Source organism: Phocoena sinus, chromosome 10, assembly GCF_008692025.1.
Source record: "Phocoena sinus isolate mPhoSin1 chromosome 10, mPhoSin1.pri, whole genome shotgun sequence".
Taxonomy (NCBI): domain Eukaryota; kingdom Metazoa; phylum Chordata; class Mammalia; order Artiodactyla; family Phocoenidae; genus Phocoena; species Phocoena sinus.
In genome coordinates this window covers 35,874,802-37,028,234 of record NC_045772.1, presented here as the reverse complement: position 1 = coordinate 37,028,234, position 1,153,433 = coordinate 35,874,802, and the positions used below count along the sequence as shown (strand labels likewise).

Genomic DNA, 1,153,433 nt, shown 5'->3' with positions numbered 1-1,153,433 from the left:
TTCTCATGGTTTCCTGAAAACTGGTTCCTTTCTCTAAACTCACCCCAAGATGCTTACCTTGTTGGAAAAAGTCACAAAATTGTGCAAATTCATGTCTACTCAAATATTGACTGCCTGCCTTCCTTTAAGACCTCAAATCTGTTCATTACTGTGTTTGTTGTTCTCTTGATGACCTCTTAAGATCATCTACACCCTTTTCTGAACCTTTCTTCTCACTTAAAAATTCAAACCTCTCCAATCCTCCACATTCCTGCCTGCCTTTATTACTCAGTAGATGTTATTTAAGACTTCTTTGATTCCAGATCTTTATTGAGCTTTCAGCCATATTTGATCATGTAATAATTGTTTTCTCCAAACTCTCGTCCTCATTGTCTTCCATTAAGCTGCATTCCTCTAAGTTTCCTTTTCCTACCTTGAACTCTCATCTGTCTTTTGTAAGCATTTTTCTTCTTATTCATCCCCTTGGTATATCCAGAAATTCTCTAGTGTTTTATATTTAGCTGCTGTCTCTTTATATTTCCTCTTTCTCTTAACAGTTACCCTCACAACAAATAACTTAAATCATGTATCCAGCTCCTACGTCTTTTTTGAAGTTCAAATCTCTATTTCTCAGTATAGAGCAACAGCTTCTGAACAGCCTCACTTAAGTACCTTAAGCACCTTAAAAATACACCAGATTCAGCCACAGCCAAAAAACAAAGTCAGCTTCCCACCAATTCTGTTCCTCTTTCTTCTGTCTCTTGACTTCTTTTGTCATTTCTGGGGAATTGCATGACCATTATCAAGCTTTAGAAATCTTAAAATCATATTTGATTCTTTTCTTTTCTCATCATCAAACCACACATTCTAATTAGTTGCCAAGACTTGCAGGTGTTATATTTTTTAACGCAGTGGTTGTTCATTGTGGGGCAGGCAGCCTATCAGGTTCTGAATGCATAGGATGTAGTGTCCACACAGGAGCCTTCCATCTTCTAGTCAGGATGACGTGTGCAGAAACCAAAGAAAATGATAGAAACCTGCTTCCAGTAACAGCAGACTAAGTAATTAGGGCTAACCCTCCTTCTGAGAAAAACTAAAAATGCTAGAAATGTGTATATATGCAAGTGTGTGGTGTGTGTGTACAAGTATGTGTGTTTGTGTATATGCAAGTATGTGTGTATTTAAATTTGTTTTTAATTGGTTTGAGAACATCAGAGACTATCAAGGAAATTAAAAATTACACAGCAAATATCTAGGAGAAGATGGAAACCAAGAGAAATGAAGCCAGCTTTTAGGGCTTCATTTTCCCCAAGATAGCATTTCTTAACTACGGAAAAGGGGAATTCCCTGGCAGTCCAGCGGTTAGGACTCAGCGCTTTCACTGCCCAGGCGCGGGTTCGACCCCTGGCCGGGGAACTAAGATCCCGCAAGCCGCGCGGCTCGGGCCAGCCAAATTTAAAAAAATAAAATAAAACAGCAGTAACAACAACAAAAAAGAATGATCAATAGCAGCAATGTTTATAGGAGCAAAAGTCTAGGAATAAAAATTTCATTAATAGGAGAATGGATAAACTGTTGTGGAATACTGTGCCATAGTGAAAATGTATGAATTACAACTACATGCATCCAAGTGGATGAATGTTGTGAATCTAAACGTTATAGAAAAATTCATATATAATTTGGAAACAAGCACAAACGGTATAATTAATTCAGGAATGTAAATATGTGGTAAACAATCAAGAAAAGCATAAGAATGATAAACAAAAGCAATATTCAGTGGTATAGTATCCTATGGGAGGGAGGACAACTGAGTGGACAAAGTGATGAGGTGGGGAAGATGAGGGGCACATAGGAATTTCTAGAGACCGTTAATGTTCTATTTCTCAAGTTTGGTGTTGCATGTAAGTGCTCATTTTATTGACATTCTTTATACCTTATACATAGTATTTTGTAAATACTTGTTTGTGTTCAACAGCAGTGAAATTATAATCTCATTTCAGGCTACACCCCAGGGTTAGTTGAACTACATATTATACTCCTAGTATCTGTTGCAGTCACCTCATTATAGTAATAAGGAAAATTAAGATGAAGTGGTTAAAAGCTTGTCTTAAGTCATACAGCCTAAAAGAACCAGAGCTAGGACCAAATTCATAGTCCACAAAAGTCTTCTTTTTAGTTTAAATTCTTTGGGATATTTTTAATATGAGTGGAGTTATAGGTCTCCCCTTGTTAACAAGATTAACTTGATTGGAATCTCTGGCCAGCAAGATTACTAAAGACAGAAAATAAGATCACTGAATTATTTCTTCTGCATTTTGTTTAGCTTTCCTTGCTAATTAAATAAATTATCTTCAAGTGATATACTGTTTGAGACTACTTGAAATATTATTCTGAAAGTTTCTTTAAGTTTAATTGTTTATATAACATAAGATTAGAAGTAAACTTTTTTTTTTTCATTTTAACATCTTTATTGGGGTATAATTGCTTTACAATGGTATGTTAGTTTCAGCTTCACAACAAAATGAATCAGTTATACATATACATATGTTCCCATATGTCTTCACTCTTGCGTCTCCCTCCCTCCCACCCTCCCTATCCCACCCCTCCAGGCAGTCACAAAGCACCGAGCTGATCTCCCTGTGCTATGTGGCTGCTTCCCACTAGCTTTCTACCTTACGTTTGGTAGTGTATATATGTCCATGCCTCTCTCTCGCTTTGTCACAGTTTACCCTTCCCCCGCCCCATAGCCTCAAGTCCATTCTCTAGTAAGTCTGTGTCTTTATTCCTGTTTCACCCCTAGGTTTTTCATGATATTCTTTTTTCTTAAATTCCATATGTATGTGTTAGCATACGGTATTTGTCTCTCTCTTTCTGAGTTACTTCACTCTGTATGACAGACTCTAGGTCTATCCACCTCATTGCAAATAGCTCAATTTCGTTTCTTTTTATGGCTGAGTAATATTCCATTGTATATATGTGCCACATCTTCTTTATCCATTCATCCGATGATGGACTCTTAGGTTGTTTCCATCTCTGGGCTATTGTAAATAGAGCTGCAATGAACATTTTGGTACATGACTCTTTTTGACTTACGGTTTTCTCAGGGTATATGCCCAGTAGTGGGATTGCTGGGTCATATGGTAGTTCTATTTGTAGTTTCTTAAGGAACCTCCATACTGTTCTCCACAGTGGCTGTATCAATTTACATTCCCACCAACAGTGCAAGAGGGTTCCCTTTTCTCCACACCCTCTCCAGCATTTATTGTTTCTAGATTTTTTGATGATGGCCATTCTGACTGGTGTGAGATGATATCTCATTGTAGTTTTGATTTGCATTTCTCTAATGATTAGTGATGTTGAGCATTCTTTCATGTGTTTGTTGGCAGTCTGTATATCTTCTTTGGAGAAATGTCTATTTAGGTCTTCTGCCCATTTTTGGATTGGGTTGTTTGTTTTTTTTGTTATTAAGCTGCATGAGCTGCTTATAAATTTTGGAGATTAATCCTTTGTCAGTTGCTTCATTTGCAAATATTTTCTCCCATTCTGAGGGTTGTCTTTTGGTCTTGTTTATGGTTTCCTTTGCTGCGAAAAAGCTTTTAAGTTTCATTAGGTCCCATTTGTTTATTTTTGTTTTTATTTCCATTTCTCTAGGAGGTGGGTCAAAAAGGACCTTGCTGTGATTTATGTCATAGAGTGTCCTGCCTATGTTTTCCTCTAAGAGTTTGATAGTTTCTGGCCTTACATTTAGGTCTTTAATCCATTTTGAGCTTACTTTTGTGTGTGGTGTTAGGGAGTGATCTAATCTCATACTTCTACATGTAGCTGTCCAGTTTTCCCAGCACCACTTATTGAAGAGGCTGTCCTTTCTCCACTGTACATTCCTGCCTCCTTTATCAAAGATAAGGTGACCATATGTGCGTGGGTTTATCTCTGGGCTTTCTATCCTGTTCCATTGATCTATCTTTCTGTTTTTGTGCCAGTACCATACTGTCTTGATTACTGTAGCTTTGTAGTATAGTCTGAAGTCAGTAAGCCTGATTCCTCCAGCTCTGTTTTTCGTTCTCAAGATTGCTTTGGCTATTCGGGGTCTTTTGTGCTTCCATACAAATTGTGAAAATTTTTGTTCTAGTTCTGTGAAAAATGGCAGTGGTAGTTTGATAGGGATTGCATTGAATCTGTAGATTGCTTTGGGTAGTAGAGTCATTTTCACAATGTTGATTCTTCCAATCCAAGAACATGGTATATCTCTCCATCTATTTGTATCATCTTTAATTTCTTTCATCAGTGTCTTATAGTTTTCTGCCTACAGGTCTTTTGTCTCCTTAGGTAGGTTTATTCCTAGATATTTTATTCTTTTTGTTGCAATGGTAAATGGGAGTGTTTTCTTAATTTCTCTTTCAGATTTTTCATCCTTAGTGTATAGGAATGCCAGAGATTTCTGTGAATTAATTTTGTATCCTGCTACTTTACCAAATTCATTGATTAGCTCCAGTAGTTTTCTGGTAGCATCTTTAGGATTCTCTATGTATAGTATCATGTCATCTGCAAAGAGTGACAGCTTTACTTCTTCTTTTCCGATTTGGATTCCTTTTATTTCCTTTTCTTCTCTGATTGCTGTGGCTAAAACTTCCAAAACTATGTTGAATAAGAGTGGAGAGAGTGGGCAACCTTGTCTTGTTCCTGATCTTAGTGGAAATGCTTTCAGTTTTTCACCATTGAGGATGATGTTGGCTTTGGGTTTGTCATATATGGCCTTTATTATGTTGAGGAAAAGTTCCCTCTATGCCTACTTTCTGCAGGGTTTTTATCATAAATGGGTGTTGAATTTTGTCAAAAGCTTTCTCTGCATCTATTGAGATGATCATATGGTTTTTCTCCTTCAATTTGTTAATATGGTGTATCACGTTGATTGATTTGCGTATATTGAAGAATCCTTGCATTCCTGGAATAAGCCCCACTTGATCATGGTGTATGATCCGTTTAATGTGCTGTTGGATTCTCTTTGCTAGTATTTTGTTGAGGATTTTTGCATCTATGTTCATCAGTGATATTGGCCTGTAGTTTTCTTTCTTTGTGACATCCTTGTCTGGTTTTGGTATCAGCGTGATGGTGGCCTCGTAGAATGAGTTTGGGAGTGTTCCTCCCTCTGCTATATTTTGGAAGAGTTTGAGAAGGATAGGTGTTAGCTCTTCTCTAAATGTTTGATAGAATTCGCCTGTGAAGCCATCTGGTCCTGGGCTTTTGCTTGTTGGAAGATTTTTAATCACAGTTTCAATTTCAGTGCTTGTGATTGGTATGTTCATATTTTCTATTTCTTCCTGATTCAGTCTTGGCAGGTTGTGCCTTTCTAAGAATTTGTCCATTTCTTCCAGGTTGTCTGTTAGAAGTAAACTTTTTTCATGGACTTAAAAACTATAGCATTTTTACTCTATTGTAATTGTGAATTAGCATTTAACACTTATGTTAAAACTCAATAATTTATATAATTTTTAAAATGTTATAATTAGTCCTTATCTGGAAACTTTATAAGGGAATAAAATGCCAAAGAAAACATTTAATGGGATGTGGGTTAAGAATCCTTTAGAACACTTCAAAAGGGAGCAGAGAAATTGATGTGTATACTTTACTTACTTTATTATTCTCTTTCATAATGAGTACTGTAAACAGCTGTAGAAGAAATACATAAATTTTGATGCCTGTAATTATGAATTAGTTTAACTTTCATTATGATTTTGCAGTGATCAAATAGGTATGTGAAAAACCAGATCATGAAAACTGGCTCACCAAATTAAAGCTACTTATTTAGTCCATAATGTGTGGTCAGATTCGCAGGTCTGTATCTTTTAAATTGAAGAGTATTTTGAAGATTTTTGTAACTTCCTTAAGTGATTGCCATTTTCAGCAAAATTTTATGTTAAGTCTTAAGAAATACTTAAAGGTCCTTTAAGTCTTTCAGTAGGTATTAGCATATAAAACACAATATAAATAACTTCATAAGTATTTTCTGATGATGGAGAAACTGAACTTTGATACTTTCTGTCCTTCATGTGCTTATTTTTATTTAATATATGTCTACTTTACCTTTTCCTATAATTTCCTAAACTAATGTTGCTTCTTTGGAAAATGCTACAAGGAAACCATGTTCTTACAATTGTATTTTGGGGAAAGCATGTGGGTGGTGTTGGATTCACTTGAGTAGAATTTTAATTAGATCTAGTGCATTCACTTTTATTAAAAGAAAGAATACTGATTCCTTTTTAGCATGCTAACCATGCTTTATTCTGACAGAGGGCCCCCTTTTAATCTGTTCTTCAAGTCCCGTCATTTATCTTTCAGAAACAGTTATGTCACTTTTCTCACTTCAAAATGTTTGATAAGTTCTCTTCTTTATACTCAAAAACTAAAATATCCTTATTATGGCATTCAAGGCCATTTCTAAGGTGCCACTAATGTCCTTTCCAGACTAATTCACCACCCCATTCTTTCTTCTCTGCACCCCAAGCAGCTGCCCATGTACACTGTTTGTATACTGGATTATTCATCATTTCCATGCAATTATTTTTGGACCTCGTATGCTTCCTTGGAGCTCCTTTGCCTACCTGAAATATTCTTCTCCCCATTTCTGCATCTTTTCTTTCCCTGACCCCTGGCAGGTGAAATCCTAGGCATTCTTTAAAACCCAGTTTGGAAGACATCTCTGGTATCTTTCTCTTCTCCACCTCACTCTCTCCTCCCATAGTACTTAATCTGGGATTCACGGATCTCATTGAATCTGAATGTACAATGAGTTGTTTGTGTCTGCTCCTCTGCCACCTGGTGAGCCCTGATGGCCAGTTTTCAGCTTTATTAATTGAAGTCGTCTATCATAGTGGTTAAGAGCACAGATTCTGAAAATCCTCTTTGGAACCATTTTCCCGTCCAACTACTATCCCATATCTGTTCTTTCCTTTACTGGAAAACTCGTTGAAAGTGCTGCCAATTTCTTTCCCATTTCACTTGAATTCCAGTCAGACCTTACTTCCATCACTCCATCAAACTCCCCTTTTCAGGGGCACTAATGACCCCATGTGGCTAAATCTCCTGGTCAGTTCTCAGTCCTCAACTTACTTAGCCTGCCATAAGTATTTCACACAATTTACCACTTTTTACTTTCATGTGCTAGAGAAAGTCCCTCATAAGATAGTCACCTTTTTCTTTTTTTTTTTTCCAGTTTATTTTGCTGACTCCTCTTCCTCTTTCAGACCTCTCATTTTTGGAGTGGTTTTTTCTATCAGTTCCTACTACCTAGGTGATCTCATCGTGTCTCATGGCTTTCAGTACCATGTATATGCTGGTGAATCTCAAATCTAGAGTCCAGTTAATAACAAGCGTATTCTTCTAGTTGCTCAGGCCAGGATAACTTTGACCTCTCTCTCTCACACTGCCTGGATCCAGTCCTTCAACAATTTTATAGTCTGTCTAATTAAATATATCTAAAATTCTACCACTTCTTAACCATCCTCAGGGCCACCACCCTGGTCAAAGCCACCATCATCTCTCATGTAGATTATTGTAATAACCTCCTAATTGGTTTTCCTGCTTCTATTTTTGCCCCCTAGAGTCTAATCTCCACACAGTAGCCACAGTGATCCTGTTAATATTTTTAAGTGAGATCTTGCTCACTGTCTTCCCATGGTTTCTTATTCACTTGGAAATAAAGCTAATATTTTCACTATGACCTACAAAGCCTTATATGATGGAGCTACTCATTATCTCGCTGATCTCATTTCTACTATTTTCCCGTTTAATGTCTGTACTGCTTTCCTTGGTATTACTTGAAAATACCAGGAACACTTTCTACCCCAGAGCCTTGCCACATAACGTGTCCTCTGCCTGGAATGCTCCTCACCAGATATCCACATGGCTAGTTCACTCTCTTTCTTTAGTTCTTTACTCAAAATTATCATCTCTATGATATCCACCATCACTCCTCTCTAACATTTCTTATCTGCTTTCTCTCCTCTGTCATCAGCTTCTCATTAGTTCATATTGCCATACAGTTAGTCCCCTACATACGAACGAGTTCTGTTCCGAGAGTGTGTTTCTAAGTCCAGTTTGTGCGTAATTGCAACAAAGTTAGGCTGAGTACCCAACTAACACAGTTGGCTATATAGTACTGTACTATATAATAGGCTTATAATACTTTCCACACAAATATACATAAAAAACAAACAAACACAAAAAGTAAAGAAAACATCTTACAGCACAGTACCTTGAAAAGCACAGTAGTACGGTACGACAGCTGGCATCCAGGGGCTGGCATCGCGTGAACAGGCAAGAAGAGTTACTGACTGGAGGAGGGAGAGGAGGTGGGAGATGGTAGAGCTGAAGGATTGTCAGCAATAGGAGACAGAGGGCAAGCTGCAATTTCACTCACGCCTGGCGTTGATGGCACAGGTTCTGGTTCCTCGCTGGATTCAATTCTATCTACCCTCTTGAAAAAATGATCCAGTGATGTCTGAGTAGTAGCTCTTTCTTTCTCATCCTAGAAGACATTATAGGAATGGATTGCATTCTGAACAGCTGATGCAACCTTTGTGTACCATTCTACATTCAGGTCCTGTGCCTCAGAAACGGTAACAGTGTGTCCTTAAATAAAGAAAATCCCCTTGCCGTTCCCTGTGACGTGAATGTCTTCAGTTCTTCAGTTACTTCTTCTTCCTTTTGTCACTCCACTCTCGATTATTTTCACCTTTGTTTCCATCATTATCGCTTGGCGCTTCTTAGCAGTACCAGCTACATCACCACTGCTTTTACACTTGCTTCTGGACATCCTGGGCTTGTAATAAAGATACTGTACTCCTGTACTCTATACAGTACTGTATAGTAAAATACACAAAAGCACAACCACTTGTAGAGGATTCACGCACATGACAATGTACGCCAGACACATGAACTAACTTACGTGATTGGACAGGCAGACTCACGTTCAACTCTTTATCGTTTGGTCATGTGACAACCACCACGTAGTAGATAGTTTTAGGATATAGAATCAGAAAGAAGTTTTGTTTGGCGTGGGGATTTTGGTTTGCTTGCTTGGTTTTTTCAGACAGAGAAACTTGAGCATTTTCCGATGATAAGAGTAAAGACTCAGTGAGTAAAGAGAAGTTGAAGATACATCAGAGGAGGCAGAACAAGATGGCATCCAGATCCTTGATCTTAGGCATTTTCTTGCAGAAAGCAATTATATTAACTATATTAATTATATTAACTAATTAACAGAGAGAAGGATTTCTATTTATCTTCACACACGTCAGCAAAAATTAAGACTGCAGTGATTCTGTGATGTCATAATGTATAACTGTAAAAGGTAGACTCCAAATCTTTAGCGTTAAATAATGAGAAAAATGCAATAGGCACTTACTAAAAATTAAAATTAAAAATGGGATTGCCCCATATTCCATTTGTTAACGGTCCTATTCTTTGCTTTTACTTTCTATATAGGTAAGTTTTGAGATTTTTTTTGCACCTGTCTCTTTTTTCTCTTGTTTCTTAATTACAAGAATTGCAGTATTTACCCTTAAAACTATAGACCCTCCTAAAGTCTGATGAGTGAAATATTCTTTTTCTTGTAGCTGCAAAAGAGCAGACTGCATTCTACATCATAAACTCTCTTTACAGCTATTATTTTTAAGAAGGTTGATTTGTAAGGCACCCAGACTTTAGAGATTAGTGCCATGTCCTGCAAAAGTAACCTTTTACCTCCTAAAGTTCTAAAAGCCTGATTCATTATACTAAATCTTGTGTTGCTTTGGTAATAACATTTAAATTGACGTTCTGTTTCCTGTAAAATATACTTTTTTTTTCTTAAACCAAAATGGACTTATTGGTACTTCCCTTCTCCTTCTATACCATGAAAGTAATAAAACCATTTTTTCTGAATTTTTTAACAATAGCAGTCTATTTTCAAATACAGTTTTACATAGAACCAAATAAATTTAATAAATTTTAGAAAAGGACTTATTTCTTACACAATTATCCTTTTCATATTTTATGGAAAATTGTAACCCTTTAAAGTACCTCTTTGGAGTCCTTAAGGAGAACAGTTTTAAAAAAAATTGTTGTAACCTATTTCTATATTTTACATGTTGGCCTAATTTTAGTATGTTACTTTTATAATTTTATCATTTATTTTATCAGTATTGCTGTTCGCAGTACTGTTGGAAACTGAGACATTTTGAAACTTAATTCCTCCTCTAAGAAAGCTTACCCTAGTCCATTCCAGCAGCTAAAGCACTCCCTACTCTGTGCTGTATTCTGAGCACCATCTTGTGCTTATCACATTGAATTATAGCATTTGTTCACCTGTCTTCCTTTATAAACTGTGGATGATTCTACCCCTAGAACCCAGCACAATAACAGGAAAATGACCTCCATTCACTGAGTGTTTGTCAGACACTGAGCCAAGCATGGTACATACATAGACTCTTATCTTCAACCTTCTACTGCTGAACAAGGAGAGGCAAAGAGAGGTTTTTAAGTGGTAAATATGTGGTAGAGCAAGGAATCAAACTTATTTCACTCTTGAGTTCACATGGAGTCTACCTACTTCTGTTTGTCTGTAACACAGATGTAGACATTCTTCATCTGCAGTTTAACAATATCAAGTATAAATCCTGTTGAAGAATTGTGCCAGAGTTAATATTTAATAGTAGTTAATATCCCAGACTCTGAAGCCAGACTTCCTGAATTCGAACTGTGGGCAGTTTACTTAACCTCTCTGTTCTTTAGTTTCACCATCTTTAAAATGGGGATAATAGTGGGACCTACCACATGGAGTAGCAGTAAGGATTAAATAAGTAAATGCAGCAAAGGACTTAGAGGTCCTGGCACATCGTAAACATGAAATAAATACTAACTGTTATTATTTTGTTTACATTGCACTATTCCTTATATATTTGTTCAGTAGTTCTCTCTATATGTATTTTAAATCACATTTGCTTATTTGTATAGTTAAGCCTGCCTTCCTAACTCTGCTTGATTAGCAAATAGATCTATTTACTCTATTAACGCATTTCATGTTATAGTCTGACTAGATGTTTTTGTTTCTACAAGCTGCAAGAGATATTTATTTAATTATTTAATCCATTTATTGAGATCCTGCTATATTGGAGCATCTACGCTAGGCACAGGAGATATGGTCATGAGCAAAACAGGTGGAAACTCTGCTCTCCAGCTGCTCAGAGCAGTGATCTCAAACATATTTTTAAATTTCACATCTCTGTCAATAAACATTCTTGAGCATGCACCCCCAAAATGAATACTTAATTATTTGTAAGTGATATATGTGTCTTTCTACTAGTCTATTGTATAGATTTTTAAATAAACTGAAAAATTGAAAGTAAAAAGGTAAAGATAAATAGAAATTAAAATTCTAATATTCTCTTTCCCTTGGGGTGTGTTCACCCCTCTTTGGAGTCCACTGACTTAAAATAAAGACAGACACTCAGAGAAACAAAAAGGAGTAAGCATGTGAAGGAATAGTTCTCTGTGTCAGGAGCCTAACTTCATCTGGGAGGCCAGTGAAGACTTTCCTAAGGAAGCAACATTTAAGATAGGATCTGAAAGGATGAGTTTGGGATTCCCTAGGCAAAAAGATTAGGGGTGAAGTGTAACACAAATAGTGTTTATAGACAAAAGCATGGTGTGTTCAAGAAGCTAGAAAGACTGTCATTGTGAATGGAGAGGCAGTGTCCTAGGAGTGTTAGAGAGGTTGTCAGAATGGACCAGGTGGTACAAGGCTTATTATATACTATGTTAAGCATTTAGATCTTAATTCTAAGAGTCATGGGAAATTCTGGAGGAATTTAAGGAGAAGTAACATGATCAGATAATCACCTTTCTAGTTCTATTTGGATGATATTTTTCTCCCTTACTGGTTGCTGCTAAAAACAGGTCCAAAATAGTATACCTCAGCAAAGGATTTGAGGGCCAAGTCTTATGTAGCAAATTATTGCTGAATACACTAAAAGTAATCTAATAATCATGTTGTGAGATTTTGTAACAGAAAAGGGGTAGTATATTCTGAAAAGAAAAAGTAAGACGAGGGCAAATTAAAATTTTAAATGTTTCTCTTATTTTCAAGCAATCTGAAATACAAAACCCAGGAAACAAGTCAATACCACCTACACTTATACTGTCTACTGTCTTCAGCTTACAATGGTTAGCACTTTCCTGTGAGCTTCTCACTCTGGCTCTTTTAACTTTGTAATCGAAGAAAAATCCAAATGATAATTCCAATTATGATAAAAACAACAATCATGATAGCAAAAAAAACAACTCACATGGTGGCACAGTTCTGAGCACCTTACATGTGTTACCTAATTTCATCCTCACAGTGACTTTACAAAATTGGTACTATTAATATCCCGTTTTTATAAACAGGGAGCTAGTAGGTGATAGAGACAGACTGGAAGCTACACTCTTATCTACTGTGCTCTGCTTTCTCTCTTAAGCTACTCCATTAGGTGGTGATAGATGGTATAAAATAAGAACCAGGGGCTTCCCTGGTGGCGCAGTGGTTGAGAGTCCGCCTGCCGGTGCAGGGGACACGGGTTTGTGCCCCGGTCTGGGAGGATCCCGCATGCCGCGAAGCGGCTGGGCCCGTGGGCCATGGCTGCTGAGCTTGCGCGTCCGGAGCCTGTGCTCTGCAGCGGGAGAGACCACAACAGTGAGAGGCCCGCGTGCCGCAAAAAAAAAAAAAAAAAAAAAAGAACCAAAATCACTATCTCATGGGAAAGAATTTCTTGCCCCTCTGGATTAGAAAATAATAATAATAAAAGTTTAAAAACCTTTTAATATGAGGAGCAGGAAGTTAATATTAAATGGCTTTTTTTCTTTTTCTGGCTACACAGTTTATCATTTCAATATACTGTGATACATAAGATGTCCATATCGATTATATGATATCTCATATATAAATGTGTAAGATCTGAGAATTACACAAAAACTAATAAAAAATATTTCTGTTTCGTGGAACCTATACCTTTTCAAATGACTATTATTTCAAAGCAGTTTTCTGAGCAGGAAAGTGGTAAATGAAACTGCTCTTCTAACAAAATAGCATGACAATGTAGGCAGGAGTGAAGGGATAAACATCAGCTTTAATTAGGAAGTAGCTGTAATAATTAGGACATGAGGTAATAGCAAGTGTAATTAAAGTGACCATCTAGAAGTGGAGCTGAAGTTATATATTTGAGGTATATTTCAGTGGAAAAATTGGTAGAGCTTCATGTCTGACTAAGCATAGGGATTAATATTTATACTGCCAAGAGTAAATGAGCTTTTATTCATTGTTTTTGATACTTGGAGGTGGTTAATTTTTTATTCTCTTGATTTTTACATTATACTTAAATACAACCAAAATTGTGAGATGTGATAGTCCAGCATTGCATTATTTAAATTTAAAACCATCTCATATTTTGTTTATGCTGTAATGAAAATCTGCAGGGCATAAATGAGATCAAGTCAGACCCAACTCAGCAGCATATGGTGCTTTACCAATGGCTGGCATTGAAGTTCTGTTTGCATGGCTGTTGGATGTCACCACTATTAGCAGGTGTTGCCATGAAATGTGCCCTGTAATGTTGAGCCAGTAAAGTGAAAATGTGCTTTGCAGCACAATGGAACCTTTCGGAATACCTATAGTTCCCTTTAAAAATGAGGCTTTTTTAATACTAAGTTTACAACTTCTTTCTCATAGTATTGTCTTCATAATAATGTCTTCCACTGTTGTATGTTGAAGGAATTCTCAAAAGCAGATCCCGAATATTTTTGTAATATGTAAACTAAAAGTGTTCACAAAAATATTACTACATTATTATCACATGTGGAGCTTGTGCCATATGCACAGAAGGTATTTAAAAATATTTCATGACTGAATTTAAAATCATCTATAATTTAAATTGGAAAAACTAAACAGTGATTTAATTTTGTTTTGCAGTGATCGGCATGTTGGTAAAATTTATTCCAAATCCTCTTCCTTTCTGGATTATGTCAGAAAGTCTCTAAAGAAGCTTGGATTAGATGAGTCCAAGGTCAGTATATGATTACCCATTGTTTTTATAAGAAACAAGAGAACTTCTATGGGGTTATGAATTGAGATAATACAAAATTATTTGCCCTCTACTTTTCTCTTATTCATGAAAAACATCTAAATTATATTGAAACCAAACTTCAGTTACCTTTATTCCAGTTCACCTTTTCTGTCAATATTATATGGATAGTTTGCTGTTGTACACCTCAAGAGTGATTCCCCTTTCAGGTTTATTCAGGTAAAAATGTGCCAATTTTCAAATCAAAATAGACTTAGAAAGCAAGAGCAAATGGGAATTGTAAGTACATCAGGAGACGATGGTTTTAATTTTAAACTGCATGTATTTAAAGGCTGTATAATCCATTAAAATTAAAAATCTTAAATTCAAAAACACTTTGAATGGTAGAATCCTGGAAAGTGGTAATGTCATAGAAAGCCCAAGGTAATAATTGAGAACATATTGTTGAAGACACAAAAGGTAAGCTGATGGACTAGTGGTAATAAATAGTCTAACACTGAGAAAAAAATAACTGTCAACATGATTCAAATGAGTTATTAACTAAAATATTAAGTTGAATCTGGATCACTTTGGTATTTTGAATTGATTATAAATTGAAATAAAGAATAAAATAGTTGGTTAAGGAATGGTGATTAAGGTGGTTAAGGTTTCTTCTTGAAAGAGAAAAATTATACAGATATGGTTAAGTTATATCAAAGCCAGAGGGAATTATTATTTATTGTACCAGTTATCCATTTACTCCCCAGTTGCTTTATTACTTAAAGCAATTAGACTGGTACGAATAAGTTTCCTCCTCTGTAAAATAGCTCTGAAAAAGCATTTCTAATTCATAGGATTTAAGAAAAATTAAATGAGGTAATAGACATAAAATGCTGAATACAATGTACATAGTAAGTGCTAACTAAATAATACTAGTTTTTATGATTCTTATCTTTGTATATGTACTACTTATAATAATACAATTGATATGACTCCTATAAACATTTTTATTTAGTCACCAAAATGAAGATCCTTCTAGTCTTGCATAAATAAGAATAGACAGTGTTATCTTAGTTATTTTATTTCGTTTTTTTTTTAATATTTTTAATCAGACTGGTCTTCCTTCCAATTAGTCTTTCTTAATGCATATATTTACTTCATGTCTCAATTCCACGTCTTACATTTACTATCAGGAACACAAACCTAAGCATAATTTTTATAAATACAGAGCTAAGTTTTTACTTAAACTAAAAATGTATTATCCTTTGTCAAAAACCAAACTGTAAAAATCCAGAAAGAGTGTTACTCATTTTTCGTGATGGCGTTCTCTTCCCAGCTTTGTCTCTAATAATAACCATAGTAAATGTTTCTTAATATGCTTATTATATTACTGATTAGAATATTAATAATAGCTAATATTTACTAAGCACTTACTATATTATAGTTATTATGCTAAAGACATCATAACATTATGGCATTTACTCTTCACTAAAAGAGTAAGATACTATTATTATTCCCAATGTAATGATCTAGAAAGAGAGGCTTACAAAAAGGCAAGTCATTTTCTCAGAGTTGAAGAGCAAGTGGCAGAGCTGGAACTTGAACGCAGATTCAACTTACATCAGAACCTCCACTGTCAACCACCACTGTACTGAGAAGTAAAATTAAAAACAAAAGGAAAAAGACTAATGTAGCTAAGTATCACCATAAAATATCAGTCTTAAATGATTACCTTTATTAGTTAGTAAAGACAATTAACAGTGCCCTGCTGATTTTTCTCTTAAAACTATTTAAGTTCATTGAAAGATAAATATGTTGAATAAAATGGGTGAAGAAAAGAAAAGGAACAAGAAACCCAAGCTGGAAGGGGAGGAAAGTACGGAACCTAATAAGGCATTTCAAAGGTGGGGGGGGTGAGAGGAAGCAAATAGATGAGTACGTGTTTTGAGGGGTTTTTTGTTTGTTTTTATGTTAAACAAGAGGAATTGAGAGTTATGTCTGTCAGGCCAGAGTGGTTGGAAATAGGATAAGTTATTAAAACCAAGCTTATATTTCTGATATAATATAAAATCCTATTATTTTTCTCCCACATTATGAAATATCAGTGCTAAAATGAAGGTTTTGACCACAAACACAATAAGAAGAGATTTATGAATAGTTTTATTTAAAAAATGAAAATTAATTTTCACAAGATTCTAATTACTAAAAAGTATCAAAACCGCTTAAATTTAAAATATTAGATATACCAAAGTGTTTAAAAGATCTTTGACTAAATTTATAATCATTTATTAACAAACTTATATATAATTGAAAGTGTGGTGAATACCACTGATGTGTTTCTGATCTCTCAAAGCACATCTCTTCATATTCAAAACGATGTAAGCAAGTGAAGTGCCTAGAAACCTCCTAACATGTTCTGATACTTTCTTAGTCACAAGAAATCATGTAAACATGAGGAAAAACAACATTCCCAGACAAATCATCATTCCAAAGACCAGAACAGAACAGCATGTGCTGGATATATAAGTGGTTCATACACAGCTTAAAATATCAATCCATAAGTCCTGTAGTCAGCTGTGACAGACAGCATTGGACATTTTCTCTTAGAGCAGGATTTTGTCAAACTCAGCACATTTGGATAATTCTTTATTGTGGAGAACTATCCTGTGCGTTGGAGGATGTTTAACATCTTTGACCTCTACCCACTAGGTGTCCGCAGTAGCACCCTAATTGTAACAATCCAAAATAAATAAATTTTTAAAAAAATCTCCAGACATTGCCACAAATGTCCTGGGGGTCAAAATCACCCCCAGTTAAGATCTGCTGTCTTCAAGCATTTGTCATTTTAGTGATTCCATTAACATTCCCGTTATAGACCCCATATTATCTTAAAATGCCATGTTACACCAAGAAACATAGAGTGGGGAAATGGGGAAAAGCAGTGATTCTGTTCTTATATTTTGAAGACTTTTATCAAAATGATCCCCTCCTTGATTTTTAATTTTTCATATCCTTAACCGTTTAAGGGTGATATTGTTTCACCCCTGCACAAGATACAGTTCTGTTTAAGAAGAGTGTTTAGATTTCACAGTAAAGCCAAGCCACTGGAAACAATAAATTGTGGCAGAACATCAGCTACCTTATATCAGCAAGTATACTGTTTATAATAGATGGACTACTTAGAATGACATTTTACAGTAATATTATTTGTAATTGAGTAAAGTTCAATTACTTCTTTGTAAAATATTTTAATACAACTTTGCAGTTGTCTAAAATAACAAAATCCTAGTGATTAGCTTTACCTAGACCTTAAAAAAATTAGGTATTTTTAAATTTTATCTTCTGTCCCAAACTTTGGCATCTCACCAAATTTCAGAAAACCTTTAAAATTGTATTCAAGGTTTCATATTCATGGTCCACAGTATTTTTTTCTTCTTTTGTATTAATTTTCTCTCTTTCTCCTCCCACATGCATGTACTGCACACACACGGATACATGAGCGTACACACACACACACACACATCCGTAAATTTTTGAAGCATCAGATTTTAAAAGCAGCAAAACTACTATTGCTTGCTAGACAAAGAACGAGCTGGAGCATTTGTCCATAAGAAGGGGAAATAAAAGGATCTTATGTTCTAGAGCTTGCATGTATGTGTGTTTGTGTGCTGTATACATATGATGAATATTCAAATAAATATTACTCTCAGATATTGAGAATGAAATAGACAATAAAACTGGTGATTTAACGGGAGTGGGGTGTGTGCTGTTGAATGGACAAAGTTGAAAATCACTAAGATAGAACCTTAGTGGAAGGGATAGAGGATAACTCAGAAAATTATCCTTAAATATTTCTCCAAGGGCTTCCCTGGTGGCGCAGTGGTTGGGAGTCCGCCTGCCGGTGCAGGGGACATGGGTTCATGCCCCGGTCCGGGAGGATCCCGCATGCTGTGGAGCGGCTGGGCCCGTGAGCCATGGCCACTGAGCCTGCGCGTCCGGAGCCTGTGCTCCGCAAAAAAAAAAAAAAAAAAAAAAAAAAAAAATATTTCTCCAAAACAGGCCAACAAAAGCAAAACTTTTGAGACCAAAATCATTTAGTTATTCACCAGCAAACATTTATTTTGAAGAATCTCCCATGTGCCAAGAAGAGTGGAAACTCTGGAGCTACAAAGATAATTAAGACATAACCCATGAGAAAAGAAAACAAGTAATTATAGCATGAACTTACAATGTTTGACATATAAGCATGTATGCTTGGAGTGACTCACTCTGCCTGTAAGATTTCTCAGAGGACATTGATGCCTTAGCTTGGTTTTGAAGGGTGCATAGGAGTTCATTAAGCAAACAAGGTGGGAAGGTAGGGAGCAGGGAATTTCAGGTGTGTGTGGTGGGGGGAATAGCTTGTACAAAACCACAGAGAGTAAGAAACATGATTCTGGACTCAGCACAGCTGGAGCATAAAGCAAGTAGAGGAGACAGTGGTGAGAGATGAGGCCAAAGGACTAGGCACACGTGGAGAGACCAAATAAACTGAGCTTTGGACATTAGATCAAAGATTGATTAGTAGTAATCATAATCACTAGGTGGTTTCAATAGAAGTGGGAGGGCAACAAAAAATACAAGGAGCTCATAAACTTCCATGTAGTAATATTCAGTGGTTCCTCGGTATCCATGGGGAATTGGCCCCCCACTGATAACAAAACCCAAGGATGCTCAGGTCCCTTATATAAAATGGTATAGTACAGTCAGCCCTGTGTATCTGTGGGTTCCACATCTATGGATATGGAGGACTGACTGTATCCAGAAATGATCTACGTTATATGAGGTCATCTGACCCTAAAGAAACAGCGAATTCCTGATACAGTTTAAATATATATAGGAAGCCTGTCATCTTTGGTGATATGCAAAGAACATGTGCATTATTCCCATAAGTAAGTTCCTGCTGCTTTTTACAACCACTGTAATAACACAGGCATACCTCAGACTGTGGGTTCAGTTCCAGAGCACCACAATAAAGTAAATATCGTAATAAAGCAAGTCACGTGAATTTTTTGGTTTCCCAGTGCAGATAGAAATTATGTTTACACTGTACTTTAGTCTATTATGTGTGCAATAGCATTATGTCTAAAAATATAATGTACATGCCTTAATAAAAAATATTTTATTGCTACCCTCTTGCACTGTTGGTGAGAATGTAAATTGATACAGCCACTATGGAGAACAGTATGGAGGGTCCTTAAAAAACTAAAAATAGAATTACCATATGACCCAGCAATCCCACTACTGGGCATATACCCAGAGAAAGCCATAATTCAAAAAGACACATGCACCCCAATATTCACTGCAGCACTATTTACAATAGCCAGGACATGGAAGCAATCTAAGTGTCCACCAACAGATGAATGGATAAAGAAGATGTGGTACATATATACAATGGACTATTACTCAGCCATAAAAAGGAATGAAATTGGGTCATTTGTAGAGACGTGGATGAATCTAGAGACTGTCATACAAAGTGAAGTAAGTCAGAAAGAGAAAAACAAATATCGTATATTAACGCATATATGTGGAACCTAGAAAATGGTACAGATGAACTGGTTTGCAGGGCAGAAATAGAGACACAGATGTAGAGAACAAACGTATGGGCACTAAGGCGGGAAAGTGGCGGGGGTGGTGGTGGGATGAATTGGGAGATTGGGATTGACATGTATACACTAGTATGTATAAAATAGATAACTAATAAGAACCTGCTGTATAAAAAAATAAAATTCAAAAATTCAAAAAATAAATAAATACTTTATTGCTGAAAACTGCTGACCATCATCTGAGCCTTCAGCAAGTCCTAGTCTCTTTGCTGGTGCAGACTCTTGCCTCGATATAGGTGGTGCTGACTGAGCAGGGTGGTGGCTGCTGAAGGCTGGGGTGGCAATTCCTTAAAATACGGCAACCATGAAGTTTGACCCACATATTGACCTTTCACATTTTCTCTGTAGCAGGCAATGCTGTTGGATAGCCCACAGCAGAACGTCTTTCAAAATTGGAGTCAATCCTCTCAGACTGCTGCTACTTTATTAACTAAGTTTATATAATATTCTAAATCCTTTTTTGTCATCTCAACAGTCTTCACAGCATCTTCACCAAGAGTAGATCCCATCTCAAGAAACCACTTTCTTTGCTCATCCATAAGAAGCAACTCCTCACCTGTGAAAGCTTTATCGTGAGGTTGCAGCAATTCAGTCACATCTTTAGGCTCCACTTCTAATTCTAGTTCTCTTGTTGTTTCTGCCACATCTGCAGTTACTTCCTCCACTGAATTTTTGAACCCCTCAAAGTCATCTATGAGAGTTGGAATCAGCTTCCTCCAAACTCCTGTTAATGTTGTTATTTTGACATCCTCCCATGAATCATGAATGTTCTTACATCTAGAATAGTGAATACTTTCCAGGATGTTTTCAATTTACTTTGCCCAGATCCATCAGATGAATCACTATTTATGGCAGCTATAGCCTTACAAAATGTATTTCTTAAATAAGACTTAAAGTCAAAATTACTGCTTGATCCATGGGCTGCAGAATGGATATTGTGTTAGCAGCATAAAAACAGCATTTTAATCTCATTGTGCATCTCCATGAGAGCTGTTGAGGTGCATTGCCAATGAGCTGTAATATTTTGAAAAGAATCTTTTTTTCTGAGCAATAGGTCTCAACAATAGTCTTAAAATATTCAGTGAACCATGTTGTAAACAGATGTGCTATCATCCAGACTTTGTTGTTCTATTTATAGAGCACAAGCAGAGTAGATTTAGCATAATTCTTAAGGGTCCTAGGATTTTTGGAATGGTAAATGAGGTCAGCTTCAACCCAAAGTCACCAGCTGTATTAGACCCTAATTGACAAAAGAGATTTCAGCCTATTCTTTGAAGCTTTGAAGCCAGGCATTGACTTGTCCTCTTTAGCTATGAAAGTCCTAAATGGTGTCTTCTTCCAATATAAGGCAGTTTCATCTACATTGAAAATCTGTTGTTTAATGTAGCCACCTTCTTTAATTATCTTAACTAGATCTTCTGGATAACTTACTATAGCTTCTACATCAGTACTTGCTGCTTCACCTTGCACTCTTATGTTACAGAGACAGGTTCTTTCCTTAAACATCATGAACCAACCTCTGCTAGCTTCAGATTTCTTCTGCAGCTTCCTCACCTCTCCCAGCCTTCATAGAATTGAAGAAAGTTAGGGCCCTGCTCTGGATTAGACTTTGGCTTAAGGGAGTGTTGTGGCTGGTTTGATCTTCTATCCAGACCACTACAACTTTCTCAGTATCAGCAATAAGACTTTTGTTTTCATATCATTCATATGTTCACTGGAGTAGCACTTTTAATTTCCTTTAAGAAGTTTTCCTTTGCATTCTCAATTTGGTACCACATCCACCTACCTTGAGTTCTAGCCAAGGGTATATCAGCAGCCTCAGTCCTACCATCTACTGGTGAAAATAAGGTCAATTGCTAACCTATCTTCTGATCAGGTAGCGTGTGGGGAGAATCTCTGAACGACTATGTATCTCTCATCCAATCATACGACCCATTCCCCATGAAGTTGAAGTCTGGTCCACCTTTGCGTACCTGGACCCCCTTATATAGATCTATAAAAAGATGATTTTAATAAATAAATGGAAGAGAAGAGAAAAATCTTCCATGGAAAAGAATTCTAAATAATTTATTTGGATATTGCACCCTCACTTCTTAAGCATAACTCCTCACTCCTTAAGTGTGGGCTGCAAGTTGTGACTTTCTTCCAAAGCATACAATGTGGAAAGGGGAAAAGGAGGAACATTACAGTGAAGAAACCTGACAAATACTATCTCAGCCAAGTACTCAAGGTCAATATCTACAGTGATAAATCATATGGATAGTATGTACCCTTAATATGATGTGAGGAATATCACACTTAATTCTGTAGTCTTCCTCTCAAAACCCATAGCCCCAGTCTAATTATGAGGAAAACATCTGACAAATCCCAGTGAAGGAACATCCTACACAATGCTTGACTCGTACTCCTCAATACTGTCAAGGTCATCAAAAACAAGGCAAGTCTTGTGAGTCAACTATACTCCAATAAAAAGAAAAAAGAAAAAAAAAAAAAGGCGAGTCTGAAAAACTGTCACAACCAATAGGACTAGATACAATGTAGTAAACTGGATGGGATCCTTGAACTGAAAAAAGACATTAGGTAAAAAGTGAGAAAATCCGAATGAAATGTAAACTTTAGCTAATAGTAATATATCATTATTGGTTCATTTACTATAACAAATAACTGTATTGTAAGGTGTTAATAATAGGGGAAACTGGATATAGGGTATATCTAAACTCTGTTATCTTCAAAATATCTTTAAATGTAAAACTTCTAAATTATGTTTATTTTTTAAAAATAATGTGAGCAAAGCTAATGTTTATTGAACCTTTGTGCCAAACATTGTGCTAAAAGCTTTGTTTATATTATCTCACTGAATGCTAAGGATGACTTTATGAAATGAATAGTTATCCTCATTTTATAGGTAAGGAAATTGAGACATAGGTTAAGTGGATGTCTTAAAGTTCAAATCTAGGAAATTGGGGAGGAAGGATTCCAATGCAGTCTGTCTAACTGTAGAGCCAATGCTCCTTTTTGTCATATCCATATAACTTATTAACAGACATTGAGCTCAAGAAGAATGCTTAGCATTTTTCTAAAACTAGCGTTCATCAGACAAATAAGACTACGAGGAAGAATAAAGAGAAAACTCTGTGCTTGCCAATAGACAAAATAAATGTACTTCTAAAGCAGATTGAAGAATTGAGGTTTGAAATAAAGGCAGAAGAAACTCAAGGAATGATGAATCTTACTGAAGCATTTAAAGAAGAGATGCTTATATCCAGAACTTTGATTCTTGAAACTTTTGCAGACAGGATGAAGTTGATCAAGCATTTGAAGTGTGTTGAATCATAGGACATATACTAACACAGGGGTCCCCAACCCTCGGGCTGAGGACCGGTATAGGTCTGCAGCCTGTTAGGAACTGGGCCGCACAGCAGGAGGTGAGCGGTGGACGAGCAAGCGAAGCTTCATCTGCCGCTCCCCATCGCTCCCCATCACTCACATTACCACCTAACCCATCGCTCCCATTACCGCCTGAACCACCCACCCCCCACCAACCCCCCTCCACATCCGTGGAAAAATTGCCTTCCCTGAAACCGGTCCAAAAAGGTTGGGGACTGCTGATCTAACACAGCTGTATTGGAGTAAAAATGTCAAAAAAATTGTAAGAAAAGTAAGGGAGAAAACCTAAAGCTCCTCAATATGACTGCTCCTTCACTGTCTCTCACCCAGTTTCTCTTTAGGACTGGATATCTCCCTAAACCTAAATGACAGCTCACTGAGCTAGGGCCCTGTTATACAGCTCAACTAATATTAATCCCTTTTTCTGGAGTCTAGGAGATGGGTAGCAGGGAGCAATGGAATTCATGACCAAAACTCCCAGCTGCCATTCAATGTGCACTTCATCTTGTAAGTTCCCATGTATGTCCTTGCCTAAATATGATCTACACTCAGGCACTTCCTCAATTCTGACGCCTCCTTTATCTCTAGGATGCTTGCCCTATCTTGGCTCTTACTGGATTTAACACCCAATTATGTCATCTGTAAAATAAGACCATGAACATACATATGTTACAAATTGATATTAGAATTAAAAAAGTGTCTTCATAAAATTTCCATAGATTCTCTGATCTAATCTTATGAGACACATATTAATATAATTATATCCACCAAACTTTTGGTGTAAGAACAAGGCCATTTATTTTGTTTTGTTTTTTGCACACAGCTTTGCATATGGTTTTACTAGTTGGATTTCTACCTTAACGTCTATCCATCAAACATACCTGTAATGCATAGTTTACAGTATCCAGCTTTGGATTACTCAAAGTAAAGCAAAAGACTTCCACTTTTTTTTTTTAATAGAAAAGTAAAGGTGATGTTCTCACCTTTTCTCTTCAAAATTACACAAAAGCAACAAATAAAAAGAGAAATAGAAACACAAACTCCTTTTTGACAAAATCAAAAAGCATATTAAATCTCAAACCATGTACATTATGAAGTACAGTGAAGGTAAAGAAGGATGCAGAAAGATGCCAAGAGAAATTGCCCAGGGTTACAGATCACCAACAAAACCAACAATATAGTTCTTTAAAGTAGCATATCCTGAGGAACAAAATCAACAATTCCTAGTTTGGAACAAATGCAGTTGATGACCAGGGTGGTGCTTCTCGGTTTGACATAAAGGGGAGACAGAATATTGGAGAACCCAAGGAGTCACATTGAAAAGCCATGTTTGTAGGAAGCAGTATGCTGATGAGGCAGGATTGAAAAAAGATTGTGAGTTCTGAGTTGTCCTGTAACTGCTGATCTCACATGACAGGACAGAAGTGAAGACTAAAGGCTATAATTAAACACATACACAATTTTTTTGAGAGGAGAGTTTTTGCTGGCTTGAAGTGCAGACTAGATCTAGTCCAATATACTCTACTGCAAAAATTTGGTCCAGGAGGTACTCATTTGATTCAAAGATGGGCAAAATTTTAAAAAGGGTTGGAGAGAAGGCCATAATCTGCTTGGGTTCTATACCAAAGGGGAGATCTTTTCTGGAAAGCTACACTAGAAATTGGATGAGACGAAGCTTTACTTGTCACTGTTACCTACCCTTTTGTATTTTTTGAATTCAAAAGAAATTTCAGGGGCTTCCCTGGTGGCGCAGTGGTTGAGAGTCCGCCTGCCGATGCAGGCGACACGGGTTCGTGCCCCGGTCCGGGAAGATCCCACATGCCGCGGAGCGGCTGGGCCCGTGAGCCGTGGCCCCTGGGCCTGCGCATTCGGAGCCTGTGCTCCGCAACGGGAGAGGCCACAGCAGTGAGAGGCACACGTACCGCAAAAAAAAAAAAAAAAAAAAAATTTAAAAAAGAAATTTCATGTGATAGAAAAAGAATAGGGGCTTTGAAAAAATATTTAGATATTTTCAAGGAAATCTGAATACAAATCCTTTCAGATTTTGGACTCTTTTTATTCAGTCTTTCATTTGTTTTGACCACATATAATTTGACAGCAATTTCTTCTGGTGACGTTCCTTTATCAGGCCTTTCACAGAGGCATTCAACTTACAGAGAAACAGCTTTGCCTTTTGTATTTGTATCTCATTGGTTTTGTAATATTTATTCATGTCATATTATAATATAACTGGAATAACAAGTTTAAGAACAAATACAATTAATTCAGTAGGCATAAAGCTCAACTGGTGGGAACAGAAACATGTAAATGATCTAGAAAGTGGCCTACTAACCACAAAGGTTCAGTGTACTATGGGTGTCATATGTTTTAGAGAAAAAAACAGCAATGCTTGTTGATGAATTTGTTAAGTGGATGTTAGAAGAAATTACCTTAAATATGAATATATGTCCTTACTGTATTCCTTTTGCCTTTGAGTTATTCTTTAGGATATATAGTTTTAGATAGTTTTAGATATATTGTTTAAATTTTAATTTTGTTCAAGAACAAATTATTGAGCTCCTACCTACTGTGCACCCCAAGCATAGAAACAAGTGAAAGTAAGTATTTCATCACTACTTGTTGAAATCAAACAAAGTTAATAGGCTGTTATTGGTGATTTTACTTAGGATATACTGAATAACCTATATTGGTACAGAAGATTTAAATGAAAGAATTTAGTTATATTGACTTGTTTCATGGATATCCTTAGAGCTCTTCAGACACCTAAGGTTGTTTTAAATTGTTATGTTTGTTTTACTTTAGGGTATGTTTGATTAGAAAAAAATATTTTTAACTGTTATTAAATTTATTATTGTTATTTTATCTTGAAGCTGCCAGAAAGAATTATAATGGACTACTACGAGAAGTACAAGCCTAGAATGAATGAGCTGGAGGCTTTTAATATGGTAAATCTCAGAATTAAACATATTAAATTGAATATGTTGCTAGAGTTGAGTAGGATCCTATTAAATTTTTTTATGGGGCCAACCAATCTGTGTTGTTTTTCTCTTAATGTAGAAAAACCGTTTTGGATCATTTCCTATTTTAGAACTATATTAGTTGTCAGTAATGCAATAAAGAGAACACATGGTAGATTTCTCTTAAAGTGTATTATAAATGCATGGAAAGAAATTTTAGAGTCCTTTGCACACATATTGGTCTCAATGCAGTTATTTCACAAGCATTCCTTTTAATGAATTTCATTCTTAGTACCCCTTTAAAAGCTTTCTATCACATATGTATGATTGCTTTTGGATTCTATCCCAAAGTCACTCAAAGGACATTCTTTTCCTTTTACTATTAAATAAAACTTTTGATCTCTGAAGTATTTATTTTCTGAAGATGTACAATGAGTATTGGAGATTTGGCCTTATATGAGTTTCTGTAGATACATTTTCTTAAACAAGTGTTAAGCTAGTATTTTTGTTTGTTTTAAAGTACCACTGTCCTATCTTATACTTTCTTTTAGTTGAAAGTTGTTCTGGCTCCTTGCATAGAGACATTGATTCTTCTGGATCGACTTTGCTACCTGAAAGAGCAGGTAAATTATGTTAACTTTAAATGCATAACAAATATATTTATTAAACCCAGTAATATGGATCTGCTTATAACTAGGATAACATTCTTTCACATAAAACTAGTAAGATAATTTTTCTCATTATATTTTCCAAGTCTAAATATTCTTTCCATCTCTTTTGAAACAAAAACATATGTACAACAGATGTTTCCAGCAAAGCTACTATAATAAAGTTTACATTCTTTTAATTTTATGGTAATTACTATACAGTAGACGATGCACACAAACCATCATGTATGACATATTGTGTAGCTAAAATTAATAAAAGCAAGATGTAAAAGATATCATTTTTATGCTTCATTTTATAAGAATCACCTTTTAATTCACTTTTGAGTTTTTGGACATATGCACTCTGCAGTTTAGAAATTTCCTTCTCATCAGTGATAATTGCTTCTGTTTTTTTCAGTCTTATTTGTTTTATCTTTGTTGAATGACCAAAAAATATGATTTTTTGTTATCTTTGGGAAAAATGTGTTTTTCAGATTCTACTCTATGATCAAAATAATGTTTTTGAGCTCTTTAAAATTAAGCCCATTTGTGGATTCAGCCTTGTTTCCAGTATAAACTATTTTAATAATTTTGTTTTATCATATGGAGAGCTTTATTTCTTTTCAGCAAACTACTTGGAACAGATGAATTTTAATAATTGGTATTTTTATGGAGAAAGGCAATTTTTAAATATTTACATAATTATGTACTTTCCTAAGCTACTAACTAATTCAAAATCACTGGAATCTTTTGGTTCTCAACTTGTTAGTTCACAGAATCAGCCTTATTTTACTAGGTACTCATCATTTCCCTTTCAAAACAATTTCCAGTGACCTAAATAAAATAGGTATGCAAAACAGTATGCACCAAGTTTAACAGATTGGTAACAAAGTGATAGAAATCATATAATTGTTCATTTTGTTAATATTTTAAATAATATTTTACTATTATAAAAGTAATACACACTTATGTTAGAAAATTTAAAATGAAGAATATAAAAAAAATTAAAAGTAATTATCTCACCTTTCAGCATTAGCTATTAAATTATTGATATGTTTTTTAGAGCTTCTAATATATGTTTGTTGCATGTATATGTATGAGCATATTATTTCTACTTTAAAATTGGAATAAATTGTAAATGCAGTTTTGCATCTAATTTGTTTCATTTGTTTTATTTAGAATTTTTCCATCTCATTAAATGTACTACAGAAGCTGAATAATGTTTCATCATATAATTTATTTAAGTAGTACCCAGTTATCTCTAGCCACTTCCAGTTTTTCACAATTGCAGCAAGGAGTAGCCTTGTGGTTCACTCTCTATGCATATCTTTATTTCCTCAACATAAATTCCCGAAGGTGAATTTCTAAGTGTTAATTTTATTCAACAAAGAATACTTTTCTTTTATATAGTTTGTTTTTCATGTAGTTTTTATATTCCAGTATGTAGTCTAACATCTCTCATTTTTATCTTCAACAAGTAGTTGCCTATTTAAATCACTTACCAATTTACAGGATGATATTGCGTGGTCTGCACTCGTGAAGTTGTTTGATCCTGTGAAATCTCCCAGATGTTATGCCATTATTGCACTGAAGAAGCAGCAGTGATTTCAATTGAAGCAAGGTATTAGATGTATCTGTTTGTGGAATCAATTGCTAATTTTGCTTTTCTAAACATTAATGCCATGTTACATAAATATTTGAAAAAATTGCTATATATTTTAAATAGGCAACAAAACAATAGCTAACAACAGAATGCCTTAATCCGTTTTCCATTGTCAAAGCATACATTAAGTTTAAAAAAATCAAGAACTCATGAAAATATTATAAAAGGATTTGACCTACATTTCGGAGTTAGTACGTCTATAGGACATTGTAATCTGAGCCTTGTTTCCTGTTCAGTATTTGAGACCCTTGCTATTTGCTGCATATCACATTTTGACTTTTTACCAACCTAAAATCAGATGAAAGGTATAGGTATAGATACAGTACAACTAGTTGGTCCTGAAGATCATTAGCATTTTCTTTCACATTTTGGAAGGATTTTTCATGTTATCAGGAGAGAAAAGGTCACGCTTAAATAAATACACAGGAAGCAGGCCAGACATAAAAAGTGCTTAATATAAAGCATATTTTATACTGTGTTTTAATCTAAATTACATAAGGAAATATTCTGTGTCCTTAAAGGAATATGTGTCTTATAATTGAGATATTCACTTTAAGGATTCTTGGGGCTATTTATCTTACTAAAATAAAGGATGGGTTGTCAGTTTATGAATCATCTGGTACTCTGTAAAAAACCAATCTAGGAGAAGCAGGAGTGAATAAGAGAAGACCCAAACTCTGCCCAATATGGTACAGAGTCCTTTCATTAGCAGAAAACTTGAGGTTTCTAATACACACAGAAGAGATGGACAACTGGGAAAAAGCTTCCTTGATTCTCAGCTAGAGACTGCATAAAATTCTCCCAGAAGAAGAAGTAACTGCTTTCTTAAATTTCAGAGTCTATACACAGATGAGAATAATTTTTTGCTTTGGGTTGTGATACTGAGTTTGTAGCCAGTATATGTGTGAATGGTCAGGTGCTTTGTATACCTAGTACAACACTGGGAAAATTAGCCATTTTTAAAGTTTTTTATGCTGAAAACTTTAAACATGTCCAGAAGTGGAGAGTAGAGTATAATAAATCCCCATGTACTCATCACAAACTTCAGTAATTATAAACATTTTACCAATCTCGTTTCATCAGGACACACATGAAAGTGCACACAGACACACATTTGCCACCCATACTCACCTTCCCTGGAGAATTTTAAAGTAAATCTCAAGCAGTTTGTTATTTCACATAAATACGTAAATATATATTTCTAAGTTAAGGATTTCTTTCCATAATAATCTATTACTTATCCTCATTCACATTTCCGTGATTGGCTCAAAATGTTTTTTATATCAGTTGGTTCAATTCAGAATCAAAACAGGGTTCACACATTTGCATTTGGTTGATGCGTCTCTTTAGGTTGCTTATTTTATTCTATTTTATTTCCTTATATTGTTTGCTATATGAGTATCTAACTCAGGAGCAGAAAACCGTTCCAAGCCTACCTTTTTTCCTTTCATAATTTTAACTTCTATGTAAAATTTTAAACTTTTTTTCTGATGCCCAAATATTTATATAACATTCATTTCTTCTTATAATAAAGAAAAAAAAAAGAACCTTATATAGGTAAAGCTCTACTTATATGGGTAAAGAGAAGTGAATTACAAATGTTTTAATACCAAGGAAAGTATGTAGTAACTTCTTAGTGTTTCAAAACCTTGTCAGAAATTGCATTTACCAATTAGAGCTTTCCATTTTTTATTAATCAGAGACAAATGTGAGATTCCAGCATCTAATCAACATGAGATGATCTGTACGGCACTGAGATGATAACATTTCAGCAGAAAGCAAAGAAATACAATATTTTGGTAGGACTTTATACACGTGAATCCCTGTTGCACTGTTTGTAGACTCATCTCATAAAAACCGCTCTTTGAGAACTCGTTTACAAGTTGAATGAAAGAGTGGTGCATTAGCAGGAGCACCAATTCTGACAATTACCTTCTGGGTGAGTTAAAGCAAGACTCTTAATATCTCAGAGCCTCATTTGTAAAGTAGGGTTTTATTTAATATTGATTTTATAAACATTTATTGAATGCCTACCATGTGTCAGAGATTATGCTAGGTAGGCACTGGCAGTATGGAGGCAAACAAGACATGTCCCTGTCCTCAGAGTTCAGTGAAGAAGACAATAAAATTACTAATTACAGTAATTAGAACTATAATTACTGAACAGGGCTGAGAGGATCAGGGCATAGCATTCTTTAGAGTATCTTCAAATCAATAGACTTAGGGGGAAGAAGGACTCAGTAATATTAGTACCGTAGTTTAGATTCATGTGACTTAAGTTGTTTTGTGTCCTTGCCTAAGTCACTTAACTATTCGGTGTACCTCAGTTTTCTCATCTGTAAAAAATAATGTAAGAATAGAATTTACTCATAAGGTTATTAAGAGGATTAACGGACTAAATATATGTTATTCAACTCCCCCAAAATATCTCCAGCCACCCTGTTAATCAAGCAAAACTAAATTTATTAGAATTCTTTTCAGCAATAGAGGACTTCCCCTTGACAGTCTTGACTGTCTCTGAAGGAGGAGGTCAGGAAAGGATACTTATAAGATTTGGAAGTCTGGGCTCAAGGAGCTTAAGGCAGCTTTTTTAAGGTGGAGAACAGACTGGGATTGGGGAAATTTCATGACATAAGTTTTATGGTTAGTATCTATAGCAAGGTGAGGGTCTTGAACCAAGTCTTGATAAGTAAACTGTTGCTTGACAAGTGAACTCTCTGCCAAGGAAAGCAGATTGTTTGTCTGAGATAAATTAATATATGGGAATTTCCTGAAACAAACAATGAAGTTATTTATTGGTTTACAGTCTTATCTTTCCTGGGGAAAGTTTTCTTGCAAAAAACAAATAAATCATGTTGAAGCAGGTGGTCTCAGTTCTTAGACCCCATAGCTCTGTCACATTGATGCAGATGGTTGTGGTTCTCCATGTAAAGTACTTAATTCCTGGCACATAATGCATAATATAAAAGCGATAGTTGTGTTTTTTAAATGTCCTAGAGGGAGAGAAATGGGAACTTACTTATAAGTTATGACATTGATTTTGTAGGGAAAAAAATGTGTTCTAGATTCTAATCAGACAACTTACAAATGGATTTTTAGTGTCCCCATTCAAAATTTGAGGAATTGTCCACATTTAAAAGTGGAATTGATTACTGGATGAAGAACATTACTTTATGCTCAGTAGTATGTTTCACAACAGCAATTTTGCTTGCTGACATAATCTGTCATTTTAAGATTAATATTCATTTTTAGATTAATTTCTAACAGTGATTGCTCTGTATCTATAGGTATAAATGATGAGACTTATGCAAAAGACCTCCCACACTACATGCATCTGTTGATTGTTCTTTAATTGGCGTTTCTAGCTACTTTGCATAATAATAATTATTATTATTACCCTCTTTAACATGCATAGTTATTCCAAAGTCTTTGTCATGAGGCATGAGGTTCCTTTTTTTCCTGGATGGCTATGAGCTAAATTGACTGCGTTTTTTTAATACATGTTTGTTTGTTTCTTTTAATTGAGATATAGTTGGTTTACATATTATATAAGTTTCAAGTGTACAACATAGTGATTCACAATTTTTAGAGGTTATACTCCATTTATAGTTTTTATAAAATATTGTCTATATTTCTTGTGCTGTATATCCTTGTACCTTATTTATTTTATACATAGTAGTTTGTACCTCTTAATCCCCTACCCCTTTCCTGCTCCTCCTTCCTTCCCTCTCCCCACTCACAACCATTAGCTTGTTTTCTATATCTGTGAGTGTTTCTTTTTTGTTATTCTAAACAAAATATAAACTAGTGAACAAATATTCACTAGTTTGTTTCATTTTTTAGATTCTACATGTAAGTGATAACATATAGCATATGTCTTTCTCTGTCTGACTTATTTCACTAAGTTTAATACCCACCAAGTCTATCCATTTTGTTGCAAATGGCAAAATGTCATTCTTTTTGACGGTTGAGTAGTATTCCATTCCATATATGTGTGTGTGTGTGTATACACATATATGTATATGAATAGTACGTATATAAATAAATATATGAAATTTCCATATGCTTTATTTTTTTCTTCCAGTTTTATTGAGATATAATTGACATACAGTACTGTTTAAGTTTAAGGTGTGCAGCATAATGATTTGACTTACATACATCATGAAATGTTTATCACAGTAAGTTTAGTGAACATCCATCACCTCATGTAGATACAAAATTAAAGAAAGAAAAGAAAATTTTCCTCGTGATAAGAACTTTCAGGATTTACTCTCTTAAAAACTTTCATATATAACATATAGCAATGTTGATTATATTTACGTTGTGCACTGTGTTCCCTGTTATTTATTTATCTTATGACTGGGAGTTTGTACCTTTTGACTGCCTTCATCCAATTACCCCTCACCCCATCACCCTCCTCTTGTAACCACAAACCTGATCTCTTCTTCTATGAGTTTGTTTGTTTTTATTTGTTTTTAAAGTATAATTTACCTACAGTTAACACTATGTTAGTTCCTGTTACACAACATAGTGATTTGATATTTCTGTACATTTCAAGATGATCACCATGATGGCTCCAGTTATCTGTCACCATACAAAGATAATGCACAGTTATTTTTTTTTTATTTTTTTTTAATTTTTATTTTTTGCAGTACACGGGCCTCTCACTGTTGTGGCCTCTCCCGTTGCGGAACACAGGCTCCGGACGCGCAGGCTCAGCGGCCATGGCTCACAGAGCCAGCCTCTCCGCGGCATGTGGGATCTTCCCGGACCGGGGCGCGAACCCGTGTCCCCTGCATCGGCAGGCGGACTCTCAACCACTGCGCCACCAGGGAAGCCCTGCACAGTTATTTTTTTTAATTGAAGTATAGTTGATGTACAACGTTGTGTTAATTTCTGCTATACAGCAAAGTGATTCAGTCATATATATATATATATATATATATATATATATATCTTCCTTTTTTTATCAATATATTCTCTTCCATCATGGTTTATCACATGATATTGAATATAGTTCCCTGTGCTATACAGTAGGACCTTGTTGTTTATCCATTCTATATATAATAGTTTGCATCTGCTAACCCCAAACTCCCAGTTCATCCCTTCCCCACCCCCCCACCCTTGCCAACCACACTGTACATTTCATACCCATGACTCATTTGTTTTGCAGCTGGAATTTTGTACCTCTTAATCTCCCTCACCTATTTCTCTCCCTCCCTGTCCCTGACCCACTCCCCTCTGGCAACCACCTGTTTGTTGTCTGTATCTATGAGTCTGTTTCTGTCTAGTTATGCTTATTCATTTGTTTTGCTTTTTAGATTCCACATATAAGTGAAATCATTCAGTATTTGTCTTTCTCTGTCTGACTTACTTCACTTAACATAATATCCACCAAGTCTATCCATGTTGTTGCAAATGGGAAAATTGTGTTCTTTTTTATGGCTGAGTAATATTCCATTGTGTGTGTGTCACATCTTCTGTTTCCATTCATCTCATTCATCTACTGAGGAGCACTTAGGTTGCTTCCATATCTTGCATATCTTGGCTATTGTAAATAATGCTGCAGTGAACACAGGGGTGCATTTATCTTTTCAAATTAGTGTTTTTGTTTTCTTCAGATAAATACCCAAGAGTAGAATTGCTGTATCATATGAAGTTCTGTTTTTAGTTTTTTAAGGAGTGTCCATCTGTTCTCCATAGTGGCTGTGCCAATTTACATCCCCACCAACAGTGCACGAGGGTTCCCATTCCTCCACACCCTCTCCAGCATTTGTTGTGTTCTTTTCGTTGATAGCCATTTCTGACAGGTGTGAGGTGATATCTCATTGTGGTTTTGATTTGCATTTCCTTGCTGATTGGTGATGTTGAGCATCTTTTCATGTGCCTTTTGACCATCTGTATGCCTTCTTTGGAAAAATGTCTATTCAGATCCTCTGCCCATTTTTGATTGGGTTGTTGGGGATTTTTTTGATGTTGAGTTGTATGAGTTCTTTGTATATTTTGGATGTATTATTATTAGTTGTATTAGATGTATCATTTGCATATATCTTCTCCCATTCAGTAGGTGACCTTTTCATTTTGTTGTTAGTTTCCTTTGCTGTGCAAAAGCCTTTCCATTTGATGTAGTCCCATTTGTCTATTTTTGCTTTTGTTTCCTTTGCCCAAGGAGACATATCCATGAAATATTACTAAGATCAGTGTCAAAGAGCTTACTTCCTATGTTTTCTTCTAGAAGTGTTATGGTTTCAGGTTTTACATTTAAGTCTTTAATCCATTTTGAATTTATTTTTGTGCATGGTTTGAGAGAGTAGTCCTCTTTGATTCTTTTGCATATAACTGTCCAGTTTTCCCAACACTGTTTGTTGAAGAGACTGCCTTTTCCTCATTGTATATTCTTGCCTCCTTTGTCGGAGATTAATTACCCATAAAAGTGTGGGTTCATTTCTGGACTGTCTATTCTGTTCCACTGATCTATGTGTCTGTTTTTGTGCCAGCAGCATACTATTTTGATTACTGTAGCTTTGTAGTATTTGGAATCAGGGAGCATGATACTCCCAGCTTTGTTGTTCTTTCTCGAGACTGTTTTGGCTTTTCAGGGACTTTTGTGTTTTCATACAAATTTTAGAAGTATTTGTCCAAGTTCTGTGAAAAATGCCATTGGTATTTTGATAAGGTCCCATATGCTTTAAATTTAAGAATTATACACCTAAATACCTTTCGAGTCAAAGAAGAAAGTGGAAATCAGAAAATATTTTGAATAATAATGAAAATAATTGAATTGAATTATAATTTTTCATTACAGATCATTGTAATTTTCATTACAAATTAGACATCAAACTTGTAAGATGAGCTAAACCATGATATAAGGAAATATTAGCTGTGAACACATAATAGCAAAGAAAAAGACCGAAAATCAAAAGATTAGTAGTTAGTGGAAGAAAAACAAAGAGATAATTAACACCTCTAAAAGTTGGTTCTTAGATAACTAATGAAATTGACACAACTCTGAAAGAGTAATCATTTAAAAAAAAATAAAACAGTTAAATAACTAAGGAATGTAAAAGGGAACATCACTATAGATCCTACAAGAATTAGAACGGTAATAAGAATATTATGAACAGCTTTATACTGATAAATTTGAACATTTGTGTAAAAAGGAAATTTTTCTCAAAGAAATGCAATATGCTAAAATTGCCGAAAGAAGAAAAATAAAACATAAATAATCATATAACTGTTATATTGAATCTGTAATTAATCCTCTATTAATTTCCTACATCTCAATAAAAGTACTTTGTGGATGTTAAATGTAATTCAGTTACCTACTATCTTGTTAGTTCGCAACTATGTGACTATAACACTTAAGGTTGGGGAGAAAGATTTAAAAGCTGTTGATAGTTCCTAATCTTCAGGAGTTCATAATCTAGTCATTGAAACACATATGAGAGGCATATGGAAGAGTTAAGAGTTAGATAATGACATTTGGGAGGAGAAGAAGAAAGTGTCTACATAAACACACAATGCTTTACCATGAACTATGTCCTAGATTGTTGACTTCTGTCCCATTCTTCCCCTTAATTATAGTTTCCTTTGGGTTGTTTCTAAATGTGGTCAGTAGAATGGCTTGTTTTCGTGGAGGAGAGGACTGTTTAAGAAATAATCTGTTATGTGCTCTGGTTAACCTGTGACCAAAGGAACTGAAAGTCTCCAAACCTTCCCAGATGATTTGTACTTGGCCAGTGATACTACTGGCTACATGTATGGGAATTTATTAGTTGATGTATTTATCTCAGTGGATTTCCTCATTACGTTTGCAGATGTTTTTTCAATGAAAGACCTTTTTTTTTAATTGTACTGTTTTTATCAGAATTTTCCAATGAACAATCCAGAATAAGAGAGTTAACACATTTCAGCACAGAACAGAATAGCGTGTATTTAAAATTCATGGGAGGAAAAGCCTTTAATTTGTACTCAGACAGTTATGATTGAACATGTTGGATTTTAGAAAAATAGAGGCAGTATGCAAATTCCAACCTGAAATTCAACACATTGCTTTCCATTTAGTCAACATGGGGTTTGGTGTGCATCAGTTAATCATGTTGAACTAAATGCACATGTATTCAGAGTTAGCTGCCCTCTCAGGAAAGAATCCAGTCTTCTAATACTGCCACAACTCTTTTAAGAAAATTAGTTGATGGTGGTTTTCCATCGAGTAAACTATACTCAAATAATGTGTTTCAAGGAAAGATAAAACAATTCCAGATCCATTTGATTATCACAACAGACATCTCTGGTGCTCTGGTGACTTCAGACTATTTCCAGTTTTAGTAGACAATATAACGGTGCAGGTAAACCTCTGTGAATAAAGGCATAAGGGACAGATTTTTTAATCATAAAGAAAAAATGTTAGTGCTCTATTTCCACTTTAATCCAAAGGAAAGGAAAAATAAAATTAAAATAAATAATTAAAATTAAAAATAAAATTGAAGGCAAAGGAGAGGGTTCACTTTTAATGTATAGGATGTTGACCATCTTTTTATGTATGTATACAATGCCTTTAAAGGCTCCACATTTACATTCATGTTACCAGCTTATACTATGTTTGGGAAGTCATCCCTTCATAGCAGGTTTTACTGTACTGAAGAGTGATATTTAGTAGTTTTGAGGATCGGCATTTACAGTGTAAGAACTGAAAGCTTTTGCAAGGTAAATGATTTTCTTGGATAACTTTTCTCTAATTAATAGCAAATACTGTCCGTTTCTCTTGAAAATAAACAGATCTGAATTTTTAAAAGTATGCTTCATATTTTAGATCTCTAGCGCAGTTTTTTTTTTTTTTTTTTGCGGTACGCGGGCCTCTCACTGTTGTGGTCTCTCCCATTGCAGAGCACAGGCTCTGGATGCGCAGGCTCAGTGGCCATGGCTCACGGGCCCAGCCGCTCTGCGGCATGTGGGATCTTCCCAGACCGGGCACGAACCCGTGACCCCTGCATCGGCAGGTGGACTCTCAACCACTGCACCACCAGGGAAGCCCTCTAGCGCAGTTTTAATATATGCTTTTGTTAATGAGATTCTTGGTAATGTGTTTTCATTCTGATAAATTGGTTGCCGATGCTTAGAGAAGAAAGGATTTCATTACAATTGCTACTGTTAATAGCATACCTCCTACCTTTAAGATTAATGAAACAATAGTAAATTCAACCAATATCTCCTTACTGTTCTATTATTATGAAAATTAAAACTTTATATCTCTTGGAGCTTTTTGTAGTTAATAAATAAAGCAGTGTTACAGAGCTTCAGAAGGTCATAGTAGCCTGGTGGAGTTACATCGAATACACATTTAATTTATGTCTTGATTTTTAGATTCTAAACTGTCTACAAGATGCAAATGCATAAGAAGGGTAGGATAGCTGTTTGTCAGGGCCAAAATAGAAATGACATCTTGGAAAAATAGGAAACAGAAGACGAAATCTCTCTGACTTTTCCAAAAACAGAGTATATGTGTTTCTGATCAAGTAAGACATATAAAGTCCAACAAAACTTCATTGAACATCTATAAACTGGTGTTTTCACACTTAACCTCAATTCTCAGAACAACAAATTAATTCAATAGCGTGTATTAGGGATATAGATTGTTAGTATCAAAACAGTAATATACACCCAAGGAGCAAGCAGTAATACTTGAGAACAGTTCACCCATTTTTCATTCACTCTAGGGTTTAATTATTATCTTGAAAGCATAATGATTTCAGTACCCAGTGTCTGCTTACAGACTTCCTTTTTGTTCTTTCCTTTTGTCTAACCCTGTGATCTCCAGACTTTGGTGGGCCAAAGAATTAAGGTGTATAGTACTATATTCAAAACTAAACAAATAACCATGTAAATGTATTTTCTATAAAAATGTGTTACAGGAAACACATTTAAGAGATCTTTCAGCTCACTGTCATAGATTTAAGAAAAAAAGATTCAATGATAAGAATCCCATTGACATTCCAAATAATGTATTTTGTTTTTACTGCTTTGGATAATAGATTCATACTTGGCTTTTATTTTCTTATAAGTATATGCTAAGTTAAAATCAGAACTTTGCAATTTAAAGTTAAAAGTGGCAGCCCAAGGCCACTTTTGAAAGGATTGAACACCAATGATACTGGTTAGTTTGTTTTGTTTTTATATCTTTATTGGAGTATAATTGTTTTACAATGTTGTGTTAGTTTCTGCTGTACAGCAAAGTGAATCAGCTATATGTATACATATATCCCCATATCCCCTCCCTCTTGCGTCTCCCTCCCACCCTCCCTATCCCACCCCTCTAGGTGGTCACAAAGCACCGAGCTGATCTCCCTGTGTTATGCAGCAGCTTCCCACTAGCTATCTATTTTACATTTGGTAGTGTATACATGTCAATGCTACTCTCTCACTTCGTCCCAGCTTCCCCTTCCCCACCCCGTGTCCTCAAGTCCATTCTCTATGCCTGCGTATGTATTCCTGCCCTGACACTAGGCTCATCAGTACCGTTTTTTTAGATTCCATATATGTGTGTTAGCATCTGGTATTTGTTTTTCTCTTTCTGATTTACTTTACTCTGTATGACAGACTCTAGGTCCATCCACCTCGTTACAAATAACTCAATTTCGTTCCTTTTTATGGTTGAGTAATATTCCATTGTATATATATGCCAGATAGTGCTTAGTTTTAGCTTACTTGGGAAGATCAGTGAAAACCAAGAAGCTTCCTGCCCATGATATTAATTTTAATTTTAAAATAAATCTTGGGACTTCCCTGGTGGCGCAGTGGTTAAGAATCCACCTGCCAATGCAGGGGACTCAGGTTCGAGCCCTGGTCCAGGAAGATCCCACATGCCGTGGAGCAACTAAGCCCGTGCGCCACAACTACTGAGCCTGCGCTCTAGAGCCCACGAGCCACAACTACTGAAGCCCATGTGCCTAGAGCCCGTGCTCTGCAACAAAGAGAAGCCACCGCAATGAGAAGCCCGCGCACTGCAACAAAGAGTAGCCCCCGCTCACTGCAACTAGACAAAGCCCACGCGCAGCAATGAAGACCCAACACAGCCAAAATAAATAAATAAATAAAATAAAAAATAAATAAAAATTTAAAATAAATCTTAAGATAATTACTAAAAATAAACCTAAAGATAATTGCCAGTTATTAAATACCAACTACTTTGACATTTTATATGTCATATATACAAGGGCCACCCCAGAAGAATCAGAGAGGGGTTTTATAAAGAGGCCTGTAAATGAAATTTGAAAATTCCAAAGAAAATTTTAAAAACATCTAACTAAATAGATGACCACACAGCATAATGTTAGGACAATAACATTCCAAAAAGCTGGTGGGCATATAGCAATGCTTAAAACTTCAACATATGAGTTATAGAGTATATTTCTTAGTTACCAGTACTGATCTTTCTGGACACCAGAGTGATAAGCTAAAATTGTAAGAAATTATTCCAGTATGTAATAACACTTCTTTTTACATTGAAGTCCACGCCAGTGGCTTGCTTCCTTGTCCAAAGATTAGCTTCCAGTCTTAGAAATAATATGGGAAGCAAAGATTAAGCAGGAGATTCCCTGCCTCACCTTTTTTTCCTCAAGTAAGCTGAGCTTAGAGTTGTATTAGGCAAAATTGCACTCTGCAGACCAACAGCATCAGCATCACCTGAGAACTTGTTAAAAATGCAGAATCTCAGTCCCTACCCCAAACCTACTCAGTCAGAATAGGTATTTTAAGAGACCCCCAAGTGCTTAACATTTGAGAAGACAGCCTCTTTAAGGCTCCTCTGAGAGAGTTTTATGCCCAAGAACACAGAAGACCCTGCCAGGCCCCTTAGTATCTGCTGCATTCCCAGGTTAGGGAGCATGCAAATCCCAAGGGTGCTCACTCACAGCCCTGCCCTAAATGGACCACATCTTGCCTCATGCTCGAGAGGTCTGTACCTAAGAATATTAGACCTCCCTCTCTTCAGTCACTGCCGAAGAATAAATACAAAGGAGACCAGAATTTCACAAATTCCTTCTGCCTTCAGCTGACATTTTTTAACAGGCATTACTGCAACAGGACTTGTTAATAAATTTGGGGATTGATTTGTGGGGTTTTTTGCAGCCATTTCTCACAACTGACTAAGGCTATGTCTTTTCAATATAATGTAAAAGATTTAGTTTGTAAGTAAAATTTAAGAATGTGAAAATGTTCTGCATTATCTGTATATTTACCATAAAACTCTAACTTATATATATGAATTAGGAACAACTCTTCAAAAGGCCTTCATATCTTTTGGTAGATGCTCCACATTTTATTCCGTGCTTTTTCTGTTTATCTCTGATTATGGTATCTTTCACCCATGCGATCTTTTCATATTAATAAAGATCGCAGACCAGTTGGCATTGGAATTTTCATAGAATTTATTTTAAAAATCAAGATACAGTGAATCTGTTGAGGCAAACAAATCAGGTTCCTGGGCTAAACCTCAAGTTAACATACAAGCTGTCATTTTTACAAATCCATGAAAAATAAATGAGGAATCTGGCTCTCGAATAATATGATCATGCTATTTAAAACTCTTTACTTTCTCTCTTTTAGTTTTAAAAAAAATGAAGAAAGTGTAGTTAAATTACTCACATTCCCACCACCAAGTAGTTATTTTCAGTCGGTCCAAATGCATTTATTGTTTATATCTGCCTTAACAATCAACATACCATTTATATTCTGCCTCTTTTACTTAATATTATGTAAGAAACATTTCCCCATAATTCTACACTGCCTTCATCGTGATCATTTTTAATGACTTAAGAGTCCATCCTAATGACATATACTCTATTTACCCATTATTTTATTGTTAGACCTTCCAACCTCTTGCTATTGTGACTGTTGTGAATACATTTGAGCATATGACATTCTCTTCTTCAATCATTTACACTGTATGACTACATTCCCAGAAGGATAATTGCTAGTTAAAGGTTGATAATACTATTAAGTGTATCATACATATTAACTATTTAGGAACTCTGCTTTTTTCAATCCAGGGCCAAATTTGGATTTAGTTCTTTTCATAAAAGCTGCCAGCTTGGGAAATCATTGATGGTTAAACATAGAATCCACAGACAGCTTCAATAACAATGAACTGCAAACCCTGAATAGGCTCCTGCCTAGATATTTGTACATAAAATATAAGGAAACATAGGCAAGCAATCTACTAATGACTAGACAGAAATCAGTTCATACAACTGAGGTCTACATAAGTGTGCCAATAAATTAAATTCAAAGATACTCTCCAAAACTGCACAAATGACCAGTCACCAAATATAAGAATAAATACAGGGCTTCCCTGGTGGCGCAATGGTTGAGAGTCCGCCTGCCGATGCAGGGGACTCGGGTTCTTGCCCCGGTCCGGGAAGATCCCACATGCTGCAGAGCGGCTGGGCCCGTGAGCCATGGTCGCTGAGCCTGTGCGTCCGGAGCCTGTGCTCCACAATGGGAGAGGCCACAACAGTGAGAGGCCCGTGTACTGCAAAAAAAAAAAAAAAAAAAAAAAAAAGAATAAATACAAAGAACTTTTCTATGTGCCCCATTTGATTATTAAAAAAATAATAACCTACAATTTAATCTTTCTTGTAACCTCTGTTTTTGTCTTCCCCAAAGAATCCACCTCCAGTCTAGTAAATGCTAAAAGCACATAGTTTAACTGAAATTATGAGCAGCCGCAGAAGGCCAATTTAAACAGATGTCATAATCAAAACAAATTTTACCCCACTTACATGTATTAGTTAATAGATGTCAAAATGGCCAGCTTGACAGGAAGAGAAGAAGGAGCCAGTTCAGTTATAGATTTCATGAAACCCCCCCAAGTAGTTTCTCTTATATGCAGTCCAAAGGTGTTGCATAAGCCCCTTTCTGGCAAGTAGGGATACATCATCAATTTCTTTGACAGTTTTGGAAGTCTACTATTCAAATTGCTCTTTCAGCATTGCAGCCTCCATGGAAGCTTCCAGTATGTTAACATAATTCCAGATTCACTATTCTCAAGTGTGTTGGCATCTGAGAGCTCTCTGAAGGAGTCTCCTTGAGTAGCCAGATCTGTTTTTAAAATTTTAGAGGTTACTCCAACTTTATATTTCTCTTATATACCTACGTACCATTATACAGAGTGTCCTTGGCAACTACTCAAATTTTAAAAGGTTTTTTAAACTCCAAATGACATGATGGATTATAATAATAATGCCAACTAAATATTTATTGAGTGCCTACTCTATGCTAGGTGCTGTTCTAAGCACTTTGTATTTATTAACTTACTTTATAATCTTTATAGCAATCCTAAGAGGAAGGGACTGTATTATTTCTGCTGCTTTACTGAAGGGAAAATTGAAATACAGAAAGGTCCAGCAACTTGCTCCAAGTTGGAGGAGGCATGGGTATGGTAAAGTCAAGATTCACATTCAGGCATCTGGCTTCAGAGTCTAACTGCTTAGCCACTACAGATGCTGTCTTACTTCTTGATTATTTGAGGGTCTTCTGTGTTGGTCTTAATGATTTGGTTTCCTCTTGAGACAGTCAAGATATTGGTGGATGCATAATCCTATAAACTTCAAGTAATTGATGATTTCTTGGTTGTCCTGCCCCTAAAGGACAGGTCTCATAATCTACCAGTCAGATGGAACTGTTTTTGCAAATGGCAGGAAAAATATTTGGTTTTTTTCTGAGACACCTAAAAAGAGTTTCATTATTAAAATGAAGGGAAATATGTGTACAACTAAAATCATAAGTAAAGTGTTCTTGAATTTTCTGCTCCAAATAGTAATAGATATTTGCTTTATTTTTTTATATTGGAAAATTAAAGCTGAGAGTTAAAATCACTTTTTCCAAAATCATCTAACTAAAACTGGGAGGTACTAAAACTCAAAATAAATGACAATTATAGACAATATTCAGATAAGGCCACTCAGTGACATGTCTGGAACAAGACAGACAAGCCCATTCTCAACACCTCTCTTCTGGCTAACATGTAATTCCAACTTCATAGCAGTGACTACTCTCAACCCACTTTAATCTTCCTGCCTTCTATATTAAAAAAAAGAATAAGTAAGACCAGTTATTGAATTTCCCTAACTTTTTGACAACCTCCAATTCAAAACTGGACCTCATGTTTTTAAATCCTTCCTACAACCATGCATTACAAGCCCAAATCCTATAAGAAGTTCCTAAAAACTCTCTCTTACTGAGACAACCCCCCATCCTCCTGGAGTGCATGCCCCCCGGCTGCGGTCAGCGAAATAAATCTAGTTCAGACTACAGTTTTGTTCTTAGTGCCCTTTGGTTGATGGGCTATAAAAGTTTCTTGATTGTTTCTCTAGGTGGAAGGTGGTGCCAAAGCACACTGAAGAGCAATACTGGGGAGAAAACTAAAAATTCCATTTCAGATATGTTGAGTGCAGGATACTTTTGAGAAATTCAAGGAATATTAAAGAAACACTGGTCTAAAAGGGTCTGTAGAACAAAGGGAAAGCATGGATACAAATGTAGAAGTTATCAGCGTATAGATGGAAATTGAAGCTAGAACATGGATGAGATCACTCAGTGCAAAAAGCGTAGGGAGAAAAGAATGGAGAAACTAAAACTCCAACATGAAGTTTCTGTAGAGAAGTGTGAACAACAAATGCGGCTGCGAAAGCACATCCAGAGATAAAGCAGAAGGACCAGGAGCAGATCATCATGTGAATCAAGGAAGAGGATATTTCAAGGCCTATGGAGTAACCAATGGTTGGAAGCATTTGAAAGATCCAGTAAGAAGAGAACGGGAAAATTCCCACTGAAGTCCGTCATTGACATTTTTTGTGAAAGATTTTTCAGAATTTTGATGGAAGCAGAAGCCAGAATAAATGGCCGAGGGATAAGTATGAAGTAAGCTAAGTGAAGGAAGAAAGAAGGGTCTTCCAGGAGGAGGGACAGAGTGATAGTGCTGTAAATAGTGGTTAAATGAATGGGTTCTAGAGAGACTGATCAGAGTTCAAATCCCAGTTGTGTCCCTCACTAGCTGTGTGACCTTAGTTAGGTTAGTTAACTTATTTGTGCTTCAGTTTTTCCATCTGTCAACTGGGGGAAAAACAGTAACCACATGCAGTTATGAGCAGAAATAGATCAAGTAATAGAGATCCTTGTATATAGTAACGTCTCAATAAGGACAAGCAACAATTATTGCAAAAACATGAGACAGCATGACTCCATTAAGGGCTTGAAAGTTGTTTAATGTGAATGGTGAGTATGGAGATAAGACCAGAGAGGTTGACAGGGTCCTAGGCCTGGAAGCCGTGAATGACATGCCAAAGAGATACATTTCCTCTCAAGGCATAAAAGGTTCATTGAGGGAGTTTAGGAAGAGAGTGATGTGATTATAGTTCTATTTTAGAAAAATCGCTCTGACTGTATAGCCTACAGGATGGATTGGAGTAGAATCAAGCTGAAGGCCAGGGCAGCAGTTAGGACCTCATTTCAAAAACCTTAATGAAAAGAGATAATGCCTTGATTAGGGCAGAGGAAGTAGAAATGGAAAAGAAAAAAGTTAAGTCAAGGAGGTAAAATTATCATGACTTGGTTACTGATCCTATATTGTAGGTGAGACAGAATGAAGTCTAGGATACTCACCCTTCACCTCCCCTCAAGTTTCTAGCCTGGGTGACTAGCTGAGTAGCACAGCCATTTACTGAGGAAGAAAGTCTAAGAAGGAACAAAGGTCTAAGGGGTTGCTTATTGTTCAATTTTGGATATGCTGTGTCTGATAATACCCACATGTTGAAGATATCCAATATGCAACCTGGAACCCATAGGAAACTTTGAGCTGAAGATCTATTAATGGTTGTTTAAATCATGACCGTTCAAGGGGTTACTGAGGAAGAATATCTAGAAAGAGAAGAATATTGAAAAAAATGTCATTCAGAGAGATTATCTAGGAAAATAACATTAGTTGACAACAGACAAATGTTAAATCTTCTTGGGAATTTCTTAGAAGACAAATGATGGCAACTGCTATAGCCAGCTAACATCCAGCTTCTTTTATTCAACAGTGGAGAATTTACGATGAGACGGGGAGTGGGGACCAGGGGGAAGGCTAACCCCTGTCTCCTCCACTCAGCCTCCCAGCCTCTCCTCACGGTCCATGTGATGTGAGAAAGTAAGCATCCGGCACTGGAGAGATTGGCAAGTGGTTCCTTGAGAGTTAACCAAGCTTCAGGGTGGTAGGTGTTTGGTGAATAAGGTGATAGTATAGGGTTGTTGGTTTTCTCTAAATAAGGATTTCCAGAAGCCCATGGTGGAAAGGACCACAGCAATGGGAGAATGAGTGAGAAGGGGGAAGAACACAGTAGGTTACATGTAAGAGCATGAGCGGACAAGATGATGGGTGGTGCATGTGTTTTGTCCACTCAGGAAGGATGGCCAGGTGAAGGCATGTAGTCCAAGCAGAGGCCATGAGAGGCCTCCGATGGTCACTTTCTGTCTCTGCGCGTGATAATTACCTCATCCCAGGCAGTAGATGTTGCACACTTAGCCCAAGTCAAACCCTTTGCCTTACCTTTTTGCCTGGTGAGCTCTGCTCACGTTTCACAACCCATCTGAAATATCACCTTCTCAGGAAAAACCAGTCCTCTCATTGAGCACATAATGGATATTGGCAGGATATTAAGCAGTTAGTGGGAAAATGATCACACTAAAACAATAATAATAATAACATTGAGCCTTGAATTGGGAAGCCTATGTTCTATTCCTGGTTTTGCCACCAAGTATGTGACCCTGGGCAAGTCACTTCAGGTCTCAGTTCCTTTATTTACATAATGAGAGAGTTTATATAATGAGAGTCAATGAGAGAATTTACATAATGAGAGTCAATGAGTTCTGTGGTATTTTATAAGTAGCCCATGACACCATGGCCATCGCTAGGTTGAGGGGCAGAATGCAGACTGGGTGGGCTGCCCCAGAATGCTGGTAGGGCTGACAGAAACCCCTGCTGATAGATCAGCATTACAGATCATTCCAAAGAAAGCTATACCATAAAGCAAGCCTACTAGCAGCCTGGCTTTCCTTGGTGTGCTGCCCTCAACAGCAGAGCCTGCACAGTCTTAAAGGACCAGGACAGTTACCCTACTTTGGATTCTCTATGGGATCTGTTTAGGTTATCTCAGAATCTGCAGAATCATTCAATTATCAGTTAACTCTTAGGGAGGAGAGAAGTGAAGGAGTGAAGGGAGTGAAGGGGGAAAGACTTTGCAGAGTGGACTTCAGTGCTCTTTGCCAAACTCTTACCTTTCCTACAATTTACCCACATCACTTCTCCTTCCCTCCCTCCCACGGTCTTATTCAAAGGGATCCCTTCTCCTTTTTCTAAGGGTAGTTCTGTTATCTGTGTTCATAGGTCCAAACCTACTGCTCTAGTACAGAACAAGGGCAAATAACTAAATAATAATCATATGTTTGAGAAGGAAAAGAAAGGACAACCACCACTAGACTCTGTCCTGTATCAACATCACCCCCCTTCCTTTATATTATAAAGTTTGAAGTAAAGATCCTGATTAAGGGGAAGCCACAGCTCTATGTCTCCAGTTCCTTCCCTCATTCACTGCCAGCTCACAGCAACCAGATCCCTCCCCCAATCCCAGCAACTGGCAACCACACCACCAGATCCACAGGATACTTTCTTGACTATATTACGGTGTCTGCCATTGTTGAGGAACCCCTTCCGTAAACTTTCTAAAACTACAGATATCATTCAGCCTAAGTAACCACATTTTTCTTCTCTTTGCCCATATCTCCTGTCAAAGGGGTGAACACAGACAGCCATGTTTTATACCCAAGACTCTTAGGACCGCTGGTGATGGGAGCATGAGTACACACCTGGTCAAGGCAACCTAGATCCTTGATGTGACCTGAAGAAAGGTTAGACCTATCAGATTCTCCCTTTCTCAGGGGTTTGAAATAGACAAAAGTATGGGGTGGAAGTTGAAAAGTCATGGTATATAAAGAGATTCTAGGGGCAGTGTTTGACCATGTGAAGCCAAAGTTATGAGTGTCAGAAACTGAATGAGCAGAGAAAGAGGTCATTAGAGAGAGGAGATAAAGCCAATACACAGAAACAGGAAGGCCGTAAGATTCAGGGAGATGGAGAGAACATCTGACCCCCAAGAGTTGCTTCCCAGAAGCCAAAAGAGCCACTGCTCCTAGACTGTTCTCCTTCCACTATCTGTTCTCTCTCTGCCTTCTTTGAAGCCTCTTCTCTATTTGTCCTTTAACTATTAGTCTTTTCCATTGAAGGCTCTGTCCTTGGGCCTTTTTCATTCTACACACTTTCCATGGGACATGGTCCTGGCTTCCAAAAGGACCTGTATCTGATGATGCTCAGATCTGAATTTCTAGGCTACCTCTCTAGGCTACCTCTCTCTCCTGAGCTCTAGACCTGTTTATTCATCTGCCTGATGGACACTGCCACTCCCATGGGCATTCCACCAGCACTTCAAAATCAACATGTCTAAAATGAAACTTCCGGTCAAACCTACTCTTCCTCTAATACTCCTTTTCAGTGAAGTAAATTTTCAGCTGAAAACTATAACCGCCCTAGTGGTTATAGTTTATATATATATATATATAGTTTATAGGTTATAACCACTATAACCTCCTTCCAATCCATTGGAATGTTGTCATGTTCATTCAACCTCCTACCTTTCTCCTCACTGCCTCTCCTCTCCAGTCCCACTGCTACTAAGTTCAGAGCCTCATAACTGCCCTTTGGTTTCCTTGGCATGAGTGTCCTACCCCTGCTTATAATTCTTCTATGGCTTTCCAATTTTCCAACAGGAAAATCCAAACTCTTAAGCAGGGCATCCAAATCTTCCATGATGCTTCCCTTGCCTAGTTCATTCGTATAGTCTTTCTCTGCACTCCATCTAACCCCAGTTTCAAATGATCCAGACTTGCTGCAACTCCCACGGCATCTCAAGTGTTGCCTCCATCTGGACTTTGCTCTCACCGATCCTTCTTCCAGGAAGGCTAGCATCCCTTTCTCTTCCTGCCAACACTTTCCTGTGTTCTCCTTCAGTATTTATGAGCCTGCCCCCACATTTAAATACTCTTCTTTTATTATGCCCCAGTGATACTCCGCACAGATGACTGTGACAGCATCAATATCACTTTATCGCGCTTAATTTTAAAATGTTTGTATTCCTCTCTTTGACCTAGAAGGGCAGGAAATCTATCATTTTTACTGTTTGTCCTGTGCCTAGCAGTGAAAGCGTTCAGAGCATGCTGGCGAGGAAAGGAAGGAAATGAATACAGTGATCCTCCAGGGGGAAGGAAACTAGCCTATCCTCTGAGAGAATCAAATAATGCCCAGTAAGTGAAGCCATGAAATTTTATGGTCATAATTTAAAATGTCCTCCAAAAAGAAAAGAAACAAAAAAACAAAAAAAAAAACCCCTCTCCTACAGAGGGCAAGAAAGAGCACCATCCTCTTCCTCAGAAAGTATAATATCACTTCAGCAACTGGAAGCAGGAGCCCCTCAAAGACAGGCAGCCTGTTTCCCATAAGGATAACTGAGCAAGATGAAGCAATTTCCTCAAGTAAACAGAAACCCTCAAAAATCTAAAGATTTTTCATCTACACCCCTATCTTACCAAGATGTGTGGGTGGAATTTGCTCCATTTAGACCCTGGTAAACAAAGTGAAAAATAAAGCCCATCACAAAGGAATGGTCCCAGTGTCCCAGCAGACACAGGCAGGAAAGGCTCTGTCCCAGCTGCCAACAGTGCTGGAGAGTCAGTTGGTCCCTCACTAGCTGAGCAGCCCCTGCTGCTGGCTGGCTGAGGAAAGCCTTGAGGGAATGTCTCTTCATAATTAATCCAGGTGGGAGAAGACAGTGGACCGCTCTAGACTGGGTCCCGTGGGCTGAAGTGTTGAAGGAGAAACTGGGATGGTGAGTCTGTCCGCAGGTGTCCCTCCCATTTGTACCATGGTGTCTAAGCACGCTCTCAGGTACCACTCACTAGTCCAGGAGGGAAGGAACTGACTGAAGCCAAGGATGCACACTGAGAGAGCTCTTGGGTGGAAGAGGCGCTGAGGAAGGCACAAGAAGTGGGGAGGGTCCCTTCCGGAAGGGCTGCGTCAGCCAAGGGCTTTGCACCTAGTAACTTCTGTGGGGGGAAGAGGGAGCCTGAGAGAAAGAACTTTTGCCTGCCGGGATAAAATAGTAAATGCAAGCTGAATATTCTCATCAAGAGTGGGAAGCCGCTTGACTTCTGCATGCTGAGAAGGATTGTCTTCCGGACACATCCGGGGGAGTTGGAAGGCAGGCCGTGCATATTTCCCCCGTTGGCCATTCCTCTGCCCCAAGGCTGCAGGCAGAGGTAAGTTTCATGCTTGCACAGGTTTCCTCTGTGTGAGTCTCTTCCCATTCTGGTTAATGCTTTCTTGTTCTCTAGGTTTCCTCATATGTGTCAATTCCTGTGAGAAGCAGTGGCTGATATTCTGCCCACACCTCCACCGCCACCCAGGCGAGGAGTAAGAACGTCATCTAGGTGGCTGCCATGTGGAGAGCACACGAACAGTACGTTGCCAGGCCTACTTCCTATCTGCCTGCAATTCTGGGCCGAAATGACTCAAAGGCAGGAACCGTGAGAAACACCACTGAATCTCCAGATTCTGACATGGAGCATTGTTCAGTCTCACATGTTTAATTAAGGTTTATTGAACCTTTATAATATAAAATATGTTATATATCATAATTATATTATATATGGTATAAGATGAAATAACCCAAAGCTTGTAATATTGCAGTGTTCTAAACTGAAGCATAAAAGACACTCTGAATGGACCTCTCAGGCTGGAGGACAGCCTAAGCAGTATGTCTATGAAATGGGAATACAGAGGGCAGAGCTAAACCATTTCTATGCCAGACAGCCCTTGGGCCCCTTCTCAAGCAGTGTTTTTTAACATATAGTAAAATACATAATTTGACAAAGGAAGCAAATCATATAGAGATAGTTAACAGAGCTTTTAAAAATGATAATTTAGTAATATGTGTGTTTATTACTCATTAAATAACAAGATCAAGTAGCAGTTCTAAAAACTACTATGGGGTCTTCCCCGGTTGTCCAGTGGTTAAGAATCCACCTTCCAATGCAGGGGACGTGGGTTCGATCCCTGGTCAGGGAACTAAGATTCCACGTGCCACAGGGCAACTAAGCCCACATGCCACAACTAGAGAGCCTACGTGCCATAACTACAGAGCCCACGTGCTGTAACTACAGAGCCCACATGCTCTGGAGCCCACTCAGTCACCACAACTAGAGAGAAGCCCACGCGCCGGAACGAAGAGCCTGCGTGCTGTAAGGAATGATCCCATGTGCCGCAACTAAGACCCAACAGAGCCAAAAACAAACAAATATTTTAAAATAAATAATAAAAACTATGATTTTGAAGTAAAAATAGATGTGAGCAATATTTGAAGATATCGACCACAGCTGTAATGTGACATGAAAATATCTCACCTTCTATTGGCAAGAGCTTCAGGTACTGCCAGTCATACTGAGGTTTTTTGTCCACGTTTATAATAGAAGGAAACACTGAATTTCAATCAGAGGTTAGTGAAAATAAAGAAATAGGTTTTCTCCAAGACCCACGATCATGGATGCCCTGAATTCTATCTGTGGATCCCCTGGGTTCAGTATACCCTCTACCTGTAGAACACAGGAAAACAGACCACCTAAAATAACAACTATGAACAGCAATTCTTCCATATTTAGAGGAATGATATCTCCCCAAATCAATGTAAGCCTCTACCTACACTATATGATAAACAACTATTTCAGGAGTACTTTGGTTTATGAAGGATATCAGTATTCCTTTATATATTTAAAATGTAAAATTTTATAAGGCTTACTATAAAATTATAGTAATCAAGAGTGTGGTATTTGTTTAAAGACAGTTAAATAGGTGAATGGAACAAGCTAATGAGTTAAGAAATAGGCCCACATATATATAGGCGGTTGATTTTCAACAGAGGTGTCAAAGCTATTCAAGGGGAAAAACACTCATTTCAACAAGTGGTGCTAACAAATAATTAGGTATCAAAATGAAAAAAAAAAATCTCAACCCTTACCACGTATCACATACAAAAGGTTACTTGAAATGGATTTTAGATTTAATGTAAGAGAAAACTAAAAACCTAGAATAGAATGTAGGAGAAAATACTTTAGTTAAGGAACGGTTCCTTAGGACACAAAAAAACATAAACCATAAGCAAAAAATCTGACAAATTGGTCTTCATCAAATTTAAAATGTCTGCTCTTGAAAAGACACTTAAGAAAATGAAAAGCAGGATACAGATTGGTAAGAACTATTTGCAAAGCACGTTCCTGATAAAGAGCTTATCGGCAGAGTATGTAAATATTAAAACAAAAACTCAGCAAAAAGAGAGGCAAAAGATTTGCACAAATATTTCACCAAAGAAGATATTCAAACAGCAATGAACACATGTAAAACTATTCAACATGATTAATCAACAGGAAACGATGAATTAAAAGGAGATAATCACTACACACCCATTAGAATGGCTAAAATTAAAAGGATTGATAATACTAACTGTTGGAGACAATGTAGAACAACCCGAGCTTTAAAGATTGCTGATGGAGATGCAAATGATACGGTTATTTTGGAGAACAGATTTTTATAAAGTTAAACATACCATATGACCCGACAATTCCATAGATGTTTTCCTAGGAGAAATGGAAACAGAGGTCCATACAGCAAATGTTAATTGTTGCTTTATCCATAGTAGTCAAAACTCCATCAACAGCAGAATAGATAAAAATACTGTGGTACATTCATACAATGGAATACTTCTCAGCAACAGCTAGCAATGAACTGCTGATACCAGCAACAACATGGATGAATTTCAAAAGCATTACAGTAAGTGGCTAAGCCAAATAAGCTAGACACCTGCTGTACATGCTGTATTTATATGTCATTTATACAACATTCTAGAAAAGTCAAGACTGTAGAAACAAAACAGATCAGTCACTGGTTGCCACTGGGCTGTGGGTGAAGGGAGGAATTGCCTACAGAGGGGCATAAGGGAACTTTCTGGGGTGATGAAAATGTCCCATATGTTAATTTGGGTGGTGAACACACAACTTGCGTGTGTGTCAAAATTTATTGAACTGCACTTTAAAAGGGTGAATATTATTGCGTGTGACTTGTATCTCAATAAAACCCGACTTTTAAAAAATTCTAAAGTTTTATCAAAGAGAAATGATAAATGATACTTTGTTAGTAGAGCTAAATTGTCATGTTAAAGAATCCAAAATCAGGATTTTCCACCCAAAATGAAAGGCACTTGTCCATACTCTAAATACAGAGAGGAACAGATGTATTGGCTCAGTATCTTATTGGTTTTTTATGCCATTTGGAAATTGGATTGTTTTGACAAATTACTTGCTAGCCAGGAAAAGCATTAAGGGATTATTTGTCCACTGTGATTTCAGATTTTTCCCTAATGATAAAATCATTTGAAATAAGAGGGCAGCCAAAGTAGTTTTACTCAGGGTGATATTATTTCATACATAGACATGTCAGAAACAGCATAAGCAAGAAAAGGAGATTACTCCAATTTTTATTTTAACTTCACGTGTTATAAATAAGAGCAGCAAACAATTTCAATGCTAAATAGCACAAAATTCAGATTTCCTTTTAAGAGCTTCTCAACTTAAAGACTTGAAATCATTTATTAACGTGGGTGTTGTAAACTTCACATTGCAATTTGAATCTTCTTAATCCATTTTTTTAAAATAAATTTATTTATTTATTTTACTTTTGGCTGTGTTGGGTCTTCATTGCTGCGGGCAGGCTTTCTCTAGTTGCAGCAGGCAGGGGCTACTCTTCATTGCAGTGCACGTGCTTCTCATTGCAGTGGCTTCTCTGGTTGTGGAGCACAGGCTCTAGGCACATGGACTTCAGTAGTTGCAGCACATGGGCTCAGTAGTTGTGGCTAACGAGCTCTGGAGTGCAGGCTCAGTAGTTGTGGCGCATGGGCTTAGTTGCTCCGCGGCATGTAGGATCTTCCCGGACCAGGGATCGAACCTGTGTCCGCTGCATTGGCAGGCAGATTCTTAACCATTGTGCCACCAGGGAAGCCCTCAATCCACCTTAATACCTACTTTAATGCTATTTGAGGATACCATCAGATTATATTGTTAATTTTACTTGTTTATGGGCTCTAATGTCTTCCTACTGTTCTATAGAACGTTTTGCTTTAATAGAATTCTATGTATTTCAAGAATTTCTTTGCAGATAAGTGGTGTGTCCTTCAATAAAGCAAAGAAAAACTTTTAAATCTTCATTAAAGCAATATTCTTCATTTATTTGTTCATAGAACATTATCTTCCTTATCTAAAAGAGCTCTTTTCTCAACTACAGTTCATAGGATGAAGAACCGCCACTTATTTTAAATGAGCTTCTGTGTAACTATCAAATTAAATGAATTAATATTTACCTTTGTGCTTTTTAAAAGTATTGTCATAACATTGGTTGTTTTAATGAACTAACGGTAGGTAGTTTAGTTTATTTTTATATTCTTTTTTTTTTTGCCAGAAAGACTAAACTGCTAGATTAGTGCATATTTTTATATTTTTCTGCAGATATACTTGATCTCTGAGTAATTATTTGCTGTATTCACATGAGGTTTATTCTTTTGTATCTCTAGGTCTGCTGCCATCTAACACACTAGCTGCTAGCCACATGGGATTATTTAAATCAGTTAAAATGAAATGAAATAAAATTAAAAATTCAGTTCCGCACTCACACCAGACAAATTTCATGTGCTCACCAGCCACATGTGGTCCGTGGCTATCCTATGGAGCATTCCCATCATCACAACAGTTCTAGTGAACGGTGCTGGTCCAGATCAGGGTCAGAAAACTTTCTTCTCGTAGGGCCGGATAGTAAATATTGTAGAGTTTATGGGCCAACAGGCAAAACCGAGGTTACTGTTTAGGCACTTATATAACCATTTGAAAAGTAGATTTATTTAAAAATGGAAAAAAACCTCCTTAACTTGCAGGCAGTGAAAAGCAGGCAATGGGCTGGAGTTGAGCCATAGTTTGCCTAGCGCTGGTGCCAGTCATTAAGCACTGGTGCCTTTATCCATTAAGAACATCTTTTTTGAACAGATCTATGTTTTAAGCGCTGGACTAAATATTAAGTTTAGCATTGTGAACAAGAAACATAGTCTCAGCTCTCAAAGAGTCCAGAACGTAACAGGAAAGGCACTACAACAAAAATTACACAATTAATTAGTGAATTATTATAATTTAACAAATAAAATGAAGGAGCTAAACAGGATTTTATGAAAGGAAGTAACAGGGGAACATAAACTGGTGTAAAAGATTGAGTTGATTCTAAAAATTATCTGCAGCTAACATTATATTTTTAATGTATAGCAACTATTTAAACTTTCCAGCTGACCCATGTGAAGAAAGTACTGTAAAAATTAATAAATCTAGATAATATCTCTAAGTGGGCTGATGTTCAAATATATTAATTCTTACATACCATCTGTTTTATATGTGAATGATAGAAATTATATTTGCTAATATCACATTTACTGATGTTTGGTATTTTATTTTCCTCTACTAGCACCTTTTATTAGAATAAAAGTGTATAAATTAAATGCTTCCTTGTAACTAGAAAAACTTGCCATGGACTAACTCCCCAAATGGCCCCAATTTTCTATTAATTATTTATATCAAAATTCAAATTGAACCCGTTGTTAAAGAAAACAGTGTGATGCATATAAACCTAGGCTACTTTGACAGATATTTTTTTAGAACGTATGACTTCTTTTCATTTGTGAGAACTCAGTATACATAATCAGCACAGCAAAACAAAATAAAAATATACACTATACTGTCTTCCCATATAACGGCAGTGTTTCTCAAGATTATATTTGATTTTCTGAGGTCTTTATGGCACTTTGCAGTTCTTTTAAATGTGGCCTTTTTTACGGTGGTGTCAAGAGCTTGCTGTAAATCTAAATATTTAATCACTGAGCACGTGAGAGTCGAGTGAGCAGAAGCCATTCTAAATTGAGCACACACCTTGAATGACAAATAGGCCAAACTGAAATTGTTCGTAGACTAAATCATGTGCCTTATATCTGCTTCGCTTCAATAAACAAACCCCAAACTTAAATGCAGCTGATTATACATCAAGATGAGGACAAAATAAAGGGGATGAAATATTTCCTAAAACTCCATTTTCATGACATGGAGTTTAATTCTTCAGTTTCACTAAAATTAACAGATCCTGCCGACTCAGTTTTAAGCTGTTCTTTTATGATGACAAATGATGTACAGCAAGAAACTAGAATTTGACCTTCCCTTCGCAGCTTCTTAGAACAGTGCATATTAGAATAATGCCAAGAATAGTGGGGCTTAAAAACAAATTTAAAAATCGTGACTGAATCCATCAAGAAAAGATTCCATATGTGACTCACTAGCTGCAGCGCTGCTTTTCTCTCACCTTTGCACAATTTCAGCACAGAGCTGCTCTGTTATTCTGTAACGCACTTCATGCAAAAATTAAGGATTCTGGCTCCCTCAAGGCAAATGTCCTCAACTCATGTTTACTGAGTGAGAAGAGTCATATCTATTTAACTCAGAGTGTTGAAGGCCTAGCACAGAAATCAGGTCTTAATGTCATCGGGGATGGAGTCAAATTGACAACTGGCACACATTTTCCTCGTGAACCATGGAACTTCTAGGCACCCAATGGTAAATCTGTAGATGAGCTCACCCTGTGCTTCCATCTGAGGTTCCTTCAGTCTCCAGGAAGGAGCTTTGCTCTGGTTCACTACACAACACCATCACTGCTGAACCCGGTGCCCTTCTGCTGGTTCCCGTTTGCTTGAACTTTTGACACAGGAATTGGTGCTGGTGCAGAGGTGGACAGGCGTCATAATCGGCTGCTGGAGTCATAGGAGGTGATGAAGTAGGAGGAATCGGCCGTCTCAGATCTGCTCCACCCTTCATTTCTGTATAGAATCTGTGTCAGCTGGATCCCGATGTCCCAATCCTGATTCTTGAGATCTCAACCGTATCAAAACGTCTTTGGGCACAACTCAGGTTCTCTACTTGCATTTCAAATGTTCCACTGTTATCATCTATCTCTGAAGACCCTCCATGTTTCCCTTTGATTCCTCAAGCCCCAGAAGAAAGCTGAAAGATTTGCTAGGATCTCTTTCCCCCAGTAGAAGCTCTGTGGCTCAGCCAAGATCAATGCTCAGACCTTAAAGAAAATGATGGCCAACAGCTGCCAGCTTATTTCAGGAAGTGATTGTCCTCTTTCTGGAATTTTTGTTTATGCCATTTCCTTACTTTCTGATATCTTTTAAAATATGTGCGCTTTTTTTGTAGTTTATTTGCCCTTTTTTTGGTGGTTGCAGTAAAAGTGTTGGCTTGCTATGACCTACTACATCCTGCCCAAAAGCAGACCTATTCAAGTTACTTTTAAGATGCTGGTATATGTCTACTCGACCTCATTAACACCTCTGTTCTGTACAGCAAAGGGGAAACCTGTGACAAGGTAGCTTCTTTGGTGAAGGGATAGAAATGAGTATAAAAGAATGCTTTAGGGCTTCCCTGGTGGCGCAGTGGTTGAGGGTCCGCCTGCCGATGCAGGGGACGCGGGTTTGTGCCCCGGTCCGGGAGGATCCCACGTGCCGCGGAGCGGCTGGGTCCGGAGCCATGGCCGCTGGGCCTGCGCGTCCGGAGCCTGTGCTCCGCAACGGGAGAGGCCACAGTAGTGAGAGGCCCGCGTACTGCAAAAAAAAAAAAAAAATATGCTTTATAGAGTCTGGAAACAAACTCTAATCCTTTTCATTGGTATATATTTTAAAAGATACAACCAAGAGACATAAAACTGTTTAAAAAAATCAAAAACACACAAAAGAGCCAAAGTTGGGCGTTGTTCAATTACAATGACCTATCTTTTTTAACACAGGAATTCCTAATGTCTATTTAAATATAATTAATATATTGTATTAATATATTTTATTATATATATTTTTATTAATAGAATGTTTAGGAACTCACTTCCCACACTCATTTCTGTCCTTTCATACTTGGAGTAGCAGACTGTCAACTGAGGAAAAGATGGAAGTATGTTACCTGTGTTCACACATCCCCACCCGTCCCCTGACATATACATACACCACCCACATGTGCGTACACAGATGGCACTAATGGCAAGTAAATTTTATCAGCCTACCCTATTCTGCTGTTTGCTTAAAGGGCACAGATTAATACTCTTACCAGTTGTTTTGTGGTTTTTTTTTTCAAGTAAGCCTTTTATTTTGGAATAATTTTAGGTTTACAGAAAAGTTGCAAAAATGAAGTTCCCATATACCTCTCACCCAGTTTCCTCTAATGTTAATATCTTACATTCAGACCATGCATTTGTCAAAACCAAGAAGCCAACATTGGTACATTAGTATTAACTCCAGACTTTATCCAGATTTCAATAGTTTTCCACTAATGTCTTTTTGTTTCATGATCTAATCCAAGATTACCATATTGTGTTAAGTGTTTTGTAATTGTTTTTTCAATTGATGTTTTGTAAAGTTTCGCATTTTCTTAATTCAGTGTGCTGTTTGTGCTTCTATATAATCCTTTAGTTTTCATTTGGGAATTGTTTTGAGTGCCAAAGTGTCATGTTTTTCATACTCCAAACTCCTAGGTAGGCCTCTGAAGACAATTTGTCCTTTATTTATGACACTATATATTAAAGTAACTGAAAATATTCAAAATAATGCTTACTTTGTGCAGAGTCCATGAACTCCAACTGGAACACATAAACGTCAAATTTGAGCAATAAATTTTGATTGATTTTGAAATTCCATTTAAGGCACTATTTTTCTGTGTAGAATCTCATGGAAAATATTTTAAAATATTGTTTTATAAAAAATTGTTTCCTATGGGATCTGAAAGTTCTTTAGATAGATTTTTCATAGAATGTCTAAACGATTTAAATACCATTTCAGATTGTCAGAGTGACGGATGTTTTTAAATTATTTTATTAACAGTGATTTATCACTCAAGTTTACAGTACTCTGAACATCATTTTTTTTGCTTCAACTGAACAACTGACATTTTTCTGTTTTGTTCTTTTCCTTGTTGTGTACTCTACTCTGGAGCACTTTCAAATTTCAAAAAAGAGCTTTTATTTGGGGGCCATCAGTGAATGGGCATGAGCCATTGTATTCAGTGAAATAAGCATTGTGTGATTGAAGAATAACTAAGGGGATGGATCATGGTTCCATTAAAAGCACCAAGATACTCCTGGAAAAGCTATGAAAATATGCTCTTCCATTAAGGAAAAGCACTTATCAATGCTGCCAGTCCTGGTAAAGATTGTCTGCTAACATAAAGCAGACATTTCTTGTAACATACATGAGGAGGGCATTAGGCTTGATCACCGCATAAGTATCTGACAGGTAGGACTCGGACATCTGAAGGTAACTTTGTAGCTCTCATCAACTACAGTTGACTGCAAAACTTGGCACCAGTTCAAGGGGGCAGCCATGCTCTGATTAAAGGTCTGGGCCTACAGATCCGTTTGGAAAGGTTTCGCATTAAGATGATTTAGCCTAAAGAGAAAATTACTAAAGCATGGGTCCCACACTGGTGACTTGAAATCTTGTTTGGCCCAGACAGTGTGTTTTCTTTGTTTGTTTTTAATATTTGAATTAATTGCTGAACTCTGAAATGTTGGGAGGTCACACTACCAAATCTGGATTGCCCTCATTTCTACATGTCAGTAAGAAGCTAGAGGTGACAAGCAGGCCCTTTCTCGATGGGGCACTTCCTCCCCAGCCACACACAGTCCTCACCACACGTGATTGTTTCCTAGCCCTTCAACTGCCAGTTACCATCACTCCTCACACAGCTGTTTTCCTGTGATGAAAAGGCTCTGTTTCCACGGTGCTCTTCAAAGTAAGAAAAACAGCTGTGTTTGAGAAGGCAGTGTTCCTCATTCAGCGATGCTCCCAACCAGCCCTGAGGATATTTGACCTTGTGACCCTGGGTAAAAAGGTGAGGTCATGTTCCCCAGAAGGTAACATCCCACTACCCTGACTTTCAAACTGGAATTGAGATATGAGTCCAAACATGGTGATTTTTACCTTTAAATGACTTTTACCTTATCGCCTGCAGTAATGGCGTAGTGGTTTTATGCCCAGACACTGCAGCTAGACTACCTCGGTTCAAATTCCCACTCTGCTACTTATAATAACGTACGCTTAGGCCAGTAACTTAAACTTTCCATTCCTCAGTTTCCTCAACTATAGAAGGAGGAAAAAGATAGCACCTACATCACAGAGTTGTTGCAAGGATTCCATGAGCCAGTGTGTGGGAGCACTGGAACCAGAGCCCGGTTCGTGTAATGTGGCATTAGGATTAGCTGGTGCAGTTGTACTCACTTTCTGACTGTGCTAACATGTAATTTATTATACGTGGCTCACATTGCCTCCTAAGTTATAACTCATCCTGGTGTCTGATCTCCACCCACGCTCTGCACCTCCAGGGGTCTGTGCCAGCTCTAGGGTTTGGCGGTGCATTTGCATTTGGAAGGAGGTAAATAAGACAGTGAATAAAATACATTCAGAAATGACAGGGACCTTAGAGACCATCTAGTCCAAGGGCTGGCAGACTTTTCCTATAGAGGGCCAGATTGTAAATATTTTGGCTTTGTGGCCAGATGGTTTCTGTGGCAACTACTCAACTCTGCTGTTGTAGCCCAAAAACCGCCATAGATACAGAATGTATGGGTGTGGCTGTGTTCCAATAACTTTATTTATGGACACTGAAATTTGAATTGCATTTACTTTTCACATATCATGAAATATTCTTCTTTTGATTGTTTTTCAACCATTTAAAAATGTAAAAACCATTCTTAGCTCACAGGCCATAAAAAACAGGTGGAAGGCTGAATTTGGCTGACCCCCAGTCTAGTCCCAAACTTACAAACTCCAATGCTTTCACCTGGGAATTCCACCTGGGAATTTTTGGTTGAAATGTGAAGCTACCGGGCCCCCACTCCAAACCCACTAAATAAAAATCTCCAGGTGGTGGGCAGTGGAATCTTTACTGTGAACATGTGTGTGATCCCCACCAGTGTGCCTCTAGGAACCATACTTTGAGAAACTACCCACGGCCTTCCAATGAATATGGAGACTTCATGGCCCTCTTCATAGATCTAGAAATGATTTACAGAGGTTGAATACAACACGCACCACATTGCAAAAGTGAATGGGATCACTTGTGACCTAAATTATTTAAATGTATTCCTTACATTCTTTTATTTTTTTTTTTTTCAGAGTCTCCTGTTCACAAAGGTCATTATTTCCTTTTACTGTGTTGGAAGGATGTGGTATCATCTTGAAATTACCCTAGAATCACTGCACATTAGAGAAATCTCATTTTGTGTTTTTTGTCAATGTAAGAACATGTGCATGTTTATTGACATCCTTTGTGGTGACAAAAGAAAAAATCTGAAAAAAATTTAAATGGTCTAGTGAATAAAATCTGGTGATGCTTACTTGAAATTTTATGCCACTATGTAAAGAATGTGTTTGAGCTCACATCCCTGGAGGAGGGATGTTAATCACATACAAAAAAAAAAAAGAAAAAAGCAAGAGACAGTAATGTGTACAATATGATTCCCCTTTCATTAAAAAAGGAAATACACTGAAGACACTGGTTACCTCAGACAGATAAGAATAGAGGGGGAAATGGAGGATGAAGGACACAACTTTTTCTTTAAACATATCTTTATCGTTTGACTTTTTGTAGGAATAATTTTAAAATAGAAAAAATTTTAAGTGAAAATTGGAAACAAAATTTTGAATAACCTTGATAGCCTGTTTGTTTGGGACAGGAAGCCATTTCCCTGATGAGAAAGAGAGGTCTGCTTCTGAGAGTCACCAACTTGGACAAAGTGGAAAATTTTAATTTATAATATGAATCTGGCTGCAAAATCACACAGTTATCATCTTCTTTTCCCAACTTAAGTCAGCAGTTCAAGAGATCCTTTGATGTGGAATTCCATGATATAAATCTCATCTAAAGTCAGGTAGAACCCTGACTTTGAACAAACCCCTGCTTTGATTAAACAAGAAAGAGGCAACCCATTCTGCTTTTCTGGTCTTTACTTTTAATAGAGTATAATTTTAATACTTTTAAGTCTGTGGTTTGTTCCATTACAGAAAGTTTCTTAGAAAAGTAATCTATCTAAATAATTGTTAATTACACAGCTCCTGTTAGACTTCCACTTTGCCCTGGTATTTTTTCAGCAACAGATTTCTTAAGAATTATGGAAAGCACTGTTATCAAATGCTAGTCTAAATTATTCCATCTCATTTGGACACAACTGTCATTTCCATATAATTATATTTGATCATTAGATAACTAATGCTTTCTGAAGTCGAGAGAAAAATAGATGAATCTAATAAATCTATAAAGGAATTCCAAATTAAATATACTCAAGTTCAAAGTGAAAATTTCAAGAGAAAAAGGGGAACTTCTTTTTTTAATTGCAACTTATCCATTTGTTCACATGCCATTTGAGTGTTCACTATGTCAGGACCTGTGCTAGTAAATTTATATGTGCTATCACTCAAAGGGAACAGCTCAGAAGAGTTAAGTAACATGCAGTCACACGCTAATAAATGCACAAGCAGTGATTTAACACAGGTATGTATGTACGGACCTGATATTTAACAAACATCATGGTAGCACGGTGCCAGGCACTGTTCTAGTTAGTTTATGAATATTAATGTATCAAATCCTCATAATAATTCCAGAGGTAGGGACTTTTTGTCCATACCACTTACAGGTGAGTTCACACACCCAGAGGGAGGCTAAGTGAATGACGGAGCTGGAGCTCAAACCCAGCCCAGACCCCAGAGGCCATGCTCTAAACCTCCCCACTAGATGGCCTCGTCTGTCCTACAGGCTTTGTTGCCCACTGCACTGGTCTGCTTAGGAAGGCAGACTCATAAGGACAGAAATGGAATGAGTTGAGTGCTGAAGTCAACAGCAGTGGCTCTGTAGCATTTGGAACTCTGTCATATGAAGTGACTGAAAACCCAACCCAATGCCTTCAGAACAAAAGGAGGAGAGGGAATTTATTGTGTCATGCTTCGGACTGAATTTTATCCCCCCAAAGCTCATAATGCGGAGGCCCTAACACCCAATGTGACTGTATTTGGAGATAGGGCTTATAATTATAAAAAGAGGTAATTAAGGTTAAATGAGATCATAAAGGTAGGGGTCTGGTATGATAGGATTAGTGTCCTTAAAATAAGAGACACCAAAGACCTTTCTCTTTCTCTCCCTCCCTCTTCTCCCCCTTCCCCTACCCCTTTCTCCTCCTTCTTCTTCTTCTTTCCCTCTCTCTCTCTCTCTCTCTCTCTCTCTCTCACTCTCTCTCTCTCTCTCTCTCTCACTCTCTCTCACACACACACACATGCAGACACCAGCATAGAGGCTGCCTGTAAACCAAGAGCAGAGGCCTTCAGGTGAAACCTACTTTGCCTTCAAATGAAACCTACGTTGCTGGCACCTTGATCTTGGATTTCCCAGCCTCCATAACCATAAGAAATAAACTTCTATTGTTTAAGTCACCTGGTGTATGGTATTTTGTTATGGCAGCCTGAGCAGACTAAGACACATTATGGCTCTGAAAAGTCCTAGGGCTAATCTAGTTCAGATACAGATGGATTCAGGGGCTCAAATACTAATATAATACTCTAGCTTTTTCTCTCTTGCTCTCTCACTCTCTCTTGCTGTCCCTCTGTCCCTTTCACCCACTCTTGTTCTTCTTTCCTCTGAATTGATTTCATTCTTAGCTCAGCATCCTCTACATGCCCCCACCCCTCAAGCTGACTGAGCAATTCTAGGTCAGTAGCTGATCCTAATGATTCTGACGTATGATCCTAATGAAATCCCAGGGGGAAGAATGCATCTCTTCGCCCACAGTTCTAAACAGAAGGGTTGCAATCAAGCCTTACAGGGTTTGCTTGGGTCAGATACCTATCCCTGCACCAATCACTATGGATTGGCTAAGCCTGAGTCACATATCTCCCCGCCGGAGCAGGCAGCCTGGGGTCAGCCCCTTTTGAACTATTGGCTGTGCGTGGAGGAGCGTGTCTCCCCAGGAGGAAATCAGGATGGCTGCACCAGGAGAGAGAAGGGACGCCAGGCCAGCAATGCCAGTAAGTCCACCACAGTGTTTGTTATTAACCTTCTACTAGCTCACTAATTGTCAACAGAGTCTGTGCAGTGAAATGACTTGGGGTTTGTAAAAACTAGATGCCAGAGGCTTACCCTCAGCAATTCAGATTAGATGCTTTGTTCAGAAGCCTTTTGAGGATGTATGGACCAGAGGCTCTGGTCTGAGATACTCTTCTTTTTTACTTGGTAACTTAATGCTGAGATTCAGTCTTTTCAGATACAACTTATTGGAAACTAACAAGAATGTTATGATTAAACATGTATTTGGTCTTTGTCCCTGTTTCTGGCACAAAGCTTCTAAAATTCTTGAATTTCCTAAGTGATAAGGGTGATAAAGGTGTCTTAATATACCTAACAAACCCCTTTCAACCACACCTGAGTTTATGTCAATTAGGTAACTTTTGTAAGCACTTAAGGATGGTGCTGGTTGCCAGGGGAACCAGCCCAGTGATTAAAGGGTTGGAGATTTCAATCCCACCCCACCTCTGGGGAGGAGAGAGGGACTGGAGGTTGAATCAATCACCAGTGGTCAGTGATTTAATCAATCACACATATGTAATAAAGCCTTCATAAAAACTGTAAAGGACAGCGTTTGGAGAGCTTCCAGGTTGGTGAACACGTGGAGGTTGGGAGAGAGTGGCACACTGGCCATTTCTCCATACCTTGCCCTACACTCTTTTCTACCTGGCTGATCCTGATTTATACCTTTTAATTATAAACCAGTAATCTAGCAAGTATTTCTGAGATCTGTGAGATGTTCACTGGAACCTCCAATCCATAGCTGGTTGGTCAGAAGCACAGGTAACAACCTGGGCTTGCGACTGGCATCTGATGTGGGAGAAGGGTTGTGGGACTGAGCCCTTAATCTGTAGGAGCTCAAGCTGTTCTCTAGGGAGGGTCAGAATTGAGTTGAAGTGTAGGCCATGCAGACATTAGACATCATGGTGTCAGAGAATTGCTTGTTGGTGGTGTGGAAAGCCCCCACGCACACATTAGAATTGGTGACCAGAATTTTTAGAGATACTCCCAATTCAAACACTTTTTAATGTTTGTGTAAAATTCGCCTATTAAAATGCAGCTGTGTACCAAAAATGACATTCCCTTTCCTAAAAACTAGCAAGTAAATGAAATAAAATTGTCCTTTGAGAAACAAATTATAAGATATACAATCAGTGGATTAGAGTATAAATCTGCAAAGCAAACTAAAGGAGCCAGAACGGAGCTTAAGTCCAGCAGGACAACAAGCATGCAATGCATTCTTATTATTTTACTTTTGTGACTTACCATTTATGCGTGGGGCTGAAAATATTTACTTCCAACAGGAAAAGAATTACAGTGTGTTTTTCATCCACATGCAACTTTCTCCTCACTGCTAAATTTGCTAACTTTAACGGCCATTGATACCATATCCCTTTATTTCTGGGTTTTGTTTCGTTGCCTGTGTGAGAAATAAGCATGGAAACAAAATCAAAATGAAACAAAGAGCAGAGTACAAAAGAAGAGAAGAAAGAATACAGAGTGTGGGAAGGCTGGGAAACCCCATTCTGCTGAATTTCCTAGCTGAAGAAGCAGCCTGGACATTCATAGGAAAAAAAACTGGATCTCATCTGGGATACCAGTTGTTCAGTTTGTGGGAGTGTCCAAATATGTATGAATATGTGTATTAACAGAGGAGTGAACTCTTACTCTGAAACTGCTGGGGAAAGAAATGGAAAGGAGCGTTTAAGTAGAAGTAGGAGAAGAGTTGCGATACCCTCTTAGCCGTAAGCAACAGAAAATAATTCTGGCCTTACATTTAAACAGAAATGGAGGTTTTTTTTAATGAATAAAGTTTAGCTCATAGAAGCACCATAAAGCCAAATAACCAGGCTTAGAATGTGGGCAGAAACAAGGTCAGACCAAGGCCGAAATCATGGTACAGGCCAGTGCGACGAGATCGCCGCTGCTGCCTTCATGGGAATCTGGACCGTGCAGCTGGCTCGTCCAGCCCTGCACACTGGGTGTCATTGTCACATGCATTCCATGGCCTGTTTTACACAGTCAGTGTAAACTGTGACTTCACGAACAGCAACTCCCTCATGTAAAGAAAGTTAATTGTAACCAAATTGTATTTAACATCTTAAAAATGTGCAATCTATCAACATCTAATAAAATGAACATACTTATATTTTATCAGCCAATAATTCCACCTTGGAGTATATGCCCTGGTGAAATGCACTGAGTGTGTGCGAGTATCTACACACCCAAGGATGTTCATTGGAAAATAATCGTCCTCTTCAATTGTTTTTAAAATCAGTTCCTTAAATGCAGATTAGAAGAATGCTTATCAAATGGCCAAAGCTGGGATAGAGAAAAAATAATTTCTAAAAATCAGTCTGAATCAGAAGAGAGATTCCAAATATTTCCAGAAGCCTGGAACACTAGGGTAAAACTGACAAAATGGAGTATAACAAAGTACATTTCTTTTGCTTCACTTTTTAATAACCAGCTGTATGAGTACAGAATAGAGAGGACCTGACTTTGGGGGCTATTTCCTAAGAAAATAACTTGAGACGTCTGAGTTGACCACAAACCTAATATGCACATTATATGATGGCTAAAGTAGCTCTGCTCTCAGGTTAGATCCAGCCTTGTGTTCAGTTCAGGAGGAGGGAAATTGACAAACCGGAAAAACTGCAGAGGAAGGAGATCAAGATGAGAAGTGTGACACCTTATATGAAAAAGAATAGAAGGAAACAGTAATATTTAGGCTGAAAATAAAGAATAAGGGAAGATGTAACTGTTTTCTAACATTATGTGGAAGAGAGAAAAAAACCTGAAAACCACAGAATTTCATGATCTGTGTTCCTCCAGGGGATAAAACATAAACAAATGGATAGAAATTACATGAACATGGATTTTGTTTTGATATAAGAATAGACTTTGTAGCATGTGTAGGTTTCTAATAGTTTAATGAGGTAGTGAGCTCCTTACTACTGCAAGTAATGACGGCTCTCTTTATTGGGTCAGAGATTTTAAATATTTAAACTTTACTTGTTAATATTCTTTTGCATTCAAATTTTTTACTTTTCAGGTAAGAAAATAGGCTTTCAGAGTAAAGAAAAAAAAACACTAATAGCTTGGTGAATATTCTATATTCAAGATTCTTTATCTAACTGATCTTAATCAGAAGCCATCAGATTTAATTACAAAATAACCTGGTTTCTGTCTCTCTCTCCTTTTAGTCCTCAGTGGGGCTGTTCCTTTCCCTATTTGGATGGCATCCTGGGCCAGCCTGTGACTTTACAAGTTCTATTTAGTTAATAGTCCTACACTCACTTCAAGTCACAAACACAACCTAATTTATGATTTAAAACACGTTATTAAGTGTCCATTGACAGATGAATGGATAAAGAAGATGTGGCACATATATACAATGGAATATTACTCAGCCGTAAAAAGAAACGAAATTGAGTTATTTGTAGTGAGGTGGGTGGACCTAGAGACTGTCATACAGAGTGAAGTAAGTCAGAAAGAGAAAAACAAATACCATATGCTAACACATATATATGGAATCTAAAAAAAAATGGTTCTGAAGAACGTAGGGGCAGGACAGGAATAAAGACGCAGATGCAGAGAATGGACTTGAGGGCACGGGGAGGGGGAAGGGTAAGCTGGGACGAAGTGAGAGAGTGGCATGGACATATATACACTACCAAACGTAAAATAGAGAGCTAGTAGGAAGCAGCCACATAGCACAGGGAGATCAGCTAGGTGCTTTGTGACCACCTAGAGGGGTGGGATAGGGAGGGTGGGAGGGAGGGAGACGCAAGAGGGAGGAGATATGGGGGCATATGTATATGTACAGCTGATTCACTTTGTTATACAGCAGCAGCTAACACAACAATGTAAAGTAATTATACTCCAACCCCTGGGGACTCCCTCCCAGATCCCTCCGCTGAAACTCTTACCATGGGCTGGGCCTCAGCTTTGACTGAGCCTCTCCATCCTGCTTTAGACATGTGCCTGCCGTCTCCTTTCCCCGCGGACCGTGTACTCGAGTGGAATCCCTTTAAAAACAACCGTAGGCTGACCTCACAGCCATAGTTTCTACAACTAGTCCCCGGGATCCATACACCTTAACTTGATACTGGGCAGGTGCAGTTACTGCCCAGAGGCAACTCTGCTCTGTTGTCATCAGCTGCTCTCACTCTCTCAGGCACGCTGTGGGCTACAGTCCCTGCGGCCCAGGAACACCTACCATACTCTCTGAGTGGTTCCAGGGAAGCCCCTCTCACCAGGCTTGCCTTGGGGAGGCTGCATAACCACACCCCTCCCCGCGGGGGGAGGTAAGAATGCAGCTCTCACCCAGGAAAATCTCCTGATAGACCCTCTCCAAATCCCAGCCCTTTTGTTGTTTTCATATCGCTGCTCTCAGTGAAGGACCCAGGTAAAGGGCTCATAACGTCAGTGGACTCGAGTACTTTCTTTCCAATGGACTCGAGAATTTTGCATTTTGAAGATCTATTATATCTGGTAGCTACCATACCTTGGTGCCCTGGTCAAATTTTTAAATTAAACATCCCTATTATATTCATTTATTCCCCTCGACAAACCCATTTGATAAGCCTCAATATCCACATTTTACGGAGAGGAAAAACTGAGGCACAGAGAGATTAAATAATTTGTCCAGACCATGATCATACAGCTTGTAAATCGTGAGACTGGATACTATAAATGCAGAATCTGTTATCCACATGTGCACCATACTGTGTTGGGTTAGCTGGTTGTGTTGTGTAGAAGAATCAAGCTACATGTATCATTTTCCTTGTGGGAGCAAAGGGAGGAGGATTGTTGCTGCTGCACTGCTGGAACCAAACATCAATTTCTAATTAACGTAGTTCAGTCAGTGGCTGCTCAAAATCTCTCCTTGGAGGAGCAATACATCCTGACGCATGCAGCCAGAGAGCAGCTGCATATGTATGTTATTCAGCCAATTTAGCTGTTGGATTTATATGACAAAGGATCACAATAAACAGTTACTGAGCACTTACTAAGTGGCACTCACCCGGATTCTTTCATCCTTTCCTCATAACACAAAGGTAGTATGTTTCCCATTTTACGGATGAAGAAAGAGAGACCGGAGGAAAGGCACTGGGAGAAAACACCAAAGACAGAAGCCAGACTTTTCGTTCCTGTTCCATCTCTCGCTAGTGCTCAGAGTTTGCTGATCCAATTCCATGACTTCTTAGGGCCATATTTCTCCTCATCTATCAAATGGGAAGAATAACATACATCCTATTTGCTTTGTAGGATCCTTGTGGTGTCAAATGGGACAATGGGTGGGGAAGAACTTTCAAAACCAGAGTACTGTCTACATTCAGGGAATCATTATAACTAAGTGATTCCCAGCCCGTGAAGGCAGCTGCTGCAGGTAAAACTGCAAACTCTGCCTTTGTCAAGGGTCGCATGACAAGGACCGCAGTGCTGTTGTCCAACATGCATGGCAGAAGAGAGGTTGTGTCCTGAAAGTCATTTAAACAGAAGGAAAGGTAACATAATTAAAACAAAGCGAACCCCTCAGAAATAGTGTTGTAGGGCCGAGACAGGGCCCGGCAGAGAAACCTTTGGGATACTTGCATTGCTCTTGAGAACTATTACAGAGCTTGAAAATGAGAGCCAGGTGGAGGAAAAGGGAGTAAGGCCACAAAAGATGAGCAGAGAGAGAAAAGAAACTCAAGCTCACAAGTTTGGGGACAGTGAGAATAACAATACCGAAAAGTGTTTTTAAATCCACTCAAAAATGACCAGAGATTCTAAGATATGACTGGATGTTTGCAGAACACAACAGCTGCTGCATTCCACAGTCTAGAAGGGAAATAATGGAAACTTTCTTTTCTCTTTTCCAACGAGACATAACAGAGGCAGAGCTGATGTAATTAATGAAAAAAAGATGGCTATTTGAAACAGTGAAGGCGCTGAACAACAGGATGGAATGGAAATGAGGCCCACATTTAGGGACAATTCATTATTTATCTGCTGTTCTTTTTTATGTTCACCACGTTCTGCTAATATTCCTCTCTCCAGGGAGACTACCAAACCAGGTTGGTTAGCGATACAAGCATGAGCAGTTAGACGCTATGATATAAACTGCAGGTAGCTGGAGTTATTCCTTGAATATCAATTAGCAGAGTCCATCCAACTTGAAGACTCTTACAATTGTATACTTCAACTTAATGGATCTGTTTTCAAATTCCCTTTAATGGCCCTTCTGTGTCCATAATATCTACTTTTCCAGACATCCTTAGTAGAAACCATTATGGACAATGTATGTAAAATCCCCTAAGGAAGGAAAAGGAGGAGAGACTGTGGATTGCCAAATTTAGCAGCTCTGGAGAGAGTGTTTTTGAATTAAACTTGTGTCTATGGGGATTACAGTTCATTTATGACTGGCAAAACATATCTTCCGCATTCTGAAAGATAAATCCCACTGATATACATGTGGATTTCACAAGTGTTTCTCAAAAACCAGAAGACAAAAAAAAAATCTTTCCACAAAATGTAGAAGTTCTGTAATAGTTTGGAATTATGATAAGTCACATGTTATTTTAGCCATATTCTTACTGTCAAATAGGGGATTCTGTAAGTGCTATACGAACTCTGACCTGAGGAAACTTGGTTCAGAAGTTGCATGCCTGAGATGTTAGGGTAAAATGACCGTTTTGAAAAACTTAAAGGACTGACAAGGCAGTGACAACAGTCTTTGGTGTTTTAAAGATATGTAAAAAAATTTCAAAAGTTTGGGGAGGCCGGAACCAGAGTATTGTCAACTTTTTCTTTTGCCAAATAAGATCAGTTTTAATTTTATTTTTACTTATTTTATTCCATTATTATCTTTTTCATAAAAAAGATAATTGATAGAACAAACAAAAAGTTTAAAGTGCAGTTCTTTAAATTTAACGTACTTAGCTTCATGAAAAATCATCTTGGTTTATCTTAGTGTTCTGATTTCATGGTGGACCAGGGGAAATACAGTAGCGAACCAGAGATGGTCTGAGGAGCCACAGCTGAAAACCACTAGCCTGATTCACTTCATTAGCACAAGCTAGTTCTCTATCCTAAGCAACCATTAAAATCTAATTCAAAAACTTCCAACATCCAGCAAACTCCTGTAATTTAGGGCAAAGTGATTAAATCTTCTAGTGAATGTTACATTTATTGGGGAATGGTGTTTTATTCTGTACCCATTCAATAAATTTCTTGAAAAACAATTTCTTAATTTCCATTTTCAAGGACCTGATATAGCTAGGATTTTACCCATCTTCTAATAGTTAAAACTATTATCTTATCTTGAAATGCTAGTAAACTTCTAACTTACATGCACAAAATACTCTTAATTCTAGCTTTCCTTTTTTCATCCTTAATAAAAAAGCTTTTTTATACTCTTCTTTATAGGTTAAATCAAACCATGAACTCCATGAAACTACTAAGATTGCTTGTTTTTTGGCATTGTCTTGTGTTAGATGTCTAATATTAAATGTTCCTATGAGTGAAGAATTAAGAAGCCTTATTATTCAGAGTTTTTTTTTTTTTTTTTTTGGCTGCGTTAGGTCTTTGTTGTTGCACGCAGGCTTTCTCTAGTTGCGGCAAGCGAGGGCTACTCTTCCTCATGGTGCATGGGCTTCTCGTGGTGGTTTCTCTTGTTGCAGAGCACGGGCTCTAGGCGCGCGGGCTTCAGTAGTTGCAGCATATGGGCTCAGTAGTTGTGGCTCGCAGGCTTAGTTGTTCTGCAGCATGTGGGATCTTCCTGGACCAGGGCTTGAACCCATGTCCTCTGCATTGGCAGGCGGATTCTTAACCACTGCGCACCAGGGAAGTCCCTATTCAGAGATTTTTGATGTTGCAACATTTCTAAATGGAATTTGGACTATTCTAAAAATAAGTTTATTAATTCTGGTGGAGCACAATTCTTACCGTGTACTTAATTTTGAAAACCTTGATTTGGGATACTTATATTCAAGCACACTGAGTTCTTTTTCCCACCTGTTTGAAAATTAATGTTAGTACCCCGATACTTTTAGGAGAAGAAAACTAGCTAAATCTTTCCTCTGGCAAGATCTGTGAGCAATCTTCTTGAGTATTAAATTATTAAAGGCCAGGGAAGGAGAGTGTAGTTTTTTCCTCCTTACCCTGTTACTCTAAAAGCCAACATATGCTTAAATTCTATCTACACAAACTAAGCCTAAAATCCCAAGCCAGGTAATCCACACATGAAAAATATTTTTTTCCCATGGGAAATTAACCTGAATCCTGGAAAGCAGGACTAGGGATGAAGAGAGTTTCACGTTTTTACTGGTATCAGTTCATGAATGTTTGAATTTTTTTTCAACAAGCTTGTCTTCCTTTTGTAATAAGTAAAATTATCAAGAATTGTTTTTGAAATCTGAAATATGTGTTTTCCTGACTCTATAGCAACTATGCTTTCATTCTCAGAAATAAGTAAAACACAGGTGGGAGGTGAGGGTCAAAACCCAACGCATTTCTTGAACTGAAGAAATTATTGAATATAGAATTTGAAACTGCGTTAAAGCTAGCAGAGATCTGTTATTTTTCTTAAATATTTACTCTTCGATTCATGCTAGTAATTTTCCCTAGACCTCACAAAAGCAGCTGCTCTTTGCTGAAATTGTCAAAATGACTTTGGCTACATTATTTGAGAACCAGTAGAGGTCGCCATGTACCATGTTCTAGCATTTTAGGGGGAGGAAAAGAACTCCTGAAAGTCTGATTGGTTGGTAAAAACTGCACAAAGGGGTCAGAAGTTTTCAATATGAAGCTTTCCTCTTAGAAGCTTTGCATAATTGAATCAATATTCAAGTCAGAGAAAAGAAAGTATAAATACAAATAATGGATAAAAGATGCTGGTGTTATAGAACTTCAAAACACAGAATTTCTTAGAAATTACATTAAAAATTCTTCTAGTTGACTTAGTTAATACAGATCCTTCTTTATGTCAAAATATTGGGACAAAAACCTCAAAAAGTTATCAGTCCCAACGTGGTAAAATCCGTATATTTGTAAGTGGCTTTGTGGTCTCTTTCTACCACTATGTTTGGAACGCTTAAACATCTCAAATGCTTGTTTTTGCCCCCAAATGACCTGTGACTTTCATTCTGTATGTTAGATTTTTTTTTTTAATGTGTTAGTTTTCTCAACTAACAATATAAGTTACCCTGTCACAGAGTTAGTATAACTAGTGGCTATCACAGTTTACGAAGAATATTGAAGCTTGATATGTAATTACTGCTGCTGGGCTTCCCAAAGATAGTTTAAAGTTTAATTTATTTTCTTTAAGGCATGATTGATTTGTGAAGCAAAGACATAGTTTGGAGGTAGAATGTATAGATATCTTGAAATAATAAAAAATCAGCCCTTGGGAATTCCCTGGTAGTCCCGTGGTTGGGACTCGCACTTTCACTGCCGGGGCCCAGGTTTGATCCCTGGTAGGGGAACTAAGATCCTGCAAGCCACGCAGCATGACCAAAAAAAAAAACCAAACCAGCCTTTTAGAAGAGAGAATAAGGGAATAAGTATAAACCTGGTAATTCTAGAATAGACAAATGGGTCGATATATAGGGATATGCAACTCAAACTAGGGAAATTTTTTCCTATAAACAGAATTCTCTCACAGAGAAATGATTGCTTCAGAAGTTAGTAAGCTTACCATTGCTGGAAACTTTCAAACAGATTAAATACTCACTTGGTGAGAAATGTGTTAGTGATTTAATTTCTCAGGTTTGGGTGAAAAGCTGTATTAAACTCCTAAGAAAAAACAATTTTAATTCTTTAAAAATTTTTTAAATTGGTGACCGTGTTATATTAAAATTGAGTGATATTAGAATAATGCTAGCCGATGTGACAAATAAGTCTGAAAATGTTAGTGGCTTAACGCAACCATTTCTTTCGAACTCAGGTACTGGTCCAATGCCATTTATTGATGGTTGGTGGTTGACTTTCCTCTATAGGGAGATTCAGGGACTCAGCTTCTGTCCATCTTGTGGCTCATCATCTCCTAGGGCCTTGAAGTACTTTGCCTCCAACCAGGGGAAGGGGAAAGAAAAAACAGGGAATGTACACCTACTTCCTATCTTATTGGGGAAATGACACAATTACTCCTGCTCATGTTCCACTGGCAAGAGTGAGTCATACAATTCCATATAGATTTAGGGAGAAAGGGACTTTTCCACCATCCATCCCTTTCACCACTAAACATTTGTGAATGCCTTTCTTCTTAGACATGAAACAAAATCATTACCCCTTCAAGGAAGTCAACTCAGAGTTACACTCAGTAATTTCATCCAACTCAAAGTTCAGAAAATTTCAATGACGTATAATCCTCTCCATCAGGTATGAATGTAACTCTTCATCATCCAGTATCTATGTTTGTTTCCTAAAGTAGATTGCATCATTGGCCCAAATCATGACCGCTCCTTGCATCTGCATCGTTTGCCGTGTAACTTTACAGTGTCCACTCACTGTGGGTGAAAGGTTGCACCCACACTTTGAGCTCAGTCACATGACTTGCTTTGACCAGTGGGATGGTAGCACACAAGTTGTAAACAGAAGCTTGCCCTCTACTACTAACATGAGAACATGCTCAAGGCTAATCTACACAAGGATGAGCACACATGAAGCAGAGCCAGTTGCCCCAGCCAAGGCGTCCTAGGTTAGTTGACAGCTAGCCAAGCTTCAGATATATGAGTGAGCTAAGCCAAGACAGAGCCACCTGGCTAAACCTCAGCTGATCCTAGACAGGTGAGCAATAAAGATTTAATGCTGTAGGACACTTAGGGTTTTGTAATGGTTTATTGTGCAGCCTTATTGTGGTAATAGATAACTGATACCTTTCCCACAGTAGACTTTCAGCACTTAGTGAACAGAAACTTTATTGTTTTGTTTTCCTGTTTGTAGTAGGGATAATATCTATTAAAGTGCTTTTCCAAATTGGAATTCAAATTTTTGTTGAGCTCAGTTTCATATATCACAAGATTTAGCTAGAGAATATGCTTGAAATAATGTCAAACATAAGCATAAATCACTTTTTATATAGTTCTAGCACTTTTAACTTTTCAAGTCACTTTCAGATCTCCTTTCATTTGATTTTCATAGCAATCCTGATGTAAGGTAAAACAGATATTAATTCTATACTACTATCAAATCTCTGTGACTGAGTGACTTAGTCCGATGACTATGGGTTAACAACAGAACACACTGGAATCCATATCTCCTGGCTCCTAAAATCTGCTCCCACAGCTGAATAGGCCTCATTAGAGAATTAAGGACACAACATTTCCATTGCTATTCTATGATAAATATAGTTGTGACATTTTTGCTTCATCAGTGGATCGTTTCAAGGGTAAGCTTTCTTCCTTCAGAATGATCCCAGCTTATGCCTGTTCTCTCTAACGGAATGCTAATGCCAGTATTTTCTATACCAATTAGAGGAGCTGAAGAACTAAACGATTGGTAAACAAGAATTGGATGTAAATAAATTTTGGCCTATAACGGAGTTTTTCAACCTCAGCACTATAGACATTGTGGGTTAGACAATTCCTTGATGGGAGAGGAGGGGTACCCTGTTCCTTGTGGAATATGTAGCAGAATCCCTGCCCTGTACCTAGTGTATGCCAGTAGCGCTCCCCAAGTTATGACAACTAAAAATGTCCAGATATTGCCAAATATCACCCCCACCATTGAGAAACATGGGTCCACAGATTAAATGCAACCAGGGTTTTACGAGAGTGTCAGATTCCTTGGACATGAGAGCTGACATCTAAGGGATGAGTTCGTGCAACCTTTTCATTTTATAAGAGAAGAAACTACACCCAAGGGTTATGATGCAAGGCCATAAGCCTGATTAATGCCATGTCTTTTGACACAATTCGATAATTTCATATGCTGTATATCTGCTCCCCTTTACTCTGCAAGTGCAGTCTCAGAATTTCGAATAGCCCATTCAACTTCTCATTCCTGTTCTGGGTCCAGGTGATGATTTATTAGCCTTCCTTTGGGTTTCCATAGGAGCTTGATCCTACCCAGATAAGGTCACAGGTATATTCTTACCTGACTTCTCTTTTCTACCTCTTTAATTCACTCACACACTTGACCATATTTGCCATTCTTCCCCAGGCCAGACCCAAGTAATAGTCTTTTTTTTTGTCTCTTCTTTTCAATCTGTATTTTTAGGCCCAGCTCTCTAGCTGTTCCCAAGATGCTAACTTCTTTGACTGTCCCTAGATATTATCTTCTTTTTATCCTTTTCCTCTTTCAGGCCTTCTTTGAAAACAACCTTTACCATTCCACAGTCGTAGACCCAGGTGTACCAACTGTCTCAAGGAAAGACCTCCTACAGCCAAGAGGACCTTTTCGACACAAGATCTGCATATCTCCTTTCATTCCCATCACCCTCCCAAATCCCCAATCAGATATTCATGAGGCATATTTTCACCTTAAAAGACAAATTGTCAATTTGTCCTTGGACTTCTCCATTGCTCTCTTTCTGAAATACTTGTATGTCCTATTCCAGCGCACAAACTCTCCCCTCACTCCCCACTTGCAGCAGCTCCTCTTTCTCGTCATTGCTGTGGGGCACAGGGTGTATTTTCTATCCCAGTCCCTTCTTTTAAACACGTAAATGAGCAAAACAAAATAGCTCTCTATCAAATGTGTATTAGCAAATTCAGTCCTTTGGGAATGCTGCTCTAAGAATTGGGTGGAAAACAATTATTTGATAAGGGTGCAAACTACAATAAAAAGTCCATAATTAAAAACTTGGTATCATAGTATTCAAAGAGAAAAATGTCATCTATTTGTATTCAGGAAATTGACTCCTTTCATTCTAGCTTATCCAGAATATAATCTGGTTTCCAATGATTATGTATTAACCAGTTATAAAAATTTGCTACCATGTGGAGTAAAGAGAAAAAACTAGCATGCCACGGAGCACTCAGGTAAAAGGCAGTTGGAAACTATAAACTCATCACTTCCTTTAAGAGGGGTTATTCATTTTCTTTTAAAATTATCTTGATTTATTTAAGAAAAAGATGAAGGTAGGGAAAGATTTGGGAAAGGAAGAGACTCGAAAATCTCTGTAAAGATTTTAGCTGGGGCAAATAAAAACAGAAAAGATTTATAAGTGAGGATGCAAGGTGCTGAGCAACTTCTGCTCCAGAAGGAACCTAAAAAAAGAAGCAGAGTCCAAGATCTATAAAAATAAGAAGGAAGGGGGCTTCTCTGGTGGCGCAGTGGTTGAGAGTCCGCCTGCTGATGCAGGGGACACGGGTTCGTGCCCCGGTCCGGGAAGATCCCACATGCCGTGGAGCGGTTGGGCCCGTGAGCCATGGCCATGGCCGCTGAGCCTGCGCGTCCGGAGCCTGTGCTCTGCAACAGGAGAGGCCACAACAGTGAGAGGCCCGCGTACCGCAAAAAAAAAAAAAAAAAAAAAGACGGAAGTATATGGGTATATATAGTTCTGAATGTCCCATTAGCATGCAATAGATATTAATAAACATCACCTGGAAATTTTAAAGTTTTAATTCTCAGCTCTGATTTCAAGTTTCATACGGTTTTCTTGATTTCAGGAAAAGTAATTTGCAAGCTTGAGGAGGTTCTTTTGGCTTGTTGTCTGGATTAGAAAGGAACAGTTTTTATACTTATCATATAAGCAAATAATTTTTAATGAAAACATCTTTTTAAAAATGTACTCACAGCTATATGTTTTTAAGATACCCACTAATGAGAATTTTATTTTAAGTCAACATTGTGCCTGGGTCTAGGAAACCACAGAGTGTAGAGGAAAGTTGACAGTGATCAAGTAAATTTAGGCGGTGGTTATGTGTTTGTACGTGAAAGCTGGCTTTGTAAAATTTAGTCGGTTTGCCTGTATTCCTCTTAATGCTTCATGAAAACATGATGGTCAAATAGTATAATTTACTTCTTATTTTTTATTTATTTGTGAGTATTGGCAAGGGAAAACATGGACTAACCAGAGCAGGCCTCTGAGTCTTCCCTCTAGTAGCTGCTAGACAGCAGGAGGCAAATCAGTTACCCATGGCCCCAATATTGCCCTGTAAATAACAAACAGGACACTTCAGAGAAACATACGACAATAAACATTGATTTCTTTTGTTATGAGTACAGGACTTGGCTGGTGTACTGCAGATCTCCGCTGGGCTCAGCCAAACTGAATTGGTCTTACTTCTGCTTCTTCAGCCAATTGGAAGGCCAGCTAGGAGCTGGTTCTTCTAGGATGGCCCCAGCAGGAGCCACTCTGCTCACCCCCAAGGTTTTCTCACTTCCCTTTAGCAGGCTAAAGGGACTTACTCTCATTGTGGTGGCAGGAATCCAAGAAAGCGAGCAGAAGTGTACAAGACCCCTTGAGACCTAGGCTCAGAACTGGAATTACTTGGCTTATGACAACATGCTTATGACCAAAGCAAGACACAAGTCTATAGCCTGGAGCCAAGGCTGGGAGACAGACTCCAGGTCTTCATGGAAGGAACTGGAAAGTCATATCTCCAAAAGGGTGGCAGAGAGACGGGTAGAAATTGAGACCGTTTTTGCAATGAATCCGCTACACAGAACAGCAACCCTGGTAGAAATGGAAAACTGGAGAGGGAGGGTGTATCTTAAGGCTATATTTTCTTAGCAAGCACCCTGCTTTTATGTACATTAGATATTTATTAAGGGAGGTGTGATGCTATCTCCTTTGTGGCACACTCGCTCCTGACACTATTTTATATTTTAAAGCACCATGGAAAAATCAGACAAAGCAGTTCAAGTTTTGGTATATTTTAGTAATTCAGAACTTCATTTATCTAAGCCCTTTTCTCCACTACCACTAACATAATATCGTGAGTCTTTTCTTTAATTTGTTCTGCGTACATAAAAGTTAGGGCTTTTTTTTTTTCTTTAATCTTTCCATGGAGAGTGTGATTATTGTCTCTCTTGTTTGTGTGTACATACTTCCCCTAGTACTAATTCTCCTTGGTGATAAAATCTCTTTTTCTGTTTTTTCCTTCCCTTAAGCATACATTTCTCCTCCTTACAACAGCAGCACTTTGATTTTTCTATGGGGAATTACCCCTCTTCCTTTTCGTGAAGACTGCTTATGACTGTCAAGATATAGGGACATAACTCAAACTAAACCAATGGCCCCTCTGCCCAGGGAATTTTAATACTTGGTTCCTTGGTGCCTTCTTTAATTCTAGGAATTACTTCATAGCTTTCCAAGAAATTTCCTTTTGCAGGTTATCCAGATGTGTTTTCTGTTCCTTACAATCAGAGAACACTGAAAAATGCATCTCTTAAGTTTTACTACATAGGCACTTTCCCTTACCTGCAATAATTTACAGTATATTGTTATCACTCCAAGTTCTTATCTATGGAGTATAACTTAGGTATTTTTACCTTTAAAAAAAGGGCAGAAAGGTATTGAATATTTGGATGGATAAGCAGCCGTAGGAGATGTTGGAATGGGGATCATGGTGGAACATATAGTGTCTGTTTATATTTATTGACAATAAAATGAAGCTAGAGATAGTAGAAAGGGTGTGATCTTTGAAGCCAGACAGATCAGGGTTCTAATTATAGGTTAGCTACATACTAGATTACAGTCTCGGGTAAGGTAAAACATTTAGTTTCTTAACTATCAAAATGTGACATAAAATTTTATCATAGTAATCCTAGTGAGAATTAGAAATAATATATAAAGTGTTTGCCACATTGTAGGTGCTCAACAATTTATAAATATTAGTATTAAGCATATACATAGTGAAGAATTAACTTTACCCAAAGAGCAGTCTGTCCTTGTCCCTGCTCCTGGGAAGGAAACTCTAAACCCATGGAATTTCCCGTGTAATAAGAACAACTTTGTTATTCATGGTGGGTCTCTCAGAATACACCTGATATTTTATGGTAATGAGGTGTCTCCATCACCCTGGATACTTTATGTTAGCAAGATGACTTGAGATGGAGTCTGGGCACACTCAAACACCAACCATCTGATGAAAGGATTGAGACTTTGAGCCATGGGTTATCAGCCTGAACTCTGGGGAGTGGAAAGGAGTAGACACTGAGTACAACCACACGGGCAGTACTTCAATCATACCTACGTAATAAGGTGTCAGTAAAAACTCTGGAAACTGAGGCTCAGATGAACTTCCTAGGTTGGCAGTACTTCATGTACAGATTACCACATCTCAATGCTGGGAAGGGTAAGATGTCCCTGAGGACACAGAAGCTTCACATTTGGAGCCCACCCAATCCCAGATTCAGCTCTGTGCATCTCTTCCTTTGGCTGGTTTTGATTTGTATCCTTTGGCTATAATAAAACTATAATCACAGGTATACCTTATTCCTGAATTCTGTGAGTCATTCTAGTGAATTATGGAAACTGATGATAGTTTTGAGAAATCCCCAAACTTGCAGTTGGTGTCAAGTCTTGAACTGAATTGTCAGTCTGGAAGATTGTGCCCTTAACCTTGAATGTGGCTAATTCTGAATAGCATATTTTATTCAACCAAGTGAAATGAATGTTACCTCCTTGAAACTGAGAAAGAAAATTTGGTTTTTCTTCTAGGCATCTGGGAATGGTAACCGGAAATTAGTTGTATTTAAAACACGCAAATACAAGTATTACTCTTGTAATTTAGTGCATGTATTATATGTTACCGTTGTTTTATTTTGGCAAATGTTAAAAAAAAAAAAAAAAAAAGCCAGGCTTTCCAGGCAGGATGGGCCAGGAACTACCCTCAGCCTCGGCTCTTAATTAATTCCCCCCCAACCTGGACGGTAGCATGTGAACCCTCCACGTGATTGTGGCTTTTCTTGAGAGGCTGTCAGCCCCACCCACCCACCTCTCAGTTCCTGTGCTGTTGGCCGCACAGCTTCCAGGTGTCTGCTCCTCTGGTGAGACGGGGCCGGGAGATTCTCTCCTCAGCTACTTGCCTGGGTGGGCAAGTCAGGTTCTAGGGCCAGCAGAAATCCTCGTTTGAGGGTTCCACCAAGTTCCCCGGTCAGAGTGCTGCTGCTGCACAGAGCGGCTGCTTGGGACTACTGCTTGGGCGCTGCAGAAAACCCTGTTGGGATGTGACATGTTATCACTTTGGGACCATGGTCCAGCTGCTCCTGACTTGGCCACATGAAGGCTCAGACTGTCCCAGTCTCTGAACTGAAGAGAACCAACACTATTAGCATATTTCTCACCACCGTGAATGCAAGGTGATTCAATGAAGAGTATCAGGAGGACATCTATAAATCCCAGACTGGCATGTGCAAGTTCTGAGGAATGGTGGAATAACCCAATGTATCTGGGTGACCTTTGGAGACAGCTGAGACATGGCCGGCTACAACAGGGCAGTGGCTGACACCCAACTCAGCCCATCTTCTCCAGCCGTGTGGCTGACTGGGTCTTGGTGCTCTGGCCGACTGTCAAACCTGAGCCTCTGAGCTGGGAGAGCCGAATTCAGGACACTCGTCCACCAGAGACCTCCTGGCTCCATGTAATATCAATTGATGAGAGCTCTCCCAGAGATCTCTGTCTCAATGCTAAGACCCAGCTCCACTCATCGACCAGCAAGCTCCAGTGCTGGACACCCCATACCAAACAACTAGCAAGACAGTAACACAACCCCACCCATTAGCAGAGAGGCTGCCTAAAATCATAATAAGTTCACAGACACCCAAATCACACCACTGGATGCAGTCCTGCCCACCAGAAAGACAAGATCCAGCCTCATCCATCAGAACACAGGCACCAGGAAGCCTACACAACCCACTGAACCAACCTTACCCACTGGGGGCAGACACGAAAAACAACAGGAACTACGGATGTACACTCTGCGAAAAGACCTCAAACACAGTAAGTTAAACAAAATGAGAAGACAGAGAAATACCCAGCAGATGAAGGAGCAAGGTAAAAACCCACCAGACCAAACAAATGAAGAGGAGATAGGTAGCCTACCTGAAAAAGAATTCAGAATAATGATAGTAAAGATGATCCAAAATCTTGGAAATAGAATGGAGAAAATACAAGAAATGTTTAACAAGGACCTAGAAGAGCTAAAGAGCAAACAAACAATGATGAATAACATAATAAATAAAATTAAAAATTCTCTAGAAGGAATCAATAGCAGAATAACTGAGGCAGAAGAACGGACAAGTGACCTGAAAAATAAAATAGTGGAAATAATTACTGCAGAGCAGAATAAAGAAAAAAGAATGAAAAGAATTGAGGACAGTCTCAGAGACATATGGGACAACATTAAACCCACCAACATTTGAACTATAGGGGTCCCAGAAGAAGAAAAGAAAGAGAAAGGGACTGAGAAAATATTTGAAGGGATTATAGTTTAAAACTGCCCTAAATGGGAAAGGAAATAGTCAAGTCCAGGAAGCACAGAGAGTCCCATACAGGATAAATCCAAGGAGAAACACATCAAGACACATATTAATCAAACTATCAAAAATTAAATACAAAGAAAAAATATTAAAAGCAAGGGAAAGCAACAAATAACATACAAGGGAATCCCCATAAGGTTAACAGCTGATCTTTCAGCAGAAGCTCTGCAAGCCGGAAGGGTGTGGTAGTACATATTTAAAGTGATGAAAGGGAAAAACCTACAACCAAGATTACTCTACCCAGCAAGGACCTCATTCAGATTCAATGGAGAAATTAAAAGCATTACAGACAAGCAAAAGATAAGAGAATTGAGCACCACCAAACCAGCTTTACAACAAATGCTGAAGTAACTTCTCTAGGCAGGAAACACAAGAGGAGGAAAAGACCTACAAAAACAAACCCAAAACAATTAAGAAGATGGTAATAGGAACATACATATCCTTAAATGTAAGTGTAACAAACAGATGGAGAGATATACCATGTTCTTCGATTGGAAGAATCAACATTGTGAAAATGACAGTACTACCCAAAGCAATCTGCAGATTCAATGCAATCCCTATCAAACTACCAATGGCATGTTTCACAGAACTAAAACAAAAAAATTCACAATTTATATGGAAACACAAACGGCCCCAAATAGCCAAAGCAATCTTGAGAAAGAAAAACGGAGCTGGAGGAATCAGGCTCCCTGACTTTGGACTATACTACAAAGCTACAGTAATCAAGACAGTATGGTACTGTCACAAAAACAGAAATATAGATTAATGGAACAGGATAGAAAGCCCAGAGGTAAACCCACACACATATGGTCACCTGAACTTTGATAAAAGAGGCAAGAATATACAGTGGAGAAAAGACAGCCTCTTCAGTAAGTGGTGCTGAGAAAACTGGACAGCTACATGGAAAAGAATGAAATTAGAACACTCCCTTACACCATACACAAAAATAAACTCAAAATGGATTAAAGACCTAAATGTAAGGCCAGAAACTATCAAGCTCTTAGAGGAAAACATAGGCAGAACACTCTTTGACATAAATCACAGCAAGATCCTTTTTGACCCACCTCCTAGAGAAATGGAAATAAAAACAAAAATAAACAGATGGGACCTAATGAAACTTAAAAGCTTTTGCACAGCAAAGGAAACCATAAACAAGACGAAAAGACAACCCTAAGAATGGGAGAAAATATTTGCAAAACATGCAACTGACAAAGGATTAATCTCCAAAATATACAAGAAGCTCAATATCAAAAAAACAAACAACCCAATCCAAAAATGGGCAGAAGATCTAAATAGACATTTCTCCAAAGAAGATATACAGATTGCCAACAAACTCATGAAAGGATGCTCAACATCACTAATCATTAGAGAAATGCAAATCAAAACTACAATGAGGTATCATCTCATACCAGTCAGAATGGCCATCATCACAAATTCTACAAACAATAAATGCTGGAGAGGGTGTGGAGAAAAGGGAACCCTCTTGCACTGTTGGTGAGAATGTAAATTGATACAGCCACTATGGAGAAGGGTAGGGAGGTTCCTTAAAAAACTAAAAATAGAACTACCATATAGCCCAGCAATATCACTCTGGGCATATACCCTGAGAAAACCATAATTCAAAAAGAGTCATGTACCACAATGTTCATTGAAACACTATTTACAATAGCCAGGACATGGAAGCAACCTAAGCGTCCATCGACAGATGAATGGGTAAAGAAGATGTGGCACATATATACAATGGAATATTACTCAGCCATAAAAAGAAATGAAATTGAGTTTTTTGTAGTGAGGTGGTTGGACCTAGAGTTTGTCATACAGAGTGAATTAAGTCAGAAAGAGAAAAACAAATACCATATGCTAACACATATATATGGAATGTAAAAATCAATAAAAATGGTTCTGAAGAACCTAGGGGCAGGACAGGAATAAAGATGCAGACGTGGAGAGTGGACTTGAGGACCCAGAGAGGGGAGGGTTGGGCTGGAATGAGGTGAGAGAGTGGCATGGACGTATATACACTACCAATTATAGAATGGGTGGCTGGTAGAAGCAGCCATATAGCACTGGGAGATCAGCTAGGTGCTATGTGACCACCTAGAGGGGTGGGATAGGGAGGGTGGGAGGGAGACAGAAGAGGGAGAGGTTATGGGGATGTGTGTATACATACGTATGGCTGATTCACTTTGTTATACAGCAGAAGCTAACACACCATTGTAGAGCAATTATACTCCAATAAACATGTTGGAAAAAAAAAAAAGCATTTTTAAGGACCTTCATTGTTCACATGTAATCTAGTCTCCCAAGATTCTATCCTCCTTTTCCTAATGTCTTATATTCTTCAAGCCATTAATTCTACCAATGGGATCTTCAGAAATATAACACTTATATATGGAAAAAGACATATTTTCTGGTCTTAGGCTGCTGAGCAGAGTAGAATCTTTCTGAAACTTACCTGTAATAATAATGACCATCATTTAAGTAGTGTCTGTCATACGCCAGACAACATGCTCATTATTTTGTGTGTACATATTCTAATGTTTATAACCAGCCTGGAACATATTTATTATCATTCTTTTTTAAGTTGTTGATTATTGAACCCAAGAGAGACCTTTCTAAGGACCTGTTGATTAAGTGAAACTAAGTTAATAGACTTACTGCAGTAAGGGAGAACACCACTTTGACATAGTCTTAAAAGAGTAGGGAAGAGTATTTACAGGGTTTGGAGTCTGTGATTAAGTGGTTTAGTGTGGTCTTTCCTTGCAGGAAATTTATTGGAACTGGGCAAAGTTGTTGCATAATAATTCAAAATTAGAAGACACATCAAGATGAAGGTTTTAAAGGAGTCTTTTTTTTTTTTTTTTTTAGAAATGGTGTAAGGCTTTATTTATTTTTTAAATATTTATCTATTTATTTGTTTATTTGGTTGCACCAAGTCTTAGTTGCAGCAGGCAGACTCCTTTGTTTTGGCACACGAACTCTCAGTTGTGGCCTGCATGTGGAATCTAGTTCCCTGACCAAGGATCGAAGCCAGGCCCCCTGCATTGGGAGCATGGAAGCTTAGCCACTGTGCCAACAGGGAAGTCTCTTAAAGGAGTCTTAATAGTAAAATTTTCTGATAAATGAGTTGTTTGCTCAGATGGGTAATCTATTGTTCTGATAGAAGAACTGCTGGCCAGAATAAGCAAACTCTTTGCCCAGAAAACTAATTTGCAAGAATTTCCTAAAGCAAAAAGTGAAATTATACATTAGTTTACATTCTTATCTTCCTGGACAAGAATTACCTGAAATAAATAGTTAAGTCATATTGACAGAGTTGGTCTCAATTTTCAAAAATGAGGAAATTTAGTAATTTTCCAAGGACTACACCCAGAACTCAGTAGGTCCGAAGTCTCAATTAATTCCACAGTGCTAGGTTTTCCCTCAAAATATCTTTATATATCCCTGAAAATAAGACTACACATAGCCACATCACTTCACCACCAAGACTAAGAACTATTAAAAATGATTAAAGAAGGCAATTTATGTGATACAAACAAGCTTTATTTAATACTTCATGAAGTGGACAGTCTCCACTTGCAGAGCAGTAAGGCAGGGGAGAAAGTAGCAAGCATTTAAAGAGGAAAGAACAAGGGACAAAGAAGAGAAAACTAGAAAATGAATAAAGAACAAGGAAATAAGTAAAAAGCCCAGAGTTTGTTTGGCATTTGAGGAATGACTTTTTACTGAATCAAACTCGGGTCCCCTTGCCTGCACAGAACAAAGCCAATCTACTGACACAAGATTGTGGTGAAGGAAAGTACAGTGTTTATTGCAGGGCACCAAACAAGGAGAATGGGCAGCCCATGCTCAAAAGACCTGAACTCCCTGATGGCTTTCAGGCAAGGTTTTTTTAAAAAAGTGTTAGGGGAGAAGGTCGTAGGATGTATGATCAGCTTGTGTACCTTATTCTGATTGGCTGGTGGTGAGGTAACAGGGTGATGTTTCAAGTATCTCAATCATCAACCTTCTGATTCCAACCAGTCTGAGGTCTACGTGCTTGTAGCTCAGCATATGATCACCCTTCTCCACCAGGTGGGGGTGGGTCTTAGTTTCTGCAGAACAACTCAAAGATATGCATCCGATTGTTACCTATATCCCTTCAGGAAGAACTATGAGTCCTGTGACTCTATTGTTCTAATAATTAACTGCTTGAGTCTGCTCTTTGGAACTGAGGGAAGGTCTGGGAGATTGAAGTTATTTTCTGCAGACAAGAAATGGGGTACACAGAGGGGATTTTGTACGTGGGGAGGCCCCATAGGGTCCTGCTTGCTTTCAATCCCCTCTTTTCTTTGCTATTCCTCAGTTCTGAGGGCAACAGGGATGGGACAAGAAAGGGAATAAAGTTTTGAATAGAGAGATTAATCATAAACTCAGTGGAGGAAGTCAGTTTTAGGGGGACTTGGTTTCAGGCTGACTGGCTATAATGTGTTTCTGGTCAAGCAGAACATTTATAAGGACACAAAAATTATCCAGATTTTAATTTGCTGACGTGGCACTCTTGGCAGGACAGCTCTATCTTGGGCCTTGATGGTTATTGCCACAGAACTAAGGTTGCCTACATCAATATTACTTTACTATCATTTTCCAGGAAGATAAGGCTACAAACCAGCAAATTACTTCATTGCTTTGTGGAGGAGGAAAATTAATTTTCCTTCTACCCTTCTGAGTTATTGGCTGAGAACCCCCTGTAATAAAAGACAGATTAACATGAGAAAAAGCATTTTTTAATTACATAAACACATAGGGGAGCACCACAAAGATATGAGACTCAGAACGCAGCCAGACAATTGAGACTTATATGTCATCCTGAGCAAAGGCAAGAGATAGGGGAATGAGGCTTCAAAGGGGGAAAGGCCATTCCTGGAAAGGTGAGAAGAGCAAATATTTGGTAAACAGAAGTTATCCTGCCAAGCAGAGAAGTCTCTCAGGTAAAAAGATTATGTCTGGTAATAAGTCTCTTCCTGATACAGGCCCACATTCTAATGTAAATTTCCTTTATAAATATAGATTTTCCTTACAAAAGCCTAACTCTACTATGTTTTCAGAGCTTTTCCAGTGTCTGCAGTTTCTTAAAAATAATCAGCACAAAATAATCCTTATACCAAATAAGCACATTAGAGGGGTGGGGGAGGGCACATTCTGCTACTTTTCAGCTTACTTCAGGGACTTCAAGAAACTTCATTCAGAAAAATAAGCTATTCAACCAGTTGCCTTCTTAGGACAATAGCTTGCTCATCTGGCAAGCTGCTTGCTGATGAAATAATCGGTTATTCATCAAGAATCATATTCATCTCCACCTGTCTGTGACTACCAGTCTTAAACTATTTATATCATGAAGTTTTCCCAGTCCCGAAGAGATCCCTGACTTGAAAGACTAGGATTAAACCACAGGAGCCCAGACTTTAAACCCCTGTAAATATCCATCTCTGACCTCTTCCTTCAGAGACCCTATTAAGACTCTATCAAGGTGATACTCTCTCTAACAATAAGGACATAATAATATAATAACAACAGTAGATAATGGCCCAGGTTTGCCTGATCACCAGGTTATTCTGGTGGTTATCTATGTCTTTTGAGAGTTGGCAGTTGACATCCTTCAGGATCTGACATTCTGCCTTATGGGCAGGGGCTGTTTAAATGAATGGTAAATTATAAATAGCGATACCACTTGACATAGTGCATCATGGGTTACAAAGCACTTCAACATACATCACTTGATTTAATCATTAAAAGAACTACTTGAGGTAGATATTGTTATGATGCTTCCTTTAATCCTTAACATTCTTCTATAGGTCAACAAACAAAAGCTCAGAGAGGGGCCAAATGCTTTGGTAAAGATCAAATAGCAAGTAATCAAGATGGAACTTGATGTGTAGACGGCCGTACCATAAAATTTTTTTTCAAGTTGTTTGTGTTCAGTGCTCCCATATCATGTAATCTCTCTTTTGGCCCAATATCCTTGCCCAGTTTTCCACTTCCAGATATCTTCAGAGCACCTGTTCAAAGTTTCCTCACACCGATCTGCTATATTTGCTTCTTTGACTCTTCTAATCACCTCTTCTCTAGGAAGCTTCCCAAGCAGATCATGGTGTGACCTTCCGTGGTTTGTAGTTAAAAAGTTAACAATTTCTTTGCTTTTTCATATTAATGTAGTTTATTTCTCCTAATCTATTTGAGGTCCTTATCTTCTAAAAGGCAGTCTGCCTAACTAAAAGGGCTGCTATAACTTCCTTGATAAAAGTAAATTCAGGCTTCCCAAGTCTCTCAAATGAAAACAATCTCTATGTGAACAGGGGCTACTGAGCCATCGACTGACCCTGAGGTTTAGCTTCCTCTTGAATGTCATGACACATCATTGTGCCACTACCATTATGACCTCAGGGGGCGCTGCTTCAGCTTTGTTGGATTATTCTCAGCCAGAGACACAGGAAAAGGTTCTCTAGGTTGTGTTCTGCACAAGGGCTCCTGACAAACTGAGCTAGTGCTGGTAGAAATACAGCTCACATTCCCCTGGCCAGCCTTACCTGCCCAAAGGGGAGTCCTTTTTCTGATTTGCACAAAGGCAGCATGTAAATTAGTGAGGCTCACATGCCCTGAAATAGTTGCCTAAGACTTAACTAAATACTAGAGAAAGTAACTTACTACTGAACAATCTAGTACATAAATGTATTTCCAACTTGCACTTTACTCCTGAAAATCTTCCTCTTGATCTCTGGACCAGGATTCTCAACAAAGACCACATGCCCCTAAAACAGGACAGCATTTCAAACCCTTCTAGAGTCCTTGGGCAAGGAAAATGGGAATAATAAGGATATATTATAAAGACTCTGTGAGGAATATGGAGTTTTTAATACCATGCCTGGCACATAGTAAATACTCAGGATTGGTAGCTATTATTATGATTCAATAGCATTTGACTTCACTTTTCCTCTTTATCATGCCCAACTCCATATTCAAATTCATCAGTGAAAAGATTAGACTTTTAGCACTAAACAGAATTTATATGCCTTTAACCTGACTCTTGACCTTGAATCTTAACACAAAGAAATAAACATATCTTTCTTCTAAGGAAATAAAACATGAATAATATTTATAAAATATTTATAGAATATCTATGAAAGAGCATTTTCACATATAATGTTGGAGTGTATATACTAAAAGTACTTACTAGGTATACATGTTATTAAAATGCCCATATCATACCAAAACAAAATTTTAAGTGTGATAGATTTTTATTTTAAAAATAAAAGCTCTTATGTGTATAATGCTTCTTTTTATAACTGCCAGCTGTAATCCACCAAGAGTCAGGGTGCCTGGTCATTTACCAGGACAGAATTCAGACTCTCTTAGAAAATATGCCTGTCCCCTTTGACTTATAGAAGGCAGGCAATCCTTCCAGACATGTCACCAGCCTAGGACTCATTTCATTCTCCTGCTTGGAAGGACTGATAGCATCTTGTGATTACATTTGCTTGTTGGTGCAGCCTTTTATAAAGAGCTGAAGTGTGCCACGGAGTGTCATTTAGACTCAGTCTAGCTGGATTGATATAAAGTAGAATGTGTTAGAGATAAGAATGGAGTGATATTTTTAGATCTTTTTAAATTTAAAAAGCTTTAAGCCACCATTAGCACATTCATTAAAGTAGCATTCAATTATGAGATGGGTTTTTATGCTTATATAATATATCAAATTAAGCAGAAGAAAATAACTTTAAGACTTCTTATTTAACTGGCTTTACATTTTACAGGTTTTGGAAAAGTAATTCTTAATTTTTCAATTAATCTTTTTATTAAGGACTCCCTGTATGACTGGCAATTCACTGAATACTTTGAGAAAAACTGAGATTAGTCTAAAGTAGTGAAGACATCCTGTAGGGGGTCGCAGTTTTCTTATTCTACTTGGAAACAAGCCTGGACCCCTATCTTCTTCTTCATCCCTATTATCTATCATGGTGTAGATGAGGATCCCATACCCAAAAGCCTAGGGAAACCAGATAGGTAAATAAACAAAGGGACATATGCCTGATATCGTAGTTGTTACTTAGTTCCAACCAATTGAAATTAAAGGCCAACCCAGTTTGAAAAATCTGCATATTTATGGAAATTCTTTTCCATTTTTAAATGTTGGCAACTAATTCAAATTAAAAGAAAAAAGTATATTCTGTAGGCCTATTCTGTGTGGGCCAGCAAGAAAGTAGCTATGATCCAGAATCAGAGCGTAACCTACCAGGTGCAACTCTGACTTAGAGTGAAATGAAATTAGAAGACGGAAATGTTAGAAACATTAAAAGATAACAGGCAGAAAGAAAAAAAGTATACTGAATTCTTTGGTTACAAATGACATAAAATTCAACTCCAATTGACTTATTAAAGGGGGACCTATTTATTATCTCACCTAAGTGAAAAATCCAGATGTAGGACTGGATTCAGGCAGGGCTGGATCTAGCAATTCAAACGATGTCAGCATCGTTTCTCTCCAGTCCTTCCCTCAATCTTTCCAAGGTGTCTGCTTCATCCTTTTACATGGTGACCTCAGTATATTCAGGCTTGTCCATTAGAGTTGAAAAGTAGCTGCCATTTTCTAAACTTCACATCTTCACACTCTACCTACTGAGAGATGATAGGTTCTTTAGCTCCTGCAGAAGAGAGAGTAAATTTCTCCTTCCATAAAGGGCAAAATGTGTCTCTTTGTATGTAAGTACCTCCAGTGAGGTTGTGGGCCCTACCTTGGACCATAATGGCCAGGAGATGGAATCACCATTAACTTAAGCCACTGAGAGTTTCAGGGGCTTCTCTGGAGCAACCCGACCCAATAATACATAGCTGAGAATAGCAAGGGTAGTTTCACACCATTTTCTTCAGGGATTACTGCTGTAGGGAAAGGGAAATAGAATCACAAACAGTAATTATACACCAGATTAGGGGGAAGCTATTAAAGAAACTGAAAGTAAAATACAAATTAGTAGGAAAAAAAGTAAGAAAAGTTAGTGCCAATAAATGTGAAATCTTCAATGTGGAAGGTGTGGGCAAAGGCAATTGCTACAGGGAAAAAACATGTAAGAACAGAGAATACTTACTCTAAAAGTGCTAGAAGAAAACATGGAATAATTTTTACTTTTATAATTTTAAAGTGAGAACTAGTTAACACACAAAATTCAGAAGCAATAAAGAAGCAAAATAAATTTAACTATGTAAAACTACAATAACACAATTTTATTAAAAATAAGGCAAGTAACAAGCTGGTAACATATATGCAACTCATATGACACACAAAGAAATAATAGCCTTAATCTTTAAAGAATACTTACAAATCAAAAGAAAAGATAAACCCAATAGGAAACTGAGTAAGAGGGAAAAAAATGACTTAGAATATAAAAAGATGCTTAACTTCAGTTATAATTAAAGAAATGTAAATCAAAAGAAGCAGATGTTATTTTTTTATATATTAGATCAGCAAAGATCAAAAAAGTTGGTGTTATACAATGTGGCAAAGCTGTGAGGAAACAGACCTCTTCACTAATCCTTGATGGGTGCAATCTTTTTAAAGGACAATTACCAGCATTGCTCAAAATTTAATTGTACTACCTTACTGTTACAAAATTTAACTTCAAGGATTATATGTGTCAATGACTTTCAGTCAAGGAGCACCAGGAATGCACATGTAGTTGAACTGGTTGGATTTATGACTCATTATAGCAAAGTAGAATGCATACCACAGGGAGCCATGAGGTGCCTCAGAAAGAGGGTTCATCTCTAACTCCCTGTTATAGGATTTCAGCTTTGATTGGATGCTTTTGGGGAGAGTCAAAGGAAGTGAGACTTTGAACTAGATTGGGTGCTGTCAGAAAGTCAGGACAAGTCTATGACTATCTCAATTAATCTTATCTAGAGGGAGGGCAGACTAGAATGAGGCTAAAGCTATAATTAGTAAAGAAACAACAGCCAGTCTTATTAAGTGGAAGAAAGGCTGCTTGGTATTTTGTGGTGTTTGTACAGTGACCTTGTTTTTGTCTGTGCTTAGAAAAAATTATGAAGTGGTCTTGTTTAGACTAATTTTATCATGGTTTCAGAGTGACCTTGTTTGATGTTGATGTTCCATGAAATTGTTTATGTCCAACAGGAGAATAATATGGTCCAGCTGTGAGTGCCATGCCAGCTTCAAACAACAGAATCCTATCTGTAAGTGATATCAGGGCTTTCTTTATCTTTCTAACTTAAAGCTATACTTTTACTTATACAAAGACATTTATGTACAAATATGTTCAATATAGCAATACTTATAGCAGAACATTCTAAATATTTACCAGCAGCAGAAAGGCTAAATCACTGATTATTATAGTTATATACTGGGTCACTATGCAGCTTTGAAAAATGATGTAAAAATGTGCTGATAAGAAGAATTCTAAAACATTGTTAGGTGATAAAAGCAAAGCATAAAATAGCATTTGTTTCTGTTTGTGTTGAAGGTCATTAGGGTTGTTTGGTAAATATTGTTTCATCTCCCTTCCAGGATAGGAATATATTTCCTGATCTTGCGTTTAGGCAGGGCTATGTTATTAGTTCTTGTAAATGAGTTATCAATAAGACATGAACCATTTCTGAACTGTAACATTTAATTGTTCATCTAAGGTCCTTGGTAACTCTCTTCCTTTGTCATGGCTACTGACAATGATCCAGATGAAGGTCTGGATCCCAGAATAAGAAAACCATGAACCAGAGCCTCCAGTTGACCTGCAGTAGAGACAAAACATGAGAAAAAAAGCCTTATTGTTTAAGTCACTGAGATTTGGGGATGGTTAGTAACCACAGCATAGTCTATCCTGGCTAATACAGTATTAGACCAGAATTGGAGTGCTACAGTGAAAAGGGGGGGTGGGAAGGGCTGTGGGATGAATTGGGAGTTTGGGATTGACATATATACACTACCGTGTGTAAAATAGATAGCTAGTGGGAACCTGTTGTATAGCGCAGGGAGCTCAGCTTGGTGCTCTGTGGTGACCTAGATGAGTGGCATGGGGAGGGGAGGGAGGTCCAAGAGGGAGGGGATATATGTATACATATAGTTGATTCAGTTCATTGTACATCAGAAACTAACACAACATTGTAAAGCAACTATACCCCAATTAAAAAAAAAGAAGAATATGTGGCATTGGGTTAGGGGTTGGGTGATGATGAGTGAGAAAACTTTTATCGGAGGCTGTAAGGAGGAGGGTCCACATTATTCAATAACAAAACACATGGTAAAATTGTCATCAAAAAAAATTATAAAGCAGTTAATATACCTATTAGAATTGAAGTCTTAGGGGAAGAAGTTGAAAGACAAAATGTTAGTAGCAAGTGTTAGTTTCCATTGACTACATTTGGCAAAGTATTACAAGAAAGACGTAAGCTCAGAATAGAATTAGCTGTTTCATAAGCAGGAATACAGTTGCACTTTCAACAGGTAGTTTCAAGCCATCTTTTGTTTCAGAAAAGTTCTCTTGATTTATATTTTCTAGTATTTTTTATCTTCCATTGCTTTAGTTTTTGTCCTCAGGATCCCCTTTTATATGTGTGTTTAGTCTTCTTTGCTTGTCATCTATCACTGTCTATCACTGTCTCTCGAATACTTTTTAACACCTTACTTCTTTTTCGTTTTTCACCTTTTATTTTCTATTTCTCTTAAGGCATTCATTGTGTTTATTAATTCCTTCAGGTTTATTCTTCAATTCTGAAATGACTTTTTCATTTATCAATAATTTTTTACATTTGTGAGCTCAAATTGCAAATTTTTCTATTTCTTATTCTGTTCTCCAATTATCTAATTTCTAAGATTTTAGAATTAAGATTTCTGTTGTTTCATGGCTATTAATGTTTTCTTAAATCATTTTATCTTTGAAGAATTTGGTTACAGTTTTCATCTATTTTTGTGTTCAAATTATCCTGGCATGCCTTCATTGTCTGTAGGGATATTATTTTGCTCTTTATTTTCTTTCTTATTATAAAACTGTCTCTTTATAAAAATCCTTTTCCGTTGTGGTTTTCATTTGTTATGCATTTTTCTGTATTAGAGAGGGAGGAATCAAGATAGCTTTCCTAGAATCATAGCTCTAGATTCCCTTCTGTAATATTCAAAATGTATTCAAAAACAAAAGTTGACATTTTCCTGAGATCTGCTAACTCTGGTTCCTTCTCCCCAATATTTTCTTGAACTTTTTCTTTTAGTTTTTTCCTATTGAAGTTCTACTCTCAGTACTTTTTACTTGATGCAAGATTTGATACTGGAAGGGAATTTTAGCTGACTACTCTCAAAGGTTTATAAAGCCCAGATTTGTCCAACACCATCATGCATACCATGGTCCCTTAGCTCACACTGTGAATTAAAGTCTGCAGTTCTCTCTCCCAGTTCCAGCTGCTAGCCTCGAATTTTCTTGATGAGTTTACCAGTGAGTACCTGCTGGTAATTTGGATACTTTTTAGCTCTGGAGCCGTCAGAAATTTTTGTCTTTCCTCTGCTTTCTCTCACATCACTGTTGAAATGGTGTGAGTCTTCTTGGTGGTTGTGGTTGGCCTTCACCTGCTCATATTCGGGAGTTTATAGTTAACCTAGTGGTAGATGTTGTCCATGTGTTTTAGGTTTTGCTGTCCTAGTCTCTATACTTGTTTATATGATGAGATTTGGGGAAATTTAAAAATTCTGCCACCATCTTCCCAGAGTCCTCCACCTTGAATGTTTAAACACCTACCTTTTTGGTTTTATGCTTTTAAATGTTTTTATTCTTTCTTAAATATATATTTTATCATATTTTTATATGTTCATATATATGTGTATGTGGGTGTGTGTGTATCAGTGCAGTCACGTGACATGTTGAATGGAAAAAACAGTGTAAATTTATGATATGCATTCCAGCTTTGTAACTATTGTAGGTGACCCAAATCTCATTTTAATTCTCTAGTATCCATATTTTGATCTCTAATCCATACGCACACATGTGCACACACACACACACGTGCACACACACACACACACACACACACACACACAATGAGGACTCCTTGAAAGGTAGATGATGCCAAATTTTAGGGCAGAAAATAAAATCAGTATGGACCTGGGCCATCTGTTTATTTGTACTAATTTCATAAATAAGGAAACTGAACTCCAAAGGTTGTTGCTAGACACAAGCATGCTTTAAAAATGTCAGCAGAAGTGCTGAAATAAAAGGAAGCAAACTACAGAGACCCTTACTAGTCAAATTTATACAGTTTGAGCATTAAAATAAATTTAATGATAATAATTCTTGTGACAATTATAATAGCTAAACAGATTGAATATAAGAAAGTCTAGAAGTTCCTAATAATACTCAAACAAGAAAAGTTTATAGAAGATCACCAAAAGTTATCACAATATACAAGAAGAGTGTGTCTAATAGAATATACTTCATATTTTATTGATCCAAATATATAAGGTGTTAACATACAAAAGTATTAACTAAATATCTATCTATAAAGTTTAGGTATATACTTTCTTTGATCAAAAGAGTCCATAAGAAAGCCAAGTTATCTCAGCAAAAGTAGATTCAGTAACAAGAAAAGGAAAGCCTGATCAGCATATGTAATTAATCAGATTCAAAGGGTGTCCACAGCTAATCAGCTTCACTGGTCACATACAATAATCAAGTAAAAGGAGGGTTCAACAGTGTGTTCTAAAATGATAAATTAACCAAATGTACAAAAGAGTAAAGCTGACTATGCAGACACAATCCCTCATCTCCTAGGAGCTGACAATTCTTGATGGTCCAACTAATTAAAATAAAATACTAATAAGAAATAGCTAAGATTTTTTTTTTTTTTTTTGCGGTACGCGGGCCTCTCACTGCTGTGGCCTCTCCCGTTGCGGAGCACAGGCTCCGGACGTGCAGGCTCAGCGGCCATGGCTCACGGACCCAGCCGCTCCGCGGCACATGGGATCTCCCCGGACTGGGGCACGAACCCGCATCCCCTGCAACGGCAGGCGGACTCTCAACCACTGCGCCACCAGGGAAGCCCCCTAGAAATATATAAGATTTTAATAGTACTGACAAACCACACTAATGTATCAACGTGACAAGGCAATGGATAGGATAAAACTTAGAAGAATTCCTTACCTCTTTGAAAGCTACCAAGTCTCAAAAAATTAAAACTTTTATAAACAAAGCAAAAAAATTAAAAGCCTCTCAATGTAATGATTAGAATTTTATTAGAAAAAGGAATTTACTCCAGATTAGCAGCCTAGAAATCACCTTAGACTGCTCAGCCAGAGCCATGTCTCAACCAAGAGTTAAACTTTTCATAACTCGTAACAAAACCTGATTAGGCTGAAATGATACCATTTTCTTAAAGATCTGGTAAGATTATCAAAACCCCATGTAAGAACCTTAATGGAAGCCTAGGAAGATAAGACAAAAAAATAATAAAAAGAAAGACAAAATAATATATTATATCATATTATAGTATACTATATATATAATAAATATATAATAAATATAACTTTATTTCTGGCTTTAGTGTAAATGTGTTTATTAATTTGTAATCATTGTAGTAGTATGTTGTCTATTTTTAAAAGGTGTTTAAGACATTGAAAGTAACCTAAAATATAGTGTTTGGAAGTATCTGATAAAAAATAAAAGTTTGGGGAAATTTGCTAAATTCTTTAACTTTGTTTTATTAATTTCTTTAAGTAGTTTTTAGAGGAATTTAAAAACTGATTATTTACTATAATCATAAGATTAATAAATTAGGTACTAATAAAGCCAAATATTAGTGAGTGTTACTCTCTTACATAAAGGGCCATGATATAATAAAAACTATTGATAATATTCTAGTCAGGGGAAAGCAGAAATTTAAAAAGTTAATGAATGAGTGAGAAAATTTCAGGTAGTTTGAAAGAAGCAAAGTAGAGGGATGCAACAGAGTGTTGGAGATACATTACTATGGACTGGGGTCATGGAAGATCTCACTGAAGCTGTGACGTTTGGGGTGAGACCTAAATGATAAGAAAACACCAGTCCTGTAAAGATCTGGGGGCAGAGAGTTCTAGGCAAAAAACAGCAAGAACAAGTGTCCTAAAGCAAATGTCCTTTGCTGTATCCAAGACTTAGAATGAAGGCCAGCATGGCTGGAAAATAATGGGTGAATGTCAGAATGGTAGGAGAAAAGACCAGATCATGTAGGGCCTTGTGAGCCACAGTAAGAGGTGGGGATTTTATCCCCAGCACAGTGAGAAGTCATTGGAGGGTTGGCTGCAAAGGAGTCAGGAACTAATTAACTGTTCCTATTTGGGGAATAGATTGTTGGGGAGCAAGAGGGGAGGATGGGAGGTCAGTTCTCTCTTTACCTGGATCCTAGTTCAAGTACTCCCTTGTCCCATGAAGCCTTCCTTGCTCACCTGAATAGAGATAACATCTCTCTTCTTTATACTTGGTAACACTGCATCACTACTGTCTTATGACATTCATTATATTCAGTTTTGTATTTTAGGGAGCTGTGATGTTTCATCTCCCCTTGAAAATCTTAGGATATAAGTTCCTACAAGGTAGTGACTATACCCTGTGTATCTTTGCATTTGTAATAGAGCTTAACTTGGTGGCTAACACAAAATGGATATTATGTGAGGATGAAGACGTAAGAATTTATTTTGCTTATGGCAATACATAGAATCAATTCAGCTACAGCCTATATAACTATTGAAAGAATTAAAAGATAAATGACTGTTGGTTTCTACATTAACAGAGCACGAAGAAGGTGGGGGAAAAATATGTCTCAACTTTTTATTCAGGACCAAGTCAACGTTTGTTCTGGATAAAATAGGGAAAATATAACTGTTTTAAAAACTTAAGGGTTTAATTAATCTAGGTGGGAAAATGGGGTTGGAAACATTACTGTCAGTTTGACTGACAAGGTTCCTTTGGAAAAAAATGAAGAAAGAAGCAAATAGCTTCTATATTCTATGTTGTTGGTAGAAAAAGAAATTCAGAAAGCACGTCATGCAGTATTAAAGGGACAGAATTTCATACATCAGAAGAGCATAAGCTGTACTGGGGAAGGCCAGGACTAAGGAGAGGGATTGGGGTCAGCACAGAATGGTGAGCACGGGTGAGAGGGAAGAAGACTTCAAAAGTGTGTGGCACGAGGGCTACTAATCCATTAACGATGTTCCGAATAGAAGCAGAGGAAATGCCTCAGGTCTATAAAACCACTAAGTTATAAACTTCTTTACTTACCTGGGGAGAACTCTGTGAAGTTGGAAAAACAGTTTTAGGGAAAAAAAAAAAAGGAATGTTAGTTATCATCTACCTAAGCTTTGTATTCTGTAGGTGAGGAAATGGCATTGTAGAAATATGAAACAACACACTGAGGTCACACAACTAAGTAACAGAAATACTGAAATGTGAACCCAGATTTCCTAATTCCAGCTCTTTGCTCTTGCCGGTATATACTCTGCAAATTGGGTGGTTACAGTCCATTTCCCCTTTTTTTTGTCATAGCGCTTTAAATTTTTTGGGGGGGTGGTTAGAAGGGATTCATTCTTGCCCTTGTCTGTCATCTTCAGGGACTGTTGGTCAAGTTGTCCCCCAGCTAGGGCTGGTATATGACCAAATGCTGACAAATCAGACACATTCTCTGGGACTTTGAATCCTGAACACGTTGATTCTAGGACAGGAAAACTGATGGAGCCTGAATCATCGCAGAGGTGGCAAGCTGACAAGCCTGTCAGTGAAATTCAGCTACTTGGATCCCTAGAGCTACTTCATTTTTGCTCCCGGTGAGCCTAGTTCTTTCACTTTTCCTTCTGTTTTCAAATTATCCCACGATATTCACATTTATTTATTTTTTATTATATTGTTAAAGCTCTTGCTTAGCATAGCAGAGTCCATTTCTTTTCCTTACAACCCAGAAGCTCTAATTACTACTCTGTTTCTAGGAATATAAACATGTCAGGACATGAGATGAGAAATTAAAGAAACAGTGAAAAAGGAGAGGAAATGACCGAACTGAAGTTTTACAAATAAGACTGAAGGAGAATTTCAGATTAGGGTGTACATGTATTCATTCGTGTAGATTTAATACAGTTTTATTAAATATCTAATCTGTGTCCAGCAGCGGTGAGATACCAACCTGTGGGTATCCAAATGAATGGAAATAAAAAGATCCCACAACACGTCAGGGAGTCAATATGTGAGCTGGACAGTCAGATGCAAAGAAAGTGGGACTCACGAGTGAGGACTAATAGACTGGGGTCAGGAGCAGTCAGAACAGGATCTACAAGAGGACTGAGCTACTTGGATCCCCAGACACACCTCATTCTTACTCCTGAGCCTGGTTCTTTCGCTCTTCCTTTGATTCTGGAAATTCTGAAATTGATTTCTGCATCTGAGTTCATAAGTAGCATGAAGAACAGAAAGCACAGAGATTCCTTGACTGTCTTTCCATCTCTTACCTGGGCCTTGAAGCTCTATTAAAATGTCACTGGAAAAAATGATCCAAGAGACGTGACTGGAATTCTTGCCTGATGTTACATTTAGTACCCCCGAGCCAGACAGTTAAACTTGCTAGGCCTCAGTTTCCTCTTGTATGCAATGAAGAAACAACACCCACTCTATTTACCTCCTGAGTTGTGAGAAATACATGAGAAAATGGATGCAATGGTTTAGTAAATTGAGAAAAAAGACCAAGAGAAAAATGTTACTTTCCCTTCAGCATCGTTTCCAGTCTTTGTTATGAACAACCATTTCTCTCTCAGCCATGGCAGAGCGAGAAGCTTTTAAAAAAAGTTAGCTAGGGCTTCCCTGGTGGCACAGTGGTTGAGAGTCCACCTGCCGATGCAGGGGACGTGGGTTCGTGCCCCGGTCCGGGAAGATCCCACATGCCGCGGAGCGGCTGGGCCCGTGAGCCATGGCCACTGAGCCTGCGTGTCCGGAACCTGTGCTCCTCAATGGAAGAGGCCACAACAGTGAGAGGCCCGCGTACCGCAAAAACAAACAAACAAACAAAAAACAGCTAAAAAAAAGGAGATTGAGATAGTGTTCCAGCTTCAAAGGCCAGCCTTCCGGTTATGTAGCTCCTAGAGACAAGGACAGAACAGAGGCTCTGAGAAGAGTTTTGACAAAAATTAAAGTGCAAGAAAGAATACCATGACTGAGAAATTGCAGGAGTATTCATTCAGAAAATATGTGTATTGCCATGAGAAATCATTAGTTTGAGGATGAGAATATATCTTTTATTTCTGAATCTCATGTCTCTAGCTTATGTTTATCACAAGTAAATACTCACTGAGTAAATGAATGAACAAAAGTTACTCTGGCCTTGACCCAAATGCATATACTTGCCCACTGTGATACTCCTATCTCTTAAAGTAGTGACATTAATGTGCTGTTCAGAAGGGCAAACTAGTTACAAAGGTTTGCCTACTATCCCTCTGGAGTTTTGTAATTTTACATCACTGAAGTAAAATGATAGAAATACAGAACGAGAGAACAAGACTGGGAATAAACTAATAACAGTAAAGGTAAGGGACCAACACTTTATTAGGAAGTTCAATTCCATGAAAGTAAGAATGAGGGAAAGGGAAGTAAAGTAGGGAAGGAGGAGTCAAAAATTAAAGTGGTACATCTCTGAGCTGGCCAAACGTTGTTAAATTAGGCAACTGATTTCTTGGCTTCAGAGAGATCTTCAGAGAGGCCATGTGATCTACTATGTCCCAAAACAGTCCATAGTCGGGGAAGATGAGAGAATTATTCTGCTAGCCTTTTCGTGTCTCAGATCTTCCTGTTCAAGCCCTCCCCACATCACAGCACCTCAAGATTGTGTTACCCACTTCTCTGGGAAGGTTCTGGAACACCTATAGGTTCAGTAAAGCTACTTGGTCAGGTTCTTCTTGCCAGCACTGGCACCATGCTTGGGCCTCTCTATACTGTAGTTGTAGCAGCAACTGCAGCAGAGACCTGGGTCTATGACTGTGGGAATGGATTGAGCCATTGGTAGGGGTGATAAGGGCAAGAGGCCAAGCAGATAACTAAGGCACACAGGGAGAACAGAGTGGCTGCGTGGATCTGAAGGAGTACTTACACTGAGTCCAGTATAACTCCCAAACTCCTTTTTCAGGAATTTACGTTAGCCCAGCAAAGCGAGGGAATAAATGTGAGAGGCAGGAAATAGAGAAGCAAAACTGAGGATTAATGAAGGGGAAGAATGACAGCTACGAAGCAAGGCTGGAGAGCAAACAATGCATAGTGGAGCTGAAAAATGGAGGCCTTTCTATGAAAGATCTTCCTAAAAATATGTTTAAGACATGATAAGATCAAAGTGTTCAAGAAAAAAAGAAAGGCAATTAGAAATTCCAGAAAGCAAAACCAAATCAAACAGCAAATTCCAATAACTGATTGGAAAGCTAGATATACATTCTAATAACCTTGAAAATCTAAAAGTGAAAAGTATAAGTGTTAGAAGTTAAGCTAAGGTAAAGGTTTGAAGAGATGAAAGAAAAGCTAGTGACACTCATTTTCACCTTACAAACTAGGGATTTGAGATGTTGGTGATCAAAAAAATGAGATGAATGAACATTAAGTAGAATTATTTCAAGTGACTTTAAAAAGTAATTTGACTGTACGTTCCTAGCAGGATTTAGTCTAAGAACAAAAGAAAATCATGAAAAAGCATTGAACAGCATTATGTAATGATATTTTAAACTACTAATTATATGTTGAAGAGTAGAGAAAATAAATAATTGTGCTAATGTCTTTAGGAACCAAGGTTTGTAAAAGAAAGAGAAATACAAAATCGATGAAATTAACTAAAAGCCAGGTAATGTTTTTATTGGAATGTCAGTACATCTTATTTATTTTTATCTTGTTAAAAATAACAAAATATAACAGCTTATTTCATACCTTTCTATATTGAAAAGGCTTAGAAACAGTGACAATCTATAAAAGAAAAACCACAGTGCCCAGATTTTGGTCTCCAAATATCATCTCTCTAAAAAGATCCAAGGATCATTTTTAAACTGGTTCCATGTCTATGACAGGACATATACAAGATGATCCTGAGATATCTTGTTGGACTAAAAGCAAGGAAACTATCCAAGACTACAGGAGTCATGTCAAAAGGTCTCAGGAGCCAACTTGAAGAAGTTCTCACTGGTATAAAATGGAAAATTGGGCATCGAAAAGAGTAATGATCACACTGTTTAAAACAGATCACATATGTAAAAAAAAAATCTATGAATTCTTCATGATACTAAAAACAAAAAAAGGCAACCTCATTGGTTTGCTAGAGCACCCCCTTATTATTCTGAAAGTTGGTAAATAAAGGAAATAAATCAAGCACTTACCTGCCTTTCCTATACAAACCATGTTTCAAGGTAACAAATAGTTAATGTGGAAAAATTCTTTACAGTAGAACAGATAATTCAGAAGACATAGGAAAATTAAGAAAGTCAACATTTTATAATCCTTAGTGAAATAACAGATCTGGTCAAAGATCATCAGTGGCTGCTAAACCCACTGGGTAAATGTTGATGGGGAATTTTATGATAGATGGAGTAGACTGACATTCCCTGGACCCACTAATTAATCTTCTCATCACTCAAAAAGGAGCCACCAGATCTGACGCCTCTTATTCCAATATGATATTATAGGATGTACACAGCACCATCCATTAAATATTATTGCAAAAAATATTTTTAATATGAATTTAATTAAGCCTGTAGGTCTAACTACCAGTTTTGTAGAAGGCGTTTTAAAAACTACTTATTAACAACATTATGACATTACACACCCAATTCAACTATTTCACGTTTCTGTTTTCTCTTTCTTCATGTGAGGAAAAACTGCTAGTTTGAACTACCATGGAAACTATATAATTATTATTCTCAAGGATTACAAATACTTTGTTCTTGTAGTCCAAAGTGATCTCAAGAAGGGTATCTGAACTTCATTCATTTACTTATTCAACCAAGATTTATTGGCCATCTCCAGGCCCAGTGCTGCACGAAATGCTGTTGATTCAGAAATGCACATTAGAGTCTCTGTCCTGGATTTGCTCACAATTCCCTCAAAATCTAGGACTCCACTTTTAGAGATAAATTAACTGAGCAGAGATATTTGGAAGGGAGTAATGGAGAGAGCTCTGACCTAGTTATCTAAATATCATAGTTGGTAAAGTAGACATTAGACATGACCCAGGGCATTATTAATGAGAACGTTAAGAGTTTTAATTTTGGAAATTGAAACATATGTTTTTGTGTTGCATCATAACATGGCTTATTCTCAATTTGTTCATGGCTTCTTTGAAAGTCACGTTTATATAGAATTGCTGGAATTAAAAGAAAAATCAAAGTCTTTAGCATTTAAACATGAACTGTTTTAAATTGGTTGGCAGGTTATTTCACTTACAGATTTTTTGTTTTAAAGAAACTATTGCAGATAAAGTGTTTGGGGATGAAAGTCAACCAGAAGAGTAATAAATATTTTGTGTCATTAGTCAAAAATGGTTTTCTAAGCGAGTCAGCTGATTCTTAAATTTTTAAAAAGAAGAATAATCGAATCTCTGGAATTTTATTCTCAGATGACAGAATTCAACAAGGAATTTCCTGTAGTGGTTGCTTTCTTCATATCAAGCAAAGAGATTATATGCAAGTTTGTCATGTAATTGGAATAATATGTCACCTTTGTAGAGGGACTTGAGTTGCATTATGCTGTCCAGTAAGCATTTTTCTATCATCTTGGCTGGGGAGAAAGCTCAGGAGAGTCCCTAGTCTTTGAAATAACTTTGAAAAAGAACTTTTTATATTTTATAGAATACATTTTTCAACAAATTAACTAGAGTTATGAGAGTTTGGAAAAATAGGTCCTCTGATATTCCTGGGGTTAGTGAGAGTTTAACTTGTTTTCAGAGAGTCTTTCTGTTTTATTGGCCCTCTGTAGGCAGCTTGAAGGACTACTTCTGCACTTAAACTTGTATCAAAGTCTCACTTTCAGAGGAAGAGACAAATGTAGCCATTTGAATCTGGCAAAAAGAACTCTTTAACTTGCCCTGAGGACAGTGGCAAGAAGCTAGAATGTAGAGAAAACAATTAGGACACCAAGAAATGGACTTCCTGGAGATACTCTGAGCAACTGTATGGGAGATTCTTTCAAGAGAAAGCTCTGAACAGGGGATGTGAATATGATAATATAGATTGAGATTATCTCCCAGCATCCCTGTTCTGGGAAGTTCTTCTTATCTCAGCTCATCCCCTTGGCACTATCTTTGAGTACCTTGAATCTTAATACTTTTTGGTATCCGTGTATTTTGCTACATACACAAAAACTCAGAGATAACTGGCCAATAGGGGAAAAGGAAGAATAGTGAAGCAGAGGCATAAAAGGATGAGAGAAAAGACATAGGAAATAGAGAAAGAGTCCTGAATATTGGCGTGCTGGACAATGTTTAACAATCAGCTCCCTACTTAATGAAAAAAAAAGGGACTAATTGTAGCACTGGCCAAATTCTATGGTATGAATTTTTCTACCATGGCTGATTTAAAACAACTACCAATGGGAAGTTACCAAATGTGAGTTGGAAAGAGACTCCTAGTAGCACATCGTTATATAGTATTTCCAACATACAGATACAATAAATCTAAATAATTTCAGGAGCCTATATAATAGTAAAATACAAATAGATAATATTAAAATCAGTAAGAGTAAAAAAAATTAGGAATTGGTGAGACCCAATTATTTAGTATCTAAATAATGCAATTTACTTAACTGTAAGTTTGTTTAACTTAATTTTTAATAATGACTGTTTTACAACCAACTTACAAAATTCCTAAATTTAAAAATCGACTCTGGTGATCTGGTAGGGCTATTTCTGGTACACCAGTGGTCCTGATGGTATATTCATGTCTGGTTTCAGGTGTCTTATAAGTCCAGCAACCCCATTTTCGTCCCTGGCTTACCTAAGATAGCTCAGTGTCTTTATAATAGGTCTCTCTCTCTCTGTTACACATAACTCACCTTGGATTTTGGCCATTTGTACCACAGGTAGCTGTTTTACTAGGAATTGCATCTCACTACAATTTTAAAGAGAGTAGGAAAAGGAAAATATATAAAAGAAGCCACTAATAGCGCTTCCTTTTTGCTGATGCCTTGTGTAAAATATTGTGGTTAATATTTTGAAATAAACTAACTTCAGTTTCTTTTCCTCATGGTTTCTCATACGGATTATCATCCCACCATCCAGGCAGCCACAGTGGCTTTGCTTATGAATGCCCTCAGGGCCATTGAGGATATAACTGAGAAGAAGGCATGGTTCATCTTCAAGTTTCAAATTAGGCCTTTTAAAAAGTCCATGGTTTAAGCAATAGTCTTGAAAGCAAGCCTTTCTATTATAGAAGCTATGCTTTTTTGAGTGATAAAACGTTTTGATGATTTCCAAAGCCTGAGATCCTTGGAGTTCTCAGAGCACAATGTTTATGCATAAATCAGAGAATGAGCGGGGACTCTGTGACAGTGTAAAAGCAATTTTCTATCTCAGAGAGATAGGGAAGTTAGGGTAATAAGGGAGAATTATTAAGGGCATGGCTAGACTTTAGATTGTGGATCCCTGAAGGGTGCTCATATGTTCTACATTTCTGGAATGGGGTTGGGTGGGTAGCAGCATAATGAAAATGGTGATAGAAACCCAGAACATATTTGAGAGGCTCCCAGAATATAAAAGACGACAGGTTTCTGCAATGTACTGAGCAGTAAAGTAGAATGCCCAAGAGGGTGTACCAATGCCTGGGTCTAAAGGCATCCTCATAGATACCCCGAATCCCAAGGAGAAAGGAGGAAATGCCGAGAACAGTGGTTTGGGAAAAGCTTAATAGTAGGGGGAATCGATGTACTACCAACGTTCAAATTAACCGGAGGCTACTGCGGCACTGGGACTCTGGCAGTGAATGTTACAGAAACCAACTGCCGTTTCCAGACACATTGAATTGCCCCTAGCAGAGGCCAGGAAGAACAGAAGATGGTATTTAGATCAGAGGTAGCAATTTGCCAGTACTGGCGTTACCCCTGGGAACTCATAGTGCTTCTACAGAGTACAGGCGAAAGAGAAAGGGATGAGAAGCACAGTCTGAATTGACTGAGTAACCTCGAGGTGACTGTATTTCACAGTGAAAGTGATGGAGTTCTCCTGAATTGGTAAAATTTTATTATCTACCTTTAGTAGATACAGATCTTGTGAACAAAGTTACATTGTGTTGTACGTAGAGAAACTTACTTTTACTTTTTCACACCTGAGCGTCTTCGAAAATAATTTTTATAAGTACTTTCCACTAAAAATTTCTGGTTCCGTTTAGGCTTAGGAATAGGGATCAGAAGATCTGAGAGGTTTTTATTCTTATTATTTTTTTAATTGAAGTATAGTTGATTTGCAATGTTGTGTTAGTTTCAGGTGTACAGCAAAGTGATTCAGTTATACATAAATATATATATCCATTCTTTTTCAGATTCTTTTCCCTTATAGGTTATTACAAAATAGTGAGTATAGTTCCCTGTGCTGTGCACAGTAGGTCCTTGTTGGTTATCTGTTTTATATATAGCAGTATGTATATGTTAAGATTTAGAGCTCAGGTATTCCTTGCCCCATTTTATACCTTGAATTCTACCTAAGAAAAAAAGTGGAGTTCAAGAACAACCGAAGCACACCCTCCATTTGTCTATGGGATTTACCAGTTGCTGTGAGGCTATATTCTATTCATATAAATATGTAGGACCCATAAATACTTGTTGGGGCAACAGTTTTCCCCATCCAGTTTTGATATTTCCATCAACATTTGAAGATTGGAGTAAGTCCAAAGTGAAATTTAGGATTTGTCCATTCTAAATATTTTATTCTGAATCCAGGATTCAGACTAAAATTTTGTTTTGCTTTATTTAAAATAATATGAATTTTTAAATATTACTATAATTTCATTTGCTTCACTTTCATATTTTGCTTTATTTAATTTTATATATTCAATCATTTTTATCATTTGTTTAGTAACATAGCATTTGTAACCAAGATATATTTTTTGCTTTAAAGCTAAAGACTGTACTGAATCTCTGTTAAACTCTCAGTTGTTAAAGCCAAATCTCTAAAACATTTCATTTTATAAATACTTAAATATCCCATTTCACAATTTCTATTAAATGCATAAATGAGGTTTTTGCAGTCTTGGCACCAAACACTGTCCACTGAAGTAAAAATATTCTTCCAATTTTCATTATTTTACTCCAAGGTCTTATGATATGTTATTTGATTCTCTACAAAGTTTATTTGATAAATGAGAGTAAATAAAAGTTTATCAAGAAAATATTTAAAGTGATTTACATCATCCAGTGACAATTGAATACAGTGACTAACACAGTGTTAAATTAAAACATCTGGAAATTTTGCTAAAATTTTGCCTGGAACTCTCAACTTTCTCCCTAACTTTCCTCTAACATCATCTATACAAAATTCAATAAGATTTTTATGTCATTTTTCTCATTAAAACTGTTCTTCTCAGGTAATAAAATTAGGTTATTTTAGCTCTTGCTCTTTCTAGCTTTACAAGATCAACAAAAGTACTAATATATATATATATATATATATATTTTTTTTTTTTTTTTTTTTTTTTTTTTTTGCGGTACGCAGGCTTCTCACTGTTGTGGCCTCTCCCGTTGCGGAGCACAGGCTCCGGACGCACAGGCTGAGCGGCCGTGGCTTACGGGCCCAGCCGCTCTGCGGCATGCAGATCCTCCCGGACCGGGGCACGAACCCATGTCCCCTGCATCAGCAGGCGGACTCTCAACCGCTGCGCCACCAGGGAAGCCCTAAACTATATTTTAAATAATAAACTTCAGATTTTAAATAAATTATTAAAACATTTTTATGTGAAACAGTTGAAGCTTCATTAATAATTAAAAATTTTGAAATTCCATTGTCTCAATATATGTTTTCTGAGCATATATTGTTAGTTTATATACATACATTATTCACTTAAGTATGGATTCAACATAAAGCTCTCCTATTATGAATTTCCTAGGGAAAAATTGTTTCAAAGATTAAATCCCACTGAAAGTTATAGTCTAAAGACATAAATTTAGAAATCAAATTCTTCTGTTAGTGAGGTAAATTTCCAAAGAAATGAAAGTACAAAACCTGTAAGTTAAAATCTAAGGGAATTAAAATTTAAAATCAAATGTACTTGTTCCTGTGAATTAAAATTCAAATAAATTAAAACTCAGCATCAAAAAGTTAATAGGATACAGAATATTCTAACAGTTCTAGACCAAAAATTTTAGAAAATAAGGCAATCCCCAGGCTTGATGCAGTCTACCGAACCCAGGCTTTAGTGTTATCAAAGACCATAGCAGAAACTCAAGCACTCATGAGGAAGAAAAGGAGAGACAGAGAACTTCTTGTATGTTTCAACCTCACCAGGTGAGAATCAATCCAATGTCAGCCACTCACAGTCTGTGCCTAGGGTCCTTAAACTTAGTTGCAAGAAATTTCCCGTTTAGAGATTAATTTTGGCAGTATGATTATACCACAACTGGCAGGAAATTAACCTATGCATATGATTTTCTCTCTCAGAGAGTGACATTTTTGACATCACTGCCTTTTGCAAGTTCAGAAATTTCTTATGGTGGTAGCCCCAGTTATCAGGTCTTAAACTGAGACCTTTCTGCATGTTTAATACTGCTTAATTTCCTTTTACTCATTGATCCTGGTGCTTTTGGTCCTCCAATGCTGAATTGAATATAACATAAATTGTATCTACCCACAAAGACTCTATATCCAATATTTTCAGTCCTGCTACAGAAAATTTGACAATGCCTCTTGCTGTGGAATTGCTTAAGTCAAAGAAACTTGCCTTCTGGTAAGATTTCTCCTTTATCCTCCACATTTGTTTCAGCAGAAAAGTCATCCTCAACCTATTCAAATATTGAAGCTTCTCTTGAGTTTATAGTATGTACCCCTTGGGTCTAGGGTAGGGTAAACTAATATCTCTGCTATGTGCTCCCAAGACATGGAAATTTCTCACAATTTTAATGTGCTGAACATGAATAACATTTCTCTTGTTATTATATCTTTTTCTACCTCAATTGTCTCTCAGTTCTTTTCAGGAAGTTGAATCTGCTTTTTAAATAGATCCTTTTCTTCTCTAACCAATATAAAATTAGTACCGTTTACAAAATCTCAAGAGCTTGGTTTTTTTCGCTATTACTCTGCTCTCTGGACAGACATTTATTTGTCTAACCATTTTTCATAAATTTGGTTCAGTGAGGATCTTTCATAATAAGAAATAGGAAATGAGTGAGCTCTGGTCCTGCCAAAGCAACTATTTTTCAGATAAGTCTTGGCCACCTCCGTGTCTGTGAATTGGATATTCTCACCCAGGAGGAATTCTCCCAACAGACCAACATCTGTCCAAAGCCTGACCTTGATCTATTATTTTCCAGCTTGGCTTCCCTTGAATAATTTTGTTGCACCTTCCCTTGGAATCTCAATTACATAAATTTCTTAATCTGGTTCCCCCAGGACACAGGCAATAGTTGTTGCTTCCCCACACAGAGTAAGAGTTTCATTTCACTTTGATCCTCTGTGATCCTTTGAATATTTTATCATGGTCCTCTGGTCTTCCTTTTGCAGACCAGTGCAATTTATTTTAACCATTTCGAACAGCTGTCACAATCTTTAAGGGGTAATTTCCAGAAAATTCTTACTGTAGATGCTAATTGTGATTTTAACAGGGCTTCATTCTGTACTGTATTTTCCTAGATTTCTATCCCTTCTGGGGAAGTGTACTCCAGGAAGCTTTCTGAGAACTAGTCTCTCTTTCTTTGCTAGATTCTGTCACAACCCAGTACAGTTAATTAGTCAAATATGAGCCCCAATCACATTTTTTTGTTTGTTTGTTTGTTTTGGTGCTTTTTGTTTCTTGCGGTAAGCGGGCCTCTCACTGTTGTGGCCTACTCCCGTTGCGGAGCACAGGCTCCGGACGCAGACTCAGCGGCCATGGCTCACGGGCCCAGCCGCTCCGTGGCATGTGGGATCTTCCCGGACCGGGGCACGAACCCGTGTCCCCTGCATCGGCAGGCGGACTCTCAACCACTGCGCCACCAGGGAAGCCCCCCAATCACATTTTCAGAACGGTTAGAAGCATACTTATCTCCCTTGTGCTTTTATCTCTTTCTGACTTAGCCTTCATCATTTTTCCATTCCTATCTCCCTGCTTTAAAATTTCAACTTCATCCTAAGGAAAGAGTAATTCTCCCTCTAGCTTAATTCTTGGTTCTTATCTGATCCCTTTCTGATAATAAGACTGAAGGATGTTTTTTAAACTACTCTGGTTTCTCCTTGATTTCCCGAACAAAACGAGTTCCTAGAACCAGAATATTCCAGGCACAAGACTCTCAGTTACTTTAGTCATTTTAGAAGCCTGGAACTCAGTATGGATACCAAGTACCCCTGTATGTGTGAGTTAACACTTTGTATCTCCAAAATCTAAAGACGAAGTCAGAAAACTTATCTTCAAGTCCAAAGCCAACCTGGTACCACATAATTGAAGAAACATTTAAGGGTCTGTAAACAAATGGCTTGAAGGCAAGGAGTTAGCCCATCAACCTGGGGCAAAAATCAGGTTTTATAGGTTCGAAGCTTTCTATAATTTTGAGGCCCCCTTTTAAGAAAAGAACACAAAAGTTTGGGCAAAATTAGATAAGAAAAATATATAGCCACTGAGAATGAGAAAAAAAATCACAGTGTATAAACTTTTAAAATCTGAATAATGTCACCAAATCTAGAAAAATAGTATATTTTATTAATTGCTTAAAGCATCTTGGTAATAATTTTCTCTGACATTTTTAGTGGCATGCTTTTTGATCGCCTCTTCTTACGATAACGATACATTCACAGAATTTTCTATAGAGAGTATAGAAAGATAATTCAGCCTATTCTTAGGTTGATTGAATTTTTTTTATTCTTTATAGGACCCATCAAATACTTTACTTCACACACAGGTATATTTAGTATTCGTCATACTGCTATGGAGTTGTGGTCTACAAAGAGGCGTTCTGTTTTATTATTTTCTACCTGAATGCCATCAATATAAGGAAAAAAATGATTACTAGGTATATTTATGAAATGTATTTCTGATGTTTGGGAACTTCCATTTTGACCAGGGATTAATGAGGAAGGAATAACTGTATCTAATTTTCTATGTTTATAGGTGGAAGAATAGTTCACATGTCAAGCCTTGTTTTTCTTCCTCTGCTCACATGTTTCTGTTCTATCGTGATATGAACTTTGGGCCTGCACCTTTGTATATGTTTGCTTAGTGAGTCAGAACAGTGAGCACTGAAGAACTCCCAGAAGTTATTCCTACCCAGGGATTACAAGCAATCACTTCTTTGAAAGTGACTATGAACCACATAAATATATCTCACTAAATCCAATTCCAGTGTATCTCCAAATCAATTACCCTAAGCAAGACTCCAAAGCAGCCTGCAACAATTTGTCAAAAGAAGCAGTCTCTAAGCAACTGCAGTGAAAATGTCTTAATTCTCAGATTCCATAAAAACAGTCATGTGAGCATATTGGAAGGGGCCCATGCAACTGAAGGGCCCTGAAACAAAAATTTGATTAGCTTCAGAATGAATCTGCCCCTCTCCTCTGCAGTTTCTTCCCGGGGTCCTAACTGGCAGTTGAAAGCACAGGAAAATGGCACAGAATCCAGGACAACATAGCTTTTCTCCCTTACCCAGGTCTAGCCCAAATGACTTGAAGCTAGAAGAAATAGAACTCTTGTAACTCACAGAAAACGTAGCTGCTGTTTAAAACCCTGGCTTACCTAATTTATCTAATAATGTAGTTAAATAGAAAATATTTCTTTGGCCTCTGTTATTCAAAAGTTATTCATCAAAACTCTGCCCAGGCCACACCATCTTAGGGAAGTCGATACCTGCATATTTCAAGGTTAAACCAAAGCAGCCTGAGACTTGAGTGTGCTCTCCTAAGGCTGGCTTGGCTGATATTAAAACTGCCTTTGCTGGTGGATAAGGCAAACAAGGCTCAGTGACAAGCCAAGGTGAGAGGAAAATCCTCACCCAAATTTTCGTGCTCAGTATTATTTTGATCCTCAAATTCCACTAAATTCTGTTTCTCAAGCTCCCTGGTTATCAAAGACGCTGGGGCAAAGGAAAGGCATAAAGAGGTCTCCACTTTCTAGCTTCTCTTAGCCTAGGTTGTTCCCTGACAGAAGAGTCTGACATGTGGGTTTGCAGGCAGATACTTCATTCCTGGGAAGTGATTCTAGAGAATGGTAGTGAAGGATGAAGACTGAGCCCCTGACATGAAGGAAAGTCCATACAACAGTGCTTTTTTCTTTCTTTTCTATATGATACTATTTATATGTGGAATCCAAAATCTAATACAAATGAATGTATATACAAAACAGAAATAGACTAGTCTTAAATTGTTGGATATTTAGGTTGTTTCTAATTTTTCACAATTATGAAAATTCTTGTAGAATAATCTTTGTGCATCCTCCTCAGAATAAAGTCCTAGAAGCAGAATTGTTGAAGAGTGCATGCAATTTTAAGTTCTTTAATATGTATTGCTGTAACAGTGCATTCTTGAAAAGTTCATGACTGGGAGCAAATGGGTCTTGATCTCATTTGGAACATATGCAGATCCATGTAATATACACCTTAGAACCGCGCCCCAGAGAGAAGGAAGTGTTATCTACCAGCTCCTGTTCCCCCATTGGTCAAAGAGCGTTAACTTCCTTGCACATCATGTTGTGTATGCATGAGGGCAGGGCATACGTAATTGCCATGCAAACTTGAGTGCTAGGAGAGTTTTCTTAGGCATCCAAAGCTGTAGAGTTTGAGAAGCCCTGGGGCAGAGAGTGAGAAGTACAGCTGAGGTGAATTGCTGTCAGGGTACACTTACACAGAGCTGGTTACTGCAGCATGGCTGGCATAAAAGGAGAGCCAAAAGGATACGAGGCTGACCACAAGAGGTATCAGACCCACTGCTAAAGCTCTGAACCAAGAAGGAGTTTAGACAAACTGGCTGATGGGGGAAAACACCACCTTTTTTTTTTTTTCGGTATGCGGGCCTCTCACTGTTGTGGCCTCTCCGGTTGCGGAGCACAGGCTCCGGACGCGCAGGCTCAGCGGCCATGGCTCACGGGCCCAGCCGCTCCGCAGCATGTGGGATCTTCCCGGACCGGGGCACGAACCCGTGTCCCCTGCATTGGCAGGCAGACTCTCAACCACTGCGCCACCAGGGAAGCCCAACACCACCTTTTTAATATTAAAGGTGATACTGAAAAATATGGCTTAGGTGCATGGCCGCAATGTACCTCCTTATATTGAACCTCAGACTTAGACACTCACAGGTGACACTTGGCCACCACTGAACTTCCCACTGGGGTCTGCCCCTACAAGACGCAGCACGAAGGAACAGAGGAGAGTGTATGCTTCCTGCAGGCAGCTGTCTCTCAAAAGGAAGAGTGAGATGTAGGAGTTGACTGAGCTGCGCATGCTGGACCCTTTGTCCAAAGGCTCATGCAGAAGAGGGAGTTGTGGGGTTGAAAGAGGGAGAACGTTTCTGCCAGTGGCATTCTCTTCAGGAGTAGGGAAGAAGCATTCCTTTCTAGCAGGGTATTATCCTTGTTTAAGATTGTTCTCCACCAAAAGGAGAACCAGGTTCACATAGGGTTTAGGAGAGAAGAACCATGGAGGCACTACCTCTGCCCCCGACCAAGGAAAGCAGTCACCTGCGTGGCTCAGTTTAGCTCAGCCCTGGAGCACTGCACTGTGCTGTAGGGCCAAAGCCTCAGAGTGATAAGGGGCATGCACACAGCATGGGCTTGTCTTCTTGGTGACCTCTAGGAAAGGGTGACTCGTGGAAGGATAAGATGGGGTATTCAGGGTCTCAGGTCCTTCCCTTCTCTTTCTCTGTCACCAACTCTGAAATAAATTACAGCCATCTGACAGTCAATAAGTGGTCAGAATTTCCGGATTAAGGGGGTAAACTCAGAATTATCCTTTAGAAAGAAAGGAGGAAAGTCACAAATATTTCTTGGCCTAATATGTATCAAGAATAATATTAAGTGTTTCACAAATTGTCTCCTTTAATCCTTACAATAAAACTGTGTATTATCAACTTAATTTTACAAATGGGGAAACTTATACCAGGAGATACTGGAAAACTTAACAAGTGATAAAACATTGAGCTGAAATTAATATTGTTTGACTCCAAAACCTATATTTCCTAAACTTTATTATATCTAATATAGGAACATTAAACAGTATTAGTATGACCTTTTCCCTATTAAAAAAAATTCCCAAATGGATTCATTATAAAGGAAAGTATCTTTTCCTTTCTCTCTCCTCAAGTTGCAATATCAAATAAACTTTTGACAAAGCTGGAACTCCCATTGCATGGGGTTGTTTCCATATGCAAGAGTCTGGGCTTAACATGCTATGTAATTATTTTCAGGTTCTAAAAATAAAAATCTCGTGCCAGTAAAGCACATAGGGGGAAGTTTTCAGTCTTTAGCATGAGCAAAGAGCCTGAGCACTTAAATGACATCTCCAAAATTCTTAATATTTCCAGACAACTGAAATGCTAGTTCATACAGCTCATTTCTAGTTGTCAAAATTTCACATTGCCATGAACGAGAGGCAATGAATGCAAGATTCTTTTCGGAAAATGTTTCATGTGTAAAGAATCACTCAAGAATTCATGACATAGTACGCCCTTGTACTTTTCCGGCCATAGAAAGAAAATAAATTGAATTGTAATGGTAACTATAGCTATCTCTAGCTACATTATAAGCTTGTCTGCCCTTCTACAAGAAATTTTCACTTTGCAGGAAGTTTTCCAATTTATTTTCCTGAACTGTTGAAGCAAAAGCAAGCATATCTGAGCTTTTTATAAAAGTTTAAGCAAATTAATTTTTTTAAAAAGAAGGAAAGGAATATTGCTATGAACCTATATTCTCAGAAAGAACCCAAGAAGACAAAATAACACAGCAAAGGCCAAGGAAAACAGAACAAAACAAAACAAAAAGCCTGGGAAAAAGTTTTTAAAAAAAAGTCAGGCACAAGTCCAAAAGCATGATGGAAAGGCAAATTTATCCCATTGAAGAAATGAGAAAAGCAATAGTTAATCCTCAATTTCCTTTTTCTGACCTGGAGATAAGGAATCACACAAGTATCAAAAAGGCAAACGATAAAAGACTACGATTTGTCCCCAGCATCCCCTTCCCTTTCAGTCCTTCCCCAATCTCCCTAAGCAGAACCCACACCCCAGCTTCCTCCTACCCAAGACATGCATACCTCCGCAATTGCCAAGAACAAGGCCCTGGGCACTCTTACGTTTGGTGGTCCCACCCCACACTATAGCAAACATTAAAACACATCCAGGGCCTTCCCTGGTAGTCCAGTGGTAAAGAATCCACCTTCCAATGCAGGGGACACGGGTTCGATTCCTGGGCGGGGAACTAAGATCCCACATGCCGCAGGGCAACTAAGCCCGTGCACCACAACTACTGAGCTCGTGCACCTCAACGAGAGAGCCCACGTACCGCAAACTACAGAGCCCACATGCCCTGGAGCCCATGCGCCACAACTAGAGAGAGAAAACCCACACACCTCATCTAGAGAGAAGCCTGCGCGCCACAACGAAGAGCCCACACTGCAACAAAAGATCCTGCATGCCTCAAGGAAGACCCCACGTGCTGCAACTAAGACCTGACACAGCCAAAAAAGAAAATAAATAAATGTTAAAAAAAACAACACACATCCACATCCTGCAAAGTTGACATGATTTAATAATAGTTACCTTTTTGGAGCACTTACTTGCTGACAGGCACAGTCAGAACACTTTATGCCTGTTCCATTGTCAAACCACCCTATATGTAAGTGTTATAATTACCCATGTTCCACCAGTAAGGAAAATATGACTAAATAACTTGCCCAGGATCACATAACTAGGAAATAAGAGAACCAGGATTTAAGCCTGGGGCAGTATTATTCAAAACATCATAAACTATCACTAAACTATCATGACATAGTGGTATGTTCTATAGGTATTTAAATAAATATGTATTTTCGTTTTGCAGTTGTCTTTTCAAAATTTGGAGCCACTGCATTTTTTTTTTCAAGCATCGTAATGTTTCACAGTCCCTTTAAAAAAGCCTATGGTCCCTTTGTTCTGTTCCTATAGTGACTATTAAGTAAAACAACAATACTTCCCTTATCACATCATGTTTTTCTTCCTCACCTGTCTCCCTTTCTAGAATGTCAGAAGTTAAATAGTACAGCGTCTTACACAGAGAGGCATTCAGTATGTGTTTAACAGTCAAACTGAAGAGTGGCGATAGAAGGGAGAAGAACTTAAAACTGAGTCATTTGCTAAGGACAATTTGCTTAAAATTAACTCAGGGCTGGTATTTGGAGGAGGGAAGTGCTCTAGGGAAATGGCCAATTAGCTAATCATGCAGTAATAGGGAAGGGGGTTATTGAGGCAATGGCTTGGATATCATGTTCCCAAATCAAGCTTATAAATTCAAAAGGAAGGTTATATTGAATATTTTCCTAGAGAACTTCAAAAAAAGGGAATACATAATCCCTCAGAAGTTGGCCAACAGGCAGATGATTGTAATTAACATCTCTCAAGGGGTCTTATAGCTCTAATATTTTGTTGTCACATGCTTTGAAATTTATATTATTTGTATAATACCAATATTTAACCCCATAATTGTATTATATCAATTATAAGTGTTTCATTGAGCCCACAAATGTTATATATTATTTATAGCAGGTCATTGTCTTTTCACTTATTTGAAGGCATATCCTATATCTTTCAAACTCAAAGGATATTGTTAGAAATAATTCAGTTACCTTGTTAAGGTAATCATAGAGACTCAATAGTTAAAACAATTTAAGTCGTATTTATTCAGCTTCAACTATATGCTTATCATTGGTTCAGAAGTGGGGAAATACACCTCTTACTATTTCGATGAATGAAAATATATATGCATACCACTCAGTAAAATAACAATGTTAAAACATACCATCACTGTTTATATGAATGCTATAGAAACTAAGGGTCATAGAGGAAAGAGTATCAAATTAGTAGGACTGAAATTATTAAGGATGATTTTCCTGGGGAGAGCAACATTGCAGAGTTGTTTTTTTATTTTTGATTATTCATATATATTCTTATCCTTTTTTTTTTAACATCTTTATTGGAGTATAATTGCTTTACAATGGTGTGTGAGTTTCTGCTTTATAACAAAGTGAATCAGCTATACATATACATATATGCCCATATCTCTTCTCTCTCGCATCTCCCTTCCTCCTGCCCTCCCTATCCCACCCCTCTAGATGGTCAAAAAGCACCGAGCTGATCTCCCTGTGCTATGCATCGCAGAGTTTATAAGCATATGAATTTTAAAGCCCAAAAGACCTGGGTTCACATCAATTCCCACTACCTATTTTCTTTGTGACTTTGGTCAAAGTTATTTAATATCTCATGTCTCAATTTCCTCACCCATGAAACAGAAATAATAGTCACTCATTGAGATATGATAAAGATTCAAATGCGACGATTACTGCAAAGCACTCAGAATAGAGTGGGGCTCATCCGAGGAACTTACTAATGATGTTGAGGTAATTAACGATTACTGATGTTGAAGCAGTAGTTGCTGTCATAGTCCCAGTCTTAGCAGCGGTAGTACTAATAGCAGTAGCACTGGTAGCAGCAGGAGCAGTATTATTGATAGTAGTAGTAGTAATGGGAGTCAACAATAATCGGTTGAGCTGATTTGTGAGTATCAGCAAAGAGTAGAGGAGAGAACACTCTAATGGTGACAACAGGATGGACATAGGTTAGGAAATAATTATGAGTGTTTATTTTTATTTTTATCAAAATATAGTTGATTTACAATGTTATGTTAATTTCAGGTGTATAGCAAAGTGATTCAGTTAAACATATATATAACTGGGTGTGTATATACATGTATGTATATATATTCCTTTTTAGATTCTTTTCCATTACAGGTTATTACAAGATACTGAGTATGGTTCTCTGTGCTATACAGTAGGTCCTCGTTGGTTATCTATTTTGTATACAGTAGTGTGTATATTTTAATCCCAAACTCCTAATTTACCACCCCCCTTTCCCGTTAGGTAACCATAAATTTGTTTTTTTTGTCTGGATTGTTTATTTTTAGATCAGTGAGTTCACCTAAAGTGTAAAAAATGATTACAAAATAATGGGAAATAAAACTGAATAAGTAAATTAACAGTTGATTGCAAATTACTAAGACCAGTAATTTTCTTTTGTTTGGAGGTGAGAGTGGGTGGGTAATCATGAAGTAATTCCTCTAATAACCTTCAGTTGTCATTGTGATGCATCTACCTGGCTGAATGGGATGGAGAGTAAGCTATTATCTTGAATGGAAGGAAAGGAATATTTGAGCGCAGTTTTGTTATCTCTCATTTAGTAGTCAAAGGAATAAGAAGTAACCTCGAGTAATTTAGGCTGAGGATGTAGGGACATTCTCAACCATTTGGAAGCGTGCTGGTAGATATTTCCTATTATTCGTGTGATATCTTCAAATCTCTTTTGGATCATAAAGATTCCTGAGGGGGAAAATCATCTAAGAAAGCAGCTGGCAGTGGTTGCCATGCTACCAAAAGTGAGCTCTATGCCTGTCTTCAGTTATTTCTGCTTTGGAGGGTATTTTGTGCCATTTGTGACTCAAGGAAAACCAGGCAGTCAAGGCTGGACTGGGCTGTTTGGTTCTCTGGGAAAAGAAGAAAAACACAGATCACTGCCCAGGGGAACAGGGCTCATTAGGAGACAAAGGTGACAGGTGTTTGCTCTCTGAAAAGACTAGTAGCTATAGAAAAACTCAGCTGTGGTGGATTTCCAGTACATGAAAGCTGTTAGCGGAGGGCAGATAGAACAGACTGAGAAGGGAGGGTACAAATAGTGTGACCAAACATCCTCATTTGCTTGGGACTGAAGGGTTTCCCAGGATTTCAGACTTTTGATTTTACCACTAGGACAGTCCCGGGCAAACTGGAATGGTTGGTCACCTAAGTACAAGCCGAGCCTTATTTTTCTGGGCAGGTAAAATCTCATTCGATGGGCAGCAAAACCATATGCTGAATGTAGATGTACTAGCAGAACCCAGAGATGATGCATCAAACTAGCACTTAAACCATGAGCCATCAGTGGGTAAAATCATAAAGAGTCCACCCAAAGTCACCAGTTGCTTCCTACATAAGAATAAAGAGATGTGTAACATTTATTGATCAGTAATAATGAATCTGAGATAATATTCAAGAACATAATAAATTGTTACTTCTTGATCTTGAACAAAATTGCCCTCAATCACAAACTACCAAGTTACTGAGAGTGAGTCCGTTTTCCTTTTTTGCTGGGGAGGCTTAACGTCATAGTGACTGTGCTCATGGGACTTAATATAAGACAGATCTGGCTTCAAATTATGGCTTTATTGCTTTTACACTGTGTGATCCAAGGTAAATTTCTTCACATCTCTGTGAATTAATTTCCTTTTCTGAACAATTATAATACCTATTCCAGAGTGTTGTAGAAATTGAAATTAAATTAGAACAGTAAATGGAAAATGAGTAGTCAACAAATATTGAAGGCTCTCTTGTTTAGTCTACTTTTCTCTTGGCTCTTCTTTAAGTCAGGTTTCAATCACAGATAATAGAATCCCTTAACCTACTATAAACAGAAAGGGGTTTATTTCAGGGAATTCGGTGCTTACAATATCTTTAGCTGTACTGAGGAACAGGTTCCAGGCTGAGCACACAGAGCAGATCCCCGATCTGCAGAATTGTTCTTCTTCTGCTATAATCAGGAAAGCTACCTTCACTTCTGTAGGACAGCTAAAGTAGCACGTTACCTGCTAAACTGGGAAGTTGTCCCTACAGCTGTTGGGTCCAGAGCCAGCCACTTCTGCCATGATCTATGCCTGCAAATTGGCTATCTCACACCCTGATTCTCTTCCCAGAGAATTCAATTCTGATTCAGTGTTTAATGAGAACATTTCGTTGGTGAAACTGAAGTCATGTGAAGAGCCCTAGCTACAACGTTGTCTAAGAAATGTGTGTTTCTTCAGGCTCTTAGGGGTTGGAAATTATTTCAGTTGAGCTAATCCATAGCTTCCACCACTGCTCTTATAAAATGGTTAGTTTTATGTGTCAACCTGACTGGGCTAAGGGATGCCCAGAAAGCTGGTAAAGCTTTATTTCTGGGTGTGTCTGTGAGGGTGTTTCTGGAGGAGATTAGCATTTGAATCAGTAGACTGAAGTAAAGAAGATCCACCCTCACCCACATGAATGGGCGCCATTCAGTCTGTTGAGGGCCTGAGCAGAACAAAAAGGCAGAGGAAGGGCAAATTGGCTCTATTTGCTTGAGGTGGGAAGTTCATCTTCCCCTGCCTGTGGAAATTGGTTCTCCTGGTTCTCAAGGCCTTCGTACTCAGACAGGGATGTACATCACTAGTTTCCCCAGTTCTCAGGCCTTAGGACTCAGACTGAATTACATCATTGATCTTTCTGGTTCTTCAGCTTGAAAATGGCAGATTGTAGGACTTCTCAGCCTCCATAGTCACATGGCCCAATTCCAAATAATAAATCTCCTATCTATCTATCTACCTATCTATTTATCTATATCCTATTGGTTCTGTTTCTTTGGCGAACCCTAATACAACTTCTGTTTTCCACAGTTAATTACACAAATGAGCAAAAACACTTATAACCATGCATTGGAATTTGAGTAGAACCTTTCCAAGATAAAGCAATCCCTGGGTTCTTTGGTTTAAATAGGAGAGATTCTTACTCTAAAAACATGTTAAGATAAATTTTTTGCACTGTGCTAGTGTGTGCTCATATCTTTCTGTGATATGGGTTTAGTGACTTCACTGGTACTCTTTCTCCCTTGATATTTGGCTGAGCTTTGAGTATGTCAAATCCAAAATTCAGATCAGGGTAGAACTCAACAGCCTTCTGGGAAGCAATCATACGTTCCCCGTAACCATGGTCTTTGTCAATGATAAACAAGAACTCAAGAAAAGAGAATGTAAATCATGTCACCAAAAAACATTTATCTGGCTTTTGTTGACATGAACATCTTGGCCACTTTTACTGACTAAAGTGGCCTTATCTACAACATGCATTCATGCTGCTCCCCTCTGCAGAAATTATCATCCAGAAGGATTTCAAAGTAAAGAGAAATTTATGTTTGAGAGTTGTAGCATCAGAACTTTATGGGGTTATTTCTAGAGGTAGGAGGTCGTTAGAGATATATTGCCAACAGCAGAGACCTCATACAGAAGTCAGAGAACTCAATGATTAGCACTGTTTTTTATTTGTAGATTAGAGGAGTGTGATGTGAAGTGAAGAAGTCCGTAGAGGTGCAGCTCCAAATCTGCAAAGCAGGGGCTGAGTTGGGGGATAATTGGAAGCAATAAATGTCTTTGGGGGTCCAACCAAGAATGACCACATTTCTAATTGAACCATGAGCCTGGAAGGCACTGTTGGTGTATGTTAGCCATTTTCCTACCTCCCAGCCTTCATTATCTTCCTTTCCTTCCAGCATCCTCCTTCATCAGCTTCCTCTTGCTCCAGAAACTTGACTAATCAGGTGCAAAACTATATGGTCGATCAGTGTCTATTTCTTAATAATTATCTGTTGTTGAGTTGAAAGTTCCACATTGGCCAAAGAACTTTGCAACTCTTCAACAAGGTAATTGCCTTGCTAAAGGAGAAGATGTGAAAAAAAGAACAGAGAAATTTACTTTTTCTGAGTAAGCTAAGATCATCATGGAGAAATGTAAGAAAGGAAAACAAATGGAAAAAATATATATATATATATTTGAGTGACAGTTTCATTCTGAGCAGAGGCATACATTTGACATCCTAAATCACAGTTGGATATGACAATGAGTAGGATTAATTAAGCATCACCAGTTAAGAAAACAATAGGAGCACAAAAAAACTTTTAAGGTTATTCATATCTTCCAGTTAATAAACTTCTCTCTAGTGTGTTATCTATTTAAAGATGTACCCAAGTCTTTTCTTTGAATTCAAAAGAGTCAGCGTTTAGAAATAATGATTCTACAATGCAATGGCTCTCGAGTGCATGTAAATGATGTGTGGTTGCTCCAAAGAACCCTCATACCAGGTGCAAATGACAGACACAACAGGCGTGATGACAGAGTTTTTGTAAATAGCAACAGGAGGGTTACTTTACTAAGGGTTTCAGCATCCACAGCTGTTTCCCTTCAGCTGATGTGACTGAACTACTTTGTTAACAGACCTTATAATACTCTCTCTGATTATGTTACTCTCTTTCTCTGTTGCATTTTTGAGTATCAGGTTGATACAACACTGAAAAGGGACATTAAAAGATTCTGATGAAACCTAGAAAGATTTCAAACTCAGTGGTGTTTGCTAGGTGCTATGCTTTTCTCTGTTGTTTGTTTTAACTTAGATGAAACATGAAAGTTTCAGAACATGAAAGTCCTTCAAGTGTTATTTTTTACTGTGGAGTGAATGAAATTTTATTTGAGACCTGCGAAGTATACGGTTCAATTGAATTTGGCAATGACACAGTCTTTGTTCAGGGATTTGAGTCAAATCACTTTCATCAGATCGATTGTATTCATGACTGAGATGATTTGAGTTTGCTTTTGTTTCAGTATTTGATACCACGCATGCTGACATGTTCTCTAGCAGGGTTATTGTTGGCCATAGAAACCTGGGTCAGCGCTAACAATAGCAGACCCCTCTGGATGCGTGGTTGAGTGTGCCGAACTGGTAGAGGCTCTTCACGTACCTAGGACAGCACTTATGTATTCAAAATGGTACAAAGTGAAGAGTCAACATCAACGTTTAAAAACAGCATTTATCATCAGCCAGTTAACAGAATAAAATGCCTAATATATCAGCGCTGACTAAAGCAGATTGCAGTATGACTTGCTGGATACTGATGATTCAGTGACATTTTCCCATGACCTGGTGATGAGTTATTTCTTCAGTAGTTTTGCTAAGGTTAATAAAACAAGGAGGATGGATCCCACTGAGATTAAGGCTTTGTGAAGGTGAACAAAAGACCACTAGCTTCTGAAATACCGTGAGCATATATATTATTCTTTCCTCAGTAAATTTATGTTTCAATTAATGAAAATACCCCAAAAATATTCTTCTCGAACTTAAGCTATTCTAGGATTCAATTCAGTAATCTGATCTTTAATGAAAATTAAAATTTGAACTCAGGAATTCTGAAATATTAAGAAAATATCCGTTCAGTGATGTCCAAAGGATGACTGATGTGTTGAAGACATGTGGGAATATCTATTTTCAATTGTATACTCTTAGTTGCTGGAAAAATGCTGATCAAATTTAAGTTGAAGTGGTTGCCAAGCATCATGTCAAGGTATACACTTAATATTTTTAAGGGTTATAAGGAAATTTTGGACTTCAAGCTCACTCTAAACCCAAAAGAGGGTAATCTCTGATAACAGTTTAAGCTATAGGAAACCATTGACATGCTGTAGTCATTTCCTGATACTTTCTTTAGGTTGCCTATAAATGTCTTTGTGACCAGCAGGGTCCAAAGACACTGTAAGATGTTCTATCTGCTTCACAGACACAATCTTTCAAAAACAAGATTCATCATCTTCTTCTCTAAAAGCATCCATCCTCTGAGTTCCCTAGCCTGGTAAAAGTTCTCCAAGTCAGACACCTAGACAGTATCCCTGATTCCACCCTTAAGTCCTCCCCCACCTACAATCCACCACCAACTCCTGTCAGTTCTAACTCTTAGGTATCTTTTCAGTCTACCCACCTCTCTTAATACCAATGTCCCTACTCTAGGTCACCATTGTGTGCTCCTGGATTAGGGCCACAACCACTTGGTGGATCTCCTTGCTCTTAATATTTTATCCCTTTGATTTTCCACACAGTAACCAAAGGGACTTTTATAAAACTCAAATCTGCCATGCTTCTCTTTAAATTCCTTCACCAATTTCCCATGTGTCTTAGGACAGGGTCTACACTCAATGTAAAATAAAAGACGTCCAGTACAGCCTGCTACCTTGCCTATAAATGTGAATTTTGGCCTCCAGATTCTTGTCCATGCAATTCCATCTGCACAGAAATAATCTCCTCCCTTAGCCTAGCTTTCACTAGTCCTCCAGTGGAAGGTGTCACTGTATTATTTTTCCAGGAATCCATCCGTAACTCTTCCTCCATCCCCACGTCAAGGTCACGTGTCCTTACATTGTGTATCCACAGCACTCTGTGCTTATTGCTCCCAAGACACTCTGTATGGTAATTACCTGTTTATCTGTCTGTCTTTGTCCATTTGATATAATCTCTCCAAAGAGAGAAACCTTATCTCCTCTATATAGCTCCAGGGCATAGACATATTTCATATCTTGCACATAATGGGTGCTTAATCGGCAATTGTGGAATGAACTAATGGTGTGAAAATTGAGTTGAAACAATTTGTGGTATGTAATCATCTAAATAATCTTTTAAAATCACTGTAAATACATAGCAGAATGGAGTAATATAGATTCTTTGAACAAGGGACTTAGGAATACATGGGGTCCACCTCTAGAGGTTTACATTCTAAAGTAAAATTTGATTGCTAGCCATTCCAAAAGTTTGTGCTTGATAACAAAGGCATCTATGAAAATGGAGTTAAATATATCTAATCAACAGTTCCATGAAACTTAGAAGGGAGCCAAGGAAAGCAATAAACAGTTATTAGAGCACAATATTATCAGAACAAACTGAGTTCATGTCTGGGGCTCTGTTACTTACCAGGCATGTGATATTTAGTTAATTAATCTCTTTTTTTTTTTTTTTGCGGTACGCGGGCCTCTCACTGCTGTGGCCTCTCCCGTTGCGGAGCACAGGCTCCGGATGCGCAGGCTCAGCAGCCATGGCTCACGGGCCCAGCCGCTCCGCGGCACGTGGGATTTTCCCGGACTGGGGCACGAACCCGTGTCCCCTGCATCGGCAGGCGGACTCTCAACCACTGCGCCACCAGGGAAGCCCAATTAATCTCTTTTTAAACAAGGATATGGTGATCCCTACCTCATGGATTATGGGCAGTATTAAATCAATATTATGTATGTAGTATTGACAATGCCTATCTTCTAAATTGGGAACTTATATTTATGTCATAGCACTCTACTTTCTACCTCAAGCACCTAGCCCATAATAGGTATCCATTAAATCTTTGAGTAATATTAAGATGACAAAGTATTAACTTGCACAGAATCCTAAAATTGGTATAAAATGACAAGATGGGGAGGGAGTCACTTAATGTCAGATATCCACAGAAAAGTTTCCAAAGAAAGTTATAAACTTTCTTGCCATGAATGTCAATGAGAGTATTTGAAATTCTAATTTTAAAATGTTTTCCATTAACTTTTCAGCAAATTTTTTGATTCAAAAAGTTTGAAAATCGTGGGAACTGTCCAATCCATGGACTGCCCTAATAATTCCAGAGTTGAAGGACAAGCATACACCTGAAAGGCTAGCCATATAGTACAGAAACCTTTATAGAAGAAATATACTCCTTTCTTAAAATGTATTCCTTGAACCCTTTTTGTCCTTACATTTGGTCCCAGGAACTGCATTGATGTTAAGAACGCTGAAGTGAATGCTAAACATTCTTGTTTGCAGGAACTAACAGTTACATGGCAGAGACGGACAGGTATACTGAGAAACACTGCCATGTGATAAGTTCAGTGGTAAGAGTTATACACAGATGCAGCTGTGTGGCTGTAGGTAACTTGGGAGATACTGCCCTAAGGAAATGTCTCTACAGTGGAGTCCCAGTGTTGTCCAATGTTGTGGAGGGGCATGAGGGAAAGATATTCTGGGCACAAGGGGAGGTGAAAATCGTGTGGTGCGTGCGCATGTGCGTGTGTGCGTGCGTGTGGGTGCGCGTGTGGGTGTGTGTGGGTGTGAGTGTGCATGTGGGCATGGGTGTGCGTGTGCATGTGTGTGGGGTGTGGGGGGGTGCGTGTGGGTGTGGGGGGGGTGTGTGGGTGTGTGTGTACTACAAGGTATACAATGCTGATGGAGTGGCCAGAGATGAGACTGGAGAGAAGACAGGGGCCAAATCCTGGAGCCCCTCAAATGATATGTGAAACCTTGGACTTTATTCTGAAGGCAATAGGGAACAGTGACATGTTTTATGCAGAGGAGGGATGCCAAGGACATCTGTGCATTTTAGGTAGAGCATGTATTCTGTAAACCAAATGTAGAAGACATTAGAAGCTTCCTCCTCTCTGCTCCAGTAGGAATTTATACATAACTCTTATCAAAATGTTTTGTAAATCTATTTGCTTCTATTATTTTCCCTAGACCTGTGGTTCTCAGACCTGAGTATAGATCAGGATCACCTGGAGGTGTTGTTAGAACACAGATTATTAGGTAAAGTTGGGAGCCTGATTTTCCATTTCTAATGAGTTCCAGACTGATGTTAATGATTCTTACCCTTGGCCGTATTATGAATATCCCAGCTTTAGACTATGATTTTGGCTTACTTATTATTTATCTTTGTTTCCCAAACATCTAGTCCAATGTCTGTTACTGAACAGGTGCTCATTAACTATTTTCAAATAAAAGAGTGAAGGAATGAAAAAATTCCAAGTACAGGGTAAATAAATACATTAAGTAGAATAATTTTGTTTTCCTCTTCTTCAGAAATTACCATAAATGATAGAGGTGCATATGTTAGTATAAACTGTGGGAGAAAAAACAAAGAGTAACAATAATAATGGTAAAGAAGAGAGCTAAGTTAGGAATCTGAAGATCTCCATTTGCTTCCGGTGCCTACGTGAATAGAGTTGCTTTGAGCAAACCATTTTACTTTCCACAGTACTATATCCGTGCCTTGGTTGGATGATTAAGTGGACATTAGCAATACTTCTTTGAATAGGCCCTTTGAAAAAATCTCAGAATTTATTTGTGTAAAGCCTATTGAATTTAACTTTCATATAATGAATAGTGCAAATTGAATACAAGTTCCAAACGTACTACAGCAAGCGTTCTCTTACATCATGTCCATAAATTCTTTTCTACTTGATAAATTATCTTAAAAAGAAACTCTATCCATTGTAGCAGTATGCTGTGCTTCATAGGTGAATGCTTCAGTTACAGACCATACTTCATATGGGTGGATTCTGTTTTGATTCAGAGGGCGAAGGACCCCCTCTTGGTGTTTCTTTTTCCAGGATGGGTCATGTTTATGTCAAGTAATCCTTTCTTTCTCACTTTATACACAGTGACTAAATTTTCAAGATGGCAGGAATGCTTCACTGCTGCTATATATAGATGGAATTTTTTACTTGGTTAAGAATGAAATCTGCTTATCCCATAGTGTATTCCAACTAACTAGAGTCAATAAGCAGAGATGCAGTGTAATCTCTCAGTTAAAATATTTTTGACAAAAATTCAAATATCCTCTTGGACATTGGTGTGAATTTACCCACAGTACTAGAGTTCAGATAATATCACATTCCCCGAAATTTAATCTGGTTCAGGCTCTACCCACCCAGATAGTAGAAAGCCCAACTTAGTCTGTTTCTAGAAGATACTTCCTCTTCTCTTAAAATTATTAAAGAACAGGAGGATTTATAAAATCTAGAAGAGGAAAGACTTTGGCTATTAAGTCCATAATGGTCATGATTTGAGATTCTTTTCCAATCCACTGAAGAGCAGCTCAAACCCACCTCCTCCTGTAATGGCATCCATTCCCAGGGTGCCAAGCTCAACCACTGACCCTAACATCTATGGAGCTGTCCACAACTTCCCCCCACCTTGAGGTCCTTGCACTTCAGATATTTCCACAACAGAACTGACCTACCATCTCTGCCAGATCCTTCAAGTCTCAGGAAATACATTCTACCCTCTAGGATTGTATTACTCCCTTTTTCCCAATTTGAATCACCAACCTCCACCTTGCCCTCTCTCTAATCACTCCAGGTTCATTCTCTGATAGAACTAACTCTGTAACAAAGGCGACCTTGTCACCTAGTTCATAGTTTTCCTTTCTTAAGGTGTAAAGCCTTAAGTCTCAAGACTTTCAATTTCTCGTCTACAGTGAACCAACTTCAACTGGGATTAGTGCAGTGTGGTCTCCTAGTAGCTCTCCTTGCTGCCTCTCTCTTTAATCTACTGCTCCTTTTGTATTTGCTCTAGGTAATCTGGAAACATAGAACTGATCGTTTTAGAACAGTGGTCAGCAAAACGATGATCAAGTGCACAGGTCAGACCTGGCGTGCCTCTTTTTAGTTTTTTTTAAACCATCCTAAGCTAAGACTTGATTTTTACATGTTTCAGTGATTGAAAACACATTTAGTTAAAGAATAACATTGTCTGGGATGTAAAAATTATGTGGAATTCAAAATTCAGTGTCCATACACCCAGTTTTCTTGGCACATAGCCATGTTCACTCATTTGTGGATTGTCTGTGGCTGCTTCCACATGACAATGGCAGAGGTGACTAGTACACATCAGTTGGCATGCCAAACCTGATATATTTACTAACTGGCCCTCTACACAAAAAGTTTGCCAACTCTTGTCTTTGAGCACTGTTTGAAAACCTTCAGTGAACCACATCACTCAGTAAATAAAGTCCAAAGCCGTGGTCTTCCCCATGAAGTACCATAAACCTGTTTATTACTCAGCCCTCCTTCCTCCTTCCCTCTGCCTTTCACAGTCTCGACATCCAGCTTTCCAGTCACACAGTCCTTACCATTCCAAAAAATGACCTTGATTTTTCATTTCAACTCACTCTTGCAGTGTTTCTTTTCCCCCCCCATTTGCCTGACTTATTTCTATTTATCTTCAAGACTTAGCCTAAATATTGTATTTAATCAAGTTAGAAACGTCCTACTCTCTGATTTTACTCCCTCCTAATTCTATTAGATGACTCATCACATTGAAATACATACAGGTGGCAAACATTAGCTTTGTCGCCTAGGGTTCATTCCCTCGTCTCGTGACATTAAGATCCTGATTTAGGTTTTTCTAGCCTCTACCTCCTTGCCTCCTGTGTAATCCCCACCACCTGGCTAAGCCAGTGGGTGCATTCCATCCGCTTAGCCATAACGACTGCTTCAAAGTACACCCAGGCCAAGCAAATCTGACCTAGTAAGTTTCGATTCCAGGACTTTTGTCCTCCTATGATGTTATTTGGTTTCTGTCAACCTCTCATCTGTGGGACAAAATAAAGGCAAGCACAAGCCTGAAATCACTGGGGGCAGTGAAACAGGTTGTGACAGTGAAGGGAAGATTGGCACAGGCCTAAGCACAGTCACTGGTACATAGTTAGAACCCAAGACATAGTTTTATTATTTTAATATAAAAAAACCTTGCTTTTTATGTTTTAGATGCAAAGCTTGTGGTATGCATTTAAATTTTTATAAAGAATTAGATTTTTTTTGCTTTGAGAAGTGGGTGTTTTTAATTATTAAGAATGATTTTGAAAAGGAAAGTCTGATCCCTTTCAGCTTCATTGTATTCACTCACTCTAGGTCATTTTGACATTGAGGCTAATTAATATGCTTACACATGTGAATTAATAGTTCAGGCTCTCGTGTGAGATTGTACACTTTCAGAGTCAAAATAGGTTTCCAAAAATCTAAGTAATATCATAAATCTAACTCCAAATTGTATAGATCTATGCATTGATGCCTTATGAAAATACCTAGAAAAGTTCATTGTACAATATACTTTTAATCACATTTATTCCTCTTTCTCTCCTCTCCTCTCCTAATTTCTTTTTTCTTCCTTTCTACAAAGGATCTGAGGAAGAAGAAAGTATTGTAAATTCTTTAGAAGTATAAAAAATTTCAAGTAGTGTTACTTAAACTTAAGTAATACTCTGTAGGCCAGATTCCAGCAAAAACTGCCTCTCAAAAATACTTCCCCCTGGGCTTCCCTGGTGGCGCAGTGGTTGAGAGTCCGCCTGCCGATGCAGGGGACATGGGTTTTTGCCCCGGTTCGGGAAGACCCCACATGCCGCCGAGAGGCTGGGCCCGTGAGCCATGGCTGCTGAGCCTGTGCGTCTGGAGCCTGTGCTCCACAACAGGAGAGGCCACAAAAGTGAGAGGCCCGCGTACCACAAAAAATAAAATAAAATAAAATAAATTAAAGACTTCCCTGGTAGTAAAGTGACCACTACCACTGATCTGGAACCCCTATTCCACTGCTAAATTTATAGAAGGCCAAATCAGCAATTCCACCACACCTTTTCCTACCTGCCACCACGGCAGAGACAGAGTTGTGGATTTTCCTCTTAACATACACATCCAGCTGGATGTAAATGATTAGCATATAAATAATTCCAAAGCAAATAAACGTTTTCCATAGAAATTTCATTTGAAAAGAGACCTCTTAAACATTTGCCTTCAAGGGTAATAAATCTTTGAACTTACAAAATCGCTTAGCCAGCATGCATTAAAGGCATTTTTGTTTTGTTTTCATATGTATTATTCTTGCAGTGTCTAGGATTGGAAATGAAATATGGATTCCTGCCAAGGATTACAGGGAAGGGGATTGTGTGGGGGCATATATACATGTAACAAGACAAGGAGGTGTTTCAGGTGAGGATGACAGGGACCGGATAAAAGGCAGGAAAACATTGTTTACCAGAAGGAGATATCTAACCCCTTTACAAGGCTTTCTTCTGAACCAGAAACTGACAAAAAAGAGAAATAGAAAAAAAGAATACATAAAATTTAGGAGTTGAGTAATCAACAGTCACCCTTAAGTTCAGAAATGCCAAAGCTGTCCAAAGTCAAAGTTAAATGCTGTGTTCCATGAAAATAGCTGTGAAGATGATTTAGGAAATTGAGCAAATTATAGAGTTTGTACCCCTCATTTATTCACACTACTATTTGTATTCCATTCCAAGGCCAAATCATATTCCTTCTCACATTAGCTCATTGATGTCTAGACTTTAAAATAGTGCTGGCTTCAAAGCTCCAAAGTTCAGCTTTTGATTCTCAAAGAGGTAAACTATCACAGACTGCCTTGAGTATCATGCATTCTTAAAATTCCCTCTGGTGTGTTTGATTATCCTTTAGTTCAGTGACTGAATATCCTTTTCCTACCTGAGATGTAAATGAAGTCGATATGATGTCTCTTTTGCAGGAGTAACTATGAATGCTGTTCTCTTACATTCAATTGCTTTGATCTCTAATAATTGCATTAAATATGTCCAGGTTATAGAGAGTTAATAAAGAATAAAGGATATAGGAAGCTTCAATAGGAAAAATAGACTCTTAAAGGCCTAGAATGTTTCTAGTTCATCTATTTTTACTTTGGATCAGATTGTGGAAATGAGACCTAGAATCACACAAATATTAAAACCTAGATAAAGCTCATGAGATCTGACCTTAAATCCTTTCACCTCTTGCAAACATAAACTCAATTTCATAAAGGGTCAGACTGAGCTTATAAAAAAATCCCTGGGAAGCCAAAGATGAACTAGCTTTGGGAAAGTAAAGGCTCTTTAAGACCCCACCACACTTCCCTCAAGGTTTGCTATTGTCATATAAACTTATTTCTTTCCTTTTTCATGCCCTTTCCCCTACACCCTTTCTTCCAAGCCAGACCTTTGAACCAGCTTGCCAGAGAGGAGGTTTGTGTTAGAGGACAAAGAGCAAATGTTGCTTACAGATAATCTGCTTTCTGGGCTTTAGAAACATATTGGAGGAAGGGAGAAGGGGAGAGTGTGTTTTGTATAGTGTGAGGTGGAGGAAGAGAAAAAAGATGGGTGAGAGAGCACGAGAGAGAGAGTGGCAGTGATGCCTGGAGTAAGCAAGGCCTCAGTGGAGGATGGTTGAGAAGCAGACTTAGAGGAGCTGGACCTTGGGCTCAGGCCACCCGCCATCAGCAAACCTACCACCGTTGGAGCCACAGAGCTGCCTGCCTGCAAAAAGCCAAGGGGGCCTGGATGATGATTTCTAGCTCACTGATGTGTCCTTAGTGCCTAGAACAATGCCTGTCCATTAGTAAGTTCTCAATATTTGTTGAATGAATGAATGAATGAAATCAGTGGAGAACATCATGAACTGAAGTGAACACTTTAATTTCCGAGGCATTATATGTTTCTTAAATTTTTGTGGGATTCTGAGGAATGACAAGCACCCCTCCCCCCCCCAAAAAAATAGTGACTTAAATATTGACTTCCTACCATCCTGGCAAGATGGAAGTTCAGAGTCAGATTTAATTTGATTTCTCTCACAACTACAGTTTTGGAGTGGAATGCATACCCATGCAAAGGTGTATCCATGGTTGCTTCCATGTGCTGGCTATCGTAAATAGTGCTGCAATAAACACTGAGGTGCACGTATCTTTTCAAATTATGGTTTTCTCCAGATATATGCCCAGGAGTGGGATTGCAGGATCAAAGGGTAGCTCTACTTTTAGTTTTTTAAGGAACTTCCATACTGTTCTCCATTGTGGCTGCACCAGTTTACATTCCCACCAAGGGTGTGGGAGGGTTCCCTTTTCTCCGCACCCTCTCCAGCATTTATTATTTGTAGACTTTTTGATGATAGCCATTCTGAAATAATGCCATTTGCAGCAACATGGATGGACCTAGGGATTATCACTAAGTGAAATAAGCCAGACAAAGACAAATATCATGATATCACTTATATGTGAAATCTTAAAAAAAATAAGTGATTAAATGAACTTATATACAAAACACAAGTAGATCCACAGACATAGGAAACAAATTTATGGTTACCAAAAGAGAAAGCGGGGGATAAGTTAGGAGTTGGGGATTAACATGTACACACTACTATATATAAAATAGATAAGCAACTAGGACCTACTGTACAGCACAGGGAACTACACTCAATATTTTGTAAGAATCTATAAGGGAAAAGAATCTGAAAAAGAATATGTATATATATATATATATATATATATATATATATATATATATATATATACACACACACATATATATATAACTGTATCACTTTGCTGTATACCTAAAACTAGCACAACATTGTAAATCAACTATACTTCAATTAAAAAAAAAGACTCATTAAAAAAATGCGTCCATGGGACACTAAATTCTACAGGAAGAGTCTTCAGAGCCTCTTGATCGCCCTGGGAGGGCAGCTCCAGAATTTTCACTTATGTGATATTTCTGAGTCTTAGGGTTGGCCATCTAGTTAGAGAAAGAGGTGAGATGAATCATGAAGCTGCATTTGCATAGAATTTCTCATATGATTAAGGGACCACCAACCATGCATAAAAAAACATAGAAAAGGGTTTGTTGGAAATGGGGAAGGGAGGCTAAATTTCTCTCAAGCCACCCTGGGTGCCATCAATGCTTTGTCCTACTTCATGGAAAGGTACACACGTGTTCTCAAACACACAATCACACTTGAACACATACACATGCATGCACATACAATGCAGTATCAAACCTTTATCCTGAATATTTTTTATTCTGCTATATTAATAAAACCCTGCTGAACTGAACTAATTAAGATGAAAACAGTGTAAATTAGTTTAAGCCTACTTTAAAGATGTTTACCAGGCCCCGGCCATGGTGGAGTGGGGCTAAAAATAGTCCCCAAAATGTATACAAATGACCATTTCTCAAGTCTTTGAAATGTTTTATTAAACATTAAATTAAATTTATATTTTAAAACTCTCCCCGCCACTTCCACAATATTTTTATTGATGGGTAGCTCAAGTCACCATCTTAATGACCACAAATTCTCCACCTGGAATAAGTAAATGAGTTTCCACTGATTTAATATGTTAAAATTAGTGCCCAGAATAGTAAATAAAGGACTGAGAATCCATGGGTCTTGAGCCAAATATGGTTATCTTCAAATTCTACTATATGTCCCATTTCTCAAATATTTATTGGAAAGCATGCTTCTGAATATTTCATTCATGTTATGAAATCCACACATTAACACACATGGACACTGGTTAATTCAACAACCTCAAAAACACTGAAAGAATTTATGTTGTGCTCTTTGGTAATCTTTTTTAAAATTATAATTTCCAAATAAAATAGGGTAACACCAGATAGAGAAAGCAAAGATCACTGTATCACAATGTTATAACCTCTGCAGATCTGTGGCTCTCTTTCCTATTACGTAATAATTATGGGATGACAAATCATTGACATACAAGTACACAAGCAATAAATGGATAGATACATTATGTATGCTTGGGTTCAAAGACTAGTGGAAACCCAAGCTAGAGTATGAAACTGGTATTTGTAAATATTAGTAACAAAAATTCAAAAGGAACATGCAATGGTATATGCTTAAAATACACAGCCAAATTTAGACATTCTCTAGTAGGTCATGTACATTTTTATACAGTATTTTGTTTTCATAAAAAGAAATCTGGAAACACATAAGAATAGGAAGAAAAAGAAAAGAAGGATGTTCATAGCCCTACCAATCTAAACACATCCAAAGTTAATATTTTGATTAATTTCCTTTGCTGTTATATATATTTTTTATATAAATTTATTTATTTTTGGCTGCTTTGGGTCTTCGTTGCTGCATGTGGGCTTTCTCTAGTTGCAGCGAGCAGGGGTTACTCTTCGTTGAGGTGCGAGGGGTTCTCACTGCAGTGGCTTCTCCTGTTGCGGAGCATGGGCTCTACGGCACACGGGCTCAGTAGTTGTGGCTCGTGGGCGCTAGAGCACAGGCTCAGTAGTTGTGGCACACGGGCTTAGTTGCTCCGCAGCATGTGAGATCTTCCCGGACCAGGGCTCGAACCCATGTCCCCTACATTGGCAGGTGGATTCTCAACCCCTGCACCACCAGGGAAGCCCCTATATTGTTTTTTTTTTTTTTTTATTTTTTTTTTATTTTTTTATTTTTTTATTTTTTGTGGTACACGGGCCTCTCACTGTTGTGGCCTCTCCTGTTGCGGAGCACAGGCTCCGGACGCGCAGGCTCAGCGGCCATGGCTCACGGGCCCAGCCGCTCCGCGGCATGTGGGATCCTCCCGGTCCGGGGCGCGAACCCGCGTCCCCTGCATCGGCAGGCGGACTCTCAACCACTGCGCCACCAGGGAAGCCCCCCTATATTGTTTTTAAGGCATATTTGTACTTCATGTTACACCTTTTAAATTTTTCTATAATGTAATAAGCATTTTTCACATTATTTATGCTTTTCATCACATTTTAATGGTTGAATGATATTCTGTTTAGTTTATATATCATAGATTGCACAACTATTGTCTTCAGCACTTCATAAGCCTTTTAGAGTTCTTTGTTGTATATGTTTCATGTTAAGATGATATTCTCCCTATCTCTCTCTCTCTCTCTTTCTTTTTCTTTCCCCTCTCACCCTGTCTATCTCGTTATTGGAATTAACAATAGAATTTTGCGCTCTTTTTGTTGTCTGCATTTTGGTTTCTCACCCGTAAAATGCAAAGGGAAAGATGTGTCCCCTTAGAAGAGAGCTTAACAAACCTCAGTGCATAATAAGCATTCACTAAAGATTGTAGGATAAATAGTTGAATGAATTAACAAATTATGACAGGAAATTCCTGTTGGGCTTTAATTGTTTGAATTAAGAGATTAGAGGAAGAACAGCATACCAGCATACTTCCCTTATTTCCATTCTGACTCCATCCCATCCTGAGCTCTGTCCCATGGCTGGTCACCATCCATCTCTATACTCACCTCTGCCTTCTCCTATATTCACTTTGGATTTTAGATATATCAATGGGGAACCCTCCAGAGCAGCATGCACGTACTCAGAAATGATGAAGTAAAGTGAATATTGTCCATTCCCTTAAAAAATTAGCTAGGGGCTTCCCTGGTGGCGCAGTGGTTGAGAGTCCGCCTGCCGATGCAGGGGACACGGGTTCGTGCCCCGGTCCGGGAAGATCCCACATGCCGTGGAGCAGCTGGGCCCGTGAGCCATGGCCGCTGAGCCTGCATGTCCAGACCCTGTGCTCTGCAGCAGGAGAGGCCACAACAGTGAGAGGCCTGAGTATAGCAAAAAAAGAAATAAAATTTAAAAATAATAATAATTAGCTAGATCCTGTCTCTTCTCTTTCCTCCTACCTGAAATCTAAATTCCATTATTTTCTCACTGCAGAGAATATGCACAGCTTTCCACTGGTTGTCCTGTGCTCCCCAAACTAAGATATCAAAGGTTCCTCTGATCCTGGCTACATTTCTTTCAGCTAGAGACATTAGACAGGTGATTTGAGTTACTAGTCTAAGTTCATAACAAATGTTTTATCACAGTTGCAGCTTTCCCCCTTCTTAGATTGCTAAATTATAGCTCAAAGTCCCCAGCTTCATATTATGAGTCACATTTATCATAATAAGCTCCTGTATGTAAAATATGCCATTATATCTACTATTACTTTATCACTTCGAAGAAATTCATGTGTAGGAATTTGGGCCTTCCTTCAAGACGAATTTCTTTATTAGGCTGTGGTTATAAAATGCAATCAATTAGCAGAGCCTGCTATCATCCAACCATTAAAATGTGATGCCCGAGGCTTTTAAATTTGCTCATTATTGTCTTTTGATTCCTTTGTAAATACAGTTTGCCATTTGAAGTGCTTTGCTAATTACTGGGAACCATGTTCCATTTCTGCAAGCTGATGAAATATATAGTTCTTCACTGAAATGGAAGAAGGGTAAATTTGACTCTTCAGCATTAGGATAAAATTGATGGGAAAGATGACTTGATGGGCCAGTTGCAGCACAGAGACTCTACAGACTGACAGATACTATGCCTGTTCCTCCACATAGACCAATGCTTCTAAAGCCTCATCAAGGGATCAGCTATCACAGATACATAGGGTGGTTTTCATAATGTACATTTAGGATCTCTGACACCAACCCACTGAATCAGAATCTCTCTCATGAACACGAAGTTTGAAGAATTATTGGAAAAGGATTATAAGCTTACAGGCTCTAAATTGAAAAAAGAAAAAGACAAAAATTAAACAAACCAAATATCCTGTGTTAAAGCTCTTTGGTTTTTCTACCTACCTTTCTGATGGAAGATGTTTGAAGATCACAAACTTATTTTTAGACTCAATTTATCATTGACTCATTGATGATTTTACCAATCTAGAAGGCTAGTGATTATGCCATTCAACTTGTATAAATATTAATGGAATTTATGCACAACGTACAGATATTAAAAATATCTTCAAATACCAAGAGAAGGAAAATGCAGTATATTTCCTTCTGCTACATATTTTCATGCTGTGTGACCTCAGCTGGGATCTCACAGCAGCTCAGAAATATTTTCAGTCATCTGAAGGATTACCTACCACATCTCCACAGCTGTTTCTGCCGACTGTTCCTCCATCTCTGTTGGAGAAACAGCATCTGTTTCTCTCTCCTATGTGTCTGAGAAACTGGAGGCTGTACCACATGAGTGCTTCCAACTTCCCTCCTCTCCAACCTCAACATTTCTCTTTAGCATTGTATTGCCTCTGCACCTTGTGTGCATGGAAAAGAAGTACCGTCTTTCTTTCTTAAGGTTAATCCTGCCAGAATCCTAAAACTTTAAGTCTTTTTGAGATAATAACATATAGGTTTCAGGAGGAAGAATGATTCCTGCTGCCCATGGGCAGATGGAGGCAAGAGAGAGATGATGGAGAGTACTGGGAATAATTGTGGGGTGAGAGGGTTGAGATATCAAAGGAGAGCAGCTGAAGGGACAGGTGTGGATGACAGGGTACCTAGAAACCAGGACGAATCACAGGATTGAGTACGCTAGCATTTGAGAGACCAAGAGAGGCACCAAACCTGAAGCCGTGGAATGAGAACAGAGCTGCAATAGCTGAATTTATAGCCAAGTGGAAAGATATTACAAATCAAGGATGGAAATATGTTTAGCCAGAGCAGCCACAGGGATCAAAGAATATAAGTGTAAATTGTGCTGAAAGCCTTTTTTGTCATTGGTGACCCAGAGGTTTTTGCTTCATCCTTTTAGGTTTTTTGAAGTTCCTGTCCTTACGTGGCTGAAGAGTTTCCTAAGTCCTACAAAATCTTTCTATCTAAACCCTTGACCTCATCGTCTCCTGTCTTTTCCAGGATGCTACACTATGTCTGTAGAATATGAAGAGGATGGTTAGACTACAGGGGATATCTCCTTTTCCTCTTGTTGATACTGCATCCCCTTTGCATAATCCCCAACCCTTGTTGATGTGGTTTGAACAAAATTGACCTTAGCTCCTGGCTCCCAGGATGAGCACATAAGTCGAGTCTGGCCAAAGTACCACATCCCTCTGGTCCAGTGATGATTCAAGGATGGTGCATGACTCAAGTTGTGCCAATCAGAGATGATGAGCTTCTGCCTCAGGACTTTTTTGAAGCCAATATAGAGAAAGTAGAGCTGAGATATGGAGAGAAACAAGAGCCACATGAAAATATTTGAGTCCTAGACCTAGTTCTGCCTGAAACCAAGACCTGTTTTTTCTATTATAGGAGCTAATAATTTCCCTCTTTTGCTTAATGTAGATTTAGTTAGGTTTGTTTAACTTGAAATAGAAAGTCATCTAATCAAAATTAAAATGTGGTATAATCCTAGTAAACAACCAGGTATTTTCAGGGGAGGTATAGTCACAGGCTCTCCAGATAATATTGTGTTTCTGTGATTATTCAGGATTATATAATGTTCAACCCTCTGTCTTTCAGCCTGATCTCTTTTGGATTAGAAGGTTTCTTCCTTCCTCTGGTTGATATGTAAAATTTGCATATTGTTTGTTTTAATCCTATGCTATTCATGAGAGACAACCCAAACTAAATGTTGTTCAGTGAATATTTTATTAATACCCAATGTCTCTTTGTGGAATAATTCTTCCTTCATACTTAGCCCAGTTGTTTTAGGTGGTGCTGACTCTACCCCAAGCACCAGGTGCTTGGGGCACATGACTCAGACCAATCCAATTAGAAATTTCCCTGAGACTTTTGCTGAAGAAAGGATTACCCCATCCTCTGATATTGCCAGTTATAAGTATATGTAAGTCTAAAGCTGTCCGTGGATATCTTGGGGGCACTGAATGCATATATGAGATTGAGCCCATCAGAGAAAACCAGAAATTAGAGATGGAGAAAAGGGAGTAGTTTAATGAAGACATCTTTGAACTTGGATTTATCAATGCCTAAAGTCATCATTCCTTAGACCTCCCACTCACATAAGTGAACAAATTCCCATTCTTTGCCCTAACCTGGTTTACGTTGGGTTTTTGACACATGGAACCAAATCTTGACTAACTATACATTGGCATCAAAATGTTGATGCTTTTGGGTTAGTGTCAGCTGTCACAAGATTCCAAAAACTCTTGAGAAGAGGTGAGGCTTCTGAAATCCCATGTCTCAGGATTTGCTGAGAAGATACTAGTGACTTGCTGACTTCTATGAAAATACAGTTGGTTGTTACAGTGATGGAAGGATGCAGATACTAAGAGAGGATTTTAAAATATTTTTATATAAAACCTGAACTGGCTAGGAGACATATCTAACACAGCCCTGAAAGTCCTCTGAACATCATGGCATTGCTAGAACCTCTTGAGATTCTGAACTACACTGGTCTTGGTTTCTCTGTATTGTGCAAGGATTTGAAAGGGTCAGCGTAATTGTTAAGAGATGACAGACAAACCTGATCTTGGGTCTTTGCTAATACTCAGTGCTGGGTGTCGAATTTTGGTACCCCCTCAGTCCTCTAGACTGCCACATATACTCTCCAGGGATTTTCCCTCTACTTTGTAACCCTGAAAAAATATAATGCATAAGTAATAAGGCTAGGCTTTTAGGTTTTTTCTTTTCCAATATTTTATTTTATATTTATTTTTGAATTTTATTTTATTTATTTTTTATACAGCAAGTTCTTATTAGTTATCTATTTTATATATATTAGTGTATACATGTTAAGCCCAATCTCCCAATTCATCCCACCACCACCACCACCCCACCCCACTTTCCCCCCTTGGTGTCCATATATTTGTGCTCTACATCTGTGTCTCTGTTTCTGCCTTGCAAACTGATTCATCTGTACCATTTTTCTAGATTCCACATATACGTGTTAATATACGATATTTGTTTTTCTCTTTCTGACGTACTTCACTCTTATGACCATCTCTATAGGTCCATCCACGTCTCTACAAATGACCTAATTTCGTTCCTTTTTATGGCTGAGTAATATTCCACTGTATATATGTACCAAATCTTCTTTATCCATTCATCTGTCAATGGGCATTTATGTTGCTTCATGACCTGACTATTGTAAATTGTGCTGCAATGAACATTGGGGTGCATGTGTCTTTTTGAATTATGGCTTTCTCTGGATATATGCCCAGTAGTGGGATTGCTGGGTCATATGGTAATTCTATTTTTAGTTTTTTAAGGAATCTCCATACTGCTCTCCATAGTAGCTGTATCAAATTGCATTCCCACCAACAGTGCAAGAGGGTTCCCTTTTCTCCACACCCTCTCCAGCATTTGTTGTTTATAGATTTTCTGATGATGCCCATTCTGACTGGTGTGAGGTGATACCTCATTGTAGTTTTGATTTGCATTTCTCTAATAAGTAGTGATGTTGAGCAGCTTTTCACGTGCCTCTTGACCATCCGTATGTCTTCTTTGGAGAGATGTCTATTTAGATCTTGTGCCCATTTTTGGATTGGGTTGTTTGTTTTTTTAATATTGAGCTGCATGAGCTGTTTATATATTTTGGAGATTAATCCTTTGTCTGCTGAGTCTGTTGCAAATATTTTCTCCCAATATGAGGTTTGTCTTTTTTATGGTTTCCTTTGCTGTGCAAAAGCTTTTAAATTTCATTAGGTCTCATTTGTTCATTTTTGTTTTTATTTCCATTACTCTAGGAGGTGGGTCAAAAAAGATCTTGCTGTGATTTATGTCAAAGAGTGTTCTTCCTATATTTTCCTCTAAGAGTTTTATAGTGTCTGGTCTTACATTTAGGTCTTTAATCCATTTGAGTTTATTTTTGTATATGGTGTTAGGGAGTGTTCTAATTTAATTCTTTTTCATGTAGCTGTCCAGTTTTCCCAGCACCACTTATTGAAGAGACTGTCTTTTCTCCATTGTCCTTGCCTCCTCTGTCATAGATTAATTGACCATAGGTGTGTGGGTTTATCTCTGGACTTTCTATCCTGTTCCATTGATCTAGATTTCTGTTTTCATGCCAGTACCATATTGTCTTGATTACTGTAGCTTTGTAGTAGAGTCTGAAGTCAGGGAGTGTGATTCCTCCAGCTCTGTTTTTCGTTCTCAAGATTGCTTTGGCTATTTGGGGTCTCTTGTGTTTCCACACAAATTGTGAAATTTTTTGTTCTAGTTCTGTGAAAAATGCCATAGGTAATTCGATAGGGTTTGCATTGAATCTGTAGATTGCTTTGGGTAATATAGTCATTTTCACAATATTGATTCTTTCAATCCAATAACATGGTATATCTCTCCATCTGTTTGTGTCATCTTTGATTTCTTTCATCAGTGTCTTATAGTTTTCTGAGTATAGGTCTTTTACCTCCTTAGGTAGGTTTATTCCTAGGTATTTGATTCTTTTTGTTGCAATGGAGAATGGGATTGTTTCCTTAATTACTCTTTCTGATCTTTTGTTGTTAGTGGATAGGAATGCACGAGATTTCTGTGCATTAATTTTGTATCCTGCAACTTTACCAAATTCATTGATTAGCTCTAGTAGTTTTCTGGTAGCATCTTTAGGATTCTCTATGTATAGTATCATGTCATCTGCAAACAGGGACAGTTTTACTTCTTCTTTTCCAATTTGTATTCCTTTTATTTCTTTTTCTTCTTTGACTGCCATGGATAGTACTTCCAAAACTATGTTGAATAATAGTGGTGAGAGTGGACATCTTTGTCTTTCTCCTGATCTTAGAGGAAAGGCTTTCAGCTGTTCACCATTGAGAATGATGTTTGCTGTGGGTTTGTCATATATGGCCTTTATTATGTTGAGGTAGGTCTCCTCTATGCCCACTTTCTGGAGAGTTTTTTTTTATCATAAATGGGTGTTGAATTTTGTCAAAAGCTTATTCTGCATCTATGAGATGATCATATGGTTTTTATTCTTCAATTTGTTAATATGGTGTATCACATTGATTGATTTGCGTATATTGAAGAATCCTTGCATCCCTGGGATAAATCACACTTGATCATGGTGTATGATCCTTTTAATGTGCTGTTGGATTCTGTTTGCTAGTATTTTGTTGAGGATTTTTCCATCTATATTCATCAGTGATATTGGTCTTAAGTTTCTTTTTTTGTAGTATCTGTCTGGTTTTTGTATCAGGGTGATGGTGGCCTCCTAGAATGAGTTTGGAAGTGTTCCTTCCTCTGCTATATTTTGGAAGAGATTGAGAGGGATGGGTGTTAGCTCTTCTCTAAATGTTTGATAGAATTCACCTGTGAAGCCATCTAGTCCTGGCCTTTTGTTTATTGGAAGATATTTAGTCACAGTTTCAATTTCATTACTTGTGATTGGTATGTTCATAGTTTCTATTTCTTCCTGGTTCAGTCCTGGAAGGTTATATCTTTCTAAGAATTTGTCCATTTCTTCCAGGTTGTCCATTTTATTGCATAGAGTTGCTTGTACTAATCTCTTATGATGCTTTGTATTTCTGAGGTGTCTGTTGTAACTTCTCCTTTTTCATTTCTAATTTTATTGATTTGAGTCCTCTCCATTTTTTTCTTGATGAGTCTGGCTAACGGTTTATCAAGTTTGTTTAGCTTCCCAAAGAACCAGCTTTTACTTTTATTGATCTTTGCTATTGTTTTCTTTGTTTCTATTTCATTTTTTTCTGCTCTGATCTTTATGATTTCTTTCTTTCTACTAACTCTGCGTTTTGTTTGTTCTTCTTTCTCTAGTTCTCTTAGGTTTAAGATTAGATTATTTGAGATTTTTCTTGTTTCTTGAGGTAGGATTGTATAGTTATAATCTTCCCTCTTGGAACTGCTTTTGCTGCATCCCATAGGTTTGGGATCATCGTGTTTTCATTGTCATTTGTCTCCAAATATTTTTTGATTTCCCTTTGATTTCTTCAGTGATATCTTGGTTATTTAGTAACATATTGTTTAGCCTCCATGTGTTTGTGTTTTTTATGTTTTTTTCCCTGTAAGTAATTTCTAATCTCATAGAATTGTGGTCAGAAAAGATGCTTGCTATGATTTCATTTTTCTTAAATTTACCAAGGCTTGATTTGTGACCCAAGATGTGATCTATCCTGGAGAACATTCCATGAGCACTTGAGAAGAAAGTGTAAGCTGCTGTTTTCGGATGGAATGTCCTATAAATATCAATTGTATCTATCTGATCTATTGTGTCACTTAAAGTTTGTGTGTCCTGGGCTTCCCTGGTGGCGCAGTGGTTGAGAGTCCGCCTGGCGGTGCAGGGGACATGGGTTCGTGCCCCGGTCCAGGAAGATCCCACATGTCGCGGAGCGACTGGGCCCATGAGCCATGGCCGCTGAGCCTGCGCGTCCAGAGCCTGTGCTCCGAAACGGGAGAGGCCACAACAGTGAGAGGCCCGCGTATAGCAAAAAAAAAAAAAAAACAGTTTGTGTTTCCTTATTAATTTTCTGTCTGGATGATCTGTCAATTGGTGTAAGTGAGGTGTTAAAGTCCCCCAGTATTATTGTGTTACTGTCGATTTCCCCTTTTATGGCTGTTAACATTCACCTTATATACTGAGGTGCTCCTGTATTGGTTGCATATATATCTATAATTGTTATTCTTATCTTCTTCTTGGATTGATCCCTTGATCATTATGTAGTGTCCTTCCTTGTCTCTTATAACATTCTTTATTCTAAAGTCTATTTTATCTGACATGAGTATTGCTACTCCAGCTTTCTTTGGATGTCCATTTGCATGGAATATCTTTTTCCATCCCCTCACTTCCAGTCATTATGTGTCCCTAGGTCTGAAGTGGATCTCTTGTAGATAGCATATATATGGGTCTGTGTTTTTGTATCCATTCAGTAAGCCTGTGTCTTTTGGTTGGAGCATTTAATCCATTCACATTTAAGCTAATTATCAATATGTATGTTCCTATTACCATTTTCTTAATGTTTTGGGTTTGTTTTTATAGGTCCTTTTCTTCTCTTGTGTTTCCCACTTAGAGAAGTTCCTTTAGCATTTGCTGTAGAGCTGGTTTGGTGATGCTGAATTCTCTTAGCTTTTGCTTGTCTGTAAAACTTTTGATTTCTCCATCAAATCTGAATGAGATCCTTGCCGGATAGAGTAATCTTGGTTGTAGTTTCTTGACTTTCATCACTTTAAATATATCATGCCACTCCCTTCTGGCTTGTAGAGTTGAGAAATCAGCTGTTAACCTTATGGGAATTCCCCTGTATGTTATTTGTCATTTTTCCCTTGCTGCTTTTAATAATTTTTCTTTGTCTTTAATATTTGTCAATTTGATTATTATATGTCTCGGAATGTTTCTCCTTGGGTTTATCCTGCCTGGGACTCTCTGCACTTCCTGGACTTGGGTGGCTATTTCCTTTCCCACGTTAGGGAAATTTTCTACTATAATCTCTTTAAATATTTTCTCACGTCCTTTCTCTCTTCTCCTTCTGGGACCCCTATAATGCAAATGTTGGTGTGTTTAATGTTGTCCCAGAGGTCTCTTAGGCTGTCTTCATTTCTTTTCATTCTTTTTTCTTTATTTTGTTCCACGGCCATGAATTCCACCATTCTGTCTTCCAGGTCACTTATCCGTTCTTCTGCCTCAGTTATTCTGCTATTGATTCCTTCTACTATATTTTTCATTTCAGTTATTGTATTGTTCATCTCTGTTTGTTTGTTCTTTATTTATTCTAGTTCTTTGTTCTTTAATTCTTCTAGGTCTTTGTTAAATATTTCTTGCACCTTTTCGATCTTTGCCTCCATTGTTTTTCGAGGTCCTGGATCATCTTCACTATCATTATTCTGAATTCTTTTTCTGGAAGGTTGCCTATCTCCACTTCCTTTTGTTGTTTTTCTGAGGTTTTATCTTGTTCCTTCATCTGGTACATAGTCCTCTGCCTTTTCATTTTGCCTGTCTTTCTATGAATGCAGTTTTCATTCCATAGGCTTCAGAATTATAGTCCTTCTTGCTTCTGCTCTGTCCTCTGGTGGATGAGTCTATCTAAGAGGCTTGTGCAAGCTTCCTGATGGGAGGGACTGGTGATGTATAGAGCTGGATGTTTCTCTGATGGGCAGAGCTCAGTAAAACTTTAATCCAGTTGTCTGCTAATGGGTGGGGCTGGGTTCCCTCCCCCGTTGGTTGTTTGACCTGAGGCAACCCAGCACTGGAGCCTACCCAACTCTTTGATGAGGCTAATGGTGGACTTTGGGAGGGCTCATGCCAAGGAGTACTTCCCAGAACTTCTGCTGCTAGTGCCCCTGTGCCCATGGTGAGCCACAGCTGCCCCCCGCCTCTGCAGGAAACCCTTCAACACTAGCAGGTAGGTCTGGTTCAGTCTCCTATGGGGTCACTGCTCCTACCCCTGGGTCCTGATGTGCACACTACTTTTTGTGTGCCCTTCAAGAATGGAGTCTCTGTTTCCCCAATTCTTGTCGAAGTCCTACAGTCAAATCCCACTAGTCTTCAAAGTGTGATTCTCTAGGAATTCCTCTTCCCATTGCCAGACCCGCAGGTTGGGAAGCCTGATGTGGGGCTGAGAACCTTCACTCCAGTGGGTGGACTTCTGTGGTATAATTGTTCTCCAGTTTGTGAGTCACCCACCCAGCAGTTATGGGATTTGATTTTTTTGTGATTGCACTCCTCCTACCATCTCATTGTGGCTTCTCCTTTGTCTTTGGATGTGGGGTGTCTTTTTTGGTGAGTTCCAGTGTCTTCCTGTTGATGATTGTTCAGCTATTAGTTGTGATTCCAGTGGTCTTGCGAGAGGGAGTGAGAGCATGTCCTTCTACTCCGCCATCTTGAACCAATCTTCTCTCTTTTCCAATATTTTAAATTTCACATAAGTATCTACAGAGCTCTTATTGAAAGACCAAAAGATAGATTCAAATTTATTCTCAATTTTCTAAAATTTCCAAACAATGACACCCTGAACTAAATATGAAACATCATTTGTGAAAATTCTGAGCTTCTATAGAATTTAGATGTTGTTGAATTTCTTAGAGCAAACTTACAGCTCAACCTTTTCATATAATATCACATCTGAAATGGTTTAGTTCCTTGTTAATCACCTATTCAAATGGTAGTTTTTATAATGAAAACTATCATGATAAATTCTGAAATATCATACACTTTGTGGGATAAATTTTATGAAGTCAAGATTTGGGGGTACGTTTTCATCATTTTCCTTTTTAATGAGTTTTTTATAAAATGTATGTTATCTTTTTTAAAATAGCAATTATATTAGGAATTAAGAGATGAGTTCTTGCCCTGGTTCTATCAGGTAATCCTAGATGAGAGACTTTACCTCTATGAGCCAGTGTTTTCAGATGTAAAATGCAGGAATTGGACAAATTGAGCTCTCGAGTCTTTTCCAACTTTGAGTCTATACTTTTATGTAACATAAGCAATTCTTACAAGTAGGAATTAGCAGCTATTAATAAAAAAATTTTCCCTATGCCATAAAGACAGATTCAGTTCTAAAACGACTTGGCAAATGCATTATTAAAGCGATTGTTTAACTAGAGGGAAGATGTGATAGCAAATGTAAATGTGCTTTGTTGGATGTTACATAAGCTACTTCTGAGAGATGTTTTAATTCTTGGACTTGATGACACCACTAGAGGAGTTGGATCCTTGGCCATGTTTCTGTAAATGAAAGACTGGAATAGACTCCTGCTGTGGTGGGCATGGAGATGTTCTGCCCAGATCTCCCTCCAAGAAAAGACTCACTGCCCAACTGAGGGAAATGAGGTCATCCAACAGCCTGAGGCCGCCAGCTCCTTCAAGGACAGCCACGGCTGCCTGGGGACACCGTGCCTGTGTCATGCTCCTTCTGGGGACAGAGTGACTTCCCTGACCAAGTGGGCTTCTGAGGGCTCCAGGCAGGACCCTCCCCAGGCACCACTTGCCCCAGGGCTCCCTGCTGGGTTGGCCAAGGCTTTTCCTGTGCCTCCATCACAGCTTTTGCCTTTTCTCTTTGCCCATTGCTGCTTCCTCCCCTTTCCCTTCATGAGTGCTGATCCCTTAGGAATATGTTGCTCCCCAAATTCCATCTTAGCCTCTGTTTCCAGGGAACCCAGCTTTGAACACCTGTAATTAATTTAGAAATGACAAATTGATATATTGATCTTTTGTCACACATGAGAGACGATGGGATTAACGCCCAATTCAATATTAACAATGGTTGTTTCTAGGTAGTGGGATTGTTTGTTTTTTTTTTCGGTACGCGGGCCTCTCACTGCTGTGGCCCCTCCCGTTGCGGAGCACGGGCTCCGGACGCGCAGGCTCAGCAGCCATGGCTCACGGGCCCAGCTGCTCCGCAGCATGTGGGATCTTCCCGGACCGGGGCACGAACCCGTGTACCCTGCATCGGCAGGCGGACTCTCAACCACTGCACCACCAGGGAAGCCCAGTAGTGGGATTTTTTAAAAACTTTTTTTGTACTTGTCTGTATTGCTTCAATTTCTCAAAAATTATGAACAAACACAATTTTTACCAAAAAGAAAGTCATTATAAAACAAGAATAATAAACAAATATGGTATTGATTCCACAATGGGATAAGAGAGGTAAGGGATGAATACATAAAGAGAGAAGCAGCAGTAGATTTTAAATCAGAATTAAATTGTATTTATTTCTGACTTTTACTACAACTAGAAACTTTTTAAGATTGCTGTAGAGTGTTCCCAATATTGGTATCTCATGTTAGTTTTCTTATAGAAATTAATACTAAAGGTGCTTTGAGAAAACTGCATACACTGAACCATTTTACCAAGATATAAGATAATCATACATACAGTGTTGCTATGGCTGTAAAAATTTTTAAGTTTGACAAAGTACACCTTTCTTCTATTTATAAATCAAATTTTATCCATGCTTTGAGAGGGCTCATGTTGATAACTAGACATATTCTACCCAGTGTGGTTGGGCATATCTAATATTTTGAACAGGCAATAACTTTTGAGATTCTACTTACCTCCACAGATTATGGAAAGAAGTTGAACAGAGCTAGCCATAGGGATTACATAACATAAAAGTCTTCCTCAGGCAAACCTCAGATGTTTAAAGTTTTCATTAGGATCATATGTGGTAACTGATGGCCAGTTGGTCCTCTCAGCCATGATCATGGTTCCTATAACATTCTGGATTTCCAGAATCTTAGCCAATTGCTATAGCCTCAATCCAACCAGGAGCCACTCTCAGCATGACTTTTGAGTGTTTTCTTCACTGCTAAACCAAACATTGACACTGGCAAATGAAATCCTTTGGTCTTAGGTGAGAGTAAGAAGTAAAAATATCTCCTCAACTCTATCCCTAGAGTGTTACTGTTATCCACTAATTAATAGAAAAAACAAAAAAACCTTTGTTTTCCAAGGGCTACAATGTAGAATTCTGACAATAGTTTGGTAAGCAACCATTATACAAACTTTTCTTTCTCCCTTCCTTCACCAACACAATTACCAATGTAACCTTTCTCTCTCCTCCCAACACACCCCTCCCCAGAATGTAAAGGGCACTATAAAGATCAAATTCCCTTATATGAAAACTTCTTATAAAGACACACACACACACACACACACACACACACACACACACACACATTTGTTTGAAATAACATTTGATGAATGGACATTCCCACTACAAAGAATGCAAACTTTCTTCATATTCATTTGTATGAGGTTTTTAGCTGCTTGTTAAAAATAGACCAAGTGAGAAACAAAATCTCACTAATTGAAATGGATGGGCTCAGAGCAAGTGTCCATGGTCAGAAACAGTGTTTCCAAAGGCAGGATTTGTTAATGTCTCACTGTAGCCACAATTACCAGGCTGCAGCATGTATGGAACAGCTTCCCACCTTTACAAAAGTCAGAGTAAAGCTGTGCCCAGTGGGGAATAATAGCAATAGTTCCAAGAAGTGACATTCCAGAGCTCTAAAGTGTATTTGAGAATTCAATGAAAAGTTCCTACCTACAGGTGCTGCCCTTAGGGCCCTTGCTCTTTCAAGAGCCAGGAAAATGACAAACCATCTACAGGGCTTTGTTTTCCGGGTATGTTGTAAGACAGTGGAATAATGAATAGCAAACCTTACTGGTGCCAGAGCTCTGTCACACAAGCCTGGCATCTGGGAGTCTGGTGTTTTCACTTGGAGCAGCTGCGTAAGTTTGGAAAGACATTCCAATTTAACGATCCATTAACCCCTGCTTAGGGCCACATTTTAGTATGAACATTTTTTAAGGGATAAATAAGTGTTGAATCCCGTTGAACCCAAGCCCAGACTGTGCTAAAAAAGAGTTGCACTAAATAATCTTCGAGATTTCACAGACTCACGTACTTCGAAGCTCACATTTTGAGAGGTGTTGGCAGTTATCTTGATAATGTAGTTAGAGTGGTTTGCAATGCTGTGCTTGGTTCTTCTGACGTGGTTGGGGAAGACATTTAAATAATGCCCTTCACTTAGGATGTGCCTGATCCTTATATGAATGAGGAAATAGTTTTACAGTTCCCATGAACTATGATACGGAAGACTGTGCCTTTTTAATTCATTCAACAAATATTTGCTGAGCACTTACCATCCCGAGCACATTATTAGGCACCTTGGATTGGGCAGTAAGGAAAACAAAGTCCCTCATTACTCCTATAGTTGCACATACACTAGAAGTGTCACTTCTACACTAGTTATAAGTCATGGGCATATGAAAAATAGCAACTGGGAATCCTAAAATATTACTTAAGTCCTTCAATTCTTTGGACCCCTTATAAAGAAGAAATTTATCTTTTTTTTTTTAACTCTTAAATTTTTGCACCTGTTCCTCCTTACTTCTGGAATATTATCATCCCCGTCTTTAATTTTCAAAATCTACTGGTACATCAAAGCCCTATTCAAAACTCCCTGCTCTGTGCCCACTATCCAGATTCCTGAAGGTAAAATGTATTCTTCTTCCTCTGAGCCCTTAGAGCAACTTGTCTGAACATACCCTAGGCATGATGTATTTATTATATATGACCTATCATCCCTCTCTCCTTCGTATCCTCCCAAACATCCAACAAACTCCACATACACATGATCACTGAGACTCAGTTGGCATAATCCCATTGTTTTTGGTAGATATATCATAACCTTTACACATCAGTCTAGGTCCTAGACTACCTAATGATTCTACATACTTTTAGATTGACATTTTGTGCCATGGTTAGAACAAGATTTGGGGCCATCTATGACCTATTCTCTACCATTATCAGTCAGGATGAGTCAGGAAAGCAGAGCCCACATCGGATAGCTTGAGAGTGGGTGTTGGAAGAGCTGAAAGGTCTACAGACGATTGTGAGGCAAACCTGAAAACAGCAATAGCAAGAAGCTCAGGGAAGGAGGCAGGGTTAACCAAGCCTAAGAGTCGATGTCTCCTAATGAGAACCAGACCTTGACAGAGGCTGTCCAACGTGAGCTTGTACCACAGAGGGAGCAGCTGTCTGGTGGGAGCTGGAAATACGGAGAAAGGGCTGTTATTGCTAGAGTAGCTACCTGAAGTAGAGAGGAGAGGGAAAAGATACCCTGGCTTCTTTGTCCCATATGCCGGTCTCTAGCCAATGCCTCCCACTGGTAGAAAGCAGCCTGAAGCAGCTGGCAAGGGAGTCTGAGAAATAAAGTTGGCAGGGTTCAGTTACCTGCAATACAGAGCAAAGCGAAGAAAGGGTGGTTAACGGATTTGGAGACAGGCAAATCATTAGCACAGCCTGCTGAATCAAATATTAACTGCATATGCTCTCTTCAAATGATAGATAATTGTTTAGTTTATAAATATTGTGTCTTCCATTAGAAGCCTATTTGATTATAAGATCTTTGAACACGGACCACTTCTGAGCTATTTGTGAGCTAGACTAGTCTCAGAAAATCATGCAGTCTAGTATGGGTTATTTCCACTGTTCCTCCATCTTCTTTTTCAAGGTTTTCTATAATTTGGTTTGCTCTTGTCTTGGGTTACTTGCTGTGGTAGTACATACAAGTCTTACTTTGGGCAGATTTGAGTTTTCTTTCTCCTTTCCCTGTCAAACTCCATCTGAGAACACTTGATAGTCTACCGCATAGAAAAATATAAATAGCTAAGTGTTGGTAGTAAGTCTCCTAGATCGCTCTCAATTATTCTCATGTACTGGAACTCACACTCTTGGGTAGTACCATCTGCTTTGAATCAGAGTTCAAAGTGGAAGTGATCATGTGTCACTTCGAAGGTTAGGTCACAAATAGTGATGCAGCTTCACCGTGGTCTCTTGGATTGCTTGCTATGTGGATGCCAACCGTCACACTGTCAGGACACTCATGCAGCCCAATGGCCCATATGGAGAGGGGCTGAGGCCAACTTGCCAGCCCTGGAATGAATCACCTTGAGTAAATTCTCCAGACCCAGTCATGCCTTCAGATGACTGAATAAGCTCCACCAGAAATTTGATTGCAGCCATGAGAAATCTTAAGCGAGAAGTGCCTGGCTGAGGCCTTCCCAAATTCCTAATCCTGAAACTTTATAAGTATAATAAAGTTTGGGGATAATTTGTTATGCAGCATTAGATAACTGGTGACTTTTGTTACTATTTTCGTGATAGTTCTTCAAGGTTTATAAAGTTGATGCTTTAATAATGTTGATATTCCCCCATCTCACCGTACTTTGCAAGTTGCACACTAAATTTCTTCCAAACAAATTACACTCATTCTTATATTAAACCTGGGATTTTCTGATGATCCTCAAAATTTAGAATGTGTGTACCTGGCTGGTCCACCTTTGCAAGTAAAGAATCAAAAGTGACAACACCACGTGCAGCTGTGGAGCTGACCTATAGCGGTCAGCTAGGCAGGAGTGAGCTCTAGCTGTTACTACACACAACTGCTCTTCTTCATTTCCCTGTCTACTAATACATTCCAGACCCTCACATCTAGGCATCTTGAAAATCTAGTTGCAGCTTTTCTTTTCCGAGGATTTGGTTAAGATTATAGACATATGTGCTTGGAATGTCCAGACTCTGCATGTTACAATGTGTTTCTCATTTGTGATTTTTACTGAAGATTTCTAATATCTAGAACAGTCCCATAGGCTCCAAGACACTTAACACCAAGGCCTGTTTGATAATGAAGACATTTTTTTTCTCTGACAGCCCACAGTAAATGCACACACCAAGATTTTCTGCCTGTTATTCATTTCATAAATATGAAAGTTTGCAGTCCCTGCAATACATTTAGTTTCATGTCCTTTGTCACTTTCCAACCTTAAATAACTAATTTCCTGATTTGTTCCAAGTTGGGCACTTTGGTCAGAAGTGGATTTGCCACTAGGTTGTGAAGTCCAGTGTGGATGACACAATTACACTCCACTGCCTCTTCTCCCAATACCCTGAATGCCTTTACTTATGGGAAATCAGTTTCAAATAAATATCAAGGGTAGCATTCAAGGGGAAAAGTCACAAAATGATGTCTTGAAAGGATTTTTCAAGAGCAAGGCTTGGCTCAACCCCTTTACTTGGGAATGTCAGTCTTCTTTGCCTAGAATAGTGATTAACCACCTTACCTGCATCTTCGAATCACCTGGGAAAGACAGTACCAAGCAATGATCCGGGTCCTACTTCAAAGCAATTAAATTAATTCAGAATCTTTGGGATGGAGCTCAGGCATCAGTATTTTTAGCCAGTTCTCTAGGTATTTCCAATATACAGCCAGCGTAGGGAGTACTAGCCATAAGTACGGTTCAGGGGTTGACTGAAGACAAGAGAGCCTTCCTACTTTCCCCCCACCAGCTTGCTTTCTGGTGACGATCTGCCTCAGGCAGCAGGCACCAGGGTTGGAAATGACCAGGTCTGTCTCATAGGCATGCTTTATAGTAGGGCCAGTACTGAGCAACACACCAGAGGTTTATGTTTTCTACCTTGCCCCAACAAAGCTTGATCTTGTTGACCTGAAATAGATTGCCAGCTATTTCTCCAGCAAAGATGGGTTCATTCAGGATCAACAAAAAATTGCAATTTGGTGTCTGCAACCATGTAAGTACCCCCCCCCCACCACCCCCTTATGGCAAGAAAAGGAGAAAGCTCTTGTAAAGGGGAAAAGGAAGCTGGGAGGACTGTAGCCAAAAGTCCATGGCTTTTCACATTGGCTGAGTCCTTGCCAGGGAAGAAGTCTTTCTTCTTCCTGTTGGGCTCTGCTATAACCACAGGGTGTAAGAGCTCCCCCTTTAGTCCCCTGATTGTATTTAATTGAAGTTTCTGTTTAGTAATTTTTTACAGTCTTAAATTTCAGGACACTGTACAAATTTTACTGGCTCTCTTTGCCTTCATTTCCCCCCAGTCGTGTGGATAAAGTTACTGAGAGAACACAGTATATCTTAGTTAACAGGTTGAGGGCAGTGACAATAATCGCTGTAGCCTGTGTTCGTTGTGGCTGCATTTGAGAAGTAATCGTGTTTAATGCTGCCCATGTTTTAATAATAGGCAGCCTATCATTATAAGCGAAGTTCATTGTTGCTTTAAAATGACTCCCATGTGCAGGCTCTTGCTGCGGCCTACTTATTTAATCCTGGCAGACACTTACATGCCTGTATGGATCACTTATAGAAAGCCCACATTGTTTCCTCTCCTGTGAGAAAGGCTTTAGAGCCCTTTTCCTAAACGTCGCATATGTTATCAGTGAGTTCACAGATAGGTCATCATCCCCATTGACTTTAAAAGCTCTAAATGTAGTGATCTGTTTTTCATAATTCTTTGTGTTCTAGTGACTATACAGTAATCCGCCCATAAGGGATGTTTAACAGGTGCATAAAATAAAAGCGTGCAAATGTCTTCTGCCTAATTTCCCCTTGTGGATGGACAGTTTTTCTCCATTAGAAAAAGGCAAGTCTGGTTATAGAATGGCAAGACTATGTAACAGATCCTTTTCTGCATTGTGTCACTTTCCAGAATTTAGGAGAAAGAGACAGTATAAATCCTCGAACATGAAAATTATATAAGCTTCAGCCTCTAAATAAGCCAAAGCATGAGAATGACAGAACGTTAAATGTAGCTGCCTTGGGAGTGCTGTATTTAAACGGTGGGCAGAGATAGTTAACCTCGGCTTATATGCCAGATTCCTTGGGCTAATTTAACATCTTTCAGTGTCTATACTCATTTTGTTTTCCAACTCATGTACACTGGAGACATATTAAAATTAGAAAACTAAATTGTAACTATGTTTAAATATGTTTCCTCTAAAAAATTTACTTTAAAATGTTTAACATTCAAATCCACACACATGTTTTGGGATGTTCAGGATCATAAACAGAAGTACTAATAGAGATCAAGTGGTGATTTATTATCTTATTCATAGTTTTCACTTTAATATATTAAACTGAACATCTCAGCAAGTAAATATCAATTGCTTTATTTGCCATGCCCACTGCAATCTTATACTATCTGTGTAACAAACATAATAGAAAATTGATTTTTCTCTTTTTTATAAAAAAAGATCAATAAAGATTAAGTACAGGCTAAATAGATTGAATAACGGGATTTGACTCAGGGCAACCATTAGCTACGGAGAAAAGGAATGTTATATAGAGAATTGTGTAATATAATAATGGTATCCCCAAATCCCCCCATAGCATGGTATTAATGATATTATTATTGCTTAAATTCACAACTAGAAGAAAAAAAGCAGATGAAAAACAACTATATGGTTATGCATTATGGTTAATGGGTTTTTTTTCCTGTGTGCCTATTTATGGAAAGTTTTCTGTTTTTCTGATAATAATTCTTTTAAACCAAATTCCTACAGAGAAATATATTTCTTTGCATATCAAAAATCTGGTGGAAAGAGGACATGGTTTTAGAGCTCTTACGGTTCTAAGAAAAAGTCTTATAATCAATGACTTTTCTTGTGCTTGGTTAAAAATAACAGGGGGTAGTTTGTGTTTTAAAGAGATATCACACACACCCCATTTTCAAATTTTGTTTCACTGAGTTACGCATATTTATTGAGCGCCTACGGGACCAGGGATTGGAGACAGTGAAAATGCAAATATGGTCCTTCCTCCCATAAATATATTTTCTATAGAGACAAACAATAGCAAGTAATCAGATTTATAAATGAGATAATATCACATGGTGGTAGGAGTTATGACAAATAAAAGCATAGCGTGATGGGCAGGAGATACTATTTTAGATAAGGTGGAGAGGAAAGTCCTTTTCAAGAAGGAGATATCTGGGCTGAAACTAGAATGTTGAGAAGGAGCTGGCCAGGCAAAATTGCAAAGAAACTTGTTTTCAAACAGGGGAACAGCAAATGTAAGGGCCAGCAGGGAGCTGCCCGGTTCACCGCACAAATCATTGTTTATGATGTCTATTTGAATTCCATTTGGAATTAGAAGAGAAATGCTGCTGTAATCATCAAAGCACGACTTACCTATGAGGTCAGTCAGTACCTGTCCTGAGAACAGTGATGATTTGCATTTAATTGGCCACTTTAATTTTCATATCCTTTAATTCAGCAGACAATTTGCAATTTTCTGTCCAGCAAAATCTCCCTAACAAATGTAGTGTACAGATGAGAGGAAGCTTCTGATTTATCATTCAAGTCATTCAGGGCCCAAATCACAATCTTTTTTTTTTTCTCCCCAGTAAAATAATATAACCAGTTCACTGCACTGGCTGAGGGCTTTTCAGGACTCCATCCATCTTACAATTGCCCATTTCAACAAGATTTGGCTGTCCCCCATCTGCAATATGCATTTTGTCAGGAAAACAATGCCAATTCCTCATCAAACAACACAACCGTGACAGTCATGGAAAGGGGACCATACCCCCAACAACTGCTAATAGGTCCTTTGTACTGCTGTTAGAATTTTTCTTAAGAAAGATCACTTTCTAACATTAAAGCCAGAAACCGTAACTCATTAACAAGAACGAGAGATTCATTTGTTTTTAGTTAAAAATGAGATGAGAATGTGTTTCAAAGGAATGAAAGTCTAAAGTAAAAGGGGGGAAATGCAAATAACAAAGAAAACCTGTCTTCAGAAATTGTAGGCAAGCTGCCTCAGCAGGAAAAGGGAAAATAAGAGAGAATAAAGAATTAAACGTTTTAATGCAGTTTCTGCCATTAAGTCATTACTGCTTGTACTAATTCAACAGTATTATGAATGCAGAGAATTATAGTGTATTTCCTCCATCATAGGTGTGTTGTGACACATAAATAATGAAAAGTAAAATGTTATTTAGTCACTTCCTAAAACATGGGAGCATCTGCATTTACACCTCAATAATTCCAAATGCTTCAAAAGTAATTAAGGGATATCTATAAAGACATAGATTTATTATTATACTTTCAAGGGTACATTCTCACTTAATGCAATGAATAACAAAGTTCTTCCATGCAGAGTTTATACAAGGGTCCAAAATTTAGAAGTATTTGTAATTAAGAGCATTGATTATGTGAAAAGTCTCATAGAGTATTTATAAAAATTTAATCTTCTGAAATGCCTATATATTTCCTTTATAACCTTTAAACAAATTTGGTTTTGCATTTAGATACATGTAGCAACATACAAAAATAAACTCCAATGCCCATAGTTCATAATTTTGAATCTCACCAATGTGAGAATGTCAATCACCACCCATATATCGAGTGGCCGTATTTCCAGAACTAAAATTAGGACAAATAATAGAGTCATAAATATTGGAATTTTGAAGACCTTAAAAACAATTTTTAAGGAGAATAGGCCTAGCTATTAATCAAGACTATTCATCAACCCCCAGGACACATAATAGACACAAAGCAATATGGGGTGCTGACCCTCCATGCAGTCGAAAATTCAAGTATAATTTACAGTCGGCCCTTTGGATCGGAAGTTCCTCTGTATCCGAGGATTAAACCAACCACGAATTGTGTAGCACTGAGGTATTTATTATTGAAAAATATCTGCGTATGAGTGGGCCTGCACAGTTCAAACCCCTGTTGTTCAAGGGTCAACTGTACTTTAGTTTTTAGGGATTTGACCTACACTTTCAAATTTTCAGCCAGATTGACATACCCTTTCATAAATTCATATTTTTCTATATCCTGGCCCCAGTCACTAACCTTCACCTTGAACTCCTTCACCTAGTGAATTCCTCCTCATTCGTTAAGTCCTGGCTTAAATAGCAACATATATTAAAATTAGCTCAACTATACTCCAATAAAAATTTTTTTAAAACTAAAAAAAAGTAAAATTAGCTCGTCTGCTGAATGGCTACTAAGTGTCCAATGGCTACTAACATTATCTCACTTATTATTTACAATAAATTTGTGATATTTCTCCAATAAGAAAATACAATAAATTGTTTAATGCAAGTGCTCTCATGCTACCTGTGGTAAGGAACCATTTTATTTTTATTTGCAGCCCATCGTTAACCAAAAATTTTTTAAATATAAAAGTAAATAAAAACATGAAATGAAAAAAGCTATAAAAATACAAGCCCCAATTTATTTATTATTGTACTGAACAGACAGAAAATCTCTCTATCAATCTGCTGTTAAGTTTACAGATTCTATGTTTCTGTACTTTCTCAAAACTGACTGAGAACACACACTTCTTGGACCAGCTCTGATGCAGACATCAGAGCAGCCCAGTTCAGCAACGTGTTCTCAAGTAGCAGGGCAGGATTCTTTTGACTCCAAGGTTTCGTTCTGAACTTGTAAACCATAAGACTTCCTTCCACACTTCAGAGATCTGGACAAAACTGTCAATAGGCCCCAGTGAGAAATGCTCTTCTCAGATACCATTTCACACTAAGTCTTGCCTCATTTCCTGTCCCCATGCTAACCTTTCTCTGTGTGAAGGACAGTGAGAACATTAATTAAGGAAGTATTAAGGAAACGCAGCCACAAGGGTGTGGTCCTATGACTCAAGAGAACAAAATAGAGCACTGTCCTCTAGCCAAGTTATTCAGTCTTAGATAAGCCACAAACGAAGCATCAAGTTCTTCTGTCAGGTTGTCCTCTGGAGTGAGCTGTCTGCCCGCTGCTGTTTCCAATACTCCCCGTGACCTCAGTTACAGATTTCCTATAAACAGTTGCCTGAAGGAGAACACCGACAGTTCTCTGAGACTAAGCAATAATCTGTAGCACTGGGAAGATTTTAAAAATGAAAATATCTCCCCGAGACAACTAAATTGGCAGAAGCCACGTACTCAGTTTACATTTCGAAACAGAACAAATGACTTAGACCAGAAGCATCTACATTCAAGTCATTTCCCTGTCTTCAGGATACTGTGAGGGGTCTAGTTTCACAATTTCCTCACTAAAAAGCCTATTGTGGTGTGTGATTCTTTTTCCCCCTAAAGTAAATGTGTGACCTGCCTCAAAGGTAAATACAAGTGTTCAAAATTTAGAAGACAGAAAAGTGTAACATCGTTTACTGTTTGGTTCTTTCTAATCTCACGAACAGTTTTAAAAGAATCTTAAAGGGGCTTCCCTGGTGGCAGAATGATTAAGAATCCGCCTGCCAATGCAGGGGACACAGGCTCCAGCCCTGGTCTGGGAAGATCCCAAATGCCGCGGAGCAACTAGGCCCGTGAGCCACAACTACTGAGCCTGCGCGTCTGGAGCCTGTGCTCTGCAACGGGAGAGGCTGAGACAGTGAGAGGCCCGTGCACCGCGATTAAAAAAAAAAAAAAGAGGCCGCGATAGTGAGAGGCCCACGCACCGCGATGAAGAGTAGCCCCCGCTTGCCGCAACTAGAGAAAGCCCTCGCACAGAAACGAAGACCCAACACAGCCAAAAATAAATATAAAAATAAATAAATACATTTTTTTAAAAAGACCTAAAAGAAGAAATACATGGCGAATATCTAAAAAAAAACCTTAAACTTAAAGTCCTGTTTCAGTGAGTCATTTTAATTCAGAATTTAATACACACAAACTATTAACTTCAGAATCTAACAACTTGCTATAAATATCAATTGCTTCCTTCCCTTGAAACAGCCAAAACCTAAAATAAACACTGAGATATATTTCTGACACATTGAAAAGCATGGTGGGGGATTTATTGTCATTTACACAACTGAATATTATCACAAAAGAAAAGGTCAGTGGATAGATGCAAGTAATTTGATGTGGGTCGCCTGACCTAATGATTAATCAGACCCTGAGCACGTGTACTGACTACTGCACCCACCTTTACAATTCTGTCTCTGAGCACACAGAATCTATACTTCAAATAGAAGACCAGCACAGGGCAACAACCTCCCCAATCATGACATATTTGTAAACTGTGATGGAAGAAGCAGCTTTATTCTGAAGTCAGCTTCAAAAAGACTATTGCTGGCAACAAGTGATCTTGTTCGTGGTCTCTATAACTGGGTTACATTAAAAAATGTGGCACCATTTTCACTTATAGAGACCACCAAGATAATTTTAGCATGTTCTAGAATGTTCTTCATTGTTGTTATGTTAATTATGTACATGTTCCACTACCTGAGATGGGGCTCTGGACATGCTACCCCAAAACATGGAACATTGGCATATTGAAGATTTTAAAATGAAGGAGTTTAAGAAAACAGCAGAAGCAGGAAAGTCAATGTGACCTTCCTCACTACTTCTCCCCTGAAATGGGTCATAAAAACCTCAGGTGAGAGGTGCTCTTCCTATCCCCGGAGGAAAGGAGGAACATCCTTATCTCCAAAAACAGGACTCTGAGAAGAATCTGAGCAAACAGGCCTCGCTAAATGTCTCCAGTTTTTTATATTTACCTTATATTCTTTAACTTATCATATTCCTCCACGACTGTTGCTGATGAAAATAATCAATAAACAGTCACTAATAAGAATAGAGTTTTATTTGAGCAAACTGAGGACTAACCTGGAAGCCTGCTTCCCAGATTACTCTGAGAAACTTCTCTGGAGAAGCAGGGTTTTCAACACAGTTTTTTATCTGGTCAAAGAACATTAAACACGTCAGGGTTATATTTCTTCAAGCTTTCAAAAAAAAAAAAAAAAAAGGAACAGTCCAGCATATACACAGCAAGTCAACATGGCCTTGACACCTGGGAAGGGAATCAAAGGAGTACCAGTATTGGCGTCTCAGGGAGACATTTAATCTTTATTTTTAATATGGACCATCTTTACTTTTGGTCATGTGTTCTTTCCTCTAATAATTAAAGCAGATGTACAATGTATGTTTGATAGGGCACAAACAGGCTATGTTAGCTAGCATAAAACTCAAGTTAGCTCAGGTATAAGCCAGAATGACTTCCCCATACCTCAGTATGTGAAAATTTCTTTTATTACTGTCCATTCTTCATCAAACCTAGCATAAACACTCATGCCTAACTGCTTTTGTGGGTCTTCATTTCCTACGAAGTCTCCTGTGTCACATAAAACATAATTTTTTATGCTTTTCTCCTGCTAATCTGTCTTTGTCAGTTTAATTTTCAGATCCAGCCAGAGACTCTAAGAAGGTCGAGGAAATTTTTTTTCTTTCCCTACACCTGAATATGGCCAAGATGTCGGTTCAACTTCGGCTTTTCCTTTTTTTCTCTCCATTCTACTACCGCATGAGACAATAATTCCCTCTCTCCATTATCAAGTCACCGCTCAGTGACCTGGGATAAATTTTCCAAATTGAGGATTATCCATTCTTTTCCTTTTTCTCTTCTGCTTCGTGTCCTTTCACATTCTAGTAATTAATCAATACTTTCAAAGATCCAGTGGAAAGTGGGAGGGGGGGTAATGAAGTCAATTCTGCTGCTTATTAGGAATTCTCATAAAGTATAACAGAAACCAAAAGCTAAAATGAGATTTTTCTCTGCACTGCCTCCACATCATTAGCATGAAGAATCAAGGGCTAGCTGAACACTGATAAGTGAGCCAGTAGTTTAGAATTGTCCTGAGGCAATTTTCAATTTTCTGGTTCCTTTCTTTGTAAGTAATTCTCTTCTCCATAGATGCACTTAGTATTGCTTTCACATTTACCCCTCTTTCAGGAGAGTAGGTCTTCATCCTTGTGTAGCAAAGATTTGTAGTATTTCTTTTAAGCTTTTTATCAAGACCTCAAAAAAACTTGCATCTACAACACATACTGCATTAGTTTGGATTTTTTAGTTGTAAGTAACAAAACAGCTTGAACTAGTTAAGGTGCAAAGGTTGATTTATTGGAAAGACACTGAAGTGTCTCCCGAAATGAAAATAACTAAAACAAACAGGATGGCTCCAGAGTCAATGGGAACTAAAAATGAAGATTCTCCTGTAGCATCTCTCTTTTTTTTCGCTTTTTTTCTGGATGTTGGCCTTCTTCTTTCAGGCTTTCTCCCTGGAGAAAGGACATGGTTGCAGTGACTTTGAGGGGTCACACCCTTAAGGTTCCATGACCAGAGAGGACAGGGAACTTTCCCCATAAGATATAATTAGAAAATCTGGGGAGGGACAACGTTCTGGTTCAGGCTGGTTTAGCTTCTCATTCCCAGCCTTATTACTAATCAGATGTTATTGGGGAAGTTTCTTTTTATCCTTATTAGTTGTTTTTTAAAACAACTAATACAGATAAATTTTTTTAAAATATTTTTATATTACTTTTTTTTACCTACAAAGCAATTTTATTTTGTTTTCCTTCCAGTTTTATTGAGATATAATTGACATACAGCACTGTATAAGTTTGAAGGGTATAGCATAAGGATTTGACTTACATACATCATAGAACAATTACCACAATAAGTTTAGTGAACATCCAGCATCTCATATAGATATAAAAGAAGAGAAAAAACATTTTTTTCCCTTGTGATGAGAACGCTTAGGTTTCACGCTCTTAACAACTTTCATATATAGCATACAGCAGTGTCAATTATACTTATCATGTGGAACATTATATCCCAAGTGCTGATTTATTTTATAACTGTAATTTTTTATCTTTTGACAGCCTTCCTGAAATTACCCCTCCACCCCATGGTAACAACAAATCTGATCTTTTTTTTCTATGAGTTAGTTGGTTTATTTGTTTTTGAAATATAATTGACCTACAATGCTATGTTAGTTCCTGTAATAAAACTTAGTGTTTGGTATTTCTATACATTTTAAAATGAGCATCATGATTAGGTCTAGTTACAAAATGTCACCATACAAAAACATTGCATAGTTATTGATTGTATTCCCCACACTGTACATTTCATAACTGTGACTCATTATTTGGCACCTAGAATTTTGTACCTGTTAATCTCCCTGGCCTATTTCTCTCCTCTTGTCTCCCTAACCCCCTCCCCTCTGGCAACCACCTGTTTATTCTCTGTATCTATAAATCTGTTTTTGTTTAGCTGTTTTTTCATTTGTTTTTTTTTTTAATTCCACACATACAGTGTTTGTCTTTTTCTGTTCAACTTATTTCACTTAGCATAATATCCTCTAGGTCCATCCATATTGTCACAAATGGCAAGATTTCATTCTTTTCTATGGCTGAGTAATATTCCATTGTGTATGTGTATATACATATATATATATACCTTTTCTTCTTTATCCAGTCACCTATTGATGGGAACATGGGTTGCTTCCATATCTTGCCTATTGTAAATAATGCTTCAAAGAATATTGGAGTGCATGTATCTTTTCTAATTAGTGTTTTTATTTTCTTCAGATAAATCCCCAGGAATGAAATTACTGGATCATTTGGTAGTTCTCTTTTTAGTTTTTTGAGGAATCTCCTTACTGTTTTCCATAGTGGCTGCACCAATTTACATCCTCGGCAACACTTGTGTTTTGTTGTTTTTTTGATCAAAGCCATTCTGACAGGTGTGAGGTGGTTTTCTCACCATGGCTTTGATTTGCATTTCCCTGATGATTAGTGATGTTGAGCATCTTTTCATATGCCTGTTGGCCATCTGTACGTCTTCTTTGGGAAAATGTCTATTTGGATCTTCTGGCCATTAAAAAAAATTTTTTTTTTGATGTTGAATTGTATGAGTTCTTTATATGTTTTGGATATTAACCCCTTATTAGATATATTTTTTGCAAATATCTTTTCCCGTTCAGTAGGTTGTTTTTTCATTTTGTTGCTAGTTTCTGTCACTGTGCAAAAGCTTTTAGTTTGATGTAGTCGATTTGTTAATTTTTGCTTTTGTTGCCCTTGCCTGAAGAGACTATCCAAAAAAATATTACTAAGACAAATGAGAGTACTGCCCTATGTTTACTTCTACAAGTTTTATGGTTTCAGGTCTTATGTTTAAGCCTTTAATCCATTTTGAATTTAATTTTGTGAGTGGTGTGAGAGAGTAGTCCAGTTTGATTCTTTTGCATGTAGCTGTCCATTTTCTCCAACACCATTTATTGAAGAAGCTGTCTTTTCCCCATTGTTTATTCTTGACTCCTTTGTCATAGATTAATTGCCCATGTAAGTATGGGTTCATTTCTGGGCTCTCTATTCTGTTCCACTGATTTATGTGTCTGTTTTTGTGCCAGTACCATACTGTTTTGATTATTGTAGCTTTGTAGTATAGCTTGAAATCAGGGAGCATGATATCTCCAGGTTTGTTCTTTCTCAAGATTATTTTGGCTATTTCGGGTCTTTTGTATTTCCATACACATTTTAGAATTATTTGTTCTATTTCTGTGAAAACTGTCATTGGTATTTTGATAGGGATTGCATTGAATCTGTAGACTGCCTTGGAAAGTATGGCCGTTTAAACAATATTAATTCTTCCAAACCATGGACACAGTATATATTTCCATCTGTTTGTGTCATCTTCAATTTCTTTCATCAGTGTCTTATAGTTTTCCAAGTACAGTTCCTTTACCCACTTAGATTTTTTCCTAGATATTTTATTGTTTTTGATGGAATTAGAAATGGGATTTCTAATTAATTTCTAATTAAAAGTTTTCTTAATTTCTCTGATAGTTCATTGTTAGTGTGTAGAAATACAACATATATCTGTATATTAATTTTATATCCTGCAAATTTACTGAATTCATTGATGAGCTCTAGTAGTTTTTTGGTTGCATCTTGAGGATGCTATGTATCATGCCACGTCATCTGCAAACAGAGACAGTTTTACTTCTTTCTTTCCAATTTGGATTCCTTTTATTTGTTTTTCTTATCTGATTGCTGTGGCAAGGACTTCCAATACTATGTTGAATAAAAGTGGTGAGAGGGAGCATCCTTGCCTTATTCCTGACATTAGAGGAAATGTTTTCAGCTTTTCACTGTTGAGTATGATATTAGCAGTGGGCTTGTCATATATGGCCTTCATTATACTGAGTTATGTTCCCTGTATAACCCACTTTGTTGAGCGTTTTTATCATAAATGAATGTTGAATGTTGTCAAAAGCTTTTTCTGCACCTATTGAGATGATATGATTTTCATTCTTCAGTTTGTTAATATGGTATATCACATTGATCAATTTATGGGTATTGAACCACTCTTGCATCCTGGAGATAAATCCCATATGATCATGGTATATGGTCCTATTTAAGTATTGTTGAATTCGGTTTGATAATATTTTGTTGAGGATTTTTGTATCTATGTTCATCAGTGATATTGACCTGTAATTTTCTTTTTTTGTGATATCTTTGTCTGGTTTTGTTGTCAGGGTGATGTTGGCCTTGTAGAATAAATTCAGAAGAATTCCTTCCTCTGCAATTTTTTCGTATAGCTTGAGAAGGATAGGTGTTAACTCTCCCCAAAATATTTGGTAGAATTTACATGTGAAGCCATCTGGCCCTGGACTTTAGTTTTCTGGGAATTCTTTTATTAATGACTCGATTTCATTACTGGTAATTGGTCTATTCATATTTTCTTTTTCTTCCTGGATCAGGCTTAGGAGATTGAACATTTCTAGGAATTTGGCTGTTTCTTCTAGTTTGTCCATTTTATTGGTGTATAATTGCTCATTGTAATCTCTTACAATCCTTTGTATTTCTGTGTGTTGCTTGTAACTACCCCTTTTTCATTTCTGATTTATTGATTTGGGCCCTCTCTTTCTTTTTCTTGATGAATCTGACTAAGGGTTTATCAATTTTCTTTATCTTTTAAAAGATCCAGCTCTTAGTTTCATTAATCATTTCTAGTGCTTTTAATCTCTATTTTATTTATTTCTGCCCTGGTCATTAAGATTTCTTTCCTTGTACTGACTTTGGGTTTTGTTTTTTCTTCTTCTAGTTTCTTTAAGTGTAAATTTAGGTTGTTTATTTGAGATTGTCCTTACTTCTTGAGGTAGGCTTTGATTGCTATGAATTTCCCTCTTAGGACTGCTTTTATTGCTTCCCATATATATATTTTTTAATTTTAATACCTTTATTGGAGTATAATTGCTTTACAATGTTGTGTTAGTTTCTGTTTCACAACAAAGTGAATCAGCTATAAGTATACATATATCCCCATATCCCCTCACTCTTGAGCTTCCCTCCCATCCTCCTTCCTCCCTATCCCACCCCTCTAAGTCATCACAAAGCATCAAGTTGATCTCCCTGTGCAATGCAGCAGCTTCCCATTAGATATCCACTTTACATTTGGTAGTGCATATATGTCAGTGCTACTCTCTCACTTTGTCCCAGCTGCCCCTTCCCCACCATGTCCTCAAGTCCATTCTCCACATCTGCATCTTTATTCCTGCTATGCCACTAGGTTCAGCATTACTGTATTTTTCGATTCCATATATTTGTGTTAGCATATGGTATTTAATTTTCTCTTTCTGACTTACTTCACTCTGTATGACAGACTCTAGGTCCATCCACCTCACTACAAATAACTCAATTATTTTTCCTTTTTATGGCTGAGTAATATTCCATTGTATATATGTGTCACATTTTCTTTACCCATTCATCTGTCATTGGACATTTAGGTTGCTTCCATGTCCTTCCAATTGTAAATAGTGCTGCAATGAATATTGTGATACATGTATCTCCTTGAACTATGGTTTTCTCAGGGATAAAACATGTATCTCTTTGAACTATGGTTTTCTCAGGGATAAAACTCAGGCATAGGTTTTCTATGCCTAGTAGTGGGATTGCTGGGTATATGGTAGTTCTATTCTTAGATTTTTAAGGAACCTCCATATTGATCTCCATAGTGGCTGTTTCAATTTACATTCCCACCAACAGTGCAAGAAGGTTCCCTTTTCTCCACACCTTCTCCAGCATTAATTGTTTGTAGATTTTTGATGATGGCCATTCCGACCAGTGTGAGGTGATACCTCATTGTAGTTCTGATTTGCGTTTCTCAACTGATTAGTGATGTTGAGCATCCTTCCATGTGTTTGTTGGCAATCTGTATATCTTCTTTAGAGAAATGTCTATTTAGGTCTTCTGCCCATTTTTGGTTGGGTTGCTTGATTTTTTTTAAATTTTTTTAATTTTTTTTTTTGTGGTACACAGGCCTCTCACAGTTGTGGCCTCTCCTGTTGTGAAGCACAGGCTCCGGATGCGCAGGCTCAGTGGTCATGGCTCACGGGCCTAGCTGCTCCGCGGCATGTGGGATCTTCCTGGACCGGGGCATGAACCCCTGTCCCCTGCATTGGCAGGCAGACTCTCAACCACTGCGCCACCAGGGAAGCCTGGGTTGCTTGATTTTTGATATTGAGCTGCATGAGCTACTTGTATATTTTGGAGATTAATCCTTTGTCAGTTGCTTCATTTGCAAATATTTTCTCTCATTCTGAGGATTTTCTTTTCCTCTTATTTGTAGTTTCCTTTGTTTTACAAAAGCTTTTAAGTTTCATTAGGTCCCATTTGTTTATTTTTGTTTTTATTTCCATTTCTCTAGGAGGTGGGTCAAAAAGGATCTTTCTGTGATTTATCATAGATCTTGCTGTGATTTATCATATCATATAAAACTCTAAAAGTTTTATAGTGTCTGGACTTACATTTAGGTCTTTAATATGTTTTGAGTTTATTTTTGTGTATGGTGTTAGGAAGTGTTCCACTTTCATTCTTTTACGTGTAGCTCTCCAGTTTTCCCAGCACCGCTTACTGAAGAGGCTGTCTTTTCTCCACTGTATATTCTTGCCTCCATTATCAAAGATAAGATGACCATATGTTTGTGGGTTTATCTCCAGGCTTTCTGTCCTGTTCCGTTGATCTATAGTTCTGTTTTTGTGCCAATACCATACTGTCTTGATTACTGTAGCTTTGTAGTAGAGTCTGAAGTCAGGGATTCTGATTCCTCCAGCTCTGTTTTTCTTTCTCAAGATTGTTTTGGCTATTCAGGGTCTTTTGTGTTTCCATACAAATTGTGAAATTTTTTGTTCTAGTTCTGTGAAAAATGCCATTGGTAATTTGATAGAGATTGCATTGAGTCTGAAGATTGCTTTGGGTAGTATAGTCGTTTTCACAATGTTGATTCTTCCAATCCAAGAACATGGTATATCTCTCCATCTGTTTGTATCATCTTTAATTTCTTTCATCAGTGTCATAGTTTTCTGCATACAGGTCTTTTGCCTCCTTAGGTAGGTTTATTCCTAGGTATTTGATTCTTTTTGTTGCAGTGGTGAATGGGAGTGTTTCCTTAATTTCTCTTTCTTATTTTTCATCCTTAGTGTATAGGAATGCCAGAGATTTCTGTGCATTAATTTTGTATCCTGCTACTTTACCAAATTCATTGATTAGCTCTAGTAGTTTTCTGGTAGCTTATTTAGGATTCTCTATGTATAGTATCATGTCATCTGCAAACAGTGACAGCTTTACTTCTTCTTTTCCAATTTGGATTCCTTTTATTTCTTTTTCTTCTCTGATTGCTGTGGCTAAAACGTCCAAAACTATGTTGAATAATAGTGGTGAGAGTGGGCACCCTTGTCTTTTCCTGATGTTAGATGAAATGGTTTCAGTTTTTCACCACTGAGAACGATGTTGGCTGTGGATTTGTCATATATGGCCTGTATTATGTTGAGGTAAGTTCTCTCTATGCCTACTTTCTGGAGAGTTTTTATCATAACTTGGTGTTGAATTTTGTCAAAAGATTTTTCTGCATCTACTGAGATGATCATATGGTTTTTATCCTTCAATTTGTTAATACAGTGAATCACATTGATTGACTTGCGTATACTGAAGAATCCTTGCATTCCTGGGATAAACCCCACTTGTTCATGGTGTATGATCCTTTTAATGTGCTTTTGGATTCTGTTTGCTAGTATTTTGTTGAGGATTTTTGCATCTCTATTCATTAGTGATATTGGCCTATCGTTTTCTTTTTTTGTGACATCTTTGTCTGGTTTTGGTATCAGGGTGATGGTGGCCTCGTAGAATGAGTTTGGGAGTGTTCCTCCCTCTGCTGTATTTTAGAAGAATTTGAGAAGAATAGGTCTTACCTCTTCTCTAAATGTTTGATAGAATTCACCTGTTAAGCCATCTGACCCTGGGCTTTTGTTTGTTGGAATATTTTAAATCACAGTCACAATTTCAGTGCTTGTGATTGGTCTGTTTATATTTTCTATTTCTTCCTGTTTCAATCTCAGAAAGTTGTGCTTTTCTAAGAGTTTTTCCATTTCTTCCAGGTTGTCCATTTTATTGGCATATAGCTGCTTGTAATAGTCTCTAATGATCCTTTGTGTTTCTGCAGTGTCAGTTGTTACTTCTCCTTTTTCATTTCTAATTCTGTTAATTTGAGTCTTCTCCCCTTTTTTCCTGGGGAGTCTGGGTAATGGTTTATCAATATTGTTTATGTTCTCAAAGAACAAGCTTTTAGTTTTATTGATCTTTGCTATTGTTTCATTCATTTCTTTTTCATTTATTTATAATGTGATCTTTATGATTTCTTTCCTTCTCACTTTGGTCTTCTTTCTCTAATTGCTTTAGGTGTAGGGTTAGGTTGTTTATTTGAGATATTTCTTCTTTCTTGCAGTAGAATTGTATTGCTATAAACGTCTCTCTTAGAACTGCTTGTGCTGCATCCCATAGGTTTGGGGTTGTCGTTTTTTCATTGTCATTTGTATCTAGGTGTTTTTTTATTTCCTCTTTGATTCTTCAGTGATCTCTTGGTTGTTTAGTAGCATATTGTTTAGCCTCCTTGTGTGTGTATTTTCCCAGTTTTTTTCCTGTACTTGATATCTAGTCTCATAGCATTGTGGTCACAAAAGATGCTTTATACAATTTCAATTTTCTTATATTTACTGAGGCTTGATTTGTGACCCTAGATGGTGTGATCTGTGCTGGAGAATGTTCCATGAGCAACTGAGAAGAAAGTGTATTCTGTTGTTTTCAGATGGAATGTCCTATAAATATCAACTATGTCCACTTGGTCTAATGTGTTTTTTAAAGCTTGTGTTTCCTTACTTATTTTCTGTTTGGATGATCTGTCCGTTGGTGTAAGTTGGGTGTTAAAGTCACCCGCTATTATTGTGTTAGTGTTGATTTCCCCATTTATGGCTGTTAGCATTGGCCTTATGTATTGAGGAGCTCCTATGTTGGGTGCATAAATATTTACAATTGTTACATCTTCTTCTTCGATTGATCCCTTGATCATTGTATAGTGCCCTTCCTTGTCTCTTGTAATAGTCTTTATTTTAAAGTCTGTTTTGTCTCATATGAGAATTGCTACTCCAACTTTCTTTTGATTTCCATTTGCATGGAATATCTTTTTCCATCCACTCACTTCCAGTCATTATGTGTTCCTACATCTGAACTGGGTCTCTTGTAGACAGCATGTATGGGTCTTGTTTTTCTATCCATTCAGCTAGTCTGTGTCTTTTGGTTGGGGCATTTAATCTGTTTACATTTAAGGTAATTATTGATAAGTATGTTCCTATTTCCATTTTCTTAATTGTTTTGGGTTTGTTTTTGTAAGTCTTTTCCTTCTTTTGTGTTTCCTGCCTAGAGAATTTCCTTTAGCATTTGTTGTAAAGCTGGTCTGGTGGTGCTGAATTCTCTTAATTTTTGCTTGTCTGTAAAGCTGTTGATTTCTCCATCGAATCTGAATGAGATCCTTGCTGGGTAGAGTAATCTTGGTTGTAGGTTTTTCCCTTTCATCACTTTAAATATATCTTGCCCCTCCCTTCTGGCCTGTAGAGTTTCTGATGAAAGATCAGCTGTTAACCTTATAGGGATTCCCTTGTATGTTATTTGTTGCTTTTCCCTTGTTGCTTTTAATATTTTTTCTTTGTATTTAATTTTTGATAGTTTGATTAATATGTGTCTTGGCCTGTTTCTCTTTGGGTTTATCCTGTATGGGACTCTCTGTGCTACCCGGACTTGATTATTTCTTTTCCCATGTTAGGGAAGTTTTCGACTATAATCTCTTCAAATATTTTCTCAGACCCTTTCTTTTTTTCTTCCCCTTCTGGATGCCTATGATTCAAATGTTGGTGTGTGTAATGTTGTCCCTGAGGTCTCTGAGACTGTCCTCCGTCCTTTTCATTCTTTTTTCTTTATTCTGCTCCCTGGCAGTTATTTCCACCATTTTATCCTCTAGCTCACTTATCCATTCTTCTGTCTCAGTTATTCTGCTATTGATGCCTTCTAGAGTATTTTTAGTTTCAGTTATTGTGTTGTTCATCACTGTTTATTTGCTCTTTAGTTCTTCTAGATCTTTGTTAAATGTTTCTTGTATTTTCTCCATTCTGTTTCTGAGATTTTGGATCATCTTTACTATCATTACTCTGAATTCTTTTTCAGGTAGCTTGCGTATTTCATCTTCATTTATTTGGTCTTGTAGGTTTTTACCTTGCTCCTTCATCTGTAACATATTTTTTTGTCATTTCATTTTTTATTCTTTTGATGGGTGGTGCTGTATTCCTGTCTTACTGGTTGTTTGGCCTGAGGCATCCAGCACTGGGTTTTTCAGACAGTTAAAGGATAGAGCTGGGTCTTGGTGCTGAGTTTAGGACCTCCGGGAAGCATCACTCCAATTAATATTCCCTGTGGTGTGAGGTTCTCTGTTAGTCCAGTGGTTTAGACTCAGAGCTCCCACCACAGGAGCTCAGGCCTGACCTCCAGCCTGGGAACCAAGACCCCGAAAGCTGCATGGTGCAACAAAAAAGAAAAGAGAAAGAAAAAAAGGAGCAGTACAATATCAAAAAATAAAAAACAAAATAAAATTAGAAAGATAAAAAATATATTAGGAAAAATAAAAATATAATTGAAACAACTGCAACAAGGTAAAATAAAACAACAACAGAAAAAAGAAAAAAAAGGGGAGAGGTGTGGGGGGAACAAGCCAAAAGGAGAGAACAATAACGAAGTATAAAGAATAAAATAAAATTAGAAAAATAAAAGATTTATTAGGAAAAATATAAATGAATCAACAACAATGAATCAACAAGGTAAAGCAGGGCTTCCCTGGTGGCACAGTGGTTGAGAGTCTGCCTGCCGATGCTGGGGACACGGGTTCGTGCCCCGGTCTGGGAGGATCCCACATGCCGCGGAGCGGCTGAGCCTGCGCGTCCGGAGCCTGTGCTCCGCAACAGTGAGAGGCCCGCGTACCGCGGAAAAAAAAAAAAAAAAAAAAAAACAAGGTAAAGCAGAATTCCAACCTAAAAGAGGAAAAAAGAAAAAAAAAAAGCCTTGGCTATGGGGCCGGAGTTGGAACTTAGTCAGGGGCAGGCTTTAGGGTGTTGCAGGACCTAGGTGGGTTGGGGGGTGACAGAGCATGGTGACAGGGGGGTGACAGTCAGAAAAGGCCTTGGGGTCAGGGCCTAGGCAGGGCAACGTTAAAGTGTGGAGTTGGGCCTCTGCTTAGGACCTGCACAGAAGGGGAGAGGCAGCACATCCAAAGATGGGCCTCTGGAGTGTGGAGTTCTGGAGTTTGGAGGTATGGCCCTGGGTGAGGGTGTGTGGGTGGGGTTTAGGCCCAGCACATTGGAGGGGGTCGCCGAGTGTAGAGGTAGAGCCCTGGGTGGCGGTGTAGGGGTGGGGCTTGGGCTCTGCGTGGCAGGAGGGAGGCTCTGAGGGCTGAGGAATAGGCCTGGGAGCCCAACTGGCTCCCTGATGCCTAAGTGGACAGGGAAAACGCTGGCCATGTTCCCTTCTGTTCCTCTGCACCCCTCCCCCACTGTCTCCCCCAAGGTCTCCCCCATCCCTGCTGGACCCCTAATAGTGGGTAGGTTCTGCTGGGTGTGGGAACTCCTCCCCACCCCCAGCCAACCCTCAGGGGTGCTGGTCCTGGAGGTCCAGCCTTTACTTTTGCTCTCCCTTCCATCCCTCCCACTCCCTCAAGACCCACATGGCTAGAGGGGGCCTCAGTGGGCAGAGGATCAGGCCCAGGATTTCAGCAGGTTCCTGGGGTCCCAAGAGGGCAGGGGAAACCTGGCCACACTCCCTTTTGATCCTCTGTCCTCCCAGTGGTCCCCCAATTCCCCCTTTGGTCGTGGGATCCCTTCCCCTTCGCCAGCTGCTGAGAGGGTGTGCAGAAAAGGGAACCTTCTTGCACTATTGGTGGGAATGTAAATTGATGCGGCCACTATGGAGAACAGTATGGAGGTTCCTTAAAAAACTAAAAATAGAATTACCATACGACCCAGCATTCCCACTCCTGGGCATATACCCTGAGAAAACCTTAATTCAAAAAGAGACGTGTACCACAATGTTCATTGCAGCACTCTTTACAATAGCCAGGACATAGAAGCAACTTAAATGTCCATCAACAGAAGAATGGGTAAAGAAGATGTGGCACATATATACAATGGAATATTACTCAGCCATAAAAAGAAACAAAATTGAGTTATTTGTAGTGAAGTGGATGGACAAATAGTCTGTCACACATACAGAGTGAAGTAAGTCAGAAAGAGAAAAACAAATACTGTATGCTAACACATACATATGGAATCTTAAAAAAAAAAATGGTTCTGATGAACCTAGGGGCAGGACAGGAATAAAGATGGAGACATAGAGAATTGACTTGAGGACACAGGGAGGTAGAAGGTTAAGGTGGGACAAAGTGAGAGGGTAGCATTGACATATATACACTACCAAATGTAAAATAGATAGCTAGTGGGAAGCAGCTGCATAGCACAGGGAGATCAGCTCGGTGCTTTGTGACCCCCTAGAGGGTTGGGATAGGGAGGGTGGGAGGGAGTCGCAAGAGGGAGCGCATATGAGGATATATGTATGCATATAGCTGATTCACTTTGTTATACAGCAGAAACTAACATACCATTGTAAAGCAATTATACTCCAATAAAGATGCTAAAAAAAAAAAACCAAAGCAGTGTGCCAATTGAAGAATAAAGCAAGGAAAGAGAAGAAACCAATAAAAATGATTTAAAAAATAATAATAATAAAGTACAATAAAAAGGGAAAAAACACAGGACAACAGAAAAGCAAAGTAGAAATGGAAATATAGTAAAAAAAAAAAAGCAAAGAAAAATATATTAATGCAAAAGAGGAATAAAATATAAGGGAAAAGAATGCAGAACAACAGAAAAGTAAAGTAAAAATAGAAATGTATAAAAAATAAAAATATGTTATAAAACATGGAGATCCCAAAATACTAAATAAAGAAAAAAGACTAAAACAACAACAAACAAACAAAAGAAGAAAAACAAACAAAAGCTCGAACCAACAACAGAATGAATCAAAACATAGTAAAATTAATTATAATAATTATGTTTCCCTGGGGTCTCTGCTGTGAGTGTCCTTGCACACGCTGTGAGCCACAGCCCGCCTCCGCCTCCCCAAGAGGCTCTCCTCTGCCTCTGGGCTGGTCTCTAGACCTGCTGTGGGCCCTGTGGGGACCACTCAGGCTCTGATCTGGCCCAATTCCCGTGTGTGCTGCCCCCAAAGTCCACAGCTGCCAGAGCTAGACATTTTTCATTTGTGGGAACACTCATTGTCTACTCAGATATTCCGTAGATGCAGGGTCTACCTAGCTGATCGCGGGGATTTAATCTGCAGCTTGTACAGCTGATGGAAAGATTTTCGATCTTCTTCCTTGGTCACCCCGTCCCTAACGTTCAGCTTTGGTTCTATCCCCACCTCTGCACGTTGTCCACCCACAGAAGCCTGGTCCTGATGCTGCCTTGGAGGTCTTGGGTCACCCCTGTGAGGACTGGGCGCAGAGGTGGTATGACTGCTTGGTTCACGGGAGCCCTGGTGGTGCCAAATGCAGGGAAGCTGGCAGTCATGGGCACAAGAGATATGGCCCTACTCAGGGCCTCTTCTGGGGGAGCTTCTTTTATTGTCGTCAGCACGCACCAGCATGTGAGGAGAGAGAGGCTACAATAGTGGCTCCTCACCCTGCGTGTGACTCAGCAGTAGTGCCCTGCTCCCATGGCAATCCAGTCTTCCTCCACAGGTACTCCCAGCGGCAGATTTCCTCCCTCCTGTCCCCCCAGTCCATCTCCCTACATCCAACCACAGCCCCTGCTCTGGGCCTCTTCTTCAAGCCCCACGCACCAGCTCCCAGCCCTCTTGCACATCTGAGAACACACCTCCCAGTCCAGGGCACGTAGGGCCAAGGTACGGACCATCTGTGTATTTCCCACTCTGTCCCATCTGCCTCAGATCGGCTGCTTCACCCTCTTCCAATGGCCTCAATGCTTCCCTTCTGTCCTAATCGATTTCCCTGTGGAGAGGGCGTTTCCGCAAATTAGGGACTCTCTCCTCAGCTTCAGCTCCCCCACCCCCAGTGTGCAGGTCCTGTTCGGCTTCCTCTCCTCCTCCTTCTCCCTTCTTTTTTTTCCGTCCTACCCAGTTTTCTCCCTTCTTTCTTTCCATCCTACCCAGTTATGCAGGGATATTTATAGTCCTTTCCGGCATCCAAGGTCTTCTGCTAGTTTTCAGCCAGTGTTCTGTGAGAATTGTTGCATCTATAGATGTATTCCTGATGCATCCGTGGAGAGAAATGAACTCCACGTTCACCTACTCCTCCGCCATCTTGAATCTCCATCTCCCATAGATTTTAGCTTGTGTGTTTTCATTTTCATTTGTCTCCAGGTATTTCTTGATTTCTTCAGTGATCCATTGGTTGTTTAGTAGCATATGGTTTAGCCTCCATGTGTTTGGGTTTTTCTGCAGTTTTTTCTTATAGTTGATTTCTAGTGTTATAGCATTGTGGTAGGAAAAGATGCTTGGTAGGATTTCAATTTTTTAAAAAATGTACTGAGACTTGTTTTGTGGCCTACCACGTGAGCTATCCTGGAGAATGTTCCACGTGCACTTGAAAAGAATGTGTATTCTGCTGCTTTTAGATGGAATGTCGTGTATATATATATGACATATATACATATATACGAATATATTCCTTTTTGGTCTAATGTGTCATTTAAGTCCAGTGTTTTCTTATTGATTTTCTGTCATTCTGCCTGGATGATCTGTCCATTGATGTAAGTGGGCTGTTAAACTCCTCTACTATTATTGTGTTATTGCTTTTGATCTCAATTTATCAATTTTATTCCCTTTTCTATCACAAATTAAATAATGACAATTTTAACTGTGGCACTAAGTTCAGTAATATATTAGATCTAACTTGTTGGAATATTTACTGTGTGCCAAGCTTTATGATAAGTGACGTGTATAACCACTTTTAATCCTCGAAGACTATGAGATGGACCTTAGAAAGTGGAAAGCAACCAGTTTCCACTGATAATTGGTAGTCAAACAATGGCTTTACTACTGAAACCTCAACTAATTATTGTTGAAGTCTCAGAGCTGAAACAATGATCACATGATTTTTTTTATATAGACAGTGCCAGGTTTTTAGCTTTTGTTTCATTATGCATGAGGTAAAGACCTCTGGCTATTCATAAAGTTCCATCTCTCTTCTTTGTGGACTCACATGCAGCTAGACTACATTTCTAAGCATTCTTGTAAAGTGTAGCTAAGTGATTAAGTTTTAATACATGGTAAGGGATATGTGCATCTTCTAGACCCTACCCACAAGCCTCCCCAATGTGCACGCTGCTCCAAGCTCTTTCCTCTTCCACTGGCTGGATGGACACAGTGATAAGGCATAGAAGAAGGTAGACCAGAGAAGGACAGAACCCAGAGGAGAGTTACTCTGGCTACTTGAGTAGCTACCCTGGACTGTAACATGAGACTTCAAAACCTATTTGGTACTACAGGCTACTCTACCCTAACTAATTGAACACATTAGAGAGTTTACTTTGTATTTTATAATTAATTTTATAAACATATGCAGTTTTTTTCCCGTCACTAACAATAAATAAGTAATAATACATAATTAATTAATTAAAAGAAATAGGATAATGTCTGGCTGACTGATTTAGAGCAGTTGTGCTCCCCAAGCAGGGAAAAAAATCTTTTAAAAAGACTTCTCTGTAATTCAGCCAGCTATGCATTTAGAGAAATTTTCTGCTCTAGAAATGAAGACATGTCTTTACGAAGCCACCTATCTTTTCAAAAGCCTCAATTCTTACCATTAAAATATTTGTTTTGAGGAGGAGCTGAGTCATATTTTAAATTTCTTCTCAAGAGCAGTATTATTAGCCCCCATTCCACAAATGAGGACACCGTATTCACTTTCTGTTTGTGCTGTAAAAAAATTGCCACACACTTAGTGGCTTAAAAGAGCAAAAATTTATGATGTTACAGTTCTATAGGTCATACTTCTGATGGGTTTCATCAGGCCATATCAAGGTGTCTCCAGGCTGGCATTCCTTTCTAAAGGCTCCAAGAAAGAATCCATTTCCTTTTCTTTTCCACCTTCTAGAGACTGCTCACATTCCTTGTCTTGTCAATCTCTTCCTCCATTTTCAAAGCCAGTAATAGCAGCTTTGAAGTCCTCCTTATACACCATCATCCTGACCTCCTTTCCTGCCTCCCCCTTCCACTTTTAAGAAACCTTGCAATTACATTGGGCCCACATTGATAATCCAGGGCAATCTCCCTATTTTAAGGTCAACTGATTAGCAAATTTAATTCCATCTGCAAACTTAATTCCCCTTTGCCATGTAACCTAACATATTTACAGGTTGCAAGGATTTGAACTTGGACATCTTTGAGGGGCCACTACTCTGCCTACTATAGAAACTGAGGCTTACGAATGTCAAGTTGGCACTACCAGTGTTTAGATTCATTCCATAACTATGTTTGTATCTTTGCCACCTGTCCTTTAGCTCTTCATTGCTGATTAAATTAAATTCATTTTTCTATCTCTTTTCACTAAGATAAATCTTTTGGTTTTGGTGAAGAATGCTTTGTTTTAAAAGAATTTGAATTTTTATTAAAGTCTTCCTATGTGGCTAACCCAACTTTGTGACACAGATTTGATTAGTACACAGATACTGTGAACCACATTTCTCCAGGCTTTCAGAACTTTTGACCTTTTATTTATTTATTTGTTTGTTTGTTTAATTTTTTGGCTGCACAGCATAAGGGATCCTAGTTCTCCCGCCAGGGATCAAACCCATGCCCCCTGCAATGGAAGCCCACAGCTCTAATCACTGGACCGCCAGGGAATTCCCATAACTTTTTTTTTTTCCCCCATAACTTTTGACATTTTAAACACCTCTTTCCTGAAGTAAAATGAAAGTCTCCATTCCTAACGGGGACACTTTCTCCCCAATGGCAGAAATAGAAAATATGCGCCTATGTCCACTCTCGGCCCCAGATCCAATCTCTGCTCTTGTTTGTCATGCATTGTTTGCACAAGAAGCTGACCCCTGTGGACTATAAATCCCCGGCTTGCTTACATTTGGCTTCTAAATGTGTTCAACCAATGGGAGATAAGGGTGGAAAGAGAGAGAGCATATTTTTTCCCCTGCACCTTCCCTACTTTGGCACTATATTTACATAGGGCTGATTCCACATTCCTCTTTAACCATAGCTTTCACTGGGAGGCCCCTGGTCCATCTTTTCCCTTTGGTACTAGGGGTAATGGTCTCCAGCTGATGTTGGTCTCTGGCGCATCACCGTCCCTTGTTTGTTTCCTTCATTTGCCCATAGGTACTTCTATGAGAAGTTTTTCAACAAATCTCTCCATTTGAAATGAATCCTGTTTTCTGCTGGAACTCTGACACAATATCCCCAGGCAAATGTTTTTAAAGGGCATTTTTACCTTTTGTTAATGGTAAAACAAATAGATCTGTTCAATGGAGCTGAAAGTTCTACTTTGATGATATATAAAAATAGCCATGAAGAAAGGAAAGGAGGTAGCCAGTAGGGTTTTCTGCACTCTCCCTCTTTATGCATTTTGGCTCTCACCCTCATAGTATATAGTTTCCTCATAGAGATCAGAACCACCCATTCATTCATTATTCAATATTTATTTGAAATAAAACAGTGGTTTTATTATACTGGTGTGTGAAACAGACAATGCTGGATCTTATAGCTGAGTAGGAGGAGGTGGAGGGAGACAGTCCTCAAATAATCAAACAAATGTACAACTACAAACTGTCTTACCTGTTTTAAAAGAAAAATAGAGGACACTGTGAGCATGGAAGTAGGGGTGCTACTGACCTTGGAAGGGGCCATTGGAAGCTTCCTCATGAAGTGATGTATGTGCCAAGGTTTGAAGGAAGGGAATGGTAACTCAGAGCAGAAGTGGGAATAGGTAAAGCATGCAGTGTGGTTGTAGGAAAGTCTCAAGCAAAGCACAAAATGTACAAAGGCCTTGAGGAGACATAGAACTTAACAGTTTTGAGAAATCTAGAAACCATTGAAACTGGATTGTAGAGAGCAAGGAGAATGGTAAAAGATACGTGAGGAACACTGGCCAGGATTTTGCATCCATGGTAAACATTTTGGTCATCATCTCAAGAACTGTTGGAGGCTACTGAATGGTTTTAAACAGATATGTGATGACGAGATGTATGTTTCTGAAAAACTCTGGCTGCCACAGAAAGAATGGTTTGTCAGAAAGCAACAGGCATGAAGCTAGCAAGATAGACTGTTTCTCATCTAGGCAAGTGATAATGGTAGCCTGAACCAGGATGGAGATAGTAGAGATAGAGAAAGGGGGACAAATTTGAGAGATGTTTGAAATTGGCAGGGATTTGTGAAAAATAGAATAAGGATAAGGGAGAGGGGAGTATCCAGTATGGGCCCTCAATTTCCAGATTATCCAACTGTATGAGGCTTTTAATGAGACAGGAGCAATTGGAGGAAGTCCAGATTTAGAAAGGGGAACAGCATATGTTTCCTTTAGGACATGCTCCTTCAATATGACCTTTATCATATTGTATTTTTTTCTGTGTGGTAAGAATACTTAAAATGAGGCCTACCCTTTTTATAAATTTTTAAGTGTATATACACTATATATTCTATGTTGTGCAGAAAAAGAAAAAAAAATCCTGAAATTCATATGGAGCCACAAAAGACTGAGAATAGCAAAAGTAATCCTAAGAAAGAAAAACAAAGTTGGGGGTATCACATCCTGATTTCAAGATACGTTACAAAGCTGCAGTAATTGAAAATAATATGGTACTGACATAAAAACAGCTATACAGGCCCATGGAACAGAATAGAGAGCCCGGAAATAAACCCATGTATATACAGTCAGCTGATATTCAACAAGGGAGCCAGGAATATACATGGGGAAATGGTGTTGAATAGTACACATTCAACAAATGGTATTGGGGAAACTGGATATCCACATGCAAAAGAATGGTAAGACTTTTAGACGAGACACCCAACTAGTTGAATCACAAAGTAGAGGTACACAAAATTCTGCCTCTTTGAAGCGAGATCTAAGCATGAGAAATATAAGGATCTTTAGAGAACAGATAGTGGTGGACATTCTGAGTATGGAGGAGAGAGAATAGAATGAGAATTGAAGATGATTTTTAAGAAGTTTAGAGTTTAGCAAAAGTGGGTATTGTGTTTAATCCGGGAGATACTGGATGAAAGATATCATATGCTTTAGGAAAATTTATTGAAGATTTTAGTATTCCTTGACTCTCTATCTTTCAATCTTTCACCTAAGTTGTAGCTATACTACCCTTTTCTAAATAGAAAATATTCATCTTCTCTTTTTCTGTTCTTTACCTGATTGAAAGAAAATTAGTCCAAAAAATCGTAATTTTGTCCTCATATTCCAAAGAAAATAAGTATTTCAATTTCCTAGCATTTAATTATTACTTTAGTAATAATAATCCAAATTTTTATTTTCAAGCTTTCAAATGGAGTTTCCTTTGCAGTGGATCTTAATTTTGAGATGTCACGGACCTTTGAGAATCTAATGAAATAGTAGACCCTTGTCTCAAAGGAAAGTGAATATGTCCACCTCTAAAATTTCGTAATCAAATTCATGAGGCTCAGGGATCTCCTGAAGTCCATCATCCAACATAGATTCCCTAGAGATAGAGGATTAAATCCTCTTGCTCTAAGAAACATAGAAAGAGTGTTTTGCTCTTTTTGCCTTAATTTTAATGATACAACAGACTGCTTTGATTTTGGGTACATTAGGTATTTTTTTAAGGACTTGAATTCCTGATATTTTACATATGTTTTGTTTCAGAACTCATGGCTTTTAATGATTATATATTTTGATACTTTTCATGACATTGAACTTCTCCACAAATGACAAAATGGAAGATCAAAGAAGTTTTGAAGGGGAAAAAAAAGCAAACCTTGATTTCACAAAAACTATCTCTAGAGAATAACTTTCAACCTGATAAATTTTCCCTTTGGCAAGCAAATTATTTGTTCCTTATGCACAAACATGTTTATTTGATTTTTTCTTAGTCTTTTTCCATGGAGGAGTACACTGAAACTAAGCTGCACACACAGTATGAGAAATATTTTCTAGACCTTTATCTGAAACATAACAGATTGTAAACACAGTAATGTAAGACATGCAAAATTAATGTCTCTGCTTTTCCCATAATTTTTTAATAGCAACAATTCTCCCTTCTGATAGTCCCTTAACTGAGACTGCAAAGCCACTGGTTTTTATTGCGGTTTTTACTTTTTGGCATCCCATTTTATAGCAATATATTGATGTCTGTTGGCTCTCTAGCTGCAACGTTACTATAGATGTAGAAGATTCTTCAAGATATGTGTATAGTCAGAAATGCTTTATTCAGGTCCAGACCAGTTCTGGCCACTGTTCCCCAGCCCCTGAATAAAGGAGAATTCTATTACCATGACCCGTGCCTGGGACACAAGCCCTCAAGAATTAATTGCTGCCACTAACCAAGCCAAGTGTGACTTGGTGATGGTCAGAAATCTGACTCAGGATCACAGCAGCAACCCTGTCCTCTCACAGTTGAAAGGGGTGGGGGGGCACCCTGAGAAGCATCAGGTTGGTGAGACTGGTGTGCTTTATTAAAAACATTTCCTTGTGGGCTTCCCTGGTGGTGCAGTGGTTGAGAGTCCGCCTGCCGATGCAGAGGACACGGGTTCGTGCCCCGGTCCGGGAGGATCCCACATGCGGAGGAACGGCTGGGCCCATGAGCCACGGTCGCTGAGCCTGCGCGTCCGGAGCCTGTGCTCCGCAACGGGAGAGGCCCGCGTACTGCGGTTAAAAAAAAAAAAAAAAAGAAAGAAAGATAGCCTTGTAACTGAAATGAAAATGAAGAGCACAAGATTTCCCAGGCTGTCAGAGTTGGCAAGCAGAGAGCTTGTGAGAACAGCAATGGAGGTAGAGATTCGTGGGGCTAAGAGAAAGCAGAACAAGCTGAATGCTGTACTCTTGACCGCATGCAAAGAATATGCCAACATTTAATTTTCCCACCTAAATATGATAATCCAAATGGAGGGGCAGGCAGAGGACTGCCAAATCCGTCCATATTTTCAACTTCGCTTAAATATGTGTTTTGGGAATCATATAAGAGGAGCATAAACAAAGTTCTTTCATTTTTTTGAAAACCTTTAGATTCTTCAAGTGCAGCATTAATGCAAATGCCTGTGGTAAGAATTAAATATACAGATCCAGCAACATTTTTTTTTTTTTTTTTGTGGTTAGCTCTGAGGGCTATGGCAAGGTGGTCCCAAGAATTTGAATACTGGGGAATTTCGAGACCGACAGATAGTAGATCCAAGCATAGATATGCAAAGTCACCTAAAGTGGTCCATTGTTTCAAGGTACATGTGGAGTGGTGGGGTGGGGGTAGGGGGGAGATACCTACAGGAAATACTGACTTTATTTTTTTATTTAAAAAAATTTTTGAAGCTTAAAACAGAAATTTATTTTCTCACCATTCTGTAGGCTAGACGTTCAAATTCAAAGTGTTAGCAGGATTGGTTCCTTTTGAGGGGTTGAGAGGGAAAATCTGTTCCATGCCTCTCTCCCAGCTTGGGGTGGTTGCTGGCAATCCTTGGCATGCCTGCGTAATTCCAATCTCCTTCTGTCACGGCCATCTTTCTTTTGTGTATCTGTGTCTTCAAATGGTATTCTCCTATCTAAATCTATCTCTCTGTCTCTTTTATAAGGACACCAGTTATGGTGTATAAAGTGTCCATTCTACTCCAGCATGACCTCATCTTAACTAATTACATCTGCAATGACCTATTTCCAAATAAGTTCACACACTAAGGTTATGGGAAGGACATGAATTGAGGGGGCAGGAGACACTATTCAGTCCAATACACGTTCCCTGACTCTCGATTTAAAATAAGGTGCACTATATATATAGTTACGGAGCTGTATCTATAAACATAGTCACGAGTTATTTATTACTGGCCAGTGGTGAGCAAGGTACTTCATTAGACCACATTTCAAGCATTGTACTCAGTTCTGGGCACATCATCCCTGAGAGGGAATGTAATTGAACCAGGCTGTGAACATGGTTATGAAGATTTTAGAAGTAGTGTTATATGGGAAATAACTGGGGTTGCTCTGTTGGAGAAGAGGTTTGGGAAGTCGTCATATCCCTCTGCAGTAGGACCCGCCCTTCAGAGGAGAGGTAGTAAGGAAGATCAGATTGTAAATTACATAGATCACAAGTCTGTTCTCCTGTGTGTGAGAAGCATGGTGCCGCCTTTTGGGCGGGTGGGGCTGAGGGTTATCCTTTTACATTAAACCAGATCCAGCTTCCATCTCTCAAAGGACAGGGGATACTGACTTTAAATACTAATGTAATTACAAAAAGACTAAGTCAGTCAGACTATGAAGCCACTGATCAAACTTAGAAGTACAGAAAAAGAAATGAAAAAGGAGTACAGAAAAAAGAGAGAAACTGATCATGTTAATAACAGCTAAAGTGTTGAGAACTGGGTGTGTGCAGCCACAGTCCTATTTACTTCTCATAGCCATCCAATTATTTAAGTACCAAATTATTCCTATTTTATGGATGAGAAGACAGAGGCTTAGTTGCAGCTAAATAACTTGCCCTGGCCACACAACTAAGTGATGGAGTATGAGTTCTAATACAGACAGTCTGGCTCCAGGACCCATTAGCAGGGCATTCTCGTGTTCTGTTTTAATGCGTGCCTGTGGTTAGAGTGAGAGAGGCGTATGGGGCGATCGCATCCTGGTGCCTCCAGCATATATTTCATTCATCATTTTTTTTCCCCCAGTTTTGCCAACTTTATTATTTTTTTTAATTAAAAAAATTCTGTAGTGCTTTACAATTTGCAAAAGTTTCACACACATAATTTCATATAATCCCAAAATAACTTTTTCCCCTGCTACTGCTACGTTGCCCCTCTCCCCTTCCGTGTTCCCACTGGTAACTGCTAGTTTGTTCTCTATATCTGTGAGTCTGCTGCTTTTTTGTTTTATTCACTAGTTTGTTGTAGTTTTTAGATTCCACATATAAGTGTATCATACAGTATTTGTCTTTCTGACCTATTTCACTTAGCATAATGCCCTCCAAATCCATCCATGTGGCTGCACATTGCAAAATTTCATTCTTTTTATGGCTGAGTAGTCTTTCATCGTCTATATATACCACATCTTCTTTATCCATTCATCTGTCGATGGATACTTAGGTTGCTTCCATGTCTTGGCAATTGTAAATAATACTGCTATGAACATTGGGGTGCATGTATCTTTTCAAATTAGTGTTTTTTCTTTTTCGGGTAAATACTCAGGTGTGAAATTGCTGGGTCGTATGGTAGTTCTATTTCCACTCATCATTTTTTATTTACTAATTGACAAACACTATTGAATAACTTTTATGGGCAAAACTGTGCAAATCATTGGGATACAAAATCATGAGTAAAAACAGATACAATTCTTCGTATCACGGAACTTACAGATGTAAGACGGCAATGGTGACAAACGCTAATGGTGAAAAGGTAAAGGCAAAGGTAAATGGGGCCAGGAGAGCCTAGACCAGGGCAATTTGTCCAAGTCAGTGAGGCCAGTGAAGCATTCCTTGGGGATGCTCTATGTGAACCAAGATCTGAAAAAAGCTGTGAAGCAGTGAATCCGTGAAGAAGGGATGGTTGCATGAGGGTGCTAGAGAGGAGGAACTGTGCATGCCGTGTTGCTGGGGCTTGGGAAGCTACAGCAAATAAGAGACCCAGAAACACCAGGTGGTAGGAGCTGTGGGGCTGGGGCACATGGAGGAAGATGAACTTGGAGAGGGCCACTGAGACCAGGTAGAACCTCAAATGGCATTTAGGAGATTTGTATCATGTGTCCCAATAGCAGTGGGAAATCATTGCTGGAGGGGGCGTGGGGTAGTGATAAATGTTCTAATAAACCATTATAATTATAATATGAAGGATCAATTGGAGAATGGAAGCATGGAGATCAGGGAGGCTATTGTAATTGCCCAGGTGAGAGATGAGGGTAATTGAAACACCATTTTGTTGACAGTGATACATTGAAGTATAGACGTAGGTGAGATTTTTTTAGAAGCTAGAATCAACAGGACTTGGAAAAGAATAAATTATGAGGGTTGTAAGGGAGAGAATCTTACCCAGGGCGACTCCTGCGATTCTACATCGTGCAGCCAGATAAAGGCAGTGCCTTTCGCCGAGACAGAACCCTAGGAGAAATGGTTTTGACGGGAAACTTCATGAGTTTATCTGGGAGATGTGCATATTTTGAGATGCCTTTGAGACATTCAAGGGGAAATGGCAAGCAGGCAGGCAGATAGAGGGGTTGCAACTCGGAGAAGAGGTTGAGGCCGAGATACGAATTTGTGAGTCATCTGCCTCTATTCCGTGATATAAGTTATGTGCGTGGATGAGATAGCCTGGAGAAAGATACAGAATAAGAAGAGGGCCAGGGAGGAAAGCTGGACAATGTCCAACATTTATTCCAACCCCCCATCCCTGGTTCCTGCCTTCCAAGAAAACTTCAGATTCAAGGTGAGCTAACTCCAGGGAGAGAAAGCCCTCATCCTGGGGAGATTGAGTGGCCTCAGCCCTGTGCCAGCATTTCCACAACGTAAATTCAAATGTTCTTCCTGAGAATGATGTCGATTCTCATGTAAATTTGCACATGAGGGGAGAATGTACAGATTGTGTGAATGAGATGTTTGTATTTTAAATTAGTAAATTGGCACTCTGCTGCTGTCTCACTTTTGTACATTTCAGATACAGTGAGTCAGTCTCTCAGAGCCCACAGGAAAGAGTCTCAGAGCCTTGGTCACTTTCAGAGGGACACATCTGACCAAACTCTCCCTCCTGTAGACCCCACTTTCAGCTCCCATGATAGTTATTTTCACATCTCAACTTTCAGTGTCCGTGGAGCTGAAAGCAAGATGCTGCTCTCTAGAGATTCTGGAGAGACGCAGACCTTGACTAAGATGGAAATGCTTGGTTAATAAGCATTATATGAAGTTCTAGGGAATCAACACAAAGTATGAATTAGTAATTGCCTGGCAGTTAAGACCCAGTTTAAGGCAGAGATTCTGAATTTGTGGAAAACCTGGATTGCACTATGACATGAATTTCTTCCCCCAAACCAAGGAGGCAAGCCTTAATTTCTTTATTGTGGCCTCTAGATGTTCTTTTTGAGAGAAAAGCAGCTCATTGTTAAATATTTAACAGGGATTAATGTTTATAGTAGGGGAGTATAATGGACAAATTACTGTATTTTGGTTTATTGTTTTCTCGTCAAAGGCATTTTGTTTAAAAAAGCTCTTCCCTAATTTTGGTCTTTAGAACATGAATGTATGTTCATATCTCCATAATTATGTTCACATTTGACATATTTTGCTTTTAGGCCTTTTGTTTTGGGCCATGCAATCAAATTATATCTTACAAATAAAAGTATAAGTAGAAGCAAATGTAGAAAAGGTACTTAATCTCTTTGTACCTCAATTTTCTCAACTCAAACAAGGACAATAATACCTATAGAATGGGGAAAACAGTTTTCTCACTGTCCTCACATTTCTGCCTAAAATAAAAAATAGAAACTTCTCTCTCTTAGATATATTGGCTTAAGGCTTTCTGCTCTTCCTTTCACCTGTCTCATTAGCTTGTCCCCACAGGATGAGAAGGAATTTATATAACTGGTGAAATGAAGAGTGTCTGGCATCCACTAATCAATCCATTGTGCTCTATTGGGCAGGGATAATGTGTTAAAGCTTGGTGTACACATATGGGCTTTCTCTCTCTGCTCCTCTATTTTGGTTAGGGTAAAGCTAGCGGCAGTAACAAACAGACCCCTAATGTGTGCTGTGGCTCAGTTACAATAAAAGTTTATTTCTCTTTCTATAACAGTCCAAGGCAGGTGTTCCTGGTTGCCGGGGTTAGAGGGGAGTGCATTTCCAACACATCGTGATTCAGAGGTTGAGAATCCTTTCATCTGTGGTTCTGCTGTTCTCTAGCCTTGTTGTTATCTGCATCCCACTGGAAGAAAGTGAAAGACAGTGAGGAGGGACAAAAAACCCTTCTTAGAAGCCTTGGTTCAGAATGGCACACCTGAGAGATTTAGGTAAAAATCCAGTAGTTTCTCAGGTTTTCGGTCTTTTGGTCTCTCTGAGCTTGGTGAGCTTTGAGGCAGGTAGTAATTCCCCAGGATGCTCTGGAAGCCCAAATTCATAAAGTGTGAGTCCAGAGATCTACATCTGGGCTGTTATATGAGGAGGCCTCTTCTGGATTCAGGGTTAAATTCTCCAGTCCAACTTCACAACATGCTGGTTAAGCGCCCTCTCCTGAAGCCAGAGTTTTGGGGTTCAAATACTGGTCTTCTACTTACTGTATGTCCCTGTTTCATCCCTTTGTAAAGTCAATCTCTCTCCCTCTCTCTTTCTCCATTTCATCCTCTGTGAAATGAGAATAAAAATAGAATATACCTCAAAGCATTATTAGGAGATTAGTTTAATTAATCCCTATAAATCACTAAGTAAATGCTCAATAAAAATGAACACTTGTTATTACTAGTAAGAAGATCTTGTTTCTCTCTGACTTCTGTCTATAATTTCTCACTTGGACTGAATGCAAAAGGAAGAGAGTCACATCACTGATCATCTAACACTTAACCTTCAGGTATACCTGGCACTGTGCCTGGTACATGCTAGATATGATAAAAATAGAAAATATTACAGATTTTCTGGTTTTTATCCTCCTCAATTTAGGGCCTTAATTTTTTGTTTGTATTTCATTCTGTCTTTAGTCATAACACATGGTGTCATTCTACTATCATTTGTAGTCTATAACTTCCTCTGTCAGAATGCTTAGACTTTTAAATTTGAATTTAATGTGCATAGATTCTTCACAGATGGCCCTTCACTTGGTTTCTGCATATTTCTTAATTGATTTTCAGCCATGCTTGTAGACTATCTCTTGTATCTTTAGTAGTCGGGGATCACTGAACATGATTTTTTTTTCTATGTTTTAATTGAAGTATAGTTGATTTAAAACGTTGTTTTAGTTTCTGGTGTACAGCAAAGTGATTCAGTTATATATACATATATATATTCAGTTATATATACATATATTTTTCTTTTTCATATTATTTTCTATTATGGTTCATTACAGGATATTGAATATAATTCCTGTGCTATACAATAGGACCTTGTTGTTTACCCATTCTATATATAATAGTTTGCATCTGTGAACATTATTTTCAACGCTCTTCTTTCTCTGCTGAGTTAACATAAATCTTCCAGGGAAGCCTATTACTTTCTTCTGTGTCAACTCTTCTGATGCACTGCGCAGAGTTCCTAATCTCCTCCACACTTAGAATCAGATTCCTCTTATTCTGTACACAGATTCTCTTTTGCTGATTTCCTGGGAATAGCCCAATCCGCTCATTGGCTAACTACCAAATATTGATCACCTTGAATGTATAACTTGTGGAGCCATAATGTTATAGGGTGACCTCAGCTTCTTACATTTGTACAGTGCCTCCAACTTCACAAAGTAGTTCATCATCTATGATCTCATTTAATAACCAAACAAACTCTGTGAGCAAGTACCTCGATTTCTAGATAAGCACACTAGGGATCTAGAAGCTTAAGCAACTTTGTCAAGATCACCCACTTTGCAGGAGCTTGGGCGCAATGCAGGAGTCCTAATCCCACGTTAGACATTTCTTTCCATTTAAATACTCTTCCTTTGAAATCGGTAAGCAGACACAATGTCAGATTTCAGCTGTGCTATTTTATTTATCTTTTCCCTCCAGTTTCTGCAACTTTCAGACGGGATTAATAATATTGATCTCTAAAGATTTCTGTGAGGTTGGCCCCTAGCAAGAATTCAATCACTGCATTAAAAGAAAGAAAACAGAAGCAGAAGACAGGTTAAGTCCTCAGAGAGAGAGAGAGAGAAACATAATGATTATGAGAGATTGTGCTTTGTTCTTTATAATTTTCTATACCTTCCCTAGATCTAAGAAGTTATCCAGGGTCTTTGGGCTTCCTTGTCTTAAGGGGAGTTTGTGGGACTAAAAGAAAAGTATCTGAAGACAACTCCCACTTCCTGTCTAAGTAGTAAATTAAAATATGTTGGGACTTCCCTGGTGGTCCAGTGGTAAAGAATCTGCCTTAAAATGCAGGGGATGTGGGCTCAATCCCTGGTCAGGGAACTAAGATCCCACATGCCGTGGGGCAACTAAACCCGCGTGCCACAACTACTGAGCTTGCACGCCTCAACTAGAGCCTGTGTGTCGCAAACTACAGAGCCCACATGCTCTGGACCCTGCGCATCACAACTACAGAGCCCATGCGCCCTGGAGCCTGAGCGCTACAACTAGAGAAGAGATAACCCACATGCCACAACTAGAGAGAAGACCGCACGCCTCAACAAAAGACCCCACGTGCCTCAATGAAGATCCCGTGTGCCACAACTAAGACTCGACGCAGCCAAAAAATAAAATTAATAATAAATAAATCTTTAAAAAAATAAAAAATTATTTTAAAAAAGGTTTGCTGGGCTTCCCTGGTGGCGCAGTGGTTGAGAGTCTGCCTGCCGATGCAGGGGACACGGGTTCGTGCCCTGGTCTGGGAGGATCCCGCATGCAGTGGAGCGGCTGGGCCCGTGAGCCATGGCCGCTGAGCCCGCGCGTCCAGAGCCTGTGCTCCTCAATGGGAGAGGCCACAACAGTGAGAGGCCCGCGTACAGCAAAAAAAAAAAAAAAAAAATGTTTGCTAAGATTAAAGTCTTACGGGATTAGTGGGGATTCTCAACCATTTTCAACCCACTCCCTTGCAGTTCCTGAAGGAAGTGACAGAATCTTAAAAAATGCATTGTGGATTCTGAAGGTTTGAACATTTGGCTCTGAGATTTGGGCACCAGTGAGATTCTTAGGCCCCAAGCATGGCAGAAAGGCTGCTGACCTTCAAGGGCTCACATGGGCTTTGGCAATGGGAACTACCTGCAGCAACCATGACAGGTTGAACATGAAGAGTTCCTCTTCCATTTCAGGCAAACACATGAGCCACGGGATTTCTCAGAGAGCCCAGGGAAAAGAAGCAGTTGTCCACCAAATGACTTGTGTTTTAATCTCCAAACAACCCAGTGCAGTGGGACTCCAATTAGGTTTCTTTTTTATTTGAATTATTTAAACAAGGTGATGTTCCTTACATACCTTGTTTGGGGAACTAAGATTCTCATCCACCAAAATAGCATTAGAGGGAGAGGCAGGAGGGAAGAGAGATTTATGTCAAATGTGATAGACCATTGGAAGAGGAGCAAAGTCTTCACCTGAGAGAATGCCAAAATATGCCTGAAGAGCAGGAGGACTGAGGGGTTAAATGCCAAAGGGCAAAAGTCATGAATTCCCATGAATCCTTTTAACCCTCCTGAGGGGAGTTACCATAACTTCTGCATAATAGTCACCTACTGGACAACAGTTGAGCAAGTGCCTATGTTCTTAGAAGATTGGCTTAAGCTGTGGCATCCATGGCAAAGTACCAGAGGGCAATGATAACCACCTCATTTTTGCATCCCTTGATGATAGGAACTGCGCTACATCATACTCATCTTTATACCGCCAGCATCACGTGAAGGAATGTACTCAAAACTTCCTTAAGCACACGGTGGGTTGAATTATCTAATGAATCCCACTTTACACAAGAATTTTGGGACATCTCTTACAGATACTTCACTGTACATTAAACAATGGTCCGGGATTTGTGTAGCAGAACTAAATGGGCCGAAACTCCCACTATCATTTTATATCTTTGATAATCTGAAGTTGTGTCTTGCTCAACCTAAGTGATCACTGTTTACAAATCCAAACTCAGAGAATACAGATTAATGTTTATTTGCTTTAAAACAGTCAGCAGGACACAGAACACAGAATCACTCTCCATCTGTTTCTTGATCACACAAAAAATAACAAGCGTCCTCCTTTTGAGCCATAGTTCTTTTATGTGCATCTGGTGATAGAGAAAAGGAATGTGTTGCCCTCTGGTTTATGATTCCATTTTAGTAACTGAAAAAAAAAAGTAGGAAGTCTGTGTATAAATAAGTAACTATAGCATGTTTCTCTCCACTGTTGGTACTCATCACTTTCTAATAGAGTTAATGATTTAACATATACTATTATTAGTATGTGGACTTTATCACAGAAGCCAAGTGTTTTAGAAAAAGCAATCAAGGCTTAACTTGATACTTTATTTTAAACTACCTCTTGTAGAGATAAATGCAGGGAATGGGTGCAATAATTCAGTCCAGTGAACACTTACTATGTAACCACTGGGTGCCAGCACTATTTTGGGAATTTGCCTTTAACCATAATAAAAGAAGAAAATGTCTGTGTTTTTTTCAGTCTACTTGGATATTTGCAGGCCGTTCGAATTTTTAAAAATCTTTATGCTCAACGTAGAGGTGGAGGAAAAGGTAAAAAAATATGCATACTTAACTGTGGTCAGAACATCGTTCTTATTTCTTCTCTGTCTGGAAATGGAAAAATAGACAAATCATTTTATTATTTAAAGAAAAAGACTATAAAGATTCTTTTGTGATCAAAATACCTATTGGGCAACAAAATTTTGGTATTCCTAAAGGCAGGAACCATATATTAGGTAAAATATATTAGCATCATGCTATTAGCATCATGATATATTAGCATCATCTAACAAAAAGTGTTTAATGTACAGCTTTTGTGGGCTATTTTTATATACACAACACAACCGACAAAAGCGATCAGTCGATAGTGTAATCATCAAGAGCAGTCAATCTGATGCCTCTGATTACCATGTCTGGGAAATCTGGAAAGCTCAAAATAAGTATAACCAGGATGTCTTTTGAAAATTAATAAACAAGTTGTGGTAGCATGAAGGAATATGTTTAAAGAAATGAAGAGCAGTTGGGAATACTTCAAAAGAATGGTTTTATATTTATTTATTTGGCAAATCTCTAACTTCTGCACTGGCATTGTATAGGAGAGTCTCTTTGCTCTCCTGATCACAACTTCTCACACGTCAGACGCAACAGCTGTTTTAACTAGTACATCAACACAACCATTCCTGACAGAAAGTGCATTAGGACAGTGAATGTAATTGAAGCTGCAGAATTTAGAGAGACAGCATACCATTGACCAACTGGAAATGTGGCCAGAATATTGCAGGTAACATTTTTCTTTAGAAAAAGGGATATATCGCTGCACAAAGCCACCATCAACTCAGCTGAAGTCCTTCTCTCCCAGGCAGTCCTCTGTCTCTCCTCATAATGCCTTGTCATGGCCTAGGATTGTTCAAAAGTGCCCTGCATGATCTATGAGTGCCATCTTCTGAAAATGTACATTGTGCATACAGCCATTTTCATAGTTTATAAAACCAGATGTGTACAGGATACACAGGGAAAGATAAATAACAGAACAGATCAAATAGTTGGGTTATAGTATGGTGAAAGGATTAAATAAAATATTTTTATTTTACAAATTAAAAGTTTAAAACAGATCGCTTGATAATTGGACGACTTATAACCTTACTCGAGTGATGAGCATTTATAGAGCAGGTGTTATGCAAAGGACCGGAGCAGGAAAGGAATGAAGCTGTCTTTCAACGTTTTTACCTCAAGGGAAATCTTACAGAACAAACAGCAGAGATGGATACTGAGCCAACAGATGACAAGAGGACTTGCTCCATTCTCTGGAAAATATGATGATAAGAAACAGATTTCAGCTGTTTAAGTTTTCCCTCTATTGGACAACAGAGCTGCCAAGAAATGAGGATACACAGATTACGACACACACAAAAACCCTCCACCTGCATCACATCCTGACAAGTCACAGTATGTCTTTGATTCAAGTACGAGAGACCTACCCATGAAGCAAAATCATCTTCTCCTGTGAAATACTGTATTCCGTAGAAGAATCAAGCAAAACAAATGAGTATTTCTGTGATATTCTTTAGAAAGCAGCTCAAAATGCCTCTTAACATCGGTAATCAGAGGCTCACATAAACACTACTCTAGAAAGTAGAATCCCACTTTCACCTCCACCAACAAAAACAGACAAATAACAACAACAGCCAAAGCTAAGAGAAGTTAGGGACAAAGTTTTGCTACTCTATTTTAAGTACATATTATTTTTCAGTTCTTCTGATATAAAATGGAACTTAGTCCTGCCTCTAACATTCACGGAGCCCAAGGCAAGAGTATAAATGGAGAATAAACACATACCATCTACCTCTTGAATCAAGCAAACAGTTTTCCTTTTGTGACAAATATACTTTCATAGCAACAAAACTGAAAAATATGTGTAAAGTTCTGTTTTTCCATGTGACTGAAATTTGGCAAAATACCAAAGCTGAATGAACTTACTTACTGTTGCTCACATTGGGTGTTCACAGTGATGTTTTGGTAAGTCATAAAATAAACAATCGTAATATACACATTATTATACGTTTTCTATAATATTATTTCCTTGTATTCATGTTTCATCCCAGCAAACTCATTAATTATGTTTTTGAAATCAAAATTTTTACATAATTTGTTTCCTAATAACAGTAATGATCTAAGGAATGAAATATGCAATTATTTTTAAAGTGTACAAAAGTTGAATGTATTTTCATCAAAACTGTATACATTTATGTAAAAAATAAATACAAATTATTTTGTTTTCAAAGTAAATGATATTTCTTCTAAAATACTCATAAGGAAAAATACAAATTATAATTAGTAAATATAAATACTTTAAATCAAAATGATTTAAATAAATCTCATTAAATAATTTTATAAAAATCAATCAGTTAATAATCCCACCATTCAAGGTTCCCGTGGCTGCCAGTGTAAAGAGTCGGTATCACATTTTATTACTATACTTCAAATATAAATATAAAAGAAATGAATTGTTTAATATTCCACAGCATTCTTTAGCTGCCATGTGTAAGAGTTGAGACTATCACACTAAATTTGTGAGAATGGACAGAATGGCAAATGGAAATATATAAAGAAGCGAGGCGCACTGGGACCTAATCAGCACAGCAAGATTGAAGGTGGTGAAAAAACTGTTACCATGAAACAAAAATTTCCCCCAGCTGTTGGGTGACTTCATAAGGGGACTCTCTTGTCCAATATACAGAGTCCGAAGATGTTTGATGAACTTGGGCTTGATTCCAGCAGGTGTGGTTATGCGAGGAGACCCAGTCCGCTGAGTGGGAATACAGCCAAAGGAATCCATAGGCATCAGGCTTTACTAGAAGTCAAGAGAGGGATGGAACTGTGGTTTCACATGATATATAGCAGAACCTCCTTGAGTAGTGGGAGGGTCCAGGTAACAGAGCTAAGCCTCCAAAGACAATCCTGTCAAACCTAGGCAGGATGTCAGGGCTCCAGCCAAGTGGGCTTGGGTGCAGGGAAAAGTTCTACATCCAGATGGGTTTTGAAATGATGAGAGAAAACCAAAACAGATGTCTGGATATATACATAGATTCAACCAACATAACCAGGGTGAGGGGGAAAGCACTGATTCAGTAGGCAAATAGAAGGGGTGAAACAGGAAGCATGAGGACCCCAGGTTCCCTCCACTTGCTGGTGGTGCAGATGTATTTTCTGCCATGGTGAGAATTGTTCCTGGTTTTGGTTGAGGTCGAATCTGAATGGAAAGCGCATTTGTGATTATCATTGAGTGCAGCTCAAGAAGACATTGGCTGAATAATTTTAAAGTAGTGCCACGGCATGGCATACTTTTTTAAAGTGCATATATGTGATTGTTCGGGAAATTATTTTTTCTGGTTTTAATCTATAGGTCCAATATATTGGTGAAATTTAATTTATTTTTTATTTATTTTAATTAATTAATTTATTTTTGGCTTCATTGGGTCTTCATTGCTGCCTGCATGTGGGCTTTCTCTAGTTGTGGCGAGCAGGGTCTACTCTTCAGTGCACGGGCTCCTCATTGCGGTGGCTTCTCTTGTTGCAGAGCATGGGCTCTAGGCACGCAGGCTTCAGTAGTTGTGGCACATGGGTTCAGTAGTTGCGGTGTGCGGGCTCTAGGGTGCGCGGGCTTAGGTAGTTGTGGTTCACAGGCTCTAGAGCACAGGCTCTAGAGCGCAGGCTCAGTAGTTGTGGCGCATGGGCTTAGTTGCTCCACAGCATGTGGGATCTTCCCGAGCCAGGGATCAAACCCGGGTCCCCTGCATAGGCAGGTGGACTCTTAACCACTGCGCCACCAGGGAAGTCCCATAGAAGTTTAACTATGATGACAGTTTGACCTGATATTTATGAGTAAATTTCCTATTAAAATATTATACAAGTTTTCATTAATTTAAGTAAATGTATATTATAAAATCAATTTTGTAAAATCTTTATTATACATCTTAAGACCCTTGAAACTGCTTTTCCCTATGAGTCAATCTGGGGTCTCATGAGTTTGCTATTTCCTTAACATGGATGGCTTTTTTGACAACATTGAATGGCTGAAATTGTGTGCTGCGTATTTAGTATCAACTATAAGAACATATCTCTATTATGAAACTAAGCTGATCCATGGATCAGCTCTGTCCATGAAAATGCAAATTTCTGAAAAAAAGATCTTTAAAGAAAGACAAGGTATATTCTTTCATGTCCTGAAAAGTAATTCTAGATTACATTCTAAAGATGGCTTTCAATTCTTTCAGTAATACTGATGTTATATGAGATTTCGAAAAGATCTTTGGATTTGGAATTTGGACTTCAAGGGACTGGCAAGGAGAGTGGGGTATTTGCCTGTTCTTACTGACTCTTACATTCCAAAGGCTTTTTTGTTTTTATATGACACAGGAGAAGCTTAATCAAGGAGCCAAGGAGCCACTTAGATCTGGAGGCTCTGCACTCTAATAGCAAGCGGCAGTTAGTGAATCAGAGGAAATGGAAGCTACTTTTATTGATGTTTTTTCTGAAAAGGTCCTATCATAGGTAATATTTTAGCTCCACTGACTGATCTGAGATAGGAAGTGACCTCTCCTAAAAAACCACTTGGGTGGTAGCTCTATCTGATATTCAGGCAAACACTTTGATTTTCACTGTAGTTTCATATCATTTCCTGCTAAATGCATTAGAAAAATAGTAAACAGATTAATCTTCCTCTAAATACATGATCTATTTTGCTGAAATAATTCTGCCAACACTCGGCTTATTGAAATAAGGGTTAGTATTACAGAGATATGCTGTAATGTGTATTTTTAAAATATATTTATTAGGGTAACATTAAAAAACATATACAGTGAATAGTAATTCTTAATTCCAATAATATCTGACAACTTGAAATGACATTAAAAGAGGTACTCTGCAAGTATTCATTAATTATCACTTAAAGTTGATTTCCCAACATCTCTTTCTTTTTTTTAACTGTGGTAAAAAACACATAACATGAAATTTACCCTCTTAATAATCTTTAAGTGTGCAGTACAGTATTGTTGATTACATGAAGAAGCAGATTACATGAAGACAGCAGATCTTCAGAATGTTTTCACCTTGCATGACAAACTCTGTACCCATTGAAAAGGAACTCCCCATTGCCCCCTCCCCCCAGCCCCTGGCAACCATTCTAAGCATCACTTTTCATGAATGATCCTTTATTTAATATTATACAGTTCTAGAGTTTTCCAAAAGTATCTATGCATATTATTAAGAATTTCTTTGTTGTTGTTTTGAGTCACTTTTACTGAGTAATTGTTTCCAGAAACTTGAACGCTTTCCAAGGATGGATAGCCAAGTTTTACTTCTTTGTTACCTGGTGTTTCTGTTATAAAAAATATTTTTAAGAGGTGATTTTAATAAGATGAAGAGATAGGAAATGTAATTAGTACATCTTCGTGTATATGTTGTATTCTGTAATGTCTGTATTGGGCCTCAAGGTAAAAGGCTAATTTTTCTCTATCTATAGAAGAGTTTAAATAGGTATTTCTTGATGTCTATCTGTGCAGAGTGACATCCCCTCACTTGGCTCTCAATACTAGATTGAGAGATAAAACTTCCAACAGTGAGAGTTGGTCCATTCTCTGCCTGAAATGGCTTCTTCTTTAAAAAATATTTTGGGAATCCTCTGGCGGTCCAGTGGTTAGGACTGGGCACTTTCTCTGCCATGGCCGGGTTCAATCCCTGGTCAAAGAACTAAGATCCCGTAAGTGACACAGCATGGCCAAAAAAATAAATTTTTTTTTCTTCTAGTTTTTTTTTGAGACATAAATGACATACAGCACTGTATAAGATTAAGGTGTACAGCATAATGATTTGTCTTACATACATTGTGAGATGATGATCACAATGAGTTGAGTGAACTTCCATCATCTCATATAGATACAAAATTAAAGAAATAGAAAAAGAATTCTCCTTGTGATAAGAGCTCTTAGGATTTACTCTCTTAACAGCTTTCATAGATAATCTACAGCAGCGTTACTTATATTTATCATGTTGTATACTACACCCCTACTGCTAATTTATCTTATAACTGGAAATGTGTACCCTTTGTCTGCCTTCATCCAGTCCCCACTTCCCCGACCATTTGCCTCTGGTAACCACAAATCTGATCTCTTTTTCTATGAGTGGTTTGTTTGGTTTTGAAGTATAATTGATCTACAACACTATGTTAGTTCCTGTTATATAACTTACTGATTAGATATTTCTATACATTTCAAAATGATCACCACGATAAGTCTAGTTATCATCTGTCACTATACAAAGATATTATATAGTTATTGACTATATTCCCCACATTGTACATTTTATACCCATGACTCATTTATTTTGCAACTGGGAGTTTGTGCCTCTTAATCTCCCTCACCTATTTTTCTCCCCCACAACCCCCCCGCACTCTTCCCTCTGGCAACTACCTGTTTGTTCTCTGAATCTATGACTCTGTTTCTGTTTTGTTAGGTTTGTTCATTTGTTTTGTTTTTTAGATTCCATGTAAAAGTGAAATTATACTGTACCTGTCTTTCCCTGTCTGACTTATTTCACTTAGCATAATACCCTCTAGGTCCATTCATATTGTCACAAATGGCAAGATTTTTTTCTTTTTTTTTATGGCTGAGTAATAGTCCATTGTGTGTGTGTGTGTGTGTGTGTGTGTGTGTATGTGTATGGATACATATATATATACACTCCACTGTGTATATATATACATACAATGTAATATTATTATATTACATTATTATATTATTTACTACATCATTATATTACATTATCACATTATTACATATTTGTATAATATATGTAATATTCCGTCATGTATATAATATATATCACATTATATTATTACATATATGTGTACATATATACACAATGGAATATGTATATATAATATATATATAAATATATCTCACATCTTTATCTATTTATCTGTTGATGAGCACTTAGGTTGCTTCCATATCTTGGCTATTGTAAATAATGCTGCAGTGAACAACATAGTGGTACATTTGTCTTTTCTAATTAGTGTTTTTGTTTTCTTTGGATCGATACCCAGGAGTGGAATTGCTAGATAGTATGGTAGTTCTATTTTTAATTTTTGAGGAATATCCTTACTGTTTTCCATAGTGGCTGTACCAGTTTACATTACCACCAGCAGTGCAGGCGGTTCCCTTTTCTCCACATCCTTGTCTTTTTGATAATGCCATTCTGACAGGTATGAGGTGATATCTCATTGTGGTTTTGATTTGCATTTCCCTAATGATTAGTGGTGTTGAGCATCTTTTCATGTGCCTGTTGGCCATCTGTATGTCTTCTTTGGAAAAATGTCTATTCAGATCCTCTGCCCATTTTTTTTTTTTTTTTTTTGTGGTACGCGGGCCTCTCACTGCTGTGGCCTCTCCCGTTGTGGAGCACAGGCTCTGGACACGCAGGCTCAGTGGCCATGGCTCACGGGCCCAGCCTCTCCGCAGCATGTGGGATCTTCCCGGACCAGGGCACGAACCCATGTCCCCTGCATCGACAGGCGGACTCTCAACCACTGCGCCACCAGGGAAGCCCCCTCTGCCCATTCTTAATTGGGTTATTTGGATTTTTTGATGTTGAGTTGTATGAGTTCTTTATTTTTGGACATTAGCCCCTTATTGGATATAGCATTTTCAAGAATGAATCTTAGCTACTTGGTGTTCTCTGTAGGAATTCACTCCCACTAGTGTTTCTATTTTTTATATTCCAAGTTCTTCATATCCTGCCCCAAATTCAGTAGCCATCTGGACTTGCCTTCATTTTTTGTTTGTGCAAAACCTGAACGTGGTTGTGTTTGCATGGCCCATGAGTCTATCTCCTTTGATTCCATTATTTCGCAAAAATTTCAGCAGAGCAAAGAAAACACTTTGAAGTCCTCCCCAAAGATGTTCTTCATCATCTTACAAAGGGCTTAAAGAAAGAGAGAATCAGAAAAAATCACTTCATTCTGAAGATGGTTCTCAATATTGTTAATAAAATGGACATCGTATACAATTAAAAAAAAAATAAAGGCTCTTGGAACAAGACAGACATGGTATAGAATCCTGGGTTGTCATTTACTATTTGTGCCATCGTCTAGCGTAAGTTTTTTGATATCTTTGACCCTCAGTTTTGTCATTTGTGAAAAGACAATAACAATACCTATCTGGTGAGACAGAGAATTAAGCTACCTACTGTATTTAAAATAGCTGGTATAGTGCGGGTAGACAGTAGGTGCTCAACAAATATAAACACTTTTTTTTCTCTCTGTCCCTACATCAGAAACCCAGTTTAATTTGGCAGTATGTAAGAGAGACAGTAAGGGAGACGGGGAGGAGGGATAAAGAAAAACAACGTATTCAAACAAGGTAGAATCATACATGTGGGCAGCCACAGAGCTTGGCTTTTAGTAGTGTTATTTGGGCAGTGGAATTGTCATATGTACCCAGAGCCAGGTTCAAAGATGGGTCAGCCAGGCAGTTGCCCAGTGCTATGATCCATTAGGGATATAAAATCACAACTGAAATCAATTGGAAATGTAGTGCACATTTGACTCCTTTCATAACTGGCAAGCTGTAAAGATGATTGATCCCTTGAATTGCAACTCAAAAATCCCTTTGGGTCAGAATCAGCCTATCTTGAAATGTGTATTTTTGTAGCCTGCTTCTGTAAGTAGGGGACCTGGTGCAATAACCCTGAGACTGAGGTCTGTCGTTCCTGTCAGCCAAAAGGGTAAAACTGACTACAAAACATGATATGTGCTGTTTGCTGAGAACCAGTGATTTACAACTAAAGTTTAGACAATGTAAGATGTTTCCAAAGACGTTGTCTTGTTCTGAAACCTCACAAAAGTAAAACGGATGATAGAACAGGAACCACAGAAAAATGGGAAATGTTTTGTTGGCATGAAAGTGTGAGGGGGGCAGGGAATTTAAATACTAGAAAAAAAAGACTTGTAACTATATCCATTAAATCACTTATCTCTTGTGAAAGCTGGTGATTAGTGCAATCCAATGACAGTACAGATATGAGTGATAATCCCAGCTAGGTTAAAGTGTTGTATCACTTTCAAAGTGTACAATAATTTTTTCATTTGGAACACAGAGAAAAATACATGTTGAACAAATATTTTAAGGATATTGGTTAGAAGGAGTGATACCAGCATATCTTTTTTTTTAAGTTTTTAAAATATTAATTAATTATTTATTTTTAAAAATTTATTTTATTTATTTTTTGGCTGCATTGGGTCTTCATTGCTGCTCACAGGCTTTCTCTAGTTGCGGTGAGCGGGGGCTACTCTTCGTTGCAGTGCACAGGCTTCTCATTGTAGTGGCTTCTCTTGTTGCAGAGCATGGGCTGTAGGCACGTAGGCTTCAGTAGTTGCAGCACGTGGGCTTAGTAGTTGTGGCATGTGGGCTCCAGAGAAGCAGGCTCAGTAATTGTGACTCACAGGCTTAGTTGCTCTGCGGCATGTGGGATCTTCCTGGACCAGGGATTGAACCCATGTCCCCTGCATTGGCAGGCGGATTCTCAACCACTGCACCAACAGGGACGCCCGATACCTGCATATCTTAATCATACGCTGCCCATTTTACTAACTGGTATCATAGACCATAAATATTCACTCTACTTCTCATTCAAAGAAACTCACTCAGGAAACAGATACAATTACATTTACATACCTAAATGCTCACATATACCTAATCACATACTAACATATAAATATAATTAATAAATAAATCAAGAAGAAGCAAAAGAAAACAAGAGCGAAATTATAAGGGCTCATAATAACAAAGGGAAATACAATTTAAAATTTCATAATTAGAGGTAAGGAACAACTTTGAAAAAGAACAGTTGTAAGAACTACACTACCCAATTTCAAGACTTATAAAGCTTCAGTACTCAAGACTGTTTGATATTGGCATAAAAATAGACAGAAGGATCGATGGACAGATTATATGTTCAGAAAGAGACCTACATATATGTCAGTGAACAAAGATACAAAGGCAATTCAGTGAGGAAAACAGAATTTTTAACAAACTGTGCTGGAACAATTGGATATCCAAGGACCAAACAAAAAACAAAACCCCAAAACAAAAAAAACAAAAACCACCACCAACAAACCAACAAACTTTGAGCCATACCTCATCCCATATATAAAAACTAAGTCAAAATGGATCATTGATCTAATTCTAAAACCACAAATTACAATACTTCTAGAGGAAAACAGGAGAAAATCTTTGTGACCTTGAAATAGGCAAACATTTCTTGGATCCAACACCAAAAACAAGATCTAAAAAAAAAGAAAAGAAAAGATAAATTCAACTTAATCAAAATTAAGAATTTCTGCTCTTTGAAAGACACTGTTAAGAAAATGAAAAGACAAGCCACAGGCTGAGAGAAAATGTTTGCAAATTACTTACCTTACAAAGAACTTATATTTTAAATAAAGAACTCTCAAAATCCAATAAGAAGAAAACAATGTAATTGCTTCAATGGGCAAAAAGAAAAGCAGAGAGATTTGAAGGATATAAAGGACCCTAAGCACCACTGCTCTTTTGTAAATTAAGAGGTCCTCGTGAGAAGGAAGGGGACAGTCTCTAAAAGCTAAGAGGTAGGGAATTCCCTGGCAGTCCAGTGGTTGGGACTCCCTGCTTCCACTGCAGAGGGCATGGGTTCGAACCCTGGTCAGGGCACTAAGATCCCTCCCACATGCCACGCGGTGAGGCCAAAAAGTAAATAAATAAATAAAAATAAAAGCTAAGAGGCAAAGAAATGGGGACCTCAGTCCTACAACTGCAAAGAAGTGAATTCTACCAACAACTGAATGAGTTTGGAAGTGGGTTCTTCTCCAGTGCCTCCAGATGAGAGTTCAGCTGTCTAAACCACTTAATTCCCATCAAATGAGACCTTGAAATGAGAACACAGTTGAGTCATGCTGGACTTCCAACCAGAAAATTGTGAGCTAATAAATTTGTGTTGCTCAAGCAGCTAACGACAATGAAGATGAAGAGGGGGTGGAGAAGGGGGAGGGGGAGGAGGGGAAGAAGAGGAAATGACTTGAACAGACATATCACCAAAGATGTATGGGTTGAAAATAAGCACATTAAAAGATGCTCAACATCATTAGTATTAGGGAAATACAAATTAAAACTTTAATGAGATACTACTGCACCCTTAGTTGGATGTCTAAAATTAAAAAGACAGATCCCATCAAGTGTTGGCAAGGATGTGGAATAAATGGAACTCTCTTAAGCTGCTTGTGAGAATGTAAAATGTTATAACTACCTTGGAAAAAGTCTGGCAGTTTCTTAAAATATTAAACACTACCAATCAAATGACTCAGCCATCCCACTCCTAGGTATTTATCCAAGAGATACGAAAGTTTATGTCCAAACAAAGGCTTCTCATAAATGTTCATTGCAGCTTTGTTTGTAGTAGACAAGAGCTGGAAACAATTCAAATGTTCATCAACAGATCTATGGATAAACAAATTGTGGTATAGCTATACAAATAGAATACTACTCAGAGAAAGAGATGAAAAGAAATGAACTACTAAGATGCACAAAACATGGAAGAATTTCAAAATAATTACGCTTAGTGGAAGATAGCAACCCTCACCCCTGAAAAAGTACATAGTGTTATTTCCATTTATGAAAACTTCTAGAAAACGAAAATCCATCTCTCCTGACAGAAAGCAGATCAGTAATTGCCTGGGTCACACGTTTGCAGTATAAACCGGGGGAGACACTTGACCAAAATTATCAAAGGTAGTGGATCATAACCTTCCAGCCTAGCACTGGCATGCGATTAACTTCAGGCAGGAGGTGTAGAGGAATGAGAGGCTCCTGACCCAGGTTCCCATTGGTGCTCAGCTTGGAATTGATTAATTCAGTGTTGTCATCATTTGTCCATTTCAATCCAAGGACTGCCTCTCTGGAACTGACTGCCAAGAAAATGAATGTCTTAACTTCGAATCTACCATTGCAGACAAGCTGTTTTCTTATTAGTTTATATATCTCAGGGCAAGACCTTCACATGTGGGAGGGTGACTGTTGTTTTGTGCACTGAGATTTAAATCCTTTTGTTGGAGCAAAATATGCAAAAATGAAAGAATAGGATGAAAAGGACAAAAAGAAAGATGAAAGACATAAAGAACATTTGGAAAGAAAATTACAGGATGGTGGAAGGCTACATGTAAGGCCATAAATATATCATTTACTTGTAATTATTAAATAAAGTATTATAAATGTTAAGATATTTATTCATTCAAATGGGCAAATTAATTAAATCTGTTGCAAAAGTCTTAAATGCATTGATTTTCAGTCATTTATTATTAGATGAATAGGCCAAACTGCAAATAGACTTTCTAATCATTTAATAGGAATAATAAGTGGATTAAACATGCTTTATTATGTGCAAATTTGTAGTGGTATTTTTAACATAATAATATTAAGTCACTTTTATAAATGCTTTCCTTGGTTTTCCAAATTTTAATTTACATTAATACTTTCATTATTGTGTTGGAGTTTGGGTATGCTTAGCCCAATTATTTTTCTCATAGATGGTGTGGATTATGTTAGGGAAAAGTCTATGCATGCTTTGAATACATTTATTCTTAAAAATGTATTGTGTGTGTGTATTGTGTTGTCCAATGTAGTAGCCACTAGCCAATGTCGCTATTTACATTTAAATTAATTAAAATTAAACAAAATTTAAAATTCAGTTCCTCAGTCACAGTAGCCGTACTTTACGTGCTCAGTAGCCGCATGTAGCTGATGGCTACCACACTGGGGAGCACAGGTATAAAACCGCCTTTCCAGAAAGTTCTACTGGACGATGCTGTCTCTGAAGAGTCCATATTGGGCTAAGCATCAAGGCAATGTTCATGAATAACTGGTTAATTTACCTAAGGTCCACCTCAAAACTAGTCTTCTACCTACTCTTTGATTTATCTTTTATTTTACAGAATCTGAGGCTTATCAAAACTCTGTTACCCAAATTCTGTGCCATTTTCGAGCCGTTAGAATATTTTTGATCACTGTTTATACCAGTGCATGTGAATGCATTCAGAGAGATTCTATGAAGGAGGCTGTCCTTGCTTTTCTTGATTGAGTTTCTGAATTCTATCATTAGCCTCATCATCTCTGCAATTATCCATATCTGGTTATCAACATGTTATTTCTACACTCTTCTTCCTCCTCCACCCGGCACCCTGTGAATTAGAAGATTCTTAAAGTGATCTTTATTTTAGTATGGTTCTTTTTTTTTTTTGCGCTACGCGGGCCTCTCACTGTTGTGGCCTCTCCCGTTGCGGAGCACAGGCTCCGGACGCGCAGGCTCAGCGTCCATGGCTCACGCGCCCAGCCGCTCCGCGGCATGTGGGATCTTCCCGGACGGGGGCACGAACCCGTGTCCCCTGCATCGGCAGGCGGACTCTCAATCACTGTGCCACCAGGGAAGCCCAAGCAGCTGGTTCTTAACAGCCCTGGGTTTATGGCAGTGGCGACAGGATCTCTTTCCATGGTTGCATCGTCGTAATTATATTCCTTATGGATCACAAGTTTGGGGATAAAGCGATGTTACATTTGTAATGTCTACAGGGTAGCATTTTAAGGTATGTTGGGAAACATCGAAAGGTAACATGTGTAGCCGATGCATTTACTGTCATTAGTTAACCAAGCAGCCCTGGTGCCTCTTTCAGCTCCCTGACCCACATTTCATCCACGCTCTGCTGTTTTTCTCCTGCAGGGTTATTTCCTGAGTAAAGCCCAGAGCTTATGAGTCCCCCAACAGAGAGCTCTGTTCTGACCTCCCTAAACAGGCAGTTTTACCTGCTGGGCTAGTGCTTTTCTGCTTCCTAGTCAATCTGTTAAGATTTTAGCAGGAGATTCTTGGATACCTTTTCACAAAACATATGGGAGATTGTAATTACTTTGGCCTGGTACATTTTTAGAACTGAGAGAGCAAGGAAGAGGTGCAAATCTTCTGTTCATAAATAACCAAATCTGTGGGCACTTTAAAAGGCATTCTAGGCAGCAGGAGAATTTATGTGCCACATTTCACCCTTGGCACACTTTACAAATGAATTGTTCAAAGAGAAATTATATTAGGACAAATAGAAATGCCGACCAAGACCAGATGTGGATTTTTAGTTAATATTTATGCAACACCCAAAGGGAAGATAGCGTTGCACAATAAACTAAAAATGTCTTAGGCAAATAAGGAAATCTTTACCCCAAGGAACTGGCACTGCAAAGGTATGAATTGTACAACAAAGGGCTGGAAATGCAGAACAAATGCAGGGTAGGTCGGGGCAACTATAAAAAATAATTCACTGAGGAAGTGGTGAGGTAGCAGATGTGTGGAACCTACTTGGGGAAAATAAAGGCTTAGCTCTTTTTTGGACAGTCTGGTGTCTAAGGTAGAAAACTCAACTCAGTCAGCCTAATTTCCTTCATCTGTGGAGATAAACAGTAGCTTTAAATAGAATATATATGTGTGTGTGTATATATATATATTTTTTTTAATTTTTAAAATATATATATTTCAAAACCCAGGCAGGAGTCTCACAATGGGTAAGTATACCTTAATAAATTAAATAGCAATGTCCTCGGGTTTGAAATAATCTGCAAGGAGAGTGATGACATCTTTACATCTTTAATCTGATCTCCCCCCCAAAGTTGTTCAAGGAAGGTCAAAAATGCAGGCATTGGCTGCTTCTCAGCCCTTGGAGAGCAGTGTGATAGAGACTAAGGCTTAATGCCCTGGAAGAATATTGAGACCCACGTTAAATTATAGTAGGAAAATTTGTTAAAAGCAGCTGGATTTCTCAAACACAGCTGGATTTTCAGCCTTCCATTCATCAGGGATGGCAAGACGTGCCACTTTGTGGCATTTCTCAGTCTCCTGTGCTTCTAATTTAGAGGAGTTGGGGGGTGGGGGGGGGAAGAGAAAAGGAGGAGGTGAGGGAGGAGTGTAGCAAATATTTCTTTAAATCTGTTGGCTCCTTGAGAAAGAAGACAGCTCTGGAAAATGCTTACAAGCTTTCAGCAGACTGAACCCATGTGTCTCTCATGCTTTCTTGCCTCTGATCCCTTCCTCTTAATTACTAAGGGGAGCCGCCTGTGACTTCACACCACTTCCACTTTCCTGAAGAGTCAATGTGTTCTTAAGAAGTTTTAACCTACTTCCTCCCTCGCTCCTTTGTTAATACTTTACTATCTTTAACATTGACAGTTAATCCGTTTACCCTATTCTCTCATGATGAAAGTTTGTGGATTTTCAGTGGTTCTACAGTTTCTGCTGAGCACATTTACTTGTTCATTAACTGTGAACTTTTTTTTCTTCTACCTGTCCAGATGTTTATAGGTGCTGGGCATTACATGGAAAACAAGACTGATAAGGTCCCTGGCCTCTTGGGACCACAATTCTGGTGGCGATTCCAGATACTAATGTGTACTATGAAGAAAATAATGCAGCCTGATGGGATAGCAATTGCTGGGGGAGAGGCTACTTCTAAAGTGTGGGCTGGAAAAGCCTTCCTGTGATGACCTTTGAACTAAGACTTGAATGCTGAGAAGGAGCTGGAGAAGTTCTGGCTAGAAGGCATTCCACGTGGGGGAGAAGAAAAGTGTAGATTCCGGAGGAGCAGGACGTCTCTGTGGCTGGAGCACAGGAGCAGAGTGAGACAGGCGAGAGTCATTGGGCCAGACGAAGGGCTGGCTAGCTGTGGTAAGGATTCGAGTTTTATTTTATGTATAACAGGAAATCATTGAACAGTTTCTTTTAGCAGGGAGATCATAGGGTTTCAAAAGAATCTTCCGTCTAATACCTGACGTTATGACTGGCGAGGGGTGAGAATTGCAGGAGTAGAAGTAAGGAGAGCACTTAGAAAGCTTCTGCATTTGTCCGTGTAGGGAACATGGGTAGCTTGGATTAGGACTGGAGCAGTGTGGATGTGATGGGATTATGTTTTGGGGGTAAACATCTAGGTGCTAGTTGACAACCTAAAGGATAAGAGGAAGTTGGAGAGAATAATAATAATAGTAGTAGTAGTAATAACAGCTACCATTTCTATTGCATTTAGGACGCTTCTAGGTGCTTTACACATGTTAACTACTTTCATCTTCGTAATAATAGTGCCCATAGATAGGTATTATTATCATCACTGTTTTATAGGTGAGAAAACTGAGGCACAAAGAGGTTAGGTGACTGACCAAAGGTCACCCAGATGGTAAGCAGCAGAGTGGGGACACAAACTCAAGCATCTGATTCTAGAGGAGCGTGCCCTTCTTCCAGTGTCCTAGGATCAAGTATCAACATGTAAGTGCAGTGGAGGGACACAGAGGACCTTGATGGGCCAATTGATATGATTTTAAAAACTTTTTGACAGTGAGCAGAGGTTATGGGGTTAAAAAAAAAAGGCAAAAGATCAGTCCCTGCCTTTAAAGATACAGTCCCCTGTTATGTGCGTTTACTTATGTTTTTTCCCAGGGCACAAAAATGGGCCCTTCGTGCATGGCATAACAGGTATAATAAATATTCATCATTTAAAGGTGTTGCTTTGTTTTGCAGACACCCAAACCACGGTATTTGCTTTTCAGGCCACTGCCAGACATCCGGGGGGCTCAATTTCTTGCCGCCGTTTTGGAGAGCTTGCTGGTTAGGTGCTGCCTTTGGAGCTATGGCCGAGGTATGGGGGGGAAGGGGGGGGAGTCAGCCCTCTACATGTCTGTTTTCCATGCATTGTGGCTGCCATGCAGCAGGGGGCGCTGCAGTAGTGTTCATCGCGGTCCCGGGAGCCACTCGTCCAGCCAGAAAGGGGCCAAGCCGGGAGGAGATGTGGCAGGCAGCCCACGGTCCTCTTTGGTCTTGCAACTTTAGTACCCAGAGCTCGTTCTACACAGACCATTCTTCTACACCATATTTCATCATGTTGGACGCCTTCCATCCAGTCCTGCATCCGGGCGGAAAGGAAAGGGCATTAGCTTCCCGCCTTCCTAGGTGTAAGGGTAGCGCTGTACTCGGTTGTTCAGGCGTCTCTTCTCCGTGTTCTTGGGGTCAGCCTGACAGTTCCCTTGAAACCACGAAAAGCTCCCGCTGCTGCGGGGTATGAATGTGTGTGCGCTAGTCTTTCTTTCCTCTTCGGGGGTCCTTTCTTTTTAACCTGACTGCGGGAATATTTCCCTCCCCACACGTCTCTCCATTGACATTCGGAACAACGGTCGGCTCGGAGCTGAAATTTCTCCCTCCTAAGACACCCCTCAAGCTCTCCAACGCCCCCCCCTGCCCTCCGCACCGTTTCGGTTCACGCACAGTGAGGGTGTGTGACAGGTCGCGTGTGTGTTTGTGGCAACCAAGTCCGCAGCACTCGCCAAACCTGTTCTTCCTCTCCCGGTGCCCAGAAGTCTCTCCAGCTGACCGGACCTACGCCTGGCAGCCCTTGGCACACGATCCAGTCGGTGCTAGGCGCCGCCAGGCAAGAGCGGGGCGAGCGACTGCGTCCTCCTCGGTCTCGTTCCTCCTCTAGCTGCCCCGCCCAGGGCGTACTCCAGCTACCTCTTTGGGCTGTCTTCCAGCCGTCGCCCCTGGATTCCCTGGGCTTCCCAGAGTGAAATCGAAGGTGAAAGAAACAAGGGGAGGGCGGGAGGTGGGGAGGAGGAGCCTCCGGCCTGGGGGGAGTGTGGGAGGAGCCTTCAGCCCAGGGGGTAGCGTGGGCGGAACTTTAGGGGCGGATCTGGGTGGAGAAAGGGGCCGGGCAAACCCGGTGGAGGGTTGGCCACGCAGGCGCGGGGGGCTGCTCCGAGAACCCCACGCGGGAGCTTCTGGAGTCTCCAGCCGCCGCTTCTCACTTCATTGGAGAAGGGACTGGGGCCGGGAGGGGAGCTAATAAAGAGTGAATGAGCTGCAGCCGCTGTGGCGGCCGGAGACGGCCCGAGCGGCACCGGAGCGGTGCGACCGGGAGGCGGCGAGGGGAGGCGGTTCGCCTTGTCCCTCCCACCCGCCCTTCTCTCTCTCTCTCTCTTCCTCCAGCTGGTCTCAGAGCCCGGCTCGGTCCGGTCCCTCTGTCCCCACCCCGCACTCTTCCACCTCCTCCGAGTCCCACTCCTCACCTAGGGCGCCCTGCACTGCCATGGGTTAGGGTGGGGGTGCGAGCCGCGCGAAGGACTAGCCCTGTGCATCCGCCGGGGGGCGCGGAGCCCGAACGCCGCTCGCTGCTCGTCGGCGCAGGGCATGGGGAGCGCGGTGTGAGCCCGCACCCAGGGAGGACGCAGGAGCTGCGGAGACGGGCGCCAGGAGGAGGAGGAGAACGGTGGATTGGAAGGACCCGAGGGAGGAAGGGAGGGTGGGGAAACGAGGGAAAAGTGAAGCTGGGAGGAGAAAGCGGCGGAAGGTGGGGATTGATGCTTCTGTTTTTTGTTGCCGCTGTTGCCCTCGCGCTGGTAGCCGAGCCGGAGGGAAGGCGGTGGAGAGATGATTGCAGAGTTGGTGAGCAGCGCTCTAGGGCTCGCTTTGTATCTCAACACCCTGAGTGCGGATTTCTGCTACGATGACAGGTAAGGGGGTGAGAGGAAGGGGTGGCGGGCTGCTTGGGGACTCCGCGGTAGCTCTGAAGCTTCCTGCTTTAAGGTTCGAAGTGCGTCTTGGGGGGACTGGTCCAGCACCTGAAGGTTTAGGAGACGCGTAAACATCAACACCTAAAGCAAACGCCGGGGACGCGGGCGCACTGGGCGGGCTGAGGGAGTTTGGGTTCCTAGTTTGCAGCAGGTTCCTCTCCTTTCCTTCTAGGCTGTTGGCAGACGCTTAAGTTTCTTAGCGGAAATCACAGCAATTTGGGAAACTCTTTAATGAACGTATTAAAAAATAATCTTAGGTATTCCATGGTGCAACAAAAGCACATTGAGCGATTTTACGTCTGGACTGGAAGGAAGCTGCTCCCCGTCCCCTAATAGATCTTCCTTGTAATGTTTCCTTCTATTGATGGGACACTTTTATTTCCCGAGGTTAAAACACACGTTTGACAGTTGCCAAAATAGTGGAGAAATCGCATTCTATTTCAACTTTCCCTTTTGACCCATGGTGTACTTTACTTTGAGCCAGGATAATGCTGCTGTTCATCTCTTCCGCTCCCCCGCCTCCCTCACCGATCGATGGAGTAGCACTTTATAAAAGCCTGGGTTTTCGTTTCTGTTTGGGAGTTTTACTTTAGACGTTAGCGATTCTTTTGTGCTAATTGGGGAAGAAGACGCCCCTAGAGACTGAAGTTGTCTTCTGCGTTTGGGTTAGTTTGGGTGGCTAATGAGACCTGAACTGTGTTGTCAAAGAAACTGCATCGATTTCTGGGAAATGTCACAGTTGTGCTCGTGTCTCTACCTACTTTTTACACATTGTTAGTGTTTAGAAACTGATGAAAAGCTCTAATAGCCATTAGGGAAAATTGCAATTTGTGCCTTTCCGGTGACTTAATCTGATTACAATTAAAACAGATGCATAATTAAAATATATTAGGGAGAACAGCACGCCTGGCTAAACTTATTAACCGTCCTGGGGTGTTTCATGCTCCATTGAAGTTAAACCATCCAAAAAGTGAGCACAGATTTACTTTGACAGCTTTTCAGCAGCCTCTCTGGGTTATGGAAAGTGAATGGATCCTCAGGGCCAGGGCGAGGCAGTGAGTGAACTTAAGTGAAGTGGTTGATAGTGAGGGGAGAGGAAGGCAGAATTTTCTCTCGGTGGTGCTTAGCCACATTCTGTATCCTCTTGTGTGCCCACTCTCCAGCTAAAAGCATGTTCATGGATGTATGCCTTCAGTCAGCGAATCTTGGTTCACACCCACATGTCTGTTATGAAATCCCCTGATAATAGGTCCAAGAGCAGCCAGCAAACGCTTCTTAATGCATTTTATGTAGTGTCTATCAGAGACTAGTTGATAGGAAGCCACTGTTACACATAAACTTTTCCTCAACTTTCAAGCAGTGTACACATTTCAGCAGTTTTGCTACGTGCTTCGAGAAGTAAATGGTCTGTGTGTAAGAGTGAGGTGAGCTGCTTCTGTACCCTCCAATTTTGTGTTACTCTGTATCTGCTATTTCTAGAATATTGGCAGGAAAAGCTCTTGCTTCCAAAGTTGGGTGACTTTTCACTGAAGCGAGCTCAGGGAAGAATCTGGGCAGTTACTGGCGCTGTTGGGGACAGTTTGAAGAGTAAGCATTTAAACCAATAATTTAGGACTTATATAAAAAAGTAACTTACCGTCATACTGTAACTATTGTAGAACACTGTGCTAAATCAAGCAAATAGCATGGTGTGGCTATTCTTTATTGCTGTCCAGTTCTTTAAAAAGTACATGTCAGAAGAAACTATCCTAATAAAGATTAAGGCTGGAACTAAACTACATTTGCATGTACATTTCTCTGTAGACTTAACGCTTATTTTGTGTTCTTTAATCATCAGTCAGAAGTGTTAGTGTTGTAACTCGGCAGAATGGTGTGAGTGTGATGATAAATTAGTTGTGCTTTGATAGTTGGCAATTGTTATAAGTTCTTTACCTGCTATAGATTGAATGGAGCGTCAAAATTCCTGAGTTATACCTAGCTGCATAGATGAATTTAACGTGATGATTTGCCCGTATCATCTAATTGATAGCATGCACAATGTGTGACATATAGACAATATATACCATTATGATGTTGAAGACCTGTAAGTATACATTATACTTAGTTACAATTTGAAAAGTGTATTTTACTCTAATTTTCTTGGTAGCTGAACTGCATATGCAATCACGTACTCTCGAGAGTATGAAATCTTACAAGTGCTACACTTGGTTTTTATGAATCCTAGAAATTATGAAATATGTATTAATAGGAGCATGGCACATATTTGGTGTCTGCATACCATGTTCAGGTGATTCAGTGCCAAGGTTTCTGTCTCACTGCTCTAACTCGCCTGTGTGAGAAGCAGGGAAAAAAGCTGGGGAGTCAAGTGGAAACTGTAGGATGATGATAATGTGTCCATTTCCACCACTCCATTTCATACTACAAAGACTCAAGTGTAAAACTTTGTTTAAACTACATCTGTGGCTTCTGCCGCAACACTGCCCACTCCCCTTCACCCCCACCCCCCCCACCCCCGCCCACCCTAGGAACTTTTGTGAAATATGGTTCTGCAAGGAGAGGGCAGTGCTGGGAGTGAAAGGGCAGTTCAAGGAAGGGAGGTGGCTCTTACGCTCGACTTGCTTAACTAAAGCAAGACTGCATTTTAGCTGAAGAACCTGGCATTTACTGTAGGAGGGCTTTCTATTGCTTCAGCTTAAACATTATTGCTGTGGTACTTCTCCAAGTTATCATTTCTTTTAAATGTAGTGCTCAGGTTTACTTTATAAACTATATATGTAATTATATTCAGTGTTTGATGTAGCTTGGTTGAGATTAAGTGGTAATCTGAAACCTTCTTCTAGCAAAATCAATTTCCCTGTGGTAAAATTGAATATTTTACAAGTGTTTCTGTGCTAAATGTAAGACTATGGCTCTGATGTGATGAAACAAACAGTAGAAGAGTAGGATTCATCATATCTGATGAAAAAGCATATACAGTTTCAGCTTCTTCCCCTCTCCCCTTCCCTTCAATCTAGTAAAGACTGTACTGAATCTTAAATTGTGGTTTGAGTAAAATTGGAATTATAAATATGCAGTCTTTGCCAAAGTTGAAGTCATGCTGCGTGTGACTTTGTGAAGGACTGTCTCCCTTTCTGGAGAAATTTGATGTTAGGTCAGTGGGAAAAACTTGCTGACCCCGAATTCTCTGCTCTCTTCCATATTTGTTGAGGATAACATTGCATCACTTTCCCTGCATCCTCTTTAGAAGTCCTGCTATGTTTTGCATAAAGATAGCACTAAAAGAAGAGTCAGTTTACTTCAAAGCAACAAAAGTAAACTATAACTGCTGTTTCGTAGTGTGATTTCATTTGGCACATATCATCTAATTGACGGCATGCCCTTTGTGATAGATAAGTAAGGACATAATGCACCGAATACATCTTTTTAGTCTCATGTGAGTAAAATAATGCATTAGTTTAAAAAAAAAAAAGGCAATTTGAGTTTTTGAAAGTGGGAAATGCGTTTGTGGCTGCTTTGAAATTTTTTTTCCTTATTGCCCATTCTGCAACTGTTAAACTCACCCATGATCATTAACATTACCTTTAGGTGCCTTAGTTATTGGTGTGCAGTAATTTTGTGAAACTTGGAGAAGCAACTCCACAGCAGGAATTTCTACTCTTGAAATCAAACCTATTCCAAACTTTCAGTAGCACATCCCTAGCTTAGTTATTCATTTAGGTGTAAATGTAAATCTCAGTTTTGTAGAAACACTTCTTAAGGGTTTTTTTTTTCGTTAATGTTATAAAGAGTTTGGTTAACAGTATTTAGAATGAAGGAATAGAGGATTTAAGGTGTATTGACAAGCTTTTTAGAAAAACCTTTTTTTATTTTTCCCTGAATATATTCAACTGTACTTTCTACTTGGTCTTTTAGTGTTATTATCAGTTTGGTTTTTGACCTGGTATAAGAATAGCTTGTGAAATGATCAGTCCCTCTCAGTCCCTCTAACGTCTCTCTGAAAAGTTCTCTCTAATAAACTTGCCTTGGACCAATCTAGGTTTGTTATCTTAAAATTATAGTGTGTTCAACCACTGAAGGCATGTCTGGTATTTAGTAAAAGCATGTTTAGAAAGAATTACTATAAAATCAAAGTAAATAAGGGAGAAGTTTGCTTTGCGTCCAAGGTTGTCTCTTCAGGTCTTTATTGGAAGAAGGTAATGTGTACAAGAGTGTTATTTTACTCTCATTTCCTTCCCAGTTGATAATGTACTAAAAGAAAGGCCAGTGGGTACAGTTCATAGTTTATGAAATATTTTATGTGACATTTTATTTTCTAGCTAAGTTTTGATTGTTTAATCAAATCTATGTGGATAAGGTTCATTTTGCTGTTTGAATAAGTACATCTCTTAACAGTAAATTAAAATTAAAATTCGGTGAAGCAGGTATGGACCACTTTTCCTTACCTCCATCGAACTTGTCACATGGGGATTATCCTAGCAAATGACCCAGATACAAGCACTGAACGGACATGTGCAAATGCCATAGGGGAAATTGCTTGCCAGCCATCTGTCTCTTAGTTTTTCTCATTTATAAATACACTGTATTTGGGAGAGGGGCTGCATTTATTTGCACATTATTAGTTTACATCATCTCGTCATCTGCACTTAGTTTTTCAGAGCTAACGTGTCCCTACAGTAACACTGAATTCCCTGCTGCTATAATTCTGAAATAGCTACAACCTTTTGGATTCCAACATGAGTTAAGAGCAGTTTGTCTTCCTAATCTCTTTGTTGCTGTTCAGTGCGCTAAAAGCACTTGTTTAAAATGCCCTTGATGGTGCAGCTGTTTATCATAGGCGAAGGGTATGTTTCCTCTAAAACAGGCACCTTCATAATATTAGGAAAGGACAAAGTTTACCCTTAAGGCGCTCCAATAAATCTGTGGCTGACAAATCTACTTTCTTACAACTTCATTGTTCTCACCCAACACGCTTTCAACACAGTAACATTCATCTCTTAAATTTTTTGGTCCTCTCTTGGAAGCTAGGTCTTACATGAGCTTTGGGTCCTTCCTTTAATGGCTTCACAAAAGTGACAAGTGTGGCAGCCTTGATGGAAAGGACAAGTGGGTTGCTGAATGTAACGACCTTCCCTCTATGAATAGCTGTCCTCATTAAGAGCCTAGCTGAAAAAAGTGGAGAGGCCTATCACCAGGAACTACATCCTATTTTTCATGGGATGAAAAAGGCATAATATTTTGAATCATTACAGGTGTAATTATGCACAACGCTAGATGATTTCTTTGAAGATTTGATTTGTATGTGTTTTTGAGGAACAAAGGACTACATTCATTAATTCACTAATTATGAACACCACTAGACATGGGCTTCCCTTACATATGGTGCATAATACAAACAGCAGCTCTTCCCCGTTGTCAGTAAGCGTCCCTGTCTGTCCTTTCCTACCTGTACTTTACCAGGTACTATATAGTATTTGAATCTGGGAATCTGATGATTGACATAAAAAATGCTGATAGCTTGTCCTTTAGCAGAATTTCACTTGCATCGACTCATGTTTATTTTGATTGATACTCATATTTTTAAACTTTTATTGGGATTCTGTTGGCTTCTTTCCCAGAGCATCTCTGCTGAGGATCCATGGTTGGTGGTTTGAATTGGACTTTTTCTTGATCTGGTGCTCATTGGCACTTCATTCATATCTGTGGAAGCTTTAGAATCCCTTTCCCAAATGGCTCCTTCCTAATTGTTCAGGTCAGTTGTTTTCCTTGGAGGTCTGCAGGGGCTGAACTCTTTGAGTTAACTAGATTTGCCTTGACTGGTCATAGGGATTGAAGACTTTTGCCTCAGAGATTATTTTGGTTGTATTTTCTAGGCAGTTAATTCCATCAAGATGCAGCACTATCAAATTTCTATTGATCTCTTTTCCTCCACTCTGACAGTTTAGTTTTTCAGTTACATTTGTCAGTTTCTCTGGTACTCAAGGTTTCTTAGAATAAAAGTTATAGATGTCTGTTTCAGTCTTTTAGAAACTTTTGGGAGTTACAATTTTGGGTTCAACCGTGAGCTTTTTTCTTTACAGGTAAGTAGGAAAGAATTGAGTAAGCCTATCTATTCAGGAGAAATTTGAAGAAGGCGGGAACACTGAAATGATTTGTTTTCAAGATTCTACATTAAAAGTTTCTGTTGTGTTTTTAAAGTAATTTATTTAAGGGCACTTCATAAGATACAGTTAATTTGAGTAACTAGAAATGATTGTTTTAAAGATGAGATGGAGAGAGATTTTGACTTGCTGATGTCTAAAAAATTAATTTGGAAAAGAGATTAGAATTCAAAACTCTAACTCCACCTTTAGATTCCATTTTATCATGGAAATAAGTGAAATTATATGTACATTTACTTATTCCAAGGCTATAAGCATGCCGCATTGCTTGAGGGCAGTGCTACTGTATCTGTTTTAAAAGTACCTTAGTACATGGCAGAGGAGATGCTGTTTGCTTATGATAAACTGGTGTAAGCTTTTGTTTCTTGATTTCTTTGCTGGGGCATTTTGTGATATCAGGGTGAGGCAGGGTCTGAAGCGTGGCACAGCATATAGTTATTGTCAAGGAGACTGACTAAATTACATGATTTGTCAAGTGAAACACACATCAGTGCCCTTGGAATAGCAGCTATGTGGTAGGTACTGTGTCCAAGTAAAATGTGTCTTTCCCTTTGTCTTTGATGACTACTCTTTATTTCTGTGGAATTTATTATAATAAATGTGTGATTATTCCTCAGGAGCATCAAGTTAAAAAAAAAAGTACAAGTTCACTATAGTCTTATGATTATGGTTTAACTAGGAAACAATTGTATATTGTCATTACAGAGCCATTTGGGGAAAAAAGGGGGTAAGGCTGGCAGCTGTGTTGTTCCCCTGGGGACCATTCTCATTGTTTTATAAACTATATTTTGTGTGCCTCTGCTCTCCTATCTTCAGGTTTTTAAAGGTATTATAAATACTAAGCCTGCTGCTTTGGGTTATAAAAGATGTCTTAAGGTAGAATACTTGGGTCAGAATAGTTTGTCAGGTGTACTTTTAGAATAGGATGTTTCTCTCCTCCTCCAAATGATTAACTACAGGACTGCTCTCCCAAAGAAGCTGAAAAGAGCTCATTTTGACAAAGCAAGCTTCTAATGGCAAATTTTCCAACTACAAATTTGCGGAAGAAAAGTTCTCCGATGATGAAGAAGTTTAATCAGGCAAAAAGACAATTTTATTTGCAAAAATAGGCCCTTTAGTGGGAGACAGTTACTTCTAACTGATGTGAAAAACTAGTATACCTGAAAGCATTTGGTAAACCTTATTTAAAATAGGAAGGATTTTCTCATTATTCTATTGAAAGAAAAAAAAATGGAGCTGAGTTGTGTCACTGAATTTATATTAAAGAAATAAGGTTTTACAATTTAACGCACTCTTATAGGGATATGTAGTGACTTAACCAAAGAAAATGAATTTGAGATTTGAACAAAAATCTATTATAAAGACACCAGAGTCCAGCCTGAAATTACCAACTGTAGTTTGCCACAGATATCTAGTCTTCTATTTAAAATATCCTATTTAAATGATCTCTTTTGGTTTCCTCCACCTCTATATTTTTAAGAGTCTTTGTATTTTTTCTTTTAGAAACAGTGGTGTTTTTGGCTTTCGTTCCATGTTGAACAGAAAATGAAATTTCACTGTTTTAAAACCTCTTGTATGTCATTAACATAAAGTAAACCATTTCTGTGAGAGAGTATTTAGCAGCTACTTTTAAATTCAGGCCTGATATGATACTGAGGATGCCTGTGGTAGGCCAGAGGGCTTTAGACCTGGTCCTCTCTCATAACCCCGCACCTCCAACACCCTACCTTCATCCTTTGATATGGATGATTACCTTTTAGAAAATCTTTTAAAATGCAGTTCAAATTCTCAGTTTCTTTGAACCAGATGGATATTTTGGTACCTCTCCTAAAAGGACATTTTTGAGCTGGGCCTCTTGTTGGATCTCTTTCCATCTATGTATATGTATATATATTTCTAGACCAGCACTTCCCAAACTTCAATCTACCTGCACATCACCCGGGCTTGTTAAAATGCAGATTCTGCCTGGAGTGGGTCTAAGAGTCTGCATTTCTGTCATTCCCAGGTGTGATAGATGGGCTGGTTCATGCAATGTACACATTAGTTCAGTGTGTTTTACAGATATTCGGAAAAGACTGCCTAAATTCCTGTATTAAAAAAGATTTAGGATAATCTTTTATATCTCAAAAGCGTATGAGTTTAGCCATTTTATTTAATCTCTCTGTTTTGTTTTATATTTGTTCAATCATACATCTTTTTTTTTTTTTTTTTTTTTTTAATTTTTATTTATTTATTTTTGGCTGTGTTGGGTCTTCGTTTCTTTTCGCGGGCTTTCTCTAGTTGTGGCGAGCGGGGGCCACTCTTCATCGCGGTGCGCGGGCCTCTCACTATCGCAGCCTCTCTTGTTGTGGAGCACAAGCTCCAGACGCGCAGGCTCAGTAGTTGTGGCTCACGGGCCCAGTTGCTCCGCGGCATGTGGGATCTTCCCGGACCAGGGCTCGAACCCGTGTCCCCTGCATCGACAGGCACATTCTCAACCACTGCGCCACCAGGGAAGCCCTCAATCATACATCTTTAAATTGATCTTAAGAGTTTAAGATATTGTGTACATTTTGAAAAGGTAGAGAGCCTGCTAAAATCTAGGAGATGATCTCTATTGAAATATCTGTCACCAACTTGTATTACAATATCATCTTCTTTGTAGTTACTATGGAGACAGATGTTGGATTCTGAGTTTTACAAATAAACTGATAGGCGGTTGCCTTAGGCTTATGACTTGAATAGATGCTGATGCCTAAACTGAGTCTATAGTCAGTGCCTTGATGAGTTTGTACTTTTGTTGAACAATCCCTTGTAAGGAAACTTGGCTTACAATGAATGAAGATAATAGACGTCAGGCAGGTGGCAAAATATAGGCATTAGGCAGCTGAGAGTCGGAAAGATAAAGATTTATTAATGATATTCAGGCACTGGGCGATGCTACTGGGTAAAGGTATGTCAACATAGTATTAGAAATGCTTGGGCCCCTTTGATTTTTTTAACCTGGTACTCTATACCTCAGCCTTTGGGCACTTTGGTGGATTTCTGAATAGGTGAATACCATATATATGTGAAGTCTTACATTCCTACTCAGTAGAAATGTTTTTAAAGAACTTATTCTAAAATAAGTTATAATTATTTCTTTCTTTTTAAAACACTGCACTCTGTACTACAGGCAGTATTGTGAAAGAACACTGGGCTAAGATAAAAGAGGAGAGGTCTTTAGTCTCGGAAATAACACTTTATTAACTAGTACTTGAGCTACTAAGCCTCTAAAACTTGGTCTTGTAATTGGTCAGGAAGTGCAAATGATGATAACAACTGCCAACCACAGAGTGAGGACCAAATGGAACAGTCTGGTGACTGTTTTCTTTGTGTTTAAAAAGCTGCATGATGTTACAATCAGATGTAGACGGTGTTGGACCAGAGGATGAATGACTGAGTTATCCCCATACATTAGCATCTCACTGTCTTCTCCCCCGAGAACAGAGCTGTGTTCTACTCCACGTCCTGGCTCACTTTTTCGCTTGGAGTCAGTGGTTGAGCTCCTGTTGTCTCAGCTTCTATTGCCTCTGCCCCATCTCTGCTTCTCATCTCTGTCCAACCTTTTGGTCAGCTGTCCCTGGTCTCACCGTAGAAGCAGGTTTTGCTCTCCTGTATTTCTTTTCTGCTGCTTTCCCTTTGTTTCTGGTCTCTGTGCTTATTTTGAATAGATATTCTGGCCAATCTGAGCACTTTTTTCCTTCTGTAGGGTAAAAGGACCAATTGCAGTGCATCGGGTGTGAATAATCTTTGGTACTCTGGTTCTGCTTGGCAGGGTGTATTGTTACTGGGTACTCATGATCTCTCTCTAAAGTGAAACCCCTTTTCTTTTGGGAGTGTGTTCAGATTTAGAGCAGTTCTGGCAGTCCAGTGATTAGGAAAGATAGACGTCAGATAAGCTGAAGTTTTTTTGCATTGAAGTGTTTGTGTTAATCAGTGGTGTACTGAGAACCAGTAACAAGTGTGCTTAGCACATGTACTAGATGGTGACATCTAATATCTAAACCTGGTGATACATTTTTGTAACTAATTAGAAAATGTATTTTTTCTTTTAGACCTTTCCAAGCAACAAGGTGTCAAAAAGTAAAAAGACCACAAGAGTTTTGGAACCAGATAAATTAGGGATCTAATTCCAGAACTGTTACTTGCTAATTGTGTAATTTTGATTGTGTTACTAAAACTCTTCTAGCCTCTGTTCCTGTTCTATAGAATGAGGATAGTAATACCTAGAGTTCTTGGGAGAATTTAATAAGTTTTATAAAATGCCTGGTACAGTGGTACCTGGGATACTTATTAAGTATTTCTCTTGATCAAGAAATTATTCATCAACTTTATAGCTGATATTTTAAAATCATTATATAATAACATCTAAAAATATTGTAGAGCACTTAGGGAATTTTCTTTAAAGCCAATATTCAAAATTTAAACTTATTTCCAATAATATTTAACTGGGTATTGCAGATAGATTTAGTGTCACTGAAAGGTTCGGTGAAGTATTTTAAATAATTACTAATTTAAAATTTTAATTTTCATCTTGGGTTATAGGTTTGAAGAAATGATGTTGAAATTTAACCATTATATATACACATATGCATGCATACACACACACAAATTTTGCCAATAAAATGTTTGTGGTATATACTTGATTAACTGTATAACTGACTCACTTTGCTGTATACCTGAAACTAGCACAACACTGTAAGTCAACTACACTCCAATAAAATTAAAACATAAAAAAAATTAATTGAACAACCAATTTAAAAAAAAGTACATGCGAAAACCAGAACTCAGATATCTCCCATCTTCTTCACTTCAAGTGACTTTCTTCTTTAGATTAGATAATACTTACTGTGTGTAGGAGGGTAGGCAAAATTATGATTTCTTAGTATCTTATAAGAATTGTTTCACTCTCTGATATGTAGCTTAGATTTTTAAGGAAAATCATTGTTTAAGGACATATCTAAGTATTGTTATTCCTTATTAATATTAATAAGAGAAATCTTAATGAAAATATGGAGTTGTTTTCGGTTATGTTGCAAAAGATAATGTTGAATAGAGAGTTAGCCCAAATCCCAGGAATACTTTTTATATATCTTTTGTTTTACAGTGAGTAAATTGGATAGAAAAGCTCTGTTCTTTGAAGCCTTTTCTGGGAAGCTTTTTACTCTCTAACTTGCTCTCTTACCAGGACCTACGACTCACATTAGTTTATTTACAGGTAGTTCTGCATTTAAGAATATTGATCTCTTTCTTGATTAAAACAGACCTTTTACATGTTTACTTACCATTTGACACTAACATTTCTGGCTTTCTCCCCCACTCCCCCCCCCCCAAAAAAAAGAAAATACTTTCCCCCTCAAAGTCCAAGTAAGCTTAACATGTTGAAGGTTTACTGTATTGATAACATGGTTTCCTCTTTAAAGTCAGAGTGAGGCTCTAATGATCCTCCAGGATCCTTCCAGCTTAAAGCAGGTCACAGTTATAGGGTTTAGGGTTTGGGCTCATTTGCCTATGAAATATATATGAAATTGGCCATTTGGAGGCAATTGATAATGTTTTCAGTGAAACACTGGGCATTTTGCTACACATACCAGATCAACGAGGGATCTAATGTTTTCCAGTGAAAATGAAAATGAGGCATTAATACAACAAACCATATCAACCAAACGTGTTTTTACCTCAGCCATGATCATCATTTTATTCCTCATGTGTTACCTTCTTATTGGTTGGAATCTTTATTACTCTGTTCCTATTGATAGCTAAATTGTAACAGCAAGTGGCAAGCTCCTGAAAAGGAGAGCACTTTTGGTTCTTGTTGGATAGCAGCCTAGTTTTCTCTAGTGCACATCTGTTCCTTGAACATTTTTAGAATGTTCAGGTGAAAATTCCCCCAGTGTTTTAATAAACCAGATTCTGATACTGATGGGTTTAAAAAAAAAATCTGTCATACTGTTTTAATTTATTAAAGGAAAACGACAAATGGTTTCTGTACTATGGCTCTCAATTCTCTGGGATTAATTTAAATGAGTACAAGAAACCAATAATTCAGGACCTTATTAAACATGCCTCAGCAGTTGACTTTTAAGACCAAAAAGAGACCAACAGCTGGATTTCTCCAGGGTGAGGAGTTGGATGGAAAGAGGAGGGGTTATCTACTATGAAGGAGAAGGTTAAGTTTGGCATCCCTATAAATGAATTTTGGTGAAACTGAGAGGAGTTGACTTGAAGAGTATTTTGCCCCTTTCTTGTTTATGATACAGTGCTTTCCTTTTATGGTATAGAGGAGGGATCATTATAGAGAAATTGGGATGACCTTTCTTCGTGTGGGGAAAACAGAGGCACTGCAGTGGAAGATGGGTCATTTTGATTGGTACCTCTGTGGATTGGAACCAGAGCAGCAACTGATTGACAGCTTCTTGAGGTTAAATCAAGACAGTTTGTTAGAATGGAAATCCTCTGACTTCAGCTGTATTTGTGGAAAGTAGGTCTTTGGTGTTTCAGAAAATTCTGTGGTAGATTTTGATTACATGCTGAATTTGGGGTGTGTGCTATAAAATAGCAGTTTGTTTGTATTTTTTTTTAAAGGCAGTTATCATAATAAATACCCAGATGTTCATCTTTGTGTACTTAGAATTTGCATTCTGAGAATTTATGATCTTGGGGAGAGGGTTGGGTTTATTTTTCAAACTAAAGCCTGAGAGAATTAGCAAATTTAACGTTAAATTGGACGCTTTATTCATATACGTAAACCTTGTAGATTTAAGGTAGACCATATATGATATTTAAAAGTTAATATTGTTTTCAATACTAAGAATAATCTTAAGTTTAGATTTTCACTTTGATTTCTTTTTATGTCATCATTATTTATGAAAACTGGTTGAAAATGAAGATCAGAGATTTCCTGTAAAACCTAAGATGTGACAAGAACGTTATTTACTTTAAAGTTTTCTCTAAACCGGAATAAAAACTTAAACGCGAACCAGAACTTAGCCAGAATGTTTTTTCTTGGAGCATCACTGGGAATCTCTATAAAAATAGAGTAAATGCTTTGCATGCAGCTTACCTACTGCATTTGAAGAAAATCTCTTGTGTATGTCTTCAGGCTATTTGTGTGTTCAGAAAGAGTTTACCAGAATCAACTGAAATTGGTAGAAAGTGGCCAGAGTAACACTGTAGCTATAACTTTATTGAAAACCGGAATGGTATTCTCTGTCATAATCTTGAGTAAATGGAAGCTAGTGAGTGATTTCTTTTGTGAAATATTATCAGTTTTCCTTCACTTAAAGGAGATTAATTTTATTTTAAGGATTTCTTTTCCCAAGAAAAATCATATCAGTTCCTGCTAACTTCTATCAGCATTGATTTTAGAAAAAAGGAGATGAATAGAAATTAAGAAAGCAGCAAAACTGGTAAAGAGATAATTTCCTTATACACATACCAACCAAAAGATTTAAGGATACTTAGTAATAACATTGTAAATTGTTTTGTGTATTCTGGTCACTTACCTCAGAGACCAGAAACAGCTGTTGTTACTAGACGTGATGGAGAGAAAGAAAAAGTAAGGGTATGTTTACCATTTAAGTAACCTGATTTCTGCAAATTACAGTATAAAAATATGATAATTCTATTCAAAGTTTGGGAGAAAGATTTGTTGTGGTTTATTTTAAATTCAGGAAATCCACTCAAATAGACATTCGTCTTTGATTTAAAAGTGTTAAGTCATTCTTATCTAGAAGTGTGTTATCTCCCAAGAAAGCATCCGTGTGGGATGCTTTCAGCTCCTGTCATTCCTGTGTTCCTTTAGCAAGCATTTGTAAATGCTTAGCTGTGTCAGGAACCATGTTTAATATGGGGGGCACTGACCCTGAAGAAGATGTAGTCCATAATCTCAAGGATCTTAGAGTCTGGTGGGGAGACCAAGGAAACAGACGGTTTCCCTAACAGGGAGACATGCTTATGATTGTGAGTACGTAAGAGGGGCACTTGACCCAGACTGGGAGGGAGGATGAGGGAGGCACTTGTGAGAACTGATTCCTGAAGAACAAATAAGAAATAGCTTAGTAAAATGAGAGAGAGGGAGGATTATTTGGGGGAAAAAATGTGTGGGAAGAGAAAGGCATGGTGTCCAAAGAGCAGGGCCTAAAGCTAGAGTAGAGGGAAAAGAGATGAATTGGCAAGGTAGGCGGGAGCCAGATCGCTGGGGGTCTCGTGTTCCCTGATGAAATTTGGAGGACTGTCTGAAGAAGGGTGAAATCCAAAGCAGAGAGACCAGAAAGGGGTCCATTATAGGATTATATTGGAGGATTTGTATTCCTGTTCGCGATGAGGGCTAAAATAAGGTAGAAACAGAGGTGAAAAAAATTGGGGTGAAATAGAAAGGAAAAGATGAAGAAAAGTTGATGTCACTTGGTAACAAGCTGAATGTGGAGGGTTGTAGGAGAGGGACTTTTCTCAGGTTTCTGTCTGGAGCAAGTGGGTGAAAAAGGAAGCAGACATGTAGATCAGTTTGGGGTGAAAGATGGTGGAGGGATGTGCTTATTTTCCTCAGTGAGTAAGAAGAAGCAGTGATATGTCACAGCATGGAGATGCTGTGGGTGCTTTGGAGTTTGGCGTGCCTGTATTGCTGCTTTGAATTGCTGCTAAGACATTGTCATCCGCCCTTTACTTTTGCTAGCATGTTTTATTTTGATAATAAGGTTTTAAGTGCCCAAAGCCCAGTTCGGAAAAGGGAGAACCTCTTGCTTGTCTGAACCTAAGAGCCCTGATGAGGCCTGAAGACTTCATTTCTTTCTCCATCTCTTGGTCTGGCCATCTTGGTGGGCATTGTGGCCAGTGGCAACCTAAGATCTCTTCCCTAGCTCTCCCAGAATGCTCCAGAGGGGATCTTAGTATCTTAGTTATCCTGACTTAAGTTACAAGCTCATCCATGAAATGTACTTCTGGTCTGGCATCGGAGTGAAGAGGAAGCAGGTTTGCCTAGCCCATGCCATATGCAGTATAGGAAAGAGGACCTTGATTAGAAGGAAGGAAAAGGGATTCTGCGAAGAGGGGGAGACCACAGATGTCCATGGAAACCATGATGTCCGCTTCCAGTCTGTTAATACCCTTAACCATTTGAGTAGTACTCTTTGGTGCCAACTTGATCATAAATGCAATCTCAGAAGTCACGTGGCCTTACTTAGTTATGAGGTGGTCACACATATGAGGTAGAACGTTGATTCATACGTGTGTGTGTGTGTGTGTGTATTCTGGACTATCATCTAAATTGGGAGTAGGCGCTACAGCCTGTGGGCCAGTGTACCCTGTAGCCTGTTTTTTAAACAGCCACACCCATTTGTGGACTTGTCTCTGACTGCTTTCTCTCTACAATGACAGAGTTGAGTAGTTCCAACAGGGACCTTGGGGCTCGCAAAGCCTGAAACATTTACTGTCTGGCCCTTAACCAAAAAGTTTGCCACCTCTGATCTAAATGGAAACACATACCTTTAAAACTCTTCCAGCAATGATCTTACTGGTCCCTGAGAGCAGGGGACGATCTTACTGGTCCCTGGGCCCTCTCAGGGGTTCCGTGACATTTGATGGGAAACACAGGTCTAAGATACACTTGTTAGGAGTTAAAACTCAAGGTCAGTCTTACAGATGTATAATGTTACTGACTTCCCTTTCTCTTGGATGACACTATAGTGAGTCCTCACCGGTGATTTTTGGTAGAACTTGGCAAACTGCGGCCTGTTTGTCTAGGACAGCAGTAAGTGACTAGATGGCATGGATGCCACATGTCTGCAGTCGTTTATGGGTTTTGTCCTAACTCATCCCTGGATCCTGAGTGAGTTCGTGAGCAGTGGGTTTTCAGGCAACAATATGTCTTTGTGAGCTGGTGCCCCAGCCCCTGTGCAGCCTGGCAGTCCCATTGGGCCTCAAGGAAGCGCCCACTGCTTTCATCTTAGAGCGGCCGCCTAGGGAGCGCTGCTGGAGCTGTTTGTGAACCTGGCTCCCCTGCCTCTGGAGCCCCAAGCCTGCCATTTCCCAGCAGTTGTTGCCCAGCTGTCTGCTGCTTTGTTACATTGTTTCAGGCTTTGCTTCAACCTGCTCTCCAAGTGTTTTGCTTGACCTCCCCCCCCAACCCCGCCCCCGCCCCGGGTCGGGGTCTGGGCCTGGCTTTAGCTCAGCCCTAAGCAGCTGTTTCGTATTCTTCTGGTATCTAGTTCTCATGGGGTCGGCCCACTGGTACTGATTTTCTGTGATTGAGGTTTTGGCACCTACAAAGTGTCTGCGTCACTGCTTGGTTGTTGACAGCCTCGTCTTGATGCTTTTTCATTCTCTGGGCTCCCCAAGGGGCACCCTTGATAAAATGTGTTCAGTAATGTGCTGGCCTTTTTCTTATTGGCAGGGAAAAAGGCCGTATGTTTCTGCTTTGAACTGGATTGCCATCTTACACGTTCTTTTAGAGTCTCCACTTGTCAAATGGTTGCAGTTTGGACGTGATTGTCCTCAGATAGAAAAATCGGTGTCAGGACCAGGGTTGCCTACTGCAGGATTACATCTGATTCTTAAACTTTTCAGGAGTCTTGCTAACTCGTGAGGCTAGAAGTGTAAGATTTACAAAGCAGTCGTACATGGCTTTTCAAAATTTGTACCTCGAAGGTTGGTTTGCAAATTTAAAATAATAGATTAATCCTTACTGAGTGGAAAATGCTGCCTTTGGTGTTATTTTCAATAGTTAATTTGAAGAATAACTAATTATGTTTGCATGTGAAATGAACTTGGGAAGCCTGATAAGTAAGTAGAATACATTTTAGCCAGTAGCCACCTGTTCTGCTTAAAAACAACACCAAATAACCTGTTCATTTGATTTTCAATAAGGGCCTATTAAAAATTCTTAATTCCTAAGCCAGGTAGTAAACAGTTTCTGTGAAAGCAGATGTCTAGGTAGAATGGTTTTGACCTGGAGCTAGTGAAATCAATTAAAAAACATTAAGCTAGAAGAGACACATTAAATCAACCATATATTGTAATACTTGTTTAAAGGGTATCACAATATTCTGAGTTTGGGGAAAGTTCAATCCTAATGTTAAATTTTATGAGTAGATATGTAATATATATGCGTCTATACGCAATTCTCTGCTTGCCATAAGCCAAAGAAGAAACAATCAATTTACAAATAGCACAGAGGCAGTAAATTTGTTGGCAGGAGTTCTAGGCCTGTTGTAATTCTGTAGTTTTTTCAATATGCAAGTGGTGAATTGATGTTGCTCTGAGCCAAGTATATGGTGATATGTGAACGTGTCCGAGCACTTACATTATGTAAGGCTTGGAGGTATTTAGATATCAGTGAAATACTTTATGGGAGTAATAGAAAAATGTGTACTGTTGAAATCATATCCATAAAATCAATGTTTATATTGAAGTTACCCTCCCAGCTCACATTTCAGATTTAAGGGTTTGGCTTGGTGCTGTGCGATCAGTTGAGACACAGCCCCCAGCTGGCAGGGGTTCATGTCTGAATCTAGACATCTTATTGGCTCTGCTCTAATCACATTGATCATTTTGAGCTACATCAAGGAGGACGTGGCTTCCAACATGGGTACCGTGTTTTCTTCCACAAAGTTCAAAGTGCATTACAGTCTCCCCTTTAGTTGTTCCTCTTTTGATCCGGCTGTCGTAGCTTGGGTTCTTTCTTCTTTTGCTTGGATTCTTGCTTTTGCCAGCATGCTTCTTTCTTTTCTAGGCAGCCCAGTATTTCCATCTCAAGTCATTTCCAGCTCGCCTATTATGTACTTAACTCAAGATCGGAATGGATCATGAAATAATGCATTAAAAAGAGAAATATTTAGAAGTATATTTAATTCTCCAGGGGAATAAGAAATTGAGAAAATGAGCTAAGTATTTCTGTTAATAAAGGGAAGAAAAATCAAGTATGATGGATCATTGACTAGTGGGAGTCCTTGAGTTTATTCCTCAATTTTTTACTCTCTGGCAGTGTTACAGGGGGCAAGTCAGTGACTTGTCTGAACCTGGGCTTGCTCATTTATGAAGAGGACAGTAATTCCTGATCTCATCGGGTTGTTATGAGCATGAAATCCAGTTCAGCTTCATACACTTTAATTTTCTGTCTAATCCGTCAGGTGCTCTGTTAGTGGAATGGCATGCAAATGGCGAATCATATGGATTCATGGAGGAAATGCCAGGTTTTTAGAATGATGGAAACTTCAAAACTGTTACCGCAGAGTCTTGCATGTGTCTTCAGCATGGATAATGGTAGATGAAAAACATCAAGCTGCCCAGGTTGATGATCAGGAGGGAGTAGGCAGGAGGAAGTAGTGTGACTTAATGTGGGGTTCAAAGATGGACTTATTAGTAGTCTGAAGATGGAAGCTAGGGTCAGGGCCATGGTGCTCTAGCTGTTAGCTTCAGATCTTCTGGGGCCATGAGTTCTTCTGAGAAGAAAGTAGGCTCTGATTTTGAGGGTTATGTGGAGAGTGGCATCATACTGGCAGTAAAGTTTTAGAGAATGGTAAAGCTATGTGGGATATAAATAGTATTTTGAAAAACTCCATAAAGATATTTAGGCATGAAGTAGATTATTATATCTTTTATTTTTTTTAATTTTTAAAAATTTTTGGCCGTGTTGGGTTTTCGTTTTTGCGCATGGGCTTTCTCTAGTTGCGGTGAGTGGGGGCTACTCTTCCTTGCAGTGTGCAGTCTTCTTATTGCAGTGGCTTCTCGTGGAGCATGGGCTCTACGTGCGTGGGCTTCAGTAGTTGTGGCAGGCGGGTTCAGTAGTGGTGGCTCACAGGCTGTAGAGCGCAGGCTCAGTAGTTGTGGCACATGGGCTTAATTGCTCCACGGCACGTGGGATTTTCATGGACCAGGATTGGACCCACGTCCCCTGCATTGGCAGGTGGATTCTTAAATGCTGCAGCACCAGGGAAGTCCCTATTATATCTTCTTAAAAATTAAATTATGTGCAAAATATCGTAGTAAGTTCTTTACATATTTCATTGCGGTTCATCCTCTCAATCCAATAAGGCAGTTACTATAAACATGGACACAGGCTCTGTGAGGTTAAGTAATTTGCCTGAGGTCGTTGGCCATTAAATGATGAGTCATCTCTGAAGCTCAGGCTCCTGACCCCCTCTATGAAAGCGTCGGAATACACGAGAGTTCGGGAGATCTGAAATTGAATCCTGTTTTTTCCCACTAACTGTGTTAGATTGCACAATTTACTCAGAGAAGTTCTTACTTTTTATTACCCCATCTTGTTATTGCAGGGTACACAGAGATGCATTTGAGTGAATTCTGCTTCCAAAGCAGCTTTTTTGTGTGTGTCGTGGATCCCTTTGTCCATCTGTTGAAACCTATGGACTTCTTCCTAAAAAACTGTATTACCTGCATAAAATAAAACATATAGAAGCCCCCAAATTGGAATATATTTATCAAAATACTAAAATACCAAGTTATCGTATAGCGAAATATATCCTTCTTTATTAATCTATTTAATAACAAAACCAGGTGGTAGATCCATTAACTGCCATAATATCGAAGTGGTGATGAGGGTAAATGATCTTTTGAGAAATTTGCAACAATTGTACTGGGATAGAAAAGCATCTGTGATTCCTACTGGTGATGAAATCACTGCCATGGTTAGTTGCCTTTATTCAGAATTAAAGTTTAATTAAAGTTTAATTTAAAAATTAATTAAGTTTCTTTACGACTAGTGAAAGCTAAGATGTACTTTTTTTTCCGTCCAAGTTCATGGACTCCTTAAATTCTCTTTGTGCATTCCAAGATGAGAACAGGATAAGAAGACACTTATTAAGGTCCTGTGAGGAAACATTGCAGAAAAGAAGGATCATCAGCAGTATTGAGAGCTCTAAGATTTCTTGGGCTTTCACCTCTCTAAACCTGGAAGAGTTTGGCTGGAGTCAGTAGCTTGAAGCCTGGGAAGGGACATGGAAATTCATAATCAGAATCCATCATCAACTTCCATTAAAAACCCCTAAGCTTGGATATGGGGAGGGGGAAGGGTGAGCTGTGACAAAGCGAGAGAGAGGCATGGACATATATACACTACCAAACGTAAGGTAGATAGCTAGTGGGAAGCAGCCGCATAGCACAGGGATATCAACTCGGTGCTTTGTGACCGCCTGGAGGGGTGGGATAGGGAGGGTGGGAGGGAGGGAGACGCAAGAGGGAAGAGATATGGGAACATATGTATAACTGATTCACTTTGTTATAAAGCAGAAACTGACACACCACTGTAAAGCAATTATACCCCAATAAAGATGTTAAAAAAAAACCAAAAAACCTAAACTTGTAGTTATCCAATACGGGATCATATAGGCTAACAAAATGTTGAGATTTTGTTTTGTCTTGGGTTTTGATCAATAATTATATAAACTCAGGGGTCTTAGCACTGAGTAGCTTATGTTTGTCGGAAAATCTGATTGTTAGCTTTGATTTTTGGTTAATAAAATTGAAAGCTGCATTGTGAAAAGACAAGAGTTAGGTGTAGAAACTATTTGAAAGCCAGGCCTTGGGTTGAGTGCAGGTGGATATACTTAAAGGGGCCTGTGGAGAAAGTACTGGAAACTGCTGATTTGGATAACCTCTAATACCTCTTTTTAACTCTGATTCTTTCACCCAAATATCCTTGATATTTATGGCGTATTGAAATAAGTCTAGTTTTCCGTGGATTCTGATGAAAGACGTGAGAAAAATGAAAACAGATGGAGAACCTGAAAAGTAACTCTTGGTTGATTGACAGTTAATGTGGAGAATGCTTTAGAAAGGAAATGAAATGTTGTCTCCAGCAGATGGAAGTGTGTAAATTTTTCTTTCACTTTAGAGCTAGAATCACTGTGAGTGGTATTGTTTCAGAATCAGAAAAATAGAAAGAAAAATGGTATGGTTATCATCACAGGTAGGGGGAACAGAAAGGGTTCACATTGTTACTAAAGGCTCATGCCCAAAAGAAAAGCCTCCCCTCAGAGATGTGGGTCTTACCCCTTCTTCCTCTTTCTCCTCCAACATCCTTTGTCCTCAAGGAGCACGCATTACCTTTATCATCTTCCATTTTCCCTCCTCCCTCCCTGTCCTTTCATACCCTCTTTCTCTTTCCTCTCCCCATTTCCTCTCGCTGCTTCTCCCTTTCCCACACACCTTCCTCTCTCCTCCATACTTTCCCCACCCCTACCCTTCACCAAAGTCAAGTGATGCTGAACTTGGGCTCAAGAAGAGCCACTTCGCTGAGTTGATGGCACTGTGAGAGCTTCTTTTTGAGTATTACCTCATTCAACTCCAGACAGAGAAGTATCTCCAAGTCATGCTTGGTGATTCATGACCGGGCATCTGATTAACAAAGTGATACTTGAGCTGAGCTTTGGGAAAGGCAAATGGCCGTCTCGGGGGTGCTGTGAACTGACTAGCTTGCCTGAAGCCCTAAGACTGTCTCACACATTGAGAAGACCGCAGGTTGTTCAGAACGACCAGTACCAAGGGCATATTTGGGAGACTGGCCAGGGATGGAAATACAGAAGTAGGTAGAAATCAGTTTGTGATGGGCCCTAACGAGCTCAACTGAAAGCTGGGGGCGGGGGGCCCTTGAAGGAGAGAGAGATGATCAGACTTGCATATTAAGAGAGAATCCTCTGACAGAAGCAGGATGGATTGGAGGAAAACACCACCGAAGGTAGAGAGAACAGGTTGGAAGCTTTTGCACTAAATCAGGGGAAAAAAATTGAGAACTGTGACTAAAGCTCAGGGAATGAAATAAAGAGGCAAATTCAAGGGAGGGAGGAGGACTCTAGAACTTGCTGGCTGGATGTGAGAATGGGTAGGAAAGAATGAAAGAATTTGTGGAAGTTTCTGAAAACTGTCTGGATACTCAGAGTGTTCTCTGTGTGAAGAGACTTAGGAGGAAAGCAGTTTTGAAGGGAGAGTTCATTTTTGGACATGTTGAATTTGAGGCTCTGCTGACATAGAATCTGTAGTAGGCAGCAAACCATAGTAGGGTATTAACTACTTTAAGTTAGTGTATTGTGCCTTTGACATGAGCCAGCCAGGGTTCTAAGCACTTTACGTGGATTATCTCATTTATTCCTTATAATAGCTCTGTGAGATATAGGAACGATCATTGTGAGGAAAATGAGGCATAGCAAAGTTAAGTGATTTTACATATTTAGAAAGTGATAGAATATTGTGTGATTCCATTCATGTGAAATGCCCAGAAAAGGCAAATGTCTATAGAAAAGAGAAAGTAGATTAGTGGCTTCTTGGGAGTGGGAATGAGATTAATGCAAATAAACATCAGAGATCTTAATAAGATTGTGAAAATATTCTAAAACTGATTTATCGTGATGGCTGCCCCACTCAGTAAGTTTGCTAAAAATCATTGAATTGTACACTTGAACTAGGTGAATTTTACGATATAAAGTAAAACTCAATAAAGTTGTAAAAGAAAGTGCTTGGAGTTGGGATCATTATAAATATTTTATTTTAGCTGTTGTTTTCACTGGACTGTTAAGAGAAAAGCGCTCTTAGAGGTATAAGGCATGTCAGAGTGCTTCAGAAACGGCGCCCTGAAAATTGTGCCTGGACTTTAAAAAAAAAAAAAAGATGATTTTGTCTTTTTTTTTTTTAATGCCAGTCCTTCAGCTGTTTGCTTGTTTAGGATCTGTGAAGCATTTTCCTGTTGCCTCTTGTGACTTGCTGTTTCTGGTCTTCTTTGGGATAATGTGCAAGATGGCTAAGCTGACTTCTGCCTCCCCCAGATTCGCCTGTACTTGCTCCCTTCCTTCTATATTCAAGATCTGTGTTAGGTACTAGGAATAAAAAAAAAAAAAAAAAAAACAGAAAAAGAAAAAGATAATTAAAATATTCTCATAACTGGCATTCTAAAATTAAATATTAAAAATGACTCCGTGGGACTCTGAGTCTTCCCTTAGAGAAACCAGGAAAGATCTCTACAGGATTGCTCTTCTGTTTATTGGTCTTGGTTTGTTTCTTGTCTCATGGGACTTGAACATAAGTAGGACACAACCTTGTTTAGAAAGTTCACATTCTGTTACCATCAATGCAAAGGGTGCCTCGTGACTGTATTAGTGAAGATACCTCTAAAAGATAATGACAACAAAAGCAATTACTTCCTCCTCTCCCCCTTGCCACTCCCTCCCATATCCGATCACATTATTATCATTTAGTTTTATTTTTGTCATTATGAAATAGCGAAAATTAAATTATCCAATATTATGTAAAATTGAATAGAAGAGAGGTACTAGGTGTTTTGGTTCTTTTGCTTTATTTCTTTTGGAAAACTCGGTGTGTAAATCATTTTTCTTTTTGTTGTTGTTGGTCAAATGAATCCAGTTTTGAATGCAATAGACTTTTCTGGTAAATCTTTGGCAAATCTGGTACATCTTTGGGCAAAATGTCAACTTTTCATTATATTTTATTACACAGAATGTAAGTATTGTGTTCTAAGGAACAAGCTTTTACTTCTAATCATCTATTCGTATTTGCGCCATCAGAGAATGGCACAAATTGCTGGTGGTAGAATTAAAAATGATAATGGTGCTATTATCAGAATTAGTGGACGCTTGTCAAGTTTTAATGGTGCATTCATATTTGGACGCTTTGGAATATGTGGTAAATTGTTTCTGCGAGTGCCGGTTACCTGTGGGGACAGACATATGTCAGGTGCCTGGATTTATCATTGAATCAAGTAGAGTGGTCTTTGAGGCTGTGCACCACAGTACCCTGTGTTGCATCATTCATTACGTAGAAAATGAGGAGGTTTATATGTAAGACCAAAACTTAGTTATTGAAATGCCCATGAGCCTTTTCTGCTTCTCGTATACAAGCATTGTTCTTTACACAATCTGTTGAGAAATTAACATATTCGTATTTAAAGCATCACAGATGTAAGGGTGGAAGATGAGAGGGTGATTTAGAATGCTGGGGTGTTTGTATCCATGAGGAATTTATCACCCCTACCCTGGTATGCCTGGAAGTTGAGGACCTTAAAGCAATTCAGTGATAAAATTCTTCACCACCTTGTGAACCTGCTCCCAAGGCAAATTTATTATCTGCTGATTTTATTCCTAAGAGTAATAGGTGAAGGGTAATTTTATATTGTGTACTTTAAGAGACTTATCTTAGGCACCTAAATTGAGCAAATAAAAATCGGCTCTTTAAAAAATTAGAAACAATTGGAAAATCCAAAGCAGGAAATGAAAAACGCAAAACACTTTGAAATCTTCAAGGGACCTCTTTTAATTATCCAGAGGGCATTCATTTGGTAAATTGTTTAGCACTGACAATATATCAGGCATTTTGTACATTTCTGAAGTTGTAAATTGGCAGCCTAGTTTTTTGGTTATTCTGAATTGTGTTACAAAAAAATAAAAAGCAAAGGAAAACAGAACAAAACAAAAAAACAGTAGGTAGCCAACATCTAAAAATTAGGACACTTTACTCCCCGGTTCATATTTACACCTTTCTTAATTAAAAAAAAAAATTAAAAAATATTTGACAACCGTGGGCTCATATTCCTGCATGGAACCAATTATCAGGAGCAAAAGAGTGGCTGCCCCCTCATTACCAGTTTTATAGATGAGACAATTTAAGGAACACTGATAGGCAGCATCCCCAAGGACACAAAATGGGTTGTTGTGGAGTTAGATTTCAAACTTCATCTAATCCAGTTAAAAACCAAAAAAGCTCCTCTACTCTTTCATGTTGCAGAGTATTGTGGAAGTTGCAAAGCAAAGCAAGATAGAAACTAATATTCCCTACATGTGGCAGTGCTTTAAATCTATGAAATCTGAGCTTCCCTAGTATATCCCAACAATAAACCTGTAAATCCAGGCAGATGTTTTAATTCCCAGGTTTCAGAACGGGGAACTCTGGAGGCTCAGGGCGTAATTTACTTATGGTCACACATCTGCTAAATGACCGTGTTGGATTAGAACCCTGGTCCCCTGGCCTCTGGTGCTGGAGCTCTTGGTACACAATGAAGGTCAAGAGTTGGCCAACAGTTTGAATATAAAGCCTGAACTCAGAAAATGTGTAATTCTTAAGTGTAGTATGAACCATATGGCAGTGCCATTTTGTCTATCAAGAATGGTCAAAGATCAGCAGTTTCACGTGGTTTAGTGAGTACTTCTAAAGAGATCCACCTATTTATTGTGATTCTTTTTGTTTCATTTTGACTGCGTTCAGTCTTTGTTGCTGTGCGCGGGCTTTCTCTAGTTGTGGCGAGCGGGGGCTACACTTCGTTGCAGTGAGTGGGTTTCTCATTGCGGTGGCTTCTCTTGTTGTGGAGCACCGGCTCCAGGCGCATGGGCTTCAGTAGTTGCAGCATGTGGGCTCAGTAGTTGTGGCGCATGGGGCTTAGTTGCTCCGTGGCATGTGGGATCTTCCTGGACCAGGGATCGAACCTGTGCCCCCTGCATTGGCAGGCGGATTCTTTTTTTTTTTTTTAACGTCTTTATTGGAGTATAATTGCTTTACAATGGGGTGTTAGTTTCTGCTTTTTAACAAAGTGAATCAGTTATACATATACATATGTTCCCATACCTCTTCCTTCTTGCATCTCCCTCCCTCCCACCCTCCCTATCCCAACCCTCTAGGTGGTCACAAACCACCGAGCTGATCTCCCTGTGCTATGCGGCTGCTTCCCACTAGCTATCTACCTTACGTTTGGTAGTTTATATATGTCCATGCCACTCTCTCACTTTGTCACAGCTTATCCTTCCCCCTCCCCATATCCTCAAGTCTATTCTCTAGTAGGTCTGTGTCTTTATTCCCGTCTTACCCCTAGGTTCTTCATGACCTTTTTTTTTTTTTCTTAGATTCCATATATATGTGTTAGCATACGGTATTTGTGTTTCTCTTTCTGACTTACTTCACTCTGTATGACAGACTCTAGGTCCATCCACCTCACTACAAATAACTCAATTTCGTTTCTTTTTATGGCTGAGTAATATTCCATTGTATATATGTGCCATATCTTCTTTATCCATTCATCTGTTGATGGACACTTAGGTTGCTTCCATGTCCTGCCTATTGTAGACAGAGCTGCAATGAACATTTTGGTACATGACTCTTTTTGAATTATGGCTTTCTCAGGGTATATGCCCAGTAGTGGGATTTCTAGGTCGTATGGTAGTTCTATTTTTAGTTTTTTAAGGAAGCTCCATACTGTTCTCCATAGTGGCTGTATCAATTTACATTCCCACCAACAGTGCAAGAGGGTTCCTTTTCTCCACACCCTCTCTAGCATTTATTGTTTGTAGATTTTTTGATGATGGCCATTCTGACCAGTGTGAGATGATATCTCATTGTAGTTTCGATTTGCATTTCTCTAACGATTAATGATGTTGAGCATTCTTTCATGTGTTTGTTGACAGTCTGTATATCTTCTTTGGAGAAATGTCTATTTAGGTCTTCTGCCCATTTTTGGATTGGGTTGTTTGTTTTTTTGTTACTGAGCTTCATGAGCTGCTTGTAAATTTTGGAGATTAATCCTTTGTCAGTTGCTTCATTTGCAAATATTTTCTCCCATTCTGAGGGTTGTCTTTTGGTCTTGTTTATGGTTTCCTTTGCTGTGCAAAAGCTCTGAAGGTTCATTAGGTCCCATTTGTTTATTTTTGTTTTTATTTCCATTTCTCTAGGAGGTGGGTCAAAAAGGATCTTGCTGTGATTTATGTCATAGAGTGTTCTGCCTATGTTTTCCTCTAAGAGTTTGATAGTGTCTGGTCTTACATTTAGGTCTTTAATCCATTTTGAGTTTATTTTTGTGTATGGTGTTAGGCAGTGTTCTAATTTCATACTTGTACATGTACCTGTCCAGTTTTCCCAGCACCACTTATTGAAGAGACTGTCTTTTCTCCACTGTATATTCTTGCCTCCTTTATCAAAGATAAGGTGACCATATGTGCATGGGTTTATCTCTGGGCTTTCTATCCTGTTCCATTGATCTATCTTTCTGCTTTTGTGCCATTACCATACTGTCTTGATTACTGTAGCTTTGTAGTATAATCTTAAGTCAGGAAGCCTGATTCCTCCAGCTCCGTTTTTCGTTCTCAAGATTGCTTTGGCTATTCGGGGTCTTTTGTGTTTCCACACAAATTGTGAAATTTTTTGTTCTAGTTCTGTGAAAAATGCCAGTGGTAGTTTGATAGGGATTGCATTGAATCTGTAGGTTGGCAGGTGGATTCTTAACCACGGCACCATGAGGGAAGTCCCTACCATGATTTTTGATATGTTTTCCTTTATGTTTATAGAGATTTAACCTTTCATAGGAAAATGGAAATAGGAAGTTTGGGGCAAGTTTATTAAGATCCAGTTCGAAGTTGTGGATTCAAATAAGCATACAGACTTAGGATTTAGACCTGCAAATACCGCATTCATACCCGTTCTCAATTCTGGAGCGTTTAATCCTGTTGATTAGAAATAGGAAGCATCACTTTTCTATTTTGGCATATATATTCAGAATATTGAGTGCTTACTACATTTGGAGTGATATGGAGCTTACTACATTTCTGTGGCTTTTTGATGATTATATTTGAAATAAGCCTGAATCATAAGATACATTAACAAGATAAATAAAGACTGCAAATGAATAAAATATTCATTTAAAAAGGTTTTACAACCATCTCTCTATTTTGCAGATAGTAGACATTCAGGAAATATATTTAAAGAATGAATGAAAATATCATGTAATACAGGTACAATTAACACTGGGTGAATGCTTTTTCCCTTCTTTATACCTAAATTACTCATGTAGTAGTTTTCTTTGGGTCTGATAGAACATGATTCTGTCTCTTTTAATTATGATGTCATAATGTAGGAGAAAGAGCACAGCTTTGGTGTCAGGTAACTTCGGGTACGTGTTCTGGTGCCATTGGTTTTCTAACTGTGTGACCACAGCAACTTATGCTTTCTCTTAGATTCTCATTTAACTGCATCATGGAAATAAAAACATCTGAATGTTAAGAAAGTTTGAGCTGAAGTGTGTAAGTTTCCCAGCAAATGGTACATGCTAGATAAATGGTAGTTTTTATTTTTTTTGTGTGGTTTGTTGAAAAGATTTTTATGATGAAATTTCTACAATTAAAGTGATTTGAATTTTGAAGTACAATGGTTAGTTTACCTGATCTCTAAAATTGCATATTTTCGCTCTTTTTTCTTGTTTTTTTTTTGGCAATAGCTTTATTGAAATTTAATTCACATATCATACAATTCACCCATTTAAATTGTACAAGTCAGTGTTTTTCCCATTTCTGTATTTTTAATAAAAATTGTATATATTTTAGATGTATAATATGATGCCTTGATATATACATACGTAGTGAAATGATTACTATAGTCAAGCCCACTAACGTATCTCCTCACATATTACCATTTTTGTGTGTGATGAGTGCACTTGAAATCTACTCTCATCGTTTTTCCAGTGTTCAATACAGTAGTAAGTATAGTCATCATGCCTGTACATTTGATATCTACACTTATGTGTTCTACGTAACTGCAACTTTGTACCCTTTGACCAATAAATCCCCATTCTCCCCACTACCGCAGTCCCTGGTAACCGCTAATATACTTTCTGTGTCTGTGGTTGGATTTTTTTCTTATTTTTGGATTCCACATAAAAGCAAGATCGTACAGTATTTGTCTTTCTCTGTCTAGCTTATTTCACTTAGCATATATTCTCAAGGTCCATCCATGCTGTCACAAAAGGCAGGGTTTCCTTCTTTCTCATGGCTGAATAATATTTCATTTTATACAGATACATATTTTTTTCTCTATCCATTCATCTGTTGAAGGGCATTTGGGTTGTTTCCGTATCTTGGTTACTGTGAATAATGCTACAGTGAACATGGGAGTGCAGATATCTCTCTGAGATCCTGATTTTATTTTCCTTGGATATATACCCAGAAGAGAGTTCTTAATATATTCCCAGATCTGTGCAACCCTCACCACAATGATTAGAACATTTTAATCACTTCAAAAAGAAACTCCAGGGGCTTCCCTGGTGGCGCAGTGGTTGAGAGTCCACCTGCCGATGCAGGGGACACGGGTTCGTGCCCTGGTCTGGGAAGATCCCACATGCCGCGGAGCGGCTGGGCCCGTGAGCCATGGCCGCTGAGCCTGCGCGTTGGGAGCCTGTGCTCTGCAACAGGAGAGGCCCCAACAGTGAGAGGCCTGCGTACCACAAAAAAAAAAAAAAAAAAAGGTAAATAAAAAGAAACTCCATATCCTTTAGCTATAACCCCCTATGCCCTTATCCCCCCTGTCCTATGCAACCATTAATCTTTTTATATAGATTTGCCAGTTCTAGACTAGTCATATAAATAGAATTATATAATATGTAATCTTTTGTGACTGACTTCTTTCACTTAGCAAAATGTTTTCAAGGTTTAACATGTAGCATACACCAGTACTTCATTCCTTTTTTATGGCCAACTAATATTTCACTGTGGATTCCATTGTATGGATACACCAGATTTGTTTAGCCATGCAGCAGTTGATGGACATTTGGATGGTTTCCACCTTTTGGTGATCGTGAATAGTGCTGCTATGAACATTCCTTTACAAGTTTTTGTTTGAGTACCTATTTTCAGTTCTTTTGGGTATATTCTTAGGAGTGGAGTTGCTGGTAATGTGATAACTCTATGGTTAACCAGTTAAGGAGCTGCCAGACTATTTTCCTAAGTGGCTGCACTATTTTACATTTCCACTAGCAGTCTGTGAGTGTTCCATTTTCTTCACACCTCATCAGTACTTGTTATTATCTGTCTTTGTCGTTCTTGTCCTTGCCGTGAATGTGAAATGGTTTATCCTGTTGTGGGTTTGACTTACATTTTCTTGATGACTAGTGCTGTTGAGCATCTTTTTATATGTCTCCTTGTCATTTGATTATGACTTGTGAAGAGAGCAAAAACCTACTTTTTGTCTTGTCTTGTCCACCTCCTAATGGCTGAGGTGAGGGTTGGAGGGGGAGGATTTGTTTGGATCTAGAAAGCTCAGCAGAAGATAATTTAATAAATGTTTCTTATCTCTGCTGTGTTTTAGCTGTAAGTAGATCAGGAAAGGAAAGCAAGAATAAAACTAATTGCTCATCAAGAGAGGAGTTAAATATAAGTGGTTCCGATACGCATTTAAATTAGATTACATTTAATGAGAGGTTTTCTAAATGGAGTTAATTTGAAAGGACACACAAGTCATTGGGTTTAATCTGTGTACCTTCCAGCAAAATAGCTAGAATCCCTCCTCTCCCCTCCAGTTTCTGGTAAGTAAAAGTTACTCTCCAGAAGAGCATTTTATTTCCTTGTTTCCCATGCTTTCTGTGAGTGGCAGTGCTGCGTGGGTTCACTAGTGTATGCCACCCAGTGAGAGAAGAAACTCATGCTTGTTTAGTTTTCATCTGGACCAGAAAACATGGGCATTTTGACAAAGGAGCAGAGAAGGTTTTTTAAAAAAAAAAAAAAAAAAATAGATTTCTGCTTACTTCAGTCTTCATAATAGCTTCAATTATGTTTTTTATTTTCTGTTTTTTATTTTCTGAATTCCACAAATTCTCTTTTGGAACTTTGAGTATTAACATTTAAAGAATTGAGAAATGACTTCTTTACGATAGTTTCCTACTGAATAGAAGCTATGTCTACAATTACGCAATGAACCATTGTCTGAAAAAGACTCTGCATCCAACAGTTGACTATGAGGTAATTTCTAAAAATTGTGAAGAGGACAATTGACTGATTTTAGCAAACTCCTCGGAAAAAAAATTCCAAGTTAATTTTGGTGAGAGTGACAGAAATAGAGATTAAAATATGCAAGCTATTTAAAGATATATTGAAAAGCCATTGCCTTGCTCTGACTAAATTTCTGAGATTTCTGTGATGATATGTGTGACCATTTATGTAGGATGTAATGTTTTTTTCAAAGTGCTTTCCCATCCTCTATAGTGTTTGACTCCTCATGAGAACTGTGTGGTGTAAATAGGCCAAGCAGTTTTTGTTTTTTTTTTAACATCTTTATTGGAGTATAATTGCTTTACAATGGTGTATTAGTTTCTGCTGTATAACAGAGTGAATCAGCTATACATATACATATATCCCCGTATCTCTCCCCTTTTGCGTCTCCCTCCCACCCTCCCTATCGCACCCCTCTAGGTGGACACAAAGCATGGAGCTGATCTCCTTGTGCCATGCGGCTGCTTCCCACTAGCTACCTATTTTACATTTAGGCCAAGCAGTTTTATCCTCACTTTGGAGATGAAGAAATTGAGGTCTCAAGATGGTAATGACCTACCCAAATCTGTCTTCTGGTTAAAGCAAGGATTAGAATCTGGGTCCTCTGACATCATCAGTGCTTTTTCTCACACATTCTGTGGCTGTTTTCGCTTTTGCTGGATTGCTGCTGGAAGAACTACAAGGTTTTTTCCTTTGTGTATTTTGCAAATTGGTCATCAGCTCTCCCAACTCCTGCCATTATAAAGACTCTCGTAATGAATTATGCATCAGCTTTTGACTTAAGAAAGAAAAATCAAAGGACTTGGATTTAAGTAGTATTCTCACATGGAAACATACTACTTCTTAAATGTTTTTCTTTTCCCCTAAAATTGTTTGTGAAAGAATGATTTAAATACTAATGTGAAACATATAATGTTGCCACCTCAAGAGGATGTGATTTACTAAGCTGTGGAATAGAGATAGTTTCAAGAAAAATTAACTTCAGTGGCATTAAAAAAGTCTATGCTAGTTCTTTCACCCTGATTTTATCGTGTCAATAAAATCCATCCTAAGAAACAAAGCACATTTTGACAAGCACCCCTCACTTTCTGCCTCTTGTTATAATCGTTTGAATGTAACATGTTCCATCTAGCTCATCTGTAAGACTAGGTTTTTCATGTCCCGTGTTCGTTCATTTCATCTTCATAGCACCTACCACAGAGCCTGATACATCGTAGGCATTCATTAATTACAGGCTGCGTGAGTGAATTAGGATTTATAGCCATAGAATTGGAGAGAAATATATAAATATAGCAATTATGACACCTCAAGTCTTATAATTTGGTGCAAGAGTGGGTTTGAAGCTGAGAGTTAACTGGTACAGTTAACTTACTCAGAAGCGGGATCCTGCTTGTGAGGGGAAAGCTTGTGGCCTGGAGGTTTCCATTTGTTTCAATTTAGGAACTCGCACTGCAGTTTTCTGCTCCCTGTTAGCTGTGGTTGTGCAAGGCCTTCTGGGAGATAAAATCTAATATGGCCTTTTGTGCCTTACCAAACCAAAGCACAGGCTGGAGTACATTACAAAGCATCCTAGGACTTTTGAAAACACACCTAGCCTGCTCAGTGCACTGAAAGGCAGAGTATAGGCTTTCTTGCCAAGTAACCATTTGAGTGCCAGCCTTTGTCACTTACAGCCCGAGATATTTCAGTTAATTTCTCTGCGGTCTGATTTCCTCATCAGTAAAATGAAGACACAAAGAGCTTCTGGATTTGTTATAAGAATCAATTATTCTTATAATTTGTTAGGAGAATTAGTGATAATAAAGGTTAATTGCCCTGGGGAAGGAAAATCTTGTCCAGTTTCCTTCTCATGTAGCTCTGTTTTGAGCATTGAGACATGCAAGGTAGACTGGAAATTCAGAAACAATCATTTATTAATGTTGGAGTCATATGAAAGTGCCATGGTGTGCATTAAGAATCTATCATTACCTTAATGAGGAGTGAAGGGAGATTGGCTGTTTAGTGAGAGCCTCTCATCTGGCAGTCTTAAATAGGAAGGACATAACAATTATGTTACTTGTTAGAGTTGAAGGAGATAAAATTGTTGGATGGAGACTTGGAAAGAGACTGATAATCAATTGTCAGGCTTATATTCCATCATAAATCTTTTAGAGGTAGAACTGGTATGACTCTCTGAGAACATACGGCTATTATTGAGTGACATTATCTCATATTTTGTTTCTTGTAGATAGCAGTATCCATTTATACTTACCTAGGAAAAATATTGAGTGACTTCATGACCTTTGATGGTATTATGCTTGTACAATAAACATCTCTCTGCTCTTGGTGTTGAGGAGATGATACCTGTGAACCACAGGGAATCAGGAAAGGCAAAGGTCATTTTAAGCTAATGAATTTTTGAGAGCTCTTGCTATTAATTATCAAAAATTTCATAATGTTCTTTTCTAGTGTAGGAGAGCAGGAAGGGAAATTATAAACTAGATTTAGAGCAAGAAGCCTTTTTCTTTATTTAAAAAAAGTGTTAATAAAATGTCTTTTTAAAAAACCATCAGTAGAAAATATTTTTGGAATACATCCAGATTTAGAAATGGAGTTAGGGGGAATTATTTTTTCAAAAGATCTTGCTAATCTGTGTGTTCACAGTAAGTTTTCTTTTTACCAGTCACTTTTCTAGACTTTTTAATTTTCTGTCAGCTTCCTAATAGCTGGAGGTGTTTTCATTGTGTGAATTTATTTGTTCTGAATATTAAATTTTCCTTTGATCAGGTTGCTTTAGAAAACTGAAATTATGATTTATGGATTTCATTTTTTTGATGAGTAGTTCACACGATTTGTCAAGAAAAATAGTTCTGGGTCTCTTTGCTCTTAACTGGAAGTGGTCCCCAATTGTTTGTAGTGCCCACAGATTGAGATTAAAAACACAGGGAAAGCCATAGATGACTGAATAGTATGTGTGAAGCCTACCTCCCAGATGATGATAATGAGATGGTAATGACAGTGCGGTTCTTTTTCCTAGCAAAAAAACATTGAGTTTTTCACATGTGCCAGGTATTGGCCCAGGCACTTTACGTAGACTTCCTAATGACCCTGGCGGGAAGGTTCTGTTGTTACCTGTATTTTACAGGTAAAGAAACTGAGGCCACCAGATGTAATGTAATTTGCCCAAGGTCACATAGCTAGAAAGTTGCAAAGGCAGGATTTGGGCTCAGATAGTCTACTTTTAACCAATTATACCATACAACCTTTGAATTGCTCTGTATCCTTAGGAAAGTCCCTTTTCTTGACTGATACACAGTTGAGTGACCTGTTAAATAAGGAAAGTCTGATGTTTTCTTTGTTTGCCCTCTAATTCTGATCTTTTATGTTGGTTTTCTTAAAACAATTTAAAAAAAGCACTTGTAACATTTATTTTCTTTTTTCCCAGTCATAATGCTCATTATAAAAAACAAACAAAAAATAGAGGAGTTAAACTGTAATTCTACTACCTCAAGCCTAGCATCATTCTTAACCCTCTGTTATATTTGCTTCTAATCCTTTTTATATATGTATTGATTTATCTCTTGCACTAAGATTAAACTACACTACTTATTCAGAGCCATTTGCATTCTGTCTGTTGGGCCTTTGAATTTTCCAATTTGATTCTCTTTTATTGGTGTGAACGAATCTTCTCCAGAAATGACTGTCTCATTCTCAACACAGGGGATACACAACTTAAAAAAAAATCCAGTTTTAATTCAAGACTTTACCCAGGAATCTGAGGGGTGGGGGAAAAGATCACTCCATAACACAGCTCCACTTGAAAGCACACCAGTGACAGGATAGTCCAACAAGTTAAAAAAAGGAAAAGGAAAAAGAGAGAAAGGGAGGGAGAGAGGGAGAGTGGGAGAGAAAAAACGAAGTGGCAGAACAGAATATTAAATTACCATACAAGTTATAGCTGTTAAGCACTTTTATGTTTGTTATTTTGGTGTCTCCTTTTAACACTTGAGGTCGAGTTTTGAGAACCTAAATTAGGAATGTAAAATACCTCACATAGTGGCAGAGCCACAACTAAGGATGTGGTCTTCGTTTTCTTTTGATTCCTGCTGGTACTGAGAAGTCTCCAGCATTTGGAACACACACATCAGAATAACTGGAAATACCAGGCCCTCTTGTCCCCTCGCAGCCACCATTATCACTTAGCTAACTGGACTGCCTGCTTCTGGGCTGGCCCGCTGGTTTTGAGAACTTTGGTAATAGAGATGGAGGTCCTGCTCAGTTTCCTATTTTGTGTACCCCTGGAGCCTGTTAAACAGTAGGAACATTATTACTTAAAACTGGTTTTGAGATTATTTGACTTTCTTAATTTTTATAACAAGTTTGTTTTTATTAAAGTAATCCTTCTAATTTGAAAAGTCAAAGACACTGTAAGACTTTTAATAAAAAACAGACCCTGCCTCATCCACTCCCTGTCTTAGAGTTGTGTTTCCCCCAATCAGCTACTTTCATCTGTTCGAGTTCTTCTCCTGGATGATTATCTGTGCTGGAAAAATAAGAGGGTGGCCCCAGGGCCACTTCTCAGTTATGTGCCCTAGGAAAGAAGTGGTGGTGGGTACCCAGCCGACAGCTCTGTCCACTTAAACAGCATTGTTTCAGCAGCGACAGATTTTCGGGTCTCCAGTAAATGCTCTCAACTATTGCACGTTCTCTTCAACTCATGTCCACTACAGAGATTAACAATCTTAGCCTATTGATTGTACGGCTTTATATATATCGCATAAATATTCTTCAGTGAAACCATTAGTTTAAGAGTGAACTGGTTAAGTAATCTCAGAATCAGAGACAACGGGATGAGAAAAATTTAGGGGAGACATCCTGAAAAGGAAGCTGTGACCATACCTCAGTGCCCTTTACATTATTGGAGCCACCCTATCCTGTAGAATTCTAATGGGCACACTTGCAAAGTGAGATCTGCTTGGAAACAGTGAAATAAAATTTTCTAGGGAGGTAAAAAAATGGAGAAGTGCGGTATACAGATATCTGTATTGCCTTTCCAAGTATATAAGTTGTTCTGATTAATGTGTTTGCACATGGAAAGCTATTGCATTCAGAGGAGCTCTGCAGCTATTTCTAGTAGCTTGTGGAGAAGCAGACATCTTCAATAAGGTAATTATTTTAAGTGCACCCGTAGCTATGTAATGCGCACATATGTTTGTAATTACAGTTGGCGAATTTAGAATCAATTCCCAGAGTTATCAGTGTTTATATATTCAACACATGAAAAAACAATCTATTGAATATTGGCTGCTACCTTTACAAATGTGCATTGTTTCAGAGCTTGCAAAGCACAGTACTTGATAGTTGTCCCCACTTAAATTTGCTGTGTAATATGTAGCACAGAAGATTGTGTCGGGCAACCTAACAGGCTTATCGCTGAACTGAGCGAATGTGACTTTGTAGGTTGCCAACGTGGGGCTCCAGAGTGTCTGGCCGTGTGGTGGTAAGGCTTGGCATGTAGGAGTTCAGGGTTTTTCCTCATCTTTTTAAGAAAGAAAATTATATGTTAGTGAGTACAGTAATATTTTCAGTAAGGAGAAATAACATGCTGTCAGGATATAATTTGTGAGAAGTATTTAGTAGGTCATATACAAATTTTAGAACAGTGGGGATATGGGGCTAAAAATTTATAGCTGTGCTCTTAAAACTGTAGGTATCAGAAGTCTCTATTTAAATACTTGGTATATGTATTAATTTGTTTACCTATCAATTTGTTGAAAGTTTCAGGCTTGAACTATAACTAATAGGCTTTATTTTTGGCCAAGTCAAGAAAAAGAACAAATGTGGGATTTGGCAAAAGTAATATCTTAGCTACACAGTTTAGTTATGCATGTGTACTGCAATTAGACTGCTGTGTATTCAGGAACTAGTAAACCAAGTTAAGTGTTTAGCTGGCAAGGTTCTATTTTATGAGGAATAGTGTGTGTAATAAATGACTAAATGGCTCAGCTTTAGTTCTTGGATCATGCTAATATATGCAGAAACAACATAGAGCCAATTCCTGATTAATAGGAAGTTTAATTTGCAAGTCATGGGGGCTTTCTCTTTTTCTTCGTTGTTCATTGCCTCGCCCCCTTCCCCTCTTATTTTCATGTCAACTGGGAGGTAATGCTTAGAAATGTTGGGGTGGGAGAGCAATGGAAATTTATTTGGTAGCAATTGTGGCTGGTATTTTTGAAAGCTAAGAATTGTTAAAATGTTTTGCTGGTGTTAAATTTCAGGATTTATTTTTTATGTATTTGAAAAATTATTCAGCCCTCTTTACCAAAGTCAATTTCAAGTTGACACTGGCTGTGTAATACTGGTTCTGGAAGTTTAAAAATCTCTATCATGCTTTACTATAGATTTTTATACAGATTTTTGTCAGAGTAAATGTCTCATTGGGGCTTTTAAAAAAATTTATTCTGGCTACTGTTGTATTGAAGTGAGCTATAACCTCTTTGCATTTTGGTTCTCTTGATCTTAAAGTCTCAGTGAACAATTGAACGTGGTAGTTACTCACAGATAGATGAGCACTAATTTAGGTTTTCAGCTGTGTGGAAGCATGGCTTATCTGTATTTTTGTAGGTCACACAATTAAGTAATTTTATAGTTCTAATTCAGAATATTCCAGCACCTACCTAAAACACTGTTAGCTGGAGCTTAGGATATGCTAAAATATAGATTCCTCTTGGTTGCCATCCAAAAAAGGTTAATTGCCCTAAGAGGACCTTGTAAGGGAATTTCAAAGCATGGATACTAATACCAGAATCATGATAGTGGGCTGTATTTACATAATTATAGCAATTAAAGGCTTTGACTAATATATTAAAAAAAAATCTTTAAAAATTTTTTTTTTTTTTTTGGAAAATCACTTTTAAGATAGAATTTATAGTAATGGTCCCTTGTATTAAGGAGCTTTGATCACACTGTTAGTGGGAATGTGAATGGGAACAATGTATTTTCTTTCTTTTTTTTTAAAAAATGTATTTATTTTATTTATTTTATTTTTGGCTGCGTTGGGTCCCCGTCGCTGCATGTGGGGTCTCCCCAGCCGCGGTGAGAGGGGGCCACTCTCCGCTGCTGCGCCCGGGCCTCCCATTGCGGTGGCCTCTCCGGCTGCAGAGCACGAGCTTCAGGCGTGCGGGCTCCAGAGCGCAGGCTCAGTAGTTGCGGCGCACGGGGCCCAGCTGCTCCGTGGCACGTGGGATCTTCCCAGACCAGGGCTCAAACCCATGTCCCCTGCATTGGCAGGCGGACTCCCAACCACTGCGCCACCAGGGAAGCCCTCCAAACTTTTAGCATCTGTTTAGTTGCTTCACAATACTTTCCACTGGTGAAGCACTTTCCCTATTCATTATGTTTACATAAATGCAGTTAAGAAAGCAAGTTGAATAATAGAAATGCAGTTAAGAAAGAGTGAATATTGGAAAATATCATTTATTTTAAGTCTGCTGAATTATAAATAGTGAATTCATTGCTGTAAGGTGACAGTAGCATATATGTTTAAGGATAACAAAAATCATCACAGATTTTAGTGCTATTTGAGTTCAATAAACATGTATTGACAGCAGTTTCACTTCTGGGTGTATATCCGAAAACAAAAACAAAAACAAGAACACTAATTTGAAAAGATACATGCACCCTAATGTTCATAGCAGCATTATTTACAATTGCTAAGCTATGGAAGCAGCCTAAATGTCCATCAACGGATGGATAAAGAAGATGTGGTATATATATCTATACACACACACACACACACACACACACACACACACACACACACACAGGAATACTACGCAGCCATAAAAAAGAATGAAAATTTGCCATTTGCAGCAACATGAATTGACTTGGAGGGCTTTATGCTAAGTGAAATAAGTCACACAGAGAAAGACACTTTCAGATTTTTCACCATTAGTGTATAGAAATGCCAGAGATTTCTGTGCATTAATTTTGTACCCCGTTACTTTTCCAAATTCATTGATTAGCTCTCGTAGTTTTCTGGTAGCATCTTTAGGATTCTCTATGTATAGTATCATGTCATAACTTTGTACCGGCAATGCTTCTTGTTTCAAACTGATTTTCTCTGGCTCTTCTGAACACTTTCTGAGGAATCATTGACTTCTTCGATTTCTGAGGAGGAAGGACTCTCTACTGTCACAGTCACAGGAAATTCTGATGGGCCTTTAAGATCTTGGCCATGTGATCTGCTCCCTGCCATGTCAGATTACATCTTGTGAAGTTTACTCTCTTAAGAGTGATAGAGTTCTTTACACCTTGACAAATAACTGTCTCACCCAGCCGCGGCTGGAAGAAGCTCTGGATACAGCTCAGGGGCAGAGGGTGCTCAGGAGCAGCACCCAGTCCACCCAGCAGAGGCAGTCGGCTTTAAGTCCAGCAGGCCCTCCCACGGGGACGCGCGCAAGGTGGGCAGAGGCACTGAGTCCTGCAGCGCGCACAGGTCCTCACAGCGCGGGAAGAAGTCGGCCGCGGTGTCGCAGCGCAGCTTCACCGAGTGATCACGGCCCAAGCGTGGCCTCGGGGACGCTGGCTGCGGGCACGATGCCCGCACCCGCCTGGGGGCCCTGGCTCGCCTCCCGGCCCCTCGGGCACCCACTGCCCCGCGGCTTCGGCCCCTCAGCGTGCGCAGGACCCGCGTCGCAGCCAGACGACGCAGGGCCTTGGGCCCCAGCTAGGCCATCCCCTCCCTGCCGCGCTCCCGCGCCGCCTCTCGCGGCACATCACCGGCCCTTGGCGCCAGCCTCCGAGTTTTTCTTTTCCTTAATTGAAGTAAAGTTAACATACAATATTGTATTAGTTTCAGGTGTACAATATAGTTATTCAACATTTAAATACAAAATGATCACCACAATAAGTCCAGTAACCCTCTGTCACCATACAAAGTTATTACACTATTATTGACAATATTCCTTATGTTGTATCTTACATCCCCATGATGTACGTATTTTATAAATGGATGTTTGTACCTGTTAATCCCCTTCACCTATCTTGCCTCCCACTCCCTCCTCTCCCTTCTGGCAACCACCAGTTTGCTCTCTGTATCTATGAGTCTTTTTGTTTTGTCTGTTTGTTTGGGTTTTTTAGGTTCTACATATAAGTGAGATCATATGGTATTTGTCTTTCTCTGACTTATTTCACTTAGGATAATACCCTCTAGGTCCATCCATGTTGTCAAAAATGGCACGATTTCATTCTTTTTTATGGCTGACGTATGTGTGTGTGTGTGTGTGTGTGTGTGTGTGTGTAAAACATCTTTATTCATTCATCTATAGATGGACACTTAGGTTGTTTCCATATCTTGGCTATCGTAAATAATGCTGTGATGAATATAGGGGTGAATATATCTTTTTGAATTAGTGTTTTTGTGTTTTTCGGGTAAATACCCAGAAGTGGAATTGCTGGATCATATGGTAGTTTTATTTTTATTGTGGCTGCACCAATTTTCACTCTCACCAACAGTGCACAGGGGAAGGTAGAAGTAGTTTTGAGGGAAGTTTTTTCAGAGATTATGATTTTGGGTGTCACCCTGATGGCAGTGATGAAGCTGGAAGGCAGGGCAATTGGAGTGAAGAGAAATAAGGAACGTGGTGACATTAAGAATATTTTGTCGGGGCTTCCCTGGTGGCACAGTGATTGAGAGTCTGCCTGCCGGTGCGGGGGACACGGGTTCGAGCCCTGGTCTGGGGGTATCTCGCGTGCCACGGAGCGGCTGGGCCCGTGGGCCACAGCTGCTGGGCCTGCGTGTCTGGAGCCTGTGCTCCGCAGCGGGAGGGGCCGCGATGGCGGGAGGCCTGCGCACCGCGATGGGGAGTGACCCCTGCTCGCCGCAGCTGGAGGGAGCCCTCGCACGGAGGCGGGGACCCAACACAGCCAAAAATAAAATAAAAATAAATTTATAAAAAAAAAAAGGATATTTTGTCTATCTTCTTTGTGGGGCATACAATGCAAAAGTCATTTTATATCTAAACTTGTGTAGTTCTTTATAGATTATAAATTGAAGGTGAGATTATATCCCAGTAAATATCCCAAGTTTGCATAGTTGTGGAACTGGTCTTTGAAATGTGTGTTCCTTCAATTACATAACACGGTATACAATGGCAAAGTTTTGCCCACGAATACTGATTTAGGGCCCATGTTAGACGTAAGTTGCTTCTTTTTCATCATTACTGTCAATACCTTAAATCTTTATTGAAGAACTAGTGTTCGAATTCATTCATCTCTTCAACATCAGCTGTGTGCCTCTGACGTGTCTGGCCTTGGGCAAGTCACACCAGGGTGTGTGGGTTAATCCCTAGGCCTTGATAATAAGGAGCTCAGATGAACAATTATCTAATTGCCATGCTTTGTAATATTATGATGAAGTTATGCAGGGGTTGATATGTAAGTTTTCTATTGCTGCATAAACAATTACTGTAAGTCTTAGCAGTCTCAGCTGTGTTCTCTGCTCAGTCTAACAAGGATAAAGCATAAGAATCAACTGGATTTTTATCTGGAGGCTCTGGGGAAGATCTGCTTCCAAGCTCATTCTGGTAGTTGACGGAGTCCAGTTTCTTGTGGTTGTGGGTCTGAGGTTCCCATTTCCTTGCTGGCTGTCAGCTGGGGGCAGCGCTCTTCAAAGCCAGCAATGGCGTGTTTAGTCCTGTTTCAAATCTCTCTGATATCCTGTGTCACCAGCTAGAGACACGCATTGCTTCTGAAGGAAGGGCTCATGTGATTATATCAGTCCCACCCATATAATCACCCTTTTGCCTTGATCACAGCAGTGACACCAGGGGGCAGAGATTGTGAGGGTCATCTTAATATTCTGCCTGCCACCCTTGTTACTGGAAACAGAAGAGGAACACCAAAATCCAATGAGAGAGGGTTAAGAATGGCTGTATGGGGTTGACGATTGCTGAGCCAGAGGAACATGTACTTGGGTTAAAGTCTAGGTCTCTGTTTATTGGCTTTGTCATTATTATCCCACCAATATTTACTGAAGGCCTGTGTTAGGAGAAAGTCACTGTCAGAGACTCGTTTTCCTCAGTCATAAAATGAGAAGAGTTATATTTACCTTGAAGGGTTCTTGTGAGAATTAGAGGTAATATAAATAAAGTACCTGACAAAGAGGGGTGCTCATAAGTGGAGCTATCAAGAGAGTATATTGGAAAGAGTCTGAGATTTGTTGCAGGTGGCAAGGAGATATTGACATAAGTTAATTCACACATTCTGTCCTTCATTCGACAGTTATTTATTGAATCCTAAACAGCAGGCTGGAACTAGGAGGAAGTGAGGGAGATATTTGCCTCAAGCACAAAATTTTAGGGGCAAGGGGTAGTGCCAAAAACTCAGTAATAAGGTAAATTATATGCTGACGTAATATTTTAAAAATCAAATTAATGCCGAATCAAAATAATGAACCAAATATCCAAATAAAGACAGAATCAGTAACCGCTTGTGCTGAGCCATATTTCAGTCTGAGGCAAAAGGAGAAGTCAGCAGTGTAATACTGTTACTAAACCAAACTTAGGTCTGCTCACCCATGTGCAGTAAGGCCAATCTACTGACACCAGGTTGTGAAGGAAAGAGCAGCGTTTATTTTAAGGCACCAAACAAGGAGTCTAGGCAGCTGATGCTCAAATATCCTGAACTCCTGGATGTGTTTCAGGGAAGCATTTTTAAAGACAAGGTGAGGGAGGGGTGTCACAGGGTGTGTGATCATCTCGTGCACAGTTCTCTGCTTGGCTGATGGTGGGGTAATAGCGTGGTGTCATAGGGGTTAACATTATCAATTCTTGGGCTCTAGCAGGTCTGTGGGCTACGTGCTCATGGTCATCACGTAGTTAACTTCTTCCATTCGGTAGGAGTTTCAGTATCTGTAAAACAACTCAGGAATATGTATCAGATACTGTTATCTATGTACTTCAGGGAGGAACTAAAGATTCTGTGATTGCCATACGGAGGATTTACTATTTTAATTGTTACCACTTCTCCTGGCCCAACTGCTACTTTTGTTACTACCTGTTCATATCCTTTCAATCATTAATTCTTGAACCAGGCTTTTGTGACTCAGGGAAGGCCTGGGCAACTAGCTTTTCTGCAAAAAGAGACAGACAGAGGACATAGAGGGGGGTCTGTCCTGGGAGGGTCCCATAGGGTCCTGCTCAGTTACGATATTGATCCTGTGTTTATTTAAACCTTTTTTTTTTTTGCATTAACTTGATTTTAAAAATATTGTATTAATTCCTTTATCTTGATTACTGAGTTTTAAGTTTTGCACCTGAGATGAAAGCCTTTCTCACCTAACCCTAGCCCAGGCCCTGCTCACTCAGTATAAGTCTTTTCTTTTCCATTGAGGTACCTCGGAAGTGAGTGATAGAACATAAATGGTGAATAAATGGTACTGAAAATTTAATCAAAGTTAAACTTCACTTTAAATATTATTTTGACTACATTTAAATATTATTTTAGGTTAGCATTCTGGCATTCTCAATATTCTTCCATTTCCTCACTTATTAAAATAATTATCAACAATTGTCAAGGTGATTAACTTATTTTTTGACAAACATGTCCTATGTATACAAACAGAATTTCTTTTGTCCTGGAGTTGCTTTAAACATCTTCCAGTATCAATAAAGTACCGTGAGAATGTTCATATAATAAAAAGCCTGCTAGTTTTGACTTTTTAAATTCATCTTTGATTTCAGTGGCTTTATAGTCATCAATGTTTTCAGCTGTTGCATTCTATTATGCATGCTTTCCAGTAATATAAATGGTGAGGGCAACTGCAGCATAATATCAGAATAATTTTTTTTATTACAAACCTTTACCCCACTGTGCTTTTCTTCCTTGGCCTTGTCTGAAGAGGCTAACATTTTCTATGGTCCGGGCATTATTCCCATGATGGATATTTAGTCCCATGATTGCTCTATTACTGCTAGCATTTTAACATTTCTGAGAAGTACAAACCAAGATTGCCACTTGCTGTTTTGAATGTATTCCAAACAATAGACTTTACCTAAGAATAGACAGTTGGAAAAGGAAAATATTGGTTGCTTTCAGCTAATCCAAGATGAAATGAAGTCTTTAACTTTAAGGAACGTTCCAGCTACACAGCCTTTAAGATCTAGTAGGGAGATTTATTAATCTCCCTTTTACCTTACAGATGAACAAATGCTCCACTTTTATACACTAATGTATCCATGATTTGAGACATTCTTAAATCATATGAAATGTAAGCAACTAAAGATTAGTTAGAATTTATGACCATTAAAAGAAAATGTCCAAGGGGAGGTAATATTGATTGATCCATTTAGAAATTGTGCTGAAGGGTGATAAGCTTTGAATGACTAATGCCGCGAGTCTTTTCCCTAATAAAATTTTGACTAGAGTTATAAAATTATGGTATTGTTTAATCTCCATCCTTTTGAGAAACTTAAAATCACATTGATGTAACGATAAAGTTGAATGACGGTAAATATAACACTAATTTAGCCAAATAATTTCTTCCTATGTTATGTCCAACTGAACAGTCTAACGTGCGTTTTTTTTTTAAATGTCAGGTCTGAAATGACACCACAGGGAGAGTCAAGTTAATAATTAAAATTGTTATGTGCAACTCTGTTTAGAAATGAATTTGAACCTACACTCAAAGCATCCACACTGGGAGACCAGACAGTTCTGTTTACTGCTTTAGAGCAACCACTCTGTGGGAAACTTTTAAAAATAGCCATATGATTAATATATTTATTTAAAATGGCAGGCAGCTCTGCCTGCCCCAGGAAGGGAACAGGAAGTAGATGCCACTGTACGGAACATAATAGGCTTGCCTCTAGGCTTTGTTTATATACATCTTGCAAATAGTTCAGGAAATAAAAATGGTTAAATAGTCAGACGTTAAAGATTAAAAAAACACAGAACTTTCCATCTACGGATTTGATTGATTGTGAAGAAATTTGAGGTTGATTTAAATCTGTGATGCTCAAGCTTCCTGAGAGTAAGCCACAAGCACCCTATTGAGCTTTTCTGTATGCATTTTAAAGAGGGAATATATTACTCTAAATACCAGCGCCCAAAGGAAGACTATTCCCTGATGTCCTTCAAAGGATCACATTCAAAAGAAAGCATTTTAGGCAATGATGTGGAATAATAAATATATGTTGGGAGAAGGGAAGAAAGTGCAGTGGTGTGGAAAGCAAGCTTTCAATTCTCAACTTTCCTAATGGTAATTTACAGGAGACATTGAGTTGCTCTGGTATTTTTCTTTTTGCCTCTCTTAGAAGTTTCTAAGAGTTCCAAGTTAAATAAAATACTGTAAGTCATTTGATCTAATATAATTAAGTACTTTTTTTTTCTTTTCTATCCATTTGCAAGTTTGCAAAGGACAAATGGCAAAAATGATTGTGTTCCCTTGAATTAGTACGCCAGGGACGAGCCTATATTATCTTCAGTGGATAAAGAGGAGTGTCTTCTTTATTCATAAAACTACATCTTTCCCCAGGGTGAGTTGTTGGCCTGGATGTCATGGAGGAACTGATTTTTATCCTATGGTTTTAGCTGCTTTATCAGACTTTCTACCTTTCAGTTAGTTTACGAGAGTATTTCTTGTGATTTTGATTAAGAAGCGTGATCTGTTGCCTTTTAAATTTTGTGATCACTTGCTGAATACAGAGACATTTGCATTCCAAATCAACACACTAAGAATTGTTAATAGTTACTTATGTTCTCTCTTAAATAGATATAAGCAACGGGTTGGCTCTTGTGTTCATTTCAGTTTCATAGTATTTTTCAAGTTTTAATGTTGTATGATGAGTTTTATTTAAGACTTGGGAACATTTTCCTCTGACTCACTTGGAATAAATTGTCTTTTGATCTAGTAGGAAAATGTAAGAGTTGAATATGTTCTCATTCATATGGAGTGAGAATTCCAGGTCACTCACCACCAAATATTTAAACATTTTGAGACTATTGTGGCAGAGCAGAACCAACTATTATTGTTAGTTATTTTAATGTCAGTGATAGCTGTTTTGATCAGTGATGAAAACAATTAGTAAAATGATCCTTAGTAAGTCTTCACTTTAGTTAATTAAAAATGATACATAGAAAGTTAATAAATGCTTGTTGTGTGAATGACTGTAGCAGTGATTGTAAAAATCATACTGGCCAGTGTCTTAAACAGTGTCAGTTACGTGTTGAACACTTAAATAAGACACATCTCTGCTCTGTAAGAGCTCAGATTCTCCAGCCTCTTTGTGGGTAGATGTAGCCATATGATTTTGTTCTGGCCAATGGGATGTAAGTAGAAGAGATGTGTGTAACTTTGATAGACCTCATTTTCTTTCCTTTTTCCTGCTGGTTGGAGTATAAGTGTGGTGGTAGGACCAGGATGGGCCAAAAAGCAGATGTTTTGAGTTGAATATAGCAGAGCAGCAGGATAGGATTCTGTCCGGGTCCTGTATTATCAGGAATCTGCCATTTCTAGCACTGGACCATATATTTATGTAGATGGAATGAAATCCCATCTTGTGTGCGTCACTATTATTTTGGAATTTCTATTTATTTTTGCTGAACTTAAACATAATGAGATAAATTTCTTAATCATTGATCAGGAAGCCATATAGGCTAAGTCAACTGAATAATGGATGAAAGGGCCATCTGTTAGGAAGAGCTGGGGTGTAATTAAGGCAAGTATCCAAGGTTGTCTATCTTTATGTGGATAGGAGAGGCTAGATAGGGATCCAGGAGGAATGACTCAGAAAATCTTAAAGGAAAACAGGGGGTGTACTGGAAAGAGTACAAGAGGTGGCTTTACAAAATGTGTATCATAGAACCAGTATTGTTGCTTACTGTCCATCGAGCCGTAGTTCCTTAAACTATGAAAATGTGATGGATTGATATAAAGATGAAATGGAACATGTGTGGCAAGTTGCTTTGTAAACCATTTCCTGGCTAATTAGTATACTGAACACATATACGTCATGGGATGAAATCATAAGGCAAATTTAAATTGTGCTTCCTACTATCCATTTAAAATGTATTCACGGGACTTCCCTGGTGGTCTCAGTGGTTAAGACTTCGCCTTCCAATGCAGGGGGTGCAGGTTCGATCCCCGGTCGGGGAGCTAAGATCCTACGTGCCTCGCGGCCAAAAAACCAAAACATAAAACAGAAGCAGTATTGTAACAAATTCAAAAAAGACTTCAAAAACGGTCCAGATTCAAGAAAAAAAAAATCATTAAAATGTATTTAAAGGGCTAAGTTTATCCCCTGTTTTTAATCAAAATTCTAGCAAGTCCTCTGACTTTCTGGTACTAGAAAGCCTTATAACCCCTTTGACCTGCAATGAGAGTCTCATTTGGGAAATAAATCCTCTGCCTTTGGTGGACTTTGCTATGGAAAGGAATCTGCATTCTGGACAGGGGGAGTGTGATGAACATTCATTCATTGCACCTATTAGTTCTAGGCTGAGGATATAGTAAGTAACAAAACAGAGAGGAACCCCTGCTTCTTGGAGCATACTTCTTTCTTCCTTTCTGTTTCTTCTCCTGTCTTCTGTCAAAGACTGTTCTGAAATATAAGAATCGTGTAAAGCGTCCACAGGAAAGTTCTTTCTGTGTGTGTTGTGGATTCACACTGGCTTTGCATACTTGAGACCTAGCAGATACTCAGAGCTGAATCATTTTCTTCTGGGTGTGTCTCTGAATCCAGCAGAGCCTTCCCTGCTGGGATCTGCTGACCACAGCTCCCCTGGAGTGTTTTGTGCTTCCCTCTGGCTGACACTTTCCCCTCAGCCTTTGTTTTTTTGATGGTCTGTGTCACAGTCTCTACCGGTGACCCTACCATGTGGACTTCTTAAGAAAATTCAAAACCGCTCCAAGCTGGCTCGTCCTTCTGCCAGACCTGCTGCTGATCCACAGGGAACACTTGCCCATCTTTGACCTCCCTTTGGAGAGGGAAACCATCGGTGCTTCCCAGGTACAGCATTGTCATGCTGCCCCAGGCTGCCTGATATGTCTCAGGTTAGGGACACCACTAAATGGTGACTTCCAACCCTGAGACAACATAACAAGCTTTGACTGTGCCCCTGAGGTTCCTCTTTTTTGAGGTGAAGGAGGCATCACTTTCCCCCTTTTTCTCCTCTCTATTACCCGACACTTTTGTGCCCACTACATCAGGGACGGGTCAGGTACTTCTGTGATGCACACTTTGAAATTTGCATTTTAGTTTGCACCTCCCTGTGTATCTCATATTTATCATCTGGGGCCTCGACCAAAACTTATTTTAATATCCAGTTATACCAGCTTTTCAAAAGTTATTTATTTGTATTCCCTCAAGACGGCTTTCCTAGGGGTAGCTTTGATTGTTTTTTTTTTTTTTTGAATTTCAGTGCATGGTTAAATGACTCAAACTCAGTCCAGATGTGCAGAGAAAATGAGAGCTTTTTTATTGCTCTGTTAACTGATCTGGCCTTCCTTGCTTCCTGGATAGTAGGGAAGGGAACCACTACATAGTCAGGTAGAAGAAACTTAGTCCAATGCAATTAAGTCATATCTTTAGGTAAAATGGGAGGCTCTAGGTTTTGCCTTCCTATCTCTCTTCTCATCTTCAAGAAGTCATTTGGGGGGACTTCCCTGGTGGTCCAGGGCTTAAGAATCCGCCTTCGAATGCAGGGGACTCAGGTTCGATCCCTAGTCGGGGAACTAAGATCCCACATGCCGCAGGGCAACTAAGCCCGCATGCTCTAGAGCCTGTGTGCCACAACTAGAGAGAAGCCCGTGCCACAACTAGGGAAGCCCATGCACCACAATGAAGAGCCTCCAGGCTGCAACAAAGATCTCACGTGCCGCAACTAAGACCCAAGGCAGGGAAATAAATAAGTAAATGTTAAAAAAAAAAAAAAAAGTCATGTGGGTATATGGGAGAGAAAGTGAGACATTGGATAGAGGGAGAGCTGCGGTCCTTAGATCTGTATGGATCTGTATTAGATCAGGAAAAGTGATTGCTAAGATGTAAGTGGTTCTGTCTTTCTATTGAGAGAATCTGGGCAGATCCCTTTGTCTGGATCTTAGTACTGTTCTTCCAGTCTACATATATTTCTTAGCATTTGCATTTCCCTTCCTGGGTCCCATAAAATTCTGGGTCCACTGCATACCATGGGGAGGTCATCACGAGCCTAGTATGGCCAGAGGGGATTGTCATGCCCCCAGATGTTTTGACGCTCCTCCTAAAGCACATCCCTTTCCCACTGAGTGTAGGACCACTGTACTTGACTTTCATGAGCTCTTCTGTGCTCTGCATCCTTATGACCAAAATCCTTTAAGATAGAAGCAGACTTTCATTTACTTCCTTCTGGAGAATTCACCTGTGTCATGTCAGCTTCCTTTATGTCTTCAGCCTCATGACTGAGCCTTAATGACACAAGGCTAAGTAAGCTTAAATGAGACAAAGATGTCTTTCAAAAATATTGTAATATCTAATATTTACATTGTATGCCATCACTACATGGTAGATTGGAACATGAAGCAACTGGATAGTCCAAATGAGAAAAAATTAGTTTAGAAATAGCTGACTTCTAAAGAGGATGACTTTCCACTATATCCTGTACATTCTTCATTCCCTAGATCCAGTCTGTTTTTATTACCAGTCGCTCATCATCCATACCCTGACCATGTGACCACCTTGCCTCTAGTATTTACCCATTCTAGTGTATTGTGCTTGCTTCATAGGTAGACAGTTACCTTTCTATGACGATTTTGACTGTCTGTACCTTTTCACCATCTTTATTATGAAATCTGTTTTGCAGCTACAATAGTTGCTATGTGGCATTTGGCTGGTTAATTCTTTCTGAGCCTTGGTTTACCCATTGGTGAATAAGGATAATAATACCTGCTTCATACAGCTATTGTGAGGATGAAATGAAAGAGCAGATATATAGCCTTTAGCACCATGCCAGGTAAGGACTACCAGGCACTCAGTCAGTGGTAGTTTTTATTATTCCTTTTCATTGCTTCCCAACACGAGCCTTCCCTTTCAGCTGGAGTGGTAGTGTTAGTCTCTTAAACATTTCGTGTCCCACTTTGCCTTTAGAATTCATTGCAAGTATTATTTATTTTACTGGTGCCTTTCTGATAGTTTTATTTTCCAATAATCTGCCCTTTCTTTTAACTACCTTAACACTATAGAAAACATAACTCTCATAGCACCACAGAAGATAGGACTCCTTAGTCACAATGCATTGTGACTTATGTATTTCAAGTGTCTATTTTGTATTTTTTCTCATTGTTTCCAATTATTTTCCTGTTTTCCATGGTTTTCCTTAGCTGTTTCAACTAGATAGTATGCTCCTGGAGAGAAAAGTTTTGTTGTCTTTTTGCCCTTTTTTGTAATTAAGCAAGCATGTATTAAGTGCTTGGTAACCAATTGTTCCATAATATTTTTTGGAAATTTTGACTTTGACTACTGTTGACCAGCAATAACTATTAAATGACACGTGGTAGACTTCCATAACCTTCTTTATGGAATATCTATCAAAAGTAGTATTTGTGTGTTTGAGAGAAATATTGGCAAATATTATGACAACCTTCTGAAGTGTGAACTTTTAGTACTCTCATCAAAGGGAATAAGAGTCAAGTACGGTTTCAGTTTGAAATGCTTTTCTTTGCAAATAATAGGAAACCTGGCTCTGGAGACTTTAAACACATAAGGGGTTTATTTTCCCCAAATAACAAGAGATTCGGAGGCCAGTGTTGGGGGCTGGTCCACACTACATACCAGGGCCAGCCTCTCTCCTCTAGCATCCTTGGCATGTTGCCTTAGATCCTCACCATGTCTCTTCATTCTTGCATGGTGGTTGTTACCCTTCTAAGGGTCAGGTCCATATTCTGGGCAGAGAGAAGTGGAGGGAGCAAAGTGTAGGAAAGGGCACATCTGCCAGGTATTTAATTTTTTTTTATTTTATAGAGGCGTCATAAACTTTTATGGAACTTCCATCTGCAAACCTCTACTTACATTTCCTTGCATGGAATTGTGCCACATGGTGACCCTTCACTGGAGGGTGGCTGGGAGCAGGGGGCTGACGCGGCTTGGGGCAGACACCAACAGCACCCCACCCAAATATTAAGCAACAGCTTAAGTAGTTGTCTTCCCAGCTAAAGCCTCTTTTTTTTTTTTTTTTTTTGCGGTACACGGGCCTCTCACTGTTGTGGCCTGTCCCGTTGTGGAGCACGGGCTCCGGATGCGCAGGCTCAGCGGCCATGGTTCACGGGCCCATCCGCTCCGCGGCATGTGGGGTCCTCCCGGACCGGGTCACGAACCCGTGTCCCCTGCATCGGCAGGCGGACTCTCAACCACTGCGCCACCAGGGAAGCCCCAAAAGCCCCATTTTGAAAGTGCCCTCTACTAGGTATCTCTCAGAAAAAGTAACTTTTTAGGCTAATGAAACTATTAATTTAACTTTCTGAAGGGGCATTTATACTTTTTTGCGGGGGGGATTCTGATGCTTGTTGACTTTCTTTTTATTGTCCAAGACTGTCTGCAAAAGATATTGCAATCTCAGGTTTGGATTGGAGAAATGCTTAGAATATAAATCCAGTTCTATTTCTGGAAGGAAAGAAAGAAAACCAGTAAGGCATCAGTGAGCATCTTGAAAGACATGACAGGGATTTATTTTCCCTTCTGTTCGTGTGTGTGGCCTTCAATTTTTTCATTCCTCAAACAGAGCTCAGGCAACCCCAAATTAAAGCAGTTCATGCCATGCCGCACATAATGATTAAATCTGATCTGGCTGTTCTGGAGATGGACAGATAACAGTTGTTGCAGGAAAACCTTTTGTAGAATCTGAAAAGACGACTGTCACGAAGAATGCTCTAACTCCCACGTGTTACAAGATAAAGTTAAATTAGATCAGCTGAGGTCCTTTGCAGGTAGCTATCCCTTTAATAGTATTTGATATGTGTCGACTGAACAGAAATCGTGTCCCAAGTGAAGTTTCATTATCCATGGGAGCCTGTTGTAAATACCAGAGTGTGGTGATGTGTGTTTAGCTAATTTCATGTCCTTTCGAAGCTGCTCTTCAATAGCTTGAAATGCTTATTACCAGTAAGCATTGTGCATTAGCACACAAGTACCTAGGGAAAGCACCACTTGCCCTTTGGTAATGGACAAATAGATAATAGAGGAAGATGGGAATTAATTATCTTTATGCAGATGTCACATCAGCCTGCAAAAGAACAGGATTATTTATGCTTTGGAAAAAATACCATTTTGTTTTCGTGAAGATGCAGAGCAGTCAAGTAGGGGCTCGAGAATAAATTATTTGAGTTGATATGAATTCTGTGGCTTATTCAGAGCATCTAGGAATATAGTGCATACTTTTAAACCTTCCCCCTTTTTAAATTTAAGAAATACTGCAAAATGCTTCAGCCTTCTGAATTAGGAACTGTGGCTGAATGATTTGTTTCTTTTGTCCTGCTCTTTACATGGGCCGTCTGTTTGCTTGTCGGCACTATTCAAGGTGTTGATCCTAAATTGTATTACTTATTGGCCCTGGCTGGAGAGGGCACTACTGTGCTACTGAAAGCATTATGAGTCTTTGTAGAGAGGTCTTGCTTTTACATTAGAGGTTTCTTCTGGTGAAACAAAGAGCTTTAATTATAACGTTAGAAAAAGGTATGGGACACTGGAGTTTTGGAAATAACCAGGAATTATGTGTTCATTTTTTTTTAACATCTTTATTGGAGTATAATTGCTTTCCGATGGTGTGTTAAGTTTCTGCTTTATAACAAAGTGGATCAGCTATATGTATACATATATCCCCATATCCCTTCCCAATTGCGTCTCCCTCCCACCCTCCCTATCCCACCCCTCTAGGTGGTCACAAAGCACCAAGCTGATCTCCCTGTGCTATGCAGCTGCTTCCTACTAGCTATCTGTTTTACGTTTGGTAGTGTATATAAGTCCACGCCACTCTCTCACTTCGTCTCAGCTTACCCTTCCCCCTCCCCGTGTCCTCAAGTTCATTCCCTACATCTCTGTTTTTATTCCTGCCCCTAGGTTCTTCAGAACCATTTTTTTTTCTTTAGATTCCATATATGTGTTAGCATACGGTATTTGTTTTTCTCTTTCTGACTTAATTCACTCTGTGTGACAGACTCTAGGTCCATCCACCTCACTACAAATAACTCAATTTCATTTCTTTTTATGGCTGAGTAATATTCCATTGTATATATGTGCCATATCTTCTTTATCCATTCATCTGTTGATGGAACTTAGGTTGTTTCCATGTCCAGGCTATTGTAAATAGAGGTGCAGTGAACATTGTGGTACATGACTCTTTGAATTATGGTTTTCTCAGGGCATATGCCCAGTAGTGGGATTGCTGGGTCATATGGTAGTTCTATTTGTAGTTTTTTGAGGACCCTCCATACTGTTCTCCACAGTAACTGTATCAATTTACATTCCCACCAATAGTGCAAGAGGGCTCCCTTTTCTCCACACACTCTCTAGCATTTATAGTTTGTAGATTTTTTGATGATGGCCGTTCTGACTGGTGTGAGGTGATACCTCATTGTAATTTGGATTTGCATTTCTCTAATGATTAGTGATGTTGAGCATCCTTTCATGAGTTTGTTGGCAATCTGTATATCTTCTTTGGAGAAATGTCTAATTAGGTCTTCTGCCCATTTTTGGATGGGGTTGTTTGTTGTTTTGATGTTGAGCTGCATGAGCTCCTTGTAAATTTTGGAGATTAATCCTTTGTCATTTGTTTCATTTGCAAATATTTTCTCCCATCTGAAGGGTTGTCCTTTAGTCTTGTTTATGGTTTCCTTTGCTGTGCAAAAGCTTTTAAGTTTCATTAGGTCCCATTTGTTTATTTTTGTTTTTATTTCCGTTTCCCTAGGATGTGGGTCAAAAAGGATCTTGCTGTGATTTATGTCATAGAGTGTTCTACCTATGTTTTCCTCTAAGAGTTTGATAGTGTCTGGTCTTACATTTAGATCTTTAATCCATTTTGAGTTTATTTTTGTGTATGGTGCTAGGGAGTGTTCTAATTTCATTCTTTTCCATGTAGCTGTCCAGTTTTCCCAGCACCACTTATTGAAGAGACTGTCTTTTCTCCTTTGTATATTCTTGCCTCGTTTATCAAAAGTAAGGTGACCATATGCATGTGGGTTTATCTCTGGGCTTTTATCTTGTTCCATTGATCTATATTTCTGTTTTTGTGCCAGTACCATACTGTCTTGATTACTGTAGCTTTTTAGTGTAGTCTGAAGCCCAGGAGCCCGATTCCTCCAGCTCCATTTTTCGTTCTCAAGATTGCTTTGGCTATTTGGGGTCTTTTGTGTTTCCATACAAATTGTGAAATTTTTTGTTCTAGTTCTGTGAAAAACGCCATTGGTAGTTTGATAGAAATTGCACTGAATCTGTAGATTGCTTTGGGTAGTACAGTCATTTTCACAATGTTGATTCTTCCAATCCAAGAACATGGTATATCTCTCCATCTATTTGTATCATCTTTAATTTCTTTCATCAGTGTCTGATAGTTTTCTGCATACAGGTCCTTTGTCTCCTTAGGTAGGTTTATACTTAGGTATTTTATTCTTTTTGTTACAATGGTAAATGGAAGTGTTTCCTGAATTTCTCTTTCAGATTTTTCATCATTAGTATATAGGAATGCAAGAGATTTCTGTGCATTAATTTTGTATCCTGTTACTTTACCAAATTCATTGATTAGCTCTAGTAGTTTTCTGGTAGAATCTTTAGGATTCTCTATGTATAGTATCGTGTCATCTGCAAACAGTGACAGCTTTAGTTCTTGTTTATTGATTTGGATTCCTTTTTCTTCTGATTGCTGTGGCTAAAATTTCCAAAACTATGTTGAATAATAGTGTTGAGAGTGGGCAACCTAGTCTTGTTCCCAATCTTAGAGGAAATTGTTTCAGTTTTTCACCATTGAGAACAATGCTGCCTGTGGGTTTGTCATACATGGCCTTTATTATGTTAAGGTAAACTCCCTCTGTGCCTACTTTCTGGAGAGTTTTTATGATAAATCGATACTGAGTTTTGTCAAAAGCTTTTTCTGCATCTATTGAGATGATCATATGGTTTTAGTTTGTTAATATGGTGTATCACATTGGTTGATTTGCGTATATTGAAGAATCCTTGCATTCTTGGGATAAACCCCACTTGATCATGGTGTATGATCCTTTCAATGTGCTGTTGGATTCTGTTTGCTAGTATTTTGTTGAGGATTTTTCCATCTATGTTCATCAGTGATATTGGCCTGTAGTTTTCTTTCTTTGTGACATCTTTGTCTGGTTTTGGTATCAGGGTGATGGTGGCCTCATAGAATGAGTTTGGGAGTATCCCTCTCTCTGCTATATTTTGCAAGAGTTTGAGAAGGATAGGTGTTAGCTCTTATCTAAGTGTCTGATAGAATTTGCCTCTGAATCCATCTGGTCCTGAGCTTTTGTTTGTTGGAAGATTTTTAATCACAGTCTCAACTTCAGTGCTTGTGATTGGTCTGTTTATATTTTCTTTTTCTTCCTGGTTCAGTCTCAAAAGATTGTGCTTTTCTAAGAATTTGTCCGTTCCTTCCAGGTTGTCCCTTTATTGGCATATAGTTGCTTGTAGTAATCTCTCATGATCCTTTGTATTTCTGCAGTGTCAGTTGTTACTTCTCCATTTTCATTTCTACTTCTGTTGATTTTAGTCTTCTCCCTTTCTTTTTTGATGAGTCTGGCTAATGGTTTATCTATTTTGTTTATCTTCTCAAAGAACCAACTTTTAATTTTATTGATCTTTGTTATTGTTTCCTTCATTTCTTTTTTTATTTATTTCTGATCTGATCTTTATGATTTCTTTCCTCTGGTAACTTTAGTGTTTCTTTGTTCTTCTTTCTCTAAATGCTTTAGGTGTAAGGTTAGGTTGTTTATTTGAGATTTTTCTTGTTTCTTGAGGTAGGATTGTATTGCTGTAAACATCCCTCTTAGAACTACTTTTGCTGCATCCTATAGGTTTTGGGTCCTCGTGTTTTCATTGTCATTTGTTTCTAGGTATTTTTTGATATCCTCTTTGATTTCTTCAGTGATCTCTTGGTTACTAAGTAGTGTATTGTTTAGCCTCCATGTGTTTGTATTTCTTACAGATTTTTTCCTGTAATTGATATCTAGTCTCATAGCATTGGTGTCTGCAAAGATACTTGATGTGATTTCAGTTTTCTTAAATTTACCAAGGCTTGGTTTGTGACCCAGTATATGATCTATCCTGGAGAATGTTCCATGAGCACTAGAGAAGAAAGTGTATTGTGTTGTTTTTGGATGGAATTTCCTATAAATAACAATTAAGTCCATCTTGTTTAATGTATCATGTAAAGGTTGTGTTTCCTTATTTATTTTCGTTTTGGATGATCTGTCCATTGGTGAAAGTGGGGTGTTAAAATTCCCTACTGTGATTGTGTTACTGTCGATTTCCCCTTTTACGGCTGTTAGCATTTGCCTTATGTATTGAGGTGCTCCTATGTTGGGTGCACAAATATTTACAATTGTTGTATCTTCTTCTTGGATTGATCCCTTGATCATTATGTAGTGTCCTTTGTTTCTTGTAATAGTCTTTATTTTAAAGTCTATTTTTTCTGATACGAGAATTGTTACTCCAGCTTTCTTTTCATTTCCATTTGCATGGAATATCTTTTTCCATCCCGTCGCTTTCAGTCTGTATGTGTCCCTAGGTCTGAAGTGGGTCTCTTGTGGACAATATATATATACGGGTCTTGTTTTTGTATCCATTCAGCCAGTCTTTGTCTTTTGGTTGGAGCATTTAATCCATTTACATTTAAGGTAATTATTGATATGTATGTTCCTATTACCATTTTCTTAATTGTTTTGGGTTTGTTATTGTAGGTCTTTCCCTTCTCTGTGTTTCCTGCCTAGAGAAGTTCCTTTAGCATTTGTTGTAAAGGTGTTTTGGTGGTGCTGAATTCTCTTAGCTTTTGCTTGTCTGTTAAGGTTTTAATTTCTCTGTCGAATGAGATCCTTGCTGGGTAGAGAAATCTTGGTTTTATGTTTTTCCCTTTCATCACTTTAAATATGTCCTGCCACTCCCTTCTGGTTTGCAGAGTTTCTGCTGAAAGATAAGCTGTTAACCTTATGGGGATTCCCTTGTATGTTATTTGTTGTTTTTCCCTTGCTGCTTTTAATATTTTTTCTTTGTATTTAAGTTTTATTTTGGAATCAAATATGTTCACATGTGTATATTCCACACCATCCCTGAAACCATTTGTTTGGAGTTGGGTAGGACCCCTGCCCTTGCTGCGAGCCTGCAGGGGAGTTATTGGGTAGTCTCTTTCAGATTTGACAATGGCAGGGCAGCAGAAACATGTCTTAGAACTACAGGGTTTTTCAGTCTCCTCAACTTCTGATATTTCTGACCTTTGCACTCTTGAATAACCAGTGGGCAGCATTGTTTACTTTCCCTCCCTCCCTCCCTCCGTCCCTCTGTCCCTCTTTCCCCTGCCTCCTTCCCTACGTCCCTTTTCCTTTTTTCTTTTGAAGGCCTGCTCTCCTCTTTCCTGTAACCCTTGCCATCTGTACTCTTCCCGCAGTAACTGCAGTACGTTTCAGTATTGCACTATGCTCCCTCACTCTCATTGATTCTCACCCTGGCCCTCTGAACTGCATCCCCAGAACTGTTTTTGATAGTTTGATTAATATGTGTCTTGGTGTGTTTCTCCTTGGATTTATCCTGTGTGGGACTCTCTGTGCTTCCTGGACTTGATTGACTATTTCGTTTCCCATATTAGGGAAGTTTTCAACTATAATCTCTTCAAATATTTTCTCAGTCCCTTTCTTTCTCTCTTCTTCTTCTGGGGCCCCTATAATTCGAATATTGGTGTGTTTAATGTTGTCCCAGAGGTGTCTAAGACTGTCCTCAATTCTTTTCATTCCTTTTTCTTTATTCTGCTCTGTGGTAGATATTTCCACTATTTTATCTTTCAGGTCACTTATCCATTCTTCTGCCTCAGTTATTCTGCTATTGATTCCTTCTAGAGAATTTTAAATTTCATTTATTGTGTGGTTCATCATTGTTTGTTTGCTCTTTAGTTCTTCTAGGTCCTTGTTAAATGTTTCTTGTATTTTCTCCATTCTATTTCCAAGATTTTGGATCATCTTTACTATCATTACTCTGAATTCTTTTTCAGGTAGACTGCTTATTTCCTATCATTTGTTTCATCTGGTGGGTTTTTACTTTGCTCCTTCATCTGCTGTGTGTTTTTCTGTCTTCTCATTTTGCTTATCTTACTGGGTTTGGGATCTCCTTTTTGCAGGCTGCAGGCTCGTAGTTCCCGTTGTTTTTGGTGTCTACCCCAAGTGGCTAAGGTTGGTTCAGTGGATTGTGCAGGTTTCCTGGTAGAGGGGACTGGTGCCTGTGTTCTCGTGGAGAAGGCTGGATCTTTTCTTTCTGGTGGGCAGGACCATGTCCGGTGGTGTGTTTTGGGGTGTCTGTGACCTTATTATGATTTTAGGCAGCCTCTCTGCTAATGCATGGGGTTGTGTTCTTGTCTTGCTAGTTGTTTGGCATGGAGTGTCCCGCACTGGAGCTTGCTGGTCGTTGAGTGGAGCTGGGTCTTAGCGTTGAGATCGAGATCTCTGGGAGAGCTTTCGCCGTTTGATATTACGTGGAGCTGGGAGGTCTCTGATGGACCAATGTCCTGAACTTGGGTCTCCCACCTCAGAGGCACAGGCCTGACACCTGGCCGGAACACCAAGTCGCTGTCAGTCACATGGCTCAGAAGAAAAGGGAGAAAAAAGAGTGAAAGAAAGAAAAATAATAATAAAATAAAATAAAGTTATTAAAATAAAAAATTATTAAAAATAAAAAACTTAAAATGTAGTTAAAAAAAGAAAGAAAGAAAGAAGAGAGCAACCAAACCAAAAAACAAATCCACCAGTGATCACAAGTGCTAAAAACTATACTAAAAAAAAAAAAGAAAAAAGAAAAAACGGGCAGACACAACCCTAGGACAAATGGGAAAAGCAAAGCTATACAGACAAAATCACACAAATAAGCATACACATACACACTCAAAAAGAGAAAAAGGAAAAAAATTTATGTATCTTTTGGGAAGTCTGAGATCTTCTGCCAGTGTTCAGTAAGTCTTCTGTAGGAGTTGTTCCACATGTAGATGTATTTCTGATGTGTTTATGGGGAGGAAGGTGATCTCCACATCTTACTCCTCCGCCATCTTGAAGGTCTCTGTATGTGCATTTTAAAAATTCTTTTTCCTCATTTGCTCAGTTATTTAGCTTTTTATTCTTATCTGGCATTTTCCTATTGAAACAACTAATACATAATCAACATTTTATCCATCTGGCTAACAAAGTATCTGCTTTGAGGTAGGTACATCACATTTCTGTTTCATCTTGAGTGCTAGGGTTCAATTAATGGCAGCATTTAGCATCATGTGTGTTTTTGTCTACAGGGTAGTATTTTACTGAGTTGAACAAATATTTATGGGATGCATCATATTTCAGCACTTATGTGTATAATGGAGATACAAAAAATGACTGTGGCTTCCAGCTTTGTGAAGGGACACACACATGTACATATCAACACACACACACTGTAGGTGGAATTCTAAAGATGGCCCTCCTAGGTTCCCATCCCTTGGCTATTCAGAAAACCGTGAATCCAGGCACTAGTATGAAGGGATTTTGCACATGTAATTAAAGTCCTAAATCAGTTGACCTTAAGATATGGAGATTATCCAGATGGGCCTGACCCCAGAAGGTGAGCCCTTTAAAAGCAGAGAGGGACTTCCCTGGTGGCGCAGTGGTTTAGAATCCGCCTGCCAATGCAGGGGACACAGGTTAGGTCCCTGGTCTGGGAAGATGTCACTTGCCGCGGAGCAGCTAAGCCTGTGTGCCACAACTGCTGAGCCTGCACTCTAGAGCCCAAGAGCCACAACTACTGAGCCCGTGTGCCACAACAAGTGAAGCCCGCGCACCTAGAGCCTGTGCTCTGCAACAAGAGAAGCCACTGCAATGAGAAACGTGTGCACCACAGCAAAGAGTAACCCCCACTCGCTGCAACTGGAGAAAAACCCACATGCAGCAACAAAGACCCAATGCCGCCAAAAACAAATTAATTGATTAATTAAAAAAAAAAAAAGAGCATTTTCTCTGGCAGTGGCAAAGGAGGAAGTCAGAGAGATTCAAAGCCTGAGATAGACATTACTCACCTGGCCATTGCTGGTTTGAAGGTGGAAGAGCCATGTGAAAAGAGGTGTGGACAGCCTCTAGAGGCTGAGAGCAGTTCCCAGCTGACAGCCAGCAAGGAACTGGTCAGTCTTAGAATAGCCAGGAAACAGAATTTGTCTACCAACCTGAGTGAGCACAGAAGTGAATTCTTGCCTGGAACCTCCAGATAAGAGGCCAGTGTAGCCATCACCTTGGTTTTGGCTTTGTGTGAGACTCTAAGCAGAGAACCTAGCTGAGTCATGCTGAACTGCTGACCTACAGAACTGTGAGCTAATATATTGGCCTCATTATGAGCCTCTGCATTTGTGGTAATTTATGCAACAATAGAAAACGAATACACATACAGTTAGACAGGGTGGTCCTCTCCTCTGTGCTAGGAGATGTTAGAGATACGGAATTAATTTCAGTTTTCAGGACACCAAAAAAAAAAGAATTGGATAACATTATCAGAGTTTTAGATTTACCATCAATATTCTAACTGTACACATGAGAAAATAGAAGTCCAGAGAAGTTATGAGTTTGTCTAAGGTTTTAGAGCTAGCTAGAGGCAGAGCTGGGACAGGCACCCATATCTGGATTCAAGGTTCAATGTTGTTTCCATTATATCTCACTGTGGTGCGTAATGAATTCTAGCTTTAAATTGGAACCAAAGTGCAAAACCAGATAATGGCAATTACTCTGTCATAATGCCAAATGTAAGGAAGGAAAGGAATAGGACAAAAAGGTAATTTCAGGAGACCATTGTTATTTTTTTCCCTAAAGATTCCAAAGCATGGAATGAAGTATAGTGTACATGCTTGTGACTTGTTTGTAAGCCCGCATAAGAACATTGACTCATTCAGTGGAGGAGTGTTCCTTTTCAAACTGAGCCATGGCTGAGCTCTCCCAGTGATTCTGCAGTTATTTGATGTATTTTTTTGCTTTAAACACATTTAGCACTTTCTTTTGGACATTCTCAGTGATGGCAGCTGCTTTACCCTTGAGGGTTTATTTGATATTGTTTCAAATAGCTTTTGGGTTGGTTCTAATATGACAAATCAGATTTGGTAATCAGTATGAATAATCTTATGAAAATCAATCTGGGTAATATGTAAGAAAATTGGTCTGGGTAATATAAAAATATATTACTGCTATCGTGTATTAAGATGGACTTTCCTATTTGTTTCTTAAATCTAACGGACCATAGTTTTAAAGAAAGTTTAAAAGTCGTTTGCAGCAGTGTTCACATGACTGGGGTAAGTACCCAGTTGCTTCTGATAAGTAGTTAAACAGAACATGTGCTTTGGAGAGAGTTGAATCCTGACTTGACAGCTTTCTAGCTGTAGGATCCTGGGAGAGTTAACCTCTTCAGACCCTGATTTTTTAATATGTAAAATGGAGACAAGAGCATTAACTTTATGTCTGTCACATAGGAGCTACTCAATAAATGAATGAAATGAGTGGATTAAATATTAGTTATGTAAAGCTCTTACATATACACCTTATGCATAGTTTGTGCTTAAGCATAGTTTGTTTTGCAAAATGTTATTTTTAGTGAAAGTTAAATTGTATGTTCAGGTTTGATGGCTAAGAGCAGCTTCTTGTTTTACTTGAACCCAAGAAATAGAATTCCTTTCTTTGTTGATTTGGTGCTGAAGCTGTGTAGAGCCTCTTTGGTGGTGGCCTGACGTGTGTCTGCTCATTATGGGAGGTAGACTGGGCTGTTCTCTGTTTTTGTAACCATCTTTTCCCTCTTCTCCAGTGGACCCGTGTTAGTGTGGGATCATTCTGGCTTCTCTTGAGTGTGCCAAACTCTTTTTTTTTTTTTTTTAGATTGAACTATATTTAACATGCTACATCATGTAAGTTTAAGATGTACAACATACTGATTTGGTGTAGTCACAGTGCGATATGATGGCCATTGTAATGTTAGCTAACGCCTCTATCACATCACATCACATCATTATCATTTCTTCTGGTGTTGGGAACAATTAAGATTTGCCAAACTCTTTCAACTTGGACTTGCTTCCACTTTAGACACAAATATTCATTCATTAATATTACACAGTAAGAAAATAACATCTTTGTTGTCCCCCTCAACTTACATTCTAGTGAGACAGACAGATGAAAAACCATTTTTTCTTATCACAATCTACCTGCTCAGCCTTTCTCACCTGAGTCTGAAATGTGGGCACAGCTCCACCTTGTACACCTGGTGCTTTTTTTGTGTATGTATAGCTGCCGAATTCCTGACTTTGAGGCCCAGCTTCAGCACAGAGAACTCAGTGTCTCCATTCCTTTCGGCCAGTTCTGATGCTTGTGTGATGTCACCATACACTTATTTGTACTTTTGTTTTCCTTCCCTTTAATCGTATTTGGTTCAAGTTATGAAGTGCCTCCGAAGTTTTATATCATTGAGCTCTAAAAGTTAAAACCATTTTTTGAAACAAAGAATGATGGATGTTAAATACTTCCTGTAATGCTGACCCAATCAGGCAGGCTTCTGTTAGGGACCAGCATGCATGATTGAGATGACGGAATGAGACAGCCCTTGACATCCTTTCCTCATGTCTTTGAGAGGTGACCTGACCCAGCATGGGGTTTGCCATTTCCTAAAGGACTTAAAAGACCCTCCTGGCAATCATCACCCCATTCTCCCCACCTACCACCCTCAGTGAATAGAGATTATATTAGAAATAATCATGATGTTAATTATTTTATAATAATAGCTGGTATGTATAGAGATTTTATTTTTTTAACCTAAGGCGAACTGCTTTGTATGAATTAGCTCATTTAATTTTCACAACAATCCTGTGAGGTAATTATAGCTATCATCAGCCCTGTGAGGTAATAATAGCTATTATCAATCCTATGACTTTAGATCCCTCATCTTTTGAATGTATGCTTGTTTCTGACACCACACAAAGTGCTTTATCTGTATTATTTTTCTAGTTCCTCACCACAGCCTTCTGAGTTATTATCCCACCAGTGTATAAGCTCTATGAGGTCAGTGACTTTGTTTTCTTCTTCTGGGCTAAATTCTAGGACAGCAGCTATTATAGTGCCTGGTGTACTTAGTAAATAGTTATTGAATGAACAAATTTGTAGTTTTTGGGTGAGGAAACTGTTAAAGAGAAGTTAAATAACTTGCCCAAGGTCAAGTGGTGAATCTGGGGTTTGCACCCAGGCAAGTATGACTTCAGAGCTGTGATCTTTACCTGTGTTCTATGAGAGTTATTTTTTTGTTAACAGATTTCTGGGATAATGTTAAATTCTGAGGCACAGTGTTGCATAATTCCAGGTTTCTGAAATAAAAAAAAGTATAATGTTGTTTTGGAAACGGTGCAAAAATTTATTTTGTAACTGTCGTAAATCATCTCTTAATGGAAAAGTTATGGGTTTAGAAGGACTGATCTTGAAGAAATCATGAAAAATGTGTGTATTGCTTATTTACAGGAAAATAGGAATGTATAGGAATATATTAATATGTATGTGAATGTATATGACTATATCAAGATTCTGTGACACACTCAGTAATGTTTTTAGTCTGTTTAAAGAAGGAAAAATTTAAAGTATAGTTTTAGCAAATTTGCCAGTGTTTTGCATAATTAAATATGGATTCTCAAAATTTATTGATTTTAGCACCTACCACTATTCCTAATGCTTTTTTTTTTCCCTTTTAGAAAAAATATCTGGAATTATGAACACTTACATTGTACTGAGTGTGAAATATGTTTTTGATACTTACATATTTAGGTCATCTCCAGGCAAATAGTTTTGTGTTAAAGGTTGAACAGAATTCCAAGGTATTTCAGAAACAGATTGCGCCAATTTCCACTGCTTCTAGAATATTGTGAACATATACTTTATTCTAACCAATATTATTGGCTATTGGTTTTCAGAATTATTGCAGTTTTTACAGGGGAAAAATGACATTCCATTTTAACTTGCAGTCTGTATTTTTTATGAAGTTAAGTATTTTTCCAAATTGTTGTTAACTAAATACACTCCTTCGTAGACTGTCAATTTTTTCATTTATTGGGAGTTCCTTTTTTTTTTTAACTCTAGTTGGTTACCTTAGTTGACATGAGTAAACATCTAGTATGTAGAACGCTGAAGAAACTAAGCACTACAGTAGGGCTTTGCTTTAAATAGGAGCAACGAACTTCATAAATAATAATCTAAGACTTTGGGGAGTAGATTTAGCAATATATTAAGGTTTATCCCTCTGTCTTCTCTTTATCCCTGTTTGTAGCCGTGCTGTGGGGTAGCACAGCTGGCTCTGAAATCTGCCACATCAGGTGCTACTGTCTTGTTGTCATTAGACACCCAGGTTCCAGGCCCCTGGATCATTTGTTCCTGCTGTCCTTGAGGGCTGCGATAGTGAGGGTTTCTCTCTCCAGGTATTTTCTTCACCTTTCTGAATGAGCTCTGTTCTCTTAAGCCAACAAGTTAGAGCCCTATACCTGGTTGGCCCCCTGGCTTTTCTATTCCAGTAGCCCTCAGCTACCAGATATACAGTTGGTCCTGTAGGCAGCTTATCTTTTCTACTCATTACTCTTGCCCTCCTACCCTCAGGAGCCAAGTAGATTAACTGTGTAGAGTTTTTTTCTTTTTTTTTTTTTTTTTTTAACAAAATGTACAAGGAGGAAATCACTTATTGGTGCGGTCTTGATATTGTCATGCCAGTTTGCTCACTGAAAACAGAATAGCTTTTTTTTTTTTTTGATGAAGGAAAGAAGGGAATTCCCTGGCAGTCCAGTAGTTAGGACTTCGTGCTTTCACTGCTGTGGACGCGCGTTCGATCCCTGGTTGGGGAACTAAGATCCCACAAGCTGAGTGGAGTGGCCAAAAAAAAAAAAAAAAAAATTAAAAAAAGAATAAAGGAAAGAAGTTTTGTAAAAGCAAAAAGACCAACCATGTGTAAACATTCTTTAAATGATTTCCTCATTTGTGGCTTTACTGAGTGTAGGGTTAAAGTTTAAAAGTAGGGGCTTCCCTGGTGGCGCAGTGGTTGAGAGTCCGCCTGCCGATGCAGGGGACACGGGTTCGTGCCCCGGTCCGGGAAGATCCCACATGCCTCGGAGCGGCTGGGCCCGTGAGCCATGGCCGCTGAGCCTGCGCGTCCAGAGCCTGTGCTCCAAAACGGAGGCCCGCATACCGTAAAACAAACAAACAAACAAACAAAAAAGTTTAAAAGTAAATACGATGTTATTATAACAAGTGTTTACGACTGGTTTTATGTATTGGCCACTGTTTTATATATTGAGTGGCTTAGTAATTTTAACTGGAGGAAACTGACTAGGAAAATAGTCATTCATTTCTGTTTGCTGAATTGAGAAGAATCTATAAAACAGGGAAACTTCAAGAGCTCATTTCTTTTAAAGAAGGTTTGAAAACTTTACACATAACTTCTGAAATTTAGGCCTCTCACGTGAGACAGCCAAAGGCATAATACATTCTCTGTGAGACCCAACTGATTGTGTGTAAAGCTGTTCAAATTTTCAAAGGTCTTCTAAAATGCATTTCTAGTTTTTAGATGCAAAAGTTAATTGATTTCAAATGTCAGCCTGTGTCTTGTGTCGATGAAACTGTTTGGCCCTCCTAGGAAAATATAGGTAAACATAAATTGTACTATATAAATTAGAAAAGCTTGATGGAATTAGAACCATCATTGAGCAGATTCTCTCGGGAGTCTTAGTAGGTCACGTTTTGCCATGCCGGAATCCTACAGTCACATCTGTGAAAGGGACAAATGGAGATGTCACCAGAATGAGGAGATTGAGATTTATGCCTGGAGTCCACCTGTTTTTCCAGGAGATACCCCCAGAGAATGACATCTGCTCTTATTTCCATTATTCTGCCTTTTGTTTATCAGATAAATGGAGAGATGATTGAGAAACTAAGGCATTTCTTTAACAATAGGAATCAAGAGCAATTGCATTGTTTTAAACGCACTCCTTTCTTAGTGGCTTCTAGAAACAAATATTCTGTTATTGGTTTTCTCACCAGTAGTTTAATTCACTGAGTTCAGAAAACTGTTATAAAACAAAACACAAAAACCCATGGGGCATTGGGCTTAGCAACTTTGTATTATAAGAAATGGACGGCCCTCAGTTAAAACAATAGATAGGCTTTGCTAATTTATTTGTAGAACAAAGCTTTGTAAATTAAGTATTTGGATTGTACTAGAGATACTTTTCAAAAGTACTTCAGCTGAGTCAGTTCCTGTAATGCTGTATCATTTTGGAATGTGAAAAGGCACTCCTGAATTGATGTGGCCTGGAAGTTGGATTTTCTTGTATTTGATTTTCTCAAAGTACAGTACAATTGCACTCATCTCCTTGTGAACAGGAATGTTTGAGGATGGGTTAAAGGAGCTATAGAAAGCATCCCAGAAAAAAATGTCATGAGAGACATAATTATTTTCCAAGTACTATCTGTAAGCAGCTTTCACCAGTCAAAGCTTCCTCGAAATAAGAGGTTACAATCAAAGTTCATCTGTATACTTTTGTATTTGGAGTGCCTACCAACATTCCAACTTGCAGTCACTTTGAGGGGAAAATTCTTCAGATTCATCAGTGTTGTCAGCCAACGTAATTTAAATTCTGTTTACAGAGGCGTCCTTAGGCAGGTAAGTTGAGCTGCTCAGTGCCTCTTTTTTTCCTTTGTTCTTTTAAGGTTTGGAGCAGTGGTTGATTATGGTGGGTATATATTATTTGTGCTTCTCCAGCATCAACATCGGTTTCCCTTTCTCCTTCTTATAGTATCTGGAATTTCATTTGGGAAACCTCTCCTCGTATATTCTGTGTAGTTCAAGAGGGGCTACCTGCACCCCTCCCCTTGCTATGATGGACAAGGGACCCATCCACTGCCCACAGAGACTAACTGATGGCTAAGTAACCAATATTGGTCAAGTGAGACTCAATTCTTGGACTTTCTGTTGCAATTTTTGGAAAGGAGACTTTAACTTTTTTCCCTGGAATTTCTTAGCATGTAGTAAGCAAGATAGTCTGGTGTTGGTGGGAGCTCCCATCATTCCTGAGGGGAAGGCAGAGCTTGAGCTGGAAATACAGACTCCTGATAGCCCAGTCTGAATATCTTATCAGTTATGTGAGCCAATGAATTCTCTCTCTCTTTTTTCTTTTGTAAACCAGTTTGAGTTGGGTTTCAGTCCCTTGTACCCCAAATAGACCTAATTGATTCACTCTTATTAATTTAATGTTGGATCCACCTTCATCCTCAAAACTAACTTGGTGTATGTATTGTCAACTGAAGAAAAATGCACAACCTTTAAGGTGCAAATTGTGTTTTATTCAGTACCTTACTGAAGACTATAGCCTGGGAGATTGCCTCTTAGATAGCTCTGAGGAACTGTTCCAAAGAGGTAAGGGAGAAGGCAGGATATACAGGAGTTTTTGCTGGAAAAGAAACCCCAAAAAGCAAAAAACCAAAACAACATAAAGAACAAAAAAATGTAGTTGAACATCAAAAGATTACTGCTAGTCACAAAAACAGACATCTCAAGTTAATGATTTTATTGCTTTTCTGTGTATGCAAGAGTCTGGGCTCATTGAAATTATTCCTTAGATATGCATCTTAACTCTCTAGGGCCAGTGTACTGGGTTTCTGTCTTTATTTTTTTTTTTGGTCAGTAATTTTATTTTTCTTAAAAAATAAAAATGTGTTTTTTTATTACAATACAAAAAGTAAATTACTAAAGGTAAAATGGCATAATAGAAAAAACCAAAACTCTTACATCCATGCTCACAAGTGACACAGGTGGCCTTTGTCTAGTTTGGGAGACAGGGTTACAGTAGCTCATAACATGAGTGGAGGAAGCATTTCCTCTTCTTCTATTCTGAAAAATAAGTTGTGTAAGAGTGGAATTACTTGTTCTTTGAATGTGTGGTAAAGTTATCTCTAAAACTACCTAGTCACAGCTTTATCATTTCCTTATATTTTCTTTGTTTTTTTTGTCTTATTTTTCTAATTTCTTAGGTTGGATGCTTGGTATATTTTCTCTATGTACTAATAAAAGTATGTGAGATTATAAAAAAATTGAACAACCCAGCCCTCCATGTCCCTCCCATCTATAATGATTTACAATTCCAGGACTTTGAGGTATATGACACACTTCCGAGGACAGAGTAGTCCTTGATTAACAAGAGTAGCTGGGTTATTAGTCTGTGTCAAAACGTTAAGGGGAAACCCTGTATTTTCTTTATAAAAGAAGAGGTTGGGTGTGCTTGGGAGCAGTCATCCTGCCAGTAAAGCTGTGGGAGGATTTCACCTTACTGTTGTGGCCTTGCTGTTTTTGGCAGGTATTACTGCTTCCAGATTTGGTCACAGCATGGGACAAAGGGATATACAGACCTCCTTCCTGGCTTTGAATAATTAGCTCCAGGGTAGTAGTATCCTGAGCAGTGATGGGATATAAACAAAGCAAGCAGATAAAGAACCTGGAGAGATTTGGCTTTGGGGAATTATTTAGCAATCATCACCAGCTCTGTTGAATGTGGAAAAATTTGTGGATTTTGATAGCATTTTCCTTTGGCCTAACAGCATTTGTTTTTTTTGTTGAAGGGAATCAACCACGTAGCAGAAGTGATAGCCCTACTGCTTGTACACACAGATGGGCAACTACCAATCCAAATATCACACTGTTATAGGAGGATTCATGCAAATGGCTCTAACTTAGCCCTTTGTCTTCAAGGGCTTTTTCCTTCCTGTGAAGAAAGTTTGAATCCTTGTGTTAGCAGTGGTAATAAAAACATTGCTATTTTAGAAGCTTTATTTTACTTAAAACCTTGTGTTTTTTAGTCCAGGTTCTTTTCCTAAAACAAACCCTGATTTCCAGGGATAAAAAGAAAATGCATGACAAACCCCAAATATTCTCAGTTTTGTCCTGGCTTACAGTATGTAGATGACCTTAACTTTATCTAATATAGGTATGTTCCTGCAAAGTTGAAAATAAGTCGATCCCATTTTCCACATAGTTGAAGAGCTTGCAGTTTCAATAATTTTACTGGGACTCTATTAGGAAGCCAGTGAGAGCCTCCTCTAGTGAAAGTTGGGACATGCTTAGCAGTCGTTGTCTCTGGGTATCCACTGGGGATTGGTTCTAGGACCCCAGATGCTCAAGTCTCTTATATAAAATGATGTAATATTTGCATATAACCTACACACATCTTCCCTTATACTGTATGTTAAATCATCTCTAGATTACTTATAATACCTAATACGATGTAAATGCTACGTCAGTAGTTGCCATTGTGGGGCAAAATCAAGTTTTGCTTTTTTGGAACTTTCTGGAATTTTTTTTTTTTTTTAATATTTTCAATGCATAGTTGGTTGAATCCACACACGCAGAACCTGCGGATATGGAGGGCTGATTTTATTAGTCTATTATTTGTTGTGATGTACTTTGTTCATTTGGTTCATTGCTTCATTTGTGTAATTGCCTTCTCTGGCAATTTGCTCATGAATACAAATCTCTTTAAAATATTAATATTTGATTAAATGTGCTTGAATGTTTACAGAGTTTTTCATATAAATTGCCTCGCCTTCTTTATAGCAACGTTGAGGGACCAGCGGTTTATTAATGTTTCCGTCAGTCGGTTCACTGAAGAGCAATTTGAGGCTCTACAAAGGTTAGGAAATGTACTCAGTGCTAGGAATCCAACTTGTTCAGTGCTTATTATCATAGTTCCTGCAGGAATAAGGCTGCTCTCCAAACCAAGAAAATATTTATTAATGATTTGTCATTAATAAATGACTCCTTATTCATGGATCCCTCTCTGCTTAATCCTACCAGCACCTCTGCTCTTTGGCATCAGGTCGATAAGTCTTCTATCTTCTGTGAACATCTCAAAATCACATGCAGATGCAATGCAAAATGAACACAAATTAGACATCTTGCAAAGTATTTGGGATTCCATGAACTTAGTAGAAGTGGCTCAGTAAGATCTGAGTTAACACGTAAACCCATAGATAAATGGGGGTATAACAGGATTGGATCAGGCAGTTATCACTACGGATATGACAAGAGAGACCCCTCAAAAGAGTATGATTGAAATATCAAAGGATTAGTCAGTAGTCTCTAGAAGATCCAATTTCTTGACTACTTTGGCAGAAATAGTGTTTTCTAAGATTTTACTGTAATGTAAAGTAAGACTTGTATGGTACTGTTGTCACTTTAAAAAATACAAATTTTAATAGTTAAGCAACAAGGATATACTATATAGCACAGGGAATTATAGCCATTATCTTGTAATAAACCATTATGGAATATAATCTACAAAAATACTGAATCAATGTGCTGTACACTTGAAACTAACACAATATTATAAATCAACTATATTTCAATAAAAATACAAATTTTACATGATTTTATATTCCTTACAAAGGAATATAGTAAAATATATTTAATTACTGCACCCAAATCCCATATTTCTGCTTTCACCAGGAAGAAAACCCCATCCAGAATTTTGTGTTTATTCTTCTGCAGTTTTTTCAAAAGTAGTTTTATTATGTATGTGTATATCTCTCTATTTACATTTTTCTGGTTTTGAGCTTTATAAAAATGATATTGAGCTCTATAAAGCCGTTTGTCATTTGCTTTTTAAAAACTCAGTGTAATATTTAAAAAATTCATCCTTGTTGTGATACATGACTCTCTTACTGATTTATACTACTGTATAATATTCTGCAATATTACTGACAGTACTAAGATTTGGTATGGATCCGTGGGAATTCATATATTTACAAGTGTGAGTATAAATTGGTATAAAACTTTGAAAAACAACTTAGCATTAACTTATTAAACTATTTGTATAGTTTCCTTCCTAGGTATAGATCCTAGATCTAGAATGATAAATTTGAATTATAAATTAAAGTTATCCATGACGGTGTTAATAAGTGTTATAAGTGTAGTATAGAAGGTTAGATGTGTGACTTATAACTAATATTGTTAATGTGAAAATAAAACTGTGGAATAATTATTTTCTATTCAAACGCCAATTTAAACTCAAAGCATATTATCCCTTATAGTAAAAATAGATTTTAACAATAATAAAACACTGAAGATTAAGGTAATTTTGGTTAGTTTAGCATTATTTGATGTAAATACATATCCAGTAGGGCTTGCCATCTGCTAAATATTTACCATGAACTTGACTTGAGAAATGCAAACCGTTGTATAAGATGTCACTGTAGGAGATAGCGTAGCTATAAGGGATGAATCCTGGATTGGGTGTCAAGAATTGGAATCTATACAAGTGCTTCACCTCTCAAGCTGTACCTGATCTTAACCTCTTAACATCAGTTTCATCATTGGTAAAACAGGCGTGATGATATTAGACTTGCTTCCATGGCTGTATGTCAATTAAATGAAATAGAATATGGGAAAATTCCTTTAGTGATAAAGTACTGTGTAAACCACTTACTAGTATTGTTACCATCACCGTTGTCTGAAGAACCCTGCTTTAGGAAGCAAATCCAGATCACATATTTTGAACATTTATATCAAGAGAATATGTCTCAGTGGCCTGGTGTATATTGAAACAGGCTTCTTTAAAGAATGCCTTGAACCCTGCTTAATACCTAATCTTGCTTTTATTTTGTTACATAAAATGAGCAAGAAGCTGTCTTAAGAATTTAAAGTAACTTTTCCTCCTTCAAATGGATTTTTAAAAACTTATCTTAGGGCTTCCCTGGTGGCACAGTGGTTGAGAGTCCGCCTGCCGATGCAGGGGACACGGGTTCGTGCCCCGGTCCGGGAAGATCCCACATGCCGCGGAGCAGCTGGGCCCGTGAGCCATGGCCGCTGAGCCTGCGCGTCCGGAGCCTGTGCTTCGCAACGGGAGAGGCCACAACAGTGAGAGACCCGCGTACCGCAAAACAAACAAACAAACAAAAAACAACTTATATTAAAAGAGAGATAAGGTTCCATTGTAAATTTTGAATAATTCTTGCTCTTTAGGGAAAAAAGTCCCAAGGATTATACAAAAACACTTTTATGTAATGAGAATGTACTCTAATATTGAAATCTTGATCCTATGTGTCAGTAGCTATCTGATGTGATTAGTATATAAGCACTGAGTTCTACTCAAGTACTGGGAAAATTCCAGTACTTGATTGATATATTATGAACTTTGTTAACAATAATTTAAAAATCTTGCTGTGTGAAAAGCTGGAAATATAAAAAGTTAAAAAAATTGACAAAATTTCCAAGCTCTGGTAACAAATAAGAACCATGCCCTTTTATGGATGACAACCCCAAAACTAGTTTGTAAATTCTAAATGACTTATAAATGTCAACTCCAGTTAATGCTTGGGTGAATGAATGCCTGTGGATTAGAAACCTGGGAGTTGATAGATAAAGTGATTTAGATAAATGTGAGGGTGTTTAAACTTTTGGTGCTCCTCTAAGCTAAATGCAAGCAGTATTATTTTAACAGATTTTGCGGTACTTCACTACCCTAATTTTTAGAGAAGTATATCTAAAATAACTAGATGGTGAATGGTGATGCCCCTGGATTATTTCTTGTGTTTTGTCCTTTCCTAACTCTAATTTCTTCATTATTCAAGTCATTCTATCACTTCTGTCCAAAGCCGGGTCTCAGAATTAGAAAAACAAATTATTAACCAAGTAAATCTGGGACATAACTAATTTATATTAAAAAAAAAAAAAACCCCAAACCTAGGTTTTCTAGTTATTCTAAAATGTGTAGTCAGCATTTTTGAGGTGTTCTCATTTAGTTGAATCTCTACACAGGTATTTGTAGCATCTTCCTAGCAAGATTTCTGACATCATTTGGCATTATCTTTTCATTTGCAGCCAGTGTAAAAAAATGCACAAATGCATATTCTCAGATTTTCATTCAATAACTATATTTTCATAGCTTTAGGAGAATATTAAATCATCTACTAAAATTATTCCTCACTGGGCTTTAGCTTGCACTGTGCCCCAGGTTTCTATGGAGAACCTTCAATGGCAAATTGGTAGTTTGAAGTCCAGGATTCACCTGTAAAAGGGACATCTTAGTTTGAGGATACAGTACAGGGAGCAGTAAGGAACATGGGTTTTTGTCTCAGGAAGATGAGTTCAGGTTTTATCCTTGCCACTTAAGCAGCAATGTGATCCTGATCAAGTTTGGTAACTTCTCTGAGTCTCCATTTTCTAACCTCTGACAGAGGGAGTGTAGTTTTCACTGTACTAAATGTTAAAGGAGATGCTGATACAAAGTGCTTACCTGTCCGCCTGGCATGTCATGATGCTCGGTAATGATTCATGAGGCATGCACCTGATCAGGTAGGAGAAATTGCAGAGCAGTGGGGGGTGGGGACAAGTATTGTGTTGGCTGAAATGGAGATGGCTCAACAGGAAGAAACGTTCAGTCCAAGCTGTGGCCACCCCATTCTCAGATTCAAATAAGTATTAACTTGAATCCCTGTCCAGCATAGGTTGGAATTCCCTGTGACCTTACTGTCTGTAGGGATTCATAGAAGGCTCACATTTTCCTAGTTGCTGCCAACTCTAAGTTTCTGCTTTTGCTGTGATCTGGATCGCATTACACATTGTGTCTCCTACTTGTGGTGTCTCTTTCCCACCCCCTGGCAACCCGCTTAGGTGAAGTGTTCTCTTTATTTCCCAGACCCCTGCTGATGTTAGTGCTCTGGACCTAGACTTAAATGAAGGTTTGATGTGAGCAAGGGGGTTTACAGTACAACGCAGCAACAACTTAAAACGGACCCTTAGAAATATCAGTCTTTCAAAGCCCCTCAGTGATTACTGCTCTGGGAAGTGTTCATTCATTGCGTCTTTTGGCTTTGTACTCAGGGACTGGCCATCTACCAGATTGCTGGCCGTCTTCTCTCTCCTGGTGACCTCACTCATCCTCATTCTCCCAAATGCTTGTGCAGGGCTACTGCAGAGCTCTTTAAGTATTTTGTCCCAAAGCATCCTGGTCTTCACCACATACATAACACCAGCCTTATTCCCCAAACACTGTCCCGAGGGGAATGCTGTGGCCACTTAACCTCTTTATTTCCTTTGATAAGACTTGAGAGATTGAATATAAGGGACACAGAAGAAAGAGTCAACAGCGAGTACAGAATTTCTAGACTGGGGGATGAGAAGAATAGTATTGCCTGCAATGCAAAGGGATAACTGGTAAAGGAAACTGACATGGTATCTGAATATTCAGGAACTCTTTGCCACGTTGGACATTTTCATCAGGCTAGATTTAGAGTACATAATTATCTTTATAAGAAGTAGGCAAAAAATGCAACTTTGGAATGGCAGATAGCTGCAAAACCTATTTGCTGTTAATTGTGGTTCCTCTAAGAAGGAAATGAAGTGCAGGAACTAAGTCAAAACAGTATAACGAGAGTGATCAGTCAACCGGGCAGATGTTTGTCTGCTCTTCCCGGCTTAAATAAGGATCATCACAGGAATTGGCACTGAGTCTACACCATCTTTTTTCTTTGGGGCTTTTATTTGTTGAAAAACAGGAAGCTGGGAGAGACATAGTAACTTGGTTGGGATTCTTCCCAGCAATAGGAGTGTGTAGTCACGGATAAGAATACACGTTTGTCCGGATGTTCCAGGAAGCCTACAGTGTAAAGTATGCAGCCCGAAGGCAGAAGGAGGGGGTCGGAGAACATCTGAGCCCTCCTCAGCCCTGTGATGTAGGAAACTAGTGGAAGGCTGGAGCATTTTCTGCATCAGCACTGAAAGCCCAGACACAGAGAAACTTCTAAGCCTTCATGATCCAAAGCAGCAAGAGGCTTTTAACTCTAAAGCTGTCACAGAGTCCTAGGCCACCAGAACCTGGGCCAGGACCTGAAGCTCTTTTAGCTTGGCTTACAGTGCTAGTCTGCATCCAAAGGAAACCTCACCCCAAAGAATCCCTGTCTATGATATTGAGCTCAATGATATTGAGACCCACTGAGTTTGTGAACATTGTACAGTGTTTGCAATTAAAAATCTGAAAAATCTTGTTTGATAATCTCTTTTTTGAGTGCTTTCTTTTGCTAGTTAGATTCTTTCTAACTTTTCTTCCATTCTTTTTTTTGGACAAATACTTTTTGAGCCCCACTGATATGACCAGGATGAGAAAATAGTGACTATGATGACAGGGTACCTGCTTTAGGAAGCTAATAATCTACCTGGAGGAAGGAGAGAACACCTAACATGCTATCTGATACAGACTAAATTTTAATACATATTTATTGAATGAATGATTAAATACCATGATACAGAAAGGTGCTGTGAATATGTGGGCGAAGTGTGGTCTTTCAACAAAGGGTCCTTGAGCATTTATGCCTCTTTACTCTTGTTTCACTGGGGTTTTGTGAGAGAGCAGAGGTAAATAATGTGTTTTCACTTTGCTGTCTTTAACAAACAGCCTCCATTAAAAAAAAAAAACATAACACACACATCTATTTTTCTACCTTCACGTGTTGATGTAAAAACTATGCTAATAATTTTCCTATAACTAAATGAATATTGTACCTGAGACTAAAACCAACAGAAGTACAGGGTGATATATTAATACATTGCTAGAGTCTATATGCAAGTGGTTTTTGTATTTGTTTTCATGAGTGAGATCGGACTGGGGTTTTCTTTTTTTAAGCCGTATGTGTCAGGATTATGCTAGCATCATAAAGCAATTTGGGAAGTTTTTATGTTCTCTGAAATGTTTTATATGACATGAGTATGTGTCCCTTGGGTTTGTATGCATTTATCTATGTAACCATCTTGGCTTGGTGCTCCTCAGAAGGTATTTCATTGACAGCTTTTTACTGCTTTTGTGGCTATTGATCTGTTCAGTTTTAGTTTTCTTCTTTAATCATTCATTTTTTTCTTTTTTTCCTGGAGAGTAATTTATGTCGAGTGTTTAAAATTTATTAGGATAAAATGGTGAATAGTGTTTTCTTATACCTTGAGATATCCTTGCCATATTTTTGTCTGTCTCCTTTTTATTGAGTTGTTTTATTATTTTATTTATCTTTAACAGACATGAGCTCTGGGTATAAAACATTTTCTTAATTCTCAAAGGGTGTTCTCAGACCACAGGTATCAGAACCACTGGGATGCTAGTTTAAAGTGGACAGTCCTGAACACTATCCCTTGCAGGTGAGTCTATATACCTTTTTTTTTTTTTTTTTTTTTTTTTTTGGGGTACGTGGGCCTCTCACTGTTGTGGCCTCTCCCGTTGTGGAGCACAGGCTCCGGACGCGCAGGCTCAGCGGCCATGGCTCACGGGCCCAGCTGCTCCACGGCATGTGGGATCTTCCCGGACCGAGGCACAAACCCGTGTCCCCTGCATCAGCAGGTGGACTCTCAACCACTGCGCCACCAGGGAAGCCCGAGTCTATATACTTTTAATAATTTCTCCAAGTGATCTGTAGGTGCAGTAAATTTTGAGAACTACTGATCTAGAGGGTTTTCTTTTTCATACTTTTGCTTCATAATACTTACTCATGGTTGTACTAATCAGTTCTACAATGTTTTTTCTATATTCTAATGAATGTCTGCCTTGATTTTTATGTTAGTTATTTTCTTGTTATATTTCTAATTTCTGTAGTTGAATGCTTATTTACCTTTTTCGACTTTAAAGTGCTTAGAAATGAAAGCTTTTTGTTATAAATTTGCCTCTCACTACTACTTGGCAACAAAGCATAGATGTTAATTTTATCATTATTTTTAAATGTTTTTTATTTTTATTATTTAATAAAGTAATATTTAATTTGCAGGTTTTAAATTTATACATCTTAAGGTAATTTATAGTTTCAATTCATTGTGATAAAGGAAAGACTTCCGTTTTCAAATGTGCTGATTTTTTTTCTGTTATAATACAGGATTAGTTTTAAAAGTACTCCATAACAATCAAAGGTATACCTTTTATAGCATATAGAACTTAATATATATTTGTTAAAGCAACCTTATCAGTTCTAATATTCAGATTATCTGTATATCCATTTCTTTTGCCTGTGTAAATGGAAAAAAAAAGAGGTCCCTTAATATTTCCTTCCCTCCTATGTTTCTACATTTATTCTCTTTTATTATGTATTTTTTTTTTTTTTTTTTTTTTTTTTTAATGCGTTACGCGGGCCTCTCACTGTTGTGGCCTCTCCCGTTGCGGAGGACAGGCTCCGGACGCGCAGGCTCAGCGGCCATGGCTCACGGGCCCAGCCGCTCCACGGCATGTGGGATCTTCCCAGACCGGGGCACGAACCCGTGTCCCCTGCATCGGCAGGCGGACTCTCAACCACTGCGCCACCAGGGAAGCCCTATTATGTATTTTTAATACTTTAGTTTTTGCTATGTGAAAACTCTCTAATTTGCAAATTTTTCATTCACACCTCTCTAATTTGCAATTTTTTCATTTACATTTACCTACCTTTAGTAGGTAATGCCTACTGCACAGAGTTTAGTCATGCTCAAATGCCCTATGTAAACCTTCTTGTCAGTCTTTACATTTGTTCAATAGGATAGATTATACATATGTATGTATCCCCCTTCCTCCTTCTCGTCTTCCTCCGTCTGTACACACGCACCCCTATTTACCCATCTGTGTGTATGTGTATCTTCATTTGTATTTTATCTTTTCATTCTAAGAAATTGTCTTTAAATATCGGAGTATAAGTCACATATATTGCCTTGACTAAATCTGTGTCTTTTTCTCTCATGTAGTTCAATGCTCTTGATGGATTATTTTTTAAGTTATTTGAGAGGAATGCTCATCTTTTTTAGTTTCCATAATACCTACCTTAAGTTTTTAAAGCACAGGAACATATATTTTTGTATTCATTATTAATATAAGAAAAGATACATTGGTATCCTCTTTTAAAACTGGCAATATTTACTCAAATTTACTCTCTTTTACCACTCTTCTCCCTCTATTTCTTTTTGGCATTTTATTATTCTTTTTATGTTTTCATGTATTTATATTTTTTCTTTAAAATTTTTTGTGTCTTTGCATTCTCTTTTTTTAAAAAAATTATTTATTTTATTTATTTTTGGCTGCGTTGGGTCTTCGTTGCTGTGCACGGGCTTTCTCTAGTTGCCGCAAGTGGGGGCTACTCTTTGTTGCAGTGCACGGGCTTCTTATTGTGGAGGCTTCTCGTTGCAGAGCACGGGCTCTAGGCACATGGGCTTCAGTAGTTGCAGCACACAGGCTCAGTAGTTGTGGCTCGTGGGCTCTAGAGCACAGGCTCAGTAGTTGTAGCGCACAGGGCTTAGTTGCTCTGTGGCATGTGGGATCTTCCCAGACCAGGGATCAAACCCGTGTCCCCTGCATTGGCGGGTGGATTCTCAGCCACTGTGCCACCAGGGAAGCCCTGCACTCTCTTTCATGACCACATTTACAATAGCTATTTTTTCATCTCTTTCTTGACTCTGTATGTGTATAAATACCACCTTTGTATACAAATATATAAAGGCCTTTGCATATCTGTCACTTTTTTTTTTTTTTTCTCATCACAAATGAACAACCTGTGTATGCTAATCTTGAGTTACATACAGTATTGCTTCCTTGGCTTCTGGGAAAGTTTGAAGCCAGTCTATTTGTAGTCTAAACATTTTTCTGTCTTGATGCTTTTAGGATTCTTTTTTTAATTCTTACACCTCAAAGATGAACTAGGATATAGCTAGACCTTGGTTAGTTTTCATTAATTTTGCTGGTGTCAGTCATTACCTTGTCCTGAGTCCTCAGCTTTGTATCAGCCTCTGAAAGTTTCTTCCTCCCACATGTTTGATATTTTCTTCCTTTTCCTTGGTCTGTCCCTCCAAGGTTACCGGTAGGTTGGTTTCCGTTCTTTCTGTGCCCTACCCAGCTTTCCCTTCTTCTTCATCTGATTTTTCTTTCTCTTTTCCTTGGGATGGAGGAAGTTTGTTTTCACTGATTGATTCTGTTTATTTCATCCTGTGAGGATTTAAATTCTGGAATTGAATTTTCAGTTTCAATAAACTACTTCCTAAAGAAACCCAACCACCTTTAAATCCTGCTGCTTTCCCAGCCAGTCCTATATAAACTCTCATTTTAGACTCTCAGATCTGGTTCATAGAGACCATGTTTTCTCAGGTGGTATTGAAAATACAAAAGTGAGTTTAAGAATTTGTTACCTGAAGTAATTCTGTTTCAGAAATAAGTTTTTCTTTATGTTTTAAAGTTACTTTGTATATATATTTTTCCTTCTACATTGTCTTTGCAAATGGAGAGGTCTGTTCAGAACCATAGTTTACCTCACTGTCCCGTCCTGTAGGATTTCCATGAGGCTCCTTCTCTGAGAACTTGTGCTGGGGAGTGAGGGGATAAAAATCAACCCTATAGGATGAAGGTTTTAGAAGTTAAAGGAGAAGCAGAGAGGAAGGTGGAGCTCTACGTACTCCAGCAGGGGAATGCTGTGTCTCCTTCTTTCCCTCTGCTGTTTGCTGTGTCTATAGTGTCCGAATACACACTTAGTATCTGTGTTTTTGCTTTGACCTCAGAGCCAGGTTTGAACTATGGCTGTGTCTAACCCCCTTTCTGGTACTTCAGCTCTTTATAGAAGGAAAGACCCTAGGACACTTGTTTGGCTGTGTGAACAGTGGGCCTCCCAGCACAGCTGCTCTGCGTTACACTGAACAGTGCATGCCCCATCTGCCAGGGCCTGTCCACACTTCCAGCTCCCAACTCTGCAACTTAAGATGCATCAGTGGAATTCTGCAAAACCTGCTTTGTGTACTTCCTACAGTACTGGGTGGTTTTCTGGTGGTGTGGCCAGTTTTTTAGGTCTTTAATGTCTTTTTAATTAGGTTCCTTATGCGATATTTCCAGAAGAAATTCTGAAAGTTTCTGGCATCTTGATAGGGGTGCTTCCTTAATTTATAGTGTGGATGCAGGATTTTCTACAGTGGTATATTTATTGGTCATTATGGTTGAGGTTCTGAGAGCCTAAAGTTTTTTTTTTTTTTAACATCTTTATTGGAGTATAATTGCTTTACAATGTTGTGTTAGTTTCTGCTTTATAACAAAGTGAATCAGCTATACGTATACATATATCCCCATATCTCTTCCCTCTTGTGTCTCCCTCCCTCCCACCCTCCCTATCCCACCCCTCTAGGTGGTCACTAAAGTTTTTTGTTTTTGTCTAGATCAGAACCAATCGAGAGAGAGTATGGGAATCAGGTGGGGATCACACTCTGCTTAATTACCGATAAAGCTCTTTGAATGCGGCATAGACTGTGACAATCTGAAGGACTAATACTTTTTCCTTAACAAGGCTTCCACACCCAGCCACAAGCAACATGGGCAATCAGAGATCTATTCTGCCCAGCTGCTGGGTGACCTAGAGAACATACCAAAATATACAATCTCTGCAGGCAAGTAGATCCCAAAGCAGACCAAGGAAGGACTGACCCACCCATGCCCAGCTCCATCCACAGTTCACCCATCCATCAAGTCTCTCCATTTCTCTAAGGAGGACCAGTTGAGGGGCCACAAGAGTCTGGCAGTGTTACTCCAGTAGCAGCGAGATGTAGCTGTTAAGTAGCTAAGAGCAACTACTGAACAATTATTATGATGACCTAGAAGTTATATACGTTCAAGCCATTGTCTTCCCTAGATATTTCTGGAGGGTAAAAGTGAGAAGTGATGTAAGAATATTTATTTTTCATGGGCTAAGTTTTGTTTTCTTTTAACGCAGTCCTTCCAAAATCTGAAGAACCAAGATGCCTGTGTTCTGACTTTTTATTGAAAATTATCTGTGTTACCCCAAGTATAAAATTCTACTACTAGAGTTTAATTTCGTGTGTGGATGTGAATTCCATTCGCATTTAAGTATCTTTGAGTAATTTATTATCGTACCCTTTATAAAATGCATAGCTGCAAGCCAGGTTGTGACTTTTACTTCAGTTTGCCTGGGAAATAATAAACCTTCCAGTCTGTGAAATTTAGTATCCCATTTAATACATTATGACTGCAGTAAATGGTTGGGCAATTAAATTTCTTCAAGGTATGCATTTGATGAGTTGATTTGCTTCTAGTAGCTCTTGGTCCATTGTTTATAAGGGTATCTGAAAGATTTAGGGTTTCAGATTTTCAGATACCTATTATGTTTCACTCTGTTACAGGATGTTGGAAGAACTGAGTGCTCTGTTTTAGTTCAGCAAGATTTTTCTCTCTGTTTGAGGGTTCAATAACTTTCCTCCATAGAGTATAGCCTACAAAAGAGGATATGTTATTCCTCAAAGCAAGGTAAATAAACACAACCACTGACCTTTAGAATAGCTACCCCTGAGCCTTTCCTTGAGATAAGTTTTTCATTTGTTCAAGAAAGGCCAAGGGGGAGATTGATTTGCCCTGAGCACTTAATCTAAATGGGCCCATCACTCTGCCCTACTTTAGGTGGAACCTTTATGGTTATCTAAAATTGCCTTATTAATTTGTTGTCTTGTTTATTATTTCTCTGCTCTATCAAAACCTAAATTGTCCTGTTCACCAAAGTATTCCTGGCTGGGTGCACAGTAAAGGGTCTGTTGAATGCAAGAAAGTGAATTTGCCTAGAGCTTATCCCGTAGGGCAGAGTTCAGAAATCCATGGCAGGATCTTGCCAGAGGATATCTGTTTGATACATTCAAACATTTTTTTTGTTTTTTGTTTTTTTTAATTTTATTTTGTTTTTTCCCCTTTTAATTGAATAAGTTAAACATTTATAAATTTGGTTTTAAATAAACACTTGAGTTTCCGGCTTCCCTTGCAAACTTGAAAGAGCTGGCAAGCCTGACCTCACATCACCATGTGGCATCACCAGGAGGACTGGTAGTGACTGTCACATGTTAGACAGAGCACCTTTCTTTTTTTCTTAAACCTGCTTGGCCACTGAAGGCTTAGGAGTTCAATACCCTTGCTTTCAAACCAGTCCTTAATTTCATTATAAATAAGAACAAATAATGGTTTGGCTTAAATGCAATACTTTTGCATTTGATAACAATACAAATTATATTGACGTGGGTAAGACAAAGATAAATAATTGAGTAGGACAGAGAGGTTATAAATAATGAACAATAGAAAGTGATAAGCACTATTTTAGTGGAACTGCATTACCTGCATTTAATTTGCATGAATTCAAACATCTAGAATGGTTGCAGAATAGAGAGAGGGAGGCTGGAAGGGAAGTAGGTAGTTAAGGAAGAAAGGTAGGTAAGCTTAAAAAGGGGAGTAGCAGTAGATAAGGAAAGAGGAAGAGATGCTGTTGCATGGGTTCCTCTGTACTGCATTCACGTTTGCACCAGAATACCTGTGATTCTCACGTTAGTTTCATTCGCATTGTGTCTCTCCCTCTGCTGCTGTCAATTGGATATCTAAATGTGGATTGTTCTCACTTTGCGGCCCTTAAATGTAAACCTGCTACTGCATTTGGTGTTTAACAAATCAGGAATGGTGTTGAACAATTGGGAATGTGTTTCCAACTGGGGAGAAAAACTGGCTTAGGAATTACTGGTCTTCTTTGTATGGGATTCTTAGTCATTTTGATGAAACTAAATTTTTGCCTTATTTGCTGACCTAACCCATGCAGCTTCTCTGTGTATATTTAAATTGCTGTGGCATACCAGAGGAAAGAGGGCTAACTTCTATGCTGCAGGATCTGGAAATATTTTGTAGAGGAGATAGCGTTTGAGTGGAGACTTGAAAGATGGTGGAAATGGAACTCCATCTGGACTTGTGTTTCCAATATGGTAGCCACTGGCCGAATGTTCCAATTAATTCAAGAAATAAGGAATTCAGTCCTTATTGCACTAGCCACATTTCCAGAGCTCCTTAAATTCTCTTGACTAGTGGCTTATACAGTGCAGAACATTTCCATTATTGCAGAACGTTCTACTGATGGTTCTGCTGTCTAGTGATGGTAGACATAGGAAGTAGTTTACATCATTGCAGGAGGTAGAAAATTTTGACTTCTGTTAAGGTGAACAGTGAATAATTAATTTAGAGTATTTCCTGTCCCCACCCTCCCTACCCTCAAATAAATTGAATTCTTTTTCTCCTGGAATCAAAAGCTAAGCCAAATAATGCTAATTCCCCCAAGAAATTGTGGAATTTTATAAGTATTCAAATTCTCTGCTGGGTCTTTGTTTTCATTAATCATCTGTTGAATTATTCAGCTGTTGAAAGTGATGCTGGGCTAGGTGAAGTTATTTCTTTCCTAGGTGTGAAACAAAGAGGCAGGGTAATTACTGATTACTTTAGAAAATTGTCCTTGTATTTCTTTACTGACATAGGTTTGAAAGAAGGTGGTTTTTTGTTTTGTTTAGTTTTAAATGTAGTTTGGTATTTTGATGTATGTGTAGATTATAGTTTTTCTTCATATCATTTATATGCCACGTGTTTTTATTTGATGCAAAAATTGAGCCCAAGTGAAAATGTTATATGTTGCTTGGTTGTTTCTAGACTCTCTCCCACACGCTTCTCCCCACAGTTATTCCTGAGTTAGTTATATTGGTTGTCACCAGGGACTACCAGCTTCTGTGTCTTTTTGGCAGTTTTAGAGTCTTGTTTCAAATTATATACAGTCCAAAGCTTGGCAATGATCTGTTACTGCTCGACCTAACGTTCTTTTGATTGTATTGCAGTTTGTGATAAAATACCTGTTGATTTGTGATAAATAATGAATATTGTTTGGACTGTTGGAGTTTCCTAGGTAGTGGTTGATGTGCGGAGGACGAAAGAAAACTTTTCTAGCATGTAATTTATCCACAGCAAAATGAGAAGGGGTATTTCTTTAGCCAGAACATTAATGCTTGAGCCCTGAAGTGGCCCCTGGAGACCTTTTCTTTTCTTTTTCCATTTTCTTAAAATAGATGTTACCTTTTCTTTTTCCCAGGCAATTTCAGAGATGAGAATTTTAGGGAAGATGTTTCTGTGTCAGAATGAAGAGTAATCCCTTGTTGTGCTGTTATATGTAAATGTATTTTTTAAGTATGAGAATCGCATTTTTTTAGAATTGGTTTTGCCCTGCCAATGGTTAGGAAGAATATTTCTTTCATCCAGGATATCTTTACCTTTTTCCTCTATTATTTTACCTAGAAATGAAGAGACATGAAGAGAACAGTTGATATAGTCATCAGTTTATAGATTGAAGGTGGTATTTTATTTTATTTATTTATTTTTTAAAAGACCAATTTATTTATTTTTTATACATTTATTTATTTATTTATTTTTGGCTGCGTTGGGTTTTCACCGCTGTGTGCAGGCTTTCTCTAGTTGTGGCGAGCGGGGACTACTCTTCGTTGCAGTGCGCGGGCTTCTCATTACGGTGGCTTCTCTTGTTGCGGAGCACGGGCTCTAGGCGTGCGGGCTCAGTAGTTGTGGCGCACGGGCTTAGTTGCTCCGCAGCATGTGGGGTCTTCCCTGACCAGGGATCGAACCCGTGTCTCCTGCATTGGCAGGTGGATTCTTAGCCACTGCACCACCAGGGAAGTCCCAAAGCTGCTATTTTTAAAATAAGCCGAAGTAACAGTGACCTCAGGGTGATAGAAGTTTATTTTGCTCTCACATAAAAATTCCTATCGAAGGCTGATAGAACTCCTTCCATCCTCAAGACTGGGCTTTTATCTCATTTCTTAGATGGCTGCCATGCCCTCTAGCACTGTGTCTCCACTCAAGGCAGTACTGGGGAAGAGGAAGTGGGTGGCACCACTTTTCCTCCAAAGGCAAGACCTGGAAATTGTCTTTATCCATTCTACTGGGTCCCCTTTGCTAGAAATTGATCACATGGGCACAGCTAGCTACCAGGGAGGTTGAGAAATAGTCTTTGAGTCTTCACGTCCTTGGCCCAAACTGGGTGTTCTGCTGTAAAGCATTAAGGGGAAATATATCAGTAACCGCATGGTGCTTCTGCCACAAACCCTCTACTTGATTTCCATTCAACTTCCAAATAAACTGTGACTATTGCGATTGGTAAGATTGACTCCAAAATGCCATTAATAAATAGGGTTTTATTTTAGGGTTGATTTTGCTACTAATGAAAATATTAATTTAACCATAAGGAAAAAAATTAAAGTGGGACTGCCTATTTTTTAGGGCCTGAATCGGATAGTTAGAAACAGGATTCCCATACTCAGGAGCCACAGGTGACGGCCTAGAAGAGTAAACCTTGTGAGAGGTGCAAATGAAGGGAAACTTAAGAGAGAACTTGAGCTGTGATTATAGCTGATTTTAGGTGTCATGAAGTACATGGAGTTCTAGGTAACTAATAATGGTCACTGAACTCTTTCGCAGTCTCAAAAAGAGAAATATTTTTACTGGAGAATAAAAATGTTCTGCTTGAGGCCAGCCTTAGTCTCTAGTAGCAGTAAAAGCCTGTGATGTATAATGATGCTCAGATTTCTTCCTTTTTTAATAACACTGTGGTAGGGAATGTAAATGTACCAAGTCATATCTAGTAGAAGGAGACAAAACTCAGCCCATTTTGCTTTTATGCTTGATTGATTTTTCTCTGACACATTTATAATCTTTCAGTTTCTTTAGTCTCAAGTTGAGGGCTTGGCAGATTTTTTTTTGAGAGGATCGTGTTCTTTCGTTTTAAGAGGAAACATAATTTAGGAAAAAACTGGAAATGGGTTGTCTGTATGTGTGTGTTAAACCCTGTTTCTGGTTTTACCAAGAAAATTAAGTATGTGTATGTATAGAGTATCCCATTGAATTGAACCAACTTTTATTGAGTTTCCAGTGATATGTACATAAATATCAATATTAGCTAATGTTTGTTAGGAATGTCTTGGCTTATTCATGTTAGCCTTTCCTATAGTACCTGTTTTATGTTTAGATTTTTTTTTTTAACATATATATGCTAAACATAACAGCACGGAGCAAAGAGAGGAAAGGGCCAGTGTAGGCCTTCCTGATGGTTCTTGGGCGTTACCAGGTGTGGTTGATACAAGTCCCCAGGGAATGCTAGCTTCCTGTTTCCACTCTGGGTGTATCCTAGTTTTCAGGTCACCTGGACATTTTATTTTTGTTTGTTTCCTGCTGGGGGTTTAGTTTAGATACTAAAATCTGTGGCACAAAGGTACGTCATGTAAAATAAGCTTTGAAAAGTATACCTAAAACTGTCTGAAAGTAGGAGCCAGCCAGCATGCTTTGATCTCTTGGTTCCCTCTTCCTTTGTGTGACACAGCTCCAGGGGTGCCATATTCATAGTGTGAATGGTGCCCCTTAGGGTTGTGTAACAGGAAGTCTTCCATCACAGCCTTGAAATTGCTGTGTTCATTGTAGTATCTTCTAGCTAGAAAGACCTTATCATTTATTGTCTAAGCTAGATTTTGAGAGTGAAAGGGGGCATAATTAATAACTACAGCAGAATAGCAAACATGGACTCAGATTCTTCTAGAAAACCAGGCGCTCACGGTTCTCCTGCTTGTAGCAATCAGTATATACCACTTGGTTGGTTATTAAAATAAGATAAATAAGCTGTTCTGTTGGAAACATTTCTGTTGACATAATAAGGCAGTGAAACAAAGGAATCAAAGTGAAATATCCTAGGAATGCGTTCCTCTTTCCATACTGTGTAATGTCTAAAAGAAATCTTTAGAGGGTGCATTTAGTTTTTTGTTTTGTGGCCATCTTTACAAAGGATGCAGGACGTTCCACTCCTTTATGTGTTTAAGTCCAAGTTTCTCCAGCTGCTGAACTGTTAAATTCATGGTGAATCCTGGTGAGGTTTTCCCAATGAAATGTACTGGAGGCTATTATTTAAAACGTCTTTCTCAAATTCTTTAAATCTGATGTTGACTCGCCCACAAGCTGCCAGTTGCAGACTTATACACTGTCTCATTCCAAATGCTTTTTCTTGGCTTTGCATCTCTTTAGGTACTGGTTCCCCAGCTGAATGTTTCGCTCTTGCAGATTCCTCTCTTCACTGTCTCCAAAATTGTTGATGTTCATACTATTTTCATTGTTTTTCAATAGAAAAGCTTAGCTATTTTCTCTCTTTCCAGATCCTTCCCATTCTCCAAATGGTCCCTCGTATCAGGGTCCCTTTCCTCTGTCTGCTTTCTCTATGGGGTTGTACCATGTTGAGAAAGTGAAGTGAGAATGAGTTATATTAGTGTTCTAGAATCATGTCCCAGATCCATCCTAAAAAGAGTTGTATAACCTTTTGACTCATTTTTTTTTTTTTTTTTTGTGGTATGTGGGCCTCTCACTGCTGTGGCCTCTCCCGTTGCGGAGCACAGGCTCCGGACGCGCAGGCTCAGCGGCCATGGCTCACGGGCCCAGCCGCCCGACGGCATGTGGGATCTTCCCGGACCGGGGCACGAACCCGTGTCCCCTGCATCGGCAGGCGGACTCTCAACCACTACGCCACCAGGGAAGCCCTTGACTCATTTTTACTTTCAGTAAGTTGGGTATAATATAAAATCACTCCTTCATTCAGTTACAAGGATTAGATTTGGTAATATATGGAAATTACTATATACATTGTAAAATAGTGTATACATCTTCATCATTCTTATTCCCATCCCTTGTTTTTTGGTCACATTTGTTAGTGTCTACTAATTATTTTATGTAGAAGAATCTTACTGCCCCGATGATATTTTACATAGTTTAAAAGCAGAGATGGTATCTTACAATGTTTCATTATCTCTCAGCCATGCCTAGAGAGCTGTGATGGGCACGTTATTAAATAGTGAGCATTCTAGGTCTGTCCAAAGTCTTCTCTCTTCTTCAGCTTCATCTTTCTGAAGTTTGAAATAAGGCTTGCTAAGTATTAAACTGGAGAGTTCCTTTTATTGTGGTTGTCAGTCACTTCAGAATTCTTACACTTCAGGCTTCCCTGGTGGTGCAGTCGTTGAGAGTCCGCCTGCCGATGCAGGGGACACGGGTTCGTGCTCCGGTCCGGAAAGATCCCACATGCCGCGGAGCGGCTGGGCCCGTGAGCCATGGCCGCTGAGCCTGCGCGTCCGGAGCCTGTGCTCCGCAACGGGAGAGGCCACAACAGTGAGAGGCCTGCGTACCGCAAAAAAAAAAAAAGTATATACTAGCAAGTATAGGTTGTACTGTAATAAAGAATAGTGAAGGTGTGGCAATAGATGGGATCTTTCGGCAATTTCACTTAGCGTAGCAATGAAACAAAATAGCCACATTCTTAGGATGTTACATGCAGTAGTTCGAGCATTAATGGAGGCTCACTGATCACATTTCTCCTCCAGAGTAGGGGTTGTTCCTTCAAAGATGGATGTTTTGTAAGTTCCTTTCTGAACCATTTATCTGTAAATATTTAATTACCGGAAAGGTTATTTTGACTAGTTATCTGCTCTCCGTCTTTTCTGTTTCCCTTTTAGCACATCCACACCCACTGTAAGATCATTAATGAATTGAGCAAAGCCCAATATAAGCATTTGCCAGTATCTGCTTTTTAAACCTTTATTTTAAGTGTTTAATGCAAAACTGCTGCTTACTTGTCTGCTTTGAATAATCTTAGAGTGAAGGAGAATATCTTGCTCATTTTCATTAATCAAATGAGTTTAACTGATCTAACATCTAAGAAAAGTAGTCTTCTCTAGCTTCAAAGAGCAATGAAATAACTTTATTTCATTTTTCCCTTTTGTGAAAAATATAGAGTAGATGGCTTTGAGATAAGTTCCCTAAAATATCAGACTCAGTGCTGTTTTTTGACAGCAATCCCTACCTCTTTTATTGAAAGTTCGTATAATACAGATACTATTGAATACATGGTATAAATTCTATGTATTATACTGATACCTTGTGATATGAATATATAAAACGCATAAGTAGCATGTAAGGGAAGTTCGTAAAGTTAATTTGCACATTCTTTCACAGTCAAATGGAATGACGGAGAACGATTAGGAAATGTACTATTAAAAAAGTATCTTAGAAATATAAACCAAAAAAATAGTGTTTTCCCCAAGAGAAACTTGAACTAACATTTTTCAGTTTTGTGATAAGAATGTATCTGTGTTCTCAGAGAATGCATGGGACACGAAATGTACTTACATATTCGAATAAAAACGTTCTATCTCATCTTCCTTTTTTGTTGTTGATTTTTCAACATATCAGAAGTTTTTTTTTTGTAAGTAGAATTAATGGGCTTTCTGGCTGCAAACAATTGATCTTAAGTTGCTGTCTAGTTGGAGGAGAAGTTTCTTAGGGTTGTCTCTCATTTGTTTTTGTTATAAAAACAACTTTGTGTTTTAGAAAGTAGGGCTAGAATAATGAATGACTAATGAATGTTACATTTTATTTTGAGTTTTTTGAACTTCTGTTCCTTTTTGTGTTATCTTGGAAAATTTTTGCCTTTACAGTTATAAATATTTTCTGACCTTAAGCAACTTGATGGCTGATATAGAGTCTATTCTCATTCGGGACAGCTAAAACTTTCCCCAAGTTGGCTATGAACAAAAGTAGGATTAAAAGAAAAAAAAAAAAAAACCCAACAAATCAAAACAGGGCAGGGGATTATGGTTGATGATCAGATCAAAGTTAACAGTGTTCCAAATGCTGAAAATATCTCTCTCAAACTTTTCCAAATCAAATTTCTGTAGTTATCTTGCAGTAATTTGAAGAAGGAAAGGTTTTTACTGCTTGGAGAATGAAAAAGCCAACAGTCCCATAGTACATTTTGAAAAAGGGGTTCTTTGTCACTTTTGAATAGAGGATGTGTGTGGAGTTTGTTCTTTATTATTTTCTTCAACGGAAAAAAAATTCAACAAGTTGGCAGTTAGCTGCACCGATTTCCTCTTTGTGGTAGAAATACTGGGATGTCGTGGGAGAAAACCGCTGCCCATCTTAACATGGATGCTTAATTGTATTCTCTAATTCTTCTTAGTTACCATTGCAATGTTCTTAGCTGCCTTTTATTTGTTGTTTCTCCTGGACAGAAGTGATTACTAATTATTGCTGCACCGAAGAAGTGGGCCATTTGGTTTTCTTTTCTTTTCTTTCTTTCTTTTTTTTTTCCTTTTATTTTTTAGGAGACAAAGTGAAAGGAGGATTGGAGGTTTTCTGTCCAACTGCTCATCCCCTACATGCCTGGTCTGCTTCCCTAATTTGCATGGGTACCTTGGGCATTGTCCTGTGGGACTGGGGTACCTCGAACTCTTCTTTAGTTTAGTGACCCTTGTCATCTTGCTGTTCATTCGTGGGGCCTGTTTAATGCTAATTAGTCCTTCAGCCAGTTGCTGTTTACAACTGTGTGCTTTAGAAAGCAGGGCCCTCTCCAAAGACCACATTGGTGGTCTTAAACTGAACTACTAGGATTGAAGACCCACCACCCCAGAGAAGAGCCTCTTAACATTTCTATTTATTTTGAAATAAGTAGCAATCACATCATTAACATAAATAAACAAACAGTGAAGAACTGAATTTTTGGCCTCAATGCTTCTTAATGATGGACAGATGCTCCTTAGGAAGCTGCTTTAATCCTTAGTCTTTAACTCTGGGTTCCTAAAAAATAGATGATCTCAGCCTCCATGTTAACACTGCGGACCACGAATATTGGATAAAGGTATGATAAGAGTGCTGAAAAAGAGAGAGCAGGTTCAATGACCTCAGGTTTAGGAAGTATTTACAATATGGTTATCTACTGTTTGATGAAACTGATTGAACAAAAAGAAAAAATTCTGTGGACTTCATGCTTGGTGTGTGTTTGACCTTGGTAAATATAGGCCCCAGAACTTATTACTGGCTTTATTTGAAAGACACTGAATCTGCATTTCAGCTGAGAGTTCTGTGCGCCTTCCTGGTGCTTGGCTAATGGAAGGATCAGGAATGCGTTACGGACCTCTTTGACCAGCACTGCCATTCTCGTCTTATGGACGTGTTGACTGAAGCCAGTGCAGGTCAATGGCCTCTCCTGCCACCACTTTGGGGTGCTGGTTACAAAGCCACATTCTGAAACAGAAACTCTGAGATCAGTGTTTGGCATAGTCACTGAAGCGCACTGTCTCTGAAAAGAGGACAGTGGAAAGAAATCTGTGTCCTGTGGTCACTGATATTCTTTATCCTTTCCTGACGAAGTATGATGTAGATGGCTGTTTAAAGGGTTGGGATTCAAGGCTTGTGTGATACACAGTACCTTTGAGTTACTTCTGAGCAGCCTCTTTATTCCTAATTTTGATAGTGTGACATATTTATTGCAATGAAATTAACAAAAAATATTGAATGCCTCTTTATGTACAGAAGTAGTATGTAGGGTTTAGGGCGGGAGGGATGCTTCCACTTCTTCTTTCATGGGTGCAGTAAATCTCATGTTGACAGGCTAGTTGGCTTGATAAGCTTGTTTATGCAATTTCTTTTACAATGAAGATTGGGTAATGCTTAATTGAAGCATTTTTGATTAGAAATGCTTCAATTAAGGGCAAATGAGATTGGGTGCTAAATGGATTTGAGTAACTTCCTGGATTTGGGGGAAACTTAATAGGCCCTAAAGTAAGGCAGGTCATGTATTAAATAAAAGTCCTTACTTGGTTCATGGCATGAGAAGACAAACCTATTGTCTAGTTGTAGGGCAGGTTTTTGGCTTTTAAGTAATATTTTGGTAACTCTTTCTACAAGAAGTTGGATGTGTGAGTGTGTGTGTGTGTGTGTGTGTGTGTGTGTGTGTGAGTGAGTGAGTGTGTGCGAGAGACAGACACACAGAGACAGAGAAAGAGAAGGGAAGAGGGAGAGAGGAACAGACGGACACTGAGTGGTCCTAAGGCCAATTTAAAGATCCTCCCTTGCCTCTTGCCCCTGGGCTTTGTCTCCTTCTCAAATACAAACATGAAGTGGGTGGATGGAGACAGACCTTCTTTTTCGTTGGCTGTGACCTGACACTAGGATATTTGTAGCTCAGAGAGCAGAAGTGTGTCCCATCTGTGGAATTCTTTTTTTTTTTTTTTTCCCATCTGTGGAATTCTGATTGTGTACTTCCTTTAGTAGGTCACTGATTTTCTTCTCTACCTAAATTCACGTTCTTCTCAGTGAGGGACTGACACTCATGATTTTTAACCTGGCTGGATGAATGGTTATGTTGTTGTGAAAATCTGGGGGAGGAAGGCTCACTACCAAGTTATCATTTCAGGAGGAGTATAATTTACTGTTGTTTTTCCAGCACTTGAAGGATCCTCAAGGAGGTGATTTTTGTACAGGGTACAAACCTCTAGCACAGGCTGGGGAAGAGGACTGAATCAACCTCACGTTGTCCTTCCCATTTCTTGGTTTTCTCAGCTGTTAAAAACTGGGACTGCACCCCATCTACCTGCTATGTCACAGAGTTGAGAGAAGTTGTCACGAGATAATGTTTATAACAGTCCTCTGGAGACTGTAGAATGGAATACACAAGGGTGAGGCTCTGACTACAGCCATTTTTGACATGAATTACCCTCAGCCGACAGGAATATAAAGAGTAGGCCTGCCTGTATGCAGGTCCCTTGTTTTGACCAATTTGCTCTACCATTCCAAAAATATTTTGGAACACATGTACACTATAAATATTTGGAAAATACATTATATACATATAATACTGTAGTAATGTATCTTGTATATGACAAGCCTATAAAAATGGAAACTAAAATAAAGAGATACAGATAGAAGCCTCAATATATTTCTCCCATACCTAGTTGATTGTCTTGTACCAACTTTCCTCCTTGGGTGTATGAAAACCCCCTTTAAAGGCATCGTTTAGGGCATTGTACCCAGGAGAAGACGGGCTGTGTTGTAGAAGGACTGCATATTTAGAAAGTAGAATGAAGTTGACATGGTACGTTATTGGTAAGTATACCCGCTAGGTGGAGTTGGATGTTCCGTCTGATGTAATTGCTATGCTCCTGAGGCTTGATAAAATCCATGTTTCCTCCTACCCTGTCAGAAATTAATAGAGGGCCACAATTTGTTCATGGGCCCTGGTGTCCTGCTTCACTACCAATGGCCTGGCTGATTTGGTGGACATTAAAAGGAAGCAACACTCTAGCCTTTCTCTCTCTCAAGTATCTTAAGGCCACCTCACTTCTTTCTCCCTCCAGCTGTAGACCAAGGCTGACTTCCTTTTGGATTCTATCTGGAAGTTCGAAAGTGGTTAGGAAATGTGAGGTTAGCGTTTTGTCAGGGTAATTCCATGCTTCATTTATTGGTTTTTGGTCTTTAATCTTCCCAGCAAATATTCAGCTAGAGTTAACAGCATATTAATTTCCTTAGGGGAGAACATCAGCTCTATTGCAGAATTCTGCCCTGGAGCTTTCTGTGTTTTATCGATTTCTCTTCTGCGTGTGTGTGTGTGTGTGTGTGTGTGTGTGTGTGTGTGTGTGTGTGTGTGTTTTGTTCCAGTCACATTAGATTTTTCAGAAAATAACCTAGGTTATAATTTTTATGTCTTCTTTATTTTCCATTTCCATTTGGGAATGATAAGAGTGAGTAGTCGAAGGCTCTTAACTGGCACAGAAGGGAAGAAATTTACCCTACCTTCCTTGTGGTTTTTGTTTCTCTTAAACCTACAGCGATGGAGGATTCATCAAGATACAGGTCAATGGGAAAGGACTCAGTTTTACTTTGCAAGCTCTCCTTAGGGCCTGAAGCTGCTGGAGAATTTCTTGAGCACCAAAACATTAGATGGGGAAGATGCAGAGAACAAATTCCATTTTGCTTTGATTTTTGTCAGAATTGGGAAATCTATTGGAAAAGGAATTCCCCTGTCCTGTGCTTAGTCCTGAGCCCTCTTCTCCTTTCTCTTTGTATCAGCTATTTTAATTTTTAATCTAAAAGAAAAAAAAAACTAAAAACAAAACAAAACAGAACAAATCAGAACATGTTCTTCTGCACTGGGATGTGAGAATGTAACTTTTCTTTTCTTTGTGTCTTGTGAATATTAGTTGGTTTACCAAGTCACTGGCAGTAAAGCTCTTTGCTTTCAAACAGAGCTGGTTCATTTCTGCAGATGTTTGTTCACTCTCTGATAGGTGGAAGGCCCTGGGTAGGAGTTTATGTCTCTATTTCAATTTGAGATTTATGTAAATATTAAAATTCTGAGAGAAGGCAAGACTGCTTTTTATTGTATCCTTTCTGATTTTTAGATTTCTTTCCAAGTTTTGGTCACTGCAGAGACAGTCTTTAAGGTGTTTCTGAATTTTTTGCCTGTGGAACAATATAGAAAATTAAGCTGCCCTGATAACCTGACTGTTGTTTGGCTGATAGCTTCTTTTGATTTCCTTGTGTTCTGTTTGCTGAGGTTTCCTTTCTATTAAGAAGCAATAGATCAGATGGTTCTATATGTTTCTATCTCTATGTGTGCAGAGTGTTAGGAAAAAAAAAAATAAGCATCTAAACGTCTACTTTCCTTCTTCAAAGGAATTATAATCTAGTTGAGAAATTACGATATATACACCTGGAAAGGTAATTATCTCCCCCTCCCCAATTTTAATTACAGTATAAGGCAATAATGGAAAGATGTCACAAGGTGTAGTACACTAGATATTGCCCAATAAATTGTAGTGGTTCTCACAGTTCAGAAGTGAGGATTATTTTATTTCTTTCATTGCCGTCATTTTATTCATGTTGACACTGAGATCAGTGGTACTGAATTAATTTCCTTCAGTTTGTACTTTGAGAGTCATTTTCACCAGCTGGTATTTCTGATAGGGAAACAGATTTTGGTTACATTTTTGGGGAAAAAATGAGCCTCTGTCATTATTTTGAAGTAGTGCCGATGATGAGTGTTGAAATGTGGACTTTGCTGACTCTCATTTACCGGGGATTCCTTGATTAGAATATTGCTCGCTACATCTCTTCTTTTTGTCTCCAGCAGTGACTTATTCCATCACATTTGAATAAGATGTCTCAGGCCCCTTAGAACTCTTCCTGAGAGATTTCCTGTGTCTCTGTGAGGACCTTGGAGAGGGAACAACACCAACTCCAAGGGGTCCTGTAGATTTTTTTCTTTCTAAGAACATTTTTACTCTTCAGTTATGCTGTAGTTGATTTATGTCTATAGCATTTAAAAATGAATTCCTCGTGCAGTTTTCTTATCCCAAGCTGGAGAAAATGGAAAGTGCTTCACTTTTTTTTATTTGTCTTTATTGTGCTGTAGAAGACTGTATAACAGTAGAGTTTGTGTTTAGCTCTGATGCTGTTCTGTTTGCCCAGTGACCTTCATCTGGCTGTTTCTTTCTAACACATGTTATGTCTTGGTTGGATGGTGGGTTTGTACATTTTAATGATTATACCCAATGAAGACCGGTAAAAATGTGTTTCCTTTTCATATTTTCACTATCTACCAGGCGAAGCAGTTTTTATCATTTTCTGTATTCCTGTGTTTTTTTCCTCCCAGAGTTAATTTTAGATGGTCTGAGTTGGATGGGACGGCTGACGGGTATTATTCATGAAATGTCATTGGACTTACTTTCTGCACTGAATTTCCACTTTATGTGTAATACCTTTTTTGCTATTTAACTGTTTCTGAATTGGAAAGGAGATACTATTAAGGAATTGTTTATAATGATGTTTAGACTTTCACTCTAAAAGGGTTCGAATAATACAGAATCCATCTATAAATGTAAATGAATTTATATTTTTCCCTGTAGTGTTAGGATTTGCTAAACCTTCCGAGACTGCTCTTTGCTAGATTTGCTTCTTAAGGTCTTTATCTTTTACTTTTATCTTTGAGCTAATTTATTTTATCATATCGGTACAGGTATGTGTGTATATAATTCTCTTAGCTGATTAAAAACAGGCATTGAACATTACATGTCCTTAGAGGAACAGTGGGCTGAACTTGTCTTTCCTCGCTCCCTTCTGATTAAGTGTGTTTCCTTTTTTAAGAGAGTTAAATGTGCTTTCCCAAAATGGCATTTTGGTGTGAGATAGGAATAGACTAGCCAGTGTCCCAGTAGTGTTCCAGTGATTTCTATACAAAAAGTCTGTCATGGGTTTCCTTAAAAAAAAAAAAAAAAAAAAAGTCAGGTCTGCTTCTGTATTTCAAATACGACTTGATAAAAAAAAAACCTTCTATTATTATATTATTATGTAACATTTTAGAAACATCTTTTGGGTAAAGTGCTTTTTATTTTGGGAAAGAATAGTTTATAGAAATATTATTCTGGTACAGAGATGACAGGACAGGACTTCTTCTGACCCTTTATATAGATATTTGGAATAAGAAAAATAAGTATTTTCCCACAAATTCAATGGAAATATTCAACATTCTTACATCATTGCAGGTACCTGTAGCTACCAGCAAACTTGAGGTTAGATAGCATATATTTATTGAGGACGCAGTTCTCGGGGTTACGGGGTTTGTTTTTAATAGCAACGTTTGGTAGGCTGGGAACTGCAGGAATGTGTGTAGTGGGGTTGCCAGGGTGCGGGATTGGCAATGCTGGGATTGTAAATATATACCCTTTCCCCTTTGCAGTCTACCCACACCCCTCCCACCAGTAGGTCCCCTTCTTACATGCTCCTTTGTGTCTTGCATATGTCTTTTTACCTTTGTATAGTTTGTTCAATTGCAGTCTCCCTAGTGTGATGAGAAAAAGATTACTAGCTTAGTTCGCTTTCCTTTCCTTCCTCACATCTCTCCCAGAGCTTTTTCACGTTCAAGAACTAATGTCTCCATCTTTTCCAGCTGGCACTGTAGGGACTCTGGAAAATGTATGTTATAATTATGTCCTTAACATCTCACACTGCACTAACCGTGAGCACTTAACTGCTGTTGGGTTCTTGGCCTATTCTGTGTCTCCTTTGCTTAGAATTCTGAAGTTCTAAACCCCTGCAGCTTTTCCCTCTCTTCCCTTTCAGAGCCAAGGAGCTCTGAATTAACTTTTAAAGGAAAGCCTGTTTCCTATTTCTGTCTGTCACCAGATGTTCCCAACTCACTGAGGGATGCTCCTTTCAGGTGATAAAGCATTTCCTTGTGCCAAATGGCTTCCTAAAAATCTCTCGATTCATTCCTTTTGTCTTTTTGAAACCAGCCACTGAAACATGGGATAAACAAAGTTAAGCTTTTTTTTTGTTTTTAATCTTCCGAATGGCAGGTGTAGGAAGTAGGGATTTGCCAAATGATCAAGAGCATCCAGAGCAGTCTGAGGAGAAGAAGAATTGCATCCTTCAGGCTCTAAATATGCGAATGCTGAACTCCAGAAGTTGTTAATAAAGAGGGAAGATCCAGTAGGTTTACATATACTATTATGGTCAAGAAACATTTGAAATAAGAGATAAACAAACACGTGGGCTCTATACATAAATATTACTATGGTATATTAATGGCATTAGCAACATGAGCAATGAACAGATTCGTTAAACAAAGTTTGTCTTTCCATCTAATATGAACAGTATTGACTTGAAGTGCAATGCCATACCTGATTCAAAATTATGTAGAAATATTGACTGGGTCAGTCTCTCTACTAAGATATGCAAACAACTCTGGTTCTTGATCACCTCTGAAGAAACAGCAGTGATGAAGGAAGCCAGGGAATCTAAAGAAATTTGTGCTGTTAATACTATAGAAAGAATTCTGACTGATGGGCCTTTGATTCATCTTCCCTTCTTTGAGTGTAACCTTGAGTCTTTTGTGAGATCATGATAGGAATACGTAAGAGTTTGTGATAGATTATGCTTTCCATTTGCTTTCTATGTTGCATTGTATTTGCTTTTCACATTTAACCTGTGGAGTAGGCAAGGCAAGTATTATTAATATTATCCTTTATTTTACAGAGGAGGAAACTGCTCAGAAACATGAGTGAACTACCCAAGGTCATGCTGTCAGGGCCAGAGTACTGTGCTTATTGATGTTGAGCCCAAGACTTTGTGACATTTGTGGCGGGATGGGTTGGGCTGGTAGCATTTAGTTTTCTCTCTGGCTGTAGTTTCCTGTTCCTGTTTGAAAGATTCAAGATTTGAAATTTCTCTAATATTAGTAGCTCATTTTGCTTTGGTTTGGAATTGTCATTTGATAACACTTTATTTTCCCCCCTCTCATGGATCCTCTTTAGAAGAAGGGGATGCTGTGTGACTATTGGTAGGTAGTTCTGTTTCCTTTTTCTCTTGCATTTTTCCCCGTCTTTCTTGAGCCTTCCTTCTTAGGACATTGAAAATTGAAAAAGAAAGGAGAGAAAAAAATCTCAACCAGAATAATTTCGGTGACAAAATGATGTGAGTCACTGGGTGTGGCAGTCCTTTGTACAAATATGAGTAAAGTAAGGAAGTGGAAATTAAGTAAATACCATCCTGTCATCATTTGCTTTATGCTTATTTTTTCTCGAGGCTGTCAGGAAGGGTGAGTATATCATTACATACATTTCTTGCATAGAATGTAATTTATCTTCCTCACCAAATGGTAGGGGCCCAAGAGAGAGAGATTAGTCTATTCATCCGTCTGGCACTCCAGTGAAACAACACCAGAAATTCTACCTTTCAAATGGCGTTGGAGTTTTAAAGTTTTTTTTTAATAAAATGATAAAATACTAAAAAAAAAAAAAAAAAGAAGAAGAAGAAGGGGATGCTGACTTTGCTGAGGAGAAGTAAATTACTGGACCAGGTTCAGTGTATTTGAAAAAGTTCCTTCTTTTCCTTCCCTCCCTGCCTTTCTTCCTTCTTTCCTTCTTTAGACAGACAAGTCAGGAGAGGAATATTATCTTTGATTTTCTAAAGATACAGAGTGCTTGCCATGTAGTATATGTACAATTCATCTTTAAATTATGATAAATTAAAATGTGCTGAGTATCTGAATCAGACCACAAGGCATGGTCTATTTTTTGTCAAGTGAAATTAGTATATGTTGTGCAGTCCTTATAATCCCTTTGTGATTTCTGCAAGTGTGCTGTATGTTTATCTTTCCTTTAGCAGGGCGCCTTTTGACTGATAGATACACACATACATAAGTTCACACAACCATGTCACTGTTTAGTTACAGGATAGCTGTATGGGTTAATAATTCTGAATAGTTTCCACGATGTCCTCATTACTTGGTATTTACACAAATCTGACTAATGGTATGTAAAGGATAAAATAACATTTTCTTTTTTAGGATCCCCTCTCGTTCACTTTCTAGGTCTTGGGTTCTTAAGCTCTCAAAATAATATTTAACATTTGTAAAGGACTTTGTATTTTGTGTAGTTCTTTCATTTACATGTCTCACTAATCTTTCTCCCAGGATAATAAAGTGATTGACTCAGTCGTTTTTTTTTTTGTTTTAATTAAAACACAGCTTCAGTTCTAAATTTAGGCACATATTTACTTTGAAGATAATAACATCTAAGAAGCATTATTTAATTAATGGTGATGGAGTTTTCCAGTGAAATGATACAAACTCAATTTATCCTTAATATTTTAGATGCAGAGGAACATGCTTTCATTCTAAATGACTAAATTAGTATTACTGCCTCAAATGACACTTGATTTCCCTTTAAACGTATTCATTGTAATAAGAAATTAACGCATGAGGATTTGAATTTTTACACGCCTTCTTCCTGCTCCCCTTAGAAATGACTTAGGAGTTAGTAATATGTCGGGGTGGGCATGGGAGGTTTTCAAGTTGGAACACTGGAGCTCATTAGCATCTTCCAAACCCCAATGCTGTTTTGTTTCAGATAGATTTATTACACTGTCTTTCTCCCCAATTCACTGCAGTGTGTGAAGGCTCAATGGGAACAAACAAAAGCGATATGTAACCCCTGAACCAATTAGCATCGCTTATGATGTTCTTAATAGGCTTAGCTACTGTATATGAGACTTGGGAAAATGACTTGACTTTTATGCTTGCTTGATCTCTCGGGGAAGTTTTTCAGTGTCAGCTCCTTTGTAGCCACAATGTAAATTTCACGTGTTTGATTTCCAGCTTTCTGATAGAAAACCTTCTTTACAATTTGATGGCTCCAGGGTGCCATAGTCACTCACTTACAGCTGTTCACTTATTTGCACAGGGTCTGTTGATGCGTGAGAAGAAGGCACATGTGACTTGGTCCTGGGGCAACTGTCTGCCCTCGGCGGGCGTGTGGGACAGGGCACAGCCCTGCAATTTGTTCAGCTAGTGCCGACGCCTGGGGTGCACGCCTTCTTTCTAGCGCCTCCCTTTTACCCTTTGTCCTCTTGCTTTGGTTCCCCTTTTGTTCCCTAAAGGTATAAATGATTCACGTTTCCCCTCTTCCACTACATCTATCCACTGACACACAAAAAGGGGAAATAAATTGAGGTATATCGTTAGTGACATTTCAGGAACAGGCCAAGCCCTGTCTTGCCTGCCTAGAGAATGTTGATTCCACAGACAAATGGAGGACTGACTGTACCTCCTGTGAATTCAGCTGTTTTACATTTTAAGTAAAAGCGTCTACAGTTTTATTTTGTGTTATGTCAAAAGAGTTACTTGTATTCCTACTTTATATAAAGGATTCCATTATGAACATACGAAAATGATCCTTCAATTACCATAATATATGATATTCCAATTTGAGAAGGTGAATCTAACCACCTCTTGACAGTATATTTGTTACAAGATTAGAGTTGGAAGACAGACTTGCCTTAGTTAACTGACTGGTTGACTTTAGCCACACTACTTAACTAAGTTTTAGTTTCTCCATCTGCCAAAAAAAACAAAAACAAAAAACAGTAATCATGGGATTCTCGTGAATATCCATATAAAGCTACTGTTAAGTCTCTGCCTTGCAGTAAGCATGCCAGAGAAGGTAGCAATGATGCCAATAGAAATCTTTTGGAAAAATAAAAGGAGCCTAGGATCCTAAGAAATGTAAGGCAACTTGGAATAGTTCATTAATGAATCTCTTGAAATGGAAGAAGTTGAGAAAATTATATGGTAAGGCAGCCTGTTCATTCCACAAATTCTCTCTACAACTCACCCACATCTTGATATCCTGGTTCCGTATTCAGCCTAGTGTTTGTATCTGTAAGGTCGAGATTGGGTTGCCTTACATGAATGTTGGCTTCCGCAGGTTTATAGCTGGGGAGCATGATTCAATAATTTCCCCTGCTTTCTCCTCTTATGTTGTATCCGTAGATACAGGTTTGTGTCAGCGATTTTGTCCTTTCAGAGGTAATAAGATGTGCTAGAATACCAGAGTGTTCTGAGCACCAGAGCAGTGCCAGCCACACAGAAGACACCGAGTGTGTGTATCTGAGATGAGTATGAGAGGCCTCCTATGAACCTTTTAAGTTGTTGGATTTTAATAAGATAGTACGGAGAGGGTGGTTGTTGGAAGGAGAGGGTGTCTGTAGCCAAGGTGACCTGGCCAGATTCTTTGCCAGTATTTTCTTGAAAGCACTGAGCATTAGAGAGGGGTAATGCTTACTAAATAGAGCTGGTTACTAAGGTATCTGGAAACAAGGCTGAAGAATGATTTTATTTGCTATTCAAAAAAAGGACTTTTATAATAGACCGATACCAGCTGAAGGGGCTGGTGGTAAATTGAACTCTTTGGCTTCTGGTTTTACTAGTGAAAAAACTTCAGGGAAAGCTAGTGGGATTTATTTTAATACATATAACGACCACTTATTTCCAGTCCTTTACATATATTTTAACTTACTAACAGTCTCCTTTATCTTTTGGTGAAAAAAATTGATAAAATTAACTTCAGCCTCTTCTCGCAATTTAAGTAGTTGGTCTAAGAATAACTTTGTTGGGGTGGTTAGGGGAAAAAAACGTATTCTGCAGAGCACATTTAATAAAGTTGTACTAAATGACAGATGTGTTCAATTTAATGTGTCTTTCTGAAGTTAGGCATAATTCTATATATACTAAAAAACAGTATTTTAAGAAGTGATATTTGTGATCTATGTAACCACTGGAGAATAGACTTTAAAATAGTAGCTGGCAAAACATCAAGGTCCTAGTGTATAGCACAGGGAACTATATTCAATATCCTGTGATAAATCATGATGGAAAATAATATTTAAAAATGCATATATATACTTATGTTTGTATAACTGAACCACTTTGCTATACAGCAGAAATTAACACAACATTGTAAATCAACTATACTTCAATTAAAAAAAAGCAGGTGGCAAAGAATTGTAGAAGAGTAGTATACATTTAGTTGATAAGGCAAACTTAATTTTGTGAGGGAGAAGTGGCAAATCTATTTGTGTTTAATTTTGAGTATACATTAGATGCATGGTTTAGCTTTCATTCTTTATCTTTCTTTACTAGGGCCATGTTAATGTAGTATATTTGAATAATACAGTATTATTTGAAAAATACGGCGATTTGATGAGTTAGAGCCAAGGTGATGGGGTGTGCAGGGGTTAACCGAAATCTCACAGCAGTCCAGAGCCATTTCACGTCCCGGGTAATCATTGTGTTCTCTTGGTGTATGGTACAGTGGTGTAATGAAGTCCAGGTCTGGGTTTAGAGCCTGTGCTTCTTAGTAGCCCTGTGACCCTGAGGAATATGATTAACCTCTGAGAACCTCAGTATACTTATTTGTTAACTGTTCATCATAGTACCTGGCACAAAGACATCACTGGGGAAAAAAAAGTTCCCTCTATTTCTACTGTATTAGATAGTGTATTTGAAAGTACTCAATATTTAGCATCTAGCCTAACAGATGTAGATACATAGATGTACATTGAATTCATTTAGTGTCTTACCTTTCCCTGTCATCACTGCCCTCACACACCCTTAATACAGCTATATACCTATATTAACCAAGAATATGCATTCCACTAGATTGTCAGAGATTTTGTTACCAGAAATAGAAAAACAGCTTTGGAGTCACGGGAGGACTCCTGCCCTGCAGTCCTCTCTTCTGCTCTGTACTTGGGGTGTCCCTGGCTGACCTCAGGATCATTCCTGTATCTACTGAGGATATGGCTACATCTGGGGGTGCCCCACTGTTCAAAGCCATGCTAAGCCCAGAAAGGCCACCCAGGATCAGTTTCAGCATTTTCTTCAGAGACCTTATCTGAGGTTGTAAGTAGCATCCTCTTTGGTGAAACCTTGGTTGAAACTTCTCCCCAAGCCCCTTTCTTTCTAGGCTATGTCTGTTAAGAAGCAATGTGGCCTAAAAATCCAGAGCAAGTTAACTTGGGAGCCTGGGATGTAAGTGCAGGTTCTGCAGCTTGCCAGCTACTAGTTATGACCTTGGGCAGGTTACTCCTCTAAGCCTCAGTTTCCACACTGTAAAATGGGGATATAGGGCTTCCCTGGTGGCGCAGTGGTTGAGAGTCCGCCTGTCGATGCAGGGGGACACGGGTTCGTGCCGCGGTCCGGGAGGATCCCACATGCCGCGGAGCGGCTGGGCCCACGAGCCATGGCCGCTGAGCCTGCGAGTCCGGAGCCTGTGCTCCGCAACGGGAGAGGCCACAGCAGTGAGAGGCCCGCATACCGCAAAAAAAAAAAAAAAAAAAAAAAATGGGGATATAAAAGTTTCTGCTTCACAGTTCTGTGAAATTCTATTTAAATCATCATCTGGTTAGCTATAATCAGATCACAATAAAAGTTAGCTTTAATAATAAAAAATTATTATTTAAGATATGTCTGTGTAATAGGAGGCTACATGTTGGTTCATGCTGTGATTTAGATCAAAAGAGTATCTGAAACAATCGATTTAGTTGCCTTTCAAATTCAAACTGTTTACACTATACTGTTCATATATTATATTGTTTATTATCTTCCCTGCTTTGTTTTCTGCAATACTGATTGCTGTTTTTCATAACATTAGAGATGCTCTGCAAGTGATTATGGAGTTTTTATTTTTACCATTGGAAAATAATTTGATGAAGTATTACTTCCTGTAAAGCCTAGGTGCTGCTGTGAGGTTATGTGTTGCTAATTATAATTTCCATAAAAAGGGTGGAGGCTGTCTTCTCATTCGTTGTTCTATTCACGAAGGCAATCCTTATACTTCTGTAGCATAATGAAGGAGACAGTCACTCTTATGGACTTCAGAGAAATAGGCCTCCTTAACTGGATAGGTTAACCATCCTAACCGACCTCCTTAATAGGTTGTTAAAGTGAATAGGCTGGCCGAATTACTCGTAGAAATCACCATGCGGTAGGCTGATACGTGGATGTTTCAGTATCACTAACTATTTTCTTCAAGTGCCATCATATATATTGATTGCTGTGTGAAATAAGGTCTACGGAGACAAAAAAAAAAAAAAAGTCATGTCAGAAACTTATGTGAAAACATACCTCAGTACCTTTGTTGTCCACTTCTGTGCATTGGACAGTAAATCCACTTTCTAAAATAATAGGCTGTAGTTCATCAGCCTTTGAAGTATCTGACCATGGCTTGCTGGCTTATTCATATATTTAGCACATGCTTTTGAAGGGTTTTACATAGACAGAACCAGGACAATATTAAGTCATTTTAGGCTCGGTGGGAAGATTGGATCATGTGATTTATATGAAATGCTATGACACTTATAGTTCCTAGGTACTGTGGCTATCTCTAAATTTTTGTTTGCAAAGCATTTTTTTCAAGAGTAATCCTTTTTCATATAACCGATCTAATTTTTATTATTAAAAGATGTAAAGGTTTTCTACTTAGAGAAATTGTGACTAATGAACAGCTAGAGGTAAAGAAAATATACATTTGAAACAAATCCAAGCAGTGATGATATTTGCAGGCAAAATTTGGTTTTCAAGAGCAATGATCTCTGGTTGAGGCACTCAGAAAAGCCCACATTGCATTCGTAACTCCAGCAAAAATTTTCATTCCTCCCCGATATAAAACATGAGATCACTCCCTTCTGTCAGCCTGTGCATCAGTCTAGCTGAAATTCGAGCTTATAAAATATTTCCATGGGAGAATTACTACCAGGGAATTAACTTATCCGTAGTAGCTATCTGTAATTTTGAAACTTACCTAGACTTACTACACTCTTGATAACACTGATGAGAAATACACTCAGTGGTGGAAAATGAACTCAGTCCTGCAAACCAGAGTGCAGATTGGTACAGGCTGAAGATGCAAAGCCTACCTTGTTCGGGAATCACTTGGCTTCCCCTTCCAGGGTGCCTGTTGCAGGAAGAGAGGCTGTGTCCTGCTGTTTCCCAGAGGTGAGAAGTGAATTTAATATACTAAGAGGCATTTCCTAGGGAATACATGCAGAGGTAGAATGGAAATATGGTCTCTTTATTTGCTACTATGGCCACATGTCTTTTAAATTTTTGGAAGCGTGGGGCTGTATTAGTTTCTTAGGGCTGCCATAACACAGTACCACAAGCTGGGTAGTACAGGAAAAAGACACCTAGTTCTAGAAGACTGAAATCAGGCTGTCAGCAGGGTTGGTTTCTTCTGCGGGCCATGAGGGAAGGATCTGTTCCATGTCTCTCTCCTAGCTTCCAGTGATTTGCTGGTTTGCTGGCAATGTCTGGCATTCCTTGGCTTGTAGAAACATTCCTCTGATCTCTGTCTTCATCTTCACATGGCATTCTGTGTGTGTGTGTCTGTGTCCTGATTTTCTTTTTGTATAAGAACACCAGTCATATTGGATTAGGGCCTACCCGAATGACTTCATGCGGGTTGAACTTGATTACCCCTGTAAAGACCCTATCTATCTTCAGACTGGGTTGCATTCTGAGGCACCAGGGGTTTGAACTCCCCCATATCTTTTGTGGAAGAAAACAGCCCAACCCATAACAGGGGTCTTGCTGGTGAAGCCCTCAGTGTTACTTACTGGGGCATTGTATCACCGAGGAGCATGGAGGAGCATCATGGCGAAGTTTTAACCAGCACACGTACCTGCAGTCAGGCTTGTTTTATGGTCAAGAGTCTCAGGTCAAGTCAAGTTCTCTGGCCTTTTATGGGACACACATAGGAATAAGTAATAACATAATAACGATAAAGCAAATAAATATAAACAAATAAAAACTAATACAATCTATGTTTGTAGGTATGAAGCAGAGAGGTTAAGAATTTAACGTGGCAACTACTAGCTGTGTGTGATCTCAGGCAAGCAGTTAACTTCTTGAGCATCAATTTCTTCATCTGTAAACCAAAGGTTGTAATAGTATCTTCCTCACTGTGGATTGCTTGCGGATCGAATCAGATAATACTCTTAAACTCTAGGTACAGTGCCTGGCCTGTAGTATGAGCACACTAAAGGACAGTTCATAAGAAGGCAAACAAAAAGACCCACGGCCCCTGAGGATGCTGGGAAACAGGCATTTCCCAGAGTGGAAGGAAACATCTGGCTTTTTACCTCGCAGCGCTGCTCACCTGCGTCTACTACAACTCCGACTCTGCCACGGTCTCTGTTCTCTTCAACTGTGTGTCTGGGCGCTTGATCTTAGCACTTGGCACCCAGCTGGACAGCAGGCTTCCTTCTTCTCTTTCAAGTTGTTTTCTTTGTTGTGTTTTCAGAGCTCATATTTTTGTCATTAAAGCAGATTATTGGAGGAAAAGGGGAAAAAAGTATAAACGTCAGAATTCACTTAAGCTCTTAAAATAGTCAAAACTAGTTAACACTCCCCTCCCCCAAATTTTAGAGTTCCTACACTTGAGAACTTGGAAATGTATGATTCTCACTGATGAAATAATAAAGATGTCATGTCCACACTTTTTGCAGGGTTAAGGAGAAAACAGGGTTTGTCCTTGTTGAATTTTGATTGGTAGAGTCAAATCATATACAAACACATTTTTCCTGTTAGCATTTACTGGGAAATATGGAATGTGTTTGTGTGTAGTTTAGAGCTGTCCCAGTTGGTTGTAGATCATTTTTAAACAACAAAGAGGGGGTTAAATCATAAACACACATTGGCATGCTTAGAAAGCAAGTGCATGGAAGTGCTGGGTACCAGGCTATATTCTTGTAAACTTTGTGTATTTTTGTATCACTGTATTTATTTTTAAACCTTTTAAAGGGGAAGCAAGGGTTTTGACAACTTTCAAAATATTTGACCATCATTTTTAAGAATCTCTTATGTGCAAGGCTCTATGTGCAGGGCGGGGATGAGGACAGCCTCCAATATAATAAGGGACATAAGGCAGTAGGCTGAAGGCACTTGAAGGAGAAGAACTGATTCCCAAGTGGGGAATTCAAAGAAACTTTTAAAGTTTTTCTCCTTGAAGGATGAAACTGATTTTGACGAAGACAATAGGATGAAAAGGAGGGAATTCCAAGTAAAGTGCATGACGTACAGAAAAGTGAATTGCTTGGTTTGATGAATAAACATTAGAGATAATGTTGGAAAGGCAGAATGAGAGTGGATTATGGAAGCTTAGAGTGGCAGGCAAGTGGGTTAGACCTTGTGGTAAGGAAATAAGGAGCAACCTCTTTAAGGAGGCCCTGCAGTAGGAAGGCTAGTCTGACAGTGTAGAGAAGATGGTCTGGTGATGCGGAAAGCCTTCAAGGAGCTTCTGTAGTATTCCTGGCTTATAGCCATGAGGGCCTGAATGTTGTTAATGGAAGGTGGAACGTAGAGAGAATGGCAAGGTGTGAAATACTGTAGAAGTATTATCAGCAGGACTTGATGCAGGTTAGAATCTGAGACAGAGTCAAAGGTAGCCCCAGTGTTTTGATCCAGGGTGTCTGGGAAGACTGGGTACCATTAGCAAATGTCAGGAATATAGGAAAAAGATGTTAAATTTTGGATATGTTGAGTTTGAGTGGTCATGATGACATCATGATATCCAGATGCATACACCTAACAGGTTGGAATTGGAAATATGAAAGAGACTCTTTTGGTGGAAAAAATATTGGACTCATTCTCATTGACAAGATAAGACCATTGAGTTCTGTGGGGTGGTAAATCGAAGAAAACAATATAGTTAAAAGCTTTCTGGTTTAAAGGAGGAAGTGGAAACAGAAGAGAAGAGAAAATGAGCTTCTGAAAGCAGAAAGAGGAGTACAGCTTCACAGAATAGTAGAGGAGAGGCTTTTAAAACAAATATAGTATACAATAGCATTCAATGTTTTTGTGAGTTTAAGGAGGTTGGCCACCTTTTAGGAAACAGTTTTGGCCCAGATGAGGGGGGTCCAAGTCGAAGTATATGGAGTTAAGGAGTCTGTAAATGTTAAAAAAAATAAAAACTGCTTATACTGACTTTTTTTCCCTAAAATTTGTAGGAATTTCTTTGGTTGAAAAATCAACCCCTTTCAGTTCAAAACAGAGCCTTAATACATAGGACTGATTGAGATGTTGTTTGAAGCAAACAGGAATGTGAAGGTAGATCTTCAAATTCTAAATAATTAATAGAAATATTCTAACATACAAATGTGCTGCCTCACTCAACATACAATTTTTAAACCTATGAAATATCATGTAAGGAGGTGATTGTGTTCATTGCCAAATGATTTTTCTTTTTATAAAAGGATTCACCCAGGGTTCCTTTAATTAGGTATTTTACCCAGTTCACTTAAGTGTTAGTTTCCAGACCATTGACTCCTTGACAGAAGACTGGAGGGGCAGAGAAGCTTAAACCGCAGTGTTAGGAACAAGCCTCTAAATTGTATTATTCGTATGGAGCAAAACAGAGGGATAACTCGTTCCTTTTGGCTCAGTGTCGATTGGTGGGAAAATCTTTCCTTTTCGTATCATGTGTGAGTGCTACCTCTATGAGATAAAGTAGATATAGTTCAGTCTCAGTTTCATCTGTGACATACGCACCAAATGTAGGCTTAGATGTGCCAGAAGGGTAATGTGAGGCAAAGCCTATTTCTGTGACTCCATGTAAATAACATTCCATAAATGTGTTCTTGGACCTTAGATCAATAATACATGACTTCTGAATGTGTGGCCAAATTGAATGAGGGTACAGAAGCAGCATCATATGAGGCAAAATCCACCTTCCCTGGAATAACTTAACGAACAGAAAATACCCAGACTAATTTATTCTAGGAGATCATAAATAGACCAATGACAGAATATTGGTATACTAGGTGTTGGAGTCACCCTAATACATAGATTTATATTGAGATTTAGGCTAGAAAGGAATTGTATGAATTTATGTGAATATATGAGTGAGTAAAACTATTTAAAATATAGATGGATGATTAAAAGCAGAATTATCCAATTTATATGTGTAGCTATCTGAAAGTGAGTAGCCCATTCTTAACTTATAATGGGCTCTAAGAAATGTCAAGTTTTATTTGATAAAGACTTGGATAAAATTGAATTAGATGTAGAAATTGACATCTCTAGAGTCAGTCTTCAAAAAATGGTTTGTGGCTTCTTTTCTGGGGATTAAAAGGCAATAGAAATTATTGATATAAATTGAAGTAAAATTTTATTAAAATTCTAGATACCTCAGAGATGATTAACTAAATTACCTAAAACAACATGAACTTTTTTGAAATGCTTCAGAAAAAGCAGTGGATGGTAATATAAGTAGTGTACATGTATCCTTAAAATTTTTTTTCCAGAATTTTTGATATTATGCTTGCTTGAAAAATAGTTGGCAATATAATTTTATTTCTACATATAGTAAGATAAGTTAATTACAATAAAATGACTTTTATCTGTACATTGCTTTGTAGTGTTAAAAGCTCTTCTATGTTTATAATCTTATTTAATCTCTAAAATTCCTAGATAAGGAAGGAATTATTGCTGTTGGTTTGTAGATATGGAAACTGAACTGGAAGATCAAATACATTGATCATCAAGCATTATACACTCTCATTCCTTTCTTTGTTTACTTATATATTACTCAGATACTCACTGATCACCCTCTGTGTGCCATGAGGTCCTTTTTGAGTACTGGAGGCAAAGCTTGTACTGAGTCTTTTATCTAGTCCAGTGTTCTTTTCTGCTACTATTTGCTGCATCTCAAAGGTATTAATAGTTCAATATTATAATTTAAGTAATTCCTTCTTGTCTATTTTGTTCAGATAGTATAACAAACCTTTTTACTAAGCAGAGTTTCTAATTAGTTTTATTTTATAGTAGATATATTTTTTTTCTTTTCTGTTAACACTTTTGCATATAGGTGTTCTATAATCAACTGTTTTTTTCAAATGTCAATTTGTATAAGTCAAAAGTTCTGTCCATTACAATATCAAATTATACTTAAGCTTTTATATAATCTCTCTCTCCATTTGGTATTAGCCACCACTTTCAAGATTTTTTACTCTCTTTAATCCATTACTCACTGATTTATTTTAATGAAAAATATCTCAATTAACTTTCTATCCTGAATGAGAGAAAATAATTGACTCCGAAATTATTCATTTATAAACCTGCCAATATTTAGAAATAGTAAATGAAAGCATCCATGGTGAGAAGTAAAGAGTATTAACAGCTAGTTATCAGTAATATACAGTGGCATAAGTAATATACATTGGAAGAAAACTCCAAATCTGGTTCAATAGATTTTTCTTGAATGTCTACTCTGTATCATGCTAGGTACTTTATAAGATAAATAAAAAGAAAAAGCCTCACATCTTTCTTTTAATGTCATTATACCCTAGCTGGGAAGAGATTCATTGTATATTATATAGCTAATATTACAAAGGAGAGTAAAACAAGCGCAGCAAGCCTTTTGACTGCACAGAAGAAGGAACGCTTCAATCCTCTGGGTGCGGTTTTGGTAGGTTTAAGGAGAAAGTTGCATTGGAACTCGTTTTCAAGGAGGAGATTTTCTTTGGGGGAAATGGGCACCTTGAGGTGGTGCCACAGAATGAAAAAAAGCATGGAAATAGTGTAAAGATATAGGATATAAATGGATCTAGAAATAGATTTAAAAATCAGTTTTATTGCTTTTAGAGCTTCTCACAAACACTTATTCATTTGCATTGTTTCTTACTTTTTGAACCCATGGTCTCTGGGCATAGATAGGGGCTGCAGGTAGGAGTGGATTCTATGTATGTAATCAGTCGCTCCATGACAGTTGCCTGGAGCCTAGTGGTTTGGGGGACTGGAATGTGAGAGAGAGTCGGGGATTCATGTCAGGGGTGAGTAATAGACACGAAGTAATCCTTTCTTACAAATATTCTCTGGATTGGTGACTTTGATAAGAAACGTAGGAATCCCATGCCCGGGATATACAGAATTTTCTTCAGCTGTCTTTTGTATTGGGTAGAAATGTGTGTGAAATGGGTTTGTATAATTTGTATATTATCTAAATTAGGCCAGTCCTTTCCATGTACTTTACCTTAATCTCTCCATTTTGGAGGAGCTGAAACAGAATTTATATGCAGAGTCTTTTTCTGAAGAAACTTGGAATGCTTTGGTCGTGTGTAATGATATTTACCTGTGTATACGAAGAGAAAATGTCGCTCATAATCAAAATCTATACCTGTTTAATAAGAGACAAGTGAAGTATAATCAGTTGTTCTTACATACCACTTTCTTTAAAAAAGTAAAAGTGGGCTTCCCTGGTGGCTCAGTGGTTGAGAGTCCGCCTGCCGATGCAGGGGACGCGGGTTCGTGCCCCGGTCCGGGAAGATACCACATGCCGCAGAGCGGCTGGGCCCGTGAGCCATGGCCGCTGAGCCTGCGCGTCCGGAGCCTGTGCTCCGCAGCGGGACAGGCCACAGCAGTGAGAGGCCCGCGTACAGCAAAAAAAAAATTTTTAATTAAAAAAAAATAAAAAAGTAAAAGTGGATGTTTTTTCCCTTTGCTGTGGTCAAAGGAAGCTTATGCTGATTACTGTCAAATGTTAGAAGATTTTGATTTTCCTTAAAGTATCATGGATGAGACTTTAAATTGTCTTTCATGTAAAAGGCAAGGGTACCATGTACATATGAGTTCCACATTACAAGCTGTTTTAGTTTTAAACAACGTAGAAATTAACTATAAGTTACACTAATAACAGAACTATTAGGGGAAAAACTCAAACATTTCACACGTAACATATTGATCTCCAAATTGGGTCCATAACATCTTCTTTAAAGCATGGGAAATTTTATATTTTCCAACAAGACTTTTATAGAATGGAAGTCAAATGCTTTTTATTCCTTTTATGTAGGAAATATTTATTGAGCACCGACTGAGTACCTCTACACATTGTGGTACAGAAAAATCTGCCCTCATGGAAATTATATTCTAATGAATTAGTGAGCTTGGTCAATTTCTTTTATATTTATATTTCATAAGAATGATTTTTTTTTTTTTTTTTTGGCCATGCCATGCGGTGTGTGGGATCTTAGTTCCCCTACCAGGGATCAAACCCGTACCCTCTGCAGTGGAAGCGCAGAGTCTTGACCACTGGACCACCAGGGAAAACCAATATTTCATAAGAATGATATTAATTTGGCTCCTTACTATACATATTTCTTAAGCTAATATTATGTTTAAATTATAATCAGTGTTAGAAACAATACAAATAGGAAAAATCAGTGTAAATGGATATGGTATAAGGAATACTCAGGGAAAAAATTGTTTAAATTATTATTTTCGAACAAAGGACAGGTCTGAAGTTTCATATGTTTGCAAATTATTTTAGAAACTCAAAATATAGTTTTTTAAATTGCAGTGGTAAGAGCTCGTGTACATTTATCTGAATGAAGGAACCATTTATACAATGATATTAGATCCTTGCTATAGGAAAATTACTGAATGTGGTTTTTTTTACTTTTATTTTTATTTATTTTTGGCTGCATTGGGTCTTCGTTGCTGCGCTCGGGCTTTCTCTAGTTGCCGCGAGTGGGGGCTACTCTTCGTTGCGGTGCGCGGGCTTCTCATTGCGGTGGCTTCTCTTGTTGCGGGGCAAGGGCTCTAGGCTCACGGGCTTCAGTAGTTGTGGCTCACGGCTATAGAGCGCAGGCTCAGTAGTTGTGGTGCATGGGCTTTGTTGCTCCGCAGCATGTGGGATCTTCCTGGACCTGGGATTGAACCCATGTCCCCTGCATTGGCAGGCAGATTCTTAACCACAGTGCCACCAGGGAAGTTCGACTGAATGTGTTTTGTCGAGATCTATTTGAAGTTTTCTGTAGCGTGCTCTGCTTCCTAAGCTGTTTAAACATATCTGAAATTTTAGGAAATTGTTGATGCCTTAATTTTTCTTCCTCAGTGGCTACTATATCTCCCTGAAACATACTAGAAACAAAATCAGTTATTGTAGTTGTCTTAGACTCTCTGTCATTGGATGTTATTTTAGCTGCATCTCTCTCATAGTGATTATATGGAGAAAATTGATTCATAAATCCTTAAGTTCCTTGAGAATTAAAGAGAAACTCCATAGGAGGTAAGGAATTACTTTAATATAATGGCCAAACTGGAAATCTGCATGTATCACAGCTAGTCTGTTTAATGGAAAATGTCAACAGACTTAACTAATTCTTTTGAATGGAAGGGGCATTTACAGTGACATCAATTCGATGTTAAATGTAGACGGAACTAAAATCAAGTGGAGTTTTATTAACTTTATTGGATATTTTTCTGTATCATGTGGAATAGCTTTGTCAAAGACAGTTATGGTGAAATTTTTGAGTCTGTCCTTTATATGTGATAAAAAGTCATCTCTGGGCTCACTGAAATCAATGAACACATTAGATTATAAATCCTTCACTGACTTGGTCTGTTCCCCTCCCTCCCTTTTTTGCTTTCTTTTATTCTTCCTTATTTCTTTTATAAGTATCTTGTAAGCCTGTAGAAAAATATTGAGAATTAGGTGTTTCTTTTATGCAAGAAATGTGACTGATTTAGAGCATGATTTTTTTATAATTAAGGACAAATTTTAAGAAACAGTGAAATCACTTATAGCCTCTATCCCTAGAAAAGCAGTTTTCATTTTTTATTATTAGATTTAACTGGTATATATAATTTACTTGATTGCAATCGTATTGTATACCCAATTTTATCATTCTGTGGAAACTCAAAATTTAACAGACATATCAGACCAGTACATTCATTTATTCTCTAGCCTCAATGTAATAATATTTACTAGTATCTTTTCCTTAAAACGTGTAGGAACTCAACTACATAGTACTTAGGGCAATATATATATTTTAAAATTTCCTAGCATTTCTGGCAGATGCTATCCAGTTTCTGCTTGAATGCTTATGTTTATGGAGGACTCACTACTTTGTAATAGTAGGCTGATATATTCCTGGGCATCTTTAATAGTTGTTCTATTTTTATTAAGTCAAAAGAGTCTTTCCACTACATTTTCCCTTATTAAGCTTTTCCCTGTGAAGCCACACAGAGGTCAGCTATTCCCTTTTACAAGTGACAGTCTTTCAGATATTTCAAGGCAATGGTCCTATCTGCACTTGAGCTTTTCACTTTCAATTTAAATATTCCATTTCCTTTGTTCAGAAGTTTCTTATTTGGCTTTATTTTTATATCCTTAACCATCCTGGTCACCTTTCTCTTGACATATTCCATTTAATCAGTACCACATTTAATTAATATGTGGCCCTAAACTGAGCACTATACCATGAAACTACTACTTCCCTTGATCGATCAACTATGTTTTTGCAGTTTCATACGTTTTTCTGGCAGCCAGTTTACACTACTGGGCTTGGTAAAATTTTTTCCTACCAGCCCTACTCTTTCAAGCTATATTTCCTTCTATTATCTTATCTATGTGCAGTTGTGTTTTTAGCCATCATTTATTGAACTCCTATGGGCCAGGCATTCTAGTAGGTGCTAGGAGATCATGATGATCCAGATGTAGTACCGACTGTATTTCCTGGTGTCACAGTACACTGATTACACTACCAGAGGGAATGGGGAATGGTGATGGTGATGATGGTGATGATGATGGTTGGCAATTATGGCTACTTCCCAGGTGCTGGTACATTTAGCTCTCACAACAATCCTTAAAATACAGGTATTTTTTATTATTCCCATTTTACAGATGAAGATACTGTGGTTTATAGAGATAAAGCAACTTGCTGATGGTCAGCTAGTGGTTGGCAGAGCTAGCTTTAGAATCCAGATGATTCGCATGCCAAATCCATTGTCTTAACCACTCTTCTAAAACTCCTTGTTTCTGTCTTAGCAGTTTAAGTAAGGGGAAGATTTTGTTTTTCAGCATGAATGACCAAGGCTTCTTTGAGGAAGTTAGCCTTTGAGGGAGATGTTTCTAGCTTAGAAAGTTATCACCAGGTAGAGCTACTAAGATGGGAGAGTACAAAGCATCGAAGGCGGTATCCTGTTTATCTAGTTTGGCTATAATGTGACATACGCATAGGCATGTTGAGGACAATAAGATAGAAAAAAGACTAGAGATTGATTGTTGAGGACCCTTCATGTCAAGCCAAAATAAGTGTGTTTTGTTGGCAAGTAAAAGGAAATTATGGATGGTTTTTGAACAGGTATGTTCCATAGTCATCTCATGCCTTGACAATATAATCTTGATGTAGTATTTAGGGAGGAGTAGAAAGGAAGCATGTAGAAAACAATCAGATGGGAAACAAATTAGGGCTATTTCAGTAATCAGACTAAGAGGTAATGAGAGCCAGAATTACCAGTTATTACTGAAAGGAACAGAAAGTAAAGAACAGATACAGAAGACAGGGCATTGCTTGAATTGTTTGATTTTGAAATCAAATCAAATTGGAGTCAGCAAGAACTGAAAATGAAGATGCTGCTCACAGAACTAGTCATATGTGGTTGAGGAATATGAGGAGTATTAAAAATGTTGAGTTTGAAGTACTGCTTGAAATCCAGATGGAAAGATCTAATAGGAAATTTGAGAATCAGTGATATGGAAGAAAAGATAAAAGTGGAGATTTTGTTAGTGAAAAAAATTCAATTGAATAAATTTAACGATCCAGTTGGCTTTATTCAATGATTCATGAATTGGGCAGCATCCCATCTAGAAAGTAGAAAGGTGGTCCTAGGAACTATACAAAATGGAAGGCTTTTAGGGGTAGAAGACAGAAGGAAGCTGAAAAAGGAAATTTCTAAGAAAAAGTGGATTGTTTCAGACAAGGTCACTTTCCTTTGGGGGAAGGGCTGGGGTCTGTCATGCAGATTACTTCACTAGTGCTAATCACTTAATTCCAGATTACCTGGTTATAGGTCACATTTCTGGGATAGGCTGAAACTATAATTAGATTAGATATTGTCTTGGTTTGTTGACCTGGGGCTCAGCACAAGTGACTCCATTCGGGACCTGTTATTTGTTTCTTTTTTCTAAACATGTAAACCACTTTTAGATGTAAAGGGGTAGATGTGAAACAATGTATGAGGGCATGAAGGAGGGAGGGGACATGACAGGTGCTCCTAAACTTGAGATGACCAATGGGATTTTCTGAGAGTAGTATGTGACAGATGACAGCGTGGCCGTTTTCTTAAGGACTTTGTATGTAATTTCAATTAAAGCTGTTCATTCATGCATTTCCTGATTTTTATGCTTCGTTCCATGAGTGGATCAACCTCAAACACTTCATTACGAGGACCAGATGCTAATTCCATTATCTTTGCCAACGTTTCAGATTTTAGTTTAAATTTAACGACCAGATCCTTGTCTTATTATCATTCCTTTCATCACTTGGCTGAAATTTGTCATGGTTATTTCTCTGAACTCTTAACTTTTGTAACCTGTAAATTCTGTCGTCTCTTCTGATTCCATATTCCTAACGTTTCCTTTCTGGTTAGCATCTTGTAGCCCACAGTCCTATGTATGCTTTACCATCAGGTAGGCTGCGTCTACTGATTTCATTGAGGTTGCTGTACATGTAAAGCATTGTAGGATATTCGTATGGCAAAATGTAACTTGATTTATATTGTTTGGAAATGATTTCTTTGGGATTTCTTGTGTAGTTTTCAAAGTCTCAGAAACCCATGGCCTAACTAACGTGCCTCTGGCAACCAATCAAATTTATGCTGATTAGTGAGAAGCTTATTGTATTGAAAAATATTTAAAACCATACTCTTAAATACTATGTTTTTACTTTTCCAGTTTTTAAAGACACAATTAAGAATTCCCTTGAGGCTTGATCCAACCTTACGTTTAACATTGGAGAGAAAAATGTAGCTCCTCTGACATTTAGGGTCAGGAATTGAATTCTCTATTATCCTTGAATTTTAAAGGAATCATAACAGTCAATCCCCATTGTGGGAAATCCCTCTTTCAAGTTGTATTGATGTTGGCAAGTGTTCTGCTGAAGATAAATACGGTGTTGCTTAGTCTAGTCCAGGAAGAAGCAGGAGTGAAAGTTTGGAGGCTAAAACATTTAATTCATTGCACAGTGAAGGTGTGACCCAGCAAATCTGAAGAGCCCCATATGCTTCAGTGACATGTTGAATCAGTCTGAAGGATAATACTGCCCATTCCCAGGAGAGAGTATGGGCTCCATTAGCTTCCATCATACAGGATGGTTCTTCTCAGGTGCCTGGGTTGAGGCTGGAGTGAGAGTGGTTTAATTTGGGCAAGTCTTTACCTCCCTTTACTTCCTTAAGGATTCTAATAGACCTATATTAGCTTCATCTCTCTTCCCTCTGTAAGCAGATGGTGCTCATCTTTATTTCCATAACTGAGCACCTAACTTGATATAGTAGGTATGTATTAAATAATTGTATATATGAATGAACAAATTTTGTCTAAAAGGAGGTTTGCCCCTTTAAAAAATTTTGTTGAGTTGAATGTGCTGGTTATGCTTTCTCTAATTCTTCATTTTAAAAGTGAACATGGAAATTTTCCGTTCTAGTTGCTAAAATATTTATAAACCTTAAGACATTAAAACGTTAGGACATCAAGAAAACCTAAATCGTTCCAGAATGACCAAACATAGTAGCTCAAATTCTTTTAGTGAAATTAAGCTTTACTCGTGAAGAATTTATTTAAAATTGAAAGGCATTTATTTGATGCACATATGCAATCCACATACTCTATTCCCATCACCATAGAATCAGGGGCTCCTTTAATACTCATTGACTCCTTGAGGGCCACAGTGTTTTTAAGAGTCCATCAGGAAACCTCTTGATTAGATGGTGCCCTGGTGATGGTTTTAAAATGTTGTGACCTCTGAGACCCAGTATGAGTTTGTAGTAAGTTACAGTGTATGTCCAGTATAGTAGACTTTCATCTTCCTGCAAGTGTGTGGAGTGGCTCTGTTACCTCAGGACCACTAAGAGTCTGCTGGCTTTACTTCAAATAACATTAGGCTGAGGTTAAGACATGTTATTTTTAACATGATTAAAGAAGACCATTTAGGTGATACAAACTTTATTTAACACTTCATGAAGTGGAAAGTCTCCTTTCATAGAACTGTAAAATGGGGCAGAAAGTTGGTAACTTTTATATGGGATGAAGAGCAAAAAGCAGGAAAACATAGAAAATATCTGATTGGCTGAGGTCACATAGTCAGGCTAGTTTGGGGTGAGAAGGCCCAGAATTGGCCTGGCATTTGGGGATTGGCTGACTGGATATACCGAATTTCTGGTCAAGCAGAGCATTTACAGGAACACGAAAGTTATCTAAGTTTGGGTTTGCTGACATGGCACCCTGGGCAGGAGTGGCTCCATCTTGGGCCTAGAAATTTATTTCTACAGATGAGAGGACTGTTTTGACTGTTTGTTGTTTCTAAGAATGGAAACGGCAGGCTTGCAAGTTAGTAAATTTCCAAGTACTGGAAATATTTAGTAGAGATAGAAAAAATTAGAGAAGATTCTAATTGGAATCTTCTCTTGGAAGAAAGATTGGATAAGATTTGTCTAGGCAAATAAAACTTTTCTTCTGCTTATTCCAATCCATACTCTAGAAATAGTTTAGGTTGAATTGCTGAAGTGGACAGAGAACAGTATATGAACGCAGGAGCACAAGTTAGAAGAAATAAGAATTTTTCTTTCTTCTATAAAAATCAATTTGGTCCGTTTTACCTGGTATCTAAGAAGTTTTCTCCTTTCCCTAAAACCATCTTGTATTTATTTCACTGTTATATAATATTCTTTTGGGAATTGAGCCTGTAGTTCAATAATTCTGTGTAATACGATTTGGCCTCTGTCATGTAATAATTCTTGAATGTGGGTCTCTGTACATGGAATGACAAAAGGCCATGTGTGCTGTTAAAATCTATTGCCCTTGGCAAAGGAAAAAAGAATCACTGCATGTGTGTGTGGGGGGGGGGGTGTGGGGGTGTTTACTACCAGTGACTTGTTTGAATCAAATTCTTCACACTTATTCATTAGGTCATTTGTGTCTTTAGTCATTCAACTTTGTCTTATTCCTCAGTGAGCGTGCACACAGTGAGGTAATAAAAGAACTTGGCATTTCAGTTACTCCATAATAAGGACTCCCTTATTTCCAAATGAACCAAGTTGATTAGATGACTATGATACTGTTAACTTTTTAAACTCCCGATCAGTTAGTTGCCTTTTGCCTTTCTGCAGTAGAGAAGATAGAAATTCGAGTCTAAAATTTTTCATTATCACAAAGATCAACGTATACATCCAAGAACCACTGGCATGTGCCACCAGGCTTGAGCCTACCAGTGAGAAAATGCAGAGAGGCAAAAGGCAACTGATTCTGGAATTTTAAAAAGTAACAATTACTAGGGTCAACTAATCAATTCAGGCTCGTTTGGTAGTAGCGGAGTCCATATTATAGAGAACTGAAGTGTCAGTTTCTTCACTGGTAGGTTCAAGTTTGGTGGCACATGCCAGCCATTCATGGGTGTGTAGGTTGACCTTTGTGATAATAGAAAATTTTAGAACTCTAATTTCTATCTTCTCTGTCTTTGGTAGCATTTTCTGTATTGTATCAAGCAGCACATTTTACTTACATTTACACTTTAAAGGAAGAAATGAACTGGAGCTTGATTTTAAGATGCAAGTAAAATTCCTAATTTTTCCTTGTGTCTCATCATTCAGTACTTGTATCTCATCTCTTCTTCTATTTTCTTCTGAAAATAATTTAGCATTTCTTATAGGGTCTTAAGTTTTGGACTTCCTAGACCTAAGTTTTAAGTTTTTACTTTATTCCAGTAGTTTTCATAGACCTGCTAACTGGCTCCTTTTTATATTTTAAGTTAATCGATGAAGGAAAGTAGAACTCCAAATTCATCCAGATGATGAATATTATAGAAGAGTAATTTCTTTTGTCCGTGTTCATGTTGTGGTCTTTTCTTCTCAATATAAGTTTTCCGTAGTAAATCTTTGCAAAATTAAAACTGTTTCTTATTTATGGGAGGTCTAAAAAAATGATGGATGGCTTAACTTTAACGCTTCCATTGTTTTCAAACATGTAACAAAATTTTGCCTAACTCTTCCCATGTGCTTGGCCAGATGCCGTAGACCATGACCCAATAGAAAGGTTAATTGCAGGGTTCTCTAGATCACTGGTAACAATGATCATAGATGTAGGTGAAGTATTTCATGTGTAAGTGTATCGAGAGAAGGACATCCCCCGGGTTGACTGTCAGCATTTTTAGGGTTCTTTGAATCTCTGTAATACTCAGTATGGCAGTGCTCACTAATATCTGCTTAATGAATATGATGTTAAATAGTGTTCTAGTGTTTTCAACCATCATTTATTTGCTCTCTCATGTTCAGCCTCTTAGAATTTTATGATGACAGATCCTGAAAAGAGATCTGTTTCGAACCACATGAACTGCAAGCTAATTTAATTTAATTTATTATGAAAATAAAAAGTGGACCATTTGTTGGCTAAATGTGCAGCCATAGACTTCATCTCGAATCTGAAATCGTTACAGTGGATAAGCTTTCTTACCACTGTCATGCATTTTTATTATTTTTCATTGTGCTGTATAAAAATAAACTTACAGACCAAATTCACAGTAAGCATAAAAAGTTAAGATCTAACTTTTTCTAAATAATTCATAAGAATTAGTCTAGTGGGCATCCCACAGTGTTTAAGGAGTGTTTTACATAGTTTTTAGGATTACTTATATTTCATTCTAAATGTGAGGAAAATACTGGAGTTACAGCATCTTCAGTATGACTTAGAGATGGTCACCTAGCCCCTGTTTGAATGCTTTCTTTGAAAGGAAGAAAGGAAGATTACTACTTTAGGACACAATTTTTTCCATTCTTGAACAACTCTTAATTATTAAAAATTTTTATTTCAATTCAAAGTTAATTTTCTTCTTCATTACTTTCAACATTAATTTCTCATATGACATGGTGGCTCTTTTATCAGACTTATCTCTCATTTTCTAACCATTTAGATAACATGGTTCCTAGATCCTTTATTCTTCTGTTATTCTTTTAGATAATCTCCAGTTTATCATGGTTCCCTTTTTATCCTTGTATTTATTAAATGAACTCATTCGAAGTGTGTATGTGTGCTTACTTATTCATTTATTTATATTTAACTTATACTGTTTCTAGGGATGTAAAAAACACTGGGTAACCTCGGTTCTTTTTTCAATTGTTTTTTTCTCTCTCTTATTTTTTTTTGGTAACTTTTTTTAGTTCTTTTTTTTGTCCTTTTAGTAACATTTAGTAACATTATTGGCTTTTAAGATACTTTTAGTTTTTCTTTCTTCTCTTTAGTATTTGAATTTTTCCTTTATAAACATTCTTTGATATACTATTCTTAATAGTAGCTAAAGTTTAACTAGTTTTCTTCACTCCTTTGTCTCTAGTTTCCTAATTGAATTCAGTAGAGGCTATAGAAGATGAAATTTACCCTGCTTAGCGCCCTTCAGAAAAGTAGATATTGCAACCCCCTTTAATAATTCTTATCTTTAACAGTTCTCTCAGTAAAGTTTTCCTCATTTCTTTTTTTTCTTCTAGTTTTATTGAGATATAATTGACATACATCACAGGTTAAGTTTAAGGTGTACAGCATAATGATTTGACTTACATACATCATGAAGTGATTACCACAATAAGTTTGTGAGCATCCATCACCTCATATAGATATAAAATTGAAGAAATAGAAAAAAATTGTTTCCTTGTGATGAGAACTCTTAGGATTTACTTAACTACTTTCAAATGTGACATAGAGCTGTGTTAATTATATTTATCATGTTGTACATTACACCCCTCGTACTTATTTAGCTTATAACTAGAAGATTGTACCTTTTGACTGCCTTCATCTAATTCTCCCTCTTCCCCATCACCCCCCACCTCTGGTAACTACAAATCTAATGTCTTTTTCTATGAGTTTGGTTTCTTTTAAAGTATAATTGATCTACAACACTGTGTCAGCTCCTGGTACACAACAAAGTGATTTGATATTATGAAAATCTCCATTTATCATCATTTGTTTTGAAATGTAGTATTCAGAACTAGACACTGCTGATGACCTATTTCTAAGAAATATTATTTTTTATATTACATATGTTTTATATTATAGTTATTACTATATATTATATATTACTATTTATTTTTAGTAATTCACCTTATGTATGTAAACAGATTATTTTTGCAAACAGATTATAGTATAGATTCTTAATAACCTTGTGAATAATGAAAACACTCATGTTTTCTGCTATTAAACCAGAGCTCCCTTGTCCTTTACTGGTGCATTTGATTTGTGGGTCTGGATTCTAGGTTTTTATATTCAAGGACATTAAATATCATTTTGCTTGTCTTGGTCCTTTTTACTAGTCTGTTGAAAACGTTTTGGATCAGGAGAGTGAGAGCCTCCTTAAATGTTGTGCCTTAGGTGTCTCACCCTAATTCTGGCCTTGATTTCCTCTTGCCTTCACCATTTTATTTTCCTGGAACGAAAAGATTCATGACCCCAAATTGAAAATATTGTTTTAGTTAAGTCAATTCATGATAACAGTTGCTATTGCTAATAACTTTTAAAGGTATTCTTCTAGTTTTCATGTAGTGTTATGAGAAACGGTATTAGCCTCTTTTTACGGGAAATGAAAATGAGGCTTAGCCAGAGTAAGTCCTTCATTTGCACACTCATCTAATCAATAATATAATCATTCAGCAATTCATTTACTGGATACCTCTTATGTGATAGGAACATGGAAGTTTTCAAAAGTAGATGTGGCCTCTGCCTTGTACCTCTTGCAAGGTGCTATAAAATTTTCATCAGAAGTGCTCTAACACGATGGAATGTTATTCAGTGCTAAAAAGAAATGCGCTATCAGGCCCTAAAAAGATATGGAAAAACCTTGAATGCATAAGTGAAAGAATTTAATCTGAAAAGGCTGTGTGATTCCAAGAATATAACATTCTGGAAACAGCAAAACTGTGGAGGCCATAAAAACATCAGAGGTTGACAGGGGTTAGGGAGGAAGGAGAGATGAATAGGCACAGCACAAAGGATTTTTAAGGTAGTGAAACTATTTTATATACCGTAATATATAGTGGATACATGTCATTTTACATTTGTCAGAACGCACAGAATGTACAGCACCAAGAGTGAACCTTGATGTAAACTATGGACTTTAGGGGATAGTGATGTGTCAGTGTAGGTTCATTGACTGTAACAAATGTACCACTCTGGTACGTGATGTTGATGTGGGGGCACAGTAGGTATATGGGAACACTGTACTTTCTGCTCAGTTTTGCTGTGAACTTGAAACTACTCTAAAAAGTAGTATGTAGCCTATATTTCTCCCTTTTTTGGGGGGAGGGTCTACAAAGATCATGAAGGATTTATGAAAGACTAAACTAAAGCTCAAATGCCCTCCTGACAATGTATTCCCTGCGTATACAAATCTAACCTTATCAACCTGTAATACCAAGGAAAATGTTCCTGGATTATTTTGTGACAAACTTGATTTCCAGTGAACATCTTCAAATTCCCAGTAGCAAATGGAAAATTTGACAGTGTTACTAAAAATAGATGACATCTGAAATAGTTTTATTAAAATGCACGTGGCTCTCCTACTGTGGTGTCGCTATTTTGTCCTTTGTACAGCAGAGCACGTTACAGAGTGGGGTGTTTTCATTTTCCATGTGGTGGTCTAGCCGTGACCAAACAAATTAGCCTCAAAATCCTTACACAGCCCGAGAGCGAGCCAAAGTCTAGAGGTAGGTGTGGGAGAAAATGTTAGAAAAAGACAAAAAAGAAGGAGGATGGAGGGGGCATCCTAAAAGCCTTCTTTGAAATGATGTTAAAAGAAAGCCTAGAATATTCTGAGCATTTTTAACTTTTATTTCAGTGTCCTTTTATGGAACTGAAATTAACCTGTTCATCTACCACGTTGTTGATTTTGGGAAATGATATATTCCATAAATTAATTCTCTTATTAATGTTACCTTTTTTTATTCTGAAACATTAGCAAATTGAAGGGAAATCCTTACAAAATATATTCCACACTTACCATCATAATTGAAGTATATTGGATTTATTCTTTTACATGACTCAATACCGTCATTGTGATCATTGCATATTGTTTTTTGTTTTAATATGTAGACACATTCAGAAACTCGTTGTATGTATAGGAAAACTTTTCACTACACAAAGTGACCCCAGACTGTTAGTTTGATTTAGGTATTTAATAAAAATTCCTTAATATTTTTTCCTTCATAATTATGCTGCTAGCTCTTACTTCTTGCTGTTCGTATGAGTATTGTACCAGGCTTTCCACATTTCCTGATTTGTTAAAACCAAATTGCTGTGGAATGAAAAATAAAAGTATTTAGGGCTTCCCTGGTGGCGCAGTGGTTGAGAGTCTGCCTGCTAATGCAGGGAACATGGGTTCGAGCCCTGGTCTGGGAGGATCCCACATGCCACGGAGCAACTGGGCCCGTGAGCCACAACTACTGAGCCTGCGCGTCTAGAGCCTGTGCTCCGCAACAAGAGAGGCCGCGATAGTGAGAGGCCCGCGCACCGCGATGAAGAGTGGCCCCCGCTTGCCACAACTAGAGAAAGCCCTCGCACAGAAACGAAGATGCAACACAGCAAAAATAAATAAATTAATTAATAAAAACTCCTACCCCCAACATTAAAAAAAAAAGTATTTAGTTAGTATTTTTAAGAGTGAGTGGATAATCAGTAGCATAGATATTTTCCTTGGCTCAAAGAAGGATGGGTAAAAACCTGCAGTGGGAGAATATACAATTATTTGAGGATTTGGACCTTTGATAGTTCTAATGTTGGCTCCCTTTCATTATTTCCGCAGAGAAGACACACGTAGCCCTGGCCCTGAGAAGGGGAATGGGTAGCTATTTCTTCTTTTGCTCTGATGTTCTAGTCCTGGGTATCTTCTTGTACCAAAGAAGATGGGTAGATGTTTCTTATCTTTGCCTCTGTTCCAATCTTGAGTCTCTTCTTCTAATTTCCTCGTTCCTCCACTCTGTTTCTCTCTTCCCCCTGTCCTCCCCACAAAAAATAGAGTGAGGAAGAGTAACGTGTAAATATTAAGTGCTGGTCTAGGTGCTGGTTGTCATTCCATTTCTTAAATAACGGGCATTCTGTCTGCATCTTATAATTTCTGTTGCAGAGACTTGACCTTTAAAGAGAGAATACATAACAATTATGCAACAGGCTGGCTGAGTACATTAGCAGAGCCCAAGACCTTTTGCTAGTGAGTTTGGTGGCCAGACTAGGTCAGAGTGTGACCTTGATACACTAAAAATGTACATTATTAATTATAATAATTTGGTTCAAGATTGTTCTATAACTCACCTGTTAAAAGTGTCTAGCACATAGCAAGCACTCAATAAAAATGTGTGAATGAATAGCAGTGAAATGCTAGTTAGGTATTTGGGTGAAAATCAATTTCTGTCACATCTAGCAGTGTCTGCAGAAAAGGAATGCTGCCAGTATTTGATAAAATGAAAAGATACAGAACGCATTACAAAGAAATTCATAGGAATTTCATGCCTGTAAAAATTTGGTGAAATTAAATGGCCTGAGAAATCACTTTTCACTAGGTTGTTAGAAATGAATGGCGTAGATCCTATGTTTTGTGATCGTTGAAATTTGCATTTGAATTTTAAGTTTTCTAGTTAAGTCAGAGGGAAGCTTATTATTGATGAGATTGTTTTCAGGAAGTAATCTATTAAAAATAGATGGGTGATTTAGAAGCCACTGTATGTGTTTCATTATGATTCAGCCCTTCCTTTGACAGAAGAGATAGGAAACTACGAAAACTTTATTTCTTATATTGAGTCAGAGTTGTTTTCTGAAGTTGTTTTATTTGAAAAAATTTTGGACTTATTAATAGCACTGGAAACGGAAGATATTTATAATGGGACAAAGACAGTTGGAAATGTGAGGTGGGTTGTCCTCTTTTCTTATTTTCTGGCTGAACCTGGATGGGGAGGGCAGGCAGGACTCCCAGATACAGTCAGCCATGGGAGTAGAGACTTGCAGTCAGTGAGGAACCAAGACTACATGGGGGAACAATGCTACTGTTTTTAAAGTAATATCAATTTCTCAATTCAACTAAGTGTTTTCAATGCTTCACTGTTAGTTTCTCTTGTCACTGGTGCTTCCTTTTCTGCTTTTCACGCATTTTATACATAATTGCTTCCTTTTCTAACCCCTTCTCTTCTGAGACTCTATCTCTCCAACCTGGTAGGATGAAAAAAACCCTATTATGTATTTTAAAAAGAACCACCACCACAACAAAAGAACACTACCAAATAGATGTGTATATTTACATAATGCTATGAAAACATAGTTATCCAAATCATCGGGATACTCTGAGAAAGACTTAACCTGAAGAAATGGAAGTTTTCCTATAATAAGAAATTTTGTTTATTTTGAGTTTTTATATTTAACTTTCCTTAATAAGTCTTCCAGTTTGTTCACTCTGTAATTAAAAAACCAAACCGAACCAAAGGAAACCAAGCAAAAAACCCCCCACCAGGTTGCTGGAGATAACCAGGTTTCTTCAATATTTAGTGAGAGAGTACACATAAATAAATAATAACTAATTGAAAATTTCACCACAGGTTCAGAACACTTATTTAAAAAAAAGATGTTTAAGCAAATTCATTAATCTACCCCGAAATATAATTTGAATGTCTTTTCATCCCATGAAGGAAATTGATAGATGAGTACATGTTTCATTGTGGTTTGAGCTTTCATTACAGTACTGTATATCTTATACTCATCCTGGTGTAGGCTTCCTTCTTATGAAGATTATAGATTAAAAGGATAATTATGAAGGAAGGGAGTATCCTGACATGCTCTCTGCTTCCGTAGTTAGACCCCTAGAAGACCGTGCTAGTGTTGTGCCAATAATGGCTTTACTAAATATGTAATCTTCTGCTTTTTAACTTTGTGCTACCTTTTTATCTTTTTACTCCACATCTCTAAAGATTTTTCTTGTTCGCTGCTAAGTTTTAGAGCCCAGAGTATAATTTTAATGGTCTGCTTAAAAAAGGTATTTTAAATTTTGCATTCCATTTCAAATCACTTACTCACATAGAAAGACTTGCAGAAATGGAGAGCCTCAATTATGTTCATATGTAATTATACAACAACATTTGCTTCAAATCATTGCACATCTTTGGTGGGAGTAGAAAGTATTTCTTAATTACTGGATGGACTGATTTTTTCCCTCTGGTTGAATATACGTGGCCTTCCTGATGAGCTATTTGAAATTCTCTCTTACATGGCCATCTAACATGCAATCTTGTTTACTGGGGTTTTGAATATCTTTTTGGTGACCAAACCTGTAAGAAGCTTTCAGGCGTAACGCCTAAAGCCCTGTGTGTATTTGTGAAGTATTAATGCCTGCAATTTGACCTCCTTTTTTCTGAAAATTTACTTATTAGATCAACATATTTCATCTTAAATCTTATGTATCCATTTTAGAGCTAAAGAAGAGTTTAAGGATTCCCAATTCCCTTACGTTACTGATGCAAAGATTCGAGTGTTATGATGCTTAATGATTTGCATAAAGCAATTCTTAAAATTTTTGACATTATGACTTCAATCCAACACTGAAATTTTATTATGTGAAATTATAAAATAGTTAGGTCTAGTAATATATCAATAAATAAATGGTCAAAAGGAATATTAGGAGTAAGATGTAAAGTATCAAAGACATTGGAAGTTAGCTAACCATGATGTCTTAATTAAGGAGCAATGTTAAGCTGGTTTGTTTTGTATAGAGTTAAAATCTGTAAAGGTGTAATACCTACTTCTTTTCTCTCTTCTGTAGGGAGGAGGGCAAGAAGAAGGTAAGTCATATTAACTAACCACTTACCCCTTGTCAAGCAGTTGAGGAAATGGTTCTCAGTGAGTTAAGGAAATGGCCCAAGTTCAGTCAGTTAGTAAGGGACCAAGCTGAGAGAGGTCTCGTGCTTGCTGGCATTCAAACTTTTGTTGTTCCTTGCATCGAATGATATGGCCTTTAAATATAAGAGGGAAATATGTATGCAGCTTTTGTGAATTTTGGAGGTATGATTTAGTTTGAATAACCCAGGTTAAATTTTATCCTATTGTATTATAGGAGAATAGATCAGAGATATAGAGTTTTATGAGAAGGTGAGGAAGTTTCTTATGGGGGCAAGGTCAACTAGTAACCATGCCTTTGCCTGATATAGCACAAGGATGAACATCTTAAATGCTTTCAATTTTTGAAGGGCCTTGATATACTCTAGGGAAAAATATTCTTTGTAAAATAGGCAAATATTTAAGCATTTATCAATACTATGAATGATAGACTTTACTAGGTTGTTTAGAGACAAAAAACATTATAAAGGGTTTTTTCCTGTCCTCAAAATGTTTGCAATTTAATTGGGGTACACTATCAGCACCCATAGAACGCTTGGACCATGCATGTAGCTCCCAAACAATGCTCAGTTAGCTAATGCACATCATGATAGGTGTTTCAACTTGAAAAAAAAATTAGATGTTAAGATAAAACAATCAAGAGACTGAAATTCAGAAAGTTGCTGTTTTCAGGGGCAGTCATTTGGGAAGTTGTGTACTGCCTGATACAGTGATTAAAATACATGCAGAAGTATTATCCTTTACTGAAAAGCAGTAGTGTTCTCAGTAATCTTCAGGAAAACAAAAATGGGAAAAGTAATCAGAACTTGTTTTCGAACCAAATTACAGTCACGTGAGTACTTTGATGAATAAAGTGTTGAATGTGCAGTCCAAGGGTTTACGTTATTTTGACAATAATGTTTCTTAGGTGGCATCAGGATTCTCCAGGTAAGGCAGTACTTCTGAAACACTTAATTTCCTGGCTGCGCTATGGTTTCATCAACCTTCTTTAGTTTTTGTTCTTTTGTTTACGATTGAGAAATCAGAGACCGGATTCAGATAGGCTTTCAGGATCCTCACATAAATCCACAGTCAGAACCAAACCTACTTCCTAGTGTCTGGCTCATTTTCATGATAATATTGTAGAAACATAGAGTGCTAGAATTCGAAGGAGACTCAGAATCAGTTGTCTTGATCCCTCATTTATATAAAGATAAGAAAAGGCCTTTTCCTACACAGCTCGTGAGTAGCAAACCAGGGATTATCTGCTGAAATTTTGTTTATTTGAATTTTGTTTAATGAGTGGCATTTAAAAGAGAATTATGCCATCCAAGTTTTTGGTTTTTGTGAATATTTTAAAAAGTATTTTACAAGTGAAGAGATCATTCACTTTAAGAAAAGAGGCATCAAAGCAATCCTAGCTTGGTGATAGAAATCAGTACTAATAAGCATGCCATTAGCTAATTTTGGCAAATATCACCCCTAATTGATCCATATTTTAAAAAGTTATACGTAGACAACTTAGTGCTATTTATATATAATTATTATTATTTTTTACTCAACCTCTTAAACCTTAAGATTACATGAGTTCTTCTTTTTTTTTTGCGGTTCGTGGGCCTCTCACTGCTACGGCCTCTCCCATTGTGGAGCACAGGCTCTGGACGCACAGGCTCAGCGGCCATGGCTCACGGGCCCAGCCGCTCCGCGGCACGTGGGATCTTCCCGGACTGGGGCGCGAACCCGTGTCCCCTGCATCGGCAGGCGGACTCTCAACCACTGCGCCACCAGGGAAGGTCCTACATGAGTTCTCATTTGTAAAGGTGGATCAGTGCCTGGCACATACCAAGGGATGTAAAGGCTTTGTTAAATAAATAAGTAATTCTGGATGTTAACTAGACTTATTGTGGTGATCATTTTGCAGTATATACAAATATCGAATCATTATGTTGTACACCTGAAATTAATATGTTATATGTCAATTATACCTCTAAATAAATAAATATTAAGTATATAATAGATGGTGATACGTGATCTATGCTTTCTAGTTCTTTAGGGAGAGGAGATAGGAGAAAAAATTTTAAATCCCAATGTTCTGAATTGCCAAATTAAAGAGTGTAATTTAGGGGTTTCCCTGGTGGCGCAGTGGTTGAGAGTCCGCCTGCCAATGCAGGGGACACGGCCTCGTGTCCCGGTCCGGGAAGATCCCACGTGCCGCGGAGCGGCTGGGCTCGTGAGCCATGGCCACTGAGCCTGCATGTCCAGAGCCTGTGCTCTGCAGCGGGAGAGGCCACAACAGTGAGAGGCCCGCGTACCAAAAAAAAAAAAAAAGAAAGTGTAATTTAGAAATAGTAAAGGGTTGATCTTTTATAATGTACATAGTTACCCTTAACCTTTATTCTGACCTAATTTTTTTTAATTCAGTTTATGTCATTTGCAAATAGAATAAGATTAACTGTCAGTGGAAATACAGACTGTGTACATATCAGGCATATCAGGACAGAATAATTATAGAGCATTCACGTCGTGAATGAGAGTATTTGTAAGAGTCATTTTATTTAATGATGATGATTGTCATAATGTTATATTCATGTTTCTGAGAAAGAAAAAACCAGAATGTGTCCTGCAGAATTTGTACTCTATCGAGGTGCCAACGCTGCATTTGAATTTAAAATTGTGTCTTACTTGGCACTTGGTATTGTTTGAGATTTGTTTACTCAGCCAGCATTTACAGAGTGTCTACTGTGTCAAAACCTATGACAATTTCCCTTGCAGTATTTTTATTGGTTTTGAGAAGTTATTTGAGCACCTAATATGTTTCAAGCATTCTTCCAGGATATAGGAATATACTGGTGGAAAAACGAAGCATAGTCTCTGCCCTTCCAGCCCGTTTGGTCTAGTGGAGGAAAGGATCATTAAGCAAATAATTATCATTGTGATGGGTGTTATAAACATAAAACAAAGAGACTTCATCTACTCAGAAATGTTAGGAAGGTTTCTGAAATCAACTTTGAAGCTGAACTTTGAAGGAGGAGAGGGAGTTTGCAAAGTAAAGGTAGATGGGGTTAAGATTAGGAGGAAAAGCTTTAGAGGGTCTTTAGAAAGATACCTAGGGCATTATGAACTCTGTAAGAGAAGCAATAAAAGTCTGACGTGACTGAAGGTTTGATATTAAGGGAGAACTGGCCTCAGATGTAGCCGAAAAGGTGAGCAGAGGCCGTGTAATCCTGAACTATGTAGACAATGTTAAAGGTTTTCTTTTTTATCCCAAGAACAATGGGATGCACTTAAAAATATTTTAAAGCATGGAGTTAACAGATGAGGTTTGCAGATCTGCTGCAAAAGCAACCTGACAGCTTTTTTTTTTTTTTACCCTCTAAGGGGAATCTGCTTCCTAAATGTTGAATGTAAGATTGGAAGGTTTGAAACAGCATTTTCACAAGCTAAACTGTATGGTCTCAAATTGAATTCTATTGTGTTTTATAATTGCACCTTTGTGTCTCTGCCTAGCACAGTGGCCTTAAAGTGTTTATCGATCTAGACTTCCCTTAGCCAATATAAATGTCTGCAGCATAGGTGAACTAGCTGTTTAGGGCCTCATTGAGGCACATTATATCTTGTCCTTCAGTGTTGAGAACAGTGTTTTGGTGATACTGACACTAATTTATAAAATAGCTTAGAGATAATGTTAGTAGAACATCAGATAACAGTGGTGCTTTCCTAAAGAACAGTATGTCCAGTAGCCTTTTTTTCTTAACGTGCCATTTTACCATGCCCTAATAGTCTCCCAGGATATGTACTGTGTGTTTTCAGGTTTATTTTTTTCCCTATCTAGTGCATAATTGGAAGGCTAAGCAATAGCTTTGAGTTTTATGTGTTAAAATACCATGTCAAGCAAAAAAATTGGAAATGATCTAAATGTCTACCAGTACTCTTGGGTTGTAGAATCTTCATTCATTGAAATGCTCTGCGTAGTTACAATGAAGAAGTTGTATTGATATGGGGCAAATCTCAGACACCTGTTGGTTGAAAATGTATGTTGTAGAATGAAGCTTAGTTTATAATATATTTCAGTAAGTTTTAAGTGTACACAGAACAATACCATCTATTTTACATAGAAAATATTTAAGTGGTAAAAATATAAAAACACGGAAACATGGGGTAAAGAATCATACTGACTTCAAGATGGTGGTAACTTCTGAAAGGGAAGGTAAGGAATAGGCTAGGGATAGGTTAACAGTAAACCGTAATTATATCTTTTTGTTCTAAAGGAAAAGCCTAATTGAAATAAATAATACAAAAATTGAATATTTGTTAGTTCTAGATGGTGAGAGATATATATGAAATATCGAATAGGTAAATAAGGCTATTGTCAGTTGCTTTGACTTTGGCAACCAATAACAGCTGATTAAAAGTGCATTCAACTATAATAAGTTTATTTATTTATTAAGAAGTCTGGAGGAAGGTGGTCTCAGGGTTGGCTTGGTGACTTAACCATGATATCAAGGATTCATGGTCCGTCTATCCTCATAGCTCAGCAGTTCCTCTCCTGTTTTTTTTTTTTATATATAAATTTATTTATTTATTTTTGGCTGCATTGGGTCTTCGTTGCTGCACATGGGCTTTCTCTAGTTATGGTGAGCGGGGGCTACTCTTCGTTGCAGTGGTTTCTCTTGTTGCGGAGCATGGGCTCTAGGCGTCCAGGCTTCAGTAGTTGTGGCGAGCGGGCTCAGTAGTTGTGGCGAGCGGGCTCTAGAGCGCAGGCTCAGTAGTTGTGGTGCACGGGCTTAGTTGCTCCACGGCATGTGGGATCTTCCCGGACCGGGGCACGAACCCATGTCCCCTGCATCAGCAGGCAGACTCTCAACCACTGCACCACCAGGGAAGCCCCTTCTCCTGTTTTTAAGGTGGCTGCAGCTCCACACATCACGTTCTCATAAGAAGTCATGAACCTGGGAGGGGGAAGGGATGAGGAGTGCTTTTCTCTCTTATCAATGAGAAAATATTTCCCAGAATAGTTTATTATGTCTCATTGACCAGAGCCTGGGATAAGTCCTCTCATAGTACAAGGCCTGGTAGACTGTAGGTTCTTAATAAATATTGGTTGAATGGATTTATCTTTAGTAAAGGGCAATGGGATTGTCACAGTAATTCTGTGAGGTGTGGGTTTGTGTGTTATCTTTATCTTCAGGCCAAAGTCTTTATCGATGATGTACTTTTTTTCTGAAATGCTTAGTATAGAAATGTTCATAATTTTTTTGTTTGTTTAAATGAGCCAAAAGGGAGTTGAGAGATCACTGGTCTCAAAATTTTTTTTCCTAGATGAGGGAGTACATGTTCAAACAGGTTATGGTAGTACTAACACTGAAAGTCCTAGCCCTCGATCTGCTCCAGTGTGCTCTCTCTACCTCTCCCTCCCTCCCTCTCTGTCTGTCTCTCTGTCTCTGTCTCTGTCTCTGTCTCTCTCTGTGGACACTCAAAGAAGGTAACTGGCACCGTAAATCTCCTAAAGGATCGTACTGAGAACTTTCAGTGAGGCTGAAAGATGTGTTAAGAAAAGTTTTGAGATGTATAGAAGTCCTCTTGGCTCCTACAATTATTGTGTCATCACTTGCCTAAAATTGGACTCGCAGCTCAGGGTCACCTTTATCATTGATAGGAAATGGCTTGTATAGAATATTTTATGTGTGCAGTACCCAACCATTACCATCCTGAAGTGACCTAAAGATACGGGTGAGCTCCTCAGGCTGGATAACGAGTTTAATAACCACTTCTCTTCATGGAATCAAACTTGCTTGGTGTCTTAATTTTTTTTTGTACTCGCCATCTAGCCAAATTCATTTCAAGTGTGACGTTACAAAGAAAAAAGATCCTAAAATGTAACTTTGCAAGCTGAGTTGTCACACGGCAAAATTTCTTGCCAAACTTGCTCCATCATTCCTTCTTTTTCATCCTAGCCAGACGTGATGTACGTTTTATTTGAGATACAGTTGCTGTTTTTAATTATGTGTGCAGTTCTTTTATAAGTGGAACTTGTGCTACACATTTTCAGGCTGAATAAATAATATACTACCGTGGACTGTTTCAACAGTTATTTTTATTGCAAATGTTATCTTTGTAAGTGGCTTAAAGTACCTCTATGTTTTGTCCTGAGTGATAATTTGTCCTACATTATTGCCTGGGGTATATCTTCTGTAATCCCAACAGCATTTCTTTTGCAAAGCAGTGGTGAAGTTTTATTAAACTCTTATTAATTTATGAGGCTTAGACAAAAAAAAAAGAAAAGAAAATCTACTGAAAGGCACAAGTCTTCACTACAAATAAATTGCATGCCAGTGGCAGCTACTAATTCAAAGCAGCTTTTGAAGCCTAGCAAAAAGTTTTAAAATTCTCTGAATTATAGCTTTAACTTAATTTGTCATTCAAAGAAATGAAACCACTTCTTTAAAAGGAGGAAAGAGGGATGGAGGACAGAAGGAGATGTAAAAGGTCTGTCTTAGGAAGCAAATGTTTTAGTTCCAGATTTGCAGTCCCAGTTCCCTGCTGTTTCCACCCCCAGTGGAAATTGAATATAAAGTTTGGGTCATGGTCAAGAAAGGCGCTGTCCAAGAGATTTAATGCCATCCAAAGACTATCTAAGATGGCTTCAGTCTAGCACAAAATTCCGTCTAATTGTAGTTAGACCTGGCTGCTTTCTCTTAGTGGAGGTTTTCCTCTTCCCTTTTTGTCTTCTTTTCCAAAATGTCAATAAACTTTATGGAGTAGAACATATAATGCTGCCATATTTTCTAAAGTGTTTTTTAATGACCAAGTTGTTTATTTTTTAAGGTAGCAAGGTGGAAAATGTTTTGTTCCACCACAGCATAATAAATCAGGAAAACCAGCTGGACAAACATTTGTCAACTAAAGTAGGTGCTAAAGCTGGGTGAGAATCCCCATTCACACCCTGATCATGTGTGAAGAGCCTTTTTTTCAGTTTATGGCAGATAATTTCGAAATTGCTAGTGAGGCTACAAAGCATTGTCAACTAAACGTAAGTCTACTAAAAGCTTCTGTGTTTTAAAATGTAGGTAGTTTGGGCTCTGAGAAGTCTCTGCTCTTTGTTGAGAGTCTCTCAAGGTAGTTGTGGAAGAAAAGCAGTTAGACACATCTTATTTCTTTTTCTCAAAATGCTTCTTTATTCATTGAGCTGTTTCACTCTCACTAAATGTATGGGATATTGCCAAATAAGTCTGTAAGGAAAGCGAAAATCCCAAACAAATATGCCAAATATACAGCTGTTAATCTGTTAGCTAATTGGAATATTGATAAATTCAATAATGTATTCAAGACTTTTGAGCTCAACTTTAAGAAAAGTTAATGGTGACCAGAGCTCTGTTTTGACACTTAAGGCTGTTGTCCATTATATGAATAATTGGTTTCCAAAATGTGAGGCAGATACAGCCAAGTAAGTAGGAAGCCTGGGAAATATTTTTCCATTGTCTGCTCTTAAACAAAGCAAACAAACACAGCAACAATACCACAACTATACCAAAATATGATAATTACCCACCAGGTCTCTTAAAGGGGATTTTCAAGGCTTAGAGATAGGGGGAAAAAATCTCTAAGTAGAAAAATGTATGCACTTTTGTAACTGAGAACTTACAGCAGTGTGTTTAAGTGTGGTATGTGTGCTTCTGATTTTAGGAGGTATTGACCTAAACATTTGATTTTAATGTTTATTTTAAGGGTTTTTATTAAAAATATGATTAGCATATCAGATAGTCCATGGATATTATTGCTAAGAACAATATTACTATTCTAATATTAGCCCTCATCTAATATTATTCTATCATGACCATCTCACCTCTGTTTTTGGACTTCTGTTGATGGAGAACTCACTAACCCCTAAGGTGGAGTGTTCTATCACTAGAGATATATCTAACCCTTCAAGTTCTTCCATGTAGCTCAACATCAAGCTGTTTGTAATTCCATGATCTCTGTCTGTCTTCATGGTAAGTATAGATCAAGTCTAAATTCTTCTTTGGTGTGATGATAATTTGAAGAAATTTATTCTCTCTCTTCTAAGTTGGATAAATAAGCCTTTTCCAAAGGCCTTTTTACTTGGATAAATAAGTCTTTTCTAAAGTTCCCAAAGTGACATGGTTCCAAGATCCACATGTCATTTTGTTTGCGTCTTTGAATGTTTTCTGGTTTTAAGGTCTCTTCCCAAATGGTTCCCTAAAGTTAGGTAACCTTGGGTAATTGACTTAATCATTCTGAAGATGAGGATATTAATTTAAATCTTACAACATCCTATAAAGTAGATGGTGAATTTGAATTCTTCTGTTATAAAGTCTGTCACAAAAACTAATTAGTAAATATCTCTCATCACTAATTTTTTTTTCATTTTTCCCTTTAAAAAGCATTTTATTGAGATATAGTTCACATACCATATGACTCACCCATTAAAAGTATACAGTTTAGTGATTTTTAGTTCATGATTCTCATTTTTATTGTTAGTATGTATAATGGCAATAGTCAGTAGTAATAATGATAATAGCTCCCTGTAATATATAATAATACTGAGATGTTTTGAGTTTATTTTATCCTTCTTGTAGGTACCGTAGCTTTTGATTATGTATTGTATTTGTTTTTACTGAAGTCTGAGTTTGCATTTGATTTCTTTTTTCTTTGGTGGCCACATTACACTGACTCATTGAGTTTTCCTTTTTTCTAAAATCTCCAACTATTTTTCCATGCATATGTAAGCTGACTCACGTCTTCCCATCCTGTAGCTCCTGGCTTTGAGCCCAACTTTAGGTCTTAGGATCTAATCCTTATCCCTATTAAACTTCACTTTGTTTATTTCAGTTGGTCATCCATTCTGTCAGGATCTGTTTGGATACTGCACTGTTAATCTAATCATCCCCCTGCTTAAAATAGTATCAACACATTCTTTTTTTTTTTTAATTAAGCATTCTTTTCCATCTGACTTTATTTCCCTCATTAGGAATGGGATGCATACTCATTGTGGCAATCACTGGCCAACTAAATCACTTCTGTTGAGACGCTAATATTTAGCCAGTTCTCACTGGTTTGACAGTTGCAGTTGATAAATAGCTATCGCCTCCTGCCCCCCTGAGGCTCTTCTCTTCCTTGACCATCTTGTGCCCTCACCCGAGATCACCTGGACCTCCCCAAGGACCAACTACTTAAAGTTTAATGCTGAACATAGCAGAGACCCTATAGAACCCTGTTGCAGTACTGCCCATTCTCTAGTAGTTGCTAATATTTTGAATATCATCCCTGGGTATAACATAACATATGTGAAATCCACAGCCATGAACTGACCACTTACCTTAATTACAAAATCTAGTTCTCCAGATTGTATTTGAGGCCCAGGAGGGATTTTAGAGGGAGTTTTGAGTGATGAAAGCTGTGTGGAGCTTTGCTATAAAAATTGTTCCTCTCCTTCAAATCAGGAAAAGCTTTGGGATTTTCTTTGTTCTAACCTATCACCCTATTTTCCACTTTACTTTTTCTTATCAGAGTGTTGCTCCGGCCATTTGTATCATGTTTTCCTTTGGTTAGTATAGATAATATGAAATGATGGTAATTTTTGTCAGTTTGTATGCACATATAGACTGTTGACTTTTGCTCCTGTGTGCCTATGGAGATGGAGTACCGCGTGCACTTTAGTCGGGAAATAATTTTCATCACCTTGTTAATATGCTGGGTTAAGCCTAGCCAAGTGGGACACCATGGTAGGCAGAATAAAGGCCTCCCCAATATAGCCACTTCCTCATCCTCAGAACCTGTAAATATGCTGCCTTACATGGCAAAAGAGACTGTAAGGGTTTTAAAATGGGAGGTTATCCTGTGTTATCTGGGTGGGCCTGGTGCAGTCATGAGGGTTCTTGTATTGGAAAGAGGGAGGCAGGAGAGTCAGAGAAGAGAGGATGGAAGCAGAGGTTGTGTGATGGAATTAATTGCTGGCTTTGAGGATGGAGAAAGAGCCCGTGAGTCCAGGCATGGCTTCTGTCAGCTGGAAAAGGAACTGGATTCTCTTCTAGAGCCTCTAGAAGGAGCACAGTCCTGACGTTGGTTTCAGTCCAGGGCAACCCCTTTTGGACTTAAGTCCTCTGGAACTGGAAGATGATAAATTTGTGATTTTTTTTTCGCCCCTAAGTATGTAGTAACAATAGGAAACTCATAATCACATTACGTTACGATAACAGTAGGAACATAATACAGACACCGATATCACCTTTTTTGCCTATAATTAAGGTTATCTAGCTTCAGTTCTTATACTGATAAGTACAAGCCAGAGGACAGAAGAAACAAAACCGTTTGACCTGACTACCTTCCTCCATCATTGTTGAGACGGGAATGCTTGAGATTTTGTGTGGCTGGTGTTCCCTCTCGCAAATCTACTCAAAATTTTCTTCTACTCTGCCACCTTTTCCTTTTTTTCTTTTTCTTTTTCCTCCTCTGATTACTTAGTTTCTAATGTGTGCGATATATACATTAGTCAAAAGGGACAACAAATAAGACCCTGTTAGATTAAAAATAAAAATAGGAGTCAGTTTTCAGAAGGATCTTTTCACAAAAACTCTAATACCTATTCTTGAAGTCCCCCCTTGAGATGTGATTTAGACGCTGTCTCCTTGTCACAGAAGCAGCTTTTATTCTTCATGTGAGTTATACTTGGAAGCTAGCTTGCCTTGGAGTAAACCATCTACAGAGGTCTGCTTGGTGCAAAGTAAGTACTAAGGCTGAAGCTCAGAAAATAGGAGGGATTTAAAAATTAAATGACTTGATTCAAGAAATGTACAATAGTGACTTCTCAGTAGAGTTTAAAAATTCAATTAATTTTCATCAAAGTTGAACTCTAGAAGTGGAAAAACTATAAAGAATAGTTTGGCATGATTTTAATAGTCTGTTTTTGAAGTTGTTATTTAAAGACTGGAAGGCTTTTTGGTCAAGAGGAAAGTCAATATGTGCAGGACGCTCCATGGTGAAATCCTTTCTGTTCCAGACAGCTTTCTAGTATGTTACACTAATTCAGCATCATTTAGACCTTTTCGTCAGTGCCGTGAGTTGCAAAATAAATGGTGTTGGCCAAAGGGAATTGACTAAAACGCAGTTTGTATAACACAAGTTTTAAAAATTTTGATTGGTTTTGTGTATGTGTTTAACTGTAAGTGAAATGGGGGCAAGGGCCTCCCCCGTACAGAAATTTCATGACTGGAGACATTGGAGTTGCAGAAGTAACACTTGAACACTAGTCCAAAGATCTGATTTTTTTTTCCTAATTCTGCCCCTTCCTCACTGTGTGATCTTGGATGAGAGTCTTTAGTTTCTTCACTAAAAAGGTGGGAAAAGCATTTGTGACATCACGTGATGCATATAAAAATACATTGAAAACTAGAAAGCTCTATACATATGTTAAGTCATGTTGGTTCTTATGTAAACTTCCTCATCATTCGTCTCACCTCCTTCAGCCACTTTGGGGATCCAGAGAGAGTCACAAGCTAAGGCAGGCTGGTGCGACCAGTATTGACTTTATTGTGGTGGCAGCACGGATGTCACGATGTCCACACACTTGACAACCATGGCTTTGTTTCTCTGTTATTGCATCACTCTCCTAATATCATTTCCACCCTCAAAACTACTAATGCACCGTAATCAATGTAAAAACAGTGTTAGTCCCAGAGTAGCTGTGTGTGAGCATAATGTAGATAATGAAACTCTGGTTTGGTTTGAAAGTTAGGCTTTTGGTGGAGTGTACTTCCTACCATGATGATCATTTTCATGCATGTGGAGCCCATTAAGAGGTGTTGGAGCTGGATTCACAGTTTAATGCGCTAACACTGCATCTGTTTCTACCCTGATGATAACACCTGGATCAGTTTAAAACTGATGTAGAAGTTTAAGATGCGGTGTAGTTAATTTCTAAAACAACTGTTGATCTTTATACGTGTGAACCCCATGGTCTTTTACATTCCAGATGAATTCACTGCCATTTGAATTGATACCTGTGTGTGCTTTCAGAATGGGAAATAAAAAACACATGCCTTCCCTTCTAGGCGCTTTATTTGCACTTAAATTCTGAGAGGTGACAATGATGAGATTATTATTTTTTTCCTTTTTTGAGGGGGATGGAGAGGAAGATGCCTTTATGTCGTCCTCCTGTAACCTATTTCAAATGTTCATCCAAAACTAATAGGTGGTGGATGATTTTCCTTTCTGCTTTGTCAAAATGCATGCATACAGATAGTCTAAGACATTGATGATGCCATGAGTAAGTCACTGATTCCTCCTGAGAGCCCTGAAATGCACAGGTATTAAAAATTAAAGTAAGGTGATTCTGTTGCTGAGACTACATGCCTTATCTCTGTGACTGGCTAAAAGCAGAGTGCCAGTTCACTGGAGCTTTGAAAAATGACTTTTCCCAATGACCTATTGCCTTTTAAAGACAGCAGAGTTTGGAGTTCCTTTTTAAAGTGGTAAATGCCCTTGGAGGGTTGTAGTACAGTTATATTCCCATTAGAAAGATTGAACTTCTCTCCAGGATGCCCTCAAAGAAGAAACCATTAGAAGGGAGGACTGATATAGCATTTGGGATTGCCTATTCTGTTATCCTCCCCGAGGCAGCTTTTAATGTTCATTTTTCAATGTGAAAATCCATGTGTTCTGAGTGGAATGACCATGACAGAGTGTGTGACATTGCTTTTTTTTCACAAGGTGATTATATTTCTGATCTTAAACTTTTCTAGATTGTCTTCCAGGCCATCACAAATTACAGCCAATTTACTGCCCACCTGCCTAAGATTGGCTTATATGAAGAATATAAGGAGGACTTTTTCAAATACTATGTTGACTTTTACTTTTTGTTAGCAAAGATATAAAGGGTTTAATATATATTGTCCTGCTTTTTAGAAGTTGCTATCTTTGAAAACATAATGATGTGTGTGTGTGTGTGTGTGTGCGATTAGAAATGCCTGGAGTAATCCTTTTCCTACTTTGTGCAAGAAAAAATAGGCCTTGGGAAGCTAAAAAAAAAAAAATTCGTGGATCACATTATAGTTTTATTAGAATTGATGATCTTTCTGTCCAAAAGAAATACCCAAGCCTAGCTTCTTTGATGATATATAACTGTTGTCCTTCCTATGAGGCTGCTTCCCAGAATATCCTAATTAGGCTGTGCACTATGACATATGTCCCGTGACTCTTTTTCTTTCTGTTACGCTTTTTGGTCCCCTCACTTAAGCTTGCTGTCATCCATTGTTCCAGACGAGTTAGACCGCTGTGACCATCATTCTTGCGCTCTTAGTTTGGCTAATGGGCTTAACTTATGATGAATACAGGCACAATTTCAGGTGGCTGTGGTGGGGAAGGAGGAACAAAGGACCTGAGGAATATGCTAAGAGAAAAGATAAACGATACTGAATGCTAGATGGAGTGCTATGTTGTGGAGTGTATGCTATGGGGTCCAGGAAGGCAAGGGAGGTGATTCATTGTGGTAACAGTCATTTCCGAATCAACTACTATGTGCCAGGAGTTAAGCTCCTTATCTTATTTAATTATTATTTTATCTTCACCAGGAACAGCAGTTCATAGATGAGAACACTGAATAATAGTATATTCAAGAGGAAGAATTGAGATTTGGCTGACTAAAGTGTGTGCGTGTGTGCGTTTTATACTGAACATTGATTTTAGGAGTTGCTTCAGATAAAAGATGTAGATTATTTTTTTACAGACTGGAGTGAAAAATTAGATCCGTTACGCTTAGATTCCTCTGATTAAATAGTCTCCCATTCTTACACTTAGGTTCTTCTTGTTCGCTTCATTACTTGTGAATTTAATTAGCATGGATACTTATGAGTTGAAAAGAATTTTCTTTTACTGGCCACGGACAGGGTGACAGAAACTATGTTTAGTGAAGGTTTTGGGATGTCTAATCTTGTGGAGGATTTAGCAGTCTTAAATACAGAGGACTAAAACAGACCCTTCTCATATCCAGTTCTTCCAAGTTTGAGGATTTGGGTGCCATCAAAAGGGTAAAATATAATACCATGCTTAAGAGTCTTAAAGGGACATGTTGGTGCTTCATAATTTGTCTGCTTATAACAAAAGATCTGAGAAAACTAACAGTTTCATTATTCAGCGTAAGTATTTTGAATGCCTACCGTTATGATTTATTTAAAGGGCCACAGCAGAAAGTGTCGGGGCTTCCTGAAGTTTGATTTATTTCTTGATAATTAGTTTGGTCAATGAATGACATCTATATTAGAAAGTACTGTATTCTGGAATGCCAATAAATTTTAATGGTGGGGTTAATATCTCTCTCTCCTCCTTCTGGGATGAAATATCTCTTGCCTTCCATGTCAAATTAGAGGCTTGCTGGTGGTTTGTGGACCAAATGTTTGGGTACTTTGTGTAGGCTCATCTGTGTTAGTTTTAAATTAGAGTGTTTTTCCCCTTGCCTATCTGTTTTTCATCAGGGCTCATATATTCTTGTGTCCAAAAAGACTCTCTGATTTAGCTGTGAGGCTGATTTTATTGTAGGGATGTCTGTGTATCCTGTCATCACAGGCAACCCTGGTGAAACTTCCCATGTTGTGTGTGTGTGTTGCTGCAATATGTTTAAAGTCTGATCTTTCTCAGATGTATGTGTGTGTGTATAACTTTTATGGCTGAAAAGGGATGCAGGCAGCAAAATTTCTGACAGAATATGTTTTCTATTATATTTTGTAATATGAAATTATAGGTTCATTTTTGGCTTTCATAAAGCTGGCTTTTTCACCCGTCACTGGGAGACAAGTAACACCTTCCTTTGACTCACGTTTTCCAAGACTCCTTAGTGTTAAAAGAAGACTTTCTTTTTGAAATGCAGAAATTAAAAGAATATGGCTCAAAAACATTTTTTATAGCTTTATTGAGTCTTGAGGGCAGATATATGGATTCCAGACAAAATGCAATAATAGACTAGGATTTTACTTTCAAATCATCTTACAAACACTTCTCGTGGGAGATTTATTGTCCATGTGGAGGAACAGGGCTGCTTTGAAGGTTAAATGGAGTAGTTTGGAGAACAGTGTTCAAGGTCTTTCTCTGCCTCTTTATTTTTTTTTAATAAATTTATTTATATTTATCTATTTTTGGCTGCATTGGGTCTTCGTTGCTGCGCGTGGGCTTTCCTTAGTTGTGGCGAGTAGGGGCTGCTCTTTGTTGCGGTGCACGGGCTTCTCATTGTGGTGGCTTCTCTTGTTGCAGAGCACGGGCTCTAGGCACGCGGGCTTCAGTGGTTGTGGCACGTGGGCTCAGTAGTTGTGGCTCACGGGCTCTAGAGTGCAGGCTCAGTAGTTGTGGTGCATGGGGTTAATTGCTCCGTGGCATGTGGGATCTTCCCGGACCAGGGATCGAACCCATGTCCCCTGCATTGTCAGGTAGATTCTTAACCACTGCACCACCACGGAAGTCCCTCTGCCTCTTATTAAGTATGTGCTCATCTTTAGCTAACTTAAGCCATCCAGCGTAGTTTTCTATTTTATAGCAGTATTGTGAGGATAATATGAGATAACGTGTGTGTGCTTTGTAAGCTTTGTGATCTCAGTGTAAATATGAAGTAGCACTTGTGTTTTATTACGTGTGTTTAGTTAGAGTTAATGCCCCATTGGCATGATCAGGATTTTTTTTCCCATCTGGTAAAGCATGTAGACAAGTCCTGGCAGAACTAAGAATAAGATACCTCTTAAAGTCCTATTTCTACTCACAAAGCAGTTCAACCCCTGTCATCAAAAACAGAGTACCAGGGCTTCCCTGGTGGCGCAGTGGTTGAGGGTCCGCCTGCCGATGCGGGGGACACGGGTTTGTGCCCCGGTCCGGGAGGATCCCACGTGCCACGGAGCGGCTGGGCCCGTGAGCCATGGCCTCTGAGCCTGCGTGTCTGGAGCCTGTGCTCTGCAACGGGAGAGGCCACAACAGTGAGAGGCCCGCGTACCGCAAAAAAAAAAAAAAAAAAAAAAAAAAAAATCAGAGTACCAGACATAGTATTGGACAAATATAGCTTTTGTGTGAAATCTAGTTTCTCTGTAACTCTGAAGGATAAACAGGAGAGTGTATGTAATTATGTACAATGGTCGCTATGGTATAGTAGGGTGTATTTGTTTCTTAGGACAGCCATAACAAAATACCACAGACTAGGTGGCTTAAACAATAGAAATTTATTTTCTCACAGTTCTGGAGGGTGAAAGTCCCAGATCAAGGTGTAAGCAGATTTGGTTTCCCCTGAGGCCTCTTCTTGGCTTGCAGATGGCCACCTTCTCACTGGTCCGCACATGTTTTTTTTCCTTTGCACGTGTGCCTCTTGTGTCTCTTAGTGTGTCCAAATTTCCTCTTCTTATGAGGACACCAGTTAGATTGCATTAGGGCCCAGCCTAAAGGCCTCATTTTAACTTCATTACCTCTTGAAAGCTCCAATTTCCAAATACAGTCACGTTCTGAGGCACTTAGAGATTCAACGTAGGGCTTTTAAGGGGACACAATTCAGCCTGTAACATAGGGAGGGCAGTAGACAAGGAACTGAAGTTTGGATTCCAGGGTGGGCGGCTCTGATCTGTACCGATGCAGTTGTCTCATGCAGGACTCCTAACTTGTCACGTCCACGTCTGCTTACTCACGGGGCGGTGACAAGGATTCAAGACAGTCGTGAACATGAGCACATTTGGTGAAATATAAAAGCATGATACAAATGCAAGGTTGTATTGTATCATGGATACCTGTGAGGGATACATTGGCAACATGTGGAAAATTTTAAGTAGAAAATACAAAGGATCATTGCAAGTATTTGGCTAAAGAAACCTCTTGGCTAGTCTGTTTGGCTGAAGGAGAGGCGTGAATAAAGAAAGGTGATTTGGTTAAGACTTAACTCAGAGAAGACAGGAGTTAGGCTTACAGATAAGCCAAACATCTGGATGATGTGGGTGAATATCTTCCCATCTCCCAATGGAGCCTGTTTTCTTAAAGCCTGTTAGTTTCTTGGTTTAAAAAATTTCCCCCTACCTTCCATGGTCTGGCAGTGAGAACTCTTAGTGGGTTTCCAAGCAGTATCATAGCCAGAAGGCACTTTTCCTATGTACCTTAAGTGAAGATTCTATGACACCTCCTCAAGGATGTGATTTTTTTTTTGTTTTTTAAGGTAATACTTGAGTAGTTGGGAAAACTTCCATGTACTTCAGGATATCTGTTCTGAAATTTGTACAGCGTGTTTATATACATAGGCAAGTATTTTAATTGAAAAAGTGTATTCTCAGCTTGCCATGCCTACCTATTTAGAAGGCATTTGTGTTCTTAAGCACAAAGCACATCATCTTTGATTCTGTAAAAACACATAGAACAAGACCATGCACAAAATAGGTGTTCTTAGAATCTCATGGTTACACCTGTGCTCTTGTTCTTGGCCTCTGGTGTCCAATAGAGCCCAGTCATTTTTGAAAGCTATAATCTCATATTCATTTCTCATCTTAAAAAAATCAAATATTTGTAATATTTTAAAAATAGAATTATAAGGAACCAGTCATACTTTAAAACATATCACTAGTGCTCAAGACCCCATTGTAAGGGAAACATAGTATGAAATGTAAGAAAACCAAAATTTTTTAATCACCTTTTTTTATAGAACTATGAATTTATGAAAACCTGTGAAACTGATTGAAATTCATAAATTATATACAGCAGTGTACTGAAGTGGTTCATAAACTTGGAGTTTATGGAGTGAAAAACTTTTGGGAGTGAAAAAGCTTCATAGTACTTCTTCCAGTGGTTACTGATTTCAAGTCTGGAAAACTAGGAATAAAGATATTTTCATTAAGCTTTTAAGTCGAGACTGATTCAATTTAGTCCAGCTTGAAGGAGGTGAATTGTAAGTATAATATTTTATGTTAGGGTGGCATGATATGGATATAGTGAACAAATACTTGTGTGGAAAACATTAATATTGTTTTTCCTCATGCAGATTGCAAGGCAATGAAAGATATTTCAAGTTGTTAAGAAGCTAATATTAAGGTAGAGGATTATTTTAATCAGTGAAATTAAATGCTTGGAGTATGGTTTTTGTGATTATGTCATGCTGTTAGTTTTTGCTTTAATCTTGTCAAATGCTTTTCATATTAATACTTTAAAAAACATTTTTAGTAACAAGTTCTAATTGTATAATTTTTTAAAAATAATTTTTAATTTTTTTCATTTTTTTTGGCCACACCGTGTGGCATGCGGGATCTTAATTCCCCCACCGGGTACCGAACCCATGCCCCCTGCAGCGGAAGTGTGGAGTCCTAACCACTGGATCGCCAGGGAATTCCCAGAAGTTTTCATTTTAAATCATCAGCTTTCTTTTAAATGGATTATTAATTTGTTCTCAGGGTTACTTAAAGTTTTTTCTTGACCATTCCCTGTAGAAACTCTGAAAATGGCAGCATTGACTTATTTGGGGAACTAAAGACACTTCTTCGGCCAAGGTTCATCCATTTCATTTTCTCCCACTAAGACAAGAAGAGTGTCTGGGCAGACTCTAGACTTGGGAAGCTCTAGAGAGTGAATCCGAATCTCCAGCAGCTTAGTTCAGCTTAGTTCAGTTGCAGCTGGGGCCACATTTAATCAGAAAGCTTAGTTTTCTTTGTTTGGGGGTGGGGGGAACTGGAGAGGTTGCTGTGTCAGATGTAGCTCATAAAATTCCTTTATTGCTTACAGGAAAAACTCCTAAAGGGATGGAAGAGGAGTCCACTAAGAATATTCCTTTAGTTACAAGGCTGAGCATTCTCAGACTTACCTTCTCACAAAGCGAGCAGTTACTCGGGGGCCCTGTTCCTTGGATGTCTGACAGCAGGCTCTTTGTTACTCCTTTGGCCTCTTTTCATTCAACATCTAGACAGTGACAATTCACATTTTTTAAAAAGTGCCAGTTGCTTAGGAAGTCATCATCTCTGCCGTTGAAGGGTTTACAATTTAGTAGGAGGAGATCAAGATGGAAATAAGTTTAGGAATGTGTTACATGTGTAATGATAATTTCATGCCTAAAGCATAGTGCCTTCCATTTCTGCAGGGACCAAGAAAGCTAACACCGAAATTTATTTGCCCTACCTGACATTCCTCTGTGAATCTGAAATGCATTGCTTCTTGCCAGACTAAGACAGGCTGTAAGATGTTACGATATACCTCTCATTTCCCTACCCTGGTAGCTAAGTATTTGCATATTTACTGGAGCTTTCTAAATATAATGGCTTATCCCTAAAGAGAGACTCTAATGGAGGGATTATAGGTTAAGTGGGAAATGTGTACCAAAGACATTTGGGTAAGCCAATTAACCTGATGGTTTTTTTCAGTTAAGTATCATTGAGTGAACAGAGTTTAGTGCCCAGAGTGAGTGAACTGCTTTTAGATGCAAGTGATAATTCCCTATATACTTAAAACAATGTAGAATTTTTCTAAAAGGTGAGTGCAGCTTATCAATACCAATCATTTCTAGTTAGAATTCAGTTCGTCAAATATGTATTGAATGCCTAATATGTGCAAGGCTCCAAAAGATAAATAAGATACTGTTCTGTGTCTTAGGAGTTAACAGTGCATTGGGGAGATAAAGCAAGTCCTAACAAGCTGAATCGGACCTGAAGACCACTGCAGAGCTTGACGTGTAGCCACATTGCTCTCCATCCCATGAAGGACAATAGTCCAAGACAGAGTAATGCCAGTGATTCCTGTCACTCCATCCCTCAAACTTCACTCCAGCCAAAGCAACCTATTGCATTTTTTTCGGTTCCCAAGCTCACCACCTTCTTCTCTCCTGCCTCAGGGTCCTTGAAAATATTGCCCATCAGTCTGGCAACATCCTAACTCAGTTACTCTTTTGCTTAACCCCTTCCGTGTATGTAGACTTGCTTTCCTCCAGGAAGCTCTTGACCCCGCCGACTGTCGGAAGTCTGTTCTGTTCTCCCAAGGCAATCAGGATTTCGTGTTAGAGAGGTATTTATCATACTGCAGTGAAATGGCCTCTACACATCTTTGCCTCTTCTACTAGGCTGTTTCTCGAAGGCAGTGCATCTGTTTTACTCACCATCCTATCTGCAGTGCCCTTTATAGTGTCTAGCCCATCACGGAATGAATGAATAAATAAATGAGTGAGTGAATAATTTTCTTAAGACAGAATCAATCCATTTTGTTGAGTTGTGATTTTCAATAGGGTAGAGAAGAGGGACTGTTAAAATGCCCTGATTTCAATGCATATATTTCCTCCTTCTCCTTCATGAAACGTCTTCCACATCTCATCCCATATAAGATCCCTGACGATGGTAGTAAGAAGTCAGTGGTATTTTTTCTTTTTTTTTCTTTTTGCGGTACGCGGGCCTCTCACTGTTGTGACCTCTCCCGTTGCGGAGCACAGGCTCCGGACGCGCAGGCTCAGTGGCCATGGCTCACGGACCCAGCCACTCCGCGGCATGTGGAATCCTCCCGGACCGGGGCGCGAACCCACGTCCCCTGCCCCGGCAGGCGGACTCTCAACCACTGCGCCACCAGGGAAGCCCGAGGTCAGTGTTAATAACGGGAATGTGTCAATGCGCAATGTTAAAATCGAGCCGATTTGCAACAATAACTAGGAGAGACTTTAGGGGAGACTGGGGCATCACAAACGAGCATTGGCAGTTAAAGTGTATCTGGACAGATGTAAACTGGTCGAAGAACAGCAATCCAGGCAGAGGAAGGAACAGAATGATCTGAGCGAAGGCCTAGAAGCTGGGAAGTTCGGTTGGCATTAGGATGCATATAGAGGAGTAATGGGAGATTGGCCTAGAAGTCATAATGGGGCTGGCTGTGAATGCTGGGCCGGGAAGGGTGTTTATTTTGGTAAGAAATAGGATGTGATGAGGGATTCTTGTGAAGCAGAGTGATGGTGTTAGGGTTATACTTCAGGAGTTATATTTCAGGAAGTTTCTCTATCCACAGCATGTATAATAGATCAAAAGGGGAATGAAAGCAGGCAGGGATGACTAGTTCAGTTTTACAAATATTTGTTATGTGCCTAATACGTATTGGGCGTTGAAGAAAATATACTCTTTCCATGAGGGGACTTTGAGCCTAATGAAAGAAACAGAATAATAAACAGGCGCTTTTAGTAAGCCTGCTAAGCAATAGGGGTAGGAAATGATGGAAGCCTGAATGGGGGCGGGGGAAGGAGAAAAGGGAAGTTAGAGGTGAATTTAAGGGAAACTTGCGAGTTGGATTTTTCTCTGAGAGCCTGACTGGCGTCAACATATCATTAACCAATTTAAAAGTAGATGTAGGAGCAAAGAGAGAAGGACCCCTCATGCACAACTGCGGTGTCAGTGGTGGAAGAATGATGGTGCTTAATGAGGGGCTTGTATGAAAAAGGAGGTGGTGTGTAAGGAAAATTATTTGGATTCAGTCTTATTCAGCTGAAGATACTGAAAGGGCAACTAACAATATTGCTTGATAGTTACACAGTGCTATTTCATTTAGCAGTCTTCTGGTTGCACATGTCAGAATAACAGTTCAAACTAGTGTATTGGCTTATTGGCTTATTTAGAAGTGTTAGCTTCAGGCACAACGGGATCCAGCTGCACTAAGAATTGCCTCTGTCTCCTTGATCTGGGTTTTTTGTGTTGGCTTCATTCTTAGGCTCTGTCTTCAGGGAATCCTTTAGTAGCCCTAGGATTTCATCTCATTCTTAAAATAAGATGTCCTTTCCCAGTAGATTGTTGGAGCTGTTTTGACTCCGACTGACCTGGCTGGCTGCTAAGTCAGTTCTTGTGGCCAGAAATGAGGATGGGGGGATATAGTACGCTAACTGGTCAAATCAAATGATAACCTTTCATCAGGAGGTGGGGATAACAGCTTCACTCTATGCACATGGACTGAGGGGTGGATGTGGCCTGTTCTCAGAAGGAAGAACAGGACACTGTTAACTAAGAAGAAGGGGTCTGGAAAAACCAGTCCGTGACACCAGGCTAAGTAATTTTTCAAACATTTTAAGTTAACATTGCCTCACCTGATCTTCAGCACAACAATTTGTGAGGAGCGTTGTTGTCTACCAACTGTAGGTAAAGAAGCTGTGCTTTAGAGAGGTTAACTGGCCAAAGGTAAGACTCTGGTGTTAGTAGAGGAACCGGGATTGCATCATTCAGGTATGGCTGTCACCTGGGGCAGTACAAGTGTAGGCTTGTGAGCAACACTCAGGCTGGAGGCGTCGATGGAGAAAGCATCTCTTGAATTGCAGGTGTCAAAGATGATGACTACAGAGGTGGAAAGTGTAGAGAGAGGGGAGGTCAGGAGACAGAACCGAGAGAAACATCCACATTTGGGAGAAAAATCTGAAAGAGATGCTAGCCAAGGAGTTGGAAAGAAGTCAAAAAAGATAGGAGGGGAATGGGAAGAGTAATGTGTTAAAAGATAAAAGACCCCAGGTAAGACTTCATAAATGTTTATTGTTTTGTGCTGAGAGTGTCATAAAAGCTTAAAGGAATTTTAAGTGAAATAGGACCATGGTACATAGATTTTTGAAGGCTATATATATATATATATATATATATATATATATATATATATGAAGAAAGAGCACTGATTTTGCATTGATGGCTAGCACTAGTTGTTTGGTGTTAATGGTGATAATACTGATAATGACAGCAGCTATCACGTGTTACACATATTACATATAACAATGTGCTTTTTGCTTACTAACGCCTTTACTCCTCAAAATGGTCCTATAAGGCAAGTACAGTTATTATCCTTATTTTGCAGATGAAAAAACTGAGGTACAGAGAAGTGGAGTAACTCTGGACCAGTTGGCTCCAGACTCAGTTTTCTTAACCACTGCATTTCACTGCCCTTTCTGGGCATAGATAGGCGTGCTTGGGTAGCACTGAAGCAGGGCAGGTTAACAAAGGCCATGCTCTTTCTTCTTTCTCCTGTGGAACAAATTTCAACCCATCACCTAAAAGAAAAAAAAATTTTTTTTAAATATAGAGTTTGGCCTTTACTTACTTTTTAGTAGAACAATTTGAAAGTACTTGGGAAGAGCGTGCCGTTTGATGTTTGGAGAATCTAAGCATCATTCCTCCTCTGAAGGACTGATGGCCATCATTTTTGTGGGTGCTCATGACTGAAAAGGTCAATGGACAGGAAAAATAGTACTGAGAGAAACCCACACAAGGACAGTTGGGATGGCAGTGTCATTATCATTCATCCGTTTTACGTTTTACAATAGCGTTGGCCTTTGTCAACATTTTTTAAAGGAAAAATCATAATGCAGCAAAAAACAAACAGCCTCAAATGAACAAAACTGAAAACAGATTAAGACCTCCTTGAAAGCTTGAGAGACTGGATCTTTTTGCTTCAAAAGGCAGTCTCTTGGGCCTGTGTTCTCTGGAGAATTCTGCCTACAATTGTTTCTTTTCCACACCTGCTGCTTCAGCGTTCTTCACCTTTCCTGGAGTGGAAAGTTTCCCAATCCCTTAGTGTCTTTCTGAATTTTCAATACCCACTCACAGAAGTAACATTAGAAATTATATCAGCATGACATTTTGTTTTGAGTTAAGCCTTTTCATTGACTGAGAAGTAGCAGGTTTCCCTCTTTCAGTTTTGGACTTGCATAAGAAAATGCAAACAGATGAGTATCTATTATGTCGAGTGTTGAGAGACTACCTTTACTTCTCATTTTGCTGGCAGATTATCCAGATTCCATTAAATCCCTTTTGGTCTGTATCTTTCTTAATATGATGTGAAGGATGCGTAATGCATCCCTTATCACTGACTTGCATGTGTGACATGACTTATGTACTAAAGCCCAGTGCAGTTTAGTCTTATTTCTTGTTCTTTTGCCGTAACATTTATTGAGTCAATAAAAACCTGGCTAATAATAAGATAATGCCCATCAGAGAATTTTATCAGACCGAAGTCTCCCTTAGTGCAGTATATTTTGAACATGGGTGGGATGTTCCTTTGCTCTTCTATTATTTTATTGACACTGTTTGCCTTTAATTCTTTTCTACAGTGTAAATTTAGGGCTGTGCCGCATCAAAGGTTTTTCTCACAATGAAATTATGAGATTTGTTAGTTTTCTTCTTTGTTTTGAAATTCTTGTTTCATGAGAGTTAAACACATAGTATATCTTGTTGGTTGCTGCAGATTACTAGATGTATTGCTACGGATATAAGAAATTCTGGCAGCTTTGAACAGACTTTTAAACGTGTGTTTCTTTTTTTTTCCTTTCCCTCAAAAAGCCTTTACAGAGTTAGTTATGGAGCTGAACTAATAGCATGTAGAAAACCTGGTTTAGGGAACATGCGTCTCCATTCTATAAGGATCTGCCACTGAAAGGGTGAAGTATTGTCCTAAACAAAATGTGCTTTTCAGCTTTTCTCGCTAAATTAGCCAAGCCTTATCCCACAGTGCTTTGCTGTTGAACTTCCTGCTGCCCTGACTTTCATAGTATGAACGTTTCTGCATTGATATTAGAGAAATGCACATCAGTATCTAAGTTAATGTTCAGTGGAGGCCAGTTGGCTTTTCATTCTCAATGGCTTGAAATCAGCTCTAACAACACTGGCAGTTTTTCATATTTCTTTAAAATTTTAATTATAACCCATCAAGTCTTAAGCAATTACTTCTGGGGTAGACTCTTGATGAATGTCATAACAGGGTGTTTTAGTTTAATGGATCCAGACTAACATCTGTTTCTAATATTTTAAAAGCCAATTTATATGGAAATTCATTTATACACAGTCAATACACGGAGGCTTGTAAAAATCAGAATCAAAATGGAAAATCAAACCACTGTGATATAGTAGGTCTTCTGTTAGCAAAGGATTTCACTGATGAGTAGATTCAGCTGTGCTAACACCCAAACTATTGCAGCTTAAACAAGATAGCAATTTCTTTCTCATACTCAGGTAGTTTGCCAAGGGCTGGTATGGTCTACCATGACAGGGACTCAGTTTCCTTCAGTCTTATTGCTCTGTTGGCATGACTTCTATTCCTAAGGACACCTTATGAGTCACGATGGCTGCTGGAACTCCAGCTATTACATCTGTGCTCCAGCAGGAAGTGGGTAGGGGTAGGAGAGGGAAGAATACTAAGCTTTTTCCTTTTAAGGATACTTTTTTCTAGTAGTGCATAGCACTCTGCTTATATTCCACTGACCAAATATTAGTCACTGGCCAAATACTAGTCACAGGACCAAATATTTAGCAGCAAGGGAAGATAGGAAATGATAATTTTTTGTCCATAAGACATGTACCCAGCTAAAAACTAAAGTATGGGAAAGTGGAGAATATAGACACTGGAGAACTGTCTGTAACATTCAGTACTTTTTAAAACCTGATTTTGACAGACTTTCTGCCTTTTATTGAGCATCTAGAAAAGTCAGCTCGTTTTCATAAGTAGATAATATATACAGAAGGACTAGCATAGTGTTTGGCAGAGTAGATAACCAACTACTATTAATGTATGTTGATGTCTGTCTTAATTCCAGCCCCCAGATGCACCTAATTTCAGAGGTTGTAGGTCGAACTGAATTTTATAAGGGACTTTTTGTAGATTAGAATACAGTCTGTAGAATAATAATAGCAGCAGCTCACAGGGCCAAGGTGTTCTTTGCACTAGGTCTCCAGAACACTCATGTATCTGCAAAGCAGTGTTCTTTGCTTTTTTTACACAGTAGATAAATGAACAATTACAAGGGTTAGAAATGTAGAATCTCGGGCTCCTCCCCAGACCTACTGAATTAGAACCTTTACATGCCTGTTAATGAGATCCCCAGGTGACCTGCATGTATGGGAAGCATTGCTTTGGGCACAGATGTTCTACCTAAAATTTATTTCTGCTGGGGCAGGGCCGGGGGTGGCTAGTCCTTGCTCTAAGTGTATCCCCTGCACCAGTATCACCTGAGACTTTCTAGCCAACACGCGGGCAATTGTTTGGCAACTGCTTTATTGAACCTTAAGAGTTAAGCCTTTAACTCTGCATTTATTCTTCAAAGGTATTTGCATTCAAACAAGGAAGAAAGCTTTTGAGGGAGAGAAATACAACCTTAATTGCGGATCTAGTAAGCCATTAAGGGGAGGATCTGAATTCAATCTACTTGTAAAGCCGGCTCCAAGGCTCGTTTGCATTAATCATGTATACCTGGAATCCCATCATAAAGCCACGTGATGACAAAGCCACGTGATGACAAGGCTACAAAGGGAGGCAGTGTTTTAGCAGTATATTTTAGCAGTGTATTTCCTTCTTTCTTTCTGTATTTTACATTAGATTTCTGTTTCGACATTTTATTTTTTAGCCGTGCTATCAAGACTAATCAGGACCTTCTCCCAGAAACCCCATGGACCCACATTTTCTACAATGATTTTTGGGGGACGCTGCTAACCCACAGCGGCAGCCACAAGTCCTACCGGCCGCTCTGCACTCTTTCTTTCCGCCTGAACCACGCCATCGGAGGGCTGAATCCCTGGAGCTACCATCTTGTCAACGTGCTCCTGCATGCGGCGGTCACTGGTCTCTTCACGAGCTTCTCCAAGATCCTGCTTGGGGATGGATACTGGACCTTCATGGCTGGCTTGATGTTTGCCTCTCACCCCATCCACACGGAGGCGGTGGCAGGAATCGTGGGCCGGGCCGATGTGGGGGCCAGTCTCTTCTTCCTCCTCTCCTTGCTCTGCTACATGAAACACTGTTCTACAAGGGGCGCCTCGGCCAGGACCTGGGGCTGGTTCCTGGGGACCGGACTGTGCGCCGGATGCAGCATGCTGTGGAAAGAACAAGGAGTGACGGTCCTGGCGGTTTCAGCCGTTTATGACGTCTTTGTCTTTCACAGGCTGAAAATGAAACAGATCTTACCCACCATTTACAAAGTAAGTGATTGTTGGTGCTTGAGCATTGGATTACTGAGTCCTCTCCTTGCTTGGTCCCTTTTCCCCATTTACAAAGCCAATGTGTTCCTCTTCAAAGAGAATTTAAAGTAATTTACCTTTTGATCTTCGGGAGGTGGAAGTGTCCTCTCTGACCTTTCCCTACTCACTGGGTGTCAGTCACGGATTATTTTATTTCTCAGGTTTCTTATTTTCATGATTTCCAAGGGGCTAGAAGGACAATTCTGCCTTGTAAAGAATATGCATCTTTATTATTTATTTAGTTTTACTCCTCGATTTCGGCCCCAATTCCCTGTAATCCAATAAATTGCCTCTAAAATGTGTTTGAAAAAAATAACACAGCTGATCATAGAGCTAGATGCTCGACTCTGTCAAGAGGAAATCCTATGCTATTTGTTAATATTACTTTTCCTGAGCTGACTTTGGAAAACAACCCTCTCTGCAGTGCACTGGGAACTCACATTCTTAAATCGTGAGTCATATTCACCTTTCCCTGATGTAGTGCATAAGAACCGAAGAGTCAAAACAGAAAGTGGTTATTGTAAGTTTTGCCCTGAGGCCAATTAAGACCTTTGCTTCAGGGCTTAATATGTGTTCTTCTGTATTCCCTTAGTGGTTGCAAAATGCAATGTCATCTGAAGGTCACGGAAGCACTTTCAGATCCCACGTACTTAAAGAGAACTGAGCAGTTTTCTGCTGGTGTGTTTGGGTGGACCAGCACCTCTTGAGAAACTGCCTCCTTCCCATCTCCCCGTCCTCCCTCCCTGGCAATAAACTCACCCTTGCTTTAACTTAAGTATAAAGGCGGAACTTCGCCAGTGTTTGCAGACCTCAGCCATTTTCTAAATCATGGACCACAGCCAGCTCCTCCATCCTTTTGGACACTCTTAAGCAAGGAATTATGGTTTAGGATACTGACCCTGAGAAAGCTGTCAAGTTTTCTAGTTTTTACCACTTTTTTCCTCTCAGTTCTTAATTTTACTTAAAATTCAATTGGGAAGAAATTGAAATAACAAAATTGAGGTAAATGGAAACATTTATTTATTTTTATTTTATTTTTAAAATATATTTTTAATTTTTGGCTGCGTTGGGTCTTCGTTGCTGTGCGCAGCCTTTCTCTAGTTGCGGCGAGCGGTGGCTACTCTTCGTTGTGGTACCTGGTCTTCTCATTGCGGTGGCTTCTCTTTGTTGGGGAGTACGGGCTCTAGGCGCGCGGGCTTCAGTAGTTGTGTCTCGCTGGCTCAGTAGTTGTGTCTCGCTGGCTTTAGAGCGCAGACTTAGTAGCTGTGGCACACGGGCTTAGTTGCTCCGCGGCATGTGGGATCTTCCCAGACCAGGGCTCGAACCCGTGTCTCCTGCATCGGCAGGTGGATTCTTAACCACTGCACCACCAGGGAAGTCCTCAGAAACATTTACTTTTAAATGACTTTTTTTTTCTTTTACGTAGGAGGCAGAGTAATTACTGCTGTGCCTCTGCTCTGCAGGGAACTCCAGTATCAAGTGCTTAATGAAGTTCTTTTGTGATTTCGGTTAAATGCTGAAACTTTAAAAGAAAACTCTGGTTAGAGTTTGATGCTTTGCAAAGAACATATGGTTTGAAAGTCAAGCTTTTAATTTCAAATCAATTTTAATTAGTCTCTCAAGGAAATTTAGGGAAAATAGTCTTTTTCTTTCCTTTGAAAACCATGCCATCAACAATAGACAGTTTTCTTGTTTTACTGGAAATACAAATAGAGTAAGTATAAGACATGGTCCTTGTCCTATGCAGGTTGAGAACTATTTGGGGATACAGACTGGGTGTTTTAAGACCTTGTGTTGATAGCCTGTGAAACACTGTGGTTTCTCCTACAGAATTTTCATGTTACCATCTCATGAATTAGGAAATTACCTCGGTATGTCAATTCAGGACTTGCTTTTAGGACCTTTGAAGTTCTCTTCTGAGAAATTTTCAGGTCTGTAAGCCTGTTTTCAAGGATTAAGTTGCTGATTGATCTCCTTACTATAACTATGTCCCATGCAGTATTTGGGACATACTTATAAGAGAAGACTATCCTTTGTTCATCTGAAATTAAAATATAACTGGGCATCTCGTATTTTATTTGGCAGCCTTACTCATGCAACTGCTGCTTCAGAAAACGAGAAGTGCCACTAGTGCAGGGGAGAAGAACTTTTCTCTCCATCGAAGTTCTTTGGCTGGCCTGATAATCAAATTGCCGTAAGACAGATTAACAGGAGAAAAACAGATTTAGTTTTGTACATACAGGACCCCCTCAGAGACAGGAGAAGCTCCTCAACAGTTAGGCAGTTGAGGTTTCTATGCCGTCCTGAGCTAAGGAAAAGGGGGGAGGGGTCTGGAACTTCAGAGGAAGGAAGAAAGACGATTCACAGGAAGACAGGATGAGCAAATGTTTGCCACTCCAGACCAGAGTCTTCCTTATGTAAAAAAGTTATCTTTGGTAATAACTCTCTTCCTGGCACAGGCTAACTAAATCCTTTTAGGCATTTAAGAGGGAAGTAAAAACTTCTTCTTGAGTCTGTCGGGCCTTAATTGTCTTTCGCTCCATATAATCCACATGCCAAAGTGGCACATTCTGTGGCAGCCTGCCCCGAACCCCATCACTGTGAAGGAATTCGTAAGAGTAGAGAGTGTGAAGTCCCCTGCACTATGGGAAAGGACTTAATGGCTTTGAATGTTCAGTGTCTTGAGAAGTTTTCAGATGGAAACTTGCCCAGGCTGTCTGGCAGCCACTGCTTGCGGGCAAGGGAAGTGGTCAGGGCAGCAAAACCCTTCATCTGATAGTTGCTATCTCACTTAGCTTTTTCTTTCACTCTTAGGTTTTGGGCCAGTGAGCTTAATGAGGACATTGGGATAACAGACTTTACAGATCCGTAAGGAACCTTGAGACCATCTATGCCAGTCCCCTTGTTTCCAGCTGAGGTGTAGAGAACCAGAGATGTGAAAGTCACCCAGAAAGTGGTGGAATCACTAGGACTAGAAGACATATTTGTGACTGTCTAGTGATCTTACACTGTGAAGGTGTGAAGATGAACATAGAAAGTAGTCAGATGACTCCACAGTAGAGAAGAAAATAATAGGCATTGAACCTTAACGTGCACTGGCTGAGTCACGTTGGACTAGTTCAATGCCCTGTTTCTTTGTGTAGAAATAGAGATAATTAATGTTCTCTCCTAGAGATGTTAGGAAGATTACGTGAAACTGTAGAGTGTTCGTTGTGAACTGGGTGCCCAATATTTGGAAGTCACTTAATGCACATTAGTTGAAGGGAAAGAAGAAGTATCAGTGGAAATGTAATTCTTTATCTCAAGAAAGAGAAGGCCAAAGGATAAATTTCTACTAGTCTTTAAACACGCAGTGGTTTGAAAGCATATGAATTAGGAATCAACTAAAGCTGAAGTATGAATATTTAAGCAAAAACTTTCATTTAGAATTTCATGACTATGGGGCTTATAAACACTGGCACAGATTACATATGGAAGTTATAGAAAAATTCCATGTTCTGTCTTTAAAATAAATAGATTTCTATGCCTGGGGTGAGTTAGAAGAGACTTTGAAGGAAGTGGATTAAAGGCCTTTTCAACCTTAAACGAATAATCGTCTTAAATGTCTTACTAATTAACTCTGCATCAGAGTTATCATAGTTGGCCACATGAAATAAACTTCCCTGCCTTATTAAAACATAACTTATATATAAAGAGAAAAATCCAGTGCACAAACGTTTACCTCTATTAGGCAAACTAGAGAACCAGCCAAATACTCAAAAATCTAAAGATGGTGGTCCTACAAGCTGGAAATTATTAAAACCAGAGGAGCAAGGCTCTCCATTTTTATAGTTTTGTCCGTAATGTTTTTCTCATAGCAGTCACACTCAGCTTCTCCCTTCACATTTCTTCAGAAATGTCAGAAGTTAGAGGCCTATCAGATCCAGGCCCCAAAGTCAAATGCACACCAGGACCAGGCAGAAGGGCCCGTGGTGAACTAGAGGTTATGCTCTCGCACTCGTACTTCTCTCCATCCCATTATTGCGATAAGCAAATACAGGTTTCAGTTTCGTAGAGGTTAATATTTTTCTAAGATAGACACCTGTATTTTCTATGACATCTCCTGTTATTTATTATTGGTTACTAATTTAAGAACAAATATGCCCTGTTTGGGCCAGACGATATCCTTGGGATGACTGGATTTGGCCAGAAGTCTTGGCTGCCGTTTTTTGACTTCTAAGATTCATGCGAGGGATACCCGTGTCCATATGACATGTAGATTTTTTGTAGTTCTGCAAAAGAAATACGAAAGTTTTTTCTTCGATGAAGTGTTTGGAAAACAGTAGGTACCCAGAAAATCATAGATATTTTATTTAGTATTTGGTAAACATGTATAGTGTTTATATCTGCCAGGCACTCTTATGAATATGTCAAAAATGTTAACACATTTAACTTATTTAGTAAATGCTTATCAAGAGAGTAATATGACTTATGAAATAATGTGGTTGAATATAATATGAAATAATATAGTTTTCAATAGTTAGGAAGATTTCTAAGAAAACAATATAAAATCTTCATGAATGTGTATGAATGAAATTAGAGTTCCTAACTATTTTTTGGAAAACTGTTAAATGTTCTAGATCTTCACTTCAGCATCTATTTAATATGTTTCCTACATTATTCTTGGCATCTAGCGCACCATTTGGCACATAGTAGGTACCTAGTAAATTACTGAATTCACCCTTGTTTAAGATTGACTTTTGAAAAGGATGTACCTGCAATGGTAAAGTGAAATCCTATACTCGCCCCTTTCTATAGTGAGGATTTCATTACTGGTTAGTGAGTTCTGGAAGGTAGGATTGGAAGAAATGCATGTCAGAAAAATGTTGAAAAATGAGTGTTCTTGACTTCTCACCAAATGATTATTTTAGCCTTTCTTAGATTATTTTCACTTTGTGTGTGTGTGTGTGGTACGCGGGCCTTTCACTGTTGTGGCCTCTCCCGCTGCGGAGCACAGGCTCCGGACGCACAGGCTCAGCGGCCATGGCTCACGGGCCCAGCCGCTCCGCGGCATGTGGGATCCTCCTGGACCGGGGCACGAACCCGTGTCCCCTGCGTCGGCAGGCGGACTCTCAACCACTGCGCCACCAGGGAAGCCCCTTCACTTACTTTTTGACAACATAAAACTAAGTAAGGGGAGTGGGGAACCCTTGAAACACACACTAGCCTTGCAAATAAATGCTAGACTTTTATCTGCCCACAAAATATTTTACAAGTCTCCCATGACCCCGGGAGGTACATGGGTAATAAAATCAGTAAAGGCAACATTTTTCTTACTTACCCAACATCAGTCATTGCTTGCCTAGTGGCCATTTTCTGTGCTTATTTAACATCTGTTAACTGTTTTAATGTGGAAACATCTTTTTCTCCCACCTTTATTAGCCTAATAGTCACTTACTCAGTTACAGGTGGGGAAAAAAAATTTAAAAAGGAAGGAAACCTGAAAGCAGGTGTAACAATTCTAACTATAGCCCAAAATAATTTGGAAAAATGAAGCCCTTTGAGTTTGATCTTTTTAAAGACTTTCTCTAAAGATGGCTGCATTAATTTTGCTGTAGTTGCTTCCAAGATGTACATTATCTGGACAGCCTCCTTCAAATACGTAAACAAGATAAAGAGACTATATTATTAGAGAGGGAAACGGGAGGCATTGCCACTTTCAAAAAACAAGTCATCTCTGTCTAGAAATAACTTTATTTTAATGCTAAGCAGGATGTGTTTGATGGAGGTTGCCTTTGTTGAACAAGTTTACCTTTATCTTGGGTATTATGTAAGCTGGGCTCTACAGCGGGGTGCAGTGATCAGACCCACACTAACAAACAGTCCCATATTTCCAAACCATTTACAGGGTTTATCTTGAGAATGGTTTCTGAGGGTTGGGTCTTATGTTCTGTTGAAGGTTTGGGTTTGTCGCTGTTGGAACACTGAAGACATTAAACGTAGTGCTTCTGTATATCAGACTATTTAGTGTGACTCCGCGTGTACAGAAGAGCCAGCGTATAGCCTGCAGGTATTTGCACATTGAATCCACATGTGCTCTTTTTATTTGATTAGCTGCTCGGATGACATTGGTGGAATCTTATCATTTATGTCCCTGTCCCTTTTCTTTCTAGACCAGGTTGTGGTTTTATGCAAGATGTGACCCTCATATCCGTTGCCTTGAATGAAATAGGATATATTTGCCCTTTCTGATTGTCTTTAATCACCATCTGTGCCACTCCAAGTAGTGTTCCTGCTTTCTGAGGATTGTCTTTTCCCCCATTTGCCTTACACTTTGTGAGAATCCAGATATAGCAAGATACTCCGATTCCGATCACAGTATTTCCTCGCATTATTGAAACTGGGGGACTGTTTGTCATGCAGCTACAAATGAATCTGGATTTCCTCCAAGTAAACTTGTTGTAGCATTTAATATTCATGACCTGTAGTTCTTTAAAACTTTGAACTGCTGCGAAGACCGCTAACCAGATAACACCACAAATAAAGTCGAGGTTCAGAAATATTTTACAATTCAAAAAGGCAAAGGTTAATAGGGTATTTTATTCCTGCAGGTTGTCTTCCTCGCTCAGCTAACTTAAGATGATTCTGTATTCTATTTGTGGTTTAGGTTCCAGTTATTTAAATTTGGGAAGCTGAGTACCCTTGCAGGTTTCTGTAATGCTTGCATTAGAGTGTTAATACCTGGGACAGCGTTCTATTCACAAATTATGATTGTTTTTTTAAAGATTCATCTTTGTGCAAGGCGTGGTGTTAGGTGATGTGGGGAATCAAAGATGAATCGAAAAAATTCTGCCCTGAAGGACGTTTGAGAGTAGTAGGAAGTGGAGAATAGTGCCTGCCAGTATAGAACTGAAATTCAAGCTGAAGAGGGCTGGAGGGGAGGCCCTGGGAGCATTAGGGCGGCTTAGAGGAAAGGGAGGTGACTTTCAGCTGAAGTGCCTTCAGCAGCAAAGGTGTGTGAGGAGGAACCCAAAGGATTCTTGGGATATGGGCATTTATAATTGGACGGACGAGGAAGAGTGGAGAGCGGAGCCTGAGCATTACACAGAGGGACGCTCAGAGGAAGTTACTGAGGAGGACTGAGCAGTCCTTTTGTTAGATACCCAGAGCACCAGGACCTGGAGAGGAAAATGAATCAGGAAAGGTAGACTGAGACAGCTACTGTGTCTAACGACGTCGGGGCCCTTTAAGATGGGTTGTCACCCCGACAATGATGGGAAGTGATGCATGGCTTTCAAATGTGCTAGCCCTTGGACTGGTCCATGGGAGAAGCCCAAGAATGTATAGGCCAGCTCTTCTTGCCTCTTGGAGAACTTTCTTTTCTGTTCTTCCCCTAAACCTTGGGGAGAGAGGGTCCCTTGGGTGATGAGATTAACGACCAGACTCAGGGGTAGAAGTTGTATCTCATTCAGTGAGTGTGTCTCCTATCAGTGTTTATTTCGTTCTTTAGCATTTAAAAGAAAAGCAGTTATTTTCTGAAGGCTAATATTGTCGTACTTTTTTCTCTGTAATATTTGGCATATTATTATATACTCCTAATGAGAAAAACAGGGAGTCCTTAAGGGCTCTTTCCTATGTCCGTTCTTCCAGTATTCCTGAAACGTGTTCAGATATTACTGTGAATGGCCACAAATACAAATCCTTCTTTGTTTTGTACTCTTTCACAAAGGAAGACAGAAAAAAAATTTTTTACCGGACGGAATAAAACACCCTATCAGCACTAAATTTCAACCAGTTAACTGAGTACACTGTCAGTGAAAATGACACGCAAATTGGACCTTGTGATGAATAAATAATGAGTCTCATTGAAATCATCTCTGCTGTTCTCGTAACACTGTCTGGGATGCATATTACATCACTTGGCTCAATTTTCCATAACGTGCTGCCTCAGAGGAATCCAATTGACTGACGGGATCTCATGACTATCAGGTTACTCACATTCAGCTGGGTTCTGTCAGTTTCACAGAAAATGATGTGGTTTGCACAAATTTGAAATCCATTGTCATTGCCTAGAAGTCAGATTCCTGTCTTAAATGCCTGGAACAATGGAAATGCTAATTTAGTTTTGATTTCTCAAATGAAACTTAAGCTATAGAAAGCCTGATTTCTGGAGTACATTAGAGATTCCTTAAAAGGTGTGAACAGGGTGGGAGGTGGGTTGGATAAAACTGAATATTAAATCAAATTCTTTGATCATTAGAATATCTGTGATATGTGATACTGTGGTAAAGGTTGCATGGTGTGATGTTTTATTTTTTATATACAGTTTCATACCTACTGATTACAGTATTCCTTTCTTCAAAAAGGAAAATAAGAAATCAAAAGGGAAGAACAGCACTTTCTAATACAAAAGTCTGCAGTGATTTGGTGCTAGGAAGGTCGATGTGCCCTTGCTCTCAGGGTTTGTCTTTACAGCTCTGCAGCACCCAGATGGCTCCTGTATGCTCTGTTGGTCTGATTACAACTCTTGCATCAAGTGAAATAGCATGAATTCAGAATTTAATACATGTTTCCTCGGTAATTATGGCCTTGATTAGTGAAGTCCGTGTTCATGTTCCAGAGGACACTTTTTTTCTTTCTCCGCATGTTTGTTATTTCACTTCAGGAAATCAAATATAAATGCAAAGATCATAATGCTTCTCTTTGGTATAATAGGGGAATCTGCAATAACTGCCTTTGGGTATATGGTTGTCGTTTTGCTTATAATTAATATAAGATTCAGAGAAAACAGCAGGGACAATATGAGAAAAATGAAGGACATGTAAAAACAAATAAATGACTCTTAGCTTTTAGTATATGAAGAAATGGAAGATATATCTAGGATTTCCGTTAACGTATTGCTGAAGATAACTACATACCAAGTACATTTAATAGTCTTTGATTATATGCAACATCATTTGTGACTGCTTAAAAGTAATTAAATTTTATGTATTTAAAAACAGCAAAAAAGAAAAAACCTTACTATTTTAATTTTATGAATTTTGAGTCATTATACCTGTTAGCAGTACCAACCCAACCTTTTGAGGGCATTGTCTTAGTTTTTAATATATGACACTGAGTCCCTTCCCCCTATAAAAGGGTGTGTGTGTGTGTGTGTGTGTGTCTGTGTCTGTGTGTGTGTGTTTTGTGTTTTTTATCAGAATACATGTTTATGTAATGTACTCGGATTATACCAAAGTTATACATGAATGATTTGAGTGTATTTCCATAACTTCTATGAAATGGAAAGCTCCAAATTACATAGGATTATTTTTTTCTAATTTGAAGATTCAGGCAAAAATTTGCCAGTTTACGTGTTCCATCGAGTGAAGTTTCTTTCTTAAAATCTCATGAAAGGGCTTCCCTTGGGTGCAGTGGTTGAGAGTCCGCCGGCCGTTGCAGGGAACATGGGTTCGTGCCCCGGTCCGGGAAGATCCCACATGCCGCAGAGTGGCTGGACCCGTGAGCCATGGCCGCTGAGCCTGCGCTTCCGGAGCCTGTGCTCCGCAACGGGAGAGGCCACAACAGTGAGAGGCCCGCGTACCAAAAAAAAAAAAAAAAAAAATCTCATGACATAGTGTGATAAAAAGTTAAATATATCTAATACTATAAAAACAAGTGATGTTCACTTTGAAGAACGACTTGGTGATTGGCTAGTCTTCTCACGTATAGGTGCAAGTAAGGCTATTTTGGAAAGGCTGTAGGACTGGAACATGCAAGATTAGATTTAAATGATATGATTTTAGATAAGGTACTAAATGTATTGAACATCAGTTACAGGGTCTGTGAACTAGGAATATAATATTTGCCTTGCCAAGTTATTGCCAGATATGAATATAGTAAGTGTACAGGCTTCAGCCAAGTTCCTCTTCTATAGTACTATCATGATCATCAGCATTTTACTGCATTTCCACAGCATTCCAATAATAGTGAACTTTTTGTCTGTTGTTTTACAGAGCTCTCAATTAGCATAGCTCCGGCTTTTCTAGTGGGGTGCAGGGTGAAATGTCAGTCAACTTGTTTGCTATCCTATTCACCAATGCTGACAATTTAAAGAATATTGAGAAGAAGACCTTTTTTAAGGATCATTTTTCTGAGCAACACGATTTGATCATTTATCTTTTGTTTGATTGAAAATAAGTACACATACTCATTCCTTAACTTTTCTCCGTTGATAATATCTTGCCATCATCTCATACTTTTATAGCCTGATTTTTCCCCTTCAGGCTCAGGATGGTGCTGTTGCTTATATATATGAAACTGGAGGGGAGCCGGGCCTTTTCTGGTCTGCTCCCCCCGACCTCCCTGTTTCCTGTATATTTCCTTTTGGTAAGGTTTATAGTAAGGAAGATTAGTTCAGTAGCTGCAATAGCTTGCAGCGTTCAAGTCTCATTCTTTGGAGAAAGAGGAAGCAGTTATCACCTAAGGGTGAATGTGCATCTCTTTCCTCCTCCTATTCTTCCCCAGCCTGGCAGCCAATATTGTGGCAGCTGATTCCAGAATCTTTTATAAGAAACCTTTTCAGGGAAACATTGAGGCTGCTTTTTGCTGCTGTTATTGTTGCTGTTCCACAGTTTAGTTTATTTCCCTACCTCCTAGGGAGAGCAGAGTAAGCAAAAAGTTTTATTTTTAAAGCATTTCTATTTTCTGGCTGCCAAAAATTTTACGAAATATTTCAGACGTCTTAATAACATTCAGACCAAATTATTTTTACAGAAACTTAAATCTGGTAACTTGGGCTTGCTGAGAAAAGCCTATAGGTAAAATTAGTTTTTGATTTCAGAAAATTCAGTATTTAAAAATCTGGTTTAATTGGCAGGTAATAACAGGGCTGGGTGGGGGGTGGTGACTAAAGATTAGGATTCGTTATGGGTTTCCAAACTGGGATGATCATCAGCCTCTCCTGGGGAAACTGTTTGAAACCAGAGATTATAGCCCCAAACTGGAAGCTACTGAATAATAATATTTTGCTCTGCTTATTTTTAGTTTTTTTTTTTTTTCTCTTTTCTTGCGGTACGCGGGCCTCTCACTGCTGTGGCCTCTCCCGTTGCGGAGCGCAGGCTCCGGACACGCAGGCTCAGCGGCCATGGCTCACGGGCCCAGCCGCTCCACGGCATGTGGGATCCTCCCGGACCGGGGCACGAACCCGCGTCCCCTGCATCGGCAGGCAGACTCTCAACCACTGCGCCACCAGGGAAGCCCCATATTAATTCTTAATAAGTATTATTGAATATTGTTAATTACTAACGATGTTAATGATTAAGAAGGATGGAGTCAGGGGTGAGATACACCTAGATTTTAATCTCGGTACCATCAGTTATTACTTGTGTAAAATTGAGCAGGTGCAGAGTTCTCATGAATAAAATGGAGATTCACTCACCTATCTCCAAATTCAGGATTAAATAAATTAAATGTGTTTATCTAATATATCTGTCAAGTAGAAATCCTCAAATAAGTGGTAGCTATTTTTTTTTTTTTTTTTTTTTTTTTTGTGGTACGAGGGCCTCTCCCTGTTGTGGCCTCTCCCGTTGCGGAGCACAGGCTCCGGACGCGCAGGCTCAGCGGCTATGGCTCACGGGCCCAGCCGCTCCACGGCATGTGGGATCTTCCCGGACCGGGGCACGAACCCGCGTCTCCTGCATCGGCAGGCGGACTCTCAACCACTGTGCCACCAGGGAAGCCCTTTAGTTTGTTTTTGAGGTGTTGAGGGGGAGCTGGTGGAGAGGTAGCGGGAAAGAAACTACTATTTGTTATTTATTTATGGCCGCACCTCACAGTTTGCGGTGCACGACCTTCAGGATCTTAGTTCCCTGACCAGGGATTGAACCCAGGCCCATAGTGGTGAAAGCATCAAGTCCTAACTACTGGACCACCAGGGGATTCCCAAGACACTCCTTTTTAAAAGTTCCTGCTGTTGTTACCAAACCCAGGTTTGTTTACTTGCCGCTCATAAGCCAGTAATTCAAGAGGCAAGTGTCAGTAGAAAGCAAAGGTGCTCTAATCAGAAAAACTGGCAATCTGGGGAGAAGGTCGACTCGTGTCCAGAGAGCAACTCTGAAGATCCTGCTCAGCCGTGGCAGTTTTTATTTATTTACATTTTTAATTTTTATTTATTTTTATTTAAAAAATTTTTTAATTAATTTATTTTTGGCTGCATTGGGTCTCCGTTGCTACGCACGGGCTTTCTCTAGTTGTGGCGAGTGGGGGCTACTCTTTGTTGTGGTGCGTGGGCTTCTCAATGCTGTGGCTTCTCTAGTTGTGGAGCACAGGCTCTATGTGCATGGACTTCAGTAGTTGTGGCACGTGGGCTCAGTAGTTGTGGCTCACAGGCCCTAGAGTGCAGGCTCAGTAGTTGTGGTGCACGGGCTTAGTTGCTCCGCGGCATGTGGGATCTTCCCGGACCAGGGCTCGAACCCATGTCTCCTGCATTGGCAGGCGGATTCTTAACCACTGCACCACTGGGGAAGCCCAATGGCAGTTTTTAAAGGGAAAAAATGGGTGAGTGGGGGAGAATCTCAGTGAATCGTCAAGGCAGGAGGTTGGGTTCTGCGTCATTCTTCATTGTGTGCAGACTGACTGGGTGGCTGTCTCTTCAGATGTTCCCTTGCGCGTGTGATCTTATCTGCAGGATTGCTAAGGGAGCTATTGCGGGTAGAGAGCTAGTCATTTTTTAACATATTAATTCTTCATTCTTCTTTTTAACTAGGAAAAAAATCAACAGGTTAGACAGGGCATGGTGTGCATTCAGGAGAGCATAAGTCAGGGGTTAGTTTCAGTTGCTTACTGATCTCATTCCTATAATTAGATTCTTTTACTGTTAAGAGGGGAACAGAAATGGGCAAACAGGAAAAGGGCAAAAGAGCTGATTTCACTGTGATTTTGATGAATAGCTTGGTTTGGGACCCACTGGTGCACATCGAGAATCTGATACCCCGTACAATATTATTAAACATTATAAGATATTCATAAAGACACAAGATTTTGTGGCTGGAGAAGGATATTAGAAATTATGTATCCATATGCTACCCCATCTCTTTTCACAGAATTTGGGGCCCACAGAAATTAGTCACAGGGTAAGTCAAGCATAGAGTTGGCATGGTACCTCGTCCTCCAGGTCCAGTGCTTTTACCACTGTGCACATTGCTTCCCTGCCTTTAATTTATAAAAAACTTGTTACTATGGAAATACTTTTCTATTTGCCACTTTAGACTAGAGACTTGTAATGGACTGCTATGTACCATCCCTCAAGTATGTCATTAATTAAGACTCTGCGCTTCTTATTTCACCCTAGGTTCTTTCTCTTTTGCTGTGTTAATAATTCCAGGGCACCTTTTGAAATTGAGTTGGTTTGTGTTTTGTTATTGTTTTCCTCCTCGCCAGGCCCATCTTTTTCCTATCCCTGCCCCTTCCTCCCCTACCCCCCTGAACTAGCTTCACTTAAGGGCTCAAATATTTTCCTTTTGCTGTTTTAGGGCTCCAGCTTGATTTAAGCTTGCTTTCAATAGGAACACATACTTTTGTAGCTACCAGAAGCTGAACACAAAGTGACTAACATCAGAGTGTTTTTCTTCCTGATTTGGTTAATTTCCTTTACTAACAGGATATTATGTTTGGAATAGGTTACCCCTCAATAGAGGGATCTTGTCTTTGAGGACGCTGAGTCTGAGGTTGGTCTAGAGGTGGAGAAGTAATAAATACTGGGGCACCTCCTTTTTGACACCCTCTTCCAACTCTCCAAGGTACCATGGCTCAAACCTGGAGAAGAAAAGTTTTAGGCATTAGCAGTAGAGTCATCAGCTTGGTGTATCATCGTTCACCCTGGTGCTTGCAATTCCAGGAGTGTGGTGGGCACCACTTGTGTCTTAAAGATGCTTAAAGTTTCTTCTGACCATATGATATGACTTTAGTTTCTCACTGTAGGGTGAATATTCGAATGAGTGCCAACCCTAATGTCAAAAGTGAGGATGGTTCCAAAAATGAAGGTAAAATTGCCAGAAAGGAGAAAATACAGAGGTGCCAATTGAAAAATGGGCAGGCTGAGTGAGAAAAGGGCTGAATTTAAGCTGTCAAAGCAACAGCCGAAAGTTTCTGGTTCTTGGACAGGGTAATTTGTAGTCTTTGATTCTTTTGCATTCTGCAGTATAATCTTCTCCATGGCTCTGCTGACTTCCATATTCTTTAAAGAGGAAGAGAAATACCCAATTTGAATTCATTAGCCTTCATTTGCATATACACAGAGCTGGTGGTAATTACGATAACAACCACCATTGATCAAGGCTTACCGTGGTGTGCTAGCAAAGTGTCTTCTGTGCATTTCTTTGTTCAATTCTATGAGAGTAGGTATTATGAACCTCATTTACAGATAAGGAAACTAAGGTTTATAGGAGTGAAATAATTGCCCAAGGATTCAGAGAGTGCCTAGGGGAGAAGGGATCTCCTTCCAAAGTTTTGACACCAGAGCTCATGGTCTTTCCATTATACTGTTTTTGTACAAGTTTGGTTAAAATGGAAGATGCAAATAGGATGATGAAAGAATCAACCGCTTTCGTATTACTTGGTTTTGGGACCAAGGCTGTTTACCTGGAACAGCTTTAAATATAAATAACCTGCACTTCCACATGCAATAGCTGATTTTATGTGTGCTGAAAATACAAAGATGGATAATATATTATCCCAGTCCCTAGGAAGTATAAGACGTGTACAAATTATATGACTCTGCCTTAATGCTAATAGAATTTCATATAAAGTGCACACGTATCTGACAAATGTATTTAGTCTGGTGAGGGAAGAGTCTTGACAGAAAAGCAGTGGCATCTCAGTAGCTCTGCTCATCCAAGATTTTGTTCCGTTCTTAACTGTTTTTAGAAACATTTCGTGTGGGTGCATTTAACTTGGGTTCAGAGTCAACTTCCATTTTTTTTTCTCCCTCAATACCTGTCATGTGACTAGAAGTTTGCTAGATGCTTTCTTATTTTTTCATTTTTTGAAAAATAGGTACTGAGTGTCTTCTAGGTATGAGGCACCTTTCTAGACGTCGAGGATAAAGCAGTTAAGAAAACAGACAAAATTTCTGTTCTCTTGGAATTTACGTTTGTTTTCTAATTTAACTGTCACAGTGACCCTGTGGGGTCATTATTTGCACCCATTTTACAAGAGATTGAGTGAATTCCCCCGAATTGATTAGCATGCAGTGAAGCTGGATGTCAAAGACAGTGCTGATTGTAAATCCAGTGACCATTTCCAGTGCAGCACGTTATCTTTCAGTTGAGTTCCTTCAAGTAAAATGTGGCCTGATTATTTAAGGTATTATATAAGTAATACTGATTTTGTGTGTGTGTGTGTGCGTGTGCGTGTGTGTAGTTGGTTTAGAAGCCTCCTTTAGAACAAGGGCTGGATACTCTTTTTCTTTTGCATCTTCCCGTCCCAGAAGAGAAATAGTCATTGAGTATTCTGAGCTTGATCATCAACATCCCATTGGCTGGCAAGGGCATAGCATGTCCGCCGTGGCTTTGTCCTACACTGAACAGATTTAAAAGAGAGGCCTTGTACATACCTCCTTTGAGGTTGGACTAGGTTAGATTTGCTTCTGAAGCTCCTTATAGCTCCTCTCCCTCCTCTGAAATGCATGGTGTTTCTCAAAAGCGTGCAAAAAAGAATTATCTGGAGTCAGTTCACAGTGAAACATTTGGTTTGGCTCCGAATTTCATATTGCCGCATCACTGCTAATCAACCTTATTAACTTATTTACGCATATAGACGATGCATTCCTAGTGGCTTTATAAAAGAAAAGATGAGTCTGTGATACAGAGGTGGTTTTAGAATTCAGGTTAAAAACTTTTTCCTGTAAATTTCATTAAAATTATAAAACAGCTTAGAATAACTAGCAATGTTGTGATGCCAACAAGTGCCTATGTGTCTTAGTGGGTCCTACCCTGCACAGGATGTCGGGTCTTGTTGGACGAAGATTGTAAAGAGTGTTTCTGGAATCTGAGCTTTCCTCTGTTTCTATAAAAAAGGGCTCTAAGTTCCCTGATGCAATACCCATAACCTTTGAGGCCAGATGTAATTCTGTTTTTTAAAAAAATTATTTGGAAGTAATGGTGCATAAACTCTGTATTCGATAACACCCCCAACATGGCAGCATTTCAAAGTAAGAAACTTTTAGTATTTCTGAAGGGAAATATATGAATATTTACAATAAATGGCATAAAGACTGTAAATAGCCTCATGTCAGTTCACGTTGGGCTTTTTTTGTATTTTTTGACAGTTTTATTGAGATACATTTCGCATATCATAAAATTGGTCTATTTCAAGTGTATAGTTTATGTTGGTTTTGAGTGTGTTTACCAAGTTTTTGCAACTATCACCAAAATCTTAATTCCATATTTTGAAATTAAGAACGAGGGAGTTTGGAGCTGTAGTTACTGTTTTTAAAAGATGTAGGGCTGTTGTTGTTTTCCTTTTTTAAAAAAAATTTTTCAGGTTTAATAAGATCTGTAGAAAAAAGTTCTGACCTCAGGCCATGTAGTTGGTTAAAGTCTTACTGAGACTGCTGCATGTTTTCACTGGTGTCTTTAATATGCTTTCCTGTCTTATTTACTGTTTAACAAATTGGTTATGGAGTTTGGGTAATCAAGGTATCTTCCTTGGGGTTATGTTTAGGTCAGAATGCTTAGATCCTTATTTTGTTTTTTTCAAAATTATGATAAATTGTAGGCCCCTACATAAATGCAATTTTCTGCAGTAAGAATCTGACATCAGTATTTGATTGCTTTCTTGACTGTGTGTTTTGTACATGCAGCCCTTGGTTCTTGAATGAGTAACAACGGCTTATAGTGTAAATAGGAATCGAGGTACTTCTAAGTCTTTTCCATATATTTGCCTCTCAGTGTGTATTACATATGTCTTACACATGCAGAAGTAATTGTGTTCTATTTAAGTGCATGTTATTGACTTTTTTTTTAGCTGTGACCAGGGGTTTTATCAAAGTGTAAAGGTGCTTTTAAAATCTAAGATAGACCCAATTCCATACCTTTACTTTTTTTTTAAAAAAGGAAGCATATTTTTAGACAAACATTGAAAGATGGAACAGAATTTGGAGTATTTCTTTACCCCTTTAAAGAAACGGCCATCCTAAAATATGTCCCAGCTTATTTCCTAGAGGTAGATTTACTTCTGAGCAGCTTTAAAAGAGAAATAACATCAAGTTAATTATGGGAGAACGATTCTATAAAAATTTAATATGCCGTTAAGACATTTACTGATTTACATCAGACTTAACATAAAGGTTGTTTGAAGCTACACCTTTGCATCCTGCTGGTGGCCTTTTTCTGGGTTAATTACATGCGAGCCTCTGAAAAATGTTAGACATTTGAGAGAAGTTGTGATTTCCAAGAAAAGGGAACACACTGTGAAAGTATGGCCATGTGGCATAATGACATAAATCCTGCAGTTCTAATCAGGAGGCCTGGGTTCTCACAGTTTCTGCCACTACCTGCTTGTATAATTGTGGACAAGTCATTTAACCTCTCCAGGGGTTATTTTCCTAATATGGGAGTTTCTGGGGATGCTTCAAGAACCAAATTATATCATACTATTTTTAATCATAATTTTAAAAATAATTTTATTGCTAATCTTTTTTTAGTAAAATCATAACTTTCTCTGTCTTTGAAATAATCTGATTGGAAAAATGGAATTATTATGCAGATATTAAATTCTTCATTCATTGCCAGAACAGAAGATTAGATCCCAAGTACCTATAATAATATTTTTTGAGAACCAAGCATTTATTGCAAACTGAAGTGGGCTCTATGTTTTGTTTCACCTTTCAGAGGAATCTATTTGTATTAAAATATCTTCATATCTCCCTTTTATCATGATGATTTGAAGTTATTTTTTTCATTATCTTCTAAACTCAAATACAGTTAACACTTGGTTTTCTGAAATGGATTCTCCTAGAAGTCCATCATACCTTCTAGATCTTAATTCCCTGTTCTCGTCCACATAATTGTTTCCTTATGTCATTTCACGTGAGCAGTACTGTCATTTTAGGCCCGGAATTAGAAATTGGCTTTGATCCTTTTTTCCATGCAAGAAAAAGAGCATGTTTTCTTGAAATAACAAATTGAATTTGGTATTCTCTATAGGGAAATTTTAAAAGAAAAAAAAAAAAAACCTAAAAGAAATAATATTGTCAAGTGTCAAACAGTGATCTAGGGGCTTCCCTGGTGGCGCAGGGGTTGAGAGTCCGCCTGCCGGTGCAGGGGACACGGGTTTGTGCCCCGGTCCGGGAAGATCCCACATGCCGCGGAGCGGCTGGGCCCATGAGCCATGGGCCTGCGCGTCTGGAGCCTGTGCTCCGCAAAGGGAGAGGCCACAACAGTGAGAGGCCCGTGTACTGCAAAAAAACAAACAGTGATCTAGACTGAGAGCTTGCCATATTGTATTCTCTGTCTCAGAGGTCAGCAAACATTCAGCGTCAAGGGCCAGATAGTAAATACTTTCCGTCATTTGGACTCCATGACAACAGTTCAGCTCTGCTGGATTACTGCAAACAACTGGATGTTCTGTGTTTTAGTAAAACTTCATCTGAAAAGCAGGTGTGCACTAGATTTGGCCAGTAGGCTCTAGTTTGCAGACTTTATCTAGAACCTTAGCTGATACACACATCCATGTGATTTAAATCATACAGGCTCTCCAGAGAGACTCTTATCCAATTTCGGGATAATATCTTTATAGTAGTATCATTCATTCAATTTCCTACAAGTCGTATGCATTTTACAAAGGAATTTCACATTCATTTTTACTTTCATCTGGATCTTTAATACTTCTGTCAAGAGGATATTAATCTTCTTCCTTTATAGTGGAGGAAATCTAGAGTGGTGAAGTTTGCCTGAGGTGACCCTGAGAAGACAAATCCTCTCTTTTCCTGTTCTGTATTTTATCCAAGTACCAGAGATCTCACGGAGCAGATATCTCCTATCCTGCTTTGTGTTCGTGGGCTCTCCTCTTTACCCTATATTTTGAAAGTAAATTCAAGTCCAAATTTAGCACTCTTTACTATTCTCTGGATACCAAATTCATTCAAATTAATCATGCAAAGTAAACTTTGGTAACAATTCTCCCCTAAAGGAAGCCCAAGTAAACCGAAGGTGGTTTCCAAGAATAACCAGCTCTAGAAGTTCATAGCAGCTGTAAAAATAAATCTTCAGTAGACATTTAGCTTGTAATATAAGGGTACTTGAATTTTTCTTTTTCTGCATCTTCCTTAATTTTTTTTTTTTGCAAATTATTTAGAAAGAGATGTTGAGGATATTTATTTATTGCTCTTAATACAAAGGCCAAGCACTTTTACTGTGAAGGGGAGCTGTCACTGGAAGAAAATTGAGAAGTAAATACTGGTTTCATAACCTTTTTTTCTTGGCTGGTGTTGTTACTGGCGGTAGTGGAGTGATGGTGTGTGTCTTACTGTGTTTACGTCCCTAGTAGATAAGAAGTTATTTGCTTTGGCAGTGATTTTTTTTTTTAAATAACTTGGTGATCGATGTGTTGGTGGCTGTGACATAGTTCAGTTGGGCGGTAGTGGAAAGTTTGACAATGTTATATTTACTGTGTTATGTAATTTTCTCATCCCGTCTTTTAGAAAACTGGCCATTTCCTTCTGTCTGAATGAGGAGCACTTGGGGCAATCAAACATCATTAGAAGTATTGGTTGAGAATTGTAAAAATCCAAGATAACTAAATCTGTAAGGATCCGTGTGAATTTGGCATCTCTTTTCTTTTCTTTCAAACTCATCAAGCCCAAATCTCCAGTTCTGAATGTTCTGTAAATACATTCTGATAAGTAACGTTTAATTGTTCTTTTTGAGTGCAACGTTACATTTGGCCCTTTTCAAGGTTATTTCAGATTTTTTGGCGATGATTTGTAATATTTTCGTCCCTATCTTAATGAGGCAGCTGGTTGCATGAGAGAATGGATAAATAAAGCCTGCTGTTTTAATAGTGCTCTGACCTGGACATTCTGATTCTACCTCTTTGTGTCTCAGTACACCTCAAATCTAGGGTTTTTTTGATGATTGAATGAGTTACTATGTAGAAATCTCTGAATGCCGAGCATACACTAAGTGCTCCATTAATGTGAGCTGGTTTTATTTTTATCCGTTTTAAGACGGTTACTCTTCTCTGCAAATTGGCTAATTTTAAAGTATGTGCCATAAGAACATATGTATGGTTTTTCCTGTTATTTTTTTTAATATATATTTTTTAGAAGTCAGAGTTCATTAGAGAATTGCAGTAAATGTGAATATTCTGATACTATTATCTAACATTGCAAAGATGTTAGTCCATTTTTATCATTTGCTAAATTTTGTTATTCTCTATGTTATTATATTATCTATGTTATGTTATTCACTATTCTCTATGTATGACACTAAACTAGGAAGTGACTGCATTTTCAACAGGAATGTTTAGAAATGAGATTAAAAATAGCTTCCTCCCTAGGACCATAGTCTCCCATCACTCAGAGGTGTGCAGTTACCTAGAAGTTTCTCACATCCCACAATAGCATCCTTTCGAAGGAACTAACATTGCTGTTTCAAGAATATCCATCCCTCATACCTGTAATGCCTTACGTTTGTCCAGTGTTATATTTTTTTTATAAGCCTTCCTAATACTACAGATCACTTCCTGAAGACCTCAGAAAGGGAAGTGGATATTTTAAGGCTCTTCATTTAGAGCTGATGATGCCCAGAGGTTTTTTTGTAATTTGATTACTTGTCATCTTGTTCAGGTGAACTTACAAATCTAATGATTAAAAGTCTTGTCTTCCTGACTCCTTTTCTCCCTTCCTCCTTCTCTCTGTCTCTCCCTCTTCTTTTTTCTTTTCTTTAAAACACTATATTCTTCTCCTATTCTTCATTGATTAAAAAGAGCCCTAAAGATTAGGAACTTGACCTGGCTTCATGTTTCAAATATATTTAAAAAACATTTGAACTTTTTTCTACAGTAAGGAAGACAGGCCTTATTAGCTACTGGGACCTTTAAATGCTTTACCATTGTTCTGACTCCTGAGTTAATATAGTACCCACCAGGAAAAATTAATGATTTGTTAAAGAAGGTATGGACAGCGACATAAATATGTAAGTTAAAGAAATGAGGAGCTGCATTATCACCTAGCCATGTAGACTTCAAAAAATCCTGGGGTAAAGAATCCCCTCTCCGTATTGTCCTTTATAGATATGTAGACTAGAGAGATCAGATTGGGCAGTTCGATCATTGTATCAAGATTCTGGTGTATCTAATACTGCACTCATATCTGCCCTGCAGCTCCCTTCAAGACTGCTTTCTTGGTTCATTGTTCTTTCGTTCAATCAGTCATTTACTCAATCGCTTACATGCCCATTCATCCATCTAGTGTTGAGTGCCTGCCCTGTGCCAGGTGCTGGTCCAGTTGCTGTGGATAGTTTACTTCAGTGAAGAAAACAGACAAATCCCTGTCCTCTAGGAGCTTGTATTCCTGTGGGAGCAGTGCCACTTATTTCTGAAGAGTGTGATAATCATTAAGATTATATATGCTTAGTGTCATTTTGGGCCTTAACAACTTAGACTTGACCTTTACAATATATCTTTTGTATATGGTACAAATTTGTAAGACTAGAGAACTTTGAGAAGTCAGGGATTAATGTAGCCAGGAGAAGTTGGGGATGTCTTGTGGAAGAACTGGAATTTAAACTGAAGGTGACGGAGAACATTTAAGATAGTGTAGACATTTAAGACATTAGGTAGATGGATACAAATTTGTTTAATGAGACTGATACCTGGGGGAATTTTGAAGTTTTGAACAAACAAAATAAGAGATCAGTATTACTTAGGGAGGGAGGAGTCAAGATGGTGGTGTGGGAAGATGTGGAGTTAGTGTCTCCCCACAACTAGGGCACCTGCCGGCCGCTGGTGGGGGACTCTGACCCCCAAGGAGACGGGAGGAACCCCAGAGTGAACTGGTAGGAGAGAGGAGGACTGAGGGGGGAGGGGAAGTGGAGGCCAGACAAGATCGGTGCCCCCGGGGTGGGGGGAGATCAGGAGAGGTAGGTGGGAGATCAGGAGAGGTAGGTGGGAGGGACTCTCCAGGAAGAGTGGGAGAGGATTGGAAGGCGATTGCCTTGGCCCACTTGGGACCAAGGAGCCTGCTGAGCTCCCAGGTTGATACCCTGCCCTCCAAACCCCCCTCCAGGCCACATGGGTCCTTGAGGGCATAGGAGGGAGGCCAGGGATATCAGGAGGGGCCCTCTGGGAGGAGTGGGAGAGGAACAAAGGGCTATTGCCCCACCCACTCGGGCACAGGGAGCCTGCTGAGCACCCAGGCCGGGCCCCTGCCCTCCAAGGCCCCTTCTTCCTGGACCCCTCAGCTGCATTGGTCCTGGGAGCATAGGAGGGAGTCCAGGAAGATCAGGAGAGGCAGGCCGGAGGGGCTTTCCCAGACACCAGACTGGAGGAGCAGGAGAGGAGAGGAGGGCATTTGCCCCGCCCACTCGAGCCCAGGAAGTCTGCTAGGCGCCCAGGTGAGGTCCCCTGCCCTCTGAGACTAAGGGTAGGAGGCATGCCGGGGCACCTTCTGTTTCTTGAGGCTAAGCCCCAACTCCACAGCCCCCAGGGCCTTTTCCAGCCCTGTGGGACCTGAGCATTGGCCCCGCCCACCACCCAAACCTCACGCTTGCTTAGGCCCCTCTCTCCACAGCCAAGGCCTCCCCCCTCCCCCCGCCATGCTCTTTTCTTTTTTTTTCCCCACTCCTCCTCTTTTTTACTATTGTGCTACTGATGTATCTTCCAGTTGTTGATTTATCTATATTTTTATTTTCACATTCTTGCTAACATATCGGTTAGTTTACTAGTCTAATTTTATTTTTTACTTTGTTATTGTTCTTTCTTTTTTTTTGGCCACCACATGCGGCTTGTGGGATATTGATTTGCGAGCCCAGGGTCGGGCAGAAGCTCTTGCCATGGGATATCTGAGTCCGAAACACTGGACTAACAGAGAACCTCAGACCCTAGGGAATATTCATTGGCATGAGGTCTCACAGAGGTCCTCATCTCAGCACCAAGACCCAGCTCTACCCAATAGCCTACAGACTCCCCTGTTGGAAGCCTCAAGCCAAACAACCAGTAAAACAGAGCACAATCCCACTCATTAAAAAAAATTAAAAAATAAAAATGAGATGGCAAAAAAATATGTCACAGATGAAGGAGCAAGGTAAAAACCTACAAGACCAAATAAATGAAGAGGAAATAGGCAATCAACCTGAAAAAGAATTCAGAGTAATGATAGTAAAGATGATCCAGAATCTCAGAAATAGAATGGAAGCACGGATTGAGAAAATACAAGAAATCTTTAACAAAGATCTAGAAGAACTGAAGAACAAACAAACAGAGATGAACAACACAATAACTGAAATGAAAAACACACTAGAAGGAACCAATAACAGAATAACTGAGGCAGAAGAACGAATAAGTGAGCTGGAAGACAAAATGGTGGAAATAACTGCCGAGGAACAGAATAAAGAAAAAAGAATGAAGAGAATTGAAGACAATCTCAGAGACCACTGGGACGACACTAAACACACCAACGTTCGAATTATAGGGGCCCCAGAAGAAGAAGAGATAAAGAAAGGGTCTGAGAAAATATTTGAAGAGATTATAGTGGAAAACTTCCCTAACACGGGAAAGGAAATAGTCACCCAAGTCCAGGAAGCACAGAGAGTCCCATACAGGATAAACCCTAGGAAAAACACACCAAGACACATATTAATCAAACTAACAAAAATTAAATTCAAAGGAAAAGTATTAAAAGCAGCAAGGGAAAAACAAAAAATAACATACAAAGGAATCCCCATAAGGTTATCAGCGGATTTTTCCGTGGAAACTCTGCAGTCCATAAAGGAGTGGCAGGATATACTTAAAGTGGTGAAAGAGCAAAACCTACAACCAAGATTCCTCTACCCAGCGAGTATCTCATTCAGATTTGATGGCTAAGTCAAAAGCTTTTCAGACAAACAAAAGCTAAGAGAATTCAGCAGCACCAAACCAGGTTTAAACAAATGCCAAAGAAACTTCTCTAAGTGGGAAACACAACAGAAGAAAAGGATCCACTAAAACAAACGCAAAACAATTAAGAAAATAGTAATAGGAACATACATATCGATAATAACCTTGAATGTAAATGGATTAAATGCCCCAACCAGAAGACGTAGACTGGCTGAATGCATTGAAAAACAAGACCCACATATATGCTGTCTACAAGAGACCCACTTCAGACCTAGGAACACATAGACTGAAAGTGAAGGGATGGAAAAAGATATTTCATGCAAATGGAAATCAAAAGAAAGCTGGAGTAGCAATACTCATATCAGATAAAATAGACTTTCAAATAAAGACTGTTACAAGAGATAAGGAGGGACACTACATAATGATCAAAGGATCAATCAAGAAGAAGATATAACAATTATAAATGTTTATGCACCCAACATAGGAGCACCTCAATGCATAAGGCAAATGCTAACAACCATGAGAGGAGAAATCGACAGTGACACAATAATAGTAGGGGACTTTAACACCCCACTTATACCAATGGACAGATCATCCAAACAAAAAATAAATGAGACACAGGCTTTAAATGACACAAGAAACCAGGTAGATCTAATTGATATTTATAGAACATTCCACCTAAATATGACAGAATACACTTTCTTCTCAAGTGCACATGGAACATTCTCTAGGATGGATCACATCTTGGGTCACAAATCAAGCCTTGAAAAATTTAAGAAACGTGAACTCATATCAAGCATCTTTTCTGACCACAATGCTATGAGACTGGAAATCAATTACAGGAAAAAAACTGTAAGAAATCACAAATTCATGGAGGCTAAACAGTGTGCTACTAAATACCCAAGAGATCACTGAAGAAATCAAAGAAGAAATTAAAAAATACATAGAAACAAATGACAACAAAAACACGATGACCCAAAACCTGTGGGAAGCAGCAAAAGCAGTTCTAAGAGGGAAGTTTATAACGATTCCATCTCACCTCAAGAAACAAGAAAAATCTCAAATAAACAATCTAACCCTACACTTAAAACAACTAGAGAAAGAAGAACGAAGAAAACCCAAAGTCAATTGAAGGAAAGAAATCATAAAATCAGAGCAGAAATAAATGAAATAGAAATGAAGAAAACAATAGCAAAAATAAATAAAACTAAAAGCTGGTTCTTTGAGAAGATAAAGAAAATTGATAAACCCTTAGCGAGACTCATGAAGAAAAAAAAGGAGAGGACCCAGATCAATAAAATTAGAAATGAAAAAGGAGAAATCAAAAATGACACTGCAAGGGCTTCCCTGGTGGTGCAGTGGTTAAGAATCCGCCTGCCAATGCAGGGGACACGGGTTCGAGCCCTGGTCCGGGAAGATCCTACATGCCTCGGAGCAACTAAGCCCGGGTGCCACAACTACTGAGCCTGCACTCTAGAGCCCGTCAGCCACAACTACTGAAGCCCGCGTGCCTAGAGCCCGTGCTCCCAACAAGAAAAGCCACCGCAATGAGAAGCCTGTGCACCACAACAGAGTAGCCTCCACTCTCAGCAACTAGAGAGAACCGCGTGCAGCAGTGAAGACCCAACGCAGCCAAAAATTAAATAAATGAATAAATAAATAAATTTATAAAAAAAATGACACTGCAGAAATTCAAAGGATTATAAGAGACTACTACAGACAACTATATGCCAATAAACTGGACAACCACAAAGAAATGGACAAATTCTTGGAAAGGTACAATTTTCCAGGACTGAACCAAGAATTAGAAAATATAAACAGACCTATCACAAGTTATGAAATTGAAACTGTAATTAAAAATCTTCCAACAAACAAAAGTCCAGGACCAGATGGCTTCACAGGCGAATTCTATCAAACATTTAGAGAAGAGCAAACACCCATCCTTCTCAAGCTCTTCCAAAAAATTGCAGAGGGAGAAACACTCCCAAGTTCATTTTACGAAGCCACCATCACCCTGATACAAAAACCAGAAAAAAAGTATCACAAAAAGAAATTAGAGACCAATAATCACCGATGAACATAGATGCAAAAATCCTGAACAAAATGCTAGCAGACAGAATCCAACAGCACATTAAAAGGATCGTACACCATGATCAAGTGGGATTTATCCCAGGGATGCAAGGATTCTTCACTATATCCAAATCAAATCAATGTGATACACCACGTTAACAAATTAAGGAATAAAAACCATATGATCTTCTCAATAGATGCAGAAAAAGCTTTTGAGAAAATTCAACACCCATTTATGATAAAAACTCTCCAGAAAATAGGCATAGAGGGAAACCACCTCAACATAATAAAGGCCATATATGACAAACCCACAGCAAGCATCATCCTCAGTGGTGAAAAACTGAAAGCATTTCCTCTAGGATCAGGAACAAGGCAAGGATGTCCACTCTCGCCACTCTTATTCAGCATAGTTTTGGAAGTCCTAGCCACAGCAGTCAGAAGAAAAAGAAATAAAAGGAATCCAAATTGGAAAAGAAGAAGTAAAACTGTCACTATTTGCCAGTGACATGATACTATACATAGAAAATCTTAAATATGCCACCAGAAAACTACTAGAACTAATCATTGAATTTGGTATGGTTGCAGGATACAAAATTAATGCACACAAATCTCTGGCATTCCTATACACCAACAATGAAAAATCAGAAAGAGAAATTAAGGAAACACTCCTATTTACCATTGCAACAAAAAGAATAAAATACCTAGGAATAAACCTGCCTAAGGAGGTGAAAGACTTGTACTCAGGAAACTATAAAACACTGGTGACAGAAATCAAAGATGATGTAAACTGATGGAGAAATATACCATGCTCTTGGATTGGAAGAATCAATATTGTGAAAATGACTATACTACCCAAAGCAATTCAGATTCAGTGCAATCCCTATCAGGCTACCAGTGGCATTCTTTACAGAATTAGAACAAAAAGTCTTACAATTTGCATGGAAACACAAAAGACCCCAAATAGCCAAAGCAATCTTAAGAAAAACGGAGTTGGAGAAATCAGTCTCCCTGACTTCAAAGTATCCCACAAAGCTACAGTAATCAAGACAGTATGGTACTGGCACAAAAACAGAAATATAGATCAATGTTACAGGATAAAATGCCCAGAGACAAACCCATGCACATATGGGCACCTAATTTATGACAAAGGAGGCAAGAACATACAATGTAGAAAAGACAGCCTCTTCAATAAGTGGTGCTGGGAAAACTGGACAGCTACATGGAAAAGAATGAAATTAGAACACTCCCTAACACCATACACAAAAATAAACTCAAAATGGATTAAAGACTTACATGTAAGACCAGATACTATAAAACTTTTAGAGGAAAACATAGGAGAAACACCCTTTGACGTAAACCACAGCAGGATCTTTTTTGACCCACCTCCTAAAGTAACAGAAATAGAAACAAATGGGACCTAATGAAACTTAAAAGCTTTTGCACAGCAAAGGAAACCAAAACAAGACGAAAAGACAACCCTCAGAATGGGAGAAAATATTTGCAAATGAAACAACAGACAAAGGATTAATCTGAAAAATATACAAACAGCTCATGGAGCTCAATATCAAAAAAACAAACAATCCAGTTAAAAAATGGGCAGAAGACCTAAATGGACATTTCACCAAGGAAGACGTACAGATGGCCAAGAGGCACATGAAAAGATGCTCAACATCACTAATTATTAGAGAAATGGAAATCAAAACTACAATGAGCTATCACCCCAGGCCAGTCAGAATGGCCATTATCAAAAAAGGTAGAAACAATAAATGCTGGAAAGGGTGTGGAGAAAAGGGAACCCTCCTGCACTGTTGGTGGGAATGTAAATTGATACAACCACTATGGAAAACAGTATGAAAGTTCCTTAAAAAACTAAAAATAGAACTACCATATGACCCAGTAATCCCACTACTGGGCATATACCCTGAGAAAACCATAATTCAAAAAGAGACATTCACCAGAATGTGCACTGCAGCACTATTTACAATAGCCGAGACATGGAACCAACCTAAATGTCCATTGACACATGAATGGATAAAGAAGATGTGGCACATATATACAATGGAATATTACTCAGCCATAAAAACAAACGAAATTGAGTTATTTGTAGTGAGGTGGATAGACTTAGTGTCTGTCATACAGAGTGAAGTAAGTCAGAAAGAGAAAAACAAATACCATATGCTAACACATATATATGGAATCTAAAAAAAAAATGGTACTGATGAACCTAGTTGCAAAGCAGGAATAAAGAGGCAGACATAGAGAATGGACCTGATGACATGGGGTGGGAGGGCGAAGCTGGAGCAAAGTGAGAGTAGCATCGACATATATACACTACCGAATGTAGAATAGTTGGCTGGTGGGAAGCAGCAGCATAGCACAGGGAGATTGGTTAGGTGCTTTGCAATGACCTAGAGGGGTGGCATAGGGAGGGTGGGAGGGAGGCTCAAGAGGGAGGGGTTATGGGGACATGTGTGTGCATATGGCTGATTCGCTTTGTTCTGCAACAGAAAGTAACATGGTGTTGTGAAGCAATTATACTCCAATAGAGATCTATTAAAATATATATATATTTTACTTAGGGAATTTTGAAGTTTATGTAGTAAAGATGAGCCAAATTTTGGACAGCTTTGAGTACTAGGTCCACGACATTGGAATCTAATAATTATTCCTGAATCATTATAGTTTCTTGTTACAGAGTAGTGATTAAAAATAGAAACAAAGGGATCAAGTTCCTTGCCACAAACACAAAGGCAGATGAAATTTGTGGTCCTGACCTCAACCAAATAGCTCTCTGTCCTTGGGGAGCACATTTAAACTATGGACATCCATTTCCTCACTGCAAAAATAAACATTGAGGAGATATTTCCAAAGTTCTGGGATTTTACAAATAGAGATTTCTGATCTCTAGACCTCTTCTAGCATTTACCCATCTGTGGTTTTATGAGCCTCTCCTGTGGAAGTGATGGTCTTTTATGTTGGATAACAGCTGGAGGTTGGAGAGGGTGAGAGCAGGTTAAGGAACCTGGCAGGTGAAGGACTGGAGATGGTGGTTGAAGAGTGGGAACTGTGTGGTTTGGTTGGGGGGAGGGGTAGGGCATAGCACCCTGGACTTTTAAAGGACATAACTTTTTTTTTTTTTTTTTGCGTTTCACGGGCTTCTCACTGTTGTGACCTCTCCCGTTGTGGAGCACAGGCTCCGGACGCGCAGCCTCAGCGGCCATGGCTCGCGGGCCCAGCCGCTCCGCGGCATGTGGGATCTTCCCGGACCGGGGCACGAACCTGTGTGCCCTGCATCAGCAGGCGTACTCTCAACCACTGCTCCACCAGGGAAGCCCTAAAGGACATAACCTTGAGTCCTAGTTCTTCTACCCATTAGCTCTGGGATTCTGACAAACCCATTTAGTCTGAGTTCCACCTACCCTTTTTTTTTTTTAATTTTTATTATTATTGTGTTTTTATTTATTTTTGGCTGCGTTGGGTCATTGTTGCTGTGCGCGGACTTTCTGTAGTTGTGGCGAGTGGGGGGCTACTCTTCGTTGTGGTGCGCGGGCTTCTCATTGCGATGGCGTCTCTTGTGGAGCACAAGGCTTCAGGAGTTGTGGCACGTGGGCTCCAAAGCGCAGGCTCGGTAGTTGTGGCCCACGGGATTAGTTGCACCGCGGCATGTGGGATCTTCCTGGACCAGGGCTCGAACCCGTGTCCCCTGCATTGACAGGTGGATTCTTAACCACTGCGCCACCAGGGAATCCCCCACCTACCATTTCGTAAAATACAAATTCACAAAGTTTACAAACAAGGTTTTAGAAAGAATCCCTGGAGATAATATATGTAAAAACATTCTGTAAAATGTTTACTAAACCTTCATAATTAGTGTTACTCCTACTAATAAATGATTTCGCCCCGCGTTTCACAGTGAAATATAATGACAAAATAGAATGTTGTTTTCTAGGCACTGCTCTCTTCACTAGATTCTGGGGCCTCATCTGGGAGGGATAAAATGACTTAACAGGTGTTTGAATTCATTAGGCAGTTACACACAATTCTTTCTTTCCTCATAATATCTGGTCTCTCATGGAAAAATAGAATGGAGCTTAATTTGTACTCACGTTAGCGTATCATTTGGATGACCTGCATTTGTTTAGATTATTGAAGGAACAAGATAATGTGGGTTGATTTGATGGTCCAGAATAGAAGAAAAATGGATTTATTGAGAAATATGATCCTCATTGTAAAATATCTGGGGTGTTTAGTTTAGGAGTTGTTACGGAACCTATTCGAGAATGGAATTTCCTGATACTCCTTAAAAGGGAATGCTTGAGTCACAGAGGCTAAATAAAGACTCAAGCATATCCTGTAATTTTTATTATTTTCTGGCTACCAAAAGTTATAGCACAGTGTTACTATACACTGTGGGTTTTATTAATGTTCGATTTGCCCGTGGCATGGGTTGCATGAGTTTGTCTAAGTGTTGCTGGTTCATTGCTGTATTGAAGGTGCCTAACTGGTCACATTATGTGGGGACAGGGATAACTAACGTGTTTGAACAAGGGCATGTTAAGTATGGCGCCGGAAGCTGGAGCAGCCCAGTCAGGTATTTTAACCAGTCCTTTCCACTTGCCCTTTGCTTCGTCCACACTTACTGAGTACCAGTCACACACCTGGAAAAAAGCTTCTTGCTTGTCTCCCAGCAGGGTTCTTGGGGCCAGGAGCCAATCAAAATGATTGACAATTTAGTTCGGGAGCATCCACTAAACCACAACTATTAAAGCAAGACAGAATTCCCATAAGACGAATGCTTTTTGGATCTAATCCAATGATAATAATCTATTAAACCAAGTTGTCTAATCTTATGAGTTAACTTGAAAAGAGAAGTGGGTGCAGGGTGAATTGCAAAATGTTTGCACGTGTAAGTTCAATTTATTTAATTTTAAATAATTAGGGCATGGCAATGATTAGTGCTAATTGGAGCTGTGTTGGGCTGAAAGAATTATCCAAATATGTTTTGAAGACTCATTGAGAGATTTTTGCAGTAAATCTTAACTCTAGGATTTTTTAAAATTGATATTGCTAAAAATCAAAGATCTACATCTTAATAAAAAAAATACCAGACTTGAAATCTAGTACTTTAATGATAGCTACAAAGGCTGGACGTACTTAAAAAGGAAGATTAATGGGGAGAGTTTTAATGGCCCTCAAGATAGGTATTTAATAAATGCAGAATTCTTTTTTTTAAACTAATTTGAAGTAAGATCAAACTTTTGGGTTGTATTGAAATCTTATTCAAGTGGAAGACAAATACTGCTATAGTTACGTGGGTTTCACAGTTGTGAAATTCCTTTCTGTTTCAAAATCTTCTTGTGAAGCTACCTGTGAACTTTCTGAAACACCTTAGATCACATATATAATCTTTAAAAGTTAGTATATGATTAAAATTTAATTTCAAATCTCACAATAAAAGAGGGAATAAAAGAAATTTGGTAGGTAATATTTACACAAAAATTCCATCTGTTTAGATTGGTAGCCACCACCAATGGGCTCCCAAAATTGCATTTTGCTAAGTTGCTAAGCTTCTGGCAAGAAGACACACTTGGAGAGGCCATCAGAACAGAATCTGAACTGAAAACTTGCTAGTATTTTCGTGTGTTCTCAAACATCTGGCTCATGGCCACTTGGCAGCTATATGAATCATTTCTGTGTCTGCATAACATGAAACATGCAACTAGTTTATTATTCATGAAGTCAGTATAATCGAAGGTCACCCTTTTGATTAATTTCAGCTAATAAAAGCACGCATTTAAAAATGCTTATTTGATGGTACAAATATTACTTGGTGCTCTTAGAAAAGATATCCCACTTCTTTATAATAAGTATTGCCATCTAGGTTTACTATTTACTTTCCAGAAGAACTTCACTTTCGGAGTAATAAGATGCATAGACGTTGAGAGATGACTGTTCTTTTCATGAGAACTAAAATTATATTTTTCGTCTTTTCTCACATCACCCATCCCTAGACTCAAATTTTGTTTTTCAGGTATTTTCAAATAACTAGCCTTAGGTTACCGCTGATATCACTACTTTGCTACTCCTCACATCTCTTCCTATATTCAAGGGAACAAACCAAATAGTCCACCCAAAAAAGATTTGAAAGTAGAGGGTTTTGTTTTTTGTTTTTTGTTTTTTTTCTGTAGTAGATTCTAGTAACCATAACTTCCTTTCCTACTCTGATCACTTGAAAATCTGGCATGGGCACTTGTTTATTCTGTTTTCAGTTAGGCAAGGATAAAGGGGAGGAGAGGTGATGACCCCAGTTCTCCTTGCTTAGTAAACCCAGAATGTTCTACTCAGGTGTTCTTATTGAGCATTCCAGTTCTGTTTAATTCTGCTCTGAATGACTAATAATTATAATGCCTAAGTATGTGCCAGAGTGTTGTCTGGGAATTTCTGAATGGTTGTAATCACCAGATATTGAGAGATGAATTTTAAAAATTGATGGATGTTTTCCCAAGTGAACATTTTCTTTCAAAGGCTCTAATTACTCTACCTCAGTTTCTCAATCAAAAAAAAAGTGTTATTGCATACATCAGTGGGTATTTTGCGAATATAGACAAAATCCACATGAGAATTATATAGATAAAAGGCTACATTTTTATTTATTTATTTTGCTGTACGCGGGCCTCTCACTGTTGTGGCCTCTGCCGTTGCGGAGCACAGGCTCCAGATGCGCAGGCTCAGCGGCCACGGCTCACGCGCCCAGCCGTTCCGCGGCATGCGGGATCTTTCCAGACCGGGGCACGAACCCGTGTCCCCTGCATCGGCAGGCGGACTGTCAACCACTGCGCCACCAGGGAAGCCCCATTCATCCATTTTGACATTGAATTTACTGTTCATATTTAGCAGAAGACAAATGTAATTATAGAATGGGAACACATTTATTTCCATGTAAAGACATTAAGCATTGAATTTATGCTTATTAACAAACACCTACCTATTAGGTATGTATGTTGTTTTATATATATGTGTGTATATATATACACACATATATATAAAATTTTCCTTTTCTTATTGGTGTCTTTTGTGTCTTCACAGGAAAACTCCCACACTCATTAAATAGCTGTCTTTTCTCTTTGAGAGAAGATGGATGTCTCTTGGCCTCCCCACTGAGTGAAGTCTCATTATAATTTGTCTCTTTATGTTTCCAAAATGCTGGACTCACATGCTTACCTCATTAATGAGACTGGAACGCATCTCATAATGGCTGGTTTGTCTCACTAAAGCCACACAGAGTTGAAAGAATGTTGCTGTTTAATCCATTGGTGCAGGAAATGCATTTGCAATGCAGTTACCCATTTGAGGAGAAATGGATAGAAAAAGAGGTCCTTTTCCAAATTCAATTAATTTGGGGCTCTTTTATTTTGATTTCTCCCCCTATTAGGTGTCATCTTAAAGTATAGGCAAAGGAGCTTAATAAGAACCAAAAGTGTTTTGATAGAGAGGTGTCTTCTTTGGTTTAAAGCTTTTTTTGTTTCTTAGGTCACGAAGGCTATTTTCTTCACATATTTTCTTCATAAAGGCTGGATTGTTTCATGGCTAACCTGATTTGACCATAGCGCACTGCCTGGTGGGAAGTGTTAAACCCCTTATTTTAAGCTAAACAAGATTACTCTGAAGGCTGGCATTCAGGGGCTAGCTTTTAGTATAATGGGATAGGGGCTGTGGCACACCCCTTGCAGTTTCAGTAATTGAACTCTTTGGGTACTTCAGTTTCTAATAGTTAGCTCTGGAAGCAGCTTGCCATGGGTACACAAGGAATTGCTAACTGCTTGATTTCCCCATGTTAGCTTAATGAGGAAGACTGGGTCACCATGCCAACCAAAACACCCTAGCTATGTGTTTAGAAGCGTCCTTTCCTTAATATTTGCTTCTTGTTTGGGGGTTTCTAGTAAACTATAGAAGCTGTAGAGTGTCAGACAAAACCCAAACAGGATTTGAAATTGGTATATCATCTCTCATACAATCCATATAAACAACTGTGGTCATTTAACCTGAATTAAATGGTCATTTACTTCATTTTGTTCTATCCTTTTAATTCTGAAGACATGTAAAATGTTAGTAGGCACTTATGTTGGTTTTGATTGTCAGTTATTAATATTTCTTGGCTCGTAGGTTTCAGATATTGATCTATCAAAGGCCATCTATTTAATTTTGTTTGGTTTCTAGCAGCTTTTATTCTAGTAACAACCGTTCTTTAAAATAGACTTTCTTTTTTAGAACAGTTTTAGGCTTACAGAAAACTTGAGTAGAACAGAGTTCCCGTATATTTCACATACAGTTTTGCCTATTATTGACAGCTCACACTAGTATAGTATCTGCATTACAATTAATTAACCAATGCTGATATGTTGTTATTAAATAAAGTTCATAGTTATTTCAGATTTCCTTCATTTTTACCTCATGCACTTTTTCTCTTCCAGGATGCCGTCTAGGATAGCACATTACATTTATTTGTCATGTCTCCTTAGGCTCCTCTTGGTTGTGATGGCTTCTCAAACTTTATTTTTGATAACCTTAACAGTTTCGAGGATTCCTAGTCAGATATTTTGTAAAAATGTTCTCTATTAGAATTGGCTTGATGTTTTTTGCATGATTAGACTGAGTTTATGGGTTTTGAGAGGAAGCACACAGATAAAGTGACATTTGCATCATGTAATATCAAGGATGAAGGGCACGTTATCAACATGACTTATCACTGTTCAGGTTGACCTTGATCATTTGGCTGAGATAGTGTTTTTCAGGTTTCTCTACTGTAAAGTTATTCCCTCCTGCTCCCCCTTTTTCATATCATTTTATTATATCATTTATCAGTATGGACTCATGGATATTTTATACTTTAGGTTATAACCCAATACTACTTATTTTACTGCTCAAGTTGTTCTGGCTTCGGCCAGGAGAGCTCTTTAAGTAAGCTCCTATGTCCCTTTGGCACTTTGCCATATCCCATGGGTGGCTGCCTGAGTGTGTGTGTGCGCGCGCGTGTGTGTGTGTGTGTGTGTGTGTGTGTGTGTGTTGAGCACTTTCTTACTTTCTAGCACTACAAGATGCTCCAGGATCATCTTGTATATTTCCTGCTCCAGTCCTAAAATCAGTACATTTCTCCAAGGAACCTTGGTTTCTTTTATTGGAAAATGGTATTCGAAATCAAGATGTGAACACTAGGTAACACCTTTTAAGAAATAAATAAAACAAAATTTTAAGTAAAATTAAGGAGGTGTTTTCAAGTACGCTTAAATGAAAGAAGAATAGATGGTTGTCTTAGGTTTCTTCTCTTTACATCACATTTAAAAACTATTTTAAATGTCCATTTTTACCGATGTTACCTAGTATCATATATATGAAGAAATATGAGATTTCAAATAGGCTAATAGTTGTAGTTATAATTGAAATAAGAAAAAAAAAATCCTGTTGTTTCTGGTGGCTTTTTACTACCAAATCGATCCAAATATATTTGATTTTAAACTTCAGATAAATATCCTGTGTCATTCCTTATATCAGATACATGAAATACGCTTCAACACTCTCTGGATTTTTATATAACTATACTCTCCCTTGATGAAAACCTTGTTGGGTAAGTTATAATCTGGTCTAAAAAAATCTGTACATTTTCATCAGTGAATTTCCATCTGTAACTGATTTTATTGAGATGCTAAATATTTTTCTGGACATGTGAAATACTTCCTGATAGATGGCCAAACTTAACAAAGTATTATGGTGTATTGTAGAGTCAGCTTGAATAAATGAAAAAAATTCCTTATAATCTAACGTGTTAAGTATCTCACCAACATACTTTTTTTAAAATGCCCTTAGTTTTTAAATTCTTTCCTCACAAAGACTGGATATGCCCACCCATTGAACCTCTTTATAGCTTTTGAAAAAGCAAACATTAAAATTCTTTTATCTTTTCTGTTGGTATGGAAAAAAGTTTCTGATGTTGTATAGAGGGTAATTATTAATAAGGAAACCCATTTTTCCTTTGAAGGGAAACAGAACTACCTGACAACTTGGTTACGGCAAAACTTTGATTAATCACATGAATATATTCTAGAAAAAAGTTTCTAATTATACTTTTAGCCGTGCATTCCTTCTTGTCACACATTCAGAAAAATCTGCTTTTGTATTCATGTTTTGGAGTGAGTCTTCAGTGAGAACTATTTCAGAAAGGAGGACAGTGAGGAGAAATCCTATATTGTTGATAAAGTGAAAGCTTATGACTTCAGTGATGAATGGTGGATACAAAATAGGGAATGCTCGATTTTTGTTATGTCTGGGTAGCCTTTTCTCTCAGTTATTCTTATAACTTTCAGATACTGATTTTTATCTACGTTATTATTACAACTCTACTATCATTGCCAAGGGCTTAATTTGGAATTAAATGGGCCTTATGTGTAAGTAATTTATTTTCATTAGTTTGCCAAAAAGTGAGTCTCATGATGGTTTTAATACTCTAAGGCAGAATGTTTACATTTTCCTTTCATTGAGTCTAAAATAATCCTTTTCAGTTTCCTTTATGTCTCACAAATTGTGAGTGCAGAAGACAGTATTGAAGTTGCCATCATGAGTGGCAGTTTTCCTTGAATAATAGAGAGGGGAGCTGTTGTAGTTGATTTTTGCTTTTCTCTTGTATTATTTCTTTAGTCAAAGACTCCCCATAGGAGAAAATCACCACAGGGCTTCTAGACATCACCGCTAATTAATATGGCAGGGTCTTCTCATCAGCTTTGCCTTCATATTTCAGGTGATGTGTGGGAAAGACTTTTATGTTCTATGATAAATTTCTCATTATTTGCTTAAGCTGTAGCTACATTCTTGTATTCGATTAGTGTGCCCAAAGAATAGAGATAAAATTGTCAACCATGAACTTTGTATTCTTAGCTGATTTCCATTCTATGATTTCCTGTGTTTGACAGTTCCATAAAAATCCCTGTAAGATTTTGTGATTAGCAATGTATAGTTCTTTAAAATGAAATGGAGATTAGGTCTGATTTCCCTTTTTATGTTAAAGAAGAATTTTTAAAAAGATGAATGTATTTGAACTTTTAGAGAAATTAGACTTTCATAAAGCAGATTTACATCATTTTGTAAGTAAATAGTGAATTAAACCATGAAGGAACCCTGTCCCTTCAATAACTGACATAAAATGTGTCTGATAAGAATTTTTTTAGTGGTGCAATTTCCCATTTCTAATTCTACTTTTGAAATGAAGTTGTAGTCAGAAAACTGTTCCTCCAGAACATATGTCATTGCTTTTGTGTGTACTTTTCATGGAGAAAGATTGAAACAGGCAAAAAGTGTTATGATATAAAGGTGACAAGGCCAAGTTTCTGTATATGATGACAACAAGCTATTTTTAAATAGCCTTGGAGTTGTGCAATATTGTTTAATTTATGAGGCTTCATAAGGGATTAGGAGTGAGGATTTATCATAACAAGATTCAGAATGTGTGAGATGATAGGTATAAACAGACTTTTGATTTGAGGGTCAGAGTTAGTTTAAGAATAATTTATTTGAATACCTACAAATGTCAGAGTGTGTATTAGCTTCTGGGGATTCAAAGATGTGTCAGTGATTATACCCCAGATATAAAAGAGTGCTTTGGGGTAATATTATCATAATTTTGTATCCCAACTAGGGTGCATTGTGAAATTAAGAGATTTTCTAGCAAAATTAAGGTAAGGATCACGAAATAATTGTAGATAGATTGAATACGGACATGGAAAAGTATTTTTTAATGAAGAAACAATTATAAAATTATAGCTACCATAAATACTAAATATAGAAAATTATAGGAACTAACACATCAGATACTTAAGTACCTATGACCAGAATTTAGATTTGTTAACATTATTTGCATATTTAAAAAAAATTTTTTTTTTAACCCAAGAAATATAAGTTTAGGCACATCGAATTGTCAAACCTTGTTTTTTACAATAAATTTTGGGAGGCTGTGAATAAATAGCAATTACGCAGAAATTTGAAGCCCCCTTTGTCTCTTATCCATCAGTCCATCTCCCTGCCCTATCCTGTCCCAGAGGTTTCATCATCTCATGTTTGGTGTAATTATTTCTAGACTGGGAAAAAACAAAAACAAGCTAACAAAAAACCTTTACATATATATGTATGCATTTGTGAAAAATAGATGGTATTTTTTCCTGAATAGCCAATATGGTTTTATGATACGAATATTTTACACAATGATTATTCACTAGTCATGTTACTTTAAAATGATTTGGTTTGTCTTAATTGCTATATAGCATTTTTCATGTTGATATATATGTATGCATATATATAAATATTTGTATCTCTTTATATATATTATATATAGCTTATATATATGGTCTTCCTTTTTTTTTTTTTTTTTTTTTTGCTCTACGCGGGCCTCTCACTGTTGTGGCCTCTCCCGTTGCGGAGCACAGGCTCCGGAAGCGCAGGCTCAGCGGCCATGGCTCACGGGCCCAGCCGCTCCGCGGCATGTGGGACCCTCCCAGACCGGGGCACGAACCTGTGTCCCCTGCGTCGGCAGGCGGACTCTCAACCACTGCGCCACCAGGGAAACCCTGGTCTTCCTTTTAATTACCTTATAGATTAGATTATATGGTCATACCATAATTTATTTTCATATTGCTCTATTGAAATTTTTAGCTATTTCCTTATTTTTGCTTTTATAAATACTGCTGCATTAGATGACATTGTATTTAGATCTGAGAGGTTTTGTTAGAGAGTAACTAAATCCAGATTACCAAATGATAGGGAATACAAATTATTAATTTTCCTAAACACTTCCAAATTTTTCACCCAAATTGTACAATTTATGTTTTTCACAATGTGCGATAGTTGTCATTTCAACACAATTTCAGGGACTTTAATATCCAATTCTTTTTTTTTGTTTTTTCACTTAGGTTCATTTGAAATATATTCTTTTCACTTCAGCTTTCATTTTATTAATGAGATTGAGCATCTTTTCAAATGTTTATTGTTGTCTTTTCTCTGAATTTCCTGTCTGTAGTTTCACATCTGTATTTACTCTTGGATTATTTGCTTTTTGTGGTTCATACTTAGAAGTCTCACTTTTTTTTTTTCTGAGAACAAACCCTCTGTCTTCTGAATGTTGCAACAAGACTTGAATGTTTCAACCCTGAATTCTACTTATTCCAAAGACCTCAATTCCTTTATAGCCTGACTTTCATTTATTATGCTGAGTCCAATTTGTCCCAGAGACTGAAAGAAAGCATTATTTATGTTTCATTATGGTTTCTTCATTTAGAATGAGGGAAATATGCCTTAGACTGTGAAATGAAAGCCAGAGTCCAACAGTATTTTTAGTGGTAGTAATAAGAATTAGACTTGTGCAAATATGTGATGATTCTCAGCCTTGCCTATATTACAATCTCCTATGGAGATTTTAGTCAGACTAGGGTATCAGTATTTTTAAAAGCTCACAATTGATATTGATGGTCCTTTAGGTTTGAAAACTATCATTGAAAACAACTAAGATTTTTCTCCTTTCAAAGTATTTTTCTAGGCAGAGTAGAATACGCAAAGCTCCAAGAGCACATGGGCTCTCATTTCTTCTTACAGGTGTATATCCAGCACATAGAAGAAGAGTGTCTGCCACATAAAGCAGCCTTCATGATGTGTTGAATGAACTGATTACGCTTTTGCTATTAAATTTCAATCATTTTCTAATGCTCCCAATCAAAGGTTATACTTAGATCATGTTTAAATTTCCCAGCCTTTGGAATTCATCTTCTATATGTGGTTTTTACTAGTTTTGGCTTTCAAGTCTATGGTGGCAGTTCATCAGAATTCTCATGCCTTATCTTTGAAATAACTGTGTTGAATCTATTTGACGCACCAAGCCAAGAACAAAACAATGCAGAAATGCTAGGCTAATTGTATGGTCACTTGGCTCCTAGTTGTAGCTCAATAAAAAATTGTTAATTTGATTTAATCCATAAATCAGAACGTAAGGATTAAAATTAATAACTAAAATCTTTTCATGCTTTTTTTTTGCACCTTTTAAGGCCATCTCCACAGGAATAGTGAATGTGAGGTTAGAAGAGAGATTTGGTTTTATCAGAATCCCATTTTTATAGGTGATAATTTTAAACAAAATTCTGTGAGAAGGCATTAAAGAGACTTGAAAGTTGCAATTTCAAATTTTGGCTACCACTTTTTTAAAGTATCAGCCTATCACAAGGCTTTAGAAACTCTTCTACTTTAAACATTTAAACATCAATTTTCTTTTACCTGTTAGCTCAGTTTTCCTTTAATAGTATAATTTATTTAGCCCTTGTAGACTTCACCATTATGGCAGAATGAGTGTATGGAGCATCTCACTTCACAACCTTTATGTCTCTTGATCTTAGTTATTATGTCAGTTGTTTAAATCAGAGACTATATGTGAAAATGTTTTAAAATGTAAAGTACTTCATGCTAGTATTTTATTTTTATGCTTTTTCATTTTTCTCATTTTCTCAGCACTTAGCCTTCTTATATAGTATTTATCATTGAATAGTTTTCATTACTCACATTTTTGTTTTGTAGTTTAGTATACTTAAATATTCTTCTAGCATTATTACACTAGAATCATTTTATCATATCTTAAATCTTGTTTTATTTTGATAGAAATTTATTAAAAGTTAATGATGCTTTTATTAAAAATTAATGGATATGGCTTCCCTGGTGGCGCAGTGGTTGAGAGTCCGCCTGCCGATGCAGAGGACACAGGTTCGTGCCCCGGTCCGGGAGGATCCCACATGCCGCGGAGCGGCTGGGCCCGTGAGCCATGGCTGCTGAGCCTGCGCGTCCGGAGCCTGTGCTCCGCAGTGGGAGAGGCCGCGGCAGTGAGAGGCCCACGAACCGCAAAAAAAATACAAAAATAAAAATTAATGGATAAGGTAGGTTTGCCTTATGACATTTCTATATTTAGGAATCAGATAGAATTATGTAATTATTTAGGCTAACTTCTTCTGGAGTTTCACGCTAGCAAAGAAACCTGATTAATTTCCCTCCCCAAGGTTCTCTTACTCCCTTGCTTTTCTTGCCTGATTACAGCTTGGTTTTTGTAACACCTTCTTCCTTCTGCTCATCCTCTCTGCTTACCCCCGCCAGAAGATTTTGTAATAGAATGGCCCTAATTACACTTAGAACACTTGGTTAATACTTAGTTACAAAATGGACTTTTGGTACAAATACAAAGTTGAATTGTTTTCCAAGATCTGTCTCCTTTATGATACCTTGATACCTGGCCTGATTTGTCTTTGACAAATGATGTGTTTCTCTTGCATAATCTAAGAATACTCAGTTTCGTGATTGATCCAACAAGTTATTACAACTTTTTACATATGGTTTTATGCGTTTTTTTCCCTAAAATCAAGAAATTTTAGGACTTTTGCTAGGTAGAATTTCAGGGGAGCAAAAGAATAGTTTGCAAAAGTTATTCTTAGATGAAAATGAGTCTTCAAACATTGCATTTTGATAGGGCAGACCTGCAATTGAAAGTTTGGTGATGAATGAACGTATTACTCCCCCAACCATTAAAAATTCCATATAACATTACGTGAATTAATTTTGAGCAGAAGTCTGCCACAGATGTTTTTAAAACACTGAGGCAGTTAATTCTGTGAATTTAGTGTTACTGTGATACGATATTAACGAACAATTTCTATTTTGGGCATCCCGAGTCTGAGGTACCTACCGTGGCTATGAGTGTGCCCAACAGGCAATTGGATAAATGACCATGGAGATGAAGGAAAGTTAAGGTGGTGTCCTTAGTATTTACTAATAAATTTTAAAATCATGATCCTTGCTGAGATTATTCAGTTCAGAGTAGAGATGGAGCAGATGATCCATGATGAGTTCTGTGGCTTCCAGCAATTAGAGTTGGGGTGAACAAGGGAGAGTCAGAGGAGGAGAGGCCAGTGACAGTTTAATGCAGACACTGTTTTAATAGAACTTGTACATGCTCAAAATATATTGTTTTGTGGACTAAGGTTTTTTTCTTTTCTGGGTGGGTATAATTGACATTTAACATTGTATTAGCTTTAGGTATACTACATGATGATTTGATACATGTATATATTGCAAAATGAATACCACAGTAAGTTTAGTTAACATCCATCGCCACAGACACAAACATTTCTGTTTTTTTTCTTGTGACAACAACATTTAAGGTCTATTCTCTTAGCAACTTTCAAATTTGCAATACAGTGTTGTTAACTATAGTCACCGTGCTATACATTACGTCCCCACGACTTATTTATCTTATAACTGGACGTTTTTACCTTTTGACCACCTTTATCCCTTCAACCATTTTGCCCATCCCCCCAACGCCTGCCTCTGGCAACCACCAATCTGTTTTCTTTAATCTATGAGCTCAGTGTTTTGCTTTTTTTTTTTAATATTCCACCTATAAGTGAGATCATACAGTATTTGCCCTTCTCTGTCTGATTTATTTCACTTAGCGTAATGCCTTCAGGGTCTATCTGTGTTGTTGCAATTGGCAGGCTTTTCTTTTTTATGGTTGAATAATATTCCATTGTATATACGTCCCACATTTTCTTTATCCATTCATCCATTGATGGACATTTGGGTTGTTTCTGTGTCTTGGCTGTTGTAAATAATGCTGCAGTGAACAGTGATCATGGGTGTGCAGGTATCTTTTCAAGATAGTGATTTAGTTTTCTTTGGATAAATACCCAGAAATGGAATTACTGAATCATATGGTAGTTCTATTTTTAATTCTTTGAAGAGCCTCAAAAATGTTTTCCGTAGTGGCTGCACCACTTTACATTCCCACCAATAGTGCAAAAGTGTTCCTTTTTCGTCACTTCCTTGCCAACACTTGCTATTTCTTGTCTTGTTGACGATAGCCATTCTAACAGGTGTGAGGTGATACCTCATTGTGGTTTTGATTTGCATTTCCCTGAAGATTAGTGATGTTGCGTACCTTTTCCTATACCTATTGGTCATCTGTATATCTTCCCTGGAAAAATGTCTGTTCAAATCTGCTGTCCATTTTTTAAACAGATGGTTGTTTTTTTCTATTAAGTTGTATGAGTTCTTTATATATTTTGTATATTAACCCCTTACCAGACACATGACCTGCAAGTATTATCTTCCATTCGGTAGGTGGCCTTTTTATTTTGTTTGATGGTTTCCTTTGCTGTGCAGAAGCTTTTTGGTTTGATGTAGTCCCACTTGTTTATTTTTGCTTTTGTTGCCTTTTATAGATTGTTTTTTAAACTAAATATTTGGCATACTCTTTGCATGGTTCCAAGCACATTTCTGAATGTCTTTGAGGAAGATAGTTTTATATAGTGCCAGAATGTGTGCAGTAAGAGATCACATTAGCAGTGGATCATTAAAGTTGGGATATGGTGTCCATCCTTCCCCCTTCCCCACTGCTTCTTCAGGACTTAAATTATTTGAGGTCACTAAATTCTTATTCAGGTTGAAAGAGTTTGCCAGAAATTTCTCATTAACAGGGATGCCCTTTGGCCTTCCTCTCACAATTTGCTGTCTTTCTCTTGAAATAAGTCCATTATTAAAGTCATTTTATTTTTAAAAAGTTATCGACATGAAAATTTTAGGATTCACGAGGAGTCTTATTAGATGTTTATTGTCACTGATGTCACTGAGAGCACAGGGTAGCAGATGAAAACCCAGTTTATAAATTCTGCAAGGAGATTCAAGACAATTAAATGGGGACTGGCGTAGACATACCATGGTTTTTACTATCCGAAAGTAGATTGTTCCTGTGAAACCTTTTGCAAGCCGAAATGGCTTAAAGCAAATAAGCTATTACCTGAGGGCACGTCTTGCTAACTGGATGTACCAGATAAATCAAGATAAAGTGCAAATGCTCACAGAAACAGTTTAAAGCGATGGCAGTTTGATGCTGAGTATAGCTCCTGGGGAAGGAGCTTGGTGGTGCCACTCACTGGGGTACGCACTGCCTCTGTAGATGGCTCCCTGCAAAAACAAATGCTGAACCTATTTTCACTTTTCACCTTTTTTGTAAAAGTGAAAATCCTCTTTGCATGTTTGTTGTTGTTAATGAAAATAGGTACTAATTTAGGTCTTTTGTAAAAGCAAGGTGGCATAAAGTGAGCTTTTGAAAAGCCTGTAGCTAAATGCGATTGAGGCATGCAGAATCCTGTCATACTCCATATTTTTTGGCATGTCTGCTCTTTGTTTTCCCCAGAATCTAAACTATAAAATGAAAGAAGACATTTATTAGATGTCTACTATATCCCATATACAGTGCTAAGTACTTCCACTTTGTAGTCTTATTTTGACCTGACACCAGTTTCAAGAGGGAAGTGTATTCAACCCGTTTTATAGAGGTCAAGAAATTGAAGATTTGGTTATTGGTATTTAGAGAGGAACAAGAAGAAAAGATACTCATCAAAAGTTATATGCAGAGTAGAATTCCGTAGTCCATTTTTTTTAAGCTTACAATATCTGTAAGCATGTTTAAAGGAGATGGAAAGGAAGTCACGTATTTCAAACCTAATGCTCTGATTTTAGTTGTCCATTTAAAGTATTTCTCATCTCTAAGTGTTGTATTCCTATGTTGTCTTGATGATGATCTTAATTTTTTTCCCCCTCTCTTTTGGTTTCAGAGGAAGAACTTGTCTCTTTTTCTCAGCATTAGTTTGTTAACTTTCTGGGGAACTTCCCTTTTGGGTGCCCGTTTATACTGGATGGGAAACAAACCACCAAGCTTTTCCAACTCTGACAACCCAGCTGCTGATTCGGATAGCCTCCTGGCTCGCACACTCACCTTCTTCTACTTGCCAACCAAGAACCTTTGGCTGTTGCTCTGCCCAGATACCCTCAGTTTTGATTGGTCAATGGATGCCATTCCTCTGCTCAAAACAATTTGTGATTGGAGAAACCTACACACTGTGGCCTTCTATACTGGACTCCTCCTCCTTGCCTACTACGGTTTGAAGAGCCCAAGCGTAGAAAGAGAATGCAACGGGAAATTTGTAACAAATGGCAAGCAGAATGCAAATGGACATAGCTGCCATTCAGAGGTGGAGTACCGGAACTCAGAGATTAAGCCCAGCTTTCCATCCAAAGTAGAAAATGGCATTAAAAATAATGTGTCACAGAGAACACGGCTTCCTTCTACAGAGAACATTGTTGTTTTGTCTTTATCTTTGTTAATAATACCCTTCGTTCCTGCCACGAACCTGTTTTTCTATGTTGGCTTTGTAATTGCAGAGCGAGTACTGTATATTCCTAGTATGGGCTTCTGCCTCCTCATTACAGTGGGTGCGAGAGCCCTTTATGTCAAAGTCCAAAAGCGGTTTCTCAAGAGCTTGATTTTTTATGCTACAGCTACGTTAATTGTTTTCTATGGACTCAAGACGGCGATCAGGAACGGAGACTGGCAGAATGAGGAAATGCTGTATAGGTCAGGGATAAAAGTAAACCCAGCTAAAGGTAATATTTTATTTTATACTTTTGCCTGGACGGTTTACTTTTTCTGCCTTTTTATATCTTTGCTTCTTGCCTTAAAACACACAGTATTAAGGAAGAAGAGGTTCTTTTACTCAATACTTATAATTTTTGTTTTTTTTTAAGCCAGGGAGCAGTACCATTATCTTAGAAACATCCAGCATTCCATATTTGGAATAGGGAAGTGTTTTCCTATGTTTCTGACTATACTTGTCCAGAGGAATTAGAGCTCCTATTGTGTAAAAATACTGACTATCGTAAGAATTTAGAAAAAGGCCTGGTTTCCACATTCTAAAATACTGGCACGGACATCATCTCTTTTCATCATGCAATGAAAGTCAGGTTATCCCACATAAGTATAGTTTAGCTCTTCTGTTTTCCAAGCACTGCCTGAGGAAATACCACAAGGCTTACACTGATACCTTTAAAAGATTTGGAGGTAAGGCCACCTCTGAACCTTGACATGGTGTCTGTAGGTATCAGTGTGTGTGCGTGCAAGTGTGAGTCACCCTTAGCTTCACAGAGACTAAATAAATAATCTGGGTATTGCCAAGCAGTTCTCATATTCTTATTTGAACGTCCTTAAGTCACTTAAGGAAATAAACTTTTCACTATACAAGGAGAAGATGGAGCATATTTTTCATTACTGCTTTTGATTTAAAAAATTATTTTAGTAAATCTCAGAATCTATTGCTTGAGTAGAAAGTAGCCTTTAAAGCATAAATGAATAGTCAAAAGCTGTTAATTCAGTGATCTCTCTGGTTTAGGCAATGAATGATGAGAGAAGCTAGAGAGCAGTTGAATGAAAAGAAGTGTACATTTTAAGTGTAGAAATATATCATAGTAAATAGTGCCAAAGAGTCTTGTTCTTCATAAGGCACTTTTTAGTGTTTTATCCTTCAAATTATGGTTGCTTGCATAGCATTTGAACTGGGCTTTTTCCAACACATTTCTGTACCAGTTATTCAAATACTGAATGTGTGAAACTGTTCCTAACGAATGGAATGGCCTGCTGATATGTATCAGGATATATATATCCAAAGATCTAGATGCCCCAGAAACAACTCTGACATCCCTATCGATTACCAATTAAGTCAAGAGTTAGTGAACCACTGCTCCTTTCTTTCAGCCAAGGGACTAATTGTTGGTACTTATAATGCTTAATAGATTGCAGAGATTTTAATGGGAGTAGAAACATTAAACTTGAGCTAATACAGAGCATAGAATTTCTCAATTCTCTTGGAAAAGTCTTTACCATGTGGCTTTTTAGGTAGTGAGTGCTGCACAGTTTATTGAATGCCTGAACCCCAATCATGCTGTAAAAATTGTTGCAATCAGTTCTCAACAGAATGCTTTTGAGCTAGTTTTTCTTCACTGGTACATGTGAATATATAAAACAAAGCTATGTTGCTAGTTTATTTTCCTACACAGTAAGGAATTAAAAGAAAACCCCAGCATATTAATTTCATCACAGGGTTGTTCTAAGGATTTGTTAAGTGTATTGGTTAAGTTTCAGGTTAAGCCACTGTAACAAAGAGCCAAGATAACAGTGGCTTAAATAAGATAGAAACTTTATTCTTTCATGTAACAATCTAAGCCTGTGCAGTCCAGCGCTGATAAGATGGCGCCATGGGTTTTCTGGATCCGTGCTCCTTTGCTTTTGTTCCCTTGCCATCTCAGTAGTGTCACCCTGTCCAAGTGGTCCAGGATGCCTCAGCATCACATCAGCACTTCAGCTAACAGGAAGAGGGAGAGAAAGGGTAAATGGTGGGTGTTCCCATCCTCTTTAAGAGCATATCACAGAAATTGCCGCACCATGCTTGCTCCCAGACTGTTGGCCACACCTAGCTACAAGGAAGGCTGAGAAATGTTATCTTTATTTTGGGAAGCTAAGCACCCAGCCAAATTTTATTACCCTTGAAGAAAGGGAGGGCAGATACTGAGATGCCAGTGTGATTAGCAGTCTCTGTCCCAGAATAAGCAAAAGCATTTCGTAAACTCCTAGATATTTTCCAGCATTAGCTACTGTACTGCTGACACTTGTGATTCCGATTTTGCTGAAGTTATTTTGGTGACGTGGTTAAGAGACTGATCATTTCTTCATTCATCCATTCACTCAGTAAAACCATTTTTATTTATTTATTTATTTTATTGATTTATTTTTGGCTGCCTTGGGTCTTCGCGGGCTTTCTCTAGTTGCAGTGAGCAGGGGCCACTCTTGGTTGCGGGTTTCTCGTTGCAGTGGCCTCTCTTGTTGCAGAGCACGGGCTCTAGGCACGTGGGCTTCAGTAGCTGTGGCACGTGGGCTTAGCCGCTCCACAGCATGTGGGATCTTCCCGGACCAGGGCTCAAACCCACGTGCCCTGCATTGGCAGGTGGACTCTGAACCACTGCGCCACCAGGGAAGTCCCCAGTAAAACAATTATTAAGCATGTCTTTGGTTTCTGATATATTTCCATGTCTCCTTCTTAGTACTTAAGAAGTGCTATAGTATTTAGGTACTCCAAATTTTATTAGTTAAATGAGTACACAGCTGACCGATAGTATAAATTTTTTGAGACATCAGAAATTGAATTCCTGAATAACGCCCCCTCCCCAACCTGCGCCCCAGCCAGCTGCTTTACTTACAGCATTTGCCATCTCAGTTGGTGGCAGCTCCATTTTCTCAAAAGCTCTGACCAATACTTAGGAGTCTTCCATATCTCCTCTTTTTCTTTTGCACCCTACCTCCATTTCATCAGCAAATCCTTTCTGCTCTCTCTTCAAAAGTACATCCAGAACTTGACCGCATTTTACCACCTCCACTGCTAACATCATGGCCAAAGTCACCATCATCTTTCATCAGATTATTACTAAAAACCTCTTAAGTAATCTCCTTGCTTCTATTTTCTTGCCTTTTAGCATGCTTTTGTGAAAGTCGGGCATGATGTATCAGGTAATGGGAACTTAGGTAAACAGGCTTAATGTGAGTTTTAATGTTAATCTGGCTCTGAGTTGGGCGTGGGTTTAATGTTTGCTGTAGCTGTAGGTGCCAGAGGCATTGTATTTCCCTGGTGTCCTTGTTCTTGTCTCCCCTGTTGTCTTTGGGCTTCCCCAAGAACTCAGAGTCTGTATTTTGCATCTCTTTCCACTGTAAATTCACCATTTTTATAATGGAGCCCTGTGTGTTGGTTAAATGTAGGAGAAGGGGAGTGTCCTCTTATTTGGTGATTAAATCCTGGTGCCTCTGGGCTGTAACCTTTATGAAAGTTTCTTAGCTTTCCCTGTGTCTCCTAATTGGGACAGGAAGGCCAGAGGGGATAGGAGTGATAGGGATGACTGTCCCCCGCAGCTCTGGGTAAGGCCACTCCCCTGGAGAGTAGACCTTTGTTATGGAGGGGGATCAGGGCTTATTTCATAAAATTTATATTTCTCCTCCTCTTGTAGAGCCAGGAAGGCCTGTTTCTTGGCTCTTCAATGTGAGAATGGGGGTCCCTGGAGGTAAAACCCACAAAAGAGTAGAAGCCCCTAAGACCGTGGCCTCCAGGAGTTTCTCCCTCTTACTGAAGCTCTTCCACAACTCAGCTTCCAGCAACTCCTCTCAAAATCGCCAGTTACTTGTTCCTATCAGCTTCTGCTCCAGGTAATCTCATCTCTGCATGACTGGATTTTCCAGTCTCTCCAGATTTCCTGGTGATGCTTTGCCCAGTGACCTCAATTCACTGATGGTTCCAAGAAAAGCCGTTAGTTTTGCAGTTCCTTTAGCATTTTTTTTTTAAATTTTATTTATTTATTTTTTGGCTGTGTTGGGTCTTCGTTGCTGCACGCGGGGTTTCTCTAGTTGCGGCGAGCGGGGGCTACTCTTCGTTGTGGTGCGTGGGTTTCTCATTGCGGTGGCTTCTCTTGTTCCGGAGCATGGGCTCTAGGCGCACAGGCTTCAGTAGTTGTGGCACGCGGGCTCTAGAGCACAGGCTCAGTAGTTGTGGCGCACAGGCTTAGTTGCTCCACAGCATGTGTAATCTTCCCGGACTGGGGATCGAACCCATGTCCCCTGCATTGGCAGGTGGATTCTTAACCACTGCGCCACCAGGGAAGTCCCCAAAAAAGCCATTGGTTTTGCAGTTCCTTTAGTGTATTCTTGTTGTAAGAATGGGAGTGATGAGTTCCAAGCTTTTTACATGTCTGAGCTGAACTCCTGCTTCCATTTTTCCATCCTTAGCATCTGCCTGCCATCAGCAGCCCTAATGATTCCTTCGAAACGTAAGCCAGCGTATGGTGTTCACTGCCCCCAGTCCTCTCCTGGCACCCATTTCTCCCAAAGTCAAAGCACACAATCAGAGACTTGACACTGTACATCTCCCAGCCTTGCCTTCACTTGCTTCACTCCAGCCCTACTGGCCCCCTTTGATGTGCCTTCTCTATCCCAGATAAGCCCGTGCCTCAGGGCTTTGGCACTTGTCATTGCTTCTTCTTGGAATGTGTTTCCCAGGACAGTCTCACCTCTATCTCCCTCACCTCCTCTAGGTCTCCAGTCCAGTGTTGCATTATCAGTAAGGTGCTGTATGTAAAACTGTCAACCTTTTGAAAAATTGCAACTACCCCTCTGCTTCTGCCTTGTCTAGCATTCCCTATCCTCTTTCCATATGTTTTTCCCATAACACTTAGGACCATTTGACATGCTATATTTTCCATGTTTCTGTGTTTATTGTTTGAATGCATTGTCAGTGTCCATTAAAATGCACGACACAAGAAGGCAGGGAGTTTCGCATTTTTTTAATGCTATATATGTAGCGACTAGGACAGTGCCTGGTAGAGAGAGGGCATTCAGTAACGAATACACTGACGAATAAACTTTAGTCATAATCCTTCTCCTGAAAGAGTTTAGAGAACCTGTTTAGAGATAAAATGTACATTCATTAAAGGAAGAGAAAGTGTGAAATATGCTGTTGATACACCAGGTACTGAGGCATGCTCCATAATAAGAGGGATAGAATTGGGAGTGGAGTTAGTTTTGGACTCCATGAGTGCCTTGTGTGACATATGCTTCCATTTTGATGCAAGGCAAAACTTTTAAAATCCAGGTTCCTGATTTTTTCTGTTTATAACATGCTAATAAATATAGTTCTGGCTACAGTGACTCCTTTAGCAGTTATGAGACTGGTCGTAATCTTCCTTAAGGTAGATTTTTCTAAGTCTGTGATGTTATTTGAGTCTAGCCAAAGATTAGAAACCCTTTAAAGCCAGTCTTATGTAAGGTTGTCTGAGATTACAGTTATTTCATTGAGTTAGTTTTTCTTTCCCTCCTTTGAAAGCCTTTGCAAATTTTGGACTACTTCAGTCTTCCGTGTACTTTAACAGAATATGATTTTAAGCCTCATGAAGCATTATACATGAAAGCTGCTGCCTTCAGTAATTGGTCCTGCAGACAGCTGCCAGTCATTAACTGATTGGATGCAAATGATGATGGGTAGAGCCTGTCACAGTGACTGTGTTGCTAATTTATGGTTTAAATCTGGATAGTGGAGAAATGATAGCTGATTTGGACTATGTAAACTACAAGTCCTACCTCATTATGTGGTTGATAATGTCAGGAAAATACTAGACATAGTTGATTACCATAGTATGCTGATTTCACAATAACTCTTTGCATTTCTGTGCTTAGGAAAAAGGAAATTTTCTTTGATGACTGCTTTAATGAGCAAGCCACATAATATTTAAAAGGTTTTTTTTTTGAAGCGTGTGTTTAAAGCCCCGTTTTTTATAAACTGTATTGATTAACATTTGCTTGAAACAAGCATTTCTTAATTCATTACAAGGTGGTTCAATGTATGATCACTTTCCTTCTTGGCCTCTGGCCTTATCTAAATCCCCGTGTGTCTTTGGCTCTTACAGAATTTGACACCACTGATTTCTGCTCTCTCGCTTTCAAGGCCACTCCACAATTTTCACTGTGTCTCATTTTCCACAGCTGTCTCTTTTATGGTTTTGCCTCCTCCCCAAACTGATTCATTCTGCAAGGTTCTGTCCGAAGACTGCCTTCATTTTCCTTTCTCTATAGAATCTAGACCACTACCTGGGATGTAGTGCGGGGTCAATAAATGTGTCATTGAATTTCTAAGTTACCTTCCCCATGACTTCCTATCTATGTGGAACTTCTCCACCTGGGTGATTTGTCCACATCTCCAACTCTTCACCAGTCTTCCCTAAAACCACCTACTCACTGACTTCCTTAGTGATGAAGGTCAGAAGCAGAGACTAACAAAGTTATTATAGATAAACAGATCAGTGGGCACATATACATGAAAAAGAATGATAACATACAGGCAGCATAGCTGGTGTGCTAAAAGGCATTTACATTTTTTCAAGTTATAGATTAAAAATCAAATCAGCTCTTTAGAATGGTTGGTTAATTAACTCTATATCAATTTGCTTTAGAGAACATGACTATGCTTTTTAATTGTTTGGAAACAATTTCTTAAAATAATTAGGAACAATGAAGCAGCGTTCATCCAAGGAAAATTTAACAAGAAAACATTTATTTTAATGCCTTTTTCTAATGTAAATATGTGAAATGATAGATATAAAAGATGTGTATATAATGATGCACGTATTTGAAACTCTTAAGGGTGATTACTCACACATCCTATATTCGACGCCTCCTTATGCAAATGACAAATATTGCCCATTTAGATATAGAAAAACAAACTAAATAGTTGTTTCAGCCATGCAACATTTGACGATTTTTCTTTTTTCCTGGATTTCTGTAAAATTGACACTTCAACTTCAACTTCACATGGTTGCAGATTTCAAGTAACAAGTATGTGGAAGGAATATCATTTTATGAAGAAAACAATTCATAATTTAAGTGAAATCTAAACCTCTTAAGTCATGTGAAACTTGACTAATTCCTTGTGGATTTTATGGTCTAAGTTTTTGATTACCTCTAATTGTCTTCTTTAACTATGGTAAATTGCAATTAACCAGCTAGCTTTGAGATTGTGTAATAAATCTTATATTTCTTAGCTAATTTGTCATATTACTTCTGAAGATGAAGAATTTTCAAAAGAGGTACAGATTTTTATGAAAAATAACATGAAGCAGTTAAGTCAGGAAGGAAAACCGGTATAATATCTTATCGGATTGGCTGGCCTGAGTTAAAAAGTTGTAAAATACAGACTTTCATTTTTAACAGATACGGTAGGAGATAGCTAGGAAAAAGCCCCCTAAAAGGCTGATTGAGAGAAAAACAAGGCCAAGTGGAATCAGGTTTCCAGGGGGTAAAGAAATTCAGTGTTTCTTCTCAATTCATCTCTTCTGAGTAGAAAAAAGAAATATAAAATAATGGGACTGACAAGAGTAAAATGAAAATGTCTCATTGGCTCAACCAAAGGATTTAAACAAGTAAATCTGCTAAATTGTTAAGGCCGCTTTTAAACATTTGATTCTTGAGGAAATGAATTACGGTTGTTTCTCAGTTGAGATAGAGTAAGTCACAGTAGTTCAAAAGCATGTGGTTTCCTTGCCTCTAAGAATGGAGTAACACATAAATCTTTTCTTTGGTTCCAGCTCTAATGGCTGCAAGTACAGTTGTGTAGGGAAGAAGGAAACAAAAAAATAAAACAGACCACAACAGACTCAGTGAAAATGGTCCCACGGTGTTTTACCAGTGAAGTAGGTGACGTACTGCTGTTTCTTTGGGATTATCTGTAACAGAACTTTTAGAATCTTTATGGGTTTTTGAAAACCCTCAAACCTAAAATTAGTGTTGCCTTAGATTGAATATATTTACCAGTGGTTATATTTCAAAGGAACTGAAACTCACATATAATTAAAATAAGTGTAAAGTTACTTTATTCTGATTTCCGTATTAGTTTTCTATTTGATTCTTAAAATGCTCTAACATTTCTTTGCCTTTTTTTTTTTTTTTTTTTTGCGGTACGCGGGCCTCTCACTGTTGTGGCCTCTCCCGTTGTGGAGCACAGGCTCCGGACGTGCAGGCTCAGCGGCCATGGCTCACGGGTCCAGCCGGTCCGCGGCATGTGGGATCTTCCCGGACCGGGGCATGAACCCGTGTCCCCTGCATCGGCAGGCAGGCAGACTCTCAACCACTGCGCCACCAGGGAAGCCCTCTTTGCCTTTTTTTTTTTTTTTTTTTTTAATTAAACATGTATGAAATATTTCATTCATTGAGAAATATATACACATACCTCATATTTGAACCACTTAAATGATACTACTAAAACATGCATTTTGCAGATTAAGAGAAAGCTATTACCAGAACCTCCCCCATACTTCTTCTTAATTCACAGTTTTGTTTCTTTCATTTGTGTTCTCTTATTTTATGCTAGAACCCCCATTACAATCTCAAACAAGAGTGATGACGGCAGGATTTTTGTCTTATTCTTGTTTAAGAAAGAATGTTTTAAATATTTCACCATTAATTATGTATATTTTATAGGTTTTCCAGTAGACAGCTTTTATCAGTAGAGTTTTCCTCTTATTTCTAATCTAAAATTTCTTTTTAGGAATTAATGTTGATAATGATATTTTCCACTCAATCTATTTATGTTAATGATTTATATTAATAGATTTTCTAATGTTCACCCTACTTTGCATTCCTGGCATAAGCCCAAAAATTACTTATAATGTTTTATCAAATTTATATTCTTCTAAATTTGCTTTTCACCCATGTCCCTGAGTGAGACTGGCACTTCCCTTCAGGGGGTTTGAGTTTGTTTGGCTTCTCCAATCTGACCTCCCTTTTGAAGCCGACTAAACCCCAAGCCCTTTTCCTCTTAGTTTCACAGATGTACGCAAGGTGAGTACCATCTTCAGAACTGTTTAACCTTCTGGATTCCTGCTTTCAAGCAGTCTCTAAGCTTAGGGATTGCCCTTACTTTCCCATCAATTAATACATTCATTAACAAATATTTTGTAATTTCTGTCTAGCACGTGTTCTGTACTAGGAGGCAATCTCTGAACATCGAGTTTCACTGTACTGTCGGAAAGAGAAACACCTAAGAAATATCCTTCAGTCTAGCATCTATTAAGGAATGGGCTAGCTACGTTAGAAGTTAGAGTTTGAGAATAGAATTGTTGTTTATGACGTAGAAGATAGTTTTGAAATTTTAAATTCTCCTTCCACAAGAGAACCAAGTTGCCCAAGTAAGCTAAAAAGTGTATTAGAGCACTGTCTTAAGCAAAATCAAATTACAGGTATTTGACCCTTATAAAACACAGAAGGGTAATGTATATTTGTTTTCTGCTGTAATATAAACTTGCAGATAATGTCACAGATATAGCAGATTTTCAAGAAGACAAACACGTTTTTTAGTTTTACCCTTATTACACGTGCACACCTATGACTGGTGATGGTGGAAGTAAAAGAAAATTCCAGTTGAGTCTCAAGGGATTATGGAAAAATCTGAGATATTCCAAGTCGTATAATTATTGAAAAAGACTTGGATGTAGAAGACTGTTTATATATAACTGTATGGGAGAAACAAAGTGTGAGCCCTATTGTTAATGCATATGGGTGTTAAATTAGAAATCTCTCCTCCGTTTAGTTTTAGTTTTTAGTTTAGTGTTAAATTTATTTCTAATTTAAGAATAGAAATATTACCATCTAGGGGGATCTAGTGGAAACATATATGTGCTTACTAAAATATAAGGACCAAACACTAAAAGATATGATTTAAAAATGATAATATTATTTACCAAGTAAGACACTACAATCCAACTTGATTAAATAGTAGAGAGAAACAAGCACAAACAAACGAAAAACCTTGCTTGAGGGCTGGACTCTGTTAGGGGCTTTGTTGTGTCTTGTATTTAGGAGTCTAAATCCCAATGATGTTAGCTGCTCTGAACATTTATTCAGTCACCTTAAACAGCATAATTCAGTTACTCTATGTAAAACACCGTGGGATATTATATTAAAACATTAACATCTTTTTTGGGAGTAGTGTAGGCATACATTTTAAGTGGGAGAACTTTCTCTCTAGGAATTGGAAGTTTAGAAAGAAGGAACTGGATTAGATATGCAATACAATAGCTGAGAGTCAAATTTCGACAAGAACAGATAACTGAGGTGTCAACGAACTTTTTTTTCAACTCTTTCCCTGGAAGGCAGAGGAAACTTATAGTCTTGTAATGTTTGGGGCTCTGCATATTATAACTGGGAGTTTGTATAATAAAGAAATGCGATAAACTTTTTCTTCTCTTCCTCTCTTTTCTTTCCTCGGGAAAAGAGTAAATTTCTCAAATTATGTATCACGAGACTACCAGGAAGGAGCAGGAGGTCTGAGATATGTTGAGATAATATCTGGTTTCTGGTTTTACTTTATCAGTTGGCTTATCCTTTTTTTTTTTTTTTTTTTTTTTGCGGTATGCGGGCCTCTCACTGCTGTGGCCCCTCCCGTTGCGGAGCACAGGCTTAGCGGCCGTGGCTCACGGGCCTAGCCGCTCCGCGTCATGTGGGATCTTCCCGGACCAGGGCACGAACCCGTGTCCCCTGCATCGGCAGGTGGACCCTCAACCACTGCGCCACCAGGGAAGCCCGGCTTATTCTTTTTGAGTTTTACAAATAAGCTTTGGTGGTTTGCAAAACTGGTATAGAATACCTCATTGCTCTACTTAGTCTGTTTTCACATTATCTGAATATTTCCCAAGGGCAGCTTCAAGTCGTGTTCACTCTAGTGGTTAAAACTGAATGCTGTTGTCCATATTCATGGGAGTGTTGAAAACAATTTTCAAGTAGAGATAAGTTTCTGGGTTTACATAAACAAAGCATGAGCATATTAATTAATGCTCTTGTCCAAATCCATGTGTCGTGTGTTTTTCTTATCTCCAATCACTATTTGAAATTACTTTTGCTCTTGCAATTCTATTATTAGGAAGCAGTGGCACAAGATTTTAAAAATCTCTTTTGCTTTTACGGTTTAGGGCAATGATTTTGAGAAAGTTTTTCCGGGCAGGTGGTACAGTCACTAAAGTTCTTTCTGTGCCATACCTTTGGGCTCTGTGGTGCGATTCTAGAACCAGGAGTCTTAAGTGGTACTTTGATCAGAGACCTGCCTTGCTTTGATCATGGCTGTTGGTTCCCAGCTCATGTCTAAATTGAGCCTGGAGTAGATATTTACTTTTGAGGTTTTTAAGTTAAAAGTTCAGACTTAAAGAAGTATATCCTAACCCCGATCCTGATGATTTCATAGGGAAATACAGCTTCTCTGTGGGTTTTAATCAATCTAAAATGTAAATCTTCTGAACATCAACACCACTTAGGACTCATGGATGGAATATAGGGGTTTATACCTCTAAAACCACATATCTAGTCATAATTTCTAGTTGGTAATATTTATTAAACACTAATATGTATCCAGTAGATGTGTTTGGTGTAAAAGAGCCTTTAATGGCCTCTGAAAATTCCCTGTTGGGATCCAGTCCAGTTAAGATTAGAGCTTCAGGAAAGTGGGCCAGCCCTTCTCTTTCTCACAGTGCTCAACTGATGTGAGAATGTCATTTTAGTGCATTCACCCTTCTGGTTCTTCCTATTTATTTTACCCCTCTATGTACTAGCTTCCTTCTGCTGTTTGGAAGTAGACTTTCTGAGTTGTACGTTTAAGGCTGTTAAATGAGTAACATCATCCTTTGGTTCAATACTGTTTCTCAAGTGATGCAAAAATGCCTCATACAAGTACTGGCTGCACAGCCTTTGAAGAACCCTTATCTATTTGTCCTGTAGCAGCAAAAAAGGCAAAGAAAATTGACCTCCCTCTTTTTTTCTGTTGTTCGTAGTTAGCTGAAAGTACAGAAGAAAATACATTAAAATAATAGTTGCCCAAGATTTGTGCATATAGAAAGGTAATTGTTAATTTTAGAAATTTATTTAATAGCTAATTTTTCTTCTCATTAGCATTCGTAAGTAAATATTTTTCTACTCACATAAATATTTTATTCTTGATACTTGTTTTTACTGATCATTTTTCACTTTTTGAAATGCTGTTTTCTCTAGTTATTAACTCTACTTTTTCCATGTTCAGCACCAGGTGCTGAGTTAAGAGTGACTGTTAAAAATTAATATATTGGACTTCCCTGGTGGTGCAGTGGTTAAGAATTTGCCTGCCACACGGACCAGTACCAGTCCGTGGCCCGGGGGTTGGGGACCCCTGCTATAGTGGACTTTTCGTTTATAACAGCCCCTCCCAACTTTCCCTTCTCCTCAACAAAAAGTTTCCTCTCCTTTCTTTGCTGGACTCGCATGTGGTTTGGTATAGTTGTGTGTCTCGAATTGCAGTTGTTTTCTGCTCCCAAATAAACTCGCTTTTGCTTTGCTGGTATTAAAAAAAAAAGAATCTGCCTGCCAATGCAGGGGATACGGGTTCGATCCCTGGTCTGGGGAGATCCCACATGCCGAGGAGCAACTAAGCCCGTGTGCCACAACTGCTGAGCCTGCACGCTGCAACTACTGAAGCCCGTGCGCCTAGAGCCCGTGCTCCACAACAAGAGAAGCCACCGCAGTGAGAAGCCCATGCACTGCAACGGAGAGTAGCCCCCGCTCGCCATAACTAGAGAAAGCCCGCGAGCAGCAATGAAGACCCAGCACAGCCAAAAAATAAATTAAAAAAAATTAATATATTAATGTAATATAGCGTATAACATGGTGTCCTGATGGATGTTTGAGATATACTGCATGTTTATCTTAGGAACTGATTTATTTTTAATAAAATGTAATCTTTGATTTTTATTATTTTTCTCTTCTTAAAACTGGCTTTGAGAGTATTTAATGTTGCTTTGAGATTAGTTTTTCTTGGCCTGGATTTGCTTGGCAATGAAATCCTCAGTAGCATGACCATAGATTCTAAATACAGGAGATATACTGTTAAAGTGTGTATCTAACGTGTTATGCTTTCTATGGATGATGATCTATTAATGACATATTATTCCTTTTCCATAGTAATGTACTTTGCAGAGTTCTATTTTCTTATTTAATTATCTCAGTGATGCTGGAGTTTAACTTGGGCAAGCATTGTTACACCTGTTTTACAGATGAGAAACTAAAGGAGAGGTAGAATGCTTAGGGAGAAAAGGCATGGCAAGTAGGGCAGATTTTTCAGTAAGGTAGATCGGGGTCCTAATCCTAACCCAGACCATGAATAGCTGTTATTATCGTCCTTAGAGTGTCAAGTGGCTGATCTGTATAGTGAGTATAGCAATACCACTGTGTGGGACGGAGTGTGTGTAGCACCCTAGCCCAGGGTTTGGCCCATATTACATGTTTACTTACTACTGTTAATAAGAAATAGGAGAGTCCAGTAATTTACTTCAGTGTACCCAGATCTAATTGTTAACAGAATTAGAATTAAAACCTTAGGTTTGGGATATTTTGGTTTATGTTTCCACATCAAATTTCCTTTTAGTGACACATAATAGGAAACTAACCTGGGGCCCTTCGGTGTCAGGGACCCATCCAAATGGTGACAGGATTCACTGTGAGATAAAGTAGATTATGAGATTGGAGTGTAAAGGAACAAAAGAGAGAACTAAAAAAAAAAAAAAAATCACTTCTCTGTTTTCCCCCTGGAGTTGTTTAGAATTCCTGAACTCTTGCCCTTTCTAAAGGTTGTTCATCTTTTAGAGCTGAACCAGACTCAAGTGATACCAAGTATGTCAGAGACAAACTCTGAGAGATTCTTTGGTTCTATTATGTTCCTTATATGAAATCAGAAGTAACTCAACTACTCTGTAGAATTTACAGTCAACCTATGGTAGTGATTGAACAGCCTCATAGGCTAAGAGATCAGCCAGATGTGAGGAATTTCTGATGAGTCTTTACTGAATTGGTATGTCTTTTGTATAAATAGGGTCACTATATACCAGTTATATATTCACCAAGTGTTTTAGATTGACAGCGTAATAGGCCAAAAAAAGGGTCTGTTGGTAAGATTTGAGGAGAGCCTCAAAGCTCAGATGATTCCAAATTCTTCCTTGTCCAGTCATTATATTTGTAAATGCAATTGTATTTGCTGTCTTCATGTATAATGCTGTGGGTTAGTTAATCAGAAACTTCACAGAGAGCACATTGCTATCAGAAAGGAACTTAAAGAGATTTGTTTTCTTTTGATGGAGAGGCAATGGGAAAAATTTTGAGCACAGTTGGGAAATGAAAGAGTGAAGGCTTCCACAGGTGAGACCCAGCTTCACAGACCATGCGTGGTACTGATAGCAGACACTGAACTGTGGACCTGGGGGTGGCTCATAGTTAGTCAGAATACAGTAGAGATTGCAGATGGTAAAACGCTAAGGAATAACCCTAGATATGTTAAAACCAAAAAACCTGCACTGAACTGTATATGTGGCTATTACAATATGTACATAGATAGCGTAGTGACTAACAATGCTGTGAAGACAATGTTAACATATCAGTGGAATACTAAATTTTATCTTTTCATTTTTAATACTTTTTCCCTTATTAGGAATAAACTTATTTTTAGGTCCGTGTGAAGTAACCAAAGGTAGGGAAATGAGAAATAATTGCATATTATAAAATTGCTCTAATTAGAGTGTAAAAGTGTATAGTATATGTATTCCGGTATCATGAATCATAATCTTTAAATTATGTGTACTTTTTCCACTTAACATTTTAGCCAGGCAGTTTTTTTTTTTACCCACTTTATGTTCGTTTCTATAATAATCCAAGGTATAATTACTAGGAAAAATAAATTCTTGTAGGCTTATAAGGGCTCATATTTCCCTGGAGTCACTATCATACAATTAGTAAAAAGCCCAGGCTACAAATGTTGACTCCCTTACAATGTTTGTTAATGGATAGAATGAGAAATCATTCTGGTTAACAAGAAAAAAAAACCACATTCACATTAATTTTAAGTTTCATGCAGTTGAGTGGCTCTTTTTTCCCCTCCTTCTACTTTCTTTCTCTTCCCTTTTCACTGAGATTAGAAATTTTAACATAATTATCCTTTATATTTTAAAATGACATTTATTTAACTTATATCTTTAGTAACACCATTTTTGGGACACATCTGAAGTCCAAGTGTTCCATAGTGATTAAAACAAGGGCTTTGGAACCAAGCAGACATAACTTTTAGCTCTGTTAGCTTTTAAGTGTCACTTTCTCTGAGGCACAGTTTCCTCATCCAGTACAGGTACACTAGGCACTCCTGTGTTTATTTTCTTTTGCTGCTGGCCTGGCTTAGATAACTGGCAAATTTCAATGTTTAAACCTTTTTTGGGGGGTAGCATTCTGATTTCAAACAAGTAACTTAGAATTGGAGGAAGCAAAATTTAGGATTTATCACCTTTTTTTTTTTTTTTTTTTTTTTTTTTGCGATAACGCGGGCCTCTCACCGCTGTGGCCTCTCCTGTTGCGGAGCACAGGCTCCGGACACGCAGGCTCAGCGGCCGTGGCTCACGGGCCCAGCCGCTCCGCGGCATGTGGGATCTTCCCGGACCAGGGCACGAACCCATGTACCCTGCATCGGCAGGCGGACTCTCAACCACTGCGCCACCAGGGAAGCCCTATCACCTTATTTAAAACTATTAAATGTTTCAATTTTGCCAGATCTTTACATAGAACTTGGTGTTGATATAGGGACTAAAGACATATATTAAAGTTCTAAAGTAAAAATAAATTACAGCTGAAGGCAGAAGTCAAAAATGGAGTCCTTGCTGATTCTGGTGGCTGTGTTCACTGCACCAATGAAATGGAAATGCTGGTATGATAACCCTGAGGCATGACTGGATGCCTGAATGTTAAGTAGCTGAAATTTGAATATTAAGAGATTCATTCATCTTTTTCTTTTAACATCTTTATTGGAGTATAATTGTTTTACAGTGGTGTGTTAATTTCTGCTTTATAATAAAGTGAATCAGCTATACATATACATATATCCCCATATCTCCTCCCTCTTGCATCTCCCTCCCACCCTCATTCATCTTATTAGCTAATTTTTCAAAGAGTAATGCATGCCGTAATCATAAAATTATTTAAACTTTTTTTTGTAATCAATGAACATAAATATCTCCAAACTTTTAGTGTAAAGTAAAAATATCCTTGAATGGCTTCCTTGGTGACGCAGTGGTTGAGAATCCGCCTGCCAATGCAGGGGACACGGGTTTGATCCCTGGTCCAGGAAGATCCCACATGCCGCAGGGCAACTAAGCCCATGTGCCACAACTACTGAGCCTGTGCTCTAGAGCCCGTGCTCTGCAATAAGAGAGGCCACCGCAGTGAGAAGCCTGCGCATGGCAACAAAGAGTAGCCCCCCCTCGCCACAACCAGAGACGAGCCCGCGTGCAGCAACAAAGACCCAATGCAGCCAAAAATAAAATAAGTAAAATTAAATTAATTAAAAAATATATATCCTTGAAAAAATTGCTCAAATCTCCCTGCATTGATTTTGTGAAATATATCAAGTGCTATGAAATTGCAGTAGTTAATTTACAGTAAGTTTGAATTACTTTATGAACTTAGAACTGCTGTATTTGAATGAGGACTTTGAAAAAATTTTGGAGGGATTCATTGCTGTAGATCACTTAACATTTCCAGAAGGGGCTCACATTTGATTTTCTCTTTAGAAGAACTTTTGCAAGATGGGAATATTTAATTGTTTTTCTGCCTTTCAAAGGACATAAAATGAACTGTGGCAGATTGTGGACGAAGTACAAGAGAAGCTTTCCTTGTGAGTTAAGGTTAAGTTTCTTAGTAAGTGGATACCTTTTAGATGCAGTTAAATACCAGTGTGAAGGGCCCTTGAGATATGAGTTATTCTTGCTTCTTTGCTTCCTGACTTTGTTTAAAAGAAAAATTTCGTTTTCTTTTTGAAAATAAAATAACTTTACAGATGAGATTTCCTAAAGCTTATCCAGTGATACCTAGAAGCATCTGTTTGCTTTTCCTTAATATAATCATCGTATGTGCTTAGTCCTAAGAACTAAGTCAGGTACTTGTTAAACAATGCTTTTTAAATCTCTTGTCACATGTAAGGCATCTTCAGGGCACTTAGGAGTCCTTGATAAATGTACCTAAATCCCCAGTATCTTTGAGCAACAACCATTTATTTACATAGGTAGACTCTGTTCTCTTTCCATTGCATTAACTAGAAAATGTGACATTTAAAATTCCATTCCCAAAGAAATGTAAAACACTTAATATATTGTTTGGCATTAATTTTTCTGTGGTATAGAAAATACATTATGAAATATGGGTACTAGATAGCTTTAGTTTGTTGTTTCTGGAGTATTTTGTCCCTACCAGTTCTGAGGGGATGACTCATTTGGATAATTTACCTTGGTTCTGTATTATACTCTAGTCCCTCAATTAAATATGTGTAAATATTGAGTACTATAATATGTGATCTACTTTGTATTCTGACTCAGTATTGAGAGGGTGAGATTTCGATGCCTGGAAACAGATCTGGTTCTCTATTGTCATTAACTTTGCAATATAGAAAATTAAGTTCAGTTCATACATCAATGAAATGGGTATAGTAATAGACCTCAAAGGTTATTTTTTTTTTATTATTTTTATTTTTTGCGGTATGCGGGCCTCTCACTGCTGTGGCCTCTCCCGTTGAGGAGTACAGGCTCCAGACGCGCAGGCCCAGCGGTCATGGCTCACAGGACCAGCCGCTCCGCGGCATGTGGGATCCTCCCGGACCGGGGTACAAACCCGCGTCACCTGCATCGGCAGGCAGACTCTCAACCACTGCGCCACCAGGGAAGCCCTCAAAGGTTATTTTTGTGTTAAATAAATTCTGGACACTGTCAAGCATATAGTAAACTTTAAATAAATGAAAGCACTGTTACTTTTATTATCCCAATATACATATATTTTTATTCCTTCTCCACCTCCCCTTCTCCCTTCACCTTTTCCTTCTCTTTTTCTCTACCTAGGCTTGTAGTGGTGCACATTAAGCCCATGAAATGGGACAGTAGTCCCCCAACAAGAGCAGCTTCTTATAGTATAAACTGTGTCAAAAATAGGAATAAAATGAGTACTCTGAATATTTTGAAATACTGTTTGTTGGGAAAAACTTTCAAAAATTACATTGAGATGTTAGGATAAACTGATTACATTTTTTTAAAACTTCAAATAAGTGCTTTATTATCTACAGTGCTTTAATGTGTGAATTGGATTCATCTGGGCACACTATTAAACTATAGACTGAAAAACTAGATACATTTTTTTAGGCTTCACTCACAATTTCTTGGAAGAATTTCAGGGATTTTATTCCAATCAAACTAGTTTTAAAGGTCACTGCAGTGAAATAAATGCATCAATAAAATATATGAGATTAAAAATGTAAGAAGTGTAAATGACATTAAATATTAATGAAAATACAAGATCTTTAAGTTTTGTTGGTCCAAAGTATAATTACTAAGTGAAAATTTGAAGATAATCTCAAACATCTGTTTCGAATTGTCGTAGTACAAGAAAAAGTTTAGTGAATGTTAAAACCCTTTATTCCTGAAGTAGGATATAGAATAACCCCATCTCTATTTTAAAAGAATGTGAAGTGTGACCTTCATTTTCCTTTTGTCCATTCTTTCCTATCCTCCCCTCCCCTCCATTCTCCTTTTCATCCCCTGCTACCCAGCTGCAGAAGTTAACTATATTCCTCAGTTTGCAGCCAGTTTTCAGGGTGATCCCTACAACTTTCCTCTCTTTTATTTATGTATTTATTCCCTTTTATCTCTATTCCTAACTTGAATTTCCCTTTGCATCATAGGTAACTGCTCTAATGTACTTGATTTGCATCCTTAGATCTATAATGTACCCTTGTAAAATATGTAGTGATATTTTGGGTGGGAATGAATTTTTAATATTTTTAAAAGAATGCATTAGATATTTTGAATCTTTGTAGGCTTTTCAAGGTCCATTCATGTTACAGTATTTACACGGAATGTGCTGGTCATCACTGCTGTATAGTAATCCATGAAGTTTATGTCTCACATGATACTCCCATGATGGACAGGTCGATTATTTCCTACTATCAGCCAACACTAAGAGGCTTGCATTAAACATCCTCTTAATGTTCTCTTAGAATTTTCTCTGGGAGTGGGATTGCTGGTCAGGGATTATTCATGACATAGTCAGTAACATTTGCTGATTTGACAGAGTAAGTACTGTCAGAGGGCAGAACACAGTGGTTTCCCTAGGCTACAAGGCCCCCGACAGTGCACAGGGTCCATTCCACATGCCTACCAGTATTTGGCCTTATCCAGTTTTCTCATTTTTGCCAATCTCAAGTCTCATTGTTATAATTTGCATTTCTCTGGGTTACTAAGGAATTTGAGTATTAGTTAAAATTATTTAATGTATTCTAGAATTTATTTTGGTTTCCCCTTTTGTAGATTCCTGTTCCTATCCTTTGCCCATTTTTCCCCCCGCTGTTGGATTTCTTATTGCTTTGTTTGGAGTTCTTTTTATTTCTAAGTACAGTTCCTTTTTGTTTAGATGTTTGAAATATCTTCTCCTGGTGTATTAATGCATGTCCCTAGTGTCCTTCAATAAGTAGAAGTCCTTCATTTTGAGATACTCAAATTCATCAATTGTTTTACTTTTTGAGTTCTGTTTGGAGGTCTTTTTAAGAAGCCACTTTCCCTTCCACAGAGATAATCTATATATTCTTCTGTTAGCTTTACTTTTTCACATTTATCTTTTAAAACCATCTGGAGTTTACCTTTGTATATGGTGAATATGCTATAAAGACCCAGTTTCATTTTTCTCTTCTGTTATGGTTATTAGAATACATTTTTTTGAGTTTGTTAATAAATTATGCTAAAATATTGATTGGAATTATATAGAATTTATAGATTAATTTCGGGAGAATTGACATCTTTATAATGTTAAATTGTCCCATCCGTGAGCCTTGGAATATTTCTCCATATTTTTTTGAGTTTTGGTTTGGATACTTTCAAGTCATCAGACCAGCAAGGTGTAAAAATGGATCTGATATAAAACAGTTGACTTGGTTGATATGATCAAATTTGTCAAGTAATAGGAAAAAAAAAAAAAACCCTAAAGCTACAGTGATTAATTCTGTAGGTTAATTATATAGATTTGAAATCATCACATTAGCCCTTTTAAGATGTACTTTTTATAGTTTATTTTAATGTATTTTCCTTTAAACTATAATATATCTGTAAAAACTAGATTTTACCTGGTTTATATGTCAACAATGTTTTTTTTCCTACTTTTTGTTTTATCACTGAAACATGAACAACTTTTGTGAAAAGGTTACTATTTAGTTGACTACTAATAGGATTTTTAATTTTAGGTTATATTCTGTAGGGTAGCTTTATATTTTTAGAAGTAATCTTTAGGTTTGCATTGGGTTCTGGTAGCATTGAAGCAAAAATCAATAGTATTTAAATTTAAAAGTATGGAATAGTAACAATAAAAAAAAAGTAGGCAAAAATTTTAGGCTTAGTCTTGTCAGCTCTTACTTAAAAACCTAAACTCTCTTTTGGTAAACACAGTACTAAAGAGCAATTAGAAAGAAGGGATTTTGAAGAAGAATTGTTTTCATATTTGAATGTGATGAAATCCTCTATGTCTGTTCCTTGCAGGCAGAGACCAGAAGGAACACACTGGTAGTAAGGAAGTTGGCTTAACTACTCCTTGCACTGAAGGAATCTCATTATATGCCCTGTCATTGGATTTGGATTTTGGTTGGGTGATTTGGGAAAGGGTCTCAGGAAACAGGGGAGTCCTCTAGATCGGATGCTGGGACAATTCTATCTATGCCTGGTTAAAGAAGTATTCGTTTAGCAAGAGAGGGGGTTGTTTGGTATTTTGTGGGTTGTACAGTGGCCTTTTTCTTTTTTGTGTTTAGTAAAATTATGAAGTGATCTTGCTTGGTATCATTTACCATGGTCTCAAAGTAACTTTGTCTCCCCCTGTTTTCCCGTTGTATATGTACAACGGAAGAACAGAATGGCCTGTGGGTGAGTGTCAGATGAGTTCAGGACATCAAAGTCTACCCTTTCTTTCCTGTCTCCCCTACTCCCTCTTTCATCCATAAGCAATTAAAATTGTTTAAAAAATACGTACTTAATTTGGGAATTTTCTTCTTTTTGTAGTTACCTAGGGCAATGACTTAATCATAAATACGTGAGTGATTTCTGTTTGGACAAAAGAAACTTAGTAACATGCTGTGGCTTTGCCACAGATAACTTTACTGATGATTTTTAATTTATAAGTTGTAGTCTTACTTTGAAATAACCATCTCCTCTGCTGCCTTTCCCTGCGGAAGGCATCTTAGATTCTTTGCTCTTACTTTCCCCCCTACCTGGAATCGCTGGTCTTTGCAAGACTGCTTCCTTATCCTCAGTTTTTAGAGATAACACCCATTTCCCTATTTCTAAGATATCCCTGTTTAAATTAGCCTCATTCCCTCCGTCTTACTTTGTTTTATATTGTTTGTAGCACTTATCACCTGAAGTTAATTCATTTCTTCTATTGTGTGGTCCTCCCATCCCCACTCCACTCCCCACTTCAAACATAAGCTGCGAGTGGGTGAGAACTTGTATGTACGTACAGTTGTGCCAGCCCCCGATAATGTTTCTGGCACAAAATAGGTGCTTAATAAACAAATACATTTATGAATTAATAAATGAACCACTAACCAAATGAGTAAATGTATATTCTAGACATAATTATGTATTTGTTGACTATTGACTATTAATTGGGCTATAAGTACTTGAAAAAATGTCAATCAGTTTCTCTGGAAATATGCCTTAATATTCAAACTAACTTCTTCCTATAATTTTTTTTCATCATCTGTGTTCAAAGACTATGGGTAAGATGGGATAGCATTATAATGATGTTTTCCTGGTGCTTAAATTACTAGTTGGTTGCATTGACTATTAGAAGTTTCCATTGAGCCATACTTTGTTATGTTGGTGGTGGGATGGGGGGGTTGGATATAAAATACATATGGTGTTTTGCCTATTAAATTTAAAGATAATCATAATTTATTTTACTATATGTTTTTCATACTTTTTAGTTTTTTAACTTTTATCTTTCAAAAAGATAAGGATTCAATTTTCTATGGACTCATAGTGCCAAGGCCTATTCGTAGCGTGTGAATGTTGGTTTGCAGTGAAAGATGAAACTTAGTGTGAAAATATTTATTGAGTATTTGCCACGTGGCAGGCACCATCTTAAACACCCTACGTATACAAGCTCATTTAATCCTTGTCAACAAACCCAGGAGATATTATTCTCCCCCATATTACAGATGAGTAAACAAAGGCACAGAGTGTTAAATTACAGGGCACATAAGCAAATTTGGGATTGAAAGAGGCTACACGTTTTTATGCATTAAAAAGTGATATCTCAAAACCCCTTTCATTCTTCATATACAGCTATTAATTACCCAAATAAATAGATCTTGGCACACACGAGCCTTCTCATCCTCATCTTCTAGTCGGGAGGGACTCTGATTTCAGGACCCGACACCCCATCTCCTTATGGGAAAGAAAGAAGACAAGAGAAGCACCCAAGTTTGAGGGATAGGTCTGTTTGAGAGCCATGCTGTGTGGGCAGCTGTTAATGGAGTGTCTTCTAATATTGAGAAATTATGATTATTTGGAGTGAAACGTAAAGGGTGTACAGAAAATGTCAATTTTTAAGTGTGACTGTGTGAAAACAGTTACTGATTTTTACCATGTATGAATTTATTAACAGGAAGGGTATAAAAGAACATTATATGTGAATAAACCATATATACTTCACTGTTTTAAGAAGCATAGTGTTTACTGATACATTCTGATGACTATTAAGTCTTTTTATAGCTTTGATATACTTAGTTATCTTCTTTTTTATTCCCAGTTCTTCTATGTCATTTATCAGTATTTTTGTATTTGAATGAAGTCTTTATTTTAAGATGATTTCTTACAGTTTCTGGTTTAGTAAGTATACAATAATTTCAGTCCACGAAGACCCCTACCAAGATTTGAAAGAGCTTCAAGTCTTTGTAGGTGATCTTAAGATAACATAGTTCTTGGCCTTATGAACTGTATGTGTATATCAGCTTTGAGACATAGTTTTGTTTTAGGATTTCATCATATTTAATCCCCTAGTTTGATGAAATGTTGGAGTACAAAGGAAATAAATTTGCTTTCTTAAAAATGTTCTATGAGAGTTTTTTCTCTCATTGTGGTACTTCCTGATGGCCGGATATTATGTCATATATAATTGGAATGACACTCAGCCTGAATACTTCTTTCTCTTTTTGGCAGCATGGGGTAACCTTGGAAATGTTCTCAAGAGTCAGAGCAAAATTTCTGAAGCTGAAAGCGCCTATAGAAATGCTTTGTATTACCGAAGCAACATGGCTGACATGCTTTATAATTTGTGAGTATGCGTTGCTTTCTCTGGTTTGGTTCATCTTTGAAACATGTGGCGAGAGGGGCTATTGATTTAACTGCTGGAAATGGAGATGATGTTAGCTGATATTCTGAAATCGTCTTTTCATGAATCGTGCCTCTGAGATCAGTAAATGGATGGTATTTGTGATCTCTGTTTTGGGCCACATCATAGATATTCATGTGTATTGATATAATATGGCTAGGTTTTTTTTTTCTGAAGTACTATGCCATATAACATAAAAATTGGTTTAAATGCTTTTAGCTTTTTGTTTTAAAACGTTCACATCATTAGTACTTGGTTGTGCTCATAAAATAAGGCTGCTATGTATGATACTCTATGTAATTGATATCTTGATTTTTAATAATAGATTTTATCCTCTGTTAAAGAATTGCTGGTGTCAAAGTATATATAGAACATGTACTAAACCTGGGGAGTTATCAAATAAGATAATGTTTTTCTTTTATTTTTCCACCCCCTCCTCCAACGGTAGTGACAATTAGGTTGGGATAATGGGATAATTTAGAATGCCTGTGTATGTTGGGTTAGAAAAATCCCTGGGGAAAAATCTGTTCTGTTCTTTGAATGGAAAGCCCCAGGGGGTGCAGTTAGATGTGAGTGGATAAATGCAAATTAAACTGAAATCCTTTTTCTGTCTCTTGTATTTATGGCACTCTTTTATTTATTAGTAATAGAAACTTAGTCTAAACTTGCTTAAACACAAAAGAGAATTTATTAGCCCCCATAACCGAAAATTCCTGGGGTTGACTAGATGAAAGCACAATTAGATCCAGGTGTTTTATTATGTTTCGGGTATTTGTCTCCATTTTGTGTCTTTGGTTTCTTTTGGGTTCACTCCTTTCTCTGTGGGACTCTAAGTTAATGAAATGACTCATGCACCTTTATGCATATAGACTCTTCTCAGTCGCTGAAGTTGTCTTGGTGTCTCTATTAATCCTGGAAAAAGATCTCTGACTGACCTTTCTGGGATCATGGATAGTTTCTTAAATGAAACTTTGGGCCGTGTGTCCGGGGCTATAAGAGCCCTCCATTGACAGTGCCTCTGGGGTTGGAATAGAAAGGAGGAGGACCAGTTCCCTGTAGGAAGGGACCAGGCATATAAGATGTCTACTGCTTGTGTTTAATGACTGCTATGTAGTATTGATAATATTAAACTAATTTGTCAAATTCTTTTTTTTTTTTTTTTTTTTTGCTGTACGCGGGCCTCTCACCACTGTGGCCTCTCCCGTTGCGGAGCACAGGCTCTGGACGCGCAGGCTCAGCGGCCATGGCTTACGGGCCCAGCCGCTCTGCGGCATGTGGGATCTTTCCGGACCGGGGCACGAACCCGTGTCCCCTGCATCGGCAGGTGGACTCTCAACCCTGCGCCACCAGGGAAGCCCCTGTCAGCTTCATTTTTAATGTGCCTTTGTGTTCTGGTTATGTCTAATCTTTTGTACTGGCTAAATCTAAAAGTACAGATGTAAAAAAATTTTTTTTAAAAACCACCAAAATATCTAGATTTTTAAGGGAAAGCAGACAAGATGAACTCAGTTTAACTTCCTGTTTGTACATTTACCTTTTCTTTAACTTCCTAGACTTTAACCCTGGGGTCTTAGTCTCCTGGCCTATAGTCTAAATTCGGTCAGCATGTGTTTTGTGTTGACCTGCACAGTGTTCAATTTTCTCTTTTTTACCTGGGATGCCTTCAGGTGGAGCACTCCCTCTCCAGTTTACATACCCCTGATAATGGGATGTATTTCATACTTCGTCATTTTCCCCCGTCTGCTGTGTTTCATACTTCGTCATTTTCCCCGAAGTAATTTGAGATTGCATCTTTTTCTTTATTTGAATGGATATATCTAGATACAACTACAAAGGCTTTCCCCCCATGTCTTCTCCATCTAAATAATGTGATGTTCCTATATTATTGATTAGTATTGATTATTGAATAGTATTTTTATTTCATGAAAAAGAACCTTATCAGTTTGACAAATTTACACATTCTTTTTCTTTTTTTCTTTTTTTTTTTTTGCCTCTGAAAGTAATGTTGTCAAAGGGAACTCTTGCCTTGCAATATGGGATGCCAGTTTGCTTCTGGTGCCCATTCTTCATACATTGTCAGGGGAGAAAGTAGCTGAACCACCAGCATCTCTTCTTTGAACTTGTTTTTCTCTCTCTCATCTATAGCCACTGGTTGAAAAGTTACCTACCTTCTGGTGTTACTTGTTGGGCAAGGGTTGAAAGAAAAAGGAAATGTGTCCAACCAGGCTTATTCTTTGCTGAGAAGAGAAATTTATTCAATTAGATGAATATACTTTACATGTAATTTAAAAGCTGCATCTTATAACTTACTCTGTGGATGCATATGTAAACTGTGAAAGCATATAGATACATCTCCCTAAACCCTAATGAAAAATTCTTGCTGAAGAAGCGGTTATTAACAAGATTTGGTTTCTTCCCCCCTATTAGTAGGAAAAGGGATATGGCATAATGCCATTTATAGTTTCAAAATCATTTTACTACTGTGACAGGTTTTTTTAACTAAACTGTTGGCTCAAGTGGAGAGGCCTAAATTCCACAAGAAATGTCGGCAATAATTTTGAAGGATTACATAACCCATGTGGTTGACAGAATTCTGATACATAAATAATTATGTTTCAAAATAGGTGTTATTCAATGATTTTTTTTTTTTTTTTTTTTGCGGTACACGGGCCTCTCACTGTTGTGGCCTCTCCCGTTGCGGAGCACAGGCTCCGGACGCGCAGGTTCAACAGCCATGGCTTACGGGCCCAGCCGCTCCGCAGCATGTGGGATCTTCCCGGACCGGGGCACGAACCCGTGTCCCCTGCATCGGTAGGCGGACTCTCAACCACTGCGCCACCAGGGAAGCCCTCAATGATTTTTAATCAAATATTAATAAGACACACCAAGATAGATACTTTACAACCTGTAATATCATATATATGTCTGGCATCATATGTCCCTAGGAGCAATTTTTTTTTTCCTGTTTATTTACATAGTTAGGAAAAAAGCCAGGTTTTCTCATGAACAGTTAGAGACTATGTGACAAATAAAAATTTTTTTGAGATACATATATGCTATTTTCATCACAATTTTTAAAAATTTATTTAATTTTTGGCTGCGTTGGGTCTTCGTTGCTGTGCACAGGCTTTCTCTAGTTGTGGCGAGTGGGGGCTACTCTTCGTTGCAGTGCATGGGCTTCAGTAGTTGTGGCATGTGGGCTCTGTAGTTGTGGCTCGTGGGCTTTAGAGTGCAGGCTCAGTAGTTGTGGTGCATGGGCTTAGTTGCTCCGCGGCATGTGGGATCTTCCAGGACCAGGGATTGAACCCATGTCCCCTGCATTGGCAGGCGGATTCTTAACCATGGTGCCAGGGAAGCCCTCATCACATAATTTTTTCTGACATACAGAAATTCCTCCTTGTTCTATTTCAAATCCTGAAAGAAAAGGAGTTTGCTTTGCTCAGTTTTACCAGTTAACTTAACCCAACAACATTCCTTTGTGGTAGCAGCAGGTGTTAATCACATTTCATATTATCAAAGTCTCTTAAAGATGTTTTATAACCAAAACCTGAAACTAATGAAGCTATTATGTTAGTTAGCTTGAAATACCCATATTTATTAATGAGTTTTAGAAGCTGTTGAGAATCATAAACTCCTGTTAGTTCCTCTACTTAACTTTAAATCAGTAACCTAGATTTTCTTGAACACATTCAATGTTCATAGATCTACGTGCTTTGTAAATTATTGAAAAAAATTCCTATTGCTAGAAAATTTTATTAGGGATATAATTTGGAGACATGCATCATTATGTAACTTCAAAACAATAATTACTAAAGAGAGGTACACTACCACTGGCCAGATACAGGATGATTCTAGGAGGCCAGAGATAATCTTTAAATTAATTCCTGTAATTTTATATTTATGTTTATATTTTAAAAATATAACTAGCATGTCTAAATATTGTTCTAGGAGAGAATAGAGAAAAAAAGAATGATTTGAAAAAATATTAAATAAGCAATAGTGCAAATAATATGTGGTTATATCTGAAGTTTAGGAACATTGCATTAAAAGATTTTAAAACTGAGGACATTCTTTTTGCAGGATTAATACCAAGTTATATCCAAGAGGTACATATAAATGGTTATATTTCTTATTTATAAAATGATGGAATAAGTGTAACTTTTTTTCTTTCGGAGCAATTACTTGAATTACTTTTATGTGCCAACCACTTTTCTTGTTCCTTACATATGTTATGACAGTTTATCTTCACATGAAACTTACAAACTGAGGAAAATGCAGAGGTAATTTGTGTAAGATCACCCAAACAGTAGAGGAGCCAATATTTGAGCTTAAGATGTTCTGACTCTCTAACCCTGCAACAATAGTATTTTTGCTCAAGCTGGCAGAAGTAAACCAAGGGTATGGGGGAAAAAAAATCACAGTATGCAGCTGTCAAATTCAGAAAAAAAATTAATTCAAATCACTTTTCATATAGAAATAAAATACTTGGAATTACATCTAACAGAAAGTGTAAGTTGATTTTTTTTTTATGATAGTTTACTGAACTCATGCTGTAGAATTTTGTTAAAAAGATCATGGGTTTGCACAACTGAGCTAAGAGTTGCTTTCAAGAAGATACTGCAGAAATTGTTTTTAATTTTCTAAATCCATTAATTATCACATTGTTTTGATATCACTTCAATCCATAGTTACAGATTATAGACACGTGAAATTTAAAACAGTGCTTAGGTTCTACTTTTCTGTGTTGAGGTATAATTGACATATAAGATTTTATTAGTTTCAGGTGTACAACATAATGATTCAATATTTGTATATATTGCAAAATGATTACTACAGGAAATCTAGTTAACATCTGTCACCATACATTGTTACAAATTTTTTTTCTTGTGATGAGAACTTTTATTTAGCAACTCTCTCTAAGGAACTTTTAAATATGCGATATGGTGCTATTAACTAGTCACTATGCTGTATGTACGTTATATCTACCTTTTGACCCCCTTCACCCATTTTGCCTACCTCCCCCCAATTCTACTCCTTTTTTTTTTTTTTTTTTTTTTTTTTTTTTTTTTGCCGTACGCGGGCCTCTCACTGCTGCGGCCTCTCCCGCTGCGGAGCACAGGCTCCGGACGCACAGGCTCAGCGGCCATGGCTCACGGGCCCAGCCGCTCCGCGGCATGTGGGATCTAACCGGACCGCGGCACGAACCCGTGTACCCTGCATCGGCAGGCGGACTCTCAACCACTGCGCCACCAGGGAAGCCCCAATTCTACTCTTAATAGCAATAGATGTAGTACATTTATTGCATAGCCTTATATTTAACCTTTTATTCATATTATCAAATTTATTAAAATTCAGTAGTTCCCACAAGTAATTTTAAGACCAGGTTTAGCAGATCTGCCTTATGATATTGGTTTCTCTTTACAGGTATAATAAATTTTCAGGGACAAAGCAGATGGACCACCACTCAGTGATTTACACTGTCAAATCTTATAAATATGTAGTCGACTTTCAACCTTTTAACTGCACCACTCACTGCCATTTGAAATACAATTGATTTCTCGTCTGAAAAATGCTCTGTTCTTTCACTGTTATAGATTTGTCCCAGTCAGTCTGTTCCAATTGCCACCTAAACAGGGAATTCAATAGAGCATTGAATATTTCATTAGGCATTAGATTTCAGAATGCAGATGATAAATGTAATGTGGTTTAATCAATTCTTGATTATCTTACATAACAGAGGGAATTATTTCTGTGGATAATAGAGATTTTGCCATCATAAGTTGTCATGTTTGTTCTGTAAGCATCTAAGTAATCATCTAATCTGAGAAGCTAGGAAAGGAGCAATACAATAAACTAATAAATTTAAGGGAAGTAAAAAAAATGTTAATGAAGTAGAATATGGAGAAACAATGGGAAGTAATGAATAAATGTAAGAACTTGTTCTTTAAAAGATCAACACTATATGGCAAAAGTAATGGACAAAATAGAAAATATCAAATATACAATACAATACTGAGAATGAGAAAGGGCCTGCATCCAGACGTATGGAAGCTTAAAATAACAAAATGTTAGTTATGTATATGAAAGTCTTAGTAATATGAATACTTTTCTGGGAAAATATAAATGATTAACATTAGCCCAAGAAGAAGTAGGCATCCTGAATCAAAAACCTTGGAAAAATTTGAAAACCATATTAAAGAATTTTCTCTCCAAGGAACCAAGTTAAGGCATTTCACAAGTAAGTTCTATCAAGTCATTAATCAAATGGTGTTTCTTGCATTAGTTACACTTCTCACTTATTTTTGTGAAGCTAGATAAAACTGACAGCAGAAGGTCTGATGATATTTAAAACCAAAACACAAAAGAATAACAACAAAACAAAACAAAAAGCAAACAAGCAAGAACAAATAACAGAACCAAAACAGGCCAATAGACTTATGAATATAAACGTAGACATGTCTTAAAATTAATATAGTGGATGCAGCAGCATATTAAAGATTAAAACACTACTATCAGATGAGATTTATTCTAAGTTTTATAGTGGAGTATTCAGTACCACAATTCAATTGCTATACTCTTTCAATTTAAAAAGTCAGAAGAGGAAAAAAATTATGATCATTTCTAGAAGTGCCAGGAAGGCTTTCGATCAACATCTGCCTCAGAGAACAAGACATAAATAAACTAGGAATAAATAAATACTTCTACAACATAAAGATTATCTGTCTAAAGTTATAGAAATACCATATTTGATATTGAAGTACAATGGTCATTGCCATTCATATTCAGCTTCATGAAGTAGTGGCAGTTTCTTATTGGTCATTATATCTCTCCATATCTACAGGAGTTCTGACTATATTTGTTGCTTTTATAAGTGAATTATGAAATTCATATCAGAGCAGACAAGATTCCATTTGTCACTATAAGTGGTAAGATTAGTAATGGGTATTAGCCACATTCTTTGAATTGTGTAAGTATATGTTGATCATTGTCATTAAACAATTCTGGGTTATGACAGCCTTCTTGAATTAGGTGTCTAGAGTTGTTATCTTGAAGTTTCAGAAACAAAGACATTGATGTTAGCGTTGGTTTGTGTATTAGTTTCCATAACAAAGTACTGCAAATTAGGTGGTTTAAAATAATAGAAATTTATTATGGCACAGTTCTGGAGGCTAGCAGTTCACAATGAAGGTGTCCACAGGGCAAGCTCCCTCTGAAACCTTTAGGAGAATCCTTCCTTGCCTCTTTCCTGTGGTTTGCTGGCATTCTTTGGAGTTCCTTGGCTTGCCCCTGCATGGCCCCAGTCTCTGCCTTTGTCATCACATGACGATCTCCCTGTGTAACTTTGCCTTCACATCCTCTTATCTGGATACCAGTCATATTAGATTAGGGACCCACCCTTGTTATCACATTACATCTGCAGTGATCCTTTTTCCGAGAAAGGACATATTCTAAGGTATGGGGGGTTACAACTTCAACATACCTTTTTTGGGAGAGACATAATTCAACCAATAGCTGCCTATTGGGAGCTTCATTTTAAGAGGCAGAGTGACACATAGTGGTACCAATCTATCTATCCCCAGTACCGAGCACAATGTCAAACACATGAGTTTTTAACAGGGGGTGGGAATTGAGGAAGCTAAAAATATGCGTAGAATTTCAACAAGTTTATATATCTCATGATGCCGAGAACTCTATCTTGAAAGGAAGTAATATAGGAGGATAGAGCAGTGAGGGAATGTGGGGTGCAGAGTTGTCACCATAGATCTAGTTCTAATGAGAGATTTTTTTGTTTGTTCAGGACCAGCTTTTGAGGACCCTTGAGAGGTTAGAAGGATCAGAGATTACAGAATGAAAGTGGTGGGACTATCTGATAATGGGGCTGAGCCATTCCTTGAATCCGAGTTGAAAACAAGGCATAGAATCCTGTGGAAGTGAGGTCCGTAGAAATGAGGGGGAAAGTAACCCTTGGCCAGAAGGCTAGAGTTCAGGGCAGGGTTTCCTGCCAAGTTCCATGGATGTGTGTATGTATGTGTATAAAGGATGGAGGGAGGTGTTCAAAGGATACCAGGTAAGCAGACTGGTCTCCCAAAATAGACAATTCAGGAGAGGCTAACAAACAGGAGGGCCAGGAAGGTGCTTGCCATGTCTGATATCAAGTGAATGGGACTGAGGGGTTTCGGTGAAATTCTGTTGGCTTGGGGTCACCAGAGATCTGGATACACAACTCATCTGGCCCTTTAGTGATTCCTGGAAGGAGGTGAGACAGCTTGCAGGTACCTACCTACCTGTTTGGCAAGAGCAAAGCCTAACACTTATTACATACTTTCATTTTGTTTTAATTGATCATTTTTACCACTTAATTTATATTCAAATAGAATCTTGTTGAAAACATTGAAGCAGTACTGAAGAATAAGCAGTAAAGCATAAAAATTATTATTGCATTCCTCACACATCTTTTTCCCTCCTCTAGTAAATATCTTTTCACTTTTTTCATAAGCATTTCTATATGTAGTTACAACATGTAGCTATACAAGCATCCTTTTAACTTTTTCCCGTGTGTGTGAATCACCAGTGATTTTTTTACTTCTGGATGTATATACAAATGTGTCATAATTTTCATGACCATCTCTGCTTTCTTTAACATTACATTGTTTCAGTTGGGGCTGTTGCACAGACAGCATTAATAAATGTCCAACGGAATGGTTTCAAAATTATGTTGCTTCAAAACCATGTTTCCGTAGTTACCAGTGAAGTTTATTTTGTTTATTAGCTCTTTGTAATTTTCCTGGGAATTAGTTGTTCAGGTTTCTTGCCTAGTTCTTTTTTGAGAAGTTTTTCTTGTTGATTTGTGGGGTTTAAGGTGAAAATGGGTCCCTCCGCCACACTTACATGTATAACACAAACATCTTTTCTGCAGGTATTTTCTCCTAGTATTTGCTTGTATTTTTACTTTTCTTATAATAATCGTTATTGTATATAACTTGAATATATATATATACATATATATATATATATAAATCCACAGACCCTTTCCTTTAAAACCTCTGTAATTTTGTGTCTCTATGAAAACCATTCATAGGCTAATATTTTTTAAAGTTATTGTCCATTTTTTGAATAGTTTTAGAATGATTTTTGGTTTTTTTCTTTAGGTACTTAGTCCACCCTGGATATATTAGTTTTTGTATTAAGGTATTATTTTTCCAAAATGAAAATTAATGTCCCCATAATAATTTATGGAATGCTTCTCACCTAGGCCAAGTTTGTATATAACCCTGGAGTCATTGTCATGGGCTTTATTTTGGTCTTTTGGTAACCCACACCGAGAACAATTTGTTTTATTTACTGTAACTTCTAGTATATTTTATATTTTAAGGCAAGTTTCCCATTCTTCTTATTTATTTCCAAGCAATTCTTGATTATTCCTCTGTGTTTTGTCTTTAATATGAACATGATCATAGCCTTGTTAAATTGCATTAGAAGTCTCGGCTTTTAGTTGGTTTTCCAGTGACTGTGTGTTCAAGTGAGGTAAACTGACATGGTTATACTCTTCAAGTTTCCCTTCTAGATACGTGTATTTCTACATTTATTTCAATTTTTAAATTTCCCATATTGAAAATACTATATTTTGGTTCAAAAAGTCCTCACATATTTGAGGTTGATTTATTCTTTTCTTTTTTTTAATATCTTTATTGGAGTATAATTGCTTTACAGTGTTCTGTTAGTTTCTGCTGTATAACAAAGTGAATCAGCTATATGCATATGTATATCCCCATATCTCTTCCCTCTTGCGTCTCCCTCCCTCCCACCCTCCCTATCCCACCCCTCTAGGTGGTCACAAAGCACTGAGCTGATCTCCCCGTGCTATGCAGCTGCTTCCCGCTAGCTATCTATTTTACATTTGGTAGTGTATACATGCCAGTGCTACTCTCTCACTTCGTCCCAGCTTACCCTTCCCCCACCCCATGTCCTTAAGTCCATTCTCAACGTCTGTGTCTTTATTCCTGTCCTGCCCTTAGGTTCAGCAGAACCATTAAAAAAATTTTTTTTCACATTCCATATATATGTGTTAACATACGGTATTTGTATTTCTCTTTCTGACATACTTCACTCTGTATGACGGACTCTAGGTCCATCCACCTCATGACAAATAACTCAATTTTGTTTCTTTTTATGGCTAAGTAATATTCTATTGTATATATGTGCCACATCTTCTTTATCCATTCATCTATCGATGGACACTTAGTTTGCTTCCAAGTCCTGGCTATTGTAAATAGTGCTGTAGTGAACATTGTGGTACATGACTCTTTTTGAACTATGGATTTTGGAGGGTATATGCCCAGTAGTGGGATTGCTGGGTCATATGGTACTTCTACGTTTAGTTTTTTAAGAAACCTCCATACTGTTCTCCATAGTGGCTGTATCAATTTACATTCCCACCAACAGTGCAAGAGGGCTTCCTTTTCTCTACACCCTCTCCAGCATTTATTGTTTGTAGATTTTTTGATGATGCCATTTCTGAATGGTGTGAAGTAATAACTCATTGTAGTTTTGATTCCATTTCTCTCATGATTAGTGATGTTGAGCATCTTTTCATGTATTTGTTGGCAATCTGTATATCTTCTTTGGAGAAATGTATATTTAGGTCTTCTGCCCATTTTTGTATTGGGTTGTTTGTTTTTATGATATTGAGCTAGATGAGCTGCTTGTGTATTTTGGAGATTAATCCTTTGTCAGTTGCTTTGTTTGCAAATATTTTCTCCCATTGTCTCTTTATCGTTTTTATGGTTTCCTTTGCTGTGCAAAAGCTTTTAAGTTTCATTAGGTCCCATTTGTTTATTTTTGTTTTTATTTCCATTTCTGTAGAGGTGAGTCAAAAAAGATCTTGCTGTGATTTATGTCATAGAGTGTTCTGTGTATGTTTTCCTCTGAGAGTTTTACAGTGTGTGGCCTTACATTTAGTTCTTTAATCCATTTTGAGTTTATTTTTATATATGGTGTTAGGGAGTGTTCTAATTTCATTCTTCTACATGTAGCTGTCCAGTTTTCTCAGCACCACTTATTAAAGAGGCTATCTTTTCTCCACTGTATTCTCTTGCCTCCTTTGTGTGTGGGTTTACCTCTGGGCTTTCTATCCTGTTCCATTGTTCTATATTTCTGTTTTTCTGCCAGTACCATACTGTCCTGATTACTGTAGCTTTGTGGTATAGTTTGAAGTCCAGGAGCCTGATTCCTCCAGCTCCATTTTTTTTTTTTTTTTTTTTGTTTTCAGCTCCAATTTTCTTTCTCAAGACTGCTTTGGCTATTCGGGGTCTTTTGTGTTTCCATAGAAATTGTGAATTTTTTTGTTCTAGTTCTGTGAAAAATGCCAGTGGTAGTTTGATAGGGATTGCATTGAATCTATAGATTGCTTTGGGTAGTAGAGTCATTTTCACAATGTTGATTCTTCCAATCCAAGAACATGGTATATCTCTCCATCTATTTGTATCATCTTTAATTTCTTTCATCAGTGTCTTATACTTTTCTACATACAGGTCTTTTGTCTCCTTAGGTAGGTTTATTCCTAGATATTTTATTCTTTTTGTTGCAATGGTAAATGGGAGTGTTTTCTTGATTTCACTTTCAGATTTTTCATCATTAGTGTATAGGAATGCCAGAGATTTCTGTGCATTAATTTTGTGTCCTGCTACTTTACCAAATTCATTGATTAGATCTAGTAGTTTTCTTGTAGCATCTTTAGGATTCTGTATGTGTAGTATCATGTCATCTGCAACAGTGACAATTTTACTTCTTGTTTTCCAATTTGGATTCCATTTATTTCTTTTTCTTCTTTGAATTGCTGTGGCTAAAAATTCCAAAACTATGTTGAATCATAGTGGTGAGAGTGGGCAACCTTGTCTTGTTCCTATCTTAGAGGAAACAGTATCAGTTTTTCACCATTGAGAATGATGTTGTCTGTGGGTTTGTCTTATATTGCCTTTATTAATGTTGAAGTAGGTGCCCTCTATGCCTACTTTCTGGAGAGTTTTTTATAATAAATGAGTCTTAAATTTCTCAAAAGCTTTTTCTGCATCTATTGAGCGTGATCATGTGGTTTTTATTCTTCAGCTTGTTAATATGGTGTATCACATTGATTGATTTGCATATATTGAAGGATCCTTGCATCCCTAGGTGAAATCCCACTTGATCATGGTGCATGATCCTTTTAATGTGTTGTTGGATTCTGTTTGCTAGTATTTTGTTGAGGATTTTTGCATCTATATTCGGTGATATGGGGCTGTAATTTTCTTTTTTTCTAGTATCTCTGTCTGGTTTTGGTATCAGGATGATGGTGGCTTCGTAGAATGAGTTTGAGAGTGTTCCTCCCTCTGCTATATTTTGGAAGAGTTTAGGTGTTAGCTCTTGTCTAAATGTTTGATACAATTCTTCTGTGAAGCCACCTGGTCCTGGGCTTTTGTTTGTTGGAAGATTTTTAATCATAATTTCAATTTAAGTGCTTATGATTGATCTGTTTATATTTTCTATTTCTTCCTGGTTCAGTCTCTGAAGGTTGTGCTTTTCTAAGAATTTGTCTATTTCATCCAGGTTGTCCATTTTATTCACTTATAGCTGCTTGTAGTAATCGCTCATGATCCTTTGTATTTCTGCAGTATCAGTTGTTACTTCTCCTTTTTCATTTCTAATTCTGTTGATTTGAGTCTTCTCCATTTTTTTCTTGATGAGTCTGGCTAATGGTTTACCAATTTTGTTTATCTTCTCAAAGAACCAGCTTTTAGTTTTATTGATCTTTGCTATTGTTTCCTTCATTTCTTATCTGATCTTTATAATTTCTTTCCTTCTGCTAACTTTGGGGCTTTTTTGTTCTTCTTTCTCTAATAGCTTTAGGTGTAAGGTTAGGTTGTTTATTTGAGATTTTTCTTGTTTTTGAGGTAGGATTGTATTGCTATAAACTTCCTTCTTATAACTGCTTTTGCTGCATCCTATAGGTTTGGGGTTGTTGTGTTTTCATTGGCATTTGTTTCTAGGTAGTTTTTTACTTCCTCTTTGATTTCTTCAGTGATCTCTTTGTTACTTAGTAGTGTATTGTTTAGCCTCCATTTATTTGTATTTTTTTACAGTTTTTTTTCCCTGTAATTGATATCTAGTCTCATAGCATTGTGGTCAGAAAAGATACGTGATACAATTTCAATTTTCTTAAATTTACCAGGGCTTGATTTGTGACCCAAGGTATAGTCTATCCTGGAGAATGTTGCATGAGCACTTGAGAAGAAAGTGTATCCTGTTGTTTTTGGATGGAATGTCCTATAAATATCAATTAGTTCCATCTTGTTTAATGTGTCATTTAAAGCTTGTGTTTCGTTACTTCTTTTCATTTTGGATGATCTGTCCATTGGTGAAAGTAAGGTGTTAATGTCCCCTATTATTCTGTTACTGACAATTTCCCCTTTTATGGCTGTTAGCATTTACCTTATGTATTGAGGTGCTTCTATGTTGTGTGCATAAATATTTACAATTGTTATATCTTCCTCTTGGATTGATCCCTTGATCATTATGTAGTGTCCTTCTTTGTCTCTTGTAATAGTCTTTATTTTAAAGTCTATTTTGTCTGATATGAGAATTGCTACTCCAGCTTTCTTTTGATTTACATTTGCATGGAATATCTTTCTCCATCCCCTCACTTTCAGTCTGTATGTGTCCCTAGGTCTGAAGTGGGTCTCTTGTGGACAGTATATGTACGGGTCTTGTTTTTGTATCCATTCGGCCAGTCTGTGTCTTTTGGTGGGAGCATTTAATCCATTTACATTTAAGGTAATTATCGATATGTATATTCCTATTCCCATTTTCTTAATTGTTTTGGGTTTGTTATTGTAGGTCTTTTCCTTCTCTTGTGTTTCTTGCCTTGAGAAGTTCCTTTAGCATTTGTTGTAAAGCTGGTTTGGTGGTGCTGAATTCTCTTAGCTTTTGCTTATCTGTAAAGGTTTTAATTTCTCCATCAAATCTGAATGAGATCCTTGTTGGGTAGAGTAATCTTGGTTGTAGGTTTTTCCCTTTCATCACTTTAAATATGTCCTGCCACTCCCTTCTGGGTTGCACATTTTCTGCTGCAAAATCAGCTGTTAACCTTATGGGGATTCCCTTGTATGTTATTTTTTGATTTTCCCTTGCTGCTTTTAATATGTTTTCTTTGTATTTATTTTTGATAGTTTGATTAATATGTGTCTCGGTGTGTTTCTGTTTGAGTTTATCCAGTATGGTACTCTCTGTGCTTCCTGGACTTGATTGACTATTTCCTTTCCCATGTTAAGGAAGTTTTTAACTATAATCTCCTTAAGTATTTTCTCAGACCCTTTCTTTTTCTCTTCTTCTTTTGGGACCCCTGTAATTCAAATGTTGGTGTGTTTAATGTTGGCCCAGAGGTCTATGAGACTGTCCTCTATTCTTTTCATTCTTTTTTCTTTATTCTGCTCCATGGCAGTTATTTCCACCATTTTATTTTCCAGCTCACTTATCTGTTCTTCTGCCTCAGTTATTCTGTTATTGATTCCTTCTAGAGTATTTTTAATTTCAGTAATTGTGTTGTTCATCATTGGTTCTTTGCTCTTTAGTTCTTGTAGATCCTTGTTTAATGTTTCTTGTATTTTTTCCATTCTGTTTCTGAGATTTTGGATCATCTTTACTATCATTACTCCGAAGTCTTTTTCAGGTACGTTGCCTATTTCATCTTCATTTATTTGGTCTTGTATGTTTTTACCTTGCTTCTTCGTCTGTAACATATTTTTTTGTCGTTTCATTTTTTTTTTTTTTTTTTTTTTTTTTTTTGGGTGGGGTTGTATTCCTGTCTTACTGGTTGTTTGGCCTGAGGCATCCAGCCCTGGAGTTTGCAGGCAGTTGGATAGAGCTGGGTCTTGGTGGTGAGATGAGGACCTCTGGGAAGCCTCACTCTGATTAATATTCCCTGAGGTCTGAGGTTCTCTGTTAATCCAGCAGTTAGGACTCGGAGCGCCCACCACAGGAGCTTGTGCCTGACCTCTGGCCTGGGAGCCAAGATCCCACAAGATTCTTGGTGCAGTTAAAAAAAAAAAAAAGGAAGAAGGAAAAAAAGGATCAGTACAATATCAAAGAGGAAAAAACAAAATAGAATTAGAAAGATGAAAATTATATTAGGAAAAATAAAACTATAATTGAAACAACTGCAACAAGGTAAAATTAAACCACAACAGAAAAAAGAAAACAAAAGTGGGTGGGGGGGAACAAGCCAATCGGAGAGAACAATAACAAAGTATATAGAATAAAATAAAATTAAAAAAATAAAAGATTTATTAGGAAAAATAAAAATATAAAAGAATCCACAGCAACGAATCAGCAACATAAAACAACTCCAATCTAAAAGCGGAAAAAAGAAGGAAAAAATTAAAAAATAAGCCTTGGCTGTGGGGCAGGAGTATAGGCGGGGGTGGAACTTAGGCGGGGGCAGAGTTTAGCGTGGGGCAGGACCTAGGCTGGTGGGGGGGTGACGTTTGAGCATGGGGCGGGGCCTTGGCTCAGGACCCAGTGGACGGGAAAAGTTCCTGGGGCAGGGCCTAGGCTGGGTGACATTCAAGCATGGGGTGGGCCCTCTGCTTAGGATCTTCGTGGAAGGGGAGAGGTAGCACTTGGAAAGGAGGGCCTCTGGAGTGTAGAGTTCTAGAGTTTGGAGGTAGGGCCCTGAGTGTGTGTGGGTGGGGTTTGGGCCCAACTTATTGGGGGCGGCTCTCCGAGTGTAGAGGTGGGGCCCTGGGTGGGGGTGTAGGGGCGGGGCTTGGGTTCTGCATGGCAGGAAGGAGGCTCCGAGGGCAGAGGATTAGGCCTGGGAGCCCAACAGGCTTCCCGGTGCCTAAGTGGACAGGGAAAGCCCTGGCCCATTTTCCTTCGCTCCCCTCCCCCATCATCTCCCCCAGGGTCTCCCCCGGCGCTGCTGGACCCCTAACCATGGGTGGGTCCCGCTGAGTGTAGAAACTCTTCCCCTTCCCCAGCCACCCCTCAGGGGTGCAGGTCCCTGAGGTCTGGCCTTTACTTTTGCTCCCCCTTCCCTCCCTCCCACTCCCTCAGGACCCACGTGGCTGGAGGGGGCCTCGGTAGGCATAGGATCAGGCCCAGGATCTCAGCAGGCTCCCAGGGGCCCAAGTGGGCAGGGGAAACCTGGCCATGCTTTTGATCCTCTGCCCTCCCAGTGGTTCCCCGGTTTCCTACTGCAGGCGTGGGATCCCTTCCCCTCCCCCAGCCATCCCTCAGGGGCACCAGTCTCATCCCACCTCCACTTCTCCGCCCCCTTCACTCTCCCCAAGCCCCACATCCTACCTGGTTGCTGGGGTTTTTTCCCAGCCCTTTAGGTGTCCACGATCCCCCTCTGGTGCCTGGTAGGTGCCCTAGTTGTGAGGAGACGCATATTCCGTGTCCTCCTTGTACGCCATCTTGACTCCTCCCTGAGGTTGATTTATTCTTAATTTTTTCAAAAAAGTATTTTTGCTAATGTGAATTAGAACCTTTTTTTTTTCCCTCATTACACTTTAAACTGGTTGAACCTGGTTATTTAGATTTCATTTTTTCAAAAGATGCCTGGTTCCAAATTTTGTTGTTGCTCTATCATATATCTGATTTTTAGTCGAAGGTTCTTTCTTGGAATTTTCCTAAATATGTTATATTCTTATTTGCTGGGAGGCCTCTGCACATGCTATTTGTTTTGCCTGCAACATTCTCTACTGTTTTCTCCTCTTATGACCTCTTTATACCCTACTCCCTATCCTTGTTGCCTAGCCTGATGCTTATACATACCTATATACTTCTCTGGGAGGATTTCTCGATACCTTTCCTATTTTCAGAGTTGGAAGAAAGATAGTTGCTCCCAATTGTCACCATAATACTAATACTAATGTCACCATAAAACTAATACTTGGGTCTTTTTAGTATGGATCATATTTACATATGTGATCCCCTTAATCACAATGTAATCTCTTTTAAGGCCAGGGAATGTTTAGGTACCATTCCATCCCTAGTACCAAGCACAGTGCCAAGCACATGAGCTTTAAATTATATATATGTTGATTAAGAAAGTAATAAGTCAGTTAAACTATGATTAATAACCTAATGAATGAGTTAATAAACTATTAAATGAGTTGATTAATGAATTCACTAATGCATGAGAATAAATCAACAAAGTTCAAGCTGGCTCGACAGCATTTCCTGCCCATTATATGTAGCCAATCCACTTCCTTCTCAGCTCATGTTACTGGCCATGTTCACATGTTTGACTCTTCATACTGATTTATTCCACAACTTTTTCCATTATACATATCTATGAAAAAAGTCACTGTCCAAAAAACGTAAGAATAGTAAAATTCCCTCACATCGAGCATGGTTATCGTATACATACTGATGTGGGATAAGGATTCTGGAATATATCATCTGGTATCAAGACTTGAGTTCTCTTTCCATTTCTCCCACCAAACCCAAAATATTTTCTTTGTTACAAACATATTGAAAACTGTTTTTCAGAATCGGTAAGAGAAGATAATGGATGTTACATAATTGGATAACCAGCCAAGGGATGTTTCAGCACACCAAATTCTGATATTTTCATTTGTTAATCAGAAAAAAATTAAATAGTAACTAATGAAGCCTATACTTCTATTCTGATTTATTAAAACTGTGATGCTTCATGGTTCTTAAAATAGTAATAGTCCCTTTAAAATCCTACTTGAGATGTATATAAGTGACTATGCAACTGATTTCTCTTTATAGAAACACATTATTTAAATGTGTCTTTTAGTAATTTTCAATTCTAATTTGTAGACTTCCTGTAACATTACCATGTCTACAGGAAAAGTGGATGAACTAAGTATATAAGTGTAGCCTTTATTGAGAATATTTTCAAAAGTAAAAATTAGTGATTATTTGAAACTAGGGCAAATTAACCATGCTTCATGATTTCATCAACCGTTTATATGCATTTGAACATGTAAATTCTTGAGTATATTTTAGCATTAAATTATCCGTTCTTGAGTTTTGGCCATGCTACACTATATTCAAGAAATTTGGCCAAGCCTATCAAGATGCCAAGATAGATTAAGGCAAGAGAATTAATATATGATGACCTGGACATCTGTAGGATGGTAAAGAGGAAGTCAGAAATAATTTAATTTAATAACACATCCAGGTCAATTAGAAAAGAAAAAAATCACAAGATGAAAAATTTTTTATTGCAGGTTTTATAGTGTAAAGCATCATATGTAATTATTAGTTCAAATTACAAATTGTAGGTTACATGAAGGCTCATTTTACAGCATTCAAATATCTAGTGAGTTTTTTGCAAGTAGTTTGAGGGAAGAAACAATCAGTTTAGGTGCATGGGGTGATCAGTCCCAGAGCAACCTACTTATATAATAAAAACACACAGAAGAGTGACAGAGTTCCCCTGTGGTAGTAGTGTTTTCATGGGATTTCCCCCACTACACTGTCACAGGTGCTAGAAGGACTCAGAGTCCAGTCAAATCTGCATGAGAACCATAAGTCTGTTCGGTAAGCATATGTATCCATGTGTTAAAATTTGTTAAAATTTAAATTTAAATTAAATTTAAAATTTGTTAAAATCCATGTGTTCAATTTATAAGAACATCAGGCTAAAGAGTACTGGATGGATTAATTTATAATGACATTAGTCTAAGACAGCCTGATGCTATGAAACCTCTTGGCTGAAGCTCTTCCTTCCTTGGAAGGTGCTGGAATCAGTGCTATTGGCATTTGCCTCTGTACATCCCCATTTACAGACCTTTCTTCCAAGTCACACCACCTCTCTTTCATGAAGACTTTTACATTTTGTACTCAGTGGTTGTGTTAATATAGTTAAACAACTAAGCGCTTCATACCTGCTAGCTTCATGGCCATTTTCTTTCCACAGTTCATTTTTTGAACACTGGTTCTCTGATTCATTGTGAGTTGATTTTACAGTTTAGCTTTCAAGGTGAAATCTGTTTTCTTGCCACTCTAAAATCCCCAATGCTGATAACACCTATGTCAAACATCACTAGTTTTCACCCATTTATGAGATGTAATGACCAATTATAAAGTTTGATTAATACTGATTATATTTTCTGAGTACATTTGTATATATGAACACATTTGTAAGTTTGTGTATTGGAAATAAGGATTCATTACTTCATTTAACAAATATTAGTGCCTTCAGAGTGACAGATGTTCTATTAGATGGTAGGAATAAGCTGACAAAGAAAGTATAGTTTCTGCCCTCAAGTAGCTTGAAGTTTGGATTTAAAAATATGTTAAGTAATAAAGTAATATCTCTTCTAAGAGAGATGCTTATATTATTATGAGAAGGCAGGGACTTAACTCAGGCTGGAGGAAAAGGAAGAATAATAAAGAGAAAGACAAGAGGAATCACACTTGAAAGACAAATGAACAAGGTTGTTTAGGGGGAAAATTGTACAGTTTTGGCTACGTAAGTTTCAGATGACTCTTGGGCATCCACTAAGCAACTAGAACGTGTTTCTGCCACTCATGAGAGCATTCTGAGGTAGAGGATGTGGATTTTGGAGTAATTATCTAAGTGTGTAAACTGAAACTGACTGTCAATAATATGTGTGTGTGTGTGTGTGTGTGTGTGTGTATGTAATATGTATAAGGATAAAGGAAAGAAGGACCATGGATGGAATCCTGGGAAATACGAATATTGAAGGAGCTTGGTAGAGAAAGTGGAACCATAAAGTGTGCTCAAGGAGAAGGAAAGAAGCCCAGGGTACTTTGATGCCATTGAAGCTGATGGATAGGACAGTAAGAAGGGAGAAAATGGCCAAAGATCATGTACGGTAGAGAAGTTAATTATTTCTATGAGGTTTTTATGTCCATGTGGGGGAAAAAACATAGTGGCATCAATCATGGGTCTAGAAACTTGGAAATATTATTCACTTCTTCTGAATGTAGTAGAGAATAACATTTCGCCATCACAAAGCTACAAGATATCCTAGAGAATAATTTTATCCTATGAGATCCATGGACACAATGACCAAAGAATTGAAATTCACACTAGGAGCTCCTTAGGGACTGGGGATGTAATTTATTTATGTCTTTATTTCTAGCACAGTGAAGTCCTTGACACCTTCTTGGTACTAACAAGTGCTTTTGGATAGAATTGAATTAAACCACTTATTATTTCACACTCATTTCTTTTATAGCAATGGAAACTACACATTGTGGTACTGGTGTCTAGGATTGCTTGCTGGAACTAACTGTTAAACTTTGCCCTCCACATTGCAACCCAAAGTAAAACTGAGGGAAATCAGAATCCTTTTAGAAATTGGAGCCTGTCAAAGCGAAAGAAGGAGATTAAATCATTCCTATGCTTGTTTGTGTTATAGGTTTTTTATTACAAATGTAGTTTTAAAATGGCATTGTATGGGTCATGCTGTTCTATGTAGAAATACTCATTCAAAATTAACTGTATAGAGAGAGTTAAACTATTTTCCATGTTGGAAAAACGATGAAAGGCATTTTTCTGAAATCTCATTAAAATGGCCTTTAATTTCATAGTCATTTTTATCCAGAGCACTGCAGGTAAATTTGAAGACATGTATTAGAAAGCCTATAAAAGAGGTTTATTAAGAAATTCATAATTGCATCCTGTTTTAATGCCTTTTGTTTGGTTTATCTTTAAAACTGATTGAAAGTTGCTCAAATGGCCAGAAGCATTTTTGTTGTTGTTCCTAGAATTATGTTCATATGGAAAGTGAAGGCTGATAGGCAGCAGAATTTCAAATAAATTAATTTCAGTTTTCTCAGAAGGAGGTTTTGCACTATGAAAAAAGAAGTGTCTTTTTTCCTCTACTCCTGAAAAAAATGAACAGATGTAAATTTGTTATTTGAGTAGTTCCAATCAGTCCTCTGCAGATTTCCAATTACTATGACTTAAGAATTATTTCCTAGATACACCAGGAAATACAGTAATATTGTCTTCCATTTAATTTATTTTTTCTCTTACACAAAACGTAACTGATTTTGCCTGTGTTTTGGAGAAGTTGCTTAAAGTATAATTGAAGTTGGAGGCCATCTGGGTATTCAGATGATGATGAATTTTAAAAATTAATATCTTGTCATCTGCTGCTTATTTTTCTCTTATATGTTATTCATATAAATATGTACTAAATTATTACTGTGGCTAAATTATATCTCATATCACTCCTTTCAATTCTTTGCTCCAAACAATTGCATGGTGCTCCCCAGATGCGCTATTTAAACTGCAGCCCCTCCACTGCTCTCACACTCCTGTTCTCCTTTACTTAATTCCTTTTTTTACATTACATTTATCACCTTCTAGTGAACTTTATAATTTCCTATTTAGCTCTATATAATGGTATTAAAATAAATACAAATGTATAGTTTATTTTGTATATTGCTAACATGTAAGCTCCCTGAAAACAGGGTTTATATATATATATATGTCTCCTAAGTGCCTAGCACAGTGCTTAGCTCACAGAAACAAGCTTGATAAATATATTTTGTATGTATATTTATGTGTGCTTTCCACGATTTAGGTACATCCATTTTCCTTAAGCTCTTTGTGTGTGAAGAGTGCATCAAGGATTATTTCAGAGACTTGCCTCCCTGCTTTTTCTTTCTTCCTCTGTCCCTGTTTAGCTCTGTAGAATGAGAGACCGAAGGATGCCCTTTCTCTTTACTCCTCCATTGCTTGCAATTACAGTGCCCCTAAGTTGACTTTGACCCAGGCACCCTTGTAGTTGGAAATGACTAGATAGGGGTTGGATGAATGGCAAGAGGAAGGAGTGATCCTATCTTGCAGTTCTGATAATAAGAACACTGTGAGGAAACGCTCGCCAATCATCAAGAGAAGAACAGCCAGATCCAACCTGGTCAGTGTAACCACATCTCATCATCAGACTCAGGAAATGACAGGCAGACACTTTTCTTAAAGAATAGAAATTTCAGGTTAGGGGATTAATCTGAGCTGTCCTGAAGTCTAAAGGTAGTCCAATTTTGAATGCCGTTTATATTCTGTGAATAGCCTTTGGTTTTTCATTTTCATGACTGTGTGTGTGTGTGTGTGTGTGTGTGTGTGTGTGTGTGTGTGTGTGTGTGTGTAAAAAGCAAGTGGCGCTGAAAGTGTTCACCCATTTTTCTCTTCATTGAGCACCTCAGTCCCCAACTTTCCATCATTCCGTTCAGATCTTCTGGCGCTCCGCCAGCTCTTTTTCCTTGTCTCCAGACACTAATTTGCCTCTGGTTCCCACTGCTAGGACCTGTAAATGATGACTCCTGACACGAATAGATCCTTGCTCTCTTGACCCTTGAGTTGGGTGAAGGGACATCTCTTCTCAGCACCAAAATTAAACCTGCAAGGGCAGTTTTAGGAACATTGTTATGAATGGTGTTTTCTTTCAGTTCTTCAAGTACTGCAGGATAAGCCCATGAGTGAATTGTTTCTAGGTTGTAAAATCTATTTCAGGCCAAAAGAGATAGGCTAAGACTTTCATTTTTGGAACTGCTCATGCCTGTTCTTAAGTTAGAAACTGCTGGTTTGAACTAACACCTATTCCTGCTGGTCTGTGAGATACATGATACCTTTTCCTCTTTCATAATTTATTGCTTCAACAGCAGACTTTTGTTAGAGCCCTGCTGTTAAGGGACAAAGAAAACACCCACTTTGTTGAACATTTGTGTTTAAAGTGAGTGCATTGCACTAAATCACTGTGTGCCCATGGGAACATCTCTAACCCAAATTATAACCATATCTGTGATGGAATCAGGCCCTGATTTTTTTTGGTAATATTTTTTTGAGTGTGTTGATTCCTGTGGAATTCACAAATGTTCATTATTTTTTTTTTTCCCCCAGTGCCTGAACAAACTAGTTTTAAGGTAGGTTTCCTTCTGTGGACTTCCACAGTGCATCAGACTGTATCATGGTACCCTGTACACAACTTTGTTACTGCTTTTTAAATTATCTCTCTTTTCAGCCAGTCATTAAAATCTCTATAATGGCACTTTCAAAATATATTTTGAATGAATGAATGAACAAATCAAGAGTCTAATTACATTGACTTTTACTGAGCAGGTCAAGCTTTGGCCTACTCCTGTATCCCAGCTTGGGGTTCCTCCACAGTAATTGTACACCATCCAACTGATAAATATCCCTCCTTCAAAAAATGACATAATAATTAGTCATCGATTTTGGATAGCCCTTGTAAATAGCAAAGAATAAAAGCAAGTCTGTATATAGTTTTAAAGTTCCATCACTGGTGGTCAATGCCTTTAATTTGTCATAGGTATGCTTTAGTTCTTAATTTTGCTTGTTTTAAATCACAAAATTCTCTTAGAGAATGAGGAAATATTTGAAAGAGATTTGACTATGGTCCCAGAAAATATATATAGACCTACCTGAATAATATTTGTTTTTGTGGGGAGAAAAGGAGTGGGGGAAAAGGGAAAAATTTCATTTTTTTAAAAATTTAACTCTCACCTTTGCACCATGGAGGCAGCTTTGTGAAATATTACGGGCATGGGTTTTGGCATTAAACAGACTTGGATTCAGATCTCCCATTTATTGGTCCTGCACTTGGTCAAGTTGCTTAATCCTTGTTCTTCATCTGCAAAATTGGGCTCTGATATCACCTAGTGTTGTAGCAAGGATTAAATAAAGTTCCTGGAAACTTGATATAATTGTATAATAAAAAGCTAAGGAGTTTGTTAGCTGTTAATTTCATTCCGTTTCTAACAGCTCACAGCTCTCTTGTGTGAGGATATTGCTTACGTTCACTGGTAAACATTTCCATTAAGAGAAGTAGTTCTTGAGCACAAGAATAACTCAGGGAAACCCCTTTATAAGTTGTATTAATCAGAGTCTCCAGAGAAACTGAACCGCTAGAGAGTGTGTGTGTGTGTGTGTGTGTGTGTGTGTGTGTGTGTGTGTATAGTAAAGAGATTTATTGTAAGTCATTGATTTATGAAATTATGAAGGTTGAAAAGTCTTTTCAACTGCAAGCTGGAGACCTCTGCCCTCTGCAAGCTGGAGACCCAGGAAGGATGGTGGTGTAAATTCCAGTCTGAGTCTGTAAGCCTGAGAACCAGGATTACTGAGGGCAGATCAGTGTCCCAGCTGAGAGAGAGAGAAAGAAATCTTCCTGTTCTCTTTTTTGTTCTATTCAGACCCTCAACAGATTGGATGATGCCCACCTACAATGGGAAAGACAATATGCTTTACTCCATCTGCTGAATACAATGCTAATCTTCCTGAAACCTCCCCACAGACATACTCAGAAATAATGTTTAACTAGTGTTCTGGGTATCCTATGATCCAATGAAATAGACACATAAAATTAACTATCACACCAAGTATATTGGTTATGGTGCATTTCTTGGTGAAGTTGACTTGGCGTTGGAGGCTGTAGTTTACCCACCTTTGAAGCAAATCCAAGATGTTTATATATTGGGATGGGCATGTATAAATACAGAAAGAGAGAAGAGAAATTTGTTGATACAGAAAATGGAAAAGCACTGGGTATATGAGCAGGAGAGAGAGGGCAATTATAAATGCTTAAACTAAGAACAGGTACATATTCCCAGTGGACTAATATGGGAAAAGACATGGAAAGACATGTGACTTGAAGGCTGGCAGCTCTGAATTTGAGTCTCATCTTAAGACTTTCCAGTTGTGTTATCATGGGCAAGTTGTTTAATTTCTATCTCTGATGTTTTCATATCTCTAAAGTAAAAAGAGTAATAATACTTGAAATTGCTAATTTTAATTATGAAAAGAAATAATATGGAAAACACACATCGAGTGTTAATTCTCTTTCTTACTTCCTCTTAAGTGCTATTTTTTAACTAGGAAGGTATATTCACACCTATTATTATTGTATGACATGTAGAGGAAAATATAGCCATAATTATATATTCAGAAGACAGGTATAAAGTGAGTTATGCATATATTAATATACAATGTAGTCTGTGTATCCCAGATTCAACAAAATTAGCTATGTAGATTTGAGTAGCCATTCTGATTTTGGGGCTCCTTATTTGTAAAATGGGGATTATACCTTTATAGGTTTATTGAGAGAATTACATAAGATAATAATCGTGAAGCATTTTATTCAGGACGTGTTACAGAGTAGAAGTGGACTTATATGGGATAAAGGCTTAATTAGATGGCATAGTCCAGACTCTAACTCGGAAGAGGTATCTTCATAATGAATGCTCCATTTAACTGAGTCTTCATCTATTTTTCAGACATGGTACTATAGTGAGGATACATTTCTCTTTCTTTAGACCCTAAGCAAAAACTAATTTTAAAATAAAAAAAGTTAATAAAAGCTGCAACTTGTTCATTTTCCCCCTAATAGGAATTGATGAGGTTTTTAGTAATGTGTTGGAAATATAAAAACAGTTTTTTGATTGGATGCCTACTGCCCCATATTTGATAGGTTAGGATAAAAAATAATCATCTTTATGAAATAAGATGTCATTACTGTACTTTATTCAGTTGTCAAAGTCTAAACAAAATCCAATTTAGAACAAATAAACAGGTCTGTGTCAAAAGAAAGATACCAGAGAGGAGGCTTAACTGTATTTTCTGAAACTGTTATTACTTGGCAGTTCTGTGACACTTAGAAGTGATACCCAGTGAAACGGGTTTCAGCTTTGGGGAGCTATGTAATAGAATCCTGTGTGCTCATCTGTCTAGTTCACGTCAGATGATTGTTGTCTTTTTCTCCATCTCCATTTCCATTCTTCTTCATGCAATGAAAGTATGGAACGGGGAAACAACTAGCTCATTGCTCAGTGGGATTTAACCTTTTCAAGAAGTGACATCTTTTTATTTTGCTCAGAGTACATACAGTATATAGTTATCATGTATAATAACTTAGCAGTAGTTTAAAATTAGTATCCAATTAAATTATGCTTTTTGTCACACACATATTATTATTCTAATAAATTAAAATTGTGTGTTTTAAGTAAAAAGTTAACTGTTTATATTCCCTTTCTCTCTTAGTGCTTTTCTAGTTTAATTAAAAGAAAAGGAGAGAAGGAAAGTTGAGTTTATGATTTGAGAAAAAAAAATATGAGTAGAGAGAATTCTTTTGCGTGGTCCTCAAATACAAAATCTGTTATCCTAGGGTGACCTGAAAGCCATAGATGTGCCATGTGAGACCAGAAAATTTATATAACTTTGTCTCTGGAATCTCCCATGGAACTCAAATTCAATCACTTATATCTTTTTTCTGAGATTAAAATCCTACCTATTTCTATTTCATGTGATAATGCCTATGAATCTGCTTCTTTCTAGTTATTTGAGGATTGAGAGGATTAACTAAAATGCTTTTATATTAAAAAATGCTACTAATGTCATCACTCTTTTGGGCAAAGAGTGATAACTCTGACCACTCTGATGTCTAGACATTTAATTTAAGAGTTCCAATTTCATGCCCCTATTACACTCTAAAATTGTATAAGTTTAATTGAATATTTTAATTGCAAATTTCATACTTGGCAAATTGTCTCATCTGGTTATCACTCAGAACCAGACAACACATACTTTGTATTCATTCAAATATAATTAATAGAAGTTTTCCTTAAAATTCTCTATAAGAGCCATACTTGATATTACATGTTTTAGTTTTTAAAAAAACAAAAGAAAAACTAAACAAAACAATGCATGTGCTTTTATGTGTATATATTTTTTAATTTTTAAATTTTATTTTATTTTTTATACAGTAGCTTCTTAATAGTTATCCATTTTATACATATTAGTGTATATATGTCAATCCCAATCTCCCAATTCATCACACCACCACCCCCCGCCACTTTCCCCCCTTGATGTCCATACGTTTGTTCTCTACATCTGTGTCTCTATTTCTGCCCTGCAAACCGGTTCATCTGTACCATTTTTCTAGGTTCCACATACATGCATTAATATACGATATTTGTTTTTCTCTTTCTGACCTACTTCACTTTGTATGACAGTCTCTAGATCCATGCACATCTCTACAAATGACCCAATGGAATATTACTCAGCCAAATAAAGGAACGAAATTGGGTCATTTACATGTGCTTTTTTATCAGTAGAGAAAAGGATAAGAAAGTAAGTGGTAAGAAATCCCAAATAACATTAGCTTAAACTAGTTAAAATTGTATTCTCTGTACAGAGAAGTCCAGAGGTGTGCAGTCCCAGGATCATGGGAAATTTTTATAAAGGGCTCAGTTTCCTGGGCTCCTTTCAGTTTGCTCTCTACCATCTTCAGAACAGGGCTTTTCTCTACCATCCTCAGAACTGGGCCTCCACCTGTAGTCAGCAGGACAGAGGAAGGGTAAGGGAGAACATGCTCCCTCCTCTTTGAGGACTTTTCCTAGAGGTCCTCTGGCTACTGTGCTTTCATTTCATTGGATAGAATTTAGTCACATGACCAAGACTCCTGTTCTGATTGATTCTGGTTCTTTGTATGTATTCAGTGGCTTGTGCATATTAGATACTTAATTTCTAAGCTCTTGTGTCACCCTAAACCTTGGCATTACTGCAGTTGATTCAAGTAGTAGTAATTTATTCATTTTAATTACAGCTTCCGTTCTTAAAAAGGACTTTGAGTTTCATTCCGTTTACTGCTGGGATAGTCACTTGAGATTTTTGCCTGATACCTATTTTATCAAGCAAGATTTGGGGGCATTTGTGTGTTATGAGTTTGACATGCTGTTAATTATCACTTCTGTCTGATAATAGAGATTAATGATTTATGTTTCCAAATATACTATTATGAACATAGACTAAAACTAGGCATTAATCTTGGAAGAACAGAAGAAATGCAACTGTAATGCCATTTCACAATTAAATTATATAAAATCTCATTATTAGAGTCATCAGCTGAATTAGCAAAATCAGTTATTAAATTTGAATTAATGCAAAGTTTGAATATGATGCCAAGCCAATGCCAATTAATTTCAGTTGGGAAATTTCAGAGGCATGACTACTTGAGGAAAACATTGAACATCTAAAACATATAATGTCTTATCTCTGAGGAAAGAAATCTTAGTTTCAGAGTACCTACATGTGTTAAAAGATAATCAAACAAAATAAAGTTCAGAAAAAATGTCTCAATTTAACATGAACATGATGTTTTTGTTAGTATTTGGACCTTAAGGATTATCAATTATTTTGTGAACCATTGCCTGTAAACGTTAAGCTATCTGATTTATTTTGATGACTAAGAATTTTTGCCCAGGGAATAGCCAAACAACTTATTACTGAAATATTCTCAATAACATAATCTTAATTTTAAGTTGTTTTAGCTTTTCAGTTTCCAGAAGGCTTCTAACATAGATCGTCATTTAATTTCCATGAAGCTTGTCGTTACTGCTACTGGTAGATTAAAATGCTATCCTCTGTAACTTTGAGTTTTCATAAGCATGGCGGCCTGATCTGTCTGAAACTCCATTCCCTGCATGCTTGCCTTCCCTACAAACCTCACCTGACCTGTCATCGTGGAAAAGTATCCCTGTTGTGGGTTCCCAGAACACTTTATGCTTCATTTACACTGTATTGTGAGTGTTTGATCATCTGTCTTCACCATGAGATAGTTCATTGGAAAAATATTTACCTATTGTTTGGTAATCTTATTCTCAATGTTTAATATGGTGTAGGAGTGCCACAAATTATGCTTTAATGAAATTGGAAAAAGAAAGAAAGCTCCTATCTTTTAGTATTTCCCTGGTCTTAACAGCTCATGGCTCTGTAAACCATATCCTGTTTCACCCATGTTCTGAGTAAATGTCCGCTTAGTTTACTGCAATTCATATTCTTGAAAACTATACTTTTATTCTGTTTACTGCAATGCATATTCTTGAAAAGTATACTTCTGATGTGCTTTATTAATACCAATATTCGAACATGTCGGATTTCAACGAGTTTTAAAGACCTTTGTTTGAACCTGAGGCAAAAGGTAGCTCTACTTGAGGATTTGTATGTTTTGACAGTTCTGTATTGAGGGCAACCTTCTACAAAGAGCCACTGACATTTTGTTTGTATGTACTGACAGCAGTGGGGAAGGGCATGCTTTTTAAAATAATTTAGAAAATTTATTTTTTTGCCTTTTTAAATGAAAAGTCAGTAGAAATGATGATAGATTAGATTTTTATTGAAAAAAAAATTTATTCCCTGTAGTTTGCTTTTTTACATTCTGTATTCTCTACATAGTTCATGTATGTGGTTAGCAAGGACATGAGGACCTTATGTTCTGAACAGATATGTTGCAGTTAGTATGTATGAAATGCTAAATGTGGTTTCTTAACCTCAGCGCTATTGACATTGGGAGCCAGATAAATCTTTGCTTTGGGGGGCTGTCTTGTGTCTTCTAACATGTTTACATATTTAATGGCATACCTGGCCTCTACCCACTAGATGCCAGTAGCATCCACCCACTTGTGACAACCATAAACGTCTCCAGACATTGCCCAGTGTCCCCTGGGAGACAAAGTCACCCCTGGTTGAGAAACATTGTACTAAAAAATGCTCCCCTTCTGTCTCTGTCAATATTTAGAATCAGCTAGGGATTTGTATGCCTATTTACACTTAATGTTTGCATTTAACTCTGTCCAATCCACTGTTACCACGGGTTTGACTGGTTTTCATTTATCAAGTATCTGGAGTATTGTGATTTTTATTTTTAATGGTATTTTAGAGAAAGGGTTGTTAGGGGAGATTGGGGTAAAGATGGGCAAAACTTTTGCAAGAAAAAGAAATTCTACACACTTAATGGTAATTCCTAGAAAATGGTCAAAATCAGGTTAAAAAAAAAAAAGCTGAAAGGATTTAAGGGAGGGCATTTTGTTGTTTTTTCTTGAAGTAAAGTGGTCTTCTGGAATTTAAGTGTTACAGTGAGTAGTACTTTTTGTATCCAGATGTGTTTTCTTCCTTTTACTGTAACAAGTATTTATTCTTTCTGTTTCTCCAATTTGTATTCTTCACTGGCTGCTTAATTTCAGTGACTGTGGTTCTGAAAGATAAATCACTGGGGGAGAAATATGAGAAGTGAAAGATTTGAATCTATTAAAATATACTATAATATATCCACCTACACACAGATACGTAAAAGTGACCCAACCATTTATTATTTAGAGATCAATAACATTTTTTCAGTTTCTCCCCCAAAAGACACTTTGAATTCACATTAATCTATAGCATGGGCAAGTTTCCTTAATTGTAAAGCAACTTCACATAATATGAATAACACTATTTCTTATTAGATTCTAGCTTGATGGTATATTAAAATGTGTTGTTGTTTTTAATATACATAGAAACCAGAAGATTTTATTGACATGATCAGCATGTAAACAAACTGTGTCATCAATTTTAAACAGCTGTGGAAAAGCCTTTGGTATGAATGGTCTATTAAAATACAGATCCTCCTTTACAATCGGATTGCTGGGCTTGAACTGTGGCACACTTCTTGCTAGTTGTGTGTCCTCTGGTATGTTGCAGAACTTTTACTTGCCCCAGATTCATCATCTGTAAGATGAGACTTGTAATAATAACCTACCTCATAAGATTATTGATGAGTAATAAGTTAATATATGTAAATTAAGTTAATATATGTAACACTGTAAGTGCCAAATAGATTTAGCTGTTGTTGTTCTTATTATTATTACAACCACAACTATTACAATGTGAAGGGTTTCCATCCCTCTATCCAGTCTTCAGTAAAATAAAGAATGGGTTCTATAAATGTGGAGAACAGCAGTAATAGAAGCTTCGTTGTTACAGTGCTAGAATTGACCCAAATTCATCCTGAATGAATTTGGCGTTTGGATTCCTTTTCAGAGCATTAATTCAAATTCATATTATCCAAAATCTGAAGAATTTTAGAGCAAAAGGAAACATAACCTAGTACATATACATCTAGACTTGAATTATCTTCTCTCTCCTCTTCTTTTTTTGTTTTAGAAAGAGCATGGGATTTAGTATCAGAGAAACTGTGTTCCAGTCCTGGCTTTGTCTCTTGTTAACCATAAAACCTAGGGTTAGTTGGTAAATTCTCCGTGGACCTCGCTTTCTTCCTGTGTAACATGGGGCTGATGATGACACTCGTTACTGCGGGCTAACTGCTGCTTACTTTCAAGCCTCTGCCCAGTGGCACTTGCACTCCGTGATCCTTCCTTTGTCCATTCCTGAGCTAGAGCGGTGTTGCTCCTCTGTACCCTATCATAGTAATTTTCCACACCATTTATTTTCTTATTTGTCTCCCTCAATAGATCGTGCATCCACAGGAGAGTGCATCTGTTCACATTTGCAGGGTGCATACTAGAGCATAGTTGATGCTCAATTAAATCGTTAGCCATGAGAAATTGGTCACAATAGCCGTCTAACTTGGACTCACTCCGTTGCTAACTTTATTCAGATGATACAGAGGATGATGCTCTCTAATTCAAAGAGCCACTTTATATATAATCCTGGAGACTTAGCCGCTCCATCCCTCTGTGTGACTAGTTTCTTCCAAAGAATGAGGCAGGCTGGACAGGATTGTCTAGGTGTGGTTATCATGCTGTATTTTATGAGGTAGAAAATGACAGGACTGGAATACATCAGTATTGGGGAGCCCATGAGGCTGAATACATCATTTTCCAGGTTTATGGGCTTTAGGTACAGTTTCAAAGATATGCATTCATCTCCTCATGTTCTTTTTGTCTAGCCTAACAGCATATTTGTCCTTTAGAAATGTAATTATGTGCAGACTCATTAGTGGGCGATTGCAGTTATTTAGGTGACAGGAAAGGTAAAAAGGGCTCTGCCAGATCTGTAAAAGTGAACCTTGAGGGGCCAGAGTAAAGAGCCTTAGAAAGTAAAATAAGAATTGGTAGGCTTTGGAGACTTTTTAAACGTGGGATTTTGAGGGTAAGTGAAAAGTCACGAGTGATAACCAGGTTTCTGATTTTAGCAACTGATGTAAAGGATGGTTCTAATTGTTGAGGAAAGATCTTTTTCTTCTTTTATCTCTTTCATTTATCTCTTTATTTTTGAGTGGGAAATATTGCTTTCAATTTTTGGATGTGTTGGTTTTGAAATTCCAGCTAATAAGCACCTAGATTGATGTGGCTGAGTAAGCCGTTGAATTTTCAACAGATCTGGATGTCAGGAGAGGGATCGCTAATTTAGAATTGAGAACAGTCAGCATATGAGCTGCATGTATGCATGTTGTCATGCAGAGACAGTACTTACCAAGAAAAGGAGAAAAAGACAAAGTCCTGGGAAATACCAGCTTCTTTTAAAGGAATATATGAATAAAGATACACTTTTCTTCATTCTTGGAAGGATAGTGTCATGGATAGGGAATAAGGAAGACTGGTTTTCCAGAAGCCGAGGAAACACAAGAGTTTCAGGAAGGAAAATGGGTTTAATAGTCACAGATGCTACAGTTGAGTAGGTGATTCATATAAGCAAACTATTTTGGGAGTTTGATAATTAGTGGAAATTCGACTATGAAATTTCAGCAGAATTCTGGGAGAGAGCCTACACTGGATTTAGGGGTAAATGGGATTTGAGTCATTGGACATGTGCACCACAGACTGTTCTTAAAGGAAATCTGACTTTGAGGGGAAGAACGACAGTAAGAGGTAGTTAAGAGGTGGATGCAGGAATGATAAGGTGGTAGGGTTTTATCTTCCGCTCTATGCTAAGAGGCACACAAACATTTTTGTAGTCTTAAGGGAAAAGAAATTGCAATGGGGAAAAAGATTGAAGATATTGGATAAAAAGGGGCTCGTGGAAGGACTTTAGTTCCTGAGGAAAGTAGAAAGACTCGGATTAAGATGGATTCTCCTCTGATGACATTGGCCTTGTATCAAAGAAGAAACACCTCTTTATCTGAAGCTCAAAGGAAAGTGACAAAGATAATTAAGGTTGTAGATATGTTTCTGAAATGAGATAATGTGTATGAGCTTATGGAAAGCATTTTGTCAAAATTATTTTTATAAAGAATATTATTCCTTTTTGGAAGGTATGTGAGTGTTCTTTCTCTTTATCAGTTTTACTTGCTTCTAAAGACAACTGAACTTTTTCACAGACTCTTGAATACCGCAGGAAGCTTTGTTTTTCCTTGTTCCTAGCAACTGAAAAGTACACTTAACAGCAAAGCACATCAATTTCATCATCAAATTGTTGCTCTAAATTTTCTACAGATATGTACATTTCTGTGCATATGTAACTGTTAATGTGGTTTGGAACAGTTTCATTTATTCAAATGGCTCTTTTAACAAACAATAGAAATAATTAGGTTAATATATGCTAATGACACAAGTGAGCAAACTTTAATTTCAAAATGATTTACTTTATTATTTTTCAATCATGCCCATTAAGTAAAAAGCTGAGTACTTAAAAATACTCTACAAAATGATAAGTTTTTATCAGTGGCCTTCTCATTTTGCAAACCTCCATTTTACCGCCTTTTGGAGGGCTCAGGAGCTGGCAAATGGAATCTGCAATTTGAGGTTCATGACAGTAGTACTTGGGTCCAAGACAGGTGCCAAATGTCTGTAAGACACTTGCTGATTATATGAGAATAGGGATAGGCCAGAAAGCCCTCTGTGAGAACTTTCAGAACTTAGTCCAGTTCCTTGACACTGTATTTTCACAGACATGCTTATAATTGATTCTCATTTGTCATGAGGGCAGGGCCTGGAAATGCTGGGATAATCCATGTGGCCACGCACTGCCAGAGGAGCCTCCTAGGGAGGCCCAGAGTCTGAGGGTCTGTAGACAAAAGCATGTCTCACAACAGTGAACTGAAATTCACCCAGTGTTCTGAAATTTAAGCTTATTTGACCAAATCCAAATAATAAGGAAATAACAATGTGGTTGGTCTTCAGTCTTTGATGGAATCTGATAAGATTCTGACTCTATACTATTGATCCAGATTACCTTTTGCCTTTCAAGCAGTCATGGGCCAATATTTCCCAAGCAATATGGCCAGTGGGAGAGGCGGCGTCTCAGGTTTAAATGTATATATGTATATCAGGGCCTTAGACAGGTTTCCTTTCTGAAGTGATGAAAAACTGCACGCTCCAAGGAGAAATCCAGGTGGTTTGTAATTCTAGTGGGAGAGAAAAGATTGCTGGAAAGGGGAAATTTCAGTAGGGGGTAAAGAGCTTTTTGAAATTACTTCTTAATACTTTCTAATGTAACGTAAATGCAGCTGATCCCTCTCTAGTATTTTCTCTCCTGAGTAATCATTTCCTTCTATTTAGAATTTATTTTTATAGTACCTCGTCATTTTTATGGCCCCATTAACCATTTTTATTTTTGAAATATAAAATGAAAATTTGATTTTATGTATAATGATACAGTCTTGTGTCCAAATTTCTGTTTTGCTCATGCAGAGGGTTACTTCTACAAGAGAACAGCAGGTTTGCAGAAGCACTACATTATTATAAATTGGCGATCGGGAGCAGGCCTACGCTGGCTTGTAAGTAACATTCAAGTCCTTTTAAAATATCCCTCCCTCCCCCCCCTCCCTTCGTGAAAACGGTGATTTAAAGCCTCACAGATTAAAAAACATGGTAACTCTATTTCTGAATACTTGCCAATCAAATTATGAGACTTTAACAATTCCATCTCTCTCAATTTTAATATTTTGGTGCCTGTTTATCATGTTAATATATTAAGATAAATATAACTTTTATTCATCTAGATATTAAGCTCAAAATATTCTGACTCCTTGAAGGCAGAGACTCTTATATATTTTTTTTTTCAGTGATACCTGTACTTCTTACTACATTGTTGTTCTTTTGTATATTTGTTCCCTGGGTATTTGTTTCTTGGTTTTCTTTTAAAATCAGAAATAATGCATAGAAACACAACGGAAGTAAAGATAACTTTATTGTTTCCATAGTATACATCATCTTCTCAATATTTATATTTCCACTTGTCTCCCCTCAGCTGCATATTTAAACACCGGGATTATTCTAATGAACCAAGGAAAGACGGAAGAAGCTCGACGCACGTTCCTGAAGTGTTCTGAGATCCCTGACGAAAACCTAAAGGACCCTCATGCCCATAAGAGCTCGGTCACCAGCTGTCTGTACAACCTGGGGAAACTCTATCATGAGCAGGGACACTATGAGGTCAGGCCAAAACCTCTGCCTTATTCCTCCCCCTTGTTCTGATCTAGTCTCAATGTTTTCTACCTACGATCTCATTGTAGGGACACTGATCATTTAAGAAGCTCATAAGTGTTTTTATTAAAAGAGTTTTATGGTGAAATGCTTTTGGAAAAAAACTCTGCTCAAGCAAAACTTAATGGATTTCTTCACTGTGAATTTCTCAGCGTAATTATGACTCCTCAGGAAAAGGAAATAACATGCATTGCAGCTCAAGCTTGTTTGCTCACCATCTCTTTGGTTTTACAATTCAAGACACATTATTATTTTTATCCATATCCATTTTTTGATGTTAAAAAATACATTTTTGTACTCTGCGTATTGAGTAAATGATTTGATATAAATCCTACTCGTTTCTTTTCATTCTTTTTAAAACAATAACCCAGTGGAAACTAATTTTATTGTGTTTTTGAATTGGGGAGAGGGGAAAGGTGACGATAACAGGGTCTTGTATGGGAAGTTGGGAGGTTGACCCAGTCCTGTGTTCCCTGTCTCTCTCACGAAGCCTGCCTGCATGGATTTCTTCTCTCCCATTCAGTATGGCTCCTCCCTCCTCAAATGACACCCACACACACTGTCTTAAACGATGTATTAAGACTGCAACGTGAGGGTGAAAATAGAATTTTAAAAATAATTGCATTTAATGATCTCAGTAGGTCTCAGTAGCTAGAAGATTCGTTAGCTGATATTTTATTTAGATCCTACTTGATCGTCTGACTTGAAGTACCTACAGATTTTAGATGACTGTGGGTGACTTCTGGTTATTTTATTGCATAATCTATGGGAACTGAAAAATTTATATTGAGAGAACAATGGTAACATTTGACTCCTTGTTAAACTGATTTTTATATGACCTTCTTCACGGACTGGGTTGAATATTTTTATTCATGAAATGGAGGCAGTATGATATCAAAGGACGGCTTAATTATTTTCCTCTAAATACCATTTAGAAAGAGCAATGGAAGATTTTAATTTCGGAAGGATGTTGTTATTTTGTTTTCAGTGACTAGCCCTGTACTTTAGCTCTTTTTCTGTTTTTTAAATTAGGATGCGCTTAGTGTATACAAGGAAGCAATTCAGAAAATGCCAAGGCAGTTTGCCCCACAGAGCTTGTACAACATGATGGGTAAGTAAAATAGTAATATTTTAATTGATATTTCAGGGACCTATGGAAAAATTGAAACCTGTAATTCTGTTAAATGGAATTCTAATAAATCATATTTTGTTAATCTTCACTAAAAAAACCCTGTTCACAATTGAGTGTCACATTCAAATTTTTACAAAGCGTACTTATTCTAAGAGAAATAAATGTGATTTTCAACGATTGGCTGGATCCCAGAGTTGTCCAGAAGGGGCTCAAAAACTGAAGTGGGTTTTGAGTGTTAGCTAGACCCTAGAGATTGAAAATGATGAATAAAGTACTTGTAGATTTTAATGAATTTATGAAATTTGTGATAATTTTTGACATGTTATTTTCTTAATCATAATGTCCTCCTCAAAAATAAACATTGCTATGATGTAAAGATTCATGGTTTTGATGCTTATAAAAAAATGTGAGCAACTGAGCCAACTTGTATGGTTTTCTCTGATAAAGGCTTGGATCTCAAGAGGTTTTTTTCAGGGTATTATTTTAGAGTAAAAACAATACTGTGAAGAGTGTAAATATCCTACTACAATTATTCCTTTTTCTACATTGAATAATTAGCTTAATTTTCTTATTAATCAGAAAGTATGTACACTAGGGCATTGATTTTTCTAGGTACAAGAGGTCAAGAACTAGAATTCCTAGTAAAATAATCTGCCTATTACCTGCAATTGATCTGTGGCAGCCTGATAGGAAATTGTTACCACAGCTATTTGATGGTGGACACACCTGAAAATTGCCTATTTAGTATGTGATTCTTGAAAAGAATCCCTAAAGTTTAAGATGTTCTGCTGATTGATTAACTCTGCTGTTTCCAGATAAGGGGTTACTTTTGTCCTCAAATCAAATATTTCTTTTTCTCCGAACAACAAATCGCAAACTCCGATTTTCCTTTTTCATTAAACTTGGTTAACTTGCTTAGTATTTCTAGGCCTTCCTCATGCATATAAACTAAATGTGACTACATGATCGCTGGGATTATTTTATGCTTTTATATTCTGTGATTTGAGACATTTGACAGTAGCTGTATGGCTCTGAGTACACATATAAAATCCCAAGTCCTCCCAAACTAGAAAATATATGCCTGGCAAGGACACTCACTTCTACTTTTTTTTAAATAACAGAAAATTTAGAAATAGTTTAGAGCTAGAACAAGGCACAGGTCAGTAAGTAGAAAAAAAAAAAAAGATTTGGGAGAGGTTTATATATTCATTCCTTGTCTCTGGGAATCCTGACGTTTAGCCTGGACAGCAGTAGGGTGATTTAACGCTCGTGTTAAAGAGGACACTGGAGTAGTTTTAGTTGCTATTTCTTTTTCTCTTTGGTTTAATTACTGAAAGGTAAAATCTAACTTCCTTAAATGTACTTTTGTCTTTACCCTCTTATGAATTAAAACCGCGCCTTTCGCTGTCTAACACTTTACCATCAATCTATCCACTCAGGTGAAATGTACATGTCCATAAAGTGTGTACCTAGATTTATCAGTTGAATTAACCTTCTGTGTTCGTGCTGGATGGTTATTCATTTCAAAATGAATATTGAAAGAACTGTGTTCTCTAGTTTTGTCTGACCAGGCACAGTGGTTTTAGTTTATAATTTTATTTTTAACGCTAATGCTTGGGAAGGACTTTTTCCCAATTTTCCTCAGTTATCAGAGAAGACACCTTTCTTTAAATTAGGAAAGGACTCAGATCCATGGCAGCAGACTGCATATGGCATCTTTATTGTTTACAGGAAGTGTGGTATTCACTATAGTTAATGATTTGAGAAAATTCATTCAATTATTTTAAGTAAATACATTTGATTGAAAATTCAGCTGGTGCCTTGAGATCTGTGTCTCATGTGGTTACACAGATGCTGAGCACACACAGGCAGCAAAAGATAAGTGTATCCCTGGGGTGATTGCTTAGTCCTTTGTCTTATTTTCCATTATAGAAGGAGTGAGCTGCTTTGCCCAGACTCTGCAAAGCCCTCTAACAATTTGCAAAGGGAGAATCCCAATATAATTTATAATTCCAGATTTCTGCCATAATTATAGTGGCTGCCTTCTGTTTAATTTTATGTGACGGTCTGTCAGCTGACTAGGTTTTGTAGTTTCAGTTGTTCACGAAACTGTAATTTTCTCCAAGAATGAGTTCACCTCCTAATCAAATGGGTGAAATCCTCTGAGTGTTGGCTTTAACTCCTAATACATTTTGATTAGCCTCCATTTGACAAGAAAAAAAAAATGGCCCAGGAGATAAGCTGCCCTATCAGTTCATCATTTTCATTAGCCTGTCAACATGTGCTGACGATCCTATCAAGTTTATCAACAGCCTTGAATGTGTTTTCTAATTCTCACATTTGCATATTATTGGTGCCCTTTAGGGATCAGTGATGGATTATAACGTCTGGCCAGATTTAGCCTGCAAGTATTCATTTTTCTCACGGCTCATTCATTTACCCCTTCAAGACCACTACCCCCAAGCACTTGCATGTATATCTGCAAACATTATTTATTTTCTTTTATTTGGAAGTTAGGAGACATAAAGGAATAGGTATGAAAAAATACAATTATATTTGAACGTTATTATTACTTTAATAACTCAATTCATTGCAGCTGCTTAAAAAAAAAACAAAAAACCAACACTCCAGCCCTTTGCATTTTCCCTTCCCATGAACATTTTATGAAAAACATATCACTCTATGCTGCATGCCAGTAGTTGACTTACCCTGAACATCGAATGAGCCTATTTTTCGCATTTGTGTATTAATAGAAAATAACAAGTTTGATTATCGATTATTACTTGCTTCCCAACTTAAATTTTTCTATATTTTATCATAAGACTTAGTTTTTTATTTATTTATTTATTTATTTATTTATTTTTTTTTTGCGGTATGCGGGCCTCTCACTGTTGTGGCCTCTCCCATTGCGGAGCACAGGCTCCGGACGCGCAGGCTCAGCGGCCATGGCGCACGGGCCCAGCAGCTCCGCGGCATGTGGGATCTTCCCGGACCGGGACACGAACCAGTGTCCCCTGCATCGGCAGGCGGACTCTCAACCACTGCGCCACCAGGGAAGCCCAAGACTTAGTTTTTATTGTGATAATTTATAAGTAAACTTAGAAGTCTGTTTAAAAATACATTCTCATTATTCTCTTTGATTTCATAGGATCAAGGTGATTGAGTAACAATAATTGAGGAGTATCATCCCATCCAAAATTAAGTGAATTTACGAGCATGTACGAATCATATTTTAAAAGACACTGTATATCACTTTTATAAACAAAAATTAAAGTTTCACCTAGGTGGCAGTTATAATTATTAAGGTATGAAAATACATGAAATGTTAAGAGGCCAAATCACACAATAACTGTTAAAATTGCTCCTAACCAGTTGTGGACCTCAGTTTCCTCTTGAGAGAATGGGTTGGATTCAGTGGAGATTCAGTATAGTCTGAAGTCAGTTAGCCCAGGTTCAAATTATGGCTCTGACACTTAACAGCTGAGCGACGCTGGGCAAATTACTTAACTGAAGCCTCAGTTTCCCCATCCATAATGTGCTTGTAATGGTAGTGTCAGTTTGAGGATTGAGTGAGATAATGAAGGTAAAGCACATTGGACCAAATGCCCAACCTAGTAAGTGTTTCGTAACATTTACCTTCCGTTGTAATCATTATCCTTTCTGTAGGCTTTAAACTCCAGAAGTCACTTCTTGTATTCTCTCTGGCAGTTCTTTCTGTATTTACCAATATAAATCTGATTTCTCTATAGATACAGTTTTGACGTACTGATGACCTTGGAGTCACCAACGGGGATTCTGTTTAGTTCTGTCCTGTCTAGAATTGCTGCATTTTCTCTCAAAGTCCATTTCCCCTTATGTCTCAACAACCACAGTCAAAATCCATCTTTTATCATTAACTGCATTAACCAAAAGTGAAACAGCATACTTAGTTAATGCCCAATTAATTTAATTCCATTAATAGAGTATTCCCTTTAAATTGAAATCGTCATGTTTAGGTTAGAGTTTCTTCTCCTTTTCCTGTCATGACATGTTTTTCCCCTAGACTTCGTCAAAATTATTCTTTATTCTGACACCTATTGTAGGCCTTTATTGAATCTCAATTTCTCCTCTTTTCTTCTCAAATTGTAAGTGATTTTTAGAATCATAGAATGTTAGAGATGGAAGATTCATATCTTTAAAATCCTCCTAACATAATCTTTTATTTTACAAGCTAGAAATTAACACTCAAAGAGTTAGGTTGATCTGAGCCTGAACCAAGATGGCAGAGTAGAAGAATGTGCTTTCACTCCCTCTTGCGAGAACACCAGAATCACAACTAGCTGCTGGACAGTCATCGACAGGAAGACACTGGAACTCACCAAAAAAGATACCCCACATCCAAAGACAAAGGAGAAGCCACAATGAGATAGAAGGAGAGGCACAATCACAGTAAAATCAAATCCCATAGCTGCTGGGTGGGTGACTCACAGACTGGAGAACACTTATACCACAGAAGTCCACCTGCTGGAGTGAAGGTTCTGAGCCGCACATCAGGCTTCCCAACCTGGGGGTCCAGCAATGAGGAGGAATTCCTAGAGAATGTGACTGTGGAGGCTAGCGGGATTTTATTGCAGGACTTTGACAGGACTGGGGGAAACGGGGACTCCACTCTTGGAGGGCACACACAAAGTAGTGTGTGCATCAGGACCCAAGGGAAGGAGCAGTGACCCCATAGGAAACTGAACCAGACCTACCTGCTAGTGTTGGAGGGTCTCCTGCAGAGGCAGGGTGTGGCTGTGGCTCACCATGGGGACAAGGACACTGGCAGCAGAAGTTCTGGGAAGTACTCCTTGGCGTGAGCCCTCCCAGAGTCTGCCATTAACCCCACCAGAGAGCCCAGGTAGGCTCCAGTGTTGGGTTGCCTCAGGCCAAACAACCAACAGGGAGGGAACCCAGCCCCACCCGTCAGCAGTCAAGTGGATTAAAGTCTTACTGAGCTCTGCCCACCAGAGCAACAGTCAGCTCTACCCACCACCAGTCCTTCCCATCAGGAAACCTTCACAAGCCTCTTAGATAGCCTCATCCACCAGAGGACAGACAGCAGAAGCAAGAAGAACTACAGTCCTGCAGCCTGTGGAACAAAAACCACATTCACAGAAAGATAGACAAGATGAAAAGGCAGAGGGCTATGTACCAGATGAAGGAACAAGATAAAACCCCAGAAAAACAACTAAATGAAGTGGAGATAGGCAACCTTCCAGAAAAAGAATTCAGAATAATGATAGTGAAGATGATCCAGGACCTCGGAAAAACAATGGAGGCAAAGATCGAGAAGATACAAGAAATGTTTAACAAAGACCTAGAAGAATTAAAGAACAAACAAACAGAGATGAACAATACAATAACTGAAATGAAAACTACACTAGAAGGAATCAATAGCAGAATAACTGAGGCAGAATAATGGATATGTAACCTGGAAGACAGAATGGTGGAATTCACAGCTGTGGAACAGAATAAAGATAAAAGAATGAAAAGAAATGAAGACAGCCTAAGAGACCTCTGGGACAACATTAAACTCAACAACATTTGCATTATAGAGGTCCCAGAAGGAGAAGAGAGAGAGAAAGGACCCAAGAAAATATTTGAAGAGATTATAGTCGAAAACTTCCCTAACGTGGGAAAGGAAATAGCCACCCAAGTCCAGGAAGCGCAGCGAGTCCCATACAGGATAAACCCATGGAGAAACATGCGAAGAAACACAGGAATCAAATTGGCAAAAATTAAAGACAACGAAAAATTCTTGAAAGCAGCAAGGGAAAAACGACAAATAACATACAAGGGAACTCCCATAAGGTTAACAGCTGATTTCTCAGCAGAAACTCTACAAGCCAGAAGGGAGTGGCATGATATACTTAAAGTGATGAAAGGGAAGAACATACAACCAAGATTACTCTACCGGCAAGGATCTCATTCAGATTCGATGGAGAAATCAAAAGCTTTACAGACAAGCAAAAGCTAAGAGAATTCAGCACCACCTAACCAGCTCTACAACAAATGCTAAAGGAACTTTACTAAGTGGGAGACACAGGAGAAGAAAAGGACCTACCAAGAGTTAGGTTGATCTGTTTAGGATTACACAGTTTGTGTTAGAACCAGAAGTGTAGTCTACTGATTTAAATTTAAATGCCTTTTGTATTCAGTCCTTCTGTATTGCCAAAACTGGCACATTCTTCACTATGTCAATATAGCTTATCTTTACCCATTTAAAAACCAGCATATATCTATGTGTAGATATAGATATATAGATATATGGATATAGATATCATTCCTCATCCAAATATATATTAAAAACCTTTTCATCACCTTTCAACACCTACAGAATTGTGGTTTCATTACAGATGCATGAAATGCAGGATATTAAAATTCTTTTAATGTAGGTTAATTTTTAACCACCCTCATTTTTTCTCTTCTTTCTCTGTAATTGTTTATTTCCCTTACTATGTATACTTAAGCATTGCTTTTGAATAATCCTAAGAGATTATGGGAAACTAAAATAGACTGTAGCTTTCAATTTTATCAGTTTGAGCCCTTCCAATCCCAAAGGTCATTTTAAGCCTATTTACTATTTAATATAAAATTACTTGGCTTTCTCAATGCAAAGTGATTGTTGGGTTTAATTATAATATATAAGCAATTTAGGCCATTTCATCTTGGTAATATATCTTGAGAACAAAAAGCCACGATGTATTCATGGAGTAGGAATCTAGAGTTACAGCCTTGGTGTTGCAGTCTGCAATCACTATGTTTAGAATAACCTCTGTGTGCAAAAAAAAAAAAAATCTTTAAGTCACAGGTCCTGAGTTGGCGGGTGTGTATAGTGGTGGTAGAATGAAATGGAAATAGTCCATATGGTTTCTGCTCTCATAGAACTTTGTAAGTGATTTCACAGTTGGTCTAGTGCTCTTTAGTATCTTTCCTTAATAAGTAAATGCCTATAAATGAAATGGATAATTGTATTACTCTAACCTCGAGAATATTTTGTTTATAACTTTGTAGGCCTACTATGTTGACTGGACCAAACAAACCAAAACAAACAAAACAAACAAAAATCTCAAGCTTTTTTTTTTTTGATGTGACACTAGTGTCACAATTTGCACATATATTTATATATCCTTGTTCTTTAAAAAATATGTGTCTATGGGTTACATGCTTTTATCTTAGGGAGAGGTTACATTCTTCCAGGGGAATTCCATGATAATGATCATTGCTATTTATTACCTCATTTGCCTTTATTTTGATCTTACCATTTGATTCTCTTATTTCTGATAATTCCTAGATCTTTTTTTATACACATCCCTGTTACTTATGAAATCCTAGCTCATTATTAGAAAATATATTTTCCTCCATCAGCCTGCAACTAACAAGTCTTTTACTTACATAGGTTTAAAATTGACAAGATGCTTTTTCCTCACTTTCTCTCATAAAAAAGGGCTCTTTTGACTTAATTTTCAGTTTTGTGAAAACGGCTCTTCAATTATGAGAGATTTCCCCAATTTCATTGAGCTAGTTAGAGAGAATGGTGAAAGAACCAATAAATAGGAGACACGGTGAATTTATTATAACAATTTTTAGAGTAAAGAGCTTGTCCAAATTTTAGAATTTGTGTTTTTGAGAAAGAAACTTGTGGAATGAAAAAGTTTTGTCATAAATGGCTACCAGGGACCTTTAGATTCCTTACGCTCATTTAAGTAAGAACTGACAAAGAAGATGTCAAATGTACCTCCTGACAACAAAACACAAAAATTCTCACTTGTAAATTTATCCTAACTCTACTCGAAGGATGTATACTCTATGCTGAATTCAGTTTAGTAGGTTGGCTGTCAGAGAAGTCTGCTTTTCTCTCAGCCTCTGTATGGTTGGTTTTTTAGTGCATAATTTCTTTTTGGTGGATTTTTCTAGTGTGCACACTTGCGTGTGTGTGTATGTGTTGACCTCACTTTGTTCCAGAATATATTTAGAATAGAAATATTCAGAGTAAATTTTTGATAGGTCAGTTACATGCTTAATGTTTTCTTCTATGACTGGTGGTTCTAAAGTGGATTGCTCAAGGCATTTAGCATGCTGACTGTGAAAGAAATGGTTTTTAACTGTGTGAGATTTGAACTTCACATCTTTCAAGTGTGGAAGCATTAACACTCCAGTAGTGTTAAGCTTTTTATACCACCTGCTTCCCCTATTTTGAGTTCTGGTGATTTTCCTATGATTGCTTCCTTTGGTGCTCTTGAAAATCTGTGTGTCAGCCCTTCAAATATGATACGACTGTATAACTGGATTAGCCATTGATCTGTGTACCTCTACAAGAATATTAACTTCTAATTTTTAAGATAAATCTTTTCACTGCATTTTCATGTTTGATTCGTCAGAAAGGACAAGACCAGGAGAAAGAAAGGATAAGACCAGGGCCAGGAGATTTTAGAAATTCATTTTGTAAGATATGGAGCCGATAAGATAAGGAAATATGAGCTTTGGGCTGTATATCAAAAAGAATAAATATATGAAATGTATGTACACAATTTGCTCCTAAAAGTTCATTTCTCATTATAAAACTGCAGTGGTTTATTTATTTTTTCTTTTTACCGTTCACGCTTGATATAAATTCTACATTATGTACTATGGTTACAGACATCAATTTGCTAGGCATTACATACACTACAAAGGCCAGCCTCCAGTTCAGCTGCATTAAATAGGTAATATATTTTGTTTAAAGTTTCAATTAAACCCAGGACCAGAAGATATATGGTCCCTATGGGGAGTTTGAACATTTTCATGCCAGTGCTGGGATTGCCTAAGGATCATGCTTAGGTCTAGATGTTGCTTGCTTTCCTGGAAATACGATATGAGACAGTTGATTATATTTCACTGCTATTAAAATCACATGAGCCCACCTGTTACATTAATTCATACTTTTGCCAGTTTAGTGGTAAAGGAAAAGATTGAGACTTAAAAACTTTATTTTTAAATTGAGTTATAAGGAAATGAATATATTCAAATTAATACCTAATTATATCCTTATTCTCTGATTCCCAAATAATTTCCATATGTTCTGCTTGAAAAATATGTTTTCTGAGGCTTCAATAGAAATAAACGAGAAAAAAAAGTGTATATTTTACTCTCTTATTGGGCACTATCCACGGAGTGAATCTTTTACTCAGAATAAATATGGGCTGGATTGTTCTCAGAAAATTAAAGTGATGCTATGTTATACTTGGAAAATTAACTAAATTTCATTCTTAAAAGATGCCAATTTTGATGACATTGAGATGAAATGGACATAATCATGAGGAAGAAGAAAATCTTGTATGAAGGATACAATCTTGAAAATCAATGTCAAGAAAACAATAAATTGTTGCACATATTTAGAATAGGCCAGTAATACAAATGAAGTTAAAAATTAAATACATTACTCATTGTACATACTTTGCTCTGTGTGTATTTATATCGGCTTTTCCTAATAGGTAGGGAAAAGTTGTTTCCTACATGAAAATCTTATTTAACTCCCGCATGAACTGTTACTTAGTTGTGATTTTATTTACACTGAGTGAAGCTATTGTCATATTCAAATTGAATAAAGCATTAAAATAGAACATGCAAAGTTTTGTTCCAGATTACAAGTCTTTTTTTTGCCAACATGTAAATTATGAGTATGGGGTTCTGTGAGCTGTTGTAGAATCTTATTTTTAAGTATTCATTAAAAATAGAATGAATTTTTAAATTTTTGATATATCTTAGTAATTAACATTAATATAAAAATTTATAATATAAAATATATTATTCATTACATATTATAGAGACATATTGCTTGATCCAGGAATACATATGAAATGTAATCCTAAGAAGATGTGTATAAAACTGAAAATGCTTTTATTATTCTATTCTGATGTCTTCCTGCAAATATTTATATCCTATTTCTCTGAATACTATTATTTTCATTAATTCTTTCCAAGCTAGTATAACATTTACTCATTCTTTTTTCTTTTTTCTGGTGTAAGCTTTGGGTTTTTCTAAACACAATTTAGAAATTCCTTGCATATATTTTTAGTATCCCCTAAATATTTCAGTTGTATTAAGCCGTTTTATTTTATTGCATTGTAATTCTCTTGACGACGGTATTATATTTTTTGGGAGCGGATCATCACCTCCAACATACACAGGGACACACAGACACACAGACACACACACACAGTCTCACTTTCTCTTTTTTTGGAAAATCTGAAGATTTTATGGGATTGTCTCCAACATTTGTTGATTGATTGCTCTTAGTGATTTATTTCCTTGAAAACATAAAGGAAATTGATTAGCCTAGAGAACTTCAGGATCCCCAGTTGCAAAAAGAGACATAGTAACATAGGCTCCTGGCTATTTTCCAAGTTAAATTTTGATGGTACATCAGATGTTTCCGGTATATAACACTAGGTATTAGGAACCTTTTTAACTTTCACTGAAGTTTAACCTCTTTCTTCATGATTTGTGTTTTTACTTAATGAAACACATTTTCATTTTTTTCCCCCTGCATTTCCTCTCTTTGCTTTAAAACTACCCTTTCTGGCTTCAAGGGTTTCCCCTTAAGTTTGGTGCTGTAAGGACTTGCTAAAGAATTACGTATTGAACCTTTTCATAACCCTCAGTTTAAGACTTGGATTATATTTCATTTATTTCCAATCACTCCACCCCAAAGGAAGAAGTTATAATTGTTAAAGTCTGTTGTCAGATACTAAGTAGCCTTCCTAATTTCTGTAATCATTTTAATTTTTGTCTTTGTCTTTGCCTGCTCTGTTCACTACCTCTTAAGGATTTCCAATCAGGACTAATATATCTAAGGTAACTGGACTCTGTCATCTTTATGATACCATAAGGCTGAGGAAGATATTAGGATGGAAATACAAAAGATTCACAAAATTTGACAGCCAATAGTTACAGCAAGTTTATGACATAAATAAATAAAGGCCAGACTCCCTAATGTTTCTATGTTAATGCTAATACCGTGAAGTAAAAAGTGAGAATTAAAATCACAGCAAGTTAAACTCTTGACATAATAGGCTCCTGATGTCATGTGGTTCTGTCCGACCTATAGATTCTAGAAAAAGAAGTTACTTGGAAATTTTTCTTCAGTGACATACTCGGCAAAAATGTAACATCTAAATTCAAGTTGATACATAATGTGATCAGTTATTTCTCAGATATTTATCAAGACTCTGTGGAGCCACTTCTGAACTTAGGTTGGAGGACAGATAAAGAGATGAAGTGTTTTCTCTCGGGCTCTACACATCTCATAGTCTAATTTAAGATCAGGAAGATTATAATTGGTGAGGTAAGTCCTATAGATACATTAAAAAGATGGGGGACAGACAGGAGTTGGAATAAATGAAGAATTGAGTATAATTTTAAATAGGAAAAGTCAATTTTGTAAAAACTGCCATCTTTAATTGATCCCTGGATTATATAATTCAATAGCAATAAACATCTCAAAAATTTATCAAAAACTTGACAAAATCATTCTAAAGTTTATCTGGTAGACTTAACAGGAAAACAGAACCAAGAAGGTTTAGAGAAGAATAATGGGTGAGACTTGCTGTACTTGATATTAAAATATTAGCATCAATAGAAGCTACAGTAATTAGAGCAGTGTTGTCCTGGCATAAAAACAGAAAATCTGCCTAGTAGGACAGAACGGAGACCCCAGAAACAGATCAAAATTTACTAAATCTTTATAGATAATAGATGTGGAATTAAATATGATTGAGGGAAGGGAGTTTTTATAAAAGCTGATCTGGGAGAATTGATTAAATGTTTGGAAACAATAAAATTAGATATCTGCCTCACACCATATGGTAAAATGTATTTCATGTAGAATAAGTAGTTAATTTTAATAACAAAGCTATATAAGTAGAAGAGAATATATGTCCCTATAATGGAGAATAATTTTGTGCAAAATAGATAGTGATTAAACTACAAAGGAAAAGTCAACTTGATTTGCATATGTAAAAATTAAAATAGTCTGAAATGAAAAGCTGTTACCATCTTTTGCCTATTATAGGGAAAAGATAAATGTCTTAATTAAAAATGGTTTAAAGCCATTAAACAGTGACCCACAATTTTTAAAAATTGCTGGTTAAAATTTTATTTAAAAAAATTTGTGAAAATATATGCATTTTCATTAGTTCAAGAATTCTATATATGTATTCTAAGATAATAAGATAAAAATTTTTTTAAAAAGGTAATTACAAAGAAGGATGATAATTGCTGAAGTAGGTGTAGTACCTGCAAAAAAATTGGGAGGGGAATTTGAATACACAAAAAATTGATCTTGAATGAGAAAATATAATTTTGGAAAATTTATCATACTTTTTAATATAGTTTTAAAATGCTAGAAGGAACCTAAATATTTAAAACTAGCAAAATATTTTACTTAAAATTGATTTTTTTCAAAATATAAAATAAATTCTGGAAAAACACCAAAACTTTACCAATCACTATGAGTGATGGGATTCATCTGATTTAATAAAATTATTATCTTTCAGATTTTCTACAATGAGTAGATATGTTAGTAATTAGATAATAAATATAAATATTAAAAAAATGAAAGGATTAATCAGGACTTGGGCTAGTCAATCTTGAGTAGATCATCTAGAAAATCCATGAATATGACAGTTCCTTTTTAAACTAACTAGGATATTGTCACTGGTTTATGAAATGACTGTAAATTCGTGGACAGTGATGAATCTACAAATGATTATATAATTTAGGGGATTAAGGAGTTATTTAGTCTTAGCCCTTCATTTTGTGGATGATAAACAAAGGTCTTGTCAAATAACCTGTTTGTCTATAACCATACAAAGTTTTAATGGAAAAGTAAGAATTAGAAACCCAGACATCTAATTACTCTTTTGGTATATAATTCATAATTCTGTGCTACATCATAATTATAAATAATTTCAACAGGTAGATGGACAAACCAAGTTAATCAATCAATTAATTAAAATGTGTTTATTTCATTTTAAAATTATGTGGCAAAATTAGTTCCTAAGGAAAGAATTAAAGTAACATATAAAAAAAAAATCATAAACTTGAAGATGGGTAAAGTGCTCATTAAAAGAAAAATGACCAGCATAGAAAAACACTACTTATAAAAACCATCCATATAAGACTTCCTGGTGGCACATTGGTTAAGAATCCGCCTGCCAATGCAGGGGACACGGCTTCAAGCCCTGGTCCAGGAAGATCCCACATGCCGCGGAGCAGCTAAGCCTGTGCGCCACAACTACTGAAGCCCACGCGCCTAGAGCCCGTGCTCTGCAACAAGAGAAGCCACCACAGTGAGAAGACCGCGCACCACAACGAAGAGTAGACCCCGCTCACCGCAACTAGAGAAAGCCCGCGCACAGCAACGAAGACCCAATGCAGCCAAAATAAAGAAAACAAAATAAACCTGATATCTTAAATGGAATAGAAGCATTTCTTGAAAATGGAATGATTACGTTAGTGACCAGCCAAGTCCTTAAGCTGGGAGAGCTTAGAAATTAGACAGATTACCATAGAATGCCCGACCTTCAGACAAAGTATCCTAAAACACTTGCAATATTGACAATCAGATGCTTTCACCATATCAGCAGCAGAAAGCCTGCTAGAAATCATGTAGGGCTATTTTCTGAATGCTCCTATTCTTTACAGGCCAGAAAAACGCTATAACCTACGTGAGCCCTTTTACAAAGTTAGCATTTCTCCCCAGTGTGCTGGTGTCACTGTATTTTACAACCATTCTTCTGAAACTTTTAGAACTTCTCAACTTATAGCTAGGCACATGCAATTCAGTGTTGTTCACACCTTTTGCACTCATGTTCCATTGTTCACTGTGATTTTGCTCATAACCACTTACCATCTGTTTTATTATTTACTTGATAATTTTCTTCATTCTAAAACATATCTATGAAATCACATTTTTAAACACAGATTAAATGTAATTTATGAGTACTAAATTAAAAAAAATTTTTTGTTTCACGTGTACCTAAAAATCAAACTTTGGAAAATACTGATAAATATATTTCTCTCAGAAGATTGTAAGTACCATGAAGGCAGGAATGAATGATACCTCATTAGCCTTTAGGTTTACCATCATATGCATTATCCATGTTGGCTAACCTAAATTGATATGCAAGATATGCATTTAAGAATTTTTTTTTTTTTTTTTTTTTTTTTGCCTGAGACATGTGGCATGCGGGATCTTAGTTCCCTGACCAGGGATCGAACCTCTGCCCCCTGCATTGGGAGCGTGGAGTCTTAACCACTGGACCACCAGGGAAGTCCCTATTTAAGCATTTTTAAAAAGAGATTTAACAATTACTGTAAGAATTGAGAAAGGGGTGATTACTTTTGGTACACGTGGTCAAAAAAATTTTAAGTTGGGGAGGAGGGATAGATTGGGAGTTTGGGATTGACATGTACACATTGCTTTATTTAAAATAGATAACCAACAAGGACCTACTGTATAGCACAGGGAACTCTGCGCAATATTCTGTAATAACCTAAATGGGAAAAGAATTCAAAAAAGAATAGATATATGTATAACTGAATCACTTTGCTGTACACAACATTGTTAATCAACTATACTCCAATATCAAATTAAAATTAGGGCTTCCCTGGTGGCGCAGTGGTTGAGAGTATGCCTGCCGATGCAGGGGACACAGGTTCGTGCCCCAGTCCGGGAAGATCCCACATGCCGCGGAGCGGCTGGGCCCGTGAGCCATGGCCGCTGAGCCTGTGCGTCCAGAGCCTGTGCTCCGCAACGGGAGAGGCCACAACAGTGAGAGGCCCGCGTACCGCAAAAAAAATAAAAAAATTTTAAAAAATAGGGAATTTGGAGGGTGGAGGAATTGCATAAGGTGGTCAAAAGATACAAACTTCCAGTTATAAGACAAAGACGTACTAGGGATGTAATGTACAACATGATGACTGTAGTTTACACTGCTATATGATGTATTTGATTAGGGAGTACATCCTCAAAGTTCTCATAACAGGGAAAAAAGCATTATTTTGTATCCATCTGACATGATGGGTATTAACTAACCTTACTGTGGTAATCATTTCACAATATATATGTCAAGTCATAATGCTGTACACCTTAAACTTTTACAGTGCTGTATGCCACTTATATATCTAAATGAAGCTGAAAAAAAATAGGGAATCTAAACTGAATCTTAACATAGAACTATATTCTCTTGAGCAAGGACAGGAGAAACAAAAGGTAACACTAGCAGATAGGGGTAGTATGTACCCCTACATGCTCTATTCTTTATCTGGTAGCTGGAGCTGTCCAGTAACTTGAAACATGAAAATTAGTGAGATCTGGACTCTTACATCATCATTAATCCAGCTTTCTTTCCTTTAAGGAGTTAGTCTTTGCCTGGATTATTTAGATTCACGGCTTTTTAGGGAGGAAGAGTGACATTATTTGTTCTACATCTGAAACTGGTTTATATCTGCCTGAAGCCAGCCTGGAGACATCGAAATCCCTTTTGTCTGTGAGTGAATTGGAAATAAATCTGGGTGATGAACCTGATCACTACATCATCACCCTGCAGATCTTTGAATTCTTACGAAAGTACCTCTATTATGTCATTTTTGTGTGTGTGTATGTAGGGTGAGAAAGAAAAATAGTCATCATTGCTTCTTTCCTCCTGGGTAGTATAAACATTTTTTTTCTATTATTGTAAGTTAAGAAGAATTATAGTACCAGAGAAGATGACTTAACCCTCCTCCTTCTACCCCATTCCCGATCAAGTATCTTCATTCCCTTTCTTATTGAATTTACTGAACTTTCTTTTCCTGTGGCCATTTCCTTAATGGAATGTTTATGATTTTAATATTTTAATCAAGCTTGAAGGATTACATGTATACCATTCTCTCCTAACTGGATCCACTGATGTCACTTTTTGCAGTTATTTTATCCCTTCTCTAATTATTTTTTTATAGTATTTGGACAGAGTGGAATAGTAGAAAGAAAAAGAGAGAATTCAATCTGAATCCTGAACCTGTCATTTGCTTGTTTTTGAACACTGAGCAAGTTGGTTAAGCTCAATAACCCATAGTCACTTCGTTTGTAAGATGAGACCAATACTAATTAGAGTGTAGGAATAATGTAAAAAGTATAAAGATAATGGGGGGGGGGGGTGTGGGATGGAGGCCCGAGAGAGGGGATATATGTATACATATAGCCGATTCACTTCATTGTACAGCAGAAACTAACACAACACTGTTAAGCAACTATACTCCAAAATATATATATATATAATACTTTAGTAGGTATTCAATAAGTAATAAACTTTATATAGTAGGTAGCTTGATGCATTGGCAAAAAGTATGGGCTTTCGAGGCATTCACACCTTTTAAGATAGGATTGTTAACTGTTCAAGTGACTTATTATTCCTGTACCTTCCTCCACATTCACAAATGAGTGGTCTAACCCCTTGTATGAATTAGAAATGAGAAACATGAGCCTCCTACCTTGGCAGTGCCAGGTAAATAGCAAGTACTTGGGCTTGTATTGTTTGTTGCCTGAATCTTTATTGAGTTGCCTTTTAAACACATTTAAATTCATCCATGATCATTTTGTTGCATTTTAGGTTTTGCATCTTGATTTTATTACCACTTTTATGGGCTGTTTTGTGTTAAGGTTAACCTTAGGACTAAAGTACATCTTATATGCTACGTATTTCCATCTTAATAATTGAATATAGTATGAGGCAGAAACGTTTTTAAAGGTCAACCATGGATTATTATTGCTCTTCCTTATTCCTTTAATTCAATAGAGAAGCCCAAGGCAAAGTGAAATGAACTTGATGGCCAGCGTATCATAAGCTAGAAAACAATTTTCCGTGAGTGAGGCAGAGTATAATTTTCACCTGAGCTGGAGACTTGGAAAGTTTGTGATTGTTCACTACCAACAGGTTAACAATGCACTGAGGTCAGGTCGTCCTGGGTTTGAATTGCAGTTTTACCACGTTCTGCATTTAGTCACAAAGTGTTTGATTTAGCCACTGTGCTTTTCAATTTTCTTATCTGTAAAATCCAGGTAATTAAGGATGTTCCGTAATTTAAAAAATGAGATACATAAGCAACTAATGTAGAGATTGAAAATATGTTTCATCTCATAAACCTAATTTGAAAAGTTAGTTAGTACTGCCTGAATGAGGGTGATGCATTAAGGCCCCTTGTGGGGCTAAGTGAGAAAACATTCTGTGTGCCCAAAGGTATAGAGTGAGAGGAGTGGCTGCATGTAAGTCAGACATTTGCTCCCTATAGCTTGCTACCCTATTTTGTAATAAACATTCAATGAATGTTATTGTCAATGTTATTACTGAGATGCACTGAATGGTTACATGAAGTTTTTCTGAGTTGTAATGAATAGTACCTAAGTAAGCTAGTTATTTACATTTTTCATATAGTTGCCAAGATGCATTATGGCATTATATTTCTTATTTGTGGTCCTTTGGTATTTCCCCACCTCACAAGCTTTACAACTTAATAAGTTGCTTATGAGTTCTTACTGAACAAAATAGTTCAACCTAAGTAGTTAGCAAATTAATAATATTTCATTTCAAAATGGGTTTTAATCATGATAGATTTCTGACTTGGAAAAAAATAGTTTACTTTCTGAAATGATTTTTAAAAAATCAGACACTTAAATATAAAGATATGAATCTCGAAAGCACTCTGGAATTGGGGTTCTCCTGCACTCTCTTTCTGTACAGGTAGCTTACCTGTTACTATTCTACAAGTTAGTTGAATTTTTAATAAATGAAAAGTAGAGGCCATATTAAATGCAATGATTGTAGAACTTCTAAAAAGTGATCTGTGAGCACTTGAAGACCCAAAGTAGAATTTCAGGTCAATTCCAAACAGAACCTATAATGCAGACCCATCTTTCAGCTCTAACTCTGAAATTAGTATGTGTTTTCTTCTGGCTTTAGAATCCCTTTTAGAGATAAATAGTTGGATTTGGTTTATCATTAATTGTTTTACAATTTTTAATATTCAGGATTGTGCATCTTTTCTGTTATATAAATCATATCTAGTATCGTTTTAGTATGAAGAAGTGGTTCACTCTCCCTAAGGAAAATTACTATTTGTTTTGTTTGGAAATATTTATTAGTTCAACATGCCAAAAAGAAAATTTATGACATTGTTTCACTTATTAGGAGATATTATAATTAAAAAATATAATTATCGCAGAAACATGTAAAAAAATTTTTAAATCCATGCCTAATCCTACCACTCTAACAACTATGAATATTTTGTATATTTTATTCTAGTTTTTGGTCTTTGCTTCAGGATTTCTTGCATCTCACCCTGAGCATTTGATTAAATCTAACCAAATTCTTCTTAAATGCGAACACATTTTAAGCTTTAGGAAAAAAAATATTTTTTTGAACTATCATTTTTATGATAATATAGTTTAGTGACTTTTCTCAGAACTAGAAGCACATAGATGTGTGTGAGTGGTACCTACATTTTTATGCATGTTACATATAATTTGTCACCAATATTTTTACTAACCGGTCAAGCAAAGGGCACTCAAAAGGTCAGGAGACGCAAATCAATTCAATTCATCAGACATATTTCTATTGACAGTGCTGTGCTAATGCAAAAAGAATTTGATTAAAATAAAAGGAAGCTAGCTCTTCCTTTGAAGCAAAGATGTACAACCAGTGTGGGTAACACATTTAGGAAAAGCCTCTGATTATTCCTCTAGATGGAAAAAGCCATCATAATTATGATTAGTTAAGCTATAAAAGTCTGCTTGAAAAATAATGCAGGTCACAAGTCTGTTGCCTGGTCTCAGAAATTAAGTAGCTTCAACATTTGCAGTGTTTATTATAACTATAATATTTAACTTAAATACACAAATCATCTTAAAATATACTTTTACCATCAGGTGAATATTCTTCCATACTATGAGCATAGAAGGGAGAGGGGGATGATAATAAGCGGGCAACTGATACACTTTTGGCTTCATTTCCAATTTTTTTCTCTTGCTTGGCTGTTAGTGAAATGCTGTTTGGTGGGCAAAGTTTGTGTAATTTGAAAGTAACAGCTGATGGCTGAAAGGCCTTACACTAACTTTGCACATGGTGATGGGCGTGCTAAATAACTGTCATATATTCGCTGGATTTTCCAAAGGAAACTGGTAAATTTTATTTACTCATTAAAATACAAAATGCAAATAATTTCTGAAAAAAACTAAAATCTAGCACCAATGCTTAAACCCAAATATTTTTAGCTCCTTCATTTAATCTTACTTTTCTCAACAAGGTTGTCAACCTTAGAGGGTAGGACCTTGAACTTCTGTTGTCTAGGTCCTGCATAATACTCTCCAATTAGTAGTTATTCTGTAAATACTTGAGTGTCTGAAGGAATGAATGAATGTGAATAAAAAAGAACAAATGATTGTACATAAGAAAGACCCAACCTTAAAAATAAAAAAAGAAATGATGACAAAGCACATATTCTTGGGAGTTAGATGTTTCTAAGTTAAAAAAAAAAAAATCAAAAAAAAAGTCAAACCTTTATCATGTACTACATTTTTGACTTGTAGGCATTTCACTTAATTTCTCCAAACACAAGTTTTCTCATCTGTGAAATAGACATGATGGTGACTTTTGGGGAATCAAATGAGGTAACGGATGAGAGTACTTGCCACAGAATCTGAAACTGTGTGGAATATAAACAGGATGATGTGATCTGTTGCAAATGTTCTTGGAAAGCTGTATCCTCATACTGATTTTCATGATTCTCTTGCCAGGTGAAGCATACATGCGACTAAGCAAGCTCCCTGAAGCAGAGCATTGGTATATGGAATCACTGAGATCCAAGACCGACCACATCCCTGCTCATCTCACCTATGGGAAACTGCTTGCTCTAACAGTGAGTAACTCCCTTTCTCACCCTTTAGAAACTGGTTCTGCCTGTGCAGACTGAGGCAGATAGGGTTTGAGGTACTGGTTCCTGGCCAGTTAACCCAGATTGTTAGGATTTAATGATGATAATACTAAGTTAGAACTCTGTACAGAAAAATATAGAAAAATGCATTCCTTTGGCTATGGGGTTTGCCACAGATAAAATATGATATGTATCCTTGATGTAACTTAATTGAAATGTATAAATGGAGAACTCCAAATGTGTGATTATATAATGAACTTGTCAAAATAACAATATTTGTATAACGACTATGTTCTCCAAGCCAGTGTTAACCCCAGATTGGCTATAATGTGGAATTAAGTCTGATTCTTTCCAAAAAGCCAGCATTATATAAGATAACTGCGTGTGTGTCCATCACTGTCACCTAGAATTCCTACTAATTGGAAATCATTCTGTAAGAGAAGTGGAGCCATCATTTGGCCACCCACTATGTGACAAGCTCTCTTGGCCACGTTTCTGTGAAAGTGGTATTATTCGAAGCATAAGAAATTGTTGATATTCTACCTTTGTGATTTACAAAAACTGTAATTTTATGTGCCTCAAAGCAATGTTAATGTTTTTATTTTATACAATCAGGGATTGTTCAAAATATTTAAGTAACTTTTCACCCAGCTAATAAATGGTACAACTAGCCTCAATCCTAATATGAATTTCTTATCTGTGTTATTTTAGTTATATCCCTTAATCTCTCTCCAATATTACTAAAAATAAATGAACACTAGCAAAACGTAGAGCAAATGGTCAGGAAAGTGATTGCTAAGTGAATTCCTAGAAGCGTGTCTTATAATTATTTTAAAATAATAACATTTTTATTTCCCACAGAAGATGATAAGCTAAACACTTAAAAGTATTATGTATCCATTCTAAGATACCACTAAAATGTTACTAAAGAGATTATATAGGCAGACTAAGTAACCAGAAAACATCCCACTAAAAAATATCTAGATATGCCTAATGAACTACAACAGATATGCTCTTAATGCATGGCTGAGCTCAAGGTGTAGAAAGAGAATTTCCCAGGGATGGAAAGGAAGCAATAACTAAACACCGGAACAGTAAACAGTAGGCTGTTCCTACAGCTGATTTGGGATAGTTTACCAGTTGCAACAACCCATGGGAAGGAGCTTACTGTTTGTTTTCCTTCTTGTTGGAATAAGAGACAAAACCTTGGACCAACAGAAAGCCAGGAATTAGATGCCTAAATAAAGCAGGAAAGTTCATATCCTCAGTGAAAGGATAATGTAGAAAAAGTTCACATACTGATACAAGAGGGCAGCGTGAAAGTTTGTCTGTCTCAGCATGGAATCTGAAATCTTTGCAGAGAATTTGTCACTATCATCCTCCCTTTACCAGGCTTTGGGTTTTCGAATTTACTTTGCTTGAATGATCAGGGAATTCCTAGGCCAAGAAATTAAAGTCAGTCCACTAAAATCTCTAGCTGAAGACGTTACTGAAGGTGTCCTCTGAAAGAACACAGTTAAATCTAGAAGGAGTTACTAAGTGGGGAGCAAAAAGACTGGTGAACAAAGAAATGGTGATTATGCGGGTAAATCAGAATAAACTTTTACTCAATAAAACTATTGAGAAGGAATAACCTCACAGGAACAATCAGAATGGGAGGGGAGATGAAATTTAAGCTGATTTTTGGAAGTCAGAAAGTAGAAAGAGGTATTACAACTGATTCGTCAGAACAGAGTAAACCATCATCTAAAGGGAGTTTGGAACGGGATAACAATGAGAAGAAAGCTGGAGAGACTCAAGATGTGGCGGCAGCTGGCATAGAAGAGAGTGAGTTAAGGAGTATAAAATAGGGTAATCAGTTCTAACTTACATATGTGGCAGTCAAGTTTCTCCCCATGTGCACAGTGCTAGCCAGCAGGCACTCACCTCCAAGTGGGGAAGAGATGCTCACAGTGGTGGAGCAGTTGGGTGAGAGAGCTCCATGACTCAGGAACAGCTTGCCCAGTCAAAGGTGGAATGCAGACGGGACTGAAAAGAGGATTGACTGAATGTTTTCCAGTGGAGTACTCAGATTGTCAGTACCGCTCCCCTGCCACCCACAGAACACAAGCTACACAGAGTTCATTACCCCTCAGCAACGCATATACACACACCTCCTCTCCCAAGAAATGGTTGCATTTTTATGTGGAGAAACTGAATCACTGTAGGGAAAAGATTTCCATATACCTACCTTTGGAGGTCCCTGAAAATGAGTAGCTCCCAAACCAGACAAACAAGTGACTCCAGTCTAGAAAGCATACTTATGCCTAAGGAGTTCATTCAGCTTTTATTACTTTTAAATAACAATGGGCAACCAAGGACCATCAGTCATATTAGGAAAGCCTCAAATGTAAAAGATTGGAACTGAAACAAATGATTAGCAAAAGGAAACTGAAGGAAACAAAAGAAAAAAAAATCCTTAGAGATGGTAATATAGCATTTTGCGAAGTGCAGGATGCCATAAAAAATAAATAATGAAAAAACAAGAAAGAGCTTTTAGAAGTTAAAAAAAAATGATGGCAAAACAATTTTCATTTGAAGTATAAGAAAATAAAGGTGAGTAAATGTTTTCATACCTAAACATAAAGATGAAGAAAAAATATATGAAAGAAGAAATTATGAAATAAATTAATATGGGGGCCCCAAAAAAGAAAGAACAGAGTAAGGGAAAGAACATTACTTAGAATTGGAGGGTATAAGTTGCCGTTTTGGCCATCTATAGGATCATAATATGTCTAGTTTAATCAGTTAGAAAAAAATTATTTTATCTTATGAAAACCTGTTCTATTTCCTATTCTGATAGGCTGATAATTCACACAGCTCCATATAAAAATGGAATTCATATATAACTTGGGCCTCAACTACTGTATTTGAGATGACCTTATAGAATTCAAATGGAAACATTTTTAATTAGATTGAGAAATGGCCACCTTCAAAGAATCTAAAAATTTCAAATGCCTGATTTACCTCCCTGCCAAAAAAATCATTTAGAAAAAAAAAACCGAATGCTTAAATGTACTTAATTCTGAATATACCTAGATTGTGACACTAGTTTGGATATAGAAACTACGTGTCTTTTAAAATTTTTTTTCCTTCTTCTTTACACGCCTGAATTATTTAAGTTTCCTGTACCAAAAATATGGTTTTCCAGGCTGCTTTATTTTTCAGAAGGTATTTTTAAAAACAAGATTTAACAGTTTTAATTTACTGAAACATATGGAAGGAAGGGAAGGAAAGACATGTATTACAATCAAATTTTAATCCCTCCCCCCCCAATCAAGAGAACTTTCATAGTTTCCGACTTGCTGATTAGATGAAATACAAATCCTATTATGGAATGGCTTAAACTCAAAGTGCCAAAAACTCCACAACCATCCTTAACAGTCTCTTTTTGAATTATGAGATTTGGCAAATTTCTGATCCCAGTGGATTGCTTTTGTCTAATTTTGGGTTTCTTGGCCTGATAATATGCCATTGACTTAACATGGAATTGGCAAGGTAGAAAATGCCACACATTTGACTTCTGAACGCTTTAAATATAAAATATTATAAAATGGAATTGGCTGTTACTCTCAAGGTAAGAAGAATAGAAATGGAATTGTGTTTTTACTGTTCCATCAAAACTGACCAAAGGCAAAATATGTAAAACTGACATGCAACAAAATTAGACTTAGACTATAGAGTAGGACTTCATATAAAGAATTATATTTTTCTGAGACAAATTAGACAAAAAATTAATTATTGGTGCTTTTATTATAGCCAGTGGAATGATTCACTCAAAGCATTTTTGTACGAAATTTTCTTTAAGAATTTGTAGTATTTATAGTATTTAGAAAACTTCAAAAAGATTTGGAATTTCCCAGAATGCTCTGACAAATTCCATAGATCAAATCCTTTTTTATTTCTTTGGCAAAAATGTCCCTTTCCTCTCTCTACCTGTTCAAATTTTATTTCCTCTGTGAAGTCTTGCCTGAGTCTTTCAAGCAATTATTTTTTTCCTTTCTCTGTGCTTCCACGGCACTGGTTTCAGTATCTCTATACTAGCAGATTTTAGATTGAATGGCAGACATAAATCTATGTCTTTTGACCCTGGACATGGGACAGGGACTAAGTCTTAACTTTTCTTTTTATATCTTTAGTGTATGGCTTTCAGTATCTTAATAACTATCCCTGTACCCTCCTTTTGCATTTCCCTTGTTAAGTTACATAAGGGCTGGGCATAGGTCACTTTTCCCCACCAGTTTTATTTAGATATAATTGACATATAGTACTGTATAAGTGAAAGGTATACAGGGTGCCTGACTTTTGAATATTTCTGTTTCCCTAGCCTGATTCTCATGTCCTCATTAGTCCCTTCATTTTGTCAACACATGTATTGAGATTTGTTAATCCATGCTAGGCATCACTCTAATTCCCAATGATATATACTGAATAAATGAATGAGGGTGGCATGATTGTAGAGTGGATACAGTGTAATCTTCTAAGACCCTGGAAGGGGAGGTGGTCACAGAGGATTGTACATCTTTTGAGTGCCTGTGATTGATATATGTTATTTCATGAAGCTTTACAACGAGTACTGTCCTCTTTTTATAAATGAGGAAACTGAACTTCAAAGATGTAAGGAATGTCCCCAAGAAATAAGCTACTAAATAGTAGAATTGGATACGTCCTCAAGGATTTCTGAATTAGCATCATTAATTTTCATTCTATATTAAATAATTTTGTGTGGAGCTTTTCCCCCCTTTTATACTTGATCAGAGATTCTAAAAGGAAGTTAGTGCTCCTGCCTCCCCATTTTTTTTTTAACTAAATTTATTTTTTATTTTTTGGCTGCGTTGGGTCTTTGTTGCTGCACGCAGGCTTTCTCTAGTTGTGGCGAGCTGGGGCTACTCTTCATTGCAGTGCGTGGGCTTCTCACTGCCGTGCATGGGCTTCTCATTGCGGTGGCTTTTCTTGTTGCAGAGCACGGGCTCTAGGCACGTGGGCTTCAGTAGTTGTGGTGTGCAGGCTCGGTAGTTGTGGTGCACGGGCTTAGTTGCTCCGCAGCATGTGGGATCTTCCCAGGCCAGGGATTGACCCTGTGTCCCCTGTATTGGCAGGCAGATTCTTAACCACTGTGCCACCAGGGAAGTCCCATCCCCATTTTTTATAACTTATTTTTGGACATCACCTCTAAATGCTAGTTTAGTTTGAATGGGTAAACGCATTTTTATTATTAGGCGTTATAGGTCATTAACTAAGAGTTTTCGCTATTGGCAAAACTTTTAACATTAACTTTTGTCTATTGGCACTTTGGGGTCCTACATTACAGCTCAAACGCAAATGTTCCAGGGTACCCTAGAGAATAGTTAGTTCTGCTTTAGGGTCACTGTTAACCTCCATGGTTACATATAGTTGGGCCTGGGTGACATCTCTTTAGAATATATGGAACTTTCATACCAATGTCATATCCAATTAAAATACTAAACACAAGCTGTCTTTAAAATTGATTTATTCCTTGTTTGAACTTTGTTACCTAAGGCTAATGCCATGAATTTAAAATCGGGCATGCATTAAGAGAGAAAAGGAGGAATAACATTTCCATTATTATGGTGTTTCAGATGGTTTTATAGTTGTTTCTAAACCCGTGTGTGTTCTCTAGTTGTGTGTACATCCTTACTTTGATTTTTTTTTTTTTTTGGTCCTCCTTCCTTTTGTCTTTGTTCAATTTATTTCAGCCAAATATTTTACAGTTTTTGTGAGCCAGTAAAATTAATATTGACTTAAATTGTAATAAAAGCAACTTGGCTGTTAGCGTATTTTCCAGATTTAGGTTAGTAAAAGAGAAGGAAGGATATGGGAGACTCTGACAGTAATTCTTGATACAGCAAACCTTTATTTTGGCTACTGTATGGAAATACTGAGCCAGATTTCTGTGTCTAGCCAAAGTTAATTGGGCTACATAAAACTCCAGTTGTGAAAGTACTTGAAGTTCCATGGAAAAGTTCCATACCCCAGGCTAAAATGGTGTCAGTGTAGTCTATCTGGAGCACAGCGCTGTGTGTTTCCTTGGGCCTTTTGTCATAATCATTACTATTTAGAGCTGAGATTATTTTTCCATTTGCTCCTCTTTGAAGCAAAGCTCTTCCCATTTTGCACGTTGACTAACATTTAGGTTCACTTTGTTTTATTATAATCACTGCACAGTCATGTTTAGATTGGAGGGAGCAGGGAACAAAAAATTTTCCTGTGACTCTCACTGAATGATTATTACGGATATATACCACTGAAGTCGCAAATTTATTCCGTGAAAAAGGAAGGCATATATCATGCTACTGAAATATTGGGTAACATAAAGAAGAAAATTTAATTTAATATAGTGCTCAGCTAAATATTTTATATGAAATTACCTCATCTAAACTTTATGATTTAGCATTCTGGATGTTATCATTGTATTATTTTTGCTCTGAAACATAATGAATCTGATAGTTCTTTTTTATGCATTTTGATACACAGAATCAATCTTTTTTTTTTAATTGAGGTATCTTTATAGAATCGATCTTGTAATTACACTATTTGTTGCCACTGAGTGACCTTAGGAATCCAAGTATCTCCAAAGTATTCCAGAGTTTTATTCTGTTTTTTTATGTTAGTTACTAAAAGTCATTTTTACAGATATTTTCTTTTGCCGCAAGTAACATTATGCTCAGAAATAATATTCTCAGAATAATAATAGTCTCAGAAATAATAAAATCAAAATACTCAAATTCTCAGGCATTGAAGGTCATGTGGAATAATTCTACCTGCTTTATATCTACATATCATGATGCTATGAAAAGAAATGTTAGCTTTTTACTTAGGGGTAAATAGGATACTGCTGCTTTGAAACTAACTTAAACTTCATTGTTATTTTGTTTGGTTTCTGTATTTGGTCTGTAGTTAACATTTAGTGCAATTTAAATAGCCCAGCAAAAATAAATAAATAAATAAATAGCTCAGCAGGCTCAGGCCTCAAAATCCCCCAGGACTCTGCTATCCCATGTTATTAGAGGGATGCAGATGGAGAAGCCGTATGCCCTTAAATATAGCTTGGCTTTCTTGCAGGACTCTAAAAAAGCAATCCTTTATAAAAACCTGAATTCAATATACATTTTCTGAACCTGAAGGTTGTGTCATGTTCTGTAATAAACAGTGGTGATACAAAGACCAGCAGGGCGTTTCTTTGGTCTCAAGAAGACCTCAGTGTATTCTCTTTAGGGGAAATTATAACAACTATCTATAGTTGCTTCAGTGGTGGGCTACCATGCTTAAGACTGGTGGAAATAGTTTTTGTTTCAGAAAGGACAATTATGTAGGCACCTTAATCTTATTTTCTTTTTAATTTTTATTAGAGGCATGGGATTCCACACCACTTAGTTGGTATTTTTCTCCCACTTTGCAGTCCTTTAATTTGTTACATGAGCCCATTGATACACGAAATGACTTGGCATCACGATTTCCAGCTTGTTATCCTTTCTGCTACATCATGTTGACTCTCCTGTCATGTAATCAAGCATGAACACATTTTAATGTGAGCTAAACTCTGTTTGTAATTTATGTTTTATATTTTCCTAGTTCGATCATTGTTTAATAGAAGAAATTTTGAGTATCTTTCCCTGTTAAAACAGCATCCTTGTCTAAGCCCCTGTTTACCTTTGAAAAAAGTGGTACTGACCGCATACGTCTTCAAAAGCAAATATCTTTCCTCCCAAGGGGTTGGATCAACACTTCACAAAAAAAAGTTGCCTATTTTTTCCTGTAGCCTCTGGTTGTGTATACATATATTCATACACACAGATATACACACACACACACACAGAGGCATATATATAAAGGAAGCCACGTCCGTTCTAAGATGTGAACGTTTTCATTTTTGCAGCCTCGTAAATAGGTTTATCAGCCCATCCATGAACATGTTTACAAACCCGTGACATTTTGGTCATTCCCCCTTATATTCATCTACATTGCATATGAGGCCGCTTGAGCCTCAGCAGCCTGAAGCATGACATCTGCAGACCTGTAGATTTTATCCTTAGTTTTTTATTAAAATTATACTTCTTCCAAACAATAGTTAATTCTGAGTTCAACTTTTTTTTTTCCCCAAGACCTGAGCTTCTAGGACCATCTGAATTTCTCATTCATTTCCTATCTCCCTTGACATCAATCCTCATCTCTTGCTTTCCTACCTAAAAAGAATTAAATATTACCTACAGGGTGGCCCCTGACCCTGCCGCTTCTGTGATCAGGTTAATCACAGTACTTCCTGTAGTTAGCTCGTACTCTTTATCATGCAGTAAACTAGACATTGTGAATATGCTATTCTAATATTTCTCACATAATCCCACGATCTAGGTACGTACACTAGAGATGAGGAAACTGTGGTTCACAGAGGTTCAGACCTGTGTCCAAAGCCTCTTGCATTATACTCGGTTTTTCTGAAAGCTGTACTTAAATTTCTCTTTAACCTTTTGTTAATTACGACCAAATATGGATATATGGTGCCTTGTGCGCATAAATGCCTAACTTCAAAATGTGTAAAAATTGATTTTTAAAGAAAATCTTTATTCAGTTTTTGGATTTTCTTATAATGCAGTTCTGAAGTGAAAAGACAACTTCTATGTATATCATTAAATTAAAGAAGAATTTTAACATGGGTTAAATTCAAAAAAGGATTTAGGTATCTATATATGTGAAATAACAAGAAAATAGTAATAGTGAAGTTGAAAGTTGAATTCTTAATTTAAATACAGTTTACATGGTGTACCTTTTATGGCGTATAGTTTCTCTTGTATTTTAAGTCTTGAAGGAAACATGATATTCTAAACTGAAGGGGAGCACAAGGTCAGATGCCTGAGTGAACTGACTGCTGACCTTTACCTGGTTAACTTTTAACTGGTAGATAGTGAGTTGAAGCCACAGCACCTGAGCACATACCGGCCTACAAATTTATTTAATAAACGTATTTATGTCTTCTCACAGTGAAAAGCATAATTCCTTTAAAAGACTTAAAATTGCAGGACTCTTATTTCTGAGGTGTAATTGAGGCTCTTTGTCAAAAGTGACAGGATGGCGTACGTTCTTGAGCTGACACTGTAATTCAGTGTGCATTGTAGTAACAATACTTTAGGTGGAAGATGGTAACAACATGCAGGAGGATTGACACTTAATATGACCCTTTGGTCCCTTTGACATTAACCATGTGGCACTGGGTTTAAGATGGGCACTGGCCATTAAATAATGCCATGTATTATAATGCCATATAATTGAAAAATAGGTAGTGTAATTGGTAGATGTCATGGTCAGTCTGGGAAATTTTTGTCCCTGAGCGATGGAACTGAAAGACATTATCCACTGTAAAGTTTGTTCTATTTCTCATTTGGGGGGATGAAACAACACTAGCTAGAAGCAGAACAGAATTTCCATCTGCTTGAATCAGAAATTTACTCACTTTAAGCAGAAAATTACTGATCAGGAGTATTTTATTTTAAGGTATCTTTGCATATCTCAAAGAGATTACCTCAGTAGAGGTAAAGGATTAAGTTGAAATCTATTGCTTTGGCTAAAGGTAGTTTCCCTGAAGGTGTCTATTTTTCTCTTTCCACCCAGGATGCACATTTGCCACAAGTGGTAATTATCTTCTCCACTCTGTTTCCACTTGTATGGAAGACGGGTCCTCCATCCTCTCCCCCTCGCCACTTCAACAGTTCTCAACCTATTTATATAAATAACTGTGTATACATGGCACTTATTAAATTTTATACCTTTTAATTATAACAAAGCTGATTCAAATAGTAATGCTACATGACAAGGATTGCTTTTACTTGATTATAAGATGGGGAATTTCAAATACGGTGAAGTTTAAGGGTACCAAGAAGATTTTACCACTGCCATTATTGCTTTGATAGTTTCTATTAAAGCAGTATTCCCAGAAGGTACAAAATACATTCCCCAAGTGTATTCCATAGACATTAGCACGTCTAGGTGTTCCTTAGAAAAAATTAAGTAAGCAAATAGTGTGGGAGAAACTAATAATTTTGCTAGCTCAGAAGTCTTCTTTGTCTGAAATTAATACTCTAGCTTTCTTTTGATTAGTGTTAGCCTGGTTTATCTATATCTATCCCTTTGCTTTACCTATCAGCGTCGTTATATTTAAAGTAGATTTATTGTAGACAACATATAGTTGGGCCCTTTATTATTATCATTATTCACTATGACAATCTCTATTTTTTAATTGGTACATTTAGACCATTCATATTTAGAGTGATAATTGATATATTTGAATTAATATCAACCAGGTTTGTAACTGTTTTCTATTTGTTACCAAAGGCTTCTTCCTTCTCTGTTTTTTTTCCACCTTATATTTTTTTATTGTAGTAAAAAAAGAAAACAAAAATTTCAATGATAACCATTTCTAAGTATATAATACAGTAGTGTTAACTATGTACACATTGTTTTGCAACAGATCTTGCAAAACAAGTTTTCATCTTGTAAAACTGAAACTCATTACCCATTGAACAAGTTTTCAGGTTTTCACTGTTGAATATGATGTTAGCTATAGGTTCTTCACATATGGCCTTTATTATGTTGACATAATTTCCTTCTATTACTAGTTTCTTGAGTGTTTTTTATCATGAAAGGTTATTGAATTTTGTCAAATGCTTTTCCTGCATCAATTGAGATGATCATGTGAATTCCCTCAGTTTTTATTTGTCCAAAAAGTCTTTATTTCTACTTCACTTTCTAAGGAAAATTTTGCTGGATATAAAATTCTAGTTTTGTAGTTTCTTTCTTCTCTCAACATTTTCAGTGTTTTACTCTACTGTCTTCTTGCTTGATGGTTTCTGATTAGAAGTCCAATGAAATTCTTAATCTTATTGCTCCATTGGTAAGGTGTTTTTTTTTTTTCCCCTCTGACTTTTAAGATTTTCTCTTTGCCTTTAGTTTTCTACAGTTTTTACATACTCTGCCTAGGCTTATTATTTTTGGAATTTATCTGGCTTAGTGTTCTCTGAGTTTTCTGAATCTATGGTTTGGCCTCTTTCATTAATTTTGGAAAGTTCTCCACCATTATTACTTTAAATATTTCTTCTGCCCTCTTGTCTTTCTTCCCCTTCTGATATTCTAGTTACTCGTGTGTTACATGTTTTGAAATTTTCCTATAGTTCTGGGATGTTCTGTACGTTTCATTCATTTTTCTTATTACATTTCAGTTTGGGAAGTTTATATTGACCTATCTTCAAACTCATTGATTCTTTCCTTGGTCATGCTGAGTCTTCTGTTGATCCCACCAAATGCATTCTTCATGTCTATTATGATTTCTAGCATTTCCTTTTCATTCTTTCTTAGAATTTCTCTCTGCTTACATTACACGTCTGTTCTATTTTTTTTTTTTTTTTTTTTTTTTTTTGCAGTACGCGGGCCTCTCACTGTTGTGGCCTCTCATGTTGCGGAGCACAGGCTCTGGACGCGCAGGCTCAGCGGCCATGGCTCACGGGCCTAGCTGCTCCGCAGCATGTGGGATCTTTCCGGACCGGGGCACGAACCCGTGTCCCCTGCATCGGCAGGCGGACTCTCAACCACTGTGCCACCAGGGAAGCCCTACACATCTGTTCTTGAATGTTGTCTACTTTTTCTATTAGAGTCCTTAGCATATTAATCATAGGTATTTTCAGTTCCCTGTCAGACAATTCCAACATCTGTTTCATATTCTAACATCTTATTATGATTCCCATGCTAGCTTTGTCTTTTCGGACTATGTTTTTCTTTCCTTTGGTCATGCCTTGTAATTTTTTTGTTGAATGTTGGATATGTTGAATTTGTAATAGGAATTCAAATTATTAGGCCTTTAATATGAAGATTTATGTTAATCTGGCTGGGATTTCAGCATTGTTTAGTGTTTGTTGTAGCTATTGGTGCTAGCAGCTTCAAATTTCTCTAGTGTCCTTGTTTTTATCTCCACCTTGGTGTTAGGCTTTCCTTAATACTCTTTCTCAGAGAGACTGTGTGTCTTGAAGCTGTTTCAGGTATACTTCAGTATTATCATACTAGAGCCCTGTCGTGGGGGTGTTAGGTATGGTGGAGGGGGAATGTTCTATAACCGTTCAGTTAAATCTCAGTCTTTGATTCAGCCTGTGTCTCTGTCCCATGACCTTCACACTTTTTCTGCTTGTAGAGCTACCCCCCCTCACCACCTTAGATGAGACAAGAAGGCTAGAGGAGGGCGAAGTCAGAGAGTGCCTTTTTGCCACAGCTCTTTAAAAGGCTCTAGTAAAGTCTTTTACCTTGGAGAGTCAGGCCTTTGTTATTGAGAAGGCTCTGGATATATTTCACAAGGATTACTCTTCTTCCCTTGCCCTCACCAGGAGGGGATCTTTTTTGGTTCTCCACTATGAGAACCTGGTAGGGTTCTTGGAAATAAAGACCATGAAAGAGTGGGACCGCCCCCCCTCCCGCACCCTCAAGACTGGCCTTCAGGAATTTCTCACTCGAGCTAGTCCACAGTCCGCCTCCAGCAAGTCATCAAAAGTACCACTTAAAGTATGCCTACCTGTTCATGGCTCCATTGGTTGCTGCGTCAGATAAGCAGATCTTGACTGTGACTGTCTCTCTATTTCTGTTTCTTTATCTCAATCTATGTCTGAATATACTGGGAATTGCAGGTATTCATGGGACGTGTTGTGTATTTTTGTTTTCCTGTGGCTCGAAGAATAATGTATGTAGTAAATGCTCAGTAGTTATTTTCTTAGTATTTCAAAGGTATAGAAACAGATGTTTAGAAAAACATATTTGCTCACATAGCTTGCCTCCCTTCTCCATTAGCACTCCATCACCTTAGAGGGGATGCACCTGTAATATATGAACACTGGCTCCAGATTGCCTCGCATGTTGAACCACTCATCAGCTCAGTGATCTGGTTATGTTATTTAACTTCTCTCTATCTTATTCTGCCTGTTTGTATAATGAGGGCAAAAGTATTTCCTTCTTGAGAGGGTCCAGAAGTTAAGTGAGTCTAAATGTATCATAAAAGCATTTAGAATACTGCCAGGTATGTATGTTGTAAGGACTCAGTAATTGTTAGCAATTAACAGTAAGAACAATATCATGATTCTTACTCAGTAAAATCTTTATGTCTTTGTGTGACATGGAACATTGTTTATTATTTGGCCACAGCCTTTCTCATTAAACCTCATCAGCCGTTATCCCCCCACAATATTAAACTTCTAATGGCTCCCTAAGTATGTTAAGAAAGAATCTATTCATTCTTTGTCTTTTCCAAGCATGCCGCTTGCTGCCTTGGCCTAGAATATCTTTTTCCTTTTTCTCCACTTGGCAAAGCCCTATTCATCCATCCAGTTTCATCTTTAACACTACGTTCCATAAAACAGTGACTGATTCTTCCAAGCAGCCTTCATGCTTCTCTTCCAGGGTTCTTATTGCATGTGAATATCTGTGATAGCTGAATACTAATGTATTACTATTGGTTGCTTTTTGTAGACAGTGAGAGTAGCGACCCTGTCTCTTCATTACTATTACTAGCTTGGTGCTTGGCACATAGTTATTCAATAAACATTTATTCGATGAATGTAGATGAACTGACTCTGAAGCAGAGATTGGCCCAGTTCACATAAAAGTCTTCTGTCAGGGCATAGCACTGATACATCACTACCTTTCCCCACTGACTTGATTCTTCTGTTATCTGTGCTCTCGTGAAAGTGGCTCCATCATCTTCTGTTACTGTTAGTCATTTTTATGTCTGTCTTCCCCACTAGACTGAGAGCAGCTCGGTCTTACTCATTTTTTTCAGATGCCAAGGGAGGGTCTCGTACAGCAATAACTATTTGTTGGACACATTATTTCAGTGTTGCATGGTGGAAGGAGATGGTGAGAGAAAGGAACAATAAAAGTTTGAAGGAATAAATGGCAAGGGGGTTATACAAGTAATTAGGAAGGAGAAAAAAAGTGATGTTTTAAGTAGCTTCAAGTAAATAAAAAATATAAGAACTTATTTTTTGTTCTGTTGGTTAAAAATGTCAAAGTCCTCAGCATTAAAAAGGGATTAAAGAGTGAACTTAAAGGGTCAAATAATTGGATAGCAACATTTTGAGGAGTGAAATTTCTTTCTTTTTTTTGTCTCAGTAAAAATGATGTGGTAATCCTACGAATATAGAAATCCTGATGACTGTTGAAAGATAGAAATGAAAAAACACAAAATTGAATATATTCCTTTATTTTTTTCTGTTTGGTGACATAGTGTAGCATGATCTGGCTATCTGTTTTGCTCTGATAGCCTTGGAATGTAATCTCAGTAGAGTGCATAATATAAATCATTCATTTCAGGGGACTTTGTAGAATTTCATGAACAGTGATAGTGATGATAATGAATATGTGCTCTTCTGACAGGTACAATAAAATACAGATAATCCTTTGGTTTTTGGTTTTTTTAACTATTGAGTATCATGTATGGCAGCCAGGAATAATAATATCTTTTATATAAACTATCATACTATCTATAATTTTAGTTGAAGAGTCAGCTTGATACATGAATTTGATTGGGCTGGAGAGCAATATGAAATATTTTCACTGAGAAATGATTAGGTTGAATTTACACTGATGATGACTATAAAAGAAGGAAGCTTTTCTTTTCATGGTTTTGCTATAGTTTTGTTGAACTTCACTTGTGATGTTAGAAAGTATTAACACAATCTCACTTATTCAATTTGGAACAAATAGTAAAATAGCTACTGTTCTAAAAGACATTTAAGAAATCTTTATTTGAAACTCTGAGGAATTTTTCTTTTCATAATGACATCTCAGATATCCAAATATTTGTGAAATGAATGGATTACTATTATCCTTGTAAGCCGCGCAAATCTAAAACAGTCACTATCCCAGAAAGACTGAATATTTCCTGTTGTATAAAATCTTTCTTAAAGGTAGTATGATTTATTTTAAGTGACCCTTGTTTAGGCACTTAACTTAGTCTCCTTATGCTTTTCTAACTTCATTTGATCATGAATCTAGTAAGTCCAGCAACACCAAAAACTGTCTTTTCTACTCTGTTTCTTGCTTATCCTTCAGTACAAAAGCTATTTGCTGAAAATAATGTCTTCTCTGGGTGTTGTCTGTACTTCCTTTTATTTTCCCTCCATTGCCTATCCAGTACTTCTTATTTCATTATTATGTTTTTAGAAACAAAATAAAAAATATTAATATGATAATCTTTGGCATTTACTTTGAAAAAGAAGTGTGAAGAAGGACAGATCTGAATAAAATGATATTTTGATTAACTCAAGTTTTGCTTCCAGGAAATACCAGGTATCTGAATATTGCAATAGTGAAGAGTCAGCTATAATTCTTCTACTTTCTTATTGTTCTAAGATTGGTAACAGCTTAAGCCACACTCACTAGTTAACATGAGCTTGCCAAATCATGTCAAGATTTCAAAGTGCAAATGGACCTTTTGGAAAGTACATATTTCTGAATAAGGGGAAATATATTCTTAAACTGTCGCCAGTATTTATATGGGTTTTCCGGTTTGATCAGAAGTGGTCGTAAGTACTTTTCACTGTAACTTCAGTTTCGAGTATTTTCCCTGTTTTCTCTTTTCTTCGAATTCTCTGAACTCAAAGGCAGTTTTTGCCTGTGATATTCTAAGACATTCAAGAACAAGAGATAATTTGGTTGTTAGCAAAGTATTTGGGATCACAAAATTCTTAATGTGGGTGTGTTACAAGAATGCTGCTTAAAATACATGAAAAATAGTCATCTACTTCCATGAGCCACCTTTGAGTAAGTGGATTTAGGTATAAGAGGTCTAGTTAGGAGGAGAACTTTTTCTTTGAGTGCCAACAATGTGTTGCTGTGCTGTGCTTTTAAAAATGTATTTTACTTTGTTTAATCCTTTTAAGATATTGCATGAGAGCTACTGCTGTTCCTATTGCACAGTCATCATGACAGTTTACATTTGTTGAGCACTTACTATATACCATGCGCTGTTGTAAAAGCTTGACATGTACTGTCTCAGTTATAAACCTTATCAGGAGGTATCATCTTTTCTCTATAAGGTGCTGAATTTCTGGAGACATTAAACAATCTGCCCAAGTAGCCTGGCTATTTTAGGGATCGTTCTTGAGGAGATGATCAAACTCAGGCCTATCTGATTCCTAAGCCTGCAATCTTTCCTCTATGCTGTTGCTTCTCTTTTTATAACATATCTATGCTTATTTAAAAATTAATACCACTTTAAATGAGTTAGTAATTTAATAGCTTATATTTTCCCCCAAGTCTTCAAAGTGCCATGTTTGTGTTTTTCACGGCATGGGACCATATACCCCAACGTGCACATGTATTCCATTTTTAGAAGTTGAATAGGTCAATATGTTTCTTCCACAGGCTGCTTTGTATTTATAGCAGTCATGCAAGGAGTGTTCCACCACCCTCCTATAGACTTCCGCGTGGCTTTTAAAGATGCTCTTGTGATTGGGAGTGTCAATTCAGCCCTTCTTGAATCTCACAGATAAACCTGTCGACTCAGGTGTCAATTACACAGCAGACTGTGACGAAGACGATTTGGGAAGTTGATGTCTAATGAGTTCTATGCAGCCTTCATGGCACATTTTTCCTACCAAGGTCAAGAGGGTCTGAGATGTTGTCAGTGATAATTTAGCCCCTGAGCTGAACCACTATTAAATTTTCTGTCTAGAGGCAAAGACGTTCAGACTTTCTATTTTCCATCTCCACGTCACCTCTGTACTCGATTTTTTTCCTGTTAGTGACCCACATCTTCTTGTGACATTATGCATTTTCTCTTACTGTAAGAAAGAGAAAGAGAGAATCTTATTCTGTGGCAATGCCAAAACCCAAGTGTGTATGCTTCTTACTCGCACACTATCCTGCTAGGACTTGGGAAAGATCCAGTTCGGCGATATGCTTGTCATATGTATTTATACATACAAACTCGTTCTGCTGGTAATGTGCCAGCCTCTGACCATTTGCTGTGTGTGTTTGTGTGTGTGTGTGTGTATTTTTCCCATTTTTGCCTAGATTAAAGTTTCCTGTAATTGTATATGTACTACCTCTGGTCATTTCACACTCTAGAAATTAAAGTGAATGAGCATTGCATACTAAACAATGCTGTTTTCAATAGATCTTTCTTTCTTTGTAAGTCACAGATAATTATTCACAGAAGGTGGCTCAAAAATCATTAGACTGACAAAGTAGAAATTTGGTAACTGGAGTTGTTAAATAACCTTATTTTCTCAAATAGATGTGTTTTGAGTTGGTTGATATCAAGTGAACCTTTGTAAGCTACAGGGCCTTTTAATGTTGTTAAAACAAGGAACATTTTCTCCATTAGACTGACTTTCTAAACAATATTCTTAATTTGGATCTTGTAAAGAGAACTTGTAAGTCACCAGCACTTGGACTTAGCAGGTAGTCTGTTGTCTTGATGCTTGGCCAACTTTTCCTCCATCTGTGAGCCAGCTGAAGTATGCCACCTCTTTTATGAGACCTCCCCGAACTCACTCAGACACAATAGATGCCTTGGTCTCTGTTTTCTCCTTATGTAGGATGTCTAACGAGAGCCCTTTCGAGTATGATCTTGCAATTGGTAAACGCCCACTTCCAGAGTTATCATATTATTCAGTCTAAAGAGCAGGAGTCCTTTCATTATCCAGTGCCTGACACAATGCTAGGCATATGGTAGATACCCTCTGAGTACGTGATGAGGGATGGACGGGTGGGTGCATGAATGTGTGGGTGGACCTACTCCATAAAGCTCATCTTTAACTAACGTAATGATTCCTGGTAGTAAACTTCTGAACCAAGTCGATAATGCAGTACCACAAACTGTGAAGCCAGATTGTCTCTGTTTGAACCCCAGCTCTGCCAAATCAAGCTTCTGTGCCTTGGGCAAGGTACTTAACCCCTCTGTCCCTCAGTTTCTTATTCTGTAAAATGGATAATAATAATATCTCAGGTGTAATATGAAGATTTGATGTGACGATACAGAGAAAGCTCTTGGAACAGCGCCTGGCACATAGTAAGCTGCTCTTATAATGTTTCTGTTCTTATCATATAACCTGTAAAGACAAAGTAAAATTGCAGTGTGCTAGGACAACAGACACCCAGAAAAATCTGTATTGGAGAAGCAGAGATGAATGGAAATTTCATTACTCTTGACAAAGATCACATGGTCTTGTGCTGTGAAAGGATGTCTTTGTTCATGCCTTCTTTGTTAGGAGTGGGGCAGGGATAGAAAGCTGAGATCTCACCGATGCTGCTAATGGAGGCTCCTGGTTTCATCTTCTGGGACATCTCAACGTCATAAAGCCATTGTTGGGCTCGTCTGATTTAGGTGAATACTTGTGAGAGGGAAACAAGAATTAGGGTAACTATAGAATATTTGTTCAAACCAGGAAGGGGGTGCTGTTATTTTTCCACTGGAACAGTGGACATAGACAGAATAGTTTCAGGCAAACCAGAATTACTTCCAAGAATTACTTACAAAACCAGAAGCACAGTATACACATTCAATATGTATGTGGTCTAATTGGTGTAAGAACCTTTCTAGAACATTCTGCCTTTGATAGGCATCTTTACCTTGAAAGTCCTTTCAGAAGAAGATAAATGGATCATTTATTCCAACTCCATTTAATTTCATTTGTTAGTACATTAAACTACACTTGATTTTAGGTCTCAGCTACTATCCCCAATCTCTGTCAGCTGGCTGGATCTGGGGGAAGGCCAATTCCTTTTCTCTGTCATGGATTGGAAGGCAATGGAGGCAAAGGAGTATGACATGAATTAAGAGCTTGACTCTCCTTTAACCTGAATTTTTAACCAATGATGACTTCCCTGAATTGAATTCCATTTTTTAAACAGAGAATCGTAACCAGTAGAGTTCAGTTAACCCAGGTCCTTTGATTGGCAAAGGAGAAAAATGAAACCTATCCAAATTAGGGGTTTTCTTTGGTGGTTCACCTTCTTGGTATCAGAACCAGATTAGAACTCAGGTTTCTGTGACTGAATCCAGTGCTTTATTCAGCACCCTGGTTCAATCATCAAAGAATTTTGCATCTAAATAAATTAAATAACCCTCTATGTCCTTTACTGCTGAAGATTTCTACAAAAAAAGAAAGTATAAAATTAGGGAATTATTTACATCTGGCTTTATCCTCTTGTGAGAGCATTTGGATTTGAGAGCCAGTGGCACCCTGCCAGTGACAAATGGAGGCACAGAGATTGCCTTCCCATCATCCGCTACCTTTTATGGTGTCGAGGGATTGCTTGCTCTCCTTTGTGACCCAGCTGCAAAGCAGCTGTTGCTGGGGCTCCTGCTTTTCCACTCTCACAGCGCAGCTTTCCTGACTATCTCCATGGGGTTTAAACTTCTGCAGCACGAGTGTCAGCCCTGAGCTCTGTGAGCCAAGGCCAGCTCTGTGAGGACCAATCAGCATAGCCGCTTTCCAGGCTGTTGCTAAGCAGTTTGGGCTGGAGTGATCCAGCAAATTCTCATGACAAGCAAGAAGCACCCATTTGCACAAACAGCGCAAGAAAATGGTTGGCGTTGTTGCTAATAGCTAAGATTCAGGGGCTTTCCAATGGCACTAATTCCCTAAATGGTGATCACGTGGACCACTTTATCCATCTAAAGTTTCCTATTGGAAACTATTTTCTACGAACTTGTGGTGCCGTCTTATGGACCACAGAAGGCTGATAAAAATTGTGGCTTCTTTTTTCCCCCTTGTATAGAGGAGGTGTTGACAACAGTGCCAGGGATGACATTCTGGGTATCAGTCGGGCCTCATGATGTAATCACATTTACCCACTGAAACCTACGCCCTCATTAAGGCAACAGGACTTCCCAATGAGAGCATGCGTTTATGAAGTGCGTTTTGAGTGTTTGCTTTTCCAAGATATTTAACGTTTTCAAGCATTTATGACCACCTACTATGCATCTGGCCCTTAGCGAAGTGTTGACTAAACAATTCCCGTAAAATGGTTTACAATTAGAAGAGATTACAAGTGGTAATTAGAGTACATATGGTAAGTGTCACAACAAAAGCAGGAATCAAGCGCTGTTAGGGCATCCAGGAGGAAAAGACACAGTTTAAAGAATTCTGGACTGGTTTAAATTTTGCCATGACCAAATTGGAAAGTTACCTAAGAACTCTAGAAATGGAATTTTGAGGTTTTCTCTTCTAATTTTCAATTAAACTAAGAGGGAATAAAAAGCCCTACGCATTAATTTTTATGCCCAGTTGTGATTTATGTTTTGACTTTCTGTTTTCTTTTTCAAAACGCTCAATATGTCTCATTCCCTTCTGCTGACATGGTCACTTTCCCTCCCCTTCAGAGCCAGACTATTGACTGAGGGTATCCATTTCCTCGCTCCACTCCCCAAATTCCCCCCCCCCCACTCCTTCTGGCTTTAAGACCTATTATGCCATAGAAATACACCTTACTGAACTTACCAGTGATCTCTGTCATTAAATCCACTGGATATTTTCAACAATTGACATAATTGACTACTTCTATCTTCTTGAAATACTGTTTTACCTTACCTCAGGCCTCTTGAGTCAGCCTAACAGACCACATCTTTGGCAGCTCAGATGTCTCAAAGGTACCTCAATCTCTACAGTTCTCAGAATTGAGCTCATGATCTTTCCCCCTTAATCTGGTCTTTCTTTTTCTATTATTTACCAGCTTTGTCTCAGTTTCAGAATCAGAAACCTAGGGGTCATCTTTGTGACCTCTATCTCACACCCCATCCCTCTCCTATCCATCATGTAATCCTATCTATATTACCTAAATATCCCTCCTGTCAGTCCACTAAGCTTCATCTCCATTATCAGCCCCATCACTCTCTTTTAAGAGCCTGGATTAATCTGCCTGCATCCCTTCCAGTTCCCGTTAAAACCGTTAATCCACACAACCCTCAGAACGATATTGACAAAACAGATAAGGACAAATTCCTTCACGTAATCTATTCACCAGGCGGGCTCTACCCCTCCGACCTTTTCACATGGCCTACCTCTACTCCTTCTCCCTGTCTCCCTCATCCTGGGCTCATGCAGTGTTTTTGCTACAGAGATTATACCTTTGCTGTGTCTCTACTTCAGATACTTTTGTCTACCCTGCAACTAGATCATACAACTAGTTAATCATACATAGCTCTCAGATTGTTAGAGTAAGCAGGAGTTCTTTTGGAAACCTTTCCCGAATACTTCAACTAGTTCTAAGTGAAATGTACAGCTCTTATTTGTGTTGTACTCCTAACAGCTACAGTTTTGGACTCTTCGTGAGGGCAAGGGTTATGTCCTTCTTCACCATTTTCATACTAGTGCTTACCACAGTTCCCAATAAATATTTGTTGGATTAAGGAAATCAATGAATAAATTTAATGAACTGCTAAAAGTTCATTGTTTTAATTACAAACAGATATTTTTCTATTTAAGTTGTGAGTCAAAGATAAATTTTGTGTATTATTCTGACGTCTAAAAATAGCTGATTTTGATCTTTAAAAATGATTTACATAATTTTAAAGTAGATTTTAGGATACATTTATCTGCAATTTAATTACACATTTGATCCAAACAAAATTTCTACTTACTTCACCGCAACTTCCTTAGACATTTCAATAAAATATCTGAATTCTCTTCTCATAAATTGATATTATGGATGGAGAAGAGTTGTGGTAAGATGTTGGCTTTAACTTGACTTTGACTTTAGTACAGCAGTGCAATGTAACAGCCTAAGCAATTTGCCCAGATGGAGCTTAAGATGTGGTTGTAGCCTATCAAATTAATTACTTTCCACTGAGATGTTATTACAGTGTGTGGGGATGACCTCTTTAAGCTTGAAGGGAAAATATACAAGTGAACAGATGTAGAAAGGAAGTAAAAACTTGTTATCTAACAAGAAATCTGGATAAGTTAAACACCTTCATTTCTCAGAAATTAGCTTCATAATGTTTCAGAAATTAGCTATTTGTATTTATACCTTAAAATCTAACTTTTAACTCCTAATGTCAAAGCTGTGTAGAAGGCAACATAGAATTTAATTTTTATTAATCAAATATTTTAAATATTTATGGAAAGCAAGCTACTTATTTTAAATAGTTATTTAAAATCTTTTTCTTCTCTTTTATTGAAAACATGATTGAAATAGAAGAGTTTTTTGTTTTTGCCCTTTTTTTTGCTTTCCTCTTGGCATTCTTCCAAATTTTCTTTTACTTTCTTCTCAGGGAAGGTGCTAGATATCTGGTGTTCTTGCCAAGGCTTGGTCTGTGACCTCCTTTCTGGCCAGTCTTTCTAAATTAGTCCTCCATACTCTCCTGCCCTAGCATTTCAATCAAACAGAACATACCCAATCCATCAGTCACCTATCTGCGAGATATTCCGAACCTAACCACATCTCACTGTTTCCACTTCTTTCACCCTAGTCTTAGCCATGGAGTATTAACAACCTCCTACGTGGTCTCCCTGTTTTCTGTGCCCCCTACAGTCAGTTTTCCAGCCAAGATCGCCAGTATTTTTGTAAAAATATGTGAGATCATGTTGTACCTCTATTTAAAATCCTCTGTCGTGTTCCTTCCTAGTCAAAAGAAATTACAGGGCTTGCCTCAGCAGCACGTACACTAAAACTGAAATGACACAGAGAGGATTAGCATGACCCCCACGCAAGGATGACATACATTGATGAAGTAAGTGTTCCATATATTGTGCAGTTCCCAGAGGCTGTTTGATGCTTTGCTGGTTAACACCAAGGAAGTGATATGAGTCAAAGCAACATGTGGCATCCGATGTTGAAACTGTGATTTTTTTTTTTACTACCAAAAAAGAAAAATTAATTCCAAACTCCTCACAGTGCCTACTTTGCTCTACACAGTCTGGTCGCTTCTGTCTCTCACACTCATCTCCTGTGATTCTTTGCGGCATTTACTGCCCTGTCGCCATATTGGTTTTCTTGTTAGTCCCTAAAATTCCAGACATGCCAGATCTTTGCATGGTTCCCTCGCTCCCTTTACTTAGGTCACTTCTCCAGTGTTACCAGAGGTCTTTCTTGGCCACTTTATCAGACACCATCCCACCCCAGTGTGTGTTCCTCTCTTCCCTTAGCCTGTGTTTTTTTTTTTTTTTTTTTGTACCAACTGCTTTAGACAGTGTCACCTGTTCGTGTGTGAACTATCATTTCACCACCAGAATGTGAACTGCGAAAGGGCAGGAACTTCGTCTTGATTACCAGGATCTGGAATACAGCCTGTTACATAGCAGGAGCTTAATCCATTTCTGTGGAGTGAAAGTCACATCTCTGCAGCATTCTCTTTCCCTTTTCAGTGGACTAAGTTGTTCTGTGTTCTCAGGACACTTAGTTTGACACTAACACAGCACTATTTTTTAACAGTCTAATCTAGAAGTGTATTTCCCTCCCTGTCAGTCTTGAAATACCAAAGGACCAACCCTCTCATTCACCTTTGAAATCCTACAGTAAAATGAACCAGTGATACAGGTAGTGCTAGCCTCCTTTTAAAAATGTTCTTTTCCTTTTTTAAATGCAATTAGGACAGAAACAGAAACTTACAACCTGCTTATTTCATTTAGCAACAGATCATGGAAATCTCTTGTAGTTTCAATAATTTCTACAAAATCATTTTAGTAGATACATAATATTTCATTGAAATGACATTTGGTTAACCAAGTCTATGCTGATAGACACTGAATTTGTATAAACAATACTGCAGTGAAAATAAATAGCTACCTCTCGGTATTTACAGATATTTCCTTAGGACAAATGCCTAGAGATTGAACTGTTTGGCCAAGATATACCTATGACTTAAGAGCTTTGATGAATATCAAATTGCTCCCAGGAAGATCTTATTATCTTTTACTATATTTTAGCTATGTGTTAGCTGAGTGCTGGTTTTTATGAACCCTCAGGAATACTGAGCTCTATAATATTGGGGCAACTTCACTGATAGGTGATTAATAACCTCTCAATGTATTAATTTACATTTTAGGTAAACTGAATATTGAGTAAGTTTAATATGTTTTTACAGGGATATCGAACATTATTTTTTGGTATTTGCCAACTGCTTATTTGTGCCTATTGCTCATGGAACATGTCTGACATTCGAGCCAGAGCCCCAGCTGCATGCAGATGATCCACTTTAACTTCTTTGAGGGAAATTCAGTCTACTGCAGTCTTTCATCCCACTTGGTCTGCCATTTCATTTCAGCCAGTGTTGTGGCCTCCTCCCCTTCCCAAAGTTCACCTAAATCTGGGAGGCTTAATAGTGTTCAAAAAGCTGGGAAGGAGGCTGCCCTGGGCAGCTTGGTCTGAGCAGATTTCTTCACCTTGGAGTCCGATGGCTCTGCAGTAGGACCCAGGACGGGTTTCAGAGAAGCTTTGCTCAGGTTGGGAGTTGCGGTTCTGGGGTCCAGCCTTGCTCTAGGTGTACCCCAGAGCCATGCCTCCCTGCCGAGGTCTCAAAACCTACTCTGGATGCAGCCCCTGGACACTGAGAGGGCACTCCCTGTCACCACTAGCTGCCCTCAATGTCATTTGACATGCCTTTTCCGTGAGCTTAGGCTTATGGCAGTACACTCCAGGTATCTTTCAGGCAGCTTCTGCTTTGGGACGTTTAGGAAAAGAGATCAGGAAAAGGCCTGACATTTATAGAAAGTGAAACTTGAGGGACATTTCAGGGAGGAGAAACACAAACTATTATCAGTAAGCTACTTAGCCACATTCATTTTTGTTTATGGTAGCCTTATTCTGTTATATTTCAAAGCTTTCCAGAAGAAATGCTATTCTGTCCCTAAAAAAAGAATGTCATGGTCAAGTTTTAGGCCCCTGATAATTTGATGGGAAACATTTTAGTAGTATGGAGATAAAGTATTTCATCATGAAAGTTACCACTGCCCGTGTCCCTTCACTTTGCCTCTAAGGCTATCTCTGGCTGATTATATATAATGACTTGGAGGGACTTTAGAACTAAATGGTTTGATGTAAATCATCTTGATTAGTAAGAATTAGTTCAACTGTTAGATTTTTTTTAATGATGTTTTTCTTGTGATGAGGAAAACCTTTTTTATCCTGAAGACACTTTGCGTACAAACACTGTGACGTTAAGATAGACCATGAAACAACACTTCCTCTATTTGTAAATGGTGGCCTTCACAAATTAATTTTTCAAGGCTATGAGATTGCTTTTCCTTTTGTACTCATTAAACTATAATGCAGCTGTAAACAACACATTTACCAAACTACATATAAGCTTTGGACCCACTTTATTGGCTGCTTCCCTTTCTGGTTTCTTATCTGTGTAGATACATTCTTGAATGTGAAATGAAGATGGGATTTTCATTGGTTGTGAAAAATGACTGACATTCACCATTGTCAGACTTTCCCCCAAAGTAGATACTAAATGTATGGGAGTGACTGCTGGATACATAATTGCAGAAGGAGACTCTTTACACTAAACTTACAGCAGCCTCTAAATATGAGTAGGGCCACCTGAGGGAAATCCTCTGGTTTGTTCTTTATATTATTCTAACTGGTGTTGCCACCAATGCTGAAGACACAGGTGGTCCCTTATTAGGATATAAATATTTGGTTGAGAATCAGGCTACTTCTGAGGAACACTTTTTATAGTTTTATAGACCTTGGTTCATGTGACAGTTTCCAGAAGTAAAGTGTAGAAATCACTGCTTTATTCATAGCTCTGTAGTTTACTGAAAACATGTTACCATGTGAACTAAATAACTAAGGAGTAACTATATGCTATTAAATTGTATACAAGAAAGCAGTGGTAGCCTGTTCATTTGTTGACTGGTAATTATATTTATAGAACACTTGGATGGCTATAGATGAAAAAGTAAAGTCTTATGGGAGTAATCTAGTTTAGAGGACAAGATTAACGCACTAATTATATTATATATTTATAATGCAATGCAACAATGCAAAGTCTTGAAGTTTTTAGGTTATTCAATAAAATAGCAGTTCTGAGCTGTGGCATCGAAACACACTGTTTGTAGGGCGGTAGATATAATGAGTGATTTGTTACCAAAAATAAGTACAAAACTTGGTATATGGTTAACTTTTAAAAATAAGACAATTCAAGCTGAAGCCATTAATAGTATAACATTTTCTCATGTTTAATATTCCCGAGTGCTTCCTTAAGTAGGAGCTCCAGGTTTGGGGTGTGTGTGTGTGTGTGTGTGTGTGTGTGTGTGTGTGTGTGTGTGTGTATAAATATATAAGTACCTATTTTTATATTTCTTCACTTTGTAGTTGGAAAAAACGTTGATCAGCCCTCAGAAGAGAAACTGTTTTCCTTGTATACCCGCTCAGGTGGGCACCTCTTTCTGAACAGGGACAGTAGCATCCAGTTTAATTAGAAAACAAAATAAATGTGCTGAAAACTAATCTTATGCTGTGGAACAGGCTATCTGAACTTTACTGAATATTTATCTTACATGTGTATGTTTTATTGCTGCCAGTCGGAAGAGGACCTGACCAAGCCTAGTCCTGATTGAGGATGCTTTTTTTCATGAGTTTAAATGATATTAATCTTGAATCTGTTTTTAATATTCAGTAGAGTGCTACAAATATTATACAAATATAAGGATAAGTTTACTGATAATCTCAAATCCCTAACCCCCTAGTTACTCATGCAGCCCTTGCCGGGAATATGTCTCTGCACTGGTTCCATTCAGTTCTCCTCTTTTCTCATCTTTCTAGCTCTTTCCCTTCATCCCATAGTCATCGATGCTGCTTCAGATCCAACCAGTTAATCCTTCATATCAGCACTAATATGCTAACTGCAGAGAATGTCTAATCTAGAATTGTTCAAAGTTCTGATGGTAAAATTTCTAAAGTATTTGCCAAGTATTCCTGTAGGTCTGTTTGATATTGACTTTCTAATCTTTTCCACTGTCAGTTGCTCTTTGCTTCCACATACTGGGTTTTTGCTATTTTAACTGACTCCTGCGTGAATACACCAAATTGTTATATACAAACTGTAAATACTTTCCGAGAATTACAGTTTGCAAATTTGAAATTCTACTTGCCAACCACCTTAGTTTATAATGAAAGCCCTTGGTCTGGTATTTTAGGGTTCAAGCTGTGTGACTCCAGTGTGATAGTAATGACTCTAAAAAGAATAATCATATAGGGCTTCCCTGGTGGCGCAGTGGTTGAGAGTCTGCCTGCCAATGCAGGGGACACGGGTTCGAGCCCTGGTCTGGGAGGATCCCACATGCCGTGGAGCGACTAGGCCCGTGAGCCACAATTACTGAGCCTGTGCATCTGGACCCTGTGCTCTGCAACAAGAGAGGCCGCGACAGTGAGAGGCCCGCGCACCGCGATGAAGAGTGGCCCCCACTAGCCGCAACTAGAGAAAGCCCTCGCACAGAAATGAAGACCCAACACACCCAAAATTAAATAAATTAATTAATTAAAAAAATAATAATCATATAAGCACAATTAAAAGAAAAGGGAAATTACTGGGAGGTGGAGCCATCACAGAGGGCTTTATAAAAAAGTGGGATTTCAACCAAGGCTTGAAGCATAAAATATATATGAATGAATGAAAAGAAAGAATAACATTACAGACCAGAAGAAATAATTAAGGAAGAACATAGGAGCTACAGTTAAGGTACATAAGGAAATTGGCCTGATAAGGTACAGGAATTTATCCGAGAAGATTTGAACTAGATTGTGAAATATTTTGAAAATTAGACTGGTTATTAGTAAATAAAATGAGTGGAAACAGGGTGCTATTAAAATACTTTTGAGCAATGGCATAACATGAAAACAGTTCTGTTTAAGTATTATTAAGCTGGTAAAATGAAGTTCAGTGAGTCAGGAAATCCGAAATCTATTGTAGCATTCAAGATGTGAGCCGGAGGCTTCCCTGGTGGTGCAGAGGTTAAGAATCCACCTGCCAATGCAGGGGACACAGGTTCGAGCCCTGGTCCAGGAAGATCCCACACGCTGCGGAGCAACTAAGCCCGTGTGCCACAGCTACTGAGCCTGCACTCTAGAGCCCACGAGCCACAACTACTGAGCCTGTGTGCCACAACTACTGAAGCCTGGGTACCTAGAGCCAGTGCTCCTCAACAAGAGAAGCCACCGCAATGAGAAGCCCCTGCACTGCAACAGAGTAGCCCCCCTCAGCACAACTAAAGAAGGCCTGCATGCAGCCACGAAGACCCAAAAATAAATAAATAAATTTATTTTAAAAAAAAAAATTAAGAAAAAAGATGTGAGCCGGAAGAGCCTTTTATTGGGGGAGGGGGAAGTATTGCGAATGAGAGACATTTTATAGGAAAATCGTGAAATTTAGTTTCTACCATGACATAAAATTCTGCAAAGGATTTTTGAATTTTGGTAGTTGGGAGCCAGACAGTGGCATTCAAGGTGGAAAGAATAAAATTTTTTTGAGGAGATAGATGGAAGAAAAATCAAAGAATGTCAGAGCTCTCTATGCCAGGTCCGAAGCTAGTTATTTCCCTTTGACTTATGATTTCAGCAACCCCTCAAAGTTGGTATTATGTTCATTTTTCCAAATGAAGAAAAAGAGACAGAGTCGCACAGCTAAATAAGTAGAGGCAGCAAGATTCAAACAGGCTAGTCTGGCTCTGGCCCGGTTCTCTCAATGAGAATTGGAGAAATTCATCGTTAGCCCTCAGTGCTCTTATGACTGATCCCCTTGCTTATTGGGTTATTCGTTTGCTATGTGCCTCCTGCAAGTAGCACTTGCAAGTGAGCAGTCTGTGTTGTTCAGTTATATGGTTATATCCCCAGTACTTAGAACAGCGCAAGGCATCCGATACAAGTTTTTTACCCTACAAAAACAAGTGAACACGCAAATAAGTCATAGACCTAGCAGTGGAAACCGAGCCTCTCCACTCACATTTCCCTTACTTGTCACAGCTGACCACAGTCCCTTTTTCTTGGTTTTCTCAACCACCACTTGTGTCCAAACATCCCAACCAATATACAAAATGAATAACAATGCTTGATGTGAGAAGTTCATATAACCAGAGGCTACTCCATAATGCTTGCTTGTAGAAAACGCTGACTTAATCTAAAAGACTCCAGGAAAAACCTGCTGAGACATGATGTTTTTCTTCTTCTCCACTTTCTTAACTGCTACCTACCCCTCTATAACAATAATAGTAAAAAGAGTAAACCTGATTAAACATAGTGTGACCTCCTTACCACCCTTCCTAGGACCCAGTGATGTGTGTGTTTGGTTGGCTTATGCATCTTCTTGAATTAATTTTATATAGTGTCCTGAGAATTTTATTTTCCTCATAATTTGGCACTTGACCAAATAGTGGTCAAAGTAGAAAAATGGGTCTTTGCATGATGGTTTGATACTTCCCCAAAATAAAGAATGTTCTGGCCTTTGATGTATTTGTTTTGTATCTAGGAGGTGGTGGGACTCATTGTCTTTAATAACCTGGTTCATTTGAGTAACCTGAAACTACTGGCCTTGGAGTTGTGATTTTTTTTTTTTTTTTTTCTTTTTTTTTTTGCGGTACGCGGGCCTCTCACTGTTGCGGCCTCTCCCGTTGCGGAGCACAGGCTCCAGACGCGCAGGCTCAGTGGCCATGGCTCACGGGCCCAGCCGCTCCGCGGCATGTGGGATCTTCCCGGACCGGGGCCGAACCCGTGTCCCCTGCATCGGCAAGCGGACTCTCAACCACTGCGCCACCAGGGAAGCCCTGATCTATTTTTTAAAGCTATATACTATTGCTTTGCCAGTGGACTACACATAAGAATTTTACTACGCTGTTTACTGAGACATTGACAAATGAGCCACTTTTCTTCTCTTCTGTCCTTAAAACTTAAGTGGAAGTAAGTTCATAGACCCTTTTATATTTTTGCATATAACATTTGTGCAGACTCTTTACCAATGATAGTTTTCATTTTGCATCTTTCTTTTATCATCTTCTGCAAGTTCTTTGTACATTATTTTCCAGTGGTGATTTAAAGGCTAACCATGTGTTTTGAGGCTGTGTATATAATAAAACACACTCTTTGTCATTCAGAACTCTGCATTCTATTGCATACTATATATGTGTATATATATATATATATATATATATATATATATACACACATATATATGTATATATATACATATAAATAATAGTTAACATTTATTATAAACTCAGAATATGCCTATGTACTGTAATAGCTACTTCATGTGTGTCCTTTCAGATAATTCAGTAATCTTATGAAATAGATTTTATTATCCTCATTAAAAAATAATAGACTTTATTTTTAGAGCAGTTTTAGGTTTACAAAAAAGATACTGAGCAGAAGGTACAGAAATGGCATATACTCTCCCACCCTCCTATTACAGCTTCTCTGGTTGTATCAACTTGAGCTCATGTTGTACATGTTACAATTAATAAGCCAATACTGACACATTATTATTAATTAAAGGCCATAGTTTACATAAGGGTTCACTCTTTGTGTTGTATATTCTATGGGTTTTGAAAAATGTATAATGACATGTATCTGCCATTACAGTATCATGCAGAATAGTTTCATTGCCCTAAAAATCCTCTGTTCTCCACCTGCCCTCTTTTTTGTAACAGAGAAAATTATAACTAGGAGATGAAATTATTCTCCAAGGTTCACATAGCTACATAAGTGTGAGAGCTGCTCGGCCTCCTGGCATCTGTGCTCTTAACTGCATGATCATTTAGAGAATCCTAACTGGGTAAGAGTCTTGCTAATTCTTACTAACTTCAACAACGTGTGAAATGTGTAGCAAGTATTTTGCCTGTGCTTTCCTTTGAACTTAAAGTGCGGTGAGAAATATCGCAAGAGATTTTTGATTTTTAATTATTGGAAATTTGACAAGCCTTGTGAATTAAAGAGGAGCTATTGACTAGAGTAGCATTAGTAAAATGAAAGAGGGCAACAGAATGAATTTTTTAAATGAACGAATAGAAAGGAGAAGTCATGGAGAAATGAGTCAAAGTTGCATGAAATGTAGTATATTAGCTTAACCATACACCTCTATCTTTGGAAGAATTATCTCCTTAAAAGTGATTTAAAAAAATATATGTGAAGGGGAAAGAAAAACATCACCTGAAGTTTATGTGGTAGATAGCGTTTAAATTAGAAGGAACAGACAGATAAGATTGTTTCTCTTTACTCTAGACCCACAGTTTCTGAATACCACCCTGTGCCTTGCTTCCACCCAGTTAACATAGATCTTCATTTTAACCTTGCAGGACAAGACAGAACTGTTTTAGGAAAGGTCTTCTTTGGGTTGTTCTCCTACCTTGAGTCACCCCTTTTTGTTACTCTGGAGTCAATTTTGGTGCAGAAGCTATAGCACAGCAAAGAATGTCTAGTTTTAGAATCTGCCTGGATTATGATATTATTTCATGAAAAATCAGTTTGTTGCATATAAGCCTTTGCCCCTACTTTTTGCTTATTTTTTTTCTGAGAATTACGGTAATGTTTACTTAAAGCTGTAGCTAGGGAGAAGATCTAGCTTTAGATTAAATCCTGATTTAGCAGTATTGTAGTCCTGAATGACAGCAGCAAGGATAAGCAGTAGTTGCTTGAGAGTCAACAAATTGTGACTTAATTTCTTCCTGTATAAAGTGAACATTAAAAAAAAAATAAAGAAATAAAGTGAACATTAAGACAAAACCATCTCAAAGCTAAAATAGTCATCATTCCTTATAAGGAAGAATGAATGAATGAATGAAGAGAAACAGATCAAAGGGAGAAAATAAAATAGAAAATGAAAATATGTTTCCCACCATTCCTGAAAACTCTCTTATCCTTTTGGTTTCCGTGAAACCATTTTTTCCCTTTTTTCTCTTGCTCTCCTGGTCTCTTCTCTTTGACGTCTTTAATGAACTCACTCTCACTGTCTCTTCTAATCTTGATGTTTCCCAGGATTCTGACCTCAGTCTTCTCTCTCAACATATTCTCTTTGATCATCCTCGTTTAGATAAAAACAAAGCACTGTTTTTTGATGATGATTACTAAGTAGACATTAGTCTACTTCCTTTGGGCCCAGGAGGTGAAGAATCCCTCATGATCCGCTGCTGAATCATCCATTTTCTCTGTTTTTCAAGGGTCGTAAGAGTGAGGCTGAAAAATTCTTCTTGAAGGCTATTGAGCTGGACCCCACCAAAGGAAACTGTTACATGCATTATGGTGAGTGGTTGATAGTTTTTTTTCCCATGTCCCCCACGTTTACAATGAATGTTGATACGAGATTTAGGTTGTGCTGGCAAAGAACATTTTGAGAGGACATTGACTTTGCTGTTGTAGATGTAGCCTCATGCTATAGTCTTGCCTTCTTGTTCAAAGCAGTCACGTTAACAAGGGCTATGCCTTATGGTTACTTTTAGTAATTTTCATAGGACTTCAGTGGGGCAAGGTATTTTCACAGTTGTGGGTTTTGTTTTTTTTTTTTTTTTTCAAGTTCAGTTTGGAGTTTAAATGAGGTCTCGTCAGAAAATCATCTTGCTCCTTGCCTGATGCGTGGTATATAATTAAAATATTAGCTCTCTTTTCATTCTAAATGTTAATGTATTGCTCACTGAATGTATCATTTTGAAGTCTTAGAGGCTTACATTTTGGCCTCAGGGTCTTGCTTTCTGGAAGATATGGAGTTACCCCAGCCTGTTCTCTAAATGCCTGAGATTGGGGTCAAGGATAAAAACTGTAAAGGCTGTAAAGGATGTGTCTCTCACTCGGTTTATCTTAATCAGTCTGGAATGAAGTTACATAACAACTCTGTCACACTCCATGCTGTCATTAGTAGTGAGTCATGTGTTCAGTGAGGCTAAGTATATAGCTGGTTTGGTGTCGGGTAAGATGTGCTGATTTCTACCATATTTTCATTTGAACTGGCTTTCAAGGAGCCTAAAAGCATTCACTTTTGCTGATCCCTTGGAAAATAAAAACAAATTTTTGACCACGGTTGTCTTTGATGTGTTTGTTTTATCAAGTAGTAAACTTAAAGATGGATGAAAATGAAAAATCTTGGGAAAATAAAGCTAATATGCTTGTATAATATTAAATTTCTTCTTCCATTTCCCAACTAGTAAAAATAGATCAGTTGACAGGCTATGAGTGTGGAAAATGGAGGATACACTTAACCAACCACCGGTCCATTTGTTTATATTGTGTGTATATGTTTATAAACCTAGGGTTGTGATACTTTATCTTTCCAGCATAGCACAGCATGTAATTTCACACAACTTATTGCATCACCACTCCTGATTTTGTTTCACAGTGCAGTTTTATTACCATGTTAAAATAGTAGTCAAATAATTTAAGTTTGCTGCAGAATTTAGTTTACTTCTTCAGATTTTCTTATATGAAATATTTTAAATTAGGATTTTCTCATGCATATTATTTTGGGTGCCCCTACTGAGCTAAAGTAATTCCCTGATTATTTTCTATGAGTGCTAAAGGACCTCTTGTCATTTTATGAAATAGGATTTTTTTTTATCCTGTCTTGCTGCTTGCATTTTCTGTACCTCAAACTAATCCTACCTACTGCATCTTCTAAGCTTGTTTCCCATAATTTTATTATATGCTTTAGATTTTTCACATTCAATTCCTTTAAACTTCATCATTGCTTCATCTGAAATGCCGCTGAAAAAAGTCACTATTTATTAATTTTAAGAGTTAGCCCCCTTATTTATTATTCTGACTTGTCTATCTTTACCCACTTCTGTCTTTTTATTTATTATTGTTTTTTATATTACAGTATTCTCCTGAAAATAATTTTTTTTCCAGTGGTAGTAATAGGGACTATTACTCCAACGAGAAATTTTGGGATTTAGTTTTAACAGAAAGTGAAACAAATTCTTTATTTTGTATGTTATTTGGAAAACAGTGATAGATGTTCTGTAGATGCATGCGTAAAACTGATTTTTCTTAGTACTCGGTGCTATTTTAATTTTTTGGCATATACCTATTATTAGAAGTACATTTATTTTCCAAGGGAGGAATGAGTTCATAATTCACTATATTTTTATGAAATAGTTTCAATTTTTTTTTCCCCACTCTGGAATAGGAAATGGGAAGGACTGAAGATGAGGCATCAAAAAGTAGTAGTTAAGGCAAAATAACCTACAAATAGACAGGAAGCCCATAGCTGAGGGCCTCATATTCCTACCTCACTGTCCTCAGGTTATTTAAAAATGTACATTTAAAGGAATATTAATGATTTTTATTTGGAAAAAGTCTGCTTCAAATGACTAAAATTTAGAACTGAAAAGTACTTTTAAAATTATCTAATATAACCCCTGTTGTACAAATAAGTAGATTGAAACCAGGAGAGATGAAGTTGATTTGCCCAAGTTAGCTGTAAGTAACTAAATTTTGGGTCCCTTGATAACCATCATTGCTTTTTCTTCTGTAATATATATTCCATTTCTTTCACAACACTGTAGATAGACAGACAAGTAGGTAGATAGGTGGCTGGGTAGGTAGATAGATATTGTTGATCAGTCAGCCCTTCTGTGCAGTTTTAGAATGTCAGATTCATATAAATCATGACTTAGCTTAAAATTCTTAAGGAAGCGTTTTTATTAATTTTAATATGTATAAGATGCAAAGCACTGTTGTCTTTTCAGAAAGTGAGTCTGTGCTATGTAGGCAATAAATAGGATGATGTCATTTTTAGAAGGTGATGTGGTGGGCAGTAGGGTACTTCTTGAAACCAAATAGTCAGCTTAAGCATCTTTGAAGAGGTGATATATGAAATCTTAGCTTATGCCAACTCTTTGAAGAGCCAGGTAAGAGCATTTCAGACAAAAGCAACAGAAAGTTCAAAGGCCGCAGGCAAGAACAAGCTTGTGTTCACAGCAAAGAAAGAGGCTAATGTGACTGGAGCATATTAAACCTGATGGGAAAGTGGGAGGAGATGAGCTTGGAGAGGAGGCAGGGCTAGAGCCCAGAGGCCTTTGTAACCAAGCTAAGAAGTTTGCGTTTTATTTTAAGAGCAATGGAAGGGACCATGTGGCAAGACAAGATGAGAGAAAGGTCAGAGTAGAGCGAGGGGACCCCTATTGCTGTCTCACAGGCAAGAAAATGGTGGTGGCTTAGGCCGGGGAGTGTTGTGGGAATGCAAATATTTAAATTGAAATTATACACTTACCTTCCTTAGAAAATTCTAAGGTAATTAATAGGGAGGACCTATTTTCCATTTTTGCACCATCAATATCTAGCATATTGCCACGTCACAGTAATGTACAATAAATGTTGAGCTCGATATATTCTTAATTTTAGAATTGGTTGGAGGTTCCAAAACTGACTGAAAGTTTGTTCCGTTAGAATTTGTTTTACTCTTTGTCCAAGAAGATGCATACTATGATTTTTATATCAGTTCTTCTCCAACTTACTGGTTATGGATATTCTTAGGGTATTTATGCCCATGGATTGAATGAATAGTAACACTTCTTCAGCTTAAAGATAAATGTTTAAATGAAATGTTAATGTTAAATGAATGTTTATGTAATGTAAATGAAATGGTAAATGTTGTTTTGAGTCTTTTTTTTTTTTCATGTTTTTGCAAATGCCAGTGAAAATGCCAGGGTCAGTGAGTTTTGTTCTATGGGAAATTCACTCTGCTGGGTGATGGTGTGCTTTTCATTTGCTTGTTAATGATACAAGTGACTTGGAATATGCCATTCAGTTGGGAATAGACAGGAAATTACAGGAATTTATACTGGCTGCAATGGCAATTAGAAGGCAGTATTTAAAAGTACTACTAGTTATTTTTGTTTTGAATCCACTAGTTTTATGTCTTGGGAGAAGGGATTGCATTAGAGATTGCCTTTTTTCCTTCATGTTGCCTTGCAAGAAAGAAAGCGAGGCAGGTTTTTAAAACTGGTTTAATAAGTTTGTTAAATGTAGGCCTCTGTGGTACCTATGGTCTCTGGGATTAAGATTCCCCATCTCTAAAGTGAAAGGGTTGATGTGGGCTTCCATAATGTTTTCCAACTCATATTTCATGTTGTGTCTAATATATACTTAATTTCTCACTGGTCTTTCATCAGAAATTTTAAGGAATGTATAAAAAATAGGTTTCAAACTATTTTATCCGTAATAGTATAATGTTGTATTCATATCTCATCAAGCTTACAGTGTACTCCCATGTCCATAAAAAACAAATCATGTCTAGTCTTTACAGAATTTAATTTATAAATGTCAAAGGTGAACATTTGGTGCCCTGATGTTTCATGTGGGCCTGTTATTCAAGGGCTTCTCCATGAATTTCCTTTTGGCTCCAGTAGAAAGCTTCTGCCAAAAGAATGAAAGTCAAGACAAGTCCCTCCTTGTCTCTTTGTCTTCCTTTGTTTATTTTTTGTTGTTGTTGTTTTGTTTTTTTGTTTTTTGCGGTACGCGGGCCTCGCACTGTTGCGGCCTCTCCCGTTGTGGAGCACAGGCTCCGGACGCGCAGGCTCAGCAGCCATGGCTCACGGGCCCAGCCGCTCCGCGGCATGTGGGGTCATCCCGGACCGGGGCACAAACCCGCGTCCCCTGCATCGGCAGGCGAACTCTCAACCACTGCGCCACCAGGGAAGCCCCTTCGTTTGTTTTTTAAAGAATTACTGGAAAAAACATTTTTTCAGAAAGAATATATTATAAATCGTTTCTTTATATGCATAGTAGTAAATTTGATATAGACTGAAACAACTAAAACCAATACATATTTGTTATAAGGTACCTACTATGCTTAAATCTGGGGCAGATGGAAAGTCATTAGATATTAAGCACCAAAGCATAAAATGTTAAAAGAGAACAGGTTGTGACAAATGGTAATGAGAAGAAGTACTCTTTTATGTAGATGTTGGACGGTTCTTCTTTTCCCATCTACCTCTTAACCATAGTTTCTAAGAGCAAAGACTTTATTGTCTTTTTCTTCATTATTGATCCTCTCTCTGGGTGATGTTCATTTCCAACAATAGTGACAAGTCCCGATCTTCTTCCTCCAGTTCAATATTTAGCAAGCACTATACTAGATGTAAGTGTACCAAACTCAGGTCCAGCTGCTCGCTGCTCAAAAGCCAATACTCAAGAGGCAAGTATTGGTAGAAAGGAAGAGTTGATTTAATCAGAAGGCCGGCAATCTGGGGAGAAGGTGGACTCATGTCCCAAAACTAACTCTGAAGATTCTGCTCAGCCATGCCAGTTTTCAAAGGTAAAAATCTCAGTGAATCATCAAGACAGGAGGTCAAGCTCTGCATCGTTTTTCCATTTTAGGCAGGCTGGCTGACCCCTCATGATCTTTCTTCAGATGTTATCTTGCCCATGTGGACTGCCTGCAGGATCGCTAAGGGAGCTGCTGGGGGTGGAAAGCTAGTCATTCTTTAACTACTTAATTGTTCATTCCTACTTCTTTTAATTTAGAGAAAGAATCAACAGGTTAGGCAAGGTATTGTGCACGTTCAGTAGAGCATAAGTCAGGAGTTAGGTTAAATGTTACCTAGTGATCTCATTTCTATAATTAAGGTTTAAGGGGAACAGAAATAGACAAACAAGAAAGGGGCAGACAAAGCAATCTACAGATTCAATGCAATCCCTATCAAACTACCACTGGCATTTTTCACAGAACTAGAACAAAAAATTTCGCAATTTGTATGGAAACACAAAAGACCCCGAATAGCCAAAGCAATCTTTAGAACGAAAAAAGGAGCTGGAGGAATAAGGCTCCCTGACTTCAGACTATATTACAAAGCAACAGTAATCAAGACAGTATGGTACTGGCACAAAAACAGAAAGACAGATCAGTGGAACAGGATAGAAAGCCCAGAGATAAACCCACGCACATATGGACACCTTATCTTTGATAAAGGAGGCAGGAATGTACAGTGGAGAAAGGACAGCCTCTTCAATAAATGGTGCTGGGAAAACTGGACAGGTACATGTAAAAGTATGAGATTAGATCACTCCCTAACACCATACACAAAAATAAGCTCAAAATGGATTAAAGACCTAAATGTAAGGCCAGAAACTATCAAACTCTTAGAAGAAAACATAGGAAGAACACTCTATGACATAAATCACAGCAAGATCCTTTCTGACCCACCTCCTAGAGTAATGGAAATAAAAACAAAAATAAACAAATGGGACCTAATGAAACTTCAAAGCTTTTGCACAGCAAAGGAAACCATAACCAAGACCAAAAGACAACCCTCAGAATGGGAGAAAACATTTGCAAATGAAGCAACTGACAAAGGATTAATCTCCAAAATTTACAAGCAGCTCATGCAGCTCAATAACAAAAAAACAAACAACCCCATCCAAAAATGGGCAGAAGACCTAAATAGACATTTCTCCAAAGAAGATATACAGAATGCCAACAAACACATGAAAGAATGCTCAACATCATTAATCATTAGAGAAATGCAAATCAAAACTACAATGAGATATCATCTCACACCAGTCAGAATGGCCATCATCAAAAAATCAAGAAACAATAAATGCTGGAGAGGGTGTGGAGAAAAGGGGACACTCTTGCACTGCTGGTGGGAATGTGAATTGGTTCAGCCACTGTGGAGAACAGTATGGAGGTTCCTTAAAAAACTACAAATAGAATTACCATATGACCCAGCAATCCCACTACTTGGCATATACCCTGAGAAAACCAAAATTCAAAGAGAGTCATGTACCAAAATGTTCATTGCAGCTCTATTTACAATAGCCAGGACATGGAAACAACCTAAGCGCCCATCATCGGATGAATGGATAAAGAAGATGTGGCACATATACACAATGGAATATTACTCAGCCTTAAAAAGAAATGAAATTGAGCTATTTGTAATGAGATGGATAGACCTAGAATCTGTCATACAGAGTGAAGTAAGTCAGAAAGAAAAAGACAAATACCGTATGCTAACACATATATATGGAATTTAAGGGAAAAAAATGTCATGAAGAACCTAGGGGTAAGATAGGAATAAAGACGCAGACCTACTGGAGAACGGACTTAAGGATATGGGGAGGGGGAAGGGTGAGTTTTGACAGGGCGAGAGAGAGTCATGGACATATACACACTAACAAACGTAGTAAGGTAGATAGCTGGGGGGAAGCAGCCGCAAGGCACAGGGATATTAGCTCGGTGCTTTGTGACAGCCTGGAAGGGTGGGATGGGGAGAGTGGGAGGGAGGGAGACGCAAGAGGGAAGACATATGGGAACATATGTATATGTATAGCTGATTCACTTTGTTGTAAAGCAGAAACTAACACACCATTGTAAAGCAATTATACCCCAATAAAGATGTTTAAAAAAAAAAAAAAAAAAAAAAAAAAGAAAGGGGCAGAAGAGCTCTTACAAATCCCCATTTGTCAGACATCATTCCATTTCTGTGGGATTAGGGATGAAGGTCCATCTTCTATAGCTTCTTCATGCTGACACAGGGCACCATATTCTCAGAGTAGAAGATGTTGACATGGCTCTGTAGCATCTCTTTGCTGACAATTTTAGTTGCCTGCTTACACATATGGACACAGCAAGCTACAATTATTTTGGTGCCGACAAAGATATAGATTATTATGAGCAACAGTGTTAATCCCATTCACTTGAGGCCAGTTCTTGGAATTGTGCTACCAGTAGATTCAGTACTGCTCAAGATGGAGCAGCTTGTGTCATGGCTACAATCTGGTCATCATGCAGTTAGCTTTTTCCCCTCTGGTAGTAATTACAGTATCTGTAAAAAAACTCAGGAATGTGCATCAGACACTGAAAGATTCTGTGATGCTCTTGTCCTTATCATTAACTACTTGAGTCTGCTCTTTTGTGACTCAGGGAGGCTTGGGAAACTTCAGCTTTTCTACAAACAAAAGTCAGGGGACATGGAGGGACCTTTGTACTTGGGTGGGAATTGGGGTGGGGAGCCACAGGATTCTGCTCAGTTCCACAGGGAACAAGACAGGCTCCAGTGTAGACTGCAAACTGAAGAGGGAGGCACAAATTATAAAAATAATGATTTAATTACAATTAGTTTTTAAAAGGAGACACAGTATCAACTAAGGGGCCTTGACCCGGGTGCCTGGGGTGCAGGAGAGCCGTGCCTGGTGCATGTAAGCTTTATTTAAATGATGAGTAGGAGTTCTCCAAACAAAAGTGTAGAACTGAGGGGATGCAATAAAGAACATTAAAGCAGAGAAAATGCTTGAGGCAGAAGGCACGGCATGTGTCTGGGGAATAGTTCAAGGACAGAACTAGGACCATAGTTAGATGCTAAGAGAAGATACATAGAATGTACATCCAAATTGAGGAAATCCAAATTATGAGAACTGATCATTTTTCATCTTGGGCCCACAGAGAAGTGTGGACTTTTTAAAACTATAATTATCTTTATTATTTTTTAGGGGCATTACTATCAACAAGATTAGAATCCTGAAAACTTCTTACTACATTTATCAAACAATTTATGGTCTAACCCAGTGTTTTCAGACCCTGATCTTCTTTGGTCATTATCTAACCCCTGTGAGGTAGGAATGGATCCCAATACATTTGACTAAGATAATAGAAGTTCAGAATTTTCAAGTGACTCTCCAGATCAGAAATTTTCAACATATGTCTGTAGTGGGAGAAGAACTTGAAAATCCAGCTCTTTCAACTTTTTAAGTCCAGAACTTTCTGTTAATGTTGTAGTCTGTTTTTCTCCAGCATGGTTTATATATATTAAATTTCATTTTAAAAAGTAGTTACTGGAGAAAATTGTTAAAATATTGGGTTTGACTTTTCATCAGTGAACACTAAAAGAAGCAGCTTGAAAACTATGTAATGGGTTGAATTGGTGAGAGACCTATGGTTTTTATTGTTTGTAATTAAAATAGAATATGGCAGTGAACTGAGGTTGGTTGTAACATTTCATTTTTAATCACTTCAGAAATTGTAAGAGTAATTTTAAAAATTAAATAATGACCTAAATAGTGGTATTTCCTTGATTAAAAATGAAAATATATTTTTGGCCTTTGCAAAAATTACATTGAGATTCCAGTTATATTCAATGCTTAGGACGAAAACATTTTGCTAAAATATCAGTGCTTTGTGTGCTTTTACTGCTCCAAGGACAGTACAGGCAATTTACAGGTGTATAATTAGAATTGGATTTTTCTAAATGTTGTTCCAAACTATTTCACTTTTTGCCTAGGATTTTTTATTTTTAAATTCCCTCTTATAACAATGCGTTTAGTAATTTAATTTAATCTTCCTACCTGTGTGTATTTTATATGAGATACTTTCCAGAGACGTTTAGAGTTAAAACTTTCCCATGAGTAAAATGGGAAGAAATAGGGAAGGGATTAGCTAAGCTTACAAGCCAAAAATGAAGGGAAAATTAAATGATTAATTTGTTTCAAAAAAGGGATGTAGTTAAAGGACAAATAGTAAAGTGATAGGAAATAATTTCCTTAAAAGTAAAAGCTAAAAGATCAGGCTACTTAAGACATGAGAAACTCTATAAAACTATGAGGAAAATCGAATACAAAGACCAAGGGTTATGAACAAACAATTCTCAAAAGAAGAAATATAATAGCTTTTAAAAGATAGGTAGGGCTTCCCTGGTGGCGCAGTGGTTGGGAGTCCGCCTGCCGATGCAGGGGACGCGGGTTCGTGCCCCGGTGTGGGAGGATCCCACATGCCGCGGAGCGGCTGGGCCCGTGAGCCATGGCCGCTGAGCCTGCGCGTCCGGAGCCTGTTGCTCCGCGGCGGGAGAGGCCGCGGCAGTGAGAGGCCCGCGTACCGCAAAAAAAAAAAAAAAAAAAAAAGATAGGTAAACATACAATTTCATTAGAAATCAAAGAAATTCAAATTCAAGTAAAGAATTCAATGAATTCTTTTTAGCTGCTCTAGCACTTATTCTCAGTAATTCTTCTCTTGGTAATATATCTTAAGAAAATATAATGTTTTTCTATGTTTACCAGCAAAGATAGTAGCATTGCTATTTATTAGAGGCAAAAATTTAAAAAGCATCTAAATGCCCCAAAAAGGAAAATAATTAAATAAATTATGGTTATGGTTATCCCCTTTTGAGGAAATATTATAAACCCTAGGTTAAATTTATAAAGAATAACAATAACAGAGGCAACTATCTATGTTATGGTACATGAAGAATGATTAAATTATACAAAACAGCTATATCATTAAAAAAGCAAAGTAAAACAAGTAAACAGTGTTAACAATGGATATTTTAGCCTTTTGGGCTTTTACAGTCAATTTTTTTGGGGGGGGGGACAGGCTTAATGTTTTCTATTTTATGTTTTCTTTAATGAGCATATTAGTTTTGGAAGGACTAAATTCTTTAGCAAAATTTGAAAGTACAAGCATCTTAATCTATTGCTCAGATAGTCTGTAGAAAAGATAGGAAAATTATAGTAACCAAATAATTATCCAAAAATTATGTAACAGACTCAACATGTAAAACTTCAGATAAAAATTAAGTGAGAAAGGAATAAAAAGTAGAGCAAGGCATCTTGTCTGAATTCTCTATTAAATACTGTATTTCCATGATGAATTCATCAAATATAATAACAGTACAAACATTTACTAAGTGCTTTTGTGTCCTGAGAAATTCGCATTTGATCCCCACAAAAGCCAGGTGATGACGTTACCTGTCTCCATTTTACAATGAGGAAGGTGAGGTCATCAAGCTGTAGGGTAGATTATCTAAGATTTCAATGCCACTTAGTATAGAGGCAGCATTTGAACCAGAATGCTGACTGCTGTGTTGCACTGTCATCAACTCTATGTCAGTGTAAGAGATGGACACAGATATTTTACATCCATGGATGCTTTATTGGTGGATGATACAATATGTATCAAATACACTGAAAGTTGGGAATCACTCACCTTTTATTATCATTCGGGACATTTAGAGGTAGAAGACTATTTCTATTTATCTTGTCAAACATGGACAACTCATTTCAGGTCCAAGCTTCAGTGAATGATGAGGTGGTCTTTGTTCTTCTGTTGTTTTTTACCTTTTTATTCTGAAGCCATAAAAGACTTGAAAATAAGAGGGAGAAGTCTTAATGGAATTCGAGCATTTACGATGACTATTCCATTCTTGGTTCTATCTGAATTTTCTTTTGAGGAAGGAGAATAAGTAAGAATTTTGTGTACATATAATATTACTTTGAATCTACCACTTATTGGCCTTTTAAATTTCATTTCCAATAACCTTTTATAGAAAGTATAGTGTAAAATACTACTTAAAATATAAACACTTTATATAAAATTTTAGTTTTCACAGTACAACTAAAACTCTTAATATATTAAGTACATAGTATATCAATCTATAACCCCTATGCAGTGTATACTTGAGCCTTGTAAGCATTTTTCATAAAGCACATTTAAAAACCAACTCAGGGCTTCCCTGGTGGCGCAGTGGTTGAGAGTCCGCCTGCCGATGCAGGGGACACGGGCTCGTGCCCCGGTCCGGGAAGATCCCACATGCTGCGGAGCGGCTGGGCCCGTGAGCCATGGCCGGTGAGCCTGCGCGTCCGGAGCCTGTGCTCCGCAACGGGAGAGGCCACAACAGTGAGAGGCCTGCGTACCGCAAAAATAGTAATAATAAAAATGAATTAAAAAAATAAAAACCAACTCATTATGGTGATAGCAATCAGGCATCACGCAGCCTGGCACCATTGTCATACAAATGGCCACTTGTTAGTAGTACAGCTGTAAGCAGATGTCTTTACCTCTCCGCGCTCCCATTTCCCCATATGGAAGATGCTCATAATACCATACTTCTGAGATTCCAAAATGACATAGGTCTGACTCACTGTCTTAGTCCATTCAGGCTGCTGTAACAAAATACCATAGACTGAGTGGCTTATAAACAACAGAAATTTATTTCTCACAGTTCTGGAAGCTGGAATTCTGAGATCAGGGTGCCAGCATGTTCCGGTGAGGGCCCTCTTCTGGGTTGCAGATTTCCCCTTGCATACTTGCATGGTGGAAGAAATGAGGGAGCTCTCTGAGGCCTCTTTTATGAGAACACAAATCTTAGAGCCCTCGTGACCTAATCACCATCCAAAGGCCCTACCTACTAATACCCTCACCTTGGGAGTTAAGATTTAGACCATAGCACCCACCGTTTTATTATATTTATTTTATTTCAAAAAAGAAATGAATACTATTGTTATAAAATATACAAGGATTATAAGATGCTTCACAGTACTAGAATGATTAAATCAATTCAAGTAATATGGCATGGCCTGACTCCAGAGTTTTCAGAATTTACATAAAGGAAAGTGCTTAGTGTCATGCCAGGCACATATGTATCCATTAATGCTAGTACTCTTATTATGGAATCTCAGTGTCAAACAGTTACATTTCTGACCCAGTGCTGGGTGCTTTTATGCACAGTTTGTCACTCCAGTAATCTAACCCTGTTAGATCAAGGTAACATTATCCCTGTTTTACAGATGCAAGATTTAAGGTATCAAGAGTGTAAGTGACATATCGAAGGCCCTTATGCATAGTAACTTGGAAGAGCAAGGATTTGAACCTTGTCTGATCTCCAGGCCGTGATATTTTTATGGTTTGCCTGGTGCTTTCACAGTTTCACTCTTAGGAAATATGAGCCTGGTGGGTCTTCAAATGTGACACAGATCCAGAATGCTGAGATTTTGGAGGACTGCTGGTGGAGAAACCCACGGAGCTCTCATAGTCATGTGCTTGAAAGCCTCAGGAAGGAAGGGCAGCTTGAGGTCATCAAGACAGGGAAAGAGCCTGACCGGGGCAGATGGAGGGAAGGAGCTTAAGTAGAGGGGAGTGAAAAGACAGGAGGCAAGGCACCAACCCCCACCCTGGGCAGTTTTATTCATGCTGCCTTGTTTATTCCTTCTGATAACACAGTGAGGTTATCCTTGTTTAAAAAGTGAGGAACCTGAGGCTCAAAACCAGAGAATCTTGAAGATAACCAGGTGGCCCTTCTCCAGCACTGAACACAATACCTCACACAAAGAAGGTGGTCAGTCAATATTTTGTTCAATAAAAGAATGACTAAGGGAGGATAGACTGGCTTTCAGTTGGTTTTACTCTTTCCTTTTCTTATCTCTGCTTCCATTTTTTGCATGGGAATAGAATCTACCTTGTTTAAATCATTTGTGACCAAATCTTGTTTTGCTAAGAAAAAGGTACAGTTAAGTTCTTGTCTTAGTCCACTAGGGCCGCTATAACAAAATACCATAAACTACATGACTTACGAACAACAGAAATTTATTCCTCACAGTTCTAGAGGCTGAAAGGCCCAAGATCATGCTCAGGTCGATTTGGTGCTGGTGAGGCCCGCTTCCTCATTTACAGCCATCTTCTCTCTGTGTTCTCCTGTGGTGGAAAGGAAAAGGGAGCTCTCCGAGGTCTCTTTTATGTGGGCACTGATCCCATTCATGAGGGTCCCACCCTCACGAGCTAAGCACCTCTCAAAGGCCCCACTTCCACATACCATCACTTTGTGGGTTAGGATTTCAGCATATGAATGGGAGGAAGGCATAGACATTCAGACCATAGCAACAATTTACATATATTCTTTTGAAGATTTTGTATAGGACTCTAAAAGCAAGATGACGAGAACTGAATTAAGTTTTGGATTAGGGCACAGAAAATGCACTGGATTTCGGACGGCAGATCATGGATTTTGGAGGCACCCCCAGCCCTACTGCTGATTATCTCCTTGAGCATGTTCCACCTTCCACTAGTCTCTCTGCTGCTCAGTTTCTTAATCTGGAGATGATTGCTACTGCCTCAAGTTGTGAGGATTCACTTGCAATTTCATAAAATAACTAGCATGTAATAAATGCTCAGTAAATTGTAATAATGGCCATTTATTCTTTTAAGATTATAGTGGAAACCATACTAATGTCCTGGAATGAATGAACTGTATAGAAGAATTTTTGAATAAGATATATAAATAAGGGACAGAAATTAGGGGAAGAGGAGACAGAATAAAAACCTATGAATTAAGAAAAATAATAAATCCTTACCTGTCAACGTGCAGACAGGACCAGAGAGAAAGGGAATAATTGCTTATAAGAAGAAAGAAGATTATAAGTTACAAGTAATTGGGAACAGGGAAAGAAAGGGTGGGGAGGAAAGAGACAGAGACAGAGACTGTTTTTCCATTCTTAGCTATTTGATTTAGTGACCGAATGCACTTGGGAGATTCTTGTTTGCATTCTTGCCTCTGCTTAATTAAAACAATTGTTCCCAAAGGTACGTTCGTGTACTCTGCCATTGACTCCTCTGTGCCTTCGTGGGTGCATCTGTAAGTGAATACCTCCACAAAGCCCTTAGAGATGGTGTGGAGCACAGTGAGAAGACTCTGAGCTCTTCTTAGGAAGAGGATATAACCTCTTTGACCACCTCTCTCCATTATTATTACCACCTGCCTTAACTTAGTCTCAGAGGCATGTTCCTTTCTGTAGTGACTTCGCTGTCTGCATTTGAGTCCTCTGTCTGCCTCATCTCTTTCCTTACAGCTGCTTTGTCTCAGGTTACACAATATCCCAGAACAAAGTGAGGCTGCTTACCTCTGTCTTTGATTAGGTTGTACCCCTCATTTAGTTATGTCTTTCTCTTCATCTTTAGGTGATGAAACTCAGATTGTTTCAAGTCTTAGCATGAACGTCTCATTCTTGATGAAGCACACTCGATCTCTATTGAATCTATGTATTACTTAAACTTATAATGGGATTGGGTTGTTTCCCCATCCGTGCCCCTTCCCCCACTCCTCTGCTCTCTCTGGTCTCTTCAACTCCTCCCCAGTCTCCTCTCTTCTCCTCCTCGCTCCCCGCTAATTCCTATTCCCCATCTGACAGTCTTCATAACTCCATCAGTTTCATAACCCTTCTGGAAAGAGTCGGGGTAGAAATAAATGCAATAAAGCAATGCCAACCTTCCTGACCTCCTTTTCAGGTGAGCACAGAGCTCTGGCCTGCTGTTCTTCTACTCTCCTTTGCACTGGACACCTTTCAAGCCACCTGTCCAATTCAGGGCAAATTCTTGGCCTCATCCATGTCCCTGGATCTTAGGGACAGATCCAGGGCCTTCCAGCCTCAAAGTGAGCAGTCCAGATTGATCTACTGGGCGTCCTTTTCCTTGTTTCCCTGGCCCACCTGTTTTCTTAGCCAGTAACTGTGGCACATTTATCACACTGAGTCTGTCTCAGTAAACCAGAGCTTTTATTAACTCAGGCAGCCAACGCACAAAAACATAAAGCAACAAAACTCATAGGAGGGCAGGGGAGAGAGATTGGTTTGAAAAGTGAGAGCATACCTCACTCAGACATTCAGCAAGCTTCCCTTCCGAGAAGCAAGAGAGAAGATTGTCCTCCATAATTTTATTTCTCCCAGGCATAATGAGCACACATTAACAAGTAGCCTGTCTTCAGCAGACTCTCTTTTCAACAGCTGGTCTAAATCCTGACCATTGGGTTATCACCCACGCTGTCTTACCAGGAATGCATTACTCACCTCCCCTAATAGAAGCAGCCCATGAAGGGCTCACCTCAGCTCCACTTTACCCACTCTTCTTGTTATCGTTAGACGTCACCAAAAGCAGTCCGCCCAGATCCTTCCACTGTGGCTTTTTCCTTGTTCCAGTCATCTGAATCTTTGGAGAAAGCCCTCAGGTATAGATTACTTCTGGATACTAGTAATGTTCTTTTTCCTGATCTGGCTTCTGATTATATGACCATAGTCACTTGGTAAAAATTCACTTACTTGTGCCCTTTATGTATATTTAAATTTGATCATAAGTTGAACAAAGCCAAACAATCCACCTCCATCTAGAAATGATGCACTTAGCTTGATACCTTGCACACCTCCCTTTTCAAATTTATATCCATTTTATAGTTAAACTATCTCCATAATCTCCTCTTTCCTCTGCTAGATGGGAACTATTCCAAGGATAAATGTTGCATTTATCTTCATATCCCCCATATCTTGTTTATACAAGGCACAATGTACATATCTTGGGTTGGATACTTTAACCTACAGTTTCTTCTTTTCCCAAACCATTCAAGTGATTCCATAGTACAATGGAATATAATAAACTTTAGCCACCTTAGGTAGTTTGAACTGTTCTGGAATTAAGATATCTTTGAAGGTATAATTGACGTCTGGATCACTTGTTGTATTCCGAGGGAAATTCAAAGCTCTAAAACCATGGCCACGGCCACCATGTTGCTCAAGTCCAAGAGACACATTCACAGAGACATCATTGTGAATGGCACCCTTGAGAATTGTGCAGTGCCCAGCATGTGTGGCCATTCACTGCAGCCCTCCCTGAAAATCACTGTGAGATGAGAGGCTATGAATAGGCAAGTGCCTGGTGACCTGGGCTAACTAGGTCCTAGCTTGCTCTGGAAGATGAAGCAGTATGATTAGTTAATTCAGTCCTGCCATCGAATATGTATCTATTAAATCCCCACCATGTGCCAGGAAGTAAGAGAGTGAGCCACTGTGATATCTGGGGAAAGAGCATTCCAGGTAGAGGGAATGGCAAAAGACTGTGGAGCGTGGGTCTTTGTTACTCTGGTGTGTTGGATGAACAGCAAGGGGCTAATATAATTAAGTAACCAAGAGGGAGAGTAGTAGAAGACAGAGGAGTTGACGTCAGAGAACTGATGTAGAGGTTGCGGGGAGAGCCCCGTGCTGGTCATATCAGGCAGTGTAGTCGTGTGATGACTTTCACTTTCCCTGGGTCAACTGTAGAATGACGGGATCTGACAGGATCTCTTTGACTGCTGTGCTGAGAATACCCTGTAGAACCAAGGGCAGAAGTGTGGAGACCCATTAGGAAGTTATTGCTGTAATCCCGGGGGAGAAGATAGTTTGAGACAGGGTGGTATCAGTAGAAGTAAGACAATTCTGGATTCATTTTGCTAATCTGATGTCCTCTCTAAGGGGAGCTATTTTAACGCAAGTGTTATGTTCTAGCTGTTATTTTATAAGTAAGATTTTCAGTTGCCTTTGACCACTTTTAAAGCTATATATGAATGATTTTTTATTAAAGAGAATTGTATCATTATGACACTTATTACAGATCATTTTATCTCCATAATTTAGTAGCATTGATCATAAGAGTGAATTTTTCATAGTATTTTAGTAAGAAATGACAGTTCCACTAAGCTAGGGAGTTTATATGCAGAACTTTTAAGCAGTATTTGAGCCTACGGCTTAAGGCCAGCTTACAATTTTATGGATTTCTACCTTTCAGACAGCTTTTTAAATCCAGGAATTAATGAAAGATTGATCTTCACAGGCTTGTCATATTGATATGTTGGTAAAACTCTACCAAGTAATTTAAATTGTTCGGTTAGAGAATTGTCCAGAGAAGAAGTGGTATCCCTTTAATACTGAAACAGTTGAATCCAAAACTGTTGAATGCTTTTCCCCTTTTCCCATGTTAGCCTGTGAGGAGACTTACGCTCTTTGTATCTGGACCTCTAGAGAACGCTTTCTCTTTTTATATCCTCTTTTGTTTTTTCCTATTCAGACGTCTTTTTTCTTTCTTTCTTTCTTTACAGTTTCTCATCTTGTTTTTTTCTCCCTTTGATTGGAGAAATGAAATAAGATGATAATAATTAACTTGGGTAAGACAAATTACAAACCAAAGAAATAATGATAAAGTGTGGTAGCACAATACACCCCGGAGAACAACATGTATTTTACTTAAATTTTTGTGGTTTCTTTATTTGAAAGTCTACTCAAGTATCAAACACAAAGAATGTGTCTGTCTACTATATCTGAAAGAAAAGTGATGTCTCAGAGATCTAGTCTGCAAATGAGGGATAAAACTCTTAAATCTCCTTATTTCGAGTTTGAGAGAGTAAACTCATATGTAATGAGTATATCTTATTCATACAAATATGTATTTCTAGCTACACATGTATGTGTAACCTGGTCATCATGCCTGTAATATGAGGAAGGGCGTGCCACATGCAGTTGATTTCCAGAAAAGTTCAGTCTAACTGGTAGCCAATCCCAGACATGGAGTCCCGAGTATGGTGCAAAACATTTATTTTCTTGTTCCCATAAGGCAACTGGTTCTCAAACTGTGGGCACCCGACTGGCAGCATCAGCTTTAGTTGGAAACTTCTTAAAATTGCAAATCACAGGCTCTGCCCCAGACCTGCCGCATCTGAAATTCTAGGGATGGGACCTAGCTCTCGGTTTCATCAAGTCCTCCAGGTGATTGTGATATGCCCTAAAGCTGGGGAACCACTGGGAAAGGCAACCTTTCAGGTCTTACAGAATCCACCAATGTGGATGGACTCCCCAAAGTGCCTGCCCTTCCCAAGTGTTCTTGCTTTCCTTTTCTAATACCTTTCACTCCTCACAGTGTCCTAGCTCCATTGTGTCTCAGACTGAGGTACCCTCAATCTCAGAGCCCCAGTAGCAGCTCCTACCCACAGAACTTCAGGATCTGGCTCTGTCTTAGTGGGCGCAACTGTCGACCTTTATATTCTTCAGTGAAGAGCACCTCTGGCTCACTTGTCAGTATTGATCGCTTCTCCTAAAACTGATTCAGTGCCTTATTGTGTAAAACAGTTCACTTCCCAGTCGTGATCAAGACAAGAGGATTGAGATCAACAGCCTGTCACATATGCTGTAAGTGGGCAGCGGTATTGGGACAATTCTGGTTTATTCCCCCTCGTTCCAGCACAGTTGACAATACCATTCTCTTTCACTCTTTTAAGTACTCCAGTTTAGATGGTAAATCATAGTACAGTGAACTTAAATCATAAGCAGTTCTACCACTATTGGAAAGTGGTCAAAGCAGGATTCACCAAGAAGGAAATGTTTTAGGGCATAAAAATGAAAGATGTCCAAGAGGTAGGCAAGACAGGCCTGGAGCTTGGGGTGGGACAAGGCAGAGAAACCTTAGAGGCTGAGGGTTCAGGACAAATAGGGATGTGAAGCAGCAGGTTACACTAAGGGAAGCAGAAGTAGTTCAGAGTCTGGAGCCAGGGTCTGGCGGGAGCAATAATAGAAGAAGCTGGTGGAAGAGGAGCAATTAAGGTCATCTTTTTGTTTGTTTGTTTGTTTGTTTGTTTCTTATTCCCCCAACAACGTATCGATTTAGGCTCTTTGGATAATTATTTAGATATCGATTTTGGGCCCTCTTTCGAACAAACGATGACTATATAAGCAGCATAATAATAACGTACTTTCAACTTTGGTTCAGATTTTCAAATTCACTTTAAAAAGAGGTACCAAATGATTCACATTCCATAATGTTTTATGGCTGTATCATAGCAAAGCACTAACCCTGGACTATTGAGATCTATGGCCTGTCGAGAACAGAGTGCAGGGAATTATGCAAATACCTTACTAATATGCTTGCTGTGTTATTGTTTTTCTGAATGTTAATACGATGATTGAATCCTCCTGTTAGAAAATGATCGTATAGGAATTCTTTCTGTCACCATCTGCAATACAGAAATTATGTGTTTCGTGTAGTTTTGTGATCTTGGAAGCTGCTTACGAAGTCTGCGTTCTGTGGCAAAGCGTACCTAAACCATAAGGAAATGTTTTTAAATAGTTTAAAAATTGTATATTTGATTTTACACAATTAGTTAATGTTACCCTTTTTTTGTTGTTGATGAACACAGAGATGTGTTCGGCATTAATAGACCTTGGAAGGCTTTGCCCTGGACATTGCATATCAACTGTCCTCTTAGGCCATTGAGTATCATTGTCTTCATCACATAGACTTCTTGGCACTGTCCGTCTCTGTTTCTGTATGGACAGTACAGATTTCATTCCCTTCCTTCTTTCTTTTTTACCAGAGCTAATATTATCTCCTTTTCCCTCTACCATCTGGAGTAATAAATTTTAAGACAATAACCTTCATTATTCCATTAATCGTTGCATTTTCCTACTGTTAATACAGAATACATTTCAGGATTAATAGCTGTCTAGAAAGGAAAAAGAACAATTGATAAATTCCTACATTATCCTTTGTTTAAATATCACATAAGTAGTATATTTATTAATACATTTAGTTAGGTAAATAGGCCTTGAGGACAGATAGCAATTAATATTATGTGTTTTTTTTAATCTATTTATTTGTTTATTTATTTTTGGCTGCATTGGGTCTTCATTGCTGCGCACAGGCTTTCTCTAGTTGCGGCAGATGGGGGCTACTCTTTGTTCCAGTGCACGGGCTTCTCATTGCGGTGTCTTCTCTTGTTGCAGAACACGAGCTCTAGGCACGTGGCTGCAGTAGCTGTGGCACTCAGGCTCAGTAGTTGTGGCGCACGGGCTCAGTTGCTCCACGGCATGTGAGATCTTCCCAGACCAGGGATGGAACCCATGTCCCCTGCACTGGCAGGTGGATTCTTCACCACTGTGCCACCAGGGAAGTCCTAATATTATGCTTTAATTTTTTTTTTAATCTGTAATAAGTATAGCTAACTGAAATATGGGTTTAGCCTGATATCCTGTACTAAGATATATGTGAGGGGATGTTAATTTTTCAGCATGCCAAAGACTGTCTAATTTTTGTTTTACTTTTTTAAAACCTCATATACTTTAAATTGTGTCTCATATCAACATGTCTGTAGGGTTAGGGTCTACATGAATTTCATAAGTAATGTGTCTTTCTGTTTATCAACATAACCATTTACAACTCTGTTTTCCTAAAAATTTTCTGACCCAACAATTATATTTGTTTTGGGAGATGAGAAAGGTGCCGAATGTTAGGTGACAAACTAAGAAAGTTATGTAAAACTTTTTGTAGAAAGAACTGAAGGATCTCTAACTCCTGGTCTGAAAGTAGGATTAAAATCCTAGGCCTATCTTTACGCACCACTCTTTACCAATTGAAGTTTAGAAACGGTTAAGTACAAGCAGTGGCTGTGGTTTATTATAAATCTTTAAAACAGAAAACTTCCCCTGTATTTTAAGAACTGGTCCTTTTAGACCAGAAGACAATTTGTAGTATTTAGTAGATAAATGCTAAGCGAGGGACCCACCATTTTTAAAGTTTTTCAGTTTCCATGTATGCCTAGGACTTGCAATCATTTTTGTAACTATTTTTCATGTTGTTAAAGTCTTGAACTTTAAGCAAACAGGAATCTGAAAGCAAAGAGAAATAATAAATAGAAGACAATTCTATAAGCCTGTCAATTGCAGGGGTGGTTTCTGCATATCTCTGTCCTCCCTTGATTTGGTTTTCATTTGATTATCTGTATCAGACAAGGCTTAACATCATTACTTTTGCTGCTAATAAATCCTTAGCTATGAAAAAGCAGCCTGCTCTCTCTGTTTGCAGGTTTACAGCCTTAAAATTGGGCCCAACTTTTATGTTGTTTTCTTTGCCTTTACAATATGATTCTAGGATAGCATCATATAACAGTTCTTGAGATACAGGTTTTTTTTTTTTTTTTTTTTTTTGCGGTACGTGGGCCTCTCACTGTTGTGGCCTCTCCCATTGCGGAGCACAGGCTCCGGACGCGCAGGCTCAGCGGCCATGGCTCACGGGCCCAGCCGCTCCGCGGCATGTAGGATCCTCCCGGACCGGGGCACGAACCCGTGTCCCCTGCATCGGCAGGCGGACTCTCAACCACTGCGCCACCAGGGAAGCCCCGAGATACAGTTTTGAAGAATTGTGTGGCTCTATCTGCAATAATTCTAACCTTGCAAAGCTGACCTGAAAGTAATCTCAGAAATCTGTATTTGTTAATATTCTTCCGTGTTTATTAGTCAATCTATAAGTTAATGCTAAACCAACCTTTCTATGTTCTTCCAATAATTTTAGTGTTACTTAAATATAAGAAATAAATATATCTTAATATGGGTAGCCCTGTTTGTGAATGTGAATCAGAGACAAAAACTGTTTTAAAGGACCAATAATTAAAATCAGTTCAAGTTATATTTGTCATATATGTTTTTTCCTACAAAGCAACTCTCATCTTAGGATCTCAGAGGTTTATAGCTAATAATTACATTTTATACTAGTGATGCAACATAATGATTATAGTGACTTATATAGGTGAAACAACTAATGTTTAAACCAGTTGATGGGTGGCTTACTGAAATATATTTCACCCGAGCTGTAGATTCAACAGAACTAATATAGGGCCTTAATCCCCAAACTCTTTGACCATCAGAAAACTAAAATCTCCCCCGTAGTCTTTTTTATATTGCTTTACTTTTTAAAAACATTTTTACATATCTGTAGTATATCTTTAAATTTGTTCATTTTATTTCTTGCTTCAATCGTCTTTGGGGGATTTTTAAGAAAAAAAATTTGTTAATGTACCAGATTAGGTACATTGCAATGCCCTGCAATTAAGGGAAAGGTATATAGAGTATGACTAAATAATGAGCACGTAGATGCACGGTGCACATAAATCTTAGCTTCGTATCACCCTTACCACTGTTCTTACGTTTTTCTCTATAGTTGTTTCACAGGATTATTATTTTCCAATTTTCAGCTCACTTGACTTCATGCTTTGCAGGTCAATTTCTTCTTGAAGAAGCTCGCCTCATAGAAGCAGCTGAGATGGCAAAAAAAGCGGCTGAACTGGATAGCACGGAGTTTGATGTGGTCTTCAACGCTGCCCACATGCTCAGGTTAGTTTTTGCTACTGGGCCTGAGAAGACCAACACTGTAGCTTTATTCTTATTAAATTAATATAATATAATTAAATCAGTTATACGAATTCCCCTTATATGTCACCTTATTCCATATTCTGAAAGTGAATTATGCTGCTTAACCACGTTAAAATGAGTCAGGACTATTTAGTTCATTATAGTTCATGTGCATAGTATATAGGGTATATGAACTTTTAGGACTCTGAAAATTATTCAGGCCCCTTTTGTCTTTCCTTCAAAAATTATTGGCCATAAAATACAAAAGGAAAATTGCAAAATTGAAATTAGTAACTGTCTAATTAAATGTTTCCAAGACAAAACATTATGTCAGTTAGTCAACTGCATCTCAGTATTTGTGGTTTTGTATTAATTATATTGAATGGGTCATGTAGGTACATTTTATTATGCTTGGTAGTAGAGAGGATTATCAAATACAAATATACTTAAGGCCTGTCAAATTCTCAAAATGGCCCTATAATTAGCACTGTTGCTATGTGTTAAAAAAATATGTTTTTAGACCGTTAGTGCATCTGTTTTCAGAAAGACTATTTTGAAGGCTAATTACTGTAATAGCAAAACAAAAAACAAAAGGCAGATGAACAGTTTTTTGTGTGGATACAAAATGAAAGTCAATGCATTAAAGGAGGATGTTTTTAAGAAACTCGAATGATTTATACAGTTGTTTAAAAAGCATTGTTTGTTCTGTTAGCCATACGTATACCCCTTCGCACATGCTGTTACCTGAATTTCACTCTATTAAATCTCCACAGAAATGCTTCCTTGGGTGACATTCACACTATGGGCTCTGAACTTGGCTTCTAGGGGCAAGTTTCTAATTATGTAGATTACTCTTACTTGGGAAGAAAAATAGCAGAGAATTGGTCCACATTTGGATGGTTTTAAAACATGGACTTTTTGAGAAAAGTAGAGGAACATTAAAAAAATTTTTTTTTTTTTAGATCATTGTAGATTTGCATGCAGTTAAGAAATAATACAGAGAGATCCCTGTACCACTTATCCAGTTTCCTCAGTGGTGATATCTTGTAGAACTACCATACAGGATCAAAACCAGTATTTTGATATTGATGCAGTCCACTGGTTTTATTGGGTTTCCCCAGTTTTATTGTACCCCTGTGTGTGTCTGTGTGTTTTTAGTTTTGTGCACTTTTATTACATGTATAGGTTAGTGTATTCATCACTCAGTCAAAATACAGACTATTTCCATCACCACAAGCATCCTTCGTATTCTCCTTTTATAATCACATACCCTCGCCTACCCCTGTCCCCCAGGAACCAATATTTAAAGCAAGTTTTGTAAATTACCTTGGATTTATAATTTGAGATTATTACTGTAACTGTATCTTAGTGGTTTACTCCTTGGCTTTTAATAAGTTTTAGATAAGAAATTCAAAGTCTGTTTGAGAGGAAAGAGTATACTTTGAGGTTTCAGTTGAATATCCTCATTCCATATCAATGCTTAGCATTCCTAAAGCAGGTACCTACAAAGAGAAATCAGGATTCAATAGACTATTGGTATATTTTAAAAATAAACTGTAGCCAGTTCGCAGGAACCTTCAATATAAGGATAATTTTTTTTTTTTTTTTTTTTTTTTTTCCTGCGGTACGCGGGCCTCTCACTGTTGTGGCCTCTCCCATTGCGGAGCACAGGCTCCGGACGCGCAGGCTCAGCGGCCATGGCTCACGGGCCCAGCCGCTCCGCTGCATGTGGGATCTTCCCGGACCGGGGCACGAACCCGTGTCCCCTCATCGGCAGGCGGACTCTCAACCACTGCGCCACCAGGGAAGCCCTAGAAGGATAATTTTTAAAAGATACTTTAATTTGCATGACAAGTTTAGGTGCTGTGATGGAAAGAGGACTTTTTTGTTCTTCATGAGTAAAACACTGTGCTTTTAGTTACAATAAAACATTTAGAATGTGAATGCACAAGTTTCTAGAAACTAATTTATCTTAATCATAATAGATACTTTCATCAACAAGGCATTTTGCTATATATTAAATCAGTATCTGAAATTCAAGGTCTACCAATGGAAACTCGGAAACTCGTTATAAGAACATTACAAAAAACGTCCTTGTTAAATATATAGCTTGTAACTTTTCCTTAGTTACCATAGTGCTAGAAACCAGTGGAAAGTTTTTGTTATACATTGGCGACGTGGAAATCTTTAGGATTTATTTTTCAGAACATTCTCTCTAGCTTTCTACAGTCTGCGTTCCTCATTAAGTTGCCTTCAGTCAGCGCCTTCCTATCTTGATTGCGAGTATGACCACAGCAACCTGGTCATATCCTTATTCAACTTGGTGGCAGTCCGTATGAATGTTTTTACTTATTTTTTTAGCTCTGTCAAATTCAACAATTTCTTGAATGCCTATTGTGCAAACTGAACACCAGCCTCTTTCCTTATTCATCAAGAGCATGTAGGACTTTGTTTGCTAAAAAGAATAAAAAAGGTTATTGGTTTTCCCTTGAATACAGCCTTATCAAAATGGTTAGCTGTCAAGATTTTGCTTATTCAGTGTTACATCTAACATTTCCCTTGAGGCAGCCAAATTGTTGTAAATTGAGTTTGATTTTAATTTTTTTCCTTCAAGAGCTCTGTTCTTTCCTAAGATATTTAGGAGACAAAATTGGCAAGGTTTGGTGATCAGTTGGATGGGAGGGAAAGGGCAGATGTCTCCCTGGCTGTGTCTTGGTTAGCTGGATCAATGGTTGACCTAATATACAAAATCATCAATTTAGGAAATGTTATAGTTCAAGATATAATTTGAAGCATACTTATTTAACTTCCCTTTCCTTGGGTAATTCCCAATGAATTGACACAAAGAATCTATTAATAAGGAAAAAACTGCTTATCACGAAAGCCAAAAAGAAAAAGGAAAAGAAAAATCATTCCGCCAGAAGAGACTAGTTTGGAAGAGCCCGTCAAGGGGCAAATCTTTAACTTATTAGGACCTTCCAGAGGCTTGAAATTGGAGAAATGTCTAACAGATCCATTTTAATTCTCGGTAATGGAGAAAGATCTTTTTCTGTAGAATTAGAATATTTCTAATTCCTGTTGTCAAGGTGATTCACAAGAACACTGTGTGGGGTAGAAGTATTAATGCTGTTCACCAAATATATTTGGCCTTCCCGCTTCAAGAAACATAATAGGACTGCACTTTCCTGCCTTCTTCCAAGTTGAAGACCTTCCTGTGTCTTATTGGGTCGTTGAATGTGTGTGAACGTGATGTATGTTATTTCTGAGCCCAAATTGTAAGAGTCAGTGCTTTTCCCTCTTTCTGACTTGGAAACTGTGGAAATAGATCCAGAAATAAGCAAAGGGAGACAAACTTCCCTTCTCACCTGCATTGGATAGGATGAATGAATGCAAAGTAAATTTTGTCTTAATTCACTGAGATTTAGGATGTGTCTGTTATCGCAGTGTAATCTATCCTATCCTAACTGATCAGAATATATCTGTGAAAATAAAATACATAGTTGGAAAGAGGAGCCATATAACATCAGAAAAGATTAAGCAATTAATAGGATCTCTGAGTTTATAACTACAGTGGAGGCAATGTAAAATTGAGAGATTGAAATTTAAATAGAAATTATAGATATTTTCCCAGAACTTAATGAAAAATACTAAAGACATGAAAATGATGACTGAAAGGATAAAAGATTGATGAATAGATTGAGAATAGTATATATACGCTAGTAATTTTATTTATATATATATATGTTTATATAATTATATATAGTATACAACTATGTATATATAGTTATATATACCTGTATAGTATATAGGTATTGTTTATGTAATATGTGATACTTTTGTCTCTGTATATATAAATATGTATATATAATTATGCTGTACTTATGTGTATGTAGTTAGATATGGCATATATACATATATAATTTTATCTGTTGTATAAATGTTAATATAAACAGAAAATTTCTGAAGGAGAACATAGCTCAGATGAGCAATTATCAACAAATAGAAAAAATTTCCAAGATAGGATGGAGGTCTTTCATCATCATTATTAAAACCAAAATTAATGAAAATAGATCTACTCCTAAACTCGTCTTCTTGCATGGGTCACCATTTCTAGTTGCAAACTAGAGAATCCACTCTTGCCAGTTTAAGCAGAAACAGGTTTTATTGTAGAGAATTCTATAGCCCACAGCCTCTCCCATAGGCTTGAGAGTGCTCTACGTAGCCAGAAATAATTTCCACCACCACCTAGCTTTCCTTGGTGCTCAGCAGCTTTTAGAATCCAGAGCTCTGACACCATCACCCACAAGGAACCAAGAAGAACGAGCACCACATTCATCAGAAGATGAGTCTTCTGAGTGCAGCTGCCTACCCGTTATACTTACTTCTGATTTTGATTCTCTTGAGGTTGCGTCTGATTGATGGAATCTGAGTCATGTACCGATACCTTGGCTGGAAGCAAGTTGGAAGATGAGGAAATTTTCGGCTTCTGCCTTGTTTGGGAAGACAGGATGCACACTGTGGCTAATTACTAAATATATTTCCAGGGAGGGTGATCACAGATGTTGAAGGCCTCACATAATGAATGGTTGACTACATGTGTTGACATTTTTAGTACGTCAAATAAAACGGAAAAAGTACTGGATATTTCCAGATGAGAGCATTAAAAAAAAAAGCAGATTGGTTATCATCAAAGGTAAATATCAAAGGAATTTAAAATACTAAAACTCAGTAGAGTTGTGTCTATAGAGTTGTGAGAGGAAAGTATTGAATCAATTATGCTGTTAGAAGCACTTTGTATGAATGGATTTATTCCGCGTTCTTCCAGACCTGGAAGCTAGAAAGCGCACAAAGGATTTTGACACCTGAGAGGAAATCTTGAGGCGCTGAAAACAAATTTAACTCATTCACAGCATTCATGGGCTCTGGTGGAAAATTGTTGTTTTCTTTTATTTTCTTTTTTAAAATCCATTTACAGGGTAATGAAGGAAAAAATGTAGCATTTATTCAGATCTCTCCTGTCTACCTAGCACTGTATTTTGCATTGTATATGTCACCCTCTTAGTTATAATTTCACATATATGAAATAGACACTCATATTCCCGTTTTACAGATGAAGTTGCTGAGGCTCGAAGACAGTTGGTATTTCCCATACTTGGTAACGCTGGGATTTAAACTTAGCATGTTCTTGCCAAGTATAATACTGTTTTCACTGTGTCACATTGGCTTCCTCATAGCTTTATAACTGGGTGATTACCTAGAAGCTGTGATTCCTGAATTTACTGATGGAAAAAGGGTTTATAGAGAGTAACAGGTTTTCAAATGTGTAAATCCTAAATAGTAAGATCCTTCCAGAATTATTACATTAGCCCTTTGTGGTAAATTTTAGAAAGTAGGTATATAGTCATAGGAGAGAGAACTCCAAGTTTGTACTGTAAAAGGAACGTTAAGTTTATAGACATACCATCACGGTATATTGTCTGACGAAGGACACACTGCTGAGATAAGTGTGCAGTTTCCTTTTATCCAGGCCTAAGGACCCAAGTTGTCACTGCTTCCTAAGGTAGTAAGAAAAGCAAAACTGTACTGTACCAACTGGTTCCCAATGCTTCCCTAATTTCTAGAGAGCAGAGTGAATATATGAGAAAAAATTATCTTTCAGTTTTCATTCTCCAATAATTTCACTGGAAATGACATAAAATAGACATTCTTAAGGAATAAAGGAACAAAATCAGATTATTTTCTCAAAGCAGATTGTGAATGTACACACACACACACACACACACACACACACACACACACACACACACACATACGTTGGATATTGGAGAGATATATATATCTCCAAGACCCTGTAAGTAATACGCTTTCTTCTTTAGCACTTCCCGAATTACCGAAGACCGCTCAAAAAGTTATTGGGTTTTCTACTTATAAATTGTATATTACTGCCAAGTTTTGGTTAAGAGTGGCCTATTTCAACTAGGCTAGAGTGGGATGTAAGGTCTTTAAAGCGAAGGGGTGGGGCAGATGAGGTTAAAGGTAGGTACCTTCCTACTCTGTGCCTTTCCAACATTAATGTTCCTGTGAATCACCCAGGGATCTTGTTACATCACATGTTGTGATTTAGTATGTGTGGGTGGTACCTGAGGTTTTACTCTTCTAACAAGTCACAGGTGTTGCTTATGATGTTGGTTCTTGGACCACTCCTGCAAACAAGTTCTAGTTTGCCTTTCCTCTTGTCATCCCTCTCAAACCCTGCTCCCCACCCAAGCACTACCACTTGGACATAAGTAGTAATTTACTATATAGGAATATTATAGTGGACATTACCGATAGACATTTCCTTCCTTTTAATTTTTCCAGTACATTTCATTATGTAATCTTTCCAGATATAGGCTTAACCTGTCCTTAGCAGCCCTCAAAGATTTGAGGCCGTGAATCAATGGGCTCAAATTCTTACGGGACATCAAGAAATATCTAACTTCAAGGAATCATTTTGTAAAACTTACACCATCAGCGTAGTCCTTTCCTCTGTTATTGCTACATTTCCACTGTGCCTCTCTATCCTTTATATTTAGTGTTGAGACAGATGCCTACAGGTCTTGAAGCCATTTTTGATGTCTTGGTTGAGAAGTTTTCATTTAAGAAGCCTTGATGACCATAAATCATTTATTCTAGGAGTTTCATTACAAGGTTTTTTTTCTACTCCATTATTTTTACATATATGTGACTCTGGTTTTGCTATTTTAAGACTTTCCATACATTTTTACGTCCTTGTTTATTTCAGTTCTACTTCTATTACTACTGTACAGTTTATCAACTAGAATTAACATTTTCCTCTGCTTTGAGTAACTTAAAGCTAAGTGTAAGTTTAGCAAGTCGGCAAGAACACAGGAAGCATCAGATACTGTTTCAGCTTACTTTCATGATACAGGAACAAATGGCTCTCTAGCTTAAAAAAAAAAATCCTCATAAGTTATCCTTGAAAATGATCACCAAGACTTAAATAAAATATTGTCTTTCATATGAGTCAAACAGTGGTTATCATCCATATTAAATAATTTTAATTCAAGACTGACAATTCACAACCATTAATAATTGTAGTTAGAGAGTCTTCTAAATGCTACTTGAGTTTTTATTTTCTATATTTTTTCAAGGAAGTAATTTAAAATTTACCAACCTTTAATTTTATAATTCTCACAGAATACATAAAAATGTAGGTAATTGCAAATGATTCTTTTAATCAGAATCTCCTCAAACATTTAATGGGGTATATCAAGTTGTTTCATAATGTAATTGATTCCCAAATTTCTTTTATATATCTTTTCTTGTAAGAATATTGGGCCCTAAACCTGTGTTCCAAAAGACACTTTTATGTCATAAAATAATACCAAAGAGAAGAATTAGCTGTATGAAATATATTTCTATATTTTTTTAACAGATGTAAGTTTCATAGTCCCATGTGCAAAAATGGAATTCTGTAGTAATCAAATGATGACATTTGTTTGTGACTTTTGTTACTATTTGTTTTCACTCTGAACCTACTTTTTCACTGATGGCAGAAAAACTGAATCTAAAGACTTTAAAAATATAATCGGTGCAACCCAGTGATTTTTTCAGAAGTCGAGGTTTACTTCATAATCCAGTTTACAAATACCATCTGGCTTTTCTACCTCCTTACCTTTTGTGGCCCTGAGAGGCCACAGATAATATGCAGAGGGAGAGGGCCTTAAATATGTGATGGACAGGAGTTAATAAGAAAGGAGCCACTGTATCAGTCTCCAATTGATGTCTATGGTTGGCATGGTGATTTAATCTTTACTCTTTAGATAAGGGACAAAATGTTGACTCAGGGTGACATGTTAGATGAGGGTAGTCACCCATCTGGGCCCAGTGTAGTTTCCTGGTAAGAGTAATTTTTCTTCCCATCTCATTTCTGGCTTTTGTAAAGTATATTGTGGCCAGAACACAAGGTTGTCTACATACGGCCTGGGAGATCTCTTGGCAGGGCCAACTACTTTCCCCTTTACTCACCTTCTGAGTCTTCTACGTGGACACGCGGGAAACTTACGGTCCCCTTCTCTGTCTGATTGTGACCACCGCCCCACAAAATAGGAGATTTGGGGGGTAAGAAAGTAAGTATCCAAATACTCTTCTTGCTTTTTCTCATTCCCTATTTCCTTGCCTTTCCCCTGAATTCCTACTCTTCCGCTCCTTTATGGGAGACGGTGAAGTACATGCGGCAAAATACTATAGTGCATTCGTGGCCTCTCCCGTTGCGGAGCGCAGGCTCGGCGGCCATGGCTCACGGGCCGCTCCGCGGCATGTGGCATCTTCCCGGACCAGGGCACGAACCCGCGTCCCCTGCATCGGCAGGCGGACTCTCAACCACTGCGCCACCAGGGAAGCCCCTCACTGTTTTTTCTTAAAACTATCCTCTGCTCAGCTGGGTCTGGTGAAGTTCACTTCTATCAGTTTGGGAGTTAGAATTGGAAGGATGTAAAACCTGCCATTGCAAATATTCTCCATATTCTCCCCTTTTCTTTTTTTTTTTTCATATTTTCCCCTTTTCAAATCTCATTCCTTACTTTAAATCATCGCTTTTAAGCATAATAATCAAGAAGCATGTTTTATTGCTTTCTTAGTATTTGATGTAAGAATTGTTGTGGTCATCTGCCGCAGAGCAATGTACCACATGTCATTCTGATACATCCGGCGCTCACAAAGATAGCAGCATGATCCTGTGATTCAGATATTTTATTTTAGAGCCCTTGATTCTGAGCTCAACCACTTACCAGCTGTGTTGCCTTGGGGGACTGTCAGCTTCTCTAAGCCTCATTTTAACCATCTTTGAAATGTGGTTAATAATAGCAATAATAGCAATAGATTCATAATATCGTTGAAACTGGAAAATAGAGTAATCAATCCATGGAATTTTGTAAGTGATACATAGAGAATTTACTATCTCAGAAAAGAAATAGTGAACAAAGAAAAGAAATATGGGTATTCAGGAAAAGTATATTTTATCAGCTTCTTTAAATAGTTTGATCCCAGTAGTCTTTGGAACCTGAGTCCTGTAATCAGTCTCTAACAATCCAGTGGTTGAGGTTCTAGGGTGTTTACTAGAATCCCCTAAGCAACTGGCAGGATATTGCTAATTTCCTCAGTTTTCAAATGCTGAGTAATGATTCATTCATTTTTACATTAAGATTTATTAAGTACTCCCAGGATGTTTCTTGCAGAGGGGGGAGTTTGCAATACAGCTTACGTCATAAAGTAGACATTGGACAGCTCCTCATGAGTTTTCTCTGTAGAGAGTAAAACGAGGATATACGGGAAGATTCAGTGGGTAGAACTGACATACTCTTTTCCCTACAGTTTTCCATGTGTTGCCATAAGTGCCTAGTAGTCAGTAAAATCCGTTTAATATTAGAAGAAAAGTCCTAGAGTCAAAATTAATTTTCACAGTTATATGGCAAATATAATAAATTCTATTTGTATTTTCTTATTTCATTAGAATATCATCAATTCTACTTTTAGCTTAAGAAACTAAGTCTTCTAAACTAGATATTTCCTTTGGGAATTAAGAAGACTGAAGACAGTGAAGGCTTGAAAAACTAATAACCTTTTTATGGGGAAAAAAACATTTTTCAATTGCATTGATTATTATTTTAAAGGCATTTTACCTAGTGAATTCCTGAGTTTCTTTTTTGATCCTTATCTACCTCCTGAATCTGAATGTCCATAAAGATGAATATTAATGGTCACCATACTTCCTATGTTAAACATCTATTGGTTGATCTGGCTTCAAAGTAACTTACTTCTTTGTAGAATTAAGTTACTCTAATTTCCTACTCCATGCCTTTTATTTTCCTCTGGAGAAAACCTTTCCAGGGCATGACCTAATGAATTCTGGTTCAAATTTCCAAATGAATCTGAACCAAAGTGATTCTATAGTTTGGTTTAGGGAACCTTCATTAAATACCCTAGCGAGAGAATTTTTACTGTTTCATACCAGACTGAAGTACTTTTCTTGACATATTGAAATTGAACTTCAACATTTATGAGAATATAAATTGCAACAGCACTTTGTAACATGTTGTAAGTCCAGTAGAGTCTTAAGTCAAGGACTTTTACTTTCTCTATAACCCCATTAAAAATAGCAGTGTTTCTAATTATTTTTCCTTTAAAAATTAGAAAAATATGTCCTGCTCTCCAGAGAAATGTTATCTTCACTTATTCCTGTAGTTTATATGGTTGCATGCCATATGTCTTTATAGTTTTTATGTGGCTTGACCAAAGTGCAAATTCAATTTTATAGGTATGGCTAGTTTGCCTTCTCTTTTAAAGAGAGAAGTGGTTTTCTAATTGAGAAAGCTAATTTTTGTTTCTCCTCTTTATTCCTGATCTCTTTGCAATCGTCTTGTCTCAAAAGGTTCTTCACATCACAGTTTCAAGAGAAGACTCCATTTTAACTGCAGGACCGCACGGCTTTAAGTACTATTGTTCACACTATAGTTATCTGAAGTTGAATTTGTTCTTTTTCTATAGCATTTCTTTTCTACACAGATATGGTCACCAGACTACAGTGTAACCTGCAAGAGCTTCTAGCTTTTATTATCTACCATCTTGGAAGGTTTTCAGAAAGCAGCATGGCATGATCAAAAAGCATAATGTTTTGATGGTTACTTGGCTGGGCTTCTTTGGGACTCGAGAGATTTGATTTCTTCTGTTAACCCATTGGCTGAACCAAGGAGTTTGCTGTAAATTGCAAGAATAGACAGTGCACAAACTTATCTATAAAGTTTAGTCTGCATCTTATTTGTATAAGTCACCTGTGCCACTCATGGTATTTGGTAGTAATTAAGAAAAACTGACTGTAGCTATTTGAAGGCTGTGGGAACTACAGAATTCACTATAGACTGGAAGACATAGCTTGAACTGGCAGGAAATAAAGTAGCCCCAGAGTCTTCCTGCAAAGAAGCAGGACATCCAATAGCAGTTCTTTACAGGAAGACTCTGACCAGGATATAGCCCTGTTGCCTCCACCACTGTCACTGTGAGCAAATTCTAGCCATCCTCTCATCTTTCTGTCATTTGCTCAGGAATCAAAGTCCTAAGCAAGAACATCCCGTTAGCTGAGGCTACATCATGTGCCCACCCTGGTGACGGGAGAGCAAAGAGAGGGAGAGACTGGCCTTTTTTTTTTTTTTTTTTCTGGATAAACAACACACAATGGAAAGTTCCCCTCCTGGACTGTAAAGAAAGTAGCTTTCTAGATAGATTTTTTTTTTTTTCTAAAACCTGAAAATGTTTAGTATTTTCATAAAACAAGAGCAACTAAATAGTAATCTTGACAGTTTATTTTTAAGAGTTAAGACTTTTCTAGGACATCATACTGAAGCAGGAGAATCCCAACCCTGTGACATACTATGGACATTAGCTTGGAAAAGGAAACTAACATTGCGAATTCCTAATGTGTACATTTAAAATAATGCCTACTGAGTAGGATTAGGTTGAGATATTATTTACAGGGCCTTAAAGATCATGACGAGTACATTGTATGCATTCAATTTTTACTGATCTTTTTTCTTCTCAGTCACCTTATTATTTGATTGGCATGATTGTAATCTTTAAAAAGTTAATATTATTTTGCTACATAATGATTCTGTTCACCTCTCTGAAATTTTAAAATAAACGATTTTGTTTTTGTTTTTGTTTTCTTTAACAGGCAGGCTAGCCTCAATGAAGCAGCCGAGAAGTACTATGATCTGGCCGCCAAGCTGAGGCCTAATGTAAGTACCTTCCTAATGAGAAGTATTATTCAAAGGGATGGACTCACAGCATGTGAGAGTTTTAGACACAGAAGCCTTGTGATACTGGTGTTTTTCTCTCTGGTCTCTTATTTCGCGTTAAATGGCTGATTCAACCATAAAATATGCCCGTCTCAAGCTTCTTTCTTTTTCCGGAGGTACAAATGGCTATTTACTACCGTGTGTGAAGCACCATACATTTTTATCATTTGAACACAGGTTTTAGCATTATTAGATATTTTGCATTTGGATGACTTTTAAAATGAGTTCTTTGAAAGTACTTTTGCTGTGGTGTTACATACCTTTGGACTTCCTAACAACTCAATGATTCTTATGTGTTGTCAAACCTCAAGCTGTGTGTGCCTCTTCCCTATTCCACAGTACTCATTTCTAGTAACTGTGCTTTTCAACTTTATCAAGTATTTTTTATTAGACTTTTTCCCTGGGTAGTCACACTTCCATAAATTAGATCGTTGCTATTGAAATAGAGAACCATTTACGAGAGAATAAGAACTGGTTTTGTATCGGTCTTCTCAGCACTTTTTTATTCACAGTACATCATTGAATTCCAGGGCATTGCTTTTATTCTCATCCACACTGCTCTGCATCACTCTGCAACACTAAAACCTCTACCCTGCTCTCTGGATCTACGCCGTCTATTGAGAAATGTAATTTTCAAACAGTAATGAAAGTGCACGTGTGATGGGACTACAAATAATGGAATCAGTCCCATTTCTTTACAGTAACTCATCTATTGGACAAAGGTCTATAGAGTACCTGCTTTGTGATAGGATACAGAGATTTCATACCCTAAAAGACCACACAATGTAGCAGACAAGACTGAACATAATCAACTAATTGAAATACAGTGTGGAACAAGGGGAGGATTAATGCTTCCTGAAAGCAACCCACCCAGGAAGTAGCTTTTTTGATCAAGAGACTCAACCACATGTAACCTTAGCCCTTGAATCTAAATGTCCCAGTTTCATTAATTATGAGGTACTTTAAGAATCGGTAAGCTGTTTGCAACAGAAGAAAATAATTTAATAGTTGTAAAAAGAATAATAAGCACTAAAATTTATTAAACACTTGTTTAAACAAGTGAATTCTCACATTTATTTCTCACAACAACCCACAGATACTTCTGTGATCCTCATTCTGCTGAAGTTCGGAGAAATGAATAACTCACCCAGTATCACAACTAATAAGTGGAATCACATTGTAACCCAGGCTGTTGTGTGTATAAGAGAAAGCTCGATGGAAAAAAAATGCAGTTGTATCTTAGAAAATGCAAGCCAGAAGTCTAGAAAAACAAAATAATAATGGTCCTGTCATTTATTCATTAAATATTTACTGAGCATCTGTTAAGTGCCAGACACTATTCCAGGCACTGGATACACGCCAGTGAACAAAATTGACAAAAGAGTCTCTGCCCCTTGGGAGCATATAGTCTAGTGGTGAGGAGACAGAACAGAAGCAGGTCAATAAAATATATAGTATGTCTGACAGCAGTAAGTGCTTTGGAGAAAAATGGAGCAGGAAAAGGAAATTAGAAGGTGCAGGGGGAGGTATGCAGGAGGCACAGCTCTGTAAATGCCTGAGTTGGGCATCTTGTGTAGCATTTCTAAGAAAAGGGTTGGACTTGAGACCTTAAACTTATAAATTCACTGAAGACAGAAGTCAGGATTTTTTGTCTGACTGACTGCCTTCCTTCCTTCCTTCCTTATCCGCCTTTCCTTTCCTTTCCGTTCCTTTCCTTCCTTCCCTTCTTTGATTAATAGAATTGATTGATAGAATCAATAATAGAATGATTAATAGAATGATATAATGCTCTTACTATATATACTAAATGATGGTAAGTTCAACCTTTGTTCATTGAGTAGCAGTCCCTTGAGTGTCACTTTTATTTTTGTTAAGTGGTTGATCAGGTGGCCGTCTTCAGCACATTGTAATGGATTAGGGAGAAAAGGGCTCTCTGACCTGACCTCAAAAATGAAAAAGAAAATGAGGCACCACAAGATTTAAACCTGACTTACAAGAGTATTTATTTTAAAGACTGGCCAAATCATAAAATCAATACTTAATCTCCAACTCGAAGCCACTTTTTCTGAAACCCCAAAAAGTTTCTTCATAAACACGCCACAGATTGCTTTTGAAAAATGCATTTATTCAAATGATATTTCTCTTATCTGGTAACAATAAGTTAAGTATTTTATAGACTTGGATAAGATATGAAGTCTATATTTAACAATAAGAAAATGATGTTACAGTTGATGATCAACAGATGTGATCTTTCCCTAATCTGTTTTATGAATTGTGTTTGGTTTTCTGTACATAATTTGGTAAGTAAGATGCCACCAAGATAAGACTGATAAAATGTAAACCTTAACAATAACACAGGTTTGTATTCTGAAATGAAGAGACCTATTTAAACAATAGCCCCATGTCATGAATTATTAGCAGTTAGCATGTGATCTAAATTAAAACATCCATCTGACATTTATCTTGCTCAGAGCTGTTTATTCCCTTTGTCATAAAAACATTCTTTGTTATTTCTGTACTTACTAAATAAATTTCAGTTACCTGTTTATATGAGAACATGGTAAACAGACCTCAACTCTTATTCCCTGTTTAAGTAGTTTCACTATCTTTTCTATTTTTCTTGTCTACATGGTAACCTAATCTTATTTTTCATAAAGCATTTTCTTCTGTTGTTTAGTTTTAACTACAGCAGTCTGTAGCTGTATGTCGGGGTCCTCTGTGGATTTTTCAGCAGTGCTCATGTCAGATCATGACTATGTGAAGTAAAATTTTTCATTGCAACCCCGTGTACTACCCACTTACTGTATTAAGAAGATTGCTGATTATCTGTGAGATGAATTCCTCTCTTAGTAAAATACCTATTCCATTTCTTCAGTATGTCCCATGATGAATTGCTTTATATTTTTTTCTTCTACGAAAGTCTTATGTTTCCATACAACTTACTTGAAAATTATTAATTGACTTTTAGGGTTATTCATATTCAAAGAATTCCAGTGACCAAATGCTAAAATAAAGAAATCTAAATTAGCAGAGACATATAACTTTATTTATTTTTTTAACATCTTTATTGGAGTATAATTGCTCCACAAGGGTGTGTTAGTTTCTGCTGTATAACAAAGTGAATCAGCTATATGCATACATATATTCCCATATCTCCTCCCTGTTGCATCTCCCTCCCACCCTCCCTATCCCACCCCTCTAGGGGGTCACAAAGCACCGAGCTGATCTCCCTGTGCTATGTAGCTGCTTCCCACTAGCTATCTATTTTACATTTGGTAGTGTATATATGTCAGTGCTAATCTCTTACTTTGTCCCAGCTTACCCTTCCCCGTCCCCATGCCCTCAAGTCCATTCTCTACATCTGCGTCTTTATTCCTGTCCTGCCTCTAGGTTCATCAGAACCATTTTTTTTTCAGATTCCATAAATATGTGTTAGCATATGGTATTTGTTTTCCTCTTTCTGACTTACTTCATTCTGTAAGACAGACTCTAGATCCATCCACCTCACTACAAATAACTCAACTTCATTTCTTTTTATGGCTGAGTAATATTCCATTGTATATATGTGCCACATCTTCTTTATCCATTCATCTATCAGTGGACACCTAGGTTGCTTCCATGTCCTGGCTATTGTAAATAGAGCTGCAGTGAACATTGGGGTACATGACTCTTTTTGAATTATGGTTCTCTCAGGGTATATGCCCAGTGGTGGGATTGCTGTGTCGTATGGCAGTTCTATTTTTAGTTTTTTAAGGAACCTCCATACTGTTCTCCGTAGTGGCTGTATCAATTTACATTCCCACCGACAGTGCAAGAGGGTTCCCTTTTCTCCACACCCTCTCCAGCATTTATTGTTCGTAGATTTTTTGATGATGGCCATTCTGACTGGTGTGAGGTGATACCTACCTCATTGTAGTTTTGATTTACATTTCTCTGATGATTAGTGATGTTGAGCATCCTTTCATTTGTTTGTTGGCAATCTGTGTATCTTCTTTGAAGAAATGTCTATTTAGATCTTCTGCCCATTTTTGGATTGGGTTTTTTTTTTGATATTAAGCTGCATGAGATGCTTGTATATTTTGGAGATTAATCCTTTGTCAGTTAGCAGGCACATATAACTTGACATGTTAGACTCTGGTATTGTTTCTTCATCAGGGGTATTGAATACATCGTCATTTACTGAAGTGCACATTTAGAGAAATATATTTATTTAAGTGCACATTCAGAGAAACATTTTTGTAGTGGGAAAACTCTTTACCAAAATTGCCATTTTAATTTTTTCCACTTTCAGTTTTCCATTTTTATAAATAAAATTGATCTTTCTGTGGAGGTTACTTTAAAAAGACAACACTTTTCTCTGTCTTCTCTCCCATTTACGCACATCAAAAACTGCTGACTCTTGAGGATTAGAAAGAACATTAAAATGAAATGGTTTTGTTCCTCCTGTGGGAAGTGAGCCAAATTCTGCATTAATTTATAAGTTTTTAAATTTTCCGTAAAATGCGAAGAATGGGGAATTTGCATAGTACAAAGTCACCCAGTTCTACTTGGCTTTTAGTAAATGCCAAAGTTAGAAGAGGGTAATTCCTAATAATGAGGAATTCTATTTCTTTATATTTTGTATTTTTCTGCATGTAATTGTTTTTGGTCTGAATTCATTCAACATTTTTATTGTTACTGTTAAGTTCTAACATAGTGTAAAATTCTACGCCAAGTGCAGTAGGATCCAATTTGTGAAAAATTAACCCTGACCTTGATGCGGGGAGAAAGTGGGGGAGAGAACCAAGGATCCAGATCCTCGTACTTCAAGGCAGTAAAAGATGCTGTATATTAAGTGCTCCGTGAGTGATAGAAGCTAGGTGCTGGAAAAGTGCACAGGAGAAAAAAAGTACTTTCAGGGCCTCCCTGGTGGCACAGTGGTTGACAGTCTGCCTGCAGATGCAGGGGACACGGGTTCGTGCCGCGGTCCGCGAAGATCCCACATGCCGCGGAGCGGCTGGGCCCGTGAGCCATGGCCGCTGAGCCTGCGTGTCCGGAGCCTGTGCTCCGCAACGGGAGAGGCCACAACAGTGAGAGGCCCCGCGTACCGCAAAAAAAAACAAACTTTCAGCTGGACTGATCCTAGAAGACACTGAGTCACAGTTGACAAACTTAGAGAATCTTGAAATGATTGGAGGTTTATAGGTGAAGTTTTTAGCAGGAAGAAGAGAAAAGAGAGAATTCTGGCAGGTAGAGGCATATGCATGAACAAAGACATGAGCTCAGAAAGCATGAACTATACCCAAGGAACAGTAAGCACATGTGGTTAATATTGCCCATGGTGTGGGGCAGAGAGGAAGAGTGGGGGAAGATAGAACTGAAAAATAATATAAAACCAGATGAAGGGCATTGAATACCATACTGTGAATGAGGAGTTTGTATTCCAGGATTGTGTTCAGCAGGATGATGTAATGAAAGTGGTAATTTATCAGATGTGATGAAGAATGTGTGTTTCATTTGGGAAAGTAGAAATGACACATGCAGCTTTGCGAAAAGCAAATAAAAAGTCATTGAAATAGTATAGGCAGGACTTCCCTGGTGGTGCAGTGGTTAAGAATCCGCCTGCCAATGCAGGGGACACAGGTTCGAGCCTTTGTCCGGGAAGATCCCACATGCCGTGGAGCAACTAAGCCCATGCACCACAGCTACTGAGCCTGCGCTCTAGAGCCCACGAGCCACAACTACTGAAGTCCACGCACCTAGAGCCTGTCCTCCGTAACAAGAGAAGCCACCACAGTGAGAAGTCCGCTCACTGCAACTAGAGAAAGCCCACACGCAGCAACAAAGACCCAATGCAGCCAAATATAGACAAATAAAATTTATTTTTAAAAAAAAACAACTTGCCTTCTCTCTTTAAAAAGAAAAAAAAAATAGTATAGGCACAAGGCATAATATAGATCCAAAAATACAGAAACACAGTAGAATGGAAAAGAACATGCAGGGAGAGTAAGCATATTATTTGATAGGATATGAGTAGGAAAATTAATTGGCCCAATGAGTGTTCCAAAATTTTAAATTTAGGTAACTTGGAAAAAAAGAAATCCCCTAAACAGAAATAGGACAGAAAAATGTGTTTATTTCAAGAAGAAAGTGGTAAGTTTGAACCGAGCAGATGCTAAGTGAGAAGGAAGATATTCTAATTTTCTACAGGACATTCCTATCAAGTGGCAGTTGGGGGAAAGGCCACCGTTAGGCCTAGAGGTGCAGGAGTCATTTGCAGAAACTGCACAGTACCAAAGGAGAGGATAAGATCACCGAGGGAGGGAAAGTACAAGAGGAGAGAAGAGAGCCCATTTCACAGCCCTGAGCATCCCTGCATTGGAAATACAGGGTGAGGAAGGCATAAGACAGCAATAGGACGTAGAAATCAACATTGGTGAGCAATTTCCACTGCTGCTAAACAGTAAAGAAAAACAAGGACTGAGAAAGTCCTTTGACTTCAAAGGATAAGATGACGGGCTACCTTCGTGAGTTCAGTTTCATGCAAGTGATATGGGCGGAAGTTGTTAAGGTGTTAAGGACATGAGAATTGGGAGCAGAGCGTGTAAAGTGAATCTGCAAATAAGTGTGGAAGTAAATGAAAGAGGGCAATACCAAAGAAATATTAAGTATGTGTTTATTAAATATTAAAAATAGGTGTTAGGGCTTCCCTGGTGGCGCGGTGGTTGGGAGTCTGCCTGCCGATGCAGGGGACGCAGGTTCGTGCCCCGGTCTGGGGGGATCCCGCGTGCCGCAGAGCGGCTGGGCCCGTGGGCCATGGCTGCCGCGGCGGGAGAGGCCACAGCAGTGAGAGGCCCGCATAACGCAAAAAAAAAAAAAAAAAAAAAGGTGTTAAAGGGTATGTGTATGTGTGTGTGTTTAAATACGAGATTTTAAATGTGTTCAAGTAGAGGGGAAAGCAGAGGAAATATAGAAGACCTTAAAGGATTATTTCCTCCCCAGGGACTGAAAAAGAAAAAGTAGACTATGAAGATATAAGGAGGAAAAAAAAAATTAGAAATAGAGCATGCGTAGGTAGTAATTTACTAATGTCATCTTTATTTGGCTGTCTGTTGGTCCTGGGCAAAAAGGTCAGAATTTGAAGCCAAAGGCCTGTGGATAGAGCTGAACATGCCAGGCCAGGCAGTAGATAATATTTGCCATAGGTCTGTACCATCTATATATGATCAGTAAGTGCCAGGAGAAATTCTGGCCTTAAGCCCTTTGTCATCTTGTGATAATTCTCAGTAAAGTTCTGAAATCACTGGTCGATTGCTTCTAGTTTTGATTCAGTTCTCTGACTTTTACACTGATTGTTGTATTCACCCTTTATATTTCTAGTATGTATAATATTTTATAAATGTTTTCCAGTGCACATTCATTACATATGAATTCAAGGGGAATGTGTTCCAAAGATTGGACTGTCCAATAGAAAATTACATACATGCATTATACCTTTCCTAGGCACTTAGAACATAAATTATTTCAGAGTATTATTATAAAATCAAAGCTGATGTTATGCATTTGGGGCTCTTTGGCAATGATTATATGTCAGAGAGCAAATGAGAAATATGAGATTCAAAGAAATGAGCTTACTGTAAGAGAGTGCAGCTGTGTTATGAGCTAGTACATAGATTCAACGATATATTCCTTTCAACTTGGACTACCCTTTTTATGGTAAATATGGTTGTGAGATAGGGTAGGGAGAGATGGCTGTGCAGTAGAAATAACCACTCAGACTAGAATCTGGGGGGAAAGGGTAAGAATTAACTTCTGATGGAAGAATTACCTTCTGATAGAAGAGAGAGAAAATATTCTGAGTTATAGTTATTTTCTGATGGGGAAGATATTCCTCAACCCTAATTGGAACAAGAGACCATGAAATTCAGTTAAACAGGACAGATTCAGATTTGACCATGTAGGGGATTTTGATGGGGGAAATTGCTGAGATTGCCATCTCACTGGGGAAAAAAAAAAAATAGGGTAAATAATAATTTGTCTGGGAAGCAGTTAAACCACATTTCTGCTTGTAAATGGAGGAAAAAACACATGGCCTTTTCCAAAACTTTCCACAGGCTTCTGTGATGTGGGAAAATTACATACCATGTGTCTCTTGACTTTCAGGCATTAATAATATATGGATCCCAGAATCACCAGATTGACTTTATGAATAAAATGCATTTTAATATTGTAAATATATTTCCCACTCTCACTAGTCATTTCAGTTTCAAATACCTCTATATATTTTACAGTCAAAAATAGAGTAAGTTGACAAACCCAGAATAAATAGGTTTCCATCAAGAGAGAAATTGCCGTTAGTTTCCCTCTGTATTTTATCTGGTTTTATTAAAAGGGCCCAGAGATATCATTGAAACAAAAACTGTTGGTTATTCACACATACCCACTTAAGTCAACAAACCCTAATTCTACTTCAGTTCATAAATAGACTTAATCCTTTCGATGTTATGGACATTTATGCACACAGCCGTAGAAATCAAATATCTAATTCTTCGTGTCTGATTTCAGCAAAATAGATGCTCACTTCCCTGAGAGCTTCAGTTATGCCAGGATCGATTTTAGCCCCAGTTTTAGATATGAGAAGACACTCATATCTGTCTTCAAACTCCTTTCTACTGTAGATCTTCTTTCCAAATTATTTAGATGTTGCTTTTCTTCTAACAAGTTACAAAGTCGAGTTTTTGGTGCATTCATTTCTCTCTGCTTACATTGTTGCTTTGTGTTATACTTCTATTTCGAAAATGTGAGATAAACCAGAAAAAATGTATTTCTGAAGTGATTACTGTTTTTGTTTATCATCTGTATAATTCTTCATGCTTAGAAGACAAAGATGGTTAGTATAATCCACTTGTTTACTAGCTGTTGATGTGGGCTAGTTGTTGCCTAGACCGGGATTAGATATTTGGACCCAACTAAGCTGAATTTACAGTTTTTCCATCCTTGGGGTATTGTTATTCATCACAATCCACTTGCAATCATGTTTGAGCACTATTTTTTGAAAATGTATGTATGTGTTGTGTGTGTGTTTTAGATTCACAACCAGAAAAGGATGAGGGGGTGTGAGACGTGGGCAGGAACTTCCGTGGCTCTTGGCTATAAAGAAAATCAACCTGAGTACTTTAGGGTTGAGGAACATCAAAAACTTTGGGAAATTCCACTTAATTATGTTCTCTGATTCCAAACGTGTTTATTTTTACTCATATTTCTTTGTGAGGGTATCCTTTGCATCGATTTATAGCTATAATTGTTTGAACTGTGGGACCACACACTAAAATTACTTTTAGTCCCTTTTCTTCCAGAGAAACTAGATTCCTGTTTTGTTTTGTTTTGTTTTGAACTCAGCTAATCTAACCACACTGGCCCATGTTCCTACCTGGGAATAGCAACTAGGGTGGAGCAGTAGCTGCTACCATGAGAAGGATATGACCTTCCCTCACCCCCAGTCACCACATTCTTCATAATCCCCTTTGGTTATTTCCACAGCTGGCCTCTCTCATTTCTTTTTTTTTTTTTTTAATTTTTTTTTTTATTGAAGTATAGTTGATTTACAATGTGTTAATTTCTGCTGTACAGTAAAGTGATTCAGTTCTACACATATAGACTTTCATTTTTATATTCTTTTCCATTGTAGTTTATCACAGGACGTTGAGAATAGTTTCCTGTGCTATACGGTAGGACCTTGTTGTTTATCCATTCTAAATATAATAGTTTGCATCTGCTAGTCTCAAACTCCCAGTTCATCCCTCCCCCAACCCCAGCTCCCCTTTGGCAGCCACAGGTCTGTTCTCTATGTCTGGGAGTCTGTTTCTGTTTTGTAGATAAGTTCATTTGTGTCATATTTTAGATTCCACATATGAGTGATATCGCATGATATTTGTCTTTCTCTTTCTGACTTACTTCACTTAGTAGGATAATCTCTAGGTCCATCCATATTGCTTCAAATGGCATTATTTCATTCTTTTTTATGTCTGAGTAGTATTCCATTGTATATAAAATTTCTCCCCCATTTCTATTTCAGACATTTATGTTTCTCATCCTTGATTGGTCTTATGGGGCCATGTTTTTTCTAAATATAACTGAAACATTAACAAAAAGCCGTGTTTGTGTATGATTCTTTATCCCCTCCCTGTTCTGAGTTTCCTGTAACATTCCACTCCTCTTTTTTCTATTTTCTTACCTTTCTTCTACTCTTAACTCTTTGTTATCTACCTGAACTCTCATTTACATCTACAGATAAAATTATATTTTACTTTACCCTAGAGACAAGTAAAAGTTGGGCAGATCCTGAAAAACTAGTAGATTGATAGAATAATTTCTTATTGAAAGTTCTGTGTCTTTGTTAAAGAGAAAAAAAATTATTCTAATGCTTTTGTAAACAAATTATTTATTTATTTATTTTTTTGGCCACACCATGCGGCACGCAGAACTTCCCCACCCAAGGATCGAACCTGTGCCCCATGCAGTGGAAGCACAGAGTCTTAACCACTGGACCACCAGAGAAGTCCCCAATGCTTTTAAAAATAGTGATGAAGACTTTATTCAGGACTATTGTGATAAGTTTCATGACTATGGAAATGAGACAGATCAGGTTCAACCTGGCGTACAGCAGAGACAGCAGGGGGTAGTCAGTGGATGGAAAATTACTAAGAAGAGGCCTCAAGGGTAGGAGGGTTCTTGGTAAACCAACTTACAGAATTCTTGCTGGAAGACAAGCCAGTATGATCAGATAGCGAGGGTGGGGGAATTCTCGCTAAATTAACTTATCAGAATTCTTGATACAGCTGGGCTAGGCAGGCGTAAGAAAAGACCCAAGGATGAGGCCTAGTCAAAAAGAGGACTCAGAGGAATGTCTTCTTTGGTCAAGGAGAGTCTGTGTCATTCTGGATGAGGTTATTTTCCCAGACTGAGTTGTTATAATGTTAAACTTCTTGTCACTAGATAATGTCAGAATCAGGAGTTTCCCTTTATCAACTTGAGAAGGATTTGCTTAAATATATTGCTGTAACATCTTTGCTAACAAACCCTAGAAGAGAGCTGAAAAGAATGACATCTTTAAGAGGGGGAAAAAATTGTGTATGCTACAAAATGTCTCAGTCTTTGTCTTATTATCAACTGTTACTTCCTTAGATACCAAGTGCCGACAAATGGCCAGTATGGTATGGTATTCAGAGTTTTATCAGTTGTCTGAACCTGCATTGTGATTACACCAAAAAATAAAACTACAGAGAACTCAATTTTTTAAGAATAGGACCTTTATATTTTACTTACTCTCATTATTTCTGTGTGGTTTTCATCTCCGTTTTGTTGTTGTTTTTGTCACTTTCTTAAATGAGATCTGTAGCGAAATAACTCCCAGAAATGCAGCTTTACCACATACTGTGACCTGCTGAGACACTGCCCTTTTGAAGAGTAAATGGCAACTTAAAGAGGGCAAATGTCGTGCCATTAAAGGTTTTGTGACGAGAGTTTGAAATGGTCAATTCACCGAATTGGTTTCATTTTAAAAGTAACTTCTTCAGATTAGGAATACTGAATTTTAAAGAGAGAAGCAATTTTGAAAAGATTTGTTAGAATGATTTATGAAATATATATTTACATATATGTATATATACATATACAATTTATACTAAAGAAAATAATTGCTTAAATTACATGTGGAAATAATCAACTATGTTTTTGATAGTATCATATGATAGATCTCAACAAGCTCAAGAATGGTTAGATGTAGAACATTTACTGCTACTGCTTTCAAACACTTTTTTTCTGTATTCTCCAATCTAAGTTACTCTATCCTTAACTGTTCTACTTAACTGTTTAATCCTATAAAAGATAGCTGGATCTTCCCCATGGAATCTATATTTGTACTACAGTTTATTTCTTGATTCCACCTGTAATTTTTACTGGTTGTTTATATACAAATCCTAATAAAAGCTACTAAAACAAATGAATAAAAATCCTCAATATGTATTAATTTAGTTTTCCTACAAGACAAATTATTTTTCTTAAATATATAGTGCGTTTTCCACTATTGGTTTACAGAAACCAATGGTAGTTTTCCCTTTTTCTTAACAAGGTTCAACTATTTTTTCCCAAAGAGTCATACTATTTGTGAAATTTTTGTAATCATAGCTTTCATCTGTTTCAACTAGCTGAGCTTTTATTTGTAACCACAAGTATGCTAATGTACATATCTATCAGCAAATCAAAGCTACTATAATAAATAAATCCTTAATATGCACTGATACTTTTCTTCATCCATGATTACATGCATTATTTTTCTTTTTTTCTTTTTTCTTTTTTTTTTTTTTTTGCGGTACGCCGGACTCTCACTGTTGTGGCCTCTCCCGTTGCGGAGCACAGGCTCCGGACGCGCAGGCCCAGCGGGCATGGCTCACGGGCCCAGCCGCTCCGCGGCACATGGGATCTTCCCGGACCGGGGCACGAACCCATGTCCCCTGCATCGGCAGGCGGACTCTCAACCACTGTGCCACCAGGGAAGCCCTACATGCATTATTAAAATGATACCAGAAATTGTGAAAAACTGTATTTGAAAAAGTGTCGATATGAAAATATTGAAAGAACAAAGGATTTTTAAAATGCATTTCCGTAGGTCACTCTACTTAAATGACACACCGCAAATACGTGGATATCTGTGCTTATTTTCGAATTTTCTTATGGAGAAAGATTCCTATGTAGAATTTATAATTTCTCGCTTATGTTTAGTTGCTTTTCTCCACTTTAATATCTTCTTTTTGGTATAGTTTTCTTAGGCTAGCATTGAGAGCAATAGATTCCATTAATCTGGAAGATGGAATTATTTTGCTGCCAAAGGGAGATTATGGACTTTGATTAGCCTTGGAAATCTTTACTGGATACATGCACAAATGCTTATTTTTCCTTTCATTGAGTAATATAACATTATCATTTTCTTTTCTAGTATGCTGATTGACACAGTAACTCCTAAACATTTCCTACTTGTAGGGAACTTTTATGGTGAACAGATGATGGATTATACCATAAGCACTGTAGTACCATATGATTGCTTTAAATCCATTATTTACATTTGAATTTGTATAAACTGTGTCTCCATGTTTGGAAGTTAGGAACCTTTTTTATACACACTTAATGGTGTAAAACAGAGAGCATTCACCTAAATGTAGGTGATAATATTGAATGGGTTAAAAGTTGATAAACAACTATTATAGGTCCATATTTCTGCTTGTATCTATTATGAATTATTACCAAAAAAATTTTGTCTCTGTAACTTGTAGAAGAATAAACATGATAATGTTGAGACCAGAAAAACGTCATTTTTAAAAAATTAGGAAGCGTCAGCCTAACAACATCTACACTAGTTAAACATTAAAAGTTAAATTCTACCCCATTTTTACAGATGGAGAAACAGAGGCAGGGTAGTTTGTCTGGGATCTCACAGGTAGTGGTAGAGTCAGAATACAAATCCAGGCAAGCAGAGTGCCTATTATATGTCAGTATCTAAAATGAATACCAGGGATATAATGAGAAGCAAGGAAGTTGTAATTCCTACTGTCTCAGAGATGTAGCTGATGCAGGCTTAGCATTTAATTGTTTCTTAATTTTTTTCATGAGTGGTTTATATAGTTTATGAGTCTTGAAAGTTTGCATCTTCCACGCCTTATACAACAGTTCTTAAAAATTCATGAATTCACTGTGTTATCTTCAGAGAGTATTCAGGGACTTCAAGAAACATAGCAAACAAATTACTGTTTTTGTATTGCTTGAAATGTGTTGATTACTTTGTCTTGGGCGGACTCATGCAACCACAGTAAATCTGCTCATTTTTTCATAAAGGTAATTTATTTCCTTTCCTTTAATAAGCTGAAGCAACCAAAATGATTTAGTGAAATGTTGGTTTAGGATTTGGAAGGCCAGATACTTTGGACAGTAGACTCTTACTTACCTGACAGTTTCTTTGTGAAGTTTTGCTGTTAACTGAATTTGTGTTCTTTAAGTGAGAGTTACGGTAGAATGACGTGCAGGTATCATGTCAGGTTTTATTTTATTCCTACTATATGTGTATTACAGTCTAGAGATGTATTTGACAAAAGTTCGTATTAGTTAAGGTTATTGTGATTTCCAGTACAATAATGTTTAAATACACAGGAATCTAAAAATTCCCTCACATATAAATAAAGTAATATTAACATTCTCCTTTAAAAAATCCCTAGAAAAGAAAAAAAAAACTACTTAGAAATATGCTAAATTGATTGTAGGTTTTTAATCTGTTTAATGACATGTTATGAATAGAGTATTACAGCAAAAAGCTTTTTTTGAGTAATTCGGAATTGATCTTTTAGTCCTTAATTTATCCAATCCTAGTACTTCTCATGTCTAAACTGAAGCTGCTGGATATGGTGAAGATGTTTATGTAAAAGGAACTACAGCATGAAGATATTATATGACTCAATTCTTTTTAAAACTGGGTTTGAATTTTCAACTCTCCTTTAATGGAAATTTATTATCTCCTCAAATATGTGCGTGCTATAGCACTTAAAGTGTGCTAGAACATGCTAGGCTCTGGGAATAACCAAAGGTCTGCCAGATGCGTGTTGGCAATAGCCTCAGAACAAGTCAAGATCCCTAGTGAAGGCAGGAATGGTGACAAAACATGATACATACCATCAATAAAGTTGATAGTCAAAGGGCAATTCATGACTGCAGGTTTTGAAAGCCTATTTTGAACTAAATGTTTTCATAAAATTACAGTGTATAGTGCTAAATGATCCTTGATATAGTGTAGAGTTTATTTAGTGTAGCACCTTCAAATATATATCAAGTTTTTATTTTAACATGTTTTCCAGAACCTATATCTATTCCCGCCCTACCTGGTCTGGCTTATATATGCTATATCTCAAAAAGTGTAGCACTTAATCATGAATATATATTTTGTGTACCTTAATGGCATCAAAACGTTTTTAATGTTTAGGGATAAAGTGTATTCCGCTCATATGGCAGCAGTGAAAAAAAGATACCTACTTCTAGGGCTTCCCTGGTGGCACAGTGGTTGAGAGGCCGTCTGCCGATGCAGGGGACACGGGTTCGTGCCCCGGTCTGGGAGGATCCCACATGCCGTGGAGCGGCTGGGCCCGTGAGCCATGGCCACTGAGCCTGCGCGTCTGGAGCCTGTGCTCCGCAACGGGAGAGGCCACAACAGTGAGAGGCCCACGTACCAGAAAAAAAAAAAAAATATATATATATATATGTATATACATATATATATATGTATATATATATATGTATATATATATATATATATATATGTATATATATATATATGCCTACTTCCAGCATGATATTTCACAAAGAAACTTTGGGTTTTGCTTTCCTGAATGTACAGAGACATGGGTAGCACATAGGGTTTGTCTATTTACTAGATGTTGCTATAAATAGCATGCTTCAGTGACTTCCCTGGTTTGGGAAGAGCAGTCTCTGCAGTGAATTTCCAGTGGAATCATGCCATTTTCACAAGCCCTGGTAGGCAACATAGCTTAGCAGTGTAGGCTCTGGAATTACGTGGCTTGGGTGTACTAAACAGGGCTTCACCTGCCTCTGGCTCTGAGATCTTGGGTGTGTTGCTTACATCCCTAAGCCTCATTTGCTCACTCTGTAAACCGAGGTAATAATAACTACCTCAGAGGGTTTGTTATGGAAATGCAACAATACATACAGAGCACTTAGAATTCTACTTGGTCCAGAGCTGTTAAATTATTTACATTGCAGGAATTTGTCTATATATTCTTTACACAAAGAGAATAATTTTTAAATAAGTCAATTCCACGTGCCAGGTTACCTAAACAACGAACAAATTGGTGTTGCCTGTCACAGACTCGAGCACGCTCCTTCCTCCGGGCTTTATAATCGTACTTTTTCCTCCAGCTGCCATGCTTTTCCTCCGTATAGCAGCATGGCTAGCTCTGGCACTTCCTTAAATATCTGCTCAAATAGCAACTTGTATCAGTAAGATTTCCCATCCTGCTTCATAGGAAACACCTCTGTACCAGTAATATACGCTACCTCTTTTATCCTGTCCTGCTGTACGTTTTCTCCTTGGTTTTTATCACCATCTACAGCCTATGTATTTTCTTACCTACGTGCATTATCTGTGTCCGCTCTCCAGACCATGAGCTCTTTGGTGGCAAGGACTTTATTTTCTGTACCTCCGCTTTCCCCAGCACATGTGGTGGTGCCTGGAAGACAGTAGGTGCTCGGTCAATGTTGTGAAGGGATTCACAGGAAGCTTCTGTCCTCTCAGTCTGTTGGCTTCCTGTCCTTTCCTAGCATGGACATCTTGCAGCACTGAGTATGGTTCTCGTGTTTGAAACATGTTGTGTTCAACGTGTCCCCTCCCCCAGTGAAATTCAGCCTCTAAATGCAAGCCAACCACAACATGGTCTGCTCAGCACAAAACACGTTGATCTTTTACAGTGCTGGAAATAAAACCAAAAGCAGTGAGACTGGCTGCCAGGAACACACTGAGAGGCTGTACTGTAGTTTACTTCAAGAGCCATCCAAGTGATTTTTTAAGAGAGATGTTTAAGAATAATGTTGATTTTTTTTTTTTTTTTTTAAACTCTCGCTGAATGGAGAACCTTGAAATCTTCTCTGTCTACCCGCAGCTTGCACCCACCCTGGGTCTTTTGGTTCTCTCTACCTGAGTCTCAGGAGACAGTGATCACAATGAACTGGAACTCTGTCGAATTTTAGATGACTTCATCCTCTCAGGAAATGCAGAATCACTCTTGATAAGTGTTTATATATTCAGATTCTGAAACTCAGCCTGTGGTACAAGTGACAGCAGATCTCATAGAATGAGTAGCTATAAACCTTTGGAGCAGCTTCTATAGCGCTATGATCCCAATAAAGTATAACCCTTAAACTTCTTTGTTTGACCTAATGGTACGCCTGCCTCCTTTACAGGCCTCACTTTCCTCTGCAAAAACACACAGTAAACCATAAGGTAGAAGCTGATTTTATAAATCCATTCAGACCTTATTGAAAACTGGCCAGTGATTTTCCAAAAAGTAGCCCCTTAAAGGGCATATCTCCCTCTCCACAGGTAATTTACCTTATATAAGATTTCCTTTTTTAAAAAAAAAATGACAAATATTTCGATGCTAAAAATAAGAAGGGTATGTGAGAAAACTTAGAATAAGAATAATAAGCCAAAAAGTTTTCCTCCCCGTTAGTCAATTTTATGAAGGAAAAAAAAAAAAAGACTAGATTTTGTGGTTTATTTCCCTGTGCTGTTGTCTATGGATGACCTGTTTTGATATTGGGAGCCACAATAGGAGGAAAATACCAATGAAAGGGGAAATGACAAGCAAACAAAACAAAATGGTGAGGCACCTATGCAGAGAGGGGGCAACAGTGCCAAAACCTAATATGACAAGCCGCAGCCCTGGGGATCAGTGGTTTGTGTCAACCATAAGAATGAGCGAAAGGCCAATTTTTCTCCAAAAGAAAAATTGCCTGCATTTCAAGAAACCTGACTGTGGTTAAGAAGTAATTTTAAAGACAAAAATAACAAATTGGCTAAACTAGTATGTGTGCTTTCCAGGGAGAGTAATTTTTTTTTTCCCCAGACTCTTCCTGCCATCACTGTGTCTAGCCTGGTAGTGAGTCTCTTGGATCAGGAAGCAAGGGCCAGGCGTGTTGACCACACGTCCTATGTCGGGATTTGGTGGTGGTGTTCTGTTTTTAATGGGGTTGTTGAATCAACACTTCATCATTGGAAAAGAGCACTCAGTTTGAGCCCCCTCCACAGTTTACATTTGCTATTAATTCTTCTGTGAGTTCCATCAGTTGAGGAAAAGTAATATAAGAGTGGAAAACCAAAGAATACACTTATATATTTTTTTAACTATGCCTTTGAGAAAAGGTCTTGGCGGGGCCAGTATTTATCCTCACTTCCCTCAACGGGTAAGGTTTACCAAACATTATCCTTTTTCTACCTTACCTTTTTCTCATAGCCTTTCTCTTTGCCCTGGAGAGAGGGCATAGTTTGTTTTATTTACTTTTTTAATGGCTGTCCATAGACAGTTTCCATCATGCTACAAAAAGTTTTGCATCCCAGATTTCTCTTTGGGACTTCATTTGTTGTTTGAAATCCCATTCACGAAACAGTAGTAAGATGGTGGTATGTATTCGCTTGGGTTGAGAGGAATATTTCTCATACCTTGAAAATATTGCCCTCTGTGTCTATCAGAAATAAGTGCCATGAAAAATGGAACCCCCAGAATGAAATTAACACTTTAGAAATGAACCATCTATTTGAGCCCAATTGAGAAAAGATCCTGCAAGGCCTCTCCTAACATGGTATTCCTGGACTGTTTCTGGAAACGATAGAGTGAATTTACTATCCAATTAAACCTGACAAGAAAGTCAGCTTTGACATCCGTTAAATAAACCCAAGATTCTATATTCACTCTGGGACTCTGTTTTAAGTTATCTATAATGTTTTTGCTTATGATCAATGTTAATAATTTTCTAACACGGCAAAGGCAATAGTTTTATTATTTATTACGGAGTTTTTAATCTACCTCCTGCCATTGACCTTGAGCCCAAATGTTATTTTCTGAGAATAGGAATAGTAGTCTCGACTTTATGTTGTACAGTGGTTCTCAGCCCTAGCTGCATTAGAATCACCTAGGGAGCTTTTACAACATCCTGAGCCCTGCGTCTCACCAGACACTCTGATTTTAATTGGTCAAAGGCGGAACCCCATCATCCTAGTTTTTTTTTTTTTTTTTTTGTGGTACGCGGCCCTCTCACTGCTGTGGCCTCTCCCGTTGCGGAGCACAGGCTCCGGACGCGCAGGCCCAGCGGCCATGGCTCACGGGCCCAGCCGCTCCGCGGCACGTGGGATCCTCCCGGACCGGGGCACGAACCCGCGTCCCCCGCATCGGCAGGCGGACTCCCAACCACTGCGCCACCAGGGAAGCCCCATCCTAGTTTTTAAAGCTACCCAGTTGATTCTAATGTGCCATGAGACTGCGGACCCCAGTTTAAAAGCCAGCATTCTTTTCTCGATTGGCTTTACTTCCATCAGCCAGTTCCAGCTAAACCATCTACTTTGTGACCTCGGGTATGTTACTTAACCTCTGTCTTTCAATTTCCTCTTCTGTCAAATGGGGTATTAGTAGCACTTAAATCATAAAATCATTTTGAGAATCCAAGGAGTTAATAGATTTTAAGCATTTAAAATAGTGCCTGAAACATAATAAGTGTACAGCAAAGGTTAGCTGTCATCAGCATAATCATCTGTTTTTAAAATTAAAATGATAAAAAAAATTAAAATAATAATAATAATGAGCCTTTGAATTGCTTCCTTCTGTATACTTCCTAACTTGGGCTCTTCTGGAACATCTGCTCATCTGTGCTTTCACTATATTATAAAACTGAAACCTTTGTTTTTATTCTGGTTCAGCCACTTACATGTTGCATTGCCTTATACAGATTAACTCGAATTCCTCATTTTTCACCTCGAGTTGGTGTGAGAATTAATTTAAAAAAATTGAAGGGTACATCATAAGCGTTCAATGAATGTCACTTATTATTATTGTTTTTATTAACTTTATGGTACTGTTGCTATTATTAGCTGTGGTGTTTCAGAAGATAACGAATTCACAATACAGCAGACACATTTTTGTATTTTTTATGTGCTCGTAGCCAAACTAAGTAATCACTTGGGCCCAGTAAGCACTCTGAAACTAAATCAGACAAATAACTGTAGCCTGCTCTGTAGCCAGCAAGATGCCTGTGTCAGAAGTATAAGAACAAAAACATAAGCCGTAAAATCCTTAAATTTTAAATTCTTAAAATCTTTACAGGCTCATCTTGAGAATCTCAGTTTGAAATATGGCATGGTAGTGAGCAAAAGAAGCTCCTTTCAACTCCAAATGCTGACCTCTCCTAAGTCATGACCTTTCTGTAGGCAGGGCTGACTCGGGGGGTTTTCAGTGATGCATCTTGACTTGATAAAGGCAGAGCAAGGGGTTGGCTTGATAGTGTAAAAACCAAAAGGCAGATTTTTATGTTTTTTTGTGCTTCTGTGCATGTGCTTTCTGCTTCCTATATTTTGCAGAATTCAATGCATATACCCTAGGTTTACAGTCAACATGGGCTCATGGGCTCAAATTTGAGTTGTGATAGAGGACACGGAGAGAAAAAAGCATCTTCCTGTCCCCATGTTTAGTGTTTTTTATGCCTTCCTTTTCACATCAAATCCCAATAAGTTGTAAAGGCTATAAAGGTATAGTCATAATATACTGTAAGGTTGTTACCATGGTTTAGATGTTTTAAGTGCGGCATTAAAATATCTGATTTTCAGAAGCATTAGAAGAGAAAGGTTAGATGTAGATATATTTTCCTGGATTTAGTCTGTGTCTTGAAAAAAATTTCTTAAATCCATGTGTTGAGTGAAGGAGAAAAGAAAGAAATGAATTACAGTTGGAGAAATCAAATGAAATATAATCACTAAAGTACTTTATTCTAACATCATATCCTGCTACGAGTGTCACTTCCATGCCCTTTAGAGAGAAAACTCATTTGCACTAATTTAATATTGAAGGTTCTATTTCCATTGTTATGCATTAAGAGTCATGCAGCTGACACATCACAAGTGTCTGCAAAAAGTTAACTTCTTTGGATAAGATAGTTTTCTGAGATCCGCTTTTATCCCTGAATTCCCAGAGTATACGAATGGTGCCATCATCTGCCCCGGCACTGAGCAAGAGGCATAGAGAGCAGCAACAAGTCTGCCCTTTTGCTAGGCATTCCATCCCTCATTTCTCAAATCTGTCTTCCCCGCTTTCCATCTCTTCCCACATTGCCCTTGTACAGGCCCTCAAGGATGACCCTACCATTGCATGAGTTGTCTGCTTCCTTCTTAGATCCATTTCCTGGGTTGCTGCTGAGTGATATTTCTGAAATGTAAATCTGTTCCTATTACTCACCTGAATGAAGTTCACGCTTGTTAGGTTCCTCTTACACCCAGCACTCCAAGAGTTCTCCCAGAACTCCAAGAGTTCCTCTTGTGCTCTACTCCATTGAAACATTGGTAGATCAACTAATACATTCAGTCATATCAAGTATAACCCAGATACCCCCAAACCTCAACATGTGACTGCCAAATAAAGTCACATTTCCTTAATATACAGATTTCAATGCTGAACTTAAACATTCATATAATTTTCAGGTTTTCCCCAAAGAATGGCTACATGTTCTATAGAAGTGTCTGGGTGGTTTCCTAGTCACCACAGTAAGCCCTTCTCTGTCCAAACCCGCTTTGTTCTAAAGCTCAGCACATCATCTTTGCCCTCCCTTCACTGCTTTTCTCCCAGCATACTTTGCCCCAAATTCCCTTTTTAAACTCCCCTTTGCACAGGTGACACTAGTATGTGGCTTTAAACATTTTAAGATGCTAGAGTATAACTGAAGGTCATTTTAAAGAAGAGTAAAACTTCACTAAGGTATTACCATCAGTTTGTCAAATTTTACCCTATTAATGAATGTTTCATTTGCTCCTTTTTTCTCCCTTTCTCTAAATGCTGTTATAAGCAGTGCTGCAATGCTCCTTTTACACAGCTCCTTAAACATTTTGTTTTTACTTCTCTAAGATAAATTCCTAAGAGTATGGTTGCTGAGTCAAGATGAACATTTTAAATGTTAATAGTTGCTATACTGCCAGATTATTTTCCAAAAAAGTTCCAGCAATTCACATTCCTACCAGCTCAGTGGCCAGATTGGAGTAATAGCCATCTTTTATAATTATTAACAACCTGAAGACTAAAAATTGCTATTTTGTTGTTTCAAGTTGCATCTTCCTGCCTACTCTTGTGGTAACACAGCTTTTCAAGTGTTTTATATATTAATTATTTGTTAACAATCTTCTGTGAGACTTGCCTGTAATACATCTTTTGCCCACTTTTCTACTAGGTTTTCTTGTTACCAAGATATCTGTCTTCTCCACTATGGCATGTGAGTTTACACACACATAGAGGAAGGGGGATGAAAGAATATGTGTGAGAGAATAAGTACCAACATGTATATGTTGGTTTGGATGGAAAGGAAGAAATGGACATTATGAACCTCCTTTGGAAAAGTACATTTGCGTGCCTTTGAGAGCCATGCTTCTGCTCATGGGGCATCCCTAACTGGCCTACTGCCTTCATGGTTGCCACTGTGATTTAGAGATGATCTTGCTTTTTCCCAAAGGGTATACTTTTGCAGTATTTTCGCCTAGACGGAGCCAGGCCCAACTCCTCCCAGCCTCCAAGAGTGTCTAAGGGACTTCTCCTTCCATTCTTTCCTGCCATCCCAGAGAGCATTAGCCTCTTCTACATGGTCGCAACTGATTATAGGCACGGCTCTGTCCTCACGTGTTGGAGAACAAAAGAAAGGAACTTCAGGGTAAGGATTTCCTTTTACACAAGTTACAGACGTCCATTCTGCTTGCATTTCATTGGTGAGAATTTAATCACATGACCAAGCCTGGCCACAAGACAAAGTGGGGAATATTGTTTCTAGCGGGTAGCCCTGTACCCAGAAAGAAGAGAAAACTAGATTGTTCTGGGGGAGCAATCAGCAGTCTTCATCATACTATTTATATTGTCTTCATCATGTACTCTTACCTTTCTAAATACACGTCTCTATTTATAATAGGTTGTCTTGCATAGTTCAGTTAATTAAAAATAGCATCCATGTTCTTGCTATCCCCATGATTAAAAATGAACCTTTATCATAGGTCCCCTATCAGGCATCCCTCTATCAAGCTGTATCAAGTTGTATTTACTACAACTATAAAGAGACAAGCAAAGCTTGGATGTCCCTTGTCTTGAGAAATAGACAAGTGGCAAAGCTAAATAAAAGCATACCGTGTTCTTCCTCCAGCTATTTGCACATGGGTTTGAAATTTAATGGTGGGAACGTGGAACATTTTTAAGATACGAAGTGTTCGGTATTGAAGTACTGTTATGCTTCAGAGATCCCCATACTATCTCTTGGGAGGCATGCAAGGAACTCTGTTGCCTATTCAGGATGTCACTCTGTGTGTGTGTGTGTGTGTGTGTGTGTGTGTACACACTCCTCTATCAGAGTCTATATTACTTTAGCATGTGGAATAGCCCAACAAGATAATGAGTAACAACGTTAGAGAGGAAAATCCTTGCAAAGGTAAGATACAAAGCTAAATTTCTTGTGATCAAGTCTGTAAGTGATATTTTACATATTTTTATATTTTCTGCCCTGGCTGAACTTCACCAAAAAAAGAAGGAAAGAAAAGGAAAAAACACAGACATCTGCATACTTCTCCTTTTTCTTTGTGTCTGCGAGTTACAACTGCCAAGTTCAGTGAATGAGACAGGAACTCCAATGAATTCCCAAAGGTATCATATAAAGCAGGGAAGAAGAGGCACCAAAATATTTTTTATAACTCTTGCTTCAGACTTTTTTCTGTGTATTAAATAAGTTGTCAGCTTGTTGGGTTTGTTTTTGTGAGAGTCTAGAAGGTAGCGAGGGATTGCAGTAGGTGAGTTTATACTAAGTTTGTACCTGCTACATCTCTACAGAGGAACCTCCTCTCCTGCCCTTCTTGCCTGAACAAAGGAGATAAATTGAGGTCTACGAAACGAAGAGACCACTAATAAGCTCCCTTAAACTAGGGCAGTGGTAAGTAGGAGAGGGAGAAGAGGCGTATTTGAGAAATATTTAGGCAATCAAATGGGCAGCATTTGATGATTCCTTAAAAGGGACAAGGAAGTAAGGAGGAGGGAGGAGTCTGTAGCTTGGGTGATCGAGTGGATTCTGCCACTTGTTATTTCAATAGGGGATCCTGAAAGATGAGCATTCTGATAGGCAAGACAGTGCATTGACGTGGACTGCTGGATGTCCTTGATGCCTATCAGGCAACTGAATGCAAGCCTGAAAATTAGGGGAGAGAGATCAGGGCTAGAGATACAGGTGTTGAAGTTATTTTAGAAACCCAGAGAGAACAAGTAGAATAAGTGTTTTAAACCTAGAGTCCATGGAGAGATATCAGGAGGTTTTGTGATTCCCAAACTTGACATATTAGTGCCAATTAAAAGTGAAGTTTACACAGGTGACTAAGAAAAAATTCTTGAAGAGGTGGGATGATCGTGGGTGTGTGTATGAGTGTCTGTGTCTGCGTGTACATATGTTTAAGCAGAGCCTACAGTATTGGCTGATGGATTTGATGTACGGTGTGAGAGAGGAAAGTCGAGAAGATTCCATGGTTTTTGGCTTGAGCAACTTTCATAAGGATGGAGTTGCTATATCCTGAGATGGGGAAGACTCCCCAAGGAGCAGGTTTAGTGAGTGAGTGAGTGAGTGAATGAGTGAAAGAAATAGAGAATGAATGAATCTTAATAGAAAATGCAGCTTTATAACTTTATCACAGTGACTTAACTAATGATAGTGCGTTTCTAAGCCTTACTAGACCATTGTGATGAACAAACTAATTTACATTTTTTAGCTTCTCGTTTGCATGTAAGCCATATATTGTAAAGTAGTTGGCCTTGCAGCTAGGTTAAATATGCCTCTAGGAAACCCTCTCCACAATATTAATTTGCTTAACAAGCTCTTTCTTCTTAAATATTAGAAATGGAAATTTACACTCAGATGAGGAAGACCGCTCTAGATCTGAAGTCATGACTGATGATTTCTTACTATTATAAAAATTGACCTCATGAGCATGTATGTGATTGAGAGAAAAATCTGACAAATGTCACAGATGCATCCCTTTTAACCAACACAAACCAAGTTGCTTTTATTCAATTCACTTTACACATACTTTACACATTATTCAAATATGCCTTCTATATATGTGGAAGAGTTTATGGTTTTTAGAGACACTGTTTGGAATGGTAAGTTTTCTGCCACATTCAGGAAGTTTACTATACCTACACCAAAGTATGCATGGTGTTATCAGTGGGAGAAGCTACCAGGGAAAGGCAGCATGTGGGAGCCCTTCATTCACTAAGCCCTTAAGGTGGCCTTTAGCCCCTCATGATACGGTCTTGAGTGATCTTTTTAGTCACATCTCACATTTCTCTCTCCTTTGCTCTCTGAGCACTCATCAGACTGGTTTTCTATCAGGTTCTTACACATGCCGTGCTTCATCCCAACTCAGGAATTTGAACTTCTACCCGTACCTCCCTCATCTGTGAATTTCTCCTCATTCATCTGATCTCAACTTGGCGATCATCATCTAGGGAAACCTCCTCTGAACTGCGTTTGCTCCCTACAATTTGCCTCATATTTATAGTTTGTATCATAGTTGAGCTTCATTTAGTTGTGTGATGATTTGATTTTTCATTCCCCTCACAAGAGTATAGGCTCCGTTGAGAGCAGAGTCCCACAGTATCTTTCCACGGCGAACGCTTAGCAAATGACTATCAAACAAAGAGATGAAGGTGGGTGATCTGCCTGAAGTCATACACCTCACTAGCGGTGCAGCCAAGGTTCCAATCCAAGCTACTAGCCATTGAAAGAGAAATCAAGGAGAGATGAGTTTTAGTTTGTTTCTGTGTCCTGGAAAGGATATAATGAAGTTACTTAAAAGTAATTATTATGGGGATGTCATTCTTTTCAAACACGCACACACACACTCTCTCTCTCTCTCTCTCTCTCTCTCTCTCTCTCTCTCTCTCCCTCTCTCTCTCTCTCTCTCTCTCTCTCTCTCTCTCTCTCAATCTCTCTCTCTCTCTCTCAATCTCTCTCTCTCTCTCTCATACATGCAAACACAAGTAGTAGCTTAGCCTACAAGATATAAGTCAATCATTGTACAACTGTTCCTAATCCCTCTAACTGTTTCTCTAGGCTTTCTCTTTCCTCTGGGCTCAAAACTACTTTCGAGCTGTATGCACACAGCTGTGCCATGGGGCACTTCAAGCACACCATTTATTCTTTCATTTACTAAATATGTATCGAATATCTATTCACAGTCAGCACTGCCCTAGGCCTTAGGAATGAACAGTAACAAGGGAAATACAGTCCCTTTTATTTACAAAAAGGATTTTTATTCTGGTCATGGAAAGGACATAAAAACATGAAATATTATTGAATGATGCATGTTATGAAAAAAAAAGCATAAGCCATAAAAAAAAATAAGAGTAATTGGCGGGCCACATACTGTAGTTTGGATAATCACTGTTTAGCATATCTAAAAAGTGAGGTGTAATCTGGGACTGAAATACCAAGGAGCTAGTAATGCAAAAAACTGGAGAGGAACAGCTTGTGTAAAGGCCTGAAGACAAGATGGGAGGAAGCTTGGAGCAGAAGGAAAACCCATGTGGGCAAGGAGCATATGAGGGGGCGGGGGCAGGGACAGGAGCCGAGGTTGGAGAGATAAGTAGGGTAGGCAGGAATGACTTTGGTTTTAAGTACAGAGGGAAATCTCTTGGGTAATTTAAGCGTGAGGAAAATAATTTTATTTATATGTTACAAAGAGGTCTGGCGTTACTGCATGGAGAATGAATTATAGAGACCAGCTGGAAGCAGAGAGACAGTTAATCAGCCGTTGGAGGAGTCTACTCTGTAGACGGTGATGGCTTAGTCCTAGGTAGAGATGGGGAAAATGGGCGTATTTTGGACAACTGATTCCATCCTTCCGTCCCAGCACATCTCTTCCTCATGGATTCTTCACATAAGTTATCACATTTACCCTCACTCAAGTGGCCAAGCTAATAATTTCCAAGTTAGCTTCACCTTTCTTTTCTTTTTCCACCCCCTTCCCCCAGGAGATCACCAAATCCTATCAGATAACAGCCAAAATGGCTCGTTGTCATATCTCTTCTTCATCTCTCTTTTCACCGCCTTAGCGTAGGGTTCCGCAATTCCTGGCGTGACATTTTCAAGAGGTCTCTAACTGCACTCTCTGCCTCAAATCTGAGGTTCCTCAAACTGATCCTCTAATTTAGCCACGAGAACTGCATCTAAAACATATTTCTTTCCAACGACAAATATAAATACTCTTTGACTTCTCATTGCTGATAATAATCTTTTCCCACACTTTTTGGGCAGAAACAAAATCCTTTTTCTAACAGAAGTTTTATCAGAAGCCAAAGATGTAAAAGATGAGCTCACCTTAGCAAGTGTGCCCCTACCCAATGCCGGCAACCCCACTTCATTTTACTACCTCCCAATCTCCCAGTGCCACCACCATCCACGAACGCAACATGCTGTGAAATTCCATGCACTTTACCCTTTCATTCCCCTGAAGTTCTTCTCCTGCCCATACGTCCTGCCCTGTGCTTCTCCCTGACCCCAGGAATTCATCCTTGAAAATCTATATCAAATGCCATCTCTGGGTACTGCAGCATTGTTTCTAACAGCAAAGAAAGTAGAAACAACCTAATACCCACTGAGAAGACTTGTTAGGTAGATTAGGGTATGTTATACCCTTTTAAGGAATTTAGAGTAAATGAGAGTATGTCAGGGCTTCCCTGATGGCGCAGTGGTTTGAGAGCCCGCCTGCCGATGCAGGGGACACGGGTTCGTGCCCCGGTCTGGGAAGATCCCACATGCCGCGGAGCGGCTGGGCCCGTGAGCCATGGCCGCTGAGCCTGCGCGTCCGGAGCCTGTGCTCCGCAACGGGAGAGGCCACAGCAGTGAGAGGCCTCCGTACCGCCAAAAATAAATAAATAAATAATTCTTTTAACGAATATGCTATACTAAGAGAGAAATCTATCTCTGTTGCTGGAAGAGAGTGATTTTTCTCCATAATCATCAGATTCTCTTAATGCCAATATCCTCCTATAAAGGTCCAATATTTTTTTCAGGCTTTCCTACTTTGCAAAAGAATGAAATATGATGCCTCCTCCTTCCCCAGCTGTTTCCCAGGGAGCTCCTAATTTCTTGATTAAAAGCTTAATTTCGTTCTTTTTTCTTACACCATAGGTGTTATTCTTTAGCATTTATGGTTAAGATTTGTAGCAGGAATGAAATTTTCCAAACTAAATAAAAACAACCCCATAGGCAACCAGATGAGTTCAACTGAATTTTTTTTCTCTAGTAAGATTCTTACCGTGCACAACATCCACAGTCCCCTCACACTGGATTTTAAATGTACACTTGTGATTTAGAGCCAAAGTTTAACCATATGCTGCTTTGAATTTCCTTGTGCTTTCATTAGTATAGTTTGCTTTTTTCCCAGAATCCAAATTCCTCCAACATTAGGAAGGAAATGAAATATACATGTATATATGCTCTATGCACGTACATGTACATCTCCTCAGATGCCTCTTGAGGATAAGGGAGATTAAGAGATTCTCCAAGGCTTATCATTGTTCTTCTTCAACTGAAGAATTTACAAAACAGAATTTCCCCCCACAAATTAAAAGAAGAAAAATGTTAATTTTCTTTCAGTTTGGGGTTGGTTCGCTTACCCTTATAACTAATGTATTTTCACCCTTGATCTAGTTTTTTTCTACTAAGACAGTACCATCTGGAAGTTTGCACGTTACCACTGAAATAATACATCTTTTCTTCTGGTAACATGCTGTAAAATAATATCTAACATTTCTGTAGGTTTTTATAAATTTGCAAATTGTTTGTGCGCCTACTTTATTATTCCTCATAATATCTAATAAGAAAAACAACAGCTATTTTTGCCGGGGGTTTTTTCGTTGTTTTTCATTTAGGAAACTGACTTAGCAGTGTTGGGTAATTTTTCCAAAGTCATATAGGTAGGAAATGCTAAAGTAAAAATTACAATTTGGATCTTCCTACTGTTAATCCAGAACTGTTCCTACTTGCCATTTTGGAGATATACATACATATATATTGTTTTGCTATATTTGTCTTAAAACATTTCCTCCTCACTGGGGAATAACTATATCAACACCTTTATAATCTGAGGTCTGTTTGTTATTTTCAGCAAGAATGATCTGTCTGAACAAAATATAATTATGTAGATCAGAGAGCTTGGGAAAAACCCCCACTGTAATGCATCTTAACCTAGATAATATACATGGTGCTAATTCTATATTTTACCTGTCTAGAACACTATTTTTTTTCCACTAACAAATACTAGCAAGAATGGCTGCAGTTAAGATGATCTTTCTACTTCTAATAACTAATAAACACTGAAGTAAGTATTACAGAATCTCTGGAACCTTCTTCCAGAAAGTAAGTATGGCACTAGCAGCACATCCTAGATGCTTCTAATTGATTAATAGTTATTTTATTATTGAATTGCTTTGCAGTTCGTGTTTTATAACTAGGTTTCCCTGTACTTTGGTGGCTAGCTAAGAACAAAATTGATCATATTTTTAATGTCTTCATTGAATAGAATTTGATAAATGAAAATTAAATTTATAAATCAAATAAATTAAAACAGGCATTTAGCATGATTGCTCGTGACACGATTTTGCATTCAAAGATAAAACTTCAATAGAGTATTTGATGTGATTAAATAATCTTAGACAGCAGTGTTTTGTTTTTAAACATCAAAGCATTATAATTTTAACCCTACTGTTTTGAGAGCAGTGGGCCAATTATAAAGATATAAATTTTGTCTTTCTTCAAGTAGATAGTGATTTATTTTCACTCTTTAGAGTACATGAAGCAAGAAGTAAAGGCTAAATTAAGAATAATTTCATTGACCCCAAATACTGTTATTTGTGTTTCAGAAAAATCATAGAAAATCAGAAAATCATAGAAAATTCGTGCTGGTGCAGATAGATTCGCTGTATCTGTCAATACCTCTGTCTCTCCATCTTCCAGTTAGCCTTATGCCCTTAAATTATAGTTACAGGATATTGTCAGTGCAATCTATCCAAATGTTTGTGACAGACATTGTGAATCACTGCCAGTGTTTACCAAAATGAAAACAATCCCCATATCACCATCATAGTAAGTTGGAATAGTAGAGTGGAGATAGAGTGGAGAGAATTGGGTTTTGGACCCAGTAGTACTGATCACTGGCTGTGTTACTTTGAAAAACTGAATCCTTCAGTTGTATATGTGCTTTGAAAAATTTAAAAATAGCAAAAAAAAAAAAAAGTACCTGTAGTATAAATAATGGAAGACAGACTTTCAGACCCATTAAGACACTAAGACTAAAAAAAAGATCTGGGAGCTTTGTATATACGATACCTTTGAACAAAAAATTGCACTGAGGATGAAGGTGATTTGTCATGCTTAAGGTGAACAGTGGGCTAATGCTGTTTTCACTAGGGAAATTGTACTAGAAAGCAGGTAACAAATTCATATTACAAAGATAATTCAAAAACTTGCAGTTGACAGCAAAGTGTATGTGACTAGCTTACGTATTGACATTAGCTCCTTGCAACTGGGTAGACCTTTGCGACTTTCAAGCCATTAGGGTGCAGATATTCCTGTAAGTGAGTTTGTACCCACGTGAGAGAAAGTTTGATCTTGGATAGACAGCAAGAAAAGTAGATGCATGAGTCCTTCATCCATCCCGTGAACATCAATCCTAGCAGCATGGAAAGTATGCCACGTCTTACTTTTTCTATAAGTGAAGAAAGGAACAAAATATATTTGGTCACTAGTCTAATTTGCTACTTAATGATGAAAGGAGAGAATAGAGGAAGGAAAGCAAATTTCTTCTCATTTTGTGGGGATGAAATTAGACTTTATCTTGGCAAGAAGTCGAATTGCTCTGCTGACAACACGATATCAAACTGAAATATAAGAAAAGGGTTGTGTCAAAATGCAAATCAGTCAGTGTTCTTTATAGGAAAAGCACTACATACTTCTGATAAATAAACTGTGGGTTGTGTAGTGGTTCTCAGTAGTAAGCGGAACAAAGTGGAGTACCGCCAAAAGTGGATAACATTCCAGGAGGATGTCAAAGTGTTTCATCAGATGTCTGTGTACTTTTATTTGTTTATGTTGCTTATCTGTATTTGCCACTTCCTCCCTTCCCTTGAGTTTGAAAACATTTTGAGAGCAAGATCCACTTTCCTTTTTACTCCCCGTTACTTTGAATGGTCTTCACAAGATGCAGACTCCTAGTTGTTTATGTTCTCCTTCTGAAATGCTGTTGGACTTTTAAGATGGAGATGAGAACCACTCTTCTGAAGTGGGGAGGGGTAAAAGAAATAACTGCAAACTGGAGTTGGAGATTAGAGAACTGTGGTTACCAGGAGGGAAGGGTTGGGGGGGAGGGATAGTTAGGGGAGTTTGAGATTGACATGTACACACTGCTATATTTAAAATGGATAACCAACAAGGACCTACTGCATAGCACAGGGAACTCTGCTCGACATTCTGTAACAACCTAACTGGGAAGAGAATTCGAAAAAGAATAGATACATGCATGTGTATAACTGAATCACTGTGGCTGTACACCTGAAACTAACACAATATTGCTAATCAACTATACTCCAATATAAAATAAAAAGTTAAAATGAAATAAAATTTTTAAAAAGGGAAAAAAAGTTATCCTAACTAATGGCCCTCCTTGCTAGTATTTGTTAACAAAATTGTTGTGTCATTTTTTTTCCTTGGTACCATCGGGACGAATCTCAGTCATGTTTTCTATTCCTGTTCACAGAAGTCACCGCAAAAAGGCCCCATCCTCACAAGTCATCCCTCTTCCCCAGACTCTAATTCCCATAAGATTCTATTTCCCTCCTTTGCCTGCATCACCCATCAATCACTCCCCAACTCTTAAAATACTGTATTAACTTTGGTCTGTCAAGAGAGCCCTCTTAACTAGTTGCTCTTTTCTCTACCTCCATGGTCTCATTTCAGACAGCCTAGTACCTGCCTACCATCTCTAGCTCTGGCACCAATCTCCCAAACGCTCCGGCCACACCCAGGACCTACAGTCCATTGAAATCAAGAGTGTTTCAATGTTCTTGGCCATTATACCTCACATTCCTCTTTATTGACATTACATTTCAAGGTCAATCATTATCACTCCCTTGCACGCAACCTCAGCTCCTTTGCTTCTTTTTGCCCGTCATACTTTTCGGGCGCAATCAACACCTGGTTAAATCCGTCTCTGCCTGTTCCATATCTGCATCTTGAAGCTAAACGTAGCTCGAGAAGAAGACAACACACTTTAAGCTCAATATCACTACTTCAGGTGAGACCACAGTGCTGGGTGGCAAACCTACTATAATTTTCTAGTCTGTTCTGTCTGACATTTTCCTAGATTACTGTTCACACTTTACTGTCTCACCTGAAATTTCCAACAGCTCTTCTTCCATCATCACACTCAACTGATGGCCTTGCTTCCTCTTTCACTGAGAATATAGAAGTAATCAGAGAGAACTTCCACAGGATCCCATCACAAAATCTAACCATCTATTTGCATCTGTGCCTTTAAATGCTACCTTCCATTATTATGGATAAACTGTCCATACGTGTAGCTCAAACCAACCTCTGCATTTCTTCATTGAATGCCTCTGTTCTTAACTGAAGGATGTTCCGGATCCCTCTTCCTCTGTCTCTCCTCCCTCTCTCCGTTTTTCTGTTTCTGTATCTCTGACTCTCTCATATATTAACAAATGTTTTTCTCTCTACCAGGTTTTCTCCATTAGCATTTAAACATGATATTATGGGGCTTCCCTGGTGGCGCAGTCGTTGAGAGTCCACCTGCCGATGCAGGGGACATGGGTTCGTGCCCTGGTCCGGGAAGATCCCACATGCCGCGGAGCGGCTGGGCCCGTGAGCCATGGCTGCTGAGGCTGCGCGTCCGGAGCCTGTGCTCCGCAACGGGAGAGGCCACAGCAGTGAGAGGCCCGCGTACCGCAAAAACAAAAACAAAAACAAAAAAAAAAAGATATTATGTCTCCCAAAATTGAAAAACAAAAAGCTTGTCAAGCCCATTTCTACTTCTAACTACCACTCAATGTCCCTCCTTCTGTTTATAGCAAAACTTTCCATTTTCATTTGGACCTACTCCATACAGGCTTTTTCCCCAATGATGTCACCAAAGCTGCTCCTGTCAAAGTTACTAGAACAGCACAGAACATCATTAAATCTGTTTGTTCTCAGTTTAACATTATTTGTCGTATTAATCACGTTTGACACAGATAATTACTGATTCCTCCTGGAAGCACTTTCTTCACTTGGTTACCAGCACACCCTCTCTCTGCTGCCTCCTAAATCTGATCCGTCTTATCACGCATTCCTTTGGCTGGTTCCTTCCCAGCCATCCAGTCTCTTAACCTTGAAGTTCTTCTCTTTTTGAACAGCTTCACTCTTCTCTGTATACTCAGTCTGTCAGAGATCCCAACCTCTCTCCTAGCTTTAAATACAGTGACGACTCCCAAATTTATATCTCAGGCTGAGATCACTTCTTTGGACTCCAGACTAATCTATTCCATGTGTACTTAGTATCTCCACTCGCAGGGACCCCCTCAAGCAACTAGTCCGAAACTGAGCTCCTCATCTTCTTCCCACACCTTCTTCTCACATGGTCTTTCCCACTGCAGTAAATCATCTCATTCTTCCAGTCGCATAAGCCAACTTCCACTGCAACTACCCTTGTCAAAGGCAACAACGTCACTACTGACCTATAATACTAAACTGGAGTCCTTCATTAGTCTACTTTCAGCACAACATTCAAAGCACATGTCAGATCATGTCACTCCTTGAGAAGCTTACACCTTCACCTCCTTGAATTCTTCAGTCAAGTGCCATCTTCTCTTAAGACCTTTCCTGATCTCCCTATTTGATATTGGCAAACTTTGGTTGTAGCAGACCAGATGGTAAATATTTTAGGCTTTGCAGTCATAATGTCTCTGTTTCAACTATTCAGCTCTTTGCATGCCTTTGCAGCACGGAAGCAGCCATAGACAATACATAGATGATTGAATGTGGCTATGTTCCAGAAACATTTTATTTATGGGCATTGAAATTTGAATTTGATGTAATTTTCATGTATCATAATATATTATTCTTTCTTTTGAGTGTTTTCAGCCATTTAAAACATGTAGGTTTTTAAATGGGCCAGCAGTGGGCTGGAGATAACCCACAGACTGTAGTTCGTTGACCTCTCTCCTTATATACATTCCTTAAACCCTTTATTTGTTATATTTTTATATCATATACTGCAATATAACATGCTATATATTTTACTTATTTTTTTGTGTATGTCTTAGAAGTAGCATTTAAGCTCCTTGAGGCCTGAGATTTTTGAACTGTTTTGTGAACTGCTGAATCCCCAACATAGGTGCTCAATAATTAGATGAATGAATTAGTGAATGAACAAATTTCATTAAAAATGAAAGTAAAGAAATTTGGCTATAATGGATGAGGTCACTGAAGAACTCAAACGTATTTTAGAAATGATAGTCATAGAACTGCAGGAGAGATATTTTAACCATTTGCAGCTTACAAGTCTCCTTTAGTGACTTTTTTCTTGAAATTTTAATTATTTCATTGTTATAGATTTTTTTTTCAACCTCCCTAAACCCCCATTTATTTAGTAAGAGATACTTAATGTAGTGATCTACTTACACTTGGGATGGCCATGCTTCCTGTCCTGCTATGGTTTGTCAACTGAAAAAAATTACACAACCTGAAAGTAGAGAGTTATGTTTTATTCAATGGACGTTCTGAGGACTTCAAGCCTGGGACACAGCATCTCAATGCTGAAAAACCATTCCCAAAGAGGCAAGGGGGGATCCTGGATATATCAATATATGAGATTTTACAACAAAAGATCAGGTAGTCTAAACATTTCTTTTATTAACATTGGTGTTAATAAGAGAAAACCAGATATCTCAAGTTAAAAATTCAGCACTTTTCTATGTATAGGAAGATGCAAGAGTCAGGGCTGACTGAAATCATTCCTTTGATATGCACTTCAGCTATCTGGGTCCAGTATCCTGTGTTTTCTCATCCTGAGTTGCCTCAGGGTACATCGTCAGAGGTGGTTGCAGCAGCTGATTTCTAGATTGCCTTGGCAGTGGGCAGCCCATTTGTCTCCATCCTGAGTTCCCTCAGGGCTCACTCTCCCAGGCAGCTGTAATGTGATGGCTTGATGGCTGCAACATTCTTTATTTACCGATATGGCAGGCAATATTTTAGTTCACGGGTTCTTCAAGTTCTGGCATTAAAAAACCTGTAGATTCACCACACGCCCTCCTGCTTCTCTGCTGGAGGCTGCCCTTTCACGTGGCTGTCCTGTTCACTTAGCATCCAGGACTTAATTTTCTAAGAATATTGCCTTCATAATTACCACTTAATTTCTTCTTCTCTTGGATGAACCAAAGAAGGTCACAAAGTTCTAAAACTTCTGTCTTTGACTGAAGTAAATAAAAGTGTTAAATTATAGGCATTAGAGCATAGCTTAATTTCTATGAGCCATTTCAAAATACTGAAATTGGATTTAGTTATTCTATGTAATGGACATTAAGCATTTATGAGACAAATGGCCTATAATTTAATTAGATACTTAGTGAAGTATTCATAAGATACTTTAAGACGACTAGCTAATACGTAATAGCAGAAAAGGATCTTGCCTCTGATTTCTTACATGAAATAATTGAGATGTGCCTCTCTTATACTTCTAGAGAAGTTTTTTTTTGGTTTCTTGTTCAGGTACAAATCATAGGTAGAGACGAAATGTAGCCAAGTTTTTTCTGTAGTCACATATCAAATCACTATTCACGGTTGTTGCATTGTCAATACAAAATTATGTTTTTTGAGTAGGTGAAAATGTATTTGTGATTTTGTAGACATATTTGACATGTATCACATATTCATTATGGTTCCCTAACTCAGTATTGAAGATGAGTCTAAAAGAAATCAAAGTTGGCATATGAGAATTAATCATTGGAATAATTTATTTTGTTCTACCTTCCTTTTCAAGTATTTTGGTTGTTATTTGTGAGTATGGGTGAATAAGTATTCAATAAATATATCTGAGGTTCTCAGTTGCTTGGACTGTTGGTCTGTGCAGTTGCTTTACTGATTGCTTATTATTTGTTTGCTCGCTCACTTGTTTTATATTAATAGGTTAGACCAAGGAAGGGAGTCAAGAAAATAAGTGTGTAGCATTTTCAAAAATAGAGTTGCTCGGAGAAGAGATAAGATCAGGTCAAGGTGATACCAAATCTGTTTTATTTACAGTTTTGGAAGCTATTATGGAGAAAAGTGTCATCAAGCCAGTCTTTAATGCCTTCCTATAATGTGCTGACTATACAGGCTTTAAGTTAGGAGGTTCAGTCTGAACGTGACAGTTTCAGGTCACGAACGTTTCAGAAATAAAGGCCAAGTGTGCAAGTGAATACAGAGATCTTGAGGGGGAGATGTGAGCTTAGACTACGTGAGTGGCAGAAGTCCTGCCATTCAGCCTCCCTTGATTCGCCATGAGTGTAGATACGCACAAGCCATGTTTATTTTTACATTTTCAGCAGGTGTGACACTTTGGCCAGTATAATGGCTTGGAGTACAGCATGGCTTCACCTTGATTGGTGTGTCCTGATGGAATATTTTCTGAAATGATGTGTGAAGACCTTGCATCATTATTTTTACAAGCATGTATCAACAAAGTCTAGGCCCTAGGAAAGTGCAAATAGAATGCCGTGCAGCAGACAGTGTGTTTACATTTTATTTTTAGTCCCTGGAAAGATTTATAGTTTCTGGAGGGATTGCTTTACTCCTGCTCGTTACGTTTGATCTGGTCATCCTAACTTAGAGCATACACAAAACTTTCCACTTGCCGTGTGCCTGAATTCTCCCAGGGAAATGTGTTTCTTCCTATCCATTCTGTGGATGTACAGTTGCTGCCTTCTGATGTCATGTTGAAATGTGATTGCTCTGAATGACACTGTCAGCCTTGCATTAATCCTGCTTGTTCACACCAGGGTCCCCGTCTGCTTTGTGAAAGGGAAAAAAAATGTGTCATCCATCTTTAGAGAGTGTATACCTAACCTAAATTTCATCTTAATCCACTGTTCTGAGGTCTCTGACATGCTTATTTCCATAACAAAAAAATGAATATTTTCGGTTAGCCCCATTCAGGAACAAATCTGTCATTTCCACAACATGCAAACTACTGTCTCCCAGCTGACCTCCATCAGATCAAAGCTGTGTATTGCAAACATAGAAGTTAATTATGAGAAGTGATGTACCTGGGTTAAAAATAATCTCCTGGATCTGATTGTTGTGGCATCTGTCAAGTCTTTATTCCAGTATAACTTTGATTCTGTCAATGTGGTATGTCCATACCTCTTGTTGTCTTGTATTTTTTTGATCAGATCAATTTACAGAGAAAAAAAAAAAAAAAAAGACGCCAGCCGCCGGCCCCCCCGCCCGGCAACAAAAAAGAATTAGCTCTCTGCTTCCATCTTCCGTGGCAGTTGAGTGCTTAAATGTTATAAGTCTAAATCTCAACTTCCAACATGTCTCTGAAAATACATTTTAATAACAACATGATTATTCCATTGACATGTTTCAACTCCTTGGAATGAGCAGTCATTGTGTTAGATACATTCAAGCTCATGCTTCACACATACACACTTGGATGGCCTTACAGCTGGACATCCTTCTGTGTAATATGACTATGATTGAGAAAGCATGCACGTGTTCCTCCCTCCCCTTCATGCTAAAAAGAAACGCATAAAGTGTAGAGTGAATTATGTCGCTTAAATCATATTTGGACTAGAAACAGGCAAGGACTTTGGTTCAAAGAAAAGGAGAAGATGCTATGGGCTTTTGTAGCAGCTCTCTAGATTAGTAAGAGAAGACAGCTCTTGGTGTTTGAGAGACGTAATGTTTGCCTACCGTGCAGATCTTTTTCTAAACTTCTTTCCTTCATTGTTTTTAACCTTCAATAAATTCTTCTTTCATTTTTCTAATCTTCATGGACTTTAAGTCATTGTATATTTTCTCACATAGGTAGAAATTTATTTAGTCATTTTCCTTCAAATGATGAGCTACGTGCTTGTTGCGAATCAAGATAAAGTGTGCCAATTGCATTTTTAAAATTTATTTATTCATTTATTTAATTTTTGGCTGCATTGGGTCTTCGCTGCTGCATGCGGGCTTTCTCTAGTTGCGGTGAGCGGGGGCTACTCTTTGTTGCGGGGGGCAGGCTTCTCATTGTGGTGGCTTCTCTTGTTGCAGAGCACAGGCTGTAGGCGCACAGGCTTCAGTAGTTGTGGCTCGCGGGCTCTAGAGCGCAGGCTCAGTAGTTGTGGCACATGGGCTTAGTTGCTCCGCGGCATGTGGGATCTTTCCGGACCAGGGCTCGAACCCGTGTACCCTGCATTGGCAGGCGGATTCTTAACCACTGCGCCACCAGGGAAGTCCCCCAGTTGCATTTTTTTTTAAAACATCTTTATTGGGATATAACTGCTTTACAATGGTGTGTTAGTTTCTGCTTTATAACAAAGTGAATCAGTTATACATATACATATGTTCCCATATGTCTTCCCTCTTGCGTCTCCCTCCCTCCCACTCTCCCTATCCCACCCCTCCAGACTGTCACAAAGCACCGAGCTAATATCCCTGTGCCTTGCGGCTGCTTCCCCCTAGCTATCTACCTTACTACGTTTGTTAGTGTGTATATGTCCATGACTCTCTCTCACCCTGTCAAAGCTCACCCTTCCCCCTCCCCATATCCTCAAGTCCGTTCTCCAGTAGGTCTGCGTCTTTATTCCTGTCTTACCCCTAGGTTCTTCATGACATTTTTTTTTTTCCTTAAATTCCATATATATGTGTTAGCATACGGTATTTGTCTTTTTCTTTCTGACTTCACTCTGTATGACAGACTCTAGGTCTATCCATCTCATTACAAATAGCTCAATTTCATTTCTTTTTAAGGCTGAGTAATATTCCATTGTATATATGTGCCACATCTTCTTTATCCATTCATCCGATGGTGGGCGCTTAGGCCCCCAATTGCATTTTATAAAAGCTGTGAGTGAGGGATGGGGGGGAAGAGGGTTATTATGGGACTGTATGAAATCATGTGTGTGTGAGACTTTTGAAAACTGTAAAGCACTATACAATTTAAAGAATTTTTCATTCAATTAAAAAAAGTTAAAAAAAAAAAAAGCTGTGAGTGAAACTTACGTGGCCTGGGATCAAGGTTTTCCATTTGGATCATGTGAGAGACTTCCTGTGAAATTAAGGACATAAGGAAAACCTATCTTTGAAATAGGATCATCCTCAGTGAAGAATAATTTCTGAGGTCATAGCCTTAATTTAGTAGATGTACTTTAAAATCTGTTAGAAATTGCCACCGCCTTTGAAATGACTTTTTACAGTCACTGTTTGCTATCCCCCAAACCACAGCTGTTGGCCTTTTGATTGCTACTGAAGTGAATAGCACTCCCCACTGTGGCAATCACACCCATCATAAAAGTTAAATGAACATTCTTGTAATACCCGCTGGGATGGAACAGAGGTAGGAGATAAGGATTGAGCACACAGGATAAAATATGTCACTGACAAATTGAAATTACTGCCGTAATACAGTGTCGTGTCTTGCTTGTCACCTATATGTTTTGTTTTATTCGAAACTATTTCAAAAACAGAAATACTGTGTTGAAACAGAATCAGAATGAATCATTTCTGTTATCTGTCAGAATTTGCCTTGCCTTTGCTAGACTTCCTGTGTTGTTTTCCCTTGCTGGACGTACAGTTTGATAAACCTTTTTGCAGAGATGCTTTATTCAAAATCTGACTGTAGTCAGCATATGACTACAAAGAACTATCATTTCTGAATTGCGAACATTGTGGGGGTTTTTTGTCATAAAATTTTGTGAAAGACCTTTCATTTGTTGTGTTAATACTTCATTTTTTAATAATTTTTTTTCCATTTTGGTTTGGTCTCAGAAGGGTTAACATCATGGCTGTCACTACTAACATCTGAATCTCCAGACTAATTGAAATGCAGACCCTGCTCTGTGAGGGCTTCTCTCCACTGCTGGCTCTGCTCTCCGCAGTTTGCTTTAAAAAGTAACAAACTGATTTTGATATGACCCATTCATTTCAAAAGTTTCTGTATCATTCTTATTTCAGAAGAATAAAAGATTTGAAGCAGCCTGATCATTTATCTTGTCTAAAAGCTTCACACCCATAAGGAAGGAATCTCCCTTTACCCCTTAGCTCAGTCTTCGTAGGTCCTTTGTAGACATGTCTGATTCTTCTTTGGCGTAGAAGAATTTGTATTCATGCCCTGGACTATAAACTTCTTGAGGGCGGTGAAGCCTTCTTCTGTACAATGCCCCATAGTTCTTAGAACAGGGCATGGATATCAGTTTTGCCGACCTCACAAATTTCAGGAGCATAAATGATACATAATAGAATGTACACCTCCTAATAGTTAGTGATAAATGCCACGGGTGCAATTAAAGTTAGCTCAAGACACATACAGAGCAAAAAAAATATATTGTTCTTTTTCACCACTTAATATAGCATATCTGGCAGCAACCTTGACATACAGTACGTGCTTAATAAATGTTTGTTAAATTACGCTAAGATTGGACTAGAATTCACCTCTCCTAGCTCACCTTTTTTTGCTAAACCATACAAAGTTTCCTCCTTTCAGAAAGCATTCACTGAGAGTTTCTTTCACATGCCAGAGCCTGGCACTAGCACTATGAAAACAAAGTAAATTCACTATCTTACCTTCCAGCTTAGAAGACAGACACAACAAGTAGATATAATTCATTGTGGTAAGTGTTGCAATTAATGTATGTAGACAGTACTATGGCAACATAGAAAGTAAGCTATGAATAAGAGATTGTTCAGTTCGGGTTTTTTTGTTTGTTTGTTTGTTTTGCGTTACGCGGGCCTCTCACTGTTGTGGCCTCTCCCATTGCGGAGCACAGGCTCCAGACGTGCGGGCTCAGCGGCCATGGCTCACGGGCCCAGCCGCTCCACGGCATGTGGGATCTTCCCGGACCGGGGCGCGAACCCGTGTCCCCTGCATTGGCAGGCGAACTCTCAACCACTGCGCCACCAGGGAAGCCCTGTTCAGTTCGCTTTTGAAATGAACAGAAGTTTGTAAAAAAGAGTGGAAGAAGAGCTTTGTCAGAAGAGTAGTTTGATAAGAAATGGACGCTCAAAATAGCACACGGCAGAAAGAGAAGTTTCACGTGGCTCATGAAGGATGTATATGGAGGGCTTACTTGGGGTGCCAAGTTGTAAAGGGTTTCCTAGTACTGGGATGAAAGTGGATTCTTTTCTGTCGGCACAGGTTGACCCTCTAAAACCCCACTGTGCTTAAGAAAGACAGATGGTCAGGTTGAAGGTATTGGATTAAGGAAGAAATTGAAAGTGGGGAGAATAGGAGGCTGATAGCATTTAGGAATGGGATGAGATGCTAACCCAGGCAGTGCCAGTAGAAATGGAGGGCAGTAAAGAGAGGAAGAATATGAAACATATTGTTCACCTTAAATTTGCTTGTTGCCCCTGGGAAAAGGAACTAAGAAGCCAGAAAGCAAGGCAGCTGAATAGAGACAGAGAAACAGGCCATAAAGAAAAGTCTGTTCTGCATGCTAGAGCACCAGCAAAACGCCATCCTTCTCCCACATACAGTGGTCCAGGCCCCATAATCACTGTGACACATTTTGGTGGCTCCTGCTGTCCCTCTCGCTGCCCAGATTTCTGTTATCCTCCTCTCACCGCATTGAAAGTGCATCTGTATCAAGGGTTTTCCATTTCATGTATAACAGATTTTTTTTTTTTTTTTTTTTTTTTTTTGGGGTACGCGGGCCTCTCACTGTTGTGGCCTCTTTGCGGAGCACAGGCTCCGGAGGCACAGGCCCAGCAGCCACGGCTCACGGGCCCAGCCACTCCACGGCATGTGGGATCTTCCCGGACTGGGGCACGAACCTGTGTCCCCTGCATCGGCAGGCAGACTCCCAACCACTGAGCCACTAGGGAAGCCCCTACGTATAACAGATTTTTCACCTTAGAAACAGTGGTTATCTAGTCGTTAGCCTTGAGAAAGTGACTCTGACCAGGAAAACACCAGGCCAGACAGTCTTATTTACCAGCTGTTCTGAGGTGATGGGAGCCCTGAGTAATTACCTTTCAAATATCACCATGTAGTTGACAATCCTTACAGAACGTATTCTGTCCAAATGTTAAAGAACAGGTGGATCGGGCTTCCCTGGTGGCACAGTGATTAAAAATCCGCCTGCCAGTGCAGGGGATACGGGTTCGAGCCCTGGTCCGGGAAGATCCCACATGCCGCGGAGCAACTGAGCACGTGCACCACCACTACTGAGCCTGTGCTCTAGAGCCTGCGAGACACAGCTACTGAGCCCGCAAGCCACAACTACTGAAGCCTGCACGCCTAGAGCCTGTGCTCCACAACAACAGAAGCCACCGCAGCGAGAAGCCAGCACGCCGCAATGAAGAGTAGCCCCCGCTCGTCGCAACTAGAGAAAGCCCACGTGCAGCAACGAAGACCCAACACAGCCAAAAATAAATAAATTAAAAAAAAAAACAAAAAACAGGTGGATCACTGAAGAGGAAATGTAAAAAGCTAGTAAGCTTCTGAAAATATTATTAACCTCTCTAGTAATCAGGAAAAAAATCTTAAGCACAGAATAAGATACTGTTTTCCAACTCTCAATTTGAAAAACTTAAAAAGCCAAACAATACTAAGTGGTATTAAGGATAGGAAACAGAGAAACCCCTGTTACATGTTGATGCTAATGCATTTTGCTACAACCACACAGAAGAGCAATTTGGTGATATCTGGCAAAGTTGAAGATCCCCCATGTCTAGCAACTCCAGTCTTAGAAACTCTCCCATAAGTACATGTGGAGATATTCACAAGAATATTGATGGCAGCCTCCTTTTTTTTAAGATGAGAGTTTTTTTTAATTGAAGTGTAGTTGATTTACAATGTTGTATTAATTTCTGCTATACAGCAAAGTGATTCAGTTATACATATATATATATATATATATATACACACACACACACACACACACACACACATTCTTTTTTATATTCTTTTTCCTTTATGGTTTATCACAGGATATTGAATATAGTTACCTGTGCTGGACGGTAGGACCTTGTTGCTTATCCATTCTATATCTAATAGTTTGCATCTGCTAACCCCAACCTCCCAATTCATTCCTCCCCCACCCTCCTTCCCCTTAGCAACCACAAGTCTGTTCTTTATGTCTGTGAGTTTGCTTCTGTTTTGTAGGTAAGTTCATCTGTGTCATATTTTAGACTCCACATATAAGTGATATCATATGGTATTTGTCTTTCTCTTTCTGGCTTACTTCACCTAGTATAATAATCTCTAGTTGCATCCATGTTGCTGCAAATGGCATTATTTCATTCTTTTTTATGGCTGAGTAGCATTCCATTGTTTATACATTCCACATCTTTTTTATCCATTCATCTGTCAATGGACATTTAGGTTGTTTCCATGTCTTGGCTATTATGAATAGTGCTGTTATGAACATAGGAGGGCGTGTAGCTTTTTGAATTATAGTGGCAGCCTCTTTTAAATAGTCTGTAAGCCGATCCTTCAGAAAATGGGTAGTCATTCAGCAGAATTTATGTGAAACAACAAAACCTTACATATATCAACAAGGATAAATCTGAAAAACAAAAAGATGAGCAGAAGTTTCAAGTTCCAAGTGAGTGCTTGTCAGGATGGCATCCCATGATGGATAATGACATATGTATAAAATTAAAACTTATAAATGTATAAGATCATACATTTGCTATGGGTACACAAAAAATAAAAGTGTGAAACATACATGGGGATGATAAATACCAACTTCAGGTTAGTGGCTTTCTTGGAAGGAAGGGGGGTTATTTCACCAGAAGATATTTGGGGGGCTTCAATTGTCTTTATAAAGTTTTATTTGTTAGGCAGGTACACAGTTTTTATTGTATTCTCTGAAATTCTTGTATGACTAAAATACTTACAATAAAGGAAAAACCCTGCATATGGCTTTACTTGTGTGTTCATTCATTTAACCTGTCACCCATCAGTCTTTTCAGCTACCCATTCATTTATTATTCTTTTCTGTCAAAATAATTTTATTTAAACAATCTCAGAAGTTGATCACGGCTTAAACCAAGTTGGGAGAAAGGAGTATAATTATAATTGAAGGACAGATTTAAGGGAGATTTGAGGGTGAAGTTGCCAAGACTAAACAACTGGATGAATGTATATGTGTGCGTGTGGGGGAATGTATTCATTCCCCAGGAATCAAGGGTAACGTACTGAGGTTTCTAGGTTGGTATCAGCCCACCGCGCATGCCAGTGGGACCAAGGAGAAGGAGTGATATTGGAACCGAGGGGAATAGGGTATCTAATTTTGTCTCAATCCATGTCACACTTTTTTCCCATAAACCTGATAGATAATCTTAAAAACTTTAATTCGGTAATTATTTATTAAATATTTGCCATATACAAGGCACAATAAATATAAAGAGATCCCTTAAACGTATGCATAAATACTCTTTTTCATGAATATGTTTCTTTAAAGTTTATACCATTCATTTTTAAGCATCATATACAGTTACTGCTCCGGTAAATTAAATTGGGTAAGCAATTTCAACTGAATCCAGTTGAACGGCAGTAGGCAGCCTTCATTAAGTTATTGGGTAACTATTTGAAAAAGAGGGAGAATCCATTAAAAACTTCAGACTGTGCAAACTCATTTAAGTTTGCAAATTCAGAAGAGAAGTTAAAGGTGGTTATCTTGAAAACATCCCCCAGATGTGTAGTGTATTAACTGAATAACAGCCGGGTAAGGCTAACTTTAGACGTTCTTTCTTAAAAGTTATTTAGTTCTTACAACAGTAAATGCACACTATATGGATAATTTCAGCAACACTTTGAGTGAAAATCGATATATTTATAAAACTAGAACCATTGGTCTGTTATCTCTGTCTTCATCTTTTTCATAGCTTCTCTTGCCTGTTGATTTATTTTCAGAAAAGGGAAGTGGTCTCAGGGACTAATGGGTTACAGAGAGGCCAGTTACTGTGTGGGTTTACAACTCCAGAACATTTCAACCAAGTCCTTCTTTTCCTTTTCCTAGGCCTCACCCATGTCCTCTGTTCAAAGTTCTATATTTTAGTCCTGTTCCCAGTAGAAACATGGATTCCCAATCTTAAATCCCCTTATGGTCTCACTATTCCTCCTCCATAGATATCTTTCCAAGACTATGTAATAGGCAAAGGCTAGGAAGATGATTTTGTGTTCCAGTGCTGTGTGATCAGCTGGGTTTCTTGGGAGCCTCAAGGGCATTAGATTAGAGTAAGACCTTCATAATCTTACCTTTGCTCTACCCCATCCCAATATACATCTACATATATATTCATTTTAATTTTGCTTATTTCCTCCAATGTTAGAGAAGTAAGCCAACGAGCACAGTAAAGTAACAATAAAGGCATAATTCCCTAGAGACTTGGAAAAGCCATCATTCGTTGCCTCATTATGGCTGCTAGTCAGCCCCTTTGATGTAAAGCATCTGCCCTCTTCAAGGAAATGAGAAAGGTCTGGTTTTCCTTTCTAGTCTGTGAGGAGCCACAAGCCCCATGTTACTGGGTTGCAAGCTGCTTGCCTGCCTTTGTTAACATGCTGAAAATTTCATCGGCTGTCTTTAATAAAAGAGGATGTGTGTGAGGGAAGACATCAGCAGATGTGGTTGGGTTTCTGTTCCCCAGTCCATGAGTCATAGCTGGCAGAGAGCAATGACACTACTATGTAATCAGACAGCCGGTCAGTCACCTGGACTTCTTGCATTTCAGTTACATAGTGAGGCAGTCTTTAAATCTGTGTAGAAACCCTTACATGCTCTTCTTTGGTTATGAAAAAGCTTTTCATTCCCTCTCCTTCTGTCTAACAATATTTAGTCATTTATGGCTTCTGTTAATAAAGTTTCATTTGAACATTTATTACCTTAAATAATTACATGGCCAAGAGAAGAATTCTACTTTATGGAAGGATAGACATGTGATCTGATACACTTTTGCTCTATAGGAACTTCATCTTCTTATAGGAAACTTCATCTCAAAAACCCTAAAAGGACGTAATCTAGATCTGGAAATAACCTCTAGAACCATGCTTCTCCAATTTTAATAAGCATACAAAGCATTGGGAGACCTTGTTGAAATTCAGATTCTGAGTCAGTAGGTGGCAACTGAAATTCTGCATTTCTGTCAAGCTGTCAAGGTGATGCCAATGCTACTCCTTGCAATTTTTGTAACAAGGCTAGAAGACCTGAAGGCATTCGGTCCAATGGACATCCACTAAGCTACCCTGGTCATTGCTGTGGAGGAGAGACGTGACAGGCTTCAAAGATAAAGAAGCCCTTGTCTTTGAAGAGAGAAAATAACCCTTTAAGAAGAAAGTCTTTTATATCTAGTTTTATTCATAAATGTTTAACAAACACATGAAATTTTTTATCAAAATAATGGTTGATACTATCAAAGCCGTTACCTAAGGCAGTGATACTCTTATGTCACATTTGAGCACACCAGTATGTAAATTTCATCCGTTTCTATTTATTCAAATAAGAAGCTATAGTGATGCTTTAAGCATTACATAATGTATGTCCATAGGCTTTTAAAATTTTTTAAAAAACCTTTTTTTTTACTCTATTAAAATAGACATATCTAAACCAAAATGTTTCATCTGAATGTAGAAATCTATAGCTGCTTAAAAATATTGAATGATGCTCTTAAATATGCACATTTTTAGTTTATTTGGATTTTGACTCTTTAGGGGCCACAGTTAATGAGTATATGTGAGCTCTCAAGAGATCGGTTATCCCACATTAACTTCATAATGTCAATTTTTTATTATTTTTGTTTAATGAGTAACACTAATGTGGATAATGCAAAATTAGAATCATTCCAAACACCATTATAATTAGCATTCCGAACTCATTTTGATAACAGATATAACTTCCTAATTGTGTTTTCTTCGAATAATATTAACTTTTTTTCATCACTTGATAGCAGAAAGGTGACTTCAAAGTAGTCTAAGGAGAGATGGACCCCAGGCTGCAATTTAGTAGCAATAGTAAAGCCTATTTATGCGGCTTGGTATGTACTTCACCACCTGTTTTCACAGTTATCTTTTCCAGGTTTAACCTAAGAAAGGCTACAAACCTAGTATAGGCAGAGCCAGTTCACACATCCTCAGCATTTGGACTCAGTGGTCATTCAGGCATATTGACAAGAAGATCCTACTTTGTGTGTTTGAGATGATGAGGAGACAGAAAAGGAGAGGGAGAAGACAATAATTTTGTATCCTCGTGTAATCTCAACCCTGTGAAGCAAGTACTGTTCTCATCCCGTTTCCAGAAGAAACTGTGGTCTCAGTGCTTCCTAGGTGCGCATGTCACTGGAGCAGAACTGGCACTGGAACCTGTGATTCTGTAACCTCTTGAGTGTTTTTAATAATCCCCTTGAGTTGCAATTATGGTTAGGTACAGACTCTGATAATAAAGTGGTTCAAGAAATAACCACTACCCCACAGAGCCATCTGGTTTCTCTCAGCCCCATCACTGGGCCTTTTCTATTTCTGGTTAGTAGGGAATGGTCTCCAGCCGTGGTTCTCCCTCCCCATTTCCTCTCTTCCCGCTCAGGATAGCAGGAAGTCTGAACATTTTATCTACTTAGCATCTCCAGTAAGTCAGGCTGTGAACACACTTCGCCTTCAATTTAGTAGCTGTTTATTGACAGTCATGCTAAGCTCTGGGAGTGGACGTAATTCAGAAATGTGTCCCAGCATCGAGAAACTCAGTATAACAATGGGTGGTATGATAACAAAGTTCTTTTAGGAAGACAGAGTAGGTGGTGTTATTTTAAGTTTCCAATGTGGAGGTATTCACTGCTCATGTAATTTAGAGCTATGTTTATTTGGATTGGTGTTTAAAATTAGAAGTTGACCATCTGTATTTTTCTTGATAAGTATGGAGTCATCCTAACCAAAAGGTTTTCGAAGGTCAGGAATAGCTTATATTTGCAACATTGTTCTTGGAAAAGAAAAAAGGATACAGAAGAGTCGGAAAATAATACCCAGCAGTTGAAGACTTAAGACAACTTTGGTATACATCCAAAGAGACATGTTATGCAGCCATTGAAATAAAAATTATAAAGTATGTATAACAACATAAAAATCATAAACATGCATGTGCTAGACCTCAAGCAAAATGAGACAAGAAAAAGTGAACTTGGCATTTGTAGAGTGTTTATTATGTGCATGTATCAATACTGTGCTACATTTATTTTCTCATTTTATCTTTCTAACAACATGCAAAAGAGTTGATGTTTATTCAGTATTTCATAAATGAAAGAATTGGGACACAGATATGTTAGGGGACCTCACCAAGGTCACAGCTGGTGATTGCGCAAGAACTCAAATCCAGGGCTTCCCTGGTGGCGCAGTGGTTTAGAGTCCGCCTGCCGATGCAGGGGACACGGGTTCGTGCCCCGGTCCGGGAGGATCCCACATGCCGCGGAGCGGCTGGGCCCGTGAGCCATGGCCGCTGAGCCTGCGCGTCTGGAGCCTGTGCTCCGCAACGGGAGAGGCCACAACAGTGAGAGGCCCGCATACTGGCAAAAAAAAAAAAAAAAGAACTCAAATCCAGTACTCTTCAAATCCAAATCTGATCATCTTTTCCCAGCTGATTTACTCTGAGCTATTCAACCCTCCCCCCAGCATTGTTTCTGATTCAGAAATGTATTTACAGTAAAGAGTGGAGTCATATGAATTCAGCTGAAAAAAATGCTTGCATTGTGAAAACACTAAACCATAAAAATAATTGTGAATTATTTTAGGCTGTATCATAGTTGCCAAGGCAATTAATAGTTGACACCATCTGTAAAATGAAAATATAATCTTAGCATAAACAATTTTAGTTTTATCTGATGTTTGAAATATGCATTTATGTAACTGTCAAGGTATCAGCTGCCCTTTGTTAGCCAGAAAGTTCCAGGGACAAGGCAAGAACAGAACAGCCCTTATTCGTAGATAACAAGCAAAGTGTTTTTTCCTTTGGGAAGGCCTTGTTGTTGTTAACTAATGTTTGAGAATTTGGGTATGGAAACCCTTGTATTAAACTAGTGCTACATACTATATTGCTATATTGATTGTAAGCATCGACCATTAGAAGTTTAAAAGCTGTTTGGCTTAAAAATTCGAACTTTATCTCGTTAAACTACATGAGTTAAATTTGGAAAGAATTTTAGTGGTTGCATTTGAATTTTTTTCAGGGTTTTCACCCTGAAACCATCAGTAAAATTTTACAGTATATTTTACTTATTTAAATATGTTTGCAGAAATGGCCTAGAATATTGCTAAGGAGAAAAAGCAAAGAATGGGTAGACATAGATTTGTCAACTTTTCCCACTTAATTTTTTATTTCTTGGCATTGAGTTGAAAAAAAGTTCAATTCTTTCCATCTAAAATTGTATCCCGTTCAACTTTTTTCTCAAGAAAGTACAGTGTGACTAGGTTACTAGGTCTCCATAGGTAACCTATACTTTCTCATTAAAGAAAAAGCTATTTCCCTAACTGCCTGCCCTCTTTAAAGCACAAAGTACACAGCAGCTGTTTGAAAACCTTTTTTTCCCTTCCTGTTTTATCTATTTGTATAAATTGCTACATTGCTTCCATAAAATGCCTCCAGACATAAGGGAGTCATTTGCATAAATGGATGAAGATTTTTGTCTTCCATGAAGGAAAGCTTGCCATGGCCTCTTAATCGTTTTCCTTCCTCTCTCTGGTTCCAGTATCCGGCTGCTCTGATGAACTTGGGAGCCATCCTACACCTCAATGGGCGACTCCAGAAGGCCGAGGCCAACTACCTGCGGGCGCTGCGGCTCAAGCCGGACGACATCATCACGCAGTCCAATCTCCGCAAACTCTGGAACATCATGGAAAAGCAAGGCTTGAAGACCTCCAAGACTTGACACAGGAGGGCCGTACCTCATCCTCCTCCATATTTGAAAGCCGGCTTCATGAACGAACTGAATTTCCCAGCAGTGCTATGACAAGAGTTAGTTTGGACTTCAAGACCGGGGCGCAGAGGTCACTGAGGTCACTGCCACTTCTGGGAGTATCCACTTTGCTGTGGGCACAGCCATTAACACCAAAAAGAGGAACATTGGAAACCTCCTGCAGGATATAAATTGTTACCTGTAGAACCGTAAACCAGAGCACTTAAAACAGGATCTTTTGGCATTCTTAGAGGGGGGAGGGGAGTCTACGTTTCAAATTTTGTTCAATTTTGAAAGCTAACTTGGAAATTATACTGTTCCTTAAACACTGTGAGAGGAAGTCAGAATTTCTGTTCAGCCACGGTAAACTATTACGGTCAAGTGTTCACACGCAGTGATTCAAGTGTCGTGTGAATCCAGGTGAGCTGGCCGGTTGTCCTGACGCTGCTGTCTTCCCTCTTTGGGACAGCCTGCATATCAGTGTCTAAAACTTAGAAAACTTTTTTTTTCTTTTTTTTAATACTGTGTCAGGATCTGTCAGAGTCTACATTTGTTTCCTGACTAGTGCACGTAACGTTTTATGATTTAGATGTCACCATCATTTGGGCATCCTTTGCTTTTCATGTTCTGAAAAGGGTATACAGAACAGAGCAAACCATGCTTCTCACGGGTGTTGTAGGAGGGACTGGGGAGGCCTTATGTGTTCCAGGCAGGCATATTTTACTTTGACCTCACTGACGTTTTCCCAAAACCGCCTAGGAGGATTCATTGTATTAATTCTTAGGCTCTTGAAATTGCCTTTTAAAATGGCTATTCCCGGTTAACGCTCATGCTAAGGCAAGTAAATCAAAAGGAAGCTTAACAAATGGTCGAGTTCCAATAACTAACCAGCAGCTATTAGACAAAAGGGAAGATGCTTTGTGCCTACCAGATGTTGCTGGGTTAAAAATCAAGTCTGTGCGAGGGTGTATAATGATGGCTGCCAACGATTTTATATTCTGGAAAGAGTTGGTATGAAATGCTAATCACTTTCTAATAGGTACCTAAACAGCAGTGCTGATAAGTTTTTGAGGAATTATTTTTAATCATACTTTGTTCTTCCCAAAAGACATAAAAAATGACTTATTTTAAGCTGCAGTAGACTATAGCATTAGCCCACGTGTTTCTAGGTCTCCTGCCAAGTGCTTTTCACAGTTGAAAACTATGTTTCACTAGCAAATTTGGCATTTTATTTCATTACCTATTAGTAACCACTTCAGTGATAATTTCACAAGTAAAAGACTATAAGGGAAGTAGAGAGAAACATTTACTGAACATTTTTTTGACTTGGCAGTCAAACTTTGCTACTAAAAATTAACTTTGTAAAAACAACGATCCACTCTCAACTTCTTCCTAGAGAAAGTAGCTATACAATACCCAACATATTTATTTATTTATTATTCTACCATAGCAAAATAACAAAACTTGATTCATTAAACCAGTTCTTTGCAACTTAAAATTAGCTTTTTTTCTTGTCCTTTCACATTTAGTGTATATATGGTCAACGTCCCCATTTAAGGAAAGCTGGACATGCAAATAGATCATATTATGTTTTCTTCATATTTTATATGTTTTGCTGCATATCTGAATAAGGTGGGATAAAGAATTAAAGTAGTGTTCCTATGGCATTAGTGTTTTGGTGAGAAGGGCAACATAGTGAGAGAGATTTGTTGATGGCATTAAAAGAAGGCCCTCCTGATATGTATATTATTTGGTAAACATTTCATTGAAGGGCCAAAAGTTAAATTATAATTAAGTCACTGTGTTTTCAGAATGATATTTAATGTTTAACAACAACAAACATGTGGTCAAACCAAAAGTGTGGGTTGAAGTATATTTTTCATCTTCTAGTGCATTGGCAATTGCAAAAAAAAAATAAAGGCAAAAAGGAATTTAATATAAGGATATAGAGGTGAATTCAGTGTCTAGCATTTTTATTTATTTAAATAGTTATTGACCTATGATGACTTCCTAGTCTTAAATTTTGTGTCTTTTTATTGTTATTGTTCTTCTTTTCACACACTTGGTTCTTGGTAGGTTCGCTGATGGCACAGCAGAGGCACTTCATGTTGACCCAATTCCCAAGTAGCGTTAATAATTGGGCCTGTGTCATAAAATGCATGGATCATTAACAACTAAATGTCCCTGACACCTTTCACTACAGGGCTGGGCTTAGTAACTGACCAACTTGGGGGGAGTGTTGAGGGGGTCTATAGAACATGGTCAAAAAATGTCTCCGCTCAGGGATTTATGGTGGATTATTGCAGACAGTGCTAAAAATATAGAGCACAAGTTTACTAAATTAAATTTTTATTTTTTGAGAAACTGTTGTTTGTATAAATTATCAAGATTTGTAGGCTTTCCTTTTGTAGAAATAATTGTTTTATGTGCCAGAGAATTTCGATTTTGTTTTCAACAATAAAGCATTGATAACAAATACGTTTATAAGCCTTTTTAAAATCGTCTACAGCAACAACACTTATACTGTCTTGGATTTTAACAGACCGATGAGAAAGCTGGAAATCTCCAGAAACTTTTCCCAAACACCATTTTAGATATTAACTTCGTAGATTCCTTTAGGTTTTTTTTAATGACCTCATCAAGTTGTCTCACATATTTGGAACTTTCTCATTTGATCCGCGATTTACTGGCTAAACAAAAGCTCTTCACTCCACTCTTCGGAAGTAGACAATGAACTAACACGATAACATCAGAGAGCAGTTGTAAGAAGTTGGGGGAAATGTTTTGGAAAACTTACGAGGAAAAGCTTCACAGAAATTTCAAGTGAATAAGAAGCTTCAAATTCCAGCAGTACCCCAGGGGGCAAAATACATCTCATATCTCTATGGAATAACAACATCAAGAGGTCAATATGTGGTGAAGTGGCAGAGGGAATGAAAGCCAATTCAAAGTCTCCTCTGATTGCATTCTGCAGGAAGACCACCCAAAATCACACTGGAAGAAGGTCAAAATCCTGGTACGCGCCTTTCTCTACTACAAAACTAAATATAACAGAGTTACCCTGGTTGCATTGCCATTTCAGCTTGTGGCAGTTCCAATGCTTAAGCCAAGTTTTCTCGCAATACCCCTTCATTAAACTGAGTTGAGTGTTAAATAGTAGGAAGCAAATTCTATAGTATTGGAAAGAATATTTAAGTGAAAAATCATATTCCAAAGGTACATAGAAATGAACTGGAATGATTACAATTCTTAAATTATCCACAGAAACCCAGTTTTTCCCTGGTAAGAGAATAACCAAGGCTTAGATGCATTTCCTTTCTTTGTACTGTAAATGTATACTATGTGAAAACTGTCATCACTTTCATTTCTGAAAACATCAAATGAAAAGTCATTGGATCCCCAAATCTCAACTTTTTAGAAAGTGATTTTCAAAAATATCATGTTGATCATGAGCAAATAGTAGAGGTAATTTTCATTTATGGTCTATTTTTTTTTTTTTTCATTTATGGTCTATATTATGTTCTTCTACTCGACAGAGTGCCAGGCTAGAAAAACAATGTGAGAAAAGAAAGACATGGCCCCTGCCTTCACTGGTTTCAGAGCGTAGTGCCTCAATCCAAGTTAAAACTCTACCCTGGTTTTAGAATAGGATCGATTATGCAATTATTTCATATACTAAGATGACTTAATATCTGACATTTCTGTAGCCTGTTGTATAACTGCCACTAAGTAGTTTTGGGAACTTGGTTAAATCACTTACCTTGGGGGCCTTATACTCCTCAGGTGGAAAGTAAATGGCTTTAGTTACATGTTCACTGAAGTCTTGTTTGGCTCTCACAGTCTAAATTGTTCAGATGTTTTTCATGCCTTACGTGTCTTAGTCTGTTTGTTTGGACAGCTATAACAAAACACCACAAGCTGGGTAGTTTATAAATAACAGAAATTTGTTTCTTACAGTTCTGAAGGCTGGAAGTCTAAGATTAGGGTGCCAGCATAGTCGAGTGAGGGCCCCCTTCCGGGTAGCAGACTTCCTGTGCCCCCTCACATGATGGAAAGGGTGAGGAGAGTTCTCTGGAGCCTCTCTTATAAGGGCATTAGTTCCATTCATGAGGGCTCTGCCCTCGTGACCTAATCACCTCCTAATACCATCCCCTATGGGTGTTAGGTATTCAACATATGAGTTTTGGTGCAATGTAAATATCCAGACCATAGCAACCGTCTTTCATCTTCATGATCAATCTGTAGTAAGAGAGGTAGAGAAGGTGATTTGTGGGAGATGGAATAGCTAGAGAAATACCAAAGGGGGCGGAGAAACCACCTCCGGACTCAGGTTCACTGCCTGAGTGCTCTCATGACACAGGACATGTGAGCATAAGGCAGCATGGGGACAGGCTTGCTGCTTGCTAGCTTTGGGACACGGACAGGTTATTTCATACCTCTGAGCCCTGGTTTCCTTATCTGTGGAGCTGGAACATAACCTCACACATCCACAGGGTGTTTGGCATAAAATAAAATCCTTATAGCTAAATTTTATCCTATAATCAAGGAATTAGGCAATATATAATTTTGTTATTATATAAAAATTTTAACAAGATAATCGAATTCTCTGTCAGTTTTTACCTTGTCTACTGTATTTTATGTTCTACTCAACAACAACTTAAGCTTTCCTTATAACTGACTCCTGAATGTGCTGTACCCATGTCTCTCAGCAGAATAGAGTCGTGCTTTCCTCCAGGATCAGAACTAGAGAATCGGGGTCTTCTAAATACGGCCATTTTTACCAGAACAGTGTTTGAAGTAGGGAATTTGGCCCTGCTTGGGATATTAACACTTTTCTATAGCTCACCAATAAAACAAAACTATGTCATCTTTTCTGTACACAGAAAATCTGATGATATCAGCAACCCTTATTATAACTACTACAAATTAATGATTGTTATTAATTATACATTAGCCACAATGTGTCTCTATTTGACCTTCAAGCTCTACATTTTTGAGAAAGCCAAGGTAGAGAGAGAAAGGATGGGCACATGGGAAATGGACAGTTAATTGCCATTAGAAATAATTAAGTTTTTGTTGTAGAAGAGGAGAATTTGATTGGAACAGTTCGAGACTGTGTCCTTTTTGCTTGCTTCATAACCTGCCAAGATTGAGCCACTGTATTATACGGGGGAAAACATTTAACAAAGAAGAGAATGGATAGAACAACCACAGGAGAGGTTGGAAAAATGTTCAACCAATTTGAAGTTTAGACTAGAACTGTCCATCTATTCTGATTTGAAATATATTTAATTTCTCTCCTACCTCCTTTGGATTTAACAGGAATATCCCTCATTCAAGACAAAGCTATCAGCCATTCTCAAGTCAGATGGAGAGAATAGAGTTCTATATTTCAGTAATAGCTCAAGACTCCTAGAAGCACTTTTTCTAATAATTTTCTATCATGTATCTTTCTTTTCCATCCCAGAAGACTCAAAATAACTCCTCTGAGAACTTTCTCTTGGCAACATCATTGAGCAGCTAGAGACTATAATGAAAGTTTAAAAAACATTGAGAGAGAAATCAAGCAAGTAGTTTCTTTCCAAAAATACTAAAAATGTCATAAAAGAATTAAAATGCCTTTTTTTTTTCAGCTGGACACTCCTCTAGTATTGTGTAAAAGATCATTGTTACCAGAGAATCAGAATTGGTGCGGGAGGAGAGGGGTGAGTTTGTGTGTGAGGAATAGAAACAAGTGATTACCTTTGATTTTTTTAAATTAATTTTATTTATTTATTTATTTATTTTTGGCTGCGTTGGGTCCTCGTTGCTGCGCACGGGCTTTCTCTAGTTGCAAAGAGCGGGGGCTGCTCTTCGTTGTGGTGCACGGGCTTCTCATTGCGGTGGATTCTCTTGCTGTGGAGCACGGGCTCTAGGCACACAGGCTTCAGTAGTTGTGGTGCACAGGCTTCAGTAGTTGTGGCTCATGGGCTCTAGAGCGCAGGGTCAGTAGTTGTGGCGCACGGGCTTAGTTGCTCCACGGCATGTGGGATCTTCCCAGACTAGGGATCTATCCCCTGTCCCCTGCATTGGCAGGTGGATTCTTAACCACTGTGCCGCCAGGGAAGTCGCTACCTTTGATTTTAATGTAGGCCCTTTTCTAATCTCATTTAGCAAGTAATGGCCATATTGACTCTGGCAATAATTAGCTTTTTAATTCTGCAGACATCAATTTATTAAATTACATAAAGCCAATTAATAATCTCAATATGTTTTCATTTTTACTTCTTTTTGTGTTATTTTAAAAATGTTGTTATGCTTAATGTCTGGATATTTTATGTTTCCTTTGCAATAGACTATTATTCTGTAAATGTTCCTTTGCCTATACTTTGTGTTGATGGCTATTTGGGAAATTTCACTGGAATTATGATATTTTAAAGTATCTTTTTAGAAATCTGTCCTATACCACCAAGTATTTAGCTGTTACTATGTAGTATTCTATTAAATTTCAATTGAATAGTTTTGCATTAAATGATATAGAAGGGTACATCAATATTAGGTTTTATTATATCCCATTGGGTCTATTCTCCCAATTCCCTACTGATGATATTAATAAAATGTGACTATACTGGCAAAGCATATCTCTCTATATTGTGAGTCAAGGAACTTTATCAGTTAATTTTTTGTCACTTCTGTTTATAGAACTAATTTTTTTTTTTTTTTTTTTTTTTTTTTTTTTTGCGGTACGCGGGCCTCTCACTGTTGTGGCCTCTCCCGTTGCGGAGCAACAGGCTCCGGACGCGCAGGCTCAGCGGCCATGGCTCACGGGCCCAGCCGCTCCGCGGCATGTGGGATCCTCCCACACTGGGGCACGAACCCGTGTCCCCTGCATCGGCAGGCGGACTCTCAACCACTGCGCCACCAGGGAAGCCCTATAGAACTAATTTTTGCTTGGACTTGTATTCATTCCAAAATTTTGCTCTGTGAATGACGCTAAAGATAAGTTAGTCTGCTACTATTTCTCAAGTGGCCACAAAGTGATATTCATGGAAATCATAACAGCAATATGAACCCACATGCCGCAGAGCAACTAAGCCCACATGCCGCAACTACTGAGCCTGTGCTCTACAGCTCGTGAGCCACAACTACTGAGCCCTCATGCCACAACTACTGAAGCCCGCACACCTAGAGCCCATGCTCCGCAACAAGAGAAGCCACCGCAATGAGAAGCCCACCCACTGCAATGAAGAGTAGCCCCCGCTTGCCGCAACTAGAGAAAGCCCGCACGCAGCAACAAAGACCCAATGCAGCCAAAAATAAATAAACAAATAAAACAAAATTTTTTAAAAATTCTAATATTCTCTCCTGCCCACTAGCAGGAGAGAATATTAGGTTTGACCTCTGCACTTTGAAATGAAGAAGCTGTAGTTTATAGCAGTCAAATGACATAGCTTAGCTTACACATTCACTGGGATCAAACGTAGCAGGTAAAGTGTCGAGTCCTAGCTATAGGTTACATCCTACATGGCTCAATGCCAACCATCTGGAGTTTGTGAAACATCTCTTCTTTGGAGGAGAGGGTAGACACAAAGCTCAGCAGCAAAGGTTTGCTCGTGGATTATTTATGGATTGCATACGTGGAAGACATTACTACCTGAAACTCCTAATCACTAAACTCAGTGTGGGTCCCTGATTTAAGACATGAACTCTTCATTTTAAGATAAATTTATGAACCGTGCCTAACAAAACACAGCTGGTCTAAGTAAACGTGGTACAGAGAAGCATTAGGGTCGATTAAACCATTTCCAGAGATCCATTCCTGTCATCTGATGGCACTGCTTGGTTATTTCTTCTGACCTGGCCATGACGGATCAGTGATCCAAAGTTCATTAGCGATTTCAACAGGCACGATGTGCAAGATTTCAGTAGACATAACCAAATTGGATGTGATCCTTCATGATGAAATTGGTTAGCATTTTTTTTAAATTTATTTATTTAATTTATTTTTATTTTTGGCTGCATTGGGTCTTTCTTGCTGCCTGCGGGCTTTTCTCTAGTTGTGGCGAGCGGGGGCTACTCTTCATTGCAGTGCGCGGGCTTCTCATTGTGTGGCTTGTTGCAGAGCACGGGCTCTAGGCGTGTGGGCTTCAGTAGTTGTGGCACTCGGGCTCCGTAGTTGTGGCTCGCAGACTCAGTAGTTGTGGCGCACGGGCTTAGTTGCTCTGCGGCATGTGGGATCTTCCCAGACCAGGGCTCGAACCCGTGTGCCCTGCATTGGCAGGAGGATTCTTAACCACTGCACCACCAGGGAAGCCCCTGACTAGTGTTTTATCCTTTATTTTACTTGAGGCTCTTCTATTTGGAGTGCACTAGCTAGATGAAAGCTTTTTATAGGCCAGAGAATAATTGTAAAATATGAATAATATGCCATTTCCCTGTTGCAGTATAACAACAGTAAATACATTTGCTACAAGTCTTTATGATCATTGACTAATCTGTGTGATTCCCTTTCACCAACCTTGTCCACCTTCTCTCTGTTATACACACACACACACACGTGCTTGCACACACGTCCATGTACACACACACACACACACACAGTCTCACTCTAACTCACTCACTGTGTGGCTGGAAAGTCTACAACTAAACTTGAGTTCAAACATAAGTGTCTGTTCATTTGATCCTCCAGGAGAGGAAGTCATGAGGATTGAGACATACTTTGAAATGTTTTGATTAGCGGAGGAAATAAAGTGAGATCAAAGCTTTTGTCCTTCAGTGAGCAATTTAAATCCAGACAAGCAAGAGTCCAAAGGAGATGAGGGCAGGCACTTCTTAAGCTACTGTTGTAAACACCTTGGCATATCTCTTCACACTCTCCTCTGTGCCTGTCAACAACCAAGCTGAATCACTCCTCTATCTAGGGCACTCTCCTGTCCTCATTCTGGAAAAGAAATACCACTCAGATCATGAGAAGACATGGCAAATGTAGATTTGTTGCTCTCCATTTTCAGGATAAGAGAAATTGCCAAAATGACCTTTAAATATCTTAGTTTTAAACGTATTTCATCTTGGAGACATTAACCAAATGATTCAGCAATATGAATTCTCTAATACAGGAAGCAACACACTCAGTAATTCTAAGCGCTGCTGAAAATGAGGTGACCACTGGAGCACCCCAATTATATCACCTTTCTCCATTGGCTTTAGCTCCCCGGGTGATGTTATATGCCATACATGGCATTCAACTTGCTCCTTGGAATTGCAGGGCAGTGGGGTCCTTCCCATCGATATAAATCTGAATGAAGAGGGTTAATTATTTCATTTTTTCACTCTCAAGATTGTGTTCTGTTGTAATTATCTTTTTTGCATGCAGAGCATTTTGCAGTTTTCAAAAGGCTTCCTATTATTTTTATACTTAGCTCTTGAAAACAATTTGACAAAGTAGACCAGAGAATCGTAATTACCCTCAAATCCAAACTCCAGATGAGGATTCAGAAGCTTAGAACGGCCATACGACTCATTCAAGATCACGTTCAGTACAAAAGCAGGTCTTTCTCCTAACTTTATGACTTTAGTCTAAATCCTGGGCAGGCATTGATGGGTATGGACACAATCAATACACCATTATTCCCTTAGTCTCTGAGGATCAGATGTGATTGAGGAGTGTTTCCATCTGAAAAACTTGCACTGAAAACTAGAGACCAATTCCACCTACATCCCTACATGGTGAGAGGGTAGAAAGAGGAGGAGAGGATCAGTCAATTGTGCAACAAGAATACATGGGTCGCAAAAATAATTTAGCTTTTTCCCAGTCACTTTGTTCTCTTTCTTTGCTTGTCTGTAGTGTGGGGTTGGCATGAATTGCTTCTAATTAAAGTATACCGGAACATAGGTATATGTATAACTGATTCACTTTGTTATAAAGCAGAAACTAACACACCATTGTAAAGCAATTATACCCCAATACAGATGTTAAAAAAATAAATAAATAAAGTGTACCAATTGCAGCTTTCTCCTGCAATTCAGGTGTCAGCTGAGCTCAGCCGATGTTTGGCCTCCCCATCTTCTATGGAATGTTTGGTGCAGTTCCCTAGTTCTTGTGAATACCTGCCTCTCACATCCTGAGGCTCTGAGCCTGGGCTTCCACTCTTCTCTCTTGGCTTTTTCTTCTTACTGCTCTGCCATTCAGAGCAGACTCTTTTCTGATTTCCCCTAAAACCATTTGCATTTGTGTATGTGGCCAGCTTTAAAGGTTTTGGTGGCACAGTGGTTTTAATCAAATAACTTAAAACTGAATATGAACATCCTTGTTTTCTGTATTTCTCTAGCCTCTCCCGGCAAGTGGGATTTCTCACTGGTTACCTCTCTCCATGGGTTTCAGTCCCCTCTCAGGGGGTCCTCTCTCCTGTGCTCATCCTAATCTCAAAACTCCCATTACCTGCTTATGCAAAGACCTCCAGACCTGTCCTCCTATAAGGAAAGCTGATTATCCAGGTGTTTTTCGTAAAACAGAGTTTGAAAACTGGCAGCCCGTAGGCTGAATTTAGCCTCCCCACATGTTTTTTAAAGTGTGAACAAATATTTAGGAATCTAGAGTTTTAAAAAAAACAAAAATAAAAACAAACTTGGGTTTCTGGTTTTCCTTGAAATACAAAATATCTGGCAACTGGGACCAGCTGCTGTTCCATTCGGATAGGACTTTACTCGCAGGTGTGTCATGGTCCCCACCCTCCCCACCCCCCCCACCCCGCTTCTGCTCAGTCTCTAGAGGCATTTGAGTTCAAAACTCCTGCTCTAATCAAAGTCAGTTCCTCCCTTACCAGGTGACTCTGACATCTGCTGTTAATATATTTTTTTCTCCACTACATGATCTTATAAAAGGGTACTCGAAATGAGAGAAGGGGATGGTGGTGGTGTCATGAATTGGGAGACTGGGATTGACATATATACACTAATATGTATAAAACAGATAACTAGGGCTTCCCTGGTGGCGCAGTGGTTGAGAGTCCGCCTGCCGATGCAGGGGACGCGGGTTTGTGTCCCGGTCCGGGAAAATCCCACATGCCGCGGAGCGGCTGGTTCTGTGAGCCATGGCCGCTGAGCCTGCGCGTCCGGAGCCTGTGCTCCGCAACGGGAGAGGCCACAACAGTGAGAGGCCCGCGTATCGCAAAAGAAAGAAAAAAAAAAAGTAGATAACTAATAAGAACCTGCTGTATAACAAATAAGTAAATAAATAAAATTTTTTTAAAAGTGTACTCGAAATGTTCAAAGATGATGATTTACCTAGAATTTTTTAAATATTTGAAAATTTCTTTAGGACTAGGTTCTATCACACCATTTTTTAAAAACAGTTGTTTCCACATTTTGGATATTATGATTAGCGCTGCTACGAACGTTTATGTACAAGCTTTCATGTGTTTTCACGTGTTTTCAATTCTTTTGGATAGATACATAGGAGTAAAACTGTAGGGTCATAGGACCATTCTACATTTAGTTTTTTGAGCTGCCAAACTGTCTTCCACAGTGGCTGCCCCACTTTACATTCCCATCAGCAATGAATGAGAGTCTGCGTCTCCATGTCCTCATCGATGCTTGATATGTTCTTTTTTTTTCCATTATAACAGTCCTACTGGGTAGGAAGTGGTATCTCATTGTGGTATTTATTTGCATTTCCCTGATGGCTAACATCATACCTTTTTTTTTTTTTTTTTTCTGTGGTACGTGGGCCTCTCACTGTTGTGACCTCTCCCGTTGCGGAGCACAGGCTCCGGACACGCAGGCTCAGCGGCCATGGCTCACGGGTCCAGCCACTCCGCGGCATGTGGGATCTTCCTGGACCGGGGCACGAACCCGTGTCCCCTGCATCGGCAGGCGGACTCTCAACCACTGCACCAACAGGGAAGCCCCATCATACCATTTAAATTTTTTTTTAATTTTAGTAACAATGAAGTTTGCAAACGAATTGAGGAAATAATTGACAATATTATGGAAACTTTTTCTCTTTTCTCTCAGTTTGCTTTAATGTTATTAACTAATTCAGATAATGCCTGGCTTATAAAACTTAACTCTTTGTTGGTGTTTGACTAATGGACTGTTGCAATTCATCATGCCAGAAAAAGACCCCCTCCTAATGTACCATATTGCCTCAGAACAGTTATTTTTCATATCCCTTATCTTGCAACCTTATCTATTCAGCTATAGTTATCCAAATAGTTTTAAATGCCTCCTACTGCAGAATTTAATTTTGACGGATGGAGACCCAGTCTCAAACCTACAAAGAGTGTGATGCTGAGGGAACCAAAAAAATGAGACAGATGTTTAAGGACAGGCATATTCTGTTTCACCTTTTAACTTTAACTGGAGATAATAAATGAACACCAACAAAAAAGTCCATATGCAAGAATTTTGCTCTTGAATTTGGCATATTCATTGGGGTTTTTTCGGTTAATAACAAGTGGTAACTTTTGAATTCATAAATACCTGATATATCGAATTTGTAAGTTGATTAAAGTTAGTTTACTTCATCACTTTCTATGCAGAAGTCTATGCCAAACCCTATTAAAAGTTTCATCAGTTTAGGAATTTCTTATCTGAAGGGTCTGTTTGCCCTCTGTCTCTCCATAATTGTCTTCAATAGAGTGAACGTGATTAATGGGCTGTTTCATTTTTCAGGATAAAGCTTTTTCCTTTTCCCAGCAATGCTAGCAGATTACTTGATTAATATCAAAAAGCTCTCATTCACACATAACCTTTGAATAAACAAGTTGTGATACTTTTGGCAACATGTGAAGAGGTATTCCTGTAAGTAGGCTATAAAGGAAATTGCCTTTGTAATTAACTATATAAAGAGGGAGCCGATTTTTTGCTTGTTACACATCTTTTTTATTTTTTCTTCTCTCTTATAAGTGGAGAATGTATAATGAGATTGGGCAAAAGCAGAATGCAGGATATCTTTCTCTATGCTAGGTTTCCATTTGTATTTCCCTCACCACTGGAAGCCAGGAAGAAAACTGTGAAACATTTATAAAACTTAAATAGGGTTTCTAGTTCATAAATTTTAGGGCTCTTTAGCATTCCGTTAAAGTGCAGCAACAGGAAGTAATCAATCCCTTGTTGACTGATAGATATCCCCCCCCCAAAAAAAATTCCTGATATTAATTATTTAAAAATCAGAGTCTGGATAACAGCTGTTTTCATGGAGCAGAGAAAAGGCCTTTATGAATAAGAAAGAATTTTAAATGAAAATGGAGGAAAGTGAAAGGAACTAAAATATATCCTCATCATACAGTAAATACTTTATATGCATCCTATTTCATATAGAAAATTAAAGCTACCCTTTATTGCTGCATTGTTAGTTCCCTATCCAGTAGTCATTTCTCTAATACTTCAACTATTAGAACACCAACTTTGTCATAGATTTTTGCCCAGATCCGGTTGATGGGTTATCATTGGTCCAAGCTAGAGATCAGTAAACTATGGTCTCCTGGGCCAAATCAGTCCCACCATCTGTTTTTATACAGCCTGTGAGCTCAGATTGTTTTGTACATTTTTGAATGGTTGAAAAAAATCAAAAGAATAATATTTCATCATATGTGAGAGTTATGTCAAATTTCCGTGTCCATAAATAAAGTGCTACTGGAATACAGCACTCAGTCATTTATAGATTGTCTATGGTGGCTAGAATGGCAGGATTGAGTGGTTACAGCAGAGACTGTAAGGCTACAAAGCCTAAAATATTTACTATCTGGCCTGTTACAGAAAAAGTTTACCAACCCCTCGTCTAAGCGAATTGTGATAGTACTGTCTCTGGCTTTTCCAGGCTCCAGTCCAGCTGGCAGTGCCCACGTGACAATGAAATGCAAGCAGAGGTCTGCTAGGCGGAATTCTGGAAAGGCTTTGCTTTCTTCAGAAAAGGCTGGCATATTAACTGCCCCTTCAGGTCTTGAATAGGAAAGTGAAATCTGAAGGTGAGAGCAGCCATCTTGCAACCATGGGGTGATGAATATAAAAGGCAAAGCCAGCACCTTAGAGCAAAGGAAAAGACCTGAGTTCCTGATAAAATTGTTAAGCAGCTGAATCAAGGCCAATACCTGCTTATTGCCAGACTTCCTGTTATGTGAGAAAAATCACCCCCATCTGTAAGGCAGTCTTCACTGGGCATTTAGTCACTAGCAGGCAAATGCCTTTCTGACTGACGTGCCCTCTTTCTTTCCTTTAGGTCTAGAACCTATTTGGCCTCAGTTGTAGAAGAGTTGTGGGGGCCAGGAGACCCGTCCTGGCATCCGTTCAATAGGCAGGAAGTAGGTAGCCATCTAATCTTTCCACCGGTAAGGTTGCACCTGAATTTGCTCATCCTAACAAACCCGTGTCCTCTGCAGCATTATCTTGATATTTAGGGAAATGGTTATGAGAACAGTCTATTTCCCTTAGTTACTACAAGTAGCTCACAGCAGAAGGTCGTTTACATTGCTGAGGGTGGTAGCCCCCCTCCCCCTCCCTCCCAGTTAGATAGATGTTCCACCCTCTGTCCTCCCATAAGGTTCAGGTTAGAATGTTATTCCACTCATGACACTATATTCTGAGTGTTATGTCAGTTTATTTACTCAGCTCCAAGTGCCTCAAGGGCAGCATCATGTCTTATTCGCTCTGTCACCCTAGCCTCTAGCACAGTGCCTCATACATTATAGGTGATGAAGGGGTGAATGGAAGGAAAGTGGGCAGTACTGTTGTCAGATAAAAGAATGCAATGAGGAATAAAACAAATATATTCTTTAATTTATCAGATATTTATTGAGTCTCTATTATATACCTTTTTCTGGGCAATGGGAATGGACAAATTGAATAAAACCAGCATCATTAGAAAAGCTAACATTTACTGAGTACTTACTAAACTCCAGATACTGTTCTAAGCACTTTATAAGTGTTGGCTTATTTAATTGTAACAAAAATCCTGGTGAAAAACCTGAGGCACAGAAAGGTTAAGTAACTTGCCTCCGATCACACAGTTAAAAGTGATTGAATTAGGACTGGGATTCATGTCCAGTAGGTCTAGTTCCAGGACACTACTTACTTACTTACTTACTACTATACTTTCAAGCTACTTTTCTGATGTATTAGGTGCAGAGAATATAGTGTGAAGGCTACTGCCCTCCATTATGGAATTCCAAAGCAAAATAATATAAGCTACAGTTTGCATGATGGAGATCTAGGTCCAGCCTGCTGGGTTTCAAGTCCTGGCTGCAGCATGAATTTGGCTGGCCAAAATGTTCGTTCACGTTTTTCTGTAAGATGTTACAGAGAAACCCGAACGAACATTTTGGCCAACCCAATATTTGAGTATGTTAATTAACCTCTCTGTGCCTCAGTTTCCTTATTTGTAAATTCGAATCATAATGATATCTAACTCACAGGTTTGTTGTAGGGATTGCATGAATTAATACATATAAAGTACTAAAGACAGTGCCTGGCATTTTTTTAGGTGTAAAACAACGGTTGGATGTCATTACTGTTGCTGTAGTGGGTAGTTTGGTAATTACTACATTGTAATAATACTAACAATAGCTATTGCTATTGTAATACACTCAGGGGACATGTAGTCAGACCATAAATGATCTCACAAATAATTTTATATAAAGTGATAAGTAGTGATTAAGTGTTGAACAGGTATATTAGAGTTCTCCCAAGAAACAGAACTAGAATGAATAGGATATATTGGCTTCTGGGGAGAATTGGCTCACAAGATTGTGGAAGCTGAGAAGTCCCAAGATCTTCTGGAGACTTAGGGGAGCTGCTAATACCATCAGCTGGAACAATACCGTTCCAGTCCAAGTCCAAGTTCAAGTCCAAGAACCAGGAGTGTGAAAGGTCTAAGTTCCAGTCTGAGTCTGGGTCCAAAGGCAGCAGAATAGTTATGTCCCAGCTTGAAGACAGTCAGGCAGAGAAAGCAAATTCTCCCTTACTCAACCTTTTGTTCTATTCAGACACTCAGTAGGTTGGATGAAGTTCACCCACGGGAGGGCACTGTGTTTTACTCAGTCTATAATTCAAATGTTAATCTCGTGCAAAAACACCCTCAGAGACACATCCAGGATAATGTTTGTCCAAATGTCTGAACACCCCATAGCCCAGTCAAGCTGACATGTAAAATTAGCCATCACAAGTTGTACACACACACACACACACACACACACACACACACACACACACAAATATCCATACCAAAATAAGGAGGAAATACTCATGACAGTACAGTCCATGTTTCTGTAACTGGTCACATGGTTGTAGCTGATATTTATGCCTATCTTCTTCTACCACCGATTCTGTATTTTCTTTGCCTTCAGCAAGTACCTCAGCTGGTCGTGATTCTTTACCTGGTGGAGTGACCCAAACCTTTATTCCGGAAGCTTCTGAGCCATTAGTAGTGCTGCCTGGATTAGGTTGTTGAAGTTTTACATTGATCTTAATCACAGAGCATGGTAATAGTAAGAGACGCCCTACAGGGTCTCCTGTATTCTAGACATGCTCTTCCTTACCTCCATTATAGAATAATAGTCCAATTTCCCTTGACAGTCAGGGTCAATCACCCCAGCCAACACCATAATTCCCTTCTTTGCTTGTTGATTCAGAGGCATGAGGAGTATAAAGTGACCAGGTGGCAGTCTTAACTTCCAGTTCAATGGAATTACTGTGTCTCCTGGTAAAAACATTCTTCTCTCTGGATAAGACCTCTAGGCTGGTAGGGCGTAAGGTCAAGAGAACAGGAACCAAAAACTTTGCCAGTGAGTCACTAGGAGTAATGATGTGTAGTGAATTTCCCATTTTTATCCTTTGATTCCTGGGCTCATGAATCCTGGCTATTGGAGAGACAGCACCATATATTGGATGCTGATTCTGAGCATATACAGCCTTCTGGAGAACCTAGCTGCCGTCCTGCAAGGTATTGCCATCTAGCTGTCACTGTAACTCAGTCTTCAAAAGGCCATTTCACCCGTTATCAAAGCAGCTGATTCAGGATGACCAGTGAATTACATGAGCATGGGCCCATTGCCAATCTTCACTTGCTGTGAATTGAGTTCCTTGATAAGAAGCAATGTAAAACATGGCAGTAGATAAGGCATTCTATAAGTCCACGGGTGGTGGTTTTGCAGAAGCATTTCAGGGAAAGTAAATCCATATCCAAAGTAAGTGTGTATTCCAATAAGAAAAAAATGCTGCCCTTATTATGATGCAAGCCATCCAATATGGTCAACCTGCTACAGGTAGCTGGCTGATCACCCTGAGGAATGGTGCCATGTGGGGGACTCAGGGTTGGTCTTTTGTGGCTGGCAGATTGGGCACTCATCAAGGCCATAGCCAGATTGGCTTTGGTGAGTGGAAGTCCATGTTGCTCACACCATGCATGACTTTTATCCTTGCCACCATGGCCACTTTGTTCATGAGCCCATTAGGTGATGACAGGGGTGGCTGGGGAAAGAGGGTGATTCGTACCCACAGAATAGGTCATCTTCTTCCACTTAATTATCAAAATGTTCCTTTGCTAAGTCACCTTTTGGTGAGCATTCACGTGGGACACAAATATCTTCACATTTTTGCCCACTCAGAGAGGTCTATCCAAATATTTGTCATCAATTGTCCCCAGATTTCCTTGTCATTTCCAGTTTTCCAGTCATATTCCTTCCTGACCATCCAGCCAAACCATTGGCCATAGTCCATGAATTGGTATATAACTGCATGTCTGGCTAATTATCTTTCCAAGCCAAGTGAACATCCGGGGACACTGCCTGAAGCCCTGCCCTCAGCGAGGATTTCTCTTCACCACTGTCCTTCAGGGATGTCCCAGCGAGGAACTGTGTTCCTGCAGCGTCCACTTCTAGGAGGTCCCTGCATATTGTGCAGAGCCATCTGTAAATCAGGATTCTCTTCCTCTATCAACTGAATATAGGGAACTCCCCGTGAGGCCATAGATACAGGCTGAGAGAGAAAAGGTGGTGTAGCAGGAGTGGGCACCATGAGCATTTGGGAGGCAAGATAGGTGACACAATACACTTCTACTTCTTTTCCCCTTGAACTGAAGATGATCCCTGGTGCTGTGTGATCAAGTGGTTAGCTATGTCGATTACACCCACATCAAAATTACTGCTCATATAAAGACTTTCATTTTACTTTATGGTCACATTCTTTACCAACCTCCTGGATTTTTAAAAATTGTGCTTTGCATTGTGTTAATGTTCACTATGCTGAGGAGACCATATAATGTTGGAAAGACATGGATAAATTCATCACTGCCTTGGGGAAATATGTCTGATGAACAGGGACAAACAGTCTTGGCTTGAACACATTTCCATTGAGAAGAGAGCAGGATTTGGAGACCTGGGGGCTAGGCCAGGAGAAGAATGGATCCTGAAGGAGAAAGGAGAAGAAGGCTCTATATGCTTCAGCCAAGGCCTGGGAAAGCTGGGAAGACCCAAGCCCGGAGAGTCAGACTTACTCAGCCATCAAGTCCAAGCACTGGAGGTAGAATCAAAAGCCAGCATAGAGAGCCCTAAATTAGCAACTGGATCCAGCCAAGCGGTGGGTGAAAAGGCCTGAGCAAATCAAGGTGGTTCACGCCATTGCTATAAAAATTCCCAAAGTGTTCCTGGTTACTTCTTGTGGACCTCAGCCTGGCTGGACTTCTCCAGGACATGCAGTGTATGAGGTCCATGCAGCACGTGATGCTTTAACATATAGAGGAGAGTGAAGTATAGGGCAGAGAGGAGAAGAAGCATCATTTATATTCAAAACATCACATTTTTTAGAGCCCTAAACTATCTCATTTGCTCATGCATTTTTCACTTCTCTATAGGGCTATTTATACTTCATTCATTCATTCCTTACCTATCCCTTAAGTTATGGAGAAGATTTAAAAGTCCCTATGTAACGAAAAGAAATAATTCAATGGAATTAGAAGTGGAGAATTATGAAAAAGAAAACATGAACACAAATGGAATACTGAGACAAAGTAGAAAGTCAGGGAACCGTGTTTGTGTTTAATTCCTCAATATAAATGAAAACCCTCAAGAAAAATATGATGGAAGCCCATCTCGTAATATCTTAATGGGTGATAAGGTCAAAATGCAGACTAAATTGGGTATTCAAGAGCCGAGATGTCTCATCCCAGCTCCGTCACCCCCTTCCAATCAACGACGAGCCCTCGGTTTCAGTTTCCTCTCACATAAAACAATAATCATTGCTTAGTGAAAAGAGCCAACGTTAAGAATCAGCAGTGTCTAGATCTTTCTCTGCCACCTGACCTTGGAAAATGTATTAAACCTTTCAGATCCTCAACTTTTTCATCTGTTAAATGGAAATCATGTGGAATTTAGACAATATGTGATGCACGTAGTAGAACACACCATGACATTTGCAAATGTTCTGTCACGGTAGCTGTTTAAAAATAAGGTATCAAAGCAAGTGATCTTGAAGGTCTCATATAGTTTCAAATTCAGATTCTTTGAATTAACTCTTTATCATATGAAATTTTAATAACCATTACTCTTTTATCAGTGTTTGCTAGAAAAATTTATCTGTGAATCATACAACCGATTATATTCTTGGCATAACCACTAGGGAACTCAAGAAAAATAAATGCAAACTGACAGCAAAACTGACTATAAATTGTTTGTAAATCCTTATAAAAGAACAGGCTGCAGATGAAAAGCTTTCCTTGGTTTCAAATGAAACTAAGTTTGAGACAAAAATTTATAAACCAAAATGCTGCGGTGTAAAGGAAAAGCACATAAGAGCTCTTTAGCTCTTATGGGAGATGCTTTCTCCCATCGTCTGTTTTGCAAGATACAATAATAATCCTAATAAAGAATTAATTGGAAAGCTACTTTGGATCACAAGAAATTATGACAAAAGGATAACTTTTCCAATGAATGTCATTGAAGTTTATAGGAAGAAAAACCACTTTTTCTAGGGGAGATGCTGGTTTGTGGGGGGATGGGCTGAGGAATACTGGTTCAGAGAGAAGGAGTCTGCAATGAATGGTCCTGATAGCTTCTTGGATGCTGCCAGAAGAATAGAAAAAGAATTGAAGATGGAATAAAGACAGGATATACCACGTATTAAAGACCTATTTAGGGCTTCCCTGGTGGCGCAGTGGTTGAGCGTCCGCCTGCCGATGCAGGGGACACGGGTTCGTGCCCCAGTCCGGGAAGATCCCACGTGCCGTGGAGCGGCTGGGCCCGTGAGCCATGGCCGCTGAGCCTGCGTGTCCGGAGCCTGTGCTCTGCAACGGGAGAGGCCACAACAGTGAGAGGCCCGCGTACCGCAAAAAAAAAAAAAAAAAAGACCTATTTAGTGATCAAAACTGCATCAGAAGCTTCACTTTGATTTCTTACTTAAGCCTTACAATATCCTAAAAGGGTAGTTCAGTTCTTTTTAACCTAGTAGGAGGGAATCAAGATTACAAGAATTACAAGGATTGAGTAACTGCCCAGGATTCAACTGGTGGTAGATAAGCGATAAACCATGATTAGACAATGAGCTTGTCTGACTATAAAACTTATGTCGTTTCCCCTCTGCCAGGCCGAGAGAAGGTTTCTCTTGGGAAGCCAGCTGCAAACCTATTTCAGCCGGGCTGGACTACTATGTATCACCTCCACAGTAGCTGCCATCCTCATGATTGGGATACAAAGCATGTAGCTGACCAAGCACAGGGAATAGTGTACATCTGTTCCTTTATCTCCTTGGGGGGTGCCGAGGAGGGAAGCAGCAGTGGTGAAAACCATCTGAGGCAGGGCACAAGGGTGCCTGTGGATGGCATCTTACCATTCCTTTCTCTCAACTTCTCTGAAGAGAGGGGAGAGGTTACTGATAACAACAATGTTAAAAATATCTTTACACAAACAGCATTTTTATTATTCATAGAGAACGTCCGAATATATATGGAATGTATCCACATTATTATATATATATTTATATATATTATTTATGTACACATTATTTTATTTATATGAAATACCTTATTTTATATATGAATATATATAATATATAAAAATATTCATATATAAAATAATGTGTGTATATTATTCATATACATTATTATATACATTCGCTATTCTATTCCTCTTCATGGCCATAATTTGTAGCTATGAAGAGGATATGAAAACAGAGTAATCTGAAGTCTAAAATGCTAGCAAGTGACAGACACAAACACAAACCCAGGTCACCTAACTACCTTCTGTTACAGTCCCAGCACTCACTAGAAGATGTCTGCCTGTTTTAATATAATTTGCCAGTTTCACAGGGCAATTGCAAAGCTGACTTCCTATTTGAAATTAAGATTCTTTACTTCCTCAGAAGAAAGCTTCTATATACAAAATATAATGGCATAGTAATGAGCTCCCCTGAGTGTATCAACCCTCTATGCCCACCCTCAAATATTACCCCTCTTTTGCTTCCTGTAGTGTCCAAAGTAAAAATCAACAGGAATAGTTGGTGGCTGGGAGAGCATAGAAATTGGAAGTTCAAAACAGTTGAATAACGTATAGGAATAAGTCCTTTTGAATGGTGAAATCTTGGTTTAGAAATACTTCCTTTTCGGAAGAGATGCTAGGGTGGGGAGAAGGACCCTGTTATTTAGAGACAGACTGGGGACTATGAACAATCTCTCCTTTTCAGTTTCTTGTCTTTGAAAATGTGTAATGCTGCTAAAATAATTCTCAGCGAATTGAATATCCATTGAACAAAAAACATAGATGACATTTTTTTAGATGAAGCCTCTCTGTTTCGTGCTAATTATATCTGACCACCGATATCTTGAGAGCAGTGCAAGGTATTCCTGGGCGGTGTATCAGAAGTTTGGTGTAAGAAATAATTTCTATCCACCTTGTATTTGCTGACAACAGATGAGAACGCAAACACAATAGGAAAATTCCTTTGGGGACTCCTGATCAATCATGTAGTAAAATGTGGGATTTGTGTACAATAATTTATTCATGTTTATTTCTTTGTTGAAGAACATTAAACGTAAAAAATTGGAACATCAACGCAGTTCATCTTGGATGTTCAAAATTATAGAAGTGGAGAAAAGAAAACATCTATGGCAATGATTCTGAACTAGTACTGAATCTGAAACATTGCTTGATCTCAAATTACATCTTTTAAATCAACTTGGGAAATGACATAACCGTATTTAATTCCCCCGAGAAGAATAGTTCAGTTCCAACCACCTGCTAAGTTAAGCAGCAGTGATTATAATGAACATTTACAGCAGGCCTGGTACAAAAGGGGATAATAACTTTATGCATAAGACAAAGTCCTGGGAGGCTACTGCAATCTCAAAGATGAAGATGGCAATTAGGAGAACAGATTTTACAGTGTACTGGAACTCTAGGAGAGGTGAAGGTCAAAGTGCAACATCACATTTCCTTACATTTTTATTTCATTTTAGGAAAAATGGTCACCAAATTCTATCAAACTACCAGTTTTCCAGATTTTTCTTTTACCATGTCTCGTCAGATCACTAGTTTTTCTTTTTCCTGGTGGTAACGGAGATTTTGTTTTCTTGTTTATCGTCCCTTCCCCTGTGCAGGTACAAAAGTTTTCAGCATAACTTATAACAAATGTAAGAAGACCAAAAAATTAAAATAGCTGGTCTCCTAAGGACCAGTAACCCTGGAAGATGTGTCATTAATGAGTCTAGCAGTTTTCTTCTTTGGTCCTTGAATGGATGTTCAATGTTTCTGCAATTTTCTGGCAGTGTTTATTTACGCGTGCAGGTCCACACACATTTTCCATGAAACTAGTTGCCTCAGACTAGTATTATTGAGGTGAGACAGTGATAATAATAATAAGTTTTTCAGCCTTACCTGCCCTGGAATGTTGCCTATGTTTATTCTTCAACCGGAGAAACTGTTTTCATAGCACAGGATCATATTATTAAATATTAGCAGGGACTCCTCATCAAAAAAGAAAAAAAAAAATTGTATTTGCACGTGGCTCCAAGTTCACAGAAAATAAAATGCCTTAGAAGTTCTTTTTCCTCCAAATGCCAACAGAGCTAATATGATAGGGGCGCTAAGGCATCTGGGAGAGAGCTAAGTGATGTTTTAGATTTTCAAAGACATAGTTCTGATTGTGTTGCTGCCTCCACCACCGACAGGATTTGAAAGCTTGAGAACAGGGGAACCTCCCTCTCCTTCCTCACACACACACCCACTGCCGTGGAAGATACGAGTCTTCACAACAGTCTCACTCATGAAATGCCTTCCCTGAACTTTACAGTCTATGGAACAAAGAGGTCTGGAAATTGATTAAAGGCACTAATTATTGTAGTTGCATTTAGAGGTGTGATTGACAGGGCAGATCCCAGGGAAAACACAAATAGTCTCTCCTACTCTAGCAACTGCTCATATGTTAATTTACTAGAATTAAGCATGTTCAGATTACATAATGCAAATAATATTCAGTTTAGGAATACTAGTGAGGTTAATATACACAGAGGTCTTAAAGAGGCCTTTCTTTTTTTTATATCACTAATTGTACCTAGCGGAGTCTTTAACAAGGCTTTCTTTTTTCTTAACGCCATTTTGTAGGGATATTGGGATAATTCATTTCAAATAATATTGAACTCTGTGAAACCCAAAGACCCATGAGAAGATGTTTGCCCATCACCCATTCATTTATCCATCCACCCATCCATCCATCCATCCATTTATCCATCCATCCATACATACATCCATACATCCATCCCCTAAACATTTATTCACTCACTATATATATATTTCTTGAATCACTACCATGTTTCAGGCACATAGTGAGCAAGAAAGATATAGTTTCTGCCCTCATGTGGCTTATATTCAAAATAGAAAAGACAGCATATTGAAAAGAATGATTGATCGGGTATTTTTGACAGACACTGTGTTAGGTGAGGCAAAGATTTCCCTCAGATGTCACTCCCAAGGACTTAATATCCTAGGCACATGGCCTCCTAGCCTTTCTAAAGTTTCCCACATTCCAGTAGTGACTCTGAGGCAGAAGTCTCCAGACCCGAGAGACCACATGGGCTAGTCCAGCTGATGTCTCTGTGGTAACCAGGGAGGACAGATGCCAGACTTAATGATAAGCAGGAGTGGCAAGAAGAGGGAAGTGCCCAGTGAAGATGCCAGCAGTGTGCCAAAGCCACACAGATGATCGTTATTTTTGCAGAAAGATACAGTATGCCTCACGTGAGACATGTTAAACTGAATACAATTCCACTTGCTTAAACGGCAGGGGACAAGGATTTTTACCTGCTCTTTCAGTGAGGCTAACTAGAGAAGCAGTGAATGCACATCAGCTGGAGAGGAGGAAATAGGTGACACACTGATTCTGGATCAACCTCACTTCTAGAGGCCACAGCCATCTGGGGGTTTGGCTTCCTCCCTGGGCCATCACAAGGAAGTGCTTGTAGGATCCACAAACTTCTCTTCATTCCCCAGTCTGTGGGTTCTCTCCCTGCCTCTCCCACCCTGTGGTTGCAAATGCTGCTCTGGAAGACAGCAATACAATCGCAAGTTAACAAGCATGTACAATCTACTTTAACGTTTGTAGACTAAGATCTGTCTTTCTGCCTCAGCCTTCCCAATAGGTGCTCCATGTCGAACTAGCTCTTCAATTTTGAGGCAATATTTGCACTGTCTTGAAGAGGAACCAGGTTCATAGCCGAGTGCATCTTCTGGAAATGAATGCATTCAATGAATTATTTATCGAGACTCTTGGGTATATTACTGCTGCCTTGACAATAGCTTTGGCTTTTGAGTGAATTATGGGGTCTAGGGTACTGGCCCCAGAGAATGTCTTAGGAGGTCAGGAAAGTAATATGTTTTATAACATCACTAGGGTAACTGCGAGAGGTGTGAGAGAACTGGTGGATTTAAAGAGTTGCTTCTTCAGACAGCTTATGTTTTCATTTTCTATGGCAGGTTTATGTCAAAAATGATATTTTGGCAGTGAAGTAACAGAATAACTAAATCAACTAGCTAAAATATGGGGATTCGGTCAATTCAGTGATTTAGGATCAGGTAGACAAAATAACTCATTTTTAAAAAATAATTTTTGAAGGGAAAGATATTTCTGGATGTTTTATTCAACTCTGCATGTATACGTAGCATAAATAAGTATTTTCTTAGGAAGTAGATAACTTGCAGCAACTGATCAGGTACAAAGTTAAAAACAGATGTTTTATTGAAAGCCATAGATTGTTTGCAAACTTGAACTCTCTTTGCCTTAGATCTGCCCTTACTTAAAGATCTAACACACTTTATATTTCTGTATTTTAGATAAAACTAATAGCATAGACCTATGATTTCCAGCTCTGCCACGTCACATAGAATTATGAAAATATTTCACTTATCTAGTCTTCATTTTGTGATCCAGTGACAAAATAATCAAGTGTTTGTGTGATAGAGCAGCGATAATAACGAGAGTTCTTTGTTTCTATGATTCTGCCCCTGCTCACTCTGTGATAAATTGATACTTTCTCACAAGGGCTTGTAAATGTAGAGCTCCTGACTAAGACACGACATTCTGCCATTCTGGTCACTTCTCTGATCATCCCAATGATGTCTCCTGTCCCTCAAAAGTCTAGTGTTTGGTTCCACATCTGGTTGGTCTTGCTTGTGGCTCAGACCATTGTGTGTCCCGTTCTTTTTTTTTTTTTTTTTATTGCGGTACGCGGGCTTCTCACTGTTGTGGCCTCTCCTGTTGCAGAGCACAGGCTGCAGACGTGCAGGCTCAGCGGCCATGGCTCACAGGCCCAGCCGCTAGTTGACTTAACATCAACCTGAACCACATGTATTCATATGGGCCCCAAGGTCTTGCTGCTTTATGCCCTCAGTATCTCACAGATCTGTGGCAATGTGATCCTTATTTTATTATTTTTTTTTAAAATTTCATGCCCCTTGCCCTAGATCTCCACAGCTCTATCGAGGCTTGGGAGCTGATCTGGAGCATCCAGCATACCCTGCCTAACACTGTTTCTCTGACACTTTCATTCTCCAGTGAGTGTTGATTGAACATGTATGTGCTTAGCGTTGTGCTGGGTGCTGGAAATAGAGTTTTGAGCAAGACAGACACAGTTTCTGTCCTAAGGGTGCTTAGAGTCTAATGGGGGTGATAGGTGCAAACAAGTAAATCAATCAATAAATTATTGTTTAAAGATAGATATTGAAGAAATAATTACAAATGTAAGGGATGTTGCAAAATGGGAAGTAAAGAGTGGTATGAAAGGGTATATTGAGGGGAAATTAAACAGCCTCAGAGGGTCAGGAAAGGATTCCTGAGGAAGTACCATTTAAGCTGAGATCTGAGAGCTGAGAAGGAATTAAATAAGTAAGTGACCGTGGGAAAAATTGGAGGAAAAGCAATGGTGCCTCAAGCCATGTTCAAAAATGATATTCTGGCAGCGAAATAATTAACAGAATAACTAAAACAACTAGCTAATATGTGGGAATTCAGTATATTCAGTGATTTAGGATCAGGAAAATGTGTGAAGACCCTGCATTCCCAGAGATCCAACCCCATTTGAAGAGGTCAAATGAGAGCACTGTGTTTTCTTTAATGAGACTGGAAATACCAATGAAAACCAGATCAAGGGGGGCCTTGTAAGTCACAGTAAAAGGCTTAACTTTTATTCTTAGATAATGAGAAACACTGAAAGCTTGATTAAAATATTTTAAATTATTAAATATTGTAAAAGGACAAAGTAATGTAAAAAAATAATACATTAGATACCTCTGTAGTCATCATCGAGCCTAGTATTTTGCATTTGCCTCACAGGGTTTGAAGAAATAAAATATTTCACTTCAGCTAATATCCCAGACTCATGTCCCTTCTTCCTCCCTGTCCTTCCAGATAACCACTCTCCTGAAGTTGGAGTATATCAGCCCTATGTAATGATGTAGTATCTAGTGAAGCTCAAAAAGTGCTATCCCCATGACCTTGCATTTGTCTTTTAGGTATCTATTTTAGAGACCTCACATATATGCACAAGAGACATTTTCAAGAAACTTAATCACAGCATTTTTTATTGCAATGAAAAAGTAGGACTAACATAATAGTCCTCAGTAGAGGGGTAAATAAAGAAACCCTGGTTTAGTCATACAGTGGAACCCTGTTCATGACTTGAAAAAAAGTGCCTTGGAGCTTATGAATTGTTGAGGATAACATTTAAAAAATAAGATGTTTGGTTAAAAAGGCAAGTTCCAAAGGAATATCTAGGGTATATTTCATGTATAAAAAATTTAAATACATACATAAAATGGTATCTATTATTTATGGAAGCAAATATATATAGTGAAAATGTAAAAAACATTCAAGCTTCTAAGCAGGGAGATATACAGTAGAAATTGCATTTTATAAGCTCAGTCTGGCTTCAGTTTTAAGAATGCAATCACAAGGGTATACCAGTAGAGTATATTACAATATATTACTCTATTATATATATCATAGAGTATATTACAATATATTACTCTATTATAGTCGAGTAGTTGAACAATAACTGGAACTTTGATTAGGGAGCAATGTAGACAGATTCTAGAGCTATTAGAACGTAGAATTTTTAGGATACATGTTTGGCTATGAGGGTGTGAAGGGTGGAAAGGAGGCAAGTGACTTTCGAGTTTCTGGCTTGAATAACTTGGTCACTTGTGCTTCTATTTACTGATGCAGGGAACAAGGATTGCATTGACAGCTCTGGGAATGAGTGGAGGTAATAAATGCAGTGTTTGAAAAGTGAATTTGGGTTGCTTTCTTCAACTAGAGAAGTCAGGGATAGATGGGAAATGGACCTGATGGTCAATAGAGAATTCCAAAATGGAGATAAAGTTTGAGGAGGTCATTCAATTTGTAAGGGTAGGTAGAATTGATTAGACACACAGGATGAGAAGAAAAGATGGCCTAGGACTGAGTCCTGAGAGACATTAAAGTGTAGTGCTGTCAATGGAGGCGGAGAGGGAGAGGCCATAGAAATACGGGGGGGGGAAAGAGATGGGAGAGAATATGGAATCAGAGAAGCCAAGGAAGCAAATTATTTCCAGAAAAAGGGAGCAGCTAACAATTTTGAATGCTGATGGATACGTCAAACAAGAGAAGGGGTGAAAAGTTGGATTTTGGGATTTGCTCTGTTGAATTTTGCTCTATGGAAGTCATTAGTGATATAAAAGTGAGCATATTCAGAAGAATGGTTGGGCTGAAAGCCATTTGGGGTGGGTTGAGAAGTAAATGGAGGAGTAGAAGTGGAGAAAAGCAAGAGGAAGCGACATCTTATATGAGTAGTTTGGGAAGGAAAGGACAACCGTGGGTAAGAACTGGGGGACTAGGAAGCTAGGGTGAAAGGAATAACTTTTGTTTTTGTACATTTGTTTCTTTAAGATGAGGCAAATTTGAACGTGTTTAAATGCTGCTGGGAAGGATTCAGTAAGGAGGAAGAGACTGAAGATATAGAAAAAAGAGAAGATAACCAATGGGTGAGTTTCCCCAAAGAAGGTGAAATTCAAAGCATTCTACAATGATTTATTGTTGAATTAATTGATGCATGGATAGGAAGAAAGATGTCATTTCTCCAGAAACAGCAGTAAAGCATAAAAAAAAATGGCCGTGGTCATCAATAGGTTTACTGGTTTGGGTAGCAGTGAGCCGAGGGTTTTGATACCTGATCGCTTTTGTTATCTCTCTGAGGTGGGAAGTGAAACCATCTGCCAAGAGAGAGGAGAGGGGTAGGACATGGAGGTTTTAGGAGAGCAGAGTTTGCAATCGTTGTGGAGTGTTGGAATGAATTCTGGATCAGGAAACAACGTAGGATTTCTGTCACTTTTTAGTTCCAAGTTGAGATTGGAAATTGTGAATTCATGGTGGTGCAAATGTCCTTGGACCACACTTGTGTATCTACGCTCTATTCCCTTTGGATTAATTCTTTCACAAGAGTCTCCTCATTTCTTCCTACAGACAGACTCCCATTCCAGGTGTGCCACACATGTCTGAATTTGCAGTCAATGTAAGACGTAGGTCAGTTTCAAGGAGCCAATGCTGTTTTCTTAAACTATGTCCAGCATATTTGAAAGAACCTTATACAATGGCAACATTCTAAGGCTTAGCTATCTATTACTGTGTCAGAAGCATTCATGGACTCCCAAATTTGTTGGGTTTTTAAACCCTGAAGGAAGAATTGGGTATTTAACATTTTAGCTCTCTATAAATTACAATGTGAGAATAAAGAGTTCCATTTTTCACAGACAATTTATATAGTCTGTGACACAGGTTTCATCAGCCCTGGACTGGAAATACAGAACCTGTGGTGTGCCTTCTTAAGTATGGCAGTGTTTATGTTATGCAAATTTTTATTGTTGTTGTCATTTGGTCATAGTCTTAGTATGGGAAAATGTCATAAGTATTCAGAAGTCTGGGAACACTGCAGAATATTCTCATATGGTTACTGTGGTCTGATTGAGTCAGCAGCATATTGACACACATTCGCTTTTCCATAGATTCAAAAGAACCAATGTTTTCTTTTCAAAAGTGACCTCATCTTCCATCGTAAACGTCTCTACTCTAAGGCCTGGTGAGAGAATTCCTTGGAAACCAAAGAACATTTAGTCATTTAATGTATATGTGGGTGTTTTTCTCTTTAATTTATGAAGTCCTTTGAGTGAGTAAATTAAAAAGTGGTGTGTTGGTATTCCACAGTTTGTCATTTTTGAGGCGAATTTATTTTATTAGCAAGTCTATAATTTAAACAGTGTTCGTGATCGTCTATGAAACTTTTAGTTCTATCTATGCCATGCAAACTGGTTGAACGGTTTTCACACGATTTTGATCAGAAGGGTATAGAGCAGTAGAATGATCACCAGTTGTGGAATAAGAACTCTTGGGTTCCACTTCTAACTCTGCTACTAAAAAATATAATCTCGAGTAACTCTTTATCTGAGCTCCAGTTTCCTGACCTGTGAAAAGAGGAGTTTTATTCGGTGATTCTTAAAATATTTTCTAGACCTTAATCTCAGTTTTAGAAGTTGACACAGCTGTTTGGCAGCATGAAAAAAAAAGGCTAAACATCATTAATTCTTATATAGTACAATTAAAAATGAGCATGTTCAAGCCTGGGGTTTAAGTTCATAGGATTTATTCATTCATGCATATGGGTTTTTTTAAAAACATCTTTATTGGAGTATAACTGCTTCACAAGGGTGTGTTAGTTTGTGCTTTATAACAAAGTGAATCAACTATACATATACATATATCCCCATATCTCCTCCCTCTTGCGTCTCCCTCCCTCCCACCCTCCCTATCCCACCCCTCTAGGTGGTCACAAAGCACCAAGCCGATCTCCCTGTGCTATGCGGCTGCTTCCCACTAGCTATCTATTTTACATTTGGTAGTGTATATATGTCCATGCCACTCTCTCACTTCGTCCCAGCTTACCCTTCCCCCTCCCTGTGTCCTCAAGTCCATTCTCTACATCTGCGTCTTTATTCCTGTCCTGTCCCTAGGTTCTTCATAAACTTTTTTTTTTTAGATTCCATATATATGTGTTAGCATACAGTATTCGTTTTTCTCTTTCTGACTTACTTCACTCTGTATGACGACTCTAGGTCCATCCACCTCACTACAAATAACTCAATTTCGTTTCTTTTTACAGCTGAGTAGTATTCCATTGTGTATATGTGCCACATCTTCTTTATCCATTCATCTGTCGATGGATATTTAGGTTGCTTCCATGTCCTGGCTATTGTAAATAGAGCTGCAATGAACATTTTGGTACAGGATTCTTTTTGAATTATGGTTTTCTCAGGGGATATGCTCAGTAGTGGGATTGCTGTGTCATATGGTAGTTCTATTTTTAGTTTTTTAAGGAACCTCCATACTGTTCTCCATAGTGGCTGTATCAATTTACATTCCCACCAACAGTGCAAGAGGGTTCCTTTTTCTCCACACCCTCTCCAGCATTTATTGTTTGTAGATTTTTTGACGATGGCCATTCTGACTGGTGTGAGGTGACACCTCATTGTAGTTTTGATTTGCATTTCTCTGATGATTAGTGATGTTGAGCATCCTTTCATTCATGAGTATTTTTATTCAACAATGAGCATCAGAAATGTGGTGGACAATGATGAATAAGAAACGTGCCGGTCCTCAGGGGGTTCACACTGATGCATGGTACGGGTATGCCAGCAGGTTATCGGAACAAATATGATAAGTGATCCTGCTGTAATGTCTACATAATGTTCAGAACTTTCAATCCCCATGGATACCACTCTGGTCCAAGCTACCATTATGTCAGTACCTCGTCTAGACTGTTGTAAGAACCTCCTTATTGCTCTCCTTACTTCCATTCCTGTCCCACTCCAACTTATTCTCAAAAGGCAGCTAAAAGCAACATATTAAAAATATAAATTTAGTCATGGCACTTCCATTCTTGGCTCCTCCACTGACTTCCCATTGTATCTCAAATGAAATCCAAGAATTGGCACGATCTGCCCCTCCCTACATCTCCAACCTCATCATGGTGCTTTACCTCTTGGTCCTAACAGTCAGCCATGCTGGGTCAAGTTCTCATTCTTCAGGTTTCAACTCGGAGATCTTCATCCCAGAATGACTTCTGTTACCATCTAAATAGATTGTACATCCTCATTTCTTTTTCTGTTTCACTACCACTTGCTCTTATTTTTCACAGCACTTACAGCAACATTTAATTTGATTATATTTTATTCCCTTATTTATTGTTTAACTCGCCCACTAGAATGACATCTCCGTACGGGACAGGAATTTGTCAGTTTTACTCACTTAGCATCTAGCATAGTCCCTATTATATAGCAGAGAGTGACACTGTGATTCAAGCAAATCCATTGGTATAAGAATTTCAGCGGGTCTGCATGTAATAACTGCTCGATTTAGCTCTTAGCTCTACCTGTGTCTTCAATAGGAATCAGATAGTATTTTTCAGTTACTTTCTGACGATGAAATCTGGGAGGATTTCCATCTCCCAAGAGTTCAGCAATATTGGGTTACTTCTTAAACTTTTCCCATTAGCCTTGTGGTCTAGTTCTAAGTGAACAGTGCCTGAGTGATCATGATGATATCATACTTCACCACATTGAATGCAGATTCCAGGGCCCAGCCTGGCTCTGAGGAGCCTTTGGAATCGGGTTGGAAATTGACCCTCCTGCCTGGGGGCCTCGGTGGTCAGGAAGCCCACCTCAGGTCTCCAAGGCAGCCCTACAACAGCTTACTGCACTGGTGCTTCACATGATTTTCTTATTCTTTCAGAGTAAAACACCTTCTGTTCTTCTCCCTCTTCTTTGTGATTTGGTTTCACTCATCTGTAAGAGCTGTACAGGCTCTGGGGAATCCTAAGCTTTTTCAGTCCCTTGTGCCAATGTGCTGATATGTTGTTGATTCTGCCTTGTTCCAGTCATTTCCAGTTCTTTAAACTACACTCCACATAACCTTCAAATCTTGCTACCAGAATCTTTTGATTCTGCATAAATATTCAGGGCAAATCTCTCTCTAAAGTTTACATATGCTTATAAATATAAGAATTTGCACATCTCTCCATCTTTTCTTAAGCTCTTTTGAATGAAGTGCAATGTTCTTCTATAGACCTAGAGCTTTGGGGTATTAAGTTCTCATATAATTACAGCACTGAAATTCTCTAAACTCCTAGGTCATCTCTGTTACTTATCTACTTTTGAGGCTTGATATACAATGCAATACTCAGAAGTATGTTCTAATCATGACTCAGAAGGCAGCATCCCATGCATGTGTGTATTTTCACATTTCAGTGTTTTAGGTGTGTAGCATACTAACTATAAATATGTTACATACCTAAAATAAATTTTTGCCGGAGCCCCAGCGTTTCTAGTTAGTCTATACCAGATACTAACAGCCCCAGTGATTTCAGTGTTAAAGAACACTAAATTATTCTACAAAATGAAAGATAAGAGACACCAAAGGGGAAGATTTTGAAATGGCAAAGAGACTAGTGGATCAGTGTTTTTATTTATTTATTTTTTTTGCGGTACGCGGGCCTCTCACAGTTGTGGCCTCTCCCGTTGAGGAGCACAGGCTCCGGACGCGCAGGCTCAGCAGCCATGGCTCACGGGCCCAGCCGCTCTGTGTCATGTGGGATTTTCCCGGACCGGGGCACGAACCCGTGTCCCCTGCATCAGCAGGCGGACTCTCAACCACTGCGCCACCAGGGAAGCTCGGATCAGTGTTTTTAAAACTTACTTCATAATATACCCCACAGCTTCTCTTTCCGAGAGATCACTGTTGAGCAGGTGAAGCGTAGCGAGGCCGTGAACCAGCGCAAACATGCCTGCCTCAGGCCTACTAGTTTGTTAGCGCCTGCCCCTGTTGACTCAGGAGAGACAATGGTGTGCAATTATTTGTAACCCTGCCTTCAGTGACATCATGTTAGTGACAATATCAATGTTGAACTTGGCCATGGTGGTAGTATTTACACCGCAGAAATCGGCAAATGTATGTTACAAGTGAGCGCTTTTTTTCTTTTTTTTAATATACTTTGTTAACACATTTGCCGGCATACTTCAGCTTATACCTGATCTTTCTTTGATTTTCTTTTCCAGGAAATAATATAATTTATTAAGACACACCATGTATGGAAAGGTTGGGTTAAACTGCAATTTTCAGTCTAGAATTTCACGTGGATTCCCTTGGATTATTTTATTAGAGTGAGATTTTATAGCATTGTGTCCATCTGCTTTTTCAATGGTAACGGCCAGTCCTGAATACTTCCTTAACTCTCTCACCTGTGAAAACCTGAAAGCGTGATTGAGGGGTGTTTTCCACTCTCTTATTTTACATTTGATGTGGTCTGTCATCACACCTCTTGTCAGTTCAATATCCACTGACTTGCCCTTCACAGTCATTACAGGGATGCAATGTTGCCTCAATTCTAAGTTGATAATTCAAATTGAGTTGTGGCTGTACTTGCATTTTAGGGTAAATATTCTAGACAGAAACCCTCAAGGGTTAATCTGAATGTAATTGGACTGACTTGGAAACTTCTGTTCTTGCCCTGCGCTGCACTGAGACCAACTTGCACATCCAAGGAAACAAACAAAGGAGAACATTAACGTAAATGAAAACATACACACATATACCTACTAAACCCTGAAAGCACAGATAACCAGTGTAGACCTTTATCAAAAGGTTTGAGATTAGATCAGTGGTTCTCAAGGGAGGGTGATTTTGTCCCCCAGGAGACATTTAGCAATGTCTAGAGACATTTTGGTTGTCACGATTAGGGGAAGAGTGCTACTATCTCTAGGGGTGAGCACCTGCTGCCCAAGTTAGTAGAATGCATAGGAATGTCTCCACAGTGAGGAGCTATCCAGTCCCAAATGTCAATATGCTCAGGCCAAGAAACCCTAGGGCTTCCGTGGTGTCGCAGTGGTTGAGAGTCCTTCTGCCGATGCAGGGGACACGGGTTCGTGCCCCGGTCCGGGAAGATCCCACGTGCCGCGGAGCGGCTAGGCCCGTGAGCCATGGCCGCTGAGCCTGCGCGTCTGGAGCCTGTGCTCCGCAACAGGAGAGGCCACAACAGTGAGAGGCCCGGGTAACGCAAAAAATAAAAGAAAAAAAGAAACCCTAGATTGGAGGGATATGGACCTTATAAAATATATCACTTTATATAACTTCCTTAAAAATCCATTTTGGAAATTCCCTGGTGGTCCAGTGGTTAAGACTGGGTGCTTTCACTGCTGGGGTCTGGGTTCGATCCCTGATTGGGGAACTAAGATCCTGCCAGCCATACGGCGTGGTCAGAAAAAAAAAAAAAAAAAAAAAAAGAATCCATTTTAATTACCTCTGCTCTCTGTCCTTGGCAGCTGTCACATCTATTTCCACAACTCCAATCTTCTGGCTGACCCACCCTTCCTCTCATAAAATTCACACTTCCATTTCTTTGGAACAATTTAGCAATGGTTTATTTTTCTTCTTACCTCCTGTCTCCCCTTCATTTTCCAAAATTATCGCTACTTGTCACTCTACTCAGGAGGGCAAATGAGTTTCCCTAAGATCTATTCTCCTTAGAGAGGAAAAGAATTAGGAAGAGTTGTGAATAATAAACATCGTTTTCCTCTCTCATACACGGGAGAGCTAAGTTAACTTGAGAACGCATGAGTAATATCTCTCTTAACTTTAAATTCACTTTTTCTATTTAAGTTTGTCATGCTTTCTACTTTGTTCTTTATTGGGGTAATTAAAAAGTAGTAACTCAGCAGGTGGATTTTCCCCAGCTGTCAGAATTCCTGCTAAAATATGTTTTAGAACACCTTGAATCAAAAACGACCTGACAATTAAAGTGGTCTTTTAAAGAACTGCACAATGAATGTGCGTCTTTGGAAAGTTTATTTTCCATCCATTACTATACTTTGAAGTAGAATTACTGATTGTTATTCCACAATATTTCATTACAGTTAATTGGCTTCCAGCATTTGAAAATGATTTTCTCCCACTGCTCCAGAAGTTACTGCTAGTAGCCCCTAAATCACAACCTTGATGGGAGAGCTTCATGTTCTTTCCTGATAACATTGTTTTTGCAGTTCCAAATTTAACAAGGTGATTATATCCTTGAATTTTTGTACTTTGTGAATTTTTTTAGGAGGAGTGACAGGGTCATGCTAAAAGAATCCTATTTTTTAATTGGAATCTTAAATCTTCATCCCTCCTAAAAGATATTCCCCAATTTTACCATTCAAATGGTCTCTGGGAAAATCCATGCAGAGTTTTACAAGGGCTTTTATACATGACCACATGAGTGGATATAAAAGCACTTCAAAGATAAATTAGCTTCCTCCTAGACGACTTCATCCGCAACTCATGGAAATCAAATGCAGACTTATGTACTCCAAAATCACTGGAAACTCTGGTGTCTTCTAAGGAAAAATTAAGTAAGCAGACACTGGAAAATGGAGCAGTTACTATCCTTTGTTAATAGCACAATCGGATTAAGCTATGGTTCTGACAGATCACTTTACTTTTTGGAACTTCTGTAAAGTTGGAACATAGTGTTTGCCCTTACTCTCTCCCAGTGCTGTGTGGATGATTTGGGGAGCTCGTTATTCTCTTAATAAATATTTATTTAAAACCAAGCTTGTAATAGACCTTACAGTAGATAAAACAGATATGTTGATGAGCAAAGATGTCAAGGTCTTTGCTCTTTTGTAGCTTTTATTATCTAGCACTCTGCCATTGAAAGAGCAGTGCATACTATAACATTGGCATCCTCCAGAAGCTTGTTAAAAATCCAGAATCTCAGGCCCTCCTTAAGCCTACTGAATCAGAATCTATATTTTAACAAGATCCCTAGGTGATTCATACGTACGTTAAAGTTTGATGAACATTGATCTAGCAGATATTACAAAAACGAATTCTAAAGTTAGGAAAGTACTATGCAAATATTTTTAAAAGGGCAGTTGCTCCTAAAACTAAATACAAACTGTATTAAAATTTCAAAGAAATATATGCACATGTGCTTACTTGTCAGATACTCTCTGTTAAAAGTATAGATGAAAGATAAACTGTAATTATTATTTATATTATTATTAGACCTTTTAGCACCAAAGGAGTTCAAGAAAAATGTCAGAAAAAATAAATGAGATTTCCCGAGGAAACTATCCATTGAAGTTCACATATAAGAAAATAAGAAGGATGGAACTTCTGGTTCAAATCAGTTGAGCCATGGACGGACTCATCCTTAGGTTATTCTTGGAAAACAGTATTTCATAGTACTTGCTCTTTGTGGAATCATAAGGAAAAAACATAAAAGAAAAAATCTCTTTTCTTTTGGGAAAGAAAGTACATTTAAGGCAGAGAATAAGGAACAGAGGGATGAGTAAGGAAATAACAGAGCTGGTTTGAGACAAGAAATGAGTCTGAAAGGGAAAGAATCAGTTAGAAAGTAATTAGTGTGTCTCTAGACATCAAAAAGAGTAGAATATATGTCAGGGCTTGATATTCCTGAACAATCAGAACAGCCACAAACTACTGTCAGTAATTTAGCAGAGACATTATGTCAAGAACAAAATCCACACCCACAACCTCATACTCAACCAAACTGCATGCAATTGCTTATGACAAGTTCTTGCTGGAATCCTCTTATCATGGCAAACATCCTCAGTGTTCTAAACAGTGTCATGAAGCAAGAAAAAAAAAAAGTCCGAGACTGGGGCACAGATTTTCTGTGGAAACAAGAAAAAACATTGAATGTCTCTACAAGAAACTGTTGTCCATGTGCAAAGATGGTTGTAAATTCTATAGATACTATGCATACAAAATACACACATTCAAGCATTGTTTCCTAAAAGGTATATAAATAAGTAGACAAAGGTGACTTTTTTTTATTACAGAGCAGTCAATTTCAATTTAAGGATTGAGAAGATTCCAGAACTAACCCTCCTATTACTGATTTTTTTTTTTTTTTTCGGTACGCAGGCCTCTCACTGCTGCGGCCTCTCCCGCTGCGGAGCACAGGCTCCGGACGCGCAGGCTCAGCGGCCATGGCTCACGGGACCAGCCGCTCCGCGGCATGTGGGATCCTCCCGGACCGGGGCACGAGCCCGCGTCCCCTGCTTCGGCAGGCGGACTCTCAACCACTGCGCCACCGGGGAAGGCCCCTATTACTGATTTTAAGCTTGCTAGAAGAACATAGTACTGGAACACAGCCAAAGGATTGTGCCAACAGTGTAGGATTAAACACTTGCCAAATTCGGCTACTCAGGCATTACACTATTCCTTGATGGAGTGCTTAATGACAGAAGAGAATTGAATCCAGTTCACCTGTCCTTGGGAGGTATTTACAGTGTGATACCAATAGAACTTCAGTCCATTTATTCACCAAATATTAATTAGGCCACTAATATATACCAGTCACAGTGATTTGAGGAAGTTTATAATCAAATTGAAGATATGAAAATGATAGTAGCAACTGAATGAATGTGAATCATGCATGTATCTTATTTTATTTTAGTTCTATAACTGGCCTCTGTAATATCTCCATCAGTAATGTTATTGCCTAGACGTCACCAGTGGAGAAACCAGTTAATTGTAAGTCTATTGCATGGCTGGAGTGTTGTATATACAACACTGACATGGAATGTGGAGGTGAGAACAATCTCAAATAGGGAAGGCAACAAGTGATTTAATAATATGGACCTTCAAACATTTGGGGGTCAACTGTAACAATAGTCATTACCGTTAATTCATAGAACGATGCAAACTGCAAACTCTCTGACCCCCCAAAAAAGTGATAAGATAAAAATAAATAAATAAAAGCATTGCACACTGTATTCCCTTTAACATACAGCTTGCCACACTTATTGTAGGGTAGCTTCCTATTTTATTATTCATCTTCTCAATCGTAAGCTCCCTGAAAGCAGGGATTGTATTTATATTGGTTGCCATTCTATTTGTAGCAAGTAGCATAAGGCTTGACATTTATTCATTCTAAACCTTTAGTAAGCATATGTTATGTGACATCATTCTCCTAGCTGTTACCTGAAAACTGGGCTCGCTTCTTGATGAGTGTCAAACCAGTAGGCACAACCAAACCAAAGGTAGGGAGAAGGAAGGATTTATTATTACTTGCATCAAGTAAGGAGAACACTTCCCAAAGCAGTGTCTCCCCAAACAGCAAAATTGGGGAAGTTTTAAGCTAAGGGTACATGCATATTCATGAAGGGGCCTGAGCAGAGGAAAATTCAGCATAGAATTGAGGCAAAGGTTGACAGTGTCCGAGGTTTAGTTGATTGAAGTCAGGGGGGGTCAGAAAATAGACTTTATTTTTTAGAGCAGGTTTAAGTTCACAGAAAAATTGGGTAGAGAGTATCGAGTTCCCACATACCCCCTGCCCCAACATATGCACAGCATCCCTCACTATCAACATCTTGAACCAGAGTGGTACATTTGTTACAATCCATGAACAATCTATATTGTCCATACTCACCCAAAGTTCATAGTTTACATTAGGGTTTACTCTTTATTCGATGTGTTTTGGCAAATGTATAATGACAGGTATCCAGCCTAATATCCTACAGAACAAAGTAGTCTCACTGCCTTAAAAATCTTCTGTGCTCTGACTATTCATTCCTCCCTCTCTCACAACCCGTAGAACCACTTGTTTTTTTTTTTCTTTTTACTGGATCCATAGTTTTGCCTTTTTCAGATGTCATACGGTTGAAATCGTACAGCATGTAGCCTTTTCAGATTGGCTTCTTTCACTTAGTAATTGGCATGTAAAATTTCTCCGTGTCTTTTCATGGTTTGATAGCTCATTTCCTTTTAGTGCTGAATAATATTCTCTTGTCCAGATGTACTGGGGTCTTTTTATCCATTCACCTACTGAAGGACATCTTGGTTACTTCCAAGTTTTGACAATTATGAATAAAGCTGCTATAAGTATCAGTGTGCAAGTTTTTGTGTGGACATAGTTTTCAACTTATCTGGCTAAATACCAAAGAGACTGATTGCTGGATTGTATGGTAAGATGTTTAGCTTTTGTAAGAAAGTGCCAAACCCTCTTCTGAAGTGGCTGTATCATTTTCCATTCCAGTTTCTATTGATCCACATCCTCATGAGTTGTTAATGTTGTCAGTGTTTTGGATTTGGGCCATTCTAATACATATATAATGGTATCTAATTGCTTTAATTTTAACTTACCTGATGACATATGATGTGGAGCATCTTTTCAAATGCTTATTTGCCACTATATATGTTCTTTGGTGAGGTGTCTGCTACTCTTTGGCCCGTTTTTTAGACAGGATGTTTGTTTTCTTATTCTTGAGTTTAGGGATCCTTTATATATTTTGCATAACAGTCCTTTATCAGATATATCTTTTGCAAGTTTTTTTTTTCCAGTCTATGGCTTATCTGCTCATTATGTTGACACTGTCTTTTGGAGAGCAGAAGTTTTTTTGATTTTTGTTTTTTAATTAATTTATTTATTTTGGGCTGTGTTGGGTCTTCATTTCTGTGCGAGGGCTTTCTTTAGTTGTGGCAAGTGGGGGCCACTCTTCATCGCAGTGCGCGGGCCTCTCACTATCGTGGCCTCTCTTGTTGCGGAGCACAGGCTCCAGACGCACAGGCTCAGTAGTTGTGGCTCATGGGCTTAGTTGCTCCGCGGCATGTGGGATCCTCCCAGACCAGGGCTCGAACCTGTGTCCCCTGCACTAGCAGGCAGATTCTCAACCACCACGCCACCAGGGAAGCCCGAGCAGAAGTTTTTAATTGTAATGAAGTCCAGCTTATCAATTATTTCTTCCATTGATCACAACTTTGATGTTGTATCTAAAAGTCATTGTCATACTCAAGGTCATCTAGGTTTTCTCCTATATTATCTTCTAGGGGTTCTTATAGTTTTGTGTTTTACATTAGGTCAGTGGCCCATTTTCAGTTAATTTTTGAGAAGGGTATAAGGTCCGTGTCTGAATTCACTTTTTTGCAATATGGATGTCCAGTTGTTCTAGCACTATTTGTTGAAGATACTATCTTTGCTCCATTATATTGCCTTTGCTTCTTTGTCAGAGATCAGTTAACTAACTATATGTGGATCTATTTCTGAGATTTCTATTCTGTTCCATTGATCTATTTGTCTGTTCTTTCACAAATACCACACTGTCTTGATTACTGTAGATTTATTATAAGTCTTGAAGTCTGGTAGTGTCAGTGCTCGAGTTTATTCTCCATTCATATTGTGTTGGCTACTTGGGTCTTTTACTCTCCATATAAACTTTAAAATCAGTTTGTCAGTATCCACAAAATAAGTTACTGAGATTTTGATTGGGATTACATTGAATTTGTAGATCAAGTTAGGAAGAACTGACATCTTAACAGTACTGAGTTTGCTATACATGAGCGTGGAATATCTCTCCATTTATTTAATTCTTTGAGTTTTTTTTTTTTTTAGCAGAGCTTGATTGTTTTTCACATATATATCTTATCCATATTTTGTTAGATCCAACAGTATTTTTAAAAATTTAGTCATTCAATTATTTCTAAAAATTTAAAAACTATCTACTTTTCCAGCTAGACTGTTAACTGCATGAGATCAAACCAATGACTGCATTGTTTAATACTATATCTCTAGTGACACATAATAGGCACCTAAGATGAGAAGTATTTATTAAATAAATGAAATAATGAATACCATATGTGCTGAAATATGTAGTAAATACTAGAGTTTTCTCCCCAACATCCCTACCCCAAATGAATAGGCTAGCCACATGGTATTAAATTACCCCTTGTCAGTGACTTGTTCCAAAAAGAATATGACCATTCTGTCTCATGAAATGTTAGAAGTTCTGGAGTATTCTAGGGAAAATATTTCTTACTCTTAAAAGAGCCTTCTTTGTAGGCATGTTGCTGGATCTGGATCCAGCACCTGGAAATTATGCAGCCACCTTACTATGAGCCCTAACATGAAGACAACATGAAGGATGGAACTACTGAAAGGTTGAGAAAAAGATAAATCCCAAACTGAGCCTTAAAAAATGTAATTGTGCTGTTGAGTCAACCAGTCTGGAGTTTGCTTCTCCTCTGGATGCCATGTTATGTGAGATAGTCAATATTCTAGTTGTTTAAGCTAATTTTAGTCTCTAGATTATCAGAAAAAGTTGGACATTTAAAAGTTGTTTTAGTTTGAAATGTACCTGTTTGAGGTCTACTTAAGCTAAAAGCAAATATCCCCAATTGTATAGAAGCATAAAGATTCTGACACTTCCTTGCTGACACTATTTGATATATTCACCTTCTTCTCACATCCACTTCCAAGAATACACTGTGTGCTTTAGTTCTGCCCTAGGTCATCTTTGTAGGTATCTCACTGGATTCTACTAGGTAATTAAGTAGGTATTTTTGTTTATCCAAGTGTAATGTTTATATATATATATATAATTTTTTTTAATCCAGGATATAATACTCAACACCACCTTAAATTATTGAGGCATAAAAATAATTACCTCAATTTCAGCCTTCATAAAAAATGTATATTTAGGGCTTCCCTGGTGGCGCAGTGGTTGAGAATCCGCCTGCCGATGCAGGGGACACAGGTTCGTGCCCTGGTCCGGGAAGATCCCACATGACACAGAGCGGCTGGGCCCGTGAGCCATGGCCGCTGAGCCTGCGCGTCCAGAGCCTGTGCTCCGCAACGGGAGAGGCCACAACAGTGAGAGGCCCACATACTGCAGGAAAAAAAAAAAAAAAAATACACACATACATACACATATACACACACATACCACCATAATCTCTCTCTTTCATAAAAACTCTTTTAAACTCCAACAATTATCTTTGTGCTGCCTGTATAACTTTAAAATGAAGGGAATTTGAACTGGTAAGTGGATTAAAAGGTTAATTGCCTAATCTTAGTTTTATTCCTGAAAAGACTATGTTGACCTATACAAGTTTCCTGTCTGGAAGCTAGGAATCTTTTGAAACATACTTAAATGAATCAGTCTTATCTCAAAGGTTAACTACTTTTAGGTAATTATTCTAGTTTCTTGGCAACTGGTATTTTTCTTGTTATGCTATTATGTTTGGAAAACTATGATCTCTAACCTTTGTTTCTATTAAATATTTTGAGAAAATGTTTTGGAAAATGTCATAAATATTTGAATAAACCTTGTATATTTCCTTCTTTTCAAGATGCTTGCACTCTGAAAATAAATTAAAATATCTGAAAAATTAGAGCCATTTCAGAAATTATTCTATTTCTATTTTTATTAAATATTTAGGATGACAAAGTGGCCCTTCACAGGTGTTGGAAAAATATTTCATTTGGAATAGCTTGCATAAGCTATGAAATATCCCAGTATAGTTCTCAAAAATGCTGGTGAAAAATCGCAGTTATTCTCAGCATACCGTTAACATTTAAGCATCTCACATTCAGTAGTGGGAATTTGAAATGTTTCATGTCTTAAATTTCCCCAATGTGTTATTAGCTTGAATGTTCACACTTTGCTTACATGATAAAAATAAAGGTAGTATTGATTTTATTGGGCTCAGTTCTTTGAGTTTCATCGTAAATGATCATACTTTCATTTTTATACATTTGATATCTTTGATTTGGATTCAAGGATATTTAAAATATACTGTTTCTTAGTGATATTAAAGTACCATGCTGAAGAAGTGACATTTAAGATTTTGGCCATTGATTCCACTCGGTATAATTTTTAGGAACTTATAAAAGTAGAGAAAAACCTGAGGCAGGGCTTTCAGAGTTAATATCCTCATTAAATTATTTTTTTCTTTTACCAGTTCAAAAGACAAGGTCCTTAGTTAATGCATTTTAACTCTTCTTTTCTTTCTAAAATAATCTTCATTTAGAAAGAGACCTAAGTCAATGTTTAGACATTTCCATGAAGGAAAAGTAATGGAAAAAGCACTAAATGGGATTGTCAGCAAGGGAAGAAGAAAGCCACAGTGATACAGCCTGAAGGCATAAAGGCAGGAAAAAGTGAAATAATAAGAGAGAAAAGAGAAACATACAAAATCAGAGAATACCTAGATAGCACAAAGAAAAATGCCTGTGTTTTGATGTAGGAAGTTTGCTAAGCCAGGGTAGAATTCATCAGCGTATGAGGTGATGATTAAAGAGGAGCAAACGGGGTTGACTGAGTTAGGCTGGGAATAGTCATTACCTCATGAGAACATTTATGTGGCTTGTCTCTAAAGGCCAATAAACTAACACATGACCTGGCTAGCATGGAGCATGATGGGTCAATACATCACAACAAGTCTAAGTAGAGAATTGTTTCATTTCCGGTATCTTTGGTCTTCTAAAAAATACAAAAGAGTAGCGGCTTCCCTGGTGGCGCAGTGGTCGAGAGTCCGCCTGCCGATGCAGGGGTCATGGGTTCGTGCGCCGGTCCGGGAAGATCCCACATGTCGCGGAGCGGCTGGGCCCGTGAGCCATGGCCGCTGAGCCTGAGCGTCCGGAGCCTGTGCTCCGCAATGGGAGACGCCACAACAGTGAGAGGCCCGCGTACCGCAAAAAAAAAAAAAAAAAAAGTACAAAAGAGTATATTAAGAGTTCAAAGCAATGTTTCTCAAACCTAGTTATGTATTAGAATCACTTGGAAAGCCTTTGAACACAAACACCTCAGGATAAATCTGTCGGTGCCAGGGCATGAGTTTTGGAGTTTTGTTCTCGGTTTTTTAACCTCTTTAGATGAGTCCAAAGTGCAGCCTGGATTGAGAGCCACTAGCAAAAAGAATGACAATAAGATTAATACTCATATATGCATCATAAGCTTATGAAATATAACATCACCAATTCCTTTTGTAAGGTCGGATCTTAACAAACGGCACCGCGAAACAGAGGAAAGCTTCAAGTGAGCTTTATTAGGGAGCGCTCCCGGGCGAGGTTCACTGGTCCGAGAGAAAGGGGCCAGAGAAGTCGCACCCGGGCGAGGGTTGGGCAAGACTTTATAGGGGAAGAAGGGAAAGGGGTGTGGTGAATCTGGGAGGGCGCAGAGTATTCCTTATTTGGTGGTCTTTTCGGGTATCCTGGGGAACCGTTAGTCCCGCCCCTCGAAAGGCGGGAAGGCTGGGCCGGGTTCAAAGTCCCCAGGTCAGTTCCTGGAACTGGGTGGTCCGGAATGTCTCCAGGGCAGTTTCTGGAACTGGGTGGTGCGGAGAATTTGGTTCTGATGCAACCTGTGAATCTGATTGTGCTCCCCTGCCTCGGGCCAGTTGGCCTTACAGCTTTGAAGGCCTCTGTGTTTCTCTGACAGAATTACCGCCACTGCTCACCCCACATGTACAAAAGCATACATATCCTACACTTTGTATGAATCATGCCTTGCTTTTCTCTCATGGATCTCCAAATATTTTAATTTTTAGCTTTCTGGCCTTAGAAGTTTTTATAAATGGAGTTATACTAAGTATACTCTTCTACATAAAGTAGTTCAACGATTTACATTTCCTAGATGAATCTATTTGATGCATGTAGTTACCGTTCATTCATTTTCACCGTTGAATGGTATTCTGTTGTATCAACATAAACCATTTTACTGTAATATCTTGTGGTATCTTCTTAATATTGTCTGTAAACCTGGCCTATGCTTTTTCTTGTCAATTGATCAGTAAGGAAATCTTATGAGGCTGTAAGTGTGGGTTAAGGCAGAAGGGGCAATGCGACAGGATTAGTTGCTGCAGACATCTGAGCCATCTGGTCATTCAGCTTACTTGTGCCTTTGAAGACTTGCTTTAGCTTGACATCTTTTATACCATTTCCACTTGGTTTTGAGTTGCTGACTTGCATGACTGAAGTAAAACTTGCTAAATCAGTTAAAAAAACAGTCCATGACATGTTTCAAGGTCTCTGGATGCTCTCTGGTGGGATATTCAGTCTTTTCCAGGACCTAGTAGCAAGCAGAGTTGTTGTTTGCAGAAGAGGATGTGGTTTTACTTCTATTGCTTGGGGGTTTGCAATGTGATTCTCCTATTTGGGTTGGCTAAAGGCTCTGTACAGAGCCCTCCTTGCCCTGGACAGTTTAAATATCATTGGACTTGCTGGGTCATAAAATGCAATTGATAAACACATTTCACTATGGTCAGACTTAATGTAGAGTCTTCTTTTGCTTCAAGCCCCGTAACTCTCAGACTTATGGTTACTTGTTTAATGGATCAGAGCAGAACACTCAAATGTGACTTTTGCCTTCAAAATCCAAAAATGCCTAGTAAACATTATGACTCTTCTTCAGTGCTAAGTGGAGCTGGGTATAACAATTTTTCTTAAAGGGAATTTCCTAGCACTTTGTAGATCATTGAACCTCTAGAAATTTGACTAAGATGCTGGGCCTCAGAAATGGTATAGAGTTTATTTCCTTCTGGTACTGATAATCTCCCAAGGTGCCAGCTATATCCTACTCAGCAGAGCCAACTGGCATGATGGCCACAACATAGTGAACCAGGGTGGGATGAGAAAGTGAACAAGTTCGCTGTGGGTTGATTATGGTAGAGAATATGAAAATTGAAATAGCTTTGAGGCAATGCAGTGACGATGCACTAGGCCTATAACTGGGGTAGGCTATTTGGAAGTCCTCCCCTTCACACTGCTGACCCCCAGCCCACACTGAATATTCCAGGAATTCTCTTCTTCCTGTAAGATTTCTCTAGCACCCTGCACCAAGAAAGCTTAACATCAAGCTCATTTTAAAGGAGAGAATCTTAAAGGAATCTGTTGTTGGTTACCATGCGTATATTGAAAGGGACATTCAGAGCTAAGAGGCGATACATGGAAAACTGACGCAGTAGGCCTTAAACAGCAAAATAGACAAAAAAATCTTGATGCCAGCCAACCTCTGTCACCCACCATTCTGCTACTAGCACAGTGGGCTCAGACATGAAATAGCAATGGTGGCTAGGATGGGGTCTGCATGGGCTCCCATTCACCAAGGGTGCTACTGGTGAATGAATGTTTTACCTGCCAGCAAGAGACCATTGTTGTACCTCAGTCTGGCCCCATCCCTGGAGGAGACCAAAGAGTTAATTGGTAGGAAATTGAGTACACCAGATTCCTTACATCTTGAAAGTCAGTGATTTGTCTTGACAGTGATTTGTCTGGAACTGACATGTATTCCATACTCCTGTTTGTTTAACTTGCCTGCAGAGAGCCTTAGGCAGCACCCTTCTATGAGGGTTTATAGTTGTTTGATTCACTGAGAAGATATGTGATATAATGTGCCTCATACTAAGAACCCCTCTAAAGCAGAGGAGCTGTAGCTGTGAGCACATGACTTGATATCCAATGGTCCGATCACCTTCCAAACCACCCAGAAATTTTTGACCTGCTATAGCAGTTGAATGGACTTTAAGGGTACGACCTGAGTACTGCCTGGAAGATGGTATTCTACAAGGATTGGGCCGCATCCTCCAGGACACAGCATACACCCTAACTAGCAACCATGAGAAGGTGCTCTGTCCTGAGTAGTAGAACCAAGAACTGGAAACAGGAGTGGCCTCACTTACCATCACTCTCGATGATTTACTTGGGGATTTTATATTAACTGAACCCCCAATTCTAAGTTTATAGAGAGCCTGGTTCCCAGGGAAGGAATGCTTCCATCAGGGGACACAGACCTAAGAACTTTTATTCCATGGTTGCCATCTAATCACTTTGTGTTTCTCATTCCAAGAGACCAGCAGACAAGAAGTCACTATATTGGCAAGGGTAATTGACTCTAATCCTTAGGTGAAGTTAGAGCTTCTGTTACACGATGAAGGTGGAAGAGACTATATTTACCACCCAAATGATCTAGGTGTGTGTCCTTTGTCATTTCTTTGCCCAATGTTGATGGTGAATGGATGAGGGCAGCAGCCACGGCTAGAGAAAGCCTTAGTGAACAGATGCTCAGAATAAGTATTTGTCACCCCACACATAAAGCACCTAAACCAGTAGATGGGATAGCCAAGAGTGAATCTGGAATGGTTAGTAGAGAGACAATGAATGTCAATTATATCTCCAGGAACTGTTGCAATCGTGAGGGCTGTAATATGTCCACTAACTTTGTCCTTGCAAATTTACACAGGAAAAGAGATAAACCAGAATCCTGGAGTTGTTTCCAGGGAGGTGAACTTATATGAAGCAGGTAGCTCCAAGTGTGGGTAATCCTAGAGGCTATGGGGAACCAGCTTCTGGTGAATCTAGATGCCTCGCTCATTCCCCCAGCCGCTAGGAATGTTGACTTCTGACAACTCACAGCTGAGGCCCTGCTCGGCATGGCTGGCAGCCAAAGAGAGCAGCTTTGCCCAAGTTTATGGCTCCTTCGCAGAGGATACTGCATCCAGTGACAGGTGCAACATGGAGGTTAAAATGCCCAGCTTCCTTGCCTCAATTTGGGACATCTCTGAAGGGCCATCCCAGTTCCAAAACTTCTACAGGATTGACTAAGGCCTCTCTTGTAATTGAATTTCAGTTCAGTTTCTCCCTCTGCTCAATCATGCTTAGCTTCCTAACAATGTTTTTCTGGAGAGCTCTCATTATTAAATGTCCTGAATGCAAATCTTTTCATCAAAGTCCTTTCTCTGGGGTACCTGAACAAAGACAATGTCCCACAGTCTTGTACATTTTTATATGTGTGTGCTTTCCTTTTTTTTTTTTTGCTTCAGTTTTTTAAAAACGAATTTCTAGTTCACTAGCACCTAGTTCTAGTCATCGTTTTCAGCTGCGTTCAGTCTGCTGTTCAACTCATTAATTACTTAGCTTCAGATATTTTCTTTCTTTCATTTACGGAATGTTCATTTCATTCTCTTTTATAGATTTTAATTCTCTTTTAAATTCTCCACCCTTTGATCTACTTTGCCTCTCTTTTTCTCCGTTGTTTTTTTTAACCTTGTTTGCTAACTGCAGTATCTGGCTCATCTCTCCTCTCCTTTGCTCATGAGAGTTGGTCATAGTTTCTCGTCTCCTCACTTGTAGTGATTTCTTGATGCATGTTGGACATTGTGCTATAACTCTTGAGGCTCTACATTATGTGATCTTCCCTTGTGACATTCTGCTATAACTCTTGAAGCTCTACATTATGTTATCTTCCTTTGTTGGTAAATAGTGAGGCTTGGAGCACCTGAATTCAATCAGACGTTAATTAAAATTGGGGCTGGGTTTCTGTTTTATGTAAACCCAGCCTACTTCTGCTTTGCGCCTGCTCATCATGTTTGCTCTGCTCCCTCTCTGCCTGCAAAGGGTTTTGATTCTAAGTCGGTGAGTCTCTGTCTCCTCCAGCTTGGAAGACTGCAGAAAATTCAACTCTATGTCCTTCAGAGATCTCAGCCCAGCTCTTCAGTCTTCCAGCTTACCTTGCTTCAAAATACGGCCAATTCCTTGAAGGTAAGACTGTAGTATATCTGAGTTAGGTTATTTCCACAAGACTTCTGGAGATTTCACTTTGCCTTCAGGGAGCTTTTGGCCTAGTTCTTAGCTTCCTGTATAGCACCAAAACTTAGCAAATGTTCTGCGAGGAGCAGCAGTTGCGAGTTTGAAAACCCCCAGGTTTCCAATTTGTTCCACTACTCCTGCAGAATCACTAAAATTTTTGCTAGTTTCTCTTTCCTGTAGCCAAGGGTCTGGTTGATCAAGCCAGAGCCTCCACAAGCACCCAGAGTTAGAAAATGTCTGCAGGAGAAAGAAAGAGAAAAATCCTTGCTCACAAAAAGGAGTTTTTCTTCTTTCTGGAATTTTAGTTTGTTGCTTCTGAAGTTCTCTGATGCTTTTAAAATATGATATTTATAACTTATCTGGTTTTGTGCAGTTTTGTAGCAAAAGTGCTTTCTTGTCCTGACGTATTTTAAAACAGAACTCTTGTCATTAGTTCTTAACTACATCAGTTAAACATTGTTAATATTATGGTTTGGTAAAATCAAGCTTTCAATGATTTATTTGAATTGAATTTATTTATTACAACTTAGCTTCTGGGTCAGTTTCTTCTTGAAGTACTTTCTTTAGAAGTTCCTTTAAGGAGTGTTTGTTGGTGGTAATATTCTTAGTAAATGTTTGCATAGAAATGTCTTTAAATCACCACAATTCTTGAAATATGGTTAAATTGGGTATACACTGAATTTTCTCTCTTGAAGATTTAATCCAACTCTCTTGCCTTCCATTGTTATGAAATATATTGTTGGTGAAATGTAAGCTCTTTGTAAGTTGTTCTGTTTTTCTGATGGGCTTTAAAATCTTCTTTTTACGTTTGGTGTGTTTCAGTTTGCTTGGATGGCTCTGACTATAGATTTATTTATTTTATTGTGCTTAGGATGTATTTTGCTTCCTGAATCTACAATAGGAGTCTTTTATCAATTCTGGAAAATTTTCTTATGTCTGAATATTCCTTCTGCCCTTTCTCTCTAGGCTTCCTAGAAGTCCAATGAAATGTTTATTATATTGCTTCACTACTTGTTCTAAATCTTTTACTCTCGTCTGTATTTTGCATCGTTTCCCCCAAGTTTCATTAGGAATAATTTCTTCTGACCTACCCACCAGCTTACTAGTTCTTTGTATAACTCTGTCTGTTCTGCTGTTAAATTGATTCAAAGAGATTTAAATCTCCAGAGTTTCTGTTTGATTCTACTTCCAATCACTAGGGTCAACTTTTATAAACATATTTTAGAACACATGACTATCTTATTTTCTTAACCCTTCTTTTATATTTTTTTTCTGTGCTACATTCTAAATATTATTTTTATATCTTTTCAATTCATTTATTCTCTCTTCAGAATTTAATTAGTGTCTAATCTGGAGTTTCTAAATTCAATTATTACATTTTTATTTCTAGAAATTACATTTGGTTCTTTCCAAATCTGCATGGTACATCTCGAAACTCTGTTACTGTTTAATTACAATTTTAATGTAGCATTTAATATGGTATTTTATTAATAGAAACATTATCCCTGTGATAATTCTAATAATTGTTGCTTTTGCATTTCTACTTCGGCAGTTTACTTTTTCTGCTCTCTTGTGCACGGCGGCTTGTCTCCTTCTGTGTTTTATTATTTTTATTTGTAAAATAATCCTGGAATTGTATCTTTGAGAATATTTGATCCTAGATTTAAAGTTTATTTGCAGAGAGAGAATTTGTATTTCATCTGCAACGTACCTGGGGGCTCTAACAATTTGAGGCCACTCTAATTTTTGTTTGGACTCTTTTTTTTTTCCCCCCAACACAATTGTGAGTATTAATTTCAGCATCCTATCCTATTGAGGGCAGGTATTCCAATTATTTCTCTCTGTGGAGCAAGTTTTTTTTTTTTCCCTAGTTCAATTATTTTAATAATCAAAATTATTAGACTAAATGTAGTTGAAAGTAAACTCCCAAATTTCAGTGGCTTTAAGAGAATGAAGGTTTATTTTCCTCATGCCAAGTCTGATGTGGAGTGGCCTGTCCTCTCACATTTTTAAACTGTACTGTGTGGAATACATTACCTCTAGAGGGCCAGGTCTGGAAATAGAGAACATCATTTCCACCCGCATCCTACTGGCCAGAATGCTGTCACACAGTCCCCAAAAAACTGCAGGGGAGGGTGGAAAACGGGCCTTCCCCTGTGCCCAGGAAGAGAAAGGATTATGATCAACATATAATACTGTTTCTGTCACATCCAGCAAAGTTGAATGCTTTTCTGGTGTCCAGCATTAGGTGGAGGTCTCCATTCTGACTTCCCAACTTTCAGGGGACCTAAACTTTTTTTTTATGCTCGCCTTAAGTCAGGCTTATGGTCAGTTAAAATCAAATCCTTGGGAATGCCATTTCTAGTGCTTCAGGGCTTTATGTGTTTGTACTTTGTTGACAATTCTGGCTTCAAAGAATTGCCCTTATTTTTCTGCCAGCTCATCAGTGAATATTTTTAAGGGTTTTTGGTTTGTTTGCTTTTTAAATTGGGGTATAATTGCTTTACAATGTTGTGTTAGTTTCTGCTGTACAACGAAGTGAATCAGCTATATGTATACATATATCCCCTCCCTCTGACACCTCCCTCCCCACCGCCCCACCCCACCCGTCTAGGTCACCACATGTGCACTCTTCTTAGGTATTGTGTACCAGAAGATTTCTTAGGACTAGTCTGACATATTGCTAAAAATGGAAGTCAACCCCAGTCTTTTTGAGAGTTTATTCTGGGCCCAACTGATAGCCAAACACTGATTTCTCAAATGGAAGAAGAAACTTGGTGGTTTCTTCATTTTGAAAGTGTATGAAATGTTAGGGCTGCCAGATAGCTGCTTCCTAGTCATACCGCCTCTCTCAATTTTATACTTTATGTGAGAATCCAAGTTATTCCCAGACCAAGTTATTTGGATTGTTTCCAAGGGGCTGCTGTTATCTAGCTTTCATTTAAATCGGTCCTGTGTCATCTTTCTCATTATTCTTCTTTCAAGATGTCCTTCAGGGACATTTTTTTTTTTTTATTGTATAATTCCATTTATGTGAAACTTCCAGAACAGGCAAATCCATACAGACAAACTAGGGGGTGCGAGGGGCTGGGGGGCAGCTGCTAATGGACGTGGGGTCTCCTTTCGGGGTGATTCACAACACTATGAATGTACTAAATACCCCTGGATGGTACACTTTCAAATAGTCACAATGGTGAATTTTAGCTCAATAAAAAAAAAAAAATCTTTAAAATAAAACGCACAGGGCTTCCCTGGTGGCACGGTGGTTAAGATTCCGCCTGGCAATGCAGGAGACACGGGTTCGAGCCCTGGTCCAGGAAGATCCCACATGCCACGGAGTAACTAAGCCCCTGCGCCACAGCTACTGAGCCTGCGCTCTATAGCCAGTGAGCCACAACTACTGAGCCCATGTGCCTAGAGCCTGTGCTCCACAACAAGAGAAGCCACCACAATGAGAAGCCTGCACACCGCAAGGAAGAGTAGCCCCTGCTCGCCGCAACTAGGGAAAGCCCATGTGCAGCAGCAAAGACCCAATGCAGCCAAAAATAAATAAATTTATAAAAAAAAATAAAAATAAAAAAAACGCACAACAGGTGCTCCAGCTCTGACGCGTATATCTCTGTCATAAAAGAGAAAAGCGGTAAACAATAGCGCCAGGGGCAGGGGCTGAGCAGGCCCCACCACGTCTCGGGAGCGGGGAGACGGGAGCCGGGAGCCCAGAATCTGGGGCCGCAGGGAGCCGGAGGGGCTGGGGCCGCGCTGCTGCCACATCACCGGATCGTGTACTTGTCCCACTTCTTCTCAGGGTCGTAGGGCTCCCAGCGGCTGGCGGGGAAGATGTGCTTGTTCTTCTCGTACCAGCTCCGCAGCACCACCTTGCCCGCATGCGACTCGTCCTTCTCCACGGTGGCGTCGCTGAGCAGCCGCACGTCATCGTGAACGTCGAAATTGAAGAGGGGCCCGCTCTTCCCTCGCGCCTTGGTGACGATGAAGTCGTAGAAGCTGTGGTGGTGGGGTATGATTAGGTCCTCCTTGATGTACATGAGCTTATCCACCCCTGCCGACCTTAGCTCGCTGAAGTCTTTGCGCAGGATCTCGAGGGCCTTCTCCAGGAACTGCTGCATAGTGTTGCCCTTTTTCATCTTGACTGTACGCCGGTGCCCAGAGCCATCCCAGTAACTGAAGGTGATCTCGATCTCCTCGCTCTTGATCTCTTCCTGCTTGGCTTCCCACTCCTGCCGTAGCTCCTCCCGGAGCCGATTCTCCTCCTCCTCCCGGTCTCGGTCAGGCAAGAAGCTCGTGTCCACATCTGGGTTCTTCCCCAGTTTCCTCTTCTTTGTGATCTCTTCCCTCTTCAGCTCCTCGTCGTTGTCTGCCTCATCCTCTTCCTCCAGGGTGAAGGACAGGCTGGAGATCTTCCGCTTGGCCTCCTTCTTGCGCTCCTTCTCTCGCAGCTTCTCCAGCTTCAGCTGCAGCTCTTTCGACTTCTCCTTCTTGGCCAGCTGCTTCTCCCGCTCCTTCACCAGGGCCTCCTGCTTAGCTTTCATGTCGTTCAGGGTCACAAGACCCACGGTGCTGGACTTGAGCTCCGCCTCCACGGCATCGTAGTGCACAGAGAACTTCTTGTCAATGTTGGATTTCATTATGTTCTCCTCCGCGATCCTCTGCTTCATCTGCTCCATCTGCTCGTGCTGCTTCTCCCGCTTCTTCATCAGGTGCATGGCGCGGCCCGCCTCACTCGCGGCACCCTTGTACTGAGCCATGGCGGCAGCGACAGCGGTCCGGCCGAGTCTCAGGGGCTGCAGCGGCTGTGGAGGCGGAGGCGGCCGGGCAGTCAACTGACCCCAGCGCCGCCGTGACGTCAGCTACCGGCTACCGGGGGACTCGCTGCCACCGCGCCCCGCCCCTGGCACGTGACTGCCCTTCAGGGACATTTAATCTGTGGGGAAGAAGAACTAATTTGATAACAGAAGATACAGTTGACACTTGAACAACACGGGTTTCAACTGCATAGGTCCATGTATACACTGATTTTTTTTCCATAGTAAATATGACCCAAGTTGGTTGAATCTGAAGATAAGGAGGAACCCTGGATACCAAGGGCTGACGATAATAAGTTATATGAGATTTTCTATTGTTCAGAGGGTCGGCATCCCTAACCCCCAAATTGTTCACGGGTCAGCTGTAAATTCATAATTACCCACATTCCAATTACAACTAAGTAATATAAATGACATCAAATATTGAATTTATAGTTAGCATTTCCTTTTTAATAGAACTTTAAGTAAAGCTCCCTTGTAGTAAAAACACACTGAAAACTCAAGAATTAAGATGTGGTCCAATCCAAGAGTATTTTATTGTGAGTTGTCAGTTATAGATCATGAACTAATTTAAATGTCATGTTTAACTACCTGTAAAGATTATTTTGTATTTTCTTCAAAAAAAATGATTACTATGGCATAGTTGATTTTATTTATGTTAAGTTGTTATTAATCAGGACTATATATTCTCATATAGTGTTAAACAAATTTCTATTGCAAAAAATGCTTTAAAATTACTTTTGAAAAATTTTACAAACCTTAAGAGGCAACATTGGATGAGTTCGATTTAGGATTTTAGATCGAAATTGGCTTTAGTTCATTCAGTGTCTTGATAAAGTCTCTTCTGTTTTTGTTATAATATTTCTAAAAGAATTTCAAATCTAAAAGAATTTCAAAGCCCCAATTTTCTTTTTTGTTTTTGTAAACTGACTTCAGGAAATCCACCATAAATGTTTGCTAAACAGTAGAATCAGAACTACATAAGGCAAACTTAAAACTTTTTCAAACTCTTTTTCTCAAATTATATCTTTCAGCTTGTCAAATGATATTCCCCTGTTAAAGATTGATATTCCCCGTTAAAAATTGTTTTTCTATATTGCTCCCTTTAAATGTTTTACTTTTCTTGCAATTATCAAGAAAAGTTGATTTTATGAAGCTAATTGATTTGAACTTACCTTATTATAGTCTCAAATTGTCAAATTCATGACATGTACTCTAATACCATTGTCAGTTTGGTTATAGAAGGTAATTGTTGCTTTTAAATGTTATTATTCTTGACACTTTTTCTTGTCTTTAAATTTGATAGATAATATTCCCTTGTTTCACTCATTTCTTTCCATGGCAATATAGATTGTTGCATGAATAAGACACTGCAGCTTATAAACAGTACCTTTAAGTCCAATGAAAAGAGAACATGTATTAGTTAAACAAAATTCAGCTGAGTAAATTTGAAAATCCAATCGGCTTTATCCAATGATTTATGATTCTGGCAGCAACCCACCTAGTAAACAGGTGCTCCGAGGAGTTTTGCAAATTGGAAGGCTTTTCTAGATATAAGGTGGGACAAGGAGGTTATTAGCAAAAAACAAAACAATCAAAAAAGGATTGCTTCAGGCTGAGTAACCTTTTCTTAGAGGGAAGGGCAGGGAGTCTTATCATGCAGATTGCCTCATTAGTGCTGACAAGGAAATGCCACACTGATTGGTTTAAAATTCCATTCCTGGGAAAGGCTGAAACGGCAGTTGGGTTAGATACTAAGTCTAGGTGAGGTTTAGCAGAAGTGACTCCTTTCCAGGCTTGTTTCTTTTTAATGTAGTGTTTGCACTAAAAAAAGAAATCCTGTCTGTAGCTGTTGTGCAGGTTTTCTCTCAAACATTGCTTTGACTTTATTCACGATTCCCGCAAGGTTTCCAACCTGCATCTTATAAGTATTACAAAGGTGAAGGAATATCTACTAATGAAAGCTAAACTGGCGATAGCTGGATATGGGGTATAAGCATCAATTGGGCAGCACAAACAGAAGAAAATAGAGTATTTGAGGAACAGATGACAGCACTTGAATTGGAGAGTTCAGGAAAGATCCAAGGAGGCGACAGGAGTTGAAATAGTCTATTACACTTATTCTTCTTTTTCCTTCTCTATGTTAAGCCCTAAGCGTCTAAATATTTTATGAGTGACTTTTTTCTTTCGTCGTGGGACTATTTTACCAGATTAAGTTGAAAATGGAAACTTTTATTCATATATCTAACATCTGGAAAAGCACATTCTGTAATTCAGTTAGGTAGATTTTTTTTTTTTTTTTTGCGGTACCCGGGCCTACTCACTGTTGTGGCCTCTCCCGTTGCGGAGCACAGGCTCTGGACGCGCAGGCCCAGCGGCCATGGCTCACGGGCCCAGCCGCTCCGCAGTATGTGGGATCTTCCCAGACTGGGGCACGAACCCGTGCCCCCTGCATCAGCAGGCAGACTCTCAACCACTGCGCCACCAGGTAAGCCCTCAAGTAGGTAGATTTTTATACCTTAAGGGAAGTCTTGTCAGTAGATCCCATTGAGATTCTTTCACCAGAGAAATTTCTATATACCCAACATTTTACAAACAATATTTGAGTGTTCTTGGAATTTATGCATTGATCCCAGGCTAAGAATATAATATTTCACTACCAATTCAATCAAATTTGAAAGTCTTAAGAAGGAAAAAGTAGACTGCAATGATAGTGAATGATTCAGCTGCTTGACTAGTTTCTACCACTTTTTCTGTGTATTTCCATAGCTTTGTGTCTTTTCGTTATGCAGATTTGAAGTGTTGAAAACTGTACTCCATGTATGACATACCCTAGATGAAATAAAGTATTTAGGGAGCCAGGTAGGTTAATGAGTTCACTGAAAAATAGTAAGACTGGTCTGAAGGGATTAGTTGTCTAAGGAGAGGAACAAGGAGGAGGAGGCTGGAGAAGTTTCCAGGGATCCAGAATAAACAACTTCTGCTGAGAACTGTGTATATTCATCTGTTTGGACTGCCACAGTAAAATACCACAAATTGGTTGGTGTCAACTGAAAAAGAAATGCACAGTGTGTGAGTTGTGAGTTAAGTTTTATTTGGAGCAAAATGAAGACTATAGCCCAGGAGACAGTATTTTAGGTAGCTCTGAGAAACTGCTCCAAAGAGGTGTGGGCCGGGGGGGAAGGTCAATATATATGTGATTTTGGTGAAGGGGGAGTACATGCAATCAAGCACATATGTTTTGCAGATGTTTTCTGCTAGTCTCATGAAGGTTATTGCTAGTCACAAGGAGCAGATATCACCATGAAGGATTTTAGTGCTTTTCTAGATATGAGGAGATGTAAGAATTGGGCTCATAAAATCTTCTTCTGAAAATATCTATCTGAAAGACCTGTTCTGCCAGTTTTTCCCAGAGCACAGAGTGCCTCATTCCCGATCTCCACCCTGAACTCCTTTCAGGGGGTGTTGGTCAGTAGCTGCAGTGGCTCATAATTTGATCCTTGTAGAGGTAGATGGCAAGTGCCAATTTGTAGGTGACAGTGGCTTCAAAAAAAGAAATGTATTTTCTCACCGTTCTGGAGGCTAGAAGACCAAGATCTAGGTTCCAGCTCATTCCGTTTCTGGTGAGGACTTTCTTCCTAGCTTACAGACAACCTCCTTTTTGCCATATTCCAAAATGGCCTTTCCTAGGTGCACGTGTGGAGAGAGGGTACATTTCCTGGTGTCTCTTCTTATAAAGACATTAATCCTATCAGAGCAGGACCCTACACATATGACCTCATTTAACCTTAATTGCTTCCTTAGAGGCCCCATTTCCAAAGACAGCCACACTGAGAGTTAGGACCTCAACATACAAATTTGGAGGGGAGGGAAACAGTTCATTTCATAACCCTGTGTGTCTCATAGTAGGCTGTAAGCCAATAAGGAGTAGCCGAGGGCGTTTCTCAAGTTCAGTTTCTGAGTCGTCTCTGTTCAACTCACCTGACCAAATGCAGATTCAGGGATTTCTGAACTCACATATTTACTGAAATAAAACCTCTAGGATTGGGGCAAAAATATCAGTTTTAAATAAGACCAGGTAATTAATTTATACATCAAATATTAAGATTCATAGCCTAAAATACTTAAAAAGAGTTGATACTAGGAGAAATCAGTAGTTTCCATCAGAGAGGCTATTTTATTGGCACTTGTTAGACTTCTACTGTGTATAAATGGAAGTGTTGATGAGGACAACATTTTTTTCTTCCCTTTTAAGTTCTTCTGGCTGGTCTAAGAATTAAATTTACATGAGACAGATTAACAGGAGAAAAAAAAAATTAACAATATGTATACGTGGGAGAGACCCAGGAAAACTGAGTAACCCCTGAAAATGGCCAAAACCCTCACCTTAAATACCGTCTTCAGTTAAAGACTAAAGAGGATGTTGGGGGTAGGGGTTTGGGACTTCAGAGGGGAGGAAGACAGATCACACTGAGATGGAACAGCAAATTTTGGGTAAATGTTTGTTGGGCCCTGCAGAGGCAATAGGGCAGAGTGGACTTTGATCCTAGGCCATGTTGAATTTCCCTACCATACCTGCGTCATATTCTCTATAGATATCTCTCTGATAGCTCTTATCTGGAACAGGCCCTTTATCTATATTCTTTGAGGCAGTTAAGAAGGATGTAACAAGAAAAACTTTCTGAGTCATTGTTATTTATTTATTGAATATTTATTTTAATCTAATTTTTAAAAATTGAAGTATAGTTGACTTATGTTAGTTTCCGATGTACAGCATAGTGATTTGATAATTTTATAGATTACACTCCATAAAAATATATTATAATATTACTGACTCTATTCCCTTTGATGTACATTACATCCTGTGAATTATTTATTTTATAACTAGTAATTTGTACCTCTTAATCCCTTTTACCCATCCCCCAACCCACTTCCCCTCGGCAGCCAACTGTTCATTCTCTATACCTATGAGTCTGTTTTGTTTTATTTGTTCATTTGTTTTGTTTTTTAGATTCCACATATAAGTGAAAACATATAGTATTTGTCTTTCTCTGACTTATTTCACTTAGCATAATACCCTCTAGGTCCATCCATATTATTGCAAATTGCAAAATTTCACTTTTTTTTTGTATGAGTAGTGTTCCATATTGTGTGTGTGTGTGTGTGTGTGTGTGTGTGTGTGTGTGAGAGAGAGAGAGAGGTGTATAGAGATTTTATATATTTAAATATTAATATATATTATTATCCATTCATCTGTCCATGGACATATGGGTTGCTTTCATACCTTGGCTATTGTAAATAAGGCTGCTATGAATATTGGGGTGCATATATCTTTTTGAACTAGTGTTTTCATTTTCTCTGGATAAATACCCAGGAGTGGAATTGCTGGATCTTATGGTAGTTTTATTTCTAATTTTTTTAGAAATCTTTATACTGTTTTCCATAGTGGCTGTATCAATTTACTTTCCACCAACACACCAACAGTGCATGAGGGTTCCCTTTTCTCCACATCCTCACCAACACTTTTTATTTCTTGTCTTGTTGATGATAGCCATTCTGAAATGTGTGAGGTGATAGCTCACTGAGGTTTTGATTTGCATTTCCCTGATGATTAGTGACAGATGAGCATCTTTTCATGTGCCTGCTGGCCATCTGTATGTCTTCTTTGGAAAAATTCCTCTGCCCATTTTTTAATTGGATTGTTTGTTTTTTTGATGTTGAGTTGTATGAGTTCTTCATATATTTTGGAAACTAACCCTTTATCAGGCATATCATATGCAAATATCTTCTGCCATTCAGTAGGTTGCCTTTTCATTTTGTTCATGGTTTCCTTAACTGTGCAAAAGCTTTTTAGTTTGGTATAGATGTCCCATTTTTTTCATTTTTGGTTTTGTTGTCCTTGCCTGAGGAGACATATGAAAAAAATAGGCTAAGAGCAGTGTCAAAGAGCATACTGCCTATGTTTTCTTCTAGGAGTTTTATGGTTTCAGGTCTTACATTTAAGCAGTTTATCCATTTTGAGTTTCTTTTTTGTACATGGTGTGACAAAATGGTCTAGTTTCATTCTTTTACATGTAGCTGTCCAGTTGTCATAGCACTACTTTTTGAAGAGACTGTCTTTCCCTGTTTCCTATTCTTACCTTCTTTATTGTAGATTAATTGGCCACATGTGTATGGATTTATTTCTGGGCTCTCTAGCTCTCTAATCTGTTCCATTGATCTATGTGTCTGTTTTTATGCCAGTACCATACTCTTTTGATTACTATAGCTTTGTAGTATACTTTGAAATCAGGGAGTGTAATGCCTCCTGGTTTGTTCTTTCTCAAGATTAATCTGGCTATTTGGGTCTTTTGTGGTTCCATAAAAATTTTAGGATTATTCTAGTTCTGTGAGAAATGCCATGAGTATTTTGACAGGGATTGCATTGAATTTCTAGATTGCTTTGGATAGTATGGCTATTTTAATATTAATTTCAATCCACAGCACAAAAAATTATTTGTGTTGTCTTCAATTTCTTTCACCAATGTCTTAATGTTTTCAGAGTACAAGTCTTTCACCTCCTTGGTTAAATTTATTCCTAGGTATTTTATTCTTTTTGATTTGATTGTAAATGGGATTTTTAAACTTTCTGATAGTTTATTATTACTGTATAGAAATGCAACACATTTCTATATATTAATTTTGTATTCTGCAACTTTACTGAATTCATTGATGGGGTCTTGTAGTTTTTTGGTAACATCTTTAGGATTTTCTATGTATAATAATCATGTCATCTGGAAACAGTGAGTATTTTACTTCTTCCTTTCCAATTTGGATTTATTTTATCTCTTGTCTGATTGCTGTGGCTAGGACTTCCAATACTATTTTGAATAAAAGTGGTGAGAGTGAGCATCATTGTCTTGTTCCTGATCTTAGAGGAAAAGCTTTTAGCTTTTCACCATTGAGTATGAAGTTAGTTGTGGGTTTGTCATAAATGGCTTTTATTATGTTGAGGTATATTTCCTCTATACCAACTTTGTTAAGAGTTTTTTCATGAATGGATGTTGTATTTTGTCAGATGCATTTTCTGCATCAAATGAGATGCACATGTGATTTTTATTCTTCATTTTGTTAATGTGTTAACTTTTAGAATTGCTTTTAGAGTTGTTGCTTTTCGAATTGTTCTATTTGTAGTTGTGGTTTTGATGTATCTGTGAGGAGGTAAACTCAGAGTCTTCCTACTCTGCCATCTTGATCCCACCATTTCTGAGTCTTCAATTTTTTAAAAATAATCAGCCTAAATTAATCTTAATGCCAAAAGGACACATTTTGGGGTGGCAAATTTTGCTCCCCTACACTCCCACCTTTGAAACTTCTCCAAGAAATTTCACAGTCCAGAAGCTGAGTTGGTAGATTGTTCCATGTTATTGAGTCACTTAGTCCTGACAATAGGTCAGTCCAGTTAAATTCATTTCAAGAGGCGCTGATGCAGGTGGACTCTCAGAGTTAAGCCTATAATATGCAAGCAGTCAGGATTTTAATAAGATGCATTTCTATGGGTGAAAGAAAAACAATGGTTAATGATTGGAACAAATTATAAAACCAGTCTCTGGATCCTGAGAGCTGCCAGATGAGATTTCTAGATGTCAGGCTCAAAGCATCTTCAGCTGGAGTGAGGGCAAGCAGCGACAATCTGACAGATTTTCCTGTTTTATGTTTTAAGTGTCTCTGATGATGTCATCGAGTGTTTGGGTAAATTTTCTGAGTGGCTTACATAGCAACAGGCTCAAATATTGTCTAAACATGGACTGTTGTTGTGGTCTCTCTTAAGTCTATATCAAATCGTTCAGCTTTTGTTTGCAGGGCTTCAGGAGAAGGACAGCTTTTTCTCTCAATCATTCTAAGTAAAATGTGGGTGAAATATTGGAAACACTAGTTTGGAGAGTTGTAGGCAAATATTTGAGGAAACTAGAAATAGGACCAAGTCCAGTTTACAGGTAGAAAAATGAAGATGATTTATGGAACTAGAATTTAATATCCACAATTGTGTATTATAGTTTCTACTGAAACACATTGTTTTTTTCCTCTCTAAAATCACACTTATTTTTACCAAAGAGAGCCAAATTGAGGCTAATCTGTTTGTAAAATAAGTCTAGTTTTAATAAACCTGGCCTGGTTACATAATTCCAGCAAGAATAGTGATTGAGCATATAGACTCCATTAACAATGCTTTGCTGGAACTTTTCATAAGGACTCTCCAGACTGAACTTTTAAATGCCTCTGAGGCCAGGAATCCAAGTCAATAACTTGCAGCAGACTCATCTGTAATACTTATGGATTTGGGACAACTCCTCTCTTCTTGAGGTCCCCCAGATTTCCTATGGTTCCTGTACCTTCCAGGAAGTGACCTTCTTTAATCACCTGGTAAGGCTGCTTACACCCTCTAAGCAATGTACCAGGCAGTTTTTCCAAGGGACTTTTAGACTTCATAAAGTCAACCTTAGCTTCTTAAGTCTGTCTAGTCACATGTGATTCAAGGCACATTCTCAGTTATGACATTCCAGTCAAATCTTTGGTAATATAACCAGTGTTCCCAATTGTGTCCTGTTACAAGCAGAACAGATTCTTAGTGAATTTATGTAAAAAAGTATATCACCATGAAAATAAGAATATTAAAATTTGCCAAATTCTAGAGGGATCAGGTAGGGAGGAAAGATAAATGTTTCAGTTCTGTTTATAGAAGTATAATTTGCCAAATTGCTGCAAGTCATAGCATAAGGCGAAAGGTTTCTTTATATATGGAAAACAAAGAGTAAACAGCAGTAATATTTCAGATAAGAAGTCATGAAAATTGTAATCATATTCATTAGTTCATTGACTCCCTTGTAAGTAGTTCTTGTTGTTCTTGATCGGTTTTTAACAGTTTTATGAAGCCATCAGTTTTCCATTAGAGTTCTGTATTTTCTTTCCAAGTTCAGTGGTATAAAATGAAAGTTTTCAGAAACATATTTTGTCAAAAATTCTTTCTATGAATCTTCTTGAAGATGAAACGTTTTTGCAAAAGTGTCAAAGTAAAAAACAGAATTGTCTATAAATGCCAAAAGCATAGTAAAGATCTGATTCATTATAATGCAATTGACAGGTAAATTTAGTTATTTCTGCAACACATAGAATTTGAAGATACGTAGAATTATGACTGATAACATTTTACTGTTACATTAGCAGACTTTTAGGAATTTCATATAATTTCTAGAACATTAGAAATGTTCTTACAATATAATGTAAGAAGGTTATTCCTCATATTTTTCTTACCACAATATACATGTACGTTCTTTACATACAGGTATGCTTTCCTTATTTCTAGTGGATTTAATCACATATTAATTAGATTTCTTAACCCTTAGAAACTTTTAATTTCTAGTGAAAAGTAAGAGGTAAACAATTACGAAGTGCCTTCTTTTTTTTCTTATAAATGTATTTATTTATTTAGGCTGCATTGGTTCTTTGTTGCTGCGTGCAGGCTTTCTCTAGTGGTGGGAGCGTGGGCTACTCTTCATTGCGGTGCGCAGGCTTCTCATTGTGGTGTCTTCTCTTGTTGTGGAGCACTGGCTCTAGGCACGTGGGCTTCAGTAGTTGTGGCACGTGGGCTTCAGTAGTTGTGGCTCGCGGGCTCTAGAGCACGGGCTCAGTGGTTGCGGTGCACAGGCTTAGTTGCTCAGCGGCATGTGAGATCTTCCTGGCCCAGGGCTCGAACCCGTGTCCCCTGCATTGGTAGGTGGATTCTTAACCACTGTGCCACCAGGGAAGCCCTATGAAGTGTCTTTTAAATTAGCATTCTATGGATTGGCATACTTGTAAATTGGGTTGGCCAAAAATTTCGTTCGGTTAGTGTATAACTGCTCAATAAAATTCTTGGTGAAAGTGAAAAATGTCTTACTTTTACTTAAAACCGAATGAACTTTTTGGCCAATCCAGTACTTCTTAGAAATACGTGCTTTCTCATAAAAAATTTCTCAGTGCGTCATAAGACATGCTTAGTAATAGACCCCAATATTTTAATTCCTCTGTAAAAGGAAGCAAACAGTAGTTAAACCTATATACAATAACCAATGTTTCATTATTTAATCTTATTTGGAAATGATCTAGATATTCAGTGAAGTTAACTTAATATTTAACTTAGCAAAACTTTAAGGTTTCTAGTAACCAAAAAGATTTTGGAAGTTATTTTTACATACACACATACCGTAACACATAATTATTATTAAAATGTTCACCTCAAAACATTTTATCCTGCTTAAATCTATTTAATTTTACTTGTTCTGTTACGGAGTCTAAGCTTGCTCTGCTTGTCACATGACAGGCCAATGAATCAGGAGACGAGGTATTGAGGCAAGGAATGGGATTTTATTCGGAAAGCCTGCAGACTGAGAAGATGGCAGACTAGTGTCTCTGAAAAACCATCTTAGCAATCTGGATGCCAGTTTCTTGTATAGAATCAGAGAGGGAGTGGTGGTGACGAAGTAAAGTAAAAGGGCCATCAGTCTTGCAGAACATCTCCTGGAATGCCCAGCCTCGGTGGGTGAGGGGATGTGTTAGTTTCTTCTTTCTTGCAGCCATCCACAGGTGAGCAGGGTCAGATTGTCTCCCGGTGAGCTGAACTGCAGAGGGGCAGGGTTCCCCGAGGCAGGCCGTTATGTATGATCATAATAACAAAAGCAACAAAAAGCAAAGGTTAAAGTCAAAGAAAAAGATCCCACATGGAGTCCGATTTAGCCCTTCGGTGTTATAGTTCTTTACAATTATGTTTAGATTACCTATTAAAATTTGATGTCTCAAAGTCAACTGTCATCTTAAGCTGTTTTTCTTTTTCCTGACACATTTTGTAACAGATAATATGAGCTTATTTGACTTTTAGTAGACCTAGGTAGAATAAAAGAATTGTACTTAATGCTGATAACTCTAAAGACATCTCTATTTTAATTAAACCAAAACCTTAAACTTGTTTTAATTTACTGAAGTTTAATTCTAGATCACGTGAACTTGAAAAACAGTTGGCTTCGTTTCTATTATACTTCTGAGATTTAGAAATGTTTAATTCATAAGTGCTTACTTTTAAGCTTAATAAATAGAGCTCTTTTATAAATTAATTTTAGTGATACCATCTATGGGATAAAAAAACGATTGTGCATCTACAATAGACACATAAAAACATATAGACAGATGCAAACAGATCTTATAGCTTTCATTTAATATATAAAATATATTAAAAATACCTTAGGTACAATAGTACAAAATTCACTAGTTTATAAATAACCGTTGGAATAAGTTAAGTTTATCTGTTCAGATAGCTAAGGCTTTTTACTATTGGTGGAAAAAACTTGTATCATTTGTATTTGTCCTTGACGTCTAATCTTGAATTAGATTTTGAGTGAGGGAGACTTTCACTAGTTTCTGCTTTTAAAAGGTCTCTTTCCCCCTCTTTTTTTCTTTGGCTTTAGGTTCTACTGCTTGAGTTAACTGGGCTCAGTCTTAGGAGATTGTGGGTTGTGTTTACATTTCTGATTTTGTATAGTTTGCCAGACGAAGGTAGTTGCTTCCGTTAACCCTTGAACATTGGCCCCAAGCTTCTACCTTACACTATGTGAGCTCAGGCAATCCCACTGGTTCCCTTGAGCATTTGTTTAACTAACAAAGATTGAAGGGGTGGATTTACATACTCTGTTTTATAATACCAGGGAGGGGAAATGTTCCCCAGTGAGACATGACACCCATCCTGATAATACAATCATGCAAAAAACAGGCAACCACATTACATAAAGCCTATTCAAATACTTTCACCTCACTTCCGTCAACTCTTATACTTTTAACCATTGCCTTCACTAGGACCCCATCAACAAGTCTTGGTCTTACAACACTAGATAGGGGAAGTGTTACTGGCCAGACAGAACATCCATTCCCATAAAGCATGAAGGCAATGTTGACATAACCTCCTCACATAACACCCGCTTAAATATTCCAACCTTTATAATCTTACCAACCCTAATTGTAGCCAGGCCCCACCAATAGATTTTGGTACCAAAGCTCATGGGGTTACTGCATCAAGGAATCCTGGAAACTTCTCCTTTCTACCCCCAGGCCCTTTTACCTACTTTTTGGTAAAAGGCCTTAGGTCCCCAGTGAGGGGTCAAACCAAGGGACCCAGGTTCTTTTGTCAATCTTTAGTTAGATTAATCAGCCTAACTGCTGCCCCAAGCCATTGCTGGTTAGGTTTCTCATCGTAAATTTTGCCTTCTGCATTTTTAAGTTTCTCCAAACTGAGGTAAATAGAGTGCATTTGTTTGGGACCTGTTAGTGTTAGACAACCAGCAAGGTGTCCCTTTGACCCACCCAACCTTTAATAGTGCTGTATTAAAACTTTTGTTTTAACCCCATCAACGTCTGTTTTATTCATCCCATTTCTTAATAACCATCTAAAAATGTTTACCCTGCTGGGGTGAGTCCCATGATTCTTCCCTTTCTGATTCCTTTTTGTTCTGCCTCTTTGAATATCTCCTTTATTTACCTTATTTCTTAATAACCCTTCAAAAATTTCCAACTAGTTGGGAAGAGTCCCTTGGTTTCCCCTTGGCCTCTTCCCATTCTTTTGTTAATTAACCTAATTAGCATCTGTAAGGCCCATGAGGAGAAGCTGAGAGCCAAATTTGATGAGATTTCCTGAACTGTTTTTTTTTTAATCAAGAGAGTTCTTAAGACTAGCTATTCTATTTCTTTGTATCCATCTTTTAATTTGATCTTTTCCTAGGTACCAAGAAAATCAGCTGTTTGTAATGAGAGCTCTCTGAAAAATTTACCAATTTAGAAGTTTTTCCAGTTTAAGGGACTCATTGGCCATTGATGAGTAGACTCTTAATAGTGACTCAAATGATAAACTTTTTTATGGCTTAATCATTGTCACAAGAAGCATACCCAAAGGAGAGTGCAAAAAGATGCAGCCCTCAGATGGTCCAGAAAGTCCACTCCCAAGAATAGTTTAACAAAGTTGCACAAGCGTACTCACAAAGCAACATCTTTGTTGAGATGACAAAGATCCCTTATGGACTGGGACCCCTTATGACAAACTCCCTGAGAGCTGGCATGGGTAGACAAACAGATGCCAGTCGCTTTGTTACCTAATTCTGATCAACTGGTTACAGCTGCTTAGATCCCAGTCTATTCAATTGACCACCAAATGCACGTATGTGCACCTTCCAGATGGCAGAGACCAGAAAGTATATTCTCACTTGTCATAAAAGTCAAACTCTCAGGATACAGAACAAGACAAAAAACACAACAGAAACAAAGAAAAACAGTGACCATCTCCAGGAGGGAAATGATCAATTAAGCCATAAATTACTCTATGAAATTTACCAGAGTTGCTAAGTCCAAGGAACTAGTTCCACAAATATTTTCTCCTGCTAATCTAATTTTAGAAGAAGAAAAGAGTCTTAGCACGCATTCTCCTTTCCAACAGGACCTGCAGGCAGAGATCAGGGAGACTGACATGGTAAGAATTCTTACTTTCTGCTGTCCTTTGTCATTTGTCTCAGGATCTCCTCCTGGCTGCAGCAGCCTCAGGGAGAAAAGCTGAATCCTGCCGACTACACCAACTGTTTGCAAGGAAGAAATTTTCCTCTGCTTTGTTAGGTCCTTCTGGCTGATCTAAGAATTAAATTGACATGAGAGAGATTAACAGGAGAAAAATTTAAAAGTTTAATTACGTGTATACATGGGAGAGACACGGGAAGACTGAGTAACTTGTCAAAATGTCTGAAAACCTCAACTTAATTACCACCTTCAGGTAAAGGCAAAGGAGGATGTTGTGGGTAGTGGCTTGGGACTTCAAAAGGGAAGAAGAAAATTCACATGGAGGTAATAAAGCAAATGTTTGGTAAACAAATGTATGCTGGGCCATGCAGAGACAGTGGGACAGAGTAGACTCTGTTGTCTAGTGCCCGCCACCACACCTAGCCCCATATTCTTGGCAGATAACTCTGGTGATAGCTCTATTCTGGAAACAGGCCTTTTACCTCAATTCTTTTAAGCAGTTAAGGGGGAATTAACAGAAAAATTCCTGAGTTTTCTGTTTCTTAAAAATAATCAGCCTAAATTAATCCTCATGCCAGAGAGACACATTTTTGGGGTGGTAAATTTTGCTTCCATAGACAAACTTAATAGTACTCATTTTAATAAATAACTTTGTTGCACCAAAATGACAAGAATGGTTTTCTTGTCCTTTGATAGTTTGCTATAATGTTTAGCAACATAGTTAATTTGATGAAGAATCTTGTCATTTGGACCCATTTAAAAAAAAAAAAAATCCTTGTTCTTAGGTGTTGGGGTTGGCATAAATTCCAAAGAGTGATTTATTCAAATTCAGTTAAAAAAATTGAGGAAGGTAACTGTAAGGTCGGATCTTAACAAACGGCACCGCGAAACAGAGGAAAGCTTCAAGTGAGCTTTATTAGGGAGCGCTCCCGGGTGACGTTCACTGGTCCGAGAGAAAGGGGCCAGAGAAGTCACACCCGGGAGAGAGTTGGGCAAGATTTTATAGGGGAAGAAGGGAAAGGGGTGTGGTGAATCTGGGAGGGCGCAGAGTATTCCTTATTTGGTGGTCTTTTCGGGTATCCTGGGGAACCGTTAGTCCCGCCCCTCGAAAGGCGGGAAGGCTGGGCCGGGTTCAAAGTCCCCAGGTCAGTTCCTGGAACTGGGTGGTCCGGAATGTCTCCAGGGCAGTTTCTGTAACTGAGTGGTCCGGAGAATTTGGTTCTGATGCAACCTGTGAATCTGATTGTGTTCCCCTGCCTCGGGCCAGTTGGCCTTACATCCCGACATCTTTGGTGTAATGGGGCAGCGTTTTGATCTCCGGCTACTTCATGCTGAATGGGGACGTCGAAAGGGGAGTCGGGCGACCAGAGGTCCGAGGCTTAGGGGAGACCAGTGGGGGGTTCTGTAGGAAGCAAGGTGTAAGGACCGAGGAGCATTTGGTTTGTGGCCACCCGAGAGACTTCCTCCATGCGCCTGCGAAGGAACCTAAGAAAACAGGGAGCAAGCATAAGCAAGATACAGATGAGAATTACGGGGCCTGAGATTGGTGTTAGCCAGGTATAGAGGGTGGATCGCCGCCAATCGGGAATTGGGGAGGCGGACTGTTGGTGTTTGCGTTGGAGTTCTTGTCTTAAGCGATGGAGGGCTTTTACGTTGTCTTCGACGAGTCCTGTTTCATTGATGTAATAGCAGCATTCCTCCTGTAGGAAGAGGCAGGCACCTCCTTTGTCGGCCGTCAGGAGATCCAGGGCTCATCGATTCTGGAGAGCGACTTGGGCTATGGAGGTGATTTGGAGCTGGAGAGAGGAGATGGAGCCGGCGGAGGCTTCAATGGCTATAGCTGGAGTTTATGTTCTAAGTCGCGGGATGTTGAAACGCTGTGTGTTAGAGCTCCCCCGCTAGGCCTGCAGCGACCAGGGAGGAGGCGAGAGAGATGCCTGCGACCAGAGGAAGAAAGATAGCTAGCTCTTTTTCGTCGGGTAAGGGGTGGCGTGATTAGCGAGGAAAATTCGGCTTGGCTATACAGTGTGAGTTGTGGGACGAGAGTAACGGGGATACATGGGAAGGGGGAGGAAGACTTGATCTCTTTTGTGAGGGAACCATTGCACCACAAAAACATGCCTGGTGGTGCTTCAACTGATGTGTTTACCGTGAGGGATGAGTTGCAAAGAAACCCAGTATCAGCTAGACTTGGGCTGCTGCCGTAACAGATGGTGAGATTTTTTGAATCAAGGAATATGGGGACTTTTAACGGGGAAAAAGGTGGGTTTTGGGAGGTGTGGGAAGTAGAATTGAAGGGCTGGTCGAGTGGGACAGCAGCCAAGGGTGGCCGGCCAGGCGAGGCACATAGAAAGCAGTCGGAGATGTTACCTGTTCCTGTGTGGTTGAGTATCTGTACTGCTTGACGGATGAGGGTCAACCAAGAAAAAGATCCTCTTTGTGTTCGGGGTGAGGTAGTTGGTGTCTTAGGGCTTGTTCTGTTTCCTGGATGGCAGTGGCTTGTTCGCTCAACTGTTGGATAACTTTGGGAATCAAACTGATACATGAGCGAAAGACTCTGATAGAGCCCACGGGGTAGGCATCAGTTGCCCATCGGTAGATCTTTCCTTGTACCCCTTTTACCCATCTTGTGTCCCAGGGATCTTTGATGTTGATGAATAATTGACATTTGTGGTGAGCAGGTGGGATTGTTGGAGAGAGCTCCTGGTATCTAGTTTTGCCACATGGATGTTACATGAGTGATAGGGGCACCCCCCATAGGTCTCATTCCACCATTGACAGTAGTCTCGGTTCTGATCATAAGTGAAGCAGACAGCGGGGGTGGACATCCCAGGTGAACACCTTCTCTGTTAGAGATGGGGATCTGGACTTTTACCAAGGCCTGGCACCCATCTGGTGTGTAGGAATTCGGGGCCGTAGGCCTCCTTGTGGGGAGACGGATGCGCAGGTTTGGCAGGCCATGTGAGTCTTTGAGATGGCCTAAGTCCTGACAGATGAAAGAGGGGGGTCCAAAAAACCGGAACATTGCTTTTGGACGAATGTGTAAGGATTTATGGATGTCTGATAGGAGGCCGGCTGCTTGGGCCAGAGGTAGGGCAATTTTGTTGTCTATAAAAATCCATCCTTTGTTGTCTTTGTGTCCCCCTTTTGATAGTAAGGCAGGTTCCTCGTGCGGGGTATATGTGGGTTGGGTAGGACTGGTAAAAAATAGGAGTGGAGCTGGAGGATCCCCTTTTGTAAGCTCTCGGGCCACGGAATCGGCCTTCGAGTTACCTTGTGCTATTGGGTTGGATGGGAGTTGATGACCCCTGCAATGGATAATTGCTACTTCTTTAGGAAGCTGGAGGGCCTCCAGGAGTTTTGCAATGAGGGAAGCGTTGACCACTGGGGATCCCTTAGTGGTCAGAAATCCATGTTCCCTCCATAGTGCTGAGTGGCTGTGTGCAATGAGAAAGGCATATTTAGAGTCTGTGTAGATGTTAACCCTTTGGTCTTTGGAAAGGTTAAGGGCTCGTGTAAGTGCGATTAGCTCAGCCTTTTGGGAGGTCGTTCCTTCTGGGAGGCTGTTAGCCTCGATAATAGTTGAGATAGTTACCACCGCGTAGGCTGCCCGTCGGCGCCCGTCAGGACCGAGTATCGAAGTACCGTCCACAAAGAGAGTGCGGTCCGGATTTGAAAGAGGGGTGTCAAAGAGTCCCTCTCTTGGTGGTTTGAAGGCTTCTATGACATGAGGGCAGGAATGGGATGGAAAACCCCCCGTGCCAGAGATAGGCAGGAGGGAAACCGGGTTCAGGCGAGGGGAGAGATCAAGAGAAATAGCTGGGTTTTCAATGAATAGTAGGTGGAACTCCTGGATGCGGGAGGGGCGCAGGAGGGAGAGAGACTTGCTGCCTAGGAGGTCGACCAGCCGGTGGGAGGAAAACACGGTTAGTGGGTGGGCCAGAGTCAGTTTGAGTGTTTGGTCAGTTCGGCTGCCGCTGCTAGGGCCGAAGGCATGGCTGCCATCCCCGAATGGTTGGGTCTAGCTGTTTGGAGAGGTAAGCCACGGGGCGGTAGGAAGGCTCTACAGGCTGGGCAAGGAGTCCAGTGGCTATTCCGGCCCGTTCATCTACAAAAAGGTGAAAAGGTCGGTTTGGGTTAGGGCTAGAGGAAGCAGGTCGGGCCATGAGACACGGACCTCAAGGGACAGTTTGGTAAGATGGTCTTTTAAGATCCCATTGGCGCGTTCAACCTTACCGGATGATTGGGGGTGGTAGGGGATGTGGAGTTTCCAGGTGATCTGGAGAGCCTCTGATACCTGTTGAACCACCTGAGAGACAAAGGCGGGTCCGTTATCCGACTGAATGGAGACCGGCAGACCAAATCGGGGGATGATGTGTTGAAGTAGGATGGTGGCGACTTCTCTGGCCCCTTTCTCTCGGACCAGTGAACCTCGTCCGGGAGCGCTCCCTAATAAAGCTCACTTGAAGCTTTCCTCTGTTTCGCGGTGCCGTTTGTTAAGATCCGACCTTACAGTAACAGATTTTCTTATTGTGTGAAAGAATACCAATGCATGATTAAAAAACAAAACTTTTCTTTGAATTGTAAATATCCACCTGAAATTGGCAAATTTACTGGTGGGGAAGATGAAAGGGAAACCTGTCTTTTATTTGTGGATTGATTATTCCTCTGTCGATGTCCAAGGGCAAAAATCAAGCAGAAGAAACAAGTTGCTATTTGCAAAGTGTTAAAACAACAGCCAGATTGTTTCTTCTTCACGTACTGTGCACAGTATGGGCTGGCACCCCTGTGGTAGCTTAGAAATCTCAAATGCTGTCAGGAAAAAACAAACGCAGCCCTGCAGGTAGAATTAAAGGATGGAAAAACAAACAAGGAGGAAGACGAAGAATTTATTGGCAGTTAACAAAAAATGATATATTTGCTAACAGAGTGGTGGAAACTGCTCAGAGAGGAGGGGGTTATCTCAGGAAATGTCTTTCTCCCATTTTGCTGTCTTTGTTCCTGCCTGTAGCATAGATGTTTATTTAATTACCAGTGCATTCTTTTAAGATGTAAAATTTCCTTTATGACCCTAAAGCCTGTATAGCCTGCATGATGGTGTTGACTTGAAGAGTTCATATATTACTTAGATACTTATTGAAAGAGTGTCTTAGGAAGCTTTTTCAGTGAAAACTGAGTGGTAGAAAATAAAATTTTTTAAAAATTTTCTTTTGTTACTAAACTAGTCTTAAGCTATTTACCTGGATTATGTGCAAGGCAAACACTTGTGGTAAACAGTCTGTTTCTCTCTCTCTCTCCCCATAAGAAATATTAAATTTCTGGAATTTTGGAGTCATTGTAATATCAATCACCGATATTGTATAGACAATTTTAGCATAAACACGTGTTTAAATTGTTAATGATACTCTGGTCACAGTGACTGAAAAGATAAACTAATTCACTCCAAAAAATGGAGTCCATTAGCCAGTTTTACTGACAACGTGTGTTGTTTGACTGAAATGACCAAATGACCAATTTTATCTTTTCTGTTGTTTGATTGGTTTTCTGCATTTCCTTGTTGTCTTTTCTTACTCAGTATAAATCAGATTTTATCCTGATCATTTTCATAGCATTTTTAGGGAGGTGGATTGGTGGTAAGAATCTGTCTATTCCTCTAAGAGTGCTCCAAACTGATTTTCACTTGTAGTAGTTTAGTGCGTCATGTGTTTTAACTTAATAACTGGAGATGGGGAAAGGATTGCTACTACTAAAACACATGAACTATAAATACTTACCTAGAAATTTCTTGGTAATGGACTCTTTTGCTAAATAATAAATTCCTCAGGAAGTAAAAGATACCATGTTAAAAAGTTTTAGCCACAGGGTGACTCATCTGGACTATGGGATAATCATTTATACTTGTATATCATTTAGACATTTAGAAAGAGTTCTTTCTAAATGAACTCATAAAAGATGATAGAAAAAATGGGGACATGATTGTAAAGTTAATGAACTGGCTAACAATACATGTTCATGTGCCAGTTCTGCTTGTGTTACCACAAGCGTAAGATTCTAAACTTAAGGACTTAGTGAAAGTTGTAATAGTTAGATTTCTGTGAATAAATGCACACCCTTCAATCCTCTATGACTATTTATTCTGTGAATAAATGCACACCCTTCAATCCTCTTCAACCACTAAATCAGGTATCAATAAAGGGAACCAGATCAGAGAAGGGAAGTAACTCAAATTATTTTATTATTTTACCGTGTATGCTTACTTCATTGTTTTAGCACAGTTGTCTTGAAACCTGAGGTTATCAAATGTTTCTGTGTTCAGCAGACTTTTCCTGATTATGCTTTTGACTAGTAAGTAGCTGCTCAAAAAATTGTTCTTGAAATAATGAGTGAATGAATAAATGAAGCCTCTTAAACATCTTACGAAGAAAAAATGTATATATATCATTACATATGTCTGATATGTATTACATTATATACTATATATATTTGCTAGTGTCTAGTAATTTGAATTGACTTTATATTTTTGTATCTCTTTACTCATTTACATTCCTGTCATTTATGGACATAAGTCCCTCTGATTACTTATCCCCTTCAGAACTTAAATTCTTATTTGCTTTCCTCTATCCAAGGTTCATTCTTCCATTTCTAATTTTTCACACAACTCTATTGCTCCCATACATGTTTTACCTCTTCACAGAATGCTTCTCACATCCTTTCTCCTAGTTGACTTAATTTCCTTTGTGCATTGAAGACACTTGGGCGATACAGTCATTTAAACTAAATGCTGCTCATTCTTCTACATGCCCATGTCTTTTTAGATTTACTATATTTTTTAGATCAATTAAGCATTCTTTAAATATTTTTGAGTAATTATAGAGGTTATCATTCTTCCATCCCTCTGTAAAAACCCATTCATTATTCCAGGCTAATGGAGTCCAGTTATCTCTCCTACTTTTAAACATGGCTCTTTTCTAGCATCAATTACTCCTCCATGTATATTAAGAATTTTGGCGATTTGCCTTAATCTCTCTTTTCATCCCTTCCCCTGGTTCAATATTCCTGTTGCTGGCCCAGCTGATGCCTTCAGAGTTTGCTATTCCATTCCAATTCATGTAAGCTATATGCTTCTACTCATTACATGGTCAGACCATAGATTTTTATATCATCTGAAATTCCAAACTTCTCCAATCTCTTCCATAACTAATCTTCCAAACACCTCATCAGAATCCTACCTTTCTCATTATATTATAGCCACTCTACCTCTTAAAAACTAGCTATATTTTTCCTTAGAGCACTTATCAATATTAAGAATTATACTATTTATTTGTTTGCTAAATAACTTTATTTCTCTCTTGAGAATGGAAACTCTTGGAGGATAGGAGTTTTGTCTTGTTCATAATACATGCCCCAAGTTTACAACAATGTACAATGTAGAGCGAGTGTTAGATAATATCTGTTGAATTGATGAGTGAATAAAATAATTCTAATGAATTAGGGAGTCATTTTTTTCCCTTAAAATATTATTGTATATCAGATTAACTATGTCTTTCCATCATATCTACAAGATGGTTTCCCTGAAACCATCTCAGAAGCATGCACATTTTGGGGTAAATATTTCCTTTAGAGTAAGTTTACAAATAATGAACTATAGTAAATTAGGCATATTATCTTTTATGATGGAGTGACACTTTTGTAGACCTGTCTACTTACTTTGATCACCCTCTGTAGGAAGACTGCAAACATTAAAGTGCCAAAAGAACAACACATTTAGTTCTTTGTGACCAAAAGTAGGATTTGGGAGCGTATGTATATATATATATATATATATATATATATATATATATATATATATATATACATACATATATATATATATACACACACATATATATACATATATATGTATATATATGTGTGTGTATATATATATATATATATGAGAAAAATTTAAAATAAAGCCTAGATCAATAATATATGAAAACTTCTTTTACATTTTACCCAGAAACAAGAACTCCGTCTAATGCATTTTATTTGGGGTCATCAATATAGGTTGCTTTATTTCCTTCCTTTTGCATGTTAGGATGTAACTCTACTTAAAAGAAAAGAAAGCACAATTGTAAACTGAGAATTAAGCAATGATATAAGCTTTCTATCAGTGCTGCTATTACTTATTTACAGAGTATTATGTAGAATGTAATTGAGAGGGATAACATTGTGTTAATCCTTGCATCCCTCCAAAAGCAAAACACTGTGTCTAACATTTGGCAGGAAACAGTGCTTGTAAGATGATCAATCAGATTGATTATACTCTTGAGAGCTGGTATTTAATATGAATTTTTATTCATTTTCTGAAAATTAATTTTTGCTTTTTTGTTTGTCCTTTGTCATCATTAAAGCCTATGATAAATTATTATGTAATTATGATCAAGTAATACATAGCTGTAAATTCATAGTCTCATACAAAGAACATCTTGAAACCAGAATTTTAGGGCTAGATGGGCCATTAGAAATCAGCCATTCCAACCATTTTATTTTACAGATGGTCAAAAATGTTCCTGAGAGGTGAGTTGACTTGCCTGGGATTTTACAACTTTTTAAATTGGATTAGAATCTAGGTCACTCAGTGCTGGGCTATTTCCATTTTATTAGATGTGCACCATAAAGCATATTCAGAAAATAATAAACCTATGTTGTGCAACATTCTCTGTGGCACAACATGATTCCCAAAATTTTGATAACACACACTAATGAGCAATTTTGAGAATACTCTTAGTATACCTAAAATTGTTTAATAATAAATTACTTACTAAAGTACAATATACATAATTTCATAATAGAAATTTAAAAGAATAATATAGAGTAATAACATTTTAAAATAATTTCATTCATTTTTATTATTAACACAAACATCCTTTTTTGTTTTCATCCAACATTATTTTTAATAACATTGCAGAGAATATACTGTGTTTTAATATGCTTTATTATTTTTGAAAATCTTTGTTTAAATATCATTTAAAGTGATTTAAGAGTCAGGTTTTGAATTCAGTTTGATTCTTGGTTTTAATGGCTGTCATAGAAGTAGGACATTTAAATGGAAGAAATAGTGTACAAACTTCCAGTTTCAAAATGAATAAGTTCTGACAGTCTAAACTACAGCATGGTGACTATAGTTAATAATACTGTATTATCTGTTTGAAAGTCTCTAAGAGAATAGATTTAAATGTTTTCATCATACACATACATACACAAAGTGGTAATTATGTGAGGTGATGGAGCTGTTAACTAACCCTATTGTGGTAATCATTTTGCAATATATACATGTATCAAATCATCATGTTGTACACCTTAAACTTACACAATAATATATGCCAATTATATCTCAATAAAGCTCGAAAAAAATTTAAAAACACGTGTAAAGAAAAGAAGAAATAATTCATTGGCTGCAGCTAATACAACGTGATATTCACTTTTAAACTGCTTTCACTAATTATGCAAAGATTCCTAGACTGAATTCATTTTATAAATTCTAATCTCTCCCGGGAGTCAGTAATTCATTCTTGCAAACAAAATCTAGATTTCAAACAACTGGTGTAAATATCTAAAACCATTTCTTTGAATGAAAGTGTACAGACGTAAACTTTTCTTTTAACATATTGATATGCACACATTTTCACAGTAACTGCACATCAGGAGAGAGATTTCTAATTTTTTTTTTTCTCCAAAACGTGCTCTTCATAACATGAAGTTATTTTGGAAACTAATTGCTTTCTCACTCATTGTTTTTTTTTTTTTTTTTTTTTTTTTCCGGCGGTACGCGGGCCTCTCACTGTTGTGGCCTCTCCCGTTACGGAGCACAGGCTCCGGATGCGCAGGCTCAGCGGCCATGGCTCACGGGCCCAGCCGCTCTGCGGCATGTGGGATCTTCCTGGACCAGGGCACGAACCCACGTCCCCTGCATTGGCAGGCCGACTCTCAACCACTGCGCCACCAGGGAAGCCCCTCACTCATTGTTAAAGTCACAAACACTCTATAAAAATGTTCATTGTAAATAACATACGAATTCACATTTCAAAAGCCTTCTAGATAATTGCAACATTTTGGGCAGCTTCTTGTCTGATTTGATTCAATTATCATTATTTATCTTTCAGTGTGGCTGATGAGGAGCTGGTACTAGAGATTAGAAGATTTAGTCTGCCATTCTTTATTCAGTTTTACCTCTTCCCCATATTACCAATCCATGATTTTTTACAAAAATAGTCTGTAGTTTTGTACCCATTTAATGAGGATTAGTTTACTTACAACTGGATAATATAATACACAGATCTCCTTCTTGGTTACCCGTCCACTGAAATATGATACTCTCTGTTGAAAGCAAAAGGATGAGTGGGACCACTATGTCAAACTCTCCATTGTGGAACTTCTACTCTTTCTTTGGGAGAGAAATCCCACATGACGTGAACTTATCTGAATTACATAATCTGATATAGACTGAGTGAGGACATCAGTATGAAATCATATTAATAGCTAAGTACCAGTAAATATTGGTTTTTCTCATTCTTTAAATTGAAAGTGTTAAATAGAGATTCCAATGTTTTTTTTTCTGTCATTCTAATAGATTATTTTGCATACACAGATGGGTGCCTTCACCCCCTCTTTACAGATAACTATCTTTTGTGAGGCTGTTTACCTGGTTTACCTAATATTAAAACTGGAATCAAGACTGTAACAGTCTAGAGAGAGTTTGCTCTGAGTAGGTGCCTATCCAGTTATAACTATGATTATCTCTATTGAAGTTCAGTCTTGAATTCTCTTTGGGAGTTGCCTATTTTGCTGATGCTTTGAGTGTCCTGCTTTGATTTGTGCTAGGATACTATTTTCTTGAATTGAGATTAAGTTACTATTTACAAAATAATTAAGCTTTTGACATTTGTAATTGCTCAGAGTTTGTTTCATTGATACTTAGATCCACTTTCCACAATATGGTCAGCAAAATACCCATTTCTAGTTGTTTCTTAAGGGATTGCTTTCTTTCTTTGCCATTATTTTGTAGCTAGTCTCTCCGCTGTGAATACTCTGTGAGCTGCTTGAGATTATGTGATCTGAAAGGTGATTAGCTCAGATTGAATGAAATGCTAATAATATGACACTCCCTCTGTAGCTGTACTATGTACATGTAATTTAGGATAATTTAAAAAAATTTTAAACACTTAAAAATTGCAATATACATATTTTCCATTTTCCCTTATGTAAAACTGAAAGTTATTATACTAAACCTTTGGTTAGAAGAGATTTTCTGTATAATAATGTAGATCATTTGGGTATCGGCTTCAACTGTCTCATAGTTTATTGCATTAGTATTCCAGAGGGTGTATTCCTACCTTGTGACACATACATACAAATAAATTTAAAACAGGGCACAGACTCAAATGTAAGAGCAAAAACTATAAAATTCTAGGAAAAACAATAGGTGTGAATCTTCACGACCTTGGATTAGGTAATGGTTTTTTTTTTTTTTTTTTCCTGCGGTACGCGGACCTCTCACTGCTGTGGCCTCTCCCATTGCAGAGCACAGGCTCCGGACGCACAGGCCCAGCGAGCCCGCTCCGCGGCATGTGGGATCTTCCTGGACCGGGGCACGAACCCGTGTCCCCTGCATCGGCAGGCGGACTCCCAACCACTGCGCCACCAGGGAAGCCCCTAGGTAATGGTTTTTAAAATGTGCAGCTAAATCACTTCTCAGCCTTTGGTTAAGATCAAGTGTAAAATATAACAGCTAAAGCATAAACAATTGAAAAATAGATAAATTGGATTTCCTAAAAATGAAAAACTTTTGTGCTTCAAAGGACATGATTAAGAAAATGAAAAGACAACCCACAGAGCGGGAGAAAATAATTTCATATCACATTTCTGACAAGGGTCTTTTACTCAGAATATATGAATACTATTAAATCAAAAAAGCTTAATAAAAATGGACAATCTAAATAAACCTTTTTTTCCCGAATAAGATATGCAAATGGCCAATAGCACATGAAAAGATACTCAACATCATTATTCATCAGGGACGTGTCTAACAAAACCACCATAAAATATCACTTCACACCCACTAAGATAGCTATAGTTAAAGAAAAAAAAGAAAGGAAATAACAAATATTGGCGAAGATGTATAGAAATGGGGACTCTTGTACACTGCTAGTGGGTAAAATAGTGTAGCACCTTTGGAAGACAGTTTGGCAAATCCTTAGAAAGTTAAGCATAGAGTTATCATTTGACTCGGCAATTCTCCAAAAGAATCGCCAATAAATATTCACAGAAATACTAAGACACAAATATTCATACTATTATATATGAGTGCCAAAACGTGGAAATAACCCAAATGTTCAACTGATGAATGAACGAACATAATGTGATCTATCCATACAGTTGACCTGAACAACACGAGGTCAATCCGTGTATTGCTCACAGTTGGCCCTTCATTACCACTGTTCCTCTGCATCCACAGATTCAACCCACCATGGACTGTGTAGTACTATAGTCTTTACAAATACCTGCATATGAGTGGGCCCACACAGTTCAAAGTTCAGCTGTAATGGAATATTATTCAGCAATAAAAAGGAATGAAATACTGAGACATTCAACAACATGGATAAATCTTGAGAATTGATGAAAACTATCTCTTCTCTCCCCAGAAAAAAAAAATTTTCCAAATATACAGACACAAAAACTTTACCACACATTTCTGGGCGTTCATGAGCTTCCTTAAACACTTCATGAACTCTTAAGGCTCATTGACTCTAAGCTAAGAATCCCTGGTTGGCAAGATGCTGGCTGAAACGATATGATCATAAATAATTCTGGCACCTATCTTTATAGTAGTTACAACATTTGAGTGATATTAACAATCAAAACAGCTACAACAATAGCAACCACAAAAGTTGGCATTTATTGATAATTATATGTTGGGCACTGTACTTTATAAGCATTTTCTCATTTAATAATTCCTACTCTCTATCCCACAAGTTAATTGTAAAATATATAATGTGAACAAGGCATTGGAGTAGAAGTGAGGAGTTCCTGGTATCAGTTCAAACTGATTCTGCTATCAATTAACTTATATAACTTTGAGTAGTTACCGAGTTTCTGGATATCAGTCGCTTTATCTATAAAATGAAAGCATGGTTAGCATGTTATTCTTTTAATTTCCTTGCAAGCTATTGTATGTTATTCTAATTTAACTTAAATTTGTGTTTGTGTGTGTGTATAGTACAAACACACATGATATTTAAAGCAAGGGATTATTATTGTTAAAATACACTTAACAAATATATTACTTTCCAAATCAAGCTACTTTTCAGAGGATATTTTAGGGAGGGATACTAAAGATATCACACCTGTATGGGCTCCAGGGTCAGCACATTGTGGGGATTAGAGATGGTAGGAGTCCAAGATAAGAAAGTAGCTGCTTTGTAGGTCTAGTTTATTCTTCCACGAAAAATGTTTTCCCCAAGGTGGGAAACAATTAGTGCTAACCATTTGCTTAAGCACCAGAGGGACTCTGCAAAAGGATTAGCTCTAGAAAGTTTCAAAGGAAGCTTAAGTGACTTTTGAATATATTTATAGAATAAAAGCAAAATTTAAACTGGGCTATTCCCATAAAATCTTATTTTGTGAGTGAAAATTTGCCTTGACTAAGACTTTTGTGTCTTCCTTCTATCTGAAAGCTTCCTAAGTCACATGTTGAAGCAGAGACAAAATATCCAGCTGGAAAACTGGGTCCTCTCTATGGGCCCAGTTGGAGTAAAAGGAGAGTAGAATTCATGCCTAAAGAATAAAAAAGTCTCTCTGAACTAAATTTATTTCCTCTGACAATTGGACAGAAGTGCTCTGGAGGTCATGTTGCACCCAATCAGATATTTTGCTACTGAGACAGCAGTTACATGGTTAGAAATGGAGAAAGATGTGTCTGGATAATTGAAGAGTAGTTGTCAAGAAAGGGTCCAGAGAAAATTCAATTAGGAAATGGGGAAGAATATAAAGAGCTGAAGGAAAAAGGAAGAGAGATCAGAGACACTGGTAGTTTTTATTTAGGGAGTAAATTGTATTTTACACAGAGATTGAGGGAATAGTATAGTACTATAGAACATTTTAAATAGAAGATCTAACGAGCATAGTCTTTTTCTCTTTTGTTTACAAAAAAAGTTTTCCAGTTTTAAAGTATTCTTGTTTTTGAAATAAGAAAGTGTAAATGGAAGACCTCTTCCCTTGGCTTGATAAACTACTACTTCAAGTATTTCAAGACCCAACTTGTTTCCCTTTCCCCTGACTTTCCCCTCTCCTACTCCTGTAGGATTGAATGCTGTCCCCTTATGCTTCTATTACAGGTGTATATTTCAACATTCTGTGTGTATCTCTAGTATACCATATGTCACATTGTATTAGCAATCATTTGCTTAACTGTAGGTTTCATGTAACAGAATATGAGCCCTTTGAGAGAGGATCATGCTTGTTTTATGAGCACCTAGCCTGGGTCCTGGTGGAACTGCACAACTCAGACTGGGATTCAAACCCAATCGCACCACAGTTGGGACTCAAACCCACAATCTCAGGCTTAGGAGGGGACTCGAACCTGCAATCTCCCAGCAGAAACTGCACACCTGGTCACAGGACTTAATGAAGCTCAGGTTCTTTATGTCTCAGTACAGAAGGAGTTCAGCAAAAGGCAAAGTGATAGGTAAGAAGCAGATTTATTAATAAAGGATGCTTGTGAAGGATACAAGCAGGCAGGCAAGAGGGCTCTGCCCCAAGAGCTAAGTGGGAAAATAGGTTTATTTAGGGAGATACAAACTCCATAGAGTGTGGGCCATCTCAGAAGGCGAGAGGCCCTGAAATATGGGGTGGTTAGTTTTTATGGGCTGTGTAATTTCGTAGGCTAATGAATGGGAGGGTTACTCCAACTATTTCGGAGAAGGGGTCGGAAATTTCCAGGAACTGGGCCACTGGCCACTTTTTGGCCTTTTATAGTCAACCTCAGATACACCTGTGGTGTATCACTTAGCATATGCTAATGTATTACAATGAGTGTATAATGAGGCTCAAGGCCAACTGGAAGTCGAATCTTCTGCCATCTTGGGCCTAATCGATTCTAACCAGTTTTTGTCATATCCTCAACAGCTGTGTCATTCTTTTCACGGTTGTGCACTGCCCCCTTCCCTCCTGTCTCACTGGCACATTGCAGTCAGCCAGTTGGCTAGATGGTTTAATGAAAATTCATAACCCATGGTCTTTAAATTTTAGGAACCACAATCTTGATAGTGACCGTGATGTGATTTTTGTCATCTCTTTAAAAAAAAAGCTTTATGTTAATTCTGAGCCTCCCACAATTGCAGGTCTTCTAGAATTTCATCTTCTTTGGAGGCTGAGGTGGCTATTCTGCTCTTCTAAGAGGCAGCAGAAGCTTATATAGTCTAGAGAATAGGATGTCAAAGAGAAAAGAAAGTATGTATTTCAGAATTTTACAAAAAGGTGATTCATACAAAGTAAAGAAACTTAGTGAAGTCTCAGCAGGAGTAGGATGAGGATAGGTTGTGGGGATGAAAGGATATCACACAGATTCCAACTTGGAAATAGCATAACTCTGCTGGACTTGTGTGTTAAAAATGGGTCACCAACTGTCCTTCCCATTCTCACTTTCTTTGCCTGCCTTATGTATCAAGACAAGTGAAGATGCAAGGAAACTTTATAAATAGTCAGAGAAAGATTTGTTGTTGACCTAGATCATTGTGGTTCTTGTAGATCAGAAATAATAAAATCAAACCATAGGGGGCTTCCCTGGTGTCGCAGTGGTTGAGAGTCCGCCTGCCGATGCAGGGGACACGGGTTCATGCCCCGGTCCGGGAGGATCCCACATGCCGCGGAGCGGCTGGGCCCGGGAGCCATGGCCGCTGAGCCTGCGTGTCCGGAGCCTGTGCTCCGCAACGGGAGAGGCCACAACAGTGAGAGGCCCACGTACCGCAAAAAAAAAAAAAAAAAAAAAAAAAAAAAATCAAACCATAGGAGAACAGAGGAGAGTTTTCACTTGAAAACTTTAGTGAAAGGGAGAGAGACATAGGAGAGCAGAATGGTTAGGTCAAGAAAACGATATTCTTACTCATAACTGAGAAAATGCTTTCAAGTTTGAAACTCCCATGAAGAGACCCATACAGGTAGTAAAAAGTGAGCAGGGAGACAATCAAAACTGAAACTTTTGGAAATTAACTTTTTTTCAGAAAATATATTTATCTTTCTTGTAAGATGAAATAGTCTTGTGATAACTAAGACCTATGTCAGTGGTTATCGACTTTACCAGTAGTCATTATGACTTCCACTTGTTCTTTCCTCCATTGACCTTATATTTTGAAAAAAGAAATTGCTAGTTCAATTACATTTATTAATAATCATTTCTCAATATATATTATAATAAAAGGCAGTTGCTAATCAGAGCTTCTCATGAGCAGGAAAAGCGGCATCACACCAATTTATTAAGAATTTAACAGAAAACAAAATAAATTTAAATTCTGGTTAGCTTGTGCATTGTGATCTTAGATAACACATATTTTATTCAACTTTTAAATGTTACTTAACGAAATGTACAGCAGAAACTAACACAACATTGTAAAGCAATTATACTCCAATAACGGTACAAAAAATAATAATAAATAAATAAATGTTACTGAAAATAGTTTATATAGAGGAGCAAAATTTGCCACTCCAAAATGTGTCTCTTTGACATGAGGATTAGTTTAGACTGATTATTTCTAAGAAGCAGAAGACTCAGGAAGTTTTTCTTGATACCTCCCCCTTAACTGCTTAAAAGAATTTTTATAAGGGATCTGTCGCCAGAGTAGAACTATCACAGAGGTATCTACAAAGAATATGGGCAAGATGTGGTAGGGGAAACTGCCAGGACCTAGGGATCAGAGTTCATGCTATATCCCATTGTCTCTGCATGGCGCAGCAAACATTTGTTTACCAAATACTTGATTTTCCATCACCCTGTGAATTGTCCTCCTTTTTAAAGTCCCAAACCACTACCCCTCATTTCCTCTTTTGTCTTTAGCCGAAGGTGGTATTTAAAGTGAGGGTCTTGGCCCTTTGGTGAGTTACTCAGTTTTCCTGGGTCTCTCTCATGTATACATATTGTTAAACTTTTTTTGATTTTCTCCTGTTAATCTATCTCATGTCAAATTAATTCATAGGCAAGATAGAAGAACTTAAAAGGGTAGAGGAAAATTTCTTTCTTTCTTTCTTTCTGACACAATATCCATTGCTTCCTTTTTGTGGAGTTTCTCAACAATGAGACTTTTGATATTCGTGGTCTCAGAATTACTTATTGTGGGGGACTGTGCTGTGCATTGTAGGATGTTAAGTGCCGTTGCTGGGCTCTACTCAGTAGATGCCAGTAGCGCCCTCTAGTGGTGACAATCAAAAATAACTCCAGGCATTGCCAAATAATCCCTAGGGTACTAGTAAAACTGGCCCTAGTTGAGATTTGACAGAGAGAGGTCTGGGGTCCTGGTTTGAGAACCAGAAACAAATAGCACATAGAACCAAATAGTGCAGCTAAAGGAGGAATAGAGGAGATTGCCAGAGGGAACTGTCCGTTTTCTTTCACAGAAAGCCAACCCTGGTTATAAGAAGATTCCCAAGCTGGACTGTTATATTTCTGGTATCTGAACTGGGGTGTACTCTGCATAGCATCAATTCACATAAATTCAAAGTAAGATCACACACATTGGAAAGTACGGAGGATACCTCTTTGAGATCCTCCAAACTGATCGCTTAATTCAGGAAGAAGCGATTACAAAGAAAAAAGTAGGCGACTATGGATTCATCAGTTCAGATCGTTTCTAATTTAGTGGAAAGTGCTATCACAGTTTTGCAAAGGCAGAGGACTAATAAGAGTTCCCAAGCTTTACAGTCCTGTTAGGAACAAACTTTAAATTTCTTGATGTGCTGTCTAAATGTTTAAAAAAAAAAAAAAAAAAAGGCCTTTTGCAATAATGTGTGTTGGGAATTTTCTTTCATTCCATCACTTTCTGAATTTGAGGGTTGAATTCTAATCAAAATCTTTCCTCCCATATGGTTCTGTTATACAATATAGATATTGTTTAGCAATTTTTAAGTCTTTAGCTACAATTATGGTGACTGGGCAGACTTAATAGTGGTTGTCAATGCCCGATTGTATTTTTTGCTACAATTTTCTGCAGAATTAAATATTGAGGCTTGGTCTAAGACAAGCTATAAATTAAAACTGAATTTGAAATTTTGTTCATAATCGCTATCATTCTATCAGCTGAGGAGTGAATTACTGGGGAGTGTGACCCTAGCTAGGTTTGGACATGGAGCAGCCCATCTGTCACAAATGGGAAAACTGGCTTAAGCACCACATTACCTGAGACAAAGTAACTAGGAGTGGTCTCGGACTATGTGGTTAGGCCATTAGTTTTTTTTTTGTTTGTTTTTTTGCAGTACGCGGGCCTCTCACTGTTGTGGCCTCTCCCGTTGCGGAGCACAGGCTCCGGACGCGCAGGCTCAGCGGCCATGGCTCACGGGCCCAGCCGCTCCGCGGCACGTGGGATCCTCCCAGACCGGGGCACGAACCCGCGTCCCCTGCATCGGCAGGCGGACTCTCAACCACTGCGCCACCAGGGAAGCCCAGGCCATTAGTTTTAAGGTACATTGAGGGAAACTGGAATTGTCTAAGAAGAATGAACTCAAGGCTCTGACACCATAATTTCCATATACAGGAATGGGGAAGAGAAGGACGTGGTTAGCTCAGCACCCCTGAAGTCTCTTTTTACATAATAAAGGAAGAGTGCATTCTAGTGTTACTAGCAAAGTAGTTTACTACTAATGCTACTACTATTAACTACTATTACTACTATTACTGCTACCACTATTATTACTACTAATAACAAGAAGAGCAGTAGTTTTAATCAATTTAGAAGCATCTACTCTATGCCAATGCTTGACATTCAAAATCATTATTTCAAATCCTCCCAACAAACTGTAAACTTGCACTATTTCCAATCTCAAGAGGAAGAAATTGAATTTTGGAGAAATTACTGTCCTCAAGTCAAATTATGTGGTAGAGCCTGGATTGACCAAGTTTGATTACCTCCAAACCCCATGTTTTTTTTTGTTTGTTTGTTTCTTTGGTTGCTTTAAATACATTGCACAGAATCTATAATAAAGTTCCTGTGATGAAGACAAGAAAGGGACCAAGAAGAATGCCAAAGAACTAGCCTGCACCCCTGGCATTTCACAGAGGATCACTAATCTGCTGCTCCAGTCTACCTACCCAGCTGAATACTTGGGTGGAGGAGTTTTTTCTTTCCTTTACTTGTCTCTACTTGTTATATGCCCTTTTCCCTAAGCGCATTCATTCCTGGCAATGAGATCATACAGATAATTCAACTTTGTGATATTTTATTTAGGTTTGAGAGACCAACTGTTTGCTAGTCCGTTGTTCAGTTCCTGTTTACACTTAGAGACTGATATTACCGCATACATTAATGAGAAAGCTTGGAATTTTAAACCTGTTCTATTCAGTTCTAAAAATGAAATTTGGAGTCCCAATGGAAAAATGACAATCATCCTCAACCTCAGTAGGTGCAAATTTCTATTTTTAAATATAATCTTTGCCCCATTACAGCATAGTGAGGGAATAGTCAGTTTTGAAGAGAATGCGGGTCATAAGCACCGTTTTTCTAATAAATGTATTCCTCTCTAAAGCAGAAAGATCATCTAAATGATAAATCCAACTGGTACATGATTTTGGTGAAATTAGCCGAGAATAAAGTCTTCTGAGATAATTGACAATAGCTCTTTGTTATTTTTGCGGCTTTGTATATTTATGCATTGTCCTTCTCTGACAATTTTGAAGCTAAGGCCAATTAATATTCATTTTTAAATGTTCGAGCTCATATTTTCTTTAAAAATTTTTTTTTTCTATTTCTTTAATTAATTAATGTTTTTGGGCTGTGTTGGGTCTTCGTTGCTGCACACGGGCTTTCTCTAGTTGCGGTGGGCGAGTGGGGGCTACTCTTCGTTGCGGTGTGCAGGCTTCTCATTGCGGTGGCTTCTCTTGTTGTACGAGCACGGGCTCTAGGGGTGCAGGCTTCAGTAGTTGCAGCACGCAGGCTCAGTAGTTGTGGCGCGGAGGCTTAGTTGCTCCGCAGCATGTGGGATCTTCCCGGACCAGGGCATGAACCCGTGTCCCCTGCACTGGCAGGCAGATTCTTAACCAGTGCACCACTAGGGAAGCCCCAAGCTCATATTTTCTTATATTTACTTTTGTAATATTCAACATTTCTTATTGTGATAAATGTACAACCCTGCATATACATGTATAATTTTATATTTATTTTACTTGTTGATTTTTGTCGATGATAAACATAAAAGGCACTATGTAAAGGTGGAAGGAAGAATATACCAGTAAACTATCATTTATGTAGCAATGTCTAGGAAGTGGCTACAATGTCCCCAGCGAGGTGCTGTGAATAGCAACAGCAATCCGGTTCCTGCTTTCATGGGACATTGGTTGGGGGAGCAGCATATATGTACATTTCTTTGGATTTGTTTCTTCTACCTCTCTTTCCTGGTCTATCTATGCTTCTGGAATACTCTGAAAGAGCAGAAGTCTCAGAGTCAGACGGAATTGTATTCAACCTAGCTAGTTCTGAGCTTGCTCTGAACCTCACTTTTCCCATTTGTAAAATGGGGGTGATGATACCTTCTAGTCGTCAGATTACATGCAATACTATATATAAAGAATGCAGCATAGTGCCAGACAGGGAGGCACTTAATATTAGCTTTTATTACCACCATCTCTGTTTCTTTTTTTTTTTTTTTTTTTTTTGCGGTATGCGGGCCTCTCACTGCCGCAGCCTCTCCCGCCGCGGAGCACAGGCTCCGGACGCGCAGGCGCAGCGGCCACGGCTCACGAGCCCAGCTGCTCCGTGGCATATGGGATCTTCCCGGACCGGGGCACGAACCCGCGTCCCCTGCATCGGCAGGCGGACTCTCAACCACTGCGCCACCAGGGAAGCCCTCTGTTTCTTTCTAATATCTACCTCCCTGCCATTGCATGCTATCCTCTGTGGAACTCTTGTCTATGAAGTCTTAAGAGATAAGTACCTGTGGATTCTAGGACTACGGATCCTAGCACTGAGATCCAAGGACTTTGGATTAGGAAACCAAGTGGCTTGGCTCAAAGATCACAAACAGGGAGATCAGAAGGTCATACCTAGGGACTGAGGATCCTCAGCACGACGAGGCATTTAGGTTTACTACTTTATGGAGGTATAGTTTTCCATCTATGTTTTAAAGGTACAGGCATACCTTATTCTAATGCACTTTGCTTTATTGTGCTTCATAGGTCCTGCATGGCTTTTTACAAATTGAAGGTTTGTGGCAACCCTGCATCCAGCAAGTGTTAATTTTCCAACAGCATTTGCTCATTTCATGACTCTGTTTCACATTCTGGTGATTCTTGCAATATTTCAAACTTTTTCATTATTATGATATTTGTTATGGTGATCTGTGATCAGCGATTTTGATGTTATTGTAATTGTTTTGGGGCCCCACTAACTGTGCTATATATTGACAGACTTAATTGATAAATGTGTAGGTTCCACTGACCAGCCCTTCCCAGTCTCTCTCCCTCTCTTCAGGCCTCTCTATTCCCTGAGATGCAATAATATTGAAATTAGGTCAGTTGATAAGCCTACAATGGCTTCTAAGTGTTCAAGTGAAAGGAAGAGTCGTACATCTCTCACTTTAAATAAAAATTTAGGAATGATTATGCTTAATGAGGAAGGCATGTCGAAAGCTGAGGTAGGCCTGAGCTGGACCTCTTGCACCAAACAGTTAGCCAAGTTGTGAATGCAAAGGAAAAGTTCTTGAAGGAAATTGAAATTGCTACTCCAGTGAACACACAAATGGTAAGAAAGCAAAGCAGCATTACTGTGGATGTGGAGAAAGTTGTAGTGATCTGGATAGAAGATCAAACCAACCACAATATTCTCTTAAGGCAAAGCCTAATCCAGAGCAAGGCCCTAACTCTCTTCAATTCCATGAAGGCCAAGAGAGGTGAGGAAGCTGCAGAAGAAAAGTTCAAAGCCTGCAGAGGTGGGCTCATGAGGTTTAAGGAAAGAAGCTGTTTCCATAACATCCAAGTGCAAGGTGAAGTAGCAAGTGCTGATGTAGAAGCTGCAACAAGTTATCCAAAAGATCTAGCTAAGATCATTAACGAAGGTGGCTACACTAAACAGCAGATTTTCAATGTAGATGAAATGCCTTATATTGGAAGAAGATGCCATCTAGGACTTTCGTAGCTAGAGAGGAGAAGTCAATGCCTGGCTTCAAAGCTTCAAAGGACAGGTTAACTCTCTTGTTAGGGCCTAATGCAGCTGGTGACTTTAAGTTGAAACCAGTGCTTATTTACCATTCCCCAAATCCTAGAGCCTTTAAGAATTTTGCTAAATCTGCTCTGTCTGTGCTCTCTAAATGGAATAATAAAGTCTGAATGATAGCACATCTGTTTACAGCATGGTTTACTGAATATTTTAAACCCACCATTGAGACCTACTGTCCAGAAAAAAACATTTCTTTCAAAATATTAATGCTCTTTGACAGTGCACCTGGTTACTTAAGAGCTCTGATAGAAACATATGATGAAATTCATGTTGTTTTCATGCCTGCATTCTGCAGTCCATGGATCAAGGAATAATTCTGACTTTCAAGTCTTGTTATTTAAGGCTAACATTTTCTAAGGCTATAGCTGTTATAGATAGTGACTCCAAGAAATTCAAGTGACTCATTTTATTGTGATATTTGCTTTGTTGTGGTAGTCTGTATCTGGTAGTCAGTATCTGAGGTATGCCTGTATTAGTAAATTGAAGTCATTATTAAGCAAAACATACATAGCTAATGGCAAGAGAAGAACCATTAATCAAAAAAAAATATTATGTGACTAAATACCTAGCTCTAATAGGACCCAAAGTTTTTTTCCTCCTCAGTTAGTTTTTTGGGTGATGGTAGTAGACATCAGAAAGCCATATATATTTGGCAAACAGTTTATGCTCAATATGTATTTACTAAACAAGCAAATGAACAACCAAAAAAAGAAGTGAATGAATAACTCTGCCCTTGATTAAATAAAATTGTGAAAGACGCCCTTAGAACAAGTGGTTTACAAGAAGTAGGCAAACCAGTTAACAGTTTTGAAGTTTATTGATACTGGTGAAGATTAGAAACGTGTACTAGTTCTGCTTAAGTTAAACCTTTTGAAACATACATGTTGGTTTTCAGAGCTTTCAACCCAAGAGCACAGAGGCAGTAATCTTTCTGTAGAGAAAAAAATTTAATTACCTTACTCAATTAAAAATTTTCAGAGATATACTGTACCAAATCCCATATTCTAATCTACAATGATACTGTAATACCTGAATGAACTAACAGAATTTCCTTCTATTAACATGCAGTCCTTGTTTGAAAACATTAATCAGAAAAACATGCTACCTTATAAAAAGAAGCATTATCCTTTGGTTTAGGAAGTTCTCCAAACATGATTAATTCACAGAAATCTTTTTAAATGTTATGTTGCTTTGTCATTCGGTTTGTGATAAAAAGGTTCTTGTTGAAATTTATTCTGGTTAAAAGTCATTTTCTCATGAAAGATAATTGAGAAACGGCCAATATCCCCTCATTCCATGATCTCATCGAAGTTCAGATTATGTTCAGGGTAGTGTTTCATTTAGTTGGATAATGATTTAGAAAAAAAAAAAAGCATTTGTGCGAACACATATAAAATTAGAGACTTCTAGGGAACCTACAGAACACCTAGTCCAAACCTGCATTTCAGGAACTAGAATATCGAAAAAGAGGAAGAGGTGTTTGGCTCCAGATTGGCTCAAGGTGTTTGGCTCCAGGTTGTTCACTTTGATTGGCAAAGCACTGTTTTTAATGGAATCATGATGCTTTATCCTGAGGGTAACTTCTCTTTCAGGTAAACAAGTTTATGTCAGTTTACACATGTTCTTAACCTTGAGGTTGGCATATTTTTTTAAGTGTATTTACTTTCTCTTAGTTAATTAATTGGCCTGCCTGTTTTTCCGTGACCTATGAACGTCCTTACAAGAAATGTTTTAAAGAAGAAACTGTGAAATAGAGATAGGTATCAAATGTTGGCTCTTCTCCCAAATAACTATCAGTTGATTGTTTTTTAGCACTGACCTATGCTTTATTCTACCCCTAGTAACTATCCCTAAGGCCCTCCTCTGTTCTTCCCTAAAATACCATGAAAAACTAATGCAATGACAAGATAGCACTGGATTTTTGTTTTGTTTGTTTTGGTGCATTTATCCTTTAAAATTCTCCCAATATTTCATCTATACCCAAGGTTTTTTACTTTCCTTAATGGCCATTGAATAGAAGTATAAATACTTTTTTTCCTATTGATCCATCAATATGGATATGTGTATAATCTTTCCATATGCAGACCCTCCCTTTAGAGAAACAGCAACATGTAGTAGATAAAATAATTTATGTGCCTGGTAACCAAAGAAGTCATACAGTGGGAAATTGGGTGATAAACATTAGTAGATACTACCTTACTCAGATAATTGAGCCTCTTTGCCTGTTGCAGTACCTGACAATTTTGTTCACAATGATAATAGATGGAAACTTAGTTTATTTTTGTTAGAAATAGTCACTTCTTTCAGTGATGTCATTTATGGCAAATTGTGGTAGAGCAATAAAACAAAATAACAGAAACATTAAATTGTTGCTTGTCTTTATCACAAACAGTAAAATCCCACGACAGTCATGTTTCTCTTATTCCTTATCACTGCGTCTAGAGAGGTCCTATTTTGGCATTTATTTCTTAGGTTTTACTTATGATTTTCTTCTGGAACATTCTTCCTTTAAAAAAAAACTCTATGTAGCGTAGTACCTGCCGTCTGAATGTTCTTGGCTTCAGGGTCCTCATCTGTAAAATTAATGAGAGGATATTCAGACTTCTTTAAGGTCACTTCCAATACTAAAAATCAGATTCTGTTATTTACTTATACCACATGAAACAGTTCCTCCCTGTTGAAACAGATGTATTTGTATGTAAGTGATCAGAAGTCCTAACCACAACGTACCTATTTATTCATTCAAATTTTAGCCAGTGTGTACTACTTGCCTGACAACTTGCACTCACTGATACAAATCAAGGATTGCAAACCATGGTCCCCAGACTACACGTGACCTGCCACCAATTTTTGTGAATAAATCTCTTTAGAACATAGCCACACCGTATTGGTTGCCTCGGTCTGTGGCTGCTTTCATTTTACAGTGCAGAGTTGACTAGTTATGAAAGAGCATATTGCCCGCGAAACCCCAAATATTTACTATTAGGCCTTTTACAGAAAAAGTCTGCAAAACAAAAATATTCTTTTTTTTACTCATTTTATTAACTCTGTTACAGATTTTTACTGATTGAGCTAAAATAAGGATTTTTGTTGTTGGTACTGTTCTCGGGTTTGTGTCTGTGTATGTGTGTGTATTTGGTCTTCCTGACAGTAAATTGTACCTTTGTCTTGTTCATTTTTCAATCTATTACTCCGTTCCATGTGAATATTTCTATTGATTTTACATTAAGTAAACAACTGGTGACTTGTCATTTCACTTAAAGGCTAGTAAAGGATAATGGTCCCTATGCTATTTAAAGGTGACAGAAATAGCTTAAATACAAATTGTATTTTTGTTCATGAAAAAACACTGTCAGTGAATTGAAGAGCCATTTCCAAGGTCTGTCACTATACTCGGTTGCATTGGAATATTTCCTTTTTGTGACGATCAGAAAAGAATATGCAAGTCATAATCTGTCACAGATTATTTTAAATTTGATATTTATAGAATTTTGGGTAGATTGAAAAGTAAATCCCATTTGACAAAATAGAGGATTTTTCAGACTGCTCTTTTTCTCTAAAATGACCTTTTTATTTAAGGGTCGTTTTCGGTTTTAGCCTTGATTTTGTCCTTCCATAAAGCATGATGGGGAGAGGGGAAGATGGGGAAAAAGAGAAAACTGCAGAAGCCGTAATAGTCAGAGGCACGTGAAGAAAGGGCCTTGTTTCAGTTAACATTTAGACCTGCTTCATGGTTCCTCATCGTCTCTTCAGGAAATTAGCCTTAATACAATTTTTTACAATTTTGACTCTATTATATGAGAGGATGATTAATGAAGATGACCTTTACCCTGATTGCTGTGCTCTTTAGAAAGATATTCTCCATGAAGAGCTCGCGTTTCTAAGCTCCAGATGGAGAGGACATTCTTTGGGGAAAAAATACAGTTGAACTCTGTTTCACTAACCACATTTTCACGTACAGATTCCTATCATGGCCTTCTTGTCAGACTCACAGAAGAGAGAGATTTTCTTTGAAGTACAGTACTCATCAGTTTCTGAGCCCTGAATTACAGGACCTCCTTCTCTTTTGCTTAAAGTTCATTGAAGATGCTAACATTCTGCCTTACATTAAACTGAATTGTTTGAAAAATTCCAGGAAACTTTTGTTGGAAAAGGTTCAAAGCTTCCAATTGTGGCTTAAATTGGTGATTCAGAACATGAATATCTAAAAGCAGTCAGGGTTTGCATCCCATAAATTTACCTTTCGGGTCTCACAAGCAGGAGGACTATGCAGTCTTTCAGGAATTCTGAGATCCTTGTCCTTTGGAAGTGACATTCGGCCATTTTTGCTCATCAGTATCTGCATAAAACACCTTAGATCTGTTCCGGAGTTATTGAAAGCTAAATGGACAGGAAATAGTGCTAACCTAATTGCTGTATAATTCTGTAGATTCAGAAGGCAACGTTGATTTTGTCCCAGGGGACGAGGAAAGGGGGAACTTGTCTGAATTTCTTCCCTGGAGAAGCAGATACTCTGGTTGCTGGGAGTGGACTAGATTTGTTTGTTAATTATAAATTGAGTTTCTCATACACATCAGACACTGTATTTGTTCTCATGGAGCTCAGAGTCTAAGTGAGGCCCAGAGGCATTGTCTGAGCTACCATGTAGGGAGGAGAGATCCACAGGACTGACTTGAAGGCCCTAGACTATGATAGCCAGTAGAATCTAAAAGGTAGTTTTGAGGGAACAAATCTGAAAATGAAATTTGATGCAGGTAGTCCAATGAGGCATCATTCCAAAAGGACAAGGCAGAATCTAGGTATGAGCTCACAGATCTAGACCAGAGTTATCAGGCAGACACAAGAGGCTTTGTGTTGGATGATTTGGTGAAGAGCTTGGACGGGGCTGGGCAGAGGGGCAGGGGGTTTATTCAGAACACTGAGCTATCTAGGCAGAACTCACCTTCTAATTAATGCAGAATAATCCTGGGGAAGAGCCTCTGAAATAAAGAGCAGACACAATCACAGAAAACTTGAAGGAAATGGTTTTATTACTTTTAAGTATGTCTTTGTTGTAGTATCTAGGACATCAGTAAACCCTTAGGAATGGTCTTAAGAATAGGTGCCATGGATCTGTAATTAGAGCATAATGTGATTTCATATTCTTTATTGCTTCTAACGTACTTTAAAATAGTTTTTCCCTACTCAGGTAAAATGTTTTTCCTTGCAATTGCATTTAGGCTGTTGCTTAGTTAAGCCTTTCTCTATGCGTTGTGAAAAATCAACTTTCTTTCTGTTAGTGCTATAATTACATGGTCACAAATCTCAGATTTCTAGAGTCCAAAATGAACCTTTCTTAGAAACATTCGTTTGTCACTCTACATTAGGAGAAATGACAACTTTTTCTTTTTCATTCTACTCATTGTTAGTTACATCTGGGACTTTATCTCACTGGACTGTAAAGTTATACATCAGCAGGAACTAACGTATCAAAATAAATTTAGGAAGATCCTACGCTGAGTGTTGTGGGTCTGCTGAGAATATAAAGAGATTCAAAGAAAAGACCTGTCTTCTTAAGGAGGTGAATGAATTTCCTCAAATATATTTTAATATTTAATTAAAATATTTTAATATTTTAATATTTCTAGCACCTGGATGAGTCTTTGGTTACAGAAGAATGTTGCCAGTCACAATTAAATCTTTTTTAATCCTTTAAATTTGTCAGTTAATTGATGATGTGCCTTACAACTGAGGGTGTTTGGGAAATAAGAAAACATGGCTTTTAAGATTCTCTGATTTTCTCATATTTCAGAGGTATCTGCTCTTTTGGATCTATCTAATTTCAGCCATATGTCTGATAAGCTTTCCCTTCTAACCCTAGTAAAATAATACGCTTCTATTCACTTCTTCTTTTGCCCTTTTTAAAAAGACTTTTGCTTGGCAACTTTATCCTTTTACAATTCCTTTTCCTGTTTCTGACATAAACCATTACCATTTTCCTTAAGCTCTTCAATCCCTCCTTGAGCCTTCACTGTCAAAAGATGACCTTTTGGTCTTGATAGAATAAAATGGGCTTGCTCAAATTTTCTCCAAACTATACTTTACCAATTTTTACTTCTATTGGCCCTGTCTAAGAAAATGCTCTTTTCATCCACTCCCATCTCTTTTGTGGCTTTGCCCCATTACTGACTCCCTTTTTCTATAACATCTTCCATTTTCTTTGTATTGATTCCTTCTCTTCAGATTCTGACTATAACTGACTCTCTCATATAACACAAAATTATGCAAAATAAATTTTTTTCAAAAGAAAAAAAAAAACCCTTGACCTACGTATGTTCATGAGTTTACTTTCCTTCTTACCTCTTAAAAATATCAAATTCACCATCACTGTTGACCACCTCAGTCCCTTAGTCATTCCTCAATGTATAGTAATCTGAATATACCTTTCCGTTGAAATTGCCCTCAGTGGTCAACAGCTCTGCTCTAGTTACAACATCTAATGATCTTTTCTTAAAATTTATCCTTTTGACATGTATAGAATTTATAATGATGACTCCCCTCAGGCAACTGCTACTCCTATTTCTCATAATAATTTATTCTCAGCATCCTCAACATACTGTTTTGAATCTGTTCTAAATTGTTGGTATTTCCCAGGTTACCACATCATTCTTCATCTCATTTTGCTTTCTAATTTCCTTCCCACCCATTACTAACTCAGTATATCAAATCAACAGTGAGCCCTCCTAATTCTACCTTAGAATGTCTTTTCCCGATCTATCCTCTTCTTTCCATTCTTATTACCAAATCTTCAGTTCAGTTTCTCATTGCCATAAAAAACATACTTGAATTCCTTAACCTGTCCTATTTCTAACCTGTCCTATTTCAAATCCTATTTCAAACTGATCTTTTCAGTGTATTCTCTTGATGCTTTCCGACCATTCTTGCCACTGTGTGTCATATATCATCTTCTGAATAATAATTTAAGGAATAAGATGTTGATGAAAAGCTTACTACTTGTATGTTTTGATCATTTTCTTTCTTCTGCTTTCAGTGCCTGTCTTTCCTTTATGGCCTGGTAAAATTCTACCCAGTTATAAATCCCTATACATGTGTCCTCTTCTTTGTGAAAACTTCCCTACTTTTGTGCTCAGGCAGAAATAATCCCTCCCTTCTACATATCTCAGCTGTGGCTATTTAGCTTTTTTTTTTTTTTTTTGCGGTACGCGGGCCTCTCACTGTTGTGGCCTCTCCTGTTGCGGAGCACAGGCTCTGGACGCGCAGCCTCAGTGGCCATGGCTTACGGGCCCAGCCACTCCGTGGCATGTGGGATCTTCCCGGACCGGGGCACGAACCCGTGTCCCCTGCATCGGCAGGTGGACATTCAACTACTGCACACCAGGGAAGCCCTATTTAGCTTTTAAGTAACAGAAACATAGTCACATTAGATTAAATGGAGAGAGATTCCTGGGGAAAGAAAGATAAAATGTCCTTCACATACATTAACCATTTGTATTAGTAATCTATTGCTGTGTAACAAATTAGCCCCAAATATAGTGACTTAAAACAATACGTATTTACTATATCACAATTTCTGTGAGAAAAGAAACCTGGGCATGGCCTACCTGGGTCTTCTACTTCATGGCTTAATGATTAATCTCCAAAATATATAAAGAGCTCATGCAGCTCAATATCAAAGAAAACAAACAACCCAATCAAAAATGGGCAGAAGACCTAAATAGACATTTCTCCAAAGAAGACATACAGATGGCCAATAAACACATGAAAGGATGCTCAACATCACTAAACATTAGAGAAATGCAAATCAAAACCATAATGAGGTATCACCTCACACCAGTCAGAATGACCTTCATCACAAAATCTAAAAACAATAAATGCTGCAGAGGGTGTGGAAAAAAGGGAACCCTCTTGCACTGTTGGTGGGAATGTAGATGGATACAGCCACTATGGAAAACAGTATGGATGTTCTTCTAAAAACCAAAAACAGAACTACCATATGACCCAGCAATCCCACTCCTGGGCATATACCTAGAGAAAACCATAATTCAAAAAGACGCATGCACTCCAATGTCCACTGAAGCACTATTTACAATAGCCAGGTCATGGAAACAACCTAAATGTCCATCAACACAGGAATGGATAAAGAAGATGTGATACATATATACAAGGGAATATTACTCAGTCATAAAAAGGAACGAAATTGGGTCATTTGCAGAGATGTGGATGGACCTAGAGACTGTCAAACAGAGTGAAGTAAGTCAGAAAGAGAAAGACAAACAAACCTACCTCCTCCTTGAAGCCTGCAGTGGTCATTCAACATAGATTTATAAAAAGTGTGTTGTATATGAGCCAAAGAGATGGATATTGATGGCACTATGAATATGGTGGTTTCTGCTCCCCACAAATTCTGTCCACTTGGAAAGACACGTTGGTAAAGAGGTATAAAACATTGGTAGATGTATGGCATATTTATAGGAGAGATAATCAGAAATTATCTCTTTCCTTCAAGGTCTACAGTATATGTTTTTATTTGTTATAGAAATATTTACCTTAAATTACTTGTCTTAGTTGTTTTTGTATTTGCCTCATTTCTTATATTAAATAAATTCCTAAAGAGCATGTAACTGAATGAGATTGTTTCCTTCAACTCTCAGCTCGAGGGTCTTTTTCTAGTATGCTTTCTCACACTTCCCCCTTCATATGCCTCATATTCCCAAAGCATCTGGTTATATCTCCATTTGCTTCTCTATACTGTAAATACTTACTTTATTGAACTAAAATTGACATATAACATTATATTAGTTTCAGGTGTACAACAGAAGGATTTAGTATTTGTATATATTTCAAAATGATCACCACAGTAAGTCTAGTGAACATCTGTCACCATACATAGATACAATTTTTTTCTTGTAATGAGAGCATTTCAGGTTTATTCTCTTAGCAACTTTCAAATATGCAATATAGCATAATTAACTATCATCATGTTACTGTATATTACATCTGCATGACTTATTTATTTTATAACTGGAAGTTCGTACCCCACTTTCAGCAATTTTGTCCATCCTTTAGCCCCTGTGTCTGGACCACCAATCTGTTCTCTGTATCTGTGAGCTTAGTGTTTTTGTTTTTTCACTCCACATATAAATGAGATCATACGGCATCTGTCTTTCTCTGTCTGACTTAATTTCACTTAGCATAATACCCTCTAGGTCCATCCATGTTGTTGCAAATTACAAGATTTTATTTTATTTTTTTATAGCTGGGTAATGTTCCTGTGTGTGTGTGTGTGTGTGTGTGTGTGTGTGTGTGTATCCATTCACGTATTGATGGATACACTTAGGTTGCTTCCATATCTTAGCTATTGAAAATAATTTTGAAAGGAACATTGGTGTGCATATATCTTGTCTAATTAGTGACTTTTTTCTTCAGATAAATACCCAGGAGTGAAATTTCTGGATATGATAGTTCTATTTTTAATCTTTTGAGAAACCTCCATACTGTTTTCCATAGTGGCTGCACCAGTTTAAATTCCTACCAATAGTGCACAGGGTTTTCTCCCTTCTCTATATCCTCACCAACACTTACTTCTTGTCTTTTTTTTTTTAATAGATCTTTATTGGAGTATAATTGCTTCACAATACCATGTTAGTTTCTGTTGCACAGCAAAGCGAATCAGCCATATGCATACTCATGTCCCCATATCCCCTCCCTCTTGAGCCTCCCTCGCATCCTCCCTATCCCACCCCTCTAGGTCGTTGCAAAGCACTGAGCCGATCTCCCTGTGCTATGCTGTTGCTTCCCATCAGCCGACTCTTTTACATTCGGTAGTGTATATATGTCGATGCTACTCTCACTTCGCCCCAGCTTTGTCCTCCCACCCCATGTCATCAAGTCCATTCTCTATGTCTGCCTCTTTATTCCTGACCTGCAACTAGGTTCATCAGTACCATCTTTTTTTCCCCCTAGATTCCATATATATGCGTTAGCATGCAGGATTTGTTTTTCTCTTTCTGACTTACTTCACTCTGTATGACAGACTCTAGGTCTATCCACCTCACTACAAATAACTTAATTTCATTTCTTTTTATGGCTGAGTAATATTCCATTGTATATATGTGCCACATCTTCTTTATCCATTCATCTGTCGGGGGACATTTAGGTTGGTTCCATGTCCTGGCTATTGTAAATGGTGCTTCAGTGAACATTGTGATGCATGTGTCTTTTTGAATTATGGTTTTCTCAGGGTATATGCCCAGTAGTGGGGTTGCTGGGTTATATGGTAGCTCTATTTTTAGTTTTTTAAGGAACCTCCATACTGTTTTCCATAGTGGTTGTATCAATTTACATTCCCACCAACAGTGCAAGAGGGTTCCCCTTTCTCCCCACCCTCTCCAGCATTTATTGTTTGTAGATTTTTGATGATGGCCATTCTGACCGGCGTGAAGTGATAGCTCATTGTAGTTTTGATTTGCATTTCTCTAATAATTAGTGATGTTGAGCATCTTTTCATGTGCCTCTTGGCCATCTGTATGTCTTCCTTGGTGAAATGTCCATTTAGGTCTTCTGCCCATTTTTTAACTGGATTGTTTGTTTTTTGATATTGAGCTGCATGAGCTATTTGTATATTTTTGAGATTAATCCTTTGTCTGTTGTTTCATTTGCAAATATTTTCTCCCACTCTGAGTGTTGTCTTTTTGTCTTGTTTATGGTTTCCTTTGCTGTGCAAAAGCTTTTAAGTTTAATTAAGTCCCATTTGTTTATTTTTGTTTTCATTTTTGTTACTCTGGGGGGGGTCAAAAAAGATCTTGCTGTGATTTATGTCAAAGAGTGTTTTTCCTATGTTTTCCTCTAAAAGTTTTATAGTGTCTGGTCTTACATGTAAGTCTTTAATCCATTTGGAGTTTATTTTTGTGTATTGTGTTAGGTAGTGTTCTAATTTCATTCTTTTAAATGTAGCTGTCCAGTTTTCCCAGCACCACTTATTGAAGAGGCTGTCTTTTCTCCAGTGTATGTTCTTGCCTCCTTTGTCGTAAATTAGGTGCCCATTTGGGCATGGGTTTATCTCTGGGCATTCTATCCTGTACCATTGATCTATATTTCTTTTCTTGTGCCAGTACCATACTGTTCTGATTACTGTAACTTTGTGGTATAGTTTGAAGTTGGGGAGCCTGATTCCTCCAACTCCTTTTTCTTTCTCCAGATTGCTTTGGCTATTCAGGTTCTTCTGTGTTTCCATGCGAATTGTAAGATTTTTTTGTTTTAATTCTGTGAAGAATGTCATTGGTAGTTTGATAGGGATTGCATTGAATCTGTAGATTGCTTTGGGTAGTATAGTCATTTTGACAATATTGATTCTTCCAATCCAAGAACATGGTATATTTCTCCCTCTGTTTATGTCATCTTTGATTTCTTTCATCAGTGTCTTACAGTTTTGTGAGTACAAGCCTTTTGCCTCCTTGGGCAGGTTTATTCCTAGGTATTTTATTCTTTTTGTTGCAGTGGTAAATGGGAGTGTTTCCTTAATTCCTCTTTCTGATTTTTCATTGCTGGTGTGTAGAAATGCCAGAGATTTCTGTGCATTAATTTTGTATCCTGCAACCTTACAAAATTCATTGATTAGTTCTAATAGTTTTCTGGTGACATCTTTAGAATTTTCTATGTATAGTATCATGTCATTGGCAAACGGTGACAGTTTTACTTCTTCTTTTCCAATTTGTATTCCTTTTATTTCTTTTTCTTCTCTGGCTGCTGTGGCTAGGACTTCCAAAACTATGTTGAATAAGAGCGGCAAGAGTGGACATCCTTGTCTTGTTCCTGATCTTAGTGGAAATACTTTCAGTTTTTCCATTGAGTATGATGCTTGCTGTGGGTTTGTCATATATGGCCTTTATTATGTTGAGGTAGGTTCCCTCTATGCCTATTTTCTGGAGAGTTTTTATCATAAATGAGTGTTCAATTCTGTCAAAAGCTTTTTCTGCATATCCTGAGATGATCATATGCTTTTTATTCCTTAATTTGTTAAAGTGATGTATCACATTGATCGATTTGCATATATTGAAGAATCCTTGCATCCCTGGGATAAATCCCACTTGATCATGGTGTATGATCCTTTTAACGTGCTGTTGGATTCTGTTTGCTAGTATTTTGTTGAGGATTTTTGCATCTATGTTCATCAGTGATATTGGTCTATAATTTTTTGTGTGTGTGATATCTTTTTTCTGGTTTTGGTATCAGGGTGATGGTGGTTTCGTAGAATGAATTTGGGAGTGTTTCTCTCTCTGCAGTTTTTTGGAAGAGTTTAAGAAGGATCAGTGTTAGCTCTTCTCTAAATGTTTGATAGAATTCGCCTGTGAAGCCATCTGGTCCTGGACTTCTGTTTGTTGGAAGATTTTAAATTACGGTTTCAATTTCATTACTTGTGATAGGTCTGTTTATATTTTTTAATTCTTCCTGGTTCAGTCTTGGAAAATTGTACCTTTCCAAAAATTTGTCCATTTCTTCCAGGTTGTCCATTTTATTGGCATATAGGTTTTTGTAGTAGTCTCTTATAATCCTTTGTATTTCTGCAGTGTCAGTTGTGATTTCTCCTTTTGCATTTCTAATTTTATTGATTTTCATCCTTTCCCTTTTTTTCTTGATGAGTCTGGCTAAGGGTTTATCAATTTTTTTTATCTTCTCAAAGAACCAGCTTTTAGTTTTATTGATCTTTGCTATTGTTTCTTCATTTCTATTTCATTTATTTCTGCTCTGATTTTTATGATTCTTTCCTTCTACTGACTTTGGGTTTTCTTCGTTCTTCTTTCTCTAGTTATTTTCAGTGTAGGGTTAGATTGTTTATTTGAGATTTTTCTTGTTTCTTGACGTGAGATTGAATTGCTGTAAACTTTCCTCTTAGAACTGCTTTTGTTGCATCTCATAGGTTTTGGGTTGTCATTGTCATTTGTTTCTATGTATTTTTAAATTTCTTCTTTGATTTATTCAGTGATCTCTTGCTTATGTAGTAGCGCACTGTTTAGCCTCCATGTACTTATGTTTTTTTACAGTTTTTTTCCTGTAATTGATTTCCAGTCTCATAGCGTTGTGATCAGAAAAGATCCTTGATACAATTTCAAATTTCTTAAATTTTCCGAGGCTTGATTTGTGACCCAAGAGTTGATCTATCCTGGAGAATTTTCCATGTGCACTTGAGAAGAAAGTGTATTCTACACCTTTTGGGTGGAATGTGCTATAAATATCAATTAGATCTATCTGATCTGTTGTGTCATTTAAAGCTTGTGTTTCCTTATTTATTTTTTGTTTGGTTGATCTGTCCATTGGTGTAAGTGGGGTGTTAAAGTCGTCTACTATTATTGTGTTACTGTCAGTTTCTCCTTTCATGGTTATTAACATTTTGCCTTATGCATTGAGGTGCTCCTATGTGGGTGCATAAACATTTATAATTGTTATATCTTCTTGGATCGATCCTTTGATCATTATGTAGTGTCCCTCCTTATCTCCTGTAACAGTCTTTACTTGAATGTCTATTTTATCTTATATGAGTATTGCTCCTCCAGCTTTCTTTTGATTTCCATTTGCATGGAGTATCTTTTTCCATCTCTTCACTTTCAGTCTGTATGTGTCCCTAGGTCTGAAGTGGATCTCTTGTAGATAGCATGTATATGGGTCTTGTTTTTGGATCCTTTCAGGCAGTATGTGTCTTTTGGTTGGGGCACTTAATCCATTTACATTCAAGGTTATTATCGATATGTATGTTCCTATTATCATTTTCTTAATGGTTTCAGGTTTGTTTTTGTGGGTCTTTTTCTTCTTTTGTGTTTCCCACTTAGAGAAGTTTGTTTAGCATTTGTTGCAAAGCTGGTTTAGTAGTGCTGACTTCTCTTAGCTTTTGCTTGTCTGAAAAGCTTTTGACTTCTCCATTGAATGTGAATGAGATCCTTGCTGGGTAGAGGAATCTTGGTTGTAGGATTTTCTCTTTCATCACTTTGAGCATATCCTGCCACTCCTTCTGGCCTGCAGAGTTTCCACTGAAAACTCAGCTGGTAACCTTATGTGGATTCCTTTGTATATTATTTTTTGTTTTTCCCTTTCCGCTTTTAATATTTTTTCTCTGATTTTAATTTTTGTTAGTTTGATTAATATGTCTTTTTGTGTTTTTCCTAGGGTTTATCCAATATGGGACTCTCTCTCTTCCTGGACTTGGGTGACTATTTCCTTTCCCATGTTAGGGAAGTTTTCCACTATAATCTCTTCAAATATTTTCTCAGTCCCTTTCTTTTTCTCTTCTTCTTCTGGGACCCCTATAATTCAAATGTTGGTGTGTTTAGTGTTGTCCCAGAGGTCTCTGGGATTGTTTTCAATTCTTTTCATTCTTTTTTCTTTATTCTGCTCCTCAACAGTTATTTCCACCATTTTGTGTTCCAGCTCACTTATCCGTTCTTCTGCCTCCATTATTCTGTTATTGATTCCTTCTAGTGTATTTTTCATTTCAGTTATTGTGTTGTTCATTTCTGTTTGTTCTTTAGTTCTTCTAGATCTTTGTTAAACATTTCTTATATTTTCTCAATCTGTGCTTCCATTCTATTTCCGAGATTCTGGATCATCTTTGTTATCATTACTCTGAATTATTTTTCAGGTAGATTGCCTCCTTCCTCTTCATTTATTTGGTCTTGTAGGTTTTTAACCTTGCTCCTTCATCATCTGTGACATATTTTCGTGCTATCTCATTTTTTTTTTTTTAGGAGTGGGATTGTGTTCCTGTTTTACTGGTTGTTTGGCCTGAGACTTCTAACACTGGAGTTTCTAGGCTATTGGGTATAGCTGGGTCTTGGTGCTGAGATGAGGACCTCTGTGAGACCTCACTCCGATGAATATTCCCTGGGGTCTGAGGTTCTCTGTTAGTCCAGTGGTTTGGACTTTGAGCTCCCACCGCAGGAGCTTCTGCCTGACCCTGGGCTAGCCAACCAAGTTCTCGGGAGCCACCTGGGGTGGCAAATTAAAAAAAAAAAAAAGAACAATAACAAAGTAAAAAATAAAATTAGATTAGGAAACTAACAGGTATGTTAGAAAGAATGTAAAAATAAAAATTTAGATGAATCAACAATGGAAGATACTTCAGTACCACAATAGTAAAAAAAAGAGGAAGGAAAAGAAAAAAAAAAAAGAAAAAGGGTGGGGGGAAAGGCCTTGGCTGTGGAGAGCAGAGCCTAAGCAAGGGCAAGGTTTGGGGGGTGGGTGGGGCCTATGCTCAGGACCCACAGGGCTGGAAAAGACCCTGGGACTGTGGATGGTGGGGCTTAGTCTCAAGGAACAGAAGGGGCCCAGCTGTGCCCCCACACCTGGTCTCAGAGGGCAGGGGACCTCACCTGGGAGCCCAGCTCCTCTACTGCTCCTCTGGTCTGGGGTCTGGGAGGGCCCCTCCCACCTGCCTCTCCTGATCTCCCCAGCCTCCCTCCTATGCCCCCAGGAACCACGTGGCTTGGAGGGGGCTTTGTATTACAGGGAACCAGCCTGGGAGCTCAGCAGGCTTCCCAGCCCCAGTGGGCCATGTGATCATCCTCTGCCCCTCTCCCACTCTTCTGGGAGAGTCCCTCCAACCTGCCTCTCCTTATCTCCCTGGCCTCATGGGCGCTGATCTTGTCAGCCTCCACTTCTCCTCCACCTCAGTCCCCCTACACCCTATCGGTTCACTCTGGGTGCCTCCTGTCTCCTTGGGTGTCAGAGTGCCCCTCTTGTCTTTTTTATAATAACCATTCTATCAGGTGCGAGGTGATATCACATTGTGGTCTTGATTTGCATTTCCCTGATGTTTAGTGATGCTGAGCATCTTTTCATATACCTGTTGGCCATCTGTATGTCTTCTTTGGAAAATTATGTATTCAGGTCCTCTGCCCATTTTTTAATCAGATTGTTTTTTTCACTATTGGTAGTTGTATGAGTTCTTTTATGTATTTTGGATATTAGCCCCTTACCAGATATATTATTTGCAAATGTTTTCTCCCATTCAGGAGGTTGGCTTTTCATTTTGTTGATGGAGACTATAAATTCTTTATGGAAAAGAATTACATTTCTTATATTTAACCTTAAATCTTTTGGTACTATACTAGGTCTTGGCTACTGAAAATGTGAGTCTTAGACTGACCACATTGGCATCACCTCTAAGTTTGTTAGGAATACAGGATCTCAGGGCTCACCTTAGATCTATTGAATCAGAATATTTTATCATTTTCTCCTGATGAATGTGTACACCTAAAATTTAATTAACACAGTGCTGGGGGATATAGTGTACCATAGCACAAGGTTTCTCAAATGTAATTAAAGGATCATCAGTAGTAGAATCATTGAATTTGGGTTAGGGTGATTGTTTGGTAGTGGTGGCAGTAATGATTGGTGGTGGCTTATGAGTTTGTAAAAATTCACTTTCTTTGGCCTCATCTCAGAATCTGCTAAAAATGATAGCGTTCATGTTTCTGTATTTTTTTTTTTTTTTTTTTTTTTTTTTTGCGGTACATGGGCCTCTCACTGTTGGGGCCTCTCCCATTGCAGAGCACAGGCTCTGGACGCGCAGGCTCAGCGGCCATGGCTCACGGGCCCAAGCCGCTCGGCGGCATGTGGGATCCTCCCAGACTGGGGCACGAACCCGTGTCCCCTGCATCGGCAGGCGGACTCTCAACCACTGCGCCACCAGGGAAGCCCCATGTTTCTGTTATTTTAACAAGTTCTTCAAGTGATTCTTATTCTAATAGAAGTTTAAGAAAAGTCTGGGTGAAGTGTCCAACCTCCTTTATAATATGGGATAATGATAGTACCCATCTATTTGACTTACAGAGCTGCTAGAAGGGTTGCATTAGATCGTGTATGCACGGTGCTTAGCACACTCCTTGATGCCCAGTAATCATATGGTGATATTAGCTGCTAATAGCTGGAACACATACTTGTAGTTCAATAAATGCATGTTTGCCTTATAAAGCTGCTGGCAATGCAAAGATTATTTTCACTTTCTTTATCATCTTCTTATTTACTCCTTTGCCCAAAATATATTTTGTTATTTTTTTCTTCCTCTTTTTCTTCCCTAAGACTTTTCTTTTTATGTATCCTTTGTAATATCCTCCATAGTGTTTAGTATGAAGAAGTTTCTTGATAAACTTGGTTGCCTGATACATTTGCTGACTTTAGTAATGAGATATGAAGGAGCAGCAGGGCAGAGAAAGAAAATACTGTGACCCCGAGAGCAGAAGTGTAAGGAAGACAATATATAGATAATAAAGAAGCATGCTTTTGTAGCCAGTTTGAAGAGGTAGCCACAAATCAGTAGGCTTTTAGAGTCAAGGTAAAGTGGACGCAGCATTTTTGTAGTCACCTAGTCATGGAAACTAACAGTCTGGACTGAACTTAAAATCTTCTGACTCGAGTGTGCTTCCAACTATATTTTTCCTAAATTATTTTCAAAGGTCATGTATTTTAGGTCCTCAAACTTTCATATCATTAAATGTTTAGTTGGTATAAAAGTCAAGGTTTCCACATGGAAAGAAGTTGTGTGCCACAGAGAAGGAAAAGTGCAAGGTATGTTTTAGCAGAAATTGTAAAGTAATTTTCCTAGAGCAGAAGGTTCAAAGTTAAGAGTAGATTGATTTAAAACAGGTTGGTTTGTATCACATCCTTATCTAAATACATTTGAATAGGTTAATCTTGCATTTGTAAGAAAATCTGAACTCTCTCCTATCCCAACAAGGCCTTCTGGATGGGCTTCTGCCTACATTTCCAACCTCATGTCTTAGCACCAATTCCCTAGTTCACTACTCTAGCCAGATCTCCTTTCCAAGCCTTGGGCAGACCATGTGGAAGTTACTCAATAGATACTTATTAAATTAACTGATTGCATGGATAAGTAAATGCATGATAAATGGATGAATGTTATGTAAAATGAATGAAGAGTGTTTGCTTTATTTTTTAAATATTCACTTATTTATTTATTGCTGCACCTTGCAGCATGTGAGATCTTAGTTCCCCAACCAGGGATCAAACCCATGCCCCCTGTAGTGGAAGTGTGGAGTCCTAACCACTGGACCTCAAGGAAATTCCCTGTTTTGCTTTTACTTTTCCTTTAACTAAATCTATGTCTACAGAATTGAATTTGAATAAAATTGAAAACAAAAGCATTTGCTAGTATAAATAGTGATATTGATAGAATGGGAAAGCTTTGTCTGTAAGACTATATCATTTTCCCTGTAACCAAGTCCCCTTTTATGAATCTGAGCTTCGGTTTCTCATTCTATAAAAATAAATCTACTTTATTTAGTTAATCAGTTTCCTTCCAAAAGAAACATTCGCTTGTTTCAGTTATTCCTTGTTATTTTTGATTGAAACTCAGCTAATTTTCAAGAGTATCTAGATCTATACCTAAATGCATTTCAATTGGATATTTTTTATTAATTTGTGTAAAAAGGAGGAAGAAACTTTTTTCTAACTAAATTCATGGAAGGTTTGAATTGACAATTAGAAAGTTATTTTAGTGTTCTTCAGTAATTTTTTTAATTAGCAGCCTCTATACTGGCAACCACAAAATGTTGAACATGGAGATTTAAGCTGCAAAAAAAGGTCTGGTTTTAGCTTTGAATGAATCCAGAAATATCAACAAAGTTTTTTTTTTTTTTTTTTTTTTTTTTTTACCACAAGCAGATACTTTATCAGAGTCAATTCTATTGGACTGTCCTTTCTTTTTACCTTATACATTAATTCTTCTGGTAGATGACCTGGTTTGGAAACAACGTAAATAAAAATAATCTTTGTGCTTGTTGGATCAGCTCTTTATAAACAGATGATTATGTAAGCACAACAGGGCATGCATTGCTAAACTTTAAGCTAACTGTGGTAAGTCTCTAGAACTTACTTTGTGCCAAAGGCAGCTGGCCCATGGCAAGGGTATTTTTATCCACAGAGAAGTATATCTACAGAAAATGTTCACATGTCACTGAAAACTTTGTTTTGTGCTGCTGTCCTACAGTTGGACACCACAAATACAAATTAGGAGACTCTGTAAACCAGATGTTCTGACTCTTTGGTAGTATTTAGTGGTCTGTGGATGAATGTTTGAGGGTCCTGGAAACCTCTGCAATTGTATACTAAACTTTGGTATAATTAGAATATGCATTTTCTTGGAAGGGAGTCTATAATTATTATCAGATTCTCCAATATCTTAAATATCTCTGCAATTGCTTCTGCGTCAAATGTGGTTTACTTGACTATACTCCTCACTAGACTCTAATCACCATCAAACACAAGGCTTACTCATTGTTAAAACCCTGGTGCCAAGCTTAGTGCTTAGTACTGAAAAAGGCACTCAGTGTTAATGAATAAGTGAATAAATGACTGTATGGTTGAGAGAACAAACAAACGGACTGTATCATCTGTTGCTAGCATCTAGTGTCTTGTTATGATGGTATGGCCCTTCCATTCCATTTTTTCACTGGCTTGGGGAATGATTGTCTTCAGATTGGTTTTACTGCCAGAGTCCATTTAATAGGGTGTATATGCTCCTAAAATTTCTATAACAGAGCTAAGAATAACTTTTAGCATATTGTATAACAAAACCATTTAAATTCTTGTTCTTATGAGAATTAACAAAGCTGATAAAGTTTTCCAAAGATATCTTCCCCCCAAAATTGTTATTATATTTTTTACCATGGAACCCATCATTAAGTTGATATCTGATTTGTTGTTTATTATATCAGTTAAGGTAGTTTACATGTGGGCTATCTTTCAGACTTCAGGGATCTGGTCCTCTCCTCCTCTATGACACATTTGTAAAACACATGATGAAAACATGTAATATAACTAAAGCAAAATATTCCCGACATTCATTATTTAATTGATACCCCATAAATTTAATGAGGACTTGATAAGGGGACTAACTGGGAACCAAAGTGCATTCTTGTGTTTATCTCTATATTCAACTCAATAAATATTTGTAAAGCAATATTTGACACCAAACTATTTTGCCAGTTCAACAAAAACTTTGTGAGTCTGATGGGAGAAGGGTGTGTGTGTGTGCAGGGGAAAGGAAGGTGGTTCAGAGTGAATACTTCTGATTGGAACCAGGCTCATATCCAGTCTTGGAGGATTTCAGTGGTACATCAATTGCTTTACGGTGAGAAAAGGGAGAACTCGTCATCTTTCAAACCTAATGTTGCTGTGTTCTCTTTATTAGAGACAAGTCACTAGGTTCAGCTCATGCATCAGGATGTGAGTACCAGAAGATAGGGATCACTGGGGGCCATTTTAGATGCTGCCTGCCACATTGACCAAATTCCCTTTCTCTCTGCTCTTATAGATCAGTATATCTCCCCTTGTAGGACTTCAGTGATTGTAATATTATATGAATGGAAAGATGGATTGAGGCAGAGGCACTAGGTTGGGGTCTTGTTCCTGGGGTCCTCATTTGTATAGTTTTTCATAATGGCTCTCTCCTCCCTTGACTATGAGCTCCATGAAGACTAATGTCTTGTCCTGCTAATCCCTGCCCCTCCCCCTCCCCCAGCATATACACTATTATATTTCCAGACCCTCTCAGAGTTAATGGCACTCACAGGAATATAATATTTAATGAATAAATGATTGTATTGTCCCCAGAAAATATTAGCCTTGAATACAAATCTCTGCTGGAGGCAAAAATCTGTACTAAATCAAAAGCCAAGATAAAGAAAGTTCCGTAACCCGTTAGAATTCTTTGGTGCCTTACTTCGTTACACATCAGACACCCCATGTAACATATGTTCACATACCAAAAATCATTATAAGCATGACATTTATGCTTAAGAAACACGCAGACTCTTGGGAGCAAGGATAGACTGCTATTTAATCATTCACCCACACTCATCAATCAGTGCAGAAATTTTGAAGATGTTATGTGTTTTGAGGCTTAGTCAATGCTTTATGTAGTCTGCAGTTAAATGTGCAAAATGTTCCCTGAGGCAAAAGAACTTATTATCTAATCATTGAATTAAGACTAATGTATGAAAAGACAATGTTGTGTATACATTTCAAGTGTCAAATGAATAGGAAGGACAGAAAGGTGAAAGATGGAAGGGAATTTTCCATTGAACTGATCGAGGAAGGCTTTACAGTAGTTCTGGTATCTTATCCATATCTTTAAGGATGGTGAAGACTTAGATGGCTAAGGAGGGCAGGGGAGCAAGAGCCTTTTTTAAAGAAAATCCTGTGAACAGCAAAGGAGCTGATGTAGGAAAGCTCGATAAATTTTAGAGGAATAATGAGAAAAAAAGTGCTTAAAGGAGATGCAATAGTATTAAGGTTCTTCTTAATGGTTTTATTTTGAAAGGCAGAAACTTAATGGTCATGAAAAAAAAATTTTTTTAAAGGTCTTTAACTCTGGCCTGTCTCTAAGGTGCAGGGGATAATAAGGCTAATCCTAGGTAAATTTTGGTAGAAGTCCCTATATCCCTAGTATGTTTCTTTCTTTTTTTTTTTAAAATTAATTTATTTATTTTTGGCTGCGTTTGGGCCTCGTTGTGCACGGGCTTTCTTTAGTTGCGGAGAAGGGGGGCTGCTCTTCGTCGCGCTGAGCAGCCTTCTCATTGCAGTGGCTTCTCTTGCTGCCGAGCATGGGCTCTAGGTGCACGGGCTTCAGTAGTTGCAGCATGCGCGCTCAGTAGTTGCGGCTCATGGGCCTAGTTGCTCCACGGCATGTGGGATCTTCCCGGACCGGGGCACGAACCCGTGTCCCCTGCATTGGCAGGAGGATTCTCAACTACTGTGCCACCAGGGAAGCCCCCTAGTATGTTTCTGAGTTAAGATCATGTTACATTATTCTCCGTATCACCCTACTAAAGATCTTTTGATTCAAAATTATTTTTTTCTCCCTCTTTTCCTCAGATTTCAGTGATTTGAGAAAGCAGATCACAACAAATTCGGACTGAGGTGTGAATGACTGACATTTCTAAAACTTTTCTGAGGTATTTAAATTAAAAAAAAAACAACAACAAAACATCCCAGGAGAAGGATTATGCCATTTATTACTTTGGGAAAATGAAAGTTTGCCTTGTATTCTGCAGGTTTGGAAAGCAAGCCAATGTGTGTGTATGCACCTCTTTTAGATTTTTATTTAGTTTCCTCAAAGGGACCTCATTGCAATTTCTGCCCAGTCCACATATCATACCAGCTCCATTCAGTTGATACCAACTGTGCTTCCTTCATTGCAACTTTTACAGACCCCTATCCTGACCCAGAGCCAGGACTGGACTGGTTTGTTTGTTAATGAATTGGGGAACAGCGTCTTGGAGGGTATATTAGTCTGCCAGGACTGCCACAAAAGAAAACACCACAGACTGGGTGACTTAAACAACAGAATTTTTTTTTCGTAGAGTTCTGGGGGCTGAAAGTCCAAGATCACGTTACCAGCAGGATTGGTTTCTCCTCAGGCCTCTCTCCTTGGCTTGCAGACAAGTCCCTTTTCACTCTGTCCTCGTGTGGCTTTTTTTCTGTGTGTTTGTATTTTTGGTGTTTCTTCATCTTCTCATGAGGACACTAGTCATATGAGATTAGGGTCCCACCTTCGTGATCTCGCTTAACCTTTATTACCTCTTTAAAGACCCTACCTCCAAATACAGTCACATTGGGGGTTAGAGTTTCAACATATGAATTTTGGGGAGATACAATTCAGTCCATAACAGATGGATATGTTTCACTAGGTAACTTCACAAGGAAGAATCTTAAGGTTATACTGTGTAGTAGCGTAAAGAAGTACTGAGACAAGACACAACTTTTTTCAGTTTAATAAATACTTATTGCACACTTTTTGGGGACTGAGTACTAGGCTAGGCCTTAAATATTCAAAGGCAATGAAGACACTCTCATACCCCTTGCTTCCTCAATGTAACAGATGAAATGGAGCTGTAAGTACATAATTACAAGGTGTGATGATTAATTTTATGTGTTAATTTGGCTGGGCCACAGTGCCTAGCTATTTGGTCAACCATGACTCTGGATGTTTCTGGGAAGGTGTTTTTGTGTGGGTGAGATTAACATTTAAATCCACAGACTTTGAGTAAAGCAGATTGCCCTCCATAATGTGGGTATGTCTCATCCAGTTAGTTGAGTTCTTAACAGAAGAAAGACTGACCTCCTGAGCAAGAAGGAATTCTGCCAGCAGACAGCCTTCTGACTTGAACTACAACACTGGTTCCTATCCGGGTCTCCAGCCTGCTGCCCCACCTTGTAGATTTTGGACTTGCAGCTTTCATTGGTTGTATAAGCCAGTTCCTTAAAGTAAGTCTCTCTCTCCCTCTCTCCCTCTCTTCCTCTCTCCCTCTCCCCCTCTCCCTCTCTCTCTCTCCCCCTCTCCCCCTCTCCCCCTCTCCCCCTCTCCCCCTCTCCCCCTTTCCCCCTTTCCCCCCTCCCCCTCTCCCCCTCCCCCCCCCCCTCCCTCCACACACACAGACACACACACATTCTATTGGTTCTCTTTCTCTGGAAATCCCTGACCAATACACCAGGTAACCTTTAAGAGCAGAGTGTACTCTGTTCCTTCAGTCACCTGCCCTCCCCTCTATGGGCTTCACCTGTTCAGAGTGTGTCTTCTGCGGGATGTTGGTGCACAGGCAAGGAGCTAGAATGTCAGTTTAATTGAATTCTCTTCAGACCACTAGCCAGAATGAGCCCATGAGGCCTGGTTTTCATACTGTGTAGTTTGATTTTATGGTTAGGAATTTACAACTTTATAAAAAGCAGAATGAATAGATGATCAAACTATTCTTCTTTCCAATCGAATTGGGCTGGATGTAGGGCAGAGACTTCTCTGTGAGGGGCTAATGAGAATTGTGCACATGGTTATGGTACAGCACCATTGGGAGGGGGCTTGTATGTTATACACTGCAGGGCTGGGCCAGGGGTATGCAGTAGGCTCTGTGTAATTTTATTTCTAAAAGTAGCAGGTTTGTTAGTAGTCAGAGGCTCTGTATCTCTAGAGCATCTTTTTTGGTATCTCACTGATTTATAATCTTTTCTCGTTAGCTTCCTAACCTTGCCTGAAGGGGATCAGTGATAAGCACTATTAACTCCTTAGTAGCATCTAGGTATACTAAAATGCAAGGAAGAAGGTGACCTGCCATATATCATGCTGCAGACCTGGGAGGGGATGCTGCTGCACAGAGCTGTCTTCTCATGTGTTCATTCTTTGAAGTCACTGCTGGGGTCTGAAAGGTTTTTCTTTTGTTCTGTGGGAAATCTCATTGTTGTCATTTGTGGTATGTAAGTAGAGGGCAAAAAAGCTTCTTAATTAGTATATAAATGGATGTTCCATTTTTCATTCCTGAAATGGCATGTCAACCAGTGGAGAACTGTATTGACTTGAAACAAAATAAAAAAGGGCTCTTGAACATTGTGGTACATGACTCTTTTTGAATTATGGTTTTCTCTGGGTATATGCCCAGTAGCGGGATTGCTGGGTTGTATGGTAGTTCTATTTTTAGTTGTTTAATGAACCTCCATACTGTTCTCCATAGTGGCTGTATCAATTTACATTCCCACCAACAGTGCAAGAGGGTTCCCTTTTCTCTACACCCTCTCCAGCATTTATTGTTTGCAGGTTTTTTGATGATGGCCATTCTGACTAGTGTGAGGTGATATCTCATTGTAGTTTTGATTTGCATTTCTCTAATACTTAGCAATGTTGAGTCATCTTTTCATGTGTGTCTTGGCCATCTGTATGTCTTTTGCCCATTTTTGGATTATGTTGTTTGGTTTTTTTGATATTGAACTGCATGAGCTGTATGTAAATTTTGGAGACTTATCCCTTGTCGGTTGCATCATTTGCAAATATTTTCTCTCATTCTGTGGGTTGTCTTTATGTTTTGTTTATAGTTTTCTTTGTTGTGCAAAAGCTTCTGAGTTTAATTAGGTCCCATTTGTTTATTTTTGTTTTTATTTCCATTACTCTGGGAGACAGATTGAAAAAGATATTGCTGTGATTTATGTCAAAGAGTGCTCTTCCTATGTTTTCCTCTAAGAGTTTTATAGTATCCAATCTTATATTTAGGTCTTTAATACATTTTGAGTTTATCTTTGGGTGTGGTGTTAAAGAATGTCCTAATTTCATTCTTTTACCTGTAGCTGTCCCATTTTCCCAGCACCATTTATTGAAGAGGCTGTCTTTCCTCCATTTTATAGTCTTGTTCCCTTTGTTGTAGATTAATTGGCCATATGTGTGTGCGTTATTTCTCGGTTTTCTATCCTGTTCTATTGATACATATTTCTGTTTTTGTGCCAGTACCATACTATCTTGGTTACCATAGCTTTGTAATATAGTCTGAAGTCAGGGAGCCTGATTCCTCCAGCTCTGTTTTTCTTTCTCAAGATTGCTTTGGCTATTTGGGGTCTTTTGTGTCTCCATACAAATTTTAAGATTTTTTGTGCTAATTCTGTGAAAAATGCCATTGGTAATTTCATAGGGATTGCATTGAGTCTGTAGATTGCCTTGGGTATTATAGTTATTTTGACAGTATTGATTCTTCCAATCCAAGAACATGGTATATCCATCCATCTGTTTGTGTTGTCTTCAGTTTCTTTCATCAGTGTTTTATAGTTTTCAGAATACAGGTCTTTGCCTCCTGAGGTAGATTTATTCTTAAGTATTTTATTCTTTTTGATGTGATGGCAACTGGGTTTGTTTCTTAAATTTCTCTTTCTGATCTTTCATTGTTAGTGTGTAGAAATGCAAAAGATTTCTGTGTATTAATTTTGTATCATGCAACTTTACTAAATTCATTGATGGGCTCTAAGAGTTTTCTGGTAACATCTTTAGGATTTTCTCTGTATAGTATCATGTCATCTGCAAACAGTGACAGTTCTACTTCTTCTTTTCCAGTTTGGATTCCTTTTATTTCTTTTTCTTCTCTGACTGTCGTGGCTAGGACTTCCAAAACTATGTTGAATAAAAGTGGCAAGAGTGGACATCCTTGTATTGTTCCTGATCTTAGAGGAAATGCTTTCAGCTTTTCATTGTTGAGTATGATGTTAGCTGTACGTTTGTCATACATGGCCTTATTATGTTGAGGTATGTTCCCTCTATGCCCACATTCTGGAGAGTTTTTATCATAATGAGTGCTGAATTTTGTCAAAAGCTTTTTCTGCATCTATTGAGAGGATAGCATGGTTTTTATTTTTCAATTTGTTAATGTGGTATATCACACTGATTGATTTGTGGGTATTGAAAAATCCTTGCATCTCTGGGATAAATCCCACTTGATCATGGTGTATGATCGTTTTAATGTATTGTTGGATTCAGATTGCTAGTATTTTGTTGAGGATTTTTGTGTCTATGTTCATCAGTGATATTGGCCTGTAGTTTTCTTTTTTGTGACATCTTTGTCTGGTTTTGGTATCAGGGTGATGGTGGCTTTGTAGAATGAACTTGGGAGTGTTTCGCTCTCTGCTATATTTTGGAAGAGTTTGAGAAGGATGGGTGTTAGCTCTTCTCTTAATGTTTAATAGAATTCACCTGTGAAGCCGTCAGGTCCTGCTTTTGTTTGTTGGGAGTTTTTAAATCACAGTTTCAATTTCAGTACTTGTGATTGGTCTGTTCATATTTTCTATTTCTTCCTGGTTCAGTCTTTGGAGATTGTATCTTTCTAAGAGTTTGTCCATTTCTTCCAGGTTGTCCATTTTATTGGCATAGAGTTGCTTGTAGTAGTCTCATATGATCTTTTGTATTTCTGTGGTGTCCATTGTAACATCTTCTTTTTCATTTCTATTTTTATTGATTTGAGCCCTCTCCCTTTTTTTCTTGATGAGTCTGGCTAAAGGTTTGTTAATTTTGTTTTTCTTTTCAAAGAACCAGCTTTTAGTTCAATTGATCTTTGCTATTGTTTTCTTTGTTTCTATTTCATTTATTTCTGCTCCGATCTTTATGTTTTATTTCCTTTTGCTAACTTATGTTTTGCTTGTTCTTCTTTCTCTAGTTGCTTTTGGTGTAAGGTTAGGTTGTTAATTGGGATTTTTCTTGTTTTTCTGAGGTAAGATTGTATTGCTATAAACTTTCCTCTTAGAAATATTCTTGCTCCAGCCCATAGGTTTTGGATCGTTGTGCTTTCATTTTCATTTGTCTCTGGGTATTTTTTGATTTCATCTTTGATTTTCTTCAGTGATCCATTAGTTGTTTAGTAGCATATTGTTTAGCCTCCACATGTTTGTGTTTTTTACGGTTTTTTTCTTGTAGTTGATTTCTAATCTCAGAGTGTTGTGGTCAGAAAAGATGCTTGATATGATTTCAGTTTTCTTAAATTTACTGAGGCTTACTCTGTGGCCCAGCATATGATCAGTCCTGGAGAATGTTCCATGTGCACTTGAGAAGAATGAATGTGTAGTCTGCTTCCTTTGGATGTAATGTTCTATAAATATCAATTAAGTCCATCTGGTCTGCTGTGTCATTTAAGGCCTATGTTTCCTTGTTGATTTTCTGTCTGGACGATCTGTCCATTGATGAAAGTGGGGTGTTAAAGTCCCCCACTATTATTGTGTTACTGTTGATTGCTCCGTTTATGGCTGTTAGCTTTTGTCTTATATATTGAGGTGCTTCTGTGTTGGTGCATATATACTTAAATTTTTATAGCTTCTTTTTTGGTTGATCTCTTGATCATTATGTAGTGTCCTTCTGAAGACAGCTTCTAATATTTTGTGATTATTGTTATTTATTGTTATTATTATGAGCTTTTCTCCTTTGATCTCTTTTCATATAATTTTTCATCCCCTCTGTCTTTTTTGGCAAAACCTAAAATGTAGACTGGAAGAGGGAAATGTGGTCAATATAAAAGCTGTGGTCTGTGGTGTATCCCAGGGGTCAAAATTGATGTACCCAAAAGAGAATCATCTCTGCTTACTCTCCCACAGATAAATGAAACAATAGCACCAAAAATAATGGAAGTTACTAATTATTAAGTGCTTATTCTGTGCACTTCAGTTTTACTTACAATGTTTTCTTTCTTAAGCTGGTAGGTGAGACTTCATTTTGTTTTCCTTATACTTTTTTTTTAAAGATTTTTTTTGATGTGGACCATTTTTTAAAGTCTTTACTGAATTTGTTACAACATGACTTCTGTTTTATGTTTTGGTTTTTTGGCTGCGAGGCATGTGGGATCTTACCTCCCCAACCAGGGATTGAACCCACACCCCCTGTGTTGGAAGGCAAAGTCTTAACCACTGGACCACCAGGGAAGTCCCCCATTTTCATTATACTTTTGAGTTACTTAACTATTTCATAATATTAAAAAGAGTTAAAAAGGGGGTGGGTGGGTAACTTCAGGATGATCATTAGGAGGATGAGATATACGAAGAAGAGGAAAGGAATGACCCGACTATCTAACTACCAGCATATCTAGTTAGAAGAAACCATGGGATCATTGAAGAGAAGAGCTCAGGGAGAAGATAAATATCTGTTTCTCTTTTCCTGTTTGAGAGTCATAGATTCTCGCTTCTGCTTGTCCTTAAAGTACTCAGCAAAGGGGCGATTATAACAGCTAATGCCATATAGGAGATTTTTAACATACTGCGTTCCACAAGACAATATCCAATAATTAATAACTTGGTTACTGTACATGACAGCTGCTCTCCCTTCTTGGGGAGGGTGTTGGTTTTAAATGTGTAGGGTTGTTTTTTGGTTGTTACATTGAGAGGGGAGCAATACTGTCATTTAGTGGGTAAGGACCAGGGAAACTCCATGTCCTACTGTTCAGCACTGCACAAAATGCCAAAGAGCTCCTCGGGTGGGGGTGAGGTGAGGGCAGGGGTGGAGATACTGGTAGAACTACCCTTCATCTGATACAAGAGGTGTGTGTGTGTGTGTGTGTCTGTGTATGAAACACAAGGATTTTATCACCTTAGAGCTTTATTTTCTATCAGAATGACAGGAATATAAAGGAATAAAGGAAAAACTCTGTAAACTCAAGGAAATTATTACACTCCCTTCTACACTAAAGATGTGTACAACTAAATTTTATAGACTGGTTTCACATAGATTTTGTTCACCCTGACTTCTTGGTCTATCCCATAAGCTTGTAGTTTCTAGAGACCTAAATTTCACTCTTCCGTGTTCAAAAGAAAAGATAAAAACAGAAAAAAAAAAATCAAAGAAGACTATAAACATAAACCATAAATTTATTGAAACCATGTAGATTTGATTTTATTAACCCCTCAATGACACTTTAAATTTTCTGCCATGCTAGCTTTTTATATAACAAATGATCTTATAGTATTAACATTTAGAGCAAGTGTTTAAAAACCGCTCTTTGAAATAAACAAGAGATATTTGAATTGGAAACTTTATCTCTTAAGTGTTGCCTGAAAGTGAGAGCTGTATGGTCGAAGAGTCTATTATTGTTACCAGAGAACTTTAAATCTGCAGAATGAGAAATTTACATTCACTGTGGCTGCTACCATAGTGGCTGATTCTTAAATTATTTATGCAAGGAAGCAAATTGTTTTGTTCTTTACCTGAAATTAAGCCAATTGCATGCTTAACAAGGCTAAACTTTTTACTGAAAATTCAGCTTCATTTTCAAGCTTGTATTTTTTATCTTGTCACTAACTGTTCACACTGAGAGAGATGAATCATGAGCACATAGCACAATGCTCTACCCAGACTCTTGAGAGAGTAATAACTAGAAGCTGTGATAGCAGATTCCATAAGCAAAATCTAACAGGTTCATAGTGGGCTTGTAGGGCTATTAATGTGTCTTGAAGTTATACTGCTGAATAAACAAGCTTGGGACATTATTATTTTTGCTCAGCAGAATGTATTCTCAGTCAAAAAAAAAATTGGAGGTTAAAAGACTGTCACCCAAAATCCGTTTGCTACAAAACTAATGAACTTTATGTGCCAAAGAAAACTCAGACATATCAGAGTTGGGATTTGGTTTACTAAGGAAATAGAAAGGAACGTAGCCCAAGTGGTTTATAAGAAACATAAAATTTTAGAAAATTAGATTATTTTGGACACTTATCACCAAGCCCAAAGCAAACCAATACATTGACAATTTTATATGTGCTAGGTATTATGCTCAGGGCTTTTTACATAAATTGTCTCATTTATTATTATCAACCCTCTTTGTGGTAGGTATGACTGTCCAGACTCAGACAGGAGTGATGGCTCAGCCGTAGCCAACAGTTAATTGATCATGGAGTAGAGATGGATCTCTGAAGTTTTGGTACAATGGGCCTCTGACATCCAGCTTGAGAAATTTTCATTTCCACTGTTTTCTGCAGTACAAGAAAAAAGTTTAATATCTTTTTTACTTTTGGTATTTCTTAGTATCATTAACAGGATATTAATTGGTACCAACAAGTACTTTCCTTGGTTACTCAAGCTGCAAGTATGGTTAGCTCTTTACCATAAACTGTGTAATCTCTTGACAATGTAATTTTGGCTAAGCTCATATCAGGAAACAAAATTCTTTTCAGAAAAAATAAAACAGAATTAGTCTCCCTGGGTATGATTGGGCAGTCCTTGCTTCATTTTTTCCTCTTATTTGCTTTCTATGCCAGCACCAAATAGTTTTCATTTCAGTGGCTTTCAAGTACACTTAAGTTGTATCTAAAGTAAAGCTACCTACTTTCATCATTCTTTTGATTTTTTTGTTTCCCTCTGAATATTCTAAACCATTTTTGCTAAATTTATTCTTCTATGTTAAATTGAATTTTTCAAGTTTTAAAAATAAGGAAGTAAACAAATACACCTTAGGTTTATAACTGACATTACATTAAATTAATTTGGGGGAGAATTGGCTTTTTCATTACAGACCGTCTCACCCAAGGACATGATATTTCCAATTGTTCAATTGTTCTCTCATCCTTCAATAAAAGTTTATAGATTTTTTTCACTCTTGCAAATTGAATATTTAATATCATTTCCATTTCTAACTAGCTATTGCCATTAGGAATATATTTTGTTAATGTATCTACCATCATCTTTATTATATTATTAAATATAGTACTTTTGCTAGAGACTCAGGAATATAGAAGAAGGAAGGATTTACTGAAGGAACTAACCTAAGCTTTTTTTTTTTTTTTTTTTTAATTTATTTATTTATGGCTGTGTCGGGTCTTTGTTTCTGTGCGAGGGCTTTCTCTAGTTGTGGCAAGCGGGGGCCACTCTTCATCGCGGTGCGCGGACCTCTCACTATCGCAGCCTCTCTTGTTGCGGAGCACAGGCTCCAGACGCGCAGGCTCAGTAATTGTGGCTCACGGGCCCAGTTGTTCCGTGGCATTTGGGATCTTCCCAGACCAGGGCTCGAACCCGCATCCCCTACATTGGCAGGCAGATTCCCAACCACGGCGCCACCAGGGAAGCCCTAACCTAAGCTTTGAGATATCATATATGACAGAGGAGGAATCTACTTTCAAGAAGTAGATTTTGGTCAAGAGTATTACATGTTTGCAAGAAGTGAAGGGAATTGAAGACTTAGAAAATAGGAATACGATCAGACAACCAGCGTGAAGTTTCCATAATATGTCAAATGCATGTGTTAAAGTGTTAATTGTTTTAAAAAATTCTATAAGAATTTTTAAAGTGGGATATGAAGATATGGAATGGCTGCTGGAGAGTGAGCTGTATCAAATGATGGGTTTTCTTTTGGGGACGGGTTCTTAGGTAGAAGGGTATGAATCTGTGGAGAGATGAGATTAAAGGTAGGAATGAGAGGAAATAACTGGGCAAGCAAACGCTTGAAGGACAAACTGTTGTCAAAATTTCTGTACTTATGCTTCATAAGTGTAAAATAATTTATATTAGGTGTGTCGTGTGATACCACCCTCTCAGTCCAACCTGTATATGATCTGACCTCAATTTTAAACTTGATTCTTCCTTTTGGAAAATACATCAGACATACTCATATTAGGTTCTTATATTAGTTCATTGATTATCTCTTGACCTATTCAGATTGATTTCAGTGGTGTTTTGCAAGAAAAAAATTTCATGCAGGTAACTATTTCTCACATACAGGAAGCCAAGTAATGCTTTGATCATATTTGAATTTTCTAATAAGTTGTTTCAGTGTCACCTGGGAGATTTCATTTAATCTACAGACCATCATCTTCACTTCCACGGGGCTTCTTAGGTTCCAGCATGTATTCTAGTGCATTACTGTGTACTATCTCATTTAAATTTCATACCAATACTGTGAGAAAGATAATATTACTCTCCTTGTTTGATAGGAAAACTGAGATACAGAAAAGTTAAGTTGGGTGTGCTTTTCCTTTTTTAAAAAACTTTAATTTTATTTATTTTTTTATACAGCAAGTTCTTATTAGTCATCCATTTTATACACATCAGTGTATAGATGTCAATCCCAATCTCCCAATTCATCACACACACACTCCCCGCAGCTTTCCCCCCTTGGTGTCCTTATGTTTTTTCTCTTCTTCTGTGTCTCAATTTCTGCTCTGCAAACGGGTTCATCTGTACCATTATCTAGGTTCCACATATATGCGTTAGTATACGATATTTGTTTTTCTCTTTCTGACTTACTTCACTCTGTATGACAGTCTCTAGATGCATCCACATCTCTACAAATGACCCAATTTCGTTCCTTTTTATGGCTGAGTAATATTCCATTGTATATATGTACCACATCTTCTTTATCCATTCGTCTGTCAATGGGAATTTAGGTTGCTTCCATGACCTGGCTATTGTAAATAGTGCTGCAGTGAATATTGGGGTGCATGTGTCTGTTTGAATTATGGTTTTCTATGGGTATACGCCCAGTAGTGGGATTGCTGGGTCATATGGTAATTCTATGTTTAGTTTTTTAAGGAACCTCCATACTGTTCTCCATAGTGGCTGTATCAATTTACATTCCCACCAACAATGCAAGAGGGTTCCTTTTTCTCCACACCCTGTCCAACATTTGTTGTTGGTAGATTTTCTGATGATACCCATTCTAACTGGTGTGAGGTGATACCTCATTGTAGTTTTGATTTGCATTTCTCTAACAATTAGTGATGTTGAGCAGGTTTTCATGTGCCTCTTGGCCATCTGTATGTCTTCTTTGGAGAAATGTCTATTTGGGTCTTCTGCCTATTTTTGGATTGAGTTGTTTATTTTTCTAATATTGAGCTGCATGAGCTGTTTATATATTTTGGAGATTAATCCTTTTTCCACTGATTTGTTTGCAAATATTTTCTCCCATTCTGAGGGTTGTCTTTTTGTCTTGTTTATGGTTTCCTTTGCTGTGCAAAAACTTTTTAAGTTTCATTAGGTCCCATTTGTTTATTTTTGTTTCCATTACTCTAGAAGGTGGATCAAAAAAGATCTTGCTGTGATTTATGTCAAGGAGTGTTCTTCCTATATTTTCCTCTAAGAGTTTTATAGTGTCTAGTCTTATATTTAGGTCTCTAATCCATTGTGAGTTTATTTCTGTGTATGGTGTTAGGGAGTGTTCTAATTTCATTCTTTTACGTGTAGCTCTCCAGTTTTCCCAACACCACTTATTGAAGAGACTGTCTTTTCTCCATTGTATTTCCTTGCCTCCTTTGTCATACATTAGTGGACCATAGGTGCGTGGGTTTATCTCTGGGCTTTCTATCCTGTTCCATCTTTCTGTTTTTGTGCCAGTACCATATTGCCTTGATTACTGTAGCTTTGTTGTATAGTCTGAAGTCAGGGAGTCTGATTCCTCCAGCTCTGTTTTTTTCCCTCAAGACTTCTTTGGCTATTCAGGGTTTTTTGTGTCTCCATATAAATTTCAAGATTTTTTGTTCTAGTTCCGTAAAAAATGCCATTGGTAATTTGATAGGGATTGCATTGAATCTGTAGATTGCTTTGGGTAGTATAGTCATTTTCACAATATTGATTCTTCCAATCCAAGAACATGGTATATCTCTCCATCTGTTGGTATCATCTTTAATTTCTTTCATCAATGTCTTATAGTTTTCTGCATACAGGTCTTTTTTCTCCCTAGGTAGGTTTATTCCTAGGTATTTTATTCTTTTTGTTGTAATGGTAAATGGGAGTGTGTCCTTAATTTCTCTTTCAGATTTTTCATCATTAGTGTATAGGAATGCAAGAAGCTTCTGTGCATTAATTTTGTATCCTGCTACTCTACCAAATTCAATGATTAGCTCTAGTAGTTTTCTGGTGGCATCTTTAGAATTCTCTATGTATAGTATCATGTCATCTGCAAACAGTGACAGTTCTACTTCTTCTTTTCCAACTTGGATTCCTTTTATTTCTTTTTCTTCTCTGATTGCCATGGCTAGAACTTCCAAAACTATGTTGAATAATAGTGGTGAGAGTGGACATCCTTGTCTTGTTCCTGATCTTCAAGGAAATGCTTTCAGTTTTTCACCATTGAGAATGATGTTTGCTGTGGGTTTGTTGTATATGGTCTTTATTATGTTGAGGTAGGTTCCCTCTATGACCACTTTCTGGAGCGTTGTTATCATAAATGGGTATTGAATTTTGTCGAAAGCTTTTTCTGCATCTATTGATATGATCATATGGTTTTTATTCTTCAATTTGTTAATATGGTATATCACGTTGATTGATTTGCATATATTGAAGAATCCTTGCATCCCTGGGATAAATCCCACTTGATCATGGTGTATGATCCTTTTAATGTGTTGTTGGATTCTGTTTGCTAGTATTTTGTTGAGGATTTTTGCATCTATATTCATCAGCGATATTGGTCTGTAATTTTCTTTTTTTGTAGTGTCTTTGTCTGGTTTTGGTATCAGGTTGATGGTGGCTTCATAGAAGGAGTTTGGGAGTGTTTCTTCCTCTGCAAATTTTGGGAAGAGTTTGAGAAGGATGGGTGTTAGCTCTTCTCTACATGTTTGATAGAATTCACCTGTGAAGCCATCTGGTCCTGGACTTTTCTTTGTTGGAAGATTTTAAATCACAGTTTCAATTTCATTACTTGTGATTTGTTTGTTCATATTTTCTATTTCTTCCTGGTTCAGTCTTGGAAGGTTATAACTTTCTAAGAATTTGTCCATTTCTTCCAGGTTGTCCATTTTATTGGCATAGATTGGCTTGTAGTAGTATCTTAGAATGCTTTGTATTTCTGTGGTGTCTGTTGTAACTTCTCCTATTTCATTTCTAATTTTATTGATTTGAGTCCTTTCCCTTTTTTTCTTGATCAGTCTGGCTAATGGTTTATCAATTTTATTTTCTCAAAGAACCAGCTTTTAGTTTTATTGATCTTTGCTATTGTTTCTCTTTCATTTATTTCAGCTCTGATCTTGATGATTTCTTTCCTTCTGCTAACTTTGCATTTTGTTTGTTCTTCTTTCTGTAGTTCCTTTAGGTGTAACGTTTAGATTGTTTATTTGAGATTTTTCTTTTTTCTTGAGGTAGGCTTGTATAGCTATAAACTTCCCTCTTAGAATTGCTTTTGCTGCGTCCCATAGGTTTTGGATCATCGTGTTTTCATTGTCATTTGTCTCTAGGTATTTTTTGATTTCCGCTTTGATTTCTTCAGTGATCTCTTGGTTATTTAGTAACGTATTGTTTAACCTCCACGTGTTTGTGTTTTTTACGTTTTTTTCCCTGTAATTGATTTCTAATCTCATAGCGTTGTTGTCAGAAAAGATGCTTGATATGATTTCAATTTTCTTAAATTTACTGAGGCTTGATTTGTGACCCAAGATGTGATCTATCCTGGAGAATGTTTTGTGCACACTTGAGAAGAAAGTATAATCTGCTGGTTTTGGATGGAATGTCCTATAAATAGCAATTAAATCTATCTTATCTATTGTGTCATTTAAAGCTTGTGTGTCCTTATTAATTTTCTGTTTGGATGATCTGTCCATTGGTGTAAGTGAGGTGTTAAAGTCCCCCACTATTATTGTGCTACTGTTGATTTCCTCTTTTAGAGCTGTTAGCAGTTCCCTTATGTACTGAGGTGCTTCTATGTTGGGTGCATATATATTTATAATTGTTTTATCTTTTTGGATTGATCCCTTGATCATTATGTAATGTCCTTCCTTGTCTCTTGGAACACTATTTTAAAGTCTATTTTATCTGATATGAGTATTGCTACTGTAGCTTTCTTTTGATTTCCATTTGCATGGAATATCTTTTTCTATCCCCTCACATTCAGTCTGTATGTGTCCCCTGGTCTGAATTGGGTCTCTTGTAGACAGCATATAGATGGATCTTGTTTTTGTATCCATCCAGCAAGCCTGTGTCTTTTGGTTGGAGCATTTAATCCATTCACGTTTAAGGTAATTATTGATATGTATGTTCCTATGACCATTTTCCTAATTGTTTTTGGTTTGTTTTTGTAGGTCCTTTTCTTCTGTTATTTTTCCCACTTAGAGACATTCCTTTGGCATTTGTTGTAGAGCTGGTTTGTAGAATTCCCACTCTGTGGTGTCCTTATCCTGTGGGAGAATATTCTGTCCCAGTCCTTCTGAATACAGGAGTGGTCTTGCAAGTTTCTCTAGCCAATGAAATATGGGTGAAAATGACTGTGTTAATTCCAGGCAGAAGTTTTAAGGGCCTGTGTGTAGTTTTCCATATTTTGTTTTTCTCTGCCAAAGATCATCAGTCTTCCAGATAGAGACGTGAGTTCTGGGAAGAGACAACATGCAGCTGAGCTTTAAAATTCTTGACATATACATAGCTTGGGTGAAAATTGACCTTTGTTGGCATAACTCACTGAGACTTTGGGCCACTTGTTATCTAACTTATTCTAGCTGTTTCTGATTAATAAAGTGTTATAATTCATTGATGTAATTGTTTTAAATTAAAATTACTTTTTATGTCATTACTGAGAATATTTCTGAGATGACTCTTACTTAGGTGACCTAGTTTCTGAGTGTATTTCAGATTTTGTTCAGACCATTAAACAGGTTTTAAACCCGCAGCCAATATTGTCAAGATGATGAAATATCCTGAAGGGACATGTTTATATTGTTTTTCATTTCTAGTGTCTTAGAGTCTTAGTTTACCAAAGAGACTTTAGATTGAGCTACTTCATTTTCATGTTTGTTTCTGATATGAGATAAAATTCATGGTTGATAAAGGTTTGTATAAAAATGTAAGTGCATTTACACATCTTGTTTTTCTTTCTAACCTAATTTGTCTCACTTAATTCCCAGAAGCAAATTTTTTTGGTGAATGAATAAGCTAGAACCAGTGTGTTTAGCCATAAACTTTACGTCATCTCTGGGCAGTTAATAAATACTTTGATCACCAGCTCTCTCTCCATTTTTTAGAGGAATCATCATAAACTGGGTGTAGCAAATTCTGTTGCTGTTAACTTTTGAGCAATACCAAGAGTTCCCCATTTGAAAAAGACTCTGATGGCAAGTTATTGCCAATTCCCAATGTCTGCCCTTATAATTTTGACCTGATGCTCAAATTTAAAACTATCTTATTTTCTCTGACTTAAAATGTTTGGATGGTACATATTGATTGATAGTTCACATGCCCCACCCTTGACACCCTGCAGGATTGCCTATCTTTGGGGTGCCTAACATGGACATCCCAAGAGACATTTTTGCATATGCTAAAGAGATTATACTTCAGACTTCAAAAACCTCAACTTGGGTGAAAATCTACCCAAACTTTTTTGTTTTCATGCAGTAAAAGAACAACAATCAAGACATGACTTTTATTGATTAAGGATGTAAATATAGAGATAGATAGGGAGTTAGATAGATAATTGATAGTTGATGATGTTGTTTATTTCAAATAGATGTATATTGCCTTGTTAAAAATTTCCATTTAGGACCATCAGTTTAAAGCTACTTAGGATATGTGGTTTGATTTATACTTTAGGTTTATACTTTAGGTTTGATAAGAAATGGAAAATTTGATATATTTTTTGCATTGCTTTACAAAATTTATTTCTTAGATAAATTAGATAGCAATCGAGTGTGAAGGGAGAAAAGACAGCATCTTGATGCATTTATCACAAAAGAATTCAAAAGCTTTATACACAAAAGAAATGACAGAAAATGAAGTTTTCTATCACAAGCAACTCTACATATAGCTTCAAGATGAATAGTTATACTTCACAGCAATATTTTAAGCTCTAAAAGACATGAAGGACATGACATGGGGAGGGGTAAGGGTAAGATGGGACAAAGTGAGACAGTGGCATGGACACATACACAACACCAAATAGATAGCTATTAGGAAGCCACATAGCACAGGGAGATCAGCTCGGTGCTTTGCGTCCACCCAGAGGGGTAGAATAGGGAGGTTGGGAGGGAGACACAAGAGGGAGGAGACATGGGGATGTATGTATATGTATAGCTGATTCACCCTGCTATACAGCAGAAACTAACACACCATTGTAAAGTAACTACACTCCAGTAAAGATGTTAAAAAAATAATAAAACAAATAAATAAATAAAAGACATGAAGGACTTTCTATATACAAACTAGCAGGATATCATATGATTATGATCATATGATTAAAAATACAGAACAGGTATAAATATGAAACCAAGGATTTCTTCTTCCTACATGAGCTAGGCCTTAAATTTTTAGCATCTTCAAATCAAATGTGTTGGGGAGAGTCCCGCAAGCTTATCTCACTGTGAAATGGCTTTCCAATGTAGTCTTGCTTCCTGACCACATGTTAATCCAGTGATGATGGAAATGTTGTCTGAGGAGCAGCATCGCCACCACCATCATCACCTGTGGGCTGCTGAGCGACAAATTGTTGGGCTCCCCACAGATCTACTGAGCCAGGCATCTGCTTCAACAAGCTTGTTAGGTGACAAGTTTGAGGCTTGCTCTTCAGTCTGTTATCCCACCAAGTTTCTTTGCATAAAGCTGATAATTAAAGCCCTTAAGACTGGCAATCACTTTTTTTTTTATAGCAAACAGGGCTTATAATTTTCTTTTCTGTTTATCTATCTATCTATCTATCTATCTATTTATTTATGGCTGTGTTGGTTCTTCGTTGCTGTGCGTGGGCTTTCTCTAGTTGCAGCGAGTGGGGGCTACTCTTCATTGTGGTGCGCAGGCTTCTCATTGCGGTGGCTTCTCTCATTGTGGGGCACAGGCTCTAGGTGCTTGGGCTTCAGTAGTTGTGGCACATGGGCTTAGTTGCTCTGCTGCATGTGGGATCTTCCCGGACCAGGGCTCGAACCTGTGTCCCCTGCATTGGCAGGCAGATTCTTAACCACTGCACCACCCGGGAAGTCCAAGGCTTATAATTTTCTGCCTCTACAGAAATGATGACTTGTGTTTCTTGGTTGTAGGCTGATCTTCTTTCACAGCTGTCATTTATCAGGGGACAGATTTGCCAGTGTTACTTTACAGTTCATTCAGTCCCATGTAATTAATTCCTGTTGATCTGGATGAAGTAATCAGGTTTTCCGTTAGGTTTGTCACTTGTTACCCAGTCCAGTGATATTATCTAAAGGCCTCCAAAATCTAGCCTATCAACTCATAGAAGTTTGTTGGTTTCTTGGTTCAGCTGCCAAACACTGGGGTAACCAGTGCTGTTTCAGGGAGTTTTGAAGGAAAGATCCTCAGGACAAATGGTCCCGGCAGCTGCTAGGACCTTGCCCCAATATTCCCTGACCAGGACCGGCTAGCCACGAGCAGCAAGGCTCCTGGCTGGCTAAGCCAAATTTATTACTGGGTCCAAGCTCACTCTGCTCACTACACAACAGGCCAATAAATTGGGAGATGAGGTGTTGAGGCAAGGAATAACGACCTTATTCAGAAAGCTGGCAGATCAAGAAGATGGCAGACTAGGGTCCCCAAAAAACCATCTTCGAAAATTTGATTTTTATACTTTAGGTTTGATAAGTGATGGAAACTTCTGATTGATAAATGGAGTGGCAGAAATAGACTTTCAATCTGAGGATCATATTCTTACTAACACCCTACACTCTGTGCTGTATCTTATCCTTAATTTTGCATGTTGTAAGTAAATAACACATATTCTATAAGCAATTTCTTTTCATTTTGAACAACCATAAAATGTTAGAGCTAGAAGGGTTAGTGTTTACCTGGCTGAATCCCCTCTGAAACTGAGACACTGAAGGACTTGTCAAGTATCTCATAACTAATTAGGGGCTCGATTCTTAGTCTAGTGTTCTTTCTCCTCTGCTACTAACCCACGCCCCTGTATAGGCTGAGAAATTTAAGAATAATGAATTATTGTTTGCATTTGGATGGTACTACAGGAGTATTTTTGAAAGAAAGTAAAATATACAAGAACATAGTGAGGAAATTTGTTATTGCATTTGACTTTCAATGAGAAAAGCAACTTGCCAAAGGTATATAAGAAAACATCTCATATGTATGCAAATATGGCATGGGAGGAACAGAAGGGACAGGGTCGGGAGGGACAGGGCTTGTCTCTTAGTTACAAAACCACAGTGACTCTTTGAGAGAAAACATAAACTGGCCTGCAAATATCTGTATTTAAGGCTGCTTTTCCCAAAATATTAGGATGTAACAGATTAGAAAGAAGCAATTCAGTCTAGATATGACCAGAAAGAGTAAAAGACTAGAAACATTTAAAAATAACTCCAGACCCTTAACATATATTATATTTTTAAAGTGAGGATACAAAATTATAGGAATTCTTGAATTTGGAATGGATCTAGACATACAGTGGACTGCTGTTATCCTCATGTGAACACATGACTAAATGGCCCCACCTAGACAGTTATTATAAGTTGGTTTATTTCCTAACCTCTAATATTGGAGTAAAAATATACACTTGATGTACTTTCCAGGGCCCTTGGGAGGTCAGGATGAGCTAATATCTGAGGTGGTTCTGAAAAAGGCATAAATACCTGTAAATTTTAAGTAGGTGTTTTGTAAGTAACAGTACGAAGGAGTTTACTGCTTCTGTAAGAGCTCACAGTGGCTCTACCAGGGGTAGAAAGTGAAGCTGGCAGGTTGTTTATAGTTTATCTCTTTAAAGGCAATTTTTTTACACTGCATAGCCCTTGTCAAGAAAGCTCAAAGCTATCTCTGATATATGCTATGAGTTTTTCATTACATATTTTACATAAATTTATAAATATTTTTTTTTTTTTTGCGGTATGCGGGCCTCTCACTGCTGTGGCCTCTCCCGTTGCGGAGCACAGGCTCCGGACGCGCAGGCCCAGCGGCCATGACCCACGGGCCCAGCCGCTTCGCGGCATGTGGGATCTTCCCGGACCGGGGCCCGAACCCGTGTCCCCTGCAGGCGGACTCTCAACCACTGCGCCACCAGGGAAGCCCCAAGATCTTATAAACTTTTATGATGCCTTTTTGAGATATGTTTATGAGACAAAAACAATTTGATAGCAAGCCTGGTGATATGAAAAACATAAATTCTTCCAGTTGCTATATGGCTATAAAACAAGCACTAACACATTATTATTTTTTTCTATTTCTACTAGAGACTGATTTATATGGGTAGAAACTTCTGTATATATTGGTCATAGCATTTTGAAAAGGCATTTAAAAATTAAAATTGGTATTTTCTGTCTAGAACACCACACATAATAAAATTTTCAGCTCTGCAAAAAGTGACTTATTAAACCATGTCGGTTTTCATAAAGTAGATGAATATATAATATATATGATGGGCATATGTAATAAACGTGGGTGCCATTTTTATTAGGACATTCCAATTTACTTTTCTGTAATTAGAGCTACCAATAAAATATGCATTATATACATTTCTTTCTCTACACCCACATACACACAACGTTGTAAGAAAAACATTCTTCAGATTTTAGCAATTTGTTATTGAATTCTGTTTGTTTATTTATTCCTCAATCCATGTATCTATTTGTTCAAACATTAATTCATTTATTCATTCAATATATATTTATTAAACATGGATATTTGCTCTAAAATTTCTAAATTTTACTTGCTTTTATTTTACTGAATTTTTGAGTGAAAAATTTTTGTTCTCTCCTTATCTATTCCTGTCTGTATCATGTCTATTCACATCTGTATCATTTTCCAAATTATTTGTACAAATGAATTCTAATACATGTGAATTTTCATTAAGATAACATTGAATCTTGATATATTTATTCTCTGCTGGATTCTGGAAAATGAGAGCTTTTTACGGATGGTGGGTTGGGGGAATCAAACTCAAAAAAAATTAGGAGATTTTTCTGGAGAGAAAGGCAAAACCTCAAGATATATAGCGTGCATCCACTGTGTTATATGGCAGTTTCCTATCGGATCTTACTATCAAACTGTCATTTCACAATTTAATCTAGTATTAAGGTCTTTCATAAAAATATACACTTTAAAATTACATGCATATATGTAATAGTCCCCCAAAGACATTATATGTATATTTAATTTTCTGTTCCAGATTTTGGTTTGAAACTTGATGCTTTGTAATTCCCTGTAAGCTTTTACTGACAATTTGTTTGCTGTCAAGATCATTCTCCCTGCAGGCCACTCCTAACCCCCTTTTTTTACAGGTTTGTTATATATCACTTATTTTATAATTAATGCTTATAGAATGGATTCTTCTTTCAATAGGCAGTAAATTCCAGACATACTTCTATTTTGAAAATAGTAGACAGGCTTATTGAGATGACTGTGAAAATATCCATGAAAAATTCAGCTTTTAAACATTATCGAGGTGCTTCAAATTTCCTTGGAGACAGAGTGAGAAAGGACTGAGAGAATCATAGAATTTAAAAGTTATGATTAATTGAAATTCCAGTAAGAGTCAGCAGGGCTGGGTGTCATTTATCATGCTGATTTGATATGAGGGACCTGAGACTTCAAGGTTAGGCAAGGTGAGGTGGGAATTTCAAGGGAGCAGTGCTTTCCTTTACTCTCTTCTGAATGCAGGTTGACAACCCATAATAATCAAAAGGAAAGAAAGCCAGTCTTTAAAGAGGCTGTACTCTATGATACCAAAGCCTGTCTTTGGTTCATCTTCTAAATTCATTCTTATTACTTTATTGAAATGTCTTTGAACCTTTATAGGAAGAAAAAAATGGGACATTAGAAAAAATGTTACTTAAATATCTTAAAGTCACAGTGCTTTGATAAGAGGATACTTGTACATTTTTACAAAGTAAACTGCCATATTATTTATCAAATTGAAAAGATTGATGCGGTGGTTGGTGTCTTGGTAGGTCAAAGCATAACACAACTCCCTCTGCTTGTATTTATCTGAGAAACAGATATAAGAATTATGTCTGGAAATCATATTTGGAGAAATGTGGCTTGACCTGTACCAAAGAAGCCCTGCTATTGCTTCATGTGTGAATTTAACCTACCTACAAAGTCATGGGCATTGATCAAAAGCCTCTGACGTCCTGTCTGGGCACCTGGTTGTGTAAAATTCAGGGCAAGGAAAAGCAGTGATGATCTGCTTCCTGCAGGCAGCTGCCTCTCAGGAAGAGAAGGGAGAGATGAAGGACCATGCTGGGTTCCTCCTCCCAAACCTACCAAGCAGATGAGGTTTCCTTCTTCCTGCAGGAAAGTAAGTAAAGGGTAAGGCTACAGGCCAGGAATTTTTTCCAGCAAAGCCCCTCCACATGGAAACCTGGGGGGGTGAAGAATATATGTATGCCTTTAATATTTTAACATCTTGGAGGTCTGAAATGCATTCAAATTCATTAGCCATTAAATCATGTGTTATATTGTGGAAGGTAAATATAGTCACAAGGAATATTATTAATTTGTATCACATTAGATCTAGAAATAACTTCCTTCAGTTAATATAAAAGGTACAGCAACGTTTCAAAAAGATGGAACTTTTGAGCTTGTTTCTCTTTGTTTTATTTTTCGGGTGAGAATAAAATATTTGCAATAATAACTATTAACGTGGAGGGAAAATTTACCAAAAGAGAAAAAATCTAAACATTTCAGGTGCTATAATTCTACCAGAAGTAGTCTAAGTCTTACTGTTAGACTTTATTTCCAAAACAATTGGGCAGACCTTTCAAGTGTGTGTTTGTTGTGAGGGTAGATATACAAATAAATGTCCTTGCTTTGTGTATCATTAAATACCAGAAAAAGTCTCTGTCCTCAAGGAACTGCTATTTTGGTAGGAGGGGCACATAATAAGCATAAATACATGTATCAAGTAGTGATAAGTGTGTAAGGACCAGAAGATGGCAAGAGGTGATGCTATTATAGGTAGTCGGATTGACAAGTCTTCAAGGTAGAGCTTTAGGGCAAAGTCCTGAGGAAAACCATGTAAATGTCTTTGTGGAAGAGAATTCTGGGATAAGAGAAGAGGAAGTGCAAAGGCACTCAATGGCTGTCAAACATGGTGGGTGTGCTCAAAAAGCAGCAAAAAGCCCATGTGGCTGGTGTGGAATGAGAAAGAGGAAAAGCAGAAGGTAATTATATTAGATGGTGTCCAAGGGCCAGGTCACCTAGAGCATCGTAAGAACTTTGGACTTTATTATAACTGCAGGAAGAAGCTATTAGAAGGCTTTGAGCCCTAATGACCTGATTTACATTTAGAGTTATCTCCTAGCTGCTGTACTGAGTTGAGCCTTTTGGAAGATATGGGAGGAAGCAGGGAGAAAATTCATTCATTCAGAATATTTGTTTAGAGGCTATTATATGCCTACTCTAGGAACTGAAGATACATTAGTGAATAAATAAGAAAAAGTCCCTGCACTCATGAAGTTTATGTAAAAAATAAATGTGATCTATTGCATGTCAGTATGTAGAAAACTAACATAAAGTGTAGGGATGGAGAATGGTGGGGGAGGTGTACGGCCTATTTTATATAAAGGGCCAGGGAGAATGATCCAAGTAAAGTAACATTTAAGCAAAGACCAGAAGGAAATAAAGATATTTGGGGAAGAAAGCTTGAGAATGAGGAAGCGTCAAGTGCCAAGATCCTGGCGGAAGTGCCCCTGAGATGGGGCTGGATTGGAGGGAATGAAAAGGAAGTTGTTGAATGAGGTCACAGGGAGAGTGAAGGGAGCTGGTAGGGGCTTCTAGGCCATGGAGTTGTGTGTTGAGTGACATGACAAAGTATTGGAACAGAGGAATGACATGGTCTGCCTCACATTTTATTTATTTTTATTTATTTATTTATTTATGGGTGCTTTGGGTCTTTGTTGCTGCACGCAGGCTTTCTCTAGTTTCTAGTTTTCGCTGCTGTGTGCGGGCTTCTCACTGTGGTGGCTTCTCTTGTTGCGGAGCACGGACTCTAGGCACACGGGCTTCAGTGGTTGTGGCACGTGGGCTCAGTAGTTGTGGCTCACAGGCTCAGTAGTTGTGCACGGGCTTAGTTGTTCCACAGCATGTGGGATCTTCCCGGACCAGGAATCGAAAGCCTGTCCCCTGCGTTGGCAGGCGGATTCTTAACCACTGTGCCACCAGGGAAGTCCCTGCCTCACATTTTAAAAATAACACTGGCTGCTGTGTGCAGAATAAATGGTAGAGGAGTAACACTAGATGGTGAGGAGCAAGGATGCTCTGGAAGATGGAGATTTCTGCTACTCTAAGTCCCTTTTAGAAGGGACTCACTGCCCAGCCTGAAGCGTGTGGTTGGCTGATAAGCTCTAGTTGTGAGCTTCATCCAGGTTCTGCCTCATTTTTTTTTTTAAACATCTTTATTGGGGTATAATTGCTTTACAATGGTGTGTTAGTTTCTGCTTTATAACAAAGTGAATCAGTTATACACATCAGTTATTCCCATATCTCTTCCCTCTTGCGTCTCCCTCCCTCCCACCCTCCTTATCCCACCCCTCCAGGCGGTCACAAAGCACCAAGCTGATCTCCCTGTGCTATGCGGCTGCTTCCCACTAGCTATCTACCTTACATTTGGTAGTGTATATATGTCCATGCCTCTCTCTTGCTTTGTCACAGCTCACCGTTCCCCCTCCCCATATCCTCAACTCCGTTCTCCAGTAGGTCTGTGTCTTTATTCCTGTCTTACCCCTAGGTTCTTCATGACATTTTTTCCCTTAAATTCCATATATATGTGTTAGCATACGGTATTTGTCTTTCTCTTTCTGACTTACTTCACTCTGTATGACAGACTCTAGGTCTATCCACCTCATTACAAACAGCTCAGTTTTGTTTCTTTTTAGGGCTGAGTAATATTCCATTGTATACATGTGCCACATCTTCTTTATCCATTCATCCGATGATGGGCACTTAGGTTGTTTCCATCTCCAGGCTATTGTAAATAGAGCTGCAATGAACATTTTGGTACATGACTCTTTGAATTATGGTTTTCTCAGGGTATATGCCCAGTAGTGGGATTGCTGGGTCATATGGTAATTCTATTTGTAGTTTTTTAAGGAACCTCCATACTGTTCTCTATAGTGGCTGTACCAATTCACATTCCCACCAGCAGTGCAGGAGTGTTCCCTTTTCTCCATACCCTCTCCAGCATTTATTGTTTCTAGATTTTTTGATGATGGCCATTCTGACTGGTGTGAGATGATATCTCATTGTAGTTTTGATTTGTATTTCACTAATCATTAATGATGTTGAGCATTCTTTCATGTTTTTGTTGGCAGTCTGTATATCTTCTTTGGAGAAATGTCTATTTAGGTCTTCTGCCCATTTTTGGATTGAGTTGTTTGTTTTTTTGTTATTGAGCTGCATGAGCTGCTCATAAATTTTGGAGATTAATCCTTTGTCAGTTGCTTCATTTGCAAATATTTTCTCCCATTATGAGGGTTGTCTTTTGGTCTTGTTTATGGTTTCCTTTGCTGTGTAAAAGCTTTGAAGTTTCGTTAGGTCCCACTTGTTTATTTTTGTTTTTATTTCCATTTCTCTAGGAGGTGGGTCAAAAAGGATCTTGCTGTGATTTATGTCATAGAGTGTTCTGCCTATGTTTTCCTCTAAAAGTTTGATAGTTTCTGGCCTTACATTTAGGTCTTTAATCCATTTTGAGCTTATTTTTGTGTGTGGTGTTAGGGAGTGATCTAATCTGATACTTTTAGATGTACCTGTCCAGTTTTCCCAGCACCACGTATTGAAGAGGCTGTCCTTTCTCCACTGTACATTCCTGCCTCCTTTATCAAAGATAAGGTGGCCATATGTGCGTGGGTTTATCTCTGGGCTTTCTATGCTGTTCCATTGATCTATCTTTCTGTTTTTGTGCCAGTACCATACTGTCTTGATTACTGTAGCTTTGCAGTATAGTCTGAAGTCAGGGGGCCTGATTCCTCCAGCTCCATTTTTCGTTTTCAAGATTGCTTTGGCTATTCGGGATCTTTTGTGTTTCCATACAAATTGTGAAATTTTTTGTTCTAGTTCTGTGAAAAATGCCAGTGGTAGTTTGATAGAGATTGCATTGAATCTGTAGATTGCTTTGGGTAGTAGAGTCATTTTCACAATGTTGATTCTTCCAATCCAAACACATGGTATATCTCTCCATCTATTTGTATCATCTTTAATTTCTTTCATCAGTGTCTTATAATTTTCTGCATACAGGTCTTTTGTCTCCTTAGGTAGGTTTATTCCTAGATATTTTATTCTTTATGTTGCAATGGTAAATGGGAGTGTTATCTTGATTTCACTTTCAGATTTTTCATCATTAGTGTATAGGAATGCAAGAGATTTCTGTGCATTAATTTTGTGTCCTGCAACTTTACCAAATTCGTTGATTAGCTCTAGTAGTTTTCTGGTAGCATCTTTAGAATTCTCTATGTATAGTATCATGTCATCTGCAAACAGTGACAGCCTTACTTCTTCTCTGCCTCATTTTTACGTGGGGTCACATCTTCTTGGAGTGACTGCAGCCAATTACTAAGCAAGGTGGTGGTACAAGGGTCTTGCCATTTCTGCTCAATGTGGGACACCTCTAGTGGGCAACCTTTGCTTCAGACCCTCATCTTGGGCTGGCAGAGACTTTATCAGGTCATCACGTGAGCATCACTGTACAGCAGCAACTTCTGCCCAAGGCACTTTTTGCATTCCTGATTCCACCTCAGTGTCCGCTTGCTGGAGAACCCAACCTCCAACATATGGGAAAAGGGAGATGAATTAAGAGACTGTTGTGGTAATTCAGGTAAGAGATCATGGTTCTTTAGATTAGGTTAGTGGGAGAAGAGATCTTGAGAAAAAGGTTGTGGATGTACTTTGAAGGTGAAATGTACAGTAATTGTTAATGGGTTGAATGTGGGATGTGATAGAAACTTTGGAGTCAAGGTCGACTTCAAGCTTTTGCCTTGAAAAACTGGCAACATGGAGTTGCTTCCCTGCCAAAACGGAGAAAATGACAAAAAGAGCAGGCCTGGGGGAGCTTAGAAAAGGAAATCAAGAGTTCACTTGTAGCATGTTCCTTTGGCCAAATTGGATTTACAAGTCTGGATTTTGGTGAATGGACAGTAAGGGAGGTATGCATTTGGACATTATCAGCCTATTGCAGTATTTAAGCCATAGGAGTGGATGAGCTCACTTAGGAAATGAGAGTAGATAGAGAAGTACCACATTTTAGAGCACTGCACAATGTAGAGATCAGAAAAACTAGAAAAAGCCAGTTAAGAAGTCTGAGAAGACATAACCACCGAATTAGTAAAAGAGGCAAGAGAGCATGTACCAGGGGCCAACTGAAGAAGGTATTTCAAAAAAAAGAAAGATCATCTCATCTGATTCAAATGCTGCTGAAAGTTACAGTATGATGAAGACAGATATCACTACTGGATTTGGAAACATGGAGCAGTTGATGACTTTGGTAAGGGTGGTTTTAGTGTGGTGGTGAGGACCGAAGACTGGGTGGTGGGAGTTCAAGAGAAAATGCTGGGTATGAAAGTAAGGGCAGTGCAAACACAGCACAGCTCTTTAGATAAATTGATCAATACCCAGAGGCGGGTGTATTGCTAAAGGGATTTATTTACGTGATTACTATTATTTTAATAAACCCATCTATCAATTACAATGTGCCAGACATTTTTCTATGTGTTCTACAGACATCTAATTTTTTTTTTTTTTTTTTTTGGTGTGCAGGCCTCTCACTGTTGTGGCCTCTCCCGTTGCGGAGCACAGGCTCCGGACGCACAGGCTCAGCGGCCGTGGCTCAGGGGCCCAGCCGCTCTGCGGCATGTGGGAACTTCCTGGGCCGGGGCACGAACCTGTGTACCCTGCATCAGCAGGCGGACTCTCAACCACTGCACCACCAGGGAAGCCCCAGACATCTAATTTAATACTCTTAACAACTGTAGGATGGAGACAATATTGTTATTTCTGTTTTAGTGGAAATTTGAGTACAGAGATATTAAGTATGTTGCCTAAGGTCACACAGCTAGTAAGGTGTGCAGGTGGTAATTCAACCCAGGTAATTAGAAACAATAGCATTCTCCAGGATCAATCCTTCCAACCCTGTTGCTATGGTAGAGGATGTTTGTATGTTGGAGTTCACAAACTGATGGGAATGTTAGTATGAGGAAAATGTGAGGATGTAAGAGGGAGAAGGAGAATCATAGAAGCAAATTCCATGAGTATGCAAGAAGGAATCTAAGTGCAGTACATAAATAGAGAGTTTGTCCTTAGGAGCAGGGATAGTTCATCCATTGTGATAGGACAGAAGGCTAAATATTTGCATGCAAATGCAGGTAAGTGTTAGTTTGGTGCTAGGAGAACGAGGAAGTTCTCATCTAATTATTTCTCTTTTCTAGTGAAACATGAAGCCAAGCCTTCAGTTGAGAGTAAGAAAGGGGTAAAAGTAATGGAGGATTGAAGAAAAAACAGATGGTGTAAAATAGTGTTTGTGTGTGTGGGTTGTGGATGGGGGAATTAAATAACTAGGAAAATGGGAAAGGATGCCTTGGAGTGGTGAGAGCCTACCTGATATTTCATGTCATAAAAATAAAGTGATGAAGTGTGAAAAAAAAATCAGCACAGTCTTCAGAGGTGTTTTCCTATAGCCAGTTCAGCTACTTATTCATGCATACAGATAAAATAGGTGAAGAATTATATGGGGTTGGCCAAAAAGTTCGTTTGGGTTTTTTCCTTAATATGTTACAGAAAAACCTAAGCGAACTTTTTGGCCAACCCTATATTTAACCAGGTTTGAGGTTTTGCCAGGTGAGTGTTACAACAGGAGGAAAGGATGAGGGACTTGAGTTTTTACAGAAGGGACCTTAGGAGTTTCACTGGTTAAGGAAGGAAGTGAGGAAATGAGGGAGCTGGTAGATAGTGACAAGTGTGTAAGTCACTGGACCAGAGGTCCTAGTGTTGGCAAGTAATTGATGGAAATGGGCGTATTAGAAGAGTGAGTGGACTTGAAGGCAATAGTAGTAAGTCCAGCAAAGAGCAGACAAGATCCACTCATAAAATTAAAATTAACTTCCAGAGTCATTAGAAACTATTTCTTTAATTTCTGAGAAATGCAGTTATTTAATCTCAATAAATAGCAATTCTACTGGAGTCAATTACTGTGTTTTACATTTGGTGAAGTTGTGGGAATGCATCTCTGTGTGTTCAAAATATGAAGTGATTCTACTACATGAATATTTAGTACTCACTAGTGCTGATGGTGTCACAGGTAAAGCCATCATTTGTCTATTTTGTTGTATAAGATTTAAATATTTAAAAAATAACTATCATAATTGCATGTAATACTAATAAGCACTTCCTATATGCAAGCAGTGGACTAAAGCCTTAAATATATTAATTCATTTACTCCTTTCAGTAGAACTATTATATCAGTTTTGCAGATAAGAAAACAAAGACATAGTAAGCCGTAGAGCAGTTTATCGGTTAGGATTCTGTCAACAAGGCACAGAAACCAAAAACACTCACAAGCTTTTTGGCTTATGTAGTAGGAGTGTCCAGGGGAGTGTTGTCTAGCACAGCTGAGTTCAGGCTCTTCAAAGAGGTTATATAACACTTACATTCTTCTCTTTGCTTCCCTCTGAGTTGGATTTATTCTTAGCGTGGCCCTTTCCCAACTCTCCCACCTCCCAAGCCTTTCCCATGGCGGCTTCTGGTAGCTTCAGACTCATACCCTTAGAGCTTGTTAACCTTGGTGGAAAGAAACATTCTCTTTCCCAGTAGGTGCTACACAAGTCTTAGGATGACCTGGGAAAAACGTCCCTGAACTGATTGCTGGAACCAGTGGGATGGAATTCACTTATTCGTCAAACTTACATCAAGAAGGGGGTAGTATTGGTTCAACCTGAATTTCATAGACTAAAAGTTGGGGAGGGATTGCTTCTTAAAGGAAATTTGAGATGCTTTTATTACTTGAAGGGGGATTGGAGGCAAGGCAGGGCAAAAATGAAGGTCCATTGTTTGTTTTTAATTTTTGATTAATTAATTAATTTATTTTTGGCTGTGTTGGGTCTTCATTGCTGCAGGTGGGCTTTCTCTAGTTGTGGTGAGTGGGGGCTACTCTTCATTGCAATGCACAGGCTTCTCGTTGCGGTGGCTTCTTTTGTTGCAGAGCATGGGCTGTAGGTGTGCGGGCTTCAGTAGTTGTGGCACACGGGCTCAGTAGTTGTGGTGTATGGGCTTAGTTGCTCCGCGGCATGTGGGATCTTTCCAAACCAGGGCTCAAACCTCTGTCCCCTGCATTAGCAAGCAGATTCTTAACCACTGCACCACTGGGGAATCCCAGGTCCATTGTTTTTAATTGACTGTCTTCAGTAATCTCACAAGGTCATTTATCAGTTCTAAGGTCATCAAAACCAGCCTAATGAAGGATCATGGAAGGTTTGTCAAGACTGAGAGCAATATTTATGTTCTTGTAGGTAGATGACTGGTGCTATCTGAGCAAAATTATCAAAATTTTTACTTGTTCTTCCTAATACCTTTTAGTCATCTTCTGAACATGTGCCAATTTGCAAGGTTTGGCTCAGTTTGTTTTACAAAATTGTGTTCCGCTTTTATTTAACTACAACTTGCACTTACACAATGACACCACTGTAGGAAGCATTTTCAGTGGTGTTTAGAATAAATAATAACTATAATTTGATGCACATGGAGACTGTTCTCAAAGGTTAAAAATTCATTTCCAGATTCACATGGGCTGTGATAGAAATAGAAACTCTGTTTTGGTTTCTTATTTTGCTTGTTCTTCCTTATTCCTATTTTCCCTTCGTGATGAATTTTTCTCTAGGGAAAAGTTGAAATTTGATTTATTAATACGAATGATCAGGATGCCATTAGAAATCTAAACTAGGGCATAAAATACATGATTCTGTTTGATGCTAGGCAAAGCTTTTAATATCAATATGTATCTGAAAAAACTGTGAGATGGAATTGTCTCATCCGACAGTTATCATGTAAGGTGGTTTTGCAATTATTTTTACGAAAAGTTTCATATATACAAATCCTAATTATATTATAGTGAACTTCCATTTCCGTATTACTCAGCTTCAAAAATTGTCAGCTCATGGCCGTTTCTTTCTTCTATGTTATGGTCAAATTTCCACTTTATAGAAGTAACACTTTTTAGTGATAGTAACTCTAGTAGAAATGCTTTGAGATACAGTCAGAAACCATTTAGGTTAGCTATTGTGTTGATCTAGGCAAGAACCTGAATTTAAGTAAATGAGAAATTGTATTTAAAAAATACACACGGAGGATATACAGAATCTACCTAATCTGGCCATGGATCGAATGAACAGTATTCTGAAATATTCTGGTAAGGGAAATGTTGGTGTCATTTGATTCTTTAATCAAATGATAGCAGTTTAAACATTACCAGTATGCTACTAAACTATCTTGTGGTAATGTATAACTCTCCTTTGTGGTAGTGAAAATCATGATTATATATTAATGTAATTTTCTGATTAAAATTTACATTCAGATTAAAATTTTTATAAAATTTCCTGTTTTTTGAGAGAGGAAGCAGAAATGCAGGAATGTACCTGACACAAAATAGAAGCTTAATAAATGTGCTTTTGGAAACAAGTAAATACATTGCACAAGAAATAGTTTAAAAGTGATACTTTATTTTTCATTTTTATTTTTTACATCTCACCTACTTCTAGAAATTGTTTGGGGTATGTTTGTAGTGAGAATACAATAGAATATTTTATTTGTCAGTTATACCTCAATAAAGCTTAAGAAAAGAGAATACAATAGAATAAGACTGTAAAAGTACAAATTAAAGAGGAAGAAGCCCAACAGAGAGAAGGAAGCAAATGGCTAACCCTTTGCCTTGGTTGGTTTAGTTAAGCTCCTGTGACAAGTCAGAGGGCTGGGCTGATTCTATTATTCTATCATCCTTTGAGTAAAACAAAAAACCAAAAAAAACCTTTGAATTAAATGCAGTATATATATAATCAGTATTCAGTGACTCAGGAGGTTAAGCTGCAGCAATACTTGGTTTAACACTTAGATATCACAAAGAGAAAAGAGAAACATGCCTTTGATTTCTAAAATTTTTATTGGCATCCATATTGGCGTTTCAAATACAACAATCCATGAAAAGTGACTCCTCTCCTACTCTAACTTCACCACTTGTAACAATATCAGGGAGGAAAAGGGAAATCCTGTGCGTTGATCATCAAAATATAGTGTCTGCATAAATTGAGCTCTTACAGGATGGCATTATGGGAGTTGATACTTACAAAAACACATTGGGTTAGATAAAGTGCAAGCTTATCTTTTCACCTTGGAAGTTGCTTAATTCCCACTGTAAGAAGAACTCTCCCCATCACCTTCCCCTGCCCCCACCCCAATACTCTGAAGAAATGTAGAACCTCCGGTAACATGTTTGGTTACCAAACTGCCAGGAATTGGAGTGCAACTCTTTTTGTATACAAATCTGATTAGTATTCTTTGAAGAGTTATCTACTTCATTGGTTCTACTCTGTCTGAGAACGGATGGAGTCATAAAGTGAGACTATTCTTATTGTTTTTTTATTGAAGTATAGTTGATTTACAATGTTTGTTAATTTCTGCTGTACAGCAAAGTGATTCGGTTATACATATGTATACATTAATTTTTAATATTCTTTTCCATTACGGTTAATCATAGAGTATTGAATGTAGCTCTCTGTGCTATACAGTAGGACCTTGTTGTTTAGAGACTATTCTTATTTTTTAAAAGCATAACTTCTTCTGGAAGCTGTTTTCCTTTTAATGAAGTGAGTCATCAGGATGTAAAAGAATCTTTTACTTGTCTTATGATGCGTATACATGGATAATTGATTTCCTCATGTGAAATACATAATAATACTTATGAAATCATGTTTTTCTCCAAACTGTGTGCAACGATTTATTTTAGACTTTAAAATATCATTTGTTATTGTTTTCCTTTTAATTTAAATTGTGTTAAGATTTTATGAGTCCTTTTACTCGGAACATGCGGCTCCCTCTGAGTTGATTGTTTTGTGTGCTTTTTGGCGTCCAGGGAAAGGCAAGTTAGATAAATCATGGAAGGGATCCTTTTAAATTAGAAATCCCATCCAATGCAGAATCCCCTTCCATTTCCAATAAATTAGCAAAACTTTAAGTTTTCCTGTATCCTTAAACACCTTTTTAAAAGTCATAAGAGTAGTGGGCATATAGCAATGTGATTCTTCATTTATATTTGCAAACATTAACAAAAATAGCTATATGATGACAGCCTTTCAGTTTGGTTAAATATACTATTTTAATTAAGAAATTAGAGCTCCAGAAGAGACACAAGCATTTATTTATTCACTCCATTTTTTAACTCAATAAATGTTTATTATCAATAATGTGTTATGCCCTGTGTTAAGATGCTAAAACTTAAAGTATGGATAAGATACATTCATAAATTATACCATACACATGCCATAATCAAGTCTAAAATATAACTGAGTGTCATGGCAAATAAGGATTTCATTTGTTTGGGGACTTAAAATAGAATTCCCTTAAAAGGAAATAAATTGACTTAGGAAACATCGTGTCAATAAAGTTTCTACAATAATTTGATATAAGTAGTGCTATAGCACACTACCCAAAAAGAACCTGTGACAGTAGCCTACTCAGCTTTTCAGCAGCTGTCTTACCATATTCCATTTCTGTTTGTACTTTTTCTTGGCAGTAGTTTCATTAACTAAAAGAGTGACCGATGCACAATAAATATTTGTTAAATGAGTGAATGAAGCAGTAAACTACCACCATCAACTATAAATACTCATCCGAAAAATTTTCATTAGGCAGCATTTGTATTTTGGATAGATGGTTTCTCTTGCCCAAAATTAAAGAATCAAGTTGACAGGTGACCAATTAAACTCATAAATATACCTTTCTACTTTAAAATTCAAAACTGGTGATGTAGCGTCAGGAATACAGCATGATCTATGACATTAAATGATATTATCAACTGAATTTTAATGGTTATGTGGTCTTTTCCATGCCTAATTTATGAGTTTGTTTTGGTCTTTTATATGAGTTAGCATAAAGCATTTATAAGTATCTGTGATTGTTCAACATTATTCTCCTAGAAGGAATGAGAAAACTAACCTGTCTAGGCTCACTTTTGGAGGCCACAGCAGATTGTAAAGGGCAAAGAGTGACGTTTATAGTGAGTGCATGAATGGACTGGAACAACCTTTAGAGGTGTGGGTGAGGATAGAGAAAAGTCAATAGGTTATTTTACTGTTTACATGATCTACTTCTGCATCCTGAAAAACACTGGAAAATTCCTGTTTTCCTTCTTAGTTTTCAGAGGTTGCATAGACTGAGAGCAGCAGTGAACGTTTTTCCTTATTGTTTGATTATGATCAGAAATATCAATTTGGAAATGGAGATTAAAAGCATTGCTTATAGTTGGGCTTCCCTGGTGGCACAGTGGTTGGGAGTCCGCCTGCCGATGCAGGGGACGAGGGTTCTTGCCCCGGTCCGGGAGGATCCCACGTGCCGCAGAGCGGCTGGGCCCGTGAGCCATGGCCCCTGAGCCTGCGCGTCTGGAGCCTGTGCTCTACAACGGGACAGGCCACAACAGTGAGAGGCCCGCGTACCGCAAAAAAAAAAAAAAGCATTGCTTATAGTCAAAAGTACTCCAAACTAAAGTACAGTAATCCAAAGAGTGTTTTTCATCACCAAATAGGAGCCTGCCACAATTGTAGGCACTTGGATTCAGCAGTGTAGACAACAAAGCCCCTGACCTTATGGGATGATATTCCTTTTTACTTGAGGACAAAAGAGTGGAAAGAAGACTGGAATGGTAAGTTGCAATTGTAGTGCCTGCTCAGATGATAATTAGCTTTTTGACATGGCAGACATTTTGCCATTGCTTCCTTGTCCATAAAACGTTATGAAGTTGGACTTTGTATTTTGAAATAATTTCCAAGTTATAGAAAAGTTCTAAGAACACTATAGAAAACTCCCATAAAATGCTTTTTCATAAAAACAATTTCACCCACTGTTACAATACGGTCTTTTACAGTAAAAGGATCCAATCCAGGATCCCATGTTGGATATAGTTGTCTTATCTGGAACTGTTCCTCATTCATTCCTTGATCTTCATGACCTTAAGATATTTGAAGATTACAGGGCAGTTATTTTGTAGAATTTGGCAAGGTCCGGTGTTTCCTCTTACTAGAGTCAGGTTATGAATGAAATAGTAGTGATTCTGTGTCCTTTTCACTGCAGGACATCAGATGGCTCTTTGGGTTGCTTTGTCTCATCACTGGTAACCTTAACCTTGATCACTTGAGTAAGGTGATGTCTTCCCCTGTCAAGCTATTCTTTTCTCATTTATAATTAGTATATATTTTGTGGGGAGATACTTTACATAAATATCCTATTCTTCATTCCCCTATCACCCACGAGTTTTGTTGATGTTTCTTGCCTGAATTATTATGATTATGGGTGACAAATGGTAATTTTCAAATTTCATTATTTCTTCTACATTTATTTGTTGTCAGTTTACTATATGGTAGACTTTGCTACCTATCTGTTTATTTCAGTGTGGACTTATGGATTCCTATATTATTCAGTGGGATATGATTTGTTACTATCACTAAGTCTTTTGATACAATATTGTCCCAGATTATGCCAGTGGGGACAAGCTGTGTCTGTCTGACATGTTTCCTTCATTCTTTGTGCATTTCCATAATTGCTGGCATAACATTTTCCAGGCTTATTCTGTGATTTTCTTGCCCTAGCTCTAGAATTAGTTCTTTAATCCGAGGAGCCCTAGTAGGTTTTAGTGAGTGTGTGCTGATTGCTATTGGGGTATCACTGTTCCCAGACACTCTCACCCTCCAGAGCTGGTGGAGATATATATCTTATAAATAGATAAATATATATCTATTTATCGTCTAGGTTTCCCTTTTTTCATGTTTACAGTTTTTTTCTCTTTCAGTGAGAAAGCTCAATTTATTTATTTATTTGTTCAATTTCCCAGTCCCAGTGGGCTGCTATCCCACTTGGAAGTTTCCATGACCTCAACCCCTGCCAGGCTTTTCTCCTTCCTTGATTGGGACTGTCTAATGGCTCTTTGTCTGAATTATTAAGGAAAGAAAGAAAGAAGGAGGGAAGAAAAGAACTATTAATTTTGTACAAGGAAAATAGTGGCTATATAGATTATTTTAAAGCTAAGGTAATATGATACTTTATCAGGGTAATGTAGCGATTGGATTGGATTAATAAAGTAAAATACAGGATATAGTTTTAGTTTCCATATGTGTACCTTCAGCTGGCTTGTCCCTTAAAATCTAACATTCTTCTCTAATGGCAGTAGTAGTGTCTTTGGACTCCACATTTGCTGTTTACACCATTTTTCAGTGTAATCTTCGAGGGGGAAATCTTTGAAGGGGAAAGGAATGATTACATGGATTTCTTGATTTCATTTGGCTAACGACCGAGAGATATGCTGTCCAATATTCTTTTTAAATGAGCATTTTTAATTAAAACAGTATGAGTAAATTAAAAGGAAACTCTCTAAGGAGACAAGAATCCAGAAATTCCCAATAGTTTGTGAGCCTTGAAAGAAGTTAAAAATGGAAATGCCCCGACATTCTTATTTTGAAAGGTTGAGCTTAAAAATAAAAGTGACCTGACAAACACAAACCTTGATTAGATGTTGGACCATAACATTACAAAAACAAGTAGGCTGAGAATAGATATGTCTGAAAAAGATAGATCAGTGTGGAGAGTCAGGCAGGATTCTCCTAAGGAAAAAATAATGAACGGGGGATAACTGTATTTCAGTGGACATTTATGAGGAGATAATACTCTGGGGAGGTGGGAAGGCATATGTATTGAGTGTTCTAACTAACCATAGAACCACAACTTGAAAAACTTGCTGTTTTGATTTTCTCAACTATTATTTATTCGCACAATCTTTCCAACACCTGGAAACACACACAACTTTTTTACTTATGGGGCATTTTGTTTTCATGGTTTTTCCATGGTCATTCCCAAATCTTCAAATTCTGGTTCTTAGTTTTTTTAAAAACCTCATTTTTAAATACATAGTGAGTTTCTCCAGCTGTTTCCAGCTTCTCTGTTCCTGATTTTTCCCTCTGCCGTGATTATAAGATTTATCACAGGCTTGTTCGTGCACTAGCTAGTGGGTATCAAGTTTCTCGAATGAGAAAATGTATTTAGTCATTGAACAGCCGCTGTTTTTAGCACCTACTGTGTGCAATGATCCCATTTGACATCACTGCCTCAGAAAACATACTTGCAGTCATGGAAAAGATTTGAAAATGCATAGTAACTATAATATCTCAGAATTCTCCTTGTTGATTTGGCTATTTTAATCAGATTCGTAGTTGTAAGTAACATTAATGAATTCAACTTAATTTAGAAAAGGAAGAATCATGGGAAGAATCATTGGAAAGTCTAGAAAATCCAGTTGAGGAAATCAGAAGGGAACAAATATGGCTCAGCTGTAGGAAACACAGCTAGGATCTGGACAGAGCTGATCTGGATAATGGGTAGCTTATACAGAGAGAACTGGATTAGGCAAGGAGGCAATAGTGTGATTATAGGCATCTAGAATACCAGCCCCAGTTGGCTTGAGATAATTGTGGTTTTAGCACTGAAAGTCCCATGTTCTAGGTAACTCTGTAATCCTTAGGGTGGGTTGATATAAAAAGAAGGATTTATATCACTCTTTCAGTACCATTTGGCTGAAATTCTATCCTTGTACTAGAATGAGGTATAAATATCTCAATTAAAATCATAAAAAAGGATACTTCATAGTCAATATATAAAACCCCAAATCAGGAGGGTAAATTCTGTTAAAAGAATAATCTAGCAGGTGCTTTAACTTAATTGGTCACTGTAGTTAACCTTATTGATTCATAATTCTGTGTAGGCATAGCTACAGTTAAATTTGTATAACATTTCTCCACATATTTCCTGATCCATGTTAAGCTCCCCATTCACCTAACAGTCTTCTCTGGAATCTTTTACCACAACTCTTTGTTAAATCACAATATAGACATTACACGGTCTCTAATTTGCTGGTTAATACCTTCTGACATTTAATTCTCACAACAACTTTTTGAGGTATTGTGGTGTCAACATTTTGCAGATGAAACAATTGACTCTGAGATGTTTACCTACTTGCTCTTGGTCACACAGCAGAGCCCAAAATTAAATGCATATTTATTTGACTCCAGAGTGCATGCTATATCACAATTATCTCCCAGTGGTCAATGACATTTTTTTAACTATTATCTTTTCAGGGAGATGGTAACACCCTGGAGGGCAGGTCATATTTGCTGCAAGAGCTGTATATTGAATAGGGCAGCGTTTCTCAAGCTTAAGGAGCCTTTAAAAGTATTGCTATCTAGATTTTCCCCACAGAAATTCTGATTTTGTTCATTTGGTGTGGATACTGACCATTTAATATAGTTTAAAAAAATCTCCGCCAGGTGATTTTTATGTACAGTCAGACTTGACAAACCACTGTTACAGTGTAGTAACTAATATCTTTCTCACCATGAGACTAGGAACCATTGAGGTCAAGTAACTGATCCTAGGGAAGTTTAAGCTGGCTTGAAAGATCAGGTAGGTCTCTGAATAAACTTGTTTAATTTTAATTTTGATATTTAAGCTAAATCAAGATATACATAGACATATGTATACATAGGCTTAGATCACTTCCTTGCCCAAAGCCACATGGACAGGCAAAAATCAAGCTTATCAAGCTCTTCATCTCAATAGATAGATTTATAATTTTTTAAATGCTTTAGGCAGAAAAAGATGTTAACTTGAAAATTGTAGGCTCAAATCATAGTTTAAACATATATATTATGGAGGATTTAAATATCATTGAACAAATAGCATTTGGTTACATCAAGGTTTTTCTGAAAAATAATCGTCTTTCTTTTTATATCAATACCAACTGTATTTATTTCAACTGCTTTTACATTTTTTCATATCCATTCCCTTCATCATCCACTGTTTAAATAAAAATGCATAGACCCATTGAAGCAAAGCAACTTATTAACAAACTACCATGTTGCTCCCTTAACTTAGATATCTTCCCTAAATGAAATTGCATTGTATCTCATAATGATTGAGCATAGTGAAAACCACATCCCTAACTTTGATTTCTAAAAATCCAATTCCAGTTTTGAACTTTTTCCAGGTGAGAGAAAAGTAATTACCAAGAAACAGAACAAGGAGAGGATTCTATGTCTAGACAGCTGGGAACGGAGAGAGAAATCAAAATTCCAGGCAGATAAGGAGGTGATATATAGTCACTGAAATAGAAGGCAAGATAAATAGCTAGAAAGGCAGCAACAGTCACTTGAAGATTTTTCGTAACTGATACCCTCTGTCCTAGGACAGTAACATGTCTGGAATCCGCTTAAGGCAGGACCTGATTCTTAATTTAGCTAATTTGATTGTCAGGTTGAGCACTTGAGTGCTGTGGTCTGAGAGGCAGTAGGAGGGAAGTGATTTTTGACAACATAATGGATGACCCCAAATCCTTTTTGATTGAATTATGTCAAAGTTAAAGATAGGGGCATTATATTCTCTTGAAACAATTAACCAACTTAACACTAAATTATCTGCGTGACTGTTGATGCGTCAGAGCTCTTAGTGGTGAAAAAGAAAGAAAAGCACATTGAATTTTTGAATGTTTTCCTCCTAGATTTGAAATGACCACATTGAAATCTGAGTTGAAAATACTTTCTAGTATAGGACTATATATATATATATCTCACTTTACAGGAAAAACACAAACTCAGTGTGAAAGCAGATGTGGTACTTCAGAATAGCACCAACAGGGTAATATAGTTGTTAAATTGGCCCCAAACACCAGCACATACATTAAAAAAAAAAAAGCTTGACAGGGAAAACATATCTCTCGGGAATGCAGACTAGACCATCTGTCAAAGGGAGAACTGAAACCATATTTCTGTTAGAGGTGGTCATTGATCATTTGGTGAAGATTTCTGTAGACAAATTGCATAGACTATGTCATCTTCCACTATCTTATCTTACATGTACAGCCCTCAGGTATTTTTCAAGGAAAGGCAATTTGGTGTTCAGAATTTGAGCAGGATTGTTAAAAATGTGATTCCAGGAAAGGCTCTCTGTAAACATCAGTTGGAGAAAAAGTAGTTCGAGAAAACAGAGGCTGTGTGTTGGATCTGGGAACCAGTAAATCAGCTACAGTACTCTATAAGGCTGAAGACGAGGAAGTAGCTTCAGTTTTAAAAAATGAAGAATTTGATTTATTTAGTTGGTAGATACGGGGATAAGAAAAAATCCTGTAAATGAATTAACTTGAAAATTGATAAAGAAAGAAATCAGTAATTTTTTGGATGGGAAGTCCTAGAGATAAGCATTGCTATATTAATAGAAATACTTTGAATGGCTTTTTTCAAATATAAATATGCATACAGGTAGTATATTACAGCATTATTATCCTTGAACATTGATAGTGAGCAACAGAAAAATTATATATCCCTTCTCAGAAAATGGAATTACCTGCAAATTCCTACAATAAGTTTGGGGCAATTTTTTGGAAAAAATCATATAAGTCCTAGCACTTTCCACATGTTAAATCTCCCATAGGTATGATATTAATATCTCCCTTAGTATCTGCAGAGTATTAGCATCTTAAGTTTGTGTACAGGCCAAATAAGAAATAAGGTTTATACTCATCATTATTAACATACGATTACCATTTAACTTTCCCCATGGATGTATTTTGTTGTCTCTCTAAGAAGATGCAAACTCCTTGAAGGTGTAGATTGTGTGATATACTTCCATATGTTCTCTATTTTATTTAACACAGTGTTATGCATCTAGTTAATGTACACACTTATTTGTTAATAATCTATAATATGCAAGAGGAAAATATGTATGAAAAAGCCTAAAGGAGTTTTAAGTACTCAATAAATATAAATTATTAAAGTAATTGTTAGTTAATCCCATTAATTCACCTCTTTTGCTGTAGCAAATACCCTGAGTTAGTAAACTAAAGAGACTGCCATTATTTGGGAGCAGTACACAGACATTTTTATTTCTTTCTCTTGCTATTGAGCTTTAAAGATAACATAAACTAACATTTGCTAAGCGCTTTTTGTCTTGATTAGTTGTCTCAAAAAATATTTACACAGTATTTAATGTCTATATCCTACTGTCAGTGGACTTGTAGCACAACACGTATGAGGAAGAACACCTTTTTACCTGTGAACACTATAACTTGCTAACCTCATTGATTCCCACTGAGAGTGGACACAAGTCTGTTCTTTTGTGGATCTTCAGCTTGAACAATTTACATTACCCATGTCTCTATGTACAAGAGTAGCCAGGGCTGTGTGTATTGAATAAAGTAGGAGCTAAAGGTCAGGGGTGGGATGAGGTCAGAAGAGGATAAAAAGGGAACAGTTACAGCATCTTCCTATGATTGCTGACCATGAACCCTCTTCCCCTGTCTACCTCTCTGGGTTGTGACTGACAGGGTTTAAACTGCATTACAAATGTTTTTAATCTTTGCCATATTAAGAAGCATCTTGGAGATAAATGTTTCCCAGTTGGCTTTCCGTGATCAGTCTTGCTTGCATATATTCATCATGTCTTCATGCCTTGGTAAGTCCCAGTGTATTAGCTTAGGAAAAATAAGGAAAATGCATTTAGGGTCAAATACAATGGTAATGTAGAAACACTTACCTGATCATAACTTTGACCTGGAGTGTCAGAGGTTTCAAATTATTCAAAGCCAAATATTTTAACTCACGCGGTTATTTTCACAAATCCTATAATTTGGACTGCTTCCTCATTTCATTCTGCATAACTTTTTACCCATCTGCATATACATAAAAAACATGAATTTTCAAAATGTTTATATTTTACAGAATATGAAAATCTGGACAATCGCAGTGTCAAGAACTCTTGACACTGGCATTTTCTATTTATTAAGTGGGTCTTTTTTTCTTCATATTCGAGCATTCATGAAATGAGCAAACTGATCTTAAAACATTGAAAAAAAAAGATTTCAGCATGTGTCCACCTTTCCTACATTGACTTTAGTAAAAGCTTTTCTAATTCTAAAAAAACTTTTGACAATATGATAATTTCCATTGTCCCCCAATTTTATAATTAACTATAGACCTTAGTGATTAATTGGAGTATTTTTAAACGTTGTTCTGATTATAAGATTACCTCTTTCTGTGAAATAAACTAAAAAGTGGTTAAAACTCCTCCCCAAAATGTTTAATGATTTTCCCGTCTTATTATGAAGAACACATTTCTAATTAACTTTAAAAATTCCTTTTAGCTCATTAACTCCTGTTTCTTAACTCCTACCACTGGCTTTTAGAGAAAATCTTATTTTCTAACACATCTTTCTAACATATAATAATGCTAGAATATCAGGCTTAGTGTCTGTTTTAAGCTCAAGGGTGTATTTTACATGGAAATCATTCTTTAGTCCTTCCTGAGAATGACTCTGTACAGTTTTAATCAAATCTGACTCAAAGAATAGAATCTCCCTGATGGTTACTTAATACAGTTAAGGTGAGTGAGAGTCCAACTGTAGGAAATGTAATATGAATTTCATTTACATTTTCATACAGCTGCTCCGACTATAAAGAGTGATTCTAAGATAATGTAAAAAGCCAAGGATTTAAAAGTTTTCAAAAATAACCTAACTGAAGGCAGTCATTCACTTAGATATTTAAAAAGAAAATCATTTAATTTATATTTTAGAGCTCTCCTGAGTATGGTTAGTTGTAAAGAAAAGAGCTTTAGGAAAACAAAGCATCATTATTATTATTTCCATTATAGAAATGCCAAATCTAAAGATACGTTCACACAGTCATTCCAAACAGCATTTCACTGAACGAACAAAGACAAGGCTGTCATGGCATTTCTCTTTGGGGAAAGGCCTTTCCACTGCTCAGGCGAATACATCACATTTTGAAAGGCTAGATCCTGAGGATAGAATAAAGCAATAAAACATTACTGGGAAGAACCTTTTTCTCATGCTGTTATTAACATCCATCAAAAACCCAGAGTCTTTTTTAATACTACTTTCAAGCGGACGTCTTCCATCAAACAGAATTACGTATGACTTCATTCACAAAAACAGGCTTTTGGTTTCCTGTCAATAAATGGCAACATGTTTTTGCCAACCCAACCAACAAGTCAGTCTATTTTCCATTTGTTATAAAATGCAGTTTCAGTCAGTGAAATCATTTATAGGTATAAGGCAAGGGAAGAAAGCTTAAAGTAGACAGGGGCTAATTATATTTAATCCACCATGTATACTGGGCCCTCCCAATGGAATCAGATGCAAGTACTTCCCTCACTAAGCCTTCCTTCACCATTTCAAACGGAGCTATGAAGTATGTTTATTATGAACTTTTGAACTGTCTGAACTTATTCTATCCACTGAAATATTGCCTTGAAAATGCCTTTTTCAACTAGTGACATGACAGCTAAAGCTGTTGTGCTTCTGTATCATTCAGCTGGAAGATATTACCGCGAGAACTACATTTCCTAGCGTTAGCCCAGGTTCCCTGAAAATGGTAAGCTGCATGGTGAATAATTAATATTGGCAGAGTCATCATAAATCTCTGTAGATACACTCTATCGTACATATCCCGAGTACAAAGCAGCTTTGATTTAATTCATTGTCCATTCCACATTTGTTTTTCTTTTACTAACCTGCCCTCCATTCTGTGCAAGACATCATATAAATAAAATTACTGTTTCTGGCTTGAATCATCACTAGACTTGAGTTAGTGGTTGCATGAAAGGCTAATTTAAACAACAGGCAGGGCCACTGCCTTACATAGAAGACAGGAAGGAGCTCTATCCACGACCGTCCTTGACAGTAATGCTATGTCCAATTAGAATGAATCATATTCACATTATATGTAAAATATATCATACTAGGGTAAACGAAAAATTTGCTGTTACCAGGTCAAGAATGAAAGAAATCTTCAAAGGTCATTAGCCTGTCCTTTGGCTCTCTGAGGGCTACAATTAAAAAGTCCTTGAGAATTATCTGCCAAGTCCTTAAAATTATTCAGACAAGTAGGCACCACAGTCTCCTTCTGTAAATCATTACCAGGTCTGCCAGCCTTTATAGTCGGTAAGATCTGCTTGCTATTTAACCCAGCCATGAAAATAGTCTCTGGATGAAATACAGTGGTCCCAGAAAGAGATAAGCAGTGGATTTAATTTTAAAAATGGGATGGGAATAAAAAAATTAATTTTTTCTTGCTCTACTTTCCAGAACTTTTACTTTTGGTTTTCTTGGTTATCAGCCTTTTTGAAAAGTCTTAACCTGTTAAACCGGTGAGGCAGTTTCTTATTACAATGTGGAACTTTTGCTGGACCGAACTGTGCCCCAAATCAAAACATCTTCCTTGAAGGAGAGCACAGAGTGATGAACAGCCAGCCTGTAACACAAACCCCTGTCCTATTCCCCAGATACAGCAAAGTAATGATAATTTACATTTATTGAGAGCTTACTATGGATTAGGCGTTGATTTAAGACCCTCCAATGCATTAAATCTGCAATATCCCTTGAGATGATGCTTCCCATTTGTCAAGCGAGACCATGAGGTTCCGAAGAGGTAACTTGCCTAAATCGTCCAGTAGTCAATGGCAGAACTTGGATCTGAACTCAGGCATTTTGGAGTCAAAAATCTGTATCTAACCTTAACAAAGTAAATGCCATTTGGTATTTAAGAGTTTATATATTTCCAAGCTTTTGGAGTGAAAAACCGAGATAAGAAGTACAGAGGAAAGTGTAGAGGGTCATAGGAAATATTAGGAATTTGTGAAGGAAGACAATATTTACATTTCTGATAGAATTATTCAATATGATGGGAAGCCACTTGTCCTGTCTAGGCAGGAGAATTCTAAGGAGTATTTCTGGCAAACTGTAGCTTGCCACTTATTTTTACTATCACATTCCTGAGCTATATAATTGATTGAAATGGGCTGTTCTAAGGTAAGGTTTAAAATAGGATGATGGAACTTTTTGTGGCTTCAAGGAGGAATATCCCAACAGGGAGTAATTCATTCTTTTTTTCTTTTTTAATTTTTATTAGAGTATAGTTGATTTACAATGTTCTGTTAGTTTCTGCTGTACAGCAAAGTGAATCAGTTATACGTATACATATATCCACTCTTTTTTAGATTCTTTTCCCGTATAGGTCATCACAGAGTATTGAGTAGAGTTCCCTGTGCTATACAGAAGGTCCTCATTAGTTATCTGTTTTATATACAGTAGTATGTATATGTCAATCCCAATCTCCCAAGTTATCCCTCCCCCCTTCCCTTTTGGTAACCATAATTTTGTTTTCTACATCTGTGACTCTATTTCTGTTCTGTATTTCTGTTTAGTTCATTTGTACCATATTTTTAGATTCCACATATAAGCGATATCATATGATATTTGTCTTTCTCTGTCTGACTTACTTCACTCGGTATGACAATCTCTAGGTCCATCCATGTTGCTGCAAATGGCATTATTTTGTTCTTTTTCATGGCTGACTCATTCTTGAATTAGAAATCCCTCTACCTGCTAATCCCATCAGAGGGTTACTTTACAATGTCTTCAAATAATGTCTCCAAAAGTTTGTTTGTTTCTCAAGTCAGCAATCTTGTACTTAATTTCCACAAAACATGATTTTAAGCCTTCTCCATTCTCTTCAAACTCCTGAGCCCCCTTCAGTTTTGGCAATGGCTGTATATCCTATTTTAATGAGAACATGATGATGTAAAGTAGCAATTTTCTCTTCCCTATCGTTAAATGACAAACACACTCATCTCTGATTTTCACTCCTCCTTTCCAAGACTAATCCTTCCACTTATTTTCCTAGGAACCATATTCTGTGGAGTCCTCCCTCTCTTTTTCTTTTCCTTCCTCTGCTTCCCTTTTTCCTTTGCATCAATCTGTAAATAGGACTGTCTCTCTTATTATAATACTAAATAAGCGAAATAAAATAACATTCTTTGACCTACTGCATACCTCCTGTCACCTCCCTAATTCTCTCTTTGCAGGCAACTGTCTTGAAAGAGTTGTCTACTTTTTTTAAAAAAAAATGTTTCTTTCTTGGTTTATTCTACTTGCCTTCTTGGCTTGTTAACCTTCTCATGCATTTCTCTTTTAATGCCATCTGATTTCTGTCCCCCAGTGTTCCCATTACTATATCTGTTGTCAAAGTTACCGCATTTGTTTTAGAATCTGCAAGGGGTATTTCTCAGTTACCTTTGGCATCATGTACTACTACTGAGTTTGCCCTTCTTGAAGAAGCCCTTCTATTTTCTGGGCTTCTATGACACCGTACTAGTTTGTTTCTTTCTTACTTCTTTGCTGTTAGACAGTTTCCTTACATGTTCTTCTTCTACTTGGTACTGCAATTTTTATGTTCCGTTCTCATCTCTCTTGAGGGAAAATTCCCCTGAAAAGTTGCATCCAACTTCATGACTCTAATTCCCAGCTCCATGCTAATGATTTCCAAGTAAATAATTTTAACCAGATACTTCTCATTAGCATCAGATCTACTCATCCAACTTCCTGTAGGATACTTCATGAAGTTATTCTGTCTGACTTTTCAAGTTTAACATACAACAAAATAAGCTCATAGTTTCCCCGCAATTCTCTCTTCTTCCTGTGTTTTGTACCTCAATCAATGATCAGTGGCAAATCCTTTACTCAGTTGCCCAACCATAAGCTTTGGTGTTATTCTTGACTTCCATCTTCTTCATCCCTTATGTTCATTCAATCTCTGTGTTCTGGCCGTTTAGTCTCCTACAAATCTTTCAACCCAGTCAGTTTTTCCCCATAGCTACAACTCAAATTTGGGCTACTACCATCTCTCACGTGGATTCCTGCAACAGTATCCCCATTTGTTTTCCTTTAATGTTGTCCCATCCTGTTTTCTGGATTGCACATTTCCCAAAGGCATCATGCCATGCTTCTGATTAACATTCTTCAGTGGGAATCCATTGTACTTACACTGAAGTTCAAATGCATTAACAGAACTTCCTGATCAAGCCCTTGCTCAGTTCTCCAGGTTTGCCTTATGCCAAACTGAAGTGCTTTCAATTTCTCAAATGCATCGTGTTTCTTTGAACACAGGGCTTTTCATTCATTGTTTTCTTGAACTTGGACAGTCATTTCTCTAACCTTATCTGGCCTTTTTTTAACAACTTCCTTAGAGAAACTTTTCCTTGAATTTTTAATAATTGAAACTTTGTCTCAATTATTAAATCTGGGTTAAGCATTGTTGCCATGGGTTTTCAACAGCATCCAAGCCTTCCCTCGTAAGAGATTTTTTTTCCCTTCACATTTTTAAATTTATAATTATGCTATTTTAAATCATAAGCTAAATGAAGGCAGGAAACTCATTTGGGTTTTTTGTTATAAATTCAGGATATTATACAGTTTCAGGCAATCTGTAATTACATTTACTTGTTCAGTACAAAACTAGTAAAAGCAACTGCATCTTTGGACAGTAACGTTTATTATTATAGGGAAAATGTATATGCTTTATTATATTTGTATTTTGAATTTATTGATAATTTGCAATATGATATGTGGATTTGGACTGCAATCATTTGAAACTTTACATGATGTACCATCATAATTTATATGATTCTGTGATTCTAAAGTTTAAATCTCACCAGGTTGAGATGGGAATTTCCAGAAGTCATTTAATTTTGGGTGTTTGGGTTCTCTGAAATATGTGGCTGGATCCCTGAGAGAAGGACTTTAAGACAGTTGGACTGCTATCCATTCATCTCTTTTCCCCAGAGGAAAACAAAAGGAGTCTTATTGTTTGGTCAGCTGGCCCTCCGGGTAAACAGACTAATGATATTTGTTAGGAAGAAGAAACCTTATATCAGAAATGCCTTTTGCAGGATATCTCTGGCAAAGAATTACCTATAATTCTTGGAAAGTCGAACCCATGTTCTAGAGACAAGGCTCCTACGAGAATGCCATGTAAACCACGCACTTCTCTGGGGTATAAGATGAAGATGTATCATAATTGAAACCTAACTGAAACACCTCTAGTTGTGTGAAGCACACAAGAACCTCGTTTAGAGACCGCATCCATTCTGGGCCAAAATACCCACATATGATACGAGAGAGAAGGACCTGAGGAACTGCTTTCAACGTCCTAAACGTCTTGCTGCTGCTTCTGAGCCTTTCGATATTATTTTGTATGGGTAAGAGGTCTGATTGTTCACAACTGATTAGACAATCTGATCCTATGTGGTGGTGATCCTATGCAGATTCAGTCCTCCTTTAGACAAATTTAACAGTCTTCTGTTGATATTTATAATACAGTGTGTATTATAAATGTAGCTGGATTCATAGTTCTTCTGTCTCCCTCTAAATTCCCTTGAGCAGAGCGCTTTAAAACACTTTAGTTTTCCCACCTGATTATAACATATTTGAAGGAAAATTCAAGGTCAGTTTTACAATCCACTGGTAACCCTAACAGTCTGTGCATTTTAAACAGATTTAAATTGCATTCATAAGTTTTATTTCAAAAACCATATATCCTCTTTCAGAGAACAGTGCTAAGGGTATTAGGTAATTGCTGAACTGAGTATTAGAGTTGGGTAATTTCATTAGATATTTTAATTGGGTATCTGTGAATAAAGACTCCATCATACATTGTATTTAGCCTTATAGTATCAAAAAGCTAAGTATCCATTTATTACAAGTAGACTGTGGTGACATTAGCTGTTCTGGGAGTTCCTGGAAATATGGTTATTGTGTCTACCTCTTAAAGGGAACAATTGATATTTACTGCCTCAGAGGCTCTGATGAGTGGGTGGAAGAAAGGATGGAAGAGGGAGAGCAGGCGCAAGTTATGAGAACAAGATATATTGCCATGTTTGCGGCAAAGGCAGACTGAGCACAATGAGTCTCAGAAGATAACATATAAATCAAGACATTCTGACATAATAATATAGGAGAGGTCTTTAAATGGAACTGATTTCATAGTCTTGGTGAGTCATAAAAAGTCTACTTTGAAAAACTGCAATAATAATTAGACATCTGCCAAGTTTTCAGTTTTGACATTTGCTGGAGGATTGAAAACTTTCCTGAAATCTATTTTTTTAAGACATTTTCTCAGCTAGTCACAAGTTTTTTTTTATCAGAGTATTCTGTGTGAACCCTTTAAACAAAAAAATGTGAACACTCTGAGAAGGAAGGGGAAATGTGACACAGTTCTCTCTTAGAATTCCTGCCCCCCTAAAGAAGCCAGGAGAGATTTCAACTCTATCAAAATGCAGTTGAAATTTTAAAACAGCCAAATTATTATAAGCACTTTAAAAGTTCTTGTGACAGTCTCTAAAATTTTGCTTTGTAACAATCAAATTGGAACTGGATCTCACAGAAATAACTTCTAAGAAATTAGCAAGCAAGAGTGGAAAGAAACATATTTGTGCAATTCAACACAACAGAAAAATTTATGCTAAAGGCATTAAGTTTTGAGAAGTGTGAAAATTCCATTTTTGACATCCCATCAGCAGAATATTTTCATTCATCGCTTTTTAAAAAATGAATAGATTGGACTTTTCTGAATTGTACTCAAGGAGAGATCTTGAATTGGAGCCTTGTGAAATAATTTTTTTTCTCTGCCTGATCACAAGCAATTACCATTTTATTTTAGCAGCATGTTTTGATTTGTACATATGTGTGTATACCACATAGTCAGAGATGGTGAAAAATATGCCTTGTAGTAGTTTAAGAAAATTCTGTGAATTTAAGAATATTTCTTTGCCTCCAACAAAAATGCTGGAGAAGTAAGTGTATAAAACTGGTGTGTTTTGGACTACAACTGAATCTTGAAATGCATCTTGAGCACAGGATAGCTGTTCAGTTCACACTCTTTCTTTCTATGACTTTAGTCTAAAAGGCCCGAGCAGGTAATTAAAATGAGTGAAGGGGGTCGGGTGACAGACAAAGGAACAGCTTCAAGTGGTATCTAAAGGGTGCAGTCCTTACTCAGCTCCAGCTGATGGTGGATATACAGGAGTGCAAGCCCAGTGGGGGAGAATCTTCTGTTTCAAGAGCATTTGTGAATCACTACTGAGGTGTGAATTCTTTCAATTTTTAATGTTGGCCAGACAAATCATGAATGTAGATTATTTGTGTCCCAAGATCTGCTAGTTTCCATATCTAATACAGGAAGTCTATATGCTATATGTCCCTACCAAGCTAATAAAACCTGAAATGTCTAAACCAAAACTTAATTAGCTTATCTTCTTGAAGTAAAATCTTCACTGAATTGTGTTTAACATTGTATATTCATTTCTCATTGAGAATTGTTACGTAAAACAGCACTATGAAGAATATACCTGAATAACCTATAAAACTTGTCAGGAGATGTGGTATATTAGCTGTTAAATGTCTGTCGCTTGTGTAAGGATTTATAAGACAAATTTATTTTAGAAGTTAATACCAGTAGAACATTTTTTAAAGATAATGAGTATCACATAACACATACTGTACTTTAAGCATAAGCAAATAAACGAGGAAGTGAACTCAAAATTCAGTCTCAATCATGGTAATTATATGCATTCAGAGAGCGATCATTTGTATCTTTCTCAGTGTATAGAATTTTGGATTTCTTGTTCTCTCTTACTTTTAATTTAATTTAATTTATTTTTTTATATAGCAGGGTCTTATTAGTTATCCATTTTATATGTATTAGTGTATATATGTCAATCCCAATCTCCCAATTCATCACACAACCCCCACCCCACCACTTTCCCCCGTTGGTGTCCCTACATTTGTTCTTTACATCTGTGTCTCTGTTTCTGCCCTGCAAACCAGTTCATCTGTACTATTTTTCTAGGCTCCACATTATGCGTTAGTATATGATATTTGTTTTTCTCTTTCTGACTTACTTCACTCTGTATGACAGTCTCTAGATCCATCCACGTCTCTACAAATGACCCACTTTCATTCCTTTTCATGGCTGAGTAATATTCCATTGTATATATGTACCACATCTTCTTTATCCATTCATCTATTGATGGGCATTTAGGTTGCTACCATGACCTGGCTATTGTAAATAGTGCTGCAATGCACATTGGGGTGCATGTGTCCTTTTGAATTATGTTTTTCTCTGGGTATATGCCCAGTAGTGGGATTGCTGGGTCATATGGTAATTCTATGTTTAGTTTTTTAAGGAACCTCCGTACTGTTCTCCATAATGGCTGTATCAATTTACATTCCCACCAACAGTGCAAGAGGGTTCCATTTTTTCCACACCGTGTCCAGTATTTACCGTCTTTAGATTTTTTTATGATGGCCATTCTGACTGGTGTGAGGTGATACCTCATTGTAGTTTTGATTTATATTTCTCTAATGATTAGTGATGTTGAGCATCCTTTCATGTGTTTGTTGGCAATCTGTATATCTTCTTTGGAGAAATGTCTATTTAGCTCTTCTGCCCATTTTTGGATTGGGTTGTTTGGTTTTTTGTTATTGAGCTGCATGAGCTGCTTATAAATTTTGGAGATTAATCCTGTCTGTTGATTTGTCTGCAAATATTTTCTCCCGTTCCGAGGGTTGTCTTTTTGTCTTGTTTATGGTTTCCTTTGCTGTGCGAAAGCTTTTAAGTTTCATTAGGTCTCATTTGTTTATTTTTGTTTCCATTACTCTAAAAGGTGGATCAAAAAAGATCTTGCTGTGATTTATGTCAAGGAGTGTTCTTCCTATGTTTTCCTCTAAGAGTTTGATAGTGTCCAATCTTACGTTTAGGTCTCTAATCCATTTTGAGTTTATTTTTGTGTATGGTATTAGGGAGTGTTCTAATTTCATTCTTTTACGTGTAGCTCTCCAGTTTTCCCAGCACCACTTATTGAAGAGACTGTCTTTTCTCCCTTGTATATCCTTGCCTCCGTTGTCATAGATTAGTTGACCACAGGTGCATGGATTTATCTCTGGGCTTTCTATCCTGTGCCATTGATCTATCTTTCTGTTTTTGTGCCAGTACCATATTGCCTTGATTACTGTAGCTTTGTTGTATAGTCTGAAGTCAGGGAGTCTGATTCCTCCAACTCTGTCTTTTTCCCTCAAGACTGCTTTGGCTATTCGGGGTCTTTTGTGTCTCTGTACAAATTTTAAGATTTTTTGTTCTAGTTCTGTAAAAAATGCCATTGGTAATTTGATATGGATTGCATTGAATCTTTAGATTGCTTTGGGTAGTATAGTCATTTTCACAATATTGATTCTTCCAATCCAAACACATGGTATATCTCTCCATCTCTTGGTATCATCTTTAATTTCTTTCATCAGTGTCTTATAGTTTTCTTCATGCAGGTCTTTTGTCTCCCTAGGTAGGTTTATTCCTAGGTATTTTATTCTTTTTGTTGCAGTGGTAAAAGTGAGTGTTTCCTTAATTTCTCTTTCAGATTTTTCATCATTTGTGTATAGGAATGCAAGAGATTTCTGTGCATTAATTTTGTATCCTGCAGCTTTATCAAATTCATTGATTAGCTCTAGTAGTTTTCTGGTGGCATCTTTAGGATTCTCTATGTATAGTATCATGTCATTTGCAAACAGTGACAGTTTTACTTCTTCATTTCCAATTTGTATTCCTTTTATTTCTTTTTCTTCTCTGATTGCCATGGCTAGGACTTCCAAAAATATGTTTAATAATAGTGCCAAGGTTGGACATCCTTGTCTTGTTCCTGATCTTAGAGGAAATGCTTTCAGTTTTTCACCATTGAGAATGATGTTTGCTGTGGGTTTGTCGTATATGGCCTTTATTATGTTGAGGTAGGTTCCCTCTATGCCCACTTTCTGGAGATTTGTTATCATAAATGGGTGTTGAATTTTGTCAAAAGCTTTTTCTGCATCTATTGAGATGATCATATGGTTTTTATTCTTTAATTTGTTAATATGGTGCATCACACTGATTGATTTGCGTATATTGAAGAATCCTTGCATCCCTGGGATAAATCCCACTTGATCATGGTGTATGATCCTTTTATTGTGTTGTTGGATTCTGTTTGCTAATATTTTGTTGAGGATTTTTGCATCTATAGTCATCAGTGATATTGGTCTGTAATTTTCTTCTTTTGTAGTATCTTTGTCTGGTTTTGCTATCAGGGTGATGGAGGCCTCATAGAATGCGTTTGGGAGTGTTCCTTGCTCTGCAATTTTTTGGAAGAGTTTGAGAAGGATGGGTGTTAGCTCTTCTCTAAATGTTTGATAGAATTCACCAGTGTAGCCGTCTGGTCCTGGACTTTTGTTTGTTGGAAGATTTTTAATCACAGTTTCAATTTCATTACTTGTGATTTGTCTGTTCATATTTTCTATTTCTTCCTGGTTCAGTCTTGGAAGGTTATAACTTTCTAAAAATTTGTCCATTTCTTCCACGTTGTCCATTTTATTGGCACAGAGTTGCTTGTAGTAGTCTCTTAGGATGCTTTGTGTTTCTGCGTTGTCTGTTATAACTTCTCCTTTTTCATTTCTAATTTTATTGATTTGAGTCCCCTCCCTCTTTTTTCTTGATGAGTCTGGCTAATGGTTTACCAATTTTGTTTATCTTCTCAAAGAACCAGCTTTCAGTGTCATTGATCTTTGCTATTGTTTTCTTTGTTTCTATTTCATTTATTTCTGCTCTGATCTTTATGATTTCTTTCCTTCTACTGACTTTGGTTTTGTTTGTTCTTCTTTCTCTAGCTCCTTTAGTTGTAAGGTTAGGTTGTTTATTTGAGTTGTTTCTTGAGGTAGGCTTGTATTGGAAAAGCCATATATTTTAATAAGAATATTTATTTTACATCCTGAAGGAATATGAAACAGAGGTAACACTCTACAGTATCTGAGAAAATACGTGAAGTGTTTATAGACATATAAACACTGGTTTACTTTGTGTTGTTACCTACATAGCTTTAGAAAGATCAGCATGTTGAGGAAAATTATATTTACTGTTGAAGATAATTATGTGGAGCAACCTTAGCCAGAAAATAAATCTCCCAAGAAAATTTTGGAATTTTAAGATTGCATTTGCTTTAAAATGAACTTTTTCTATTTGTTTAAATTCACCAGGTAAAACTTTTTCATCAGGATCATATTTTGGAGGGGGCAATTTTATGTATGATGACAGGTGGGCTTAAATTTTGTGTTTGGGGACAGCTTCAGCATCTTTTTCATCTTAAGAACAACAGCAGACATGTTGTCTGTTTTCTATAAAGGTTTGTTGAACTCTATTAAAGATACACTGTTAAATAATTTTGAAAAAATAGTGACATCAGAAAAATATTTTGTGCATTGCTGTATACTTTTGATTTAAGCCTGACATAATTTTTTGTTGATAAACTTTATTATTAATATTTCATGTAGAAACAAAGTTTCTGGATGGTTATTGAGTAATTGCCTCTTTTTTACATTTTGATCATAACCAATGGAATTAAATATTGTGTTAAATTTTTATATTTAATATGACCAATAAAGGTTAATTACTGAAGCATTCATAAAATATAATAAGAATGCTATATATTGGTCTTGAACAATATTAAGAAATAGCACATTTCCAAACCTGGATCTAAATGTGTACATTTAAAGCATTTTTATTTATTTTACTTATTTTTGCACATGTTTCTGCTGGAATCACACTGATCCTCTGGCTTTTCAATGATTCCCGAAGGAATGTTTTCTTTCAGTGGTTCAGAGAAAGTACTTTCCCTAGTAATGCTAGTCTAGCACAGTAAGAGAGGGTTTTCTTTTTTTTTCTTTTTTTTTGTCTAAAAGAATCCAAATTCTCTAAGGTTTTATTCCTGTCCTGAGTGAAAAATGGATTAAAGGATGGACTTGGCAGCCTCCATCCTCAGTCCCCTTCCCCAGTTCTTACTCTTCACTGTAGGAAGATATATACTTAGGAAAAAAGCTCAGTAGTCATAAGTTTGTGTTACTTTTTAGAAAGTTAAAGTACATTACATTTTTAGATTTCCAAATGGCATCAAATTTGAGTATTCCAAGGGAAATTTTGGAGTGAGCGTTAATGAATTTATCCCTAATGCTACTTGTCATTGAGACCTGTTGAGATGAAGACCTGACCCTCTCTTCATAGAATAATTTGCAGTGTTCTTTTATTAGTTCAACTTGCTGCTGAGCCGTTTACTTATATTCACACATTATTTGAAGAATACTGCACTTTCAGTTCTCTATTCAATTCCACGTTTCTCTGCCAAGTCTCATCTAGGCATCTGACATACAACGAGCAGCTACATAATTGTGCAGTCTAATAACTAATGAATAATTACTTATTCTCTTCATTCAGTGTAAGGAACATTTCTATGGTAAAAAACATGCTACTGTTGTCGGAACGTAATGACATATTGTGTGGGGGAAGGGAAGCAAATGCATGGATTTGTCATGAATATCTAGGGGTGTTTGCCAGTTAAGCTAAGAATTTTATTGTTCATTTAGGATTCTGGCTGTGCAGAACTACCATCTTTGTATACACAGTGTTCACCTTTCCACGTGGTACAGTGAAAACATCAGATTGTCTACTGAAGATCTATAGTTTCATTTCAGCTTTGCCTTTTTTTTTACTACTATCTTTGAGAACTTAAAGAAGTCACTTGACCTCCACGAGCTTTTGTTTCCTCAGTCTTGCCAGCCTTCCTTCACAGAATAGGACAGGAGATTCAAATGAGATGATATATGTAAAATTTTTTTTAGTCTGAAAAATAGTATATAAACATGTCAGGGCTTTTGCTACTGTGGTTAATTATTATTTGTTTGACTCTCTAAACATTGTGTGAGATAATCAAGGCAGATTCATTCATTTATTCAACAAATAATTATTTATCACCCACAGTGTTTTCAGTGCTGATCATTCAACAGTGATTAAATTAAACAGGGACTGCTGCCTTCCTAGAGCTCCTATCGTAGTACCAGAAATAGATACCATCTGGTTAAACCAGTCCTCAGTGAAGATCATTTTAATCACGTATACATGTAATGATGAGACTAAAACAGCGTGATGTGTTAGTGACTGCTTCAGATATGGACTCAGAATGTTCACTCTGAAGAGTGGACATTAAGTGAGATTTCAGTGCTGATTGGGAACCAGTTACTTGAAGAATTGGAATAAGAACATTTCAATAAAGGAAGGGCCCTGAGTGATCAAGGAATAAGAAATAAAAGGCCTGTGGAGCTGAACATAGTGAGCTAGGGGGAGGATGGAAGGAAATCTTCCTGGCACCCCAGCTTCTAGATCTTCTTGAGCATCCCTATATGCATTCCCACTAGAGCTCCTATTTCTTCTATGATATCACATGTAACTGTAGTTACTTGTTTAGTTGTCTGTTATTCTCATTTGACTCTGAGTTGGGAGAAAGCCAGGAATATTTTTTCTTGCTCATTATTGTATCCCCAGCACCCTAGTGGATGCAGAAAATTATTTGGTGAAATGGAAAAATTATGCAATCAGTTAATAAAGTATTGTCACCATCAGCTAGGTTTATCATCTTCAGAATATTTAGGCCAGTATTCTTTCCACTACTTCTTACTACCTTCATTAGGAGGAAGTGATCTCTATCTTAAAGGTCTGACAAATATTTTCTATTTCCTAACCTAATATAGACTAGTGAGGCTGTAAAAATGTTTGTTAGTGAAATGCTTGAAGTAAAGGTAAAGGCTTGTTTCAGTTAGGGTGGCACTTGTGGAGAACTTCTGTGAGATGAGATAAGAGATTTGTAGAGTTTGTGTGAATTAACAATTATTATTAAGATGGGGTTTCTTTTATATGTTATGAATTAATTTACATAGCATCCTTTCATGGCATTTTTAAAACAAGGAGCAGAGTGGTTGAGTCACTCCTTTGAGTGCATAAAGCTGCCAGTTGTCCATGTACGTTTCACACCTAGGTTTGCTGACTTTAGTTACATTACTGTTTTCACCCCACTTGCCTATGCTGTCCTTTGTATTTGCTGCTACTGAACCATCATCAAAAGGCCACATGTTTTGTGTCTTTGTTTAGGATTACAGATGTGTAGATGTTGATTTAGTTACTTCCACCCTCTTGCTTGTTTCTCTACTTAATTTTTAAGATGCAAGATGACTGGGTCCAGAGAACTTGGGAGGATTTTAGCCACAAATGCAAACAAACTTCAGTGGAAATTGACCCTTACTAACATTAAGTTCTCATTAAAGAAAATGTGGAAGACAAAAAAGATTTAAGTGCATATAAATGGAGACAAAATTTTGACTTATTCTTCCAACAAATAGGACATGGTGCTGAGATTCTGAAAGAAATGCAGAAAGAAATATGTTACTAATTTGTTTTGTTTTCTGGTTGCTACCAGGCCATCAGTTTAATGTTAATCCTTTACGAATACACTATAAAAATAATTATTTATATAATAAAGTTATTGTTTTTAACAATCAACTCTCAATTCCTTTTTTTGTGAGTGTTCATTGTAACAAATTTGAATAAGTCAGAGAGGTACAACGATAAAAAAAGTTTTCCTTGTTCCATTAGCTCCAACTGTTTAATTACAAACGTTTTTCACTTTTGCATTGTCTTTATTTATAGAAAATTCTTTCTCTATATGTAGTCAACTAGAAGAAGGAAAATTTATTTTAGAGGACAAGTCTTGAAATTTGGAAAACATTGATATGGAATTCAGAGTTATGAAATATTAGTATTATAACTTACTCTTATTAGGTTTTAGAAAGTAAAATGGAGAAAGGTATACATAGTAGCTAACAATAATAATATGTATGAAACATTTTTAATGAGACATTTAAATTAACTGTTGCCTTTTTTGATATAGTGATTTATCAGAGTAGTTATAAAATAATGAATTTGATCTTTATAGTTTTTAGGAAAGCAATTTTATTTAGGAAAATTTAGTGTAACATAATATATAAAATATAATGACAATTCAGAGTATTGAAATTATTTTGGATGATAAAATTACTGTCAAGTAACTGGTATTATAATACAATATAAAGCATTTTCCTAAAAATTTCTGCTAAAAATGCTTTCAACCAAAACCTGTGATTCACAAATACTAAGTAAGAAAGGACGAAGGATGAAAATCCTAACCATCTTGCATGTGAGACAGAGAAATTATACAGTAAACATCAAAGAGATCGAAGCACACGTATTGAATGGGAGTTTTCCAATTCGTAATTGCTGATTATACTTCAAAGTACAGCCACAAAGTCTTCTAATTTAAATTATAGTCACAACTTATATAACCTATCTTTCTCATACTTAACAACCTTATACCATGTTCTGTTCCATCTTGTCCCTTGTCTCTGTGTCTCTGTCTTACCTGAAACTATAGTTACAGGCCAGACATACCTCTCTACTGGTATTGGACCTGCAGCTCTTCAGTAAGTGACTGGCCAAATGCACCTGTGAGGGTTAATTTTATGTGTCAACTTGACACCACTAAGGGATGCCCAGATAGCTGGTAAAACATTATTTCTGGGTATGTCTGTGAGGGTGTTTCCAGAAGACATTAGCATTTGAATCAGTAGACTGAGTACAGAAGGTTGCCCTCCCTAGTGCAGATAGGCAATCATCCAATCCACCGATGGCTCCAATTGAACAAAAAAGTAGAAGAAGGATGAATTTGCCCTCTGCTTGAGTTGGAACATCCATCTTCTCCTGCCTTTGGACCACAGCACTCTTGGTTCTCAGGCCTTTGGACTTGGATTGGGACTTATACTGGGGCTTCCCTGGCTCTTGGACATTTGGACATGGAATGAATGACATTACCAGCTTTCCTGGTTCTCTAGCTTGCAGACTTCAGATCCTGGGACTTCTCAGACTCATTACTGTGTAAGCCAATTCCTATAAAAAAATCTCCTATTACATGTATTTATGTCGCTATATATCCATATTTATAGCTACGTCTGTATATCTATATCTCTATATAGATATCCTATGTATGGATATATCTTATCTATCTATCTTATCTATTTTATCTATCTATCTATCCATCCATCCATCCATCCTATCTATCTATCTATAGATCCCATTGTTTCTGTTTCTTCAGAGAACCTTAACTAATATAGCACCCATATCCAGTCATGAGCTCCTCGCCAAGGAAAAGATGAAGCAGAGGAGGCTGATGTGTCACAGTGCAGTGACGGTGATAGCTGGCAAATGTTCAGAAACATTCACTCTGAAAATCCATGTCCTGATTTGTAGGATTTACCAATTTCTCCCACCATGGTCAATTTCAGACATCATTTAATGAAAAATTGGGGAGAGGTATACAGTAGTGTTTCATTATATATCTGTTTCCATGCTTACAGATATAATAGTTATAGATAAACTCAAGACCACAGAAAATAGTAAAATGTAGCAAAGTGGGAAGTGGTGAGATATGCATATTTATTACCTTTATTTTAAATATAATTTATTTCAGTGTAAGTTTATGTTAATTTTTAATACTTTGTTAAAAACCAGCTGGCACAATTCCTGAAAACTTAACAAACCACTCTCATAAACTGTTACATACTGACTCCAGCACACAACTGGTGGGAGGGGCAAATGGCAGGGATATCATGGAGGAGGGTGTTGCCTTAATCTAGACACAGAGTAATGAGAGCTTGGACCATAATGGTGACTGAAACATGGAAATTTAGAAAAGCTCAGCAGATGATGTGAGAGAGGATCAAGAAATGACTCAAGGGAAGGGTGGTCTATTTGAGAGAAATTAGCACATTTAAGACTTGGTAAAATGTAATCAAATGCAAAGAAGAGATCTGGAATTGGGAGCAAAGTCAGAAAGTCCACTTGGTTTGGATCAAAGTGCTGTTAAATTTCTGAGTTTTGGCAGAATGATAACATAAGATTGAAGATGGTGGTTTAAGGAGGGAGTCAAGGCTAATCATTTAACCATATTGGGAGTCAAGGCTATGAGAGGGAAGTTATGAATATAAATCTGACTTTCAGAATAATGCATGTATTGAAATGGAGGAGAGATTTGAATTTAAGAGAAAAAAAAGGAAGAAACCAGTATAGGAAGTGATGTTAAGGTACCAGTCTCATAGAGTGGTACAGTTTGCTGTGTTTTGAATCTTAAGTTTTCTATTAAGAACTCAGGAGATAAAAATCAGTGCTAAAATGAGCTCTTTTGAATGTGATGTTTTATCATTTGAAAATGCAGTAGCTAATAGGAACTCCTTATTAAAAAGGACAAAATTAATGCCCAGAGAGATTGGAAAAGCTGGCCTAGTGAGCACACTTTATTCTTCTTCTCTTTCTCTTTATACTTTAACAGTATCTCTTTAGGCTCACCAGGTTAAAGTGGGCTCAATTAAATTTGCTGGCTGTTAATTTATAATCTGTTCAGTACTATACTATTTCTTAAGAGAGATCTGATATTTTAGCTCGTTTTGAGATTTAAGAGAATTAAAAAAGGACTCAGAGCGGCAGAGTCATTTATTGGCTAGCACTTCAAAAACAAAATGTAATTTCTTTTGATACCCTGTTGTTGAGGAGCCCTGGAGACCTGGTGTGTTGTGAGGTTGTCTGTCTTCTTTCAAAGACTGATGCTCCACATCTCTCATGATTGAGCAAGAAAGTGACAGCAGGCCTGTTGTAAATTTACAGGTCAAAAGAAGCTCAGTGGTGTAAATTACATTACTTTGAAGTCTACCTCTATTGCTGATCCCTTTGAAAATCTAAGTTTACTCAATAAATCCCTTCCACCATACAAATATTATTTTCAAGGAAAAGATGGCATGGCTTTAGAAAATAGACCTGACTATATATAGTAGGCCATAACAAAGGGGAAAAAAAGTAACTTTATTCTAACTTTGTGTTTATTCAGTGGTTCCCAACAGAGAGCTAATCTATACCCAAATGAGTATATGGATATTTTTCCCACCCCGAATAGGAGGATGAAGACCAGAGCAAGGAACTGTATACAATTAGAGATTCCATTAGAATGTGGAATAGGATTGGTTACTTAGCAATTAGTGTCAAGAAATTACTGATTGAGAATTTTCTATAGACCCAGATTATTCTATCTTTTTCCTTTCTTTATGCAATGATTTTCATTTAAAAGTGGTGCAATGCAGTTCTAATTGATATATATATATATATATATATATATATATATATATATATATATATATCTTTGCAGTGAGGGTGTTAGCTGTGTTGACTTCTGTTGATGGAAAGGGAGAGGTAGAAGTGTTTGTAGGCCATACTCTCAAAAGTCCCTCCTGGTAGTTTTTTTAATTAATTAATTAATTAATTAATTTAGGGCTGTGTTGGGTCTTCGTTTCTGTGCGAGGGCTTTCTCTAGTCGTGGCAAGCGAGGGCCAGTCTTCATCGCGGTGTGCGGGCCTCTCACTATCGCGGCCTCTTTTGTTGCGGAGCACAGGGTCCAGACGCGCAGGCTCAGTAATTGTGGCTCACGGGCCCAGCCGCTCCGCGGCACGCGGGATCCCCCCAGACCAGGGCTCGAACCCGTGTTCCCTGTATTAGCAGGCAGACTCTCAACCACTGCGCCACCAGGGAAGCCCCCTACTGGTAGTTCTTGCAAACTGCAGGGAGGGACCCAGCAAGAATGTTTGGGTAGGTTAGGGAATATAGTAGGCAGCTTCTGAGATGTGTCCCAATGAGGCCTGCCTCCTGATTTTCCTGCCCATATATAATCCCCTTGCCTTGACTGTGGGCTGAACCTAGTAACTTGCTTTTGATGAGTAAAATATGGCAAAAACAATGAGAAGTCACTTTAGAGACTGGGTTACAGAAAGATTCTGTCTCTGTCTTATTTGTCCTTTCTTATTCTCTCATTTGCTTCCTCTGAACGTTGCCAGCTGCTGTGTATGAGCTGCCCTATGGAAAAGTCCATATGACAAGAAACTGAGGGTGGCTTCTCACTAACATATAAGTGAGCTTGGAAGGAGATCTTCTTTTAGTCAAGTCTTAAGATGACTGCACCCTCGTTGCCAGCTGGATGGTAGCCTGTGAGGGACCCTGAGCCAAAGGACCCACCTAAGCTGTACCCAGATACGTTACCCAAAGAAACTGAGAAATATTACATTTTTTTTAGCTGCTAGATTTTGGTATAATTTATTGCACACAATAGATAACTAAAACTGAGACGATCCCTTTTTATTTCTATTTTATGTACCCCATATTTGCACAAATAGGCACCTCATAATTATATATTGAATCAAATTAAGTCCACCGAATGATTGTATCAATCAAGGGCAAGATGGGAAGTAGATGACATCTCAAAGAGTTTAACTAACAACCATTTAATGAAGGAACTATTTAGAGAGGGGTGGGAAAGGTTATGACAACCAACAAAAAAAATGGAGAAATACTAAGAAATTAGCCTTAGTGGGAAGCTGTTAACACCACCAACCTAAAAGGGCCAGAAGAGGGAATGGTGTTATTGGAGTCCAGAAGGGACTGGAGTAATGGAAAACTGGCCACCCTCTAGAAGCTCCAGCCTTAGGATGAAGTTGCTGCTAAAGCAACAGCGAAGCTGCTGCTAAAGCATCAGCAAAGCTGCAAGAGAATAGAGGAAGGGAATCAATGCATTGACCTCTTTCCTCCTGCCTTTAGAGCTTCTCTCTCCGTCTCCCACTGGATAAACCCAACCAGAAGCCAAAGGGCAAGCGAACCTAAGGGATGAAGCCCTAAGATCAGTCTCTCAGGGCACAGCTCAGGACAGAGAAGGGTGCATTGTGAATCCCCAGGGGGTGTGAAGAGAGACTAAACTACACAAGTGATAGTCAAAGTTGGAGATTTGCTGTACCCTAACAATAGGAAGATGGTGGTTGCTAAAGAGTTGGTGGAGTGTCTTTGGGGGAAGTCGGATGCTACTTTTCAAGAAAATATATGGCCTCTTCGTCGTGGGAACAAACTATGCTACTATTCCTATCCTTTTTTGCAATTAGGTATGCCATATTACAGAGTTCTGGCAATGGAAACTCAGTAAACTCAGACCACTTCTAGATCTGGCCTATATAAACCTTGTTAAGTACTTTGTTTTCTACTTCCCTTTCTGCTTCTTGCTGTGTTGCATGGCGCCCCTGCAAGAATACTTTGGAATTCAACTACTGAAGATGGTAGACTGTTCCTAAAGACATGGATCCCTAAATGACTACATGGAACAGAGCTAACTATCAACCAGAGCACTCAGAAGAAAGCATGGAATAGATGATTATTTTTTAGAGACATTATATTTTTAAGGCTTTTTTCCTCTTTCATCCTAGCTGATCTTTACTAACACAAGGGAAAAGGGGTAAATTTTTTTGAATAGGGCTTCCTATTACATATAGGAAGTCGCTGGCCACTTTACCTCCATGTAAGACTGTCTCTACACCTATATATACTTAGTATTAGCTAAGCTGGATTAAGATTCTGAAGATTGAGTCAAAACCCTTCAGTTTAAAGTGACCAAACAAACAAACAGAATCCCCAGTATGGCTGATCATATTTTCCAGAAGTGCCTTAAACATTTTGTACAATCCCACAAGCTAATCTCAAAATTTATCTTTAACACACGTGTAGGGGCTATGGTGTTCCCTATTCTAAAATCTGGAGAGCTTGTGACTATGGCACAAATGATGCTATGTCGTTTCCAAGGCTAGGTTATAAAAGGCAACAGTTTTTTCTTACTTCTCTTGGGACACTCACTCTTGAAACCCAGTCACTGTGATATAAGGAAGCAGGCTGAGAGAACGACTCAGCTGCCAACATGGGCTGTTTCTTATAGAAAAGGAAGACTTGGAAGGCAAAGTCAAAAGCCCAGAAGGTAGAACCAGGAACTTAGAGGGAAGAGCCAAGAGCCACAGAGAACATCTCTCAGGCAGTAGGACTTAATTTAATCAAGAAATGTGCTATGGGCTTCCCTGGTGGCGCAGTGGTTGAGAGTCCGCCTGCCAATGCAGGGGACGCGGGTTCGTGCCCCGGTCCGGGAAGATCCCACATGCCACATGCCGTGGAGCGGCTGGCCCGTGGGCCATGGCCGCTGAGCCTGTGCGTCCAGAGCCTGTGCTCCACAACGGGAGAGGCCACAACAGTGAGAGGCCCACGTACCACAAAAATAATAATAATAATAAAATAAAATAAAATGCTCAAGTCTTCTAAAAAAAAAAAAAAAAAAAAAAGAAATGTGCTAGATTTCAAAATAGCTGTAGGACAGTGCTTGCTATGTGTCTTCTGTTTTCACCGCTTTTAAACAGGAGTGTCTATAGCAGTTATCCTATGAATGTCCCACCACCGTATGTTGGGTGTGTTTAGGGCAGATAACTTTAGTTTGCAGTTTTTCAGATTGACAGAAATGGTACTGAAGGAGCTGTATCCAAGTAGTCACATTTAAAGAGCCCCATATGTACTTGGACCTGATTTAGATAATAAGACCCTTAACTTTGAGGCTTATGCTATAATTGGATTAGATTTGGGGATTTTAGAGGGAATTAGGAGCACATTTTCCACATGAATATATGAATTTGGGGGCCTAATGGGCAGACGGTGGGAAATTGTGTTTCTCAAAGTTAGTTGCAAATATATTTACCTCCCACGTGCTCTTCTTAAAATGTGTCCTTGACACTCCTCCCATTGAGAAGGAGGGGATCTATTTTCTTTCCTCAGTGAATTTGGGTGCACTTGTGATTGCAATAGAAGTCACGTGCATGTCACTTCTGAGTGTAGGTTATAAAAGGCAGGAAAGCCTGGTCCTCTTGGGGTTGATGCTCTTGGAACTCAAACAAAATTGCCCTACCCAAGGTTGGAGCCTGCTGCCTTTATTTCCTGCCAGAGCTCCTATATGTGCCTATATGCCTTCAGATGATTTCAGCTTCCAGACATTTTGTTACCTCTAGCCTTTGAGTTTTCCTAGGTAAAGCACTAGGCATTGTGTGTCTATGTGGAAACAGAAAAAGAAAAAAGCTCTCCTGGCTCTGAATGCCTAACCAAACAGAATCTGTGAGCACAGTACAATGGTTATTTATACCACTAAGTCTGGGGAGGTTTATTTTGCAGCTATAGCCCAGTTCTATAATAGGCTGACTTCTGAGTTATCCAGAAGTAAAGACCTTAGAAGTTTCAGCAACTTCCAAATCCTTTGGTCATTCTTAGCCATCTGTCTACCAATGCTGGATTGCAAGGTGACTAGTTACCAAGACCATCATCTTAATTACTTTACTTTTACCTCTTCATCAATTTTTTTAAATAAATAAATTATTTATTTGGCTGTGTTGGGTTTTCATTTCTGTGCGTGGATTTTCTTTAGTTGGGGCGAGCGGGGCCACTCTTCATCGCGATACGTGGGCCTCTCACTATCGCGGCCTCTCTTGTTGCAGAGCACAGGCTCCAGGCGTGCAGGTTCAGTAGCTGTGGCTCACGGGCCCAGTTGCTCTGCAGCATGTGGGATCTTCCCAGACCAGGGCTCGAACCCGTGTCGCCTGCATTGGCAGGCAGGTTCTCAGCCACTGTGCCACCAGGGAAGCTCTTCATCAATTAATCTTGTGGGACTGCTTGACTCTCACGAGCATGTTCATCTTGAGTATACAAGCTAAGTAGTGTAGCCTTGATGAACTCCACATACCTAGAGCTTTATAGATACCACCCATAAAACCATACCATTATTAATCATATCTGTATGTATGTATCCATCTATATATTTATGTGTATGAGAGAGAGAGAGACTCCATTAAGAAGTGAAGGACAGGGGCTTCCCTGGTGGCGCAGTGGTTGGGAATCTGCCTGCCAATGCAGAGGGACACGGGTTCGAGCCCTGGTCTGGGAAGATCCCACATGCCGCGGAGCAACTAAGCCCGTGAGCCACAACTACTGAGCTTGCGCGTCTGGAGACTGTGCTCCGCAACGGGAGAGGCCGCGACAGTGAGAGGCCCGCGCACCGCAACTGGAGAAAGCCCCGCACAGAAACGAAGACCCAACACAGCCATAAATAAATAAATAAATAAATAAAAATTAAAAAAAAAAGAAGAGAAGGACACATAAATGAATACCTGTAATAGAAAAATGGTGAGAAACCAGAAGACTTGCATTTAGTTTGTAGTTTGAAGATGTTCAAAGGTACGCAGAAATACTACACAGGTAGTACAAACATTAGATGAGGGTGGTAAATTAAATTTACTTTTAATGACTTTCCCAGCCTGAAGGCTTGTTGTGTAGCATTCTGCTTGATAAAACTAGGATTCACCCCAAACAAGAAATCAGTTTATAAAAATAATGCTGTGTCTTCTCTGAGATCCTGCAAATAGGTCTCTCTGTGCAAAACTCACTGAAGTATTATAGCCTCCATCAGTATAACAATGCTGAGGGAGGGCAAGGGGAGCCATGACTCCATATGATTGGCTTATTGCCTGTTGTCCCAGAGTGAAAGAAAGATTTTTGTAACTCTCAGAAATGTGAGAGTTAAATCATCAAGTCCGCTCTATAAATTATGAGTCATCTCATTTTTCTCCTTGTTCTGTGACAGTGTAAAAATCACAAGATTTTTCTCTAGGTAGCAAATAAAAATAAAGAATCATGAATGCCATTTCATGAAGTGACTCTCACTATTGTATCGTTTTCCTGCGTCCTGAGCGTTAATTTTTCGTTTGTATTTGCTCCTCTTTGTAGAAGGGGAACATTCTCTTCCTTCCTTAAGGATGCCCTCCGTTGGTTAGAGCAACTCTGCATTTTCTTGCCTTGCTGTGAGCTCTGTGCATTTCAAGATGATGATTTATGGGGCAAAGCCTAGTTAGATAATAGTTTTGTCTCGGGGACAAAACTGAAGTTGCTACTTCAAAACCTGCACATGAGTATAGGTTATTAATTATGATTCTCTGGACCAAGGGATAGCCTGTAGTTTGTTCAAAGTATAGGTAGGTGACCAGATGTGAGAAGCTCAGTTGTGTCTGTTGCGCCTAGATTCAGACTATTTTTCTTCCAAATTCTAGTCAATGTGCAATGGCTGAACATAAAAAGCCATGCCTCATTTCATCTTATTCTCTAGTGGGAGATCCTGCTTGAGTTTACAGTATTTAAAAGACACGTGAAATTGTACATGAGGGGCATATTTGCAGGCATGCTGAAGGAACCTCCCAGGAAAGTATCTCATGCTCCAGAAAGACAGAGTCAAGGTGCCCAAGCTTGCTCAGGGCACAGGGAGGGGCCGCTGTGGAGTATAGTATCAACTGTGACTCTTTCAATCTCAAATATCAGAAACTCATTTTCAACTAGTCTTCATCTCTCAGCTAAACTCAGTTGTGTGCTGGAGCTGACTGGTATCAGCACATGAGAACTAACTTGAATTTTTAGGAATTTGGTGAACTAGTCGCTAAACTATTGGTAGCTTGAAATTGGCCACCGTGGGATGTCTTACACCACAGAACTTGCTGAACATACAAATACTCCTTTCCTCCTCCCGTAGCAGGTTGCAAACCTTTACTGGAATACCACTGGTTAGACTTGACTCCTTTCCCAACTTAATTACCACCGTAATGGTCATGATGATGATTTTTAAAAATTAGATAATGTAATTCCACTGCTTAACACTGTCCAATAACTTCCCATTATACTCAGCCAGACAGAGAAGCAACAGCAAGACAAACTGTTTAACAAGCTCCCACAAATGCACTAAGATCCCTTGTATTGTATCATTCCTAGTGGTTCTGCTTCTCTGATTGGCCCAAACTGAAGCAACTTAGAATGGAATCAAACTTCTCACTCTAGCTTAAAAACTGTACTTCAACATACCTCTGCAACCATCTCTGACCTTGTGATGGACCACTTTTTCCTTTACCCCCTATTTTGCCAGACTGGCCTTCTTTCTGTTCTTAGAACTCATAGTGATTCTTACAACTTTAGGGCTTTGTATTAGCTTTTGCCTTTGCCTGATCTGGCTGACTCCTTTTCTTGAACTCTCAGTTCAAATGTCATCTTCCAAGACAGGCTTTACTTGTCCGTCCAATTTACAGTCCGAGTCAAAGCCTACTGTAATTTTTTTTTTGTTTTTTTTTGCAAAGCCCTGGTCATTCTATAATATTTTTCTTTTATTTATGTGTTATTATCTTTCTTCTCCCAGCAAAATCTAAGTGCCCTGGAGGCAAAGATCTTTCTGGCCTGGCCAGTAGTACATGTTCATTGCATGTTAATAAGTTTTATATTTTTGTTTTACATTGTGTGGAAAACATAGTGAAGGTAATTTTTGATGAGCAGAAGTCTTCTTGGAAAACAGTATTTCTTAGTAAAAATGGCTTGATGGCTGTTTGGGGTGAAGGAGGTAAAGAGAGAGATGAGTAAGGGAAGTTGAGAGGAAAGGGAAATAGTGTTATGTTATACATATAGTGTTATGTTATAGGTAGGAATCTCTCAGATTCCTACCTATGTCTTCATTAAAGATTAACTCATTAAAGTTGACTGAAGAAAATTTTTCTTCCTAACTTGAGTTTGAGCTCAGTTTTACACACATGATAACAAAGAAGCAAAACAAGATTTAGAGATAGTAGAGCCCAGAATCAGAGGGAACCACAGGAACCCAAGCCTCTGGGAAATTAAAATCATCTGCAACGGTTTCTAGACCTACAGGGGCACAGCTGGGGATATCGAGGGAATCCTAGTGTACTCTCGTGGGGCAGGGAGACTTCAACTAACGACTGTATCTCCGAAGTCAGGAGGAATTTTAGCTTAATAATTAAGAGTGTTTTCAGATCCAAATTTGGATCCATATTTTCTCCACCATTTACTGATTCTGTGACCTTAACTATCAAGTTATTAGTACCCTCTATGCCTTCATTTCCCCATCTGGACTTTAGGACTAATAAAAGTACCTACCTCTTAGGTTTATGGTAATGATTAAGTAGATGAAAATATTTCAAGCACTTATAATAGTGCCTAACACATAATGATCAATCATTGTGTTAGTACATTTTAAAATCTGGATTAACAGGCATGTCTTTTTCTCTAATCAGAATACGTTTCTTGAAGGTGGGTGTATCGTAAGTCTGTGTTCTCCACATCTAACCCAGTTCTGTTTCCATATTGACCAGGCAGATGCTTATTAAATTGTATGTTTTAAAATCAACTTTACTGGTTTTAGCATGTAATCACTATACCATAGTTTATAATTAGCTATTATGTCAACAAACTATTTTTCCCATGTATCATGAAGAAACATTTTGTGCATTTGATAAAAGTAAATGGTAATGATTTTGTACCATAAAAAACTCTTTGCTGGTATGATCTAGACAATATTTTTTTCCCCCAAATTTTAAACACTTTAATTATAATCATTTAAAAAGAGATAGATAATACCTGTATGTGTTATAAAATTCAGAAGATAAAAAAGGTCTTACAGTGAAACAACAACTTTCCTCCCATACTGGTTTTCTATGTCTTGATTTCTTTCTTCTGACTGTACAACCAAAATTACCTTCTGGAGATAATCTGTGCCTCACAGGAGTATAAAGCCAATGACTGCAAGACACAGGCTTTTGCTTCCCTGACGTAACAATGAGCAGCTGACTTTAGATGCACAACCACATGTTCATACGTCCCATTGAAGGCTCCTTAAAAGGAGGAGCAGCCAGATAAAAGCATCTGGGGTCTTGTTCTGCTTTAAACACGTGGAAAATTAAAAACTAAAAATGTCAACAACAAAAACAACAAACAAAAACTGCTCAACGTTAAATCCAGCTGTTTTCTATGTGAGCTTTTCAGTTAAATGATAGAGAAGATTTTCTATAAGCTCTCAAAGAAGGAACTGAGAAACTTGAGGTTTATCCATTTCAAATTTTAATAATTATACATTATCATTCAATTATTTCTGTGCAATATAAATTATTATATGTGAAATGGAAATAAAAATACATTAAAATAAAAGCTAATTATTATGTATTAGATCAAATTTTTCTGTGAGCACTTTCTATATAATGTGGTAGGGCAGCTTTATCACACCATCTGAACTGTTTTCTATAGAAACTTTTATAGTTCATAAATGTATTTTTATTGAAAAATTATTCACCTGAAAATTTTAATTCCTCTATTTTTTCAATAGATATGTGACTATGTAACAGGAATATATACGAGTGATGCACACACATATACATACTCCTGTTTCACATTTTTTAGAACATCATTTTAATGACTACATTCACCTGGGATGTTGTTTCACTTGATGTTTAATAGCTTGGCTTTTAAAATCCAGTACATCTGGATTCATACTATGGCTCCACAATCCTCTAGCTGTCTGATTTTGGACAAGTTATCTAATTCCTGGAGATAATAACGGTTCACCTTTATTGAATGTTATTTGCCCCCCTGTTCTAAGTGCTTCACATGCATGAAATCAATTTTTCTCTTTTGACAAATGAAGAATTTGAGGCATAGATAAGTTAGTAACTGCTTAGTGGTATAGAGTTAGAAAATGGTGAAACCAGGCTCACACTTCAGGTAGTTGACCTCTACAGCATGTGCTCTTAACAACTGCATTATACTGTCTCCTTGTATTAAAACAGATGAACCTAGGGGCAGGGCAGGAATAAAGATGTAGACATAGAGAATAGCCTTGAGGACACAGAGGGGTAGGGGGAAGCTGGGGCGAGTGAGAGTAGCATTGACATATATATTCTACGAATGTAAAATAGATAGCTAGTGGGAAGCAGCCGCATAGCACAGGGAGATCAGCTCGGTATTTGTGTCCACCTAGAGGGGTGGGATAGGGAGGGTGGGAGAGAAGCTGAAGAGGGAGGGGATATAGGGACGCATATGGCTGACTCACTTTGGTGTACAACAGAAACTAACACAGTATTGTGAAGCAATTATACTCCAATACAGATCTATTAAAAAACAAAAAACAGAGAAAACCCAGCATACCTCCCAGAGTGAGTATAGGATTCTAAATGGGAAAACGCACAGAGTAAACACACCTTAGATAATACTTCATGGTTTACTTGTTTTAAAATTTTTAATTGTAAAATTCACATTACATAAAATTTACCGTCTTAATCATTTTTAAATGTGTAGTTTAATGGTATTAAGTATGTACACATTGTTGTGCGGTCATCACCACCATCCATCTCTAGAACTCTTTTCATCTTCCAAAACTTAAACTCTATACCCATTTAACAATAACTTCCCATTCCCCTCTCACCTCAGCCCCTGGCAACTGCTATTATATTTTCTGTCTGTATTAATTTGACTACTCTAGAGACCTCATTTATGTGGAATCATATTGTATTGATCTTTTTATGACTGGCTTATTTCATTTAGCATAATGTCCTGTAACGTGTTAGAATTCCCTTCTTTTTAAAGCTGAATAATAGTCTGTTTTATGTATACACTACACTTTTTAAATTCATCTGTCCATTGAGGAACACTTGTGTTGCTTCCTCCTTTTGGCTATTGTGAATATGAGTGTGCAACTATCTCTTCAAGACCCTGGAATTTCTGGATTACATGGTAATTTAATTTTTAATTTTTTGAAGGAACCACCATACTGTTTTCCACAGTGGCTGTACCATTTGACAGTTCCACCATCAATGCACAAGCACTCCAATCTCTCCAGATCCTCACCAACATTATACTTTTCTTTTTTTTTTTAATAGCCATCCTAATGGGTATGAAGTGGTGTCTCATTGTGGTTTTGCTTTACATTTCCCTAATGATTAGCGATGTCAAGCATCTTTTCATGAGCTTTTTTGCAATTTGTATACCTTCTTTGGAGAAATGACTATTCACGCCCTTGACCTACTTGTTACTTGGGTTATTTGTTTTTTTTGTTGTTGTTGTTGAGTTATAGGAGTTCTTTATATGATATAGATATAAATGCTTATCATATATACAACTTGAAAATGTTTTCTCCCATTTTATGATTTATCTTTTCATTCTGTTAATTGTGTCCTCTGATACACAGAAGTTTAAAATTTTGATGTAGTCCAATTTATCTATTTTTCTCTCTTGTTGCTTGTGCTTTGGGTGTCCTAGCTAAGAAATTATTACCAAATTCAGTGTTATGAATTTTTTCCGCTTATGTTTTCATCTAAGAGTTTTGTAGTTTTAGCTCTTACATTTAGGTCTTTTATCCATTTGAGCTAAATTTTGTATATGATTTAATGTAAGGGTCTAACTTCATTTTTTTGCATGTGGATATCCACTTCTCTCACACTGTTTCTTCAAAAGCTGTCCTTTCCTTACTGAATGGTCTTGGCACCCTTGTTGAAAATCATTTGAATGTGTATGTGTGTGCGTATATATTTTATATGTATATATATTTATTTCTGGGCTCTCTATTGTGTTCTATTGGTCTATATGTTTGTCTTTATGCTAGTATCACACTGTCTTGATGACTGTAGCTTTGTAATAAGTTTTGAGATCAGGAAGTGTGAGACTTCCAACTTTGTTCTTCTTTTTCTAGATTGCTTTGGCTATTCAGGGTTCCTTTAATCCATATAAATTTTAGGATGGATTTTTTTTTAATTTAATTTCTGCTGAACATGCTGCTGGGATTTTAATAGGGGTTGTGTTAAATCTGTAGATCACTTTGGATCACTCTAGATTGACATCTAGAATTTTAAGTCTTCCAACCTATGAACATGAATATCTTTCCATTTATTCATATCTTTAAATTCTTTCAGCAATGTTTTGTAGTTTTCAGTGTACAAGTGTACAAGTCTTTCATCTCCTTGGTTAATTTTATTCCCAAGTATTTTATTCTTTTTGATGGTATTGGAAATATATCTTCTTTTCTTCTCAGTTTCTTTTTTGGTTCATTGTTAGTGTATAGAAATGCAATTAATTTTTGTATGTTGATTTTGTATCCTTCAAATTTGCCGAATTTATTTATTAATAGTTCACAACTTTTATTTTTATGCACAACCAACATTTATCTAATAGTTTTTCTAATTTTTAAATAAATATATTCCAAATAAACATTTTGTTATTGTAAATAATGTTGAAACAAACATCATTGTAAATATATCTCTCACTATATCTTTAGGACAAGTTCCTAGAAGTGAAGTTATTTGGGCACATAGTCTGAAAATTTTTATGACTGTTGGTAACTGTAGTCAGCCCTCCATATCTTCCTGGGATTGGTTCCAGTCCCTCCGCAGATACCAACTTCTGCTGGTGCTCAATTCCCTTAAAATGGCCTATAGTTAGCCCTCCATATCCCCAGGTTGGGCATCCATTGATAAAAAAGACTAGCTGTACTGCCAAGTAATTTTCCAGAAAGGTTTATTAATAAATTTTCAGGAAAAGGTAAAATCACAACTTTCACACAGATGTAAAATGAGTACGTATTAAATAATTTATTTATAAGAAATGAGGGAACCAGGCAAATGTTATAACTATTTCAAAGGAAATGTCAAAATAACACAAATGTATATGAAGAAGTAAATGAATCCCTAACTGAACAGCAAATTGAGACAACACTGATTTTTTTTTTTCCACAGAGAGGGGGTAAGGCAATTAAAATCACTAGCAGGATAACATTTATATATCTATATTAGTTATCTACAACTTACATAGAGTTGCAAAATAACTTCAAGACAACAGACAGGGCTAGAAAATGATAATCCATAAGAATGTGCTATAGCAGATACAGTTTTCCACTGAAACACAAAAAATTTTTCTTAAAGGTTATACCAGTTTACACTTCCAATAGCAGTTTATATTAGGTCCTGACTCACCTTGTTATCCTGGCATTAAATATTATCATTTAAAAAATCTGCTCAATTAATAGCAGAAAAAGTATTATATAATTATTGATTTAATTTATATTTATTTGATGACTGCTAGGAGAGCCATTGAAGATTTACATAGGAAAGAACCTTAAACTAGAAATTAAATTCTGAAACTGCTATTCTAAGCTCCTGTATCTCACTTTCTAAAAGAAAGATAATAAGATAAATAAATTTAGAAAATATTTTTATTTATTTATTTTTTTTAACATCTTTATTGGAGTATAATTCCTTTACATTGTTGTGTTAGTTTCTGCTGTATAACAAAGTGAATCAGCTATACGTATACATATATCCCCATATCCCCTCTCTCTTGCACCTCCCTCCCACCCTCCCTATCCCAGCCCTCTAGGTGGTCACAAAACACTGAGCTGATCTCCCTGTGCTATGCGGCTGCTTCCCACTAGCTATCTATTTTACATTTGATAGTGTATATATGTCCATGCCACTCTCTCACTTCGTCCCAGCTTACCTTTCCCCCTCCCTGTGTCCTCAAATCCATTCTCTAGTAGGTCTGTGTCTAGCATTGGCAGGTGGATTCTTAACCACTATACCACCAGGGAAATCCCTCTACGTTTATTGAGGTAGGAAAAAAAAAAAGTTTTTTTTCTGATCTGTAGTTGCATACCAGGTTCCAAGGAAAGATTTGAGTAAAGAGACTATACCTAGAATAGCAGCAACTGAGATTGGAGTCACTAAATAGTTAAGTTTTTGAAAACTGATTGTTTCTCAAAGATCTGTTCATCCTCTGATGGGGCAAACAAGTGAGTTAAAAAAGGTTATGCTAGAAATCATCTGCATCTTTGAAGTCATTCCTAGTGACACTGTATTTGAGTTCCACTGAAGATTATATACATATATATTATATATATGTGTGTGTATTGATATACACACATATTCATATACATACATATATTTTGGTAGAAAGGGCACTTTCATGGACTTACATACGGCTCTTCTGATTTTCTGATCACTGCAGCTCTCACTTTCACGGATCAGAGAGTCAATATGGTAAACCTTCCAATTGCTGAGTAAGCTCATCCCAGCCATACACTCAGGTATTGGGGAAAAATTATAGGGTAGATTTTTAGAGTCAGTTAACCTATTATGAAGATAAATTAATTTCAGAACTGCATCAATCACCTGACCCACATAATTTGCTAGTCTTAGCAACCCATGAATGCCACATTATTTGTGGTAGAGTTACCAAATACTTTCTTCTGGTTCTAGAATCACTTTCATTTAAGAGAAATATGCAATAACATGGAAAAAAGATTTGGATAAAGGGCTATGATTTTTCATTGTGTGAAATCAAACAAGGCCTCATTTTCTTAAACCTAGACTTTTTGTCTTTGTGTTTGTTTGTTCAGATCCTACAGCCCTCCCTTCCCCTCCCCCCCTTAAATGCTATCCATCTATTTTCAGTGTTAGGAATTCTGTTCTAGTTTTCCTTTATTGAATAACAGATTGCCACATACTTAGCCATTTAAAACAACACACATCTATTATCTTACAGTTTCCGTGGGTTAGGGATCTGGGCATGGTTTTGTAGTGTGTTCTGCTCAGGGACTCACAGGGCTGCAGTAAAGATATCAGACAAGCTGTACTCACATCTGGAGGGTCAACCAGGAGAGAATTCACTTCCAAACTCATTCAGATTGTTGAAATTCATTTCCTTGTAGCTCTGTGATTGAGGGCCCCAGATTTTTTTTCTGGCTATCAACTAGAGCTGCCCTTGGTTACTAGAGGAATCCTGTAGTTTCTTGATTTGTGGACTTCAACAACCTGACCATTTGCTTCATCAAAGACCATATAGTGAGTCAGTAGCCTGTTTTCTAGCAAGATGCAATATATATATATGTTTATTTATTTATTTATATTTATATATTTATATAATGGGAGTGGCTGCCCATAACCTTAGCCATATAATGTATAACCACCAAAGAGACATCCATTACCTTCACTATATTGTATCTGTTGGAAGCAAGTCATAGATACCATCCATACTCATGGGGAAGGTATTACACAAAGAAATGAACACCAGGAGGTGGGACTCATTAGGGTTACCCCAGAGTCTGAAACAGATCCCATGTTGAATTAGCCATCACCAAAGACAGTGCAGATAGTATCCATTTTGTGATCCATAAAGGCAGAATGGATCCCTTCGCAATTAATAGGTAGGATGTTGGGTCTGATGACATGAAGGTCTGTTCTGCAGAGGACAGTGAACTTCTCAAGGCATGCCTGTGCTTCCCTCCCCTATTAGCTCCCAATGCTTTGACAAGGAAAGTCTTCTGAGCCATCTAGGGGATGCATGACTAGGTCTTATATGGTAAATCCCTGTCAACAATCCTATCTTCCTAAATCTTTGAATTCTTTCATCTACATTTTACCAAAGAAGTTCTAGAACCTCAATTATTAAGCCTAGGCCTTGGGTGAGTTGATTTCATGCAGTCAGTTGAACAAATATCAGAAGTGTGCTCAGTTGCTCTAACACATTCAATCCAGAATTCCTGTTAAGTATAACTGTATAGATAACTTTGGCCTAAATTTATGTTCTTCATTCCCTGGACTAGCATTTTTTAAAAATCCATTTGTAGGTATTTTATCTACATTTCTATGATTAATATTAGTAAACTAATATAGCTGTTTTGGTTTATAAATTTTAGGACAAAATTTGGCTATAGGCTGAGGCAAATACTCTAAGGATTGCATAGTAAATGTAATAATATATTAAATAGCAATATATGTAGGCACAGTGACAATGGGTAGCAGAGGAAGAGTGAGGCCATTGACTTGAACAAAATCAAGTATGTGAAATTTTTCTTTCACTAAAGAGCTTAGTGAAGTTCTGAGAAGAGGAATAAATATGCAGCGTTTTCCATACTTTTCAGACATTGGCACCTGTTTCTCCCTTACCAATTTATAAAACCTTGGCAATAACAAAGTAGTGAAAAGAGAAGAGCTTTAGGTGTAAGGAGACCCTAATTTAGCCTTGCTTGCTCACTAAACATCTGATTTCGGATAAGTCACTTTACCTCAATGTGCTTTGTTTCTTTCACCTATAAATTGAAGAGTGCAGATACATGGATTCTAAAGTGACCCCTCACCTAAAGTTACATAATTAGAATGTTTCTTAAAGCAGTCAAAAATTATTCATGAGTCTTTTTGATATTCATCTATATTAAGTCTTTTCAGTTAAACATTTTAATAATAATAAGTGAAGAAGGACAGAAAAATCTGACATTTTATTAAGTTTTGTAGTATATGTAAGGGACAGGAAAACCTTTCCACATTTGCAGATAATTCAATTACAGACAGCTGGGGGGAAGCAAAAACCTAAATTATTTTTTCTCAAGCCTTTACTAGCTTAATATTTGACCTGTTTATACTCTTATACAATTTAACCCACATGCTGGAATCAAATACTTAAAATCAGTAAAATGATTTGTAAGAACTGTTTGAAGTCCTAAAGCTCTTTGAACACTCTTTAATCAGCTAAATTTTCTTTCCATTAGATGCTGAAGAGTATGTTTTTATCCAAATTAAATCAATATAACATATTTCCAGTCACTTGGCTTAAGAAGTAAGATTCTGAAGTGATTCCGAGTAGTCTCTTGGAAGTTATTTTCTTTTCCTTGTTTGCTAACCAGAGCAGGCATTTCTTTTTATAAACTGCTCAGTGAAAGTAGCAGTAAAAACCCTTCTCTGATTAATCTAGAATGAGAGTCTTCAACTTGTTAAAGTACCTAGAGATTGCTGACAGTAATAAACTTATCACTAAAGATAAGGAATGTGGGGTCTAAAGAAAGTAAATGAGGTTCCAGGTCATGTACCTAGTTAGTCAAAAACTTAAAACTAGAATCTAAGTCTCTTTACCATGGTTTTATAAATGCTGCCTATGACGAACAAATAATCCCCTGGCTATTAAAATATCCTGCTTCTACCTAGAATCTCTTTTTCATGTTTAATCAAAAACTAGAGATTTCAACCCAGAAGTTTCTTTTAATTAAGTTTATTTAAGGCTCTATGTTAATGTTTAATAGGAGCTTTTCATTTTTTATATTAGATTGAGTCATGTATTCATAAATTTTAAAAGACAAATCTAATTTCTTTAGTTGCCTCCTTCCAAACACTGAAACTTCGCATTTTCTGCATTACGACAGGGACGGTGAAGATATATTTACTATACCTGATGAAATCCTTGATTCTTATTACCAGCTTTGGCTTATATCTAGTACGATCTGAGGGAAAAGAACAATCATTATGAGTGCCCTGAATTCTGACAAAGCTTGACCTCTTCTGAGAAGCACAATTGTGAAAAGGAAAGGCATGGTAGGCGGGAGTGTTCGTCACCACCTCCCTTGATGTTTGTAAAACACCTATCTTAAGAGCTAGGGTTTATTCAGTAAAGGAAATGGCTCTAACTGGTTTCATAAGTATAAATAAAAGAGTAGACTGAAAGAAATTGCTTAACCTCCAAAGGAGGAGATTGGAGGGACTTTCTCATAAAACTTTTCTTAAAGTAACTCCATATTTGGTTACTATTCATAATACATTCTTTTTTGTAGCATCTTGTAAATGAGCAAATTGGACCTAGGAGGCATACGATGGTTTGCACTCGGTCCAATGTGTTCAACAAACAAGCCATCTGATATGGAAATGAGCATTTTAAGAGATAAGCTTTCTGATTTTATTGGGAGTCAGAATTGGATGATCCAGAGAAAACTTTACTCTAAAGATCTTTGTTTGAAACTACATTTTCTGATCTAGTGAGAAGAGGTGTCAGCCCAGGCCAAATGTTACTTTGTTAGTATTAGGACCAAGAACAGAACATGGATAGTTATATTTTCCATTTATCTTTGGGACTGAATTCGGGCAGAAAAGAGTGTTTGTGGCACTGAGACACCTAGTTGGGAACATGGTGTACCCAAGTACACCACTGTTTCTTTAAGTCTGCTGTGTAATTTTCAAAAGTGATATTGTTTGAATTAAATAAGCTAAATTATAGTTTGAAATATCCAAACTTTTAGTCCCAACACTACCTAAGGTATTTGTTAGAATGCAGATTCCTGAGTTACATGATGAATCTATTTAATCAGAATCTATGGAGTCCAAACCCTAAAATATGTATATGTAGAGAAGACTGTTGGTTTTATTGTACAGATCTTCCTTGACTTATGATATGGTTATGTCTTGATAAACCCATCTTAAGTCAAAAATGTATTTAGGAACTTCCCTGGTGGCATAGTGGATAGGACTCCACGCTCACAGTGGAGGGGGCCCGGGTTTGATCCCTGGTCAGGGAACTGGATCCCGCGTGCATGCTGCGGCTAAGAGTTCGCATGCCACAACTAAGGAGCCCATGTGCCGCGACTAAGACCCTGTGCAACCAAATAAATAAATAAATATTTTTTTAAAAATGCATTTAATACACCTACCCTGCCGAACATCATAGCTTAGCCTTGCCTACTTAAATGTACTCAGAACACTTGCATTAGCCTATAGTTGGGCAAAATTATCTCAGACAAAACCTACTTTATAATAGTGTTGAATATCTCATGTAATTTATTGAATATTGTACTGGAAGTGAAAAGCAGAATGGTTGTATGGGTACAGAATGGTTGTGAGTGCACTGGTTGTTTACCCACATGACTGACTCGGCGCTGTCAGTCACTGCCTCTGTCTAGCATCACAAGGGAGTATGGTACCATATTTTGCTAGCCTGGGAAAAGGTTGAAATTCAAAATTCAAGTACGATTTCTACTGAATGAACGCATATCGATTTTGCACCACCATAAAGTTAGAAAATTGTTAAGCCGAACCATCGTAAATAGGGGACTGTCTGTACTTCCTAAAGTTTGTGAACACTTGCCTAAAGGTCTATTCTGACATGCTTTTCAGAAAAGCCTTTCGAAAATCCTTCCCTTTCTTTAAGAAATTACTACTTTTTTCAGTTCGTATTTTTTTTCCTGAATATGTCATGTTCTCCTTCTATACTGTGATCATCCTTGCATCATGGAAAATTAATTCTAACTTCTCACTTGATGTGTTGAACAGTGATAATGCATAGGAGGCATATGAATGCATATGACTATGCATTATGACTATGCATATAAGGCATATGACTATGAATACTTTATGTAAAATTTTACCTGGCACTTTTTCCCTTCTTTTCTGGAGTTTTTGTCTGTAGGAATGTAGAGATAAAGACCAAGTATAATAATTTGACAAACCAATAGTGCTTTTGAAAATTTTGTTTCAAATAAAAATAGGGAAATAATCATCATGAGAAACTTCATAAGACAACATTTTTTAAAATTCTATTTAGAACTAGTTCATTTTTAAATAGGTCTTTATCTTTTTTTTTCTTTCAATTAAGGTAGACAAACTCCACAAAATTAAAACGTGTCTAAAGTTAGCATGGCTCTATGGATGTATGAACATCTGTTGAGAAGTATGCAACATTTGAGAAAGTACACATTATATTTGAATTTTGACAAATTAACATGAATTCCTAATACTCTCAAGCTTAACTACAGATAGCTGAGATCTTTTGAGATTAAACTTTGCTTCTGTCTATAGATTCTGAGGACTTTCTTTGCACTGAGAAACGCAGAAAAAGAAAGCTAGAGAGAAGGGGGTTGAGGAGAAACAAAGACATACCCTCTGTGGCTTGAGTACAAGATATTGAAGCATTAATGATAAGTCATTTGTCTTATGGCTGGTGGGTGAGGATTCATCCTGAAGTAAATTGTGCAATTTTTGGTTCTTCACTCTCCATAACAGGTCTGTTAGCCAAAGTAGTCTTTTTAATTGTTGTCATTGATTGGTTGTGGGACCAAAAGATATGGAATTACCTGGCCATTGTCTATTGTTTCCCAATATTGTCTCCCAAACTAGGTTAAGTTCAATCACTGGGGGTGCATGTTAAAAAGACATGTTTCTAGGTTGCTCACCTTCCGACTCTGATTTGCCTTGTCCATGATGGGACTTTAGGGAATATGGATTTTTTTTTAATTATGTAAGTTTGGAAACATTGTTCTAGTCTATTTTCTTCTTTGTCAGAATTGTCCCTTTTTTTTTTAGAAAAGGAAGATTATACTTCAGAATTAACTAATTCTTATAATTCTCATTTCAGCTTTCTACTTCTTCAAGTTATTGCTGTGGTTAAAAAATAAGGAGGTCTGGTTCTATTCCTGCTTCTGCCACTTAATATGAATTAAGACAAATCATATAATTGTTTCCAATTTCCTTAATTTTATTCCTCAAACATCTCCTTACTGTCTCTTACATGCTGGACATTTATGAAAGGAAGGAATTAGGGAAAATGATCTCCTTGGTTCTTTCCAGGTCCAAGATTATATTTATAGAACTTGTTTTTTTCTATCCTAGTATCAGTTCCTAAGATAGAATGAGCTTCACCTTTTCTTTTCAATTGGCAGGGAATGCCATAATACACTCTTGGCTTTTGATTTGCAGTTTATAATGTTTCAGTGATCTTATGTGTAAATAGTCCAGTAACCTTGAATGGAAGTACTCCTATAAGTAGGTTATCTTTTGGACTGTAAACATTTTGTATATCACAAAAACTCTGGTTGCATACAACAGCTTTAAGAAATCGGTATTTTGGTAGAGTGTTCTTTCGTGGTTGGAAGGATGCTCAGGTATAATCCAGTTTCTGCCAGTGACAGAATAAAGGGTAAAACCTGGAGTCAGAGAATTTTACAGCCCAGACTTTGTTGTACAGTATTTTCATCATTTAAAATAAAGCAACTTGGTCTCAAGATTTGGCCTTCTTGGAAGTGACCAAAAAGGAATAATCAGTATACTGCATTTTCAGAAGTTTGCTTCATAAGAAGAAATCCTCTGGTGTGTTTATTAGCAAGAAAATGAAATACTTTTTGATTCTTAAATTTGATTTTTATTCCACAATCTTCCCAGTTCAACATACTACCAGATATTTTGAGTGTCTTCTCTGTGCCAAATGTGCTGGGGGTATAAGAAAGTAAAACACAGATGTCCTCCACCTCAAATCCCCATTATTAAAGGGCTTACATTCTGGTGGGGAAATCAGGCAATACATTAAAAACTAAGGAAACTATATAGTAAGTTATAAGGTATACGGTCTATTGAAGAGAAATAAACAGAAAGGGAGGGGAGGGAGTGCTCAGGGGTAGTTAGGTAAGTTGCTAGTGGCACTGGATATTTTCACTGAAAAAATCTACTCAACAAAGACTTGAAGAAGGTGAGGGTTTGAGCTACAGTGATATACCTGTGGCACGAATGTTCTAGGCAGAGGGAAGAACAAGTGCAAAGTCCTGAGTGGGAGTATACTTGGCAAGTTCTTAGAGCTTCTAGCATTGCAGTGGGACTGGAGATGGAAAAGCAAGGGGTGTGTAGAGGGTACAGGGTCACAGAACTCATGGGGTCAGATCATGTAGGATATCGTAGGTTATTGTAAGAATTTCGACATTGACTCTGAGGGACATGGAAACCCACTGGAGGGTTTCATGCAGCTCTCACTCAAGCTTGCTAGTCAGTTAACAAGATTGAGAGGGTGAGTGTCTGCCCTTGTTCCTCCAGTGTTTCTTTGCCCTAGTCTCTGTTCTCCATGACCCTGTTGTTCCTTGGATAAAATGTGAAGCTGGCTAATGACAAAACTTTACAGGATGGTTCTAGTCATGTCATAATGATAAAGTCGTGTGATAGTGGTGAAACTGGTGACATTAATAAATCAGATTTTCCCTTTGCACAAATAACCACTAATGCATTATACACATATGTGTGTGTGTGTGTGTGTATATATATATATATATATATATATATATATATATTTTTTTTTTTTTTTTTTTTTTTTTTTTTTTTTTTTTTCGGTACGCGGGCCTCTCACCGCTGCGGCCTCTCCCGTTGCGGAGCACAGGCTCCGGACGCGCAGGCTCAGCGGCCATGGCTCACGGGCCCAGCCGCTCAGCGGCATGTGGGATCTTCCCCGACGGGGGCACAAACCCATGTCCCCTGAATCGGCAGGCGGACTCTCAACCACTGCGCCACCAGGGAAGCCCCACGTATGTATATTTATATACATGTGAATTTATTTTTATTTTAATGACTCTATTAGGTTGCCGCTAATAAAGATGTATATTTTTGTACTTATATTTTGCTTGTATTTGGTTACTTTGGGGATTAGGAAATGAGAAGATAAAACAAAAAATGAAAACCTCTAAAATTTATTTTAAAAATAAAAACACTTCTACTGTATAATGTTTTAAATGTTAAATATTTGAATAGTTTACTAACTATTAGGTTCAGTTTTGAAAGTTTTTAATACCAGATGTTACTAATGGTAGGAAATTCAGTCAGATTAATTTAGAGAATTTTTCATCTTAAACACTAGCAGAAATTTAAGAAGATATTTCATTGCATCCGCAATATTCAAACTAAGGATAAAAATTTAACATTCATTTAACATTGAAGTTTTTTCTTTTATTTGAAAAATACCCTAACCACTACTTTCTTCATTTCTTAGTAAGCATTTGCAAAGTCATATTAGATCTAACATAAGCTACTGGATATATTTTAAAATCGGTAGAACAATAAAACTTTAATATATTTTGCAACATGAAAAGCAAAATCTTATTTCTATATAAAATTTAATACAAAGGATTCTTAATATTGCATAGAATGGAATCATTTCATTACCAGGTTTCTTTCATTTTCACTAGGAAAATCTTATATAGGTTTGAATAATGACATTTAATTATGAAAAAAAATCTTTATGAAACCTTGTCTTTATTTATGAGCCATCCTAAGTACTAAAACATATAATAAGGTATATGATACTATTTTTAAATTAAATCAAACATTCAGGGAAACCTAGAAAGTTTATAGGCTTCATTTCTGTTGTTTAAAGAATAGCTTTTCTTTCATCTTTTTTTTTCCTATGGATATTAATCCCTCTTGTTTTCAGCCTGATCTTTTCCCAAAAATGGATATAAATTAGTAGAGCCTGTCCATAAGGTAAACTGATCAAACTATATATACAAAGATAGAGTCATTTTCTAGGAATACATCTTGTTGCACAAATATTGTCTGATTCCACCATATGTTTGTTTTAAATGCAAAGCACATTTTCCTGTCTGACATTTCTTAATCTTACTACAACAAAGTCAAATGCTTCCAATTTTTATAGACTTCAGAGAATATTGTTCAGAAACACCCAGTCATTTATTTTTACATTATTTTTGCAGTACAGTGAGATTACCTCACAGATGACTTCGTCTCCACACAGTTTGCTGTTATGTCATCAAACACAAAAATACAAAGAAATGCAATAAGAAATGTATATTCTTTTCTCTCATAACATTTATCACAATCAGTATGGTATTGGAGTAATGCTAATGCAGCCGTGGTCCTTTGAGGCTGAGAGTGTTTGTAGTATAGCAGTGGTGCTATGAGCTGGTGCCAGGACATATTCATGGAAACACTTAATGATAATACTGCTTCAGTAGAGGCAGTAATGGTATAAACAGGACAAAGGAAATACCAAGATTGCAACAGATGCAATTGATTATATGCCTTGGGGAATATTCCACTCATTTATTTTAAGTCCTGTCCATGTAAATCAAAAGACTGTGATGTTGTCAGGAAGACAAATCACAGATGTCATAATATGCTATGACAGTGCTCCCACTTTACTGACACAGCGGATCAGGCCTTTGGACACCAGAAGCTGTCTGAAGCCTAGCTCTTGCACTGTAAACCGTAGAAAATAATGTGACTTAAGCATCTGAATCACTGTAAACTATGATACAGCTTGTTCTAAAAGTAAAAGGTGATATGAGTGCTTTAGGTAAACTTAACTTATGTATTTGAACCCAGTCTTAAATCTCTCACAAAAAACCCAATAATTTTCAGTAATACTCCTTGTTGTCAGTCTATACTAGAGCAATAAATTTTAGGCATCAAAATAGTCGACTATGGAAAATAACTCTAGAATCAGGATTTCAAAAGACATGTTCTCTTGAAGAGATGCTTTCAGTACAGGAGAAGTTGCTTCATGTAGACTAAGCGACTTTTCCTTACTCTTTTCCAATCATTAAGTGAGTACTTTTGGAGTGAAAAATTTATCTCCCTCTGTCAGAGATATAGGTTGTGCCAGACTAAGAAAGTTATGCAACATTTCTCTAATATGATGCTGGGAGAGCACAGAGATTAGGAAAAACAATTTGCGTTTCCTTTTCTCTCTAACTGATTGAAAGATCTATCATACCCCAGATTCACCTTGAAAGTAAGAGAATGGCCAAGTGGTTCTTTGACAGCTGGGACTTAAAAGGAATCGCTGGGCATTTTAATAGATGAAGGAATTGAACGTCTTAAAATTAATGCTTAATATATGGCCTCACGTCTATGAAATTACAGATTACGTGCACATTAATTATGATTATCATTCCTTCAATGAATAGCAAAGGAAATCATAATGATTTGTTACTTATTCTTCAATGCTGTCACACAGTCTTTTGTAAAGAATGGGCTTGACTTTCTCAATAGATAATAAAGGATGCTAAATTTCAGTATTATGACTCCTTTCACTAGATAATTCATAAAATACACAAGTAGTGTATCATTTAGCTTCAACTCTGCTCCTTTGAAAAAAAAATCAATGTGGCAATTTAAAAGAAACCTATCATTTTCTTTAAAGTGGAAAATAGAATGCAATCATATCTTTATTACTACCCTTCTACATTTGATCCAAAGACACAACATAAGCTCTCATTCAGTCTTGCAACAACTTGGGAATCATGGAGATAAAAGTTTGGAACTTTTCATATGTGTTATGAGTATGCTTCTCAAATGCAGTCATATTGATATTTATATTACATTTTTATAAGTTATGAGTCATCGTCTATAAATTCAGATGGGCAAGAAATGTCATACAAACACGCATATACACATATGATTAAGTCAGACTTGGAACTTATAGGAAGTCAGACTTGTAAAATTAGTCATTTGATTATTGGGGGCACGCTCTCTTCTTGGTGTTGTACAAAAACCTGGCAAATAGAAGATGGTCCTCAGTCTGTCTGTGTAGCTGCTGATACACTGCTTGTTGAAGCTTGGGGATAATCATATCTGTTGCTTTTATATCAAATGTGGGGACGGGTATCTTTTCCAAGACTATAGTCCATGTGGTAGGTCCAGCTTCCCTAATGCAGTCTCCAGCTGAAGTCCTGCCACATAATGGGGTGCTGCCAGAGATAGGAAATGTGTTCCCGACTATTCTCAGGATACAGCAACCTCCGTTACCCTTAGTTGTGATGACTCTCAGCATTTTCCCTCTTATTTTTGCTTTTTGCTTTTTCCAACATTTGTCAAAAATATTCTTGTTCCTCTTTACCCTATCATTACCTTCTCATCCTTGAAATCTAATTTTCAAAACACAAAAGCTGAGAAGGGAAACTGCAGGCAATTAATGCTTTGAGCCCTGTAACCACAAACCTCTTTTGAGATAAAGGGGCAAAAAGATCTGGATACCTGACGGGAATGTGGGGGTGGAAAAATTCAGTGAGAACAGAATACCAATTAATAACTCAATAAATTACCTTGCCTCATTGCTTGAAAATTCCACGTGGAATTTTTAATGTCTCCGTACCCATAGTTCGGTTTGGAATTATACATTGAACATGGAACACACACAAAGGGAAAAATGTGCATTGGTTCAATCATTTCCAATCCAGAGGTTTTGTGTCTGATTAATCATAGAGAAATGTCAGCCGGCGAGTGAACCACGTAGGAGGTGTACGTTGTGCTGTTTCTGGTACATGCGTATCTCTGAATGAGCTGTACCTTTCAACAATCCTGATTTTATCAGTAAGTTCGTGGCTATTGAGCCACATATTATTAAATCCAGTAAATAGTAGTCTGCCATCCGCCTTCCATGTTACTCAGACATCTGTTAAAAAGAATTCTTCCTTCGAGACAAATTTGGTTTCACAGAGCATATAAAACTTAGCTGCCAGCTTGATCTGACTTGACTTAATACTGCCACCCACCACTGTGGCATGATGCTCCTAATACATTTTCACTCCTTAAAATAATATTCAAAGCACAAGATTGAGACTAGACATTGGGGATTGGAATAAATGACTGCCTGAGGGTTCTGTCAGTTCAGTAGAGTTGTGCTAACAATGATGATAATTGCTAACACTTACGTGGTGCTTGCTATGTCCTGAGATGGTTTTAAGAGCTTTATAGGCATTAACTATTTCAGTGCTCCCACAAGTCAATGAGGCCACTATTATTATTATTCCCACTGTACAGGTAAGAGAACTGAGGCAGAGACTCTCAGGGATTGTCTGAATTCACACAGCTGATAGGAAGCTGATTGGGATGGGAGCCCGTAGTTTGACTCCTGAATCACTCATCTTACCCACTCCACTCAACACCATAATTTCTTAGGATGGAAAGAGGACACAATCATCTTTATTCCCATCTTTCCCCAGCCCAACTGATGTAAAATATATTCATAAACTTCTGTTTCAAAACCAAAATAAGGGGCTTCCCTGGTGGCGCAGTGGTTGAGAGTCTGCCTGCCGATGCAGGGGACGCGGGTTTGTGTCCCGGTCTGGGAAGATCCCACATGCCGCAGAGCGGCTGGGCCCGTGAGCCATGGCTGCTGAGCCTGCACGTCCGGAGCCTGTGCTCCACAACGGGAGAGGCCACAACAGTGAGAGGCCCGCGTATCGCAAAAAAAAAAAAAAAAAAAAAAAAAAAAAACCAAAATAAGTTAGTAAGCTTATGCTTATCAAGAAAAATAGCACGCAAAAGCATTTAAAAACAATAATTTCTATTTAGTGCTTATATATTAGGTACATCTAATAGCTAATATATATTCATATTGTGTAAAATTAAGATCATCAGTAAGTACAATGCTGAGGTCCACTTTTTCATTTAACTTTACATCATGAGAATTTTCCTCTTGCAAAGTCCTTAAAATATAAGCTTATATATTATTTATATAAAGTTTTAGATTGTTTCCAACATTTCACAGTTCTAGATAAAAATAGTAAAAAATATTCTTATGATTATTTTCCTGAAACACACTTTCCAAAGTGAATCTGTGGGATAAATCATAGAAACACTTATAAGTTCTTGAAACACTTTGCCGGATTGTCTCCCCAAAGTAGTCTTGCTTTATAGTCCCACAGATAGTACGCAGGTGCCCTTTGTAACGTAAGCTCAGCAGCACTAGGTATTCCATTAACATGTCTTTGTTCCTCGTAAGGGAAAAAGGTTTGTAATATGTTACAGCGTTGTTTTAATTTATTCTGTGAATATCTATTTTCCTTGACATAGGAGGTAAACATATTTTTCTTATTTTTTTCCAAGTACAATTTCCATAGTGAGAATAAGCAACCTTTGGCTTTCCCATATGTTACAAATATTTCTTCCTGGTTTGTTGTCTGTATATATTTTGCTTAACATGATTTTTAAATAGGAGTTTTAAAATATAGTTTAAATACATCAAAATTTGCCTTTGTGGTTTTGGTTTCTTTACTTTCATGTTGAGAGTAGCTACCCTAACTTTAATATTGGAGGAATAATTTTCTATCTTTCTACTTATTTTTGGTTTAATCTTTTAATTTTTCATGGTGTAATTGATCTGGAATTTACTCTGGCCAAAATTAATATGGAATTAATTTGCATATAGTGACATCTTAATATTGTAGTTTCTCATCAGTTTATTAATGCTTTCTTTTGTTTCTCACTGAGTTTTCATAGTTTTATTCATATGAAGTCTATAACTTCTTTTAAATTTTATCTTAACATATGTATCTTGGATGCTATTGTGATAAGGTCTGGTCTTCCAACTTTTTATTTTATTCTAAAATATAAGCAAGATATGAATTATTACATATACTTGGTCAGCTTATTGAAATCCCTAATGAATATTAATGTTTCTTTATTCTACTTTTGTATGTTGTATGAAAGCTGTAGGTTATAATACAAAAAAGATGGTCATAACCATCTAAAAACAGATGTTATTTTCTTCTTTCTGATTGTTAGATGTCATTGTTTTGTTTTTTAGCATATATAGAACTCCTGGAACAATATTACATAGTGATAAAATAGGTATCATTTTCTTGTTTTTTATTTTAATTGTTCACTTTTAAGCAGAATATTGGCTTCTGTTGAAGTAGTTTACTCAAAAATATTTATTAAGCACCTAATATGGGCCAGGTAAACTTGGAGATTGTAGAGGAAGAGGCAGAGAATAAATAAGATAAATAAGTAGATTTATTAAGTTAGTCAATGGTAAACATTAAGGATAAAAAGTACCCAGGCAGGGCTTCCCTGGTGGCGCAGTGGTTGAGAGTCCGCCTGCCGATGCAGGGGACACGGGTTCGTGCCACGGTCCGGGAAGATTACACATGCCGCATAGCGGCTGGGCCTACGAGCCATGGCCGCTGAGCCTGTGCGTCTGGAGCCTGTGCTCCGCAACGGGAGAGGCCACAACAGTGAGAGGCCCGCATACCGCAAAAAAAAAAAAAAGTACCCAGGCAATGGATTGAGATGTTTGGATGGGTTGATTTTAGATAGGGTAGCCAGGGATGAACTCACTGAGAGTAAAGACCTTGAGGATGTGAAAGAGTATGTCCTGGGCAACGGTTGTTTCTGGAAGAGGAAACAGCAAATGTAAAGGCCCAGAGATAATAGTTTATCTGGCATATTTAAAGAAGAACATGATCTTCAAAGATCTGAAAGCTAATGGGGCTTCAGACCGTCTAGACTTAAACTTCGTAATAAGCAGTTTAGTTTTTATTTTGAATGAGGCAGGAAGTTGTTAAGAAGGGGTTTCTTGAAAGAACCTTGATTAAGAGTTTTTTTTTTTTTTTTAAATTAGGAAGAGGTATTGAATCAACCTTAAAATGAAAGATTTTATTAAGAGGGTTTGCACAAAAGGCTCAAGTATTTTCTGTATCTGTCTTAGAGTAAAAAGAAAAATGGAAGTCAATTTTAAGTGGGTTATTTCACCACAACAAAGGGCAGTGTCCTTAAGGGAAAACAGCAATATACTCACCTTAAAGATTATTATGATATTTAAATGAAATAATATGTACAATATTCAGCTGACTCTTTGGCAAATAAATAGTAAATATCCAAGCATGTTAGCATAATATTATTAAAGTTATTTGAATATGTTATTATATGGCAAGAGCATTGACATAAGAATATATAAAATATGTATAATAAACTTAAATTTGACTTTTATAATGGAATTAAATTTTATTAATCAAGTCATATACACTATTCCTTTAAATTTTCAATCATGTAATTTTAGGATTTTTCTCAGTAAGCTTACTTTAGCCTCACAGAAAACCTGGGTCTGCCTGGGGATAAATCCCAAGTACTTTTTATTTTTTAATAAAAATGTTTAGAGCAATTTTAGATTCATAACAAAATTGAGTGAAAGGTAGGGAGATTTCCTCTATACCACCTACCCCCATGCATGCATAGCCTCTCCCATTACCAGCATCCCTCACCAGAGTGTTATGTTTGTTATAACCGATGAACCTACAATGACACATGATTATCACTCAAAATCCATAGTTTACATTAGGATTCACCTTTAGTGGTACCTTTTATGGGTTTGGACACATGTGTAATGGCATCTATCCTTCATTATAGTATCATACAGAGTTAGTTTCACTGCCCTCCAAATCCTCTGTTCTCCACCTCTTCATCTCTCCTTCTTTCTTAATCCCTGGCAATCACAATCTTTTTACTGTCTCCATAGTTTTGCCTTTTCCAGAATGTCACATAGTTGAAACCATATAGCATGTAGCCTTCTCAGACTGATTTCTTTCAGTTAGTAATATGTAAGTAAATAGGTCCCTCCATGTCTTTTCATGGCTTGATAGCTCATTTTGTGTGTGTGTGTGTGTGTGTGTGTGTGTGTGTGTTTTTGTTTTGTTTTGTTTTGTTTTAGTTTAGCATTAAGGAATATTTCATTTTCTGGATATACCACAAGTTAGCCATTCACCTGTTGAAGAACATATTGGTTGCTTCCAAGTTTTAGTAATTACAAATAAAGCTGCTGTAAACATTTGTGTGCAGGTTTTTGTATGGACATAAGTTTTCAACTCCTTTGGTTAAATTCTAAGAAGCACTGTTGCTGGACTATGGTAAGAGTAAATTCAGTTTTGAAAGAAGCCACCAACTGTCTTTCAAAGTGTTTATGCCATTTTGCATCCCCACCAGCAATGAATGAGAGATTCAGTTGTTCCACATCCTCTTCAGCATTTGGTGTTGTCAGTGTTTTGGATTTTGGTTATTCTAATAGGTATGTAGTGATATCTCATTGTTGTTTTAATTTTCATTTCCCTTATGACATAGAACATCTTTTCATATGCTTATTTACCATCTGTCTTTCTTCTTTGGTGAGGTGTCTCTTAAGGTCTTTGGCCCACTTTTTAACCAGTTGTTTTTCTTATTGTTGAGTTTTAAGAATTCTTTGTATATTTTAAATAAGTCCTTTATCAGATATGTCTTTGGCAAATATTTTCTCACAGTCTGTGGCTTGCCTTTTCATTCTTTTCACAGTATCTTTCACAAAGCAGAAATTTTAAATTTTAATTAAGTCCAGCTTATTAATTCTTTCTTTCATAGATCATGTCTTTGGTATTGTATCTTAAAAGTCATTGCTGAACCCAAGGTGATCTAGATTTTCTCTTACTTTAACTTCTAGAAGTTTTATAATTTTTCATCTTACAAATGGTCTGCCATCCATTTCAGATTAATTCTTGTGAAGGATGTAGGTTTGTGCCCACATTCTTTTTTTGCATGTGGATGTCTAGTTGTCCAGCACTGTTTATTGAAAAGACCATCTTCATCATATTGTCTTTGCTCCTTTCTCAAAGATCAGTTGACTATATTTATGGGGTCTGTTTCTGGGTTCTCTATTTTATACCATTAATCTGTCTTTTTTTCCCCCCAATACCACACTGTCTTGATTACTGTAGCTTTATGGTAAGTCTTGAAATCAGACAGTGCCAGAACTCCAACTTTGTTCTATTTCAATATTGTGTTGGCCATGCTAGATAATCCTAGTAGGTACTTTTAAATATTAAAATATGGGTAGGGACACTAGTCTTTTTTTTTTTTTCTGGGCATTCTTTTTTTTTAAATTAATTTTTATTGGGGTATAGGTGATTCGCAATGTTGTGTTAGCTTCTGCTGTACAGCAAAGTGAATCAGTTATACATATATCCATTCTTTTTTAGATCCCATATAGGTCATTATGGAGTATTGAGTGGAGTTCTCTGTGTTATACAGTTGGTTCTTATTAGTTATCTATTTTATATATAGTAGTGTATGTATGTCAGTCCCAGTCTCCCAATTTATCCCTCCCCACCCCTTTTCCCCTTGGTAACTATAAGTTTATTTCGTACATCTGTGACTTTATTTCTGTTTTGTAAATAAGTTAATTTGTACCATTTTTTTAGGTTCCACATATAAGCAATGTCATATAATATTTGTCTTTCTCTGCCTGACTTTAGTCTTTAGCACTAAAAACTGTGCATGATAAATCAGAGATGCACGACCTCATTGTTTTTGAAATCTTCCCTTACATTGTATTGGGTTGGCCCATAAGTTTTTTTGTTTTTTTCTGTAAGATGGCTCTAGTAGCACTAGTTGCCTTTAACTACATTCGAAACAATTTTGTTAGATTGTATTGTGACAGCATCATAACAGCATGAATTAAAAAAAAACTTATCAAAATTGGTGACTTTTTGTGTCGCCATTTTAATATTGAAAATGGCATAAAACAACATTTTCGGCATATTATGCTTTATTATTTCAAGAAAGGTAGAAACGCAACTGAAATGCAAAAAAAGATTTGTGTAGTGTTTGCAGAAGGTGCTATGACTGATTGAACATGTCAAAAGTGGCTGGCGAAGTTTCGTGCTGGAGATTTCACACTGGACAATGCTCCACTGTCAGGTAGACCAGTTAAAGTCGATAGAGATCAAATCGAGACATTAATTAAGAACAGTCAACATTATGCCACGCGGGAGATATCCAACATACTCAAAATATCCAAATCAAGCGTTGAGAATCATTTGCACCAGCTTGGTTATATTCATCGCTTTGATGTTTGGTTTCCACGTAAGTTAAGAGAAAAAAGCCTTTTTGACCATATTTCACCATGTGATTCTCTACTTAAACATAATGAAAATGTTCCGTTTTTAAAACAAATTTTGACGGGCGATGAAAAGTGGATACTGTACTATAATGTGGAATGGAAGGAATCGTGGGACAAGTGAAATGAACCACCACCAACCACACCAAAGGCCGATCTTCATCCAAAGAAGGTGATGTTGTGTATGTGGTGGGATTGGGAGTCCTCTATTGTGAGCTCCTTCCAGAAAACCAAGCGATTAATTCCAACAAGTACTGCTCCCAATTAGACCAAATGAAAGCAGCACTCGATGAAAAGGGTCTGGAATTAGTCAAGAGAAAAGGCATAATCTTCCATCAGGATAACGCAAGACCACATGTTTATTTGATGACAGGCAAAAACTGTTACAGCTTGTCTGGGAAGTTCTGATTCATCTGCTGTGCTCATCAGACATTGCACCTTCATGTTTCCATTTATTTTGGTCTTTACAAAATTCTCTTAATGGAAAAATTTTCAATTCTCTGGAAGACTGTAAAAGACACCTGGATCAGTTCTTTGCTCAAAAAGATAAAAAACTCAAAAAGATAAAAAGCTTTGGGAAGATGGAGTTATGAAGTTGCCTGAAAAATGGCAGAAGGTAGTGGATCAAAATGGTGAATATGTTGCTCAATAAATCTCTTGGTGAAAATGAAAAATGTGTCTTTTATTTTTACTTAAAAATCAAAGGAACGTTTTGGCCAACGCAATAATATATGGATTCAAAAGAGAGAATATAGCAAGCTTTTACAGGAAAAGTAAGAGATGTTTGTTTTTATTAGCATTTACACAACATAAAATGTGATAAGGGCTACTTGCATTATCTGCTCTCTAATGTGGAAGGGCTTTTGCTGAAAGCTAGTTTAAGCTGAAAGTGACAAGAGGCTTGATCTCTTGATCTCTTATCTTATCCCAGATAAGAAATATCTTTAGTTATGCAGGTGTCCAGAAATTTCTCGCAGTGTTCCCCCAAAGGAAGAAGATCTGAGATAAACAGTGGTCTCTCACTATAAGCCTGAAAGGATAAAGAAGTAGTTATTTTTCCAGTTGTAAAAATACTAAGAAGAGGGCTTCCCTGGTGGCGCAGTGATTGAGAGTCCACCTACCGATGCAGGGGACACGGGTTCGTGCCCCGGTCCGGGAAGATCCCACATGCCGCGGAGCGGCTAGGCCCGTGAGCCATGGCCACTGAGCCTGCGCGTCCGGAGCCTGTGCTCCACAACGGGAGAGGCCACAACAGTGAGAGGCCTGCGTACAGGAAAAAAAAAAAAAAAAAAAAAAAAAAAAAAACGAAAGAAAATAAGGATACAAAAAAAAAGAAAATAAGGGATTATCAGAAACAAAAGAACACTCAGTAAACTTATTTTCATTAATAGGTTCAAGCATTTCAAATATTAATTGTGTGTGTTCTTGTTAATGCAAGGTGACCAGCCCCATATATGAAAGCCAGGCTCTTGTATCCATAGAACTTGTTCACTGAGCTGTGTTTTAATGTTAATGAAAGTTGGCATCTTGTGAAATTCTGTTGCTCTCTTTGCTTTTTGAATAATTTAAGGTTATGTCCATATGACCACTTAAGGTCGTGGAGTTTAAAGCAGCATGTAAAACATTTTCTTTACACTTTAATCCTATCAACAAAAAAGACTTTCTGAGATATAAGTAAATGACCACATTATTCTCCTTTCACTTTAATTATCAAGGAGCTTAAATACAAAAAATGAAGCTCAGTTTTATATACCCTGTTATGACTTATATATTGGAATTCTTTTTGAAACTTGACTTTTCTAATAGTTTTTTTTTTAAACATCTTTATTGGAGTATAATTGCTTTACAATGGTGTGTTAGTTTCTGCTTTATAACAAAGTGAATCAGTTATACATATACATATGTCCCCATATCTCTTCCCTCTTGCATCTGCCTCCTTCCCACCCTCCCTATCCCACCCCTCTAGGTGGTCATAAAGCACTGAGCTGATCTCCCTGTGCTATGTGGCTGCTTCCCACTAGCTATCTATTTTACGTTTGGTAGTGTATATATGTCCATGCCACTGTCTCACTTCATCCCAGCTTACCCTTCCCACTCACCATATCCTCAAGTTCATTCTCTAGTAGACCTGCATCTTTATTCTCGTCTTGCCCCTAGGTTCTTCATGACCTTTTTTTTGTTTGTTTTTTTAGATTCCATACATATGTGTTAGCATATGGTATTTGTTTTTCTCTTTCTGACTTACTTCACTCTGTATGACAGACTCTAGGTCCATCCACCTCACTACAAATAACTCAGTTTCGTTTCTTTTTATGGCTGAGTAATATTCCATTGTATATATGTGCCACATTTTCTTTATCTGTTCATCTGTTGATGGACACTTAGGTTGCTTCCATGTCCTGGCTATTGTAAATAGAGCTGCAATGAACATTTTGGTACATGGCTCTTCTTGAATTATGGTTTTCTCAGAGTATATACCCAGTAGTGGGATTGCTGGGTCATATGGTAGTTCTAGTTTTAGTTTTTTAAAGAACCTCCATAGTGTTCTCCATAGTGGCTGTATCAACTAGAACAAAGAATTACACAATTTGTATGGAAACACAGAAGACCCCGTATAGCCAAAGCAATCCTGAGAAAGAAAAATGGAGCTGGAGGAATCAGGATCCCTGACTTTGGACTATACTACAAAGCTACAGTAATCAAGACAGTATGGTACTGGCACAAAAACAGAAATATAGATCAATGGAACAGGATAGAAAGCCCAGAGATAAACCCACGCACGTACGGTCACCTTATCTTTGATAAAGGAGGCAAGAATATACAGTGGAGAAAAGACAGCCTCTTCAATAAGTGGTGCTGGGAAAACTGGACAGCTACATGTAAAAGAATGAAATTAGTTTTTTGGTTTTGATTCTTTAATTTTATTTCTATATCCTTGTGTGTTAGGCATCTCAAATTTGTGAGTGTGAGTAAAAGTTGTACATAAGTGAATGGATGAATAAATGTTGTGTGCCAAAACTTTCTAACTTCTTTAGAAACTTTTCAAAGCTTTGGTGCTCTTAGTCAATAAGTCTATCGCAGAAAATTAAACTCACTGGAGATAGACCAACGATTAGTCAGAATTCTGAACAAAAAATTAAGTTAGGGTAGTTTGTCTGCCAAGTCAAAGCTGAAGTGTACCAACATTCAGAATCAGTTCACAAAGCAGTTATAACTTGACCAATGATTTGAAAGTTTTTTTTTGAAAATTATATTTTCCAGTAAGCTATTATATGATAAGGAACATAATAATGATTTCCCACAGATTGACACTTGGAAATGCAAAATAACCTCTCGTATAGCCTTTGTTTTTTTTTTTTTTTTATGTTAAAGGAATACCTTTATAAATGGTTTTCTATCTTTGGTTTTAAAATAATATTAGTTTAACATCAAAAACTTGTATATATTTTAATAATTTCCAAAAGAATATAATTCTATTTTCCCTTCTAAAAATCATTTTTTACAAGATCTTTGAAAGAGAACTTTACCTAAATATTGTGTCCAGTTTAAAATCATACATTTCAGGAAGTGAGGAAACAGGGTAGAGAGCATTTAATGTGATTAGAGGGGTGGAGAAATTGTTTTTAGGCTAATAATGTAAAGAAGTTGTCATTATTTATTCTGGAAAGATAAATCAAGAGTGGTAAATGAATAACTGTCTTTGAATACAAAAAAAAAAAAAAAAAGCTATTTATAAGGTGGCATTCTTTTGCTCACTTGTTCTTCATCTTCCCGGGTGTGGACTGAGAAATAAAATGGACTTTATTTGTTGTGAAGGAGGTATTCACACATAGGGAAGGTGTCTTTGCTGGTACGGTAGATCAAATGCTGACCTAGGTTACCAAGGGTTGTTAGGTTGCTGTGAATTCTTAATTCCTAGGGAATCACTAAATTTGATAGACAACTATATGATTTGAATGATTTAGGTAGTGGTGCCTGGTACTGAATCCCTTGAAGAGATGAAAGTTGTGGTGTTTTTCTTATTTATAGTTCAATGATTTTATTGAATCAGATATTGCATATTCAAATAGGGATAAGTTACTTCTCCCTGAATTAAGCACAGAGACAGATAATACGTTTCTAAGAGTTTTACTTATTACACGGTCATCTGATATCTTCTTTAAAAATTATATTTGCCTTCCAATGGGCTCCTATACCATTCTGCACATGCATCCATTGAAATATCTAATATGTTGCATTGGGGTATATATTTATTTCTTTCACTAGATAGTAATTTTCTGACAGTTAAGATCATGGTGAAAATTGTTTCCATTCCTGGAACCTAGCACAATGTTGCACATGATGCCTGCAATTACAATGTGGCAGATGAAAGGAAAAAGGAAGAAAGCAAATAGGAAAGAAGAAATTTCTGGCTCGTGTTTTAAAAAGCTGATCCTGTAATTTTGGCTTGTAGCCATAAGGTGGCAGAAGTGTGCCACCATGAAGAAATTCATTTATTCACTATTTCATCCATTTAATCATGTTACACACTATTAGGAGATGTCCTTTTCTTTTCCTCCAGGGCCATAATCTTTCTGGAGTCTTGATGACTAGAGAAAACAGTGAATAATCTGAAAAGCATCTCACACAATACATATTTGTCAGTTGAACAGCTGAAATCTTAGCAAGGTGAAAGTATATTGATACTAAAATGGAATGTTCTCTGACAAATTTTCTCTCACATTCTTGCTTTTTAGTTTCTATATACACTTTTCTTACTCTGAGAGCCCTAATTTTAATTAATCTAATAACATTTCAATTTAGCTGAAAGTATTTCTGTTTCTCTGCTTTAAAATTTATGCATATTTTCTCTTGATGGGGAGGCAAAAAAACCCCTTCCATTATTATAAAACTAGCTATCATTCATTGTGTTCCCATAAGATATCACTACATACATGTACATTATTTTTCCTCTTGCTTTTAAATTTGATTTAATACATTCATTCACTTTTTAAAGATGAGGAAACTGAATAACCAAATATTTAAAGAATTTGCTTAATGTTACACAGGAAGTTATGGGAAGAACTTGGGATTTGAACCTAGTTTGGCATTCTCGTAACTTTGGGCCCACCCATCAGAATTTATTCATGTAGGATATTTTTTAAATTCATGTTTGCTGATGTCACAGATTTCATTTTTGTTTCAATTCACAGTCAATGTAGGGATGACCCAGCTGAGGAATATCTATTAGAATTCTTATCACAGTGTATTGTAATTGTTCGTTTACTTATCTGCTTGATAAAAATGATTGAATTCTCTGAGGGCAAAGTTTGGTCTTCTATCTGTGCATTGCCAGCATCTGGTAAAAAGTATAATATGTAGGAAATACTCCATGTGTACATTAAATAATTTAATAAATAAGGGTTTTTTTTTTTTACCAAAGCTTACATTTCTTTTTCCCCTGCTCCTTTCCTCCATCCAAAGGCTCAGAAATAGTTTTCTTAAAGTGAGAATATTCTTGCAACAGACACTGTTGCTTACAAACCTCACTTTCTCCTATAACTTCAATTTTGTTTAGGTGTCAGGATGCTTAGTGTTTCAGGGGAGTATGACACAGAGAGGGAATCAGTCAAGGTGACTTAATCCCCTTGTCAGCGGTTGAGTTCGGAGTGTGTAAGTGACACAACACAGAATGCAAGAAAGTCTGTTGGGAGCTTACTGCAAGAGTTTTTCTTGCCTTTAAAAAGCAAAGTAAGGAAAAGATTTTTCTTCTTCTGTTGCATGTTTCAGTGTGAGGATATGATGGTTGGGAGCTGCTTCAACCATTTGAAAGACAAAACCCGAAATAATTAGAATGGCAGAAAAGAAAGATGGAAGAACTTGACTACATTGTAATTTTCTGAATTAATAGCCTTTGAAATTTCCTAATCCCTTCTGTTGGGATAGGTGATTCAGTCAGAGCAATTACCATATCTACCATTTGTTCACCTCAGTTTATTATAAACTTTCCTGTACAGTCAAATGTGGGCACAGCTGTGATAGGGAAGATTCCTTCCCTTAACTGGCAAACATCCAGGGACTTTGGTAGCAGTTAGGAAAGATCTAGATGCCACTCACCTGGAGGGGGTGACTTAGCTGCTCCATACAAGTCCAGAACACACTTTAAAAAGCTACTCACCAGCTATGTTAGGACAAGATAGGGACACAGAATCTTTGGTGTACTGGTAAAAATTTAACAACTGGTTTCCCTACAATAAAACAAAATGGTGTATATTTATATATTTATTATAAATTTTACAGATATAAAGAATGTATAACATATGTTTTACAAATAATAATAAAGTATACAATACTCTTTATTGTAAGTACAATTTAGTCAATTGATTCCCACATAATGCTCTGTTTGGTTTTTGCCCAATTTGTATATCCACATTCAAGCTATAGTTGCAACTAATGAATGTCTTTCCAACATGACTGTTGGTTGATATTTTCATTTGCATTAAGAATAAGACAAAGTGAAACTACAAAGACGTATTTTGGAATTTCACTCATTTGCTAATGACATTACCAACTTCTTTGCTGAATCAGATAATGGTTTTCAAATACTGGAAGAATATTTCCTCAATATTGTGTGCTATTCATAATGGAACAGATACAGCCATAGTATAATTTAAGTTTACCCTGCAATATTAACATTTTCTCTATTACTTAAGTCTGGGCCATTAATAAATCAATTAATCAAGCCTTGGTTTATAGGGTTTGCCAGTTACTCTAGTGTAAATATTCTTGCAATGGCTGACTTCAGGCTACCAACACGATGACAAAGCATGAAATTGGGAAGAGGTGTGTAGTGGCACACTATATTTTTCTGACATGTAGAAATAAGAGAGGTAAATAATATCAAAATCAAAGATAATTGTAAGGTACACTAAGATAATTAGGAAGTGATGAGGTTTGAGCATTTAATACATATAAAATTTACTGAATTGTAAATTTATATGATGTAATTTTTAGTAAGAGCTGTGTTTAACAACCAGCTTGCAAAATTCCTGAGAATTAATCAGTTTTTGTGAGTTGGTATGGACCAGCTCAAGCACACTGCTGCACCATGTTTCATCACAGAAATAAGTGATTCATTTTCCTGGTTCAGTTTAGCTAAATTTGAGTAACAAATTATTTAGAACCCCCTGTTGCTATCAGATGTATTTGTTTTTAGGCAAATAATTCTACTGGCAGATTGCTTTTTTCCTTTTGAGAGTTGATGCCAGTATAGACCAAATAAAGTAGTTGAGGACCAAAATCTAATTCTTTTAATATGCTCATGAGTGCCATTTTGCCCAAATTTACCAAAATTTGGTAAATTTTACCCCAATTTCCCATAATTTAAACTATTATGACTGCTATTATAAGTAATAATTGAAGTCCCCTTCAAGAAATATGTCAGTCAAAACCTTGGAATTGGGAATTTGTTGTTTTGAGGGTTAAAATTTGGTAGATTATTTTTTGTGATAGTGGAATAAATATGTCTTACTTAAATTATGTTATTGTAAGCCTGAAACGTCATATAATTTTACAATTTTTGTCTACAGATCAATTCAGGACTTCTTGTTAAATCTGATGAATATGTGTGAGTGATTTTCTTTTCATTCAGTCCATTAAGTTTAGTGATTTAAGATGAATATGGCATAGACTTTTCATGTTTATTTAAGTCAGACAGGGAACAAAATAAAGGGGTTAGAAAATGATATCAACAGTTTTACAATATTGTCCTATAATTTGTCTTCTCCCAATTTAGGTTCAGAAATAACATCTCATTATGTTCCTATTCCTGTAGAGAATTCCTGATATTTATAAAACTTTCCTTACTGGAGATGTTTTTCAAAGTCTTGATTGTATGCACCATTTCATTTGTTTTGTTTTAAAATACATCAATGGAAAGAAAAGAAACTACAGAAATAATCTTTCCCTCTTTAAACTTCATATTAAATAAAAGAGGGTTTATTTTTGAACCTGATCAACCAGCTGGTGTAGAAGAAAGGATACATAAATTTGGCATTAGATAAAACAATAATTCTGCTCCAAGCTTTTGAGAAACACATGGGAATTAAGTGTCACTGAAACTGAGCCCTCTCTTATCTCAGTAGGGTCAGGAAACAGAGAAATAATTCTTTTTTCCATAGCTCCAGACTGGGATCTAGCTGAATTTGCCCATTCTGGCTTACTGGCTTGTGTTTACAGATACATCACAGTTGAATGCATGAGCAACTACCTACATGGATTTTTAAATAGGAGAAAAATAGTTTGGCTGTACTGTCATGAATGTATTCCAATTGCTATAGACATAATACTGTTAATCTTGGCCAATTTGACACAAGTGTCTGGGCAATTCAAGAACAATCTTTTCTATTACCTAATTATTCACATAATTGAGGAAAATGAGGTTATTATGCTGACCTCTGTATTTAAACCCACCCTTTCATTTTGTTGGTGTTTGCAGAGAATTAACTTGAGAAATTATTCTTAATATTAATTGTATACATGTTTTCTCAACTTATGGTCTTTATAAATATATAAAACAGATCTTTTTTCCTAAGAATTTTTCTGCTAATATCTCTGTACTGAAATCATTATGAAATGGTTAGGTATTTCCTCAGTAATAATTTATAAATATCTCAATTTGAGAAACTTTTAAGTACAAACTGTAAGATTCAGAAGTTCTATCTTTAAGTATTTCTATTGATTATTAACGCTTAATGAATATGCTTATATTTTCCAAAAAATATATTAATAATTTTAAAGCCTTTCTCCCCAAAAATGATTCCTCTAGAATATGTCTAGATTAAGGAATATACATCCTGGACCTATTTTCACTTGTTGGACCAATGATATGTGATGTGCATATAATTTTTGATAATTTCTGAGGCATTTAAAAAGAGAATTTTATTTACCAATACAGATTATTTGCCACATAATGAAACAGCAGAATGTGGTACACTGGAGAATCCTCCACACACCAAACATGAAGGAGAAAAAGACATTTTTAGGACTAAATGCTGGAAAGTCTTTTTCTTGCTGATGGGTTGATGCAAAATAAGCCAAAAGCAGAGCTGATGACTTAGGGAAACACTCCAATATATTAGGTTACAGAACCTGCCCAACTGCCTTTCTCCTTTCCTCTCATTAAAAAGCCAGAAGACTGTATAAATGGCTAGATTTTATTTAACACCTTGGTTGTTATTTTTTGTACCCTCAGGATAGCTGCTGTCAATTTTTCCTCTCACTCTGCAACACAGCCATAGTGACTAAGAACACAGATATGGAATCTGTGATGATGAATTTCATGTGTCAACTTGACTGGGCTAAGGGATGCCCAGATAGCTGGTAAAACATCATTTCTGGAGGTGTCTGTGAGGGTGTTTCCAGAAGAGATTAGCTTTTGAATCAGTAGACTGAGTAAAGAAGATCTGCCCTCTCCGATGTGGGATCATATTTGTTGAGGGCCCAAATAGAACAAAAAAGGTGGAGAAAGGGTAAATTCTCTCTCTCTCCTTGACCTGGGTCATCCATCTTCTCCTGCCCTCGCACATCAGAGCTCTCGGCTTTGAGGCCATCAGACTCTGGTACTTTCACCAGCAGCCCTTCTGGTTCTCACGCCTTTAGTCTTAGACTGAGAGTTACACGATAAGCTCCCCTGGTTCTTTGGATTCAAAATGAATTATATCGCTAGCTCTCCTGTTTCTCCAGGAGATTGTGGAACCTCTCAGCCTGCATAACCATGGGAGCCAGTAATGTGAGCCTATAATATATCCCTCTTTAAGAGATCTCTATATATCCTATTGGTTCTGTTTCTCTGGAAATCTTTGACTAATATAGGCTTGGACTGTGTGGCTTCATATTTTTACATATTTGCTTTTGTATTAATTGTTCTTTATTTATATAGTGATTACTATGTGCCAGGCAATACATTAAGCACATTTACAAATATTAACTCATTTGGTCATCATAGCAGCAGAGCCAGTATTCGAAACTAGGCAGTCTATCTCGGAACCACACCCTCAACCTGTTCTCAGCTCGATGTTGGGCAGGCAGTCTATCTCGGAACCACACCCTCAACCTGTTCTCAGCTCTACGATGTTGGGCAGGTGCTGCAATTTCTGTAAAATGCAGATAAAAATAGTATCTTTCTAATATGTTTTGGGTTTTATTTATTTTATTTTATTTTATTTATTTTCCTTATTTTTTTGGCTGCGTCGGGTCTTAGTTGCGGCACACTGGGAACTTTGTTGAGGCATGTGGGATCATTTGGTTTCGGCGCGCGGTCTGCTTGGGTTTCTCTCTAGTTGTGGTGTGTGGGTTTTGTCTCTCTAGTTGTGACGCGCAGGCTCCAGGGCACACGGGCTCTGTAGTTGTGGTGCGTGGGCCTAGTTGCCCCACGGCATGTGGGATCTTAGTTCCTCGACCAGGGATCAAACCCTCATCTCTTGCATTGGAAGGCGGATTCTTCACCACTGGACCACCAGGGAAGTCCCTCTAATATGTTTTTGAAGAACAAATGAATTATACTACATGTTAAGCACATAGAGGGTGGTGGCTGGCCCTTAGTAAGTAATGTGTCACCATTCCTACCCTCCCCCACCTTCCATCCTTCCTCCAGGTCAGCATCAGAATAGTGACTTGATTACTCTCTGGCCATTATCAACAATTCCATTTCTTTTTTTTAATATGATTTTTTGTTTCTGTCTTTTTGCCTTTTCTAAAACCTATTGGCTCTGTCTCTAAGTCATACATTCAAACTCCCTGAGAAAGAGAATCCCATTGATTTCATTGATCCATCAATCTGTATAAGATTGCTAGCTTTTGAGTCAGCTTTTGAGTGATCTACATAGATTGGTAGCTTTTTAGTCTGATATCCAACCCTGGACCCGTGATCTGTGGCGAGGGTGGCAGAGTCATGAAACAGCTTTTCTTTAATAGGAACAAATGCATAATATATTCTCTCATTCTTCACTATGAAGATATATTGTGTGCTACATTTTTAACTATGCCTGACTTATACTCCTTTCATGATAAATATGCTTTATTCATCAATTTAACTAATTGTGTTGCTTTCTTGAGATCTGGCCAAAGCATGCTCAGCCAGTAACACTCTGATCTACCTCAACGTGTAATTTCCTCATTGCTGCAGATTGCTTTGGCCTGTTTGCAAGGTAGCAAGCCTGATATTATTTTAGATTAGATTCTTTTTTTTTAATTGAATAATTTTATTTATTATTTGTATTAGGCAGGTAGAAGGTAACTTTTTATACAATCAAATATTACTCACTATTTATATGCATCAGTCTTGGTACTTAAAGTGATATATATAAGTAGAGCAGAGTCCTCTCTGAGGCAAAACTGTCATTCGGAGTTGGGAATGGGTGATAAAGTGGTAGGACAAATGGTTTCCAGGCTTTTATTTGGATGCATTGATTTATTTAGAGAAAGAAAACTGGAAAAGGTAAGCTCCTGAAGACAGAGACTGAAGGAGGGTGGGTATTTTCTATCCCAACTCTCAGGTGTGCGTATGAGCCTTATAAAACCGAGATGGCACGCAGAAGCTGAAGATTCTAATTTTTATAAGGGATCTGAGGCAGACACACAAACTGTATGGCCTTAATGGACAGATAATGAGAGATGACACAGACCTTCAAAAAATTGAGTATTTTCCCCATATCTGTAGAGGACAAGACAGCTCGGCCCAGTGAGGATGAAGTGCACTCAGTTCCCTTTTTGTCACCTCTTTCTTTGGAACCTCTGGGGACAAATGGGAGACATGAATAAATAATCAGAGTTGTTTCAAAATAGATCAGTGGAAGGAGTTTATGGGAGTCAACATCCTCAAGCGGTAAATATTAATGAAGGGATTTACTTAGTACGTGCAAGGTGCACAAACACATGTCTGGAATGAATGATGAACTGAGGCAAAATAGTGTCAATGAACACATTTGAAATACCCCTAAGGATGAGGGGTATGATAATGTAGGGATGGGAGTAGAGATCAGGGACTAGACAGGTAGTAGCAACATATGATTGAAATTTGAGTTATTATTGTTTATGTGACTTATTTTGAATCCAAAGTTTGGTCGAACCTGAGAAAATATTAGTTACGTATTGATTTCAAATAGGGTATTTCTTAATCACACTGAGAAAAATGTGTAAGTCTACAAAAATGAGAGATTATAATCTCAGAGCGCATAAATGGAAACAGTGAAGTAACTTCTGAGGCTGGGTAATATGTAAGGCAACTATTTAGTTTTCATTTCACTGTATGCCCCTGTTGGATTTTTCTTTCCTCAATATTGGATGGATTTATAAATCCATATAATCAACTTTTTAAACTTCCTATCGATATTGTTTGTTTATAACACATACAGAGTAAAAAGTTAATTCACATATTTAACATTTATTAAATATCTAAATACCTGGTAAAAAAGAGTTTAAGTATAAACTTTTGTATCATGAGGATTATGATTGAAGCTGTTTTGCACATTTGGACTTAGACCCTTCTGATATAGAAAAAAAGAGACAATATTTAATGAGTATCTCTATTTTTGGTATTTTCCAAATTCACTCCACTTAATGAGTTAAGATGTCCAGGACTTATTCTCATTCTCTCTGTAGCTATGACTCCTGGAGTTTTAAGTTAATGTAAATTAAAGCAGAAACCAGGTGGGTGGAGGAAAGTTTGATGACGATGACGATAATGAAGCTGACCACGATGATGATGATTTAGCCACATCTTATATGGCGCCCTAGAGAAGTTAAGCAGAGTTTCATTTAACAAGTTACCATAACTTTTTCAGTCTCCTCCTTCCATAGTAGTCACTAGATTCATATGAAAGAGTGAGGGTAGAGGAAACACCTTAGGAATTTGCTGTTTCAGATTTCACCTTGTATCTTAATAGGTTTCAGATGCTTTCTTTTCCAGTTACCATGTTCACTTTTTTCATTTTCCAAACACAACATGACTTGGTATCCTATGCCATACCTCTATAACATGAAACACATAGGGAAAAGCATTCTTTACCTCTTCCAGTAACCTATGGGTTTATCCCTACAATATGCAGGAAAGTCAGATCACAGCTTGGAGAAAAGATAGCAGTTCTGGGGAGCTTTAAACAAACAAACAACAAAAACAGTGTCATAGGCACAACCCAGATTAATTAAAATTAGCAAATTAGCTAATCTAAAATTAGTTTTAGATCAATGAGCAGCAAGTTAGAGACCCACTCAGCTGTGGTCTGAGTAGTCCTTGAAGGTACCACTTTGCTTTTTGATTTATCTATGATTCCATAGCTGACCAACTCTTCTTCTAATTCAGGCAGACTATGTTTAGATATGTTAATAGACTTCCTGACTTGGAAGTCATTCAGAATTCTTAAGGTGACTTTGTATATGTCTGTCTGGATTTAATATGAGTTGATTTATAGACTTACCTTAAGGAGGAAACCTTGTTTTCTTTGGGGATAGTTGATGGGGGGAGAAGGGGTGTATTTATGTTATCAGTTGTAGAAAAATGTAGAAAGATAATAACAAAAGTATACCACCACAGGAGTTATTTTCAAGTAATATGAAAATGAATGGTACCTAGAACATAGTAGGCTCTCATTAAATTTAATTCCTTTACCTCCTAGCAGTAGAATTGGCTGAGTAGATTTTAGGGAGAAACAAATTTGCCTGATATTTGTCTTAATAGAACTCTTTACATTGCTCTAAAAATACTTGACATTTGCAATTTCACAGGGAAATATTAGGGGTTTCTAGAACTTTCAAAAATTGTGTGGTTTGTGCAAATAGGACAGAACATTTGGGTCAGATTATTTATGATCTCTTTAGCTGGCCATCTTAAAAGACTTAGACCTGTGAAAACAGCTCTGCTACTTGGGTGGGTGGCTATGCAGACATTATTTCCCATCACAGGGGAAACTCTGATCCATTTTCTCACTAATGAGGTCTTGAATATCCTTTCTTTGTTCTTGTAACTTTCAGGATTTATTTTTCTTTTCATTCTTTTGGATAATGTAGTCTAATAGAAATTTTTATTAATAAGTTGGGGAATTAGGAGGAAAAGAGTATAATATTGAATTGTTTGAAAATTCTCTGAAGTTATGGAAAATCCCCCCCCACATTTTAGACAGTTCAAAAGCTATTTAAGTTTCCATTCAATTTCCAAACCTTCTACACAGGGGGCATTTTTATTTTTCTGTGTAATAGACTTCATAGCTTATCTTCAAAGAAAGTTGGCTTTGAGGCACTTTATGTGGCTGCTTCAGAAGTATCCTTTTATATGTGTTGACTTTGATGTTTAATTATTACAAAGCAATTAAACACAATTAAATTGAGTAACATGGACATATATACACTACCAAATGTAAAATAGCTAGTGGGAAGCAGCCGCATAGCACAGGGAGATCAGCTCGGTGCTTTGTGTCCACCTAGAGGGCTGGGATAGGGAGGGTGGGAGAGAGATGCAAGAGGGAGGAGAAATGGGGATATATGTATATGTATAGTTGATTCATTTTGTTATACAGCAGAAACTAACGCACCATTGTAAAGCAATTATACTCCAATAAAGATGTTTAAAAAAAGCTATTATTAAAAAAAATTGTGTTGGTGTTTTCTTGAATTGTTTACCTGCTACTTTCATTGATGTTCATTCTAGTTCAATTATCATATATCAATATTTAGTTGTATTATATGCTTTTTATGTCTGTTACTGTTATGGGGTATATTTTATCACTTATGGAGATATATTTTATCACTTCATTGGACAAGTTTCCAGGTGCTCTTTAAGGCCTTTTAAATTTCTTAGTTTTAATTAGTCAAACGTGTGAGGAATGCAAGAGTTATGCTCTTCGGGGTAATATTAATGGGGCAAATTATCAGTCAACTCATTTCATCCTAGGTTAAATAACAATTAATTTAACTGAAAAACCCAGAGCTTCACTCACTTCAAGCAGGGCTTGATCTAGTGTCTGGTAATATCATTGAAGACCAAATTTCTTTCTGTCACTCTGTCTGTTTTGGATTCAAATTCATTGTAAAATTGCCTCCCTTCGTGGCTCCAAGAGGGTTATCAGCTACTCCCAGGGTTGCATGATTCCTTAAGTATGTCCATCAGCATTCTCTGCGATGGCTTAAGATTCACTACGAATGTCCAGTTTAGGTCACATGTCTAATCTAAGCCAGTCACCGTGCATTTAGATATGAAATATACTGATTGCTCGCCTAGATTGTGAGCCATTGATCTACCCCTGGTTCCAATGATGGTATCAGCTTCCTGGGAACATTACTGTACATGGTATTAGTGATCTATTGCTGTTTTAAAATATAATTCAAACACTGTTTTGAAACAACCACATTTATAATTTCACAGTTTCTGTGAGTCAGGAATATGGGCATGTCTTGACTGGGTTCTCTGTTTTGGGGTCTCTCACAAGCTGGAATTCAGGTGTCAGTGGGGACTACAGTCATCTCAAAGCCCAACTGGGAAAATATCTGCTTCCAAACTTACTTGGATGGCTGTTGGCAGAAGTCAGTTCCTCATGCATTATTGGCTTGACGGATCCTTGTTAGCTATTGGATGTATGCAACTCTCAGCTCCTTGCTACATGGGCCTCTGCAACATGTCAGCTTGTTTCATCAAAGCTGCAAATCAAGAAGGCAATAAAGAATACCAGCAAGAGGGAAGTCATAGGATTTTTACAACCTAATAACAGAAGTGCCATTCCAGCGTTTTGGTCATATCCCATTTACTAGAAGAAAATTACTAGGTCCAGCACACATGCACAGGAAGGGTATTACCCAAAGGGATGAATATCAAGAGGCAGGGATCCTTGTGAACCATGTCAAAAGCTGCATACTATATTGCCTAAATTCACCTTGTCTAGATCTTAGCTCTTTTACATATGATTGACAAATAATGTTGAAGTTATGTCCACTCATAAACTCAGTTTATACATACTTGAGTTAGAAGTCTCAGCTATGTGATTCCTTTTAAAGTAAAAATATTTATCTCTTTTTCTATCAGGCATGCATAGGTTAAACAGATCAATTGCAACAAGAAGAAAAGTAATCATCAAATTACTGAGGGCAGTAGGCTTGGAAAATCGATTTTATTTCATTCAGTAGTGTCTAAGTTTTAAATTGCGAATCGTGAGTACCTAGAGGCCTTTTAACTGATCCTAGGCAAATATCCTAAAAATTGGACATGTTCTTTTAATTACTTTAGGGTACCCAAATTATAGCAGAATAAGTGATTGATCTATGAAGGGCAGTAACCCTGACATCTATCAGTCATCTCTGATCTGGAGCCAATTCTGGCAATAGAGATATGAAAATGTTTCTTCCTTAGCATTTAATTATCACCAGTAGTTGAGGTTTGAGGTCTGCATGTCTGTTAGAGAAGTGAGGTAGAATATTTGAATTCTAAAGACCTCCCAGCCCACATCAGAGGAAGTATTTTAATGATTTCATGAATAAATAAAACCACATGCCAATACTAGCTTCCTGACTCCCTGTGTTCTCTTACTTTTCCTGGGACTGATTTTCAGTGGGGATATTGAGGTATGTGAACTACTCAAATTAAAAACAAAACAACTCTCTATCATGGGAGAGTTCAGAACCACTCTGTTGGAGGCTTAGAAATGGCTTCTTAGAGGTATGGCTGAGTGGATGATGCCATTGGCCTGAATGTGTAGCTCTGATTTCCACTGTGACCGGGTAAACCATATAGCCTCTCTGCATATACGTTTTCTCATTCATAAAAGAAAGATGCTAAAACATCCACCCTCTTCACCATGACTTATCAAACTTTTCTGAATCAAATATGAGTGTTTAAGGACTGAAAAGGACTTTTCAGTCCTTTCAATGCAGCACTGAGATTTACAAGAACCATTTTTTCTTTTCCAGTTTAATTTCTACCCGAATTTGATACATTTATGTTAAATTTTTATGTAGATGAAAATTTCAGCATCTTAATTGCTGGTTACTTTTAGTAATATTTACTAAACATTTATTATGTATATAAGTGTTTTTCGAATTCAGTACATTGGCTTACAGTCTAGTGATGAAGGAAAAAAACTGTCAAAGAAAGGCAGTTCAAAGCAGTGAGTCTTAGGTTTATGAAAATAGAAGTCACATTTGATGCATGACTTGAAGTATAGGTGGATTTTAAAATGTGGAGATGATGGGATGATGGGTCAGAACTTTTACTTCAGAGGGAAAAATAAGAGCTAAATATGGATGGCAGAAATGCACAAGAAGTGAGCACAGCCAACCCTCTCAATCTGACTTGACTTGCACAGAAGGTACATACAGTAAAGTCCTAAAAGTTAAAGTTATTAAGTGGGCTTGGAGTCAGACTCTGGGTAAGCTTGAAGGCCAGATGATGGAGTTTCCATGTTATTTTGTGAGATGAGAGTGATTAGGGGTTATGAGTGACACGGTTGAAAGGGGAGAGGCAGAGTTAAGAGGCTGGTGTCATAGTCCATAAGTGGGCGCTGTACTAAGTGTGGTTTTCCATACAGGCAGCTGCTCAGTTAAAAATAAATAAATAAATAAATAATGGAATGACTAGCCCTGAAAATAACTTCCAGCCTTAAGTAGCTGACATCACTTGAAATTATTTTCTCATTAAATTTGTATCTAATAGGTCAATTGCAGCTTTCAAACTGTAGTCTTTACTGTTGGAAAAACTCAATATTTTGAAAGAAAAGGTAATTTTTTGGTTGTTTCCTATGTCTTCCTTGTTCCTGCTACAGGATTTTTTCTTTGTTTAAATAGAGCTCTATTCTTTCAGCCAAAGAAGATTTTCTTTTCTTTTTTTTTTCCACCATCAGACAGTGAATTTATTATCCTGTATTTGTGACATTGCGTGTCTGTTTCCATGGGAATGAATGTAATAGAGCATATTTAGCACTATGGACTTGATCCAGCTAAAAATATTTGTTAGAGCCTGAAATATGAGGCAGTATAAAGCCATGGGTTTTGGCTCTGCCTGGGTGTTGATGTCTTCATTGAAAAATGCCAGCTTTTGATGAAAATCAGAAAGCAATTAAAATGGCATAGAAAGGGACAACCCTACAGAGGTGGCTGTAGGGACACCTGAACTAGGTCGTTCGGTTTGTTCCTAAGGATGCTTAGGAAGGTACGTATGTTACTAACTATACCCAAGTGAGAAGATCCTTCAAGCTCCCTGTTTCAGAAGTATGATTTTAACTCAGTAGAAAAAGATGTAAGGAATATTAGCATGGAGAAGATGTAGCATTCACCTTCTGCTAAGAACCTGTTGCCTTTAAATTCTTGTTCAAGCACACACACAAGTTACAGAGAGACAGGGTTGCACTGTTTACCAAGAATAACGTTCTCTAACATGAAGTGCAAACTAGCCCCAAACTAGGGGGCCAAACTAAACCCCCAAAACTAATTTTTTGGTGATATGGAATATTTACATGGTATACCAATATTTGAACAAGAATAGTATTTCAGTACTTTTATATTTAGTCCAAGTAATTATCCTTGAGAATACATTTAATGATTTTTTAAAATAATTTATTTTCCAGATTTATTGAAATATAATTGACATATAACATAGTGTAGGTTTAAGGTGTGCAATGTGATAATTTGATACATTTATTACTGAGAAATTGTTACCATAGTAGGGTTGGTTAGCACCTCCATCACCTCATGTAATTATCGTTTCTTTTTTCTTTCTTTTGTTAAGAACATTAAAGATCTATTCTTGGGCTTCCCTGGTGGCGCAGTGGTTGAGAGTCCGCCTGCCAATGCACGGGACACGGGTTCGTGCTCCGGTCCGGGAAGATCCCACATGCCGCGGAGCGGCTGGGCCTGTGAGCCATGGCCGCTGAGCCTGCGCGTCCGGAGCCTGCGCTCCGCAACCAGAGAGACCACAACAGTGAGAGGCCCGCGTACCGCAAAAAACAAACAAACAAACAAAAAAACAAAATCTATTCTCTAAGTAACTTTCAAGTATATAATACAGTACTGTAACTATAGTTACCATGCTGTACATTAGATTTCCCAGAACATATTCACATTCTTCTTATAACTGGAAATTTGTACCCTTTGACTGACATCTCCTCATTTCCCCTCCTCTCTGCCCCTGGCACCCACCATTCTAATCTCTGTTTCTCTGAATTTCTTTTTTTTTTACGAACACTTATATAGTGATATCGTATTGGTGATATCATATAGTATTGCTTTTCCTCTGTCTGTCTTATTTCACCGCATAATGCCCTCAAAATCCATCCATGTTATTGCAAATGGCAGTATTTCCTTCTTTTTCGTGGCTGAATAATACTCCATTGTATCCATCTGTCTGCCTATCTATCTATCTATCTACCTATCTATCTATCATCTGTCTCCCATCTTCTTTATCTGTTCACCTGCAGAGGGACACTTAGGTTGTATCCATGTCCTGGCTATTGCAAATAATGCTGCAGTGAACATGGAAATGCAGATATCTCTTCAAGTTTCTGATTTCAATTATTTTCACTAAATATCCAAAGGTAGATTGCTGGATAGTATGGTAGCTCTACTTTTAATTTTTTTAGGAACGTCCACACCGTTTTCCATAGTGACTATACCAATTTACATTCCCATCAAGAGTGCACATGGGTTTCCTTTTATCCATAACCTCTCTGATACTTTTCTATCCCTTTTTGATAATAATCACCTAACAGGTGTGAGGTAACATCTCATTGTGATTTTGAGTTGCACTTCTCTCATGATTATTAATATTGAGCATCTTTCCATGTACCCATTGACCATTTGTATGTCCTCTTTGGGAAAATGTCTATATAGTTCTTCTGTCCATTTTAAAATCAGATTTTGTGTGTGTGTGTGTGTGTGTGTGTTTTCTTTATATATTTTGGGCATTAACCCCTCATCAGATATGTGATATGCAAATATTTTCTCCCATTCTGTAGGTTGCATTTTTTATTTTGTAATTTGTTTCTTTTGCTGTGCAGAAGCTTTTTAGTTTGATGTAGTCCCATTTGTTGATTTCTGCTTTAGTTGTTTGTGCTTTTGGTGTCATGTCCAAAAAATTATAGCCAAAATCTATATCAATAAATTTTTCCCTATGTTTTCTCCTAGGAGTTTTATGCATCTGAGTTTTCTGTTTAAATCTTTAATACATTTTGAGTTAATTTTTGTGTATGCTGTAAGGTAGGGGTCCAATTCATTCTTCTGCATATGATTATCCAATTTTCCCAATAGAATTCTTTTTAAATTTTCTAATGGAGTATAGTTGATTTACAGTATTGTGTTAGTTTCTGCTGTACAGCAAAGTGAATCAGTTGTACATATACATATATCCACTCTTTTTTCAGATTCTCTTCCCATTTAGGTCATTACAGAATATTGAGTAGAGTTCCCTGTGCTATACACTAGGTCCTTATTATTTATTTTATTTCTATTTTTTGTATTAAAAATTTCTTTTTCTTTATTTTTACAGTAGGTCTTTGTTGGTTATTTTAAATACAGCAGTGTGTACATACAAATCCCAAACTCCTAATCTATCCCTCCCTCCCCATCCTTCCCCCAATAAGTTCATTCTCCAAGTCTGTGAGTCTGTTTCTCTTTTGTAAGTAAGTTCATTTGTATCATTTTTTTAAAGATTCTACATATAAATTATATCATATAATATTTGTCTTTCTCTGTCTGACTTAACTTCACTTAGTATGATAATCTCCAGGTCCACCCATATTGCTGCAAATGGCATTATTTCATTCTTTTTAATGGCGGAGTTAATATTCCATTGCATATATGTACCACATCTTCTTTATCCATTCATCTGTCACTGGACATTTAGGTTGCTTCCATGTGTTGGCTGTTGTAAACAGTGCTGCAATGAACATTGGGGTGCATATATCTTTTCGAACATGTTTTTCTCTGGATAGATGCCCAGGAGTGGGATTGCTGGATTATATGGTAGCTCTATTTTTAGTTCTTTAAGGAAACTCCATACTGTTCTCCATAGTGGCTGTACCAATTTACATTCCCACCAACAGTGTAGGAGGGTTCCCTTTCCTCCACAACCTCTCCAGCATTTGTTTATAGATTTCTTTTTTTTTTTTTTTGGCTGCACCATGTGTCTTGCAGGATCTTCATTCCCCTACCTCAGATCAAATCCATGCCCCTGCAGTGGAAGTGTGGAGTCCTAACCACTGGACTGCCAGGGAATTCCCTATTGTTTATATATTTTTTATGTTGGCCATTCTGACTGGTGTGAGGTGATATCTTACTGTAGTTTTGATTTGCATTTCTCTAATAGTGATGTTGAGCATCTTTTTATGTGCCTCTTGGCCATCTGTATGTCTTCTTTGGAGAAATGTCTATTTGGGTCTTCCGCCCATTTTTTGATTGGGTTTTTGGTTTTTGGCTATTGAGCTGCATGCGTTGTTTGTAAATTTTGGAGACTAATCCAACTTTCCCAACAGAATTTATTGAAGAGATATACCTTCCCCACTGAGAATTCTTGGCTCCCTTGTCAAAATAAGTTGACCATATATGGGAGAACTTAACTTCTGGGCTGTTGATTCTGTTCCATTGGTTTATGTTCTTATTTTTATGCTAGTATCATGCTGTTTTTATTTGTAGTATAGTTTGAAATTAGGAATTGTGATGCCTCCAGCTTTTTTCTTTCTCGGGATCGCTTTGGCTATTTGGGGTCTTTTGTGGTTCTACATAAAGTTTAGGATTGTTCTTTTCTATTTCTGTGGAAAAACACCACTGGGATTTTGATAGGGATTGCATTGAATCTATAGATGACTTTGTGTATTATAGGTATTTTAGCAATATTAATTTTTCTGATACATGAACATGGGATATCTTTTCATTTATTTGTATCTTCTTCACTTTCTTTCATCAACATCTTTTATTGTGGTTTTTAGTGTACCAAGCTTTCACTTTCTTGGTTAAATTTATTCCTAGAAGGTTAAATTTATTCCTAAGTAATTTATTGTTCTTAGTGCTATTGTGAATGGGATTATTTTCTTTATTTTTTCATATATTTTATTGTTATTGTATAGAAATGAATTTGATTTCTGTATGTTGATTTTGCATCCTGCAACTTTACTGAATTTTTTATTAATTCTAACAGTTTTTTTCGTGGATTCTTTAAGATTTTCTACATATAATGTCGTATCGTATGCAGACATATAATTTCACTTCTTCATTTCTAATTTAGATGCATTTCATATCTTTTACTTGCCTAGTTGCTCTGGCTAGGACTTCCAGTATTATGTTGAACGGTAGAGGTGAGAATGGGTACTCTTGTCTTGTTCCTAATCTTATAGGAAAAACTTTAAAACTTTCACCATGGCCTGGCCATGTATGGCTTTTATAATGTTGAGGTACCAAATTTGCTGAGAGTTCTTAATCAACAAAGGATGTACTTTTTCTGCATCTTTTGAGATGATCATATGATTTTGATCTTTCATTCTATTAATGTGGTGCATCACATTTATTGATTTATGTATGTTGAAACATCCTTATATACCAGGGATAAATCCTGCTTGATCATGGTCTATAACCCTTTTAATGTGCTGTTGAATTTTTTTTTCTTTGCTACTATTTTGTTGAAAAATTTTACATCTATATTCATTAGGGACTTTGGCCGATAGTTCTTTTCTTATAATGTGCTATCTGTCTTTGGTATCAGGGTAATGCTGGGCTCATAAAATGAGTGTAGAAGTATTCCTTCCTCTTCTATTTTTTGGAAGAGTTGGAGAAGGATTGGCAGTATTTTTGAAATGTCTGGTAGAATTCACCAAGGAAACTATCTGGTCCTGGGCTTTTCTTTGTTGGGAGATTTTTTATTACAGATCAACCTTCTTACTTGTTAATGGTCTCTTCAGATTTTCTATTTCTTCATGGTTAAGTCTTGGTAGGTTGTATGTTTCTAGAAATTTGTCCATTTCTTGTAGGTTATCCAATTTGTTGGCTTTTAATTGTTCACTCTTGTCTCTTATGATCCTTTGTATTTCCTTTGGTATGTCATAATGCCTTTTCTTTCATTTCTGATTTCATTTATTTGAGTCTTCTTTCTTTTTTTCTCAGTAAAGGTATCTAGCTAAAGGTTTGTCAAATTTGTTTATCTTTAAAAATTTAACTCTTAGTGTAATCAATCTTCTGTTGTTTTCTATTCTCAATTTCATTTATTTCTGCTCTGATATTTGCAGTTTCCTTCCTTCTACTGACTTTGGACTTAGTTTGTTCTTCATTTTCTAGTTCCTTGAGATAAAGTTAGATTGTTTATTTAAAATCTTTTTTTTGGTCTTAATGTAGACATTTTCCCCTGTAAACTATCTTCTTAGAACTGCTGTTGCTACAACCCACAAGTTTTGGTATGTTATGTTTTCATTTTCATTTTTTCCCAGATATTTAAATTTTTTGTTTTTTATTCTTCTTTGACCCACTGGTTGTTCAGAACTGTATGTTTGATTTCCACATATTTGTGAATTTTCCAGTTTTCTCCTGTTATAGATTTCTAGTTTCATTTGATTGTGGTCAGAAAGGATACTTGGTATGATTCTAGTCTTCTTAAATTTACTAAGACTTGTTTTGTGACCTATCACATGATCTATCCTGGAGAATGTTTAGTGTGCACTTGAGAAGAATGTGTATTCTACTGCTATAGGATGGAATGTTCTATATATGTCTATTAGGTTTATTTGGTCTAAAGTGTAGTTCTAGTCCAATATTTCCTTATTAAGTTTTTTGTGTGTATGATGTATCCATTGTTGAAAGTGGGGTATTAGAGTCCCCTAATACTGTTGTATTGTCTATTTCTCCCATCACATCTGTTAGTATTTGCTCAATATTTGTAGGTACTCTGATGTTTGCTGCATATATATTTATAATTGTTATATTCTCTTTGTGAATTGATGCCTTTATTATTATATAATGACCTTCTTTGATTCATGTTACAGTTTTTGGCTTAAAGTGTATTTTGTCTGCTATAACTATAGGCATCCTCACTGTCTTTTTGTTTCCACTTGCATGGCATGTCTTTTTACTTCCCTAAACTTTGAGCCTGTGTGCATTTTTAAAGTTAAAGTGAGTGTCTTGTAGGCAGCACATAGTTGGGTCTTTTGAAAATTTTTATCCAGCCACTCCTTGCCTTTTGTTTGGAGAATTTAATCCATATACATTTAGAGTAATTTTGTTAAGTAAGGACTTACTAATGTCATCTCAATGTTTTCTTGCTGTTTTGTAGTTCATTTGTTCCATCCTTCCTCTCTTGCTGCTTTCCTTTGTGAATTGCTGATTACTGTAGGGATAAACTTGATTCCCTTCTCTTTATCATTTGTGTATTTACTGTAGGTTTTTGCTTTGTGGTTACCATGAGGCTTACATAAAACATTTTATAGTTATAACAGTCTTTTTATGCTGATAACAACTTAACTTTGATTACATGCAAATGTTTATCCTTTTATTCCTCCCACATATATTTTTGATGTCTCAGTTTTCTTCTTCTTTATATTGTATATTTATTAACAAATTATTGTAGCTATAGTTATTTTTAATACTCTTGTCCTTGAGCTTTTATGCTGGAGTATATGTGTTTAATATACCACTATATTACATTATTAGAGTATTCTGAATTTGACTATATATTTACCTTTACTGGTTTGTCATATATTTTAATGGCTTTTTGTTAATTTCTTATTGAATAAATTTAACATGTAACATTGTGTAAGTTTAAGGTGTACAGTGTGTTACTTTGATACATTTATATATTATAATATTGCCAGTGTAGCAATATTTATCACATTACATAATTATACCATAATATTATTGTCTATATTCATTATGCTGCTCATTGGAGCTTTCTGGCTTAGTTCCTCCTCATTACAAAGTGGTATCCTTAAACTCCATCAATCTTATCCCCCCGTGGTAAGCACCATTTCCTCTCTGTTTTTTACAGGTTTGGCTCTTTTAGTTTTCACATATAAGTGATATCATACTGTACTCACTTAAAATAATGTGCTCAGGCTCCATCCACGTTGTTGCAAATTGCAGGATAACCTCCTTTCTCATGGCTGAATAATATTCCGAATAATGGTATTTGTTATTGTTAATAACTCAAAAGCCTGATTACAATGAAGATATTAATAACTGTACTGAGTATTGACCACTTAGTGTATATCTGACTCTGTTCTAAGTTCTTGATGTAAACCATCTCTAACTTTCATAATAATCTTCTGAAGAAGTGAGTGTTATAAACCCTACTTTTCAGATGAGGAAATGGAAATTCAGTGAGTTTAAACAGGTTGTCCAAAGTAATACAACTACTAAATTGCAAAACCAGCACTGCCCAGGTCATGCCGAAATCAGTGTTACATGCTGAACCATTTGTATGGTTAAAGCTTAGAGAGTACTTGAGGGATAGTGAACTGGAAGGGTAGGACCCTATGTTGTCAGTTACATAAGTAAGAGACAGCCTCTCATTCACCCCTTTACTTCTGATGCAATCCTCGCACAGGTTCCAGAGAGGAGGAGCTCAGTAATTCATCTGCTGAATAAGGAAAAGGAACTGGACCACACAGACTGGCAGCTCAGTGCTGTTCCATCACCCTAAACCTTGGAGTTGGCGCCTCATTACTAACCTTACCTCTCAATTTGCTGCCAGCATTCCAACAGGAGTTTTTTTTTCTTTTTAAAAAATATTTTCATATATTTTATGTTACTGATTGGTGTCCTTTATTTTCAGTTTGAAGAATTCCTTTCAATATTTCTTATGAAGCAGGTCTAGGGGTGATGAACTCCACCAGCTTTTATTTATCTGGGAAGTCTTTATCCCTCCTTCATTTCCAAAGAAAAATTTTGCTGGTATTCTGGTTGGTAGTTTTTTTTTTTTTTTTTTTTCGTTCAGCACATTAAATTTAGCAACCCACTCTCTCCTGGTCTGTAAGGTTTCTGTTGAGAAATATGCTTATAGCTATATGGGGGTGCCCTTGTTAGGTACAAGCTACTTTTGTTGCTTTTAAGATACTTTCTTTGTCTTTGATTTATAGTAACATGTCTTGGAGAAGATCTCTCTCTCTCTTTTTTTTTTTTTGCAGTAAGAAGATCTCTTTAAATTGAGTTTGTTTGGTGACCTATGAGCTTCATGAATTGTGGATACCAAATCTCTCCCCAATTTGGAAAGTTCTCAGCTATTATTTTTTTTAAATAAGTTTTCTTCCCCCTTCTCCCTCTCTTCTCCTTCCTAGGACTACAATAATTTGAAGATCATTACTTTTGTTGGTATCCTATAGACCATGTAGTCTTTCTTCAATCTTTTTTATTCTTCTATCTTTATTCTCATCTGATGAGACAACTTCAAAGGTCCTGAACTCTAATTCACAGATTCTTTCTTCTGCTTGATTCTTCTGTTGATGCTCTCTATTACCTTTTTTTCCTACTTCAGTCATTGTATTCTTCAGCTCCAGAATTTGTGTTTGGTTCTTTTTCATGATTTCTATCCCTTAATTAAACTTTTCATTTTTTTCGTGTATCATTTTCATTATTTTATTGAATTGGCCCTGTGTTTTCTTGTAGCTCATTGACTTTCCTTAAAGCAGGTATTTTGAATTCTTGGGTAAACTGCATATCTCCATGTCTTTGTAGTCAATTACTGGAAGATTATTGTGATCTTTTGGTGGTGTGTTCTTTCTTTGATTTTTCACTTTTCTTGAAGTCTTGTGTTGCTGTCTTCACATTTGAAGTAGTGATTATCTCTTCTAGTCTCCATTAACTCACTTTGGGAAAGAAATACCTTCTATTTGGGAAAGAAATACCTTCTATCAACTGCTAGAAATTCTGAGGCTTTCTCAGACCTCCTATGGATATGCCTGCTTGATGTTTCTTGCTCACTCTTGTGACAGAATACTTAAGCTTATATACCTTTTCTCAGTTCTGCAAAGCACCAGCCTGGGTGCTGACAGCCCCCCTTTTACTTTCCCAAGGGCAGAGGTAAAGCTCAAGTTTGTTGTTTGTCCCTGGCCCACAGATTCTGGCTGGATTTCTGAAAATGCTCACTAGGTGTCTGTCAAACCTTGCTGTAATTACTGTTGGTAGCATGCCTAAGGAGCTGGCTACAGGATGGCGGTATATATGAGTAAAATGTATAGAGCACTGGGGGTGCCCATTGCCTGGTTGGGGGATCTATGCACCAGGCATCCCCAGTGGCTCATGAGCAACCTTATTAATAGAGTCTGTAATGTAATTTGTAGGATCCATGTCCATTTAACACCTTCTGAAGGTCCTATCTGCTGCTTTCTCAGTCTTTCTCACTTCCCAGTTATATAACTCATGGATGGGGTGAGAGAGAAATGGGCCTCTTTGGCAAGATCCTGTACAGCCGGGGAAGCCAGGTACTCACTCACACACTTTTACTTTTGCCTGCAGGAGAAATCACAGGCTGAAATGATCTCTCTTGGCACTGAGCAGTGCCATGCCGAGGGAGAGGATAATGCAGATAAAGTCAAACTGTTCCTCTTACTCTCTCTAATGTGTCCAAACTTTTATTTTTTTTCTCCAATGGTTTTCTGAAACTTCTACACTGGAAAGCTATACTTCCACAAAAGCTCTTTGTCTGTGGGTGATTGTCTAAGACAGTGTTCTCCAAAGGCTCCTGGACTGTGGCGGAGAGGGGCTGAAGCCAGTTCATAAGACACTGCAGGGTCCACAGCTAGGACTGAGGTCTGTGTGCCTGTTAACCAGTGCATGGATGGGCAAGTCTCCTTCTGGGTCCTGTGGCGTATTGTGTTGAATCCTGTAGCTCCCACAAAGGTACTTTTATCTGTGGATGGATGCCAAATTATTGTTGGGGAAGGGATACAAGAGGGTGTTTTGTTCAGCTCTGTTGCTGACATCACTCCAAGGAGCTCTTTGATTCTGGATTTTTAAAAAGGAATGTGGAAAGATTATTTAAGGACAGTTGAAACTTTACTATGAAATGAACAACTATTTTATTTGTTACCAGTTAATCATGGTGAACACCTGTGAATCACTGCTTCTTACAGATTTTCCTTGTTTTCTTGTAGCCATATCTTGAATTCACTCTGGAAAATATCCTTCCCATCTAGTCAGTCATGTAACTTAAGTAAGATTGTGTCCATCCTCAAACCTTTCTGAGGGTTCTCAATAGTAGATCCAAACATATAACCTAGTGATTGCTTCAGGGATAGGTAAGGATGGTAGATTATATTATTTTGACAAGTACTCACACCCTCATACCCACATTCAACGATTCTTCTGCATATCAGTGATGTTCAGCTTGGTCATGTAATATGTTTTGGCCAACGCCAATAGTATGTGAAGAGTGATGATCTATGCCGCATCCAAACGATTACTTTAAACGTCCTGTCTGTTAGAGAATGGGTGTATCAGTCGGGATTTAAAAGGGGAATAGTTACTATGAGTTTTATAAAATGAGGAATTTATTTTAAGAATTAGAACTTACATAGTGGAAAGAGATGAAGAATTGAAGATATAGACAGAGATTTTGAGTATCAGAGAAGTCATTAATGAATCTCAGAAGTTAAGTACATCTGGCCATAGAAGGGGAAGTTTGTGGGGAGGTCTTTTGCCATGTGCGTCTACAACCAAATATTTACTGGTGAGTCTGACACCACTATTGGTCAACGAGATGACATTCAGAAAGGGTACTTAAATGCAGAGCGAAAAAGAGCAAGAGTAAATTACAGTGCACCCGGTCTATCCATAACTAGTCTGTCTGTATTGAGTCCATAAAGTTTTGACTTCCTCATCTATCCATCATGGTATCTTACTTTGATGTTCTTCAGAGAGTAATGGCCACAGTTTCACTTCTGCTTTGCAGATATAAAGCAAAATCTTCTTCTGGCCAACTCTAGTATGGAGCTTTAGAGGGAAGTAGATTCTGGAAAACAGTTCTCAGCTTAACAGATGAATAGTAAAAGGCACTACAATGGGTATTTGCCAACTTGGGACTACTCTTTCAACCTGGATCAGAATAAAGAATACGTGGAGTGGAACCACAGCTGAATAGAGCTTCAGACAACCAGCAGCTGTTATGTAACATGAACAAGAAAAATATTAAGTCATTGAGATGTTGAAGTTGTTTGTAATTACAGCACACTTGACTCATAGGGAAACTGATACTGGAAGTGAGGGGCTACCCGAACCCAAAGCCAAAAATACATATCATTTCTTCTATTGTTAGCTAGGGAAGAAAAAGGAATCTGGAAAAGAGTGACCTATGTTTTCAATATTTCATAAAATGCACAATGGATAACTTGGAGGACAAATGATGAAATAATAAATTGTCCTAGTCACTCCAGGAATGCAAGGGAAAAAAGAGACATAACTAGAGACTGTCATACAGAGTGAAGTAAGTCAGAAAGAGAAAAACAAATACTGTATGCTAACACATATATATGGAACCTAAAAAAAAAAAAGAAAAAAAATGGTCAGAAGAACCTAGGGGCAAGACGGGAATAAAGATGCAGCCCTACTAGAGAATGGACTTGAGGATACGGGGAGGGGGAAGGGTAAGCTGGGACAAAGTGAGAGAGTGGCATGGACATATATACACTACCAAATATAAAATAGATAGCTGGTGGGAAGCAGCCACATAGCACAGGGAGATCAGCTCGGTGCTTTGTGACCACCTAGAGGGGTGGGAGAGGGAGGGTGGGAGGGAGGGAGATGCAAGAGGGAAGAGATATGGGGACATATGTATATGTATAACTGATTCACTTTGTTATAAAGCAGAAACTAACACACCATTGTAAAGCAATTATACTCCAATAAAGATGTTAAAAAGAAAAAGATTGGAATGGAAGAATTAAAACTCTCTATATAAATAGACAATATTATGTAGAACATCACAAGACATTTCTAAAATACTCTTGGAATTAGGTCAAATTAGCAACCCACAGGGTAGAAGGCCATTATGAAAATAATAGTATTTTTAAATACTGCAACTAAGAAATAGAAAATCAAATAAAAATATAGAAGCATTTCCAATAAAATAAAAAGATATAAAATGTGTAAGATTAAACAGAAGATGTTCAAGACCTGTGAACTTAAAACTACTAATCATTGCTGAGAGAAGTGAGAGAAAACACAAACAAATGAAGAGATATACCAAATTCATAGATTGGAAACCTCAACATTATCAAGATGTCCATTCTCCCTCAATTCATCTGAAGAGTCAAGGGAATAACAATCAAAATTCTAGCAGATGCTTTTTGTCCTTTTGGTAGAAATTTGAATGATAGTTTTAAATTTACATGAAAATGCCAAGGACCTAGAATAGCTAAAACAATCTTTACAAAGAAGAAAAAATGGAGTAGTATTTCTGCTTGACCTATAAGTTGATGGAATAGAAGAGCAATTCCAGAATTAGACCCACACATGGTATATTAACTGATTTTCAACAAAGTTACCAAGGTAGGTCTTTGTAAGAAATGATGATTTTCAGCAAGTGATGCTGAGACAACTGAATAGCCAAATTAAAAAAAAAAAACACAAAAAACCTTGACTTAATGCTTTACAAAGAATACATTTGCTATGGGCTATAGACATAAATGAAAAAGCAAAATAAATATAGTTCTAAAAAAAATAGTAGAGTTTGTCTATAACCTTGGAGTAGGCAGATTCCTTTGGTCACATAAAGCACTAAACATTAAAAACTGATAAATTGGGCTTTGGTAGAATTAAACCCATATAGCCTTTAAGAAACACCATTCTACTTATATTACAGCACTCTATATTATTTGTAATATATATGTTATATTCTATTATTTTTAGTAGCCAAAACTTAAAAAAATACAAATTTTAATCCATAAAGGAGTTGATAAACAAATTGTTATATTTATACAGTGGAATACTACTCAGCAATAATAAGGGGTGAATAATTGAAACAACATAAAGATATGTAACAACACAGATGAATCTTTAAGGCAAGCTTAGGGACAGAAGCCAGACACAAAGAGTTGATGCTGTATGATGAGGATTGGCAAAATTTTTCTGTAAAGATTGTAAATACTTTAGGTTTTTAGAGTCACATGGTCTCTATGGAAAGAATTTCTAGAATGCTGTTGACCCCTTCTTTCACCTTGAAGAGGCTGTTTCCTCCTTACATAAGCCCTAGAGGGGCTTCAGAGACAAATTGAAGAATTTCACCTGTGTCTCCAGTTGGCTGAATGAATATAGTTTCATATCTGCACCTGAGAAGGCCCAGATATAAGAGACTGTGACCAGGGAGCGGCTCTCATAATAGAACAATGAGACATAGTAGCTTTGGGAACACTTTGTATGCCCAGAGTTATTCCAGGCCAAGGATGATCCATTTTCCAGGAAAAATGTAGGCTTTTGTTCAAGAGGAATGAGGTGACCCCCAAATAAAATCTTTTTCATAAAATCTTGAACAAAGGGCATTCACCCACAGGATGAAGAGCCTTGGCTAAGGCAACTGCTAGTGAGAGCCCCCAGCAATGGAAGTGTTTTGAAGAACCCATAAATATGCTCCTGTAGAAAGAATATTTATATATTTTGCATTGGCAAGCCCAAGGGAAACCAACACCAAATTGTATCTGTGCCAGTCAAGGGAGGTTTTTTTTGTCCTTTGCCTCTTTTTCTTCCCCTGTTTCAATCCTGAAGACCTGGATACAGCCTATGGAGTGGGGAAGCAGAAATGAGAGCCTCAGATGGAAAAAAGTAAGAAACTGACCACATCACCTTTTCTATTGGGACATCCAGCCTGAAAGCAGGCCCACTTTGAAAATTCAAGATAATTAGACTGTAGACATTTAAAAATAATTTTATTGAGTTTATGGGTTTGTGAACATCTTGCAAAAACCTTGCCCACTTCCAAAGATCTGTGGCCTGTAGGTTGGGAATCACCTCTTTGAAGAATCTGTATTTTAGTTTAATCCAAAGGGCTAACTTTCTAGTCATTTTTTAAATAAATCAAAATGCTTTAAGCCCTCTTGCCTCTTACTTATCTCCTACTCTACCTTGTCATTTCTTGGACATATCAGAATCATTTAAGCCCTCCTATAGCTCTATTCTTCTTTCTCTTGCTATTCTGTTAAATACTTCTTCAGATCCCATTAAGCAGTTCTTTGCTGTTCCCTGTATTCATCTTGCACTTAATTTTTTGCTCTTTTGTCATTCCTTTTGAGGGTCTGTTGAAGTACTCTCTACCTTTTAAAACCCTACCCATCTTTCATGGCCTATTTCAAATGTTACTTCCTTCATAATGATTCTTATTATTCAGTCAGAATTCTTCTCTCTCTTCTTTGAAACCTATTACCACATTGCTTGTAGTATTTAACATGCTCTGTGTTGTAGTAGAACTATTTTGGTTTTTCATTTTTAATTAGTAAACTAACATATGCATGCTTTCTTTAAAATTCCAACAATATAAAAGTATAAATAAATCTACCTTACTTGGGTACTCACCCTCATCCCTATTTCCACTCCACAGTGTAATATTGTGGAAACTTGGATGTTTATGTTCAGGTTCCATATTTATTAAATAGTCCCACATAGTCACAAGGTTGATAGGAGGATTAATTGAGATAATATATGAAAAAATATATAATACAGTACCTAGCATATAGTGATTACTTGATCTTAGTTATTTTTATTATTACGCTTATGTTATTGTTAACATCCTTTCAGATTGTTCCCTATGCATTTATAAATTTTTTAATAACATGCATATCTTTATGTATATGTACATCATGTTTCTTTTTGAAAATATAATAAAACAGACAGCCTACATATCATGGGCACATTGCCATCCCTTTGTCATCCATTGTCAGACATGGAACTTTATTGTTCTGATGCTTTCCTGTAAAAATGTTGCGTTGAATCTACTTTTATATTTTTCTTTCTGTTTAAGTATTTCTGAAGGATAGATTCTGAGTAAGAATTTGTTATGTCAAAACATGTAAGTATTTTAGATTTTGATAGGTACTGTGAAACGTTACCTGTTGATGCCTATTTCACTATACCTCTACCAGCATTGGGTATTGGTTTATTTTTTATTTTTTTAAATTTTTTGGACGAATTGGGTGGAAAAATGATATCCCATTACTATTTTAATTTGCAGTTCTCTGATCACTGGAAAGTCTAAGGATCTTCTATATATTTCTTTTTCTGCAAATTACCTCTCTGTTTAATTTTCCCAGTATTAAATAGGGTTGTTTTCTTTTCCCTGTATCTGGAGTATTGTCCCACATTATCTAGTACAGCTATGTATCAGCACCATCTTATTAAGTTTTACAAGAAAATCTCCTATGGATTTTAATTATAATTAGATGGATTTATAAAATATATAAAGTGTAATGGAGAGAATTAACTTTTTGGTAATATTGAGTCTTGCTATCCAGATTCAGAGATTCTCTATTACTCATCTATTACTTAACACCATGCCATTGAATATTGCCTAGCATTCTTGATTACCTGAATTGTATGAAGTGCTATATGTCCTGGCTTCTATGTGTGTGTGTGTGTGTGTGTGTGTGTGTGTGTGTGTGTGTGTGTTTCTAATTTGGAAAATTCAGTTATTTGAGCTCTCCTCTTCTTTTGTTTGAAGGGAAGGAGGATAAGAAGATATTAAATTTTAAATGTTGGAAACAATGCTTTTTAAGGCTTCTAACTTTCCCTCCAAAATTAGAATGGGGGAAAAGATACATTTGGTGAGTATGAGAGAACATTATTGGTGTAACAATTTTAACTTTGGCATGATTTTAAATGAAAATATGGCTGTTCCTTTGGCGTCTACATCACTTGTATAATAAAGGTTCAGCTACTCAATATGGCTGTGTACTATGGAAATATGAAGTTCTGAAATCTCATTTCTCCTTTCCATTGTTTATGTGTGTAAAAAACATAATAAAATTGAATAAATGTGATAATGTTCTGTATATAAAAACCATTTCAATAACCCTGTTACATTATGAAAGCATGAATATCATTTTAGTGACATCTAAATATTTTGAAGCCTCCTCTCCTTAAGTTTTGATGGCTACTTGAGGAAACAATTGTAATGGTAATAGTCAGATGTTTTCCATCTTTTTAGTAGAAGATGAAAGATCTAATCTCAACATAGAGCATAAATGACTTTGAATTGACAACTTGAGGAATTTCCTTGCCAATGAAAGGATGATTCTCATGAAGGTGTTTCTGAGCACCTCTGCTCCTGGCAAAAGAGCTTGCAAATATACTATTTGGAAGCACAAGTTTTCCTTGACTAATTTTATGGGGATCCCCATAAAGCAATTAGATCAGAGCAGAAGGATGGATCTTTTCATAAAAACCTTCACAATTTGGGAATATTTGATAACTGGCCCTTCTTTTTCAGATCACCAACTTTAACAAAACTTGGATAGTTACAGGATGGGAAATTTCATAAATAAATAAAAGCTGCATCACACTAACCTAGAGTCTGGAATGGTTTCAAATATTTCCTTTGATATGATTCCCAAATTCTATATGAAAGTAAAGTAATAGTGCAGAAATAAAACATAATGTGGCATGTCTAGAACTTTTATAACTAGCCTGACTTTGAAACTGAGTAAAATGAGTAAGAGATCAAAGCTTTAATGATTTTAGTTTTTCTCTTATTTTTTTTTTCTTTTGAAAAGTCTGATGTTCTATGGGGAAATTAGAACATTCTACACTTTAAAATAAAATCATATCTTTAGTCAAGTATATAATATTGATCCTTCTCATAGTAAAGATTCATAGGTACTATGAGATGGATTTTTATAGCATTAGTCAAAGTAGTTTAGAAACACTTGGCTAGGCCTGTGCTGAAAAAACAAAGTCTAGGAGAGGAGCAATTCTGAATATAATAATAATAAAATATATATTTTGTAACATCTTTATTGGAGTATAATTGCTTTACAATGGTGTGTTAGTTTCTGCTTTAAAACAAAGTGAATCAGCTGTACATATACATATATCTCCATATCTATTCCCTCTTGCATCTCCCTCCCACTCTCCCTATCCTACCCCTCTAGGCCACAGAGCACCAAGCTGATCTCCCTGTGCTGTGCAGCTGCTTCCCACTAGCTATCTGTTTTACATTTGGTAGTGTATATATGTCTATGCCACTCTCTTACTTCGTCCCAGCTTACCCTTCCCCCTCCACATGTACTCAAGTCCATTCTCTACAGCTGCCTCTTTATTCCAGTCCTTCCCCTAGGTTCTTCAGAACCTTTTTTTTTTTTTTTTTTTTTTTTTTTAGATTCCATATATATGTGTTAGCATATGGTATTTGTTTTTCTCTTTCTGACTGACTTCACTCTGTATGACAGACCCTAGGTCCATCCACCTCACTACAAATAACTCAATTTCATTTCTTTTTATGGCTGAGTATTCCACTGTATATATGTGCCACATCTCCTTTAGCCATTCATCTGTCGATGGACACTTAGGCTGCTTCCATGTCCTGGCTATTGTAAGTAGAGCTGCAATGAACATTGTGGTACATGACATTTTTTGAATTATGATTTTCTCAGGGCATATGCCCACGAGTGATATTGCTGGGTCGTATGGTAGTTCTATTTTTAGTTTTTTAAGGAATATCCATAGTGTTTTCCATAGTGGCTGTATCAATTTACTTTCCCACCAACAGTGCAAGAGGGATCCCTTTCTCCACACCCTCTCCAGCATTTATTGTTTGTAGATTTTTTGATGATGGCCATTCTGACTGGTGTGAGGTGATACCTCATTATAGTTTTGACTTGCATTTCTCTAATGATTAGCGATGTTGAGCATGGGCTTGTTGGCAAACTGTATCTTCTCTGGAAAGCTGTCTGTTTAGGTCTTCTGCCCATTTTTGGATTGGGTTGTTTGTTCATTTGATCTTGCAGTGCATGAACGGCTTGTATATTTTGGAGATTAATGCTTTGTCAGTTGCTTCATTGGTAAATATCTTCTCCCATTCTGAGGATTGTCTTTTCATCTTGTTTAAGTTTTCCTTTGCTGTGCAAAAGCTTTGAAGTTTCATTAGGTCCCATTTGTTTATTTTTGTTTTTATTTTGATTTCTCTAGGAGGTGTGTCAGAAAGGATCTTGCTGTGATTTATGTCATAGAGTGTTCTGCCTATGTTTTCCTCTAAGAGTTTTATAGTGTCTGGCCTTACATTTAGGTCTTTAATCCATTTTGAGTTTATTTTTGTGTATGGTGGTAGGGAGTGTTCTAGTTTCATTCTTTTCCATGTAGCTGTCCAGATTTCCCAGCACCACTTGTCTATTCTCCATTGTATACTCTTACCTCCTTTATCAAAGATAAGGTAACCATATGTGCATGGTTTTATCTCTGGGCTTCCTATTCTGTTCCATTGATCTATGTTTCTGTTTTTGTGCCACTACTATACTGTCTTATTTACTGTAGCTTTGTAGTATTGTCTGAAGTCATGGAGCCTGATTCCTCCAGCTCCGTTTTTCTTTCTCAGATTGCTTTGGCTATTCAGGGTCTTTTGTGTTTCCATACAAATTGTGAAATTTTTTGTTCTTGTTTTGTGAAAAATGCCATTGGTAGCTTGATAGGGATTGCATTGAATCTGTAGATTGCTTTGGGTACTATAGTCATTTTCACAATGTTAATTTTTCCAATCCAAGAAGATGGTATATCTCTCCATCTGTTTGTATCATCTTTAATTTCTTTTTTTTAATATATATACATTTTCCCCCATCATTATTGGAGTATAATTGCTTTACAATGGTGTGTTAGTTTCTGCTTTATACCAAAGTGAATCAGTTATACATATACATATGTTCCCATATCTCTTCCCTCTTGCGTTTCCCTCCCTCCAACCCTCCCTATCCCACGCCTCCAGGCGGTCACAAAGCACCAAACTGATCTCCCTGTGCCATGCGGCTGCCTCCCACTAGCTACCTACCTTACGTTTGTTAGTGTATAAATGTCCGTGCCTCTCTCTCACTTTGTCACAGCTTACCCTTCCCCCTCCCCATATCCTCAAGTCCCTTCTCCAGTAGGTCTGTGTCTTTATTACTGTCATACCCCTAGGTTCTTCATGACATTTTTAAAAAAAATTCCATATATATGTGTTAGCATACGGTATTTGTCTTTCTCTTTCTGACTTACTTCACTCTGTATGACAGACTCTAGGTCTATCCACTTCATTACAAACAGCTCAATTTAGTTTCTTTTTTTTTTTTAATTTAGTTTCTTTTTATGGCTGAGTAATATTCCATTGTATATATGTGCCACATCTTCTTTATCTGTTCATCCAATGAGGGGCACTTAGGTTGTTTCCATCTCCGGGCTATTGTAAATAGAGCTGCAATGAACATTTTGGTACATGACTCTTTGTGAATTATGGTTTTCTCAGGGTATATGCCCAGTAGTGGGATTGCTGGGTCATATGGTAGTTCTATTTGTAGTTTTTTAAGGAACCTCCACACTGTTCTCCATAGTGGCTGAACCAATTCACATTCCCACCAGCAGTGCAAGAGTGTTCCCTTTTCTCCACACCCTCTCCAGCATTTATTGTTTCTACATTTTTTGATGATGGCCATTCTGACTGGTGTGAGATGATATCTCATTGTAGTTTTGATTTGCATTCCTCTAATGATTAATGATGTTGAGCATTCTTTCATGTGTGTGTTGGCAGTCTGTATATCTTCTTTGGAGAAATGTCTATTTCGGTCTTCTGCCCATTTTTGGATTGGGTTGTTTGCTTTTTTGTTATTGAGCTGCATGAGCTGCTCATAAATTTTGGAGATTAATCCTTTGTCAGTTGCTTCATTTGCAAATGTTATCTCCCATTCTGAGGGTTGTCTTTTGGTCTTGGTTATGGTTTCCTTTGCTGTGTAAAAGCTTTGAAGTTTCATTAGGTCCCATTTGTTTATTTTTGTTTTTATTTCCATTTCTCTAGGAGGTGGGTCAAAAAGGATCTTGCTGTGATTTATATCATAGAGTGTTCTGCCTATGTTTTCCTCTAAGAGTTTGATAGTTTCTGGCCTTACATTTAAGTCTTTAATCCATTTTGAGCTAATTTTTGTGTATGGTGTTAGGGAGTGATCTAATCTGATAGTTTTACATGTAGCTGTCCAGTTTTCCCAGCACCACTTATTGAAGAGGCTGTCCTTTTTCCACTGTACATTCCTGCCTCCTTTATCAAAGATAAGGTGACCATATGTGCTTATCTCTGGGCTTTCTATCCTGTTCCATTGATCTATCTTTCTGTTTTTATGCCAGTACCATACCGTCTTGATTACTGTAGCTTTGTAGTATAGTCTGAAGTCAGGAAGCCTGATTCCTCCAGCTCCGTTTTTGGCTCTCAAGATTGCTCTGGCTATTCAGGGTCTTTTGTGTTTCCATACAAATTGTGAAATTTTTTGTTCTAGTTTTGTGAAAAATGCCAGTGGTAGTTGGATAGGGATTCCATTGAATCTATAGATTGCTTTGGGAAGTAGAGTCATTTTCACAATGTTGATTCTTCCAATCCAAGAACATGGTATATCTCTCCATCTGTTTGTATCATCTTTAATTTCTTTCATCAGTGTCTTATAATTTTCTGCATACAGGTCTTTTGTCTCCTTAGGTAGGTTTATTCCTAGATATTTTATTATTTTTGTTGCCGTGGTAAATGGGAGTGTTTTCTTGATTTCACATTCAGAGTTTTCATCATTAGTGTATAGGAATGCCAGAGATTTCTGTGCATTAATTTTGTGTCCTGCTACTTTACCAAATTCATTGATTAGCTCTAGTAGTTTTCTGGTAGCATCTTTAGGATTCTCTATGTAGAGTATCATGTCATCTGCGAACAGTAACAGCTTTACTTCTTCTTTCCTGATTTGGATTCCTTTTATTTCCTTTTCTTCTGATTGCTGCGGCTAAAACTTCCAAAACTATGTTGACTAAGAGTGGTGAGAGTGGGCAACCTTGTCTTGTTCCTGATCTTAGTGGAAATGGTGTTAGTTTTTCACCATTGAGGATGATGTTGGCTGTGGGCTTGTCATATATGGCCTATATTATGTTGAGGAAAGTTCCCTCTATGCCTACTTTCTGGAGGGTTTTTATCATAAATGGGTGTTGAATTTTGTCAAAAGCTTTCTCTGCATCTGTTGAGATGATCATATGGTTTATCTCCTTCAATTTGTTAATATGGTTTATCACATTGATTGATTTGCGTATATTGAAGAATCCTTACTTTCCTGGAATAAACCCCACGTGATCATCGTGTATGATCCTTTTAATGTGCTGTTGGATTCTGTTTGGTAGTATTTTGTTGAGGATTTTTGCATCTATGTTCATCAGTGATATTGGCCTGTAGTTTTCTTTCTTTGTGACATCCTTGTCTGGTTTTGGTATCAAGGTGATGGTGGCCTCGTAGAAGGAATTTGGGAGTGTTCTTCCCTCTGCTATATTTTGGAAGAGTTTGAGAAGGATAGGTGTTAGCTCTTCTCTCAGTGTGTGATAAAATTCACCTGTGAAGCCATCTGGTCCTGGGCTTTTGTTTGTTGGAAGATTTTAAATCACAGTTTCAATTTCAGTGCTTGTGATTGGTCTGTTTATATTTTCTATTTCTTCCTGATTCAGTCTTGGCAGGGTGTGCGTTTCTAAAACTTTGTCCATTTCTTCCAGATTGTCCATTTTATTGGCATAGAGTTGTTTGTAGTAATCTCTCATGATCTTCTGTATTTCTGCAGTGTCAGTTGTTACTTGTCCTTTTTCATTTCTAATTCTACTGATTTGAGTCTTCTCCCTTTTTTTCTTGATGAGTCTGGCTAATGGTTTATCTATTTTGTTTATCTTCTCAAAGAACCAGCTTTTAGTTTTATTGATCTTTGCTATTGTTTCCTTCATTTCTTTTTCATTTTTTCTGATCTGATTTTTATGATTTCTTTCCTTCTGCTAATTTTGGGGATTTTTCGTTCTTCTTTCCCTAATTGCTTGAGGTGCAAGTTAGGTTGGTTATTCGAGATGTTTCCTGCTTCTTCAGGTGGGCTTGTATTGCTATAACTTCCCTCTTAGAACTGCTTTTGCTGCATCCCATAGGTTTTGGGTCATCGTGTCTCTATTTTCATTTGTTTCTAGGTATTTTTTAATTTCCTCTGTGATTTCTTCAGTGATCACTTGATTATTAAGTAGTGTATTGTTTAGCCTCCATATGTATGTATTTTTTACAGATCTTTTCCTGTAATTGATATCTAGTCTCATGGCGTTGTGGTCGGAAAAGATACTTGATACAATTTCAATTTTCTGAAATTTACCAAGGCTTGATTTGTGACCCAAGATATGATCTATCCTTGAGAATGTTCCATGAGCACTTGAGAAAAATGTGTATTCTGTTGTTTTTGGATGGAGTGTCCTATAAGTATCAATTAAGCCCATCTTGTTTAATGTATCATTTAAAGCTTGTGTTTCCTGATTTATTTTCATTTTGGATGATCTGTCCATTGGTGAAAGTGGAGTGTTGAAGTCCCCTACTATGAATGTGTTACTGTCGATTTCCCCTTTTATGGCTGTTAGTATTTGCCTTATGTATTGAGGTGCTCCTATGTTGGGTGCATAAATATTTACAATTGTTATATCTTCTTCTTGGATCGATCCCTTGATCGTTATGTAGTGTCCTTCTTTGTCTCTTCTAATAGTCTTTATTTTAAAGTCTATTTTGTCTGATATGAGAATTGCTACTCCAGCTTTCTTTTGGTTTCCATTTGCATGGAATATCTTTTTCCCTCCCCTTAGTTTCAGTCTGTATGTGCCTCTAGGTCTGAAGTGGGTCTCTTGTAGACAGCAAATATATGGGTCTTGTTTTAGTATCCATTCAGCCAATCTGTGTGTTTTGGTGGGAGCATTTAGTCCATTTACATTTAAGGTAATTATCAATGTGTATGTTCCTATTCCCATGTTCTAAATTGTTTTGGGTTTGTTATTATAGGTCTTTTCCTTCTCTTGTGTTTCTTGCCTAGAGAAGTTCCTTTAGCATTTGTTGTAAAGCTGGTTTGATGGTGCTGAACTCTCTCAGCTTTTGCTTGTCTGTAAAGGTTTTAATTTCTCCATCAAATCTGAATGAGATCCTTGCTGGGTAGAGTAGTCTTGGTTGCAGGTTTTTCTCCTTCATCACTTTCAGTGTGTCCTGCCAGTCCCTTCTGGCTTGCAGAGTTTCTGCTGAGAGATCAGCTGTTAACCTTATGGGGATTCCCTTGTGTGTTATTTGTTGTTTTTCCCTTGCTGCTTTTAATATGCTTTCTTTGTATTTAATTTTTGACAGTTTGATTAATATGTGTTTTGGCATATTTCTCTTTGGATTTATCCTGTATGGGATTCTCTGTGCTTCCTGGACGTGATTAACTATGTCCTTTCCCATATTAGGGAAGTTTTCAACTATAAGCTCTTCAAATATTTTCTCAGTCCCTTTCTTTTTCTCTTCTTCTGGAACCCCTATAATTCGAATGTTGGTGCATTTAATGTTGTCCCAGAGGTCTCTGAGACTGTCCTCAGGTCTTTTCATTCTTTTTCCTTTATTCTGCTCTGCAGTAGTTATTTCCACTATTTTATCTTCCAGGTCACTTATCCATGCTTCTACCTCAGTTATTCTGCTATTGATCCCATCTATAGTCTTTTTCATTTCATTTATTGTGTTGTTCATCATTGTTTGTTTCATCTTTAGTTCTTCTACGTCCTTGTTAAATGTTTCTTGCATTTTGTCCATTCTGTGCCCAAGATTTTGGATCATCTTTACTATCATTATTCTGAATTCTTTTTCAGGTAGACTGCCTATTTCCTTTTCATTTTTTAGGTCTCGTACATTTTTATCTTGCTCCTTCATCTGCTGTGTGTTTTTCTGTCTTCTCATTTTGCTTATCTTACTGTGTTTGGGGTCTCCTTTTTGCAGGCTGCACTTTCGTAGTTCCCGTTGTTTTTGATGTCTGTCTGCAGTGGCTAAGGTTGGTTCAGTGGGTTGTGTAGGCTTCCTGGTGGAGGCGACTAGTGCCTCTGTTCTGGTGGATGAGGCTGGATCTTGTCTCTCTAGTGGGCAGGTCCACGTCTGGTGGTGTGTTTTGGGGTGTCCGTGGACTTATTATGATTTTAGGCAGCTTCTCTGCTAATGGGGGGTGTTGTGTTCCTGTCTTGCTTGTTGTTTGGCATAGGTTGTCCAGCACTGTAGCTTGCTGGGCGTTGAGGGAAGCTGGGTGCTGGTGTTGAGATGGAGATCTCTGGGAGATTTTCGCCATTTGATATTATGTGGAACTGGGAGGTCTCTTGTGGACCAGTGTCCTGAAGTTGGCTGTCCCACCTCAGAGGCACAGCACTGACTCCTGGCTGCAGCACCAAGAGCTTTTCATACACACAGCTCAGAATAAAAGGGAGAAAAAGTAGAGAGAAAGAATTAGTAGAAGTAGGAGGAAAGAAAGAAGGAAAGAAAGAGGGAAAGAAAGAAGGAAAGAAAGGAGGGAAGGAAGGAAGGAAGAAAGAAAGAAGAAAAGAAGGAAAGCAGGAAAAGGAAAGGAGGGAGGGAGGGAGGAAGGAAGGAGGGAAGGAAGAAAAAAAGAAAGAAAGAAAGAAGATACGGTAAAATAAAATAAAATATAATAAAGTTATTAAATTAAAAATATTTAGAAAAAAAAGGGATGGTTAGAACCTTAGGACAAATGGTGGAAGCAAAGCTATACAGACAAAATCTTACACAGAAGCGTACACATACACCCTAACAAAAAGAGGTAAAGGGGAAAAAATCATAAATCTTGCTCTCAAAGTCCATCTTCTCAATTTGGGATGATTCGTTGTCGAAAGGAAGGAAGGAAGGAAGAAAGAAAGAAGGTAAAGTATAATAAAATTATTAAAATTAATTATTAAGAAAAAAATTTTAAAAAAAAACAAAAAAGGACAGATAGAACCCTAGGACAAGTGGTGGAAGCAAAGCTATACAGACAAAATCTCACAAAGAAGCATACACATACACACTCACAAAAAGAGGAAAAGGGGAAAAAAATCATAGATCTTGCTCTCGAGGTCCACCTCCTCAATCTGGGATGATTCGTTGTCTATTCATGTATTCCACAGATTCAGGGAACATCAAGTTGATCGTGGAGCTTTAATCCGCTGCTTCTGAGGCTGCTGGGAGAGATTTCCCTTTCACTTCTTTGTTCTCACAGGTCCCCGGGGCTCAGCTTTGGATTTGGCCTCGCCTCTGCATGCAGGACGCCGGAGGGCGTCTGTTTTTTGCTCAGACAGGACGGGGTTAAAGGAGCCGCTGATTGGGGACTCTGGCGCACTCAGGCTGGGGAGGAGGGTAGGGGCACGGCGTGCGGGGCGGGCCTGCGGCGGCAGAGGCCGGCGTGACGTTGCACCAGCCTGAGGGCAGCCGTGCGTTCTCCCGGGGAAGTTGTCCCTGGATCCCGAGAAACTGGCAGTGGCGGGCTGCACAGGCTCCCCGGAAGAGGGGTGTACATAGTGACCTGTGTTCGCACACAGGCCCCTTGGTGGCGGCAGCAGCAGCCTTAGCGTCTCCCGCCCGTCTCTGGGGTCCGCGCTTTTTGCCGCGGCTCGCGCCCGTCTCTGAGGTTCGCGCTTTTAGCCACGGCTGGGGCCTGTCTCTGTAGCTCCTTTAAGCAGGGATCTTAATCCCCTCTCCTCGCGCACCAGGAAACAAAGAGGGAAAAAAAAGTCTCTTGCCTCTTCGGCAGGTCCAGACTTTTCCCAGGACTCCCTCCCGGCTAGCCGTGGCGCACTAACTCCGTGCAGGCTGTGTTCACGCCGCCAACCCCAGTCCTCTCCCGGCGCTCCGACCGAAGCCCGAGCCTCCTTTCTGGTGTATCTGTGGGGAGGAAGGTGATCTCCGCGTCTTACTCTTCCGCCATCTTCCCGGAAGCCCCCCATCTTTAATTTCTTTCATCAGTGTCTTATAGTTTTCTGCATACAGGTCTTTTGTCTCCTTAGGTAGGTTTATTCCTAGGTATTTTATTCTTTTTGTTGTAGTGGTAAATGTGAGTGTTTCCTTAATTTCTCTTTCAGATTTTTCATCATTAGTGTATAGGAATGCAAGAGATTTCTGTGCATTTATTTTGTATACTGCAACTTTACCAAATTCATTGATTAGCCCTAGTAGTTTTCTGGTAGCATCTTTAGGATTCTCTGTGTATAGTGTCATGCCATCTGCAAATTGTGACAGCTGCTTCTTTTCCTGTTTGGATTCCTTTTATATCTTTTTGTTCTCTGATTGCTGTGGCTAAAACTTCCAAAACTATGTTGAATAATAGTGGTGAGGGTGGACAACCTTGTCTTGTTCCTGATCTTAGAGGAAATGGTTAGAGTTTTTCAGCATTGAGAATGATGTTGGCTGTGGGTTTGTCATGTCTGGCCTTTATTATGTTGAGGTAAGTTCCCTCTATGCCTACTTTCTGGAGGGTTTTTATCATAAATGGGTGTTGAATTTTGTCAAAAGCTTTCTCTGCATCTATTGAGATGATCATTTGGTTTTTATTCTTCAATTTGTTAATATGGTGTATCACATTGATTGATTTGCATATATTGAAGAATCCTTGCATACCTGGGATAAACCCCAGCTGACCATGGTATATGGCCCTTTTAATGTGCCGTGGGATTGTTTGCTAGTAGTTTGTTGAGGATTTTTACTCCTATGTTCATCAGTGATATTGGCCTGTAGTTTTCTTTTTTTGTGACATCTTTGTCTGGTTTTAGTGTCAGGGTGATGGTGGCTTGCTAGAATGAGTTCGGGAGTGTTCTTGCCTCTGCTATATTTTGGAAGAGTTTGAGAAGGATAGGTGTTAGCTCTTCTCTAAATGTTTGGTAGAATTCACCTGTGAAGCCATCTGGTCCTGGGCTTTTGTTTGTTGGAAGATTTTTAATCACTTTAAACTTCAGTGCTTGTGATTGGTCTGTTTATATTTTCTATTTCTTCATGGTTCAGTCTTGGAAGATTGTGCTTTCTAAGAATTTGTCCATTTCTTCCAGGTTGTCCATTTTTTTGGCATATAGTTGCTTGTAGTAATGTCTCATGATCCTTTGTATTTCTGCAGTGTCAGTTGTTACTTTTTTTTAAATTTCTAATTCTATTGATTTGAGTCTTCTCCCTTTTTTTCTTGATGAGTCTGGCTAATGGTTTATATATTTTGTTTATCTTCTCAAAGAACCAGCTTTTAGTTTTATTGATCTTTGCTATTGTTTCCTTTATTTCTTTTTCATTTATTTCTGATCTGATCTTATGATTTCTTTCCTTCTGCTAACTAGGTTTTTTGGTTCTAATAAAAAATATTATTAAATGAAATATTATAGAGTATATTCTTCAGTTCAATATGAATCTGCAGGAAAGTATTGCTACATGTTATGATAGAACAAAACTTTATCAAATACCTTCCTTTCCCTGGGCATAAAAGTTCTTTCTTGTAATATAGCAGATTGTGTGTTTAGGAGGAGGAGTTGGCAATGGGTAATTCCAAAAGAGGGAAATAAAAAATCAAATTGATTTGGTGTTATAAAATACTATTGACATTGAGTTTTGTATTAAATTTCTCTTCCTATATCTTTTCAGGAGAGTCATTTCTAAGAAGATTGCATTGTTTGGGCATGGGCAAACTGAAGTATTTAATTACCCTCTGGAATGATCCAATTAGGATTTTTGACTGAGTCTCTTTTCTCAAGAAGCTGCTCTCTCAGATCTTGAACTGAAATCAGTGATTTCCCTTGCTTGTATAACACTAGCTATACCAGTGGCTCTTAAGCTTGAGCATACATCAGAATCACCAGGAGAGCTTGTTAAACCGCAGACTCAGGGGCTCTACGGCAGGAGTAAGTGATTTAGTAGATGGGGGAGAGCCAGGTGACTTGAATATCTATCAGTTCTCAGGTGATGCTGATAGAGTAGCTTTGCAAACCGTTGGTTTATATACCGTGTTTGGCTTGTAGCATCTGCTTTCTCCTTTTCTTCAAACCTGAAGGTGCCTGCTTCTGAATCTAATGGTTTGGAATTTCTTTGTATTTTCATCTTCAGGACCAATGGAAACCTAAGCAGGAGGTGTATACTAATCCCGTCCTCAAAAAGTCATTGTTAAGTCCACTACGACTCTCAGTTTGGCTGACTTGTGCTCCGGTTCCAAAGGTAACTTTAAAATTCTTTATTTCTCTCAAGTGTACCAGATTTTTTCCTCGACAGTCTTCTTAGTGGTTTTTTATTATTATTATTATTTTGTTCTAAGTGACAGACTCCTAGTGTATCGCCTGCTTCTTTTCATAGATTTTATAAGTTTTAACCAGATGAATTTTCCACAACACTGCTTTGCCTATACCACTCTTTCCTGAGTGATTAAGTGAAATAACATATATGAATGTTTAAGAGTTTGAATGCCTCATTTAAATTGTCATTATGCTTAAAATCCTGCAGTTGCTTTCAATGCCTAGAAACATTCCCCAGCTATTGACCTATGAGCTAGGAAGGTGATAAAGTTTTCCAGAGTGAACCCACTCTTTTCTATCTCTTAGGTCTTGTTGTAGTTGTTGTTCAGATTGTCTCCTCCGCCCAAGGAATTTAGATTATTTACTTGTTCATGTTGGAACTAAGGTTTGGAAATGTGGGTTAAAAACAAACGTCTAAATACTGAATGCGAAATCTGTCTCCCTCTACTTTGCCTTTTACCTCATTCTCTCTTTCTATTCTCTTCTCTGGAGAGGCTGGGTTTTTTTCTCTTCCGGACACGTTTCTAAATCATTGTTTAATTTGCCCAGGTTCTAATCTTTCTTTAAACTACTGCACAATCTTCTACCCTGGAGCCCCTGTGGAGTTTCTCCTGAGCTTCCCCAAACTCCAAAAACGTCTTTCTCCACAGCTGTGCCATGTTCTTCTCATGCAGTCCTTCAGGACTTAGCGTCTTAAATGTTTCTTTATATTCTCTGTATCCAGTAGAGTGAAACTTTGTGTCCTTTACAAGTTAGAGCTTCTGTGACTGCTATTGTAGCTGATGTGTCTTTATAAATAATGTTTGGTAGTGATTTTAAAAAATATTCTAAGTAAACAAAGCAACAGTGAGGTGGCATTCTATTGAAACACAAAATGAGAACCAAAATTTTGGGCTTTTGTGTGTAAAGTTCTCAGTTGGTGCTGTAGTAAGTTTGAAATGGAAGAAGACTAAGAGAATAGCTTATGCTAATATTCTTTTTATTGTCTCAGGAGATTGGGTTAGTGTTGATGTGGTGTGACCACCCTGATATCTAGATATCAAGCTGGTGATAAGTGAAGCAGGCATGATGTCTTACACAACCTTCCGCATGACTTTCTCAGGCTAATATTACAGGAGTTACAAGTTATGTACATTTCCTTTGAAATTTCCTATAATACAAGAAACAGTTTTACTTGGTATGTGCCTATGATTTCTCTTTCTTATTTTATCTCATCACTTCTGGTTGGGGAACTGCTAACCGTGGTGCTCCAAGGACAGTGGTGCTTCAAGGACAAAGGACGACCCTGCCTGAAAAAGTTTCAGCATTACAGCCCCTACTGGACTCTTAATAGCCCTCCCCACCATGTTGCAATGGTTAAGAAATTCCTGAGCCCATCCGGGAGATGCCCACCTGGGCAACAGGGCCTGTCCCAAATAAGGAAAGGCATATGCCCTGTCCCACTCCCACCCTGTAGAAGGAAGGTATATGTGCCTTGACCAGTCAGTAAACGAAAATTTCACCTAGGACCATTCTTTTGTTTTCTGCCTATAAAAACTGACCAATAACACATGCTCGGTCTCTATTCTCCCAGACTACTAGGACGTCGGCCTGCTTTTCTGGCAGCCACTCTTCCCTCTAATAAATTCTCTCTTCTTTACATTCTGCCTTGTGTCTGGAAATTCTTTTCCAACCCACATTTGGACGACACTACATTATTTTAATGGTTATGACTCATTTTTATTATTTACATTTTAAAATATTCATATATTATTAGAACACTAAAAAAAACCCTACTTTATATTTAGTTAAAATTTACTCTTGAGTTTAAATTAAGATCTTAATAAAAACTGCTTTTCTCTTTCTCAATTTTGCATCTTTTTTTTCAACTTAGGGTTGATTCCTATTATTCATTAGTGTTTTCACTATAAAATTTCTCTATTGCCTTTTTCTTTTGAATGGTAAGAATGAGCTGGTTGTATTAAGTGTGGATGATTATTTTTCTACTTTTACCTTATTTAAACGTAATGAGAATCAAGAGGAGAAGTGAATGAGAGACAAGTTGGGCAGCGCTCTGATAGTGTAGATTGGGGGGCATCAATATTGACGGATGGTTTAACTAGTTAGACTGACTTGACTCGTCAAATTAGATGGTAAAGGAAGAAGCAAATTTCAGAAAGTGTTAGTGTCGTTTTTCTTGGTAGTCAAACCTAACTACGAGGCCACAAAGTTCAGTCACTATGAATGTAACACATTCAGGAATATGTGAACGACTGCATTTAGGGATTTCCTTTTTTTTGTCAACGGGAGTAAGAAAATCAACTGTTAGCTTTCCCTTCCGCCCCTCTTGCCCTCTCCCGTGTTCAGTGTTATATGTGAAAAGGCTGCAATTTTGGCACTAACGTGTATGATCAGTCTCAATTACTGGTCTGAATCTTACTCTGTCCGAATCTTGAACATTCTGAAGGCATATGTGTCACTCGTAATCAAAGCTCTTAGTCCCAAAAGGGAATAAGATAATGATAAGAATAGTACTGCTAAATTTATCTCACAACCTAGCATTTTAGAGTCTCTTCTTAAAGTCAGCCATAAGCAGAGAATATCTCAGCAGTAAGATATTCTATAATACTGCATTTCCTTACATATAAATAGAAATATGTGAAGGTTTTATGATTTCATTGTTTCAGATGTGTTTGAATATCTAAGTAGACTATTAGAAGTCAATGTTACTTTTTAAATCGGTGTTTCCCTTGAACACAGCATATCCCGTTCACTATGGCTGTAACTTCTTGGTAAAAGTCGCTAGACACTGTGTAAAAGGAATACCAACAGATGGCCAGTGTTCATGGACTTAACTTTTAAGCAGCATCTTTTATGTAGTTCTGACATGTTCAGGCTCAGCTTACTAAATTCATTGATACCTGCAAGGTGGTATTTGTTCAAGTTCAAACAAGGTTCCAGTTAGCCTATTTCCCATAAACCCTTTCTAAATAATTCCGTACCCAAGCTATCCTGGTGTGCTTTTGACGTGGCTGCCATACTTTCCAGCCTGAAACAAAATTATAAGGAAGGAGAAAACCAGAGGGTTATAGGGTTATAAGACCATTTTTGTCTGTTTTATGAATGCTTATTTCTTTAGTGATAAGTAGAAGGATATGGAAAATACAATATCTTGTTATTTTCAGATTCTAAAGCTCTATGATTCTTTGACCTCATATATTGTGAAAGGTGTTATGCATATTAAACACTTAGTTTTGAAAACAAATTTATTCAAGCAAAGAAAATGATTGACTTATGAATATAAAAAGAGTGACCTGTGAAGACCAATGGTATTTTTTATTTTTCAGTGAGGCTTCAATTTTTTTTTTTTGCACTATGCGGGCCTCTCACTGTTGTGGCCTCTCCCGTTGCGGAGCACAGGCTCCGGACGCACAGGCTCAGTGGCCATGGCTCTCAGGCCCAGCCGCTCTGCGGCATATGGGATCTTCCCGGACCGGGGCACGAACCCGGGTCCCCTGCATTGGCAGGCAGACTCTCAACCACTGCGCCACCAAGGAAGCCAAGGCTTCAATTTTTAATTTGAAAATTGAAGTAATTTTTGATCTTATTGAATAAATTCATTTCAATGAACTGTAAAGTGAATGCATCTAAATACATTGATTTATCCACGTTTATATATTTTATACATTAATAACCTGTAAGGATAAACACAATAAATATTCCCAAATACTTGGTTTTTTCCTAAAATGAGTTTTATTACAAGAATGAGAGGGTATTAATCTTAATATTATTATAGAAAATGTTTCCCAAGGGATATCTCTAAACATGTATTTAAAAAAGAATAAATTGACTATTGACCTGGCATAAGGTTTGGCTTAGTAGCTTAATTGTGGGAATGTATTTTCCAAACTTTGAGATCTGTAAGATAGCCACATGAATCTGTATTCTTGCTTGGACTCATAGTTCTTTACCTCTACCTTTGTTCCTTTTCCCTCTGTATTAGTCTACTCAAGCTGTCATAAAATATCACAGACTGGGCGGTGTGGAAAAAAAAAAAACAACAGATACTTATTTGCTTACAGTTTCGGAGGCTAGAAGTCCAAGATAAAGTTCTGGCACCTTTGGTTTCTGGTGAAGGATCTCTCCCTGACTTGGAGAGGGCCAGCTTCCTTCTGTGTCCTCACATGGCCCTTCCTTGGTGTGTTTGCATGGGGATGGAGAGAAAGATCTCTGCTGTCTCTTCTCAAAAGGACATTAATCCTATTGGATCAGGGCCCCACCTTTACGACCTCATTTAACCTTAATTATTTCCTTAGAGGTACCATCTCTAAATATAGCCACATGAGGTTAGGGCTTCAATACATGAATACTGGGGAGATACACACCTTCAGTCTATAACATCCTTTTATTTCTCTTTCTCAGACCATAGGTCTTTCATTTCATGCTCTGTGACCATATAATTTCCCTTTGCAGCTTCATGTGGTGTGTTGCTTCCTTCCTTCTGGTTTTTCCACTGCTGAATTGTACTGGGCTGCAACTCACACTCTAAATGTATAGGTGCTGCTTTACAGGGCACCTTCAATACCCTTAACATTTTTAGGAGCCTACTCTCACTTTCTCATGGAATCTCTTTTTTTTTTTCCTACTCTCTACTTTCTTGTGGTTGGAGAGAAAGCTTCTCTCTGGGTATGGTAGAAAGGATGATGGGTACTTCCTCCTCTCCACGGTGTCTGGGTCTTAATCCCAAGAGTCTGTGAATATGTTGTTACATGGCAATAGGGAATTAAATTACAGGTGAAATAAAGCTCGCTCACCAGTTGATTTTGAAAGTAGATTATCCTGAATATTTGTCTAGGCCTAATGTAATTACAAGATCCCTTTAGAATGCAGAAGAAAAAGTCAGAGTCAGAGATGTGAAGATGCTGTGGTACTGGATCTGAAGATCGCTGAAGGGCTCACAGAAGTGTAGGTGACCTCCAGCAGCTAAAATAGGCAAGGAAATTGATTGTCTTTAATGCCTCCAGAAGGAATGCAGCCCCATCAAGACCTTAGTTCTAGCCCAGTGAAACCCATATCAGACTTTGAACCTCTAGATCTGCAAGATTATGAAGTGTTTTGGATTTTAAGCCAGTAAGTTTGTTGTAATTTTTTACAGAAGCAGTAGGAAATAAACACATTGGGGAGCCCAGGAGGCCAATAGATATGGTTGCTAAATGATCAGGTCCCTGGTTTACTATCAGTCTGGATGGGAGCAGCTTCTTAATCTCCAACTCCTAAACACAAAACTTCTTATAAACGTCTCTCTCGAGAACCATATCCCATCTTAGAAGGTAACCAGTGTTATTTTCAAGTCTTATTCCTGGTTGTTTCCTATCCCTAGTAGCCAGCAGAATCTACTTTCTGCTTCGCAGAAGCTCCTGGATGTTTAGTATAATACATGCCATACATGGAATTGTTGCTTTAGTTAAGAATTTCTCGTGTGTGGTCTGGATCATCCTCAAGAGAATAACTTGGGGTGCTCTACCCAAGACTTGCTGAATCAGTATCTCTGGGGTTGGGGCTCTGGAGTCAATATGTTTAATGAACATTTCAAGTGATTTTAATATCCACTAACATTTGAGGTAAATTTTTCTCACTTATAATGATATTTATGAGAATAGTTTTTACAAATGTCTTAGATGCTAAAAGATTTTTTCACAGTAAAATAATTCTACGTGGATATATATACCTAGAAACAAAATATTTGCTTCTGACTTCTAAATGATTATAAACTAGTGACCACATGTTTCTGAGAAACTTTCCATCAAGCTTATATCTTTATACAATATCTTACACATTAAAGACCCAATGGCAGTTTTCCTTTTTGGTATTTTCAGGAAAGCCAACGGTTTTCACATTTGCCTTGAGGTTTACTTGCAAGTAAACCTTGTTTTTTATCACGTCATTCCTATACTACTTCCTACTGCTCTTTTGGAGTATAGGCCTTGAAGTACAATGTGAATCTCAATAGTTTTCAATATTTTTTATGATTAAAAATATCCAGTTTCTTAGTCCAGGGGGCCACAAGCTATGGTCCACTACCTACTTTTATAAATAAAATTTTATTGAAACACAGCCACACTCATTCATTTATGTATTGCCTTTGGTTGCTTTTTGCTATAACCATAGAATTAAAGAGTTGTGACAGGGATATTATGGCTTACAAAGCCTAAAATATTTACCTACTGGCTTTTTTTAGAAAAGGTCTACCAAACCCTGCCTTAGCCTGTTAGTAATTCCTCTTTTTAAAATTTATTTCCTGTCTAATATTTTTGCACTCAAATCTATGTTATGTTTTGTCTTCTGGGATACAAAGGATGGCTGTATTTTATATTTTGAAAGTTCTAGGATTGCAAGGTGGTTCAGCAAAATAAACTTTGAATTAGATAGAACAGAGAATCTTGAGCTCTGCCATTTACTGGCTGTGTGGCATTCAAATTCTCTGAACATCAGGTCTCTCATCTATGACTCATTAAATGAGTTCTTGCATATAAAATGTTTAGCACATTCCCTTTGCATGTGGTCTACCTTTGTGACCTTGTTAAATTATCATTTTTAAAGTAGAGCCCTGGGGTCTTGGAGGGTGAGCCTTGGTTTAACAGAAGATCACAAGGGAATTGAGATAGAGAAGTTTATTACTTCCTGGAGAAGGTACATGGCATGCCTTAAGAGGCCACATGAGGAGGTCAAGGCAGGATGCAGGCAGAGAGATGGCAGGACCTGGCGCACATGCCTTTAATAAAGTCCATAGCTGGAGTGCTTTGGGCTAAGTCCAGATTAATCAATTCAAACCAAAAGGAGTAGGGGCTTGATATGCTTCTTGAGTGTCTTATCTAAGGAGCACACCAAGGGAAGGCTTTGGGAGGCAGGGAAACTGTTTATCACAAGGGCCATTAGAGGATTCTTATTATGAACTTTCATTTACTTGTGACTCTGCAGGCTGTTATCTAGGGCATGTGCTCCAGGGAAGGGCTAGTGTCCATTCAAATCCTCTGTAGGCTACTTGGTCACTTACAGTGGAGCCAAGGAAGCAGTATTATAGAGTAGCTTAGCTACACCCTCAACATTTACTTTTATTATTTTTAATTATTTATTGTGTCCAAGTAAAAATGAAGTGTATAATAAAGCCTATTTTAAAACGATAGTTTTCTTTATATTTACCTTGGGATTCATGTATATATTACATATTTTCTGCATTATAGATATATCAATAGCTTCGGCTCTGATGTCAGTTCTACTAGATGCTGCAAACTTATACAAATTAGTGACTCTTCTGAGCCTCATTTTTCTTATTTATAGGACAGAGATCTAGAATGATCATAACAGGGTTTTATGTTGTTTCTTTTGTATGAAAAATTGATAGTGCTTTAGCACAGTACTGAGTAATTAGTAGTTAATATGTGATCAATAATTATTGATTATTCTAACCATTATAAGGATTTTTTATCAAGCAAATATTTATTGAAGATTTATTATTGGTGAGACGGAGCTATTGGCCAGAAAATATCTTGGGAATATCAAAATGAACAAGATGTACTTTTTTTTCTTTTTTTTTAAGAATGTATCTGTCCTGTCCTGCCCCTAGGTTCACCAGAACGATTTTTTTTTTTTTTGAAGATGTTGGGGGTAGGAGTTTATTAATTAATTTATTTATTTTTGCTGTGTTGGGTCTTCGTTTCTGCACGAGGGCTTTCTCTAGTTGTGGCAAGAGGGGACCACTCTTCGTCGCGGTGCGTGGACCTCTCACTATCGTGGCCTCTCTTGTTGCGGAGCACAGGCTCCAGACGCACAGGCTCAGTAGTGGCTCACGGGCCCAGTTGCTCCGCGGCATGTGGGATCCTCCCAGACCAGGGCTCGAACCCATGTGCCCTGCATTAGCAAGCAGATTCTCAACCACTGTGCCACCAGGGAAGCCCCCAAGATGTACTTTTTAGCTTCAATGAGCTCACAATCTAGTAAGGCAAGGGTGTGTGTGTGTGTGTGTGTGTGTGTGTGTGTGTGTGTGTATAATTAGTTGCCATATCTTGTAAGAAGTGTTATACATAATTAAGGCACCTAAGAATCACAGTCGTTGCCCAATGAATGGAAGAGTTAACTCTGTTTTGGAGATGGTTAAGGGAGGTTTCCAGAGGACATGAACTTAACTCCAAATCTTGAAGTGTAAGTAAAAGTTTAACATAGTTGGATATTTAGGAAAAGAACAGTTTCAGTTGGGGCAATAGTATGTGCAAAGCATAGAAAGAGAACAACATACTAAAGTCAAGGAAATGCAAGGCTGTTAAATTGACTGAGGTGTAAGTGACATTGGGGAGAGTTGGGATGTGAGGCTGGAGATGTGAGCTGAGGCCAGCTCATGGAAAATCTCTTAAAATAACACAAAAGAGTTTAGATTTGATACTATAGGTGATGAGGTATATTGAAAGGTTTTAAATTTTTTATTGAATTTTACATTAAGGTGTTTTGAGCAGGAGTTTCAGAATCATGTTAGAATTTTTCACGATAATTATAAATGCCACAACAGCTACAATTATGTTCTTGGCATTCTGCATGTTCAATCTGAAACTTTACAGTGTGTCTTCTAAATAAGCATTATTTCCCTGTTTGAAACCGAGGCTCCGATAAGTCAAAGGTCCATAGTAACAATAAGTAAGTGAAAGAGTAAGAAGACATAATTGGAATATTTATTTTCAACTTCCTATTTTCATCACTACACATCGTACTCTTTCTAAGAATACTCTGCAGTTTGTAGGATAGGAAAGAGATGAGATAGGGGATGAATCAGGACAAGGAGAACTGTTAAGAATGTATTCAGTGTCACAAGAGGGAACAAGGGCATCTCCTCACTTCCCATTTCCCCTTTTTTACTGTCTTCTACTTCCTTCCTGGCACAGTCAGTACCGCAGCCAAAGACATGGAGCGGGGAGGGAGGACTGTGGAGCTAGATGAAGAATCAGTCCAGAGTTGAGGAGCTCCATGAAGGCATGAGATAGCAGGCCTGGAAGAAGAGGACGTGGGACCACTTGGGGCTGCTGCAGGGGCAGCAACGGTAGTAGATGGTTTATGTGTTGGAAGATGGGCTACATCAGACAAATAAGTAAATTGAGCAAATGAATAAATATACTGAGTCAAGTTTCTCAATCCTGGAGGAGATATAATACAATCATGCATATGGGGAAGACTTGGAAGAACTCTTGGTTGTTAGATGATAGTATGGGGCATCAGGTAAACTCCTAGTATGTACATGTATTACATATGTGATATTATATAGTTGTAATTATATAGATGCAATACAAATGTTTCCTCGTTCTGAGAGGGCTTAGAAACAATGATGTCTCAGGAGCAATGAGTGTCCCAAGTGGCCAGAATTTGCTTTCTAAGTATCATCCTCCCTTAAAGGAGAAATGGCTGATGATAGGTTGGGGCAGAGAAGGTCCAAGATGTGCCTTAAACATGTTATTCAAAGAAAGTTAAGTCCTCAAAAATAAAATGTCTCAAAATGATAAAATAACCAGTTTGAAGGCACTCTCAATAGATGAATAGAAGGGGACTTGAGTATCAAAACAATGATAGTCATTAATTATTTTAAGAAAATAAAATCTATTAATGTATGCTAATATATATTAATTAAGCAAGCAAGTAGGTAAATGGCAGAGCAATGGAAAGCTATTCCTCAGAGTTCCAGTAAGTGTTGGAAATAGAGAATCACCATTTGACAGCCATCAGATGAGGTTGATTCAGTTGGAAATTGTCCATGGATGCTAAGGCTGGTAGGTAGAATTTGAGAAACAGGGTATTAGTGTAATCTTGGAATACCTAATCCGTTACAATACTAATACTAATCCATTACAATCAGGAAAATTGTGAATTTCAGGTGGAGAAAGCTGTTAGACACCACTAAGACCAGGTCATCAGCATTTATATCATTTGGGACAGGTTGACATTGTGTGTTTCCTGATGTTATATACCACAAAGAGCACAGCATCATTTCTGTGGTTTCCCCCTCAATGCATGGTCTGAGTCTGGTCATGAAGACTCTGTAGATGGGCCCAGGCTAAAAACCATCTACAAGCTATAAGACCTGTTCTCTTCAAAACTGTAAGAATATGGAAGACTGAGAAAGACTCAAGAATTATTCGAGATTGAAGGAGTCTATAATACACAATACCTAAGTATAAGCATATTTCTAGGATCTTAGACTAGCAAGAAAAGGGACATTGTGAGATGTTCTGTCTATTTCTGGGGAAAAGTGTTCCCCGTAACTTAGTGATATAAAGCAAATGACATTGTATTATATCTCATGATTTTTTTTTAGGTCAGGAATTTGGCCAGGTTTACCTGAACAATTCTTCTGTGCAATGTGGTACTGAACGTTAGCAGGTGGGCAGAAATAGAGGGCCCACTACAGCCTCAATCATATTTCTAAAGACTTGGCAGGGGAAGACTGGGCTCAGCTGGGGATTTCAGAGGGACAGCTTACCTGTGGCAGCTCCAGCATAGTAGCCTCAGGAAATCAGACTTCTTTATATGGCAGCTCAAGACACCACACACAGTATTGATGAGCAATCATTAATGTCAACTGATTCAAGGGTAGAGGAATTAGACAACACATCTTGATGGGAGAAATAGCAAAGTCATTGCAGTCATCTTTGGTCTACCACAGTGGTACAGTAAGCAAATTTGGAATGGGGTCTGAAAAGGTGGCGGTGTTACCAATGCTGAATAACTGATTAGGAGGGTTATATGGTAGTTCATATAGATGTGTGTTCTAGTTGTAAAGAAATACACACTGGAGTGTTTGAAGTATTTAAGGATAATGTGGTATTACATCTGCAGCTTACTCTCAAAAGGTTCTGGAAAGGACTTAGAGATATTTGTGTGTATTTATGTACATGTATATATACATATTGTCTATGTGTATATACATATATGTATATAGAGGGTGGCACAATGGGGCAAATGTGGTAAAATATTAACAATTGGATATTCTGGTTGAAGGTGATATGGGAATTCTGGCTGCTTTTCTGTATGTTTGAAATTATTTCAAAATATAAAATTTAAAGAGAAAGGAAAATTTAAATTTAAGGAAAAAAATGATTAGAGTCTGAGGTAAGGTAGCTGCAATGGACATGAAGAGAAGAGGATGAATTGATGATAAATAAGACTTTAATAGACAACTGGATGTTAGATTGAGAAAGATGGGTTGCTTGGAACACTGTCATAAGCACAGAAGTTCCATTGGCTGCTCATTTACAGAGAGAAGCAAACTAGCAAAGCTTGCCAATAACACTTTGCACTGACATTTTGCTTTGTCCTTTAATGATCACCCTGGAAAACAAACAATCCGCCAAGTTTAATTTTAAAAAGCATTGAGACTGTTTAAACAGAGTCAGATTTACTTAAATGTGTAATGGATTCCTTCATTCGTAATAAAATCTGTGGCTCTTTCTTATCTGATGGAAAAATTCTTCTACGTAAGCATATTCCAAATGGATGAATAGACTAAGTGTGAGTAATGTGGTTTAGTTTGTGCATAGTACACACTTCCACAAGACAAGAAATTCTTTCATAATAAAAGTATGTCTTAAAATATATTTTAGGATTAAAACAATCTTATTTATTGTATGAAATGCGGTGTAGAATGAGTATGCGGTGGATTCCACATGAATTACTCAAAGGTCAAAAAGAAAAGGTATAAAGCAATGAGATTTAGAACAAGGAATCTGAGGACAGTGTTATAAAGAAGTTTATATGAATAAATAAACCTTTCTTAAGGTATGACATGTGGAATGAATGTTACCTCACAGTATTTTGAAGCCTTAAAATAAATATCCCAATCGTTTTCAGTATCTCTGCTCAGGATGTAAAGTTGACAACCATCTCCATGGGGGGTGCTGACATTTTGCTGGAACATTATGAAAAGAGAGCTCCTGCTGTGGATAGGAAACACTATTTCATCAAAACTAAGAAATCAGAAGTCAAATATACTGTAAAGGGAAGTTCTTATCAGCTTTATTAAATGTAGCCATTTTCTTTTCTCTGAATTCTTTGACAACAGGTATGTAATTTTATTTCATAGGTTAAAAAATAGGTGGAATTGTGGCAGGAATTATTTAGATTAGTTTTCATGAGTCAGGACGGTTGTAGAAAACAAAAAATGGCAGATTTTTTCTAAATTTGAATTATGATGTGAATCATCTCAGGTGCTTCATAAAGCACTTGACCTATATCCAACAGCAACAGTAAATCTAGCTAGTGATATAGCATGCTTCTCCAGTGTGTGTGCCCATGTATGCACTTGTGTCTGCATTGCAGGAAATGAAAGTGGACATGTGGAAGGGAATGAACTGAAGATGAAGAAAGGTGACTTTAACTGAGAATTAGAAAGCCTTATAGATGAGAATTAGAAAGCCATATCAGAGACTTTAGCTCTCTGAATTCACTTTATTTTGCATATGTATGTGTACATCTGTGTATTTTTGTTAAAAATCATAAGATTTCTGATACTGATTCTTTTGTTTGTTTGTTTGTTTGTTTTTTGCGATACGCGGGCCTTTCACTGTTGTGGCCTCTCCCGTTGCTGAGCACAGGCTCCGGCCGCGTAGGCTCAGCGGCCATGGCTCACGGGCCCAGCCGCTCTGCGGCATGTGGGATCCTCCTGGATCAGGGCATGAAGCCGTGTCCCCTGCATTGGCAGGCGGACTCTCAACAACTGCGCCACCAGGGAAGCCCTAGATTTCTGACATTGATTCTTAAGAATTCTGTACTAGTCTTTTGTTTCTTACTTGATAGTTGAAGTAATCACTTAAATATAGCATATTAGATAATCATGTCTGTATTAGTTATCCATCACTGTATACCAAATTACCTCAAAACCTAGCGACTTCAAACAACATTTATTGTCTCACAGTTTTGGGCGTCAAGAATCTATGCACAGCTTAGCTATATGCCTTTGACTCCAAGTTTCTCACATACTTGCAATGTAAGGGACAGGCTGGGGCTATAGATATTTCAGTAGGGGAGCCTCCAAGCTCACTCACATGGCTGTTGACAGGCCTCAGGTCTGGCTGTTTGTTGGTGGGAAACCTCAGTTGTTTGCCATGAAGACCTCTATGTGGAGTTACTAACAACACGGCAGTTTATTTCCCCCCACAGTGAGGTGTACATGTGTGAGAGGGAGAGACAGGGACTGAAGTCAAAGTCTTTCTGTATCTAATTTTGCAATTGCCATCTAATCGCTTTTGAAGTATTATTTGTTAGCAGCAACTCCCTAGGTCCAGTATTCACTCAAAAAATGATGTTACACAAGGATATGAGTACCAGGAGGTAAGAATCCCTGGGAACTAACCACCATGATGTTAAAAGTTCTTGGTCACTCCTGGATCATGAATTTCTCCCTTTACAGCTTTCTGCTGGACTCTGACCTATTGCCAAGTTAAGCCATTGCTTCTTTCCTTCCTGCTTCTCTTCTATTCCCTCTTTTATCAGCTTTCTCCAATTCCCAAAATTTATGTTTTAAATCAGTGGTCATCAAACTGAGAATTCCAAAGAATTACATAGGCAATTTCTACATCAACTTTATGTTCTCTTTCCTAATATCGTTCTGCCTGAGATATTCTTGGACTCACAATGGCACTTTTCCTTTACAGATGTAAAATAATCCTCAATCCTCTGACCATCCCTTTTATTGCTCCTCGATCTTGCTATGGAGCATTGCTCCTGTATATATAAACCTCTGGGATACAAACAAATGAAAGGTATCCTTCAATGGTTAATTAAGGTGGCCTAAAGTCTGAGTGCTTCCCCATTTTTCCTTTCCTTGTGTATTATCTTTTTCAGAATGAAGCATGATTTTTACAAATTGGATATTTTGGTCTTTTGAGGTATTCTGTATTCAGATATATGGTCATATATGGTCTTGAATATTAAGAACAACTCTCTTTTTAATAATTTGCCTCCTTATCCTTACCTCCATCCCCATTTCCACCATTTTAAAAAACTTTTTTTTTTTTTTCCTGGATGGAAGAGTCCTTGGGAGCAAAAATTACTAATTGCTAAAAGTGGCATTTTCAAGTATTTAAACATAAGCAATTCTCAACTATTCTAGACCCTAATCTCTGGGGTGTATAATTAGTTAGAAATAAAAACAGCCACAAAAGTTAAAGCAGAATAGGTTAGTTTAAAAAGAAAATCACTGAAGTATTTTCTGGGACTACAAAAATGATCTAGGTATGCTGGATAAAATCCAAAGATAAAACTTGTATGTTTTCTTTTATCAAGACTTAATATGTATATTTTTAAAAGGTAGCAAAAATTGGTCTTTATCAAATCATGTGTAATATGTCCCAATCACAGTCAAGCTTCACGTTATTTCCTTCTACAAAATGCTTAATATTTTATGCCTTTTCCCCCCCATAAATTTATTTATTTATTTGTTTTTGGCTGCATTGGGTCTTCGCTGCTGTGCGCAGGCTTTCTTTAGTTGCGGCAAGCGGGGGCTACTCTTCGTTGCAGTGCACGGGCTTCTCATTGCAGTGGCTTCTCTTGTTGTGGAGCATGGGCTCTAGGCACACAAGCTTCAGTAGTTGTGGTGCAGGGGCTTAGTTGTTCCTCGGCATGTGGGATCTTCCTGGACCAGGGATCGAACCCATGTCCTCTGCACTGGCAGGTGGATTCTTAATCACTGCACCACCAGGGAAGCCCAATATTTTATGCTTTTTTTTGACAAATATCTTTAACCAAAAAATTTTTTAGCTAGTAGACACAATATTCAGCGCATTATGCTTTTTTCTTTGGTTAAAAACAGAAAACTAGAATATCTAGACAGATCAATAAGGAAACAACATACTTAAATGATAATATAGACAAATTGGACCTAATAGACATATACAGACCATTTCACCCAACAGCAGAAGAATGTACATTCTTAAACATCTATGCAACTTTCTCCAGGATAAATTAAATATTAGCTCACAAAACAAATCTTAACAAAGTTAAGATTTTAAGAAGATTGAATTTAAGAAGATTGAAATCATACCAAGTGTCTTTTCTGGCCACAGTGGAGTGAAACTAGGTATCAATAGCAAAAGGAAACTGGAAAATTCACAAATATGTGAAAATTTAACAACACACTCTTGAACAACCATTGGGCCAAAGAAGACATCAAAAAGGAAATTAGAAAATACTCTGAGACAAACAAAAATGAAAATACAACATAAAAATCATAAGAGATACAGCAAAAGTAGTACTGAGAGAAGTTTGTAATATGTGCCTACTTAAAAAAAAAAACCTCAGACAACCTAACTTTGTATGCCAAGGAACTAGAAAAAGAACACACTGAATCCAAATTTATCAGAAGGAAGGAAATAACAAAGATTAGGGCAAAAATAAACAAAATAGAAAAATAATAGGAAAAAATCAGGAAAACTAAAAGTTACCTTTTCAAAATGAAACAAAATTGACAAACCATTAGCTAAATTAAGGAAAAAAGAACACATAAAATCAGAAATGAAAGAGGAGACATTACAACTAATACTACGGAGATAGAAAGGATCATGAGTGGCTACTATGAACAATTACATGTTAACAAATTAGATTTCTTAGAAGAAATGGATAAAATCCTAGAAATATACAATTTGCAAAGATTAAGTGATGAAGAAGTAGAAAGTATGAATAGACCTATAGCTGATATAGAGAATAAATCAGTTATCAAAGCTGCCCAACAAAAACCTAGGTTGAGTTTGTTTCACTGATGAATTCTATCAAATATTTAAAGAGTAATTGATGCCAACCCTCTTCAAACTCTTCCAAAAAACTGAAGAGGAAGGAACTGTTCCAAACTCATTTTATGAGGCCAGCATTACCCTAATACCAAAGTCAGACAAAGATGCCACAAGAAAATAAAATTACAGGTCAGTATCCCTGAGGAACATAAATATAAAAGTTGATCACACACCATAGCCTAGTGGAATTTATCTCTAGGATGCAAAATTGGTTCAACATATTAAGATCAATTAATATGATGTACCATCCTAACAGAATAAGGAATTAAATTACATTTCAGTAGATGCAGAAAAAGCATTTGACAAAACTCAACACTTTTCAGAATAAAAACTCTCAAACTAGGATTACAAGGAAACTACCTCAACATAATATAGGCCATATATGAAAATCCCCTTGCTAACATCATACTCAATGGTGAAAAGCTGTATGCTTATTTTCTAAAATCAGGTGCAAGATAAGAATGCCTGCTCTCACCTCTTCTATTCAACATAGGACTAGAAGTCATAGCTGGAGCAGTTAGACAAGAAACGGAAAAGGCATCCCAATTGGAAAGGAAGAAGTAAAATTGTCCCTGTTTGCAGATAACATGCTTTTATATATAGAAACCACTAAAAACTCCATAAAATGACAAACTCTTAGAACAAATAACAAATTGAGTAAAGTTGCAGGACACAAAATCAGAATACAAAAATCAGTTGCATTTCTGGACACTAACAACAAACTACCTGAAAAGAAATTAAGAAAATAATTTTATTTTCACTAGCATAGAGAAGACTAAAATACTTAGGAATAAACTTAACCAAGGAGGTGAAAGACATTTATATCGAAAACTGTAAAACATTGATGAAAGAAATTAAAGAAAACACAAACAAATGGAAAGACAACCTGTGCTCATGAATTGGAAAACAATGTTGTTAAAATGTGCACTACCCAAAGTGATATATCAAAATTCCAATGGCATTTTTTTTACAGATAAATAATTCTTTAATTTATATAGAATCATAAAAGTTCACAAATAGACAAATCAGTCTTAAAAAAGAACAGAGCTGGAGGCATCATGCTGCCTGACTTTAAACTATATTATAAAACTACAGTAATCAAAACAGTACAAGACTGGAATAAAAAGAGGCATATAGACCAAAGGAACAGAATAGAGAGCCCCAAAATAAACACACACTTATAAGGTCAACTAATCTTCAACAAGAGTGCCAAGAAAACACAATGGGGAAAGGATAGTCTCTTCAATAAATGGTTGAAAAAAAACTGAAAAATCATATGTAGAAGAAGGAAATTGGGCTCTTACACTATACACAACTCAGAATGGATTAAAGACTTAAATGCAAGACCTGAAACTGTAGAACTTCTAGAAGAAAACGGGAAAAGCTTACAGATTTTGGTCTTGGGAATGGTTTCATGGTTATGAAACCAAAAGCACAGCAACAAAAACAAAAGTAAGCAAGCAGGACCATATCAGACTAAAATACTTCTTCACAGCAAAGGAAACAACAGAGTGAAAAGACAACTTAGGGAGTGGGAGAAAATATTTGCAAACCATATATAAGGGATTAATACCCAAAACACACAAGGAAATCTGACAACTCAATAGGGAAAAATTTTAAATCCAGATTAAATAATGGCTTATGGATCTGACCATACATTTCTCCAGAGAATATATACAAATGGCCAAAAGGTACATAAAAAATGCTTAATGTCAGTAGTCATCAAGGAAATGCAAATTCATACCACCGTGAGATATCCATTCATCCCTATCAGGTTGGCTATTAGAAAAACAAAAAGTGATGACCAGGATGTGGAAAACTGGAACCCATGCACATTGTTGGTGGTGATTCAAAATAGTGTAGTTGCTATAGAAAATAGTGTGGAGTTTCCTCAAAAAGTTAAAAATAGAACTGTTGCATAGAACCAGAAATCCCCCTCTGGGTATTTATGCAAAAGAATTGAAATCAGAATCCCAAAAAGATATCAGTACTCCCATGTTCATTGCAGCACTATTCACAATAGCCAAGATGTGGAAACAACCTAGATGTCCGTGAACAGATTAATAGATAAGGAAAATGTGGTATGTGCATATAATGGAATATCATTTTGCCTTAAAGAAGGAATTCTGACATATAGTACAACATTTGTGAACATTATGATAAGTGATATAAACAAGTCACAGAAAGACAAATACTTCATAATTCTATTTATATGAGGAATGTAAAGTAGTCAAATTTATAGCACCAGAGTGAAATGGTGGTTGCCAGGGGCTGGGTGAAGGGGGAAATGAGTTACTTGTCAAGGGGCATAAAGTTTCAGTTAAGTAAGATAAACTCTAGAGATCTGTGTAGAGATGGTATGTATAGTCAAAAATAATGCATTGTACACAACAATTTTAAGAGAGTAGATCTCAGGTTAAGTGTTCTTACTACAATAAAATAATGAAACTAGGAAAGTAGAGTCATCATGTAGAATGAAATTGATAGTTTTTGTTCTTGTTTCTTATTTAATCATTCATAAAACCTCAACTCCAGTTTTGAGGAATTTATGCATATGCAAACAAATACATTCCCCAAAGGAATTCCTCACCTCATCAATAACTTTTAATATTAGCTACTCATTGTATTGGTTTATTATAAAATAATAAGAAACAAGATATTTATGTATTTTCTAAATTGTAAAAATTTAACTATTAGATCTGTAATACTACTTATAACATAATGCCTTTTACTACTATATTTTATCTATCTGACTACATCTAATTATTTTGGTGTATTTTGTAAAATTCATTAAACTTGAATTGAAAAATAAAGTTAGCATACTTTTTTCCTGACATAAAGTAAGATTGACTGATTTTACAATGTGAACTTGTTTTGCCAACTAGATTATACAGTAAATATTTAAAAATGTACTAAATCTGCAGAGGCAAGATTTTGATTAAAATGTATTTGTTATATTAAACATAAGAGATACAATGTCTGTTTCCTCCCTCAATTGTAAGTTTATCAAGGGTAAGTTGCATTCATCATGTTGTTATATTCAATGCTTAGTGTGGTATCTAGTATAGATTTTCTTCTGTGGTTGATTTGTAATTTAATTGCATTGTGGTTGCAGAACATAAATGGTGTGAGGTCAGTTCTTTTAAATTTATTAAAGCTTGTTTTCTGACCTAGTATATGATCTCTCCTGGAGAATATTCCATATGGTCTTTTTTTTTTAATTTTTGAATTTTATTAATTTTTTTTTATACAGCAGGTTCTTATTAGTCATCAGTTTTATACACATCAGCGTGTACATGTCAATCCCAATCTCCCAATTCATCACACACCCACCCCCCGCAGCTTTCCCCCCTAGAATCTGAACCATTTTTCTAGGTTCTACATGTATGTGTTAATATACGATATTTGTTTTTCTCTTTCACTTACTTCACTCTGTATGACAGTCTTTAGATCCATCCACGTCTCAACAAATGACTCAATTTTGTTCCTTTTTATGGCTGAGTAATATTCCGTTGTGGGTATATACCACATCTTCTTTATCCACTTGTCTGTCGATGGACATTTAGGTTGCTTCCATGACCTGGCTACTGTAAATAGTGCTGCAATGAACATTGGGGTGCATGTGTCTTTTTGAATTATGGTTTTCTCTGGGTATATGCCCAGTAGTGGGATTGCTAGATCATATGGTAATTCTATTTTTAGTTTTTCAAGGAACCTCCATACTGTTCTCCATAGTGGCTGTATCAATATACATTCCCACCAACAGTGCAAGAGGGTTCCCTTTTCTCCACACCATCTCCAGTATTTATTGTTTGTAGATTTTTTGATGATGGCCATTCTGACTGCTGTGAGGTGATACCTCATTATAGTTTTGATTTATATTTCTCTAATGATTAGTGATGTTGAGCATCCTTTCATGTGTTTGTTGGCAGTCTGTATATCTTCTTTGGAGAAATGTCTGTTTAGGTCTTCTGCCCATTCTTTGATTGGGTTCTTTGTTTTCTTGATATTGAGCTGCAGAGCTCTTTGTAAATTTTGGAGATTAATCCTTTGTCAGTTGCTTCATTTGCAAATATATTCTCCCATTCTGAGGGCTGTCTTTTCATCTTGTTTATGGTTTCCTTTGCTGTGCAAAAGCTTTTAAGTTTCATTAGGTCCCATTTGTTTTTTTTTTTTGTTTTTATTTCCATTATTCTAGTAGGTGGATCAAAAACGATCTTGCTGTGATTTATGTCAAAGAGTGTTCTGCCTATGTTTTCCTCTAGGAGTTTTATAGTGTCCAGGCTTACATTTAGGTCTCTAATCCATTTTGAGTTTATTTTTGTGTATGGTGTTAGGGAGTGTTCTAATTTCATTCTTTAACATGTAGCTCTCCAGTTTTCCCAGCACCACTTATTGAAGAGACTGTCTTTTCTTCATTGTATATCCTTGCCTCCTTTGTCATAGATTAGTTGACCATAGGTGCTTGGGTTTATCTCTGGGCTTCCTATCTTGTTCCATTGATCTATGTTTCTGTTTTTGTTCCAGTACCATATTGTCTTTACTACTGTTGCTTTGTAGTATAGTCTAAAGTCAGGGAGTCTGATTCCGCCAGCTTCGTTTTTTTCCCTCAAGACTGCTTTGGCTATTTGGCATTTTTTGTGTCTCCATACAAATTCTAACATTTTTTGTTCTAGCTCCATAAAAAATGCCATTGGTAATTTGATATGGATTGCATTGAATCTGTAGATTGCTTTGAGTAGTATACTCATTTTCACAATATTGATTCTTCCAATCCAAGAACATGGTATATCTCTCCATCTGTTGGTATCATCTTTAATTTCTTTCATCAGTGTTTTATAGTTTTGTGCATACAGGTCTTTTGTCTCCCTAGGTAGGTTTATTCCTAGGTATTTTATTCTTTTTGTTGTAATGGTAAATGGGAGTGTTTCCTTAAATTCTCTTTCGGATTTTTCATCCTTAGTATGTAGGAATGCAAGAGATTTCTGTGCATTAATTTTGTATCTTGGAACTTTATCAAATTCATTGATTAGCTCTGGTAGTTTTCTGGTGGCATTTTTTTGGATTCTCTACGTATAGTATCATGTCATCTTCATACAGTGACAGTTTTACTTCTTCTTTTCCAATTTGTATTCTTTTTATTTCTTTTTCTTCTCTGATTGCCATGGCTAGGACTTCCAAAACTATGTTTAATAATAGCGGTGAGAGTGGACATCCTTGTCTTGTTCCTGATCTTAGAGGAAAGGCATTCAGTTGTTCACCATTGAGAATGATGTTTGCTGTGGGTTTGTCGTATATGGCCTTTATTATGTTGAGGTAGGTTCCCTCTATGCCCACTTTCTGGAGAGTTTTTATCATAAATGGGTGTTGAATTTTGTCAAAAGCTTTTTCTGCATCTATTGAGATGATCATATGGTTTTTATTCTTCAATTTGTTAATATGGTGTATCACATTGATTGATTTGCATATATTGAAGAATCCTTGCATCCCTGGGATAAATCCCACTTGATCATGGTGTATGATCCTTTTAATGTGTTGTTGGATTTTGTTTGCTAGTATTTTGTTGAGGATTTTTGCATCTATATTCATGAGTGATACTGGTATATAATTTTTCTTTTTTGTAGTATCTTTGTCTGGTTCTGGTATCAGAGTGATGGAGGCCTCATAGAATGAGTTTGGGACTGTTCCTTTCTCTGCAATTTTTTGGAATAGTTTGAGAAGGATGGATGTTCTTCTCTAAATGTTTGATAAAATTCGCCTGTGAAGCCATCTGGTCCTGGACTTTTGTATGTTGGAAGATGTTTAATCACAGTTTCATTTTCATTACTTGTGATTGGTCTGTTCATATTTTCTATTTCTTCCTGGTTCAGTCTTGGAGGGTTATACCTTTCTAAGAATTTGTCCATTTCTTCCAGGTTGTCCATTTTATTTGCATAGAGTTGCTTGTAGTAGTCTCTTAGGATGCTTGGTATTTCTGGGTGTCTGTTTTAACTTCTCCTTTTTCATTTCTAATTTTATTGATTTCAGTCCTCTCACTCTTTTTTTCCCTTTTCTTTTCTTTTTTTTTTTTTGCAGTACGCAGGCCTCTCACTGCTGTGGCCTCTCCCGTTGCGGAGCACAGGCTCCGGATGCGCAGGCTCAGTGGCCATGGCTCACGGGCCCAGCCACTCTGCGGCATGCGGGATCTTCCCGGACCAGGGCACAAACCTGTGTCCCCTGCATCGGCAGGCGGACCCTCAACCACTGCGCCACCAGGGAAGCCCTCTCTCCCTCATTTTTATTGATGAGTCTGGCTAATGGTTTATCAGTATTGTTTATCTTCTCAAAGAACCAGCTTTTAGTTTTATTGATCTTTGCTATTTTTTTCTTTGTTTCTATTTCATTTATTTCTGCTCTGATCTTTATGATTTCTTTCCTTCTGCCAGGTTTGGGTTTTGTTTGCTCTTTCCCTAGTGCCTTTAGTTGTAAGGTTAGATTGTTTATTTGAGATTTTTCTTGTTTCTTTAGGTAGGCTTGTGTAGCTATGAACTTCCCTCTTAGAACTGCTTTTGCTGCATCCCATAGGTTTTGGATCATCGTGTTTTCATTGTCGTTTGTATCTAGGTATTTTTTGATTTCCTCTTTGATTTCTGCAGTGATCCCTTGGTTATTTAGTAACGTACTGTTTAGCCTCCATGTGTTTGTGTTTATTTCATTTTTTTCCCTGTAATTCATTTCTAATCTCATAGCGTTGTGGTCAGACAAGGTGCTTGATATGATTTCAGTTTTCTTAAATTTACTGAGGCTTGATTTGTGACCCAAGATGTGATCTATCCTGGAGAATATTCCGTGCGCACTTGAGAAGAAAGTGTAATCTGCTCTTTTGGATGGAATGTCCTATAGATACCAATTAAATCTATTTCGTCCGTGTTGTCATTTAATGCTTCTGTTTCCTTATTTATTTTCATTTTAGATGATCTGTCCACTGGTGTAAGTGAGGTGTTAAAATCCCCCACTATTATTATTTTTATTATTATTTATTTTTTAACATGTTTATTGGAGTATAATTGCTTTACAATTGTGTGTTAGTTTCTGCTTTATAACAAAAGGAATCAGTTATACATATACATATGTTCCTATGTCTTCCCTCTTGCATCTCCCTCCCTCCCACCCTCCCTATTCCACCCATCTAGGTGGTCACAGAGCAGTGAGCTGATCTTCGTGTGCTATGCGGCTGCTTCCCACTAGCTATCTATTTTATGTTTGGTAGTGTATATATGTCCATGCCACTTTCTCACTTTGTCGCTGCTTACCCTTCCCCCTCCACATATCCTCAAGTCCATTCTCTGGTGGGTCTGTGTTTTTATTCCCGTCTTGCCCCTCGGTTCTTCATGACCTTTTTTTTTTTTTTTTTTTTTGCTTAGATTCATATATATGTGTTAGCATATGGTGTTTGTTTTTCTCTTTCAGACTTACTTCACTTTGTATGACAGACTCTAGGTCCATCCACCTCATGACAAATAACTCAATTTCATTTCTTTTTATGGCTGAGTAATATTCCATTGTATATATGTGCCACATCTTCTTTATGTATTCATCTGTTGATGGACACTTAGGTTGCTTCCATGTCCTGGCTATTGTAAATAGAGCTGCAATGAACATTTTGGTACATGACTCTTTTTGAATTATGGTTTTCTCAGGGTATATGCCCAGTAGTGGGATTGCTGGGTAGTATGGTAGTTCTATTTTTAGTTTATTAAGGAACCTGCATACTGTTCTCCATAGTGGCTGTATCAATTTACATTCCCACCAACAGTGCAAGAGGGTTCCCTTTTCTCCACACCATCTCCAGTATTTATTGTTTGTAGATTTTTTGGTGATGGCCCACTATTATTGTATTACTGTCGATTTCCTTGTTTAGAGCTGTTAGCAGTTGTTTTATATATTGAGGTGCTCCTATCTTGGGTGCATATATATTTATAATTGTTATAGCTTCTTCTGCGATTGGTCTCTTGATCATTATGTAATGTCCTTCTTTGTCTCTTGTAATAGTCTTTGTTCTAAAGTCCATTTTGTCTGATATGAGAATTCCTACTCTAGCTTTCTTTTGATTTCCATTTGCATGGAATATCTTTTTCCATCCCTGCAGTTTCAGCCTGTCTGTGCCCCTAGGTCTGAAGTGGGTCTCTTGTAGACAGCATATATATGGGTGTTGTTTTTGTATCCATTCAGCAAACCTGTGTCTTTTGGTTGGAGCATTTAATCCATTCACATTTAAGGTAATTATTGATATGTATGTTCCTATGACCATTTTCTTAATTGTTTTGTCCTTGTTTCTGTAGGTCCTTTTTTTCTCTTGTGTTTCCCACTTAGATAAGTTCGTTTAGCATTTGTTGTAGAGCTGGTTTGGTGCTTCTGAATCCTCTTAGCTTTTTGCTTGTCTGTAAAAGCTTTTGATGTTTCCATCGAATCTGAATGAGATCCTTGATGGGTAGAGTAATCTTGGTTGTAGGGTCTTCCCTTTCATCACTTTATGTATATCACACCACTCCCTTCTGGCTTGTAGAGTTTCTGCTGAGAAATCAGCTATTAACCTTATGAGAGTTCCTTTGTATGTTATTTGTTGTTTTTCCCTTGCTGCTTTGAATAATTTTTCTTTGTCTTTCATTTTTGCCAGTTTGATTACTATGTGTCTCAGTGTGTTTCTCCTTGGCTTTATACTGTATGGGACTCTCTGCACTTCCTGGACTTGAGTGGCTATTTCCTTTCCCATGTTAGGGAAGTTTTCAACTATAATCTCATGAAATATTTTCTCTGGTCCTTTGTGTCTCTCTTCTCCTTCTGGGACCCCTATAATGTGAATGTTGTTGCATTTAATGTTGTCCCTGAGGTCTCTTAGGCTGTCTTCATTTCTTTTCATTCTTTTTTCTTTATTCTGTACCACAGCAGTGAATTCCACCATTCTGTCTTCCAGGTTACTTCTCTGTTCTTCTGCCTCAGTTATTCTGCTATTGATTCCTTCTAGTGTAGTTTTCATTTCAGTTATTGTATTGTTCATCTCTGTTTGTTTGTTCTTTAATTCTTGTAGATGTTTGTTAAACATTTCTTGCATCTTCTCGATCTTTGCTCTATTCTTTTTCCGAGGTCATCTTCGCTATCATTATTCCGAATTGTTTTTCTGTAAGGTTGCCTATCTCCACTTCATTTAGTTGTTTTTCTGGGGTTTTATCTTGTTCCTTCGTCTGGTACATAGCCCTCTGCCTTTTTATCTTGTCTGTCTTTCTGTGAATGTGGTTTTTGTTCCACAGGCTGCAGGATTGTAGTTCTTCTTGCATCTGCTATCTGCCCTTTGGTGGATGAGGCTATCTGCCCTCTGGTGGATGAGGCTATCTAAGAGGCTTGTTCAAGTTTCCTGATAGGAGTGACTGGTGGTGGGTAGAGCTGCTCCATATGGTCTTGAAGAATGTGTATTCTTATATTCTTGGGTGGAGCATAAGTAGTCTGTTAGGGTTAGTTGATTTATAATGTTCAGGTTTTCATTTATTTCTTAACTGTATTTTTATAAAATACTGAAACTGAGGCTTTGAAGTTTTTATTGTTTAATTGTCCATTTCTCACATCAATTATATTGGTTTTGCTTTATATTTTGGGGTGCTCTGTTGTTAGATGCATATATGTTTTTAACAGAATATTTTCCTGATGGAAAGACCCTGTGATCATTATAAAATATCCCTCTTTTCATACAAAAATTTTTGTCTTAATGGCTATTTTGCCTGATACTAGTATAGCCACTGCCATTTGATATTTATTTTCTGCATGTCTTCTGTGTTTTCACCTCTCTATTTCTCAATTCTTGCTTTGTTTGTATTAAATAGATATTTTCCAGTGTATCTTTGAAATGTATTAGGTGTTTCTTTTTTAAGTGGTTTTTTTTTTTTTTTTTTGGCTTCTTGTTGCATTGGGGAAGATAATTAGCATCTTAATCTAGTTTGGATTAATACTAACATATATTCAATACTACAGAAAAATTTAGCTGTAATTCGTCCTTCCCACATTGTACAATGTTCAAATGGATTGCATCATTAAAAGTTATAAATTCATCAAAAAATGTTTTAGGGATACCTTCAAGAAAGTGGAGGAGTAAGACATGGAGATCACCTTCCTTCACTTCCTATGTATCAGAAATACCTATACATGTGGAACAACTCCAACAGAACACATACTGAAAGCTAGCAGAAAACCTCAGACTTCCCAAAAGAAATATATATTTTTTTCTTTCTCTCTTTTTTTTTTTCTCTCTTTTTATACGTGTGTATATATATGCTTTTTTGTGTGATTTTGTCTGTATAGCTTTGCCTTTACCATTTGTCCTAGGTTTCTGTCTGTCCGCTTTTTTTCTTTTCCTAGTATAGTTTTTAGCACTTGTTATCATTGGTGGATTTGCTTTTTGGTTTGGTTACTCTCTTCTTTCTTCCTTGCATTTTTTACTACTTTTTAATTTTTTTTATTTTTAACAATTTTTTATTTTAATAACTTTTTTATTTTATTTTTTCTTTCTTTCTTTCTGTTTTTCTCCCTTTTCTTCTGAGCCATGTGGCTGACAGGGTCTTGGTGATCTGGCTGGGTGTCAGGCCTGAAACTCTGAGGTGGGAGAGCCGAGTCCAGCACCTTGGTCCACGAGAGACCTCCTGGCTCCATGTAATAGCAAACAGCAAAAGCTGTCGCAGAGATCTCCATCTTAACGCTAAGATCTAGCTCCACTTAATGACCAGCAAGCTACACTGTGGGACACCCCATGCCAAACAACTAGCAAGAAAGGAACACAACACCACCCATTAGCAGAGAGGCTGCCTCAACTCATAATAAGGTCACAACACCCCAAAACACACCTTTGGATGTGGTCCTGCCCACCAGAAAGACAAGGTCCAGCCTCACCCACCAGAAAACTGGTACCAGTCCCCTCCACCAGGAAGCCTACACAACCCACTGAACCAACCTTAGCCACTGGGGGCAGACAACAAAAACAACAGCAACCGTGAACCTGCAGCCTGTGAAAAGGACACCCCAAACCCAGTAAGTTAAGCAAAAAGAGAAGACAGAGAAACACACAGCATATGAAGGAGCAAGGAGAAAACCCATCAGACCAAACAAACGAAGAGGAAAGAGACAACCTACCTGAAAAAGAATTCAGAGTAACGATGGTAAAGATGATCCAAAATCTTGGAAATAGAATGGAGAAAATAGAGGAAACCTTTGACAAGGACCTAGAATAACTAAAGAGCAAACAAACAATGATGAACAGCACAATAAATAAAATTTAAAATTCTCTAGAAGGAATCAATAGCAGAATAACTGAGGAAGAATAACAGATAAGTGACCTGGAAGATAAACTAGTGGAAATAACTACCACAGAGCAGAATAAAGAAAAAAGAGTTAAAAGAATTGAGGACAGTCTTAGAGACCTCTGGGACAATATTAAATGCACGAACATTCGAATCATAGGGGTCACAGAAGAAGAAGAGAAAAAGGGGACTGAGAAAATATTTGAAGAAATTATAGTTGAAAACTTCCCTAATATGGGAAAGGAAATAGTCAAGTCCAGGAAGAACAGAGAGTCCCATACAGGATAAATCCAAGGAGAAACACGACAAGACACATATTAAACTATCAAAAATTAAATACAAAGAAAAAATATTAAAAGCAGCAAGGGAAGAAAAACAAATAACATACAAGGGAATCCCCATAAGGATAACAGCTGATCTTTCAGCAGAAACTCTGCAAGCCAGAAGGGAGTGGCAGGACATATTTAAAGTGATGAAAGGGGAAAACCTACAACCAAGATTACATTACCCAGCAAGGATCTCATTCATATTCGACAAGGAAATTAAAACCTTTATAGACAAGCAAAAGCTAAGAGAATTCAGCACCATCAAACCAGCTTTACAACAAATACTAAGGGAACTTCTTTAGGCAGGAAACACAAGAGGAGGAAAAGACCTACAATAACAAAACCAAAACAGTTAATAAGAAAATGGTCATAGGAATATACATATCGATAATTACCTTAAATGTAAATGGATTAAATGCTCCAACCAAAAGACATAGACTGGCTTAATGGATGCAAAAACAAGACCCATATATATGCTGCCTACAAGAGTCCCACTTCAGACCTAGGGACACATATAGGCTGAAAGTGAGGGGGTCGAAAAAGATATGCCATGCAAATAAATATCAAAAGAAAGTGGGGGCTTCCCTGGTGGCGCAGTGGTTGAGAGTCTGCCTGCCGATGCAGGGGACACGGGTTCGTGCCCCGGTCCAGGAAGATCCCACGTGCCGTGGAGAGGCTAGGCCCGTGAGCCATGGACGCTGAGCCTGCACGTCTGGAGTCTGTGCTCCGCAACGGGAGAGGCCACAACAGTGAGAGGCCCACATACCGCAAAAAGAAAAAAAGAAAGTGGGAGTAGCAATTCCCATGTCAGACAAAACAGGCTTTAAAATAAAGTCTATTACGAGAGACAAAGAAGGACACCACATAATGATTAAGAGATCAATCCCAGAAGAAGATGTAACAATTGCAAATATTTATGCACCCAACATAGGAGCACCTCAATACATAAGGCAAATCTGAACAGCCATAAAAGGGGAAATTGACAGTAACACAATCATAGTAGGGGACTTGAACATCCCACTTTCACCAATGGACAGAAATGAAAATAAATAAGGAAACAGAGGCTTTAAGTGACACATAAAAAAAGATAGACTTAATTTTTATAGGACATTCCATCCAAAAACACCAGAATACACTTTCTTCTCAAGTGCTCATGGAACATTCTCCAGGATAGATCATATCTTGGGTCACAAATCAAGCCATGGTAAATTTAAGAAAATTGAAATTATATCAAGTATCTTTTCCGACCACAACACTATGAGACTAGATATCAATTACAGGAAAAGATCTGTAAAAAATACAAACACATGGAGGCTAAAAAATACACTATTAAATAACCAAGAAATCAAAGAGGAAATTAAAAAATACCTAGAAAAAAATGACAATGAAAACACAATGACCCAAAACCTATGGGATGCAGCAAAGCAGTTCTAATAGGCAAGTTTATAGCAATACTATCCTACCTCAAGAAACAAGGAACATCTCAAATAGACAACCTAACCTTACACCTACAACAATTAGAGAGAAAAGAATAAAAAAAACCCCAAAGTTAGTAGAAGGAAAGAAATCATAAGGATCAGATCAGAAATAAATGAAAAAGAAATGAAGGAAACAATAACAAAGGTCAATAAATGTAAAAGCTGTTTCTTTGAGAAGATAAACAAAATTGATAAACCATTAGCCAGACTCATCAAGAAAAAAAGGGAGAAGACTCAAATCAATAGAATTAGAAATGAAAGTGGAGAAGTAAGAACTGACACTTCAGTGATACAAAAGATCATGAGAGATTACTGCAAGCAACTCTATGCCAATAAAATGGACAACCTGGAAGAAATGGACAAATTTTTAGAAAAGCACAACCTTCCAAGACTGAACCAGGAAGAAATAGAAAATATAAACAGACCAATCACAAGCACTGAAATTGAGACTGTGATTAAAAATCTTCCAACAAACAAAAGCCCAGGACCAGATGGCTTCACAGGCGAATTTTATCAAACATTTAGAGAAGAACTAACACCTATCCTTCTCAAACTCTTCCCAAAATATAGCAGAGGGAGGAACACTCCCAAACTCATTCTATGAGGCCACCTTCACTGTGATACCAAAATGAGACAAAGATGTCACAAAGAAAGTAAATTACAGGCCAATATCCCTGATGAACATAGATGCAAAAATCCTCAACAAAATACTAGCAAACAGAATCCAGCAACACATTAAAAAGATCATACACCATGATCAAGTAGGATTTATCCCAGGAATGCAAGGATTCTTCAATATACACAAATGTGATATACCATATTAACAAATTGAAGGAGAAAAACCATATGATTATCTCAGTAGATGCAGAAAAACTTTCGACAAAATTCAACACCCATTTATGATAAAAACCCTCCAGAAAGTAGGCATAGAGGGAACTTATCTCAACATAATAAAGGCCATATATGACAAACCCACAGCCAACATCGTTCTCAATGGTGAAAAACTGAATCCGTTTCCTCTAAGATCAGGAACAAGACAAGGTTGTCCACTCTCACCACTGTTATTCAACACAGTTTTGGAAGTTTTAGCCACAGCAATCAGAGAACAAAAAGGTATAAAAGGAATCCAAATTGGAAAAGAAGTAAAGCTGTCAATGTTTGCAGATGATATGATACTATACATAGAGAATATTAAATATGCTACCAGAAAACTACTAGAGCTAATGAATGAATTTGGTAAAGTAGCAGGATACAAGCTTTATGCATGGAAGTCTCTTCCCTTCCTATACACTAATGATGAAAAATCTGAAAGAGAAATTAAGGAAGCACTCCCATTTACCATTGCAACAAAAAGAATAAAATACATAGGAGTAAACCCACCTAAGGAGACAAGACCTGTATGCACAAAACTAAGACAGTGATGAAAGACATTAAAGGTAATACAAACAGACGGAGAGATATATCATGTTCTTGGATTGGGAGAATCAACATTTTGAAAATGACTATACTAACCAAAGCAATCTACAGATTCACTACAATCCCTATCAAAGTACCAATGGCATTTTTCACAGAACTAGAACAAAAAATTTCATAATTTGTGTGGAAACACAAAAGACCCCAAATAGCCAAAGTAGTCTTGAGAAAGAAAAGCGGAGCTGGAGGAATCAGGCTCCCTGGCTTCAGACTATACTAGAAAGCTACAGTAATCAAGACAGTATGGTACTGGCACAAAAACAGAAATATAGATCAATGGAACAGGATAGGAATCCCAGAGATAAACCCACGCACATATGGTCACCTTATTTTTGACAAAAGGAGGCAAGAATATACAATGGAGAAAAGACAGTCTCTTCAATAAGTGGTGATGAGAAAACAGGACAGCTATATTTAAAAGAATGCAATCAGAACACTCCCTAACAGCATACACAAAAAATCCTCCAAATGGATTAAAAATCTAAATGTAAGGCCAGACACTATATAATTCTTAGAGGAAAACATAGGCAGAACACTCTGTGACGTATATCACAGCAAGATCCTTTTTGACCCACTTCCTAGAGAAATGGAAATAAAAATAAACAAGTGGGAGCTAATGAAACTTAAAAGCTTTTGCATAGCAAAAGAACATATAAACAAGACAAAAAGACACCCCTCAGAATGGGAGGAAATATTTGCAAATGAAGCAACTGACAAAGGATTAATCTCCAAAATTTACATGCAGCTTAATAACAAGAAAACAAATGACCCAATCCAAAAATGGGCAGAAGACCTAAATAGACAGTTTTCCAAAGCAGACATATAGATGGCCAAAAAGCACATGAAAAGATGCCGAACGTCACTAATCATTAGAGAAGTGAAAATCAAAACTACAATGAGGTATCACCTCACAGTGGTCATAATGGCCATCTTCAAAAGACCTACAAACAATAAATGCTGGAGAGGGTGTGGAGAAAAGGGAACCCTTTTGCACTGTTGGTGGGAATGTAAGTTGATACAGCCACTATGGAGAACAGTATGGAGGTTCCTTTAAAAACTAAAAATAGAATTACCATATGACTCAGCAATCTCACTCCTGGCCATATTCCCTGAGAAAACCGTAATTCAAAAAGGGTCACGTGGGGGCTTCCCTGGTGGCGCAGTTGGTGGGAGTCTGCCTGCCAATGCAGGGGACATGGGTTCGTGCCCCGGTCCGGGAAGATCCCACATGCCGTGGAGCGGCTGGGCCTGTGGGCCATGGCCGCTGGGCCTGCGCGTCCGGAGCCTGTGCTCCGCAATGGGAGAGGCCACGGCGGTGAGAGGCCCACGTACCACAAAAAAAAAAAAAAAAAAAAAAAGGGTCATGTACCACAATGTTCATTGCAGCTCTCTTTACAATAGCCAGGACATGGAAGCAACCTAAGTGTCCATTTACAGATGAATGGGTAAAGAAGATGTGGCACATATATGCAGTGGAATATTACTCAGACATAAGAAGAAATGAAATTCAGTTATTTGTAGTGAGGTGGATGGACCTAGAGTCTGTCATACAGAGGGAAGTAAGTGAGAAAGAGAAAAATACCATATGCTACCAGATATATGTGGAATCTTAAAAAAAAAAAAAAAAAGTTTCTGAAGAACCTAAGGGCAGGACAGTAATAAAGATGCAGACATAGAGAATGGACCTGAGGACACGGGGAGTGGGAAGGGTAAGCTGGGATGAAGTGAGGAAGTGGCGTGGACATATATACACTACCAAATGTAAACTGTATAGCTAGTGGGAAGCTGCCAGCACAGGGAGATCAGCTCGGTGCTTTGTGATCACCTACAAGGGTGGGATAGGGAGGGTGGGAGGGAGACATAAGATGGAGCAGATATGGGTATATATGTATATGTATAGCTGATTCACTTTGTTATAAAGCAGAAACTCACACACCATTGTAAAGCAATTATACTCCAATAAATATGTTAAAAAATGTTTTATAACTGTGCAATTATCTTTTAAAATAGAAGAAAATAGATACAATGAGAAATATATTTATCCTGATTGTTATAATACTTATGCAGTTACTCTTAGAGGTACTCTATTTGTCTGGATTTGAATTAGCATCTAAATGCACTTTTGTTTCAACCTGAAGGACTCCCTTTAATTTTTCTTATAGGGCCCATTTGCTAGTAGCGAATACTCTGTTTTTGCTTATCTGAGAGTGATTTAATTTCTGCTTTTTTTTTTTAAATTTAATTAATTAATTTATTTATGGCTGTGTTGGGTCTTCGTTTCTGTGCATGGGCTTTCTCTAGTTGTGGCAAGTGGGGGCCAGTCTTCATCGCGGTGTGTGGGCCTCTGACTATCGCGGCCTCTGTTATTGCAGAGCACAGGCTACAGACGTGCAGGCTCAGTAATTGTGGCTCACGGGGCCAGTTGCTCCACGGCATGTGGGATCCTCCCAGACCAGGGCTCAAACCCATGTGCCCTGCATTAGCAAGCAGATTCTCAACCACTGTGCCACTAGGGAAGCCCATCTGCTTCATTTTTGAAGAAGAATTTTTCTGCATATTGAATTCTTGATTGACAATTTTTCTTTCAAAACTATGAAGATGTTATCTCATTTTCCTCCTGGTTCAAAGGTTTCTGATGAGGAGTGAGCTATTAATCTTACTGAGGGTACATTGTATGTGATAATTCATTATTTTCTTGCTGCTTTCAAGATTCTCCCTTCGTCTTTAACTTTTGCCAATTTGCCTAAGACCTGTGTAAGTGTGTATCTCTTTTATTTTTTCACACTTATTGAATGAGTAGACTAATATTTTTCATCAAATTTGTGAGCTCTTTAGCTATTATTTTTTCAAATGTTTTTTCTACTTTTTGTGTCTTCACCTGGGATTCTCATCAGGTGTATATTTGTATATTTGGTGGTAACCCATAGATTGCTGAGGCTTGGTGCATTTTTACTGATTATTCTTTGATTCTGTTCCTCAGACTGAAAAGTCTAAATTGACCTCTCTTCAAATTCAAAGATTCTTTTTCTACAAGTTTGAATCTTTTGTTGAGCCTCTCCATTGAACTTTTCAGTTATTGTACTTGCTACTCTGGAATTTCTATTTGGTCTTTTTAAATAATTTTTAGGACTGTTTTTTGATATTGATATTCTCTATTTTGACAAGATGTCATGATCCTACGTTCCTTTCATGCTTTAGGCATTTCTTTAAAAAAAATCTAAAACATGGTTATAATAGCTTATAATAGTCTTTGTCTACTAATTCTGATATCTGAGCTTCCCTCTGGGACATTTTCTTTTGGTTGCTTCCCCCCATTGCTGTGGCATACTTTCCTTTTTTTTTGCATGTCTCATAAGTTTTGATTGAAACTGGGCATTTTAGAAATGTATCAACTCTGGTATGAAATTTCTCCACTCTCTAGCACTTCTTATTGTTGCTGCCTATTGTTTAGCAACCTTCCTGGACTAATTCTTTTGCTTCTGTAGTCCCTCTGGTATGTAGACACTGAGTTTTCTACTAGCTTTTTGTTTTTAAATTCTTGTTTTTATTTTTAAGCCTGCTTTCTAGAGGCCACACCTAGGTCTGTATAATTTAATGTTCTGTCAGTCATCAGTCAGTTTTCCTTAAATGCCTTACCTGTATGTTTTCCACCCTTTCCCAAAGGGTTCTGTGTAAGAAGGTTCACCTCAAACTTTTCACGTTTTACAGGACAGTCTTAGCTTTTCACAACGATTGTGTAGGCCTCAGTATCAACCATAGGTGAGCAGTTGCCTCCTTCTTCTGTCCTAGGTCTCTCCTAGACATGTGTACATCCTTTCAGTACTCCAGAATGTGTTCTGTTGGAGATTTTCAAAGTTCCCTAGTCATGTAGTTCTCTAGGATTTCCTTTAAAATTCCCAGCAAGGCTCCTTCCTCCCCCACTTAAATAGCAGCCTTAGGCATCTAAGTAGTTGCCAGCAGTTCTGTATTGTTTTGGTAGTGCCCTGAGGGTTACTTTACCTCTCCCCTAAGCAATGGATGAGTGAATGGTATTAATGGAATCTCCACTATTTCTTTAGCATTACCTATGCTACTATTGGTGCCTATGAGCATTGGTAATTCATGGTTTACATGTTTCTTTCCACATACATTATATTCATGTGATTCTAACTCTCATTGAGGCAAACCAACACCTAGTTTGCTAGGTACTGTTCTTAGGGACTTGATGGGTGAATGAAAAATGAAATTTATTCAAGAACACTGAGTATGTATTTTATGTTCAACATAGTGGTTGACAAAGATACAGAAATTACATATATATATATAAATTTTAGTAAATGTGTGTTTTTATGGAAAATTTATACTATTTTATTTTTATATTAAACAGCTCCACATTAGTCTTTGTTCATCTAGCTCACAACCTGATAATCAGTAAGGGATAGATAGGGAATGGGCAGAGTTGACAGGAAATGTCAAGGTTTTAACTTATATTTACTACTCTTAGGAAGGCTGACATTTAGATCCATGAATTACTTTATTCTCTGTGCTAAAAAAACCTCTAGCTTTATATAGTCTTTCTCTAGAATACAGGCTCCAGTAGTACAGGGACCATGTCTATCTTTGTCACAAGTGCCTCCCATATGCTTTAGCAGAGTTGGTGCTTGATGTATATTTTATTTAACAAATCAATTCTGTCTTAGAGCTGTATGCCGTAAGCAGGCACAGTAATTTTTTTTCCTCATATGAGAACTTCTAAAATACGGAGTAAATCAGAATAATGCAGATGTCTACTGAAGGCTACTGAAGGCTTCTTCCTTAGAATACTTGTCACAACTTATTGTGAACATCTTTCTTTTCCATCCCATATTTTGCAGTGATTATTAATCTTTTTAAGTACAAAACCATTTGAGAATTCAATGAGATATATGTGGACCCTCTCCCTAGAGTGGGAGGAGGAATACATTTCTTTATCCATCCATCCATCCACACACAAAATCTTCCTCATAAGGTTTTTTGGTGATGGGTGAGGGCATTAGTTCAATAATCTACTGAGACAGTACAGTTGACCCTTGAACAGCATGAGTTTGAACTGCAAGGGTCTACTTTTACACAGATTTTTTTCAATAGTAAATATGATAATACTATACAATTCATGTTTGGCTGAATACATGGATATGGAACTGCAGATATGAAGGAAGCACATATATGGAGGGCTGACTATAAATTATATGTGGATTTTTGACTCTTCAAAGGGTTGGCACACCTAACCACCTCATTGTTCAAGGGTCACCTGTACTAGTCCATTAAGGCTACTTTTTCTATAGTAATGGAAGTTGCAAAATCATTAAAAACAAGCAAGGCCTATCTCTTGTTAACATTTATGTTCAGCACTTATAAATTAGTCACAACTCTAGTTTCTATGCCTTTTCACTCTGGGGTTCAGTATGAAGGAGCAGTCTTCTTTCTATGACGTGCTGCTTGTGTGGCGAAAATAGCATATACTTGCAAATGGCATAGATGATACTCGTTTGTTGGCCAGAGTGAGTGACATGGGCAAGCTTTATTTTGTTAATAGAGTGGGGAAGTACAATTTTCCCATGGGAAGGGTTCCTACTAAGTACATAGTCAAGTCTGATTTTGGCCATCCTCAGAAAGGGACGGGCAGCAATAATAGAGGTTACTGTCAATAAAAAGCCTCTCCATGGTCCCAGAGTAAGAGCTAAACTATTTCACTATTTTCCCTCTGTGTATGAGTTAGGGTTCTCCAGAGAAACAGAAACAATAGGGTGTGTGTGTGTGTGTGTGTGTGTGTGTGTGTGTGTGTGTGTGTGCGCGCGCGCACGCATACATGCACACATGGGTGTTTGTTTTAGGAATTGACTCATGTTTTTATGTAGGCTGGCATGTCCAAAATCTATTCAAGCCCAAAGTTCATCAGTATGAAGACTTAGGGAAGAAGACCTACTGCAGTTCAAGTTCAAAGGACATTTACTGGCAGGATCTTCTCTTGCTTGGGGGATGTCAGGCTTTTTGTTTTATTCAGGTCTTCAACTGATTGGGTGATGTGCACCCATATTATGGAGGGCAATCTGCTTTATTCAAAATCCAGTGATTTAAATGTTAATCTCTTCTAAAAACATCTATACTGAAACATCCAGAATAATGTTTGACCACAAAGCTGGGCACCATGGCTCAAACAAGTTGACACAAAATTAACTATCACACTATGTATATAGTTATCTTAGCTCATTTATTTATATCATATCATGAACATAAGTCAGCCTTACCAAAGAGTTATTGAACGTTTATATCAATTATGATATTATGCTCAGCACTAGAAGAGAATCAAGATATAGGAGATGGTCCTTTCTTTTTCATATGGGCAGAGCCTATAGTGTTTTGTTTCTTGCTGCATTCCTAGTACTTAAAACAGTTCTTTGTGACATAGAACATGCTTATAAAGATTTCGTTAATGGATGAAATTTAAGAAAATTATCTGGATATCCCAAGAAGTAGAAGAATATCCAAAAGTATCTGGATATTTTACAAATAACTGTAAAAGAAACTGGGCTACATTAAGTGTCAAAATGAAAAGGCAACCATATTCTAAGGAGAGTCAAAAAAAATACTATTATACAGAGTTACAGAGATTAGTAATATTTGAGATACCCTGAAAGACGTTTAATAGAACATCAGGTAAAGAAGAGAAGGGAGGAGATATTAAATGCTGTGTGCTTAAGAAAGCAGGTATAAGGATATTCACTATAGCGCTATTGATACACATTTTGAAATGACTAAATGCTCACCAGTAAGAGAATAGATAAACAATAATATATCCATTGTATGGATTATGATGTAAGAGTTGAAAAGAAAGAGGTATTGCGATAGATCTCTAAGGCTTTGTTTTGTTTTTTCTTTTAAACCCACATAACCATAGTATGTATTTTCTATGGGTGCATATATGGGTGTAAATGCACAGAAATACAATAGAATATCTATGTAAAAAATGATGGTTACATCTGAGGAGTGGTATGGACAATGATATGAAGGGGATTTTAGTTTTTCTGTAATATTTCAGTTTTTTATGAGAATGACATTCACGTATAATTAAAAGAATAATTATGCAGAAGGAAAACCAGTGACTGGAATAGTAAAAAAAATATGTTAATCTAGTATGGACTTTATAAAGAGGAAAAGAAACTGAATTTAAATCTCTCAGGCAGTTATTAGAGATAGTCTCTATTATCACTTTTTTTTTTTTTTTTTTAAACATCTTTATTGGGGTATAATTGCTTTACAATGGTGTGTTAGTTTCTGCTTTATAACAAAGTGAATCAGCTATACATATACATATGTTCCCATATGTCTTCCCTCTTGCGTCTCCCTCCCTCCTACTCTCCCCATCCCACCCTTCCAGGCTGTCACAAAGCACCGAGCTAATATCCCTGTGCCTTGCGGCTGCTTCCCCCCAGCTATCTACCTTACTACGTTTGTTAGTGTGTATATGTCCAGGACTCTCTCTCGCCCTGTCAAAACTCACCCTTCCCCCTCCCCATATCCTCAAGTCCGTTCTCCAGTAGGTCTGCGTCTTTATTCCTGTCTTACCCCTAGGTTCTTCATGACATTTTTTCTCCTTAAATTCCATATATATGTGTTAGCATACGGTATTTGTCTTTTTCTTTCTGACTTACTTCACTCTGTATGACAGACTCTAGGTCTATCCATCTCATTACAAATAGCTCAATTTCATTTCTTTTTAAGGCTGAGTAATATTCCATTGTGTATATGTGCCACATCTTCTTTATCCATTCATCCGATGATGGGCGTTTAGGTTGTTTCCATCTCCGGGCTATTGTAAATAGAGCTGCAATGAACATTTTGGTACATGACTCTTTTTGAATTTTGGTTTTCTCAGGGTATATGCCCAGTAGTGGGATTGCTGGGTCATATGGTAATTCTATTTGTAGCTTTTTAAGGAACCTCCATACTGTTCTCCATAGTGGCTGAACCATTTCACATTCCCACCAGCAGTGCAAGAGTATCAAGTGTTTTAAAAAGAAAAATGCCATGTGAAAGGACAATCATGGAATCAAAAATCAAAGAAATAAAAGCAAATTTCAAGTAGCGGAAAGAGTTGGAAGGAAAGAAATGGTAAATTATTGGCAAATGCAAATGTGAATTTCTGAATTCTAATTGGACAGAGTAATTGACTAGTTCAGTTAGTTGTCAAGGTGGTTTGGAAAGAGGAATAATATTTTAGAGTATTCATGCTAAGTGAAAAAACTACAGATGTCCTTTCTGGGGCACATATCATTGACAAATCACACAAAAATGATTTAATTATGAGAGCACAAAGAGATATTTGTTCCATTGTTTGCCAGTTTTGACCTAGAAAGAATTGCTATGATTCATGAAACAATTTCAACTCTTGGGAATATGTTAGTGCAATGGTTTTAAAATAGAGAACATTATTCTTAAACATAACCTAGGGTAGTAATAGTATTTTCAAAGCTACTAGATAAGAAAACACATATAGTAAAATCTAGTTTCCTAGAAAAGAGTTAAGCATTTATTACATGACATATGTAATATAACAAAATAAGATAACATTGTTTTTTAAGGGGAGAGTTATGCTCTTGTGAATTAAGCAGGGGTCTATAGAGATAATATGGAATAATTTAATAGAATCACAAAATCTCGGAATCGTAAAGGTGATCTCACATACTTTGCTACTCTTTTGCTTTCACTTTCATCCTCAGTTTCTCCATCTTCTAGGACACTTTGTTTATCTGCACTATATGCTTGAATATCTCTAGTCTTGGGGAAATTTATCCTTAGTAGTGATAATTCTGTCTTTCAATTCTGTCTTTGAATAACCTATGTTGTCATGAACGTTTTACTTATTTAGTTTTCTCATGCCTTGGTTTTGACTGAGGAAACTGGGGTGATTTTACTTTTCTTTCTTGAAATATCTTTTTATAAGGTTTATGTGAATAATATGTAGTGATGTATAAATATAATTTAAATTCTTTATTGACATTTTAAGTGTAAATAATTCTTTAGGACTATTTATGTTTTATCTAGTGTAAAGTTTGGAGCCAATAAGCCAGTAGAATCTATGATAAAAAGTAAGAATGCTGAAAGCATAAATAAATATGACCTTCTAGTAGGAAATGAACCTGGTTTTAGTAAAATGAAATCATGCTTGACTACTATAGATCTTTGAGTGGGTAACTAAAGTAATGAATTAGTGAGGGTTAGGGAATATGTGTTATTTAGACTTCATTTAGATTTTGGCAAAGTTCCTCATCAAGGGCTATTTTCTAAGAATGTGAGTTACTATGAAATTGAGGTGGGTCCAGGGAGAAATTGTTTAGTCATGGATAGGCAATTAGCTTAGTGACAGAAAACAAGGATAAACAGGCACTTTTCTACAAGGATAAGAATAAATAGTAGAGTCTTCCTCTGAAGCTACTGGGCCCAGATTTACTTAACCTAATCTGGGAAAAGGGCAAGACCACAAACACTCCCAATCTCCACGTGTTCTGGACTTCCTCTACATAACAAAATGCCCTTTTAATCAGTGTATAGCTGCAGAAAGGGCTCCCAAGGCAGGGGGAATAGAGCAGAGTTTCATAAGGCTTTACATATGAGCAAGGTTAAGGAAAAATAATCTGGATTCTGTATATATTTACAAGAGAGTGATCCACAAACTAGCTTTATGACAAGTAGTTTTGCAATAGCCTCCATGTGAAAAAATTATGGAATTTCCACATATGTTATCACCTGCATATAATATTAGACTATCAGGGTAAGAAGATACTAGCCTCATTTTGAATTCAGAAAAATTAATGCTGTGATTTTAAAACTTCTGCAGATTTCTGTTATAGACTATTCTCGTAGTGATTCCTTTTGCTATTACAGATAGGTACCAGAGCCATAGCACAGCTTAGAAATAGGTTTATTCAAAATGGTATACTAGGTTGAATAGCACCGTCCTCACCACCAAATTCATATCTTTTCCGGAATTTCAGAATGTCACCTTATTTGGAAATAGAGTTGTTGTAGATATAGTTTTCTAAGATGAGGACACACTGGATTAGGATGGGCCCTTTATCCAGTATGATTAGTGTCCTTATAAGTAGAAAGGAAGAAACACAAAGACAAATACACACAGAGGGAAGAACACCATATGACAAAGGAGGCAGAGATCTGAGTGATGAATCTACAAACTAGGAAATGCCAAAGATTGCCAACAACTAACAGAATCTAGGAAGAGGCAAGAAAGGATCTTCCTCTAGAACCTTCAGAGAGCATGGCCTTGCTTGACATCTTTCAGCTTCTAGAACTTTGAGAGAATAAATCCTATTGTTTTAAGCCACCCAATTTGTGGTAATTTGTTACAGCAGCCCCAGGAACCTAATACAGATGGGTAGTGATGGAGTCTAACGTCCCTCTGCATAACATTGTAGTGATATTGTTATTGTTGCCTTGTTGTTCAGGTGTGTGTTCCTCTCTAATACAGACCTTAACTGTTTAGCCTCTGAACATTGAAAATGAATACTTTTCTTTCAGAGATGAATGGTGGGTGTGTGTGCACATGTGAGAGAGACAGACAGACAGACATTGTTCTAGGCCCAGGGGATGCAGTGTGAACAACACAGAAAAGATATCTTCCTTAAGCAACTTAAATTATAGTGCTGTTGAAGTAGCTCAATAGTATTTACCAAAATGGCATTTTCAAAATGTCTTTTTAAGAGTGGTCTTTAGTGAGGGTATGGAAAATGGTACCAAACTAATTGTTTCTGATGTCAATCAGAACTTTCTTGATATGCACAGGTCCAGGCATTGTGTTAGATTCTGGAAACAGAAAATAAGTGTCATTAAGAACTTATTGAGTAGGAGAAGGACAAATTTAAGTATACAACTCAGTGGTTTATGTAAGAGGGTAGAAACGTATCCTAAGTTTAATGGGTCACAAAAGCAGGAATGGTTGACTTTACAGAACAGGTTGGAATTTTATGAAGTTGTTCCATAGAAAGGATGACACTTGAACTGAAAATGTGAACAAATAGAAAAGGAAGCAGAGAAAATAAGTTGAAGTACAGAAGAGTGAAACAAGTAGCACATTCATATTCTCTTACTTTGGCATCTATATTATTGCCCTTCCACCTCTGTTCTGACAAATTCTCTATATTATAGCCAGAGTACATTTTTCCAAATGAAAATATGATATATGTATGTCTTCCCTTAGCCTTAGGATAAAGCCCCAATTCCTTATAATGCTTTCAGAGGCCTCTGAAGTTACATGAAGTATGAAGTTTAACGTATTTATGTATCTATGTTGAGTTCTCTTTAATTACACTCAACCCTTGAGTTTTTACTCAGCCTCTTTGGAGAAATGCTAATTCATGAAATACAGCAGTACAGTCACATAATGTGAAAATTCCAAGTAAAAATTTCCCTGAAATACCTAAACAATGGGGCAGAAAGATTTACATTTTTGAGCTTTAATTATCCAGATAATTACTTCAATTCTCCACTTTATTCTGGAAACTTTTATACACAACATTAGTTTGAACTTTTATACACAACATTAGTTTGATATTTTTGGTTTTAATTTAGTTGTTAATTTTTCCACTTGGTTGGTTTTTGTTTCCTAAATTAAACTGGCCACTATCTGTTCCTCCATTATTATCATTCTGAACAGGGCATTAAATTTTTTCTTGGCCTGATACTGTTCATTCTATAGATATGGCTATTTTTTTAAATAAAATTTTTAAGTCAGTTTATGTGATTATTACATACTTCTTGATAGGCTTTTTTTGGACAAATGCAAGGTTTATTTTCTTAAGGCAGTTTTCTGGTATGTTTTGCTTTTATGAGATCAATAACATTTCTGTATATTTTTGCATACATCTTGATATTTTTCTTGCCATTGAGGTTTAGTCCATGCTTGGAAACTTTTGACCTCTGACTCTGTTACCATTGTGGAAAGAATTGTTCAAATCCCCCAACTACCAGGGCAGACAATCCAAGAAAAAGAAAACATATACAAGCTGTAAGAAAAATAAATTCCCAATCATAATTTTTTTTTGCCACAGTTACTAAAAAGTCTGAGAGACTATATTTATGTGAACTCTACTGAAGAAAATATTTCATGTAAAAATATGTCTTTATGCGGGACTTTGTGTGTGGGTTGACTTGATTAAAATCCATTCAAAATTGGAAAGGATCTTATTTTATATATTTTAAAATCAGTGTTTAAGTATGTGTGTAGTGTGCTAAATATTAGAGAAAACAACATATTCTAAATGTATCTATAAATATAGACATGTTTTTGTTGTTGCTTTTTAGAGGGAAAATTTAGACAGTACATATGCAAGCACAATTCCCTTTGAAATTACTGAGAGCTTTACCTGTGCATCTTAGGATAGACTATTTTACTAAATTTGCATTATTTATAAGGCAAGAATTTAAATTATATTAAATGATTTTTATGTAAGCCAAACCTTTCTTACATCTCTTTGGTGTGTACACATTTATTTTATCCTCTCCCATCATTCCATTTTTTTAAATGGGTGTAAGTGCCTTTTTTGGTAGAAGGCACCAGAATTTTATGTTTTAGGTTTTTGAATTACTAAAAAATAGTTAGTGTTGAATTTCATTTTATGCCAGGAACTAGTGTAGCAAAGTTGGGTTTTATAAATTCCCAAAAGAAAATATAATTTATCCCTGGTGTCATCTTTTTTCTTTGCTATTTATGTCCCCTTTTAATTAATATACAACTTAAAAATACTTAGCTTTCTTATTGATGTGTTTTTGAACAGGTATGTAATGAATATTTTTATCTTAAAATAGAGAGAAGAGTTACAAAATTTTGCATGGAATTTAGAATTCAAGTCTGTTTCGTCTGTATTACCTTTCTATGCGGTGTAACAAATTACCACAAATGTGATGACTTAAGACAACACATGTTTATTATCTCACAATTTCTATGGGTCAGAAGCTTAGGCATAGCTTAGCTGGTTCTTGTTTGGAAGGTCTACTAAGAAAGGATCAGCTTCCAAGATCCTTTTAGTTGTTGACAATATTCATTTCCTTGTGAGTATAGGATTCATGTTAGCTTGTTTTTTCAAAACCAGTGACAGAGACAGAGAGGGAACTCCTGAGACTTGAGAGTGAGTTGACTAGTAAGACTGAGTCTTATATAATCGCAGAAGTGCCATTCCATCCCCTTTCCCATATAAGGCAACATTATCATGGGAGTAACATTATATCACATTTGCCACATTCTGTTGGTTAAAAGCAAGTCATACTCAAGGGAAAGAACACCAGGGATGGAATCAAGGGGACCATCTTAAAGTCTGTGTTCTCGGCACCACATCAGTTATGTCGAGTACAGTAAGAAAAATAAAAATATTTTGGCTTGATACATTGACATCTTTCCTTATTTTCTGTTTCAGTTGTCACAGTTGTATGATATATACAACCATTAATTCCTGAGCAGAGAAAGAAATAGTAAATGGTATTAAATCTTACTCCCTCTTCTACAATAGATTGATTTCACCTTGACTTAGGCTAGAAAAAAAATAGTACTTCCATGTTTTGTTGCTTCTATGTCTTTATTTTTTTTAAATATACCTTTATTATAAATTTAAGTACATGTTCATAGTAAAATATTTAAACAGTACAGATGAATATAAAATAAAAAGTATGCCATTAAATGAGAAATTGTGAAAGTAACCACTATTCACTATTTCAGCAATTTTCTATACAAGTCTATGTAAATATATATGTATATAGATTTTAACATTTTTCAAGTGGCACTATAATATACTTTTGTTTCTAGAACTTTATTATATCCTGGATGTGTGTCTGTCTATAGAAATATCTATAGCTGTATCTTATTATCTTCAATAGCTGTTTCGTATTCCATTTAAGTATGTCATGATTAAAATTCTCCACAGAGATGATTTTTTTCCATTTGTGTGCTAAAATACTATATTTTTATTGGGCTTTCGGTTGTAAAGTGTTAGAAAAACCCAATTAAAATTGGTTTAAACAAAAAAGGAAATTTTTGCCATCAGAGCTCAAAAAGATCAGAAGTACAACTGACTTTGAGTGTGTTTGGGTCTACAGCTTCAATTAATATCGTCTGTAACTGGTTTTTCTCCATCCTTTGGCTTGCCTCCCCTCTAGGCTGATTCTCTCATTAGGCTGGCTCCCTTTTTAAGATGGCAGAATGGCTGCCAGCAGTTTCAGACTCAGAGCCTTGTCCCAGGAAACTAGCAGAAAAGAGGGACACTCTCTTCTGTTTCCTCAAGCAAAAGTGATAGAAATTACTCTGTTTGGGTATGACTCATTCATAAGCCTTTCTCTTAACCAGTTGCTGGGGTCATGGAAAGTGATTCTCTGATTATTCAATTTTGGGTCATATGCTGCTTTTGGGGTATGGATGTCAACCCTACTGAAAGAACATGAACTAAGATGGTAGATGGAACAGGAAAAAAAATGCTTACCAGTTCCTTGTAAGAAACTGGTAAGTCTTGTAAATTTGTGTAGTTTGTACACAAATCTTTGTAAATTTTTAAATTTGTGTATTTTGCTGTTTGCTAGGTATATTATTAGAAGTACTAATGCTGGGTAAATGTATATATACATTTTAACTTTTCCTGGATATTTCCAAATTTTTCTCCACAATGAGTACTTCAATTTATATTTCAGCCAATAATGCACACTTGTGTCCATTGTAGGTTTCATCAAACTTAATGTTTTCTAATCAAATATGTGAAAAATTGGAATCTCATTGTTTCAAGAGGTATTTCCTTAATAATGACTACAGGCAAGCACATTTTTTTCTATTTATCATGTGTGTTTCCTTTACTGTAATCTCCCTTCATACATGGTTATCTAATTGTGCCAAAACAAGTGACATGATGGAAGTGCTAAAAATAAACTTAGATATATCTAAATTTTATTTAACTTGAAGATAACTTTGCCAATGCAAGGATGAGATTAAGTCTTGGTAACCAGATGAGACGGAGGGGCTATAGGTAGGAAGCAAGTTATTTCCAGGCCCACTTTTTTTTTTTTTAAATGACATCTCACTCTTACTAGTATATTACTTTATCAAGTAAGGAAAACTAAAGGTTAAAATGGAGCGATGCAGTGTTACAGTCTGAGCAGACTTGATCAGTCACTAAGAGGCTTGATGTAGACTTTTCACTGCATGGCAAGGGTGAGTATAGCCAATGTTTTCAGGAAGCCCAGAGGAAGACAGGTCATGCAATGGACGTAAGGCTAAGGTTTCATCCTTTTGAAGACTGGAAACCCTGAGACCTATCTCAGGATAAGAGATGGTCAAAGACAAACTTCAAAGTAAATATAGTAAAAAACAAAGAGCAAAAAAAAAAGAAAACCCTGTGATCTAAAGACAAAACATCCTTCTACAGAGCTCAAGTATGCAGAGGTCAAGAGAAAGTGTTGCAATTTCAACAGTAACAACAGTAACATAGAACTTTTGCTTGAATTTTAGAGGCCTTTAAAGTATAACACTGGTATCTCTGAAAGATCAGATGTGGTCTGAAACCCTACAATGAAAGCCCCTGATGCTACATAAAATACAGAAGCCCATGTTTAAGGATAAAATTTATTAAAAGTAGAGAATAAAGAGAAAATGAAGTGTAAATGGATCTGGTGATTCATGGCTAAAACATTTTAAGTTTAGTAAGAGTGAATTTAGGATTAAAAACAAGAGCATAGTTACATAATAAAATATAATTCTTTACATGTATATCTGTTAATCATCAGTGAATGATTAATACCTGGTTAAAGCAACCACAAATTTTTTTCCCATAGTCAAAGGAAAAACAAAACCAGATGTATGTATGTTTAAGTGTGAGTTTGTAAACCCAATTCAAACATAATTTCTTGATTCATTAATTGTTTATTGCACATCTACTGTGTCCTGGATATTACATTTGCCACTGAGTTTACAATGATATAAAAAAGAACACACATAAATATACCCTACTTAATAGAGTTCTTAGTCCTCTGGAGGACACGGACTATAAACTAAAACAAAATAAAGCCAACCAAAAAATGAGTAATTGAAAATTGTGAAGTGCTGTGAAGAAAATAACATGAATTGAACGCTGGCACAACAGTGCCAGAATCAGTTCTCATTAATCTTCTCAGTAATCTAGAAGGTAGGTACTGCTGTCATTTGTGCTCCAAAAATGAGGAAACAGAGGTACAAAGAGGTCAAGTGAGTTGTCCAACATTCTACAGTATGAAGAGGTAAAGCTGGGATGTGAGCTTGGGTAGATGTCATCTTCATGCTTCAGCTTATCTGACTAGAGAACTTTGGTAGAGCATAAGGGCATGGACAGGGTGGTTAGGAAAGGTCTCATTGATGAGGTGACGTTTAAATTGAGACTTGAAGGATGTGACAGAGCCAACCATGTTCAGAACCTGGAGAACAATAGCATTTCAGGTACCATGAAAAATAAGTACTATGTCCCTAGTTAGGGAAGAAAAGTGATAAAGTGACTATTCTAGGAGATGAAGTGATGCTAATAGTAATTAAGAAGATATGTAAAATCGGAGACATAATCAAGAGTCAGACTTTTCAAAAACTTGTGGGCCAACATTGGAACATTTGATTTGAAGGGCAATGGGGAAATGTTAAAGGATTTTACAAAGAGAGGCCTGACCTGATCTGGTTCATGTTTAATCAGCTGCTGTGTAACAGTAGGATGGAGGAAGACGGTGGGAAAAGCAGAGACACCAGTAAGGAGGCTGTTTTAGTAGCCCTGGAAGGGATTTCAACAAAGGTGGTAGGAGATTAGCTGAAGAAAAGCAGACCTAATCAAGATATATTTTTGAGGCAGAAATCATGAGATATGCTGATAGATTGAATGTGAGTGGTGAGGAAGAGGAAGGAATTTAGGATTACTCCCAGTTTTCTAGTATCACCTACATGATATCACTGTCAGCAATTTGGGCATGTGATGGTACCCTATATACCTAGAAAAGACTTGGAGAGAACAATTTGCTGAAGGCTGGGTGATAAGAGTTTTGTTTGGGACTTATTTGAGATGGCTGTGAAACATTCAGTTAAAAATACTGTATAGAAAATTGGATATGAGTGCCTGGAATCCAAGGAGAAGTCTTAATAGGAGATACGGTTTTGGAGTTGCCAGCATAGAGATAATATTTAACACTATGGGAACAGGTACAACTACCAGGTATAGGGCTCACTACCAAACACAGGGAAACTCAGCAGTAGAACATGGTAGAGAAGGAATAACTGGTAAAGTATTTAGAAACCTCCCTAAAAAAATTAATATATCACAGAAGAGAAAAGAGTATTTCAGGGAGTAGGGATTTGCCTTTAGGACCAAACAGTTTTGAGATATCATATAAGCTGAGGACACAATAATCTATATATGTACTTGATATCTAAGCAGCAGCTATCTTATATTGACCCTTTCAGGCCATAAATTACAAACCAATAAGCAGCAAATTAGAGCATGCCCTTGAGTTCATATGCTTCAATTTGTTTAATTGCCAGTCAATTACTATCTGATATATTTCATTTCTCTCTCCTGTAATTCACTGTGATGTTTCCCTCTCAAAAAAAGGCAACACACAAGCAAAAACACAAAAGCTATGAAATATTTGTGATCAGTGTAAGCTAATGCTATCAAAATGTCTGTCAGTGAATAATGAGTCCAAGCGAGCAAATATTTGGAGCGCTTTTAAGAAGTCACCAAGAAATTGGCTTAGAGACTTAGGATTCACATTCAAGAGTGATACTGATGGAATCAAACAAAAAGGGGTCAGCACTTTCTGAGCTAATTGTTTAGAACTAGATTTTTGCTCCAGCTGCTATAAATTGAAAGATGGATGATGTGAGAATTTGTAACTTAAAACTTCATGAACCATAAAACTTTCTGGAGACTTTGGTCAGTCAGTTGACTTACTAGAAATGATGAGACCACCATAATCCATAAACTGTCTATTTTCCCACCACTATGGCAATGAAATAGAGGAGAAAAACATGCAAATTGCTCATTTATGGTTTTTTTAAATTTTGCTTTCCAAAATTACTTCTAAGCTTGCTGAGTCGGATTTCTATAACATCTTTAATTATGATGAAGTCTTGGCTTAAAAAAAGAAAAATTGTTTAGTTAGAACTTCATAATTGGCAACGAAACATTTAACCAAAGTGCCAGCTCTCACATATTTTATATGTTGTTTTTTATTTGGACATGGGAACAGCATCATGGAGACTTGTAGAATTTGATATTGAGACCTTAAAATGTTAGTATGGAGATATGTAAAATAATTCCAAACAAAACTGAGCATTATGTATATATAACAGTTAAAATTGCAAAGCATGGACAAAATTCTGAATGTATTCAAATAATACAATAAATTGCAATATAATAAATCATAAAATATCAGAACAGCAATGGATTATATAGGTTCTGCTCTCTTTTAATGGGAGAGACAGTGTGATTTGTGCTGCAAAATCAGCCATTTATGAAGTATCCAGCTGTTCAATTAAGAACTTTCATGTCTGTAAAGTGAGGAAAACCAAAGGGGATTCTTTTGAAAAACTATGAATTGACTAACACATGACACATGTGGCCTTAAAACATTTTCAATAATGAATTATTTTATAATAATCTCACAAATATTAATGAGGAATTAGCATTCCAGACAATGTTCTCACACTAGTATTTAAAATAACTGATTTTTCTTCATTTTTAATAAATTATTAAACATTAAAAAATAAGGACTTAGATTCTGAGAAGAAACGATTCTGATAAGTCTTTTATGGGGGCAAGAGAGAATAGTAAAATATCTCTTGTGAAGTGAATTTCAGATGTAAAAAGTCTGAACCCTTTTTATACTTGAACTACTCACATTTTCTGTTTGAGCCAGGGGGATCCTCACCTGCACAAAAAAGTATCAGAGTTGATCTAAGTCTTCTCCTGTTTTTAACATTTCCTGAATTTTTTTCTTGTGTCACGCTTTGCTGGGAGTGGGCAGGAGACATATGATTGGTTTGTGTCGCCAGGACTCTTAACCTTGCAGCTTTAGTGACATGGCCACTTATCTCATTTTATGGCTTTCTTCCTTTTAAAATTTTGATATCTATAAATCTTCACTGACAATCATGGATAATTTGAGAAAAAGGCCAGTGTACATTTAAAAGTTAAAATGTTCAAATCAGCCATCAGAATTTCTTAAATTGTAGCTTACCTTTAAAACAGAGTTGTATTATAGACTATAACTTGTGAAAGGCAAAGTCACTTGTAAGTAAAGATAATGAAATTTGTTTTACCCCTGAAGAAAGAAAAATGTGTCAGTGACTTGGGAATCTCTGGAGGAGAAAAAAAATCTCTAGATGGCCTAAAAATTGTGAATTACATGTATATCTTGCTAATGCATTTAGGTTTGAGCATGCAAAAAAGTCTTCATTTTATTTTAGAGAATATATTGATGATGAAATAAGCATAGGGGAAAAAGTGAACTAAGAAGAAAGCAAGTAACGAATTCTTTTTTATGTACAATTAAGAGATTTATATGAGTGGTGGTTTGATTCTGTCTCCTGAAAGCTGACAGTGTTATAATTTAGACACAATAAACTTTTCCCAACACTTCGTACAACTTTTTTTCTTCATAATTTGATCATTCACTTGTGAAGATTAGTCCAGTTGGCCCTTGATTAAGGGCAAAGTTTTGGATAACCTACTCGATTTAATGTTTTCTCAGTAGAAGCAATACTTTCATTTCCCCATTTCTGTGAAGTTTAATATAATAATTTACTATCTTCATATAGTTTCATATCTCATATAGTTTCATAGCTAATCCTTTTAAAATACCATTGCATGCCAGGCATTGATCTAAGAACTTCTTTACTTGTATTAACTCATTGAATTCTAACACAACTGTATGAACTACTGCCCATTTAACAAAAGAGGAGATGGAAGTACAAAAAGTGAAGTAACTCACTAGTAAATGACAGAACTGGAATTACTGGAATTAATACCCAGACAGAGCTGGGCCTTAATCTTATATGTCCCTTGTCAAAGCAATGAGATTTCATAAATTATTCAAATACACATTTCTCTGAAAAATGGTCACAGCATTTATATTAAGATGTTGATTAACAGACAGAATCATCATTTAACAACTTGTGGTATTTATCATTTGATTTATAAGAGTCAGAATTCTGGGTTTTTTTCCAAGGTATTTAAGGCATTAAACTATGTAATGTTAAAAAGTGGGAGTCTGAACAAGAGACATATGGTTCGAATGTACAAAAATGTCAAGGGCTGCTTACAGACCATATTTTAGGACTCTGTAAGAAAGATAAAATGTTCCAAAAGTTCTCAAGCCAACAGATTAATTAAATTTAGATCTCTATTCACTACAAATTTGAATAGAGCTTTTTAACAATGCCATTTTTAAGTTGGGATGCTGAATAAAATAAGACTTTTACACATTTCAACTAGATCTTTTTTCCTTCTAAGGTTTTAAATATCTCTCATTCTGTCCGTCTCTCAGCAACAGATCATTTTACAGATGAATTCTAGTATATATCACAAGAAACTATGAATAATAATTATCATTATCCTTCTTGCATTTATAGAGCATGTTTCCTATGAAAGTGTGTGTGTGTGTGTGTGTGTGTGTGAGCGTGAGAGAGAGAGATGTATGGCATAATGAAGAAAATTAGTGCCTAAAGGAAAAATAAATTATCTATGTCTTTCAAAAAAGTCTTCATAGTTCATAAGGCAAGGAGAAAAAACCAGTCCAACAGCAGAATTCCTGTTAAAGACAGAAGTATCCTTTAAGGAAAAACCTTGAGGTACTCTTATGACGTGGCAGCTATGGGGATAACTGATTTCGATTTCCTTTGACAATCCTGAGAAAGGGGCAAAGGTGGTAGAAGAGGATTAAAGAAATCAGAGTGTGGGCTTCCCTGGTGGCACAGTGGTTGAGAGTCTGCCTGCTGATGCAGGGGACACGGGTTCGTGCCCCGGTCCGGGAGGATCCCACATGCTGCGGAGAGGCTGGGCCCGTGAGCCATGGCCGCTGAGCCTGCGCGTGCGGAGACTGTGCTCCGCAACGGGAGAGGCCACAACAGTGAGAGGCCCGCGTACTGCAAAAAAAAAAAAAAAAAAAAAAAAAGAAATCAGAGTGCAACATTTCTGAATGCTAAGAGAACAGTATGAACACTCCCACCCCCCAGGTGGGAATGGCCAACGTCCTTTGGAACAGGGATGACCATTATTAAGTTTGAAGTAGCTGCAATATTACTCCTGTTTATTTCCTATAAATAAGCAGTCTGTTACAATTACATATTACTGTTGGGGAGGAGGAATTTGAGAGTGCATTTGAAGAAAATTAAGGAAAATGTGTTCTTTTCTAATTGGAGGGGAAGTAATAAAAGTCAGAAGTGAAATTAAAATTTAGCAGAAGCAATAAATTAGGGCAAACTGACTTGAAGAAACATGAACACTAAAGGCTCGTGGGGAAGACCATGAGGAAAAAGAAGGATTCTTAGTTCTCCCATTACAGATGGGACATGGACATCTTTTCCATGAAGGAATATGTGTTCTATTTACACTTGAAGGAGAAGAATGATTTTTTTGGACTAGGTGGACTTGGGAACATTGGGGTGAAATTAAGCATTATAACTTTCTCTTTCAACTATAAGTTTATATTTGATTGAAATACTGTATCCAAGCAGACAAGTTTGGTGAAGTTTAGTTTGAATTGATTATTTGTATGTTTTATGGCTTTAAAATCAGATTGTAATTTTTAAGTACCTATATTGACAATTAGAATTTAAAAGTGTTAGTCAAGTGATCTGGCCTCTGTCCCCCTCTCTGAATTCATCTGGTACCTTTCTCCCATTGGTCACTTTTTCCCAAGCTTGTTGCCACATCACTTCAAACTGGTTCCCTTCCCTGTGGATACATTCTTCTACTGTACCTTTACCTGTAAGGTTCAAATCCTTCCTCCTTACGGAGATGTTGTGCCCTGACCAGCCAATCTAAAAGAGAGCTGCCTTTTGCCTACCTAGCTCTCTGGGCCCTCTCCAAAACATAACTCTGTTTTATCACCATCTGAAATTACCTTGATTTTTAATTTAACTTGCTTATTGCTTGTCTGTCGGTACTAGTGTGTAGGCTCCTTCATGGCACAGGACTCTAAACTGTGCTGGCCAGGACTGTATCTCTAGCACCTGAAATTGTGAGCATGTAAAAAAAAATATATGTGAAATGAATGTATAAATCAGAGGACGTGTTACTTAACAAAGAGAATAGTTATAAATTTTAAAATATATGTATAGAAAGTAATTTACATATAAAGGCAAACACAAATTGTATGCTTACATAATATTTAAAAATCATTACAGTCATGTTTCTACCATGACTTGCTTCAAAATTTCTTCAGAACTATTCAGAACTAAATGCAGAGTTCCTTTTAACATGAAAACATGACATTCATAAGCTCCAGTGATTAGGGCATGGACATTTTCGGGGGGCAATTCTACCTACCACAGAAAGACATTAAATATTACTACTCCAGACTTCTCGATAATTTAGAAATTATGATACACATATATGACCCAACTACCATTTACTTTTGAATAGTTCGGAAGAAATTTTGAAGCAGGTCATGGTAGAAACATGACCGTAATGATTTTTAAATATTATGTAAGCATACAATTTGTGTTTGCCTTTATATGTAAATTACTTTCTATACATATATTTTAAAATTTATAAGTAGTATGAATACTTGACTTTGATAAACCTGTAAGAGCAATACTTAGGAGGCTAACTTCTTTCAATTAAAACAATGTGTGCAACTCCAACAACAAAAAGGAACTTTGCAAATGTAATTAAGGTGTAATTAAGGTTATGAACCTTAAAGTGTGAAGATTATTCTGGATAATTTGGGTGGATCCAACTTAATCACATAAGCCTTAAAAACAGATAATTTTCTCTGGCTGGAGTCAGAGAGATGTGGTGGAAGAGAAGGCAGGAAAGATGTTGCGGAAGGGGAAGGCAAAGATTCCGAGTGAGGATTCAAAGCACCATTGCTGGTCCTGAGCTATAGGGGGCCAACTGCAAGGACCAGAGAGAGGCTTCTGAGAGATAAAGTCAGCCCATAGTTGGCAGTCTTCAAGGAAACAGGGACCTATTTCCTATAAGTACAAGGAACTAAATTCTGCCAACAAACTAAGAGAGCTTTGAAGTGCCTCCAAAAATCTGCCTCTAGAAAGGAACACAGTCCTGCCAACATCTTGATTTGGTTCTTGTGAGACCTGGACCAGAGGAACCAGCTAGGCCACGCTGTGCCCAGACTTCTGACCCATGGAAACTGTGAGATAAATGGATGTTGTTTAACGAATGTTGTTTAAGTTGCTATGTTTTTGATAATTTGTTATGGCAACAGAAAACTGGTACAATGTCTAATAATAATAATCATAATAACAAGTTCCTTACTGTGTGTAAGGAACTTTGCTAAGGATTCCAGGAGCATTTCATTTAATTTTTGTGATAGTTCATGAGATAGTGTACTTGACCCATTTTGAGTCTGTTTACCCCAAACCTTTTTACATTGAGAATCGCCCCTCTTGACTCACACATAGGCGTGGGCCTTTGGCAATGATGTATTTTGTGATCTCATTGCTTTGTTCTAAAGTGGACAAATGGTGAACATTTAGCCTAAGATGGGTCAAATAGATTCTATTCCCTTGAGTTTGAAATTGCAATTGAGAGATGTTATTTTCTTGAACATGAGTGTGTAAGATCAACCTGTGGAGTGGCATTTACATGGAAAGATAGAATAATGCACATATACAGAGATAAGAGATATTTTAAAAGTGGCGTCTTAGATTTTAAATGACTTTTCTGATTGTTTCTATTGCTGCTAGAGAGACAGGTATTTTCCTGGATTACCACTTCATTATGGAAAATTTCTCCATTTAACTTAGTGTAGCTTCAGTGAAGTTTTGCTACTCCCAGCCAAGACAATGTTAATTAAGACAGGTAGTGGTATAATACTTTCATTTAAACAGATGTTGTATTCATTTGGGTAGGCTGAACTGATGTAACAGATACGTTTAAGTTCAAAGACAGTGCACTCAAGGAAAAGTCAAAGTGATGGCCTTGGTCTGCAGGTGACTGTTCTTGTGGTGATTCAAGGAACCAGGCTTGTTCCATTTTGTTTCACCATCCCTCAGAGTCTTTATTGTCATCTGAATCTGTATTTCAGTCTGTACTGAAAAAGGAGAATGGAGGATGAATACTGGCTTCTTAAAATTCTTAGCCCCAAAGTAGCATCTGTTGCTTTTCTGTTCCATTGCCAATATTGGGCAGATGAGAGACATAGTCTAGCCAGAAACCGAGAAGAAGTAAAAGTCATTATGGTGATCAGCTGGCAGCCTCTGCCAACAGATGTTCAGTAACTTGTTCAATATCATACAGCTGATATTGGCAGATGTGGGGATTGAAGCACATCTCTGGTTCAGGAAGTCTAGATCTTAACCATTTTCCTCTACTACATTTTTGTTTTACCACATGTCTTCCATTTGATTAATTAGTTGATTTAAAATTCTATTCACCCTGTTAGCTAGCCAGCTCATGTGTTCTATCTTTGTTGATTTACTTTTAATTTAGATAATATCAGAGAAAAGAAACTCAGTACTCAGTATGGTCGGAGAGAGACAGTGACAAATTACACAAGAACAGCTGTGCCCTCAATTAGGCTACTCACCGCGAAGCTCAGAAATAGGACAACCTGCTAGACTATTTAATGACAAATGGTAGCCAAAAAATTTGAAACCCGTAACCTTTCGTATGAGTGCTTCTGATAGTTTATAACATGGAATCATTTGTTTTCACACTATTGGTATGAAACAATTTATTGGTGGTCGATAATCAACTTAATTTGATGTTAACTGACCTAAAATACAAAGACTGTAAGTATATTCTAGCATTCTTGATTTTGTCCTGTTATTTTTTTGAGTTCTTTAATGATGTATTGATGAAATATCCAGGATCAGGATCTGGCACTAAACCTGTATGTTTGGGTCTTGTGTTGAGCACATAGTGAGAATAGGTATGGCAATGTTGATGGCCTACTTGAACAGGGAAGTTTACTTACACACACACATTCTGTTGGGGGTGGGCTGGGTGGATTCCACAATGTACTAGTCATTCACTTTTATAGTTCAGGTAAAATAATTGACAAAGAGGTTCCAAGATGAAGAAGTGGAGTATGAAGAAAGGAATCATGGGTGATCTAGATAGGTGTGCTGGAGCTAGTTTTATCTGCTCATGCCAGCCACCAGTGCACAGCTCTGCATTCAGTAATGATACAGTGATAGATTTAAACTGGCCAGGGTAGGAATATTTACAGAAATATAATGCAAATCATGATGTGATTATGGAGGCTGAGATGTTCCACGATCTGCCCTCTGCCTGCTGGAGACCTGTGCAAGTCTGTGGTAAAATTCTAGTCCAAACTCAAAGCACTGAGAGCAAGGAGAGCCAAGTCTAAAGGCAGGAAATGATGATGTCCCAGTTTGAGCAGGGAGCAAATTTGCCCTTCCTCTGCTTTTTTGTCCTATTCAGACCCTCCACAAATTGAATGATACCCACCCAAACTGGTGAAGGTGATCTTTTTTATTCAAATGCTAATCTCTTCTGAAAACATCCTCACAGACACACCCCAAAATAACATGTTACCAGTTATCTGGGCATACCTTAGCCCAGCTGACATATAAAATTAACCATCTCACCTGCATATCACTGGTGATACCTATAATCCAGGTAGACTAACAGAGCTCATCTGAGAAGGTTTTCTTCATGTGACATTGTTATTGCCCTGGGTCAGCGTTCAGAGGCAGACTTGCTGACGTTAGAGTAGGGGCCTGGCGAAAGCAGGTAAGTCTCAGTTAGTGGGCTACTAGAATCAGAATTGACAATCGGTATGGCATTAGAAATTCTCCTGTAATAACTGGGTAAGGTTGATTTGCACCCCATTGTCAGAATGGATTACCACCATGTAGGTGGTAGAGTAGAAGGTAATGCATATGGGCAGTCTCTACAGAGATCTGGTGGTAATCCATTATCCCAGGGGAATGATGGTTTGGTACTAAATTCTACCTTATGTACTACTTAGAAAGCATGGGGAGAAAGTAAATCTACCTGCAATAGTGGCCTTAAATGAAAGCCTTGTCCAAACTACAGAGTTGGCTGGGAAGTCTTTGAGCCGAGTCAGCACCATCCCCATTAATCTGGGGGGTCCTTCCATGATACACAGGTATAACCTTGCCATGTGCCAGGTAAAAGCTGTAGGCCCTGTCTCTTTTGGTCTATCTTTCCACCTTCTTCTTAGGTGATTTTCACATCTGCTCACCTTTCAATGTAGAAAGTCCTGAGTAAAACCTGAATTACTTCACAGTAACATTACCTCTAAGCTGGAATTAAACATATTTCTCCTTCTTTAGCACCAGGTTCATACAGGAATAATGCATAGGGATAAAGGTCAACTTTGATATTCACATTTCTGGTGATAGGAATAATGACCAACTGTGAATAGGATCTATGGGATGTTGCAAGCATCATTAAAATCATATTAGACATGGGTACTTAGGAAGGCTGTCCCAAAGGGAGTAGTTTCTATGCAATTAATTATCTACCTTGTGTGCTAGCCTATTGAAATAAAGAGGGTTTGTTGGAAGCTAGTCTGGGGTCCAATAAAAAGTGATCAGATTTTTCCTCATGCATCCTTTAAAAAAGGAGAGAGCCTCAAGGCAGGTAATCTGGAGGAGTTGGAAAATACTTTGCCAAACTGATGAATGCATCTTGGCTTCAGGATACTTATTTCCTCTTTCACTGGAAGAAACCATAACCAAAAGCTGGGATTGGTTTCAGGAACTCCTATCCCAGTATCAGGTCAGGGAACTTTTGAACTGTGACCCAGCATGTTTTCCTGAGTTGTTGCTAGATACAGAAGTAGCAGAGTTACAAAACTCTGTACTTGACTGCTAGGCCAAATCAAAACAAATCAAAAAAGCAAGAGAGTCAGTAAAAGTGGCAGAATGTGTAAATGCTTTCAATTGGGCATTTTGGTGTGTAGAGAGCTGGAGGGCAGTTCTAGCTAATTTCTTAATAACTTCTCAGAATGCTAGGAGAAAATATGTCTTTGCAACCTAAAAATTCTATGGAATCTGGATATGAGTTCAAATGTTTTTTTGGATCAGTTCCTAGCTCATGCTTTTCCAAGTAAATTGCTCTATCTAAAAAGTAGAGTATGACTGCTCCCCCTCACTCTACAACTTCTTTTAGTTGCTAAAGCTGATCAAGGAAGGCAAGGAGGCAGAAGTTGAAGGCAAGCTGAGAGAGGGTATAAAAATATTCCCTAGAAGGGTGTGTGGAAATGACACTGGCCAAGATCTAAACCTACTATTGCCAATGAGAATATATCAAAACAGATATAAGTTCCAATAGTGGTGTTACATGTCTTAAGGTAGCCCAGGGGAGATACTTGAGGTATACCACCTTGATCCATGATCATGGACCCAAGTAGTGAAGCAGTATGGTGACAGGGAAGAAACTCTGTGGCCCCAGAGAGCAGTATTAGTTCTTTCAAAGACATGAGAGACATCTCCAGATTTAGACTTTGGCTTTATTTTGTTTTTCTTTCTTTCTCTCTTTATGCTGAGATTCTGGAACCCATCCATATCTAGGTAATGGTATCATTTAATTGGAATTTCCCTACCAGATAATAGCAGCATTCAGTAGGTAGATACTGCCTCACTTATATTCCCAGACTTGGAAAGAGTTCAGAAGCATAGACACTTCTGATTTTAATGAATTCCAACATTATTTTTTAAGTTCAACTCTTTGAGCAGCAGGAAGGCATCCAATAACTGGATGCCCTTTCTTTCCACATTCTGTGTACTAATGCAAGAGAGGCAGAACAGATAGAGTAGTCATTATGTCCTAATTCACTCTCATCCTGGGTGGTACCTAGAGTATTCCCCATACAAAAGCCTAAAAACTGATTTTGGAAGGCTCCTCAGTACGTTCAGAGTGGAAAGAAAATCTATGGGAGACACTCCAAGACAGAAGAAATGGCTTCTCTTTCCATGGGGAAACATAGGATGAAGTTGAATAAACTTAGGAAATTGGGGGAGAACTTTAGGGATATTGCATTGTCTGAAACCAAGAAGGTGAAGAAGCACATTGAAAATTTGCAGTTTAGCAGTAAAATCTCCATTGATGGTGATACAGGAAAAAGAACCAGGCAAAACAGAGTTGCATTGAAGTGAATGAACACATCACACCCTGGGATGTGTGAACCAGTACTTGGGAACTTGGGAACCAGTAGCCAATGTTGGACTTAAGTGATTTTTAGCAGGTACCCAATGGCTAGTAAGTACAAACAAGCAAACAAAAACTTCCACTGCCACCACCAAAAGAACTTCCTCTTATAATTTATTAATCGAAATTTTATTAATTTTAATTTTGAGATATGAATTTTTTGAAGTATTCATTTAAATAATGTATTCGGTAAGCTACTAAAACACAGCAAAGATGTTATAGGTGCTAGCTTACATGTGGCATATAGGTTTATGATGTCTGTAGACTTAGGCATGGATTATTCCATTGTTCCATGAAAGATAGGGTTGATAGTATCCAAACACTCATTGAGCACCAACCCTTAAAAATATACACCATCACTAATTGATATTGACCTACTAATTACAGATATTTCAAACATTTGGGTATTAGTGGCTACTAAGGGGGCTTTGGGGAATATAACTTGAACACTAAGTGATTCAATGACTTACCTCAGAACTATGAAAAGAAGGCCCAGTGGCATCTAAGAAAGAAAATACTGTGTTCAAGACCTGCAGATCTTTTTGAAACTTGGGAATGGATGGAAGAAGATGCTGACAGGCATTTAAAGTATGGGAAAATTGTGTTTTAGATGCTCTGGTTTTGGCTTCCATGGATCTTACTAACTCACCATTATTAAAGATGGCAATTTTGAGAATGTAGAGAAGTTGATGTCCATTAAGATGACACTGGGAAATGGGTTCTATTAGATTTTGCTAATTATGATCAGTCTGAAATTAAGACTCAGTTCTTTACTTGCAAGTTAGAATTATTTACCGTAACATGGACCATTACAGACAGATTTTAGAAATTTGTAAATTGAATTGCTTTTTGAAAAATAAACTACAATAATTCACTTACAAATAATCATTGTCCGTTCGGATGCTAAGGTTCAGTGATGAATGGCCATAAAAGCAACTTCAATTTCAATATTCATCACAGGTCATGTCTTAGCAAACAAAATTTCTATACCATTTTATTTGTCTCATTAGTTGGAAAGGAGTATCAGGTCATATGCTATGCAAAGAAAATAAAAAAGGTACTCATGGTAAAAGAGACATGGCCAGAAGCTGTCCCCAAATAGATGTCAATTAAATGGGGCATGGAAAGATGGACCTTTTATTTCTAGGATCAGAGAGATAGTAAATGCTTCTTCAGCACTGAGCTATCAATGAATGAAGACTACCAACCACCAATGGCTATGCAGTGTCTGCCTAGTCTTTGTCTGCCATTCCTGATTGACATATGATTTGTGGACCACATCTTATCCAATTATCTGAACACAAGTAAGCTCCATGAACACAGTATGTTTTGGTGAGATTGGAAAGCCTCAGCACCACTGACAATGGGATTGGACAGAATAAGGTGGAGGTAGGTACTCTACGAGTTAAGGCAGCAGTGTATATGCAGCTCATACTATGCCCCTTATTACAAGAAATTGTTTTCAAACAAGTGAGCCATGCAATTATAAAACATTATCCCAAGGTTCAATTTTATATAACAATTTCCAGTATCAATTTTCTTAGGCTGGGTCCTCTGGAAAATTGTGTCTAAAGTAAGGATTAAAGGACTGATAGGTATCTGGGAAGTGCAAACCCAGAGTACTGACAAGGAGAAAGGAAAGTCAAGTCAGTAAAGGGAAGATGTTATGCATTGCCTCTAGGTTCCTGTCTCACAATAAGCTGGAAACAGAGACAGCAGGCCACTCACTATGCGTATTTGCTTGGCAGTCAGAACTTCATCAGGGTGCAAGGAGAAACTGTCACTGGGAGTAGTCATCAGGAAAGTAAATCTCTCGTTTCCTGTGGTCAACATTTACTCTTTTCTACTCCCAGAGAGAAAGTGCCTTGCTAGTTAAATCAGAAAACCAGATCCTATAACCCACGGTGTGATGTTTCATCTGAGTCCAGTGTGGTTTGTAGGAGAGGAAGAATGAGGCAACTGAGGAAATCTGAGAGTATTAAACAGTGTTTGTGTCCCAATACAGGGCCATAAACAAAGTGAGTTATCTGAATGCTCCTAGATTCCAGGCTCGTTTGATAACTTTGCATCCACTTGTCCTAGGTTGTTTTCAGACTGATCCAGAAATCTCTTCATTGTGATGGCTTCTGCCTGGAGAAGATCAGTTGTTCCTTAGAATGAGTATAAAGATTTGATGGTTGTGTATCAACTTAAGTATAAATATATACATACAACAAAGATAAGCAGTGTACTTAGAGTTCTTGTATCAGTATTCAGTTCCTTGACATGAAGGGAAGAGAAAGGTAGTACAGTGAAGTGGGCAAGAACAAGAGCTCTGGGATCATACAGATTTGAATTTGCACATTGGCACAGGTATTCCCTTACCCTTTTGTGCCTCCGTTTCTTCATATGAATAATGAAAAAAATGCACCTAAGAGGGTTTCTGTGAGGATTAGCATAGTTCCTAGCTCATATAAATGTTAGACTTATTTTTAAGGAAGGATTCAAATGCCGCTCTGATCAAGGGTCCTCTTACTGCTTTCCAGTCTCAATTATTTTTCAAAGCACTGATATTTAAAAATAACCCTCAAACTTATAGTTGTCCCATCAGGAACCAAATTATATTTCACAGTAAGCATTTATTATTGTTTTTGCCAGTGTTTAAAGTCTAACTCGCATTGACTATTTTTTGTTTTCTATGAAAGACTTTCTTCCCTCTGATATGTCTTATAAAATACTGACTTCCTCTTCTTTACTTGTTAACCACAATTTCTCTCTGCTAACTCCATTCTCTATCACAGAGCGGCAAAAGGAAAGCTTTTATTTTTGCTCCATTTGTCAAGGAAGAGATGCTTCTTTTGAGCCCCCAAACAGAATAGAGGTCTCCTATGCAGCAACATCAGTATACTTCCAAGGGTACCAGTTTGCATGTTTCCTGGTTGGCAATGTTACTGTTAAAGTATACAGTTGTCCCTCAGTATCCAGGGGGGATGAGTTCCAGGACCTTTCTCATATACCAAAATCCACAGATGCTCAAGTCCCTTATATAAAAAGATGCATTTGCATGTAAGCTATGCTTATCCTCCTGTGTGCTTTAAAATCATCTCTAGTTTACTTATAATACCTAAAATGTAAATGCTACGTAACTATTTACAGGTGCATGGCAAATTCAAGTTTTGAGTTTTGGAACTTTCTGGAATTTGTTTTCAGAACATTTTTGTTCTGTGTTTCGTTTTTGTCCACAGAGGTGGAGCCCAGGGGTACAGAGGTGCCCATGGATACAGAGCTTGCCATTGGGTGTATTACCCCAAGAAGACCAAGAAATATCGAAGTTTTAATCAGTTAAGATCTTAATAACAGTCTATGTAGCAGGCATTCAAAGTAAAATGCCCCAGGACCAAAGCAGGGGAATCTAAGTGAATGAAGCTCACGAGAAATATTTTTTTTTCCTCTTTACTGTAAGGAAAATAACACTGTGACTATGATGTTAGATGGCAATTAATACTCAATGAACAAAGTCGAGCAGCTACTGTAGAACTGTAGAACTGGCCAGTGTAACTGCCTTAGTTGGAAAACTGACAAAGGTGTTTCCTTGGGGGAAAATGTGCCTAGCATTGCCAGATGTTCACAGTTTTCAAAACAAGGCAAACAAGCAAAAACAAAAAAGAGTATTTGTCTTTCTCTGTCTGACTTATTTCACTAATCACAATGCTCTCTAGATCCATCCACACTATTGCAAACGGCAGAATTTCACTCTTTTTTGTGGCTGAGTAATATTCCATTGTGTATATATACCACATCTTTATCTATTCATCTGTTAATGAGCACTGTATATATATTTATATTTTATTCAATTTGACAGTTTCTATCTTTTATTTGAAGGGTTTTAAACCACTTACATTATATGATAATATTATTGTTATTTTTTAATACTAAATCTAAAATATTATCCATTTAAAATATAATCCACATCAGAATCATGAATAAGTTGTGTTAGATTTTTCTTCACAATGACCTTCAAAATCCAGTATTTCACAGTTGCAACATGTGCGATTAGGAATTTTAGTTAAATCTAATCAAACGTATCAGATTTCATAGGTTTTTATAAAAGTTTCAGAAAATCAATTTGCTAAAACATACTTTGAAAAATCTTCCAATAACTTAGTCAAGTATTATGTTTATAATTTATTTTAATTTTTTGATAAAAACTGTATATGTTTAAGGTTTACAGAATAATTTGATATATATATAAACATACACATTGTGAAATTATCACTACAGTCAAGCTAATTAATATATCTTCTAACATAGTTACCATTTGTGTGTGTGTGTGTAATGAGAGCACCTGAAATCAACTCTCAGCAGATTTCCATTATTCAGCACAGTATTGTTAATTATAGTCATCACGTTGTACATTAGATATCTAGAATCATTCCTTCTACATAACTGCAATTTTGTACCGTTTGAGCAACATCTCCCCGTTTCCCTCACCTCCTTGTTCCTTGTAACCACCATTCTACTCTTTGATTCTATGTATTTGACTGTTTTAGATTTCACATGTAAGTGTGATCATGCATTTTTTTTTCCCTGTGTCTGGCTTATTTCACTTAGGATAATGTCTTCCAGGTTCATTCATGTTGTTGCAAATAGCAGGATTTTCTTTTTTAAGTTCGAATATATATATATATATATATATATATATATATATATATATATATATAAAACATTTCTTTATCCATTCATCTACCAGTGGATACTTAGGCTGTTCTCATATCTTGGCTATAGTAAATAATGCTGCGCTGAACATGGGAATGCACATATCTCTTCAAGTTACTGATTTCATTTCCTTTGGGTATATACCCAAAAGAGAGATTGCTTGATCATACAGTCATTCTATTTTTATCTTAGTGAAGAACCTCTATACTCTTTTTCATAATATCTGTACCAGTTTACATTCCCAGTGACAGTGCATGAGGCTTCCCTTTTCTCTACATCCTTGCCAACACTTGAATTTTTTTTTTTTTTTTTAATAATAGCCATTCTGACAGGCATGAAGTTATATCACTTCACTGTGTTTTTGACTTGCATTTCCCGGATGACTAGTGATGTTAAACATTTTTTTTCATATACCTGTTGACCATTTATATGTTTTCTTTGGAGAAATGTTTTGCAGATCCTTTGCTCATATTTTAATTAGGTTAGTTGTGGGGTTTGTTTTTTGTTTGGTACTAAGTTGTATCAGTTCTTTGTATATATTTTGGATATTAATCCATTAACAACTAAATTGCTTGCAAATATTTTCTCCCATATTGTAGGTTGCCTTTTCACTCTGTTGATTATTTCCTTTGCTGTGCAGAAGCTTTTTAGTTTGATGTGATCCCATTTGTTTATTTTTGCTTTTTTGGTTTTTTTTTGGTGTCATATCTAAAAAATTATTGCCAAAACTAAAGTCTAAGAGATTTTCCCTATTTCTTTTCTAGGATTTTTATGGCTTCAAGTCTTATGTTTAATTCTTTAATTCATTATGAGTTGATTTTTTTTTTAGTATGATTTAAAATAGAGATCTAAGTTTATTCTTTTGTATGTGGTTATCCAGTTTTCCCAACACTATTTATTAAATGACTCTCCTATCCCCATTGTGTATTCTGGCACCCTTGTCAGAAATTAGTTGACTGAATATGCTTGGGTTTATTTCTGGGCGCTCTATTCTGTTCCATTTGTTAACGTGTCTGTATTTATGCCAGTACCATACTATTTTGATTACTATTGCTTTGTAATCTAACTTGAGATCAGGAATTTGATGCCTCAGGATTGCTTTGACTATTCAGGGCCTTTTGTGGTTCCATACATATTTTAGAATTTAAAAAAAAAATTTCTGTGAAAATGCCATTGGAATTTTGATAGGAATTGTGTTGAATCCTGTATCATGTTGGGTAGGATGGACATTTTAATACTATTAATTTTTCTGATCCATGAACATGGGATATCTTTCCATTCATTTGCATTCTTCTTCAATTTTTCTCATCAGTGTTTTACAGTTTTCAGTGGATATTTTTCACCTCTTTGGTCAAATTTGTTCCTAAGTATTTTATTCTATTTTATACCAACATAAATAGGGATAGTTTTCTTGATTTCATTTTTGGATAATTATTGTTGGTGTAAAAAAATACAACTGATTTCTGTACATCGATTTTTTTATTCTGCAACTTTACTGAATTTGTTTTTTCTAACAGGCTTTTTTGGAGGCTTTAGGGTTTTCTACATATAGAATCATGTCATTTGTAAACAGAGAATTTGCTTTCTTTCTAATTTGGATGCATTCTATTTCTTACCTGATTGCTCTTGTTTGGACTTTCAGTACTCTTGAATAGAAGTGGCAAGAGTAGGCATCCTTGCCTTATGAGATCTTAGAGGAAAAAGCTTTCCGTTTCCCCATTGATTATCATGTTAGCTGTGAGTTTTTCATAACATGGCCTTTATTGTGTTGAGTAAGTTTCCTTCATCCCTATTTTTGAGAGTTTTTATCATGAATGGATGTTGAACTTTATCAGATTCTTTTTCCTTCATCTATTGAGATGACCATGTCATTTTTATTTTTTAATTCTGTTAATGCATTGCATCACATTGATCAATTTTTCCCTATGTTAGACTAACCTTGCATCCCAAGGGGTAAATTCCACTCAACATGGTTTGATGTGTTGTTGAATTCAGCTTGCTAGTATTTTTTTGAGAATTTTTGCATCTATGTTCATCAGACATATTACCTTGTAATTTTCTTTTCTTGTGGTGTTTTTGTTTGGCTCTGGTATCAGGGTGATGCTGGCCTCATAAAGTGAGTTTGGGAGTATTCCCTCTACTTCTCATTTCTCTCTCACTGCCTTAAAGTTTTTTCTCTCTTTATTTTTCAGAAATTTGATTAAAATATGTCTTGGTGTGGATTTCTTTTGGTTTATCCTGCCTGGGGTTCAGGTTTATGAATCTCTAGGCTTATGTTTTTTTGCCAAATGTACAAAGTTTTGTCATTATCTCTTTGAATATTTTTCCCATCCTGCCCCCTTTTACTCTCTATTACCCAAATATCACAAATGTAAGATCTCTTGTTCTAATTCCACAGGTCACTGATGTTCTGTATCTGTATTATTTTCTCTGTTGTTCATGTTAGAAAATTTCTATTCTGTCTTCAACATCACTGATTCTTTATCTTGTCTATTCTATTGTTAATCCCTTCCACTGGGTTTTTGTATTTTTCAGTTGTAAAATTTCTATTTATTTCTTTTTATTATCTACTATTTTCTCTTTTTTGATAATACTTTTAATTTTTTTATTGAGAATTTCTATTTTTTTCATTTGCTCTTAAGCGTGTTTTTGTTTGCTCGTTGAAGCATTTGTATGCTGGCTGCTTTATAGCTTTGTTAGATAATTCTAAATTATCTGTCATGTAGTCTTGGCATCTATTGATTTGTGTTTTTTTCCTTCAAGTAGAAATTTTACTGGGTTTTGGTATGACAAATGATTTTCAATTGGAATCTGAATGTTTTGTATGTTATGAGTATCTGGATCTTGTTTAAACTTTCCATTTTAGCTGGCTGTCTCTGACCTTAACTTCAGCAGGCAAGAGGGCATCACCTTATTATGCAAGGTGAGACTTACAGTGAAGGTTCCCCACACAGCCTCTTGACACAAAAGAAAATGTTTCCTAATTATTGTTGCATGGAAGTGGGAGTTCTGGCTCCCCTCTGGGGCCCCATTGGTGTCAGCCTGGCTGGAGAGACAGGGGTTTCTTGTTACTGCTCCTCCGGTGGTTTTCATTGATACCTCTTTGGGTGGAGGCTTTTGCCACCTAGAAAGGATAAAAGTCCTGGCTTCCTACTTGTGCTTCTCTGACACCACCCTGGCGGTGGGGAGGGACTGGGATGACTCATTACATCCTGGCTAGGTTAGAAGTCTAGATTCTGCAATCAGCCTTTCCTGGAGTCAGTGATATGTGACCACAGGTTTTTTTTTTTTTTCTGTCATGTTTGGCTGGAGTACAACAGTTATTGTGTAAAACTTTTCTGTCTTACTAGGCTGCCCCTTTTCTCTGCCTTATCATTAGAACACACAGACTTTCTTTGAAGCTGTGTGTGTGTGTGTGTGTGTGTGTGTGTGTGTGTATGTAGGTATGTGTGTTATCACACTTAAACATCTTTGCCACTTGATATCCAGTGTTCTTAAAATCACTGTTTCCTATATTTTGACTGTTTTTCACGTGCTTTTATTTTTTTGTGGTATGTGGGCCTCTCACTGTTGGGGTCTCTCCCGTTGCGGAGCACAGGCTCCGGACATGCAGGCTTAGCGGCCATGGCTCACGGGCCCAGCCGCTCCGCGGCATGTGGGATCTTCCCGGACCGGGGCACGAACCTGTGTCCCCTGCATCGACAGGCAGAATCTCAACCACTGCGCCACCAGGGAAGCCCTTTCACGTGCTTTTAGGTGGGAGGGTAAATCCAGTCCCTGATACTCCACATTGGCCACAGACATAAATTCCATCTTACTTTTTCAAAAATAATAACTTTCTACATAAATATCCTTTCTGTGGGTTGCTGGCTTCTATAGCTCCAAGTTTGTACTGTTATAAGGCAAAAAGAAAACTCAGGGAACTCACCACCATGTCATTCCTTGGGTCCCTGTTTCCCTACCCAGTCTGACTTTTCTCTGCCTTTCAAAGTCTTTTTTTTGTGTGTGTGTGGCACGCGGGCCTCTCACTGCTGTGGCCTCTCCCGTTGCGGGTCACAGGCTCCGGAAGCGCAGGCCCAGAGGCCATGGCTCACGGGTCCAGCCTCCCCGCGGCATGTGGGATCCTTCCGGATCGGGGCACGAGCCCGTGTCCCCTGCACCGGCAAGCGGACTCTCAACCACTGCGCCACCAGGGAAGCCCCAAAGTCTTTTTATATTTGTTTTTTATATAACATTCAGAGTTTTTAGTTGTACTTAGCAAAGGAATAAAGAAAAGTGCTTCTACTGCACCTTTCTGGAAGCAGAAGTCCAGTTTTCTCTTTTAAGTAAATTTACAAAATGAAAAAAAATCATATGTATTTACCAACATAGTATTTCTAGTGCTCTTCAATATATTGTTTAGATACAGACGTGAATTTCACCTTGTTGGATGTTGGTATTTTTTTTTATATTCCTAGACGTATTCTTGAGCTTTGTTCCTGTGATATAGTTGAGTTACTTGGAACACTGATACTTTTAGGTCTTGTCTTTAAGATTTATTAGGTAGAACCAGAGCAGTGTTTAGTCTATGGCTAATTATTTATTCCCCACTACGGAGGCAAGATCTTTCCGAGTATAATCTCCAATGTCCTGTGAGTTACAGGTTTTCATTCTGGCAAAAGGATACACATTATTCCTGTTCCTGTGTGTGCTCTGAGTACTATTTCCTTTAATCTTTTTGAGTGGTTCTTTCCTGGCTTTGAGTAATTTCACACACATGTGCTGCTCAATACTCTGTGGAATATTCAAAGGTGGGGCGGGGGGGCTCTGCAGATCTCTGGGGTATTTATTCTTTGCAACTCTCCCCTCACCAGGAGTCTGCCCTGTGAATTCTAGCCACTTTGGTCCCCCTGGCTCTCAGCTCCATTTCCTCAATTTAAGGAGACTGTTGGGCTCCATCTGGATTACTGTCTCTGTGTCATGGTCTGGAATGACTCTGAATATAGTATGTGGATGCAATCCTGGGGCTCACCTCATTTGTTGCTCTCAGAGATCACATTGTCCTTTGTCACTTGACGGCCAGTGTTTTAAAAACACTGTTTCCTATATTTTGCTTATTTTTCATGTGGTTTTAGACAGGAGGATAAATCTAGCCCCCAGTACTCCAAATTGGTCAGGAGCATAAATTCCACCTTATTTAAAAAAAAATCTTTCTACGTAAATGTTCTTTCTTCTCAACTTGATTCTATACACTTTGTGCGGCAGTGACTTTTTTTTTCCCATAATTGTCTTGTATTTAGATCATTAGCTATTTGTTGTTGAACCTGAATATAGGAAATATTTACCGACCATTTGAATAAATAACTTTTAAATAATGCTATATCAAAATGTTGAAGTCCACTTTTCAACACTTTTCTGTTGGTCCATGTTTTTATTAACCTTCCCTCTAGCTAAGACAGCTTTATGTTATTTGCCTACAAACATGTTGTGAGAGCTTATGATGCTCAAAATGTAAAATATGATGCTAAATTTCAAATGTAATGAACTGTACTGATTGATCCTCGAGGCAGTTATGTATCTGTCATCCTTCATAAATCTTTGAGAATTTATCCTAATGTGACTTTTTCCAGTTTATTTTTAGTTTTCTTGTGAAAAATAATAATGTGGCTTTATCTTATATAAGCTTTTATCATTCAATTATTAGGATTTCAGCTTGAGATTTTTTCCTGTTATTTTTCTAGGTATGATAGTTCTTTATATGGTTCTTTTCCTCTTATTTCCTTTTGTCTTTCCTTCCTCCTTTCCCTTCCCTTTTCTTCCCTTCGTTCCACCCACTTCTAATTTTTAGGGTCCCTTCCAGTGCTTAGATTCTGTGCTTCTCAGAAATCTGAAAAACTTGTTGTAAAACTAACAGTTTACTTATCAGAATTCTGAAAAAGAACTTAAAATTTGTTAACTTCCAGAAAATTAGTCCTGGAAAAATACTTTTTACTCCTAAATTAAGTTAGCTTTAATTTGTAACATAAATCAGAGTATATGCATTTTTATATTTTAGTTTTAAAACAATTTTATGACATATTCTTACCACTTCCTTAAGAGACAGTTTACTATTTTCCTTTTACAGGTGAGGAAACTGAGTCTTAAGAAAGTTCAGGCAAGGTTGGCTCCAACTCAAGAGCTCATCGTCACCTGCCTGCTAAATAATACTGTTTATGTTACAAATCTAGTGGCTACAAAGCCAAGGTTACAGCTGGCCTTTCCTTGAAAGATAAATAAATAAGGGAGGGATGGACTGAATTCAGAACTACTGACCTACTTTCCTCCTTCTGACTGAAGAGAATTTCTGAAAGGAGACATATATTCGTGAGAGATGGAGTCCCAGGGAAAAAGCTATTCATTGGTTGACCTTCTATGCTATTATCCAAACTTGAACACTTTTGGTAATGAAAGGGGAGGTGGTTAATATTTTTATTCTGCTACAAGAGGCATAAATTATGCTTCTCTCAGTTGACTCAAGATGTATAGTCACCACTGATAACAGCCATGAAGAGTCTGATCTAAGTGAATGAAAGAAGCAGATTTTGCTGTCACTTTGATGTTCTCCCACAGTCTTTGAAAGGGGATTCATCTGTTGGTAGGAGATTTAGGTGTGAATAATCTTGGAAAGTAAAGATAAAAGTTCTTCCTTTCTTTCAACAAATTAATAAATAAATATGGAGGGCTTATCATTGGAAAGTCAGTAGAAAGACATGGGCTTGGTTGCTACAGTGTGCTCCAGTTATATGAAGATTAAAGAGTGATCAAGGATTTTGAATATTATGGGGGAGTTGTGACATATGATTTTGTACATCATTCATGAGAAAAGCTATATTTGGCTCCTGATTTTTATTCCTTGACTTTCTGTGTCAATTGCATTAATTGGAAATTTGTCATTTTTCTCTCTCACTTTTCACATTATATACAATCTCTTTCAGGGGAAAGAAAAATCTACTTCCTATGACTGTCACGAGAGTTAATGAGTTAGTTAATGTTTATCTCCAAAGAATTAATGGCAAAGCCAATATCGTGCTAAAAGAATAGAACAACAGGTAATTAGTCAATGCTATAACCATTATTTTTCCTCTCTTAGAAGATAACTCACAGGTTAGAGGTTGGTCATGTTCAAATATACGGTATCTAGTATTCTCCAGTGTCATCTAGTTCCTATATCATCATTCATAAAAGATCCTTTACCCCTTCAAATATTTGTTTTTAAATTGGATTTATATAATACCACACTAAGGTGGCATCTTTTCAAAGTACACCAAATGGACGCAATTTCCTTACATATTTTAAACATAAATACACAGGGCTTCCCTGGTGGCACAGTGGTTGAGAGTCCGCCTGCCGATGCAGGGGGACACGGGTTCGTGCCCCGGTCCGGGAGGATCCCACATGCCGCGGAGCGGCTGGGCCCGTGGGCCATGGCCGCCTAGCCTGCGCTTCCGCAACGGGAGAGGCCACAACAGTGAGAGGCCGCAAAAAAAACAAAACAAACAAACAAAAAAACACAATTGCTGATACGAGACCAAGTTAAATAGATAACTACTTCACTCCATTTTGTTATATGGATATAGATGTACCTGAAGGTATTTTGTATCAAAAAGACTTGAATCATGTTTGCAAAAAACGATAATGGAAAGCTGGATGACTCAATCAATGTAGACAGCCAATCTGAAAATGTTCAACTTCAAACCTCTGCTTTTTCTTAATAATAGGGTGTAGCCAGATAATTGTCTCAACTCTGTGTTTAATTTAGACCTGTTCTTACAAAGCCTCAATGTCAAAGAATCTGTACATTTCACTTAAAACTAGAACACATCGAAAAATGTATTAATATAATAATTAAGGATCCTGGGCACCATTATACTAACTCTTGCTACATATACAAAAGGGACATTAAAATGTTTCGGCTATTCAGATAATCAGCAGAAGTTGCCAAAAATTTAAATATTAAGCACACATTAAGCACACGTGTGTGTGCATGCACACACATCACTTGAAGGAATAGCTGAAGAGTCTTGGGAATTTTTTTTATACCTTCGCAAAAGCTATCGTGTAAATAAAGCTAGTTCTTTTGTTTGTTTGATTAGTTAATTAATTTAATCTATTTTTAATTGAAGTATAGTTGATTTACAATGTCATGTTAGTTCCAGGTTTACAGCACAGTGATGTAGTTTATACACACACACACACACACACACTTTTTCAGGTTGTTTTAGTTATCTATTTTATATTTAGTAGTGTGTATATATTAATCCCAACCTTCTATTTATCCCTGCCCCGTCCCCCCATCTTTCCCTTTGGTAACCATAAATTTGTTTTCTATGTCTGGGTCTATTTCTGTTTTAAAAATAAGTTCATTTGTATCTTTCTTCTGGATATAACTGATATCATATGATATTTGTCTTTTTCTGTCTGGCTTTCTTCACCTAGTATGGTAATCTCCAAGTCCATCCATGTTGCTGCAAATGGCATTATTTCCTTTTTTTTTTTTATGGCTGAGTGATATTCCATTGTGTATATATATATATATACACACCACATCTTCTTTATCCATTCATCTGTTGATGGACATTTAGGTTGCTTCCATGTCTTGGCTGTTGTAAACAGTGCTGCAATGAACATTATTGGTATGCATGTATCTTTCCAAAGTATAGTCTTCTCCAGATATATGCCCAGGAGTGGGATTGCAGGATCATATGGTAGTTCTATTTTAAGTTTTTTAAGGAATATCCATAGTGTTCTCCATAGTGGCTGTACCAATTTACATTCCCACCAACAGTGTAGGAGAGTCACTTTTTTTCCCACACCCTCTCCAGCATTTATTATCTGTAGACTTTTTGATGATAGCCATTCTGACTGGAGTGAGCTGATACCTCATTGTAGTTTTGATTTGCATTTCTCTAATAATTAGTGATGTTGAGCATTTTTTCATGTGCCTGTTGGCCATCTGTATGTCTTTGGAGAAATGTCTACTTAGATATTCTGCCCATTTTTAGATTGGGTTGTTTGTTTTTTGATATTGTGCTGTATGAACTGTTTGTATATTTTGGAAATTAAACCCTTGTTGGTCATGTTTGAAAATATTTTCTCCCAGTCTGTAAGCTGTCTTTTCAAATCAAGCTAGTTCTTGTTTTCAGAAAATCAGAAGAGCAAAGGTTTCGGGAAAAAAAATGGAAATAAGCTGAAAAAAGCACTTTGGGTGAATTATATTTAAAGTAACATTATATTTTTTTCATTATCTAGAATCTAATTTTCTTTGTGTTTCAAATTTTTAGGAACCCAAAACTACTCTAAGACTGCATAAGATTTCCATAACAGTTGTCTATTTCTGTGTAAAAACTCACCCCAAACTTAATGGTTTAAAACAACAGTGACTTACTATTTCTCCATATTATTTGGGATGAATGAGAGTTTCCTCTAAGCTCAATAATGAGGCTGCAGTCAGCTGAGGATTGGCTGGGCTACAAAGTACGGGATATCCTTACTCATAAGTCTGTTAGTTGGGGCATCTAAGTTCTCCTCCACGAGGCCTCTAATCTCGTAAACTAGGTGTGGTTTCTTCAGGGCATGGTGGTTTTGGAATTCTAAAAGAGCAAAAGCAGAAGCTACAAATTGTCTTAAGACCTAGTCTCAGAAGTCATAGAATGTCACTTCTGCTGCATTATTCTGGTCAAAGCAAGGCAAAAGGCTAGCAAATATTCAAAGTTCTGATACAGACTCTATTGTTTGAAGGAACTGCAAAGAATTTGTGGTTCTATTTAAGATATTATACTTTAAAAATATCTAATATGGTAAATATACACAGACATAACTCACATGTTAAAGTTCTTTGAGGTCTTCAGTAATTTTTAAGGGTGTCGGGGGTCCTAGGATGAAAAAGTTGGAGAATTTTTACTCTAGACCAGATGATAACAGATACACAGATACCAGCTTTATCCGTTGCTGGGCTAAGATATTTCCAGGCAGGTTTAGAGCTTATATCTATTTATATAAGATGTTTAGGCATCTTATGCATCTGAGCATTTATATATAACACTATATTTTAATTTTGTTTATATGCAATTTGTTTTACATTTTATTGCTAACAGTTAATGTAAATAATGCTAAACATTTATATTGTAATTGCATTGTTTTGGTTGCCAGCATCTACCCCTGTATTGAGCAAAGTAACTCAATCTTGGAAAGAAACTTGTTCCAAAGAGAAAATCAGATACAACAGGCTTAGCTCTTTAACACAGTATCAGGGTTGTGGGGTAGAAAGATTTTGCATAGAACATAGTGCTTTTCATTTGGATTTCTCACAGCACAGCAGCTCATAGACTCACTTAGAGGTTAAGAAAGGGCTTTAAATAAAAGCTGAAAGAATGTTTCATGAAACCTCTGTAAATATTTAGAAGCATGGTTCAGAAGCTGAGTTTTGGAGTCAAACGTAGGTAGGGAAATCAGCACTGCTGCTTACTGAACAATTTACTCAATAATTTTAGCTTCAGATTTTAATTTTTAAATAATGAACATTGGATGAGATGATTTAGCAGAGTGCCTAGCACATTGTGAGTGCTGAAATAGTGATACCTGTTATTAAGCATTGCTCTAGAACTTGGCTCAGAATGTAACACTAATGGACATTCTCTAATTTTGTCTTTTTGTCACAGTACCTGGAACAGATAGTGCCTGACAGGTTTGATACTGCCCACGGGGAATCATAGCTGTGTCTAAGGGTAACTGGAAGTAGAGCCAGCAGTGGAGCTGGCTTTGATGACCACTGGACTTTAAGGCATACAAAGGAAATAGTGGTGTCCAGAACAGGTTAACAGTGTGTGGTGAGAACAGCGCCACCTGAAGGATTTACAGTGTAGCCACAGAAATTATGGGTAGAAAGTTCCTAAATTTGTTTGATAGATGGCCTCAGCTACCTCTTGGGAATTCTCCCTAATTCTGCATGGAGAGTAAGCCTGAGGGGACCAGGGTCTGCACCTTGGTTTATGGTGGTAGCAAACAATGAATGGAGCTTTTTACTGGTAATAAATCCCCGTATCAATTCTTGGGCTGGTGTGGCTTGAGGCGACAGTTATTTGTGCATGGTTGGCCATTATGTACTTACAAAAAATTATCTTCTTAATTAAACTTTAGGAAAGAGTTATATACTATGAAACACTCCTAGGTGAAAGGTAAACTGAGGAAATGCAGAGAAAATCTGAAAATGTAGACTTAGGTTTTATAAATGTTCAAACACATCACAACTTCCTACTCATATAATTGAGATGCGCCGAGTCCTTCTTTTCAGTAATATTGAGCTGTGGAAAGTTTTTCTTGTTTCATTGACTGGAAGGCAAGGTTCTTCACCTTCACTCCACCCAGCTAATGTAGAAAATCACAATATTGCTACAGAGTAATTATTTCTAGTACAGTTGCTTCTCTGAGGTGATAATCTCTGGAGAGAAATTATAAAAGTAGATTACTTATAAAAGCACCATGCTAAATATATACCTTGGTAGAAGAAATGTATATCAATAGTAAAAGATAATTTTTTTTGTTATTCAGTTTTCCTTTTATTGAGTTATCACTTTGTGTTATCTATATAGGATACGTGTATTCATTTATGCTGGTATTCTACAAATGCAAATGCCAATATATCCAGAATATCAAAATGATGAGTGGCATTATTATTAGCAAAAATAATAACCCCAAAGCATATTGTTTTCAAAATAATACTTAGGCAAGATTAGCAGAATTCTTTCAAAGTGAATATAGATTGTGACCATTTAAATTTTGAACAATTAGCAACAAATTATGAGTCATGATCTTTGTGTCAAGGTAAGCCCTTGTTACTTAAAGCTATTTTGTATTTTAATTTCAGAATAATCCTTTTAGAAAACAATTATGAATCTTATTTTGCAGTGAAAAAAGGAGAGAGAAATAAAATGATCATGTTCACTTGTGTGAGCGTATATTTACATAACACTATATTTTAATTTTGTTTATAGGCAATTTGTTTTACATTTTTATTGCTAATAGTTAACGTAAATAATGTTGGACATTTATGTTGTGATTGCATTGTTTTCATTGCCAACATCTCCTCCTCTATTGAGCAAAGTAACTCCATCTTAACTGTAACTTGTGGTCCAAATGAGAACTAATATATTTTCTATGGAACTTGCCCCCTGGCCATGGCAGTGGTTTGAGAAGTGGCCATGAACCTAAGCCCAGCCAGTCATATCCCTTCACTGGGGTATTTCCAACTTTTGATGGAGTAAGAGCTCTTTCAATTATGTCACTAAGATGTGAAAATTTGAGCCCAGTATTTGTTAATGCCATGCCCCTGACTGGCAGAAGGTTTATCTTAGCAGCAAGAGAGAATTAAGCCAACATGCAAAGGAATGCAGAGACGAGAATGAAGGAGGCAACCCTGATGGTTCCAATACCTGAGGCCTGCAAAATTGTCCTAGCTCTTCTGACTTGGCAAGAATCCAAATATTACTGACATCACAACCAAATCATTTACATACTACATACAATTTTATTTTGACATAACAACATACAAAAATTTAAAATACATATGTAAATATATAAAATATATATGTAAATTCTCAGTCAATTTTTCCTGCATAGTTTGAGGAGTGATTCTTCTTTTTATGACAATGATTTGCAATTTATTTTTTCATGTATTCCATAAATATAAATACTCCAGACTTTCCATTCAGGCATCAAGTGAACATTTTAAAGTGTTGTTTATACTGAAAGGAAAGACAGATGATAAAGTATCATCCCAAGGCACAGACTGAATCACATCATTCTCTTCCACTAGAAAATGATTATAGTGGAAACAGCCCCCATATAAAGTGTATAAGGACATTAAAATACTAATTTTGAAAGAAAACATCAGAATTAGGTACCAGGTATTTGAGGAAGTCAAGGAATGGAAATAAATCAAAGCTGATGTATTATGTGCAGATCTCAGGCTTTGGAAATCAGAGCAAAACACAGCTCATTCTCTGTATATTTTCAGGCCTGGGGTTTTACTGTATTTTTCAAAGACAGTCTACTGACGTTTCGCTTTATCTTCTTTGACAAAAGAACTTCCGTGTGATTTAACATTGATGGTTGATGCGTTTGTCTTTCTTTTGAATTTTCCAATAGAATTAAAATCCAAAATTTTTAAAATTCCAAAATCAAGAATTAAAAAAACTACTTTGTGACCTGTTATTTCACAATGGCATGGATGACTATAAGGATAGTTAACACCTGTGTATCACACTGTATGATTTTATTGCACAGAATCATTTTATTGCATGATTTTCTATTTGATTTAAACCCTTTTGCGAGTCATGTAATTATCTCATCTCCAATTTTCCAATTTTAAAAGTGAGTATAGGGGCTTCCCTGGTGGCGCAGTGGTTGAGAATCTGCCTGCCAATGCAGGGGACACGGGTTCGAGCCCTGGTCTGGGAAGATCCCACATGCCACGGAGCAACTGGGCCCGTGAGCCACAACTACTGAGCCTGTGTGTCTGGAGCCTGTGCTCCGCAACAAGAGAGGCCACGACAGTGAGAGGCCCGTGCACGGCGATGAAGAGTGGCCCCCGCTCGCCGCAACTAGAGAAAGCCCTCGCACAGAAACGAAGACCCTACACAGCCAAAAATATAAATAAATAAATGAATTAATTTAAAAAAAAAAAAAAAAAAAAAAAGTGAGTATAGTAATTAACAAAGACCCTTACGGGGACTTAGAAAAACACATTTAAAAGAAATTGGGAATTCTGATATACACGTACATGTTCTACAAACAAATACTTCTCATACTATTTATATAGGTTGGTAAATAAACCCATGATTAGAAACATCTGTGATAGTATGCTAGCCTCTTATTTGATTTAGATATTAAGAACTGAGGGGTGAATCATGCATCACAAAGAATTACTATACAGCATGATGTTTTGTTCTCCTAATCCCAATGTCTGTGTTGTTATTTTAACAATATGTTAAAGGCAAAAATGTACTATGTTAGACACCTCTTCTTTTTCTCCTAGTGAATTTTGTAGTTTCAGAGAGGTCAGGATCTATCCCTGTAAAATTCTCTCACTAATTTACACATTCACTCATTTATTTGTTAATGCCTTCATTTATTTTTTTATTCAAGAGATATTTATTTTGTTCCTTTATGCATCAACTACGGGACTGGCCTCTGAATCAATATGTTAGATTCAACATCTTAATAAAATATGTATATACATATATACATATATATATATTGCTGAATGATGCTCAGGTAAATTTAAAATACAGTTATTCTGGAATTTTTTAATTGTTCTAAACTTACTAGCATATGAATGAAAAATGATTCATGTAAAAACCACTTTATTTGTTCCTTAGGATAGCAGAAGACCCTTTTCTTGCCTTTATAAATATCTCAAATTGTTTCAGTATGCTAACATTCTTGTGAAATCTATGGTTAAAGGCAAGGAGAAAAATCCTATAGGAAGATATAGCTTTAGTCAACTTAAAATGAAATCTATAATTTAAAATTAGTTTTCCTTGTCCATAAATGTTCTAAATGTCTTTAGCAAGATATTATTTTGTGGCCCTTTATATATGATGAGTACAAAAGATTCTGCATCAGATTAGGTGGAAAATTGTACATAACAGTATTCCATTCCACAGGGTTACATGTGTCAGCCCAATACAAGTTGAAGTTGACCAGTAATTTTGAGGATTCAGACAAAATTATGATCACATGGACTTTGTTGGTACCAGATGTCTAGGTATTCAAAGTGTTCTAATTCAGAAAAAAATGATAATGAAATGATTTTTAGCACATGTATATCAGAGGCCATTCTAAGTTAATGTTTTTAAAGTTAACCCTCTCTGGGTGACCAAAGGCTGTGGGAAATCATGTTAGCTGCAAAGTAAAGCAATTTACCTACATTATGATAAATCAACATTTTAACAATTGTTCTTGGTTTTCATAATAGTTTCTAAACGGAGTCATTTACTTGTCTAAATGGCAAAGCCCTTCAAACTATCATAGAAGGATCATAGCTTCCTGGGGTGTTTAGTTTTCAGAGTTCAAGTTTTATATCAGTACAACAAATTGAAGTGAATCTGTTGACCAGTTAAGAAGAATGATGGCTTTGGGGAATGTCAGATTTGTTTTGGAGCAGGAATACCCCTGTGATTTTCTCTGCCTTAGAGGGCTTTAGTGATCCAGAATAAAACCCATAAAACCTGAAATGGGCAGCCCATAAAATAAAAACACAGTACTTTGCTTTATGTTGAGAATAAACTACTGACATAGTAAGTTGATAGTGAAAAACTGGAAACATAGTATGTTTTCTTTTGTTAAAAATATTTATAGGCAAACTGGATTTACCTGTACATGTCATTTACATTTCCTTTATTTAAAAATATCTTAGTGACTCTTTTACCTTGCTTAAAATATAATTCAGTCAAGTATTTAAACAGTTAAATAATTCTTTAATAAATATTCCCTGATAGCTTGTTATGTGTAGGGCACAGTGTTATATTCTGTGGGGGAAAATAGGTCTGTTAAGCTTAGATCTTGCCTTAAGGAGAGCTTTATATCCTTGGAGAATTAACCAATATTATCTCCTCATCGCTCTGAAAATATGCTGATCTATGTTTGAGATGTACTAATTGCCCTTGGTGACTCTTGAGATCCATGCACTTTTGCTCTTGCTAATTGGGATGTATGCTCACTAAAAATCAGTTTTGTGTGTTCCAAAATCAACTGTATTTATTTTAGTAATATGGTAATTTAATTTAGAATTACTTTGTGTTTTGAGTCCCTAAGATTGCTCCCAACTCGGGTGATTTGCTAGAAGGACTCAGTATATAGTTGTAATCACAGCTAAGATTTATTACAGGGAAGGACACAAGGCAGAGTAGCAAACAGAAAAGGTGAATGATACAAAGTTAGGAGACCTGGCACAAATTTCCAAGAGTCCTCTCCCAGTGGAATCACACAGGATACACTTAATTTCCCTTGAAACTAGTTGTGTCAACTAGTAAAGTGTTATCTGCCAGGGAAACCTATATGAGCCTAGGAGTCCAGGGTTTTTGAAAGTCAGTAACAGAATCCTCTACCTAGCATACACCACAACTGCAGACTCTCAGAAGGAGAACAAGTGTTCACCATAAGCTACATCATTGGCACAGTTTAAGCACAGAGAGCCACTTTTACTATTTCGAGACAACTTTATACCAATGTAGAGAATTGTTTCCCTCTCAAGCACCCTAACACCAGCCAAGGGCCAGCTTTGCAAGCAGGACTTTCTCAGGAGAACAGTCTCAGGCCTGCTGTGTTATTAAGTCTTTTTTGCAAATTCATATACAAATGAAATATAAGTGCAGAAAAAATAGAGATCAAGAGAGAAAGTAGTTGTGTCTATGAAAACTGAGCTCAATATTTTGAAGAGATTTATAAAGGTACTTTTTAAAAAATTGCAGTTGAATTGGATAAGTGCTAGACCATTATTTAGCCAAGTTTTATGTTTACAAGAATCACTTGGGAGATTTTGTTAAAGCGTGTATTCACATTAAATTAATTTTGGTAAAGATCTGGAGATTATGTGTTTCTAACGAGTTCCAAGATATGATGATGAGGGTGTTGGTTCATAAACTATACTTTGAGCAGCAAGATTCTGGAAGATACTAAAAGACAGAAAACTGGTAAACTTTCAAAGATTTTTACCTTGAGATTTATATACAGGTTTCTTTAAGTTGCTGCTCAATATTAAGTAAAATTGAGATGAGTAGGCAAAGCATTATGAGCATGGTTTAGGAGAGAGCATTATGCAAAACTTTAATCAATAGATCCACACTCAAAGAAAAGGTCTTGGCCCTACACTAAAATATTCATGAATGTGTAATTACATATTTTAATTTACTATAAAATATGATGTGAATGTCTCAATGTTAAAAATTCCACATTTTTATAGACCTTTTCAATTATTTGATTACTGGACAGTTGTATTGAATAACAGGACCTCTAGGGAATAACATAGAAATAAAAACTTATGGAGAGATCAAAAAGATAAAAAGTGGAAGATGGAGAAATTATTCCAATCAGAAAAGTTCCTTTGTAAAGGAGGTGGCATTTATCCTTGGAGGCCTTGAAAGATGAGAAGATTTTGATAAGCAATGACAGAAGTAATGAGAAATGATGACAGGATCTTTTCCTAGAGAATTAGGATTTATGGAATAATGTTGTTAAGTCTGGAAGGTAGATTGATTGGTTCCAGGTTGTAGAGCTTGGATGGACAGTGTAAAAGCATTCTTTAATAACAAGAATAATGACTCACTATCCTTCTACAACCACTATTCAAAACCATCCAATGACTTTTCCTAACACTTAGGAGGAAATTCCAAATCTTGACAAGGCCTCTAATGGATCCCCTACCTGATCTGGGTGCTGGCTCCCTCTCTGGTAGCCACTCTGGCCTTTTTCTTTATATTCTTAAATATGTCAAACATAACACCACTACAAGGCTTTTGTATCTGCTGTTATCTCTGTCTGGTAGGGTCTTTCCTTAGGTATTCTCTTGGCTTTCTCTCTCCCTATGTAATTTTTACTTTGTTCAGGTGTCCCCTGGTCTATCTTCTTGGATAGATCCATATAAAATAGCACCTACCCATCACAGTCTACCCTTTAACTCTGCTTTAGCTTTTCTGCATAGCACTTATAGTAACGTGGAATTAGTTTTATATTTATTTGGTTTTTGTCTATAACTACCACTGAAACGTTAAGCTGAGTTTACTGAAATATCTCCAGAGCCTAGAATAGTGAATGAAACATAATAGGCACTCAATACATATTAGATGAATCAACAAGTATCAAAGGTATTATGTATTGAAATTTTTTTCTTATGTCAGAGCTGATTTAATGTGATATGGTAAAAAGTCCTTTGAAATAGATGGTTTTAGTGATACAAGGTTTCTTCCCAGAGCTAGAACAGTTCTTGATGTACAGTAGGTGTTCAATAAATATTAGATGAATGCATAGTTATCCTAATTTTTTATGCATTGAATTTTCCATTTGCATGTCATAGCTAATTTTATGCAAGTAAAACACAGCCATGTGTTCAGAAGGGTTGTATAGCTCTTCAGTGATATTCTCAGGTTTTATATCTCAGGCCATTGAACTATTTCTTGGAGTACTGCATATTAGAATATATAGTCCAGCAGGAAGAGGTGAAACACAATGGCTGTACTAGAAAGTAGGAAGGTAGACTTAGGGAATAAAGAGGGAGGTTACATTGAAGAGGCCAATGTTTTAGTCTATCAGTGTGCAGAACAAATACGTGTGTTGAGTGTTTGTGTGTGTGTATATATATATATATATATATATATATATATGTATATGTATATATTATACCTATATATACTGCAGCTCAGTACCTATTTACACACACTTTATTTATATCACTGTTAAACATGAACATATGCACCAGATATTCCCTTGGGTAGCCTTTAGATTTCCTAGGTACTGGCTTTACGAAAGCCCATAATTGCTACTGGAAGGAGGCACTCCAGGTTGAAGAGATAAATTAAAAATGTAAAGATCCTGCAGTTGATGAATCTGTGGGTGGTAGGATAGGGCTAGTTAGCTTCCTTTGGCCTCTAGCTTTCAGGTAGGATGTCAGATGTGAAGATGAATGACCTCTCATTCTGATTCTGGGCTCAGTGATACGATTCGCTTTGGCTAATAGAATGAGGCAGAAGCAGCGTTGTGCATTTCCAAGCCCAGGCCCCAAGAGGCCTTAGATATTTCCACTTGGCTCTCTTTACCTCGGCCACTGAACAGAGGACATGTTGGCTAACCTACTAATCCCAGGGAGGAGACTGAGAGACACGTAGAACAAAGCCAACCCACAGATGCATGAGGGAATAAGCAGGGATCAGCCAAATTCAGCAGACAGAGCAGCTGAATTCCACACACATGAGAAATACATGTTTCTGTTTTAAGCCATTGAGATCTGGGGTGATCTGTTATGTGGCAAAAGCCAGTTGATACAGGCAGGATACCAACTGTGTATCCTCTTTGTGTTGATATCTCTCCTTCCCTTCATATTCATTGCACTTCTGTCTTTCTACTTCTGCAGCAATTATTTACACAGCTTCCTTCTCAAGTTCCATTTTCCATTCACACTACCACCACCTTAACTTCAGGTGCTGTCTACATTTTGCGCCTTAATTTTTCCCTTTTGCCTCTTTCTTATACTGTTTTATAAGATGCTAACAGGAATATAGTAGTAAAGTGTTCTATTCTAAAAATATATATATAGGAAAAGGAATTCTTAAATAAAACCAAAATTAAATGCTATTCTTTAGTGGTATTCCAAACGATTTTAATATGCTGTAATGGGTTGAATTGTGTTCCCTAAAAATTTATTTGTTGATATCCTAACCCCTAGGACCTCAGAATATTAACTTATTTGGAAATAGGGTTATTGCAGATGTAACTAATTAAATTGAAGAAGGTCATCCTAGAGTAGGAAGGACGCCTAATCCAACATGACTGTGTCCTTATAAAAGGGAAATTTGTACACAGACATGCACACAGGGATAACACCATGTGAGGATTGGAGTGATGGTGCCACAAGCCAAGGAACTCCCTCCCAGAAGCTAGGAGAGAGGCCTGGAACAGATCCTGCCGTACACCTTCAGAGGGATCATGGCCTTCCTGATACCTTAATTTTAGACTTCTGGCCTTCAGAGCTGTGAGACAATGAATTTTCATTGTTTTAAGACACCCAGCTTGTGGTACTGTTACAGCAGCTCTAGTAAAGTAACATATTTGCTAATATGCATATTAACCTTTAGGAAAGAAGTGTAGAACTTTCCATGATTTCATTAGCTACTGCACCCCTCACATGTATTCTCTTATCATTGTCTTCAGGAGGAATGTTAAGTAGAATTCCAGGTTCATCAAATTATGGACAGGAAACATAGATTTCTTTTCCAAGACTTCCTATCAAATATTTGCTTGATGATGTATGTAATACTTCGGTGATATTTGATGAAACCCATGAGTCTAAAATCAAAATTAAAGAGTGGTTAAGAGTGAGGGTTTCTTCCAAAACCCTTTTAGTACTAAGTATGTGTCTTCCTTCTACCTTTTATAAAAATATAGCATTATTCATATTCAGTGTCTTTAAAATATAAATCACAAAGGCTGAAGTCTTTCACATAGTTTTTTCTCACAGAGCTCTCAGAAAAAGAAATCATCTTTTATTTGAGCAGAATCTCCCACCATTATTTCCCATTGATGCTTTTGTTCACGTAGCCTATTAGGAAAGAGAAAATAGATGTGACTCTTGACCTTTCCATAAAGGGAGAATTTTGTTAGCTTTACCACTGCTTGGCTGGAAATGAATTTTAGAGAAAGAGTGGGATGAAGTCCCCTGCAGTGCATTTTATATAACTTTTCTTTTTTATCATCAAACATGAAGCCTACACTGATAGATCACCCAGAATTTATAGTGCCCTTTGTGTTTAATAGGATCCAACCTAGGTAGGACCAGCAACTGACAATCGTTTTAAGTTATTAAACAGAAATTGTTGGTATAACACTAATATATTCTTCTTGAGCAAGCATTGTTTGAAGATGATCGTAAATTACAATACCTGCTATTCAGCTGGCCATGACACCGTGATTCTCAAGGAGGCAGCTTCTTATACATTCTCATATATCCAGTAACCCCACTACAGAGGAGGTGTCCAATGATATCTTTCTAAGCTTGTTTCAAGGTCTTGTATATTTTTATTTTGAAGATCTCACATATGTTGCTTAGGAACAATAATGTCTGGATGCAAGGTGAAAGAATTTTTAAACTATTTAAAGTAGTTGGTAGCTAAATGGATTCCAAGTTGGGAATACATAGCCTCCAATCCTGACATGGGAGTAAACTTTGAACATCTTACCTAACCTCTGAGGCTTCACTTTTCTTACCTGTAAAAGGAGAGGATTGGATGAGATAATTTCCATCTGTAAAATGTTACAGCTTAGCTGAAGTAGAGCTTTTGGTTAAGTCTGAGGTATGTCTGAATATATCTAGTGAAGTGGTCACACAGACCCATCAAGAATATATCCCATGAGCTGATGGGGGTGGATCTTTATGGGAATGTTTGACTAGAGAACCTTAGAGGAAAGACAGTCGGTGGTCAGAGTGCTATCTATTTCTCAGCTTGATTGAATGAATTGGTTTTCAGTGCTCCATGAGAGCTGTAGCAGGCAGAACTTAAAAGTGGTGTCTTCAGAAGGGACTGCAATATTTCCTTCCACTTAAGAAGTCATTCTTCATCACAAACACTATCAATAAAAAGTTGTCACAGAAAACAACTTAAAAGGATGCACTGCATTAAATTTACATATCAATGTAATAGACATCCTGATTTCAGAGCCATAATATATGAAGGCAACTTGTGACTCAGATCGAAAGAAATGGGACATTTGAGATATGGAGCACAGGCTGTGCTATATCACTATCTAAAATCATAGATTTGTCAAGTATTATCATCTCTTGTCTCTCTTATATTTAAATGCCATGAGAACAGGTACCGTTGCTATCTTGTGCATTATTTTACCTTTACTATTTTGTACATTGTTTGATCTCCAGTGCCTTGAGCAGTGTTTAGCACCTAGAAGACATTCAACACAGCTTTATTAATTGAATACATGAATTAATGATGACAGTGTCTGTCATTTATTTGGAGAGAACAGAGTTCCATTTTTATATGGAAAACAGTAGAGCACCTGAACAGTATTGACTGAAGGGAACCCAGTACTGCTTTGGTAGCTTCAGGGTTTAGCTTTGGGAAATTAATGCCCTAAGCAAGAAGACTGTGTCGTTGTGAATGGTAGCCATAATGTTCCAACAACGTGCAGCTTCCATCTCAATTAATTTTTATATGAAGGCAACAGCAACACTGTTTATGAGTCCATGTGACTCATCACCATATATAACCACACACCACAGTAAGAAGCTGAAATTCCTGCAGTAGATAAGTAAATAGAGCAGACCAGTGACGTTTGGGTTATAACTCTGAGTATGATCTCCCTGGGGAAATCTAGGCTTAAATTCAACCATTTCATTTATTCAACAAATATTTCTTCAGTGCTTAGTATATAAATTAACTTGCTAAGTACTGAGAATATAAAATGAACAAGAAATAATTTCTGTTTATCCTACCCTACCAGATCCTGCCAAAAGCTCACCAGAGGGAGGACAAATAGATTTTTATAATAATATTTAAAATAAATATAATAAATATATTACAAACAATGTTTCATAGAACCATAGAAAGATGAGGGCTTTATCTTACATCTTTTAGGAAACAAAAGGCAAAGAAAAGCTGGCCAACTTGTTTCTCAAAGAATGTTTACTCTATCTATCACCTTCCAAAAGTTAAGTCTGAGTCCATTATCTATAAGAAAACTGACTAGTGATGCTGAAGATCTCCTAGAAAAGCAAAGTATTGATAATGCATGTAACTATAAACAAAGTCAGTGTTTTTTTTCTTTTTTTTCCTGAAAAGAGTAAGACCTTGACATGATTATAAAAAACCTGCAACTTCAGAGGCAAACACTCTTCCACAGGGCACCTATGAACCAAAGCTTCTGTGCAATCATGAGAAGCAAGGAGGTGCATATTGAAATACTGCAGTATTTGAAGGATTCCCTAGGTGCACAGTTACTGAGCACCAGCCTGATATGTGTGAGAAAAAACAAGAGAAATTTGAGAGGACAAGGTACATGCAAATGTTAATCATTTCCACTAATAATTACCTTATTCTGATAGACAAATACTGCATACTTGCTTTTAGGAACTACTACATTTGAAAAGAAAAAGGTAGTTTTTGCCTGTTTCTAAATGTGGTAGAAATGGCAATGTTTTGTATTTTTTCCTTAGTTGATAGGAATTAAAGGTTTTTCAAGGTTCTAAAAGCACTTATTTCCATCTGCACTGAGTAAAGGAAAGAGATGTCAAAACAAATAAATCAAGATTAGCTTAAATGGTGAGCAATGGTGATGGGATGAATGAAGGACAACATAACTGACTAAACTCTGGAAAATTTCTGTATTATTAGAGTGCTTGTTATAGAAAGCCATTAAGTGGCATGGCAATCATTTATAAGTATCCATACCTGGGAAAATCTGAAAAAGCCAATCGTCATGTTGAAGAGGAATGAAATACAGAGAATTACATGCTGTTTTGTATAATCCACCTACCCCTATCATTGTATTTCTCCTATAGATTAGAGTATAATGTTAACCAGCAGATTTCTTTACAAAAGTTTAGATTTTCAATAATATAATTAATCATCTCTTAAAATTTCCACAAATTGTAATAAATACTCATTTTACTCTCAAAAGTGGGAGGAAGGGAAATTGGATAGGGAACAGAAGAAAACTATTGCTTCATCCCACAGCTTTCATCTCTCTAAATTGGAAACTTTCTGGGCACATATATTAAAATGTTAGGACTATATAAGCATATTTTGTGCATCCTATCTTCCTATGTTCAAATATGTAATCAAGCAAGGTTAACCCCAAGGATAAGCCTAGCCATGTTCTTTTCCCTTCTTCTCTTTCACACACAATTAAACATGCTCCACCCTCTCTATTTGTAAACTGGTTCAAGGGTTGGCTACATAATTTGTGGAGTCCAGTGCAAAATTAAAATGCAGGACTCCCTGTTCAAAAAGGAGCAAAAATACAATTAAAGGTAACAGAACATGAAGCTTTTTCTTTTCTTCCATAGTCTCTCTCTTGACTTGCCATTGTGTTTTGTATTGGTTATTTAATGTTATTTTAAGTAAAAAAAAAAATTAAAATTTTAATTATTAGTTTGAATTTTACTGCTCATATTTATATTACACAATGCCAGTTTATAACATAGAAATAGCAACATATTTAATTTGTTAGAAATACCAAAAGTATACAATTCATACTTCATACATATGGAAATGCTGCACAAAATTTGTTCTTATATTATGTTTTGATAGGCACACATTCTATTAATCTTATTGACTTCAGCTCTCTGGTGAGTAAGGAAGTAAAAAGGAACTACAGGTTGCTCTATCTTTCCCTTTTTTTCTGTATGTCATCATTTTCAGTGTAAATGTGTAGCTCATACATGGAAGTAACACATATATGAAAAGATACTGTAGGAGTTCTTGGTTTTTCATGTTTTTTAGAATACCATTGCCTTCTATCTTCATTTGAAGCAAGTTCTTGTTCTAATAGTTAAGTGTGACCTCTCAGGTCTGGTGTGCTCTGCTTATTCTGTTGTAGATGTAACACAGGTATCTTGTGCTAACTTTGAGTCTTATGGAACTCACGTGCATTGTGTGTCCACCAGAATTCTGTGTCATGAAGTATTGCAAATGGCGTGAGCAGGAACAGAGATGCACATGTGCAGTGTGCATATCTTTTCTGGTAACGTGCGTGCTCCCTTGTCCCATCAGTTTTCACTAGCAAAGCACAAGTTCAAAGACAAAATTATTAGGAATTTGAAGAAGGCAGCAACAGAGCATTAAAGCATGCTCAGTCCCTTCAGAGAATGAGGCTCTTTGTGATTGCCCAGGTCATACACTATGAAGCTAGCCCTGACTGGTTGTGTGTGTGTGTGTGTGTGTGTGTGTATTTATATGTGTATATTTATATATTTTAACATGTCTTTATTTTTATTATAATTATTATTTTTTGGCTGCGCCACGCCCCATTCAGAGATCTTATTTCTCCAACCAGGGATTGAACCCGTGCCCCCTGCAGTGGAACCACGGAGTCCTAACCACTGGACTGCCAGGGAAATCCCATGTATATTATTTTTACTTCGGGAAAATTAGAGGCTCTGTTTATGTCTTGAGCCCACATCAGTCATATCTTGTCTTGTTATTGTAACATATGTAATCTCAACATTGTACTGTGTGTATCTTTAAGGAAGAGGGGTGGCTACACAGCTATTGTTCCCTGAACCATATACCAAATAATAAGATCCAGTCCTCCACCATTAATACCATCTGATAACTAAATATTTATAACTACTGGAGTTATAAATAAATAACTCCAATGACTTGTTAGATAAGACATAAGCCTCAGAATAATGACCACAAGAGATCACAGCCCATCTGATAAATGAACCAGCCTGTGCCAAAGCTTTCCAACAGGTGAACTCAAGGGCATAGAAAGGGGCCCAGTGTGGGTAATAGGATCTAGACTATCCTTGGCTATTTGAATATAGCCAGCTTTCACATATATGCCACAGAGATCTTATATTCACCCAGATCTCTCTCCTGTTGAACTGCTTTTTCTGATCTTTTTTGGTCGTCTTGTCCTGGTTCTTTTCTATCCCAGTATTTCATTTTGCCTTGCTGCTGTTATTTGTGTCCATCTCTCCTTGTTTTATAATCACAGTGACCTTTTGCCAGTTATCTCGGCCCTATCCACTGAGGCTCTGAATGTTCTCTTTGCATATTGTAGACTCTCAAGAGAGGTACGGTGAGAATTTGACTGAAGTGTATGTCTGTGGTAGAGAGGTTGAAGAAATAGAGTTAAGTGAAATAAAGAGTTGAGGATAGCAAAAATAAGTAGGGGGATGAGGGATCATGATGAGGTTGATATTAAAGAATTGGTAAAGGGGAAAGACAAGAAGTCGTGCTCAAAGGGGGAAAATAAGTTTGAGATTATAGAGCTTGTAATGAAGATGAGGTTGAAGATGTGACAACGTGGGTGGGTTGGCTGACCTGGATTGAAAGGGTAAAGCTAAGTAGGGCAAAGAACTTTTATTTTCTTTGATTATTAGAGCATAGAGAATGCTTGTCAGAAGTTTTAATAATCACTGCAAGGTTCTTTAAATCTTGAAATGTTTTTCTTCAAGCATTCAATAGGCAAGTTTGTGCTTAAAAGCCACCCCATTAAGAGAGCTATTATCTTACCTTCTCAATGTCCTAATCACTCATAAATTGAATTAAAAGCACCGGATTCCAGATTTTCCTTTGGATTAATCATAATTACCCAGCAAGTAGTTTTCAAAAATCATTAGGCTGCAAAAACAGTATTTGGTTTGTACAGTTTACTTTAATTTCATCCACATTTATTAGTCAGCTGTGTTCCCTGCTGATCCCCTTTTGTATTTTAGAGCAAGCTTGTGTAATTAGACTTACAGAGCAAGAACATCTTGTAGCATACACTGTGTCCATGTCTTGGTGTCATCAAAATAACTGTTTGAAAGTACAAAAAATTCACTCAACTCCTGTTTGAACTTTAAGGTTTTAAAAAGTATCAATTTTCTTGATTGTTCTAATAAATGAATTATTTTACTTATGGTTTTCCCTAGAAGTTTTCTACAAAGACTAATCAGAAAGTAAATATTATGAATGGAGTAATTTGTCTTAACTGGGTTGATCTGGTGCTGTTTCATTAGTAACATTAATTTCTTTGGGGGACACATTTTCTCCCTGAAGGATCAGTTCAGAGAAAATAAAGATGTTTGCCAAATACATATTAAAAGTTAACGTACAGGCCTTCCCTGGTGGCGCAGTGGTTGAGAGTCTGCCTGCTGATGCAGGGGATACAGGTTCGTGCCCCGGTCCGGGAAGATCCCACATGCTGCGGAGCGGCTGGGCCCGTGAGCCATGGCTGCTGAGCCTGCGCGTCCGGAGCCTGTGCTCCGCAATGGGAGAGGCCACAACAGTGAGAAAAAAAAGTTAACATACAATTTTACTCTAATGAGTTCCATAGAAAATGCATATTCTTACAAGATATATTCATTATATATTGAATAGAGGAATGCCATTTTGAAAAGTAGCACTATATTTGTACCACTAAAATTTTTAATATCTGGGCGTATTTGAGAAGTAACATTAAAGATATTTTCTAATTTTTAATCCTTTATATTTTTTAGCACTTTAAAATAATATGTCCACTTAAGGTATTTCATTTCAACTTTGCGACAACCCTAAAATATAGATACTGTTTTCAATCATAGGTGAATAAACTGCTTAGAGTAGAGAAATAACTTCACTTAAAATAGTTTAAAACAGGCTTAAAGTATTTTATTTCATGAAATGGATTTGTGGGGGAGGGATACTGGACTGTAGATATAAATTTAGGAATTAGCAGGATATAGATGATATAAAATCATGAGACAAGAGGCAGAGCCCAAAAATTACACCCAGGAGAACTCCAAAAATTAGAATTTGAGAAGATGAGAATCTGGCAGAGTAAAATGCTAAGTCAAGGAACCGTTACGAGAAGGAGACCATGATCAACTGTGTCAAATGCTGCTGCTAAAACAAATAAGAAGATGACCCAAAGAACAACCACAGTATTTAGCAACAATGGAAATAACTGCCAAGTTTGTCAACTATTGTTTCAGTGGAAAGCAAAGATGAAAGCCTGATTGGATTCAAGAGAGGATGAGAGAAGTAGAACAGAGATAATAAAAACTTTTAGAATATTTTTTTGCTAAACGAGGAGCACAGACACTGGATGTTATCTGAAGGAGAATATGAATATCAGAAGAGGGTTTTTGTTTTGTGTTGATATGGGAGATATTTCAGAATGTTTATCTGGTGGAAATGATCCCAGACAGAGGGAAGCATTTATGATTAAGAAGAGAGAGAGGATGGGTAGGATGAAGGAAGATGTGGTGGTAAAATGTAGCATAATGGTGTGTCAGAGGTACTGAAGTGTTCTTTGAGTCTAGTAGTTCCCTTGGTCACCTGGGCTTACCCTTCAACTGATGAAGTAATGGCACATGGGAAAGTGTATTATGAAAAGCAGGAACAACACAATTCCCAGGAGACTATATTCAATAGACCACAATCATATTCTGAAGTGACATTGACATTTTGCCACAGATACGCACGAGGAGGCAGCATGACCTGGTATATTAAGTCATCTATATCTGCAGTACTCCCCCTCCCAGACCGATCCTGGGTGACGGTGGAGCCGAGGAGACCTTATGTGTGGCCACTATTCTCTGCCTAGAAGTGAGGCGATATATTTTCATATTATTCGAAGACAAGTGATATAGGAGCTGGCTATACACCTTATCCTTTACTTTCTCTTAGAATGGGTTTAGTTTTTCTAAGGTGGTTAAGGCAGAAATAAAACACACAGAGTTAAATTCCATTTATCCAACCTGGCTGAATATTGATACCTTGCCCTATTTTTATGTCATCCATGCAGAACAGGAGATTCTAGATGCTCTGCTGGGTGATTGACAGTGTTGCTCAAGCCAGATGCACCTTGATGTACTCAGACATGCTTAGGATCATCTGAAAAAAACATTAGGCATCCAGGTGTAATGATGAGGAAGAGGGAGAATGGGGAGAAAAGAGAAGAGGAGGAGTGGAGGACAAGAGGGAGGGAAGGGCTTCCCTGGTGGTGCAGCGGTTGGGAGTCCGCCTGCCGATGCAGGGGACACAGGTTCGAGCCCTGGTCTGGGAGGATCCCACATGCCGCGGAGCAACTAGGCCCGTGAGCCACAACTGCTGAGCCTGTGCGTCTGGAGCCTGCGCTCCGCAACAAGAGAGGCCGCGATAGTGAGAGGCCCGCGCACCGCGATGAAGAGTGGCCCCCGCTTGCCACGACCAAAGAAAGCCCTCGCACAGAAACGAAGACGCAACACAGCAAAAGTAAATAAATAAATTAATAAACTCCTACCCCCAACATCTAAGAAAAAAAAAAGAACCGATATATTAAAGGCTATTCACAATGAACATTAAAAAAAAAAAAAGAAGAGGGAGGGGCAGGAGGCAGAGAGAGGAGGGAAAGGGAAAGGAAGAGAAGGAAAAACCCCAAAGCTCAACATGACCTCTTGTCCTCCAAGGAGCCTGTGATAAGGAACCAAAGGGAACACTTACAGCATACGTGTTGAGACTATAATATCTATGGAAAAAGAGAAACTCCCTTTTTCTCTGCTCAGGTTTTCTTCTTTACACTGAGTACCAGGGCTTCTGTGAGTGGAGGTCTGGTGAACTCCTGATGAAAGGTACTGACAGAGGTCAGAGAGTAATCTTGTTCAGAAAGAACAAGACTCTACTTACCAGATAGGATAGGTAGTAATTCTAGGCTTCCCCATCCGAAAACATTTTAGGCTGGATAGCCTATTAGCCTGTGATTTCATGCAGATGGGGTGTCACATTTGAGCAGGCTTCGCAAGGGGAAGGAAGGGATAGGTTGTATTTGTAGCAGAAACCAGGGGTACAGAAGAGGAATATTCTTTTTGTTTTTGTTTTGTTTATGAAGAGGGTAGAAGAACACCGGGAGATGGAGATAGAGACAGTAGGAAGTGAGGGTCAGAGGCTCGGTGACAGAATGATGAATAGGAAAGGAGAAGGAAGGATAAATATCATAGTGTTGCTAAGGAAGGGTGGATAATCATGGTGATAGTGATACTAGCTCACGTAATGAATGCTTCCTATATTGGTTTGCATGTATTATTGTGATCTTTACAAAAACGGAGTAAGCAAGATATTGTGATCTCTGTTGTGTAGAGTAAAGGAATGGGGCTGAGAGAGGTTAAGTACTTTGCTCAAGGTTAAGTAATTAGCCCAGCTAGTGACATAGCTGGGCCTTGGGTGGTTGTCTAATTCCAAACCTGTGATCTAAACTGCTGCTTTCAAGGTTGGAAGGCAGGAAAATAGTCATACCATTAGCAGAGACAGGAAAACGAAGAACTACTGCGTGAGTGGAGGGTAAGAAGGGATGAGAAGAGAGACTGAGGTTGATTGTTTTTATTACCATAGTGATGCATGCACATTTTACAGATCATTACTGCCTTCATATCACAACTAAGATTACTTCGAGTGGGTGTTTGCAAGTATTCTTTAATTAATTAATTTTTGCCTAGAATACATATTTTATTTTTAACTTTTTATTTTATATTGGAGTATAGTTGATTAACAGTGTCGTGTTGGTTTCAGGTGTACAGCAAAGTGATTCAGTTATACATATACATGTATCTATTCTTTTTCAAATTCTTTTCCATTTAGGTTGTTACATAATATTGAGCAGAGTTCCCTGTGCTATACAGTAGTTCCTTGTTGGTTGCAAGTTTTTTTTTTTGTGTGTGTGTGTTACGCGGGCCTCTCACTGTCTTGGCCTCTCCCCTTGCGGAGCACAGGCTCCAGACGCGCAGGCTCAGCGGCCATGGCTCACGGGCCGAGGCGCTCCATGGCATGTGGGATCTTCCCGGACCGGGGCACGAACCCGTGTCCCCTGCATCGGCAGGTGGACTCTCAACCACTGCGCCACCAGGGAAGCCCCCGCAAGTATTCTTTATGCATAAAAAATAACCAGTGATCCTTCCAAGAAAAATTAAGCATCAAACCTAAAAATTCTTCAGCTAAACCTATTCTTATTTATTTCTCTAAACATAAATTAGTGGCCTGCCACAGCTGACATCTGTAGAAAATCACTAGGACAATATGTCTCTTCCTCAGTATGATTTAGCAGTATTTGCTACTTTTCACAACACATTGGGGAAATATGTTTTTCCACATGGCATATTTTTACTTTGATGCTTATTTTTATAGTAGATTGTTTTGCTCTCCACCTAACCCATTGTTCTTTTCCTTCAATTTTTCTTCCAAATAAACAATATTGCTTTTCTGAAGTAGTAGTATTTTCAAATCCAAAACTAACTTCCCGTGTGCCTTGCGGTACCTTTTAAAATATGCCTCCTTTGAGATACTTTCAGTGGATGCATGTTTGGTCATTCACTTCTTTATTTGTCTTCTGACTGTCACTGAGATGGACAGAAAAAACTGTGCTGATCATAGTCATGTTTAGGCAATTTAAGAAAAAATAAAAATAATACAGAAGCATGTCGAAAAGTTGAATCAGCAATGAGTATAATAGTCTGAGTGAACTATTGTGAGATAAAGGCATACATTTCTCCAAGTAAAATTTCTGTGACATCATACAGAATGAAAAATAAAATACAGTTGACCCTTGAACAAGGTAGGTGTCAGAGACTCTGATGCTCCCTGCAGTTGAAAATCCAAGTATAACCTATAGTTGGCCCTCCTTATACACATTTCTTTCCATATCCATGGTTCCACATCCATGGATTCAAACAACTGTGGATTGTGTGGTAGTGTAGTATTTACTGTTGAAAAAGATTCACTTCTAAGTAGACTCGAGTATTTATACAACCCATGTTGTTTCAGGGTCAACTGTATTTCTTTTGAACTTTTGGATTAAAATATAGCAGAGCTACCTTTGAAAATATTGTTTGAAAATAATGCCAAAAAAAGACTTGAAATCATTCATTTAGTCCCATATATACATTATTTTTTTAATCAGTACCACAATTATTATGTTTTGATTGTCATTTTAAGAGCATAGTGAGTCTATTGCAGTGACCACATTTCTGATTGTGCACAAAAATAATGAGCGACATTTTACCCTCCCTTGCTCCCCGATAGAACTATGCATCACTCCTTGAAGCATTCTTATGCTTTCTACCATTTTGTGACATGTGTCATACTTGTTATTAATTGTGCAATGCTTCCTGAGAGCAGTCTACGCATTCATGTCTAGTTCACTATTATTTATCTACCCATTGGCTAGAACATCTGAAATGTAAGTAGGTATTCAGAATATGTGTAGAATGAATTAATGAATGTGAGGCATTGGTTGAGAAGATTATATACATAAACACAGTAGCTCTGAGTGCAGATAAATATAAGATAAAAATCCTCAAGCTGTGACCTTGAAATATGTGGTTATGTTTCTCATAGAAGTTTAAACCTTAACAGGAAATGAAGTTTCCAGTCTGAATTACTTTGTGTTTATTTTCTGATGCAAAGCCTTACTAAATCTTTATATACATTTAAAACATTTGACTCATGACCAATAGTTTATGATCATTTCATATTGAAGATAGTTTATGGAATTAAAGTCGATATTTACTAATTGCATGCAATTACCAATTGCATGTATTTCTACTCTTAATAATTATAATTTAAAAATAATTTATTTTTTATTGGAGTATAGTTGCTTTACAATGTTGTGTTAGTTTCTGCTGTACAGCAAAGTGAATCAGCCACACTTATACATTTATCCCCTCTTCTTTGGATTTCCTTCCCATTTAGGACACCACAGAGCACTGAGTAGAGTTCCCTGTGCTATACAGTCTGTTTTCATTAGTTATCTATTTTATACATAGTAGTGTATATATGTCAATCCTAATCTTCCAATCCATCCCTCCCCTACTTGGTATCCATACGTTTGTTCTCTACGTCTGTGTCTCTATTTCTGTGTTGCAAATCAGTTCATCTATACCATTTTTCTAGATTCCACATATATGAGTTAATATACAGTATTTGTTTTTCTCTTTCTGACTTACTTCACTCTGTATGACACCTCTAGGTCCATCTGCATCTTTGCAAATGACCCAGCCTCATTCCTTTTTAATGGCTGAATAATATTCCATTGTATATATGTACCATATCTCCTTTATCCATTCCTCTGTTCATGGACATTTAGGTTGCTTCCACGTCCTGGCTGTTGTAAATAGTGTTGCAGTGAATATTGGGGTGCATATATCTTTTTGAATTACGGTTTTCTCTGGGTATATGCCCAGGAGTGGGATTGTTGGGTCGTATGATAGTTCTATTTTTAGTTTTTTAAGAAACCTCCATACTATAATTAAAAAATAATCTTAATGTAGCATTTCTGGGAGTTTCTTTTGCATTCACAGAAATTGTACTGTGTGTCTTTCTAGTTCTTTTTGCACAGGAAAAAGTTATATAGGAAAAAATCAAAATATATCTACATATTCATGTGATTAGTCCATGATAGAGTTATTATTATTCATTTTATATCTTGCTTAATAAATATAAACAAGTATGCTTAAGAAACACGCCTCATGTGTTTTCTGCATAGACCTTAGTCCCTCTAAACTGCATATAATCTCAACCCAAGTTAGAATGTTCAATACCTGTAATTAAACACTGAATTTGCATGTATTAAATCTTTTCTCCAATCCCCCTTCCCTGTTGCAAAGGTCTGTTTCAGACTGGAAATTATCAAGGAAAAGGGAGCAGGGATGATCAGTGAGACAGGTTTCTCCTTCTAACAATTGCTGTTTTGACCTCAATAAGGGGGAGGAAGATTTGTTCAGGGACTAGGACAAGAATGACTTTCATTTGGTGTGATCTGGTAATAAGCGCTGTCCTGCACCATGGCTTGCACAATGGGATATGCTTTTGGGTTCCTCCCAGGTTTGTTTCTGGTCCCCCGTTTCTGTGGAGGAAACCTCTCTATTGAGAAAGGTCCCTTAGATGACTTCTTTGACCTCTGAGCATCCACTGCTACAACTCTGGCCTCTTTCTGCAGAGGTCTCTGGTCCCTCCAGACAGCCTTATAGGGACAGACCCAAGATGACTCCTTGCCTGCTCTTTTCCTGGTATGGCCTTCACTTGTCTGTAGGTAACACTTTTTTTTGGATCTCGTGACCTATCACACTCTGAAGTGCAAGCTGATCCTTCTAAAGTCTCACTCTCCTGGCTTCATCCTTTAAGCAAAGATGGAGCACATCTCTTATAGGGAGGAGCCAGATCCCGTTTATAGTTGAGACTTCTCAAGCTTGAGCCAAGTACCAGCCCTCTCTGTATCCAACAATTTCAGCAAACATGTTTCAAAAACAATTTTCCTAGGTAGGGGACTTGAAGCCCTATCTCCTCTTACTAGTGCTAGGAGTTAGAAGTAGGATTTCATGACTTTTAAGCAGCCTTCCCTTCTCTCCTCTTTAATAAATATCTTTGATCTGGGTCAGGGTCCCAAGGACCACAGAATAGGTTCTCTTGCATTCCTATTTTAAAATCCCTTTGGGTGGGCGGTAAGGTGAGTCTGACCCATACTCATTAATGGAGCCTCAGCTGAAACTGAGAACCAAGTACATTCTAATATCTTGTTACACCAATAATTGAAAGTATGAGGAATGAGGAACAACTAGGTTGAACCATATAAAAGTGTTGATATTGTATTATTTTGATCTACACAAAGAATAATTTCATCAATCTAATATTATACTCTTTTAAATCTGCAGTTGTATAATTTACTAAATTATAAGGGTCTATCATTCCTTATCTGAAATCTTTGGGCTCAGATGGGTTTCAGAATTCAGAAGATTTTTAGATCTTTGACTTAGATTTTTTAATGTAATCCAGCACATATTCTATATATTACATTTCTTCCCAGTGGGTCTGGATTACGAAGCTCTCTGAGTTATGTATTGGGAGTGTTTGGCTGTGGAAAAATCTGTTTTATTTATAATGGCAACTGTGGTTTCAGGCTTACAATTTGCATTTCCTAGAGACATTTCAGTCGTCTGATGAGAAGTCTAGGGAATATGTGAACTATAGGCAGAGGATATAGCATATTCTGCTCAAGGTATTTTTAAAGCTCAGTACTATGATGACATCATCATAAGACCTCTGTCATGAATTCATTTCATTTCACACTGTCTTAACAACCTATTTCACCCTCCAATGTGTGAACACACTAGTTTATAAAATCATAACAAACAAATTGATTACATTTTAGAGGTTTAATATTGAAAATAAAATGAAACAAGCAGGGATATATCATAGTTCTCAATTTGCCCCTCATTCATTTGCTACTAGGAATATGATCAATATATAATAGTCAAAACTATTTGAATTTCTGGCTGCTATACCTAGATTTTCCTCTTGTGCTAGTTTAGACTTTAATTCTTTATCAAGAATTATTCTATAAGAGCACACACAGAGAATATGTATATTGTTAAGTTGTGGGTGATAAGAATTTTTTTCCGAGGTAATGTTTACCTACATGTGGCTTTCATTTAAGGCTTTGATTTTAGAAAATGACCCTTGCCTCTACCTAAGAGTTGGCATCACCCTGACAGGCCCCCTAAGTGCAATGATATAATCAATGATCAGTGTGGACTTGAATGGCAATTCCTCTTTGTTAAGTGTACATAAGCAGCTGCTCCTCACAGGCATGTGGCTTCTCCTTCTAGGTGTGCTGTAAGCAGGGACTTCCATTCGGCTGTATGTCATTACACTTGGTATTGTAGGACCTCATTTATCCTGCTTTCTATAAATGGAAACTGTATAAACTTTGGGAACTGCTTAATAGGAGAGGTGTGATATGAACAAAAGAAAACTGTCATCAGGCATTCAGGAAGCCTGTTCCATGTGCCTGCCACTATTATTAATGCCATCTTAGGCAAATCACTTCAAGTCTGCCTTTTTTCCTGAAAAGGCATAATGCCATGTATGTGATTCACAATAAATATTACATGAAAACGAATGAACATACTTTGCTGCTTCCATTTTGTTTTTTGGTCATGTCTGCATTAGGATGGCTATATGGATTCCTTTAATCTTTTCTATTTTTGTTCTATAATTTATGTCACCATTAGTTCCCTTATGTAATTTTATGTAGATATACAGTGATACACACACTCACAACGAAAAGTACTCCAATCACAAAGATACACAGGTGGATAAAATTTTACTAACTGAATACAGCATTTAGAAGCATCTGGATCAAGAAACAGGCCATCAGTAGCATCCTAGAAACTTCCTCCTGTCCCCTCTAGTTCCTGCCTTCCCTGAGAGCAACTCATATGTTGACTTCTAACATCTCAGGTTAGTTTTGCCTGTTTTTAATTCGATAACAGAAGAATGCATCAGATAACGCACCAGGTTCTGTTTAGTATTGGCTTCTTCCCCTCGACAGAATACTTGTGAGATTCACCTTGTTATGCATGTAGTGTTTACCCTTTTTACTGTTACTGGACATTTGAGTACTTTTCAGTTTTTTGCCCACTACCAAGAATATTGCTCTGAATTTTCTTGTACATACTTTTTGTGAACATATGTATGCATTTCTTTTTTGGTGAATGTCTAGGAATGCTATTGTTGGGTCAAAGGAGATGCATATATTCTACAGTTTAGGGGAAAAATTGTTTTATTTAGTTTTCTTCTGCCAATCAACAGTGATTTGTCATTTTAACTGTATTCCGATTTCCTTTTGGAGAAAGATCCACCATCAGTACATAGTTTTTTTTTAATGCAATAAATCAAGTTTTCCTACTCCAGAAACAGAAGGGGTCTTTGGGGGCTTTTTTACTAGGACTTAACTGGAATTCTCCTTTCTCTAGGAAAAAGATAGAGGTCTATAATCTAAGCTTATTCAGCCAGATTCTCTCTCTCTTTTGGGGGGTGGGGTGGATTTGAAACTTGAGCAGAGTAATTCAAAACAGAACAAATGATTGGCATTTGATCCTAGTAGCAGCAGTGGTGACTTGGAAGGTCTGGTAGGATTTGTAGTTGCCTGTTTCTTGTCAGTTTTAAATCTGGTTGTTTACCTTCCCCAGATCTTGTGAGCTCTTGTATCTTCTTCCAACACATTCCTTTTTTCATTAGAATGTCCACGTTGGTTTCTGTTGCTTGCAACCAAAGAAACCTGTGTCATATATAAACTCATGTACCACACATTAGTAACAACTTTTACAGTGCTATAAATAATGTTTCATCTTACTATGTTGAGTGTGGTAGATTTCAAAGTAAACTTGGCAGCTTCATACAGATGAAGACATCCATAAAAAATATGTATTTATGGTTTCTGGACATAGTGGAAATGCTTCCTACAAATGAGGCCTAGGGGAAAATGGTAAAGATTAAATCCCTATTCTTAGCCACATGGGAGAGGTGGATAATCAAAGAGAGGGAATTTGGTGGTACAGGAAATTTTGTCTTCTATAGTTGGCGTTTACTGACTGTAATCATAACTACGTTATTTTTAATGTTATGTTTCAGAGTAAGTGCATTAAATGGTAGTGTTCACAGTATCACTTCTTTATCAGGAGTGATGAAAAGAGGTAAATAAGGGTCATTTGCCATGAAATTTAATAGAAAAATTCCTGTCAAGTATTCTGAGATGTCTTTCACTTGTCCAAATTATGTTAAATTTGCTTATTTAACATTGTGTATTTCACCTAGTTCTTAAATTTTAACCTTGTCTGCTAAAATTTGAAGCTTATGTTCTTTTTTTTTTTTTTTTTCCATTTCAACTCTACACAAAGAGGCATTGTGAGACTCTGAGGATTTTATGTTACAGTTGTTTGTAAACTTTAGCATCTTTGGAGTATGCATTTTTGGATTTGAGTAAAGGTTGCTTCAATTTATAACTGTTGAATATCAGGTATCAGTCCTAAACTAAAAGGGAACTTCAGATCACATTTCATAGGATTATGTGAAGAGAGATGATGACTGCTTGAGACACCTTAGCTTCAGTCATTTCTCCGCTGACTGCCCATGCCATCAACTGTCACCCTTCTCCTGCCCTGCGTTTCCCAATTACATCTCAGCACACAAAGAAAAGAACTTAGTTGAAAAATCCTAGGGATATTTTCTAGAAAAGTTGTGTCCTGGCGCTGTTATATTAGGCCTGGAGTTCCAGGCCAGCAGGATAAATCAGAGTTGAGCTATAGGAGGCAACATAAGCAAAGGCTGAAAACAGAGATAATGGAGAAAAAGCCTGCTAGACTCCAAATTCTGAGATCATTCATTAGCTTTGTGTTCTTAGGCAAATTACTTAACCCGTTAAGATTTGGTTCCTAATCAGTAAAATGGGAACTAGAATTGTGTCTACTTAAATCAGAAAACATCTGTAAGGCACTTAGCCCAAGTTACATTGGCTATTAAGCATTATTACAGGTTCCCCCCTTGCAGTCTTGAGATGCCTCAAAGAATGTGGACTACTGATTACAAAATGTGAAACCTCAACTATCAGGCAAGATTTTCCTGTTACTCTTTCATAAAGCCACTTATACATATTTTTTAATATGCTTATCACAATGTTTATATTCATAATGTGGTGAGGGTTGTTTTGATGTCTGTTTTCCTAAGATTTAAGTTTCATTAGGGCAGAGATTATGTGTGGGTTTTTTTTTTTTTTTTGATAATGAATGTGTGCTTAATACCTAGACAAATATCTGGCATGTATCAAGTGCCAAATCAACATCTGTAGAATGAATGCATGGATGAACCAATGGATGGATGGGCTGAAAACAGTCATCCATGGGAGATATAGACATACTAAAAGGCCATGAAAACTGAAGAGGATTAATTTATTTACACATCAGACTCTAATTTTGCTCACATGGTATCCTCAGTGCCTGTAACTGATCCTCACACACAAATGTGATTGAATAAATGTTGAATTTAACGATATGAAATCACCAATATTCAACTACTTCTGCACTACAAAAATGACAATTTCATATAGTTCAACATGATCTTTGTAGAAGATATTAGTAAATAAATGTTTCAATCCTTGAGTAATTCTCCTTCATGGCTTTAATTTAAAATACATATTTACTTGTATTTGTGTATCTTAATTGTGTATCGCAAACAATTGGGAGCCATACAGTAAACATTAGAGTGCCATCCCATATTTTTTTTTTTTTTTTTTTTTTGCGTTACGCGGGCCTCTCAATGTTGTGGCCTCTCCCGTTGCGGAGCACAGGCTCCGGACACGCAGGCCCAGCGGCCATGGCTCACGGGCCCAGCCACTCTGCGGCATGTGGGATCTTCCCGGACCGGGGCACGAACCCGTGTCCCCTGCATCGGCAGGCGGACTCTCAACCACTGCGCCACCAGGGAAGCCCCCATATTTTTAATCTTAAAATTTCTAGTACTAAATACTGAAACTTGGTATTTTAAATAAAGCTTTATAGTTCTTTCTAAATTCTTCAGATACTTACCAAATACGAGAATTACTATTCTTAATTTTGTCATTTGTGCATCATCCAAACAGAGTTAAGCCTGCTTAAGATGGTCTTCTTAAGGAGTATTTACCTTTTGTTATTATATTTTACTTCAGGTTAAAATATTTGGGAACAGCTAATCTAACTCATGGAGATTTGTATAGCAATACCTGGAGAGTATTTTTTTCTTCTTAGATTTAGGATTTATTGAAGATGACAAAAAGATTTGTTGGCAATGACTGAACCCATTAAGGAATAAGAAATAAGCATATTTTCTACTCAGGTATCATGATGAATAACTAGGCGTCTATAGATTGGGATTTTGAAATCAACTTCTAGTTTCCTCTCACCTGGAAAGTACTTATAATTATTAACCTCAGAACCAAGGGACTGGTCCCAATTCTGGTATGATTGAGATTATTCTTCTGAATTCTACTTTTTCCTCTTCTGAATCTCACAACTATGATTTTCTGGACTGGGATATCTGCTTTTGAATTTGGTCCATTATTAATAATCATGTTTAAATTTTGTATTATTCTTATGTATTTAATAAAAATACACATTAATAAAATAATGAGACATTATTTGTAATTTATAAAAAAGACTTTGTGTCCCTCCTATCAATATGCATATCACAACGGCTGGGAGCTTATTTTTTTAAATGTTTACTTTATATGTGTTTATATATGTATTTATTTTTAATGAATGGTAATGGCTGTGGCTTCCTGGATGTGTATGTCTGTCTCTCTCCTTGACATAACTGTGCATGTCTGTGTTCTTTCTTCTCACTAACAAACAACTTTACTTCTTTATACTTCTGCCATGATGAGTGAGAAGAAACACTGGTTCAGCTGGAATTCAGAATCAGGTTCACTGACGCTAAATTCCAAGTTTTATTTTTTTGGAATTGCAAGCATATTCTAAGCAGTCTGGTGAACAACTTAGTATTTTTGAAAGAACTGTGTTCCAGCTATGTCATCTATGAAGACCTAGTCCATGCTAAAATCTCTCTAAACAAATGACTCCACAACTTAAAGTTAGTCTTGTGTTTAACTATCCTCATTGTCAAAATATTTCACTATATGACCATCTTGTGCTATTTCTTTATCTTATATTTTGTTCATTCTGCAATCTACTTTAGGAACAATTTTTCATGATTCTCTGATGTATTATGAAGTCTTTTTAATGTCTTAAACTCTTATTCTAGATCTTTCCTGTGACTCCTTACTAACCCTTGTATGTTTTTCTTTGCTTAGGTAATTTAGAAAGCTTCACTTTACATCTGCACTGCTATTCTAAATACTGTAAAAGCACCTCCATAACTCATTAGCTTTAAAAGCTGAATCACACTATTGATTTATATTTATTTAGCATGTAAATCAGCATGACCTTCCATACATCAGTTTCATTTGGGGAGATTTACAACACACTGTTCTTATTTATTTGCTTGGGTATTGTATTTGATATGCATTCAGTTTCATTTCTGCTGTCTACTTGTGTGTTGTTTGCTAATCCAGTTAAAGTACCAAATGCCTGCATTTTCACACTGTAATTTAGCACTATGAAAGTATTAAATCTTAGTGTAAAATATAAGGTGAATTTTATTCTTGCTTTTCACTCTTAAAGCTTACATTACTTTTTTGACCTTCAAATTTATAAATATATAAACAGTTTTAAAATTTAGAGACAAGCATCAGCGGGTAGTGTATACATTGAAATAGTTATGCTAAAGTCTTTTTTTTCAAACTTTCAAGTAATATGCTCACTTAAACATGAAAAAAATGCCCCTTTATGACCTTGTTCTGACTGAATGTTTCAGATCTATCCAATAAGACAGTGTTGTTGAACTTTAAGAGTGGGAATAGAAATATATTTTGGAAGACTGCATTTTTAATTTAGTAAATAACCTATAACTATTTTATTTGTTTCACTTCTAGTTTAGAGTTTAAGTCAAGGAGTATAACACAACATAATAGCGCATACTAGATTTTAGGAGGAACTAGCTAGTTGCTTGAGAATAACTGCCCTCTCATAAAATATTTTGAAAAAAACAAATGAAATCCATTTTAATAGAAAAATCCTCTTGATTTTTAATCATGTAAATTATTTACTGTATTCAATAAAGAGCATTCGTTTCAGAGATATGTAGAGGGATAAAATTTATGTAAAGGAGAAAAGAATCCTCTGAAAAATAAAAATAAAATAGATGAAGAAACATTAACATAGATGCTGACATTAGTTTGAATTTAGTTGTTTTTCTATCTCGGACTAAATTTTCCAAAGAGCATAATATAAAATTATGCTAAGAAGTATATCATATTGACCTATCAGAATAAATACACAAACTTGTAATGAAACATAGTCAGAAACAGAGCCAGAAATATGATTTACAAAGTTTGTAGCAGAGAGATAAAGGTGCTAGATTTAAGATGTACAAAGATCTGGCAAATGGCAGGCAGTGGTGTTTGACTATCAAGTAAGTATTTGGTAGATAAAGGAAAGTAGCCAAGTCCTGGGAGGGCTCCTGAATAAAGAGAAGTTGGCAGATCTCTGAGGTAGAAAGGTAAGCAGAATTCAGAATCTGAGGATCAGATATTCAGAACCTAATATCATAACCAAGTAACACTGGCAAGTTTTAATCCTAGAATTCCTGATCTTTTTTTTCAATCCTTGCCTGCCACACATGTTCACAAAATAATTTATAGTGAGGAGGAAGCCAGTGTCCCCAGAAATATTTTACCTTAAGTCAGGGACAAAGCGGTCAGGACCTTCTGAAATATATGTGTAATAATACCTGACATTTTTTGAGTGCAAGTTGGGGACCAGGTACTATATGTAGGTACCTTATATGCATTATATCTCTTAATCCTTTGTATTAGGGGAATGTTCTCCATTGTACAGATGAAGAAACAGACACAAAGAGGTTAAATCATTTGTTTAAGGTCACACAACTAATAATGAGTTAAGTCTGTATTGGAGGTCAGGTAGTTTGACTCAAAACTACAATGAAATACTATTCTAGAACAAGGGCAGGTGAGACCCTAGGGTGAATGTCATTATATTTGAATGGGGTTCATCTTTGAATATCATGCTAAAGTAGTGAGACTAAAGAAACTCTAGACAACTCCTATATTTGAAATTCATAGTTAATGATAAAAATACTAAAGAACATTTTACTTAAGCCACAAAGGATGCACTACTTATGACGCATGAGAATAGGTAATAGAATCTTAAATAGAATAAGTTTGAATTGTTGAATTTTGTAATGGATTTATCTAAATTCATTTGTTTTATCATCATTTGTTCATTCAATACATAATTATTTTGCTCTCACTGTGTGCCAAGTACTGTGTTAGGGATAAGGGAATTAGCAAGACAGAGAGTAAGTCCTTATGAGTCTATAGTCCACTGGAGGAGTTAGTCAATAAATAAGCAAATATGTAAATATGTATTCTATTATAATATTTCTTGGAGATAAGTGTTATGAAGAAAAATAAAGCAGATTAAAGGTAGAGAATAAAAGGGGAAGGTTATTTTAGAAAGGATGTTCATGAAAGGATTCTCTGGGGAGGTAAATTTGACAAAAGACCTTAATAAAGTGAATGAACAAGTCTTCTCAGTATAAGGAAGAAAGGAATTAAAGAAGAGGAAATAAGTGTAAATATGTTGAGTTCAGAAAATAGGGGAGGGGCATTAGGAGATAAGGTTAAAGAGACAGGTAAAAGAGAGGTCATAGAGAATATACTAGACCATAACGTAAGGTCCCCAAGGTGAACCAGATGGGAAGCCTTTGGGAGTTTTTGACATAAGAAGTGTCATAATCAGATTTTTAAAAGATTGATATCCCTCCAGCTACTGTGGAAGGTAATATCTTAGAATAAGGTGCTAGCAGTGAAGGTTAAAAAAAAAAAGTAGTCAGATACAGGTATATTCTAAAGACTGAGCACACTGTAATTGTTCATGATTTAGGATTTGAATTTTGGATGTAAAAAACAAAAATACTCCAGAGTTTTTGGCCAGAGCAACTTGTGGTGCCAGGTTTGAAGGGATAGAAATAATCAAATATCTATTTTAGAAACGTTAAGTGTGAGACGTCTATTAAAGATCCAAGTGAGGAGAGAGATTTGGCAGTTAGATGAACAGTCAAGAGATAGTGGGGGCATTCTAAGATGAGGATATAAATTTAGGAGTTATCAAATTATATCGATGGTTTCTAAAGCCCTAAGACTGGATGACATTACCTAAGAAGTGAGGGTGGATAGAGAAAGCAGAGGCAAAGATTGAGTTCTAGGTCATTCCAGTACTTAATAGTCAGGAAGAGGAAGAAAATATAGAAAATGAGTCTGAACAGAAACAGTAAAATAAAAACCAGGATTATGTAGTGTCTTGTAATTGAAGACAAGAAAATGTTTCAAGAAGGAGGAAATATCTAGTCAAAAGCTGCTGAAACGTTGAGTAAAATTAAAACTACATATAGACCATATAACCATGGAATTTACCAACTTGGAGACTGTCATTATCCTTGAATAAAACAATCTCAATGGAATGGTTGTGATCAAAGCCCTAAGAGATCAAAAGGAGGCAGCAAACATAAATAAACCCTTTGAGAAAGTTTGCCAAGATGCAAGCAGAGAATTTAAGCAGTGACTCAATGGCACATAGGTATAGTTTTCTTTTTTCTTTAGTGAAAGTTATTATAGAACATTGCTGTGTAAATAGAAACCATCCAGTAATCTGAGAAAAAATAAAATTTATGTTTGAGAGAGACGTCATAACTAAAGGAACAAAGTCCTTGAGATGGAGACAAGTTTGAAATGCATATAAGTGAATGGGTTGACCTTAGATATAGATGTAGAGATTTGTCATCCAGTGTAACAAAAAGGATCTTCAGGATTCATCAATAGAGACGTAGGCATGGGAGGAGGAGATGGTCTGTTTTGGTTGCTTCAGTTTGTTCAGTGAACTAAGAATGTGGTTTTCACCTGAGAGTAGGGAGGAGAAGTGGGTGCTGAAAATTTGAGGAGATGCGAAGTGGTATGAGATAATCTTCGTAATTGGGAGAGTGAACTCACTGGGGATGTATATTAGAATTCCAGAGCACTACTGAGGTCCAGAGTGAGATAAATGGTCCCGAATGTAATGTGAGACTAGCCCACGTGATTGTGTGTGCTTTCTACAGTCATGTTGAGCAGCGTGGGTACAGGTATGGTATGATAAGAAAGTTGGATTTAATTAGGATTGAGGGTTGGTTTTTTTCTTTTTCTTCAAGTAAGTACAGGTGAGGGCATAAGTACAGGAGCTCAGGTTTTGTTCAAAGACTAGATGAGCGTTGTGGACCAGGAATCTAAACTGGATATTTAAAAAAATAAGAAAATGAGGGGCTGGTTGCCAATGAAAAAGGGATAGATAAATAAATTAGTGGTCCCAGTGGGTTGAAGAGTTATTGGAGTGGGACTAATGATTAGAGTTAAGTGAGCTGGAAAGATAAGAATTTGTGTTTAGAGGTATGAACCCATCTAAGACATAAGCGCTTTGAAATAGAAGAATACTGTAAATTAGCTATTACAGGATTCTAAGTCATAAGCTGCTGGACTTGCCACTGCAGCCGCCTGCTCTGAGAGGTAACAACATTCTTCCTTCTCATATTAATAATTTAAAAAGATGAACGTGCAATTCACATGTCATATGAACCTTGTTTTTGAGATGGCATTTGTATACTCTAAAATAATGATAAAGGTAAAAATTTATACTCTCTTGTAAATGGCTCTTCATTGAGATATTCCGTATTAATGTGATTTTAAAAAATCTAGTCCATAACTCAATTTTGAATAATTTTTTACTGAAGCCATAAAGGCTTGGAGGATTAATGTGCAAAGTTGTCTTTATATATAGGACCCTGCAAAACATTGACACACATGAAGGCAATACAGTAAGAGATGATTTAACGAGTTTCTGTTAAGCCAATATCCTATCAGTGCAAAATGACTCTTAGAATCGATATGATTTCTCCTGCTTAATTTTATTTTGGTGATCTTTATAAATTAGCCTTTGGCCTTGCCTATAGCTTTTATGCATTTATAAGCTTCAAAAGTACATTTAAAAATTTTTGCTGTGACTCTTGATTTTTGCTCTAAAATGCATTCTCAGTATATGGAAATAATTGATGAAATATTAAGAAGTTATGGGAGTTTGATGAAAATGTTATGGTGTTATCACTTATTTTACCTACATGTGTATACATACATGAGCATATAAATGGTACTTTTTGCAGAAACTAAATGGCAAATTCATTGAACTTAGTTATTTTGGAAAAACACTCTAAACATTCCTTCTTGATACTAAACAAAATAGCTTAGTTTTATTTCAGAGATTTAAAAAAAATTAATGTAAATGCACATTTATTGTAAGTTCCTAAATGGCATACACTTACATCAAAATAATTTTAAATATTTAGGAATCACAACAAGTTCTTGGCACTAGTTCTTATGATTCAAAGCATATTTTTTTATACAAATAACATATCCGATGTTTTTATATGACTGCTTTCCTAGCAATCATATGGTTGGATATGGTTTATCAAGTAAGCAAATCTTAACATTGCCAACCAGTACTTTGTGAATGCCTTTTGACTTCAGTGAATTGTAAGATGGTTTCTAGAATATATATATATATATATATATATATATACACACACACACATATATATGTAATATATACATACACATATATACACACACACATATATACACAAATTAATCTTTTTTTTCCTGACATTATCAATGATAGTTTCACTTATATGAAAGTTTAAACCCAAAATGGGAAATCTGGGGAATTTGCTAGAAAAATATTGGTGTAGAAGCCCAGGTTTCCCATCTATGACAGTTTTGACATGCTTTTTGATCCTAATTTGGTTGTATATTGCTGCTTCTCTGAGCTTCTTAGTATTAATGGGTTATGTATTTGAATCACAGACTGTTAAAGGTTGAAGGTTGAGACTCAGAATCCTTTCATCTTACAGAGGAGGAAACTGTAGTCCAGAGTGAGACTTGCTCAAGGGCCACATAACTAGCAAATGGTGAATTCTGAACTCAAGTTTTCTGACTTTAAAAGTTGTGCCCTTTTCATGTTGAGCTGGAGTGGGCCTTGAAGGATTGGATGGGTTTATTGAAGGAGGCTGTTCAGAAGAAGTTCATCTAGGAGAGGAAAGCAAGAGTTTTATGGCATGCTGCTAGGGAAAAAGCAAAAGAAAATGCAGTGTCACTTGAAGTTTGGAGGGAAAAAGAGTGAATAAAGTATGGATAACATTAAAAGAACATCATATAAGGCTGCTAGTGCATCATCCATAGCGTTTATTTTGAGCAGTTGGTGACATTTAGAAATAAGTGAGGGTTCCAGCCATTTTCAGTAGGTGGTCATTTTGACATTTCTGTATAATGCCTCTCTGGACTAATAAAACTTGTCTATTACTGCTGGTTCCCTTTTCATTTTATTATTTCTGTTCTTTTAAAGTAACAATTTAGTAAATCACAGTATATAGGCAAATGCTGGAAGTCAAGTATTTATATATACTAACATTTTTTAAGCCTGGACTTTTTTTGCATAACAGATGGGAGAAGTGTGAGTAATTTCACTGGAATTCTGTAGCCTTAGTTTTCAAAAAATTTTTTACTTTGTGACATTTAAATATTCAGTTTATATCTAATAACACAAATAATATTTTTAAATAAGCACTAGAGTTATTATCAAAACAGAATCATGTGGTTTGGCAACTAGCATATAACATGGACATCTGTTACTAGGGAAATAAATTAAACCAAAATAAATTGAACCATGGTGAATGTTGCTATAATTTGGTAATTAATGATTTTTAAACCACAAATTTATGCTACCTAATTTCAGCTGGACCTTTGTAATATGTCTTATTTAAAGCATGTCACATTATCCAAGATTCCCTAAATTTCTCAAACCCCAAAACACAGACCAGCCATTCTCCCAGCACCATCTTCTCATAAATTATCTAGGCTCCTATATTTATGTGAATATATTGATAGTTCCCTCACTTTCCTTATTTGCTCCTCTGTATTTTAATTCCCCTTGATTCCTTCCCACCTCAGAAGAAGCATGGTCCTGCTTCCTTATATGTGACTTGACATATACCTTTGCTCTTGATTAGATTGTCCCTCCTAAGATCTTTTTACATCAATTGTCCTCTTTTTAAAAAGTGTAACTGGAATAGACTTCAACGCTGCCCCTGTTGGGGAGTGTGGGGACTCTGGAGCTGGCTCTGCTTATCCCCCTCCAAGCCCAGGGGTGTATGGAGCTTTGTCCTTCTACTTTCCAGTGCCTCTCTGGTTATCCAGGACCTTATCCTATTTGGAGAGCATATCCTATTTGGAGAGCATGTCAGTGTTGTAGGACATTGAAGAACAGCTTGTCTAGTGGGAATAGTTGTGGTGGGAATTTACCCTGCTGAAGATTGGCCAGCATCATGCTGGTATCTATAAAGGCTATCTTACCGTTACTACCTGCAGTATGAAGGACTGCTTACATAGCTCCTCAGCAAGGCAATGTCTCCCTCTTACCGGGGCTGGTATAGATAGTACTTGCTCTTGGAAGAAGTGGGGATTCCCTAACAAGAATGGTCCACTTTGGTTGGGGAGACTCTCCCTTTTCTGCCTTACGGGTTTTCCTGGCCTTTCAGTCAGAACTAACACTATCAAAGAATAACTATAAAATATTGCTCTTCATCTACCTCTTAAAACTATGTTTGTGAATCAAGTTAATGCTGTGTTCCTTCAGGGCTTTGATTTTTGATCCTTGATCCTCATCCTGTTTTTCCTTCTTGATGATCTCTGCTGTTGCAAAATAAAAGTTTTTTTGCTGTTACTTGTCCCTCAATGAAATGAGCTTCACAAGACAATTTGAAAGGCAAAGCTGTTCATTAACTTTTTCCTTTCGTTTTCAATTTTAATTCTCTCCAAGATACTTGTGGTTGAATGGAGGAGGGTCAAGCACAAGGATTGACACATGAGAAAAGCAAGCTAACCTATTTAAAAATCCCATGTATCTAAAATTGCACCACTAATATTTTTATTGCATTCTTCATCTTTTCATGCTCTAACTGTTCCCTCTGAAATGCCCCAACAGCAGAACAACAATGATGATGACAAACAACAAAGAAAAGTCTTTGAACTTCTTAATTAGTAAAAGACATCAATCTGTTTCTCCATCCCAAATATCTTGAAAAGTGAAGTCTATTTATGGCTACAGTCTTCCACACTCATATTCATCCACATGCTCCTAGAAAACTCCCATTTTATTTCTTACTATAGATATTTTAAAATAGATAATGATTTAACGATCACCAACATGACAATGTGTGTGACTTTTTTTTTTTCTGAATTCTTCTACTGCCATTCCTGCAAGACAACATCCACATCCAAATCCATCCATACTTAAAAGTTTTCTATGCAGATGAGGTATTTCTCCTTCTAGTCAAGGTTAATTTCTATACTTTATCCTCTGGCTCCCATGACTAAATCCCTTTCCTCTCCATCTCCAAAACACTCCTGAATCAATCGATTCCTTTTTTTCTCTGTATCTTCAAACTCGCTGGCCCTCTCTACTGGCTCATTAGCTTTGTCTCCTTTTCTGTTTGTTGTTTTGTTTGACCCCTAAAAATAGTTTTCCCCAAATTTCTCCTTTCACCTCTTTTCTCACTATGCTTTTTTCAGTTTTTCTAAGGGTTTGCATTTACTTTGAAGGTTTTAATGATCATGTACTTAGTTGGTCACTCCCAAATCTAAATCTAAAGTAATAATACTTTAGTAGTATTATTTAAACATTACTTTAGTAGTAATATTAAAGTTGTAATGATACTAAAGTAGCTTAGAATGTTAAGAAGAGGTTTAAAAGAAAGCACACACAAAACCCACACATTTTATTTTCTCCCTTGGAGCAAAACAATTTGCTAACTGAGGCAGCCAGTAAAACAATATTTTAATTTTGCGTTTATGTTTTTGTATCTTCTAGTTTGAAAACAAAGCACATGTTAACTCTAGATTTCAGTCTTACTTACAGCAATATGTTGTATAAAATGCTTTTTGAGCTATTCTTGAGCACAGCATGGGAGTTTGTTATTAACATTTGCTTATTATGGATTTAGACCTTCATAAATTATTAAAGTACAAGTGATTTCTCCAAGGTACCATTTTAGGATGTTGCTGGAATTTGGGCTGTTTTTTGACCTTCTCTTTCTTTTCACGCAATGTTAAATATCCTGTTAGATTCTAGAAGTTTTCTTACTTGTAGAATCATCTTAAGGAATTCATTAGCATTTTTGATTCAGGTATTGAAATATGAAAAGTGAGCTTCATATCTTTACTTATAAAGAAGAAATAAATTCCACCTTTGCTACTGCTGAATAAAGGTTGTCTTTTTCAAGCAATGAGTAAAGCAGACATATTTCTGATTTCCATAAAGTTATCCATGGCATAAATTAATTATGTTTTTAACAATATCAAAACTATAAAGTTAATCCTTTCATTAGGTAAAGATAGTGAAATTAATGGAGATAAATAGATATGAACTGACACACCTTAACCTTAGTGGAATTTGTATGCACATGAAGGAATATGAGTAGGAATGTAAAATGAGAAGATGAGAGATTAGTTAATGCTTGACTTTGAAAAGCCTACAAACTTGCCCAAAGTCACACATTAAAATATATCCATTTTTCTTAAAAAAACAATAATTTGGCGAGTATTTCAAGAAAGAATAATTAATAAGCAATATGAAGTAGATAAGGCATTGTAGAACCTCATCTTTAGACTGGACTCAATTTGCTTAAATTCCACTATAGGAAAGGAAAGTTACTAAAAGTTATATCTATAGACATGTAAGGAGTTAATTAATGTCAAGTTTTACCACATGGAGAGAAGAATATTCTCAATAGAATTACATATTGTACTATATGTTTTTCAAAATAGTAGGGATGGTAAGAATTAAAATGTTTCAGAGTTCATGTTTCTTAGTCTTCTAAATTCCTAGCAATATTTACTTAATTGTAAAACATATAGCTTTTTTAACCTTGTTTTTTCCATGTATTATTCCTAGAAGGAACAAGCGAAACCTTAGATATAAATAAAATTATAAAACTATATTTGCATTTGGGGGGAAGTGGGGAGGTAAAATCAAAACAATGAAAATGAACACTGACTTCACAGGAAAACTTTTTGGTCCCGTTAGAGAAGACAGCATTCATTTCTCAGAACAAACAAGAGAACATTTGGCAGGACTTGAACGGCAGGAACACTGAGACAGTGCTCATAAATTGATTGAGAGCTTGAATGCTTGAAAGTGCACGTTTTAAAGCCTAGAAATAAATTATTTAAATTGATGGAGAAATTGGAATTTCAGATCTCAGTAATAACAGATGATGTATTCTGATTCCACAGGCTTAGTGAGGAAGTTACTGTTTACACCAGGGGGTGCTCAAAAATTATACCACATTATTTGGTGCTTGGCTACCTCAGTATCTGCAGATCAAGCATTTTTGTATATCGATGGGGTGATATCTTACAAGAGTGCTTCTGTTACATCCTATCTTTTGTTAAATCATAGGTTCTGATTCAGTAGCAGCAGTGCACACACACAAATTCCTCAGGAAAGACTATTCTGCGGTTTATAAATAGTTTCCCATGGAACTAGTGATGGCATAACTATATCCATTCACTATGAATTTAGCTTGCAAGATTTGAACACATAGTTTTGCTTTTATTCAGTATAAATTCATTCAGCAATTAAAAAGGGGACATGTTTTAGATGAATTATTAGGTATTATAGGTGATACAACGTTGAGTAGGCCACAAGAATTTTTTAATATAGAAGAATTAGACAGGAACAATACTTCTATAAATAGAACAAAGTAGAATCATTTTGTCCAACACTTTTACACTATTGCCTGAAATAGTGTCTATCCCATAGTCATACTCAATATATATATATTTGTTGGAGAATGGATATGATAAATATTATAAGAGAATAAAAGTGTTCCAAGTGTTCAAAGGGTGGTTGGAAGTGTACAATATTTGTGGAAAGTTTTGGAAGTCACATTCCTGGCCATTGCTCAGTGTTACGTTCAGTGGTGCTGAATTTAAAACCCTGTGACGCATAGTAAGCAGGATGTGAGACATTGCATTTCTTCCCTCCCCCACTGATTTGTTCATTCATCATTCTATGGTTTATGGAACACTTCCAAGGTGAAAAGACCAGAACACAGAAGTAAAAGATAAGATCTGCCAGTAGTGAGGTCTCTGTGTTTTGGAGGAGACAGGCAAATAAATAAGCACTTAAATGATTATGATAAGTGCTAAATGCTCTGATAAGTTATGAGAGAGACAGACAGAGACAAGGAATAGGCAGTGCGTCAGGGTTTGGTGCATATGATTTTGTCTCCTAACTTCTGAATTGAATTAGGATAAATGGGAATTAGTCTGTTAAATTTCTCTCTCAGAGGGACACTGATCCTCAGTTTAGTCCCAGTTCCCCTCTCAAACCACATGGTTAACATAACTATTACACATTTTACGTTGAATGGATACAATTATCCACAACACACTCCACTTTTTGATTTCTGATTGGGTGAACCACAATTAACACTGCATTCCATACTTTGTAAGCTCTTTGATTGGACCTGTAATGCCTTTACATTATGATGTATCTGTCTTAATAGCAAATATGGAACTTGTCTTGTAAATTGATCTTGTGTATCTTTGTAAACCACATTATAAATGTTCTTTGCTTTGGGCTTTGCTTTGACACAAGGTAGGAAATTGACTCAGTTTTCCTTTCGCTTGACATTTCTGTCAGTTTTTCCCTTTTCTCTTGTCAGGCGCACCTTAAAGTTTTCCTTTATGTGTTATGTGAGCTGCCTCAACAGTATATGGCAGATTCCCATACTGACCCCATAGACCCACCTATCTTTCATTTCAAGCAAGCAGTTTTCCACAATTTTCATCAACTACCACAGTCCCTATTCAGTTATTTGAAATAAATATTTGATGGTTCCTCAATTTAGGGTAAAGGGCTATGTATTTTCAGCTTCAAGGATAATCTAAGAGGCTGAACTTTTTAGAGATCCCTAACATGCTGTTTAAAGTCGGGCTGCCTGTGTTCACATCATATCTGCCATTTACTTGCTTTGTGAGTTAAGGTCATTGACCTCTGTGGGTCTCACCTTCTTCATCTGAGAGCTGGTGATCATAATATTACTTACACAAAGTTCCTATGAGGCTTACACGCATTAATATCTGTGAAATGTTTAGAATGGCATTTACTAATATTAGTTTTTATCTACATGTTCTAACCAGATTATTACCCTCTATTGAAATGATGGAGATGCTATTGACAATAATAGTGGCTAATATTTAGAGATGGATTTGCCATGAATATCATAAAGCTAAATCGTCAGGATCCCTCACTTGGACAGGTCCCTTAAGGGTCCTGAATTTTTGGTAAGATTTTCCAAAGTAGTATAATAACTACAATCATTTGAGACCATTGTCCTTCACTACATGATTTTCCCCTCCATTACACTTCCCCTAGTATAGTACCTGTGGATTAGCCACAGGCTTATTGGGATATAGTTAAGGGAAAGTTGAGTTGGGGATAAATGTACTTTGGGTACAGGATGTACTTGAACAGTTCATGGTATCTTTGGTGTATAGCTAAATAATGGCTAGCTGTGCCAGGTATGAATAGCTTTCAGGAATACTACTACTCCCCATTATACAAATCTGCCAGAGCATCCTGACAGGGTTAGAGGTTGTACTGAAATGTGAACTCATACTGTGGCTCTCAGTGCCCCCCAAAAATGTGTATAGTAGAGGAAATACAAAGTTTGAAATGTGTAAAGGCAGAAGCTAGTTTGTGGAAAATCTAATCATAGAACATATAAAATATATGGGGAGATTTTATGTCTTTTGTCTTGTTAAACCTGTCAGTAATAAGAAAATATGTTTTAATCAATTATCTTTCTAATCTTTATGGAAATACTACAAAATACTTTTCCTGTAAAATTGAATTTGTATTATTTTATTTTTCACTATAGTTCTCCAAATTATATAAACTTAGTCCCTTAATTTATATCTCCGATCCCTATTTTGAGCACCACCCACGAGGTCATTTATATCTTAGTTCTTTGGTTATCAACCTTCAAAATATGTTAAAATCACTCAGGGGACTTTAAAAAATTCAATATCCAGGCAATATCTTAGACCAATTGAATCTGGTGGTAGGAACAATATATCAGTATTTTTAAAGAGTTAATCCAATGTGCAGGGAGGTTTGAGAACCAATAGCTTGGTTTAAAAATTTGCGTTTTGATTTGGGGTGAAAATAGAAAATGGTTCCCTGAGGGGGAAGAAAGCACTCAGCGTAAACAAAACAAGACAAAACGAAACACACACACACAAAACAAAACAAAACAAAAGAACTGTGCAGAGTACAGAGTCTAGGGATTTCTAAGAAGAGAGCTCTGCTTTATAATAGCTAGTGCAGTGAATGAGGGCAGAGACGTGAATTCTGGCCCTGTCATTTTACTAGTTGCAAGAGCTCAGAGAAGCCATTAGATTCTGTGTGATCTCAAGATCCTTATTTATAATATGGGTGTGATAGGTAACCTATGGTTGTTGTGAAGTTAGAGATATAAATGTAAAATAACTGTTGATTAAAATTAACACAGTATTGTTATGTTTATTAATTATAAAGACATAGCACATAGTGGTTGCTTCAAGGCAGTTGTAACTCTTAATTGCATACAATTGTATAATACTCTCTAGTGGTGGAATTCTCTGAGTTGTCTGAGGGCCAGGCCACTTCTGTCTTGTTAATTGCTAGGATCGAAGCTCCTAATAAATAGCCTGATACAGGCTATGACTAAAAAGTATTAAATGGCAGACAGAGAAAGACAAATACTGCCTGATATCACTTACATGTGGAATCTAAAAAATACAGCAAACTAGTGAAGATAATAGAAAAGAAACAGACATACAGATATAGAGAACAAACTAGTGGTTACCAGTAGGGAAAGGGAAGGGGGGAGGGACTTGAAAGGGGTAGGGGTTTAGGAGGTACAAACTACTATGTAAAATAAATAAGCTACAAGGATATATAGTACAACACAGGGAATATGGCCAATATTTTTATAATAACTATGAAAGGAATATAACCCTTAAAAATTGTGGATCACTGTGTTGTACATCTGAAACATAATATTGCACATCAACTATACCTCAATTAAAAATGAATCAAAAAATTTATTAAATAGGTGAGTAAATTCATGTGTAATGTAACTTAATTTCATTGATCTAAAATAGAAGAATAACACCAGGTTATATATTTCTTTTGTGCTCTCCTACAATCTCTCTTACTTGAACAGAAAATTAATAACAATAATAGCTTACTATATGTTACATACTGTTGTAAGGACTTTGCAAAATTAGTACTTACAATACCACAAATTAGGTATTATCATTATTTCCATTTTGCAGATAAGTAAGGTGAAGAATAGAGAGGTTAGGTCATTTGTCGAAGTCACAGAGCTAGACAGCTCTTGAGTTGGGATTTGAATTTCTGCAAGTAAACTTAAGAACAAATTCTCGTTAAACTTCCTGCTGCAATCATCACTTTTCCTATGTCAAAGCAGCCATTGCTATGAACTACTTGAATTTCTTGAACCAATTGTTAATTCCTTTTCTCAATGTTACAAACAAAGTCTTACCCTCTAGGCTTCTTGGGGACTAGTCATAACTCTGAGGGGAAAGAATACATTGTGTAAAAGGATATAATCATCATATTTACTTGGGTTGGAAAAACAGTTTTTACTTTGCAAAAGTGATGTTATTAATTTTTGTTTGGCTTAGACAAAAACACATGGACTCAAATCAATACAGCTGTTACTTCTGTTATGTTCAGATATTCTACTGCTGGAAGCGATGATAAATGTAAACTTTTCCTCTTTAGTATTATGTCACAGTTCATTAGAGAGTTAGCAGTCATATTTAACAGTCTTTACATTGGAACATTAGGTTTTACTTATTAAAAAATGATCATTACTTGTAAGGTATTTACTAAATAAAAGCTTACCAAGTTTGATTTTCTCCTAAAAAGTAGTGATAGGAAGGTGTATGCCATGGGTTATGCAATTCCATTTCCTTTTAAAACTCTTTACAAGATAAAAATCAGGTCAAGATAAAACTTCTCTCTACAGCCACAGAACTCAAGAAAACACCAGATGTATTTCTAACCTTTAACTTATAATGAGAAAAACCTCTTCCAAATCTGAAATTATTTTCAGATGGATAAGTATCAATAAAAAGGTCGATTGACTTTTATATTGTAGGTATTCTCTTTCCATTACTCTATTCGTAATAGTTTTTAACTGAGTTATGAGTCTATCTTACCCCTGTTAGTTTTGGGTTGTATGAATATAGGCAAATAAAAAGATTATAGAATTTCAAAAAACATTTTCATGTATCTCAGTAGAACACAATTGGAGTTCCAGGAGATATTAAGGAAATTGTTGCTCACTCCTAATAATATAAATATATTTGTTTAAGATGGATGGTAGACGGTTTTGGTGATGAGCCATTGGCCTTTGTAAGATTTGGAGAAATAAAATGGCAATCTTTCTCCTTCCAACAGCAGATGTTTCTCTGCTAATATTGAAATAAACATTTCCCTTGGAAACATCTGTCAGAGTAATATGTCTATAATTGAAACGAACACTGAGCATATTAGAATGTGCCAGTTAAAAAACCCACTCATTTACTGGAAAATATGTGATTTAAAAAAAACAGACTTTGAGATAAATTTCCACTGTAAATCTCAGTTAACAATCTTTACCATGAAATGTGTAGAGTATTGTACCACACGGTAGGCGCAAAGCTACTTTTATGTGATATTTAACTTGAAGTGCTGAATGTATCTATTTATGGATTCTGTTTGTATGCCTTGCCAAACAATATCACTAGTCTCTTATTTTGCATAGTTTTGACTTAACAAGGAACTACAACATTATCTGTGAAAAAGTGTAGGAGAGGTATTTAATATTGCGGAAAGTAGGATTTAAAATAAAGAGTCCTCCTTTGCAGGTCTAACATGAAGCTATAGCTCCACAGAGGCTCAAACTAGAAAAAAATAAATTTAATTTCCAAAAAAAAAGAATGTTTTCCCAGAAGTCACATTAAATGATGAACAAAACTGAAGAAAAGAACTTGGATCCCTTCAGCCAGTTCAATGTGTTGATCTCATTTATCTTATTGGCAGAAATGCTTAGTTAATATGATTCATATTTACAAAGATTAGTTTAATACTAATATACTTTAAAAATTTTATCTACTCTTTCCCCATATGTATCAAAGAATTATAAGATGCTGTTTAAACTTTGGCTTTTTCATGTGCACACACATTTTCAAAATCCCCACCTATCATCAAGTTTTCACGGTCACTTCCATTCTGCGGCTCAGGTTCACATCACAATTCCTCACCTCTTAACCAAACAAAATGTGGCAGAGATTCTGTGTGTTCACCTTTTACTCCTAGGCACACAAGTAGACTATATTTTCCAACCTCCTTACAGTTTTACACAGTGGTGGACAAGGGTGATTCTTGTATGTCATTTCAAAACCCAGCTTCTAAAAACCTTTCATACACAATACTTGACTTTCCTAATCTTTATTCAGCAAATAAATGGAGATACTGGACATGGTCTGAGCAAGAAGATATAAAGTGCCTGCCCCTGAATAATCACCTGAAGTGCTTGCCAACAGGAATATTTGCATTGGAGCAAGGAATACATGCACTGTCTGAAGCTGCTAAGATTTTCAGATTTGTTATTACAACAGCTATAGCATCATTTACTTTATTTCAGGCACACCAGTAAGATAATTATAAATTTTCTCCTCAATCTTTATCTGTATAATATAATGTTAATTAAAATTGTAAAGTCTCAAAACAGAATCTTAACATTCCCCTCAAATCAGTTCTCCTTTGCAACATTTCTGTTTTTCTGTTAAAAACATCATTCCAGAAGTTAGTTGTCAAAAAAGAAAATATGATGTAACCTCTCTAGTTTGGGATTTTGGTGAGACTGAGAAGAGGGGCATTTCGAAATCTGACCATAGGAGAATTAACTCTTTTACAGGTATTTGATACATTCAGTTGTTAAATTTTAGCAGATATGATTTGGCAGCAAAATCAAATTCCTTATTATAATATTTATACTATAATACATCGCTTTAGAACTTGGCAAGGCAGCTGGCTAAGGCTACAGCAAGCTACTCTATGGTCCAGCATAATATGATTTGAAATTTGTGAGATTATTGTATTAGTTCCTGCTCATCAGAATTCATTAGAATAATTTATTAGTATCATCATGAAAACTATCCAGGTATTCATTTCCTGAGTTCACGGCAGTGATCACTCATATGGATATCATTGGGTAGTAAGATATGTAAGAAAGCCTCCAGTCACAAATGAGTCATGCCACCTCAGCACATGTAGGAGATATACGTAATTCTCTCTCTCTCTCTCGAAAGCTTATTACAAAGGACTGGTAAGTTTCTACCACTGTGGCAGGGCTGGCAGCTGGGCTACAGTGCCAAATTCTACAGTTAGAGTGCCAAATCCCAGATGTGGCATGATTAAATCCAGTGTCTAATCATTTTGTTATAGTAAATTCATAAATCAGCCTGATTACAGCATGCCCTGTCTTCATGGTGGTTCACGTGTTATAGATTTGCTATAAAATTACTAGTGTGAATTTGTAACCAAAAAGTATTGTTTACAAAAGAAATTTTTCCTCTTCAATATTTTAAAAACTGATTTACATATTCCAATACACCTATTGGAAAAAGCCATGATGTTAATTGGACTTTTCACTATTTTACTATTAGCTTTTTGCTTTCTTGTTTAGCTATAATTTTATGTTTTCTGGGGTTTTCTTTCTGGTTACTGTAAATTTCTTCTACCTTAGAAGCAAAAGTCAGCTGTTTGAAATTACAATGCTCAAATACCATTTAGGACAAACATTCATTAATTAATTTTCTCAAATACAAATATTAGAGTCGTTTAATATGTACTTTTCAACAAGTTTACAAAAATAGACTCTGTGGCTTTAGGCTATAATGGAAGAAATATTTAGAGTTACAAGTTATTTTACCAACTTGGCCAGGAAGATATATAGAAACATTTTAAGAAAATATATTAAATCATTTTATTTGTTTCTGCATACTCTATTAATGGGCTATAGAACACATTTATTAAACTCTCTTGACAATATGTAATACGTTAAATAAATCATTAAAGCTTGGCTGTAGATCTGTGGGTTTTTGTAAGTGTTTTTTAATTAGTAATAGTATATTTGCTATAAATATTCTCTTCTAGCCCTTTTCCACATAAAAAAACATACATCTAAAATTTGACTATTTTTCCTTTGAGGCAGTTTTCCTTCCCTATTTTGTCTTTGAATTAAAGTGTTACCAACCCTGATTAATTGGTAGAAAATCTCTGAATTTTTGCAGTTCACTGAAAGGTAATCATGGAAAGAAAATATGAGGTCCTATTGATCTCGTAATTTATCAAACTAGGCAGACACATTTGTGAACAGAGTCACACATGAGAACAGATGTCAACAAATATTATTGGGTGCTTACCTGAAATCCTGCTCTCTAGTTTCTTGGTGAACATTTATTTTCACACCCAAAAAGTTCAGTATCTCCCTAATTACTTACAAACTCTTTCCCTCCTTTCCTCCTATGGATTGTGTTGTCTTCAGAACTATTCTCTCTTAAATCATGAATTCCTCCCAATTTTTCTCACTAGTCTTGTCTTTCCCCTCAGCACCAGCATGATATATCCAACTCTCTACTCGACATCTCTACTTGGATGGACAAATTTAACATGCCAAAATTGACCTCAATATCCCCCTCCAAGCCTGCTGCTGCCATACTGGTTCCCAGCTCAATAAAAGGCACTATCAGGTTTGCAGTTTTTCCGCCCCCAAACCTATAAGTAATCCTTATATCCTCGTTCTATCGCACTTCACGCCCAATCCATCCATAAATTGTTAGTTTCACCTTTAAAGTACACCTATAATCTGACCATTCCTCTTATCTCATCTGCTGCCAATCTCATCCAAATTACCACCTACTCTTGTTTTGACCTCTACACTAGACTTCTATATGGTCTTACCTATTTTCTACTCTTGTTACACTTAGAGCTTCTTCACACAGCAGTTGAGTAAATCATGTCAATTCTCCCTTTGAAAAATTTCCAATGAGTTCACAACAAATTTGTAATAAAATCTGACATCGTGGTGATGTCCTCAAAGCCTTACATGATTCGGCCCTTCCCTCTACTTCTATCTCCTACCTTCTCCCCTTTGGCTAATTTGCTGCAGCCACACTGGCCTTCTTGCTGTTCTTTGAAATGTATAAGTTCAGTCCAGTCCAAGGTATTTGCATTTTTCTGTTTTCTCTGCCAGAATCTGTTATCCCCAAACTGAAGTCTACATCCCAAACTTCATTCCTTTTTCAGTTTAAATATTCTTCTTTTCTGCTCATCCATCATTTAGCTCCAGTCATCACTAATCCCTTACAAAGTTTTCTTTATCACTCTTACCACTCCCTAAAATTATACAATATTTGGTTTTTCTTTCTTTGCTGTGAAGGAATTCAGAGCATATCACCCCAAAATATGCTGCTTTGGCATAGTGGTTAAGTTAAAGGCACTTGAGAAACAGCAGGTACAGGAAGGGTACTCTGACCCTCCTTTCCTCTTCCTGAAAGCCAGAGATAAAACTCCCATGTGAAAGGTACCCTTCCTGTACCACAAGGAAGGAAGACATTTTTATCACCAGAGATGGGAAATTGAGGCTGAAAAATCTGTACAAACCAGCCTTGTTAAATTAACCCTTACTTCCTGATCACTTCTCAACAGTTTATTGTTGTAGGCCAAACTCCTTTGTCTTGTCAATTTTTCACAAATTTATTTTCTTTGTCTATAAGGTATAAAAGCTTTCTGTTCTGGTCACTTCTTCAGGTCTTCATTCTCTTGTAAAGGCTTCCATGTGTATGTAAAACTTTGGTTAAACTTGTATGCTTTTCTCCTGTTAATCCATCTTATGTCAGTTTAATTCTTAGGCCTAGCCAGATACTCAAAGAGGATGGAAGAGATGTTCTTTCCTTATACCTACTAGGATTTGACTTTATGAAGTAAGGTCTCTGTCTTCTTGACTGCAGTATCCTCATGGTCTAGAAAAAGTTTCAAGAAATATTTGCTGAGTAAATAAATGACTATATCAAACCATAAATAGAAATTTATATCTTTTCATCATAACTAGTTGATAATGATCCTTTTACTTATTCTAATTAAAGTACAATTTCTCCTTCTACCTCTGTGAGCCATTTGAATAAACATCAGGAAAGGAACTACAGTACATAGGTCTAGCTTTTTCACTGTTTCTCTCTTAATTAACCATGTTCATTTATTTCTAGATCACTCCTCTGACTCAGCTACTAACTAGCTTTTATACATGGAGAGTTAATTTGCTGAACATCATCTACAGCAGTAATTCTTAAACTTTAACATGTATCAGAATCACCTGGAGGCTCATTAAAACAAAAATGGCAGGACCTCAACCCCAGAGTTTCTAATTTAGCAGGTCTGGAATGTGGTTAGAAATTTTGCACTCCTCACTTACCCCCAAAGTATTACTTTTTCTGCTAGTCTGGAGCACAATTTGTGAACCACATATCAATAGAATGTCTGGCTATGGCCATCTCCTTTTGTTGTTTGACTTTCTTCCAGAGAGACCTTGGGAAACTGGGGTGACAGTTTTCTATAGAACAGGCTAAGGGGTGAGACCTGGGCCCTCCTAGCTGTATATACTAGGTGGAGAAGTGGGCAGTTGTCAGAGAAACTGTCCTGAAGTGTTTTCTGGGCAATATTTCATACTTAAAATTTGACAAAATAAGAAAGGAGTGGCAATAATAAAAGAGGTAGAGATAGAGACAAAGGTAAAAGAATAGGGAGAAGGACAGGAAGGAGGAGGAAGAAGGGGGAGAGGATTTGGAATAACTAGGGTGCTGACATTTGTAGAGATTCTAAAAGTATACAGAATGCCTGAAATGCCTGAAGGAACCAGCTGAAGCTGATTTGGAAAAATTGGTGTTTACAGTAAATTTTTCTATTGTATTTATGGATTCAGATTTAGAGAAGATTACAGTTGATCCTTGAACAATGAGAGTGTTAGGGGTGCTGACACCCCCACCTCATGTGTGGTCTAAAATCCACATATAACTTTACAGTAGGCCCTCTGTATCCGTGCTTCGGCATTTGCTAATTCAACCAACCCTGGGTCATGTAGTAATATAGTATGTATTTTGTGAAAAAAAAATCCACATGTAAGTGGACCTGCACAGTTCAAACCTGTGTTGTTCAAGGATCAACTGTATTGGGGGCATGAGAAAGACCTAAAGAAACTAACACAAAGCAAAGATCTTCCATCTCCATTGTGTTTAGAGGTCTTTATATAACAGGCAGATTCTTATAACCAAAATATGTATTAGTTTTCTAGGGTCATCTTGATAAAGTGCCATGAACTTTGTGGCTAATACAACAGAAATCTATTCTATTATAGTTCTAGAGGGTAGAAACCCCAAATCAACATGGGGGAAAGTCAGGCTCCTTCTTCGCCTTGTCCTAGCTTCTAGGTTGCCTGCGATCCTTGGCATTCCTTGGTTTGCAGTCGCATCATTCCAATCTCTGCCTCTGCCGTCACGTGGCATTCTCCCTGTATCACTCATTTTTCATGTTGTTTCTGTGTCTTCTCTTGGTGTTATTACGAAAGTTAAGTTGAAACCAAAACTCTTCTGGTAAAAATCTCTTATGTGGTGAAGGAACTAGTTGGGTCTTCCTTTCCTTTGGGTGTGATTCCCCCAAAGAGTAACTTTTCGCAAAGGATCATTTGTGATCTATTTCTTAATATCCTCATGTTGTCTCATGTGTCTGCTCTATGTTCTTTACTCTTTCATTAATCTAAAATTGAGAGTTTTCAATTCTCTGTCACAATTCTTCAGTAAAGCAAAAGTCTCAACAATCAAAATTAATAAATTAATGGACTTTGATGGAAATATGTAAGCTCCCCCACATCCCCGCCATTAACCATAGTAGCCAAACATTTACGTATATTTAATGCTTGTTACATATATTTAATGTTTGTTACACTACTAAGTGTTTTATATGTTAACAACCTGATTTAATTTGTCTTCTTGAAATGATGCCTCCTCCACCCCAGCTTTATTATCCTAATCCCAGAGTGGTGTTAATAGCAATGTTGAAAGATGAGAAAATCAATTTATTATTCAATAAATGGAATAGGAAAAATATAATTCTGCATCTGTAGATGTTTTGACATTTTTCAAACAGCACTGTGGAGGTGGTTGTCCACCCTTTTTTATTGTGTGCCTTTTTGTTTAAATCACTTTTATTTGTATCCTCCTTATATAACATAATTTATATGAAACAATGGATGAAGAGGGGAATATTTAAGAACATAATTTTTATTTTGCTAAAAATATGACTTAGTTTCCAAATTTTGACTACGTTTGTGTATGACTGTGTGTGTGTTAAGACATATCATCTTTAGAAATTCCTGAGTTTAATGAAACTATATTGGGCAAAAGAGTCATTTTTAGTAGTAGACTTTTTTGTTACAGCAATAAAATCAGTTATAGCATAAGCCATTTTAAGTGACTCCTGGTTTCTGTCAAATGTTATTGATTTTTTTTTGACTTGATGAAAATATTTTAAATTTTGCAGAAGTTTTTCCACCGAGAGTCATTTGAGTGCCACAGCCTGCCTCTCATATGTTAAAGCCCTTTATAGCTATGTATAGTATAACAGGTTTATTGGAGAGTCTGAGCTTTATAGGGTACACACTTGAAAAGGATTTATATTTTCTCTAATCATTGCTCCCAACTGTGTGATGTCAAATCTTCCTTCTCTGCTGGGTAGCAGATTTCTTAATGATGTCTTGGGAAGATTCTAGAACTTCTCTCTAAGTTATTAAAAAGTCTAGTTTACAACTCTAATCTCATATCCTCTCCCCATCAAAATTCAGCCCTGGTTTGGGGCCAAAGGACTTGAAGTGGGGAGGAAGTGTGGTCTGCTCTCTCATTTTCTTACTATCACTAGGAGTCAAATGGAAGGTGATAGTATGTCTTTTAGGATACCTCCCCACCTTCTATCTTATGCTTTTATGTCTCTAGCTGCTCTAGGAACAGAAAATAAAGAGACAAGTCTCTTTATTGGGCTTGCATGAGCAGTACTCTTTCTTTTACTGTCACCTTCCTTAAGGCTGATGGGTCATCAAAGTCCTGTGTGACAGATATCTAACTGTTGGCTTTCTAATGAAGCACATGGATAAGTTCCTTGGAGGTTCCTATTGTAAATTTCCGTTATTTATTATTATTTATATTTACTTAACACTTAAATAGCTCTTACTCTGTCTTATAACCTGTTATACATGGTTTATAAATATTAAATGATTTAACTATCTGGAGAAACTGAACCACAGTGAAACTGAGGAACTTGTGCAGGATCACATATTTAGTAATCGGCTGACTTGGGATTTAACCCAGGCAGTCTGGCTCCAAAGCTCTTAACTACTATGTTAAACTGCCTTCATGTGGTTGTCTCTGACTTGAGACAACAATTTATAGGAAATTGGTAGTAACGGTTTGGAGCTAAAAGTTTTCTAGACTAAAGATATAATTACAGGTTTTGGAGTCATCAATTTATATTTTTTTATTTTTGAATTATGAGAGTAGATGAGATCTCTGAAGGGGAGGACCCAACTGGGGAAAACAGTAATATTTAAAAACATTAAAGGCCCCAGGGAAGAAGACTTTAAAGGACCAGGGAGATATGAAGATTTAACGTCTACAATACAAGACAATAGCTGGATGTCTATTCCAATGTCACTCTGTAAGTGGCTGTTTCTCATTTATTCAGAGAAGAGGCTAAATCCTTGAATGGGAGGATGATGGAAAAGACATGCCTCAGTTTGCCTAATCCTCAGCAAAACAAACCTTGGAGTTTAAAAACCTACCTCTGTAAAACATTGTTTATGAAAGGTGAGTCAAGGAAGAATTTCCCTCAGACTCAAGCAGTTTAATCAATAATACACCTAGGAAATATCTTGGGAGTTAATTTTTCTTCTCATCACTTATTCAGTGACATTTTAGTGTTCTTTATGTACTGGCATCTTGAACAGGTAACTGTCTGCCTGGCCTGAGTCTGCATCGAACACTGAAGTCACTGAAGCCAAAGATTAGAGGGTTTCAAATGGAAATGAATAGCTGCAAAATGTTCAAATATGTCCAGTGGTTCAAGAATTAGGAAATGGGATTCTGCAATTAGGTCATTCTGGTTTTGCAAGACCAAATTAGGGGCACTCATTTCACAGCTGTACCACATGCCATTGTTAAAATTTGACATTTCAGTATTTGATTCATTTTGAATTTTTTTCTAATGTATGATATGAAATACAGTTCCAAATTTATTTTTGTATTGATGGCTACCCAGTTTTCCCAAAACCTTTTATAGAATGAGCTATTTTTTTCTTTACTAACTTGAGATCCAAATATTTTCATGTATTAAAATATGTTCATGTTAGTGTGTGTATATTTCTGTACGTTTTATTCTACTCCAATAGTCTATTAATGTACTGTATGCTTTTAATTATGAAAGCTTTATATTATATTTTATATTAGTGGGCTAATGGCCCTAATTGGCTTTCTTTTAAAGAATTTTCCTGGTCATCCATACTTATTATATTTTCCATCTGAGCTTTAAAACAGCCTACTTAGTTTTTTTTTACATATAATCAATCAATGTGATGCACCATATTAACCAATTGAAGGGTATATACACCATATGATAATCCCGATAGATGCAGAAAAATCTTTCAACAAATTTCAACATCCATTTATGATAAAAACTCTCCAGAGAGTAGTAATAGAGGGAACTTACCTCAACACGATGAAGGCCATATATGACAAACCCAGGCCAACGTTGTTCTCAATGGTGAAAAACTGAAAACATTTCCTCTAAGATCAAAAACAAGACAAGTATGCCCACTCTCACCATATTATTCAACACAGTTTTGGAAGTTTTAGCCACAGCAATCAGAGAAAAAAAAAGAAGGAAAAGGAATCCAAATCAGAAAAGAAGTAAAACTGTCATTGTTTGCAGATGACATGATGCTATACATAGAAAATCCTAAAGATGCTAGTAGAAAACAACTAGAGCTAATCAATGAATCTGGTAAAGTAGCAGGATGCTACTTTAATTAATGCACAGAAAACAACTAGAGCTAATCAATGAATCTGGTAAAGTAGCAGGATGCTACTTTAAATAATGCAAAGAAATCTCTTGCATTCCTATACACTAATTATGAAAAATATGAAAGAGAAATTGAGGAAACACTCCCATTTACTACTGCAACCAAAAGAATAAAATACCTAGGAATAGACCTACTTAAGGAGACAAAAACCTGTATGCAGAAAACTATAAGATACTGATGAAAGACATTAAAGATGATACAAACAGATGGAGAAATATACCATGTTCTTGGATTGGAAGAATCAACATTGTGAAAGTGACTATACTACCCAAAGCAATCTACAGATTCAATGCAATCCCTATCAAACTACCAATGGCATTCTTCACAGAACAAGAACAAAAACGTTCACAATTTGTATGGAAACACAAAAGACCCCAAAGTGCCAAAGCAATCTTGAGAACGAAAACCAGAGCTGGAGGAATCACGCTCCCTGACTTCAGGCTATACTACAAAGCTACAGTAATCAAGATATTATGGTACTGGCACAAAAACAGAAATATAGGTCAATGGAACAGGATAGAAAGCCCAGAGATAAACCCACGCACATATGGTCACCTTACCTTTGATAAAGGAGGCAAGAATATACAATGGAGAAAAGACAGCCTCTTCAAAAAATGGTAGAGGGAAAACTGGATAGCTACGTGTAAAAAAAAGAAATTAGAACACTCCCTAACACCATACACAAAAATAAACTCCAAATGGATTAAAGACCTAAATGTAAGGCCAGACACTATAAAACTCTTAGAGGAAAACATAGGAAGAACACTCTTTGACATACATCACAGCAAGATCCTTTTTGACCCACCTCCTAGAGAAATGGAAATAAAAACAAAAATAAACAAATGGGGTCTAACGAAACTTAGAAGCTTTTGCACAGCAAAGGGAACCAGAAACAAGAAGAAAAGACAACCCTCAAAATGGGAGAAAATATTTGCTAATGAAGCAACTGACAAAGGATTAATCTCCAAAATATACACGCAGCTCATGAAGCTCAATATCAAAAAAACAAACAACCCCATACAAAAGTGGCAGAACATCTAAATAGACATTTCTCCACAGATTGCCAACAAACACATGAAAGGATGCTTAACACCACTAATCATTAGAGAAATGCAAATCAAAACTACAATGAGGTATCACCTCACACCCGTCAGAATGGCCATCATCAAAAAATCTAGAAACAATAAATGCTGGAGAGGGTGTGGAGAAAAGGGAACACTCTTGTACTGTTGGTAGGAATGTAAATTGATACAGCCACTATGGAGAACAGTATGGTGGTTCCTTAAAAAACTAAAAATAGAACTACCATACGACCCAGCAATCCGACTACTGGGCATATACCCTGAGAAAACAGTAATTCAAAAAGAGTCATAGGGCTTCCCTGGTGGCGCAGTGGTTGAGAGTCCGCCTGCCAATGCAGGGGACACAGGTTTGTGCCCCAGTCCGGGAGGATCCCACATGTTGCGGAGTGGCTGGGCCCGTGGCCACTGAGCCTGTGTGTCCGGAACCTGTGCTCTGCAACGGGAGAGGCCACAGCAGTGAGAGGCCCACGTACCGCAAAAAAAAGAAAAAAAAAAAAGAGTCATATACTGCACTGTTCATTGCAGCACCATTTACAATAGCCAGGACATGGAAGCAACCTAGGTGTCCATCGACAGATGAATGGATAAAGAAGATGTAGCACATATATAAAATGAAATATTCCTCAGCCATAAAAAGAAACGAAATTGAGTTATTTGTAGTGGGGTGGATGGACCTAGAGTCTGTCATACAGAATGAAGTAAGTCAGAAAGAGAAAAACAAGTACTGTATGGTAACACATATATTTGGAATCTAAAAAAGAAAAATGTTTCTGACAAACCTAGGGGCAGGACAGGAATAAAGACGCAGATGTAGAGAATGGACTTGAGGACACGGTGGGGGGAAGGGTAAGCTGGGACGAAGTAAGAGAGTAGCATTGTCATATATACACTACCAAATGTAAAGTAGAAGGTTAGTGGGAAGCAGCTGCCTAGCACAGGGAGATCAGCTCGGTGCTTTTTGATCACCTAGAGGGGTGGGGTAGGGAGGGTGGGAGGAAGATGCAGGAGGGAGGGGTATGGGGATATATGTATATGTATAGCTGATTCACTTTATTATACAGCAGAAACTAACACAACACTGTAAAGCAATTATACTCCAATAAAGATGTTAAAAAAAAGAGATTTCAGTTGTCTTTGTCATCAGAGTTTCAAATTTTATAATGGTGAATAACAATATATACTTTGTGAAATGAAATATGATATTTAGAAACATGTAGTCATCTATTTTGTATTGTCGTATGAAAAAGTTCATAGTTGTGAAATGTATTTCTGACTAATTCTTCCTTTTTTTACTCTTTACCAGTATATTTTCTCACTGAGGTTTAGAATTAATATGAATATTCAAGACACTTTATTAGTGGTTCTTTAAGAGTTATATTACACTTGCAGGTGGAAATGCTTTCGAAATTATATCAAACATTATCTCTGTGCTACTTTCTTGTGTGTTGCTTGCTATGTTGTAAATGCCATATGGATCTCTTACCATGGCTATAAAGAATTTCTTTTATTAGAGTATAGTTCCTTTACAATGTTGTGTTAGTTTCTGCTGTACAGAAAGTGAATCAGCCACATGTATACATACATCCCCTCTTCCTTCGATATCCTTCTCATTTGGGTCACCACAGAGCCTTGAGTAGAGTTCCCTGTGCTATACAGTCTGTTCTCATTAGTTATCTATTTTATACACAGCAGTATATATATGTCAGTCCCAATCCCCCAATCCATCCCATCCCCCATTTCCCCCCTTGGTATCCATATGTTTGTTCTCTACATGTGTGTCTCTATTTCTGCATTGCAAATAAGTTCATCTATACCATTTTTCCAGGTTCCACATATATGTGTTAATGTATGGTATTTGTTTTTCTCTTTCTGATTTACTTCACTCTGTGTCACAAACAGTCTCTATGTCCATCCACCTCTCTATAAATGACCCAATTTCATTCCTTTTAATGGCTGAATAATATTCCATTGTATATATGTGCCACATCTTCTTTATTCATTCCTCTGTTGATGGCCATTTAGGTTGCTCCCATGTCCTGGCTATTGTAAATAGAGCTGCGATGAATATTCCTGCATGTAATTTGTTGAATTATGGTTTTCGGGAATATGCTCAGGAGTAGCATTGTTGAGTCAATGGTAGTTCTATTTTCAGTTTTTTAAGGAACCTCCATACTGTTCTCCATAGTGGCTGTATCAATTTACATTCCCACCAACAGTGCAAGAGCATTCGCTTTTCTCCACACCCTCTCCAGCATTTATTGTTTGTAGATTTTTTGATGATGGCCATTCTGACTGGTGTGAGGTGGTACCTCATTGTAGTTTTGATTTGCATTTCTCTAATGATTAGTGATGTTGAGCATCTTTTCATGTGCTTTTTGGCCATCTGTACGTCCTCTTCGGAGAAATGTCTGTTTAGGTCTTCTGCCCATTTTTGGATTGGGTTGTTTGTATTTTTTATTATTAAGCTTCATGCGCTGTTTGAGATTAATCCCTTGTCAGTTCCTTCGTTTGCAAATATTTTCTCCCATTTTGAGGGTTGTCTTTTGGTCTTGTTTATGGTTTCCTTTGCTGTTCAAAAGCTTTTAAGTGTCATTAGGTCCCATTTGTTTATTTTTGTTTTTATTTTCATTACTCTAGGCAGTGGGTCAAAAAAGATCTTACTGCGCTTTATGTCAAAGAGTGTTCTGCCTATGTTTTCCTCCAAGAGCTTTATATTGTCTGGCCTTACATTTAGGTCTTTAATCCATTTTGAGTTTATTTTTGTGTATGGTGTTGGGGAGTGTTCTAATTTCTTTCTTTTACATGTAGCTGTCCAGTTTTCCCAGCACCTAAATTATTTTGAATGGTACTTTAAAATAATGCCAAATATAAATGATACAACTGGAAAGAACTTAATATTGTGGGAGTTTAGTACTTTGCAGTAGGAATGTGATAATATTTAATCATTCACTCTTTTATTTTAAGCAATTTTAATTGAGATCACCACTCAGATATCAATTCATCCACAATATTACTCACCCTTGAATTTTTATATCTTATCAGTAACCACAAATACCATTTATGTGGTGCAGTGCTATTCAGTTTTCACAGCTAGGTTTTTAATATTTTTATGTCAGTACCGTGGTGTATCTCATAGAGATGCTTCAACAACTATCTAGACACAATATAAGGCTGATAAATATCCATTATCTTCAGTCATTTCCAATGAAATTGGACAGCTGAACCAAGGGCTTGGGTTAAGAGAAGCAAGTGAATATATTGTACAGCATCATTTTTTATTTCTTTTCAGTTTGATTTTTCTCTGTGATGTGTAGTGAAATAGATTAATGGGCCCAATTCCATTACTGATTAAATGGATTTGATTTGGACCTTTAACAGGAAATTCACAGTAGCAGTCAGTTTCAGATCAAAAGCTTTAAAATAAAAATGAAGGACGTTTTCAGGGGGAATGTGAACTACTAGGCAGTAATATGGAGGGAGACTTGTTTAAATTCAAATGGACCATTTTATTAATGCAAGGATTATGCTGCTACATGTTGCTGATAAGCTGGCATATATAAAGTAGGTATGTTAAATTATGGAAACGCCTCATTTTTAAACCAACTGTTTTTTATTCTTCAAATATATTTTAAATATTTACTACGTGTCAAACATCACCAACTGTTGTTATGGGTTGAATTGTATCTCCCCAGAAAGATATGTTGAAGTCCAAATCCATGGTTTCTATGGAATGTGGACTTATTTAAAATAGGGTCTTTGCAGATATAATCAAATTAAGATAAGGTCATTAGGGTGGGCCCTAATTCAGACGACTGGTGTCCTTAAGAGGGAAATTTGGACAAAGACACACACAAAAAGGAGGATAGCCATGTGAAGACAGAAACAGACAAGGAGAAAGCCATGTGACAACAGAGGCAGAGATTGAAGTAATGCAGTTGCAAGCCCAGAAACACTATGGATTAACGGCCACCACCAGAAACTAGGAGGCAAGGAAGGATTTCACCCTTACAGGTGTCAGAGGAAGCATGGCCTTGTTGACACCTTGATTTTGGCCTTCTTTGTCTCCAGAACTATTGAGAGAACAAATTTCTGTTCTTTTAAGCCATGTAGTTTGTGGTACTTTGTTACAGCAGCTCTAGGAAACTAACATATAATTATGTATTTTAATATTAGAATACATACTGTATATTTTAATAGGCCTTGGAGAAAGCTAAATGGTTTGATCAATTTATGAAGTAAACTGATGTAATATCTCATTCAAATACAATCATGGCTAGTGATAAATACAGGACTCAGACACAATTACTATATTTAGGGAACTTAAAATATTACTAAAGAAATATGTAAGAAAAAACATATAACAAGAGTATTCCAATATAGGTCTGAAGTTTTTCATAACAGTGGTACAGATATGACACCATAATAATTGCTAGTGAAGAAGAGACCATCTTGACTATTTCTGTTGACTAGAGATGCTTCATGGAAGAGGCAGCATTTGACTTGAGCTTAGAATAGCTTGGATTTGACTATACAAACCTGGAGGGAAGAACTTGAGGGAACCCTGTGAACAACTACAGAGGCAAAAAGCACATGTGAGTGGGCCATTAAATACCCATGCTCTTGAGTCTAGTCTAAATTACTTTGAGAGTGGCAAGTGCACTGGGCAGAGTTTTGATATTGAAACCAAGTTTTTCCATTCCTTTCTCATGGCTCAGCCTCTGAGGCAGCAGGAAGTATTTCTATAAACTGTATCTTCAGGACAGAGATGATAAGAATAAAACAAAAGGGAAAAAAAAAACAGGGAGTCAAATTCTTCATCTCTCAATGTCTGAAAACCTATGGTGGAGACAATGTTTTGAAAAGACTGGATTTTAATTGCAAGAAATTTGTGCTTAAGGTAAAAATGTGTATTTTTCTTTCACTGCCAGAAGCTTCCATTTAAGTATGAAGAGCCAGTGCCTGATGGAATTTGAGCCAAGAATTGATATGTTAGGGTAGGAAAGTGAGGTTTAGACTGATTAGCTTATGGCAAGAGAGATCACAAAGGAATGTGACTAGACCTTAGAAACAATGTTTCTCTGGGAAATGCCCATCCCCTGAGTTTTGGACCAAGCCCCAAAAAGTGGAGGAGATGAAGTAAACCTCCAGAAAAGACTAATTACTTGGCTTCCCACAGTATAATAAAGAAATCAGCAAGTTTTATGGGAAAACCCACTATCCAAATTTCACCCAGGATTAGTGTAGCAGTGATTGAAGGAGATTCTTAGTCACATCAGTATGAGTTCAACTATATAAAGTCATGAACTCCCAGAGTAGTGTGGGACAATAACCAATGTTCCTGAGCAACCAATCCCCACCAAAGGTTCAGAATTGTTGGGAGGATCAAGGTACCAGAATAAGACTTATGTTTGGGACAAAGAGGATGTGCATTATATGGTTCTGACAATTAAAACAGTGTTACGGAGACATGAACTGGATCAGTGAAGGTAATAGAGTAGTGAGGGCCAGATAAATTTAAACTACATTTCCATGTAGACCAGAGAAGCCAGAAACTGGCATGAGGACCATATGCCTCGCTTCTAATGCTGGGATGATATATAGCTCCACCCTAGGATTTCGATGACTCAGTGAGAAATTAAGGCGAACCACACCTCTGTATGTTTGTGTGTGCTTGGTGATGGTGGTGGTGTGTGTGGGTGGTGGAATTCTGAGAGACTCATTTTTCAAGCAGAAATAATTTAATTACCATGAATTGGTAGAGTTAAACATTTTTGATATCCATGGAATTGGGATCTCAATAACAGTAACTGCAGTTATAAACAAAGTTGTATTTTACGTATCTGATTTTGTGAACTTTTGACTGTATTCGGTATCTACTATGAAAGAAGTTGACACGGAAAGTGCAATAAATGAAAATACCCAAGGTCCCTTAAATATGTTCCAGTACCCAAATTTAAAGAACACATTGTTTCTGAAATGGAATCTGGTTCTGCCTGTAAAAATGAGCAGGTAATCAATCCATTTTGGTTGCTATGGTCTTAATACTACTGATGTCAAAATCTACCTAATTCAGGAAAACAACCAAAAGGTTTTGATGATTCTGTCAAAATCATAAGGTGATTTTGAGTAAGAAACAATGATCGTGCTTAATATTAATAATTATGATTATAGCTCAAACAAAATATGGCTGAAATATCACACTCCATAAACCATGTTTCCTATGAATTCTTATCATTTTTTGACTATAGACAGTTATATGTGTCCCTGGCATATTTAGACCATATTTTCCAAATTCAACAGATGCTTGAGAAATTTCAAAATATTAAAATAAGATACTGTAGCATTTTCTTGGGAGAAAAATGCAAGATAGGATTGTGTAGTTAATGTTTTTATTACTAATAAAATCGTTTTAGAGATTGATATTGTGAAAAATGAAGTCAGGATAAATTTTTTCACATTATACCTATTATGATAAAATATGGGTAATTTTATATTTTAGAGCAGAATTATTTATATTGTTGACATCCATAATTCTACTTTAAACAGCTTCTGTTTCTGTTAGTAAATAACACATATTTTAAAGTGACTTGTGTGATTATTTATTTTTTCCTATTCAGGAATATAAAACATTTGGTGATAATTATGGAATATAATTTGAAAACAAGTACCCATAAAAGGCTAGGTCTATCTTGCTCAGCTCAGCATAGCCGAAATGTTGATTTGAATGCTTTTTTAAAAACATTTTTGATCTAATTTTTCAGTCTTAATATTTCCTTTGCTCAAGTTCTGCATTTAATGGATAAATATGTGGAATATGTTTTTTCATATTTATGTAGTCTTAGATCATATCTATTAGAATAATTCTCAATTTTTCAAACTCCTGCAAAGTTATTTTTTAAAACATGCATTTTGCTACTTAAGGTGAATATTAAAATCTAAACTTGCCTTTCAGTATTAATGCTTAAATCAGTATGTTTCAAACTTGGAGAAAAGTAATTTAATATACTTTATGTCTAGAAATGTATGCATACTCAAAACTCTCTATTCCCTGTCTTTAAAAATTATCTTATCTTTATTCCCAGGGATGGAGTTCTGCTAGGCTTCTTGCTGGATAAGTGACCACAGCAGGCACAGGTCCAAGGAGCAAGGTAAATCAGATTTGGGAATTTTGGTCATTGGGGGAGTAATGTTTAATGTCAGATATGAAAGTTGAGTATAGAGCAACCAATAGTATGTGAAGCAAGTGATAAAATATCAAATTGACTAGAAGTTTCAAGAACTCAAGGGAAGAATAAGGAAAACACCAGGACTTGGCCATGAGCAAGGTAAAGAGGTCAAAACTCTTCTCAGTGGGTTATGATTTTGAAGCAAGGGTCCATGTCAACCAGGTCATAGGTAGGTTTAGAATAGAAAAGTTATTTGGAGAAAAAGAATCTTCAAAAGGTTATGTATGGCCTTAGATTCTATACTGATAAGTGACCATTAAAAAAAAAGTTTGTGTTGATATTTTGGCTTTGTGGATCATGATTCTGTTTTCTTAAATTAAAAACTTTGGAACTGCACTTTTCCTTTGCAAAATCTTCTAGTATGACAAAAGACATTGTTATAAAATAGGAACTGAGAAGTATTTACTATGCTTCACACACGTAAGTTAGCTCATGGCCACTTATCAGTTTGTCTTGTTTGGTGAGAGCAAAATCTTCTAAGATGGTCACTCATAAATTATTCATGTAATTTGTAAAACAAGTAATTCTGATTCCTGAGAATTGACCTTACTGTGAAGAATGACAGATTGTTGAAATTGATTCACTAGAAATTAGAGAATATGCTCTGAACTGCTGAGCTCAGTTCAGATTATATAAAATAAATTTGGAAACCAAACCATTTTTTATTCCATTTATTCTTATATAAGTAAGTACACCGATATTTTTAGTGACCACAGTGTATACCACATTTTGGGCCATTCATAATATGCTTAATTGACACCTGAATATTTCATGTGAGCACACTAGAAAATTTAATAATAATAATACTATATATAATACATATTAACTATATATAATACCTTTTAAAAATGGAAACTAGATTTTTTATTGAATATATATCTAATTTATATGAATAATGATGCTTTAAGAAATGATTATTCTGTTAATAACAGTAAATTTACAATTAAGACATTCAAATTCCCATAAAGCGTAATTTATCTCTCTTCAAGGAATGTTTATTTCTGGTATTTACAATAGTTCATTTCTTCAGCAAACAGTAAATAATGGGATGTAAGCATACAGCCATGTTAGAAAGGCACTTTTCCTTAATTTATTAATACAAAGGAAGAGATTTTTCTCAGTGTCCATATTAGTCCTTGTTTCATATAGGTGCTTTCAGATCTCAGATGAAATGTACTGAAATTTATTCTTTATTACATCTGCTTACTTCATTATTCAGTATTACTTGAGCAGCAATAGACATTAGAGCAACTGTGACATATTGGTATTATAAAAGCAAACAATAGAAGGCCTTTCATCCAAGGAGCTCATAGTATGGTAGGCTATCAAGACCTCTGTGTTAACAGCTAACAGCTGTCATGCTACCTCCATATTAACATCTAACAGTTGAGTGTTAAATGCTTTACATGTATTTATTCCTTATTACAATCCAAAAAGGTAACGCTTTTAATATGTCCCTAATTTTACAGATGAGAAAAGTGGGTCACAGAGAGAGTAAAATAATTAGCTTACAGACACACAACTAATATCAGAGCCAATATTTGAACCCAGGCAATCTACCCAATGTCTGTGCTTTAACCCATATACAAGAGAGGAAAATGCACAGGATGCTATTGGAGCATAGAGAAAATCCGTACCAGTCAGATTCAAGAAAATCTTTACAGTGGAGATTCAGTTTAGTTTTGAAGAAGGAATAGGAAGAAGAGCTCTCTGAACAGTGGGAACTATCTGTGTGATAATGTGAGGAATACAGTCTATTTGTTTGAGAACGGCAAGAAGTTCTGTGGGGTTGATTGGAAGTGTTTACATGGGCAAATGGCAGGAAACAGCTAGGATTTTAGGGCAAGCATCACGACATGATGGACCCTGGATGATAATCTGATAAATCTGAACTTTATTCTGGAAGCTAGGGGCAACTATTGAAGGGCTTTGAGCAAGGCAGCAATATGATCATGCTTGCCTTTTAGAAAGTTCATCCTGGCAACAGTCTGGAAGAGAATTGAAGAGAGGCTAGTTAGGACAGAAGTGAAGCAAACCAGGCAAAAGTTGATGAAAACCCGAACATAAGTATTGATAGGGGAAGGAAAAGGAGACAAGGGTAAAAAATGTCTAATTTTAGTATTTAAAATGACTTTCATTTTAATAAACACTTTACAGTAATCTCTCTAATTTGTAAGAAGTTCTGTGAGAGAGATTTTATTAGTTATGTTTTATGATGAGGTAATAAGGGCTTAGAGAGGTTAAGTAGCTTACTCAGGGTTTACAGCTAGTCATTGATAGATTTGGGATTCAAATCCATGGCTAACATTCCTTCTAGTCTAAGATGCTTCTTGCCATAGGTCTTTAAGGACAAAACTTTGCAGATTTCAAATCAAACTGAGAGTAGAATAGTAAATTAGAAGTATGAATCTTGATTAATACTCATGTTTCTAACATGGATATGAGTTTTGGTGTCATTTCACCAAAATATAGAGCAAGAAAATCCTAATACAGTGTTCTCAAACGAGGTGTGTATGATTGCTGCATTCATTTATTATCTTACTCCTCAAACTGATCTGGCATCAGGCACCTCATCTCTACCAAAACAGTTACTGAGAAGATCAGTAATCACATTCCTGTCTCAGTCCAAAGAATATTTTTAATACCCTTCTTAGTCTGCCTCTCAGTAACATTCAGCTCTATCTTCTACTTTCTTGCATTGTGAAATTCTCACCTTTTGAATTTCTTGCAACAGTACCATTTCATTTTCTTCCGACCTCACTGTATTTGTTGTTGGGCTCATCACTATAGGCCATTAAATATTGAAGTTCCTTAAGCTTAATGGTAGAATCTCTCCTGTTTTCACCTCTTATGTTTTCATTCACCTTTATGACTTCAATTATTATTAGCTATACAGAGAGAACAGATGCACTTACCCAGGCCCCTTCTCTGATATCCCTTTTTGGCAATCTCAAAATCACCTCAGCTATAGGATATAAAAAATAATAAACTCATAATATTCTCCCTCAGTTCCTTTCTCAGCTTTCCTGATCTCCATGAATGGCACTTCAATCCTTTTATTTTTACAAGCAAATAACAGTTGTCATCTTGGACACAGCATTCTTCCTCACCTTCCATATCTACAGCATCACTAGGCCCTGTCAGTCACATTTCCTAAATATATCTCAGATTTGTTTTTTCATGTGCATGGCCAACACAACATTCCCTTCTGTACTTATTGCAATCGTGGGATTCTCAATAGCCCACAAGCTGATTCCCCCAAACTTCTCTAAACTTTCCTTTAATCCATTCTCCATACTGTATTGCAGAGTGATCTGTCCAAATACGTTTCTGATCATGTTCCCCCCCTCTGCTTGCTACCCTGTAATGATACATACTGCTTTCAGGATAAAGGGTAGAAGTCTTACCATGGCCTTCAGAACCCTGTGTCATGCAACCTCTACCTCCTGCTCTAGCTTCATCTTGTACCAGTCTTCCTCTGCTTCCTCTCATGCAGCCCAATTGGCTTTCTTCCCATCCTTCATACTCACTATTCGCATATATTGCTCCTTTTGCTTTGAACACTCCTTCTTCCACTCTTAACTAGATATTTTCTATTCATCCTACAACTGAGTTTACATATCACTTCCTCTAGGAATTTTTCTCTGACCTCTTTATGTCAAATCCCTCTATTAGGGGCCTTAGAACCTGAAGAGAAGGTCAAAAGAAGTTCTTTGTTATAATTTTCATTGTGCAATTTGACACATGTAATATAAAATGCCAGTGGATTAGGTTTAAAGAACACAGATTTACAGATTAAGTTTTCTTGAACACATTATTTTTTTAACATCTTTATTGGAGTATAATTGCTTTACAATGGTGTGTTAGTTTCTGCTGTATAACAAAGTGAATCAGCTATACATAAACATATGTTCCCATATCTCTTCCCTCTTGCATCTCCCTCCCTCCCACCCTCCCTATCCCAGCCCTCTAAGTGGTCACAAACCACCGAGCTGATCTCCCTGTGCTATGTGGCTGCTTCCCACTAGCTATCTGTTTTACGTTTGGTAGTGTATATATGTCCATGCCACTCCCTCACTTTGTCACAGCTTACCCTTCCCCTCCCCATATCCTCAAGTCCATTCTCTATTAGGTCTGCGTCTTTATTCCCATCTTACCCCTAGGTTCTTCATGACTTTTTTTTCCCTTAGATTCCATATACATGTGTTAACATACGGTATTTGTTTTTCCCTCTCTGACTTACCTCACTCAGTATGACGGACTCTGGGTCCATCCACCTCACTACAAATATCTCAATTTCTTTTCTTTTTATGGCTGAGTATTATTCCATTGTATATATGTGCCACATCTTCTTTATCCATTCATCCGATGATGGACACTTAGGTTGCTTCCATGTCCTGGCTATTGTAAATAGAGCTGCAATGAACATTTTGGTACATGACTCTTTTTGAATTATGGTTTTCTCAGGGTATATGTCCAGTAGTGGGATTGCTGGGTCATATGATAGTTCTATTTTTAGTTTTTTAAGGAAGCTCCATACTGTTCTCCATAGTTGCTGTACAAATTTACATTCTCCTCAACAGTGCAAGAGGGTTCTCTTTTCTCCACACCCTCTCCAGTATTTATTGTTTCTAGATTTTTTGATGATGGCCATTCTAACTGGTGTGAGATGATATCTCATTTTTTTTTTTTCTTTGCTGTATGCGGGCCTCTCACTGTTGTGGCCTGTCCCGTTACGGAGCACAGGCTCCGGACACTCAGGCTCAGCGGCCATGGCTCATGGGCCCACCCGCTCCGCGGCATGTGGGATCCTCCCAGACCGGGACACGAACCCGCATCCCCTGCATCGGCAGGCGGACTCTCAACCACTGCGACACCAGGGAAACGCTCATTGTAGTTTTGATTTGCATTTCTCTAATGATTAATGATGTTGAGCATTTTTTCATGTGTTTGTTGGCAATCTGTATATCTTATGTGGAGAAATGTCTGTTTAGGTCTTCTGCCCATTTTTGGGTTGGGTTGTTTCCTTTTTTGTTATTGAGCTGCATGAGCTGCTTGTGAATCTTGGAGATTAATCATTTGTCAGTTGCTTCATTTGCAAATATTTTCTCCCATTCTGAGGGTTGTCTTTTGGTCTTGTTTATGGTTTCCTTTGCTGTGCAAAAGCTTTTAAGTGACTTTAGGTTCCATTTCTTTATTTTTCTTTTTATTTCCATTTCTCTAGGAGGTGGGTCAAAAAGGATCTTGCTGTGATTTATGTCATAGAGTGTTCTGCCTATGTTTTCCTCTAAGAGTTTGATAGTGTCTGGCCTTATATTTAGGTATTTAATCCATTTTGAGTTTATTTTTGTGTATGGTGTTAGGGAATGTTCTAATTTCACACTTTTATATGTAGCTGTCCAGTTTTCCCAGCACCACTTATTGAAGAGGCGGTCTTTTCTCCACTGTATATTCTTGCCTCCTTTATCAAAGATAAGGTGGCCATATGTGCATAGGTTTATCTCTGGGCTTTCTATCCTGTTCCATTGATCTATATTTCTGATTTTGTGGCAGTACCATACTGTCTTGGTTACTGTAGCTTTGTAGTATAGTCTGAAGTCAGGGAGCCTGATTCCTCCAGCTCCATTTTTCTTTCTCAAGATTGCTTTGGCTATTCGGGGTCTTTTGTGTTTCCATGCAAATTGTGAAATTTTTGGTTCTAGTTCTGTGAAAAATGCCAGTGGTAGTTTGGTACAGATTGCATTCAATCTGTAGATTGTTTTGGGTAGTAGAGTCATTTTTCCAATGTTGATTCTTCCAATCCGAGAACATGGTATATCTCTCCATCTATTTGTATCATCTTTAATTTCTTTCATCAGTGTCTTATAATTCTTTGCATACAGGTCTTTTGTCTCCTTAGGTAGTTTTATTCCTAGATATCTTATTCTTTTTGTTACAATGGTAAATGGGAGTGTTTTCTTAATTTCACTTTCAGATTTTTCATCATTAGTGTATAGGAATGCAAGAGATTTCTGTGCAGTAATGTTGTATCCTATTTTACCAAATTCATTGATTACCTCTAGTAATTTTCTGGTAGCTTCTTTAGGATTCTCTGTGTAGAGTATCATGTCATCTACAAACAGTGACAGCTTTACTTCTTCTTTTCCAATTTGGATTCCTTTTATTTCTTTTTCTTCTCTGATTGCTGTGGCTAAGACTTCCAAAATTATGTTGACTAATAGTGGTGAGAGTGGGCAACCTTGTGTTGTTCCTGATCTTAGTGGAAATGGTTTCAGTTTTTCACCATTGAGGATGATGTCGGCTGTGGGTTTGTCATATATGGCCTTTATTATGTTGAGGAAAGTTCCCTCTATGCCTACTTTCTGCAGGGTTTTTATCATAAATGGGTGTTGAATTTTGTCAAAAGCTTTCTCTGCATCCATTGAGATGATCATATGGTTTCTCTCCTTCAGTTGGTTAATGTGGTGTATCATGTTGATTGATTTGCATATATTGAAGAATCCTTGCATTCCTGGAATAAACCCCACTTGATCATGGTGTATGATCCTTTTCATGTGCTGTTGGATTCTGTTTACTAGTATTTTGTTGAGGATTTTTACACCTATGTTCATCAGTGATATTGGCCTGTAGTTTTCTTTTTTTGTGACATCTTTGTCTGGTTTTGGTATCAGGGTGATGGTGGCCTCGTAGAATGAGTTTGGGCATGTTCCTCCCTCTGCTATATTTTGGAAGAGTTTGAGAAGGATAGGTGTTAGCTCTTCTCTAAATGTTTGATAGAATTCGCCTGTGAAGCCATCTGGTCCTGGGCTTTTGTTTGTTGGAATATTTTAAATCACAGTTTCAATTTCAGTGCTTGTGATTGGTCTGTTCATATTTTCTATTTCTTCGTGGTTCAGTCTCGGCAGGTTGTGCATTTCTAAGAATTTGTCTGTTTTTTCCAGGTTGTTCATTTTATTGGCATAGAGTTGCTTGTAGTAATCTCTCATGATCCTTTGTATTTCTGCAGTGTCACTTGTTACTTATCCTTTTTCATTTCTAATTCTATTGATTTCAGTCTTCTCCCTTTTTTCCTTGATGAGTCTGTCTAATGGTTTATCAATTTTGTTTATCTTAAAGAAGCAGCTTCTAGTTTTATTGATTTTTACTTTCAGTTTTACTTAAGTTTTACTTTTAGTTTTTTTTTTTTTTTTTGCGGTACGCAGGCCTCTCACTGCTGTGGCCTCTCCCGTTGCGGAGCACAGGCTCCGGACGCGCAGGCTCGGCAGCCATGGCTCATAGGCCCAGCCGCTCCGTGGCATGTGGGCTCTTCCTGGACCGGGGCACGAACCCGCGTCCCCTGCATTAGCAGGCGGACTCTCAACCACTGCGCCACCAGGGAAGCCCTTACTTTTAGTTTTATTGATTTTTCCTTCATTTCTTTTTCATTTATTTCTGATCTGATCTTTATGATTTCTTTCCTTCTGCTAACTTTGGGTTTTTTTATTTCTTCTTTCTCCTATTGCTTTAGATGCAATGTTAGGTTGTTTATTTGAGATGTTTCCTGTTTCTTAAGGTATGATTGTATTGATATAAACTTCCCTCTTAGAACTGCTTTTGCTGCATCCCATAGGTTTTGGGTCGTTGTGTCTCCATTGTCTTTTGTTTCTAGGTATTTTTTTATTTCCTCTTTGATTTCTTCAGTGATCACTTGATTATTAAGTAGTGTATTGTTTAGACTCCATATGTTTGTATTTTTTATAGCTCTTTTCCTGTAATTGATATCTAGTCTCATAGTGTTGTGGTCAGAAAAGATATTTGATATGATTTTAATTTTCTAAAATTTACCAAGGCTTGATTTGTGACCCAAAATATGATCTATCCTGGAGAATGTTCCATGGGCACCTGAGAATAATGTGTACTCTGTTGTTTTTGGATGGAATGTCCTATAAATATCAATTAAGTCCATCTTGTTTAATGTATCATTTAAAGCTTGTGTTTCCTTATTTATTTTCATTTTGGATGATCTGTCCATTGGTGAAAGTGGGTGTTTAAGTCCCCTCTATGACTGTGTTACTGTCGATTTCCCCTCTTATGGCTGTTAGTATTTGCCTTATGTATCGAGGTGCTCCTATGTTGGGTGTGTAAATATTTACAATTGTTATATCTTCTTCTTGGATCGATCCCTTGATCATTATGTAGTGTCCTCTTTGTCTCTTTTAATAGTCTTTATTTTAAAGTCTATTTTGTCTGATACGAGAATTGCTACTCCAGGTTTCTTTTGATTTCCATTTGCATGGAATACCTTTTTCCATCCCCTCACTTTCAGTCTGTATGTGCCCCTTGGTCTGAAGTGTGTCTCTGGTAGACAGCATATATATGGGTCTTATTTTTGTATCCATTCAGCCAGTGTGTGTCTTTTGGTGGGAGCATTTAATCCATTTACATTTAAGGTAATTATCGATATGTATGTTCCTATTCCTATTTTCTTAATTGTTCTGGGTTTGTTATTGTAGGTCTTTTCCTTCTCTTGTGTTTCTTGCCTAGAGAAGTTCTTTTAGCATTTGTTGTAAAGCTGGTTTGGTGGTGCTGAACTCTCTCAGCTTTTGCTTGTCTGTAAAGGATTTAATTTCTCCATCAAATCTGAATGAGATCCTTGCTGGGTAGAGTAATCTTGTTGGTAGGTTTTCCTCCTTCATCACTTTCAGTATGTCCTGCCACTCCCTTCTGGCTTGCACAGTTTCTGCTGAAAGTTCAGCTGTTAACCTTATGGGGATTCCCTTGTGTGTTATTTGTTGTTTTTCCCTTGCTGCTTTCAATATTTTTTCTTTGTACTTAATTTTTGACAGTTTGATTAATATGTGTCTTGGTGTGTTTCTCCTTGGATTTATCCTGTATTGGACTCTCTGTTCTTCCTGGACTTGATTAACTATTTCCTTTCCCGTATTAGGGAAATTTTCAACTATAATCTCTTCAAATATTTTCTCAGTCCCTTTCTTTTTCTCTTCTTCTTCTGGGACCCCTATAATTCGAATGTTGGTGCATTTAATGTTGTCCCAGAGGTCTCTGAGACTGTCCTCAGTTTTTTTCATTCTTTTTTCTTTATTCTGCTCTGCAGTAGTTATTTCCACTATTTTATCTTCCAGGTCCCTTATCCATTCTTCTTCCTCAGTTATTCTGTTATTGATCCCTTCTAAAGTATTTTTAATTTCATTTATTGTGTTGTTCATCATTGCTTGTTTCCTCTTTAGTTCTTCTAGGTCCTTGTTAAACGTTTCTTGCATTTTCTCTGTTCTATTTCCAGGATTTTGGATCATCTTTACTATCATTATTCTGAATTCTTTTTCAGGTAGACTGCCTATTTCCTCTTCATTTGTTAGGTCTGGTGGGTTTTTACTTTGCTCCTTCATCTGCTGTGTGTTTTTCTGTCTTCTCATTTTGCTTATCTTACTGTGTTTGAGGTCTCCTTTTTGCAGGCTTCAGGTTCGTAGGTCCCATTGTTTTTGGTGTCTGTCCCCAGTGGCTAAGGTTGTTTCAGTGGGTTGTGTAGGCTTCCTGGTGGAGGGGACTAGTGCCTGTGTTCTGGTGGATGAGGCTGGATCTTGTCTTTCTGGTGGGCAGGTCCACGTCTGGTGGTGTGTTTTGGGGTGTCTGTGGCCTTATTATGATTTTAGGCAGCCTCTCTGCTAATGGGTGGGGTTGTGTTCCTTTCTTGCTAGTTGTTTGGCATAGGGTGTCCAGCACTGTAGCTTGCTGGTCGTTGAGTGAAACTGGGTGTTGGTGTTGAGATGGAGATCTCTGGGAGATTTTTGCCGTTTGATACCGTGTGGAGCTGGGGGGACTCTTGTGGACCAGTGTCCTGAAGTTGGCTGTCCCACCTCAGTGGCACAGCACTGACTCCTGGCTGGAGCACCAAGAGCGTTTCATCCATATGGCTCAGAATAAAAGGGAGAAAAAAAGAAAAAGAAAGAAAGGAAAGGAAGGAAGGAAGGAAGGAAGAAAGAAAGAAAGAAAGAAAGGTAGGAAGGAAGGAAGGAAGGAAGGAAGGAAGGAAGGAAGGAAGGAAGGAAGTGGATAAAATAAAAGAAAAAGTAAGGTAAAATAAAATAATTAAAATAAAAAATATTAAGAAAAAAAATTTTAAAAAAAACAAAAACGGATGGACGGAACCCTAGGACAAATGGTGAAAGCAAAGCTATACAGACAGAATCTCACATAGAAGCATACACATACACCCTCACACAAAGAGGAAAAGGGGAAAAAATAATATATTTTGCTCCCAACGTCCACCTCCTCAGTTTGGGATGATTCCTTTTCTATTCAGGTATTCCACAGAGGCAGGGTACATAAAGTTGTTTGTGGAGATTTAATCCTCTGCTCCTGAGGCTGCTGTGAGACATTTCCCTTTCTCTTCTTTGTTCTCAAAGCTCCTGGGGTTCTGCTTTGGATTTGGCGCTGCCTCTGCGTGTAGGTCGCCTGAGGGCATCTGTTCTTTGCTCAGGCAGGAAGGGGTTAAAGGAGCCGCTGATTCAGGGGCTCTGGCTCACTCAGGCCTGGGGGAGGCAGGGGTACAGATGTGGGTTGAGCCTGCGGTGGCAGAGGCTAGCGTGATGTTGCACCAGCCTGCGGCGTGCCGTGCGTTCTCCCGGGTAAGTTGTCCCTGGATCACGGGACCCTGGCAGTGGCGGGCTGCACAGGCTTCCACCTCCCCAGGTGGTGGGGATAGTGACCTGTGCTCGCACACAGGCTTCTTGGTGGTGGCAGCAGCAGCCTTAGCGTCTCATGCTTGTCTCTGGGGTCCGCGCTGGTAGCCGTGGCTCGCGTCCGTCTCTGGAGCTCCTTTAAGCAGCGCTCTTAATCCCCTCTCCAGGAAACAGAGGGAAGAAAAATTCTCTTGCCTCTTCGGCAGGTCTAGACTTTTTCCCGGAATCCCTCCCAGCTAGCCGTGGCGCACTAGCCCCCTGCAGTCTGTGTTCACGCCGCCAACTCCAGTCCTCTGCCTGCGATCCAACCGAAGCCCAAGCCTCAGCTCCCAGCTCCTGCCCGCCCCGGCCGGTGAGCAGACAAGCCTCTCGGGCTGATGAGTGCTGGTCGGCACTGATCCTCTGCTTGGGAATCTCTCCGCTTTGCCCTCCGCACCCCTGTTGCTGCGCTCTCCTCCGTGGCTCCGAAGCTTTCCCCCTCCGCCACCCGCAGTCTCCGCCCGTGAAGCGGCTTCCTAGTGTGTGGAAACCTTTCCTCCTTCACAGCTCCCTCCCACTGGTGCAGGTCCCGTCCCTATTCTTTTGTCTCTGTTTTTCTTTTTTCTTTTGCCCTACCCAGGTACATGGGGAGTTTCTTGCCTTTTGTGAGGTCTGAGGTCTTCTGCGAGCGTTCAGTGGGTGTTTTATAGGAGCAGTTTCACGTGTAGATGTATTTCTGATATATCTGTGGGGGAGGAAGGTGATCTGTCTTAGTCTTCCGCCATCTTCCACAACTCCTCTCGAAGACGTTATCTTTTAAAGCTAAAAAATATGTTGTTTTTCTGCCTGCTGTTTTTGGTTGGAATTCTGTTTCAAATTTACCAAGACAAAGGTATGGGGCATTGTGTATATGATAATGCGTACATATCATTTTTTGAGTTAAATCAGTGGCAAAAATTATCAGAAGGCAGAGGTAGTAGAGATGAGAGGGAAGATATTTGGAGAAGGATATATTTATGTACAAGGGACTTGGAAAAGATCAACTAGGGCAACCAGGAAGGAAAAAGACACAAGGAGAAATGACGTTGAAGTAATGAAAAGGACAATAACTCTAACCCCAGCCAATATGAAATAAAATATTTTAAGCTTGTTGTATTGGATATACAATTTTTTCCAAATATATTTAAGCTTGATTTGGTGGAGAGAGGCCTTTCTAGGCAGTGGTTCTTTGATGCCCTACCCTGTGACTTTGAATTGCCTAGCCAGCTTCAAAGGAATGGCCTAAACTTGCTCTCACTCTCTTTTTATTAATTTAAATTTCCCCTATGGTTTTTATAAGCAAAAATGTTTTTCTTTGTCCTGCCAAAAATTTTAGAAACAATAAACACCACTAGACATCTCCCTCAAAACTCAGACAGAAACAAAATAAACTCCTTTTGGCTGAGAACTTTTTTCCATTTAGGGTGAGAGTTTTTTTAAAGGAGTGTTAAGAGAGGATAAAATAAAAGTATGTGGTGTTTCCTGCCCCACACAGAAAGAGATCAAAATATCACAGATAAGCGTTTCAGTCACACTTCAACTCAGTTTTTATAACTCATATTATCTAAATTGCATGGATAATTTTCTGAGGAACCTTTGTTCACTTCCCAATTAAAATAATTTTAATTATTAATACAGCCTAAACTCAGATGATAACAGTGGACTCTTGGTCACTCACAGATAAGCGCATTTGAACTGGAATCGAATTCTAATACCTTGAACTTTGCAAGGCTCTCTGACTGGTAACCCAACTGAGTTTTCTTCCAATTATGGAAAATCTAACTCTTGGATTAAGAGGAAGCTAGCAAGGCATATGAGACACCAAGGTGAAGCATAATGCTGGATATATGTTTATGTTTTGAAATAAAAATTACTTATAGAAATAGTCATATTATGAAGTAAAATGAAAGATTATATACAGTTTTAAGACCAAAGATTGACTTGAAAAACGTTTGATACTTGTGGTGGGTCCTGGGTTTACCTTCTCACAATCCTTTGATGTCCCAATGTCTTGACAGAAAATTTTAAGTAGCCACAAGTAGGCAATCTCCAAGGTTTCTTTAAAATTTAGTATATGGATTGTTTAAATATTTTAAATAGAATAATACAAAGGCAAGCGTAAATATGGCTGTGGTTAGTCACAAACATTTTCTTAATTCCTGACTCCTTCCTGACACGTCCAACTGAATACCATCTCTTCCTCTGGAAAATACACAGATTCGCATTGTGACTAAAAGGGATATGGCATAGTGAAAGAATGTGGGTTGAGCTCCGATAGCTCTGGCTCCAAATCTTCATACCATTACTCAACATCTTGGATAGTTAATTCTAGCCCTGTTTCTTTGTCCATTAAATGGAGATAGAAATCCTATATTTCACATTGCAAGAACAGAGACTAAATGTGTACATTGTAAAGCAAATGGCTGTTGCTACACATAAGGTGGCCATCATCATAAATACACGTTATCCCTTTAAGTGGATTGAAATTCTATTGATAGTAGTTGACTGTGTAACTTATTCATCTTGGTATCCTTAAGGCATGATAAAATGGTATACAAATTGCTCATGTTCAAAGAAAAGTTAGGTCTTAAGCATAAGAACACATAAAGACAATTAACACACTGTTTTGGTCATCCTGGGTAGGTGATGAATACTTGTTGAATCTCTCTCTTCAAGCAGCTCTACCTCCAATTCTCCCATTTTGGTTAATGAGGGTTAGTGACAGAGAAATCATTAACCAAAATGGGAAAATTTTGATTAAATATATTGAGTTCACTCAGACATTAAAGAAGTAAAGATCATCATAGAAGACAGAGAAACAAGTAGAGCAGAATCTGGAAAATATGCAGGATTTCAAAAGATAGAGATAAAAGAGCAATTTTTCAAAGTGAAGTTCATGAAGTTCATGTGCAAATTAAATAGAGCAATCAAGACAACAAGTTACTATTTTCAGAGCATTTTCAACATACGTTTTCATCAGTTCTCTTGTACATGAACTCCACACACATATATACTGCTGCTCACTCCCTATTTGTTTGAATTATATGTCATAATTCTAAGATTCTCATGGTCTTTTGGGCTACTCCTTTTCAATATACTTCACAAGGGCTGCCTCTTCTGGTAATTGTTGGAACAAACTTCTTTTACTTTTTCTGGAGGCTATGAATTGCCTACCATTAGCACTGCCTATGCTTTTCCTTAATAATAGAAGTGGCTTTGAGTAGCAATGTGCTGAGATCAAAATGCAGTGCTTTCCTTTCTTTCAGGTATAGTCATATGATGATTTTGGTCAATGAAGTGTATCTTAGACTTTTTGAAAAACATATTTTCCTTTTCTTATATTGAAAGTGCCTCTTTTGTTCTGTGTAGAATGTGGATATGAGACAGAGGGGCAGTGCCATCTTACAACCATCAGGAAGCAAGTGTGAACATGAAATCCAACACACTGGTAGATTCAGAGTAGAAACGTAGAAACAAGCCAGCTTCTGGGAGGTGGTGTTAAACCATTGCAAAACCCCTGGAGTGGTTGTCTCTGGATTTCTAGTTATGTGAGAGGAATAAGCCTTTTTATTTTATTTTTTAATTTTATTGACGTATAGCTGATTTACAATGTTGTGTTAATTTTTGCTGTACCACAAAATGACTTGGTTATACATACATATATATTCTTTTTCATATTCTTTTCCCTTATGGTTTATCACAGGATATTGAATATAGTTCCCTGTGCTGTACAGTAGAACCTTGTTGTTTATCCATCCTATATATAATATTTTGCATCTGCTAATCCCAAACTCTCAATCCATCCCTCCCCCACCCCCGCCCTTGGCAACCACAAGTCTATTCTCTATTTCTGTGAGTCTGTTTTTGTTTCGTAGATATGTTCATTTGTATCGTATTTTAGATTCCACTTATACGTGATATCATATGGTATTTGTCTTTCTCTTTCTGACTTACTTCGCTTAGTATGATGGTCTCTAGGTCCATCCATGTTGCTGCAAATGGCATTATTTCATTATTTTTAATGGCTGAGTAATATTACATTGTACATATATACCACATCTTCTTTATCCATTAATATGTCAATGGACATTTAGGTTGCTTCCATGCCTTGGGTACTGTAAATAGTGCTTCTGTGAACATAGGGGTGCATGTATCTTTTCAAATTACAGTTTTGTCTGGGTATGTGCCCAGATCATAATGGCCATCATCAAAAACTCTGTGATCTATCATATGATCCTGCAGTCCCACTCCTGGGCATACATCTGACGAAAACCATAATTCAAAAAGATACATGCACCGCAATGTTCACGGCAGCACTATTTACAATAGCCAGCACATGGAAGCAACCTAAATGTCGGTCAACAGAGGAATGGGTGTATGGCCAGGAGTGGGATTGCTGGATCATATAGCAACTCTATTTTTGGTTTTTTGAGGAACCTCCATACTGTTTTCCATAGTGGCTGCACCAATTTACATTCCCACCAACAGTGTAAGAGAGTTTCCTTTTCTCCACACCCTCGCCAGCATTTATAATTTGGATACTTTTGTTTGTTTGTTTTGTTTTGTTTTTTTGCAGTATGTGGGCCTCTCACTGTTGCGGCCTCTCCTGTTGCAGAGCACAACCTCCGGATGCGCAGGCTCAGTGGCATGGCTCACGGGCCTAGCCGCTCTGTGGCATGTGGGATCTTCCTGGACCAGGGCACGAACCTGTGTCCCCTGCATTGGCAGGCAGATTCTTAACCACTGTGCCACCAGGGAAGCCCCTTGGATACTTTTTAATGATGGCCATGCTGACCAGTGTGAGGTGGTACCTAATTGTAGTTTTGGTTTGAATTTCTCTAATAATCAGTGATGATGAGCATATTTTCATGTGCCTATTGGCCATTTGTATGTCTTCTTTGGAGAAATGTCTATTTAGGTCTTTTCCCCTTTTTTCGATTGGGTTGTTTGGGTTTTTGTTGTTGATTTGATGAGCTGTTTGTATATTTTGGAAGCCTTTTTAAAGGTTACTATTTATTGGGTATCCTATTATGTTATTCGTTGCTAACCACATTCTTAAATGATAACGTTTTCTTGGTTATGTTCTCTTTTCATTCTGTTTTCTCCAAATTACCTTTCATAAACCCCATATGCTAATAACCTCATATGCTAATAATCTATATTGCCACCTGGGTCCCATCTTCCAATATCCAAAATGATCGTACTGAATAGCTCTTCTTGCATTTACTTAAGCATTTGAAAGTCAATAGCTTTATCCACGAAGTCATTGTATTTTCCCCACATTTTTCCATTTCTCCTTATTATGCCCATAGGCATTGGCATTCAATCAATCATACATAATGAAATCTAGAAGTAAGCCAAGACTCCTTCCTCTGATCAAGTCTTATGTCACCTCCTAAACATCTCTTAAAATTTAACTCCTTATCAATGCTGACTTGTCCAGACTCTCATCATTTCTCCTTTGGGCCTGGGAGTAGTGTTCTAATTTTCATTACTACACTCCCGGTCCTCCAAACCTTCTATCCCTCCTTCATAAAGGAATTAAAATGATCTAATATTGAAATCTGATTTTCAAGCCAGCTTAAAAACTGCAGTTTTTCCCTGTGGCCTTTGCAGTGATGCTCAAACTCTTTAGCTGGCATGTAAGGCCTTGAATGAACTGTCCTCTTCCTGCTTGTTTTATTGCATTTCTGCCAAATCTTTCTGCCAACTGTGTGTTTAGTTCACCAGTCATGCCAAATTACTTACAGTGCCCCATGCACACACTGCTATTTTATGCTTACATGCTTTGCCCATGTCAGTTTCTTTCTGTGAAGGACTCTTCTGCCTGGGCCACCTGATGGACTTCTAATAGTGCTTTAGAATTCTGAAATTTATGCAACCTCCACTAGCATGCTTTCCTTCAAGAAAAATCGATCATTTGTAACTTTATTTCAGCTTTGCAATAAGCATTGGTGTTCTACGGCTTTTAAGGTAGAAAGACTTGTCATACATGCAAAGGCTCCCCACCAGAACAACACTCAGGACCTCTTGCTCCACTTTTACTCCTCCTCATGAAGGAGTGACTTTCTTAGTTGTGGAATGACAAGCATCAGTACATATTTTTCACTTGGGTAGAGCTAATGTGTGTAAAAATTATGAGCATTATGGATTTGGTCTCTGACTTCTCTTTCCACCTCAGATTGGTGTGAGCAGCCACTCTGGCTATGTGCATTTGCTCTATGGAGTCAAAATTTCCTGTGGCTATTTTTAAATTGATGAGCGTTTCAAGAAGAGCCAGCTAACCCACATAAGTCTCACTGTTCATGTTCTCCAACAACTTAATAGGAAAAAAGAGTATATGTTGATGTTTATTGTATTTCTCTCCCAATTGGTTCTGAAAAAAGATATTATTTATTTCCAACATTTGGTATATTCACTATAACATTTGAGAAATAGACACAGAATAGTAGACATTTTTGAATTGTTTGTATTTTGTTGTTGAGTTTTAAGTGTTATTTATATATTCTGGATATTAATCCCTTATATTATTTGCAAATATTTTATCCCATTCTGGAGATTGCCTTTTATTCTGTGGATAAATTATTTTTAATATTCATAAAGTCCATTTTGTTGTTTTTTCTTTTGTCACCTGTACCTTTGGTGTCATATCCAAGAAATCATTGCCAAATCAGTATCATGAAGCTTTTATCCTATGTATTTTTTTAAGTGCTATATTGTTTTAGTCTTACATTTTGAGTTAATTTTTATATATGGTGGTAAGTAAGGGTCCATCTTCATTATTCTGGATGTGGGTATCAAATTTTCCCAGCACTGTCTGTTGAAGGACTGTTCTTTCCTCATTGAATGGTCTTGGCACCCTTGCCAACAATCATTTGACCACTGGTTTGTAGTCTTTCTTTCTTTCTTTCTCTTTCTTTCTTTCTTTTTCTTTCTTTCTTTCTTTCTTCCTTTCTTTCTTTCTCTTCCTTCCTTCTTCTTTCTTCCTCCCTCCCTCCCTCCCTTCCTTCCTTTCTTTCTTTTTCTCTTTCTCTCTCTTTCTCTCTTTCTTTCTTTTCTTCTTTCCTTCTTTCTTTCTCCCTTCCTTCTTTCTTTTCTTGTATCAATAGTAGTTTTCTCTGGCTTTGGTATCAGGGTAATGCTGGCTTCACAGAATCAGTTAGGATTTGTTTCCTCCTCTTCAATATTAGAAGTGTTTGATAAGGGTTGGCATTAGTTCTTTAAGTATGTTGTAGAATTCTCCAGTGAAGCTGGTGGCTTTGTTGGGAGATTTTTGATTACTGATTCAACCTTCTTACTACATATGCATCTCTTTAGATTTCCTATTTCATCATGATTTAATCTTACAGGTTTTGTTTTTCTACGAATTTATCTATTCCATCTAGGATATTCAATTTGTGGGCATACAAATGTTCATAATACTTTCTTATAATCTTTTTTTATTTCTGTGGAAATGATAGTAACAACCCCAGTTTCACTTCTAATTTTAGTAATTTGAATCTTCTCTATCATTTTAGTCCATCTGGCTAAAGGTCTGTCAATTCTGTTGACCTTTTTGACAACCAACTTTTGATTTCAATGATTTTCTCTACTTTTTTCTATTATTTTCTTCCTTCTGCCACTTTTGGGTTTTGTTTGTTCTTATTCTAATTCCTTATGTTGTAAAGTTAGCTTGTTGATTTTAGATCTTTCTTATTTTTTAATGTAAGCACTTACAGCTATAAATTCCCCCCTTAGTGCCACTTTTACTGTGTCCCATAAGTTTTGGTATATTTTGTTCTCAATTTCATTTCTCTTTGATCCATAGATTGTTTAAAAGTATGTCATTTAATTTCTACAATTTTCCACATTTCATTGTTATTGATTTCTAACTTTATCACGCTGTGACTGGAAAAGATACTTTGCATGATAATGAATTTATTGAGGCTTACATCTCAATATTTATTTATATTTATTTTAATATTTTAAATGTTTAAAATATAGGGCTATCATGAAAGTGTCCCATGTACACTTGAGAAGAATGTGTATTCTGTTGTTGTAGTGTAGAGTTTTCTCTGTATGTCAGCTAGTTAAATTTGGTGTATTGTGCTAAGTCCTCTATTTTATTATTAATCTTCTCTCTGGTTCTTCTATCCATTATTGTGAGTGAGATATTGAAGTCTCCAACAATTATTATAGCAGTGTCTATTTCTTTCTTCAGATCTGTCAGTTTTGCTTCATATATTATGATGGTCTATTATTAGGTTCATACATGTTCATAGTTGTTATATCTACCAAACTCTGTCTTTGGATAGGAGGGTTTAGTCTATTTATATTTATAGTAGTTTCTGATAAGTGATTTTTTCTGTCATTGTGAAATTTATTTTCTATATACTTTATAGCACTTTTCTGTCTCATTTTCTGCATTACTGTCCTGCAATTGTGTTTGGTTAATTTTTTGCAGTAAAATATTTAAATTGATTTCTCACACCCTTTTGTGTACATTTCATAGCTATTTTCTTTGTGGTTTCCATGGGGATTACAATTAACATCCTAAAATTATAATACTCTAATTTAAATTTATACCAGTTTAACTTCAATTACATACAAAATTTCTGCTCCTTTATAGCTCCTTCCCCACCCCTTTTGGTTATTGATGACACAAAATTACATCTTTATACATTATGTGCCCCCAAACATAAACTAATAATTCTCTTAAATGCACCAGTCTCTTAAATTATGTAGAAAACAAGGTTTGGAGTTATAAATCAAAATTACAGTAATACTAGCTTTCACACTAATACTTGTTTTTGTTTTGTTTTTCTTTCCATGTGACATATCAGTCTTTTAAATCACATAGAAAACAAAAGGCACAAGTTACAAACCATGGTTACAACAATACTAACTTTTATAATCGTCCACATATTTACTAAGATAGCTATTTTTCCATATGGCTTCATACTACCGTGCTTTCATTTCATCTTGCAAGATTTCCTTGAGCATTTCTTGCAGGGCAGGTCTAGCAGCTTTCCTCAGTTTTTGTTAATCTGAGATTGTCATAATTTCTCCATCACTCTTGAAGGACAATTTGGCTGTATATAGGATTTTGGGTTTATATATTCAAAGTGCTAAAATAAAAATCTCTTGGCTTACTGTCTTCTGACCCCCAGAGATTATGATGAGAGATCTGATAATTATATTGAAGATTCTTTGTATATGATGATTTGCTTCTCTTTGGTGCTTTCAAGATTCTCTCTTTGGTTTTTGAAAGTTTGATTATAATATGCCTCAGTGTGGGTTTCTTTGAGTTCATCTTAGAGTTTGCTGAACTTCATTCATATCTTTTGTCACATTCGGTAAGTTTTCAGCCATTATTTCTTCAATAATTCTCTCTGCCTCTTTTTCTTTCTTCTTCTGAGATTCTTATGATGAGTATGTGGTCTGCTTAATCATATCCTACAGTTCCCTTAGGCTCTATTTACTTTTCGTTCTGTTCCTCAGGCTCAATGATTTCCATTTTTCTACAAGTTTTCTGCTGCCTGCTCAAATTTCCTTTGAATCCTTGTAGTGTATTTTTTATTTCAGTTATTGTACTGTTAAATTCCAGAATTTCTTTTTCATTCCGTTTTAACTTTTTTGTCTCTTATTGATATTTCCACTATGTTCACATGTCGTTTTCTTGACTTTATGTCTTTGGTTTGAGTATTTTAAAGGTATTTGTTATAAAGCCTTTATTTTTAACATCTTTAACATCTTTATTGAAGTATAATTGCTTTACAATTTTGTGTTAGTTTCTGCTGTATAAAAAAGTGAATCAGATATATGTATACATATATTCCCGTATCTCCTCTCTCTTGCACCTCCCTCCCACCCTCCCTATCCCAGCCCTCTAGGTGGTCACAAAACACTGAGCTGATCTCCCTGTGCTATGCAGCTGCTTCCCACTAGCTATCTGTTTTACATTTGATAGTGTATATATGTCCATGCCACTCTCTCACTTTGTCACAGCTTACCCTTCCCCCTCCCCGTGACCTCAAGTCCATTCTCTACGTGTGTATCTTTATTCCTGTCCTGACCCTAGGTCCATCGGAACCACTTTTTTTTTAGATTCCATATATAGGTGTTAGCATATGGTATTTATTTTTCTCTTTCTGACTTACTTCAGTCTGTGTGACAGACTCTAAGTCCATCCACCTCACTACAAACAACTCAATTTCATTTCTTTTTATGGCTGAGTAATATTCCATTATATATATGTACCACATCTTTATCCATTCATCTGTTGATGGACACTTAGGTTGCTTCCATGTCCTGACTATTGTAAATAATGCTGCAGTGAACATTGTGGTACATAACTCTTTTCGAATTATGGTTTTCTCAGGGTATATGCCCAGTAGAGGGATTGCTGGGTCATATGGTAGTTCCATTCTTAGTTTTTTAAGGAACCTCCATACTGTTCTCCATAGTGGCTGTATCAATTTACATTCCCACCAACAGTGCAAGAGTGTTGCCTTTTTCCCACAACCTCTCCAGCATTTATTGTTTGTAGATGTTTTGATGATGGCCATTCTGACTGGTATGAGGTGATACCTCATTGTAGTTTTGATTTTCATTTCTCTAATGATGAGTGATGTTGGGCATCTTTTCATGTGCTTTTTGGCCATCTGTTTGTCTTTGGAGAAATGTCTATTTAGGTCTTCTACCCTTTTTTGGATTGGGTTATTTGTTGTTTGGTCATTGAGCTACATGAACTGGTTGCATATTTTGGAGATTAATCCTTTGTCAGTTGCTTCGTTTGCAAACATTTTCTTGCACTCTGAGGGTTGTCTTTTCATCTTGTGTATGGTTCCCTTTGCTGTGCAAAAGCTTTTAAATTTCACTAGGTCCCATTTGTTTATTTTTGTTTTTATTTCCATTTCTCTAGGAGGTGGATCAAAAAGGATCTTGCTGTGATTTATCTCATAGAGTGTTCTACCTATGTTTTCCTCAACAGTTTTATAGTGTCTGGCCTTACATTTAGGTCTTTAATCCATTTGGAGTTTATTTTTGTGTATGGTGTTAGTAAGTGTTCTAATTTCATTCTTTTACATGTAGCTGTCCAGTTTTCCCAGCACCATTTATGAAGAGGCTGTCTTTCCTCCATGTATATTCTTGCCTCCTTTAACAAAGATAAGGTGACCATATGTGCGTGGGTTTTTCTATGGGCTTTCTATTCTGTTCCATTGATCTGTATTTCTGTTTTTGTGCCAGTACCATACTGTCTCGATTACTGTAGCCGTGCAGTATAGTCTGAAGTCTGGGAGCCTGATTGCTCCAGCTCCATTTTTCTTTCTCAAGGTTGCTTTTGCTACTCACGGTCTTTTGTGTTCCCATACAAATTGTGAAATTCTTTGCTCTAGTTCTGTGAAAAATGCCATTGGTAGTTGATAGGAATTGCATTGAATCTGTAGATTGCTTTGGGTAATATAGTCATTTTCACAAGGTTGATTTTTCCAATCAAAGAACATGGTATATCTCTCCATCTGTTTGTATCACCTTTATTTCTTTCATCAGTGTCTTATAGATTTCTGCATACAGGTTTTTTGTCTCCTTAGGTAGGTTTATTCCTTGGTATTTTACTGTTTTTGTTGCAGTGGTAAATGGGAGTGTTTCCTTTATTTCTCTTTCAGATTTTTCATCATTAGTTTATAGAATGCAAGAGATTTCTGTGTGTTAATTTTGTATCCTGCTACTTTACCAAATGCATTGATGAGCTCTAGTAGTTTTCTGGTAGCATCTTTAGGGTTCTCTATGTATAGTGTCAGATAATCTGCAAACAGTGACAGTTTTACTTCTTTTCCAATTTGGATTCCTTCCTTCTATTTGTTTCTCTTTGATTGCTGTGGCTAAAACTTTGAAAACCATGTTGAATAATAGTGGTGAGAGTGGGCAACCTTGTCTTGTTCCTGATCTTAGTGGAAATGGTTTCAGTTTTTCTCCATTGAGAATGATGTTGGCTGTGGGTTTGTCATGTCTGGCCTTTATTATGTTGAGGTAAGTTCCCTCTATGCCTACTTTCTGGAGAGTTTTTATCACAAATGGGTGTTGAATTTTGTCAAAGCTTTTTCTGCATCAGTTGAGGTTATCATATGATTTTTATCCTTCAGTTTGTTAATATGGTGTATCACATTGATTGATTTGCGTATATTGAAGAATCCTTGCATTCCTGGGATAAACCCCACTTGATCATGGTGTATGATCCTTTTAATGTGCTGTTGGATTCTGTTTGCTAGTATTTTGTTGAGGATTTTTGCATCTAGGTTCATCAGTGATATTGGCCTGTAGTTTTCTTTTTTTGTGACATCTTTGTCTGGTTTTGGTATCAGGGTGATGGTGGCCTCATAGAATGAGTTTGGGAGTGTTCCTCACTCTGCTACATTTTGGAAGAGTTTGAGAAGGATAAGTGTTATGTCTTCTCTAAATGTTTGATAGAATTTGCCTGTGAAGCCATCTGGTCCTGGGCTTTTGTTTGTTGGAAGATTTTTAATCACAGTTGCCATTTCAGTGCTGTGATTGGTCTGTTTATATTTTCTTTTTCCTCCTGGTTCAGTCTCAGCAGGTTGTGCATTTCTAAGAATTTGTCCATTTCTTCCAGGTTGTACATTTTATTGGCATATAGTTGCTTGTAGTAATCTCTCATGATCCTTTGCATTTCTGCAGTGTCAGTTGTTACTTCTCCATTTTCATTTCTAATTCTGTTGATTTGAGTCTTTTCCCTTTTTTTCTTGATGAGTCTGGCTAATGGTTTATCAATTTTGTTTATCTTCTCAAAGAACCAGATTTTATTGAACTTTGCTATTGTTTCCTTCATTTCTTTTTCATTTATTTCTGATCTGATCCTTATGATTTCTTTCCTTCTGCTAACTTTGGGGCTTTTTTTGTTCTTCTTTCTCTAATTGCTTTAGGTGTAAGGTTAGGTTGTTATTTGAGATGTTTTTTGTTTCTTGAAGTCGGATTGTATTGCTATAAACTTCCATCTTAGAACTGCTTTTGCTACATCCCATAGGTTTGGGGTCATCGTGTTTTCATTGTCATTTGTTTCTAGGTATTTTTTAATTTCATATTGGATTTCTTCAGTGATCTCTTGGTTATTTCGTAGTGCATTGTTTAGGCTCCATGTGTTTGTATTTTTTACAGTTTTTTTTTCCTTTAATTGATATCTAGTCTCATAGCATTATGGTCAGAAACAATACTTGATACTTAAAGTCTTTTTCTAGTACATCTGCCATTACTACTATTTCATGGATAGTTTTGTTGATTTGTTTTCATTTAATTGGGCCATACTCAATTTTTTTTGCATGCCTTGTGATTTTTTTTTTTTCTTGAACACTGGACATTCGACTCTAATATTGTGGTAACTCTAGAAATTAGATTGTCTACGCTCCCCAGGTTTTACTTTTTCTGTTTTTGCTATTGATTTTGTTATTTTGATTATTTTAGACTGTCTCTGTGCTGTGGATCAGCTGCAGATCTTAACTTACGGTCTCATCATGTATTTTTTCATTCTTTTTTGGGGGGCATGCACAAGTACTTTCTAATTTTCTCTGTATATGCTATTGCTTTTGAATGTCCATGTTTTTAATATCTGGCTCCTGAAAGAGAAAAAAGGGGTGCTGTAACTTTAAATCCCCTGGAAGTCACTTCAGCTGGAGGGAGATGGGCTTGCATCAGTGTTGGTGGTGCAACAACAATGATGCCACCCACTTTTTGTCTGTACCACTGTGATCGGTAGCAGGGATCCCCGGTATTTGGAGACCAGGTTCTTTTCTTTGCCCATCCTGGCTCCAGCAAGCTGTGTACAGCTTTTCTAGTAATGTGGTACACAGTTGCCTGCCACATGGCTGGGGGTGGAGGAAAGGTAGCTGCTACTTTGCTAGGAATTGAAATTGAACTCAATTAATTATAATTGTCCATCCAAGTCTTCCCCTGGAAGTGCAAGCCTTCAACAGCCCCCAGAGTTTAAATAATTACATTAGATACATCCTTCTAGTCGAATTGTCCAGATGTGGAGACAGATTCTTGGTGCTACCTACTCTGCCATCTTCCTAGAATCCTGTTCTGGATCTATTTCTTTGACTTGGACAGTCATTTTTAGTTGGTAAGACTCATTTAAAATTAGCTTCTGAGTATCTAAAAATTTGTTGTTAGAAGCATTTTGTTTCTGTGGTTGTGTTTTTCAGCCACGTCTCATGTAGTATGAGATATATTTTTCATTAAATGATGATTTTCTGGTTTTAAAATTTTTTTATTGAGATATAGTTGATTTACTATGTTTCAGGTGTACAGCAAAGTGATTGTTATACATACATATATTAATATATCTGTATATATTCTTTTTCAGATTCTTTTCTATTATAGGTTATTACATGATATTGAATATAGTTCCCTGTGCTATACAGTAGGTCTTTGTTGTTAATCTGTTTTATATATAGTAGTGTGTATGTGTTAATCCCAAATTCCTAATTTATCCTCCCCCCCCCCCCTTTCCCCTTTGGTATGGTAACCATAAGTTTGTTTTCATGTCTGTGAGTTTTTTATTGTTTTGGAAACACTTTTTTTGTATCACATTTTAGATTCCACACATAATTGATATCATATGGTATTTGTCTTTCTCTGTCTGACTTACTTCACTTAGTATGCTAATCTCTAGGTCCAGCCATATTGCTGCCAGTGGCATTATTTCTTTCTTTTTTATGGCCAAGTAATGTTCCACTGTGAGATATATATATATATATATATATATATATATATATATATATATATATATATGTATATACCACAACTTCCTTATCCATTCCTCTGTAGATGGACATTTATGTTGCTTCTATATCTTTACTGTTGTTAAGTAGTGCCGCTGGGAACATTGGGGTACGTGTATCTTTTTGGCTTAGAATTTTTGTCTTTTCCAGATATATGCCCAGGAGTGGAATTGCTGGATCACATAGTAACTCTATTTGTAGTTTTTTAAGGAACCTCCATACTGTTCTCCATAATGGCTGCAACAATTTACATTCCCACAAACAGTGTAGGAGTGTTCCTTTTTCTCTATACCCTCTCCAGCATTTATTATTTGTAGACTTTGATGATAGCCATTTGACCCGTAGTTTTGATTTGCATTTCTGTAATAATTAGTGATGTTGAGCATCTTTTTATGTGCCTGTTGGCCATCTGTATGTTATCTTTGAAGAAATGTCCATTTAGGTCTTCTGCCCATTTTTTGATTTGTTTGTTTGGTTTTTTTGATATTGAGCTGTATGAGCAGTTTTTATATTTTAGAAATTAATTCCTTGTCTGTCTCATTATTTGCAAATATTTTCTCCCATTCAGTATGTTGTCTTTTCATTTTGTTTATGGTTTTCTTTGCTGTGTAAAAGCTTTTAAGTTTACTTAAGTCCCATTTGTTTATTTTTGCTTTTGTTTCCTTCGCTCTAGGAGACGAAGCCAAAAAAATATTGTGCTATGATTTATGTGAATGTTCTGCTTATGTTTTCCTCTAGGAATTTTATAGCATCTGGTCTTACGTTTAGGTCTTTAATCCATTTTGAGTTTATTTTTGTATACAGTGGTAGAGAATGTTCGAATTTCATTCCTTTACATGTAGCTCTCCAGTTTTCCCAGCACACTTATTGATGAGAATGTCTTTTCTCCATTGTATATTCTTTCCTCCTTTGTCATAGATTGACCATAGGTGCATGTATTTGTTTCTGGGCATGTCTGTTTTTGTGCCAGTACCATATTGTTTTGATTACTGTAGCTTTGTAGCATAGTCTGAAGTCAGGGAGCATGGTTCCTCCAGGTCCATTTTTCTTTCTCAAGATTGTTTTGGCTATTTGGGGTCTTTTGTGTTTTCATACAAATTTAAAAATTTTTGGTTCCAGTTCTGTGAAGAATGCCATTGGTAGTTTGATAGGGATTTAGCTGTATCTGTAGATTGCCTTGGGTAGTATTGTCATTTTGACAATATTGATTCTTCTATTCCAAGAACACAGTATGTCTTTCCATTTGTTTGTGTCATTGTCAGTTTCTTTCATCAGCATCTTATCATTTTCAGAATATAGGTCTTTCACCTCCTGAGGTAAGTTTATTCCTACATATTTTATTTTTTTTGATTTGATGGCAAATGGGATTGTTTTCTTAATTTCTTTTTCTGATATTTTGTTGTTAGTGTATAGAAATGCAACAGATTTCTGTGTATTAATTTTGTATCCTTCAACTTTACCATACCAAATTCATTGATGAGCTCTAGTAGTTTCCTGGTATCATCTTTGGGATTTTCTGTGTATATTATATCATCTACAGTGACAGTTTTATTCCTTCCTTTCCAATTTAGATTATTTTTATTTTTTTTTCTTCTTTGATTTCTGTGGCTAGGACTTCCAAAACTGTGTTGAATAAAAGTGGCGAGAGTGGGTATCCTTATCTTGTGCTACCTACTCTGCCATCTTTCCAGAATCCCCTTCTGGATATGTTTCTTTGACTTTGACAGTCATTATGAGTTGGTAAGACTCATTTAGAATTTGCTTCTGAGTATCTAAAAATTCATTGATAGAATCATTTGGTTGCTGTGGTTGTGTTTTTCAGCCATGTCTTTTGTACTACAAAATATTTTTTTCATTAAATGATCATTTTCTTTTAAGACCAATAGATTTATTTAGAAATTACAGACTAAGCCACGTAACCTTTGAGACTTTACACTCCTCTGTAAATAGTGGTTGTGAAACTTGAAAACTAGATTGTGACTTTTACCCACATAAATATAGAGGGCTTTATTAACCACAAATAAAACTACCTTGGACCCCTATATCATTGGGAATATTTTCTTATTAGAACAATGGTAGAAAGAAAGCTAAATCATTACAAACCAAAATGCAAAACAAATAACTAAAATGTATCTGTATCTGGGATATCACAATTTGGGAATTTAGATTGTCCTACAAGGAATGAATATACTTAGATGATAAAAAACCTGATTGTTTTCAGATTAGTGTTCTTCCATCGATGTGTACTTGGTAGTGGCATTTAGTCAGGAAACTGTCCCAATATGAGAAAGAATCCTATTTATGATAATGTATTTGACGTTCTACCCCAACTCCGCAAATGCCAAATATTCCCTTGGTCAGTGTGACAATCAAAAGTGTTTCCCACATTTCTAGTCACCTCCCTAAGTTGAGAAACATTTATTTTTATTTTTTTATGTTTTTATTTTTTCTTTTTGCGGTATGCAGGCCTCTCACTGTTGTGGCCTCTCCCGTTGCGGAGCACAGGCTCCAGATGCGCAGGCTCAGCGGCCATGGCCCATGGGCCCAGCTGCTCCATGGCATGTGGGATCCTCCCGGACCGGGGCATGAACCTGTGTCCCCTGCATCGGCAGGTGGACTCTCAACCACTGTGCCATCAGGGAAGCCCGAGGACCACTATTTTTAATGAAATAGATGGCTGTTAGGATAACTTTTAAAAATGCTTTTGTTCTGGAAATAGCAAAGAATACATTTGGGAGGAGTTGAGGAATATAGAAAAGAATTGATAAACTTCATAGGAGACTTCAGATTTTAAAGCCAATCAATACTATGTTTAAAAAAAAATAAGATACATGCTCTAAATATATACCTAGATGTAATTTTAGAAATAATGCTAGAAAGAAGTAAATATTATTTTTGAGATTCATTTTTTATTGAGATATAGTTGATTTACAATATTGTATCAGTTTCAGGTGCACAACAAAGTGATTCAAAATTTTTATAGATTACACTCCATTTAAAGTTATTATAAAGTATTGGCCATATTCCCTGTGCTGTATAGTATCTTTGTAGTTCACATATTTTATACACAGCAGTTTGTACCTCTTAAGCCCCTACTCCTATCTTACCCACCCCCCCACTGGTAATTTCTGATTTGTTCTCTATATCTGTGATGCTATTTCTTTTTTGTTATATGTAGAATCAAAAAATAAGGCAAAAGAATGAATATAAGTGATAACATATAATATTTGTCTTTATCTGTCTGACTTATTTCTCTAAGTATAATACTCTCCAGGTCCATCCATGTTGTTGCAAATGGCAAAATTTAATTCTTTGGTATGGCTGAGGAGAATTGCATTGTATATACACAATCTTCTTTATCCATTCATCTATTGATAGACACTTAGGTTGCATCCTTATTTTGTCTTTTGTAAATAATGCTGCTATGAACATTGAGGTACATGTATCTTTTTAAATTACTGTTTTTGTTTTCTTCAGATATGTACCCACAAGTAGGATTGCTGGATCATATGGTAACTCTGTTTTTAGTTTTTTAAGAAATCTCGATACTGTTTTCCATAGAGGCTGCACCAATTTACATTACCACCAACAGTGCACAAGGGATATCTTTTTTCCACATCATCGCCAACATTTGTGTTCTTTTTGATGATAGCCATTCTGACTGGTGTGACGTTGTGGTTTGTTTGGTTTTTTTAGAATAGTTCGTTTACACATAGTTTTGTTTATTTACTTATTTAAAATAAATTCTTTATATAATTTTTAAAGGTTTTAATTTTTTATGTTTATACACTTTTAAAAGGTTACTTGGTATTTACAGTTATTACAAGTATTGGCTATATTCCCCATGTTGTACAATACATCCTTAAGACTATTTTACACCCAGTAGTTTGTACCTCCCACTCCCCCCATTCCTATATTGCCCCTCCCCCCTTCCCTCTCCCCACTGGTAACCACTAGTTTGTCCTCTATGAGTCTGTTTCTTTTTTGTTATCTTCACTAGTGTGCTGTAGTTTTTAGATTCCTATTCTACAGTATTTCTCTTCCTCTGTGTGACTTATTTCACTTAGCATAAAGGACTCAAAGTCCATACATGTTGCTGCAAATGGCAAAATTTCATTCTTTTTTATGGCTGAGTAATATTCATTTGTGTATATGTGTATATATATATATATATATATATATATATATATATATATATACACAAGCACAACTTCCATCTGTTGATGAACACTTAGGTTGTTTCCATATCTAAGGTGCATATATCTTTTCTTTTTATGAGCACTTAGGTTGTTTCCATATCTGAGGTGCATATCTTTTCTTTTTAAACATCTTTATTGGAGTATAATTACTTTATAGTGTTGTGTTAATTTCTGCTGTATAACAAAGTGAATAGGCAACATGCATACGTATATCCCTGTATCCTGTCTCTCAGCAGCTCCCTTTCACCCTCCTTACCCACCCCTCTAGGTGGTTGCAAAGCACGGAGCTGATCTCCCTGTGCCATGCGGCTGCTTCCCACTAGCTATCTATTTTACATTTGGTAGTGTATATATGTCCATGCCACTCTCTCATTTAGTACCAGCTTATCCTTCCCCCTCCCCGTGTCCTCAAGTCCATTTGCTATGTCTGCATCTTTACTCCTGTCCTGCCCCTAGGTTCTTCAGAACCATTCTTGTTTTTTTTATACATTCCATATATATGTGTTAGCATTCGGTATTTGTTTTTCTCTTTCTGACGTACTTCGCTCTGTATGAGTACGTCCATCCATTTCACTACAAATAACTCAATTTCATTTCTTTTTATATCTGAGTAATATTCCACTGTATATTCGTGCCACATCTTCTTTATCCATTCATCTGTCAATGGAAAATTAGGTTGCTTCCGTGTCCTGCCTATTGTAAATAGTGCTTCAATGAACATTGTGGTATGTGACTCTTTTTAAATTATGGTTTTCTCAGGGTATATGCCCAGTAGTGGGATTGCTGGGTCATGTGGTAGTTCTAAGTTTTTTAAGGAACCACCATACTGTTCTCCATAGTGGCTGTACCAAATTACATTCCCACCAACAGTGCAAGAGGGTTCCCTTTTCTCCACATTCTCTCCAGCATTTATTCTTTGTAGACTTTGATAATGACCATTCTGACTGGTGTGAGGTGATAACTCATTGTAGTTTTGATTTTCATTTCTCTAATGATTAGTGATGTTGAGCATCTTTTCTTGTGTTTGTTGGCAATCTGTATATCTTCTTTGGATAAATGTCTATTTAGGTCTTCTGCCCATTTTTGGATTGGGTTGTTTGTTTTTGATATTGAGCTTCATGAGCTGCTTGTATATTTTGGAGATTAAACCTTTGTCAGTTGCTTCGTTTGCAAATATTTTTTCCCATTCTGAGTGTTGTCTTTTTGTCCTGTTTATGGTTCCCATTGCTGTACAAAAGCTTTTAAATTTCATTAGGTCCCATTTGTTTATTTTTGTTTTTATTTCCATTTGTCTAAGAGGTGGGTCAAAAAGGATCTTGCTGTGATTTATGTCAAAGAGTGTTCTTCCTAAGTTTTCCTCTGAGAGTTTTATAGTGTCTGTCCTTACATTTAGGTCTTTAATCCAGTTTGAGTTTATTTTTGTGTATGGTGTTAGGGAGTGTTCTAATTTCATTCTTTTACATGTAGCTATGCAGTTTTTCCAGCACCACTTATTGAAGAGGCTCTCTTTTCTCCATTGTATACTCTTGCCTCCTTTAACAACTGTAAGGTGACCATACGTGCTTGGATTTATCCCTGGGCTTTCTATCCTGTTCCATTGCTCTATGTTTCCGTTTTTGTGCCAGTACCATACTGTCTTGATTACTGTAGCTTTGAGTATAGTCTGAAGTCTGGGAGCCTGATTCCTCCATCTCTGTTTTTCTTTCTCAAGATTGCTTTGGCTCTTCGGGGTCTTTTGTGTTTCCATACAAATTGTGAAATTCTTTGTTCTAGTTCTGTGAAAAATGCCATTGGTAGTTTGAAAGGGCACTGAATCTGTAGGTTGGTTTGGTTAGTATAGTCATTTTCACAAGGTTGATTCTTCCAATCCAAGAACATGGCATATCTCTCCATCTGTTTGTATCACCTTTATTTCTTACATCAGTGTCTTGTAGTTTTCTGCAGACAGGTCTTTTGTCTCCTTAGGTAGGTTTATTCCTAGGTATTTTATTCTTTTGGTTGTAATGGTAAATGGGAGTGTTTCCTTAATTACTCTTTCAGGTTTTTCATCATTAGTGTATAGGAATGCAAGAGGTTTCTGTGTGTTAATTTTGTATCCTGCTACTTTGCTACTTTACTAAATTCATTGATTAGCTCTAGTGGTTTTCTGGTAGCATCTTTAGGGTTCTTTATGTATAATACGTCATCTGCAAACAGTGACAGCTTTACTTCTTCTTTTCTGATTTGGATTCCTTTTATTTCTTTTTCTTCTCTGATTGCTGTGACTAAAACTTCCAAAATTATGTTGAATAATAGTGGTGAGAGAGGGCAACCTTGTCTTTTTATTGATCTTAGAGGAAATGGTTTCAGTTTTTCACCATTGAGAACGATGTTGTCTGTGGGTTTGTCATATGACCTTTATTATGTTGAGGTAAGTTCCGTGTATGCTTACGTTCTGGAGCTATTTATCATAAATGGGTGTTGAATTTTGTCGAAAGCTTTTTCTGCATCTATTGAGATTATCATATGGTTTTTCTCCTTCAATTTGTTAATATGGTGTATCACATTGATTGATTTGCATATATTGAAGAATCCTTGCATTCCTGGGATAAACCCCATTTGATCATGGTATATGATCCTTTTAATGTGCTGTTGGATTCTCTTTGCTAGTATTTTGTTGAGGATTTTTGGATCTATATTCATCAGTTATATTGGTCTGTAGTTTTCTTTCTTTGTGACATCTTTGGTTTGGTATCAGGGTGATGGTGACCTTGTAGAATGAGTTGGGGAGTGTTCCTCCCTCTGCTATATTGTGGAAGAGTTTGAGAAGGATTGGTGTTAGCTCTTCTCTAAATGTTTGATAGAATTCGCCTGTGAAGCCATCTGGTCCTGGGCTTTTGTTTGTTGGAATATTTTAAATCACAGTTTCAATTTCAGTGCTTGTGATTGGTCAGTTCATATTTTCTGTTGTTCTGTCTCTGAAGGTTGTGCTTTTCTAAGAATTCGTCCATTTCTTCCAGGTTGTCTGTTTTATGGGCATATAATTGCTTGTACTAATCTCTCATTATCCTTTGTATTTCTGCAGGGTTAGTTGTTATTGCTCCTTTTCCATTTCGAATTCTGTTGAGTCTTCTCCCTTTTTTTCTTGACGATTCTGGCTAATGGTTTATCAATTTTGTTTATCTTCTCAAAGAACCAGATTTTAGTTTTATTGAGCTTTGCTCTTGTTTCCTTCATTTCTTTCTGATCTGATCTTCTTTATGATTTCTTTCCTTCTGCTAATTGTGGGGTTTTTTTTGTTGTTCTTCTCTAATTGCTTTAGATGTAAGTTAGGTAATTTGAGCTGTTTCTTGAGGTAGGATTGTATTGGTATAATCTTCCATCTTAGAACTGCTTTTGCTGCATCCCATAGGTTTTGGTTGTCGTGTTTTCATTGTCATTTGTTTGTAGGTATATTTTGATTTCCTCTTTGATTTCGTCAGTGACCTCTTGGTTATTTAGTAGTGTATTGTTTATCCTCCATGTGTCTGTATTTTTTACAGTTTTTTTCCTGTAATTGATATCTAGTCTCATATCATTTGGTCAGAAAAGATACTTGATACGATTCCAATTTTCTTAAATTTTCAAGGCTCGTTTGTGACCCAAGATATTATCTATCCTGGAGAATGTTCCATGAGAACTTGAAAAGAAAGTATATTCTGTAGTTTTTGGATGGAATGTCCTATAAATATCAGTTAAGTCCATCTTGTTTAATGTGTCACTTAAAGCTTGTGTTTCCTTATTTATTTTCATTTTGGATGATCTGTCCATTGGCGAAAGTGGGGTGTTAAAGTCCTCTACTATTATTGTGTTACTGTTGATTTCCCCTTTTATGGCTGGTAACATTTGCCTTATGCATTGAGGTGCTCCTCTGTTGGGTGCATAAATATTTTCAATTGTTATATCTTCTTGGATGGATCCCTTGATCATTATGTAGTGTCCTTCTTTGTCTCTTCTAATAGTCTTTATTTTAGTCTATTTTGTCTGATATGAAAACTGCTACTCAGCTTTCTTTTGATTTCCATTTGCATGGAATATCTTTTTCCATCCCCTCACTTTCAGTCTGTATGTGTCCCTAGGTGTGAAGTGGGTGTCTTGTAGACAGCATATATATATGGGTCTTGTTTTTGTATCCATTCAGCCAGTCTATGTCTTTTGGTGGGAGCATTTAATCCATGTACATTTAAGGTAATTATCAATATGTATGTTCCTATTACCATTTTCTTAATTGTTTTGGGTTTGTTGTTGTAGGCCTTTTCCTTATCAATATGTATGTTCCTATTACCATTTTCTTAATTGTTTTGGGTTTGTTGTTGTAGGCCTTTTCCGTCTCCTGTGTTTCCTGCCTAGAGAAGTTAATTTACCATTTGTTGTAAAGCCGGTTTGGTGGTGCTGAATTCTCTTACCTTTTGCTTATCTGTTAAGGTTTTAATTTCTCTGTCAAATCTGAATGAGATCCTTGCTGGTTAGAATAATCTTTGTTGTAGGTTTTTCACTTTCATCACTTTAAATATGTCCTGCCACACCTTTCTGGCTTGCTGAATTTCTGCTGAAAAATCAGCTGTTAACCTTTTGGGGATTACCTTGTATGTTATTTGTTTCTTTCTCCTTGCTGCTTTTAATATTTTTTCTTTGTATTTAATTTTTGATAGTTTGATTAATATGTGTCTGGTGTGTTTTTCTTCGTGTTTATCCTGTTTGTTTGGTACTCTCTGTGCTTCCCAGACTTGATTGACTATTTCCTTTCCCATGGTAGGGAAGTTTTCGACTAATCTCTTCAAATATTTTCTTGAGACCGTTTCTTTTTTTCCCTTCTTCTTCTGGGACCCATATAATTTTGAATGCTTGTGTGTTTAATGTTGTCCCAGAGGTCTCTGAGACTGTCCTCAGTTCTTTTCATTCTTTTTTCTTTATTCTGCTCTGCAGTAGTTATTTCCACTATTTTATCTTCCAGGTCCTTATCCATTCTTCTGCCTCAGTTATTCTGCTATTCATTCCTGCTAGAGAATATTTATTTCATTTATTGTGTCTGTTCATCACTGTTTACTCTTTTGTTCTTCTAGATTCTTGTTAAACGTTTCTTATATTTTCTCCCTTCTGTTTATGAGATTTTGGATCATCTTTACTATCATTACTCTGAATTCTTTTTCAGGTAGGTTGCATATTTCATCTTCATTTATTTGGTCTTGCAGGTTTTACCTTCCTCCTTTGTGTGTAAGAATTCGTTTTGTCATTTCATTTTTTATTCTTTTGATGGGTGGTGCTGTATTCCTGTCTCTTTGTTTGGCTGAGACATCCAGCACTGGAGTTTGCAGACAGTTGGATTGAGCTGGGTCTTGGTGCTGTAATGAGGACCTCTGTGAGGCCTTACTGTGATTGATATTTCCTGGGGTCTGAGGTTCTCTGTTATTCCAGCAGTTTGGACTCTGAACTCCCACTGCAGTAGCTTGGGCCCTACTTCTGGCCTGGGAACCAAGTTCCTGCAAAGTTTGTAGCACAGTAGAAAAAAAAAAAAAAGAAAAAAAAGAAGAAAAGAGTAGTACAGTACAAAGAATAAAAAACAAATAAAATTAGAAAACTAAAAATACATTAAGAAAAATAAAACTACATTTGTAACAATAGCAACAGGTAAAACCACAAGAATAAAAGGGCAGGGGAAAACAAGCCAAAAAAGAGATCACTAACAAAGTCTAATGGATAAAATAAAATTAGGAAAATAAAATTATAAAAGAATCAACAACAGTGAATCAACAAGGTTAAAACAGACCCCAATCTAAAAGAGGAAAACAGAAAAGAAAAAAGCCTTGGCTATGAGGGTGGAGTTTAGGTGGGGGTGGGTGGAACCTGGCACAGTTTTGGGTGGGGCTTCTGCTTAGGACTGCACAGAAGGGGAGAGGCAGCGCATCAAAAGGAGGGCCTCTGGAGTTTGGAAGTAGGGCCCTGAGTGAGGGTGTGTGGGTGGGGTTTAGGCCCAGCTCGTTGTGGGGAGTTTCCGAGTGTAGAGGTAGGGGTGGGGCTTGGGTTCTGTGCAGGAGGGAGGCTCTGAGTGCAGAGGATTAGGCCCAGAGCCGAATAGGCTCCCCAGTGCCTAAGTGGACAGGGAAAGCACTGGCCCTGTTCCCTTCCCTTCTTTCATGCCCCTGCGCCACAGTCTACTCCAAGGACTCCCCATCACTCCTGGACCCCTAACTGTGGGTGGCTCCCACTGGGTGTAGGAACTCCTGCCCTCCCCAGCCACCCCTCAGGCATGCTGGTCCCTGAGGTCCAGCCTTTACTTTTGCTCCCCCTTCCCTCTCACTCCCTCAGGACCCGTGTGGCTGGAGGGGGCCTCAGTGGGCAGGGGATCAGGCCTGGGATCTCAACAGTTTCCTGGAGGTCCAAGGGGGCAGGGGAAACCTGGCCACACTCTCTTTTGATCTTCTGCCCTCCCAATGGTTCCCCTATTTCCTTCTTTGGGTTTGGATCCCTTCCCCAGCTGCCCCTCAGGGGCGCTCTGTCTCATCTCACCTCCACTTCTCCTCCCCCCTTCACTCCTCCCATGCTGCACATCCTACCCGGTTGCTGCAGGTTCCTCCTGTCCCCTAGTTGTTCGTGGTCCCCCACCAGTCCCTTATAGGTGCCCTAGTTGTGAGGGGACACAAGTTCTGCATCCTCCTAGTACACCATCTTGACTCCGCCTGCCCTCATTGTGGTTTTGATTTTCATTTCTCTGATGATTAGCAATGATGAGCATATTTTCATGTGCCCATTGAACATCAGTATGTCTTCTTTGGAAAAAATATCTATTCAGGTCTTCTGCCCATTTTTTAATTGGGGTGTTTGCCTTTTTGATATTGAGTTGTATGAGCTGTTTATACATTTTGGATAATAGCCCCTTAATGGTCTTACCATTAGAAAGAAGGAATTTTAATGGTTGCTCAGTTAGGGAAGTCAATGGTAACTCAAAGAGATCCAACAAAAGAAGAAAGGGGAGATGATGGGAAACCTGGAATAAATAACCCAGAAAATCTAATGTCCCCTCAAATTGACATTTACTGTGTCAAATTTCAGAAGATTCATAAGAAAACCAGTTGATGAACAAGTGTTTGTTTGAAGATTGGGACAACTACAGAATATGAATACATAAAATTTGGATAACTAAAATACTGAAAGTATTATTGGGTGAGTTTCAAGGTGACTCAGTTATTGAAACTCAGATGTTACTTGTGCCCTGAGGAAAAATATTCAAGACATTTATGGAATTAGAAATCTAAGAGAAGTTATAGGAGCATGATGTAAAAGTAAAGGGCAAACAGGCAAGGCTACAATTAGTAGAAATAAATCCTGGGCTAGATTTTGGAATGAGGGGATTTCCTCTAGATTGAACTACCCAGAAGAGGTAAGATGTTTCTGAACTATGAGTGTTAGTTCATGACCAGACCAGGTGTTAACCTCATAATGCATTAGAAGTAAAACAAAGAAACTGTAACTGAGATGCAAAAAAAGAACCCTTAAATGATGAAATGACCTATCAATCACCTAGTCTACTGGTGCAAGAAATTGTGACGTGTGTTCTTTGTACTTCTGATCTGGCTGTTTACTCAGAGCCAGATCATTTATCATTAAGCTTTGTGCACATCTTTCTAAGTAGAGAGCAGGAATATAGGTCAGAGGGACCCAAAAGATGAACTCTTTCCAAGGGAGAAGAATAAATACAATAAAATTGATGGAATTTAGAGGCCTTGGGAAACAGAAGATAGCCATGAATGCTTGGATGAGGTCAGAGCACTATTTGGCCAATAAATGACTGGGGTTATCCATGTTTTAGAGCTATAAATGTTGTCAATAGAATTATCTGCTATACAGTTGACCCTTGAATAATGTGGGGCTTGAGGCACTGACCCTCAACACAATGGAAAATCCGTGTATGAATTTACAGTTGTTTCTCTGTATCTGTAGTTCTGCATGTGTGGATTCAAACAGCTAAGGATCCTATAGTACTGAAGTAAATATTGAAAAAAATCCACATAGAAGTGGACCTGTGTTGTTCAAGTATCCACTGTAATTATAAATTACCCCACTCAGGTGAAATCAGTGTTTTTAAGAACTGGTAAGAGTCCAACTGGGATAACATAAACCCAATGAGAGAGGAAGCAGACCAGATCTATGGTCCTCGCACTTTGCTAGGCCCGGGATGTCTACCTTAAACTCAGGGGATTGCACATAAGTGAAATCTATGGGACTTTACTGTTGATACTGAGGTTTTACTTTCCACAGTTAAAGATATCTTCCTAAAATTAAAAGGCTTAAGACAGGGTGAGAATTCACAATATCTAGTTCAAAGAGGCAAATTTAAACCTGAATGTAGAAGATGTAGGCTTGTGAGGTCCTCTTAGCCTAATAATTGTTAGGGGTCTAGTTTAATTAAAAATCATCATAGATTTGTGCAACAGACAAGTTGATAGAGGTTGAATAATGTCATACCCATTTCTTGTGCATCCATGATTATTAAATCCTGGGAAGTTGAGAGAGATTTCAGATGAATACCATGTAAAGAAATAGATGTCTGGGTCCAGTAGTGGTCATCTCCTTTCTACAGGTGGAAGTTCTAGGAGGCCGTCCAATGAACCATGAACAGTATACCATAAGAAATGGATATACAAAAAAAGGACAGATATTTCTTGCTCCTGCACCATATATTGACTCAATTGTCTGTACAGAAGCCAAATGGGACTTTAGAGACTTATGGTCAATTTTAGGGAGGGTAATCTTGTACCCAGTTTAGTACTGTCTTGTCTTACTCTTGTTTCTGTGTGACTATTAATACAGCCATGTTTTACTCTCAGAAGGGTCCCTCTTTAGAAGACAAGTCATTTGGTTATCACACAGTTATAGAGGATTTAAAGCAAATACCAAGTCCAACTGCTTCCATGGTAGCCAGAAATTGAAATGGGAAATTTTTATAAATGGGAAAGTCCTGGGAAAACGAATTAGATTTAGCAAATAAATGTTAGTCTATTCACCTGAAACATATGGCGGTGCAAAACTGCATTTGGGAGCAACTTATACAGTTGATATGATTGTTATTCTTTGGGAGCAACTTATACAGTTGATATGATTGTTATTCTCTACATTTTCTGGTGTATGTCAGGAAATTTCAATAGATGTATGAAGGAGGCCATCAAAGATAAAGGAAATGATAGAATTATTCTGTTGATGTCCACATCAGAGGATTAAAGATCAGGAAATAAACAGACTATCTTAGGGACTTAAAGATAGTTGTTTGGAAGTAAATAGGGAAGTGGCAAGTAATACTTGGGAATTAACTCCCTCCTGGAGCGAAAAGGATAGGAAAGTTAATTAGTTTACTACTTAGGCCACCAGTGAAATGTTAATACTTTTACTGGATTCTGCCAGGAATTTAAACACAATATAGTGAAATATTCTTGCCTAAATACATAGGTTGAATGTAATACCCACTAGGACTGGATAGCCCATCACACATTAATGGAAGGCAGCTTTCTTGGACAAACATTTCTGTTTCTTGAAGCAAAATACCTCTCAGATGGGACAGGCATCTGATGTATATTCCTATAGGTGCAGAGAATGGTAGGACTGGTCTTTGGACTTCAAGGCTAAGTTACCTTCTCACAATTTTATTAGTAACAAAATTGATATTTTGGCCTCTTTATCTCTGCATTGGTTCTGAGTTTAGAAGGGGAGAATGGGTATAATTATTATACCCTCTTGAATTCTTACATTAGTCCATGTTCTTTCATATACCAATCTCTAGAATACTGTCATCGCAGCCACAGTGCCTATTCGAAATCCTGGAACACAGTAATGTTTGTTGGAAAAATGCATGTATTTTAGTACATTTTAATTTAATAATTTAAATTTATTTTAATCCTTATAATAACTTGTTGAGTGAAGTATGAAAAACCTGTTTTAATAAAATGGTAAATGACTGAGAATCAAACTCATTTCTGTTCCCAAATTTTATCCTTCTTTTCTTTCTGTGGAGAGAAAGCAAGATAACCATCTTATTGAATAACCTGGCAATGACATAGTAATTTGAGATAAACTAAACAGACAGGTTGAGGGACACTTTGAAAGTCTTAAATGCCAGATTAAGAAGTTTGAAATTACACTGGTAAGTTATTGAGAGTCAAAAAGTTTTGAGGAGAATCATGGGATTTTAGTTGTAGAGATAAATAGTAAATTAGAAGGTGATAGATTGAAACTTAGTCACTATTAGGGAGGCTGATGAACTGTTTTGGTGCATGAGGTTGTAGCAGCCTGAATTAGGTTAGTGATAATAGAAATGGAAAATGATGGGAATTATAGGATATTTAATTTTTTTAATTTTAAATGTTATCAGTATATTATTAATATTAGTTTGGATTTACATTATGTATCTGTTACCCAAGAAGTCCACCCAAGTAATTTATCCAGTTGCAGATTAATCATAGATACCTAACAGATACCAAAATGTGCTTCATTACTCATTACAAATCTGAGTGGAACCATGAAGTAATGCTATTTCTCGAAAGCATACTCAATACTCTCACATCTTATGTGTTTCCAAGGTTATAGTTTAACAGCAGTTTAATCGTTGACATTAATTTAAATTTTAGTCTTCTTTCTCCTTAAGGCACCACTTTGATTTTACTGTTCCTCTGCTGGAAAGCTTTCCCTGGTCCCTATTATTTTCCAGAGTCCATAATTGGTTCATCATAATGTCAGCTCCACCAAATTTTTATCCTGTATCTTCAACTCCCCTATATAAAATCCATATAATTGAGGGAAAGCATAAAGAATCAAAATATCTTATTCTACATCTAAGTCTTATAATCTTATTTTTGTAGCTTTGCTTATAGGATCCCTATTTTCAGTGCTAGCTCTGGAGTGAATCTGTTTACGTTCAAAGCCATGTGACCTGGAATAAGTTCTGACTTCCCTGTACCTGTCCCTTGACTTCTTCTTCTTCTTTTTTTCTGATAAGGATTAAATAGGTAAGAGATGTCTACAGGTAGTAGGCACTCAAATATTAGCTATAATAAATATTGTTATTTTGACTAGCAGGTCTGATCTACTCCAAAATAAGTAGTATTCCTTGAAGTACAGAATCTACAGATTTTTCCACTGAAGTTTTTCCAATTGATTTAACTAAAATATTACTGGTGTCATATCTTTGGGTGTGAGGTGTTTGTTAGAAACAAAAGGACATGACTCATTCATTTAGTTCTTTTGAAGCTAAAGACATCAGATCTTTTTCTCTGAGCAACCACTCAGTGTGTCAAAGGGAACTCTAATAGCATTCTTTTCTCTTTCACGTAGCTTAGCTAACTCTTGATGTCTTTATTTCTGTTCCCTGAGGAAGCATAAATGCACATCCTAGTTAAATTTACTCCTGCTGACTTGACAATTTTATATCAGAAATGGAATTCAGAGGCTCACCCTGATTTTCTTATTAATGGCTAAATACTCTACTCTAAAGGTATTCTATGAGCAATTCCTCAGGTGAGTATAGTAACAAAATAGATAAGGATTTTTAATATCAGAGTAGTTTAATTGGAGATGTTGAGGTATCTTAAGTTAGTTTATAAATTAACTAGTAGAATGCAACCTTTTCATTTTCATTTCAAGTAAAAAAGGCTGTTGTTTTGTGATGTTGATTTTTGACATGTTTTCATTCTTATAAATATTTATAATGTTAGATCTTTTTAGTACGTTCTGGTATGAACTAATTTGTCCGTTTTTGTTGTTGATTTTGTTCCATAGACAAAATTATGTTAATTAAAGAAGTCAGGTGCCATGCAGTCATTTACAGTAGACCTGTGTTTGAGTCAATAAATTATCTCTAATTATATTAAACAGATATGACTGTTCGTAGTCTGAGATTAAGATGGCAGAAAATGTATGTGAATATCTTTTGAGTTTTAGCAAAAATAGATGGATGTTTTATTTGGTGTATAGGAAGAACATTTTTAAAAGAGTGAATACTTTTTTAAAAAAATAAAACTAATACTTGTTGATAGTAAGGAGTTTTAAAATGTAGAAAGATAATCTAGGTGCCAACTGAGATATTCCCGTTTAGGACATTGACAGGTCTTGGCACACCCTCATCTACTGAGAATCACTGTAAATAAAATAGGCTGCTTGAACAGTCACAGAGGTTTAAGAGACAACCAAGAGCTAGGGCAGTACTGAATGGTAAGGTTTATATCTTACATGAGATCACTCCTTCCTGACAGATCAAGAAAAATATAAATAGAGGAATATGTTCCAAACTAAAGAATACAATAGAGGAAGGGAGACAAGATGGTGGAATAGAAGGATTTGAGCTCACTTCCATTCATGAAAACACCAAAATCACAGCTAACTGCTGAGCAACCATCAAGAAAAAGACTGGAAACTACCAAAAAAGATGTTCTACATCAAAAGACAAAGAAGAAGCTACAATGAGATGGTAGGAGGGGCACTTTCGTGATGGCCAGTGGGTGGGCGACCCACAAACTGGAAAATATCAAAAAGGTTCTCCCACAGGAGTGAGAGTTCTGAGCCCCATGGCAGGCTCCCCAGCCTGGCGATCTGGCAGTGGGAGAAGGAGCCCTCAGATCATTTCGCTTTGAAGACCAGCAGGGCATGAGTGCAGGAGCTCAACAGGACTGGGGGAAACAGTTTCCACTCTTCGAGGATGCACACAAGTTTTCACATGCACTGGGACCCATGGTAAAACAGTGACCCATAGGAGCCGGGCCAGACCTACCTGTGAGCTTACAGGGATCTCTTAGTGAGGTGCAGGTTGACTGTGACCCACTGTGGGGGCAAAGACACTGATGGCAGAGGCCCCAAGGAATATTCCTCAGTGTGAGCTCTCCCAGAGGTTGCCATTTTGGCACTGAGGCCTGGTCCCACCCAACAGCCTGCAGGTTCCAGTACTGGGATGCCTCTGTAAGCAATTAGTGGTAGGGAACACAGCTCCACCCATCAACAGACAGACTGCCTAAAGTCGTCCTGAGCCCACAGCCACCTCTGTACACACCCCTGCCCACCAGATGGACAAGACCAAGCTCCAACCACAGTGGACAGACACCAGAAGCAAGAAGAACTATGATCCTGCAGCCTGTGGAATGGAGACCACAAACACAAAGTTAAACAAAATGAGATGGCAGAGCAATATGTTTCAAATGAAGGAACAAGATAAAAAGCTCAGAAGAACAACTAAGTGAAGTGGAGATAGGCAATTGGCCTGAAAAAGAATTCAGAACAATGATAGTAAAGATGATCCAAGATCTCAGAAAAAGAATGGAGGCACAGACTGAGAAGATACAAGAAATGCTTAACAAAGAGCTAGAAGATTTCAAGAATAAACCAGAATGAACAATACAATAACTGAAATGAAAAATACACTAGAAGGAATCAATACCAGAATAAATGAGGCCGAAGAATAAATAAGTGAGCTGGAAGACAGACTGGTAGAAATAACTGCTGCAGAACAGAATAAAGAAAGATAAAAAGAAATGAACACAGTCTAAGAGACCTCTGGACAACATGAAACACACCATGGGGGTGTGTAGGGGGTCCCAGAAGGAGAACAAAGCGAGAAAGGACCTAAGAAAATATTTGAAGAGATAATAGCCCAAAACTTCCCTAACATGGGGAAGGAAACACTCGCTCAAGTGAGAGTCCCAGGCGGGATTAACCCAAGAGCAACATGCCAAGATACATATTAATCAAATTGACAAAAATTACAAACAAAGGGAAAATATGAAAAGCAACAAATAACATACAAGGGAATTCCTATAACAGTATCAGCTGATTTTTCAACAGAAACTCTGCAGGCCACAAGGGAGAGGTATGATATATTTCAAGTTATGAAAGGGAAAAACCTACAACCAAGAATACTCTACCCAGCAAGGCTCTCATTCTGATTCGATAGAGAAATCAAAAACTTTACAGACAAGTAAAAGCTAAGAGAATTCAGCACCAACAAACCAGCTTTACCACAAATGCTAAACGCACTTCTCTAGGTGGAAGAGAAAAGGCCACAACTAGAAATAAGAAAATTATTAATGGAAAAATACACCAGTAAAGGCAAACATACAGGAAAGGTAGGAAATCATCCACACGCAAATATGATATCAAAACCAGCAACTGTGAGAAGAGGAGAGTACAAATTCAGGAAATTGGAAACACATTTGAAATTAAGAAACCAGAAACTTAAAACAATCTTGTACTGCTTTATCAAAACTGCATGGGAAATGCAAACCAAAAAACTACAACAGATACACAAAAAAAGAAAAAGCAACCCAAACACACTAAAGATAGTCATCAAATCACAAAAGAGGAAGGGAAGAAAAACAATCTACGAAAACAATTAACAAAATGGCAATAAGAACACATATCAATAATTACATTAAATGTAAATGGATGAAATGCTCCAACCAAAAGACATAGACTGGTTGAATGGATACAAAAACAAGACCTGTATACATGCTGTCTACAAGAGACCCATTCAGATATAGGGACACATACAGACTGAAAGTGAGGGGATGGAAAAAGTTATTCCATACAAATGGAAATCAAAAGAAAGCTGGAGTAGCAATACTCATATCAGACAAAATAGACATTAAAGAGGCAAAGAAGGACACCACATAATGATCAAGGGATTAATCCAAAAGAAGATATACCAATGGTAAATATATATGCACCCAACATAGGAGCACCTCAGAACATAAGGCATATGCTAACAGCCATAAAAGGAGAAATCAACAGTAACACAATAATAGTGTGAGACTTTAACACCACACTTAAATCAATGGATGTGATGTAATGTAAGATCATTCAGACAGAAAATTAATAAGGGAACACAGGCCTCAAATGACACATTAGAGCAGATGAACTTAACTGATATGTATAGAGCATTCCATCTGCAAGCAACAGAATATATTAATACATTCTTCTCAAGTGTACATGGAACATTCTCCAGGATAGATCACATGCTGAGCCAAAACTCAAGCCTCGATAAATTTAAGAAAATTGAAATCATATCAAACATCCTTCCAGACCAAAACACTATGAGATTAGAAATCAACTACAAAAAAAAAAAACTGTAAAAAACACAAGCCCATGGAGGCTAAACAACATATTACTAAACAACCAGTGGATCACTGGAGAACTCAGAGGAAATCAAAAAAATACCTAGAGACAAATGAAAATGAAAACATGACCATCCAAAACCTATGGGAACACAGCAAAGCAGTTCTGAGAGGGAAGTTAATAGAAATATGATCTTACGTCAGGAAACGAAAAATCTCAAATAAACAACTTAACCTTACACCTAACACAACTAGAGAAAGAAGAACAAACAAAACCCAAAGTTAGTAGAAGGAAAGACATCATAAAGATCAGAGCAGAAATAAATGCAATAGAGATGAAGAAAACATTAGAAAAGATCAATGAAACTAAAAGCTGGTTCTTTGAGAAGATAAACAAAATTGATAAACCTTTAGCCAGACTCATCAAGAAAAAGAGGGAGAGGACTCAAATCAATAAAATCAGAAATGAAAAAGAAGTTACAACAGACACCGCAGAAATACAAAGCATCCTAAGAGACTACTATAAGCAACTCTATGCCAATAAAATGGACAACCTGGAACAAATTCTTGGAAAGACATAACCTTCCAAGACTGAACCAGGAAGAAATAGAAAATATGGACAGACCAATCACAAGTACTGAAATTGATTTAAAAATTTCCATCAAACAAAAGTCCAGGAAGACATCTTCACAGGTGAATTCTTTCAAACATTTAGAGAACAGTTAACACCTATTCTTCTGAAACCATTCCCAAAAGTTGCAGAGTAAAGAACACTCCCAAACTCATTCTATGAGGCTGCCATCACCCTGATACCAAAACCAGACAAAGGTACCACAAAAAATGAAAATTACAGACCAATAGCACTGATGAACATAGACACAAAAATCCTCAACAAAACTAGTAAGCCAAATCAACAACCATTAAAAGGATCATACACCATGATCAAGTGAGATTTATTTTAGGGATGCAAGGATTTTTCAGTATCCACAAATCAATCAGTGTGATACACCACATCAACAAATTGAAAAAAAAACCATATGGTCATCTCAATGGATGCAAAAAAAAGCTTTTGACATACTTCAACACCCATTTATGATAAAAACCCTCCAAAAAGTGGGCATAGAGGGAACATAATCAAGGCCATATATGACAAACCTACAGTTAACATCATATTCAATGGTGAAAATCTGAAAGCATTTCCTCTAAAATCAGGAACAAAAAAAGGATGTCCACACTTTAGACACCTTGGTTAAACGTAGTTTTGGAAGTCCTAGCCATGGCAATCAGAGAAGAAAATGAAATAAAAGGAATCCAAATTGGAAAAGAAAAAGTAAGACTGTCACTGTTTGCAGATGACATGTTAACTATACATAGAGAATCCTAAAGATGCTACCAGAAAACTACCAGAGCTCATCAATGAATTTGGTAACGTTGCAGGATACAAAACGAATACAGAGAAATTTCTTGCATTTCTATACACTAACAACTAAAGTTCAGAAAGAGGAATTAAGGAAACAATCCCATTTACCATCCATTAACTATCCATGACCAATCCATTTACCACTGCATTAAAAAGAATAAAATACCTAGGAATAAACCTACTTAAGGAGACAAGAGACTTGTACTCTGAAAACTATAAGATGCTGATGAAAGCAATTGAAGGTGACACAAGTACATGGAAAGATATATCATGTTCTTGGATTGGAAGAATCACTATCTTCAAAATGACTATACTACCCAAGGCAATCTACAGATTCAATTCAATCCCTATCAAATTACCAATAGTATTTTTCATAGAAATAGAACAAAAAAATTTTTTTTAATTTTTATGGAAACACAAAAGACCCCAAATAGCCAATGTAATCCTGAGAAATAAAAATGGAGCTGGAGGAATTAGGCACTGTGATTTCAGACTATAATACAAAGCTACAGTACCAAAACGGTATGGTACTGCACAGAACTAGAAATATAGATTAACAGAACAGGATAGGAAGTCCAGAAATAAACCCCACATCTTTGGTCAATTAATCTATGACAAAGGAGGCAAGAATATACAATGAGGAAAAGACAGTCCCTTCAATAAGTGGTGCTGGGAAAACTGGACAGCTACAGGTAAAAGAATGAAATTAGAACATTCTCTAACACCATACACAAAATAACCTCAAAACTGATTAAAGATCTAAATGTAAGACTGGACACTATAAAACTCTTAGAGGAAAACATAGGCAGAACACTCTCTGACATAAATTGCAGCAATATCTTTTTTGATCCACCTTCCAGAGTAATGAAAATAAAAACAAAACTGAACAAATGGGACTTAAGTAAACTTAAAAGCTTTTGCACAGCAAAGAAAACCAAAACAAAATGAAAAGACAACCCACAGAATGGGAGAAAACATTTGCAAATGATGCTATGACAAGGGGTTAATCTCCAAAATATACAAACAGCTCATGCAGCTCAGTATCAAAAAAACAAACAACCCAAACAAAAAATGGGCAGATCTAAATAGACATTTCTCTAAAGAAACCTACAGATGGTCATAAAGATGCTCAACATCACTAATTATTAGAGAAATTCAAATCAAAACTATAATGAGGTATCACTTCACGGTAGTCAGAATGGCCATTATCAAAAAATCTACCAAGAACAAATCCGGAGAGGGTGTGCTGAAAAGGGAACCCTTCTACACTGTTGGTGGGAATGTAAATTGGTGCAGCCACTATGGAGAACAGTATGGAGGTTCCTTAAAAGACGAAAAATAGACTTACCATGTGATCCAGCAATCCCACTCCCAGCCATATATCCAGAGAAAACCATATTGAAAAGATAAATGCCCCCCAGTATTCATTGCAGCACTATTTATGATAGGATATGGGAGAAACCTAAATGTCCATCAATAGAGGAATGAATAAAGAAGATGTTCTACAAATATACAATGGAATATTTCTCAGCCATAAAAATGAAGTAATGCCATTTGCAGCAACATGGATGGATCTAGAGATTATCATACTAAGTGAAGTAAGTCAGAGACAAATATCATATGACATTACTTATATGTGGGATCTAAAAAAAATGATACAAATGAACTTATTTAGAAAACAGAAATAGAGTCACAGATGTAGAAAACAAACTTATGGTTACCAGAGGGGAAAGGACAGGGGGAGGGATAAACTGGGAGATTGGGAATGACATATACACACTACTATATATAAAATAGATAACTAATAAGGACCTACTGCATAGTACATGGAACTCTTCTCAATACTCTGTAATAACCTGTATAGGAAAAGAATCTGAAAAAGAAGGGATATATGTATATGTGTAACTGAATCACGTTGCTGTACACCGGAAACTAACAGAACATTGTAAATCAACTATACTCCAATAGAAGATAAAAATTAAAATATATAAATAAGGAATAAAATAGAGGGGCTCAACAGCAGACCAGTTGAAGTGGAAGAACGAATCACTGAACTGGAAGAGAGGGCAGTAGAACTTACCTAGTCAAAGAAGCAAAAATAAAAAAGTAAATGAATAAGAGTGAAATAACTTAAGGGATTTAGGGGCCAACATCAAATGGAACTACATTGGAACTGTAGGGGTCCTAGAGGGAGAAGAACGAGAGAATGGGGCAGAAAACTTATATTAAAAATAAAAACTGTAAACTTCATAACCAGATCAAGGAAATAGACATCCAGATCTAGGAAACCCCAAAGACTTACAAGGATACACATAATATTAAAGCAACAAGGGAAAAACAATTTGTTATGTATAAGGGAACCCCATTAGACTATCAGCACAATTTCCAGCAGAAACTTTGCATGTCTTAAGGGAGTAATACAATACATTCAAAGCACTGAAAGAAAAAAAGTGCCAGCCAGGAATAATATATCCAGCAAGGTCGTCCTGCAGAATTGAGGGAGAGGTAAAGAGTTTTCTAGATAGGCAAAAGTTAAAGGAGTTCATCACCACTGGACTGGTCTTGCAAGAAATATTAAAGGGACTGCTTTAAGCTAAAACTAAATTGGTTTTATTCTTTGTGTACTCTTGTCATGTTTTGAAACTGTTGCTATTATGTTTTGAAGTTGTCTGGTGTCATAAAAGATAAATATTCATGGTAGTTCATATTTTTAGCAATAAAAATTACATATAATTTTTGTCTGGATTTCTGTTTCATATGAAGTCAATGTTTTTCTTCTCTCATTTCTGTAAAAATACACATGCATAACTATTTTAGATAGGTTTTTAGAAACGTTTTGAAATATACCATATTGGAGTTTGTTCAGTCTCATTGCATTGTAGTATTCCATTGTGTGGCTCTGCCATAATTTAGCCATTCTGTTGTTTATAAGAATTTTGGTAGGCTCCAACTTAAAGCTATGTTATCAGGTACATAAAGATTTAGCATTATAATATCCTTCTGATATCCTTTCATATCATTATGAAATATCCTTCTCTGTTCAAGCAAATATACTATAGCTAGTATAACAGCAGCTATGATTAAGAAAGTTAAGAAGTCCACTCTACTGAACACTAAGGTGTAACTCCCAATGATTCTTGCTTACTGCTTTTCATGATCTTATATAAGCTCTTCCTTTTACTTGCTTCTAAACAATGAAACATGGCAAAGATACTGGGATGTCACTACTGTAATTATGGTATATGTGAACTCCATCTTACTAACCAATGTACTAGAGATACCCCAAGCTGCCATGGAGTAAAGGCCATGTTAGAAATCCCACATCCAAGGAACTGTGTGTAGCCTCTTTGTGGAATAGCATTCTCCAGCAAGAAACTGAAAACTCAGTCACACAAACACTTGAAATGAATACTGCCAATAACCTGAAGGGGCTGTGAAGCAGATATTTCCACAGCTGACCCTCTAGCCTACACATGTATTATAGCCTCCTGTGATTCTGAAACCAAAGACCAAGTTAAACTGTGCCCAGACTTCTGACTTACAGAAATTATGGATAATAAATGTGTGTTGTTTTTAGCCGCTAGGTTTGTGGTGATTCATCTTGCAGCAATAAATATCTAATACATTCACCATTACCACCATTATTCTTATGGATTTTGCAGGTTTTATACTAGTAAATTTAAGAGCATTATGATAGGGACAATTATTCATGCACACTTTAGTGACACTTTACAGGGTGATAAAATTAATCTCTGCCATTACACCTGGAATATGATATCACAGTTGATCCTTGAATGTAGGTATGAACTGTGCAGGTCCACTTATACACAGATAGTTTTCAGTAGTAAATATTACAGTACAACACAGTCCGTGGTTGGTTGAATTGGCACATGCGAGAAACTGCAGATATGGAGGACCAACTATAAATTACATGTGGATTAACCCTTGTGGTGTTTAAGGGTCAACTGTACTTCTTACTATTCGGCAAGGGAAATGTGTGCATTTTAAGGCTTTCCACTTGGACTTTGTATCACAATAGCTCTTAATCCACAGTTCAGGAAATTGAGACAGTTCACCAAAGGAAATAATCAATAAAATGAAAAGATAACCTATTAAATGGGAGAAAATAATGATAAGGAGTTAATATCCGAAGAATTCATACAACTCAATAGCAACAACAGCAACAATATAATTAAAAAATAGGCAGAAGATCTGAATAGACATTTCCCAAAGAAGAAATACAGTTGGCCAACAGGTACATAAAAAGATGCTCAGGGGCTTCCCTGGTGGCACAGTGGTTGAGAGTCCGCCTGCCGATGCGGGGGACGGGGGTTCATGCCCCAGTCCAGGAGGATCCCACATGCCGTGGAGCGGCTGGGCCCGTGAGCCATGGCCACTGAGCCTGTGCGTCCAGAGCCTGTGCCCTGCAACGGGAGAGGCCACAAGAGTGAGAGGCCCGCGTACTGCAAAAAAAAAAAAAAGATGCTCAACATCAATAATCCTCAGAGACATGCAAATCAAAACCACAATGAGATATTACCTCACACCTGTTAGAATGGCTATTATCAAAGACAAGAAGTAACAGATATTGGTAACGATGTGGAGAAAAGGGAACCTTTGTGCACTTTTGGTGGGAATTTAAATTGGTGCAGCCACTATGGAAAACAGTATGAAGATTCTTCAATAAAAGTAAAAATAGATGCAGCAATTATACTTCTGGATATGTATCCAATGAAAATGAAAAGAACTAACTCAATAAGACATATGCACCCTCACAGACTTGCAGGATTATTTACAATAGCCAAGATACAGAAATAACGTAAGTGTCTATCAGTTAACAAATGGATAAAGAAAATGTGACATGTATATATACAATAAAATATTATTCAGTCATAACAAGGAAGGAAATCTTGCCATTTGTGACAACATAGACCTTGAGAGTGTTATGCCAAGTGAAATAAGTCAGACAAAGACATAGAAATATCTTATGATCTCACATATGGAATCTAAAAAACCAGCAACCTCACAGATACAGAGGTGGGGGCATGGGGGTTAAGTAAAATAGGGGAAGGGGGTCAAATTGTACAAACTTCAAGTTATGAAATAAATAAATCATGGGGATGTAATGCATAGCATGCTGACTATACAGTTGATTCTTGAATAATGCAGGGGTTACAGGTGCCAAAACCACATGAAGTTGAAAATCCACATATAATTTATAGTCAGCTCTTCATATCTGCAGTTTCTCATATCCGCAACTCTGAATTTTTTGATTCAACCAGCCACAGATGGCATAGTACTGTCAAATTTACTACTGAAAAAAACCATGGATAAGTGCACCTACATAGTTCAAAACTGTGTTATTCAAGGATCAACTGTAGTTAATATAATATACTGTATTGCATATTCAAATATTGCTAAGGGAGTAGATCTTAAAAGTCTTTATCCAGATGCAGAAAAAAGGTTTGGACAAAATTCAACACCCATTTATGATAAAAAAAAAAACTCTCCAGAAGGTGGGCATAGAGGGAACATACCTCAACATAATAAAGACCATATATGACAAACTCACAACAAATATTCTCAATGGTGAAAAACTGAAAGCATTTCTCTAAGATCAGGAACAAGACAAGGATGTCCATTCTCTCCACTTTTATTCAACATAATTTTGGAAGTCCTAGCCATGACAGTCAGAGAAGAAAAAGAAATAAAAGTAATCCAAATTGGAAACGAAGTAAAACTGTCACTCTTTGCAGATGACATGATACTACACATAGAAAATCCTAAAGATGCTGCCAAAAAACTACTAGAGCTCATGAATTTGGTAAAGTTGCAGGATACAAAATTAATACACAGAATTCTCCTGCATTCCTATACACTAATAATGAAAGATCAGAAAGAAATTAAGGAAACAATGCCAATTACCATTACATCAAAAAGAATAAAATACCTAGGAATAAACCTGCCAATGGAGGCAAAAGACCTGTACCAGAAAACTGAAAGATACTGATGAAAGAAATCAAAGATGACACAAACAGATGGAGAGATGTACCATGTTCTTGGATTGGAAGAATCAATATGGTCAAAATGACTGTACTGCCCCAAGTAATCTACAGATTCAGTGCAATCCCTATCAAATTACCAACAGCATTTTTCATAGGATTAGAACAAAAATTTTTACAATTTGTATGGAAACAGAAAAGACCCCGAATAGCCAAAGCAATCTTGAGAAAGAAAAATGGAGCTGGAGGAATCATGCTCCCTGACTGCAGACTATACTACAAAGCTTCAGTAATCAAAGCAGTATCGTACTGGCACAAAAATATAGATCAATGGACCAGGATAGAAAGTCCAGAGATAAACCCATGCACCTATAGTCACCTAATCTATGACAAAGGAAGAAAGAAAATAAATGGAGAAAAGACAGTCTCTTCAATAAGTGGTGCTGGGAAAACTGGACAGCTACATGTAGAAGAATGAAATTAGAACACTCCTTAACACCATACACAAAAATAATATGAAAATGGATTAAAGACCTAAATATAAGGCTGGATACTATAAAACTCCTAGAGGAAAACATAGGCAGAACACTCTCTGTCATCACAGCAAGATCTTTTTCAATCCACCTCCTAATGAAAATAAAAACAAAAATAAACAAATGGGACCTAATTAAACTTAAAAGCTTTTGCATAGCAAAGGAAAACATAAACACAAGGAAAAGACAACCCATAAATGGGAGAACATATTTGCAAATGAAGTGACCGACAAGGGATTAATCTCCAAAATATTCAAACAGCTCATGCAGCTCAATATCAAAAAAACAAACAATCCAGTCAAAAAATGGGTAGAAGATCTAAATAGACATTTCTCCAAAGAAGACATGCAGATGGCCAAAAAGCACATGAAAAGATGCTCAACATCACTAATTATTATAGAAATGCAAATCGAAACTATAATGAGGTATAACCTCACATTGGTCAGAATGGCCATCAACAAAAAATCTAGACAATAAAAGCTGGAGAGGGTGTGGAGAAAAGGGAACCCTCCTACACTGTTGGTGGGAATATAAATTGGTGCAGCCACTATGGAGAACAGTATGGAGGTTCCTTAAAAAACTAAAAATAGAGCTCCATATGATCCAGCAATCCCACTCCTCAGTATATATATGAAGAAAAACATAATTCGAAAAGATACATGTACCCCAGTGTCCATTGCAGCTCTATTTACAATAGCCAGGACATGGAAGCAACCTAAATGTCCATCGACAGAGAAATGGATAAAGATATAGTACATATATGCAATGGAATATTACTCAGCCATAAAAAAAGAATGAAATAATGCCATTTGCAGTGACATGGATGGACCTAAAGATTGTCATACTGAGTGAAGTTGGTCAGAGAAAGACAAGTATCATATGGTATCTCTTATATGTTGAATCTAAAAATATGAACCTATTGACAAAACAGCAATTGAGTCACAAATGTAGAAAACAAACTTGTGGTTACCAAAGGGGAAGTGGGGGGAGGGATAAATTGGGAGATTGGGATTGACATATACATACTACTATATATAAAATAGATAACTAATAAGAACCTACTGTATAGCACAGGGAACTCTACTCAATACTCTGTAATGACCTATAATGGGAATAGAATCTAAAAAAGAGTGGATATATGTGTAACTGATTCACTTTGCTGTGTAGCAGAAACTAACAACACTGTAAATCAACTCTACTTCAATAAAAATTAATTTAAAAGTATCTTTATCACAAGAAAAAAATTGTAACTATGTATGGGGACAAATGTCAACTAGATTTATTGCGGGGATCATTTTGCAGCTTATACAAATATCAAATCCTTATGTCATACACCTGAAACTAATATAATGGTTTATGTCAATTATACCTCAATAATAAAAATATTTGAAAAGTTAAAAATTAGAAAAAATTTTTAAAAATTTATAAGCCAGTTATTAACTGTTAGTGCCTTGAAATTAGCCATGGTGGGAAGTTTATGCCTCAAAAATCAGCAAACACTATAAATTAGGAATTTTTTTTCCCCCAGAAAACTAGCCTACCAGTACACCATGACCCATTCTCTTCCTTTTAAATATACATACAGACATATATGTACATATACATATATATGTGTGTGTATATATATATATATATCACCTTATTTCTTGTAAGCAATAGCCATTGAATAATCTGATCATTCTCCTTTCCACAGACAGTTATTCTGGTAAATTGCCATAGGTCTCTCTGGGGAAATGTGAAAGTGATCAGTATTGCCTAAACTTGCTGGGTGTTGTAGGATTCTTCCTCAAGAGAACACAGCCGCCGCTTTGATTGGCTCTAAGATTGAGAACTGAGACAACTGTAAAGACTAGGGAAGGGTTTCATTACTTTCCATTGTAGTAAACTATATCATCTCTCTGTTCCTGCATTGTTGATATTTTTTGTATTTTTTAAATTATTACATAGTTTTTTTTTTTTTTTTTTTTTTTTTTTTTATGGGTTACGCGGGCCTCTCACTGCTGTGGCCCCTCCCGTTGCGGAGGACAGGCTCCGGACGCGCAGGCCCAGCGGCCATGGCTCACGGGCCCAGCCGCTCCGCGGCATGTGGGATCCTCCCAGACCGGGGCACGAACCCGTGTCCCCTGCATCGGCAGGCAGACTCTCAACCACTGCGCCACCAGGGAAGCCCCCCATAGTTTTTAAAATTAAGAAAAAGTTGCAAGGATAGTACAAAGCTCTCTTATTTGCCTTTTACTCAGATTCACCAATTGTTTATATTTTGCTCTCACTGCATTTTTTTTTTCTCTCTCCATGTGTGTTGAAGTTTTGTCTGAATTATCTAAATTGGAGATAAAACATTTACATTAAAGTGGGTGCATTAAGTGTTTATTTCTTAAGAACAAGGACATTCTCTTAATAGCGATAACGCAACTATCAAAATAAAAATTGACAGTAATATAATTCTGCTATTAAATCGACACCATATGCAGATTCCATCTCCATAATGTGGTATCAATAATGTTTTTCATATATAGCTGTTATATCTTCCAGTCCAGGATCTAATGCAAGAACATACACTGCCTTTAGTATCCTTTCTCCTTAGTCTCCATTACTGTGAAAGAGTTCCACAGGCTTTGTCATTTTTGAATTTGATTTTTGTGAAAAGTAGAGGGCAATTATTTTGTAGAATGTCCTTCAATTTGGATTTTTCTAATATTTCCTCATGATTAGACTTAGATTATGTATTTGGGACATGAATATGACAGAAGAGGGGTGGAATATTTCTCATGACATTATGTCAGGAAATGCATGGTATTAATTTGCTCCAGTATAGTAAATTTGATAATGTGGTTAAGGTGGCATCTGCCTATAAGCGTTTCTCCACTATAAAATTCCACTTTCCTCCTTTGTTCTTAGGTAATGTGGGAGAGATATATACTTTGATTTTATGCAATTATTCTATCCTTCATTTAACTTTTACCCTCTTGTTTTAAGTATTCACTGATTATTTTCTCACAGCATCAACTTTTTCTATACTTTTTATTTGGCATTCAACCTCAGTAAAAGAAACACATTCATGCATGCATGTAAGTCAGTATGGACTTATGGACCGTTGTTTCTTGAATGAGTTAAAATCTATTGTTATTATTTTTTGATGTTCCTAGAGTGACCAGTATGAGTCCCTCAAGATAATCCCTGTGTCCTTTTTTTTTTTTTTTTTTTTTTTTTTTTGCGGTACGCGGGGCTCTCACTGTTGTGGCCTCTCCCATTGCGGAGCACAGACTCCGGACGTGCAGGCTCAACGGCCATGGCTCACGGGCCCAGCCGCTATGCGGCATGTGGGATCTTCCCGGACTGGGGCATGAACCCGTGTCCCCTGCATCGGCAGGCAGACTCTCAACCACTGCGCCACCAGGGAAGCCCCCTGTGTCCTTTTGACATGTCCCATCATTCTTAAAATAAGAAAATAAGAGCATTTTCTTATTTTCTAGCATGACAAAATATTCCAGTCTCATGTACCTTCCCTTTCTCAGCCCTAAAATCAGTCTTTTCTTCTAAGGAGCCTAGGGTTCCTTTTAGTGGAGAATTGTATTTAGAAAAAAATATTTGACCTGTAGATGTTCTTATTGTTATATAATTTCTTATAGACCTTTTCAACAGATGGCGCAAGGAAAAAAAAAAGTTACCCAACCCCCTGCCCCATGTATGGTATTTCCTTAGGCCATGCTGAGACGTGCCCCCAGTTATTGCTCTAGAAACAAGGAAAGGTAAGGTTTTAAGAATGGCAAGCATCATCTTTCAAGGTGCCTGCCTTAGTTGAGGACCTTGCACATTCTTAATTTTGAACAAATCAGCTTCTTTGTTGTAGTAGGCTAATTAAAAAAAAAAGCTGCAATGAGTTCATAATGACCTAAAGAATTTAAAATTGACTATTTTTCTCTCTGGAATGAGAGGCTCTAAAAGATATTTTCTACCAGTATTTGAAATCAGAATTTCACAATTATTAGAAATGACAAAAATGACCCTGAAAATTATCTTATTTTACAAATAAGTATACTAAGACAAAAAAGTTATTTGTTTACAATCTTGGGACTATGAGTAGTAGAATCCAAAGCAGATTACTTTGTTTAGCCTCATGGTTATTTGTTTAGTATATTTTCTCTTCATAGTGGCCGTTGTATGTTACATACTGAACGAGTGCATGACTGTTTCAGAGAAACATTATTTCCTTTGTACATAAACGTAACCTTTTCTGCTCCAAATATTAAGTGTTTGATTGTAAAGTCACATATCCTAACTCTGGGTGGAATTGGATGTCTATATGACACACATCATCTGGTTACGAAAGGAAAATGCAGTTGGCAAGTAGATTGCTGGTTCATGGCTATATAGATATAAATATTATGAATGAGGTAAAGTTTTATTTTGAGGTTATTTTGGTCTCCTACATGTTTGCTGCTTTCAATCTGCACTGCATTTTAATGTCATCAGGCAATCTTCTACCTCCTCTCCAGAAAAATTGATGGCAATATATTTGTAGTGAAACCTCCAGAGCCAATTTTATTCTTCACACCCACATGTTCTCTTTCCACAGTTACTCTATAAATCTTTGTTTTCCTTGTTTATTTAGAGCTCTCTGACACCACGCTTCAGTGACTTCTTTAGCTTTCTTTCTATTTGGTAATAGTTTTTGACAGTGGCTCTCTAAGGACCATGTGAGTATCTGGGAAATGTAATGTCTCTGGAGCAGCACAAACTTTGCTTTATAAAAAAAGATTTCTAGTAGCAGAGTTAATTGACTCAAATATCAGACCTGGGCTGTATATTTAAAAATAAAGCCTATATATATATATATATATATATATATATATATATATATAGGCTTTATTTTAAAATATACATATGTATACATACATATCCATATTTTAATATATATTTATATATATATGAATGTGGAATGATGTTAAGTTAGGGTCAGTGTATATAGTGAGTTCAAGCTTGTAAAGAATCTGTATTTTACATACACTATATAAGGATGTAATTACTTCACCCAGACTTTGAATGTTAGGGATGTAAGCTGATATCATAGAATGATAAATGGGATATTTCTTGTTCCTTCTTAATAGACAAATGGGGCCCCAGCTAAAAACAGAGGCTTTCTAAAGAGACCAACAAACAACTGGAGACATAACTACTTTTTAGGATTTGTTAAGAGGCTGTACAATGAACCCTGACACACTCAACTATTAGCCAAATCCCCTCCCTTACTCTGACCATTCCTTGCCAGTTGCAGAGAAAAGGAGGAATGAAAGTATAGATTGTATTCCTGCTCCTACTTCAAACTCCTTAAGCCATGAGTCTTGCCTAAGGTGGAGAACAGAATGGTGTGTATTTGTGCGTGGTAAATTGGAAACATTTTTTTATTGAAATATAGTTGATTTACAATGATGTGTTAATTTCTGCTATATAGTGAAGTGACTCAGTTATACATATTCATACATTCTTTTACATTCTTTTCCATTATGGTTTATCGCAGGATATTGAATATAGTTCCCCGTGCTATACAGTAGGACCTTGCTGTATATCCACATGTCCTTTTACCACTAAATCCTTCCACTTTTATGCCTTAAGAATAAAAACATTCCCTTACATAATGACTGAATAATTATCAAGATCAGGATATTTAATATTTTACATAATTCTCTAATACAGTGTGTATGCATGTCTGTGTGTATACACACATATATATGTCAGTATCTTGTGAAATACCTCAACATGAATTTGTCTGATGTTTATGATCAGTTTCAGCTATTACATTTTTGTCAGGAATATCACAGAAGGGATATTGTGTCCTACTCAAGGCATCATGTAAAAGGCATGTGATATTAATTTGATCATATGGTTAAAGGTTATCTGCAAAGTTTTATCTACTATGAAGTCACTATATTTCCTTTTCCCCTTCATAATTATTAAGTACTTTGTGAGGAGATACTTTGAAACTATGTAAATACCATTTTTCTTAGCAAAATTATACTCAATCATTTTAGCATTCATTGATTTTCTAATTCCATCATTTCTATTGTTTTTTTTTATTTCTATTGTTTTTTAATTTGTAGGTATGAATTTATTTACTTCAAGCATACTAGTTAACAACCGTTTACAAATTTGGGAAAGAAAATCAGTTCTAATCTTTCATTTAACAAACAACGCTTACTTACTGAGCCCTACTGTATACAGAGTGCTGAAATGAACCAACTAACTGCTGATGAGATCATTTTTAATTCATGTATCTATTTAACAAATTTTATTTTGTGTGTCAGGCACTGGGAATCCAATGGTGAATAAAAACCAGACATGATTCTGTCCTTTGGAGTTTACTGTCTACTGAAGGAAACAGTTACTAAAGGAACGGTCATAGACATAAATATAGAGCTACTTTTAAGTGAGAATGATACAGTACAGATGCCTGGTGCTAGGAGGATAAAATAGTAGAGGGACCGACTTTGTATTGGCAAAAATCCTTCCCTGCTGAAAGGATGACTGACCTGAAATGTGAAGGATAAGGGGCATTAACTCTGGGTAGAAGGGGAAAGAGGATTTCAGGCAGGTGCAAAGGCCCTGCAGTTGGAGTGAGCGTAGTGCTTTCAGAGAATTGAAAGGACAATGTTTTTGACCTAGAGGACAAAGGCAAGTGGATGTGTGTGATAAACCTCTAAATTCCTTCTCTTGTAATACTTCAAGCTGCCTTTTATTTAGTTTTGCTTTCATTTGTCCATTTATTCATTCTTTGATTCATTCAGGCATTCAACAAACCACTTTGTCTCCCACTGCCAATGGCTAACTGCTTCTATGCAACTTTGTACATAAAAATAATTGCTGCTGTTTATTGAACATCTCTGTGCCAGGGATTTAGTTCTTAGTGTAGTATAGGCAACCCTACATGATAATTAAAATAATGCCAACTTCACAGATAAAGAAACACACAGATTAAGAAACTCACTCCTTTTTCTGTGTTTTCTACCTTTTGAGTAGTACTCACTGTCCAAACCAGAAAACCAGAACACCTTTCCCTCTACCGTTCATCTAGTCAGATGCCAAGTCCTGTAAATTCCAGCTGCCTAACAGCCATAAATCTGTCCCCATCTACCCATTCACACTGCCACTAGTTCAACTTGGGCCATTATCATCTCTCAGCAATATTCCTGCAGTAGCTTCTTTGCGAATCTTCTGTGCTTCACGTTGACATGAATATGATCATTCTAAAGCACAGATCTGATCATGCCAATGTACTGCTTAAAGTACTTGAGTGGGTCTCCATGACTCTTAAAGGAAAAAAAATCCAAGACCCTTAACTCAGCCTATAGGACCCTTTAGGCTACTACCTACTTCTTTACCTTCATTTCATCCAGTCAGACTTCACAGTCTACACTGGAAGCCTCAATGAGCTTCTCAAGGTTTCCCACCTTGCCAAGTATTCTTTTGCCTCTAGCCCATCACTTCCTCTGTTATTATTTGTGAACAGTCTACTTCAAGGAACGACCCTTCCTTCCTTCCTTCCTTCCTGTCTGCATGGCTTCATGGATTCTTGTTTTATTCAATGGGTTTTAGTTCCTTATTGTTATTTACATATTTTGATGTTCAAAATATCCTAGATTGTCCAATTTAAATGCCTTAAAGCTAGCATTTATATACTTTTCATATGTTCCCATCATTATTTAGTCATTTTATTCACTTATGGCATAATAAAGTGTTCCAGGAAAGATTCACTTTTCCTGTACTTAGACTGAGTCTATTTTCCAAGAGCTCTGTTTCCCTTTATTGGAAAATGACTGTTGGAAACCAAGATCTGGGTTCTGAATATGCCCATTGTTATTGGTATGTCACTGTTTTATACCCTCTCAGTGGACAAGCTGAGGAAAATTCTTCAATAATGTTCTCCCTGATTCTTTTGTTTTGTTTTTTTGCGGTATGTGGGCCTCTCACTGTTGTGGCCTCTCCCGTTGCAGCACAGGCTCCGGACGCGCAGGCTCAGCGGCCATGGATCACGGGCCCGGCCGCTCCGTGGCATGTGGGATCCTCCCGGACTGGGGCACAAACCCGTGTCCCCTGCATCGGCAGGCGGACTCTCAACCACTGCGCCACCAGGAAAGCCCTGACTCCTCTTATTTTTAATGGATTTACTTATTTGCTCAAACCTATATGATATACAAAAAGTAGTCTGAGAATTGATAACCCATGCCATTGTTAAAAACAAACTTACTAATTAAAAAATTGTTTGCAGTTCTTTTTTTATAATAAAATTTACATATAGTGAAATGTTCAAATTTTAAATGTATACTTTTTTAAAATTTTTGACAAATGCATACACCGATGTAACCCACATCTCTATCAAGACATAGAATATTTCCATACCCTATAAGGTTCCCTTCAGCCTCTTCCCACAGGAAATAAATCAGAAATAATATTAGAATTTTAATTTTAATTAGAATTTTAATTTTAATGCATTTTAATAACTAGAGTAATTGAAAAAATAAGATTTTTTCCAAAGATATAATTTACAGATAAAGTGTTTTTTGTTCATTTGTTTGATAGCACATGATTAACAATTTATTGGAAAATATTTTGTTTACTACATTACTGAAGAATATGCCATTACACAAGTTTTAACTTCAATAACTCTAATTTTCTTTCTTTACAGATGAAACTACTGAAGCTAAGAGAGAATCTAGGCTTATCCCAGTTTACAAAGTTGCTTTGTACTATCTAAGGATTAAAAGTTATATATTTCCACATATAACTTGAAAACTGTTTTTGTATCCTTCTCAAACAGAAGTCTAGTTCAACTCCAGTTTTAAAAAACAAAACAGAATGCAGGTCATCAGTTCAACCTTATGACTTTCTAACAAGCTCCAACAAAATCTCATTCATAGCATACCACTGGACACACAGAGTAAGATAAAAACTTGCAGCACAAAAAGCCCAGATTGACAGATAATTTAATGAGAGAATTTGAAAGAAATTGACATACATTATAAAGCAGATTAGATTTATTAACAATAAAATCTGCTTATGCTACAACACAAGATGAAGCTTGGGTTTGCTTCATGAAACAGAATGTGGTAGGTGTTGCCAATTGATTACCAATTCTTCACTCCCTCTCTATAATAGAATTAATTGACGCATGTTCCTATTTGACTTTGCAGTAGGTTGCTCTCACTAGAATGGGCAAAGTATCTTTTTCTGCCCCATTTATTTTGAACTTCACCATGTAACGTGCCTTGGCCAATGAAATATGGACAGTTATGACAGTGTGCCACTTTTAAACCAAGATATTATATAGTATACTGTTTCTACTTGTTCCTTTTACACTTCTATCAGTCCCCATGAGAAAGACATGTCCTAGAAACAAGGATGGTGGGGGACACATGGAACAGACCTGAAGCAGCACCACCCAGCTGACCAATGAACCAAGAAGCAAGCAAATTACATGTTACTTTAAGCCACTGAGATACTGAGGTTGTTTGTTTCATAGCAAAAACAGATTAATGTACAGAGATTGCCTGGAAAAAATGCATATGGTTGGGAGTCAATTTCTAACTCAGGAACACAAAGTGTTTCTTTCTATTCCTCAACAACTGTTTGGTGATGATGGTACACCCTCTACACTGTTATTTTCAGCTCTCATGGAAATGATTGCTGCACACATGCAGAGTCTTCAAATTAAAAAAAATAATGAAAAACTTCTTGGTTTGAAGTGACAATTGCTAAGTGATGGGATGGACCCCTGGGTAGTTCAGTTGTAGATCTGAAAAAGGGCCACCATACAAATGTAGACTGAGATCAAGAAAAATTTCTCCATTCTTTCTGTTGGCAAACACTGAGCCTTGACTGATGATGAGTAAGAAGAAAAGCAACACAAAACAACATAGGGCCCATGAGCAAAAAGTGCCATGGGTATGAGGAAGGATATTGGACAAAGCACTCAGTAATCTAAAAGGAAAAAAAAATCCTCAGAATATAATCTACTGCTGAATAGAAAATAATTTCTATTTGATGAACTGCATAGTATGAAAAAGTAGGAAAGGAGAAGAAGAAATTCACAAGCAGGAAGGAGGGTAATAAAAGAAATAACACTACAGAATTAGATAAAAAGACAACAATATATATTTAGATAAACAGCAAAGTAAAAATTAGAATAAATAATATTTAGTGCTATGATGGTATTGATATTTTTTGAAAGCATGTGCCACAATTTAAAGTTTTCATATTATTGAATATTGTTTCCAATTTTTGAAATTATAAGGATTTTATTTAAAGTATATTAATATTTATATTTTAGATGATCATTTATTTATGAAGTTAAAAAATATTTTGGATATTTTTAGATGGCTATAACCTTTTATATGTATAACTCTGGAAAACAGTATTAGAATAGCACCCTTGAAGCTCTTTCATCTAATGATAAATAAGATTTTGATTAACTTTTTGATGAATAAAATATTTTTATTCTGATTATTTCCTAAGATTATATTCCAGAAATTGGATATCTTGGCCAAAGTTTCTTAAGTTTAGAGATGCTTTTTGACTTCAAAAAGTTTACTCATGTTCCTCATAATATCCTGCCTCCCTCTCAGATACTGACAAATTACTCTTTGCAATGGTTCTGCTAATTTCCATTCCCATACACAATGCAATTTGTTAGGCTTTAGCCAGCACTGAGAATTTTAACTGTTTAAACTCTAGGAATTTGATAGGATTATAGTAATGCAGGGACCTTTTCTGGAACTCCTGAGAATGAGAAGCTCGCTTTCTTATACTGTGGAGCAAGGAGGCCATATAAGCATACAGTAGCCAGGGTCCCCAATGGGGGGCAAAATAAATCTAGCACAGAGAAGAGACATGTTTGAGGAAAATCTAAATTCTGATGACATCACCTGAATTCTAATATTTTCATATTACTTTGAACAGTATCTTGGATTATTTTATTTATATGTCAGTGAATTCCTTTTTTTTTTTGTGCTTAAAATAATTTGAGTTGGATTTCTGTAGTGTACAACAGAATAATGTATCCTAACACATAGGCAAATTGTTATTTTTTGTATATTCAATTTGAATATTTTTTCAACTTGTGATAACACTGTCAGTTATGCTAAATATGCTCAATTATACATTTGCAGTCTAAGCTTTTCAGAGTTTTGATCACAGATAGCCTTTTTTGTTTTTGTTTTGTTTTGTTTCTGCAGTACACAGGCCTCTCACTGTTGTGGCCTCTCCTGTTGCGGAGCACAGGCTCCGGATGCGCAGGCTCAGTGGCCATGGCTCACAGTCCCAGCCGCTCTGTGGCATGTGGGAACTTCCCGGGCCGGGACATGAACCCGCGTCCCCTGCATCGGCAGGCGGACTCTCAACCACTGTGCCACCAGGGAAGCCCACAGATAGCCTTTCAAAACCCCTTGAATGTGATTGGTTCAAGATGGCGGAGTAGAAGGAGGTGCTGTCACTCCCTCTTGCGAGAACACTGGAATCACAACTAACTGCTGAACAATCATTGACAAGAAGGCACTGGAACTCACCAAAAAAGATATCCCACATCCAAAGACAAAGGAGAAGCCACAATGAGATGGTAGGAGGGGTGCAATCACAATAAAATCAAATCCCATAATTGCTGGGTGGGTAACTCAAAAACTGGAGAACACTTATACCACAGAAGTCCACCCACTGGAGTGAAGGTTCTGAGCCCCACGTCAGGCTTCCAAACCTGGGGGTGTGGCAATGGGAGGAGGAATTCCTAGAGAATCAGACTTTGAAGGCTAGTGGGATTTGATTGCAGGACTCTGACAGGACTGGGGGAAAAAGAGACTCCACTCTTGGAGGGCTCACACAAAGCACTGTGCACATCGGGACCCAGGGGAAGGAGCAGTGACCCCATAGACACTGAACCAGACCTACCTGCTAGTGTTGGAGGGACTCCTGCAGAGATGGGGGGTGGCTCTGTCTCACCATAAGGACAAGTACACTGGCAGCAGAAGTTCTGGGAAGTACTCCTTAGCGTGAGCCCTCCCAGAGTCTGCCATTAGCCCCACCAAAGAGCCTGGGTAAGCTCCAGTGTTGGGTTACCTCAGGCCAAACAACCAACAGGGAGAGGAGCCAGCCCCACCCATCAGCAGACAAGCAGATTAAAGTTTTACTGAGCTCTGCCCACCAGAGCAACAGCCAACTCTACCCACCACAAGTCCCTCCCATCAGGAAACTTCCACAAGCCTCTTAGATAGCCTCATCCACCAGAGGGCAGACAACAGAAGCAAGAAGAACTACAGTCCTGCAGCCTGTGGAACAAAAACCACATTCACAGAAAGATGAAAAGACAGAGGGCTATGTACCAGATGAAGGAACAAGATAAAATCCCAGAAAAACAACTAAATGAAGTGGAGATAGGCAAACTTCCAGAAAAAGAATTCAGAATAATGATAGTGAAGGTGATCCAGGACCTCGGAAAAAGAATGGAGGCAAAGAGCAAGAAGATGCAAGAAATGTTTAACAAAGATCTAGAATAATTAAAGAACAAACAAACAGAGATGAACAATACAATAACTGAAATGAAAACTACACTAGAAGGAATCAATAGCAGAATAACTGAGGCAGAAGAATGGAAAAGTGACCTGGAAGACAGAATGGTGGAATTCACTGCCACAGAACAGAATAAAGAAAAAAGAGTGAAAAGAAATGAAGACAGCCTAAGAGACCGCTGGGACAACATTAAACACAACAACATTCTCATTATAGGGGTCGCAGAAGCAGAAGAGAGAGAGAAAGGACCCAAGAAAATATTTGAAGGGATTATAGTCAAAAACGTCCCTAAGATGGGAAAGGAAGTAGCCACCCAAGTCCAGGAAGCACAGAGAGCCCCATACAGGATAAACACAAGGAGAAACACTCCGAGACACATAGTAATCAAATTGGCAAAAATTAAAGACAAAGAAAAATTATTGAAAGCAGCAAGGGAAAAATGACAAATAACATAAAAGGGAATTCCCATAAGGTTAACAGCTGATTTCTCAACGGAAACTCTACAAGTCAGAAGGGAGTGGCATGATCTACTTAAAGTGATGAAAGGAAAGGACCTACAACCAAGATTACTCTACCCAGCAAGGATCTCATTCATATTTGATGGAGAAATCAAAACTTTTACAGACAAGCAAAAGCTAAAAGAATTCAGCACCACCAAACCAGCTCTACAACAAATGCTAAAGGAACTTCTCTAAGTGGGAAACACAAGAGAAGAAAAGGACCTACAAAAACAAACCCAAAACAATTAAGAAAATGGTAATAGGAACATACATATCAATAATTACCTTAAACGTGAATGGATTAAATGCTCCAACCAAAAGACACAGGTTGCTGAATGGATACAAAAACAAGACACATATATACGCTGTCTACAAGAGACCCACTTCAGACCTAGGGACACACACAGACTGAAAGTGAGGGGATGGAAAAAGATATTCCATGCAAATGGAAATCAAAAAAAAGCTGGAGTAGCAATTCTCATATCAGATAAAATAGACTTTAAAATAAAGAATGTTACAAGAGACAAGAAAGGACATTACATAATGATCAATCCATCCAAAAGATAATCCAAGAAGAAGCTATAACAATTATAAATATATATGCACCCAACATAGGAGCACCACAATACATAAGGCAACTGCTAACAGCTGTAAAAGGGGAAATCGACAGTAACACAATAATAGTGGGGGACTTTAACACCTCACACCAACGGACAGAACATCCAAACAGAAAATTAATATGGAAGCAAAAGCTTTAAATGACACAATACACCACATAGATTTAATTGATATTTATAGGACATTCCATCCAAAAACAGCATATTACACTTTTTTCTCAAGTGTGCATGGAACATTCTCCAGGATAGATAACATCTTGGGTCACAAATCAAGCCTCAGTAAATTTAAGAAAATTGAAATCATATCAAGCATCTTTTCTAACCAAAATGCTATGAGATTAGAAATCAATTACAGGGAAAAAAATGTAAAAAACACAAACACAGGGAGGCTAAACAACACGTTACTAAATAACCAAGAGATCACTGAAGAAATCAAAGAGGAAATCAAAAAATACCTAGAGACAAGTGACAATGAAAACACAATGATCCAAAACCTATGGGATGCAGCAAAAGCAGTTTTAAGAGGGAATTTTATAGCTATACCAGCCTACCCCAAGAAACAAGAAAAATCTCAAAAAAAAATCTAACCTTACACCTAAAGGAACTAGAGAAAGAAGAACAAACAAAACCCAAAGTTAGCAGAACGAAAGTAATCATAAAGATCAGATCAGAAATAAATGAAGTAGAAACAAAGAACAATAGCAAGGATCAGTAAAACTAAAAGCTGGTTCTTTGAGAAGATAAACAAAATTGGTAAACAATTAGCCAGACTCATCAAGAAAAAGAGGGAGAGGACTGAAATCAATAAAATTAGAAATGAAAAAGGAGAAGTAACAACAGACACTGCAGAAATACAAAGCATCCTAAGAGACTACTACAAGCAACTCTATGCCAATGAAATGGACAACCTGGAAGAAATGGACAAATTCTTCAAAAGGTATAACCTTCCAAGACTGAACCAGGAAGAAACAGAAAATATGAACAGACCAATCACAAGTAATGAAATTGAAACTGTGGTTAAAAATCTTTCAACAGACAAAAGTTCAGGACCAGATGGCTTCACAGTTCAATTCTATCAAACATTTAGAGAAGAGCTAACACATATCCTTCTCAGACTCTTTCAAAAAATTGCAGGGAAGGAACACTCCCAAACTCATTCTATGAGGCTACCATCACCCTGATACCAAAACCAGACAAAGATACTATTAAAAAAAAGAAAATTACAGACCAATATCACTGATGAATATAGATGCAAAAATCTCAACAAAATACTAGCAAACAGAATCCAACAACACATTAAAAGGATCATACACCATGATCTAGTGGGATTTAACCTAGTGATTCAAGTATTCTTCAATATATGCAAATCAATCAGTGTGATACACCATATTAACAAATTGAAGAATAAAAACCATATGATCATCTCAATAGATGCAGAAAAAGCTTTTGAGAAAATTCAACATCCATTTATGATAAAAACTCTGCATAAAATGGGCATAGAGGGAACCTACCTCCACATAATAAAGGCCATATACAACAAACCCACAGCAAACATCATTCACAATGGTGAAAAACTGAAAGCATTTCCTCTAAGATCAGGAGCAAGACAAGGATGTCCACTCTCACCACGATTATTCAACATAGTTTTGCAAGTTCTAGCCACAGCAATCAGAGAAGAAAAAGAAATAAAAGGAATCCAAATTGGAAAAGAATTAAAACTGTCACTGTTTGCAGATAACATGATACTATACATAGAGAATCCTAAAGATGCCATCAGAAAACTACTAGAGCTAATCAATGAATTTGGTAACGTTGCAGGATACAAAACTAATGCACAGAAATCTCTGGCATTCCTATACACTAATGATGAAAAATCTGAAACAGAAATTAAGGAAACACTCCCATTTACCATTGCAACAAAAAGAATAAAATACCTAGGAATAAACCTACCAAGGGAGACAAAAGCCCTGTATGCAGAAAACTGTAAGACACTGATAAAAGAAATTAACAATGATACCAACAGATGGAGACATATACCATGTTCCTGGACTGGAAGACTCAATATTGTGCAAATGACTATACCAGCCAAAGCAATCTACAGATTCAATGCAATCCCTATCGAATTACCAATTGCATGTTTTACGGAACTAGAACAAAAAATCTTAAAATTTGTATGGAGACACAAAAGACCCCAAATAGCCAAAGAGGTCTTGAGGGAAAAAAGGAGCTGGAGGAATCAGACTCCTTGACTTCAGACTGTACTACAAAGCTACAGTAATCAAAACAATATGGTACTGGCACAAAAACAGAAATACAGATCAATGGAAAAAGATAGAAAGCCCAGAGATAAACCCACGCATCTATGGTCAACTAATCTATGACAAAAGAGGCAAGGATATACAATGGAGAAAAGACAGTGTCTTCAATAAGTGGTGCTGGGAAAACTGGAGAGCTACACGTAAAAGAATGAAATTAGAACACTCCCTAACACCATACACAAAAATAAAGTCAAAATGGATTAGAGACCTAAATGTAAGACTGGACACTATAAAACTCTTAGAGGAAAACATAGGAAGAACACTCTTTAACATAAATCACAGCAAGATCTTTTTTGATCCACCTCCTAAAGTAATGGAAATAAAAACAAACATAAACAAATGGGACCTAATGAAACTTAAAAGCTTTTGCAAAGCAAAGGAAACCATAAACAAGACAAGAAGACAACCCTCAAAATGGGAGAAAATATTTGCAAATGAATCAACGGACAAAGGATTAATCTCCAAAATGTATAAACAGCTCATGCAACTCAAAAGTAAAAAACAAACAACCTAATCCCAAAATGGGCAGAAGACCTAAATAGAAATTTCTCCAAAGAAGACATACAGTTGGCCAAGAGGCACATGAGAAGCTGCTCAACATCACTAATTATTAGAGAAATGCAAATCAAAACTACAATGAGTTATCACCTCACATCAGTTAGAATGGGCATTATCAGAAAATCTACAAACAACAAATGCTGGAGAGGGTGTGGAGAAAAGGGAACCCTCTTGCACTGTTGGTGGGAATGTAAATTGGTACAGACACTATGGAGAGCAGTATGGGGGTTCCTTAAAAAACTAAAAATAGAATTACCATATGACCCAGCAATCCCACTACTGGGCATATACCCAGAGAAAACCATAACTCACAAAGACATATGCACCCCGATGTTCACTGCAGCACTATTTACGATAGCCAGGTAATGGAAGCAACCTAAGTGTCCATCAACAGATGAATGGATAAAGAAGATGTGGTACATATATACAATGGAATATTACTCAGCCGTAAAAATTTGGTCATTTGTAGAGACGTGGATAGATCTAGAGATTGTCATACAGAGTGAAGTAAGTCAGAAAGAGAAACAAATATCGTATATTAATGCATATATGTGGAACCTAGAAAAATGGTACAAATGAACCGGTTTGCAGGGCAGAAATTGAGACACAGATGTAGAGAACAAATGTATGGACACCAAGGGGGGAAAGTGTCAGGGGGTGGTTGTATGATGAATTGGGAGATTGTGATTGACAGGTATACACTGATGGGTACAAAATGGATGACTAATAAGAACCTGCTGTATAAAAAAATAAATAAACTTCAAAAATTCAGAAAAATAAAACCTCTTGAATGAACTTGAAGTTGCCTTCTGTTTTCAACATTAGAAGCTTAAATCTAATACCCATATATTGGGATTTTAAAATATATTTTGCTGTTCTTGTAAATTATGCATATAGTGCATGGCTGTCTAGTAATAAAGTATATGTGAATTTTACTTTATTTTTTTCTGCTTTTTACATGCAGAAAAATAAATTATAAGCTTGGTCTCTAAAGAGAGCAGAAGTAAATGTTCTGCTTCTTCAAACAGCAAGCTTATTTTGTCATTTCCACTGAATTCCTTTTTTGTTGTAAACAATCCTATTATTTATTTCAGGAAAATACTGTTTTCCATCTGAAATAGGATTTGCTTTTGTTTGTTAAAAAGACATTGGAGACTTAAGGAAAGTCTTAGAAACATCATCCTATATGTGAGATGTTGTGCCTTTTATTTAGCTAGTTTTTTGTACAGAAAATTATTTTGTGATTGATGTTTCAGAGCTCACCAATTCCATTTTGACCTTGGCTATATTTGCACATTTCAGTTATTTTTATTTATGCTATATTTTTGCACAAAAATTCTTTCAAATTTAATGCCAATATACATGTGTCTCCCCCTGGCATGCTTAGAATCTTTGCCTATAATGATCTACTAGTATTTCCTTTTTTAATAAAGTTTTCCTGAAATCTTGAGCTCTCCTCTTTCTTAGATGTACAAAATTTTTGAGCTCAGTAGAGCAGGAGAAGAATCTTCATGTAATTTCAATAACTTTTCATTTTACTTTCTTCTCATAGATCAGGGGTCAGCAACTATTTTCTGTTAAGGGACAAATAGTGGATACCATAGGTTTTGCTGGCCATGGGTCTGTCACAATTACTAATTTTCTGCTGTTGTAAAAGAAAAGCAGCCATAGACGACATGTAAATAAATGTGTTGCTGTGTACCAATAAATCTTTATCTATTAAAAAGAGCCATGATCAGGATTTGGCCCATGAGCTGTAGTTTTCTAACCCCTGTTATAGATGGCTACTTTTCTCATTGCTAATGAACTTAGGAAACATATTATATTACGAGGATAATACTATGCTTCAAAAATTGCAATATTTGTAGACTTCAAGTGTCCATAGCCACAGTTCTTGCCCTCAAGACATATGCAGTATTGCTGGACAATTTCTGCAAAAACAAAAACATGCAGTGTATTCAATCTTATCAATATGAAAAAATAATACAGTTCACTTTGATCTCTAGCAGGGTAAAAATTTTTATAAAACTAAGTTCTGAAAGATGTAAAGAAACTTTTAAATTTAGTTATAAGGAGTAGGAATATGGGAGAGAAGTTATAGGAGAAACAACGAAATTCACTGCAAAGTTGAGAATTGGAACTGCTATAGATACACTATTTTTTCCCCTCTTCAACTATTATTCATGAGAAGCAGGCTGAAGATAAAAAAGTACAGAACAGAAAGAAACTTGTAGTCAGCCTCCCACCTGCTAATCCAAGTCAGCTGATCAGATAAATATAAACACTAAATCATTGAACAGAAATGGCCAGACAGGTATCCTTTTTTTAGTTTTTTCACTGTTGAGGAAAATGTTAGCTGTGGGCTTGTATATAGCCTTTTTTTATGTTGAAGTACACAATACTGTGAAATATAATAATATTAATCATGATAAGGAAGAGGAGAAGAGAATGAAATATTATTCAACATTTAAAAGGAAGGGAATACTACCATTTGCAACAACATGGCTAGACCTGGAGGACATTATGCTAAGTGACATAATCAGACACAGAAAAACACTATAATCTTACTTACATGTAGAATCTAGAATAGTCAAGTTCCTAGAAGCAGAGAATAGAATGATGGCTGTCAGGGGCTGTGGGGAGGCGGGTATGGGGAGGTGATGGTCAAAGGGTACAAAGTTTTAGTTATGCAAGATAAACAGGTTCTGGAGAGCTACTATAAAACATTGTGCCCATAGGTAATAATAATACTATTGTACACTTAAAATGTTCTAAATGGATAAATCTTATGTTAAGTGTTCTTACCACACAGAAACAATAATGATGATGATGATAAAGGGAGTAGGAGAAATTTTTGGCAGGTGATGGATATGTTTATGACCTTGATGGTGGTGGTGATTTTCTGGGTGTATACTTATATCCAAGCTAATTGAGTTGTATATATTAAATATATACAGCTTTTTACCTGTCAATAATACCTCAGTAAAGTGGTTAAAAACCCCTTCCATTTGTATATGAAAAATAAGCATAAGGATTCAACATGATATCTACTTCTATATACTAACAGAAAAAGGAGGTATTGTAAATGACAGAACACTAAAAAAAGAAAGTTGTTCCAGGAAGAGATGACATTTTAGAAGCAAATAATACCCTATATTCTTAAAACTACTGAAAATAAGATATCCCTTGATTCCATAAAATATTGCTCAGAGAACAACTAATAAGATAAAAGAATAACATCAAAAGTGAGAACAGAGAGCAGTGCTCATCAAACTGTAGATTACAACATTGTCATTACCAAAGTGAGTACACACTAGAAACAAGGAGAAATGGGTTGCCTGCAAAGTCAATTATGGATGACAGACTTGCAGAATATATCACCATAAAAAATTTAAAAGATCAACAGAAATTCTTGATTAAGTAACTATGACATACAGAGAAGGTCTGACATAAACATAATTATGTTCCCAAAAAAACTACAAACGGAGCAGGAATAACATTTAAAAATAAAGGAATAGTTGTCTTGCATGAAAGAGGGCCTTCAATTGTCTAAAAGGTCAGAGCTTAGTCATGATAAACTGATAAAGAACAAAAAATAGCAAAGCATATCTTGGTGAAGTTAATAAAACTCAAGTACAAAGAAAGAATCTTATACGCATTTAGCTATGTAAAATAACTCAGATATAGGAAGAAAAAAGTATTTTGGCTACAGCCTCCTCCACGAGAAATAGAAAAGTGCCAGAAAATTATTTTAAATATCTGCTACAGGAGTAGTTCTTACAGTGAGGTCTGAGTTCCTTCCGGGGCCTCTAAAAACTTTTTATAAATCAAAACTAATTTCACAAAAATACTAAGATGTCATTTGCTCTTTTATCTTTCATTTTCTATGAATGTATAATGGAGTTTTCTAGAGACTATATGATGTGTCTTATTGCAAGAGATGGAGGAAGCAGATACGAGATTCCATTCATTTTCTATTAAGCTGAACATTGAAGAGATTTGCTAGAATGTAAAACGATGAGGTCGGAAAAGATGATTGATATGATTTCAATCTTCTTAAGTTTATTAAGACTTGTTTTGTGGTCTAACATAAGATCTATTAACTTAATAACTTGAGCTAGATATCTCAACTTTCTAAATGGTTGTAAAGTAAGCAGTGTGCTGTGATACTATAATTCCCAACACCACCTTCTCTGTGGCTCTTCATGGGGTTCCCTTTCTCGGCAGCACTATCAGAATTTCCTTTCCTCTTCTGTACCTCGTTCTTTTCTAGAGCCTTCTAAGTGAAGGCTTCAGCAAATGCATTCATTTCCTCTTTTAGTTATATTTGCATTGCTTACCCCTCCTCCATACTATAATCTAGAAATATGGAAAATAGCTTAAAAAGTAGAGGACATATTCTGGATATTTTTAGTATTTACTATATGGCAAGTATTCTGCTAGATACTAGGAATATAAACAAGGAGATGGCAAAAGTATAACGTAGAAGAAAAAGGCACCTAACAGAGTAGGCTAAGATAAATGTTATTAGAAGAATATATAGAAATAAGTGAAGCTTATCATTTGGGGTTTGTGAGGTTTCTCAGCGAACCAAACCATGAAAGAACATGTTCTGACTTTTTTTTTTTTTTTCTGACTTCTAACAATAATAAGAGTATATTTTATCCCAAGGAAGGGAAACATTAAAATTATTTTTCTAATATCTAGCTTCTCCAAACAGAGCTTTTCAAATATATGCCTGATATTCCAATAAAATACTCATAGCCTGTTGATTCATTCCACAAGGATATGAAATATCCAAAGAGGACCAGAAAAAGGAGAGCAAAACGTGATCCAATCCTTACCTTCAAGAATACCTCATTTCCCTCTTTGTTTCAAATTCAACTTCCTGTTCTAGATCTAACATTTCTGTTAGCAAAATGTGCCTGACATTTAGTTTTCTCAACTTGAATTTTCTTTCTTGCCCACTTTGTTAGAATTGACTCCATAGCCATCTTTCCCAAATTCCCATAAACTGCTGTTCATTTCTAAATATCCACCTCTCCTCCTATATTCTCACCATGAGTTTTAAAGACAGAATAGCCAGGCTCAAATTCCAGATTTGTCAGTGTCACGCTAGGGAAACATAGGCAAGATGCTTAATTATTCTAAACATCCATGCTTTATAAATTAAAGATACTCTCTGTAAATTTTCAGCACAATGCACAGTACATAGTAGACATAATAGTGAATAGATCAATTATAGATAGGTAGTCTACTCTCTCACCAGTGCAAGATGGAGAATGTTCTTTGCCTTCACAACTCTCTCAGTCATTTGCAATCTAAGATGGTACTGAGGGCAACTCCTGTCAAGTTTTCCCTGTTCCAAACTGAACGATACGGGAGGAATATGCAGTCTGATTCCGCCTAATCATGCATTTTTCCAACATTTTTTATATTACATCTGGAGCTCAACTTTTGAAATTTGAGCCACAAATTTGTTGCTATAAACATACTCTATGATTTTGCCATTAAAAGATGCCTGTTACAAAAATGGTTGTCTCATGCATGAATTAAAGAGGGCAGAAGGGGGCTTCCCTGGTGGCGCAGTGGTTGTGAGTCCGCCTGCCGATGCAGGGGACGCGGGTTCGTGTCCCAGTCCGCGAAGATCCCATATGCCACGGAGCGGCTGGGCCCGTGAGCCATGGCCGCTGAGCCTGCGCATCCGGAGCCTGTGCTCCGCAACGGGAGAGGCCACAACAGTGAGAGGCCTGTGTACCACAAAAAAAAAAAGAGGGCAGAGGGTATCAGATAAAACTTCACAATATCATCTCTCCTCCTCAAAATGTCATTTGCTCTCATGATCCTTTCTTTAACTTAGATTTCTAGTATTCTCCTCCCATAGGAAACACAAGTTCTATTTTAGAGTGGTCTTCACAGATATTTTCATCACCGTCTCACTTCCCAGAAGGAAAACAACCTACACAGTTTGTGAGCCACACATACAAGTATTTGGTATTTTATTTAAATGCCGATTTGATTTGTGAAACTTTTTTATTTTTACAGGAAACATACAGTACAGCAAATAAAAATTTTTTCAGTATCACATGGATTTGACCATGTAAGATGAAAATAAAACCATCAGAAGGTTTATTAATTATTGGTGCTTAGGATGGCATATGCCTCCTTTGGCCTGAAATGAGATCGGCATTTGCCCTGAGACATCATCAAGTGACTTTCTAAGTATCAAAGTGTTATTTTTCTATCAGCTTCATTTTATAACTCTATAAAAGACTATCATGATATTTTTAAACTTATTTAATAGTCCCAATACTATTTTATGTTAATGCCATAGTTTTACTAGGAATTGAAGTTGGACTCAGAGGAGTATAATTTCCAGGGGCATATTTAATGGTACTTTATAAGTTATTTTATTCTTTCAGCCTTACTTTATTGGTCTTTTTAATATATTGGCTGTATTATACTATGAGGTTCAGAGTAGATCCTACGTCCTCACAAAGACCCTGTATTTATATTTACTGTGCTCTAATTCAAGCTGCTTAAAACATTTTAAGGGTCCTGTAGTTCAAATGACAGTGTGAAATCTCCATGACTATTTTAGAAGGCAATTGATGTTACTACAGTGGAGAACAGCAGTTGGAAATAGATATTATTGCACATTTGTTTTAAAATGATTGTTTATCAGATCCACAATGACTTATCCACAGTCCCAAATCCACACAGCTCTAAAAACTAAAGGACTTTTAGTTTAAAAACATTAAAAATTTTTTTTCTTTTTGTTAGTTTGATGCCAAAATTCATGGAGCAGCTAAATCTGACACAATCAGAAGTGAGGCTATTTGTAATTTTTATTTATCCCACTTAGTCTGAATAGCCATATGGTTTGCTATAGATTTATCAGTGTGGTTAAAGTGTATTACCCTAGACTTTCCTGAGTATTACATAGTAAGTGGTATACATGTCATAAGTTTTTTACAAAGTGCAGTAAAATATACATAAAGAATAATACACATGTGTATTAGTTTGCTTGGGCTGTCATAACAAAATTCTGTAAACTGGATGGCTTAAACAACCTAAATTTATTTCCTCACAGTTCTAGAGGCTATAAGGCCAAGACCAAGGTGTTGGCAGGTTTGGTTTCTTCTGAGACCTCTGTCCTTGGCTTGCAGATGGCTACCTTCTCCCTGTGCCCTCACATGGCCTTCTCACTGTGCTCTGGTGTCTGCTTGACCTAATGTCCGCTTCTTATAATAACGTCCATCGAATTGGATTAGGGTCCAGCGTAAGGCCCTCATTTTAACTTAATTACCTCTTTAAAGGCCTTATCTCCAAATACATCCCCATTCTGAGGTACTAAGGGTTATAGGGCTTCAATATATAAATTTAGAGGGGATACTATTCAGTCCATAACAACATGTAGAGATTGGTAAAATTTCCACACACAATCACACCATTGCCAGCACCACAGAAGACCCTCTTATGTTCCCTTCTTGCCACTACCCCTCTGTTACCAAGGGAAATATATGCTGATTTCTATTTGCATAGATTCAATATTTTCCTTTTATTTTATATTAATGGAATCATATATCATATGCTCTTTCGTGTTTAGTTTCTTTCAATTAGCTTCACCCATAATGACTTGTATAGTTATAGATAATTCATATTGTTGTACAATAATAAATTGTGTTATAAATCAATTTGTCTTATCTATTTTATCACTAAATGGGCATTTGGATAGTTTCCAGTTTTGCGCTACTACAAATAACACTGCTATGAGTCTTCTATCACGTGTCTTTTAATGAACATTATCGAGTAGGGAGATTGTTGGTCATAGGTAAGCTTATTTTGAGCTTTAGTAAGTCTGCTATGCTGTGTTTCAAGGTTGCCAGACCAACTGAAACCACCATTTGAACAATTTCGTATATGTGAAGTCTATTTCATAAAGGCAGATACTGTAATTTAGAATCAATATAGGAAATCAAAAATAGTACAGGAAAAGCATTAGAGAGAAAATGGGAGCCTCCAAAATACATAGTGATTATTTTAAGATATGACACATACATCAGATAAGTGTGCAAAGTTCTACTGTACCGACACTAAGAAGTCAAGGATAAAAATGAACATGGCTGTGTTTCATAATCATTTTTCTTAACTGATAAGAATAATAGATATTGGTTTCAAATGATTAAGGATCAGAACTAAGAACTTCCTGATTCAAGGAGCCATGATTAGACCATGTAGCTAATTACCAAGGAAAGTTTTGAAGCAATCTTTCTTCCAGAACAAAATGATTTTAAAAATTAAATTATAAAAGATTGTGACCATCTCTTACAAACTCAAATATATTACTATCCCTTAATCTTTGAAAGTGGTCATGACAAGGAGCACGCTTGTCACTTCCCCCATTTGCTCTCAGTTAATTTCCTGAATTTCTCCCAACCTAATTTGAATTGATTGGCACTGAATCCTTCACACTATCTTTCTAAGGATCATTTACCAAGAGGATTCTAGTTGAGTTTGGCCAATAGACACACAGTAAGGAATTTGGAGGATTTGAGGAAGGAAGTAACCAGCACTTCCTGCTTCTACTCCATTTTTCCAGCTCTCCTCAGGCAGCCTCCCTCATAGTTCCAATTTCCACTAGCTGGACCTGACTCTGGTCACACCATCTCCCACTTAGGCTTCTCCAGTTCCAAAGTGATCATGGTCTCCTGCTGTTAGTAATTGTTGGTTACCTCACCATCCTTTGGTTTTCCAACACATCTGACTTTTTGTAATTCATTCATTCTGTTGAACTAATTAGGATGGGCTGTTTTGCCAATTAAACCTTTACTAATAGAGGCTTAGTACCAGGAATAGCTCCACAGGAGACTCTCAACATGGGATTTGGGGATTGGATTTCTCTCTTCTTGGAGTTTGACCACATAAGAGCTTTTTTGGCTAAAGAAAAATGCATTGCTAATATCTATGGCTTGCAGATGCATTGGGATTGTCTATATTATCACGTATTATTACTTTTAGTTATTTGAGATGAAATACCAATATAGGGGAAAGCTTTGAGGCATCCAGTATTTGTTGGCTGCTTCTAACAATTATGAAGACCTTTTAAAAAGATAAAACTCAGAGGCTTTCCTGGTGGTGCAGTGGTTGAGAGTTCGCCTGCTGATGCAGGGGACACGGGTTCGTGCCCCGGTCCGGGAAGATCCCACATGCCGCGGAGCGGCTGGGCCCGTGAGCCATGGCCACTGAGTCTACGCATCCGGAGCCTGTGCTCCACAACGGGAGAGGCCACAACAGGCCACAACAGTGAGAGGCCCGTGTAAAAAGATAAACTCAGACTTTCATCTCAAGAAATCAGAGAACAAGAGAGAGTTTCCATTGTTGCCTTAAATATCCTTTTTCTTTTCTTTGTCAGTATAAGGCAGGCATGGTTCAAAGTCTTATCCACAATTGAATTAGGCTGATTGTGGAATTAAAACAGAACTCAAATGCTCACCATTGCCATGATTTTTATGTTAAGATTTGGGCATTGCCTTGGAAGGAGTAGAGCCCGAAGAGTAGGATGAGAAAAGCTGAGAAGACGGACAAGTCTAAAAAAAGTTGGGTACAAGTAGAAGTACCCTTCCTCCACTGTCTGAGGAGATCAGACTTCCCTTTCTTAAAACTTTGTAGTAAGTTCATCTGAGATATTTGTTTGTAATAAAAATCTATCATGCTCAATTATATCATCCTTTGTTGCCTCAAGACTGGCAATTAGAATAATGTTGGAAGAAATTTTGATGAATGAGTGACTCTTACAATTCTCCTCGGATTAGATATCAAAATGTGTTCACTTGGTTCAGATTTGTGGAATTGATAAATGATTAATCACAGGCTTACAGAAAGTATATGAAAAAAGGCCAACTATTTCCTTGCTTAAGACATGAATTGTTAATCTAAGAATGTTGTTTTTAAAGCTAATTAAGCACTTGTTTAAAAAAATAATCTTTTACTTGATATTTTGTAAAATATTTGAGTATATTTATAAAAATGGAATTTTCTTTCTGAAATCATTGTTCTAACCATAGTCATATTTGTCCTACTAATTTTAATTACAATTTATAACAAGGAGAGTGGGAAACAGAGAGGTTGACGGATTTTACGATGGCACACACGATCAATGACATTTAAGGTCTCATTTTCCATAATGGTCCACTTTTTATATTCTGGTTGGTTCTGCTTCTATATGCCCATATTATGGTGAAAGCACACGATTTATCTATAAATCCTGTACCAACAGAACTACTTACTTCTCTAAGATCTATGAGGTTAGGAATTGTGTAGGTATTTATATTTTACATTTTATTCAGCATACTCTCTTACATAAAGTTGGCTCCTGTGGTGGTCATTACTTCTGTTTGCCCATACCTCTGGTTTTCCTCCATCACACACAGAGTAGAAGCAAACTTTCACGTTTGGTTTTTTCTTGCGGTACGTGGGCCTCTCACTGTTGTGGCCTCTCCGTTGCGGAGCACAGGCTCCAGACGTGCAGGCTCAGTGGCCATGGCTCAGGGGCCCAGCCGCTCCGCGGCCCGTGGGATCTTCCCTGACCGGGTCACGAACCTGTGTCCCCTGCATCGGCAGGCGGACTCTCAACCACTGCGCCACCAGGGAAGCCCTCAAATGTTTTGAAGTTAGGCATGACGGTGTGATTTGCTTGGCTGATGGAAAGTCAGCAGATGCACTCAGCAATGTCACCCTTGGAAGGTAGTGACTAATTTGCCATAGGAAGGTCTCTAAACATGGACAAAATGGAACACAGCCCTCTGCTGAATATATCTCATGGTTTTAAGCCCCTGAGATTTTTGGGTTGTCAGTTAACTAGACTTACTAAATTTTTTGTTGATCTGATTTCTGAGGATGGGGAGTTTTTAAAAACCCTTTGTCTATTACCCACTATAGTAGTTTTCAATCCAGTTTTAACCATGGCATCTTTTCTTCAACTGAAATTGTAAGCCACATAAAAACACTTGAAATTGGGTTATTCTGGCAAAGGGGCTGGTTGCTCAGAGTTCACTGCTCTACCCACCCTCATAAGCTGAGCTGTCCAGGGGCACCTCTGTGGCTCTACCAAGATTCAGTTGAGCACAATTTTAAGAATGTAATTGGTTATCAGGAGATTTTGGTTTAATCCTAACTAGTAATTGATGATACATACATTTTATTCAGAACATTTCAAAAAATACCTCCAAAATTCTGGGGGTTTTTTACATACAGGATGTACATACTACAGAAATCATTCTAAATCCCACTTCATATTAGTTGTAGAGTAAGATTTGGAATGAGGGGTAAAAAATATTTGGTTTGGCTTTATATCTGTGTGGGTGTGTATGTGTGCTTAAGAAATGCTGTAGAACAGTAAAAATACATAATGAGATGGTACCTTTATGGCTTCTGATCAAATGGATTTTCTGAATCATAAAGCACTATGAGAATATAAAGTATTATTATTTTAATTAGGATAATGCATTTAGAGAAAACAAGTGTAAGCACTATTGTTTCAGATGATGGGTTCTGAACTCTTAGTTCCAATCCAGGAAAAGGAAACAATGATTTAGCTTTTTTTCCCCTTAGGGTGCACAAAAAGACTAAAAAGATTGGGCAGCATTAGGAAAGGTAAGGAACTGACACAAACATAAGCTTATCCTACTCTGAAATTATTGTGAGGCCCCCCTGCAATGTTCTATACTATGATTGCTAGTGAAATGAAAGATGTAATGCAGATAGAAGCAGCTCAAGAAGATGTAATTTAAATGGCCAAGATGATCGAATGCCTCCATGAAAAACCAGAAGATTAGGACTCTTCAGTCTTAGAAAATTAATGTGAAAAGAGTAATGATTACAATGAATAAACTGGTCTCTGAGGCCCATTCTAGCTCAAGGAAATCTTGAAAGAAATGACAAATAATAATGGAAGCTAACTTTATTGAATACCAAAACCTTCCAGACTCTGTTCTCAGGGATTTATATGTGCCTATTTATTTAATCCTCAAAATAATTGTATGAAACAGATACTTTTATTTTCTCTCCTTCGTAGATGAGGAAACTGAAGGCAACCTAGTTAACTTACATAATATGATGTTAAAAAACTGGGCTAGCATCTGAATTCTTATACATAATGGAATGGCTTTCAAATTATATATATTATACTTATATATAATATATATATCACAAAGTAATTAATACATTTTTTTTTTCAAGCAAAGCTAGCTATGGCTGCAGAATAGCCATAGCACTGTATAAAATTGCTGCTGCTTCTTACGTCCATAAATTTTTAAGCAACATAAACATTTTAACTTTTCCGTACAAATATGCTAAATTTATTATGTGCCTCCATTCTCTATTTGAGTACTTTTCTAGGTTTGTTGTTGTTTTGTTTTTAATTTGATTTACCTTTTTCTCCTGTGTAAAACTTCCCTTAGCTGTTCCAATCCACAATGATCACTAGCTAGATAACTTTTATGAAATCCCTGCATTAGTCATCCTCTAGATCTTTAATCCCTGTAAGGTAAGTATTATTATCTAATCTTTATAGCAAATTCAAACAACGTGCTTGAAGGAGAAGCAGGAAATTCAGAAACCAGAAACATAACGAAGTTCTATCCATGAAGCTCAAGTTCAGTTAACCCACTATCTCTTCGACTCAGCACAACCCTCTCTACAACTTATTGGTGTTTACAATTTTCTCATGATATTGCTGAACAATTTTTATACATATTTATGAATAATTACCCCAAAACCTATAATTCACATACATTATTTTTAATCATCAAAACTATCATATAAGTTAGATGCATTTATTCCCCAAAGGCCTGCAGTCAAAAAGTTAGTAGTTGGAGGATATGATGGTTTGAACCCAGGTGTCAAACTCTACATTTTCCTTCACACTCATTCAATCATTTAGTCCTTTACTCAATAATTATTTGACTGCTTATTAGGAACCAGGCTTTACAAGTAGCTTGGAATATACTCATAGACAAAGCAGAAATCCCCTGTCCTTATGGAACAAACATTTTTTGAAATGTGGCCTCATTTCTTTGGCTTCATTGTGAACTCTTTGAGGGCAGCGGCCAAGTGACAGACCAACAGAGCCAGTTGTAAGATTTCTCAAACAGAGCTGCCTAAAGCATATGTATTGACTGAGTAATCTTGTAGTTGATTAACTCAAAGGATAGGCACACACTATTTATTAGGCCAAATTAGTAATTAATTAGCTTTAGTCTATCCCAGAGCTTCAGTATAATCTCTTCTTCCAGGCTGCTCCAAAGCAAGGCAGAATGAGAACTGCCCCACTTCCATAACAGTTTTCTATACTGCTAAGGAAAGTACTTAACCACTGCATTACAACTGGTTGTTTACTTGTATTTTTTATTGGGCTTTATGGTTTTGAAGGCTAGATTCGGTTTAAAAAAATTTATATCCATAACAATATATATCTGGCAAATAATAGGAAGTAAACACAGTTCTGTTGAAATAAAGGGGAAAAAATGTCACCTAGTAATCTTATAAATGCATGCCATGCTCAAAAGGAAGAAATATACAAAAGCATATATATGAATCAGTATAAACTGAACAACTCATACAACTAGAATAACAACCCATTCCAAGACATTCCAATCGGAGGGTTTAAGCTTAAATTTCAACTCTGCTGCTTACTGTCTATTTGATCTGAAACAAATCTAGCTTATAATCTAAATTGTATTATCTATAAAACTCATTTGAGATTAGATAGTTACAGATCATTTTAAAACTATAACAAGGCAATATATAGTATACGTAATTACAGATATGTTGCTGTATGTGAAAGTAATAAGATATAATAATAACTTTTCTCAGGTTATCAATATGCTCTTATATAAAAAGTAGTATACGTTAGTGATTTAAAATCTAAACCCTCAAATCCAAAGACTGAAATCAAATTCCAACTCTACCAATTTATAGAAGTGTGATCTTAGACATAATTCTTATTATCTTTAAGCCTCAGTCTCTTTGAATGGAGAAAAAGAAATTTTATTAATTGTACCTTACCACCATATAATTATTCTATAAGAGTTAAATGATAAAAAGTACATAAAGTTATTAGCATAGATCTTTGAACTTAAGAAGTTACAGAGATCAATATCCTATTTATTTTTACAAAAGTTTATAATTAAACATTATTTAGCATGTTCAGAAACCATGCTAAAGGAACATGAAATACTTTCAAAAATTTCCCCTGCATTTTCTCTGCTTCTAGTTTTATTATTTGTTTCCTAAGTTCTATCATTTCTAATCTCTAATGATATGTGATTATTATACAGGTGTTGCTCCAAAGGAACTAGATTTGCTTCTTCTGCTTGATGTAAATAAATATTATTAGACTCTTGAAATATAGATATAATCAGTAAACTAACTCAAATCTTAATTGGATTATTTTTTCTTACCTCATGAAAATTATAGAAAAATAAATATTTCTTTTTCTATTTACTCATATTTAGTAGTTTGAGCAAAAGTGAAATCAAGGCTTTGAATCCAGTGCTTTTCTCACTCCTAAATATGCCAGGCCATGAAAAATCTGCATTTGGTTTTCCTTATACATCTTGAATGTATTTCATGTATTTTTTTTAATGTTTTCTTATGATCTATTTTCTCACCAACCTCCACATGCTTGATGGAAGATGTAAAAAAGCTATTCCATATGCTCTGTGTAAAATGCATTGAATGGAGAAAATTGGGCACGAAACTGTCTACTTAGAAAAAAGTAAGCAGAACAATTGCATGAATTTTCCATCTGAACAGGCGAATTATATTTAATTGGTCTTTTCAGGTTTAAATTTCCAGATTCAAAATTCAGGTGATAAAGATTTAGCAAAAAATTACATAATTGGTCTTTTACTATTGGTTTGTAACGATAAGCATGCATTACATGAGTTGCACTTTCTAAGGTAACTTATTACACAGGTATGACAGACTAGGAATCATGCAAAAAACAGATGCAAGATTTTATCTAATTCATTAGTTTACAACGTATGTACTACATAGCTCCCATGAAGAATTTAAAGTAACTTAAAATTAAAGAATCATATCCAATAAGTTAATAAGCATATATTAATGAAGTAAACCACACACCAAATACTTTTATTCATGGAATTCAGATTATTTAGGGCTAAATTTAGGTTCTAATCTTTATGTAAAGTACAACTAAAGAAAATTAAAATATTTCCTGTAACATATAGTTTTAGTATTGTTCAAGAACATATGAGATCATGATGTAAGCCCCATAATGTGTTTCATGAATTGTATCTTAGTTGATATTCCTCATAAGCCAAGAGAAAGTATTATTGTCCCCCTTTTACAGATGGGGAAATTGAGCTGGAAATTAAAGAAAGCATGCAAGTTTCTACAAACTTAAGTGACCAAAATTAGGATTTAAATTCTGGTCTAATTCAAATGCAAAGCTCTTTTTCACTACCTAACACATCCCTCTGTGATCTCTCCTGAACACACTGTTGGTAAGTCACAAAATCCTCCAAGAAATGCCATGGATACACGGAGAGAAGAAAGTCTAATAATAATAAATAAAATATAATAATTAAGGTCTTTAGTGAAATATCTACTACACTTTAAATATAACCAAAGATCTTCATCTAGGTAAACTTATTATAGGATATTGGCCTAAGAAGTCACCAGAACAATAAATGATTTATGGATTACTTATGGTACATAACAATCCTTACTCTTGAGAAATGAATCAACTAGTACTCCCCAGTTTCCTGACTAAAATCATATTAATGACATAATATTACATGACCAAAATTGTCTGTCTTCTGTGTAGCTTTCTCTTTATATTTTACTGAAATTAACTTATATATATTTAAAATAGATAATAATTAATATTAATATCACATTAAATCACCATTATTAATGCCTGAAATAATGGGAATTTGGACTAGAATGGTCACAATGAAAAGGTGAATGGATGAAAGAGATTTGAAAGACACATTTGATAAGATTTATAAAAGATTGGATACAGAGAATAAGGAAGAGTAAGTTGTCAATAATGACTCACTTTCTGATATGTGAAACTGGAGGAATAGTGGGGATGCTCAGGGGAAAAGTGAAAGAGAATGAGGTGTGAGGTTACTTTAAATAACTGGGCAGTAATGCCAAATAAGGGGTGACTATATCCATCCATGCTGAGAGGAGGGATTAGGGCTGGAAATACAAAGCAATCTTCCTCAGCTAGAGAAGTTCATGAGAATACGTGCATATGGTTAAGAAAGAGAATGTGAAGTGAGGAGAATGGAGACTTAGGACTAACCTTTAAGGAAGTCCAACTTTAACGACCAAGTAGCAGACAGTGGGTCTACAAAGCAGACGACCTAGGAGACACCAGAGATGTAGGAGGAATAATTCCACCAATGCAGGTGAAGAGGAATCCAAATGAGAGAGAATATTTAATAAGGCAAATGCTGCTAAAAATAAAATAAATTGAAACCTGAAATGTCCATTTTATTTATTATAAATCCATATTTATGTTTGCTTCCAACTTAACCTATTAATGTAATTTTCGCCTTTTTTTTAATGTAAAAGTGTTCTGTTGGGCAATTAATTGATAAATTCTATCAACTCTTCAGCATCTAAGCATTAATAAACTGATTTCAATGAAAAAATATTGTGAGGGAGAATTAAGAATACAGGTCTTCAAGGTTTAAGAATTTCAAAACAATTGCTTTATGTAAACACAGATTTATCTTTGAAAAATATTTGTGAATTAGTATACACAGTTTTAATATAATGTTATCTCTTGAAAACCAGAGACAGATATTAATTAGGTTAAGTAAAATAATTTAAGTAAATTTAGTTAAAACCGTTTACAAAGATGAAGATTATACTGAAGGATCAATTTTCTCTTTGAAGTTCTTCTTAAGTATATTTTCACCTAAGTTCTTTTATCTCATCTTCTTAACATAAGTACAGTTTAAATACATGGAATCTTTGCTATGAAAGTATCTCAAACATTTCAGGCAGAAGGAAAATAAAGTCACCTTTAAGTTATATATAACTGAAATCTATGGAAATCTAGTTTCAATCAGAACAGAAACTTGTAACTTATTGTTCAACTGAGACTTTCTTCAATATGGAAAAATATTATCTCATAGAAACTTTTTATGTGGATTCCTAAGTGTGTGGATGCCTGTGTATGTACACACACACATTTTAGTGTTTCCACATGTGCATTAGGTGAATATGTGAAATATTCACCATAGTATTGTAAATGAAAAGTAAAACTGAAATCTATTTCTTTGTGTTGGGGTTTTTAAGTTTGAATAAATAACATCTTTTTCTTCCTCTCTTGGGTTGGGAATTGATTACGATATAAAGCATAAGAGTCAAAGACATTGAGATGAAAATATCAGCTTTTAATCACAGTAAGCCTGTTTAGAGAATTCACTTTAAATCTTCAGCATAGAGGGCCTGCTAGTACTTCAAACTATTATTAAACATACTTGAATAGATCGGAATAATTCAAAGCTTCCCCTGGCAAGCTTCATACTAAAGGCACAAAAATTTGTGATTTTTGAGGCTGGCACCAAAATAGAGAGGGGAAAGGGAGAGGGATTGAATATATATAATTCCTACAACAAAATTTAGCAGATAATTCATCCTGTGTTTATAGAGATGAGCATGTGAGTAATGGGGAAAGAGGCCAAGTATTGCTAAGCTCTTCTCTGAGTGGAGGAGAGAGGTGGTTTCCCTCTCAATACTGTACATTGATAAAATACACTTAAATTAATTGGAATAAAAACTTAATACATACATGTGGACCTGTCAGGCATACCATAGCAAATTCCCATTCTATTAGTCCCTTATATTATATTTTTAGAAATGGTTAAATTCTTCCATTTCAGGGGGGAAGGAAAGGAATTTAGACTAGTAACAAGACTAATAAGCAAGTAAAATAGGCTTTTATTGCTATAATGAGCTTAAATTTGAGCAAGTTCATGTGACCAATGAGAAAATAGTCGCAAAAATATATATATTTGCAAGATGCAGAATGATTGTAAGACTTTACAAAGAACCGATTGGCAAATATTTTATTTTTTAACACATCCATCTCACTTATACCGAAAAACTGTTTATGATATATACCACCCCTGTCATTTTGATATTTGCCAACTCCAATGTTACTGTTGACCTACTATAGTCTATAAATTGGATACCAATCAAAAGTATTAAACATCTAGTAAACTCCTGATATAAAGGCATTCTTATGGGCCAAACCAACATTTTCCATCTTAACTGGTTTTTAGCTTTCACTACAACTGCTATAAAGAGAAGGCACTAAGAGTTCTTGCCTCTTCCATACACTTTTGGCCTCTTCTTGCAATTGCTTATGTGATTTCAGGCATCTCAAAACATATACCAGGGGTACTGTATGATGATCTATGGAGAATCTAAGAGCCAGTTTCAGTTCAATCTGACATTGTAACATTTTCTATTAGAAAATGATCAAAATTTGAATTTCTAACTCAAATATGACAAATGGATTCTAAGAATCATAAGTTAGGAAAAAACTGAGGATAGAAACATGAGAGGGATAGAAATGCTAGTAGAAAACTCAAGGCAGTGCTGGCAATCTAACTGCCAAGTCTGGAGAGGACTCTGGATTCCTTGCCAACTTGTTCTTAGAGGCACCTCCTAACACCTCACATAGTCACTGACATGTCCTTGCTGCACTCTTGCTTATCACCCACTGGGGCTATGTTTTTCCTTTTATGGCAACAGAAGAATGACACAGAACACTATGCACGAATTTGGCAGTCTTCCTGATTCTTTCTTTGCGTCTAGCCCTTTCAATGTAAGAAGTACAAGGACCAATCTCAAAACCAGTGAAATTATTAAAAAAAAAACCAGGCTGACTCTAATATTCCAACCCATGAATATGTTGGTAGGTTGTGGAGGTCCATAGGAAAGGGTATATACTCCTTGAGAAAAGGGAGCACATCTTGTTTTTTACCATACTCCCAATTTCCAGATACATAGTAGATGCTAAAACAATATTTGTAAGACAGGAAGAGAGGAAATCAGACACTAGTATAAAATTGGGGTGAGATATAGGAGAAAGAGTTAGAAGACAGATCTTGACTATGGCAATTAGAGAAAAAACACTCAGAATTTATTTTTCAGTTGAATGTCCAAATAGACCTTATGTCGAGAATAATCAGAGCTTGTTCTCATGGCAAGAAGGCTCCATCAAATCTCACTTATTTTTGGCCACCATTTTCTATGAAATCTTTGCCTGGAAAATGAGCTGATTTCAGCTCATAAAGGACATATATTAATGTTTTCAAAAGTAGACGAATACTCAGAAAACTTTAGAGGAAGCATTTCCCCCACACTCCCCCGCTGCCCTACTCAGTCTCTTCTCTCATTTTAGCTTTCCTTATTAGGAAATCTCCCAGCCTTCTTGAAACGCCTTCTAGGAGATAGCTTTATTAAGCTCATACCTTGAGTGAAGAAATAGAATACAGTATCATATCAGCAGCCATTGGCTCAGTTCATTCAAAGTTAATTTGCTAATTTCTTGCATTGCAGTAACACCATAATTTGCTTCAACTTTAGCAAATGACTGATATTGCTAAATACAATGAATATATCACATATGAGCCTGTTGTTCATCTTTCTGCCATCAAACACTTATTCATTCAAAAGTATTTGTTCAATGCCAAGCCCAATGCTAGGTATTAGGGAGTCAACTGTGAACTTGACAGACATTACCTCTCTCCATAGAACTCCTCTGGTGAGGGAGGTAAATTTAAAATTCTTAAGTAATAAATATAATAATTCAAAATTCTAGTAAATGCTATAAAGGAAACAAAAAAGAAGATAAAATAGGAGATAACTGAGGACCTACTTAAGAGAGAGTCAGTCATCCAGCTATTTACTTGGTAGGCAAAATGTAATCTGAAAAGTGAAAGAAGAATGAAGTTGCTGGCTAAGATCAGTGTTGGGAAAAGAACATTGTAGTGTGTACCCTGATGCAGTCATGGGAAAGTACTGTGTCCCAGAAAGAGCCAAGAGTAGCACATGGAGAACTTTTTGATGGATTTCTGACTAAAAGAGCCAGGCAAGTTTTCTCATACTGCAGACGGTTTATACTTGCAGTTTTAGATGTCTCAGACATTTCCCATCTGACTCTTGGGCTAAAGCCTATTCCCACAAAGCCTTGTTTCCAGCTAGCTAGCTGTCAATCCAACCACCAATAATTTCAAACAATTCTTGCTAAGGACCTAGAAAACAATGATCTAACACTCTGGGGTAATTCTATTTTAAAAGTGGACAGAAGACCATAAATCCATTCAGATTCCAAGGACTGATGTGCTAATGGATCACCCAGCAAGAGTGAGTTGGGTAGGTCATGCCCACCCACTGTTACAGAAGTTAGTTTTGTAAATATTTTCCCATTAGGGTTCATATAAAATTGAGACTTACACACTGAAGGAATTTGAAATCTGTTGATTATTTATACAAAAAAATGTGTTTGGTTCCAATTTGGGTAAATTGCACGCACACACACACACACACACAGTGATCAATGTTTTGCTGTGACCAGGTCATTCTTAAAATTGTTTCCTTTCCCCTTTAGTCAATTAAAGTTCTTTTCATAATTATTAGAGTCATTAAGTTTGAGAACATGTTTTTGTTCTCTAAAATGACTATCTATGCTACTTCTCTGGAAAATAATTCTGTGGCTGTGCTGTTCTATAGCTATTAGGTTGAGCAGAGGACACTTTGTATAGCTTTGTCAATCTTTGACCGCTGCTAAAGTATCAAACACTTTACATTAATGTTCTGAATAGTTTGACACATTGCCCCATAATCACTTAATTTGTACCAATGTAATATGGCTTATGATTCAATAAGTAAACATAGATTTTTAAGGAATGTGTACACTCAGTAGCATTTTGATTCAATAAAATGTTTTAAAACTATTTTTTCAAACATTTGGGGTTTGGCAAAACATAAAATGCCTTGGCCAAGCGCTCTTCCTCCCAATTTTTAAACCCAGTGCATTTCAAGGGAAATTTAATTCATATGTTTCCAGTAATATATATACTTAGTTTATTTAAATGGTGTTTTGTAAGAGCTCTGAGCAGTCCAAGAAGTCAATAACCAGTTTATAAAGTGTTTTAAATTTCCTTTACATTGAACCAGGTGGGCGAATTCTGTTTGAAATAATAAAAATTCATGAATTTACCTTAAAATGTGATATTCTACAACACTTACTGTGTTCAAACTGTGTAAAAGTTACATATTATTGCAAAATAGGTCTCAATAATACGGCATTAGCTGCCACCCAAGCATCCTGTGTAGGGCTGGGCTGGAACAGAGTTAAAGGAACTGGTTGAGATCCATTCAGGGTGTGAAACATCTGGCCTGTGGCTTGATGACCAAGCTAGGTACACAAAGGAAACTTCTCAAAACGCTTCTGGAAGTAACTGGCTCTACTAACCATATCCTAGTCCTCCCATTTACTAACAGTGACCTCAGACAAGCCACTTAACTTTCCCTCAGCCACTCTGAATTTCTTTTAGGAAAAATATTGATGATGATACAGAACTAACTTCATAGGGTTAGAATGAAGAATAAGTCAAAGAAACGGGTAGTGTTATGTCCCTCAGAGTGGGTCTGCCTACAGTAAGCGCTCAATAATAAAAATGTTAGCTATGTGCATTTGACTTAAGATTGCCTACAAGAACTACTTTAGCCAAACTGCCTTTAGTTAGACGCCCATTAGTAGAAGACCATTTAAAAAAACATTTGAGTAATTCTGGCTTATGTGGAAAAATGAATAGGACAACAGGCAATAAGCTAGAGTTAGAGGAAAAATGAGAGCTTTCTAGCTTTTCTATAGTGTTGGTTAGTGAAAGGAACACTGGAGTGGGAAAGAGGAAGAGGACAAGAGTCCCCATTCTCTGCAATTAGCTGGATGATTACAGATAAGTCACATACTGGTGCTGGCCTCCAGCTTAAGCTACAGAATGATGTGGTGAGACTAGATGACCTCAGGTTCCTTTAAATAGAATGGTTCTATTGTTTACTTCAGCATTAAAATAGGCCCAAAATTTATCATGAATGTTAACTAATGATAATTATTTTTTTAAAAAATATATTGGGTTAGGGACACTATAACTTGGTTAAGTTTTAGAAAGACGCCTTCTGTTGTTAGATATAATGAATGACTACCATATATGAGCCTGCCCCATCCTTCTGCCTTTAAACATTTACTCATTCTTTCTAAACTATTACTCAAAGCCAAGCACAATTCTAGGCACTGAGGAAGCAACTGTAAACTTGACTGACATTATTCCTCTTCACTTTCTAAAAAGTATTGGGATAAGTAGTCAAAAAGTATATCTAAACTAACCCATATATGCAAGTATGCTTTATATTCATATTTTCAAAAACTGGAGATATAGAAAGGTATAGTAACACATAATTATAATTCCAAATATCTGACAAGGAGCAGTGTGGAAGTATTGTACCATATCAGTCCATTTTGCTTTTTCTAATTTTTAATTCAGAAAAACATCAAAAGTAAGGCAATCTTTTTTTGTTGTCCATAAGAGCACAAAGATTTTCCAAACGTACTTTTATCCTCTGTCTACTATTTTTTGTTATGTTACCATTTTTAATCACATCTCCTTGACATAATTTTGTCACTCTGCAATTGGAGAAACAGTGTTTTCTGAGTTAGTCTAATATCAAGCTGAAAGTTCAGACCACAGTCAAAATAAGTGCCCTGAAGCCTTTTTGGCCTATCAACCACTGCCCATGACTTATGCCATAGCTAACCATTATTCAAATTAAGAATGAATTATAAACGCAAACAAAGAAAATCTTACATGATGAGGGAAAGCAATTTATCAAGGATCTGAGAACAATAAAGGCACAGCTAAAATTGTGACTAAAACATCTCTCTCTTAATCCAGAAGTATTTCCATTTCCACCTCAAACATCTGTCTTTCAGGGTCTTTTTCTCACACTATTGCCAAGATAAATTCAGCAGGAGTGTACATTCTCAGCCAGATTGAGGCAGGTATGTAATTATTTTTAGATTTTACATTGAGGCACCAATGTTATTGTTCTCTTCACAAACACCTTCCTATATTCCCCTCCTTGAAACTTCTCATCAGGTTAATAAAATAATCATAACCTAATATATACTGCATGGTGTTTGCCACAGTATCACTTCCGTGAAAATAAATTAACTCACTGTTGCCACCTTAAAATATATCCATACTTATATATCAGTTATATAACTTTTGTTTCCCCTTTTCCTAGATATTAAGGGACATAAAAGTTTAAGAAACTAATCTGCCTTCCAGATGCTAACGTTCTTGTTAAATGGAGGATATTAGCATATATGATGTACTGAAAGGCAGACTTCTGACCATACATGCAATCAGGACCCGAAGCAGAGAGATTCTTCTGGATTTGAGGATTCAGAATTACTTCTGGACATCCACAACAGATGTCACACACGGATCTACAAATCGGTTTGGTGCCTAATGTCACAACTCAGATTTTGCCCTATTGTGCTTCATCCTTCTCTGGTCTCGCCGACACGTATCTGCTGCCTGAGATGCTTGCTAAAGAAGTTTCATTAGCATCAGGGCCCATCAGGAGAATTCTGACATCTCAGCTGCGGTTGTTGGTCCCCAACTTTCTATTCTTCCCGGTACCAAAATAGTGCTGGTGTGCATGTAAAAGTAGAGGGGGGAGGATCTCTTCTGTGTCTATTGTCACCATTGGCCCCAAGCTTTGCTGTGCCCAGTTATAACAAAAATTTTGAATGCTCTATTAGCTCTGTCTCTAAACATACCTAATCCCTACATTCCCTGGTTCAAAAACCAGTATAAGAAACCTGCTGGTGGGTAGGTACTCTATTATATACACATGGTGTCTTCCTCTTCTCCCCATGAACCCCCCTCTTGACAACATTCTCTCTATAAAATTAAAATTTAAAAATCCCACCAATATGAATGAACTGGGGAAACAAGGGAAGGCAGAGGAAGAAGCTGTTATTGACATGACTGGTAATCTCCCCAAAGAAATGAGATACATTCCTTTACAGAATTAAAGATTGAGACTTAAACAAATTAAGTGACTTCCTGAAAATCACATGTCAGCTACAGGATAAAACAATGCTTAAACCATACCACCTTCCCCAATTAAATTAGAAAGAAGTTTTACAAAATGAAAGTGCTAATCCGGTAATGCTTGATAGAATTATTCAGAATTCAAATTAACATTTTGAAACAGACTTAACTCATTGGAAATATTATTAAAGCAGAACATCAAATTGGTCAGATTCAAAGCAATATTATTTCTTCACTGATAGAAGTTCATTATTTTGTATTCATTAATTTTTCAATTTATGTATGTTTTGTTCTTTAGAACCATTTTTTGTCTCAGAAACTAATTTACATCAACTGCTATTTGGATAAATAGGCAGAAATTTCAAATATTTTAAAAATACATCAATGTATTTCCAATGTTTTATCACTCTGAGCCACAGTTTCATTAGCTGTGAAGGAATTTTTCTAGATGATCTTTAAGAACTCATCTTTAATACCTAATGACTCTATATAATCTATATTTAAATAAAATGTATATAATGAATATGTTCCTGATTTCTTGTAAATTTCCTACAAAGAACATTTTGAAACAAAACCAAATTTGATACTAGAGAAATAAAAATAAGATATTTTGGAGAGAAAAATATACTCTAATTTCTCAGAACATTTTCACCCTGATTGTAGAAATCTACCTCTCCTTGACAACATACAATTTTAGAATTCTTATAATAAATTTGAGCTTTTAAAGTTAATCAGATAGAGAATAAACTTGTATTAATTTAACATTATAATTACTAGAATAAAATAGAATACAGCAATATAATTCAGTTATTTTGTTACAAAAAATGCTATAAAAGAGTTGCCTTTTGATAGATCTATTTATTTTTTATATATTAGGGGAACATTACCTTTAACTGTATTGTAAAATGCCACTAAAATACACCCAGAAAAAAAACCCAAAAAACATAGCAAACACATAGCTCTCTTCAATGGGCAAATTTGAAAGCTCTGCTTCAAGTACTGTTTTTTTAAGTCTCCTATTATTGCAGAACAACGTCACATGCTGTATTTGAAAGCAGAAGCAGAACAAAGAAGACATTAACTTCATGATGGGTTATTACTTTGCTTTCATATTTAGGAATTTTAAATGTACCCACACTAAGGTTTCTCACTTGGTTTTTGTTAAATATTATCAGTGACTATTCTTTCTTTCTACCTCCATTACGTTTCACACATGAAAAAGATTAACATAATGTATCATGTCATTCTTTTGTATGTTAGTCTTTCTACTTTTGACGACTTTATTCAAAAACTTCCAAAAACAGTTTAAACATGCATGGTTTTGGAGAGATCCAGGTAAGAAATTCTAGACTGTCAGTGGATTTCTGCCTGGAAATAGACATCATTGTGATGACTTATTTCAGAAAGCAATTTCCACTGTCTCACAAATACCTGGTTATGAAAGATTATGTGGATACTGGGGTTTAAATTCACTTTCAGTGTTCAAAGAGACACTTTTTATGAATTGTGGAAGTTTTCATTTGCCGATTTTTGAACCAAAGTATCTTTGTACAAATTAAATTCAACTCAATAACCACTTATTGAATCCTACTGTATGTCAGAGAAAGTGCGGTGAATACCTAGCAAAAAGAAATATAACTCTGATCTCAAAGTACTCAAAATCAAGCATAGGAAACAGAAATGGAAGTGACTAACAATCTCTTCTTCTTCTTCCTCACCTCCCCTAGTCAATAAAATACAACACCACAGTCACTCTTAACATTCTATGTCCTAATTTTTTTGCCTTTTTGTCTCACAAAATGCTACACTTTCTAATTTATATGATTCTATTTCCCTTGCTCCTAAATCTGGGCTTCTGGATGATGTTACAGAACTGCATACTGGAGACTGAAGGCAGTCCAATCACCAATTCTTTGATATTTATTAGTTGTGAACACCTCTCAAGCACTTGATTTCAAGTATCATTAGCCAGTTGGCCCTCAACTTTAAAAAATAATTTTTAACACATACATTTTATGTCTCTAGATAAAACTTTTATAATCTCCACAAATTCTCCATGCTGCCTCATCTCTTACAACTGGTTACCTTCTACATTCACTGAAACAATCATGGCTGTTAAATTGAATTAATTTAAATTGCCATCCTCTACAACTGTACCTGCCCTCACTGCCTTTTCTCCAGCCTTGGAAGACCAGGTGCATCTTCTGTTCTTTAAGGATGTTAATTTTACCTGTTTTTTTTTCTTTTAATAACATACTGTCCTAATTCTTTTCAATTCTCTTTTTCAACAACAGCCTAAGTTCTTTGAGGAGAGAACCATATTTGAGTCATGATAAGTGTTTAAAAATGGATTCATTGTACATAATACATATGGAAGTGACCTAAGAAATACTAGTAACATCTTTCAGAAGACTGTTGGTAAATTGGTACAGCCACTATGGAAAATAGTATGGAGGTTCCTTAAAAAACTAAAAATAGAGCTACCATATGAACCTACAATCCCACTCCTGGGCATATATCTGGAGAAAACCATAATTCCAAAAGATACGTGCCCACAGTGTTTGCTACAATACTGTTTTCAATAGCCAGGACATGGAAGCAACCTAAATGTCCATCAAGAGATGAATGGATAAAGAAGATGTTGTATATTTATACAATGGAATATTACTCAGCTATAAAAAAAGAATGAAATAATGCCATTTGCAGCAACATGGTTGGACCTAGAGATTATCATACTAAGTGAAGTAAGTCAAACAGAGAAAGACAAATACCATGACATTGCTATGTGGAATCTAAAAAAAATGATACAAATGAACTTATAAACAAAACAGAAACAGACCCACAGACATAGAAAACAAACTTACGGTACCCAAAGGAGAAAGTGAGGATAAGTTAGGAGTTTGGGATTAACATATACACACTACTATATATAAAATAAACAACAAGGACCTACTGTATAGCACAGGGAAACATACTCAATATTTTGCAATAACCTATAAGGGAAAAGAATCTGAAAAAACATATATGTATGTATAACTGAATCACTTTGCTGGACACCTGAAACTAATACAACATTGTAAATCAACTATACTTTGATAAAAATACATAAATAAATGTTTTTAGAAAGAAAATACATGTTTAAAAATATTGCTAAAGAAATGACTGATTTATGTGTTTGGCACTAATTATCTATGGAATGTCAAAACATGGTGTGCTTCATAAAATTACATATCTTAAGAAGGGGTGTAATTTTTGTTTGATATTGTACAGTGAATTAATACTTAATCAGAAACAATCTGTTCCAGACACAAAGCAGTGAGGAATAAAATATAAAAATGGAAAGCCAGTAAGACATATCTGTGCCTAAAAATAAGATTATTTTTTCTCACTGGCCTTAAAAAAGACCACAAATGGAAAGTAAAGAGCAAGGCTACTGCCACAGCCCTGCTAGGTTCAAGTTCTGGAAGCTTGAAGTGGCCACCAGAAATTTGAACCACCATGTGTGGTAAGAGAACTAAAAGGGCTTCTGGTCAGACAGGACCTCAGAGCCAGGCCCAAGCATTTGAGCTGGGTTTGATCCCAATCCTGCTCAATGAAAGAAAGCAAAGAAAAGAGCCTTCAGTGACAAGATTGGGGCTTTGTCAGCAAAAAGACCAACAATTAAACCAAGGTGCCCACTGTCTCAAAGACTGGGTCTGCAAAGTCCTTAATACCTGGATATCATGATGTGATTGATTAGAAATTTAAAAATGTAAAGTATATTATACCTAAAAACATCTATGAGTTTGGAAGGGTAAAATTTAAATTACATAGGGGTTAAAGAGAAAAATAAGACTAAAATTCTAAAATATTTAGAAGACTAAAAATTCTTAATATAAAAACTTGTAGGATTTAAGGGAAAAGGCTTTTAAAGATCAGAATGTGTAGGCTTAAAAGCATATAATAATATTTGTATGCTCTACACAAAATTTATGAAAAAAAGAATGTAAGAAAAAAATTTTAATCAAAAGAAATAGCAAAAATTAAGAAACAAAATAAACTAGAAATGAACCAATGGAAACTAAACTTGAAATAGAACAGTGGACAAAATTTTAACACCACAAGCTGCTAATTGGGGAAAAAATAAAAACAAATCAGACAGAAACTCACAGCACCCCCCTCCAAATTATAAATTACTAAGAAAAAGAGGAATAGCCAAAAAATTGTACTAAGAATGAAAAGAAGCCTATAACTACAGATTAAGTAGACATTAAACAATTATAAATGAAACGTGTAAATTTTATGTTCTAGATAAAATACATAATTTTCTAAAAAACATAACCAAAGCTGATTCAAAATGATACAGAAAATCTAAATAAAGCACTAAGTATTAAAGAAATCAAATCCATTTTCAAATATATTCTGTGGTCCCTATTCCCTAAAACAGGCTCAGTCAACTTTTTATAAGGGAATTTTCTATATCATTAAGGAGTAGAAAATACATATATTATATACATTTTGTTTTTCCAGAGAATAGGAAAAGAAGGAAAGTGTTCCAACTAATTTTACAAGTTAAACTTTGCTAACAAACAACAGAAATGAACACATCAAAGAGAAAATGTATTCAGAGTAATCCCACTTATGAAACTATATAAAAAAATCTAAATGAAAGGCAAAGCAATTTAATCTAGCAGTAACTTAAAACAGTAGACCATAGTCAACAATGTTAAAGGAAAGCAACATCAGAAAATTTAACAAAAATTAGCATATTAACAAAGGGAAAAACTCTATGCAAAAATGCCCAAAACAGTGCCTTTGATAAAATCAAACCCTTATTCATGATTTTAAAAATAAGCCTTTGCAAACTAAGAAAAAATGTAATGTCTATAATCTGATAAATTTATTTCCAAACATACAACAATCATCCTTCTTAATGGTAAAATTTTAGAAGCCAGCTATTTAAGCTCAGAATAAAGCACCACTTGTATTCAACTTTGTAATAGATGTTCCAGTCAAGTTGATAAAAAAGAAAAATTATAAAAATTGGAAAAAACTCTATGTTAAAAATGTACATACCCTTTAACTTAACAAATCCACTTGAAGTGTAATTTTTTTTTTTTTTTTTTTTTTTTTTTTTTGCGTTACGCGGGCCTCTCACTGTTGTGGCCTCTCCCGTTGCGGAGGACAGGCTCCGGACGCGCAGGCTCAGCGGCCATGGCTCACGGGCCCAGCCGCTCCGCGGCATGTGGGATCTTCCCAGACCGGGGCACGAACCCGTGTCCCCTGCATCGGCAGGCGGACTCTCAACCACTGCGCCACCAGGGAAGCCCTGTAATATTTTAATAACACATAGTTGTCCCGGAAGACATGCACAAAATGTTTACCAAAACATTTATAACAGCAAAGATAAGGCAAATCAAGCAAAATCAGTTTTTTAAAATAGGAAAATTTAAATGTTCAACACTGTGTAAATGGATTAAACAACTGTCACTTGTTCACACAATGGAATACTATACAGTAGTTAAAATGAATGAAACTAGAATTATGTATATTAACATGGAAAATATTTTAGGATAAAAAATCAATTTGTAGAATGCTATACATACAATAATATTTCTATATTGATGAAAAAATTCACATTTGTACTTTCTTGCTTAAGTACTCAAATCTAGTTAATGTGTGCATATGCATGAAAAGTGAAATATTAATTTCAAGATAGTAATTAACTCTGGGAAAGAAAAGATGATAATCGTATGAATGGTAAACAGTTAAACATGGATTCCAACCATCTCTGGAAGGCTTGCTTTATTAAAGAACAATGCCCGTAGCAGACATGGAAGAGTATTTAATCTTGCTAAAACTTGTTGGATGGCATATTGGTTTTTATGTTATTTTTCTATAGCTTTCTTTTAGAAATATTAAAAATTAAAAAAAATAAACAAAAACAATAACCAAAGTGTCCTTAAGGTAGATTTTCTTACTTGCACATCTTCACTCTCCCCTTGCCACACTTCATGGGAAGAATATCCTTCTCAACACATTCATGTGCCACTTTGTCATAAGGTTTGCTTTGGTCAGTACAATGTGAGTAAAAGCTGTGAAAGGTAGGGCAAGTTTCTGTGCCCCTTTTGTATTCCTCTACTTTCCCATGAAAACATCACATCTCATATGCGAATCTGCATCATGCTGGTCTTGGAATTAGAGGACATACTGGAGCAGACCTACATCTGACATTGAACTTGGACAAGAGTCAGCATCTAACCCACAGGCACTGGCATAAAATGTGAGAGAGAAATAAATCTACAGTTACATAAGCCACTGAAAGTCAAAGGTTATTTGTTACAGAGCCCTTTGGAGCAAAAGCTGTCAAATAAAGCCCAATATTATTATAGTATAGAATATTAATGCAAAACATCATAAAATTACATATTAGTGTATAAAACTGCCTCATATATTCAATATCAGAGACATGTTCATAAAATATACCCAATGACCTTCATTTTAAGTTGGTTCATGTTCATTACCCCCAACCCAATATACAACAAGAACACATGCATCATGCAAATTTCTACAATGAATAATCAGCAAAAATTAATCCTATAGCTAATGTGTAAAATTCCTTCTAAGGAAGAAGAGAATAGCATTTAAATATTGCTAAACTATAATGCATAATTTAAAATATAAACCCAGCAAAAATATAATATGATTTTGAATTTAGTTAGTACTGTTAAGGCTTTTCACATCTTGGTAACAGATTTTTGTGGTTAATTTTCATCAGCCAAATACCACCCATATTTTGTCATATAATTTTATTTGTAGAGAAAATAATCTCTGAAGTACGGGAATTTCTATAATAAGTGATTATAGGAAATTTCTAAGCTACCAAGCAATGATGTCAACCTCTAGTTTTTGCTAGTTACTACTAGAACAAGAGAAGAGACTGTCTTAGAAATTCTGTGTACTCTATAGCAGAGCTAAAAAGAGTGAGGAAGAAGGAAGTCTTTGGATTCCACCTAATCACTGAGTCACACAATTACAGAGCTGGAGCCCTACCAATCCACCCTACTCTGAGATATTGACAATGTGAAAAATTGTCACCCTGTCTTTGGTAACCATCAGAATTCCTATTCAGATTATTCCTCCCTCTGAAATCAATTAAAAGGCTGATTAAAATATTTTAAGAAATTATTTTAAAAGCTTCATAGAATAGAGATAAAATAAATTAACATGTCAAAATCTTAGTATAAAATTATGCAGAGAAGTAAGCAGAGCACAGAAATCCACTTTATCCCTAAAGATATTTTCCAACCATGATAATATTGTATAGACGCTTTTTTGATCTCATAAGACACTGAAACAGAACCCAAAGCCTGGGACTTCCCTGGTGGTCTAGTGGTTAAGACTCCGTGCTTCCACTGCAGGGGGCATGAGTTTGATCCCTGGTCAGGGAACTCAGATTCCTGCATGCCACGCGGCATGGCCAAAACCCAAAGCCCTAGGCTTTCCTATGATAGGGAGTGTAACAGGAGACATCTTTATACTTCCATCAAGAAAGCTAGTACTTCAAAGGCTATTCTCAATGTAAGTGTAGTGTGAATTGAGAGTAAACTCATCCCAAGGGACTTTAAGAAAAGTGATTTGGCAATAGCAGAGTTGAGATTGTGTGTGTGTGTATATATATATATATATATATATATATATATATATATATAGTGTGTGTGTGTGTGTGAGATAAATCTCAGTCTCACTGTATCAATACAAACACAAAAGTACTGACTGCCACCATGAAAAGACATCACATCTAATCAACATCACCATAGAATGTCTGCCAGTTTTGCATGTACGTAAAACTGGAGCTAGATGGTTGGGGTATAAGAGCCAGATGTACGTAAATCACACCAAGTGTTAACACTTTAGAGTTGCCTGATTTACATACAGGTGAATCTCACAACCAGTTGGGTAGGATTAACAACGAGCCTGTGCACTTATAGCTAGGACCACCTTATTGTGATTCACTAAGTATATAAAACCCAAATATTCATAACTCAATGATATTTCTTCCCCCTACAAGGATTTCTCCCCTTTACAAGAGTGGAGATTGACGCTTTCAGTGAGAATCTGAAAACTTATTTTAAGTATGAAGGCAAAGTAAAGATACTTTCAGACAAAACTAATAAAGTTGATCACAGGTGGAGTTGCACTGAAATCTATAGGATACACTCTATGTAAACAGAAAGAGGTCCCAGATGAAGGGGCTGAAATGAATGGAAGAAAGGCACAGGAAGTAACAAACATGTGAATAAATTTAAACAAATACTTACTGAAACAAAGATAATACAATGTTTAATGGGATTATATATATAAATTTCAAATACAGAACAGGAAAAACTTGTCAAGAGGAAGATAAAGTGTTCTGTGGGTCTTATATTGTTTTGGAAGGACAATATAAGTTTTGCAGTAGCTAAAACTTCCAATAAGAGTTGAATAAAAGTGGAAGAGTGGGCATCCTTGTCTTGTTCCTGATCTTAGAAGAAAGGCTTCCAGCTTTTCATATTGAGTATGATGTTAGCTGTCGGTCATATATGGCCTTTTTATGTTGAGATCTGTTCCCTATGTAATCACGTTGCTTAGAGTTTTCATCATAAGTGGATGCTGAATTTTGTCAAAAGCTTTTCCTTCATCTGCTAAGATGATCATATGATTTTTATTCTACAATTTGTTAATGTGGTGAATCAAGCTGATTGATTTGTGGATACTGAACCATCCTTGCATCCCTTGGATAAATCTCACTTGATCAGGATATGTGACCCTTTTAAGGTATTTTTGAATTCTGTTTACTAATATTTTGCTGGGGATTTTTGCATCTACATTCAATCAGTGATATTGGCCTGTAATTTTCTTTTTTGTGTGCATTTGTCTGATTTTGGTATCAGGGTGATGCTGACCTCATGAATGAATTTGGAGGCATTCATTTCTCTGCAAATTTTTGGAATAGTTTGAGAAGAATAGGTGTTAACTCTTCTCTAAATGTTTGGTGGAATTCACCTGTGAAACTGTCTGATCTTGGATTTTTGTTTGTTGGGAATTTTTTAATTACTGATTCAATTTTATTACTGGTAATTGGTCTGTTCTTATTTCCTATTTTTTTTCCTGGTTCAATCTTTGGAGACTATATTTTTCTAGGAATTTGTTCATTTCTTCTAGCTGTTCGTTTTATTGTTATATAATTGTTCATAGTAATCTATTATGATCCTTTGTATTTCTGTGGTTTTGGTTGTAACTTCTTTTTCCTTTATGATTTTATTGATTTGGGTCTTCTCCCTTTTTTTCTTGATGAGTCTGGCTAAAGGTTGTTCAATTTTGTTTATCTTTTCAAAGAATCAGCTCTTAGTTTCATTGATCTTTTCTATTGTTTTTAATCTCTATTTCATTTATTTCTGTTCTACTGTTTATGATTTCTTTCCTTCAACTAACTTTAAGTTTTGTTTGCTCTTCTTTTTCTAGCTCATTGAAGTGTAAGATTGGGTTGTTTTTGAGGTTTTTCTTGTTTTCTGAGATAGGCTTGTCTTATTATAAAACTCCCTCTTAGAACTGCTTTTGCTTTGTCATATAGGTTTTAGATCATTGTGCTTTCATTTTCTTTTGTCTCTAGGTATGTTTTGATTTCCTCTTTGGATTTTAGTGACCAGTTAGTTGTTTAATAGTATATTGTTTAGCCTCCATGTGTTTGCCTTTTTTGCAGATCTTTTCTTGTAGTTGATTTCTAGTCTCAAAGCATGTGGTCAGAAAAGTTGCTTGATATGATTTCTGTCCTAAATCTACTGTGACTTGTTTTGTGGCCTAGCATGTGATCTATCCTGGAGAAGGGCCATGTCCACTTGAAAAGAATGTGTATTCTGTTGCTTTGGGGTGGAATGTTTATATATACATATACAAAATCTATCTGGTCATGTGTTGTTTAAGGCCAGTGTTTCATTATTGACTTTCTGTCTGGATGATCTGTCCATCGATGTAAGTGAAGTGTTAAAGTGCCCTACTATTATTGTGTTACTGTTGGTTTCTCCTTTTATGTCCATTCATATTTGCTTTATACATTTTGGTTCTACTATTTTGAATACATGTATATTTACCACTGCTATATCTTCTACTTGGATTGATCCCTGGATCATTATGTATTGTCCTTTATCTCTTGTTACAGTCTTTGTTTTAAAGTCTATTTGGTCTGATATAAGTATTGCTAACCTGGCTCTCTATTCATTTCCAACTGACTAAAATACCTTTTTCTATCCTCTTTCAGTCTCTGTGTGTTTTTAGATCTGAAATGAATCTCTTAAAGGCAGGATATATATGGATCTTGTTTTTGTATCCACTCATCCACTCTATTTTTTTTTTTTTTTTGTGGTACACGGGCCTCTCACTGTTGTGGCCTCTCCCGTTGCAGAGCACAGGCTCCGAACATGCAGGCTCAGCAGTCATGGCTCACAGGCCTAGTCGCTCCGCGGCATGCAGGATCTTCCTGGACCGGGGCACAAACCCGTGTCCCCTGCATCGGCAGGCGGACTCTCAACCACTGCGCCACCGGGGAAGCCTCCACTCTATGTTTGTTGATTGAAGCATTTTCCCATTTACATTTAAAGTAATTATTGATAGGTATGTACTTGTTGCCATTTTGTTAATTGACTTTGGGTTGTTTTTGTAGTTTTCTGATCCTTTCTTCTTTTGCTCTCTTCTACTGTGTTTTAATGACTGTCTTTAGTGTTATGTTTGGGCTTCTTTTTCTTTTTTTGTGTTTGTATCTATTATCGATGTTTGGTTTCTGGTTACCATGAGGCTCTATTTAGCAATAAATACATGATTAAGTTGCTGATCTCTTAAGTTTGAACACATTTTAACAATCCTGCATTTTTACTGTCCCCCCCCCCCAATTTTTACTGTTTTTTTTTTTTTTTTTTTTTGCAATACGCGGGCCTCTTACTGTTGTGGCCTCTCCCGTTGCAGAGCACAGGCTCTGGACGCGCGAGCTCAGTGGCCACAGCTCATGGGCCCAGCCACTCTGCGGCATGTGGGATCTTCCCAGACTGGGGCACGAACCCATGTCCCCTGCATCGGCAGGCAGACTCTCAACCACCGCACCACCAGGGAAGCCCAATTTTTACTGTTTTTACATGATATTTACATCCTTTTGTTTTGTATATCCCCTAACTGCTTATAGTGGATATAAGGGGATGATGTTACTATTTTTGTCTTTTAATTTTCCTACCAGCTTTATAAGTGGCTGAGCTATTACTGTTACTGTATATTTGCCTTACCAGTGTGATTTTTCCATTTGTAATTTTCACACTGTGGTAGTTGTGGCTTTTTCTTTTCCATTTAGAGAAGAAGTCCCTTTAATATTTCTTTTGAAGCTTGTTTTGTAGTGTTGAACTCTTTTAGTTTTTGCTTGTCTGTAAAAATTTTGATCTCTCCTTCAAATCTGAATGAAAGCCTTGCCAGGTAGAGGATTGTTGCTTGTAGGTTTTTCCATTTCATCACTTTAAATATATTGTGCCACTTTCTTCTGGTCTGTAGAGTTTCTGCTGAAAAGTCATCTGATGGTAGCATGGGAGTTCCCTAGTATGTAATACTTCTTTTCCTTTGCTGCTTTTAATATTTTCTCTTTATCTTTACTTTTTGATATTTTAATTACATTGTGTCTTAATGTGGTTATCTTTGGGTTGATCCTGTTTGGGACTCTTTATGCTTCCCTGACCTGAATGTTTGTTTCCTTTCCCAGGTTAGGGACGTTTTCAGCTAGTATATCTTCAAATATGTTCTTTGCCCCTTTCTCTCTCTCTTCTCCTTCTGGGACCCCTATAATATGAATTAAATTGTCCTCATATTTTTAAAAATTATTTTTCCTTTTCTCTGTTCAGCTTCAGTGATTTCCACTACTGTGTCTTCCACTATGTTGCACTGATAAATTCAGTAAAGTTGCAGGATGCAAATTTAATATACAGAAATCTGTTGTGTTTCTATACTATAACAATAAACTATCAGAAGGAGAAATTAGGAAAACTATCCCATTTGTAGTTGCATCAAAAAGAATAAAATACCTAGGAATAAATATAACTAAGGAGGTAAAAGTCCAGCACTCAGAAAACTGTAAGATACTGATCATAGAAACTGAAGACAACATAAACAGATGGAAAGATTACCATGATAATGGACTGAAAGAATCAATATTGTTAAAACCATACTACTCAAGGTAATCTATGGATTCAGTGCAATCCCTATCTAAATATGAATGGTATTTTTCACAGAACTTGAACAAACAATTCTAAAATTTGGATGGAAACACAAAAGGCCCTGGGTAACCAACCTGTCCTGAGAGAAAAAGAACAAAGTTGGAGGCATCATGCCTCCTGGCTTCAGACTATAATACAATGCTATAATAATCAAAACAGTATGGTACTGGCACAAAAACAGACACATAGATTAACAGAACAGAATGAAGACCCCAGTAATAAATCTACACATATATCAGAATTAATCTACAACAAAGGAGGCAAGAATATACAATGGGGAAAAGACAGCCTCTTCGATAAGTAGTGCTGGGAAAACTGGACAGCTACAGGCAAAATCATCAAACTGGACTACTTTCTCACATCTTATAGAAAAATACACTCAAAATAGATTAAAGATTTAATTATAAGACCTGAAACCATAAAATTTCTAGAAGAAAACACAGGCAGTACACTCTTTGACATTGAGCTTAGCAAAATTTTTGGATCTGTCTCCTCAGGCAAGGAAAACAAAAGCAAAAATAAACAAATGGAACTACATCAAACTAAAAAGCTTTTGCACAGTGAATAAAACTATCAATAAAATTAAAAGGCTGCCTACTGAGTGGGAGAATATATTTGCAAACAATATCTCTGACATGGGGTTCTATCCAAAATATACAAGGAACTCATACTAGACATCAAAGAAACAAACAACCCAATTAAAGAATGTGCAGAGGACCTGAATAGACATTTTTCCAAAGAAGACATACAGATGTCCAATAGACACATGAAAAGATGCTCAGCATCAGTAATCATCAGGGAAATGGAATTAAGACCACAGTGAGTTATTACCTCACACCTGTCAGAATGGCTATTGTCAAAAAGAAGGAAATAAGGGTTGGCAAGAATGTGGAGAAAAGAGAACATTTGTGTACTGTTGCTGGGAATATAAATTGATGCAACTACTATGAAAAACAGTATAGAGATTCCTCAAAAAATTAAAAATATAATTATCATACAATCTAACAATTTCACATCTGAGTTTCATCTGAAGAAAATGAAAACACTAATTTGAAAATATATATGCACCCCTACATTCACTGTAGCATTACTTACAATAGCCAAGATATGGAAGCAACCCAAGCGCCCATTAATAGATGAATGGATAAAGTAGATGTGGTATATGTACACAATGGAATTTTACTCGGCCATAAAGCATGAAATCTTGCCTTTTGTGACAACATGCATTGACCTAGTGGGAATTAAGCTAAGTGAAATGAGTCAGACAAAGACAAACACTGTATGATCTCACTTATATGTGAAATCTAAAAAACAAATGAACAAACATAACAGAAAACATAGTCATAGTTACAGAGATTAAATAGGTGGTTGTCGGGGGAAGGGGGCAGGGGAGGGGAGAAGTAAATGAGAGAGATTAAGAGGTACAAACTTTCAGTTAGAAAATAAATCAGTCATGGGTATGAAATGTACAGTGTGGGGATACAGCCAATAATTATGTAATATCTGTGCTTGGTGACAGATGACAACTAGACTTATTATAGTGATCATTTTGAAATGTATAGAAATGTCAAATCACTATATTGTGTACCAGGAACTAACATAATGTTGTAGATCAATTATACTTCAGAAACAAATAAACCAACAAACTCATATAAAAAGAGATCAGATTTGTGGTTACCAGAGGTGGGGATTGGGGGGGACTGGATGAAGGTAGTCAAAAGGTACAAGTTTCCAGTTATAGGTTAAATGACCACTATGGCTGTAATGTCCAACATAATAAATATAATTAACACTGCCAAAAATTACATATGAAAGTTGTTAAGAAAGTAAATCCTAAGAGTTCTAATCACAAAGAAAAAATACTTTGTTTCTATGTCTTTAATGTTGTATCTATATGAGATGATGGATGTTCACTAAATTTGTTGTGGTAATCACTCCATGCTGTATGTAAGTCACATCAGTATGTTATACACATTAAACTTACACAGTGCTATATATCAATTATACCGCAATAAAACTGCAAGGAAAAAAAAAGAAAAAGTTTTAAAAAATCAATGTATTTAGAAAGTAAAAGAATGGAAAGAGATGAGTCAAGAAAATTCTAACCAAAAGGAACAGGGGTTGCTGTATGACTTACTGAGAGAACAGAAGGTAAGGAAAGGCATTATCAAAGATAGTTTCATTTTATAGTAAATAAAAATTCAATTTGTGAGAAAGATATTGCAGTGTGGAATGTCTATGTACCCTAATAACATCTATAAGCATTAACATTAATGATACTTAAACATATAAATGTTGAGCAAAATAAGTCATAGAGATAAACCTATACTATGATTCCATTTTTATAAATTTAAAAATCAGACAAAACTAAATGACATTTTTAGGGATATATAATATATATGAGGGTATCTCAGGGGGTTCTAAGCGAAGGGTAATATTTTCACTATTAAACTGAGTGGTAGTAACAAGGGTGTTTGCTTTATTATTTTTTCTAAAGTATGTGTGTACATTCCTATCTATTCCTATGATAATTTTTTAAAATGTGAAACTTAAGGTCCTAAAAGAATAAATGGCATAGTTAAGGTAACACTGTTAGTGATAATATCTACAATATCTGTCTCCTACTGCATTAATTTTTTCTTTTACAATATGACTGATTTAACTTCCTTAATAACAACTCTTATGTTCCTCAGTGGCCCATTTGTACAAAGATATATGATATGTTTATACATACCTTAGATTTTGGAAAATACATGTGAGTAACATTTTATCAACTCATTTAGTAACTCAAATATTCATTCCTGAATAACTACACAGTTACCTAGTGTTGTAACTTAATTTGCAGTTATCTTGGAGTCATTTTGCCTGACTTAAATCTCTCTCCCCTTCTTCTATAAACAGAAATCTTCTTTACTATGGGCATATTATTTCATGAGTTTTAAGTCTTCTTGATCCTGCCTCAGAGATGAGCAGATAACCTAGAATCTGGACCTGGTGAATGAAAATACCACAGTCCCCATAGCAATACTGATTGGTTGGGCTGTGCATGTGGCCTGACACAGGCCAATGAAAGCCCTCCAAGTTGTCACATTGGAATTACTGGGAATTATACTCTCCTTCCATCTAGAATTATGGAAATTAAAGATGCTGTAAGCCTGGGGGGACCAGTTGTCTTTCTTATCTCACAGCTAGAACCAGACTGAGAATGTAGCCAACAGGGAGCACAATGGCATCAGTAAACGAAGAACAAAAGAAATAGACACTGATGACTGCTAGAACAAATAATGTGAGCATTAACTTCCCACTTTTTGTTTGTTTAAAGAAATTTGAGTTGGTTCCTGCCACCTATGACCCCAAAGTATTGACTATTTCAGTCCTTCTAAAGCATTAAATCAGGGATTGAAACCAAAAGGCCTAGAGGAACCAGGCAAGCAAATGGGTTAAACAAGCCAGGTAAATATTACAATAGTTTTCATCCCCTTACTTCCTGGTTTTCCAAAGCCCTTAAATCTCTAAATTTTGTCTCTGCAAAAGAATAAAAATATTACTGTTAAAAAATAAGAATTTCTAAGTCTTAGCCAAATGCTATAAGTAACAGAATACTTGATATTGATGGATCTGGAGAGTTCATCCCCCATCAGAGGATGCAGCTACTATTAGGCTCCAGCAAACATTTGTAATTCAAGCATGTAGGCCCAGTGTGGATGTATTTTCTGATTTTTCAAGAGAAGATAAATTTTTTTCATTTTGGAGAAATTCCCCTATTTTTAATCGTGACAATTAATTCAAATTTGTTCTAAAAGATGTGTATGTCAAACAAAACACATCTCCAGACAAGATTCATCCACAGAGCCAGCAGGATGGATCATGTCTCTCATTGTTATCACCTCAATATGACCTTTTAGATAGTTCTCAAGTGTTCTTCTTTCTCTCTCTGTCTCCTTCTCTCCCTCTCTCCCTCGCTCCACCCCACCCCCTCTCTCTTCTCCCACACCCATAGGTCTGTTTGTCTACTTGGTAGTTAAAAAAACTATCTTGGTTAGTGAAGTCAAATAGAAAAAATTGTCAGCTAAGTTTTCCATACTGTAAGGAAAAGATACATTCATGGCTTATATGAGTTAATCACTATTAATTGTTAGTCTTTTTGATTAAAAGAGTAGATGAAGAGTAATAGTTTTAAACAATAGAGATATGTTGTTAAATATAGAGGAAACACCCTATTAGGGGTTACCTAGGTAAAATGTTATAATCATATGATGTGGTCAGGCATATTTTGGAATAAACACACACATGTACTTACATACATCATCACTTTTGAAATAAGAGAACACATTGAATTAGAATTAAACAATCTTGATTTAGTTCACAAAGGGAATGGCTGTGTTAAGAAATACTGATGATGGTTCCAACAAGGTGTCGATATTTTGACACTCTATAAAAGCATTGGCATTCTCAATATCATAAAACAGAAAGGAAAACTGGGGTAGAGATTCAAAATATATTTTCAGGAGAAAAATGTCTGAGCTCTTTTGGTTGAAAAACATCAGTAATGGATAAAAGGGGATGCATGGGCCTGTTACTCAAAGTATATTTTAGCAAAAGCCATGTAATTAAAATAATTAAATTGTAATTAAAATAAACAAGGATTAAAGACCTAACTTTAAGGCCAAACACTGTAAAACTCTTAGAGGAAAACATAGGAAGAACACTCTTTGACATAAATCACAGCAAGATCCTTTCCGCCCACCTCCTAGAAAAATGGAAATAAAAACAAAAATAAACTAATGGGACCTAATGAAACTTAAAAGCTTTTGCACAGCGAAGGAAAACATAAACAAGACAAAAAGACAACCCTCAGAATGGGAGAAAATATTTGCAAATGGGCAGAAGACCTAAATAGATATTTCTCCAAAGAAGATATGCAGATTGCCAACAAACCCATGAAAGGATACTCAACATCACTAATCATTAGAGAAATGCAAATCAAAACTGCAATGAGGTATCACCTCACACCAGTCAGAATGGCCATCACAAAAAATCTAGAAACAATAAATGCTGGAGAGGCTGTGGAGAAAAGGGAACCCTCTTGCACTGTTGGTGGGAATGTAAATTGATATAGCCACTATGGAGAACAGTATGGAGGTTCCTTAAAACACTAAAAATAGAACCACCATACGACCCAGCAATCCCACTACTGGGCATATACCCTGAGAAAACCATAATTCAAAAAGAGTCATGTAACACAATGTTCATTGCAGCTCTGTTTACAATAGCTGGGACATGGAAGCAACCTCAGTGTCCATCGACAGATGAATGGATAAAGAAGATGTGGCACATATATACAATGGAATATTACTCAGCCATAAAAAGAAACGAAATTGAGTTATTTGTAGTGAGGTGGATGGATCTAGAGTCTGTCATACAGAGTGAAGTTAAATCAGAAAGAGAAAAACAAATACCGTATGCTAACACATATATATGGAATCTAAAAAAAAAAAAGTGGTTCTGATGAACCTAGGGGCAGGACAGGAATAAAGACACAGACGTAGAGAATGAACCTGAGGATATGGGGAGGGGGAAGGGTAAGCTGGGACGAAGTGAGAGAGTGGCATGGACATATATACACTACCAAATGTAAAATAGATAGCTAGTATGAAGCAGCCACATAGCACAGGGAGATCAGCTTGGTGCTTTGTGACCACCTAGAGGGGTGGGATAGGGAATGTGGGAGGGAGACGCAAGAGGGAGGGGATATGGTGATATATGTATATGTACAGCTGATTCACTTTGTTATACAGCAGAAACTAACACACCATTGTAAAGTAATTATACTCCAATAAAGATGTTAAAACATAAATAAATTAAATAAACATATGTAAATACATTTAATATTGTTTCATTATGGGTGAAGGCAAAGGACATTATCTTTATAGCATTTATAAATTGACTTGGATTGCTAGCCGTAACCCATCACTCCTGGGATACAATTAGGAGTGACTAAATAAACCAAGAAGATATGATTCATGGAATCTGAAAAACTGTTCAGGGTACAACCAACCTATAAAGTCACAGTAATCTCATCTACCTAAGTGATGGTACTAAGATGGTACCTCTATACTTCTGGCACATAAAGAACTTCATCAGTCAGCTATTGTTGCTGTACAAACCATGCCAAAACTTGGTGGCTGAAAATGATATCTGTGCCTTATTGCTTACTAGTCTATCCTATGGCTGGCATTTCTTCTGGTTTTATCTGGGCTTTCTCATGCATCTGTAGTTAGCTGTGGCACAGATATGCAGCTGTGCTAATTTTGTCTGGACTCACCCACATGTTTGGAATCAGTCTACCATTGACTGTGCAAATCAGCTCCCCTCCATGTGCCTTCTCATCCTCCAGGAGGCTGATACAGGCTTATTCCCATAATGAAGGCAGAAGAGCAAGAGGGAGAACAAAAACATGCAAGGACTCTTGAGTCTTAGGCTCTGAACTGGCACTGTCACTCCTACATATTCTGCTGGCCTAGGCAAGTCACAGCTCAGATTCAAGGACCAGGGAAATAAACTCCAGCTCATAATGGAAAGAACAGGAGAAATTTTTCACATTGCAAAATTTGTGAATACAGGGAAGGTTGGAAAATCTGTACCATTGTAATCAGTCCACCAAAAGACACCCAGCAGAGATAATGGACATGGAAGGTCTTTGAATTTTGTTTAAAAGAGAAAATATAATTTACAAGCATCTTACCATAGTCCATCATACACACACAAACACATACATATACGCACACACACACACAATCTCCCTCCTTCCCTCCCTCCCTCTCATTCTTCCTAAAATTTGTGCCTTTTACTACAGCTCCAAAATATCTAAGGAGAAAAGCTTTAGCTAAATGCTATTTTTAATACAACATCAAAGAGAAAGTAAAGAGCAGTGGTGGATCAGTTATGAAAATGTGCTTCTTATGAGCTCAGGCTGCAAAGGTAGAACATTGCCTATGGCAGACAGCATCCCATAACAAAGAGAACGCCTTGACCATGGCCTTGAGAGGTCTGAAAGCTTCAGAAATTCAGGTCTGTACCATAACCAGACTGGCTTCGTACATAAGAAACAGTGTGTCATTATCAGGGCACAGAGTCTAAGTATGTATTATACACACTTTTGTGTGTTTTGTTATACAGCAATACCTGATGGATGTTCAGGGAAATACCAGGTTTCAGACATGTAGATTCTACATCAAGCTTTGTTTAAATAAACAATTTCAGCATTTAATATTCAGAGACTCTTTAAATGCTAACTTGTACTTCATTGACTATGTTATCTATGAATAATTGAGTCAAATATCTTCCTTACATTTCAGGTATCATTTATTTACTGAGTATGTTTGGAAAAGTCACAGAGGTATTCTGAAACTTACTTAAAACTTATCTAAGGGAATGTCATAATCATATCCATTATCCCTATGGATATCCTCAGACTTTGGTACGAATTTTATGTTTCCTAACCCACCCTCCTAATTCCCACCTTTCTCTCACAGAATCAATCACTATGTTCTGTCTTCTTAATAGTTCTTTAAGTTTGCTCCAGTTCATCCTTCTCTCTCATTTCCAGTATCACCAACCTCAATACAATTACATATTTTCTTGCCCAGAATAGCTCCCTAAATTTTATTTATAGTTATTCCTTTCCAATTTACCTGCATTATTTTATCCACATGTATTTTCATAAACACAAATCTGAACAGGTTATTTCACTGTTTTGAATTATTCCAATACTTCCTGAAAATATTTGGGAAAGCATCATTATTAAGACATTAAAGGCTTCCATAGCATATTTCTAGCCTGCCTCTACACTCCATTTCCCTCTCCTTGCTCTTTATTCTTCATCTGGATTCAAATCCTTGGAGGTCTGTAACACTCGCATCCAGCATTTCCTATGCTGCTAATATGTTGTTTTTGATTAATTCTAATATATCCTCCTGGTTTTAGCTTCAGAATCCCTTCCCCAAAGAACCTTTCTTTGACTCACTGAATCTGCATTAGAATTCTTCTTCTGCTTGTATGTCTTCCATAACACTTACTACCCTACATAACTGCCCCAGTCACCAATAGACTATATATTGCTTGAGGAAAGGTCTCTTGTGTTCGGGTGTGTGTGTGTGTGTGTGTAGCTTTAATAAATTCATTAAAATGGCTGTCATTTCACCAACAGAAGTCAGAGAAGAATTTGAGATTCTCCTTACCCCATATTTTATTCTCAACAATTGAATCTTAAACAAAGTATCTTGATTAAGTTTTATTCTAAGAGTACCCAACTTCCAAAACATAGAACCTAAAAAATGGATGGTTTCAAGGGAAGACAATATAATTCTGTTTAATAAAGTTACAGAGAACCAAAGAGTTGGAGGAAACTCAAATGTATCTAGTATAATGTAATCCCATCTACTGAAATAATGTCTTTATAATGTCTATATTCTATTTTGAGTGTGTTCTTAGTTGTGTTTTATGAATAACCATTTAGAGAGCTGTTCAATATAACCATCTTTACTAGGTAATTATTCTTATACTGTTTAAGTAATGAGTATTATGTTTAGAACCTCCTTGAAGTTGATATTTCTTTGTTAACTTCACTATAAACAAAACTAAAACCAAATTGTCCTAAGCAAGCTTATTCTGTCTGTTTAACAGATTGCAAAATGTCTTCAAAATGGACTTTTTAATAAAAAAGGCATGATTGGTCATTTGAATGTGATGAAAATGAAATGAAGCCATGAAAGTAAAATGGCCTCTTTTATTATACACCTGCCATTATGAAAATTCATCTTTGTTTATTACTTATGGTAGAATGTTATAAATTGGATCATAGCCTTAACTCATGTAATATTACAATGATTTCTGGAGCCATTGAATCACAGACTAAGGGTAAATGATAGCCACTCAATTTTTAATCACTTTAGAAAGCTATAAACACATGATATTGAAATATAAAATACTAGTGCCTATAAAATAATTTTTTTTTCTATTGTTAAAGCAACTTCCAGTCAGTCTTAGGAGATATTTCAATAGAAATTAATCTATTGTCATTGAAATAATAAACAGTAACTCTGACCTTGGAATTTTTATGTTATTTTTTTTCCAGTGAAGATTCTGTACTTCCTGGAAATTTTTATTGACTTATTTATGTTGTAAAATGTTATTTACCTATTTACACATATATACAAACCACTTATTTGTTGCAGCTCACATACTTTCTTTTCCTTTTATCTCTCACCTGTATGTCCAGCTCTCCCATAGAACATTATATCCTGTCTTTTAATCTCCCCCATGTGCCCCCATTGTCTTAGGGAATGACAGGCAAATGTTACATGGGGGAATTGGTGCATTCTCCAAATCAAAGTAGTTGTCAAAAGACAGAATGACCCACATTCCCCAAAGAACTGCATATGATACACTTTTTGTTGAAGATTTCTCAGGCGAGACTATGTAGTAAATACTGGTCATACAAAAAACAAGATATTATTCTTGAGTAGTACCAGATATTACAAAATATGTGTGGGCAGAAAAGTTGCAGAGGTGAAATACAGGCACCTCTATATGATCTTTGAGCACAGCTAGTAAATGCCGGAATTATTATCTGTAGTGTCTATTTGTGAAAACAATCTCACTCAAGACATCCTTGATTTATGTCTACAGCTTTACGTGGGTACATTTCCTGGTAGCAGAAAATTCTGCCTACTTAAGCAACAAGGAAATGTATAAACTCAAAAATAAATGACAGTTAATGGAGCTCCAGGCAGGGTCTGCTGGTACACTGTTCCCACTCCTCAGTGTTCCTGTTGGTCTGTGCTTCTCCTTGTGCGTGGCTATTTTATTGGGTTGATAGTGATATAGCCATGGAACTTCCAAGCTGAACATCTTTGTCAGTGTCCATATGAAGAACATGTACATATTTTTTTCACCTCTCCTTTTCAGAAGTACATAAACCTTTCCTAGAAACCTTTAGTAGATTTCTCCTTAGTTCTCATTGGTCAGGGTTGTATCATGCATATACCTTGGTTGGATCATGTGACAATTATCACCAATAAAATAGTCATGCCAGGATGGGCTTTGATTAATCACTGGGGATGAAATGGATATTAGGAAATTAAGCAAGAACATACTACAGCAACATATATTTGGTAATTTTGTGAGCAAATTTATGAGAATAAACTTTTAAAAGAAAGAGTTTGTCTTTATTGCTTATCATTGAATTTGTCACCAAGACCAATGTGTGTGTGTGTTTTCCTAAATGATTATGAGAACGGATATTTCAAAATAACTGCATATTTTCTTCAATATCTGCAAGTAGCCAACCCATTACTGAATGGTGAGAAATAAAACACACAGTTTTCACATTGAGTATTTGAGATTTATCCTTTCAGATATTTTCCAAAAGCAATGATACTTTAGGGTAAATACAGAGCTCTCTTTGTAAAGATCTGAGATGACTAAATGAGGAATGAGTGCATCTGAAACTACAGGTACATTCTCGTTAACTGGGTTAGGTGGGTGTGACTCAAAGTCATGAAGATGGAGAGGGGAAAACAAGATTACCAAGGGTAGGCTGGACACTCTTCCTCAATGATGTCCCTATCCTACCCTCTATGAAATTTCTTCAAACGCCAGATAATTTTGGACTGTTTCCTTTTTTTTTGTTTTTGTTGCTGCTTTACTGGTTTCTGCTTTTATCTCTATTATTATTATTATTGACTGCGTTGTGTCTTCGTTGCTGTGCGTGTGGGCTTTTTCTAGTTGCTGTGAGCGGGGGCTACTCTTCGTTGTGGTGGGCTGTCTTCTCATTGTGGTGGCTTCTCTTTCTGTGGAGCACAGGCTCTAGGTGTGCAGGCTTCAGTAACTGCAGCACATGGGCTCAGTAGTTGCGACACAGGGCCCTAAAGCATGCAGGTTCAGTAGCTGTGGTGCATGGGCTCAGTTGCTCCGCGGCATATGGGATCTTCCCGGACCAGGGATCAAACCCCTGTCCCCTGCATTGGCAGGTGGATTCTTAACCACTGCGCCACCAGGCAAGTCCCTGTTTCCTTTTCAAAATTACAAATTTAATAATAAGCTAGAGGCTTATTTATACCTTCAAGTGCATACTGAGTTCTTGATTTTATTTGTCATCCTACTAGAAGAGGAACCTATCTAAATCCTACCTGGTTTTCTGAGGCTTGTTGTCCTTACTCTAGGAAGCTGGAATTGTTTCCTTGGTCACTGAAAGCTTTTCTGATATAATGCTGCAGGTCACACTATGACCACAACATTGCCACCCATGCCTCTTAAACATATATTTCTTCAGTGCAGGCACACTGACTCTCCAAAACACCATATTCATGCCAAGAACCAGGTCTGTGTTATATCCTTCTTCATATCTACTGTGATCCTTGTTAAATTGTCTGCCTCACAGAAGATGCCCAGTGAATAACTCTGTAAAGTATATATAGGAAGAGATAATCACTGAAAATTTTCCCCAATATTATACCAACTAATGTAGTGTTCTGGCTTTGGAGTCAAACAGAGCAGAAGTCATATCCTAAATTCCCACTTACAATCTATTGACTAAAAACAAGCTAATCTCATCAAGCACCAGTTGCAGACCCACAAAATTGGCACAATAGTACCCCCTAACAATGGATACATAGCAATAGAATTGTTTGACAATCAAATTAGACAATAAATAAAATAAATTTGGAATTTGCTTGACCTATAGGACACACTCAATATAACATAGCTCATTATTATACAAATCCTAAGTAGTAAAACTTTGATTAAGATGTCTTTGAAAATAATTCTACTATTAAAATATGGACAATTCTTTCTTCTTAAAAAATCTCTTTCGTAGGCATGAAATGTATAAGTTCCAAGCAGTTATTTTAAACTGAGAGCGGATGGGCTTTCTTAATCTTCTTATCTGCTCTCAACTCTCTTAAACCTTGCTCTCTGGTCTGTGAGGCACATTTGTAAGAACTACATTAGCGGGCTTCCCTGGTGGCACAGTGGTTGAGAGTCCACTTGCTGATGCAGGGGACACGGGTTCATGCCCCGGTCCGGGAGGATCCCACATGCCACGGAGTGGCTGGGCCCGTGACCCATGGCCGCTGGGCCTGCGCGTCCGGAGCCTGTGCTCCGCAACGGGAGAGGCCACAATAGTGAGAGGCCCACGTAACGCAAAAAAAAAAAAAAAAAAGAACTACATTAGCAAGTTCCCATGTCTTTTGCTTTCAGATTGGGTTTGGCCAACAGGAAAACCTAATAGAACAAAGTGGCCAGGTTATATTCCCCCCAGATCCCTCCCTGCAGGGAACTGGCTATTTCCTTTGACTGAAAGCCCATGCTAACTCTATAGAATTATTTACTTCCAGGTTCCCCAAACCACTACCTCTACCCCTTTTTCCAGTGGGACTAGGAATGGTAAGAGGAGTGATACTACTAAGTCCAGCACTAATCCTCATGGTTCTACCACATGCAGATTTTTATAAATTGTCTCTCTGAAAATAAACTATCCTCAAATGATCCTGAATGTGCCAACGATCTCCTATTGAGGCCCTGATTGGTAGGGTAATTGGTACATGAACTGACCCCAGGAAAGAGACACTTATAATGGCATTCTGGGATTGTATTGGTCAAAGAGTAAATAATTACTGGCATAAATTCACTGCTAGTGGAGGGTAGGGTGGAGAAAAGGGCCATGCATAATCTACGTCAAGAAGTGGCATCAGATCCAATTAAATTATTATCTCTTGTGGCATGAGTGGAAGCGTAGGTGAAAGAAAGAAGGCTGGAAGAACAAGTTCCTGTAGGTACAAGAAGTAGTGGTTATAAAGCTTGCGCAATCAGTTGGCTGTTTCCCATAGCTCTCGAGAGTTTATACAGGGAAAAAGAGAACTAAAATCTACAATCTTAAATCTTAAAATAAGAAGCAGAGAGCCTGCATGAAACCTTTGAAGAAGCATCCTATCTCCAGTAATAGAAGTAATAGAAGAGCAGATATGGTTGAAGAAGTTTAGATTGGATTGGAGCAGTGGCAGATTTACAGTGCTAATTGGGTAGGGGAACAGAACTTGGGATGTGGGATAGGGATTTGGGGGCATACATGGAAGAGCCTGACAACTTCTAAATTCTCTTGACTTCTTCCTGGACAAGGCAGCCCTTCTCTTCCCCAGGAAGCTGCTCTCCTTTGCCTAAAAGCCATTCCATAGTTAACTCTGAGAAAGATACCTCATAAATTAATGCCAAATCTCAAGATAATCTCTTTCCAGAGTATTGCCTTCAGGTGTATATATAGACAGAGTCCTATTTAATTCAAACAGATATGCTTTTCTACCTGGAAAGAGATCGCTATTACACCAAAAATGTTCTAAGTTCTAAACATCTGTATCTGCAGGAAACTGGGGAGTATTATGGAGTGCAATCTAAAAGTGTTGGACTGTATGGAAGAAGAGATAACATGACATAATCATACGTCATGATCATATATCATGACTTGATCAGGATGAATTTATTAACTTGGTGAGCACTCACTGAGAATTTGGGTTTCAATGTGTTGTTGTAAGCACTTGTGATTGATGTTACTATTAATAGTCTATTGGATTAGCGAGCAAAGCCTGGACTAAGCAATTATTTACAATCAATGCGGTTGAAATGCAGCAATTTCAACAGCACAGGATTGGGAAAGGAGTTCATAGGCTGCTGAAATAGCAGGCTTTTTTGGAGTAACCTGCCCCTCCAACCCTAAGAAAGTCCAGAAAACACTTCCTTATCTAAAGCATTAAGAGATACCTTGGACTGGGGCAAGGCTGGGGTACCAGAATATTGGAAGAGCTCTGTGCTAGTTCTGTTGTGCAAGCTGTGACAGTGGGAGATGTATAAATGCATTGGTTCCCCTATCTCAAGAGGAAAAAGGAGATCCCAGAGGGTAGAAATCAGGTGTCATGATTCAATGCTCATGCATTGCACTATAAGACACAGAGACAAAAGAGTAATCCAGTGGTTTCCAAACTTCTCTGCACACTAGAACCACCTGGAGAGTTCAAAAAAAAATCTGATTCCCAGGTTACCCTCCATACAAACTAAATTACGATGTCTGCAGTGAGAGCTAGGAATCAGTATTTGAAAAAGATTTCCCAGATGATTACAATGTGAAGCTGACTTTGGAAAACAATGGATCAGTTTTTGATCCCAGAAATCTGTGGCAAGAGCCTAGTGATCACAGTCTCCCTAGAATTTAAACTTAAACAGGTTGGCAGCCTACTAAGATATTATTTGATATGTATTTAGAAGAAAATTGAGTCTCCTGGGCTGAAAGCTACTAAGTTATCACAGTGAGAATTTACAAATTATAAATTGGAAAGAGGCCAAACAAGTCTCAGGAAATGAAGGAAAACACCAAACATAATGAAAAGATGTAGGACTGAAAAGAGCAATAGAGTTTGAAGGGGTTAAATTGTCACATTTATTAAGGGGCAGTTGCTGGTTTACACTGCACATATTTCAAGTTATGTCCAGTTCTCTTTCATTACAACACCTTTGGCTATATATATTTTAAAATTTACATCAGTAACCTTATGCCATAATTAAAAATGCAAATATATGCTAAATCTTATATATTGTAATAAAGGATATTGTCTAAATGTCAAAGTGCTATATAACCAACTGCTACAACAGAGATTAGACACTGGAGAGATCATAGGGAAGCAAAAAGAGTCCAGGAAATTTCTCAGAGAGTGTGATACACAATTGTGAAGCTCCGTACAGACAATGTGAGCGTGCCTGCTTCTTCCTCAGCTAACCAGTGCTCTATGTATTATGTCTTCCACTTATCCTAGGGATGGCAGAAGGATCAAAAGTTCCTGGTTACCTTCCTCCTCTTGCCTTCCTTACTATGGACATTCCCTCCATGTACTTCTTAAGCTTTCGCTATTCACTCCTTTTATCCTTAGCTTATTCTTGCCCAGGGCTCCAATACTGCAGGTACCTTCTGTACAGTTAAATTTACTTGTTACTTATTCAGAACTGCAACAGACTCTTTTATTATACTCCAAAGAGCCACCAAAACTTTGAGTTGGGGGTTTGCCATAGCTTCAAATTTCCTGTTCAAAACCAATGTAATGTTTGTTTTTCCTCTTCGATCAGAGGGACTCAGTTATATGACACTGTTACTCAAAACATTTCTCTTAATCTGTCTTTTTCTTTCCATTCCCTTTGCCATCCCTTTCATCTCATGCTGGGATTAATACAGTAACCACTTTACAGGTCTGCTTGTCTTCAGTCTCTCCTCACTCCACTCCCATAACATATGGCCACTTGATTAAACTTTCAAAAACATTGATTTTATTAAAGTATGCCTTTGGACACAAACATGCCCTCAGGATAAAATGTGAACTCTTTAAGTGTGGCTTTCAAAGTCCTTCTTTAACTCTCCCCACCTATTCTCCCTCCTCCCACCAGCTTTAGCTAATCACTGTTACATACAAACATTCTATGGTCAATTTATCCTCATTTTGCTTTTAGTATCTTTGGTTCTCGAGACAATTTCTTTGATAACTGCTTCATACACTACTATATCACTGCCTGCCATCTGATAATTTTAAATTATACTTTCTCAAGAATAAGAAATAAATTATGATAAAGCTATAAAATTGACTTCTATGAAGATAAATGCATTATTTGGTAATATATGAAAATGTTCATAGTTCATTGGTAAGTTTTTGTCATAAAATGTAAAAAAAATATAATACATTGTGCATAATATATATGCATAATCATACTACATATGGTAATATACATAGCTACAGTTTTTGTAGAGATTTCCTTTTAATATGGGGATGATGAATGACTAATTTCACTAAATTCGCTTTTCTGTAATTTCAGAGTTTTCAGCAAAAAACATTAGTATATTCAAATAATCATAAAAAATGTTTTGGCTTAATAAAAACATTAAAAATGTACATGTCACATTTCTTTAGCTATATTGAAATGTTTCTATCTTGTATAAAATTTATTTTTTGAAAGTTTTTATAATTTCATTTTTATTACTTTTTTTTTTTCTTTTTGTGGTACGCGGGCCTCTCACTGTTGTGGCCTGTCCCGTTGCGGAGCACAGGCTCCGGACGTGCAGGCTCAGCGGCCACGGCTCATGGGCCCTGCTGCTCTGCGGCATGTGGGATCTTCCCGGACCGGGGCACGAACCCGTATAGCCTGCATCGGCAGGCGGACTCTCAACCACTGCACCACCAGGGAAGCCCCATTTTTATTATGTTTGATATTTATTTTAAATTCTCTCTATATACCTATTATTAATGAATCCTAGCTTTATGGTTTTCATCCTGAGCTTTGGTCCTGGTGTTATGGTCAAAATCTGGCTTTGAGGTAGCTATTATGTGGAATATTAGAAAAGGTTTTCTTCCCTCTGCTACAAACACTTCAGGCTATTATACTGACATTCTTGAGGAAGCATTGTAAAATTTTTCTGCAAATGGTTTCTGGGTCCCTTAATAGTAATCCTCGAATTGCTTATCAAATGTCTAGTTACAAAAAGAAGGAATCAGGGCTTCCCTGGTGGCGCAGTGGTTGAGAGTCCGCCTGCCAATGCAGGGACACGGGTTCGTGCCCCGGTCCGGGAAGATCCCACATGCCGCAGAGTGGCTGGACCCGTGAGCCATGGCCGCTGAGCCTGCGCGTCCAGAGCCTGTGCTCCATACCAGAGAGGCCACAACAGTGAGAGGCCCGTGTACCACAAAAAAAAAAAAAAAAAAAAAAAGAAGGAATCAAAAGCTAATTTTTTCCTTCAGTGGTTACTTTGATACTTGTAATGAAAAAGCCTGTTGTTATACATTCATTATATCTTTAAAAACCTACATTTTGTTTAATACAAAGAGCAACTGGAAAAGTAGGCCTGAAGCACTGCACAATTTACTCATACAAGCAAATTTTCATTATCCACACTGTCCCAGTATATGTGATTTAGCTCAAAAGGAGGCAGCAAGGAGGAGAAAGACAAGATGCAGCCTCTGAATCAATGAACTAAAAGACAACTGTTGAATACATATTACACATTTAGCTTAGGATATTTCCCCCTACTTATTCTAATAGGAACATTTTTCATGCTATTTAATTTCTTTGAGAACATTGTTGAATAAGCTTACAGTCCTACAGTAATATATAAAACTGCCGGGCTTCCCTGGTGGCGCAGTGGTTGAGAGTCCGCCTGCCGATGCAGGGGACACGGGTTCGTGCCCCGGTCCGGGAAGATCCCACATGCCGCGGAGCGGCTGGGCCCGTGAACCATGGCCGCTGAGCCTCCGCGTCCGGAGCCTGTGCTCCGCAACGGGAGAGACCACAACAGTGAGAGGCCCGCGTACCACAAAAAAAAAAAAAAAAAAATATATATATATATATATATATATATATATATATATATATATATATATATATATATAAAACTGCCAGTCTCATCCTGAGTAACGCTATTTTCCAAAGCACATCCTTGATAACTGCAAAACCTGTATTTCTATCCCCTCTTTCTCTTTCATGCTGAAAGCCATATTTCAAAGTATACAGATGTACCAAAGCCACCTCAGATTTGGTTAAAAACTAAACTGGACTTGTTATCTTCCCCCACCAAATTTTATGTCTTTTTCTGTTTTGTCTCCATGAATGATGTCAGAACTATCTACTTGCCCAAGCTTAAAGCTTCAAACTCATCCTCAAACATGATCTTTCCTATTTTTCCCTGAGACCGTCAATGGAGTCCTCTTATTTTGATATGATGCCTTTCAATGTTCTTTTGTTTCCTCCAATAATGTTACTGCTTTATATCTGTCTTTTGTAAACTCTCAACTAATACATGTCAATGGCATGCTTCCTACCCCCAAATATCTTTTATCCAGTTGCTAAAATTACATTCATAAAAAACCTGACATTTTAAAAGTCAATCTTCTGCTTAGTATATTTCATTACCTTCCAATGATTATTAAAATGATGATTAAAAGTCAAATTCCTGAACATGACATCCAAGCTATGATCTAATTTTTTAAACCAGATTTTCTCATTTACCTATCTTACCCACACTGTGTAATCAAAGCTCTCTCGTAGAAACCATGCCTGAACCCCAAGCCAATGCCAGCATCAACTGTAACTTACATGAGTAAGTCAGCTTGAATATCTCAGCCCTGATTAAGCCACTAGATGAAAGCAGTCCAGATGGTAAAAAGATCTTTCTCGATTTACAATGAGGTTACATCCGATAAACTCATCATAAGTTGAAAAGATTGTCAACTGAAAATGCATTTAATACACCTAACCCACTGAACATCAGAGCTTAACCTAGCCTACCTTAAACGTGCTCAGAACACTTACATTAGCCTACTGTTAGGCAAAATTATCTACACAAAGCCTATTTTATAATAAAATGTTAAATATCTTATGTAATGTATTGAGTACTGTACTGAAAGTGAATAGCAGAATGGTTGTATGGGTACAACCATTACCATTACCAAGTGTATCAGTTATTCACCTTCATGATCACTTGGCTGACTGGAAGCTGTGGCTCACTGCCACTACCCAGCATCATGAGAAGGTATGTACCTCGTACTGTCAGTTTGGAAAACGATCAAAATTCAAAATTTGATGTATGCTTTCTACTGAATGTTTACTGCTTTCCCACCCTCATAAAGTCAAAAAATTTTAAGTCAAACCACTGTAAGTTGGGGACAATTGGTATATGGAACAAACAAGACTAGTCCACCTAAGCCCAGTCAATTCCAGAGAATTATGACAGCTAATAAATGGAAGTTATTTTAAGTGATACACCAATAAATGGATAATAGTAAGAATCCAAAAAAGTTTCATTACCATGTATTTAAGTATGATACACTTATGTATAATGCATTTATGTTCAATCCAAGTAAACTTCTAATTTATGAGTATTCCTCATGTCATTCAAAATTCCACCTATAAAGATCTGTTTACATTTTCCACCTCTGAAGATCTGTTTATTTTATGTTTAGAATAAAGGTAATATTTCCTATATACTTTGCCTAGAAATTTTGAAACCTAGAATTTAAACTTGTGTCATGCAATAGAACTGAGATTTATTTTTTTAGAGGAAGTGAGTTTTCCAAGTATTGTCTTGTCAATTATTTATTGTTCTTATTCAGTTTTTATTTATTGAAAAAAAACAATAATATAAGCATACAAATAAAAACAGCAAATATTAATCCTGAGTCCAGGGAATACACATTCTAGACGGATAATCATACAAGCTAGCAAACAACTGTGGTACAGTGTTAATCCAGCAGAGATATACATGGGCTTTCTATAGGAAACAAGTAATAACAACAATATAGTAAGCAAGTAATTAAGTCCTAAAAGGAGGGGTAGTAATGGGAACAATTTCTTATGAGGAGGAAACTATTTCATTCTGAAGGACAAGGAAGAGATAGACAGGAAGGAAAATGTGAACAAGTATATTTCCTGACAGAGGGATTAATATATAAAACCTAAGGACCCAGTCTATAAAATATTTAGTATAACTTTATTATATATGCATGACAGATGTCCAGCTATGACGAGAGTCAGAAATGTAAACAGGGAGCTGGGTGACAAGATATGTATGCCACAAGAGGAGTTAATTATTGGTATTATCACATTTCTATTTGACAAATAGAAACAGACTGGGAAGTTGGTATAAGGGTATCAGAGATAGAGGTTGGTGTACTAACTGGGTAAATAATGTAGTAAAGCAGGTTAAAATATTATATATAAAACACTATATACGAACAGTGACATTGGGCATGGAGAGAAACATATGCATGACAGTTTTTTGGAGGTAGAATTTAAAGGGCTTTATGACTGGAATTGTGAGTTTAAGAAGTTAACAATGGTTCCTAAGTTCCTGACAGGCATGAGGGAGGGAATTGTGATTCCATTCCCTAAGAAATTGAATTTGGGAGGAGTAACGATGGTACAGGTGGAAACTGATGACTTTGAAGTGCCCATGGATATTTGGTAGATTTTAAATAGAAAAATAAGATTTTTACTATACTACCTGGATTTTTCTATCTTTTTCTCCATTTCATTATCGTTGACCAAAAAAATAGATATCAGTATTTAGTATGTATTAGACAAAGTGTTCTGTCTGGGTTAAAAGATCAATTACGCACTTATTTCTGCCCCACAGGAATCATATTTCTAATCTCTTGTCCACCTCCATAGCTTAAAATTATTGGAAGAAATTTCATTAGCCATAGATAGATTGTGCTTTGCTTACCCTGTCAGAGTGATTTACTGATAAAAGGAATACAACTGATTGTATACATTGCATGTATACATTGATGCAATGGAAGCATGTATTCAAATTAGTGTTGTATATATTAAGTGGCAGGGAAAAGGGGCATGCCTACCTCATAAATAGAAAACATCTATCCAAAATTTTGTCCTTCTTTTAAGGACTGAATTGTGTTACCCTCCCCCCAAATTCATATGTTGAAGTCCTAAACCCCTGGTACCTTAGAGTGTGGCTATACTTGCAGACAGGTCCTTTAAAGGGGTAATAACTGTTGAATAAGGTCAGATGGATGGGCCTTAATCCAATACTACTGGTGTTCTTATAAAAAAGATGAAGCGATACCAGGGATGTCCACAAACAGAGACAGGCCATGTAAAGACAGAGAGAGAAGGCAGCTGTCTATAAGCCAAGGAGAGAAGCCTCAGGAGAAACTAAACCTGCCATCATGTCAGTCTTAGGCTTCCAGCCTCCAGAACTGTGAGAAAATAAATGTATGTTGTTTAAGCCACCTAGTCTCTGGTATTTTGTTATGGCAGCCCTAGCAAATGAATACACCCTCTTTTGTTAGGAGGAAACAATTGAAAGAACTTTTGATGTTTTATTCATGGTTATCCTCCAGAAAATAAAATTAATGAATTTGCTCTCAATTTCAGTATATGCTGTGTTTTATTAGTAAGCTATATCACTCTAGTCAAAGCCAGTGTTCATGCATTCTGTGTTCTCTCCCTGCTGCCCCTGTAATAAGCATACATCTTTTATCCCTTTAAAAAGTCTGCTCATACTTGTTCATTCTGCTACTCAGAAAAAGGAACTCGTCTCTCTTTCAGATGCATTTATTCTCATTTTAAATCAGAATAAATTAGGAAACCCTGCTTAGGTCTCTTATATGAACTGTATCTCAAGTCTACACTTGAAATATTGGATATTGGGAAATTGGTGATTTATAAAAGTATTATCTTATTTGTTATGTTTGTTTACTGACTCAGAGAAATTTGGAAAAAAAGGAATAAGAAGTAGGGTCTGGGCTTCAATACTTTCCTTAAACCCCCTAAAAATAAATATTATATTTCCTATTAAAGTGTCTGCTAAAGAAGGCCTATTATAAAAACACAGCATCTATTTTCCATGTGCTCATGAATAAGGAAAACTTCACAGCTAGATAGAATTTAGGGTACCTTTAAAAATATAACTGGGAAGTACTTAAAATTGAGTTTTATTAAAATGTCAAAATGATTTGTTTACCATGGCCAATTACTTGATTGCTTTGTTCACTCACCAGGAAATTTTATCATCACATTAAAGATAATACTTTTTGAAACTAAAACAGTCATAAATCATTATACAGTGTGGTCTTCAAAAGTAGGCTCTAAAATCAGAACTGATTTAATTGAAATTTCATAGACCAAGAAATTGTTTTATTTGTGTTAAAGTTATTGACTCAGTATACTGCATTTGTGTGATCAGAGAAGTGAACCTGAAGGACGTAATTGCATTGTAGGTGTGTTAAAATTAGCAACAAAAAACAGAGCATTATCAAGTTCTAGATTTCCTGAATTTAAAATATTGTTACAATTGTAATGGATCTATTGGGAATAAATGCACATAGATTAAAATAAGTTTAAAATAATTTAGAATCCCTAAAATATAGGAAGTTAAATTATTTCTACCTAATATAATGGACTTTGCTAGAGCAAGAAAGGAAAGGTATATTTAATGTTAAGTATTTCATTTGAAAAAACAAAGTATTCCACTTAAGAATGATACTTGCATTGTTTTTAGGGTATGTGCATTTTTATTGCATCTCTTTTTTAACTGAAAATGGTTTAATGGACATCTAGTGAAAGATTGTGCACAAACATTTAACTCCATCCCTTGTCAAAACCCTCATAAATAACATTAAAGAAGTTTTTAAAACGTATTAACCCATGATGGGTAAAGTAACATAGATATAATGGCAGAAAACAAGCAAGCAAAAAAATGACAAAAAATCAAAACCCATAAATTGGATTGACATGGTAGAAGGCTAAAAAAATGTTAAGTTGTACTGGAAACTACACACACTAGAGTGACTAAAATGAAAAAAAATTAAAAATACCAAATTTGGGCCAGAATGTGGAGAAACTGGAATTCATATATTGCTGGTGTAAGTGTATATTTCTACAAACACTATGGAAAACTGTTAAATTATCCACTAATTCTGAACTTATGCATATCTTTTGACCCTAAAATCTTACTATTTGTATTCTCAACTCAAGCCTCTACTCCAACAGCTAGTGAGCAGACACCATCTCTGACAGGGCAGTGACCACAGCAGAGCAAAGGGGAGGCCCTGCTCAATATCCAGTGCTGGCTCAGGTCACCACATCAGTCACACCTCCTACCAAGGGGATAACAGTGAGCATACACTGAGGAAAAGGTGGCAAACATCCACACTAAAAACAGCCCTTGAGGGCTTCCCTGGTGGTGCAGTGGTTGAGAATCTGCCTGCTAATGCAGAGGACACAGGTTCGGGCCCTGGTCTGGGAAGATACCACATGCCGCGGAGCTACTGAGCCTGCGTGTCTGGAGCCTATGCTCCACAACAAGAGAGGCCACGATAGTGAGAGGCCCGCACACCGCGATGAAGAGTGGCACCCGCATGCCACAACTAGAGAAAGCCCTCACACAGAAACGAAGACCCAACACAGCAAAAACAAATAAATTAATTAATAAACTCCTACCCCCAACATCTTCTTAAAAAAAAAAAAAAAAGCCCCTGAACCAAAAACTATTAACCCATGCAGGTTACACAGGGACGTTCCCACATAAAAATAGCCAAGACAGTCTGGGAGTCTGGCACTGGAGGGAAGAATCCCCAGAGCATCTAGCCTTGAAGGCCAGCGGGGCTTGCGTGCAGGAGCTCCACATGCCACCCTGTTTCTGGGAGAAACAGAGACCCCACTCTTGGAAGGTGCACACAAGGTCTCACATGCACTGGGAGTCAAAACAAAGCAGTATCTCCATAGAAAACTGGGCTACACCTACCTAGGGGTCTTGGAGGGTCTCCTGGGGAGGTGAGGGTTGGCTGTAGCTCACTGTGGGGGCAAGAACACTGTGAGAGGAGGCCCCAGGGAATACTGATCGGCATGAGCTCTCCTGGAGGTCTCCATTTCAGCACAAAGACCTGGCCCCAACCAACAGCCTGCAAGTTGCAGTGCTGGAATGCCTCAAGCTGAACAACCAACAAGGTAGGGAACACAGCCCCACCCATCAGCAGACAGGTTGCCTAAAGTTGTACTGAGCTCACAGCCACCTCAAAACACAATCCTTGTCATGGCCCTTCCCAATAGAGGCACAAAACACAGCCCCACCCACCAGAGGGCAGGCACCAGTCCCTCCCACCATGAAGCCTGCACAAGCCCCTGGACTAACCTCACCCACCAGGGGACAGACAGCAGAAGCAAGAAGAGCTACAACCCTGCAGCCTGCAGAACCAAAAGAGCAATCACACAACATAAGACAAAATGAGACAGCAGAGGAATATGTCTCAGATGAAGGAACAAGATAAAACCCCAGAAGAACAACTAAGTGAAGTGGAGATAGGAAATCTACCTGAAATAGAATTCAGAATAATGATAGTAAAGATGATCCAAGATCTCAGAAAAAGAATGGAGGCACAGACCAAGAAGATACAAAAAACGTTTAATAAAGAGATAGAAGATTTAAAGAACAAACAAATAGAGATGAACAGCACAATAACTGAATTGAAAAGTACAGTAGAAGAAATCAATAGCAGAATACCTGAGGGAGAAGAATGAATAAGTGAGCTGGAAGGCAAGGTGGAGGAAATCACTGCCATAGAACAGAAGAAAGAAAAAAGAATGAAAAGAAATGAGGACGGTCTCAGAGACCTCTGGAACAACATTAAATGCACCAACATCTGCATTATAGGGGTCCCAGAAGAAGAAGAGAAGGGAAAGGGCCTGAGAAAATATATGAAGAGATTATAGCTGAAAACTTCCCTAACATGGGAAAGAAACAGTCACCCAAAGCCAGGAAGTGCAGAGAGTCCCATACAGGATAAATCCAAGGAGGAACATGCTGAGACACAAAGTAATTAAACTAACAAAAACTAAATACAAAGAAAAAATATTAAAAGCAACAAGGGAAAAGCAACAAATAACATACAAGGGAATCCCCATAAGGTTATCAGCTGCTTTTTCAGCAGAAACTCTTCAGGCCAGAAGGGAGTGGCTTGATATATTTCAAGTGATTTAAGGGAAGAACCTACAACCAAGAATGCTATACCAAGCAAAGCTTTCATTCAGATTCGATGGCGAAACCAAAACTTTACAGACAAGCAAAAGCTAAGAGAATTCAGCACCACCAAACCAGTATCACAACAAATGCTAAAGGAACTTCTCTAGGCTGGGGGGGAAAAAAAGACCACAACAAGAAAATCACAAATGGGAAAGCTCATGGGTAAAGGCAAACATACAGTAAAAGTAGGAAATCATCCACACACAAATATGATATGATATGATATGATATGATATGATATGATATGATATGATATCAAAACCAGGACAAGAGGAGAGTACAAATGCCAGAAAAAGGAATTGCATTTGAAATTAAGAGACCAGCAACTTAAAACAACCTTGGACATAAATAGACTGCTATATCAAAACCTCATGGGAAATGCAAACAAAAAAACTACAACAGATACAGACACAAAAATGAAGAAGCAACCCAAACAAAACACTAAAAAAGTTATCAAACCATAAGAGAAGAGAGCAAAAGAAGGAAGGAAGGAAAAAAGACTGACTAAAATGAATCCAAAACCATTAAGGGCAATAGGAACATACAGGTCAATAATTACCTTAAATGTGAAGTGGATTAAATGCTCCAACCAGAAGATGTAGACTGGCTGAATGGATACAAAAATGAGATCCAAATATATGATGTCTACAAGAGACCCACTTCAGACCTAAGGACACATACAGAGTGAAAGTGAGGGGATGGAAAAAGATATTCCAGGCAAATAAAAGTTAAAAGAAAGTAGCAATACTCATATAAGAAAAAATAGACTTTAAAATAAAGACTGATATATAAGACAAGGAAGGACACTACATAGTGATCAAGGGATCAATCACAGAAGGAGATATAACAATTGTAAATATATATGCACCCAACATAGGAGCACCTCAATATATAGCAAATGTTAAGAGCCATAAATGGGAAATTGACAGTAACACCCAATTTATACCAATGGACGGATCATCCAGAGAGAAAATCAGTAAGGAAACACAAGGCTTAAATGACACATTAGACCAGATGAACTTAATTGATATTTATAGGGCATTCCATCTGAAAGCAGCAGAATAAACTTTCTTCCCAAGTGCACATGAAACATTCTCAAGGATAGATCACATTTTAGGCCATAAATCAAGGCTTGGTAAATTTAAGAAAACTGAAATCATATCAAGCATCTTTTATGACCACAACACTATGAGACTGGAAATCAATTACAGGAAAAAAAAAAAACTCTAGAAACACAAACATATGGAGGCTAAAAATTACTAAACAACCACTGGATCACTGAAGATTCAAACAGGAAATCAAAAAATAACTAGAGACAAATAACAAGAAAAAACAACAATCCAAAACCTACTTGATGCAGCAAAAGCAGTTCTAAGAGTGAAGTTTAGAGCAATACAATATTAACTCTGGAAACAAAGTTCAAATAAACAACCTAACATTACCTAAAGCAGCAAGAGAAAGAAGAAGAAACAAAACCCAAAATTAGTGGAAGGAAAGAAATCATAAAAATCAGAGCAGAAATAAATGAAATAGAGTTGAAGAAAACAAGATCAATGAAGCTATTAAAAGCTGGTTCTTTGAAAAGATAAGAAATATTGATAAACTTTTAGCTAGACTCATCAGGAAAAAAAAGGAGAGGGCTCAAATCAACAAAATTAGAAACGAAAAAGGACAAGTTACAACAGACACTGCAGAAATACAAAGGATCATAAGAAACTACTACAAGAAAATATACGTCAATAAAATGGTCAACCTCAAAGAAATGGACAAATTCTTAGAAACGTATAACCTTCCAAGACTGGATCAGGAGGGAATAGAAAATATGAACATACCAATCACAGTTACTGAAATGTACAGTAAGATAAAAAGACTCCCCCCAAAAGTCCAGGACCAGATGACTTCACAAGCGAATTCTATCAAACATTTAGAGAAGAGTTAGCATCTATTCTTTTGAAGCTCTCCCCAAAAAATTGCAGAGGAAAGAACACTCCAAAGCTCATTCTATGAGGCCACAATCACCCTGATACCAAAACCAGACAAAGATACCACAAAAAAAAAGAAAATTACAGATCAATATCACTGAAGAACATAGATGCAAAAATCTTCAACAAAATACTAGCAAATCGAATCCAACAACATATTAAAAGGATCATACACCACGATCAAGTGGGATTTATCCCAGGGATGCAAGTCTTCTTCAATATAGGCAAATAAGTTAATGTGACACACCACATTAACAAACTGAAGAATAAAAACCATATGATCATCTCAATAGATGCAGAAAAACGATTATGACAAAATTCAACATCCATTTATGATAAAAACTCTCCAGAAAATAGGCACAGAGGGAACCTACCTCAACATAATAAAGGCCATACATGACACACCCACAGCTAACAGAATTCTCAACTATGAAAAACTGAAAGCATTCCCTCTAAGATCAGGAACAAGACAACGATGTCCACTCCTGCCACTTTTATTAAGCACAGCTTTGGTAGTTCTAGCCATGGCAATCTGAGAGGAAAAAGAAAGAAAAGGAATACAAATTGGAAAAGAAGAAGTAAAACTGTCACGCTTTGCAGATGACATAATACTATACATAGAGAATCCTAAAGATCCCACCAGAAAACTACTAGAGCTAATCAATGAATTTGGTAGGGTAGCAGGATACAAAATTAATGCACAGGAATCTTTTGCATTCCTATACACTAATGATAAAAAATCTGAAAGAGAAATTAAGGAAACACTCCCATTTACCATTGCAACAAAAAGAATAAAATACCTAGGAATAAACCTACTTAAGGAGACAAAAGACCTGTAGGCAGAAAACTATAAGACACTGATGAAAGAAATTAAAGATGATACAAACATATGGAGAGATATACCATGTTCTTGGATTGGAAGAATCAACATTGTGAAAATGACTATACTACCCAAAGCAATCTACAGATTCTATTGAATCCCTATCAAATTACTAAGGGCATTTTTCACAGAATTAGAACAAAAAATTCACAATTTGTATGGAAATACAAAAGACCCCAAATAGCCAAAGCAATGTTGAGAAAGAAAAATACAGCTGGAGGAATCAGGCTCCTGGACTTCAGACGATACTACAAAGGTACAGTCATCAAAACCATACGGTACTGGCACAAAAATAGAAATATAGATCAATGGAACAGGATAGAAAGTCCAGACATAAATCCATGGTCAACTAATTTATGACAAAGGAGGAAAGAATATACAAAGGAGAAAAGACAGCCTCTTCAATAAGTGGTTCTGGGAGAACTGGACAGCTACATGTAAAAGAATGAAATTAGAACACTCCCTAACACCATACACAAAAATAAACTCAAAATGGATTAAAGACCTAAATGTAAGGCCAGACACTATAAAACTCTTATAGAGGAAAACATAGGCAGAATACTCTCTGACATAAATTGCAGCAATATCTTTTTGGATCCACCTCCTAGAGTAATGAAAATAAAAATAAACAAATGGGACCTAATGAAACTTAAAAGCTTTTGCACAGAAAAGGAAACCTTAAACAAGACTGAAAGACAACCCTCAAAATGCGAGAAAATATTTGCAATGAAGTAACTGACAAGGGATTAATCTCCAAAATACACAAACAGCCCATGCAGTTCAATATCAAAAAAACAAACAACCCAATCAAAAAAATGCGCAGAAGGCCTAAATAGACATTTCTTCAGAGAAGACATACAGATGGCCAAAAATCACATGAAAAGATGCTGCACATCACTAATTATTGGCCAAAAAAACACATGAAAAGATGCTCAGCATCACTAATTATTAGAGAAATGCAAATCAAAACTGCAATGAGGCATCACCTCACACTAGTCAGCATCACCTCACACTAGTTAGCATGGCCATCATCAAAAATTCTACAAACAGTAAATGCTCGCGAGGATGCAGAGAAAAGGAAACCCTCCTACACTGTTGATGAGCATGTACATTGTTACAACATTATGGAGAACAATATGGAGGTTCTTTAAAAAACTAAAGGTAGAACTACCATACGATCCAGCAATCCCACTCCTGGGCATATATCCAGAGAAAACCATAATTTGAAAAGATACATGCACCCCAATGTTCATTGCAGCATTATTTACAATAGCCAAGACACTGAAGCAACCTAAATGTCCATTGACAGAGGAGTGGATAAAGAAGATGTGGTACATATGTACAAGGGAATATTACTTAGCCATAAAAATCAATGAAATAATGTCATTTGCAGCAACATGGATGACCTAAAGATTATGATACTAAGTGAAGTCAGACAGAGAAAGACAAATAACATATGACATCACTTATATGTAGAATTTTAAAAAATGATACGAATGAACTCACAAGACAGAAATAAAGTCACAGATGTAGAAAACAAACTTATGGTTACCAGAGGATAAGGGGGGAAGGGATAAATTGGGAGACTGGGACTGACATGTACACACTACTAGATATAAAATAGATAACTAATAAGGGCCTACTGTATAGCACAGGGAACTCTACTTAATACTCTGTAATGACCTATATGAGAAAAGAATCTAAAAAAGAGTGGATATATGTACACGTATAAATGATTCACTTTGCTGTATACCTGAAACTAACACATTTTAAATCAACTATATTCCAATAAAAATTAAAAATAAAAAGTCAGTGAATATTACCTCTAGGGCAACAGACAGGTAGGCAAGGGGTTTGAATACAGATGCCGGTATGATAGTAGATTAGGTACAGTGAAGATCAGGGAGTTTATTATGTCTACTTGGTTTACCTGTGAGTTAAGAGGAGTGAGAGTAAAAGGAGCATGAGGAGAGAAAAGAGGGGGTTTGAAATGGTCATTTTGGAAAGAGGAAAACAGAATATTGTAGTCACGACCAGTAACACAGTTTTCTTTATCATTACTATGTATTAAATTCAAACAATGTTAATTAATATTTAGAGATTTAAAAGAACAAAAGACATTGTCCTTGTTTATGAAAAATTATCAATTTATTTAGAAGTATTTTATTCCTAAAATTAACATTTGATTAGGAGAAGCTAGAGAGGCTCTTCAACTATTCTTTAAACTGGACTGAACAAATACCTGAAAGAAAAATCAGATTGCACTATCATCTGAGTAGGTAAGTATAAAAAAATTTTCATGAGGTTAAAAAAAAAGACATGTGCTAAAATTAAATGGAACTGGTATCACTTTAGCTATATATACAATATATTTATTGATTATTTTAAGTCAAATATTAGAGTATGACTGGAGATTTTAAGTTATGATTAGGAAAGAAAGGATGAGCATCATATCCTTAGGAAGTTTTCTATCAAGTAGGGGAGATATAGTTGTAAAGAAATCATGACAATTATTGTAAAGAATATGATAAAACTAATAGGTACATGCACAATGTTGAGTGGTGGCAACTGTAACAAAGTAACTCTTATTTGGGGCAGCTACATATTTCAGTCTTACTACAAAGAAGACAAGCACCATGCTTTTCTGTTGATTTTTGATTAATTTATCCATTCAACATATGGATTCAATATTTATTGAGCACCAACTACATACCAGGAATTGTTTTACATGCTGGGGTAAAGCAGTGAATAAGACAGATATCATCCTTGTCCTCAGGTAGTGTACATTCTAGTAGTAGAGAGAGACAATAAACACACACACAAATCATATCATCTAGAGATAAAAATTATAAAGAAGTTATTAACTGACATACGAAGTTGAAAAGGCAAAGGAACCCATGTGGCATTTACTAGGAACTAAGAAAATCAGTAGCAAGATGCAAGGAAAAGAGAGAGGAAATAAGATTAAAGACGAAGTGAAATCTGTTGAATCTTTTGAATGTTGTATAAAATAGTGGATTTTATTCTGATGGCACTGTCAAACTACTAAAGGGTATCAAGCAAGGGAGTGACTTCGATTTTTGTTTTAAAATAATTGCTTGGACAGTGGTGTAGTGTTTGAATCTCAGTAGAGATAGACTAAAATTGAGATAAGCCTTTTAGGGAAGAAAAGAAGGCAAGACAAAAAGAAAGGGAAAAAAAAGGAAAGAGGATGAGGGAGAAGGGGAAAGAAGAGGAAGGAAGAGAGAGATAGGCAAAAATAATGGCAGAAAAAAAATGAAGAAAAAATTCAGATTAGAAAAGCAAGAAACTATTTTCTGAATGAAATAAAGGGTGTATTCAAGAGATAACAGTACAGCATTATTATTTAATCATAGGCCCTATAGCCAGGCTCCCTGCCTCCTAATTCCATCTTGTCTACTCACTTCTTCATGACCTTGGGTAATGTTTTCCTTTGTCTCAGATTATTTGTAAAATGAGGATGACAATAGAACATACCTCATATGATTGTTATTAGAATTGAAACAACTAATACATGTGTTTTTCTTTGAAAACCTGTACCTGGCACATGCTAAGTGATCAATAACTATAAGAAAACTGAAAAGCAGAATCTGTTGGTTTGGGGGATATAAAGAAAGTCATAGAATAATGAATAGATGATAACCTCAAATTTCTTGTTCCATTATTTGGACTGATGACAGCAGCACCAATTTAGAGAGGGAGACAGATTTGAAAGGTAATAATAAAGTGATCATTTAACACGTTGATTTTGAATTACCTGAGGGACATCTTATTAAGTTTGCTCATTAGGCAATTGGATTTTCAATCAGGAGTTCAATGAGGGGGTCCATATTGAAGACAAATATTTGTGAATCATTTCTGTGTAGGAACAGATGAAGTCATTCATAGCAGATACTATTATCTAGGGAAACTACGTAGATTTGCAGAAGATAAAGGTGTGCCCAATATACAGAGAATTAAATGAGAAAATCAAAAAGGCATAGTCAGGTTTGAAGAAGTATGAAAGAAACATGTAAAGATATTAAAGGAATAAAGATTTTCTTGAAAAGAGTTCAATATTATCAAATGCTGCCATAGAAAATAGGACAAGAATATAAAATCTTCTCACCTCTTTCTCAGTCACTACTAGCAGAGTCATGAATATCCGTATTTCTCCTAATGGTCTGTTCAAGGCCATCTAGGCTTATTCTACCATGCTCCTCAAAATTTGAGAGCCAATTGCTCAAACCAAAAGTCCTTTCCACACTTTTAGGTATTTGTTACAGCAGCTCCCCACTTTTAGAAACCAGAATTTATATTGGTTTCCTATTGCTGCAATATTAATTCCTTACAAATACAATCACTTGGAACAATACAAATGTATTATTTTACAGTTCTGGAAGTCAGAAATCCAAGAGTTTCACTGGATTAAAGTTAAGGTGTTGATAGGGTTGCATTCATTTGTGGAGGCTGTAGAGAATATTTAATTTTCTTGCCTTAAGCTTCTAGAGATTGCCTGCATTCCTTGGCTTATGGCCTCCCTCCATCTTCAAAGCCAGCTATGGCCACTCAAGTTATTTTATGATGTCATTTATCTGGTTCTAATCCTTTTCCCCTCTTCCCTTTAGAGGGTACTAGTGATTACACTGGCCCCACCCCGATAATTCAGGATAATCTCTTATTTTCAGGTAGCTGACTTGCAAGATTAATTCCCTATTGCCATGTAACATAACAAATTGACAAGTTCTAAGGGTTAGGATGTGGACATTTTGGGAGCCATTATTCTACCTACCATAATATCATTCATGACATAGCTGAATGTAGTTCTAGGAATGCAGTTGTGACATAAATCAGACTACACTGTATCCAGGAATGGATGGATGTTCAATAAGGGAAGATAACTTCACTTATAAGAAATATGGTGGGGCTTCCCTGGTGGCGCAGTGGTTGAGAGTCCGCCTGCCGATGCAGGGGACACAGGTTTGTGCCCCATTCCGGGAAGATCCCACTGGGAAAGTAAATCTATACAACCATATTTGTAAATGAGTTGGAACTCTTTCAAATAATTTGGAAAATCAACTTGCTGGACAAATATAGAACCTCTGAAGAACTCTACTCTGAGGTATATTACTAACAGAAATGCATATATATGTCAGCCCAACACAGGAATGATGGTTTTATCAATCTCATTTGTAATAATCTGGAAGGAATCCAAATGTATATCAAAAGAAGAGAAATTGTTTTACATTCATACCATGGAATACTATACAAAATCAATTACTGCTATACACACCAGCATGAATGAATCTCACAAATATAATATTTTGTGAAAGTAGCTGGATTCAAAATAATGCCTATTTTGTAATTCTATTTATATAGAGCTCTAACACAAAGCAATTGATAATTAAGTCTGGATAGTGACAAAGGAGAGGAATAGTGACTGGGATGGAGTATAAGAGAGCTCCTATGAAGCACTTCTTAGGAAGCTATTTCTAGTATGAAATAGAATAAAATTACAAATTTCTATTTGGCAATGAGTACACAAGTATATTCACTTTGCTAAAATCTGCCAAGGTATATACTCATGATCTGTACACTTTAAATGTTTTCTACATGAATAAATTAAAAAGTGACGTGAAATAGTATAATATGTAAATTCAGAAGTAGTGAGGAGGTAAGACATGTTTGTGCCAATTTGATGTGAAAATACTCAGGGTATTTGGTAATGGGGATAAATGCAAAGAGCCATTTATTTCCAAAAATTCCTAAATTCAAGACTAAAAAGAATTGGCAATAATCAAAGAACATTTTCAAAGTCAATCTGTAGTTGATTGCTCATATACTATATTGAAATCAGAGAATATAAATAAGAAAACCAATTTCCTTGGAAAATAAATGTTACTTTAGCGTACAAACTAGTAAAATTTCAACATGGCCATTAGAATTCCAAAGAAGTTTAGATACAACTAAATATAAATTGTCATGTGCACAGATGTTACTATAGTTTACCCTATATTAACTATAATTTTAGCTTGTGATAATTCTCCCCTCAAGCAAAGGCTATGATCTCAAATGAAATGTCAGATGGCAAAAAGGTATCATACACTCAGGAAACCAAATCCAAAAATTTTGAGGACTGTGTTCAATAGGCCATTGTCATATTTAGCCTCGATTATTTAAATATTGAGCAGGATGTAAAACACAGACAAGAACTTATTTAAAAATCATCTGACTTTTTATATTATGTAATTTCTATACTTGTAATCATTTTAAAAAGTTCTCCAATTGTTTTCCATATATAAATGCAATATGTTCAATTTAACACTAGAATGCTTATTTTTATTGAAGGTGTATCACAGAAAACCATCCCAAACGACATTTCCTCCTGTGAAGTGAAAATAAAGAAACTCAATCACAAATGTTTTGCTTTAAAAGTTTCTTCTGTAAAAGTAAACATGCAAAGTAATAAAATGGTACTGACCAAAGACCAGTTCATTATTTAGGAAACTATGATTACTATAGACAGAAGCATTATTGTATTTTGAAAAGAACATCATCAGAAAATTTGGGTCCTAATCCCTAATTTATCATTAATTCACTCTGGGACCTTGCACAAGACAGCTAAAATTTTTAGCTATTTCCTCCTCTTGTAGGCCTTTGCATTTGATGTTAATAATCTCCATAATCCTATTATATCTAAAATTCCATAAATTAACATAAAAATTCAGGTAAAGTATGCTTTCGTGTATTGTTTTTAAATTTATCATTTATACTATTTATACATTGCAAATAACAAGATCATTGGTTTTTCAAGTGTTTTGGCATCAGATACCGTGTTTCAAACGAAACCTTAGTACTGAGCAAAAAACAAAGAAAATAGGTAAAACACATATTTGAAGAAGTGAAAATATCACATTTGAAAATGAAATTTGTTATAATTGAAGTTAATCAAACTGAAAGCTAACTTGGGTATCACATTTGTGAAATTATTAGAGAGGCTTTCTTTCCTTAATATATGATGGTTAATTTGGTGGTTAGGGATAAGTGAAAGACAAGAAAGGCAAGTATTACTGTTCTCTAGAAATTGTAAAGTGGAAAATAGGTAATAGCATGTCATATTCCTGGTTTCCATACCATAATCCTAAAGTCCAAAATATTCATTGTTAGGAGTTATTTAGGACACTAGTCATATTGGATTAGGGACTCATCCTACTCCTTTATGACCCTTTTTAACTAATTACCTCTGAAATGACCCTGTTTCCAAATAAGGTCACACTCTAAAATACTGAGGATTAAGACTTTTTAGCATATGAATTTGAGGGTGGCGGGGGGTGGGGGGTGGGGTGGGGGGGGAACAATTCAACCCATAGCACTGGTAGAGTTTCAGCCAGGCATAGCTATGATAGAATTATGAGAGCAGATAACAGAAGAAACTAATGAGTGTTAGAACAAAACAATATTTTCTAAGACATTTATCTTTCTTGTAGTATTCTTCTTGTTTGCAATTGCAAATCACAAGGATAATGTTCTTGGAGAAATACAGTGTAGTTAGCTAGTGATGAGAATAGAAAAAACTAAAAACGGGACTTAGAGAGGAGTGTCTAGTCTAGACTAGAAAAGTGTTCAGCACAATGTAAGAGCGAGTATTACCATTATCTATTATGGTCAGTGAAAGGGAGCTGGACAGAGCAACCACATCATTGAACAAACTCATACCAGAAGGATGTGAGCAGTGAAATCACTACCTCTTGATCATTGGACCACAGTGGAACTCTACGGAAGACTCAGTAACCTGAAATTTATCATTTAGGGAAACAAATCATCAAGGGAAAGTTTGAACTTGAGCACAGATGTCTAACTGGCAAAATGAAAACAGAGGGAATTTAACTCATTATAAGGTACTCAATGAACAAAGATTTGCAGTGACTAAGAGAAAGCAATTCAAATAAAATAGAGAATGTTTCATGGCAAAAGCTGAAAAATACTTTAATATCTGGTCTCTGAGAAAATATTTTAAAAACCTGAGTGTATCACAGAAATTGAGAAAAGGGAAAGTACAGAAAATGTAACCTAATCAGAACTGAGTTTAACAGCTACAAAAATTATGAACCCATTTATGCCATTTATAATGAGCTCAACAGAAAGATCCATATAATTTAATAGTTGGGATTGCTTATTTAGTTCAGCTTATATTAATTGGTTACACTCACATATCTTTTATATTTCTGAGTCATTTACTATTCATTAATTACTGTATTTAGTTTTTCAATACTGAGTGTTGATTATGTGTCAGTTACTTAAATAAGTGCTGAAATATAAAGATGAATAAAAATTCCTGTCCTCCAAATGTTCACAGTCTAGTAGAAAAGAGCCAGTAATGTTTCAGTCTCTAAGTTCTGAGACCAAGGAATAAACAAAGGGTTTCAGGAAACCTAGGAAATAGTAGATTAAAGAGTAGATCTCATTTAGTTTCCCTCTCCTAGGAACAGTATTTTTCAAGCCAAAGCAAGTAGAGACAACTCCTTTAGTTGCTGGAAACCAAATATCTTACAGATGATATACCTGGGCTTACTGATGAGATAGATAGCAAACTAAGATACCTCCTGTGTGTACATCCTGTTGCTATGTCTGACAGTTTATGGGTCACTTAAATAATTTACTAAACCAAGTGTACAAAAAGGCATCTAACCCCAATAAGGAATAGCAATTTACAAAGCACTTAGAACTTACACAGGGTGCATCTTTCCCAGATGATGTGTGACCAATTTCATTTTCATCACTTACATAGGAAACAATTTATTTGGGCAAATTCATCAAGCAAATATTTGTATTAATCCAGTAATTCTCTAGATAAGCGAAAAACCTGTGCTCCTGTAGACTATAGAAGAGAACATGTAACACTGCCAATTAGATAAACTAAATGTGCTGTGACATATTCCTTAAAATTCCATGCTTTCTTTTATAATGAAAATTTAAGAGTGACTATTTCCTTCCTGTCACCAGTAAATGGAAATATTTGGGAAGGCTATTAAAGATAATGCAGTAGTAAGAGCTTCTAGATGCTAAATATTCAAATAGCTTATCAGATATTCTCAACCTAAAAACATCCCTATCTCTGCATAAAATGGAAATGAGAATAATATAATGCAACACAAAGTGTTACTGTGAAAATTAAATGAAATAACATGTATAAAGCTTTTAGAACAGTGCCTGGCACAAAGGAAGTATTACAAAAGTAGTAACTTTTTTATTCTTTAAATTACTAAGTAAACGATACTATATAATAAAGGACAAAGATGAAAGCCTGATTTCTTCTGAGTATCAACTTCAAAAAATATGCTAAAAGTAGGGACTTCCCTGGCAGTCCAGTGGTTAAGACTCTGCACTTCCATTGCAGGGGGCAGGTTTGATGCCTTATCAGGGAACTAAGATCCCGCATGCAGCACAGCAAAAAAAAAAAAAAAAAAAAAAAAAAGCTAAAAGTAATAACCAGGGTAGCATACGTGGATTTGGAAACATTACTTTTAATTCAGCTAAGTCGTGCTTCTAAATTAATTTCATTTTGGTCACCAATATTGTTAATTAAGTAAAAAGGCAAATATGGTCACAAATCAACTTAACAGTAGGTCATCAACTTCCTTAAGGCATCTTTTTCTTTAAGCCCTCAGAGTGCGTTAGTCTCCTCAACCGTGACTCCGAAAAACCAACTGCACTTACTTAGGAACACCCTACAGTTTAAATGAATACAAATTGATTTACATATCAAATATCAGAACGAAGGAGGTGAATTGATTGGTTAATTGTTAAGAGTATGGGTTCTATTGTCAAAATGCTTTGATTTAAAATTTGTCTCTGTCTTTTGTTAGTCTTTTAACTTCATCAAATTATTTAACTTCTCTGAAAGCAAGTTTTTACAACAATAAAGAAAATGCTGCAAGTAAAGTAAGGGAAATAACACCATGCTTATGGTGTTATGGTAGGAATTGAGAGATGAAATTCAAATTAATTATTACTCACTAAATATTACCATTACTCTTTGCTATTGAAAGGTTAAAATAAATGATAGAAATAATCACTATCTTCATGGAGCTTATAAAAGCATAATAAAAGAGGTGTGTTATTTTTTCTCTCTCATGAATAAAATAGTTAAACCTACATAATTTAGGCAAAGGGCATAAAAACCTATTATTAATAGGATTCAGAAATTCAAATTTTTTTCTAATCATTAGTTATTAAATATGCAATGAAGACACACATATATTCTTCAAAATATGCTGTTATCTGTTTGTCCTTTCCAAAATTTTCAAATATTTTTGTGTCAAGTTAACTTTGAAATATCCATGGGAAATTTTCCTGTATACTGAAGTTAGTGTTTTTTGCTATGAAAACCTGAGTTATTTTATTATTGCAGGTCTTCCGGATCTTTGTTTTACATTTCAACTAAGGTATGACAGGATTAATTTATTCTGCTCCCAAATATGAAATGGTAACAAAATTATTTTTAAAAACTTCAAAACCGAAGAAAATTCAAACTAAAAGATGAGAAATATGTAATCTTATACTCAAGATAACAAAGTATGACTGCTTATCACAACTAGAGAGCATTTTTCTTCATGCATTAGTCTAATTTTTTTATCTGGAAATTCAGAAGGAATGAAATTTTATTGTGTGGGTACTATTGCAATACGGTTACTTCATTTCACAGCCTAGCTTTTGAAAGTTCAGACGACTCTGGGTCTTTTAACTTTCTTAAAATTTCTAGTGCATCAAGAACATTAAGCAATTCAGGGCTGTTGGATGCTAGTTTTTTTTTGCTTTTCCCTTCCTGTGAACAGAGGGAACAACACAGTAGAGCACTTGCTTATATGATTACTTGAACTTAATGAACACCATCTGCAGGAAGAGAAACCTGAATATTTGCATACATCTGGGCATAAATAACATGTTGCTGCAAAACTGATTAATAATTGCATTTAGCAGGCCACAGTTAGCTATATTTACATCTTGGTGCGGTGGGAAAGTAGAAGATGAATATTTATCATTGCTCCCTTACCTTAATTTGAACAGGCTGTTAACCAGTGTAGTAACCTGTGTGAACAGTATTTCGGAAAAGTTTGATTTAAAAATGGATGCGTTCCTTCTTTTCATTCTCTGTGGTAGAGGGTACATAAGCACACTAGATGATTTATTCTTAAAATGCTTAACCCTGTTTTTATTTATATATTTGATAAAAAGAAAATAAACTCTTTATGGTAAAAGGAGTCAATGTCTTTCCTATTAAGATTTATACATCGGGTTTCCCTGGTGGCGCAGTGGTTGGCGGTCTGCCTGCCAATGCCAGGGACACGGGTTCGTGCCCCAGTCTGGGAAGATCCCACATGCCACGGAGCGGCTGGGCCTGTGAGCCATGGCCGCTGAGCCTGCGCTCTAGAGCCTGTCTTCCACAACGGGAGAGGCCACCACAGTGAGAGGCCCGCGTACCGCCAAAAAAAAAAAAAAGATTTATACAACCGTAAGAATATTGTCAATCATAAGTTTTCAGAAATACAAGTGTATATTACTTTCTGTAATTCTATACCAAAGTGTGGATACTTTGCTTTAAATAATGTATCCACACCAGAGTCATCACGTGAAAACTTTTGATTCAACACATTTGGCAAAACAGAGAAATGATAAGATGGTTCTTTTTAAAGTAGTATAGGTGGAATTTTAAGGGCAATTTAAGACACACATTCACTAATCTTTTTCTAAAGAGAATAATTGGAATCAATACAATAACATTTTTTTCCCTTACCGACAATGAAGTCTTATATTTTCCCTTTCCCTTTCTCCCTCTCTCTTCCTCACTTTCTTTTTTTTTTTTTTTTTCTCACTTTCTTAATCACATATACATGCACATGTGTGCATGCACAACTCACAACTCAAACCCTAAACTGTATAACGTTAGCATAAATAACAAGATAGTGGATAAGAAAAAAAGCTTTCAACAAATTTTTTTCTATTAATAATACCACACTTTTTCTCTATCCATATTTTTATAGTATAATTAGAACAGCACTTAGTAAGGACACATTATATATAAACAGTCATGTTTTACATGTACTACCAGTACATCTCAAAATGTAACATACATACAAATCACCTAGGGATTGTGTAAAAATGGAGATTCTGATTCAGTAGGTCTGTAGGGAGCTCCTTGCTAACACACTCCCAGTGTGTGTTTCAGATGTGTGGTCTAAGGACTGTGTTAGAATAGGAAAATTCGAAACCAATTATTCCTCCCAATATCCCTCAAGGTAGGTATGACTAACATTTCCATCTTACAGGAACCTCAAACACAGATAATTTAAGCAGTTTTCCCAGGGAAACAAGAAAAATTAAAAATTAGCAAGGGATGTAATGTGTGTTCACATCCAGGAAGTTCGTCTCCAGGCCCCCACATTTTTCAGCCCAACCCTATACTGTCTGGGCGTTAATGAAGACTAAGTATCAGAATGTGTACTCACAAGGTAAGGCAAAGCGAATCTGGTGCAGAGGAGCAAAAGAGAAGAGACAGACATGAGCTAGAGGGGATGGAGAAATGAGGGGAACAGAAAAGGGAAAACAAAGACCAAGTTTATAATGAAAACATATGCACTGATTTTTTCCTTTCATCGTAAGAAACTGAAATCTATAATAAAGTCACCTGATAATTACATGCAGAAACATTTGCTTGATAATCCCTGAAAAACAATAACTAGTAATGGTATTGGTCCATTTCATCCAGGTTATCAAATTTGTGGGCATAGAGTTGTTCATAAATTCATTTATTATCCTTTTAATTTCCATAAGGTCTACAGTGTTGTCCCCCTTCTTATTTCTGATATTAGTAATTTGTTTTCTTTTTTTCTCTGGCTTGAGACTCATTTATTTTACTGATCTTCTCAAAGAACAAGCTCTTTGTTTCATTGATTTTCTCTATTTTCTGCTTTCAAATTCATTGATTTCTCCTCTAATTATTATTATTTTAATCTTCCTACTTGGGATTTAATTTGCTCTTTTTTCTCCCTAGTTTCCTAAGGTGTAAACTTAGATGATTGAATTTAAATTTTTCTTTTCTAATATAAGCATTCAATGTTATACATTTCCCTCTAAGCACCGCTTTTGTTGCACCCCACAAATTTTGATTACTTGTATTTTTATTTTATCTCAAACTATTTTACAATTTTCCTTGAGATTTCTAAGACCCATGTGTTATTTAGAAGTATGTGTAACCTCCATATATTTGGAATTTTCCAGTTTCTTTTTTCTTATTGATTTCTAGCTTAATTCCATTGTGATCTAAGAACTGACACTGTATGAGTTCTATTTCTTCTTCAAGTGTGTTTTATGGCCCAGAATGTGTTCTATCTTGGTTAATGTTCCATGAAAGCTTGAGACGAATGTGTTTTCTGCTGTTGTTGGATGAAACAGTCTACAGATGTTAATTATATACAGTTGATTGATGGTGTTATTGAGTTCAACTATGTTCTTACTGATTTTCTGCCTGCTGGATCTATTCATTTCTGAGAGAGGAGTGTTGAAGTCTCCAGCTATGAAAGTGGATTCTTATTTTTCTCCTTGAAATTCTATCAGTATTTCTCCCAGGTAGTCTGATGCTCTGTGGTCAGACACATATAAGTTAAGAATTGTTATGTCTTTTTTGGAGAATTGATCTGTTTGTTATTATGTAATACCTTTCTTTCTTTGATAACTTTCTTTACTTTGAAGTCAGCTCTGCCTGAAAATAATATAGCCACTCCTGTTTTTATTTTTATTTTTGACTAGTGTTAGCATAGTACATTTTTCTCCAACCATTTACTTTTAATTCATATGTATCTTCATATTCAAAGTGGGTTTCTTTTAGACAGCATATAGTAGGGTATTTTTTTTTGATCCATTCTGACAATCTTTGTCTTTCCATTGGTACGTTTACATCATTGCATTAAAAGCAATTATTGAGGTGGTTGGATTAATTTAACATATTCATTACTGTTGTCTATTTGTTGCCCTTATTCTTTTTCCTATTTTTGTCTTTCACTATGTTTTCTTCCTTTTGCGGTTTGAATTGAGAATTCTGATGATTACATTTTTCTCTCATTTCTTAGCATATCAGTTATACTTAAAAAATTTTTTTAGTGGTTGCTCTAGAATTTGCAATATATATTTGCAGCTAATTCAAGTACACTTTTTGTCTTTGTTTGTTTTGCGGTACGTGGGCCTCTCACTGTTGTGGCCTGTCCCGTTGCAGAGCACAGGCTCCGGACACACAGGCTCAGCGGCCATGGCTCACGGGCCCAGCCGCTCCACGGCATATGGGATCTTCCCGGACCGGGGCACGAACCCATGTCCCCTGCATCGGCAGACGGACTCTCAACCACTGCGCCACCAGGGAAGTCCTCAAGTACACTTTTAAACAACACTATACCACTTCATGGATAGTATGAGTAATTTATAATAACAAAATAATCCTAATTCCTTCCTCCCACTTCTTGTATCATTGCTGTCATTCACTTTACTTATATATAAACCTACATAAGTATATATATACATATATATACATATATATATATACACATACACATAAACGTATACAAACAAGATATATACCTAAAGCTACATAATTTAACAAACTTTTCTGTTAGGTCAGGTAGTAGTAAGAAAAATAAGTTTTTATTTTACTTTTCTACTTATTCCTTCTTCAATGCTCTTCCTTTGTTTAATTAGATCCATGTTCCTGATATATATTATTTTCCTTCACTCTAAAGAACTTATTTTAACATTTCTTGCAAGACAAGTCTACTGGCAACATATTCCCTCAATTTTTATTTGCTGAGAAAGTCTTTATTTCTTCGTCACTGTTGAAGGATAATTTTGCAGTGTACAGAATTCTAGGTTGGTGGGGTTTTTTTCTCTCAACATTTTAAGTATTTCACTCCACTCCCTTCTTGCAAGGAGAAGGTAGAGGTCTTATCTTTTTTCCTCTATAGGCAAAGGTATTTTTACCTTCTGGCTTCCTTTAGGATTTTTTCTTTAATTTGATTTTCTGTAGTTTGAAGATGATATTCCTCAGGCCTAAGTGTAGGGCTTTTTTGGGGGGTGGGGGAGGGCAGGGTATTTATCCTGCTTGATGTTCTCTGAGCTTTGTGGATCTGTGGTTAGTGTTTGACTATAATTTGGGGAAATTCTTAGGCATTATAGTTTCAAATATTTCTGTTCTTTTCTTTCTTCTCCTTCTGGTATTCCCATTATGTGTATGTTACTTTTTTTTTTTTTTTTTTTTTTTTGTAGTTACTCCACAGTCCTTGGATACTCTGATTTTTCTCAGTCTTTGCTCTCTTTCTTTTCAGTCTGAGGATTTTATTGATATCTTCTATATCATAAACTCTTTCTTCATCCAATGTCCAGTCACTAATGTGCTCAGTAAAGGCATTCTTCATTTGTTAAGTTTTAAATTTCTAGCATTTCTTTTTGTTTCTTTCTTAGGATTTTCATCTCTCTGCTTATATTGCTCATCTCTTCTTGCCTGCTGTCTACTTGATCCAAGAGCCCTTAGTGTGTTAATCATAGTAGTTTTAAATTCTTGGTCTGAAAAATCCAACATTCCTACCATGTCTCTTTCTGCTGCTTGCTCTGTGTCTCTAAATTGTGCTTTTTGCCTTTTGGTACACCTTGTAAATTTTTCTTGATAGGTGAAAATGATGTACTGGGTAAAAGGAGCTGCCATAAATATGCCCTTAGCAGGACTTTCCTGGCAGTTCAGTGGTTAGGATTCTGCACTTTAACTGCTGAAGGCCCAGCTACAATCCCTGGTTGGGGAACTAGGAACCTGCAAGATGCAGCCCAAAAAAAAAAAAAAAAAAAAAGCCCTTAGTAATGTGGTAGTGAGGTGTGGGGGGAAGAACGTGTTCTAGAGTCCTTGATTAGATCTTAGTCTTTCACTGAGCCTGTGTGTCTAATTATGAACTTGAAAAGCATTTCTCAGTTTTTTCTCCCCACTTAGGTAGGTAGGATGGCTGGAGTTGGGTATTCCTCTTCTTCAGATCAGTTAGGCTCTGATAATACCCCAGCAAGTTAGGCTCTGGTTAACTAGTTTCTCTTAACGCAAGCCTTGTTAAAAAGAACAGAGTGCTCTGGCATATTTCAAAATGTTTTGCTTTTTTTTTTTTTTTTCATTTCTCCCTTCCAGAAGGCTGAGGGCATTTTTCTCTAATATTTACTATGGGAATCTGGTAAAGCTCCTGAAGGTGGATCTCAGTATATTGTGGACCCTCTATGAGTGGGTCTCCCGGAGTTTTAAACTCTCACTGCTGTCTGCACTGAGCCTCTAGCAATTTGTCACTTACAGTTCAGGTTTTCCTACTCCCGCACCAGTTCCCTAGGGCATTTCCAATCATGAGACTCTGCTCTGGTAAGACAGACTGCCTGTACAATCTTGGGGGCAGTGGCTTGCCCTGTAAACTCACTTCTCTTATGGCTCTAAGAAGAGTTGCGGATTTTTCAGCCTGTTCAGCTTTTTACTGATTAGGACAGAGTGGCAACTTCCAAGTTCCTTGGAACCAGGAACTAGGAGTCCCTATTCACTCTTTCAAATAGTTACAGTATTTTGTTTTAAAACTCAGCTTAATAGTAGTTAGCTTAATGAAAACTCAATATAAGAAATAACTTCAAATGGAGCTATACAAGGAAGGCAGGCCATTCTATGTAAGTAATGGTTTGTAGCTCTAGAATTTCTCAAGCAAAAAATTAACTACCTATCAATGATCCCATGAAGAGATTTCTGACATGTGAGAGAAGGAAAAAAATGACATCTAAGTCGGGGGGCCAAATAAATTTTCATTCACATCGGGAAAAGTGAAAAAGACTAAATGGGAGCACAATAATTATTCTGATGGGTGATAATTGTAAATCTGGACTGCCTCAAGTGAAAAAGGATGTATGGTCACTGAAATTCTTAAGTCTCTTTCAATCTTATGATTTAGAGATTAAGACATGGCAATACATAGCTACATTATTTTCAGAAAGTTTTAATTAGCTTTTATGGGGACTAGATATAACATGAATTCCTCCTCCAATGAATAGAAAAGTCATGGCTCTGGCAGCAAAAATTTAAGTCCCAAGATTTAAGTCAGATGGACCAAATCTAAAGACCAGTTCTGGACCTCTGTCTTTGATGTCATTACCTAAGACTGAAAAGCTGATACTGGAAAATAAAATCATTAAATTAGAAACACAACAATGTTCAAAAAATTAAAATAGGATGTGGATCCAAATATCATATCAGAAAATTGCAAAGCATATCAAGAATTAAATTATGAAATTAGCATGGTTATAGATGACCCTGCTGAATACATGGGGAAAATAAAATCTGTGTAACTACAAAACTATATATATATATATATATATATATATATATTAGACAAATAGAGGAACTAAGGAAATAGAGGAAAACTGCAAAGAATCAGAAGGTTGTAACTGCTTAAGATGAATTATTACTTTGTGCTGTCAGCTAGAAAGAAAGCTCCAGGCTACCCAATTTCTTCTTGATTAATTGGCCTCAGGAGGTAATCCTGCTTATTGTTCTCATCACTCGGTAAGAGGTGTAGGCTTGTAAAGCAGAGATTCCTTTAGTCTAGTCCCAGAGCTGTCTGCATTTAAGGAAACACCTAACAGGAATGCATACCCTTATTGAAGCTGCTCTAAAGTATCTAAGGGCAAAGGCACAACTAGAAAGATATCAAAAAGAAGTGATGTGTGAAAAAGGAATCCCTTTTGTACAGCTGTCCTTTTCATTTTAATCATAAAACGATAGGGTCAAAAATCAAGGCCTTTGTTTTCCAGTATTTTAGTCCTGAGTAGCAGGCGAGAGAAAGGTTTAACATTTTTTATTCTTAGGTACTCTAAATTTAAATCATTTCAAAATCTTCCATTTCTTTGAGAAATGTTTATTTGCTTATGTGAAAAGTGTGGCAATACATGTGATAACAGTACCCACAAAAATTTACAAAATAATTGAAACAATGATTTCTTTTGAAATAATCATGGGATCTGAAATATGTAATATTTATCACAAGCATTTGCAACAAACTATAGTGGTAATATAAAATGCTGGTAATGTTCCAAAGTAAGTTCCATTGTCATATTCTTTATAACAGACTCAACTTTAATGGGTTAATTACTTTTAAAAGGCTGGTATCAACCAAATAATCCAATTTTTTCTTATTTTATTTTATAAGGAGAACTCTATACCCCCAATTTCTTATTGCAGAAACTCTAGTTTCTAGCTTTTCATAAATTCCCAAATTTAATCTTACATCTCTGACATTTCGCTGACTGCTTGTATTCGTGCATCTTTATCTACACCTGAGGGCATTAGGCTTTTGCTTATAAGGCCAACTGCAGGCTCTCACTGTGTCCTTTTTAGGGCAATGGTTACAGAATTCACTGATACTCCTTTACCCCCATAGTAGCTGATATCACAGCCAAGATATTACTCTCTTCTCAACACTTTCACTAACCTCCTAAGTGCCAGTAATTTGGTCTTTGTCCCTTGGAGATGGCAGAGCTACCAATCAACATTTCTGTCTAGGCTAAAAATTAAATAAGATTGGGAGGTTCATATCTGAATCTCTTCAGCTCTATTTTTACTTCCTAATTCATAAAGCTGAAAATGAGCAATCTTGGAGTCACAGATATTTTTTTTTTTTACACTCTATTCCACAATGTCAAATGCCTTGACAGAGTGGGAAGCGGGGCTGTGCAGATGTCACAGCGGTGGTTATTTGCTCCCTTGATTGACAGCCTCTTCATGGAGAGTAACAAACACTTCACCAAGTATTATATATTGGGGCCTCTATCCATTCAATTGTTTGTTCAACTCACAGCATGCATAGGCATTTTAAAAATAAAAATATACAATACGCATTACTCCAGGCCCTGAGAGGAGAGTGAATAACAAAACAATGTGTACTGCCCTCAAGAAGATGACAATCTAATGGGGTACAAAACATTAAATGATTATATAAATAGTTATTAGGATGTGTCTGAATGAAAAATAAAAGATGCTTCTGTAAAGTAAATAATGAGTTCCCTGAGGAAGTGACTTTTAAAGTGCAACCTGGAGGATAAATCGATGCTAAACAAATGGAGAGAGCAGAATGTCGAAAAGCCTAGCAAAGATTCCAAGCCTGGAGGTGGACGGTGAGGTGGATACACATACCAAAGGTCTGGGGGGCGACTTGTAGGTTTATGTTGTTATTCATGTACCCCTATTACCTCTATTATGTTTACATATTATGACATGTTTTTAGAGGGAAATGTCTTACGTTTTAGTACCTTTGAGTGTTTTTTTTTTTTTTTTTTCTATTTTGAATCCGGGCTTATATCACTTTGCATTTCTTTATGTATAGCCAGCCCTGACTCCCTAAGCTATGTAGAGAATAAATTAGGTGAAAATAAGTATAGAGGCAGAAAAAATATCTGAATAACCTCAATGTTGCATCTTTCCAGTAAAAAAAAAAGTCAAAATCTTTAATTTCCCCTGACTTGGGCTGCTACCCTCCAGAGCAGATGCATATTAATAAGGCCTTTAATCAGGGCATTTCTAATTCTAGACCACTAGATTACATATGCACCTAAACTTTTCAGTTGGTGTGGTCAATTATTTGCATAATAATTCTCAATTATTCACAAAATTAATTCTTAAAAATATTTCAATATAACAATTTTTAAATTACTTTTTATAAAATATACAACATATTATTCGAATTGAATACAACCAAATTGAATTTTAAGATTAAGAAGAGAAAGCATATTTTAAGAGATTATGGAGGAAGTTTATGACGTAGAAATAGATGCCACATGTGTAGAATCCACTTGTGAATTTTTTTAACATATGATGAGGCCAGAGAAGTGAGTGTGGAAACTAAAAGGTGATATTGCTTTAATTATGACTACATTTACAAAAATTTAAATAATGTTTCAACGTGAATATTTGAGTACCAGGACTATTTGACATATTGTTCTATGGATCTCATTACTTTCCATAAGATGAGGAAAAGAAATATTTGTTTCTAGGTTTCAAAAGTCAGATATTTTGGCATCTTCTAAAAATTAATGTTTGATACCTTTTATAAATTGCTTCTGCATCCTCAATCTAAAGTTAGAAAAATACCTTTAATCCAACATGCATTTTCTTTACTCCAAATCTTCTCTAAATCTATAAATATTGTGCGTTACCTTATATAATGCTTTATTTTTCCAACAAGCATGTTTCTAAATAAAAATTGCTTTTTAGATTACGGACCACAAAGCAAGACACAGCACACGTAGGATATATTATAAACTGATGTCCACAGAATGTCATTTTTCTATTCATATTCTACAAGGCAAGGTATAGCCTGTCTCTGCTTTTATGTCTCTTCAGAACAACAGAACAAGGTGGAATGACTATCTTGTGATTAGAATATGAAGAAAGGAATATTACATTAAAAATAAGATAGCATGAAAAAATAAAAGGAAAGAAATCAGGAGAAAAAAATCAGAAGAGTAGTAAGAAAAAAAAATCATATCATAGAATCTCTCCCTTTCTTTTTTGCTTATTCAACAATTACTAAGTGCCTACTCACTGCTCCTCTTTGGAATAGGCACTTATGAAATATGCACAAATAAAATACTGATCTTGGCCTTGAGACTTCCTCTCTAGTCAGAAGATTGTGTGGCAGGTCTTGTAGCACATTTTGAACAGTGGCAATATCTCATACAAAGCACAGATCTATCAGAAGGTTGTCAATTCATCCCAACAACTATTTTTTTCCATAAAAGATGCAAAAAGTCAGTATGATTTCAAAGGACATTATAATTTAGAGGTAATTATACTTAAATAAAATATATTTATTTAAACCTGATTTAACTAAATAATCAAAATATAATTTAAAAGTAATAACTTTTACTCACTTAGAGGCTTTTAAAAATATAAATATCAGAACTTTAGATTATGGAAATATCAATGAAGAAACACTTTTAGTCCACATTCTTGACTCTAGATTAACTAGCCCTCTCCATTCTCTCTATGCAAGATACTGACTATACGTTAGTGCCTTGACCTTGGTGGTGGCTCTCCAGCCTGTCCACACAACTCAGTGGCTTCCAGCTGACTTGAATGTAATTAATAGACTGTTATGTGTGTTCCTCAAACTGTTTTATATTAGATAAACATGTTATTCTAATTACATATTGTAATTAATACTACCTTAACTAAAAACGTTATTTCTATGGTAACAAAGTTGAATGTTTTGGAATGGTTTAATAAAGATGAGTCAATTTTAAACTTGCTATCTAATTAGGTGTGGGTGGCATGATCGTAAAAGTTTGAGAAAAATAAAATATTTAAATAATTCCACATGTGCTCTCTACAAGGATAACAAGCAAATTTGTGATTTTATATTAAAAGTGATAAAATAATTCTGAAGGCAAATTGTTTTATATTGTATCTTAAGATTCTGGGTCTGCTGTGAAAAATCAAAAAAGAGTGCATTGTGGGTGTAGTTTACATACCAAAGATGACAGAATTTTTTTAATCAACAGATTTATATATTTTTAAAAATCTTGACCATTCATAAAACAATTAATAAAATGTACATTTTTACATTTTAAGATAAAATATTTGATCATGAATATTTTTTATCCTGTATTTTAATCTTTGTTTCTAAATTAATTGATTATTCACCCTAAAGATGCCACCCAAAACTACTAGAGCTCATCAATGAAGTCTGTAACATTGCAGGATACATAATTCATTTACAGAAATCTGTTGCATTTCTGTACACTAACAGTGAACTATCAGAAAGAGAAATTAAGAAAACAATAAATCTAAGAGGGTAAAAGATCTGTAATTGGAAAACAATAAGACACTGATTTAAGAAAATTTGAAGACAACACAGATGGAAAAATAAACCATGATCATGAATCAATGTTGTTAAAATGACCATACTACCAAGGCAATCTATAGATTCAATGCAATCTCTATCAAAATACCAATGGCATTTTTCACAAAGCTAGAACAAATAATTCTAAAACTTGTATGGCAACACAAAAGACCATGAATAGCCAAAGCAATCTTGAGAAAGAAGAACAGAGCTGGAGTCACTTTCTCTGACTTCAGAATATACTCTAAAGCTACAGTAATCAAAATAGTATGCTACTGGCACAAAAAAAGACACATAGATCAGTGGGACAGAGAGTCCAGAAATAAATACACACACTTATGGTCAATTAATCTATGACAAAGGAGGCAAGAATATACAATAAGTATAAACAAGTGGTGCTGGGAAAACTGGACAGATACTTGTAAAAGAATAACAATAACACCAAATTCCTACTTGACAGATTTCTTAATTTCTGCAGCATCTCATCTCCTATAACTGTCCCCTTCTTTCTGCTCCACATAAACCTAGATACAGAATAAGACAGTAGTTCTCACACCGTACCCTGTGTCAGAATCACCTAGAGGCCTCCTTCAAGCACAGAAAGCTAAGCTCTACTCAGAGTTTCTAATTCACTACGTCTGGTTAAGCCCTGATAATTTGCATTTCTAACAACTTCCCAGGTGATGCCGATGTTGCTGTTTCAGGCACATATGTTGACAATCACTAAAATATAAGAATTTTTCCTTGATTTCCCTCAAATCATTCATACAAAGCATTTGCTTATTTGGTATACTCCATTAAAGACTGGGCCAAAGACTTTTTACTGCACCTGCATGTATAAATTAATACTGAATAGTAAATCTCTGGATTCTAATAGATTCTTTGGTCACATTATAATGAATTTCTTACGATCCTTTATTTACCATGAGTACCAGCTTTCCCCACTCCAGCTTGGTGACCTCCTTTTCTTTTACCTTCTCCCTCCTTGCTGTTTGACCCAGTACCAACATTCTTCTTAACTCTTTATAAAGAGAACTTTAACACTGTTTACACATCATCTTTACAAACCATCAGTTCAGGGATCAAAACTCCTCATCCAAAATGGACTTTCAAAGTATTTGGGTGGATGGGGGCAAGCCTCCTAAAAGATTAATACCAGCTAATTCAATAACATCTTTCACTTTTCTATACAAAGATGATGAGTTCAGGTTTGTTCATCTTCATTTGGAATGCTATTCTTGTAATGTGGGACTGAGATAATAGAAAACTAGTACCTGCCTCTTCTTGTGAACTCAGGGATGGTAGGGAGTAACCAACTCCCTCGTGAATGAAAGAGAGAAATGCATTTTTGGGGGCAGTTATTACAGTGGTGGCACAGCTGGTAGCAGACTCGATTCAATTGGGTCACTATTGGATTCATTAGTGTCAACATATTCATAAAAAGTGGAGAGAAATAAAAACATACAAAGTCAATTCTGCCTACGAATGAGCCAAGAGAAAAGCAACCTACAAAATGAGATGGAAAACTTGCCACTAAGCTGAAGGATGGGTAGACAAGGTTACCTGTACAAATTCACTAGGACGGTGGAGGAGACACACTCCCTTATATTGACTACATTACACTTGTAGGAAACAAGTTATTGGACATTTGATGGAAACAACTAATAATCCCACCTACCAAGTAAAATAGCATTTTTATTCTGATTTATGCATGAGTAGGTGTATTTGAAGGTTGATTCCAGTTTATAGCAATAATTTCACTTTCACATTGAAAAATATTTTAAATTATCACATAAAGAATTTTTACATGTTTTAAATCATATTATAAATCTTTGGCCCGAGGCCTCTTACCTGTTTCCACCAGGATTCCTCAAGGGGAGAAGAGAGTGAATTTTTGCAGCAGGAAGTCTGAGGACAAAATCCAATGCAGCAGTAAGCACGATATTCCTTTGAAATAGCAAAATATATCCTAAATTTTCATTGTAAGGTGGTATCTTACTGCCTAATATATTTATTTTTGACTTAATATCAGTTTAATCAGGAAAAGATAAGCTTGCTCTCACGTTGGTATTAACCTTGGAACTGAATTGCATTCAAAGACATACCTTACTGTCAGTTAATGCAATGGAAAAGCAAGTTAAATATTTATTGATCTTTCTTAGAGAATGCCAAATGGACATCCTAGCTATAACACATAAACAAACAAACTTGCTGAGTCGACTTACTTCTTTCTCACCTTCCATAGTAGCTTTTTCCCAGAATCCTCTTCTTTCCCCAGATGTAGAAATTCACTGAAGTTAATTACCCACCATGGTTCAGCTGGTTTGCAGCAGGTCTATGAGTGATCGATCATAAGAAAGATGAGGTCTAGCAATGCCCCAGCTGTACTTTCCTTTGTAATAATCTGCTTGTTTGCAACACTAATTATAGGGACAATATCCTTTTTGAGATTGAATTTGTATCTTATTACTTTTATTTCCTTGCAAGTACAATGTTTAGGTTTGGATTCAAAAGTCCTTAATGTTAATTTTGGCTGTTTCATTTACTAGGTGTGTAATGTTAGGTAAATCTCACAATTTCTCTAAATTTCTTGTTTGCTCTTACATGAATACAGAGCTAACATAACAGGACCCTCAAGTTAGTTAATAAGTATGAAAATGTGTGTAAGGTAAAATACTAAACAATTTAAGTTATTATTTCTGAATATTATACAGGAATGCAAGGGCAATCACATAAACATGAAAGTATGGTGATAAAAATCATGTGTATTTTCTAAAATATAGTAGGGCTTAATGGAATTTTAAGAGTACCATTTATATATATAGCAGAAAAGAGAAAGTCTTGACATAATACATGAATGAGAATATAGTATATAAGTAGTGTTGCCTATTCCAGCCTGAAAAAATAAAGCATTTTGCCATTTGCAATATTTAGAAACTTTAAAAAATCAGAATTTTTATAAAATTAAATAAGATAAATTGAGTGTCAGAAGTCAAAATCACTCAGGTGGAGACATTTTAAAAACACATTGAGATCAGTGTTTTTAAATCAATATAATTTCAACAAATGTCTTCTATTAATGACTGCCAATTCTACTTTACTAGCTTGTTGATATAAAGCCATTTTTCTCTACTTTTATCATGCACTGGAATCACCTGGAGAGACTGTTGAACCACAGATCTCTGGGCCCTACTGGGTATTTTTAATTCAATGCATCTGTGCTGATTTTTTTTTTTTTTTTTCGGTACACGGGCCTCTCACTGCTGTGGCCTCTCCCATTGCGGAGCACAGGCTTCGGACGCGCAGGCTCCGCGGCATGTGGGATCTTCCTGGACCGGGGCATGAACCCGCATCCCCTGCATCGTCAGGTGGACTCCCAACCACTGCGCCACCAGGGAAGCCCTGTGCTGAATTTTTAACGCTTTCCTAGGTGATTCTAATGTTGCAGGTTTGGGGACTACACTTTGAGGACCACAGATATGAACGCTAATGGATTTACAATGATGAAGCAAAGCACAGAGGAATGGCTATTGAATGCTATGAAGAATCTCATTCCAATGTTCACCACATGTGCATTGTGATCTTAGAGGTATATAGTGTACGTTGCTCATTCTTCTCAACTGTGCAATAGATATGTATTATTATTCTCAAGATACATGGTTTACTCTGACTATACAGTATTCCTTGTGGAATGCAAACTAAGTGTACTAACTGCTGAGAATATCTCTGGGGGGAATAAAAGCAAATGCTGATTTTGCTTTGCACTCCACTTTTTAAAATACTGTGTTTTCACATTAGTTTTATGCACCAATAACTTAAGGCTCAAGAACACTATTACTCTAAGCTTATACTTTGGTGTGTTATAAGTCAGGATACAGAGTCAGCTACTATAAGAAAGAGGCCTAAAAATACAGTTGAGTGAATAAACTAGAAGTTTGTGCCTTTCTCATTTTAGAACATAAGTGTAGGCAGGCTCTGGCTGATGACTACTTCTGGGCCAGCCAGCTCTACACAAAACATGACTCCATCTCTGTATCAAAGTTTGCATCTGCAGTTGTGGTTCCTTGGTCAGAAGAAGAGGAAAAAGTGGAGTCAGGGCACACAACTTGTCTTTAAGTTGAAAACGACCAGTGAATTGTGCACATCACTTTTATTTATATACCATTGGTAAGAAC

General features: G+C 37.4%; 3 protein-coding genes and 1 non-coding gene across 18 annotated transcripts in view; 3 read left to right on the top strand and 1 right to left on the bottom strand.

The window, feature by feature from the left end:
* Window positions 1–53,293, top strand: part of METTL25 (methyltransferase like 25) — a 124,743-nt gene extending 71,450 nt beyond the window's left edge. For 2 of the 7 annotated variants that reach the window (XR_004351733.1, XR_004351736.1), the window contains 6 exons: window positions 13,961–14,054; window positions 25,954–26,028; window positions 26,592–26,663; window positions 28,200–28,308; window positions 30,051–30,149; window positions 47,178–53,293. Coding sequence is in view for 3 of the 7 variants with exons in the window: in XM_032645253.1 (XP_032501144.1) it covers window positions 13,961–14,054; window positions 25,954–26,028; window positions 26,592–26,663; window positions 28,200–28,292 (334 nt within the window). In the remaining 4 variants the exon portion in view is untranslated. Of the gene's footprint in view, window positions 1–13,960; window positions 14,055–25,953; window positions 26,029–26,591; window positions 26,664–28,199; window positions 28,309–30,050; window positions 32,420–47,177 lie in introns of those variants that run through there. The other 5 variants (XR_004351735.1, XR_004351734.1, XM_032645253.1 and 2 more) reach the window with 5 other exon arrangements.
* A 155,581-nt stretch (window positions 53,294–208,874) lies between these two features.
* On the top strand, window positions 208,875–1,055,919 carry TMTC2 (transmembrane O-mannosyltransferase targeting cadherins 2). 9 transcript variants are annotated; one of them, XR_004351770.1, is made up of 16 exons: window positions 209,147–209,950; window positions 364,398–364,968; window positions 409,812–410,640; window positions 433,903–434,017; window positions 468,485–468,570; window positions 469,044–469,228; window positions 470,312–470,390; window positions 490,246–490,367; window positions 522,569–522,650; window positions 544,943–545,057; window positions 556,804–556,867; window positions 718,522–718,566; window positions 719,736–719,913; window positions 856,832–856,939; window positions 993,968–994,033; window positions 1,054,829–1,055,919. XR_004351770.1 is itself a non-coding variant. In XM_032645685.1 (14 exons), the coding sequence occupies exons 1-13, from the start codon at window positions 209,868–209,870 to the stop codon at window positions 993,998–994,000; spliced, it is 2,472 nt and encodes an 823-aa protein (XP_032501576.1). In that variant the 5' UTR covers window positions 209,300–209,867; the 3' UTR covers window positions 994,001–994,033; window positions 1,001,348–1,001,374. The 9 variants fall into 9 exon arrangements, 6 of the variants coding, with proteins under 6 accessions (XP_032501575.1, XP_032501576.1, XP_032501577.1 ...); XM_032645685.1 differs by lacking the exons at window positions 718,522–718,566; window positions 719,736–719,913; window positions 1,054,829–1,055,919 and adding an exon at window positions 1,001,348–1,001,374 and having other exon boundaries at window positions 209,300–209,950; XM_032645686.1 differs by lacking the exons at window positions 718,522–718,566; window positions 719,736–719,913; window positions 1,054,829–1,055,919 and adding an exon at window positions 998,853–998,875 and having other exon boundaries at window positions 209,300–209,950.
* On the top strand, window positions 513,058–513,166 carry LOC116761383. The gene has a single exon (XR_004351958.1). It is a non-coding gene; the product is annotated as a U6 spliceosomal RNA (small nuclear RNA).
* On the bottom strand, window positions 659,555–660,568 carry LOC116760597 (protein FAM50A-like). Its single transcript, XM_032645691.1, has one exon. It carries the CDS (start codon window positions 660,563–660,565, stop codon window positions 659,573–659,575), a length of 993 nt encoding a protein of 330 aa, XP_032501582.1. The 5' UTR covers window positions 660,566–660,568; the 3' UTR covers window positions 659,555–659,572.
* Window positions 1,055,920–1,153,433: the final 97,514 nt, after the last annotated feature.

Coding starts and splice junctions, on each gene's coding strand:
- TMTC2 (XM_032645684.1), top strand. CDS start 209,868: ATGATTGCAGAGTTGGTGAGCAGCGCTCTAGGGCTCGCTTTGTATCTC. Junction 209,951..364,397: donor GATTTCTGCTACGATGACAG/GTAAGGGGGTGA, acceptor TTTATTTTTTAG/CCGTGCTATCAAGACTAATC. Junction 522,651..544,942: donor AAACTGTTACATGCATTATG/GTGAGTGGTTGA, acceptor CATGCTTTGCAG/GTCAATTTCTTCTTGAAGAA.
- LOC116760597 (XM_032645691.1), bottom strand. CDS start 660,565: ATGGCTCAGTACAAGGGTGCCGCGAGTGAGGCGGGCCGCGCCATGCAC.